Source organism: Numenius arquata, chromosome 15 (assembly GCF_964106895.1).
Source record: "Numenius arquata chromosome 15, bNumArq3.hap1.1, whole genome shotgun sequence".
In the NCBI taxonomy this organism is placed as follows: domain Eukaryota; kingdom Metazoa; phylum Chordata; class Aves; order Charadriiformes; family Scolopacidae; genus Numenius; species Numenius arquata.
Window position 1 is genome coordinate 3,707,121 of NC_133590.1, and position 974,224 is coordinate 4,681,344.

Consider the following 974,224-nt stretch of genomic DNA (forward strand, 5'->3'; position numbering starts at 1 on the left):
CATCTGTGTTATAAATACGTATGTATAGATAGAGCTTACACAGAGAGGCATGAAATTATATTAACCTTTAAGGTTGGTATCCAAAAAGTGAAGCTTATTTACTGAGCTTATTCTGCATTTCAGTCACAGCTTTCTGCTTGATGGCTGAGGCTGGTAATCTCAGCCTACCCACTGAATGTGATAATAAAGATCTGTTTAAGTAACTTGCGGCTAAAAAGGCTTTATTAATATCTATGTGGTGCGTCTGCCTTAAAAACTTAATGCTTCAGTACAATTGGGCAGTAGTTTTTCCATGGAAAGGGTTCTTAAGCCTTGGAATGGGCTGCCCAGGGAAGTGGTTGAGGCACCATCCCTGGAGGGATTTAAAAGACGGGCTGCCATAGTGCTTAGAGACATGGGTTAGTGATGGTTTTTATCAGAGTTAGGTTGATGGTTGGACTAGATGATCTTAAAGGTCCCTTCCCGCCAACCTAGGCAATTCTATGATTCTAGTAAAAAGCATTAGGGGTGTGCGTATTTAGGTGGACCGTTGCAACACTTCAGTGTAGTCAAACAGAAAGGTGACTTTCTGTTTTGTCACTGACTTAACTGTATAATAGCCATCTGAATTCTTTCTGAGTTTGGGCATAGTTACCTCTTAAGTCTCTTCGGTGTTTTTGAGGAACAAGCGTAAGAACTAAAAGTTTAATCTGTTTTTGTCGTTTGTCCCATAGAAGTGCAAGCATGGCATCCATGGAAGAAAATTTTCCTCGAGGGGGCATCCAGAAAAAACCCACAGAGGGAAAAACATCCAACCCGAAAGTAGAGCGGGACAATTTGTTTGATGTATGTTGGTTGTGTGTTCTTGATTAACTCTTCTCAGAGCTTTTCCGCTGTCAGCATTTGACCTGCAATCCTTCCTGTCCTTTGCTTCTACAGCAGGGACTTCCAGAAAGAGAAAACTGCTCATATCCACCGTTCTCTTGATCTCTCAAAGATCCCTGATGTCTGGTGCACTATCGGTCAGGCTTTAGCTTTTCAATTTTCCACAAGCTTCTTGTAGTGAGGCCTCTGTTAGTGGATATGGACTAAGTTTGGCCTTTCTTTTCTGCTGGTAGAGTGTGGTGCAGATCACTTCAACCACTCCTTTCCGTTCCCTAGATTCACACTTTTATAAATGATCAGCCTCAACCCAAAGGAGTTATTTTGGAAGACTTGCATGTAGATGTATAGCAGTTAGCAAGGTCGTTCTCTTTTTTTTTTTTTTTTCCAAACCTAGTATTTTCTTCTAATTTTATTTCGGTCAGCAGAGTTCTACCTTAGTGCAAAGTTCATCTCTTTATTTTTTTCCCCTCTCTGCTTATGATCTGCTTTAGGTTCACCATGAAGAACAATCCCAGAAAAGAAAAAGGAGCCGAAGTGATCAAGGAAAGCAGAAAAAGTTCAAGGCAGACAGAACAGCCGCTGCTAAAGACAGCATTGTGAATATTGAACCACTCTCAATCGAGGTTTGTGGATAAATGTTTGATTTTGTGTGCATCTCTCTTCTGGGCTATGCAAAAATGGCATGTTCTTCTTCACTAAACCTCTATAGCAGTGATTTGGGACAAAAGTGTGTTTACTGCCCTGTTATCACTGACTTGCTGAGATATCTACCATATGCTGTTCTGCTTTCCCAGGCGGTCTGTGAGGGGATGCTGTTCCTTGGTTGTATAAAAGAGGTCAGTGACTACGAGCTAGTCGTCAGCTTGCCCAACGGACTGTCAGGATTTGTGCCGGTCACGCAGATCAGTGATGCCTACAGCACATTGCTGAGCAAGCAGGTGGCCCAAGGAGAACTCCTGGAGGTGAGACCTTGGACTGAGGCTATGATTTGTGCCTGGGAGCTAAAGAGTGTTAATAATACTTCAGAACCAACCCCCGAGGTCTTGCTTAGGAGCCTGGTTTCTGGTATCATAGAATGGTTAGAGTTGGAAAGGACCTTAAAGATCACAGAGTTCCAACCCCCCCACCATGGGCAGGGACACCTCCCACCAGACCATGTTGCTCAAAGCCCCATCCAGCCTGGCCTTAAACACTTCCAGGGATGGGGCATCCACAACTTCCCTGGGCAACCTGTTCCAGCGTCTCACCACCCCCACAGGAAAGAATTTATTTCTAGTATCTAATCTAGATCTCCCCTCTTTCAATTTAAAACCATTACCTCTCATCCTATGGCTCCACTCCCTGAACAAGAGTCCCTCCTCATCTCTCCCGTAGCCCCTTCAGGTACTGGAAGGCTGTTATAAGGTCTCCCCAGAGCCTTCTCTTCTCCAGGCTGAACACCCCCAACTCTCAGCCTGTCTTCATAGGAGAGGTGCTTCAGCCTTCCGATCATCTTCTGATCAGATAGATCATCTATCTCACAGCTGACTTGAATTTGATTGCCTCCAGTGCCTCAGCCTTGGATAAATAATCCTTGAACTTCCTAGACAGCCTGTTGAGCATGAAGAGATTTGTGCTGCCTGTTTGCTGCTGAAGCTAAGTACTTGATCCCTGGCTGTAGGCAACAATGGAATGAAGTTAGGGCAGTGGTTGGAAGATGATATAAAGTCCCATTTCATCGTATGTTGCCTCATGCAATGTGCTTCTGTGTAGTGCTGATGTAGACTGACCTTGGTTTGGAGCTGTCTCTTCTAAGCAAGCTGCGATTTCTTCATAATGGTGATTGCTAGAAAGAACAAGGATGGAATAATCTGTTATCCTGTCTCTCTCGTGTCAGCACTCCATAAATTTTTCCAGTGTGGTGTGGAATGTGGTACCTGCTGGGTGTGGTAGTGATTTTTCCCTGCTAAAGACGGAGGCACGGTTAGGGTCATTGCTGGCTCTGTAGACGCGTTTTCTCAGCTGCAGCCTCCTGACTCTATCCCACACAGTATTCCTTTTTGAAGCAAAGCCTCCTGGACTTGCTAACCTCGTGTAGTGTCATCCCTGCCTCTGCATTGAAATCCTGGTGTTTGTGACATTTCCTGTCTTTTATTGTAGTGTTGACAGAGAAACAGAACTTTGCTGTGGGATTTTGATTTCAAAAGCTACTGCAGTAACAGACTCTGGCCTTCTTATTTATGATTGTAAAATTTGTGTGTTTCTCTCTTGATCGTCTTGCTGGGCAGGACTTGAATTCGCTCTCGGACATGTATTCTCCAGGGACACTGGTCAGGTGCGTTGTGACCAGTGTTGAGAAAAGTGCTGACGGACGTCGGAGTATCAAGTTATCGATCGACCCCAAGAAGGTCAATAAGGGTCTGAATGCTTCAGCCCTTGCATCTGGCATGGTATGTGTTCTGGGTCTGTTATAGCCTCTCTAGGCTTTGGAGGTGCCTCTTGCACAGTTTGTGGAGGAACATTTAACTTTGTCCTTGCTTGGCATCAGAGCAGAACCTGGAGCTGCTCCCACCATGGATGAGACCTGGGAGGAGAGGGCAGTATTGGGTCTTGTTTCCAGGTTGTTACTCATGAAGTCCATTCACCTGATTCTGTCTCAATATGGACGCGTTATTTAATGACTTATTTTTGAGTAGATTTCTTTATTATTTATGCAGAGAATAATATTTAACCTGCTTTGCAGAGTTGCTTAGTTGTTTAGGTTTTGTGTTTCCAGCTGTATGGTTGTAGGCGTGTGCCTGCAATTAGAGCACCTGCTATTTTTGAGCATCCCAATTTTTCTTCCCTACTGGTTTGTGAACTCCATATGTGTATAGTTGCATAAGGGTAGAGTTGAGACCGCACTGCCAGAAAAGTTCTGTAATAAGAAAGAATGTAGTGTTCTTTCTGCTGCTCTAGAAAACTCAGCTCTCTGTTCTTGTGAAACAATTGAGTATTTGGGTGGGGAATCTCTTACCCAATGTGCATTCTTTGAAGACCCAGCTGTCACCACGTTACTGAATCACAGTGCTTCCCTCCCAACAGCTGCTCTCTGGCTTTGTGTCTAGTGTGGAAGACCATGGCTACCTCATTGATATTGGAGTTAGGGGGACTCATGCTTTCCTGCCTCGTCAGAAAGCCCAAAATTACATCAAAGCAGTCAAGAGAGGTAAGTAGTAGTGCAGGAGAAGCTGCTGGGGTTAAAACGGAGGTGGAGAATGACAGGAATTAAAGCTTGTTATATTTGTGGTGTTAGAGGACCTCAATGAGATTGGGTCAAGGTGGAGTCTTTGCGAGTTGCTGAAAACAGCAGTTTTCTGGCTGGTCTGCAACAAGCTTTTGGGTTTCAGCCTGTTTTCTGCAGGCTGTGTTACTGTTCCAAGCCCATCCATCCCTTCTAGCAGTAGACTTCACTTAGATTGAGAGGAGTTCTAACTTCTTAAAATAGAGGGAACTCTGAAAAAGCTTTGGAAAGAGTGGAATGGAATCCCTGAGTGTTCCTGGTGGAGGTTTTATGCTGTGACTTATCTCGGTAGGGTCTGACTTGAAAATAGGCCAGAACCTGCACTGTGTCATTGTGGAAGTAAAGAACGAGGGAAGAGTGGTCCGTTTGTCCATTGATCGATCAGAGGTTGCTGCATCCCTTGCAACAGAGCGACAGAACTGGACCCTCTCTAATTTATTACCAGGGCTGGTGGTGAAAGCTCGAGTGCAGAAGGTAAGCTCTGGGTTAGGGTTTTGGGGGTTGGTTGGGGTTTTTTTTCACCTTGCCGGAGGTCAGGAGACAGGTGAAGTAGAGAGAGAAGTTTATGCCCTGAAAAATTTTGTGCTTGGGCTCAATTATTTTAAAATAGCAGACTATTATCTGCTGGACACTTCCTCCACTTCATTCACCTAAGGTCTGATCTCTGTCCTGGTTGTGATGCCATTGAATATAAAGGCTTCAGCTTGGAGTTGGTGATGAAGCTTGAAGCAGAACAAGATCCTTTTTGTGTTTCTCTGGACTTTGCCTAGGAAAAGTATTCCACAGGTTGGCAGTAGTCTTCAGACTAAACACAGCATCATTGAAAACCTAAAGGATGGCTTTTGCAAAAAAACGTAGAAAGCGGAATTATTAGCAGTTCTCCTGTAGAATTGGTAGCAGTTTTCCTGTTTCTTGTGATGTGCTTGTTGATTATCACTGACTGCCTTTTTGTGAAATGTTTGAAAAACGGGCAACGTAGGGCAACGTTGGTTCCAGGGCAACGGAGCTGGTGAGGGGTCTGGAGAATAAGTCTGATGAGGAGAGGCTGAGGGAGCTGGGGCTGTTCAGCCTGAAGAGAAGGAGGCTGAGGGGAGACCTTCTCACTTTCCTTCCAACCCAGTTAATTCTATGATTCTATGAATTGCTCTCGCTTTCTGAGCTGCATGCAAATATTTTTTTTTGGCATTTTTTCCTTCCACATTCTAGGTAGCCCCACTTGGGATCAAAGTGAGCTTTCTGTCTTCCTTCACTGGCGTTGTGGATTTCATGCACATGGACCCAGAAAAATCCATGAACTATTCTCCGGATCAAGTGGTAAGGAGGGTGAAGGATGGCTCCAGTTGGTATGTTGCTTGCAACATCTTTTATCTTCCCTGCCATTTTAGTGGAATAATCTCTGAAATCTTTCTGATGATAGCTGTCCTTCTCATCTTTTATTTGAATTACTATCGTGGCTGCTTTAGAGCTGTAAAGAGCAAAGCCATTCCTGGAGTAATGGAAGGCATATTTGGGAAGCACAACAGACTTGCAAGTGAAAGAAAATTTCTTGTGTGGTCATGTACCAGAATAGCCCATAAACAACACACGAAAGCAAAAATCGCTCCTCTGTGAAGCTGTTAGAACTAAAGTGATGCCTTAGTGGCAATACTGGGAAGTGCTTGTACATGGACAAAGAGTTCGGGTACCAAGCATAATGTCTAAAAATGTGAGCAATGTGCCTTTCTCCTCTTTTGTTTACAAACTTGTGTTTAACAAACATATTATCTTCTCCCAGATGAAAGCTTGCATCCTCTCCATCCACCCCACCTCCAAGGTGGTGCGACTTACTCTGCGGCAGGCCTTCCTCCACCCCGGGGGATCCCCAAACCAGCTCTCCAATGATCGCATGGGGGCAGTGGTGGAAGAGTCAACAGTGAAAGTTTTCTACAAGCAGTTTGGTGCCATCTTTGAGCTTGATGATGGCACTCTTGGGTTTGCACGGGTAAGTACCCAGGGCAAGTGAGGGAAGTCCTCTATAGCTATCTTTGCCTCCTGGGGAAGGAGGCTAGGAGGAGGTTTTATTTTCCGCCTTTATGTTCTTTGTGAGACAAATAGAACAAAATTAGGACAACATGAAAGGTGTTTGCCAAGTTGTACCTCCCCTTGTTTGGGTTGAAATGTGGGAGGGTTTTTGGGAAGAAACGGTGAAACCTGCTGCATAGAGTGAGTACGTTAGGAACGATTTGGTCAGGTGCTGCCACTTAAAAACTTATAAACTGAAGGTCTATATCAGTTATAAGCTGAAGGTCTATATCAGTGCTTCCATTTTCCAAACTAAATTGTAATTTATTTTTTCTAGTTGAAACATCTTTCAAAAAACAGAAAATCTTTTAAACCTGGGGCGTTTAAGACAGGATGCAAACACAAATGTCGGATCATTGACTACAGCCTGATGGATGAGATGTGTATTGTATCTCTGAAGTAGTAAGTTTCATAGACTTCCAGAAAATTGTTTGAAGGATTAGAAGGGTTTTGTCGAGAGTGGAAAATAGCACATTGGTTTGCTGGACTGGAACTTGCCATTTGGGGTTTTTGGCTTGTATCTCTTGTCTTATGTCAGGTTGTGTGGGCATCTCGCGTGTCCTCCCCATACTACAGGGAGTTGGGACACCATCAATATAGTTGGTGGGCTGAGGCACAAGGAGGCCAAATTAATTCTGCTGAGATCATGTCAGAGGGCTATGGCTGAAGAGGACATTGAACCTTGATCTTTCAAGTCCCAGCCCATTTTGCTTCTCCCTCTTTGTATTTCCATCTACGTGGCTTTAAGCACTGCGGATCATGGGTTCCCCTTTCATGGAGCCATATGGTGGCCATAGCTGTGTGGCTGTCACCTGAAATGGAGCGTGCTGAAACTCCCTGAACATTATGTCCAGAGTTGTTTTGGGAGGTGGGTCAGTTGGAGTAAAACACAGACTCTGGAGTTGTAGAACACTTGGTGTGTGGGTGACATAATGTTTATTTGGGACAAGGCAAAGATCCTGGATTTCCTACAGGTTGACTGATTGGTCCTCTCTTGCTGTGTCTCTTTCCTAGTCAGGTTATTGAAGCGCGGTTTCTGCGATACCAAGATATCCACACAGGGGATGTGGTGCAGGTGAGCTTCTGAAGGACTGACACAGTACTGTGTAGCCATTACACTTTGCGCATTTGCTCAATCACTGTTCTTTTTCTCTGCCTAATACGTATATTCAACTTCTCATCCAGACTAGTGAGATGAAAGTGAGGGGGGAAAAAGCTTCTTGCAGGACTTGGTTAGTGGAAAGTGATACTTTTCTCACTTTGTTTAGGTTTTCTTTCATGATGTTGCCAAGGCAATAAAATTTTAGCCGCAGTTAGTCATTTATTTGTGGCCATGAATATATTTTTACAAAGACTAGAGTGAAGGAAACTAAAACTTTCCTTGCACTCAAAGTAGAAGTTTGTGTATGGACCATCACAACCAGCTGATGGGCAGAAAGCTACTCGGTTATGAATCTTCCTATGTTGGAGTCATGACTGTATTGGGTATGTCTCTGGGAACAATTCCAGTTTGTTAGAGTCAATTGAGGTTTTGCAGAAGCAGCCTATGCTTAAGAAAATGAGGCTGTAAAACAGCCGTATGTAATGTATAAAAGTTAATGGGTCAGATTGGTTTGCTGGAGTGTGGGTTGGACTGAGATTTTATTTTTTGGTGAGATTTTTTTATTAGATTTGGGGATTATAGGTGGTGCAACATCTTGTCTGTTTCCTACCTGCACATGGTCTGCTCTTCATGCTGAATTTACTGATCTTTGTCTGTGTTTTGGGTTCTAGGGCAAAGTATTTGCATTGAAACCCATTGGGATGCAGGTGAAAGTGACTGATGGGATTAAAGGGCTTGTACCATCCTTGCATCTCGCTGATGTGATCCTGAAGCAGCCTGAGAAGAAGTACAACATAGGAGATGAAATCAAGTGTCGGGTAAGAGCTGCCAGGCAGGGTCTACAGCTGCTTTGCACTCTTTTGGTTTGAGTTTTGCAGCTGGATTGATCAGACAATGGCGGACATGCTTTTTGAACCTTCTCGTACTCCATTTTTGTAGGTACTAGAGTGCAATCCTGAAGGAAAGAAGCTGATCCTTACTCTAAAGAAAAGTCTTGTCCAATCAAAGCTTCCAATCCTCTCCAATTATGAAGATGCAAAACCAGGGCTAATCACACATGGCTTTGTGGTGTGTGCGAGGGAGTTTGGCTGCATTGTGAAGTTCTACAATGATGTCAAAGGTCTGGTACCCAAGAATGAGCTGAGCTCAGAACCCATATCTTGTCCAGATAAAGTCTTCAATGAAGGCCAGGTAATTAATGGCAAGGTACCTATGCCTTGCTTTGTGTTTGAATGCAAAAGAGAAATCTGCGGTTGAGTTGGCTCCAAGGTGGGTTTTCCTCTGGAGGAATCAGCTGCACACAGAGATCTTCACGTCCTTTTACTTTAATACTTGTGCTGCATTTAAACAGATGAGGCTGTGAAAGGGGCAGCTCTTCTTTGAGAATTTCACAGAGCTGTCTTTGTTTCTAGGCTCTCTCTGCTCTGGTGTGCAGGAGACACCATGGTATGTGATACAGGGACTACACTTGGTTGAGTTACTGAGACTGTAGAAGTTTGGGGTTCTAGGCTGCAGTTTCTTAAAGGAAGTTAAAACTCTTGCCTACAGAATCAGAAGGATGAGGTTTCCTGCTTCTGAATTATTCTGCTTTTCCTGTTTGTTTCAAATCCTGCTTATCTTAAACCAGGCACTCTGGGAACTGTGCTGTTCACTAAGTTCTGGTCTTTGTAGTGGGTAGGCCGATACAGATCTCAGCTTTCTTTGTTATTTTTTCTGATGCTTTTGTTTGTCTCTAATCCTGCTGTTTGTTGACTGGATAGGGAGAAGGGTCATTTTCTAGTCAAGATTTCTGGCTGCAAATCGTTAGGTCTGAATTTTATTCTCAATTCTACTACAGACCTGCCTCACACAGGTCATTTAATGATTATGTAGTTCCATTTTCCATATGTATAATCCGAAGGACGTTTGTCCCTGGTTGAACCTCCTTGGTTGAACCTGCTAAGTTATAGTCACTGGCGTGCTATCCTTAGGTGTGGGACAAAAGTGTACTGTGTATGCATTTCCCTGTCTTATTTTGTAGGTGGTAGCACACCAAGGAGGAGGGTCAACTGAATTAAACTTTTCTTTTTGTTTTTGTTTTCTGCAGGTGGTCAAAGTAATGGTCTTAAAATGTGAGCCCCAGCAGGAAAGACTCTTGTTGTCCTTCAGGTTATTGAGCAAGCCTGCCCAGGAGGATAAAAAGGAAGGGACTCCAAAGAAGAAACAGGAAGTGAAATATCAAATAGGAGAGGTATTGAATTCAATGACTGCTCCCTTTTTTGCCATTTCCTACTTATTTTCCAAACAATTTGGTATCACTTTGAACAATGTTGCTTGAAGAAAAGCTGTTGGTGATCAGGAACTAGCATTAAATGTGCATTTCTTATTTTGCGGTTGGCCTCCTGGGTCAAAACCAGGATCTCAGGATAAAGGAGTCCCAGGACAGTCGTTCTGGAGGTACCAATTAGTGCTCCTGCTCCTAGGTGGAGTCCTCTTTCTTCTGGGTGCTGCTGATGTTTCCACTCCAAAAGTAGCTGCTTTTGCTCCCTGGAAAATGACAACTTCAGAGAAATGTTTTGAAATGCTTCCCTGGTGTCTTTGGAATGAACACAGTTTCCAACACCCTGCAGATACTGCTAATGCAGGAACAGGACAGTTCTAATCTTGTTTAAATTATTCCCTTCACCCTTCAAATAGAAAGCCACAATCAAGAGAATGCTCTTGATTTTTCTGGGAGCTGAGTTACTGTTATTTTACTGTCAATGTTGGCATGGTTTTTAGGCTCAGCCCTGTTGGTGGGAGATTTTCTCATATATAGCTGGGAGGCCATGTCAGAGTCCCTGCAGCGCAGCGTTTGGTACCCTGTGCCTCAAAAGGGATGGCTTCAAAGACACTTGGAATTTTGTATCACTGTGTTTGTTCTCTTTTCAGATGGTTGATGTGAAAGTCTTAAAGAAGAAAGATAACGGGCTAGAGGTTTCTGTCTTAGAAGATGAAGGCAATGTGATGGCCTGGATTCCCACAGTGCACCTCTCTGACTTTGTTGTGAACTGCAAGCTTCTGTGGCATTGTCTTCAAGAGGGCGATGTCCTGCCAAGAGTTATGTGCCTAAGTGACAAGGGAGAGCGTATCGTATCCTTTGCCACCTTAACCAGTCAAAAAAAGTGGGGGGAAGGAGGTATCTGTCAGGAATCCAGAGTATCTGCAACAAAAAGAAGATACGCTAGTTAGTGTGTTGAAGGAGTGCCTGTCAAGCTAGTGGTGCTTCAGAGAGTCATTATAACTTGCTTGTGTTAAAAGTGAGGCTCAACTGCTGCTAGAATCCCATCAGAACCAGGACTTGGTTGTGAATTGACTGATCTTTCCAAACAGCTTCTAGGCTGTTAATCTTATCACAACCTCAGCAAAAATTTTGCTGTTTTTATACCAAAAATCAGAACTGAAATATTAGGAAGTTGGCATTTCTGCTAGAGTGAAGCATGTATCTTTAATGTTGAGCAGCTTAAGAGACATCAGTTGCTAAATTTTAGCGTGGAGTGATCAAGACAGAAATTGGGATTGCAGGATTTTGAGTTCCTGTGTTGTCTAACCTGCAAAAAGTGCTCTAGCCCAATGGTTAGCAGCACCAAGAGATTTGCTTGGCATCAGGCTCCTTTCGTTCATCTTTCCCCATTTTTCCTAAATGGTTGTTCAGACCTTGAGCAGAAAGTCTGCAGTGATTTCTGCTGTACAGGAGGAGCAAGTTGTGCGAAGTTTCTCTGAAATCCAGCCTGGGATGCTATTGACTGGTTACGTGAGGAACGTGATGCCTTTTGGAGTGTTTGTGGAGTTCCCTTTTGGTGTGACAGGACTGGCTCCCAAAGTGGTAAGCAATGCGTTCACTTCATGAAACAGCATGTGTGGAATCAGGTGTGCTTGCAACATGGCTTTTAGCAAAAAAGCATGGCTTTTAGCATGGCTTTTAGATTTGGAGTCCTCAACGCAGGAAGGTCATGGACCTGTTGGAATGGGTTCAGTGGAGGGCCGCGAAAATGATCAGAGGGCGGGAGCACCGCTGCTATGAAGACGGGCTGAGAGAGTTGGGATTGTTCAGCCTGGAGAAGAGAAGGCTCTGGGGAGACCTTGTAACAGCCTTCCAGTACCTGAAGGGGCTACAGGAGAGATGAGGAGGGACTCTTGATCAGGGAGTGGAGCCATAGGATGAGGGGTAATGGTTTTAAATTGGAAGAGGGGAGATTTAGATCAGATATTAGGAAAAAGTTCTTTACTGTGAGGATGGTGGAACACTGGCCCAGGTTGCCCAGAGAAGCTGTGGATGCCCCATCCCTGGAAGGGTTCAAGGCCAGGCTGGATGGGGCTTTGAGCAACGTGGTCTGGTGGGAGGTGTCCCTGCCCAGGGCAGGGGGTTGGAACTCGATGATCTTTAGGGTCCCTTCCAACTCTGACCATTCTATGATTCTATGAAAAGAACAGTAACAAGGAGGGAACAGTAGGGCTGTGGATGCTGCGTTTGCACAGCTTCCTCCTGTATGGTAAAAGCTGCTTTCAGGTTTGTGTTTTAAATCATTTCCAAAATGAAGGACTATTCAAGTGAACTTAAGCTTCTGCAAAGATTTCCTGTGACATCATGTAATTAATTTTAATTGATGGCGTTTTTTTAGTCTTTGTTAATTTCTCTTATGCATTTTCATGAAGTCTTAACTCAAACCCTTCTTCTGAACAGTGCTGCAGGTGGCTGAGAGTTAGCATCTGTGCTCAGTAACCCTTGCCTTTTTGTTTCCTTCGCACAGAGCATGAGTGACAAGTTTGTGACGGACACCAAGGACCACTTTGTGGTGGGACAGACCGTGATTGCAAAGGTGATGAGCATTGATGAGGAGAAGCAGCGTGTGCTCCTCAATCTGAAGGTGTCAGAGTGCAGCTCAGGCGATTCTGCTGCAGAGAGCTTTGCCCTGCTGAATCAATATTTCAAGGAGATGAAAGAAATCAGGAACTTGTTGAAAAGAAGAGGTAAAAGGTTGCACATGTTCTGCTAAAGGGTATCATATCACAAAAAAGAGGGGGCTCCAGAGCCCGTGGGGAAAACCATTTCAAAAAGGGAACGTCGTTTTCTTTTAAGTGAAAGAAAAGTTGGTTCAAGCAAAAACTTGGCTTCCGAGAGGAGCTTGTTAGAAGAAGGTTGTGTGTGCAGTGTCTGCCATTGACAAGAAGGCTTTTTGGAATTACAGCTGGAGCAAGCCGAAGCAGGTGCTCTTTTCATTGAAGTCTGCTAGGCCTCTTACACTGATTTCAGGTTGAAGCTTAGGGATTTAAAAATAAGGGTATAAATAGACAAACTGTGAGGTCCGTATACCAAAAGAGGAAGGGAGATTTCATGGTGCAAAAGGATGGGTTCCTTGAAGGGCCTATGAAGGTGAAAATAAGAAAAGCCAGGGTGAGATAGGATGTTCTGTGCACTAAAGCTTTTCTCCAGCCTTGGAGACACTTTTTTTGGTGTGAATATTTGTAATTGCTTTATGAACCAATCTAAAACTTAATTGACTGAGACATGTGGCAGTAGTTTCACCATTTAATTGTGTGTCACATGAGGCATTGTCTCTTTCTGTTTATTCTGAATCTGGCAATGATTAATTTTTAGTACTCTATGCTCTTGTGTTTTAAAAGCTGTAGTCTGCAGACCTGATTTCTCTGGTCAGTAAAAAGATATTAAATTCCAAAGAGCTTACAGACATAAGGGGTATTGGGCCAAGCTGTCAAAGCTATCTAATGTGCCAACAGAGGGGTAAGCGTATGGCTTTCCTGTTATGTGGTGGGTTTTTTTTTAAGTGGAAGAATGACTTGTGGAAGTCCAGAAAGAGTTTATTTCTGTGTGCCTGAGTCAATTGCCACAAAGCACCTGTGAAGTCAAACAGGTTGCCCAATGCCCAAAGCTGAATTTCCCCAAATGTCTGAAAAGAGAACGGTGATCAGCAATATGTGAGGCTCTCATTTGGTGTAAACTCATATATTTGAAATAGGCACTTAACACCTGCCCCTGCTAATTACTTTGTTTAGAAAAACAGCACTGGTGGGTGATTGGCACATAAGAATCAGAATGCACATCATGTCAATTTTGTTTACTCAAAAGTGATGGGAAGGACAGAAGACAACTGGAAGTGGCCTGAGTCAGTGCATCAGTGTCACTTGCCCAGCCTTTCTCATGTCAGTTAGCTGTCTGATGATAAAGCCGTGATCCTTTTTCCCTTGGTGCTTTCTGAAGAATAGTACATCTTTTTAAAGGGAATGATGCTTTTGGAGGGTTAAAATAATAAAGGAGAATGTCTTGATTCAAGAAGAATTTTCTTACTGGCCCGTTATATGCTGCAGGCAGCAGACACTCTTACTCTGTTTAAGTAAATAGGACTAGCTTTGTCCATCCAAATAAAGAGCAATCATTGGCAAGAGTAACAATATATTATTTGTATGCATACTGTATTTGCTGGTAACTCATAACCGATGAGAAATTACTATTTTTTACCTTCATGTAGCAGTGCTTTTTAACTATGACAGTGAAGGGCACCAGCATTGTTTTTTACTGGCAGTCAACAACTGCTCCTACTAGTCTTATGGTACAGAAATCCACATTTGTGCCTGCTGTGATCATCAAGTTGTTATTTATTGTTGATATTTGTGCATGGGATGCCTGATTATCACAGAAGGATGTTTTCAAGCGCCGTGAGCCTTAGCCAGGATCTGCTTAACTAGAGAGCACAAGGATAATTATGCTGGCTCTCAAGTGCTTGTGATAATCCCAACCTAGTACTCACTTGAGCGTGAGTTTGTACAAATAGATTTACCTACTTATATTACAGGTTTGCTGAGCGAGTCCTCTAGCAAAGGTTTTCTCACATACTCTTTTTCTAGTGTTAGGAATACTGGATATATTGCAGTTTGTTTTTATCAAATTCTAACTTTGCCTTTTTTAGGTTCTTTTTATATCCAGTAGCGTCTAATGTTTTGCTTCCTATAATTGTGTTTTTAGTATTGATCTACTTTGCTTTTACCTTTTTCTATATGCAATGCTGTGTGCCGGTGTTTCTGTAAGATTGGAAGGTGTTCTCTACAGAGTTATCAGATCCTTAATGTCACAAAAGTCTTTCTACTTTGATTAAATCTTAGAATTTACTTTGTATTCCTACAGATTCAGGAGCCTAAACTTTGCTTTCCATTACGAAGGTGGATATAAATGCTTGTTTGTGCGCTCTTGAGGAAATGTGACAGCTCTCTTTGTTTTGCAAAGAAACGACATAGGTAAAACTGGCTTCCCACTTTCTCTTCCCTTTATTTAGGGGGGTCCAGCACAGCCCAAGGCCTTTGGGAGTTGGTTCCTGGGAAGGAGCTGCAGCTGGTGGTGCAGGATGTGAAGGAGGATGGCTCAGCGCTGTTCAGTGGCAGCTGCGTCACAGGCTTGACTGTAACAGCCACTCGCTACCACTTGGGAGGTGAGAGTCTTGGCTTTGCTTGCTTTGGTTTTCACTTTTCACACTGACGAGGAAAGAACATGGGAGGAGTCTGATCAAAGTAGGGATGGGCTTGAATAGCAGTTTGGTTTCCTAATGTGTTGCCAGCCCATTTGCACGATTCGGGACATACCTGTTGCCTCTGTTACCCCATCTGTAAACTGGACTTAATCCTGCCTCATATCTTGGGCATCTTGTAAGGTCTAGTTTGTGCTCCAAGATCCTTATGTGAAGCATACTGTATATAAAAAAAGTGTTAATACAAGCTCTAGCTTTCTCATGTGGGTTTTTTTTTCTTCTTACTTTAGAAATATGTTCCTTGGAGTATGCTCTATCTGAAATTGCTGATAATTTTTCTTTTAAATCACTGTGACTTCAAAACAGGACTGCTTTTTTGGTACCTTGCAATTCAAAAATTAAAGCAGAAAAGTGCCATATTAAGCAGAACCAAACAAGTACATTCAGAGATAATGAATAAACCAATGAAACCTATATAAACTGCTAACTTCAGCAGGAGTAATATCTCAGCACTTCTGCATTCAGAAGAGTTTCTTTGTTTGCTCAGCAACAGATAGATTGATGATGGTTTTGTGAAATGTTAGCATACCTTTTTCAACACCTGTATTACCTTGAATTTCTGTTTAGTCAGCCTTGTCTGTGTTATTTAAGAGTAGCATCTTCAAGAAATCAATTTAGTTCTTCCATCAGACTCTCTTCCCAAATAAGAAAGCCCACGTTTTTTTTCTTCCTTGCCATTAATGTTGGAGGAATCTGTTCTTTTCTTAAAGAGACTTAATATACGTTTGGTACTATATTGACTTTGTTACAGTAAGTTACGATTAGTAATTATACAGTCTTTTTGTCACTATGGTTTTCAGGAATTAAACTGAACCACAGGCAGCCCTTCCTATCTGTCATGTGCCACTAGCTCAGTTGCTCAAAATTCTTCACTGTCATGACTGTCATCAGGAGATAATGTCCTTTTCTCATTTGTAGACAAAAATATTGTTCCTGGTGAGAAAATCAAGGCATTGGTTCTTCATGTGGATGCCCTCACATCCAAGGTGTATGTTTCTCTTCGGGAAGAACTGTTAAAACAAAGACCTAAGCAGGTATGTGTTCAGTTTTTGGATTTTTCTGTTTCTGGCTCTCCAGGCAATTAATGAATTTTGAGGGGGGGCTGTTTCCTTCTTTAGAACTGTGGGAGGTAGAGTGGATGGAATCAACATCTCAGCAGGAGAAGTCACTATCTCTATTTCTGTCTGTCTAGCGGTTCACAGAGAACTCCCAGCACTCTGCCATCGTGCAGCTCGTAGCAGAAGAGTTTGCCATCGTGTCTTTGTTGGAAACAGGCCAGCTGGCAGCTGTCCCCATAGCCTCTCACTTCAATGACACCTTCCGCTTTGACTCAGAAAAACTGAAGGTGGGACAAACAATCTCTGCAACCTTAAAAGTGGTGAAGGTGAATGACAACGGAGTCTTATTAGCAGTACAAGGCCCAGCAAAGAAGAATGTTTTTGTAAGGGTCCGGAAAGAATCTGAGACACCATTAGAAGAGATGCTTGCTGCTGTGACACACTCGCTTTCCCTGGGGGACATTGTTACTGGTACTGTTAAATCCGTCAAACCAACCCATGTCACAGTTGCTATTGATGACAAGCTGACGGGTTCAATCCATGCATCCCGGATTCTGGATGAAGTGCCCATAGGCTCTTTTCCAACATATACTCTGAAAGCTGGACAGAAGGTGACTGCCCGAGTCATTGGAGGCAGAGAGGTGAATACTCACAGGTGGGAAAACACGCTGATAATATTACTTCTTGGGGAATGCAAGGGGTGAAACAGTTACTCAGTTCAGATGAGCAAAGCTGCTCCCTCGTGTCATCACATACTGTTGCATCTATCCTTGCTGGGTTAGTTGAGGCCTGAGGAAGCCTGCTATTATATTCTACCTGAGATAGAGGTTTCAGTGAATTAGCTCTGTACCTGTGTCACTGTATTTATCTTGAGAATAGATTGCAAGAAAAAAAAAAAGATGTCTAAACTCTTAAAGTCCAGAAGAACTCAAGTAGGATTAGGCTCTAGGGGCTAAATTTGCCAGAGTATTTCAGGCACCTGAATTGCCACTGAAATAGTTCTAGGAAGAACTGGAACTTGAAAGCTCTTGCAGTTTTAGAGGGCTTACCCCTGGCTTTTTTGCCAATGCAGAGGGATTACAGGTGACTGGGGCCTGGAGAGATCATGAGAAACTTTAGTCCTTTTCCTGTTCTTTAGGTACCTGCCCATCACCCATCCACACTTCACACGGTCCATTCCAGAGCTCAGCATTCGACCAAGGTAAGTATTAGTCTCTGCGCTTTCTGCAGATACTTCACAGACCTTCTAACCTTGTAGGTTCCCTCCCTTGTTCCTCCCATTTGTGCAGGAGCTGACCATAAGCAAGGAGCTCCACCTGTATGCAGCATGGCAAGGTCTCTTATTTCCTCTGTCACACTAACTTGGGTCTAGGACCTGTGTTAAACCTCACAGTGCTCTCCTGGCACATGGGTTTCCTTTGAATGTCCTTCTGGCTTCAGGCTCTGCTAGTCTGGATTATGGTATGTCCGTGTCAGAAGGATTCCCTCTTAAGCCTAGGGAAGAATTAGGCTGCAGAAGGATGCAGTCTGGGAGGGGATGGTGGTGAATGTCACAAAAGCATTGTCACACTAGTACTGTCTCACCATGATCTTTTGGATTTCTAACTCCTATATTAACCATTAGGACCAAAGCTGGCTTACTGATGTCCTCTTTCTTTGTTTGCAAACAGCGAAATAGAAGGGGAAGTCACAGCAATGATAAACCCTAAAGAAGACAGTGCCCTCAAGAAACTTGGACTCTACGATGTTGGACAGACAGTCACCTGTTTTGTGAAAAAGGTGAGATTGGAGTTTTCCTAAGACTGGGGGAGGCAGCAAGTCAGTGTGACCTCAGGGGCCTTAGTTCAGACCTAAGCACTGACATTGCGGTGGTCTTCATTAACTGTGAGAGTGGCCCATGCAAAGTGCAGTGTCTTAGGGGGAGGGTAGAAAGACGTCACGTTTTCTGTACTTGATGGAGTCAATCTGACTCGTCCTCTTTGACGTGCCTGTTTGTTGCCAGCAGATGCTTCCCGCCCTGCACTCTAGCACCATGGCCTTTGAGAAATTGTGTGTGCCACCAGCACAGTGTATGCTCACTGCTGACGCCCTGTGTGCACTTGCCTGTGAACCACAGCAGTGTAATGCTTGTGAGACTAGGAGCCAAATCACCGTTTTTGCTTAGTTCAAGAGCCAAGACTGGAGTAGTTCTTCTAGCCTTAAGAATTAGTGAATCTACCAGGGAAGGGGTTTTTTTTTCCCAAGTTCTCATGCTGTCTTCTCTGGTTATTTGGTGTCTTCTCAGTATAACGTCCTCAAAAATTGGCTGGAGGTGGAAGTCACCCCTGACATTCGAGGAAGAATTCCTCATCTGCTGCTGTCTCTGAACACCAAGGTAAGAGGCCATTACAGATAAGCTACACGAATTTTTTTTTCGTGCAGATGGCTGTTAGTAATGACTGCAGATACTTCTGACATCCACGTGAACTCCTTATCCAGTGCTCTGCCCTTTAGGCATTGCTGACCCTCACTGGCAAGCAAGTACTCTGCCTGTACATTCTGCTCAGGATGGCAGAGCCATTGAAGCAATGCTGAGCTATCAGTCAAGTGTACACATCAAAGATGTGTATAGAAAGCATAACGCTTCATAGGAGAAGCACCAGTCAGAGTTGTGCCAAGCTTCTTTTCTGGTGACAAGTGGAAATCTGTCTTTTCTTTCAGGTCTTAAAACATCCGGAAAAGAGCTTCAAAAATGGCCAAGCAATATCAGCTACAGTGACTGGAACAGATGTCACCGAAACAAACCTCTGCTTGTCACTCACAGGTATAGTGAAGTCTTAACAGCAGGACACCACTGCATGTGGTGCTTTACGCAGGGGTGGGCCTGCACTGACCCCTCAGGTGGTGGTGTTACACTCCAGAGCCACGCTGTGCCTCCCTGTAGGACAGAACTAACCCCTGGGACCCTGACCCAGATGTAGCAGTGTGGAAGGCAAGAGAGGTCAGACCTTTAGACTAAAGAATCACTTTCCTCCTGTCCCAGACTGAAGCCCTTCTCTGAGCCCTTGTGAACGTATTCCCTTCTGATCTCAGACGTGAGATGATATATCTGTCATCATTTGTCAGTTATTCTGGATCCTGGAACTGTGCATGTAGGGGACCTTGTCTTGGGCTACCAGGGCAAACGTTGCTGTGAATCGAGAGAGCGCATAGGCTGCACCTTGCCAAAAGTTGGTGGGTTTGATATGTGACTAGGCAACTAAAATCAGCTTCACTGACTCATTACAGCTGGTGCTTTGGTTGCATGCTTTTGGGATTATTATGAAGCCCTCTTCCTCCTTCACTTTTTCCAGGAATTCAGTTGCTGGAGCAGGGCACCATCGCCATAGGCATGGTAACAAAGGTGACTCCACACATGGGTTTGACCATTGCGCTGCCAGGTGGGAAGACTGGCAGAGTCAACATCTTTCACCTGAATGATACTTATACAGAGAATCCTCTAGGTGACTTCAAAGTTGGCAAGATTGTCAGGTCAGTAATTGTCTGTCTTGTTCCCTCAAGCTGCAAGGCTTAGAAGTATCTCTCTCCGGTGCCAGGCTTTTTACTGCCATAAGATGATGCCAGACCTGTAAGGTTCAGTCTGTAGCTAAGAAGTAACGCTGACTTATGACCTTATACGTGTTTGGGTGAAAGTCTTGAATTTTCCATGTATGAAAAAGCACCTTTTCAGCTGCCGCCTTGGACTGTGTTTTGAGAGTGGCTACTCTCTTAGCAAAGGTGCTGATGGGACTGAGGGAAGCCAGTTATCCCAGCTCTGCTGTGGTTCTGTGGGCTGTTTAGCAAGTCAGTTGTCTTTACATTTGCAATGCACAAGTAATTGCATTTCCCTGCTTCACAGACTCGTTGGGAATGCTGGAGAATGCAAGAGGCCAAGTGATTCAGCTGTTAACGATCTTTTTGGCAAAGCGGTCTTTTGTACTAGCAATAGATACTGGGTAAAGCAAGTAGATATGTTTCAAAAAGCCCTTTAGCTGGTTTCATGAACTGTTGTGTCATGCTGGTTTGTGTTAGACAGCGAGTGCTCCAAGGGACAGAGTGGTTTCTTTCCTCTAGAGCTTCATTCTCTTAGCGAAGATATCTATTTTCTACCTCTGGCTTCTTTTAACATGTAAAAAAGCTTTCTGTTTTCTCCCCTTGCTCACCATGCAGGTGCTACATCCTCTCCAATAAGAAGAGCAGAATCCAGTTATCTCTCCGGCAATCCCGGTATGTGTCTTCCCTCCCTTCCCTTCAGATTTGTTGATTTCCTACTAGTGAGAAAAGGATAGTGAAATACAGTAACTGTTGGTTTGGGTGGATCAATGTGAAGTGTTCAAAGGACAAGGATTAGTTTTTCTTTTTTTAAGGTGTGAGACTTGTTCCTACTTCAGGAAAATCAGAAAGATTTTCCTGTGTATTGGCAAACGTGGAGGTGTCTGACAATGTAGAGCTGACCAAGTGGGTTCAGGTTTAATTTCTGTTTATCATAGTTTCTAGACGTGACGATTTTTTTGTTTGCTTATTTGGGAAGAAAGGGAAAGTTCCACCATGGAGTTTGCAATACAAACTTGGTGCTTTTCAACATTCAGCTGCATTTTAAACATTTTGATTAAATAGCAGACTTAGTCTTAAACGTCTCTTAAAACCAAGCCTCATGCTTTGTCTTCTCTGTGGAGCAAAAATGCTTAAACCATGTGGAATGAAGTATCTTAGAAAGAAGTGGAAAAACCCCAAGCCAATTCTGTGCAAAATTTCAGACACTGTTTTATTCTCCTCATTTTCTTAGTGTCAGAGGAAGCCGGGCTGATCTGCTTTGTTTGTCTTTGTTTTCAGCAGCATGTTTATTCTCTAATGCTTGTCAGAGGTGTAGATAATCCATTAGTACATTTGCATAAACTGAAGGGTGGCTCTGATCTGGTATCTTTTCCAGAAAGTGCTAGCTGTTGTTAACACTGATTTCTTTTTTTGATCTCCGGAGCAGAGTGTGGATTATTCAGACGAGTGTTTTAACTTCTAACCTCTTTTCTTCTAGGCTAAACCCAAAGAGCAACAGCAAAGTAGAGGATGTTGAAATAACAAGTATTAAGGATCTTAAAAAAGGCCAGCTAGTGAGAGGCTATGTCAAATCAATCACTTCATCAGGTGTATTCTTTGGGTGAGTAGAATAAGAAAATTACACTGGGAAAAGAGGGGTCTTGGAGAGCTTCTTTTGAATGTGTGATTCTGGAATCTTATTTGGGGGGTGGTCTCTGGTGTAATGTGATGTTGCAAAGTGAATTTCCTCCTGGGAATTGAGATACCATTGGTGCTTTCTTGAGCCTGTGAAATTAAAGTAGGTGGAGTTTGGGTGGCGCTCTAAAGAACTGGTGGTGCCACAGATATACTCACTGCACTTTTTTTTTAGTTTTTCTTTTCTCCTGCTGTGGAATACTTACATCTTTTGTTTTCCTTCTCTTCTCAGCTTGTCTGCTTCTCTTCTGGGCCGAATCTTGTTCCAGAATGTTTCCCCTTACTTTGTACAGAACCACTCTTTATATGAAAAGTACCTGCCAGAAGGAAAGCTGCTCACTGCCAAAGTGCTTGGGTAGGTTCCAACCTTCTTTAAAAGGGACCATGAATTAGAAAGGAGAGAATGGAAAGAGGGAGGATAAAAGCTGAGAATAGTCGAAAGACGTTCCTATCCTTGCAGTCCTTGTAAATGCTCAGATTTTTTTTTTCTTTTCTCTCTTCTTCTCTCCTGCTGCTCCTGGCAATGCATTGCAGTGTAACAGGAAAACACATTGAGCTCTCCCTCCTACCTGACGACACCGGAATGCCAAGTGTCTTACCTGAATCCCTAGGCCTACCACGATATGATGCAGAGGAAGAGAAAAGAGAGGCAGATGACAGGGAAAAGAGAGAAGAGCTTAAGATGAAGACAAAACGGAGAAGAGGAAACTCTGAAAGTGAGCAGGTATGGATGTGATTACACAGGACATGCTAAAGGACTTGGTTGGCCCAAATACTGAAGGTGACTAGGAATATCCACTGGCATCAGGCTGAGGAACTATACAGAGTAGGAAAAAAAAGATTAAATTGCATTTGAGATTAGCAAAGATCAGAAACTATTCCATTTGGGTAGAAGTTAGCTGAATTAGCAGCCCAATTTTGTTGCCTGTGTGGCCTGTCCTGTTGGTCTTGGCATGATGTGTAGGTGAGTGTGGGTTTATTCTCTGTTGTCTCTGTTATGTGAGAGGACAGCGGGGGATGCTGTGCCAGGGCACCACCCTCTCTCTGCTGTCAGACTCTTTGTGATATTAAGACTCATCCTAGTTGTTGCCCTCCGCCATCCACTCATTTCCCCTTGTTGCAGGAGGTGAAGCCAAAAAAAAAGAAAATCTGCCCAGCAGATGAAAATGACAGTGGAATTGAGGTATATTACCGGGAAGAGGAGGAGGAGGATGACCAGGAGGAAGAGGCAGCTAAAAAGAAGTCTAAGGTGAGAAGTTTGGAGAACCTGAGCCTGAAATGATTTTCCAGCCCTGTTGAGATGTGTCAATTTTTACTTGGATGACAATATCATTGCTGCAGATAGGGGTGACACAGGCTGGTGTTTGTGTCACCTGGAAATAGCTTGAGATGGATTGAGTTTAAATTACAACAAAGGTGACCAGAGTTTAATGTTTTAGCTGGTGGGCTGTTTGCAAGTGTGAGAAGTCAGTAATACTGGCCAGAAAGAAGCCAGAAGTAAACAACAGTTGTCTGATCTCAGTGTAAAAACTTCAAATCAAAACCCAGGGCATTCCCTGTCTTCCTCCAAACAGATAAAGAAACCTGGTGAAGCTCCCAGGCTGCAGGTTTCCATGGGTTTCACCTGGGATGAGGACATGAATGCAATGGATATGCCTGTGCTGAATCAGAAGGAAGAGAGCTCAGAGAGCGAGGAGGAGGAGGATCCGCAGTCTAAGGTACAGTGTCCTAGTGTTGCCAGCATGGGAGACACCACGTGGTGGCTGTAATGTGATGTCTCAGTACATGTCTCAGTATGTCTGCTCCATAGCAAAGACTTTTAACCCAAGGGAACATCTCTGACAGCTAATACACAACTTCCTTAACTGCTCTGAGCGCTGGGCTTAGCAGCAGATATCTGAAGCAGAGGAGAAAAGGCCGTGTTTTAGCATGGCTGCATGAAAATAGGGCATTTCATGGTGATGTGAAAAAAAAATAATTATTTAGGGCCAAACAAACATTTTCATGAAATTAAAATTTTTGTATTTGATGTCAGCTCTGTTTTTCAATTTTCCAAGTGTTGAAAATTTACAGGAAAACCCGGAGGTGAAAAACCTTTTCAAATTATACTCCTATTAGTTAGAAAAACACTAAAAAATTCTTTTAGGCTGTAAATTTTTAGAAGAGTTTTCCAGTGTGAGCAATTCAGCAAAATCAGAAACAAGCTCAGGAATTGCTTTCACGTTGGCTCTTTGGGATTTCCCCTGTCTATCAAAAGTCACCTCTGTAAAGGCCATGCATGGCCGGTGCTGCTTTGTCCAAGGTAAAGCTGCCTTGTGCAGAGAACTATGGCACTGTCAGTTCCCAATTTAGACCTGAGTCACCCCAGCAATCCAGCCACATACCCCAGTCTTGCACAATTTCTCCCCTTGTATCCTGGATTTTTACAGAGCGGAGAGGGGCGGTGAGCACTGGCCCGGAGGGTAAAGACAGAAGAATGAGAGGGGAGGGGTGAAGTGTGAATCCTGCACTTGGGGTAAAAACCAGCAAAGTATTTGGTCCCTCAATGTATTTCATGAAAAGAAATGAGATTTTGTGTGCTGCTGCTATTCTTGGAGGTGTGAAGGCTGAGGTCTCTGTACCGTTTTCCTCCTGCCTTAAACAACTGGCCATATCTCTTTCTGTGAAAACTGCCCAGCCTTGGACATACTGAGGTCTGGCTGTGTTTTAGGTGGGCCTGCCTATTCCCACGTGAAGTCCCTGCTTTTCCCTAGTCCTCCTTTTTTGCTCTTTCAGCAGAAGAAACAAACAAAGAAGGAGAAGGAACTAGAGAAGCAGAAAAAGGAGAAGGAGCTCTGCAAATTAGAGGCAGCTCTCATGGACCCCGGTCGACAGCCCCAGTCAGCAGATGACTTTGACCGCCTGGTGCTGAGCAGTCCCAACAGCTCCATCCTCTGGCTACAGTACATGGCTTTCCACCTCCAGGCTACTGAGATTGAGAAGGCCAGAGCTGTGGCAGAGAGAGCGCTTAAAACAATCTGCTTCAGGTAATAATAGGGCTCTGCCTGCCTTTGCCCCAAAGAATAAATCATGGTGGGGTAGTTGTGGTGGGAGAAGAGCATCATCAGTGTGTGTGCGGAGTGGCAGAGTCTATTCCAGTGACCTCAAAAGGATTAAATGGTAGCAATTGTCAGCTGGGCCTTTGAAGGTCTGGCCTGAGTCACCACAGCTGGCCTGCAGCTCATGAGCGCAGTAACTCCCCGGGGTATCACTGAGTGTACGGACATCTGAGCAGTTGGAAGGGTTTGGAAGAGCACAGTGCTGCCAGTGGTGGTGTCCTTAAATCAAAACATCAAACAAACTGTAAAACTCGTGTTGCTTTTTCCATAGTGCTGCACCTTCATGTATTAAATAATTTCTACAGCATGATTAAGTAGATTATGCTTTCTTGAATCATCCTTGTGGTTTTTTAATTACAAACAACAGTGATCAAAAGTTGTAGTGTTAATAAAACTGCTGTGCTCTATTCCACAAGTGGTGTATCAGTGAGCAGTGTGCCGCTTTCCTTTGTCCTGGAGGCAGGCTACAAGTCAGTGAGTCTTTGAGTGGTTTGCAAAAAAGCTGGTGGAGACTGGTAAAAGGCTAAATATTCTTGTTCACATCTGCTTTAAGGGAAGAACAGGAGAAGCTGAATGTCTGGGTAGCTCTGCTGAACTTGGAGAACATGTATGGTACTGAGGAGACACTGATGAAGGTCTTTGAGAGAGCTGTTCAATACAATGAGCCTCTGAAAGTCTTCCAGCATCTGTGTGACATCTATGCCAATTCTGAGAAGTACAAGGTAAGATAGTGCAAGCAGTTCCCAGGCACGTATCCCGTTCAGTTGTGCCCATCAACTACCAATGCTGGCTGTATAAGCTTCCAGCTGTCAGATGTTAGGCCTGTCCTGTTCCTAACTGGGATTAATAGTTATGAGTGACAGTGGACAAGGAACTATTGATACTTGTTTTTCTGTCATAACTGTTTGGAGACACCTTGGCCAAGAGTGAGAGTTTTAAAGCTACAAGGCTTTATTATGAATCTGTGTGATCTAACCCAACTCTGCCCTTCCAGCAAGCAGAAGAATTGTACCACACGATGCTGAAGCGTTTCCGTCAGGAGAAATCTGTGTGGCTGAAATACGCCTCTTTCCTCCTGAAGCAAGGCCAGACTGAGGCTACACACAGGCTTTTGGAGCGGGCTCTCAAGGCTTTGCCTACCAAAGAACGTAAGTGCTGTCTTCCCCATCCTTAATGCAGACCATGCGTTGACAGGTCTCCGGCAGATGGACTGCTCTCTGATACCTCTGCCTGTGACAATGTTTGTAACAAGTGAAAAGTACGACCAGTTGTGCTGAACGTGCTGCCCTTGACTCTCAGGGGAGAGGAAATTTCAACCTGGATATCAATGCTAAATCCTCCTGTAGTAGAATTTGCTGTGATGGGCAAAAGCAAAGCATCCAAAGTAAAGATGACTTTGAATCTTACAGCCCTCTGGAAAAGTTCGGTTGGTTTAGTCCCAGGTTTGTGGGGCTACCCATGGATGCTGCAAGATGCATTTTGAATGTAAGAATAAACTTGTGTCTCCTGCAGAGCCCTGAAATGGGAAGTGAACTGTGACCCTTCTCTCTCCCACTCTGATCCCGCCTTGGTCCAGAACCACTTTACAACAGAGCTTTTTGTCTGTGGGTAAAGATGGTGCTGTCTCTGTGCCTGCCTGTAGTTGTCACGTGTGTTTGTTCACAGGGAAGAGATTGCTGTGATACCCTAACATCTCATTACTTGTTCCAGATGTGGATGTCATTTCAAGGTTTGCACAGCTAGAGTTCCGTTTTGGGGACCCAGAACATGCCAAGGCCCTCTTCGAGAGCACCCTCAGCAGCTATCCCAAGCGGACAGACATCTGGTCCATCTACATGGACATCATGATCAAACAGGGCAGCCAGAAGGAAGTGCGGTGAGTTGTGCTACAGCGGGCTGGGAAGGTGCAGAGTACAGTGCTTGGAGCAACACCTGAAAAGAGCAGAGGTACCCTGCAGTATGAGGTTGTATAGGGCTTCCCAGAGCAGAGCAAAAGAGAAAGGCACTTCCACACACCCCAGTTTTCTATTGTTGCCAGGATGGAGGAGACTCCAAGGAGATCCATAGGGCAGAGGGGGAGACTGGTTTGTAAGCAGTAGCCTGCATGACAGAAAGTAGGGGACTTGTACTGAAGTTTATCTGTCCCACTGGAGGGATTGCCTTGTTGTATCTGAAGGGTGAGATCAAGCCCTTGCATATCTGAAGGAAGTTCCTCCCTTTCTGTGTTTCTTCTTTTTCTTTTCTGAGAGTTGACAAAAGGAAGTCCAGCTTCCCGCAGTATGGATCCAGACACATCCACTTAATGAACGCAGGGTCAAATACAGTGGCTGGATCTTGGCTTAAGTTGACCAGCAGCCCTAGAGTTCTGGAGGCAAATAGGAGGCTTCCACTTTGAGGTTTTGGCCAGTTGTCAGGAATCTCTTTCTTCAAGCACCAGCACTTCACAGCAGGTTGAATGCCTCCCTTGAGTTTCTGCTCTTTCTTCAAAGGCAGGATACAGGGCTTGTATTGAGTGCTGTCACCAGCACAGCGATCTGAATCGCTTTGGTTTCTTGCAGGGACATCTTCGAGAGGGTCATACACCTGAGCTTGGCACCAAAGAAGATGAAATTCTTCTTTAAACGCTACCTGGATTATGAGAAGAAATTTGGTACATCAGAAAGTGTCCTGGCTGTTAAAAGAGCAGCACTTGAGTATGTGGAGACCAAGAGTTCCTTTGCTGACACCTAAGTACGGCGCAAGTAGAAGCAGAGAGACTCAACTCTCCTCAGTTCCCACACTGCATGAGGTGTGGAGTTCTGCCCTGAGTGGCTATGGACAGTGAGTTGCTGGAGAGTATTGGTCTATGACCAAAGCAAACTGGAAAGAACAAACAATGAAAGGAAAAAGATTTTATAAATATTTGCAGCTTTGTTCCAGGGGTTACAAATAATCCTAGTCTGTCGATGACTTTGAAGACGTTTTTAAATATAGACTGTTTTATAATTAATACAAACATCAGCCATACCTGTTCTACTTTCCTGGGGAAATGGTGCAGTTACAACCTGCTATTTTTAAGTACAGTGATGTCATCTAAATTGCTTTCTTTGTCTGTCAAGATGGCAGAGAAGATTCTTGCCTTTCAGCTGAATTAACACTTTGAAGATTTCTCTCAAGTGCCTTTGTGCTCCTAGAAATTGGCAGAGCAACACAGAATTGTGGCATAGTTGAGGTAGGAAGGGACCTCTGGAGATCATCTGGTTCAAATCCCTGCTCAAAGCAGCTGTCAGCTAGACTAGGTTACTTGGGACCATGGTTTTTATTTCTCCAAGGATGGAAACTCTACAGCCTCTCTGGGCAACCTGTTCCAGTGTTTGACCATGTTCACAGTAAAACAAGTGTTTTCTTACATTTAAATGGGATTTCTTGTATTTCAATCTGTACCCATTTCCTCTTATCCTGTCACTGAGCACCACTAAGAAGAGTCTGGTTCCACTTTTTTTACATCCTTGTGTCAGGTATTTATACACGTGGATAAGATCCACCTTGAGCTTTCTCCTCAGGTCGAGCAGATGCAGTTTTCTCAGCCTGTCCTTGTATGGTGGATACTCCAGTTCCATAAGCATCCAGTAAGCCTGTATCTATCCTGTATTGGGGAGCCCAGTACTTGATACATCACCCCAGATGTCTCACCGCTGCAGAGCAGAGGGGAAGGGTGACCTCCCTCGACCTGCTGGTTACACTTTTCCTCTAATGCAGCCCAGAGTGCTCTTGTCCTCTTTAGCTGAAAGGGTATATACCTTTAAAGCTAACAGCATCCAGTTGTGATGGATCCCCTGATGGCAACCCTCTGTCATAACAAGTTGCCAGGGATTGATAACAGAAAAAACAGTGAGTTTCAGTAGTTGTTGTCTCTTAAGAGCAATCAGGGGAGTCAAAGAAAAAACTTCTTTTTTCTGTGCTGAAAAAAAGTCATCCCAATCTAACCTTCTGCTTGGAGAAAGCCAGGTATCTTGGGTACCTTTGTAGGCTCTGTCACTGGTGTCGGTGCCTTATGACCCGTATACTTGTAACTCCCCAGCAAGATGTGGATGTGGTCATTCATGTGTTTTACAGATGAAGAACTGAAGGCAAGGGGAAAAGCAGAGCATGCAAGCAGGTGTGATCATTCAATGTAGACACTAGCGAGCGGCTGCCCAGCTTTGAAATGCCGAACTTGAAGAGTCTTACTCATTGTAGGTACTCTGAACTCACAAACAGGGCTGTGCAGGACCCAGATCTTCTGCCTCCATGAATGCCCCACGTTGGCAAGGCTGAATGATTCAGCATTTAATTCATTCCCAAGTCCCTTGGGGTCCGGAAACAAGTCATTTCACTTCTTGCCCCCAGGGAGAGCAGGGTCCTGTACTCAGACTTTTCTTAATGCTCCTCTAGAGGAAGAGGCTGCTTGGAACATCTTTGCTGTTTTTCTTTGAGAACAAGCTGCAAAGATGGTGGCTTTTTCTTTTGGATTAATTAGTTACATAATAGAATACGTAAATAAGCATTGCAATAGAAACCAAGATCCCTTTGAGGTATTGTTTCTTCTTGACTACTGGGGCTATTATAACCTCTACAGTAGTCAGCAGGGAAAATGAAAGACCTGTGTGTAATTCTCCATACTGGAGGAGCCTGGTTTGAACCCATCTTGCTGCTGGGAAGTGTGCCCTAATGCAACCTATAGGCTGCTCTGCAATGAGGTTGTTTTCGGCTTCTGGAGAAAAAGCAGAGAGAGCGTGATCTGGCAGCTTGCATGATCCGGCACGCCTGGAAGACAAGTAGCTCCATTTCCCTCCTGGCGTTTCGGTGAGAAGCCCAGCCTGGTTGCTTGTGCTGGTGTGTAAGGCCACGTTGGTTCAAGTCCCTCACCTCAGCATGGTCACTGGGGGAAGAAGAGCGACAGGGTCAGCAGGGATATTCATGAGGGTGCTGATGGGGCCAGAAGGGCCGGAAGCCCAGGGATGTCTCAGCGAGGAGGAAAAAAAAAAATCCCTACAATTGCAAACAAGTATTTCTGAGCGTGGCGGCTCACTCCACTCCTGTCAGCTGGTCACTCAAACATGCCTCTCCAACGAGAAGGAGGAAAACCGGACGATCTGGACAAGCCCCTGCCCCATCCCAGCACATGGAAATTGGCTGGAGTTAATGGAGAAGGGAGGTAAACAGAACAAAAGCTGGTTTGTGCTCATGGCTTATTCTTGGGATAAACAAATCCATTCCCAAGCATTACGTGTCTTGCCCCTTTCCTTCAAAGGAGGGAAGGGAAGGAGAAGGAACTGGAGTGGAGGCGGTTCAAAGGAACAACTAGGACTATCAAGGAGGAAGGCAAGGGAAGTAAAGGAAGTAAGAGGAACGCTGCTTTGCCCTGCTGAGCTGCGTGTGGGGGCGGTGTGCGTGTCTGCATGTTCACACTCGAGGGCCCCTGAGAAGAAATGCAAATGGACTCTCTTTCATCTCAAGTTAATGCAATTTCATTTCACTTGCATCTGATCATTCCTGCAGATTAGTTGACGGTGAGGCTGGGAGCCAAGCCTTCCCACAAATGCAAGGCAAATTCTGTAGAAAAGCTGAAGAGGGATCCTGGGATGCCTCGCAACTTGAGCTGTGTTCCAGCCTCTTCGTGTGCGGGAACACCCTCCAGCTCTTTCTTGCAAGAAGGGGACATACTTGTAAAAAGGTTTCTAAATACATTTTCTATCCTTTGCTACAATTGTGTATCCTGATGTACAAGACTTGTGCTACTCGCTGCAAAAATAACTAAAAAGCAGCGTTACTGCCTTGTAATATGTGGTAATACTTTAAAAGTTCAACTTCTGGGGTTATCTAGATAGGAGAGGATCTGAATGTTTAAAAGAAAGGAAAAAAAGTTCCCAGTCCTTGAGTTCGAAGAGAAGGTTAAATGATGGCTTTTGTGCCCCCCTGAAAAAAACAAACTCAGGAGGCAATGAAAAATAACTCTCATGTAATAATTTATTTCAAAACTCCTTGTGCATAAGCCTCTCTGAGTTTTGTGAGTTTGAGTCATTTTTTGAACAATTTAAGGCTTTTTGGTAAACAGCACGGTGTAAGAGGCAGTTGTACCTATAAAGAAACAGTACAAGTGGGAAAACCAAACGTCATTGTCCTGTCAACTCTTGAAACAGTGTTGGGGGCTTTCTCCTGGCTGACCCCTGGGAGAAAAGGGTCTGAGAAGAGCAGCCCCGAAGCCCCAGTCAGCACAGTGTCACGGTGAGGGCAGTGATTTTACACCTTTCTGGCTTTGCTTTCTCAGAGTATGGCTGAGTCCATAAAGGAGACCTTCTGCTGCAGGGACCATTTAAGGCAGTGGAAAGAGTTTAAGAAAATTCGGTGGTAGAAGGGTAGAGAGGGGCTGCTCCCCCCATCCCTTTCCTACTGTCCCTTGTCACTCTAGGGCTGCAGTCCCAGTGCAGCAGATGGGGGTATGGAATGTGGTCTTTTGGCTGGCAACTTTCTGGTCCCTTTCCCATCCTTTGGAAAGATGCTCCATTAACGCAGCTAACTGACTACGATTATATAGTATATACGCTCTCTCTGTGTATGTGTGTATATACATATATGTAAAACTAGTTCTGGTTGAGGTCTTGCCGCAACTCGCAACCCAAACAAGCAGGACTCTGATCCGACGGTTGGGTGAGAGATGCAATGAACTGCAGAGGGTGGCGTGGCTGGCTGCGGGTACTGCTCCCTCTCAGCCGCCACCGAGCCACCTCGCCCAAAAGCTATTCTGCTGATGGTGCCGTCTTCTGGGTTTATAAACTCATGGTTGCGACCGTTTGGGCTCATTAGAGGTCATCAGGCACTTCAGTAAGAACAAAGGGAGTTTGGGGTCCTACCCAAATTCCAACTTGGTGATTGGAGCGTCTTTCTGAATACCGGGAATATTGGTGATTCCTCCTGCCTTAGTCTCTCAGTTACTCGCTGTGTTGCAGTATTACTGACCCATTCCTTCCCAGGTGCTATTGCATCCCCCTTGCCACAGGAATTTACCCACTGCTTCCCTCTTTTCCCTGCCCTGTAAAATCCGTAAAGCGCTCTGGGACCTGCCTGCTTAACAGGCACCGCACAACTCCGTAAGGAGATACCAATGTCAATAAAACAAGCAGGTGTGGGGGATGGCTGGGGCTAACCCTGCTGTGTGGGAGACGAGTGGGACCGCAGGAATCACGGTTAGAAATGCGCCCACCAGTTGCTCCCCAAGGCTTCTGCTGGTGCATTAGATGGCAGGGTGCACTGGCAGCCTGGAGGTAAGGTGTGCATCTGCTCTTTGCTCCCCTTGTGTCTCTGGGAGCAGTGAGGAGACGGTTGTCTCCATGGGAGGGGTTCCCCAGCTCAGTGTATTGCTTATCAGTCTCTACCTTGCGGCTGTTGATCCCTATTTACCCGCTGAGAAGAAGCAATCCTGCTGGGACGAATATTCCCAGTGAATCCCTCAGCCGTGCACGGATACTGGTAGGCTTGCCAGGCAGTCTGGGGAGCCGCTGCCGGCACCCGTCTGTCCTAGGAAGCCAAAAAGAGCATTTCGTGGCCTTCTGGGCTTGGCCCGTTGCCTTCCACCCCTTTGGCCCATTTGTGGAGCCGGCTGTAGAGGGGGAAGCCCTTGTTCTCCCGGTAGATGTAGACGCCTGTGATGGCGTTCCACTGGGGGCTCGGCTGGACGCCATCCACTGGGAACTCCTGCACCAGCTCCTTCTCCTCCTTGTCCAGTGCCACGAAGCCGAAGAATTGCTTCACGTTCTTGGCTGCCAGGATCCGGGAGTGGACCTCGGCCGTGCGTCGGAAGAGCTTGGCCTCGTTGGAGCGGTACTGGGCCCAGTAAGCCTCCTGCCGGTAGCTCAGCGGCGAGCAGCAGTGCTTCAGGCACTTGGTGAGGAAAACTAGGATGGCGACGATGCCGATGAGCAGCCAGCCGAAGAGCTGGGAGAGAAGAGAGAGGCTGCGTTAGGACACGGCAAGGTGGCTCTTACCCGCTCCGTGTGGCTTTCTCCCCGGTGTGCCTACCTGGGACTCATATCTCAGCCTCCGCGTCACCTCGTCCCTGAACTTGGTGAGGTTGGCCGGCACGTCTTTACAGGGGAACCTGGCCAGGACGTCGGCCCCGTAGTCGGCTGGGAACTTGTCCAGGGAGGACGGCTTGACGAACTCGCTGAGGGCGCAGATGTAAGCCTCCCCGCGCAGCAGCGAGATGACCGACCAGGTGACGGGTGCCACGGCCGCCCGGCCCATGATGGAGCCGAAGAGGAGGAAGGTGGCAGCGGCAGAGAAGTTCTTGGTGCCACGCTTGTGGCACTCGGCCACCAGGTTCCAGGTGTGGTTGTTCCAGATGACGCCGATGAGAAAGAGGGCTAGGGCTGGGACTCCGATGGCAGCCAGCCCATAGATGTAGTTGCGGGCAGGGGAGCAGGGGCAGTTGAAGGCAACGACGGAGAAGAGCTCCTCGCTCCCCACTGTGCCCAGGGCCACCAAACCATTGAAGATCATCACATCTTTGCTCTTGAAGAACAAGGAGAGGAAGCGGAAGTTCTCGGCGATGAGGGCGGCCATCTCGTCCCAGGGGCGAGAGGAGGCGTGTACTGCAGTGAGAGGCCGTGCTGGCCCACCTCCCAGCACCGGGGGACACGCTGATGGAGGTTGAAATGGCCTTGGGCAAGCTGATGTGCAAAGGGCTGCTCCGGGAGCACAGCACAGTCACTGCTGCCCCTTCCTCCTGCCTGGTGTCCCAGGCTCTGGGGTATCCAGGGATACTTCAAAAGGGGCCAAAGAGGGATTCAGGCTAAGCAGCGAGGGAAATCTCAGTCGTTGGAGTTTCTCACTAACTCCTCCAAAAGCGTTTCTGCAGGGAAGATTGCCAACAGGACAGCTGTTTCTGCCCCTGTGATTTGCACGTCCCTTGCCTTCCCTTCTCTTTGGTTTTAGTCACCTCCCGCAGAGACGATTACTCTCGGCGTCGCTGCCGGACACTCTGATCTCCCAAACCTGCAACGAGGGAGGATGCTGCGTTACTGGGGAAACTGGACCGGAGCGCTGGTGCTGGGATGCGTCCCCAGCCCTGCTGCTGCCTCAGGCTAGCTCAGGACACGCGGCACGTGCGTACTGGTGCTGCCCTCCTTTGCGAGGGCTGTGGGTTTCACCTCCCTCTTTAGACCTGGTGAGTTAATAGTTAGTAATAGGCAAGAGTACGTCAGGGAGGCAGCAAGAGATGGCCCAGCAGGTTTGGGGGCAGGGAGATGGAGATGACCAGGCAGGAGCAGCCTCTGCTGACAGGGGCGAGGGGATGCTCAGGGCCTCTTGCTACCCGTAAGAGAAGTTACTTCCTGGGAAATCAAAGCTTATCTTGATGACCCGGGATATACAATCACCAAATGCCAGTAGAGCTGGGTCAGCAATTATGTAGGAGTTTTTGCTAGGATTAGGTGTGGCAGGATGAGCTCTTTCTCTCCCACAGCAGGCTGACATAACCATACTTGCTCTCCTGGCCCACAGTCCTGGCTCAGCCTCTCACCAGCCCTTGACCAGCACACCTCGGTGCCAGGGGTGATTTTACACTGACCTTTGCCTCTGTGGCTTCCTCCAGCACCTTCTCCCAGTACAACACTGGGTATACTGGGATGCCCACCCAACCAACAGGGCTGTTGGACTGCAGGCACTCAGGGGCAAGCATGTGCCCTGATTTTTTTTGAAGGACAGGGAAATAATTGGGGAGCGTATCCATGCTCTCTGCAGTGATACCCATTCCCTTATGCCACTTGCAAGCTGCATTTAAATAATTTCTTAGTTGGCTTTCCATCTGTGCTGCGTCCCCGCAGGGTTTCATCTCAGGAAGCCCCAAGCACCTTGCTAGCTCCAGGCACCCTCACCCATGTGATGAAACCCTCTGGCCTCAGGGGAACTGCTGTCACTGGGGTTTGCTGGAGACAGGAAGGACCTGTGCACCAAACTAACCGTCTCCGGCAGCTTACAGCGTTGGCACGCATCCGGAGCTCCCAGGGAGCCCTGACCCACAGCAGGCCTGCCCCAAAATTTGCCTCGATGCTGACATCCTCCCACCTGGGAGGAAGGTTTCCCCAGGTCAGCCCCAGCTGCCGGGAAAAGGCTACATTCATGGAGAGGAGATAAAGGCACCTTAATCCTTATGGTCTCTTGTACAAGGCTTACTCATGCACTGTGCTTTAAATCGCTCCTGTGCTTTGGTTCATCTGCTGTCCCACCAAATCTTGTTTTATCCCCTTCTTCTGTGGGGCAGCAGAGTGGCAAGGGGACAGAAAGTTGGCCTCGGTTCCCTGCTCTGTCTTACCCTGGGCAATCCCTTTAAAGTCACGCTGTGATATTGCTGAGTTCAAACACAAGCAGCCCTTAATGTCTTCCTGCATCTTCCCAGTTTTCCATATGCAAAACTCCCTCGGCAAAGGGGGCAGACCAGCCAAAAACTGCAGCCGCGTGACGGGGAGCCGGGCCCCCAGCTCCGGCTGCCGCGCTTTGTGCAGCCCCACGTTCGCAGCCGGATGCTGAACCTGCCAACTTCTTCTAGCGCATGGGGCTCAGACCCCCGTTATTCGAGTTACCAGCAAACAGCCCGGATAAACAAGGCCCTGCGACCTCCTTGGCAGCGCCTGACTGGCAAAGCAAAAATAAAGAGGAGTATGGCATTTTGGGGGGGGTTATCCTGCCTCTGCTTGCGGGTTATGGTGTCTTGTCTGGGAGAGGGAGGGGTGGGTAGAAGGGGAGGAGAAGAGTTGTTGGCAGCAGCTCATTTGTTAGCAGCCTCTGTCAAAGTCTTCCCGCGAAACAGGCAGGAAAGCAAGGAAAAAAAAAAAAAAATGAAGTCACTTACTTCAAAAGCTGTTGAAACCAGTTCTGGAGCCTTCTCAGCTCCTCATGTGGTTTTGCTCAGGCTCCGGCTGATGGGGGGAGTTCCTGGGGCTCTGCAGAAGAGGGGGTGCCGCTGAGGCCGGGCTGATGGGCAAAGCGAAAGCTGATGAAAACAGCGTTAAGAGTTTGGCAGCTTCCTTTTTCAGTCTGCGGCGTGCCCTCGGCTGTTGGCTTTTGGGAGGAGGGAGGAGGGTGTTCTCGGGCCTTGTGCTTGGGTGGGGCGAAGAGCAGGCGCTTGGCTTCTGCTGGGTGCAAGGCTGAGGTTGTGCCTTTAAAAAAAAAAAAAAAAGAAAGAAAGAGGAAAGGCTGAGAATGAGTCACTGGAAAAAGCACATCGTCCTTTTTCAGCCCCGCGATGCAGCTGTGCGAAGTCTGGCCGGGATGGCTCAGGGTTTGCCTGGAGGGTGGGAGCGATGGAGCGCCTTGCTGGGGTACACAGGGGAAATGCTGGAGCCCCCCAGCCCAGGGGGATGGATGCAGCTGCCATGGTCCCCAGGGGATGCAGCTCAACTGAGGGTGGTACCCGAGCTGCGCAGGAGCCCAGAGCCACCCTAGGTGGATAGAGGCAGAGTAGGAGAAGCCCTTGGTCCCATGTGAAGGGGCAGAAACTGCTGCTTTTGTGCAGAGGACCTGGCTGAGCCAGCAGGGAAGATGCCACCCTGGCTGGGTTTTTGGGAGAAGCAGGAACTTGCTGTCAGGAGCTCTGCGGGATAGCCAGGTTTCGCTTCCCACCACCCGGGACCGAGCAGTGGGACTGCTGTGGGGGCTGAGTGGGGCTGGGGAACCCATGCGTGTGGGGCTGGCCACAGCCCGAGATCTGGCGAGCGCGGTGCATTCCTGCCCGGCTTGGCTTTTCCGCTCGCTGCTTCCTCTGCGGAGCGATGCCTGCGAGGCAGCCGAGCACTCCTCGCTTTCTCCTTCCGTGGCTCCCTCCTCTCCGCCGTCTGTCCCTCGGCTCCAGCTCCCACCCAGCCTGTTGCAGAGGCTGGAGGCCCCCGTCCTCCTTCCCCAGCCTCCTCGTCATCATGTCCCCAGGCTTAAACTCAGCCCTTCCCACAGGATGTCTTCAGCACAGGCAAATCTTCAGCAACACCCACCTTCCCCTCTGCCCAGAGCAAAGCTAAGCTCAGCCAAACGTCTGCAGTTCAGCCGGGTGTTTTGGACTGAGTCCTCCTTCTTACACCCAGATATAGGGTCCCTGGGCAGGTTTTTGCCGCTCCCAGGTGTTTGGATGCGGTGCACCCCTTGGCGCTCCCACACCTCTGTCCCCTCCTGCCAGCTTGGCTGGGGACTTTGGGGTTCTCTCCCAGCTCAGAGTGCTGCTGCTAACCGGGCTTAGCACTGGCACCCCAACCCCACTGAAATCCCAGGGGTCATGTCAGGTCCCCTGGCGAGGGATCTCCTCCGAAAGGCAATGAAAGGTATCACAGAATCACAGAATGATATGGGGTTGGAAGGGACCTCTGGAGATCATCCAGTCCAACCCCCTGCCAAAGCAGTTCCACACAGAGCAGGTTGCACAGGAACGTGTCCAGGTGGGTTTGGAATGTCTCCAGAGAAGGAGACTCCACCAGCTCTCTGGGCAGCCTCTTCCAGGGCTCTGCCACCCTCACAGGAAAGAAGTTCCTCCTCATGTTTAGATGGGGATGTACAAACTTATGTACAAGTTTGTGCCCTTTCTCTCTTGTCCTGTCCCTGGGCACCACTGAAAAAAGACTGGCCCCATCCTCCTGACACCCACCCTTTCAGTATCTATAGGCATTGATCAGATCCACCCTTGGTCTTCTCTCCTCCAGACTAAAAAGACCCAAGTCCCTCAGCCTTTCCTCATAAGAGAGATGCTCCAGGCCCCTCATCATCTCTGTAGTCCTCTGCTGTACCCTCTCCAGCAGTTCCCTGTCCTTTTTGAAATGGGGAGCCCAGAACTGGATCCAGTGCTCCAGATGGGGCCTCCCCAGGGCAGAGCAGAGGGGGAGGATGACCTCTCTCGACCTGCTGGCCACACTCTTCCTGATGCCCCCCAAGATGCCATTGGCCTTCTTGGCCACAAGGGCACATTGCTGGCTCATGGTCATTCTGTATATCCGCAAAATCCAGGAACGGGAGGACCCCCTGCTCTGCAGGGACTCTGCGACTGCTGAAATTGCTGCATGGGGGCAGAACTCTGATCCCAAAAATCTAAATTTAAAGTGTAAAAGCTTCTCTTTGCAAATGCACGCTGGTTTTTCGGTATCTTAATGGCTGTGTCGCAGAGCTCGCCAGCCCTGCATGCTGCTGCCTTTGTGGGGACTCCAAACGTGCCTTTCTCGGTGAGCCATTAACAGCACTGACCTGCAAATAATAGGAGTGGAAACCGCCTTTATCTTTCAGTCTCCTTTGCTTTGTAAATCAGGTTTTGTGCCTATTAATTTCTGGGCAGGTGCCTTAATTAAAATTTGGGGTGTGAAGATGAATGATAAATCTGTGTCATGCTCCTTTCTCCTGGGAGACAGCCAGATTCAGCCTGCCCTTGACTACAGGCTTGCTAAGGTGCTCTCACAGCAGCTCGGAGAATTTCCTCGTCATTTTGGTCCTTTGTTCTCATCTCCCCACAGCCTCTGTGGAGTTACACACTGATAATTAAGGTTTATGCAAACGACAGTCACCTCAGTTACCAGCCGGCTGTAATAAGTTGGTTTGAACAAGAACGCGGCAGCAGGAATTTCAAGGGGATGAGCATTTCCAAAGGGATGTGACGGGGGTAAGGATCATCTCTCAAAAGGGGTTTTCCTTCTGTGTGTTGGTAATAAAATCAGGGCCACCGGGGAACGCTCTTCCGGGCTGCGATTTCCATAGTCACCTGGGGAGCCTGCATCCCGTCATCCTCAGTTTCTATGGAAATGGGCAGCCACCTGGTATCGCGCAGGGTCACCTCCTGGCTTCTCCTCCGAGGGCCAGGGCCAGCTCACTGCTGGCCACCACGCAGTGGCTAAAACACCCCGACTCGTGTGGCCTCAACACCCTGGGCTCGGCCCGGAGGCTCCTCCAGTCCTTTTCACTGCATTCAAATAAAGAAACGCCGACAGCTTTTGTAAATAGCTTTTATAAATCCCTGTGCCTGAGCACAGAGCTTGAACAGGAAGCCTGAATTATTTATTTGGCTCCTTAAAAAAAACACCCCGGCAGGTTTTTAATATCAGTCTTTGTGTCGGGGAGGAATCCAGGTAAAATTGCTAAAACAAGCTGTCCTGCAGCAAATTCGTGGCAGGGGGTTGGCTTGTCCCCTGTGTGCTGCTGAGCGATAGCTGCTCTCCCTGTCGAGGCATTTCCTTCAAGGAGCATCTCTGTGGGCTCCTCATTGAACTGCGCCTGTGACACCAACCATGGCGTTCCCGTCACTTGTAATGCAATAGGGCTTCTCCCTTCTAGTGAAGGGAATTCTAGTGAATTCCCTAGTGAGAATTTGGGTCACGTTTATTTTAAAGCTGTTCTTGGCCTGGAAGCTGCGTTTGTCTGTGGGGATGTAGTGTGTGGAGGGGCAGTGGGGAGACTTTTGGGGTTTCACAGCTTGGTGTGAGGAAGGGGCTTGTTTCCCCCATCAGGGCATTTTTAATACTGCCGAGAGAGGTGATTCTGCCACTTTGCTCTGGTGAGACCTCCCCTGGAGCACTGTGTGTAGGTCTGGAGCCCTCAATAGAGAAAGGACATGGACCTGATGGAGCGGGTCCAGAGGAGGGCCATTAAAATGATCAGGGGGTTGGAGCACCTCTGCTACGAGGACAGGCTGAGGGAGCTGGGGTTGTTCAGCCTGGAGAAGAGGAGGCTCCAGGGAGACCTCATAGCAGCCTTCCAGTACCTGAGGGGGGCTACAGGAAGGCTGGGGAGGGTCTGTTTACAAAGGCCTGCAGTGACAGGACGAGGGGCAATGGTTTTAAGTTGGAGAAGGGGAGATTTAGATGGGATATTAGGAAAAAGTTCTTTACTCTGAGGGTGGTGGAACACTGGAACAGGTTGCCCAGGGAGGTGGTTGAGGCCCCTTCCCTTGAGATATTCAAGGTGAAGCTCGACGAGGCCCTGGGCAACCTGGTCTAGTTGGGGGTGTCCCTGCTGACTGCGGGGAGGTTGGACTAGATGACCTTTGGAGGTCCCTTCCGGCCTGGACCAATCTATGAATCTATGAAACCCCCCCGTGCTGCTGGGTGCTGAGCACGTGGTAAAAGGAAGGAAGTTTTGCAGATCTGGTGGTGTCTACCTTGGCAACCGCCACAGCACTAACCTGGTGCTTGGTGGTATGGGACGCATGGCACGTCTGTCCAGCTGCCACATTGTGCCCTTCAACATCCCCAGGGCTCGTCCATCCTGCTCGGTACAAAGCTCGTTGCCTGAATTACCAATGCTGTAGGACTGGATGTGGGAGCAGGTGGGACTGTGCCAGCACCACCGAGCCCTTTGGATACCCGTCCCCCTGCAGCCCCCGCAGTGCTGGCCCTCGCCTCTGCCCGGCTCGGACGCCCACCTGCCTGCCCTCCCTGCTGCCCCTCTCCCAAAAGCGCGGCTCTGCCTCTGCGTCCCCTCACACCCGGCTGTAGTAGGCAGCCACCTCCCTTCGGGGTGCAGGGGGATGCACGGGGGGCTGCTTTTCCCCTGCCCAGCCATTGCTGCTGGGGAGGGCAGGTGAGTGGAGGTGCAGTGGGGGCTTGCATCTGTGCCAGCTCTTCAGAGCTGCGTTCATGGTGCCCTGGTCGGTGATGCCCAGGAGTTTCTCGGCGGCTTCCTCCGCGTCCGCAGGGGCTTTCCTGGGCGGGTGGCAGCGAGCGGCCGCCAGGTCCGTGCTCATGCCCTCAAAGAACTGCTGGATGCAGACCTTGGCAAAGCTCTTGGCGTGCTCCGCACACGTCTCATCGAACAGCTTGCGCTCGATGTCGATGTAGTGGGACCAGTACCTGCTCTTCAGGAAGGCGGCTTGGGTGAAGCAGGGCCGGAGGGATCTGACCAAGAAAGCCAGCGTGGTCATCAGCAGCACAAAGCACCAGCCCAGAGCCTGCAGGGACGAGGGGGGAACCGGACCCGTCACAGGCGGGCAGAGCACACACCCGGCACTTCCCACCAGCCGGCAGGAGCCCCCCGGGCTGCGAACGAGCCTGGCTCCGCTTTGGGCTGTTTGACATTTTGCTGCATTTAGATTGCAAAGCTGGATGAGAAGACCCTACGTACTACGTCGGTGCCTCTGTGCTGAAATTCTGTTCGATGCCCCCGCACAGGCAGCACTTCTCTCCACTTCTCGCCGCGTACGGCATCAGCAGGCAGTGACCATAAATAACACCAGGCTGAATCCCGCACCCAGCCCTCGGTCCTGCCTCCGATACGGCCGTGCCTCACCCGGGTTTAGGGCAGCCTGTGTCCTCTGACCCACAGCCAACCTCATTCCACATACTCCCCGGGTTTATGCAGCTGTGTAACCCTTTTCCCAAGCTGTTGGGCTTAGTAACATCTACCGTGGGTGAGCAGTGGTGACAGGCTCCCCTGTTAATGGGGTCTGACAGGAAGGGTGAGACGAGGGCAGAGCCGGGACCGGTCTGTCTTGTTCACCGTTGGTCTCGGCTCAGGCTGCCACCAGGCTGTGCAGGCAGAGCTCGCGAGGGTGAACCCCGCTGGAAATGCAACCCCCTAAAAGAGCACCTGGGAGGCGGGTATCTAGGTGACACTTCTTGTTGTGCAGCTTCCAGTGCTTCCCAGCAGCTGGGAACTGGGGTCTACGCCGGAAAGTCTGCTTTGTGTCTTTGAAGAAGTCCCGGTGCCTCCATTTCTCTTAAACTGGGGATAGTACTTCCCATCTGCCCTAAGGAGGTCAGGGAGAGGAGCTGCTTTTAAACAGGAGTACATGAGTGACCAGAGTGGGTCAGACCATCCCGCCTCCAACGTGGCCAGAAGCAGAGGGCTTGAGAGGAAATAAGCACAGGACAAGGAGTTAGTGGCACTTCTTCATTTGTGGTTCCCTGGGATGGTTAATAAACACCTGCTGGCTGTTTCCATGCAAGTGGCAGGGGTAAGTGGCACAGGTGATTATCAGCCCGTTGCTTGCACACATTATAATAAGCAGCAAGAGCAACCACGGGAAACCAGTGGGTTAGGGGAGGGGGAGACAGCCCACCAGCCAGGCAGTAACATCCGCGTCAGCCCCTTCTGAACTTGTTCTAAATGAATCTCTGCAACACAGCTTGGCCGTGTATTGCTGCCCTGCAGCCCCAGGCTGCCCAAGGGAGCAGCAAGGAGGGGAACCAAATTATCAGGACGACCTACAGCTTTGGTCTCTGCACCACGCTGGAGGTGTAACTCTCTGGAGCTGAGTCCGAACACCTTGTACCCCTGCAAAATCACCAGGGGTGATTGATTTCAATCACCTGCGGCTTGATTTCAACAAGGAGATTCCCTTGAGGGAAGAGCTAAGGCTGGCAGTGCCTTACCCCAAGCCACCAGCAAGGCCATGATGCCTCTTACCTGCGAGATGCAGCGCAGGTACCTGATGGCCACTTCATTGGCGATGAACTCTTGTCCGTCGTAGATCTCTTTGCAGGGGATGCGGGCGAGGACCCGCTTCATCTCCCCTTGTGAGAGGCTGGTGTGGCTGGCGTTGCCCAGGGTCTCCACAGGCACAGAGGTGCAGAAGGCACAGGTGATGCACTTGCCGTCCAGCAGAGTCACCGAGACCCAGACCACCGGGGCGATCATGGCCCTCTGTGCCATGGAGCAGAACATGTAGCGCAGGACAGCCGGGTCCTTCCCTCGCTGGCCCTGGGGTCGCCTCCACTCCTCCGCCAGCATGGAGATGTTGTTGTTCAGCACGAAGCCCAGCAGGAACAAGATGAAGGGGGGCACCAGGAGGATGCCCAGCCCGTAGGCCAGGTTGTAGTGTGGCAGGCAGGGGCAGTTGAAATCAAAAGCCGAGTACATCTGGGCACTGGTGAGGGCCATTATCCCGCAGATGCCGTTCATGAAGGACTCCTGGTTGGACTGCAGGAACTGGAAGATCATCCGAAACTTGTCCATTTTCCCTTGATGTGATTCCTCCCTGCACCAGGGTCCAAGCTGTGGCCTCAGTTTACTTCATTCTTTCACCCCCTCTCTTCAAGGATGGCCATCAGCAACTCTCTGTGCAGTTCACCGATTCTTTTACACATTCTTACAGCCCCAATATTTAAAGCAGAAAATTAAACCCCTTTTTTTTTTTTTTTTTCTGCTGATTTTGCTGCTTGCAAAAGTTCAGATCTTGTTTCCTCCTGCTCTTCTTTGGGTCTGAGGGACCTGGGTTGTTTCTGGTTTGCTAAACCTGGCTTCGTTCTTCTCCAGGTCCCCATTTCTGCAGTCTCCTGGTCACCGTTCCCCTTGGCTGGAGGGTGCGGGTGTTACCATGGCTGTGCCCTCCCCAGAGCAATCTGTGCCCTGGGCAGAAAGGGGAGTTGACTGGTCGGCCTCTGTGAACTTATTTGCAAATGCAGGAGGTGGGTGCTCCTCCCAGGACCTAATGGGATGCCCCACCTCTGCCGTGTTGGCAGCCACGGAAAAGCGGGATGCCAGAGCTTTCCCCCTCCCTCTGTGTCTGTATCACCCCAGCAGCGTCTAGTGCAAGTGCCTCACAGGTCTGCCAGCCCCCTGACCTGTACCTGCCCCTGCTTCACTGGGAAACACCTTTTCTCTGTTTTATTCTGCAGAGGGAAGGGAGGAGAAAAGGAAAGGCAGAGGAAGGAGGGATAAAGCTCTTGGTGCTCTGGGATCTTGTACTACTGTACTACAGACTTGGACTACTGCCAAGGTCTGTTATGGGCTCCCCTCCATCCTGAAAACGTCCTCCTTTCAGCCAGACTTAAAAGATGACAGTCGTAGCTCCGTGGTTTTCATAGCCCTCTGCCCTCGGGGCTTGCTAAAATACCCTTCAAACCCTGGCTCACATGGCCTGGTGACATCCAGAGGCACCAAGTGCTTTTCCTGGCTTTAGGGCTGGAGAAAAACAGGCAGAGAAAGGAGAGAGTGCTGCAGGGACAGGAGCACAGAGGATGTACCCTGCTCTGCAGATGGGTCCTGCTGAGGGCATCCAAGCCCTGGGTGCCTCTGCTTTCTCAGGAAGCACTCCCTGCCCAGCAGAGCTCTGAGATACGGGTTTTCCCCTGAAATTTCTTCTTTTTCACCCACTTTTAATGAGCATTTCTGAAGGGCTTCAGTGCACTTTGCTCTGAACGGCAGCTGTTCCTGAGTGACAGAGGCTGAATTATTTTCTTGCAGCTGCCTTTTGTGGGTATAATCCCAGCCCCTTGATAAATTTGGGATGTGCAGGAACTGGGAAGCATGTGTAAATCCTGCCAGTGATCTCCCTGGCCCAAAGGCAGCCACTATCCCCTGAGGGACCGTGTTTCCCAGAGGTACCAGACTGCCTGCAGGCATGGGCTGTGCAGAACCCTTCCTGCCCGTCAGGCCAGCAGATACCAGCATCCCCGGGGGCTGAGGGTTCAATGGAGCTGCCACTCCTCTGAAGATCACTCAAATCCTGCCAGCAAGGGCAGAGCAAGGACTATCCGAGCCAGCAACGTGCATCCATTTAGCAGGAGAGGCAGGGGCTGGGATTTGGCCAAATGCCTTGACCTGAGGCGAAGGTGTCTAAGGGGACATTTCCCAGGCATGGTGCAGGGAGGACTGAGCTAGCTGGGTGCTGGGCTGGCTGGTCCGTGCAGCATGGGATTGCTGACAATTTAACCATGCCACTTTACCTGGGCTTGGTAATTCAGTAACAATACCAAATGATCTGGGATCAAGCGGGCCTGAATACTTGCTTTGCCCTTCCCACTCTTTGTGCACCAGGAGCAGCCCAGGCAGAGCCAGCTCTGGCCTCTGGTGGATGTGTCCTGGACATTGATGCTGGGGTGCTCAGCTCACTGTCAGCTCTGCAGACCTGGAGTCTTTCTGGTACAGAGATCCTGTGCATGTTTGCCAGCACAAAGCCGACAAGACAGACTCCTTCCCAGTTTGCCAGAACTGGGACAAACACGACTGAGATGTGATAGCTGTGGTTGGGCCGGGCTTAGCTCCTGCAGCACACACCAAAACAAAGTGGATTGTGTTGTTGGTGCTTTCCTGCATCTACATTCCCAGTTCACAAAGCAGCTTTGACGCACCAGGATGCTCCCTCAAGCGAGCCAAAAGATGGGGGAATACTGGGACAAGTGGCCGTAAAACAGCTTGTTGCAGTATTGACTGCCTGCAAGGCATTCAGTCCCTCTGGTCCAGGCACTGCTTGGGCTGTTGATGTGGGTGTCAAGATCTATCTGACTGGGCACCAGCGTGGCTGCAGTGGTGGCTGTGAGACACGTCACCAAGGCAAGCTGTACATAGGTGGGTACCATGCAAGAGATACTTTTCCCCAAAGTTTTGCAGTGCATCAGTACAGAGGTAGGAAGCCAAACTGGGTGTTTTGACCGTTAGTCAGTGCTGTGGTTTCTGACGTCTCCCCCCACACCAGCCCTGGGGCTTAGTTGGTAGTGTCAAGTTCACCCTGAGATGCCACCACAGAGGTGAGCATAAAAGCACGTGGATAATACCTGGGCAGGCTTAGCTCTGCCTGTTGTGGAGAGGTTAATTGTATGATCTCATCAAACGGGAAGAGATTTGGCTGCATGAATATAGATGAGGCTTATTGTATTGCTAGCTAAGAGCTCAGGCTGGCTTCCCTGGTCACCTGGCAAGTGGCTTTTTGAAGGGCAGTTGACATCAAAGCTTGCATGAATCAACCTTGTAAAAAGCAGGGAGCTTTTTGATCTCTGGAAAACCTCTGCCTTTCATTAAACGGGAATGAGGGGTCGGAGCTTGCTTGGTGTACAGCACCAGCAGTGCTCACTGAGGCCGACAATAAGTCAGTGGGATTCAAAACAGAGCCCCTAGAAGCCAATGCCTGGGTCTTTCTTTCTGTGTTGCCTTGTTAGGGAGGGCCTTGTTTTGGTGAGACTGTCAGCAGAAAGCTCACACCAACTGGTTTGCAAGAGAAGGCTGAGCGAGTGATTCCTCCCACAATCCTGCCTGCTCATGCTTTGGAACCCAGCTCCTGGGAGAGATGGTACATGGCCAAGTCCCTCCCAGTGTGTGGTCCTGCACCTGGATAACAAGACAGACACCAAGCCAGGGAGTTGGTTAGGCTTTGTGTGTGCTAGTCAATGTAGGATATAGAGAGGAGGGGCAAGAAAATGGTCACAATTCCCACCAGGAGAGTTTGGAAAGAGACTGGCGAAGTTGTCTTTGCTGTCAGCCCTGCTGTTTCATGGGTTCTTGGCAGGTGATGACCCCTAAGCACGTCAGACATGGCTGTAGGTCAGACATCAGACCAGCCCTGAGAAGCAAAGTGCTGCTGAAGATTGTGAACGACCCTCTCTGCTCACACTCTCACAGCAGTGTGCACACTCCTAGCAGAGCTGGTGGGCAGGGACCTCCGGAGATTGCCTGGTCCACCCTTCCTGCCCAAAGCACACTCACAGACTCATCTAATCGGGTTGTGAATATTGGTGCCACAATCTCTCTGAGCAGCCTGTTCCATCACCCTCACAGTAAATGTCTTTTCTTCTGATTTAATGGAATTTCATGCATTTTGGGTTTAGCCTGTTGCCTCTTGTCACATCATGGGGTGCCAGGTACCATTTACCACTATGGAGAAGAGTTCTTTAGCTTCAAAGGGAAACACAGCACAATACTCAGGGAGGCTGGGAAGGATGAACATCCATGTCCCCATCCAACTGGAGCTACTCCATGACTACGGACCCTCCCAGTAGCATGTGAGCCTTTGCAGACTTGCAAAAGATTATGGCAGCGCCCTTAAATCCTCTGGTTTTTCCCTCCTGACACAGATAACAAAGCTCTTCCTCTTTCCCTTATTTGCATTTCGTGTTTGGTGGCCACTCTAGGATGACTTAAAACCTGAGAGCATGGAAAGCAGCATGCAAAGGGGAGCAGCAGACCTCTGCTCTGAGCTGGTTAGGAAAATAACCAATTTGACTAGCGTGGAGTGGTGAGTCCGAACTGAGTCTCAGCCCGAGATTTGTGATGTCGTGTCTGATAAAAGTAAACCAGAGATGAAAACCCAAGTGCAATGCTGGTTTCAAAGGAGAGCTCAGAACCTCCCTGGACCTAAATAGCTCCTGATTATTCCCAACCGTCACGGGCCACAGCTGGCTTTGTGCCCTCTCTGCGCACGTCCAAGGGAGCTCAGGGATGCAGCCACATCTAATTTTGTTATGCAAATAAGCTTTGCAGCCCATCCCTCTGCACCCTGCAGCTCCCATCCCGGCTGGCAGAAGGGTGCAGCTGCCCACAGGTGGCCCATGGAGTTATTTGGCCTCCGTGTCTTTTTCCAAGCATCTCCTCCCTCCCTGACCCTGTACACCCAAACATCCTGGGGAGGAGGTGACCCACCTCCCAGCAGCTCAACAAGTTAATTTGGGGGATTAATATGTGTTTTCAATTCAACCTCTCATTTTTGATTTAGTCACAAGGTGGTGGCAGGTTTCTTTGCCCTTTTCCCACCCTCTTTTTTCCCCTGGAGGCCCTGCTTGACCCATCTATCCATGCAAGGCCAAGGAGAGATTTCTTCTTCATACACCACCCCTTACTCCCCCCAGGCCCTCCAGCTTGCACCTTTCACTCTCAGGGACAAAGCGGGCATCAGCGTGAGCCTTAGCCTGGAGGAATAGATGTGTCTGTCCTGGCTTAGTTTGCAGTAAAGAGTTTATTGCATCCAAGAAGCAATGCTGGACAGAAATATCAGTCAAACTGGCACCATGGTTGGTATCATCTACACAACAAGGGCTCGAAAAAGGCAGGTAAGAAAGGAATTAGCATTAGAGACTCAGATGACGTTACATTCAAACAGTTTTGAAACTAAGGATGGAAATGTCCTACTAGGTGTTGCAAGGCCGGTCCTCTGGATAGATTGGTTTGTACTAAAGCTTTCTCATCTCCTTTTCCTTCTGCAAATTCAACCAAATCCAGGGACACTTATCCAGAAATACCTTCTGTTAAATTTCTGAATTTCAGCGTGTTGCCACTTTTTGTTTTGAAAATGCATGGAGGTATTGTCGGGTTGTTAGAGGGAGTCTGAAGAGTTTGGCATCTGGGCTGGGGGCAGCCAGAGCTCTCAGCAGTGGGAAGATGTAGGAGCTGGGGTTGCCTTTTTGAGTAAACATGTCAGTGTGGTACTAAAAGAGTTGCAATTAAACCATTTCAGCGTCAGTGCCCTTTGGTGGAGGAATGTCATTAACAGTGATGGAGTCTGGGACTTTGGGATCTTCAGGGTGAGTTTGTTTTGGAGGTTTTGCTAGGCATGCCCTGGAGCGGAGTCTTTGGAGTTGGGGTTTTGGAGGAAGACGTGAGCACCACTGTCACCTACCCACCGGTCCTTGCTTTGTGCGGAGATTCAGCAGTGACCCTTCAATGTCTGCAGGACAAAGCCCATGTTACACATCGGTGTGCTGGGGGAATTTGGACTGGGTACCCAGGCTGTCTGCCCAGGGCAGAGGGGATCTCCCTCGCCCCAGGGAATGCCTCTGGGTCACCTGGCTGACATCCAGAGGAGGTTTCTCATAGTACCACATTTTCAAAAGCTTATTCACCTGGTCCTGATCTGTGATGCCCCAGAGAAGATCGTCCTCTCCTTCAGCCCCCTCTCCCTCCCTAGGCAAGCTGAAGCTGTGCAGTTTGATCTCCTGCCGCATGCTTTCAAAGAAGTGGAGGATGCACTTGTGAGCAAAGAGCCGGCTGTGCTCACAGCAGGTTTCCTCAAAAATCTTTTGCTCGATGTCAATGTAGTTGCTCCAGTGACGTGCCTGCAGGAGGGTGGCCTGGTTGAAGCAAGGTCTGAGCCAGCGGGCGAGGAAAGCTGCTACGATAAGGATCAACAAAATGCTCCAGCCGAGTGCCTGGGTGATAAGAAATAAGCAGTGGAATAGGAGCAAGACAGGCACAAGGACAGGCACGAGCTGTTTGCCTGTATCGCCAAGACAGGGAATTTGTGTGGTTGGAGGGGAGGTGTGGTGTATCTGGACTCCTGTCCTTGACCTGTCCCTGAAGTCCAGCAGCCCTAAACTGCACTCAGAGGGTCCGTGTAATCTCCTCCCAGTGAATATAGGACATTTATCTGTGCATCAATAATTCAGTAGGATAACTGTTTGCCCAGTTAGCCTGGAGTAGCCAGGCATTTACTTTGAGCATGGGAGAGGCCCAGGAGAAGGGAACTTCAGTGCTCTTCTTCGGTGCTCACTGATCTCCAGTGAGATCTTCATCTGCCACCTACACTGGCTCCAGGGCCCCAGGCTCCCAGCAGCAGGGTGAGACAGCCCGAAATACATGCAGCTCCCTTAGGTAAGGAGGGGCTTGTTTTCAGTGCCCTCCCATCGCTCTTCATCCCTGTACCAAGATCAGGGGCTGGCCAGGCCTCTGCTCCACATCATGTCCCCTTCTCTTCTCGTTCCTGAGCGAGCTGCTTTCATCTTTCCCAGCTTGCACTGTTGTTAGAACAGTGTGTCCTGCCTGTGACGTTAGAAGATAGAAAGCTCTTCTGACACTGGATAGGGCCCTAGGAGACACCTATATTCCTTGCAACCTGCTTTTTATTAGCTGAGTTTAGAAGTTGCAGGTTCTTCTAGAAACAAAGTTCTGTTAATTAAACCATCCTTTATTTCCTTCCTTTTCCCTACCTGAGGGACTTTGGAGATTATCACTGAGATTGGCAACATCTTGGGGCATAAAGAAGCAAAGAACAGTCTTGCTCCCCGCCTGACCGTAGTGAAGCTATGACAAATCAAGGAAGAGCAGGACCAGATGACGTGTGCCCGGGCACCTCGCTGGCATGGTGGGCTCTGCGGGCAGTGACCTACCTGGGACCAGCAGCGCAGATACCTGGACACTGCCTTGCGGGACGTGTTGTTCCTCATGAGCTCGTCGTCCTTGCAGGGCACCTTGGCCAGCAGCTGCTGCACCTGCACTGGGCTGGTGTTGGCAAAGCCCACAAACTTCTCAGGATCCACGGAGCCGCTGAAAGCGCAGATCAGGCATTTGCCATCCAGGAGGGTGACTATGATCCAGACGACAGGGGCAACCATGGCTCGCTGCATGATGGAGGAACACATGTACCTGGGGCAGGAGAGAGAGAAGTGAGTGGGTAAACGCTGGGAGCTCTCCCCTCAGCCAGAGCCTTGATGGATGCAGGCTGCCCCATGCCAAGCAGCCCTCCCAGAGCCAGGGAGCTGACTACTACCAGGACTGTCCCCAGCATTGCTCCATCTCCTCCCTCCAAGAGGGCCAATGGAATCCTGGGCTGCACAGGGAAGAGTGTGGCCAGTAGGTCGAGGGAGGTCATTCTCCCCCTCTACTCTGCACTGGTGAGGCCACAACTGGAATACTGCATCCAGTTCTGGGCTCCCCAGTTTAAGAGAGACAGGGAACTACTGGAGAGAGTCCAGCGTGGGACAACAAAGATGATGGAGGGATTGGAGCATCTCCCTGATGAGGAAAGGCTGAGAGAGCTGGGACTCTTTAGCCTGGAGAAGAGAAGGCTGAGGGGAGACCTTATTAATGCTTCCAAGTATCTAAAGGGTGGGTTGAAGGAGGAAGGAGCCAGACTCTTTTCAGTGGTTCCCAGTGACAGGACGAGCGGCAACGGGCACAAGCTGGAACACAGGAAGTTCCATTCAAATAGGAGGAAAAACTTCTTTCTGGTGAGGGTGCCAGAGCCCTGGAACAGGCTGCCCAGGGAGGGTGTGGGGTCCCCTTCTCTGGGGATTTTCAAGACCCACCTGGATGCAGCCCTGAGTGATGTGCTCTGGGCAACCCTGCTTTAGCAGGGGAGTTGGACTAGAGAATCTCTAGAGGTCCCTTCCAACTCTGACAATTCCGTGATCTAATGCCTCTTCTGCTCTGGGATCTCTCTGTTGGTGCTGCCTTCCAGTGAAATCTGTGCCAGCGCACGGCAGTGCTCTGCCCGCTGCCTGCATTCAGTGCAGGACACGGTCCTCTCACTATGTGCTTGCCTCAACTGTATACTGATGTCTCCCACGCACAAATCCTCATCAGCTCTCCGTTGTCTTCTTCGTTCACTCCTTGTTTTCCCATCAGCTCAATTTCTGCCTGGCAAATCACTTTTCTCTGCAGCCTTTCTTGCCCCACTCCGTGCCAACCTGTGCACCGGGCAAAACTTTGTGTGTAACAGGTTGAATGTAATTCTCCTCTCCCTTCTGCCAATGTAAAGTCAGTAAAAACTCAACTGAAGGGAGGGAGGGAAACCACAAGGCTATCTGTAAGGAATGACTGTGGTGGAAATGTCACTCTTTCTGCACATTTAAGTGGAAATGCCTCATCTTTTTGTGTGCGTAAGCCCCGGGAGAAGCCCTGTGTGTGCACGACAGGGCAGGGAGCAACTATTTCCCAGGGTTGCAGCGTAAATCCAGCCGTTAGTGTCAAGGTGTTCCTGCCCTCTTTTTCTGCGACGGGATGAGGCTCTGCCTTTGTTTCTGCTGTTGTAAATGCATTTACCATGGCCCTGCCCCACCAGGCTCACGGGGAAAGGTCTCGGGAGCTGAGCATAGAAGAAAATTAATTGCCAGGAGGATTAAAGCTATGGAAGCAAGTCAGCTAAGCGGGAGGTGAAAGGAGGGATGCCACTTCTGGTTCAAACCCTACCTGATGACAGCCAGGTCCTTCTTTCTGTTTCCCTGAGGTCGCCTCCACTCCTCCAGCATCACCAGGGACTGTCTGTTGAGGATGAGGCCGCAGAGGAAGAGGGCGGTGGGGGGTACGAACATGATCCCCAAGCCATATGCCATGTTGTACCGGGGCAGACAGGGGCAGCTGAAGTCAAAGGAGGTGTACATCTTTATGCTAGCCAGGGCTAACAGCCCGCAGATCCCATTCATTACAGACTCCGAGTTGGACTGGAAGTACTGGAAGATCATCCGGAAACGGTCCATCGTGTTCTTTTGGACAGGGGTGCTCCTCCTGGGAAATCCCTGGTCTGCCTGGCACAGCCTGTCTCCCTTCACCCCCGCTTCTGCTGCCGTGGGCTGGGGGATGCAGGTCAGCCCGCAGTTGGTCGGGGCAGGAGGATGGGGATGGAAGAGAGCTGCTGTGGCAGGGGGAAACCCTGTGCTGGGGCTTCCACACTGGCACACAGCTTTCACAGGTCTGTCTCTCACCCAGTGCTTATCTTCCTGGGCAGTTGGCAGCTTTTCTAGGTGAGCAGATGGATGCAGTCTCCAGCAACTGTTTTTTCCCCCCTGTTTTTCATTTTCAGGGCAGTCTCACGTGCCACCCAGTGACAGCCTCCAGTAGTGCTGGGTCCCTCCCTCACAGAGATGCTAACTCTCAACGGAGAGCTGTCTGCGGGTGCCTGTGAGCTGCTCTCTCCACTGATTGAGGGCTGTTGAGGGATTCATCAGCCAGGAGAAACCAGAAAATTAAAATGAGCTCATCTGCGTTCCTGCTGCCACTCCGTTTCTTTTTGGTGAAGCAGGTCCCCAGCCCTGAGCATGGCAGGGGGGAGGCAGGGAGCACACGCCTGGCTCTGAGGACACCACATCGCTGCCAGCTCAGATTTCCATATGAAAATGGGATGCAGGGACCAACCCTTCAGTCAGGATAGCTTTCAAAGCCTGGAATGCCACTTTGGGGCAAAGGCTGCTCTCAGCTACTGTGACATGTTCTGTGACATTTCAGGAACAGCATGGTGAGTAGGACTCGGGAGGTGATGGTCCCCCTGGACTGGGCACTGGTGAGGCCCCACCTCGAGGGCTGGGTCCAGTTTTGGGCCCCTCACCACAAAAAAGACATTGAGGGGCTGGAGCGGGTCCAGAGAAGGGCAACGGAGCTGGTGAGGGGTCTGGAGAATAAGTCTGATGAGGAGAGGCTGAGGGAGCTGGGGGGGTTCAGCCTGGAGAAAAGGAGGCTGAGGGGAGACCTTCTCGCTCTCTACAACTCCCTGAAAGGAGGCTGTAGCCAGGGGGGGTCAGTCTCTGCTCCCAAGTCACAGGCGATGGGACAAGAGGAAATGGCCTCAAGCTGCACCAGGGGAGGTTCAGATGGGATATTAGGAACAATGTTTACACGGAAAGGGTTCTTAAGCCTTGGAATGGGCTGCCCAGGGAAGTGGTTGAGGCACCATCCCTGGAGGGATTGAAAAGACGGGTTGCCATGGTGCTTAGAGACATGGTTTAGTGATGGTTTTTATCAGAGTTAGGTTGATGGTTGGACTAGATGATCTGAAAGGTCCCTTCCAACCCAGACAATTCTGTGATTCTATGATTTTTACCATACCTACATCCACGTCCAACGCCCTTACATTGAGGCTTCTTCTTGCTCTCCATCAGAGGGTATGGTGCAATCAAAACAAGCTGGCTTATTAGTCCCATGGGACTGGACTATCACCTTCTGCCCATTTTAAATATCCCAGAGGCAATTTGCCTTTTCCTCTCAAAAGTTTATTTTGTAGATAAATACAGCTCATTGCCACACAAGGAAGCTCCGTTTTTTATGATGTATGCACCACCATTTCCCTCTCCCCAGCTTTCATCTGAAAACATTTTCAGATTTCTTCTCAGCTCAGGTTTCTGCATGTGTTCAGGAAAGGGTGGGGGGAAAGAATTTACCTATTTTGTTAAAAAAGAGAGCAACCACCTGCACCGAAGTACACGCGCTGCCAGCACTGAGGTTTCTGCCCACACTGGCTCCTGTTGCAGGGCTGGTTGCCTTGATGGGATTGCAGTGAACGGGAGCAGCAGGCAGGGGTACCTATAGCTGCTCACGGGCACACACAGTGGGTGTGTGACACACGCTGACTCACGGGACCCCAGTGTCATCTCCTCCAATCTAAACAGCAACTCGCACAATTACTTCAACGAAATACTGTTGCACCAACCATTATGTTTTCGTTCTCCTTCACCTGCAAACTCAGGTTCAGAAAGTGTTGTCTACTTCCTGTAGAACAATTACTTTAGAGAAATCATTTTGACTTTCCAGCTTTTCTGGGCAAAAACATAGCAAAGGCTGAATAGTTTCTCACAACTCAGGAAAATAAGATATAAAAAGAGAAGGAAGTATTGTCTGGACAGCACAAGCTACAAGGGAATTTTACTTCTCCCCAGTGCCATTGCCTGGCCTGGATGTTAGAGGGCTGTAAAGGATGCCTCAGGGTAATTACTGTGCTCTGTTGTGATCTGGGATCTCACCCGTAACTCAGAGTTGGGACAAAGAGCTGTCGAATCGTAGAAGAAAGGGAATATTCCTTAATTTGTAGCAAAAGACATTGGGAGCTTCCTGGGGAAAGAGAGAAAGGACCCCTGAGGTAAGTAAATTGCTAGACGTGGGCAAATGTTCAAAATGATTCTCAAAACTAAACACATTTTATTACTCAGTTCTTAGGGTGAAACAAAGGAAACAAGGACTAAAATCATCTATGTCCTCTCCTCCAGCAAGGGGACCTGCCTCAGGTCCCCGGTGGCGTTGTCCCCCTTCCGAGCCTGCTGCGAGGCTGCCTGCAGCTCCCTGGGGCTGTTGGACACAGGTACCATCCTCAGAGGAACTCCATCCTCCTTTCTCAGTGCAGATTTTGGATGTTCACATTGGACAACCTTTTGCTTTTGACTCAGCACTGCAGAACCCAGGGAGAGAGAGTGGGACACCCTTCCCTGCTCCTTTATGGGAGTAAAATACCAGCCGTAGGCTTTTTGCCTCGGATGATGGAGAAGGTGGTGGGTATACAGGTGCAGGAAACCCTCACCCTATAGGCGAGAGCCCCTTTTGGTGTGGCATAGCCATCAGTCCCTCTCGCTTTGGGGAAAAGGATGATTTCATCACCAAAATGTGAGTCAGTCATTTAAGATGGGACAAATGCACCGTATGGGTACAGTCAGTTTTGTGCCTGAACCTGCAATACTGGAGCAGCACTGACGCTGTGCATGCAGCACGCGTGCCTTCAGGGGGTGTGCGTATCCAGAGCAAGCCCCTATACATATATTTATTTGAGCAGTGGAAAGCCAGCAGTGAAGGTCCTCGTTCTGTGCCACCAGCTCCATGCTCACCATTGGGTCGGTGCCTGAAGGTTGGAGGCAGAAGCGCTGCAGCTGAGCCAGTAACCCCGCTTGCTCCCTGGCCTCCCCAAACCCCAGCAATGAGAGAGCTGCTGGGGGTATGAGTGCCTTTGTCACACTTTGATGTCCCTTTTCAGTGCTGGGACTGTACCCTCTTTCCCTCAAGGAAGCTGGTGTCCAGGATCAGACATTTCACCTGTCCCACAGCTTGCTCTGCTGGAAATAGGCCATTGCCACGAGCACTTGTCCCGGCAGCAGGACCACAGGGCTCCGGTGGGAGCGTTCCTGGCCCGTGGCATGGGAGATGATGGGTTACCTCATTAGGAGCCATTTGCTGTTGTTTATAACTTTGACAAATCATTTAATTACCCAGACTGAATTTTTTCTGACCTGAACGTCTGCCTCAGGCAAGATATTTTTAGAAAAGTGTTACGTGGGTTGGTCAGCTGCTCCTGACATGATGTAAAGGCACAAAAAAAAAAGACTTACTGTCCCCTGTTAAAAACAGGGGGCTGTGCAATTGATCTGCAAAGACACAGCAGCTCTGACATCTGCCCCAACAGCGGTGACTGTCCCACTCTGAGCGGGTGCTGCAGTTGGGGTCCCCTCCACCAGCATCGCAGGAGCCTGAGTTATCACCTCACTCCTTTTTGTGCCCCTGCTGCCATCTGTGGAGTTACCCTGCAACCAACCGGGAACGCAGAACCGGCCCAACACATTCCCAGGCTGCAGGAGATGGCTACGAAATTAATTTAGCTCTGAATGCCTCTTCCTTCCTAATTTCTTGGCTCATTAATTGCCACACGGGGATGCCACCTCCATACAGCGTCTGGTTAAAAACGAGCACTGTATGGCCACAAGGATCAGGTACCGAGCAACGTGTGTTCCTCGCTTCAGTTTCCCTCTATGGGGGTAAGCGTGAATCCACATGGACCCCCCCACTGGGTGCTGGGAGGATGAGTAAGTCACTGGTGAAACTGCGTCCCTGTGGTGTGAGAGCAGCTACATTCTCCCAGGTCACCGCGGAAGGACTGCGGTCCGGTCTCTCTTTTTGGCGCCTCTCGGATGGTGAATGGGAAAACCCCTTCCACCTGGCTGTGTTTATTCAGAGGAGGAGGGTTAATGCTTTTGCAAGGCTTAAAGGAAACATGTCATCTTGTCTTTAAGTGAAGGCCATTGACACCATAAATCACCTTTACCAGCAACAGTGCCTGCAGACCAGTATCTTGTTCCTCTGTAGTGGAGGTGGGCCTGTTGCTAACCCTTGGGCACACAGGTAGATGCCCCTGAGAGCCTGCCTATCCTGCAAATGAGCTTTATTTTCTTCTACCTTTTTTCAGACAGTTTGGGGACCGGTCTCCCACTGGTATCTGAGGGCAGCGGGGCAGCATCATTGCTTTCTTTCTCTGCAAAGCTGGCAGAGGATTTTACCCCTCCCTGCCTGGAAATCTTTCAGCATCTTCAATTTGTCACAGCAGAAGTCACCTTCCATTTCAACTGCCCGTGAAGAAGGACATAGGCAGTATTTCCTCCCTCCAAACACTGCGCAAACTTCTGATGGTCACTGGCAGCAGAGGCAAATCAAAGCACTGTTGGCTTTGTGGGGCTGGGAACACCTGAATCTGAGTATTTTTGCACAGCTGAGTACTCTGCCCAGGCTAAGCAAATAATGAGTAATGACCATTAAATGATTAATGAGGTGCTAGCAAAAGTAATGCCGGCATTGTGAAATGTAGTTTGTCTTCACTAATAACGTTCTCTGGAGATTAGATACTCCTGTGTTCTGCCTTGTAACTTCATTAACGCCCCAACACGCAGCTGACTGCCAGTGATGAAATATATGACTTAGTTATGCGGTCTTCTTAAAGGCTCAATAGATATTGCTCTCCTGGCCATTAGCACCTAGCCTTTTGGCTTACGTAGAAGCCCTGTTTCCTTATCTCTGCATTATCCCAACCTTGACCTAATTCACACCATTTCTGACAGAGGGAGCTTTTTTTTGCGAGGCCATTTATCTGCTTGGCTTGGAGCTGATGCTGCAGTGAGATCATTTGTGATGGAGTCTCTTCTCATCCCAAGAGTGAATTAAGGAATAAGGGGGAGATTTAGGGAATCAGGCTGATCTCTTAATATCTCGGCTCAGTGATTTTCAGACTTTTTCTGATTTGCTAATGCTCCGACAGAGGTGCAGGCCTCAGATAGCAGATTGAAGGCTGCTGACATTTAACTAGCTTTTCTTGTTATTTTTTCTCAGACTCTTAAAATTAAGCTCCAGCCCTGGGGAGTCCACAGTTTACAGGCTGAAAACCACTGATAACAAACTTTTCTTGAGAGATCGGTTTGTCTTCAGTTTGCAGAGATGTCATAGAAAATAGGAGTTTAAAAGGAAATGGAGGTTGAGTGATGAAATGTATCTCAACGCTGTGACCCTGGACCTCTGCGTCTGTTGGGATTTGGGGCTGATACTGTTCTTGTCCAATGTGACTACTCCAGGAACCAGAGCAAGTCCTTCGGTAGCTGCATTCGTGGCTTTTAAGCCAAAATTTCTATCTGTTCTGTGGTGTTAGTTCAGCAAAGACACTCAGGTAAGTGACAGCTAAAACCTGATTCTGCCACCTACTTTTTGCCACCATCCAGAGCTGCGGTGCAGGTGCATGAGAGCTCAACTTGCAGGTGTCAGCTGCCAGTGCTCAAATCCCATGCACAGGTTGGTTTACTGTCACTCTTCTCCTGGGTCTTATATTGAAATCATGGTAAGCTAACAAAATCTTGTTTGATATAACAACAGGGAACATGGCTTTATAAAATATGCTCCTGTTTATGTTTCCACACCTCATTACAGGTTCACGGAGTTGTCAGAGTTGGAAGGGACCTCTAGAGATCCTCTAGTCCAACTCCCCTGCTAAAGCAGGGTTGCCCAGAGCACATCACTCAGGGCTGCATCCAGGTGGGTCTTGAAAATCTCCAGAGAAGGGGACTCCACACCCTCCCTGGGCAGCCTGTTCCAGGGCTCTGGCACCCTCACCAGAAAGAAGTTTTTCCTCCTATTTGAATGGAACTTCCCATGTTCCAGCTTGTGCCCGTTGCCCCTCGTCCTGTCACTGGGAACCACTGAAAAGAGTCTGGCTCCATCCTCCTTCAACCCACCCTTTAGGTACTTGGAAACATAGGTAAGGTCTCCCCTCAGCCTTCTCTTCTCCAGGCTAAAGAGCCCCAGCTCTTTGAGCCTTTCATCGTAAGGGAGATGCTCCAATCCCTCCATCATTTTAGTTGCCCTACATTGGACTCTCTCCAGTAGTTCCCACTGTTGATGGTCAAGAATGCATCATATACGAAGTTGACTTTCTTACAAGCTATTCAGGCAGTAACCCATTTGGGGTACTAGGTAAGGACTTTTGAATTTTCAAGATGTAATCCACAGCACAGATTTCTTAAAACACTCCTGTGACTACAGATATGTTGTTATAATATGAATCTGTCTGCACTGACTGTGATTGTGGTTGAATTTAGTACTTCTGGGATGCTCAATGATGTATGGGTTCCCTAGAGGCAAACTAATTAATGGCACAGATCTTTTGTAAGGAGTAATCCTGTATTTCTCTAACTTACATGTCAGGAAGGGAAGAAGTTTGTAAAGACAGAGAGAGAAATCTATTAGGAAATGTCACGATTTTTTTCCCCAATAATGTTTTTTTTTTTTCACTCAAGGCCTTAAGCAAAACCAACTGTGTTTCCAAGTCAGGCATAGAGTTATGAAGAAGCATCCCAGTCTCACTGCTCTGGTGCAGTAGAGCAGGGGCTTTAAAATAGGGAACTAGAGCTGGGTGGAGGGAAGGGAACAGAGCAAAGCCTCTAAATGGTGTGGAAACACCTTTTCTTGGCGCAACAGAAAGCGATGCACTGGTCTTAAATAGCGCATTTAGAAAGAGCAAGCTTGCGTCTTTGTGCTTGAGTTGCAGAGGGACCTGCCACCACGGAGCGGTGCTGCGGCTCCTGCCTGCCCACAGCCGCTTCTCCCCGCACTGCCGCACGCTGGAAGAGCTGTCTGTCTCTCTGTCCGATCACCCTCAGAGGCAAGAGGGAGATTTTTCAGGAGTGCTGAGCATCCCTGGAAGCGGTGCGGGGCAGATCAGCCCTGCTGTGGTGCTGCTCAGTGGTACGGTTGCCAGAACTTCCGCAGCATCGGTGTAATGCCGGAGGCTGAAGCACGAGCACGGTTGTCGTTCAGGACGCTTGAGCTCGTCTCATGTACGTATCTATCCCAACTATAAATCTTTATTAAGTTTTAAGAGACATCAGGTATTTTCTGACTTAAGAGTGTGGTGGAGCAATGTTAACTCTTTCTTATGCGCTGCATAAAGCTAGCAGTTGGGCTGGTAACTGAGCGTGAAGCAATCCCACTGGCAGGGCTGGGTGGGTTAAGGGCTGTGATCTCCACTCCTCTGTGCTGTAAGCCATGAATCAGGAAGAGGAGTTTCCCAAGAAAAGTGAGGTATGCATCAAGACTTCATAACCAAAAGCTACAGACATTTTCTTGCTACAAGAAAACCCCGTCTCTCTCCACATGGGTTAAAACCCATCTCGTCTCCACGTTCCTTGGCGCTGCAAGGCGGGAGATTTACTCTTCCAGTGCCTTGTGTGGTTATTTACTCTCATATACGGTGATGTTTAAAAAGCTCTGCCTCTGTAAGAGGAGGATGTGCATGCAGCAAGACATGACATCATCTTTGCAAAGGTGTAACCCCTCGCATACAGCAGTATTTAATCCAGTCGGGGTTTAGGTTTGTCTCAGGTTTCCTTCAGGCACCACTGCTGACTCCAAACTTGCCTCAGAGTGACTCACAGACTGAAAACTCAGCTCATTATGGCATTAGTCTGCAGAGAAGAAAAAAAAAAAAAGGACTTCTTATCAGAAGCCTTTAGTCACATCCTTTGACAGCCCCCTTTTTTGCCAACCACCCTGGCCCCCGGCGGTGCAGTCAGAGGGGTGAAGCCTCGGCTGCTCCTCATCCAAGCCGACACGGCCCCGCACGGGCGGCAGCTGCAGCCGCTGTCACCCAGGATGGAGCCCGTGTGGGAAGGGCTGAGTGGCTCTGACATCTCCCTACCCATAGCTGCTGCTGCTTTTCTAAAAGCCTTTTCTTCCAGATAAAAATCTATCTTGTCTTACGGACTCCTCTGGTTCAGAGTAGCTCAGCTGGAGAACAGCTCTCTTTTTTTAGGCGGCTCATTCAGGAGTAGTGACGACAGGATTGTTTAGAAACTGTGAAGAAGACATCTTAATCATGCAGGCAAATATCAAAATATTCTCTCCTAGCTCTTCTCCTTATCTGCTGCAAAGAAGGAGACTTTCCAAGTATCTGGGGATCAGGTAACAGCTTAAATATTATGAAAGTTGTGACAGCTTGTTACCCAGCATATGTGTATACACACACCTTGCTGTCTGGTCATCAGTTCCTCTGCAGAGTAATGAGTGACTTCTGATCCCAAGTAAAATCATGTTCTGATATAAAAATGCCATCTCATTCACCTACTGATGCTAAGACCACCTAAGCTAAAGCACGTATCCCTGAAGCATTTAAAACTGGTGCTTCACGGTAGCTGCAATTCATCTTGCAACAAAATTAGAGTCTTGTTCTACAAGGTTGTCTTGTCATGAAGCTCTTGTCTTTATCTGTGGATCTCACAGATAGTTAGTCTTCTTCTCTGTGTATATTTATGGTATTTATATAGTGCTGGGTGTCTCCAGAATGCTGTGAACGCAAATGGGATCATCTGATTGTGGCAATTCTGTCTTTCTCCCAGGAAAATACCAGCCTGCTTTAAATTTCCCTGGGGAGGTCGCTTCCTCCCCCCAGCAGCAGATAATCTCTGTGATGTCAAGTGACTTGTGAATGATCCCTGTGGCAGATCTTGTCTATGCTTGACCATGATAAATGGGAAACCAACAAATCCTAGAAATCTCCAGATGTTCAGACTCAAAGGTATAGTTTTCCTTCCCCTGCCCACTCTCATTTCTTTTCTCTCCCATGTTCTGACTTTGGAGCTTGTCTCTGAGCTTAAAAGCTTCAGAGCTTGAGCTCTAACACCTTATCAGAGGGAAGATGGGAGGGAGGGGTGGCTGCAGGTTTCTGTGGGTGGGTTTACTGCTGCATTGCTGGTCTCTGGCATGTTCCTGCTCCCTGTCCCCAGGTACATAATCATGAGGAGCAATTCATACGTGTTTTTAGAAGAGGCAATCACAAGAAAGCAATAAAATTCATCCAAAGCAGCAGGTAATGTCAGAGAAACTGTATGGTAAAACCAACCCACCATCCCAGCCTCTCAACAGGCTCCTGGAGGCTGTTAAGGACAAAAACATGCCATCAGGACCAGGCAGATGGTTCTTCACAGAACAAACTCTGCCTGCTCCGTCCTTGTCCTCAGCGCAGAGCAAAAAATACCTTTGGAAGACAAGATTATGGACTGCAATTTATCACTTTACTGAATACTAACAATCATGGATTCGGAAATGGTCTTTTAAAGCACATTGCAATTTTTTGTATTCTCTGTCCCAGGCTAAATCCTTGTGGTCCCACAGGCAGTAATTACCTGCTGTGCCTCGTGTCCTGCAGAGGATAATCATCTTCTCACTCTGCCTTTGGTAACATCCTGTCTCTGTCTAACCACTCCTGCCTCTCCGAAGCAAATAGCTAGAATCACATCGTGTGGGATGATAGGATCCTGTGGCGTCGTAATAGCCACCCCTCTACTCCTTCAGGTTTTACCTGCAGTAACAGCATTTTGGGTCTGGGCCTTCTCCAGGAGCTCTGAATGCCCCTGAACTGTTCTGTGTTAAACCTCCTGGGGAACTCAGTGTCTTGACTTTGGTACCACATGCAGGATTATATGTGCCGTTGTAAATTAATCCCTGTCCCTTCACCAAGACCTTTCACAGGCAGACCTCCCTTGTCCGTCCCCTACTTCTCTATAATGGGAACATGTCCCCTTGAGCTGTTTCTTGTCTTTAAACCTCATTAAATTTTTCCTTTTCTTTAGCTGATGGCAGTCCATCTCTGCAAAACACCGTGCTGTAGTGACTCTGAGGGGCACTGCAGAAAATATTTGAGGTCCACATCAGAAACAACAACGGAGTGACAAGATAGGTGAGTGAGGAGGGTCAGAAGATCTGATCCCTCCCCTGCTTGGTCACAGCCAGGGTCCCACAGCAGTTAAAGGCTGAGCAGGTTTCTTGCAGCTAGTTTTCCAGCCATGAGGCAGAACCTTCGGCTCAGGCTGCTCGGTGCCTCTGCACCGTTTCTGGTACTCACCTCCACTTTCCCAGCCCTCTTCGTTTCGTCTGGCCTCCCCGCATGCCTCGCCAAGAACCACCCTTGTTCGTTAGGAGTAAATCACCTCTGTGTGATTGAAGCTGATTTTGGGGGGGGAACCAAGCCAGCAAACAGTGGCCACAAAACCACCACAAACCAGCTTCGCTGCCGCTGGTTACAAGCAGTGCCCAGAGCTGACTTCACTTGGATGTTTGCTGGCTTCCAGCCACAGCTTTCTGACCTGAGCAGCGGAGCAGAACGATTAAGCCATATAAGTGCAAGGTAGGGATTGTATTTTGGGTTATATCAGATTATCAGATTTTCAATCTCTGCGTCTGGCATAATCGTTGTTTTATTGCCTGTGTCCTCTCTTAGCCAGAAGCACTCTCTGGAAGCAGACGGAAGCATTGCAAATCCAGCTCTTGCTATTGAATTCTTGCCCAAAATGAGGTTAGATTCCACCCTAAAGGGTTTTGACTACTGCAAAGCTGGAAAAGCTGAAAATAAGAGCTGTAAGAATTATATAAAAGCAAAAACCCTGCCTTGGCAATTGGCCTTAAATACTAGTGAGGCCGTAACTAGGGCCTTGACCTGTTCAATTTGTGGAAAAGAAGGTTGAGTGATGGAACCACAACTCATAAGTATCTACTTTGCCTGCTGGATCAAACAGAAAAAAACATCTAATGAGCTCCACTGACATGGAACTTGCAACTCAGCAAATTCAGACTGTAAAGGAGTTGCAAGTTTTTAACAGACAGTCATTTAAACATTGCAAAAATTAGCTTAATAGCGTAGTAGCTTCTCCTTTACTTCCAATTTTAAAATGCAAGGGGAATGTGTTTTCTAAATGTCTCAGGGACACTGAAAATCTTGTCATTAATTCATAGGCAGAGAAGCAAAACTTCCTTTTGAATCCAGCAGGCATAACTCATGCAGAAGCTTTTAGAAGAGATAATAATGTCAGGAATATGTTCCTCAGAAAATGAGAGCTGAAAATGTATATCTGTTCGTGAAGTGAGTAGTGATGGGTGATGCTCAGTTACTAGGCTCTAATGCCGCCTGCAGGATTTTAGTGACAGCATGAACAATACGAGTGGTGCAGATCGAATTGGAGTATTTATTCAGATGGGAAGGGAGTGTTTAGTCCTTATGTTCACATTTATCAGAACCCAGTGACGGTATCTGATTTCATATTGTGATCCGTTGTGCAGACTGGAAATTTTGAGAGAAGAACAGATCTGTCAGCAAGATTATTCAAATAAACCCTGTCAGGAACTTGTGCTCTCTCCTGTTCCTCCCTGGTTTAGTTGTGCATTGCAAGATTATAGATTTGAAATGCATGCTAACTGTTCCTGGCTGTCAAGCCAAAATTAAGGCTCATACTTGCCTGTGGGGCTAGTCCTCACTGCTGGGACAGGACTGTACCCTTGGAAAAAGAAATAGGGATACCTGTTTTGCTGAATTCAGCAGTCTCCGATATTCTCCTGATGAGAAGCACTTCCCATCATGGATGCACTACAAATAGTCTGTGAGAATCAATGGGGCTTTATGACACTAAACTTGACATTTTGAGTTTCTGGCTGGCTCCCACCATTTGAGTCACAGAGCAAAGAACAGAAACCGAGACTTCAGATGCTACCAGCAGGCTGCACACCCAGTGCCACCAGCAACACTGGAGACTGGGAAGAGAAGGTTACTGCTGCTGTTCCAGGGTCACCTTTTTGAGATTCTGCCAACTTCAGTGCAGTCTGCTTGGGTCTCCTCATGCGGGCCAGGAAGGAATTGATGAGTCAGGCTGTCTGGGGACCTCTGAAGGTGGTGTTCAGCTTCAGGAACTATACAGGGGTTGGCCAACTTGGATGGGAGCTTGTCAGAAAGACAAGTACTGGATGCTTCCTATTTGTACAACCAGTCTAAGGTTGAGTCTGATGTTGGAGGCCCAACTTGGTTGGCTGGCTGTTTGGTACTGCTTTAATCATTCTGCATGGTGATGCTGTCTGGGGACTCTGCAGACTGTAAAAGACTGGGAAATCAAAAACTAGACTTTTCTTATTGCTTTAAGTTTATTTGGAGTTTGTGAACCTTGGAGGCTGCGAAGCTGCACTGCTGTCCTGGAACCAGATGGGGAAAGGTGAGGGGTCTGGATAGGAATAGGATTAAGTTGATCCATCACCATGCTAGAGTGGGGCCAGGGGCTGTCAGCAGCCCTTCCAGTGAGGAATGCATTGAGGAGGAAAAGGAGCTGGACCAAACAGGTATTAAAACATCACCAGTCCTTATGTGCAATGTGGTTGGGTAACACTACTGTAAAATAACTCCACCTATAGGTGAAACAACATGTAGGGTCAAGACATGCTTAATGCCTTAACAGTTGATGACTGACCAAAGCTGTTGGGTGCCTTCCCTTTGGTAATCTAAACTGCCGGTTTAGGTATTGATGTTGTCAAACACTAAGACTAATGGTCCTTAACAAAATTCCTCTTTCTTTAAGTGACCACATCTAATAAAAGTTTGTGTTTTCCCCAATATTCCTTGAGGATGCTGACTTCTCAGCATGATGTAAAGCTGGCTTGTGATGACCCAATTAGAAATCTGGGCACCTCCACTGTTAATTTGGGCAGTAAATTTAATTAAAAGCAAATATTTGGATGCAGAAATAGGATATGAGGTTGGCACTTGTACCTGTCATCAAAATCTTGATTTGTCCCTGCTCTGACAGAAACCCATTTAGATCTGCAAAGAATGTGGGATCTTCTTTAGAAGGCAAATATCCCTCAGACTCTATGGTTTGCCTCCCACCCCAGTAGAAACATCCACCATCTTGACAGAGATGTGAAACTGAGACTGAAGGGACGGTCCATTGTCCAAGAAAATGTTTCAAGGGAGAAATTGCCCAAAAGTAAAGTGAATGGGAGCAAAAAAACCCTGCAACACTGGTCAATCTATGGAGCTGGTAAATTCACTGTAATGTGCTAGGTAGGAACCTCCGTCTCGGATTGCTGGAAGTAGGGGTTCAGGCTGGCTGACAGACAGTGAAACTCCGAAGGGAAGATCAAAGGCTTGACTATTAGCTGTGCTAAATTCCTGTTAGATTTCTCTTGTAGATCAAAGAGATCCCTTTAAATAGGGAGGAGCTGATTCCCCTGGAAATATCCTCTGCTCACTGCTGGCCTTTCATGTAAGCCCCAGCTTAGTGGTGAGATCTGGGCCTCTGGGATACGGCACAAATGTGCCCCCTGAAGCTTTCTGCTGTGGAAGGAAGCAGCCTTGGGGTTGCTCTAACACATACTTGGGGCCCAGCAGGTCCCACCAGGTTCCCTGGTGTGGGGAGCACAATAGGTTTGAATTAAAAGGGTCTCTTCACCTAAGTATTGCAAGAGTGTAACTGATACTTGTATGCCAGAGCTCAATAAACGTGACCAGTACGTGTGGCAGAAATTCTTATTTTCTAACCACCCTATTTTCATAGATTCATAGATTCATAGATTGGTCCAGGCCGGAAGGGACCTCCAAAGGTTATCTAGTCCGACCTCCCCGCAGTCAGCAGGGACACCCCCAACTAGACCAGGTTGCCCAGGGCCTCGTCGAGCTTCACCTTGAATATCTCAAGGGAAGGGGCCTCAACCACCTCCCTGGGCAACCTGTTCTGTGATGGGCAAATCATTTGCCTCCCTGGGCAAATCATTCTGTGATTCTGTGATCGTTCCTGCAGTGGCAGGAATCATGGGGTGGAATTTTGTGTCCTCTGTTGCACCAGTACGAGATGCTGTTGGGCTGTTGGATGCCATGGTCACCGGTGGTCTCTGCACAGCCATGCTGACTGCTGGGGAAGGCTTGCAGGGCATTGCAGCAGAGGAGTCTGTTAATTTTTAAGGCAGACAAATGAAGCTTTGCTTGCTTTTATGGAAAATGTCTTCTAAACAGGAAGGGCGGCATGGAAGAGCTGACCTCCATGAAGGTGCTTGATGGAAAAATCACCAAGTGTTTGATACAGGGCGAGAGATCTCAATCCAACAGCTGCAGAGCATGAAAGGGAGGAATGTAGGAGGACTGGAGGAATAAGAAACTGTGAGAAAAGTCCATGTAGTCTCTCTCTGCTTTCTCCTTCTTTGGAAAGTTTTCCCTTTCTGGCAAATGTGAAAGAAAATTTTGACTTTGAACAACTGATGGGGATGAGAGCCAAGCAGGGCTAGGAGAGGCTTTGCCAGAGCCTGTGGGGCAAGAAAGAGTGTGAATTGCATAGTGTGGGTTGCAGGGTTAGAAACAGGCCAGAGGTTCAGGGTATATGAGTGGGCTGGGTAGAGTGTGTACGTGAGCATGGGCTAATTTCTACGGAAAAGGAGAAGGAGGTCAATGACAGGCTGATGGATGCTGGCAGTCAGGGTTAACTACAGACAGGAGTCAACCCTGTTGTCCTGCAGGATGGAGCTGGGAAAAGCAAGTCTAGTAGCTTGATGCCGTTAGGAAGAGGAAGCTGCTGGGCTTCACAAACATCAATCCAGGAGAATTATTTTTCCAGCAGCCTCCAGGATGGATGTCTGTGTATATATGAGGCACCAAAATGTCATGTAAGTGCTACTGTGGTGCTGCCTTAAAGGTTGGGCAGCAGCTTCTGCTCTCATGCAGATCCTGTGCTGATGGATGGGAGAACTGCTAATGTAAAGGTCAGAAAATAAACAGAATTAATCTGAAACATCAAGCTGGCTGTATAAAACGTATTTTCCCAGACTGCACGCTGTAGAGCCAGTGTATCATGAAAGATGGACACTTCTTTCATATCCCACTCATAGGAAACAAGGACCTACATTTTCTATAAAAGAGGTGACCTAGGATTTAGCTTTCCCAGGGAAGGAACACCAAATTGGATGATCAGCTGTCATGATGACTTCTGTTCATTGCTGTCTGAGACTAAGCATTTTATAAATGTTGATGAGGCTTTACATCTACAGATGTGTTCCCCCTCTTCACTTCAACCTAATATTTCTAGAAGTCTCTTCACAGACTGTGCTGGCTGCTGCTGCGAAATCTGTTGTCCTGTTAGATACAAAAACCCACAGGCAAGAAGTTGTTCACCTATGACTGACAGCAGGCTTTTGTCACCCCATCCTATTTTAATTCATAATGCTGAATTGGCTTCTGTCCCCCCTGAGTCTCACATCTGGCTCCACATCGGTTTCGGAGGTAACAGCAATGGGGACAAACGTTCCCGATGTAGCGGCTGCAGGGCATTTTGTTTTGTGGTGATGCATGCCACATCAAGAATGCTATTGGCCACCTGTCATTCAGGCAATTAAAAATAAATTAGATAAGCCCAACAATCAGGTGCAGTGAATATCTCTCAAATGATCTTTTCTCCCTGCAGCATGCAGAGCTGTACATTTCATGGATAGGTGTGGCTTTTTCCTCCACAACTGTTGAAGTTCTGATGCCAGGCATTTAATTACAGCAAATCAAGCAACAGCTGATTTCTTTTGCAAATCCTTCTGCAATGTATAAGGCAAAGAAGTAGATTAATGACTGTGTGAAATCAGCAGGGCCCAGTGGATCAAACCTTGCTCTGGAAGGGATGTATGGCACATCCCCATCCTCAGCCTCTTTGCTGCTTTAAGTGCCATGGATGCCAAATCAGCTTGTTGCCTCAGTTTCTCCATCTGGAGATGGAGGAAAACAGGGAGAAGGAGGAAAGCATTCACTCCTTTAGATTATTGTTGAGATTAATGTTTCCAATGGGTGTAAAAGGTAGTCAAGCTGTTGTATGTCCAATTTCTTAGCAACCCCACTCACATGCCTGCCAGTGAGTGGTCCAGGCTGCTGGACCCCATGAATTTCAAAGTCAAAAGGACCTTGGCAGTGTTCACTCATGGCTCTCTGTTTTATTCTGGGACACCCATTCCCTGGGTCACCCCTCCTACTCTGAGCAGCCTCTCAGGGTGTAAATTCTGACGTGTTTGCCCAAGTCTCTGGCAACAACGGCTCAGGCTTCATGTGTACTCCTGTTCTTGTGATTCTTTATAATTATACCTTGTTTGTGGTTGCCTGGTTTCTTGTGTAACCCCTTGAGGGATGATGTGCCTAGAAGGCACAAATGCAGGCTTTGCAAAGGGAATTTTTAACCACGTTTGCTTCATTGCTGCTTCACTGCTTCAGAGTTAGAGATCTTTGTAGAATACCCACACTCCTTAGATGCAAATGCGCTCATCTGTTCTTGCCCCCTTCACAGTCTGAGAGCATCCTCGTGTACCAAATCTAGCAGTCTCTCTGGCCATTCCTCTCCAGCGAGCTCTTTTTGCACGTAGATGCTACCCTCCAGCCGTCTCACAAATCCTCCTCCACATCCCATGTCTCTCCTCTTTCACATATGCCTGAGCTGAACAGCTGGAGCCCATCCTTGCACCCAGCTTTTGGGTAGAGAATTCATGGGTGCTGTTGTGACTTAAGGAAGCTTAACTTAACATTGTTCCATGAGCAGATGTGACCGTGCAGTGCCTTTCTCCTTGCGTTTGTTTGTAATGATAATTGTGATTTTAGCAACTTTCCTGAGCCGATGCTCGTTTTTGATGAAGTTCATGGGCTGACGACGTTGTCTCCATGGGCTTCTAAGCACAAATTGCGAATTGGTGGTCAGCTGCCCACGCGCAAATATAGAAGGTGGAGAGGAATTATAATTCAGTGCAAACCCATCCTGCTCTATCACAGCATGCTCTCTCCACCAGACCCCCACTACCTGACAGGATCGATACCAAGAAATTGCATGTCCCTAATTAGCCAATTCAATTGATATCGCTAATACTAAGAAACAAGGAACGTTCCTGGCTTACTGGAATGAAAGCCCTGCAGTTTTGGCAAGCTGTTTCGACGCTCCCTGTTGCTACAGCACAGGAAAAAGGCAAAAACCCAGAATCAGTGTGATCCTGTTTTGTCTATCAAGGGCCCCTGTGATCACAGAGCATATTTCTCACCCTGCTCAACATTTTCTGCGGGAAGAGCTGACATAAGTTGGCAAGGACAGCAAGCAGCCCCTCCTTCTCTCTCCTTTTCCAACCAGTGTCAGGAGCAAATTCAAAGACTCTTTGATAAAGTGAACCAAGATATGATCACTACGAAGCCCTGGTGCTGTTTTGCATTCCTCCCCACGGTGTTAACTGCAGGCTGCGGTGTCAGGCAAAGCGAAGCCCATCCCTCATAGAAGCTGAACATATTGCTAAGGCAGATCTATACGCCTTCCTCCTCTCCCTGATGTAACTATACTTTACCTTGGTTCTCCAAGGTGAAAAGGGAGCTGGTTGAGCATGGAATCTATCAGCCATGGGGGGTACGGTTTAATATTCACACTACGGTACCAAGATTAAATTAGTGCCTGGTGTCTAAAACTCAAAGTGGATTTGGTGGATGAAGAAAGCACTTGGTCCATCTGGGAGCGGGTCTACCTTGCGGTGAGCTATCACGCAAGGCATGGTTAGCAGCATGCATGATGCACGTGTGAGTGCCTGTAATTTAATGGATGACTGCACAGAAATGTTCCCTGTGCTATTATATGGATGTCCCCTATGCCTCCACTCCAGAACTCTTCCCTTTTCCAAGATCTCTTTTATCCAATGGAAAGATGCCTCTTTCCATTATGATCTGCATTATGCCAATACATCTTTCTGCCACATAAAACATGACGCTTCCCAGAAAAGTGACAGTCCTTACTCAGGACCTCTTACAATTCAAGGACAGGCACAGAGAGAGATTAGAGAAAAGGAACTGAGATAGAATAGATTTTTTTTGTTGCTGTTGGTTGAGGACAATTAGGTTCAGCAGGATGGAGGCTATTGTGTGATGAGGAGCTGGAGTTGCCATCTAAGGGCACTCCAGTCCTGTGTTTCTTCATGAGCTTACTGTAATGAGCTGGCTTGAAATACGATGTTCACAAAGGATATAAATAAAGATGTGACTCAGTCTCTGTCTCTGTCCCACCTCTGCTCATGAGCTTCCTGCCTGTGGAGGCAGCTGGTGGACGTCTCATGGGGCCAGAGCAGGACCTGATATACTAGGAGCACTGAACATGGAGAGACCTGTGTTTGAGCAGCAGTTCAAGCCCCGCACTGCCATGGCAGCACTCTGACTGGCATGGCCATCCCTCTCTGCTTCTGAGAGAAGGAGAAAGGATGCAAAAACATGGTGCATGTCTCACCCGTATGTCAATCTAAGGCTGGGCAGGACCATAGTGATTCATCAGCCTGGTCTCCTTCGTTACACGCACCAAAAGAAATCCCCATCCTGATTTCGGCATCAGATTTTGATGGCGATTTTTAATGTTTCTTATCAAGTCTTATTATTTGCCCTCAGAAGGCTTCCCCTTCTCCTCTGAAAGTTATATACTTGAGTGGTTTCAGAGAACAGTGGGTCTTCTGGCTCTCTGGGTGGGGAAATTGTGGTAGTAACTGTTTTCAAGGTGAAAATGTTCATGTGTGGGATTTTCATTTTCTAGGAGGAGGGAGGAAGGAGAGTGGAGGTGGATGGATAGATGGACAAAATCACCTTTTGAAGGAAGCTGAAAATTAGGTTTTTGTTCAACAGAAGGAAGGAAAAAGACATTTTACAGCCCTAGCATAGCTGAACTGAAGCTGCCCTCAATCTTCAGCATTCGCTGAAGCTCCAGATGAAGCTTGCGAACGTGGGTGTCTCCAGAACCTACAGTCCTCTTTAAAGAAAGAGGTAATGTAAATATGCAGTAGACCAGCATCAGCTGTTGATTTATTTTAATGTGGTACCAACAGGACTCCTCCGGGTCCTGGGTTGAGCTCATGACAGCAGAAATCCCTGTGTGGCCAAGGTGCTGCTGAGGTGAGCACAACGGGAACCTCCCCATCCCGGCTGCTTTTGTGGAGCAACTCGGTGGCCTGGGTGGCTCCAGAGCAGGCAAGGTGGAGAGAAGCCCCATGTCTGGCAGTGGACAGGCATGGTATTAACACAGGACCTTCTCTCTCATGGCAAGAGAGAGCCATGTGGCCATGGCTTGTGCAGTTATGAGTGAGTTTGTGTCTGCAGCATGGATGGGTGTCAAAACAACCCCATGCAGCGCTACAAGCTTGGGCAGAGTGGCTGGAGCTGCCCGGCAGAAAAGGACCTGGGGGTGTTGGTCGACTGTCGGCTGAACACGAGCCAGCAGTGTGCCCAGGTGGCCAAGAAGGCCAACAGCATCCTGGCCTGTGTCAGGAACAGCGTGGTGAGTAGGACTCGGGAGGTGATGGTCCCCCTGTACTGGGCACTGGTGAGGCCCCACCTCGAGGGCTGGGTCCAGTTTTGGGCCCCTCACCACAAAAAAGACATTGAGGGGCTGGAGCGGGTCCAGAGAAGGGCAACGGAGCTGGTGAGGGCTCTGGAGAATAAGTCTGATGAGGAGAGGCTGAGGGAGCTGGGGGGGTTCAGCCTGGAGAACAGGAGGCTGAGGGGAGACCTTCTCGCTCTCTACAACTCCCTGAAAGGAGGCTGTAGCCGGGGGGGGGTCGGTCTCTGCTCCCAAGTCACAGGCGATGGGACAAGAGGAAATGGCCTCCAGTTGCGCCAGGGGAGGTTCAGATGGGATATTAGGAAGAATTTTTCCATGGAAAGGGTTGTTAAGCCTTGGAATGGGCTGCCCAGGGAAGGGGTTGAGGCACCATCCCTGGAGGGATTGAAAAGACGGGTTGCCATAGTGCTTAGAGACATGGTTTAGTGATGGTTTTTATCAGAGTTAGGTTGATGGTTGGACTAGATGATCTGAAAGGTCCCCTCCAACCCAGACAGTTCTATGACTATGATTCTATGATGTTCACGAATACACAGCTTTGCAGAGGCTCATCTCTGCACAGAGGGCTCCAGCCACGCAGGACAGTCCCAGTTCACGTGGGACGTGTTTATTGCAGGAGCATTCCGAAGCCACACGTGCAGGCAGTAGCCCATGCTAACGCTCTCCACCAGTACAAGCTCCTGACCCTTCAGAGGAGACCTGGCAGTGAAGTGTTTCCCTTCACCACATTTCTACATGAGCTTGGCTGGAGCTCCTCACTGGTTTTGACCCATTTGGGAGAGGAAAGCAGTGGGCGCAGGCACCCACCCACCCTTGCTGGGTAAGTTGGGGACCTACTCGCCCCTCTGACTATATGCTGTCTTGTCCATCTGCCCCAGGGGTGGAGAAGGAGCTGCTTGCCCATCTGGTTTGCCTTCCCCCGAGTGACATAGTTGCATCCTTGAGAATCCTAATGGCTTGAGGGCAGTTGCATCCCAGCACAGCGTGTCTGCTGGGGTGGATGTTCATGCATGATGCAGATTCTTTGAGGGGCCTGGATTCTGGGGTCAGCTGCAAATTCCCTCGCTTGGGATGGTGCTGGGCTGGCCCTGGGGAAGGAGGTTGAGGGCCAGCAGGTGTGAGGGAGGTCCAGCCCAGCATCCTCCCGGGGAGGCGGAGGTGCGCTGCTCCACGAGGTGCTTTCCTCATGGGCTGGGGAGGGGAATAACGTCCCTGACCCTGCGGCTGCCCCTCGGGGTGCATCACCCTGGGCATCCTTGCGATGGAAGGGGGATCCTGAGCTGCAGGGTGCCCTGGGGGGAGGACGGCCGGGTTCCCCGCCCGGGGACCCGGGACCCAACGGTGCCACCGCCCTCCCCGCGGACACGCAGTCCCTGTGCCCGGGACCGAGCCGGGGGGAGATCGGGAGGGGGTCCCGCTTGTCCCCACCTGTCGCGCCAGCGGTGGCACATCTGGGCGGTGCGCGGCGGTGCTCCCCCCCCAGCCCCCCCCCAGCCCCCCCCCGGGGCGGAACAACTGTCTCCATGGCGACGGGGCGCGGCGGGGGGGCCGCGCGGTGCCGCCGCCCCGCCCCTCCCCGCCGTACCGAGCGGCGGCGGAGCCGAGTGGAGCCGGCGCGGCCCCGCGGAGGGCGGCGGCACGGCGGGGGGCATGGGGCCCGGCGGGCGGCGGGCGGGAGGAGCGGGGCTGTCGGAGTGAGTGCGGGAGACGCCGGGGAGCGCTGCCCCGCCGCTGCCACCGCCCCCGCCGCCCCCGGGGAGAGACCTTGCGCGGTGCCGCCCGGCCCGGCCCGGCTCGGATGCCGCCATGGGGAGCCGCTTCTCCAGCATCCCCGCGCTGCCCCGCGGCGGCCAGGGCCGCCTGCACCGCGCCCGCCACCATCACCTCAAAGGTACGGCTCGGCCGGCACCCCCATCGGGACGGGCACCCCCGGCAGGACGGGCACCCCCCCCCGCCGGGAGGACGAGCACCCGCGGTACCCCGAGGCACCCATGGCAGCCCGAAGCGGGATGGGTGCTCTGGGCACCCCGAGGTGGGATGGGCATCCAGGGAGGATACAAACCCCAGGGACCCCAAATTGGGATGAGATTCCCAGGCACTCAGCACCCGGAGCATCCCATGCCCGACAGGCATCCCAGGCACCTTGGGACAGGCTGGGCTCTCTGGGTACCTCGGGATGGGATGGGCATCCAAGCAGGACACAAACCCCAGGGACCCCAAATTGGGGGGACATCCCCAGGCACTCATAACACCCTGAGCACCCCACGCCCGACAGGCATCCCAGGCACCTTGGGACAGGCTGGGCTCCCTGGACATCCCGGGGTGGGATGGGCTCCCTGAGCACCCCGGGCACATTAGGACAGTCTGGGCTCCCTGAGCACCCCGAGGTGGGATGGTTCCATGCCTGGCACCCCATGCCCTGCTCCTAGCCCTGCCACTTCTTCCTCGGCAGTGCCCCATGGGTGGCTGATCCGTGCACAGGTCTCCCTGGGCGGTGGCACCCTGGGAAAACAAGGGACAACATGGAGGAGGAGTTGGACTACCAAAGAGTGCCCAAGTGTTTCTCGGTGAATGAAAGCTTTGCTTCGGTATCTTTTCTGGGTGCTCCAGGAATATGTCTGTGTGCATGGGACTATCAGTCCTGTTTGGAAGAGAGCAGAGGGTATTTGGGGCTCCTTGTCCAGCTTACATGGTTATTCTGTTCCTCATGAGGATGAAATCCCTTTTCTGAAATCCTGGGGCACTGTTGGGACCAAATCGGATGGGAATGACTTCTGTAAGACAAGCAGGAGTGACTGCCCATGGTCTCCTCTCTGTCCCTGCCCTTTTTTACCCCTTTTTGCTGTAAGCTGGGAGGGTGGTAGCAGAAAATAACCTGTCATTCTTGAAAGGGATTTCCTTGGGCAGCAGTACACACTGTATGTGTTCAACACTACCTGGGTACCTCTTCACTGAGCACATTTTCACAGCCAAAGGCAAAGAATGGTGGGGGTAGAGGATATCAGGCATCTCTCTATAAGCAGGGAATGAGGGAAGGTGCGGCTCCCACAGCCATTTCAGATGAGCAAAACTTGTTGCAGCTTCCCCAGAATTGCAGTATTGCAGAATTTCCATCCACAAGCGTGGAAAATAGGGATGTTGCTGTTTACCCACATTTTTACTGCCCTTTTGGATACTTCTTTGGCATGGTCTGGGGGAGTGGAAATGGTTAACGATGAGCTGGGCAACTGGTTGCTATAATGAAGGATTTTCTGATGCTTGCATTATTTTTTTGTTACACCTCTCTGCTCCTTTCCTCCGTGCTTGGGTGTTTCGGAACAGTTGCGTGAACAGAGGGTGATTATATCATGGCTTTTTTAACGGCCATGCAAGGAGACGTTACAGATGCTTACTGCTCTGTCATGGACAAAGTCAGTCCAAAACTCAGTCCAGACAATGGCTGTGCTTAAAATTAGACTTGCAAGGAGGCAGATGCTGAACCCTAAATGGTGAACCATCATCCTCTATCAATGCAAAGATGAAGGCACACACGATGCTGTAGTAGTTGGTATGCAATTGTAAACTGACAGGGAGGATTTGTCTCTTAAGAATCATGCTGTCAGCTGGAAATCTTTCTGAAGCAACCTTAAGCAGATAAGAATTTATAAACTGGAGCCAGAAGGGACACTGCCACTTAATCCATTATCAGTGGCTTTTGTGAGATTTTGAAGATGCTCTGTATGAATCACCTGATTCAGGGTTGTGTGTGAGGTGTGTGTTAATGGCACTTTATTTGTTTCTTTCTTCCTTTAATCTCTGTTTTAATTAAATTTCTACTTGTGCTGAGGCAGCAAGCAGAAATGTTCTCAAGACTGTAATGTAGCAGAGCACTGAAATAATTTTGGAGCAAAGAGTTAACAAGGCATTGCCTTTGTTGTAAAAACCAAGCAACTGCCAGGGACAATATGTGCCTTTTCTGTCTTTTTTGAAATGGGTCTGCCTCAGGTCCTACATTTAAATGCGGAATAAACAAGTCTGATTGCATCTGACAGGTTCCTGTAAAATGGTCTGGAGGCATAGCAGAGAAAGTATGAATGTCACACAGTTTTGTTATATATCTGCCATTTAACATTTTGTATAGTGTATTTTAATTGAAGGTCCCCAGTTGTTCTTCCCTCAGCGTCTGGCTCAGTGTTCGTTATACTGAACTTTGATAATTTGGCCACCATCTAGTACTTTACTTTCCTTCTGTGACGACCTCTTCCTAACCTGGTGCCAGGGGTGATTTAGCCTCATTCTTGCTGAAGAAGAATCTATGATTGCATTAAGTTTTCCAAGGTGGTCTGGTGACTCTGGAGGCAGTCCCTGAACCTTACAGGTTCATCTCTGCTATATAAGAAATAAGACTTCTGTAAATAGTAGAGCTGTTGCCCACATGTGCTGAAAATTTTTTATACTTTTCTGTTAGTCCTGCTAAAAATGGTCACCTTTAGTTAAGTAAATCTGAAGACCATATGATACTTTTGGTGGTATTGAGGGCATAACATATCATTGAAGACTAGCATGGCTGGCAGAATACTTGCTTTGCTTTTGATGGTCACGCATAAGAAGGAAAGCACCCAACTTGATTCTCAGACTTCAGCTGCAGTTTTAATTCCAGGCAACTGAAATAGGAAGGTCTTTACTGAAGGTTCCTGCAACAGTAAACCTGAAACCCCTGTTGCTTTCAGAGTGGGACGGTACTTTAAAATCTGATATGTCCAGCCCTTTATAAAAGGACATCACATTGCTGTTCACCACAGCTGTTCACCCACTAGGCACAAGCACTTTGGAATTAACCTATTCCAAAGCAGTATGTCATGCCCAGATTGTTAATCCTGGTTTTGGTGTCACAGTTGTGCCTGGAGGCTTTGGCTGGTTTGGAGACAGCGAAAACTAAAGCCAGTGGAAACTGAAGTCCTCCAGGATCACAGCTGATCAGATGCCACCATCCTGATGTGGCTGTTAAAGTCATGGCCAGTGGTTGGAAGGAGGTTGTCGCTTGGTGATATCATGATGGAGAGGTTGAGGTGAGATTATTTGCAGCATTCCTGTCAGTATTTCCCTTCCCATAACCCAGATGTGGCTGCTTCTCTGGGGTGACGGAACGTGATCCATTGTGTACTTTCCTAATGCTGAGCAAAAGATTATGATTATCTGGTAACAATCTCCCTAACGATGCAGCCAGATGAACTCCAGGAAATTTTTTACTGTCCACCCTCTCTGAAATATGGTTTGTGATAACTATCAAACAAGGTATGTGTGGCTGTTTGGAGTGGAACCGAGTGGGAAAACTCCAGCTATATCTGAACTCCTTTATTCTGAGATGAAAAATATCAATCTTTGCATCAGTGGCTCTGTGTACTGTTTATTTACTAGTGCCAGGGCAGTCTGGCTCAAACTGTTCCAACCAAGGAGACTTCTATTATTTCTCAAGATATACATCCCCAGTTCAACCCATCTCCCCTGCCCCAGGGTTCTTCCAAGATTGTCTACTCAATTTCCTCGCTTAATTCTCCTTTTCAGTCCTGGTGTAACTCGGTGAGTAGCTCAACTCCTTGCCTAGCGTTCCATCTTCCAAATCTCTGCGGCTGTTGCATTCCTTCCTTAGCTACTGCTCAGCCTTGCTGGATGTGTTTAACTCTTCCACTGCGATGTTAGGGCTGTTGTGTAGTTCCCAGATTTGCTGGTCCAGGTCACTTGAAATGCAGTTTTTGCTAACCCTTGGGCCAAAGGTGAGGCATGGGACCTGAATGCCATCTCCCATGCTCCATGGGCAAGAGGCTCTTTATTGTCACTTGTCTCTGTGTCCTCAGCTTCAAGAAGGCTTAGCAATCTCTGTGGACAGCAGATCAATATTACATTGTAAAAGCTAAGAAGTAGTTACCGTCTCCTCTCTGAAATCCTTCCCTCCAGCCTCCTGCTCAGGTTTGCTGCTCTTTCCTGAGCCCCCTCTTGCCTTGGGAGTTAGATTTCCAGGGTAAATGACAGCGAGCAGGATTTCTTCCTGTTTCCTCATAGGTTAATGCACCTATGATATTTATGCAAAAGAATGCATGCGCTGTATTACAGAGACAGCCTGAGCTAGTCAGAGATACTCTTTTCAACAGTGGCTGATTACTCATGGGTTATTCTTTATTATTTGTATTACAGTGGCATCTGGAGGCTCCCGTCGAGATCTGAGTCACGTTGTGCTGGGTGCTTCCATGGTCCCCTGTACCTACTGCTCATTCATACAGATAGCTCTTGCTCACGTGTCTGGGTGATCTCTGTGGGGTGATTTGGGGTTCATATCTCCAGACTATCATGTGAGGCAGGCTGGTACCTTTGCAGGACGGTTCTTCTTAGTCCTTTCTTTTGCTGGGAAACTTGAAGTCGGAGTCAGCAGTGGTTTGCTGAAGGGTGGGACTCTGCCTTTCTGGCTGCAGGCTCCCAGAGACACAGCCTGTTGTGCAGCTCTTTACCAAGGAGGAAGGGGCTTTGCTGCTTTTCCTGGCCCATGGGGGAAACCAGTCATGATTGTACAGTCTTTGCCTGCATTTTTGCAGTCGCTGTTCCAAACTTTATGTCCCACCGACAAATAAGTACGTCGGACTTTTTTCTCCTTTCACGAGTATTTTATGAGCTTGTGAAATACACGCAGGCAATAGTAATCTGGCTGGTGTAGGCATTTCAATAATTGTATGTTGTTGATAGGAAAGTCTATCCTGCTGCCAGCTCCATTTTGTGTGCTCGCCAGATAAAAGTAAGTGGGGAGTAAAAGGACATCGGCAGCTGATGATCACGGGGATTAGAAGTCGGGGTGCAATCAGTTCAGTGGGGATTTGCCAAGAGTGATGCTGTGAGATAACCTCAGCTCCCATTGCTGTCATAATTGGTTCTTCTTTGAAATACTATTTCATTTTCTTCCAGCCTCAGAGAGTCAAAAGTTTCATCATTCAAGGCTTTGAAGGATTCCTCCTGCTTCCTGCCCTTCTGCTTTCATTCTTTCCTGGATTGTGCTGGTTTCCCTCTGACCTGTCAGTGTGTCTGGGTTGTAGGTATAAAGTTTTTCCTGCCTGAGGTTCTCAGGTTTGTATGACCTTCTCCCAAGCACTAGATTTTTTCCCAAGCTACTGAACTTTGATTTATTGCATTTAAACTGCCTCAAATCACCCCGTGCTCCAACCACAGCAATTTATCAATCTTACTTTTCTTTTCCCATCGTCCTTTTCAAAAGGTGCTGAAGTCTCTTGGTGGAGCAGGTAATGCTCCAGCGTGTCAGAAATTTCCCAGGAAATCATGTGGTGCTTTGCCAACAGGTGGTGCTCTGTGTTTCTCAAGGGCAAGAAAGGCTACTTTGAAAAACCAGTAGGAATTAAAATGTCTGTGGGGTGATAGAGCTGAAAATATTAGTCCAAGTCTCAGGAGCAGTTAAAAAGAGCAAATAAAATACTAGGAGCCAAACAGAAGAGAGGCCGTGATTAGATTGTTGTATAAATCTGAATATTGTGTGTAGTTCTGGTCCTTCCCCTTCCACCATCTTAAAAAAGATTCAAGAGAACTGGAAAAACTTCAGAGGAGGGCAACAGGGACAGTCAAAAGTCTGGATTAATTTCATATAAGGAATGATTGAATAAACTAGGACACCTACCTCTGGAAAAAAGGGACCACTGGGGTGGGAAATGACTGGCATGTGGAGAAGGGGCAGAGCTCCACCCTTCGCTGTATCTTCCAGTACAAGAATTAGGAGCACATCAAATGAAGTTTATAGATTCCAGCTCCTTTTGAACAAAAGGAGGTTGTAGTCACCTGCAGTGGCTAGTAGTTCTGTAAAGCTCATTAATAGTGGATGTTATGGGTGCTAAAATGGGTCCAGTTTTATGGCAGATTGGAGGAGGTCATGGCAGAGGAACCCTTTGAAGTTACATACTTTGCTACGTACAAAGACCACACACTGGCCCTGCTCATGTGGCCTTCCCAAGGGTGCCTTTCTAAGGCTACGCGTGTTCAGCAGATAAAGATAACGCTGAAGTGAGAACTTAAAACTTCTCCGCACCAGTGACAGGTGGAGCTGGGTTATTCAGACACTGCAGTGATGGATGGAGCCTGCTCTGATGTTGGCTGGTCTCTAGCTGGATCCATCCTCTTTTGCATGAATGTCCCTGCCTGGGTGTTTACAGAGTGGTTCATTACCGTGGCAGCACTGAAGTCACGCACAGAACATCTAGGCTTTATTTGGGAGACGGTGGGGACTGTGATGAAGTCCCATCACGCCTTTCTTGGATGAGGCTGTGTATCCTGCACCTTGTGGTTTTGATAAATAAAGGTGCTTTTGCATTTGTGGGCTCTTCTGGAGTAAGAGAAAGCAGGTTCTCTTTGCTTACATTGACCTCCCGAGTGACAGGAACATAAGTAGCTCCCACTTCATTTTGTTTCCTAGACTATTGAAATAGCAGTTTTTGTGGGTATCCCTGTATCTGGGAAGGTTTCTGATACAGAGGCTTGGAAGATTTCAGATTTGGCAGCTGTTCTTACCTACTGCTGCTAGGATAATTGCAGGAACCAGCTACTTCTGCATCACTGAGACTGTTGCCCGTGGCAAGTACATAAGTACACGTTGTTTTACTTACGGTGCGTACCTTCATGGTGGCTACTTATTTCAAGCTGAGGATCCACATCTGCTCCCACTTGGTCTGCCTTGAAACCTTAGGACATCTGAGCAATCCGAGTCTGAACTGTCCGGAGGAGTGGGGTCTGCGACGCCTGTGTGTCCATAGTGTCTCTATTCAGAAATGGTTGATCTAAGATTAACCTTAATCACAGCACTGTGCAGGTGCTCAGTGCTGTGCCACAAATTGTCAAATCCCAAAGTATTGGGGACAAGAGCTGAATTTTAACGCAAACTTAGGGTCTGGCAACGGTTAAAATTTCTGTTGTGGCTGGGACGTATACATGAGCCTGAGCTGCCTTTTAAGCTAGCTAACTAGGGTACTGCTAGCTGTATAGCTGGGGAGGAGGGCAGGCACTGGGATACTTACCCATAATAAGGTCTGTGTTGATGTTGATGTAACTATGTGGTTAAAATCGAGGCGAGGTAGGTCTCCATTCATTCTTGGGGATCTCTAGCTGATAAAAGCTTGTTGTATATAAGATTCTAGTCCATATTTATATGGCTGGTTATTTGGCCTTCCAGTTACAGGATTAAAATAGGATTGTGTTTTAAAATTACAGGGCGGAGGATGCCATGGTGGTATTATGTTTATACAATTCTCCATTAGTCCACCTCGGTTCAACGCTTTGCTGAAGCGAAAGGGAAGGATTCTCAGCTCTCAGAGAACTGTCAGGTTAAGCCTCAGGGCTGTTTTATGCAAAACTCTGAAAAGTAAATGTTAGTAGTTCTCAGCCAACCTCAGAGATAAAATACCATGCAGGGTTTGCCTTTTTTGTTTTTTAAAACAGCAACACAATGCAGTAAGTGTAAACATTTTTTGGAAAATCAGTAATAAGATTTTAGACAAAATAAATTCTAAAGTACTGGCATTGCTTGCAGAGTCTCCTTCCTCTCTTTGTTGCTTCATATTCAGTATTTGGGTTTCATGCTGGTAACACTGACACTTCCAGGTGTTCCTGCATGGGTGGGCTTACACATGTGCAGGGGCATATGCAGGCATTCCCTGTTGGCTGTTGAACTCATCATTTTTATGATATGGCCAGAACATACCCTATGTCTAGCATCAGGACTTGAGAAGATTGGTAGCTCCCGGGTTATTTTTCCCATTGCGTTACAGTTCTTTCAGCAAAGCCGTGGCTGGGGAGCTCTGTAACTAGCTGGTGCCAGTGTCAGTAATTAGTCAGTGGGGTAGTGAAGAAGGAGTCTGGCTTCTGCAGAGACAAGGGACCATGAGCAGAGTTGGAAATCTGGGATCCTTTGTACCAGTGGAATTAATTCGGGGCACTTTTGGGGTATTTGTCTTTTACTTGGGGAGCTGAATGGGAGGATGAAAGTCTTTGTGAGCTGCCCCTGTCTGGACATCCCTCTGGCTTTGCCCTACTTGAAGGCTGTAGCTCTAACCCTGACCCGGTCAGAAGAAATGTAATCATGTTATGCTTGATTCATTCTAATTTACATTGACTTCCCATATGTCAACATATGATTTAAAAACCCCACTGATCATCTTTTATCCTCTGTTAGGCATAAGGTCTGCTTGATTTCCCTTTAACTGCTACTTGGATGGAGACATGACTGTGTTTCGTGCTCTGCTGCTCATCAACACCACCTAATGTAAAGATTAGTACTAGAGTCTTAACTTGCTACTGGACAGGCTTTTGCCAGATAAGTCAAGCAGCTATGGGTGCAGAGCTTATATACCATGCAGATTCCAACCCTTCATCAGAAGGTTAGTTCAGATCTCCTCCTTAAGTGATACCTGTTTAATATAGCATTTAATTTTACCCGTATTACTCAGGATTTCTTTGATTTCAGCAACTGGTGCCATTGTGTTTTTAAATATTTATCTATCTTGCAGGATCATTTTTGTCCATGATGAGTGCCAGTTTTTTGTACTTAACAAGTATTTACTAGGTAGGAAGGGGAGAGATGGTTTCCCATAGAAATATTGAGTCACTGTAGAAGACAGGATACAAATAACTGTAAATGTGGCAAACAGAATTTGTGTATTACGTGAGTGAGTGAGTCACTTGAATAGATGCGCTAGAAAGTGGAAAAGAGAAAATGTACCTCACTAATTGATTATGGTGCAGCATTTCAGCAAATACAGAAAGAGGAGAAGTAGCTGAAATAATTTACTTTTTTAATTAAAAAAGACAGTGAACACATTGTAAGGGACATGGGTAATCTCTGATTTTAGTACTCCTTAGTACCCATTCCCATCTCAGTATATTGTTTAGTGCACCTGTTTTAATGGTACAACCCTTCAACAATTATATCCCTTAAAGGGCATAAAATAAAATAAAAGGTGCTAAAAGTTCTCCCTGCTCAAATCCATGAATACCTTTTGTTTTAAAAGCTGAGATGCCAAGTGATAAGTACTGACAGCCGGGGGCTTTGCTCCTCCACTTGAAATCTGCCCTGCATTAGCTGTGGCAGAAAGTTCTCACCATCTGCTGGATGCCTCCATGGAGATCATCTGGTGTTCAGTGCATTTCCTTTGCACAGTTGTTCTCAGACCTTATTGGCATGCACTGGAGGACTTAGCAGGGAGATTAAAAAGCAGCTTGAGGTTTCAACCAGAGAAGTCCTGCAGGTGGGACCCGTAGCAGTGAATGGAGCAAGCTCTGGTTGCTCTTGCTCACGCTCTGTGGGTTTGGTGGCTGCGCAGATATTGTCAGTCCAACACGAAGCCCAGGAGGCTTCGTGCAATGGGTGGGAACAGAGACTGAGGGTAAACTCCCAATTTAGAAATGTTAATGCTACATCCATTATTAATAACCCCACTGTGAAAGAAAAAATGCTTTGCTGCAAATGAAGCTGTGACACAGGGAAGTGGCAGGCAAAATTAAAATTTCATACTTGCTGTGGTCTTACAATAAAGGTTTTGTGATACACACCCAGCAATGCCACTATAAATAGTCTCGTTATCTAATCTCCCAACTCGGAATATGACAGAAGATTACAAGGAGGAAAACAGTTCAGTGTAGCTTATAGCAATTTTCCCACTGCTTCCCTTGCTCCTGCTGGAGCATTATTGCTGTTCTCCTTGTAAGTCATATGGAGACAACATTATTCAGAAGTACAGAATGTCACTTAGAGGAGGAGAGTTCAGATAAAACCCAGAAGATTTATGACATAGTTTAGATAAGGCCTTGTAGGAACTGGGATGAGGGAAGTAATCATACTTCGTAGTCCAGCGGCATTTCTCAGGGTGTGCTGAGAACTTCTTCATGCCAACTCCACTGGGTCAGATATGGAGCGGGGCATGTTTTAATAAGGTGCTCTACATGCTTGATTGCAGAGGGAGCACTTTTGCTAATGAATAACCCAGACACATCATACATGTGGGCTCTGTCCACATGGGTCTAGGACCTGATCCAAAATCAACAGAAAGTTCCTAGACAATTTCACAGAGGCATAGCTAGCACAGAGTAAACCTCATTTTCTTTTTGATCTTATTTCCCATGGGAGAAGGAGGAGTTGGCTGGTGGCAAGGATAATAATATTTCCTCTCCTCCCCTCTCTCTGCCTTGCTGGTGATGCAAATCCTCATTTCTGACCCTTCCTTGGAGCCCTCCCCGGCCTGTTTCACATGGGGCACCTGAAGTCAGTGAGGAGGGATGGCTCCTGGGAAAGCTCCCCTTGAGCATGGGCAGCCAAAAATGACCTTCTGCAGCCTTTGTGTGTGGGCACAAACAACCCTTTCCCACAGAGAGCTGCAGATTGCTTTCTAAACCTTCATGAAGTTTTCTTGTGGTGTCCACAGGAGGAGGCATGAGGGAGTATGGCTGTTGTAGATGGGAAACCCCACAAGATTTCAGCCACCCTCTTTCTGCTAGACTTTGAGTATTTATTCAAACCCCAGTGCTGCTTGCCCACTGCGGGGTGGCTTCCCCACCACATGGCTTGGAGGAGGCTCTTCACTGGCATCGTGTCGGCACATGTCCAGGCAGCTCAGCGGAGCGTGGTGGTGGTGGGCACAGATGTGCTGTCCAGCCATGGACAACTACAGAAATCTTCTTCTGTGCTTCTATTGCACCTTCTCATGGAGGAGCTAAAACAATGACAAACCCTGAGGAATTGAGCCTCAGTGCAGCCATTGCAGGGAGGCAGGAAAGAGAGCTTGTCCCATCCCCTTGTCCTACAGTAGGCTGATGTCTAGGGAGGTAAAATGATTTATTTGTATTTGGCACAACAATTCAGCAGGAGGAAGGCTCAACTGATGTGTTGAACACAGTAGTGCTACGTCCATCAATTTCCATAGGGTTCATGTGATCCAGGCTCGGGATCCAGTTTTGCCTCCTAGGGCAGTGCTGGGACTTGGGCGCTTTCCCCTCTGCCCCCAGCCCATCGACACAGCTGAGTCAAAGTACATCACCAACCCTGCTTGCCTGAACTGAGGCCTAATACTGCAAATTCTTTACCAGCCCAGGTTCTGGTATTTCAGCTTAAATTCCCAGGCATAAGCAATTCCAAAGCGCTGGCAGGTGAAACGCTTTCCGGACATGGGCTTTCTCCTTCTGTAGCCTATTCAGCAGGAAGGAGTGTTACCTTCTCATGATTAGATTCTGCAGACAGATCAAATTTGCTGTTGGAACAGAGGTTTTATATATAGTAAAATGCTCCCAGGTGTGCTTTTTAGTAGCGCTGCTGGGCTAAAGCAAGGATTTATTAATAAGAGGCACCCAAACCATATTATGCACTGAGGCAGAGCTGGAACAGGGTGCTTTCGCTCTGATTCAGGGAGCTGATTGAATTCAGTGACAGATGCCAAGTATTTATGTCCTTGCCTGAGTTTATCTGTTAAATTTGAGAGTGTTAAAAGCAGGAGCTATTTTTGAAACAAACATATTAAATAGTGATGGAGAGTTCCAGCTAGGTATTGGTAGGATGGTATTTGATTATTATGTGTGGTTGTGCAAAGTGTACTGCTCAGACCATCAAAATAGGAAGCCTTGGGGATAATACATTGCTCTAGATTTGCACCAGAACACTTGAGTTCAGAGAGCTGCTGTGACATTGCTTGGTATCATGAAGAATACAATTAAATTGTATTTACCGTATATGTACATATTGTATATGTACATATAATTATTGTGTATGTACAACTGCATATAGTATATTGTTACTCAATTGTATTTGCTGTAAAGTTCCTGACTGTCCATATTTCTACATTAACATGGAGGGGGGGATGTATTTTAATTTTAAGTACATTTTTTAGCATATTGACAAATGTCCAAACTCTAGAGAAGCTGTTATTTCCCTTGGAAACCATTGCAAACATACCTCTTGGTTCCTTTTGTTCACTTTCCCTCCTACCAGTAGTCTTTTGTGCTTCTTTGTTTAATTTATTCTGTAACTTCACCTAAAATAGCCCCTGGCCTTTGTTTTTGTTTCTACCTTGTTTGTAGTTCTTAATGGTTTTAAATTATTTTGATTTTATTATCTTATCACCTGCTTAATGAGTATTTTACCCTATTAGTCATTACTTAGCCTTTTAATCTTTCCTTGGGCCATCCTGAAGCCCTTGAATGGTGACTCTTGGCAGCTGAACCAAGACTCGGGGTGGGGATGAAGAGCTGACCCCTAGACTTCAGGCAAGTTGTCACCATTTCCAGTGCCTCTGAGCCATCCTGCGCCTCAAAAATGAATGCTGCTTACAAACTGCCTTCTGCCGTCCTCCACCAAATACTAAGATGCTGTAATTATTTATGACAGTTAAAATCTCCTGAAGTATTCAAATAAAAGCCAAACATATAGGGACAGCACGTCCTGTGGAGGAAGGTTATAGCGTGAAAGATGGTTTGCTCTGTCTGCAGGACACATCGACGGGCAAGCTAGAAATACGTGCAAGAGATGCAGACCTAGATGTGCTAGATTGAGGGGGGAACTCCGTAGCTGCTGCCATTGGACTATTTTCAGGTGTTTGGATGAGTGAGTGACCCAAATATAGTTTAAGCCTGTGACTATTTCATTTTAATAGCAATGCAAATACTGTAGGTGAAGGCTAAGAGCGCCGCATCTAATTTAGCAGTGTTGCTTTAGCAACATCGTGCGGGATGCAAATAGTCTCCTTGGTAACACTTCCTAAGTGTCATTAGATAAGCGATGGTTATAAACACGGAAGCAGATCAGAATGAGAGACATGCTCTTGTGCTGTGCCTTTTTATAGCCCCAGACATCACGATTAGCAGGATGGCAAAAGGAAAGAGGAAAGCTGTTTTGAGGATGGTAGCGCTTGTTAGCGTTTGATGTATTGTGCTTTGGAAAACCACGCCAGTGGTGATGGGGGTTTGTGACTTGGCTTAAATAAGGTTTTAAATAAAGGGAGGGTGTTGTCCCTGCCCACTGATGGCACTCTCAGAGACATGCAATACGTGTCCTCCTGCCTCTCCAGGGGATGCAGATTGCAGATGTTAACCCTCCTGCTCTCTACCTTAATGGCATACTCGTGTCTCGGTGAGTTTTGAATCTACAGGTTGGGAAGGGGAGACGGAAGGAGACCCCAGAGCTCAGTGTGAGTGTGACCCTCCCATCTTCACCCTGGAGAGGATGTGGAGGTTGAGGTGGTGGTGGAGAAAGGTGGGCTGGGATCAAGTACAGGATCTGCTCCCCTTCTGCCGAGCTTCCCCTGCCCCGGTATCACTGTCAGTGAATTACCTCTCCAGAATCAAATTTGGGTTTCTCTGTTGAATTCTGAAGACCCTTTCCTAGGGATCCGTGACACAGTAGGGATGAAGGCAGTTGTTTCTGCTCTTGGAATTGTCATATAGAAAAGAGTCATGAATTGGGGCAGCTTTTCTAGCTCTCATTATAACTGATTTTTTTCCTAAAGCCTCAGCTGCTGGACTGAAGGGATTACATGAGAATCCTAGCTTTTGTTTAAACCCCCCTCTATTTTATATACCTCTCTGTTACAGAGAAAAGCTGCAAGGTATAAAAGGAGTATGACCTAATGGCTCAAAAATCAGAAAGCATACAAAAGAACCACTAATGCTTTTGTTTTCAACTGATCTTTATTTTAATCCCACTGGTTGATGCCTGAGGATCTCATCCAAGGAATCTGAATGCCTGATAATGTCAACTGGAGCACATGAGAGACAGTGGAAGGAGCCAAGTCCACAAGAACATCAAAATAGGTTTATTCTGGTTTGGGATGAAAGTCTGAAAGAGCAGATGGTTTTATTTTATCATGAGCTTGACCCTGCTTTGGTAGAGGCAGTCAATTGGTTGACTTTTGCATATTTATTTTTTTTAAATCTTCTGGACCAAAGCTAAGGCAGACCCTTTGAGCCAAACACCTCCTGATCTGTGACCTTCAGGTCCACACGCCACAAGTCCAATGGCTGGAGAGTGGCGAGTCCAAGGGTCCTTTTTTCATTTGTGCGGTGTGCAGCACCTGACAATTTAGATACATAGCAAAAGACTGACCGCAATGTTTCCTATTCTAATACAAACGCAAATTCAAATGTCAATAGTCCCTCTTCACATGGAAAACTCAGAATAAAAAAAAACCCAACCAACCAACCATCCCCCACAGCCCTTTTTAGCTCCTAAATCCTCTTGGAATTCATCCATCTTCATATCGCTCATATCTCGTGGCCTCCATTGTAAATGTCAGTGCCAATTAATGAGACCTTGGCCCTCTGTGTAGTTAAGATGAGTAACAATCCAACGTTTGTTTGTGAGATGGGTGCCCTTACATCTCCCCTTCCCAGGGGAAGGCACCGGGGCTATTAGCTTTGCATGTGACAAGCTGCAAGAGGCAAAGTCCAAAACACCACTCTACCTCTGTAGTGTCAAAAGCATGCAGATAAAGCTGTCCTGAGCTGGGCGAGAGAAGTGTTTCCTAAATCTTTTAGAGATTAAAATGGAAAGTCTGGGTTCCCCTTACTGAATTTCCCCCATCCCATCCCATCCCATCCCATCCCATCCCATCCCATCCCATGCCATCTCTGTGCTGGGCTCCTGGGATTTCTCTGGAAGGCACTGGTGGTTTTCTGCTTTGTGAAGGAGACACTGGGGTCACTGGACCCCAGGTTGCTGTTCCAGCCCTAAGGCAAAATGGTGCTGCCATCCCCGTGCAGCATAACAGCCTTCATGCAGTAAGTCTTGGGACTGGTTTGAAGGCAAAGTTTGTCTCTGCCTTCAAGAGGGACTGAGCAGCTGTTCCTCACCACCATGGCCCCTGGCTTAGTAGGGCTTGGGGATTTGGACAAATGACTCTGCTAAATGGGAGCTCAGCCCTAACCCACCCTTCCCTCTGCTGTATGCAGAGTAGAGCGTTTCTCTCCAGGAGAGCCATGTTGCTGTGTTTCTGCCACATGGCATTTGCATAATGAGTTCTTACACATTTGTAGGCGTCATTTTTAAAACTGGCTTGGGATAGGAAAATGATCTTTCTCCCCAACATTCCCGGCATGTTTCTGCTGCAGAGATATGTGGTGAAGCTCATGTTTTTTTGTGAGAATCAAAGGGCTGGAGGGGTAAGTGAGGTTTCTTTGGGATCTACAAGTGAAAATGTATGGCGAGCAAGAACTGAGACCTAAATCACAGTCTTGCAATGAAGGACTGGTGACTCTTGTCTGGGAGCAGGTAGTGCTGTGGCCATGTGTATGGACACTACTGGTGAACATGACAGAAAACCTTAAGTCCCAGGGAACACCCTGGTGCCACCTCTCCTCATCATTGCTTTACACTCGTGTCTCTGTAGCTCTTCACTGAGCTGATTTTGAAAAACCAAACATGAAACTATCCAGGATGATTTAGACCCGATTCTGACTTGATCTAGCTTAAGAGCTGGCTGGTGTTCTGTTCCCATAAGCACCATAAAATGCAAAGCACCATCATCTGTGACATTATCAGACTTTCTCATTGGTCACAGCCCAAGGTGGAGAGACTCAGTTTCCATGACAAGTTGGACCACGCCAGCTCATCCCAACGTGTGCACCCCTTTTTTCACCTGTGGGGATCTCAGGGGGGTACGTTGGCCCTGCCCAGGCCCTGGGGTGGTCGATGCAGCCCCGCTGCAGCCTTGACCTGAGCCAGCTCGGGCTTTTCTGCACTTGCGCCGCAGGCTCATCCCGAACAGCACCTCTGCACGACGGCGGTGGTTCATTGCCTGTTCAGCAGAAAGAGCAATGCTTTTGTATTCCCAGCCCTGCTTCCTGCAGCACCTGGGTTTTCCTTGGAGATCTCCTGTTCACACACGGAGCCAGCCCCGCTGCTCGCTGCTGATGGGAGCGCAGGGCCCTGCGGTGAGGCTGTGAGCCAGAAATCCCCCAAACTCACCTCACGCACCTGAGACCAGAGGGCTCTTGCTGCTGTGCAATTGCAAACTCCCTTTAAATCAGTGTTTCAATACAAGCTAGGCAGCTCTGGCTTTTCTGAGACCTTGTGTTTTGGGGGTTTTTTGTCCATAGTGGGAACCAGGAGTTTCACACCCCACTGTGGCTTCCTAACCCACATGGAAATCCCTTCTTTTCTCTCTGAATCAGTTGGTGCTGTGGTTTCGCAATGCAGCCTCAGCTAGAGGCGGGAGAGCAGCGTGGGATTGCACCACGGCTCTGACGAGGGATGCTCTGTCTCTGCATCCCGACAAGGGATGCTCTGTCCCATTTGGGGCAGTGTCAGATGTTGCTCCCCAGCTCCTGATCTGCCTTGCTCTGGTCCCTTGTGCCCAGGCTCCTCCGTGTCTGCCAGTCAGGCCCCCCTGCCAGCCACCCAGGGCCAGACGCTGCCCCTCGCCCACCTCCCAGCAACTGGGATGGTCCGTAGATGGGGACTGAAGTGTGTCCCCACTGTAGGAGGGCATCCCAGTGCCCAAACCAACACGTGAGACTCCTCTCTCTAACCCTCTGGTTCGCAACCCTCTGCTTGCTGCCTGTTTCTGTGAACACGCTCCTTTTTGCATGTCTTTACAGCGAAATAGAAGAGTTCACAGCCAAAAATCCTTCCCCGGCAGCTGAGGCAGCCGCTCGGGGACTCTCCCTTTGACACAGAAGTCTCTCATTCAGTATTCACCTCTGACAAGAGAGGACTTTTGGCCACTCTCTTCTTGCTCAGATGGGGTTGTTATCTATCGCTCGCTGGGCTTCCTCTGCAGCTGGGAGCCCCTTTCACGCCCGTGCAGTCACCCCCCGTGTCTCGGACTGGCACCCCTCTCTTTTTTTTTTTTTATATTTTTAGTGGGCTTCCTTGTGCAATAACATGAATTATCTTTTTTTTTTTTTTTTGACAAGCATCTTCTTAGCAGAATATTAATGTATATAATTAAGATAGTATTTGGCTGTTGAATCACACTGTTCATCCCAAAATTGGCTTAATTACACAGCTGCTCCTCTAGAATGAGGCTGTGTTTGTTTAAAAGCTTAAGTAGGGAGATAGGGGCAAAATTTCTTCCTCCAAGGAGAAAACCTCCGTTTCAGATTTCTAGCTATGTTGTGAACAGTGCCTTCTTTATTTTAAGAAGGGGAAGAAGTCAAGGGAATGGTTCTGCTGATTTTTGTTTTAATCCTCTATATAGGGAATGAGCCACAATCTCCCCTTGATTCATTTGGGTGGTTTTTTTTTTCTGCATTATTGAAGGTAAAAAGCTGGAGGATCTTGCATTCCTTGGGTGAGTTCACATGCGATTCCTCTGCTTTTCCTCTCTCTCTGATGTCTTGACACTCGGGCGTCCCTAACAGCCAGATGAAATCTGTTGGTTAAGGCACCTGCTTTTCACCAGCTTCCAGTTTGCGAAGCATAAACCTAGCTTTAACAGCAGCCTTAACCTCTCCGTGTTACGACAACATGGAAGAAAAATGCCTCCAGACAAGTCTGTGGGATTACTTCAGCTTTCTGCGAGGCAGCTGAGAAGTTATGTTCAATTTTACTGTCAATTCTTCTGCTTTAAACATTGCTGCTGTAAACTGTCAGCCCCTCCTGTGAGTATGTTCGTGTTTGGAACCATGCAGTAAATCAGATTATAGCTGCCCTTTATTAACTCCGATGCACAAGATTTCAGCAGTAGAGGTTTGATTCAGAGAAAATGAATGAGGATAGTTAAAGTCAAATATAAATAGAGCTCATTAAAAAACAAACAAACCAGCCTCTGTTTCATTATGTGACTCTTAACTGCACCATGAGAATAGAAGTAGCTCTCATTAAAGTCCCCTGGCAGCCTTGTTCTCTTCATCTTCTTCTGCAAACTTGCTCACCAGCTCATAGGAGCTCCTGGGGACACGAAACCAATCTGCACCTTGCAATGGGAGAAAAGGAGAAAGCAAACCGAAGCAGCCTGCGTGCATGTGCACACAATAAAATGAGTGCAGCCCTGCCAGAGCATCCGCATCCCCTCCCAGCTCCTCCTTGCCTCCGTGCAGACACCATTGCTCCCCTGCACCCAAGACCCCTCTCCTGTGCTCTCAGCAGCACCCTGTCCTCGCCTGGCTGGGCTAAGCCAGAGGAGCCCCCCGATTTCTCCTCCTTTGCCTGGCGCCCTGGTCGGGGTTCCTGTGGTGGGTGCTGGTGCTGCTCTGGGGGCAGCTCCATGTCTCCCGCTCCTGCCCACTGCTGTGGGTGGGTGGTACCTGGGGACGGGCTGCACAGTGGGGTCAGGATCTCTCCTCAGCTTGGGGGGGGCAGAAGATCCTCTCTATGCTCCCCCCCCTCTCCCCCCCCTCCAGCAAAGCCCAGCGTTGCCTGTAAAATGAGAATAAAATGAGAATTATTCCCGAGCGCAGTCTGTGGGGAGCCTCTGCCCTTTCATCACCACAGCCGCAGGAAGAGCTCCGGCTCCCATTTACACACTCGCCGTCCCCGTGTAGGTGGGTTTATTCATTTCTGGTGGGTTTTTAAGTACATATGTTTTGGGGGAAGGGAGAAAGTAAAAAAGCAGTGATGAAGTCAGAGCATGGAAAAAATCCAGCTACGGTAACAAAATATAGTGTATAGCAGTCTGTGCTGAAGAAGTAAAGGTTACAGAATGGTACCCAAAGCTTCCAATTCACTAATTTACAAGCAACCATGAACTTTAATGAGGCTTCAGCTATTGCCTTAATGAACAGGACATGTTTAGCTTCATGACATCCTGGCTGTGAAGGTATAGTGAATGGGAAAAGAGTCCCGGAAAGGATATTGGACAATGTTTGAAAGGAAGACTTGTAGTTCTGGAAAAGGAAGCTACTTTTAAAGCAGAGTTAAAACATATTTTCTTTTAAAAAGGGTCTATTAAAGAAAAGACCGCGTGAAGTCTCATTACTGCTAGCGCAATAGCACCAGTGGAAGATTATTATTCTGCTTAGGGGAATAAAACTGCAATATCTCTTGAGCAAATCTATTCCCATGAGAACAAGAGAGCTCAAAAGCAAATAGCAGCTTTATGCTATTTACGACTGCACTCCTGGAACACATGTGGAGCCTGCAAGGGGCTCGGCTGTATCAGTTGCACTTTTCTCATGGTTTCCCCCTGTTACAAGCACCAGTTCAATTCCACTGTTGCCACCAGTTCAATCCCAGCATTAGTTACACTGGGAACACGAGGTCATGGAGTCCTTGGTATTTTAAAGCAAGGTATCATCTACCCCTGCTCCCTGCAAGCTTAACTGGCGTGATGCCTGAGTGCCTGCCATGAGGGCTCCCACCGTTCCAGCCTTACGTGGAAAACCATTCCAAAGTTTTAATTAATTTTAATTTATGATCGCAGAGCAATTTGCTGTGTGCAGATGGAAATCAGCAGAGAAGTGTTAGTTCATCGTGCTTTAGTATTTTTTTATGTATACATATGTCTTACAAAAAGAGTTGCAGCTTACTCAGAACCTGGACTGGACTGTGCCCGACTGTTTAATTACTGTTTACACAGAAGTAATTTGCAAAGTGTTAATTTCCGAAATCAATGCACTCCAGTCCAATAAATATTTAATGCTTCCATCTGCCATTTTTAGGTTACTTACCAACCCTGCTAGATGAAGCCTATGAAACAGTTGTCTGATGTTGACATAAAGAAGGGTTTTGAGATCCAGCTTGCATGGAAGCCTAGAAAAAAAGCAGGCTTCCTAAACCCGGTTATATTCTCTTTTCTAGATTAAATATGGATAGGGAGAACGTTGCATATGGAAACAGGTTTATAGCAGGCAGGCCCGTGTAAAATTACATCTGAATTTTATGAGGGGAAATACATTGAGTCTTTCCTAGTGAGACTATGTCTGCAGATCCTAGGTCTGAATTTGGGGAAGAATCTAGCTGGAGTGGGCAGCATCTTTTCCAGTGGGAAAAGCCTAATAAAGCAAAGGGCACGCTGGCCATTTGGAAGAGCAAAGAGGAGGTGGAGAAGCCCCCTGCCCTCGCAGGCAGCCGTGGGCTGGGGCGGGATGTCGACCTTGCTTTCTGCAAAACTGGGGGCAGCGAAACTTGCCTCCCCGTGGCTGCGTGGCAGACTATTTAATTACTGATATTCGTGGAGGATTTGGAGCTCTCTGGATGGGAATGCCCTGTGCCAATGCAAATGTCACTGCTCGCAGTACAACATGGGGGCCTTGATGATTAGTTCTCTTTTACTGTTTTTCTAGTATAATTATGTTTAATTCATGTGTTGTTTCATCAAAGTGTCTGTCACTCAGGGCTTGGCCTCATCTTCTTAAATAGCTGGATATAAAATTACAATGTGTTCCTCCAGTGAGACCATATTTCCAGAACATCATGACAGCTTTATTATGACACAGGGCTTTCTGTTTAGCTGAACGAATACACTGAATTATCCTTTTAAAAAATCAAAATCTCTTGTGGTTGGATCATTAGACTTGTGCCATATTCCATACAGGGTTACCCTAAATCAACATAATAAGGATCTTGTGCGGTGGCCTCTAAGCTTTCTTGCTGGGTCAGGGTGGGCTGGGGAGGCAAACCGCAAAGCACCAAGCAAAGCAGGGCTGATTTTCCAGCAGAAGATGTTCTCTCTTTGAGTCCTTCCCCAGCCCCAGAAAGTGGCAGCTTCCAGGGATTATTCAGTAAGCAGTGAACTAGTGGGAACGACCCTTGTGTCCCCGTGGTACCTAAAGCTCCTGTAGGAACCTGGAGGAGTTCCTATACCAGATACCAACTGCCAGCTGCTGCCAGTACCACCACGCATTAAATACCAGACCCCAAGCTGCTGCTGAGAGATGGGTGGAAGCCTGTGCCTGTAAATACAGATCTGTAGTTTAGATAATGTTTTTAGCAGTGCATTCAAATTATTGCCCAAAGCTATTCCCCACTATACTCTTGCATGTAAAAAGACCAACCTGTCTAAGCCTAATGGGACCCTGATGAAATTGTTTCCTCTAGCTTTATGCTGTGCAGCTGGATGTAATAACTCCAGCTAATGCACCAGGGACACGCAACAGCAAAGTTCTTCTCAATGCGCTTCATGAAGTAGCTGCTGTAGTGGATGGAGGGCTTTTGGGATGGGTAGAGGTGTCAATCAATCTATAATGAGGCTGCTGGATTAAAAAAAAATTGTTGGATTGTGGAACAAGCTTTTGAATTACTACTGTGATGGGCTGCCCTTGTGTAACCAGGTACTACAGTCTGCTTTTGGCTTTCATGTGGGTGGTGATGTGCCGGAAAGGGAGAAAAAAAGAGAACCACGGCAAATTGTGTTGGAGGCATAATTTGAAGTATTGCTTTGGTACAAGTCCCTATTTTTACTTTTTTTTTTTTTTTTTTTTTTTAAGAATAGCTTTTAAACTTTGTGGGGCAGGTGCTGAATGGCTGCTCTATGGCTTGATTAACCAGCATCTAATCTCAGGAAAACCCCAGGGGCTGGAAACAAATATTAAATTAACCACTCCTTTTGGCTTATGGCTGTGCCTCTACTGCCAGTAAAGTGGTGTCCTGGGCAGTTTTCTTGCTCCTTTTATCTGATTTCCTCAGGGAGCCAGGACCACTGCAGTCAGGTGAAGTGCACGGGGGGGAAGGAACCATCTCACTGTTTCTCACTCTTGATTTGGACATGCGTGTGGTGGTGGGGACAGTCCTAAAGAGCGTGAGGCACTTTCTGTCCCCATCGTCTCCTTTGCAGCAATCTCTGCAGGAGAACAGAATCTGAACACTGCAGAAATCTGCTTGTTAATGTGAGACAGCATGGTCTACTAGTCACAGCAGGGCTTAGTGGAGATAAATCCCTCTACTTGATGTTCCCAGCTCTCCCACGCAGATACCAAGGCGTTTCACCTCTCTGCGCCTCTCAGTGCCTGTGCATAGGGATAAAGGAAGGAGAGACGTGGAGTTGCATTATTGTTGTTATGGTCTAATTCTAAGCAGAACTGAGAGGCAGGAAAGAGCTGGCAGTTTTCAGTTCCAGCTGTCGTCATTTAGACCCAAATTAGTGACTCAGTGTGAGTTCAAAGGAGGTTTGAGCTGATCAGTGCTGGGTCTGTTGCCGGCCCACATTTCCTCCCCTGCCACTGGTGGCCGTGTGAGAGAATCCATCTCTTTTGGCCAAAAAGCAATTCCTCTTCTCCCCACCTCTTATTTCGGTTAGTTTTCAGCTGGGTCAGGTCCCCATGGGGGCTTGCTGTGCCATGCGATGTGTCCTGAGGCATGGGATGGGGCGGGATGGTCTGGCCAGGGAGAGAAGCCAAATCATCCCTGTGGAAGGATCATCTCATGTGGCTTTACTGAAAATTAAACTTCATTGAAGGGGTTGTACAGAAGACTGAGGGCATGTTTAAACTCAGGGTGTGGGTTGTCATTTGACCAGCTTGTTGGCTTGAGTTGATAAGCTTTTGCGCAATTTAGGGGAGATTCCTCTCCTGCGGACGTCTTTTCTAGCCTCAGTGACAGCCCTGTGCCAGCAGGACCTTCCTGGAGATGACTCTACGTGCACTGACTTGCAAGGCTGCACCTTGCAACCTCCTGAAGGCCAGTTTCCCACCGCTGTGATTTTCACATTTTTCTGAACCAAGAGTCCAACTGTGTGTCACAAGTTCAGCAGATGAAGCTGATGAGGCAGCCTTGTCGTACTGCCAGCGTGTATCTCCATGTAGCTCCACCACAGGAACCAACCTCCTGTCTTGCACAGAGGCCAGGCAAGACTGCAGGGTTTGTGGAAGAGAGGGCCTCTTGCGAGATACAGTCCTTTGCCTTTTCATCATCTCACCACAGAGGCCTGATTGTGCTGCCTCTGGAAGCTTCAGTTGAGGAACTTGCTTCCAAAGATGATATTAGTATTCTGCAAAGAAAATGGGAGTGCTTTCTTCATTGAGTCAGCTCAAAGGACTAGTGTGTGTCAGCTATTGTAGGAAATAAAACGGCTGCTGGGAAAAAATAAAACCTTTTTAAAAAACTTATGTTCTGCCTTGAATTATTTAGGCTCAAAAAAAAAAAAAAAAAGTTGCTTTAAAAGGATGGGGGCTGGTTCGGGAGAGCAGTGCCATGAGAGCCAGCAGCCCCCCAAGCCTGCAGGGTGAGACCCCCGGGTACAACTTGACTTCTGTAGTCTCCTGCAGGGCAGCCAGCACAGAAAGAGCCTTGTAAAAGAGATAAGCAAAAACAAGCTGGGGAATAACAACACTTCCATAATACTGCGTTTCCTGGGCATTAGAGTAATTCTATGATACAGGAATTTAATAGTACAAATCTGGCTGATAACTGTTTTGGTAAATAATAATGAAAGGGCTGTGACAGTTCAGCTCTAGCTTGACTAATGTAGCGATAGTATCTATATTGAAAAGAAAAATGCAATAGCACAGAATGTTCCTTTCTGCCATTTGTCAAGTGTGTGGCTGTCATTGGGTGACATTCAGGCCCATGCAAGAGACCAGCGCACACTTTGGGTCTTTTTTAAGCCTTCTTAAAATACCCTGTTTCTGTGTCCTGAACCTTTGTGCTTGATGCATTTCACCCTTTGTAGGGACAACTGCAGCCTCCTTCCCACGTTCAATGTGGGGACCGTGTCTCTCTAGCCGGCAGGAAAGAGCGAGATAGCAACCCTGGCAACCTGTTTCTTTTTACTACATTAATAGCATTTGCTAGTGTTAAGAGCCCTCTGCAGCCCTGGGCAGCAGTACGGGTTGTGTGTTTTTCTTATTTAATGACCAAGAGGAACCAGGGATAGGTGCTAAGCTTGGCTAAACATCAAGTGCTGAATGGAAGGGCTTGCATCTGACCAGGTAAAAAACAGCAGGTTCGTTGCTCTGCCTCCTTGTACTTCCTCAGGCATATGGCCTTATGGTGTTAAAAGCTTGGAATTATCTTGCTTTGGGTGGAGTTAATTATAATTAATTGGAATGGGCTGCTGAGTCATCTTATCCCATTTGGATATTAAAGCCACCTCGCGCCCTTCTTCCCTTCCCATCCAGTCTGGAAGCAGAGGGGTGGGTGTTAGAGCTGAGACCTGGCTCCTCTCTGCAGTACCTGCTGGGACATGCTGCCTTCCACGAACATGTTTGGTGTTTGCCTCTTCTGGCTGCAGCCAAGGTACCCTACGTCTTTCTTTCCCAAACAGACACTGATATTCTTGTGCAACCAGCTCAGGAGATGTCTGCTTTGAGCGCCAAGATGTTGGGAGCTCTGCTTTTAACTGCAAGTGTGTAGTTCCTGATCTGTAGCCCAGGTTTTAGCCATGTTTTCATTTAACTAATGCTTCTTAGGACAAAAAATAGAAGATAGAAGCTAACTCTACTTTTGTTTACTGGTGTGGGAACAGGCTCTGGCTTTCAAAGTGCTAAGAACCAGGGATGTTGGAGCTCATTTTATGGTAAGCCAGAAGCCCCATCTAGAATTATGGTCTATGTGTCCTGGTGCGGCAAGGAATATGCAGGCTCTGCCTTAGAGAATGTGCAATCTTCTTAAAATGGTCTCCTATAGACCTGTATGACCTGCCTGTCAAGCTTTCGTTAGCTCTGTGTCAAAAGAACAGTGCCCAGAAGTTCAACTCCATTCTTCCTTCTTCTTGGTTGCTGTTTTTAAAGCAAAACTAAAATAATTAAAATGGCCACTTAAGTAAGGTAATGTTATTTCCAGCTTTCTAAGAAAGTGTTGGAAAGGGAAAGCGCAGACCTTTACTAGATTTGGCAGCTTCCTTGGAAACTCTATCCCTGTGTGAGAGTGCATTAAAAATAATGCTCTCTGGCAGCTCTTTTGGAGTCTGGAAGCTAAAAGGTAGTAACCAACTCTGTATCACGGATTTCTTACATCTTCATTAAATCAGAGATCATTAATATTTCAGGCTTATTGCTAAAACTCATGGAGAGGAAAGCAGCTGGTCACACTTAATTTTAATGACAGTTCAGTATTACGTTGTTTTTCCTCTTTCCCCAAGCCCTGTGATGAAGTTTGTGCTTTCATATGATAACGCAGGATGAACCTCACTGAGTCTCTCTGATGGCCAGTTCCTGGGTGTAAGTTTGCTTGTAGCTTCTCTGCTGGTGCCTACTGCTATCTTGTGTCTTCAGCTGGGACTTGGCATCCAAGTTTGTAAAAGCAGGGACAAGTCTCAGCCTCCCGAGTTTTCAGCTCTTGACTTTTTCTGGAGTGCCAATTGGCTGAGTGCTGGGAACCAACTGTACCTGCTCTGCTAATAAATCACACTGCCTCAGGTGACAAAAATCAGTTTCTAAATCTAGGATACCAAAGAAACTGGTAGCTGTTATTCAGTGGGGAAATAGAGAAATAGAACCTTCCCCCCACCCCTGCCATGCCCCAAGTTGTTGCTTATCAGAGATGTGTGCTGCTGGAAACATCTTTATTTTTGTGTATGTCTCTTTCTCTTACTGTGTAAAGACTTATCCATTCAACACTTAGTGCAGTGTAAGAGTATTAGTAAACATAACCTTGTTGATATTTGGCGTTCTGATGCTTGACTGGGGGGGGTGTTGGAATAGTAGAACCTCATGTGTAACCCATGCTTGGGAAATACCAGTGGTTGATGTTAGCCCTGAGGGTGTTGGGTTTTCACTTAGCAGTGAAATGAGACCCTTGAATGAGACCTGTATAATCGTGCTGGAGCTTTGTGTCTGGGGTTGTGGCTCCTGATTGCCTTCCCTGTGATGTGTGACCTGAAGAACTGCTTTGCTAAGAACACTGAAAAGTGGCGATTTTACAGCTGTCTTTAGCTACGAGGTATCCCCGATTCCCCTAAGAATTGGTTTCTTTACCTTTCTGCTGCAGGCAGGGTCATTTATCTTTTTTTTTTTTTTTTTTAACTCTTTGTTATCTTAACTAGCAACGATAAATGTTCAACAGAAGCATCCCTTCAGGCCATGCTGTACCTCAAAAAAAAAAAAAAGATAGCTTTCTCACTTTGCACAACTGTTTTACCTTAAGGAGAGCTGGATGTGTGACACTAAAAAGGAGGATGAAGGCACAAAGGCTGGCTTGACGAGGCTGTGGATGCATCGGTTTAGTGACATGCACCCTGCTTTCTCATTTTTATCATCCCACAACCGTATCAGCTCTCTGGCACATGGCTCAGGTCCTCAGCACATCCACATCCTTTATTTCCAGCACAATGATTTGATGCTCTTTTGCAGTTGACTGCATTTAGTCTCACGCATCAATTCTGGGCACTTGGTCACTTGAAAGACTAACAAGAAATTCAGACGAAAATAAGTATACGGTTATTAATTGGGCTGAAAAGGTTGATTTTAGGAGCAAAGATTAAAAGAGCTGAATATGAGTAGCTTTGCCAAGTAAAGACTAAATAAGTAGATGCGGTTTTACTATACTTGATGGGTACAAACATTAGGAAGACTCATTAAAGTGCTCCCTGGATACAGCAAGGATGAAACGAGAAGATTTGCTGTGATTAGCACGTAAAGTTTGAGTTACACAGTGCTATAGAAGGCCTTGAAACATCAGACTTATTCAGCTCTTGGGTAATAAATTCAATCTAGGAACAGTCCCTCTCTAGTAGAGGAAAATTAATAGGTTTGGGCATGTAGGAGTTATTCTGATCCTGATCAGATTCTGATCTGATCCCTGCTACAGTAAGTCTTCTCCACCCTGAGTGCTCAGTGATGGTGTCAGCCAGGGGACCAACGCTAGCCTTGCAGGGGTTTGGGTTTTCCTGGATAATGGGGTGAAAAGCTCTGAGCTCTGTGTCAGAAAAGCACTGTATAATTATCCAAGGAGGCTGATGTGTCCTGCCCTACCTTTAGACACAACAGCTAGACCGCTGGGAAGACCGGGTCTTCGGGTATCGATCCTCTTGGGATCATCACAAGGGTTCAAAGTCGCTCTCCTTTTCCCTGAGCTCTTGCCCAGCCACCTTGCTTTGCTTTCAGTGCTTTCAGCTTGAAACTCTTTCTCTGCCCTTTGTGCCAACGGGGCAATGGAACTGCTTTGTGCGGCAGAGGACACCTGACCTCCTGAGGGATGGCACCATCATCTTTTCCCTCTCTCTTCCCACGCAGCAGTACGTGTACGAGGGTCTCAGTGCCCTCTTTTCCTCCCCTTTGTCACCCAACAGCCTCTGTGAATCCATGACTCGGAGCAGAGCCTCTCGTAATTAAAAACAAACCAACCCCCCAAAACCAAATGCAAAACAAATCCGCAAAATAATCTTTCTTTCCCACCATTTTCCTAATTTTATTTCTAGGGCTCTGGCTTTGCTTGAAGGTGGGCAGTTGGGAAGCCTAGGGCCACCCTGCATGGAGCAGAGCTGACGCGTTGCTTTTGCTTCAGCAGCCTCTAGTGGGGAGAGTAACACAGTTAAAGCAGGGGCAGGACGCCTCCTGTACAGCAACTCTGCTGACTTTGTAGACAGCCAGGGGAGTGAATTAGTGTCTGGAATCTGAGATGAACTGTTTTAATCTGTTTTGTAAGAAAAGGCTGGTGAGTAGAAGAAAAGGCTATTTTATTTCTTTTCCAAGAGGCCAATGTGGGGGATATATATATATTTTTTTTTTTTTAAATTTCAAATGTGGGGGAAATTAAACTATCTGGAGGTGAATGAGTCACTTTACTGAGTCACCAATAGTGGGAAGAGGGGATTTAATATTTGTGAATCAGAAGCAAAAAGTACAGTCTGTTCCTTGCTTGTGCGAGAGAAAATAATGGCCAATTTCAAAAAGCTATTTTCTCTCCAGAAGAAGAATAAGAATCCGGTTTTAAGACTCTTCAGCATCTCGGAATGAATGGCTGCCACCCCTCCTGGCACTGGGGTCCTGCTGGTCCCTGGGCTGACTGCACCCAAACGTGCTTCTTGCCTTGTGGGTTTTTCCAAACCTTGGGACTTCTGTCCCACACTGCTGGTGGCTTTCTTGGTGTGATCTTGGTCATGCCTTCCCACCAGCTGTCACTCACTCTCTCCTCTATTCTCCTCTACAATATAAGGCCATTGCCAGTAACTTAAAATTTATGAAGAGCCAGACTTTGTGCCTCCAGCAGCCCATTTTCTTCCCCACAGAAGGAAGGTGTGTAGGTGCAGGCGAGTGCTGCAGGAGGAGGGGGCAGCAAGCAAACTGCAAGGCAGGAAATCATGCCCCCTCGGCTTTGCTAATAACTCTTTCAGATTGTTCAGTTTGGGGGAGAGAAGGCTCCGGGGAGACTTATAGAAGCCTCCCAGTATCTAAAGGGAGCCTACAGGAGAGCTGGAGAGGGACTCTGTCAGGGAGTGGAGCGATAGGACGAGGAGTGATGGTTTTAAATTGAAAGAGGAGAGATTTAGATTAGATAGAAATTCTTTCCTGTGAGGGTGGTGGGACACTGGAACAGGTTGCCCAGAGAAGCTGTGGATGCCCCATCCCTGGAGGGGTTCAAGGCCAGGTTGGATGGGGCTTTGAGCAACCTGGTCTGGTGGGAGGTGTCCCTGCCCAGGGCAGGGGGTTTGGAACTGGATGATCTTTAAGGTCCCTTCCAACTCTAACCATTCTATGATTCTATGAAATGCCTGCTTGGTGCTGTGTAAGAGTGTAACCACCCAAAAATCTCATCAGAGGGAGGGTGTACAGCCCTGGTGATAAAAGCACCAGGGCTACTGCCTGCACCCGCAGGCTGGGAGGGTTCGGTCCTGGGCGCTTTCTGCCCAAAGTGAGCAGGACTTTGCACCCAGTGTATGCTCTGTGTCTCCTCTCTCCAAGGCTCGTGGGGGTCTGGCTCAGGCTAAGCAGAGGAGGAGGATGTGTGGGGCTTCCCCCCCGTGTCCGCCAGCTGTCACTGTTGCTGCACCCAGCCGGGGTGGCCGGTGCCTTTTGTCTGGCTGAGATTTACTGCGGAGCCTTCCCACACCGACATCCCCCCAGCCTGGACCCGCGCCCCCAGGGACAGACACCGCGAAATGCCCGAGATGGTGTGTGCTGCCCCAAAAAGACTGAGGATGTTTGGCTCATCCGCGGTGTAAGTGAGAGTATTTAGGCTCATCTTAACAACCTGTTCCTGAAGCCGTAACTTTATTGCCTGTTAAAAGGCTCTGTAAGAGCTCCAGAGATAATTTTAGTCCATGCACATTCCCCCCCCCCCCCCCCCCCCTTTTTGGGTGTAACCGTTTTAGAGATTTTTTAATTTTTTTTTTTAGAGGGGTTGCTACAGAACTACAACTCGCTCAAACTGCTTCTCTGATGAAACAATGGTTTGTAAAACTCGGGGGCAGGGGAGAGGAGAGGAGTAATAGTAAATTAGGAGTAGTGGTCACAGCAGGATCTGGCAGGCTTCGGCAGCCTGCATACACACACATGGATATCCACGTACCTGTCCCTGTGTGCACAGGCGCTCAACGTCTTCCACCTTCTGTTCTGTGTGAATTTCCCTGGTTTAGGTGAAGTCAAAAGAACTCCTTGTGCTTGTAAAGTGGAGGAGATGGAGTTTTGCCTCCCCAGTGGGAAACAGCTGAGAGATGGAGGCGTTCCTGTGTGCATTTGCTGAGGAGGAGTCAAAAATGGCTCGCAGAAGAAGTTAGCATGTCTTCAAGGTATTGCACTTTTCCCATCTGAGCTGACAAACACAAAATTCAGTTGGTACTCATCAACCTAAGACAAGTCATCTGAAATTAGCCTGACATTCACCCTATGGTTTAAGAGACCGTATACTTGTAATCAAGTTTTGCTTGAGTTCAGGTATCCCACAACTTGATACTTGAGAGGACTGAGGCAGCATAGTGTTACTTAAATTAACTATTGATGTACTTCATGGAGATGATGCAGCAGCAAACCCCCCACTACGCTGTGTTTTACGTGTAACCTTGTTTTGGATTTGAAGTTCTGACACTTACCAGACCAGATACAGATGTGAACTGGAAGTCATGCCATCCCTCAGCAGTGCTGCTCTAGACATGCAGCAAAGAGCAGCATCTTTAAAATCTAATTCTGGTAAAAGCCAAGTACCAATCTACACAAATTTCTCCATTTAGATTGGATCCTGCCTCATACAAACATAATTCGGAGGAGAAAGTGAGCTCCTGGCAGAGACAGATGGATAATCCCAGCCCCTGCCTTGTGCTCCTGCACTTGCTGTTGTCTCCTTTCAAACCTGTGCTTTCTTGTTGGCTGTCTCTCTTGAAGCTAAGCGTTAAGAACAGCAAATTGATGTTTTTTCAGTAGTTCTCTCAATTCCTGACCGGATTAGCAGTGCTGACTCCAAAGGGGAAGAATTTGTGGGAAGATGTGGCCACGCACAGCCAGAGCTGTGTGGGGAGTCCCCTGGGAAGAGCTTGGTTGAGTTTTAAATGCGTTGTTTCTTTTGCATCCATGCAGTTGGACCTCTTCTGTGCTCGGTGGCCGTGTGGCTAGCGGGGGGGGGGGGGGAGAGGGGGAAGGCATCTTTCCCATCTGCATTTCTGCTTTAATTTGGCAGCGCAGGGGCCTGGTTTGCAGCCAGGTGAGTTGCTGTGCTCGTGGCCGTGCCTGCCCCGTCCTCGTCGCTGTGTGTCTGCACCATGGGCTCGGGAACGCAGGGGAGGCGAGTTGGGATCAAAAAGGCCATTGGTTTCACAGCCAGAAGTGAAGCCTCCTGGTGTGCGCTTTGAAAACATGGTTGGACTTGGGGATGTGGAAGGAAAGGAGGCTGATAAGGAGTTTTGTCCTTTCCGAGCTCTCCTGCCTGCAGCCGGGTGCTGCTGCTCAGCGCTCCTCCAGGCTGTTTTTTAATTGCTTTCTACTGATGTGGTGGCTTTTGTCTGGCTCTCCAGGGAGCCAGCAGTAACACAGGCTAGTGGTGTGCTTCCTGCACAGCAGTAACTGCGGAGTCGGTCCTTAGCTGGGATATATCATTACTTTTCTGGCTAAAGCAGTCCTCACCCTGCTGCAGCCCCGGCGTTTCCCAGGTGGGGTGGGGAGCTGGCAGCCCACTGAGCTTGGTTTTGGGGAGAGCAAGGCTTCTCAGTAGCTTAATTATGGGGCAATGATGTATTCATGGGATCGATGGGACTTATTCTTGATTTATGCAAGAGGAGCTGGGCATGGGTTTCCTCTAAGTGTTGGTGAATGATGTGGTTTGTGCCCCTGTTGACTCCTAGGACCTTCCCTTGTTTCTCTTCTGTCTCTCCCCCTCTTTGTTTAACCACAAGCACTGCATTTAAATGCTGTTGCTGGATAAATGTCACACCCTGGGCAGTATCTGGCTTTGTTTTCTGTATTTCCTTGCCATGTTGAGGCTTATCTTGTTTATCAGGTTTGAATGAACAGCCTGTGGCTGTGCAGAGATGGGAAAAGCAAAAGAAGGGTTAACCAGGTGATACCCAGCTGGGATGGGAGCATATGTCCATGTGTCAGGCAGAGGCGAATTCAGTTTGCCTAGGCTGAACCTGAGTAAATAAGCTCCGCTGAGAGGTGGTAATATTGGGCTGAGCTCAGCACCGCACAAAGTGGTCGTACAGCTTCCACGTGGCTTAGAGGACAGACAGAGTAAGGCTGCATCGGTTTGAGGAGTGCAGCTTAAAAACACCTAATTCAAACCTTGCTGCAATAAATAGGAGTCCTGATAGTTAGAAAGACAACAGAAACAGTTTAAACAACAAGGGGGAAATTAAGTATGTGCTGTTATTTACAGTCATGACAGCAGTTAAAAGATACAGAGTATGTGGTGTAAGTTTGCTGCAAAGCAGTGAAACTTCCCCTGATCTGGCATTTAATAGATAAGCTTGAAAAAAATATCTGACTTCCATGCTGGCAAAGATAATGGGGAAACACAATAGAAAAACTGTTGTGGGGCCACACGTTAAGCCTGGTCCACATCGAGAGAAACTGGAGGGAGATGGTGTGGCTGTACCAAAGCGTGACTCGAGGCTCACACATGTTTGCTCTTCGCTGAATCTGTCCCAAAGATTCTTAAGAAAAAGGAGATAACCTGGTGCTGGGTTCACTGTGGTGTGGTTTCCAAAAGAGGCCGCTGGCTGCAGGACTCTCCTTCATCTGCGCTCTGGAAACAAACAACCGATTTTTCATTTTTAGTGGTTAATTCTGAAAATATGAAGGTCTGTTTAGTCTTGTCTCCCTAACATAAACCAGCCAGAACAAGGCAGCTTGAAGGGGAGTTTGCAACAAGTTCCCTTATTTGGAATAACAGTCCCCGTTGTGATGTGGCGGCCGTGGGACTCTCCCACCCCAGTGGGGCTCGGGGGGTCGGACTCCTCTTGCGATGCGTGGCCGGGCTGTGCCGGGGGAGCTGCGGCGACGAGGGACACGTTTGAGGAAGCACAACAGGACAGATCCTGTCCTGCCCTCCGCCTGTTGGTTGCACCCAGTGTGTAGGAGGAGGAGGTTGTGATGTGAATGGGGCCCAGAAAGATGAATTGCAAAAGAGAATAAAATTTGTGTGGAGCCAAACTTTCTCGTATAACTTCCATAGCTGTGCTTTTCTGCTTTCCTTCTGTAGGGCATGAGGCCATTCTACAAGCTCTTCCAGGGGGAGCTGCTGTCCCTTGCTGGTCGGGTGCTTGTGGGCAAGTGCCACTTTCAATGAGGTATCCTCATGCCATGGCCATGAACTAAGGGATGAATGGCTGGGTGGCTGTGGACCTGCCCAGCACCTCCCTATTGCTGCCCTCCTTCCTCTTCCTCTCCACAATGTCCTCGCTCCCTGCCCTGCTCACGGTGATTTTGATCCTGCAGGAAGGAGCGCAGAACGGCCCTTTTGCACATTATATTGTCCTTAATGTGCTCTCTCCTTCTCTACCAGCACCAGATTTTCAGTAACTTGCTAATGGTGCAAACTTGTAAGCCTTTCAAATTTACCACTTTCTGTGGTCTGAAATGACATCCCTCCATCCTTGGCAAAAGGGGGAATGGGCTCCCTGAGCTCCTGCTGAAGGTGTGCTGGGAATTAGGGCTCCTCTCAAACTGTGGCATGTTCTGTGTGTTTGAGGTCTGGCTACTATTTGACAAAAGCAGAAAAAGAAATAAACATGTGCATTTCATTTCTAGATAGGGTTTTTAAGTTATTGTCTCTTATGCTGAACTACTTCTTCACACTCTTCCCTAATGCTATCTTCCTCCCTTCACTGGTGGTGTAAGAGCCTTCTTTTGCTCAGCTGCTGATGGTGAGAGTGTTTTTCTTTCTTCCATGTCTTCCACCGTTAAAATACCTTTATTTGTTCTCTTTGTTGAAATTGCATTGCACGCTAATATTGTATGGCAGATGCTGAGCACTTAGAATATGAAGATACTTGGATATGCATTCATGACTGAAAGAGCCTTTTTTTTAATTATTATTTGTTCAGTAAAGCACTAATGATGAGTTCAGATCCCAGACACATTCTGCATCCTCCCAAGAGTTTTTGCAATATCAATAAACTTGGTTTTAATTGAAGCTGCCTTTATTAAATTTGTTCATAAATTTGGAAGGTAAATTTGCTTCTATAGGTAGACATTTATCATTTCATAGTCTTCTAACCAAATTTCCATAAATGGAGTTTTAAACTGTCTAAATTATTTCCATGCCATCTGAAATGTTTCACAGACCGTTTTCATGTCCTAATGATGACTCTAAGACAATGGAAATCTGCATTGCCATGAAGAAATGTTTCCTTTTCATAGAGCTTTTTTTTTTTTTTTTAAGCCATCACTATAATAACTTACATTCCTGCTCAAGGTGCTTTATAAATTCTGGACCGAGTTCAGCAATCCCTACTTAACAAAGTATTTAAGCGCGTATTTGAATTATACCTGCTGCAGGCGAACAAGCCCAAGTTCACGTGTCAGGAACAGGAGAAGACCCAGAAGAACTTGTTCCCTGGCTCTTGAACTAACTAGGGGACTAACAAGGAGAGTCGTTACTGTGAGCGCTGCAGCTGCCTGCCCAGGGTTTCAGCCGCATTGCCACTCCAAGATTTCTTCTTGAATGAATCAAGATGGGATGGGAGCAGCCAGAGCTCATCTGAGACACTCTGTCTGTTCGGCACTTGTTAAGTCAGCGAGTTTTGTCAGAATTGCTGCAATTAGCTCAGGTTCTGTGCTTGGAGTCTGGAGCACTGTGGGAGCCCTCCTGGCTCTGGGAGAGGGGGCAGCGGGGTGTTTCTAGGAGCTCCCCAGCCCGGTTCAGACTGCATGGTCCCACACCATTTTGGAGCAGCCAAGCTCTTTGCTTTTGCCTGCTTACTCAGATGGGTGGGATGAGCTTTTGTAAATTTGCTCCTTTTTTAATTGTTCCATTACTAACACTTGCTGTTATTGACAGAACCACAAGAGTTTATTCCCCCTTTCCACCCACCTTTCCCTTTAAAACTCCCACTTCCAGAGCGAGCAATAATTACAGATGCCTTCAGATGGCTTTGCTGTCTCTGTAAACACAGAGCCTGACATCTGGCGTATTTTGAAGTTACTTTATTGAATCTTGATTGTTCCTGTAAATAGGCTATGTGTGTGTCATACCTCGATGGCAGTAAATAGATATATCTCTTCCTGCACAGACTGAATGGGAGGTTTCTTCCAGGCAACTCTGTGGTGGCCACAGGCTGGTGGACTGATGCTCCCAGGACCGAATTTGTGAAACAAGGACTGTTTCCTTCCAGGAAGGGCATAGGCATGCTCATGACTACACTGGTGTTAAGATGCTGGTAGAAATGGATTGTAAGATGGATAAAGAATAGAGCTGGAAGAGACAATATGTTGTTAGACTTCAGGATTGAGTCAGTTTTGGGGGAAGCCTTGTTTCGATAGACTTGGATGTGGATGGGCATGAAGCTTAAAGTATCTCTTCCAGATTTAAAAGCGTTTCTTTTTTTTTTTTTTTAATAATTCTGTGAACAGAAGTTCCTTGCTAGTGTAGTATGAAACGCTGTAGTTTCCAGTATGAGCCAACTGTTAAAGTACGTTTTATTTTTATAAATTGGGAGTATTCTGCAGAGCTCCCCATGTTGCTGATAGTTGAAAAAAACAAAACCTTCTAGGCATGATGGAGCAGAAGTCCTATATGTATAGCATGAAATTCTAAGACAGCCAATGGCATAGGAACCAGGAAGAGTGAACCTGGGTTTTAACACAAAAGTGAAGTCAACTTCTTACTCCACCTTGTAATCTGGCTAATTGGTGTTGTTGGGTTTAAGATGGCATTTCCTGCCTCCCTGTAGCTAAATGTGGCCCTAAAAACCATTAACAGAGGTTGTTCCCACCGCATTCTGCTGAGGTGGAAGTGGTGTTCCTAACTTGCAGGCTGGGGAAGAGGCAGAGGGAGGTGAAATGGTTTCTCAGGGGTCATAGAGGAAGGTTGGTAGGGTCAGGAATTGATCTTGGGTATCCTAAGATCTCTTCTGACTTTCCAGCTGTGTGGGGGAAGCAAATTTTCTGCACTTACTCCAGGAACTGGCAGAGGAAAAAATGTATTTTTTTTTTTTTAAGGTACATTTGGTATAAACACAATTCCTTTTCAATACTTGGTGTTCGTGCATGTCTTGTGACAAAGAAATACTGAAATTTGTTATGAAGGGCTATAACTCTTGCACGTTGGAGGGGGAGGAATGAAATATTTCGCTTAATCTCTATAGCATATTCCATATTTTCCTTGCTTTGGTTACATTTTTGTGAGGCAAACTATGAATTCCCTCGCCTATTATTAATTTATTGTTACTGGAACATAATAGCGCAGAATGCAGTTCGTCCAGGAAAAAGCTTCAGCAGGGAGTGAGTCATTGATGGTAATAAACTTCCGTCCCTCTCAATAGACCATAGGACCGTTTAGAAAAATGTTTTTGCTATGATTCCTGAATTGCTTGTGCTTTGTACAGCAGCTGGTAGAGATAAAACTGAACTGAGCTGGGCAGACTCCCTGTCTCTTCCCCTCTATTACTATAGCATGTTTCTGAATCATACACAAAAAATGTTTTTGGTATGTAAAAGTGACTTCAGAAAAGCAACTCCAACTAGAAAACAGCCAGCGCTGCGGTGAGGATACGCTCTCGGGGCATGATACCGAGTGTGATGTCTACCATGTATATAGCTCTCGGGGACGCATGGACGTGCAGAATGAGCTCTCCTGCGTTACCCTTCCACGAGACGTGTTATCTCCTAGGAGCCCTGGGGCCTTCGGGAGGCGAATCTGAACTGAATCAGACAGTATTTCGCAGCTGCTCGCGTTAGGATGCAGCTTTGCACGTTACTGTCTGTAACCTCCATCTTGTGGATGTGCAAGATCTTAGCTGCAAGAGGCTGGTCTGGTGTTCTAGCGTGTCCAGAGGAGAGCCACCAAGTTGGTGAGGGGTCTAGAGAACAAGTCAGATGAGGAGAGGCTGAGGGAACTGGGCATGTTTAGTTTGGAGAAGAGGAGGCTGAGGGGAGACCTCATTGCCCTCTACAACTACCTGAGAGGAGGTTGCAGAGAGGTGGGTGTTGGCCTCTTCTCCCAAGGGAATAATGACAGGAGCAGAGGAAATGGTCTGAAGTTGTGGCAGGGAAGGTTTAGATTAGATATTAGGAAGAATTAGTTTACTGAGAGAGTGGTCAGGCACTGGAACAGCCTGCCCAGGGAGGTGGTGGAGTCGCCATCCCTGGAGGTATTTAAGGCACGTGTAGACATGGCACTTCAGGGCATGCTCTAGTGCCTGAGATTGTTGGGTTGTGTCTGTTTGTGGGTGGGTGTGATGTGTGGGTTTTTTTTTTGTGGTTGGACTCGATGATCTCAAAGGTCCCTTCCAGCCACGAAGATTCTGTGATTCTACGGAGCTGTGTTGCATGTTCCTTTCTCTGCCAGATCCAGGTACCCGGGAACGAGTGCTCCTTCAGGTCCAGGAGAGCAAAATGTGTTTGACAATGATGTTTTGCTGTCCCTATGGAGAGGCAATATGGTTAGTGACTGGATAGGTAATAAACACCTTTTGAGCATGTTAGGTCTATGAAGTATGGCATTGCTGGGATGTGAACAGCATAAGCATTCCCCAGTCAGAGAGAACAGTTTGTGGCATGGGTCTTCAATATGTGGTGGGAAGGGTTAAATGCTTTTAATATCATTTCCAGTGTTCTTCCATCAGAGTCCTTTCAAGACTCCTGGTCCTTCAAAGTACTGCTGCATCCACAGGAAAGGGTGCATTGTGGTGTTGCTTTCCAGAGTATTTGGGGAGCTGTGTCGTTATCAAGAACTGAACATACAACCTTTGAGGAGCAGATTCTGTACAGCTCGTTAGATGGTGTATTATGTATCTGTGCAGCAAGCTGGCCCCATCATGTTGATGGGCCGAGTCACGTAAACATCAAGACCCAAGGTTTTGCAGCCCAACCCTGAGTGAATGGGAAGGAGCCGGCATAGCTGTCGCGTGAACCGTAGAGCTGTGGCTGGACGGCCACTTGTAAAGTAGCCCGGTGCAAGCAGGGAGCTAGATTGCATAAACAGTACTAAATGAACCCAGCTTTGCCTGAATAATGCTTTTGTTTCTAGTTTATTGTATGATGGTTTTAGCTGACAGATTTTATGATTCTAGCAAGCGCGTTTGCTGTTATCCTTCAGGGCATGTTTTCATTGCAAAGCCTGCAATCGGGTAACTTTTCTTGAGTGCAGTGGTGTTATTTGTAACACTGCCTATTGGAGTGTTAATACAAGCTTTTTTCTTCTTTTTTTTTTTTTTCAGTAGAGTAACAAGCCATATTTTTTTTTCCAGAAGACAATAAGCTATTATGAACTATTTCATCATTTTTATCAGTGTTTAACAAATTCCTGGATCTTCCTTCGTTAGAAGCCTCAGTAGACTTCATGTATTTGCAGCAATATGTCACTTTTTATTCCTCCCAAGTGTAGCACTGCTTCTGGAGCGATGCACAGCGGCAGCATCGCAGTTAGGGGTATGCAGCATCACCCAGGTGAATGGCACACAGAGTCAGGCTGTGCGGGTTCCCAGGCTGTCATCAGCTCTTCTACAAGAAAGATGAAGGACCTACCCTGCTCAAGGATCTTTGGGTTTATGTCTCTTCTGCCAAAAGAAAGAATATTTTTTTGAAACACTGTGATGCTATCATGAGACTGGAGCCTTAATGGCCTCAATGGCTCAAAAAGAACCACTTCCTTCCCACCTTCAACAAACAAAGGCTTTTCAGTATTATATATAAAGCTCCTAGTCTACTGTTAGGACTTTGAATATCCTGCAAACACCCGTGTACTTGGCTTCCTGTTATTTACTAGAAGACACAGTCTGTACGTTGGCATCCCCTGCAGGTCAGGGTTGCAGGCAGACTTTCTGCCTCTCAGTGCAGAAGCTACCCTCCTAAATATTTGGTGCTGCCCACTTGCTAGGGTTTCGGGCTCCCTCATGCCTGCTGTCCTCCCCATCCTTGTTCTTGCTGTTACGTTATGCTGGAGAGAAAATTGCACATACCTTATGAGAAGGTACTTACATTCACAAAATGGATGTTTGTGCATCACTGCTTGTCCTCTCAAGTGCTTCCTGAATTGTATAAATGCTCGATACATCTCCACGAGTCTGTGCTTGGATGTATCACTACCTTTGACATACTCATAGACATGCAAATCCCACCGGCAGCGCGGAGCTGGGCATCCTGGCACTTTCTTTATGTTCACTTCAACAGCTGAAGACTTGGAGGTGATGAGTTTTGTGCTGTGCTGCTGTAAGGGATCTTGTCAGCTCGTTGGAGCCTATGGGGCTGACCAGGAGGTTGCGGAGGTCAGAGCAGAGCGGGAGCAGGTTGGGCACGAAACTCCTGGCATCAGCTCAGTGCAGTGCTGCCCAACGCAGGGCAGTGATGTTTCTTGGCGCTGTTGCTCTCTTGGGAGCTGCTCTGCACCTTCCCATCACACTGCCTGCCTTTCCTCTTTTGCTGTGGCCTGGAACATCATTTACATGGTGCTGCCCTGTCTAAGCCAAGCAGCATCCTCCCGGGCTGTCTCCCTTTCCTGAAACCTCAGTGGGTGCCTGACTGATACCTCCCTAAAATGCCACCGACTTCTGTGGAGTAATCTTGGTTTAGTTTTGTATAAACAAGATTGAAATTGGAGCACAGCACACAGGTTTTGAGATCCAAAGTGAAATGCATTGCTCACTCTGTCCAGAAATGTTAAATGTTGTAGGTACCTAAGTTGGACAGCCAAGGGGGTGACTGAAGACCCCACTGTCAGGGGCTCTGAGCTCTTGGTCCTCTGCTGAAAGGGAATGGGAGCTGCACGATTGCAGCACGTTTAAGTCAGGAACATGTGTTTTAGATGCATAAATACTGTATTTTTGACCAGTCCCCAGAAGGTGTTTATTCCCTGGCTAGGACTGGCTTAATTTGTTTTGTCATTAATTGTTTAATATCTCTGCTGGGGCAGGCCAGCACAGTATAAACAGAAGAATAATCAGAGTCACTACAATTGTATTTAAACTGGTTGGAGTTCATCAAGCAGAAGAAAAATTATTATGTGCAGTCCTGTTTTACATTGACCTAATGAGCTCATTGAGTGGCAGGAGGGGAGCACCCAGTGAGATGCGGTGTGGACGGCGTGCTCTCAGCCCTGGTGCTAATACACGGTTGTGCAGTTGGTAAGGTATTCTTCAATGCTCCCGTTTAACCATGAGACAACCAGGCTGAAGGCTTTGGGAAGAAAAGGGCAGAAGATAAAAGAGCACAGAACATTTTTTAATTTTTTTTTTTTGACATCTGGATAACTGTTGCATTGATGTGCAGAAAGCATTATGCTATGGGTATGGGGCATCCAGTGTGTAAGTGTGAATTGCAAGTGCGGGGCAAGTCGCTGGGTACCTGCCGTGTCTGCAGGAAGAGTCTGGAAGCAGGGGTTATCACAGGCTCCTGACCAGCTGCAACAGGTTTGCAGAAAGCCCAGGAAATCCAGTGCCAGTTCTGGATAGGCTAATGAACATTTATAGCCTTGAAATCTGTGTGGGGAATCTCTAAGGAAAATAAACATGGAGCGTGGCAGGGAAGAATGGATGCTGGCTGTATGCCGTCCCCAGGTCTTGCTGGCTGCTCTGTTCAGCTGCCCTTGTAACCCATCAGTCATCCCAGTTCCTGTGGGATATTCTCCTTCCCTGGTCCCTGCTGAACACACTTGCAGGTTCTCGTGACCTCTTCTTGGTCACCCAAGTTCAGCACACAGCACTGCTCCCATCTAAGAGTAAAACTCAGCAGTGCCAAATCAGCTATTGCATTTCTGGAGAGATACAGAAGTCCTCTAGAAATATGGTTTGTGCCAGCACTGTGGGTATACTGGGGAGCTTTTGCTAAAGTTGTGTTGCTCATGCTGTGTTGAAACCATAGAGTCATAGAATTGTCTGGGTTGGAAGGGACCTTTCAGATCATCTAGTCCAACCATCAACCTAACTCTGATAAAAACCATCACTAAACCATGTCTCTAAGCACTATGGCAACCCGTCTTTTCAATCCCTCCAGGGATGGTGCCTCAACTACTTCCCTGGGCAGCCCATTCCAAGGCTTAAGAACCCTTTCCACGGAAAAATTGTTCCTAATCTCCAATCTGAACCTGCCCTGGTGCAACTTGAGGCCATTTCCTCTTGTCCCATCGCCTGTTCCTTGGGAGCAGAGACCGACCCCCCCCTGGCTACAGCCTCCTTTCAGGGAGTTGTAGAGAGCGAGAAGGTCTCCCCTCAGCCTCCTTTTCTCCAGGCTGAACCCCCCCAGCTCCCTCAGCCTCTCCTCATCAGACTTACTCTCCATGCTCTGGTTGGGCTCCTCCATTCCATACCCACAGTGTGGGAAGATCCATTCCTGGTTTCATACAAATCAGTGGAAATTTTGTCACTGAAATCAGCCAGGACAGGGCTCAGCTGTAAAGTTCCTTCTTTGCACAGGGAAGAAGGGATTTGCTAGGTAGACGTCCCTAATTTTTGTCATCAGATCAAAATGTTTTATTTCTGCATTCCACTAAATATAAGGAAAATGGGTGCTGTCATTATTAATTCTAGCTACTTTTAGGTAGTGTGGGTGTGTGCTCCCTGGCTTTGTTTTTTGTCTGCGTAGCTATTGGACATGTGGGCCATAAGGTCCACTGGACATCTTTTCCAACCAAATATTAGTGGGGAAGAAACCTTCGCTTAAATTTCATGTATTGCTAATTTAAGCCCAATGTGTTTGCGTCCCTACAGAAATGGGATGCCTTTCTGGTACAGGAACTACTTCTGTTGATTCTTATCTAATACAGATATTTTGCAGCACTTTTCTCTCTTCAGTGACTAGTATGGCTTTGCTATAAGCTTTTTTCCTCTCTTGTTTCCTACTTCTATGATTATCTGATGGCTGCAGCAGCCAGTGGTCTGACTATCTGCAGTTGGTTCCCATTCTGGTACATATTTTTATCCTTTTGAGCTAGCACACAGTAATTGCTGTCATTTTCACTGAAAATTAAGCGTACAAGTAGCCATCATCACTTGTTCTCATTTGCTGCCTATTCTTCAGAATAATGGCAGATGCTGAGATACAGTCAGTGCTTAACACTGAACTCTGTCGTGACCGCGTGGAGAATGGTGATGGTCTGTGAAAGGAGTTTGTTTTCCCAACAGCTTCCTAGTGCATGTGTTGCTGGAGTTTACCCAGGTGACCTCAAGTTGTGTTGTGGGTTCAGGTGGATGGCAGGTGTTCATTTAAAAGGCAGAGAAGTGATCTGTTAATGTTTTGCCCCAGAGTTCTTCTCTTTCCATCAAGGGTGGTCTTACAGGATGGGTGAATAGTGGAAAGTTTGTATAGATACTGGGGAGAAGAGCTTCTTTTGGGTATCTCAGTTTATCTGCATTCAAGGTAAAGGTGTGTTAAGCAGATTTGTGAATAGTGGGTGTTGCTCAGTTACCATGGCATCTTTGCCTGGCCCTGAGTTCCTTACATTGAACCCTAAAGAGGAACTAAGGCAAAGGGTTTCCCTCCTGTGACAGGCACCTCTCTCCAATTTTGTCTTTTAATGTCGTGTAATACACTTTAAAATCATCGCTTGCTTGTAAATATTTTACTGTTTGAATACACTTTAAAAGGCTGTTAATATTTAAATCTGCACCCTGAAATGTTTTCTGCATGGCAATTAGAGTGCAGCCAGGGAACAACGCTTCAAGCTTAATGGCTTGTGAATTCAAATTGCAGCAATGCTGTTTTCTAACAAGTGTTTCTGTAATTTTCAAGAGCAAAGACCAGTGAAAAACTGTTTGAAAATATCTGTCTTTAATCCTGGCACTGCGGAATCTGAAATATGATGCGTGACGCAGCAGGACTTTATCTTGGGTGGGAGATGGCTAGCTGGATGATATAGATTGAGCCTGCCTCAGTTGACTTCAGAAATAATTCTACTTACTAAATAAATATTCTTACAGATCTTCCACTCATAAGGATGGACTGGAAATTGCTGTATTGAGCGTATAGCATTTCAGGTGTAATCATCATATATCATATAGTCATAGAGACTGTCATCCCAGTCCTCTGCAATCATTCAGTTTTTCGTGCTGGTCTCACTCACTCCTATACCAAATTTACTTTTCTTTACTGCTTGCTAATATTCTTCAAATGGGCAGGTTTCCGTTCTCCAAGGAATTTATTTATTAGGAGGTATTTTTTTCAGGATGTACCAAGTTTGTATCCTTGGGGTCTGTTCTGCTTCTGCTGTCTCCTGCCAGCCCTCCCAGTGCCTCTTATTTATTAATTCTTCCTAGTGATTACCGTTACTAATTAATGTCTTCTCCCATTTCACTTAATGCCCTGTGGTCCTCTTAGGGGATGTGACTGGACATGCATCTGTCCATCAAGTGATCCTATGGATCCCTTTGCTGACTTCCAAACACAGAGGTGTCTGTTCTGTAGAATGGAATTACTGGAAAACATCATGAATATGCTTGTGGCTGCTGGTTTCTTCCTGCCAGCTCAGCCACTTGCATCTATTAATCGACCTGACTGATGGAACGTGCACTGTTCTCTATCAGCTTTTAAAACAATTCCTGACTATTAAATTACTTAAGAATTCTATCATATTCCTTTAAACCACTTTTTCATATAACTTTGGTTGATTCTAGTTGATTTAATTTATTTTATGAAACAAATCTCTTTTTTTCTGAGCAGACTTTTTTCTTTAATTGTCACTTTTCTGACATCTGCTAAAATATCTCCCTCATCAGTCATATTTTTCCATTAATTCTCTTTCCCAGCTAATTTCGCCTGTAATTGCTTTCCTTTCTGTGAGTTGGGTCTTTTTATCGTATGCATTATTCTGTAATTACTGTTTTGAACTTATTATATTTCACATGCCAAATGCAATCAAGTTGAGGAACTGGAGCACCTGGCTGCTACTATTTTTATTCTTTAACTCCTCTTTCTGTGCGAAGATGAGATCCGATGTGGCATTTCTGCCCTTACTGGAGATTTTAGAAGGTGGACGTTCAAATGACAGCTAAGCTTCAATTAAACACTTGGGGCTTATGAGGTGTGGATGGGAGCTCATCACTGATGGCATTGCTGGGTCAGGTTCCTCGTTCCTGAAGCAGCTGCCAGTTGGGCACCTGTCCCCAGTGGGACCCTACCAGTTGTCCTTATTAGAACCTCTGCTGCAAGAGTCTTTGCTCTGTCTTCTCCCCGAATGACTTCCCAAGCTGACAGGATCCAAGATCTTCATTGTGGATTTGAGGAGCCAAGCACTTGGCTTGTGCTTTCCTCACCGCTGCACCGGGAGCGTGGGGGGGAAAGCAGCGCTGCATCTGACAGCATCAGGGTAGCTCTGAAATAGCTGCTAAGAAGAAATAGCCAGGAAGCTCCTCTATGTTTTGCCTCTTCTTCTGGAGAGTCTCAAAATATTGGAATTATTTGGTGAAGTAGCCTACTTGTCACGATCTCTCTGTATTGATTATCCTTTGTGTGATAATTAAGATGCCACTTAGGGCAGGCTCTTGGTGCGGCGATGCTTTTGAAATGAATGTTGCTAACAAACCTTCCCTCGGGGATAGATTCACCTCCGTGATGAGGGAAGCTATAGCATTTTACTGCACGTTTCAGCAGGCTGAGAGCTTGGATGTCAACAATTAGCGTGGCTCACTTGCTGGGGGATAATTGGTTAAGTAATAGGTTATGTGCCCATGTCTTCAATCCTTTAACTGGATCAATGACTTAACCCAGCACAGCAATTCCTAATTCCTTTATGAAACTTTGCTCAGATCCTCCATCCAGTCCAAGAGGCTGCTGCTTTTTCATTAGTGGTTATCTAGGAAAGCGGCTAAGAGCAGCCTTTAGAATTGGTGTCAAGAGTGACGTTAAAGGAATATTTGTTCTTACATGGGGTGCAATAAATCATTTTAAAAGCAAGGAATTGGCCTGAGAAAAATCTCTCAATTGATCAAGTGCCTGCAGCAGCCCTCTGCCTGTGATAGTGATCTCGCCCTGAAGAGCTCAACTCTAAAACCATGATACGAGGTGTGACTGCTGGAGATCTTGCTGAGATGATTTTTTTGGGGGGGAAACTGATTATTTTTCTAAGTGACCTTAAAAACTGATAATTAACAATTGCATCAATAGCTATATTTGGAAAGAAGATTATCTGAAAAATGCATGCCTGTGAGGGGGGTGTTTTTTTTTTTTTTTAGTGGCTTAATGTCTGAGGCAGATGTAAGTTCATGCTGTTGTTTGAAGGGAGACATTTCATTTGAGTGAAATCTGCAGAAGGGTAAGTATGGTATCTGTTATACCAGCAGATCGGACCTGGAAGCGCTTTACTTGCCAGAAACTCAAAACAATGTTGATGGTGATAAAATTTGTGAGGTAATTTGGAATTGGCAGCTGGGACTCAGTAGAGACAACAGCACAACACTGTTCTTAGAATTTTTGGGTGCAGATAACTATTAGTACAACAGGGGTCTGGGAAGCAAATTCAGCAAGAAGGGGTGTAATCCTGCTGCATAGGATGAATTCATATTTTTTTATTTTTTTTTTTCCTTGAGAGAATTGGCAGAAGCCCCAGAGCTGGGCTGGGGCAGTCGTTCCCCTCAGAGATGGGGGGCTGAACTGGGATAACATGTCCAGTTTTGGCCAGCTCACTTTGAGAAGGGTGTGGAAACACTTAGAGCCCAGAGGAGATGAAGAAGAACAGTGAGGTAGTGGGAGCTGTTTCCAATGAGAAGATTATAGAAAGAAGTGGATTAATTTCCTTTGAGGAGGTGAAGGGAGGCGAAACCTTCCTTGGAGAAGGCTGTGAGAAAGTGCAGAGCAATCCCCTGTCCTTCAGCAGCAGGGAAGGGGCAACCACCTTTGGTGGAATGGTGGGTTTTGGCAGTGTTAGGTTGATGGTTGGACTCGATCTTGAAAAGGTCCCTTCCAACCTAATGATTCTATGAATATTTTAGCCGTATATTTTGGAAAAAAACTTCTAGAGGTTAGGATAGGTTAGCACCAGAAATGGTTACTGCAGGAGAAACCTGTTTTGAGGGAGGTTTTAGTTACAAGTCAGGCAACAGCCACCAGGTCCAGCTCCTCACCGTGCCTGTGCCCTGTATGTGGCTGCAGCTCGCTCTGTCCCTGCTTCCTCCCATCTGTCACCGCATGCGCTGTACATCCAGGCTGGTCCCACTGACAATGGCAGCCAGCGTCCTGGCAGAGAAAGTCCATCGCTAATCCATGCAACAGGTATACTGCAGTGGCACCACTGGGATGAGCAAGAGTACGGTGGTTTAATCCTGACCCGGTGGGACCACCTTGGGGGTGAAAGGGTGCTCAATCCTGTGGAAGAGTATTGTATTATAGGATTAGGATTGATTTGCTTAGGGGTTAAATGGGCAATCCTGGATTTCTTTTATGAAGCCATAACTGAAATCTAAATTGCAACTCCAGTTATAAAATCTAAAAAGTGAAAAAGCCTTTATCTCTAAAATCCATAAAAGCAATTTATAGACACCTTGTTGATCTTATCCCTTGCCAATGGAAAGGGGGAAAAATTAAGGTGGTTGGCCTTGCATGTACCTTAGTGTTCAAGAAACTAAGAAAGCTAGGCAGGTTTTAGGTCTTGCCTTAGTGAATTTGTATGCCTTTCCTCTTCCTTTTAGATGTACCAGTTTGGTACCATTTTACACCTCTATATGCCTGACACAATTAAGATTTTTCTTTCTCTGATATAAGAACCTTATTTGGGGTATCACTTGAGAGCTGATCTTTAAGGTTTAACTCATTTAAACCGCTACACTATTGGTCAAATTTCTGCGAATTTTGAACACACCACAGTCCTCTTAAATCCTCTCTGAAGCCTCAGGAGTTTGACTGCTCAGCGATATCCAGCCTGCTGTGAATACCCAGCCTCTGAAAACCCGGCCTGTTTGTTCATTTGCTCTGAGTGGTGCTGTTTAAAGTGTTATGTGATGGATGCAGTTAATTGCTGAGCACTCTGAATACACCTGATCTGGTGCTCACCCTCCACCTGTTTCCAGCTCCCTCTTCTTCTCGAGCATCTGTGTTATGTTGCAGGATCCTGTAACAAGAGAAGAAGCTGGGACCGAGCAGAAATGAATTTTGCGAGAGCAGATAAGAGCGGCTTGTGCTGAAGCAGCAGATGTGACTGTTGTTTTCTGCAAGTAGATGATTCCCTAATCCTCTTAAGGACAGGCTGGGTAAAATCCCCTTTGTAACATTAGGCGCAGCTCTGGGCCAGGTGGCCTCAGCTTCTGTCACCGGCTTCGTGAGCTGCTTTGCTACGAGAAACTCTGTGCTGCTGTTGAACAGCCAAGGTAAAAGCAGCCGAGCTGCCAGGTGTGCGGGAACAGCCGGCACCGTGGTACAGCGAGACCTTTTGCTGAGTACATCTTAAGGGATCCTGTGTGTTCTTAGGTCCTTGGAGTCTGGGGGTGTCACAGAAATGCTGAGTGCCCTTCCTGGCAGTAACACATGTAAGAGGGCAGTAAAAGAGAGGGCAAAAATAAAAAAGGTTGGTAGTGTGAGGTGAGGGACGAAGGAGAAGGTATGGGAAAAGCTTAATGGTGTGAAGCTGACCTGTCACAAGGAATGTTTTGCGGCTCCCTCTGCCTTTCTTCAGGGAAAACCGTTCCTTTCACTGATGTGCCTGGCCTGTGAAGTTGCAGAAGAAGGTTTTTCCTCATGGTTGGCTTTTGAATAGTGTGGTGAAGGAGAGTGGTCAGGAGGTGGGACGGTGCTCTGACACCTGCCATCACTTCACAGCCCTGTCCCAGACTTTCTTTGACCTTGGACAAAATATTTTGCCCTGGAAGATGGAAGGTGCCCCAACTCTGTAAACAGTCTGAAACAAGAACTTGGAAACTGGGACTCTTCCCCTGCTTCCCTCAGTTGATATTCCTTTTACAAGCCAGTAGTGACCCTTTAGAAAGTGTTATTGTCCATCATTTCATACTAAAGAAAACATATCGTCATCAGAAGTCAAAACCCAAGTTCCATCCCATTGCTTTCCTTCTTCATTGCCCTTTAGTACCCTCTTTCCTCCTCCATCTCCTTGCACCATACTTAACCACCAAAATCTGCATCATGAACATTCCTCCCACGCCCATTGTATTAACTGCTATGGGGACTGATGAAGGCCATGTATGAGTGCCATATGCCACCTTCATATTTGTAGCATAACAGTGAAATTACTGTAAAGACAAATGGCTTTGAGATTATTGTTTTCCTTTCAGTTTGGTAGACACCACTATTTTTGTCCTTGTTTTAACTAGCCAAAGAATTTTGGTAAGCCATAATTCATCTTTGGAATGACACAAAATGCACTATGGGAGCACATAGAGGCTGCTAAGTTCTCTGGATTTTGGTGAAGATAATTTTGGAGGGTGCAATCCTGAGGTTTTTACTTGGGCAAATCTCCCGCTGACTCATCCAAGGCTACCATGTTAAAGTCATCAAGAGGAGATTATGAAAGGGTCTGAGACTGTATGCGATATGTTTCTGTAATACATTTTTTGTGTGTCCAAGGTAACTGGTATTAGCTTTATTTCCATGTTTTCTGGTTTATTTTTAGTTCCTTCACCACTCTTGCTCATCTGTTGTAAAAAGACCCTTCCTGGTGTGAGAGAGGAGGCAAAAATTTCTGGCCTTGTTTCCTTTGTAAAAGATGGTGATGGCAGGGTCTAGGGTTGCTGATAGTAACAACTTTAAGGGGGAGAAGCTAACATTTTAGTGCAATTAAACACAGCAGCTTTTCTGTGGTGGCATGCACCAGCCTCACTTAGTCCTTGTGACTTAAGAGTCAATTGATAAAGCAGCTGGCACATTGGAAGCATTTTTAGGCTGGGAGGTGTTGAAAGTCTTGCTGTTGGTCAACTACTGACCCTCTTCTACGGCTTACATAGGAATTACGTGTAAAACATAATATGTGTCAGTTCACAAAACAACTTCCAGATACAGATTGCGATTTGTTTGCTCTTTTGGGAGTTTAAAGAAATGCATGCATTTCAAAAGAGCTTCCTTCCAGAGTTTCCTAACAGCCTGCTGGAAGTCCAGTGTGTGTCATGGAAGTCCAGCTCCACAGTTCAATCATTCAAGCAGGAACAAACTTCCCTTGGAAGGTATTTTCCTCTGTTCAGTATCTTTCATCAATAAAACTGGTATTTACAAAAGGAGATCACAGGAAAGAAAGGAGTCTGGGGTCTCAGCCTTCAGATGTTGAAAAAAGCAGTTGACTTGAAGTTTGGTCACCCCCAGACCTGTTCCTGACTCAGCCCCTGCCTTTGAGGAACTTCAGTCTTTCTGGGCCTGGGTGCAATTCATGAATAAATAAAAAGATGATTAAGAAAAAAAATTTGGCAGCATTTGCATCAAATTAGCTTTTAACAACCTATATGGCATGGGACTGCTGCAGTATTGTGAACTTTTTTGGCTTCAGTGGAGCTACTCTGCGTTTCCACTGGTGTAAAGAAGATCTGAATCTGGCCTCTTGGCTGCTCCACTTCAGCAATTGATTCTAAATCAGCCTTGCTATCCAAACATGTAGAATTAGAGGTTCATTACTAATTTTGTAGCTGCAATTCCTGACTATTTTTCTTCCTAGTTTAGTCAAAATCTTTTTGACATTTAGCAGATTGACATTCTCTTAGCATCTCCACAACAATCTGTCCAGTTTGTTTAAGAAGGCAACATTTTTGGAAGAAACTACAGCATCTCTGCTGGAAACTCAAGTACCTGGCAAGAGATGCTTGAGATACTTGTTGAGCTGGCCAAGTTCTGCTGCTAGGCTTAGTGATTGCAATGGGCAGTTGTGTGACCTCATGTGTCTTCAACTGTCCAGGTTTCACCTTTTGTTTTCTGCTGGATGGTTTAGGAAAGAGCAATGTGGAGTGACAATCCTCAGCGAGAGCCATGTTGCCCTGGATGGTTTGTTCTCTGCAGTGCTGACTGATCCCTTTGGTGAGAGGAGATTGATGCCCTCATGACACATGGTCATATTTCTAGTGTGTTTGCACATTTTCTCATTCTCGTGGTGGGGATAATGACTGCTTCCCGGTCGGATGTTGTCATCAACACTCAGTGAATATTTGACTCACCTCAGGGAAGGTACAAACTGCTGGATGATGGTTCGTGTTCCTAGAGCCCTGGAGAAGACTGGACCAGGAGAGAAAGGTTTCCACATTAAAGTTGTCACCTTACGACTTTATTTTAAGGGTCTACCTGGTTAAGAAGTAAACCTGTCCTAGTTTAAAGACACCTGTGTCCTCTGAAACCAAATAACTACTGAAAGGGAGTCATCACTGAAAATAACCATGATGGTGAAACAATTTGCCCCCTACCTCGGGGTTCCCAACTCCATCTAGGGACTCTGTTTCTCCAGCCATCCAGGTTGCTCTCTCCACTGCTGTCTAGCAGTGCTCTCAGAGCCTCCTTGCGCTTTTCCTTGTGAAACCTTGGATAGTTTTGCACTGCACTAGATCTTTATTTCCATGAGTTAGTGCTGAGGTAGTCTGTCAAAGAGCCTTAACAACTGTGAAAATACTTTGAAGTGTATAAAAATACTTTGAAAAGGCATTCTCTATTGTTTTTTGCTGTAGGCAATACTCTGCCAGGTCTTTACACCTCATGCATTTCACATTGCAAAGTGATCATGCTGACCTCTGCTGATGCCTGTGCAGATCAAGATGGAGATGAATACATGATGTGTGCTTGAGAGAAGCGTGGTGGTTTTTGTTCATTTGTTTGTTCTTTATCGCAATAGTTTGGTGGCTGCAGGTATTCTTCCATCTTGTGGGGAAAATGGGTTATCTTGCAGGACCAGCTGTGCTTCATAAGCAGGAGAAGTGGTTTGCATGTCTGTTTTTTTTAATGTAATTTACTGCACGGCAACCCTCACTCTGTGCATGATGACAGGTACTGAATTCCAGGTTAGCCATACTGAAGGATGCACTTTTTGTTATAGTCCTTTTTGGCCATAGTGAAACATAGTGGTGACTTTGGGTGTTACTAACTGATTCAACAAGGGTTACTCAAAGTTCAGCCTTTTAGCAGATACTTAGCTTATCTGTACTTATCCCTATTGGAAAATCACTGTTTATTCTCATTTTGAGCTCCATGATTTGGATAGGTTTTTGCACATTGCTCATTATAAATTATACTTAGTGTGTTTCCATTTGGCCTGGATTTCTCTCTGTTTAAAAGCGTATTCCAGGATTTGTTCACTATCTCTGTTTCATATTCAAGTGGCCCTTTTATAACCTTGGTGAGAATTTACATGTAATTTAAAGCCTTGTGTCCAGTTTCAGTTTACAGCCCCCTTTCATTTATGGCACGAGCACAGACTTTGTTCTGCTGTAGATACAGCAGTTAAATCAGTGCTGTTGAAAAGTGCTGAAGACTGGGTTGCAGGCACAACCTACTGGCAAACTGATCACTGTCTTCATTTCAGAATGACAGCGGGGAAAATACGAGGGCTGTGCTGAGCCAGAGCACCAGTGATAGCACAGTAGCAATCAATGCCTCTCAACAAAGTATTTACTGATGGATGCCCACTTGTCAAAACTTTGGGGTAAAAAAAAGGCTGGAATAGATAAAGAAGTCTTTGGCTCTTTGGCTTTGACTAAAATATAAGTTCTCCTTTGTTCTTGGTTGAAGAGGGCGTATGACTTGCTCAGGCATTGCTTACTCTGCCTGCTGCTTTGCTGTCTAAGAGGCCATCTATTAAGTAGTACGTTGGCAGAAACTTACGCTCTTTTATATAGCGCTTGTCATTTGAAGATCTCCAAATCTGTCCAAAGTGGAGGAAATTTATCATCTCTTTTGTAAATTTAGAAACTAGAAACTAGACACTCAAGGTCAGAAAACCGTTGCCAGCGCTGGAAATAGAACCCAGCTCTTTTTGAGTCGTGGTTTCTGATCTTGCTGAAAACTAGATTGCAAGCGGGGAAAGGAAGATGGTTCTTAAAACCACAATTATTAATTTACTTCTGAACTGATCTTCTGTTGCAGTTAAGTTGCTAGGCTGCCGTGGTCTCTTATTTACCCATGCAAGATAACAATATAAAGCTGTTTGCACAGCGTAACCCAAAACACTGCTTTACACATTGCAGTGTCAGTAAACCATTGCATAGGGTAGGAGTGGTCCTGCACGCTCTGGGGGGGTCGGGTCGCATGGGCCAGCATTGTCCTGGGATGCAGCTTCAGCTGTAGAGCTGGATCCAAAGGAATGGGGATTGTCTCCCCGTAACTACGGACAGAGCCTGGCAAAACGATGTCTTCATCCTGCTTTGATCCAAGATGCTGCTGAAATGTAAATAGTATAATAATATATTTTTAGATGCAAAGGCAGTGAACTTGTAAGGGGCAAATGGAAAATCCTCGTGTGTTGCAGCAGCCAGAGAACCTGCTATGTTTTCTTGCCTCCTCAAGTCATTCACACATACTGTTTCACTCACTGTTAGGAAGTAGGGAGGCACTTGCAAATCTAATTTGGTACCAAATGCAAGAGAAAAATAGTTCTTTGTGCAGAAGAGCTGCAGAGACTGTCTTCTGTATGCAACTGGCTTGGAGAACTTCACTGCTGCTTTTAAAAATATCAGATGCTGGCTTGCTGTGTGAGGCAGCATCTCCCTGGGAAAGACACTCTCCTAAATTCCACCAGTCCACTATTGGAGAAAAGGGAATTAATTTTTCATCCTTGTCTCTGGTGGAGTCATCTCCTCCCTCTGAATCATAAGTCAACTCTGCTAGAGGTGGCTGGAACCTCGACACAATGAAAACGTTTCAGTTTTATCTATGTTCTTAAATTGGTCCCCATCACTGTGCTCAAACATCTGCTCCCTGGGGAAGACCATTTGCTTCAGTATTTTGTTTTGAAAGTTGTACTGATGGTAGCCACACAGCAACATCAGATTCGGGATCTTGAATGCACTCTCCAGTCTCTGCATATCTTCAGGCTATCTACTAGTAAAAAATAAAGTATTTCCAGTGAATTCACTTAGATGCAAAGCCATTTAAATTCTTAGCTTTTTTAGCCATTGTTGTTACTAGAGGCTTGTATAATGGCACAAAGAAGTAGTGTTCACTGCCTCCCCCTCCACATTCAGCCCAGCATGTAGTCTGGTGGGCTTGGGGACAGCAACTTAATGGGATCTCTTTGTTAAAATGGCCAAGTTGCCTCTGAAATAGAGCGCACCTTGATCTGATTGGAGGTGGTGGGTTTTGTTTTTATGGAATAATACAAAAAAATGCTCCTGTGTCACGTTGACATAATAGGCAACTCTAAAAATCCTTGGCTTGAAGATACATCAGGGGACTGTGCATCCAGCTGCTCTAAGAGCAGCTACGAGTCTGAGAAAGAACCTACCTCTTGCTTTTTCTCTGTGGCAGTGCTGGGAATAGAATTTTTTTTCTTTTTTTCTAATTCTGAAATGGGAACTAACTGAATGCTGAAGACCATTTGTGCAAGCTCCTGCTGAAATGAGGTGATAAAAATTCCTGAAAGGTCTGTTAGTCTGAAGCAAAGTGAAGGTGTCTGCTGTGCTTTGCAGCAAGGTGTCCCAGCAGACTTGTGTTAAAGATAGTTTGCAGAAGGACTGGCCATCCTATTGTATTGGCTTTTCTGTTTTAAGGCAGTCTCTTTCAGGTTCCATTGGGTTTCTTTTCTTTTCCTTTCTTTTAAGAAAGTCTCTTTCAGGTTCCGTTGGTTTTTTTAAAGTTTCTCTCCCCTCACAAACACACACCCCCTCCACCCCCTCCCAGCTTTTCTTTCAGTTTTGCCTGCTCAGGAAAGGTATCGATACAGGGCACAGTAAGAGTAATTATCCATTAATACCCATTTCAGTCCGAAATCCAATGGGCAGTTTAGATTCCTTACCTAGAGGTTAAACGCTTCTTGATTTCCCTTTGATTGTCCTCATTATGAACAGGCCTGGTGATTGTCAGGGTTGTTCCAGCAGCACAACCGGAAATGACCAGATTTCATATTCCTATCTTAAAGCTGAAAACCAAAGCAAGCCATTCTGTATCATCCAGACTGTTGAAAGTCTTTGGGACGATCAAGAACCGATGCTGTTCATGGTCCTGCCTTTACTGAGTGTTTTACAACTCATCAGTAGGATCTTGTTGAAGTTTGTTGCTCATGACCTGCTCAGGGTCTCAGCTCACCTGATAGATGTTCAGGTACCCTGAAGGCTTTGAAGGACTGATATAACATAGGAAAAACCATATTCTGGTTGGGCTGGATTAGGTAGTCTCTTGCATATTTATATCTAGTTTTTCTTCTGCAGCCCTTCTTGTCTCAAGGTAGTTGCTGTAAGCAATAGTGATCAAATTTAGGAGGAAGCTAAACCAAAGCTGTATGTTTGGTGCTGTAACTGTAGATTTTTCTTAATCACTTCCAACTGCGGAAGCATATATATATATTTGTAAGGTACTGAAGCACCTTGGTCTCTAAGCTGTAAAATTTAGCACCTGTGGGATTTAACAAAACACACGTCTGTTTTTCTCTCTGGCACATGTTTGTCTCAGTTGTATGAAAGTGTGAGACATAGCTCATGGTTCAGAGGACAGTCTAGGTCTATTCTAGTTGTAGAAAAAGGGCGGGTGTTTTTCACTGGTGCTGTGTCTCTCTGTTCTGCCCCTCTAACTTCTCACTGCTCTTTTCCCAAAGAAGCTCCAGAGGCTCTGGGACTAGCTGTGATGGAGGTACCAACTGCAGAGGCATAGGGAATAACATCCTTGAGATCAGCTACTAAACTCACCTTAAAAGCAAACTAAAAATGCTCCTTGTGTGTGTTTGTGGTTTTGAGTTGTTGGTTTGGGTTGTCTTTGTTTGTCGTTGTTTTTTTTGGTTTGTTTTTTTTTTTTTTTTTCTGCAATGAACTTTTAAATGTTTCAGCTAGATGCACTGCTTGGTAGGATTCGTCACCCACAGGATTCGATGCACAAGGAGAGGCTGGTCTCCTGGACACACCAGGGTATTGCCCTACAGCCTTCCCTCGACCCCAAGTCTTCCCATGCTATTTCTGGAGTCACTTAGTTTTCCCCATAGAACCACTGCTGGCAGCATGACCACCTCTTACAGGCAACAGAAAGAAGGAAAAGCTGTGCTCTGCTTATGTGTTTTCATCACCTCTGGTTTATGAATAATATCACTAAACTCCCTACCCTGTTTGCAGGGAGAAAGAACCCAAGCCCGGGCTGTGCGTCTGGAAGCAGGCTCAGTGCGGTGTGTTGCTGTTTTACGGTGTCATCCAGGGGCTGCTCAAAACAAGAATCACTCATGTGGTTTGATGCTAGTGTATATTTAGGAAACCTGAACCAGCCTGTGTGAGAGAGATTCAAGCGAGATAGAATATCGCTGGGCTGGGCAGTGGCTGAGGGTAGGAGACATCATCGTAGCTGGATTTTTCTGGATCCTCTGCTTCGGCAACTGGATATTTCCTGCCGTCTCTGCTTGCACATGCTCCCCTCCGCTTGGCAGGCTGCATGGCAGGAGCTTGCTGTCTCTGGCTCCTTCCAAAGGTCTGAGGTGTCAGTTTGCAACAATGCTAACAGTGGAAGGAAGGGTGTTAATCGTGCTGATACCTACTCAATCCTTATGTTTACCTACCAGAGTGTTGCACACTTTGACTCTATAGCTGCATGTACAGCAGTTATTTACATCTCTGTATTCTTCCCATAAAGATCCTACCCTTTCATCCTGTATTGTGGAAGCTCCCTGCATCTCTGGCTTAATGCAAGCATTACAGGGACTTCTGAACAACATTTCCCTTCTCCTTGCTCAGGGCTCTCCATATCCCTCTGCCATTTCTCACAAGTCCCTGGTTTGTGCGGCCCCTTTTCTCTCTCTGTCTGAGAAGTCATGTAACTTGTGATTATCCTGTAAACTTTTTGGGGATGGGGGACAAGTGAGATGAAGAGTTGTCTTGGCCACCACTACCTGTTCATTTCATCTGCACGTGATCACAGAAGCAGCAGCTGTAGCATCTGCAAGTTGGATGCAAACATATCTGTTGCCCTTTCTTTTTCTTTCTTTCCCTTTCTGATTTTTTTTTTCTTTTCCCTAATGATCCCCCCGCAAATCAATAGCTTTCTGCCTCTTGGTGCCTGGAAGATTTCCTTGCATTTTGCAAGGGACCCAGTGGGGTGTTGCAAAACTGTTGTGCTCAAAGAGAGCAAACTGATCTGAGTAGAATAACTTGCTCTTCTTCCCATTTTGAGTCAGGAAAACTTTTATCTATGTGTTTTCCTTCCAAGCATCTCTGACAGGAACGGGCCCTTGGGAGATGCTCTGGTGCCGTTTACAGTGATCTCCCTCTATTCATGGGCAGGTGAATGAAGGATCTGTTTTGCCATTACTAATTTATCGAGCTGTGGCAGAGTGCTGCCTACAAGCACAGGGCACACTGTGGCGTTGAGCGATGCAACTCACACCCACCCTGGATAAGACAATTCAGAGGTGCGTTTAGTTTCCTTGTCTCTTTTTAAGTTATTTTTTTATATGACTTAGCAAACAGTGCTGTGCTCCACAAATGAGAAAAGGGACTCGGAGAGGAAATGTGTAAGAAGCAGCAAGTGCTGTGTGGCAGCAGTTGCTGCCCCACTGCCACCCATCCTTATGTTTGGAGGAGAAAGCCCTTCTCTCCATGGCTTTTCCTTGGCTCCCATTTGGATAGAACAGCGGTAGGGATGGCCTTGTGTACCTCCATCCCACCCTCAGAACCACAGAGGGGTGAGCAAAGTCTGGTTTGGGATGGGAGGAAGGTGGGCGCGTGAAGGTTCTCTGCTCCACGTGGAGAGAGGAGTGATGAATGACTGGTGAGATCCTAGTCTCCTTCCACAGCCTTGGTCTGACACTGGCCGCCATCAGAGCAGGCTCTGGCCCATAAGAGACGTTTTGTTCTTAAGCCTCAAAGAAGGAAATTGCATTTGTCTTGTTTTTCTGACATCTGATGGTGTAAACACAGTGAAATGAGTGAGCTGCAGTTTAAGGGGATGCTGTGGACATGTTATCCCCTGTGGACTGGGCACGGAGCAAACCCTGTAACTCTTACCTAGGGTTACATCTGTGTTTTTTTTCATTGCTGTTGACAGTCAGTCATCCTCCAGAGTCCCTCTGGATGCTGAAGATAGCATATGCTGACTAAAGTTGCTGCGTGGGTGACCTCTGGGAAAAGAGGTTTTCCTTTTGATCCAGTTCCATTTTCACATCACAGACAGGAAAAAGCACCCTTGAAATTGCCGCTTTGCTGACAGCATGAGCAGAGACACCCAGGATGGCAGGGGCTGCACAGAAAGTTACCCATAGAAGGTGGCCTGGGAACTGCAGGAAGGATCCCCGTGGGCTGCAACGGCACCTCCGACCGGGTGCGCTGTGTGCAGCGAACGGTTCGTGTTTTCTCGTTTCCTGTTCCTTAATTGCCTTTGGCAAATCTGGGATGTTTATGTGTGCGTCTGTTATCTAAAGTTTGTCTGTGCCTGGTTAAACAGTTAATTGCTTCTGACCTGTTAATAATGAGTTTTCATTCACTGCTCACCTCCCTGGTGTGTGACAGATCTCTCTGTTGATAGTGTCTCTGCTTACTGGTTGGGTGATTGTAGCTGTCTGCTTCGGGACGGGAAATATACTTTCCCCAGACGTTCCTATTAACACAGTTTTGCTTGCCTGCACGTTTATCAGTGACAAATACTACTTACATCCATGTATGGTGGGTTTATATTTGCCATTAGTGGTCCTAGTTGCCGGCTGGGGTTAAACCATGACAAGAGCATTGCAAATGCTTAAGGTCTGGTTGAGGGAGAACTCTGATATCATGGTCATGTTGTTAGGCTCGGGCAATGAGGAGAGGCATTCATGCTGTTTGATTTTTGCATCTTTTAAATTTAAAGTAGGTTTAAAACAATAGATCTTTTTTAATGTAATGCTATAAATACTATTTGAATATGAAGAAATAGCAAAAGAACTTGCTCCAGCAGGGAATCTTCCTGTACACAAACAGTAATCAGAAAAGATGCTGAACTTAAACCACATGAGATTTGCAATGATTGCCATTTCTCTGGGGCTGGTAATGAGGAACTTGTCAAGTGTCACAGCTGCTTCATCACCAGCGACGGTCCATTAAAATGTTGTTTGCTGCTTGGCTTGTGTCCCTTGTGGGAAGAGGGGCAGAGGAGCACGCAGCTCTTGAGCACCATGGTCCTGGTTCTCTGCATCTGGTGCTGGTTGCCTCTCCCACCTCATCTGGGGTCTGACCCACTGCTGGTTGGGGATGAGAGTCTTGAAGTCCTCAAAGGATTCAGGATCTGACCTATCTGTGACATCCCTGGCTTTCGCTGGCCGTGTTTAGATGTTAGCATTCAACCAGCGTTACTCTTCCTCCTCCACACCTTGCCTGGTGTCGGAGTTCTCCGTTTCCTTGCTGCCTCTTCATATTACTCTTTGCTTATTTAAAAAGGGGGAAGAAAGCCAGGTGGTGTCAGGCTCCACTGTGTGTGCTGCCAAATCACCCTCTTATAGCCCTACTCTGTAATTTTTCGTATGTGACTAAGGGGGAATCATTCCACTTACTGCTCCAAATTGTTTTCAGAATTTTCTAACACGGTTTTGCGAGAATGTAGAGAATAACTGAAGAACTCTCACATTTTCTTCTTTTGAAGACAAAATCTACACATTTTATTCTTTCGACTCAAAAAAACATGAACACCTGACTTATTAGGTAAAAAACAGATGGCAGAGACTTGAGGGATAGTGCGCACACACAAAACATCTGCTATGCAGATAGTATTTAGAAAATTATGATATCGGAGCCTGTTGAGTTCCAAGGGATGTAAATTGTGGAAATGTCATTTAAAACCATTCCCAGAATGGGACCTAACCCCATATTTGACTGCCCTGAAATGCTAGACCTGGATCTTCCTTGATGATGTTCTGCTACTCACCCAAAGGTTAATTGTTTGGGGTTAGTGGGAGATGCTCCAGCTAAAGAACCTGCAGCTTTGAAGACTTTGGCCAACCTGTATGCTAGGGACACCTGCAAGGACAGTGTGTGAGTGGCAGTATGGGTCTGTCAAACAGGAATTTTAATCTTTCAGTTGTGGATAAATTAGCAGTGCAATTATGGAATTAGGTTTTCATAGCCTGTTCAATCTTGGTGACTCTCTAGGGACTCTGCTGTAAGGGAGCTGTGATGGTGTAACTGCCATGTGGGTAAAGACCCTCTGGTGGCGTTCTACTGGCAGACGTGAACGAGAGACTTTTCCAGGGAAAGGTGATACATCTTTCCTACTATCCTGATCTGTCAATATTTGTCTTTACTATGGGAATCTTGGAAAATATTTTCTTTGTTTTAAAATTTGTCTTCCTCCTCCTGACTGGGGGATCGATTGTCCCTGTTATCGGCAGAGATGGGTCACAGCTGCCTCTCTCCTGCAGATGCCCAGGAAAGGAGCTGCAGGGCAGACCCCATGCTCCTGGCTGAGACTGGAGCTTCATTTATCGATGTTCATTACTGATGGTAATATACTGAATTTGTGCTGGGCACAGGATGATTCCTTCACATCTCAGCAGTGTGGCCCTTGCCTGTGACTTGGGAGCAGAGACCGACCCCCCCCCTGGCTACACCCTCCTTTCAGGGAGTTGTAGAGAGCGAGAAGGTCTCCCCTCAGCCTCCTTTTCTCCAGGCTGAACCCCCCCAGCTCCCTCAGCCTCTCCTCATCAGACTTATTCTCCAGAGCCCTCACCAGCTCCGTTGCCCTTCTCTGGAAGCCCTTCTCTGGCTGCCTTCTCCAGCCCCTCAATGCCTTTTTTGTGGTGAGGGGCCCAAAACTGGACACAGTAATTTTCCTCAGTAGGAATCTGTGCGCTTAAAATACATTGAGCAAAATCTTTGCTTTTTAAAGTGGTGGGAGTGGGACATGGAGGGCCATGTTTCCAAGCATCTGCCAAGGTGTCATGGGTTTAATATTTGCAAGTCTGACTGGGAAGAAGATTGGTGCCCCTCCTGCTGCGCGCTTTATAAAATGTGATCTCCTTGTTTACTGTCTTGATGGGAGCCGAGAGCTTTCTGAAATGTCATCCCTCCCACCCCCTTTATTTCTTCTTTTCTTTCTTGTTCCTCTTCTTGCTTTTGGGCTGTAGATTGCTCTCCGGTTCCTCACATCGTTCTGCTTTCTCCCAGTGTGGGTCTGCTGCCTCCATAGCTAATCCGCTGAATATCCCTGGGTTTTGATGTGATAGTCCAAGTCCTGTTTCTCTGTTCTGCCTTGTTATCTTCATTACATGTTCTGTGCCCAGAGAGATATTAATTTCTGAATACCATGCTTTGCGTAGTGACTGCTCAGCGGCCATCTCATTATGATCTTAAAGATACAAGGCCAGATGCTTTCATTTATACTGGATAAGGAGTTTGCCTCTGAGGCTTATATGATCAGTTCCCAAACATTAATAATTTACAGAAATATTTTGCCTTTTACATTCCAAGAACTTACATTTGAGGGCTACTTCAATAATAAATTATTTACAACAAATTTTATCCAAATTCTTTTGTGTTCTTGAGCATGCATCTTAATCTCTATGTTGTATTTTTCTTTTTTCCTCTCACATGTTCTTTTGTTTGGTGTCTCTATAGATTTAGCATGACTATCCAAATGGAAAATCTCTTTCTAAATATGACTCAGCACAAGCAGCCTTTACAAGCTTCAAAACTCTCCCCATCAGGACACCCTCATACTGTGAAAATGAAAGTTTAAAACCATCCACTGCGTATGGTATATTATTTATCCATCTCATAGGCTATTAACTACAGCAATTTGTATGAGTCTAGCATAGCAAATGTCAGATGTTGTTTCCATTTCTGCTTTTTTTTTTTTTTGCTTCACTGGCAAAATTCTTATTGATTTCAGTGGTGGCAGATTAAGCCCTGCATATGTTTTATTTTCATGAGCCAGCAAAAATGTCTTTCCTCTTTATTGTGCCCATCTCCTTTAAATATTTCCGTGCGTCTTTACACAACTCTCCCACTCAAATTTCAACATCTTCCCAAGTCTCCTTCCTCAGCTCAAGTTATCTAAATCCTGATGAATATTGGCTCAGACTGTGATCTTACCCAGATAAGTGTCCATCCCAGCTGTGTGACAGATTTTGTTCGCTAGAAGGTGAAATAAGATATTGAATAAAGATGCTTTTCTGTGTCGTCTGAGTTCTGAGGTCAGGCTGTCAGGTGTTTCACAGACTTGCAAAGCAGCAGATAGCTAAGTGGCATCAGCAATATACAGTAGGTTGTGGGGAAAGAAGTACAAGCTACTGATCTTTACATTTGCCTGAACAATATCTAAAATGACCAGCATGGAAACTCTGGTCTCTGAGCATCCAGGCACAGATGGCTCCTCACCCTTCTCAAAAAGATCAGCTGATTCATGGGAGAGTTGCCAGGGTCACTATGGTATGGGTTGCCCACCTCTCATGCATATTCTCTTAAATAAACAGGTAGTACTGGGGTTTGTCTTGCAGCAAAAAACTTACATCTGGGAAGATCACAAACTCCTAAGACGTGGATCTTGAATAAGCTGTTAAAGAACTATCATCTGAAGTAACATCATGTCCATATAATGTACAGACCTGTCCTGCTAACACTAAACATGCAGAGATATTAATCTTTTCATGCCTATGTTTAATGTTCCTATCTTAATCTAGATGGATGGAAAAAGATTTATACCTCTAAGCTACTCTATATTAATGAAAAACATTCTTCTGTCCTGTCCTCCAAACACACTCTGCAGCTGCAGGGGAAATGGTCTCTGAAGTGGGAGTGAGACCATGGTCAGACCGTGAATGAGGTCTTGGAAACGTCGGTGGACTGAGTACAGGGTGTGTGAATTAGAAGTACTGTATGTGAATTTGAAGTGTGTCACCATGCAATTTGATGAAGGTCTGGTGGAATTTGGGGAGCAGTGAGCGTCAACTGCTTGTGTTTTCTCCTTGGAGGTGAAGGCTGAGTGAGAGTCAGGTGGGGATTCCCCCGGGAAGAGCAGGGGTCTCCGTATGGGCAAGGAGATGCTGCTGCCACCAAAGCCCTTCCAGAGAGAAACATGAAAACTTGCTTTCAAGAAATGAGTCTAGCTGGATGCTTGGTGTAAGCCTGGTTAAAGACTGTGCCTGCGTTATGAAGTCTCTGCTGCTACTGTGTTGAGAAAGCCATTGAAGAAGGGCGTTTTGTCTGCGTGGCTACAAAAGGCTAAAGTGACAAAAGTCATCATAGTTGACACGTAGCTGCACAGGTAAAAATGCTTTTGTGCAGATAAAACATCTCCAGGACATCAGAACAGCTGAGTTAAGATGACCTGATAGGGAGGGAGAGATTATCTGTTTGGGCTGATGTTATAAATGATGTCATTGCTGATTTTCACCAGCCTGGGATATGGCTCACAGGTCACCCTAAGAAAGCAAATAGCTGCACAGAATAGCTTAGTTTTTGAGTCATGCTGTGAAACACACACTTTGGTCCTAATAAACAATGTTTATACCTCATTGAAACTCAACTTCTTTGGTTCTAATTCTGTATAGGAATCGCAAACATTATTTTTAGATCTTCATGCTGAACAGAGTTCAGATGTATTTTATCTGCTTAGTGACGAGTTGTGCTGGGGTCAGATTCTGCCTATTATTAGGAATACATGAATTTAGTAAAATCTCTTGTTTATATCTAAGTTAACCATTTTGTGTTTCTCAGATATGTATGATTTAACCCATAATCTTCTGGTATGAAAGATGTTTTCCTGTGTTCCCACCAAACCCAAATAATAGTTTGGGAGACCGAGAGCACAAAGGCTGGGAAGAAGCAGGCATCTAAGTAAAACGTATGTTGAATGGGGAAAAAAAAATCAGTCGTCCTGGGTTCTGGGCCTGTGATTATTTCCACATGCCTGGACTGTATCGCTATGCTGTGTGCCATTAATGTCATCAGATGCTTTATGCCAGAGCGGATTTTTTGCATATGCTGATGAGATTGCAGGATTGGGACCTTGATGGGTAAATGCTGCCAGTGCTGTGTCAGCACCATGGGTGTGCGTGCTGCATGGGGAGGTCTGCGCCCTCCCAAACCCCCTTCTTGTGCTGCACGGGGAGGTCTGTGCCCTCCCAAAAACCCCCTTCTTGTGCTGCACGGGGAGGTCTGCGCCCTCCCAAACCCCCTTCTTGTGCTGCACGGGGAGGTCTGCGCCCTCCCAAAAACCCCCTTCTTGTGCTGCACGGGGAGGTCTGCACCCCTCCAAACCCCCTTCTTGTGCTTTGTCTGTGGACATATGCCCAGCCATCCCTGAAGTGCCAATAACCCCCTGGCTGGTTAACCAGCCTCCAGGCAGCAGAGTTTGTCCTCAGCTCTTTTTTTTTTTTTTTTTTCTCAGAAAAGCAAACAAGAAAACTGGCTAATCAGACCCCACCTTGTAAAAATGGGTATTTTTAACTGATGCTTGGTGCTGGAAGGAGGCATGGTTAAAAACAAGCTTAATGTTCTTGTTCAAAGGTGCCTGTGTGTCGGGAAGAAGTGCCAGCCTTTCCTCCTCGTTTTTGTTGGGCTGGTTTGTGAGAACGTGAGATCTTGGGAGCCATCCTCATTCCCGTTGGTTCCTGGTGAAAGAAAAAGAGATTTGATCGCTCCCCCCAGATAAAAATACAGAGGAGTCTTCTAGGCCAGAAAACAACTTTTTTATTTTTCTTTCTTTTTTTTTTTTTTATTATTATTTATTTTTATTTGAGCCTGCCAGATTGGTCTGCTCTCTGCTCTCCAAGTGTGTGGGCGGCACAGAAGAGGATGCTGAGACAAAGAATGGGGGAGGGAGGAAGGAGAAGTGAAAAAGACCTTTGGATTGGAGGCATGGTGTATGGGAGGAAGAGAACGCGATGGCAGAGGCAGTGTTGTTTTGGTTTGCGAAAGTTTGCAGCAGATCAGAAGAAGCTGTGGTAGGTCAGAGACACTCAGTCTAGATGCTGTAACGATGAATATATTAGCACGGTTTAGATCCTAGGCATACAGACATTTTTCTGCGTTTGGTAATATTATGGAAGCTCACGTCCTACTGCTCTCTGATCCCTCCTCCTGGAAAGGGGGGTGTTGGATGGAGGGGTAGCTGGAGGGGAAGATGACCATTCCTCTACTCAGTACAGTGTTTGCATTTTATGTTCATCTGCTTTGTAGGTCCAAAACAAGTGGCATTTTGGGAGGTCCAGCTGTGATTTTTGTACTGATTAAGTCCTGTTTTCCTGAGCTGAAGAACCAAAAATCATTTCTTGTTCCAATAATAGCTGCCCCCCGTCTACTGCATCTGGCTCATGATCTTACATGATACTTTTGTGAGACTGGGTTACATGCAGAATGTCGTCTAATTTGAGTTATAGAAGAAAGAAATTAAAAGATGTAACAAGGGAGGAAGGGTAAATTTCAGGTAAAACTTGAAAAGCCACAAAGAGTCTAGGATGGGGGGGTACAGGACTGCAGTATCTGGTGAGGCGGAGCAGGAGACCAGAGAAGGGTGAGCAACAGATGAACAGAGGGAGTGGGGAAGGGCAGTGCATGTAAGTCATTACATGATTTGTTTTGTATTTACATCTGCAAGATTCATCTCGCCTGGACTGGAAAATTCACCCTAGCCATGTGTTTTGCCCTTGGAATATTTGACCTCCAGCTCCTTTGGTTCCTTGAGCTCTAACGTAACAGAGCGTGCGAAAGCAGGGCTGTAAGGACAAGTTTTGTAAATAAATCCCATTTCCTATAGGATGACCCCGTAGCAGGAGGCAGGGAAGTTTCGGTGTGAGAAAGGGTGCACAGGGGATCCAGTCCTGGGGGAGGATCAGGGTCTTTCCTCTGCGACCCCAGGAGCTTTTCTAAGTCCAGGCTGAAACTTGGGGTGGGCACATGCAGTTGGGGATGTTGTCTCGGGGATGTGTGGCGTGGTCCTGCCTGCCCATCTTGCCCAGAAGCCCAGAAGGTTTCCTATGGACCCCGCTGCCCTTCACCGCCTTCTCTGAAGGACTTTCAACAGGGTAATAAAAAGCTGTTTCTCTGCTGGGCTAATATTTACATCACAAACATACGGTGCCTTTGCTTGGTTACAAACATCGGTGTGTGGAAGTGAGAGGCTTTTCTCAGAAAGGGTGGGACAGGAAACACAGAGGTTATTCCCTCCTGTCGCTGTATTTGCTGAGAAATATCTTTAGAAATTACACCTCTGTGCCAAGGGAACATTATTAAGATTACAAAGTCAAGCTCTCAGAAGCTCGCGCAAGCTGGCGTCAAGTTGTCTATCTAACCTTCACTTGTACCCTGGTGCCTTATTTACTTCTCTGGTTTCACAGAGCTCCTGCCTGTGGTCTTTCCAGAGGGCATTGACTGGAGATTGTTAGAAGGAATTAACTTGTTGCTCATAAGATCCTCATGTAACTTTTTGCAAAAACTTAAAACGTGCTGTTCTAGCTCAGGCAGAGAGGCATCACCTCTTGGTACAGGAGTATTGTGAAAACAAATGTGATGTTTGCTCAACAGTCACATGTTAAAGGGAAAATGCCATAAAAATGGTGATGATTACAGAATCACAGAATGATATGGGGTTGGAAGGGACCTGTGGAGGTCATTTAGTCCAACCCCCTGCCAAAGCAGGTCCACCCAGAGCAGGTTGCACAGGAACGTGTCCAGGCGGGGTTTGAATGTCTCCAGAGAAGGAGACTCCACCACCTCTCTGGGCAGCCTCTTCCAGGGCTCACAGGAAAGAAGTTCCTCCTCATGTTTAGATGGAACTTCTCATGTTCAAGTTTGTGCCCGTTCCCTCTTGTCCTGTCCCTGGGCACCACTGAAAAAAGACTGGCCCCATCCCCCTGACACCCACCCTTTAAGTATTTATAGGCGTTGATTAGAGTTCAGCTGGTAATTTCATTTTCCAGTGCAGAGTTTGGATGTTGCCGATGATAAAGTGTGAATGAGCTACATATAATATATAAAAAGTATACATGTGATACCAGTATTCCCTGTAGCTCTGTGTAGAAAAATGCTATGCTTTTGTTGCTAAAGGCTGTCATAGTGTCTTATCGCATGGGATGATACTGTTCGAAGTTTCCAAACATTTAATAGCCACAGAACTGGGCTTGAAATAACAGATTTCTTGGTCCTGCCATGCTGTAGTTGTGCTATGCCTCGAGTCAGAGTGAAAATGAAGATATTAGCATAAGGCTAAAGAAAAATCTTTGCTTGAAGATAGAAACTTTCACTTTCTGGTTCTTACACTTGTTCTGAAAGCAAAAGTCAGCTTTATCAGGTGAGTGTTATGAATCAGCACTTCTTGGTGTGTTTTTTTTTTTTTTAATTACAATCTTTCTTCTAGTGAGACGCTTTTATTTTCATTTTCCATTACAGTTGGATAGGCCTAAGATTATTTTGAAATGTGCTGTGCACAGTGAGAGGCTAAGCTATTAATGTTAATTTAGCGTATAAATGAAGGTGAGGACTGGAGGTATCTGAAGGTGCAGTTGGTGTCACCCACCGATGGAATGGGCTGATACTTTCCCTCAGGAATGGGCATTTGGTAGATTCCAGGGGATATTGCCCCAAAGTAGGCACAGGTTTCCTGTATAATCTAAAAGCTACTTTTCAGAAACACCAGTTAGCCCCATGAAATACTTTATTGCACGGCACATCTTATGTTGAAATCTGTCATTTCCAGTCTATGCTACCTCATACTGTCCCCACAGGGTTTTCTCAATATATTATCCCAAAAGTATTCAAGGAGGAGGGGGCACTTGTGGCTTTGGGGGCATTAATTTCTTTGCTGACACCTTATGCACTGAGTCACTGTCTTTGAAGATAAACCCAGCATCCAGTGGGGGCTTACCAGAGTGTTCTCTTGCTGATGGAAAAATGTTGTGCAACTTGGCCTGAGCTCAGCTGGGTTCCTTGCCTTGGAAATCCTTCTGGTTGCTCAGCCTCCTGCCCCTCTCCAGCACTGCTCTTCCCCTCTTCCACTCCTGCAGATGGTCGCTCAGGCAGGTTATGATAAAACGCCGAGCGCTGGCAGGGTCAGAGTTAAGCCTGGGATGTCCGTGGCAGCTTTGGCTTTGTGTGAACAGTCCCCGAGCGGTGACATGGGCTCTCCTGTCGCTGCCGTGTCATCCCTACCGAATCAATCCGCATCCTGGACATCCATTACAACACCTCGCTGATGTCTTCATTTCCCTACCGAGAGGCAGCCTTTGCTGCTGCTGCGCCGCCGCCGCTCCTGTCACCGAAGCAAATGCAACTGATGTCTCACTTACGCCGAGTGCGAATGCGAGGTGGATGTTCAGCCTAAAGATTTTCCCTGTCCTTGAATTCCCCATCCTGCTGCGCCTGCAGAGAATTCTACCAGGATAACTGAGTGCCTGGGTTAGCGGCTGTGGTGCCGTAGTTTGTTGGTAGGAGTGGTGAGACTGATTTTTAAGAATTTCAGCCGGAATTTTGAATTTCCTTTGACTTGCACATTGAGATTTGGCTTTCATCCAGAGCTGCAGCTTTATAATAATGCTTAATAATGACATAACTCATTATATTCTCAAATGGCTGCGTAAGCATCAACTAATCAGCATGCCTTTTGATAGGGCAGTATCTCTATCTTTGCATTACAGATAAAGAATTGAAAGCAGAAACCTGTCTTTCGTCTAAGCCCCCTCCATTAATGGCAATAAATTAAGGTTAAAAGGAGGCATAGAATACAAGATTTCCTAGCTCTGGTCCCTGTTTCTTGTGCACTAGCACATGCTGGTGAGATGTTTTCTCTTTCCTGTCGAGAGCATTGGTTTTCCTCTGGAGTTATGGTGGCAGAGGTTTCCTGCAGGAAATCTGTTTTCTGTACAGGTGAAGTTTCCCCCCCGACAGCAGAGGCTCGTGCTGAAAAAAACAGACTTGAGAATGTGTTCCCCTAAATTCTCCCATCTTCCTAGGTGATCTCCAGCTCTTTGCTGAGAGCTGCTGTACTGAGTGAAAAAGGACAATTTCCAGTCAATCTGTTTGTTACCATAAAGTCAAGTGCAAGTGGTTATTGAGAAATTGATGGCACCTTTTAATGATTTTTACATTTAAAGAGAAGATTACCTGGCCCTGGCAAACGTCAGGTTGATTTTCATAGTTCCCTTCTTTCACCTATGCTGATATTCAAGGAAACTTTTTGGACCATTTCTTAGTGGGATGTCTCTACCTGCAGCACTGTTAAAGTGGCTGAAACCCCCTACAAGAGAGGTTTTATTGGTTGTTTTGTCTTGCTTATGAAGAGTAAACTCCAGTTCTCCATAGAGCCATGAGGCTGCATGAGGCTTGCTTGAACTGGAATGTCATGTTCCTGTCCTGGCCTATGCATATGTATAATTTTATCCTCGATCCTCGTGAGACGGATTTTTCATCCCCTCCTTCTTTCCTATCTCTTTGAACCTTTTTTTCTGTGTCTCCTCCTGCACAAGGCAGGTCTCTGCAGAGCTGACTTTCCCCACCCTGGTTCCCTGCAGGTGTCTCTGCTGCTTCCCATCAGTCGGGGTGGAATGGGCTGTTGGGCCATGTTGGGATGTCTTTTCCCAGACCATGGTGGGTCTACAGCAGCCTGCTTGCTGACTGCTAGCCTTCCAACCGGGACACCAGGGAAGCAATGAAGACGCTCATGACCCCTCGATTTCATACCCAACCCCGCTGCCCAGGGCTGAGGGTTTTATCCTGGAAGAGGTGGGAGAAGTGCCCTCTTGTCTGCTCAAGGCTGCTTGGAGAGATCCAAGGTTTTAGTCTAATATACAGCCTGATGAGTGAATCTATCTACTGAAGTCCTCTGCAGCCTCAGCATCCTATTCTTGTAGTTAATAAGTATATTTAGCAAGTTCAGCCATTGCCTCAAAATGCTCCTGCAGCAGATTCCTCCTGGCTTGGACAGCAGCGCTGCCGCTTGGCCGGAGCTTGCTGGACACTGTTCATGAATGGGAATGGATTTAGGGACTGGGTTTCTGTTGGGTCCAGCCTTAATACCTTTGTCAGTGATTTAGAAGGGAGCACAAATGGCGATTACTGATTTTTATCCTTGATGCCAAAATGGGAGGCCTTGCCCGTATTGGCAAAGGCAAAGAAATACCCCGAGGGGACCTAGAGGGTATCGGCATAGGGAACTGTAAAATAGGAACGGGGTTGCAGATAGGTTTTCTCTATGTCTAGAGAAAAATCAGGAACATAGAATCATGGAATTGTCCAGGTTGGAAGGGACCTTTAAGATCATCTAGTCCAACCATCTACCTAACTCTGATAAAAAACCCCATCCCTAAACCATGTCACTAAGAGGAATTTGGAAAAGGACAAGGTCTGAAATGGACTTGGAGGTGATAAGAACAAATGAGGACTAAGTTCCAGTGTGACACGGATGTGAAGGGAAGATTTGCCATCTGGCAAATAATCCTGGAAGAATTATCATGGAACAGGGCGGACTGGTTGTTTGACTACCATGGATGTCTCTGTGGGGCTGCATCCCCCAGGAGCTGCTCCACAGCAGTGGGGGAAATTCAGGAGAGGGGGTGCTGGATTTTTTCCAAAAAAAAAATTATAAAAATGCAATTTTAAAATCAATTGAAATTGTTTATTATTTTCTGCCAAATGGGATGACTCACTCTGGCAGTCTGCCCTCTCCGCCCTAACCCTCAGACAAACAAACAAAGCCAATAAGTTGCAAAAAATAAAATAATCTGAAAAGATAACAATTCAAAATTTTCCTTTTGGTATATTCAAAACAAAGAGCTTAATGTGGTTTTTTTTTTTTTAAAGTCATCATTTCAGAGCTGGATTCAATGACCATAACTTGAAAAAATGAGGTAAAAATAACTCTAAAAATAAAATGCTTCATTTTGAGTTAAAGAAACATTTTGTTCAGCGAGACGCACAAAGCATTCTGTTTTGGGCCAACATGAAATGATATTTTTTTTTTTCCTAGCAATCTCTTGGTTGAGGCAGTGAACCAAGAAGTCAATTATTCACAGAGCTGTAGCAAGATTAAGGTAAGGATGGAAAGCAGAGCTGAAATGAGAAACTGAGGGAGAAAATTCGGGGCTGAATGTCCAATTCAATCTTCGTTCCTCCGAGTGAAATGTGGTGTGAGCACCCAGACCCTTTGCCGTCAGCCTGAGCGGGTGGGCTGCCCGCCAGGAGATGAAACCGGCGATGTCCTTGTGGCATCTTTAGGTCCCCAGTGCCCTGGGAGCAGAGCGGGATGCTGTGATGGGTTGGTGTGACCCAAGAGACGTCCTGCACCCATCAGAGGCAATGCTGCCGTGGTCCTGGGGACGCATCCTCACCCCGCACCGCTGCTGCTGTAAATGCAGCATCGTCTGGGAGGGGAGGGAAAAAAAAAAAAAAAAAAAAAAGTAAAAAAAAAAAAAAAAGTAAGAATCTTCTGCCAAGAAGCTGCTGTAAGCTCTGCAGTGTGTGACTTTGGGCAGGGAGGAGCGGAGTGCTGCCTGTGTGCTGCTCAGCTAGGGAAGAGCTGCTGCTCGGCTCTGGGTCCGGGTACGAGTCTCCTCCGCTGGGCGGGCGGGAGCCGGTGGTGGTGCCTGGCTGCTGCTGGGGGGCTCGGGAGAGGCTCCTCTCACAGGTTGGAAATGCCGGGCACAGCTTTCCTCAGGCACGCAGCGATAGTGCAAACACCCTGACTGATTTTGATTTGGGCTTTTTTTTTTTTTTTTTGGCACTTTTTTTGTTGTGTGGTTTTTTTTCCCTTTTTTTCCCCAGAAGTGCTGAGACCTCAGCACTCCGACCATCCTTAAGCAATAATCCTTACAACACAGGCAAGAGAAAAAAAAAATCTTATTTCCCGGTTTTCCGGTGGCAGAGTCGAGGCAGTGGGATGGCAGGATTTGCCCAGCACCATGGTAAGAGTTGGGAGGCAGAGCTGCACTTGAGGCTGCTTAAGTTTGACTCCCGCTCTTCTGCAGCGTGAAGAGCGACTGCGGCGTAGCCTAAAGATGCATGAACTAGTTTTAAAAGAGCCAGCTGGGATACGCCGCGGCCGGCTGTGGCAGCTCGGCGCCTGCTGTGTTAATTTACCCTCAGAACAGCGGACAGGAGAGATGCAGGGAGATGTGCATGTGGGCCAGGGGCATGCGGTGCTGGAGATGGAGAGGAGGGAATGAGCAAGCTCCTGCGGGAACCGCGGGGTGCAGAGAGCAACGGCGAGACCAAGCCTGGCTGCGGTACCCTGCGCACCTCCCTGCACCACCCTCGGCATCCCCCTTGCTTTTAATAACGCTGGCCGTTATCCATCCGCAGAGGTAATGAGCTGGAGAGCAGGAAGCATTGTTTCTGGGCTGAGCATGCAAGCCTCACACGAAAGAGTTTATGGGGAGTAATGTTTTTTATTACTACAGTCAGTGGCGAACCATTCTGCATTTCAAGCACTTCTTCTTTGCTATTAAATAATTAATAATTAACCAGCAGAGGCCGTTTGAAGACTCTGGTGCAGTGATGTCTGGTAATAATTTTTTTTTAAGTCTTTTTTTTTTTTTTTTTTTTTTTTTTCCCCCCCTTCTAGTCTAATTTATTCTAGGGCTCTGCGCGAGGAGACCAAACCACCGGGTAGCAAAAGTTTCAAATGGCCAAAGTCGTGCCATTTTATAAATGAGTTCTTGAATTTATTTATTTTTTTTTTATTATTTTTTTTTTTTTTTCGGTGGAGTTGGCAGTGCCTCGGGCTTTGTTCTGCGTGTCGCCGGGTACCGCCGGGTGTTCACCCCCCGGCCAGCGCACACACACACACACACACACCCCCCTCCCACACACACACCCCCCAAACCTCCGACAGCACCCGGCCACGGTAGCATCCTGCGTGGATGCCTTTACCCGCACTGTGGGACTGGCGTGTGTGCGTGCGTGGCGGGGGGGGATACGGGGCGGGACACACACACACACACACACACACACACACGACACGCTGCATGGATGAAACGCCGGCAGCTATTTCAGGAAGCCGCGAAGTCTCCTCCTTCTTATGTAAATAAACATGACAGCTCCGAGCGCCGGTGCCGCGGCGGGAGTGGGTGGAGGCTGCCGGTGCGGGGCAGCCGGTTCCCGCGTGGGCCGGGGGCTGCTGGCGCGGAGCGGGGCCGGCCGTGACCCCGCCGGGCTGCGGGGACATGGGGGGGCAGGTAACGAGGAGCCTGATCTACGGTAAGGACCGACCCGCCGCTGGGGAGGGCGGGAGGGGGGGGGGCCTGGGAAAGGTGAGGCGGGGGATGCGGGATGCGCCCGGCTGGTCCTCCCGGAGCATCCCGCTCCATCCCGGGGGCTGGGGGTCCGCTCGTCTCTCTGTATGGCCAGGGAGGAGGGAGAAAAATCAGCCGTGCCGGGCGTGCGGAGAGGTGTCGGGGGGAAAAGAAAGTCACTTTGTGTGTGTGTGCTGCCTGGCAGCTCCCGCCGGGGAGAAATGACGGAGCGATGGTAGAGGTTACTGCAAGGCAGCTTGGTAGGCTCTCGAAACAGTCACCCTTATTTTTCCGTTTCGCCAGCAGTTTCTTCTTACCGTAAATTCTGGTTTATTTCGTTTTAAATTGATACGGTTTGGAATGAAGGTTGGTTTGAATTGACTGATTTCAGGCGAAGCTAAAGCCGTTAAGTGCAGCCTGCTCTCTGCCTTTGCTGGGTAACGTAAAGCAGGGGAGAAGGGGGAGCTGGAAAGGGACTGGAATATCCCACACAGGCCAACGTTAGACCAGAATTTGAATCTATAGACATTGTGTGATACTAGCCACGTTCCGGGCTGCACAAATCTCACGCCATAAATACTTTGGTGAGAATATTGCGCTCTTTCATATTCAACTTGCCCGTTGCTCTGAAATGTTCCGTTTAACTTTGGACGTAGTAAACGTGCTGCATGTTCAGCGCGGTATGAATGCATTTTCAGGGACGCTTCCTTGTAGCAATAGTAGATAGGGGTATGAAAGATGCAGTTAGAGCATCGCGTGGGATTGGAGTATCTCCTATCCTTGTCTTTGGATAGAGATGCACGAGGTGTTCACTTAGGCTGTGAATATTCACATTACAGTCCTGATTCTTCTCCTATTTTCCACCAAGTCCAAACCCTGTAGTTTAAGGAACAAATGGGCATAGTTAGGAAGTAGATGACTTTCTCCCTAAAGGTATTTAGCGAGCATGTCTCAGTAGAGATTTTTATTTGTTCATCGTTTCTGCTCAGAAGTTTCATCTGTGGTCTGACCTTATTTCTTCTCTAATCTCATGATATACGTGCAATATGCAGAATAATAGTACCGTGGAGTCAACACACACACAAAAAAAGAGCTCTGGCTGTTGTCTTGTGATTGTAAGTGCCTTTTCCCCTTTGAAGCATTATTTGAATGAATTTTGAAAAAAAAAAAAAAAAAAAAAAAGGGACAACTGGCTGGGAAAGAATAATAGCTATATAGGTTTCCTGTGTGTGCCAGGGACTTGGCATTCCTGCTGGGGCTTTCTCCTGCCTGCAGCCGGCAGCGCACTGCACAGTAACCACGCAACTTCTGCCTTTCAGCGATTCTAGTCCAGCGAGCACGGTTCTCTTTAGTTTTTATTTTGTTGGGAGAGGGAAAACTAATGAGGAGATGTGGATAATTAACTCAAATTTCCCTCTTCATACAGAGGGGCTATAGGCTGTGTCATATTCCAAGGTGATGCACTACTGTGTTTAGCACAGAGATGCTTAAAAAGAAAAAAAAAAAAAGGGCGTGCATTATGTTTTAAAAATTTAAATAATAAAAAGTCATGCAACAAAGCACATTTAACAAAAATAGACTGCATTTGCAATTGTGGTTTGTCTGTGGCTACTGTTCCTCCAGTTCCATCTTTCTGTTGAATATTTCTATTTCAGATGTGTCTCAAAATAGCTGTGTAAAGAGAAATGAAACCTTACCCGTTTCTCTGAAGGATAATTGGGAATGAATGTAATGATACTGAAAGTAGTTGTATTGACAGCCCTGGGGGCTGACATCCTTTGTTTTTAGAAAGCACAGGTAAAGCATAAATTCATGTCCTCCAGACATTTCTAGTGACCTCTCCCTGTTGCAAGGATGGGCTGGGATTTTCACAAGCACCTAAGTAATTTAACCTTGCTGAAAATTAGCTCAGATGGGGCGATACTGCACGGGCTGGCTCCTTGTGGCTCCGCTGAGCTGGTCCTGGGGAGGGAGCTGATTTCCCCGAGATGCGTGGCCTGAGCCATGCGCCCGGGTCCCTGCCTCCTCCGGGGCCCACACTGACCTTGGCAGGGTCAGAAAAGTAAATTGAGATAAAAGCTCCCGAAGCGGATCAAGAGGGAGGCACCCTTTCAAAAAAGCATAAAATCAGGGTGGTGATGTTTAAAAACTGGGGGTGTCCTGACGTAAGGACAGAGGTTAATAGTAGGCAACTGCACTCATACAGACTGTCATGACGGGCAACACCTGGCATCATTTTACCCTCTTTCACCCACAAATCTGCTTTCAAGCAGCAAAGTCAAGTCATGCAACATTCTTGCTGGGCAGAGCAGTCTCAGCATCTTTTGTCATGGGGAAAGCCATGGGTGGGTAAATCATGATGGTGGTTGGTGGCTGTGATGCCTGATGTCCCTGGAGCTACACTGCTGCTCGGGTCTGTTGTGTGAAGCCCTGCAAGCCAGTCCTGTGTTGATCCTGTTTGAGCCATCTGGTGAGGAACATGCGTGTTTGCATGGGCAGGCATCTCCTTGAGTGAAACCGCTGCTTTCCCACTGTTACGGTGGCAGAGCAGGAGAGCCACGCTAATCTGTCCTAATGATGGAGCTGGTGGGTGCTGAATGGGCCCTGAGTCACCTGAAGGAAAGTTTCCCACCTGATGGGACTGGGAGGAGCAACAAGCTTTGAACCAAGGGCACTGAAGCATCAGTTGCCTGAGCTTCCCGGGAGAGACCCACCTCCGGCTTCAGTCCTCGCTAGCAAACAAACCCCAACAGGCTTGTGCCATTAAAGGCAGCACCTTTATTTTTGAAAAGAGACATCTGGTGGCTTGATCTGTTGGTACCTGGGAGCTGGTCACTCTTCTTCTTTGTGGAATGACATGCATTGCCCAGACATCCTCGTGCAGTCTCCACCTATGTCCCTGTGCTTGGCACCACGACAGCCTCTGCTCCTCTTCCCCATTCCCTTCCCTTTCCCACCACACTCCACAGAAGTCCTGTGCTGCTTTCCAGAGCTCTCTATGCAAAGAGAAGAAAATTTGAGATAGAAAGTTCAAAGGTAACGCAACCTTGATGGACAGGATGTTTACTTGCTATTTAAAAAGCAATATCCATACATGTGGTGTTTACTTTGACAATATTTTAAACAGGGTGTGTTAATATTACTTGTGGTTTATTTAATTAATATATTTAAAACAGGAAATATTAATATAATTGCTTGTGGTTCATCTGAAGCTGGTTTCTTTGGGAACGACTGTATACTATGGTATTCCTATAACATTGGCAGAGTTTACTAAACATTTATTTTAAACTACTTGCTAGCTAATCATGCTTCAAACACATCTCTAATAGATGCATATGTCATAATATGTATGTTCTTATGCATTTGATTCAACTGTCACCTGCTGCATTAATTTTTAATTCCTCCTTACGGCTATGAGTGAGATGCTATTTGCGGAAGACCCTATTCTTAATTTTAGGGGGCCAAATCCCAGAGTTTCTGTGTGAGAAAGAAAACCCTGGGCATTTTTTGTTTCTCTGTCACTCAGAACCAAAGTAACATAAAGTGATGGTTTAGCGAAGGAGGCTGCTGTGCTGTGCTGGGAGAGGGATTCAGCGTATGCAGACGTGCAGAGGTTAGTGATTAACACGTGCACATCTCTTCAGAGGGCTTTTGACTAGCTAGAGTGTGCACAGTGGATTAATTCACGTACAGGGGATATGTGTGTCTGTGTCTACCTGCACATTTGCTCTGTAACCTTCCCTCCTACACGTCATAATTACTAACAACTTCCTCGTTGCAGGGCTTTGTTTTATTTTTGTTTTAATTACTCGCATGTCACAGCCTTTCCTCAGTGTTTTGCGGTGGAATAGTTTTTACAAGGAGAAGGGAAAAAGGTGTCTTGTGCCGCATTTTCCAAACTGGGATTGTATCGCATGGGTGTAACTGCACAGTCCCTAGTGAGAGTGCATGGGCTTTTTAGCCTGGGAAGCGGTACTGATTGACAGACGGAATTTTCAGTTTGAATAGCTGAGATTTTAAGCTGCTTGTAGAAGATGCTCTGGGCGTTGTGGGTACAATATAAATAATGGCTCGTGTGTCGTTGTGTGGTGTATACAGAAGCACACGTAAGTATTATGTATGGCCAGATTTTCCCCTTACCACATGTATATAAGGCCTGGTGGGCAATGCAGCCACAGTTGTGTGGTTGTGCCACTGAAAGGGAGAAGGGAGCAGGAGTTATGATGTAGCAGGACTCTATCCATGCTGCATGGCAATAGGCTTTTGGGTGGCTGGCTGGGTTCACTTCCCATTTCATTTGGGATCTTATTTTTCCATAGTCTTCCCTGGACCTGGATGGTCATTTATTCCTGTGCAAAAGAGGTGTGAAGCTCTGGCGTTATCCTTCCTCCACATTTTGGGAGAACAATGTGTGGGTCTTGCTCACACTGGGATATTCGGGTGCGGTGTGGAAGCCCCCAGCCCTAGCGAGAGCTGCTGCTGTAGGGCTTTGGGGAACAGCAGAGGGTGGGGGTCATTTCCCTGGTGTAAAATAGCTACTGTATGCAACTTGGTTTACTCTTACTTTGCACAATAGGGCTCTATTTTTAGCTTTCTCTTAATTCCTTTCAGCGTGGTGAAGCCCCATGCTTTGTTTCCCACTCTGTACATTCATTGCCTATACTGCAATAACCTTTCCAAATACCACATTTCACCCTTGCAGTTAATATCACTAACAGAATTGTACTCCAGGGCACACTGCTGTACACACCTTCAAATTTCATAATTTCCCTCTTCTTACACCTAATTAAAACTGCAAATATCCCAGAAGAAATAAGAAACATTAACAGTGGGGGAAAAAAAAAAAGAAGACCTGACATCACCAATCGTTAGTGAGATTTCTTTGCAAATTAGTATTACTGTGTATTCTTATAATCTCTAAGTTATTGTCTATATTTTGGGGTAACTTGTTGTTTGATGGGGCTACCCAGGGAAGTATTTGAGGCACCATCCCTGGAGGGATTTAAAAGACGGGTTGACATAGCGCTTAGAGATATGGTTTAGTGATGGTTTTTATCAGAGTTAGGTTGATGGTTGGACTAGATGATCTTAAAGGTCCGTTCCAATTCTATGATTCTGTGATGGAATCAGCCTCACTGGGGGTTAACATCTCCCATATTCTGCAGACAGTTGCTTGCTGAGAACGAATATGGGACTGGGGAGAAAAGGCGCTTTCTAAACTCACTCTGCTTTCAGCACGATTGGTATATAGCCCTAAGAGCAAGCGAGTGTGTATGAGAAATTAATCCTGCTCAGGGTTGGATTAACTGGTGCAGAAGACCCTGGGCAGGGTGCCAAAGCAGTGTTGGCATTTGCGAAAAGTGGGGCTCCCAGAGATTATTTCAGTTCATGCCCCTGACCTGCGGGTCACCTGCCAATGTCCCAAGGTGGCTGACAGTAAAGCGTATTGACTGCTGACAGCGCTTCTGAAACTGGAGTGTGTAGTACCTCTACGCATAGAGATCTCATGGGTAACCACGTTTATATTTGAAACCTGTTCTATTTATTGTGGAAGACAAATGGGGTTTTCATTATTTGTGGCAGTATTTGTAGGGGTCTGGCTACAAGTGGTGAGAGCGAAGAGCATCCCCCTTCCCATTTTGTCCTTTGCTTTCATGGCATTTTCCTCTCAGCTTTTCTGTATCGACTTGATGCTCTTGTTCTGGTGGGACCAAGGGACTGAATGTCTTTTGTCAGGTTTTGTTGTCTTACTTGTCTCTTCTTTCACTGATCCTTTCCCTCCTTGACGTGGAAGCGTTCTTACCTCTGATCCTTCTTCACCTCTTCCTTACTTAATTCCTGTTTTCTTAAGAATTATGGGTGATAAGTTTAGCTATCATTCATTACCATTAGCTATCATCTAGAGGTAGCAGGTGTCTCTTCAGGAAGGTTTTTAGGATCCCCTGACATGTCCTAGGGAATCATTTGCATGCTTAATCAAAACAAGTACTCCCATAGCCAGAAGACTCATATTGTTAATAGTATAAAATAGATTTGCAAAACAAATACAACTACCATTGCTGACATCTAGCAGGAATCAAGAAGAGGCAGTCTCTAGCCATATAATCTCTAAATTGATGGGCCTGCTTTCTTATCATTAAAGAATTTTGCATTAATGATATCCATACGTGCAGAGGGTTGCACTGAGATCACTCTGAAAAAGATTAGTCCTAAAGGGAAGGGAGTTTCCTGGAAAGTGAAAGCAAAGCAAAGACTTGATGCCGATCGATTGCGCTCGGGAATGGGCAGGGATTACTGGCAGCACAGCAGGGCACGGAGCTGGAGGTCAGGAGAGACGTTCTCTCCCAGGGGCTGGTCGGGGAGCGTGGCTGCCTGCCACAGTCCTTGCAGTACGAGTGCCCACGGTCAGAGGGTAGGCTGCAGCCCTGCTGTGGCTGTGCTTCACTCTAGGGCTGATCCCTATTAGTGTTGTCCGTTCGTGGTTTGTTTTTTTTTTTTCCCGTCTATCCCCCCTTTTAAATCACAGTGTTTTGCTTTGAAAATGTATTTATCTGAGTGAAGCTGGTCCGAAATGAGTCAGAGCTGCCTTCTCTGTAGCTCTTCTCGAGTTAGTCTCACCCGTATTTCTGTTCCTTGACTCTGTCCTTGATTGTCTCTTGAAGCGACACCGTCATTCGTGGGCATTAAAAATAACGTTCACGATAACTGCAGTTGATGGGCCTTTGGTTTGTCCGAGGTTTTACCGTGGGTCTGACAGCACAGGGCAAGGGGTTGGCTCAGAGCGCGCCACGGTAATTGATCGAACGCAGGAACATATTTTTCCCGTTGGTGGAAACACTGATAGCACTTTTTAAAGAACAAGGGAAAGTAGTAAAAAGGAGATAAAATAAAAGCCACATACATTAACAAACACGATACAGAATGTAAGCGGAGTGCTCCTGCTTGCCTTCCCCTCTACAGCCAGGATCAGCAGGAATCTGAAGTTCTCACCCTCTCCCTCAAGTTAAAATTGCTTTTTAAAGAGAAACCTTTGCAATAAAACAAGGCCCCTTGCTATGGAAATCGGCTCCTTTCTGTGGTTCAATTTACATCCTTTTCTGCTTATACTAGTAAATGCACCCTAGTACAGAGGGGGAAGCAACAGGGGTCAAGTAACGCTGAGTACCCATGGTCTGAATTTGCCCCATCCCATTGTACAGGGCAGTTCTGCGCAGGGGCTGTGTGAGGCTGGTCCACGCGAGGTGACCTACCCAGACATGCTGGTTTTGCCCCCAGGGCTCAAGAAGTTGCCCCCAGCAGACTTTTTCAGTGAATTCTGGAGAACAGAAAAGGACCCAACACTTGATCCAAGCAGGATGGATGGATGTGCAGTGACCTGTCTATAAAATTTGCCTGGATAGCAGAGGCTGTTCCCATCTTTGACTGCTTTTGGGGAGAAATTCTTATGGATCTGTTGCGGATGGAAATATTTGACACAGTTATGATTTAGCAATGATTCAAAATTTAATGATGATTTGAGGTAGATCAAGAGGTTGAATTTTAGCACCACTTAATCATTAACTGATTTGAAGGTTTACAAAGTGATTTAAAAAAATAACTGAACAGCGACTTAATTGCAGATTTGAAGATGGCAAGATTCACACTAACTTACTATAAAGTATCCCAAATCAGTACATATACATATGAGCAAAAGCACAAATCTCAGATTAATACATAAAGCATATAAGCACGTGCACACACACACACACAGGTCTCCGATTGTTGGGATCGGGAATTTCTTACTAGCGGGCAACTCTAGCGAGCTGAAAGGTCGCCTTTAAGTCCTACACGTGCGCAGATGGATGGAAGAACATCCACATCCATAAAGCTAATGTGTAACTCACGAACATATAGGTGGAGAGGTGGATGGAGACTAGCCTATAGTCAAAACTTCACTTCCCTAGATTTTGGGAAAATACAATGCACTGGCGTTCCTCAGTGGGTGGTAATTGAGGCTCAAGAAAGATTCTCTTACCCTGGCATCGAGATGTCAGCCTGAGAGGTATCTCAGCTCAGGGGAGATACTGTCCACAGGCCGCTGCGATCCAGAAGAGCTCAAAGGGTCTTTACTAGAATCGGTACTTATGGGATCTGAGATAATTGGCTTTTGTCAGGTACTTTTGCACTCCATCCCAGCTCGGAAAATGGAATATTCTGGTACTTCCCATCAGTTACGCAAGGCAAGACTTGCTAGGACTTGGGGGGCTGGTACCCCTTCCTCTGTGGCCACAATCCGTTGATTGATCCATTGATCAAGTGATTGATTATAGTTAATATTTTCAAATGGCAGGAGCCATGGGAACCAGGTACACTAAGGGGTTTTTCTAGTCCGTTGCTCTACACCTTTTCTTTCTGTCATGTTGGACCACCATCTAATTTTCTGGTCCATTGTATTATTATGTGACCCAGGTGGGGAGGAAATTGCGCCGGGGCAGGGGATTGCACCACCACAGGATGGAAGCACACAGAGCCCTGAAGAGAAAGTGCCCAGAACCGACTTTCAGTCTGGCTCTGAAAATGCCAGGTTAAGTCTCACTGCAGGTAAAGCCTTTGGTTTGCTTGCTGGGATCTCAGGAAACTTTCTCTGGCTGCCACTGCCATGTCTTCTCTGTGATGGACCTTGCTGTGCAGCTACATGGCGCCGCGTGGATACAGCACTGGAAGTTGCCCCATCCCTGGAGGTGTCTAAGACCAGGCTGGATGGGGCTTTGAGCAACCTGCTGTAGTGGAGGTGTCCCTGCCCAGGGCAGGGGGGCTGGGACTCAATGATCTTTAAGGTCCCTTCCAACTCTGACCATTCTATGATTCTAAGTTTTTGGTGAGTAGACTTGTCAGTGAAAGCAGGACCTGCTGTGAGGTACCAGGGCAGGACTGAAAATGGGTTTTTCAAGGAAATGTGAGGCTTGTGGCCTGGCATACGCAGAGCCTCAGCCTCAAAAGCAGTGCCCGTTGAACCGGGAGGTGCTTTGAAGGAAGCATGTGCCCGTGTTGGAGTTGCCCCTTGGCAGGTCTGGAGGTTGTGGTTTTTTTGACTCTCACTCCTGCAAGAGCCTATTCTTCTTCTGTTCCCCGTGGTGCTTCCTAGCAACCGAGCCCTTTGCTTGCTCTACGAAGTTCAAGTGATCCTCAGGCTACGGCAAGTCCCAGGCGTGTGTTACCAGCCAGGGGGAAGCTGCGTAGCCTCGAGGAGGGTGGATGGCTTTGAGCCTGGGAGAGCTCTCCCACCTGGGGAAAGGAGGTTTCCACCTGCAGAGCGAGGATGGGGATGGTGCGGTGCAGAGCCCTGGTGCAATGCTACCCCCAGCTCACAAGCACAGTGCGGGAATCCAGCCGTAAACCACACCGTGGCACGCAAAGAAGCCGTTTTAATTAAAAACGCCACACGGAAAAGAAAATGTGATCGGTATAAAAAGAAATGCTTATGTTTCTAGGAGCGGAGACCTCCCAAATAATTAACATCACTTGACAAACTGCTGTTTAAAATGCAAGTGGTTTAAGTGCTGCAGCTCAACAGGCATTCGTCACAGCTCTGGCGTAAATGCGATACGCGCTCTGGGTTGGTTGCTGCTTTAAAGTAAAGAAGATTTCCTGTAAACATCTTTTGCTTAAGGAAAATGCCTCCATGATTTTACTTGTTTGAAGAAGCTAAATGTTAGAAAACTGGCCAAATGGCAACTTGGTGGCAAGGGCATTGGGGAGATATGGCTTTGGAATGAAATAAATTCTGGATTTTCATTTCTGTTGCAGAGATCAGGCTTTCGGTCAGAAGACAGACAGAGAGAAATATTTCATTTGCTTTGGCTTTTGGGAGGAGGAGAGAGAGAGGAAAGGGCTTTCGGGGGGAGATTTTTGGAAGCTACAACTTCAGCTCTGATGTTTGTCTCATTCACTGACTCAACTAAAAATACTTTAAATAAAACCTTACTTCTCTTTAGAGCTGTTGGGACACTGACTGGAGACATAAGAATTGTTAAGAATTTGTATTTTTCAAAGGTTAAAAAATAGCAGCTTACAAAGGGACCGAGATAAAAAAAAACAAAAGTTAAAAGAAAAAAAAAGTCTTTCTGGAAGATAGAAGTATGTGTGTGCCTGTAATGTGCTGAAGCTTCCCAGATCAAAACGACTTCTGTCCTTTCACACTGAATAGAATCAGATTATTAAATATATAAAATAGATCCTTAAGAATCTAATTCCTTTTACAAAGACATTATTGATGCTGTGAATTTCATGCAACTAAGAAAAGGAAAATTGCTCAATTTATTTTCTGGTTATCCCAAGCTAGTTCAATGCCTCCCTCTGATTTTTCATCTCCAAAGGGAGAGAGAACATCACTTGCGCTGCCTTCTTTCTTGTTTTCTGATTCTGAGTGAAGCTTTGTATTTAGAGGGAATGCAGGTTTGGGAGTCCTGATGGGTGCTGGTCCATCTCACATGGGGCTGGAGCTGTAGCATGGTAGGAGTCACTGTCCTGCTAGTCTTAATCCCTCTGTCCATCAGTGGCTTTGCAAAATTGGCTAAAGAGATCTTGATCAAGCAGCATGTCTGTGACAAGGTTCCTGGACAAGCTGTCTCCTTTCTCTCCACCCCAAGACTCTATTGCTTGAGCAAGGGTAGGTGTCTCTGTATCTCATTGCTTGGATTTTGGATGATTACTGACTGTAAAATGCTGTTGCTCTCCTTCGTCTATGCTATTCTGTGCATGGATTCTAGTAGTCAGGCTTAGGGATGCAGTAGAAGATCTTGTACCATGTTAGAAATTAATTCCTGAAATGGAGATGCAACGATTACAGCTCCCTGTATCCTTTCTAGGCAGATGTGCAATGGCATTTATCATATAAAGGATAAAACATTCAGGCTATCTGTTCCCGTGGTAGAAAGGGTAAAATGATGAGAAATATCCTTCAAATGTTCTACAAATAGATTTGAAAGAGTGCTAAAGTCATTCAGCATGTCTGCAAGAGATGATTGCAGTTCTTAAAATGCTCTTCACCACATCTCCTGTAACCTCAGCTGTTTTGCTGGAAGATGTTTCTATCCCGTTATCTGTAAAGTGACTGCCTGAACTCTCTACCTACTCGTGAGTTATCCCACATTTTCAGCTTCCTTTCTGCTCCCCTCATACAGCAAAGCTGCTCACTGGGGACTCCAGGTGACACCTCATGACAACCTGGTTGCGGTTTCGGACTGACCAGTGTAAAGGCCATTGCTTGAAGGAGACTGAGAAATTCTTTAGCATATGATAAATGGAATCTTTGGAGATTCATTGGCTATATGCATGTGAAAATACACATTTTCCGTCTTCTCTTAATCCTGTGCTTTGGGAAATCTGTGCTTGAAACCTCGTGGGCAGACTTTATCCATTTCGTCTTCAGTGTGTGGCAGAAGCAGTAGTTTTATGACACATACGTGCCTGGTACTGCTGGCTCAGTTGATGCAGGAGGAGGTGTGTAGTATTGTGTGGGCAGCTGTAATAAAGTGTAAATACGAGCAAGTTACCTTAAATAACTTCAGTACTGCAGAGAATTGATTTTGCAGTGCACTCCCTGGGAAAAAATGAAGATTTATAGCCGTTTTGGATTTGTGCAATTTCAGCTTGATGACAAATATTTTGGGTTTTTACTCTGTGTACTGTATTTAAAGCAGTTGGTTCCGATTATGCATTGAGATCTGCTTTTGGGTGCAGAAAACTAATCAGGGAAATACTTCATGGCCCAGAGGTCTGGATTTGCAGACTCCAGTTCAACAGCTGCATCTCTCTGTGTGCTGGCAGGAAGGAGCATCTGTCAGGGGTACAGTGTGGTCCTTATTAAATTATAATTTAGAGCTGTGGCTTAGAGAAACAGGTGCAGTTATATACTAAAAAATAATTCCAGTGGTCTTTGTTGCCAGAAGAAATGCCCCTTAGCTGGACAAAGACTTAAGGATTTTCCACAATTTTTCAAGCTACAGAGAGCAAGGAAAATGGATGAATGAATTGCCCTCCACACTTAATTGCTCCTTGCTCTTCTGAAATAGTGTAGGTGTCTTTCCACCAAGAGAATAAAGCCTCCTGAGCCCTTTAGGCTTGTTTCCTATTTGTACATGACCTTCAAGGCAGTCACGCCATGAATGTGGCTATATGGGGAACAACACTCTGAATCGCGTGACATTGCATTTCTTCCTCTTTCTACTCTTTATCAATACCCCAATATGGAAAAAAAAGTGCTATTTTGCATGAGTTTTAAAACAGCCTGTTGTTCCTATTCCAAGCTGGCTTGCTTTTCTAGCACATCTCTCTTCCTTCAGCTATTCAGAAATGCAGTTGGCTTTGTCTTCGTGATGTTCCTCCTGAGTCACCTGCTACACGTTACCCAACTCCAGTAGATGGTAACTGGTCATCCAAGCCAGGAAAGGTCCTGGGAGTAAGTCTGCAGCAACATAAAAATGCTGAAGACCGAATCATTGGGAAGTTTTCTTTTGCATAGCTTGCAAACGTTGATGTTAGCACGATTTCCAAGCTAGGGGTAGTGCAGCTTCCTTGGCACCCTCTCACAAGAAATATTGGAGTAGCCTCCTCTAAAAGATGACTTGAGAGGTCGACTCTGTTACCCAAGTCATAAGAAAATAACCCTGAAAGTTCATGGGAGTTCTGTGAGGGCTTATAATGAAAGGGATTGGAGCTTCTAGTTTGAAGCGTATTTTTGCCTAAGGAAATCAGGGAGAACTGGAGCTCTTTCGTGTGCTGTTATGGTGCCAGAAGAGGTGTGGAGTCACCTCCCACTGTCCTCTAGTGCAAAGAATTTTATCAGCTGTGCATACTGAACAGCACGTGTCCTGACTGATTCATTCAAATCAACTGAAACTCAGATAAAACATACCATTACTTACAAAGTTCTCTTCCTCTTACTCCCATTTTTTTTGCTGTTTTGCAGACTGTAAACAGTTTGGTGCAAGGCTGATATCTGCTTTCTATCTTTTTGAGATTCAGCATGAGGGGGTGGCTAGCAGATAGGATCGCTTTTAAAGAAATAAAGCATCTCTACATGCTTTTGTCCTCGGGCGATAAGGATTCAACACCCTTGGTAATTTGCTGGCTGACCTGTCACAGCAGATGCTAAGGAAAACAAGTTCCTGTATGGACTACTCCAGCAGCTATTTATAGCAAAACGTTAAGTAATAACTTCATGGGTCTGGCATGGGAATTGCTAGGAAGGATGATGGAATAGTATTCATGCTTTTTCTTTGGAATAAACGCCAGGGATGCTGTTTATCTTTGTTAAAACAAACTGTAACTTTATGCCCTGACTGGCTGTAGAAGTTTCATGTTTTAATTCAACGGTCCAGGTTCAGACGCTGATCTGCAAAAGAAAGAGGGTTAAATACTGGTAGAGGATGTTTAAGCTGGTGGGAGCGACGTGCTGCAGAGCCAGACAAGAGCGGGGAAGTCAGTAATTTAGATTCCACTTGTGAGTGTGGTACAGAAAGTGCAGATTAATGAAGGAATGTGCTTTAATGAAGGATTAATGGCCAAAATCTTGCATAAAGGAATTATTTGCCTGGAAAAAAATAATTTTTAATCACGTAGTGGCTAACGTTTCTAGTGCTACTGGAGACCACTCTGGTCTGGGCCAAAGTTCTTGGTTATGGTTTCTATTTGTGCAGCAAGAAGTTGCTGGAGAGCAGGGCTGGTGTCCTGCGCTGGGTTGGCAGCTCTACTCCCGCGCCCTCGTGCCAGCCCTGCCAGGTAGGCTGGAGGCTTAACAGCTCGATGGTGGGAGCCAGGCATAGAGCTCCCGTGCTTTAATGCCAGCAATACACCTGAAAAAAACACCATTTTGATTACAAACTCTGCAATGTCGCTTAGTACCCATTGCAAGTTACTTTGCAGGGATACATTACAGACCAACTGGTGGGTGCTACTAAAATAAATCCAGCTGTTTAGCACTGTGAGATTGGAGAGCTTTGGTTCATCACTAGGACCTGTTATGTTTTAGGAGAGGGGTGTGTGGTTTTTGTTGTTTTGGTTTTTTTTCAAATGAGAACATGTGAAGTTTTGGGCCCCTCACCACAAAAAAGACATTGAGGGGCTGGAGCGGGTCCAGAGAAGGGCAACGGAGCTGGTGAGGGCTCTGGAGAATAAGTCTGATGAGGAGAGGCTGAGGGAGCTGGGGGGGTTCAGCCTGGAGAAAAGGAGGCTGAGGGGAGACCTTCTCGCTCTCTACAACTCCCTGAAAGGAGGGTGTAGCCAGGGGGGGGTCGGTCTCTGCTCCCAAGTCACAGGCGATGGGACAAGAGGAAATGGCCTCAAGTTGCACCAGGGGAGGTTCAGATTGGAGGTTAGGAACAATTTTTCCACGGAAGGGGTTCTTAAGCCTTGGAATGGGCTGCCCAGGGAAGTGGTTGAGGCACCATCCCTGGAGGTGTTTAAAAGACGGGTTGCCATAGTGCTTAGAGACATGGTTTAGTGATGGTTTTTATCAGAGTGAGGTTGATGGTTGGACTCGATGATCTTAAAGGTCCCTTCCAACCTAGACAATTCTATAGTTCTGTTTGTCTTGAGGAGAACAAACCAGGAGAGGTCAAGAGACTGAAAAAAAAACAGGCAGGAGTAAACCTAAGCGAGAGAGAAATATGCTGGATAAGGTGAGGCCAGTGAAGGAAGTGGAAGACTTGAAAGACGGAGGTGGCTGAGAAACTTAAGTATTTGTGACAAGGGAGGTGGAGGGGAAGGAGGAAGAGGAAGATATTTTGGAGAGGAAGGGATGGCCTTCCTGATTTTGGAAGGAGGGAAGGTCGTGTGTTCTGTGAGTTTTCCTCAAGGAGAAATGGGCAGGGGGAGAGACGGGAGAGAGGAAAGGAGGATTTGGATAGAGAAATGGTGGTGGAGCCAGGAAGTACATGGCTCCTATAATCCTGAAGCATTTAAGAGGATGTTAAATGTGGCCAAATAGCAAAGGCAGTAGTAAATCTTCACCTGCCTGATAAGTTGCTAGCTCTAATAACCCCATGCTGTAAAGATTTATTTGCTGCCAAATATAGTCAGGAAAAAAGCCACTGGAATCAATATCTTTTGGGTCTAGTCAGTGTGTAGCAAGACTAGAATTTCAGCTGCATTTTTCCTTTGTGAGCAAAGAAATTTCATATTCCGTCTCACACCAGCATAAACCCTGCAGCCAGGAGACCTCCGCAGATATATGTTCAAAGGGCTTCCCTCTAGGATTGCTTTTGGACTTTATATTGAATGAAAATCTTTGGTATTTGGGTAGCTGGTGTGGATGGAAGTAGTTTGGAGTCTGTACTGACTGACACCAGCAGTGCAATTTTTTCATGCTGAAAATGGGAATTTTCAGTTGATCAGAAAGAAATTAAAACAGACAAAAAAAGACATAGAGAAGGTGTACGGGGTGACAGTGTGTCTACAGCCATCAATCTGCAGAAAGGAAAAAGCAATGATCTGAAAATTAAAGACATCAACACCAGGAGGTTTTTGCAGAAGATCCAGAGGCCTGCTCACACAGCTCAGCAACGTTGTCCTTAGACAGCACTAAGTGCTCGTGTGCTCCTGAGGGAGGGTTTGGACCTTTGGGCAAAGCACTGCTTGGGCTCCAGAAAAACAATCACAGCATCTCAGAATTGCTCCTTAAGCTTTAAATACAGATGGGATAAGGAGCTGCTTCTGGCAGGCATGCTGTCAAGAGACCCTGCAAAGAACAAGGGCAGGGAACTTCAGGAGGAAGAGTGTGAAACAAATATGACGTGAGCACTGTGTTTTTCAACAAGACTACACACAAAATGACCCAACTTTACAGTACCTTGAAGCGGCTCTAAATGGTTTATATTAGGAAAAAAGGCACACTCCAAGTGTAGATGTCTTGTATGAGAGAAGAAAAACTGCTTCCTGAGGTTCTTTAGAAATGGCATTACATCTTAAAACTTCATGGTATGTGGTACTGAACGATAAACATAATCTACACTGTCCAGCTGAGTAAGAGGAGAAGTAGAACAGGCTCTGGGATATATATACTGACCCATCCAGATGCTAAATTAAAGTGAGGGCATACACCCGTGACATTCACAATAACTTCGAGCAGCGAAATGCAGAAGAGGCAAAGAAGCGCCTAGAGATTTCACAACTGTGGTCCAAAGTTGTCAGCAATGTCTCTGAACTGGAAGGAGTATTATGCCTTACTAACACGCTCTGCTGTAAGGCAGGAGCACATCAGGGCCGTGCTGGGCATATCTGTGCTGTGCACAGAGATAGGTATTTGGGAAGGCACGAGGGATGTGCGGATGCTGAATCCCCAGCGTGGCTGAGCCCACAAGCTCTTGAAGAAAGAGCTCTTTGCTGTTGGCTGTGATCTAATCTCACCCAACACGTTGGTCTCTAAACCTTTTGTGGCTTTGAGGAACTGATGGTATTTGAGAATTAAATTGCTATAATCTCAGGGATATTTCAGTTAGTGCAACTCTAGAGTTTGCTGTGAGATGAATGGTGCTGTCCCTGTCTTGGAAGTGTTTTCCAGGCTCTTTCTAGAGGTGTACCTCCAGCAGTCTTTATTTTCTGCCCCAAAGCTACGAATACAAACCTAGCACCCATACCACCTTCCTGCAAATTTTGTTTCTGCAGAGATATTCTTGTTTTCTGTCCTACACTGGGGAGCCAGTGATATTCCAAGGTCTTATTCTTCACTTGCCTTATTCCAGGAACACTCGGCAGAGCCAAAATTTTTGGAGAAAGCAAGGTAGGATGGTGTCTCCGGTCTGGGACTTTTGTCTTTCTCAGTGAGAAATGGTCTCTGATTAGGGAGCTGTGCTAAACAAGAAACTTAGGATATGGGAGGTCAGAAACAACAGGAGATTTTTGGCCACTGTGTTCTGCATCCCTAATGTATAGTCTGATACGCTGGAATGAATGACAGAGCAGTGGGAGAGCGTCCTCCAGGTGATGATCCAGACGAGATGCTCTTCATTACCCTCTTAAGACCCTATTTCTTTCCACCAGTGATAAAGGGAGTATAAAGTTCAGCATCCCAATTTACCTCATTATATTTTAAATATGCAGTATGGGTAGCCTGCGGTGGGCCCAGTTCGGCATCTTGAGTCCAGAGGCACATCTTTTATTTTACTCGGGTATAAATTAAAGCTAGCTAAGGGCTTGAGTTTCAGGACAATGAACTTCTTGAACTTGCATTTTCTTTGCAGGTAGGTTACACTATTTTCTACCATCTCTTGGATTTTATTTCTACAGATCCATTTGCTTGTCTCTACTACTTTTACATTTGCTTTTTTCCTGCTACCCATTGCTTCCTCTTCCTCCTCATCCTGATAAATATCTAAAGTTTAACCTTGACAGGTTACTTCTGCTTCTGGTGGACTCTCAATATTCAGACTTCCAAGCTATTACACCGTACATGGAAAATGTGCCCAGGATAGACTTTCCATTAAACTGTATTTAAATTGGAAGAGAATGCTGGCACATCTACAAGTATTCCAGAATTAGATCCCAAAATACTGAGGCTAGTTAATCTTTTTGGAAGAACAAAAACTCTTACTGATTTATATTTAGCAGAGGGAATGCATTTTAAAAACACAGTCTATATGAGGCCCCTTGAAGAAAACATCTTTTACATTGATTTGTAGTGCATGGAAATACTATGTGGCCATAAAACATTTGCAGCCAGGCTCTGCTTTTATGTAGCTACTTTTTTGCAGCATGAACTGTCATGAACCCTCTGAGAGTGGCTGCTCTGCTGACCGTGGGCTGTGCAGTGAGACACGGCTACCTCTGGGGCAGCAGTTCAGCTGTTCATTGCAGCTGTGCCCGGCGTCACAGGAGGGGAAGGGAAAAAGCTGCTGTTATCATAGAATCATAGAATTGTCTGGGTTGGAAGGGACCTTTCAGATCATCTAGTCCAACCATCAACCTAACTCTGATAAAAACCATCACTAAACCATGTCTCTAAGCGCTATGTCAACCCGTCTTTTCAATCCATCCAGGGATGGTGCCTCAACCACTTCCCTGGGCAGCCCATTCCAAGGCTTAAGAACCCTTTCCGTGTAAACATTGTTCCTAATCTCCAATCTGAACCTCCCCTGGGGCAACTGGAGGCCATTTCCTCTTGTCCCATCGCCTGTGACTTGGGAGCAGAGACCGACCCCCCCTGGCTACACCCTCCTTTCAGGGAGTTGTAGAGAGCGAGAAGGTCTCCCCTCAGCCTCCTTTTCTCCAGGCTGAACCCCCCCAGCTCCCTCAGCCTCTCCTCATCAGACTTATTCTCCGGAGCCCTCACCAGCTCCGTTGCCCTTCTCTGGACCCGCTCCAGCCCCTCAATGTCTTTTTTGTGGTGAGGGGCCCAAAACTGGACCCAGCCCTCGAGGTGGGGCCTCACCAGTGCATAGTACAGGGGGATGATCACCTCCCAAGTCCCACCACTATCAATCACCATGGTGGAAACACTGGAATTGTGAGGATGAGGCTTTGGTTCAAAACAGATGCAAGGTTTTCTCTTGTAGTGTACCTTGGGACCTGTGTAGCCCAAGCACCTCCCTCTGGCAGGGGTAAGGGGATGTGCTATTTGGGGAGAGCACAAGCAGAACCACTGTTTGGTTTCCTGGCAAACCCGCAGCAGGACAGGGGTGAGAGCAGAAGCTGAACTTGCCCTCTCTGTGCCCTCTTACAAGGTTAGAGAGAGGCGGAGGTGCTGTTGGCCCTAATCTCAGCAATACCACCACCACTCTTAGTTAGCTGTCTACTATCTATATTCAGGCTTGATTTATGTTATTATAAATTAGGAGGAACTCTGTAATGTTAATACAGGTGTAAGATGTTCTGTGCATAATTTTGATTTATACTATATGAGAGTTCACTGTACTGTCCCAGGTAGACAGTTCCCGGAAAAGGAGCCAGGGCAAGTAACTGGTTTATTGACACAGTAGGTCAGAGACACAAAGATAACTTGTTTTATAAAGTATATACAATCTTATGGCCAACAGCGTACCTCCTTATCTTTGAGAAGATAAGGATTATCAAGAGGAAGTAGCATGGAGAGTTCTGGGGTTTTCCTTCCCTCTGTCCCACTATCTGCAGCACGGACAGATCAGCCGTCACCCTGGGCAAGTTGGTCCTCCTCCTCCTGAAGCATCAAATATTAGCGAAGGAGAAGATTCTCAAACTCTGCATCTGCAAGAGAAGGATAAACAGAATTTTTAAAACATCCCTAAATCTTAGGCTGAACTGGACTTAATCTTGCTTTCTTTTGTTAGAAGACATAAATACTTTTTTACATCTCTCCTTAGACTGCTGACAGACCTGACCTGATCACAGCAGAACAAAAATGTTCTAGATCAAGAAAGAGATCTTGGATGCTTCCAGAGCACCGTTTTTTACTTTGATCTTCTCATTTCCTACTCACAACATTTAATTTATGACGCCGTAGTAAAAATAATAAAGAATTACCAAGATGCAAAGACACTAAGGTCAGAAGTGCTTTGCTGCTCTTGAAAATAAATAATTATATGGCCCACGCAAGTCGCTCCTGCTGTGGATCAGAGGAGCTGCTAGAAGATAGTGTGGGGAGAAGCAGCTGCTGCTGATGGAGGGATCTTGGTCTGCTTTCCGTGGACCTGGCTGGACTCTGGGAAATGTGGCTCCTGAGGCAATTCATCCTGCCACTGCTCAGCATCTTTCCGGGGGGCTGCTCACCCCCTCTCTCCTGACACGGCAGACGGGAGCATATGGCTGCTTATTTATGCTCTTGCTGTTCTTATGTGCTTAACGGAATTATGCGGGAGCTTGGGGGGATTTGCATGGGGAGAGGATGAGGAGGGAGCCTGCAAACGGTGGGCTGCACCCGTGGGAGCTGGAGCGGTGCTGGAGGTGTCACAGCCGACCTCGGTGGCGTGCCACCTTGGTGACTGAATTGCTGCAAATGACCGTGAGAGATGCTGAGTAAACAGTGCCTAATCAGGGACCAGGAGTTGGTTAATGATTACACGGCATTCATTACTGAAGATACAAAGTTTAAAAATTAGTTTATAAATAGAAAGGGTTTCTTCTAGATAGCCTTATCTGCCTATAGAACTACTTCTGTATCCACACACCTCTCTTCTGATGTCATCTTTTTCTCCATAAAAAAAGGGCATAATCAGTCACCTTCGTGGTGCTTGGTATTTTTAAGTGCTTGCAGTGCCATCAGCTGGATTGCTCCTCCTGGAGATGGTGTGCCTGAGGGTTTGCCTCCCCAGCTCAGTCCTGCCCTGCTGTCTTCTCTTCCTGCCTCTCCTGCATTTCGAGGGTCTTCCTTCCCATGTCTGGCAGAAGGTCCTCTCGGATGTGCCCAGGAGCATCTTCTCATCCCTCTCTGGCTAATTTCAACCACAAAAATTAGTTCAGCCATATCCTTCCTACAGACAATTAACAGATTCACCTCTCCTTTATAGTACTTAAGTCTTCTTTGGCCAACCTAAATTTTTGCTCAGGGTTTTGTTTTTGGTTTATTTTTTTTTTTTTAATAAAATGTTACAGACAGCTCAGGCTTAATATAACTGAAGCAGACCTCTGATTCTCCTGTCACTCCTCAGCTCTTTTACCTTCTTTTTTTTCAACCTTTATAAAATTTGCCACCCTCCTGACTCTTACTAATACTCGTACCCTCAGCATCGTCTTCGAGGAAGCCTTTGTAAAGCCTCACATCCCAGCGGTAACCAGGAACTTGTAAGTCAGTTGGTTCAGCTGACATTGCTCAAAAAGCCCCACGGCCTGCCAGGTAGTGGCCTGGCCCTGCTGCAGAGGTCATTGTCTCCACATGAGGAGTGACTGCAGAACAGGACACATCTCTGCCCCTCAGCTACTGCACTGCACGTGATGGAGGGCAAATGCACATCCCAGTGGAGCAAAGAGGCAGAGGAAATGACAGTCCCTGTTTCGGCCCATCCTCCTAAATCGGCTCAAACACATCAGTCTCCTGAGCCTTGCAGATTCTGCCTGCATCTATCTCATCTTCCAGACACAGCCTTTCCCCTTTCCTCTCCTTTCTGCAAGCCTCAGTCTTCTCTTTTCTACCATTGATGGAGTCTTGCCACACTTGTATTTTATTCCAAATTTGTCCTGTTGTACTGGTTTTCCTGCCCTCTATCCTTACAGTCACTTGTTGCATCTCTGTCACTAGTTTTATTTTTCTCTATGAAATTAAAAATGAGCTGCTTCACCTTGATTGCTCCTCACAAACTCAACCACTCCCTATCACCCATCAGTCAGGTTTGAAAGGTGGATCCATTGTGGATCATCCTGCAATCAACTCCGGCTCCCATTGACCACTTCTTAAACTGGGGGGGCTTCTCATAGGTGTCTGTAAAACCACCCTTGATGTCTTTCAGATCTGTTACTTTAAATACAGCTTTTCTTTTTGGTCTTTAAAAAAAAAAAAAAAAAAAAGCACAACTCCAAGCCCCACCCTGACTGGTATTATCTCTTTTCATGTGCATGTGGTCCATCTGCACCTGCCTCTTGTCTCATAGTTTGCAATTTAAGTGGAAAATCTTACGCTACGTGCGAACCTACTCTCTTGATACATCTCATCACTGCTAAAATAGCACAGATAAAAATAAGTTATGTCCTGGCTTTGACTTGCTTTGGAGTCTTGGATGGGAGTGCTAGATCTGACCTGCTGGCTCAGATCCACCTCGTAGATATGTCCCTCATTCACTAAAGTTTAACCCAAGATGCTCCATAATTTCAGGTCTTCTGGATTTAATGCTTCAGAACTAACCCTTTGCATTATAGTCTTTCTTTGTGGAAGAGCAGAGCTTTGCTTGCTGGTCGTCTTGTAATGCCAAGATGAGCAGTTCACCGTGGTGGCAGCAGTCTGATAAGGTCACTATCATCGTAACAGGCACAGGGAGAGTTGGATATAGACTGGAGATACGTGATTACTTATTCCTTCAAGAACAGTAAACATGTTTTTAAAGGCAGTGAAGAAACCCTTGTTTTTAATTTGCATTAATTTACAGCTCCCGCTCTTCTGTGCACATGCCCTGGGTCAGGCTGCATGTGAGAAAACAAAGTTTGCAACCTCTTTTCAGTTTCCACTGGTGTTAAGCTAATATTTATTTTTAGTAAACTGTATCTTGAAGTGTGCTTTTAAGAATGCATTTGCAAAGCCTACCATAACAAAATCCTTGTGATTTTCTTCTTTTGAACTTTATTAGCAAATGTGAAGAATCAGTGTAACTAGTTATGCTGTATTTTACTGTCATAATTCCCCAAAGTATGGGAACACCTCAAAAAGCAGTAAGGCTTATGAGCATTCACCTCATAGTTGGTTGTTCTGGTTTTTTTTCTCTCTGAGCTGCTAGTAACCCTCCAGCTTTGGAAAGGCTGTGCAGGCACTCTTTCAGGGCTAGGACTTTGCTGCTGCAGCATGCGTGCGTCCCTGGGGCAGGGCTTCCCTTGTGTCCCCACACCCCCACACGGTTTCCTTTTCTTCCTTCTCAGAATCCTTCATTTTAAATGCATATACAGTAAGGCCACCTGTCAGATAAAGTACTCTCTGCCAGCCTCTTTTGATGATGGCATCATTTTGAAACCCTTTTCTCCTTTCACAGTGTGGTGTCTTGCCCTGTCCTCTCTTTTCACTGTCACTAACCTGCAGGACAGGTACCTCCATCACCAATCCCAGACCTCTCCAGGTGGACAGGGATATGTTGTTCCCACTTGCTGCTGCGTGCTGGTCCCTGGGCTCTGTTTTGAAGTCTTTTCTCTTTCTTTCAATTCTGAATGCCACTTATTTCACATGGACTAAGAAGTTTATTTTAAATACCTTGCAGTTAGTTTTCAGTCTGAAATGAGTTTTGACAGTGTTCTGATAGGTGCCTGTTGAGATTTTTTCAACTGGAAAAAATGTATTTAAAAAAAATTAAATCCAGTCATTTCTTGCAGCATTTAAGAAATCCCAAGCCTTTAAGATTATGCCTAATGTTTGCAGAGCATGAACGCTTCTGGTGAAAAACCCTAACAGGCTTTGGGATGCATCTTGCTAAGCTGAGAACATCCAGTGCTGCCTTTTATATAGCATGTGGATGCTGCTCAGGCCTTGAGATCCAGGAGACCAGGGACATCTAATGCACATGGAGGGAGAAGTGTGCCACCTTTGGGGCGATAATTCTGCTTTCTCAAACAGGGCTCCGAAAAGGATGAGTGGTTCAAACTGCTTCACATTGTGGTTCTCGATAACATCTCCTTCACTTTGGCTTACCACAGGTTTCAGAAGATCCAGCCCATGTGCTTGTGGCTCAGGGGAGCAAGGGGTGTATTACCACTTTTGCTGCTCTCTTGGCGAGGCTCATGGTATTAGGGGCAGGCTGTGTTCAGGGTTCAAACCCCGTACTGAATGAAATGGCTCAAACAGCATCTGTAATTGGGCATGTGCTGAAAACTGAAGCCTATACAATCTTTAAAACTCTAAGAGTGAGTTCTTTGTGACCCCCCAACCTGAAGGCTGGAAAGCTGTACGGGAGTCCATGGTGTTTCTTTAGTTTTGTAGCCCCTTGACACACAGGCTGTTTTCAGGCAGGCATGATTTTGCTCTTGTGACTTTTGTCACAAGGTACCGGTTTGCGTAGTCCTGGCTTGTTTTCACAAGCTCTGCTTGTCAGGGGGAAGTTGTGTTATGCTGTGGAGTGGGGAAACCTGCAGTGCCCTTGAACACACTCTCAGATTTCAGCCTTCTTTCAAATACTTATTTGTTTGCAATTTTTATTTCAAGCAATTACTTCACTTCGCCTTTGTTAGTGGCTGATAAGTGGTTAAAGTGGGAGAGCAGCCTGGGACAGACTCTCAGTTAATGGAGCCTTGCATGGTTGCTGTGAAATCAGGAGGACTTTTGCTTATTTTGCCAACTGAAACTCTGGGTTTGTGACTTTCACTCAATTCTTTTACATAAAGAAAAATAAATAAATTGAAACCTACTGCAAGGGCCCCAGCTGTATTGTACCAGCATTGCTGGTAGCAAAGGCTGAGGATGTCAAAATGTGTAGTAGTTTAAACAACGGAATGGGAAAAGGCTGGAGTCCAAGTCAAGCCTAGTGTGAACAAAAACTTTAAGCAGATGATTTATTTTATTTTTAGCTGGCCAACTAAGGACAGTGATGTATCTCACTAGCTTGTGTTCCTAAAGTGGCCCTTTTCTTGTCTACGTCCAGTCTTAGGTGCCTGTGTTGCCACCTGAAGTTGCCTGGTGTCTCCTCCTTTTGGAGTGGGCATGCTGCCCTGAAGAAGTGAGCAAAGACTTTGTGCTTGTCCCATTGCTTTGTAAATTCTCCAAACCTTTGTAAGGGGCAACCCTCCATTATTAAATAGATATGTTTTTAAAAAAATTAAGACCTTTTCTGGTCCTTACCTGAGCACGTTCATCATGCAGGAGTCATTGCTGTGTAAGAGCATTTGGGAGCAAGAAGGAGGTCTCGTCCCCATTTGCATTACCCACCTGTGGAAGCTGATCCTGGGGTAATTTCCTCCATTCCTGGAGATCATGGTTGCCCTGTGTTTCAGCTGTGTGCATGGGGGGCACTTGTCCTGCAGGCGTTGGGCTGGCCTGGGTTTGACCCGTTCTCACGTAGCTCTACTGAACTGTCAACAGCAAATAAGCATTCCTGTAACATCCTTCCCGTGGGATCAGGCAGGACTCTACGGCTCTGGAATGCTGCTCCAGCAGGTGCTCTGAACCTATGCAGTAGTATTACCAGAGCCTGTTTTGAAAGCTCTGGGCAGTTTTGGTGACTGCATTTTAAAAGGGTGCACCTCTATGGAGAGGTGCGGCAGGGATTGTAATCACAGCCAAGTTAGCCAGTAAAATTAGAGCACTGAGATATTAAATCAAACTAATTAAAATGTGTGTGCCTTTGTGCTGCACAAGTTTGTTTTGGTGAGTGAGCGCTAGCAAAACATTTGAGCTACAAAATTCAGATCTGGATGCAAAGATGGCATAAATTAAATTGAATGTATATTCACTGGTGGCAGCTGCTTTTTTCACACATCTGCACCCCTAGAAACTATCAAAGAGGTGTTGAAAAAAACGAGACTGGAAATGACTAGAAAAAGAGTTTTTCATATTTTTCTATGGATCCTTTGACTTTATATTATCTCTAGTGATTGATTGTATCCCTCAATATTTGTCTTGTTTCAGAAATGACTGTGACTTCATATATATATTTTAGAGAAGCTGGAACACTTAAGAATGAAAGTTTTTATACTAGATACTTACTTTTAGTCATTCTACCTGTAAAAAAGGCATATAGCGGAAACAGAGAGACAGTTAAGAGATGAGCAATGGGGAGACCCGACAGCCTGAAAAATTTCTGCCAAAAGAGAGGCTGGGATGTCAACGGTCTTGCCCCTACAGACCAGCATGACCCACCTGGGGAGGTGAAGTGGAGCGAGGTTAAGTCAGGCACTTTTGCTGGCTCTGGCTCATAACCGTTTGTGATGGTGAACAGCATCCTGTTTGCAGTGATAAACGAAATACTTCTTTGCAAAATATCATTAAGCCTGAGGAACTCATCAGCAAGGTATCACTAAAGCCAAGGGCTTAACAGGATTCCAGAGGGGTCGTAATAGACAAAGTATCTGGTTTGGAAAAAGCTAGTCATACTGGAAGGGATGCAGCCTCCTGTTCTTCGGAGCATAAGACGGCCTCTAATTAAGCAGGTCTTAGGAGGTAACCTCAGAAGGTTCTCTCCATGGGGCTGCTGCAGCTTGTGTTGTCTTCTGACCACCCAGCCTGGGCTATGGGGAGAGGGAGGGTGCACTTTGCCGGGTCAGTAGCATGCCCAGAGGGAAAAGGACAGGTTCATGTGAGCCACTGCATCCTGATCTTCCTGTGTCAAGCTGCCCCATCCATACAGTCTGTTCCTCCTGAAGGTTTCCCTCTCTGACCTGCCTGCTCCAGTGAACCTCTGCTTTTTCTTGATACCCTGCACCTTACTTCTCCTCCTCCATGTGCGAGGAACAGGAGAAGGAAGAGGACTTGTATCCACATAATTTTTAGCATCAAATAACTCCCAGTTGGTTCATCTCTCCCTTAAAGCATTAACGTAAGTTTTTAAAGTTCTGTTTGTCTGGCCTCCCTGCCCTGTTCTGAAGGGATAGCACTATTTTTGAAAATGTAAGGGCAAAAAAACCAGCAAGGAGCTGAGAGGAGAAGGTCGGAGTGACTGATGCTGAAGTTGAATTAAAATGTTCTCATCAGAAACCAAGATTTTAAGTTCTGTTGGTAGTTACTCAAGCTCACCCTTATGATGTGCCTTTACAGCTTCATGTAGCTACAAGCTAAAACTACCCCCCAAAGGCTGGGAGGAATAGGGTCCAGACTTTTTATTGCAAAGCCAAGAGTTACATTAGAAGTGTAAGCGTTATTTTATAGCAGCTATATAAAGGCATAACTGTCAGCAACTAATTTGCGTGAGGAATGTATATAATTAGTTTCTATAGTTTGCGTGTTTGAGGAATAGAGTTTTTAACCATACTGTTTAGTCATGCGTCTTCGCAGCGCAAACTGGCACATTGTTAAGGTCATATTTGCTTTTGTTGCGTCCCCGAGTCTATCACGGAATTACCCTTTATTCTGCTGATACTGTTTCCGAATCTACAAGTGTCTCCTCCCAAACATATGTGCATAACGCGGTGTATATATGCACACAAGGAAAAGGAAGCAGATGACTTGCGTTCAGTATAATGATTGTTTTGTGCTCGAACTGCTGCAGGCTCCCCGCTGAAAAGAAACTCAGGCATCCATTCAATTCATGAACAAAGCTGCTGTCGTGACTGTCTTGATCGTGCGTTGACTCTTTGTGTAGGACCTTGGTTAGAGAAAGATGTAATCTCCTCCCTGCTTCAGAGCCTCTCTCCCTCTTCGCTTCCCTCGCCCTAATCATAGCGTGCTCATCAGTGCCTTCCTGACAAGTGGGATCTCAGCTGAGGTGCCCATCAGTGCAGAAGAGAGGAGGATGGATGGTGGTTGGTGGAGGAATCCAGGTGGGTTATCGCTGAGCATAAATTAGCAATGTACGTGTCTGAGCTGGCGCTTAGCAAGGGTGGGTAGGGCATGTGGAGGCAAGGGTCGATGGAGTTGCTGTTGCAAAGGAGGAGTGAGAGAAATGGTCAAGTTGTGTGGGACTTCTCTGGAAGTGGAAGATTATCCCTAAATGTGACAGCTTTGGTACAGCAACTTCACTTATGCTTTGCTCCAGTTTTAGAACCAATTTTTGCCTTCTCTTCTGATATGTGGCCTCAAAATGGCCTGTGATTTCAGTGCTGAGCTGCATTCTCCGTGTCGTGCTCTGTACTATTAGACTGTCCAGACGGGAGCTTTCTGTATCCTTGTGGCTTCTTATTGTTCAAGATGCTCTGGAAACCCATAGTGATTTACAGAGTGGAGATTTGACTAACTTTTATTTTGATCTATAATTCCCCTCTGAAATATTTCTGCTTTTTTTTTTTTTTATTTTTTTCATTGAAAGTTTTTTACTTACTACTCACAGCAGATTTAAAACCCTTTTTTCCCCATTCTGCTTTCAGATTCCATAGGTGGGTCATTTTCAGCTTCCTCCCACCGATGCCACCACAAGCAGAAGCACTGTCTCCCCATCCCACAGTGTGGAGCTCTGTCCATCAGCCCTCTGCTTTTCCATCCCCACACGAAGGGATCCCAAATCATCATGGACACGACACAGAAGGCAGTGAAGCGCCAGGCTAGCTTCTGCAACGCCATTACCTTCAGCAACAGGCCCATCATTATTTATGAACAAGTCAGGCTTAAGGTGAGTAAATGATCCCTTCCCTTATTGCCATAGGAGCTGCTGTGAATGAATGTTGGGGCATTGAAGGTCTTTAGCCCTTCCTTGAAAAGCACAGTAGTCAGATCTTGGCCTTAAAGATCTGCAGTATTTGTTGGTACTTCTGCTTTTGTCATCGTAGTTCTTGGAGCCATTGGTACAGGCTGCTGTGGAAGCGAGGAAGAAAAGGGAAATCCACTCTTCAAAAGAGCTTAGATGGATGTTAGACAAGGAACAACGGATTAAATTGAGATTGCTTGAAAAATAGCAAGAAAAAAAAGGTCGTATTGGTCAGCCTGAAAAGCAGCAGCCTCAATGTCTCTCTAGCCATTGTGTCCTTTAGGCTTTGCATGCAGGCTGAGAGGAGGGTGAGGAGTTGGTTAATGTGTTCAGTTCCACACCAAGCCCTTTTCTTCCTGCAAACAAGTCAGCAATGAGGGCTGGTCTCATGGAGGTGGGAGTCAGCCTCTCCGCAGCCAACAGGTAAGAGGTGAAAACACAAGCAAAAAGGACCTGGAAGAGAAGGTGCTGGCTCCTGTGCTTGGCAGGGGAGGTAAAAGGGTTTTGCTGAAAGGATGAAAGGAGCAGTCAGCGTGGTCACAGTTGCCATCTAAGAAAAGGATCTTTCTGAAGGTCTGCTGACTGCTTTGTTGCATCAGTCACCTGATAGCATTAAGGTCAGAGGAGAGAACATTGCAGGCATCACGTTTTTCTCGCCGGCAGAGGCTGATTTCACTTCCTTTATATCTGTGGTAGCCAAGAAGATGGAGTTGGTACCCCTCGTGCTGCAGCTGGCGTGGGAGGTTCAGCCTCCATGTGCACCAGGAGCTGCTTCCTAATGAAGAAATCCATCAGTCCCCTTAGGAATTGAAGCACTTTCTAGGCTCTCAGCACCCTGAGGGAGCTTGGGGCCCCTTGCATTTCATCCACGGATATTTTCCCAATCTTTATGCCCTCTAGTTTGTGGGACTACATTTTTCTGTTCTTGGGTGATTCTGTGCATTTCATTGGCACAAAGTAGGTCATCATCTTTGGCAGATCTTAGTTCATGGCTCACATGAAAGATCCGCCTGCAAAACCTTCATTTATGCACGAGGATTTTTCCAGGAGGTTAATCTGCATATAGCTGATGAGTCTGAATGATCCTGCTGTTGCCCACTGCTAGAGGTCCCGGAGTGCTGGGACCTACAGCAGTGTATCAGCCTTCCCTGCCTCCTCCCTCACAGCCAGCAAAGGAGCAAGAAAAGAGGAATATGCCTCCTTTTTAAAATATAGAGAGATTTCAGTGATTTCAGGCTCAGGCCTGTAGGGAGAAAAATCCCTCCTACAGATTTGTTATGTTTCCTGTGGAGCTCTTACTGCTTCCATTAAGAATAGAAACCCAGCAGGACTCCCTCACGTTGCCTAACGGGATTTTTTTCCGCGTTGGCCAGCAGTTTGGACGAACAACTGCAAAAAATTATTTGGGAGGAGATGAAAGCAGCATTTCATTTTTGAAAATGCCATCAAAGATTTGAGTGGGTTTAGTGGTTTAGGCAAAGGGTTCTGGGTTATTCCTTCCTCATTCTGAAACAATGTAGCTATCTCAGGAAATTCACACTTGTTTATCACTGTATATTTTAGGATTTTGGCTTGCATAACATATGTGAAGAATATGCATGCAAATGTTTCATTTCTGCACAAGGGATTTATGAGCAGAGCTCCTGCTGAGTCCAATGGGAAGGTCTCATGGGAATAATCCACAGGCTTCAGTACTCTAGGGATAGATGGAAATGTGAAAACATCTTTGCTTTTCTGATAAGTCCATCCTGCAATTGCCTTGTTTTTGTGTGTGCCTGTGGAAAATGGTGTCTTAAACCGTACCCGCTAAAGGCTAGCCATGAACCCGGGCATTCAGGTCCTGTAAAGTCTAAACTCCCTTTGAAAAACTAGAATAAAGAAGTCATGAGATACCATTCTATTTCTTAGGTGTTGTATCTTGGGTTTTACTCTGAGATTTCTTTGCAGCTTTGGGAATGCTATCGGGCAGCCAGAACTGTGGGGGGTTTGGGAGATTTTTCTCTTTACCTCTGAGATATGTGTCCCAGTAAAGTTTCTTCTGTGTAACTTAGGACACTGATGGGGAGCAGGGTGAGGTCGTCAAAGGTGACACAAGAGCAGGAGCCTGAATCTGTGGAAGCAGCCATGGCTTAGCAGTTTGGATGCAGATTGTGTCTTTTCCTCCCCTTCTGATACCCAGTGGACCTCCCAAGATTTTCTGCTAGGAGTGGCTGCTGAAGAGAGAATTTGGTCCATCATTAACCATTGCCTTTTTTAGCAGAACTGTGTAGCCTTTGTCCAGCTGTGTCTAATTCTTGGCAGGCTTCATACTAGATTTTAATTTGGATATTAGTTTGCCTGTGGTCAGACTGTATTGAGAACTGTTTATAGGTGCTGATTAATACATGGAACATGTGCAGCCTCGATTACCACATGAATATTTACTTCATGCGGCCTGTGATTGCTGTGAAGTATTGGCAAGGGACTGTGAAAGAGTAAATTGTGTGAATAACAATGAGGCCATATTTATCTCAGACCCAAAAGCTTTTAGGGCTTGCAGTAACCTTGCTGCAATAAATAATCCAGGCTGCTTCTTGGAGTGTGCATATATTCCCCATTTTGGCACACACATGCCCCATCCACCCCATGCTTCCACTGGGGACATGCATGATCCCATCCCGGCCAGGCATATAGAATAGCAAATCTGCTTCAGTCCTTCCTGAAAGTGTCCATCCCAAAAGTCGGAGCTTCCCATGATTCCTGGGACTGAGGTCAGTGCTCAAGTGTTTCATGTAAACAGTTTAGGTGCTTGGCTGGACTGAGTAGGGATAAAGAGCAGCACTTGCTTAACTGAGGACCTGTCTGTGGATAAGCTTTTTTTTCTGAAGCTCTGAGTTATTTTCTCTGATACTTCAATTACAAAACAGAAATCTCTAGGCTTTGAACGCAGTCTTTGTTGTGAGATTGTTGTGCCCCCAAGGGCACACGTTCCAGATTTGCCTTGGAGAGGAACATGTGAAAGAAAAATGCAATGTTTACAAATGTAATTAGAAGAGAATTCGCAAGTCCAAAGAAAATGTCTTGGGGAATCCCTTGGTGAAATCCTGTGCTGTCGGGTTCCTAACTGGGACATGAGGAGCTGCTGCCAGGCTTTTGAGAACAAAGTCCTGCAGTCCTGGACAGTTTGGTCATTGGCACTGCTGCTCCTCCAAGCCATTAGCACTTTGACAGAGGGAGAAATTACAGTAAGGGGGCAAGTTTTGTATGACCTCTAATCCATGGTACCTATTCGTGTTTCTGCCCTTGTCCTGCAGGTAAGAGTTTTCAGCTTGAGGCTGCCAAGGCTTTAATGGAAGAGGGCTATCTCAAATGTGGTCATGGCTGTTGCAGGTTCAGTGCATGAACAGAAACACCAATTAGGTGTCAATTGGCATGCAGGAACTGCCCTGGCCCCACATCAAGACTGGATCTAGCATCCTTAGGTCTTTCATTTCATAGTCTGGGTGCTAACAGGCTGAAGCTCTTTGGGAGGAACAATTCCCAGCAGGTTCATACTCAAACAACAGAATGAGAGAAAAAAATTATCCAAGGGCATCATCTCCATCTGGGGATGGAGCCTGGAAGACTCCCTGGAAGACACCTTTTAACTGGATGGTGTTTCAAATGTGCTGCACATGCTTAAGACCTGCTGCCTGCTCCCCTCAGATGCCCTTCAGTCCAGGGCTCAGTTCATGTGAGAAAAAGCTGATGACTGTGGAGGCATCTGTGATCCTTTGTCCTGCTGTCTCTCAGGTGCAGAAGGGTGGATACGACACATGCACCATCCCAAAAACTATGGCAGATGTTTCTGACCCCAGACACACTGAGTAAGGTGGGGTGTAGATGTGCACAACATATCTTGAAGAACACCACTCACAGCTGAAATAAATAGGTTTTCCACAATCATAAGACAACTTCTATCATTGCCTCCTAATTGTGTATTTAATATAGTTAAATTATTTAAATTGTGCTTTCCCACACATGAGTTCTGTGCTGCCAGGCTGTGATTTCATCCAATCTGACAAGCTAAGCAGGGGTATGACTGTCTTTTACTTGGTTGGGAAACCCAGAAAACCCTATGGTGGTGACTGTGATTCTGGAGCCAGTGCTTTTCCCTCAGGTCATGAGAGACCCCATCATCTGAGCAGCATGGGGGAAGAGCTCTGATGCTGCAGGTGCTGAGATAAAAGCTCTTATGGCCATTTTTGGGCACATTTTGCTGAGGGTGATTCTTAGGCCAAAGGGAATTACCCTAGAAATAGAAGTGAGTCATCATGCAGCTGTAATTACATTTCACCTCTCCGCATAGATTTAATTATTTTTTTTTATTTTTTTTTTAAAATATGTGCCTTGTATCCTAAGTGTACAGCATTGCTGCTTGCAGCTGAAGGAGCTACAGCAGTTTTTGGTGGGTAAAATGTTTCCTACGTCTAGTGGGCTTATCTGCGCGGTGGCCATTGGTGGTTGATGGCACAGAGCCTGTGGTGTGTAAGTAGGTGTTCCAGTGCCAAACGCTGTGATTGCTGCTGTTGTCTTTGCAGATCACTAAAAAGCAGTGTTGCTGGAGTGGGGCTCTTCGGCTTGGATTTACTTCCAAGGATCCATCGAGGATTAACCCTGACACTCTGCCGAAGTACGCATGCCCCGACTTGGTTTCCCAAAGCGGTTTTTGGGCCAAGGCTTTGCCAGAAGAGTTCGCGAATGAGGGAAACATCATAGCCTTCTGGGTGGACAAGAAAGGACGGGTTTTCTATCGGGTGAACGACTCCGCCGCGATGCTCTTCTTCAGTGGGGTGAGGACGGCAGAGCCCCTCTGGGCTTTGATCGACGTCTACGGACTTACCCGCGGGGTGCAGCTCTTAGGTGAGTACCTGGGTCCCAGCGCAGGGATGACGCTGAGCTGTCCCTGGCCAAAGGCCAGCCTGAGGCTGCCTGTCCCTCTCGCTCTGCTGGGACGGGCGCAGGGAAACGGCCCTTGTTCCTCCCCAGATCATCTCGCAACCTCAGCCTGCATCAGTAGGAGCTTGAAAGTTAACACGTAAATATAACTAACACAAGTGGAAGGTGGGGAACAACCACTACGGTATAGCGCTAGGAGCCACCTGTAAATAAGCGGATTTCTGTTCAAGAGGTGTTGCTCTATCAGAGCATAGTCTGGAGTGTGGCATATACCTTGTAAAACTTGCCTTTTTACATCTGCTGCTTTTCCCATGCCGAAGTGGGGAAATGCATTTTACATGTTATGGGTAAATCCTTCCTGGATGGCACTAGTATGACTTTCTGGGTGGTTTAGTGGGCAGATTTGAAACATGGGTAACTTCAAAATTACTTGGGAGAAGCTGTGGCTGGTTTTGCCAGGATGTTGCTTTCACAGAGGAGTTTGATTCATCCTCTGGAGCCTGAAGGTTGCATATAGAGTTGGAGAATGAGGAGTGCTGAGTGCTTGTGTCTTCTTCCATCCTCAGCTGAAGTGGAGATAGTTTGGCATTCGTGAAGACTCAATCTAGCCCCAGATATACAGGCTGTCAAGGTTTGGGGTATTTGAGTTTATACATCTTAGAAAAACTGAAAGTTTTTCTTTCAGTCCTCTCCAGGGACTCAGCTTAAGGGGCAGCTTGGTTGCTTGGGGACCACAGGTGTCATCATGCAGCCTTAGGGTTGGCCTCCACGTTGTTGCTGGGAGGCAAATTCACAGCACATCTCCATGTAACAGTAGTTTCATGGGTCTTGTTTTCACCATGGAAAAGGTTAGATGATACCTGCTGACTGACCTTCATGAGCTGAAGTTCCTTCTGAAGATGAGATGGTATTGCTAGGCTGAGAGAGATCCTGGCTTTTCCCTATTGTGCATCCTGGTAATCATGGAATCACGGAATTGTTGGAGTTGGAAGGGACCTTCTAGAGATTATCTAGTCCAATTCCCCTGCCAAAGCAGGATTGCTTAGAGCATATTACTCAGGGCTGCATCCAGGTGGCTCTTGAAAATCCCCAGAGAAGGGGACTCCACACCCTCCCTGGGCAGCCTGTTCCAGGGCTCTGGCACCCTCACCCGAAAGAAGTTTTTCCTCCTATTTGAATGGAACTTCCCATGTTCCAGCTTGTGCCCGTTGCCCCTCGTCCTGTCACTGGGAACCACTGAAAAGAGTCTGGCTCCATCCTCCTTCAACCCACCCTTTAGATACTTGGAAGCATTAATAAGGTCTCCCCTCAGCCTTCTCTTCTCCAGGCTAAAGAGTCCCAGCTCTCTCAGCCTTTCCTCGTAAGGGAGATGCTCCAATCCCTCCATCATCTTTGTTGCCCTACGCTGGACTCTTTCCAGTAGTTCCCCGTCTCTCTTGAACTGGGGAGCCCAGAACTGGACGCAGTATTCCAGTTGTGGCCTCACCAGTGCAGAGTAGAGGGGCAGAATGACCTCCTCGACCTACTGGCCACACTCTTCCCTATGCAGCCCAGGATGACAACTTCATGATATATATAAAAATCTTTAATGAAGCCTCTTTCTGACAGTTCTGTCTCCTTTCTGCACTGCTTGCTGTATTAAAAAATATGGTGGCAGGACTGCTCATAGCAACCTACACGGCAGGGTAGAGGGATGTGGGTTCAGGACTTGAAGAAATGGGACTGACCTCTTCTTCTGCAAAAACTAACAGCCCAAGATTGCACAAGGCAGAGGAATTAAAGAATTTGTCGGCAGCTTTTTGCTTTCTTTTAGGAGCAGAAAGATTTATCTTTTGTGGTGAATCAGCTTGAATTGGAGCCACTAGGCAACTGTTCGTAGGCCAAGGTGTTGATATTTGAATCAGGATCTAGAATTTGGGCAAATGTCATGCCAAGCCTTCAGTTAGGAAGAGCTTACGAATGACTCCAAGTCTTCCGGCTGTTCTTTGGCACCTCAGGACTCCTCCGCCTGATTAATGAGGGCCCATAACTCTGGATTATGTCTTTCCTTTCAAAACACCCGAGAAATCATTTCCTATCCATCATCCGCCCCTGCTTTGTCCTAGCATCTTCCACATTCCCTTTCCCAAGGAAAATGTGACTCTTGCCAGCCACTGACTTGCCTCTAGCCTAACAGGCTCCCGACTCTCGGGTGGGTATAAAGTCCCTGAATGAAGCAGGCAGCTTCTGAGTTTACACAGTTGGCGTGGAGCTCAGATATGTATTTATAGCTCATTCCAGCAGCCTTCAGCAGGCTTTAAGCCTAGCAACTGTGCCGAAATGTCTTTGACTTGAGTCCTCTCTATCTCCATTCATTATTACGCTTAAAAGTCAGAGCAGGGAAGTCATCGGCTGTGTTGCCTCTGGATCCTATAGACATACCCACTGCAATGCTCTGCATGCCTGTTTGAGTGTAGCAGACCACACATATAGCACAGGACAACTTGCCAAAACCTCCCGGGACTTGACAAATGAATTTCATAGCTTAGCTACAAACATATGGTCGAATTGAGCCTGGTATGGCATGCAGGGCATCTGATGGAGGCTGGGGATGCTGGAGCGGTATGTTGAACAGAAGAGCCTAGCATTTCAGATTCCACTTCAGTAATTTATTCCCTCTCCATCCCCAAACGTGTTCCTTGTTCTTGAGCCCCACTGTTTTCCCGAAGGCTGTAGGGCTGCAGGGTCATACTGCACCTCTGCACTGCCTCCACTTGCTTTCATGTGTATTTCACCCAAGAATCTGACCAAAAGCTTTACCATTTCTGGGGACTGTCTTTCTGTTTATTGCAGAATTATTCCATCCCCACTCCCAACAATGTAACTTTAGTTCCAAAATCAGACTTGTCCAAAGGCAAGATGCGCAGCAGTAAGTCTTGTGTCACTGCAGGATCCCAACTCTGCAGGGGAGTGCATAATGTGCATTTATGTCCCCAAAAGTCACAACTTCCAAAACTTCACATTTTTGTTTTGCTTGTCTGCACTACAGTAGCAGTTACAGCCAAAATAAGGGACCCAGTAAAGCAGGACAATGACCAAATATTGTGACACTGTTTCTCTCTCACAAATCTAAAAAAGAGAGACTTGAACAAAAGGGGGCCCAGAGCCTGGGAGAGTTAAATGATTTGCCAGAGGTTATACAGCAGTGTCACCCCATTCAGGGGTGCCAGCAGCCTTGTTGCCCAGCTCAGTCCAGCCTCCCTCTCTGTCAGCGTTGCAGGCTGGCATCACTAAATTGCACCTGGTTTGTACATTATTTTTCATTTTCTTCTGCTTATGGCTTTACCCGTAGCATCAACCTTACTGGTAATTACCCACATGTCACTACTGCTGTCAATGCACAGGTTTATGTGGCTGTCACAGATGTTCCTGGGTCTGTATATTCAGAAACAGCTTTAAGCTTCTTAAGCAGCTTCTTTGCCTGCTTGATTTTGTTCTGAGACAGGTAAAAAGGGCTTGCATGGTCCTCTGCATCTCAGCTGAGGGGAGGTCAGGAACTGGCTTACATGCTCGGTCGCAGGTGAGAGGCTACTCCTCGCTCTCCTTGCCTCTACCCACGTTATAGAGATAGAAAGGCTTAAATTCACCCAGGAATCTGGTCTCCTCTGACCACAGGGTCTCAGCTGGTTTCCTGCCACGATGTAAAGGCCCACAGAGGGGAGGCTGTTGCGATTGAATGCACGCATGTTGTGTGTTTTTGGCCATGAGTTTCAGCGTCGATGCAGGGTTATGTGACCTGTAAACATGCCCTTATACAGTGACTCTCCTGCCAACATGCTCAACTTGCAGGCAGGATGGTTTACAGCTCTGCTTCCCTTTTAGGGCAGCTAGTTTTGCACAAGTGCACTTTTACATTCCAGGGTAATTTAAAGTAATATTTACTAGAAATGTGGCTTAGCCTTATGTTATCACTTCAACATACACACATGCTCATTCACACTTCAAAAAGAGTCCGAGAAAAATGGAATATAAGCAATCTGCTGCCTTGCTGCTATAATAAAGCATCAAAAAAGAAAAGGAAAGGACCAGCTGTTGAAATCCTGGGGTCTTCAGAGCCCTGGAGGAAGGATGGCAGCTCATGGGAACCAAATGGTGGTGTCTCACAGTAGCCTGCTTCTTTCAAGCGCTTGGCTGGTGAGCCTGGTGTAGACTAAGAAATGCTCATGTACACTTTCCGTGGGCTCACTGCAGAACAGCAAGGGTGGCAGCTTCCCTCAGTGATATGTACCTTAAAGCATAAGGTGCGTTTTCAGCATTTTCCTACACCTTTTGGTGAGGAATTCCGGGTTTACCTGTTGTACGGTGTCTTTTTGAAAATTGACCCATTTTTTTGGCAGTGACGTTGTAGTACAGGATTGTAGAATGGTTAAGATTGGAAAGGACCCATGAACATCATCTAGTACTACCTTCTAGTGTCTTTTCTTTCAAAGCATGACACATGTGCTCTTAAAGTATGGAAAAAATGGGACTGCAAAGAAATTGTGATTTCAGCATACCCCTCTACTCACCTTGTATTTCCAGTGGGGTAACGTGAGGACCAGTCTGTTCATTTTCTTTAATCCCATCCTTTACTTGCATGGTCAGCAACCAAATCCCCTTACTGTTTATTACTCTGTTCACGCTCTTCTCCAATCCATCTATATTTTCATTCTTGCAGTGTTTCAAAGTGGTCTTGGTCTTTTACCAGCACAGAACTTGGAAAACTAAGGATAATTTTATTTAGATTGGCACACTGAGAGGCACCTGTTGAAAGCAAAGCTTCACCACATCTTGTAAATATAAAATATGTTAAAAACTAGTAAGACCTTGCAAACTGGGAAAATTTTAAATGCCTGTGTATTAAATGTGCATGTAGTAGATTTAGCTGAATTAGAAACAGTATAAAATATACTTAAGTCATAAAGATATAGATCCTAGTAGAATTAACTGGCAGTGCTGCACATTATAGTAGATATTTGGGAAATCTTTTCTTTCTCCAGATCCCCTTCCTAGCTTCCTATTGCTTCCTGTTTGCAGAGTATCAAAAGTCAAAATGTGAACTGATCAGGAATGGAAATGTATCCATCTTGGGACTCAGGCTAGTCTATATTTTACAAGGAAGTTGCACATTTTGTGGGGAAAGAAGGAAACGTGTTTTTCTTTCTTCACCCTTGTCAGTTCTTAGGTAAATTAAATCTCTAGCTCCAGGGCACCTTTAGAAGAAACATTAAATAAGCCTCAAATGAGGTGGATTTATGGACAAATTTCAGGTGTGAATGATATAAGACCGAGGATAAACCTAATTTATCACATGCATCTGCAGTTTTGCCGTGTGGTTATTACTATTTTATTTTCCAAGTGTAAAACTTATTTTCCATTGCCCACAGGAATCCATTTCTGTTGCTATTCGGACACATGCAAGTAAGCAGACTGATGTGCCGAGAACGCTTTGCACTAAACGAAATTGGATAATCAAATATGACTGCAGTGTATTTTTATAGTGTATTGTTGAAAGTGGAAGCTATAAACTATTTACCCTCTCTGTGGAAGCCTGTGCCTATCTGATGGAAAAGAGTAATATGTGTTTAAACAGAGTCCTACTTAATGAAGGCAAGATATACACGACCTGCAAACAGTCAGTTGTCATTATTTTTCCGCATCTCCTAAGGGGGGAGAGAATTTAAATTGCTCATAAAGTTTTATTGTCTGTAGCTGTTGTCTCTATGGCAGCTGCAGGAAGCTCTCTAACATGGCTAAAAATGTGAAAACAGTACAATAAATAACTCTCCCCTTGCCATTTTAATTAATCCCTGCTTTGCCTTAGCACCTCTGGAGAGATGTATTTTTCCAGATGCGATAGGTAGCCGAAAGTTAGCCCACAGCCCAAAGGCAGCTCCCTGGGCTTGAAGGTCTCTCTGTCCTGCAGGTCTCGGTTATGACGATAAGGCTGCTGGTGATCGCACTTTCAAGCAAGCCAGAGCTCATCTTGGCTGCGTGAACGTAGCGAGTGGCATTTTTTTTTTTTTTTTTTTCTTCTCTTTCCGTTTGGTTGTAAACAGCGAAGAATTTGTGCCCGTGAGCCCCGGGCTGACCCACCGGGGAAGGCAGCATCTCCTGGCTCTGCCCTGCCCTCCCGCTGGCAGCCCCGGGGGCTTCGGGCTCTGCCGTTGAATGGCAAATACCCAGTAAGGCGCAACAGCCAGATGATGCTGAGTAAAATATGGTCTCCGAGGGGATCGGCATTTCAGGCTTCGCTGGGTCTTGATGAGGTGTTGAAGTAACGCGGTTGCACAGAGGCTGTGTGCGTTACATGTATTTTATCAGCGCTGCTCGTCGGTGTGCCTTTCCCCTGAACCACCTTTGCCTTAGCAGGACTGCTCGTGGAGCTGAGGCATCGCTACAGGCAATCAGAAAGGACAAAATCTGGCACGTAATGTGCTATTGGGCACATTATATCCACACAATATCCACGTTGGCGTCAGGAGAGCCTGCAAGTGTACCTGGGTAGGAATAAATTTAAGAGGGATTAGTCTGGCTGTTATTGCCCGGACTGAGAAGAATGAAGATTGTAGCGAGACTGAATTACCAGTGGAAAAATGAATTCCGTGCTTTGTAAAGTTCCTTTAGTTCTGGTAAGATGATATATTGTTCCTAACACAGCAAGAAGGGCTGTATAATAATATTTTCCATGTTACCCATTAAAGCACAACAAAATATGAAAACTCTGGCAGTTGTAAGTGGTGTTTACATTATGGATACGTGTATGCTGTAGTGCAGATGCTGACCCTGCAAAGATAGCCCCCGTGTTAAAAAAAAACAAAAACAAATGCCTTCACATTAAATATCTGTTCTGATGAGTGATGTGGCAGTTGCTTTAAGGAGGTAAATATTTCTGGTTTACATTAAGAAGTTTATCATGCCTTTGCTAAGTGTTGTTATTTTTTTAGCAGAAGTGTGGAAGCTGTAGTCTGGAAACAGTGATTCCATTGAAAAGGGCTTTGACCTGGTTTTACTTCTACTAAAGGTATAAGTTACTGGAGTAATTGAATATATACTGAATTCATTACACAGTTATAGTTAGTTACAGAAGTTTCTAGTATAGACAGGGCCTTAGAGAACAGTAACACCACTAATGGAGCAGTGTATTTTTTTGAGAAACATTTCAAAGAATTCCTTATGTTAGCGAAGATGGTGGCATTTTGATTTAAACTATTAGGATAAGTAAGGTATCTATGTAGATTTTTAAAAAAAAATTATTCTCTTAACTGATACTTAATGCTGCATGTACTTGTATTGTCCTTAGTTTGTCTAATGTGGTTCCCATTATAATTCTGTAAATAATAAGTGTCTTTCTTTAAAAGAAAGGTGGAGAGAATGTGTTGGTACAGGGAATTAACCTTTGCATTTCTTGATTATTTCTTAATACTTGCCTCCAAAATATTCAGTAAAATAATTTAAACTGTACAAGCCATGGTCTGTAATGCTGAAAGCTAATTCCTCTTCATTCATAAAGCTATAGCTTGACAAAAAGAGTGCATTTCCTCCAGTGTAAGACAGTTGGAGCTGGAGGTAAGTTTTGGAAGTAAACCGAGTAGATCATCTGGTAAAAGTATAACAATTTATTGTGCTAATCTTGCAACTCCCGCTGTTCCAGCTGTGGAGGCCCTTTCCCCTAAGCCTGTATGACAGATGACGGCTAAACATTGCTTATATGATAAAACTAAACACTAGTTCTGTACGGTACGTCTCTGCTGGCATGAGATAGCACTTTGTCATTTCAACGTCTAATTGGTATCGCAGCTGCTGAATATGCAATTTACCGTACAGAGGATATGATTTTGTTATCCCTGTAGGTGCCTGGGTTATTAAAAAATTTGACACCTTTAATAAAATTAAATTGGCTTTTCCATCCGTATCAGCAACGGAGCTAAAAATGAGATTGCTTTGTACTCCGAAGTCTTCATTTGTTTCTCCAAGCAGTGTAAGCAGAACTGTTGTTGTTGGACTCAGTCTGGAAATCCTTACCTATAGCCTTTCATCTTTAGTCATGCTGAGCTACTACTTCTGTTCTCCAAGATATACTACCTGTGTGGAATCAACTACTGGTTTTGATACAGAGGTTCCATCAGCTCTGCTCATGGTGCAGCTGATCCTGCAAGGTCCTGTGCTCAGTGAGATCATAGAATCATAGAATGGTCAGAGTTTGAAGGGACCTTAAAGATCATCCAGTCCCAACCCCCTGCCCTGGACAGGGACACCTCCCACCAGACCAGGTTGCTCAAAGCCCCATCCAGCCTGGCCTTGAACACCTCCAGGGATGGGGCAGCCACAGCTTCTCTGGGATGCTGGGCTTCTCTCTCCTGCTCAGACATTTAGGGAAATCTGGATCTCGCATTCGTCTGTCACACTCTCTCAATCATATTTTCATAATATGTTCTTCTGACAGTATTACATGTTTCCCCTATGTTGTGGCATTTGGTGAGAATATCATCCCTTGTACTGACATGCACGATGTAAGTGCTTCTACCTGTTGTCATGGGAATTATAGTAGGGTACTGTTGGCAGACTCTGCAAAATTTATTAAAAACATTTCCATATATACATATAGAGGCTAGAATAGTGTGTCCAGTCACTTACAAGTTTTGGTTCTCATTCCTTAGCATCATTGTGATGTTAAAGGCCTTTACAGAAATATTTTAAAAGAAATTTCCACCCCATTTGCTTCTATTAGATTTTGAAATTAAACTTATTTGGGATTGATAAATTTTTAGTCTGTAGCTAGGGATAAAAGATTGATAATTCAGATTGCTGACCAGTGAATCAAACCTTTTGCCACTGGCTATGGTTAGTGTGTTTAAGAAGATGAAAATCTCTAGTGATGCATCTGGCTACCATTGTGACCCTTCACAGACAATTAATTCTCTTCAGGAAAAAAAATAATGTTTAATTGCTCTATCTTCTTTTAAGAGGATAAAGACCACTCCGGGGAAAAAGCCTTTAGAATCCAATAATCCTATTCCCGTGCTGGTACCATGCCAATAAATAAATACGTACTGCACCACTTGCGTGGAAAGATCTGAAGCCTTCAAAATCTTTAATGCAGAGTGTTCCCTCTTTCTCTGCGTGCCTGAGTCTGGAGGACCCCAGCCCCTCGGAGCTGTGTAAGTGTTTACTTGAACCAGGAGACCGATGACAATTTAATCAACATGTTTCCATAGACATTTATATTTCCTTCTCATTCTGCAGTGGTGTTTCCCTGGTTGATTTTCTTTGCCCTCTTTGGTACCTGTAGGCAGCAGCCATCACCCTCCTGAGCTTTTCACTGCGTAGCAGACTGCTGTTATCTCAGCATGGCTTGTGTGAAAGCATCTTTTTGACAAAAACACCAGTCCTGTTTGTTTCTGCTCCTGTTTCTAAGGCCTGGTTGGTTCTAGCTGGATCTGATTCAATGACTGTACACTGTGGAGTGTCCTCATGTCTCAGATGAGCCTTGACGTTGTCTGCATTTGTCAAAACACTTTTTATTGCTTCGTTCCTAACATGGTAGAGTCTGCAGATCTTGACGGTAAAGCTGCTCGGCCAGGTGGAAGGAAATTGGCCTCATGCTGAAGGTCAGTGCTAGAAACAGTTGGAAGGAAAACTGAACTGATGGAGAATTTCACTGCGGAGCTGCAGGGACTGGCAGTTTCAACTCAGCCTAATTGGCTCACTCGAGAGAAATACATAAATAATTTGGTCTTAGGCCATAATCACTATTATGACTATTTGTATGATAATTTCTAGCGCTTCAGTTTCAGATGCGAGACCTAAAAGACCTCCCTTAAAAAACAGATAAGCTCCAAAGAGTCTAAGTAACAATCTAATCGTGAGGCAGAGGGTGCTTTGCATTAGCAGGCTAATGGATGAAAGCTGATGGAGGAGAAATTTAAATGGGAATTGAAAGACCATCTTTTAAAGGTGTGTAGCTCCCAACTGGACAGTTTGCCCAGAAAAGAAGATGCTATAGGCTGCAGGGCCTGAATTCAACAGGATGGTTAACTACTTATGCGCCTCTTGCACATATGTAGTTGTATCTGGTGCACCAGAAATCACGTATATGCTTGAGTAAATCTGTTAATTCACATTCCTAAAGATAGCCATGTGCTTAAGTGCTTTGCTGGATCTTTTTCTTTACCATCTGCTTGTTACTGGGTTCTGTGGAGGGCTTGCTAGGTCAAAACCAGTGGTCTGTGGTTAATCAGTAATCAATGGTTATTCAGGGATCAGGCTCTGTGCTTAATGGTTTTTCTGAGAAGTAAAGACTCTTTCAGGAGGAGAAGGAGGAGGAGAGAGATGAGCGTGAGCAGGGGAGGCTGGAACACACTGCTGAAGCTGAAGGGCGGGTAGAGAGGTTTCCTCCCAGCAATGCGTGTTTTTCTTGGAAAACACAGCTAGTTTCTGTGCAGGAAGGTTTAAGAAGGGGTCCAGAAGCATGAGGGGAGCAGGAAGATGAAAGCACGGAAACAGGGTGAGCTGCTGTCTGAAAGTGATGGAAGAAGGACAGGTTTGGCAAAGAGAGATCAGGTTATATTGGTGGGGAAGGCAAGAACAACCCAGTGACCAAGATACCATCCCTTTCTTGCCTGGTTTCTTCACTCATACAAGGGTCAATTTACACTTGTAAATCACTGGCTCATTTTGACTTTGTGTTGATAATTCATAACCCAAAGGCTTTGGTTTTCTTTTCTTTCCCCCTTTATCTGAACAGCACAGGCTGTTGGGTGTGTTTGAACTGTTTTGCATGGGTCACTGTGGATGCCTGGCATGTTCCTTGAAGAGGAGAGCTCTTTTATCAGGTCCAGTGCATACTACTGACACTCTCTTTATCAAAGGGATCATGAAGATACAGGAGAAAAACCACGCACAGGGAAATATCTGAGTCAGATGTGGTTTTTACATCCTAAATTAGATTAGTGGCTTTGTGTTGTGCTCTTGAAAACACCTATTCCTCTTTGTGCAACGACTCTTTTCATCATATAGTTAATTTATTGTACAAGTCTTCCGCTAACAACAAACATTGACAGGTCTATCAAAGGGGTGTTTTGGATGAAGGTGAGCAGGCTGTGTGAGGAGAGAGTAGACACTCTCTTGTTTGTCAGTGCTTTGCAGTGGGGATTTCACACTCCTCGGTCTGTGCCTGTGGAATTTGCTGCCAGATGAACTCCTGTCTATCGAGTTGCACTTGAGACACTAATCTTCCACTTAGTAGCATCTCTAGCTTGCTTGGTTGAGGGGAAAAAAACCTCTCTAAAACATATACTGAGTGCAGTATTTTCCTGCCGAGGGTTTAGTTACAATGACAACCTAGAAAATGAATGCAAATTACTTGCAAACATGAGTTTTAAAAGGACTAGTTATGCTAACCTGAAATATTTCTATGTGCAAGCATTTAGAATTGAAATAGCATGACTTTGGTTTAGCTGGAATCGGAGTGAGCTCGGCTGATATTTGATTTACCTTAAAAGTTTTGCTGGCAACAACGAAAGAGAGAAAGGACATCTTAGCCCCTCTCTGAGCTGGGCGCAGGGGTAAATGGCAGCCACTGCACAAGCCCAGGCAGCCGTCTCTTCCTGGCTTCAGACCCGAGTTTCACTGTCACTCCTGGAGATGTGTCACTGTTGGTTATCCTGGCATAAACACTGTCTGGGGCATATTTGCAGCCAGCCGTCCCAGATGCTCACAACTGCTGCCCCCTCCTCAGGATGCTCCTATTGTCAGATATTTGACCAAGCTATTATTTTATGGTATATTTAGTTCTTCTTTATCTTTCCTTACTGTCTGTCTCTCCAGCCCAATAATCATGTTTTCTTCTTTACGAAAGCCTCCATATCCTGCTGTCATTCTAAAAATGCTTCTGTGATGTTAAATCTTTTCCAGTTATATGATGAGAATTAATTCATTCTGACACAGCCATGAAAATCTGATTCAATTCCTTTTTTTGGTATCTCAGTCACAGTCCTTGATCACAAATCAGCATGAGTCAGAATTTCCCAGGTTATTATTTCCTCAGAAAGGCTGATTGCAACCCTGTCTCCATATTTAATATCCTTTTCCTGACTGCAGTGAAGCTGAGCAGTCGAGGCTGCAGTGATTTTGTTTGGAGATCTGTCTGTTGTTCTGTCATTCGATGCCATAAGTGGAAAAGAAGGTGACACCAAAGTATACCACAGACCAGTTTCAGTGTTGCAGTTTCCCATCATCGGGTAGTTGAGTCCATGCTGGCTCTACAGCATGAAGATGACTACAGAAACTTGCAGGTTTCTCTGGAGACTAAGAAATCTTGGGTCACGGGTGGAGAGAGAGCACAGTGGCCTTATCAGCTTGTGCCAGGACATGAGAATTTAGTTATGATGGGTTTTCATGTTGTGCTGAGATCTTTGGCCAAAATGGACTGTCCTGAAGTGTTTCAGATAGAGAGGTTTTGAATCCTTTTGAGTTCGACTGGTTAAATGAGTAGCTTATCAGGAGTTACTAGAGGTAGACCAGAATGAAAAATAAGTGGGAAATACTCTCTTTGGGGCCCTTACCATTCATTTATTCTCTACAATACGTGTTTGTCTCTCAGATTTTGTGTCGGGGGCGGGGGGGGCAGGATCATATTGGCTGCCCATTGAAAGAGTGGAGTGCCGTCAGTCTGTTTTCTGCCTTGGGCTGTGCTGTGGCCAGGAGGGGTTTGGAGGCACGAGGAGGCTTCCCTTTCCTTACAGAGAGCCTCTGGCTCTGGAAGCAAACACAGAAGGAAATCCTGCTTCCACTCGCCATTGTACCTCTCCTTTTTCTGAAGGATGTGCTGTCGGCTGAGCAGCAGCTGGAAGGGCTGCGGGAAGGAGCTGGCGTTGCTTCTTGCAGGTCACAAGAGGCAGGCGAGGTCCTTGAACCTGCCCCAGGGGGTTTGTCACTGCACAAATTCAATGCCCAGCTTGAGGACTAGGGAACTGTTTCCATGTTTTCTATTGATTGCTGCAGTTTCCTTTTGTGGTTCTCTTGGGTTCGTCAAATAGGACAGTAGTAGCTTTAATACCCACTTGGGTTTTTTGCTTGCTTGTTTGCTTGCTACCAAGCTCTAGGAATGTGTATTTTTTTCCACATTAAAAGAGAAAAAAAATGCCCAGAGAGAGATTGGTCCATTATTTTAATGAGAGAAGAATATTTATTAGGATTTAATTGTGCAGGAAAAGCAACCAAGCACTGCCTGTAGGGGAAAGCCTTTACACACTGGTATGAGTACATCAGATCAATAACTAATGGTTAACAGGAAGGGGCAAAAAGCCATCCTTGGTTTTAGTGGTCAAGGGCTGAGCTCCCGATCCCAGCTCAGATTTCTCATCTTCCTGGGGCAAATCACACAAGTGTCTGCTTTCTGCAGGTGGAGATATTGTTTTTCTTCCTGACAGGGGACTGTGGGTTTCAACTCCCCTGAGTTATTGGACTCTCATGTGTTAAAGTGGGCAAGCCAAGCTACTGGTCCAACAGAAGTGCCCTATCTTTGACTTCTGTGCCTGAAGAGTGTGTTTCTGGCAGAGACATGAGCTACTGTTTCATGATTCAGTTTTATATTGAGTTGCATATGCCGGAGGCTCTGCTGTGATGCTCCTACCCTGCTAGACACAACTGTTATTAAAGCTTAGGTGAGTGAACTCAATTTCCCCTAAAATTTCCAAACAATTGTAGATATTATTGGAGAGGATAATTAGGTTAAGATGCTGGTACGCTGAGCAGAATGGGTGGCCTTTGTCAGGCTCATCCATTATTAATCAGCCATGTAATTTCCCTTAAGTGACAAGGCGTGATTGCCTTTTTTTAGGCCCAATTGCATCTTCGTGCTACGAGCAGAGACTGGACCCTCTCACCTGCATTATTGTGAATTACCCATTTGGGAAATGAGGATGCTGTGGGTTTGAGATACTGCCTGGGAGCTCGCTCATGACACAGAGAGACAATCAGACGCTGAACACACAAGAAATTAATTATTCCTCCCCTTTCTCCTTTCCTCATAAGAGATGGGTTTGTTTTTGCTGGAGCTTTGCCTGCGTAAAGGCTGCAGTACGGAGCCAGTGTGTGCTGTCACACTTAGCCTTCGGCATGTCAGAAGGCAGCTTATGGTGGATGCAAAAAGCCTTCTCTGATGGCAGTATCTGCTGGACGTGCCTCGGAGTGGAGGGGCTCTGGGGGAGCCGAGTGCGGGGGTACCAGCCCTACGTTACAACGTTGGAAAACAAACTCCTCAAAGATGAAGCAAAAGTCCTACTCTGATTTAATGCAACCCAAGAGTTGCGCTTCCAGTGACTTATAATGAAGAACGAATGAGTATGCTCTTCGTTAAAAACAGAGTGATAGCATAATAAACATAACCTTATTGAACTCAGGGAAGCATAAATCGCTTGTAATTCAAAAGCATTATAAAAAATAATTATGATTCATCGCTGAACTCTGTCTTACGGTCTGTGAAAACTTCTTATGTTTTGCTTTCAAAAAGGCATTTCTCTTAATCGAAGATGTTGTGATTAGAGGGAGTGGTAATGATCCAGAAGATAGCTGAGTGATGTTGCCTTTTTGAGGATCTCTACAGCTGCCATTTTCATAGCGTATAGAGATGCTTGGTGTTGGCGGAGAAGGTCCCATCGATCAGAGCTCCAGCAACTGGAAATGTTGTATTTTGCAGTATGCCCCCATTCCCCCAAACCTACCGTGATGTTGAATTCCATCCACTTAAAACAGAGCCTATGTTTAACAATAATTTAAATCATTATCCTGCTTGTCAGCTTGGAGTTAAGGGGCTATGCAACTGCGATTCTCTGTTTAGAAACTGCCTGGAATAATAACTTTCAGATGTCTCAAATATGCACCACTTATCTATAACATCTAAATACAAATGTCTCCCTGCTGAGCAAGCCCGACACTGTTTACCTATCGTGTCCAAACCATTCCAGAGGGTTTGCTTGGCGGGGAGCGGAAGGCCCTATATCCGCAGCTCCGACAGCGCTGTCAGTGTAATATTTTTCAACTCCTCCTCACCTTTAGGTGACGGCAGAGAAAGAAACAGCCTAAGCCTGAGGGTGACAAGTGAAGAATGTCCCGGCACATGCATCTGCCTCCCCCCACCCCACGCCAAGGGTAAAAGTGCACTGTGAGCCAGCCGCCGCGCTCCTGCGGAGGGGACGATGCTGGCGCCGCTGGGTCCCTGCCAGCCTGCTGTGAGATGATCCAAACGCCGAATCCCGCCTGCCCTGGGCACGCTGGGGCTGGGCAGTGTCGAGGCGCTGTCGCCGGCTTGGGGGCCTCGGGCTCTTTCTCTGCCTGCGGACCTCAGTGGGACCTGTCAAGTCTCATTGAACGTCAGGCTGTGGAGTTGGCTTGCGCCTTATGCTCCCCCCAGCTACGGCGTGCCGAAGATGTGTGCCGCGCAGCCAGGACGGCTCCGCTGCCGCCCGGGGAGCTGCCGTGCTGGATGGCGGGCGCTCAGCGCATCCCTTGAGGAGCTGCAGGGGCGACGGGCTGTGGTGTGGGACTGCCCTTGCAGCTCATCCGTGAGTAATCAGAGCAGGGAGGGCTGAAAAACTCCTCCTCTCCTTGCTACAGCTGACCTGTGGCTTTTCACAGGGGAGCCGCTGTGAGTTTTGGGCCCTCTCCCAAAAGTGTGGAGTGTCTCGTGCCATCCACACCTGGAAAGAGAAGAGCTTCATCCCCAAAACTGCCACTGGGTACCAAAGGCCCTCTGCATGATGCTCTACCACCCAATGGGCTATGCTACATAGCCTCCAAATTTCCTAATGCATCCTGGGGAGCCCCATGCAGTGCTTGGGCTTTGCTTCCCCCTGGGCACAGAGAACACCTTTAGCTGGCGTCCACCGTCCTGATGCAGCCAGCGAAGGTTAAATCAGGAGAAGCATTTACAGCATCTTTGCGTCATCTTTGGTCCCTAGGTGAAGTGTGAGTCATTTGGTGAGCTGAAAGATACCAGATCTTTGCAAACATTATTGGCAATTCTTTAGGGGGTGGCTTGGCCACGTACAGGCTCTTATCCCTTTGCTCTCCGTTAACCCTTGGATTACCTGTTGTCCAGCTCTGCTGCTCTCACGTTGCACAACAGCATGAAATATATGCATTCTGGGCATTGAAAATGTCTTTATAGAAGACATTTTATTAGTCTTTATAGAAAGCACAGAAGTTGGACTGCTAGCACGGGTCAGACTTGATGCCAAATTGTTTTACGTGGCTATGATTATGGAAGCAAGGCTTCTCTCTTGTCCAGTTTGGGCAGCAGTTAGCATGCGTGTCTCCTCCACAGCCACCCAGGGTTGCCACAAAGGAGTGCTGCTGATCTGCCACCTCTGCGGCCAGGTTGAGCCGACTATAGGGTTTTTCAGGATATCTACAATTAGTGAAGTGTGCGTAGCATTGGCTGAGCTCTGAATGTGGTTTCTTCCTCCCTTTTCTTTTTTTAGTGTAGGCTTCCTTGTCGTGATGTGGCTTGGAGAGGAGTCCTTTATAGCTTGCTCTCAGCCTGCTCAGGAAACCAGATCAGTGAGGTGTCTGATGGCTTGCTTAGTGCAGAATGGCTACCTCCATGCACATGGATACACAGTCCAGATTACTTGCTGGAAATGCCCAAATTGTGTTTCTGTTCTTCATGAAATATTCATCTGCTCGGATGTAGGAAGCCAGGATTTTCTGGCGCTGGCGTTTCTGGACAGAAGCCTTCACAGGCACGTGGCCCCGGCACCCGCTCAGCTTGCTGGGGCTGCCTGGCCGGGAGAGGCTCTGCCTGGGGATCCGCACGGCTCTGCCACGCTCGGGAAATGAGCTGCTCTGGGGCCACCTCCCCTCCACTCATCCTCCCACTTTGTATGGGTTGGGGGCTCCATCTTTATGGGCCTGTCCCCGCCTGCCCCGGTATCAGAGCGGTTGTGGGTGGGAGCGGGAGCACCATGCAGGACCCACAGGCTCTCCGTCCTCACGCCAGCTCCTCCTGCACGCTGCCTGTGTGTAACAGCATCTCTTACACCAGTTACTTTTTCAGCACCTTGTCACCACCTCAGCAGCTCTTCACTGCCATCATCCATGCCAGAGGGCCTGGAGAAAGCACAGCAGAAAAATTCCATACATTTAACCTGTTTATCCATCGCTCTGCTGTGTATCTGCGCTGCTTGCGTGTGACAACTAAAAGTTACCTACATCACTTACACAGAATATCGTATTCACCAGGCTTTCTCTGATAATACAGCTTGGCCCTGTATGCAGGAAAATAATTCACAGGTACCGGCGCTGCCTGCATGCCGTTTGTTGCTCTAAATTTGTACTGGGTGTTTGCTGCCTGGATGGAGAGAAGGCTGCGATCCAGGATGCTGGCATCTTGGATGTCTTCAGCAAGAGTTCACCAGTGACGTGTTTCTTCCCAAGTGGCATCCCGAGGTGACATGACAGAATGACAGACAGATGGTGTTAGGTTGCAGAAGAAGCACTTCTGGCCAAAAAGGTATAAGCAGCTAGTGTGAACCCGGGTGATCAGGTCCAGCCAGTCTCCACAAGGAGCCGGGGCTCGTTTCATTTATTGGGAGTGGGAATTGTTGGCTATAATAAATGAAAGGTTCAAAGCTGAGTTGAATCTCAGCTCCTCCAAAACCCCCAGTGCTCTCCGATCTGGTGTTTTGATTACCTGAGCCCATTTTAAATGCTTGCTCAAGCGTCAAGCTCTCGCATTTCCATTTAGCTGTTCAAGGAAAACAATTTTAATAGCTACGCAGTTATTTATAAGGATTAGGCCCTGCTGGACTAGTTTGGATATAGTGCAAGATAAGTGCGGCATGGTCCGAGCTTAACTTGGAACATCCAGAGGCACCAAAAATATTTGCTTCAGTAACTCCAGCGCGTTCCTTAGCCCCCGCTTTTCGTGCCGCTGGCCATGTCCAGTACCAGGAAAGGAGAGGCTGGGGGAGAGCCTGCTCTCCTGTTATTCCTGGCCCTGATGGGAGCCGGGAGAAGCAGAAATATCAGCAGAAAGTGTGTACTTTTGGAGCTCCTGCCCCTGAGTCGACGTGGATGCAGAGGAGAAAAGCATCCGTGTACTTGGGTGCTTACCCAGCTGCCCCCGCGACAGCAGCTCCTCTGCCCATCGCTCACTCTGTGCATCCCCCCTGCCCCGGCACTGCAGCGTGGAGCACAGCCGCCCCCCAGAAACACCGCTGGCATCCCAATGGAGCGGGGAGTGTAAATTTGTGACCGTAAATGTTTCTTGGAGTGGCCTGTGCTGAACTGAAAGTCTCCGGCCAGCCAGCGCTGAGCCAGGTTTCACGCTGGTGCTGAGGGCAGTGGTGGCTTCAAGACTTGGGGATACACATAGGTTTCCTCTCCTTCCCGTGTATCTTCACGCAGACACCAAGAAATTTTGCTTACGTAATTGCCAGCGTTTAGTGGAAAATTGCTACAAAGTAGTCTTAAAAAAGAATAAAAAAATACTAGGAGTTGAATAGATTCCGGTTGTTTTCATGCTATCGCCGCTGGCTGGCTTTTCCCTATTCAGACTTCACTGGAAAATGTTGGAGGATTCCTGCGAGAGGCTCGGGCACCCAAAGTGATTTGGACGTTTAGTTGTTGCGGTGGTGGGGACCTGTCAAGGGTGATGCAAGCTGCCTTCCGAGTAATCGCTGAGGTCTGGAAGTGGGAGCTAGAAATCCCATCAGAATCTGGTTTCTTTAAGTACTTTGACCCTTTGGATTGGCTGTGGAGGCTCCTGGGACAGGAAAATTTATGTCAGACATTTTGCAGTGTCATCTTTTTTTTTTTCTTTTTTCTTTTCTTTTTTTTTTCCAGTTTTAGGAAATGTTGAGGCTGGATGGAGTTCAGCAGGGTGAAAGGAATGGTTCTCTTGGGTTTAATAACTGCTGCTGCTTGTTTCTGAGGCGCGTCGGTTGCTTTCCAAGGGGAGGTAGGGTAGTATCGGCTTTCTGTCTGGTAGTACAGTGGCCATTTTATTTGCAGAATGGTCTGAATAAAGACAAATCACTGAATCTTGTAGAAATCTTGATGGCGAGACAAAGTCCTCTCACTAACTGAAAATAATAATGGCTTTTTGAAGCTCTCTATGTAAATATTTACAGCTCTGCATATATATATATATGTATGTATAAAAGCAAACAAAAACCTCCCGAAACAAACACTACACAAAGACCAGAAATCTTTCGGACTTTCAAAATTCTCATGAAAAACAAGGGGAAAGTAGTACATTAAACTGTTCACACATTTTTCCCGTTGTCTAGACAGTGCTGTACTGAAATACCAACGCGTCTAGCTGAAAAGAGAATTCACTTAGGACCGCAGATCCCTTGCAGATGGGAGGAATTGTTGGAAAGCTATGGAGAATGATGAAAGCAAGCTGTCCCACCTGGGTGTTGCATCTCGGAAGAGGTGCTGTGGCTGAAAGTGGCTGTCGGCTGTCCCTACCACTCGGTGCCATCCTTGGCACGGCATCTGTGGGAGGAAGGAGGAGGTCAGCTGGGACCTTCAGTACATCCAGAGAATACAAATGATGCGGGAGGATGGGCCTCATTTCTGCTCCTCTGAAAAACAGAGAACTAGCCACACTGAAAGTAAAGGAAAACTGCAAAGGAAGGAGTTTAGCTCTTAAAGGTTACGTATTCTCAGTACTTTAAGGATCTGAAAAAAGGGGAAGAGTGAATTTGTTGTTGTTGCTGTTGTCATGGGACTCTTCTTCTGGCCCTGTGCTTCCCCACGTTGCACAACAAGCACAAGATGCAACTTCTGTGTAGGGGGAAGTGTGGCAATTCCCTTGGGCACTTAAATACCTCTTGATTCCTCCAGTTGGACATGCAGTGCATGCATGCTCTTGTTGTTCTTTGGTTCTCTTGGTGTTCTTTGTTGTTTCTTTGGTGAGGCCCCATCTGGAGTACTGTGTCCAGGTCTGGGCTCCCTGGTTCAACAAGGACACGGAACTGCTGGAGCGGGTACAGCAGAGGGCTACAAAGGTGATGAGGGGCCTGGAGCATCTCTCTTATGAGGAAAGGCTGAGGGACTTGGGTCTTTTTAGGCTGGAGGAGAGAAGACCAAGGGCGGATCTGATCAATGCCTATAAATACTGAAAGGGTGGGTGTCAGGAGGATGGGGCCAGTCTTTTTTCAGTGGTGCCCAGTGACAGGACAAGAGGGAACGGGCACAAACTTGTACATAAGAAGTTCCTTCTAAACCTGAGGAGGAACTTCTTTCCTTTGAGGGTGGCAGAGCTCTGGAAGAGGCTGCCCAGAGAGGTGGTGGAGTCTCCTTCTCTGGAGACATTCAAACCCCACCTGGACACGTTCCTGTGCAACCTGCTCTGGGTGGCCTTGCTTTGTCAGGGGGGTTGGACTAGATGATCTCCAAAGGTCCCTTCCAACCCCCTATCATTCTGTGATTCTTTCCATCCTCCACCTCCGTGTCCCCAGGCATCAGAGGTCAGAAGGGGGGTCACCCAGCACTTCCAGGTAAGCCTGTGCAGAGCTGGAGCCATGTGGACATATTCAGACTTTCCCACCTGATTGGCTCTTACAGCAGGAGCAAGTGCAAAGACAAACATCACACAGAGCATGTCTTTTCCTTGCCCTGCTCCCCTTTGGGCATGGGATGAAATCTTTTCAGCTTAACATATGCAACGCAGGGAGTGAAAATCAGAGCAGGACATGATGTTTTTGAATTTTGGGCATCCCACAGGTTTGTAGGTCATAGCTACTCTGTTTATTTTTAACGTGGGGAGAAGATTCAGCACCACAACTCTGCCTACCAGCACTGAGTCCATCAGCTATTGCAAAATGATCTACCAGGAGAACATTCGAGCGTGAGCAGGGTAGACCCTCGTGTTGGGAAGTACATTTGCAGCCTTGCAGTATAGGATCGTAGATGTCCTCAATGAAGAAGCACTTAGAAGCTATGCCAAGTGTCTCCTCGCTGTCTGTCAGCATCATGTTAATCGAGCAGCAACGTGTTTAAGCCAGTGCTTTGTGTGTCTCTTTGGGGAGCCAGGAGATACCTCTTTGTGTGGCTGCTAGATGCAGAGACTCAGGTCTTAGCATTTGAGTCACCTCATAAAGTCTCTGATGATTTTACTTAGATACTGGAGTGGGAAGACAAATTTGGCCATTGCAGAAACTTCAAAGCAGAGAGCTGGCTGGGGAGGGAGAGCTGATCCCAGGATTTCCTCCAAAAGTGGGGAGTAAGAGTCCCCTGCAGCCCTGGGAAGTCTGGCAGGTATGTTGAAAGCACTTCATGCTCAGCCACAAGGTGGCTGCTGAAACAGCACTGAAAGCAACTGTCACTGGTTACTACACAGCCTACAATAGATTTATTTAAAGTTTTATAGGCCCTGTTTCCCACTTAAAACTGCATGGATTTCCAGAAGTCCAGCTGCTGGCCATCTGCTCCCCAGAGGAACGCTTAAAAGGGCCCTTTCTCCCTTTTAACACCTAAAATGTTTCAACATTTAACAAGGCAAGCATAGGATCTGTCACTGGGGGCTCGGGGACCTCTCTCCCTGCAGACCTCCCTGGGGGTTATTCAGAGCATCGCCAGCTGCTTGCAGGAGGAGGACTCAAGCCGCAGATCATGGAGATGAAATGACCTCCCGAAGGCTCTGCGGGGAGGACAAGGGACAGGAATAGAAACTGGGGAGCCTGATTTTCCGTCTGTTGTTCTCAAGCACAATTAAAGTACAGCCTGTTCACAGGGTGCAGTTGGTGACCACAGATGTGGTGGGAGAGCAGTGGGAGGGAAGCTTTGGGCAGGGCTGGGAGCAGGAGGAGTGAGACAGGAGAGTGGGATGAGATGGAGGCAGATGGTTGTGGGTGTGGAGAGGAGGGAACCTTAAGGGCGAAAGCAGAGATGGAAATGCCACCAAAAGGGTCATTACAGAAAATACTAATTTTGCTCAGTTTGGAGAATCCATAAATTATTTTAGCACATGTTCACGGGAACAACCCGCCCAGTGTTTCTAATCTGAAATCCTGTTTTCTAACACGTTTTTGGCTGTTAACATTTTCCCAATCTATTGTGTACATAGATTCTATTTTAACATTTTGTCAACCAGCTTCCCGGGGAAAGCCCGACTCCTCCACCACTCCACCAGGGTCCCATTGTCCGGGGTCTTATTTTTCCTTCCTGTTTCACATGAACTTGCAGAGCTTTGACAATTGCATTTATATTCTTGAAATGTGAATGCCTTCCAAAGCTGGAAAGAGTCTCTCGGTTTTTGAGATTGACCTTTGGTTTCCAGTGACAGCCAGGATGGATTTCTGCAATTTTTCATGTTGCCCAGAGCCTGACATTGACTAATAGGACTGGATATTCAGCGGCAATGGCAGGAAACCCTCGGTGATGAGATTTATTCATGCTGTCCATGCGTAGTTTCAAAACTGTAGGGCTAAGTTCCTGTTTGGGGTGAGTGGAGCAGTGTTACAACAGGAGTGAACTTAGACCATTGCTCCTGAAGGCACAGAGCAGCTCTTTCATTCAACCTCCTCCCAGATCTGTCCCATCAACAGCAGGCAGTCTGTGCTGCTTCAAGTATTGCAATAACGACATGCAAAATCACAGGGTTTTCTGTTGAAAAGCAGCAGTGATCCCATTGCATTTGCCTTCTGTTTATCTTTCTTAAGAAAAAAAACGGATTCTGCCTAGTTATACTGAAATAGTCCCTTGCTGGCTGGAAATTACTAGCTATACAAAAAAAAAAGAAACGTAGCAGGACGTAGCTCGCTGTGTTTGAGAAAGGTTTCTGCAGAGCTCCTACACCGACTCAATGGGGGGACACAACTCACCGGGGGAGGCAGGGGGTATCTGGAGAAGGTATTTTGCATTCTGGTTATGTTTTTATGGCCAACTGGGGTTGCTACCAGCATCCTGGTGACACGCTCTCTTCTCTCCTGGATGCCTGGGAGGACATCAGACCATCACGGCGGCGCTGCAGGGACAGTTTCTCCAGGGCACCCGGGGGGGTTGGCTGTGCCACCACAAAGGTGGGGTGCCAAGCACCCACTCCGTGCACAGAGGGGGGCTCTGCAAGGAAGGGGGAGTTTTTGGTGCAGCTTCATCTTCCCCCGTGGAGCAGATGAGAGCTGCAGGAAGAGGAGAAGGAGCTTTTTTTGCTCTGCAGTTAGTCAGAGATCTCCGAAGCCATTTCCAATTGTAGATAAACGGGATAAATAAACCTTCCCACAGAGGCTGTCTGCAGAGCACTGGTGATATACTGGGACACTGGGGCTGCTATTTTAAACTTCTTCATTCAGGTCTCTGGCTGTCCGTGAATATCACCTCACACAATTAAAACAAAACTGATTTTAATGGTTGCTTTGTTCCTCCCTGTCTTCCATGTCTGGGGCAGGGAGAGTGGGTGAAATTTTTTTTTCCTGTTTTCTAGTTAACCTTTTCTTTTAACCAACACTGGTCGAACTTAGAGGAGGGTTTGGGTTTTATTTTTATATAAGTGAAGCAGTATGTGAAAACAGTCCTCGTTTACCTTAGGTTTTGTAAAATGCTATTTCTGTTTTTTACAAAACACAAATTTTGGACCAAGTTTGATCTGTCAATATTTTTTTTCAGTCCAGGATTTCTTTGAACCAGCCACTCATCCTCCTTTGTCCTCAAAGGTACCATGCTGGATTTCACAGAAGTTGAAAATCACGTCTCCTTCAGTTGAAATACTCTCAGCATCCATTAGGAGCCCAACAGGGCTCATCCATTGACAACAGCCGATGGGACATGTGGGATACTTGTTTGGCCTTCTCCCTGCTCTGTGTCACCTGGCAGGCAGTGGCTGGGCTGTGGATGCTGAGCCAGGAGGGAGGGTGTCCTGACTGCACTGGTGAGGCCACACCTGGAGTATTGTGTCCAGTTTTGGGCACCTCAATACAAGAGAGATATGGAGGTGCTGGAGCGGGTACAGAGGAGGGCAACGAAGCTGGTGAAGGACCTGGAGAATAAATCGTACGAAGAACGATTGAGGGAGCTGGGACTGGTTAGTTTGAGGAAGAGGAGACTGAGGGGTGACCTCATCACTCTCTATAACTACTTGAAAGGACATTGTAGAGAGGTTGGTGCTGGTCTCTTCTCACAAGCAAATAGCGATAGAGCAAGAGGGAATGGATTCAAGCAGCAACAGGGTAGGTTTAGACTGGACATTAGGAAGAAATTCTTCACAGTGAGAGTGATCAGACACCGGAACAGGCTGCCCAGGGAGGTGGTTGAGTCACCATCCTTGGATGAGTTGTTTAGATGTGGTGTTGGGGGATATGGCATAGGGAAGAACTTTGTAGAGTGGGGTAGATGGTTGGACTTGATGTTCCCAAGGGTCTTTTCCAACCTAAATGATTCTATAATTCTATGATTCTATGACTGCCCCTCTGAAGTAAAACCCTGGAGGCAGTGCTAGAGCAGCATGGCCATTTGAACCTCTTTGCAATGATGACCTTCTCCTTTCTCCATGGGCTCTGGCACTGGGCATCCTCCTGGCCTGGAGGGCATCCCCACCCTGGGAGCCAGCTGGGAGGCTCAGCCGTCCCTCCCAGGAAGGTCCCCACTATAGGATCATGAAGCATTTACTTGGATTTTTTAAGTGCCCCTTAGATCAGAATTAGACCCCCGGTTCAGCAAAAACAAGAACCGAGCAGGCACTTCTCCAGCATTCAAAGCAATGTGAGAATTTTAAACTGATTTCAAAATAAAGACTTTCAGCTGACAATTCATTTGGGCATAAATATACACTCACCAAAGATCCTCAGAGAATTTTGGCTGCTGAATCCTTGACCTCCAAAGGACCCCTAAATATAGTATTGTACGCAGTGTGCCTCTTTTTGTGGGTGAGATATTAAGAGCTTATTTATTTATTAGAAAGTGGTTTACAATGTAAGTAAATTAGTGAGTTCCAAGGCCCTTTCCCAGCTGCCAGATGCTGGGAGAATGTTTATGGCCACTGTAAATAATTTCATAGCTTAATACAAATACATTTTTAGAAATCAAGGGCTGATGACTGCATGTTTATGGCACAGTTGAAGATTTAGCAATTCCTCCAGAATATGAGAAAGAAAACAAACAGTATTTCAGATACGTTAAAAATTCATAGGAAAGAAAAACCCCAAGGTGTTCTTCATTCACGGTGCTGTGGGCTCAAGTCTGCGTTGCTTTGGCTGAGCTCTCCCAAGTCTCATCAAGTCAGTGAGATCGGAAAATGCTCGGCATCCTTCAGGAACCAGCCCATGCATTCTGAAGGCTAGGGAGGCTGGGACTTTAATGGCACAGACACTTTCCCCTGCACTGAATACGCATTTGGAGATCACTTTGCTGCTGCTGAATGACCTTTGCTAAGATCAGCTTTAAATGACAGAAATCAGATCCTTCACAGCAGGGCAGGAAGGTGGGGCAGCACCCCCATAGATTTGCTCTATGTTGTGGCTGAAAGGTGACAAGGACTGAGCAGCACCTGTGGGTACCGGCAGAAGGGTGGCTCTGGAGGGAAACCTGCTTCCCAGACAGAAATAGGATGTAGAATGAAAACGGGGCTGGAAGGAATTTCCTTTTCAAGGCATGTGCACAGCGAGGAATTAGAAATCGGTGAAGTGACGTCAGACCGTATGTGGGATGCTTGGTACGATTTTTGTGAAAAGTCTCGGTGCCTCGGGGAGGGACAGGCAGAAATGAAGTATTACAGATGCTTCATTTGAGCTTTAGGTCTATTTTCAGCCTCTGTGTGGCTGGCAGCGGAGAGCCTGCAAATATCAGCAGAAGCTGTGGGCCGCTTCTGCTGTGGTGTGTTGTGGTGGCTGCACGTTCCCGTGCTGTGCTCTCCATAGCAACATATTCTCTATGTAAAACCACAGAACCAGCTGAATAGTTACGAGCGTTTTTGCTCCACGTGCGCGGGGAAAAGCTGATGCTGATGCTGAGCTGTTGTGAGGCAGAAATGGTCCTTGCTGTAAACTGCAGCCCAAGCTGAGCTCTCGGGCTAGAGTTGACATGCAGTTTGATGATGGGATGTGCTGAGGTGCATGTACTCACAGGCACCTGGTTCTTTTATGGGGAAAAGTGGCTCTTTTTATATTACCGAAGAAGTCCACCAAGAAGCACTTTGGTTTGGGGGCAGGAGACTCCCCTGGGTCTACAGCAGACCAGAGTTAGATGGCTTGACACAAGCAGCTTTGCCCAGGCTAGTGATGCCAGTGCTAACTACAATTAATTTAGGGCAGAATAACTTTTTTTTTTTTGCAGTTTTGAGATAGCAGTGAATCCAAATGCGACCCTGCCCCAGATCTGGCAGGCTGAGATTTGGGTACTCTCATTGCAGGGGTGTCAGTTTTGCAGCGAGTGTTGCCTGCCACCATCCTGATGCTCTTTCTCGGTGGTGCTGGGTTGCTCAGCCTTGAATTTAGCTGCAGGGGCTGCAAGCTCCAGCGAAGCGGAGGCGGCTGTGCAGCGCAGACAGGCAGGCAGTGCACAGCCACAGCCCTGAGAAGAACAGGGATGGAAAAGCAAGGAGCCTGCAGGACTCAGTGGCTAATTCTGGCCATGCCTGGCTTGCTTGAGTCTGTCCCTTGAATCCTTCCCCTCCTGCTAATTTCTGGGAGCGGCAATATGTGTGCTGGTGATGGCTTTGAGATGGTCTGGCAGGTACCACAGTGGCAGAGCATCCTCCGAGTGAGCGCCTAGCCGCTGTCAAAGGAGCCGGCTCCCGTGGCTCTGCCTCCAGCCGTCCGTGGAGCGGGCACGCGCGGCAGGATGGCAAAGGCACAGAGACAGTGACAGCGTTCAACACATCTGTGCTGAATGACTGGGAGTGCTGGGGAGTGAGACTGCTGACCTGGAAAACAAGCTGAGATTAAGAAATGTCAAATTTCTGGGGAGGAGAAGGTTTCCTGGAGGGCTGAGAGGTGGAGAAAGTAGACTCTGGAGGTTACTTGGGATGGCTGATTTCAAATGGACCATAAACCCTGTTCCCACTGGTGGCTCTGGGAAGGGCCACCCTGACACCCTGTTGCAGCTGTGACTCACCTCCCAAAACTGGGTGGTGGGGCATGGGCAGCATTCGGCATTCAGCAGGAGGACACGGGTGTAGAGGTGACCGTGTCCTGGGGACAGAGCTGGAGGATGATGCCTTCTAATCAGCAACCTTTGGGGAGCTTCTCGCAGGGTTAATGTAGGAGTGGGCAGGCTGAAGTGGGCACATGAACCATACTGTCTTGCACCCATGGGTGCTGCAGCCGGCAGGGCCCCAGGCTGTGTAGCAATGAACTGGCACCCTCGGCTCTGCGGCAGCATCACCTACAGTTAAAACACCTGCTAACCCCATAGATGTTTTGATTGTAGTCGATGTAATTCTGAGCCTAGAAGCCATCCTCTAATGTGTTTCCTTATTAAATTCTGTTTGTTTCATGTTGCCCATAAATACGAATTTTCAAAACGCTGCAAACCTCGCTTGGGCGGGAATTTGTGTCACCGCTCCTGCAGAATTGTGTCACGCTGGCAATCTCTGTTCATTTCTCTGCAGGCAGGACAGTTTTTCTGCTCTGGGCAGCTCTCCCAGCTGCAAGATAGCCACCGCGGCAGAGCCAATGGGGCAGAGCCAGCAGCGTGGGTGAGATGAACCTCACCTCTCCCCGGTGGGATGCAGGGGCCGGGGATGTGCCGCGCTGGCTGCCTGCAAGACGGCAGACGAAGACAGTTTCTATTCTCAGCACTGTCCATCTGGCCAAATTGGTGTAAGGTTGGTGTAGTGTGGAGATTGGAGTTGGTGGTGTTGGGGATCTGATCAAGGCCTATAAATACTGAAAGGGTGAGTGTCAGGAGGATGGGGACAGTCTTTTTTCAGTGGGGCCCAGGGACAGGACAAGAGGAAAAGGGCACAAACTTGTACGTAAGAAGTTCCATCTAAACATGAGGAGGAACTTCTTTCCTTTGAGGGTGGCAGAGCCCTGGAAGAGGCTGCCCAGAGAGGTGGTGGAGTCTCCTTCTCTGGAGACATTCAAACCCCACCTGGACACATTTCTGTGCAACCTGCTCTGGGTGGACCTGCTTTGGCAGGGGTTTGGACTAGATGATCTCCAGAGGTCCCTTCCAACCCCATATCGTTCTGTGATTCTGTAGGGTGTAGGGAATGGCTGTAGTAACCTGGATTCTACATAACTCCGGTTTTCTCTTTGCTGTTAAGTCCGGTTGGACTAAGGACAAGTTCATGCCTACTCCAGGAGTTGTTATGAGCCCTGTGATTTCTCCATGGTAATTCAGGGACTAAATGTTGTCCCTACATCCCCTTAGATGCCAGGCCGTTGGAAATGTCAGCTCTGCCGCCAGCATCCCCCTTTCCTCGCCAGGCAGGGACGATGTCTGTGCACCACTGCGACCTAGTGGAGGGAACGAGGCTTGGCCAGGGGGGATTTCACGGGGCTGGCGGCACCGACAGCTTCCCAAAAGGACTGTTTAGCTCCAGTGCTGAGGGTTCAGCGTTGCCTGGAGGGGCTGCGGAGCCCGTCCCAGCCGAGGCTGTGCCATCACCGGGTGGCTGCGGCACAACAGACCAGCAGGACTTGCAAAAATGCGCGGGGATGCAGACCCCTCGCAGTGTTTAGTAGGAAGAATAAAAGAACTGACAGGGTGTATACGCAGCATCTCCCCATCTCCCCCTGACTCTCTCTTCCCAGTGTTTATCGTACCCTCTCGCTGTGTTATGTCTAAGTTGGGCCGTAAGCTTCCCTGGGATGGGACTTGCCGTTTCTAACTGCCAGGCGCCAGGCACACCTAAGCCGCCTTATAAATAATATTTCTGTGCAGAGGGGAACTTGACCCTGGGACGTAAAGGGGTGGCCATGGCAACAGCTGTCCGGGTGCTTTGTGTCTCCTATGGACATGGAGCAAACGGGGCTGGTAACGGCGCTGGAGCAGAGCGTGTACAGCATTGCGGGGCCCTTTCTGCACGTATCCGCTGGCTTCCTCCTGAGCATAAGTCATCTACGCTCCTCTTCGGGATTTTTTTTTTTTTTCCCCTTGCTTACTTTGATATGAAAAAGAGTTACAGAACAGAAATACAGCCAGTAGTAACCCTTTCTTCTCTGTTTTAGGTGTTAGGATAATATTAGATTTGAGCACATCTGCTTTTTCTTCTCTTCTTTCAGAAACACATGTTTCTTAGCTAAGTGCTTCCCAGTACCATCCTGTGGCAGGCGAAAATGAATGCGAATGTGAATTATCCAAGCTTTTTCTCTGATGACTGGACTACAGATGATCTCCAGAGGTCCCTTCTAACCCCATATCATTCTGTGATTCTGTGATTCCGTGATTCTGTGTTTGGAAACAAAGAATATTTTCCCGATTGTAAATGAAAAAATAAAAGTCAAAGCTGTTATAGTACCAGGAGCAGTTGGGACCATGCTGAGCAGAGTGGAGAGGGACTGTTTTTCTCTGATAACGAGGTCCTAGACAGACCTGGGATCGATCCCAGATTCCTCAGATGGAGTAAGACATCACTGGTGCTGGTGATGACATTTCAGTTGATGTAAGCCCAGCAATTTTTATTATTATGTAGCAAGGGTTTGATAGCTCCCTACAGAAGTTCAGAGTACGTGCGGAAAGATTCACAATAACATTGTCACCAAATATTGCTTTAAACTTTGATGCTGAAGGAGGCAGAAGCTGAAGAGAAATGCGTCTATTAATGGGATGAGAAATCCTTGAGTTTGGGTGAGTCACACCTATATTAGTTACCATCTCTCTAGTCCATACAGATCTCTGCAAGAGATTTACCAGCCTGTCATGTCGCTGTATTGGCTCTTTTTGTTGCTGATTATTCCCAGTTCAGTCTAAATTCCAAAACTAAGTTTGTTCATGACATTCTGGAGCTAAACTTTATTGTTTACAAACCATCAGAAAGTAGGGGCTTGATTAGCTGTTTCCCAAACCAGAGAAGTATAGCATCATGGGCTAACAGGAATAGAGGGGGAAAATAAAGGCATGGCAGTCTAACAGATTGAAACTGGACCAGTGGATGAATGAATGCTACTACCCCTCCTAGCCAAACTGGTGCAAAACCAGTACATTATGAGCAGGTAAAGAAGAGGTCTAGAGCACGTGTCAGTCAGAGAGAGTGACCTTCGGCATAAGCTGAAATGCTAAATCCAAGTGAAAATGCATGGACAGCACAACAGGGCATCACATGGCAAAAGGTTTGTGCTGTTACTGGTCCCTGAGACCTTTCGAGGAGGGGCTGGGAGGTGGTGAGAAAAGCACCTAAAAATGCAATGAGCTGTTTGGCTCTCTTTCTGCCGGGTAATTTTTCCTTTTCTTCTTTGACCTCTCATCTGTGGCAGATGTCTGCCGCTTCTCAGCACAGGAGCTGGGTCTCAGTTTTAGGATCCAGTTTCCCCGAAAGATCGTCCTCCATCTCATTCCTAGGATCCCAGCGGGACTGAGCTTGTTTGTGCTTAGAGTGTCAGGTGGGGAAGGCAGAAAGAGGAGGAGGAAGAGGAAGAAGAGCAGCGCTGTGGGAAGATGGGATGGGGGGAGAGCAGGAACCTTTGGGAACCAAAGCCTCGAGTCCCTTTCCTTGGGGAGCTGAGGAAGATTTGGCTACTGGGGCTGCAGCTGGACCTTATTTTCCATGTGAATCCCGTGGCTTCAGCAAGGTTACGCTGCCCTGACTGGCAGCCAGACTATGGCCCTCTGGCTGATTCTTGTTTATACTTCCAATTTGCAGCTTCAGAAAAGCCTCCTGTCTTTCTGTCTAAACCTTTTGAGGCCGCATTCTGTGATCTGTGCATTTAAATTAGCTTTACTGATAGCCAAGGTGTTCAAGCTTTCCCTTGGGGTAAGCGAGAGTGGAATTTGTCTTTTTGCTTGTTAAGGAGTTAGCTGAAGCTCCGGTAACAAGATTCAGCTCTTTAGTTCAGGGCATCAAAATAATTCATAAAGAAATCACAAGTATAACGAGCATTTGCTGTGACAGAATATATGAAGAATTTATCGAAGAGATGAACTTTTCAACTACGTACCTTGGCAGAAGTGGGAATTGACTCTCTTTGATTCTCCCCTAATTTTGTCCCACCGTGACAGCTAGAGTGACTGATTTAGGGTTACTGTTTCACGTAATCTTTTTTGCTATTCACTCTACTGGCAGGATGCAATGGGACAGCGATGGAGAGTGGACTTTGGCAATAAGAACGTGGGTTTTTTTTTAATGTGGAATGTAGTTTTTAAACCTTACCCCGTGTCCCGTTGCGTTCAGTGGGATATAAATACTTGTTTAGATGAAGTGGATGTTTAAGCGCTGTCATGAAATGGAACAGACCTAAACACGTGCTGAACTTTTCTGAATTGGTGCAGACTATAATAATTGTGCTGTTTTAAAACAAGCTTATCAAACAAAGCCTTGATTTACTGTTTCCGTGCATAACTGCGAGCGTTCACCTTGCAGACCGCACCAGCGGGAATAGTAGTGGGGTGGATGGGGTGTAATGGCTGCACCGTTGCTTCGTACATGTGGAAAATAAGTCAGAAAAATTTTGATAGCTTCTTCATGCTGGATTCCTGGGGGGAACTTCTCCAAGAAAGAGAGATTAGGAATTAAAACAAAGAAACTCTAAAAAAAATTCAGTGAAATTCAGTGAAAATATTCTGGATAAATAACATTATGTGCATACTTTCAGAATCATAGAATCATAGAATGGTTAGAGCTGGAAGGGACCTTAAAGATCATCTAGTTCCATCCCCCCTGCCCTGGGCAGGGACACCTCCCACCAGACCAGGTTGCTCAAAGCCCCATCCACTTCAAGGGATGGGGCATCCACAGCTTCTCTGGGCAACCTGTTCCAGTGTCTCACCACCCTCACAGAATTTCTTTCTTGTATCTAATCTAAATCTCTCCTCTTTCAATTTAAAACCATTACCCCTTGTCCTATTGCTACACTCCCTGATAAAGAGTCCCTCCCCATCTCTCCTGTAGCCCCTTCAGGTACTGGAAGGCTGTTATAAGGTCTCCCTGGAGCCTTCTCTTCTCCAGGCTGAACAACCCCTCTCAGCCTGTCTTCATAGCAGAGGGCATGAATGAAGAGCCCTGTGCAGTGCTAGAATCAAGCCCAGAAGTTATGGACACAGTAACGGTCTTGTGGAGCTCTTACAACTTAACATCAGTAACATGTACTTCACTTGCAATGAAAGATAAAAGCATGCATTAGCGGAGGGTTTATGAAGAGCATCAATTAATACAAGAGGATTTCTTTCCAAGAGGCACTGAATGTTAACTCTCTCCCTTCCTCCCCTAGTTTCTAATGCTATAAAATACCACATACCCTGCAGTGCATAGGAACTCCCGACAGCAAGTTCCACACAACACAGGTCTGTTAGATCCCAATCAGCTTAATGAGTCCATTTTCCACAAAAGTGGGTAAGATGCTGGAGCTTGGGGAGACCCTGGCAGGGACAAGGTGGTTGTTGGTGTGTTGAATTATCCTTGACTGTAAAACTGTCAGTGAAGGCAGGAGCCTTTCTCTGGGAAATGTGGGGAGAAGCTGGAGAAGGAGTCATCAACTCCATGCCTGCATGAAGACACAGGGGTAAATGAAAGCCAGTGAACAAGGATAAATGGAGGATCCATAAATACCATGGGAGGGGGGATGATGGATGGGAAGGAGGAAGAAAGTACTTGTTTTGAAGGAATTTGCTGTCAGATGATTCAGGGGATGAAGGGATGTGTCGGATGTAGCTTGGGAATTGGCTGTGAGTGTGTGAGTGCTGAGATGCTATGGAAACATTTGCACGGTAATGTAAGGAGGATTGGAAATAGAGTTTTTGGAAGCCCATAGCAATCTACAACACACTACGTGAAGGTAAAATTGTGGGGTTAGCACTGCGTGCGATGGTGAACTGCTGCCTCACCTGAATAGGTGAGGTAAGAGGGTTGCAATTTCTAGGAGGGAAGGAGGGTAAAAGCAATGATGTGCCAGGAGTAAGCAGTGGAGTCACTGGGTGTGAGAAGAGGGCTCTGTAAAGTTATTGGACAACTAGGGATTGCAATTATTGCTTTAATTTCCCATGAAGAAATAAAATTTAAAAAAAAAACAAAACCCAAAAACTTTTCTACAGAGGAATTTACATCTTAAAGATCAGGAAGCATCAGATACAGTGACAATTGACAGTCTCCAGGCAGAATTAGGTCTTGCACAGGTAATTAAAACATGTAATGAAAGACTTTTCAACTGTAGGAAGAATAAGAGAAAGAAAAGATGGGGCACTCTACAGAGAGAGGCAGGACTGGGATTAAAATAATGTAGGTGTGGTCCTAAAAGTAACGATCATTTTGCTGTGGTTTTCAATGTGGGGTAATAATAGCTAATCATGGAGTCTGACAGGCTTGGGGCATTGGAGGTGGAAATCATTGCACTGAGAGTGGAGTAAAATTCAGAGACTTCATGTGCGTGAGCAGGAGATAGATGAAGGAGTGAATAACAGGGATTAGGTGGTCTCCACAAAACCCAGAGAACTTGATTTCTGCTCACACCATTTTTCTCCCCAGAGCAGTGGCAGTCGTTAAGCACATCTTCAACCTGAAGGACATTTGTCAGTCCTCAGGACCACTGGCTGGGGAGAATGAATTTACCTCAAATGAAAAGCCTGCCTGAACGAAACCCAAAGTGTGTTGTTTGTAACACAGATGTTGCCAGCACCCTGCAGACTCTCTCTCAGCTTCAGCTTTTGTGGAAAAGAAAACAAATCCACAACTGTAACACACATATGGAACTTTGTTCTTCATAATCTACTGTCAGGCTCTTTCAAAACATTCATATTTGCTAAGGAAAACAGTAATTTATTTTAATTTTATGAGCCTAGTTATGTTCTTTGTGCCATTTCATATGTTGAAATCCATTTCACATGCTTACAGATGTTACCCAGAATTGTATGAATGTTTGTTATGAACCAGACTGGTTCAGAGCATAACTTTATTATACAGCACATGTCCCAGGACTACAATTTATCAGTCAGTACTCAACCTTTATACCTTCAGCTATAGTCTTATTCATGTATGAAATTGTGTGCTTTTAGATTTTATTGAAGAATATGTAGATGATCAATTCAATTACTAAGCTGGCCTGGAAACCACAATTGTCTGAAAAACAGCTGCAATTCCCTAAAGCTCGGGGGTTTGTACTTTTTCTTTCTGAATATTTCAACTTGGAGGCTGGCAGTGCATGAGCTGACATTCTTTTAGAATCTGGGGTTTTTTTGTTTGTTTCTGATTTGTTTTGCCATGATATTTTGTCTGTACCATTGGTACAGTATTGGCAATCCATGACAAGAAATCCATGATAATCCCAGTAAGCCAAGGGAGGGTATTTATATCCTTAGTAAAGTATCTGAGCAGATCCCAAGGGTTTCCTGAGGTTCACCAGGAAGGTCACCAGCTGCTCTGTGCCTAATGGCACAAAGGCACCGTTCCCTCAAAGCAGGACTCAGTTATAAAGGGCCACGTGAGGCCACCAGATTTGCACGATAAATTTATCAAACCCCTAGCAGTTGATAACAACTAAAAGGCTAAGTTTTGCAATTCCATCCCATTTTTTTATCACCTCTCCAAAACTGCATCATGCAAACCAAATAGCTTTAGTGCTCAGTCTCTCCCAAAATGCCTGGAAAGAAATGCTGATTTTTATCCAAGCAACTGCAAACACAAAGCAAAGACAAGTCCAGTGAGACGCTCATTAAGCGCTGTTGATTTCCACTCATTTCTGTTAAAGTGGCAAATGTTTGTAGCCTTGCAGTTGGTTCCACAGAGTCGATGATTCTTTTGTAACCCAGCTTTTAAATCTGGTGACAATTTTTAGTGTAAACATGACTGATTTCTCCCACAGACGAACTCCAGCTTTGGGCTTTTTGTAACCCTTGGCTTGGACTTTGACTTTTGTCCCTTGGTTATAGCAGAAATTCTCTCAAATGCTTTCAGCAGTGGAAAAACACCTGAGTATCTTGTCGGAGAGCTAGTTTGGACTGTGTTGGTCACAGGCAAACAAATGCACTCAGCTGATTTAAGTATCTCCTATTCTTGCAATGAAAATGGCTGTTAGGAAATACCAGTTAGCTTGCCTTCCAGACTGCAATGAGCAGGAAGCCAGAATTTGCATGTAGCCATTCGCTCCCACTTTATCCATGGGAATGCACACAAAACCTGTGTTTGCCCTCCATTGACCGCGTGGTGATACCAAGCCGGTGGTTTCCATACTGACCAGTGGGGTCCCATAATGGATGAGGGGTCCCATAATGGGTGAGAAGTCCCAAGTAGGCTGAGTTTTGTGAGGTGAGAGGAGCAATCTGCACGTGGAAGCAGAGGAGCAGCAGGTAGAGAATAAGGCATTGAATGCAGAGTTTGGAAATGAGAGGGTGCACTGTGGGAAACGGGGTGGTTTTGTCATGCACTGGGCTAAACCCCAAGAGGTTTCATTTCAGAGCTGTGCTAGAGGAGCCACCTATCCTCTTGGACAGCTTACTCCATCCCATGGTTCCCAGTCTATGAAATGAGAACATTAATTCTTCCTGCCTCCCACTCACCACTTCCATATCCATTCTGTTTACGTGGTGAGGACTGTCTTCTGCTGCAGAGCCGGCAGCTGAGTCCTGATCTCAGATGCTGTTTGCCCCAGAGCAGATTTTACTGTCTCTTAAAGAGCAGCCCGGGCATCTTACATAGACAGCAGGTACACGTGAAATTGTCTGTAGGCTGTAGTTTTGCATATATTCTTGTAAGTGTGTGCAGGAAGAGAGGAGCCAGAGCAGTGAGAGCAGAAGGAAGCAGCTTTATTTGAAATGGGATATTTATACTGTCAATGAAATAGAGACATGCACATATGTAGGTATTGTATAAGTAGGTATTTACTTAACTGATGTCCTTGATTTGATGTGGGTGTTTTCAAGGAGAAGGAATGGTTGATCTGAGGCAATAACTCAGGCAGTTTGATTTCTCGGTTGTTCATAAAGGGAAATGTACTTTGTAGAAGTGAATTCCTAAGTATATGGCAAAGGAGGTTTTTAGTCTGAATCATTCCTTTGAGGGATTTTAAACATTTGCCTCCCACATGCTACAATAATGCTCTGAAAGTGGCTTCGTTGTATGATCTGAGAAGCTGCATTCTGGCGCCTGATGGTTTATAAGAAATAAACACGATGGAGTGGTCTTGGATCATATAAATTCAGGATTTAACAGTAACAAGCAGGGAGGGGGAAACCTGTGTGTAGCACCAGAGCAGAAGCATCCACCCGGGAGCGTGGGTCTCTGTAGCGTTACGCAGAGCACGGCAGAGCCCAGCCTCCTCTCCAGACCTCACATGGAGAGTACAAGTTTGCAGAAAAACAAATAGTTCTACGAGTGTCTGCTCAGACACATGGCCAGCAGGCAAGAGCACGTTGGACATGCTCGGTGAGTAGAGCTTTGCTTCTTAATGACTGTGAGCATGGCCTTGGCTTTCTTCACTCCTCAGTTTTTCTCCTGTGTTTATTTTAAGTAAGGGCAATTTTCACTCTCCTGTTTGCTTAGCTCCTCCTGGTACAATAAAGCAGTTAAGATACACATGGCAGAGACCGAGAGAGCTTAGAGCAGAGCATCCCCCAGTGGTGAGGACATCTTTAATACCATGAGTACAACAGAGTGCATGAAGAGCTGCTTCCAGTCACCCGTTGGTTTGGGTGGATTTTGAACCCAGGGCCACACAGAGGTCCTTCTCTTCCCAGACCCAGTCACAGCTACTCTTCTTCTTTCCGGTGGAGGTGGTGTTGTGAACTGGGTGCCATACGCACATTGGGCAAGATGGTAACCAAAGGGCTTTGGGAATGGGAGTTGCTCCTTGCCACCAGTCACAGTGATCTTCATCATAATTTTAGGAGGGATAAATGAGAATATAATTATTTCCATTTTACCAAATTTTCGGTCCTCAGTCACAGAATCACAGAATGATAGGAGGTTGGAAGGGACCTCTGGAGATCATCTAGTCCAACCCCCCTGCCAAAGCAGGTCCACCCAGAGCAGGTTGCACAGGAATGTGTCCAGGCGGGTTCTGAATGCCTCCAGAGATGGAGACTCCACCACCTCTCTGGGCAGCCTCTTCCAGGGCTCTGCCACCCTCAAAGGAAAGAAGTTCCTCCTCAGGTTTAGATGGAACTTCTTATGTACAAGTTTGTGCCCTTTTCCTCTTGTCCTGTCCCTGGGCACCACTGAAAAAAGACTGGCCCCATCCTCTTGACACCCACCCTTTTAAGTATTTATAGGTGTTGATCAGATCCGCCCTTGGTCTTCTCTCCTCCAGACTAAAAAGACCCAAGTCCCTCAGCCTTTCCTCATCAGAGAGATGCTCCAGGCCCCTCATCATCTCTGTAGCCCTCTGCTGTACCCTCTCCAGCAGTTCCCTGTCCTTCTGGAACTGGGGAGCCCAGAACTGGACCCAGTGCTCCAGATGGGGCCTCACCAGGGCAGAGCAGAGGGGGAGAATGACCTCTCTCGACCTGCTGGTCACACTCAACCTGATGCACCCCAGGATGCCATTGGCCTTCTTGGCCACAAGGGCACATATTTAAGTCACCTTAAAGTACTTAATAAGTTGAGCTAGAAACACCGTGTAGAAATTGTTCCGGCTACTTCTGTGCTGAAGCGTGGCGGCTCCCCAGCAGCACACGTCAGCTCGCTAGGACCGAGTCAGCGAGGGAGCAACGCTTGCCACAGCACGACACGGGCAGGGTTCTCAAGGCAGGCAGCTGAGCTGGGATTAATACCTGCACTCCCACAATGAGGAGTACGAGGCTGTGAGTGGCAGAAGGTTTCCAGAAGCACAGGTTTATTTCTTGTCTTATGACTGGTTGCTTTTCCCCATTGCCTTTGAGTGCGATGTTATTTTACGGCGTGGTGCATCTGCCTCATATTTCAAACACGTCTCCCTGCAACGTCAAAGTCTTGCCAAATGGGCTGTTAGCTGCGTAAGCTTGCTGTCGACCATGGAGGAGATAGTGCAAGATTCCGGGTGTTGGAAGGCCAGCTGTCCTCCCTGCATAACCCCTTGTGACAGGTACTGCTAATGGTAGGAAAAGGAGCCTTCATCTGCATTCCTGAGTAGGAATGGAGCCCCTCCAGCCTGGTGGGAATAATACAGTATATATCCTTTTGCAGTCGTACATTTACATAGAATATTCTCGTAGGGGACACTGACTTCAAGATGGTTTTTGGTAGCTTAGCACCTCTGAGGTTCCTTGGTCATGGGAATTATACAATAAGCACCAGCACTGACTAAAAATACTATTACTCAGAGAAGTAAGGGATTAAGAGAAGAAAAATGCACTTGTGAAGTAAAGCAAAGAACAGAAGGGAGGAAAGAACATGGGGCTGTGCATGGGAAGGGAAGGAGTGCGCCAGCAAGGTTCTGACCTTGCTAATGTTTTACTCTTTGCTTAGTAGCTGAGGACCAAAATGTTCTCCAGATACAAGGAATCACTAGGTTGTTCCTTGTTTTCTCAGCATTTCTCGCTCCTGGGAGGGAAAAGCATTAGAAATGGGATAGGTTCTTAGGTTATCAGTCCGAGTCCCAAAATTGTAAGTTATTTTTTGTAGTAATAAGTCTCAAGTTTGGTTTATTTATACTAGGTCGTCCGTTCTTCCATAGCTTATTCTGGAGAGAGGTTGCAGCCCTCGTACTCGTACCTGTACATGAAATACAGTTCATGTGAGGCCATAGGATTGCACCAGTGTGAGAAAACTCATCAAGAGGAAGAGATCTGTGTCCCTAGAGCTTGCAGTTAAATACTGGACTCTGCAATGTGTGTGCACGTGTGCTCTGTTTGCACTGAGCTTGCTCTGCTTTCCCAGATCCTGTACAGGTGTGTGAACACTGCCTGCTCATGACCTTGGAAAGTCAAGCCTTCAGGCAGTAACAGACAGTACCGAAAAAGAAAAAAGAGGAAAGAAATAATGATTTGACAGTCTGACAGCAACACATCCCCTTCGGGTTTGTGTGGGGCTGAGACGATCTGTGCGTGCTGGTGGTTAGAAATGCATTTGTGTTTGGATGTGCATGTGGCTGTATTAAATGTGCATGTGTGTGATATCAATAATAAGTAAGTATTATAGATATTATGCATGTTTAAGGAAATAGATGATTTAAAGAAGACAACATTTGGCAGCGGTTCAAAAAAAGAAGGTGGTAGTGAAATACTTCTGATTTGGACGCAGCTCTTAACAGCTGTATGTGGCTGCTCACCAGCTCCTTCTAAGTGCTATTGTAAAGTGTTACTGCAGTTTCATTGAGCCTGCACGAAGCGGGAGGCTCTTCCATGCCCTCCGAGCAAGAAAAGAGAAAGCCTTGAAGCCTCTGGTTTGAGGATGATACTTCAAGTTAATTTTCTGTGTAAGGCATCAGCTGCTGAGAATCTGAATTTTGCAGATAAACCCCACTAAAGAGGAGGAGAAAACAGAATATGGCTGAACTTCTCAAGTGTCCCTCAGTTCTGCTTTGCTACTCCTGCTCACTTTTCTTCTTAAAGCCAGAAAAAGATACATAGGGATTTGTGAAGTTAGGCATCCTGTGGAAAAATTCAGTGTCTCCGATTCTCCCACTGAGGAGCAGAAAATTTGTATTAGAAATCCTTTCCGCTTTGGCTACGTCTGTATTGCTACCAGGAACTTTAAGTCTCTAAATCCAGCATTGGCACCGTAACTGCACTGATGCAGAGCTCAGAAAAACCTCTCTGGAAATCTACCTGGGCAGCCAGCCTGCATCAAGCTGCCGTGGTCTCGGCCAGCTTGATGGTGGTACCCCAACCAGCTGGGTTAAAGTTTGCTCTGATGACTCCGTGAGAGCTGTGGTCTTCACTCACAAGTCCATCTATTCTCACCCAAGGAGGTCTCTCACCAGTTGACTTTTCCCAAAGAAACACTGCCAACTGCCTTATACAGGAAATTTTCTAAGCATGAATATTTAATAAGAAGGGATGATTTCTAAATTCTTCAGGCTGGAGCTGGGCGATCTCCTTGGTAATGGACCGTTGGACCCGTTTTGTATTTTACAGTCTTGTCACATAAAGTCATTCCATCCTTTTGATGTGTGCTCCAGGTTTGTCTCTGCAAATATAAATGTGCCTGGAGACTCCTACACAGAGAGTCTCTCCTTTGTAGGCATTAAAGGTCAGTTGTAAATGTTCTGCAGGAGCATGGCTGCGTTAAGGGCCACTCCAGCATGAACAGCTTGGTCTGTGTTTAAAAAGTGACAACTGGAGCTTTAGGAGAAGAAAATAACTTGTTCCTGGGTATCTTCTGGTGAAAGAAACTGTTCAAAGTCACCTCATTCATTTCACATTTCACTAGAATTGTTCTTTCATAGTCCTTGGCCATTATCAGTCATTCTGGATAAATGACATCCCACATCTCTTCCAACTTATGTACCACCCCAAAAGATGAATCCCACATTTATTTTACTTTATATTCAATGGGATTTTTTTTCTTCTTCTTTGGCTGAGTCTGTCATGATTAATAAAAACATAGAGCCCTGGAGCAGGCCAGCATCTCCTAGAGACTCGTCTCTCTCAATTTTCACAAACCCACTTCAGATACCAGTAAACTGCAACCCTTTTTTCTGTGGGGGTTTGCAAACATTAATGAACTAAGTCTCACAGCCAATCCCATATGCTTGAGACATCTTATCCCTTATGCGGCGAGGCATCTGAGCTACTGATGGATTTAAGTAAAACAGTTGGATGTGTAACCCTGGTTTGCTGTCGCTGCCATGTGTCTCGTCTGCAGAAGAGCTCCATCTCTCTTAACCTCTTTTCAGATGGAAAAAGATATTTTGTCCAGCAGCCAAAGGGAAATGCAAGCATCCTGGTGGAAAACAAGCTGTTTCAAAACCCTGGCTGCAAGCTACCCACACATCACAGTTGTCAGCCAGGCTGCACATGCATAGTTACAGGGAATAAAATAGAGAGGACCTTCTGTTCCTATTCAGAAAGGTCTCTACCCATTCACCTACACCAAAGGATCATCATCAGCTGCCAGTATTAATTTGTTCTCCTATGTGGGTTTCCAGCCAAAGGAGGGTAAAATAAGTCTAATTCTATCCAGCAGGAGCACTTGCAATGCAAATGCTAGCCCATATATTACAAAGCATTAATGCGACCCACTTCTAAATCACTTGGGGTGATTTCCGATTTTATTTATTCCTCCTTTTCTTTAATTAACTTCTGGGAAGAGAAGCTAAAATATAAGTATGGGGAAAATCAAATATGAGAAACAAAGCCCATTTTTATTTTGAGACTGTGCTGCCCTTGTAATAGCAGTTTATTTAAAGAGGAGCCTGGAATGATCCAGTTTAAGCAAAGCAAAAAGCTCTACTGAAGCCAAACTGTGTGTGGGTGTGCTCTTGTCAGGGCTCCCAGAAGAGGAGGGCAGGAAAGGCTGTTAGTCAGACCTCAGATATTGCAGGAGATGTTGGTTATTCAGTAGCTGGCATTTTTCCTTGGCATACCAGTACAGAGCCACTACTCTGGTGTACTGGGCCAGGGGGCATCCCATTGGGAAAATCCTCAGATAACCTGAGCTGCTACTCTTTTGTTGTCATAAAAGAAAATCCCAAGGACGAGGTGCCCACTGCAAGGGCCTGGCAGGTGGGTTAGGAACGAGCCTCTGCTCCTCTGCCTCATCTTAGAATCATAGAATCATAGAATTGTCTGGGTTGGAAGGGACCTTTAAGGTGATCTAGTCCAACCATCAACCTAACTCTGATAAAAACCATCACTAAACCATATCTCTAAGCACTATGTCAACCCGTCTTTTAAACACCTCCAGGAATGGTGCCTCAACCCCTTCCCTGGGCAGCCCATTCCAAGGCTTAAGAACCCTTTCTGTGTCAAAATTGTTCCTAATCTCCAATCTGAACCTCCCCTGGTGCAACTTGAGGCCATTTCCTCTTGTCCCATCGCCTGTGAGTTGGGAGCAGAGACCGACCCCCCCGGCTACACCCTCCTTTCAGGGAGTTGTAGAGAGCGAGAAGGTCTCCCCTCAGCCTTCTTTTCTCCAGGCTGAACCCCCCCAGCTCCCTCAGCCTCTCCTCATCAGACTTATTCTCCAGAGCCCTCACCAGCTCCGTTGCCCTTCTCTGGACCCGCTCCAGCCCCTCAATGTCTTTTTTGTGGTGAGGGGCCCAAAACTGGACCCAGCCCTCGAGGTGGGGCCTCACCAGTGCCCAGTACAGGGGCATCTTGTCATTCCACCTTGTTCTGTGTTTGCGGCAGGTCCCAGGCTGGGGTCTGGTGGCCTTGCTTTGTGCCACCTGTGGAGGATTGTGTTGTATGGGGTGGTCCCACCTCCCACCATTTGGACCCGGGCTTGAAGCCACAACAGTCTCCAGCCATAGCTGCAGCAGAGGAACAGTCAGTATGGGTCATAGCATATTACAGCATTTGCAGAGAGTTACCCACATGCTCGATTGTCTCTCGATGCTGTAGGTTTCTCAGGGTTCAGAAAGTCAGGCATAAGTATAAATCTTTGCATTCTCAGCTTACTTTTATAATCTGTTTAAATAATGGGTTTTTTTTTTTTCCTCAGTATATTGCTCTTTAACATTTCTATGGCAACAGCATACCTAAGGATATGTTAAATAAAAGTAATTTAGGTATTAAAGGCAGGTGATTATGTTCCTTAGAAAAAGAATCAAATGAATTGATGATTAGCTCTTGAAACAGCAGGTGAGACTAACAAAGAGGATAAGGTGCAATTCTGTTTCCACTGGTGGACTTGAATGTCTAAGCATCATCTTTCTTTGTTATATATCCACGGATTTGATTTTTAATTATTTGGCTTGGAGATAATAAATGATTGTATGTTATTTATAGAAAACTGCGTATTCCCAAGTTCTGCACTGTGAAATCCATATTTGTACTGGTTTGCAGTGAGCACCAGAACACTAATGATTAATTATATACAGGAATATTAATTGAATTTCATATGATGATAAATAAATTAAAGCTGAACATAGCATTTTTTTAAATTAAAAAAAAAATGTCTAGTTAGATATTTATTTCCTAGATCTATGAGAATTACTGTAGACGATAAAGAGGGCATGAAAACTTGGAGCCTGTGTAGATATTGATTGGTACGTTCAGGGTATATTTCAGATATTTACCCTCTGCTTTCCCTCTCCAAGGAGAGCTCTCCCTGGTCAATTCTTTCCATCGATTTCTAGTCTGCCTGCTCAGAAGCTGAAAGTGTTGATGCTGGTGGGGAAAGTACAAGAACAGCAATCGATTGCAAATACATTTTATGATACTCTGCTTCCATATTTTAAAGGGGAAAATTTATTAATGGCAGCAGGTCTCCGATTTTCCCTTTTAAATATATCTATCAAACCGAGAGCCATTTGCAAACTCCTGGACGTTTTCATTTTCTCTGAAGTGACCCCTTTTTGTTTTCTCTCTCCCCGCAGACAGTGAAATCATTCCTCCCGACTGCCTGCGGCCCCGCTCCTTCACCGCCATCCGCCGGCCCTCCCTGCGGCGGGAGACGGAGGACACGCGCCTCTCGGTCAGCCTGTGCGACCTCAACCTGCAGGAGGAGACCTTCCACGTGACGGCCACCACGTGCCCCATCCCGCAGAACTCCCTCAACTCCCAGCACTCCCACCTCCTCCCCTCCCAGCTGGAGAGCGACCTCCGCTTCCACCACCTCCGGGGACCCCACGTCAAAATCCTCGATGACCAAACCGTGGCCCGTCTGGAGCACGCCCGGGAGGAGAGGACTTTGGTTTTCACCAGCAGACCCCTTCGGATCAACGAAACCATTTTCGTCAAAATCAACAAGTCCAACGCCGTGCGCACGGGGACGTTGTCCTACGGGGTGACGTCCTGTGACCCCAGCACCTTGCGCCCCAGCGACCTCCCCTATAACCCTGAGTCCTTGGTTGACCGAAAGGAGTTCTGGGCCATCTGCCGAGTCGTGGTGCCCCTCCAGAGCGGAGACATCCTGGGATTTATGGTGAATTCGGATGGTGAGCTGCACTTGAGTCACAACGGTGCCGGCACTGGCATGCAGGTCTGCGTGGACTGTTCCCAGCCCCTCTGGATGTTCTTCGTTTTACACGGCGCGGTCACGCAAATTCGATTGTTGGGTATGTCAGACTCCCTTTTTCCAAACCTCATGTGCCACACAGCAAGGGGGACATACATCTCAGGGGAGGGGTGGAGGGAATGAATGACTCCCTCCTTGCTCTAGGATCAGGTGCAAATTTTATTTTTATAAAAGGAGGAAAAAAAACCCCAACAGTCACATGTGTAGCACATGGATATGAGTTACAAGACTTGCCTCTTTGCACTTCTCTAGCATCCTTCATGGTCTCAAAGTTCTTTTCAGATAATGAATTAAGCCTTAGAGACCTCCATTAAGGTACAGATGAGTCACCACTGACCTAGGAGAAGCAAGGAAAGGGGAGGAGAGGTGCTTTGGGCTGAGCTAATGTAGGGTATGGCCAGCAGGAAAAATGAGATCCGATTCCCTTTTCTGTGTGTTAGATATCATCTGGCATGACCGCTTGCCAAAAAGAGTGGTCCCCTTGCTTTCCCCGGGCTGGTACGTGAGAGGCAGGCTAGCAAGCAGAGAGGAGGCCCTGTGCCTCATGATCCCAGCGGTGCATAGAGCGTGGCACTGAGCAGCTCAGCAGGAGAGGGGGCTCCTTGTCCTCCAGCCCCATTTAAGGCTTGAGCGTAGCTCATACAGGTTGATGGACCTCTGAAGAGCTGGCCTCTTTCCCTTGATATTTTCTTAACGGAAGTACTTCATTTAAATGCTGAAAGTCACAGTTTGAAGCCGTGGAGGGAAAAGCCTTGAAATAGCACTTGCTCAGGATCAAATTTACTTTTTTGTGTCTGTGTATATTGGACACAAGCATAGGTTGTTTTTGGCCTTGAATTTGGACCATATCATGGTTCTGCTGGTGTCAGTGTCAGAAAGTAAATTATGGATTCTGAGAAGATGATGTAATTCCTGGTACTCCTCTAACTGGAGATGATTTAAAAATGCTCCTTTCCTGTTTATACAGTTATATTCATATAACTTCAAATATACTTATATTACTTTTTGCTTCAAATTAAAATGCCCCTCTTGCCAAACAGGAAAAAAACAACAGCACCTAAACCCCAAAGCCAACCAACACCTCCTTTTTTAGGATTTGTAGACAGTCTTTGAAGATAAATTGTTGTGAACATACAGATCTGTCTGCTGGGTCCAGTTTACCTTAATCACAGTATGAAGTGCCCTATATAATTTGCTTAAAGTTGACCATAGGCCTGTGCTGTGAGTGTTTTTTGGCTGTTAAAGGCTCACAGATGACAAATGTAATACTGTAGTTTATTTCCAGGAGCTCAGGACTCAATCCTTGATAATTTAGCCTGATTACATTTGTTGTGGGTACTGTACATAATCCATGGCTAGCTCTGCTCTCCACCAACATGTCATTGTGCTAATGGCAGGTGAAGTCAAACAGATCCCAGTAAAGTAGGAGATTAAATGCCCCTGTATACGTTAGAAGGAAAACATCCTCAGGTCATTGAGCTGCTGGTCAAACTAAGTCATCAACCAGTGCTTCCTTTCATATGAGATCACTAATTCTGGCAGTTTTGCACAGAGTGAATACCCTGCTTGCAATGTGTCCTGAAACAGGGCAGGGAGGATGTGCCCTCATACAGACTTCAGCAGAGCATGGGCTTGAACACAGCCCTCCCGCGTCCTGGGCAAACCTCCTGCTATGCAGACCCTGTGCCCACAAGTTCAGACCAAACCAGTATGCTCCCACTCCCTGTTTTAGAGAAATCAGCATTTGGATCTATGAAATGAAATCTGCTGAGCTGGAAAACTCCTCACTACCTGTATTTGTGACCACATAACAGACTTTTCTGGCCTCCGTCACTGGAGGAGAAGCTGAAAATGGGCTATTGTTCTTAAGTGAGATGTCAGTGAAAAGAACCTGCGGGGTGTACGGCTTTATCCACACAGCTTTATCCACGTCGGTTTGGGCAGCAAGCTGCTACCTCCCAGTTAAAAGCTATGAAACTGGAGCTTGCCTATAGTCTTTGACAGCTATTAAAATACAAATAGAGCTTTTCAGACCTATGTTTCCAGTATAACAGTGCTGGGAGCAGTACAGTCCCAGTATGAGTACAGTGGAGCTGCCCAGGGAAGGGCACTGATGCTGTCCCAACACTGCACGTCTCTGCAACTGCAGTAATTATGTGGCTCAGCAATATCCCGACAGAAGGCAAAGAAAATAATGAACTCCCATCTCTAGCTTTTGCAATGTGATTAGGGAGGCGATGTGCACTGTTTGCATTGCAGTGGAACAGATTATGGTGCTTGCCGTAATATCTGTCATTATAATATTAGAAAATGGAAGAAGAATATAAAGTGTTCATCTTTCTAATGACAAGCTCCGTCTTCAGAATGCAAACAAGAGTAATTTTGTGTGATCTATCCTTTGTAGTCTGAGTTTTACATCACGGGAGAAGACATGTTTATAGTCATCTTTTTCTACTTTTAATGGAAAAAGTGAAGTTCCATATCCTTGAAAGAAATGACACACAAATACTGCAAGAGGCATAATTGTACCAAACCTATCTTAAATAGCAGATGTCATTCTATTTCTGGGGGCATACCATTATTAGATTAATCAAAGCAATGTCACACAACGTTAAAAGAACATCAGTACTACAGCCAACTATAAAATGAAATTAAAGTTGCTGGGTTTGCTTCTTCTCCAGCTTTTCTGTTTTATTTGGAGGATGGAGAAGGTGGAGAGCAGCAATGCCACTCTTGCACCTAGGGGAGGTTTATTTTTGACTCAGATAGCAAGATGGCTCAGGGTATTGAACACTGCGTACTACATTTCACGCCTTGAGATTACTTAGCTGGTCCTGACCCAGAGCAGGACCAAGCTTAGGTCTGCCCTGACTTGTGGCTTTACCATAGAAGCCGACATTTGCTGACCACAGTCATTCCACAGTAAGTATTGATATTTAAAATATACAAGTATTTATTTTCTAATCTAGGTACCAGGGGAGACCATCTCTACCCAGGCTGATGGTCTTACGGAACTCTGTAGGAGAGGAGGGGAGTGTGGGGTTGGTTTGATAGTAAAGAGTTCTGACTTCTGTTTCCATCTAATCAATCCGGCATCATATACTCGCAATATATTTGCTGTAGGAGAAATAAAATAGCAGAAAATAAAGACAAGGTTGGAAGCATTATTTGTCTTTATGTCACCCCAGCAAATGAAAAATAAATGAAACCCAAGCACCTCCATAGCCTGTAGAGGCCACAGTCATCTGCAGTGGGAGGTGGAAGGATGTCAATTAGTTGCAAAGAAAAGGTTAAAAGGCAGCTTGACCACATGAAGGGAAGATAAATGAAAGAGGAGGGCACTTTAATATAGCAGATAATAGCATAAAAAAAAGTCAAGCTGCTGGAAAATGGAGGGACCCAAATTTAAATTAAACATAAGTGAGGGTAATTAACAACAGGAACCAGCTATTGAGGGAGGCAATAGATCTTTTTGTCAGGATTGGAAGCCTTTCTAAATATTTTACATGTAAAGTGCTGGCCTTAATTCAGAAATTCTGTGGGTTATGCACATAGGACAACCAAACAGAAACCCAGATCATTAGGCATGTAGAAATGAAACAGTCTTTGCGTATCCTTTAGGAATTCCATTAGTTCAGGCTTGGGTTGGTTTTTTTTAAGGCATCGTTCCTGTACAGTCGACAAAACCAGCCTATTAAATTTGATTTACTGCTTTCAGCTTTTGCTGGTAAGCATTTCAGCTCACACACAGTTTTATTGACAGCTCTGAAAGGCTGAAATGAGCCAGTCTGGATACATTGGTCTGGTTTTGGTCTGGTTTTGGTGGTGTAATTCATTTATGAAGTTAAATTGATCGACCCCATAAGGTTTTAAAATGTATGACTCATGTCTGGAGGAGCTATCACAGCAATAAGTTTATATATTTAGTATTTGAGGATCCAAATGGTTGCGGATATTCTTTCATTTTCTTTTGTCTCACAGTGAATCACCAGCATGTAAAACATCTTCCTTCGTCTCCTTTATTTTGTTGTTTTGGTGTGGTTTCCCTTGTGAATTTCATCCTTTCCAGTAATTTTGAAATTTTCTTTTGAGCAATGAAATAACATGTTCCATCAACGGTCATACTAATGAAGCCGAGTTGCCAACTTATCTGTGTCCTTTCTATCCATGCACTCGAATTACTCCAGCCCCACCAGCACAGCTGCGCGATATTGCAGCTCTCTGGATGTCTCCTCATGCTGGCCAAGAGCCAGCATCAGGCCTGAAAAAAACAACCCAGGAGCCAGCATTCGGTGTGGATAAATCCGTATTCACATCCATGCTGGATAAATGCAGAGTGTGTGTGTGGGCTAAGCTCTCCTGCCTCCTTTACCGTGAGCATTGAGTTGGGGGCTCCTACTCAGCTGCCCATTGCAAGTTATTTAGAAATCAATTGCTGCTGAGGTTTCCATCCTTCTTTCAGACGTTCGTGAAATTGGGCAATGGGCTCAAAACTGTGCAGGCAAGGAAGGAAGAGCTGGCCAGTTGCTCCCTGACTGTACCAGGACTCCAGCATCCCATGGCAGAGCACCTATCTCTTCCAAAAAAGTTCTCCACTCTGGGTGCAGTTACATACTTTGCTCATACCATTAACTGCTGTGAGCATGCAAAATATTAAATTACCCATGGTGCAGACAGCAGGTACAGTTTATAGAAAAGTCTCTCACACAGGCAGGGAGAATCCAGGATTTTGGTTCTTCAGCTCTATATTTCTAAGCTTCTCTTGTTTGAGAGAAGCTGGCTAGTTCTTTGCGGCAGTAAATCACAAACCCTTACCTCTGATCTCAGATGTGGCCAGTAGGTTACTCATTTGGGAACCTGATCCTTCTCTACCCTGGTTCTTTCCAGTGACATGGAAATTCCTGAAATGAGTACAGCACAAGGGAAACCTGATAAATGCATAACATTGTTGCATAGAAATGCATATAATGAATTGCTTCCTTTAACAAGTGTTCAATTAGAAGTGCCCCAGAGTTTTATCATCCATGTTTTGTGTTGGTTTTTTTGGGTTTTTTTGGTTTTCTTTGGGGTTTGTTTTTGTTTTTGTTTTTTTTTTATTTTGGAAGCATGTTGCACTGTTGTGGAAAATGGACTCATTAAGCTGATTGGGATCTAACAGACCTGTGTTGTGTGGAACTTACTGTCGGGAGTTCCTATGCACTGCAGGGTATGTGGTATTTTATAGCATTAGAAACTAGGGGAGGAAGGGAGAGAGTTAACATTCAGTGCCTCTTGGAAAGAAATCCTCTTGTATTAATTGATGCCTCTTCATAAACCCTCCGCTAATGCATGCTTTTATCTTTCATTGCAAGTGAAGTACATGTTACTGATGTTAAGTTGTAAGAGCTCCACAAGACCGTTACTGTGTCCATAACTTCTGGGCTTGATTCTAGCACTGCACAGGGCTCTTCATTCATGCCCTCTGTTATGAAGACAGGCTGAGAGGGGTTGTTCAGCCTGGAGAAGAGAAGGCTCCAGGGAGACCTTATAACGGCCTTCCAGTACCTGAAGGGGCTACAGGAGAGATGGGGAGGGACTCTTGATCAGGGAGTGTAGCAATAGGACAAGGGGTAATGGTTTTAAATTGAAAGAGGTGAGATTTAGATTAGATACTAGAAAGAAATTCTTTCCTGTGAGGGTGGTGAGACTCTGACCCAAATTGCCCAGAGAAGCTGTGGCTGCCCCATCCCTGGAAGGGTTCAAGACCAGGCTGGATGGGGCTTTGAGCAACCTGCTCTAGTGGAGGTGTCCCTGCCCAAGGCAGGGGGGATGAAACTCGATGATCTTTAAGGCCCCTTCCAACCTAAACCATTCTATGAATGTATGATTCTGTGTTTTACATTCATGGTTTTAAAGGAGAATTAGCACAAAGGGAAGCTGTTGTGTTAGAGAGGACAGATTGCTTAAGAACTTGTGCCTTGGAAAACTGCACAGTCACGGAGAATTGGATGCAGTCAAATGCTTGTCCCTTGTGGTCAGGGTCAGCAATGTCAGAGTTAATACTTGCTTGTGGCACCTTTGTACCATCCAGCTAAAGATCTCATCACAGATGACACATAATTAACCCACACTTGCCATGGGTAAGTCAGTGAGCATTAGCCTGTGTACTGAGGTATCGGCCAGCACCTGGGAAAAGGCTGGGCAAAGCAAGAGGACACCCTCTAAGTGAAAACCACAGAGCTTGCAAATGGCTTGTCCTCTGCACACTGTCCTCCACAAGGGCAGAAATTATTATCATCACTAGGATAATAAGCTATCTCTGGCTGCAGTGAGATGTTCATAGCAAGTGATATATAGATCTCCCTTATCTTGTAATGCCTTTGCCTGCCTACAGTGAATATAGAGGATATGGGATCATATACCAGCCTCTTTGAATAGCAGCTTGTCTGTCAGGACAGATAAAATCTGCCTGTTCTTTGAACTAGCACTGGCATGAGTGAGTTATACTGGCTACTGTGAGAGTGACATAGCAGACTAAACTCTTTCTTTTCCTTCTTGGTCAGATGCCTTTTCATCCCACAGAAGCTCAGAGCAGGGCTGGCCAAGAAAAGTGAGAGTATTTGTTTCCTGTATGCATCTGCCACCCTATTCATACATGTCCCTCCTGGAGAAGCGCAGAGCCTGGGGGTGCTGGGACAGGCAGCAGTATTCTTTTGCTCACAGAACCACTTTTGCTGTGGTCTCCTAGATACTCGGAGCCAAATGGCCTTTTTGAGGTGGAGCTGAAAAAAGTACTGTTATGAACAGAACCATTTTTCATCAGGGTAATTAATATCTGTGATCTTTTAAAGGGCTTTGTGGATTGTTTTTCTTAAACAAGACAAAAGCTCCAACTCTCATTTTTTGTGCCGTTCAGCTATTTAATCCAGGCTTCTTTTTTTACCTGTTATTGATCTAAGCATCTGTCTGGGTGCTTTGTTGGTCTGGTATTTCTGAGGTTGAGAGATGGAGCCCCGTTAGAGGCTCTTTAACTTCAGTTCAGCTGGATGTTCATTGCATGGTGTCCATGCCATGAGGATTTTGCAGGATGAAGTGCTGAGTAGCCACTGAACTTCACCTTTCAGGTCAGGAAAGATGCCTTCTAAGTTTGCTGTGTGCTCTTTGCTTTCAGACGGCACATTGGGCTTGGGCTGTGAGAGTTGCTGGATCAAAAACTTCTGTGGTGTCTGGAGCGTTCGTATTTCTCCTGCTTAATTGGAGTGTGCATATGACTGCAGGATGGTAGTAGATGTGCTGGTGCCCTGCTGCCCTTCTGGACACAGCAGATGATAGCAATGCTCCAGTGAAGCCATAAAGCACCCTCCTGTTCTGATCCACATGAAAGTCTGAACTGTTGTTCTCCATGTAGTTTGGATCTAACTTTTTACTTCCCTGCACAGTGGTTGTCTGACACCGATCTGTAAACACAGGCCTTATGGTTTTGCCTGCACAATCTGCCAGGCTGCTTTTTGACCTATTTCCGGACATTTCTGTAGCATAATGCAAAATCCCTTATGTTTTCATGGGCTTGCAAAGAACAAAATGTAATATTGTTCTGTTCGGAGCAGTTTTAAAATCCCCCAGGAAGTACTTGAATGCAAGAAACCCCATGGATCATCAACTGTTGTTGGTCACCTGAGAGGCAGAGATGAGTTGCAACATAGAGGCTGGGCTCTGAGAGCATGGTTGGCCAAAAAACATCAAGCCCAAGGGGAAGGAAGCACTGGTTTCTGGTCAATGCAGTATTGTTCCCATCACCGTGGGAACATAACAAATGGCTGTGTAAATACATGTATTTTATAGCATTCAGAAATGATGGATATGCTTACATCCTTCCCTGCCATTATTGTTGATCTTTAACTACCATGTGCCCAGGCAGCTACAGGTGCTTTGTTCCTTTGTTTTAACATGACGGATTCAAAAGTCCCTGTTGGGCAAGACCTGAGTGGCCCTGAGGGACCAAATAGCTCTCTTGCAGACTTGGCTGGAGGCAAGAAAATCTGATCACGTGCAGAAATGTATAGGGCTGCTCTTTGGAGCAGAGAACATGCTGTGGGTAGGGCTGCCATTGAGGCTGTCTTGTGGAAACTGTGATATTTGCAGCTCTCTCTACAGCTGGTGGAACATTTGCATTAGCGAAAAGCGTTTACTGAAATAAAACACAGAAGGATTTAGCTCTTGCAAAGCTTTCTTGATAAAACACACCTTTGAGTGGATGTGCCACTGATAGAATACCAAGGTTTCCAGTGTCAGTGAGAAGGGAGAGGTATTGGTCTGATGTCTGCCTGGGGAACATCTAAAGAAAGAAACTTCATCTTTCTTCATGGGAGAAGACAGAGGAAAGTACCCAGAAGATCTCAGTACACTGTGTCTTGCCACCAGCTTGCAAGGTCAAGAGAATACACGTTCAGTGTAGCTTCAATATGGGCTTTTGCTCTTGTAATATGCAAAATAGCTGTGTAATTCCAGCAGTCTGCATTCTCTAATAGTTAAAAGTACCTCTCTACCTTTTTCTGGAATGGGAGGATGAACAGAGGAAAAGTTCTACACAAGCTACATCCATGAGCAGAAAAAAAAAAGACATATGTAGGAGATTTTCCAGTAAAATAATAGTGAGGACCAAAATTGACATCCAGGTTCTTGCACACGGTTATTTATCAAGGGTGTTCACATACTAGTGGTCACTAAAAAACCAAAGATCTGGAATAGATAAGATTAAGCAAAGATACAACTCATTACATGGTTAAGTTGCTCTAGTATTCAGGCCTGGTAACATCATGGCTCACTTGCACTGCAGGGGTCCACGTGTTATGGGATGGACTTCTACAGGCAAATGTTCACATGAGCTCAGTACACACAATTGTGCCAGATTTTTGAAAGAACCTTGATCCTATTTAGATAACAAAATCAATGGCCCTGATTCATTCAGAGTGTTAAATGTGAGAATGGAGCAGTTTGTGAGATAGGGGAATTATTTTAGCTGGCAGGCTTAAAAATCTGGCTCCTAACAAAGGGAAATCAAGTTGATGGTTTTGCAAGGCATCTAAATGACTATGACTGTCAGGTGCCCAGTGCTCACTGGACTAAAACGTATGAGAAGTGCACAGCTCTCTTGAGCACCCTTAAATATCGCAGTTGAAGTCTGCAGCCAGATTTCAGCAGCTGTTCTAATCTTTTCCACTGTGTGCTGGAAGCTCTGGGACCTTTGGATGGATGGAACAACATTGAAAATCTGTGATTACTGTTGGTAATTACCTGATCTTCATTAGCTGTCCTATTTCTGCAGCAAAGGCATTATAAAAAGAGAAGGGGCTGTCAGTGTGCTCCACGTGATACTCAGCGTGTAGGCAAGTCAATGTGTTGCAGAAGACTTTATGTCCCTTAGAAACTATGGCAGGAGGCTCCCGTGTTTTGTCTTTTAGGTAGAATATTTAGTTAAGATCCTGGCATAGTCCTGAAGATGGGTGTGGGTAAGGAAAGCCCATTAAAAAGGTGAAGATGATCAAACTATGTGAGCTGTGAGTTGGACAGTAGTGGTCATTTACTGACAGCATCCTGTACGACAGGAAAAATAAATTTTACATTGGATGGGTTCAAACCAGGGAAAAAATTATAGTTGTGGAGTGCAGACTGAATGGTTACGCATTATTTTTATAATGCTTGTGAAATAATCCTTAAGAGCCTAGACAGGTGATGCAAATAGCAGGAGGTGAGTGAACTGCCTAAGAAAGTGTTTGGTATTGCCAGACAGCATTCTGGGGGCAGCAGTCATCATATTCATTCCTATTTGCAGCCAGCAAACATTGGGTATTGCTCATTAGTTTCTTTTCTAACTTGAAAGCAGTCTCCAGACTATGCAATACCACATGTCCACTTCAAAGCAGCAGACATTTTCAGCCTGCGGAGCATGGTGTCTGCAAGACTTCCACAAGCACAGTCCCACTGCTCTGACAGAATCGTTGTGCTCACAGGCATTCTGGGTTAAAATCTGAAAAAGTGCAATGGGACTATATAATGTTGAGTTTAATTATGGGGGGGGAAGGGCTAAAAGAAGGAGACAGAAATTTAGTAAAATTAGTTGAGTCTTGCTTTTGTCTCCTTATGAACATGAAGACTCTTCCCCACACTGAGACAGTATGAGGAATGCCCTGGTAAAATCCCAAGAAGTTAATGGGTACCATTGGAATGGGCTGCCCAGGGAAGTGGTTGAGGCACCATCCCTGGAGGGATTTAAAAGACGGGTAGACATAGTGCTTAGGTCGGAAGGGACCCCTGGGAATTAGCTAATCCAACCTCCCGCTCACAGCACAGCTAACTTCCAAGTTAGCAGTAGACCATGTCCAGTCGTGTTTTGAGTATTTCCAGGGACAGCGATAGCACAGTGCTGCCAGGCTCCTGCTCCAGTCCTTAACCAGCCTCATATGACCCTGGATTGGCGCAACCTTTTCATAATGGGACGGCATTGTTGATTTATGATCATCTGGTGACCTCCAGCAATCCCCAGGCTTTTTTCTTTAAGACAGCTGTATTTCTAATTGAATGGACTAATTCCCTGTCCTGCGGTTGGATAGCCGATTATCTCTGCTTAAGTGCTGCATTTTGCATTTGATCGTATTGAATGCCATCCCATTTATTTCTGACCCTATTTCCAGTTTGGCAAGACCATTTTGAATTGCAAACCTTTAGCAGCCTTTCCTGGCGTGACGTTGTCTGTACATTCCATGGGAATGCTCTTGTCTACTGAAAATATAATACTCTCTTTCCGTTTGTGGGTGGACATACAGATTCATTTATTTGCACCTCTCCCAGAGTGATGACAGAAGTGCAGAGAAAGAGTCAATCTGCATTGGATTTTTTGCTAATAATTGGACTTTGCGAAGATAAAACAGCAAATGGAATTGATTCAAAATCCATTTAAAGGTGATTCCAGCGTGTTCAGCATGTTTGAGATCAAGCATGAGACAAGTTATCAGCAGAGATAATTTATCTGGGAGCTTTAGAGCGGAAGAATGTTTCTAAATCAATATTTAAATTAATTTATTTAGAATTATTTAATTTTTTTTAAATCATGGTTTGAAAGCTAGCTCTTGGTGGGAGCTCTGTGCGCACAATGAGCATGTTTGGCCTTGAGCACATGTATCTGGTTTGAGTTAAGCCAAGCTGGCCACACTCATTCCGCCCTCTACATGATCTCATTCCGTGCTCCTTGTCATGGTATCTGCACACCATCCAGCAATGTATTAACAGCCTGAGTAACGTGTCTTACGTTGATTATTCTGTCACCAAGGGAGAAGTGTGTCTTGTCTGGTAGGGAACTCAGATTGTTTTAAACAAAGCTCTATACTTATGCTGGAGAGAAGTCAAGAGCTGCGCCTTGCGTTAGGAAAAAGAGCTGGGAAGGTGTGTGCTGGCCCCTGGGTCTTGGGTAAGGCCATTTTGGGACTCAGACCAGCTACAACCAGAAAAGATCCTGCACTGACGAGCTCTCCTTGCACTGTGGAGAGGCCAGCATGCTGCATCAGTTCATACTCACACAGTTCACACTCGGGGCACCTCCAAATTCTCCTATTAGTCCAGGAAGAAAAACGCTCCTAAATAGTCTTTATTTCGCATTTAATGACATGACCAGGTTGGTGTTAGAAATGCAATGTGCTGGGTGTCAGTCGAATGGAAGAGATGTCTCCGGGCTGCAGGGAGGAGAGAGAAGGCTTGAAAAACTTGTTCAGCTGCTCAGTGTTCATATTTGTTCTGTGTGCAGTGAACAAGCTGAAATCTGTGCCCCTGCTGGGCCTGTTTACAGTATGTGTTACCCACAGGGCAAGTTTTCTGCTACGGTCGGTCATCTGTCAGATTAGAGGGGAAGGGCCATTGCTAGTGGCTGTCATTAGAGGCTGCATCATTCTCTTTGCGCATTTACTGAGCTCAACTCCAGCCTCAGCTCCCGTCTGCGTGATAAAGGAGGTGCCTCTCTACAGCGTCTCAAGCACAAGAGCCCCAAAGACCTTTACAGAGGCTAGTTCAACTTCAGATTGTGCCTGGGAGCAAAGCGCTCCTCATTTGAAGAGGAGTAAAACTGAGGGACTGAAGGTTGAAGCTAATCGCTGCTTCTCCCATATGCAGCCCTCAGAACAGATTTTGACCCAACCATGACCCCCCCACCCCCAGTCCCTGTGCGACGCTTAAACTGCTCAGTCTTGTCCTGCTAAAAAGAGCAGGCGAATCTGGCACTGGCTGCTGCTGTGCTTTTGCATTTTTTTTTTGCACAACCCACAGTTGGAACTTGGAGTCCCTGCTTCCCAGGTTTGGTCCTCCTTGGCTTGGTAGCCTCCCTGCAAATAGGAACTGAAGGACCTTTCTGGCGCGTGGGGTTTTCCTGGCCTCCTACTGCTGCTTTTTCTCTGGAGAGTAGCCTCCGACTCATCAAGGACACTGCGGATCCAAGCCCTCTGTGTCTCTCAGCTCCTTATATGGTAACACGAAGAAGTCTTAGCATTTTAGTTGTGATTTGGAGTTACCCTGGTTGTCCTCTCAGCTGGGGAACTAGAAACTTTAACTTTAAAACCATAGGCAAACTATTTTTTACCACCAAGACACCATACCTTAGTTCATGCTGCTGTCTCACCACTGTCTTACTGAGGACCAGGCTGCATCGTTAAGAATTAAATTCCCCTACAAAACCTTTGCAGCAGTTAGAGTTTTAAGCATTCCCATTTTTTTCCGTTATGGAAGGGGTTTTAAGATACTTGTTGTTATAACAGCAGAAGAAAGAGGCTGAGTCGAAGGGAGGGTGCCAAGAAGGCTGTGGGGCAGAGCTGGCTTTTCTGACAGACCACACTAACACAGGGGTGATGGTGGGCAGTGAGGGCAGGAGGCAGTGGAGCTGGGGACACCTAGAAGGGACTCGAAGGGGTTCTGCACTCTTGAGCCATCACGTTCAGACATGCAGGGAGTGGAGAAAACATTCCTGAATGGTGGGAGAGGTATCTTTGTTCATCGCAGAGCCAAATGCACCTTGGTGACTTACATCTGACAGAGGCCACCCTACAAAAGAGGCAGAGCAGTGAGCAGAGATACGTTTTCCTGATTGCCAAACCCTCATGCTTGTCTCTAGGAAGTCCTTGGGTGACTTTGCATGAATTTGTCGGAGCCTGGAATGATGCAGTTTTGTGCCGGGTTAGCGTAGAGTGCTTTGACAAGGTGATACGTTCTTGTGCTGGAGTCCAGCCCACCCTACTGCAGGCTGTGTCCTCTACTGGCAACAAGCCCATCACTGGATATAGTGCCGAGGGGGCATGTGAGCATAAAACCATAAGGAAAGTAACTGCACTTAATGACTTGAGACACATTTAAGGGCAGAAACAAAGCGTTATGATGACTAAAGGAGCTCCAGCAAATTTCAGGGGCTGTGGGAGCTCAATGTCTCTTCAGGACCAGCTGCTAGCATTTAAAAAGGCGTATGAGGGTTTCTTTTCCTTTATGTCTTCCCTAGATTTCGTGCTGATGAGACACAAATCCTGACAAGTGCTGAGAGCTGCACTCCCTGCCGCATATCCCCAGTGCCTCGTCAGCCCCAATTTTTAAAAAGTAACTGTGGGTTTCTTTTCTTGTGGTGCAGGTTCCACCATATTAGCCGAGCGGCTGGGGCTGTCCACACCAAGCTCGCCCACGTCGACACCCAATTCCCCCACCGTCCTCTGTAGCGGTGTCTCCGACCCCATATTGTCTACATGTGGCTCTGGCCCCCTCTGCAGCTCTATCAGTGGTAAGTGTGGTGGGATCCCCCAGAAAGGACCCCCCCTTCTGCCTCCCTCTGTTCACTGCTGCGCTGCCTCCCTTCACCATCTCAGGCTTGTCTCCCAGAAGGACTCTAAAACCACAATGATCAACAGAGTCTCCCGTCAGCTCCCTCGGGGAGGGAGGGAGAGCCTCTGCAAAGGCTATTTTCAGTCTGTTTTATGTGGAAGCTGCTTAGATGCCTAGACAGCAATATTTCTCTAACCCTTTTCATCATGAAAGGTCCCGAGGGACGCAGCAGAGTTTCTGTTACGTGCGCGGCCCTGTGACGCACAGCTCCTTCTGGAGAGCTGCGTGGCAGTGACGAGTTGCACACTAGCTGAGACTGGAGCTACGGGTATGCCTTCAGCAGCCCCCCTTTCCCTCTCCACACACCTTCAGTATTGATATTCCTAATATGCCAATGAATTCCAGTGAGATTTAGATACATGCAGTAGAAAATGATAGGCTGTTCTGCAGCATTTTTAAACCCCCAGGCACCTGCATGATCCTAAGGCACTGATGGTGGGATATATAACTTAACAAATCCTTGTCATTGTTGTCCAAACCAAGTGTGTTTTTTGCTGAAGGTACCCATCAGTCTCAAATCTAATAACTGGTGATAACAAATATTCAGATTTTTAATGGGTTTTGGGGGAAAGAAATAGAAATGTTATCATTATCACAGAATCATAGAATTGTCCATATTGGAAGGGACCTTTAAGATCATCGAGTCCAACCATCAACCTAACCATGGTAAAAACCATCACTAAACCATGTCTCTAAGCACTATGTCAACCCATCTTTTAAATTCCTCCAGGGATGGTGTCTCAACCACTTCCCTGGGCAGCCTATTCCAATGCTTATGTACATGTAGACATGTATCTTGCTACCTCATCTGGCTTCATTGGTGAGGCCTCATTACAAGTGTTCCACAAGCATAATTACTGCAGTCCCCCCTCATAGCTCTCAAAGCAATGACCTACTATGAGCTAGATGCTGTCCATGTGGGTACAACCCTATCCCTGTCCTGAAGAATCCACACAGGGTGATTTGTAGCCAGGCATTGTGGTCCCACACCCTTGGATTGGCCCTAGAGATGAAGCACTGCTTGTCTTGGGAGCTGCTGCTACCCTGTGCCACCCAGCCTCTCCCTGTTCAAAGCAGATGTCTTGATCCACCCCCTCCTGATTTTTCCTCCTTTGTTAATGTTTAGACAGCGGTTTGAAAATGTGAAACTGCTCTTTATCCCTGCTGCGTGGGAACAGCTGTCTCTTGGTTTGCTCTACATGGGCAGCAGATCCCAGCAGATGCTGCCTTTCTGTCGCCCTGAGCCTGTGAACCAGGGCTCAGCGAGTGGGACAGTAGGTCACAGGAAGGAGCCCTGATCTTGGAGCATCCATTTCTGCTAGGGCATGGCTCCTCCCTCAGGGCAGAAATTACCCTGGGATGTCAAGAAGCCTTTTATAAGCAGCACGAGTGACCCTGTTCTTTGTGTTTCAGGCACAGCTCCCAACTCTCCCATCAGCTTGCCTGAGTCACCCATCTCTCCGTCCGTCTCAGGGCCCTGGGGAGATGAATGCACCATCTGCTACGAGAACATGGTAGACACGGTCATTTACTCCTGTGGACACATGTGTCTCTGCTATTCATGTGGGCTGAAGCTCAAGAAGATGGCCAACGCTTGCTGCCCCATTTGCAGACGGGCCATCAAAGATATCATCAAAACATACCGCAGCACTTAGAGCAGCAACAGATGCGGTGGTGGGGACCGGGTAGGTGGGGAGGAGGCTGTGAAACACCACAGGTCTTGGTCTCTATTCATCACCCAGGAGATTCAAAAACCATCACCCACCACCACCCTGATCCCCTCTTCCATGGACAACAGATGAGACGAGCTTAGACGCTGCTCTTCTATCCTCCAAGCAAGCCCTGGGGCTGAACTCCAGTGTGTCAGGGAAGTTGCGATGGACTACTCTCCCCAGTGGATTTTAAACTTTATCTCAAAAAAAACCCAGCTGGTGCAATCATCCCTTTTCTACACCATGCGCAGTGGAGGGGAGTCTCCAATGTTTAGCAGGGGCAGTAAAAGGTTCAGTGCTACACATCTCCTTCAAGAGACACCGCAGGTGCAGAGGACAGCTTAGCAGAAGAGGAGAAACAAGCAACACGTTTCCACGTACAACCGGCCTGACTGTAGGAAGCCCCTTAGAAAGGACGGAGCGAGGCAAGCTTTGACCCAGTAAACAAGGTGCAGTGAGCGCATTCACAGCGGAAAGGTTTCAGCCAGTGCAGAAAACGACCCAGGATTCGTGAAACAAAACCCCACCCCATGGCTGCAGGCAGAAGAGCAGCCCCATGGCAGCCCCTCAAGGACTGTCCCCAGCTCCTCCCTCGCTGTTCCTTGGCGGAGGCATTGATGGCAGGTCTGGCAGCCAGCACCGGCACTGGCCTCGCTCCCTCCCAGCAGCGTCCAGCCACCTCCTGCCACCATGCTGTTGCACGACGAGCGGCTCTCCAACTCCACCACCACCCGTTTGCTGTGGCTTGTCCCCAGCGGCCTCCACACAGCAGGAGGGATTCGGCAGCATCTCTGCCCCCACGGGCCTGCGGTAGAGGGAGATGTGTCTCCCTCGCCTTTCCTCCCCCTACCATCCAGACAGCACTTGTGAAGGAGAAAATAAAAGAAAAAAAAAAAAAAAAAAAAAAAAAAAGAAACAAAACCCCCAACCCCACTGGGGAAGAATGTATAAACCCACACGTCTGCGGGTTTCATGGTAACTTTATCACTGTGCTTTACGACAAAACCAGCCAGGTGGTACTCAGCCCTTCACAGCCGGCCCGCTGGCAGGACATGGCTGTCCTTATGTGTTAGGAAGAGAGGAAAGAAAAAAAAAATAGCTTGAGGGGTTCGATTTGCCTTGGTTTATTTAAACAACTCCCCTCCTGCCCTGGTTGGGAACCCCACTGTCCCCGTGGTGGGTGCCTACGATGGCAGCCCCCATGGTTGCTGTGACAACCACTTCTCTGCCATGGCTGCCGGCCTGGCCCAGGGCTGCCGATCCTCAGGCCCAGGCAGGGTGGCTCCGCAGCAGCCAGAGCTGCCTGTGTCTCCACCAGCCCCATCCTGGTGCCTTCCAGGGCCACGCGGCAGGAGGAGATAGCGTCTGGGCCCTGAGGGGTGATCAGGGCCGGGGCGCAGCAGCAGGGCCGTTCGCCATGTTGCTCATCAGGCCAGGCCAGGGAAAGCCATGGAGTTGCCCCCTTCCTGCCGAGCCTTTTCCTGCACCCCAGCATCTGGCCGCTGATGGGACATGTGGGAACAGCACAGCATAGGGACAAAGGCATTTAATAGACACAGCCGCTTGCTGCAGGGGGCATCATGCCTGCCCAAGGCAGCAGGCGGATGAAGGAGCACTCGCAGAGGATGCTCCCAAGAGCACCTGGAAAACATGTTCTTGCCCTGTCCTCTTGAAATGAAAAAAAAAAAAAAAAAAAGAGGCTACTAGCTGGAGAATGCATTGTAGAGCCTTTCTCTGAAGGCGCCGCCATCACTGCAGCCTACCATGGGGGTCTGCAGCCACCCCCAGCCCGTCCCGGCGGGCAGCAACTAACTTGAACGCTGATATTCTGGTTACAGGGATTTACGTTGTTTCTTTGCATACCTCTTACTTACACCCCTAACCCAGCCCTGCCCTCCAGGCCGGCTGACGAAAGCCCCTGGGGGCCATGGCTCCAGATGCCCTCGCTGAGGGGTGGGAGGAGGCCGGGTTGGTAGAAGCTGGGGGGGTGACAGCAGCCATGCCAGCAGCCAGCCAGCCTCCAGCCTGCCTGAGGACAGAGCCCTGACCGGCAGACAAAGGGAGCCCCTTTCAGTAGTGACACAAACTCCCGTGCAAAGATTTTGGAAAGGCGGCACCTAAGGGGTAGGGAGGTGCCGGTGGAACAGTGGATGTGGGGAAACGTGCAATAAGCAGCCTCCCGAGCCTTCACTACGCCAGTGGGACTGGTTCCCCTCCACGCAGGGCAAGCCAAGGGGTACATTTTATTTTTCAAGAAACTCCATCCATGGGTACCAGTGCAGTGGTGTGAATTCCCTTTTCACCTTTCAAATTCAGAGTGTTTTAATATATAACTGTGTTTGTTTTACTATGGACCAAACTCTAGGAGTTAGCAGAAGCTGAAAGCATCCCCCAACATCTGAGCTCAAAATATCGGGGTTAAGTCCTGCTCCCAGCAAACCTGGCCTCCGGTTGTGAGCAGGGAGGAGAGCCAGGCTCTCTCCAGGGAGACAAAAAACAGCAAAAGCAGTAACAACAATCCTAACCTTTTGTTTTGTTTGACTGGTGTAGGTTCCCACGTACCTCCGTGTTCTTGTGTCATTTGCATTTCATTGCTTTACTTTTAAGATGTTTTGTGTTCTGTTTAAAGAGAAGAATAACTCATTGTGAAAAATTGGATAACTGTGATTGTGAATAAAGTTGATTAGGTATCCTGCAGAAGCATGGGCAACTGAGTATTTACCATTTCCCCCAGTGTATCAAAAGACAATGTGCAGTGCAGAGGTGAGAGGTAAGAGCAACAGTGGTGCAAGAGCCTCTTCCTTGGGGGCAGCTGGCTGGAGAGCCCAGGCTTTCCTCCAGCACATGTGGATGAGGGGGACCCCATGCACACCAGCACAAGACAGAGAAAAATGTGCTGTGAGGAAACCTAGAACCATGCTGCTCAGCCTGGCAGGGCCAGGTAAGGGGCTGAAGATTAGGTAGATCAGTGGCAATATACCCCAGCTTTGTAGTGACACAACAGTCCAGCACCCAACAGGATGATCCCAGCCATGAACTGAGCAACATGTTGAGAAGGCCCAGTGACAAGCCGTGGTCTGGCCGAGGGAGATGCTGCGGCAAGTTGTAGGTACTCCCTCAGCATGTAGCAAGGGACACAGACTCCAAGGGGATTTGGATTCTCCAGAGTGATTTCAGCTCCTCCAAAATCCAGTAGCTTCTCTGCTGCAGGGCTCTGCTCAGGAGCACACCTACAACACAGCCATGTGAGATTTCCCCTCCATCCTTTCATTCAGCTCTTCAGCAGATGAGACAGTGGCTGGATCACTCTCCTGTCACAGGACATATTTGAGTTGGCATCATCACCCTCGGTGTGGGTGATCTATCTTCCAAGGGACAGGCATGTTCCAGGAGAGGTGTCCTCAGCCCCTCCAGCTGAAGCTATTCCACTCTAACAGCTCCCCAGTGGCCTAAAACTTTCCAGGCTGGGCAAAGCAAAACCACTTCTGCAACCCAGCTTTCTTCACCCCACCCCTCACCCGGAGGAGCTCTTGGCTGTTGGGACAAAAGAAGTCTGCACAGCCCTGTGCTGCACTCCAAAAGCTGTGCCCAGCTCCTACTTTCCCAGGGACAGGAGGACCTCTAGTAGGTCTGGAAAGTCCCCTCTGGCCACAGCCCAGCCATGGGAAGCCTCCTCATCCCCTCAGGAGCAAGAAGAGCTGCACAACACAGACCTGCCAGACAGCCCCTGTGAGATGTGCCGAGCCCAAGCACTGCCACATATTAGGACACGTGAAGTGCTAACACTCTGGGACAAACTCAGACCCTGGCATCAGCAAGAGGGATGACACCCCACCCCATGCTTCCCCTCTGAGAGCCCCAGCCTGTTCTTTCCCTCCTGCAGCTGCCATGTGCAGTGGCCCCTGTGAGCTCTGCACCCCATCTGCTGAGCATCGCTGAAGTCACCCTTGCCCCGACCCACCAAATCCAAACCAGATCTGTGATTTCACCGTCACTCCCAAGCTATTCTCCACCAAGACCAAGCATAGCACAGGGCAGACCTTCCCCAGCCAGAGGGCATCCCACCACCGCAGCCCTCCCGCTGCTGCCCCAGGCTGGGCCATCCCCCGGGGCTTCCCGGCCGGTGGCCAGCAGACTGCGCGGGGGGACCGGGACGAGTTGGAGGGAGGGAGGAAGGGAGGATGCTCCGAAAGTGGTCCAGGAACCGCAGAGCTGGTCCAGCATCGCCACCTGGTGCTCCGTGCCCGGCACGGCACACAGCCTCTAACACCGCTTTTTTTTTTTCTTTCTTTTTAATTTCTTTTTTTTTTTTTTTTTTTCTTTTCTTTTCCCCTTTCTTTCTTCCTCCCCCCGCACCTCTCCCTCCGCCAGCTCTTTCTCCTAAGGTTGATTTTACTCCTTTTCACAAATGCTACAAATACACAGAAGCAGGACCAGAGACATTTAGGCTGAGTGCAGCACACCTTTGGTGGTGGCTCTCCGAGAAAACTGAGGAATGAAGGGAGCAATTAACGGTGGGTTACAACACACATGGGGATACATATGGCGATTGCACCAGTCCAGAAAAACCCTTTCAACCCTAAGCTGGCTGGGTCATTCTACACACAGGGGAAGAGGGGACACAGTTCCCTTGTCACTAAGTTTGTGCCTTGAAATGCTGAGGACTACGTGCTGCCTCAGATCTAATTCCTGGCATCCTTCAGAGGGTTGGGGTGCCCAAGCAGGACAACTCCTGCATCCCCTGCTGAAGTGCCAGAAGGGAGGAAGATCTCACAGGCGCTGATGATGACGAACATCATCACGGTGCCTCCAATGAAAGCTGGCTCATCTCAGGGCCCAGGTGAGACTCATTTCTCTGTAGGATGTTCATGAAATGCCACATCACAGAGCCAGAGGTAGCCCCGTGCTAAAAGGAAGGATGCATTCCTGCGAGGTCATTCTCTGCTGCCGGAACACAAAATTGGGGACTGCCAGCACCCCTCTGCAGTCCCGCTTTCCAAGGGGGAAGCCAGGCACTACCCATGACCCCTTCTAGCTACAGATTTGCAAACTGCTAACAAACAATGAGAAAGCAGGCAACACTCCATAGAAGGCTCCTACAGCCAAGTTGGGGACTGAAGTGCTAGAAAACCACCTCATTTCCTCTTTACTATTACATCCCCTATTACGACCCCTCCCCCAGTAGACCCCCTAATCCACTGCTCTCTGCACGTCCCAAGAGATGTCCCACATAAGGAATGAGGATCCATCAGGAGAAACTCTTCTAATTTTACCTATCTGCTGCGTCACAGAATGATACAGGGTTGGAAGGGACCTCTGGAGATCACCTAGTCCAACCCCCTGCCAAACCAGGGCCACCCAGAGCAGGTTGCACAGGAACGTGTCCAGGCTGGTTTTGAATGTCTCCAGAGAAGGAGACTCCACCACCTCTCTGGGCAGCCTCTTCCAGGGCTCTGCCACCCTCAAAGGAAAGAAGTTCCTCATGCTTAGATGGAACTTCTCACGTCCAAGTTTGTGCCCATTCCCTCTTGTCCTGTCCCTGAGCACCACTGAAAAAAGACTGGCCCCATCCTCCTGACACCCTCCCTTTCAGTATTTATAGGCATTGATCAGATCCCCCCCTAGTCTTCTCTCCTCCAGACTAAAAAGACCCAAGTCCCTCAGCCTTTCCTCATCAGAGAGATGCTCCAGGCTCCTCATCATCTCTGTAGCCCTCTGCTGTACCCTTTCCAGCAGTTCCCTGTCCTTCTTGAACTGGGGAGCCCAGAACTGGACCCAGTGCTCCAGATGGGGCCTCACCAGGGCAAAAAACCTCACAGTTTGCTTTTCACACAGCAAAAACTTCAACTTGTTGAAATATTTGGGACCTCCCACTTTCAAAGCTGGATCAGAGGAGTCACTGGGGCCCAGCAGCCTTGCAAGATCAGACTTTAATACCCCACGTTCAAGCACAGCCTGCTCTGCCGCCTGCCCACAGGGGCGCTAAGGGCTCCTCCCAACTGGCAGAGCAACCCCTTTATCACAGAACCAAAGGGCCAGTCGCTCATGCAAAAGCATGCTTTTCTTCTTATTTTGGATCTGATGCCACATCCCTCTCCAAAAAATATTCTGTCACAGTATTTTAAACCTTAAGACCTTACTCACCACAGACAAAAAGTCTTCATGTTTGAGGGCAGAGGTGTGCAGTCCATAAAACTTTGTGGAATAGAAAAGACACAAAAATACAGCACATAACAGCAACTCAGGGCAAGGGGATGAGAGAAGCACCTTTGTCCATTTAAACTTAAGCTGAAACTTGCAACTGCATATACACGAGTTGTAAGTTATTCTGGGAAAACTAAATTCAGTGTTCAGACAAATACAAGTGGAATTAGAATTAAAAAAAAAAAAACAAAACAACAAAATAAACCAACTGGATCACAATTAAAAAGATCAAAAATTTATTTTTCCTTAGGGCATAAGAGGCAATGTAAACAAAATACAAACAAACAAAAAAAAAAATCACAAGTCAATTCTTACAGTCTGCAAGCATTTGAAGACAGAGTACCCTTTTCCCACCTCCCCCCAGAACACTGCAAGCCTGCTCAAATGTTAACAACCAACAATTCTGGACACTGAAAGTCCACTAAGTTTTGCCACGTCCCAAGCCGGGACTAAATTTCTCATGAAGGACACTGCATCTGTTTTATCAAACACTTTAAAAAAAAAAAAATCCAACAAAATATAAATATTACAGACAAAGATTTAGATTTAGCACCACCTTTGGTCCGAGCAATCAATGAATTGGGAGATGACAGGTCCAGTCTGTTTATAGCAAGTCCTTTCTGCCTGAGTCTTTGAAAACATTAGAGGTTCACATTGCAAGAACTTGTAATAGCTCTGAGAAAACAGCCCTCAAAGCCCGGCAGTCCCTCACAGCCTCCCCTGGTCCTGCAGGCACAGAGAGGAGAGCATCACTGCCAGCAAACATCACTCAAAGCGCTTGGCAGAGCCGAGCTCAGCCCCGCGGGACAGGGCTCACGCTGTGCCAAGGGCCTGGTCCTGCTTTGGCCTGGCAGAGCTCTGATTTTGGGCACGGCTGAAGAAGAGGAAGGGCAGTGACAGCACAGATCCCGAATTTCCCTTGCCACTAGCACTTGCCACCCTCCAAAGCCCAGCAGCCTGCACACCTGCCTGCTGTCAGACACCCGGAAAGAGCTGAAGCTGCCTAAACACGAGTTATTTCAGCGTATCTGGAACATGCAAATTGGGAGCTCTGATTGAGTGTAATTTACTCCAGACCCTTTTTAGGGTGGTCTTTTTCCAATACACACATGCACGGCTATAAGTTTTTGCAGTTCTTGCAATTTTTTTGTCTGTACCCAGTTGCTGTGCCACAGCCCTGGTGAGGGCCAGGATACGGTCACAAGGATCTGTGACAATCCTAGGGAAAAAAAATTAAGTTCATAAAGCACCTGGCAATATTTTACATTTATTGCAACTTCCTCCTCTACAATCATCCAGAACCCAATTTGTCTCTTCTTTTTCTCCAGGAGTTTTTGAGCAGCCTTAATTGACCATTATTAAATGCCGTTCAATTCCAAGATAATACCAGCTCTAATAAATGCCTGAAGAGAAATGCTGAGATCTACTTTTGGGCACAGCAATCTGAAGGTTTTGCTCTGCGTCTTCACATGCACAGTTGCCCGACACGAATTTGTGTTCCTCGCTCCCCGTTGAGTGACCCATGGAGAGTTTTCACCTTTACAGGCAGAGGCACGATTAAAATCCCTCAAACAAACATTTGCTTTGACTTCCCTGTTTCAGAACGTACCGCTTTAGGGAAAAACCCCAAACCTCAAATCGCTTTACGTTGTTTTGCAGTTCTCTGAGCAAGCCCTTGGGCATGGTCCGTGGCCGTTCAGCAGTCACAGAGAAGAGGGCAGCCCACCACGTATGGCCTCTGTCACCCACGCCTGTGACATGAGCAGACACAGGCTGATCTGGTGATATTCAAACTCCCATTTACGGCACTTGGCCTACGACGTAACCACGAGGACCGCTCTAAAACCAGTTCTGGACTGGGCACCGAAGTCAAGTAAAGTCTGCGAGTCTGGAGTAGGGGGAAGATAATGCTTTGTCCAACTGTTTGCCCCCCCCCGGATCCCGCCCCCGCTGACAAATCCAGAGCAATGAAAACATTGTGCTACGGTAATTTCATTAATTTTCACTGGGACAGAGACACACTTCTATTGTCCCAGTCACAGACCCAGGCCCACAGTACCGTATGTATCAGCTACATCACCACAGGTCCTCAGGTGATCTGTGCTAAAGCTTGAGGGACATTTCTACAGGGTCACTTGGCAGAAAGGAGAGCTATGTTTTCCCTACTGATAAATGCGTCTTTTGGGTTGGCCCATCGACAAGTTACTCATCTTTGTTAACTAGTACTTGAATCCGCATCAAATCTACCACGTTTACATGCCAACTCGGTGGCTGGTCACAGAAAGGTCTTCTGTTTTGTGCCAGTTCAGACAGATTGGGGCTTCCGACCCCCCATTAACAATAACTCTTGCCATCAATGGCAAAAAGTACTGTTAAGTGCAAGAGATGTAGTTTTTCTGGGTTTCAGTTTTACTGGGATGACTGAGAAAAGGAAAAATGTCCTTTCAAGCACACGATTTCCGTGTCTAGGAAAGCATCTCAGCCACCCAAGCACATCTACACCCTCGCGGGAGCTGTTCACTGTACAAACAGTTTTATCCAACCGGTCACCATCTTGGGTTCATTAAACAAAAAACTGGACAACACGTGATACTGCAGTTACTATTTCTGTCTCTAGCTCACATTTGCTATAGGTGTGTTAAGGATTGGTGCCGTGAGCGTCAAAATACCCGTCAGCTCTGAAAGAATCGTTATTTGGCCAAAAGCTCTAACATCTGAACGATCAACAATATTCAGCCTGCTACCTTCAGCGGAGCTGGATCAGAGGCCACAAGAAAATACCATCCAATGTTGTTACCACATAAAAGGGTTTCCCCAGACTCATTTTCTTCCTCTCTTGGCTTAACTTGCATCCCAAAACAAACTGAATGGACTCCTGCCCATAAACCCTCTTAAAAAGAAAAAAAAAACAAAACAAAACCCAAACTCTCAGTTATTCCTTCTCATATAAACTGCAACAGAAACCACACCCAATTGCTAGACCTTTTACCGAGCAGAATGGTTCCCATGTTAAAAAGAAAACAAACAAACAAAAGACCAAAAAAAAAAAAAGTCACCAACTTGACCACACACACTAAGCCCAGCCACACATTTCTCTATCTCTGGTCACCGACATACTCTCCCAAGCTCCCACCAGGTACATTCCCACCACCTCACCACTAGAAAATGGAGTGCTACACCAACACAGAAATGACAACAGCATCTAATATTCAAGGTCACATCAAGAACATCAACCACCCGGGAAACCCACTGCAAAGCCTCACTTAGACCATGCCTAGATTGATTTTACTTTCCACCACCCCCCTCCAAATACAAATTTGGAACAGCAAAACCCATAGGGGTTTCCAGTCCAGCCAGGTGCAACTGCTCTGCTAATGGAGGGGAGCTAACTGCTCAAACAGGTTTCAGCCTTCATTCAACAACAGGTTTAGGCTCCCAATCACCGACTAGCCCAAATTGTCTCTCTAAACGGTGGGTAATTAACAGCTCCGGAAACAGCTACAGATGTACATGTCCAACCGAGCTGCTTTCAGTACTCACCTTGGGTTATCTGCATCTGAATTTTAGCCTAAGCACCAACCCATCCATCTGCTGGCAAGACTTCTCCTGACATGAAATTTGATATTGAGTCTTAACCGGGGAGGCTCATCTGCTTGATTGTCCCCAAACATCGCAGAGGAATGAGCACTGCTGTCTGCAATTAAATCCTCAATAAAGGAAAGGCACTGATTTAACACGGAGTGAGCCAGGCAGCAGAAATGCACCTACTCTGTGCACTATTGACCCCCCCAGTACTCAGGTTGGACCCTCAGCACAAAAGAATCATTGTAATGCTACACGCACTTCGCTTTTTGCAATACTCCAGGTTTGAACTCACCATGAGTAATGAGCGAGTTTTTTCAGCAAGCCTATTCAGCATGCTGCAGAAAAATTCCACCTAGAGACTGGAAACAATTATAACTTCTCCCCACCCCCTGAAAGTCCAAGACAGGAAATAGTTAAGTCAGCTATTTCATTTTTTAAAAGGTTTATTTTTAATTCTTTTTTTATTTGTTCAGTTTACTAATTTTTTACAGGCTAAGTTCCAGTGACTGCACTATTCTCACCTGTCCTGCTTCTAGGGGATGGAAACAAACTGAACTGGATGTTCCGGGGGACCCAGAGTCAGAACAGAGTTTGACGTGTCCCCCCCCCAGTCCAAACCCCAAGGGTGATGATGGGATTTTGTTTATTTATTACTTGGTGACCCAGAAGCAGTTCAAGAACAAGCTTTCAAGCCACAAAACTGTTTGCACAGAGAAGGCTGCCGTGTTGCTTGAATTTCAGACATCAAATACAGAGTCACTAATACAGCTTTGAAGGGGAATATCTGGAGAAGCCCGAAATATTTATTTTAATATTAACTGCTATATTTTTAAACTTCTCCTACAGTGCCAAGTAATTCTTCCTCCCCTCTGTTTTTTCTCCTCCACCAAGCAGAGACCAAGACAGACAGGTACCATTGTAACCAAATAACCCCCAGCATCGGGGAAAGATCACTAAACCCAATGTTTTCCCAGAAGTGCCACTAGCACAGGGTTGTCTCACAGAGGGCCAACGCAGACAGGCCCGGAACAGCCACCCTTGCCCGCTCCGTCAGCTGAACCTCAGTGTATGCAGACCCCCAGACACACAAACCACCTCAACTACAACAAACGTGGAACCCACGTTTGTCTGTCTTTGGTGGATCATTGGCTTCAGGACAACAGATTGTCATCGTTATCACGGAGTGAAAAACTCAACTTTTCTCAATAATGAAAAATCCTAACACAGAGCAGTGATGTATTAAAACCATCTATACAGAGAAAGCACCTGCAGTGTCAGACCCAGTAATTTATGGCCTTATTTGAAACACCTTTTTCCTCATATTTTATCTAACCCTCCCCTGCCAATATAGTTACCTCTCATTTATTTCCAAATTATCAACATAATTCCCATTATTTTGATTCAGTAACAAACAGGAGTCTCAACTCAGGACAGTAGTGGCTTATGCTGACAAGAACAGGTCTGTAAAACGCCAGTGTGAAGCTTTAAACCAAATTTATTTATTTAAAAAAAACAAACACAAAACAAAAAAAATTGCACTCTCCAACTAGAATCAATGCTACCTCGATGCAAGAAAAAAAAATGAAGAACATTGTTGATGGGACCAGCCCAGCCCTGACATTATAAAATGGGAGAAACTAAAACTTGTTCTGCCTACGCCAGTCAGGTCCGCACGCAGTACGGTACGGCTTTCGCTCCAGGAACCGCTGCGGAGCCCTAGCACCCAAGGGCACCCAAGAGAAAAGATCCTCCCTTGGCAATGCATGCATACCCCACAGAACTGACACCCCAAAGTAGAGTTACGGGTGACTTTTTACAGACACCCGTGCTTTGCTCCGAGTCGGCTCTAAGACGGAGGAGGAAAAGGAGCAACAGCACCCTACGTCTCAACCCAAAGTCAACTGACTGCGGGGGCTTCTGGATCCAGCCCTACATACAGTACTTTATTTGAAAATTACCGACACACACAACAGACATGACTACTGAGCAGCACAGAGGGAGAGGAAGAGAAATACAAGCACTGGGCAGAGCTAGCAGAGGCCATCAAACAGTTCAAGTGTGCAGACACATTCCCCATGCACCGCCACATTGGTGGTCCCTGCTTCTACCAAGCAACTAAAAGCAAATGAAAATAAAATAACTTACACAAACATTTGCTCTCAGACCACCGTATCGGTACTGTTGGCAGCCACTGAACATTGCATTTGTACACAGCACTTCGCTACGTGGCTAAATCGCAGCTGAAATCGCCAGAGAAGTAGCCGCCGGTGATGGGAAGCCACCAGCAAGTAGCAGCAAAGCTCCAGTTGGTTTTTAAAAAGCTGCGAGACCTGCAGGGAAGTAGATCATGGCATGGCAGCACCGAGGCTCAGCGGTCCTGGGCACCCTTGGGAGCTGTAGGAACTGAGGGCACGGTGCTCACTTTAAGCCGAGAGCGGTCCATGAAGCACCCACAAGGTGCTTTGCTCCGCTGCGGGTCTTCCGTCAGTGTAACTCTACTGATGCTCGTGGATTTCTTGCTAGTTTAGACAAGAGCATGTGAAAGAATTAAGTTGGCTTCTCAAAAACAGATTCATTTCTAAAATATGAGAGGTTTTTCCAAAATCATGTAATTGATCCTATTTCAGTACAGCTGCAGAATTCAGCTTTTCCTGTTTGAATGCAAAGGTCTCTGGTAATATTAAGGCTTTTTGACAAACTTAAGAACAGCAGGACAAAAATTAAGCAGAAAACTGAGGTATAACCCCTCTCCAGGGACATGAACTAGAGCCACAGGAGATGTACTTCCCGGAGCTCAGACAATCAAATGCTCTGGCTTTCACATTTCTTGCATCTTACAAAAAAAGTCCAGTTTTTCAAAGGTAGAAGATTTTGCTGCTACCTGGAAAGTCACATTATTTTGGACAGACAGAAGTTCTCCTTCCATTCAAATGGAATTTAAGAAAAAACTTCTTTTGAAGGGCAAAGTTTCTGCCCAATTTTGTTTTCGGCCTGAGAGATCAGCCTCTGGAAGCCAAGAAATACAAAATCAATACCCAAATCAGCTGTGAAATTCTGCAGGTGAGAACTAACCCAGACAAAGCGGGGACTTTTTTCCTTAGGTTAACGGTAAGTAAAGGAACAAAAAAAATAATGAGGACCTGTAAAAATATTCCCGTAGCTCTTGCAATAAATAGAAGTTAACAATACAGTATCAAAACTTGGGGCTGCATCAGCAGAATTAGTTTCCCTTCCAAAGCTGTCATGGATTCTGAAGCGTAACAGAGGACGTAACCGGCAGAGACGTACCAGAAGCCAGCATCATGCATGGATGACATACAGAGTGTTTCAAGCATAGCTCAGAAGTCCTGTATTGATAAGGATGTTAATGCAATTCTATACATAATCCTGGCAACGTGCTGCATAATCCTTATGCTTTCAGTAAGAGGCGATGCTTTTTTAGTGAAAAGCAGCCATTCCCACCCCAAACCACCCCAGCTATCAGTCCCTACCTACCCAAGGGTCCCGTTTTCATTCAGTCACCCCTTCCCCTGCGTTTCCCCTTCCCCTAAGAGTGCACGAATAGAGAATTGCAAACATTTCACACTGCACGTTCCACTCCAAGTCCTGGATGAGGGGCCTGTTTATTCTATGAATATTGCACTTATCCACTCATTGGATTTGTTTTTTCTCAAGAATGCAGAGTATTTGGGAAAAATAGAAAAAATTAGTAGGATACAACACAGGAAAATATGAGTTATTAACAAGCTAGCTATGAAGATCTAAAATTAAATAGTACTAGTTCTATTCTGTTAATACTAGTAATATGAAAATAATGAATGCTTTATCAAATTCCCTTGTTTTTCATACAAGATAAAAGCAGTAACTTTCTTTTTAACTGAGGAAAGCAATGAATATATATTACAAAAAAATACGATTCATTAAGATCTGAAAGTGATGAAAACAATTATATAATGCCTTCGTCAAACTTTATAGCGTCATAACGGAAGGGGTCTTTGGGGTGTGTATCCACAAGGGCCAAATCCATTTTTTTTTTTAAGCTGTACCCGTGCAGATGTGAAATTCCATTTTTAAAGATTCTAACTGTGAGTACATTTCAATCCTTCATTATTGCGTATTTGTTATTATTGTACACTTCAATTAAAACAAACACTTCCTGTCGACACACCAGTGAAGTATCCGGACACGCGCCCGTCCTATCTTTTATCTTGAAAAGTTTGGCTTGCCAAGGACCGGTGTGTGTGACTACACCCACCCATTGCAAGGCGTGAGAGCTCAAACAATTAACAGGAATTGCCTCCCACAGGGAAGGGCTGCTAACAAAAACGTTATTACTCTTGCTGTTACGAGAAAGTGTTTTGAGAGGGGAGACAAGGGAAACCAGCAATTAAACTTTTCAGGCATTATATAAACCTCAATAACGAACTCAGAAGTGCTCATTATTATTAAAGTTGCAGTATACAGCAAGACACAATTTTCACATTCTTTAATTTCGTTCTCTGGCATCGGAGTTTGGATTTTCTGCTGGTCCAAATTCAAGACTTTTTTGGAAAGCACGGATAGCGGGTGAGAGCAACACGGTGACAGCAGCCGCCTCTTCCCCCGGAGGAGGGCCCCCTTCAGCTGCAAATGGCTTTGCCCAAGCCCTGCAGAGCTCTTCCTCTTACCGATCTGGTTCAAGAACGAACCAGAAAAAGAGAAATTTAAACAGTACTATTGATTTCTGCATTGAGTGTTCACTGAGGTGTATGTTATATTTAAATATTGCTCTTGATCCAGTGTCAGTTTTGACAAATTTAGTAAATAAAGCTGAAGGCGACATTAACATTTTAGATAAGAGCTAAAACACTTCTAGCACTACATTGTCCACTGAGGCACCCTGCCAGGTTCTCCTGCTCTGCAGGCAGCTTTTCTGATTTAGCTTAAGGCCTTTCACTCCGTTTCACAGCTAACAGTGGAAAGGGCTTGCTATTTCGGGTATCAGTGGAGCGGACCAAAACTAGCCACTTGCCAATGGAAAAAACAATTCTCTTCCCAGTATCTCTGTTGAAAGAATCAAAAAAAGAGATTAGTGAGAGTTCCTGTGACAATGGGGAAGGGGAAAAAACCTGCATTGGGGGGGTATTTGCTTTAAAAGTGCCCTTTTAAACACAAGAACCAGTACAGCCACAAAATAGGGGGAAGCCCAAGCCGAAGCCTTCCCATGGGGCGGGAAGCCCGGCGGGCCAGGCGATGGCCCACATTCATTTCTAGCATCAAGTAGGTCCTTTGCACCCCATCCTTTTTGCTGGTGCAGGTGGGGGCGGAGGGAAATCACAAGCGTGGCTTTACAGCCCATCTACAGGCTCCAGCCTCTCCTCAGCAGGGACATGAAGCCTCTGACATGGCACAGGAGCAACTGAGCCACGGGCACAGGGCTGTTGCTGGAGAAAACCCCAGCAGTACTGCAGGTACTGTCATTCTGTATTGCCACCTGCACTGCCCGGAGCCTGGCAAACTGCCTCCCTGCAAAAGCCAGAGCTGGAGAAGCGAGCCAGCGAGGTGGGAAGGGAGCTGTGGGACAGACTGATGCCTGTTACAGAGATGACCCGTGTTTCCCAGGCAGATCGTAAAGCCCTCGCACTAACCTGAGCCTTGCAGCAAGCCCGCATCCACCAGGGACCAGCCTCACGCAAGGCATGTGGCAGCCAGGAACCACAACCATCTGCCAAAAATGGCTTTGCCACCCCAAATTCTGCAAGGACTCCTGCAGTTCAGAGGTGCTCTGGGCTCTGCTTTGCTGAATGCAAATGCAAATATTTATAGTAGTCCGGGCTCTCCCATCTGCGTGCTGCTTTCTTCTCCCTGGGTAGGGGCTCACATCACGCCGCACCGTACTCGGAGAATTCAGTGGCTCAATGCAGAAGATCTGGGAGCTGTGCTTTTAACATCCCCCCAAAGAGATGACCTAGTGGGAATGTCTTTAAACAAAACTTTAGAATATTTTAAATAATAAGTTAATTCTTAATAAATATGTGCTTCAAGAAAACGATAATTATATACTGCACCTTTAAATAATGCACTTAGTTCTCTGCATTGGCTTCCATTTTGGTTTCTTGTATTGTTAAAGTGCATTAATTCAAAATAATGAACCACTTCCGCATCATTATTGTTAAAATAAATCATAACAACATTAATACGAGTCACTAAGTCACTACTATTAGTACTGCAATCTAGCAGATAACTCTATGTATTGCTCTATTTAATACTGTCCAGCAGAAGAATATAATACTTCTATTATAATCTCACAACAGCTCCAGCAGTCTTTTATGGCTGCTACCATATTAGTACAACTGAAAATGGGGAGAAGTATGAGAGACAGGGTCACAATGCCTCAGATACACATCCAGTTACGGTGTAGCTAACTGGATATATATACACATATATTATATGGTAAGACATCAGGTACAAAGAGGACCCTGCACACTGTGATACGAGCTGTTGTGCAGATACAACTCCTTCTCCTGCCACCACAATTTAAAGGGATTCCAACCAAACACCCTCCCTCCCCACTCGCATGCAAAGAGCTGCTCAAACCACAGCACTGCTCGGAGCCAGTTGTGGCACCTGGATGTTGTTTCAGCTACCAAAAGGACATCAGGTTAGCCGTAGGCAACTCTCTCAATGCTACCATGGAAATCAGTAAAACCCCCAAACAACAAAAAAGAAAAAAAAAAAAAAAAAAAGAAAAAGAAAAAAGACAAGAACAATGTATAAATTGTGTAGATTTTTTTTTGGCAGGCAAACATCCCCAGTAACACACGATATTGTTGTGCTATTTTACTCAGCCCCTTGATCCCTTCTACTTTAAAGTCTTTACAACCTTTACCTTCCAAGACAAATTGGTATGAAACTGGTGGGGAAAAGAAAAGAGCATGTATCATTTTGTGTAAACCAGCAGTGAAAGGGTCTGCCCCCTCCCCCTAAAACCAATTTACAATGCTGCCTATTCTTTAGAGGAGCTAGATATTGATCTTGAGTGATTAATAAGACCATTAGAATTAAAAAGAAAAGCGCATGACTTCCTCAAGTACAGCAGGGATGTAGCCAATGCTGTTTACAGTACAAAAGTTGGCTACCTCAAGAACAACTCCATATTCCTAGCCTTTTCCAATGGATGCCTCCTCTTCCACTTCCCACCACAGGACTCCCACTGTGTGTCACGTTTCAAAGCATGAGTTAAGAAAGGCAAACAGAAATGGAACTAGAAGAGGCAGCTTCCCGGTTAGATGCATTGTAACCTAATTGCTTCAATATTAAATCTCTGAGCCTCAGAAGCCCAGGCAAACCTTCCAGTACAACTGTACTTTTTGGATTCAAGTGGGAACAGAAACACATATTTGGCTCCTACTTCAGTTTTAAGTCTTCTCTGGTAAAACAAGACACAAAAAAAAGGTAAACCCAGAATGCACAGAAAAGACAAAAACAAAACACAGAAAAACAATTCCCCAAAAATATACAAATTAAGGATGTGCAGACTGAGTTTGATGGCTTTTTTCCCCCCCCTCATTGTAAACACTGATGTTGCAGAAGGTTCCGGCTATTTCTAGCTAATTCCTTGGTGGGCCCTGCCAGCAGTCAGCACACTTGGATTTGGACCAGATGGCAAAACCAGAAGTAACACATTCGACAGCTTTGTCTTCAGTGTCTGAAGGGACTTTGCACATTTTGATATTATGATAAGTTTTGAGAAACCCAACTCTGGGAAGAGAATCAACCAGGATCACCTGGCAAGAGTCAGACACAGAACCAAACACAGAGCCTACAAAGTAATCGATGTGCTTAAGCGTGGGGTTTGTAGGTTTGTTTTTACAAGCACCAGTAGGCATTGCTGCCCGAGAACACCTGAAATCCCAACTCAAAGAACAAGACAGAATGAAAGGAAACAAAAAAGCCCCCAACCAACACCACCTGATTGCCCTTTCTGGTGAGTTAGCAGTCACAAGAACACACAGCTGAAGTCAGAGACCAAATCTCTCCATGAGGAAAAGGCTCCGACTCTGGACCAACCAACTGTTGAGAACAGTAAAAAAAAAAAAAGCTAACATCTCCAAAGGATTAGAGTCTCTCTGTGTTTCAGAAACTCCCATTCGCTTCTCACTGTAAGTTGTGGAAGCACATCCAAAACTCTTGGGTATTCCACATACGGACAAGAATGAGGAGAAAGGGAGCCAAGGTTGTAAAACAGAGTTTGGCACAAAACTCCCCAAGTAGATGCATGTGTATTTCTCTCACAAAAGGCACACATTTGGTTTCCTATCAATAATGGGAAAGATGGGATGTCATACCCTGTTACACATACAAGATTATTAACAACTTCACAAAAAGGCATTTGACTATGCTGTATCTTCCTCATAGTTGCTTACGACATGTTAACCCCACAAACCTCTCCAGAACATGGCAGATTTGTCCTCAGCATAGACTCCTTTTGTCCCTTTGTACAAACTGGAGCACAGGGAAACATCTTTTTGTGTAGCAATTGTTTTTTCCACATGTACACAGCAGGAACAGTATAAATTAGGGAGGTTAAAGATATTGCAATATTAGTTCTTTTTCTCCAAGTAATTTGAGGGCACCCAACCTTTGAATGGCTTCACACCATTCATGATCTGGCAGTACCACCAGCCATTTGGGTTCCTTTCGAGGACCTCCATGCAGACACCTTCCTGAAACCCTGCAGTCTCCTCATCCCCTTCATAGTCTGCAATGGAAACATAGATGTCCTTGAGATTGTTGTGGATGAACTGGGATTTCTCAATGGGTTTTGGCCTGACTGTGGATACAGGAATCCCATTCCTCTGGGTGGGGAGGTTGGAGGTGGTCTCCGAGCCCTCTGTACCTGACCGGTCAGGCTGCTTTCCCTTCACGTCACCAGGCTGTGACCGTGCGTTGCTGAAGGAGGAATTCCGACGGACGGTCCTAAGATGATCTGTAGTTGTTAAAGACTCATTTCTGCGCAAGGAGCACGACAAGTTGTTATCCTTTGGCGGTGGAGACACAAACACCGACTGCGGCCTGACAGCAAGTTGCCTCACACCATTCCTCATTTTGACTGGCCCTGATGTTTTTGAAAAACCACCAGGAGGTTTGCTTGGGATGGGTGGTGTTGCACGTTTGCTCTGGTTGATGGTGTTCAAAGCCTGAACCCTCTTCTCTATCTTCTCTAAACTGTTTGACTTGTTTTCGTTTTTCCTGTTCCTGGCAAATGAGGCATCAGTTTCTGCTGATGTGGTTTCTCGCTGGTTATCAGGGAGAGCCAAATAATGGGAAGGAGCCCAGCCTTCCATGTCTCCATATTTCAGGTACCACCACCCACTGGCTTGCTTTTCCAGCACTTCCACTTCTACTCCTGCTGGGAAGCAAATTTCAGAATCCTGTACCTTTTGGTATGAGTCAGTGGTCACATAGAAACATCTGGAGTCATTTTCTTGCTCCGTTTTGGCTGGATGACTAGAGCAGAAAATGCCACGGGAAGGAGCTGTAATAAGATCAGCTGAGCTCCTCCTCACAGGATCGTCTTGGTTGTCAGAAGCTGCGTGTGGGGGGCTCTCGGACTCTTCACTTCTTGAACCTTTAAGTCCACCTCTGAGTTGCCCAGTTGGCCTCAGCTGACGCCTTAAAGTGCTAATATCCATCTTTTCTTGGCTCTGAGAATCTGCCTTGTTCAAGAAGGGTTTGGGCCTAACAATTGGCTTTGCTCTAATGGAAGGACTCTGCCCAGGCTCTTTCTTCATGCCTGTTCTTGGCATGCTACGTAAGCCAACATCTGAAGCTGACCTTGGTTTGGTCTCCTCGCTCCTGGAATAGTGACATTTTCCAAGATCGGGCTGGATGTTTTTGTCCATCTTGAGCTTCATGAGTGATGACTTAGGAGAGTTGGAACATGGAGAATTCCTTTGGATCAAGGAGAGAGAGGAGCTCTTCTGAGAATCTGAGTCTCCACTAGATTCCTTATTGGACAAAGTTTCTTCCACGTAACGTCTGAATCCCTCATTCTCATAGATGGTCTCTTCTTCATGAGCCACATCTTCTGAAGACTCTCCTACCTTGAACTTTGCTTTCTGAAGCGATGACACAGGAGAGGGCTTGAGGGGCTGAAACAGTCGTTTTTCAGGAGTGCCCTCTTCACGATGACTTTCACCCACTTCACACTCTGAGTCAAAGCCAAAGGCAGGCACATCATACTCAGGTTCTTCGTATTTGAGCTTGTGGGGAGAGTCTTGGTTATCTCCTGAAGAAACTGTTCCGGGAGTTGTTCCTTCTTCAGAGTCTTTTGGTTTACTGGGAGGTGCTGGGGGAGGAACTTTCGGGCGGGTTAAAGTACTGGTTCTTCTGTTTAAATTTGGCTTCTTTCTCTTATCAATGTAAGATGCTGGAGCCCATCCTTCCTTCTCTCCAATCTGCACATACCACCAGCCACCAGAATTCTTTTCTATAACCTAGGAGATGACAAGGAACATGTTACTTAGACAAAAATCTCAACTAATTGCTTTTCACCCCTTTCAATCCAATCCCCTGCAATAGCCAAATACCACAATTTTTCCAGCTGCACTGTTAAGGCTTACCTCTGCTTTTTGTCCTCCACGAAAGCTTATGCCATCAGAGATACAGGACTGGAACTCTGCGATGGTGTAGTATTCTACTTCCACAGAGGGTGGCTCTGGTGGTTTAGGCAACTGAAAACCCTATAGCAAAGAAGTAGTTTTCTTCAATTAAACCAAAAGAACAGTGGGCTGAACGGCAGCATGAAAAAACATTCGCTTTTATTCACTAAAGCTCTTCCTTCTTCCTGTGCTACTTCCTAATGATAACTTCCCAGTCCTCAAGAGTGGAAGCTGATGTATTGAGATGGGCCACAAGAGAGAAGCCTTTCAAAATACACACTGTTTGTGCCGCCTTCACCAGCTATTAAAACTGTGATAATCTTTAACTGAACAGTAAAACATTTTACTGATAGGCCATAAAGTGTGAGCTGCCATTCCAGTCACAGTAACAACAGCCCATTTACTCTCAGATTTTGTTCAGAAAGACTCAGTTCTGGATGGCTTGCCACAACTGCAGAAAATTGCATTGCAGCAAGCCCCTAATAGATCCTGCCTATCATCAAATATACTACCTTAAAATCTAATCCTAATGAATTATTGCTCTTAATCTGCTGCTGGATTTTTAAACAATCTGAAATATTCAGTGATCTGAGATAACGAGCATCTGTTATAGCAAGAAGCAAGGATAATATCATAGACCCCTATGAAGAGCTTTGCTCAGCTAGAGTGAGAAAGAAAGGACTTTACTATAGGATCAGAAGATGCCAGTTCCTCCCCATACCAGATTCAGAATCTCTGTTCAATCCCAACACAACCTGCATTTAAATTGTATAGAGGCTCCACGAGAAGCAGGACACTGCTATTTACAGCCATTCTGGCAGCATACCAGACTCCTCTAAAAGCTAAGTGCCTTTACATTAAGCTGTCACATTTCAGAGTTTGTTACAATTATTTTTTAAGGTGATAAATGGGAAAAGAGTCCTTTCAAGGGTTTCAGTATTGAAAGCTTCTTTTAAGATTAGCACATTGCTCATCCGCAGAACGACTAGATAACGGTAAAGCTTCCCAGCTTCTGCACTTCATGGCTTATGGTTCTAACGCAAGACCTGCAGTACATCAGCATCTCCTGAACACAGGTCAGACCTGTCACAGACTGACACAGAACAGCTAAAGACACAAAATGATCCTAAGCCATTAACGGGAGAAAGGCAAATTGCATACTGTGTTTTATTCACACGCTGCTCCATCTCCAAGACTTCCTCAATGCAACTAACGATCCACGTTTCATCACGCACAGCATGTGGCATTTCATAGAGAATGCATCGCTGCACCTTAGGAACCATGTCTAACAATGTTATAATTGGATGTTTCTACACTGTAAATGCTGAAATACAGCAGAAGTGCAGCATAATAAAATGTCTTCAGATAATAGGATGGTTTGGATTAAATGAAGGTAATTGGAAACAGCAGACTTGTTCAGGGTTTCACATATATTATCATTGTTATTTTTAGCATGGGATTAAGTGTAATAGTCTTGCCAAAACAAATTCTAATTGAAAATTCTATTGAAAATAATGCAAAGAGAAATAGGAAGAAAATGCCAATGTGCTATTCATCTCGTTTGTTAAGAGGCATCTCAGATGACACAGAGGAATTACAAGTCACACGCTGCTCATGAAGGGTACAGCAAAGATCAAACATTAGGTATTGCCTAGTTCTAAATAAGTTATTAGCATGAGTTTTGTGCAAATAGATCACTGAGTAGTTCCCATCTGAAGATGACAGTCTCAAATTGGTACCAACTTCCAGAATTCTAGCTTTGAGGATCAACAATCGTAGGAGGTCTCATTCCTGTAGTATGTATCCTTCCATAAGATTCCAAGTCACATTAAATGTACACAAGAGTGAAGCTTAGCCACCTCAAAGATGGCAGCAATGGAAGGAGGGGAGATGTTCTCAGTTGTTAAAGACAAGAGAAGGTCAAAAGATCCAGTCTGGACTAAAGATACCCAGAGGAACTTTAAACCTCCTCAGTCAGCCAAATGGGCTTAGGATGTTCTCCCTTCAGTTCAATATCTGCTTAGTTGGGTCAGTATTTTGAAAAACATGAAACCCCAATTAACATTAGGATGTCGAGAGGCCTCCTCAACACTTAAACAATAAAATGAAGAGGCATGCAAATAAAGGATCTCTCAGATACCCCCCACACCTTGTACAGCTGTAGGAAGCCTTATAAAGCACCCGCACACCCACCCCACTGCTAACATATACCATAAAACAATACAAACCAGACTGGATTCTCTTCGTGGGGGTGGCCTTGTTCTTAGATTTGGAGAACCTGTGAAGGAAAGGGAGAGGGAAGAGGTAACTTTGTACGTACTGCTAAACACATTCTTCAGCAGCTCTCTGCTGTTACACAGTTTGAGAATATTAGAAGTCAGTATTTGCAATATTTAAGGCATCTCCATGAAACAAGATAGGAAACTATGAGGGTATATTAGAAATACCAAGGTAGCTTAGCTATTCATCTCAGCCAAGCCAGCAAATTTGAGAGGAAATCACTGCCAGAAAGTAGTGGATTGTATTTTCTGTTGGAACTGACCAGCTACATTGGAGGTTGGCCAGCACAGAATTGGCCTAATACCTACTTTTCCCCCCCAGCAGTAAAAATAATCCACTAAATTAATAACACTCACACTGTCCTCTATCATAGTATCTTGCCATTCCTTGCACAGACCAGAGTTAGCATCTGCATTTTGTAGATGAAGCAGTAAAAACACCATAGCAACTTGCCCCCAAGAAAAGAGCAGAACACATGCAAGAGAAGACATAGGTGGTCTCCTTGATTTTAACACACCATCACATCATCTGCATTACTGGGGGTGGGGAGCACATTTTAGAGTGTACAAAAGGGAAAAAAAATACCTTATTTGGGAAGAAAAAAAAAAAAGAAAAGCATACTGGCTAAGATAAAGAAGAACCAGTCAGCCCTCGTATAAAGGGAAGTTAGATTTTATAACTACTAATGAAGGACCACGTTTTGGAGTCCCTGCAGATCTACAGACAATGAAAAGAGCTGTTCATGTGGACTCAGTTGTAAGTCCAGAATACATGGGACCTTAGCTGATAGGCAACGTCAGCCCTGAAAGGTAAAAAAACCAAGAATTCATTGCAAGCTAGTGGAAATCCAGACTACTTTACTGCCTTACTTATTTGAGCTCTTTGTGGTGCTATCCGTGCTATGGCTGGGGATCCCTGGGCCAGTTTGGAAGCCTGCTTGTCCGGGGCCATCATGGCATTGCCATTAGAGTCATTGCACAGGATGGGCAGACTGATTTCCTTCTTGGTGATATGGGTTTCTGCAGTCTCATTTTCTGCTTGAGTTTCCTTGTCAGTCGACGATTTCTTGTTCAGCAGGTTACTGATCTCCATGATGTTTCCTATGATTTCCACTGGCCCAGTTAAGTTCTTTTTTCTAGAAGGAAGATCATCTTTAGCCTTCTTCAGATATGAAGCTGGGGCCCAGCCCTCTTTGCCTAGATACCTGCAGATACAAAGGGAAGCATTATCACATCAAACATAGCATTCTCACGCATTTCAGGTAGAATAGCTACGGCAAAAGTGATGGATGATAACATAAAACAAAATTTGCAAAACCAAAACATAAATAAATAAATAAAACAAAACATGAACCAAAAATTTTGCCATTTGTAAAGGGCTTCACCAGTTTGTTTTATGCCACACGACAGTACTATACAAACTCAGTATTTTCCCACACAGCAAAGAGGCAAACCAGCAAGTAAAATATTTTAATGGTTTTAATACTTCCTAGTGGCAGCTCAAAATGGAAAAGGGCTAAAATAAGGGTGTACAGAGCTCCTGCGTCTGCAGTTTATAAGGCCCTTGTGCAAACCTCCCCTCTTGCAATTACAATAACGAACACCACCCCTCCTCCAACTCCCAGTCCTATACAATCAGCTTATGTACCCATACAATTATGGAGAATATGGGACTCAAACCACTGCAGCTTCCTCTAGCATGACAAGGTTGAGAAACAATTTGACTAGGGAAAAATGGCTTTGATGAAGACTCATTTTCCTGAACAACCTCGGGGCTATTTGAAGAAATAAACTGGGAAATCTGAACAGACACCTGAATCCAGTATGTGTTCCCAGAGCACCAGCCTGAGCTGCTCATGCTATACTTCAGACTTAAGTCATTCTTCCACAACTGGGCTTTTGGGAAGATGGTTTTTCTAACTCCTGCCATTCCTAACACCTCAGCAGGGACTTCAGATTACAATCAGACTCCAGGGAGGACCACGTGGATGAACTCTGCTTTCCCTAATGAAACCCTAACTTGCTATAGAGTGAGTCACTGAAACCCTTTTCTTTTTAATCTCTCAAGATACCCAAAGCAGGCACTTGAACTCTAAGTGGGAAAGCAGACACTATTAAAATCCTGGTGCTCAGGAAATACAAAGGTTAAAAGAGTAGGACTCTAAGGCTCGTTAATGAAAATGGAGACTCATTAGACAGCAGAGGAAGGAGCCTGGGGAGGAGGGGGAAATATCAGCAAATCGTTCCCCAGCAGATGAGTAGCTTTGTTATGCCAACACTTGGATTCTGAGATTTGCAGTGAGATTTCTGCACCAGGGTACACCCTGGGCTCATTCACAACATCCAGATACAAGAGTGGCATTGGGACTTTATGGGGAGAAGAGGAAAACGCGGTGTAGGCTTGCTTCCCTTAGCTTCTTCATTACTCTTCCCGTACAAGAGGAAATACAGTTGCTGTACTTCTAGCAGTGACCACAAGGACCTTTCTGTCCAAAATCTTGCCTTTTCCTCCCCTCCCATCTAGGTCAGGCAGGACATAAGAGATGCTGCTTCTCCATATATACCTGCCTTCTGTCACACACAAAGACAAAGATATAGGATCTCCCCTGCTCAGAGTTTAGTGACATGTTTGTCCCAGGATTCTGGTATCAAAAGGAAAGCATCCCAAAGCTCTGAGATTTGTTTACTGCATGGAAACTAAAAAGTAGCAAAACAGTACTGGCTTGATTTGGTTTCCAACAGACTCACAGCATCCAGCTATTGATCCTATGTTGAGATACAATCTGGATTTACGCATACCTGTCCCCTTTGAGGCTTTTCTGATAAGCCTCAAACCAAGTCAGAAAACAAAGAAAGGCCTCAATGTGTGCCAGACGGCCTGTTGTGGCAAGGCACCTCTCTGCCATTTTGAAGTTCTGAAGACTTTTGGCTTCATCCCCTTTTGTGGCAGATGGCCCTTTTGCAGAGCTACTGACCAGTGCTTTCTACTGCCTGTATGTCAGGGAAGTTTTTTTAAAGGATGTTTATAACTTTACATGATCTGGAGATGTAAAGGTTTTCATCTGTGAGAAAGCCACACTGGCCAATGCACTGAGCATTCCAGTTCCAAAGATTACTTTCAACAGTGCTTGATTGTGCAAAATCAGCAAAGAAAAAACAGTTTACATCCATCTTAGTTTGTGGGAGACTTAACATGTTTAAGATCAGAAAGGCAGCCACAGGCAGGTTCTGTACTGGCTTGTTAGTTCTCCTGCCAACTGTACGTATTTGTATCAGCCCATATAACCCCGCTGCTTCAGACACCTCTGATCTCACATAGTTTCTCCCAATGAATAGTAGCAGCAATAGCTGGACAGTCAATAACTCTGGGCAACACACCCTCAGTAGAGAGGCTGCTGCTGGTTATTTCTTCCTGTGAGTTACTAAATTCAACCTGAAGTTAATGCTAAGCAGTAGCTGCCAGCAGCTGCCAGTTTATTTGTGCAACTTCACAAATAAAAGCTACTTATGTAAGTCAAACAGGCTTACATTTTTCACCTTAGTCCTTGAACTTGGCAATCTCAAAGCCCTTTGCAAACATCACCTTAGAAGACTACTTGAGCTCCCCATTTTATAGATGAAAGAACTAGGGCAACTGCTAATCAGCTCCAGAGAAGTCCTGAACTGGTAATGATCTCCATTTCACATCTGAGAGTTAAATCACAAGTATTTTTCCTTCATTTATATTGACCACCCACGGGAAACATTTCAAACCCCATCATAGATTCCTCCTCATTTCAGTGCCACTATCATCACCCAACTGCACTTCATTCACATGGGCTGAGGCTCAGAACAAACCACAAAATGAAGACCCAGGCAAATAACAAATGCTTTACTTAGCATATTGCTACTTACTCAGCCTGCAATTCACTTGGGCACCATGAGATTACTTCCAAGTGACAGTAGTTGATCTAAACAATGGATGCTAATGGATGCTGGCCGTGATGATACCAGGAAGCACACAGATCCACTGAATTCAGTAGAACAGTAAGAGGGATCCCAGGTCAGAGCCTTTCTTTCACTTCTCTAGAGTCCCAATGATTATTTTTTAACAAGTCATAATGCACATAGGGCAGAAGACACCAATATTGCCTATAGTTTCTACAGCATTGAACTGGGAGGGTTGCAGAATTAGGTGCAGTGATTTGGTTCCTCAGTGATCCCAAAACCCTCCCTGTTTATATTACATGAAGGAAAAAATGGATTCAAACCATAGGAATGTTAAAAAAAAAAGTCAGAAGTGCCTCTGTGAGTCTGAGAGTCACATCTGCTTTCCAGCTCCAGAGCACTGGAATTACTCCAGAGGGAAGCAAACTAGGGGGAAAAAAAAAAAAAAAAGAAAAAAGGAAAAAAAAAAGAAAAAGAAAATGGACAGGAAATGAGGATCAGCACATGGCCAGGAATTTGGGGAAATTACATATTTAAGGTGGAACAAGCTAATGTCTTTAAGGTGGATTCCATTTGCAAGCTGCTGGATTTGTTTTTATTTCGACATATTGATGTGTGTGTTCAGTCTCTGTTACCCAAGCCCAGCAGACAACAAGGCAGCAGGATTCAACTAGTCTCTTACTACTTCCTCTCCCCTCAAACTCACTGCAGGAGGAGTGGCTTCTTTTAAGGCACTTAATAGTCAGAAAAGCGTATTTCTGCAGAAGAGGAATCCTTTTCTGAGTGGTACCTAACAGCATTCAGAGCAGTTTAAAAACAAAAAAACAGCACAAGAAGTTGAAGATAGCTACCCAGGCTGCAAAGGACCTGCTTGAAGGGATGGATCACTGCACTGAAATTTCCAAAAGTGTTGCCTATGGAGAAAAAACCCATCCTGTTTCTAAAAGCAGTTTAATCCTTCAGCAAGACTGCAGCACAGCACTGGAGAGCAGCAGAGAGGAGGATGGCTGACACCCAACACATATGGGGAGCACCTAACCCACCTTTCAACAAGAGGAGGGGTTGCTCAACTCAAAATGCCTCTTGCAGAAATGCCCAGGGCATGTTGCATTCCCCAGCTACCATGGGGTGGCTGGGGCATCCACTGTCCTTCCAAGCAGATCACCACGAAGGAGCCACTTAAGCCACTGCAGCGAGTGTCACTGCCCACCAGAATGCACTTCTGCTATAAAGGAAAATGTGTGTTTTGGGTTGGCCCAAAGGAGTGTGCGAAGAAAAGGCAACAAAAAAAAAAAAAGAAAAAAGAAATCCTGCTTATTATGGAAACATTAATATGGCAAAGGAGAACCTACAGCAGTAAAAAGGCTGCATTTCAGAAGGGTAACACCAAAATAAACTGAAGATGTCTTGCAATGTTTCTTCCCTCATAAAACCTATGTGCTCTCAATTCCTCTATCTGCAACTTTGGATTCCACTTCTCTGAATGATTAAAGGAGAAAAAAATGTGACCTGACCAAACCCAGGCATTTTTACGTTCCTCCTATCTAGAGTGCCTTTCTGGCTCCACTGGTATCTTTATTAGCCTGTTCTCTCTATGGGAGCATTAGTTAGAAGGGAAAAAAAAATTAAAAAAAATCAGTTTAAGTAAGGAATGTCAAGAAAAACAATAACATTGCTTCAGTCAGCATCTCCATACTCCTCATTCATAGCTGATAAATCAAGCAGAATCCAAACAAAAGCAAGTTATAGCTTGGGGAGGGAAAGGGGAAAAATAATCACTATAATTACAGGCTGAATGGAAAATGATGACTAGATAAGATGTTTTGTACTGCCCGAGAGATAAATCTCTGTTTTTAAGCTACCTGTTTAAAAAGAATGGGGATGTCAGAGCACTGCTGGATTCACAGAGATACAAAATACGGGGTAGAATCATGAAAGAGCAATAAAACCCAAGTGTATGAACCTAGATGGAGAAATTAAGTACTCATCCCGACACTTTGTATCACTGAGACATCTAGCCCACATTTTCCTTACAAGTATTTAAAAGTGGATTTTTAAGCCACAAGTTTCCTCTATGACTGCTGTTTCAAATACATAACAAGGTTTGATACACAATAACTTCCCCTGCCCTTAGAATCTAGTCCCTCTACATCAGTAACATCTAATGTGGACAGGCATTAATCAGGCAAATTAGTAGAAAACATTGATAGGCTTGAAAAAGGCTATAGCCAGCAAACTGATCTCTTATATCCCTGAAAATTGCACGACCTGTCCCAAACAGCTCAAGAGATCACAATCAGCCTTTCAGCATTGCTATAAATAGATTTAAATGTGTTGCAGAATAACTCTTACACTGGAAAGACATTAAAATTACACACAACAGAAAGCCTTGTTAGGTCTCACAGATCTTAAATCAGATATGGTCTTTTAACTTGAAGGAAGAAAAAAATAAATCTACCAGTTCAGAAATTTCCCCCATGGAATGGTCCACAGCTTTTGCAGATGCTGTAGTGTTACTTTAATCGCCATTGTAACGTATTAGCCTTCTCTTTACATTTCTTCAAGAGGCATTATGAACAATTTGGGCTTCTTTGCCCAGATACAGAATTATTTAAACACTAATGTTAAGCGAATGACCAGAAAAGCTCATTGTCACAGGTTCTGCAGCAATCTGGCTGCACAGCTTCTTTACCTTATGTACCACCATCCTTCCAGGTTCTTTTGGATGACCTCCACGGTGACCCCTTTTTCGAACCCGATCTCATCCTTCCCCTGGCTGGCGTACGGCTGGATAGTGACATATTTCTCTTCTAGTGAAGGGAGAAAAGGCAACATCAGTTAGGGTCAGAATTAGTCCAGCTGTTTTTCTGTTCTGCTTCCTTTTAAACTGTTATGCAGTGATTACGTGGAGCCATTACAAAAGGCGGAGCCCTGCTCAGGGGCCCACTGATTATTTATGCTGACGACATGATAGATAATCAGCCCCTTGCCACTACCCTGCTGCTGATAATCACAAAGTGTTTCCATGCCAATAATGACACAAAGTCCCCAGAGACATTTCCCCCCTTCTTCCCGCCCCCCTCCAAAGTTCCTCGAGCGGGTAAGGGAGAGGATTTGAAGCTGGACTTAACTCCCATACTGTAACTTGACAGAATCAACCCGGCTGCCAAATCAGCCAAGCGTCACCACGGGAGCTCCAGCCAGTTGGCTCTTTCGAACACGCACATGGCTGCACGAAGCATTGTGTTACTGAAACCCCAGCCCTGCATCCTGAGAGGGACCGATCCTCCCCAGCTCAGAGGGGCTGGCCCATCACGCTGCTCTCCTTGCACCTCTCAGACACTGTGGGTCTACAGCAATGAGCTTGAAACAGCATTGAAAGAGTGAGAGAAGAATATAAGGGTTTTGCATTTCACAGGAGACCATACGGCATCTTGCATTCATGGGGTCTGAAGTGTTTTGCAAACATGCTTTTTGGCTAGACCTCACTCCAGAGAAATACACTGGTGGCAGTGGTACAGGAGGGCCAGAACTAAGGTACATACTTCAAAAGCACAGGCTACATTTCCAGTACGGTGTTTGAGCCAAAAACTTAGCTGCTGGAGATGAGTAGGGATGCTATCCCCTTCCCAGCTGGGCAGGGGTGAACAGACTTATTGAGAGCAAGCCAATGAGCAGAGCAGAACAGACACTTTCACAGCATCTTCCTCCACCCACGAGGAGTCATTTACTGCAGCACCTCCACACTCAAGGTCAACCTTTTCCTCTGTCAGCTTAAAAAAAAAAAAAAAAAAATATCACAACTGGCACTGAAAATGTGAACTGCCAGCTTTGCTCTGCTGCTGCAGCTGCGGAAAGTGTTACCAAACCTCTTTTCTGAACCCAAGCTACAGCGCATGTAACTGCATGAGTCTCTGTGGCTGGATCAAAGGCAGGGCAGGCAAGCAATAAAGTGCATCCCAACCGGCCTTCCCATCCCTTTCTACTGGCAGTCACAACAAGGCACGGCCAGGAACAAAATACAGGGTTGTCAGTGCACAGGAACAGGCAGGAAATTAAGTGAATCCAGAGCTCCTGATCACTGCAAAACAAAGGAGCTGCGGAAAGGTTGCAGCAGCTTAAGGCAAACGCTCTTTTGGAGGGAGCGAAGCAGACCCAACCATCTGTTCGGTTTTGTGGCTCAACTGCATTTTGTGGCTGAGTGAAGCATGGAAACTTTAAAAAAAAAAAAACAAACACCTTACTGAGACAAAGTAAGAAATAGTACCTCAGAAAGGGGGGGAAAAAAAAAAAAAAAAAGTATCAGCAGAGCATCTGATGGCAGAAAACTCAGTAGAGCTACATCTCTGAAGTCAACTTTCCTCAACAGGTCGCATTTGGATCCTTCTAATTCTGATGGGGTAAAACCCTGTCAAAACCTTTGCCTCCAAGAGGAAAATACTCTCTCCTGCTCTCCCCTAGGAAGGCTGCTTTAGCTGTTTTATCAGTGTTAAGGAATTCCAGCTGGTTTGCAATTAGCACCATCAGGATACAACACCTTCCCCACAGAAATACTCTGCTGCAAGATGGAGCCTGACAGATGAAACCCAGCTAACAAAACCCAGCTTTCAAGTGACAGGACAGTTTTCCTAGCTGGGTTTCTGCTCTATGTGGTGAAGGCAGACTCATTTTTCCTCTATTTCAAGTAAGTGCTGCTGAAGGAGTTATGTGCCCAGTTTCCACTGCATGCAAAGCCCCAAGCACTAAACTAAACTGCAGAAGATCCTGGGGCAGCTAGAGCTCGTCCCTCAAAGGAGAGGGCCAAGTGAAAGCCCAGGTGTGCAGAGCTGCAGCTCTGTACAGACACACATTGCTTCAGACACCCCCAGGGATGTTTTTAGGACAGCAATAAAGAGCTAAGCCACATATTTGCTGAGCATTGGAAGAAGGCCCCGCTTTGTCACTCCCCCATATCAAAGCTGCTTTATAACCCAGGCTATCTGCGTTCACACTTGCCACTACAGCTACAACAGAAGTTTCTGTTTATCCTGCTTTTCCTCCGCATACACAGCAGTCCCTGCTGCAGCTAAAGCCAGCTCTTCAGCTCCTCTTGCTGGGCAGAGTGGTCTCACTCTTCAGGGGTGCCACCTCCCTCCTTTTGCAGAGGACAGGCTAGGAGGCCATAAGTCAGGTGCTCACCCCTGGATTTCAATACAGATTTCCAGACTCCTGCTCCAGCAGGACTTCTCCTGTGTGAGGAATTGAGGCAGTGGTCATCCATCAACCCCAACAGCATTTCTGAGTCTGATCCTTCAAGGGCAATCAAAGTCTGGGGTGAGGGTCCTTTGCAAACTAGGATGCAATCACCTTCCAAACATTAGATCCCTTCCTCCCTGACACAAACCCTCTCTTCTCCATCCCAAATACAGATGAGTGGCTTCCCAGGGAAAAGGACAACAATCCATACAATGACTATGATAGCCAGCAACTTCTGCAAACACAACTTCTGGACCTGCAGCTATGCATGTGGGCATGCATCACCTGTTCATCACTGCCTTCCTCTCAGCCACCAACTCCAGGATTGCCCTCCCAGTTAGTTTCAAGGTAAGGCAGGAGAGCAGAGAGATTCTCCAACTCCTCTCATTCTGGCTGAAACAGGACAAGAAAAAACTGATCATGCTGCTGAAGTGGGACCCTGAAAAAGCAGCTGTCAGCTGCATGGAAAAGCCACATCCTCAGCTGAGAGAGCTTCAGCCTCTTTCCTGAGCTTGTCACCATTGTTCAGGTTTACTGAGGAGAGAGACTGCTCTTGAGCAGCACCCTGTCCCCAGTATATTGAGATACTGCTTTGTGTGTTGCTGCTCTCCCCTTGCTGCCCTGCACACACCACACTCTGAATGGCCAGAGATGCCCTCTAGACACTGAAACACTTAGTTGCCAAGGAGGATGGAGCCCTGTCCAAGTACTGTGACACTGGGATGCACAGGTGACACTGGTGGGCTTTCCTGAGCTGGCACTGGCTTAGCCTGTCCACAAGCACCTCTGTTGCTTAGATCTTCTTGTGGCTTTCAAGGCAAGATTACTGCTCTTTGAAAGGAGAGCCTTCAGGTGATTCTTCCCTACACAGCAGGGGGAGAAAAAGAGCCTGAACGGAAGTAGGAAGGAAAGAGGGGGAAAGGAAGTTCTTCCACAAAGCAAGACAACCAAAATAGTGTTAAAAATTCACTTAGAAAAGAGGGTCCTACTATATTTTTGTTTAGCAGTTCTATTTTTAAGCCTACAGATCAAAAACAGGAAGCCACCATTACAATTTCCCCTTGCAAAGTGCTTTCACAGCAAAAATTACAGCCATTCCCAAGATTACACACGCTTGGTTTCTTTCAGTGGTGCAGGGGATACCACAAACATACATGAGGTTTGTCAGTCAAACAGTATTCTGGAGATACAGGCCCCCTTGCAGCCGAAGTGTAATTCTGTCTTGCTTCTCAGAGACTGTCTCCAGCCAGTGGATGTTTTGTATAAAGCAAGATTTGCTGAAGGGAGCAGCGGAGCTTTCAGTGGATGTGTCACTTAAGAGGACTGATGCAGCGTTCAATGTATCAAATTACTATTCAAAAGTCTTTAGGAGAAGATATTTGACACTTCACCAATGATACATAAAGTTACTGGGAAGACTCAGCGCAGATGAGTGGTTTCATGAGAGAATCAGCCGAGCATCGGCCAGTAGAAAGATACTGCTCTGAGTTACACTGACAAATCTGAGCTATCATGCGGGTTTCAATTCAGACACTACAACAGGCAACGGTATAAAACACAAGTCAATGAACCATCCCAGACCTATCAAAGTTGTATGCCCAAATCTACAGAGAATACAAAAGCGTTTAATTTTGATTCATTAAGTTTTGACTTAACAATTACCAGCAAAAAAAAAAAAAAAAAAGCAAACAAAAGTATAATTTGTATTCCCCAGCTGCAGCTTCCATTACATCAACTTCACCATTGAGGTCAAGTGAGCAGAATAAACTTCACTACATGCTGCAAAGCACATACATCAGCTAAAAGGGTACACTTTGGAAATAGTGGGATTGATGTATTTTAAGGGGGACAGCAGGATGAGAGTCCTTCTCTCCTTCAAGATCTGCTCAAAATGGCATAGAGGCACCTCTGTTCTTAATGTGTGACACCCAGAGGCCTCTTAATAGCTCAATCAGCCAACTTCACTAATATTTTAGTTCTGATTTGCAGGTCAAAGATACCTTCGCCAGCTGAACTGAAAGAGGTACCTGTAGCAGAAACTCAGCTGCACTAGTAAATCTGAACAAAGCCTGCATGAAGAAGCAAAGCCTGTTTGGCAAAGAGCTGCAAGTCTGTCACATCATGCATTATCCAACTGCAACCCACTTTGCTTGGAAGGGAAGGATTAGTACATATTGTTCTTCCCCCTTCCCTGGACACAGACACTATTTCAAACATGCACAAGAAGAACTTCTGCACTGTTTGGACTACCCCACATACACCACCCACTTGTAGCTGTGCTCTGCCCAGCCCTCCCAGACACCCTGGCAGCCTAGTTCTCAGTCCACCAGTTATTCCAAAACCTCACTTCCCTATCAATCCTTCTCCTACTTCCTTTTCTCCTGCCCAAAGAAAGGACGGCTTCTCTAACTACGGATCTACCTAAAGTCTCCTGCAGAAAGACAGAGAGGCTTGGGGTCAAAATATAGAGAGATCCTGGTGGATCACTGGGAAAACAGTGTGGACAGCAGAAGACAGTTCCTGTGTCCTCATAATAGCCCCCAATACTACAGAGAGGGCTTTTTTGAGCCCCCAGCAGGCACAGCAGAGGTTGCTGCAGTCCAGCTGAGAGGTGTGCATATATACAGGACAAAGCATTTGAGCTGTACAATTGCCCTGCATTGCAACCATGTGGTTTGTACAGATGTACGCAACCACGCTATTTTCAGCAGACCTGGTACAAGGAAGCCAGTGTTATTTGAGAGTTATGGGTCACTTCTTCACAAGCCACAGACATCTAATGCCCTTCCATGGCTGTTAGAGGGAAAAAAAATGCCCAACCATCAACACAACCATTTTGCATCCCCTCCAGCAACGTAAGAGTGCTCTGCCAAACTGAGCCTTTCCTATACACAAGTAGCAATAGCTTTAAAACTAAAAAGCTGCTTTAAAAGCAAAGTTTATGAATGCATGCCTAGTGCTGAGACCATGCTCTTCTCCTCCCTTCGTCCTGCCTCGCACCTGCCACCTCTCCTTGCACAGTTCCTGACTCTGCTGTTGAGATGGACTTGAAGCCAACCTGACCAAGGAAAAATGAGTATGACCCTGAGCCTGGTTTGGTTCATCAGAGACCTGCATGAGCATAAAGGAGAAGGGAAGATGCTGGGGAAAGCGAGACTGATTCTTTTAGTGGTGGCACCACAAACTCCGTGTAAAACTTTTCTCTGTGTTAAGCCAGTTTCAATGCAGCTTCACTTAGTTTTGAGGAAAGATGCCTACTACTGAAACTGCTGGAAGCAGAGTCAAGACAACTCATATGAAACTTGATCTAAAACCAGGCTAGGATATTTTAAGACTGCCCACACACCTCTTACCTATTTCAAGATGCAACTTAATAAAGTGCAACTTTTTTGCCTAAGTAGGATTTACAATGCCGTTCTTAAACCATCACTTGATTTACAGCAAAGCAAGATGACCTGCAGGCACCTTGGCAATGTTCATTTAGTAAAAGGTCACCTTTGCAGCCATAGTGTCATGGGGACTGAAATATCCATCTCACCCAGCATGTTCAATGGCTATGATAAAACATACTGGTTGCAGAAAGTAGGGATGCTACATTTAGCTTGTTAAAATTTAGGAGGACTTAATGACAATGATATTTATTTTTGGACAATGACAGACCATGACAACAGTTCTTGGTGTTTTTTCCTTTTCAGTAGAATTATAAGCTTGTAATTAAAGACCCAGCAGATATGTCCATCCCATCACACTCCCTTTAATCAATATATACCCAAATAGGTTTTCTTTTGTTTCACCTACTGTATTTCTGTCTACTAGAAAAACGGGAACCTCAAAGAATGTTTAGGCATTGGGCGTTTCTGTATCCCATGACCCACTAAGACACCTCTTCCACAGAAAAAACCTCATAACAGCTCAGATGAAGCTCCATCCTTTCCTGAAGAACCTGTATTTAATTGTCTGACAGAGCAAGACACTGAATGCGAAAGCCCGTGAGGCTCCTCCAATCCCATCTGTCAAATCAGAATTTCAGTTTTTACACGTGCGCTCATGCACACACATACTACACATTAAAGTTATGAGGTGTCTTGAGAAGGCAACTCGGTCCCTCCTCTGGCTGTCTGGATTTATACTTACTGTCAGGTCAAGGAAAGCAGACCTATGGTTTTACTGCCCGAGTTGTAACGTAGAGCTTCAGTAGCACTTTCCAAATCTTCCTTATTCAATCTTCCCGATTCCTTTGGCACTGGTTATTTCAGATTCCTCAGTCTATCACCAAGGTAACAGCTCCTTTCCCCAAAATCTTCAAAATCCTCTATCAGTGCTGCTCCTCACCACTAGAGCCCTGATCTGGCCCTTCAGCCTCTTTTGCACAGCCACTACAGCCACCTCCTGCCTCGTTTGCTCCCTTCTCAGCCTCAGCACACTGCCCAAGGCTCTTGGCACAGCGGCACACTGGTCCTTCAGCCAGACTCCTACCAACTGTACACCCAATTCAGTTGTCCAGTCTTGAATTTTCAAGCCTGTGTGCTGTGCCTTGCTTTAATACCCTAATACTCACTCTCACATGTTCTGCTCCCTTTAGATTTCCCACTCCTCCAAATCCTTTCATCTTTTCCTACTCAGCCCCATGCCTTTCTTATGATGCCTCATCAACCTGATCAGGCTGCCCTCTCTGTGGTATCAAATAACCTGAAACCCTCAAATCCTTCCTCAAATAGGCCTTACCTACTCTGACTTCCTGCCTTGCCAAACAAGCTTAGTTATAGTCTTTCTCTGAAAGCTTTTAAAAATACCAAATAAATATCACCTTCCACTGTGAAAAACCTTTTGGTCGTAATAAGATGCATGCCGAATTGCCACTTGCCCAGGCTCCTTTGATGCGCGGATCTTGTTCTCTTTGTTTAGGCTGTAAACTATTTAGGACAGGAACCTTGCCTTTAAGCAGCTAAAATACCATGCACGTTTCCAGCCCTGCATAATCAGCTTCATCTCTCCCAGGCAAAGGGCCAGCGCTCATACATTTCTGCTTCCAAGTTCTAAGCGCCCCGTTTCGCATACCTCTCCTTCACCTATATTTTATAAGTTTGCTCTTTTCTGCCTCCATAAATAAGCGTGGAAGTTATCTGCAGCACTTCAGGAGCCAACCAAGTAAAAGAAGTAAATTCCTTTGCTCAGCTGGTGTTTGTACATGCCCCCAACTTTCTGTGACCCCATCCTTGCTCGAAATGTCAGTACGGGTGGGGATAGGGGGGAATTGGGCTAGAAATTAGCCAATTAACGATTTCTCAGCAAAAATGCAAGAGCCCCAACCCTACATCTTCCAAACCACATAAGAATTTTCTTTCAAAATACTTTCCCCTCAGTCAGCAGTCTGCGCTTGCCCTCCCCCACTCCTCCGCTCCACCCCCCCTTTGTCAGACCTGCTTCTGGAAAAAGTCTCGCTGTTCCAGAAAGCGATGCATTAATTCAACATGGACTTTGTTTTACTTGTCTAAATATTCAGCAGAGAAAATAACTGTCCACAGTTATCAAATGTGTTCATCTACAGACAGGAGCTCTTCAGGCTTTGTCCCTCTCCCCCCAGCCCTGGTGTTTTTTTTTTTTTTTTTTTTTCTCATGCCAACAGATAGGAAAGAACAATAATGACATTTCTTCTAAACAGTTCTGTATTGCACATGCTCTTTCTTCAACCAGCAAGGGGCTATAAACATTTACTACTTTCCTTGGAGCACAGAAGAGGGAAAAAAAAAAAAAAGAAAAAAGAAAAAAGAACAAACTTAAGTCTGAAGCTGCTCTGTGCTGGTTTGATTCAGCACAGCAAAGCAGCCTTGTGCTGTGAGTGACAAACATTTCACCAGCGTCAAGGACAAGCAGGGGAAAAGAGTGAAAACAAAGGGAGAAGTCCTGTGGGTAACGAAGGGGCTGCAGAAGGGGACGAAGCGGCTCTGGTGGGGTGCTGGGAAGGGTAAGAATGCATGAGCACACCAGTCGGGCTGATCAAGGGCTCTTTCCACAGCTAGAAAACTGGCTGCAGAACAACCCACCCGGGCTAGGAGATGGGGTTCAAGCATCAAGACCAACTCAAGATGAGGTTCAAGTATAGGGACCACTGGGTTACACGGCTGCCTTCACTCTACAGCTCATCCATCTCTTCCCATCAAGCTCCCTCTCTCCATAAGTTACGCAAGCAATAGGAAGACGTCTAGTTCCCAGTTCTAACTTTAACTCTTCCATTGAATAGTTGTGTGGTTTTTTTTTTTTCCTGCTAGCAGCTACTCTTAAATAATAGGCTCATTTGGCAGAAATTCAGCCCATATGTCACTATACTATTGATATGAATAACTTTCAAGTACTTTCCTGCATGGTGACAGCTCCAGTTGAAAGCGTTGGGCACAAAACCAGAGCAACAATAACTTATGACAAATATCTGGCATATAAAACAGGCATGTAAACCCCAGTTTTCCCAATCAAACTGTAAGAGCACAAATGACTTCTCATGAAATTAGCCTGTAAACAATCCTAAGTCCTCTTCCGGGGAAGTTCCCAATAAACGCCATGTGTAGAATTAGCATTTTACCCGGTACAAGAGAACATGAGCTCTGCAGCTTGCAGGTCTAACAAGTGTCAGGGCTGGGGAAAACTACAAAGACTCAGGCTTGTCCTCACAATCCATATTTGTATTACTAGAGTTTTGTAAAGCACAGACAAAAAGTTTAGAAAATGTACCACATTTAAAAACATTTAACATTCTGAAAAAAACAAGCTCTGCAGCTACACAAGAAACATAAACCAATGTAATCTCTTAGATCTGGGCACACCACGGACCATTTTGAAGAGAAAAGTTCAGCAACAAACATCATCTGTTTCTCTTTTTAAAAACAGACTACAGCTGTTCTCTTTGCAGATTTTTTTTTTTTAGCTTTAAAAAATGAAGCCCTGCCATGATATTCAATAATTTCTCTTTTGTGTTTCTTATTCACAGACCTGGTAACGTTGCTCCCAAGTATCTGAAATTCAGGGATGCTTAGCCTCTTCAAATGGCTTTAGAAAGGATAAAAATAAATAAGCCATACGTTACCCCTGATAATTCTCCCCCATAAGGCAGTCTGTAACAGGGAAGCAAACACCCTTCCCTTCTGCACTTGGGCTTTTCCAGTATTTTTAATATCCAAGTCACTTAGAAAATCCTGGCCTTCTAAAACAATGCCTACTTCCTTCAGTTCTGGCTTTTAAGTAGTTCTATCATAGACATAGTTAGTAAAAATGCTTATTAGTGGTACCTAAGCACAAATATAAAGGGAAGCATCCTTTACAGCTTGCTTTTTAACTCCAGTAAGCTCTCGAAGCTAACCCTTCCAACAGCAGGGGCTATCTGAAGCAGAATATCACTGGGTGGGAAGAATTTCAGCCAAAATGTTTAATTGAATTTATTTCCAAGAAAGAGGCCAAGGTGGGGGGAAGGGAAATTGTTTCGCCTGCGTTGAACAATTCTGGCAACCTCCTGTTTGAGCAGCTCTAATTCTTCTGTGCTTTGGAGCAGGGACTTGAAGGTTGGCGGGGGGTGTTTGTGCACACTTCATGCATTCTGTCATTTCTGTGCAAACCCACCCAAATTTGGCCTTGTTAGAAGCCTTTTGGGCTGGGATGGGAGGGAAAGAAGGGAGAAAAAAAAAAATCTGTCCTGACCTCACATAAACTGTGATCTGCTAGAGAGCAGTGGGCTGGACACCCAGAGAGACTCATACTTTCAACAACTGCAGTTTGGAAGGAGTAGATGTCTCTACAGGCTGCAGCTATGCCAGATGATGAAGCCACTGTCCCCAACTTGCCCCCCAAGTACTCAGGTCACTTTCTTTACTTGCAATCAGCCTGCTCCTGTAAAAGCTCCCTAGCCTACTATGTCAGATGACATTAAAAAACTTATTTTTAGCCAGCCTGGCTAGCAGTTGCTGAAATGCACTGGAGAGAGCTTATAGAAGCAGCTCAGCCACAAAGGGTGCCCCAAACCTTGAGATGCTGCAGTTTGTGCCAAGTTCAAGTGCCTAGATTTAGTCTGAGATAAAGCACATATTCTCCAGCACATTCAAATTAGGTGCATTGCTCAGGCCTAATAGGAAAGAAACTTACGTAGCAAGAAAAAGGCAGGGATAGAAGGGAGACGAGGGGAGCCTGTGGTAGGGAAAACTGCCAGGGAAGACACTGTGACACTGGTCAGAGGGCAGGTCTGGAGAAGATGCACAGATGGTGGGCCTAAGAGTGCACGAGAAAAAACCTGGGAGTGCACCTTAGATCCTTAAGCCTTACCAGTCGACTGCGCTAAGGGACTGATCCTGCAGTCCTAATATTTTATGGAGCTTTGTTTGCCATATTGTATGAATATGAAAGGATATATTTGTTTAAACTAGTAAACAAATTGTTTAGAAAACTGATTCCCAGAAATTCTCCCAGTTACATTGTCAGGAAGTATCTGGCAGAGTTTGGCAATGCAAAATAACTAGCTCACAAACTCCTAGGGTACAGAAATAAACACAAGTTCTTTTTCACAAGCCAGCATGTGTGCTTGTGAGGTTCTTTTTGGTGCCTTCAGGGTGTATTTGGTGGCTGACAAGCAAGACCTTGTCTTCTGAGGGTAGTTCCAGTTGCTGGAGAGTCAAGCTACAGTAGGAAGAACACCCCTCATTATTTTGGTTTCCTCAAAAATACTTTGAGGCAAAGGTAAAAGGTCACTGAAAAGTTGTATGTGCTTGACACACACATGAGTCTGCCCATAGAACCACCACCAAATCCAGGATAAGATAGATCTGTTACTTTAGAAGTCCATTGTCTCCTTAGTAAAAGGCACCTTTTCCTCAACTCCAAAGCTTCTCCTGTGCTTACATTTGGTTCCATCCCCTTAGTAACGTTTGGAAGTTAAGAGAGGTGCCAATGGTGCTTCCACCCAGCTCCTTCCTTTTTAAAGTGCAACGAATACCATGTCTGGGCAATCTTGCAAGAAGGGCAGAAGGGGATAGAAAGGGATACCTTTGCTCTGAGAAAGATGCATGCACTAGAGAAATGTTTGGTTTGGAAGATTCCTCAGATTTTACTCAAATGTAGCTTCAGAACACAAGGTGTTCCCCCCACCTTGCCATGCTGTCAGACCAGAATGAAAAAAAAAAATAAAGCCGCTTCTGGTGGTATTTTTAAACACCTAGGACTGACACCAAAAGCTCCTAAAAGTCCTGAAGAAGTCTGTCTTTAGTACCAAGCACTGCTTGCAAGGAAGAGAAGGGACTGAAACTGGAAGGATTCTCATCTTTCCACATCAAGCACTTTTCCAGTGCGCACGTCTCTGACCATGGCTTTTTGGCATCCCCCTGATTTTAATAGCCCTGAAAGTATCACTTGTCCTTATTGAGGTGGGAAAGACTGAGTACGAATATGCCCAAAGTTAAAACACAACAGATGTGAGCTTCCCCAAGGAAGCAGCACGAGGAGTCAGACTGCAGAGTTACCCTTGGTTATTAACCTCCAGCTCTTGGGGTGCCTAACCCTGCCTCCAAGACACCCTCAAGCTGTCATGTACAAAATCCACAGCTGAACTCTGGAACTTCAGCCTCTCTCTACCACAGTGCCAGAGATGCAGACCTCAGTGCACAACAGCCAAAGCTGCAGCATGGCTAGTGGTGCACCTTTAGGGGCTGGTGCCATAGGAAGCTATTAATTCACCTCGACTCTGCTGCCTGTTGACTATCCCGCCTAGTGTCCATCGCCGGTCCAGGCGTCTCAGGTGAGCCTTGCGTCGCTTAGAAACTAGTTTGGAACATGAATGGAAACAAAACAAAAAAAAAAAAAAGAAAAAAGAAAAAATGATGGGAGGGTGAGGAATAAAAACAAAACAAAACATGGCATTTACAAGCACTGGTCTTGTTAGCAGGAATGGGCTAGGTGGGATGCAGACATTTTGTGTTAGTTTATATAGTACAGTGGAACAAGTTAGCTTCTTGAGCCCGAGCAACATGAACCACCTAGAACTGTCACAAGTTGCCACCATTGATATTGGCTTTCCTTAAAAAAAAAACACAAAAAAACAACCACCAAACAAAAACATACATGCACTCCAAAACAAGCTGAAGACAACTTGTCCAAGGAGGCTGCAGTGGCAGGACAGATCAACATCATTGCTTCTGCATCTCCTAGTTAGGCTGCATTATCTTTGGAGAATTCAGTCTAGTGCATCTGATGTCAAACCCAACAGGGCACTAACCCTCTCTAAGCAAAATTATCACACTATAAACAAAATCTAGGAGAAAAAAAAATAAAAGGCAGCTTCTCTTATGTGAGTTCACTTGTAACAGCAACACTGAGGAACAGAACCCAGAAAGTGTCTGTCACCTCCTTGCTTGCAATGTGTGACTCACAATCACTGCCACAGCTAATTCCCAGGATCCAAAGCTATAGTTTACTGATTACAAATATAAAGAAAAACCTAACCTTGCAATTATCGAACAGGCTCAAGAAGCTAACAGGCCAGAACTGAGAATTAGTTACACACTGAAACAATAATTTATGCTTAAAATATAAACAAAGACAAGACACCTATGGAAATTGTGAGAACAGCTGTGCACAGAGGACACCACTTGTTTTCTAGATAGCGTATGTAGAACTGTACTCAGTTCCTCCTTCTGCTTGTGAACGTATGAACAACACAGGAACCACTGACCAGCACAGGCACACAAACAATCCCCTTTTTCCATCCAAGGGTTTTCACGCTAGCTTGGCAACTACTGGAAGGGTGCTTGGTGCTGCCACAAAGCAATGCAAAATATTATACTTCAGCTATCGCTAGGGTGCAAACACAACCATTTTGCTAGCGAAGCTGTTCATAAACTCTGATATCACATCATTAATAATCACTCAATTCTGCTTATGTGCACTCATTTGGGGAAATATACCCTTACACTCATGAGAGCAGACACCATTGTCTTCTAGACCAATGTTCTGTAGGCAAGCAAGCACCACAAGAAAATTATTTGATTGGGCAACGATTAGCTGAACAAGTAAAAAATTAATAGCTTCCCAAAAAAGTTGCTTTTGCCTTTTTGCCCTTCATATCTGCCAGGGGCTTAGACTAGACTGCTGCACCCAGCTCACTCTCCTCAATTTTTCCTTTGCTGTAAGGCCTAAACCTTCCCTGGTCATCCCAGAGGGAGGTGTGGCGTGTGGTGTTGAACAGACACGAAGTCTAGTTTGTGGTACTCTGTACTTCCCCTTTGAGCCCATGTGGGTCAAAGAACCACCGCAAATTTTCAGAGGAGCTGGATTTCAAATTTATAGATCACTGCATTTTTGGCTAATAGAAGTCAGTGATCCTCCTAGAAGCCCATGGTGGTACAGAAGATGAGCTGTCTTCGCTCCTTACTGGCAGTGTTTTTCTCACCAGTTGGTTTAGCCTGCTGGCTTTCTCCAAATCAACAGGACACGAGACTAACAGTTATACTACACCAGAGGCAACACAGGACACCTCTAGACATACAGATTAAGCAGAGAAAGAAGCTAAAGCTAAATTCACAGTAAAGTTGCCTGCATTAGGAGGTTTGTACAGAAGAAGGGAGAAAGTGATAGATGTTGAACTTAAAGGCTTGCAGGAAGGAGGGGTGTGGAAGGGGTAGAAATCTGCTTCGGCTGTCACCACAGAGTGGTCACACGCAGCCCCTTGCTGGCACTGGGATTTTGGAGGATTCAGCCATCCAGGAGCACCCTTTGAACACAGTGGGTCACAGATCCACCACACTGTGTCCTCCTCACAGCATATGACTATCCCCAGTGATAACCCTTTTATATCGCAATGATGCTTTAGTACAAGCGAGGCTTTTTTCTCCTCAACAATACTGAATTTTGCCATTCAATCCCAGACTTGGGACTTGGTTGGTCATGCCACAATTATTCACCAGAAAGGACATTTATCAACAAGTGTCTAAATCTTTCCAGAGACCATTTTAAGATGTTTACTTTAACAGCTCCTGTGGCTGCGAATGTTTCTGTAGATTGCTTTCTGAATGTTTTCCAAGCCTTGTAAGATGGTGTTGATCTAAACACAGGCCCAGGTAGCAGTCGACTGTCTACCCTCACCCTGACAAAAGATGTTGTGCAGGCTCCAACACAGGGAGGAAACCCTTTTGTCTTTCTCAGGGAACAGACTATTTAAACAGAGACACATGGAAACATTACTGCTATGTACAGGCAGCATCATTAGTAAGTGGCGTTCAGCACCTCCTTATCTTGACACAGCAGAGCAGGCCTCTGGGTCAGCCTGGCTTACGGACTTGTTCCAGGCCCACTGCAAGTGGAGAGGGCCAAGAGGTCGATACAGAAAGCTCCCTACATCGGTGTTTCTACCCTTTCAAAGTAGGCAGAGCACAGATTGCACAGTTGCAGTAAGTCAACATCTCCAGGAGTCACTCAAACTTGTATGAGCTCTGAAGCCCGGGGCTAGGGCACTTAATCCCCTTAAAGTGCCTTCCTCCTCAGTTATATTGGAGCCCCTTTCTCCTGCCTATTGAGACAGAGTTGGCAAGTTTTCTGTGTAAATATATTCACTTTTATATACTTTTCTTTAAGAGAGTGAATCTGAGTCGTTCTTTCTTCTCTTATGGAGTAACTATGAGGAGAATAGCACAAGTAAAGAACAACTGAAGGCGGAAAAACAAAGACAAAAGAAGTCTCAGCTTATGTGGTTAATAGCATAAAACAAAGTTAGCAAAAAGTAAGGGAAAGCTGGAGCACATCAAAGCAGCTGCAGAGGTAATGCAATTAGATTTGTCACTGAGATGGAACTGAACAGAAAGGGAAGAACAGTCTCAGGTTTCAGTGTATCTGGAACTGGAAGTGAGGCAGGGAGCACGACTGCTGACCATAGCTGAGGAGAGCAGCGTAATGGATTAAAGGGGACCGAGAGGAAAAAGATAAGGAACATTTGATAGATTTTCCATTACCCAGGAAAGGCTGCTGTGTGGCAACAGCCCTGCGCAGAGTGCACTCCAGAGGGCAACATGAAAGGCAGAGGACAGTTTGAAATCAAAGCAGTTTAAGCAATAAGGCTGTCAAGCATGCACCATATTTAAGAGTCAGGAAAAGGGAGGAAGCTATAGACCAACAGACAAGGCATTCTTCAAATCTTTCAGAAAAGAGCAGCAAGTTTTTGTTCTTTGCTAACAGGAAAACTTTACTAACTGCTTTTGCGTCTGCTAAGATGTTGCATCATACCAGACTGGTTCCTGGTCTACCAGTCTACAGCCAGTCTGTCTCTAAACCCTAAGTGACCCAGGATATGGGTAGCTCTGAGCAGGGAAAAATGAATTACAGAGCCAAAGATTTCAATAAGCCACAGATGTCACCCTTGGGGCCCAGCACAAAGTTATATTTTGCCTGTGTGCTATCTTAATGGGCAGATGGTCACTCCAACACATCTAAGCCTCCTGCCTGTGCTAAGGAAAGGTCAGCTGAGTTTCCACATACGTTTTACATAAGTGTCATGTCAAAAGTACCTCGAAATTTACCAAGAGATACATTAGAATGGGGTAATTCATAATAAAAGTGTCCTCTGTACACAGTTGCTACATGAGAAGTCCATTAAGATGTGGTTAGTCTTTCATAATGCAACAGAGGAACATGTGAGGTTGTACTATTCCATTTCTGGAACCTGAATTAAGCATCTTTAGCCAAAAACCAGCACAGCTAAATACATATACATGACAAATGGCATCTCAGTTTTAACAGAATGAGACCACACCAAATGAAATTACCTTTCCACACAATCATAGACCACAGCAAACAGCAGTGAAACTAGTTTCAAGGATTAATTAAAAAAAATTGTAATGAGAAGCAAATTGTAATAAGAAGCAACTATTAAAGTTAAATCTCACTCCTTTTAATGGCCTGTAGCTCTAACAAGCATATTCTTCCAATTAAGAGCTCTCACTTGTACAATTTCTGCAAACAAGCCATGCAAGTTCTCTCCTTCCACAGACATGAGAGTTCAAGACCTCTACCAGAACATACTGCTTGGACTTGCGCATAAGTTGCTTGTATGCTTTTAAAGGGTATTAAAATGAGCATCATTTCAGCTTTTAAACCTTTGGTCACACTGAACAGCCCAAGCTGGTCACAAAGGGATTACAAGCATGGTACTTCAATTTCTTCAATGATTCAAGATGGGAGAAGAGGTTACTGCACTGGATTAACAGCCACAAGCGACAGCAAGAGTTTCCAGAGTTCTCCTATGGGGTGAAAAAAGCATAAAGCAAGTGAACACCAGTTTCCCCTTGATAACAAAAAGCTGTCCATACCTTCCCCAAGTTTGGATGTGTTGATGTCAGAGTCATCTCTGGTTCCATTTTGGGATTCCAGGTATGTAGCAGGGACCCAGCCCTGCTCCTCTGCTGTGCTTACAAACCACCAACCTACAAAAAGAAGTAAAAGGAGTTGCTCGGTCAACTTAACGGGAACAAGAATAGCAGAATGCTACTGAAAGGCAGCACAGAGTCAGCAGCTTTGATGCAGGTTTGACTTATTCTGCAGCCTCCTAGAGGGAGAAGGGGTTGAGTCCTATCATACCATTTCTATCAGATACTTTCATAGAGGTAACAAGTGTGCAGACTGGCCTCATATAAAAAAAAAGGTTGCAATGGAGCAAACATCAGTTTATTTTAAGAAACCTGAAGTCTATCCATGACAACTCTGATCCAAGCTCTCAGTTTCTCAAAGCAAGTCTCGTAACAGGTACATCTACAGGATCAAAACACTTTGTATCTGTATTTATGTGTGTTTGTGAACATATGGAAAATAACACAAATGTTGGACAAATCCTAATATGAGGTACCACAGAAGTCAAAAGATGGAAATAGGAAAAAATTTTAGTAGAAGAGCACGGGTTTCAGAACAGGATACAAACTAATAAGCACTTCTAGAACACTTGTCATCACAGAGAGCGTTTAACAAACATGACCTGAATTCAATGACCTGGGAAGCTGGAAAGTACTGCACAGCACAGAAAAAGAGACAAAAGCTAACCGAAATGTGACTTTAGGCCATATGCACCAGTTATTTGGATTCCCACCTGAACATCCCCGTTTCTATCACTACCTACAAAAGTGTTAAGTATTCACCAGCTACAGGGATATAATCTTTCGGTCTCATCCATGGATGGACAAATAAAATTGCAGGTGACCCATCTTTAGGTTAGATGCATCCCAACCATAACTATCCTTGCCTCTTTTCTTGCTGGGTGACATTAATTTATTGAATCCTCCACTGGTTTTGATGTAGACACACTCAGCCAAGAGCTTGCTGCTCTCAAATATGAGCACAACTAGATTCTGCTCCATTCAGGTAAGGTCAGGGTTAAGACACAGGACAATAGAAAGCCAAGCAGGTAAACATTTCTATTGTTTTCTACAATCTCCCAGTCTCCCCCCAAAAATGCAAGTTGCTCTGTCAGGACAACGCAAACTATTGTTCAACACCAGTCTTTCAGCCTCCCCAAAGGGAGTTGAGAAAATCGCTATTTCTGTACATGCACCTCAAAACCAGTTTACAGACTTTAATGGCTGTCATAAACCCAACAAATTTCACTCCTAAGTCTGCCTGCAATGAGCAAAGGCAGGGATGAGACAACTCAGTCTGTAAATAGACGGGGCACAAAAACTATTGAATTTATGGTGGAGCAAAGCCCCAGGTTGTGTGACAGCCATGCAGTCCCCCAACAGCTGGCAGGCCGCAGCCCTGGGCCCGGCTTCACTAGGCCCTGCCACCATGCAACTTTCTTTAAAGAAAAAATGACACAAACCAGCTGAAACAATGCTCAAGTGTTCATGCTAAGTCACCCAAGTCCATTTCAAAACCTCTCACGGAAGATTTTACCAGAGGACAGTAGTTACAACCCCTCGTTTTTCTCCCTGGGGCCTGTGGCTGGGAGACAATGTAAGCCAAGCAACAAACCCCTTTCTCGCCACCGCACAGCTGCTAGGTAGCTCTATTTATTTACTCTCAAAACTCAGACAAGGCTTTCCATTTTCTGGCCCAGCAGAGGTTTGGAAACTTTGCTTCACGAGGCTCATGGTTGGAAAGTTTAAATTTAGTTATTCCCCCTCAGCAGGAGGTGGATTCTCCTGCCACAAAGCCCACAGCAGCGAACACGCAGGATCTGCCAGACCGTTTCAAAAACACATCTTCATGCTTGTTCCTTCTTTTACTAGTAACGTATCGACATGGGTAGCAAACACAGTTTAACATACACTTATAATTAGGCACAAAATGTCAGAAGCTGGCTTTCAGCTGATACCAATTAGACTGGAATAGTTTATGTAAACTCTTCCTCAGAAAGAAATTAAACACAATTGCACAAAAAGGACTTGCCTACACTTAAAAAACGTGTGTTTGGGCCAAATTCAAACCATGGTAAAACCATCTTTGGAGGGCTGGATCGCACAGCTCTGATGCCGACCCAGTGCTAGCCCATTTCACAATGCAGCTCCTCTGGTTTGGCTCACTGAGCTGCATCCTGGCCTTGGAGCCCAGTTTAAGGTCTTGTGTTTAGGGTCACAGGGTAGCTGAGCCTCCATCCATCCATTCATCTAAACAGGGTTCCCTGCTAAAAGGCAACCTGGGCATGCCTACAAGTGCCTCCCCCATATCCCCATCACTGCCATTCTCAGCTCCTGAAAGGCCTCACAACTCCTCACAAAACCTCACGACTCCACTGATCTTAGGAACAGGCTCCCACATACCAGTTGGGGCACAAGTCACATTTGAGGTAGGTTACAGTCAAGTAACTCAACCATTCTAATGTACAGACAGAGCATGTAGCCGTCTAAGTGAGGTTTTAAACTGCTTTGATTCTTCAAGCCATCACTAAGATTAAAGCTCCTAATGTTCATGAGCTCTGTGGCAATTATTATTTCTTTCTAAATATTTCCTTTATAAACTATGTGCAAAGGTAAAGCATAAACAAGAAACCTCCGCAACTACTGAGAAGTCAGCAGCATCTGTCCAGGTTCAGAGAAAACAAGCCCCTGCTCTGAAATTCTCTCCTCCCATTTCAAGCTCGCTTTTCAGAAGGACAAAAGAAAGGCTTTAATGAAGCTCATTGGAATAGCATGTCCACAGAAAAAAGTATGTTTTACTTAATCAGCCTGAACAACTGAGAAGCCTGAGAAACTTCCAGCAGCAGCCCCCTGCAACAAAGAAGTCAAAAACGGATGCTCATGAGCAAGACATGCAAGGTCTTTGAGTGGCCCACCAGCCATTGCAGAGGCAGCTCACTCCTTATGAGGCGAAAACCTGAATTATGATGGCACATCTAAGCCATAACACTACTGAAAGGAAATTACAGCATAGTGCAAGAATTGACAAACTCCTAGCAGAAAATGGCTGACGCACAGACAAGTTCCACAGCACAGTCCACCCATGACAGCCACAAACTGCAGAACTCTGCCCAGCTGATTATGAAGTATCTGCTCTGCACCATCCCCTCATGAGAAGCATTAGGGCAGCTGCCATTTGGTCCCACCACTCTTTTCGCCCATCCCCAGGTTCATGGTGGTTCATGGTTTGCAGACCAATTAGCCAGATTTGCCTTTGTTTGCAGAAAGTCAGGGCTATAATGGTGCAAACTATGCCTTATCCCCTCCCTTACCATCTTTTCCAACCCAGAGCATCACAGAAACATTGTTAGAAAACTTGCTTTTGAAACACAGAACAAAATATTGCATTTATTTTGAGTTCTCCCTCTATGCTGGAGTTGAGCTCAACTTCACAATTCATTATTAAAACCATTCTGCAGCAACATCTGCAGGGAATTATGTAAAGTTATCTCTGTGCACTGCCAAGCCAGTCTGAGGTTCACTCTTGCACTCACACCATCTGTAAAAATTAGGCAGTGCTTTACAGCTTGAGTTAACCCTTACAGATGCTTCTATCTTTCAGGCATCAAAACTCAACTCTAAAGCTGATGTGGCATGGATGTCAAGAGTGAGACTCATCAGCCCTCACCCTGATGAGGATTCAAAGGGAGTTTGAGCCTCACAGAAGGCACACAGGGAGTTGCGGCCACTATGCCCAGACCAAGCTCAGTTCAAGCTTTGCTGCGTTCCTTCAAATCCTGCCTTAATAATAAACCAAGAATATTAATTTTTAAGGTAGGAGCGCAATTTTCTCACACATATGTTGACCTTTTGGTTGGTGTTTGTCAGGATCCCTATCTGCAATAGCCAAGATGTCTCTACGCTCACAGAATCCATCTAGGCTCTGGTAACTCGGGCATTTTTGGCATGGAGCTACAACACTCCCCAAGAGAGGAAAGGTTCCACTTGCCACACATACATACACACAGCAAGATGATGATTGCAAAACAGATTGGTCACAGTGGAGAGTGAATAAATGACAAAAATACAATTAAAGCAAGAACATGATTTTTAGAATCAAAGTATTCCCAGTTCTCTCCCCAGAAGGCAAAAGAATTAAAGCAAGTGTTATCCACAACCCATACCACGGGAAGCTGCTAGAACATAAAGGGCTATCTTTTATGCAAGTTTTGTGTACATTTACATGCATCCTCACTCATCCATGCTCCAATATTGCCCCTTTCTCCACATCAAAAGGAAGACTAGGCAAACTTCAACAGGAATAGCTAATCATAAGATGCTACAAACCACTTTTTTTTTAAAAAAAAAAGTAATAATAAATTCAGGATCATGCTGAACATTGGTTTCTGATCCTCCTCCTAATTACTAATTTCTCTGTAGACTTTGATTGTCAATTTATGAGCTTCACTAAAGTAAACAAGAAGGATAACAACACTGTAAAAGGGAATGGGAATCTCTCCTGCATGAGTGGAGTACACATTCTTCTAAACAAATACTTAAATAACACGCCACCTCTCAAGAGTCTTGGAAAAATCCGACTTAAGTAATAGTCTGGTACATTTGACATGCGCTCTTTGAGCTTCAGAGAGCTGCTCCCTTTTAAGGCCTTCTGCCTTGTAAATCTCTTGAGTTTTTTTTCAATCCAACTACTTAAGTTGTCCTACAAAGCAGTACTACATGCAATCAGGTCACTTCCAGACCCGGCACACAGGCCTTTTCATGCCAACAGCTGATTGCTTTCCTTCAGAGATGTGATCTGCTTCATTAAAAAACACTAAGAGCAATGCTGCGCAGATGAAGGTGCTTGCTTTTCCCATCTCTCTAGAGCTCTTCCCACACAGTACATGTATATTTGATACATGCAGGGAAGTCAGTTGTAATTGCCTCAGACAGACCTCCAAAGAACATGCAGAAGCAGAAATATAAAGGCACCAGAAGTAGCATTTTGCAAGAGGGATTTTCTGCAGTAAGCATATTCTCACACCCACTTCCTAAAAATTCACTGCAGTGTCCATAAGCTGTTAGACGCTATCACTGTACATGCTGGCTCTGCTCTCAGTAAAAGGCTCCTTCAGTCCCACACACTTGGCAAAGGCGCCGAGTTAAAGCATTGCATTTGTATGAAGGCCACTGTCTGATTTCTGAGCATTTTGTCCTTACAATTCACAGAAGAGCCATCTTTGTTTTAAAAATGGAGATATATGCAAGATGTCTTCCTAGCATGAAGCTGAGTATAGTTTGGGGTGCAGAAGTCTGTGCGTGAGTCACTGCACAGCAGACTAAGGCTGTCGTCTCAGGATGAATTATTAAGGTTGGTGAAATATTAAAGGCAGCTTTCATCTTTAAAACACATAATGCTTCCCAGCCTCTGTGTACTGCAGACTTCACTGCAGCTACCACTCAACCACAAAGCAATGTTTGTCTCATTTTAAAGATGGAAGTGGGGCTCAAACAAAGACATGCCCAAAGAAGAGAGATGTGCTTGTAGCAGACATCCTACTCAAACACAGTTAAGATCCACAGCACAGGTTCACAGCCCTTTGTGTGCCATACCCAAAGCAAACTGGGCCACACATAAGGATTCCAGCTGAACCACGTGTCATGATCCTTCCAACTAGTTCATGTCCTAGAGCTACACACCAGGAGCATAGAATCATAGAGTTGTCTAGGTTGGAAGGGACCTTTAAGATCATCCAGTCCAACCATCAACCGTTCGCATGGGCAACCCCACATCTCATGGGAGCCTTATTTTGCAGTGTTGCAACCCCAAATGTCTGCCTGCTCTCAGTCAAGAGTGACGGTTGTTATCTTGCTTGCAACTACTGTGGTTGCACTCTAGGTATCAAGTACTGCTTTAGGAATTCATAAATAAAACTCACCACCCCAAGTTACTGCTTAACTCCAAGAGGTTTATTAAATTTGCTAATGAAATACCCCAAGAGCCCACAGCACTGTGATGGGGCAGAGTTGTTAGCTTTCTCACGTGAGATAAAAGAGGAAAAAAGGAAAAAAGAGGACCTGTCACTCCTTTCCTGGTAGGCTAGCATGGGAAATCGGAGCTTCTACATGGGTTATAAAACAGGTTTTCCACCATAGCATTAAAAGCTGATTTATTTTTTTTTTTTAAAGAAACATGAGCTTTTCTACCCAAAGAAAAGAATTAAGATTTGAAATGTAATAAGCAAACACTTTGCTCCTGGTACGAAATATGCCACAACATGTGACAGGACATACATTAGAAACCACACACATGACTACTATTCAACAGCAGTCACACAGCCACAGGCTACGTTCTGCCCAGCAAGCTACCCTCAATATTTAAACCAAAGTGAGAGTTTTATTATTTAGTGAAGAGAGAAGGCATCGAAGGAGGAAGAAAGAGAGGCTGCACGTTCCTATGTCTTGCTCCAGCATTCAACTAAAATTTACAGGAGTCCCCACAAAAACATAATAGGAGCATGACCTTAAGAGCATCACATTGGAACCCTGACAACCCAAAGCACACATGGAGTGCCCCTGGAAACTCTTTTCTTTCCCTCCTTAGGGAAACTCTGAAAGCTGAGTTGTGTTCTCAGAGTACAGGCTGCAGCAGTTTTTGCTTAATTTGGTGATGGAAACACTTGAGAAGGCGGCTTCCTGATGTGAGGGAGAAGATGGGGAGCAGGAGATGGGGACTTCTGGAATGCTGGACTCTGTTGATATCATTTTTGGCTATTAACAGAACAGTGCTTTGCCTTATGGAGCTAAAAGTTGGGACAAAAAGCCAAGAGCTGAGACCAGTTTGCTGTCCTCCACCAATATTTGATAGTAATTGTAAGCGCTTAGGACTCAGCAGCAGCACAGGGAATTGCATTCCTTGCACTGCTTTAGGTGTTACCGAGTTCCTGGAAAATAGAAGTGAATCCCAGAGTTTGGGTGCTATAGAGGGAGAGAACAGAGTTCTTTCCGGCAATGACTGGCTATTAAGGTAACTGGTTGTTTAAAGTCTATACAGTTATGGATTTGCTATCCTAATCCTCCTGTGGCTGCAGAGCTGGCTGGCACAGAGGGCCCACTACATGTGAATAAATATGCTAGTTATTGCTGCCACACAGTTTTTTTCTGGACCAAAAGCAGCTGACTAGGTGTGTACATAAGTGCTCAATACAGAGTCCCAAAGTGCGTCTCAGATTCTGGCTTAAACATCTAGCTTGCTTGGATTGGTTTCACATCATATTATATGCATAAACACACACGTAAATTCACACCCTGACCTCTGCATTCAAATACATATTACTCTAGTCTTCTGCTGGGATTGGAACCATGTTTTCTCGTACTTCTGGAAAAAGTAGAAGTGTTCAGAACATGGGAAAAGTTCATGGGAAAAGAGAAAACTGGATAATATACAACTCAGCTCTAATACTTTATGAGTTACATCATTAGTAGAGACGATGGATATTCAGAGTATTAGACAGCTAGGAAATACCACATTACTGTATTTGTTCAAATCTTATAAGCTAGGGAGGTGACAAGCCTTCCAGAGGTGCATGTTTGGCAAAATACTTATATATTTATCTCTTATTACAGTTGTGACTTCTTGTTTCTATGTGTGTGGAGTTAAGTAAAGCACACAGTTTATCTTTGGGTTCTGATAATACAAACTGATAGTTACAAGCTCCAAGTGCTGTATCTGCAGCTATTTGCTATGGCCCGATTGTTACCCAGGGGCTTCCCCTCCCTGTTTCAAAAAAGGCCCTCAGATTTGTGTATTGACACAGCTGGAATGGAGGGATCTGCCAAACACGTTCTCAAGAATTGGCACGTACATCTACAAAGCCATCATATAATCCAGTACAAATTACACAAGTTGTGTCCTTAAGGCAAGGGAGTAAATGCACTACCTATTACATTAACAGCTATGGAAAAGTCTTGGACATTGCCTGTAAATCCCAAATCAAGTCCCATCACGCTCCAGGTCACCAGCTTTCCCTAAACTGCCAAGTACCCCGGGCTCCCTAAGACAGAAGCAGATGAAAGCACCACTTGCTAAGCCTGCCCATGGCCAGCTCCAAAACACACACAGCCAAGATGCCCAAGGTGTTGGCCAGCATCCCCAGACGGCTGACATTAGGGGATCCACAAAGCAATGCAGTCAGCCAGATCTACAGGCCAGTCAGCACCCAAGAAGTTACAAAAAAAAAAAAAGGTTTGCCAAGGCTCAAACATCCTAATGCCTTCTAAAAATAAATTTGAAATAATCTTTCCCTTCCTGCTTTACTTGATTTCAAGAACACCTAACTGTGAAACTGCCCGCGCAATGTGAGCTGCATTCCACATAACCCAACGCGTTTGGGACTCACAGTCTTTACTCAGTATAGGAACAAAAACTAAGCGAGGGAGTGCTTTCCTCAGAGGAAATATCTCATCAATCACAACAAGGAACAAAGCTATGTTTAGGTGGGCATTTAATATTGTGCAAGCAGCCTGGCTGCAGCTGCTAGCCCATGAATGCTGTGTATTTACAGCAATTGGAGTAAAACAAGGTCCACCCATAGCCCAGTGGCTTTCAAGAGGTTACGTACTTGCACTAGGACAGTGGCCAATGTGGTTCTGCCATCCAACCCACAGTACCAACGCAGTTACAGAAAATACCTGTTTACTGATCACAGATTTTCCTTTTTTTCATCTGATCTGCTTGGAAACAGGATTTCCTGTCTGACCTCAAGTTCTGGTCACACTACATATTAATTTTCAGCTTTTCCTGCAATCTTTTTTCCTCTTGGAAAGTGATAGATTTAGACGCACCCTTCAAAAATGAAGTCTTTGTGATTTTAGTAACCACAAGGCAATGTAAGATTGCTAGAGGGCACACAGATTTAACAGCCAGTATAAAGAGTTGTGCATTAAGTCTCTATGGGCAACAAGCGGCACTGGACAGTATCTTCCTTCCTTCTTCCCTTCCCCCAAAGTTTTCTTTACTTCAGTAGGTCTCAGAAGTTGACCAGGGAGGATACCAACTCCTGCTTATGTCTTTTGATACAGCTCCCCTGGTCACGGGGCACTTTCCTTCCTCCATGTTCAATTACAGCCCAGAGTCTTTCCTCTTCTACTTCCAAAAGGATTTCTGTCCTGCATCTCCTTTAGTGTTTCTACTGATAGGAAGATGTAGATCAAAGTTAAGCAATAAATCCATCTCCCATCCTCCTTAAACCCTATCCCCCCACCTCCTCTCCAGCAGCTCATCATTTAGAGGTTGAAATCTACAGATCCGAGATTTTAATGAACCTGCCAAAATGATACTGTAGGCACCGTGTTTAAATAAATGAATAATTTACAAGAGCTCCCAACCTCAAGTGGGTTTGCTGGGGCATGGATAGAGGACTCCAGCACACAGCGCAAAATACATAGAAATCAGCTGGGCAAACCCAGCCCGTGGCAGCGGGCAAGTAACCCGCCACCTTCAGAAAGGCCATGCCAGCACAGCCGGCTCCTGCAGCAGATTTTCCAGAGCCACAAACAACTGATTACAGTAAAGGCATGCACACAGATGGCTTTCCATCCTACAGGGCATGGGGAGCTCAGCCCCAGGAGCCAACGGACACTCTCCATTAGTCATTACCAGTTGTGGGGTTGTGTGTTTTCTGTGGTCAGCCAACAGGGTGCAACAGTCAAGCTCACAAGTAATTTCCTTTACATTCACAGGACTTAATCTTAAAGCAAACACATTTTGTGTCCAAGCTTTCTTTAGGAAAACATGAATAAGCTTTCAGATGGGCCTCATAGTAATCTTGTCCAAAGATTACAAATTACTTCCTAGTGGTTTAAAAAAGTTACAGACCCCCAGCTCCAGCTGATAGGAAACAGCCTTCACAGGCAGCAGAGAATAGCCAATATTTACTTCCTGCAGATTGACAAAAGTTGCTTTTGTTTTAATTTCTTATTCTGAAGTCTATGCAGAACGTGGTCAGTTGCTTACGGGGAAATCCTCAAAACCGCACAGAATCAGGAAAAAGACCAAAGTATCAAACAGCACTCCAGGTGTCGGTGTAAAATTTGTACAGGAATCCCATATTTCAGTCAAAAATACATCTGCCACCTCTGAGGCAGACTGCAGTTACGTCAGGACAGAACAGAGCAACACTGGGCGAGAGCTTGAAGCAAGGAACAAAGGCTATACTATATCCAGCAGAAATCAGGGGATAAAGCAACCAAACAATGGTATTAGTTCAGTCTGAAGCACAGCTGAGTCACCCGATTAAAAACACTGCCTTTTACAAACAGCTTTTATGGGATCTTTCTGAACCACAACACTCCTGCTAAAGGAAACGGAGACACCTTAGTTTGCTGCTGCCCAGCACAACGCGGAGAGCAGCACAGCGCGTGGATAACCATCTCACAAATTGCCATTTCCATATCCTGGCTGTTCCTTGAAGCTCTGCCGTCGAAATATAACTTCTGCCCAGCTCTACTTATTAGCTAGATCTGGCAAGATTGCAGCCCAGATGGTACGTTATCGCAAATACTGATGTAAGCCAAACCGAACGCTCTGCTCTCCCTCTGACACCACTTCACTGCTTTCCTCCTGAGCTCCATTCAAGCTGTGTTTCTGCAGTGACCCCGGGAGCTGAGCCTCAAAGAGCTGCCTGCACAAGGCTGCAGGAAATGACAGCTTCGGAAATGAGCACCAGAGTGATGAATAGCAGGCTACAAGAGCAGCCGGTGCGTTAGCGGGCTGCCAATTAATGAACTACATTGTATTGAACAAGGACATACATGGGCAAGTAGGATCACTGACACTCCCCAGAAGAGATTACAAACCCAATTCAGTGTTTTCTGAAGGGTTTTTCCAGGGTTCTCTAAAATTTAGGGACTTAGGCTTGTTACTGTATTTTATGCTGCAGGAAACTGAACCAGACCCATTTTGAGCAGATTATGGAAAACTGCAAGAAAAAAAAAAAAAGGAAATAAATTTGCCTTTTACCTTTATCCATCATGAAGACCCAGACAGTGAGAACAGCCAGTGCCGGTGGAAACAGAAGGGGACACTCACCTTTAGAAAGGGGGAAAACTGAGCTCATCCATATAGACATCAAAAATGCAAATAGGAATTGCTGGGGTATCTGGTTCCATCAGCTCTAACAAAAAGGTGCATCAGCAGCATAAGAAGAGAAGGTGAACGTAGGACAGCTAATAAGGCAAAAACCTCTGGTAAGATGTCTATTCTCCCCCCTCAGCAAAAACACGCACCTCTTATGTTGCAGAAAATACTCAGCACGCAGCCAGGTACCTGAGCATTTGTTTCTGGTCATTCTGGCTTAGCCCCTGGATAAGAAGGCTGCACACTTTCCTCAAGAGTCTTTGCAGGGTCTTCGCTCCATGGTAGTAAGCATGTCATTTCCCTGGGGCTTGCTTGGTTGTCTCACCTGGGACACTGTGATACTTTGCCTTTGGTGCTCCTTACAGACTGGAAGGGCAGCCCAGACCATGAGCAGAGAACTCAGAGCTCTGCCTGGAGAGGCTAGAAACACCCCACTGAGCAGTCTTGCACTATGGGAACATCAGCAGCAACACTCCTATTAACACCTTCTTCATAGAGAAAGGCTGGCTCGCTGGGGGCCTCAGTTGCCGGCCTGCCTCCAGGCGGCACCATTAAGTGTGCAGTAAGTCCAAATCCCAATATTTAAACGTTTTCATTTTCTGACTCTCCAAGCTTAATCAAACAAAGCCAGAACAGGCACTAGGTACAGATTTGCTGGCAATAATCAGTGAGGCTGATCTTCTGACACTAAATAAAGGTTAGCAAGGCAAATTAATGATGTGAGATGCAGAAGAGCTGTCAATCTCCACGCATTTCAGAGAGCTGAGACAAGACAAATATATCATTGTGAGGCTTATTCCTTTCCATTAGGAATAAATCAACCATGAAACAAGGGCAAGAGTAATGCTGTCCTTGGGCAAAAAGCTGAGATTTGCAGACCCTCCATTACAAGCACACATGCATTATACAATACAGCACCATTTAAAATAAATAAGCAGCACAGTAAGGGATTACCTAAACCTGTTAGACAGATGATATAGAGGCGCAGTGTTTATCTTTTCAACAGTAAGTCCACTTAAGCTTACCCTATGAGTGCATGCAAGATTAAACCCTTCCCTCTCCCCAGCACAAGGCCACCAGAAGAGGACACGCTGGACTGCCTTTAACTACCTCTGGCCCGACTCTGCTGTAAGCACTATACTTTCCATGGATCTCCTCCTTTCTCTGCACGGGCAACTGCCAGTCCCCAGTCACTCTGATGCTAACGTCACAGAAAACCTTGAGTTCAGGCATTTTGCAACCTTGTACTTTTCAGGATCTCACTCTTGGCAGATTGAAGACCTTTATTTATTTTTTTTTCCTTTTTGTTTTTTTTTTCCCGTCCTTCCCCCAAAATGCATTGATTTCCCTCCTTATTTTGGGGAAGGTCAGTGATGGAGGACAGAGGTTGCATGTTCACTGGAAGCCAAGAAAGAGGATGGTCCCACTGCTGGGGAGCTGGCCTAGCTTTGGGGAGTTCTCTGTAAGAGAACTGAGAACCAGGCCAATTTTGGGTTTTTTTTGTGGGAGGAGTTTTTCACTCCCCAATTTCCAAGTCTCAGTTACTTCCCTTCCCCTCCCCCACCACCCAAATTTGAACAGTGTTCCCTTTGTCCGTCCCTTATGTAGGGTTCCATTCTCTGGAGACAAGGCCTAAATGTCTAGCACAACAGGACCCTGATCTCAGCTGGGCCTTAGGCGCTGCCATAAAAAACAAACAGGTCACCGAAGCATAGCTCTCGCTATGTAAAACAGCCTGGATAGTAAATAAGTCTTTGGATAGGTCCGTTAAGCTGACATACTAATTACAACGTTGGAACGCTCTGGTTGAACAAAAGCTTATATGGCCTGAAAATTTATTCCAAAACATCCCATTTAGAGACTATGTGCACACATTTGGAAGGGTAAGTTGGAGTTCACTGATACACCAACTTGAAATATATGCAACAGCGCACTTCCAGCAAGATCAAAGGGATTACTAGCACATTTTAGGATGATTAACGAATTGAAGCTTCCTCAGCACGCTTCCCTCCCAAGGGCTACGGGGAAGGATTACAGAGTGGGAAGAACCCAACCTGGGTAGAAAGAAAAGTACATGCTCCTGTAGCTGCTAAATCCCTACTGGAGCAGAGGATTTCCCATTGCATTTCAGATATATCTACTCCCCTGCCCCTTATTTACATGAGCTCTTCAACACACACCAAGTTCTCGGACTCCAGCTCAGCAAAACATCATGCAGTGCAGCCTGCAGAAGGCAACCAAACCCACACATTTTTGGGAATGACAAACATCACTTCCAAATCCCCTTTTAACTTACGCAGAGATCCTCAACACTAAGCGTGAGCCCCCTCCAAAGCACACTACTCCCTTGATGAATCTCTTCGTCAATCTTCTGGCTAGTAACTGACTGCTCCTGAAGGTTCAAAACTGCCTCCTGATGTTCCTCAATCCCATGACACGATATAGCACAGGTCTTTTGTGCTTGCAAGCCAAAAAAAGCACGATCTCCACAAATATAACTGACTTATTTGACACCAGTTGCTGGTATGTCAGTGGGGTTCCCTGGTACCAACACAAAGCAAGAGTTTTGATGTGCTTATTTTGGGAACGGCCACACACTATACTTGCAGTAGTTCATGTTAATTATTAGTTAGTATTAATTACACAGTATTAACCTGTTAATTTCATTTCTAAAATAAAAGTTTTTCCAATATGCTCTGCTAATGAACAAGTTCATCCAGATATCAAGCAGTAAAAGGAACTGGTTTAATAAAATTTGAAAAAGTCAATTTTAGCACCATGTAAAAAGCTAAGGGCTTAATTCTCTGTCCTATAAAAGGTTACATTTGTTGGTCATCTGCCAGCATGTACTATCTCAACTCTAAGCTATGCCCCTGTGTGCTAGTCCACACCTGAAGCTGAAAGAAAATGAAGATTCAAAGGAGATTCAACATCTGCTCTGCACTCTTGCATCTCACAGGCCATTAATGCCACATCACCTAGCTCACCAGTGCTGACCTAATAACCTTTACCAGACTACGCTCTCTGAGGAACATGGCTTTTTTCCATAGCTGAAGTTAGATTATGGAGGCTGTTCCAGAAACGCAGGCACCAGCCACCAATATCTGAGGAATTACCATACAGACATCTAATATGCTTCCCAAGATGCTTGGTGAAGATTTAGGTGACAGAAAGGTGGAAGTTTTCAACCCTGCAACATTTGTCTAGTTAGATTTTACTTTTGTTTTTCCAATTTTTCCCTGCCACTTAAGCTTCTGCAGTTACCTTGGCAATACCTTCCAGGAGTCCCAGAAAAACTCAAGGATGATCCAGATATTTCTGTCAGCCTATCACATTGGCAAGTGAGGTCAGAGGGACCAAGCCAAAGCCTTGAGCATCACCACCACTGCAATTTCAGAATTTGACTTCATGACCTGTTTTCTAGTTTGAGCAAAACACAAATCTATATTCTCCTAAAGCCCAAAAAATCTAACGCTATGAGAGGATGTGATATACTTCTACTTGGATGCAACACATGAGGTGTGACAGACGGAGAGGGTCTCAAGAGCACCTTCCCACTGCAAGAAGCAATTAGTCAATTTTGCTCACATTTTTAAGTCCTGATCTCCAAGGAGAAAATAATACTCATTACAGTAACCTTAGAGCTCAGTAGGACATTGGACACCTTTGCTGATGTGACTTACAGATGTCAGCATGGCTATGACTTACTTCCAGGACCTGTTTCTCCCCCTGCTCCTTCTCCCAGGAGATGGAGAAACCACACGCCCTTTTCTTCCTGGATTCTGGCAAAACCATTAACCAGTTGACTTCGCTTTCGTACCACTTTTGCCTCTCCATCAGCAGTGCAGTACTTCCCCAGCACCACAAAGGAATGGAGTTCCTCATCTTTCATGCCATTTCCACCTCTATTTTCACAATTGTAAGAAGATTCACACTGCAGCTTACTTATTTATAAAAATAGGAAATTTTTTTCATCTGGATTATCTGAGTAAGCTATAGTCTCCTGTTCAGTAGAGGTATTTTGCAGGAAAACAGTGAAACGCCCCCAGACTACATGTTCTAGTCAAGTATAGGCTCAAGCACTTTGCTCAGCTGAGGAGCAGAGCCAAGGAGTGAGCAACTTCTCTAAGAGATAAAAGCCCCATCTGCAAGGAGCCACTTGTTCCTTCGCTGAGGGCCATGCCTGTGCCATGGTGCCATTAGGCCTTTAACTCATCACAGCCTTGTGCTGTCACTTCCAGCCTCACTTGCTTTTTCCTTCCGACTATATCTCAGGCCTTTGGATGAGCCTACGCTTATTTATTTGCAGCTCAGTTTTCAAATCCTGAGCTAGAGCACACCAAGCAGAGCGGCTTCTTCAGATGAGGTCCTAGAAATTAGCCACAAGGGTTTCACCACAGTGAAGTAAGAACACTGCATTTCCATCCTCTCCAGACTAAATGAGGGTGTGCAAGGGGCAGGAGTATTGCACAGCAAGTAGAAAAAAAGTGGGATAAAGCCTTCATGGCTGGGGAAGAAGTTACAAAACCCATTTCCAGCCCAAATACATAAAGGAATTTACAGTATAGCTTACCTGCCTACCCCAAATGTTGGGCTAAGGTCAGGGACTGGTTTCGGGTTGAAGTTCAGGGGATTTCTCATCTGCTGCTTAAAGCCACCATTCCTTCAATGAAATGTTGGTAATCCTTTCCCAGTTACAGTGTTAGCAAGCAGCAACAGAAGTCAAGAATAAAGTAAATCAACAGCCATGCCTTCAAGCACTACTAGCATACCTTGAGGTGTGCGTCTCATAGCTGCACAGTTAAGTGCTGCACTGGGTCTTAAAACTAATTTTGGTCTTCAGCTTCCAAGCAGCATTGCTAGGGCAGACTACCTCAGTGATTTCTATCATTTTCAGACCAGAAATAAATATGCAGAAGAGCAAGCAAAGTGTGACCCCCCAGATGATTGCTTCTGTCTGTAGCTATACAATTAAAAAAAAAAAAAAAAAAAAAAGAGATCAATAGAAAGTCCTGCTTTGCAAGTGAGATGCCCATCTTCAGTCAGAGCCAGAAGTCTCAGGAGCCCGACATTTCATTCAGATATAGCAACAGACTTCTTACGACAGAGATGAGGTATTGATAAAAAAAAAAAAAAAACCACACCAAAAAGAAAAGCAGCTGATGCACCCCCTGCCCGCTCAAGCAAGCTGTAAGTTTGAAGAAAAAGAACAAAATGAACTTTGGTTTGACTCCTCTGTGCTCGGAATTACTCTGCGACAACTATTCCCTGCTGCCAACACACACTCCGGCTCTGAGAGGAGGGATAACGGCGTCCAAGCCAAACACACGCGTGGCTGGAGAGACTCACGGCAGATTAGACAGCTCTTCTTTGTACTGATACATGAAATACATCTGGGGCACCCCGGCTGTATTAAGGGCACATTCCTTGGCTGAGCCAATGCTTGTTGAGCACCACCGCAGGCACCAGCGACGCTTGTCTCTGGAGCACTGATACAGCACTTCCAAGCTGGCAGATGGAGATCCCTGCGAACGAGACTTGTGAAACACCCCTGAAGGGCTGATATTCTCACTCAGATTAGCTAAATCCCAACGTGGAAAACATGCCAAAAGCATCCTTACTCTGAATCACAATGGAATGCTCAATAAGAGGATGGATTTACAGAAAGCCAGTTGCAAGTGAAGGCAGCCCTTGGTCATCAGTATCAGAAGTGTCTTGAGGAGTCTGCTCAGACCTACAGATACAACTGTATGTCCAAGTCAAGCTCCTACCCCAAAATCCAATAGTTTAATCACATTGTGCATCTGGAATCAAGCTGTTGCCACTCCAGACACAGTACCTTTCTAGAAAGTCTGTATCCTCCAGAAATACAGGGCTCCAAATAGCCCAATTTCTCAAGGGTTTGGTTTTTTTTTTTGTGGTTTTAAATTTATTTTAATTTTTTTTAAAGGGAACAGAAATATTACAAACTGCTATTACTGTGATAGTATCATCTAATAGGAAAATTTAAAAAATAGAATTATCTATTATCTTATTATCTATTTCACTAAATATCAGCATTCTTTTAGCCACTTCATAACTGGCCCATCAAGAAAGTATGAGAAAATAATAAATCACAGTGAATCATAGTTAAGTGCCAAAACTAACCCAAGTGTACCAGGCTGTCTTTTGGGTTTATACACCATGGCTTTTTTGTGGATTTAGCAATAAAGCTTTCAATTGTACAACACGAATGTCCAGTTTAACATTAGTAAGTACTAGTAACATCACTGCTCATGTAAATCAGAGATCATTGGATGGGGCATTGGGGGATTTAGGTGGAGAACAGACATCTCTAGCAGCAGTGAGCTTGTGCTCATGCAGCACAACCTGGGCTAAAAAAAACTCCAGCACCTTCCAGTCCTTCTTGCACTAGTCTCGCTACAACGTTCAAACTTTGCAGTGGTTTCAAGTTTCCAAATCAGAAGCTTTGCTGGATTTCCAATTTCTAGATATCCCCATGCCAGTGGAAAAAAGAAAAAAAAAAAGATTCTGAAGAATTTTAATTTTTCCAGACTGCATACCAGGCTTAATTCCTTATTCCCTGTTACTATTGTCTATGAGTTCACTTGACAATTTTCAGCTCTTCAGATTTACAGCCATTCCTAGTGAAGTATTTCATCCACAAATAAACGCAACCATCCTTCTTCTGAAGGCAAGGGGAAAATATATAGAAAGCACACAGATGTTTGGCAAGTACATCAAAGCTAGGCTAGTCAGTACAAAAACCCTCCCCAGAAACCCTGACGTTCTCAGTGCTTTAACAATACAATCAAATTTTAAATATGAACAGAGGGGGATTCCAAATGGGTACATAACATCTACAATAATAAATTAATTGGAAGTGCAGAGAAACCTGAACTACAGAAAGCTGTATGCTATATTAAATATCTTCATGTGCCACTTCATCCTGTGAGGCCAGTCACACCGAGTCTGAGTAAATCTTTGTTTTTCACATTAATATGAAATTAGACGAGGCTGGGCAGTGAAATCAGTTCCTGGCCAGTAGGTATCAACTTACTGTCTTTGGCAAAACCGTGCTCGTGTTCTCTGCGTAGTTGGAGAATATGGTCTTTGGCTCTTCAAACCCTGCAATTCGCTGCTGACCCGTGTATGTTCACTTCAATGCTCTTGGATCTTTGGAGAGCAGAGAGCACTTTCCCCTCTGACAATATTTCATAACTTCAGCACGTAATACCTTTTCCAAAGGAGGACAGATGTGCAGGAGTAGTTTCAGTCTTCCAAGAAGTTTTCCATTAGGATCTTGATTTTTCTCTGGCTGTGTAGTCCAAGAGCATAACCACAGCCCCTGCAAGGCTGTAGACGGGAGGTTGCTGCTCCAGCAAAGCTCGCTGTGAGCGGGCCATCCAGCTGAGGTACTGCCCGTTCGCTCCCAGAGTTCAGGGATGCTGCTGCGAGGAGCCCTGCCAGCACACAGCTACTCACCCTCTTCTGGGGAGCTTGGACAAGGTCATCAGTGGAAGAATAGCTTGAGCCCAGCTTGTCTTACAAGGGACATTCCAGCCAGAAGCCATTATGTCAACCATTCAGGTTTTTGAAGGGCAGGGAGTTGTCATAGGGGATGGTGGTAGAGGGAGAGAATGGCTCTACTTTGTTTTCAGAATACAGTATATCCTAGTTACAGGAAAGAAGCCAGCAATAATGCCTATCCCACTCACAGTTCAGGTGGTTTGATTCTTTATATTTTTTTTTTTTTTTAAATTTTTGCAGGCTTTGAAGAGGAGAGGGAGGAAAAGGAAGGTCCTGAGCTCCAAGAATTTCACTCTCAGCACGCCAAAGCCATCAGTAGAAGTGCCCAGATTTTCCACGATGGCTTGGATACGTGCCACAGTAAGAGCAGCCACTTCATAGTAAGTGTGTGGAGAGACACATTTCAGATCACTCAGCTTCAGGGAGAAGGGGCTACTTCCCTTTGCTACAGGGAGACCCGATCTGTACGTGAGCTGCTCCTGCCCGAACAGCCATCAGGCCATTCAGTCAGAGCCTGGGGGACTAAAGACACAAGCAAGTCTGTTTTCATATTCTACAGGAAGGCATCATATCCATGATGATGTTCAAGCTGGATTACTATGGGCTAAAGTAGTAGAAACCCTGCAAAAAGGAAAAGGGAGGAGGAGTTGATGGGAAAGAGGATGGTTGTATCCCTAAAACTCCATGGGAAAGTCTTCAGTGAGGATTTAGAGACTGGGTGCAGAAGGACAGCCACAAGTTAACCTTTTGATATCTGCACATGTGCCTTAGGAAACATTATTTGTTTCTGCACATTCCTATCAGGACACACACTAGTTTTTGCTTACTCTCCATTTTTTTGCCAGGAAACCCTGATGCTGCTGTCACATGATTAAGAAGTCGCTCACTGAAACCCAACACTCCAGTGTCTCTGGCTGTAGCCACTGTACAAAGAGCATTTGGGATCCTGGGGCATCTGACAGCTTTCCCCTCCTCCAAGACTGACATTAACCAAAAGCCTCCTATCCAAAACAAAAACGCTAGACAGAACACAACCCACATTCCTCCTATTTTGGGAAAGTCTGGATTGGAAACCTAATTTCTCATCTTGAACCCATGTGTAGCTGTTTAAGTGTAGTTCAGGAGCCATATGACATTTACAGCTTATTCCTGTGAACGCTATAGAACACTAATAAAAGAGTGAGAATCATCAGCAAAATGTACTACAAAGTGCAACGCAGAATAAACTGGAGCAAACAGTATTCATACCACGGCTGCCCACCAAGGACCTTCCGCTGCACAGAAGAGATGTGCTGTTGGGAAAAGGCAATTTAGTGACAAGTTGCGAGCGTCAAAACTCCAATTCTATGAAGGGAGGCCGGGCACTCGGCTCCTGTTTCACCTCAAGCCTGCTCCTTATTTCCACGAGAAACTGCACTTTGATTTTCCAGAGCCTCTGCCACCTATTCACAAACCAGTCTGGAGCAGAAGTGGCAAGTTTGCGCTGCTGCCAGTTCTTCAGCCCCTACTCGGTCACACCATGAAGCCCTCTGCCTCTCAGTTCTCTCCTACCAGCCTTCAGATGGTAACTTCTGAACACTTTTGGGCAAAATTCCACCTACAAGATACTACTGGCTTTGAAACAGAAGAGGACAGACGAACATCCAAATACAAATTGAAAGCACTTGCTGAAAAGACTCCACTAGTGTCTCAACAGTTCCTGACTAGTCAACACCTTACATTTTTATTTTTAAAATGTACTTCTACCATGGTTCTTGGACCCCTTAAATCAACATCATCAAATTCCACTACAGATTTAGACTTCACAACGTGACTTTAGCTCTCCAAGCACAGAGTAAGAGTCTTGTGAGAAGGTTTCGCTTTTGCCAGCATCCACTTCCAAGTTCTCCAGCCCCGGATAGCGGAGAAACAAAACAGGATAGCTGCGTAACGGCGGTCAGCCTCCTACGCACTCGGAAGCTTCCTGGCTACTGCTGCGTTATGAATGTCATGAGCTGTCAGTGAACGGAGCTGGGTCCAAGCGCGTTCCCACTGGTTCTACAGTGCATGGCCTGGGGCACCACATGCCATGCCAACAGCAATATCCTGTCACGAGCATGCGACAGGAGGCACGGCTCTGTTGTTTCAGAGAAGATTATGAAGCTGTACACATCCAGAAAAAAAAACAAAAAAACAACCACCCAAACTGATATGGCCTATATTGAAACATGGTCTCATTCATTAGTGTGACGAGTAAGACTTGGGAGGTGATGGTCCCCCTTTACTGGGCACTGGTGAGGCCCCACCTCGAGGGCTGGGTCCAGTTTTGGGCCCCTCACCACAAAAAAGACATTGAGGGGCTGGAGTGGGTCCAGAGAAGGGCAACGGAGCTGGTGAGGGCTCTGGAGAATAAGTCTGATGAGGAGAGGCTGAGGGAGCTGGGGGGGTTCAGCCTGGAGAAAAGGAGGCTGAGGGGAGACCTTCTCGCTCTCTACAACCCCCTGAAAGGAGGCTGTAGCCAGGGGGGGGTCGGTCTCTGCTCCCAAGTCACAGGCGATGGGACAAGAGGAAATGGCCTCCAGTTGCACCAGGGGAGGTTCAGATTGGAGATGAGGAACAATGTTTACACGGAAATGGTTATTCAGCCTTGGAATGGGCTGCCCAGGGAAGTGGTTGAGGCACCATCCCTGGAGGGATTGAAAAGACGGGTTGCCATAGTGCTTAGAGACATGGTTTAGTGATGGTTTTTATCAGAGTTAGGTTGATGGTTGGACTTGATCTTAAAGGTCCCTTCCAACCCAGACAATTCTATGATTCTGTGGAAAGGTGCACACAAATATCAAGCCCAGTTGGGCACTCATTTATAAGAACTATGATGATAAAGAGCTATTTGCTGACTTGAGCAAAGCTGTTATTCACACCCATTTACTGGCAAAATTGTACAAGTCCAGTCAATCACTGCCTCAGTGCTGGCATCCCTGAATGTAAAGCAGCAAAAGAGCAGAGAAAAATGGATGGAAAACATGACCAGTTACGCAACTCATTTTTCTCCTCCACACTAGAAGTTAGCACAAACACTAGAGAGCACAGGAGGCAAAAATTAAGTAACAGAGAAAGGGTGCATGACAGAGGGATACGTTTCAGCAGCCGACATCAAGAAAGAAGTCAATTTTAACATTCCTTTGCCTTTCAGGCCACAGGACACCTCCCATAACTAATGTACCTGGAGCGTTTTCAAGGATGCTGGCCACATACTGCTCACATAAACTTCATGGGATTAACAGTGCAGCCTGTGCGATGAATCACTCCTATTATCTTTCCTTTCTTATCCCGCATTTAAACCTCAGAAGGAAGAAAAAAGTGGCTTGTCATAACAGATTCTCTCTCCTGACTCTCCAAAAACACGCAAAGGACTTGTTATAAATTGGATATTGCTGAGGCTATAGATACGTACTCCTGTGGAATGTACCACCAAAATAAAAGCACCCAAGTTACTTCACGTTGTTAGCTGTACTGTCTTCTGCCATTCTTTCTGTGGTTATTTGTTATATCACCAGTGGAAGTGGTTTATCTAAAGTAGGAGTTGGCCACAGGTAAGCATTTAGTGAAACTTTGTTATCTCCAGGAACTAGCCTTTACCAACCCATTTTCTCCCAGAAAGAGTTATTTTTCAGCTTCAGAAGTCAAAGATAAGCAGTTCTGACCTCTGTTGTGGCTCCAGTTGAACAGGGGTGACTACAGTTGTTAAATTTGCTTTTTATTTTTTTTTTTTTTTTTCAAAGTGATGGCTGCTTTTACCAATCTAGGTCAGGCTCAAGTACAGCAATCAAGGCTCTCTCCTGCCAACTGACTTGCAAGAAAAACACTAAGTACCAATGGATGGTCTGACTCCAGAGCTCTACCTTATAAGTGCAATTCTGGTCCATCTACCAAGACCTGATAAAGGCACGAGTCTGAGACAGCTACAGAAAAATGCCTCGGCATCACATTGTCAAAGTTAAGGCAAAGCTTCAGTCCCACAGAAACACAGGATTCCGATTTCCTTAAAACTGAGGAACATGCTGTGTTACATTTCCTTAGATCAGAATATGCTCCTGACAGGTGAAATTAGCAGAGGATTTAGCTATCACAAAAGATCAAAAAGCTTTAATCACATGGGATTCTCCACAGAAGATACAGAAGGTCAGTGGAAAGGAACAAGAAACACAGCAGCATAAGTGATACCCAGGAAGGAAGGTAGGTATCTAATGTGCACCTTCACTCAGTTATCCTCATTTCAGTCCTCCCTTCCTGCACACGCTTAAGTTTCTACCAAATTTACCTGGGGCCTGTCAGATGGTGCATTCCGGAGTCTGCTTAGCCAAGAGGCAAAGAAGAAATAGAGGAAGGATTATGATTTGGGGATAGGGAGAAGAATTACTAGTTTAGGCAAGTTTCAGCTGAAGCAGATGGTGTTCCTAAAATACCAAGGACCTGGCATTGTCATTTTACAGAAGCTAGAGTAGCTCACCTGGCAGCCTGCAGCCTTCACTGAGGTGTGGATGAGTTTGGCTCAGAGTTTTCATTCTTGTTGCTGCATTGGCCCCAAGAACATACTTGCCAAGGGGAAGCACATGCCCAGGCACTCAGCCTGTGCCGCGTCGGCACATAATGGATGGAAAGAGGCCCTTGTGCAATTCAAGCACACCATGCAAGGAGGCCTCAGCACCGCTATCTGTCACAGCCTTGCAAAGGGTGGCTACATCTCATCTGTAATGGAAGCTTCCCTGAAACCACCAGCTTTTCCCCTCAAATGCCACTACACAACAATTCCTGGTAGCCTGAGCCAAATTTAAACCAGTGTCATCAAGCATCTTGCAAGCCATCCCGAGAACCGTTCAGCCTCCGAGTTCCCTCATGCACATTCTGCGGACAGTGTCCTCATTGGGGGATGCTGGTTTCTGTTTAAGATTGTTTGCAAGGGAAACTCTGGGGTGGCACAGGGAAAGAAAGACCTTTTCATGTGGCTGGCTCTCAAACCTGGATACTTCTGCAAAAGAGATACTTAACTTCCCAGCTCTCAGCTGAGTGGAAGGGTACACACGCCAACCCCGAGAGGCTCATTTCTTATTTTAAAACCAACATACTAACAGCCCAGGAAGCGTATAGTCAGCTCCAAAAATACACCAAAGACATCTGGAATGACCAAGTGTGTAATTTAATTTCTAGTTGGTACAGGAATCAGTTCTTGCTGTGTTCAGGGGGAGCAGAAAAGGCATTTTCTATAGGGCTCAGTTATCCCATTTGTCTGTTGATGGAAATAGCATCTCATTTCTGGTCATTCTACTTTTATTCAAGAACATTTTGGTCACAGAAGGTCTACTTGAAGCAAAGGAATAATATGCAAGCTCACCCTGAGCATATAGCCATCCCGTAATTTTGGTTCTTCATACTCTGCAGACAGTTTCCCTCTCAGTAATGATAAGGAATTTAAATCAGTATTAAGAACAAAACCTCAAAGAAACTGTCTCAGATTCCTCATCCCATTTTCAGCCAAACAAGCAAACTTCACCTTCTCTCTCGTGAGTCAGTGTGTGCAGTGTTCCCACTGCTGCACCCAGAAATACAGATTCTTCAAAGTTGTTTCCAGGGCATTGAATAAGTTGGCCTCGAGTTTAATCCTAGGGTTTCAAATGGTCAGTGATGGATCTTTCCAGGTTCACATTACCCATCCTGAATCTCCAGCTATACTCAGTTAAGATGAATGGGTGAAGTCTCTCCAAGCAGCTCAGGTTCTCCTCACACAGGGAGGCCTCCAATAACATGCAAATGCTATAAAAGACCACTGAGAGATTAAAATGCTATTTATCAACTTACTGCTGTTCAAAGCCAATGATTCCGGTTTAATATTAGATGCTGTTCTTCCAATCCTAGGGTAACCACTGCATGGAGATTTATCCTGCACCCCCCCAATGACCTCCATCACGTTGGGGTAGGGGCTGTGTTCAGGGCTTCCTTAGCTTCATCTCAGTTTCAGCACACCGACATTTGTTATTCCAATTGCCAGGTTTTGCATGCAGTCACCGAAGAGCTGTCGTCCTTTAAGAAGGATACATTTCACCTGCACATATGGTCACCGTGTAAAAGTCAGCCTCAAGACCTGGACATCAAACCATGAAGGTGTGATCTTACACTCGTCAAACAGCGCAGGCATGGGCCTGCCAGCGATAGCCTAGCTAGTCAAGCCGCTGCTCATCATGAGAGAGCAACAACTTATTTTCTCTTTTATCCAAGTATCGAACCAGCCTGGGATTCTTAAGCAAACACATGGCAGCTGTATCGCTGGAGCAGCCAAGTGAAGCTGGGTCTGCAGCACGAGTGCACCCACCATCGCCCTGCCCCTCCGACCACTGCATTAAAGCCCATCCCGCCAGCACACTTACCAGAAAGGGTGTGCACGTGATGGGAGAGAGGAAAAGATCAGCAGGAGGTGGTTCTGCGAACATAATTTAAACAATTTTTCAAAGCAACTGGCTAGGGCTCTCCAGCACGTGTCCGCATTGTGGGGAGAAATAGGAGATACGGCCTCAAGCGAGGTCTGGGAAATACTTGGCATTATCACCAAGTTGAAGTTTGACTACATTGCCAATACAACTGCAGTCCAGTTTCATTTGAAATAAAAGTGATGTCCCATTGCATGTGAAACTTTCAGATGAAGTCACTCAGTATCAAGATACAAAAAACCAAACCAGCCAATAAAAATAGTAAAGAGAAGCCAGCCAGTAAAACAGAGATCCAAGAGAGCCCATCTCATCCCCTGCGTCTTCCAGAACTGCTTCAGTTCACCCAGCTACGAGCCAACATCTTTCTACCACAAAAATAATTAAAATCCCCATCAAGAATGCTGGAAAGTCGGATGCCCCAGCCCGAGGAGGGGACGGGAAGAGCCAACGTACACCCCTCTGTCAGGCCACCCCCTAAATCCGACTGTCTTATCAAACTCCTAAGCAGGGCAATTACTTCTATAGGTTTTGCTCAATCTGAAGATGGACAAGAAATGAGTTTGTGGGGAAACTGAACTCTTCTTAACATGAAAACCAAAAGTAAGGAGTTATGTTGCTGGTCGTAACTAAAACGCGTCTGCTAATGATTACAGCTTCCATTTTGCTGCCAAAGTATTATTAGAACTGCTTATTTGCTGTGCAGCTTGGGAAAAAAAAAAATCTCTTCCATCCTTTATTAATCTTGTCCTCATCTGACACAACAAAAATGCACCATCAGTCTTTTTCTTACTTCGAAAAATAGGCCTGAAAGTTACCACAAGAGCCAAAGCCTTTGTGTATAATTGCTTTCTTGATTAACTAGAACAAAGAGCAGAAGACATCAGTCACTATGCATTAAGTTTAGCATTTTCTGGACTTATTTAAAGCCATTTCAGTGACCTGCTTTCTTAAAAGGAGCTTTGTAATAACAAAAACCTACATAAACAATGCTTTTTAATTTTTTAATTTTATTTTTTTCTAAAGGCAGTCCCATCCCAAGGAATGTAGCCCACAAGGAACCTATAGAATCATAGAAAAGTCTAGGTTAGAAGGGACCTTTAAGATCATCTAGTCTAACCAGGACTCACTGGAAGGCCTCAGTAATATTCTTGTATCTTCTTGGCTTCAGGTAGTTTCTTGCAGCAGTGCTGAGCTGGTGACCTATTTGGCTGATATAGGAAACCCAATCATTAGAAAGTTTATGTATTCTAATATGAAAAGCAGATTTTCCTTGGAAACATTTTCTTGGGGCAGGTTTCAGGGTCCCGAAACTGGCCATAACTGCATAAACAGAGGAGGTAATGAGTAAAGGCTCCAACCAGGGATGCTATGTAAAATTTTTCCTTTTCAGCCTGCCATCCTGGGCTCCAAACAGGGTATGCAGTGGAAACAAAGAATTTAACTATCTGCCTGAACGTAAAGGCTTAGCAGAGCAGGATTAGATGAGAAGGGAAAGAGGAGGGAACTTGCAGGCAGCTGGAAATTTCAGAATTGAAGTTTTCAGAGATCCAGGAGAGAGTCTGCTATTCAGAAGTACCTGGCTGCGTTGTACAGCAAACTTAGAGGTAGTATTGCTTGCCGTCTTGACTTCTCCATGCTTACTGATGCGCTCTGTTCCTCCAAGACTAAATTGCCTTTATAGACAACTAAGTCTTCAAGTCTGTGGTTTCAGTGGTCACATCCCACCCTCTCCCCAGCAGCCAGACCAGCAGGGCAGTCTCAGAAGTCCTGGCACAGATTTCATGCCTACAGCTACCAAATATGAAGTCCAGACAGGCTTGTTCCCTCCCCTGCTCCTAGAGGGGGGTCTTAAGGGTCTCAGCCCCTTGGATATGGGGAAATCAAGCCAGCTGCAGGGAAGAAACAATCTTTGCAAGGACTGACATTGATTTTAATTTTTTTTCCCCCTCTTTGGACAGTACTTCTTGTAGTACACTCTAGACATGCTGACCGGGCAACCTTGTGGGACCTCTCTCAACCCCGGTCTGTGTGAAGGCTTTGCCCCTGCAAGTGGGCTTGCGTTGCTGGGTCTTGCAAGGTAGGGGGATTCCTCTCTCTGGGCTCCTATTCCCATTTCTTGAGAGATTAGGAGAACTGTAGAACTAAAGAGGTAGTATTTTGTTCCACCTCAAGCCAGACAGACGGAAGTGTAAAAGGAACCTGTTTACTTCAGTGGGATGCTTAGAAGACAGTAGATGGGAGAAACCCAGCCCTGGATATACATATTTAATATATCTGGGGACTTCTATTCACAGCAATAAACCTTCCCCCTAGCTTAGAGAAATCTGAGGATGGGGGAGAGTTGTCTCGCAGACATATGACATCAGCTAAAGAAAAGGTAAATGAATGCAAAAGTCAAAGTGGTTGGACTTCAAATGTCTCCATAAAAAGGAAAAAACCAAACCCGCATAACTGAACTAGCCCTGTCAGAACACCAGTTGCCCAAGATCAAGAAAAACAATGGGAATGGGACTAAAAAAAAAAAATGAATATAAACCACACACTAAAGCCCAAAGCATTTGAGAAAACATGCTCTAGAGGAATGACTTCAAATTGGAAGTTTGGTTTTGTTGTGTCTCTATCTGGAGAGATGTTTCTTTAAAACAATTTAAAAGTAAACACTACACAAAAGGGATCAGATAGGTATTATTAAAGAGGTGAATGCTTTAGAGGAATATGACCCCATGACATCTCATGTCCCTAGTACTTGTTAATCATTCTTTTCCCTCTATAGGAGGACTGAAAGGAGGCAGCATTACTTGGAAAATAGTTTTTAACTTCTTACTACACTGAGAACTTCCATGATGAACCTGAGGGAGCAGCACTAATAGTTAACTGTAGCAAGGCTTTATGAATGCACTGAAGATCACTTTAGTATGACATTCAGCTGCTCCCAACTCACACGAGTCCCAAGTAATACAAGCCACCAATCAACTCCTCCATCCCAACAACCAAAACATCCCTACTAGCAGAGCTCCAGAACAGTCTGGAGGTGTCCCAGGAAAGCTTCAGCAGAATTAGGCACTGCAAAGGGCATAGTGTAACAAGACAGCCGTATTTCAAGTGTTCATAATGAGCTTGTCACCAAGATCTTGGAGCAAGTACGCACTGCAATTCAAAGCTGGGCAAAGGAAAACTATGCAAGGACATCTATCAAATGCAGAGTGCTCCCAGAAGAGATGGAAATAGAGAGCACAATTAAAGGGGCAGTCTCTCTTTGTCACAGGGCTGGAACAAGTATTCCCAGAAGAAGAGCAGGAGCCCACTCAAGCCCTTTACAGCCACAAACCTGCAGGTATTTCAGAGGTGGCAATGAACAACCTCACTTTCCACAGCAGAGGACTGCTACAAACAGAGTATTATCAACCCTGCTTTGGTTCCAGCATAGAGAATTACCTTCCAAGCTCTTACATATAGAAACAAATGTTATCTACCATGTAAGTTACCAAGCAGGGGAAAGGAAAGTCATTTAGACACCACAAGACAGCAGCGTGACTATCACAGCACATTCATAATTCAAGCATTTTGTTTTATGCAGCAACCTCCCAAGCTCAGCTGAGACCGTGGTTTGGTGATGCTCAATCAATAGGCAGGTCTGAAAATGTCAATCCCAAATAGCTTATTGTCCAAGCCTAGGTGCAGGGCAGCCTTGAACTGCAGCTCAGAGGGAACTGCTTCAGAAACAGTGTGGCGTGCTTCCTTTCTGTGCACAGTAAACCTAAGTTAAAGTCTTGAAACTTAAATGAGGATTTCAGCCATATCAACATCCTTCACCTGCTGAAAGTCAAATAGTCAGAAAATGAAGGCAGCCACCATCTCCTTGCCCTTGCGGAGGCACACGTGTAAAATCCAATCAGTTTAGGGGGAAAAAAAAAAAAAAAAAGGCAAGAAAAAAAGGGTTAGAAAATACTTACAAAACAGAATCACCGGAGAGGTCAGAGTAGGCTGTCAGGGGCTGCTTCCAGCTTAGCACAGCTGCTAAAGTCATTAGACAGTGTCACCCCACCCTTGGGCCCCCAGGGGCAAGAGCAAAGGAAGGAGGGCTCCTCCTCATCTCCTGCTGATCCGGCTGTTTCTGGTGTGAGTGTAAATTCTCTCCATCCATTCAACATTTTGCAAACAGGCCACTGGAAGAGGGAGTGCCTGTTTGCAGTATTTGCAGGGCTGGTCAGGCACTGTATTCCCAGAAAGGAGCTGATCTCTAGTGAGAACTTGGCTAGAGTGAGTCATCGCATCCAGTTTTACCTCTCTGCTTTAAGTTTGTCTCCGGCTTCCCCTGGAGCCAGCACAGAGCCTGGATCAGTCTAAATGTTCCTGTCCATCCTACCAATACTTCATTGACCCCTTTTCCATTGACTACTTTAAAACAAGGCTCTCTCCACAGACACCAGCTTCCAGACAGCTAAAACTTAAGTAAATTCCACCCTTTGCAACCAGATGCATCAACAGGATGCTTTGCTTACACCACTGCGAAGCAAAAGAACAACCAACCTTGATCACTAGCTCCAAAAATCCTGAAGAAAGAGTCAAAGGCACTGCTGCAGTGAGACTGGCAAGTGCCACTGAGCATCCTTACCCTCACCACAGACGGCTCCGAAACCCTGCCTGCACAGAGAAACCCTTCTCCAGCCCCTGAGCTGCAAGCGTCTGAAGGAGAAAAGCATCTCTGCTTTGCCAGCATTGTCCCTGTTTGGAGGGAAAACTTCCCTGTTTTTTAGGACATTGAACAACTTTCCAGTAACTCCTAGCCAAAAATTCCTGATCACCCACCCTGCCTCCTCAGATGGCCCGTGTTTGTCTGCCTTAGTACACACACTGGGCAGAAAACTGCAGCAGGACAGGAACTGATTCATAAGTGGATCAAGTATCCTCTGCTGCAGGGCTGGTGACAGGCGCAGAAAGGCAGGACACACGGCAAGGCAGCCAGGAGTTCAGAACAGGGCACTGGAGTCTACTCCAACCTAAGTACAGCCCTTCCTCCCCCTCCCAAAGGAGTCTGGGGATGATCCTTCCCTGAACTCAGCTCTGCTGATGAGAGTTATGAACACCGGTGCATACAGCTATCCCAGGTATTTAGTGGTGGCCACTTACCCAAACCTGTCCTCTGGGATGAAGCCACAGGTGCTAGAGGAACAATGTTCGGCCTACATAAGTGTTTGTTTCTCCTTCTCATATTCTAGGAACAGTTCAAGGACTGATGTAGAGAAGGGGCTGCTGTATGAGGGAGTATTTACCTTTTATATCATGACCATAGTCTCTTACAAGGTTTAAGAATCAAATACACAGCCATGCTGGGAAGAAATGGAAATGCAAAGCAGCAAAGTAGATCTCTCAGAGCAAACAGATGAAGGTACAGCCAGAAAACAAGTCCTGAATCACATCCGATGTGCCATCTCTTCAAATGCTTTGTAAGGAAAAAAAAAAAATCTTTCCAGGGAAAGCCAGCATGCACAATTGCACCTGAAATAAAGCATGATGTTGGCAATTTGGCACACCGTGTCTGGCAACGCATCCGGCCAACCAGTGGACACAGCTATTGATATTTCATAAGCAAACACAGTAACTGCATTTGCAATTTTGTGTAGATCTACATCCACATTTGAAGCCTAGGAAACCGCTAGCATGTCGCTTGTCTGTTAGAATAAACAGAAGTGCACTGGTTTTGGCCAGCTTTTGCAGGATGCTAATTCTAATGCTCAGAGCCATTTGCTAGCAGCGCACTCGGTGCCATGCTCCCCCTGTGTACAAAGTGGGGATCATGAAGACAACATCCCAAAGAAAGGGGCCAAGTGGCCGAAAGCAGATATAAAACAGGAACAGATGTCTTTACAGAGACCCACCACGCTAAGGAAAAGGGACTGAAATAAATCAATGCTACTTGCAAAAGCAAGCATGGCAGAGGGGATATGGGGATCAAAGATGATCCATAAAGTGCTAGAAACATGGGGGTTTTTATTTGGTCCACTTTGATGGTGCCCCTTTAGCCAAGACACAGTAATTCATCAAGAAACTAAACTTGGTCTGATTTGGTACTAAGTAAGACCAGTTACTTAACCCCAGAAAGCAACATCTTCAAATAAAGGGTGCTGTGTTTCTCATAAAGAGGCACAAAGCAAACTCAAAAAGCTGTCAATCAAAGAGGACGGAGCCTGAAACAGAGCAGCCAGTGTATCCCCAGGAGTCAGAGTCACAAGAGAGCTGTGGCCTCTTTATGTCCCTTTCCCACTGCAGCCACCAAGCAGCACAAGTGAAACCAAACGGTGATGCAGAGCACATTGCCGGGCACACACTGATCTCCCAACCCTGCGTGGACAACCAGCAAGCCTCAAGACCCCTAAGCCAGGGCACTGAGACAAGCAGAGACCTTCTTCATGGATATTTTGGTGCCGTGTCCCACATCCCAGGCAAGGGGAGAAGAGCAGCCTCCCTTCTCGGAGCTCCCTTTGAGTCCCAGTGAAGTTATGCTAACCATGATAGCTTTGTTTTACGTATTGTGCGTAATATAATATTGGAAATTGGTCTGCAGTTATGTAATTGCGAAGGAAATGGCTAGGGTCCCGCTCAGCCCTGCTGAAAACACCATCCCACGATGCCTCCACCGCAGACACGGCTCCTGGAGGCTGCCAGGGAAGAGCCCCCGTCCTGCTTGCAAGCAGAGGAGCAGCAGGAGAGGCAGGGGTGCTCGAGAGTACGGTTATACTTCACTGGCTGTCAGGTTTTCCATTGCAAACACTGCTGCCACAGTTTATAGCTTGACCGTTTCAAGCCACATCCACGCAAAACTTGGCAGAGAGGGAGCTGCTCCAGCCCAGTCCCTCCCCTTTCTACCTTAAAGAAATCTCTGCAGATTCCTGCGTTAAAGTCACAACATTCCCTTTCCACAGCAGAAATGCATTTTAAAGTCATTCCACAAGGCTTTTTCAGTTAAGATTTAAAAGAATTTTATGTACTTGACAGACAAGACTTGACTATTCACGTTGCTATTCTGAAACAGCTCAGAAATGTTTAGACAGTATTGGACAGTGCAGGTTGGTTACACAGTGCCTTTAAACAAATTACAGTCACCTCCAACGAGGAACACCAGCCCTGTAACTACAGCCTGCTCCCAGACACCATCTGGCAAGACTGTAAACCTCCGTTTTTCTCCTGACACATTTGTGACCATTGCTACACGCAGATTTTCCTCCTCAGCTAAGGAAAAAAAGAAAGAGATAAACATCCACCAGATAAGTCAGGCACACTGTGGGTCTTCTGCTCACATAACCAGAATTCAGAAGGTCTGAAGGACAATTTTTATTGAGCCAAGATAGGTATTTGCTGCAAAAAAACCCAAGTGCCACGTCTGAGAGCAGGTACATTGCTAAATAATTTGCTCTGAAGTAGAGAAAAACTACAGATTTCTTCCAGCGTAGCAAAGTTTGCTTTCGTGGCAGTTGCAGCAACAGTCAGGTTACAGTGACCCATGGGCTTCACAACTGAGATGAAGGGTTTCAGAAATTATTTAGCACATATGCTACACTGCCCTTGCTTTTAAGTCATAATACCAAACAGAAGTTTCGACTTCAAGTGGCGTCCAAGTCTTAACTTCCATTGGCCCAATAATGAAGACAACCTTATCCAACTCTTTTAGCAAAAGAGAAGACTAAGTACGAGACAAGGCCCTACCAAATGGGCTTGCACCTATCTGCCTGCAAGGCGCCTTAAATATCATTTCTTATATGGGAAAAGTAACACCGAATAATACAATACAGTAAATGCAACACACTTACTTAAAATGAAGTTAATTCAGCTTGATTGTAACTACATAGAGCTTCAATGAATCAAATATCAGATTCCTCCCCCCTCCCCTTCTATATCTGCCCTATACACTGGCCTTTGAAAGCAGAGCTTACTTTCAGGGGGTACTCAATTTGGAGGCAAACATCACAGGAGACAGTAACTCTAGCTCAGGCCATAGAAGGGTTCAGAAGAAAACAGCTATCGGGACATTAAACAGGCACCATTGTTTGGAAACTGGTTTTGACCTTCCTTGTATAAAAAGCATAGGGCTGTTTGACTAGCCAAAGGAAGGTGTTTCTTCCCTACAAAGCCATGCAAGAAAGAAGTCAAGGTTTTTCCCACTCCAGCATAAAAAAAAAAAAAGAGAACCATTTAAGTGTCTCTAGGCTTAGCAAGCAACCCTCTTCAGGAAAGGTTTCAAAATCAAGTAGTCATCTATACCTTTTCGTATCTAGCTTCCCCAAAGTACAGCTAAAAAACCAAAACCAGATATATGATATGCTATACACATCTATACACACAAGGAAGTTTGAGATATTGGCCCAGAGGCACATCCAATGCACACTGCCCAGTCTGATGGGACTTCTCAGCCACACAGCTAACAACCTATCTAGCCATACTTCCTTCTTTTCACTGAAGAAACAGTCCCTGCTGCAGGTGACATCCATAACACCTTACATCACCTTTGCTTGCTTGGATCAGGAGAACAAGCTTTATTTATACAATCACAGATATAGTTTCACAACACTTATCAAGCCAACATAAACATATAATCAGATGAATTAGTACACATGCATAGTTCAATAATCTTAGTTTCTTGAAAAGTGTATCTCCATGTTCTTAGAAGTCATAACCACATCTCCTAGGCTTGCTTGCCTCCACCAAACAGACACCCAAATTCAAACAATAACTCGTGAGTTTTAAAAGTTGACACTTGAGAAACTTTTGCTAGTCTCATTATGTGCTATTCATAGGTTCAGCTGCAGCTGAAGAGAGAAGAAGTCATAGTATTAAAGTCATTCCTGTGGTACCTTAGCCTAGGAGAGAGTGAGTGTATGCTTGCAGTCCAGCTCTTGGAACAACTAAACATGATTTCCCAGCCAAAACAATTTAGACAAGCACCCAAAGCAAATGCTGCTCTCTCCATCACCAATCAGTGATTTTTAAAAAAAAAAATAAATATTTTTATATCTTTATTTTATATACATATCTATAAAGAGCAAGATCATAGGATGGTGTTCAGAGCTTCAGATCTCCTTCCTTATATACATGGACATTAAGAAGTCTGGCTGCTAAGCATCAGAATATGGTCTTAAAAACTGTAATCCAAGTTCAAGGATGCTTCCTTAGAAGAGTCATATTTCTGGACCCACTAATTAAATTCAAACCCTGACGCTCTCCATTTATATCTTCACATACCATGCGATTCAATACAATACGATGTGAACTGTGCAAGGCAGAGAGGCCACATTAAAAGAAAATACAAAGGAACTGTAATTTGGAATTCAGACACTTCTTGCATTATTTAACAGCCCAATTCCCTGGGCTCCATAAGCCATTATCCAAGACAAGGATATCATGGGTATGAATATAAGTTGCCACAATAACCAGGCTTGTTCTGACAGCAGGAACACCCACTATTGACAATGAGGAGCCCTCAGGCTTGGAAGGGTAGATGGTTGTCCACTAGCCTAGACACAGTTTAAGAAGTTAAGACATTTTCCCCCCCTTCAATCATACCAATTGCTTTAAAGTGGGTCAGATGAGCATTTTATCCTCTACTAGTTTTGCAAGTCATACAGTCAGTAACCAGGAGACAAGCATTTCTGTTCATACTAGCCAGTGCATTTCCACACACTATCCTTTTGGACACCACATTCAATCACTGGCCAGCAACTGACTGCATCGCTTGCAGCCAAACAAACATTAGGCTTTCAGGCAGCAAACAAAAGTTAAAAGAAAAATAAATAAATACAATGCACAGTCATCATTGTGAATAACCTGACTCAGAACTCTGGGAGATGGATGCGAGTCCCAGATCAGGGCGCCCTGGTTCCCCCAGGCTCTGGCATGCCCAGCGTGCTCCAGAGCCAGCCAGCCGTGAAAGCCCTGCATGTGGAGCTACCACGACATCAGCCTTCACTCGTATGGCTCCAAATGCCAGCAGCTCCTCTGGATGAGGATACACAAGTCACGAGTGGGCTGGAAACCAGTCCCGGACAACAGCTTTGGATTAATACACAAGGAGCGCTGGAGAGGAGGAGGGGGAGCTGCTGAAGACATGCAGTTATTCAAACCAGCTGCTAACCCGCTCCAACCACTCACATGTACACAGTCTCCTGTGTTCAGGCTGACTCAAAGCTACCAGGCATCTAAGAGTTAAAGTACACAAAAGATATCTAGACAAACACTTGCCAAAAATATAATTTTCCAAGTGGAAGCTGGCTATTCCAGGGATGGCAGAAGGGATTTCGTCTTGCTTTTACATTACAGGCTCTGCCTCCTTGCCTCAAAATTCCCCAATTAACACTTCTGCAAGTTTTGAAACTGTGCATGGCCACGTATTTATCTACGCACATTCTCCCCCTCCCTACCGAGCTCTGGGCCACAGGCTAAGCTGTCAAGCCAAGTTTCATCCCAAGCAATTTTTAAACACTCATCCTATAAATCCTCCAAAAGGGGAGTTCGTAATGGAAACGCTGACAGAGACTTGAAGAGACAGCAGGGCAACTATATCAGTCTACTATACATCAGCTTCATTAGCTGCAGATCCTTCTCTCCTTCACCTTCATTTTCCATTAGCGTACTTTGGCTAATTAATGCACAAAACCCATGAAACATTCTTACAGTAGAAGGCAACATTTGGCCCGCAGCCCAAATCAACATTAAGAAACTTCAACATCCTCAGCCAGACATAGTAACTGTACCAGATGGAGCTAACGTACAGCTACAAGTAGTGATGAGGAAACTGAAAGAAGAGGAACACATGCAAAAAAACCCAGGACCATTGGAAGAGGGGAAAAGCAGCAAACGTGTCTTACCACTTTCGTTTTTCTCTATGACATCCACGACCTCTCCAGCCTGGAGGCTGATCTCAGAGTTCTCTTGCTTCTCATAGTTGGACACCACCACATATTGCTCCAGGATCATGGGTTCAGAGCTAGCATCAGCACCTGGGGAAGGGAAAAAGCAAGCCGTAAGCCAGCTTCCAGCCATGGCTCCTCGAGAGCGACCTCCGTCCATCCGATTCACAACAGGCCAACTTGTCACCAGAGCCAAGAGAATCAGCAAACAACCTTAGCTCGCAGCATATCCCCAAATGGCTGGCCATATAGAAACAGCCTCCTCTGGCCCACAACCCAGCAGCACAGAGGGACATTGGAGAGAAGAAGAAGAAAAAAGGGGAGGGGAAAAAAAAAAATACAAAAAGGAGCTGAAAACAGTGAATTAGTTGCAAAGTTTCATGATGGATTCTGAAAATAAACCTCTTCCCAACATGGTTTCCACAATCCTTGCTCCCATTCAGAGAGAAAAATCCTGGGCAGAAGTAGCATAAATCCACAGCTGAGCCATCCCCCCAGTAAACCCAAAGAAAAAACAGCTCTCCCCTTGGCGGCTCAGCTCCTTCTCCACTCTAAAGGCTCGAGCTGAAAGTCAAGAGGGGGCTGTAGATGCCAATCATATTCGTCTGCACTGCAGCCCTTAAATAGAAACACATGAGCGGGATTGAAAGAGAGGGAGGTGGAGTGGAGGGAGAGAGGGGAGGGCGGGGAAGAGTGTTTACTTGAAACAGAAGAAAGAAAAAAAAAAGTTATAGCGCCAGATCCCTGCTCAAACCCGGCCACCCCTGCCTGCCCCCCGCCAGCTCCGCAGTTCCGCATTCCCCGCGGCAGAGCAGCCCCCAGCGGGACCGGGGCGCCGCAGCCCCGGGCTGCCCCAGCAGGCACAGAGCTCCAGCTTCCCCCTCTCCATCACCCTTCGGCACCTCTTGGAGCCAACCTCTCCAGTTCCGTTTCTCTTCATACCCAGGGCTTTCGGCTGTCACAGCCATTTATGAATGAGCGTAGGCTCTCACACAGAGAGGGGCGAAAAAAGGCACAAAATAACCGTTCTCTTCGCTTCCCCCACACGCCTGGAGTTGTTTCTTGGGGTGGTTTTTTTTTTTTTTAAATTTCTGACTTTTCCACCCCCAAATTAAAATCATGCCTTTTGAGGTGGAGCTGCGAGGCAGGCATGATGCCATGCCAGACGCAGAGAGGGACCTCCTCGCCCTGCCACTTGCTGTAGGAGACATCTCTACTCTCTGGTTAACATAAACAGTGAGGCCAGGGCCCCCGTACCCCTAAACCCAGGCATAGGCTGACTGTGCTCTGCCTGGAAACCACCTCGAAGAGTTCTGAAAACCTTTGGGACACCGGCGTCTCTTAATTTGCCCTCCCTTACACATGCTTCAAAGTGTCAAACCAGAGCAAAAAAGCACCTACAATTTCTGTCCAAGAGGCACCAGACACATGCCTTAACGCAAAACTATTTCACAGGTTTCCCAAATTACAGCAAGATGTATTAGGGCAGAGTGGTTTGGGCCAACAGCATCATTTTATACAGTAAGAGGCAGTTCCTGTCTCTCTAGATTAAGACGCAGATGGAAAGGGGAGACGGCAGCAGATGTACGACCTGCCGCAAGTCCCGTCTCACATGACGGGGGCAGAGCCAGGAGCAGGCTCCAGGTCTCCTGAATCTCTTGATGACAAATTGGCTAGAAGAGACGGGAAGGAAGCAGCATGGTCTGAAACTGTCCACCAGACAAGTCAGGGGACTGACAGCCAAGCACAGGATGCTCAGCACTGTATTTTCAAAAGCGGCGTGTACATATGCATTTGGGCTGAAGATGCAAAGTGATTCTACAGACAAATAATTAGCATCCCTGCCAAGAGAGAGGTAAAGAGTGCATCAGCCATTAAAACAGCATCCTGTGAAATGAAAATCCTAGAACAAAAAGCAATTAATTCAACTGTTTCCTGAAAGGAAACACTATCACAATGCCTCCCTTTGGACCAGATTTAAGAAATCCAGAAAATTAGAAGACTTCCTTGCTCCCTAAGTGTGCCTCTGACTCTCCTCAGGTTACATGGGTTAATTTTCTTTAAAGAGGAGTCATCTCCTCTAGAAGTTTGTGTTTAAGACATTTAGCTTTTTTATGGATAGTTGAACCACAGCCAGTAGCAGGAATAGGGGGAGAAGACCATGAACTGACAACATTGAAATTTATAATAAAAGTTTTCACCATAGCTGTTCATTCCAAGTAAGCATCGTGTTTCTGGTCATGATGAATTGACTTGTGTGTTCTGGTTTAAACCAGTGCTAATTGGGCTATCTATAGCATGACGAGGTGCTTTCCCCTCTTTCACGCTGCTTCCCACAGGCTCTGCTCCAGTCCAGAATCGGGCAGCATTATCATCTGCCTTCAACCTACTTATGCAAGTAACACCTACAATTCCCCCTTTCTTTTAGCCTTAAGATAAATAGCGGTTCTCTAACCAGAAACAAAACCTGCCACAGCCTTACATTTACGCATGTGCATCAGCAAAGGATTCACTGTGTGGAAAGGCAATAGGAGGGACCGAACAGTGGCAAAGGCAGCAGGGGACACGCAGGAAGCTACTTGCTCGATAGACACCCCAAACGTCTTCTTTCCTCTAATCTCCTAGATTTCATGGGAGTGAGGAGAAAAAAAAAAAAAAAAAAGCCCAAAACACAGCATTGGCTTGGTGTCAGGAGCAGTGTTTGTGTGTTGCACATGACCCTGACGGGAGCAAGGAGAGGACCAGGTTGGCAAACACCCTGCCGTCAGCCACTGAGGCCACGCCAGGGACCATGTGCCAGTGGAGGAACCTTGCCAGGAAACCCAGAGAAGCAGCACTTCAAATCCACCTCCGCAACTCTGGCGTCAAAAAAAAGTGGGTTTACAACAGTCCAGCAAGATAGATGATATCTACAGTCACATATCTGCAACCCGGGAAGTCTTTACAATGCCATTTACTCCATCCTGCCTTGGATAAAGTACTCTCTGTGGGAGGATTTCTTTGTCGCTACAGTGGCTGGTACAACATACACAATTAAAAGGTTGTTTTAACAGAAGCTTGTATAAGCGTTACAGAGCTCCCATTAAGACAAAAAAAAAAAAAAGGGGTGAAAAATTCCTTGGTCTAGGAAGTAACCAAGGTCAAACTTGCTCATTTTCAGCTACAGCAGCTCATGTCCAGAGGATATCCCCCTTTGGAGGGGAGGGGTCCCTGTGGCTCCTGGAGTGACGCTTGCCCAGAATTAAGCACTGCACTGTGAGGAAGACTTCAGTAAGAGTGAAGGAGGAAAGAAAGGAGGAAAAAAGACAGAGAAACAGCTCCTCCCAATAACCAAAAGCCTTAAACGTTTTCTGGATAGCCTGGTTTAGGTTGTTACTATATTCCCTCCAGGCACAGTTAGTAGGGTAAAAAAAACAACAAAAAACCAACAACCAACAACCACCCCAAATTTAACCCTCTTCAGCCTTCCATCCTTCACAAGCATCTTTAGATGATTTATTCCTCAATGACACTCAGGATGTCCACAACATTGCTGGTACGTTATGTGAGACCGCAGGTTCCTCCTCCCCCCCCCCCCCCCCAACCAAAAGGGGACTCAAAAGACCAAGCCAAGCATCGCCACAGAGAGCACAGCACCAATCGCACCCACCGCCGTGGGCGCTTCCGTACCCCTGGCAATTAGTTCAGGTCTAATTTGTAACACGGGACACAGCATCTCCTTGCAGAGTAACAGCCTGCCCAGTGTGGAGCACACCAGAGAAGAGGGCTGCAGAAGTTCCCCGGCAAGCTCACATGCACACTGCAGTGCCCCCCTGGCGGGACAGCCCCACTTTTTTAAAAAGACTTTTCAGCCCAGGCAGGAGAAACGGAGAGCAGAGGAGAGGATAAGGCTGATGTGCCAGCTAAAGTTCCGCCCCCCCCCCCCCAAAAAAAAAAAGCACAGAATTAGTTTTTTTTGGTTTAGCTTCAACTTGCAAGCCCCCCCCCCCCCCCCAAGAGCAGAGCACACGACAGATCGCTGGCTGAAATAAGAGTTTGCTTGCCTCTCCGTTTATTTTTGCCTCGAGTCCGTTTCCTGGTTAAAGTCTTGAGGATACCCCTCCTCCTCTCCATAGGGCTCCACTTTACAATCCTCCCGCTCCTCACCTCAGCGATTCCCTTCCTGGGGCTGGGCAGAAATGTCATCGGAGCTTGTGCGTGCCCCTCACAGCTGGCACTATTAAGTGACACAGTTGCACCCTGTCCCCCTCGCCAGGCAGGGAGGAGGGAGCATCATTCCTCCCGCTGTACTCAAGAGACCGGTAACTACTGTGAAAGCCTCCTAAATAAGAGCGCAGAGCACCCGTTCCAAGCAACGTCGTCTTCCTCCTCCTCCTCCTCCTATGTTGCAACAGCTAAGACCTACGATGGTTTTGCAACAGCCAAAAATTAAAACCACCAACTGGACTCCAAAAATAAAATCATCTGGATATGGAAATCTGAGACTCCTGATCTTTGCCAGAGTACTGTGTTGTTATCAGGCTATAAACATGTCTGCTCTTTTAATCCATACAGCACACAGGCTTTTATATTACCCTTTTATGATTATCAATCAAGTGTTTACAGATTCAGACTAAATGAATTAGTACTGGGCCAGTCAGTGGAAGTTTCGCAGAAGCGGCCAAAACCACAGCAACGGTCAGCGAACGCCATGGGGATGATTCACAGCCGAAGCCACCAACTGGCAGGTAATCCGGCTCTTCCCACCCGGGGAACAACGGCTGAGGACAGGCGTAGGGTCTGCACGCAGGGGTGTCCGGCAAAAAGCACCCCCCGCAAGCCCCACAGCTTTCCACGCCATAAAGTCAGAGCTTCACAGTTTTCTGCGCGTAGGGAGGAGTAACTGCGGTAGCTTGGATCTAGAGCTGTGGTTTCTCGTTAAAGCCAATTCGTCAAGGGTAAGCCTTTATGTATCTCTGGAAAACTCCTTTTGGGGAAGGAGGAAAAAAAAAAAAAGAAAAGGAAAAAATACCCAGAATAGCAGCAAGCCTACTCAAAATCCTCCAATCTGTCTATTCGCTCACAACAGCCATATGCCCAGCTCTAAACAAAGGGATTTTCTTCCCCTAAAAACTTTACCTCTTTTATTTCTTATCAGAAGGACCAAGTCACTATGATAAATAAACATGTTAAAACTGCATGTTTTCTTTAAGCCTTCCACCAGAGACCTATCCCCAAGTATTTTAAGATAGAGAGCTTAGGTCTGCCTAAAAATTGGGTTAAGTGTCTAATGCACACGAGACGGAAAGCAGACTTCACCACGTAAATCACATGAGATTACACAAGAGCTCACGATCTCACAGGGGTCTCCAGAAAGCAGTTCCGAAAATAACTAGTTCCTAGAGTAAGCAGCGGGATGAGGCTGAGGAAGCCTCCTACAAGTCTCCTTGAGGACAATATGGATTTATATCAAACCCATGTTTCTAAGCCTAAGATCTCTCTACTATTCAGTGGGGGATGTTTGTGGGTTTCTTTGATTATTTTTTTTCCCCTCTTTTTCCCCTCCTGTAATGTGCCCTAAACAAACAAGCCTTTGACTTATCTCCTGGATACTCCTGCACTCCAGCCTGGCTTCAGCTCCCTTCCCACTTACCAAAATTCAGGCTATATTTGCACATCAATTGTTCTTGGAATTAAAAGGCCATGCAAGACTTGTGACAACAGGAAAGGAGATTGATCTCCGTCCCTCCCACTAGACAGGAATTCCCCCAGTCCTGGCAGTGTTTGACTTGAGATCAACAGTTCAGTTCCAGGCTCCCCAGTTCCAGAAGGACAGGGAACTGCTGGAGAGGGTACAGCAGAGGGCTACAAAGATGAGGGGCCTGGAGCATCTCTCTGATGAGGAAAGGCTGAGGGACTTGGGTCCTTTTAGTCTGGAGAAGACTGAGGGGGGATCTGATCAATGCCTATAAATACTTAAAGGGTGGGTGTCAGGGGGATGGGGCCAGTCTTTTTTCAGTGGTGCCCAGGGACAGGACAAGAGGGAATGGGCACAAACTTGGACATGAGAAGTTCCATCTAAGCATGAGGAGGAACTTCTTTCCTGTGAGGGTGGCAGAGCCCTGGAAGAGGCTGCCCAGAGAGGTGGTGGAGTCTCCTTCTCTGGAGACATTCCAAACCCACCTGGACACGTTCCTGTGCAACCTGCTCTGTGTGGAACTGCTTTGGCAGGGGGTTGGACTGGATGACCTCCAGAGGTCCCTTCCAACCCCATATCATTCTGTAATTCTGTAACAGCAGTATAAGTTGCTATACCGATAACTTGGTATAGCAGTCCTGAGCCCCAAATCTTTAGGGACAGAGACAGAAGTTCACCACCACCCGCAGTAGCTAAAGGAATTCTTTACTATGAGGGTGATGAGACACTGGAACAGGTTGCCCAGAGAAGTTATGGATGCCCCATCCCTTGAAGTGTTCAAGGCCAGGCTGGATGAGGCTTTGAGCAACCTGGTCTAGTGGGAGGTGTCCTTGCCCATGGCAGGGGGGTTGGAACTCAGTGATCTTTAAGGGCCCTTCCAACCCAACCCATTCTATGATTCTACAAATTCAGCAGAAGTCCAGACCACTCTCCAGGTCTTAGCAATTAAACAGTACTGGCAAAAGTCTCTTTGCCTCATTATAGATGAAAAATAAGTATTTTGATAAGGTTATTGATGCACTATCATTTCTGTAGTTCTTTCCTGACCTCAGCCAGGTAGCTCTTCTACGCAGAACAAAGCAATTCTGCCGCCTTTTCAGAAAATAGTTTCAAAAGCAGATGACACCCTGCTATTAGGCAGAGATAGGATTTAAAACAGAAAGGGAAGGGATATGACCATTAAAGTAACTGAGAAGACCCAAAGCCCGAGAAGTTTGGCCTAAAACCTTGTCCAAATGCCAAAGAATGCCCAAGACTAAGACAAGGTCAGCGCCATCCACCCAGTGATGGCCAGGTCAGCACGCAAACCCTCTCATCCCAGGTTAGCAGCCATGATTAACGTACAAGAAGTTTCTCTGTAAGTGAGCATCCATGCCTACACCTTCCTCAACTCCACAGCACTCGTGCTCTGCAAGCCTTTCAGTACGTGGGGCAATAGCTTCCTTGCCGAGTAGCTAAGAACTCTGGTTTTTCATGTTATATTTCTGGCTATACATGCAGAAATCTTCTATTCTGCAGAAGTCTCCATGAGCTGTATTAACTCCCTCCTGCCCCTCTGGGTTGCTGCTACAAACAGCTACAGGGAGCCCAAGCCAACAGCAGGCATTGCCACCAGGAAGGGAGTATGACCAGCGATCACAGCGGCAGAAAGTTAACCCGATGCCTGGATCCACTCCCCAGCGTAAGGCGCACGTAGTATTTTCTAGCGCTTCTAAAAGCCAACATCTGGATACGCCTTCAAGAGTTTGGGACAAGTGGCATCTTTAAGGTAGACTGTGGCTTCCAGCACTGGAGTACGTGTCTGATGCACAGCTAAAACCAGCAGCAAAACACAGCCCCCACGGGGAGCGCGTTGGGAAGGAGCTTGGCCCATGGTAAATGGCAGGCACTCTCTCAAGTGAGTGCTCCAGTTCAGTTCTTCCTTCTTACAGTCCTCAGCAGCATTTCCAACAAAATCCTGACAAACGGACAAATTCAGTGCTGACCTTTGCCAAGTGGAGCTTGTTAGTCTCAGGATTTTTATTTTTTATTTTTGATCTGCTAGGTTTTAAGACAGAGCCAAGAAAAATTAGAGGCAGGAGGGTGAAAGGAAAAAAAATAAAGTTGAGTCCTCTTTCTACTCCTTGGAAAGTTGGCTCTCTGAACAGCGATTCCAACCAACTAGGTTACAGGTAGCAACAGTTAAGAATGCTTAAGTATTCTGCCCACAAATCTGTTAAACTGCTTGGAGATTTTCACACAGCTGCTAGACAGGGTCTTCCACCAGGCTGAAGTCACCTACACAGTCTGGCATTTGCCCGAGTCCTGCTCAGGGGTGCAACGCATTCACATTACTCCACACGGCACAAAGCAGACTAGCCAAGGAGTTTAGCGCTAGTTGGGGCATCCCACCACAGCACCTCTCGGGATGTGGCTGTATGGCACCCAAATTTTTCCAACGTAGGAAATTAAACCACTTGCAGTCCTTGGTTAGAGTCCCCACTTCGTGGAACAGTTTCACGCCCTCAGCTAGAGCTCAGGCAGCACGAAATCGGCTTCTGTTCTAGTCTCCAACCTCCAGCCTGGGAGATCGTATTCAAATTCAAGTCTGCTCCATCACCCTGCCACATTAGGATGCAGCCTATGGCAGTCTGGACTGAGAAGTAGGTGTTGGAAACTTGGGATTCATTCGGATGGGAAGTAAACTGAAAGGCCACATGAACTGGAACAGCCTGGGGAGCTAAGAACCTGTCAGACGCACCAGAAGACTTCCGAGCAGGATTATGTTTCAACATTCACCTTCTTGAGCACCATGCAATGCAATCAATCACTTATATTTGCACAGATATTTCTGAAGCCAAACCAGCAACATGCATTTAGCTAAAAGCAGTCAACAGAAGGGAAGAAATTTGTTTCTATTAAAGTTTCCACTTCCTTGCCCTTCAAGGAGGATGAAAACCTTGGCATTCAATGTCATTTTACATTTAGCAACATGAAAATTCCCAACAGATATAGAATCAGAGAAACTCAACCTCACCCCCCAGCCAGATAATCTAAGGGCTTCTTGTCATTCTTCCCAAGAGACACCACCTCTTCTGTCTCCTCCTCAACACATTTCTCTCCTGTTCAGTCTCATTCTGTTTTTCTGCCTGAACTCCCTGGTGACCTATCAACCACCAGGCTCCTGTGACCAAATACTTCAGATATTTCTGCACTTTTATATCCAACTACCACCCTGAAATTAGACCTACTCTGCAGGCAGAACCACCCCAGAGATATATTCAGCTTCTGTCAAGGATAGCATTTCTGAAGTCACAGCAGTTTTGCTTACTAAAAACCTCAGACAAGCAAGCACTCATCCATTGAGAATGGTGGGATTTTGTTCACATACTTTGAATGGGGCATGAACTTGAGTATTTATGAAGTCAGGTATGGAAAGCAGCGGGAGTGTTTTCATCTTTCCTTGCCTTGAGACCTATGTGTAGCCTTAACTGCCTAGGTGATGACCAGGCCAGCATCCTGTACAGACATAGGGCCTATGGCTCGTGATCACTTATCTTAAGTCTGAAGGAAGATAAGACCTCTTCCGTGGTATTCCACATCAGGTGACAAATGTTTGCAGAAGAAATCCAGTGGTTACCCTGGGGAAGTCCTGATTCCTTATACTATAAAGCTTAGGTTTTGCCTTGTATTGGACTACTTCTCCCCAGACACTGACACCTCACCTAGAAGTTGTTTTCCTCCTTCCTGAATCCTTGTGACAAGGAGTAAAATTTTCATGGGAGTATCAGACATCTTCCTCAGAGTCCCATGTTTTTCACATAAAACCCTTTCTACTTACCGTGGAAAAGCAAAAGAGCGTTTCAGAAGAACAAGGAGCACATAGTTATGTTTCTCTCCTTTATCTCAAGCCATAAGATTACTCACTTTCGCTCCTCGTCTTCTCCATTCCACACGGGATAGTGATAGAGGAGCTGTGTAGGTTCTTAGCTGCGGCCGGGGTCAACCCACCACAAGATGGGAAGCTGCTTTGGATTGTGACTTTGAGTTGGGCAAGAAAGATACAACACAGCAAACTACTATCCACTGCTAGCAGCAACAGCAAGGTGAGGCAGCAAGCAGAAAAGCAAAGCTCTTCCTTATCAGAAGTCATGCATCATGAAAAACTAACACAGACATAGATGACAGATCCTGGATATCCACTGTCAGAGACTCACATTTGAGACAACTCCAAAACCACACACAGTTTGAATTACTGACTTTAATAGCATGCAGAACACCAAGGCACAAGAATTTACCTGGAGTGACACTCTTTTTTGGAGTCTCAGACAAACTGGACATCCAAACTTGAAATCCAAGAAGAGGGCAGCCATGAAAAGAGAAAGTAATTAGAGAAACAAGAAAACAGTCATATCAGACAGATTGAAAGTTAGTCGAGAGAGTTAGAAAGAAACATTAAGTTTTCCTTAGGAGTGGTGTTGGCATGATGGGGACTCAGTTAAAAGTCAAGTCATAAAAAATTAACTGGGTAGTTCTTATGTTTTAGGGGACTTTCGGAACTTCTGAAACTGATCTGTAGTGATCCGATCTTGCTTGAGATCTCAGAATAAAACATGTTCTGAGCTCATTCCCAATAGGACAGGGAAAGCATACCAAGAGACAGTTTGACTCATTAAGCCTCAGACCTGCAAAAGTATTTAGCTTTGCAGCTGTTAATGATCCCCAAAAGACCAACAGGCAACTCATGGAGATTGAGCTTAGCAAACACATGCAAGTTTCTCCAAGCATTTGCGTTTTGTTACCCTAGAATAGCGTTAAGGAAAATAACAACAGACAAATAATACTCCACGGAAAAGACTACAAAGCTCAAAAAAAGGTACATTCAAAGTTTAACTAGAAATACCATTTTTTTTTTTAGCCAATGAATGAGGCAGAAACCTGATTAAGGAGAAAGGCAATAGAGTTGCTACCAACAAGGTCAAAAGATTTCCCTCCCCCTCCATGAAATGAGGTGTAAATACTTGGCTTGGGATTCTGGGAATACTCTTCAAATGCTAAGTGGTGGGGTATTTTTGTTTGAATACACTGAAAGCATGTTTTAAGAGTTAGTAGGTTTGCCCCCATTTCAAAATAAGAACCAGCAAACACTCCCCTTCTGTTGGATGAGGGAGATAAGGACAGTTGTTACTCCCACCTTGTCTGGGAGAAAGGACGAGGAGAGGTGTTTGTATGATAGGCTAAGAATTTCCTACATTCTGACAAACAAGTCCAGAATGCAATTTTAAGAACTCATTTGCAATGGGGAGCCCAGTTCTGGACCCATCAGTTCAACAGCGGAGAAGATCACGCTTCAATCGCTTGGAGTGAGGGGCAAGCTATACTGGTGGCCTTGTCTATTTGAGTTGATATTCTGCAGGGCAAAAGACAATAACAAGAGAAGCAAAAATCAGTAATAGATTCCTACATCGTAGGAGAAATTGCTAGCTTGATACAAAACGTAAGAAACAGCTTTCAAACTTCCCACTGTAAGCCAGAAGTCCAAGAAACACACTCCTGCATTTCCTCAGCGCTAAGGCAATGGTGAGGTTTTGAAATCTTTTCTTTAAACCAGGCTCACAATTTTCATTGTATCATCAGAACAAAACCAGAATTCAGATTGATTTGGTGTTTTGCTTACTTTTCAGTCAGTTCTCAATAGCGGCAGTCTGGAGGAAAACCTGAAGCCTTCCAACCATCTAAACTCCCAAACCCATGCACTGCACTGTCACAATACAGTAAAAAAAAAATACACTGTGGGAAGTTCCAATAATTTACTTTAGATTGCCATTTAAGAAAATAAGAAAAAGGCTCTGCATTGGTTGAGTACAACAGGAAATCATCTGGCAGAGTAACTTGTGCTCTAGCTTATGGAGAGAATATACAGCATGTTTCTATTACAGGCTCAGGGCACGCATGGGAAGGGTGTGAAGGAGTTGTTGTCAGCAACTTGTCTATTAGCTTTTGACTAGACTTCCACTGCCTTCAGGAACAGGATTGTGAACTTCAGTCAACTGTCAGATCTTTTTCCAGACAGAAGAACCTGAATATGGCAGCGATAAATAAAGCAGAAGATTTATTGCAGGAACAACTAGGAAGATTTCAAACAGTGTGCCCCAATCCAAATCCAGCAAAAAGCTGAAACAGGCAACAATTAAAGATAGAGGGAATAAGCTGTGCTTAACACAAGCTTTCTTGTGGTAAATCTTAAATCCCCTTTCTTCTTGGGCAGACAGATCCAGGGTAGATCTTAGATCTAGATCTTAGAGCTACCCTGGATCTGTCTGCCCAAGAAGAAAGGGGATTTAAACCTAGATCTGCAGTAGCTGTATCTACAAACGCCCCATGAGAGATCTCAAGGAACCAAACTCACCATAAAAAAAAACCAATTCCGTTAGCTACTATCAATTTTTTTAAAGTTTTTTTTAAACAAAGTGTTTTTTTTTTTTTTCTCCTTGTCAAAACCATTGGTCTACGCCAGACTAAAAGGGCAATCGAAGTATTAACTGGTAAACAATCCCATAGGTCCCCAACGTGGGCTCCCTGGCCCAAGCGCTTCTCAGCTGCCCCAGCCTGACAGCAGTTAGATGTGGATGAGGTTGCTTCTGAAGCAGAAGACAGCCAGCATATTTCAGCTGCTCCTGCACATCTGCTTAGCATTAAACTTCCTTCTTGGGGATTTTTTTATTTTTTATTTTTTTTTTTTTTATTCCAAGACGTTTAAGCTCTAATTGCTACCAGCTTTTAAGAGTTCCCCCTACAAATAATAAAAATATCAGACATTAGTGATGGATTCCACTTCACAGAGAGCTCAAACGAAATGCCGCGGAGGGAGCCAGGGTACGGGGAGGAGGTCAAAGGCCCCAGAAGCACGCTGTGCCCGAGCCAACAAAACGCAAGCTCTGCACGGCCCCGGGTTTCCCCTTTAGGACAGAGTTTTACTGGAATTCTGCATGGGGCTTGGAGCCGGTTTCCAACGGGATTGGTAACGGTAAACGAACAAACCCTCGCTTCCTGCCTCTCCTCTCCCCCGTCGCCACACGGCCGAGCGCCGGCTGGTCTCAGATGGCTCGGAGGTGGGGGGGAAATCTCAGTATTTGGAAGGGAAGTTAAAGTTGCTTGCTCAAAGCGAGCCACTCCTAAAGCAACGGCATCCCGATTCTGCTCCTAACATCAACCCCCACAGCCCTTGCTGCCGGCTTCAGCTGGAGCCAGAACAAACCCCTCCGATCGGAATTATTTTTAAAAGCTCAAGAGAAACACGGGTCCATAAATTACAACTGAGCCGCAGGGGCGAGGCGGTTGTGCAAAAGCAGAGAGGAGGCTCCCCGCCGGAGCCGCACTGCACAGAAATAGCAGCAGAGCAGGCGTGTCGCTGGAAGCGGCTGCTGAACCCCATCCCATCCCACCACGGAGGTGGGCGACCCCCAGATGGGTCAGCTGGGCTCCTCAGGTGGAGAGGGAAAGGAAGGAGATAGGGAGCACCAAAGGATTTAAAGACATAATTAAGCTGGTTGCTGCGGTGAACTAAACACATGAAATGGATGATATTATTTAGATTTTGCCAGAATTTTTTCTGCTGTCAGAGAGACTGGTTTGTTTGCTGCTCCTCCCACCACTGGCAAGAGAACAGGCGCCAGACTGCTGAGGACCAACGCTTTACACTTGTGATACAGCCCCACTCATCTCATTTTTAGCAGCAGACTATTTGTCTTGTGCACAGTTAGAACAGCGCAAGCTTCGAGGAAAACTTACAAAAGCTGGAGTCAGTCTAGAGTCAAACCCACGAGTTCAATGCTACCGACATCCAGGAGATGCCACATTCATGGTTCACATCAGTACTGCACATCCAGCTGGGTCCTGGTCCAGCAGGTGCAGAGAAACTCCTCTTCCACAGGCATTTTAGCAGTAGCTACTGGTGCAGGTTTCTTTTTAAGCAGTATTACTGGCAAAATGTTCAATGGTGAGTCCGGCATCCAGTATTTAATACTGCTGGAAAGGCCAGCAGGAACACCTTCCTAAAGATTCACAGGACTGCATATTGCTATCAGGGCTACCAGGGACAAACTTTAAAAACAAACTTTTTTTAAAACTAGTGTCTGTATAGCTGTCTAGCCTGTTAAGCTACACATTGCCCAACAATATTCCTGCAGTAATTCCAGGGAATTGGATCATACTGGTCATGAGTCTCAGTGTGGTTGTAGTTCTGGCCATGCAGCCCTTGCCCCAAATGATTTCTGGCATAGCTGAGAAGTTAGCATGGGCCAGAGACAAGTCCTAACAAGTGATATGGATGTGGCTACCTTGCTTTGGAGGGTAAAGAGAGTTTAATTATACAGACATGACCTGTTCTATGGAACGCAACTTTCATAGGAGATAACAGTCCTAGGTCCGTTCTCATGAAGCCTTATCTTAAACATCACCTGGGAACACAGAAATCTTCCTGCAGTTGTTAAGGTGCACCTTAAAATACTGAGAAAAGGATTATAAGAACAAGTTGCCATGCTGAAAAGACGCTAAGATCTAAAAGGCTGCCCCTTTCCAACAGTGATCAATTCTGTAGGTCATTAGTCCTCTCCATGATGAGGTACTACTGGCTCAGTTATTCAAGGACCACAGTAGTGAGTGCAGCTGAGCATTTTGCCGATTTATTTTCCAGATATACACCCTTCCTGTCTTAATTGGAAGGGTGAAAACAGACTAAGCAGTACAATCTTAGAGTAAACTGAAACTATACTGGCTTCCTGGGAAGTCAACAATCAGTGCTCCACTCCACTTAAGAGAACTTCACTGGTGGTCCAGTAACTGGCAGTGTTTCCTCAGACTGGAACTGGGGTAAATAAATGCTTCTTCTACTCATCACTGTTCAAATAAAAGGCATTAAGAGAAGAATGGGGGTGTTCTCATCCCAACAGAGGTATCTGATAAGTCAGCAAAAAGTGGGCTGACCAGGCTGTTCCCTAGAAGTGTCCTTTCTTAGAAGTGGCCTACAGCCTTTCTCATGGTAACATTTGTCACATACAGCAGAACAGAAAACAGAAGTTAAGCCTTTAGTTCAATCTACAGTTTGGAGGTCAAGTCTGCCAAGGAGTTGGTATACAAGTGAAGTGCCATGTTGTTGTCCTGGGTGCTCAGGTGGGATGCCTTACTGCCCAGAGCAGGTAAGGAACCCTGGAGAGCCAGATTTAGTCTACTTGATCCCTCTTCTGGCTCCTCCAGAGCTTCTTGCTGGGATTTTGCCTCCACTTCTCCCCTCATTGCTTCCTTTCTGCCCTCTTCAGACAAGCTGAGGAACAATCTCCTCCTCCTGACAAGGTGAGGCTGGCCGTCCATACAACCAAGAGCAGGAAGCTCAATGAAGAACCCTAAAACTGGGGGGTTTGTTTCTGCTCCCATCTGCAGGCAGAACATCATGCTCAGTGTTCCCCCATACCTTTGTGAGCCATCTCCAAACCCTTCATCTCCCAGACCTATTGACCATCCCTCGTCAGCCCGTCTCCAGGTTTTTCTCCTCTACCCCTTCCCCTTCAGCTGGGGCTTGAGCCTTTGGTTCAATGGGAAAGCAGTAAGATGCAGCAGTACGAGACTAGGGGAGGCAGAGAGAAATACTGGTGTTGCTAACCTCCCCCAGGAACGGCAGCAGCTACTTTTAACAGAGAATTACCCTCATACAGAATCTACATGTAGCTCTACAATATGGCTGTACAACAGCTTGGAAAGAAGAAAAAAAGTAGATGAGCCGTGATCTGCATTGGAACCATTTTCACACATGCCTGGCTCCCACAATTAACTCATTCAATTAGGCAGAGAACAACAGATAGCCAGAGAAATGGGAGGATGGCACCGAAAGGTTCCAAGTGTTTTGATCTTTTTCAAGCACCGCTGCTCAAGGCTCCCTGTTGAAGGGCACCATTGATGTTTCTCCCTCCAGGCTCCAGAGGGACCTAAACAAAAACAACATTTGTGCCCAGTGCCTGACCCGGGGTGGGCCTGGCCAGACATTACACTTCCTAGGTACCACAATGACAGATTTATTTGCTACTGTGATTGCTGGGGAGCCACCCCTGTCCCTCACCAGAGCAACTTAAATAAGCTTTCCTTGCTCTTATGCCTGTGGGATGCTAGTGCATTATGTTTAAAGTGTTTTAAGATGGTCCTTACAGGAATACAGAGATATATTCAATTTTTTTCCCCCCTACTGGGAGCCTGCATTTTAAAGTTAGCATCCCTGCAGAGATATCTCCTCTTCTATATACTTGAAGCAGAACACCTCCACTCCCCAGGCCATCTGTTCCGGAGGTAGTATCTTAAAGAGCTACATCTTGGAAAAAAAAAAAAAAAAAAAAAAAGAGTTGACTAGTAGATTATCAAACATGCAAATCCAGCTGAAGGGCATGAGTATGAGGATCGGCAGCAGGCATTAAATAAGGCCATTAATTTTAGTCCTATTCACCAAGTTCAGCCCCACCACGAACGGCCTGTGTGACGCTTGTGCTCGGCAAGAGGTGCTGCGTTTGTGCAGAGGGTGGGGGCAGATGTGCTGAGCCACAGCGAGGAGCCCAGCGAGCACCTTCCTCGCCCAGAAGTGGCTGCTCCAGGAGCTGCCGGGGCTCCTCGCCTCCCCGGCACCAGGCTGCAGACCAATCTCACACCACTTCCACTTGCCACGTAAGCAGGGCTGCCTGGCGTACGCTAGACCCACACACACACTGCTTGGAAAATGCTCACATCTGGCTTTCACGTGACTTGAGCGTGCCTCAGAAATTCATCATCTGGATAACTCCCTCCTGCAGGGGAGAAACCCACAACCAGAGAGCTCTCTCCCGAGTTGGAATGGAGCAGCGGGGCGAGAGGATGGTGTGCTCAAACTGCACGGCCACACGCTCACCAGCTGCATTCCCACGGCCTCCCGCAGTCCTTCGTCCTTTCTAAGGGCACAAACCTAAAGAAAACTTCGTTGCAATATTCTACTCTGTTTACTGCTGCAAAACCCCATCCCAACCCCATCTGCAGACCCAAAAGTATCCAGGATTGTTTAGTTTTTTTTTTTTTTTTTGTTCTGGCAGCCATAGCTCATATTAACTCTTTCCACATGGCAAGCAAGGGCTGCTTCCCACATGATCGCAGTGGTACAGCCCCTGCACATGCAGTTTTGTAGCAGTTCCCAGTTTTGTTGGGAAGCGCCTGGAATATCTGAACACTAATCCACACCTACAGCTGCGCAAACTGAGAGCATCACCCCTCCGAGGGGAAAAAAACCTGCCTCCAACACTGCTGGGGAAGAGGGCAGAGAAGTCTCAGCCGTTGCACTTGGAAAGTCGCAGGTACTTACGCACACTAGTATGGCTCAAAAATAAAAAAAAAAGCACAAGAGTCAAGTCCCAACTGCGAAGAAGTCACACTGCCAAGCACACAAAATGTACTGCAGCATCAGCATGTCCAGGCAGCCCGTTTTAAGTGGCAGCAGCAGACTGAGCCAGCCAACTGATGCGTATGTTATAACTCCTGCTGAACACCTTCTAAGTAATGCTTCCAGCCACCTCTGGTTAGATGAGCCACTCCATCCAGAGCAGACTGGTGAGGATTTTGCCTGTCACCCAGCCCGGACGGAGGCTAGCCAGAGCGTGACAGGTATAAAAGCACCCACAAAGCTGCAGGCACATAGAGAGTGCTATTTTAGAGGTGAGTGCTCTCAATTGCCTAAGGACACGCGCTTTGCCATCCAAGTTTCCTTCTCCCAAGAGAGATTCAAGTTTCAGGTGCTTACCAGCCTGAGACTAAGTTATCTAAAACCCGCAGGTAAAAGGTCTGCTCCTCTCAGCCAGCCAGACCTGTCTGTGCTGCATATGGGCTCCTGCAAAGCCTGAGGATCATCACCCTCCACTCCAGCTCCCAAGTGCATTTCTCACCTGCCTTATCTAAAAAAATAATCAAAATCATGCCAAAATCAAAATCCAATACCGCAGTTGTCACTGTGCAAGAGAGGAAAAACCCACGCAGGCAGTGTTAATACCATCTGCCACCGACAGACCGGGGAGGAAGGCAGAACAGGAGCAGATGGAGAATAGAGAGCTCCTTAAAAAACACGAGAAATGCCATTGCACACCCCCTGAGGTACCGAGTGCTTTCTCGGCGCTCAGCAGAAGGCTCTTCGAGGCATTCGCAAGGGTGCACGCTGTTGTGCCGTGGCTGTGCTGGAGACACACCTCATACTTGCAGTCCTTCCCTGCCCACCCAGCCTCCCTGCCCTCTCCCCGACACGGGGCTCTGCGCAGCATCCATGCTGAACTGGGAACGGCAGAGAGCACAAACACATTCCTTTCCCTAATCCTGTACCCTGTCCCCACAATTCAGTTTAAAAGCCAAGGAGCAAAACAAAGACCCACACGACACACAAACAGCTCTTGCTCTCTTATCCCGTCATCCTCCCACCCCAGCACATGGGCCACCCAGAAGACAGCGATCCTATACATCCAACGGGCCACATGTCCCATCAGCGGAAAACCGAAGCAGTACAGAATAAAGTCTCCTATCTGCACTTCTCTTCAGTAGCCTCAGGCAGACGTCCAAAGCATTTCAGTTTAAACAGTGACTTTAAAAATATGGTGTACGAGGAGAAGTGTGAGACCAGTTTCCTACTGCCAGAATACCACAGGCTGGATTTGGAGCGGTGGATTGGTGTGGACAGATTCACGTCTTGACTGAACATGCAGAATTGGGTCACACACACACACACACACAGATGCTGCAAGGAGATGAAGTCTGCCTGACTTCACTGAAGCTCTTTCTCAAATCCTACTTTGTGCCAGTGCACCTGAGCACAGAGCAATAGCCCACCTTTGGAAGAGACACGGAGCGGATATTCCTTCCATTATATGAAGAACTTGTTAAAAACAAAAAGAAACCAGGAAAGAAAGTGAGCTGCTTTGGGAATTACGACATCAAGCAAAGCCAAAAACTGAAAAGAAGTTAGAGTTTCACTAGTTGAAGAAGAATAACTCTCCATCACAAGGGGAGGAAGCTTTGTCATCAAGGACTGGATTGAGGATGCACATTAAGATCATTAACTACTAACTCCTTCCAGAACCAGGCCCAAAGTTGTACATCCCCAGTAATTACATGCTAAGGTTTGTTTGGTCCTTGGTTGCTATGTATCTGCCCTCTCTATCCTTCTTTTATTACTAAATCCTTTATCCTCCTGTTTAAAGAAGAAAAAAAAGCTACGTGAGAACCAAAATGTTCTGCCAGAATCTGCTGTTTTTAAATTCCATGCAGTAATTAGTACATAGAGCCAAGAAGGTTAGCCGTATGATGGGAGAACAGATCCTGATTTCCGATCAAGAGCAATCTTGTCAGTACATGTTTGTGAAGTTACAAAATAGCGGCTGGCAAGTTACCTAGTCCAACCATCCTCATCAACAGGCCAAACAGCACCAAGGAGCCAGTCTGCCATCACCATTTCTGCACTAATTGCAGAAGCCAACGCAAGGAACACAGCACCCACGTGTGATTCATCAGGGCACAAACAAGAGCACGTGCCTCAGTCTGCAGTGATCATGTCGTACCACAGATTTCTTACAAGGATTAAGACACCAAGCCACATGGTTTAAGATGTTCCTGGGACCTTGCCATGGGCTTGGACAAACTTAGGTCCCCATTCACCATCTTAAAAAAAAAAATAAAAAAAAATTAACCTTCCAAGCTGAAGTCTCCTTTCAGATGGAAGATAGGGAGACAGACTTCAGAGACAAACACCACAAGAGCAGAATGACTCAAAGTAATACCAGAGCTCAAACACACATTCTAGCTTTGCTGCTATCACCTGGACTCGGATTCATGAAGCAATAATCAACTGTCTGTGCCACTACTCACGGACTCGACGACAGCAGATGTCTTGGGGCTACCCACGTCACCACCCTCAAGGAAGATGCATTGCCTCATGCTGGGATTCATATTAGTTAATTGGATTTTTCAATGTCCTTAGTTATACACTCTTAGATTTGGCCCCTTTGAGGACCCATTTAAAAGGCTCAGGTTTCCTCTGGCTGAGAGGGGAAAATTGAGACAGATTTAACAGTCAACTGAGTAAGTTAAGGCATGCCCACAGCATGCCAGCAGTTCTGTCCACAGCTCTCCTAATATTAAAAAGGCACCCACTGCTCCAGATGGCATCCCATCAATACTGCAACAACCTCAAGGCATAGGAAAAGCAGCACCATGCCTCTCCTGGAGAGGTCCTTCCTCCTCCCTTTACCGCAGCCATCTCACAACCATCATAAAATATCTGTCAGGGCTGGAGGCTGTACGTTCCCTCCTCTCCATGTACCCACGGTATCTAAGTGCCTGCCGCACAGCTATGGAGCTGGCAGAGGGCCTCCACGCTCAGTGGCACCAAAAAAGCTTTGTCCCTAAAGTCACCCCCTCAGTCCTGCAGCAGGTAGAGACAGCTCCAGCCACGCAGCCTTGCTGGTCCAGCTAATGGCTCACATATTTGTGACCCCGCTGAATGATTAAGCACAGAAAGGCTAGCACACACCATTCATTTTCTCCGTATCGCCTCAAAGGAGGCAGTTCAAACTGAAGTTAAGAAAATAAAGCTCATTTATAAAAATAAAAAAAAGCAAGACATGCCATGGAGCTGTAAGTGCAGGCTGGGCACGTGCAGTGTGACAGGACCAGAAAGGTAAAGGTCTGAAGTGATGAGCATAGCTCAACTTACAGCCAGACAAAAAAAGCCACAAGTTAAGCCATTTCCCTTCATAATGACAAAGGAAGCAGAAAAAACTATCCCTGGTAACTCAAAGAAATAGCAATTAAGGCATCTCCCTGAAGCTGCCAGAGCATGCATCTTCAGCATGTGAAAGCGAGGGTTTCCTTAGTAAAGAAGAATTAGGCTAAAGAAGCAACTCTTGCTGTCAGCTCCACCCATAAGCCCAAGGCACCAATCCCACAAAGTGATCAGCCTTGAGGGCCCTTGGTGTCACTACAATGATCTGCTTGTTTTTCACTTGGAGGCTCCACCTCTATCACTGTTGCAGCTCTCTCAACTCTACTAAATTTCCCCATTGAGGGAAAAGAGAGCATTACATATGTTTCTATAAAAAGTTTGAGAAGTAGCTTCCAACGGACTCTGAAGTTTTTATTCACTTGCCAGCAGATACATCCTTCCTAGTTTTAGATTACAGGAGGGAAAGGAAGCAGAAGTCGTTGTCTGGGTGCTGCCATATTCTGCTGGTCCAAAAACTGGATGTGGGAACCAAGTTGAAGGATAGTTCTCTCTGCTGAAGCCAAACCTCATCAGCATCCTCACTGAGGCAACTCTGGCTTGGACCAAACTGTTAAGTTACTATTTTAAGTGCTCAATTACTGGGGCTATTTAAATAGACTTCAGCTGGCGGACTCAGCCAGAGCACAGCCAGCTTGATGCAGGCAGGATCTGACCAACTAGAGAAAGGAGATGCTGCTGGAATACTGATGGAGCCATACACTTTTTATTTTTTTAAATTTTATTCCCCCTCACATGGAGGAGCATCCTACTGCATAGCAACAAGGTGCCAGAGAAAGGCCAGAGCAGCATCTTGAAACCAGCTGAGCCCCCAGCAGCAAGCAGGGCAGTCAGAGCAGTGGGAATGAGCAACCAGTGGGGATTTTTGTTATGATTTCAGAAGCGGGTGGCCAGCGATGCTCCTGCTAGCATCCACTAAGCACAAGGGCTTGACGGCCTACAAGGCAGGTAGCAGAGATCCATGTGTTAGCTTTGAAAGCAAAGGTGAAGCAGCATCTCTTCTGCTGGGTCCAGCCCTGCTGTTAGCATGGAGAACCATCTCAAATTGAGGAGCACTGAGACTCAGTGTGGAAAAGTTGTGGAGCCCACACCAAGCCCCTGTTGTTACCAAACACCAAGTCCCAGATGCTTCCTTCAGCTTCATGACTGGGGATCTGACAACAACTTTGACATAAAACCAGCCAAGAAAGATTCTCAGCAAGGGAAGAGGGCAAGATCATCTTACTCCAGGAGTCTGAAACTTGCTCTAGCCAGCAAGGGTGGTGAGGGGGGAGGGACATCTTTGGGGAGAAATGTACTCCAACCACTTTTACAAGCCACATCAGGATTAGCAGATGTCTCAAGGGTTAATTAGTTCACCATGCACAGATGGTAGCTGGTAGGGTTTGCAGAGTGGATTAACCTAATTTGTGGTTTGTAATGTACCATGCAAATATCCATTACTAGACTTGCAGCAATTCTGCCCTTATTTTGATTTGAGGAGAGAAAAACCACACAATGGATGCTTGCATAGAAGTAATACCCATTTTGAGTGACAAATGAGTTGCTGTTCACTTGGTTAATGCGATCAACAAATTGGATTCTGAAAAGTAATTTGTTCCCTTTTTGCTACAGAGGGTCTTTGGAGAGACGTAGACAAGACCATTTGCTGGAAGCACACGGGATATGCCCACCGTAACCGCTCCTTACAGTTGTACTGAGGTCTCTTCGGCACTGACAGATGGTCAGAGCACCACAATTCAATTGACTAGAAATATGAAGGCAGCTTTCCAAAGCAGCTCTGCAGCACGTCAAGCAAAGCCCCACAAATCCAAGGTAACAGCACATGTGGCAGCTCAGGCCACATCAAATGCCCATGCCTACGCAGAGCTTCAGTGAAGCTCCGGGTCTCCAAGCTGGCTGCAGGTTAAAGCATTTATAAATTAGATCATATCCAAGTAAGGGCTGCGTGCTTATATAGCGCTTTGCACAAGAGGAAGCCTGGCTCAGGACTGGCATGCTGAGATGCCCCAGATCGGTGCGAGACTCCCTTCTGTTTAGCTAAGGACATGCCACACTATTGCATTTGGTTCAGAAGGTCTCAAATGTTTACAACCGGTATCAGCCACAGCGATAAATGTTTCCATAACTCCCATTAAACTCTGAACTTATCCAATTTCTCCCTGCTCTAAGGGGTGAGCACAGGAGTAGCTAGACAAGCACTCCGGCAAGGCGGAGGTCAGGCTAGAGGTGATGTTGGCTGTCAGAGGCATTCCCCACATGTTTCCGCGATCCGCCACGCTTGTGTCATGCCTGCACATGCCTGAGCTGCAGCAGCTGTGGGATTCCTGCCGGACACTGCAGGACAGCCGCGATCACACCCAAAAGCCTCCTCCCAGCACATCTCTGGTCAAGACAGAAGATGAGTCCACAGCTCTGATTTGTTGGAAGGTGCTTGCTTTTAAAAAGCACCCATTTGTCTCGTGTTTAAAGAGAGAATAGTGCCTGCACCTATGGAGGAAACTGCATTTCAAAGCTATTTGTTGTCTTTAAAGACCCTCACAGCACACCCTGGAAATCTTTGCTTATTCACCACATCACTCGTTCAAGTGTCATAAAGCCAGTCTTTGTCAGAGGCTGTAACTATCAACTCCCTTGGCATATTCCTTCATTCATTATGCACATACTCCCACGACATCCAGCTCCCAGCAGAATGAAGCATGCCCCCACTGCTCTAAAATCAGGCAAGAAGATGGCCAAAAATACAGTCCTTTTATGCAGCTCACTTTGGTCAGAGAGATGCTTCACATTCCTCTTAGTACAGGGTAAGTGGAGGGAAAGCATCCCAAACCCCCACTGTTTCCAAGCAGCCAAGCACCAAGAGGCAGAGAAGAGGACACAGTTCCAAAAGGAGAGATGGCAGCATGTGGAGGTGGGACAGCCAAGGGAGGGAGCCCGACATGAGCATCCATCCCTGCCAGGGATGAGCACGTCGCTTGGGATGCTCAGGGCAGGAGGCCAACAAAGAGCCCAGCAGAGCAGCATCCACAACTGGCATCTCTGCTGCACTGACTCAACTTAATCTTGCTTCCTTCAATGTCACGGCAGACCAGGTCCAACTTCCCCCTAGAGCCGCAGGAATGGAGGGGGAGCCGCTCCTCACACTCCCAAAGCAATTCCTCACATTTCTTGCAAGAATATTGCAACTCCTGTGCCTGTCAACGGGCGCACTGGGCCCAAAGCTTCCCTAGTTTGCTAAAGCTGTTCTAGGTCAGTGCTAAATCAGCTCTTGCCCCAGAGACTTCACCAATGTTTTTCAAGAGTCTTTACATGGCATGAAAGAGCCCTGAGCGCTCGAGAACGCGGCAATGTGAGCCTGGAGCTCCCGCGCTCAGCTCTGCCTTCTACCGAGTCCCTTGTACCTTTATGCTCTGCCCACCTTGAGATATTTCTGCCGCCAACCTAATTCAACAGCCACTGCGCGCAAACGCTTTACTTCGTATTAGGAGGTCCTAGAAGTGCAACTGCATCTCTCTAAAAGGACCCTTTTTTTTTTATTGTAATTCAGATAGAAGCTCTGTAGAAGATGAGGAAGATGAAGAGCGCCTCAGTTTACCCTGTCAGGCCAGCACTGTGTACCATCCGCGCCTCGTCACTACCACCACCCACCTCGGGGAAACTCAGGGCAAGGCTACCACAAGAATTGGCCTGCAAAGGCAACAGCCTCTTAATGCACAGGATGGCAGAGTCAAGCAACAGCTCCGTTTTAGTGCATCATTTAGCTTATTACAGGACTGCAGCATAAAAGCTCTCATAATTAACCAACAAATCAATCCAGGCAGTGACGTTCATTGGAGTCCAGTATATTACATTCATCTTCCCTTCTTTCCCAGAGACTAAGCCATTGCAGTGCTTCTTTATCATCTTAAAAAGAAAGAAGAAGAAAATCCTCCTCTCCCCTGCACTCAGGCCAGAGTTTTCCAGGAGTTGCTATTGCTTTGAAAGGCATCTCTTTGGATGTCCTGAATACAATTTGGAGCACCCAAGACTCCAAACAAAGTCAATGAGAGTTGCAGGTGCTCAATGCTGCTTGGGGAAAAAAAAAAAAAAAAAAAAAGAAAAAAAGAAAGCCCTGACACATCCAGCTCAGAGCAGCCAAACCCAGAGGCCCATAATTACACGTCCCTATTGAAAACACATCTGTAAAAATCACTAAGAGCTACGAGGGGAGGGGAAAAATTGGATTTATATAGTTTCAAATCAGGGATTTATAGGACATTCAAATCCAAGATTTTAAAAACAAAACACTGAGCTAGTGCCTCTGAGGCAGCCCAAACCCAGGCACAAGCACTGAGACCATTTCACATCAGAAGCCTCACCAGAGGCTTTTGGAAAGACAAAAAAAAAAAAAAAAAAAAAGAAAAAATATTCCGACCAGAACAGAAAAGCATTCCCTTCCCCTCCGGAGAAGAACCCCAATTCTCAGGCTGCATTTTGACTGTCTGCTCAGGTAAAGATTGACTTAAGAAAAAAAGATAATGAAAAAAAATGAAAGAGAGAAAAATTTAATAGAGTTATCCTCTCAGAGAGGAGAAGGAGCTGAATAAACACAGTCAGAGGAGAACAGTCGTTTTAACTGCAATACTATATAAGGTGGGTTTCTTCTCTCCAGTGCACAGGAAAGAAACTGATGCTCGTCTCTTGCAGGCTTCAGCAATAGAAAGTTAAACTGCTACACAATTTCATGCAACACAAGATAAAGGGAAGGTTTAAAAAGTGGGGGGTGGGGGGAAGTCCTCTCTGTAATCATGCAGTACATAGGAAGCCTGGTATCTTACCTGATTTTCTCTTTGAAGATCCATAGTCCCTGAAAAAAAGACAACAACAAATAGACATGGTTAGAGCTGGAGACGGTGGTGAGAGAACGGGTGCTTCCCAAATTTCCACCCATACGCTCAGGGGCTCATCCTGCCTGCTCCCTCCTTTAAAGAGGAGGTCAGGACCCCACGGCATTGACGGGCAGGGGCCGGGACGGGTCCTGAGCAGCACCAGCTCATCAGCGGCAGCAGCTGGGGCTTCTGCAGCACCAGGGGCTGGGGGAGCATGTGATCAACCAGACAGAGCAAACCATCCACAACCAGCAAGGCAGGGGAGAAGGCTGTCATTTTTTCCCCTTTAAATTGAGCTATTAAATGCAGGGCTACTGAATTAACCCCTGACGTTCCCCTGGAGAGGAAAGGGAATATTAACTGTTTGCTGCCGGGGTGGGGCTGCCACAGGCTTGTCTGGCATCGCTCGCAGTCCTCTCCTGTCAGAGGCGAATTAATTTGTGAATAACCTCCAGATCCCTCCTAGTTATCTCTGACAGGCACTTGTCTCCCGCAAGGAAAAAAAAAAAACCAACCAACAAACCCCAAACTTTCTTCTTTATTTCAGGATAGGGAACGCACCCTTACTTTTCTGTAGTGATTTAAAGGGTGGTGGTGGCAGAACAGCTGAAAGCTCAGACAGCTGCTGCAGAAGTGGGAAGAAATTGCAGAAGGGAGCTGCAGAACTGCTTCAGGATAAGCAGAACCGAGGACAGAAATACTTCGCTATGGCTGTGGTTCCTCCCGGTGCTCTCCAGAGCCTCTCAGACCCAGCTCGGAAATGGTCTGCGCAGGCAGGAGCCTGGGCAATGACGGATCGGGCAGAGCCAGCATCGCTGTGTGGGCACAGCGCCCGTGGCAGGGTCACACGCGGCCCCCGGCAGTGTTGATTTTGGGAAAATCACCCCCTGAACCCCTGCCAAAGGCAGGCTGTTTGCAGGAATCCCACCAGAGGAGCAGGCAGCAGCCTCTACGTTTTTGGGGGTCAGACTGTCAGGAATGGGGGGTTTGTCCCTTGCAGCGTGCTGTGTACTCCAGAGGAAATCAGAGAAGGTTCTTCTGCCCCTCTACTCTGCTCTCCTGAGATCCCACCTGGAGTACTGCATCCAGCTCTGGAGTCCTCAACACAGGAAGGACATGGACCTGTTGGAACGGGTCCAGTGGAGGGCCATGAAGATGATCGGAGGGGTGGAGCACCTCTCCTATGAGGACAGGCTGAGAGAGCTGGGATTGTTCAGCCTGGAGAAGAGAAGGCTCCGGGGAGACCTTGTAACGGCCTTCCAGTACCTGAAGGGGCTACAGGAGAGCTGGAGGGGGACTCTTTGTCAGGGAGTGTAGTGATAGGATGAGGGGTAATGGTTTTAAATTTAAAGAGAGGAGATTTAGATTAGATACTAGAAAGAAATTCTTTGCTGTGAGGGTGGTGAGACCCTGGCCCAGGTTGCCCAGAGAAGCTGTGGATGCCCCATCCCTAGAGGGGTTCAAGACCAGGCTGGATGGGGCTTTGAGCAACCTGGTCTGGTGGGAGGTGTCCCTGCCCAGGGCAGGGGGGTTGGAACTCAATGATCTTTAAGGTCCCTTCCAACTCTAACCATTCTATGATTCTAAGGATTGTCCCAAAATGGGTATTTAAATTTCAAGAGAGTTTGGGGGAATCACCTAAAGAAACGACGTGTCTTTAGAGCAGAGGTATGTTTACCAATAAATTCCGTTTCTCCCAGCACTTTGCATTCACCCCATGCCTTACATGTGTAGGATTTGCTTCCAACGAGTAATAACTACTTGGGAGTTTTTTGCACCCTCCTTGAATTTTCCAGTGTCATTTGTATTTCAATTAAATGGTTGTTTTGTCAGCCATGTCTGCAGTTGTATTTGATGTGAGGATGTTACTGCTCATGAATAGGCTGCTTCTTCTACAGAAGTGATATCATATGCAAATATAATGCCTACTATATGATGCCCAAAACAGAGACCCCCTCAGAATGAGCCACGGAAGGCACGATCCCCGAAATGTAGTCCTCTGCCCCAGCTCCGCTCCCACGCCAGCCTGGAGCTTTGTGGTTGCTGTCAATACAGTGCTCTTGGCGTGTGAAAGTCTGTGTTTGGTCCTGCCCTGAACTGCCTCCCTTCTGCCAGCACTAAATGGCAAAGAGATGAAACCCTGCTGAGATCCACACGTGTAATTTGCTCTAACCTAGTATCTCCGTTGTGCACATGCTTGATGAGCACTTCAATCCCTTTCACCCTTTGCTTTCTGCAGCAAACCTCCTGGACCTTCTCAGTCCTACAGCTGGGTTCAGCTGGGATTTCGCTCTGCAGCACGTTGTATCTCCACCTCTCCCTGTGTCACACAAAAAGGTTGCACCCAGCTCTTGCAAATGCTGGTACCCACAGGCACCCTGAGAGGACAGTGTAGCTGAGCACAATCCCTAGGAGATAAACACGACCATCCTTCCAGTCTTTGCCAGAAGGCCCTCAGCACACATTTCCAGGGCAATCTCCTGCCAGCCACCCATGCTGGGGGCACCCCACGAGCATGCTAAGAGAGGGTGAACAGGGCATGCACAGCAGGGTTAAGGCAAGTAGCATTAGAGAGAGGCGAAAGAGCTTTCAGCCTGGTTGAAGTTACAAAAGAAAACCTCTTTTTTTGCCACGTAAAAAAAATCACCCAATTTACATGATTAGAAATGGGCTACTGATGGATTGATAAGGTTAAGAAGCAACCAAAACGGGATGCAGACGTTGCTGAACGCCTTTGCCCACCAGATCGGGCCAAAGTTGGTACCCAAGTTTGGAAGGTACAGCAGAAGATGATTTGGCTGTGCTCTCGCTGTGCAATGGCAGCAAATGCCACAGAAGGCTCAGAATTCAAACCTCCTTCGTGGATGCTCTCCCACATCTTTCAGCCCAATCTCTAGCTGGTTTTAGGGCTTATGTCGAGTGCCTGCAGTAAGCTTTTAAATGAGGCTTGTTCTTTTAATTCTAAAGCATGACTCATTCATGCAATTTAAAGAAGGTAGAGATTAAAGTAAAAGCAAACTTTTGAAACTGTTGTTTTTTTTTTTCCTTTCTGCACACAGATCATGGGATGACAATAGGTATTACTTCATTAAGAACTTTTTCACTTTTTTTTTTTTTCCCCGTCCTCTTCAGGTCCTCATCCGGCTGGCACTTCTTCCACAGCTAAAAAACATCATTTATGGAAGTGTACTTGCCCTTGAGTTTCCTCACATGAGCCCTGCAGTGGGCAGGCGTGTTCCACATCACACCACTAACGCAAGCACAGAGCGCTGTACTCAGCGTGATGTGGGAGGCCACATTTCTGGTCAACAGCAAACGTGGTGCCACCAGAGGCAGTAACTGTTCATATGGGCCAGGAGTTCTGGTCCAGTGAACCCCATCATTGCTCCTCTCCTGGTTTGTGCATGGTGAAACCAAACCTTTAGACTAGTTTGAGGAGGGGGGAAAGCCCCTTAATGTCACTGCAAAGTGCACAGCTGAGTGATTTAGTGTCAGCTACAAGAGGATGAAGCAGCAAGTAGCTCTTGGTGATGTCCCTTTGAGATCAGGCAGGGTAACTAGCACCATCAGAGTGTACTCAAACTCTTGAAAATCCCACTCTGCTTCACTCTCCTCTCAGTACACCAGGCTTCTAACTGCATTATGCCACTGCCTCCGACCAGGCTGCTGTGGGGAACACCAGCACGAAGGGAAGCCAAGACAGCTTTCCAACTTGCTGCCCCATGCTTGGCCAGCACACACTGCTCCTCCTCCTCCACGTCTTCTCCTGCCTTCCCATCTCACACTGTTCCCATGCCGCACCCAGGATGTCCTTCCCAGTCCTGGCTACCACAGCATTTTATTCTTCTTAAATGTCCTTCTCAAAATTCAAATGAAGAGCAAAATGAAGGTGGGAACCTCACTTGATGAAATGCTTTGCAAAAATAAATGGCTGCTGCCCCAGATTTAGAAAGAAAAACAGATGATGGCAGAAGAGTGTATTATACACATTGCACTGAAGTGGAGCTGTAGCTAAAGAAGGCAACTGAACCTACAACTTCTGGTCTTAGTTTCCTATCTTAAGCACAAGATTGTCCTTCCAGAAGAAATTAAATGATCATTACAAAACATTTATTTGAATCACCACCACTCCTCAACTCATGAGGCTCACTCAAAATGCCATCAATCAATCTATTGGGCAAGTATCAATCTTTTTGTTTATTCTTTCTGTAACTTTTAAAGCCAAGTCTTATCAGGTTCTGATTTTGGAGTACCTGAAGTCCATGTTACCCATCTGTCATGAGTCGCTTTTTAGTACATCCACATTTCATTCATAAATCAGGAAAAAGCAGTATCAAATAAAATGGAGCTTGAAATAAAAACCTCATCTCTGCAGTGAAACTCTGAAAGCCAAAACTGGTTTCTCCCGGCAAGGATGGGGAAAAAAATCACCGTGAAATAGAAAGCAAACAAGGAATAGCAAATAATCTCTCTGGCTGGGTAAAGTGCTCTTTGTATACACACTCTTTTCTGCTAATTAAGAAAGCCTGTGCTGCTGCTTTGCAACAGGAGCTCTGCCTGACTCCATATTTATTTTTTATGTCCTATTATTCTGCAAGTCATTCATTGATGTCCTTCCCTTCTCCCAAGTGATGATCTATAAGGTGAATACTTCTTAGCCTCACTATTTTCAGAGGAACATTGGTGTGAGGCTGAAGTATTTATTGGATTATGTCTCCAAGATAATAAAGGAAATTTTTTAATGGTTTCTCTTAACTTGAACAACTTCCAAGTAGAAACCCTGATCTTCTGTTGCAATACAGACTGCACCTGGCACACTGCTAGCCCTTAATTCAGATAAGAAACCTGGCCTTGCAGAAGAAAAACCCTTCCCAGGAAAGGTACAATGTCACAGCTGCAGCTATACAAGGAACCTCACTTTCTTTTCAGCTCTTGCTCTTTTTATCTTTTTATCTTTATACACACACACATATTTCCATTCTTCTTCCATTTCTGTAGGAGAACAGACACCACCATCCTCATTTTCCTTCCAGCCGTAGCTACAAGAATAGCAGTGAAACCAGTGGGTAGAGCTAAAAATAGCTCTGGCAGGTCCCTTCTTCATTAGCCAGGATGACTCCATACTGCACAATCGCCTTGCACAAAAATAGTGTATTTTGAGCCTTTTTCATATTAGAATATAGCAATTTTGTCTAAAGTCTTCCTGTGGGGCACCACCTTTAGCTGACACTGAACCTCATTACTGGCCAGGAAAGTATTTCCTGCTGCTAACGATATTAAAACATCGCTGGTGCCAAGCACGTCGCACAAGCTGGACCCACTCTTCTTTAATGACAAAGGAGAGGGAGGCTGGATCTACTTTCTCATCAGCATTACGCCAGGATAACATTACTCATTTGACTTCTAGCAATGAATGTGAAAGGAAGACCACGAGCATTGCTACAGAGCTGAGTGCCCTGTTATCACTTTAAGCTACCCACAGTCAGCCTGGAAATTTGTAAAAGATAAAAATAATCTTACGTCATTGAATTTATATGTCACTTGCAATCTAATTTAATTACCAAGGTTATATTAACAATGTTACGGAAAAGTTCTATGGCACAGCCTTTCTTCAGGGACTGACCTTGCTGCTGTGCTCAGTGAGAGCTAATAAACATTGATGCGTGCGTGCGTGTGGTTTCACCTATCTAAATACAAGCAGATATGCAGAAACAAGCAGTGGCACAACTGGGAAGTTGTTTAACAAATGAGGACTATCCTGACATTTGTTCAATAAAGCGTAAGAAAGGTTCCAAGTGGAGGAGAAGACAGGAGGTGACGAGGTGCATCTGCGATGGACTGTGCCCATCTCTTTAGCCGTATTTCTAATTCAGGTTGATTTTTATCTGGCCCAGGGGGTTTCTCCTGCATCCCCCCCCGAGATCCAGCGAGTCAGCAGAAGCCTTCTGCAGGAAGCAGGAGAGTTTGCAGAGCAACACTGCATCAACGGAGGGGCTGCAAGGCTGCAACTCGGCTCCTGCACAGCTCTCCCTCGGAGGGGACGTATTCAGTTGCGGGACCTCATCCCTGCGGTACCCGGGATGCAAAGGCTCTTTTAAAATCTTCTCCCCTTTGCCACAGGACAGCAGGCCCAACAAGCTCACTCTGTGGGATTCCTCCTTTCTCAGTTATGTCACCTTTTAGCCCAGGACCTCTGCCTATCAGTAAAGCACTGCCAGGCTTCAGCTCATTTAGCAGAGATTTCAGACAACTGTGACTTTGAACCCTGAGAGGAAACAGTGCCTGCAAAGCATGAGGAGCTGTCAGACCCACGGAGGAGCCCGGCCGGGGGAGCTGCACAGCAGACATTTCATCAGACGGGACAGAAGCTAAAGGGAGAGTAAATCAGCTTTCTGCCTGTTTCTCAGTGTTTGCTGTCCAAAGGAGATGAGGCAGTGACAAACCCTGAGTAATGGAGGTTAATCTACATCCTCTAGAGTATTTTAATACATAAATTAAGATTGTTCCATATTTGTTGGCTTTTGCTAATTCATGTTTAAATACATTGCAGGCACTTATGTTCCCATGCTCCTTAATTCCTAAATGTCTCCAGTGGTGTGGGCCGTCTGCGGTGGAGATGTATGACATTTCAAACAAACAACTTAGATTATCATTTAATCGCCAATGATTTTCCAGGCAGATTAAAAGCACAGAAATGTTTTAACAAGAAAGTCCACTCTCTCCTTCCCAACACTCATACGGTTTGCAGTCAGGAATGAAGACAGCTTTTTCACAAACCGTTTTTCTTAGCACCACTATCAGATTCCACGACGGTGTTTTCATAGTAAACCAAGACAAAAATACTTTGCTACTGCTCTTTACATGTGCAGAATCCTGAGCCTTGAGAATATACTTGCATCTTGAAACTCTGCGAACTGATTTTCCTCAACAGCCAGCCTGACATTTTCTATGTGACACAAGGCACAAAATCAAGCCTGACAGAGGACTGTCACCAGGTGCCTGCCTGTCACCAAGGCCTGTGGCTGGAGGAGCACCCAAACACGTTAACACTACGCAAGCACACAGGAGCTAGATGGAGAGCGCAGGGTTAAAATTTGCATTCGTGCTTCTCAAAGTGCAAAAGTTTAACCATGTGCATGAAGGTATGTCCATTCCCACTGAGCTCTGAGGCTCATATGACACGTAATTTAAGCAAAATTAACTCTGTGCGTTATGGATCAGAAACACAAACTCAAACACATGGATGCATACAGCTATACATTTTCCCCCTCCAGCACTCCATCCTCTGAAATCATAAAGCACAGCTGATCTCTTCCCCGAGCCAAATAAACAGATGAAGGCCTTTTTCCTTCTTATCCTTTTTTTTTTTTTTTAGAAAATATTCTGTTCATTTCCTGATATAAATCGTTGCATTGTGGAGCCCTCTTGAACATGAATCTGTCCTTTCTGAGCAGAGGTCGAGCTTTCCAGCCCTGTCAGAAAGGGCCCCATTGTGGCGGTCCCAAGACTCCAGAATTCCTTGCCGCGAGCAAAAGGGACTTGAGGGGCAAGAAGAAAGGCTGGCGACCTGACTTCAAACCCTTGCGGGCTGGAAGCGGTCTCCACTTGCTGCTAGGAAGGGTAAGCCACTGTTGTGCAAACAGCTCCCTAAGAGAAAGGAGACAACACAAAAGAGAGAATTTTGCCTTCCCGCTGCCTTTCTGTTGTCTTCACAGCGTGGCTGTAATGCTGGCATAGAGCAAACAGCAGGGATTTGTATACAATATACTTGTATGCAGTATACTTGGTGAGGCTGCAGTGATTTTCTCTGCATCATATAACGATGGTGGCCCAGTTTGGCTCACCAGGACCCAGCTAGAGGTCCTGATTTAGTGCTGACTTCTGACAGCTCCCTTGAACCCAACAAAATAAAAGCCAACCCAAGTTCTCCCTGAGAAACTCCGAGCACAACACTGGAAACTCATCTGTAAGCGCAGAAGAGATCTTCCCTATACCAGGAACTTTGGCTTGCACAGAAAAGCCTTGGTTGGAAGGAGATGGACACTGCCTCCTCTCCAGCAATGCTCCCTGCACCTGTATCCATGGATTTGTATCATGAAGGGGAGGTGCAGGAGAAGGAAAACCAGTGTCCTCTGCTCTGCCCTGAGAGGATCCTGGAGATTAGCCACTCACAGCACAAGTTGAGCTCTGCCACCAGGTCCAAGGTGCAGGCAATGCAGACAGCTCCGAGATAAACAACATCCCCATGGATCATCTCAGCCTCATGCAGACCCACAGTGTTTGGGGGCAGCTGTCACCATCTCTTTTTTTTTTCTTTTTGCACAGAAAGGGTATAGAAGGACAAGAGATGGGTTCAAGGCATCCTGTCCCTTCCCTAAATGACTGGGGAACATCACAGATTTCTGTCCCAGGATTCCTCAGCGGTGAAGTTGATCTCTTGGCTCCAGAGCACAACTTCAGTATTTGGCTCAGGCTGAAGAAAAGCAGAATTAGGCTCTTGAATTTTTCACACTTTTTTTTTTTTTTTTATGATTACATTATCCTCCTCAAGGAAGACAGGGCTTTGGAATCGCACATTCAGCATTTCGCCAGGCTGTGAGACACGGGGCAGGGCGATCTGACAGCAAAGCCCAGCCTCTCCGGCCCCAGGGAGAGATGGCTCGGCACAACCTGGAAGCTGCAGGACACTGGGGCAATGAGCTAACGCCATGTGATCCTCTACTGCAAGGCTTCAGCGGCCTTGAAAAAGACAACACAAATGTTTATAGCAAGCTTTTTCCTGGAAAGAAGTATAAAAACAAGATCTTGCCTAAGAGTCACATCCTCATCTGGTTTTGTTTTACCCTGTTTATTCTTTCAGACGGCAAATTTCTCCGCAGGACAGAAAAATGTATTTACCTTAGCAAGAACTCTGGGTGGAGGTGCTCTCCACCTCCCCTAAACTGACCTTGCTTGTCCCTTGCGGGGAGGCCAAATTTATCTCTGTCTTACAATGACCAAGCATGTGTCACTTTATTATAGCCTTTATAGCATAAATGCTGAGTGATAAAAACAAGGTAATAAAAATTAATCATTCTCATGTGCAGCTTTTCCAGTTGTGCTCTTCACTTTGGGATTTTATTACACACGTCTACGCGCAGATACAATATGTGTTTAAAAGATGCGTCTAATCATAGTTACAAATTAAGTACTGAATATCAGAATCGTAAATTCAAATGTACCTTATAAACTAGCTGGGCTAATGAGCTTGCATATATGTCATATGAATCTGATTAAGAGCTTAAGAAGGCAGCACAGGGTTTGAATCTTTAGTTCATTTTTTTTGCGCCCTCCCTGACTTGAGGACGGGCCCCTCAAACTCTAGTTTCCATTGGAGATTTGGGTCCAACCTCTGATTGCCAACCACACGGTCCATCTGGGTTTCTAAATTGCAGCCCGAATGGTGGTGATAAGAAAAGGCAGAGTGCCCTTTACTGTCCCCCTCCTTCTGCTGTTTCGGACTAACTTTGCTTGGAGCTACATGTATGGTGCATGGCCACTGACTCTTCCATCCCTCCGTGGCACTGCTCCCCTATGGATAACTGCCCCAAAAGGAGACATCACTCACTGCCCGCCAAGTTGTGCCTGCTCACAGGAGGCAGGATACCACCACCTCTGCCGGAGCGTGCCTGGAGACCAGGAATGCCACCCCCAAAACCCTCATCCCAGAGAGTCCCTGGAAAAGGAGAGCAAGAAGGAAGAGGAGAAAACTTGCAAGTTACAAGTTCCAGATTTCTAAGCCTCAGCCCCAGGTCCAGACATGGCTTGTCCAGAAGGGCTTTTGCCACTGAATTACTGCACCAGGAAGAACAGTTGGAGCACAACAGTTTAAATCAAACTAAAAGAAGAGCTTCTGCATGCAACGCAGCTGAACCATGGTACTCACTGGTGTTAGACATTGTAATCACCAAAGCTAGGCACGGGTTCAAAAAGCAATGAGATAAATTCATGAAGCAAGGATAAATGGTGGCTATTGTACTTCATGCTCTGGATGCTTTGACCCAAAAAGTCCCATAACTGCTGAATGCCAGAAGCAGAGAGGATACACAAGGGAAGCTCACTCTGTATTTGCTTTGTTTTTTCGTCTTGGCTATAAGCCACTGTTGGAGACAGGAGGCCAGATGGGGCCCTGGTCTCACCTAATTGTGGCCTTATAATATATTCTCCTGTAAAAGATCAGACTGGATTAGGATAAATTACATCCAAATCATGCTGCATTACTCAGCACATTAAATTGTCCTTAATCACAGACTTTGATGGTCTAGATTCCTGCTTAAATTTACCTCCTGTGCATATTTCTGTGCCTATTCTGTTGAAACCACTGCTGAATTTCAGCTATACATAACCAGGCTCTAATGAAAAGCCAATTCGGCTCTTTGATCAAGCTTTAATAAGACTCATCATGGGAACGTACTCTGCTGTGGCAAAATGGTTTCCTCATCCTGAGTCTTTCAGAAATGTTTTCTGAGCCTTTAAAAGCAATTTAACCCTGATTTATGTCAGCTAAGCGATTTCTGTTGCACATGTGAGTTACAAGAAAAGGGCTCTCGTCTCAGTGTGCTACACTGTTCAGGAAATAAGTTATAAATGCTGCAGTGCTTTCAGTGTCTCTGACTTCAATGCAGCGGAAACTAGCAATTTGAGTAAATACTTCATCATTCCCAATTCTCCCACATGCTGCATCCAGTACATGACAAGAGACAACCAATAGGGTTTTTTTTTTTGGTACAGGGTGCTGAGCTTCCCCTGTCTAAGCTGTTTACCTAAGCTGTTTCCAGAAGATATTGAAGGAAAGAAACATGCAATTCTTTAATAGAGAGCATATGAAACATGTTGATGACTATCTAATAAAATCGAGCATGCATTCAATAAGAGTGAGTCACCCATCACAAGTTTCGAGATGAGGGATGCAGAAATGGTGACTAAGCAAGCTCACGCAGTAAGCCAGGGGTTCAAATGCAACCCAAAAAGTTTTGATGGCCTGACCTGACCCGCCAGTGGCATTCACCCAGCCCTGGGCATAGTTTAGAGCAGGTCTCTTCACACAAGGGGACAGATACCAGTAGAAGGACAGGAACCATTGCAAAGTGCCCATGACCAGGAGGTGTATTCCCAGTGGGGACAAGCGCTACAGCCGCTGCTGCTGCTTTGCTTATGGTGCTGCTGAGCAAAGAAACACAGCACATTGACTCTTCTTCCACGTTTCCATTTGCCAGAGAGAATAATGACAGTAACTTCTAAGGTAATAAAGAACTATTTTCTGTGAAGTTTCTTCTATTGTCCAGCTTGAATCTTCCATCCCAGTTTGTGGCCATTGCTCCTGTTTGCATTGTTTGCCACTAACAAGAGTTTGACTCCAACATCCTTTAAATTGTCCTTCAAGAAGCTGTAGGTTGCTATTAGATCACCCCTTTACTGCTTCTTCGCATGACAAGTAACAAAAAAACCAACAAAGACCCAACTATTTTTTTTCTCCCATTTCTCCTCACTCCTCATCTTGGGGCACAGGGACCTGAGAAAGGAGCAGTGACCCAAATGACGGTCGTCTGGGCTGCCTTCCTCCTGCTTTCCCCTCCTGCTTGTGGGAAAGCCCTTGGCACAAGCCTCTTGTCAGCCACGTCCCACCTGTAATCATGGTTCCCCATGATGAATTAGGGGCTGGTGTCACCGAGTCCTGGGAAGCCCCATGGGTACGGGACCCTGGAGGGAGCCCACTGGGACGGAGAAAAGCAGAAGAGCCTCCTGCACGCCTTCCTCCTTTTGACTGCCCAAGCTGTGAGGATACCCTACGGAATACTCTCCTTTGCCACATACCAGCCTCAAAACCACCCCATGGTGAGCGCTGGGTCTCGGCGTCGCTCCCCGGGATTCCCTGAAGCCTGTCCCAGTGCGTGGTGCAAGCGCTGGCACCAGCCCACACGCTGGAGGCTCGCACAGGGAATTCCCAGGCTGCCACTGGCATTTTTGGCATTTTAAAGGCTCTAAATTAGCAAAGTAAGAAATGAGTTACAGGCATTTCCAGACATGGTCCAGGCCCTGCTAGACCTCCAAGCTTCCAGTATAAAGGAGAGCATGCCAGATGCTTGGTATTATACAATTTTGCGTTCCTTTCTGGTGCTGTTCTTACGGTGTCTAGCACTTCTGCGTACTCATCTGGCTTTTTAGCAACATGCTACTTGGACCTCTCTGTCTTGCTGCTCCTGCTACATGTCCAAGGGCAGCAGGACCTGAAAGATTAAGACAGCAGCGTGCACAGACAGCAGATGGCTACTGCATCTGTACGTACTTTGCACTGCTAAATACCCTACTGCCCTACCTAGTTTTACATCCCCTTCTAGTGGTAGATCTCTCTCCTGTCTTTTTTAAATCATCTGCTGTACATATGGCCCTAAGAACGGTAAATATTTTTTCCAGGAGAGGCAAAAACTTACGATGCATGTGGCAAGACAAGATGAAGCCCACAGTATGAACTCCGACTTCCTCATCTGGCGACTGTAGTCTTTCCTTTCCTCGTTACAATTCCTTCAGTTAGAACAGCGAGATTAAAACACGGCAGCTTCCCAAATCTGCCTCAGCAGCATGTCCTCAGTTAACTGTCTTGCAACATCAAATGTCTTTGCAGCGTACTAAAAAGTAATGCACTTCTCTATAAGACACCCATTTTATATACCTTGGAATTGTTTTCTGCCTGTTTCTACAAAGCGGCACATGGAAAGATCTTTTAAGCCATCAGGTTCTTAAATTTACTAGTCGGAGACATAAATCACGGCATGTAAAACGTACTGCAAGTTCATGAACTCTAGGAAACTTTTCTAATCACTGTCCTTTGAACTGAGCTTTTTCAAGAAACTGTAAAACTCCAAAACATATCTGGTAAACGCATCTAGTAAATTTTGCTGGATTGGCAACTCCTAAAAGCAGACTTGTCTTCCCTGATTACGTACCAGCATCAGGCAGTCTTAAAACATCCTCTCTGATTCTAAAACTACAGCATAAAAGAAAAAGAAGTCTTGGGCTTGTCTTGCCCAATATAACTGTTAGGATTCATTAAATGATTTCAAGTTATCATTGACAGGCACCAATTAAGCCAGAAAATCGAGACAACTTCCCAAGGATAAAACCTTTCAAACACTGGGTTTACTTTTCAAGGTAATGACCATTACCCCTTTCAAATATCCAACTCTGATAACGGGTCCCACTCCTTCCCGAGAGGTTAGAGAGCTAAATCAAGTGGCATTTGCAAAGAAGCATCACGAACCTTTCCTGGGTACTCCACCCTCGGAAGTATCAGACCCGCTGAAAAAGGACATATGGAGTGAATGGTGATGCTATTTTTCATACTGTAGGTACGAAATTATAAATGAAAAAAATCCTAAAACTTCAAGATTCTGTAACGGATTGCTTCAATCTTAGTACTCAGTTCATTGCCCCATCCCTGGAAGTGTTTAAGGCCAGGCTGGATGGGGCTTTGAGCAATCTGCTCTAGTGGAGGTGTCCCTGCCCAGGGCAGGGGGGTTGGAACTAGATGATCTTTAAGGTCCCTTCCAACTCTAACCATTCTATGATTCTATGATTCTATGAAATAGCATTGCTATTTCAGATTCCTGAGACTAGAAATGGACAGATATATCCTGAGTTTCACAGAGCCATCAAAACTTCCAGTAAACTTTACTTGGTTGGTATTAGGTCACATGTTTATACTGAACTTAAAACTAACTTTGCAGAGACAGAAGATATTTTCACTAGTACATGTATGGATCCATACTAACACTTCCTTGAGCCTACCTCAATTAAAAGGGCAAATCAAAATATCATGTTGTCCTCCAATATGTGCCTATATACTTGACCAAAACCACCCCAAATCATGTGAACTGACGTATTAAGGTCACCAACATTAAATATGAAGTACCTCTGGAAAATGTAAGAAAATATCATCTTTTTATATGCGTTCAAAATGTATGAAAAACGTAAAAGGCATCAAGGTATGTTGAGCACAGAAACACCATCACCCACCGCGAAACACTGCAATGTCTGAATAGACCAAAAATTTTGCAGTCTAGTTCAGATACAAATTTGGATGTTGTTCAGACCTGCTCATGCAGAAAACAGTAAATTTCTCCCTGTTCCTTTTATGTAACTCCTGCCCAATTCTCAATCCAGACATTAACTTTTAATTCACCTCATACATCTCCAAAGGGTGAGGGGGTGTGGTATTTCTAATGTCTTTTCCCATGTTTTAGGTTCATAAAAGCGAAGAGGCATAATGAATGAATTTAATTATTTCCATCCATTCCGCTGGTTATAGAAGAAGACCTTTTAATTCAGCTAAAAGAGGAATTACTTGTTCCTTCAAAAAGACCACTGATTCAGGGGGTATTTCTGGCCTGCAACATGAAGGATCTCTATGTTTTCGAAGCTAAATGGCCACTGGCAGCTTATTACTATTGTAACTGTTCACGTTATCTGATATATAGATATCAGATGTGGGCGAAGGGAAAATGTCATCGATTGTTAGGAATTACACCCCCTCCTTTTAGGCTGTTGATCTCACTCGCTCAGTAATTCACAAGCTCGGAATATCAACAAGGTTCTGCAAATGTCATGCCCTGCAGTCAGCTTTTGTGCGCTGTTTCCTCCCTTTGTTACCTGAAATTCCAGAAGCTGGAGTATAAGAAACCACACTCTCAGCAGGAGCATCGCCTTTCCTACCAGGGGCGTGACGTGCTGTGCTGGGCGGTGAGTGCCTGCACATAGAGCTGCATCTGTCACAGGATGACAAGAACATCCCGGAGGTCCTGGGGAGGCTTGTGCATCCTGAAGTCCACGCTGCGGTGTCCAGTCAAGCAGACACACTGGATATTGTACTATGCCACAATCATGCTCCGTAAAACCAGCTGTAAACGTGACATGCAAAGATCAGCATCGCTCTTAGCTCCCAGTACCGAATCTGAATTCAGTGCTATTTTGAATAATCTCGCTTCGCTGTAAAATACCACGAGATCCAAACCTACTATCTGGGCACACCACCCACGAGATGCAGCAGTAGGGATTATGAATCAGAGCACAAAACGGAGTGTCCTGCTGCCAATAACCTACTTATTAACGATTTCTTCCCCAGTCGTCCTGTGGGACTGAAGCTAATTCCTGGAATGGGGCCCTTCTGCTTTGCCTCCGCTGAGTCTCCGGCACCAGCTACCCCGCTGTCCTTGCCTCGCTGCTTCTGGCCTCTCCGTGGCTGATTGCCTGCCTCCCCCCTCCTTATAACACACACCTCGCTGTAATGCAAAATTGCTCTGATCACTGTACGAACATCCTGGGCCCTGCACAAAACCCAACTCTGACCTACCTAGCAACAGTGTGTGCGACAGCCCAAACCCAGCTCTCCGTCTTACCCGGCTAGAATAAAAAAACCTTCAAGCTCTGCTGTGCATCCCATCCATTAGCGGTGCCTGGGGAGCCGTGCAGAGACCTACCTCATGATTAGATAAAAGCTTTTCCTTCTAAATCACTGTCCAGAAGAAACCAGGGGTCTGGAAGAGTGAACTCCAAATACATTAGAGGCCAGGCACGTCCCCTACGCTGGTTATTTATGTGTCTTTGTTTTATGCTGAAGAATGTAAGGTTACGTGGTAGGGAGTAAGCTGCTTCATTTGTTTGCTGTGATAACTATACAAGACCCTTTTCTCCATAAAGACACAGAAAAGGGAAAGTGCCCTGGTCTTACCCAAGAAGAAACATTTTTTAAACAATGTTGTGAAAATCTTAGAGCCCTGTGTACCAAAACAAATCTGGGATGGTGAAGGAGAAGGAAGATCAATGACTTTTGGCCATCTCTTTGCCCCTACTCCCTCCAAGTCTGAAGGCCACCTCATGCCCAACAGGCCCCAGAACTGCTCTAACCAGCGGAGAAACAATCCAAAATGCAAACATTATACCCTGTCCCTGATCCCTCCTTTACCTCCCTTGAGGGTCTTCAAAGGGCAGGCGAGGAAGCCAGGAAAGCAGCCGACCTCCCGGAGCCCAGGCAGGAGGACTCGCACAGAGATGGGTCCCACCATGAGCATGCCCTGGGGGGGACTCACTGACAGCTCCAAAGAAAGTCTGTCTCCCAAAGAGGACTTGAAAAATCACAGAATCACAAATTGAAATGGGGTTGGAAGGGACCTCTGGAGATCTTCTAGTCCAACCCCCTGCCAAAGCAGGTCCACCCAGAGCAGGTTGCACAGGAACGTGTCTAGGCAGGTTTTGAATGTCTCCAGAGAAGGAGACTCCACCACCTCTCTGGGCAGCCTGTGACAAGAGAGCTGCAAATGTGTCTCCAGGTGCAGTTTTGCTCAATGCTTGAAGTCAGGAACATCGCAGGAGGAAAACTGCAGTTCAGGCTGGGAACAGACCCTACTTGAAAGACCTCAGAGCATCCAGTCACTAATGCAACCGTTGCCATGTCATCTTCACAGCTGAGCACCCGGAAACTTGGGTGGATGTCCCCTCAGAAGCAGGGACAAGATGCCACAGCATTTCACAAGAAGAAAGCTGAGCAAAAAGCTCCCAGCCCAAAGTCGCAAAGGAAGAGTGGAGGCTGGGCTTTAATATCTCAGTCCCTCAAAGACTCAGGCTCAGTTGGGCCGACCTTCATCTTAGTTTAAAAATATACTGCTCCTCTTAAAATTGTGTCACAGTTCTTAGAAGCAAGAAAATCAGGTTGTGGGTGGGAGTAACTGCAAAGTATATATATATATATTTATACACATATACTTTTAAGCAACAGTCTTTTAAATTCCACTACAAAAAGCAGACTTTTTAGCGCTTCAGGACTCGAACACAGAGTTATTATCAGAGGCTGGAAGCAGAACTGTTTTAAGAGGTAAGGGTCACTTTCTATTCATTTTTTTAGGAAATATACAATGTTTTTGCAGCTCTGTTTTTTAAAAAAATAATTATTTTATGCTCAGTCACAGCTTTTCACTGGTAATGTCATGCCCAATTTAGAAGATATGAGCACTGAATGATTTGGCACGGGGATATACTCAAACAAAGGAAAAGAAACTGCTTACAATTTATGATACACTTTGATAGCTGTGATTTAAAAATGCCAGGGTTTCATTCCAGGAAATGTTACAATAACAAGCACAAGACTAACGACCCGATGCCTTGTCAGAGATGTTCACAGGTCAGATAAAACCTCCACGTTATATCTGCAGGATCCAGCATTTCAAAGGCAGCCCTGTTTGAGCTTCTCCTGGGCTTTGATCCCCGCAAGCCGTACGTCAGCACTATCCTCCCAAAAGCTGGCCTCACGCTGAGGGTTTTTCTGCCGACACACTTTCAAACCTCCGAAATATGTCCGAGCCGTCCTACCTCCCATCCGCGGCCATCGGAACCACCCCAGCGGTTTCCTACATTATGAGGAAGCAGCGAGAGGAGAGAAGAAAACGTTCAGCCCACATCAGGCTTTGCCAAACAGCTGGCGAAGAATAACCTTAGAAAAACTGATATTTAAGCAACTGCGGAGGAGATTTGTCGATTTAAGAGGAGCAGGGTGAGATCATCCATTGCCTTCTGCTGTCTTTTGCCTGAAGGCAGCCAATGGACAGCTGGATGGCCCCCGATCCTGCACTTAAGCACAGTCGCAGAAATACTTGCGTTTCATCATCACATTGCATTTTTCTCTTCTTCTCACAGGCCCTTCCCTCAGCTCGCTCCAGGCTTTCCAAGCCTGTATCCCATCCCTTCACACCTGCTGCGGTCTGTTCACATTTAATGTTGAGCAGAGCGTGTGAGCAGTAACGAATACATTTCTCAGCATATTTACTATCTCCTTCGCTCAATAAAGGCTGCCATTTTTTCAGGGATCCCCATTTACTTAAAATTATTAGCTACATAATGTGGGAAAGTCATGCTGGAGTGTCCATAGGCAGGATGCTCTGAGGATGTGATGGCAGGAGCTCAGAGCTGTGGTAGTGAGCTGTACTACCACATCGCGGCATAGATTTGGGCTGGAAACGCTGCTCAGGACACACAGGCAGGATTTCAGCAGCACCTGCACTTTTCAGTCATTCCATTTGCTATGGAAAAGGCTTAATTTCCCGGAGAATCCTGCAGCATTCGGACTCCCTCATGCTGCCAGCCCGTGCTACCCTGGAAAAGGCTGTGCAAGGATCACGCAGGCAGCCCTGTGTGATGTGAAGGGAATTGCTGCAGTTATTTCAAACAACCTGACAGAGAAATAAGGTTCTGCTGGGACTCTTCCATCTGTCCTTGCACAGGCATGGTTGAAATTCCTCTTCGGGTGCTGAAGAGCAGCAGCAGCACTTGTTCCAGCCCTTGGGGTGAATTGCAACCATATGTTGGGCATAGGCAAAGTGAGTTTCACCCTTTACATCTGACACTTCTCCCTCCAAAAGAGAGAGGGACACATGTAGAGGGTGCATTCGCATGTAAATATTACACTGTGATAACGCTGGGTACCAGCAGGCATGGTCTTCCCAAGCCCACATGCTTGCAAGAACAACCTTTGATATTCAAAGATAAGCTCCCTGCCCTTCTGATTTTGCAGATCTAATTCGAGGCCAGATGCATCTTTATTTTATAAAGCATTTTACAGATCAGTTTGCCGATCCAGGCGAATTTTCTGATCTGCTTTAGCTATGAAATGATTTAACAGAATTTGCCATAAAATTCGTGACTGGGAGAAGGCTGCAGATCAATGAGATTAAATAGAGGTATCACAAGAAGTTAAGCCATTGAGTTTACTGAGCACCTTTTATTGCAACACACGGTACGTCCTTCCCTGCTGAGACCCGCATCTGCACCCTCTCCCTGGACCCACTGCGCAGCCAGGTCATGTCTGTCAAGAGATAAATGCCCAGAGACATGGCGATGCTCGTCTTCCCTTCCTTCTGCAAGATGCTAAAGAGCAGCTGATGCCTTGACAAAAGCAGGCTGCTTAGGGCTGACTTTACACCCAATCTTCACCAAACGGGGCTTCCCCTTCTTCTGTATTACTAACAACATTCGCCTGAAGATTTAGTGCTTCATTTCATTACGGCCCATCTGTTCCTCGTGGCTCATTTCCCGTTGTCTGGTCAATACTCCAGCACGACTTGCAAGTGATTGTAAAAGGAAGGACAGGGAGTCAGGTGAACGCCGTGCAACCCTCAAAATAGGGCAGTAATCCTATTTTCCTAGAAACGTCCCTCGGAGCAAGGCGCAGGAGGAGAGGCAGGCAGAAAGCGGAGAGCCGAGGCGCGAGGCAGTCTCGGAAGTCCCCGAGGAGCAGGGGCTGAGCATGACATGCTCGACATGCTGCCGCCTGACGAGGATGGGGCACGGTCGCTATTTCTGCCCAAGCGCTACAGCTGTGTCTGCCGCCACGTTTTCAGCTGTTTGACAACTGGTGACAAACAGGCATCCCCCCTCCTGGCAGTAGATTAAATTTTCCCTGCTGTGATACACGGGCTTTTTAACTATGCGTGGCTGACTCCCGCTATGACCGGCTTGTTTTGACCGACAGGTGGAAAATGCACTTTATCCCTGTCCCCTGTCCCCCAGCCCCCGAGTCCCTGTCGTGTGTCGAGGGCACTGACCTTCACTCTCTGCCCACTGAGTCCCACCAGGAATAATCTGGTGCCAGTTTCTGCTCGATTTAAGGCTCTTGTCTTTGACATGCTGCTCCACACCTCCTTGTCTCTCCGTGTGCTAATCCCTTTGGATCAGCAGACCCGGAGCAGGACAGGGGTCGGTGTTAACTCCAGCGAGCGCTCTTAGCCTGCCTATCCTTGGTTTTCAGACCAGATATCGCTTTTCAGGCAGGTTATGGCTCACAACAAAGTCCTGGCAGCACCCAGCTGTCACGGGACAGGGGCTCAGACACATCATCGTCTCCTGCATCCTTTTCCCTCTCCAACTGGAGTCAGCCACAACGTGGATGGGCCCAAGCCAGCCCTATGGGGACACCAAGCTTGAGTTCAAGCCCAGACGCCGAGGCTCTGCTTTATCTCTGCCTCAGAATGGAGCACAGCAAAAAGCAACCCTTGGGACACTGCAGTGACCCATTAAAATTAATGGGGTTAAATCATCCCGGTGCAAGCCACCAACTTCAAAAGAATTACACAAGGGATGAATCTGGAGCCATTATTTTTCTTCTTTGTGCCTTTCAGAAAGATGATCTACTTTCCAGACTGCTACGCTCAGCTTACACTCCAGTCAGCCAGGCTTTCTCACTAACCTAACTACCCTTCCCTTACTCCGTGCTCTCGTCTACTGCCCAAGCGGTTCCAAAAACTGCTCACCTGCTCTGGTTTTCCCCAGGCAAAAGAGCCCTCGTATACTTCCAACTGGGCCTAATTAATTTCCTCCGTCAAGGGCAAATAAAAAAAATACCAAAAAAACCCAGCCCAAAACCCAACCAAAAAACAACCCCAAAAGCAAAGTTTCATTAGAGAAACCAGGAGGGTCAGGTACCCACATGGCACATTTCTTCTGTACCCTAGGTTGCAGCAGCAGGTAAAGGAGCAAGTACAAGTGCAACACTTGTTCATACACCACCCCCCGCTTAAAACTACAGTGCCCAAAACCCAACCATGACCGTTGTGTGTCACATATACTTTTCCATAATTGGAAGCACTTGTCTGAGCTAAGGAAGTGCAGGAGACCAGCGAGACAGGCAGAGAAATCTCACATGTAAAAGATATAAGCTCCCAGCTATGCTGTGATCTGGAAGCCAGTCTTGCTCCTGAGGTGGCTCATTCGGTAACAGCGCCGGTGGAGATGGCCTTCAACTCTGTCAGCAAAGAGCTCAGCAACCTTAAAATGCATAAATCAAAACTGTTAAAGTTGGCAGATGATTTGATAGGAAGAAATTGCCTTTTAGGGACTGCTTTTTGTCTGCCAAATTCACCCAGACGCAGGTCCACATATGGATTTCTAACCTACCCAGGTTTCAGTGGTGATTACAGCAGCGACTGTGGTATGAACCACGCTAGACATATTATTTTGGGAGAGCTGATGCATTAGAGGTAGACAATGAAAAGCTCAGAGTGTATTTGGTGCGTGAGTTATCCCACCTCCATAGTTCCCAGGTATTCAGCTTTGGGGGTTTTGGCACGGAAAAAGTAGACTTGAAATTCAGCTCCTGAACTCGTTTCAAACTTTTGCTGAAAGTCTGGAGGTGTTTGGATCTGGGATTTTGACTAGTAGCTCCCAAAAGAGGCTGCTAATTTCTCTGGGTGAGGCGGCAGAGGACGGGAGGAACTCGTGTTATTTCACTTTGCTCCAAACGCAACGCGACCATCTGTGCAGCCCCTAAACCACGGGGCCTTGAAGGAACTACAAAATAGTCTGACTGTAAAGTCAGTCACTGAGAAACAGTCACTGCCGGGCTGACACAGCCTGCTGGTACTCCTCAAACCCCGGGAAGAAATGCTGCCTGACAGCTGCTTTCTGTCTCCTGTGCTTTGGCCCCATCATGTCCCCGCTAGCGTCTTTTACAGCCCTGGTCAGACATATACCAACGATGTATCAGGATGAGTAACGGACTAAAAACAAAAATACAGAGCGATCAGGAGCTCCACAAAGCTGCTTGTAAATCTACTAAAAGTGGCATGTTTCCATAATAAACAATCCGTTATCGTGTTGCTCTGTTCCCACTTAGCGGTCTGCTGAGAGAAGGAAAGAAAGAGGCCGGTTTGCAGGGCGCTGCATTTAACGGGAGAGAAGCAGGGAGTGTGCAATGGTCCACACTCCCTCTGCCGGCTGCATCCGCTGTGCCCAGACTTTGAATACAGCATCCCTCCAGGCGCTCTCGGAGGCGATGCTTCTCGCCCTGATGGAGGCCAAGTACGATTAATTCCTACTTGCACTGTGGCACTCTCTAGCTGGGACCAGAAGTCCCTGCTGTCACCTCCGTGAGATGCAATCCACCACCGTACACAAAGCACACACGAGGCACGTTGGGTTCAGTGGGTGGGGAGCACTCTCGGTACCAAAAGGTTTGCAATTCCGTTACAGGCAACACTCATTTCCCTTGCCCTGACAACCTCTTCTGCCAGTATCCCTGGACATGCAGGGCTCCGTAACTGCAACAACCACCTGCCTTCCAAACAGTCTGTTGGTGGAATGTGTTCGGCTCAATATGCTTGATCACGGCATGGCAAAACTGGCAATACCTGAAAATACGAAAGTATATAGATACATGCAGCTGGCAGGACCGGGGACGGAGCATGCATGTATGTCCATGTATTTCATGTTCATAAAATATGTATTTCCAAACACAGACTTGATGACCTTACGCTGTCACCAGTAGGACTTTGGAAAGTCTGAATCAGAAAGCAAAGAATCACTGCGTTACCCATCAGCCACAGGCATCCTCTACCTGGAGTTGGCCTGGGAGTTAAAGTACAGGCTAAGCCATGCACAGGGAGACAATGCAGCTCCCTTAAAGCAAATCTGCAGCAGAGAGAGGATCTGAATTCAGGAATTCTTAACCCTTTCCTCTCACTCATCCCACGAGTCACTGTCCAAAGAGGCTCCCACCACCCTGGCTACGCGAAGCCCCTGCCCACCCAGCAGCGACAGCAGGCACAGGGCACCTCAAACCTCCATTAAACAGCCTGCTTCTTGCTAATTAATCTTGAAGGCTAATGAGCTTCAAAAGCCTAATTCCAGACTTATTTTTCCAACCTCACTTTTGATATAACAGGGGCAAAACAGCTCACATAATAGTTTTTAAAGTATCAGGCAATTTAATTTCTCGCTTCTCTGCCGATCTCTGAGCAGACATAACCCTTTTGATGTCCTGCCCCATGTTTTAAAAGGATGTGGCAATCATGACAGTTTAGAAATGTGCACACAATTATGAATGCTACTACAATTAACAGTGAAAGGCTCATACTTGGATCACAAACCCAACTCTCTTCCAACTCAAACCCTTCTCATAAGCTTCCAAATAATTAGGTCAGATAGCAGTACGAAATTTCAGATAAAGAAAACGAATGCTTTTATGGAAAGACAGACTAACAGAATTCTTCGGAAAGCCCTGACTAGGCGCTGTCAGAGAGATTAAAGATGGGGGCAGCTCCCTAGCTCATAGATGGCAGGGTCGAATTCCATGTAGGGTAACTCGAGGCGCAGTTACCCTGAGGATGGGAAGGATTTGGATCAGCGGTGAACTCTGAGTGGGTTTTACCCCTGTGCTGAGCGCAGCTTCGGGATTAGAGCCTGCACCCCCTGCAAGGCACGCGTGCGCACACACACACGCAGAGCAAATGATGAAAAATGCATGATCAAGTTTATTGCAAAACTCCCACCGAGGATCAAAGCTGCCGCCCCCAGCAACACTCGCTGGCCCCAGCCAGCTTCACATGCTGCTTTTTTGAATTTTCTAACATGGGAAAATACATCAAAAGCCTTGAAAGGGGAAAAAGCGCATCTCCAGGGAACAGCACCTTAAGCAGGCAGGCAGTATTGTGAAGGAAGGGGTTTTTGTCAGCACTCTGCAAATACCACGGGCACAAAACCAGCCAGTTTCCCAGAAGAGAAAGAAAACTCCACTTGGCCAAATCCAGAAACAATTAGCCCAGGCACATCCCATTTGAAGCTGGCACTGCAACATGGGGAGTCCCTGCCACAGCCGGGAATGCTCGGCGCTTCTGAGAACAAACCAGTTAGCACAAATATAATGGATTAAAGGAACTGGACTGAGACTGGTGCCTCTTCTCAGAAGCTTTGAGGAAATTTCTCTTCCCAGGCCTGGGGGACCACTGGCAGCTGGCTCAAATCAGAGCCCGGCCAGCCCATAGCGCTGCAGGCTGGGTCAGCATCTCCATCACTAAGGGCTGTTCCCAGCTACTCCTCCCTCCCCAGCTCACTGACCCACCTGTGTAGGGTAAGGATGCACCTTGCCCAGGACCTGCAGCCCCAGCTCCTCTCCTGCGAGGAGGCACCCTGTGGCCAAGGCAGCCGCTGCCCGAGGGGGCTCAGCCGGGAACTGCTCTGGGCGCTGCTGACCTGTGGGAGGCTGTGAGAAGGGCAGAGACCCCGAGTCTCCCAACAGCACCTGGACGTGGCTCTAAAACCTCAAGAGCTATTGCTCGGGTTTTTCAGTTCATAATTGCAAGTGTGTTTTCCCCTTAAGACCATTTTACCAACAGTTCATAACTCTGTGGCTTGCAAATTGCCCAGCTCTGGGTCAGACGGTTGCTTGCAATTGTAAAACATCAGAAGTTGCTTGACTAAATCAGGTTAAAGAGGTCCCAGGCCCCTCTCCCCTTCCCCCAGGAGCAGTCATTCTTTCCTTTACTTGATCGTTTAAATCTTTATTCTGCACCACTCCTGCCCTTGAACCGAGTCCTCCATTTCACCCGCAAATGAAGAGCAATTTTTCCTTCAGAGCAGGATTTGGAGGGCTTTGATTGGAAATTTGTCCTTGTTCCACAATTTTTCAAAGGCTTTGCGGTTCCAACCTGCTCCCAGCTCTGGGTTAAAAGGAGCAACGTGGACAGCTGTTCATCCTACTGCAAGGCAGGAGCAGGGCCCGGCAGGGAATAACTCAGCCTGGCTACGAGGTGATGAGCTGCTGGCTGCCAGATTCCCGTAAGGACTGTGCGGCCTGCAGAGACCACTGGGCTGGGGATGGACAGAGGGATGGGAAACATACAGGACAAGCAGGAGCAGTCCCTGCCACCTAGGGAAGAGCTGTGCCCGCGAAGCCGTGGAGGGAAAGACCTTCTCTAAGCTTTGCCAAGGAGCATCAGTGTGATTAAGCAGCAGCCCAAGGGAGCCCCAGCAGATGTGGGGTGGGGTTTAATCCTTCCTGGGTCAAGCAAGCAAGCCAAAACCTGGATTAATATACAGTGTGTCAGGCTGCACATGCAATGTACTGGCAACGCTATTTGGACGACTGCAAACACCCAGATTAGGTGCTGACAACACCCCTAACAGGATCACGCATGAAATCTGGCCATAAGAAGGGCTGTCACTCTGACTTTCACAGCCAAAAATGTGAGCAAGCCAGTGACACCTTCCACACTGAAACCCTGCCGAGTGCCCCGGCACAGCCAACGCTGGGGATGGGAAAGGTTTCCCTTTCCAAGTTGGCTCTCTAGCTTAGTGGAGTGGGATCAAGGAGAGCCTGGTGATCAGCACAGCTTCCCAGGCCTGGGGAGACGATTCAGTCCAGTACCGAGCATTAAAGAGACAAGTAGATAATCTTCAATCTCTTCCATATGCTCACAAATGTCTGATCCAGGTGTGGTTCTGGAGTCGTTAGTATTAACGTCCAAGACTGCAAGTCTGCTTCTTTCCCATTCCCTCGTCAAGTCTTAGATGCAAGGTTATTAAATACAAAAAAATGACTATCACAAGACCAACGGAAAAAGATAGGGCTGTAACACCTAATAAGAAGCCAGGTGGAAAAGCTATTTCATATCTGTTCATAGCAACATGTCACAGCTTTCCCACTGCCGTCTAGAGGAATTCCTGCTCTCTGAGATGCAAGAGCCAAAAGAAAGCTTCGTCAGACGAGCATGGCAAGGGGGTGAGGCAGGGGACATCCTCTGGAGAGAGCAGAACGGACACACCACCCTGTCCAACATCCACACAAACCAAAGGCATTTTTTTTCCGGCTCGGCTTCTACCTTTTGCTGCACAGTAAAGGCATGTAAAGCAGCATCTCCCCACGATGTGGCAGTAGATGCCTGCAGAGCCCATAACACAGAGCCTTCCCACGCCCGACCTCTTGTGGAGCTATTTATACGGGCTGCAACAAGCTGTGCCACAGATACGGCTTTGCAAGAGGGTAGGAGAGTTCTGCAAAAAACACCAAGTGCAAACCTTAAAAGTATTAAGTTTGCATGTCTCCTGGGTGAGGTTTTGTGGCCAGGCTGATCTGCAGGTTGCCGGTGAAGTACAAGCACTGCCATTCATTTTTAAATAGAAAGTCAGCAATAGGGATGGTGAGCTACAGCTGCGGTAGGACTGCACACATCTACACGTATATACACATGCACGCGGCAGCAAAACATTATTCCCTGCATCAAGTAGCCTTTGACATGTAATGGACTTTCAGTTAAGTTCTGCGTGAAAACCATCCAGAAATCTGTGCCCTCTGGGGCAATGCTGAATACGAAGCATTTTGCGGACAGGGGTGGACGTGCCTGTTAAGGTCCCTGGCTGCCCTCCAGCATGATGAAGCTTGCCGAGAAGACCCCCTCCTGGCTTTCTGGGAAGGGAAGGAACACTGGGCAGGTGAAGCCCTGACCACCTCGCTGGGAGCTGGGTTTGCTGTGCCAGCCATTGCTAGTGAGGAACGGGATGTCAGAGTGACGTGGCCTCTCCCAGGGGAAGTTCTTTGTAAAACAGACGCCAGCGATGGGAGGGAGACACTAGACACCAACTCAATTTCACAGCAGTCTCAATGTGGTCTGCAAGAATGAAGGACAGGACACACTGAAAGACCTTGCGCAAGGCTGGGAAGGAAGCTGTTCCCTCCCTACTGGTGAGTCCTCCTGCTGGCATAAAGGGTCCAATTCATCCCCTGGTACCTGGTCTCCAAGAACACAGCCTTCACCCTCTTGATCTTTGTGCTGCTCTCCTCAAGAGTCCTCCCTGCAGCAGCACTCATGAGATCAGCCCTCTCCTGTCCGCTCCTGGAGGACACTTAGCCCTGACAAGCAGCGCCCGTGGGTGGCCCAGCACTGGATCTGCTGGGAGACCAAATGAGTTGTGTCACCACTGACAAGAGTAACTGTTGGAAGGAGGGGACAATAAAAAAAAGGCAACAGAAGAGACAGGGTGTTCATCAAGGGAGGACGTAACAGCAGTAGTCGAGTCACATTAGATATCATGGCATTTGCCTTTGAGTGGTATTAGTTCAGTAAATGTTACAGACCTTGGATTCAAGAGCCACCTTCAGCTAGCAAGGTTCAGAGGAGAGGACCTGTGGACAATCCACTGCTCCTCAGGCTTGGGGAGCAGTGATGTGCAATCAACATCACCACCACCTTGCCCAGGTGCTGCCACTCTCACACTGAGGTTGTGACTACATGTGCCACCTGCGACACCATGCTCTGCTTGTAGAGCTAAGGAGGCTTTTGGGGGTCCATCCCTAGACTAGCAACATGGGACCACATGGTGCAGGGACTGCTCTGCCTTCAGTGCAAACTTCCAGCCCAGCACAATTCACTTCCCAGCTCCCATGTAACTTTCCCCTCAGGCAAAAGAGGACAAAGGGACATGTGTTTACTCTCCCATCTCCTTTCAGCTCACACTGGAGATGTGAATGAGGACTGAAGTGTGGGGAGAAAAAATCTGGATAGGGTCAGCCCTCCGCATTGGCCTCTGGTTTTTGGAGGAGAGCAGCGTCCTTCCCAAGAAGCTGCCATGAGCCTAAATCTGGATTGAGCCCAGGAAGGAGACAAAGCTGCTCTCCATAGCACACACAGCCCGACGAGCTCCCGGGCGGGCATGGCTCAGCTTTCCCAACACAATACCTGCAGCGGCGGGAGCCGCTCCTCGGGCAGCCCGGTGCTAACTTGCCTCTCCCTCTCATGTGGCTTGGATGGCATTTCCCTCAGCGCTGCCAAGCCACGGGCCCTTGTCTTTCTGGGGTGCGCAGGTATCTGCAGGCAAAGCTGGCAGGGCGGCACGCTGGAGTCAGCGAGGCTCCTGAGCTGCAGGGCGAGCAGGGCAGGAGGCTCGGGGAAGCGGGACGGGCTCCCCTCCGGCTGCCCCCATCAGGGCTGTTCGCTTGTGATAAGACCTGGCCCCCGCGCTCGGCTCCACCGCAGGAAGTTTGTTCTTGTCGCCCCATTTCCCACCTCCCACCCCTCTCCCGGCAGGTTGGGGAGGTCACAGCCCTGGAGCGCGCAGAGGAAGGAGGCAGGCCACCCCTGCCACCCTCCTCCTCGCCGGGCCCCGATGCTTGCAGTGGGATCCACCAGCAAAGCGCTTACGGAGAGGAAAGCCTAGGAGCAGCTCCCGCGGTTTGGTTCGCCTTGTGAGCACAGCCCCGCAGCAGGCTGTTCGCAGACAAACCAACCATCCCCACTATAGATCCCTTGTTTGTTCCCTTTCCCCACCCTTCTGGCAGAGGGTCTGTCCCCTGCGCTGCACGGGGCCGCACAAACAGCTGATTCAACATCCAGCACGAGAGGGGAAGAGGCGGGAGCCCCGGAGCTGCCCGCGCTTGACACAGAAGGACTCTCTGCTGGCAAAACCAGCTTCTCTCTACTTTGAGACCTCCTTTCCAAGTGCGTCTCCTGGCCAAGTGGATCCTCAGCATCCCCTGATGCTCCCTCTTGTCCTCTCCACGCTGCAGAGTAGCAAATTAACATTTCTGTTCCTTCTCACGTGGGCAGCTGGGGGAGAAACCCCAGCGAGAAGAAAGGAAGAGGCAGAAATGAACCTCTTCAAACGATAATAAAAGAATCCATGGCTTTAAGCAGCCCAAGAGCAACTGGAAACGGCTTAAGGGAACACATTGCATGCTTGCATTCAGACCATGCCCTCACTCCGGCCTTCGGGCAGGACTGATGGGGACCCAATGGCTGAAGGAGCAGCATGTCCCTCCCGGCTTCAGGTTTCAGCATCACACACTGAGGCCGTTTGACGGAGGGGCTGGGAAAGGGAAGCCGGTGGGTTATTCCAGCAAAAAGCCCTCTCTGTGCCACTTCTCCTCCACCTACACCCCTGCTCTCAGACACGCTCGAGACATGAGTACAGTGCCTACTCAGCAGAGCGGATGATCGGCACGGACGGATATTGCAGGCGAAAGGAAGCTGCCGACAAACCGTGTGACAATAATGGCACTTTCCACACATTCGGCACTTCCCCTGCCAGAACCCCTGAGCCCTAAGGGAGCCAAATAGTCAGGTGGGCTCCCAGTAAAGTCCATTATCTTCAGGAAATTTGGATGACTTTAGCCTAGTCTCTTAATTTTACAGATAGGCAAGTCTCAGATATTTAAAATAGTGAATTTGTTCAAGGTGACCCCCAGTTCTGCCTGCTGTCACACGCCCTGGGCTCTATCCAGGCCTTACATCCTGAAGCGAAGAAACCCTGGGTAGCATTTCCCATTAGCAACACACTTTTAAATGCCTTCCTATAGCAGATGGTCAAGTGTCTGCAACACGGCAGGACTCTGGGATTTGCTCTCCATCTTCAAAACTACTGACTTTCCAAACCTGGGAACAATCAATCCAATAAATGGGTCTCCCTAAAACCTGTTTTGAAACATCAGCTCTGGTGACAAAATCTGCTGCTGTGTCCTGAGCCCACCTCAGATAGCGTTCACCTCGGTCTCTCTGCTCACGGCCACCGTTATTTTTTCCCTTCCAGAAAAAGCAGGGTCACCTGCAGGTTCTGGGGAGCAGCTGGAGGGAGTGGAAGTAGCATCATAGCTTTTCATGGGAACAGCCTGCTGAGGAGTCACTGGGCCGAGCGAGGGGAGGGAGAAGGTTTCTAGACTGCCGAGTCAGCACTTTGCAACGCCTCTGTTTCTGTGAGTTCTGCACGGGCAGGTTCAAACCCTTCCCGCAGGTCAAAGCAGCAGCACCACCACCAGAAGCGCAGCGAGGAAATGCAGGCTGCACACCCCAGCGTGGTGCAAAGCTGACTAATAAACTGCCCCACCTCATACCTCCAAAAAAACCTAAGGACTGATGCATCCCCAGGGTAACCCAGCTGACATCAACAGCGTTACCGCACATGGTGCCTGCCCTCTAACGTTATACAACCCCTAAGAGGTTGCTCGCTGTGCCAAACGCCACACGGCTGCCCTTGCAGGAAGAACCAAGAGTTTGTTGCAGGATCTCCCCCGAGTGCTGGACTTCGCCGGCACCCTGCGGGGAGGTGGTTCGCAGCCCCTACCTCACTGCAGCCCGAGGAAAGTCCTCGCAGCACGGCACAGAGAGAATTTCAGGTGCATGCTGAGTTTCGCAGGCCAAATATAGGTCAGGCACCAATACAGGTTAGGGATGGATCTTCTGAAAAGCACTACTGAGGAGAAGGATCTGGGAGTCCTGGTGGATAGCAAACGTTCCATGAGCCAGCAACGTGCCCTTGTGGCCCAGAGGGCCAATGGAATCCTGGGCTGCACAGGGAAGAGTGTGGCCAGTAGGTCGAGGGAGGTCATTCTCCCCCTCTACTCTGCACTGGTGAGGCCACAACTGGAATACTGTGTCCAGTTCTGGGCTCCCCAGTTCAAGAGAGACAGGGAACTACTGGAGAGAGTCCAATGTAGGGCAACAAAGATGATGGAGGGATTGAAGCATCTCCCTGATGAGGAAAGGCTCAAAGAGCTGGGGCTCTCTAGCCTGAAGAAGAGAAGGCTGAGGGGAGACCTTATCTATGTCTATAAGTACCTAAAGGGTGGGTTGAAGGATGATGGAGCTGGACTCTTTTCAGTGGTTTATAGTGATAGGACGAGGGGCAATGGACACAAGCTGGAACATGGGAAGTTCCATTCAAATAGGAGGAAGAACTTCTTTCTGGTGAGGGTGCCAGAGCCCTGGAACAGGCTGCCCAGGGAGGTCATGGAGTCCCCTTCTCTGGGGATTTTCAAGACCCGCCTGGATGCAGCCCTGAGTTGATATGCTCTGGGCAACCCTGCTTCAGCAGGGGAGTTGGACTAGAGGATCTCTAGAGGTCCCTTCCAACTCTGACAATTCTGTGATTCTGTGATTTGCATGCCAGAATTATTGTTTTCCTGTTATTTCCTATTATTCATTCCCCAATTCAACTAGCCAGGGCAAAGTGAAGCTCTTGGTATCATGCAAGCTGCAGCCCATCACAACCAGAGTGTTAGTGCTACCCATTGTTTACATTTACCCTTCCTATGTCTCTGTTTGACACAAGAGATGTTAATAGCCTCAAGGTCAAAGAGAGGAGAGCGCAGCAGAAGCGACTTCTCCCATAAATGACCTTGCACCAAATGTATTCATGTTTTAGAGGTCATAGGAAAAACCTCTATCCGGAGAAAAAAGGTTCTGTCAAGCCCAACAGATGCCCTCTTTCCTTCCCCTGTTTCTTTTAGGTGTGGAAACACTGCGATATCGTTCTGTGTCCCCGCGCTCCTGAGGATCAGGGTCTAAAACATTAACACTTCCACCTCCAAGGGAGTCGCAGTATGTGCTGTCCCTCCTTCTCCCCACACGCAGCATCCAGCATCAGGTACTTAGCAAAAATATTCTCTAAATGTAGTCATAGTAGTTACCTGAGGTTTTGCTCCTATCTCGGCATGGCCAGCAGTAACCCACATATTAATCCTCAGCCTGAAGCAATAGCGAAGGAAGAGAAAATCATCCATTTTTTACAGCCAGGAGCACTCTAGCTCTGGCTGCAAATGCACATTTTCTCCACTTTTATTTTTTTGCTGGTGCAACATTTGAGCCGACACGGAGAGGATATCTGACTTTTGGTCTCGATAAAAAACAAACTAAGAAATAAAAAGCAATCGGAACAGATCTTGCAGAGTCAAATTCAGCTCTCCAGAGGCAAAGGACTGCCTCGGATTCCCAGTGCTTCTGGTCCTCCCCCCATTCCTCCCAGTCCCATCTCCATCTGCCTCCTCCACCCATCTCCCGTGCCTCTGTGAAGCCTCCACTATTTCAGCATGTCCCCCAGCACAAAGCAATTATTGATGATATATGTTACCTCAGCCCTAATGGCCAACCCAAATGGGGGCCTGTATGTCTGCTGCAGAAACACAAACCTGCTTGATTCCGCCCCAAAACTTGCAATCTGAATAGCCAGACAGGGCGGAGGTGAGGGAGCAGAAAGCCCAAGCTGAAGAAAGCTAGTGTTGGCAGCAAGCTCAGCTGCAAGCCCATGCTTGTCTGGGGGCAGTGTGGTTAGTGGTGAAAGTGCCGTGACGGTGCTAGGAGAGCTTGGAGCAGAAGGCCAACTGGCCAAGTGAAGGAAAGCCCACAGCTGAACTGCAGGACATTCTCTGAAGCTCCCAAGATCTTTGTTTAGCTGCTTTTATAGCTGCTAGGGCTTGCTAAAGCCTGGCTGGTTTTTCTCTGCAGTTTCTTTCCTCAATCCACTTGGGACAGAAGAGAGCAAGGATGCAAAGCAGCAGACCGTGGCACTCTCCCAGCAGCATGCACACTCCCTGCATCCTGCCGGGGCTACAACACCAGAGGGAGAGGTAGACTGGGCTGGGTACCACTTTCACACCACCGTCCTTCAAACACAAGTCCTGTATGTGCCTGTTTCTGCCCCTGCTCCCACCAGCCGGAGTCTGGCTGGCTCAGTCTGGCTGGCTCACGTTTGATCTCCAGGATCAAAGAGGAGCTGTAGGCTCGGAGGGGCAGGGAGCATCCTCTTTGCCATCTGTCTGAAGGAGCAACGCAGCCTTGGCTCTTGGACAGAGTCTGTAGGTGTCTCCCCACTTACAGCGACTTTTGTCCTGCTCTGCACCCACCGATTCCTTACTGGCTTCTCCCGACTCCCACCGGCATCAGAGCAGACCTTGCCACAGCAGCACAGAGGAAATACAGCAAAATCCAGTCCTTTATATTAGAGTTGCAGAAAGGGGAGATTTGTTGCAAGAATCCTGGACTGGATCCAAGAAATTGCATCTCTTTGCTTCTTACTTCCACCCCTGTGACCTCAGATCAAGTGGCATTTACAAACCAACAGAACCGGGCTGAAGCCACCAACCCTGGAAAGCACAACCAAGAAACTCATCTCCAAACACCGGGAACGGCCGCCCCAGCTCTAATGATCCCCTCGGAGGCTCTTCTGCATCTCAGCTAAGCACAGTAATACTGCGTTACATTTATTCAGACCATATGTAATACGCAGAAGAGCCCATAAAAGCTTAAACAGCACAATAAACATTTGGAAAAGCAGAGTGACCAGATTTACAGGGTTTGGATACCTGCCAGCATGACCCACCAGAATCAGATCCTTAAGTTTTCTGTGTAAGCCCCAGAAATACACACAACACACACAGAAATGTGCTGTTATCCTTGGAAAAAAGATAAACAGCTCCTAAAGCCCAACCCCAGCGCTGGAATATGATGGCCTTCCACTGTGTCTGATTGGACTTAGTTTGAATGAAGGTCATAAAGAAGGTCTTGGCAAGGAGAAATAAATGTAGTATGACAAAATTTCACCCCAGAGCACAGAGTAAAACTGAGAAAGAGGGAAAGATGAAAAGATTTAGTCACTTAACTTCCATTAAAGGGGAGATGAGCCCTGATGCAGAGAGCGGGCTGTGCTTTGCCAAATTCCAAGATACTTTTGTGCTAATTTTCCTCCACAGGGATGATGTGATATCTCCTGGGCCACCTACCAGGCTGAAGGAGGGGGAATGATGGGTCAATAGAAGGGAAGAGGTGTGAAATGATGACGGATCCCAGGGGGTGCAAAACATTTTGTCCCAAGAATCTGCAAAGCCCTAGATTTTTCACTTGTACGAAGCACTTTGGGATAGTGGGAGAGCGAGGCACCGGTGGGATCTAAATGTTCCTCTGCTTCCCAAGGTGAAGAACAGTTAAAAGAGTTCCAGTTTCCTGGTTTCTTGGGAATATTGTGCCTTTTTTTTTTCCTCCTCTACATTTAATAACATTTATGGCTACACACAGTATTTTGCATACCTACAGCCCCTTCCAGTTCACAAAGATAGTGAATAAGCAGGATTTAGTAGAGCTGTGAGCATCTAGTACTCAAGACAGAAGCCAGGAGTCCTGGCTCTGTGTTTTGGGCTCTAAACCACATCCAGGGCAGGACCCCATCTCCAAACTTAAAGCAAAAGGAAAGAGATAAAAGAACAGCACAAGATACTGCTTTTGAGAAACCTGCCTCATTTGTTATGATAAAGGAGAGCATTACGGATTAGCTGGCAATACATGGAAGGAGTTGCCCACCTCCCACGCATAATTTCCCAGAAAATGTTTTTACAAGTTTAAGACGAGCTGCTACATAAAGTTATACAAAAGAAAGACTAAAGCGTGACGAGAGATTTACTTACATGAGGCTCGGGACGTGAAGATGCCCTTGCTGTTAAAGACGGGGCTCAGAAGCACTGCTCTGCTTTGCTTATTAAACCACAGAAAAAGGCTGTTTGTGTTTATCTGCTGCTTCGGGAGGTGGGTTGTGCACTGAGAACAAAAGCTACATGCAAAGGCGCATTCTCTCACCCACTGGCACGGGCACGCTCAGGGACAGCTTTGCACAGGACAAGGTCTATCTTCAGCACCAGTGGCCACAGAGGAGGACAGAGCATGGGGGCCTCCGGTCAGATTGCTGCAGGGTATGAATCGCTGGAAAAGACCACACATTCGGTGATCGCAAAATCTAGTGAGGAGGCACGGAGAAGTAAAGGGTCCTGCGGGAGGAAAAGATGCGTTGATGCAAGGGCCGGGATGGCGTGAGTAACAGAGCACGCACCAATGGAAAGTCTTAGTAGCTCCTGAGGGGGAGGTCAGGCAGTTAAAGGTCTATCCGAGGCAGATGTGTCCATGTTAGCTCACAAGCCAACAGACACAAGAGCTAGGGATGGGAAACACAGCACGGGACAGGCAGGGAGAGAACAAAGCCAGCGGGAAGGGCAATGCGCTTTTGACACATCCCTCTTCCACCCGCTTGGAAAGGTGACTTGGATGAGGAAAGCTCTGCTCAACCTCCAAACTACACTGCTGCCTGACTGCTCGAATGGCCCTGGCCAAACCTCCCTGCACAGACAGCCCCGTGGGGCTGGGGGCATCTCCAACACAAGCTACCATCAGCAGAAACTACAGTAAGGGACAAGGGGGACAAGTGGCGGAGGAGGCAGTCAAAGAGGAGAGCAGAGGACATCAAGAGACGCCCAGCGCTGACTCTGGACAAGGACTTGCAGATGGAATAATCTGGCCAAGTGTCACAGGGAGCCAAGCCTGCAGCCCCAAAGGGACTGATGTGCCGGGAGCTGAAACAGAGTGTAGGCTCCTGAGCAACCTACTCTTCTACAGCAGACTGTGCGCCCCGTACTTACAGAGATTTGGTTGAGGAAGAAGAGGGTGACCCATGAAACCATCGGCCCTCCTCCCTTCCTCCATGCTTGCACTGATCCTTTCCAGAACTGCCATGGGACAGAGCCTGTGCACAAAAGCTTCATCCGCATCACAGCTACAGCCAGCCCTGCTCTCCCAGCATGTGATGAAGAGTGGACTGGTCTTTGTGTCTCTTCTGCACAGGTACCTGCTCTTCATCTCAGGAGAGTGAGTTTAGATGAGTTAATTCACCACAGGTTGGGGTAGGAAGACAACAGGGCGAGGTTGATCTTGGGCTACAGACCTGCCTCTACATGCTTATGAGCAAGGGATGAGCGAGTGTTTCTTTGGAGGAATGGGGGGCCAGTGGCTGAAGTAGAGACTTTAAAGACATCCTGAATCCTCGTCCCACTGTAACCTAGGGAAAACTACTTCAATGTTCCTTTACCCCATTTTCCTCAAATATATTTTTTCCCCAAAATTGATACAGAAATTGACCCACTCCTGCAGATCCGGGGAGTTGCGTATCATCAAGTCAACCAGTTGGTGCGCCAGCAGTGTTCGCAAAGGCAAATAACAGAAAGTATGCTGAGAGTCTCAACATGAAGCTAAAATTCAGACCTTCTGGCTCCTGTTCCAGCCTTTGTGACCTTTCAAAACCATTTTCATACTTTTGCTTCCCTAGTCCTAAAATAAAACCTGTATTTCACAGTCAGGCCAAGAGGTGGGTTCATGTTTGGGCTCTACTCAAGGTCTATGGTGAGGTAGCTCTATAGAAGGGCAATGCTGTACTATTGGCATTACTACTACTCTATGATTCACACGATGCTTTCTTTTCAGTATTATTCTTAGGAAAAAACCCTGGGAAGATTTTGGTTTCACTAAAAAAAGAAAAAAGATAGATTATAGGCAGCTAGGGACAAAAATAATCCTATTCCCATATGGTTTGTGCTATTTAAAGGGACATAATACCTATTTTTGAAAAGACCAGTTTCAGAATACAAACAACTGACATCTGTCAGCACAAAGAAATTTGGGAAAATGGGCATAATATCATTTTCCAAAAGCTTTAGGTGTGCCTGAGATGACCCAGACTATGGGAGCAGGGGGTGCAAGCATGCCCTGTGCAACAGAGCCCAGCCATCTTTCCAGCAGAACACGAGCAGGGAGTAGTTTTTTTAACCAATTTTTAGAGGAGGATCTTGGTTTCAAGCCAGAGGTTGAAGGGCGAACACAGCAGCACAGCGCAGGGAGAGTATTTTGTCCCACGGTCCCACATTTCTGTTCACTCTCCTGGCTGTGGTGAGGTGGGAAAAAACGCGATGCCACGTATTCAGCATGAATTGCAAATCCATACAATGGGCAGAGTTCTCCTCTGCTGAAGTATCTGGTGGTTGGACAGAAGCCACTGAGCTAACATCTGTGTCTTGCAATGAACAACAGTTGGAGGCACCAAGGAACTAGCAGACGGTGGGAATATGCCCCAGACAGCACTGGATAAAGCAGGAAAGTCTTATTCCTCCTGCATTCCCACTGCATCCTCCATGGCCATTTGCTAGGGAAAGCCATGTGCCAAGATCCAGAGGTGCAAGGATGGGCGGAGGTGAGTGCTGGAGCTGAAGGATGTGAGTAGACAGAGCAGGGAATGCAGGAGGAGCAGAGAGATGCAGCTGGGATTTCACAACACAGAAACCAGGGCAGGATCACTTTTGGTTTTGGCCCATCCTGACCGTCATGCAAGGGCTGTGAAGCATTAACCTTGTCCTGGACTACAACCTGGAGGTAATTTAGACATGTTTGCAACATGGAAAATCCAAACCCACAGATTCTAGAGCTAGTTTGGGTGCATTTACATCTATGTGTTTCACTCTGGGACCATCTCAAACTCCAGCAAAAACACTAGGTGAAGAACCAGCCAAGAGAAGGACCACATTCAGTTTGTGCCGGTGCTCCCCATACAGTTACTGTCACTGGGAAATCAGTGAGAGATATCTCAGACACAGCATCTTCAGAGGAAGATTCTCAGCACATCATCCACTGCTGTCTCATTTATTTTGAAGACTTAAAACCAAAAGATTTGGGGCAACTGCAGATAGGACAAGGCTGGACACAGAAGAGCAAACGTGCTTTGTTTGTCTATAATACTAATAGGCGCATTATGTAATTTCCTTGGCTTACTGATGCAGCAACTCTGGTTACAAGACGGGATGGGATTTCCTTGAGGTCATTCCCCCAAACTGTGTGAGTTGTTATTTTCCTGGCTCACCCACAAACAGAGCAGTTTGCTCTTCTGAAACAGTAATGTCCGCCCGTTGAAAGGTTTTGCCAATCAAAACATTGTGGCCTTACCCCATTTTAATAATCTAAGGCATCAATCTCCCCCTTAGTATTTGTTTGATGTGTTCTGCACCCTGCTGAAATATCCCTTCCAGACCTCCCTGAGCTCAGGCTCTGATTGAAGAGAGATGCCATGCGTCAGGCCTGCAGCTTTCTCTCTGAAACATTTAGCAGGGGATGGTGGTAAAATGTATTTATTTTCATGTATTGAGGAAAGACCATATATTCCAGCCTCTTTTTTTTTCCATCACTCAGAGATGGGCCCGAGGCCAAAACGGTGCTGCTAAGCTTGTTTTCTATTTAAAAACTTCATTTTTATTAATAACCCTTTACAGCCTACACACCAGCACTGCGGGAGTTGCATTTCCGTGTTATGTCATCGTGAACCGTTATGTATTTAATTCCTGTACCCACAAACCCATATGGACATCATTAAACATGCACCGTACAGTATTAAAACTGTGTTCCATAAAGTGTGATTTAGGAAAAAAAAAAAAAAAAAGACCTATGAAGTGCGGATTTTTTTTTTTCTAAGGTCATGGGAAAATGAAGAAGTAGGGGAGAGAGAAAAGGTTCAGCGGTGCTGCGGGTTAGCTCATAGCTCTCCATGCCTGTAGACCGAAAACCCAGCCTGACTTATCCACCATGGAAGATTAATTACCCGATAACTTCAGGCCAGAGATGATGAATTTCTGTTTGGCAGGCCATGGAGACAACTTTTACAAAAATTACAGGTTATGAACCACCACAAGACCTTGATGATTTTATTTCTGCCAAATTAGGTTTCTATCCCTTCTCCTAAAAGAAGTTGCCTTTAGCGGGGCAAAAGAGCAGGTTGCCCCATATTGCTGAGAGTTAGTTATCAGGGTCACTAATAAAAGTGAGGGTAGATCCTTGCTCTGGGTGTGATGCATGTGTGGAATTGGGTTTGCTCCCACTGTCTGTTACAGCCACAGACTGGCTTGTCCTGGCTGTAATCTTTGGTAGCAGAAAATCCAGCAACAAAGCAGCTTCTACAAGACAGCAAGAGCACACTTATCCTCAGCCCCAAGATCTCGCCCATGTCCAGGACACTCCTATCATCCCTCTCTTATCTCTTATGTGAGATTGGGGATGAAAAAACACAGTAAAGAGAAAAAGTGATAGAAGAAATGCATCAGACAGCAAATTAACCCAATGTACCAGTGGGAAAAGTAGAAATGAGTGTAGAAATGCTGGGGGAAACAGGGCAGAAAACATTAAGAGGGAAGCAAACAATATCCAGGGGATGTAAGGAGAATGGAAAAACCCAGGGACAGTTAAAAATGGCACAAGAAAAGATATGTCAATATGAAGCAGAGAAGCTGATGCAGTCAGGCATGGTATAAGAAAGCAAAAAGAAAGCACAAGGTGAGAACAAAGCACAATTTTAAAATTTCCAGTAAAATAAAAGATTTATGTATGTATCTAAAATAAGAGATATTGCCAATATTGTCAATATGATTGAGAGATGCCAATATTGCCAACTGCCTACAACTCACACTAGACAGTTTACGATGACCTAGTCCTTTACACTGGAGAGAAATCTGCCAAATCCTGTTTGAGGATGAATTCCCCCTGATCACAGAGCAAGTACTAGTCGCAGCAAACAAACCACAGTGAAAATGGTACCCGACAGGATTTTACAGCAAATACAGCTGTAAAATACAGCAATACAGAAAGGTCTTCTGCACCACCTTGCGCTTACTGCTTTGTCTCTGAGCAGCTGCATTCCCTTATGGAGACTGTGCTTGTGCTCCCTCGATTTTACAGCTACACAGTTAAAAGGTCCCCTCAAAGATACAGATAAAGATATACAGCCAATTGGTTTCAAGTCCCTTTTTTTGTTTTATGAAATATAAGTAAAAATAAATGCATAAAAAGAGCACTTAGGGCACACACACACAAATTATCTGTCATATTAAACCTCTAAATGTTCAGGCCAGTTGAACCTCTCTGCTGGTTTTGCTGTGTGACATCTGTGTTTAGGAGTCTCTGAGAATAGATGTCACCTACCCTCATCCCTTGAAAGCCGGTGACTTAATTCAAGGTAAATTTGTTGCATTGGCCCCAAAGCCTGTGTGTGTGTTCTCCATCCATATCCATCTCCAGGCAAGAGAGAAGTGTTAACAAGATTTGCAGAGGGGGTTACTGATGAATGAACCTCCCTTATATCCCAGCCCTCTCCAGAATTTTTCATTCCCATCAAACATACACACACATGAATACACACACAAATAACTTTGGGTGCGTGTGTGCTCCTGTTGAATCCCATCCAGTTATTCACTGTGTAGAAAACTACCCACATGCATAAATGTTTGGAGGAGGAGAACCACTCTCGGGATGAGGCTGACAGCAAGTTTAATGTTATCTAGCTGCATTACTCCGGAGGTGAAATGTTTTTGACACGTGTCTCTGTAGGGCTGTGTCCTACTTCATTCAAAATTCAGAATTTGCTTTGATGTTTCGAAAATAAGGTCTTAAAAGAAGACACAGACGTGATTAGCAAAACTTCTTCAGGAAACCTGCAAAGGACTGTTAGAGCCCCAAGCTCCTAAATGCTCTATTTTGGGTCAGTGCTCTCTTAAACTCATAATCACATCTTCTACTTATACAGCTCCCTGGCATGTGATTGTATCTGAACTGAACATATCTGAAATGGAGATAAGATTGAAGATTTTCTGCGCACATAGTAGAATAGACAAAAACATGGCAGAAAGCAACATTTGTTTGTTTAAGCCAAAAATTTTCGGCTCACTGATATTAATTCAATCTTCTCTCACTGACATCATTCACCCTGCCAGGGATCAGGACTTATTGGGCAGTAAACCAGCTGTAAACCAGGGCTCAGTAGTTTATATGCCTGTCAACAAAAAAATTAAATATAAAACACTTGTCATAAATCCACACGGCCAAAATTTTCTGATTTATGAGGATGCTGAATGATTGAGGCAAGAGTGTATTTTTAAAAAAGCCTTAAGAGAAAGGAGACAAAAAAGGAAGAAAAAAAAGGTAGTAATTACATAATGGAGACCAGCCTTCCATAAGAAGAGGAGGAAAGGGACTCCTCTTATGATGCCTATTTCATCTCTTGCCTAAAAATCCACAAGCACCTAACTTTCAAAGCATTGCGTTTTTCACAGGCTGGAAGCACCACAAAGCATCCTTCATCAGCCTGGCCTTTTGGCAGGTCTCCTTCTCCAAATGCAAATGCTACATCTGGAAAAGGCAGGAATCCTCTCTCCTGCCTGAAAGCCTCCTTTTATCTCCGTCCTCTGCAGAACTCCCACTTCTTGCAACCACTCGCTCCAACATACTACTTTATTGAAGGGATTCAGGGCTTTCTCCTCATCTGCGGAACGTCTGCCTCGTCTTAAAGTCCCCGCTCACCTTGGGAGCCCGCTCGCTAGCTGGTGCGGGGCACCCTGCCACCCCCTCAGCCAAGCATCTGTAAAACAACCCCCTCCCGAACGCACAGATGAGCATGAAAACGATAACAATGAAGATTAACAGAAGCTTATTTGTCAGGCCTGGCAAGAAGAGCATCTCATTAGCTGGTATGGCCTGTGCAAGTCAGCCACCGGGGGTTCCTCCTCCCCCCAGGGGATGACACTGATGCATCATGAACATTAATAACATTGTTAGTGCGTGTCCAACAGAGCCCTGCTTTGTGCATTGAGACGGCCCAGCAAACAATGAGATACTTTTCTACTGACCTCTTGCTGGAAGAGTTTAAAGCTGTTTGCAGGGATGTGAACGACTCTTGCAGCTTTCCCCAGTGGCCCCTGGCCCTTAGCTTCACTACAAAGGTAAATGTGGAGGCGAAGGAACTAATACAGACCCAGCAAGATGCCTCAGCACCCAGGTTACTGGCTACAGGGACTGTGGAGGTTATGTGCAAGCTGAAGAACATTATTATTGGGATCACAGGAAGGAAAGCGCTGATTTTTGTTACCTACATGCTTCCCCAAATTTGGGAGCTGTATTGCTAAAATGTCCCATCCCATAGAAAGAAACGCAGAACACTGGCAACACGTACTGGTACCCCTATAAAGTAAAAGCTACCCCAGTTAACCAGCCTACACACCTTGCCTGCGGTTGCCCATATTGTCAGGGGGCTGATGACAGCCTTGCATCCCACCTTCCCATCCGGGGTAGAAATTCACTGCACCATCCCTGGTGTCACAGTGCTGTGGCTGGGCTTTTTCACAATGGAACCCTCCCTGCTCCTCTTTCATTTAGGAAATATTCATTTCACCCTAAATGAGTGTTGCACCCGGGCTTGGTCTTTAATGTGTTCATGAGAGCCCTTTCTTTGCTTGCCAGATGCTGGCGGGGGACAAAGGGATCAGCCACTGACTGATGCTCTCCCAGGGCTGCCCGCTGGAAGAGCAAGGCATTAAGTCAGCAGGACCAGACCCAGCCCAGCAGTGAATGGCACATCAAGTCCCAGCCACGCAGCTTCCAGAGACCTCAACGCCATTCACTGCAGAAGAGGTTGCCTGAAAAGCCATCTGCTGGATGTCTCTGTGCACGTCTTTTCACCCTACACCCATCCTGCTGCTCAGTGGGGCTGATGAAAACTGTCCAAATTCTGGGGTTTGGGACCACATTTCAACAGGAACCGAGAAATTCATTTTTGGTAAAAACGTTTTCATGAAAAGAAAGCTCCTCCTTACCCAGATTTAGAAGATAATCAACACCTTTAGAAAATACTGCATTCTGATGGAAATAAGAAGATTAATTTAATTTTAACATCCTCAAGAACTCTACAGCTCCCCTAGCAAGAGAGGCCAATGTTGGTGAGGATCTAACCATTAGAAAAAGGACTGGGATCAGCAACCTATCCAACAGGGAGCACCAAAGACGGCAACATTGCTGCTTCACTAGTGAACCAGGACAGCTTCAAGTCTCTGATGAACACTGTCTCTGGTGTGAGTCAGTCATACTTCATTCCCAGCACGCTTGGATGGGAAAGGGAAAGGTTTATCTCTTAGATATGGTGCCCCTGCCGTCCTAACCCCACAGTTGTTGCAATGGGTCTCTTCCCAAAAAGCAAAATAGACATTTTTTGGCCCCAAACATTCAACATTTTCTTCTTCTTTTATATTTTCAAGCCCTAGGTATCTCAGGTTACTAGTGATTTTTTGCGGTGGTTCCCAAACGAGCCTGAACTGCTCTGATTTTTCAAACCCACAAGACCGTAATTGAAAGCAAATGTAATCAGACATATACAATGTTCTGAGGTTCACCACAGTGCACTGCAGTCAGCATTACTGGAGTGGCTATTAAAACTCCTTGGAGCTGGGAAGCAAATACAGCTTGCAAGAATCCAGCAAATAACCAGCATTTATTAGATTAGACTAAAGTATTGCAAAGCCACAGTCAATCCTCTATTCAGAATAGATCTGAGGTCTGTTTAAACGAACATCTTTCCTGAGCTTAGGCCAATTGTTTTAAGAGCTGTGAATGGAAACAAGGAAAGAATTCTACTTTTAACACAACAAATTCTGCAATCCTTACATCAGCGTAAACCTCAAATTGCTCGCTACTGTCAGCCGGGCTGTTCCAATCAAACTCTGGCATAACTGGAAAAAGAAAGTGACCCAAAGACAAAGGGCATCTTTGAACCCAGACACACAGCTCTAGCTAGAGATAAGCAGTAGCAAATCCCTTCCATAAACCTCCCAAACAAAATGCAAGCATTAAAAAGGGCAGGGGGAGGGTCTTAATTGAATTCCCACTGGCGCTTGAGTCTGCACTTAAAAGCAGGTTTAGGGTTATCTGCGAAATTTCAATTAAATCAAAAGCTTTGATAACATGATAAGTCACTCCAGACTTTGGAGTCAAAACATGTTGTTATTTGATCCTCTGCTTGTGTTTCTGGGAACAGCACGGATGAAAGACGGTCAGCTGCAGACCAGTCAAGAAGATGGAAAGGGTGGAAATGGATCTCCCCATAAATCATCGTGTCTCCTACAGCCAGAGCCACTTGAGGTCTGGTATTTTTTACACACCCGAACTCCTAAAGAAGGCACCTTGTTACCTTAAGAGGCAGAAGAACAGAGCAAAAGACATCATCTCGGACACGTGCAGCACTCCAGGAGACACTTCCCTACCACCACAAACGTTTTTTTATTCCAGGCTTGCTACAAGCAAGATTTTAAACAGCAACAGCACTGGGAGCTGAATGCAATACTCTGTGGACACAAACCACCAAGCCCTGTGTGTGTAATGAAATGGGTTTCCAGCACAAACCCTTTGGTGGGATGGGGCGAACAGGTGAAGCCAGGTGCACCAAACAGTAGTTGTTTAATGTGCTGTTATGATACAGCCAAGCCAGAAAGGAAGCCCAGCTCTCCTCCTAACTCAAAGCAGGAGGCGCTGGCTCTCCAGAGAGACCTGACTTGCTTTACCTGTTGTTCAGCGCTCTTTGATTGCTAACGCTGCCTCCTCGCTCTTCAGTGGCAACTGCTGGATGCTAAGGGCAGTACCAGAGACTCTGGGTTCAAAGTCCTGTTTACCGAGGAACATCACCTCTACTTCCCGGTGCTTAGAGAGAAATGCTCCACCTTAAATAAATGTGAGACGTCAACTCCACCGGGCTTGTAGTCAACAGCATTAGAACACATTTTAAGCAATGCCTTCCCTTGTAACATATAGTACAGCCTGATAAAACCCCATCAAATGTAATGGGGTGTCCTACATCACCCCCAACCAGTTCAGAATAGCATATTGGGTTGCACTAGGCACATGTACATGAGAAAAATGCTCCTTTTATAACCAGCAAGGCTACTGGTCCTCAACAGCATTAAAAATAAAGGGACTCGCCAGATAAGCAGCGTCAAAATTACACAGCGATCAACAATAGGAAGCGCAAGGCACTGAAAAGTCCCATCTGACCCCAGGCGCCACCGGGGGCTAATTTATCACCCTGGCAGCAAACACCCCATTGAGCATGTCTGTCCCTAGTGCCCTCCTCTTCAGAGTGGAAAAAGATCTTCATTAAACAATAGTGCGACCACATTAAATATAGACATGGCAATGACAAGCTGGATTCTTCTCCACGATATAATTATATTTGTAACATAAGCTGCCTATTCTTGTTTTTCAGAGACGTGACACGCAGAGGACAAGACAGGCTATATTCAATTCTGTCTTGTTAGTGAAAAGAGAACTCCACCCCATCTCCTCCTGCCTGGCAGGTCATGAGTCAACAGTGACAGATACCTCAGTGCGTGCAATTAACCTGCTAGCAGGGGCTCACCAGAACAAGACATCCAGATAAGAAGAGGAAGTCCCCATCCCTCTTCCTCTCCTCGGTGCCAGGCTTATCCACAAAGCACAGCAGGACCAGACGCTTCTCTTCTGCGTGGACCTAAAGATCTCTTCAGCATTTATCAGCCTGAGCGTTTCAGTCCTATGGGCTGCCCCTAATCTGGGGCATCCACCAAGCATCACCAGTCTTTAATCAGGGACTTTCAGAAGAACCCGTGGCACTGAACCAAACATTTCTAGAAGTGAGGGTTCAAGGGTAACGGTCGCCCCAAATCAGTCACATCAAGCTTGATAATCTCGCAATCGTTATTTTGGTTCTGTTCCAATCCTTCCTCATTTGCCTGGGTTTCTCCCATTGCCAGATGAATAAATTTATTCTTTTGGCTCCTTAACTGGTTTTGCATATAGAAGCACCAGCAGAACAGGCTTTCCTGACAGGTTTTGGAAGTAATGTTTCTTCCAACGTTGACTGATTATTTTAAAAACAAATTATTTTTGTAACTGGTCATTTCTAGAATCATACTATGGAAGGAACAGGGTTTCTGTACCAGAATCAAATCCTCTCAGCAAACCTCTGAAACCATATATCTGCAATCACTGCAGGTACAGCCATGTGAGAGGCCTTTCCAACATCACAAAATAAATCAATGAGACAAAAAGGAGCAGATTTCCCAATCCTCTGCATTAACCACAGAACTACTCTTCTCCGGAAGGAAAGAATTTCATGGGTTAAGTTAAACATTAAGCAAACTATTACTTTCTAATCTACAAAATAGGCACTGGCAAATTATCAGCAGTGATTGTTCCTTTAGGATATGAACAAAAATTACAGGAAAAAGGCCCTAGAGCCAACAGGCCTAGCATTTAGTTCTTCTAAAGGCAACATCTCTGCATTTCAACTCTTCTATTTGTGCTCATTGAATTTGTGCTCATAAGCTGTAAATTTTAATTAGCCCTGACACTACTGTGATGTTTGGTCCCAGCAAGGCAGCGTCCAGTGCCACCGCTGAAGCAGCAGCGTGCCAGCAAGGCTGTGATCTTGGTCACATTCTGATGAATTCTGGATCAGACTGGTTATTCTTAACCCATCCTGCGCCCGTGACAGCACACTGTTTTTAAACCCTGCCACATGCTCATAACCAGTCCAGGCAAAAGCTATTTCTGTACACTTGGCTGCCAGTGCTGTCAGCGCATTAAACTATCTTTGTTCCTCTCAGCCCCGTGTCCTTTCACAGTCAGACCTCCAAAGCACAAGCAAGCCCAGATGTGATATTCAAGGCAAGGAGTAAAAGCTCTTTCTGTATGATAACAGCAGCAATTTATGCTGTTCCAACTGCCAGTCTTCTGCATCTTTTTTTTTTTTTTGTGGTTGCTGAACCTATTTCATTTCATGTGCTTTCTGTTTTCCCCCAGGTTTATTGTTTGATATTTATCTACATATAATACAAACATTTTTCATTTTCTGGATAAGTAGCAAAAAGATTCAAATCTCCTCTCAGGAAGGCTGCCTTACTTGCTGTTATCACTAACGCTGCAGCCAGTAGCAGATTTCAATATCCCCCATTTGATATTCCAGCCCAAATCGTTTATATGTTGCAAACAATAGGGAAAGTCTCACGTGAAACTAAAGAGGAGGACGAGTAATCCATCTGTTACTTCATTTTTTCCCATTCCTAGAGTCTCCTCCATCCCTGTATTGGCTTAGTTTATTTAAGATAACAGTCTCCAAGCGAGACCTTCCCAAAGATCATGATAGTACACACTGATGAAAGGCAGTGTACACTGTCAGGGTAGCCAGAGCCACATCTGACAGCGGCTGGGTCCCAGAGGCTGAGCTCCCGCTCCCCAGGTCAGAGGGGGCACAACTGGGAATCGGCCACACTTCACTCCTCAATTTCTGGGGCACAAGGCTGCCTGACCTCTCGGCCACAGATCTATCACAGTCCCACACTACAGGCAGGATACTAGAAAGCACTTCTGCAATTCAGAAGCCAAGAAACCATTTTCACAACAAATTTAGGTGCTGAGGCCAAATGTTTTTACATAAATACAGTCCTAGACCAGGCACCCTTGAAAAACTAAACACAGGTGCTCTACTTAACTCAGATGCTCAAAGAGCTTTGGTACCTAATTCCCACTGACACCAATGACAGCTGGATGACTAATTAGGAGCTGCCAAGCAAGGCTTTTGGCAAACTCCGTCCTAACAGGTTATTGCATCCTTAGCTGCCTAAATGTCAGTGAAGGTGATTAAATCATTCTTTGAAAATATTAACTTTTTCTTCCTTTCAGAACAGTGGGTCTTAACTGCCTTATCCTGCCACCATCTTCCCCCGGAGCTTTTCCTGCTGTGTTTTACAATTTACTTCCCAGCTGATAAATCACATAAAAATAAAACTTCTTTTTCTGATTTTGCATTTCTTAAGGAAGTTAATTTCCATTCTGCATCTGTCAAGTGGAATGAATTTCCCTAATAAAATGCATGCATTGAGCAGTCACAATACCATTGCCAATTGTCGTAAAATGGTGCTGACCACATTCCTAAATGATGTGAAAATTATCTGTATTGTAAGGCCTGTAATAAAGATCAACCACAAAAAAAGAACGACAGCTTTTCTCATAGCACATCTGCTCAGAGACTCAACTGTCAAATGGGTTGGGATGAAATATGAGAGAAATTATTTGTGGAATATCAAACAAATCAGAATAAATATAGATATTTTACATATGAAAAATTTTCTTCCTCTACCAATAGGTATTGTTATTACAGGGCAGATTATAGTACGTTTGGGAAATAGAAATAGTCGTATGTAAACACAGTCACGCTTATGGATAGAAAAAAGCATATCAGGGAACTGTGCTTTAGAATCATAGAATCATAGAATCATAGAATCATAGAATGGCTAGAGTTGGAAAGGACCTTAAAGATCATCTAGTTCCAACCCCCCTGCCATGGGCAGGGACACCTCTCACTAGAGCAGGTTGCTTAAAGCCCCATCCAGCCTGGCCTTGAACACTTCCAGGGATGGGGCATCCACAACTTCCCTGGGCAACCTGTTCCAGTGCCTCACCACCCTCACTGTAAAGAATTTCTTCCTTATATCTAATCTAAATCTCTTCTCTTCCAATTTAAAACCATTGCCCCTTGTCCTGTCACCACTCTTCCTGACAAAGAGTCCCTCTTCAGCTCTTCTGTAGGCTCCCTTCAGGTATTGATAGGCTGTTATAAGGTCTCCCCGGAGCCTTCTCTTCTCCAGGCTGAACAACCCCAGCTCTCTCAGTCTGTCTTCATAGGAGAGGTGCTCCATCCCTCTGATCATCCTCGTGGCCCTCCGCTGGACCCGTTCCAACAGGTCCATGTCCTTTCTGTGTTGAGGACTCCAAAGCTGGACACAGTACTCCAGGAGGGGTCTCACGAGCGCAGAGTAGAGGGGCAGAATCACCTCGCGAGACCTGCTGGCCACACTTCTCCTGATGCAGCCCAGGACACGGTTGGCTCTCTGGGCTGCCAGTGCACACTGCCTGCTCATGTTGAGCTTCTCATCCATAAGCACTCCCAAGTCCTTCTCCTCGGGGCTGCTCTCCAGCCATTCTCCACCCAACCTGTATTTGTGCCTGGGGTTGCCACGTCCCAGGTGCAGGACCCTGCACTTGGCTTGGTTGAACTTCATGCAATTTGCACGAGCCCACCTCTCCAGCCTGTCTAGGTCCCTCTGGATGGCATCCCTTCCCTCCAGCGTGTCAACTGCGCCACCGAGCTTGGTGTCATCAGCAAACTTGCTGAGGGTGCACTCTATCCCACTGTCCATGTCACCGACAAAGATGTTAAACAGTACTGGTCCCAGTACCGACCCCTGCGGAACACCACTCGTTACTGGCCGCCACCTGGACATTGAGCCATTGATTGTAACCCTTTGGATGCGGCCATCCAGCCAGTTCCCTATCCACCGAGTGGTCCATCCATCGAATCCATGAGTTTCCAATTTTGAGACCAGGATGTCGTGCGGGACAGTGTCAAATGCTTTGCATAAGTCCAGGTAAATGACGTCAGTCGCTCTGCCCTTGTCTACCAAGTCTGTGGCAGTATTGTAAAAGGCCACCAAATTTGTCAGGCACGATTTGCCCTTGGTGAAGCCATGTTGGCTGTTTCCAATCACTTCTTTATTCTCCATGTGCCTTAGCAAGGATTTCAGGAGGATCTGCTCCATGATCTTGCCAGGCACAGAGGTGAGACTGACCGGCCTGTAGTTTCCCGGGTCTTCTTTGTTTCCTTTTTTGAATATTGGAGTTATGTTCCAATAGCACTGGTACTCATAACACACACACTTTAGCACTGGTAGACTCATAAACTAACGCATGCCTTCTTAACACGGTCACTGCACTACCCTGGCAACTTCTTTCCAGATTCCTTATCAGAAAATTGTAATATGTGAAGAATAAAGGGAGAATCCAGCTTCCATTTTACAGTGACTGCCTGGTATGTGAGTATCCGAGTGTTATACCAGTATTTACGTGATAGAGATATGATCAATAAATCTCATGGCTACAGACAACAATAAAGCATTTCTGTTCTTCAGTAAAGGCCTCTTCAGCATTAAGTCCACTTTCTGCATCAAATATCATAATATAACGTCATATATGTAATAAGTTCCCAAGTGTTCCTGGATTTGCATATTGTTTGAAAGTCACGTTATGATTCCTGCAGGAAAAATATTCTCAGACGCTGAACACTGATTTAAATTCAGCTGTTAATATTATTAGTGGTGGTTTAAACAGAAGTCTCGTTTGAGCCTACATGCATTTCTGCAGGGGGAGTATTGGAGAACTGAATCCTTGGTGCTTGGTCTGCTTTTTAGACTGGATCCAGACCCAGAAAGGAAAAGCAAACTCTCACATGAGTGGTCTGGCTGGGATATTTTGAACCTAACTGCAAAAAAGCCCTAAAAGCAGTGGACCATATGCAATGTCTAATTGATTAATCCTACTCTTTGGGTATTTCTGTTATTTCTAGTAAAAAAGAATCATTAAAAAAATGGTTTCTGAGATTTTGTTTGTTGACTATGAGCCCTGGCCTGACCTCAGCCTTGAATTTAAATCCCCAGTAGAAGTCTGAAATTAATCCACCTCTGGCTTAGTTATCAGTAATTATAATTACTAACAGAAGTATCCAGTAAATGAATAGCTTTCAGTGACATGGTGTTTTAACTTAAAATAATGGAAAAATAAAAATGCACTTCCTTCTTACCTTATAGTATCTTTTCCCATTGCAGTGCAGGATCTAGTCCTTACATAGGCACGGTAAAAGACACAAGCCCAGCCATTTGCCTATATACAAATGTGTTTGCTCAAACACTAAAATTCCACATACTACAAACATAAGGAGTTGGAAACTGCTCCTGTTGTACCAGAGTTTAGGGTTTGAAGCCTGCTTTCTCTGCAGCTGATCGGTGGAGTGGAGTGAGGGCAGCAGAAGAGGCTGTGCTGGGAACCCCGGCACTGGAGCTCCAAACCCTGCCTTGCACATCAGTGCTCCCAACGCGTGCCGGTTCCCTTGCAAAGATGTGCTTTCACCATGTGAAATGGTCCAAGAGAGCCCCCAGACTATTCCATGGAGGGCTTTAGTGTCCTCCTATGGTGTCTCCCAAGCAGCATGAAGGAAACCTGCTGTTGGGAGCTATCTGACCTGGAGCTAGCCCCACCGGCAGGAGCAGACTCGGAGGAGACCGTCAGCCAGTTCAAAACGCTGTGATTTCTTGTGACATCTCTCCAGCTATCTGCCTGTAAGCTGCTGTACATGGAAGAGGTTTAATGGGGCTGAATGGAATACCTTCTGCCTATTGTCACAGGACTCAAAAGCCTGGACCATCACCAAAACAGGAAACAAAAAAACTAAGCTGCGAATCCAACCGAACAAATTGGCTGGATTATAAGAGTGTTGGGAAAGCCCAGGTTTTATTATAGCTGGATTGTGTGCTGCTCAGCACTGTGGGCAATCGGAGCACAGCAGCAGTAGGAAATGACCCTGTAGGGAGCAGCCTGCAAGCCAAACTCGGCATAACCCGGAGAGGACAGTATGCAGAAGCAGGGAGGAGGCAAGGGTAGGGCAGATGAAGAGTTATAAGGAAGAAGCCGGGAACACATTTGTAAAAGTGCCTAAGAGACTACGGGGGAATGTTGGTTTCTTTTAGGACAATAGGAACAGAAGAGAAGGGTATAGCTGCGCAGCTGAATTACCGCAGTAATACATAAATTACTGCATGTGCATCATTGCGAGTTACGGCTCAGCAATTAAGGGCATGGATACCTCTCTGCACATTCCAGCTGTGAGATAAACCATGCTTTTTTGTGACTCTTGCCTCGAAGTTTAAGCTTCCGTGTTTTTCTGGCTGGGAGCACGTGCTCAGTCACTGCTCTGCTGACACGCAATAACTCAATGGCGTCTCTGGCTTCAGCAACCCAAAATGCCCATGGGATTAAGGCTACACTCCTGAAAATCATTTAATTAAACTCTAGGTCAGGCTTTGTCTTATGAAGCTGAGCTGCTGCAGAAAAACAGAGCAGGGGTCACAAAATGAAAGACCATCCCATTGTGCACAGAAGGAAGACATGAAGGTGGCACAAGACACATCCCTTGGCGGCCGAGTCCCTCACTTGGCAATATTTGCTCTGCTTTAACCCAGACCGTTGAATGCCATGTCCACGCTGATATATCAATATACAAACCACCTCTGCACTGAGAGCTCAAAGAAGCAGCTGAAGAAGATAAAATAATTAGGGTAGTCTAGATGTTGCCCTAGGCTACACCCTTACCACCCCCAGTGAGACGAACGATGGATCATGAGGTCCGGGAAAGACTGAATTCATAGGGCACCACTGGCTCACTGTTTCGGGGGGGAGCTTGGCAGAGTAGCAAAACAAGGAAATAAATCGGGGTTTTCTCTGGCTGATCGTGCTCCTTCCTGCAGTGACTGCTGAGGTTGAGAATCGCCCTGGAGGTGTCCTTCCACCAGACCCTACACAGTGGGCCAGTGAGCCCCACATCTCCTCCCTTCCCCCTCAGTTCACAGAAGAAAAACACTAAGATGTTTCCGTTGGCTTTAACATCATCTTTTTGTAGAGACTAATCTTCAGTTTCAACAATACATCTTTTGTGAAGCACTCCCAGCAGAAACCTTAGACACCTTCCCTAAGATCTGTTTGCTTACAGAAGACGAGGTAGGATTTGTTTAAACCCAGCTAGATTAATGTCTTGCAGACATTAGTGAAGTGAGATTTAATCAGGTTATTGCTCTACATTTTCCAGGGAAATAAATCACACTTATTACTAGGTTGGAATAAGATGCAAGGCTTGGGCTGAGAAAATTTAGTCTTTTTTGTTTTTCCAGGGGAGAGGGAATGGATAACTTGAAAATTGCTGCAAGGCTGTTGAACAGGGAGCTCAGCAAAACTCAGCAACTTGTAGGAGGGAGAAGAGAAAGGAAGCCATAATGATTAATGCCATCCCAGGAGTGGGCCTTGGTCCCCATTCTCTGTCTTGTAGAGGTCCAATCCTGACTCTATTTTACACAGGCCTGATGCTGTAGGGTCTGTACCAGCACAGAAAGCAGACAGGAGCGTTAAACAGCTTTTCAAGTAGACTTCCAAGGTCCATTTGAGATCCTCCAGGTAAACCCTCTCATAACCCTGGGGACCTCACTCCTCTGCTGGGTGTCTGTTTCTGCGCGGCACATGGGGATGTCTCCTTTCATCAGAGGGGTGCTGTGGGTTCAAGCCACCTTTGCAAACCTTCTTACAGATCCTAAGTGGAAACTGTGATGGTCAACAGGTCTCAGAGTATAGGCAGATCCTGCTGCAATGGTTTCTAAGTTTGCAATATGTGTTTAACAATGAACACGCCACTGTATTTATTCACCCCAGACCGTATTCTAAAACAAGTCTGGCTAGGAAAAAAAGAAAAAAAAAAACAAAAAAACCCACGCTAGCTCTTTTTCCAGACCTTTGATTTAAAACCTGCTCTTTTTCTCGTTCAAAAATCAAAAAGACTACTCTCAGCTGCACTAGCAGTGTTTTCTTTAGTACATATGCTAATACATCCCCTTGTATAAAGCCATGCATGTGCAAGAGACAAAGTTTGAGAAATCAAACTGCACAGGTCCTCTCCTTTACAGACTGCTGAAGCCGATACAAATCTTTCTGCTAACTACAGGTTAGCATGCGCCAAAGTGCCCAAAAGCTTCACCCGACGGGCTGTGCAATCACTGGAGAAAGCAAATTACAGTAACACAGCCTGCAATCAAGTTTCAAATCGTGCAACAAAGCAGCACAGAACATAATGGGACTAAGTCAAAATGTTATTGCAGCGCACAATAAAATATATCCTGTTTGGTATGAAGGAGAAAAGGAAACATCAGGTGAGGCAGCACAGTTACTTGTAAATACCCTCCTGCCAACGCTCTCCCTGGACAAATTAGTCCTCTGAACCCTGACTGCATCAGCATGAATCAGCCCGTCCGCTCCAAGGTAAAGGCTACGATTCTGTTTCGTGTTCAATGGGAACTCTTTCCCAGCCTTTTCTTGGCTTCCTGCTCAGAAAGAATAGACTCTCCAGAGACAATTTTGGATCTGGACCACAGTCTTGCTCCCTTCAGATAACTAAGTATCTCTGGGCAGGAGTACATTTAAAGAAGCAGCTGGTAATTATGAGCCAAGTGCTTACTGGCAGGATTTCCCCCTGCTGCTGAGCCAATGCTTTTGGGAACTAAATGACTCTTTGGTGATAATTATCAGGTAAAACCCACAAGCCAGGGGAGGTTCCCTCATTAGAACCATCAGCAAGGAACAATGCAAAGGTGGGTGGAGGATGGTGGAAAATTGTGTCTGAGGGTTGCTTGACTCCCTTGTCCTCCCCACACCAGAGGTGGTTATACATAATTGCCGGGCATTTTCTAGGTAGTGCTTGAAAGCTACAAAATCTGTTCCCACACCTACAGCAGTAATAAAACCAAATTATCTTTTCCTTCCAGCTAATCAAAAAGAACTGAGCAGCACTTACTCTTTTGGAGGGTTAAGGTCTTCCGGGCGAGCCTCGAAGAACCTGAAGACTTCATCGCACTGTGAAATGTGAGGAGGAAGCCGAACCAGTGCCTGCGAAAGAAAACAGGGAGGGAGAAGCACTTAGAAAAGTCAACTTTAAAACATGGCCTCAAACACCTAGACTACCAAGCAAGAGGAGGCAAAACAGTCCTGGCAGGGGGAAAGAAACACAAAAGGAAAGCATCACACCCAGCTACTTACCTGAAAAGAAACGAAAGAGCATGTCTTGACTACAAATGTCAAGTAGGATCCAATGAATTTAGACAAACAATGGTACCTAGAGTCAGTCAATGTAATTTTTTTGCCATGTGTACATGAGCAGAATTTGGTCCACAAGTGCAGAGCCGTAACACTGAGTAGATAAGTGTTCTGTGGCAGGGACAGTGTCCATGATGTGTTTGCACAGCACCTCAAACAATGTGGTTAGGGCTTATGGGCTCTATGTCAATGCGCACAAATTCGAGCAGTGAAAACCTACAGACTCAACACCTGCTAATACAACAGATTAATGTGCTTCATTAGGCTTTCCATTAAGCACTATCAACAGAAAAAGCAGAGCTTGCTAAAAAGAAAACCCCAAAACCAAACAACAATTTGCTCCTAAATTGACAGGAAAAGAAATTTGATTAACTGCCTGGGGGAAAAAAAAAAAAAAAAAAGGCAGAGAGGCTATTTCTGCATGAAGAAGGCTTCACTGCAGTGCATCTTGGCTAACAACGTCCATACACTCCACAAGGCACAGGTACACAGTGCTTGTCACGACTAGCAATAGTTAAGTATGATTTGGGAAGCAACCACATGATGTTGAAGTGTACTGGGAAGCTAGACTTCAAGCCAATGAGACAAGCATGGAAGGCAGAAACGTGCTATGAATTCGCTGTTCATATTCTAGAGCTTGATGATGCCCAAAGAGGCCAAAGAGCCGTCCCCAGCCCACAGGGATGGGACAGCAGCTCTAAGTGACATGATTCTGAGATTGCCTCCAGAAATGACCAGCAGGAGAGAAAAAGAGGCTGGAGTTCACCTCCTCCTGTGCTAAGTTACTTTGAAAATAGGCCACAGGATAAATATAGACCAAGCTTCTTAGAGGTGCTGTAAACCTGTTTGACAAAATGAGATTGTCTGGTTCTTCTGCTAGTTGAAAGCAGGACAAACAATCTTGAAAGATGGATGAAAAACTGCACCAGAACTAAATGAAGGTGCATTAGGGTGAACTGGTTATAATAACCCATGAGACATCTGATTGATCTTGGTCAGACACACCAGAAGGCCCAGCCAAAGCATGAAGGCAGGACAGGGCAGTTGGTTATCCTCACGGCTGTTTTTAACCGAGCTTTAGAAGTGGCCAGATTTCTTTCCATGACCACTCCTGCTTGTGGAGGTGAAGAAAAACAGCTGAAAAATGAAAAAAATCCTCATCTGAAACTGCAGGTCTCCAGTACTACAAGATGGGGTCTTGTTTGAGGTGGCCTGAAATTCAAAGCTGAGTGCTTCCAGACCTACGGCTCTCCTTTCCCTGGTGGAGGGATGTTACAAAAACACAAGGAAAATCCGTTTGATATCAGCAGGCCTGTGAAGAACAAGGCACTGGCCTTTGGTCATGTGCAACTACTCTATAGAGCAGAAAAAGATACCTTGCAATAAGGAAGCAGCATCAAACAGCGAAGCCTGGCAATAGCCTGGCAGGTCCAAGTGCGGGGGTGTGTGTAGAGAGCACTGCTGGCTGCTGCACTAACGCAGGATGGTACTTAACAAGTGCAAAACTCAAGTGCTTTATTTTGCATGGAGGATGCCCTGGTCCCCACCACTATCCACTCAGCCTTCCCATCCTGTCTGAGAGAGTAACAAAGGTGTGAGCTCTCTGCCTTTATTCCTAGTGTGCATAAACACATGCATCCAGCTGGCAAAACCAAGACTAACACTGGGAAGTCAGGAACTGCCAGGGAAGAGAAACAATTATGGCATGTTGAAGGAGAAAGATAAATGTCCCGCCAGCACAGGCTAACAAGGACACAGACAACATTAAATCATGTTTTATTCAGCTGCATCTGAAAGGAGACAAACTTATGCAGAGGAGCAATGCTGCCTAACCAACAGTGGATGGGGCTGAGATTTAGCGATGGCTCTATGACTAACACCCTTCTCAGTTTGGGCAGGTTACTTAACCTCTTTCCATCTAATTCAGCAGGGGTATATCTTCAGTTACCCATTTACAATGCTGGGCAACAACACTCAGCTAATCTGCAGAGAGGTTATGAGACTCAGATATTTAATATCTACAGTGTGTTTTGAAATCTCAAAGGGCTTGCTCTTATGCAGTCAATGGGGCAAGAGCAAGAACTGCAAATGATACGTATCATTACTAGAGAAACACAAATATCCAAGTTATATTTATCACAGGGGGTCCTGGACATCAGACACCTTCTCAAAGAGTCACCACTTCCCTACAGGTCGCAGGTGTTCACCCTTCCCCAAAACCAGGCTACAGATGTCAACACTGATCTGGAGCACAGAGCAGGTTTTTAGTGATGGAGGAGCACAAATCCTACCAACCTGCTGTGGAGATTCATGTTCCTAAATGTGTAGAAGCTTTAGGAAATCTGGCTGCTCTGAGTCAGTGGTCCCCTGCCTGGAAATTTCCAGGAGCACTGTGGTCCTGTTGGGCCGGAGGGGGGTAATTTAAGAGCAACCTCCGTGACTTCAGGCTTTCGCAGGCAGTGGATAAAAATCAGCCGAAGTCATTTCCACACCCAGTCATCCACCTTCCCACCCTACAGACATGGCAGCCCAGGGGCAGGGCAGGCTCTCCTGCTTCTGAATCACCTCCCAGAGTACTGCAACTTTCAGCCCAGTGCATGGAGGTGGAATGAAATCCACCCAGCAGGAACTTGCCATTGCCTGTTTTTCGGGGAGCTCAGGTCTAAGTCTGCAGCCAGTCAATTTTTACTTGTTTTTGTTAAGGATCAAAACCTTAAGAAGGGGTAAGAAATGCTAAGAAAGGGTAAGAAAGCGCAAACAAGGGTGTAAAACCAGGCAGAGTTGATTTTGGACAGGGGCAGGGAGCCACAACACTTTTTTGAGAAACAAACATCTCTTCAGCAAACACACAACGTCCACCCAGGAGCAAGCCAAGTTCAACGTGATTCCAGCAAGCGAACAAAAAGTGCATTGAGGAGATGAGGGATGCCGCTGTCACTCTGCAAGGGCAAAATGCAAGTTTCTGGCATTTCCAGCAAGATAGTTTCAGGGCACAGCTGCAGCAACCTGAAGGAAGACTGCAGGGTCAAGGAAACAAGGGTAAAGAAAAAGAGGAAAACAGATGGTGAAAGGATGGAAAGGACAGGGAAGTGACACTCTTCCTGGGATGTGAAACCACAGGTAAATGCACACAGCTACAAACAGCAGCATGCACAAACAGCAAAGAATTTGCACAGGAGAGGTGAGAGATAAAAAGCGCCAGCGAGCAGAATTCAGCCTTGCACAACCGCCTAGTATTATCAGTAATAGCATGTTTCCTTGCTCGGCATGCAAAGGCGGACGTGCACTGCTCAGACCTCACACGCTCCTCAGGAGATATGCTTTTAAGTGTTATTTCAGCCTGTAACGACGTCTGTCTCTCTGTATTATAGGTTTCAGACAGTCTTGCAGAGCGGATGATTCGAAAGGCTATTAGAAAAGCTGTAACGTCAGGCAGGGCTTGAGCAAGGAGCCCTCGGCACTGGGGATGGCCGGCTACCGACACAGCATCAGCCTATCCACGGGCAGGCTGCTGCACACACGGCATTCGAGGCAAACAGAGCACCAGGCACAGGCAGGGCTTCATCGCTTAAGGTTACGTGAACTGCAGACGGCTCCGTGGGACGATATTACAGCTCAAAGGCTTCACAAAATACATGTGCACGCGGGTATAAAACCATGCAGGCACTTGCGAGGATGCACTGAGTGCTGTGTGTTGTATTTACAGAGATACATTCATAAAAAACAGACGCACAGACATGTATATGTAGAGATGCACAGCATGTGCGTAGGTGTGTGTGTATGATACTCACCCCACTGAAGTTTATATGTCTAAAATGGGAGACTGGTCACGCTTGTCTATCAATTTGTATAATCGCTAGAGAAAGAGGCTGCTCTGTCTGCCCCACCATAGACGTCGAGCCCTGGGTGGGGTGAATCATTGACTGTCTCCCCGCAAGCCATTGAGGGAGTTCAGGTATATCTATCTCTCTTGGCTCCCTAATGTTCAGTGGGGTTAATCCCAGCTCTGTACACAAACACACAGAGACAGCTGACAGTACCGCATGGTTATGACTCCCCGGCTTTTCATATTAAGTATCCTCTTCTCAATTGCTCATCATTTTAATGAAGGTTAATCATTAGTGTCAGACAGTTGGGAACGGCAATGAGTCCAGTAAGGGGGAAGGTGCAATTAAAATAGTTCCAGTTCTCAGAACAGAAAAATAAATTGTTTTACCTATGTGAAAACACTTCCCATTTCTGTTTTGCTGAAAGCCTCAGTAACTTGAACTCAAAGTACTGAAGTGTGGAGGTTTGATGGCAAACACTGGATGTCAGAGACATGGATGGAGAGTACATGGTGGACACTCAGACTGGAGAAGAATTGGGGAGATGCAGGAATAAATGAAGAGCTGAGGGAAGGAGGGAAAGAGGGTGCAGAGTTTTGGAAATAACTGGGACATAGTTCTGGGCCTCTGGCATGGAAGGACCATAAGGCAATGGAAAGTGAGGGTCTACTCCCAGTGCTGAGGGGCAGGGCAAATCATTAACTCTCATTACTGCAGCTGGTCAAAACACATCAGGATTCTGAAATGTAGATTAAAAAATAACAAAGATTGAAAGCTTTTCACTTAAATTCTTCCATTCTTGACCAGGACTAACTATTACTCCATTTTCAATCAGCACTAGCTTACAATGTACAATGGATAGAGACAGAAACGTTTGTGTATTTGTCTTGACAGGTTGAAGAATTAAACCTTGAAAGAGAGGCAGGACTGAGAGACCAAGAGGGAGGTAATTATGTTTTTGAAGTGTTGTGGCTCACACTGTGAACATTAATAAAAGAATGACCAATATTTCCTGGCACTGATGCTCATCTATTTTTTATTTAGGTGGCATGTAATTGGGTACTCAAGCCTCACTATAGAAAAGCCTGTAAGCTTCTACTTAAATCCACCTCCAGTTGGGACAGCATGTGACAAATTCAGGTGTTTATGACAGTGGGACTTCACATCTTTAGAACCTCCCTGCACAAAGATGCTTCCCTCAGTTATGATCAACAGGCTCGAAGTTGCAAGTCTGCAAATGCTGGCCCGAGTCTTCCCAGAGGGCTGTGCAAGGAGAGAGCAGTGGTTTTGTGAACCACCGACCTGCGAGGTCCTTCTTGAACACAGGACGGTACATACTGGACAAGCACACACCAGAGGTGTGTTTGAGAAATCAAAACCTTAATAAATTAAATGCCCCTGGCAAGGCGCGGCGAGGCTATGAAGTTGCTCTTTCTTTCAGATTGGCAAAAACTCCTAAACAAATTAAGAAATCCAGGCCCAACGAGCCCAGAAGACCTTAGATCACACTAAACTAATTCCAAGCTTACAGTTAAGAGGGAAATTATCCAGAGATACCAATTCCAGTGGGCAGCACACATCTACTGGCAAAACGCAGTTTGTTTGGTAACTACCTCAGGTTACCAGTAAGGACATCCAGACCCTGCACTTTCGTGTTTACAGATGAGAAAAGTCCTCGAAATCTTCCCCTGTGTGTCCCACTCCTCTGTTTTTCACTGCAACTTCGAAGTTTCTTGTGGTCTGAGCAAAAACACTGACCTAATTACCTCTGTGATGGCATTTTTCTGAGCTGGTACAATGCAAGGAAGAATCACCCAGGTGTGAGGTGTCGGGAGGCCCATGCTCTAGGGTGCAGAGGGCTCATGTCCCTGATACAGAACATTCTACGGACCTCCCCTTACTGCCAAGTCTCCCCACAAACCCCCAGGGCCTCTGCCTGTCACTGCTCCTGTGCCTGGTGCAGGAACCACAACACATCCAAACAGCAGAAGTCAAGACCTGCTTCTCAGCCCTGCAAATCTCCACGCTCTGTCAGAGACAGGCTGCAAAAACAAAACAACAAATGGTCGGACATTTGTACTGCTCATTTGCGAGGGCCCATCTGTGCTTTGTCTTTCCAGGGCAGGTGACATGCATGGAGAACCCTCATCTGGCAAAAAAATTACCACCAACTTTGCATCCCCTCCTCTGCTTCCTCTCGGATTCCAGTGGATAAAGGTCTATTGTCTCATTTATTCATTTTATTATCCCACATTAGATTTTCTCCATCAGCTTCACCCACACCATTCCAGCAGAATTCTCTAAATTTTTCAAAATTAGGCATGTTTTCTGGCTACCTATTTTAGGACTAGCATGGGTCATAAGCTTTGCACTAATCTTTTATAGAAGTAGGACTGAACTTGTCAAAATGATGCTCATGCTCTACAGTTCTATACAATTCTCTAAAGAGCCAAAACATCCACCGGACAGGGGAAGAAACGCAGAAAACACCTTCCAAAGGGGTGGGCATGATCCCACTCCCAAGTCACGCACATGTGCCAGTAGCTGCTTCAGAGTAGGAAAGAGCAGCGAGTAATATTATTTTATTAGAAAGAAAAAAAACCACATTTTCCCTTCTTACACTCTGCATTTCACTTTAGCTTTCTAGAAGTTAGCGTCGGAGCTAAGCAAGTCACTCAGGTTCCCTCTGCCATCGCAGGTGAATGTAGAAACTAGACCCTGTGTCTAGTTTAGGCTGGTGAAGTTCACTATGTGAAGTGGTGAAGGCCACTATGGTTCAGACCCACTACCTGATTTTCTGTTCCCAACTCACAGCTTTCTGTTATTCCTGGTTAACTTCATATTAGGATGGAAAGATTACAGTGAGGTTCTGAAGGCCATGTTCCCAGCAACCTTGTAAGTGGCGACCTTCAGTGAAGGTAGCAAGAAAGCATTTCTTAATTTTACGCCTCTGCTAAGCCCCAGAGATGAAATCCTGTCCCTGCTGAAGGTCAGTAACAGAACTACCACTGACTTCACTGTACCAAGAGCCTCTCCTTCCACAAGCTGTATCCCTAAATTCTTTGTGCCTTTGAAGTTCAGTGCCCGATTTTCATCTTTATTTTCAGTCTTGTGGACTTTCATATCCTGGGACAGGTTTGGAACAGCAATAACATAGGACAATCACTCTTTGAATAAATGCAAACTGGATGAACCATAAACATTCAAAAGTAAAACTTACTCTCATAAAATATGCAGACTTAGAAAGGTCGGGAGAGGAATGAGTTGCAACTCCCAGGTCCCTCTGTTTATTTACACAGATTGCCAACTGCGTGCCAGTTTGCCAACGTCCTGTGGCAGGAAATGGCATGACCATCTACCATCTCCATCTACTCTCTGTAATTAGAAGAAAGCTGTAGCAGAAGGTGAAGAAATCAGCCCATAACTGGATCTGATGACAGGCAGGACATCATAGCTACTTCTATACTGTTTCTGAAGAGTGGGCACAAGCTTGTCTGCCACCCACACTGGACAGAAATTAATGTCTGGGTGTGGGTTTGGAGTCAAATGCAGAGGATGGAAAAAAAAGGCTGGCATTGTTTTGCTTCCCAGCACTGCCGAAGCACTCACCTCCCTGTAGCCCAGACTGTTCAGGCACAACCACGGTCATACACCTTCCAACAAGATACATCCCAGGGGGATGGATGAGTTAGCCTGGGCCTTCTTTCACAGAGACCTGACACCCCATGCAGAAAGACACTATGGAGGACGAAGCACTCATGCAGACATGAGATGGAACACCTGCTCAAGCTTTTCAGTGACTACAAGCCTCACTCTCCAATGCCATCCAGATTTAAACATCTTCTACTGTGAAGTACTGAGGCAAACTAAATACAAATTACAGTAAACTGCAAATGAAATAAAAAGACACCACATCAGGCACAAGAAACTTATGGCCCAGAGGTTACTAGAAGCTGGGATAATATTCTGGAGAAGGCACTCTAGGTTTATTATACTCATTGCTGGGCATCACTGTGGCTGCTGCTGGAGATGGGAAACGCTGGGCTGGGGGAAACTGGGTTAACCCAACACAGCTGGGTCTATGCTCATAAAAGCAGAACCTATTAACAAATCATAGAATTGTCTAGGTTGGAAGGGACCTTCAAGATCATCTAGTCCAACCATCAACCTAACTCTGATAAAAAACATCACTAAACCATGTCTCTAAGCACTATGGCAACCTGTCTTTTAAATCCCTCCAGGGATGGTGCCTCAACCACTTCCCTGGGCAGCCCATTCCAAGGCTTAAGAACCCTTCCCATGGAAACATTTTTCCCAATCTCCAATCTGAACCTCCCCTGGTGCAACTGGAGGCCGTTTCCACTTGTCCCATCGCCTGTGACTTGGGAGCAGAGACCGACCCCCCCTGGCTACAGCCTCCTTTCAGGGAGTTGTAGAGAGCGAGAAGGTCTCCCCTCAGCCTCCTTTTCTCCAGGCTGAACCCCCCCAGCTCCCTCAGCCTCTCCTCATCAGACTTATTCTCCAGAGCCCTCACCAGCTCTGTTGCCCTTCTCTGGACCCGCTCCAGCCCCTCAATGTCTTTTTTGTGGTGAGGGGCCCAAAACTGGTCCCAGCCCTTGAGGTGGGACCTCACCAGTGACCAGTACAGAGGGACCATCACCTCCCGAGTCCTACTCACCACGCTGCTCCTCACACAGGCCAGGATGCTTTTGGCCTTCTAAATAAATAGATTAAAGATACAGCTTGGCTCTGGGGAAGCATCCAGCCATGCCTCTGAGCTGGGCAGCAGCAGCAGCAGACCTGCCCCGTACCATCTGAACCAGAGCCAACTGAGGCAGACTTCTCCAGGAGAGAAGAAAGGAAGCAACGAGGAGGAGGGCGGCAATCACAGCGCCGCTGCCTCAACCAACGTGCCAGCGTCTGACGCCACAACACACCCCTCGGCCGTGACCGGCGGGCCCAGCCGGGCCAGGTCGGGTCTGTCTGGGGCGCAGACAAAGGGGTCCCAGAGAAGCAGCTGCCCCCGCCCCCGGCGTAAGTCACCCCTTTCTCCACCGCGCATCTGCCGGGTGAACCCTGACATCAGCCCTCTCCGCTCGCGTCGCCGGCAGTTCCTGTCTGAAGGAGGGCGGCTGGGGACCCAGCGAGACCCTACATATTTTAAAGAGAGCCGCTCATCCCGCCGGCAGGAAGACAGTGCGTTAATTGTCGCACAAGAAAGAACTGATCTCATGAGATAAGACTTTAATCACAGCTTCCTCGCCCGGGGGGGCGCAGATGGCAGGGGTTTCACTGACCCCCGCCTCCAGCACGCCTCGGGGCACTTCGGCGATCTGCTCCCAATTTTGGATGAGCAAACGTCTGACTGGAGAAGTTCTTGGGAATGTATTATTTTTTTTTTCCCCTCCACCTGCTTCTCCAGCTTTCTAAAAACGGAAAAAAAACCCCACGGGAAATAAGAGAGGAAGTCTGGGGCTTAAATTATGCGCTGGCTGACACGCTCGATACTTCTACAAAAACTGGGTCTCCGCCTTGCTCAGAAACAACTTTTAATCTACTGTCAGAGGATTAATTATCATCAAATCATAAACTCTAAGCTAGAAAGGAAAGATTAGGTGACTTGACCTTCTTCTCAACACAGCCACGCTTGTCTGTCCTGCCATAAATTTCCAGGCTTTCACTCGTCAGGAGAAGCACTCCTGGAAGCCGCCGGTCCACCCCCAGTGCTGTGCCAGCCGGCCCTGGCCCTCGTGTGGCACTGGGGGACAGACGGGAAGAAAACGCCATCTTAGTTGTGCTTCAACTCCTGCATTCACGGAGGCTGAAGTTGAAATAAAACCCACATTTCAGGCAGATGAGGCTTACGGCCTTTACTGTGTAAATGAGGCACCAAGCTGGTGCATAAAGTTTGTGGGGGAAAATGCTGTGAGGACCCTTGGGAGCAACCAGTGGCCTGTTTTCACCTGCCCTTGTGGTGTTTGGGAAGGACCATCCTTCACTATGATGGACTCAACAGAGATGAAGCTCTTAGTGGTATCCAGGAGGGAAGGGCCAGCATTGGCGGTGGCCAGGAGCCCCTCGCAGCAAGGCTGCCAGACGCCTTCCCCGCAGCTCTTACCCTGCAATACTCGTCGATGGGCTTCAGCCTCTTCACAGCTACGTCTCGGACATGGCTCCTCCGGAACAAGATCTTACCTGAGGAGGGAAGAGATGAGAGGGGAGGGTTAGAGGCATCACCTGCCACATGGGATAGCGCAACAACACCCAGCAGAAAGGTTGGCAGACAGGGTTTCATCCCTGGCTCCAACCACGGCTGTTGGCAGTGCCGGGGGCTGAGCCAACCCCGTTATGGCCCCAGTGGAGGAGTTCCAGCACTGGAGAGGAGGAACTTCTTTCCTGTGAGGGTAGCAGAGCCCTGGAAGAGGCTGCCCAGGGGAGTGGTCGAGTCTCCGTCTCTGGAGACATTCAAATCCCACCTGGACACGTTCCTGTGCAACCTGCTCTGGGTGGACCTGCTTTGGCAGGGGAGTTGGACTAGATGATCTCCAGAAGTCCCTTCCAACCCCATATCATTCTGTGAGAGTTTGCACAGCAGCAGCTTTGTATGACTGCAGCCCCCCATCGCTACAGGACAGATGGGACGGTATATGGAGGAGGTGTGAGCAGCAGATCCGCTCCTGCCCTCGGAGCAAACTGCACAGGAACACACTGTGGGGCAGGTGATGGAGGGATGTGGGACAAGAGCTATTAAGGGAGCATGGCACCTCTCGCAGCTGGGTGCTGCTGGTCTTATGTCTGCAGAGGAGATGCAGCACAGGGCCAACAGCTATCACAGGGACAGCAGCTCCGTGAAACCTCAGCGACCGTCACTGCCGAAAGGGGACTGCAGTGACTCACGGGGCAGAGGGAGTTTTTCTGATTTCATCCTGTAGATGAAATCAGAACGCAAAAAGTTTTGGTTCCCTTTTAGCGATGGCATTATCCCGGAATGAACCGACACTACGCTATGACTCCCTTCTACTTCAGGTCCACTTTGGCACATCCGCGCTGGCAGCGTACGGAGCATCGCTGGGGTGGGATGCGGGCTCCATCAACCCCCTGTGCCTGCCCACTCAACCGCCTCCCACTGCAGATGCTCCTACCCTTGCAGGCAGGCAAACCACACAGCCAGCTCACGAGCAAATACAAAGCTGTTGGTGACAGAGCCCTTATAAATCTACAGAGGGAAACCAAATAATAGAAGAAAAATAAACAAACTCTCTTTTTTTTGAAAGTAAAAAAAAATAATAACCTCAGTGTCCTTGCTGGATGACATTTCTGCAAGCCAGTTAAGATTAAACAAATGGCTGGGTTTTGTGTGAAACTGATTGTAGCAAAGTTTATCAAAATAATCTAGGGGCTGAGTTTCCCCACACACAAGGATGTGATGGTATTTTTTTGGCTTGAAGGGATTATATCTTCATATCCTTTTTTGGTGGTTTTCTTCCCTTTTTCTTTTGTGCTGTATTTCTTTTAACGTAATGCGACAAGAATAAATTATATGTTCTCCTTGTGGTGGAAGAAAATACTATCTGCCAGCATTATTTAGTCCATGAAATATCTATGTAAAAAACCCACTGACATATATACCACCCCCTGCTCCAAACTTCTTCTGCCAACAGGCAAATGAGATACTCATCCATAGATCATGGGATAAGAAAATGGACTAAGAAATGAAATCAGATCCAAAATCTGAATATGTGGCTTTGATTTTGTCATGATTACACAAGCTGAGAGGTTAATGAAATGGCAGCCTTTAACAGACCAGTAGCAGAGGCTCTAAGCTCTCCCAGACTCTGCCCCTTTTGGTTGCCTTTTCCTCCACAGCTGCTAATCTGGAAGGTGTTAAAGCCTTTTGTTTCAGACAGGAGAAAGTGGTTTATCTCCATCCCCAATTCTGGCAGCAAAACAGTTTGTCCTGTGAGGTAAAGCCATTTCCTAGTGCCATAAATTTATCTCTCTGGGTTCCCTGCGGTTATCTCATTACAAAGCTGGTGCTCAGCCATCCCTTTAGGACGTGATGCCACGTGGTCAGAGAGCTCAGGGGAAATCTTCAATAGGTGTCTAAGACGTTCATCTGAGCTTAAGCCATTTAGTGGAAAGCTGCTGAAGAAGGAAAATGTCACCGACCTGCTTTGGACACGCCAAAACATTGCTGCTTTCCTGCTTCTCTGCCTGGTAAATGGGGAGAACTACCTGCACTTCCAAAACATTTCTTATTATTTCTAGGACCCTCCAGGATCACGCTGTACTTGTACCGCACAACTGCTTTTTGGGGTGGTAGGGCTGTGGGGGTAGCTGTAGAGAAAAGACTAGTTCCTTTCTCAGTGCTCCAGAAATGCTGGTGTGTGAGATTCTGGTATTTCTTTGTAACTTTTATAAATATACTGCACAGAGAAAGCGACATTTTGGAAACATTCTCACTTTCTGGCTTTCCTGTTTTCAGTTCAAGCCACGAGTCGAAAGTCAAACCGGTGACCATATGAAAACATAAAGGAACTAAAGACTTAAACACATTAAAGATCTCCTGTAAATGCAATTCAGCTTTCCTAAAAAGACAGGGAGGCCCAGTCTTCAAAGTAATATAATAAATGAAAGACTCAAACATAAGAAACAAGATAAATATAATAAAGAACGTTATATTAAACACAGAGTACAAAAAAGACCCCAGGATATGATGAATCTTAATTCAGTCCTTAAAAGGAGATGGAAAATATCAGGATGGCTGTGGTGTTAGGATGAAGCAAAGCCCAGAAGGTGCTTCCATTTTTATCCCTTCAGAAAAAGGAAGATATTTCCCGCTGCTATTGGAAGCTGGAAAAGGCTCAGTGAGGGCTGTGGGGAAGATTCACAACTGAGACCTGGAGAAGTTGCAGTTTAGAGCAGTAGTTTAGAGCACCATGGAGTAGTCAACAAGGAAAAAAGCGAGAACTGAAACAAGGACACTCTGCCATCACATCCAGTTCTGGTGGGCAGCAAGGAGGGACCTCCTCACAAATCCTGGGGTCCTCGGGCAGAGAAGCCTCATTGCCAGGGGCACTGAAGCACCTCTAAGGAGGGACAACTTCCCAAATGCCCAGCTTCTCCCCTTCTCTGGGAAGACAGACTGCCAACAGAAGCTCATCCGAATCTGTCCTGATCAACCAGAAGGAATGACTGTAGATCCAGTATGAGTTACTAGTGTTTCCTCCAGCTCCCCCATTTCTCCCTGTCTTCCTCTGAAACCAGGGTAGGTCCCACAGGACTGGAAAAGGAAGGTGACACGAGTGCTGTACACTCCTTTACACTCTACAAGTGGGTGCACTGGCCACAGACCCCTTTAATGGAAGGCTGTGACTAGCGAGGTAGTGAGGACCATCCCGTTATCACCAGAAAGAAATAAAGAGCAGGTAAAGAGCCAAGCCGCGGGGGCACATAAGAGCCAGCGGGGAGCCCTCAGGGTGGCAGTGGAAAGGAGCATTTCGCAGCACTAACGTGAAGCGGGGAAGTTCTGGGGTGGCCAGTAAATGCAGAACAGCCCAGGCAATTTCCTTACGAGGGTGGAGTAGTGGTTTACGTGCCGCTTGGCTTTTCCTCTGGGTAGCTTCCACATCTCTAAGGAAGGGATCTACTTCTATGCGAGTACACACAGCGCTGCTTCCTCTCTCCTGAATTTTACTGCAGCTCTTCTAAGCCTACTCAGGCACCACAGCCCTGTTTTACAGAAGAGTGAGCGTCTTTTTAACCATGCTGCAGCCCGGCTAGGAAGTGGAGAAGTCTGTCTCAGTCTCAGATGGGAAGCTGTAAGCTACGCAGGACAGCACTGCCTCGTGCAAGTATTAAATTCACCGATGTGCCAGGCTCAAACTGGGCTAAGGGAGGTCTGGCACATGTTAGGAAGGACTCTGAGGACTGCAGCACTGGGAAAGAGAGATGTGGAGAAGACCCAGGGCTCCAGCCCTGCTGCTAATGCAGGATAACAATATTTATTTTTACCCTTTTTTCTTTAAAGAAAATATTATTCCTAGGAAATTAATGTGGATAAGAGGCAAAGTATCAGGTTTAGCATTGTGGGGGACATCTTAAGTCATCCCTTCATCTCTCTGTCTATATGTATAGATGTAGCCTTTAATTCCGCGACCACACACCCCTTCTCCCACAAGACCCCAGTTTCCTCCTGTATACACAGCGGGTGCTCAAAGTAGGAAGAATAAAGCTATGCAGGAGACCGTCTATCTGGCAACTGCTGATTCTGCAAGCCTAAAGGTATTCTCTGAATACAATTTTATTTCTGCATAACCTCACACTTGGAGTAATAAAGGCTTAAAAGCATCCCAACACTCTGCCCCCCCCCCCCAAGTCTCTGTTGAACATACCAGAAAGGTCCATAGCCTAATGCTTTGTAATGGGGAAGGATGAGGTCCATGCAGAGAAGCAGCCCAGCTCCTGGTGGGCTTGGTGACACTGTGGAGCATGGACTGGAGGCAGCACAGCACCAGGCATCACTAGGCCGAGAAGCAGTACAAGTCCCTAAGGGCATGCCTAGCAGAAGAGTCCAGTCTTTCATCTTCAAGGGAGGGGGACATATGCTATACAGCCCCTAGAGTCACAGCAGATGAATCTAGAGAAGAGAATTTAGCCCTCACACAGTTACAGCTTCTCCTTTTGGGCTACGCAGCTTCCTCCAGTGTAACTAAACCCATTTTGTTGCTCAAGTATTTTTATGAAGGCTTCTACTCCTTACACATGGCTGTTATTATTCTTTTTATGCACTGCAGAAGCACAGATGCGCAATTAGATATGACACAAATTCCCCTTAACCCATTTAAGCTGTGACATCCAACCCAGGATACTGCACGAAGCTCTCTGGCACCTGTCACACAATGTAATTCCCAAATGGAGCATTTAAAGACGCATTGCCACCTTGCAATGTATAATAGATAACTCACCAGCACAGCACTACAGGACAGAAGAAGAAATTTATGTTTCTCATGGAAGTACGTGTGATCGTCAACCAGATGGCAACCTGACAGCAGCCAAAAAAGAGGCATGTTCCTTATAAAATAATGTCTTACATTTACATGGGCATTCCAGTTTCCATGGATTGTTTCATTCATGATTTCCTGGAGTCAGAAAGCCAGTGCCAGGGTCCTAACATTGATGGTATTTGCTTCTGACAAAGAAAGGGGAGGGAAATGATTCATGCTGTTTCCACCGGTGGGAGGGGGAAGGACTTTTTTTTTTAATAAGCAGAAACTTGTGACAGAGTCAGAACTGTTGGCTGAAGTTGGCTGCCAAAGAGTCTCAGCTGATAAAGGCCTTTGCTAATCAGCAGGAATTACTATGGAAGGTGACAAGAGGTGATGGAGACAGATGGGGCAGCCAGGAAGGACAATACAAGCAATAACAATATATGGGGGATGGTGGGGAGGGTCTCTCTGCACTTGGATCCTGTTTTTAATGTGCATAAGCTGCAGTGTTAAAGAAAATCACCGATAAACTATAAGGCATGGGAAACAACATAGCTTGACTATAAAAGAATATCACCAGGAAGAGAAATCTTCCTCCATTAGAAGCGATAAGCAGAATATGCCCTTATGTGAATAATTACAAGGGGAAACAAAGACAGGCAAGAGGTGAGGCTGGACTCCTCACCAGCAAAAAGCTCCTGCCTCTGAACCTGGCTGCTTTCCACTGTCTGTAGGGGTGGCTACTATCCTCCAGGGACAACAGCATCACCTCTAAAGCAGCTTCGCTAGTACAGAGTTTGGGAATTCAAGCACCACGCACAGCTGGAAGAAGGAGAAAAGCCATGAGCACCGATGCTGAAATTCAGGAGTGACAAATGGGGGCCACGGGGTGCAAATCTCAAGCTAACAGCTCTGTTACTGTTTGTACAGTGTTTTGCATAAAGCAAGAGCTACTTCATGTGGCTCTGTGTCTTGCTGCTATCACCCAAACAACCCGCTGCTCCCGTAATCTCCTCTTCAGCTGACCCGTAGGCAAATCTCCCAGATCTCCAAACCAAGGCAGGAATCATGGTGCAGGCAAATTATGCAGTCTTTGGTTACGAAAGGGCCGGCAAAAGTGCTACAAAATTACCCTTTCAATTTTCTTACTGTGGGGTGACTCTCTGTGCATTGGTCTGTACCCACCAGCAAACCCAAAGAGATCCATCACCTTGCTTAAACCAACTTTACCACGGGAGAACAGCAAAGTAAAGCACCTACCCCCACATGAGAGGATCTCAGCGTGAGCACACACACACACACACACACACACCCCCCCTTAAAACTGAACTTCCCAGTCTGTGAGCGGTTGCAAAATGTTGGGAGCCTTGATTCAATGAGTAAAGTCTTCAATTTCTACAGCGAAATCGGTGCCTCCTCGAACTTTGCAGCTCAGCTTCCGCAAGGTGGAAAGCGAACTCATTTGTAATGACTGGTTGCCAGTGCTACATTAGCCAGCAAACAGCCCACTGCTTTTAATTGCAGAAAACAGCCAGTTTGTCCGAGGGGGAATGGTATTTATACCTGTAGCCAGCAACGCCAGCAACTGGCACACCCTCACCCGGGGGAACTGCCCTGATGATAATTCCGAGTCCCACAGAGACGAGGAGCCAAAAGAGGGTCACGTTTTCAAAACATCCGAGAAACACTGCCTTAGGAAACAGCACGGCTTCCTCACACAGAGGACGCAGGAGTGTCCCCCTCTTTGCATACAGTCTTTGCTACGCTGGGAGCAAAAGGCACAGAAAAACAGGAAAGTCGATGCAGATCCAAAGCATCACACTTGCCTATGCATACTTCTCCCCTAAGATAAGAATCTGCACACTTACACACCCACTGCACCCTGTGGGTTTTTTTTAATATCCTTCAAAAAGATCCATTTCCAAAATTTCAGGACCAAATCATAGAATCATCCAGGTTGGAAGAGACCCGTGGGATCATCGAGTCCAACCATCTACCCTACACTAGAACTACAAAGTTCTCCCCTATATCATATCCCCCAACACCACATCTAAACGGCTCTTAAACACATCCAGGGATGGTGACTCAACCACCTCCCTGGGCAGCCTATTCCAATGCCCGACCACTCTTTCTGTGAAAAATTCTTTCCTAATGTTCAGTCTAAACCTACCCTGTTGGAGCTTGAAGCCGTTCCCTCTCGTTCTGTCATTAGTTACCTGTGCGAAGAGACCAGCACCAACCTCTCTACAGTGTCCTTTCAAGTAGTTGTAGAAAGTGATGAGGTCTCCCCTCAGCCTCCTCTTCCTCATACTAAACAGTCCCAGCTCCTTCAACCGCTCTTCATATGCTCTTCATAAATCATCTAACATGAGGAAATGTTCGGGGCTTAAATAACAATCAAACTATCTAGACCCTATACCAAACACCAAACCCTACCTCTCATTGCAGAAATGCTTGGTTTTCCTCCTGTATCAGCTGACACCAGTGTCCTGTTTTCACCTAGCTAGTTAGTGGCTCCTAACCTGTGATCTCCAAATCACTACTGGTCAACAGACAGTCTGCAGGGCTACGTTCAAGGGTAACTTTCACTTCCCGGCCAGTGTGGGAATGATGTGGATCACTGTACGTTGGTCCAACGAGTTTGGGAATCAGCAGCCCCTGTTTGTATCACGTATCTGCTGGGGAACATGCCTGTATCATCCGAGCTACTCCAGCTCCTGGCCCTACAGCAGGAAAAGGCAAGAGCCTTTCCAGTGCCTTTGTGCCACCTTAATCATGAAAAATGCTCTTCCTGAAGGGCAAGACCATGCCTCTATAGCTACATTGACAAAACTCTTCCTCTGCTCTTTCCAAAAACACATCAAGTACCTCCTTGCCCACTGGGGTCTGCTGAAGTCCATAGGAGTCTTTCTACTGACACTCGGTGGTACAGACCCTCAGGAGCGACCATATGGTTCCACCTCAATCTTTTAAAGCAGGAGCCTTAATGAATTGAGCCTATTAAAACATTCGTAAAGTCTCATAAGCTCTTATGAGACCTCTTGTCATTAATGCACGACGCGCTGGTGCGACACCAAGCCCGAGACGCTACCTCACACACGCTGGGCCAGCGCCAGCCTCGCCGACAGGGAACCTTTGAGCTGCATCCGCTGGGGTCAAAGACCCTACGGCAAGGTCACTGGATGGAGATGGATTTGCACCACACCCTTGCCAAACTACACTGGAAAAGCTCAGTAAGGTCCTAGCCACATCCTTTGGCGGGACTGGCAATAACACGGCTTGGGAGACTCCACCCTTGAGCTGGTTGAGAACCGGAGCTGTGAATAAAATAATATTTGCGCTCACACCACGTAGATCAAAGTTATTATTACTAGGAGGTAGGTCATGCCGTAAGGCGGTGCTAAGGCTTACAGGAACATTGCAGGTAGAAATTGAGGGGTAGGGATGCAAAGGTGGCTTTACAAGGTCACAAGATGAGCACACACTAATGACAGCAATAAAGCCAGTCCCTGGATCCCTCGGCTGATCGCACGCGGAATGAAAACACGTCTACCTTGGCACCTGGGGCCAGAAAATCTTTCTGTTCAAACATTTATTCTAATCAAAACCAAATCCTCGATTTCTGCCACAAATGAGGCAAAATTCTCTCCTGTGGACGGCCTTGATTAAATCAGCTGCCAGGTACACATGTCCCACGTTACAGGAGGTGAAAATCAGCAGTCAGATTGGCAGGGACAGTGCTCCTCACAGCAGCTGTGGTATTTGGAAGGCACCAATTAACACAGAAATTAAACAAACAAACAACGTGGCAGCGAACATAACTAGGTGTCTGTGCTTGTCAGAGGCTGGAACTCACCAGCCAGGGTTTCAGAGAGCAGTATTCACAAACCAAATCCCCTGTGCTTTGCAAAACAGAGTACTGTTCTCTCTTTCCAAAGGGAAGTGCTCTCCCGGAGTCCTCTAAGCAAAGCCCGTGACTAGTTTTAAGCTGAATTTTCCGTAGGCGACGAGAGGCACAGAAGCCATTGAACAACAACCAGACCTAAGCTGGCCAGCCCCCGAGTCGGGAAGCTCATCTGCAGACCAAGAGACCATCTCAAACCACAGGCATCATCCTCTGGTTCCAGACACGTCTTTTTAGTTTATCTTACCTTCCTGTGTCATGAAGAAAATCTCTGGTAGGGATTTCCTCCCTGCCTGCTCTGATCCCTGATAAAGCTAATGTTGATTTCAAAGGCTCACGAGTGTGCTTTTTAAGGCAGGGATGGCTGATTTCTGTGTGCTGCAGGAGAAGCGAGATGGGCACTTTTATTATCAGCACGTGTTGGGGGTCTGACCGGTGCAATCATGTTTGCACCCGCCTGCGCTGACTCCAAAGCCAGACCCGCACCCCTTCCCCTGCCTCCTCTGAGCCTGCAGTGCAACAAGCCAGCTGGGACCTGCGATGTGGCCACAACGCCAACGAAGCAGCCTTTGGGTCAGGTCTGTGGCCAGGCCACCCAGCAGCACCTCCTCTTTAACTCTTGACCATGAAGCCACCCTTATCGCCCCTTCCCAGCTGATGGATGCACAGCTAACCCATGCCTTTGGTAGGCAGTGGACATGGTGGTCCATGTGGGTGCACGTAGCCTGCACCAACACGAGCCAGTGCCCAGTCACTCGGCCTCCCAGGGACAGCAATGCTCACTCAGATCGCTCCACCTCGGCCACATGACTAAGAGCACTCACAACCAGCAGCTACCATGGCTCAGCTGATGCAGAGGAATCAGGAAATGATTTTATAATTACTTATCAGATAACCAGCCTCCTTCACACCCCGCTCCTCCATGTGTGAGCACTTCAGGCATTTCCAGCTCAGGCCACCTAATCCAAACTACGCTCACGTGCGACTTGGCACCAGCAGTGCCTGCTGATGCCAGAAGACAGCTGAGGACAATCTCCCTGAAAAACTCCTCTCAGTTCCTCCATGTGCAAGTAAACACAGCATTAAGGGTGCGAGAGCACCCGGGAGGACAGAGCTTCTGCCCTGGAGCTCAGGGTGGAGGGTGCCAAGCATCCCCAGCTTTCCAGGGCCACCTTCTCCTGGGTTCAGCAAAGTGCCTATGTCCTATCAAAGGAGGAAACAGCACTGTCAGACGTCAACAGCTTCGCCTGCTGCAGAATAAAAGCCTCTTTCAGGGATTAATGTTCTAAGCAATTACTTGCCCCTTGAAAGGAAAAGTGCCTTCAGCCAAGGTGACAGCAGGACCCTAGGACTACGCACACTTTCGTTTCCCTTTCACAGTTAATACGGCCTTTTCATTTCCCAGGGAGAAGAAAAAAAGGTGGACTGGAAACTAATGTTTTGTGGTGTTTTTTTTTTAATAAGGATCGCTGGGCCAGCAGCATAAAAACATGAAAATAACCCCAACTTTATTGCTAAATTAAAGAAAAAACAGTAACGTGAATAGGCACAGAAATCTGAATTAGGAATGTGAGCTGATAATTACCCTTTCGGGCCCTGATTAATTGCATTTGAAGCCACGGAGACACTGAGCAGCCAAACGGGACTGACTGCTAACAAAATCCACACCACCGAACAAACTGGTCTTTCTCTCCCTGTGCCACCACACAGGAATGGCAGTTCCCCAAATGCTGTTTGCCTTTGTGTCCTGGTGTGCAGTGCTACTCAGGGCTGGCCAGAGGTATAAAGTCCCACTATTGGGTACCTCAGATAACCCCTCTGAGGTGGTCCAGCCTGCAGACTTGTGGTCTCCAAGCAGAAGATCAAGTATGAACAGATGCCATCTCCTCCACTCCTACATGGACGATCACCATCTATGCGTTTAGCTGATACCATCCAAGAATTCAAGCTTCCCTGGTAGTTATAACACACTAAAAAGGGACAGAAGATTTCATTCACTTTGTTGCAGCGATGTAAATGTGTTGCATTTGGTTGGGCCAAAAATCTCTGTAGTCCAGCTCCCTGTCTACAAGAGTGGCCAGTAAAAGATAGGCAAGAAATTCAAGAACAGGACATGCGTAACGGGATCCTTCTCCTGATATACACCTCCCATTCCTGTCCATCACTGGTTAGATTTTTTCTGAATTAGAAAATAGTTCTTAACAACCAGTGTTGGCTCCGTCCTACAGAAATTGTTCTAGTACATTTTCGAACCCACATATATTGTGGTCCCTATAGAGTCCTCTAGAAAATCATTTCATAATTTAATCACACAGCATGTGATTGCATACGTCCTTTTGTTCACTTTAGGTTTGCTTTCCAAATTTCACTGCACTTGGTTTTTGCATTCTGAGAAATAAAAATAATCATGTCCTCCTCACTTTCTCAAATTCTTTTTGATTTCACAAACTTCTAATCTATCCCATCCACCACCTCTGTTCCAGACTGAAGACTTTTAGTCTATTTACTCCCCTCACACAGAAGCCAATTCACCTCTGTAATCACCTCTGTCATCCTTCTCAGCACCTTAGTTTATTATATACCCTTTCTGAGAGGCAACGACCAGACCTGCACACGGTATTCACGACGTGGGGAAATGGTGGATTTCCGCAGCTGAAGCTCTGGGTTTTGTTTCCCATTCTTTGCCTAATTCTTTCTAGCACCACCTTTGGCTTTCTGACTGCTGCTGACTCTTGAGCTGTACTTTTTGTGGAAGCATCCTCAGAACTACCGAAATCTCCTTCCTCAATTGCAATCATTGCAATGATCTTTTTTTTTCCCCCCATAGCGCTGCTTTGCACGTACCAATGCTGAACCGCCTTTTTATCATCAATATCATTAGCTCCTCCTCCAACGTTTTGCAGTCAGCTCCAAACTTGAATATCCTAAGTAATTTCATGATCAGCTAAGTTACTTATTTCACTAACACCCTCTATTGCAGATCCTGGGTTGAACAGCACAGATCTTAGATCCTTCAAGACTCCTTGCTGGTTAAACCATGTTTCTTTTTGGATATGAAGTTTTTAAGTCTTCATCCTCAGAGGATGCATCGCTTTAAGCTGTGGGCTCATTTGCACCTATTGGCTTTCAATCCCCTATTTTAAAAACTTTCCTGTAACATTTTAAATTTCAAATGTCAGAAGACAAGGATTATTGTTAACGTCCACAAATGCCAAAGCATCCATCCTTAAATGAAGGCTCCAATCTGGCAGAAAATAAGCTTACAGCCTATGTCAGTCATACATCAACTAACAAGAAAGGCTGTTAATATAATTATCTTCTTATTGCTATTTTGGGAGGCACAGTAGGTTTTGATGGAGCTTGTAGTAATAGGATCTCTTATGCCATAATGTATGAGCACGTCTGTCTTGAACAATTTTCCACATGGGAAATTAATCACATTCTGCCTAATGGGAGGAAAAATATCCTTTTGCAGTTTGAATTGGATTTGCCATGGTCAATTGGACGTGGGATTCTTCTTTATCCCTACTCATTATCTGAGGTGTAGTGTTGCCGTCCAAAATTCACTGTGTTAGATTCCAAAGATGGAGATATTTCACTGACGGGTGATACTTTTATGCAATGCTCACAACAAAATAAGGCAAATATACCAGCATGGCACAGCCACAAAATTGGATTGTGGCACGTGTCAGTTATTGTAGATATTATTGCAGAAACCACCTCCCAGTAAATTTCAATTGCAGCTTCTGTATAGTCCAAGCATACTTTGGTGTTACTTCTGGGAAAAATAAATACTCAGGCCAGATTTAGGTGCAGGAAACACGTTTCTCCCCATCGGTGGACCTACACAGATCACCTGGAGCCAGGCCAGGATGAAACAGCTGATCTGACTTTCCTCAGGACTGTACTCAGTGACGCAGTTCAAGCCACCATTTCACAGACCCACGTTCTGATTTGAAGGTGTGAAACAAGTTCCTGGGTCGCACAACCACCTAAAATATTCATGGTCCTCCCTCTGATGTGTACCTGTGTCTCGGTCATACAACAGGAGTGAATTTAGCTAAGGCATACTTGAAATCACAACACCAGCAGCTCCACTCGGTACAGGAGTGCAGCACCTCTCAACAGAGCCACTGCCCATCCAAAGAGGCACCACTGGGCATGAGGTCCCTGGAGACATGACTGGATGCTAAAGATCACTAAACGCTGGGGCCATGCTGCAGTTCTGAATGACAATGACAGGACAAGGTACCAATGACAGCGCAAGGACTCACTGGTCTCATTCAGGTGCACAATGCAGGTGTTTACTCCTGCAAGAGACTACAAGGAATCGAAGGTTCCCCATGTGCCAGGCTAATGACTCATCTGGAGCCAAGCTGTTCCTGATATCTCCATGGGCACTCAAGAATGAACTGTCCAGAAACTGGGGCTGGCCTTCCCTAAGGTTTTTACTGAGAGAATTTGCCAAATTTCAGTTCAGGTTCAGATTTTAATCCCTTCCTTTCTCCTCATCAAACACCCAGGGTGCAGAGTACACGTCCTGGTGCCAATTCATCTCCACTGTGTATCTCAGAGATGCACTTCTGCTTGGAAAATCCCAATTTTGCTCTTAGTTCCAATGGAAAAGGAGCAAGAAAGAGGGATTCGGAAAGGGTGAAGGAAAATAAACCAGAAAACTAACACTTCAGCTGGCACCACAGATAAAGAAGGTGTTTCCAGGTAGCAGGAAAGGAAAGCAAAAAGATCGGCATCTCTGGGATCCCTTGACTTTGCCATTAAGAAGCAGAACATAAAGTTACTCAATGTTTCTTTAAGGCGGAAAGACTAAAGGAAAACAGGATGGCTTAAAGTAAAAAGGAGTAATCGTATGACTGGAAACTATGAGTGCCCCAAGCCAAGCACCCAAAGGAACTGAGTAATGTTCATAAGTCAGTGACTTTATTGGTACTTGGGACTTTCAACTGCTGAGCAAGAATTAGACCGAAAAGATATTCTGGGGCATGCTACTCTATTTATGTTTGGACGGAATTCAGCCTCACCTCACGTAATCTATTTCTGTGCTGATTTGAGTAAAATGAGCCCTCACATTTTCCCTGGGCAGGGTAAGAGTGGGTCCCTTCTTGGGTGGAAATGTCACTTCCCAACCAGCTGTGTGAGGGCAGGGGAGGTGGTTGGAGAGGAGCAGTCCTTCTGCAAGGAGCCGGAAGACAATTTCCAAAATATTTATTTGCAGAGCAGAAATCCACTGTTCCAGACACTGTACAAGCACAAGACAGTCCTCGAGATTAATTTGTTCGCAATCAAAACGCTCAGTTCCACTGTGGCTTTTGTGTAAGTTAATACACAGCAGAGAGGTGCCGAGCACCTGAATTAACACTGGGCACCTCTGCAAAACAAAATCCAGGTCATTCCTCAAAACTACCCGACTGCGAGAAATAGTCAGCATTAAAGGCTGCCTGTTCAGCAGCCTGGCAATGCTGCTCTTGCCACAGCAACGTTGGGTAAGATTCAACCACTGGTGAGGCCCCATAAGGTGTATGAAGGGATGGGCACGGGGAGAGACAGGAAGGGGGACCAGTGGAGCCCAGCAGAGACATTCCTCTGGCACCCAACAGCCCACACCACGTAGCAGAGCCTTCCACTCCACTCACTCGCAAGATGCACAGGAGAGTATCACCTGCTGTGCTACGTAAAAATAACTTGTTGCGAATGGATTTGAAAGATCAGTCCTTTTCCTTACAGACAGAGAAGAGAAGGAGGAGGAAATAAGAAGTATTTCTTGTAACTGCTACAATGATTGCTCTGTGACACGAGATCTTCTGAATGCAATATTCATACACAAACACTTCAAAGAGCACATTCAACTGAGGGACTGGTGGTGTGGTGACAAGAATTATACTGGTGACACTTACAAATCAGAGGGGGGTTGTCCAGAAATCATGGGGTTTGGATTAAAAACCTGGAGTAGTTTAGGAAAACATCAGATCGTGAGAAGTTTCTACTGCTGGCTATACTAAAACTCTTCTTTTTGAGGCCAAGATCTTACAACCACAAACTACTGACCCTTCATGTCCAATTGCTACATATTCTGAATTAATCTTCATCACAATCTTTTCACAATATGGCTCTGAATAACCAAATCACAGAAATACAGCACTAGAAGGGAGCTCAAGAGACCAGCAAATCCATTACCATGATTCCCAGCACAATCAACTCTACCGATGGGACTACTGAAGAAGTCTGTTTAACCTGTAGTTAGAGACCGCCAAAGATGGAGACTCCTCACCTCCTCACACAGTCCAAATCCAAAATCACCTCCCCAACGCACTACAAGTAAGGAGGATGCACATTCAGCATATTTAGGACACAAAGAAAAGTTTAGGCCTGATTCACCACCATGTTTCCCCCTTTCACTTGGTCTATATCTAAGCCCATGGTTCCGGTAATTCTACCTTAGCACACACCCAAAGAATCAAGTAATGACCAGCTCCAATGACTTTGCTCTCTAAGGTGAACCTGCCATGATGAGGAAGGGACACAGGGAGGAGAAGACTAACAGGGAGCAAAGGACTATGCGCAATGAGCCTGATCACTTGTTAAAGACCTTATCCAGAGTGTGGAGGAATTAAAAGGACTTTTTCCATTCACTCACTGACGCTGTGTCAAGCCTGAGCTTACACGCACATCCGGAGCATTTCATAAGTAGGCACTTTCCAGCCTTCTTCTTTTCCCTTCTCTGAAAGAAGAGCCACCTGAATCCCAAGCAGATCCTTAAATCACTCTGAGTCAATACACAAATCTTGTTTCAGGTACCTTCTTTTTCATGTTCTTTACCCAGAAAAAGTACCAGAGGAGTCTTTTTCACAGGTGTTTCTTTTGTAGTTCAACAGGTGGGTTGCTTTTTTTTTATCATTTTTCTTTGGATGACACTGGTTTCCACATTGCTTATTTTAACTCACATTTTATTAATTTTTGTTCATGTGCCAAGAGGGCAAGACAGGTGCATTTCAGATATTGCCTTGGAGTTTAATGAAATAACTATTACTTGAAAAAGAGGGCACTGAAATGACCTTTTGGAAAATATTCACAAAACAAAGAATCTAACTTATTTCTGATATTTTTGAAGGCATACAGAACATTTCGGTTTTAATGACAAGCAGATCAATCCCCTGCAGTCAAGTCTTCAGACAGCTCGGCTGCCTGGGAGTGATTCAGGAGGGTCACTTCTGAGTCAGCTCAACAAGTCAGGTCGCTTTAGATCATCTTATAACCCCCAGGAAACCTGCCTTAGCAACACCACAGAAGAAACCCAGAGCCCCCGAGGAACCCCAGGCATCGCAAATAGTGAAAAGAAAAATTCTTTCTTGGCCCTTTCTAGGCACTGCAACAGGGAAACGCTGCAGAAAGGGAAGTGCACATTTCCAAATGAAAAAGCCATTGATGAAAGCGGAGTCTGGCCCTGGGACTAGCACAGATCCGAACCAAACTGAGAGACGTCGGAGCCGATGTCTCATTGCTGTGAGTGAGAACCCAGCCCGGCTACGCCACAAGATTAGAAACATATGCAGCATCAGTGAGCCTCTGGGGAACAGCAAACCGTTTCAGGCTATAGATGAGAGAAGAAAAGAGAGGAGCATCAGGACGACAGTGCCTTCATCGTGTGCTGGCATTGAGATAGACCCAAAGGACTTCAGAAAGGGACACAAACACCCGTGGTGGCTACTCTGAAGCACCCCAAGGACCTATGTGTGGCTCATGGGGCTGAGGAAGCCAAGAGAAGCTGCATCCTTGTTCTGGAAACAAGCAACGTGCAAGAAGGGCAGAAGCAAGAGACAGCAGTTAATGCAACTGAGGAAGATTATCCCCTCTCCCCAAGGACCCGCGGGTAAATACAGGTTTTCCTGAGAACATACTGATGCTCTTGACTCTCAGGGTAATAGCTTTCCTTCCATTGTACTAAAATAGCCAACTGATTTGAAACATAAGTCAAATTTCCAAACACACACACAAACACGCACCAGGAACACACTGACACTTCAGAAAACAGGAGCTGGGGTCAGATGACACTTGGGCTCTTCTGAAAATTTCCTGCTGGAGCCTTTCACGCTGTAAAACTATCCTGAAATAATTCGCACACTCCAGGCGGAAAAGCCAGCTGCTTCCCTAGGTCAGCCTGAGACCTGCTCTTGAGATCCTTCACTTGCTCACCCAAAATAAGCACCTTCTTGGGAAGGAGGCTTTCGCTGCCTTCCTCAAGATCCAGAAAAACCCCAGTTTGTGACCCCCATATGCCAATGGGAGGTTCCTACCCCCTGCCTCTGTTTGCATGAGGCTGTGTTTTATGAGCCCAAAAGCACTGCTCTTGAAGGAGGACAAAATGGGAGTGAAAGACTGTAAATCGCCTGGAAAGAGCAGCACTTTGCTCTCCCTGATGCTCTCAGCCCTGCTCCCACGCTCCCTCAATGTGGTACCAACATCAAGAGAAACTGTGCCTTGGGCAGCCTAATCTAAACCAGACTCTTGTGAGAGGCAGCCGGGCACTGCCAGGAGGAAGGACCAGGCTCCCACCACCTCCCCTCCTTCACGCCGCGCTGCAAACAGCAAAAACCTCAGCCATTTGATGCCGAAATTCAGATTCTCTCCTTGCGCCCCCCACCTTCCCGTTCTCTGAGGAGGCAGCGGTGAACCATCCTCTCCGAGTTACGCTGTTGCACACGGCAGCAGCCAAGAAACAGTTTTTTCCTTTGCAAAGAAATCACTCCACCAGAATGTAGTAATTTTACTCCCCAGTAATTAAAACGCTTAAGCTCCAACTCACACTTCCAAGCATTTGCTCAGAAGGGAGGAAAACTAACAAAAACATTCATGGCCATCACCAGAACCACCCCTGTGAAAGGCCTAATTCCCTATATTGCTTTAATTAAAAGCGGATGAATAGCAGTCTCCCAGCCTAGAAACCTTGAAGAGAAATAAAGTCAATCTATAGGCTTATGAAAATAAAACAGGAGGAGGGAAACAAACACAAAAATCCTGCCAGTTTTAGGGCTTACCAGTGGATTATAACATCTGGCCTCTCTTTTCAAGGGGAGGTGAACCAGGGAATGGACGGGATGGGGAGGACACAACCACCTCTCGGAGCGAGCATCGTGCGTGGGGAGCTGGCGGTGGGAGAAGAGGAGCAGAAAGCCGCAGAGAGAGACAACACCCTTGCTCGCACGTTTTTGCCTTCACGGCTGCCTGGAGGAACGCTCCTATCTGCTGACACGGCAGAACAAAGGATCTGGTTTAATTGAGAAAAAAAAAAAAAAAAAAAAAGGGGGCCCGGGGGAGAAAACGGAGAAAATCCTAACAGATGATGAGTATAGCTGACCTCCAGTGAAACAGAGAACAACTTGGTGAGGAATAATCTAATCCATAAGAGCAAAGTATTTATCGTTTATTACAGCCAGAGACCACCCTGCTCCAGAGGACGTCTGCAAACAGATGTGAGCACGGAGGCTTTAAGCACGGCAATGAAGGCACCAGCCGGGCAAAGGTAATTACAGAAAGATTTTAGTTCTGCAGTATTTGAGTGCTACACAATGTTTTATGGATTTATTCTTTTAACGCCACAGGGAGATATGACAATACTAGTTTGTCTCTCTTTTCCCCCCAATAAAAGAAATGCAGAGAGTCTGGGGGTAGATTTGGCCCATCTATATCCCACCGGAGTCCCCACATCTTCTGTTTCCTATTTGTAAAGCACCTCTGACAGTGGGGAAAACTAGGGAGGAGTTTTGGGCAGAATTAACGACTAAACATGGGTTTAACTGATGATTCCTAAGATCTCACCCTATCGTTGGGGGACAGAGAGAAACTGAAACCAAACCCCCTCCAGCCCTCCTCACCTGCTCCCACGTGCCCAGGGAAAGCCCACACGTGGTGGTGGGTGGGTGCAGGACATCATCTCTGGGGCTTCACAGGAGCAGTATCGACACATGCCCAGAATGAACCAAACTCCATTGTTTTTCTACTCGGGCCAGAGAAAATTAAAACCTTGTGAAAGTCGCTTTGTCTTAGAAAGAAAGCAAATTTACTTTGCTCAGCTTTATTACATCTTAGCCTTCTTATCAGTTTGATTTAATTCTTAAGTTGTTTTAAACCCTAGTGTCATATAATCTGGCAGCTACGGTGATGGGCTTTATACAGAAAAACACCGGGAAAGGGCTTTCAAAAGCACTCAGACCCACTGTGACTGCTCCTGCTGAAGTCAACAGTAAATCCAACGATACCACCGGGAGCAGAGGTCAAGGCTGAGTAGACTCGACGCTACAGAAACTTATGGGTGGGATTTTCAATCTCTTCAAAAATGATTACTAATAACAAAGTATATTAAAAATAAAGAGCTAAGTTGTGACCCTGAAAATATTTACATATGTGCCTAGCTCACAGCTTGTAAGTAATTATGGGGGGCTTGATTTCTCTCACTTTCTCTAATGTAAGCCAGGAATAAGGGTCCAGATGCACGTGGAAAACCTTGGCTCATGGAGCGGGTCAGCTACAGTGATTTTGGTGGAATCACTCATGCTCGGCAGAGCTTACGAGCACAGGCACGCACACAGCAAGACTCCTTAGAAACACCAGGATCTTGCTAAACCCACAGCCCCACTCACGTGTAAATACACCAAATGTGAAACGGGACTTTTCTGGCTGTGATTGTGCTGGATATTTGCAGAAGCCACATTAAAATCCACTCACTTCTGATCGACCATAGTAAAACTTGGATCAGAAAATGAGGGCTAGTTAAGAAAAACTGGAGAGAGAGTGTGTGTGTGTGTGTGTTTTATTATTTGTGTGACATGTCTGACGGTGTGACATGAATTAACCTAACTTCAAAGGATGAAACATCATCATTACAAAGCATTGCGTCGAGTATAACCATTTCCAGGCTATTATGCAAACCCAACTGAAATAATATTATGGATACAGGATTATTCTAGTTCCCTATTAATCCCAAGAGGAAGAGGGATGTGACTTATTTTCTCATCCTGACAAATCACCTCAAGACGCTGCTGAATCAGACACACTTGCAGCTTAAGAGGAAATAAGTAAAAATGTTCAGCTTTTATTACCAAGTTTGAAGATTCATTAACGAGAATGTAAAACTAAACCTCATTTAAATCCCCTCCTTGTTCATGGTATAAATCCTTAGCTTGTGTAGTTACCCTGGAATGGAGAAAGAAAAGAGCTGGAGAAGGTCAACACCCCAGCTATTTGTTTCCAGGCAGTTTTACTCCCAGGTTCCTGCACAATACAGCAGTCTTCACTGCAAACAGTTCAGGGGAAATGCTTTACTTGCATAAAGGCTGCAACTGTTCCCGCTGCACTGAAGCCATAAAACTACTGCAATTGAACCAAAGCTTGATAACAGCTTAATGGCATAAAGCAATATTTGGACTAAATTGAACCTGATCATATCACTCTAAAGTTCTTTTCCAAGTTAAAAGGCTTTTATTTATAGTCTTTACTTATACCCAAGAGACTTTGACATACTTTAACTAACCTGCCTTCCTTGTCTTCTTAACCTTGGTCCGTTTCCAAGAAAAAAGATGTCATCTGAGCACAGATGGGGTTTGATTTCCAGAGCAGCAGAATTAACCCACAACACAAATCCCTTGTGTTTATTCACCGAGTGATGGTGCGTGTCCTGGGGAGTGAACTTTCCTTGATGAAAGGGGTGGAGGGGAACAGGCTGGAGGTACCTCCGTTACCACAGCAGCCACTAGCATGAAACAAATCTCTGAATCCCACCTATTCCAACTCTTCTGGTTTCATAGACTCCACCAGGAGAGCAGAATATACCGAGACCCACCAGTGGATCAATGTCACTGCTATTCACTGAATCTCCTTACATACAGGTCACCTCGTGTTGACACAACTGTCGCAGAGTGCCATGCTACAGAAACATGGCTTAGATGGTGCAATCCTGGCTGCAAACACAGACTAATTGGACCTCAGGCAAAAGTATGCCTCAGCCTTCCCTCCACCCACTGAGTACACACGGGAGGGACTTCGGAGCTGCCCCAGCAGTCAGATACCATGTCAAATGTACACAGCGTCTGCATGGAGCTGCACCAGCCACCCTGGCCGAGGAGGACTAATGAAAGGACAACTGAGCAGCATTTATAGACCAGAGAGCGTCGATTCACCCTTGCTTTGACAGGGCTAGAAAAAATAACATTTTTGTCTAGGTGAAGGAAAGAAATTGAAAACCGGGATTATATCAGGCTGAACAATGTCACGATTGAAAAGAAAAATCTTTTCCCCGTCTCTTGAGGGTCTTTTTTTGACCTGTATCTGAGTCTTTTTCAATCAGGTCTAGCAAGTGACTCCTCATGTGACGTGGTGGTGGCATCACACGAGATGCTGCAGCCCCCAGATCCTGGTCACCTCATCTGCCTGCAGCAGCACTACCCTGAAAGCTTTGTGCCTGTTGGAACGGGTCCAGAGGAGGGCCATGAAAATGATCAGAGGGCTGGAGCACCTCTCCTATTAAGACAGGCTGAGAGAGTTGGGGTTGTTCTGCTTGGAGAAGAGAAGGCTCCAGGAAGACCTTATAATGGCCTTCCAGTACCTGAAGGGGCTACAGGAGAGATGAAGAGGGACTCTTTGTCAGGGAGAGCAGCGACAGGACAAGGGTTAATGGTTTTAAATTTAAAGAGGGGAGATTTAGTTTAAATACTAGAAAGAAATTCTTTCCTGTGAGGGCATGAGGCACTGGAACAGGTTGCCCAGAGAAGCTGTGGATGCCCCATCCCTGGAGGGGTTCAAGACCAGTCTGGATGGGGCTTTGAGCAACCTGGTCTGGTGGGAGGTGTCCCTGCCTAGGGCAGGGGGGTTGGAACTAGGTGATCTTTAAGGTCCCTTCCAACTCTGACCATTCTATGATTCATTTCCCTAAACCTCTTCCCAAGGAGCAGGGATATACCTCACTAGCAGGGGCACCTCACTAGCTTGGCTTTGTTAGAGCAAGACCTCTTCAGTGGGAAGAGAGGCCCAGGCAGGTAGTTCAACCAAGCTTTTCGTGGTCCAGCAGCACATCCTGGGCTGTGGGATGCTGCAGGGCAGAGCAGGGTCAAGCAGGGCAGTATCGCACTCCAGCACAACAGCTTTTGCTTGGCACACAGCATGCTCCTTCCAGCTGTGGGCAGCCCACTGGTGGCTCTCCCGTCCCATGTCACCACGTACCAGAGCCAGCAGCAAGCAACCCCTTCTTCTCCCAGCCCCTGGGAGAAGGGGGTGGCCGGGACATTGTGCAAAAGTAAATATTTATGTAGCTGGGGCCTTCCTTCCCCTGCCCTGTATATTCTCCCCCTTCTTATAATGTCACAGATCAGCTGTTTTCACAATTGTGCAGGAAATGAGTTCCCCGCTGGCTGGCAGCTTAACACCCGCGTGTGCTGAGTCTACTGTGGCTACACCACTCATCTCCGCTGCTGGCTCCTGCATCCACCTGGGACCTTCAGAGGATGGGTTTGGCCAGAGTGGAGACGGGACAGTCAGGGACACGGGCACGGAGCTGCATGACTATGGTAGTCCTTCTCATAGCTCCAGCTCAGAGGAACCCCTATCCCCTGGTCCATGGGTCAGATCAGGATCCCGGGAGACCCAACACTCTGTTTATGCCACTTCAGAGCAAACATCCAAACCAGACTCACAGAGCTTCCTGCCTGCACGCAGCAGCGACCGCGCTCAGGAAATTCAGGCATATTTCAAGCTTGCGACTTTTTCTTTGTTCTTCGGACAAAGCCTCGCTCGCTGGAGATGTTGCTAAAGGGATTATTATCTATAGGAGACTTCTCTTCCCAAGAGGAAATCTGCTAAACACACAATTCTGCATTTGCTCTGTTTTGTAGGAGCCAGGATTAAGACAGGAATATTTTCCCTTCTGCTCTCCGCGTCTAATGATTTAAATAGATCAGTGGTGACGACACTGCCTACTGGGAATAGGCACAAATGCCTTTACCCTGTTCTCCAATCTGAATGTTTTACTGCTTGCCTGAGAGGGTACCAAGCTACCCTGTGTTTGGTGGGAAGAGCTGGAAGAATTTGGTGGGAATCACATCTAACAGTGCACCCAGTGAAAAAGTGAAGTCTGCCCCAACCAGCCCCAACACCCCCAATAAAACCCCAGCAAGGGCCAAACCAGATTGCAAACGTCCTGCTTATTCCGGGTCAGCCCCGTGCCGTTCAGAGCCCTGAATATGAGAAGGAACCTGCAAGTCTGAACTTGCTGATACTCAGGATGTAGAAGCAGAAGGAATGTAATTTTCTGCTCTTCATTTAGAGGTGGCAAAACCCTGATACAAAATGACATGGTGAAAGTGCTTAACTTCAGACCCAAGGAAATTTGAGAGCAAACATTAATTACCTCCATCCTGAGTACAAGCCTGGGGCCTGTATTAGCACCTCTCTGAATGGGAGAAGCTCGAGGGCATTGAATTTCCCACTTCTAGGACTTACTTTCTTTTCCTCCTCTACCTACCATTGGTTTCCTCTTTTTAATTCCCATGTTGTTTCCCTCTCTCCACCTCAGCTTTCCCATTAAACAGGACTAAAACTCTAAAAAAAAAAAAATCACAGGGGGGCAGACACTGCCCTGGGTTATTTCATTATAGTGGAAATCAATTCAGTTTGGCAAATCCCTGCCCACAGTATCCCCTCACTCTGCTCCCGAGTATAAAGATCCCCTTATGAGGAAGGACAAACGTGTTCACGAGAGCCTGAAAATAGCTGCATTGTGGAGTAGGAAGGTCTGCAAACACACCACACTTAAGAACATCAGCACCCGAAGAGCTTAATAGATAGAGAAAATAAGGTAGGAGAAATCACGCAATCAAGCAGCAAATTCCCAGGTTCATTGTTTCTAACCCACAGGAAAAAAATAATCACATCCTATTTTAAGCATGTGAGTATATAAATAAATCGGCTGGCCCAGCCAAAAGGCAAAGTGAGCTGAAAACAGATTCAAACAGAGGTCTAGACTATTACTTAGCTGTGAGTCTCAGCTGGGCTCTGCTCTCCCCTAATGCTAAAGCAGCTTAAATCTGAATACAACAGAAGACAAGATCAGGCAGAGAAGCAACATCCAGGGGGAATACCTAGAGCCTGTGGAGCTGCAAAGCCATCCGAGTTCCTGGCATGCCTGACTCCTGTGTTAAAAAGCACTTTCATTATATGGGCCATTTGTTGATGGATTGTGGGAAAAAGTAGATTTCAACCTAGAGATGAAGACAAGCAAACCCTTATATAAAGCCACCCTCTCCCCAGCCTGTGGGTTGAATGCAGAATGCTCTCAGACTTGCTACATACCACCCACTTCAGATTACAGACTTGCAGAGTTATTTTTAAAAAGTAATTATAGTAGTAGAGGGCACACTCATCTGCAACGGCTGCCTGAGGAAACGATGAGCCCAATGCAACTCAAACTGCTTTTCAAGTCTATAATCATGTTTATTTATTGCCTTTAAAAACAAGAATCAAAATCCAACTAATTTCTGAGTAAAAACGCCTGTGTATTTCCCCAAGGAGTCCAAGCAGCTCTACTGCACTGAAAACCTGCCCCGGCCATTTCAGTCTAGCATCCAGCACTGAAAAAAAATAAAAAATAAATAAACCCTATTAGCTCTGGCTTCCAGCAAACCCAAATCAAACACCCTTTCCATTCTTTGCTTTCCCTTGAAACTGTGGCTTGATCATTACAAAACTCTCATCAGGAGACTCAAATGGTCTAATGAGAGGCACATCATGTTCTGCATATGCTGATTTCTGCCCAGAGGTGGTTTCTGCTTGAGAAAAATACCAGCTCTTAACCTGTGGGGGAGGAGCAGGTACAAGCCCCAGAAAAATATTTGGTAGGTTTTTCCTATTTCAGCCCCTCATTTCAGCTTCCAGCCAGTGGATGTTGGATTTGTACGCTGAGATAGGACTCAGAAGAGACTGAAAGAGAGGGAAAAGGACCAGGTACGTGGGCAGATGCCATCATCGTTATTCCTTCCCCCCTTTTCTTTTTTTGTAATGAAACCAGGCCTTTGGCTCATGCTCTATTAATGCCCAAAGACCTCCAGAAGGCCTGACGATGCCTGTGAAACAGGCTCAGCATGCGAAGCCAAAAGCCCCCCTGCGCCCCGTTAACGTGGGGCTCATCACGGCCCCTTCCTCGGGGGCAGCTCTGAAAGCCGGCACTCACTGGCGGCTGCCTTTTCCGCGGCTTCTTCAGTAGGAAGCAGCCTGAGGGCATCCCATGACCTCACACTGGACGACTTCATCTTTCAACCAGAAAAGACTTAAACCCTAAAAATAAATATCTCCATGGAGCCTGAAGAAAATAATACGCCTGCCTGCCCCCCTCAAAATCATCAATCCTCCTGCCGCCCGGCTGAGGAACAGCCGCTTCCTCCCGGCAGCCCTTGCTTTCCCTTCAAGCCCGGAGCCGACAGGAAATCCATTCTCCTCTTGTGAGAGACAGGAGATGGATTTTCCGCAATACCTCTCCTAGCAAGGCAGAAAATAGACAGAAACAATAGAAACTGCTTTCTCAAACAATAGGAGCTCCTGAAGAGCGGCTCACCAGAAGCTCGGCATCACCCAAGTCCTAAATAAGCTGGAGTGGAAACAAGCCAAGGACCTGTTAGCTGTCTTGCGAACACACTCCCCTGGCTCAAATATAAATTAATTTTAAACCTGGAGTCACTCTCCCCTTTCAAACAACAGGCAGGAAAACTGAAAATATGTATATTAAAAGGGAATTATATTGTGTTATGGAGCGGTCCCCAAAAAGCTCTCCATAGCTGCTCAAGCCACCAGCATCCCATGCCACAGTGCCATGGGGCACCTCCTCACCCCCAGCAGCTCCTCTGTGGTGGGGACAAAGGACTGAGATGCTGATTTACTGCAGGTGGGGGGCAGGGCATGGGGGGCAGAGCCCCTCTTTCTCCATCTGAGAAAGTTTTCTCCCTCATCTTGAGGAAAGCACAGCAGAACATCTGGGTTATTTGTGTTACACAGGTAAGGCTCAGCAAACCAGACATCTGAAACTCTTCTCTCTATGTGTATGTGTGCCTATTGTCTCCGCAAGGCTACCCCTGCATATTAAAGGAACACCATTTAGGATAACTTCAGTCATATTTTAATCTAAAAAGTAGGATATGACTGTGTAAAGAGAATTTTATCTGATCTCCCCTTTATTTTTTTTTTAACCTTTAAGCTACTTTTTGAGTGGTTCCCAACTGCTGCAACACTGTTCATTTCCGTGTAGATCAGGAATTCAAAATTACTCCAAAGAAAAGTTAAAATCACTTACAAACACCTTGTTGCCCTGGCTGAGAGCACTGCAGGAAAGGATAATCAAAAATGGAAAACAAGCCTGAAATCAAATATATTTTTGCCCATAAAATCCAGCTAAGAATTAGGACAGGGAATGAATTTCCTTTTAAATGCACAGCTAGCAACCACCTCTCCAAATGAGATAACAGCCTATGGTAAGAATATCTCTGAGATTTCTAAGGGTCCTCCTCATCCAGCACGTTCCTTATAGTCCCCGTGCCCTCTGTCTCCCAAGGGGGGCAGAATAAATGTCGAAAACGTTGCTGAAATGCAGCACCTTTGACAAAATTGCACATGGCCAGAGCCTAATTTTGCTGATCCTGGTCTCCATTTACAGGGGTGGAACATGAACCGCTGGATCCGAAGGCCACCGCGGTGCTGGTTGTTAGGATGAGCCCATCATCCCTGCTTCAGCACAAGAACAACCACCCAAAATCTCTGAACAAAGAAACGCTTGAGAAGAGAGAGTTCTTGTGATCAAGTTCTGCAGTTCCTTTGCTTTAGCTGCTAAGATGGACATTCAACAAACTGCATCAAGAAAAACTGCACTGATACTTTATGCTTTTAACAGTGAAATGGCAATTCTATTTTCAGCTCAAGTGGACCCTTATAGCTGGATATTCTATTCAAGAGCTTCTCAATCTTTTTTCCTCCTACATCTCAGTGTATGTATTCACACTTTGCACAGCTTTGCATGACCCTACAGTCAACTCTTTGCAGCAACTCATCCTCATATCCAGAAGTGTTCCAAGATATTTTCTGTATGTTTTCCAGAGACACAAAAGTAACACCCACGACCCTAACAAAAATACTGTTTTCTGCTCTGGTCATAGGACTAAATAACTCATAAATTGAGATCTTCTGATTCTCCTGGTTCTGATTCTCGGCTGGTTCTCCTCCAGCTCGGAGCAAAACAAAAGGCGCAAAGCTGGAATATACACAGCCGAGAAGAAAAAGAGCTGCTCTCATCACCACGGACGAAATCCCGCTGTCACAAACCTGCTCGAGCCTTTCTCCTCAGCTTCCTCTTCCCCAAAGACAGCACTGGAAAGGGCAGAGGGGAAAAAAAAAAACAAAAAACACCCAACACACCAAACCGAAACCGAAAAGCAGACATATCCACCTGGGATGCAGTTCATCGGCAGGAGATCTCCTTCCCCGCTGCAGCCCGCGAGCAGCAGACACGGCGGAGGCGAGGAAGGTCCCCGGCCGGCGCTGGCGAGAGGTTATTCCCCGTTCTCCTGCATTGTGCAAAATGGGGAGGCTCCCGCCAGCGCTCCCCGCCTGCCGGCACCCCTCGCCAGCCCCAGGTATCTGGGCGGTGCTGGGATGGCCTCCCGCGCCCTCCTGACTCACTCATGGGACTGGGCTCGGCTGGGGCTCGCACCCCCGGCTCCCGCTTCGCTGGGGGAACAGCCCCCAGCAAACCCCGGGCCAGGGGAGGAGGAGAGGCTGGGGCTTCTCTGGGGAACCGGGAGCCTTGCCCAGAGGTTAATTAGGCAGGCGAAGCCCTCCCAGCTCGGAGCAGCTCATCCCGCTCCCCACCTCGCTGGCACGAGCCACGCGCCGCAGCTTGTGGCCAAGATGGGGCCAAACCTGCACTACCTGCAGGGATCTTCCTGTATTTGCTGCCTGTCCTTAAAGTGCCTCAGCTGGCACACTGCATGTTCCCACTGCTCCTCAAGGCCAAGGAAGGAGAAAGCCCCAGAGACCCCTTTGAGATGGTGCGTGGTGCCCGGGAGTTTATCTTCTCAGGGGGGAAAGCAGGTCATCAGGGCATGGCAGGGCCAGACAACAGCTGGTGACATCTCATCCACCACGCCACCATCCCTCCCCGGTGCCCCAGGACAGAGCCACCAAGCTCCCCTGGCAGCATGCACCCTGAAAAGGCTGGTTACCTCTTTCCTCAGTCAAATCAAGGGAGGAAGAAAATCCCAAGTGGGAAAGAAAGGAAGAAAGAAAGTGTCTCTCTGGCAGAGGCTCCCAAGCGCTGGAGGCAGGGACCGGAGCCAGGACAGGGTGCTGCTTCTGCAGTTGCCTGACCAAGCTGGTAGGGCAGCCTGCACCGACCCCCTTGGTCCCCTGGGGTAGCGCCCAGCTTCCCAAGGGCAAGGAAAACCAGGCACATAAAGTAGGATGTCTCCCTCTCCAGGCAGCATGGAAGCTGAAGAGCAGACACTCCACAAAGATCTTCCCCTTCCAGCACGGCCTAGGCAAAAATCCCCAATTTTTTCAGCAGGGCTCAAAACTGGCTTGAAGTCCAGGCAGGGACCAAGCTGGAACCTGGGCAGAAAATGCAAGGGGCTGCCATTCAGCAGTGCGCAGCCCTCCGTGCCACGGAAAGCCCAAGCCTCTCTCCACTCCACTCCAAGCCTCCCTCTGCAGGGATCTGCAGCCCAGTAGCCAGCGTGATGGGATGATTTCGTGCCGCGTTTTCCCCAAGGCCCTGCTTTGGAAGACACAGAGGAGCAAAAAGAGCTGACATCCCTCCAACTCCAGCTTTGTCTCCAGATGGCTCTTCCACTTAGTGCCAAGAGAAACGAAAAACAATGCAAGCCCTGGAGTCTTGGGTCAACCACTGCAAAACTGTTAATCCCAGGGTTGCATCGCCCCATCTCTGTCATTTGTATTTGCCACTGCGTTCTCCAGAACACAGCACAACAGAGCATTCTTCTCCTTCCAGCTAAAGTTCCTTTATTAATTACCTCAAGGTCCCTGAAATAAGGGAGCCCAGATCCATAACCTCTTCTCTCTGCTGATGCAGATATAAAAGAAGCAAAGCTCTGAGTTCACACTCCAAAGATTGCTCTTTAGATAGGGAGTGGTGGAAGTGCTGGAGAAATCAGTGCACTGCAAACGGGCTCAACCAACAGTCCCACTGCTACAGCCAAACAGCCTTTTTCGTCTGTGTTTTCTTACAGTGACAACCATATTTCATCTAGAAAGGGGTGTTGCAGCAAATTTTATTCGCACTCTTCCACAATCTCCCTCCATCTTCTCAAAGAAAAATTTCATACCACCAACTGAAAAAACACTCTCTGGCCACCGCACAAACAGGTTTTCTTACGTGGTTTTCTTTTGCCTCACCTCCTCAACGCAGACTTTTCCAAGGGAGTAGCAAGGGAAATCATGGAGACAAAAGGAAAAACTCAAGGGAAAAAGATAAAACAGGGAAAGGAGAGGAAAAACATAAATTTTGCCCTCTTGATATGGTAAAAAAAGCCAAACCTCACAGAAAAATTGAAGGCAGAGGGGTGACTCTCAAAAAGTAAACCAGAACTACCAAGTAATCCACAGGAGATCTTTTACAGGACTACCTGACACCGTGTATTACTTCCTTGCTCCTCTTCATGGCACTAAAAACTGCAGAGTCCTTGCTCATGTAAGAGGGAAGTGTGGGAAAGATATATACGAAGAAAGAAATTGGTAAAATAAGATAAAGTTGTCCAGAAGAAAGAAAAACTGCACTTTCCTGCTGTTGAACCCAGTATGGTCTCTCCTTGAGAGCAAGGCTCTGAACTCTTGTTACACTTTCCTTGGTTTTTACAGGTAAAAGGCTTCCAGCACAGTCAAAGACTGAAGCTTGATTGCCCCAGCAGGGAGGCACCTTGCCCAGTAATCTGCAACCATATAACCACCCCAAACCAGCAGCGGTGAGCACAAAGGGGGCTATCACCTGGTGCGTAAAGCAAAAATCACAGCCGACATGTAAGAGGTCAGCAAAGCAGCAGCCACCTGCACCCTGGTGGGGATGAACCCTGCTGCCAAACACTTTCTAGCACCCAGGGAATCTGCAATCTGTGCAGACAGTGGGAGGGAGAGAGATGTACAGCCGGGAGCTGAACAGGGCAGTGGGACACCTTTTGCTTTCCTCATAAATCAGGATCGTGCATCACCGTCTCTGCTTTGTGCAGGGTGAGCTGAGATACAGCCTGACTGTGCCCAAACAACAGCATCTGGGCTGTCCAGTCTCCTGCTCCAGACGCATACCCAACCGATGCTCCTGATCCTACTGGGGTGACAGCAGAGCAGACGCTAGCCCTTTCCTTGTGGGAAGGAGATGGGGGAGCTTGCTTTCACCCAGTGAGACCCTATGCATGCCCCGTCTGCCATCCAGATGATCACAGATTGACCAGGAGGGTGCCACAGAGGCCATTCATCTCTTGGTTTAGACATCTTCCCTTCTCCCTCTCCAGGCCAGAAATGCTTCCAGAGTTCTGGATCCCCCAAACCCTGCTGTGACTAAACAGCTAAACAGTCAGGGCATAGGAAGGGAGAGATTACACTCCTCCTTTTGGACCCACAATATGCCACCCACCAGGCCTGGGTGGCTCTTTGGCCCAACTTGCTGTGGCCACCCCCCAGTTCTTCCCATCCAGCCCTTCGCTGCAGCAAGAGATTTGGGTACCACCACCCCCTACTTCTGCCTATGGAGCAGGGGCTGCAGGGGCTGCTGCTGCGACTCCACCACGCTACGGCCGACCAGTCCCATACACATCGTCTGCCATGGCAAAGTCACCTGCGAAGGTGGCTCCTCCATTCCCAGGCTCAGATCATGCCTTTATTTCAGGCTTTGGTAATAAGCAGGAGTCACAGGCTGGCACGCTTTGACTTTCTAAACCAGACCTGATGGGGGGAAGTTGCACAGACCTGCCAGCGGCACGGGCAAACCCCGGGCACTCAGAAACCCAGCCCGCAGAGTCACTCCAGCTTGGCTGAATCAGGCCCATAATAAGCAAGCAAGATCATAACATCTTCATAAAAGTAGGATTTAAGTACAAACATCTGCCCTGCTGTTTTCTAATTAAGACAGTTTATAGCTAGGTATTCGTTTCAGTAATCCACGGCTCCGGCTGCAGAAATGCCATGCGTATTCTAATTACGGCAGCTAGTTTATTTAACAGAGTTTGACATTGTTTGACATTTAGCTGAGTCACCTTGTTCCCGGGTAAAGCAACAAGGGCTTTTCAGCAGTTCAACAAGAAAGAGGAAGAGATTCGATATCAAAAGTAGAATGTCTATCACAGAAATTTTAAATTAAATACAGCTGAGATCTATTCTATTCTGGCAGCTTCTCTCTTTGGGACACTAAGTCAACCCAAATGTTTTCCAGATATAACTCTTCCTTCCCCTTAAGAACATGCAGCAGTACCATCTCCCTCATGTTCTTGCAGTGTGGGAAGGGTAGGGAGTGTTGTAATGGGCATATGGGATATATCTCATCCTCCGCAAATATCACCCACCCATATATTGGGACACCCATCCCTAAGAACTGCACACAGGCTGAGCATCAGTCATCTGCATTCAGCCAACGTTTTTCTGGGACAAAGTAAAAGAAACAGGCCATTGAGGGTCAATACAGGAGGAACAACTGTTACCTGCAGACAGAGATCCTCACCCAAAGCCATCTGCACTCCTGTACAGGGCTGTTCAAGGACCTCCAAATGCCTTCCAGCAAGAAACGCAGGGCAGCGGTATCCTTCCTCATCATACAGAGGTTTCATGAAGTGACTTGTCTATAAGTTTGTTGGTGGCACAGCTGGAGAGAAAGCCCACGCTGGGACTCCTCTCTTCATCCTGGGTTGGAAATGGGGGGCGACACCACCTCCCCCTGGCTGCAGAGGCTCCGGATGCAGCACAGAGCAAACCCCGAGATCCTGGGGCTGTCGTGCTGCCCTGCTGCAGTTCCGATGCTTGCGTCACGTATTTGCCCTGCTGGTTTCCAAGCCCCAGCTTCCCTGCTAGCCCTGGAGCTGTGCTCTTCACACATCTGGAGCAGCTGCTCTGCCTGTAAACAGTGTCGGGGACCGCAGCACGCTCCTGGAGAGGACAAAGCCCTCCCATCCCAGCCTCTCCTTACAGACCTTTGGGGAAGAGCTAGGAACACCTTTTTACAGTTAAAGACAGAACGGACCTTTTAACAGGCTGAAAACACTCCATTTATTCTGGCAGGCAGTGCAGCGAGCCAAGCTTTAAACCAAGAGCCAGAATCGTGCAGTCAGACAATGGGAAGCTGGCCTCAGCGCGCATTTCCAAGAGCACGCTGTGGTCTGGCTCATGTCCCCCGTGCCATCCCTGCAGTCGCTGCGGGAAGAAGCTGTGTGGAAGTGTGCGCCGTCACCCTGAGGAGAGGATATTCATCATGTTCAGGCCCTCTCTGAGAGCTGTCAGAGGGACAGTGGCTCAGGCCAAAGAGATATTTACTTATCTTTTTGGCCAGCGTTGCAGAAATACCCGTTTGCTTTAACCTTCTTTCAGTTTCCTTTATAACCCAGTGGCAACTCTAATTATTCATTCCTTATTGGAGAGTAAGAGTGTCTGCAGAGCCACGGCATGCAGAACAACGGTGTCTCTGGTCTCCAGTAGCCTCCCAGCTGGCGGCCCAAGCTCAGGCTGTCTGGTTGCACCCCACAAGCACAGCCCCCCCAGAAGCCATTGAATCCCTTTGTGTGGCAGGGCACCAGCCAACCTGAACCTGAGCAGCTGATGCAAGATCCCCCGGGAGCCCTAAACGCCATGCCAGTTATTTTAGGAGCGGGGGGGGGAGGTCTGGCATCACAAGGCTGCATGTACGAGCTCCCAGGGAAGAGACATTTGTAAGAGTGGTCACACAAAGTACTAGAGACGGTAGTTTGGGAACTGCAGTCCCCAACTGCTCTCACCCATCTTAGGGCTCTCCGCCCGGCATTACCTGGTAGAAAAGGGATGATTCTTTGCTTGGGGTCTTTCTGGCCTCCTTCAATCGGGAACTTGTCCAGAAGCTGCATCTGCAAAGGAAACAGAACAAACACCTTAGGGGGAGAACGTGGACTGGCCGCACGGGGACCAGGGGATCTCTTGGTCTGTGTGTGGTTCAAAAGAGGATTAGCAAAGCAAAGCAACCGCGGGAATTTCTCTGCCCCGTTGCAGGGGAGGCTGTACATAAAAAGGTACGATTACAGTTCACTCCAAGAAAGGGAGGGCAAGTTTCTGGCAGCGCAGAGGAGCTGGGACAGGGCCCAGGCAGACATCTGAGCCTGGCCTTGCCGCCGTTCTAAAATTAGGCTCTCATTCTTCCTTACAAAACACACGCCTTGTCTCTAATCCGCAGCCTGCCCGCATTGCTGGAGACACAGCTTTTACCTGTCCCTGCAACAGACCACCCGCCTGGCTAAAAACGCTGCCCAAGCAAGCGGATTAAAGAGTATTTAATAAAACAGCCGCTCTGCCTTCTTTGCTGGCACGGCACTGCCGCTGCCCTGCTGCAGGAAGAGCGCTCCGGCTTTCCCAGGGAGAGAGAGTGGGGTCTGGGGCAATATCCTCCACTGCAGCCCCTATGTGGAGGGCAGCAGCAAAGGCCAACAGGGAAGGAGGCCTCAGGACACAGAGGATCCTGGAGGATGACACCACCATAGAATTATAGAACGGTTAGAGTTGGAAGGGACCTTAAAGGTCATGGAGTTCCAACCCCCCTGCCCTAGGCAGGGACACCTCCCACCAGACCAGGTTGCTCAAAGCCCCATCCAGCCTGGTCTTGAACCCCTCCAGGGATGGGGCAGCCACAGCTCCTCTGGGCAACCTGTTCCAGGGTCTCACCACCCTCACAGCAAAGAATTCCTTTCTAGTATCTAATCTAAATCTCCCCTCTTTCAATTTAAAACCATTACCCCTCATCCTATCACTACACTCCCTGACAAAGAGTCCCTCCCCATCTCTCCTGTAGCCCCTTCAGATATTGGAAGACTGTTATAAGGTCTCCCCGGAGCCTTCTCTTCTCCAGGCTGAACAACCCCAACTCTCTCAGCCTGTCTTCATAGGAGAGGTGCTCCAGCCCTCTGATCATTTTCATGGCCCTCCGCTGGACCCATTCCAACAGGTCCATGTCCTTCCTGTGTTGAGGACTCCAAAGCTGGACACAGCTGGACACCATGAATGGCCAGAAGGCACAGCTCACAGTGGATGTGCTCTCAGCCCATGGCAAGCTCTCTTTAGCACATGGTTACGGACCACCTGAGCCAGAGTTTCACCCACATCAGCTAAGTTCTTGTCCCACCAGCTCCTAAACCCTTCCCACCACAACCCCCTGTTTCTAACACAGCCCTAAGGGCTGACCAGGGCTCAGGATTCGTGGCCAAGAAGGCCAATGGCATCTTGGGGTGCATCAGGAAGAGTGTGACCAGCAGGTTGAGGGAGGCTATCCTGCCCCTCTGCTCTGCCCTGGTGAGGTCCCATCTGGAGCACTGTGTCCAGTTCTGGGCTCCCCAGTTCAAGGACAGGGAACTGCTGGAGAGGGGACAGCAGAGGACCACAAAGATGATGAGGGGACTAGAACATCTCTCTTATGAGGAAAGGCTGAGGGACTTGGGTCTTTTTAGTCTGGAGAAGAGAAGACTGAGGGGGGATCTGATCAATGCCTATAAATACTTCAAGGGTGGGTGTCAGGAGGATGGGGCCAGTGGGGCCCAGGGACAGGACAAGAGGGAACAGGCACAAACTTGGACATAAGAAATTCCATCTAAACATGAGGAGGAACTTCTTTCCTTTGAGGGTGGCAGAGCCCTGGAAGAGGCTGCCCAGAGAGGTGGTGGAGTGTCCGTCTCTGGAGACATTCAAAACCCACCTGGACACATTCCTGTGCGACCTGCTCTGGATGGATCTGCTTTGGCAGAGGGTTGGACTAGATGATCTCCAGAGGTGCCTTCTAACCCTATATCATTCTGAGATTCTGTGATTCTGTTGTACCGCAGAGCTGCAACCAGCCTTCAACCTGAGGAGCTCAAAGAGGTACTAATGGCTACGGCCAGCTTGCACGGTGGAGCAGACTGCTGACAACCAGTAACTTTCTATGGAAGCAAGTTTAAGAAAGCAGTACGTGGATGTGATGTTCCTAAATGAGCCCTACAATTGTCTTTGGGTGATGAACCTGGATGGACCAGTGCCACTAAGGCTGAACACCAACCAAAAGACCATGCACAACTACAGCCAGAAAAGAAAGAAGCACCTGCTCCAGTGGCACCTTCATGGACCTGCCCAAGAGGGACCGTCCCCAGCCCTGAAAACTGCCAGAGCCTCTCATCCCTCCCATTTCCCCTCTGCACCCTTCTGCTGTCATTCAGCCCACAGTGCTACCAAGATAAATACCCAAATCTTCATATTCTATTTTCTCCCACGTTTCAGATCCACAGTGCAATGCTAAATGTCCCTGTTGATTCCACACAGGCTCCCTTGGGCTGGGGGAACACCAAAGCTCCTGCTAGCCCAGTGATTTGTTTCCAACAGACCAGGAGAGATGTCTTTCAACCCACAGTTCACAGGTCCTGTGGCCTCTGAGCAAGGTAAGGAAGGAAAGCGAGTGGTCCTGTTACTTGACCTTGCAGGACCCCCCTTCTCCTCACCTGAGCTCTTTCTACAGCTCAATACAAATACCTAAAGTGGCAGCAAAAGCTGCAGTGGTGGTGGGGGCTCATCAATCAGCATTTAATCTCAGCAACGCTACGTGTCCGACAGTGAGGGTGTGTGAGTTAACAGCAGTTTTGCTACCTCAACAGATTTCCTTTAAAAAATATTTTTTTGCTAACATGGGGGAAAAACAGCCAGATTGTTATTTTTTTTCCTTTTTTACTGTTTTTGTTTCAAGCACAGAGAATCTTTCTCCTCTTCCACCGCACGCAACATCTCCAGCATTTTCACCATACGGTACAGCAAACCAAAGATCAAGAGGAAACTCGGGAGTAGAATGAACATCTGTGCAGGAGAAAAAGTTAAAAGATTCCACGTTTCCCCATCAGGGAGTCAGCTTGGTAAATAAATAGACCATAGCTTTGCGGATTGTTAGCTAACTCACTTTTCTGCCTAGGGAGACATGGCTTTTATTGAAAATGGGAAATTTTGTTTTCTTGTAGGTAGAGCTCCGGGTGTCTGAGGTCAGGCATGGGCAGGCAGGAGTTTTGTTTGAAGAAAAAAAAAAAAAAAAAAAAGAAAGAGGGGGAGGGAATCCCCACTGTCTGTCTTGAAGTTTCCCTGTTGCTACACTTTTAGCCAGGAAGGCGATTCTCACTTTACTACACGGTGACTGATTCAAGCTGGAACCAATACAGTCAAATTCCCATGGTTATTCTTGGAGTTAGATTAGCTTGGCTAATACAAGCCCTTTTAACCACATCAAGAGAGTCACAACGTGTGTAACGTAGCGCTATTTATCTAAAGGGTGGATATCAGCAAAATAGATACAATAAACTGCAGCTGGAAGAGTTTTGCTAAACTTTCCTAGGCTTCACTTTCCACTCCAGCTCCTGCCTCTGCTGGGAGGGTCTGGATAGCAGGGAGCTGGGATGGCAGAGGCACTCAGGAAGCCGCCGATGCAATTAATGGGGACACATCTTGTCCCAAGGCAAAGCCCCTGGGAAGCATGGAAGAGTTCTCACCTTCTTTGATATACGAGACAATATCCCAATGGGCAACACGCACACGTCTGTGCATGGAGTGAAGTTGCTGCTCCTCTAAAAGCCCATACAAGGTTGGGCACCCATGATGGAGTGTGACAGTCCCTTTCCAAGCCCCTGACCCCAGATGACACTTGGCTTGTGGATCGGCCCCTGGACCAATGAGTTGGGCCTGGCATTTGTGCTGCCCCAGCAAGAGATGGGCTGGTGCTGGGAGCTGCACAGGAGGTTCAGGAAGAAACTACTGGTTGAATCTCAGGCATGACTTGGGAAACCCAACAGACCTGAGGAGGATTTGAGCAAGGACATAACTGCAGCCCAGAAACTGCTCCTGCCTCTATGCCAGGCTGCTCTCATTAACGCCTAAAAAAGCACTCCCAGCATGACAATGTCCATACAGATGAGTACTAGCAGCAGAGAGAACCTGCAACACAGGCTGGAAGGTAACAACTGTCCTTCGGCTCTGCGGCGCAGGAAACCCTTCAGGGTGTTAAAGCCAAACAAAGCAGCAGAAAACACAGTGCCTTCCTCAGCCCTTCCCTGAACCCAGTTCTGCCATTCAAAGCCAGTGCAAGATAGATCTAAAATCCTAGAAAAGCAGGATTCTGTATCCTCCCATCCACAGGGAAGGATGAGAAGCAGAAGATGAGAAGAGATGGATGCAGGGGAAAATACCAGCAATAGGCCTGAATGAAACATCCCAAATCTCCCAGAGTGATGGGGTATCCTGAGCTAATACCTAACAGCCTCAGCCAGCCCTGCTCTGGTAAGAGGAGACACTAACCATGGAGATACAAGGAGCAGTTGGGAATGGAGAGATCTAAGGGCTGAGCCACAGAAACTGGTAATCACAGCACTTACCCCACGTGGATGATTAACAGCCAAAGACTAATAAACAGATTTTCAGTTCACTTAATTAGATGTCTGCAGAGCATCTGAAAGTCAAAAACTCCTTAGCCTGTGACAAATGTTTTTCGATGAAAGGAAATATTTATTGTTATTATTGCAAATATGCATATGATTGATGAAAAAAAATCCTTCACTTAATGCCCCAGGCTATTCTGCTCAGACACGGGCAGTCACCACAAGTTGTTACTCACATCTTTGATATATGACATTTCACTTCGGGACAAGATTTGCTGAATGAGAAAGTCCTCCCATCACCTAGAGTAAAACCATCCCAGCATGAAGGGAGAGAAGGGAAGTCTGGATGTGAAGTCCCAAAGGATGGAGTTAGGGCTGTAGCTGGCTTTGGGCAGGGAAGAAAACACCAGTGGGCAATGTATTTTGGCAAACCTGAGGGAGCTCTGCTCAGTTCAACTGGTTACAAGTGTTAGTATGTGAATCCCACCATGGGGGAGCTTCCAGTTGTATGACTGGTGTGATGAGCAGAAAGAAATCCATTACCATGTCACTGCATCACAGGGTGGGGGATCCGTTGGGAAACAGGGAGGGAATACGGAAACCGGGAAGTGAGCTTCCCAGCCATTTGGGCAGCATGTCTGGAGTCAGGCTGAACAAACACATCCCACTCCTGCTTCTGGCACAACAGATGCACGTCCACAAATAACTCACCACCAGAGTCACCTCCCCAGGCTACGTCTCTCCAAACCGCTCTGGGTTTTTAAACAGCTTTCCTACCCAAGTCCTGCACGGAGTCCTGCCTTCTGCTGAGCAGCTTCCTTCTTGCTTCTGCACTAAACTCATTTAGAAGATCCGCTATAAACCTGTGGTCCAGATTATGACTTTCTTACACTGGTCAGCAAATGATCATGCAATTAATCCCTTTAAAAAACAAGGGAATTACTTATGTGAGTGGCTGCTCATTAAAATGAGAGCAGGCTCAGAGCACTGACCCACTCCACCCCTTACTACTTGGACATAACCATGAAATCCCTTGGACTTGCAAAAATGGCATAGGAAGATTTCAGTGGTATCAGCTCTCAAAATACCCGGCCTTTTTGTTGAAGTCGCATCTCCTGGAGGTGAGGAACTGTTTGAGAATTAGCATTCAGTGTAAAAAGCAAACAACCAAAACCAACTCTAGCTTTTATGGTGCAAGGCATGAACTTGCAAACATGACCCAAATTAATCCTTCAGGGTCCAGAAACTGAAAGGCAAATAAAACAGAGTCTCCATGCTTTTGATACAAATGTGGGGACCTCTGGAAGCTGCCTCACACATGTAAATGGCAAATAAGAGGTGCAGCCAGTGTCCTCACTTACAGCAAAGCTGTTACTTCCTTCTCATCTCTTCTGCTTCAGGCCATCTTTACCCAAGAACGAGAATAGGCCACAAAGAAAGAGATGCTCCTGCACACAAGGACCATTTGGGCTCAACAACTGCCAGCTGATGGCATTTGCAGCCACTTCCCATCAGTTCTGCTGTGAAAATAAGATTCAGCCCCTTTCTGCCTTGCAATAATACCAACTGATTAAAAATCTTCACAAAGGAAAACAAGCACCCCTTGAGATGCTACAAGCAGCACCTCTGAGGACAAGCAGCTAAGCATCTTCCTGGTAATTATTTACTTACTACATTTTATTTATTTTGGTTAGAGTTTCATGAAACAACATTCCTATATCTAAGGACTTAACAGCACCTCAGACAAGAGATGCTTTTGCAAGAGAGGGGTCTTCACTCTGCTGTAAGCCAACCAATGCAGGGGATGTGAACATATGAACTGCTCAATGGCCTGATCCCGTGGCATTTGCCAGTGGGAATTTTGCTCCTAATTTTGTCTCAAGGTTTTGGAAGTTTGTGACTGAATCTAGCTCCCTGAAATTAATCCACTTTGACATATACCTGACCTCCACCTATGCCTTGCACCACAGACTCTAGCTGGAGGTTCCTGCTGGGCCATTAATTCCTCCCCTTCCTTCGTTGCAGCAGTTTTAACTCTCCCCCAGTCAGAAGAGTGAAGTTCTCTACACCTCTTAAAATGAGCAAATTAGGACACCCACATAATCTCTTATCAGCAGGCGTATCTTGCTGGTTCCTTTTCAAGTGGATGTAGGTTTTCCATGTGCACAGATAAAAATCAAAGCCCTGCAGGAGGTCAGCACTGCAATCATGGGAGATTTATTTTAACACACAAAGACCCTGAGGATGACTTTCATCCAAACCCCGTACTTTGGCAAGCGAAACAACATCCACCACTGCAAACGGACACAGGACTCCGACCTTTTGCAGAGAGGATGGGGCCTCGCTCCCTTTCTGCAGTATCTAATTTACTTTTGTCCCAGAGAAATAGCAGATGAAAATCAAAGCACGACCAAGAAACTGAGAGCAGGAGATTTTTGTCAAGGTGCCCCCAGAAGCCCCCCGCAAGTTTGCCACCTTACTCTCAGTCACTCAAATGGTCCCAAAGCTAAAACTCTTCCTACGCTGAATGGCAAGGGACATACTAGCTTCCCGTTTTCCAAGTGCTCATTAGGAAATGCATTTTTCATTAAAAAAAGAGGCAAGCTGACAATAATTTCAATTTAGCCACTGCGGGACTTGAAAGTTTAAGTACATGAGGACAGTTAGGCACCAGGCACGCGGTGATCCCAGCTCTTGGTGATCCCTTCTCACAAGGCTGGGTTGAGGTCAGCGTCCTAAGGAGGAAAGATGGGCTACAGCCAACTGAGAGATGGGGCAGAGGAGAGGAGGCATCTGTACGTGTATGGGATTATACGCACACTTTTAAGAGAAGGCTGCCAAAGAAACTGGAAGAAAAGCCAAGATGCTACCAGGGACCTGAAACTGGTGACAATGGAACTCAAACCCTCAACAGGAGGGGTTCAGCACATCTGCAAATCAGAAAAGGTTGTAAGTCCCTGATGTAGATAACGAAAGCTTAGATGAGAAGGGGAGGTAGACACCAGAATAGAAGAAGGGTTATTAATTAAAACCCTGAGGAGCGGCAGCAATTTCCTTTCATTTTGAAGTTGAAAACCAGCTGTGCTGCTCGCTGACATGACTGATGATTACAGCACCATCAGCGATATTCTGAGTTTTAAATGGTGTGATCTGCAAGAAAGGGAAGGGTCAGAATCAGGTTGAATTCTGTCGTCTGCAGAGTTTTCCCGTGGATAAACCTCTCTGGCCCTGTCTCTGCTTTTGCACCTGCAAAAAGTGAGACAGATCTCAGGAAGGTGGCATAAGATTTAATCAAGAGCCATCAAACGCTCTGAGCATTATATGCTGCAGGGACTGAATTCAGAGGAACTGTACTCATCTAAAATCAGCAAGACACAAGCAAATGGAAGAACTATTTTTGGTGGTTTTCAGATATGCTTATCCTCCCATTTGTGGGCTTGTCCATCTGTAGCATATTGCAAACCCTGGTTAACCAGAGCGTCCAAGGGGGTCTCTCACTTAAGGAAGATGGTTAGCCACCATTCCCAGCAAATGGATCTCATGTTATTAGGTAACATATCAGCATTTAAATGGCAGCAGGTGAGAACAAGCAAGAGAGTAGAGAACACGAGAGCCCATCCCTACAGATTCTCCTGTTATATGCCTGCTCAGAGGGGATCGCTTCCTCAATGGTTTGATTTCACGACGGATATTCTGCTAAGGTTAACCAGCAGAGTGTCCATGACATAAGTGGAAGGACCTGATTTACTCCACCCCAGGACTGTACCTGCTGAAATCAATGACAGATGCTCACGCATGGTGGGGAACAAAGCCGCTGCCCTAAGGGCAGATGCCTCTGCAGGATACAGCTGTTGCAGGATTTCCCCTGGATGTGGGTCGCATGGAGCTTCTTTTTATTTCTCTGCTTCACCCTCTCACAGGAACAACAGATCAGTTTGCTCTCACAGACGCCAGACAACAGGAGGTCTGCCTAACTCACACCCCTTCAAAATTAGCGAAAACAGAGCTGTTCCTGAACGTAATATCAGTTAGGAAAAGACTGCAAAGGACTCGGAGATCTTTGGGTGAGGGCATGAAACAGACTGAGCACAGCACAGCCCATCTGTTAGCTGCTCACATGTATAACTGACATCCTATGCAGCAGAAGGAGGTGAAACTCCATCTCTTCCTAAAGCAGTAACCAGTTCCACAGTGCAGCAGGAATAATTACATCAGGCAGCGACACTGACTCTCTCCTGGTGTTATACGATGCCACAGCATGCAAGAGAAGCCCATTAATTCAATCCCTGAGAAGCAGCAGCAACTGTCTTTCCTTCTATTTTGAAAGAGAAAAAAAAAATTAAAGCAAAACCCATCCGGATAACAGGCTGACATGCCTGACAATCACAGCATTATAGGATATGTTCTGAATTAAACGTAGTGCAATCCATGAGAAAGTCAAACAAAAGCAGGAAAACGCATATAAAATAAAGAGAACAGACATTTACAGCATGGTGTAATCCCCAAAGGGAAAATGCCTCTCTCAGGTCTGAAAATTTCCACCAGGAATCTTGGAAATCTTACAAACCTCTCAGTTTCCAACTAAAACAGCCAGGGGAGGAGAAGGGGGGAGCAGAGACTGGGGGTCTTTCCCCAACATGATCCATCAAAAGAGGGAATGCTGGTTCCCAGCCGAGACATTTGCTATTTTTCATACAGAAATGCAGCTTTCTCTAAAGGCTCCACAAAACGAGCCCAGCGTTTGTGGCTAACACAGACTGGTAAAACATTTGGAAGTGCTGGTTTGGGATAACAGAGGCACTTGGTGCATCTCTGAAGAGCTTCTCAGAAAGCCCACACTGTCCTTTCACAGAGCAGCTATTGATGTCTCCTGCCAGAAGCATTTTCTTTCCCCAGTACTAAATTAGACTGGCCTCATCCAATTTAACCACACTGGAAATTGCTTGGACAAAGGCTACTTCATACTTTTCCATCCCTCCACAGTGATTATACATCCCTTGTTACTCCAATATCTACAGTGGATTTGTCCCGACAGCATCCCTGGGAAGTACGGCCATACTGTAATACCTGTTTTAGAGAGGCGTTGAGAGATGAATGCTGCAGTTCTGTGGCACAGCAGGGTCGTGCAGAGATGTCAGAGCCATGCCCCATCAGGTCAATTAGCCAAGCTTCTGAGGAAGGCTCATCATGTTGGGAGGGGGTGCAAGCATTTTGCCTTTTTTCCAGAGCCAAGCAAGGTGCTCAGGCTGTTCAACCTGGGCACGTCCTACAAGGCTCACTGAAGGTCACAGTGAAAATCCTGGCTGGGGAGAAGAGCTGACCTCAACTGTAGAGCATCCTTCCTCACCTCCTGCGATTTTCCACCGTTACAAAAATCACAGGCCTTGAAGTGTCCCTTCAGACTGCACATAAGCAGCAAGAGCCCAACATGCTCCGGTGACAGACACTGCAGCAATGGTGACAACTACCCTTGGACGTTAAGGGGAGCAGGACCAAGCTCTCCCATAACACTGGCCTCCAGACAGCAGCAGAACTACATATGACAGCACTGTCAGAGCAAAGGTCCCATTTTTAAATACCATGGCAACTCTAAGAGCTTCACTGAACGGCAGCAAAGAACCAAGGTCACTTCTATTCATCGCCGCTTCCTACATCACCTGGGAAGTTTAGAAACTATTTACCTTCCACCCTTCTTTGAATTTCAATCCTTTCAAGCCAACCACTGAAATACAGCGTAGCCCTACTAAGATTTTTGGGTTTATTGGTGCATCAACCTTACTGAGCCACTCAGAAGGGCTCACAATACAAAACCTGTGATTTTCTAATCCTGCCCAAAAGAGACTGTGCAGGCAGGAGCAGCTCTGCCCAGCGAAAAGGCTGGATGGGTCGGTGGGAGGCTGCAGGGCTTCAAACCCTCCGGTCCTTGGGAAACCCCTGGCAGCAGTGGCAAACACTGCATTGCAGCTGCAAAGCGCTGGAGGGCACATCCTAAAAGTAGCACGGAGCCATTAGCAGAGTGCTGCTATTAATTACATGCTTGCTGTTATCAAACATTAACTGCTGCTATCTGTTATCAAACATTGCTGTTACCAAATATTAAGGTCAACACAATCTGCAGCCTGGTTTGGTTTTGCCCTGGTCTGTTTTGTCAAGCGCTGTCAGATTATCCAGGGAACAAAATTCCCGACCTGCTCCACAACATCACGGATTTAGGATGGCATCTTGCAGGTGGGGCTGGTTCTTCATTTAAGGGTCCCCTCATGCACCAGCCTGACTCTTTCTGGGTCCAGCCGGTCCCCCAAAGCAACAGGGGTGTCAAGGGCTGGAGACATCTGCTATGTAATGACCTCTTCTACCCTTCCCTTCAACCTTCTCATGAAGATGGAACTGCTGATTTCACCTGTGTTTTAGGCAAGGACTACCCACCCAGCCAGATCCCACCTCCGCAAACTGATTTTGTTTGAACCAGTGCAAAGCAGGAACGCTCTGAAACCTCATTTACACATCAGTCGTTGATCTTGCACCCGCAGAATCCATCCTTACAGATATTTCTGCTGTTCACACAGCGGTGACCACCGTTTTAACTAAACCTACTTAAACACAGCCTTAGTTAAATTGGTGGAGTTTCGTGAGCCTGCAAGACTACTCCCCTGCTTACACGACTGTGAGAGAGACCAGACTTGAGCTCCAAACGCATGAAACTTAATCCCTCTGTTTTCATAATCTACATCTTCTCCACAGCCTGTTAGCTCTGCTTGATATATTGTCCCCTGGAAACCACGAGTAACTTCAATATTGAAAACAGAAACAATAGCTCCGAACACAATGGCACATTTTACTTCAGAAACTCCATCTGAAATGGTATCTACTCATCTCCGTAGGACACTGCCTGTAGCTCTGGGGAGACAGGGGAGAGTGACCGCCCAGCTCAGTACAATGAAGAAACCGTGCCAAGCAAAACACAACCACAGGTTTTAACTCCACGCTGGGAGGAGACTCCTTTGTCTTCTTTTCTCCCTCTCTCCCCACCTCCAAACCCCGAGATGTTTTGCCTGCGTATCTGGTTCCAAACACATGCGACTCCTTGTCTTTGGGGGGATTTAGAAAAGGAGCACAGACAACAAATCCCACCGCCCCAGCGGGCAAATGGAGCTGCACGTGTAACAGATACCTTGCCCTGGGCCTCGAGGGAGGTGAGCCAGCAGCCTGCGGGACAGGCAGTTTCCAACCATCCATCCATCCATCCATAGTCAGCTGCCAGCCTTTACACCCCCAGCCCCAGCGTGGGCCCTTCGGCTCGGGCACTGCCTGGCCCCAGGTACCGGCATCTCCCCAGGATGCTCATCTGGCACGTAGGGACAGTGAAGGCGTCCAGTGTGTAGGAAGGACAGGCTCCAAGCCCAAGCTACCCACCCGGGCTTGCAATTGAGGGAGGGAAGGAAGGATTTAGGGGCTGGAACACAAGAACAAACCCTAGGCTTGCAACAGCCTGTCCTTCTTACCAGCGCCTATGGCTACAGCTTCTCACGGACGGGTTTCTCTCTGCAGATTTACTTCTGGGCAGGGGAGACAAAGTCTATGGGTATCAGAAAAGCCATAGAAGGCAAAAGATGGCATAGAAGCCAAAGAAGGTCAAAGAGACCTTCTGTCACACACAACTACATGACACAGACACCTTGGCTGGACACTCAAACCCACACCAGCTCCTTCCAATCCCTGCCTTGACACACAGCATGGACACTGTTCCCTCTTTGAAAAAAAATACGGGGCTTTGGGTAACATCTGAGTCCCACAAGCCCACGCCCAGAAGAGGGATCCCAGGGAACTCATGCAGTCATCCCAAAGGACTTCGCAGATGGACCACGCCATGCCACAACACTGCACTGGAAGGAGGGACAACACAACCCGCAGGACAAATCCGACCCAGCCCGCTGAGAAGGGAGGCTGGAAATAAAACCTTATTTTTGTAAGTACAAGCCTGCCTGAGCGGCTTTGTTAATTAAATTAAGAACGAAAGCAAACCCTGGGAAAGTAGATGGTTTGGACGGCGGCCATGGCGGCTGCGTGTGCTGCTCGGAGCAGGGTGGGCACAGCGAGTGTTTACGGGGCCTCCACGTTACGCTCTGTGTGCTTGTGTGTTATTCCAGGATTTTCATTCAGATAATCATCATCCATCCCTGGACACGCTGCTTACAGACCAGATGGTATTCTGTGCATTATACCAACTAATCACATGTCATGTTTGGCAGGGTATTAAAAGCATCGATGGAGGTCTTTGACAACAGTGGGGGTTTTTGGGGTCTTTTTTTAATCTCAGTAGCTTTTAAGTGGCACAGGCACATTGTCAAGAAATACTGTCAGGGCTGTGACTTTTCCAAACTTGCAGATGATAAAACTGCTACAAGTTGTGAGCGACAAACTGCACACAGAGGCCGATGCCTGCATCCGGGAGGAGAGGGACTCCTTCCAGCTCCATCCTCCCATCGGGATGTTTCCAGTCTGTATCCCTGCCTGGTGGCTTTTGCAAGCCCCAAGGGTAGGACTGTGGCCAGCAGGACCAGGCAGAGCAGGTACTCGGTACTTGAAAGCCAGAGCTGTTGTAGCCATGCAGGAGATGCTTCTCCCATCCCCATCAGGACAGCAGCTTCCTGAGCTTTAAGCCAAGGGTGGTGGCAGAGCCACGGGGGCTGCACACCACCCCCCCTTGCTTTGAAGGCAGCTAGAGCTACACGTCCACCTTGCCAGGGAGCATCCATGCCTGCTCTCCTCGGGCAGATGCTCCTCCGGTGATCCAAGGGGAGGTGCATCACCGGGGACTGTTTGTACATTACTGGGCACGTACTCTGTCGCGAAATGAAAACACAAGTTTTCTCCAGCCTGTCTGGCCACACACGCAATCCACTCCGGCCAGGTGAAGGACACACTAATTATATGATGCAGGTGTGCTTGGGTGATGCAAGGGAAGGGTCCTGGGGAGAGCAAGGTGCAGGGAATAGGCAGCCACAATTCATCCCATCCAGCAGCTTCTTCCCAAACATTTCTGAGGGGAAGGTTGCTTTGGTGGCCAGGCTGATGTCCAACCAGGACAAGACCAGTGAGGATGCAGATTTCTATGCCTTTCTATGTTGTGTGACCAGCTTTAGAAACTGGATGGGGCAGACAGTCAGGCCAGACAAGCATCCCAGTCATCTTGCACTGACCCTGCTGGGCACTACGCAGGCATCCAGGGCTATTTCTCATCCTCCCCGTGGGTTTGCACTCGCCTGTTCTGTCCTCTTCCCCATCACACAAATCCACAATAAAGAAACATCAGAAGGATGCCCAGACTGTGGAAACACCCCCACGGATGTTTTGTAAAGTCCAAGTCTAAGCAACAAGCTGCAGGTACCACACAGCTCTCTCCTGCCCTAGCCTTGGGCAGGGAATTAACATTTCACAGACCCCTCAGAAGTTACTCGATGATGCTTTTTCACAGAAAGCATCCAGGAACACAGTAACTTGCATCAATGAGATTCTGGCCATGTCCAGGCCCTGTAATTCCAGCAGCCACACTGTCTGATGGCACTGGGGTATCTAGACTTGGCTGCTGGTTTTGCGAGCCCGTGTGACCCTTGTGTGCTCCACAGGGTTATTTATTGATCACCCTTTAGTGCCTCAGCATTATGGCAGTAAGGGATCAGGATACAGCTTCTCTGAGGAACTGCCTCTTCAGCCATCTGCAGAACCTAGCCCTAAAACTTCAATTTTTTTTTTTTTTTTTTAAGAAAAAAAAAAAGGATCCCAAAACCGAAGCGGAGTGGGGAGGAGGTGGGAGGAGAAATGACACACCAACTGCTTTCTACCAGGACACAAGCAACTTCAAAAATTAGATTCCATGTATGTGCCCTACCAAGGGTGAGACACACTATTTTTGAGCACAGAATGGCCTGTTTTCCATCAGAAAGCGAGACACCAGCCTCATCCATTCCTCCCTTCATTATCAAACAGGGATAGAAAAGGGCATGGGAGGCAGGAACCACATACCTGTGGCCAGCACACATGCAAGCACAGGGAGCTGCTCTTTGCCAGAAACCCAGATGCAAAGCTATCTTGCTTAATTAGGGCTTCCTTTGGGGGGAAACCTTGGCTCAAGTAACTGAACAAATAAATTACACTACCAGACACACACGCATACACACAAATAACCCATTTTGCTCAGCCAGGTGCAGAGGATTGTTTCTAGCCCTTCATCTGGGGCTGGTGCACGTCTCTCCGTGAGGTCAGATGCAGGAGAACGTCACGCCGGCCAGGAATGGGGGAAAACCTGAGAGCAGCTTAAGAAAAACAGAAACAAAACTCAGAAGAAATTTTCCCTTGCTCTAACAGGTGCAGAGATGTGATTATACGTGCTTCAGCACACGGGCTTTCAACACGGCCCAAGCGTCACACTGCAGATCTAACATGGTTAAGGAAGCTTTGAAATCTCACCCCTCCTTTGAACCTTGCAGATTAGTATCAACGTGGAGAAGGATTTGAAGCTGGAGGAAGATGCTCATATTTCGAAAGCAAGCACCAGCAGGTGAAGGGGCAAGCAAAGGGGCTGTTCTCCATTACAGGCAGCAAGAGCTGGGACTGAACGGCATTAAACAGCGCAAATACAACAGAGGCTTGAAAACGAAAACAAATTTCCCTTCTTAGCCATATTGAGGCATGCAACAAGGCAAACCACCAGGCAGCTTTTCTCTGCCTTTCTGTTAAAACCCAGCAGAAGAATACGATTCAAACATCAATGCTTCCAATGACAGACAGGCTGGCACTGTAATAGTATCTCATCTACTTAAAAGCATCTCTCAAATGTCAAAGAAGAAGGTGGAAAGCAACTCCAAACTTTATATCCTGAGTCTGAATGTGTCCCTTGAGGTATTGCTTCCAGATTTGATCCACGCAGAAAGAAGCTATTTCTAACATCAAATAGGAATACAGAGAAAGGAGGGAAAACTAAGATGAAGAAGAGATACTGCCAGGGGATTATGGGGTTGATTCTCAGCATAATGCTGCCTTGCAGCAGTCCACCGGGCCCAGGAGATGTACCCATAAGTGGACAAAAAAAAATAATGAAACTACTCAAAATAGCAAGAAGAAGAGATGATTTCTGAAAAATCAATGATATCTAGGTTGCAGAAGGACCACTTTTCCATGCTGTGGCACTTCATGCAAAGGTGACTCTTTTTTTCCACGATGTCACTGTATTTTCAGGTACAACCAAACTCCCTTCCCAGGGAAACCTCTCTTGGAACTGGGAAGTCTCCAGGAGCTATTACTGTGCCACTGAAAGCAGTGAGCACACAAGGACTGTGTAGGCAACGAATAGCTACAAACTGGCTTATATTCTTTACTGAGAGGGTGGTCAAACACTGGAACAGGCTTCCCAGAGAGGTGGTCGACGACCCAAGCCTGCCAGTGTTTAAGAGGCATTGGGACAATGCCCTTAATAACTTTTGGTCACTCCTGAAGTGGTCAGGCAGTTGGACTAGATGATCACTGTATGTTCCTTCCAAGTGAAATAGTCTATTCTATTCTAATACTGAAGGCCTGTAGGATGGACATACAGCAAGGATTTCTGTATTTCTGGTGTTCAAGACGATGACAATCTCACAAGACGAGAATTTTCTGTGAACTTTTCATGTCACTGGACCAGAATTGAATACTCACGACCGAATTTAAAACTCTGCATGAGAATGAAAATGATCAGTCTGAGTCTTCATCACAACCCCAGTCACCGCTACATCTCAGCACTTGATGGCCATGAATGAATTTATCCTCTCAAAACCCATGGGAGATGAAAGCTCTTACAGAATGGGGAAACCAAACCCCAAAACTCTAAAACCCAACTTTTCTGCTTTAGTCAGGGCAGGGCAGAAAAAAAATAACACAGTGTTCTTCCTTGCAGCCCTTGTGGTGCTTTAATCATCCTAAGAAAATAAGACAGAAGGCTTAAATGTGTATTTAGACGATGAATTATGGTTTGCACCATAAGTATGAGAGATCGCTGTTAAACTTGCCATCCACATGGAGAAAAACAGCCCCAAGTGCTGGTGAGCTGGAGCACAGGGAAGCCGTGGCCGTAACCTTCCCTGCACAAAGCTCTGGCTGCTCATCTCCCAAGGGCAGGGGTACAACCGGTGCCCAGCACGAGTGGCTCCATCCTGAAGCCTCATCCCAGTTGTCCCCATCTCCCTTCCCTGCATTGGTAAAACGCTGCTAGAAACGTAATGCAATCTCAGCAGAGAGCCCCCAAGCTTAACTAATCAAGGTGAACAAAGGGATTATTTCTTTCAACAAATTCATCAGGGCTTTTGGCTTCTCATGCATTTTCCAGCCCCCAGCACCAGAGAGACCTACCTCTGCTCAGAGCTGGTACGTGCTACTGAAATACAAATAAATTAACAGGTCACCACGAGGGAAGGGAAGAGTTTTCCATTCTGAAGACCGGCTTACATGAGAGCCTGACGTATCTGAAATCAATTTTTAAAAATATATTTAAAGTTCTCTCTTTTATAGAGAGACTTTGTTATGATGTGGAAAATTCACAGCTCCTAACATCAAGCCATGGGTGGAGGGAGTCTGGAGTATGAATTAAAAATAATGTGGTTGTTTGCAGAAATTAGTGGCACCAATTTAAATCCACACCCCCCTCCCTCCTCAAATAATCACCCTGTGAACGGAGGTGGTTTATGGAGCCCTCTGGAAAATGTTCCTCATGGCCTCCGTTACGAACCCAAAATAAAATACATCACATCGCAGCAAATACTCCACCAGGGTGCTGCTCTCTCTTCCCCCCAACCCACGCCTCCCATTTGTTGCTAATTAAATGAACCAGCAGGTGCTTAGACCACAAGCGCAGCAGGGCTGCAGTGAGCGCAGTGATTACACCCCCCTGGAATGTCTTCTTGGAGAGCTGCATCTTTCCAGGGACCGGACTCGAAGAGGAAAGATGAGATGAGGCAAGGGCTGGGTCGGTCTTTGGCTGCGAGCTCCATGATCAGAGGGCGCTTTCGAAGGACGAGTCACCGGAAAAGTCAGGTTTCTGGGGAAGATGCTGGTTCCTCTCTGTTCTGCCAAGACGCCTTCCCGGCATCCTTGCTGCAGGGTGCGTGCGACACAGTGCGCTCAGCCTCTGGGCTGGAGACATCTCCTTTAGCACCCAGTTGAGACCCATCATCTCAATGCAGAGCAGCCTCCCCCACACCAAGGCATGTGTGGGCAACTCAAATCTTCAGGCAATGATTAGCAATGCAGTTCCCGAGGCAGGAGCCATCCCAGCCTAACCCTGGGTGAGGCCAGGGAATGGATCCACAATGAATCAGAGCGTCAGAGCTGGCCGGGAAGGTTATCAGCCATGTCTGAACACATGACACATCAGTCCACGCTAATGAGACGTTCCTAGTTGCCACCCAGAGCAAATGGGTGCAAGACTGGAGAACAATTTTGTAACAGCAGCTCACTCTTTGGGAAGTGTCCACACACCATGACTCCCGGTGCACCCAGTTACCTGCTTGCCTCCACGCTGCAATCCCACCCACGGGTACTCCGGGGACACAGCATGGACCAAACCCACCCCATTTGCTTCAGATGAAAGAAAATAACCCTTGCTGCCACCAACTCCATCACCAAGCCTCACTTCTTGACACCAGAAATCAAGCAAATCAAAAGGCAAGTGCTACTTCATTACCGATAGGGGAGACAGGCAATGCTATAGGAAATGGGTAAGCGTGGAGCAAGGGGCACTTACGGGCAGAGCCGAGCACCCCATCAAACAAGCTCTCCCCTGCTCTGAGGCCTCCTTGTTTTGCCCCAGCGAAGTCTTTCCCCTGCTCGCCATGCACCCCGTTGACAGCCACAGCTCCCTCCCATCCCAGCCTGACAGTCTCACTACAGTGACTTCCCATCGAGACAAGATGGGACGACTTTAATCACCCAAAGGGCACCAGTGAGTACTAACCCAAGGGGACCCTAAACCAGTTACCAACTGGAATAACGTAGTACAAGCCCGGAAATAAACTCCTCATCCCTTTTACAAATTCCCCTCCTGGCAGCAAAAGCCCATGAGACCAGGACATAATCCCAAGAAAGAAAAGCACTATTTATATTTCTGCTGAGCAGTTCACTTCTCTTTGGTCACTCTGCTGATGTTTCACTTCTTCACCAAACGCTATTAGAAATGGCTGGGGGCTCAGGGGGGAAGGAGAGGGAACGTGGTCATTAAGGTCTGGTTTAGCTACTGTAATACAACTAACATTTGGCTCTGTTAAAAAGACTCCCAGCCGAAGACTTCAAAGCATTTTACAAACATTAATGAATAAACTTTCTCCAGGAGGGCTGATTATAGCCACCATTTTATGGGTGGATATTTCCAGATAACCTTCCTGCCACACCAGCAGTTCCCCTCTCCTTGGTCCACACCGCAGACTCCCAGCTCCTAATTACACAAAAAACATCCCCACACTAAGGCAATGAAATATATTTTGACCTAAGAGTGGAACAAGATTTGACATGAGGTTTCTTAACAGCAACAAGCAGGAACCTACAGCCCTGTTGCTCCTGCAACCCACAGCACAGCCCTGCTCAGCTGTATAATCCAGAGCTGTCCCACACCCAGAAGGAACCTGAAACTTTGCAGGGCTTCTCTCCACTTCGGAAACTCTTTACACAAAGGGAGAAGTTTGCAAATAGTCAGGGACCACCTTCATGGAGGATACCACCCTTTACTGCTCCATCTGCCTCCTTCCCAGATCCCAACGGCAAACAAATCTCTGCCACCTCCTGAAACATCAAATGCTAAATCCTACCCTTGTGTGGAAGCAAGACGTGTCAGAGACTGGCACCCTCTAACCCTCAGCACAGTAACACAACGCGCATTGCAGGTGGCTATAGAGGTTTTTGCGAAGCTGCACTAACAGCCACCAACGCACCAAAACCAACAAGACGACCCGGACCTCTTACAAGGACGCAGGTGTTCGCCATGTACCATCCCACGACGTATTTTCCTCACCAGGAAGACACACACACCAGTTTTGCCAAGGCACCAGCAGCAGCACATCGCTGCAGTGACCAGGACAAGCCCAGACTTGGATTTCAGAGCTCCCCAGACCACAGAGAGGCCAAAACGTCCCAACTCACTGGGCTGTCAAAAGGCAGATATTAGCCAGATAAAACAAAAAGCCTGTGAAATAATTTCTGCTCCAGGTGGATAAGACACACTCCCTGTAAGACAAAACTTCAATCATTAAACTCACCTTAGTCCTTCGAAAGAATTTTTTCCCTGTTAACATTTTACTTAGTCCTTTTCTGCTTTGCTTTCTAACTTCTTCCCGTTTGCCATTTTCCCCTCTGCCTCTCACACAGCGTTTTGGTGGCTTGTCCTTCACCTCTCTCAAAACACCTGGCTGGAGATAGCAGCTCAGCAAGTCCCACTGGTTTTCTTAACACACCCTTAAAAAAAACCAAATGCATCAAGACCCAGGCGCACGGCTCCGATGCTAACTCAAGTTTGCAAAAACACAGCTAAATTGATTAGGATCTGCCCTTGACTGCACCTGGTGAATCAGAGCCACCTCTGCATTGACACCAATGCCTCATGAACAGCTTCAGTACAGAGCCCTGCCTGCACTGCAGATTTACAGAAATTATCTTAAACACAGAGATGCTTTTCTGAGTCTCTCCTTAGTCCTTTCCGAGCTCGTTCTCAGCTTCTGTCAATCAGGAATTTGTCAGCAACTTGCCCTGCTCCAAAGCGTGAACCTTCCCACTGGACTCCAACCGCCCACTCCGCTCTGCTGGCTGTGGAGCCCCACAGGGTCCCAGCTGCACTCAAAGGAGTCCCACAGAATCACAGAATCATCACGGTTGGAAAGGACCTCTGAGATCACCGAGTCCAACCACACACACACAAAACACCCCTACAATCTCGGCCACTAGAGCATGCCCTGAAGTGCCACATCCACACGCTTCTTCAATACCTTCCAGGGATGGCAACTCCACCACCTCCCTGGGCAGGCTGTTCCAGTGCCTGACCACTCTTTCAGTAAAATAATTCTTCCTAATATCTAATCTAAACCTCCCCTATCGCAACTTCAGACTTTTTCCCCTGGTCCTGTCATTATTCCCTTGGGAGAAGAGGCCAACACCCACCTCTCTGCAACCTCCTCTCAGGGAGTTGTAGAGGGCAATGAGGTCCCCCCTCAGCCTCCTCTTCTCCAAACTAAACATGCCCAGTTCCCTCAGCCTCTCCTCATCTGACTTGTTCTCCAGACCCCTCACCAGCTTGGTGGCTCTCCTCTGGACACGCTCCAGCACCAGCACTTAAGCTCCAGTCCCATCCACAAGGACTCACTGGTACCATCAGGGCCAGCGGCAGGTCACACCAGCCCTGCTGCAGCTCCAGACCCAAACAGTGTGGCCCTGCTGCTACGTACCTGTGGCTCCTATCCAGAACAAAGCTCCCAGGCTTTGGATGTGGGAACGCTGTGGGTCAGAAACACGCTGGCAGCATGTGCCCAGGACACCCTCCTCTCACACGTGTACCGAGGGACCATCAACCCTGCCATGCTTCTCCTGGGCATGGGTGGGGAAGAGCAAATGCTAACCCAACAGTTAAACAGGGCAGCTTCAGAAAACTACAGTTATGGGCACCTCTACAGATGAAGGGTTCAATGAAGGGTGTGGAATCAGTGGGTTACCAGCCGGGGCAGTGCCAAAGGATCTGATGTGCTCCAAGAGTCCAAGTCCTTCCTTTCCTGCACAGATACTACAGACCAGATCTCTCCTTTTAAATGAAAAGCAAAAGGCAGAGAGCAAAGCCCTCCAGCTTGGCCGGGTGTAGTCCAACCAGGGCACCCAGGAAAGGGGCGCACAGAGCCGTGCCTCCCCCGGAGCATCAGCAGGCTTGCTTTCTACAAGACTTCACATTCATCTGCTCAGAAGCGTGGCTCCTCTGCGGGTTCTTCTGCCCTGACCGCTCCACTGGAGACTCACCGATGCTTCCCCTTGAAGAAGGGAAAGGGGAAATTGCAACAGACAGTTCTGCAGTGGGAATACTTGTGTTTGCCCAAGACACAAAACCACTCTGGCTGCAGAAAAGGAGAAGCGTGCCACCACTCCAGACAAGCAGGGAGGGAATAAGGTAGAAAACAAACTCCCATCTTCATGGTCCCTGTGCTGCTTAGAATTGTAGAATCATGTAGGTTGGAAGGGACCTTCAAGATCATCCAGTCCAACCATCAACCTAACTCCGATTAAAAAAAACCATCACTAAACCATGTCTCTAAGCACTATGGCAACCCGTCTTTTGAACACCTCCAGGGATGGTGCCTCAACCCCTTCCCTGGGCAGCCCATTCCAAGGCTTAAGAACCCTTTCCGTGTAAACATTGTTCCTAATCTCCAATCTGAACCTGCCCTGGCGCAACTGGAGGCCATTTCCTCTTGTCCCATCGCCTGTTCCTTGGGAGCAGAGACCGACCCCCCCTGGCTACACCCTCCTTTCAGGGAGTTGTAGAGAGCGAGAAGGTCTCCCCTCAGCCTCCTTTTCTCCAGGCTGAACCCCCCCAGCTCCCTCAGCCTCTCCTCATCAGACTTATTCTCCAGACCCCTCACCAGCTCCGTTGCCCTTCTCTGGACCTGCTCCAGCCCCTCAGTGTCTTTTTTGAGGTAAGGGGCCCAAAACTGGACCCAGCCCTCGAGGTGGGGCCTCACCAGTGCCCAGTACAGAGGGACCATCACCTCCTGAATCATGCTCCCTGAGCTGCTTCTGCAGTAAAGGTTGGTTATTCGGGTGCTACAGGGGAGAAGCAAACAGCACCCAACACTCATAAATCAGGCTGGGGTGCGTCTGATGAGGAGCCTTCCCTACGGCAGGCAGGGATACGCACAGCCCACGGCGGGAGAGACGCCCGTCGATGCTTTTGTTTGTCCTGTAAGCAAACCAAGGACCAAGAGCTACAGCTCCTTCCAGACACAGCCTTCCCACATCTGAGCCTGTAAGCGCAGAAAGCCGGGAGGGGCGAGGTGACAGGGAAAAGAACCCTGACAGAGCCCTGCATAACCTTTCCATTATGGCCGGGCAATTTTCTATTTGCACTTAAATGCAATAATGTAAATAAACTCCCCGTAACCCTTGCAGGGCTATTTAGGAGGTTTGCGAAAACAACCAGCTCCTCTCATCGCGAGCCAAGGGATGCGAACACAACAGGCACTTCTCATCTCGGTCTCCGCACACTTAATGAAAGTGAAGGATTGTACTCCCCGCACAAAAGCGGAATTGTGTTTCAGGGCTGGGGGTGTGAACTCAGCGCGATTTTCCGGCAGTATAAATAATTGAAAGCTGAGTACGATTAGGGGAGAGCGCCGGAGCGGTGGAGGGGGTGGAATTGTCATGCCTGAACTTTTTGGGGCTGGAGTGCTCCGGGGAAGAAAGGCCATGGAAAAACCCCACCGAGGAATTTAATTTTCACACAGAGATTCCGAGGAAAAAAAAAAAAAAAAAGAAAAAAAAAAAAAGGCTGATCTTGATCTGTGGTAAAAGAGGAAATAGGCTAATAAAGCGGCACTTGGAGAATTCTCAGCCTGTGTGAGAGCAGCCCCGGAGCCGTAGCTTTGGCTGAGGCCGGTTCCACGGCCCAACTGCTCTCCTGTGCTTTATTGTTCCAGCAAACAAAACCTGGAACAAGGTTTAAAAACAAGCGGGCTCCTCCCAAAGCTGAGCTTTAAATCCTTCTGTGGAGACCTACTGGGCTATGGTGAGACCTTCCAACACCAGAATAACAGAGATGGGGTAACACGGGAGGCACACGTTGAGCCTCGACACGTGCTCCGCCGAAGCAAGACTTTCAGCCCAGTTTTACCACAATTCTGCATAATCCCTCGTATGACATAACGCCCAGGGACAAAACCAAGAGGCATGGGCACAATACCAACATTTTCCATCTTGGCTGATACTTTTTGGCAATTGCAGGCATGTTTTTCTATACACGTGCCTTCCATTAGCACCACAACCTTGCAGGCACTCGTGCATCCTGATGCATTTGATTTTCAACATGAAAAGCAACCAACAGCTACATAACAGGTCCGAATCCTCCTCAGCTGACCCAAGTCAACTCAGTTCATTTGGGAGAACTTGCTGCTTTTCCTATCTGTGGCTGTATCCAGGAGAGCCCTTCCCACATCGCAGGGTCCCCACTGTTCTCACAGCCTCTGGGTCAGCGGTAGGTGTGGGATGGAGGTCTGATAACAACTTACGCAAACCAAACCTCTAGAAAGCAAGGGAATAAGTCCCATCAAATAACCCTTTTTGACTAATTTCCACTGCTTTCTGTGCTTGCGAGAGGCCCATAAGTGGAGTCTGATATTCTTGGGGTATTCCTTGAAGGATCTTTGCAGGTAACAAGCTTGTGTAGTTCAGAGTGGATGCAGAGTATCTGACAGTCGGATATAAACCTTTCTGTTCCCAGCAGAGTGGCTTTAATCCTTTATAAATCAGATTCCCATTCCAGACAATGTGAATTCATCCACTGGGAAATCTGCTACCCACTACAGTTCGGCAGTGCTCCCTTGAGATTCTTGGGTTGGACAAACCTGCTCAAGTTAAGCTCTTTCTAGATACTTCATAAAAAATGCACGTGTGTAAAAAGCGGGTAAAGCAATTTGTTCATAGGTTCCAATTAACATCCACAGAGACTTTTCCAGTCTTTATCCTGTTCTAAAATTACTATTCCATGAATATGTGAGCACCTGGTAATGTGGCATTGCCTCACAGCCATCAGATCCAAACCGGAGAGAGAAGCTGAACCAGAAACTGGCATCACAGCTGAACCTTCCCAAATCTTACACAGCTTTAGGTCAAGAGCCCTCAGTTCAGGCTTTTCTCTCAAAGTCCACACATGCTCTAAAAAACCCACCCCACTGGGCTCTTAACAAGCAGTGAGAGTTCATCACTGCTGAGCTCTGCCACTCATTTAATTTCTAAGATTTCCCTGACTGTACCTGTAACTCTGGAGTCAGGGCAAGCTCTGGTCCAGCTGCCCGGGCTCAGAGCTCTTGCGGAGGGCTCCTAACCAGGACACTTCCCATAGCTGCTGAGAGGTCAGGTCTCCCAGGGGAAGTCTGCTTTATGAGCTCGCTCTCTGCACCTGAAATCGGAGCCACTTAGTAACTCCACACTCCCCTCCGAACCCCCCAAGGCTTCCTGCCATGAAGCGGAGCTGGCACTCGTCACCGTCCCAGCACAGTCATACACCTCAGAGACGGATTTCACACTCTCCCCTGGCTGATGAGATTAACAGGGCACTCAATGTGAGATCCAGGCCTGGTGAATTCACGCAGAGCAAAACCCAAACCTTAGCACCATCAGAGGCAGTGATTTTCAAAGCACTGCCCACCTCAGATCCTGCACCATCCAGGCTGCACGGCACTTTGGGGAAGCAACAGACCAAAAACCCACAGTCCCCTTGGCCCCAGGGGCACACAGGCTCTTCTCTTGCCAAATAAAATTTATCTGACAGCCAAAAGCACGCAGCTGAGCAATTCTGATTTATTCCAGCAGGGATCAAGGATATGTCTGTGTGCATCCACACACACATGCTCACTAGAGTGATGAGGGAAGATGCTTTCTCAGAAGGTTGAGGAACAGCAGTAGGAGACCATGTATAATTTAAAGGATGCAGTAACCAAGTCAAGAACCTCTTTCTAATGCTCCCAATCTTTCTAAAAGAAGAAAAACCTGATTCATTTGTCTAACTACACATAGAGCCTGTAGCTTAATTAAACTTTGTTTTACTTCTAGGATCAGGAGCCTGCCTAGAGAAGAGCTACAAATTGAATGCTAACAAAGATCTGCCAGTGTTCAAGTTCTGCTCAGAGGCTGCAAAAGACAGGAAATCACAGTGACAGTGAATTCCCTTCAGCAATCAGAGCAGATCACCGATTGCGGAGCCCCTCTGGAGCGGCTCAGATTGTCCCAGCACAGCATATGAGGGATCACAAGGATAGAGGGGAAAAACTCATCTTTGGAGCAGCTTGCCACTCAATGTCATGCTCCTGTAAGACCTCAGAGCGTTTAATCCGAGTCAGATAAGGCAAAAGCTTCTTAAAGGTGGGATGAAATGTTTCAATACTACTGATTCCACACACAGGACATGAACACCAGGGAAATAAGGACTTGTCGACATCCAGGAGAGTATCAGCATTGTATGAAGCAATGCCCATGTGGTGCAATGACCCCAACCAGCATCCATCACGGTCACCAATGCCATGCTGGGGTCCAGTACCCTGGTCTTGTGCAGCAAGGGAATGGAGAAGGACACAACCCTCAGAGATGCAGCTTCCAGAGATTCTCATCCCACAGTGAGGTCAGGACAACCACCAAACCAGAGCCCCAAAATCTCACTGCCACCTTGCCCAGAACGTGTAAGACTCTTGAGGGTGTTCCTGTTATTGCAATACCTTTTGCACACAGTGAGAGGTTACGATATCACCGTTGGGAGACTCACCTCTGACCTACGGCAGCCCCTAGAGAAAATAAAACTTTAATTCTTTGATAGCGAAGTCCGTTCCCTGTCGTTACAGAAGGGCATCTCTGACCTCACACCACCAAGACAGGGTAGCATGGCTATCATCTCTGGTCTTGCCTTGCTGCCATCACACCCTGAAGAGCTGGCTGAACCATCACATCACTCTCTAAGCTCACCCATGTCCTGGCCAGACCTGCACACGGGGCAGGCAGGGGAATATATTAAATTGGTGCTAAGCAGCAAATACCACCCCGTAGCCACCAAGTAGAAGATTCCCACGCTGCAGCATATGGGCAATATTCAAGTGTCAGCTTTATGCCTCAACAGCACCCAAGTGCAAAAGTATGAAGGGGAGGGTTCCCATAACCTCGGTCACTTTCTCAACTGCAGGTTATTTGCAGTTCATTGAACATGGCCTCTATTGTAGCTTGGCAGGCACTTTGCCATTTCCCCGTCATAGCCCTCATCTTTGTCTGACGTGTAAAACCTCTTTAGAAACAAATACTGGAAGCTGAACAGATTGTTTTGCCAAGCAAACATTTAAATAATGATGGAAATAAGAATTATAAACAATTCCATTTATTCATTGAAGACAAAGATACTGCCCCAAGCCAGATGGTATCCTAAGGCACTGACTGAGTGCTAGAAGGAAAAATGGTATTTAAATAGCCTTTAAATCAGCTGAGATAACCATTCCCAATATTCATTTTTTTCCAGGGGCATCTCAATTCCTGGCCTGGTACTGGCAAGTTTGCTGCTGGGCTATTTTTCTGAGGGCATGGGGGGTTCTGCTCCTAAGAGCCAAGTCTCACAAGCGTGGCCGCAGCAGGAGCCCCAGCACAGCTGCCAAAATGTGGCAGGCACAGTGACCGCTCGCAGCCACCAGCCCAGGGCTCCTCCTGCAAATCTGGTTTTCTGCATCCCCTGCAAACCTTGCCACCGCCATCCTCTCCACACAAAGCCCAGGATAGCACCAGCAGACAACTGCCTGTGTTCACTCGGAAGAAAGGACATGCCATTTCTCCCCAAGGAGCCGGCGCTGACCTTTGGGAACAGACATGTTGACAGAGCCATGTTCAGATTTCCTCTGAATTTTCCCAGGCTTGTTTCAGTTTCAATCCTGCTCTTAAGGAAGCTGTTTTCAAACCAAACCCTACATTCTCAACTGTTGGAGTAACTGCATCCTCACAGCCCCGTGACTGTCAGGGATGGCCCTGAAGCCAAGCCCGGCATCTGAACCTTGTGGGTCAGGTATGGAGGGGCCCATATCCAGGCCCCTGGTCTGGATGAGGATTTCACAGCAGCTCTCAATCTCTGCAGCAGGGCCAGGATGCTGAGGTGCAGAATCCCACATTGAGGGAACGGGAGCAGGAGAAACATGATCCTTGCAACGCAGGCCATTCTGGCCAAGGCTAGCACAGCCCAGAGCAGAGGGAGCCACAAGCTTTGAGTGCAGAGCCCAGATCCCTTGCTGTCAACAGAGCCCAGCAGGAACAATGTCAGTAGGTAAAGCCTTCCCTTTCTCTCCCTTTGCCTTATGTTTCACCGCGCACTTGCTCCACACCTTGATGCAACAACCCTCGACCATGCTGTTCCTCCCCACCTCCTCCCCTGCCCCGTTCAACCCCACCTTCTCCTCCAGCTTTCCTGCCCGTTTCCATACGCACCCTCAGACGCACACACGTCGCCCAACAGAAGCACTCCCCGAGCTTGTCAGAGGCTGGGAATCTTTTTAACGCAAACCTCCCACGCGGAGAGGGGCAAGCTGCATCACGCACGGAGCCACAGCAACACCCTCCTTCTCTTCCCACAGTGCCAGGAGCTACATGTGGGGTGGCACCTATGGAAGAGAGCACCCACTCACTGCAGAGAGACCCCACTTGCTGTGGATGGCTGAGAAGACCAGGCGGTGACTCTCCTCACCCTGCTAAACAGGCCTGGCGGGGTGAAGGTTAGGAGTTTGCATTTGCAAACGCGGGAGCACGCTTGCCCCGTTGCTTTCTTACCTATACTCTTCACCACCGATAAATTTAGTGCATGCTTGATCTTGTCCATTCACCGCTCCTGCAGAGCTAAAAGCACGAACGTTACAACATGACATAGCATAGGTCCTACAAAAACAGTCATTTCTGAGTTAGACTGCACCAGGCCACCCGATTCAGGGACTGCGAGTCCCCATCTTGGCGATTAACCCAAATTAACTAATGGAGTGAACATACGCAATTCCATCAGAGTCCCATCAGGCACCCATCCCGCAAGCACCCCGCGCCAATTCCCCCTTTGCTGTGCCCCAGAAAGCCTGCACCCCAAAGCCACCGGGTTTCAAATCACAGTGGCGCGGTGAGAGGCAGGGTGCTCAGCCGCGTGGCGCAGCTCCAGCCACCTCACTGCAAGTGAGAGCGGACAACACAGTATTTGACACAGCTCGGGGCGACAGAGAAAGGGATGTTTGTACAGAAGAGCACGTAACGGAAGAACGATCAATAGCAGCAGAGTTCAGATGAACTCCAGACAGAGTAAGAAAAGCAGAGATACAAACTGCAATTACGACTAGTACCATTTTTGTTTAATGTCCTCTTCAACGCTCAGTTACTCCATTACAGCACTATAAACAATCAGGATGACCCTAGCAATAACAAATGAAGCTCTTGATGTTTTATCGTCAGCCTGGAAACAACTTACATCTCTTTCCGCTCCCTAATAAAATTCTTGATATTCTTTATTTTTTTAATGTTCTAATTGGCTGCTACTGAGTTCCTCTTTCTGCGCCACTTTGAAGAAAGCCTGCTTAGATCAGCAGACCGCATCAGGCAGATAATTTTCTGCTGATACACAAAGCAAACACTTGAACAGACTCTTGTTTATTTGCCTTTTCAAAATTGTGACATTTCAGATGTCTCCTTGCAGCCAAAATGTCTGTGTGGGTCATTGTGCGGAGAGACGGGGATCTGCCTACCTAACATTCCTGCCGTAGCTCCGGCGGGGATGTCGTTTGCATCTCACACAGCCAGAAACACAATGTGGGATTATGGCATGCCACTAAAGCCAGCCGCTGTGTTTTGCCTTGGAGAAAGCTGCATTTTGCTATTGTGAGAAAGGATCTTCCACACACGGAGACGCAGCTGCCCTCACGGGAGCAACGGAGAGGCCGGTATCTGAACATAGGGTTTGGTCCCTCTGCTGATGCTCTGATTCTGTCCATACTCTGACTCCAGGCACGGAGTAAGACAGGCATGAAATCAGAGCAGAGCATTTGGAGTCGCTGGATAAAGTGCAGAAGATGAGCCGCTGGTGACACAAGCTAAGACACCAGGCACTGAAGCACGGTCACATTTTCCCCGTTGGCTTTGCTGGGGAGAGAGCTTCTCAGCAGCAAGGGGCAGCACCCAACTGCGATCATCGCATCTCTAAAGAGCCCAAGGTGGTACTGAGCGAAGGGCAGGGTGAGGTGAGGAGTGGACGAAAAGCCACCCCTCATGCAAACACTGTTGTTGCTTCCCAGCCCAGCATGGCGACTGGGAGGGTGAGCTGGCTGCATCCCCACACTTCTCCACCTTATGCTTTGGGTAATTATTTATGTGCACACTCAACTGCAAATCCCCATCCTGCTAAAAGCCTCCAAAAGCACTTCCCAACAAGAAAAACATGAGCCTTACATCTGTAGATGTCTTTTACTGCAGAGTGGAAATGCCAGGAGTTATCATACAATCATAGAATTGTCTGGGTTGGAAGGGACCTTTCAGATCATCTAGTCCAACCATCAACCTAACCATGATAAAAAAAACATCACTAACCCATGTCTCTAAGCACTATGGCAACCCATCTTTTGAACACCTCCAGGGATGGTGCCTCAACCACTTCCCTGGGCAGCCCATTCCAAGGCTTAAGAACCCTTCCCGTGGAAAAATTGTTCCTTATCTCCAATATGAACCTCCCCTGGTGCAGCTTGAGGCCATTTCCTCTTGTCCCATCGCCTGTTCCTTAGGAGCAGAGACCGACACCCCCTGGCTACAGCCTCCTTTCAGGGGGTTGGAGAGAGCGAGAAGGTCTCCCCTCAGCCTCCTTTTCTCCAGGCTGAACACCCCCAACTCCCTCAGCCTCTCCTCATCAGACTTATTCTCCAGAGCCCTCACCAGCTCCGTTGCCCTTCTCTGGACCCGCTCCAGCCCCTCAATGTCTTTTTTGTGGTGAGGGGCCCAAAACTGGACCCAGCCCTCAAGGTGGGGCCTCACCAGTGCCCAGTACAGGGGGACCATCACCTCCCTGTTCCTGATCCAGGCCAGGATGCTGCTGGCCTTCTTTGCCACCTGGGCACACTGCTGGTTCATGTTCTTTCTGCTATCCCAATAAAACAGTGACCTTTCCCAGCATCTCTGGGGACAACAGGAGGATAGCTGACCTCAACTACCTCCTCAGGAGAGAATTCTGCTACCACCACCTGCAATTCAGCGATGGTGGGAGACCTCGGACGGCGTCCAGGGAACGTGCCCGAATAAGCCACCAGCTCCCATGAGGGTCAGCACTAGCTAGAGGTGATGTTCACATCACCATCTCTCCTAGTTATGGTCACCTCGTGCTCCCCAGTTCTGCATCGCAGGCAAGGGCCAAGCACCCGGTGCAGAGCGCACGAGAAAGCAGCACTTAAAATATTACATTAGGAGGTGGCTTTGACCCCACGTGGTGCTCAGGTGCAAATGCCTGCCCAGGGTGAAACACAAAAGATAATTGGACTTGACAAGCAATTTATCATAATGCTTCCATCTCTGCCGAGTTAATTCAATACTTTCAATCCTATCTACTGAAACGTTGGCACCCACATGCATTCTGCTGCCATCATTTGACCCACGCTCAGCAGATGTGACTTCGTTGCACAATTAAATGATGCAGCAATGCCTTGATTTCATTTTAAGCCTGTATTTATAGATCTCTAGCCCTCACTGGAGCAGCACAGGGCTGTCACTTGGCTTGTTGCACTGGGTTCTGTTTGCTGTACTTCTCACACCCTCATGGGGCAAACTCCGGCTTTCAAATCCCACGGTGCCTTTTTACTCATCCCGAAAAACAGCCTGACTCCCAACTCAAGCACATGCGCTGCTGAAACAGCATCACCAAACACTTCTGGGGTTTGAATCCTTGGGACACAGCAGCCTCTTACCGCCGGCAGAGCTGAAGAGGATTTGCTAGGAAGCGCTTCAAAAAGCCCAGTACCGGGTAATGCGAGGGCTCTCAAAACCACTGAGCCGCTTCCCACAGAGACAGCCGTTCAGGGAAGGGTGGGCTCTTTTTTAGAGAAACATGAAATTGCAGTAGTGAAATTAATTATCTGTATTCCTCCCTCCTCGCCCCTGGGCAGCCCCCGAGGTTCCCCCATGGGTCCTATCCGGTGTCACTGTCAACACCAGGCACTGCAGCCCTGATTAAGTCATTACAAGTCAGCCCTTGTTCCTCCACCTCCAGCCAAGAGCAAACGAGACATGTGCAGGCTTAGGAAGCCCTGAAGTACGGCTCTGTCGTGGACACAGTGGGATGACAGGAGCTGGCAGAGACCTGCAGACTCCAGCTGTTTTGGAGTGTGGACGTGAGTGGTGCCTGTGAATCAGCTGAGCATTACTCACTGAGCATTTGCTTCATTTTCTGCTGGAAGGGCCACGTTGGGCTAAGCAGGGATGTTACCAAAGTCTATTGATTATGCTAGGGCCACATCACCATGGCCAGAATTAAATCACAAAACACAGGGCCAACCAGTACTACATCTGAAGTTCAAGCTTCCACCAAAAATCTGGAAATCACAGGTCATCTCCTTACCTGGTGCAAAGTGAGGGGGACCTAAGGAGACTACCTTGATCCTCAACAAGCAGATGGCACCCCCAACACCTACCATGTGGTCCACAACCAAGAGCCAGGTTCCACCCCTCAAGGATTTGGGGAATGTGGGCTGGTACCTCCATGTTGCTCTCCAACTTTCATCAAGAAAGCCTCTACTCTGGGCTTTCCGTTGGAAACATCGTTCCTCCATTCAGGAAACCTTAACGCGACTGGGAACCATCATCTGCAAGGCAAGATCCAGAGCAGCCTAAAGCCCCACTACAGGCCAGTCATGGTTCAGACAGCAAACAGAGGGAATCCTCCACTGCTAAGCTCTCCAACAGCTGCTTTACAATACCAGGAGGATTTTCCTATAAATGCTCAAGTTTCCCCGTTGCAGTTGCCTGAAGCTAGAGACACTAGAAGCAGGTCGGTCCACCATGAACCAAGACATTACCCACGCATTAAGTCTGAGCAATTGCAAGCAGATGGAAAAGCTTCTACACAAAGCTTTCTGTGCCTGCTTATCCACGTGCTGTTGTAATCCAGCATTTGCCATTGAGCCAGAATCACTGCACACGAAGCCACAAGTCTCCCAAAACACAAAGGTTTCCCAAAGTGCCCTAACATTTAATTTGCTTTTCCAACTCCCTTTGCAGACTTCGTTAGAGTTGCAATTCAAGACCCAAAGTCCTTTTCACTTGCCTCACCTCAGAGATGCCCAGGCAGCATCAAGAGCCCAGAAAAAAATAATAGCAAAAAAAAAAAAAATTACCTCTGGGGGTCTAAAAGCACCTTATGACAAGCCTCAGCACAGAGAACCTTACAGCTGGGAAACTGAGGCACAGATCGCCATAGTGCCGTGCTTACAGCGATGTGACGAGACCGTGAAAACCCCAAGTGAAGACCTCAGTTTCAGGAACTGTGTGCTTCCTGCTGCAAGAGCAAAAGAGGCTGTATCAGAGAGCTGTCACTGCTCACACAGTGGTGGCCCTGACAGAGATTCCTGGGAGGGAAAAGGGTTAAGGAAGGGAATTTTGTTACTTTCTTGTCGTATTTTCTCGTGGGGGGAGAAGCGTTGTGCAAGCAGGAGTTTTCCACTGGCGCTAGGCCCCCTTGCACTTATCAATGGGACCTTTCAGGACTCACTCCCTGATTGAGACATCATTTCCTGTCCAACACACTAACCCCATTGATAACTCCACGCTTGATGGGAACTTTTCAAACCTACCAGGAAAGGCCAGGAGACCCAGAAGAACATATACATGAAAACAGAACTGGGGCGAAAAGAGAAAGAAGAGAGAGAAAGAAACAGTTCTGGCCACGATCCGCACAGTGACAACAAACGTTTGTGACTATGGAGCTGTGCATCTCTAGCAGGTACATCAGACACAGAGAAGCCTCTGACATACTCTTCACAGCAGTGGGACTAGCGGGCCTGGTGCTTCAGGCCAGTAAGAAGTGGAGAGGGGCACAAAAGGAAGCTTAAGAATATGCATCTCTTGTCTTCCAGGAGGCCATAACCCATACAGCTTGCAAAACAGGCTAGAGATTTCAGATGTCCAAGTACCAGGAGTGACACATAAAGGGGGAGCAAAGATGAAACTAGAACTCCTGAAGGTATCTCAGATCACGTGCCCAAGGGAGGAACCTTTTTTTTTTTCCTAATTTACCATGGCAAACCTGCTCAATGTTATTTCCCAGGACACAGCCAAGTCAGCTGTGTACATCCTTAACACTGGCTGTGAGGACCCACTTGATAACCTAACCACTGCCCAGCTCCAACCACAAGCTCCAGCCCAAAACAGACATTTCCCCCAAAGTTTAGGAGTCTGTCAAACCACAGCTTTTGTTTTCACCTACCTCCAAACAGAGATTTCATAACCCCAGGCAATTAGACTTTTGCTGCCTACAGAGGGATACTGATACAAAGGATGGATCTGGATTATTGCTAAATAGGACACCAGCCAGAAAGCTCTCCCTACCCATGCAGATGCCATGGAGCAGCACCAGAAATTAAGTAGCTGATGCCACGCTGAAACTTTGTAATTTGGACTTTTCCAGTTTCGTGGCCTTCAGACTTCAGCCAGCAGCTATTCAGCAAGAAAGCTTTCGAAGAAACCTAAATACACAGGCATGGAATACAGCAAAGGAGCTGTACAAAACAGCAGGAGCCAGGACACCAGCTGGCTGGGTAGATGATTAGGAGGAGGCTCTGGAAGGTTTCCACTGCCATCTCCATTACTGAACTGCTGTGGGAGTGTGCAAAAGCGCTGTTGTTTTCAGCAATTTGGGTAAAGTAGTTTCTGGGGACCCAAAAAGTAGCTCCCTTTCTGTTCGAAGTGCATCTCAAGTATTTAAAATTAGATTCCCTCTTCAATAGGAACCATTCATGAAAATGTCAGCTTTAAATGTCTTTACAGTGCAAGTTACTCACTGTGAGCATACCACCCACTTATCTTATACCCTACAAGGACAGAGTCTGAAAAGTTTCAAGATCGTGACATGTAACAGACCAAACAAGCACAAAGCCTTATTTAAAGGCACTATTAACCCAGCTGGAAACATGACTAGAAGTATGAGTAGAAATAATATTTTATGTTAGACAAGAAAGACTTACCTGCAGGTCAAAGAATTTGCTGTATCTCCGGTAGATGATCTGGGAAGTCAGGTCAGACCATGTTACATTGATGATGTAGACCTGTTCAGAGAAAAGAAAATACAAGTTAGGTGGGCTCTGAAGCACAGCGTACCTCCAAAGGCTGAACAGTCAGTACCTGTAAGTGCTGCACCTCACTGGCCGCTCCTGCTCACAGTGAGGAATATAACCCTGGGTGCAGGACTAGCCTAAATGCCCCATCCCTGGAAGTGCTCAAGGCCAGGCTGGATGGGGCTTTGAGCAACCTGGTCTGGTGGGAGGTGTCCCTGCCCAGGGCAGGGGGGTTGGAACTCGATGATCTTTAAGGTCTCTTCCAACTCTAACCACTCTATGGTTCTATGAAATTAAAGCCATTGCCCTGTAGCAGCCTTCAGTAGGGATCTCAGGAAAGCGCCCGGTGTTCTCCCACCCATCTTCATCACCAGCTCCCACTAATTTTGCTCTCCCTGGGATGAAATCTTTAACTGGAGCAACAGCACATTTTCTGGACCCTGGTAGCACACCCTGCCCTCTATCTCTCTCTGTATGGAGGGCCCCAGGGCACGTTGCAGGCACAGTCAGGAGAGCTCTTCTGCTCCTAAAGTAACAGCCCATCACGGGCTGCTGATCTCCAACCCCATGCTCCAGGTTTTCCACGTATATGGAGATGTGACCATGGTTCTTTCCAGGCAAGACATGGCTCTCGTTCAACAAGGAAATTCAAAGGGAACCCAGCTCCAGGGGGCTCGTGGGATTACGGCTGCGCAACACAACCACTTATGCACACCCGTACACGCACAGCAACAGCTCAACCCTGCAGTACTCAGCCCTTGCTGAGTCACATCGTACCACTCAGCACCTCTGGCGCCTATATCATCTTTGAATCAGTCTGATAAAGCAAGTCAGTGACGGTGACACTATTTTCGTACAGCGGTGGAAACAGCAACACAAGCCCAGAACAAGCCCAGGACCTCCCTTATCCAGCCCAGAGCAATCATCTTACAGACACACTGTTTTGCTGCAAGACGTGGTAAAAAATGATTCACACATGCATGCATACACATGCATATATACATATATAGACATGCACAAAACACACAAGTGTTTCCATTTGGCCTTAGTACCTTCAAAACATTTTTAGAAAAGGAAAAAACAAGCCAGATTCTGCTCTCATACACCAGCCTTCAGGCCAAATGTTGGTTCTGCTGTCTTGATGACAGATATGCAACAAGACTTCAGCAAACACAGGATGGAGCTATCGAGGGTGACCACCGAGGGTGACTATGCAACACCAATGTAATGGAAACCACAGCTAGGCCAGCTCCTGGGTCTTTAAAGCAATTTCCAGGTTTCACATATGGAGTGAGATAAGGATCTGGCAGAGGAAACAGGAAAGCATCCCTCCTCCCTCAGCCCCAGTGCTGCAGCAGGAACTCTCCCTTTTGCCATGGATGCAGAAGTGAAGCTCTCTGTCTCCAGCAATGGGGGATGGATAAGCATCACCCTCTTCTCCATCTCCCCCAGGACACTAACCCATCTTCCAAGGCACTGATGCAGGGTAACTGCTTCTGTGCTTTTAACAATAAAAGGTATTGCATGGAAACACCTAGAGGAAGTTGAAGAACAGTATTAACAATGCTTTTCCAAGGACCGCTGAGGGATTTTTCCCTCCTTCTTTCCTGGTAGGAGACAGGTGTCATCTGATGTTCTGGAAACCATGGAGGTCCTGCAGCCTCACTTTCCTCTCTGCTTGTTATGACCACATTCAGTCCCCGAGGCAGCTTGCTCCCCTTCTGCTGCAGCCCAGTTTCATGGTATTTGAGATTGGACACGCTGAGCACAGGCTGCTAAGGAGATCTGGGGCCTGAGGGTAAGGACTAAAAGCCTTAATTTATGATTAAACCTATCTGCTGCTCACACCAGAGCAGAGACCATTGAGGCTGGCAAAGGACAGACTGCAAGTACCCGGGTCAGCAAACCCAGGTTATTCCTCTGCCGCGTCTCATTTTTCTCCTGGAAAAAACCAAGCCACACAACCTCCCTCACGCGGTACCCATAGACACAAGGGTGACACCAGCACTGCCCTGCTTCACGAAGGGGAGATAAGACTCCGTAACATGAAGATTTCAGGCCCCCTTTAAAGATCTTACCCTCGCAGACAAGCCCGAGGAGTCAGAGCCTGGGAAGGAAGCTGCTGTTGCCAATTTTCAGGCCAGCCACACTACACTGAAGAATATTTTTCCATGTGTTTGTTGTGAAGGAGGAGGAGAAAAAAAAAAAAAAGAAAAAAAAAAGTTTGTAGCTTCACTCTGAGCTAATTCACAACACAAATATTTCTACTCATTCTCTATCCAACAGCTACTTTCAGATGGAAAACCCATTTGATTAAAAACAGATCGTGACAGATGGGAGCTGACTGGGATCCAAAAGCAACTTCAGATACTGTAATTCTGGCCCTGGGTTCTCACAAAGAGGACAAGACAGAGATAGAAGAAACATATTGTGTGTGCAAATAAAGATTACATTTTTTCTTTAATTATGCATCTTTTCTCCAGAAGCTAGAAAAAAGACAGATATGCCGCAGACATTCAGGCTTTCTGAATTTCACGGCACTTCAGGCTTCTCCATGCTCTTCTTCAGATCCCACAAAACCTGCGTGTCCCCAAAATTTTTAACAGCCTGCAAAATCTGCTTGATCAAGACCTAGTCCGGACAGGAGTTAACCCTGCTTTAAGAGTCCAGCCTTGTTCAGTGGCACAACACCCCCATCCCACGAGAGCGGGCAGAGCTGGGTGCCAAGGGATATCCTGGGCAAGGGGTTGGAAGCGTCTGGTGCAGGAGAAGGACCCCACTGCCCGGTGCAGATACGGTCCCAGGTCTGAAATCCAGGCTCTGCAGGAATGAAACTGCTACCGCCTTCAGTCGAGCCAGGAATTTGCCGCACATTTAAAGTAGCAATTTTTGAGCTTTAGGTCTCTTCAAGCTCAGCAAGCGATGAACTGGGCAGCACGCAGACACACTGACTTCTATTTCACGGGAAGATCAGAGCAGGAGCAAGAAAAGCCTTTAATCACAACCCTGAGTTCTGTGAAGTGAGAATTGAAAGGGCTCAAAATCTGCACGGTGGGACACAGGTGTAAAATCTGAAATTACTATTGATTTTCTTCGCTTGTTTGCGTAAATCAAATTGCTTCTTGAAAGCCACCATTTAAAATAATGGGGAATCATTGTTTGCTTGAACTCAGGAAAGATCTGTAAAATGCCAGATTTTAAAAGCAAAGTCTAGAGGTTTCAAAAGCCTTAGATATCACATTTCTCTCCCTCAGAGATCAGAGTTGGGTGATTATTCGCTTCTGCTGCCTTAGCCGGACCCATAACCTTTTCACGAGCAGCAAACATTACATCAGCTTACCTCCACATTTTCTCGCTCAGATCTTACAACGGGTCGCTGTGAAAGCGATCAACGATATCCCCGGGGAGAATGAGAAACGCAGTCCTGGGGGAGCCTGAGGTCACGCGGACACAACGGGAGAAGGAGGCAGCAGGAAATATCAGATAAATAGAGAGAGCCGTCCCACGCTCCAGCGCCCGGCAGGCCCTGCATCGCCCTCGCCACCTGGTTGCGGAGCCAAGGGAGGGCTTTCGGTGGCATCCGATGGCTCCCCAGAACTGAGCCACACAAGCCACCACCCCAGCACCCGGCTGGTCCTCCCTACAGGAGAGTCCCAGGCCTCCGGCACGCTGCTTCTTGATAAAAGAAGATAATGCCACAGCATCTCACATGTCTTGGAGCAAGCTCTTCCATGCAAGTACAGTGTTTCCCTACAGTCCCCACATGCACAGAACTAAACTTTAATCATGATTGCAAATTATGAACGACTACCATAATTAATTACTTCAGGTAAAAAGACCTGCTTTATGTATCTGCCATCTTTATGAGCTTAAAGGAGTCAAAATGCAGCTGCAAATGCTTCACCTTAAAAATCCTCAACAAAAAAGAGTTCTCGGCAAGAAATAATAATTGAAGTACAAATTACAAGCAACGTACTGCACAATCTGGATGCTTCAGCCACTAAGAATGTTCAATTCCTAATTTCACAAATCCAGTCTTTTTTAAGTCTACTATGTATTTTAAAATAAACCCTTCTTCAGAGAAACAAGAAGCGGGCCTGAACAAACTGCAGAATATTAATCAGGAGCTGAGCTTGATAAGCAGCTCTTAATATTCACGCTGCATGAAAGAAGGTGCAGGATGTCAGGGGAATTTTATCAGCTGCTAATTATTGTTTAATTCTACCTCTGGGGAACTTTCATTTCACCCATCACAGAGCACAAAATTGATTGCAAACCGAAGTTACTGCTCTCCCTTTACTGCCTACACCAAGCAATGAGGAGAGATGACTCCCTACTACAAAAAGCATTCACCCAAATGTCATTGGGCACGTCTCTACCATTGAACGTCTCGCTTTCAATGGAAAACACCCAGTTCCAGCTGGCACAAAACCCAGAGGTAAAGAATTCAGGTTATTCTCATGTGACTGATTTTTCAATTGGCTTTTAAGAGGCTAATGTTTTGTTTTCTACAGCCAGATGAGCTGGAGTAGAAGATAAATGCCTGAAAGGAGCAGTCTGATGAGACCAAGATAAGAACATCCACAAACACACAAGCTGTTGGCAAAGACAAGATTGCAGAGCAGAGACTAGAAATACGCCTGCCATAAGAGAGGGTGCTGCTAACCTTTAATAAGCAATTACAGTAAATACCAGCTATTAAGAAAGTTTTATGAATGCAAAAAACCAACGCTATGGTGCAATTTGTATGCAGATACCATCACGACAGCTCCTTTTATCCTGGAGAATGTCAGCTTCTTCAAAGTCTCGTATTGAAATGTTGGATGTTTGTCCTCCAGTGAATCATAATTGAGTTGGAAGAGACACTCCTCTTCTCCCGTATTCAGATGCTATCGCTGCCTGTGAGCTGGAAACTTTTCACCAGCACAGCTCAGCACGTGAACCTGGTCCTCTCCTGCGCAGTGTCAGCCCGACCCCCGCAACTCACGGAGCTGGTGGGGTTTACATCAAAACAGCCCAGACTGCAGCCGTCCCCCACAAAGTCAACATCCACCTGCGCCCTAAATTACCGGAGTATGGGCATGGCACCAACTTACCGTTTGCATAACCATTGTAATGTCAAAGATGTTCTGACGAGCGCAAATCAGTGCTGGCCCAGACCCAGATTTGGGGAGATGACAGCCCAGAGACAGCACTTTCAGAGCCCACAAGGCCGAAGCAGCGTGGTTGATATCAAGAACCGTCTTCCACCCCACAAGACACTTGCACCAGTAGCCAGGGTTTCCCCAGGGTCCGGACCCACAGTATCCTCAATTCCTGCCCCACACAAGAGCCAGCGTGGCAGCAGGGAGAGTAAAATGCCCCAGGAAAAAGCATGGAGAATGGAAGCCCTCCTCCTGCAGACATCACCTGTGCCTTCCCTTGCCTTGGGTCGCATTTGACTCTGGATGTGGCGAGTGCAGCGTGGGCTCCTTGCCCAGCTCACCGGCATCCAAAAGGCCCTGAAAAGCTCCGTGAGACCTGGGAAATTCCCACAGAGGTGAAGTCAGACCCTCAGCCCATGGCGAGTCCACCACCGGTGCCACGAAATGATGTCAACCTTTCAGCGCGACTGTCTCCAAGGGACCACAACTCAGCCAGGGCAGGGCCGAGGAAGAGCTATTTTCAAACTCCAGTCCGGAGCTGTTCTCGCCCCAAGAATTTCAAGACGGAGCTGAGAAACAGAGATGAGGCTCAGAAGAAACGTGAAACCCAGGCAGCCCCAAAGGGCAGAGCCTCTCGCGGGGTGGCTGCCCATGCCGTGGCAGGGTGCCCGGGAGCAGCGCCGAGCACGGGGGCTGACACAGGTGCGGGGCGTCTGCCTTTTTCACGAAGCAGATGTGGTTTCACGGACATCCCTCTACCCGGCTCGCGTTTCCATTACCAATGGGGGAAACGTAACTGAGAAAAAGCCAAAACGACCCACGGGTCTCCTGGACAAAATGTTGCACGTACCCGAGTTTTGGAAGCGAAGCCCGAGTTACAGCGCGCTGGGAGGGAACAGAGCGGACAGCCCCAGCTTCCGCCAGTTCTCATCTCTGAGCAGCCACCACACGGGCAATTTAAGCAGGACACAGCAATTCCAGCTCGCATCACAATTTCCAAGCTAATTTACAGTTTAATTACACATACAAAGAGAGGGAGGAAAAAAAAAAAGGGGGGGGGGGGGGGCGGGAAGATAGGAGAGTTTTCCCTCTTTCACTGTTTTCTTTTGTTGATCTTGTTTCAGCTCGGAACAGCAACGCAAGAGGATTAGTGCCGGATTAATGCTGCTTCGCTTTTCAGCCATATCACATCAAATCTGTCCTGTGCACAAGAAAAATAAACACATTTCTAGCTCTGCATCCAGCCATGCTCCAAGACTCAAAGCTGGGTCCTTTCTAGTGTAGAAAACCCCACCACTGCTTCATCCTATATAGGCGCAGACCTTCCTCCTGGTGGAAAATTAACCGGGATGAAATCCATTTCTCTTTGCCAAATCCTGGTACTTAAACACAAATGAGAACAGCAAACAACTGCCTCGAGCCAGCCAGCAGACGTCCCTGGGAACACAGGAAGAGGAGCTCATTTGAGTATGGAGGCACCTGGCTAGATGTTTTTGCTGGTTTCCTAGCTCCAGGGGTACGGACCAGACAAGGAACCGGGCTGTGTCTGAATGACGAATCCAGCTCGTGGTGTTTACACAGGCAGAGTAAGACAATACTTCACCTCCCATATTTTTCTCCCCACATTGATGAGGTTTCAAAGATCGTGGTTCAAATTTCTCTTTAAGTCTCATCTTCATCCCTCAAGTATTTTTTGGCATTTGCCAACTCGGGTTTTTAAGCACTGGCTTCAGGCCTCCACAGCACCTTCCTGCTAAGAAGACGTTCACAAGTCCCACACAATCACAGCAATAGGCGAAAAGGGGAAAAACCTCCCCACTGCATTTCTTTGCATGGCCGTGAGAGGCATAAAATGTAAAAAGTGGTGTTTGCACCCATGATCTGTGACAACACCTTGACCGGAGAGCTGCAGAACTGGAAGAGCTGGGGGCCCTGCAGCTCGGTTACAAACCGCCTCTGAGCCTCTTGCTGAGCTTGTTTGACTACTTCATTTAACTTCACTCTTAGGGATGTGCGAGCAGAATACGACGTGTCTAATTCTTGCAGACATGCAATATCTGTGCTGCATTAGCAGGGCTTTGTTTGTTTTTTAACTGATACCCTGGGTCACGTCACGTCAAAGACCTGTCACGGCTCCTATCTTCTCTCTACCATATCCAGTAACTGGAGCTTATGGAAAGAGAAGAAGAAACAGGACTAGTAAAGATTGGTCTCTCCCCTGCTACCACCTCCCAGCTCCAGGAAGCAGAAGAGCAGCTTCTCTGCGTATTGGGTTCGCGTGGCAAGGTTTTGGTAGTGGGGGGAGCTCCAGGGGTGGCTTCTGGGAGAAGGTGCTAGAAGCTACCTTATGTCTGATAAGAGCCAATGACAGCCGGCTCTAAGACGGACCCGCTGCTGGCCAAGGCTGAGCCCATCAGTGATGGTGACAGCGCCTCTGGGACAACATATTTAAGAAGGGGAAACAAAACCTACACAACAGTAACTTAAGAGAGGAGTAAGAATACGCAAGAGAAGCAGCCCTGCAGACATCAAGGGCAGTGAAGAAGGAGGGGAGGAGGTGCTCCAGGCACCTGAGCAGAGATGCCCCTGCAGTCCGTGGTGAAGACCACAGTGAGGCAGGCTGTTCCCCTGCAGCCCATGGAGGTCCACAGTGGAGTAGATATCCACCTGCAGCCTGTGGAGGACCCCATGCCAGAGCAGTGGATGCCTGAAGGAGGCTGTGACCCTGTGAAGATCCCATGCTGGAGCAGGCTCCTGGTGGTTCCTCCGGACCTGTGGAGAGAGGAGCCCACGCTGCGGGTTTGCTGGCAGAACTTGTGACCTCGCAGGAGACTCACGCTGGAGCAGTCTGTTCCTGAAGGACTGCACCCCATGGAAGAGACCCACGCTGGAGCAGAATGTGAAGAACTGGAGGGACCCCACACAGGGGGAAGAGTGTGAGAAGTCCTCCCGTGAGGAGGAAGGAGTGGCAAGAGACAACGTGTGATGAACTGACCACCACAACCCCTATTACTGCCCCCCTGCACCACCTGGGGGCAAGAGGTAGAGAATTCAGGACTGAAGTTAAACCTGGGAAGAAGGGAAGGGTGTGGGCAAGGAGTTTTAAGATGCGGGTTTATTTTTTATTATTCTGCTCTGATTTGAGTGGTAATAAGTTAAACTGATTTCTTCAAGTTGAGTCTGTTTTGCCCACGATGGTAATTAGTGAATGATCTCTCCCTGTCCCTATCTCGACCCACAAGCCTTTTGTTATATTTTCTCTCCCCTGTCCATCTGAGGAGGGGAGTGACAGAGTGGCTTTGGTGGGCATCTGGTGTCCACCCAGGGACAACCCACCACACTCCGCAAGGAAAGAGCGGACAAGGGAAGTGGACAATACCCACCTATTGGACTTACATACATGCATGAGGGAGACTGAGCATCTGTGGCACAATGTGGACGTGTGTTCTGTTTCCAATCTGTTTCTATCCACCTGCATTTACTTTCCACGTGTGATAGAACTATTTGTGAAACAGAGTAACCACAGGACTGAGCTTCTGCCATTTAAGAGTTGACAGTCGATTAGAAAACACAACATCTAAGCCACCAGAGCATTAGAATAGCAGAGTGACAAACGTAAAATGGAAATAAGAACATACAGGCTCTCTGTGAAACCTGGCTCCCTCATGGCCTTCTCAAATGCTCCACCTGGTTCTGAAAGAGGCTGTTGATGGCACACAAATGAAAATAATCCAGCTGCACTTGAAGGTAAAAAGTTTTCAGCTTATTGCCTCTTAAATCTAGATCCCACTTGAATTATAAACTATTTTAACTCAGTGTTTGTGTCCTTCTCCCCAGCAGGCAGCTGGTGTTTCATGAAGACCCCAAAGTATGAGAATGTCCTGGTAAAAAAATAGAAGCTCCCTTCAAAAAAGGAAAAGGAACTGGGGAAAGTGACAATCAACAGGAAAAATAGACCCTCTCATATTTGAATTTCAAGTCCTTCAAGTAAGTTTCACTGAAAGATTTTGAATACAAAAATTGCATCAATTTCACTAAATTGGTTTTAGAAACTTATTTGTAGTTGAAATTGTTCTGAAAAGAAACATACCAACCTTGAAGCGTCTGGCTCAACGTAGAAGTCCTCAGTGCCAGTGCTGGATGAGGAAATAAGGTGGAGGTCCCTCTAGCCAGACACTTATCTCTTACAGCCATCGTGTTGGCTGCACAGTAAAGGATGGATGCAAAAGGGACATAGCACTTTTAAAAATTATTTTCAAAAATAAAGATAATTTCATTCCCCTGCCTTTATTCTCTCTGCAGAAACAGATTTTAAAAATTGAACCAAAACTGGCTTTATCCTGCTTCCACTGAAATTAATTTTAATAAGCGTTGAGGCCAGCTATGAGTTCCTTTAAAATCCCTCCTTAGTTTATAACGCATCCTTCTAGCTTCAGCTATAGGAGACCACTCTGCTGTCCGATCAGTGCTGGTACCATCCAGATGAGGGCAATGTCTGTGATTTAAGTCCTGGTCCAAATGGGTACCACCCGCATCTGTTTTTGACAGCCATTACAGAGTCATCAGACCCACGGAAGCCAATGGGAAGAGTTTCATTCCCTTAATGGTGCTGAATCAAACCTCACATGAAAGAGGCATTGCTAAAATATCAGAAGGATGCTTTCAGAATAGAGAGACTGAAGAGCGAAGCAGCTGAACTGATTCTGGCACAAGAAAAATGGACTTGGGGGATATTCCAAATAGGATGAGTAGAGCTCTGCTCATATTTAAGGCAACAGGATTTTTGTCATCAAGTGCCCTGGGGCCAGGAACACAGGAATAGCTTGGTCAAATGAGAAGTAACAAGAACCTGCTTGCTGCTGTGTTAAATGCATCAAGATTGATGCGACACAGAGAGAAAACATGATCTGGAAATTACTGTTTTCCAGTTAACACGAAATCTCACACATCTTTGCACAGAGTTACTCATGCCTGTGGGACATGTCTCCAAGTACCTTTTTTTCTGCTCCAAGAACGAGTGCCCATCTACACTGCACCGGCAGGGTTGTACTGATGTGCCTTCCCAGCTATGGAGCACACACAGCCTGTGGCCACGCAAAGACAGAGTGCACCACGACATTGCTGACCCTGGTTCATAGAATCATAGAATGGTTAGAGTTGGAAGGGACCTTAAAGATCATGGAGTTCCAACCCCCCTGCCCTGGGCAGGGACACCTCCACTAGAGCAGGTTGCTCAAAGCCCCATCCAGCCTGGCCTTGAACACTTCCAGGGATGGGGCATCCACAGCTTCTCTGGGCAACCTGTTCCAGTGTCTCACCATCCTCACAGGAAAGAGTACAGGCACAGAGAAGATTATTGCACACTGTAGGTGCGTAGCTTCACTCACACAAACGACAAAAACTCCCTGCACAGTCAGCTTCACAGCTGCAAAGAGGCATTGCTAAAACCAACCTCCTTTTCGGTTTCTCATCTTCAGGATTCCTGCTCGGCACCAACGCTTGCATGGAGTTTATATTAGCATGCAAATCTTCCGGCTTTGATTTGTAACCTTACATATGACCCCCAGATGCAATGTTGGAAAAGCAAAGCAAGGGCCTGGGAAAGGGAGCAAAACTCCTCCAGGCCCTTTCAGAACAATGACAAAGCTCTGGGACATTCTTAGTCCAAATAATGGAAATTCTCCCGGGATTTTGCCATAGAATAGTGGGATAATTTTTTCTTCTTATTTTGAGTAGAGGGAAACATAGTTCATGTAAACTAAGAGACCCTCGGATTCACAAAGACAGATCTGAGTGCTTTGAGTGCTTTACAGTACTTTGAGTGGGATCTACAAAACCAGACAAAAAATAACTCTGAAACACTCTTCTAATTTCCATACAGTTTGTGCAACTACATTTTTTGTGCACGACTGAAGGATAAAAATTGAGGTGAAATTAACTGGATCAACCAGCAAAGTATCACAAAACTGCCAGCGTAACACGCTGACAGATGACTATTTGCATTTTAATGGCAAAATACTAGTCAAGTGAAAAATAAACCTATTCTCAAAATGAAAACACCAATCAACAGACAGGCAAAGCACGTAGAGCTTTCATTATACTGCACGATCACATATACGTTAAGACTGAATGGACATGTTCTCTACAAGACAATCCCGACAACGTGAAACCAACTCTTGGAAAGAAGGGAACGCATTTCCCCAAGCCCAGAAAGATGCAATGCTGAAGTCACTGGAAATAATGTCTTTCATTGCAGTGACCTTTGATTTCAAGCTCAGGAGAAATCCAAGTTTCTTGCGGGGAGAAGAGTGAAAGAAGAAAATGACTGTGTGTCCTAATCTTGCAATAAATAACTGACTCTCTCTGCAAAATGCCAAAGAGGAGGCAAACGTGGAAAGCCCTTCTTATTTCCCTCAGTGTTTCTGGCCAAGGCAGGAAAACTGATGCAAGAGTCCCGCGCAGGACAGATCCCTCCTGTCAGGGCACAGCACTGAATTAAACCAAAATTACCTTCTTCCTGTGGAACTTCAGGGTTTTCAGGAAGATACTCTGCCAAATCCTTGCACCCTCAATCACTGCCTCTTTGCTAAGTTGAACTATTGTCTCTGCTCTTTCCTTCCCTCCTACTCTTCTCACAATCCTCCTCCTTTACCCTCCTTTTCCCACGCTTGGCTTCCTGCCTTCCCACTTGCAGGAACACCCTCTCCCGCCCCAGATGCACAGGGCTATCACGGCGTAAACCCACCCCTCTCCAACTCTGCAATTTGCAGCCTGGGCCACACACGGAGACACACACAGCCATCCTCACCGCTTTCCAGATCACCTTGATTCGGCACACCTGGCTGCGGGTCCTGCGGATGGGCGAGCTTTGCTCTGCCTCACTGGGATACAGGGATACGAAGGATATGCTTTTTCAGCCCAGAGCAATACCGTGCTCTGGGCATTTCTGCTCAAAACATCACTCTCCCTTTAAAACCTGCAAATGTAAGGACCCTACGGTAGGAAAAAATATATTTAACTGCTGGGCACGTGGATAGCTGCTGGACAGGACAGTCACACTGTCTAACTTTGTGTCCCCAGCTGAGGAGCTGGGAGAGGAGTCTCCAGGCTGTACCACAAGCTATGCTCTTGACCTCCACTGCCCACCAAACCAGCCCACTTCTCCCCAGACTGTACAGAGGGGCAAAGGAGATGGGCCCCTAAAAGGATGTAAAATTTAGGGATGCAGCTGTCCTCAGTACTTGTAACTACCCTGGCCAAAGGACACGATCAGAAACCAGCCCCCAAGCCTGGCTCACGTGCTGGCACAAGCCATCACCTTAGCTCCCTGCCAGAAGCCCGGACCCTTTCAGTGCTGGGGAGAAGAACATCCCCAGGGATTTTCAATCACCCTGGGCTGGGCTTTGTCACTCGCACAGCTTCCCCCCCAGCAAATTCCACATCTCCTCTGGAGACACACACTGCTGTTTGGTAATGCACTTTCTGTCAGAGCTGTCAGGGGTGGCAGTGATGGCAACCACACTAATTCCTTCCCGTTTACCTATCGCAACCCAGCCACAAGCCACACATACCCTGAGAGTTACTCATTTTTGGAAGGAGAGCGTGCGGCTGCAAGTCAGCATGTGTCACCTTAGAAATAAGCCTTTTAGGGCAATGCTTATATTATATGCTTTATCGAAACCAGTAATAAAATATGAATCAGCAAAATGACTGTATGCGTTTGCATTTCTGTCAAATTCCAGGTTTACAGTTACTTGGAACAATAAACAAACCTCTTCCTTTCAATCCCCAAGCCTGAGTATTCTCCCACTTTTGGCCACTTAAAGGGAATTACTAAAGTTCCATGGAGAGAAACTCTATTAAAACTGCTTAAGTGGCCACCCAAAGTCAAGCAGAATTAGTCTGTAACAGCAGGCTTTCAAGAACTTATACAGCTGCACATAGAGCATCTGGAGACAGCAGGAATTTGCTAGGCAGGATTTGGGGGAAAAAGTCCTAGTTTTATGCATCCCAAAGTCAGGATTTCAAACTGGTCAAAGCTATTCATTTCAGATCCCTCTCTAAGTACATGGTTAGGGCAGACACCCATCTCTGGAGGTGTCCCTTCCTCTGCCTGCAGGAGGATCCTACGCTAGACAGGCATCTAATGTCTACAAGGCTGAAATTAAGGTGACAGTAAGGAAAGGCCTCCATGGTGCTGAGATACCAAAACTGATGGTGACATGTGTCTCCTGCATGATGCAGCCCATGGTGGTCCACAAAGCAGCTACGCTGGGCCAGCCCCGTGTCTTTGCAGGGCACATGAGCACCGGCACAGCATCTTTTGGATGCAGCTGCTTTGCTTGATGGGACTTCTGGATGCCATACGTCTCTGTCACAGCCACTGGGTCCAACTGATAGCGATGTAACACTTCCAAGTGCCAGAGCCTTTTAAAAAAAAAAATGAGGATTTGACTCCAATCCTCATTCAGAGAATTCAAAGTTTTTAACCTGGGTCCCCAGAGCAATTTGAAATTCCAATTTACGAAGTGCTACCAGAGGAAGGAGCTGGAGGCACCACTATAATTTACCATGAAGCAGACATGCAAAGATAATAATCCTGACAGCCGGCCAGGCCCAACTGCCAGCGCACCAAGGGCATGGGCACAGAGTGGATCAAAGCGAGCTCCTGGTTTTAAGTGACCTTGGAACAAGCAGTAACTTGTGCTCATGGAGCCTGGGAAGAGGACAGGCATTTTTTAAGAGACGCTTCCTCTTCGACTTGGCTCAGCTGCCAGCTTCGGAGCAGCGCTCTCGATGTGCAGCTGCTTTACCACCATCACCCCCAGGCACAGGCGCGTGATGAGGCTGATGGGTTGGACAGTCAGTTTGGCCGAAGGGCAGAGAAACGTTCTGCCACCCCACAGGTGTCCTGAGAGACAGACAAGCAAGCAACAGCTTTTGTCCCACCCAAGGGCAGCAAATGGGCTACTCCATCCCTGAAGCGAGCTGCAGGACGAATGCATCTCCTGCCAAGCACCTCGTTAATAATGAGCTGGTTTGAAAATCCTTTCCCCACGCATTGGCTCTTACAAAGCAGATTTGAAGAAGATGACTGAGAGAAAAGATGGAGGTGCTCTACAGCTTCTTGACCCACTTCAGGCTTCAGCCCTTGCTTGCTGCTCCCAGGCACCAACCCATACTGCCCCAAACGTTTCCAGCAGGCAACAGGAGCAGCGCAGACAACTTCCAAAGTACCTAACACTTTTTTTTTTGCTAGGACCAGGGATCTGCTTACAGGTAAGGCTACACCAAAGTCTAGGGAGATGCAAGGCCTGCCTGCCCCGAACCACCACAGCTTTGGTTGCCAAAGGGAAAGACAAAATAAAAAGCAGCGGAGGGAGAGCCAAGCCCTGCGGCCATCTCCATGCAGCCACCACCTGGAATACTGTGTCCAGCTTTGGAGTCCTCAACACAGGAAGGACGTGGACCTGTTGGAACGGGTCCAGCAGAGGACCATGAAGATGATCAGAGGGCTGGAGCACCTCCCCTATGAAGACAGGCTGAGAGAGCTGGGGTTGTTCAGCCTGGAGAAGAGAAGGCTCCAGGGAAACCTCATAGCAGCCTTCCAATATCTGAAGGGAGCCTACAGGAGAGCCAGAGAGGGACTCTTTGTCAGGAAGTGTAGCAACAGGACAAGGGGTAACGGTTTTAAATTGGAAGAGGGGAGATTTAGATTAGATATTAGGAAGATATTCTTTCCTGTGAGGGTGGTGAGACACTGGAACAGGTTGCCCAGGGAAGTTGTGGATGCCCCATCCCTGGAAGTGTTTAAGGCCAGGCTGGATGGGGCTTTGAGCAACCTGCTCTAGTGGAGGTGTCCCTGCCCATGGCAGGGGGGTTGGAACTAGATGATCTTTAAGGTCCCTTCCAACTCTAACCATTCTATGATTCTATGATCTCCACTCCAAGGCTGAGCTGGCCAGGGGGCGAGCTGAGCTGGAACCATCCACGCAACGTGCGCAGGGCGTGAAGCAGTCGGCTGAACGCCATGAAACGCACGAGGTGTGAATTACAGCACCATAACTCACAGCCTGAAGTGTCTCATTGCAAAATGGCACAGGGCAGAGCTAGGATTTCTTTTCAGTGCTGTAACTCCCCTGCCTCTTCTCTCCCCCACAACCGCCCTTTGAGTAGAGATATGTCCAAAGAGGATCAAAACTCACCCTCCTTGGCCCTGGGAAATGTGAGCAAAACTAGAAGGGCTGAGCCCACTCTGTGCCTTTTCTTAAGGCTTCAATAACATTAAATTCATACTCTTCAAATATAAACCACTCGTTGCCTTGGAACAACATGAAGACAGATGTAAAATCACCCGATTCACAGGCAGGTGCTATCAGCGGGCTCTAGTGAGGGCCACAGCATCCTGTCGTCTCCTGGCCTGTATCAGGAACAGCGTGGCCAGCAGGAGTAGGGCAGTGATGGTGCCTCTGTACTGGGCCCTGCTGAGGCCTCACCTCGAGGGCTGTGTTCAGTTCTGGGTCCCTCACTACAGGAAGGACATTGAGCTGCTGGAGCGTGTCCAGAGGAGAGCCACCAAGCTGGTGAGGGGTCTGGAGAACAAGTCATGCAAGGAGAGGCTGAGGGAACTGGGCATGTTTAGTTTGGAGAAGAGGAGGCTGAGGGGGGACCTCATTGCCCTCTACAACTCCCTGAAAGCAGGTTGCAGAGAGGTGGGTGTTGGCCTCTTCTCCCAAGGGAATAATGACAGGACCAGGGGAAATGGTCTGAAGTTGCAGCAGGGGAGGATTAGATTAGATATTAGGAAGAATGACTTTACTGAGAGGGTGGTCAGGCACTGGAACAGCCTGCCCAGGGAGGCGGTGGAGTCGCCACCCCTGGAAGTGTTTAAGAAACGTGTAGACATGGCACTTCAGGGCATGCTCTAGTGGCCGAGGTTGTGTCTGTTTGTGGGTGGGTGTAGTGGGTGGGGTTTTCTGGGGGGTCTTGGAGGGTTTTTTTGTTTGGTTGGTTGGTTTTTGTTTGTTTTTTGTTTTTTGGGTTTTTTTTGTAGTTGGACTCGATCTCAAAGGTCACTTCCAACCATGAAGATTCTGCGATTCTGTGATGGGCGCTCCCCTTTCCCCCCGGCTCTGCGTGGGAGCAGATGGGCTGCCGCACAAATGGAGGCGAGGTGCAAAGGGAGGTTTCCGGGCTCAAGCCCCACAATCTCCATGGGCCCAACTCTGTTAGCAGCCTGGTGATCTGAGCTGCTCTCCACCAGGAGGTCCCCGGGTAAAAAAAAATAAACCCTTGCCCACACCCCAGCAGATGCAAACTGTTAAATGAGAGGGGCTGCCCTCAGCAATGCCACTGGGCCACCTGCTCCAGGATTTGCCCTGGTCTTCCTCTAGTAGAAGGAATAGACATCCTGGACATTCTCTGGGCAGAGTGATGGGATAATGCATCGTTCTGGAGGCCAGTGGGACAGCTTCCAAGGTTAAAAAAAAAAAAAAAACAATAAAAAATCTGGGGCAGGGATCTGCTCCCAGGTCAACCAAATCCCACTGGAAGCAGCAAGCAGGGAGGAAGTCTCCCACAAGACACACCAAACCCTGTCTGACACAACCACCGTGGCAGCTCTCATTTGAGCGAAGAGACAAAAATCAGACAAAATGAAGGCTGAAGCTCTTCCAGATGAGAAAGCCACAGCCTCGGCTGCCAGAGACACACCATTAGGCTCCCACAGTCTCTCCTCCCTGTTAACCATCCAAATTGCTCTTGAGGTTAAGCAAAAGAGGCCAGTTGGAGAACTGACCGGTAGTTTTAGTGGAGGATAACCACCAGCCCCGAGACATAGCTGACCACAGGGCAAAACCACTCCTCCCATCAGCATTCTCCAGGAGCGTCTCAGCAAGGCCAGGACCGCCCTGGATGGGGTAGGCAAGAGCAAAACCTGGGCCTGCATGCCTAGGACCCATGTTGTCTGTGCTCCAGAGAAGATTTTTGCTTCCCCGAGCTGCCTGTGAGGCTTCTCCACCAGCAACACAAAGACAGCCAAAAAGTTCCTCATGGCTTGTAAACACAGAGCCAAGTCTCACCCAATGGTGAGATGCTGGCCTGATGTTTCCACTTCTTCATGGTCACGAAAAAGATCTCCCCAGAAACCATCCCTTTTCTAAACACTGAGATGATGAGTGTCCTGTGGATGAATGTCATCTCCTCAGGAGAAGAAATCTTCCTAGAAAGTCTAGGGCAGAGACTGAATGGTCTGTGGAGATCACAACAGTGATCCCTTGGAGGCTCAGCCTGCCAAGGCACTGAAGGACACACTACACTTCAAGAAAGGGCCTAAATTCCAGAGATTTCAATGGGATTTAAGCCTGTGTTTAACTCTGTTGCTGACTTGCAGCCTGTGACCATCAAGGTCTTCCTCTTTGTCACTTTGTCCAAAGAAGTGACAAATTACAGCCCCTGGACTTGTACAACTGTTGATTTGTGGGCACTGTTGAAAATCCTAATATTTGGTGACTATCATCCTTCCACCATAATTTTGGCCTTTCCCAAAAACAGGCCTATGCAGTTGGTCTACAAACCTGACTATGACAATGCTCTTCCAGCCTTGCAGAGATGAGCAGGAACTCTCCAACCCGACATCTCCCCAGCTCCACCACATGTGAATCGCTCTGATACCCTCATTTCACACATCAGCTACGTCCTGACAACTTTCAGCTAGAGATGACTGAATCCTCTCCAGATCGGCTCACTTCTTGCCACAGCTGCAGCAGTCTACACGCATTTCCAACCCTCGTCAAACCACCCCGCTGTGGTTGCCACATTGCCAGTCGTGCAGCCCGGGGAGGGCTCTGAAGCACCCCTTCACGGTGGCAAGAAAGCCAGGTCATGATTGCAGTCACTCAGCACCCAGGACTCCTTTGAGAGGCTGCCACGTGGGTTTGGTCTGTCAACTGCACTGCCTCTTAACTTGCAACCAAAGGGAGCCACAGCCAGTGAGCATGTCACCAGCTCTCCAAGCCAGCAAACCACTACCACAGCAAGAAATCATGCATCCAAAAATACAGAAGAAAGAAAAATGTCACACCTCTTCTAGATGACTAGCACCATTTCTGTCCCATGGATTTAAGGGGCAGGACAGGCAAAAGATGATGAAGGTTTTTCCAGGAGTTCAAAGAAATCCCATCTATGGGAGAGGGGTACCAATTCCCATAGAATCATAGAATGGTTAGAGTTGGAAGGGACCTTAAAGATCATCTAGTTCCAATCCCCCTGCCCTGGGCAGGGACCTGGCCACTCAGTGGTCCACTTGGAAACACCTGCCAGGCCGACTGGAGACCAAACTGCCTTCTCGCTGACATGGGAACCCTCCTTAGCTCAAAAACTGACTCCAAAACGACACTGAACTGCAAATCTCCTTGGCAGGGTAAATTATCAAAGCGTGATTTAAAAGTGAGCTCTGAAGCGAGGGAGCTCAGCCAACTGCTGCATCTGGCCACAATATTGAGAGTCAATCCCCCAGTTAATAACCTTAGACTCCACTGAGGTGTGACATTAAAAAACAATCCAAATAATATCCCAGCCATGTCACTTTATTCTTTTTCCCCTTGAAAGGACATCTGGCATGCAACGCTTGGGTTTTCCCTCATCCCAGGGAAAGCAGCAAAAACGGTTTTCCAAGGGTCTCCATTCCCTAACCAGGGAGTGGAAGGGATGCAGTTAGTTCATGCACGGCTCCTAACATTTTTTTTCCAACCAGCTGGACTCCTATCCCCTTCTCTTCTCCCCTTCTACCATGGAGAAACACAGTCGCTATAATCAGGCTGTAGCTGGGGAGAGCAGGAAATGTCATTCCTGTTGCTGCTGCTCCAAGATCAGCAGCCAACAGTGGCAGACTGCAACGTACCTACCATCCCCTCTAGAGAAACAAAGGCATCTCTCCCACCTCACATAGAAAAAAACTCTCCGGGAACACGTATCTCAGTCTGGACATCTGGACACACCAGCTATGGAAACGGTCTCTAGATCTGCTTCCAAACCCAGCTCAAGCAGGTCTTCCTCTGTGTCCACACTCTTGCATGTACCTTCATGACTCCTTTAGAAAAGCAATTTCAAGACCACTCCAGTAAAGCACCATTCCCTGTTTTCAGCTTGACACAAGGTGAAATTCTCTTTCAACTTTGTGTTCTTGTGATTTTTCCAGCTGCCAAGAAACACTCTTTTCCACAGAAGGAACTGTGGAAATGGACTTGGATATATCACAGCCCCAGCAACCTTACCAAACTCCTCACCACAAATGCAGATACGACTCAGACCAACCCAAACCACATCAGACTTTAACTCCTGCCCTCAAGCGTGCACAGGGCCAAGGGCCATTGATGCCAGTGGGATGGATGTGAGAATGGAGGCTGTGAGAGAGGCGATGGTCCCTCTGTACTGGGCACTGGTGGGGCCCCACCTCGAGGGCTGGGTCCAGTTTTGGGCCCCTCACCACAAAAAAGACATTGAGGGGCTGGAGCGGGTCCAGAGAAGGGCAACGGAGCTGGTGAGGGCTCTGGACAATAAGTCTGATGAGGAGAGGCTGAGGGAGCTGGGGGGGTTCAGCCTGGAGAAAAGGAGGCTGAGGGGAGACCTTCTCGCTCTCTCCAACTCCCTGAAAGGAGGCTGTAGCAAGGGGGGGTCGGTCTCTGCTCCCAAGTCACAGGCGATGGGACAAGAGGAAATGGCCTCCAGTTGCGCCAGGGCAGGTTCAGATTGGAGATTAGGAACAACGTTTCCACGGAAAGGGTTCTTAAGCCTTGGAATGGGCTGCCCAGGGAAGTGGTTGAGGCACCATCCCTGGAGGGATTTAAAAGACAGGTTGCCATAGTGCTTAGAGACATGGTTTAGTGATGGTTTTTATCAGAGGTAGGTTGATGGTTGGCCTAGATGATCTTAAAGGTCCCTTCCAACCCAGACAATTCTATGATTCTATCAGGGGCCCAATCTGAACTGTAACTGTGAAACATCAGAGTTCGTTCCTAAACATGAGAACATGGCCTTAAAAAGAACCATAGCATTTCCAGAGGAAAACTGAATCAAAGCTACACCACTGAAATGGAGTCACTGCTCCAAACAAGTTTGGAAGCTCCACTGCAAGAACCAATACAACCACGTCGCTGGCTCAAAGCCAAGGAGAAGGCATCTGGAGGTGAGGGAGGTGGAAGAGCCTTTTCCAAGAAGGGAAGAAAAACTCTTCGGGAAAAGCTTGTGCTTAGGTCTTAATGACCCATGCAACAAGGAGGTGAAATGCAGAGGGAATTCACAAGCAAACATCCCTCGGGAATGCCAGCATCGGCACACACAGCTGAGACAGGTAAACTTTACAGTGCCAGGCACAAGACAGAGGAAAATGTGTTCTGGAGGCAAGATTTTTTTCCAAGAAAAAAGAGCAACATGGCTATAAAATAGTGTATTTTCATACCAAGTTTATTTCGAGCCTTGGGCTGCAGGCTGCACTCTCCTACTGACTGCCAAGCTGGCTACTGTGCTCCTCTTCACTCTGCAATGCTTATTTGATTGGCAAGATACTATTTCAGAGCTATAAAACCCTCCTGGAACATGCTCCCAATAAACTGAATTCCTTTTCTAACTAATCATTTTATTTGCCTGATTATTAGCAGCACTTGGAACAAATTAGACACCACAGGCAGAATCCAAAAGCACTCGGTCCCTGCCCAGCAGCTGTTTATAGGCTGCCCTATGATGGACCAGGACTGAGGTCTCCAGCCCAGCTCCTTGTGCTGAGGCTGGGCAGAAGAACAACCAGAAGGCTACCAGGAGCGTGCTGGGGAGCTGCCTGCCGTAGGGCACGATGTCTTCCCAAGGTTAACAACATGTGACTCAACCTGTATGTCCTACCTTGGCCTAGAGAAGAAGTTCTCTTTGGGTGTTTGCCTTTAGGGAGTAGTAAAGTTCTGCCTACCCCTTCAATACAGTAAGGGATGCTCCTATGGGCTGCAGCGTCCCTCTGCAATGAAGAAGCTGCCCTTTGGCAGGAACGAGGCAGAGCAGTAGCTATAATTTCCCTATACAAAGCAAGCAGAAAGTACATTCCCTGTGTTTCTCAGCAGCAACTGGAGGCATAATCCGGATGCAGCATCCGGGAGACTGAACTGCTCTCCAGCCCATATGGAAGCAGCACCGTAAGGGCAGGTCAAGTTAAACCCAGATAAAACCCATTCCAGGGGGACCTTAGAGCAGAGATTAAAATTCAGGAGTTGGAGGCCAGTTATTCATAGAAATGAAGGGTGAACAGGTTTGTGAAGCAGGTATCAAGGGCACATTTATCCTTAAATTAACAACCTTTCAGACAACACTGAAATAAAACTACATTGGACCAATATTAAGAGGGCAGCACAGCAGTGCACCCCGCTCAACCAAAGCTGCCCCTCCAAGCAGCAAAATGAACTTGCTGGAGCCTCTTTGTAGCATACTCAAATTCCCTGGGATATAAAAAGCCTGTTGACTCGCCTGGCACAGGGGGACAGCAGCTCAGTCACGCACGGGGATTTTCTCTTCAAACACTTCTCGTCCCCCTCTGCATGCAGGCACACAGACACACACACACGGTCTCCCAGCCCAGCTGGGATGGGATACCCCAGCATCGAATGCTTCAGAAAGTTCAAACACTAGTCACGTTTGATGGGGAGAGCAGCAAAGGCTCCAGTATCATGGGGGAAGGAGGGCTTCCTAGGTCCCAAATCCACCTCCTACTCCCTTCTCCTCTCCCATGGAACCTGAGGCAGTATTTCCACTGAAGTCTTGATTTTCCATATGGCCTGGGCAAAGGCAACCCTGGGACAAACCTGCTCTGCACAATGTGCAGAGGGCAACAGAGATTGTCCCCAGAACAGGGAACATGAGCTTGAAAACAATCTTATGGGGGAAAAAAAAAAAAAAAAAAAAAGGACAATATCCTGAAGCATAAAACCACTCTAAGCACATTCGTTTCGCAGTTGCTTGAATAGAAAGCCAAGCCCTGGAGCTCTGCCAGCCAGTCAGTATTTTTACGATCATATCAAAGCACATGATAAAACCAAAAAGCTTAAGGGTCAAACTCAGTGCCGGGATTAGTAACCAGGCTGAAGTGAACAGCGTGATACCACGTCTGAACAGGATCCTCTGATCACAGGCGCTCAAAACACGTTTGTTTTTCAGACAGACAGCAGTCATGCCCGAAACCCATGTGCCGGATTCCTCCTTCAGCCCCTTCAGGTGGGGAGGGCTTTGTGCAAAATCTCTAAACCCTCTCCACCAACAAGCACCAACACAGTCTGCAGCTGTCTCCAGTCATGTCCATCACCCAGAGGAGCACACTGTCCAAGCCCTTCTCTCGACGCTATTTCATTTCCCTGCTGCAGACACTGCCCCTGCCAGGGCTGCTCCCCACAGCAGCGCAGTATTTCGGAGTATCCCTGCATTAGGCACTATCCAACATTTGCAGGTTAGAGCCTGCGAGCACCAGGAGAGAAGGGTTCCTTTCTGGGCAGATTTCACGTTCTTACCAAAAGGTCTAAAGACAGATAGTTTGATTTTATTTAGTGTAAGGAATCAGTGAACTTCTGCCGAGGGATTTAGCAGAACCAGCAGCATCAGAGACTACGAGAGATGAAAGGGTCCCTTCATGCTACTTCAGAAACTTTTTGTAGAGAAAGGACACCCATTGAAGAGCAGGAGATCCCAACCCCAGCATCACCCATGGACACTGCCTCGATGACCACTGGCAGCAGGGACACCCTGAGCCACTTGGGAGTCCTGCTCGGACCGTGGCTGGTTTCCCAAAAGCCAGCACGGTCACCACAGGGTTACGAGATGGTTATACAGCTGGGATGCTACTTGCCCCATTGCTGCAGCCCAGAGCACAAAGGGTTTGCAGTAGCTCCAGGCTGAAACGCCTGGAGTTAGAAACCATCAGAGACACTTTCTCAGCCTGCGGGTATCAGCACTCTGTGCCTCTGTCACCTTCGTCCTGACAAAGCTGGAGGCAGCAATGATGGGCACGTGAGCCAGGGAGAGGGATGGGGGCACTGGTGGGTGGTGGCACGTCCCCTGCTGCCCAGCAGGAGCTGAACAGCTCTGGCAGAACACAGTGTCACCTCCTGCCATTGGCAGCCCCCTTCTGCGTGGCCGCAGAGCCAGGGCATCCAATGCTGACCTTACTTTAAGCTAAATTTCTCTTTTATCCAAGACGACAGGAGGCTTCCCTATCGAATAGTCTCCAAGAGTGAATTTTAATGGAAGAGATCAGAGAGAAGCTTAAAGCTCGGGTTGTTTGTTTTAAACACTGGATGTTCCCTTGGCTTGGTTATTTTGGCCTTTGGTTAAGCTCCCTTTTATGTTACACATCGAGATAATTTCTTCTTTTCTATGGCAAGGCTGATCAAAACTGGGAGTGATTTCCTTCCAAAATACTTTTTTTAAAACTAAATAAAATGACTTATCTGTTACATTCAGTATTTTTCAACAGTACTTTCAGTTTCTGCACAAGATGCAGCATTTTATTCCAGAGAGCATAGATTCAACTAAAAACTTTTTTCTACCTGTCTTTCAGCAGGAAAACCACCATTTTTTAAGGTATTCCTGTTGAGTGAACATAAACTGCAATGCCAATTCTTCACTTTGTGTTATTTCACTGAAACAAAAGTTAAAAATGCACATTTTTTAGCCACAACGGTTTTAACTGCAGACAGGAGCTCTCCCACAGCAGGAATTAAGGACGATTTGGGGACTACATTATGCACAGTGCGGGTTTTTGATAAGTAGATGTTACAGCGACCAATTTGCATGTAACAACAAAATTACAATGTGAAAAAAAAAATAAAAAAGGACTGAGGGAGGGAATAACTGGGAATAAAAAAAGAAAAGCCTGCACCCCCTTCTTCAAGCCTTCCACCACCCATCACTCGTGTCCCTAAGCTCTGATCTGACTTCAACACAAGGTGCCAAAAAGCCCTCATCCTGCAAAGTGCTGAGCACGCTCTGCTCCCACGCACCTCTCTCCATCACCGAGGCTCAGCGGATTTGGGGCTGCAGCTCAGTCCCAAGAACACAGTGAGATGGCACCAAACATGACTTCTAGACTCTGCCACAGGCAAGCTGTCATTTTGACTAAAGGAGCAAAATTTCTAGCTCCCCCAAGCAGCCTCAACTCCCACTTGCATTTTTCTTTTGATCCATCTGCCCCCTTAATCAGATTTTTAAACAGCTCACGGTGTCATCTTCTCTCCTTCCTGACATCATCTGACCCACGGGGCTTGGCTGGGGCTAGACTCAGAGCACACCATACAGTGTGATGCCACCTCTGAGGCAGTGTGTCTCTGAGAGAGATGATGGGGTTAGACCGTGCCTTTGCACAAAAGCGGAAAGTAATTTTGGGGAAGAAAACACAAAGAGGAACATTTCCAGGAATAAATTAACAACAGCATATGCAACTGTTTCTCTATTTCCAGCTACAGCTCATCTGATGGATTAAAAAAAAAAAAAAAAAGTTGTTTTTATGGAGTGATTTTGACTTTGTCCCTTATCTGAAACTTCAGCTGATATCAGCAGGAAGAGCACAGGTCTGACCATGCTGCAAAAAGGAGAGGTAGCCTTACCCCAGGGTATACTTTGCATCTAGTAAATCCCAAGGCTGCTGTAACACGTGGCTCCAGAAACCCGGAGTCGCTGCCGTTACATACTCCCAGCCAAGGGCGGTTGGGCAGGGATCAAATCTAAACCTGCAAGTACTGTCTCCTTGTGACCGCACACATCACTTGTACGACTCCATGAAGGCACCTTCGGTTCACTAAGCTGAAAGCATCTGACAAAGATGGAAAGACACCATCATGTGTCCCAAAACTGAAGTAGGAAAGAGATGAGGAAAAGGCAGTACCTTGCATCAAGCTAATAAACACCAGTAGCCACCCGTGGCCTTCATGAAGGTAATTTTGCAACTCTGATTTTAAAGAGAAGGGAAAAAAAAAAAAAAAAAGAAAAAAATCAGACCATGAGTGATTTGCCAACAGTCACACGGCAGTTTGCGGCAAGGATGAGGACAGAAGCCATGCCTCCTGACACTCGTGTCGCTACAAGAGATGTTTCACCATAGCTTTTTCCCCTCAGAAACAGCTCTCATTGAAGCCCCAGTTCAAATATCCCTCACTTCAAGGGGCTGAAATTTCAGAGGAGATGAGCCCTTCCATGCAAACTCATCCTCGGGTTGTTCTTCTTGCTGCCTGGAGGAGACAATGCTTTCTCTATCTTAAAGAGGGACATTAACAAACCCAAGAGATTGGTTTTGAGCCGGTTTCATGGCAAACCAAACACCCGAGAAGGAAAAGCCAACATATTTTGGGTTGCTTGTCCAACTGCAGGCTTTGAGCACAGAAGTTTGCTTCTGTGGACAGCTTGTGAATGCCAGAGATAGGAGGACCATAACACCTTAATGACATGGCATGGGGACAGGCAGCCCCAGCTCGGAGATGGTCAGGCCCAAGCTGGCCTTGAAGCAGCAGGGCAGATACTCCAGGGCAAACCACAACATCCAGGTGAGAAATTAAATAAATACATTGAGCTCTGTGCTGTCCCAGCTACACAAACCCAGGGCTCCAGGAGCTCAGACACACCTACACAAAGTGCTGTCACAGCCAAGACCCGCTGTCTTTGCCGAGAACAAAGATTAAGGCAGTCAGATTTTCTCAGAAGTTGCCGATGATTTTTAATGCTCAGCATTCCTGAAGTCAGATAAGTGAGAGAGCAAAACATTGCTTCAAGTCACCCCAGAAGTATGCCAAGGCAGGGACCCCCAAATTGGAGAGCTGTACTGAATTACTGCCCAGGCAGGGCTTGTGTTTCCTTTCCTATCTCGTCCTTTGGACCGCAGCTCTCTCGTGTGAGGGAGGAACAACTAAGAAGATGCCAATTTAGAAAGAAGTAGGTCCGAAACAGACACTTTTGCACTCCATCTGTGCTGAGCAACACTAGGGATTGGGCTGGAGCCTCCCACTGCTGTCTCCCCTCCAAACCAGGGAGTTTGTGAGGATGCCTGAGGAAGACGTGCAACCATATGTTTGGCACTAAGGAAACCTTCCCTCAGACCATCTGATGTACACACCTCGGCCAGGTCAGATGGACTGAGGACACCCATCAACTTGTCGCCTCCTCCCATCCAAAACAGAGGAGAAAATAGTATTGACCCTTTAACTAATGAGCCACGTTAGCGCAGTGCCGAAGCTGACTGTTGCCTCTTGCTAAGTCTTATTATGACTGTAAAATTAAACAGTTCATGTTAAAAGTGGTAAAAGAACCCCTCCCGCTTCAGAAGACAGCTCTCGGGGGAAAAAAAGAAAGTTTGCGATTTCAGCAGGGCAATGCATGAGATTGTCTCTTAATTACCAAAGGAAAGGCAGCTGGTTCAGCTCCTGCTATCTTAATATTCCCTCTCTTTGATGTCTTGATCACATCTTTTGAACAACACGCTTGAAGCTTAACACTGCAGAGAACACTTATTTTCATAATGAAAAGGAAATATTTTGCTCCATGCATAATATTTAGTTATCCCGATAGGCTGCATTGATAGGGCTTCATATATCGTGTTTACAAGCTAACGCTGAGTTTAAGAGAGGCCCGCAGGGCAGTGCAAGGCTTCTATCGAAATGATAAATATGTAATGGGTGTACGTGTCTAGCATCCTTTAAAGTGATATCAAATGGTTTCTAATAAGAAAGACACAAGCACCAAAAACTTTCTTGTCCTAAGGCATAAAAAGGAAGTTCACTTCTTTCCCATCTTAGCTTTAAAAGTTAAAATTTCTAGGCCATATGAAAATGATGTTATGCTTTTGCACAGCGTGACAACATACCTACTGTTGTGCAACATACAAAACCAAAAAAAAAAAACCTCTCTGCACTTCCCACAGGCGCCAGAGACAGCCAAAAATCTGGAGCAAGGACACAGTTTTGAAAGCTGCCAATAACAGTCTGGGGTTCTGCAAAAGCTGCCGGGATCCGCAGAGAATGTGTCTGTATGTTCCTTTGCACTGTGCTACAGCAACACAAAAGCAGGGGGACGACCCAGCTACACGCACACAGCCCCGAATTCCTGGAGAGACACGGGACGGCAGCACTCTACAGCTGCCCACAGCTCGGAGCTCGTTCAAGACGGGCCGCGACTCCGTTGATGCCAAGAGTGTAACTAGTGATCCAAAGTCAATGAGGGTACCCCTACAGGGCTGAATCCCTATTCAGGCACTGGAACAGCCTTCCCAGGGAGGTGGCGGAGTCACCATCCCTGGAGGTGTTTAAGAAACGTGTAGACGTGGCACTTCAGGGCATGCTCTAGTGCCCGAGATTGCGGGGGTCTTCTGTGTGTGTACGGTTGGACTCAGGATCTCCGAGGTCCTTTCCAACCATGAAGATTCTGTGATTCTGTGAACCACAGCAAGCGGTACTCAATCATGGGGAACTTGCTAAAAGGATGTTGAGAGACAGGAAAAATGTCTCCAAAATGTTTGACCCAAGCAGAAAGTTTAGGGCCGTGGCAAACAGCCTCCGCTCTAACTCTCCATGTACAAGCTGAGTCTTGCTATTACAGGTTGCATTCAATCTGTCTAAACAAAACCTAGCTGCGGAGGAGTGCCTTCAGGATGCTGACTTTATTTTAACCATAACACCCATTTCCTCAGTCTTTTCACTTTAAACCAGATGTTTTTAGATTTGCGTGTGTGACATTTACACTTAACAATGCAGACTCTGGTCAGATTTGCTGAAAACAGGGAACAAACCCACGATTAAACTACTTCCTATATGCCAAGGCGCTTTGAACATCGTGTGTGTCACGGAGACCGGCGAGTCGGAGGTGCAGCCGCTGCCTGGCTGAGGTCAGACATGCTTCGAGCTGCAGCTGAGCAGACGTAGGAGACAGCTGGCCACCCCTCACCATCGCCTGTCGCTGCCCCTTCCCTCCAGCGGTTCCCACCACCTCACATCTGCCAGAAGGACCAGGTGTGCCGTCCCTTGAAAGTCCAGATGAGAAGGAAAAAAAAAAAAAAAGCCCGGCTAGGAAGTGGGCTCTAGTTAATCCCTGTTGTTTTGGGAGAAGGGAGGGTGCCAGGGATCGGATCTGCGGGAGGATGTGACCTCTGGCCAGGAGTAGCTGGAAGTGATGACACTTTACCCCAGCACAGGATAGCATCCCTGAGCACGGCCACAGGCTTCCACCGACAGACAGAAAAGCTTCTCTTCCAAAAAAGGAAATAATTTGGGACTTTTTTTTGCTCCCTGAATTGGCTAACCACAGTCTCAGAGAAGTGCCAAGACAAAGCGGGTGCAAGGAAGAGGACCAGGGCTGCTTTCAGTGGCTGCCCCTGGCTCAGCAGCACTGTCACCCTACACAGGGGGAGCCTGACCGGCTCTGGAACCCAGACCCACCTGGTCCTCCTCCGGCAGGAGCTGCAAGGGGATATTACAAAACAGGACATGGGGATATTACAAAAGGAATATAGAGCACGCTCCTGGATATGCGGCAACAACCTGCAGTCACTCATACTGGCAGCACGTGTGAAAGGACAGGGACATGCACCTTCCCAAGCGCCCCTGCTCTCAAGAGATGCAAGTTTGAGACTGAAGCAAAACAACAAAATCGAAGGGTTAAAGCGCATCAGCAGCGCAGCAGCTGGAGACAGGACCTCGGGAGCAATCCTCCCCAGCCCAGGTCAGAGACATGTCTGGCACAAGTCTGTGAGGAGGGGTTCAAAGGAAACAGCCCTCAACGCCCACAGAACTCCAGAGGAGGTCCTTCACAGCCATTGCTTTGGTGCTGCAATGCAAGGGGCCCTTGCTGGGCGCATTACTGCCCTTCAGAGGGGCAGGGCTGGCATGGCTTTGTGGCTCAGACCAAGATCCTCTCTCTTGCACTCTGTGTACCAGCCCACCTGAGCTCTGTTGGCAACCAGCAAGCTTTGGACATGCCTAGAGATGGCTAAGACTGTAGTTGTCTCTAGCCCCCCTAGTAGAATTTTGGACCCCTTTCTACCCACATTCAATACCTTCTTACATACCTTGTATTTGACCCACTGCAGAGCAGCTTCCAAAACTTGCTCACTTTCATCTTCAAAAAAAAAAAAAAAAAAAACACTTTTCTATCCCACTGAAGGATGCTGCAGAGACAGACCCAGACTGGGGGCAGCCCATAAACCTGCCCAGGTTCCTGCCCCGGTGACACCAGCCTCCCATACTCTACTTGCCCCTTCTCCAGTGAGCTCCAAAGAGCTGGAATAAGGCTGGGACCAGCATTAACACATGCCAGCCGAACTGGTGGGAGGCAGTGGGAGGCACTGCCTGGGTGTGAGCAACACTCATCCTGCCCTTATAGGAATGATGGGAAGGAATCACGGAATTGTCAGAGTTGGAAGGGACCTCTAGAGATCCTCTAGTCCAACTCCCCTGCTAAAGCAGGGTTGCCCAGAGCATATCAACTCAGGGCTGCATCCAGGCGGGTCTTGAAAATCCCCAGAGAAGGGGACTCCACACCCTCCCTGGGCAGCCTGTTCCAGGGCTCTGGCACCCTCACCAGAAAGAAGTTTTTCCTCCTATTTGAATGGAACTTCCCATGTTCCAGCTTGTGCCCGTTGCCCCTCGTCCTCTCACTGGGAACCACTGAAAAGAGTCTGGCTCCATCCTCCTTCAACCCACCCTTTAGATACTTGGAAGCATTAATAAGGTCTCCCCTCAGCCTTCTCCCAGCTCTCAGTCCCAGCTCTCTCAGCCTTTCCTCATCAGGGAGATGCTCCAATCCCTTAATCATCTTTGTTGCCCTACGCTGGACTCTTTCCAGTAGTTCCCTGTCTCTCTTGAACTGGGGAGCCCAGAACTGGACACAGTATTCCAGTTGTGGCCTCACCAGGGCAGAGTAGAGGGGGAGAATGACCTCCCTCGACCAACTGGCCACACTCTTCCCTACGCAGCCCAGGATTCCATTGGCCCTCTTGGCCACAAGGGCACATTGCTGGCTCATGGATAATTTGCTATCTACTAGGGAAAGACTACTACCCTCCGTAGTCTTCCTCGCAGGGAGAAGAGGAGACATACACACACCCCTGGCCAGTTTTATCCTCTAATCTAACACTGCACGGAGCAGAACTCTATCCAGCCAGCCTCCAAAAATAAAAATAGACTGAATTTTGTTGCTGGGACAGCCCCCCACACTCACAGAGGCAGCCAGGGCCTTTTCTCTGCCTCAGTGCTGTCCCCTGACAGCTGAGCTGCCGAGGAGTGGGGATGTGCCGAAGGAGCCATCACAGCTGCAGGGCCAGCTGAGAGCCCGGCAGAAACCGAGCCCCTGCATTCTGCAAAATTTTGTGGAACAGTTGCTCCACTGACTTTAGTTCCTCGCCCCCTGCACATACACCTCTTTCCCCAGCACCTGGCATCCCATGTCATTTTTACCAGCATCAGTTTGTGCTACCTGGGGAATGCTAAGCGGCCAGCTGAATTCTGATTTTAAAATTGTTGTTTATTAGAAACTTATATTTCCAGTGAGCTAAACATAAATTTCACTAGAGAAGATGAGTTTTAGGGCATCCTTTGGAATATTACTGTATCTCTAAATAAGACTGAAAGAGACACTTGGTGTGTGGGAAATGTAGCCAATTTTCAGCAACAGTAATGATAATAGTATTTTTATCCTGTTCCTCCTCCTTTCAGCATGAAGGAGAGCTCTTACGCACAGTCTAAGAGGACAGCAACAAACACAGGATAACGGTACCACAGATCATTGAAATACAAACACACTCAAATCAAATTAGGACTTATAATCTGAGAGAGGGAGTTATCTCAAATTGTGGTAACAGACTCCACTGTTGGCAAATCCATAGCCTGAATCATCATCAGCATGTTTCTCTAACAGAGATCAATTAAACCAGGGCAGAAATTAAAAGATCTTCAAGGAAACCCAGTGAAGCAGCGGGACTCCCAAAAGAGACCTTTGATTCACCCGATGAATCATTTGAAGTTGAACAAACACCAAACCACACTGAAGAGACGCAACCAAAAGCTCCCAATCCCTGAAGCCATTTCAGACAGCTCACCACACCACGCAAAGATTGATCGGACACGTTACCGAAGTGCTACGATTCTCCTCATTACATGCATTAGCTAATTGATGGCAACTTTGCCTAAACCTTGACCATCGCAAGACAATTTGACTCAGTTTAGCTGCAAAAAAAAGAAAGTTCACTCTACCACGTATTTGAGCAGACTCTGAGTTTGCAGGCAGAGCGAGCACCCCGCTACCCATGCACTGGTACTTATTAAGTTGCAGTAAATTGCCCGTGCGATTTAAACTGAGATCAAAGGGAGACCAAATCCCACCCCTGTACTCTTGGCAACGGCACCTCTTCGCAAGATCAGTGTCGAGCGTGTGAAGTCAAAAATCACTATTACAGCTCACTGCCCAAGCATGAGGAACCTCAATTCCTCTACCCAGCAAACCCCCACGGACACAAGCAGGAATCCAGCTGCAGCAGAGTTAATTGGCAAGAGTCAATTGGGTTTTTTCCTCAGCTGCACACTCCCGAAGCAAGAGAGCTAAGCAATTATTGAAAAATCACCTGGGAGAAAAAGACTGCAGAGGGAACGGTTTTGCAATAAATGTTCTTAAATATTATACAAAGGGAGTTAAAATTAAGTATTACAGTAATAACAAGCCTACTAAGTATTTTATAGGCAGAGTTACACTGCTGAATGTTAGCCTCTCTTTTTCTAAAATAAGTGACAGCTATTGGCAATCTCCCCAACTCAACTCCTCCTGCTAATCCCCATCTGCCAAGGAGGCAACATGGCCTCAGGAAATGGGCCCAGTATCTCGGGCACGTTATCATTAATGTCCCGCTTTCCATTTTGTTTCCGTGCCTTCGTGGGCACAACATCCCTGGGGTGGCTGGAGAGGGAGCCAGGCATCAGCTGTTTGGCCCCAGTGCTTGTAATCACATCTGGTACCACACGGCTCATTTTACACTGAAAGGTCCCCCAACTGTGCCGCTGCCCGGGAGATGTCTCCTCTTGTCTCCTGCCTGGTCAGTTGGGAACACTGACTCCGGTCCCTCAGGCTAGCAGATAAAATGAGGTGCTTCTTAAGTGCTCAGCAATAACCTAAGAGAGCACTAAGGATAATCCTTGTCCTTGCCCCAGAAGATATTCTGGCAGTTAGAGCAGGGAATGGACACCTGGGGTCATCTGATGCTGGTCAAGATTAGCAGAAGGGATATGGAGGTGGGCAGCTCAAGAGCTCCCAGGAACAGTCCGGTTTCCAGCACACAGGCACTCAGCACCTCCTGAGAAAACAGTCTACAACAGGCCTCTCAAAATCCCAAACAAATCCCAAATCCATTCTCTCAGAGCCACTCCTTGTTAATTCCACCACTGACCTGCTCAGCAACGACAGGCAAGCCATGCCAGGTCTTCCATCTTGCAGGCAAAAAAACCCACCCTAAGACAGATCTGTATCATTTTCCTTGCCAGGCTGCAGAGAGGTTTCACCAGCTGTGTATGAGGTTTTCACAAGTCTCAGATAAGCAGTTTGCTGGAAGCACAGATCATAGAATTGTCTGGATTGGAAGGGACCTTCAAGATCATCTAGTCCAACCATCAACCTCACTCTGATAAAAACCATCACTAAACCATGTCTCTAAGCACTATGGCAACCTCAACCACTTCCCTGGGCAGCCCATTCCAAGGCTTAACAACCCTTTCCGTGGAAAAATTGTTCCTAATCTCCAATCTGAACCTCCCCTGGTGCAACTGGAGGCCATTTCCTCTTGTCCCATTGCCTGTGACTTGGGAGCAGAGACCGACCCCCCCGGCTACACCCTCCTTTCAGGGAGTTGTAGAGAGCGAGAAGGTCTCCCCTCAGCCTCCTTTTCTCCAGGCTGAACCCCCCCAGCTCCCTCAGCCTCTCCTCATCAGACTTATTCTCCAGACCCCTCACCAGCTGGATCACCGCACTCTCACTGGAAGCCAGCCCTGGTTCCTCCCCACTACACATTTTTTAGCCTCTCTACACGGAAGCTTTTCAAAGGAGCTGCCACTGAACAATGATCACTATCCCAGCACAAACATCTCGCTCCATCAAGAAAGACAGCCTGCAATCTTCTGGTTTTGCCTTTAGCAAACTACATTAAAGACTTTGAAAGGTTTTCCTTATGATTCCACACACTGCTACCTGTTCCCAACACGCGCTCCAAGGTGCTTCTGTAGTTTCACTGACACTTGTGGAGAAGTGCAAATGAAAGGCACAGCAAAGGCACCAAATATAATTTAACAAGTGGTCTCTGCACATTTTTCATCCACTGAACAGTGAATTTAAGTCTAGGAAAAGCAAACCTACTGCCAATTGTTCTTTTACCAGCACTTCTGAAACAGGCCACAAGTCTCAGTGTGAAAACTACTGCCTTAAAATATAAGGCACTGCGCTCCCCTCTTTGATCTCCCAAAGAAATCGGCCTCTAGGAGTTAAACATCCCAAGGGCAAATGAGTCTCGGACTGCTTTGATGAAATAACCTGCAGCCATCCCAAAGCCTTCTTAGCTCGCCAATAATAAATCAGTCCTACAAGATGTGGAGAGACTGGCACCGAGTAGAAACGTGAAGACATTGAAAAAACCCCATGTCAGGTCCTGGGAATGTTCCTCGGCAAAGAATGCTGGAGACACACCAGCCAGGAAGATATCTGGCCAAACAGTCAGGGTCAAGGACAGCTTTGGATGAGGAACTCGGTACTTTGGAGCAGAGTCAGCACCCAGCTTTGTAAAGGGGACAACTTCAAGCGATGCTGATTTTAATGGCAGCAGATCTATAACCACATAACTTAGACTCATGGGGATTGACATCCCAGGGGTTGCTACGGCCTCTCCCTTACCCCAACAGCAAATGCCAAAAACATTAAAAAAAGAGCAGATATGGAAGCTTAAAAGAGAGAATGTTTGTCTGAAACATCCCAGCATCAGTTTCGGATCATCAGCATCGCAAACCGACCTACAAAGGAGCTTGCTGATAATCACCCCGGCTATCTCCACTGATACACATGTGATGTGGCACGTCATTTCTGTGCCTGCCAACATGACAAGCTCCGAATGTGACCCTGGCTCTCTTCCCCAAGCGCTGAGAAACTCTGTTATGTTTGGCTCCCCTCCTGTCCTCCCTTCGCAAAACCAGCACGCTTCTACAACGTCAATCTGGAATTATTTACTGCTGTTGAAGCTCAGATAGAACAGCAGGCCACCTCTCCTTTCACCCAGGCGGGACTCGCTCCCTGAGTGTTCCTCCCAGGAGCAGAGGTTGCCCAAACGAGAAGACTTCCACCCAAGTGCTCTACCAACCCCGCCAAGCAGCTCTTTGGGCAAGTTGCTGCCCGCTAAAATGATGCCCTGCATCTCTCCCGCTCCGTTCCCAAGACCTGCTGAAAACTACTTTATCCGCGCTTTCAGAACATTAAATAGGCACCATCTGCTTAAGATTACCCTCATTAAAGCTAACATAATCAGCCACATTTTCTCTTTTCTGCTTTTGCAAATGGAGTGTCACTTGCAAGGCTCTGGGACTAGCTCTGAAACTCCCTGAAGGGAAGAAAATGAAACCGTGAAAGAACCACAAGCTGCTCTCCAACAAGCATCTTCCTTCACGCTGACGCAGCGCACTGGACAGACCCAGGAACCCATCTACTCCAAATTGCACCTGGCTACATCTGGCAAATCACCCCACTGAGGTCAACCTTATTCCCAAGTGGCTGCATCTGGCCCCTGCCAACATGGGCAAGGCTGTTCTTGGCAGTGCAAACTAACCCACCACACGCTTCAAGTTGCCCCGACTGAACTGCTGTCACCGCCTGGGCTAAACAGTTCACTTGTATTCAGTCTGCAAAGACTGTGAGAAGCGTGAGGCAGGGAAACCTGTTTGCTACACACCTTTGAGGGTGGCCTTTTCTACAGGAGGAGGCTACAGCAGCTCAGCAGAACGAAGGCTAAGAAGAGACACAACCATTTTCTACGAAATACTGGAGAGAAGTGGGACAGGAGGTCAAACCAAACTGAGGATGATGAGACCTGTTTATGCAAAAGGACAATACTGGCATGAGAACAAATGGGGTGGCTGAGAGTAAAAATGTCTACACTGGAAATTATTAACCATCAGAAGAAGTCTGAGGCTTCCAATCAATCCAACCCAACCACCTTGAAGGTTCATATATGGGAAAGCAACATGGTTGCACATCATTAATGACCTAGGTCTCTCTCCAAGGTCTACGTTCTGCAATCCCACGACCCATACACAATACTTTCAGCCATAAAAGAAAACTTCTTCCATCTGTCCAAATTACCCACTAATCTTGTGAGGGCTCTGAGAAAGCACTTCTGCCAGGAGATATATTGCTGGACACACACTGCTTTCCTTGTCTGATCTGCCTACCTTGCAAGGAGGTGATGACACAGAGTGTTGGGCGATCCTTGGATGAAAGGCATTAGATAAGTTCAAAGCGTGAATATTTATTAATAGTAATACCAGACACAATACCTCTACAAAAATAAATTGCCACTTGACCCAAGGCTGGGAAGTAGAAAGCGATCTGCCAAGGCCCAGATGTTTGACACTAGCCCATAAACACGTGATGGGATCCAAAAAAAAAGCATATGGAGCAGAAGAGGGAGCTGGAAGTGATGATGGGAGGCTCGCTTCCTCACTGTTCCTCCTAACTTCATCTGGTCAAGACTCAACAACTCTCACAATATTAGCAATATGCAGCAAGCCTCAGAAGCCTGAGCTGGTGCCACACACTAAGGTGGCATCTAGGAAAGCATGAGAAGAGCCAGGCTGGGCCAAACTGAAGTTTTATCTAAGCTCAGTACCCTGATTTTAATTAAGCTAGATGGCAACTGCTTAAATATCAACAGAGAGAACACAGCATGCTTAGTCTCTAGCAACCGGTAGATTACAGACTTTCTGACCCAACCACAGATCTTAATTGCTGTGTTTAACAGCGGTCAGCCTTGCCCCCAGAAATTTGTCAGTTTATTTTTTTGATCCATTTGTACTTTCAGCTTTCATATCACCTTCCAGCAAGGTATTGCACAGCTTAATTAAAAAACATTTAATTTTATTCCACCTCGTACCCAAGAATGTCATAATTCCTGCACCATTGCCAAGAGGCTGAACCTGTTCCTCTCCCTCATCTCTCCGCGCCTGTATCGGAAGAGTTCAGGATCTGCATTCAAATGAGCACTTCTCTCTCCTCTTTCTTCTGCTTCTAGACTACTTCAGCTGATTTGGGATATCATTTCAGACAGGTCTTGGTATGGGAAGGATTGGCCTCTTACCAGCCCCAGAAAGACCGACCAGAGCTAGGGATGGGAGACTTGGGTGTTTCAAGCAGATTTGCTCCCAACCACTGAAGGTAACTTCAGAAATCTTTACTTTCATATCCTTTGCAGAGACAGCTGGAAACAAGTCCAGAAGTACAACAAGGAACAACAGTTACAAGAACGATATAAATGACTATTTCATGTGTGGCGAGTGTTGTTTCTGAAAGCTAAACAAAGTTAATTTATAATGTTAGCAATTTGACAACCAGTCTTTTTAATAGGAACTCAGCTATTGTGTTTTGAAACAAACAGGAGCCAGCATGGGCAGGGTATTGCCCCTGGCTATGACTTGGCTATTATTTTATCAATTTGGAGCAAGGCTGGGCTGCAAATCCCTTCGCCTCATTTTGCACGTGGGAACTCATGAATCCAAGCGTTTGCCTTGGCTGAAGTCACCAGAAGATGAAGCTTTACAAACCGAGGCACCTTTGCTAAACAGGTACAGGAGCCTCATCTAAGACAAACAGGTTGGGAAGCGTTAGCTGCAATCGCTAAACCCTACACACGTTTCCCATAAAGCATCCGTAGGCTTTTGACGGACACAGAGAGCAGAACACTGGCAACAGTGGGAAGAAAGAGCCTGGGAACTCAGATAAAGCCCCAAAATGAATGGACGTTCGCTGACGACAGCGCTGTGAAGTTGGCTTTGGTGCCTGGCTCCTGGTAAAACAATGACATAATGCTGTGTTTACTAGCAGGGAAATCTGAGGGTTGGAAATGGGGCTGTAAAAAAAACCACTAACACGGTTTTTTGACAAGCCAACAGATTAACATCTATTGTCACTGGGGCAAGGCCAAACTCGGCTGGAAGAGGTCCAGGAGTTTGATGTCACCGAGAGGCTCGCAAGGACGTCAGCTAAAGAGCGTTCCCATGTCATTTCAGCAGTCACTGCTGTGTTACTGCCTAAAACAAGCTATTAGCCACCACCATCTTCTGTTTAACCCTTTCTGTCACAACATGCAGCAAAGACAACATGTTGGCCTTTCAGCAATAGGGGTTTGACTCAGATCTGCTACAGCTCACGTTAACCAGATGCAGAAGGTGGATGAAGGACCAGGCAGGACAGGGTGCTGGCAAATAAAACACCTATTCAATCAGGTTTGGACTCTCAGTCCTGTGTTAGTGCTAACTACAGTCTCTACCTTTCTACAAAGAGAAACAGCGGGCATCATTTCCTCATTTGACTCCTTGGGACGTTTTCAAGTCCCCTGTGATCCAACTCATGTGGCCAGTTGCACCCCCAACTTGGTCCAAGTTAAGGTCTTTATCAAAACCCAGCCAACACCTCTCACATGCAGCAAGAGAATGGCCAAAAGGTTTCAGGTCCTCACCAACAAGATCCCAACACAAGGACACCTGGACTCCCATCAATGCCAGTGCCTCATAGAGAACAACCTCACTCTACTCACCAGATACGTTAGAGCCCTAATGGCTTCGCATCACTATATGATAATGTGGTGGGCAGAGCCCCACAAAACCCTCAGCACACAGGGAAAGCTTTGTGTCACCTCTCCTCAGGAGCACAGGCTGCAGTTACAGACCCTCAAAACCTAGTGGAAGGCCCTGGTGCTTGTCCACAAGACGCTTTTCAGTCCAGCCCTACTGGAGTTCTGGGTGACCTTCCAAATATAGAATTAAGACAATGGGAAATAACCCCATGCTGTGAGCAAGATTAGAGCTTTTCAGAAGAACAGGAAAAAAATGAAAGAGTAAAAGACTATTCTTAAGGTCTGGCTTCAGCTCCAATGGGACCTAAAGATACTTTGCAAACCTCTGCTCTCTACTCCATGCCCTCTTCTTGCTCAAGCGCAGAGCAACACAGAAGTTAGAACAGAAGCAAAACACATGCCTGCACACACAGACAAAGCCTCACATCAAAACCCCAATTCCTATCAAACACATGCATATTCCCCCAACACAAGAAGAGAAGAATTACGTAGAACAGTAATCCCAGCATCCATCCTGGCCAACAGCAGGGCAGAGAGATACACAGCGTTACTCATAGCTGAAAGAACCAGTATAAAACCCAACACTGCCACAGCCGAGCAATTTGGCCAACACCTTCAGCAGCGAGGCCAAGGGTTTGAGCGGCAATGCCTTGATCCCATCTCCAAGCTGTACATCCTCAGATCCTGCTCCCTTGGGCCAGAGACCCAGTTCTTTCAAAAAAGGAGACTCCCTCCCAGAGGGAGGTGCCTCACACACCAGTACACGCTGTCACTCTCCAGTGCCACTAGCAAATTGCCATTGCTACACAAAAAGCCACAGGTCCTTATGCCAAGAGGACAGAGGGGAGTTTAAAGACAAACTGATGGACTCTCCTGTCCAGATCACGACTACTGCAATCTCCAAGGGTTCCTACCCATGATAAATTCACTTACAGTATTTTTAGTTTAAACAAAACTATTTGTATTTATCTTTACAAATCAGGGATGTCTGTAAGAAAGGATGAAATGCAAGCTACAGCTGCCCAGCTCAGAAACAGGTGGAAAGCTGCTTCCCCAAAACAGTCCAGAGTTTTGACACAGACTGTTACAATCACAAAGACAGCAGCAAAAGATTAAACAGAAAATCTCTTCTTGAGCAATAACAGCCGGAAGAATCTTCCATAAGCCTCAAGTGAGAGTATTTCGGAGGCTGGCTACTGCGCTGGATTCCCTTTGAGTAAAACATCCTGTGCTGTCTTTATAAAACACCTTCTGCTGAAGCATTAGAGGAAAACTTCTCTGGATTAAGGAAAGAACTTGTTATGGATGTCCCAGGCTTGGAAAATGCAGAAGATAGAGGATAGCTACCCCTTGGTGTGTGGAAACCAGCATAGATGTTCCTCTAGAATCAGTCACTTTTTATTCTTCTCTGCTTCAGCCAACAGCTCTTTTGTTACTAACAGAAAATAAGCAGCCCTTTTGTTAATAAAAAGATATTACCACCAATGTTGGTTCAGGGATTCTGACAGTTTCACCTGATATATAAAACACACTCATACAGCTTCCCCCCTACTCCTGGCTTTCCTCTGTCCCGTCCCAGAAGCCAGCTCCAGAGCCTGTTTTAATCCCTCTCAGGAAGATGCCGAACTTCAGTCTTTCTTCCTGTGACATGTTTGGGAGATGGGAGGAGGGAGATGCACTTAATCTGCTCCCGGTGGCTTTCTTCCAGGAAAATACTTCACATATCCTTGTTTGTTTGTTTTGAAATTCTAAGTGATTTTAATGCCGGTGAAAGTTGCTGGAGTGACAGCCCTGGGAAACTGCAAACCTCCCACTTACACACCAGCAGGGGCTGTGCCAGCTGCCCTGCTTCTGCTGAAGGCCGGGAGCTCAGCCGCCTCTTGTAGCATCTATCCCATGAATAACATCCCTCAGATCAAGCTACTTGAGATGAGGCAGGTGTCAGAAATTGCCAAATTTTCAGGCAAAGGAAATATGCTGAGCTCAGAGACAGTGCAGCAAAGCGCTTGCAGGGCAGGAGAATGGAAAAATATTTAATACTGATTTTCAGAGTATTTTGCTTGGGGGTCACATGGGTCTACGGTGGGCTTGCACCTGCTGGAGAGGGGAAAATCAGGAATAACCTTCTACCCACAAAAAATACACGTGTGGATTAATTTATAAATAATAACAGAACATTCTGAGCCAGAGCAGGAAAATCTCCGGGCATGTTGAGGGAGCAATTAGAAATCTCATCTTCATAGAGCTAGGAAAACGGTAATTCAGATGCTCTCTGTTGCATCAAAGCCCTGAGGGTGCAAGAATGCCTGGCAGGAAGATTTCGCCTCTGCCAGTGAGCTTCCCTGACAGGGAATACAGAGACAGCAGAGAGACATCAGACAGCAGCAGCTAGTAGCCTACGGCCAAGGGCTTTGCTACCATATAGACCATACTCTGCTTCACCTCGAATGCTTCCACAGACCCTGCACCTCCAAGACAGGAAGGAATGCCCTAAAGGAACAGGCTTGCAGCCAGCAAGCGTGGCTGACATCCTGAATGTACATTTCCTCAGAGGGGAATGAAGCTTTAATATCATCCCATTCATTACCACGTCTGCTGAACACAGGGAAGCAGCGGTCTGACTCCCATTTCTGGATAACACCACGACCTTGCCATTCTGCAGCCACCGCTCCCGGGGTGGACCTGCTGGTAGAGGAACACGACTCAAACACAGGGGTTTCAAAGCCCATGCTAGCAGTCAGCCCTTAGGTAACACACGCATCTTTGCACTTTATAAAAGGTGAGCAAATGCTGTTGGCTTTGCAGCAGAGCACACTGAGGTCCAGAGAGGTTAAACAAACAATCCAAGGCCACACCATCAGTAAAGAGGACATGCGAGCTCCTCTACAACATTGCACGATGTCTTGTGTGTATCACACTGGACATCAGTTCAAACCTTTCTGGATGATTTACGAACTTTCTCCATTAAAGATTGCATTTATGGGCCTGTTCTGAACAGCGGAGAGTCACGCTTCCAGTATTTCAGGGGCAGCTATGGAAGACTTTGTAAGGGAGACAGAACGGCAGTGTGGAGCTCCTGTTTAAGCACAGCTATGGTTAGTAGAGGTTTGGCATGTTTCTCCCTGCGAACATAGATAGGGGTGTTTTCCTTGCAAACAAGTTTGCATCAAGCCTATAAAATCACGCCGCTGACTGCCGAGAGCGTAGGAGCCTAGCGCATCACCCTGTTTAGCTAGCGTGGTTTATAGGAAAAATAAAACGTACCCCATCGGTCAGAGAAACAGTGCCAGCAAGATACCAAAACATAATTATTGCTAGCGAGGTTTCAAACACATTATGTATGGGACCACACACGTACTTACGGACACTTAAAGTCTATGAATATTTTATTCCGAGTCAACCATCACAAGCTAAAGAAGTTGCGTTGTGAAGCCACGGCACACCCAGATCCTGCACTAGAGTAGTCAGTGACTGTTAAGACCAATTAAGACCACGCTGCATCATACTGGTGCAACATGATAAATTGTGACGAAGACACAGATTTGGAGACGTGTATTCTGCCCACAGAAGTAGAACACCCCCAGTCTAAGGACTTGGTTAGTTACCCAGGCATTGAGCTCCTCTTCCAAAAACCTTTGGAAGCTTCTTTTAGCTTTGCCAAAATCAATAGCTCAATAAAATCAAGAGGAGAACCTTTATGACTGTCACAAAGGTCACCCCAAGCATGACAGCACCAGCTAACACCACCACGTTCAAGCACTTGCAGGTACTACAACAAATAGAGTATCTCTCTGCTTTACCTTCACCCCAGGGCAATTTGAAGTGTTACTACATTATCCTCCTTCACGCCCGCTCTCTGCAATGATGCCTAAATGACCACCAGACAGTAGCTTGGGTCACCATCCATCACGTTGAGACCATCACCTGCTCAGCTAGTTGATGTTGTCTCACTGCCCCCACCTGCCTGTATCTGTGTGTCATGGCTTGTCTTAACAGCCCAGCGCAGAGACCATCTTTCAGGTCTGTCTACACACGTTTTAGTGCAAAAGCATCCTTGCTTTGTAATAAAGGCTCTTCTGACTATACCATATTATTGACACTTAGTGAGTGTGAGTCTGAAAGACTGACTAGATTATTATTATTATTATATATTCACTTAGAAGGTGGTGCAAAGAACAAGCGAACAGGCTAAAGTGGGAAGGTTCTAACTAGGTTGCAAGATTTTCCACTTGAAAATCTTTTCTGGTGAAGAAATCCACCTGGTTTCCTTTTGCTTTCCCCCCGCGGTCCCAAATGTGATGTTATCCCTGCCTAGAAAAGGATTACAAAGAGATCCTGTGGAATAATTTTTTGCTTTTGTATCAAAGGGAGAGGCACTATATTAAAAAGACCTAGTAATTACAAACTTCTCAGTAAAATTTTCAATAGAGCCTCTCTCTGAAGGTGTGAGCCAAGGCCCAGGGAAGCTACTGGGAGGGTTTTTTATTTTTCCATTGACTTGACAGTATTTGGTTTTGACGCCACCTGATTCAGCAGCAGACACCACCAATTTCAACAGTGTGCTACTGTGCAGCTCTCTGCCTTCTTCATGTAATATTTACACAGCACGCTCCAGGCGAGAAGGTGTCAGCTCTAGCTGCAAGAAAGCATTCAGCATCACAATGCCAAGCCACGTACGCTGCCGTCAGCCCTCTCTAATGGTTCTGCTCTTCTCCACGGTTACTGGGGACCAATTCCCTTTGCGTGAGCCGGCACAGATTAAGAGGATATGGCATGAAAAAGGAAGATAAAAAAAAAAAAGAAAACCATCTCGCATTAGAAGGTCCAGCTGTTTCCTCCCAAATGACTAAATTAGAGAGCTTGTACGTCACCTCCTGCCTCAGGTAGGGTCATATTGAAACCACCTTCCTGTTTAATCCATATAAAATGGGAAATGGGTTTTGAGGAAGACAATGACAGAATACAAGAGTAGTATTTTTTCAGGCTGTGTACTTTTATCAGATAAATTGCAAGACTGCTTTGGAAGACAAAGAAAAGAATAGAAAACGCTGCCACACGCTTCACGGGTGGCCTCAGGCCAACCACTTAACCTCTCTTTGCCTCACCTTCCTAATGAGGGTACCGGCATATACCCTGCCTCGCAGGGACGGGAGGAGGGCAATACCTCTCAGCTGCCCCTCTCTAAGGGCTACGTGCCTGGGTGGGATGAACAGACGGGCTGCTTGGGGATGCAGGAAGTCTGGGCTCCATTTCCTATTCCACCACTCGCTTCCGATGGATATCTGTTCATCTCCCTCTCCAGTCACCCAGTTCGGGAAAAGGGCATGATTTGGTCTCTCCATTCCTCCCCCTTTTAGGTCAAAGCAGTGAGATCGGCATAATTTTGACTACAACTCACCAAGCTGTGTCACACAGGTGGGCCCCAGCACTCACCCACCCCTCTCAGGAAGCCAGTGGTCACCTGCAGCTCCCAGCAGCTGAAAGCACTTGTGCTGTCTCTGGGGTCAACATCTCCCCAGTAACCGAGTCACAGTTAGAGTCAATAGTGACATCTTCGTCCCTTCTAAAATGGAACTTGGAGGCTCTCGGAGCTGTTGCCCCCAGCTCGTGGGCTTGCTAAAAGCTTTTCTCTGAGCTTCCTTTTGGCTGCCCTCCCAGCTCAGGAGAGCCAGAGCAGGCAGCCGGCCGGGATTTAAAGCCTCCTGCCTTATTTCATTCTGCCCCGACCACAACAAACCAGGACAACGACCTTGTCTCTCTATTGGCTTTTAATCTATTCCTAAAGCTGGGGGCAGCTATTTACTTTCCAGATTGTTGAATTGAGATATTGCTGTCTCTTGGCTGAACGTCACCAACTCACAGCTCTGCTGGAAGAAGGGACTGTGAGCGCTCCTGGATCTGCCAGGCTACCCCACTGCCCGCTGAAGAAGCCTTGAGTTACCGAGGTAATAACTGCCAGGCAGCGCATGATGAAAAGCAGGTTGATGCCTAAAAAGCCTGAGCTACTTTGTAAGCCTTCCTCGAACAAGCTCAAAGGGCTGTGCTCTCTTGGGCACTTCCTAAAGTAAGGTACCATGGAAGAGAGCTGCAAGATGGTGCAAGAATCACGTGCACCATCTCAGGATGCTGAAAAGGGGAAGAAAACTAATCTCTTGAGGCAGCGAGTAGGAAAAATCTGTACGTTACGTTGGCCTCATAAAACAATGGTGCCCAAAAAGTGAAAAACCCAACAGGACATGGAAACTAAAACCTCTGCTGTTAGGAAAAAATCTCACTTCAACAAGCAACACTGCCATAAAGAACTGGTTGTAATGATAAAGGAGAGAGAAGCCCTTCGAGCACGAACGGGTGCAGGCAGCTCTCGACTAGCAAGGTTTCGTCTCTTCCCCTCCTGCTATCCCTGCTCATCTGGCTGTTTGGGAGCAGGGGCAAAGAGTTGAACCAACCTGCAGAGAACTGTTTATCCACAGCTCCCAAATACTTCAGAAATATTGACTTCTTCCCGACGTGTTTCATCAGACATTAAAAAAGAATTAAAATGTTGTAGTCTGCAGAATCATAAGATTTGCATCTAGAACAGGCAGAGCAGTGAAAATTATTCTTACAAAACTATGTCTACCCCAGCAGGGTGGTGGTCTCCACACAGAAGAAGGGAGAGGGAACGTTTTACCCCAACCTGCTTTCTCCTGAGCTCTCCTCTGCTACGTGCACAGGGCATCACAGCCACCTTTGACACAACTCTTGCCAATGCACGGAAGTTCGGTTCTGAGGAACGATGAAGTCACAGAGCAGCCTGCTAATTTTCTGGCTCTTTCCCAGCACTCCAGGCAAAGATAATAGTAATAATAATAATAATAGTAATTCAGACCGGTGAGTCAAGCTGGATCATGGCCCCTGGAAGGAAAGCCACACAGGGTGTCTTGATGGGGGGAAGGAGAAAATAGGTATTCCATCTACTCATCTAACACTGCCTTCTGGTTCACATCAGGTCCTTCACTACCCACAGGCTACCAACCACATGAGCTCCAGGTGTGTCACATCCTGTTCACTCTGGAAGCGATCTGGCTCACACTCTCCAGCTCTGCTAATTAAAAGGGTCAAAAAAAGCCAGGCCCAAGCTTTCTTGCCCATGAGCTGCTGGTAATCCTAGCACAAGTGGTATATGGAGCTCCTCAACTCAAACCTGCGGGCAGGGCCACACTGGACAGACCACTTGATGACCCAAGTGTCCAGCTTCTTCTCCCATGGTAGCAATGAGGGACCAACACAGGAACAAAGATCCTTGCCACTAAACCCATGGTATGTCCAGATCCTCCTCGTCATTGCTGGCCTTTGCATGACCAGCAGCTTGCAACAAAGAGAAATAAAGCCATGAAGATGGCTGGTAGCATCTGGGTCACTCTTGAGCCTAAGCGGTAAGCAGGAGCAGCTAAAAGACAAGCAAGAGAGCTTGACCCTAGCAGTACAAGATTTTTTTTCAAAGCATGCTGACATTTTACAACAGGTCACTTGTGACAAGCGTACTCACGTTCTCCTGGGAGCAGTACTGAAACCCAACACAGCAGGACTCAATCCCTTACAGTTCAGCAAGGCCAGTGCCCCGAGGTTAGCAACCATATCCGTGCAGCAGAGAGATCCCTACAAGAGCAATCTCAAGACATTCAAAGATGGCATTAGGAAACAATTACCCTGGGGAGGAACCAGGAGAGTATGCAGATATCTCAGATGACTAAAATCAGCAATGCACCTCACTCTAAACGGAAAGAGACAGGGCAGCCACTTGTAAAGCAAGAGCGTTTTACCTTCCCTCCACGCTGTACAAAGCTGAAAAACAGACCAAGCCCAACTGCAGCAGGAGTAGAATCATGTTGGAAGAGGAAATCTGTACTGATGTATCCATCCCTGCCCTTGGGATAACACAGGCACACTTAGAGACCTCAGAAATGACCTCCAGCATCTAAACGTCTAGTGAGATAATGCACATCAGTAACTACTCAGTCCTCTGCAGAGGAGCGAGTGGTCAAGGAGGGGGTGGGGGATCCAATTTATTTGGCTTCTAATGAATGTTTGCCATCACCCAGGTCCTTCAAAGCTGCAAACAGGTGAAGGCGCTAACCCTGAGAGCAGGATCTAGCACATCTGGTAGGGCAGTGGCTCCCCGCAGGGCTTGTAAAGGAGTCAGACATTTGGGTAAAGGGTAAGCGATCTGCCTAAAGAGAACCTGGAAGGAGAGAGAGGGGAGGGGAGAATGTCTCATTTAAGCTCTTCGATGGATGGTTAAAGGAGGCAAGTGTCAACAGTGGGTCTTTTTAAATAGCGAATGCATTTCTTGTTTGGGATCATTTCATGTTTAATGCAGACAATCACAATTTCATACTGAAAGCCAGAGAAGCTTCATAAACAGATCAAACTTAAACAACTGAGAGAAGAGACTTTCAAGACTGTTTAAAACTTGGCAGGGGCCAGAAAAGGGATTTGGATTTTGTTACCAGCTTTTTCTCTTCAGAATGATTAACGGACACCTTCAAGCGTTAACTGCAACATCCTAATCCACCCAGCTTCACCACAGCACCACTCAGACGATGTATGACCCCTGTTGCACCAAGGGTCTTTCCAACAAACCCAGACTTGACCTTCCTGACATTGTTCTTGTTAAAAGAAAAGGGAAGGGGGAAAGCAAAGAGATTTAACATTTTCGAAGCATTATCAAGTGCAAAACAATTTTTAAAAGACCATCAGTATGGAGAAAGAATAGGAAATTCATTTGGAAAGTCAAAAGCTGTTAAGAGCAGCAGTAGTTTATTTAAGGGATATACCATACAATAGGCATGTGGTTATTGATCCAACCTTCTGTTTACCCTTTCATATGCTGCCATCCAGGGCTCCCAGAGCCAACTGGGCATTTTTGTGCTACCCAGTGGCTGACAGCAATGCAGAGGGAGGCATCGCAGACTCCTTCCCCAGCAGTGATTTCCTAGGAGCGAGGAGAGCTGGCTGGGTTCCTACCAAATAGAAGTGGACCTAAGAGTCTAATCTCTCCGCATGTGCATAGCCCTTACAAACCTTCCAGTGAGATAGTAATCTCTTTAGAAGTTTCACATACAAGGATCACAGCAGAGGACACGCAAAGCCACCTTCTTTCTCTTAAATTTCTTGAGTCAAGGCCACAAGAGGTATGCTCGTATCATGAAAGAGATCTCCTCCAGGGAATGATTCCCGGTATCTAGGCCTAGCAGTGCAAGGGCTTATGTGCTACTCACATTTAACCCTCTGCGTGTGCCCACAATGCCTAAGATTTGCCTTCACCTCTCCAGGCTCCACCATGGCCCTGAAAGATCACAACAGGAAAGGGGGTCAGGTTAAAATGCCTGCAATACTGATGTCACCATCCACCAGAGAAACGCATCGTTAATCTGATGCCAAAGTACGTGTTGCGTGGCCTTACGGCACGGCATGGAAGTGTTCACGGATGGTGGAGGTAGAAGGGTTTTTTGATATTACAGAGCCACATAAGGCAGAGAGCACCAAACTTTGCACTCTCCAAAACTATCCCCAGGCCATGGAGAGAACTAAATCCCAAGTCACATTTATATCCATTTCAGAATAAAATAGTTGTTTCATGTTAAAAAAAAAAAAAAAGAGCACAGAACAAAACTAACAGTGATCAACGGATCAGACCCAGGGAATTAAATTCTTTGACAGTGCAGGTTCACCCTCAGTGAGTTACTCCAGCCAAAGCCAGATGAAAGGCTGCAGCACATGCATCTGCAGCAAACTGCCATCTAGGAAATGAAGAAGAGTCCAAGGCTTTTGGACCGGTGGGCTAATTCACTCATCCAAAAGAAAGATTTGCAAGGACATGCTTAATTACTATTTTTAACGGAATTACTCCAGTGCTTGTGAACCAAGACCCTATCGTGCTGCATATTGTACTACCAGAGACTAAGTGGGACAGAAGGCAGACACTACACTGGTCACCCAACAAACCATTTCTTTTGTGATTTTTTTGGTCAAGAACTGGACACACAAGGACAAGGAACCGCCGTGCAGAAAACAATATACGAAAAGGTGTAAGGAAAGAAGGGTGAAGGGGAAGAAATAGATTTGCCACTAGAAGCTTCTCAGAACAGTGTAGGTTACTGCTATTAAATTGCAAGGACAACGATCATCAAGGAAATAACAGGTGTATTTCTGCAGGAACACATGGGAAATATTTTCTTTCAAAATTGTAAATACAGCCTTTAAATCCTTGGTTTATGGTTATTTTCCAACAAACACGAAATTAACAACATCGATTTCTCTTGGCAATCAGGAAGGTATTGTTACCACTTCTTTTGTACGTCTTTGTGCTTGGCAGACGTACTTCTCTGATGCTGAATTGCTGCCACCTTTCAGGTGAGATAACAGCCTGCAGTGGTGCCAGCCACAATTCACAGCAGCAGCTTGCAAAAAGCTCAAGAAGCCTTTCCCGCCTGAAAACGGTGAATGAGCAATAGACTGAACGCCCATGTCCAGCTGGCAACCCGAGAGGACACGAGACCTAAAACTTCCACTACGAACTGGGCACAAGATACTTAATTCCAGGGTAGAGGAGAGCTTCAGCTTTACATCTACAAATCAGAGTCTCTCAGCAACATAGTGCCCTCTAGTCTTGAGCTGGGTTATGGTTTAAGCCGTAGAGGAAAAAGCTCAGTGATATGAAATACTAATAGAAAGCTTTATGTCCGATCTTTGGCCTTATCTTTCAGGCAACCCATTCAAACGCTGACCAGCTCTGAAGAAACCTGGCAGAGATGCAACACCAGGAAACACAGTACGCTCCGAGCGATTTCACACCAGAAGCAACACCCCCTCGGGCTTTTCCTTACCAAAGCTGGATGATTTACCTTCTTCGTACACAAAATCGAACCTCCTGTGTATTAACACACAGGTTGTATTTTGAGGGAAGAGTTAAAGGATTTGGCACAACTAAAACCCAGGAACAGCCAGAGAGAAAAAATAAGGTGCCTCCTCTCATTATGAGGATGGGGAAAAGCTATTCCACCGTGTGCTGCGAACTCCTGCAGGCAGAGACACTTCCACATGACACCCTGCAATAGTGGAGTCCGGGAAGGTTGTTAAAAACCCTCCTCTGATGCTGCGCTGTTGGCAGTAAGGTGTGAAAGGAGGAAGGCGAAAGAGAGATGAAAGAGATCCCAAACGCTGAGTCTGCCTTGATAACCGTGCAAACTGCCTGTCCCCTCACCAACCAGCTTAACCTAACCTATGCGAGAAAACGAGTAAAGACGCATTGGAGCACCTCCGGATGACCGACCCCATGGCAGGAGAGGCTTCCTCCGCTCCCCACCGGCCACTCTGTGTTGCCGTGGCCAGGACGGGGACAAGCCGGGGAGCCGAGGGACCTGTCCCATCCTGTGCTGGATCTTGTAAGGCAAGAAGATCCACCTTCAGGAGGGCAGGAAACTTCAAAGTTATATCATTGGAAAAAAAATAATAATAAAAAAGGAAAGCCAAGGATGAAGAATGGTGAGGGAAAGGAGCTGCGTTTCCACAGCAAGCTACCTCTGGGCACGCCGTGCGGGACCCCGCTGTCCCCGGCCGCCCGCGGGCACCTCACCTGCGTCCCCGCAGGGGCAACCGGAGCCGGAGAGCCGGTAGCCGGGGCTGCCCGGGGCCGGGAGCCGTGCCCAAGGTCAGGCTGGGGATGGCTCCCCGCGGCAGCGCCTGGCTCCGGGCACCGCACCGTGACCGACCGCGTCCCGTCCCGTCCCGTCCCGTCCCGTCCCGCCGCCCGCACACGTGCGCCGCCCCTCCCGCAGGACCCGGGGAAGGGTGGTGGGGGGGGGTCTCGGCCGGGCCCCGCCGCCACTCACGTAGTGTTTGGAGGGGTTCCTCCGCTTCTCCACGTCCACCACGTTGACGTCCAGCACGCTGTAGGACAGCATCTTCGCCCACCCCGCGGCGGGGCTCCGCCGCTCCCTCCCGGCGCTGGCAGCACCCTCCGCCGCGCTGCCCGCCGCGGCGATGCCGGCCGGCGCGGCGGGAGGGAAGGAGGGAGGATGCCCCGGTGCCGGCTCCGCCCCGTGCCGCGGCGGCGGCTCCCCCCTCCCGGCGGCGGCGGCCACCCGTCTCCGCGCCCTGCCCGCTGCCTCAGGCTGCGCGGCCAGTGCGGCGGCGGCGGCGGCGGGAGGAGCAGGGCCCGGCCGCCCCGCCCCCGGGCGGCCCCGGGGAGCGCCGGCGGGACGGGACGGGACGGGACGGGAGGGGAGGGGAACGGGAGCCGCCCCCGTGTGGCGGGGGGCGCGGCCCGCCCAGAGATGGCGGCCGCCCGGGGCCTCCCTGCGGGTGTCCCGTCACAGCCCGCAGCCCCCAAGCCCGGCCGGGCCCCCGCTCTCCGCCTCGGCCCGGGGCTGAGGAGAGACCCCGGGGCTGAGGAGAGACTCCGGGCCGGCCTGAAGGACATCCCCCCACCCGGGGACAGGGACCGCCCGGGGCAGAGGAAGGGCTCGATGCCTCCAGGGTGCTCCATCCCTGCAGAAAGTGGCCGAAATACCGAAAGTGGCCAAAATACCCTCCCCGAGCGAGCGGCCAAGGTCAAGGCCGGAGACCCTCGAGTGAGCTGGAGCCCCAGGCTCCATCTGGGAGCTCAAGGGCGGCCGCCACCTGGGGAGGTCCATGCTGCCCTGGCCCATGGGGCCACAGAAGGATCAAAGCTGGAGGAAGGTCACACAGGCTCTCTGTCACGTGGGCTTTTAGAGAGATAAACCCATTTGGGCTCTTTGAATATACATGGATAGATAAATGAGCGTTGGCTTTCCCGGTCACGCTTCCAGAAGAGCTTGCCCTACAAATTTCAGGTTGTTTTGCTTGCAGTAACGCGTCACTACTTTGCGTATGATTATTTGGCAGTTAGGTACCTCAGAAATGGGAACTTAACGTGTGATCTTCTAGCCCTCAGCTCGTTTCATGACATCCATTAGCTCTTCACCAAATTAACTCAAGTCGCTAAGGTCTCCCATTCCTCTGAAGCCTCTCCACCAGCAGCCCATGCAGATTTTCCAGTAAGCTTCTAAAGTGCTGCCGGCAGCTCCAGACCTGCCAGCCTGGGAGTGCAGATGGGACCCAGTTCCTGGCAAAAAAAAAAAAACCTCGTATTTACAGTGAGAACGGTCAATCTGGATGTGATTTCATTATACATGCTATAGGCACCGTTTCTGAAGCCCAACTTTTACAAGGGTTGCTAGCCCTGCAACAAGGATCATGAGAGAGACACCAGAGGCACAAAGCCATGGACAGTTGAACCTGAAGGATGACTTTTGGAAGTGGTTGGTTTCAAACCGTAGCGGGTTTCCACCAGCAGCTTAAAAAAGAGAAGGAAAAGCAGGAGCAGCAGCATCAGCTCACAGCTGCCGTCTGCTGCCAGGGAAAGATGCTCTGGGCCGGCCTTCTCCTCCCTCCTCAGCGACCACACACAACTTACCAGAACTAGTGAACTGATATAAAATGCTAAAATCCCAGCGTTCCACCTAGGATGTCTGCAGGCATGCGTGAGACCAACTTTTGGTAACGGGGAGGGTGACAGAGGGAAAAAGCCGATGTGCCCACTTCTGTTGTCACTTTTCAGGCTTGTCTTTTCCCCTTCAGTCCACCCTCTTCCCTCCTCTTCTTTGATGGACTTCCCACCTCCAGTCCCCGTGCATGACACAAGGCAGCAGAACAATTATTTACATTAGAAACCTTCACTGTTTAGACTGGCCAAGAAGTCCCCGGTGTGCAGATCAAACAAAGAAAATTCTTCCTTGAAAATGTAAATATTCAAATAACCCATTGATAAAAATATGCCTGGTGTGGCCAGTCTCTTAGGTCTTGGGTGCCTCTTTCCTGTGAGCCACTATCAATACGTATCACACGTTCTGTCTGCTTCTCCTGTCACACTGTCCAAAGGAACAAAAACCATAAAAGGTCCCCCCAGTTGTTAAAAACACTCAGGCTTTGTTTTAAATCAGCTTTCAAAACATGTCATTGTGAGGGAAAGAGTCAAAATACATCATTCTCCAAATACTCTGCCCCATCCTTCCTGATATTCTTACTGACCGGCATCTTTTCTCTGCTATTATTCTCCTCTGCTCTTGTAAGGAAGGAACTGCAATTTTCAGTCCAACCTCAGACCGAAATTAGGGGTTTGTGCTCCATTGGTGTCTACCCCATATGTTCATCAGCGTCTGGTCCACCCTTCACCTTTCCTCGATTCAAGACAACTTGAATCACAAGTGTGTTGGGTCACACCAACCCCATGCAGCGCTACAGGCTGGGGGCAGAGTGGCTGGAGCTGCCTGATGGAAAAGGACCTGGGGGTGTTGGTCAACTGTCAGCTGTACACGAGCCAGCAGTGTGCCCAGGTGGCCAAGAAGGCCAACAGCATCCTGGGCTGGATCAGGAACAGTGTGGTGAGTAGGACTCAGGAGGTGATGATCCCCCTTTACTGGGCACTGGTGAGGCCCCACCTCGAGGGCTGGGTCCAGTTTTGGGCCCCTCACCACAAAAAAGACATTGAGGGGCTGGAGCGGGTCCAGAGAAGGGCAACGGAGCTGGTGAGGGGTCAGGAGAATAAGTCTGATGAGGAGAGGCTGAGGGAGCTGGGGGGGTTCAGCCTGGAGAAAAGAAGGCTGAGGGGAGACCTTCTCGCTCTCTACAACTCCCTGAAAGGAGGCTGTAGCCAGGGGGGGTCGGTCTCTGCTCCCAAGTCACAGGTGATGGGACAAGAGGAAATGGCCTCCAGTTGCCCCAGGGGAGGTTCAGATGGGATATCAGGAACAATGTTTACACGGAAAGGGTTCTTAAGCCTTGGAATGGGCTGCCCAGGGAAGGGGTTGAGGCACCATCCCTGGATGGATTTAAAAGACGGGTTGCCATAGTGCTTAGAGACATGGTTTAGTGATGGTTTTTATCAGAGTTAGGCTGATGGTTGGACTAGATGGTCTTGAAGGTCCCTTCCAACCCAGACAATTCTATGATTCTATGATTCTCCACCTCTCCAGCCAACCTTCTCTAGCTGCAAAACCTGCCCAGCCCTTGTACAGCTCTGCCTCCCCTCCTCCTCCGCCACCGGCTGCTGGTTTTGTGCTCACCGCCACCTCCTGCTCTCCTTGTTTGTTTGCTGCATCCCTCCATCTACATCGGAAAAATGTATGTTGCTAGGGGCATAGATTGTTCTTTTAAAATATGTACAACACCCAGTCTAGTGGGAGTCCGATACCAGCCTATTGCAAGACTGGCAGAAAAATAACTGAAACCCTTTATTATGCTGCAGGCTTGGGAAAATCTGCTCCTCTCTTAGGCAGCAGCTGGGAAAATGAAGCTGGCGGTGCTTCCCAGCTTCATGCTGGAGAGCCAGGCTCCGGCTGCCGGGACTGAAGGAGAGAAAGCCAGAGTAACACAGAGAAGGGGACGGCAGGCTCCTTGGATGACCGACCGACCCCACGTGCCGAAGAGCCTGCACCTGACACGAACACACAGGCCGAGACGCTGCCAATTTGTGGGAAAATAACTAACTCTAGGGATTTTAACCTTAAATCTCCTAGCATTTACGGTTTTTTTCTGAAAGTCTCCATTACTGAAGTCCTATCATTACATGGGAATATCGCTGCTATTATTAAATATTTTAACACATATTAATATCAACAGCTGGTTTAATAATTCAGCTTTATTGACTCATGCTTCCAATAAAATTCACCTGAGGAACACCCTGGGAAATTCAGACTTCTGAAGGCTGAGATAAAATCAGCTATTTTAAAAGCTTTTTGGCTTGCTCATTTGCTAGATGGGTATTTGGGAAAAGAATGTTTTTTCTTTTTTTTTTTGACCAAATAGGTAATCACATTAGCCTCACAGATCTAATGGAGCTACAGCCCGGCAACCGAGGGTCTGCTCCAATTACAGCCAAAGCCGATGCGTGACAGAATGTGTGTGTGACCCTCTCAGAGCTGGAGCATGACTTGAGTTTTCATATTTCAAGAGGAGGACTTTGTCATGCTGGCAAGTTTTTTGTAAATAAGCATTTAGTTGTAAATTGAAAACACTTGGATCGTGAAATCAGGGAGAAAATAAAACAAGGGACCGGCTTCTCTGTGCTCCATTAGGGCCATTTCTAATGCCTCTTATTAATTCATGGCGTATCAATGTAGATAAGTAACCCCCCCTGAATATTAACCATATTATCATCCAACAGCCCTGTCTGTTGTGGCTGGAGCTGTTGTTAAAGATGATTTTTCTTTCTTGTTTTTGCTTTTCTGTTTGCGAGGGCTGGGCAGCCGGGTTGAACTCAGCCTTTTCCTGTGCCCCTGGCTGGGAGAGGCTCTAGCGGTGCTCAGCACCGCAGGGGGAAGCAAAGTGCCCCCTGAGCTCAGCCCCTTGGGGGAAGGGGAAGGTTTCAGTGCTGTGCATGACAGATTAGCCACACAACTCATTACTGGCAACTGGAGTTGCATGCATAATCTGCTAGACATGGTACTAGAGATGTGGCCCTTAGGGTTTTTTTGGCTCTGATGTGCAACAGCACAACACAGAGCCTTTGTTACACTCCCATCTCAGCTTCTGTACTTACAAAACCTCAGCTTCTTAAAAAGGGCTGCTTTCCATGCAGTCCTTCCACTTCAGGGTTTCAACGTACACCTCTTTTCATAGGAGCACCAAGAATAGCAGAGCCTGTCTGGCATTCAAATCTCAAATTCTGAAACACAAAGCAAGATGCAATCTTTCTTTCCTATTTTTTAACAGCCAATTGCATTTTATCTTCTTCAGGAATTACTGCTCTTCAAAGAAAATTCAGTCTGGAGATAAATAGGCCCAGCTAACGCGGCAGAAAGGAGCTGAAGGAACCTGCTGCAGTCCTGGCGGAGCAGCCCCCCGAGCACAGGAGCGAGCCCCTTCCCCTCCAGCCTCCTCACCAGCGAGTGCTGCTTTATCAGCCCCTGCCTGCGACCCAGTATAATGGAAAAACCAAAATAATCATTCCCCCTGCTCGCAGTGTACACGCTTTCCCAACGGCATAACAGCTTTTACTTACATTATGAAAGAGCTGCTTCACCCTTGTGACTTAAATTATAGATTATCTTTTTCTTGAAGCAGCTATCTTACAATTTAACCCCCTCATGACTAACGTTATTTTTCAGTCCTCTCTTACCGGAGCTGCAGATGAAGGATTTCCAACCGCAGTGCATGCACTGCATGCTCTGTTTAGGGTAATAGCAGCAAATTGCAGCCTGCTTTTCATCCACTTACACTTTGTACTTTTCTATTGTTACAAAGGCTTTGTAGATATCTGTTGACATAGTTAAAAAAATAAAATAAAATAAAGCAACTCCAAACCACACTTTTCTTTATATATTATATAAAAGCCGGGCTTACATTCAGGCTGAAGTTTATCAAGCTGATCACAGGTTCGGATTGGGACTCCCCAGGTTTCTTCCCGGTTGCTATCCCTGACTTCAGTCGCTCTTGCTGTTCTCAAAATAGCACATTTTGAGACCGGCTTCTGCCTCATCCTCTGCAAAAAACTTGGCAATCCATTATTGAAAATGCAGGCTTGTTACAAGTAAAGTCAATCTAGGAAGAAGTAGTCTTTCTTTGCATTTTCCTTCCATGCTACCTCTAAGCATATACATGGACACCAAGTCCTCCGTATTAACAGATTTAAAATTTCCACCAAGTCCTTTTTAAACTTGAATTTCCTTGTTCACTTTTTTTGCTCATTCAACCCCTTCTGAAACCAAACAGTAATTTTATTTGGCTGCACATCCCCTAGAGAAGGAGAAGAGTTTAACTGCCAATATCCAAACCAGAAAACATTTGACTGATGGGCTGTGAATTGTAAAAATGTATCAATAAAATCTTATGAAAAGTTAGTCATGGAACTGCAGTTAGACCATAGATGAAAAAAACACAAGTTGGACACTGTAAGGAGAAATCTGTAGCAAGCAACCCCTACCACTCAGTAGCAGACTGCATTGATTTCTTTTTTTTAAGTTATCTTCATGCAAAAGACACGTAGACATGTCATTGTAGACAGCAAAATGACAATGAGCAAGCAGTGTGCTCTTGTGGCCAGGAAGGCCAACGGAATCCTGGGCTGCATAGGGAAGAGTGTGACCAGTAGGTCGAGGGAAGTCATTCTCCCCCTCTACTCTGCACTGGTGAGGCCACAACTGGAATACTGCATCCAGTTCTGGGCTCCCCAATTCAAGAGGGATAGGGAACTACTGGAAAGAGTCCAGCGAAGGGCAACAAAGATGATTAAGGGATTGGAGCATCTCCCTTATGAAGAAAGGCTAAGAGAGCTGGGACTCTTTAGTCTGGAGAAGAGAAGGCTGAGGGGAGACCTTATTAATGCCTATAAGTATCTAAAGGGTGGGTTGAAGGAGGAGGGAGCCAGACTCTTTTCAGTGGTTCCCAGTGACAGGACAAGGGGCAACGGGCACAAGCTGGAACATAGGAGGTTCCACTTGAATATGAGAAAGAATTTCTTCACGGTGAGGGTGACAGAGCCCTGGAACAGGCTGCCCAGGGAGGTTGTGGAGTCCCCTTCTTTGGAGATTTTCAAGACCCGCCTGGATGCAGTCCTGAGTAGCATTCTCTAAGCAATCTTGCTTCAGCAGGGGAGTTGGACTAGATGATCTATATGGTCCCTTCCAACTCTAAAAAAAATTCAGTGAAAATTCAGTGAAATTCAGTGAAAAGCAGTGGTTTTCCCAGCAGAGAGACTTCTTTAGGAGGAGCACTTCTGGATTTCCTCAGCAGGAACATCATCCCATAGGGTAGACACAAATAGTATATTTTTCCCCCCAGTCATTCCCAGGTTAGACTTTGTAGGGCAGTAGTGGAGATGCTTGGAAAACCAAATGCCCTGTAGGGTGTTTATTGCTTGGAAAAAGGAGTGAGATCATCCCAAACCTAGTAATTTCTCATGGAAAGTGGAGCTATGGTTTCTTTAGCAGGTCCCGGTGCAGGTGTGCTTTTCAGCTTGGAGCACTGGATACACCATCCACATAATTCCAGGCATTTATTTGGATCCAGGCATGTGTTAAGCTACGGCTGTGCAGCACCAGGGGCACAACCCTAAAGAAGACTCCCATGAGTGGAGTGGTTCTCGGCCACTGGTCTAGTGCCCGAGGCACACAGAAACCCTCTATGAGGCCAGGGCAGCTTCTCCTTCCCGTTTCCATCAGTGAGTAAGTGACAATTACATTGCCCCAAACTTTTTGATCCTCAAAGACATTTTGTTGACCGACTCTTTAGCATCTAACTTTGAGCATCCAAGGGACTGGTCTTTTAGAAAGGATGAAATACCCTGCAGAACAGAGGAACTGTTAAAGGACAGTATAAGGAAGGCAGAGGAAGAGCATATAAATATTACTGTGCTCTATATAAACGTGTCCAGCTGTTTATGATAAATGTTCTCTTACTCCATTTTTTCCTGCCCTCATTTCCTCCCCTGCTTTCTAATTGCAGAGAATAAAATCATACAAGTCCTTGCTTTCATTACATGCAACACCTGCTGCCTGTTCTGCAACAGATGTCTAAAGCATCATTAGGCAATTACTTCTTAGCCTTTTTCAATGGGACTAATTTCAAACATCTTTGTGCTAAATCCCCCTCCCTCCGCTTCCTCTCTATTTCTCATCCTTTCCTACATTCAGAGTTCCAACAAAAACTCCTCTCTGTATCAGTTTGCTCCTGTTATGTTTGTCCTGGATCTCTGTACTCGCAGAAGGACAAAGAGAGAGACTATAACTACTTTGAACCAGGAATTAAGTTCAAGAGACCTTATTGGGGAAAAGAAGACAAGGTGAGGGAATAAAACAATGAGAGAGTATTAGTCAGCAGCGGAGGCAGTAGCTTTAGGACACCAGCTGGCTTGTTACAGCTCTGGAGGATTTTGTGGACATTACAGAAAGTAGAGTTTTACGTGCACGCAAGGGCAATTCCTACGCTCTCACTATGAGTGACTTAATTTTGGCAATAGGAGAAAAGCCCAACGCCGAGCACCCTTTTTGTCTCCCCACCGCCTTGTGTACCTGGCCAAGAAAAGCACATGAGAATCAGGTAGGCCTGAAGTTCTTGTGTAACTGTTGTTGAGGAAGACATTCGAGGGAACCGATTCCTCCCTCCTGCTTCCAAATGCCACCATAATATTTGGATGAGGTCTCCACTCCTGCGAGGATTCATGAACTTCTCAGACCAGTAATGGACTTGGCACATGCTTAATTTAATCACAAGGGCTGTTAGGCAGTGGCACGTATTTGCAATCTATCTTACCTTGTTCACAGCAGAGGTGGGACAACCTTCTCCTCTCTGCTTTACTTTTAACTTGGAGAAATTATAAAGAAGAACAATGAAGTAGATGTTTCAGCCTAAATCCCCTGTAGAAGCAGTGGCTTAGCTGCAGCCACTCCTCCAGTTTTCAAGCAAGACGAGCAGATGTTTTGGCCTTCACACGCTTGTAGATTCACAGCTTGTTCGTCCCAGGCTAAGGTGGCAGAGAGCTCCAGTTCTAGCTGGTTGGGAAGGAGCGTTCATTCTTCCCATCAATAACAAAAAGCAAGCTAAAACAAGAGCTGTAGGACATGTTGTGCCAGGTTAATTGGCACCGCACTGTTGAGTGGTTCAACACTTGCTGAAAATCATTCCTTTAGGTTATTTCTTTCACTAGCAAATTCCTGGTTATATTATGTTCAGGCAATCTTGTTAATCTGGGCTGGTTTCAACTTGTAAGTGACTGTGACTAGATTAGTATAGTCTCCACTGCACATTTAAAAGATATTAGTGGGAACAGGCTGGTGGCATCCCTAACAATCAGTTACTCAACTTCGTACCCTGATGTAGATGCTGAAACTTTACCAGATTTTAACAGCTTGATCAGCAGTTTCCCATCTTGAATGTCTGCCTTGGGGTGATCTCTACCAGCAAACTTCAGGAAAAACAGTCCAGTCATTTCTTAAGGGAGCACTGCAGAACGAGTACTTCTTGTGGCAGCTGAAGTTACAAAACTGGGTTCCTTGGGACTGTCTCGTGTGTGGTTTCCCTGGTGTTCTACGACCGAGTTTCTTCCTTCCCCTTAGTGGAGATACTGACTTGGGCTTCCTTCTTCTATCAGTGCATCCGTTTTCTAAAAATGTGCAAGACCATAACAGCTCAGAGTCCTTCACCCCTCTTAACTGGCCAACAGACTACAAAGACACTTGGGATGGTGGGACAGAAGAGGTTGACAGATACCCGGATACACAGTGTAATCACATCAGAGTATAATCACACCTTGTCAGAAAAAAAAACAGGCTAAAAGGAGACACACTGACTAGTAGACACACAAACTAAAAGTTCACATCAACTTTAGGGATCATGTCTGCAATGAAATCTGTGCAAGGACAGGAAAGCGGCAGGGAGAGGCAGAAGGCTTCTCTTGCCCCTTGTGCTTGCTCTGGTTCGGGCAAGACACAAGCATTTTATTTTTTAATTACATTTATTTTGCACTTGGATACCTGCAAGAAAACCACAAGTGGAAACTTTGAGGGTGCTACTGCATCTTTGGGAGGGTGGGGTGGAAAGAGTGTTGTTTTTCCCAAAATTGCAGCTCTTTCCTGCTGCAAACTACACGGTGAAGAAAACTCAAGACTGAAGTGGATGGTGTCTGCCTCTTCTGGTGCCTAAACAAGGAGCGAAGCACAGCCTGCTGGAATGGGAACGGGCTGTGAACACCACCAGGTCAGCCGGGAAGGGAGATTATACCGAAACTTTCAATTGCCAGATGCTGACAAGGATATTTGAATTAGGAGAGAAAAAGGGAACAAAGTAGAGAGGAAGGAGGGTTGACTGGGATCCATGGTGCAGAGATGAACCATAAGGCTGTGAATGACACAAAGGGCCTGAGAAATGACTGTTAGAGAAGAGAGTGGAGAGCAGAAATAGATGAAAGGAATTAGGGGAAAGCCTCTGTGCCTGACAGGGCATATTGCTGGGAATGAAACTCAAGATCCCGGACTCAGCATTTTCCTGCTGCCAACAAACATCCACAAAAATGCTTCTGTAATGCTGGGGCTCCTGGGCGATGGTAACCAATTATTATAACTATTCTTTTATCTCTGCGGCTGAACTTTTGTTTGCTCACTGGCCTGTGGGGTCGGGACAGGAGGGCTGGAGACTCTGCTGAAAGACAGCAATGCAGAACATAGCGCCGCACTGACAGGAAGTTTCAAAATTCAGGTTGCCCATGGGATCTGAACTTGCTCCCTTCCCATTTAGAGGTAAGTATAAAGATACAAATCTTCATTAGGCACATCTTTTCCCCACAGGATCAGCTTACTCCCAAAATAAACCAAAATGCATCTCTTTGACAAGCAGATTTTCAGTACTTTGTCTCATAATTCTCCACGTGGCTTCATGCCTCACTGGCTGCTCACTGATGAATTCTCATTCTGAATAATGAATTAGCAACTCCTTCTATTTAGGGTGTTCATCACTGGAATACACAAGTATGGACATATCCCCAGGTAACAGCTTTCAGTCACGCAGCCAATCTAAATTTTTCATTTATTACTTTGAAAAAAAAAAGCAGCTTCATTTTCCAGGTCGCTTGTGTAAAATAGATACCATCATGAGTACAAATTTACAATCCAAAGATTTGAGAACAAGAACACTCAGAACTCATTTATCTGGATTTCTGTTTTTAAGAAGTCGTTTAAGAAGTCATAAGAGGAAACAGGATTCCAGGAAAAAATATTTGGTACAAATAAAAACAGGGAGACCATCATTGTCTCATAGGACCTGGAGAACAAAAATACAAGACAGGCAAAGCAATATGAATGGAAGGAGAGCCCGAGAAAGATGAAGCTCTTAGCAAAAGCAGGGCTTGGACTAGAACTAAATCCCACTCCAGCATCTAATCCATTCATCCACTCCCGTAGAGATCTTCCCTAACAGCTCCCACCAACAGATCTCTAGAGCTTTTAATGGCTAACGGTAAGAAAAATTGAGGCTTATGCCCTACACAGGGAGCTGTATAATCTCCAGTTTACAAAAGAGGGAAACTAAGGCATGAAGCAACCTCATCTCTTCTCTCACCTAAGTGGATGGCAGGGTCTGAAAGTAGAGTTGTTCCTTCATTTCCTCACCAGAAAAACAATCACCTTACATTTTGCTAAATTAGAATATTAAGTTTCCTTGGTAATTTTTGTTCTCACCCACTGCATTTCTATGGAAACATACCTTCCTAAGGTAACAAAAAAAAATGCTGACTGCTTTTAAAAACTCCATTTTACTTACCTGCCTTTTACTCCAATAACTGTTTCTATGGAAACTGGAACTGGCCATGAAGCAGTCCTACAACATGAATTCTCACTTGTCAGTTTTACATTAAAGTGCCACCTTCAAAGTTCTTTAATAAACCAGTAATAATTGTGTTGCCTAATGAGTTTTCAAATTAAACAAAACAAGAAAGCGCACTTTCACTGAATGTTCCCCACAATATTTTGTAGGTGTGGTCTAGGTCTAAGAATTTTAAGAGTGTGCATGATATGACTCTCTTGGTTAAGGATATGATCTTTAAACAGAGGGACAGTTTATTAGCAGTAAAAGCCCTAGTGTGTGTAGTCAGACTTACATAAAGGTGACTTATACCAATACGGGTATGTCTAGACTGCTGTCACAGAAGCACACTGTAGAGATACTGAGGAAATGGGTAAATCAGCCTACAGTGAGCTCTGTGCTCCCACAGCTACTGGGGCGCTTCTGTGCAGGCATATGCTTATGGTATTCCCTGTAGGTACGAGAGAGGGAATGCACTCAACCAGAGTAAGTGTTAGTCTGTGTCGGGTGGCTACCATGGAAAAAATAAAGCATGCAAGCTTAAGGCACAACTATTCTGTACAGTTCTTCAGAATAGGAATCGGTGTAACTTAAATCTAGGCTCCTCCATTCATTTTACTTTAACCTTCCACTCTTGTAAAAACTGCAGCCTCCCTTAGGTTCATTCATATTTCCCTGAGTTAACTCAAGTGAGAAAAATCCCTTTTCCCTGTTCTTGGGGAGCAACTCCAAGAGAATGCACCCTCAGTGACAACAGTTCAGCATCACCAGCAAGGACCAGGTTAAAAACTTCCCAGGACAGTGTTTTTCCTTATCCATCTTTCCCCAGATGAATTCTTCCGGTCTCATCTCTGATGCTTTGCAGTTCATCAGTGCTTTTAAATTGCAACAGGGTCAGAACAAAGAGGGAACACACTTCCCGTCTGCATCAACCTCCAATGCATAAAAAATAGGTGGCACAGGGTTTTGAGCAGACTTCACACACAGAAATCTATCTAAACCATAGGAAGTGCAACATCAAAGTTGGAGGCAACAGAACACATTAGATGCTGTGTGTATGACTATCCAAGCTGCAAAGGACAAAGATGTAATCCTATTTTGGTATGAATTTATTTTAAAGAGACCCTAAAGAGCAATACGATCTCCAGACTATCTTTTCCTCCAAGATTCAGCCGTGCAGAGCTCCTTCCAAAACTCATCCAGCCCACACACTTGTCTGACACCCTCAGGAGAACCAGAGTCTTTCTCTCCTCTAACCTAAGAGAGGAGATCAGCTTTCCCACCGCGCTAGCAGTGTTCTTTTAACCCTTTCCCAGCAAAATCCGATTCTGAGGATACAGGACTTTTCAAGAAAATGGCCAAGTCGGTCTCTTAAATTAAAAGTTATGCTGTTCCATACAGTCCAAGATACCACATACTTTCCTTTACAATACCCTCAAATTCAAGCCAAGTAGGTCACTTGTCCATAATCAAGCAGTAATATATGGTTAACTCCTGATACGAGTCCGAGTTTAGGAGCTGATATTCCAAACTACTTCTCCCATAGACAGCCTTTGTTTTTAAGCATTACTTCAAACTTATCAGTAATCAGAACAGGAATCTGAGAAGCAAATCTGTGGCGAACCAGACCATGTTATAGGCATAAAGTTGCCATTTCCCTCAGTACCGCTTCACTCGGAATCCAGACTTCTTTCCCTGCTTTCTAGAGACATTGTGGGGCGCGCAGATGAAGACTTCTCCAATTCTTTCTTAATCCTCTTTTTTATTTCCTTCTGCACAGGTACATCCTTTCAGCACATGTTCAGGCCCATATTAAGATCTGACTAGAAGGTACCCAACTCAAAACAGAGCAGCAATGCCAGGAGTCGGGCAGCCTGCAGGGAAACCAACTATCGAGTCCTACAGCAAGTAGGGAATTTACAGCAAAAGAACGATTCATACACAGTTTTCCACTAGGAACAAATGCACCATCTCTCTAAGGCCAGAGTTTTCCACAGGCCTCTGAATGCAAATGCCAAATATTTTGTCATGCTTTTCTCTTAGCCTGTATCTCACTGCAGCCAGGGCTTGGAATGAGGCATATAATATAACAACAAACCAGAGACCTGGCACACATGGGGCTACTCACTGGCTTTCCTCACGCATATGGTTTATTTTTCCCTGCTATGTCAATCCTTATAGGGCTTTACCACTACATCTGCCTCCTGGGAGTCTGCTGTTTCAACTGCTACAAAGAAGGTGCAGAGGAAAGAGGAAGGATACATTCAGTTCTTTCTGCTCTTTTCAAGTTAAATGTCTCACCTCCACACCATTAATTAAAGAGATTAATTAAACAGACAAGCCCCTGCAGCAGCAAGACCTCTCTAAGGATAAATACTGAACAGCTCCGGGCTTTGAACTGTGGCACATAAGAGTTCTGATTATTCCAGATCAAACGTCTTGCACGGTTACCTTCTTTAGGCCAGTGTTATTTCATCAATGTATCATTTTCCTTTGCAAGCACAGATATGGATAGTATTTTTCCCCAAAGGTGACAAGGAATAGAAGACACAAAAAGCAACAGGGAGCACGGAGATTACAATGAGTCTTGCCGGCTTTTGTATTTTCTTTTCCAATGCATCTAATTTATGGTTTACCATTTGTGATGTAGAAAGCAATTTAAAAATCAACAGCAAAATGGTGATTGATTTTGAGAATTCTGGTCTGAATAGAATCCATAACAGAACACGGCAGCGCACACGGTAGCCAGGGGAAGCCAGACATGCTTGACAAGCAGCAGGCAAGGCTGCAGGATGGGGAAGGGATGCAGGACCCCATTCCTGAATATTACTTTTCAGAGAAAGGTGAGGACCACCTTAGTAGCGAGAAAGCTGTGCACATTCAGCAATACATACGTACAGACATGGGTACACCAACAGTGCCAGGAAGGACAGGCAAATCTTTTGTTTGCTTGTATGTCCTTTCTCTACCTGTTATAAAGTATATATAAAAAGAAAGATCCACAGCTATTACTATGTGGAAACACCACAAGATCAGCCTTTAAGCCAGAAAAACAAGTCCTGATGTGACCACTGCTGTAAGCAGCACTCTTTAGCAGTGACTTTTCTTTAGGGCTCACTGGATGTAAATGTGAGGATGGTCATGTCACATCTTACTGCAGGGAAAAAGCCCAGCTTCTTTTCCAGCTCCCCGCTGTATTAGGATGTCCAGAATCAGTTTGAAACAATTTTCATGAGGAATAGCAAGGAAGTCAGCAAGTATATTAAAACAAGTATTTGGACAACTTCTCTGTAGCTGGACAAGAACAGCATTTGGAGAATCAGAACGCTCTTTTTTTCCCAATCTAGATCATACCAGGTAATAGCAGCTTTTCAGGGTCACTCAGCCTCTCCTTCTTCCCTTCTTTACCCTGAATGGACCAGAAAGATCTTATCTTTTTAAAATGCCACATAATATCCTTCCATAGTGCTGACAACATCACTGTTACTCTCCAGCAGTTCCAAGACACGGTGCATCACCACTTCAGCCAGAGAGGGGTTGTAGCTCTGCCGAACACAGCTCAAGACATGAAGGAAATGGCAACCTTTTTCAGCATCTGCAGGAAAAAAAAGAAAAAAAAAAAAAGGAAAATACAGCCAGACATGGAGGTAAGACTTGAGTCTAACTGCCTCTTTTTAACAACTGTAATCCAGATTAGTCATGAAGAAACCACAGCTGTCAGAAAGAAAGAATGCCTTAGGAACTGAAGCAGAGATGCATGTATTCAGAGGGAAGAGATCCAGTCTTTGCCTACAGCTCTCCAATCACCAACTGTTCCCACTGACTTTTCTGGGAAGTTTCAGGGCTGTAACACTAGTAGTGAGGGTAAAAGATAATCAGTCTTGCAAACTCCAATATACAGAGCTCATTCAGTACAACCTGAGGATGAGGTTAATAACTTAAGGGTACCTTCACTGTCCACCTATGAAAGCCATCCAGTTTCTGCAACTGCAGAAAAAAAAAAAAAAAAGAAAATCCTTTTGCTCATACCTAACTTCAAAAACGTCTAGAACAGAAAGAAGATCCATGGCCAGGACCTGTAACTGCTTGCCCAATGCTGGCATCTTGTGGAAAAACTGCTACAGTGCAACTTTCAGAGACTTGAAGCCCAGCAGTGCAATCCCATTCCCGGCACTTCAGACTGATTACACAATTACGGGAGTAGAAAGTCACAGAACTTCAGTATGAAATTTTATCTCCTCTTAAGAGGAATGAACCCTGAAGATGTACAAGAGAATAGAAATGTAAAAATAATGCCCCTTCCTAGAGGACAAGCCAGAGCCAAAGGCCCTTAATGGCTACAGTATTGCATGCAGCTCCTGTGTGCCTGGCGGAGCCATCATTTGACACTCAGCTGTCCCGCTCCACATTTCCCCCAACACACCCTGCAAACCCACTAATCACCAGTGCTGCAGGCTCCCAGGGTTCCCGAATACTGCACTCCACAACAGACTTCTTTCTCTCCTCTATGGCTAACAATGGAAAACTAGCATAAATGAGACACATCAGCACAGGACTTCCCTCCTCCTCAGCATTCAGCTCACATGACGGAAGGTAAGTTTGATAAGGGTACTGAAAAATTTCCATGGGCCAGGGAGATCCCTGTATTTTTTTTGTTGCTGCCTTGGTTTTATTTTTGCTAATCTCTGCTCTAGAATCTGCCCAGGCCTGGAACTGCCTTAGAATCTGCTGAGAAAAGTCACCAGTAGATAGGAGGCAACGCTGAGTATTGGTAAATAATCAGTTCAGCCTGTGGGGCTGTGATTCAGGCGAAGATATTTTTTTAAGAAGCCAGTGATCCAGTGTGATAAAAGACCTTTGTGGCTGGTAGCCAAAAATGCATCCACCACCCTCGGACAGGTAAGTGCAGAGAACAGAACAATGCCTCTACCTGGTCGTAGTGACTGTTGTTGCAAACAGAGTGGGTAGCTGCATTTTGCATTAGTCATAGGTTTGTCATAAGAAGGTCAAAGCGCCCATCCCTGATCTACAGTAACTTAGCTTAAGTCTCAGTGAATTAGATTAGTGACTCAAGTGTTACCCACCGGTACAATACATACTTTCCTCCTAGATGCTAGTAGAAAATGGCATTTTCGGGTAGCTGCAGGTGCGTACAATAGTTAAGTTATCCACAAACACTCCTAGTCTATGACCCAACTTTGAGGGAATACACTCCTTGCAGTGGAGTGATGCTGTTCCTCTTTCATTGACATATGGGTTCTAGCTTTTGTCTGCCAGCTGGGGTAAGCCGGGCTGTGATTCACTGTCTTGCCTGACCACCAATGTCAGAGTTATAGAAAAACTGCCATTTGCCTACTGTGGACATCTCACCTAGGGTCCATTTTCACATATTCAATTTAACTTCAAGAGGATCTGCTTTTTCTCCTCTTTACTACTAGCCTCATCTAAGCCTAAAACCAGAGTAAATGTGTCAAAAACTGGACTAAGTCTACTATTTCACAGTTCAGTCCAGAGTCAAAACGCACTGTCATCCTTTTCCGGCTGTCTTAAGCCTCTGGAGAGACCCACAGTGGTCGGCGCATGAAGACACTTAAGATCAGGCTGTTTAGAAATACAGTTGGAGCCAAGGACTAGATTGTCATGTAGGCGTATTAAAGATCAGGGTTTGTGGAGCTCTGACTAGGCACGCTGAAGATTTTTTTATTTGTACAATAGTTCCAGGCAGCCGGGCTGGGCCTGAGAACGTGTCACAACTAAAGCAATGGGGTGAGGCATTGCCTTTCAAACTGGCAGAGAAGTAACTCATTGGAGAGAAGAGTTCGGTTTATCATAAAACAGTCTCTCTGTCAGGAAGATTAACATTACTGTTGAAGGAAAATGGGTAGGAATTTCTTGCAACAAACAAAGCAAAAGCCCTTGAGGTATTACCAATGTTCTTATTTTCTCATTAAAAGCCTGCTCACTAGTCAAGGCCAAGCGGGTGGCTGAGACTGCCATCCCACCAGCAGAGGGGGTCCGACAGTTACATTGAGCTCCACGCTCTTGCATCATTCAGTGACAATAAAATATCTGCGGAACCCTCTTAGTTTTGATTGAAGTTTCTTGGCTTTCCTTCTCAAAATCTTCTATTACCAGTGACCAGGATATTTAAACTGTCCTTCTGAAAACTAGCAGAGAAACAGACACTGACCTGGAAATTGTCCTCTTTACAACAGGAAACTAAGGAGGTGGAAAGCTTCAAGGAGAGCAAGAGGCTTTGTAAAGCAGTTGCTATTTTTAACCTGCTCAGTATGGAAAACATAGCTTTGAGGACTCAGGACTCTTCGAAGTTTTTTCTGTGAGTGACCTATGAGTTTGTCAGCTGTTGACTCCTCCTGACTCTGAGAAAAAAAAAATCTTCCAACCCCTCAGGGAGCACTGAGAGTACTTAACCAGCGTGATAATGCACAAGAGGGGAGTTAAACATCGGGCAGTCACTCAGTGCCCTGTGCCAACTGTATGTATGTTCTGGCCCTTATAGTGGCACAAAAAAAAAACCGCAACCAATGGGTTCCCAGGAGAACTAGCTGATGTATAAAATAGGCAGAGGAATGATTTGTCTTTTACAGAGATGTTTGCATTTTTTAATTGGATAAAAGACAACAAAACAATGCAATGTGGTAACTTGTACTGAAACAACCTCAGGCAGATGAGCCCACCTTCACCTACGTGCCCAGTAACATCTACTCCCTCCATCCCCTAAAGTTACAGAACTTTTACCTTCACCTACAAACCTTGTCTACAATTGTAACACTGCTTAAGGTAGCCAGTTGAAAACTCAAAAATAATACCACTTCACTTAGCCTTTTTTCACTGCAGGATAACTACCATATACCAGGTCCTACAAGCACTATTGTAGTTATGACAGTCTAAGGATATGAGAAATTTAAGATTATATGCCTTATGTTCTAGTCAGTCACTTATTTTCCACTAAAGTGCATTCTACCCCACAAATAGGTGCACACCAGCAGCAAGTGATCCCTGCTGACACATTCTGCCCAATGCATTGAAAGAAACTCTGTCGCAATGTACCTGTGTAATTAGCAGACATTCAAGTGAAGCACAAGCTGTTACTATGGCAATAAGACACAATAGGTTTGAGGGACAACGATAACTCAGAAGCCACACAAGGTACATTATCTGAAAGGAAGTGGATTTTGTTAGACTGAAATCCCTACCTGCAAAGAACAACCACCTGAGCTCTACCCGAGCTTAAAATCTATAGAGAATATCCTACTGACTTAAGGAAGTTTTCTTGTTGACTTAATGGAGGTGGGGATTTCACCTTTCTGTACGGTCAGTTTTGTGTCAACTCCCTGGTAGAAACTGAACTAGCAAGATTTGCTAGTTATCCAGAGTGCAAAACAACAGCTGATAGGTGCTGACCTAACTTCATTACATTTGGTTCCTCCCAAAATCTAAGTATTTTCCAAAGATATAGATCTAAGATAATGGCTGCTTATTTCAAATTTGAGAAGTTTGCTTCCTGCTGGGCACACCTGCTCTTTCTCTCTCCATGCTCACAGGAAGCTGCTCTTGCACTCCCGCCTTTAGCTATACTGATTAGCTACAGGAGCAACTCCGCTCTGAGTTCACAGGTAAGGACAAGAAGCATATCTAATGCAGCAGCAGGAGGAGATTTTGCCATCAATATATCAGCACCATCTCATCGGAGCCCTGATCACACTGCTACTTACGCCTGGGTTTTCGACAGTCTTCTTTAATCGCATCAAGGGTCACTTTAAGCAGCTCTTTATCATGGTCGGTCACCTGGAGAAAATAGAAGAAATTGGCAATTTATAGCAGTCTATTTCACAGTAGATGGCATGATTGTTGAAAAGCAGTCCAAGGCCACAATGTATTCTAAACTAATGCTGTCATAACTACAGGCTGCATTATATACTGCCTCTGAGATTAATAATGAATATTAAGTTTTCAACCCACTTCAATAAAGAGAACTGTCCCAGGTCCCAGCCTTCATTGTGCTGAGCTGTGTCAGCACGTAGTTTAGCAACACAGTGACCACAGACTGCACCTGGAACAGCAGCAGTGCTTAAGACTGGTGCTGAGTGACAAAAAGAACAAGTCAGTGGGTGATACAGAGGTAAAAGCACCAGTGAAGTAAACTGCAGATAAGACTTTTGAGTAAACAGACAGCACTGGGATGTTTAGCTTCTCTTTCTGAAACACTTCTGCTATTTCTACTGACCATGAAAGTCATACCCCTGAACTTGTTTGCAACTACAGCTCAGTTCCTTACATGGTATAAATCCTTGGAGCTACTAGGTTTCTGGAAAACCATCCCTTTTTCTTGTAGCATCCTTATTGCTTCCTTAAAAACACTGTGAATCCTTTTGGAACTGGAGTCATTTTTTGACTTAACCTGGATGGGAAAAAAGGGAATAAAGCAGATGGTGAGAAATCTCAGCTCAACCAAAGTTACCAGCAGAAGCTCCATATGCTTTCAAGATCAAGAGGACTTCAGGTGATTTCATTACGTATTTTTCTTCATTTAGTAATTCACAAGTCGTATCTGTTATGTATGAACTAACCAATACACCTAACCTTTAAAAAAACAACAACAAAACAAACACCAGAAGCTTGTGCTATTCTTGAGGAACCACAATCTCTTAACTGCCTGCTTTGTATTTAGCAGCTATTTGATTAGGTATGGAGAACTCTCTTTTGAAATAGGCTTGTGATACTCACAGAGCTATTGGCTGTTTAGCTAATCAAGCTTTGCTTATATTCAGAGTTTTCCTGGTAATAAGAGTAGGAATACAGAGAGATCAGTGCTTTGAGGGGTGATATTCAGAAAAAAATCCAAGTGCTGGAGACTGGATTCCCATCTCCTGATTTGAAACTGAGGCAATGTCCAAGAAAAAGGAAGAAACTGTCAAGAACAGTATTTGTTTCTTGTCCTCTCAGTTTCCAAGTTTTTGCACACATTCTGGTCATGGTCTCAAGAGCTTCTCCACAGCCTAATGAAATTAAAAGATAAAAAGCATGCAAAAAATTAAGACAGATATACAAGATAAGGGAACAAAGGATTCAGTTTTGAGGGCAGGTGGGAAAAAAATCTCTTGTGAAAGGAGAACAACATCCATAGCTGAGGAGGTTGTTTAGAACAAAGGGTTCTGGGGGACTCATCTAGCAGAGTAGGAAGGAAGAGGAGAAAAAAAAAAAAAAATCAGGGAAAAGCAGGGTTTATTTGGAAGTACAGCAGAGCTAAGGCAGTGGAATGACAGTTATGGAAGTGGAAGAAAATAAAGAATCAGTTGTGGAGCAGAGAAAGTATGGGTAGGTAAGAGCAAGACCGTGACTTACTCTTCTCCATCTCTATCTGTTCTACTACGTCCTTCAACCTCCCATTTATCTACACAGACTGCTTCAAATCCCCAATTGCTGTTTCCTTATCAGTTGGGAGCACACTGTGCTCGCTGTGGCTTTCTTTGAGAACAGAGCTAAACTGATTCCCACAAACCAACATGGGATAACTAGAACCACACCAGAGCAACCAAAGCAAGATTTGCCAAGCCATTTCTTCAGCTATCACTGGAAACACTCTCATCCTGTCCTGAACAGAAGTATCAGACTTCGCATGTCCTACCTCACCCACCAGACACACAGAAGCCTTAGGAGTGAACCAGGCAACCATCAGGTACCAGAAGGAGTTCACATGAATATGTGAAACAGACACCACATTAGCAATGGAAGAATATCTTTTCACATAACATTCATTTGATCCATTTGCAAGTCTCAAGTGAAACTCCGTCTGTTTCAAAGCCTGGAAGCTGATGTGCCTAATTGGGAATAGTTCAGAGTTCCTTTAGGGACATTAGCGTTAGCATACAGCACAAGTTTCTCCATCCCTTTTCTCTGGTTAATCCTCAATATTTCAACAGACCATAATCACATCTCTCTCTCTCTCTGTCCAACAGCTAACTATCTTCTTCCTCTCAAATTGACAGTCAAAAATAATTGCCTAATAGTTCATGATAATTAATATAGAACAATGGTTGTTATTCTCAGTTCAGTTTTCTCCTTCTGTTCCAGACTGAAGGACTTCAGTGCCCGGATGTTTTTCTGTCCCCCAGTCCACCACAGCTATAACAGCTTGGATAACAACAGACACTGCTTCTAACTACAAACTTGACTGTACATCTGGACACCATTCCAGTCACAGCGTTAGTACTATCATATTTCTCTTCATAGTGCCTCTTCTGATGAACTGAAGAAACAGGCATAAAACGTACCAGGAAGGGTTAAGTGAAGGATGAATATTTTCTCATGGAAAAGCACATTTTCATAGCCATATGTAAAATGAAGAGACTTTGCCTCTCACTCAAAGGCAGTAATAAATCCTCAAGAATCTAAGAAACTGCTAGCAAAGCAACCACCTCAAGACTCTGATCAATTTTTAATGTGAAAGCAAACATTTGGGGAGAAAAAAAGATAAAAATAACTCCAAAGAAGCACGATAATTATTCAGTTTGGCTTAACACTGAGATCCCGTCAGAAAAGGGAGATAATTAAAAACAGACTCTGTGTGAACTGACACACAGCTCAGCCTGGATGGATACTGAAACAGAATCACTAAGAATGCAAGGGATTTGACAGATCGAAGGCAGAGAGGCAGGCTTGGGAGCAAGAAAATAAGTAAGCAGCTGCTACATATCAGCACCCTCTCATACGTGCTGCAGAGTCCAAGGGAAAGGGCTCCATGGCAGAAAGACTATTCCTGAAGAACAAATGAGGGCTCCTGCCCCCTTCAAGGGCTTTAATATTATCCTGAAATGACATTAAAAGTTTGGTGTTTTTTTCCTAGTGTGCTCTAGAACATGTTTCCTCCTCCCCAGGCTTCCGAGTAAAGCAGAAATTGAGGAGTTTCTTTGTGAACTTAATATAAAATTATTTAATCTGTTCTTTTGGTCCACCCAAAATATCTCCAGCATCTCATCCTGCAAATTCATAACCCAATAGTACTTCTTCCCAGTACCTTATCACTTTCTTTTATGCCAAACCAGGCCCCCATTTCATCTGGACATGGATCTCCCCTCAGAGCCAATGCGTGCCTAAGCTTGTGATTTAGTCTGCTGAGCAGAAATCTACAGGAGACTGAAACATGGCACTGTACACAGAGAGAAGGAATCTAGGACTATGAAATCCTACGGGATTTCACATCCCTGCTTTTATTTCAGGAGAAGATTGAAAGATGCTTGCATTTCAGCAGTTATAGAGATGTATTGTTGCTGTTAACATAGATCCTTCCAAGTCATAGATCCTTATTAGTCATCACTTTACTGTTACAAAGCTTTTCATCTGAGAAATGCAGATATTAAGTAGTTTACCTGCTGATCCAAAGCACCAGCAAGATTTGAATCTGGATTTTGAATTTAGCCCTCACAATGTTCACACCTTTTTTGCAAAGTGCCCCCCTTTGGCATGCTTTAGTTTCAGGGTGCACAATTTCAGGTTCCCTGAAGTGCTGACAGCAGGGGTTCCCCCCCTTCTCCCCAATCAGGTCCTTTTCAAATAAATTAAGCTGTACATCCAAACACAGGAGCATCCAAAAATCATTCAGCACTACTGCAAAATATGTTGTCCCTGTCTCCACCCTCCAAGAGAGAAGCAGCTGTTAAATAACAATTTTACCATCACTACCCTCCCTCCAAAAAACCACCCAAGGACTCTGTGGTAAAGACAACAGAAGACTCTATGTGTCCAGAATTAAGTTGGTATTTTAATATATATTATATATTCCCATCTGATGGGTCTCACACAGCTTAGTGGGCTGGTGCTGTGCAACCAGTTATTCTCAGATCTTTAAAACAAGACAAACTCTCTGTACAATCAATAATAGGCCAAAGAATGGAGTGGTACAGGAATTAGTCAGTCTGTTCAAAACACTGAAAGTATGTAACCTTTGGCTCATTATGAATCACAACACACCCTGATGGTGTTAAAGTTTCCTGGTATAACCACACACGTGATTCTACTCATGGAATTGCCCTTTGCAGTTTCTCATGCAATGTTTAATCCTTGGCTTAGACAGGTGACAATTTTAGTAATAGTGATTCTGGACGTGTCAGTCCTGAAGTCCTATAATAAGCTTTGCAATATACATATTTAAAGTAGCAGTGAAGCTTCCTCAAGAGGCCGGAAGACAAGCATGTAGCATCAAGAAGATATAATGCACTCTGTTATACCTATAGTACAATGTACAGGGTATATACAGTAAGTACGAACAACACTGTAAAACTCCCTGCTTTAACTACTTGTCATTGCTGACCTTGAGATAATATTCAAATCAAGAGACGTACAAACAGCAGAGTCTGGAAAGCACAACCCAAGTTATCTGTCCAGGCAAGCGACACACACAAACTGGAATGGTAATACTAAAATAGCACACACTAGTGCTTATGCATGGAAGAAGTGCATAAAAATGGTTACTCAAGACTGGCTGGTTGCAAGTCCTATTTAATCCAGTCGAGAAACTGGATGGATCAAGTTCATGTGTAGTTTTCTTTAAAAAAAGGAACCAAAGGCTTGTCCATTTGCCAAACATAATTGCCTAAGTCCAGCAAGTACACTCTTTAGGTTATCTAAGCACAAGATTACTTTCTCTGTTTTTTTTTTTTTTCGCTTGTTGTCTTCCTTGTGGCACCCACCCCTCCATTCTCAAAAGTAATTTGTTTTAAGGAAAAAGAAACAGCTTAGGGATAGAGAGGGCAGTGGTTATGTGAAATAAAGCTCCATATGTCCACATGACAGATTTGTTAATTTTTAATTATTTTTTAACACACCAAGCCTTCCAATTCTCTTACCCATCCTCTGTAGACTATAAAATTAAATGTTCCCTAGTATAAGTCTGAGCAGAGGATGTAATTTGAGTTCTGCCACGTACAACTGCTGGAGGGAAAATTATTCTGGAGAGCCAGAAGACTGCACTGCTGGGGAGCCATTGGGACTGGAACTAGTTATTGTAGGACACGTATGGGATGTGGACAGGGGTCAGGTACAGTAATGCAGAAGAGAGAGATGCTGCCTACCTCAAGCTATCCCAGCTACCTCCTTCCATCTTCACCCCCTGCTCCGCTCCACTGCCAGTGACTCCATAGCAGCTCACCACCTCCCTGGAGAAAATATTTCATGGGGAGATACCCTCGCACTATGATGAACACTGTGCAAGTACTTTAAAAGTTGGGAAAGAGATGCGATGCACCTAGGATCACAGGGAAAGGAAGAGAGAGGTAAGAAAAGAGTTTAACAGCAACTGTACTCTAGAACACTGAACTCAGGGTGAAAAAAAAAAGTTATACATCCAAATAACTCATCCTCTCACATCCAGGAAAAGTGCAAGAAGTGAACAAATGTGTATATTGTGGTGTGGCCTAATTAGTTTGGTTCACTCATCTTCCCACTCAGCTCCTGCTTCATCAAATAGGCATGAAATAACATCGTTCCACATTGGAGCACCCTTTATCCTTTTGGTTTGAGGGCGATGCAAACCAGAAGACTACAGAGGGGAAAATAAAGGAAGAGGGACAGAAATCAGATCTATTACACTTATCTTCAGGGATCAAACTGGGTACTTGACCATTTGCCAAATATGAGAAGTGACACCTTCAAGAGACAGAGCAGAGGAGCAATGAAATGCACTTCCAGAGCATTACTAGGTGCTCCTCTTAAGGCATCCAGGTCACTTGACAATTGCAGGTTCGTTCTTATGCAAAGATATATAAGCCTCCTTGCAAGGAATTAATACCAAAGGGCAATAGGGAGAACTGCAATTTCTAAATAAGCATCTGTGTGCCCAGATTCCTGGGACATATACTCACAGCCTTGCATCAGGGTCAGGAGCAACTATTACTTACTCCGATAGCTCCGCATGACTGCTAACACCGCTGATGCTACATTGCTTTTGTTGGTTTGGGTTTTTTGGTTGGGGGTTGGTTTTTGTGCCTTTCTATGTTTGTTCTGCACCAGTTCCTACTTCAAATGGCTTTGCAAGTTATTCATCTTGATCTTTCTATAAATGTTGAAACTTCAAAGATGGAAGTTTCCAGTGTTAGTCTCAATGACCTCTACTTCCTGTAATGCAAAGCGTTTGGGAACTTTGAATACTGTTCCAGCTAGTTTAGAAAAAATATCCTGCTGTCCCATGTTAGATATTCTAGTCTCAAACTTTTCTGTCAAAAATGAGTGTAGCTCTTGTTACTGTTTATATCCATGCTTGCTTTAAAGAAAATGACAAAAATGCCATTTATAAAAATAAAAGAATTAGCTATCAAGAAGGAGCTATCAGAAGCAGTTCAACAAGAGGCTAACAAGACTAGAGCTACTTTGCATTATTATTTGACCTCATCTACAAGGGACTGGGTTTTGTGTGGTTTTTTGGTGGTTTTTTTTTTTTTAAGAATTAAACAAACATCAGATGTTAACACAACAATAGCACTTAACTTTACAGTGCATATCAGAATCAGGCAGTGAAAGTGACTGCCATAGATTTATTTCTCTACAGAAAACCCAAAAGTAAACAAGTGAGTCACACAACAGTCTAAGTTTCAGTTGCCATTAGTAACATGGCAAAAGCCATAACACTGTTACTTTTGCAGAAATTTACCACTTCACACCAGTTGAGAATCTGGTCTGTAACTCATCCAAGTAACACAGAGTAATATAAGGCCATTTTATAAAGTGTTTTTTTGTTCTATTTCCCATTCTGCAGTCGACCAAGAGCATTCTATCTCACTGTAAAGTTTCTTAGCGCTTTGGTCGCATGCAACTGCATGTAAAGTGATTTCAATTAAATCCCACCTTCTGATCCTTTCAATTATGGCCTTTCACAAGTAGGGATTTACAACAAGAGAAACATGTAGCAGGGAGCACTGTTCATCCACTCATCATAATCTCCTTTTGAAAGCTACATCTCTATTAATATATTGAGCTTCAAATGAGAAACAATACAAAGACTTTGACCTACCTTCTCCCGATCAAATTCAGGATCTCAGACATTTGTCCCAAACAGCTCAAGCACCTTAAAGGGATATCCTTTTCTGATACTGCCATTATTTACAGATCTAGGTAAGTCAGTACCTCTTACAGACGGTAAGGTTACTCACCCCCAATACACGATTACCCTTAACAACAGAATTTTCTCATATTTCTTTCTTCAGTCCAGTTTTATATGTCTCAAGTGACAAGGTTTCCTGAAGCTCTGTAAATAATTCATGCATAAAGCAAAAGCACATGGCGGTTTCTGAATCCTCTGAAGGCACCAGTCTCTTAACTGGTTGTTTATGCTTAAAAAAAAGAGTACATAGTGTTATTTCTCCCCATTAAAAACTTGAAGCAGTTACATTCACTCACCTCCTGAGAGCTGGGGCTGGGTAGGTGCACGCCAGCCAGCGACACTAGAGTATCAATTGCTTCCAGCTCCTGTTGGTAAAAGGTCTGAATTTTGTTTTCTAATAGAAAGCTTTTCACTCCCTCATGCAGCATATTGATTGAGAAATTCTGACCCTCCCGGGCACTGCAAGGAACATGGAATACATCAAAAGGCAAGAAATATACCACTAACTTTTTTAGAACAATTACTGAAAGTTAGCCTGCCAGACTGGTCTTCAAAGGTCAAAAGGTACTTTACTGTCCTTAAAGAATCTGAATTTAAACCCTAATTAAAACAGACTATTTTTATATGCAATAAACATCCAACTGTTCCTCTTCAATTGTTTGCTATAACAGTGCTGTGATTTTAAGATCTGCAATCTCTGAAACCACACTACATGCACCAGACCCGCCAATAAGCATCCAGCTACCTTTAAACTGAATACAGGAAGGGGTGTTTGACTCAGTTTATTGAAGTTATGTATTTGTGATTTGATTTGACGATGACATGGGCAGCAGAAGTGGAGAGCATTTCGATGGAACAGCTCCTTATCCTTACACATAAAACAAAATCAGGCAAGGATGCTCCTTCATCTAATCTGCTGATCTCATCCCCAAATCTTGCTCCAAACCCCAACTTTCTTTACTAGATGAAAAGGTCTGTACACAGTATTTTACTACCCTCCTAATATTCACTTTGGTTCAGCATTATATTTCTTTTCTCATATTATGGACAGGTATCTGGTTTGTATGGATCATCAACTATTTGGGAGAGCAGCAGGCTGCTACTGTGTGCTTGTGCAGAGTCTGACTCACAGTCAAGCCCTGCTCTACCTTTCTCCGGTTATTACAATAACAAATAAACAATAATAAAATCCCACACTTTGCCCTAAGACCAGTCTGGATACTGCATTTACCTCTGTCCCTCCTCGGGGCCTTGGAAAGGTTTATCATAAACTTCTCTATAGAGACAGGGGAGCTCCAGCATTCTTGAAATCTGAACATCACACACGGGATCATCCACTTTATCTGGAGCGGCAAAAAGAACACACATACTTGGCCGAAACTACCACACCAATCTTTTAAATGAGCATACCTGAGGCAGCACAACAGAGCTTTACACGCCAGTATTAAAGTGGCAAATATTGTTTGCTGTTGTTTTTATAAAACCAAAACCACAAAGGCCACTCCTGCTTTTACAGTTTACAAGGAGGTAAATGACCTGTTGTGGTGCATTGCAGATTATGCTTTTATCTGACAACTTATTTAACCAGAATTTATGATCTATTTCACCTTTCAGCAGTCTTTACCAATTAGAGGAAGTTAATGCATAGTAAGGAGCTTTATTTGGGCCAAAGTGAAAGCAATTTAGAGGCTATTTGAATAGCGTGGCTCTCCTTTAATGAAACAATGGTATTATTAACAGCCCTTGAATGGCTAATATACTCATAAATCTCCTGTTTGGAAAGGAGGGTTGAATTCCCTCTCAGATTTTAGCTAGAGCTGAAAAATCTACAGACTTCTTGTCTGAGCTACACAGGGCTTTTAAAAGGCAGGCTTCCCCCCACCGAAGGAATCATTTCAGTATTGTCTCTGAGAGATTTCGCTGGGGAAAACCAACTCTTACACAATAGCACAGACACAGAGGAGAGAAATAGTTCTGTAACTGGAAGCTCCCCAGCTGTAAACAGCAGACTGCAGAACCCTGCTGCCAAAGAGCTGTCAGACACAGGGCTAGCACCTGCACATCTGTGCCAGAGTGACTGAAGAGGAGGAGGAACAGTTCTCAGTCATTCTGCAGAGCCAGAGAGTTCAGGAGAACCTGGGTTTCAGTGGTACAATGTGCCCATAGGCTGCTGTCTGCCCACGGAATGGATTATACAGGCTGAGAAAAACACCAACTGTTTCTCCAAAGCAGCTAACGCTCTTGATGCAGAGTGGCATAAAAAGGTCACCAACTCCATTCCCATGGGCTTTGGTTGTTCTACTTCAACACAAAGAAAATTGAAGAGCAAGTCACTCTCACAGATACCCAGTCGCGGTATCTTGTATGCAGGCTAGTTGTCTTTTATAGATTTTCCAGGAATGCCTCATTTTTGCAGGCAATCTAACCCCACACATTAAGTAGTGTGTTTTCTAACCTCACACAGCTAAAATTGAAATAAAGGCATACAGGCTAAAATCTCTTTAGAAAAATGAGATGCCAAAAAATAAAGTGGAAATTAATGAATTACATACAGCTTAGATCTTCGCACAAATTCAGACAACTAAGTTACACACGTCACAGATCCATAACACTCACAAAAACATGAAGCCTGAATTTCTCTCTGTTGCCTGTAGGTTCGGATGTGACCTCTGACCCTGACAACATCCCCGATCTCCAGCTTGGTTTTCTGGCTCACCATTGCTTGGAGTTTCTTCATCTGCTCAAGCACAGAAAGGCTGCTGGGTGTGCTTGGACGACCTGTAAGAAGTCAGGGAGAGGAGATCAGGCATTAAGGCCAAGAGGACTTCCTTTTGCATTCATCCAAACACCTAAGTATCACAGGAGTCATATTGCTGGAAAACGGGTAAGGTCCCAGGAACCACGTGCCCTGGGTAGCAAAACTTTTAGGTGACAAAGTTAGTTTACAGTATTATATTTAAATAGTTCACCCGGGGAAAAGTATAAAAGAGAGAAGATACTGATTTACCATTGAAAATGTCATAGATGGGTTGCAAATATTTGAAATGGGTTCTGGCATTTTTTTATTTTGTCATGCTAAGATGGATGAGAAGGGAAAAGAAAGATCAGCTGAACTTTTTACATAAAAGAAGAATGAGTCATCTGAGGTGGGGCCAAATTATTTATGTGATGCAATTTGATGTCTACGCTGAAGCGAATGCAAGTTGACAGAACCTCACATTTACGTAACACACCTTTGCAGCAGAGTAAATTCTTCATAACTTAAGCCTGATTAATGATCCAAGTATCCCTGATCACAATTACAAAAGGCTGGAAGAAGGTTTCCTGTGCCCCTTAGGAGCTGTTTTCTTTAGTAGGTACAAATGAATTAATCACAGAACCATAGAATAGTAGGGGTTGGAAGGGAGATCATCTAGTCCAACCCCCCCTGCCTAAGTAGGTGAATTAATTTCCGTTAATAACAGTGTCCATTCAAGCACTACTGATGTACAAGTAAAATAAGAACATAAGGCTGAAACAAGCATTCTGGGTCCTCATTTTGTTTCAAGCAGTATTTCACGCAATTCCTTTGATGAATTTAAGTTCCTGATTTGATTGTGGGTCCCCATTATTTTTTCGGAAAACTGTGCCACACCATCACATTTCTAAGAGTGAGAGTTGTCTTCTAGATTCCAGTTCAGAACATTGTTAAATGTAAGTAGTATGAATCATCTGTCTGTATAAGTGGGCTTGTTCCATAGACATCAGATTTTTTAATTTTTACATCAAGCTTTCCTTTCCCCATTATCTAACCCTGACACTGGCAGATGACACTAGTAACATTTATTTCTGTAGGATTTGACAAGCTTCATATCAGGGTTGTCAATCTACTACATGAATTTTCAAAAAGGTCCAAAGTAGAAAGTATTCCATAGTTTGATCTATGAGAAACAGTGGGAGAAAATAAAAAAGGAAGCCAGACACTAGTAAGCTCTTCCGTTATTGAATGCAATAACAGATTCATTTCAAATGCACAATTTCTGTACATTTAGAACTTGCCCAAATTGTAAAGGACTGCTGGCATCCCCCCACTCTGTTTTAAGCTACCTTCAGGTTCATTGACACTATATGCATGAGCAGGAGACCATGAATGCAAACAAAGAAGAGGAGGTGAATCCTGAAACCACTGTATCACAAGGGTGGTGAGTGTAGAACAGGTTGCTGGTCAATGGATTGACTTTGGAAACAGAAGCTGTGACATGTGGCACATTTCCAGCCTAGTTCCTCACTAGATGAAGCCACAGAAAGAACCACAAGAAGAGGATTCTCTGAGCAATGTCACAGCACAGAACTGAAATACCATATTACTCAGATAAGGAAAAGGCATAACAGGTCATAATGTAGTGGTTTTATCAGCAACACCATTGGACACAACACAAAAAGTAATATGAAACTCCCAAAATGGCCCATGCTGTAGGACATGATGGCTTAAAGTAAAAACAATTTTAAAAAAGTTGAATTTGCTCTTCTGCAAGTTTGATCATTTGCTAGATTACATAAGACAGACATGAGTAAAAGTGTATAGTCAAAAGAAGAATTATTTATTGATAAATTACCTGATAAAGATGTTTCTGCTACCATTGGATTTTTCCAGCAGACACAATTTATAACTCCAGTACTATCATCCACTGTAAAAAAAAGTTGCAAGAATGATAGAGTAAGAAAGCAAGTAGTGATGTTCCAAGAAGCGAAGATATGTAGATACGTAGGGAGATGACTGCAGAGGATAACTTGTTCCAACCAGTCTGAAAGGGAAAGTGTGTGCTCAACCCCTACTAATACCTCTGAATTAATCTTCACAGTCATTTCAGTCATGGAAGTAAACCAGAAACAGATACCATGCTTATATGCATAGTCAGCAAAATGACAGGTATATTCTTGAAAAAAGATCAAGCACTAATTTAAATTATGAGGCTTCAGTACACGCTTGATACTAAAGGGTTTTAATCTCATTGCCAAGGTCAGCAGAAGAGTCAGTGTTGAAAGCTAAAGACAGACATATTAAAATAGGAAACCAGGCACAAAACACAGAAGCATTACTGTAACAGGGAGAAAATAGCACTTCAGCACTGGGGGATACAGCCACGTGAAGAGACTAGGAGTGCTGCTACTTCCAGCTGCATTGATTTCCATGCTAATATTGCACACAAAGTCTGCTGGCCTTTCCCGTACAAAAGGATGTTTGAGAGAGCAGAAAGACAGCTCCTCTAGCCAGGAAGGGCAGAGGACAGCACATGCTTGTGGTTCTGCTCTAGGCCAGGAATTCCCAATTTAAAGTATAAGTACCAGTGGCATGAAAGCCACTTCCGCTGCCAAAAAAGCTTAACACCTTCTCCTGAGCACAGGACCTGTCTAGCTTTTCCTGTTTTGTTAGAACCTAATCAAAATGAGTTTTGCAATTTCTACCCCAGGCACTGCATTGTCAAGGACAGCAGAAAACGACAAAACCCAACGAAAACTAAAAAACTATCAGAACAATCTATTGTTCTACAGAACAAGAGACTGTATATAGATGGCACCTCCAACAAACACTCTCTAAACAAAAAGGCCTGTCAAAATGATGATGATGCCTGTCAAAGCACAGCAAGGATCACATTTCCAGTCCAGCTAACGCTTCAAGTACCTTGTTCCTTGAGTGCAGCCATCTCCAAGACCGAACTTCCCGACTTCACAAACTGGAATCTGCAATTTTCTTTTGCTCCTTAAACCAGATCCACGATTACAAAGGTAACAGCAATGTTTACCAGGAAAGTACTGATTGGTACCTGCAGTCACTTCCTCTGGGAACCATAGCATCAAAGCAAAACGCCTTTGCATTGTCTCACATGTTTTGAAACAATCTCCCTATTTGGGGGGTCCATTCTCAAATCATTGTCTTGCCTTCCTGTTTCCCAATAGCTTTAGCTGCACATTCCTAACAACAAACAGACAGCATTTATAAGATGCAGGCAATTCCAAATTCCATCACAGAAGCGTGCTCATCTCATTGCTATCCCCCTTTCGAGCTGCTGTGTTTGCAGCTATTTCAGCAGCTTTAATTTTGTCCCAGAGCACAGATCTAGCTGCTAGGATTTTCTCTCCTTGGTACAGACAAAACCCAACTATTTTAGTAGGGGTCAGAGCCCCCATAAGTCCTGCCAAGCCATTCATGCAAGCCAGCAATGGCAGTAAGAGAAAGGGTAGATGACATTTCACTATTACATTACTGCAGCTTCTAGATATTCCAGCTTGCAACTGGCTGTTGCACCAGCTGCACCAGATACACTTCCTAAGAAGGGCTCAGAAACAAAACAAACAAGACTGTAGGATTAGGAGGCCAGACTCCTCCTCACCAATGTAACAGCTGAAAATGGAGTCCTGGAGAGATTGACCTGTTCTTGACCACGTCAGGAATCTGGTAGCAGAGCAAGGCTCACAGCTCACAAATAAAAGCTTTGAGCAAAAAGACAAATAACTCCTGAAGCACAGATGAAGAAGAACTCTTGCAATTGTATTCTAATTAGACAAGAGAATGTTAATCTATTTTAAATGCACTCAAGGGGTCTACAAGCTTTGGAAAACTTCCTGTGCTCTCTGTGCCGCCCTTCCTCATCTTCTTGGGTTTAAACTTTTGTTTGTTTGGGTTTTTTGTGGGTTTGTTTTTTTTCATTTTTTCTGCTTTGTTTTGTTTATTTGAGTTTGTTTTGTTTGTGGTTTTTTTTTTTTTTTTTTTTGACTCTTACATTAACCATTTGATGGGTAGCACTGTCAAAGCTAGCTGGCTAAATGAGGTAATTATGGTAATTTTTATTTTTTAATCACAAAAAGGGCTTGGTTCTTGTAGGCCTGTGTGAGATCCTGGTGAGACTTTTCTCATTTGTTTTTAAGGCAAGTGCCTTTCAGCCTTTCAAAACAGTTCTGGAGCATAAGGAAAACCATGCGATGTTTGGTTTTGTTAAAAAGGAATGAAAAAAAAAGTTTAGAACAGTGTATTAGCTAAAAGATGAGCTTGTTCAAAGCTACACTTTAATTAGATATCCTTCCCCAAATTGATCATAATAATAGCAATAAACAATGAAATCAAAATGGCAAAATCGGGCTTTATGCAGCATGTAATTTTATATTTTCTCTTTTACAGTCATTATTTTGTCACCAGTTCTGGCTGAATGGTTTTCAGCACAGAGAGGACCTAAGGTTCTCTTAAAATGAGCGGTGTGTATTCTGAAGTAGGAAGATAGGAAATGGGGGGGGGGGAAGATAGTGGCAGTGACACAAAGACATTTCAGTTCTCTATCAGAGAAAAAATACAAAGGGGGAATTGCTTTGTAAGTCACTTTTAAGCAGACGGAAAGTGGGCAGCGTGCGGCGCTCCAACTGATGCAATGCCGGCTCTGTGACTCACCAACCAGAGTCTGCAAGAAGCTACAAGCAGGAAACTGTTCTAAGAAGTTACAGTTTGAGGCTGGCAGACTGGAGCTGCCTGAAAGGGAGGGCAGGCTGGGGAGAGGCACCCTGGCAGGTAGCCTGAAAGCTCAACCCAGGAACTGCTGGAACAAAGAGTGGAGCTGGATGGGAAAGGACAGCAGGAAGCCAGGCTCACCGAATGCTGTACTTAAAGGTCGGCTGATCTAACACTAAGGCCTTAATTCCACCTCTCTGCAGTTTCTTTTTATTTCTATTCCTCCATTTTCTGCCCCAATCAAACATTTCCAACAAGTTTAGATCTGAACTAATGCAGAGAGCAGCGTGGGAAACTCTTGCTTATAGAATTGTTTTTGCCTTGGTCATTTTGCATCTGTCTTCCTCTATTCTCATGAAGTGATAATTGAATTTGCATATTAGTGTGATAAAAGAATAATAGCTGACGTTCAATTTACGTTTCAATGTTTCATTACATCAAGTACATCTCCACCTCTTAACTTAGGTGCTCGTTTAGCCTGTGCTACTTCAAGTGCCAGAGAAACTTGTGCTTCAAAATATTTACTGTCAACTCGTTACTTAGCATAATGGTAGGGTAATAACAAACACCCAGAAATTAGATTTTAAAAAAAAAAAAAATCTAGAAAATATCCACTCTAAGAAACTTGCAGGGACATTTCTATATAGCACAGAGTCACCTCTCAGCAGCCGCACCCAGTGCAGGGTATGCTGTGTGCCCCAGCAGTTAATGCTACTCCGCAGCAGGATGATGCAACTGCAGGTGTTGTGGAAGCTGGGACCTGGTCAAGTTGTCAACTGTATCTTCACAGTACTCCTGTGAGTCAGGGAATTGCTGCTGGCTCAATTTTGTGAGGGAACTGGGTAAGAAGAGGCGCTCTGTGATTTACCTCCACCCAGGGGAAACCAGTGGCAGAGGAAGGCACTCAACATGAGTCCTTCAAGTGCTTCAACAGCATCTCTGCATTTGGCTCCCCTTTCCTACTGTGAGATGACCTCCCTCACCTTTTGCAGCTTGCCACATCACCACTACTCCACTTTGCTTTTTCTCCAGATGAAAAAGACAGCTGAACAAAATGACAATCAGATGTTTCCACGTTAATAAAATAGTCTGAATATTGGGAAAAGCAATAGAGAGGAGACAACTCCCAGCTGGTGTTGGCAAGGACTGGTATGATGATGCCTGAGTTAGATTTGCTAAGGCTCTTACGCATCTAAATATAAACAAGCTCCTGACTGCTATTAAAAGCTGGCTCCAAGATACGACAAAACATACAAAAAGTCAGAAGGGATTTCACAGGTTCAAAAAAGGAAGAAGCGACTTCCCATTTGCAGGCACTGTTAAATCTGTTTATATCTGACCAAAGGAACCATGTATATGAGAGGAAGATGGCGGAAGCGGCAAAGCAATAACCCAAATTCAGATTTGCTAGATGACCCCAAAAGGAATCAGTTAGTCTGTTTTAACTATTTGTTTCTCTGCTTTCAAAGCGGAGATAAACAGTCGCTGCCCTAAGCTTGTTAAGCAATCTGAGCTGCAGATGCACGTTATATTAGGACAAGAGCACAGTTGTTTAAAGAACAGACAATGATCAAATAAGGCAACATTTAAGTTCTAACGGTAACAAGATTAGAAGGCTGATAAGTGCAAGCAGAAAGAAAGAAACTTTTCTTACCTCCATAATTATAGAAGGCATCTCGCTCTTTCATTTGAACCACTATCCCGACAACATCCACCTGTCTTACTGGATGTCCGTTATAAAAGAATACACCTAGACACAGAACATTTGTGGTAAGTGTAACTGTTTCTTTCAACATCCTACCCTACGTAGTCACATTTGTCAGTAAAAAACATACTTTCTTACATATTTAATATATCTTAAATTATACAATGCCTAGCCATGTGAAAAATCCCCTGGATCACTGAGGACTGGGAACACTAGAAGGAAAAAATATCAGCTCTACTTAGGATACCAAAAGCTTGCTTTTGTAGAGTGTCAGAACTTTATTAACCTCTCGTTGTCTTGCACATTTGGATCTGAAAAGCAGTTTGCTTGCTGCAGGCATTAGGGTTTTTTTAGGTTTTGTTGTTTCATTTTGGTTTGGTTTTGGTATTTTTTTTTGGTTGTGGGGTGGTTGTTTTTTTTGTTTTTGTTTTTTGGGTTTTTTTTTTTAACATCTTCGTCAGGCTTCAGAATAATAGAACACAATGGAAGCAGTTTGAGCTTCTCACAATGCAGCTGTTCCTGATTAAGGCAGAGCCTCCAAAAGGAAAACTAACATAATTCTGTCTTTGATTTCTAAAAGAACAGGAACCATGGGGGGTGGGGGGACAGAAACAATCCTCTTAGATTGCAGAGTACACTACGCAGTCAACCTGGGCCGCATCCTGAACTTCACCTTCTGAAATAACACATTCTAAAAATGTCCCTTCCAAGCTATTTTTGTGTATCTATAACGAAGACTTGAAGAAGAGTAACACGTAAAAACACGTCCAGGAAAATGGTGAGGAATCAGAGCCCAGTGGACTTTGACAGCACTGAGGTTGCCACATGCTCTAATACCTTTCAAGAGAGTGACAAATGTTGTTAAGAAACACTGATGTAAACATTATGCACTGAGGCTTCACAGTCCCACTAGCAGGAGGATAATAGGGCAACCAGCTCCAGATATATCCTGGGCTGGCTAATTTTCAGTCAATGTGTTTTCTTCAGTTTTTGGATATCGCTGCTTTACTGAAATATGCCATCTGGGACGTTCAATAACTGTCTTCTAAAAACTAGATAACTCAAGGGACTCAGCAGGGAACATTTGGCTCCATACACTATGGCAAGTCTTATTCTTACAAAGGGAGAAAGAAACACTGTAGCAAGGGAGTGAGAAAAATGTTCTGTATATTAAAAAAAATAAATCAAACCCAAAATCCAAAAATAACTTGTCCTACATAGCTGGCAGCCTTAAATGAGCCTGGAATTAACTTTCTTCATGTAAGAAAGACAAAAACCCCAAAGTTTCAGAAGAAATCACAGGTGATCAGCCAAGCAGCAGAAGTTTTGCTCATAAAAATCCACTGCAATGTTCTGAGGATGCATCTATTGCTGCCAGCTTCAAGCTGGCCACACTAATCGGGCAGTCACTGGTCAGTCGAGAACATTTAGCAGGTCTGTCCACTTTTCTCCCATTCCATTTACCATGACACCAATAAACACTGCTACAGAAACCCTCAATGGAGATGCTCCCAGCGTATATAATTATTCACTAAACCTTACAAGTTTCTATAAAACAAGGTCTGGGTCAGTTTCGGGGTAAGTCTGTTGAGCAGAGACTCCAAGCTCTTGACTGTGCAAATAAGCCACATGTTATTATGTTCATTTCCCAGTTAGTAAGCTGAGTTTGGGCCAACGACAGAGACCAGATGAAACTGGTTCTCTCCATCCCCATAAGCTCACATCGAACTCCACCCTTACTCTCCCAGAAACTACCTGAATTAATTTGAAAGATGAAATTATATTTACACTATTAAAAGCTGTTGAAGTTGATGACTTCCCAGTGTAAATTGTTTCTCTTGTCAGCTTATTTGTTCAAATTATGTTCATATCGGTAGCAATAAAAATATACTAAACACTTGAAGCTACGTGCAAGCACATTCAGTCAAGCATCTAGTAACCCAGTAAATAACACATACATTTATATGTTATTACCACAACAGGAAGCCACAGCAGCAGTATTGGGGGGCTATAGGTACAGAGCTCTCTAGGGCAAGTTCAGATGATGTCTTTACCAGCATTTCTGAGCACTGAGATATTTGCCACTGCCTTAATTATTATTACCTCCTTTTATGCTATTTGTAGCTTCCCTTGCTTGATGATAAGTTGTCACAATGCAGTGGTGCACGATAGCTCTGAGAAAACCTCGTTTCCATGATGTGATTATGTGTTACAACCAAATTTGACACCCACTCTCATTTAGAGGCCTCTAAGACAACACAATTGCTGTTTTTATCTGGGAGGTTTTCCAGCCTTCTTGTCACCATTTATAGCAGGAGAGTAATTGGCCAGGTTTACTGCTTTCCTCTGTGTTGTTTTAAGGGATTAGTCATTGTGGCATCAAATCCTAATGTTTAAAAATGGAAAGAAAAAACTTATTAGGTCATTCAGTCCATTTCCTCAGGTCCAATGCAAGACTGTTCCGTACAGTAAATTCCTGGCAATCTGCACAGTCAGGATATAAACAATCCCAGTGGAGGGCATCCCACCTTTTTCCTGGGAAGGCTGCTCCACAGTCTAGCAGATGTCATTCTAAGGATGTTTTTCCTGACATTCATTCTGTGTTTCTCTCCACTCCTCCTAGTTACAACTCTTTGTTTTGAACTCATTCATTCTTAATTACCATTACTTAATGACTGATTTATAGCCAATCATATACTTAGCTTCAGCTGGTCTTTAACAAACCCATTAAAGGCAGGAAACATTGACAACAAACACCTACCTTCTTCCGTCCCCAAAAGATATTTTTTTTAGTGTTTCTGCTGTGCTATCGTTTTTTGCCAATAAATAAGATACAATGAAAGATGCCTGGCTTGGTATATACACAGCACCAGGAGAACGAAAAAAATTCAGGATGTTTGTTCCATGACATTTTGTTTTATTCTGTAAAGTTTCGTTTAGAAAATGATACAGGATTGCAAGTAAGCTTAGTTGTGCAAAATGCCAGATGAACAGGAAGCGGAGAAAGCTCGCATGCACCAATTTTAAAGGCTGATATCTTGACCTGACAGATACCACTTCCTTAGGATCATCTTAGGAAAAAAAAAAAAAGTAATAACAAAACTGAAAGAGCTCCTGAAGCAGAAGACAACTCACTTAAATAAACGAACAAGAAGGGAAGTGAGAAGGGAAATTCAGGTAATCTAGAGGTGAAAAAAAAGAGAGCAGGATTGTACTTTCTAGGACTGTTCCTGCTCTTGTGAAATGTTCGTTGATGTTTATTAGTTCAATTCTTCTGAATGTATTTTTGTGCGTGTATGTACTAACGTCCAAGTCCAAATTACAATCCTGTTCTGTTGACATTGAATTGTTTTGTATTTTGTTTGAAAACAATTAAAATGTGTCTAATTAAAGCAGGAACATTTTTTACCAGATGCATTTGCTACACCAAAGACTGCACTCTTTAAAAAGGCCTCGAAGTATTACTCACTCTAGTACAAACATCAACAACAGACTGTAGCCTAATTGTTGCAATGGATTTAAGACAAGTCTCCCATCATGTTAAACAACAAAGATGCATATATACTGAGCTTCACAGTTTGCAAAGTTCTTATGTACATAAAAATTATTGCAAGAAGAGCAAAAAGAACACTAGTCCTTCATTTCTGCAAGAATAGCGCTGCTGTTACCCTTGCTGTTAAAGAAAAAAAAATAAGAATAACAAAATCTACAAGGCAGAGCATATTCAAAGAGCCGAACAGATGTACCTTGTCTCTGCGGAGAAGAAAAAAAAACAAACAAAACACCAAAACCAAACCAAAACACACAACTCTGCAGTTTACCACTTTTCCTTATTAATTCTAAGTTCCTTGTGTTCCTCCCTGATAATCTTGCACCTTGTAAAGCTTCAGTTTGGAGTAATGAACCCTTCTACAGCAGAAAACATACTGCAGTCTATTTAAAGTCTTTGCAGTGAAAACAGAAATTCAAGGTCAGACCCATGTTGCTTTAGACAATGTACACATGTGGGTGATGTTAGTGGAAATCAGCAGGAAAGAGACTGCAAAGCATACAATTCCCAACAATGGTTGGGAAATAAAAGGTGTGGTGCAAGATTCAGCACAGATGCCAGAATTTACAATGAGGTTGTTCAAATGCATGAAGAATGTCATATACCTATCATATCTAGAAATGAAGCAAGACAAAACCTCAAAACCTGTGTCTGTTTTATAATATATTATTATAATATCCGTAGCAAAAAGCAAAATACATAGACAAAGCAATGTCATCAACTGTCAAAACTTTGCAACAAAGAGGAGAGGCATAAAATCCGTTTCAAATGTTGCAGAGACAGTGGGAAGATATAATACATATACAGCATTTTTAGAATTAACTATCAGAATATAACAAGCACCACCACACAGAGGAAACACAACATTACCTTAATATAAAAGAGGTTCTGTATCTATATATATGAGAGGAAGAAAAGCCATTAGAACAAACATATTTTGTTTTTCACAGACTTCTCATACAACCTGTTGTTCTTAGAACTGTTAAACATACTAACATCACTTAGCTTAGGGACATGGAAAATTACTGGTGCTCATAAAGCGTTCTACGTCCCCTTGATAAAGAGCATAGAGGACAACATAAATCAATTACAATTCTGTGCGCATCATAATCAGCACATAAGTACATACCTGGCACTTGTTTAGATTCTCTCATTTCTTTTATATCTTTAACATAGAGTCTTGCAAATGCAGAAAATACAGGATCCGTCCCCCAGTATAGAGAAGGCATCTCTTCTTCATACTTCTTGGACTCAGACTGCATTCAAAACCTATGAACACAGAAGAACTTGTAATTATTTTCCACACAGGAAAAGAGCTGTTCACATAGGTTCCAACTGAATGAAAATATAACTTGTGATTTTACACACAATAACACAGCAGAGCTGATGAAGAGACATGGGAACTTATCTAATACAACGTTATCTTTGTGTCACTGCAGGAAAGATTCAAAGAATCACTACTGATGATTTACCTGAAGTACTGAGAGTCTGCAGCAACAGCATTTCACCCAGCTCCTTCAAATTAAATAGAATTTCAGGGATTTCTCCTCTATCAATCCATAATCAGAGAATCAAATACTACACTTCTTTAAAAGAGCAAGATTGTGGGATACTAGCTGGTTATTCTCAGTTCACCTGATTATTTCCCCCCCTGCCATCATTCTCTCTTCCTTCCATATTTTCCTCATTGTTCATCCTGTGCTTTATTGCAGTGGTGGAAGAGGCTTATTTTATATAAAACAAAAGTAGCCAGCTCTTCTTTATTTCTGGGCATACAGTCCTCAATAACCGTGTAATTGTTACTTTCCCCTTTTACCTCTTCAGATTACCCTGTTTAAGGCCTCCTATCTTCTGCCATTATCAGAGCCACTTCTCTGCTTATGACAGAGTTGATGTCAAAAAAAACCAGCACTCAACTCAGGAAGGATCCTTGTAGAGATCTGGAAGCTGAATATACTTTTTACTGGCTTCTCCTGTATGGATAGCTAAATTGTTCCTGTAAAGCTTTGCAGGTCACCCTCGAATGGGTGTCAGCCATTTACAGCTGTAGGGCACAGGTGGCAAGTGGACTGATTTTGAATAGTGTGTAACAGGGCTGAGGTTTGGCAGCTACAGTCCCCTGAGAGGGAGCAGCTCCCTGTTACGGATTGCCAGTGATCTCTGTAGTCTGCAGGAGATACTTCTAGCTACTGATGTAGGGGCAACACACCATGAATATCACGATAGCATCTTGCTTCTTTGAGAAACAACAGAGCTTGGATTCTGCACGATTTCTGTTTTCACACTTAAACTTTAATTTGGGGCAGAAAAGCAGAGTGTAGCACAACATGCCAGAGTGTTGCTGACATCTGTTCTACACTATGAAAAGAACTGCAGATGACAATCATATTAATTTCCCTTTTTTTTAATTATTTTTTACTTTTTCTAAAAAAGGTTAGTGTTACTTTGACTTTCCTTAGACAAGTCATTTGTTTCGTGAAACGTTGAAAGCATTTGATTTAACCAGTTCCACCAGTCACTTCACCTTTGAGTAACAAACTAAATAGTTTTGTTCGCACCTGGATTTACGTCTCTTTCCTACAGGCAGCTTTTCCCAACCTGTTCCTTTTGCACATGCAATGTCTACTCAAAAATGGTTCTCACCATCCTTTCCTCACTCAAGCCTCCCCACGAAGCACGCTTTTCTGCTGCTGAATTGCAGGCACTGCTCAGTAGAAATTTATAAACTAAGCTGTTAACTGCATGATCTTAATAACGCAAAAGCTGCTATTCCTCCATATGGCAGTTCTCCGGTTGCTGCTACAGTCTATGTCAAATTTAGACCATAAACTTTCCCAAGCAAAGACATGGTTTGAACCTGTATTTTACTTAGCATGTTCATTTTCAAAACAAAATTAGTCTTCCCCATCCCTCTCTTTTTCCTTGCAGTCTCTAGAACAAAATTGCCTGCATTGTCCCTATGCTACTGTGCTTTTATAGCTTCTATAAAAAAAAAGGGGGTGAGGGGAAAGAGGCAAACAAAAGAAAAAAGAAATCTAGCCCAACAAAAGGTCATGGCGAATGAGAAGAGCTCACACAACAATCAATAAACACACTCACTACAGTCAATCAAGGTTAACACATAATGAGTTGGAATAAAGAGAAGCACTACTGGTCCGTGTCATCCTGCCTCCCACCCGCAAACAGGAACATTTAAGATACAATTTTTTACTTAATGGTGCTACAGTCCCTCAAATGTTCACTTTTAGTGGCACTTCTCCCCTGACAAGAAATATGGATACAATCATAGTCTTGTTCGCTATGATCATCTTTTATACAAAGTAATATTCCTTCCTGCACCATGCCCCCCAACTCACTCTGCACAGTTACAGTGTCTGTCACAGACTTTGTAGAAGAAGGGTCTCTTCTCCCAAGTCACAGGCGATGGGACAAGAGGAAATGGCCTCAAGTTGCCCCAGGGGAGGTTCAGATTGGATATTAGGAAAAGTGTTTACAAGGTTCTTAAGCCTTGGAATGGGCTGCCCAGGGAAGTGGTTGAGGCACCATCCCTGGAGGTATTTAAAAGACGGGTTGCCATAGTGCTTAGAGACATGGTTTAGTGATGGTTTTTATCAGAGTTACGTTGATGGTTGGACTAGATGATCTGAAAGGTTCCTTCCAACCTAGACAATTCTATGATGCTATGACAATTCTATGATAGCACAGCTCCCATTTTTTCTCCTAGACAGATGGCAGACTGAGCTAACAAGCCAAAAAGAGAGACTCGGGTAACAAGGCTACCTAACTTCTTGTATTTTGCGTGAACCGCCACTCACTGGAGTAAAAAGCAGAAGTCATCCCTACACGTGTGTACATCTGAGAGGAAATCAATAAAGCAGCACCACTGGAGATTAAAAATACCTGTATTTTGGTATTTCAGTAAACAGTTGCCAAGTCTAAAATATCCAAATGTTAACAGATGACTAGCCAGAAATCCAAACAACACTTATAGCTTAACTGAAGCATCTCCAAATCTTTTACTGTTTCCCTGTCCTGAAGGGAGAAGGATTTCTGCAGGAAAAGCTCTCTCTCTCAGAAACTACTAAGAGTTAAATCTCAAATTCTGGAGCTTCCTTCTAGCTCCCAGGCCTTGTTACAGCTCTTCACTGGAGAAATTCACACCCATCACACATATTTTCAATGTACAGAACCACTCTGCTTGGTTCAAATCTGCTACAGACACACCAAGTTTAATCTTACAGATCTGGCAAAGATTCCTTGCTAAATAGTAAATCACGCCCCCAGCACTATGAAGGCATCAAAAGGTTTCTTGAAGCGCACGGGACAAATCTGCTGAAGTCACGAGTTACAGACGCTCCATCCACACCAGGCTGGGACACCGAAACCACACTCCAGCCACTCACAGGCTTTCAGCAATATCTGACTGGCACATGAAGAGCATCCTGCAGCGTGGTCTCCCCTTGCCTCTTCATGGTCCCAACAGCCCTCCCCGCCCCTGCCACCACCCAAAACCAAGCCCATTCTCTTCCTTCCCTCCCAAATGGCCTCTTGGCAGCTATATTTGAATAGTGATCTATTAAAAGCCAAAAGCTTATGGCCTGCTGGGAGGAAAAGATATTTACTGCCTCCTGTATTGCTTGCCTCCGCACGCTCCTATTACAAGGCCATGGTTGTGGTGTTAACGGCAGTTGTCTTTTTGCTCCTATAGCAAAGGAAGATGTTAAGTCAGAGAAGCAACCCTTTCCAAAGTATCCATTTTTCAGTTAATTTCCAAGATATATATAGTATTAGAAAACATAATTCTTACAAGGCAGATAAAATTCTTCCGATAAATATCTCTTCTGTTATATAATAGTATTAGTATCTTCCCAGAACTTTTTCTTCAGTTGGCACAGGAAGCGTCTCCATCCCGGGCAGAATATCCCAGGGGTTAATTAATTAGTGAGTCATCCTGGCGAAAGTGGAACTTTCCATTCTGCTAGAAGCGTTTTCAGCTCTTAACTGGTACCATTGGTGATACGCTATCAGCAAGGAAGATAACAGCTACCCCGTACAATGAAGATCCAAGAGGCAAAGAGCAGGCATTGTGGAGATGCACAGCCTTATAATCAATGAGAACACAGAGAGATAACAATAGACAATTCTGAACAGATACTATATGTACAAATGTTTAAGGATTAAACTGTTTTTTTTGCTGAAAGATGGTGATACGGCTTAGCAATACAAACAACACGAAGTCCTAGCAAAAGGTCATCCCTTTCTGCATTTTGTTTTAAACGCAGTGTAATGACTTTACGGTTGCTGTAGTGCAAGGAATTCAATCCTGCTACTGGAGAAAAAAGGCAAGAGAAGCATCTGGTCCACAAGTTTAGTAGATACAAGATATCCACATTCTGTTTTTACCTCTCTAAAAAATAACTCCAAAGAAAGGCTATAAAGGCATAATCCAAAACAAAAATAGAATTAAGTTCTGCTATTTGGACCACTTCTTGGGAGAACAATTCTGTTTCAAAGGCAAAAATCTAAAGTTTACACAGTAGTTATCTAAATACAAATAAACAAAAAGCCTAATTTGAGATTATTCTAAACACTAACCTATTAAAATAAGGCTGTCTCTTTCACCTACTATCAATGTTAGCTTTCCTGACTGCAGTGAGAATTAAACCATGTCCATAATCCTCAGAGTTATCTTGTGAGCTCAGCAAGGTATTATCCTAAAAGGGAAACAAGGGAAACCAAGGAAAACTGGCAGCCTTCCCAACAACGCCACCACCCAAAACCAAGCCCATTTTTTTTATTCCCTCCCAAGCAACACTACCTGGTAGCCTTGTTAGAATAGCTCCCCATTTAAGACCTGAGTCATTGAACAGGATCAGCCCTGGCCCATAAATTTCTGTTGTCCTGTTGTACCTTTTTCAAAAATGGTAAATGATTAAGAACTGTTCGTCTTCCAATCCCAGTGAAATGGAAACCCCAAAGAAGAGTACCTGTTTTAATGTTCCTTCTTGTCTTTTCTCCAGATTTGATTAACAACAACAGCTTTTGGAGGAAATTGCCCTAGTTTGAGATGAATCGTTTGGAGCCATAGAAAGGGTATCTTGCCAGCAGTTGTCTGCAATTACTCTGCAACTCCTGGCAGACCACCACAAAGATTCTTTTCACAAGTTAGCTGTGAATCAGAAGCAGAGCATATTTACCCACCAATACAGGCAGTTTAAACATCCTACCAGACATTCACTCTTCTCCAAAGACTGCCACTACTACACTAGCACTGATGAAGCCCAGGAAGCAGCTCCTAAGCTGTAAGAGTTGCCAAGCCGGTGCATTAAAACAACTTAAAGTCACCATTGGATTACTTGAATAAATCAGGCTACAAACTGTGGCTGTTAAAGAATTGCTTCATGGGTCAGCCGTCCCTGCCGCAGAAAAAGCAACTTGTGGAAAGAGGAGCAGAGTCAACAGCTGGGTTTTGTAACAACCTCTGTCGTCTGAATTGAATTCATCTGTGTTTGAGTCAACACCCTACGTGACAAATGAATATTATTCAATTCTTCATGATCAGCAGAGGCAATTCTAGCATGATACAGTTACAAACACCATATTTCAAGAAATGTTTTTAATTACTCAAGGCCACATACAACATTTAAAATTAAAAACAAATGCAACATCTTATTATGCAAGTCGATCTTAGTGAGCTGGAAAGTAAAGCCTTTAGTTACAGAAAATATGGAGTAAAGATTTTAAAATTAAAATCACCCATAGATGTTTTAAAAATACATAATTAAAAGAAAGTTTTCAACACCACTAACAAGTCAAAACCCATCACCGAGACCAAAATACATCACTGAAAGACAAAAAAGACCTCTGAAAAATATATGTATTGGTATAAACTTTACAGCTGTTAGAAAACTATCGAACACTAAGATAAGGTCAGTTTGGATCCACTTCCTACCTGATGTTTCTATGAAAAGTCCAAGTAGGATAAGCACTTTCAGTCTTTCTGAATAAACTACCTTCTGCTGCAACAAATGTCGGTAAGGGCACCGCATATCCTGTAGCTCTTATATACAAGGCAAATACAATTCCAACTTTTAAAAAATGGTTTTGAAACAAAATTAAGTAAGCTAGAACTTCTGAGCTTCCACAAGTTTAGCAGTTCCTGAAATGTTACTTGTACAAATGTTCACATCTATCTGTCTAACCTCCTCAGATAACACATTTACCAAAAAGAAAGAATTACAGAATTTTTCATAAAGACACTGCATGAAGTTTTAAGCATCATATGTCTTTTGACTACATTAGATTATATTACAATACACTTCCCTGACAAGACAAAAGACCCATCACCATAAACTTTAGCCAGTATGGATCCTATCAACAACATAGAAAGGTATTGCCCACAATGCCTACAATAATCAGGATATAGATAGGAGAAAAAAAAGCCTTGTTTTATCAATAAATTGACAGTGCTGTTGTGTAATAGTCTTCCAGTGGAGTTAATGTCTCCATGTCGTAACCTGTAATGTGTTTCCCTTTCTCTGTTTTTTTTCCTTTCCACAGCACTGCCTAGAAATCCTTCTGGACAGGCGCATGTGGCTCCAGGAGACCAGACAGACTGGCTCCTCCAACATCAACAGTCTCAGAAGGAAGGGGGACAAAGCTTGCAGTTCTAGATTGCCTTCTTTGGCATTGTAACGTGTTTTAAATGCAAGTTAAACCTTGTAACAAGGGTTTGGCACTCAATTTCCCAAAAGCACAATTCTGGAAAAATAACAAGGAAGTGTGAAATAAAATAAACATTAGAAGTAGCTCCTTCTGATCCTTGTCCTGTGCATTACTCACAAGATATTTTCCTATGTATCAAGAAACCAGCAAACCACTCAACAGACCAGTAAACTAGCTCTATGTGTTTATTTGCCAAGGATAGCTGTAAGCTTACCATAAATAAGGTAGTAGTAATCACTACTGATAGTCAGAAAGTCTTCACTTGCTATTAGTATTGTGAAGCTATTGGATAATCATGGTGAAGCACCTTCTTCAACTAATTCTCTAACCTGTCTGGAGCAAGGGCAGGAGGAAATCTATGAAGATAATTAATTCTCTCTGAAAGCTCTTAATCACCCACAGCGCTGGCAGAATGAGCCGAGCTGCTGGAAAGACATTCTTTCACTGGGAGAGAAGGTTCTCAGTTATTAGTGTGAAACAAAAACAAACAAAACTAAAAATAAATTACAACTTGTAAATAATAAGTCCGCTGTTTGGAAAAACAGCAGCATGGAAGCTTTGATAGTAAGAGGATTCCAAACAGGCTCTTGGCAAAGGAAATTTTTTTTCACAGATACATGTAATTTACTGATCCAACATAAAGGAATATTAACTCACTCAAGTTAACTAACAGCAAAGGGAATAAAACCTAGTTCACGTGGTCTAAGGCAACACAGTAAGCTTTCTTACTTTGGCACAGCAGGGTAAAATAGGTTCAGTGACACTTCTTGAATGAACATTTTCAAATTTCAGAAATGTGAGTAGAAGTGGCAAACACTAGTTAATGGCTTTCTGAAGCTATTGGGCCTGTGAACTTCATGACAAGATTGGCTCAATTTACTCAAGTTTTACTTTCTATTTCCCTCCCTCCTCTTTAAATTAGTTTATGCCTCTGGTGTAAATTAAAACAGCCTCTGGAATAAGATCAGAATTTACATTCATAGCGTAACAGAGCACCTCGTTATAACCACAGGCTTCAAAATAATCAACCTACCAGTTGGTGTAGTTGTGATCAACTTTTCAAAAAATTTCCAGCACATACCAAAGCATGAGATTCTGACAGACCTGCTTCATGTTCTGAAATCAACTGAAGTTTTTCTTTGCTATACAAGTGACCCTTTTACCTGTATGGGAACACTGGGAGGCTGTGCTTGAAAAACGGTGTCCAAATAGCACTGTTGTTGGTATATATAAAGTAATTCAAATCAAAAAAATTATGAAGTTGCAGATTCAGCTGGGACCATCATATATTTTGTGAGCACATCCAGGGACTGAGATTACTATTTGGAGCTCTTTTGGAAAAAGACTGAGACCTAACTGTTACTCTTCTCAGAAAGATAATACAGTTAGCTTGGCACTGACCTCTGTTTCTAGACTGAATGCATTTGTTCGTTCGGTCGTTTTTTTATGTTATCCCACAAAATTATTCTTTTTTCCTCCAAATAAAGACTCATAATATTTCCTGTCTGAAGGCACTTCTTGTAGAAAAATGTTTAGACATTCCAAAAGACAAACCTGTGTAAAATGAAAGGCAGCAGGAAAGAAAAAAAAAAAAAAGGGCATTGAGACTATATACATTATTACAGTATTCTCTCTTTTACTGGGGCAAGTTTGAACTATCATCCCACATATGAACAAAGCTTTTGTTATGCTTTTCTAGTTCTCCTCACAGAGGTCCCTTCAGCCAACATCTAGGAAAAGTATCAAAAGGGTGGAGTTTTGTATCAAAAATGGTACAATTCCCAGACTGCTGTTCTCTGAGTTTCTTTTATAACTGTGCCTCCTTTCTGCGGACTAGAACTTTTACACCTGAAATCAAGCACAGGATCTCAGTCATACCCGGGCTGCTCTGACCTACAAAGCCCAAAAGTTTTAGAAATGCCAAAGGTGTGTAGATATTTCTTGATTCCTTAAGACAAACTGTTCTGCACAATCTCTTACACTGCATTCTATGAACTTTGAATCATTTGAAGAGTAATTTCTTCTCAGCTAAGGAAAGCTGGCTCATCATCCCTTATCTTCAGCTACTCAACTCTATTAGCACCCGTTAAAAATCCAGAGACTTTGTTCTCTATTACCTTCTGGGTTAGCAATTTTTGTAATTCTCTGAGGATGTTCTGAAATAATGAGTATCTTACAGATGCTTCCTCTGAGGTCTGTCCAGATGACAGCTGATATAGGACCAATACAGAACAAACCAAAACTGCTCTGCAATTCCTGTCCTGCAACATGTGTACGTTCTTAATAGCTTTCCTCCCTACAGAGCAAAGGCAGCTAGACTTCTTTGCTAGTGATGATTTTTGCCCACCTTTAAAAACTTTTTCCAAATCCAATAGGGAGGCACCAAATGGACATAACACTATTAAGATTCTTGAAAGAAAATACCTCCCCGATGACTGTGGCTGCAACTTCTTACATACCCCAAATGAATCACTGTCACAGCTAATGTGATAAAGTCACTACTATTTCCGACTTCTTGGTATGTGAAAAAGCCAGACAACCTTTTACAAACAGATTTAAGTGTCTCCCCAATTGCATTTGAATTTGAATAGATGCCACTCCCTACCTCATGCTTCTGAAAGTAAGTCACTCCTGTATACTGCATCCAGAACAACCTATTATAGCTCAGCCAGAAGCCACAGGAATTATTTTTCCTATAGGTAATTTTATTTTCTGCTACAGAAAATTCAGTCCACTTAATATAATGGCCTTTTTGGCTTAATCCATAAATATTGCGTGGTGTACTAGAAAACAATTTTGTGGATTAGATATTAAAGGTCCCTTCTGTCAAAAAAATAAAGATTCCAGGCACTTGAGACAAAAAAGTGCATCACATCACAATATTCTCTTTTCTCATAAGCAGGTCCTATTGCCCAAAGTTTGCATATACTATTGTTGAACACACAATAGCTGCTGTTTGCCTTAACAATTGACACATTATTCCAGCTCCACACACTGCTGCTGTACCAAGAAGAGATCCTACATAAAACCAAATTCTACTTTACAACACATAGTAAACTATTTTTTTTGCCCCAAAAATGAGAATTACACAATAGCTTATGAAAATCCAGGTAAAAAGAGAAGAACATTGCACATATATTAAAACATGGTTTTAATACAAAGATAACATTTTTCAATTAAAAACTATCCTGTTTTCTCGGTAAAATCAGTTTATATTTTAAAGTCTAGCTTTGCATTAAAAAACAGTATCTCACATTCTAAATGTTATTTCCCCTTTTTGCTAATAGACATGTCTCCAGTATTATCCCACTGCAGTGTCTCTCTTTAGGATACTACTAAAGAATCGGCAGTTTTCAGTGCTATCTTTATGTCAGATTGTCCTTTTTTGTGTGTGTGAAACATTCCCTACTTTTCAGTACGGTATATTTTTTCATACTAGTTGTAGAAGGCACAAGAAACTTCCTACTTATGCTTACCACATAACCAGGACTGGGTTTGAGGGCTGGCTGGCCAGCCATAATAAAAAACAGATTTAAAAATAACTCATTTTCATATTACAGAACAAGTTATTCAGTCCCAAGATTCCAGAGCTGATCAGGATCACAAAAGAACACAATGTCCATTCTGGAAAAAAAAAGATTCCTGGGAAGCAGAGGAAGAAATTCAGGATTTGCAGAAAGAAAAGCAGCAATACATATAGGTTTTTTTGTTCAGACATTTCTTGTGCCAGTATTGACTGAAAGCTATACTGAGATGCAAAGCTATCTTTATCCCTTAATAAATTTCTAATCCTAGCTGCTATGTGAACTAATGCAAATTTGAAAGCCACAAACAAAAAGAGCAAATCAGCTCGTGACTCCTATGTAAGAGGAAAAGGTCTAATTACCATCTGGAGGAAAGACAAACATCGTGAAGCATTTGTTATATATGCTTTCATGTGACTTAACTAAAGCTTCTAATATTCATCAGATGGAGGGGACTCTGCAAGTTTTAAATACTTTGCCTTGTGTTCATGTACAGTTTTGATCAAATAGATTTTTGTCTTAAATGAAATTAATCTCAAATTATTAAAATGGTTAAAAAGAATACAGCATTATAACTAAAAGTAGCAGCATTTTAATTGTATATTGTTTTAAGAGAAATCAATACTCTAGATAGACTTATTCATGTGTGGTTCTGTGAAAGATTGATATAGTCATCAAGACAGGGAGGGAAAGAATTTTTATTAGATTAACTATTGTATTAAAAAACCACAGCTATCCACCAAGGCAGCTCAGTATTTTACTATTACCTGAAAATTCCTATAAAAGGAGTTTTTTGGTTAAATACAAACCAAAAGTGTTTAGGCTTCTTGAAAAACTGTCATGAAAGAGAGCCTGAAGTTTTTCATTGGGTGAGTCAGTTAAATCCAAGGATTGCTTCTCACTCAAGTAAGTATAAAAGCACAACTTACCCCTCCAATTATATATGACTATGTTTCTGAATATCTGTCTTGAAGGTAGTTTTCTTGCAGACCAACTAGAAGCAATAAGAAAAACATATTTATTTTTTGCAATAACTTCAATGAAGCTAACAAGTTAAAGCTTGAACACCTTTGACCACGTATGTTTCCAAGAAATATTCCCGTACTATTTGTTGAAATATCCGATCCTTATTCAAGATTTCTACATTTATATTATTGCTTGTTCTTCTGACATTTCATTTCAAATGGGGTCTATTCAATAAAACATCATTGGTTTACTTGGAAACATTCAGGTAATTTGGCAACTTTTCTATTTGCTCTGTCGTCATCAGAGATGTTGCCTGATACCAAGAGAACTGCACTCCATGAGTTCTGCTGGCAGTGGTATCTCCATAGGCAGGAAGAAGAACTCCCATCACATGTTTCCAGGACAACTCACCTCACACAGTTAAATACTGTGCCATAAAGAAAAGTATCTAAAAATGGGAAAGGGTGAATTGCCCTCTGAAGATACCTTTCCTCACTGACTACTGAAAAAGCTAAGCCAATTTTCTGAAGCCAGAATTAGATCAATCCTATTCCTAAACATTTTAACACTCAATTTTCTTACTGCAAACATCAAGTAATACCCTTATACGTTGAAGCTTCCGAACACCACATGTTTCTATGGCAATTCTTAGATTAACTGATCCTACAGTAATGCATTAAAAAAAAAATAAAAATAGTCATGTAATGTATAGTTTCCAGGTTATTGATAGAAGCCTGAGCATTGGATCAGGCTAATGAGATATGAGCAAGCTCCTGAGCATCTAAGCTCTGGTATTATAATTTGTTCCTGTTTGTATTATATATAAACGAACTATTCCTTTTCCTTTTATCAGGAAGACTCATAAAATATCAAATACAAAACTCAGTTTCTTTTTTGTTCCTTTATGAAGACAGCTTTAAATTTCAAATGCAGAACAGAAATACAAGTTTCTAAGCTACAGATCTATCAACTGTACATTTACCAGAAGGGCTTTAAGAGTGCTATATGTAATACAGTCTTCCTTCTCAAAGCTTCCAATAAATGGGTGCCTTGGAGGAAAACATACAGCATTTTAGGCCATCCTCTTACATCATAAAGAAATAAAAAGATTTTTTTTTAGCCCTCTCTTGTATTTCCTTCTTCACCACGTCATAAACATGCGTTATTAACTAATGATACTACTAGCTCCTCTGTACTTAGCACCATTAATTAGAGCATTAGGAGTCAGGTGCAGCACAGCAAGTGTAGAGGGGTCAGAGAAAAAGGACAAGTTAAAAACTTGGCATGTACAAAAGAAATGTCATAGAGGGGAGAAAAGGAATATCTCTAAGGTCAATATACAAGATGGGAAGAGACTGAAAACATCATGGTATTTAAAATCCACTGAATTCCTACGAGTGGCAACACATTCAGAAGAGTAGGAAAGGAAAAATGACTGATGATGAACAGGAAAAGGGAAAAAAAGGTCATGTATGGGAGAGTCACCAAATATTTCTCATAGAGCCCAAAAGACTGAGGAAACTTAGTAAAGCTATAGTAGTACAAAAGACTGAGGAAACTTAGTAAAGTTATGGTAGTACAAGGCAAAGTGTCAGAACTTAATTCCATAAAATCCCAAACTTCATAGAAAAAGGAGTCGGAGAGAAGTAAGACAGCTTTTGGAAGTAACTACAGATACAGAAGCTGGACATGCGAGGTCTTGGCAAAAACCAAGAATGCAAAAAGGAGGAGGTTAAAAAGGAGGGTAGTGGGTTAACGAGAAGGATCTAGAAGTTACAGCAGTGCTTAGAACTGAAGTGAGTCCAATATGGCAGAAAACTTCAGAAACAGCACAGAGTAGAAATGATAGTCTATTGAAAAACATCACCATGTAATTGGAAAATATCAATGAAAACACCACATACATCAAGTAAAGAAAACAGAAGGGACAGTATTGAGTGTCAAAGGTGACAGACAGATTAAGATGGATGAAACTAGAATTATGCCTCAGATTTAAGCACGAACAAGCCACCTGCGACCTTACAGGAGGTCAGTGAACTCAAACATCAGAAAGAAGATTGGAGGAGATCAGGGAAAGCGTGGGTGGACACAAAGTCAAGACAATATAAAAATATACCATTAAATATTTTGATAAAACTAAAGACAGGATGTAGGACTGCAGTGGAAGGGCAATATATGCTGAGAAGAACACATTTCAAATTTCTGAAGCAAGGGTTTATTTTCAATGAAGAGAAACTGAAGCAGAGCAGTTTAAATGAAACAGAAGAAGAACTTAACAAGGGAGTTAGGAACAGCAGCAAGTGCAAGTGATGAAGTCAGTGGGGAAGGATGTTGATATTAAACAGCAGTAAGTATAAAGGAGCTTTCTAAATCTCAAAGAGAAGAAAAAGATTGCAGTAAAAAGTTACAGCTATTTTTTAAGCCAGTATATTTGATGCACAACCAAGATAGTTCTATAACATATTTACTCTGACGCTTTAAGGAAGCGTTGTATTTTCAAAAAGCACTGTATTAAATCTCTGAAGGAGAAATTTTAATATATTTATAATTCACTTTTACCTTTTTATCCTTACCATCTGGAAACACTTACAGTTGCTAAAAACTCCTGTTACCAGGAAAAAAAAAAAGCCTCACACAAAAAAAACAGGCTTCATACAGCCTCCTCCATACCAGGAAGTAAGTGCAAATTGGGAAGGATTTGCTACTAGCACTTAACCTTCACCTTACAGAGTTTATTTTTAGGATTGAGTGACAAGCTGTAACTCTGAAGTGAAAGAATAAGGGAAAAATTGAGACTGAGCCGCAGTTTTCCTTTTCAGATATAATGTTTTTATCTTGAATTACTTGTTAAGGAGTAAACAAAAAAAATAGAAGTTAAAAGCAAGACTTTAATCACTAGATTAACTGCTCCTTTCTTGTGCCAGCCTTTCATCTTATATTTTCAACATTACATGAATGAAAAGCTCTCTGGAACAGGAAGACTATCTTTATAAAAGTCTAAAGCAACACATCTTTAGTACCTACTAACATTTAGTCATTGGTAGGATGACACTACTGTCCCTGTTCAGCTCTGAGTGAACCTATTATATCACACACATGTTCAAAGCAAACGGGTATATTATATATATGATATATATGAACTAGTTACAGTCAAAAGTTCATTTATCAATAGAGCTGAGAAAGAGCCAGGCCTTGGTATCCCAGTCCCATAACTGCTAGCCCTAGTAAGGGAGCCAACTCAACGTTTGTCCACATATAGGTCAAGAAACATTATTTTAGTTTTGTATTTATTTCCAGTTGTTATTATTACAAACTCTAACACACACACACATACACCCCCCTGCCCTCTGCTGCCCTGTGACATTGACCCTGAGGCTAAAGAAAAGCTAATCCTGCCTACATAAAAAGATTTCATGCTATGGCTTTGGATCTCTGTTTCCCCCCCAGTCCTCTATCAATTAGTCAGCCCAAAGAAACAGATGGAATCAGTCCCAAAGCACTTTTTATCCAAGAGAAAGCAAGTTAGAAATCAGAATACTCAATTTAAAATATACATGAAAATTATTACTGAAGCCATAACTGTATTTTAACATACAAATCAAAACTATCACCCTGCCTGGAGGGGTACATAAAAAAAAAAAGTATTCTAGTGAGGGAAAAAGAAACTGAATTTTAAAAATTGTTTTAAGATTCCGGAAGCTAAATTGCTGCTGTTAACACTTGAGAAACCTTATCAATCACTTTCTTTGTTATTGTATTTAATCCAAGCTATCTGCATGAAACTTGCAGATTAAGTCAATAGGTGCAGCCTGCCAGACAGACCATAGAGGCGAAAGGAAAACAGTTTATTTGGATTTCAGTTGTTTCTTGGTATTACCCTTATACACATAAACAGCCTTGGCTTTAACACCCTTCTCAAAAGTTTTACATTTTGTGGCCAAGCTGTCAGTGTAAAGGAACCACAAAGCCCAAAATACCTTTTGAAGAACAAAATCTGATTAGTACAACAAATCAGGACTGCTATTAGGTTAGGAAGAGCATTTGAAAGGCTATTCACATGGTAGTACTACCCTTGAAACTTATTTTACACAGATTAAAGAAATTAACTCATGACACAACATTGTTTTTTGATGCATAAACTCTTTGTGGCAGGGGCCATCTCCTTGTTCTGTGGCAGGACAGTGTCTAGCACAGAATGTTCCTGTACACTATAAATACAATTAGCACCACTAATTACTCAACATACAACACCAACATATTCTTAAAAGGCTTCCAAGCCAGGATGCTTCAGCCGAAAAACCATCATTAACACACGATGCAGAGTTCAGTTCCAGGCTACTTCTATGCCCTTACTTCCTTCTGAACCACTGCTCTAACCTTTGTTACTACAAACACCAGTATTATTAGAAAACTCCTTTATTGAAATCCCTTTCTTGAGTCAGCCCAGCGCTTTCAATTCCTTAAAGTCATGCTTCTTTGAAGGAGACTGTCAAGGTTGCCATATGATCCCCATAACCAGTGCATCTCCATGCCGCATTATTATTACTCTGTTTACATGTGGACTACCCTCCTTAGATAGCAAACTACTGCCATGCTAATAAAATGGTCTGAGGATTAATACACACCAGGGGCTCGATGTTTAGAAACTTATAATTCAGTTTAAACTAATAGTAACTGCAGTCACTCAGGTTGAAATGAGGAGGCAGCGTTACATGGTTTTCACTGGGTGTTTGTCTTATTGTCAAATCTCTAGGTCTCACATCGTTGCCTTAACTGCAAGATCGACTTCCTGCCTCCTGTCACAGACTAGAACTTTGTCTCCAAGATGCCTGCTAACTGCTTCTTATTCAGGCAACAGGCACACCTCTTGCTTTCATGTGAAGAAATACCACACATTTGGTTGCATATAAACAATGCAATTATTAAAATACAATCTCACTTCAGGCTGACAAAGGAATCACTTGTGGGAATAGAAGGTTGCGAGATAAGAAATTCAAGGCTGCCCCACTGATTGCATCTCACAAGATACCAAACACGTGCAGCACATTAAGGTCACATCCTGCTACGAGGGAATCCTGTGACAAACTAGTAGCAGGTCTAGGAACAGCACTGGCCCACAAAGAAAATCTTCCAACATCGCCTTTTTCTACCAACACCTTCCTCAAAGAACCATCCCCAAGGTCAAACCCTCCAGAAGGCACCACCTGCCATCACAACACTCCTGGCAGAGAAAGAGGGCCTCACACCCCCTTCAGTTCCCAGTCAGACCAATGTAGGAAGAGGAGGGAGGTTACCTGACTGAAAAGAGGAACTCAAGGTGCCCAGCCAGCCCTGACAGGAAGCCGTCCCCCTACCTAGGAAACATCACCCTCTGCCACAGGGCTGGGGGGACCTTCCCTACACGGGACAGTTGAGGAGACATAAGAGAGGAGCAGGGTGTCCTTCAGGATAAGGAACTCAGCAGAGGTTAAAGGATCCCTTTCCACACAGCTCCACCCATAACAGCTACCAAAGGACGAAAGCGAAAGGCCGCTTCCCTCCCAACTGTGAGTACGCGCCCTACCTATCCCCAGAGAAAAACGGGACGAAAAGATGAGAACTCGCCCGCCCCAGAAGCTGCCTCCCAGGCCCTAAGGGAAGGGAGGCTGAGCGGGAGGGAGAGAGGGAGGTGCCCGCCTCCATCTTGGGGACAGACACCAACTTACCCGCCGGAAGCTTCGGCGCGCTCTTATTGGCTGCCGCCGCCGCGTCACGTGGGAAGGGGAAAGCCCCGCCTCCTTCCCCCCACCTTTCCCGGCGACGAACCGTTGGTGGGGAAAGGGGAGGGGGGGTTTGTCGGTATGGTGCTGTGCGCATGCGCCGGAGCCGGCAGTGGCGCGCGTGCGCTGGTGCGGCGGCGGCCGGGGCGCGAGGCGGTTCCGGGAGCGCGGGAAGCGGGGCGGGGTCACGGGACGCGCGCACGCGCTGGCGGCGGGCGGTGGCGGCGGCGGCGGCGGAGGAGGGGCCGCCCCGCCCCGCAGGAAACGGTGCCGCCCGGGCCCCGCTCGGCGAGAGGGCGGGAGAGAAGACCGGCAGGGGAGCGTCCTCTTCCTCCGCTCCGCCACCCCGGGACGCCGCGAGGGCACCGTCAGGCAGCGGAGCAGCCCCCTCCCCTTCTTACATCCGCCCCGTCCTCTGAGGCGGGCGGCGGAGTGACCGGCGGGAGCCGTGATCCCTTCGCCCACCCCTCTTCTCCTCAGGCTCCGTCCTCCGCCCCGCCCGCCGCCGCCCGTCCCGAGGAGGGAGCCCGGCACTTGTTGCTGAGGTGATGGTCACCGGCCCGGCCGAGTAGGCAGGGACCGCCGAGCCCCGCCGCGGGAGAGCACCGCTGCGGCTGTCGTCGAGGGCCCGGCCCCTCCGGGGGAGGTTCCGGGGGAAATCTCGGGGTGTTGTTTCCCTTCGAGCGCCCGGCGGTGACGGCTCCGCGGGCGGCGTGAGGAGTTCTCCTCGGCCCTCGTGGGGATCGCGCCCGGCGGGACCGTCCGCCCCGGATGGTGACGGCGGGCTGAGGGGGGCACCGCCAGACGCCGCCTGCCCCCGCCCGCTCGCCCGGAGGCCGGGCTCCTTCGGCAGGAGGAAAAAATGTCCTTCTTCAACTTTCGGAAGATCTTCAAGCTGGGTGGCGAGAAGAAGAAGAAACAATACGAGCACGTCAAGAGGGATTTGAACCCTGAGGAGTTCTGGGAAATTATCGGGGAGCTGGGAGATGGGGCGTTCGGAAAAGTCTTCAAGGTAAGGGCAAGCGGGCGACCCAAAGCCTTTCTAGCTAAAAAAAAAAAAATAAAATAACTCGTAGTATTGCTTCTGAGCTCGGTGCTCTCTAAAGCGCTGTCACCTTGGGATACCTGTTGTAAGCACCGAGTTTCCGGAGGACTTGGCCGGGCGGGGAAGCGCTGCCCCCGCCTGGTCCCCTGCCAGCAGGAACCTGTCCCCAGTCCCCGCGGTGGGCCGGCCGGGGAGCGGAGCCTGTGATCCAGGCGCCTCTTGGCCACGGAGGCTCATGAAACTAAAGATAGAAAAGACCTATTAGGTCATTGTCCCGCCTTCTGCTCCACCCTGCCCCTCGCTGAATCGCTCGCTTCTCCTGTATTTTGGTTTTTCGAACTCGTGGACAGGATGGCTTCTGGTCTTACAAAAACTGCATTTTCTTAGGTGCGGTTATCGTACTTTAGTTTTTTTAAGTTTCTGTATGGAAGGGAGCCCATGAACAGTAAAAGTGACTGCTTGTGCCTCGTGTGTAGTTTATAGGGCCAAGCTCACATCGCCTTTAATGGGCATTCTCCTATCTTGTTCCATGTGGAACTGAATTAAACAGTTGTGTTATCTTGGCTGTCTTTACATCCCAGAATTCCTGTGTTGGGTCTCCTAACTCCTCTCAGTTTGATCTTAAAATCGTTTAAGTATATTGGTACAAGGAGTGTTTTTAAGGATGCTTAACTAGAATTAATCAAGCAGAGTACAATGACATAACGCTGCTAGTGTTTGACAGGACTGTAGCTTTCAGGCAAATATTTTGCTCTTTTTCCTCTTCCTAAAAGGGCATTAATGCTCTACATTTCGTTTAGGTGTAGTGTGGAAAAAACATGGAGGATAAGCATGAACAAATTGGGGAACTGACACGAACTGAGACTCTGGAGCAGGTTCTTGAGACTAGAAAATTAGTACGAGAAAGAATAGCATTTACAGTATTTCTGAAAGCTATTTTGGTCAAGAAACATTTATATTTAGAGTACTGCATTTGAGAGTTTATGAATGTGGCTACTCATGAAACCTGTTCTATTTTTGGTAGAAACTATTTTAGATTGTATTGTACTGTGATGTTTTCTGCTTGTAAATTTGAGCAAAAGTGCTCAAATTAGTTAGTTAATTGTGCTCAGTTAGTTAAGTGCTCAGTTAGTTCAGAATGCTAGGTGGGGATTTTTCCACTAGCAATTCGTCAGTGTTCTATGTTTAAGAGTTTATTTTGACGTTGGTTTAATACATTGTCTGGATAGTGGTTCTCATGTATGTCAGTGTGGAAGATGAGAGATTTTTTTTCTTTTTGCTAAAATGACTGGGAAATGTGTGTGCAGTTGCTGTATCATGAAGCTTGGTGACTATAAAAACATAATATTGTCTCTAACAGCAGTTGCAAGTTTTTCTTTAAACTTCATAGTAGAGTTTTGATTCCCTTTTTGTGAATATAATGCTCTGTCCCATAGACATGACTGGGGAAGCCTCAAAGGCACAATACTAAATGTGTTCTTCTCCTCCCCAATGTGCATTTCCCCTCCCCTTCTCAAACTTCTTCTCACTTCTTATTTATCCTGTAGGCACGTCTGTATTAGCAGCAGTCTGTAGAGGAAGGTGTCTGAGCAAAACAGCTGGTAAATTCTGCATTTCAGTGTACTTTGTGTACAAGAAGAGAGATTCTTCCACTTGGATATGATTTTTCACTTTGAGATTTATTTCTGAATGTGAAGTGACAAGATGTTAACTGTTGAAATGGAATTAAATACTATTTTAAAAATTATAGTAGTCAAAATTACACATGCAATTACACCGGTAAACTTGGTGAATGTAGCACATGTGAAAATGAACAGGTACTAGTATTCCTGGGAAAAAATCCCAATTTGAAAATGTCTCCTACTGCATGTATTCGGCAGCGTTCGTTCTGTTTCCATCTAGTTTGAGAACAAAGATTGCACACAGATACTGACTGTACTCATCTTCCTGTATCTGAGCATGCTTGGCAAGAAACTCTTTCGACAGCCAGGGTGTGTTAGATTGTTCTTTCTTGGATGTTCACCTCAGATGAGAAACTGTAAGAGTAGCCATTCAGTGCCGTCTCAAATTGTGGAATCAAAACTCTAAGCTAGATCAGAACTGTCAACTTTTGAAGACGTTGTCTTTAAGTGATGTAAGTGTTTGGGAGTGTGTGTGTAATTTTTTGTGGGGTTTTTTGTGTGTGGGGGGAAGGGGTTATGTTCTGTTGTGTGGTTGGTTTTTTGTTTTGTTTTGTTGTTTTCACAAAAAAACCCCAACCCTGTCAGTTACATTTGCCAAAACTACGTTTGCTTTTGTTTAAGATCCTGGGAGTCAGTGTGTGACAGGGTTTTGGCAGATATATGATAAAATAGAATTGCCAGATAAATGAGGCTTTGTATACTTTGCACTTCTAATAAAACATTGGTTAGAGTGGTTACATGCAATGATTCCCTATAGAGAAGTATTTGGTTTAATTGTGTAACTTTCATCTTCTGGACAAAGTATCAAATATTTTAATAAAATCTCAAAATCAACTCTTAAATGATACCACCAGTATTATGAAGCCCAGCTGATTAAATTATTTACATAAAAAAAATGTTATGTCGAGTGATAACTAGTTTTGTATGTCATTCAAAGTTGTAATTTGTTCTCCTTCTTCCCGATCAAGTACAAGGGTCTTGCTTATTTTTTTTTTTAATAACTGAGCTAGCCAAATTACCAGAAGAGCTTATTTCCTTTGAGGCTGTTTGTTCCAGTTTTCTAAAGCTTTCTTAGCTCTGACAATTCATACGTTTGTATTCCCTAACTTCTAAGTAGTGTTTAGAAATACTCTAAGTGTTTCTGCTGCTGTTGCAAGTCTCTCTTGTGATCAGAGGAGCCATGGAACTGCTGCTGATGGCAAAGGTTTATGGTTGTATAGGACTTTTCATTCCAGTCCTTTTCAGCCTCTTCAAAGAGGCCACTTTTGGGCTGTTCTCTTTTCTTCTTGCTCTTGGCTAATGAACAATGGTGTAGTTTTCCATCCTTTTTCAGCTTACAGACCCTTGTAGTACTTCAGTATTAGGTGATGGCCCTTATAAAGAGAATTTCAAGATTGCTGATGATAGACTTTTTCCAATCTTTTTTAATTGCCTTTCATGGTTATTAAGAATGAGTGGGCTGCTGGGGTTCTGAAAGCCCCTGAAGAAGCATAATGTTAGCATTGGGGCCTGATTTCGGCTTTGAAATTTGGCAGTTAGATCTCAAACTACTCTATTTAAGAGAAGGAGATTGAGGGATTGAAACTGCTCTTGAATTGATAGGGTTAAGTCCCCTGAAAAACCTTAGGCTTCCCAGTGTTCAAGTTAATTGCAATCAATTTGCTTTAGAAATAAGTTACATTATTATATCATGTTACTTCGTGTGTTATATTGCCCTATTGTATCAAATGTCAGTTCAGTGCACATAGTAAACCTTGCTTTAAGGTAAATCAGTATAAGTAACCGTTAAACTGTAGTCATTTTAAGTAACTGTGTGAAGACTTTTATCAGCTTTAAGCTGCTTTCTAAATTCCCAGTAGTTAACGTTCAGATGGTGTGAAAGCAGCCCTTTAAAATGCCTAATGTGTTCCCTGGCTCTTTCTTGCTCAAGTTCCTGATTGAGAATCTTTGTGCATACAGATGCACGTAACTAATTAAAATGCAGATATCTTCCAAAGTTAACCTATTGAATGAAATAAAGTGATGCAATTGTATTTCAGTAAAATTTGCCAGCCTTTTTAGGTAGGAAGAACATTGTACACTAATATAAGAACACATATTGCAGAAAGGCCTTTTCCTAGTGTTAAGATGGTGTCATCTCTGAGCTCTTCATTAGAGGATACTCCTCCAAGAAATTCATGGCCTTTTGGCCATCATTATGATAATTAAGGGTACCATCTTTACAAATACACTAATTTATGTCTTCTGTGGGAACAGATTCTATAGCAGTAGAATATATGTGGCAGTATACCATATAAGATATAGAGTATCTATGTATGTTATATGTATATAGAGAAAATACATAGTGTATATATATTTTTTCATAGAAACTGGCAAATTATTGGAGAAACCTCTGTATTCATCTGGTTGTGAATTGCATTCATGCTTAGTTTGAATTGGAATATTCTGCCCATTTATAATATCTCATTTATTACCCTGAATCTAAGATGATGGAAGCATTGTGCATGCAAGATTCTCTTAGGAATTTGAAATTATCAAATATTTGTATTTAATCAAAAGTTACAAAGAGAAGTTTTCCAACTCTCAGCAATTAACTGATGCTTGATTAAAAAGCCTATTCTGCTTTCTCTTTAGGTTCAGAGAAGAAATGTTGTGGGAACTGATAGCCGTAATCGTGGTGAACAGCATTACCCAAATGCATTATCTTCTGAAAATTACAGCTACATTAATAATTCATATATACTTATATTTGCAATAGCGGCCAATACAAACTCATCTCTGGGAATATAGTGGACTTTTGATAGTAGCATTTCTTCAAGTCCAATAAACGAATTATGTTGCTTCATTTAATCTAAGCTTTTGTTTTTGTATTTGAAGCTATCTTGCCTACGGTGTATCTATTTGACCTACAGGAGAGCTTGTTTTTGCCTTAATGTCTTCTACAGCAGGTAGAAACAAATAGGATTTTTAAATAGTGATTTAATAAGACTGGACCAGTTGTATAATTTAATGATAGTGTGGCCTTAACTCCTTTTAATGCTAAAATATGAACTGGCAATTGGTCGCTGCTTAGAAGTACTTTTTGCCTACCACTAACATTATAACTTATTTTCTAATCCTGGAAAATACTTCAGTTAGTCTGACCTGAAAACAAAATCAGGGCAGAGCAAGGAGAACTTACATTTCCTAGTTTCTGTGGCCTTACAGTACATTGTTCTAAATAATTCCTACAGTTGGATATTGCAACTAGAAGTTATCATGTATCATACTGCTTGCTAGAGTGGTTATCTTTGACATCTGTAACTTAACACTCATAGGAGTAGATTTTGACCACTTAATATCTAAGCTGAAGCACTGACAGGCTGGGTTTTGTCTGCTCTTTATCTTTGGACTTACCTGGTGTCATTAGCTCCACTAATTCTTCAGAGAATTTGTCAGAGCTAAAAGATACAGTTGCCTGTAGAAGGATATTGAAGGAGTTCAACTGAAATCCTCTTGTTCATACTACTTGGAAGATAAATGCACTGGAAGTTTGAAAACTTCCAGTCCAATACTGAAGTTTCATGTTTGACTGCTGTAAGCCTAGACCTGGAAAGAAAAAGCAGGTGAAAATGTCCTAAATTGAATTTTAATCCATAAGAATGAATCAGTGCAGAACTTTTGGAAATTTTGATTAAACCTGTTTGCCATACTAAATATATTTTGTTCTAATCTATTTTCATTCGTAATTGACTATATCGGTTGACCTCTGATTAAACTAGAGCAGTAAAATAGTGCAGTTGTCCTCAGGAGATCTGAATTAATAATATTCACTTAAATGCCATGTTGCTTTGTTTAGCCGTAGAGGCATTAGTAGATAGAACAGAGAAGAGCGTTGATTTTCTCCCAAGAGACTAATGTATAAGGTGGCAACGCTCAATTTCAAATATTTAGTCTAAGTAAAATAGAACTAAAACTTTACCTAAAGCTTGCTAAGAACAGTAATTTCTGTAAGAGTAGCCTGATTATCTTAGGGCTGCTGTGTATGGTCTAGATGAAAAAAGATGCCTGACTGGTCATGAAAGACAAACAGTTTTAGTCTTGCTGATCAGCTTGGTGAGTTTCTCTATAACATTATCTTTATTTTCACACTGTTGGAGTTTTACCCTGTTGAGGATACCAGATAAGGAAAAGGCAGTATCACCGTTTTAAACCCTGGGAAATGTGTCAAGGAGAAAGCTTTACAGAGCTCTTCACACTTATTGTCACCCTGGCTAAGGTTTCTGAGGAAACTGGTAGTGCAAGAATGTCATCTGTAGATTGTAAACTGAGATAATTTTCTTGTTTTAAATGGCTATTTGCAGAGGGTAATATCTTCTTTCCATTTCGTCTGCAGCAAGGAGATACTCTGAAGTAGTAAGAAGTACAGCACATGTTTCATGTCTCACTTTTTGGACATCTTTAAGTCACTTGGCTTAAAATCAGCATCACAATACTTAACTTATGAGTAATGTGTTGTCTGTCTCTTGCATTCAGAATTTAAAGTGCTGATGAGTTTGTGGAGGATAAATACAGAATGCTCATGATCACTCCTTGGTAAGGCAGGCATCTTTTCCAAGGTGCGAGCACAGTTGTGTAAACTGTTTAAAATCCTAAGTAAATAGGAAATCATTATTTGATTTTATTTATCTATGTTTATAAAAGTTCCTAGGTTTTTTTCATGTCATCTGATATCTCATATTTCTTAGCTATTTGTGTGAGTGCTTGGACTGTTGATTTCTTGTCTGGAAAGTAAAACTTTGGATTTCAGGCATAAGGTAAACGTGACTTTAATGTTGCTTCATTAAACAATGAAGCTTCTTTAAGCTGTTTTAACTTGGTGAAATAATTCTTCATATCTAAGTGAGATGCAGTCTATTTAATTAAATAAATCTGATATAAGAGCTGAAAAAAAAAGTTGGTATTGTTCTGTGTTTGTTTATTATTTTTTTAAGAGGTTTTGTAGACAGATTGGTTAAACCTTTAGAGCTTAATCTTTGGCAGGGAAGCAGTCCTCCAGTAATACAATCCTCCAAGCAGTAATACCTGCCATTGTTGCAGAGTTTCTTCACAAGTTTCTTTTGGTGGTGACTCAAATTCTGGTTTTGACTTCCCCGTAAACAATACTGAAGAAATAATTTGTTGGGTTTGTATTTGCAAATGCCCCGGTACCCGGTTTGGGATATTTTTAAAAATATTTTAATTTACAGTTATGAATGGGCCTTACATATTTCGTGGGCCATGACCCATGTTTTGAGAATCTTGTACGATCATAAACATCATTCTCCTTCAATGACAGTTGTGTTTGTGTAAAAGAGGCAGCATGTAATTAAGCTCTCTGGATTGAGATCTTAAATACATTCCTTGAGACCCTGCTTCCTGAAATGTCATTTATGAATACTTTTTTGGTCTTTGCTTCTTTGTGTTCCCCCAATAATCTTTAATTATATTCAGATTATACGTGGAACTGATGAATTCATATTGTCTCGCTTCTTTTGCCTATTGTCTTACTTTACAGTCGCTGCCAAATTGCTCAAAGACAGTGCTTATGCTATCTTTTCATTTGATACTGTTTGGATTCTTCCAGTTTTCAATGTTTAGTGATGGAAAACCCATGAAATTTGCAGTTAGAAAACAAAGCAGACTGGATTAATAGCACAGATTAAAAATAAAGAAAAACATTTTATAATTTTTCTCCAAACCCATCTAAACTACATATTGTAACTCCCTCTAATTCATTTTTAATGGCTTTATAACATGATTACAGTATGCAATGCTTGAAAGAAATTTTAACTGTCAATTATATCTCAAATATGTCATGTGGAAACACATTTTTCTTCAATTCAGAAATGGAAAAGAATCTTTTTAGAGAGAAAGAAGACTTAGTACTTGCAGAATATGTTTGAAGGATGTCAGGCAATAAAAATTGGCTAAGTAATATTCAATGAAAGCTAGTAGGCTACCTCAAACCGCTCTGCAATGGTACCCATACTTCAACAAAAAATTAAGGCTTTAATGTAAATGTTATTTTTTCCATTGGCATTTCAAATTTTCTGTTGAATGTGCTCTACATTCATGATGTAGAGCATTCATGATACAAACCAACTGAAGTACGTGCAACAGAAAATTTACCTAAAGCAAAAGATTCATAATAAAATAATAATGGGAGATTCTTCATATATTTAATGCACCTACTTGAACTATGATATTTGATTTTTAGGAGGACATACTGTTTCTTAAAGCAGTTCTAAATGTATGTAAAAGCAAGTTACGATATTAAAGTTGTAGATTTTTCTTGTTCATTTTTACTCTTCTGGATTAAGAGTGGTTTGCAGCATTCTGTGGGGATTGCACGTGTTTGTACAGAGAGGTTAATGTAAAACAGCTAAGCATGAATGATGATTTGGAAGCTAAGAGGAAGACACAACCTTTTTCTCCTTTACATAGCCATGTTTATATTTTTGAGCCATTTTCTTTTAAGTTAATTACCTATAACCTAGAGTGAGAAATTGTTCAAGTGTAGATTCGTGCTTGAATCAAGTTCCACCCAAAATCTGGCTTTCTGAAGGTTCTGATTACCTGAAGCATGCTATTCTATGATTGATTTTTAATTTTTACTGATTTTTTCCTATGGAGAAGAATATGAGGAAGTGAAAAAGTAAGATCGTACTACAATAGCCAAATCAATTTACTGATTAGCATTTAAAATTCACTAAATCTCTCCTTACTACTCCTTGACTAAGTGACTTTTACCTTAAAGTGTCAGTCTTTAATGTGTTGATTGTTGTTTCAGCAACTCTGAAACTGAAGGAGGCCATGACAAATCAAGGGACTTTATTATTTTCAGAAAGAATTTTTCTAAAGTTGCATTAATGCAGTAATTCAAAATGAGTGGGTGAGCAGAGAGTAGAAGGGCAACTGTACAGTCTGCTGACGTTTTTGGGGGAACCGTTACCCTGGAACACCTTGTGCCTACATCAAAATTGTTTTACTTAGTATGAAAGCAACTGTGAATCCCCAGGCTACAGCAGAATCTTTTGAATCCACCTGGCTTGATAATAAAGTGGAGAAGACTGTCCCTTTACTTTCTTCTTATTTCAATGAACGGCATTTTAGCTCTGTCTGAGACTTTCTTGTTTAAGGAGAACTTTAAGGAGCTGGATTTTGTCTCTAGAAATGTTTAGTCATAACCATGATTCAGAAAACAGTGTTCTGAGGGAAGTTATTGTAACTTTGTTAATGTTACAGTAATAACTTGGCAAGCCTTTCTGCCCAGGAATTTATTCTTTCCTTATCTTGTAGGTAATGGTCCTCCTGATACAGATTTAAGCTGTAAAACCAAAGCTTTTTGCTAGCACATGTCTAGATTTCACATGATAGAAGATGACTTTTCACTTGTGTATTTAACCAGTACCTTACCAGGAGAAGAGTTAATACTTTGTAATCAGAAGGCGGTAAAACCTTAATGGAGAAATGTCAATTGAGTGCTTCAGCAAGAATGAGCATGTTGCGGTAAACCCTCATCTCCTTCACAGCCTTTGTCTCAATCGGGCTTTTTTCAATTCCTATGGTGCCTTTTTTTATTTTGTAAAGTTCAGTCATGTTCCTGCTCCACCTTCAGCTTTTCCTGTTTGAAGAGGCCCAACATTTTTAGTCTGCTTTTTGTCAGACAACTGCTTGACCCTTTAATGATTTTAATTGTCCCTCTCTCATTCTCTTACTTGCTCAACTTCTGCGGATCCCACAAATCTTTCTGTTCACCATTCAAGCAAACTGTTCTGGTTTTCAGTGCTGGATAGCCATGGGTCAGGACCGTAGGTCTGTGCAACTGCATTACATTGTGAAAACTCTGATCATCACTGGGAAATATGGTTAGAAGAGTTTGAACAGGATTTATCCTCAAAACAAACTTGAAACATGCCAGTAACGTGGAGAAATGGGTACTCTTAGGGTTAAGCCAAGCTTATTTTCACTTTGCACCCTTTCCAGCTACTTTTTACTGCTAGTGAAGGTGCAATAACCGAGTTTATGAGTAACCTGAAAGAAGGAAGCACTGTCTGCTATTTTTCATCTCTCTGGGGTGGGAAGTCTAAAAGCTTAAGGATCACCATATAAACAAGGACACTGTCACGTGTTTCCTATTGATCGCCAGGGATAGTCGTGGTACCTGAAAATGCCTCCTCTGCTTTTGGCTGTAGCAATAATTTTAAGCTGTCTCTTAGTAGCAAACTTAGATGTTCTGGTCAGCTTAGTAACTGTAGAAGTTGTATGCTAGTTTAGTGTGTTACAATTAAATAAAAACAAACAAAAACCCACACACCTCCTCTAGCATTTAAAAGCGGAATATAAAAATGAGCTAGTGTACAGACTTAACTCCTATTTGCGATGTCTGTTTCCATGTTTATTGATGCTGTTGTAAGTTCTTAGTCATTAGGCCATGGGACCTCACCTTTGAGCCAGTGCAATATGAAGAAGATCCTTTTGAATCTCCAGACAGCACTGAACCAGTATGGAACTGTGATACTAAGTCAAACAGTCAATAACACACCTTCTCAAAGCGGTGCCTGTTAATGGTGTTAATAAGTACAGAAGTGACTTTTGAATAATGAGTGGCTGGGTCTTTACCATGACTGTTTTCCACAACACTTTCCAATGATGCAAGTCGATGCAGCCAGAGTTCTGGCAGTGTATTCCCATCCCCACCTCCTTCCCTGTGACAGGTCTGGTGCTTGCCAACCCTACGATGATCTGGTTCAAGGAACTAAACCACCCAAAAGCTGATTGTACTTGTAATCTTCTTGGCTCCCCAGACCAGCTCACGGGAGGGCCAGACAAGTGACAGTGCTGATGTAAGGGAAAAATGACAGGACAGTGTCAGCTTCGGCTTAAATAGCTATAAAAAGGAAGCATTAGGTGGCATATCAATACTCTGAAGTTGCTAAGGTATGTCGGATGAATGCTTTTTGTCAGGACGAGAGAAAAAATAGACGTACTTCTGTTGTGTAAATCATCTGCTGTAAGCAGCAGTACTGATAAAAAGGCAATTTTGCTAAATGCTGCTGTTGTTATTATTATCAGCCACTAGTTCTGTCCCTTTGCATCACTGATATCCACGCTAGACGAATTTTGTTATGTAGACATATCTTTAACTGGAAATTTACTGAAAGTCTGTGTTCCCAGTTTTGTTTCAGGTGGTGATTCTTTCCCCTACTTTAGGGATGCTACATAACTGCTAGAGAAGAATGAAAATTTCATAAAGCGCCTTCTTTGGCACTAAATGTGCCTGTTTGAGGAAAGTACACAAACTGAATTGAATTTCAGAGTGAACAGAGTTTTGAAGCAAGAAATGTCTTAGATAGTTTTCCAAAAGGAATGTAATTCTGCATTCTCTCTCACTGTACAAATACACAACAAAAGATAGCCCTCTGCTTCAAAAAGCCTTCAGCCTAATAAAAGCATAAAAAAATAAACATGAGATAGAAGGAGGAGTAGGAGAAAGGGGGAAGTCTTGTCAAAGAGAAAACTACTTCATCTCTAACAACTGTGCTGGTGTATCCTCATTGCTGCCATGGTGTTCTTGGGGACATGGGCAAAATAAAGCTTTCATAATTCCATTTAAAGTAACATTACCACCCTATTAAGAGATAAGAACGGTACTTCCTCTTGAACATCTTGTGTGTTTAACTTTATCATGATGCTCAGCAGTCCTGTTGGAGGAGGAACGTTGTTCCTACATTGCATGAAAATCTTCTACCGATAGAAGCTCACCAGTTCAGGAGTTTTAAAAGTCTGAGTAAAACCACCGCTTTCCCTTTGCGTATTTTGTGCATCCAGCTCTGCAAAGACAGCTGAAGTATTTTGTCTTGGCTTGCTTATCCGGATTTGTTTTAAAACATTTTATCAGGTAATGAAATTATTCCTATGGCTATTTGTATTTATCACTAGCATATTAGATAGATTCTGAATGAATTACACTAATCAGTATAATTGCAAGCAGCAAGTGTAAAAAATGTATCAAAACTTGAAAAAGATTATCATCATCATCAGCATGCCTCAATTAAAATTTCTTTTGAAATCGGCTGATAAATAATAGGATTGGCATTCAGATAGTTTCTCATAGTAGTCAGTTTTCTTAAATGTTTAGTTGTTTAAATTTGCCAATTATAAACAAACAAAAAAAAACCTAAACAAAACCAAACCCAACAAACCAAGCAGTTAATCTGAAAGACAACATCAGAAGCAACATGTTCCGCTGCTGTACTGAATATGAATGAAGTTTACTTACAGAATGCAAGGCGCTATTTTTGTGGCACTTGAATAGCCTTCAAGGAATACCAAATGTTTATTCAGATGTCTCCTTCTCATCTCTTGAGATGTCATACTTGTGGCACAAAGATGGCAAGGTCATTATAAACTGTATGTGAGGCGACCTTTCTAACTTGCATGGCAGAAGATTTCACTTTGTTTTCCTGAGATGGTGTGTAGCTTTCGGGTCATTGCTTAAGACTCACAAGAAAACTACTGGCAAGTCACAGGCTGTATAAGCATTAAATAGCCTATATCATCATCGTGAATTTTGTAATTAATAAAGTTCATCGTAGAACTGACTTGGAAATAACTTGTTTACATTAGAGCTGAAAGACTCTGACTTAACTATATTGATTTCTTTGTTGTTGTTGCTGTCTTTGCAGTTGGTTTCTCTTAAATTGTTTTAAAGATGTGTACATAAGGGAACAATAACTTCCCTCCAGAATTCTAAATTTCCTGTTCTTTTTAAAATATGTTCATAGCAGAAAGAGCATATGAATTGGTTTCTATAACAATTTTACTTAAAAAACAGGGGTGTTGTACAACTTTTTTATGAAAGCTGTCAAAAGCTGCTCTACTTCCTTTTTTCTTACTTCAGAAATAGAGGAAGTTTCATCTCCACAGACAAGAGCGTGCATGGAGCAACACAATATATGCTTTCATAGTTTTGCAAGAGCAGTTGCCAGTTTTAATGTGGTTTTGATGTAGTCACATTTCATTTCCCAGTGTTACAACTGTGTCTTTTTGTAAAATACTGAATCTTAAACTGTTTATATAGCTTATATTTTCCCTTAAAATATATGAAGCATACTTTATTTATTGTTCATTTTAGCAAGACAAAGAATTAAATGGGGTGATAATGCTTCATTCCTGTGTATTTAATGTTTCCCCTCTGGCTATTTAGCTGTGTTCATCACAAGTCTTGGATATGGTTCACATTGCAGTATCAAATTATACAGAACCTTTTCCCAAACTGCCCATATTTTTGAGCTACTAAGATGTGTACACTTTAAATGGCAGTTCAGTTACATCTGTTATATCCCATCATTTTCTACAACAAATACGTAAAATAAATTGTCTTAGTACAGGTCCTTAAATGCCTTCTTTCTGCTATATGAAATGTAGAGCTTTTAATAATATTGTTTACTTTTTTGACAGCAAGTTTTTTTAACTTAATGAGTGTGCTGCATTTAGTTTCTGTGCCTAGGTAGTTTCCCTAGTAACGTGTCAGAAGGCCTTTGTTGAAGGGTTCTTAAAGTCCAAAGAAATTGTCATTTTTTCTTTATTATTTTGTTGACTTGTTCACTTCCAGTTTGGAGGGACAGAATTTTCTATGCCCAAATCAGATGCACTTTTTTGTTGTTGTAGTTTTGTTATACATGAATAGCCAATAGCTGTAGCCATCTTGCATCTGATCTGGCTAAAGGCTCTGGGCAGAGGAGATCCCAATTTTGTTTTGTAACCTAACTCCAAGGAACAGGGTAAGGAGGAACTGTGGGTTGGCCTAGCCACTTTTTTTCTTTTTTCTTTTTTTTTTCTAAGTAAAAAAAAAAAATTAAAAAAAATCTGTTCTAGGTTGCTCCGTGTACATCTGTGAATGCACACTATGTAGCCTGTAAAGTGCTAGTAAACAAAATGACTTAGTGCTACATGAAGCCAAAAGGCTGTGGGGTGTATCTGTTTGCAGAAAGCCACGGAGTGAGTTAGCTTTTACAACTCCAAATGTCTCCCTGGGAAAAGATGTTAGCAGGAGTAATGCATGCTGGCTCTCTGAGCTTCCAGTTGTTGGAAAAAGTCTTGAGTAAACTACAGCATTATTACAGATGTTAAATGAGTAGAAGAAAAATGATAACATAGCATCCTCCCAGGGAAAGGAATCACAAGTTACTTAAGCTCTGTATTCAAACAAATAATAAAATTATCAAGAGCAAATAAATTCTCGACTCTCAACCTGGCAGGATGATAATTTTCTGTAAAAACAGTCTGGAGAGAGCTTGAGGTTGTCTTAAAAGTAATTCTAGTGAGCAGCGAGAATTAGCAATTGCTGTTCGATTAATGAGATCAAGAAATAAAAATTATTTGTTGGAAGCATTATTAATTTATGTCATCTGGAATAAAAGTGTGTTTATTGCTGGAATAAAGAATTTTTAGCTGTAGTGACTAAAATAAACTTGTAAATTAAGAAGCAGTAAGCATTATGGATTTTTTTTTCTAATGACACAAGACAGAATAATTGAGACTGTAGGATATCTGTAACCCAGGATGAAGGTACAACTTCTCAGGAAAGATCGTAGCCCCATGTAAGTCAGTTTGGGGCTGACGTTGTCTGGTGCTGGCTAAAATGGAGAAAAAACCTCTGCTGGCAACTGTTCGTGTCCTCTGCAGATGAAAGATACTGGCAAAGCAGCTTAGCACTGCAGGGATAAATCTTAATTTGTCACACCTCCCCCTTCTCAAGTATAGGAGTTAATTGTAATGCAGAATTGTGTATTTTAATGCTGCTTTTGCAAGCAGTATGTACCCTTATTATAACTGAATTTAGGAATAAAATACCAGTCCCTTGCACTTAACATCTCTGACATGACTGAATGCTTTAGTTACAAATGTTTTCTCAATATTGTCAGCTGGTATTCCCTTTTGCTTTTATATGAGTTATCATGCAACAAGAGAAGGAAAAATAAGAATGTGTTATTATAAAACAGCATAGCACATTTTGGAGATTTTCTTGCCAATGTTTAGCAATTTTTACTTTTTCTTATTCTGTTTTTCAAATGAATTTGCTTAAATAAGAAGAATGATGCTGAAATCTGATATAATCTCCTCTGTTGAGTTTTCTCTAAAGGATTATTTCAGTTATTTTGAATATATTTGCCAGTTCACCTGTGGTCTTTTTCAAATATGCATATAAATATTCCTTCTGATTTCAGTGGCACACTGCATAAATCAGGATGAGAACTGTGCTCAGCTAGTATGCAAAATACCACAGAATTAATGAAAATACATAAAGGGAATCATGAGGTTAAGCATGAAAATTATATTCCATACCGCTCCCGAAAATAACTCGTGGAATCCTCAGAAACCAACTATGGAGGAAGCAGAAGAACCACAATAAGTATGAAGTACAAGGATAATGTTAAAAGAGTAAAGTTGTCATGGAAACCGCTCCAAAACTGGTATAGGCACAAAGGCAGCACCAGACCACAGCATCAGAGAGAGGTACTTCAGTAGCCTGGGCTGAGCCCTTGGCTCCACTTGGTTAGTGATACTATTTGCTTGTAGGAAATAGAGACGCTTTTATCTGCACTTGTATTTCAGTATTTTTTTTCCCTGGCATTCAGTATTTCTTAAGTAGAAGAAACTGTGCAGTGTTAGCAAGGATATGTTGTGCAGGCAGGGAAAAATTTTGGCGGATCAGTTGTAGTTTAAGGATGTATCATCATCTTTGGTAGATACTATCCTTTTGTTATATTCTGAATAACTTTTTTCTAACAGTCATTTCAACAAGTTTTAGCAGGTATAACTGAACTTAGCTGGTCTTTCATTCGTTGGACCAACCACACGTATAATTAAACAAAAAGATTGAAGTAGGGTTTTTTTGATTACTACTACTACTACAGTTTCAAACATTGTGCAGTGAAAACTCGTGCAAAATAATGTAGCTTCTTTGAAATGACTGGTTCATCTTAATTTCCAGAAATCTGTGGAAGTTGCCATCTACTTCATTGGCCTAACTTAGGCCTAACTGCGTAATATTTTTAATTTTGCAGAGGTAGCTATTTGCTCTTGAATTCAAACTGGTATTTTTGATTACATTTCTCAACATTCGATGTTAGAATTCATGCTTCCTTTTATCTCATTAATTAAAATAGATTCTTTTTCTAAAATTCCCTAACAAAGAACAGCTTTCCATGTTTTGAAAAGAAACTGGAACATTTTATACCGGTCAATCGTGCAGTTTTAGTTCTGAAATGCACAGGACAATGTTAAATATGGTCTAGTAAATTTATATTAAGCAAAGTCCAGTGTAGCCTTTCCAGTAGGCCACACGACTTCCTACAGATTTATTTGATCAGGCTGTTAAAATCTGAAATTATAGCAGTTTTTTTTTCTTTGGTTCATATGTTTAAGAAAGCCCACTGCTTTCTGATAGCTCAGAGAAGCAGCTCTTGCCTTTGTGTTGTACAAGGGCAGTTTTTCAGTTACTCAGACACCAGAAAGCAGATACGGAGCCAGATCTGACAATCCCAAGTTTACCCAGAAGTGTAGCTTTTTACATGCAAAAACACCTCTCGCTGAATAGGGATGTGCGTATTTTTCACTCTTTTGGCAACCTTGATGTTCTATGATGATGACTATAGGATTTTGTGAGAAGAATGAGTCAGAAAAGAAAAAGCTTCTTAATTGATTTGTTTTGCTGCCTGTGAAACACACCGTGTGGTTGTATAACACCTCCAAAGAGATCAGGCGTTGGGAAGAAGAGCGATGAACAATTTTCTATCTCGTGTCTCAGCCTTGTTTCCAGTTGGCTGAACAGTAGCTGAAGGACGTACTTCACTTTTTTTTGTAAATAGTGTTTAATTTTTAGTTAGCAAGAGGGGAGCTGTGCGGTTGGGAAGGAAACGTTCGCTGGTGATAGGAAACCGAAACAGCTCCTCGCAACCAAGGCTGAAACTTCATATTGGTTCACCTAAAGATGAAAGACTATGAGTTATCTCTGAGCTGTAATCCTATTACTCTGGAGCGGTGGCTCTGCTCTCCCTGCTGTCCGTGGCTGGGAATATGCAACTTCTTGGCTGAATGCCCAGACAGTAAACCTGCCTTTTAATATTCTGCTCGTGGTCTCTTCACAAAGCTTCTGGCTCTGGAACTTATATTTGGATATATGATACTGTATAAAAATCCAGGACTGATAGGGAGGAGTCACTAATTTCACATGCTCACAGTCTCGTGTGGAATGGTTATTCTCTTTTCTTGTACTGGTGGGTTTTCAAACGTTAACAATATTTTTGTGCATTAGATGTCATCACTGTTTGTGAGGGATTTAGGTTCAGAAAGTAATTTGAAGTTCTAGTTGACAAGATCGTGTTTAGTCTATGCAAATCTGCAATCCGTCCATCTTTCTAAAAAGTACTTTTTCTTAGAATTAGGAGAATAAGAGTATTTCTGTATGATTTCTGCTAATGAGACTGTGCCATCCATTGCAAGAACTGTGCTGTAACATACAGTTTGCTATTCCCTTGTGCATACTGCCTCTCTGTAAGCTAATGTTTGCCGCAGTAACCTTAAATATGTAACGCAAATAGAAGTGTTGGTGGAAGGATTGCAGTATTTATGTATTGTTGCATATATTAGTTAATAATGTCTATGTCATATTGCATTAGTCAGATCTTGGAGGAATGAGTTATTCCAATTCAGTTTTCAACCACTGTGTATGAATCTTTTGAAAAGATTGAATTTTGTTAATGCAAAGAAAAAAATTCTCTCCTCCTTTTTCTTCCTTGTCTCCGCATAAGGCAGGATTGAACCATAACCATTGAAGATGCCAGTTTGGATTTCTTAGCGTAGGACTGAAGCTTAGATCACCTGTCATGGAAGCAGGATCAAATGTATTTAAGCAGAGCATTTGGAATAACTTGAATTGGTAATTGAGAGCTAAAATATGGGAAGAAACTGCTTGGCTGCTGATACAAGAAGTATTTTGAAAGGACGGAACCTCCGAGTAATATGAATGATTATTTGACTTTAAATGTTCATGTACCCAAATGCAAAACAAGTATATGCAAATCAATACTGTATCTACACAAACAGTTTTGCTCCTGCTCTGACCTTTGGAGAATGTTATGTGGCAGAAGAAAGACTTCAGCCAAAGTCTAGAAAAAACAAACATGCCCACACAAAGCTGTAAATACTTCTTGTTCCTCTTAATCCAGAGGGTTTTTTTTTTTCCCGTACAATACAGCGCTACATAAATCTTATCCTGAACAGTAAAAGCCTTTCCTACACAGTTCAAAAGAACGTGTTTCGTATGTGCTTCTTACAGCAAGTCATATAGATGGGAATTTTTTATAGAGTGCATTGTGGGGTGGAGATGAATATCTTATTAAAACAAAGCTTTTAAAATATATAAAGATTTTATTTATTTTTGAGTGTAATTTGATATATACTTAAAATGTTTTATCAGTCCTCAGAAATATCCAGTGGAAATATGCTAATTTTAGAGCTGTTTTCTTTTAGAACTGGAAAGAAAGTCTGGATCTAGACCTACAAAATTTTACTATCTCAAGTCAGAACAAAGGCGAACATTTGTTTTGTTTATAATTGTTAAGATGCTCATAAAGATAATCAGACTGTCTCTATAATCACTTCTGGTTTTAATGAGCTGTTTCAGTAGAGCTACCACAAGGAGGAAATAAAAGAAACTTATTCAAAGCAGATTTCTAGTTACTTCAAGCAAAAGAATCTGGGAAAAATCAAAATACAAAGTACTCTGTCAATAGAAAAAGCAATATATGCTATAAATACAGCAAACTCCCTGCTATGTAATCATGCATGCTAATTTACCAATGCCCCTCTCTCTCTAAGGTGAAACTGAATCTGAAAACAGTAACATCTGTTATTGTTACTTGATGTAGAAGTTTAAAATAGTTTTAATTAAACAACATATTATTACCATTATATTTTACAAAAAGTTTGTGTAAAAATTAATTTCAGATTTTTTTTCATGATTTTTTTAAAGTATCCTCCTTTTAAGGTGCAGTGGAGAGCCTATGTCTGTGTGCGTTTCGAGAAAGTAATTTGACAGTTCATATTTGAATTCTTTAAAAAGGTGCTTTAACACCCGTTTTTCTGCACATGTAAAGCTGCCAAGTCTAATTCTGTTGCAGAGTCAGACGTGTTTCACCTTTCATGTTTAATTTACAGTGCAGCTCTAGAATAGGAAGGTTAGTCTTTCATTCTTGCTATAAAACATGAAACCAAAACAAATTATGTTTGTGTTAAGCAGACATTTCTCTTTTTATTATTAGAATGTGTGTTGGAAGACTTCTCAGTAGTTTGTTTTCAAAGAATGTTGTACAGATGCCCTTATCTTTGTTGCTAAAATGGGAGGGCAAATATTGAGGTTGGGAAGATTGGTTGGTTTTTGTTTTGGGAAGAACATTGAGATAAAAACAAATGTTACAGAAAACCTTTACCCTCAGCATAAGATGAATCAGCTAGTGCTATGATTATAAGAGTGCTTTGCTCTTACTACTGTATTACTGAATTTTATCATAAACCTTTATCTTTAACTCTTTTATTCCTTTTTGCCACATTGAAAGAATTATTTATGGCTCTGCGTGCAATAATATTTAGACCTTGGAAATCATTCTTAAGAATTCTTACTTGCTGTCTCATATCAGCTTTTGCCTGATATTAGTATAATGAGATTAGGTGACAAAATCAGGTTTTGGGATTTTTGCTGGGTCCTGGGTTCATCTCAGCTGGGTTTGGGGCCAAGATGCCCCGTGCAGCAGCAGCAGCAGCAGCAGCAGAGAGACAGGACGGACCACCTGGTGATGCTTCACGTCAGGAGTCAGAATTGCCCCTGCGGGTCCTTGTCTTTTGCTGCTCTGGAGAGAGATGATGTCCACGCTTCTCATTTAATTTCATTTGAAAGTCAGAAGCTAGGTGGAGAAGATCTAGGCCTTTTCTTCATGGTCTTTTCAAGTAATCGGTGAAATAGACTTCAGTCCTACAACTTCACTTACTCAGAGGCAAAAGACAACGACTGGAAATACCTTGACAAATTAGTGGCTTTATGATGGCTTGAGAAAATATACTTTCTTGCTTAAAGTTTACTAAATTCCAAGTTATACTATTCCTTCAATCATAATTTGCAATAGAATTATTATAAAGTGTGTATAATTTTGTGAACATTATGTGTATATTTCACTGAATTTTTTTTTAGAGTTGGAAGGGACCATAAAGATCATCTAGTCCAACTCCCCTGCCGAAGCAGGATTGCCCAGAGCATGTTACTCAGGACTGCATCCAGGCGGGTCTTGAAAATCTCCAAAGAAGGGGACTCCACCACCTCCCTGGGCAGCCTGTTCCAGGGCTCTGGCACCTTCACAGTGAAGAAGTTTTTTCTCATATTCGAGTGGAACCATCTATGTTCCAACTTGTGCCCTTTGCATATGTACACACACGTACATAGGCTATGTATTTACTATTTGCTTTATCCCCCACATATTAAGAAAAGTAATAATCTCACCTTGCCTAGTTTGGCTGGATTAGTTTCTCAACAATATTCTGTGAATAAGTATTAACATCAACTGGTTTCTTTTTTTTTTTTTGCTATTTAAATAACACTCACCCTAATTGTTTGTAATTTCTCATGTTTGAAAAAAGCCAAAGAATATTTAAATGCATAGCAGAAATGCTCTTTTTGGGTTTGTTTGGTGGTTTGGGGGTTTTTTTTGGTTTTTTTTTGCTGGGTACCCAAGGTCTTGTTATCCGTTTGCTTTTCAAGTCAAAATCTTACTTGTTCTCCAGTTGACCTTATCACTCCAACAGCTGTAGCTCCCCAGCCTTAAGGTGTGGAGTAATAGAGACTGGCAGCGTTTTCAGCGTGCCCAACGTCAGTGAGCAGCCATCTATGGAATTCCTCCTAGACTTCTGAAGCAAAGAGAGTAAAATGCCCAGACAACTTAATGAGGGCTTGGCAGCTTTTTGCCGTGGGAGCTTCAGTACAGCCCCTGGCTGGAGAAGAGCAGAACCTCCTGAGGACTGGGAGAGGATCTGGTTTTCTGGGTGGCTTTGCAAACAGAGGTGCTGCCACGAGGTGGGGAGTGTCAGAAGGGCAAGAACGTGGAGTTAGAAAGGCGGGGGTGGAGGCTACTTAATACTTCTTGCCAAGTGTTAGTAGATAGGGTTTGGAGGAGCAGCACAGAAATTCATCTTAGAAGCATAAAACAGTAATCAATAGCTGTTGGCTGCATGATGGTTTAAAGAACGTGACGAGAATAAAGTATTTTTATATTCCTCTCTTTCATTGTTTCTTGACCTCGAGAAAAGTTATTAAACCCTTTTCCTGCTAAAATTTATCTAGTCTTTAATTGCAGGTATTCTCTTTTTGTAGAGAAGCAAACTAAAGGCAGGAAGATAGTACAGAAATGTCAAAACAGGAGTTTTGCGGGGGGCGGTTGTTGAGTTTTTCTTTGCTGGTGACAGTTGTGTGGTGGTGAAATTCATACAGATATCTATATGTTTGCTGTGATTTCTCTTTTACAGGCTCAGAACAAAGAAACGAAAGTACTGGCTGCTGCAAAAGTGATTGATACGAAGTCAGAAGAAGAACTTGAAGATTACATGGTTGAGATTGATATTTTAGCATCTTGTGATCACCCTAATATTGTTAAGCTCCTAGATGCTTTCTACTATGAAAACAATCTTTGGGTAGGTATTTTTTTGTTCTTTAAAAGCTTTTACTTGTTTCAAAAGATTATTGAAATTACTTTTTTTTTTTTCTTGGCTTTGTGAAAAGATCATTTATCAATCACATTTCTTCTGGGTTGTCACTAACGTGATAACTATTCAGTTTCAAAACTAATTTGTAAATTGTGATTATGACTTATAGGAAATTGTCGCTGTTAAATTGAGCTACACTGAGTCATTTGGTCAGGAGTTTGAATCTGAAATTTGGAAATTAGAGGTTCATTTTGGTGTATGGAGAGAGTTCTTAGTGCTTATTTGTAACAGCAGGACTCGGATTTTAATTACATAGAAGAATTTAGAGTGAGATTCAGAATCTGCAGCTGAAAAATAAGTAATATGCTGAAAAGGTCAGCCTGTGACATATGTATTTTAGATAGGAGTGAATTCATTAGTAATTCCAGGAAAGAGAGTTTACCAGGACTTGAATGATAATTAATGTACTTAAAATCTAGATATTTGTACATAGAAGCATAGCAGAAATAACTATGACTGTATGTCACTCTTCTGCTATATCCTTTGCACGGAATAGCTGTAGCTATGAAAGTACAATTTTTTCTTTTAGGCAATACAATGCAAAATTTATAAGCACTTTTGGAGTTGTGCAAAGAATACATGTTTTTTAGAGCAGAGTTTATAATTTTAAAGGATACCTGAAACAAGTAAAAGAAAATTTCCTTGGAGTCTTACAAATAAACTTTATCCTTTAAGCATGAAAACAATGGAAATGTAATACCATGTTTCCTGATGTAGATTTATTTTCTGAAGCTTTCGACAAACTTTGTGTGATCTGAACACAGAGTAAAATGATACCCTATAAAACAGCGGAATAGTGAAAAACTTTCCATACGTAAAGGTCAGCACAAAACCAAATATACACGAAGGCAGAATAATGAAACCGGGTGGATAAGCTTCAATGGCAGAATAGAGATGGGAGTAGAGAGTTTGAAAATGAAATTGTAGTTGTACAGCTACAGTGAAATGCAGGGGCATGAAAGTGGCAAAGGGAAGGCTATAATGATGTGGTAAGTAACCAGAATTTAGTGGTGGGAAAAAAGAAAAGAATGGTAGTTGGACATAAAATATGTTTTTGCTTTCCAGTTTTAGAAACACAATTTCTCTACCAAAGAGATCTTTGTCAGATTGTTAGATCAAACAGCAAATGTTAGAGAAAGAAATTCTTTATTTACAATTTCCTACACTTAACTTACTTGGCGGTAGGTGTGCAGAAGCATGTAAATGGAATAATGGTTTAAAGGATTTACGAAGAGTTGCATTATATAATACATTTGTTAGTACTATTGTTGGGAGGATTAATTATAACAGTAGTTTGAAGTAATAGGTAACAGAAGTGCTGTATATATAAGTGTTATGGTGTAAGATATAATTTGAGGTTTCCTCTTTTATGGGCAATTATACTCTGACTTTAAAAGTACTCTAAAGGAAAAAGTTAAGATATTATTTCCCCAAATATTGACTGTTAGATTTCTGGCAAGAAATACTCATTAGATGTCAGGCTGAAATTTTAATACTTAAAGTTCAAAATAAAGAACAACACTACTTAAGGAAGGGTTGGAAGACCTTTCCTCTTTCTTCCCCTCCTCATTCCCTTTGTCCACCCTCTTTCTCCTTTGTGTATGTTCTTTCTGTCCTACATGTCAGCATAGTTTGTGCCCCAAAATAGTTGCAGTTTATTTTTGTTTCAAATTGAAACTGAGAACAGGAGATGGAATTTTTCTAGTATCACTCAGTTCTGGATGCATTGTAGGCATCAAAGAAAATGGAGGAAGGTGAATGTAAACATCTGGATTTACTAATTTTCTGTAACTTTTAAGAGTACTTTTCCATATTTTCATTTTGTCTGAAACAGTAGAGGCGATAACATCAACTACTGGAAAATCATGTAGCTCTTATACTTGGATTTTTCAGTCAGAAAGTTTATAGTAGAGAAGTACAGTTTAATAATTGAGAAATGAGTTTGCAGGGATTAAGTAAATCACATTACAATGAGTCAGATTCAAGCGAACTGTTTTATTATGTTTTATAAGTTTCATTATGCAATTTTATCTTTGGATTAAAACTATTGTCTGAGGATCTCCAAGCGTTTTTCAAATAATTTACTTGAGCAGCACAGCCCTGCTTTTATCTGAGTAACAGTACCAGTATTTTGCAGAGGTTGGCGAAATATTTCATCAAGGCCAAATAGTCTGAAACTCAGGTCTCCCAGTAACGACCCTTAATCAATCCTTCAGTTCAGCAGAACTATTTAATTTGTAATTTGTGTATTTATTTTTTTTTATATGCAGATCCTGATCGAATTTTGTGCAGGTGGAGCAGTAGATGCAGTAATGTTGGGTAAATAAGTTGTTTCAAATAATAAACTTAATAACTTCTTTAAATTTATATATATATATATTTTTTAAGACTTGTTTCACATGTATACTGTTTTGAAGTGCAAATATTTATGTAAGTGCTTTGTAATATGTGTTGAATGTTGTGGTTTTAATTTAGCATTTACATCTATATCTATTAACATTATAGCTTAAGTTAGATTAATTTTCTCTCATTTTTAAAATGTTTGTTTACTTTCCAAAGCACATTTTTGTCTTGATCCTTTACATGAACAGGATGAGTTATTCTCCTATGCTTGTGGAGCTCTCTGTTGTCATAACATAATGTATATGAGCCATTTTCAGGATCACATTCTTCCCCTTCCATCTTCCAGATTACGTTGTGATTCACATTTTTTATACTGCATCAAGCTTAAAGTTAGATTTTTCTGTGCTTATTCCTTAAGTTTGGTGAATGCTGGTACCATGAAGTAAAGGATCTAGTCTTTAACGTGTCGGTGTACCATACAAAAGAACCAGTCCCTAAACTGCATAGCTTTTTCGCAGTTCAGGTGGGTAGGTGTGCAGAGTTCCTAACGAGGAGGATTTTGGGTAGAAGGGATGAAAATTCTAATGAAAGGAGCAAATAATTTAAGACGAAAAGGTTTTCTGACATATGGTGTTCAGAGTTCAGAATCTGTCAGATGAAGCAATTTTCACATATACTTCTATACTGATTGCTATCAACACGTAACAACATAAAATGCAAAAATGTCGTGTTTATTTCTGTCTCCTTCCCTTGTAGAGCTTGAAAGGCCATTAACAGAGCCGCAGATCAAAGTGGTGTGCAGACAGACACTGGAAGCCTTGAACTACTTGCATGAAAATAAGATCATCCACAGAGATCTAAAAGCTGGCAATATTCTTTTCACATTAGATGGAGACATAAAACTAGGTAAGCGTGTTGCATATAAAAGTCTTTCCCAGAATTCTGCATGGTCTTATAATAATTGTATTTTCCTTCGGCTGTAGTTTGGTGGAGTTCGGTATTTATCTATTTAGGTACCAATCTAACGAGAGTTTTTTCAGATGCGTGTGGTTTGCTACTATGAAGAAAATGTCTTTCGCTACTGTAAAAGAAAGCACAGATCGTAGCAGGAGTCTCCTGGTCAGAGAGAGAATAATTTGTGTCTGTAAATTCTATTTGCCTCACGTGGTCTGACTCCTCCTCATACGGACTGGAACTATTTTAAGCTTTTGCCAAGTGTAGCTGATGTACAGAACTGTGCAGGCTGTCAGGCCACAGGGAGATTTCTTTCACACGTGCATTTAGTGATGTATTCAGGTTTGCTAATTAAGATTTCTTTTAAAAGATTTACTTTAGTTTTGAAAAGTGCACAGCATCCCTTGAGAGAGCATTTTGCTCCTTTTAAACTATTTATATTTTGCTTCTGGTACACAAAGAAATGGGTAATTCCTTGGTTTTGTTTGCCATGTATGAATGGCAAATAAATTTCCTTCATTGCATTTTATTTTTATGAGAATTTGAGTTTTATTATTTCGGTATCTGTAGGTCCCTCAAGATTTTGGATTTTGCATTTGAACAAGTAGCGCTCTTAATCTGTATTGTTTTTTTTTTTTTTCCATGGAGCAAAATTAGGCTTCTCAAGTGTTGAGCCCATGAAGTAATTTTGTACAGATTAAAGACGGCAACATATGGCTATTTTGTCCCTTTGCTTTAATATCTAGATCTTCATTAAGAAAGTTGTATCTATAATAAGCATATAACACTTATTTAAATGTCATCTTTTTCTGTTTCTAAGTGAGAAACGTAGTGCTTTATAGACAAGCAATATTAATTGCAAAGACAAAGTTGATTTTTGGTTGGAAGTTACATCAAAGGTGCACGTGTGAGCTTTCAGATATTTAATATAAAGTGAAAAGTCATGTGGAAAGAAACCATAAGATAAAGGGAAAATCTAGCTTTATGAGAATTTGAATCCTGAACTTAAAAATTGAATGAGTTGTTGAATTAATGAGAGAGCTAATATGCCGTGTCTCAGGAATACAGCCTTCATGGGCTAAAGAAATTATTCTCTAATTAAAATAATTTAACTCGCTTATTCCTGCAGTAAACGCATGCAGCGGTCTTGTCCCGCACAACTCCACAGTAGCGTTACCTTTTTTAGCAGTGGAGAATAACGTTTATTCAGCGTCTTTTATTAGAAATGCTATAGGACCTTGGCGCTCAGTTATCAAAAAACAAATATTTTTATCTCACTTTGAAGTTTTAGCACCACAGAAAGTTTGCTTTGGAATGCACAAAATTTTAAAAAGACAGTTTTAAAATACAATATGTTTTCCACCAGCCTGTTAATAGTGTTTTACTGTTTGCTTTAAGCGGATTTTGGAGTATCGGCGAAGAACACAAGAACAATACAAAGAAGAGATTCCTTTATTGGTACACCATATTGGTAAGTGCACTGTTTTGCTGACTTCTTAGTACGAACTAGTATCTTAATCTTAAAATTGTTTTTAACGTTACAAGCTTGATGCAATATAATGTAAATATATTAATTATAAATATATTAACCTTTTTTTTTCAGAGCAGATAAGAGTTCATTTTCTGATCTGTTACTTCATTATTCTTTTTGCAGGATGGCTCCAGAAGTAGTGATGTGCGAGACTTCTAAAGACAGGCCTTATGATTACAAGGCTGATATTTGGTCTCTTGGCATTACTTTAATAGAAATGGCTCAAATAGAGCCACCTCATCATGAATTAAATCCAATGCGAGTGCTTCTGAAAATAGCGAAATCGGATCCGCCTACATTAGCACAGCCTTCAAAATGGTTAGTATTTTATTTACAACTTTCCCAACCCAGTTTGTAGATTTTGAGTCTGAGACGTGCCAAGTCAGATACGTGCTAAACTTACCTTCGTGTTGAACTTCATGGGACTAGCTTTGTGCATAAAGTCAGGTACATACTCTATATATGTTTGTACATGTATACGTATGTATCTATATCTCTCCTTATACTGTAGGGACTATGACTTTTTTTCTTGTAGTTCTGTTTAGAAGCTTTTATACTGAAATATTTTGCAGATTTTGCATTAAAATGTATGCAAAATAGCTTTTTACAAATGCAGTAATAGTTCTGAAGACCATCTGAAAAAGAAAATCGGGTAAAAGGAGACTGAAGTATTATTATACTAAGAAAATACTTTAAAAAGCCATTATTTCTTTGATCATTTTAATATCTTTATGTGATTCAGTTGGTGATGTAGCAGATATTGTGGATTACAAATTCCGAGCCAAAATTAAACTCTTCTAGAAATGGAAGAACACTTTAAAGATGGGATTTGTGCCACATTGGTCTTTGCGTTCCTGTATTATCTTTGTGTTTTTCTAAATCAATAGCAGAACCTGGATTTGCAGCGTAGATGCATGTGAAAGCAAAAGGCTATTTCACTGTACACTAGACTGATGCCAAGACAAAAGAAAAACCACTCCTTGTTCGCTTTTTGTGCAGGTCATCGGATTTTAAAGATTTCCTGAAGAAATGTTTGGAAAAGAATGTAGATGCAAGGTGGAGCGCAACTCAACTTCTACAGGTAGGAGGAGTTAATTGTTCAGAACTATTGTTTAAAGGCAAGCTTATTTTGTATTTTTTAAAAGCAGAGCAGTATTATAGGAACTATTTCAATAATTTCAGATGAAGTGTTTGTACACAATCTGTTTTTAACATTGTTGCATTGATCCTTATTTGGTAAAATCTGATGAAACAATACCAAGATCAGATCAAAGTCTTTGTTTATATCTTTTGATGTACTGTTACTAATTACTTTGCTTAAGTATTTAAAATATACTTTGATACCTATAATGGATGAAGGAGATATTTACATAAGCAGTCAATTGCTGACAGGTGTTTTAAAAGCTTTAGTGCTCAGCCTCCCTCTGTAATGCTGTCACTGCAGAATAGCTAAAGGAGAGGAGATGTGACAAGGTACATTTGATTCTGTTTAACGTCAGCACGCATTTACTTTATCCGGAATACATCCGGCATACGTTGAATAGGTTTAAGCAGCAGGGCCAAGCAGAGAAAGAAGATTCAGCCAGTAGAACGGGTAGCTGTTTCTTCTTAAAGAAAACGGTAGAATTCTGTGTCGTTGTTAGGAAAAATTGTTCAAAAAGACAAAGCGGACTTTTTCTAGAAAGAGTATTTCTAGATAAAGCTTATCAGAAAATAGCTGAACTGTGGAGCTGAAAAGAAATGAAGCCCGCTTCCAGGAAAAATAACCTTTTAAAAAATCTTTCTACTTTTATTCTTTGGACTGTGAAACAGGTCAGTATAAATGAATTATTTGTATTTTCAGCAAGTTTGTTAGATTACTTACACAGTATATTTGGATAATAAGTTTAGGTTTTAAAACTTCTTCAGAAAAAAATACATGAAGACAGTTATGATTAATGTTAACTGTGAATCTCCAAGTTTAAGGGAACCAAAGTAACATTTCTCTGAAATTGTATTTCTTTGAAGTTACGATTTTCCCACTGTGTACAGTGAAGTCAGCATTTACTATTGTGCTTTTTTTTTCCCCACAAGCATCCATTTGTTACTGTTACTTCCAATAAACCAATAAGAGAATTGATTGCAGAAGCTAAGGCTGAAGTCACAGAAGAAGTTGAAGATGGTAAAGATGAGGATGAAGAAGAAGAAACAGAAAATTCTCTGGTCAGTTTAAAACTTACTTTTTTTTAAATATGCAGCTACTTTCAATCATGTTTCCTATAGAGAACTTGGTTTCTGATGTACTTCTCAACTTTTGCATCAAGGCTTCTAGGAAATAACAGCGTAAACATTCTGTAACCTCATTACAAAATTAAGTAGTCAGCATTTTCAAAATTAGCATATTCTTAAACTCCTTAAGAACTAATAATAAATAGTATTATCTTTTTTTTACATGTATATGTAGTGTAGAATTTTAAAAATCAAATACAATTTTTATATAAATGGTTTTAAGTCAAAATGACTAGATGAATGAGTAAATGTATGTTTGTATTCCATAAGATGCTTAAAACATTAAGGAAGGTGTGTGACCATTATACTATAAATCATGTATGTGATTTTACAGTGTGGCTGTCAAAGAAAAACACAAAAGCTAAAACCCCTATATTTTATCAAGAGAGGGTTGCGTTTATGAGTGTAATTCTAAAGATGTTTCAGAATCCTACAAGGCAAATTCAGTTCCTTAAAGGGCAAAGCCATGAAATGCAATGATGTGGCGGTGGGTTGCAGAGTATACGGGTAATGTGCTCTCTGACTTAGTAACTGTCTCAAGCACGATAAACATGGACAGTGACCACCGCCACCAGTAGCCACCGTTGCCAGCAATGGTCACAGAGCCAAATGCATGTGCACAAGAAGCACATATCCATTCCCCCCCTGTCCCTGTCCACCCCAGCAGATCCCCAAGAGTGCATTCCCACCAACTTCCTCCAGGACTTACTGTACATCTCCTGAGGCATCACCCGCCCACCCCCTCAGCTGATTTAGCTCCTAAGCCATCATTCCCTGGCAGGACTGGGGTGAAGGCCACCCTGCAGCTCCATTAAGTGTCTCCACACAAGCAGCGGGGTGGGAAACCGTGAGGTAGATGCATTTATGTTATTTACTTGTGGTAGTTTTAAAAACTGCTTGGAGATCAACACTAAGCTTCTAGAACAATTCCGTGAAGAAATCCTTTAAATCCACTTTTGACTTAAAAGGATTTGTGCTCTGTATTCTTGGGAAAACCTTAAGGGAAGAAACGCGCTATTGAACCCGTGCGTGGTACCATGGCAAACCTTGTATGTTCCCAATGGCAAACCAGAAGCCTGATCTGCAAATTACAGGCTTCTAACAGTAAATATAGACAGAGAGATATTGCAATCGCTTTGAAGAGTGAAAGGGCAATTATGGTTAAAATTATACTGTATTAGTATATTCTTTTGTATGGCTGTATGTAATCTGATAACATTCATTCGTATTCCGGCAGCAGCAGTTTCTACAGCTGTGTAACTGCGTCTGTTATAGTTCCATATCACCACTTACTTGGAGCTGCTGGAGGTTTTCACCATTTTAATGGAGTTTCACAAGGATTAAAAAACAGGCCAAAATATTTTCAGGCATTTTTAACAAAAAAACACAAGGAAAGAGGTTCTTTTTGATGAAGCAGGTGAAGGTCTTAATATTGCATTTTTATCAGTGCTGGACCAATGAAAGCTTCACAGCTTCTTCCTGGCCACACTGGCACGAAGACGTGTGTCCGTGTGTCCTTCAAATCCAGCTGTAGGTGGGACTGCTGGGGAGCTGAACTAATTAAAAAAAAAAAAAAAAGCAATGTGATTGGAAAAAGGCTCTTGAAGATTCTGAGGCAGAGGGCTGATCATGATCCCTTTCCTGCAATCACAGTATATTTTATTAAATTAGGATGGAAAAAGATTTCTGTGAAACTGTTCTGTTCAGAGCTCGGCTGCAGTTCATGCGCTCGTTCTGTGGCGTGTAATGCCTAGTAAAGTACTCTGAGATTATAAAAATCATATCACTCTCCCTATAAATATAAAAATCATATCTTTTCAGGTATTCTTCAATAGAACTGTGCTTTAATGAAGTTAGAAAATGGTTAAATATTTTTTTTTGGTCTTTGAATTTTTTAGCAGTTACCTGCAGACAAGCGTGCATCCTCTGACCTTAGTATTGCCAGCTCTGAAGAGGATAAACTGTCGCAGAATGCCTCTGTCCTGGAATCTCTTTCTGAGAAAACAGAAAGTCATGCGATTGAGGACAAAGCCAGCGCTATATTTCCAGATGACAAAGCAACTGGAGATGAATCTCAGGACATCAAATTTAGGAAAACAGCCGAAAACGTGTGTGATACTACTACTGTTGGTGATACGAAAGTGCAGAATGGCTCTGTGCCAACTGGGGAGGATGAGCAAGGCAAAATATTGTCAGCTGAAAAGACGGGAGAAAGCCTGGAAAAAGCACAAGAAGATTTGGAACCCCAGAAAGGAGGGAAAGAACTTGACGCTGTAACAAAATCAGAAATAAAAGATGAACCCAACCTAAAAATAGAGAAAGAAAATGACACGGGAAATGAGCAGACAGAAGATAATAAACTGAAAATAGTACCTACAACTGAAAATAGTGTAGAAACTGAAGAAGCCATTTCTAAGGAAACTGGTGAAAAAGAAGAGAAGGAAAGCAGAACAGATCTCTCAGAAGAAAAGGTCCCTGCAGAAAGTACTACAGAGCAGAAGAGAGAAAAAGGTGAAGGTCAGCAAGAGGCGATAATGGACACCACTACAGAAACTCTGCCCGGTGCCGCAGATAAAGCGGCTGATGAAGAAAAGGAACTAATAAAGCACGGAGTTGACAACATTAAGGAGGTAGGTGGTATTGCTGAAACACAGATCAGTGATGGGGATAAAACACCTGAGACGGAGGATAAGCCAGTGGAAAGTCAAGCTAAGCAGGTCCATGAGATAATCAGCTCTAAAGAAACTCTATCGGAAAGCCAAGATAAAGCAATCAAAGTAGACAAGAAACTGGCAGAAAGTGAAAATGAGGATATTTGCAATATAAGCAGCACGGAGGAAACGGAGATCAAAGACTCTGGAAAAGACAACGCAGACCAGAAGGCAATGCAGAGCAAGCCTGAGGATATTTCTGAAAAAGCAGTGGATAAACTGACTGATACGGACCAAAATTCAGAAGAGCACAGACCTGAGAATATCCAGGAAAACAATATTCAGATAGACAAAGAACAGTCAGCAGTTACTTCTGAAGAAATAATGAAGAATAAGCTTCAGGATGCTGCCAGTGAACAAGCTGATGACTCTGAAGTCCCTCCAGTCCCCAGTATTAGTATTAGCACTGAAGAAAATGAGGGGAAAGTCAAAGCAGATAATCAAGACAGCACGGAGACTTTACAGCAGCTGGAATCAGAGAATTTGAAGGAAAATGATGCAGATTCGGGCACCGGTTCTACAGCTGATAATAGCAGCATTGATTTGAACTTGTCGATTTCTAGTTTCCTTAGTAAAAACAAAGAGACAGGATCAATATCTTTACAGGTAAGTGTAAGCAGTCATATATTTTTATATAAAATCCTATGTGAGCGTGACCTTAAAATTATCTCCAAGTTTGACTTTTGCAACAAAGAAAATTATTGAGTGAGAAACTGGTCTGACCTGCGGAATCTAACACTTTTAGAAACTTTTAGAAACCAAAGTTGCCTGCTCTAGCAATGTCTGGATTTTGTGCTGTTGTGCAGCAAAGCCAGAAGCTACAGAGATGCTAATCAGTTTCTTACTTTGTTGCGTAATTGTATTTTAAAAACGTAGACTAGCATATAAGGGGAAGTCTAACAACATTACAGGTGAAGATTTGTGAACGGTTGTAGTTCAGAGCTGATATGCAAGAAAACTAATTCAACACCTTACTCTGCACAGGATCCCTGTTTAACGGGACAGATCTCTTGTAACATCTCATCTTGTACTGAATTCCTGTCACTTCCATCTTCTGTCTCTGCTTAGGTTTAGAAGCTGTAAGGCAGACAGGCTCTCGGGATTGTGTGTTCCATGGTTGTACTGTATCCATGCGGTTGTGCCGGTCTGAATGAGCTTAATCACAGGAAGCACATTCCAGATTATGAACTTTATTTATATCTTTATACTAATACGATTATAGCCATATTGGGATAGTAACTGTGCAACAATGGGCTTGAAGGGGAAAAAAAACCCAAACAAACCCCAAAAAATCCCCAAACAAAAATCCTAACTCGGCGGAGCTGTGCTAAGCATCACTTCAAGGAGCTGGCATTGCCCTAACGCAACGGAGACGCAGTTTCACTGGGGTCTCCCTTCTCTTGTAATGAAGCAACGGCAGCTCTGAGAATGGAGATTTCTCCTTTTCTGTTGGCAAAATCACCACATGATTTTTGACTAATACATACGAATAAAAGAAATAAACTTGCTCGCTTAATTTATTTCTGAATAAGTAAATTGCAATTCTGTTTCAGTACCTTTTTTCAGAATTCAGTATCTTTTTTTAGTGACTGAGAAAATTATGGTCAAAAGCAAACAGTAATTGCAAGTGCCTTCAGCTCTTGAAAATAAAACTGCATCAGTTCTGTTCAGGGTTTATCTAGATTATTTTTTTTTCTTCTAGCAATCTAGGTGATCAATAATTACAGTTTTCCTTTGCTGACTAGAGAAAGTTTCAGTATTTAGAATTTTTCAAGTTCTCACTTGCTTATCGGGTGCCTCACTAATCAAAAAGAAGAACTGATTATTGTATGGTAGGCTTCCACCGTAATATTTGAAGTAATTTAATAGTAAGAAAAAAGGGAAAAAAGGATATAACTTAGAGTAAGTACAGAATAACTTACCAGTGCTTTATTCAGGAAACTAGAAGGCAGAAGAAAACCTTAAAGAAAACTCGGAAGTTTGTTGTTGATGGAGTAGAAGTGAGTGTAACCACATCAAAAATAGTTACTGAAAATGACTCAAAAAGTGAAGAAATGCGATTTTTACGGTAAGTGTTTTTAAAAGTAAAATTTAAAATTTAATGTTTTTCTCTTTGAATAAAAGAAGGGGGCTAATGATATTTCTGTAATATTTGGGGATTAATTTTAGTTATTTTGGTTTTTAGTGAGACAATCAATCCAAAACTAGTTTTACTGGGCATAAGTTGTAGGTGCTTTTTTCATCTGTTGTAATTTTCCACTCCTCTTGTTTTCCCATCAATATTAATTCTTCTTTTTGATTATTAGACGTCAAGAGCTACGAGAGCTACGGCTTCTTCAGAAGGAGGAGCAGAGAGCCCAGCAGCAGCTCAGTAATAAGCTTTTGCAACAGCGAGAACAAATGTACAGACGTTTTGAACAGGAAATGACAGTGAGTTTCTGCATTTTGGTGCTCTTAAAATATGACATCTGGATGGAGTAGGTAGAATACTACTAGCAGCCATCAGGTGTTTCCTTCTACGATGGCTCTAGCTTAGTTTTAATTTTTATTAATAAATGGCAACATTTTCAATTGTGGGGTGCCCAGCTTGTATGCTAGGACTTGCCTGCCAGAGCGGTTCATCGTGGCCATCCTCTGCTGTGGTGCAGCGCTTCCCTGGACAGGATTTAGTTTTCTAAACGCCAAATTATTTTTACAGAGTAAAAAGCGACAGTATGATCAAGAAATAGAAAATCTAGAAAAGCAGCAGAAACAGACAATAGAGCGCTTGGAACAGGAACACACAAATCGTTTACGAGACGAAGCAAAACGCATCAAAGCAGAACAGGAGAAGGAATTGTCCAAATTCCAGAACATGCTGAAGAACAAAAAAAAGGAGGTAAGAGACAATGATGATAATACAGAAAATAAGGAGTATGGACGCAGCAAATGGTTGAGATTAGGTCTCCCAGAAGGCACGTCAACCTCATGTCCTCTACTGAGTTGTGGAAGGGTTACTAGCAGTCAGTATTACGTCTTTTGTTTTACTGCCTAAAGTGAAATACAAAGAGCTAACAGGAAGATTTAGGTACTCATTTAATCTAGAAAACGTCACCAAATTAGAAGACTTTATTTTTCACAGGATCTTTAATAATATTACTTTTAATAATATTTAATAATATTATTTTAAATATTTTTTCTCAAATATTAAATGAAGAAAAAGTATTTTCTCAAAGAGTGTGGAAAAATATTTGAGAATTCAACTTTAAACGAATCCAGCTAAAGCTACTTAGTAAATACCAAATTAGAATTTTGAAGGAAAAGAATATGGTCTTGATTACTACCGAGAACTACTTAAATTCCAGAGATGGGGTTTTTTTTGTTAATTTGTTAGATTTTTATTGAATGTGTGCTGTTGTTGTTTAGAGTTCCTTTCTTTAGAGCAGTTATATGGGTTTAGTTTTTTAAATCAAAAAGGAAAGCCAGGAGAGAAAAGTCTGGATAACTTAAAATCTTTTACAATTAATTTCATACCTGGTCGTACAGTTAAGGCAAAATGAATGACGTTTGACGCTGACACCTTATGCTATTAATTTGCTTGCATTACAGTAAGAGAAGGTGATGTGTTTCCATAAGGATTTTGCATCTTAAAAGCTGTTTTATTTCATTTTCAGCTCAATTACGTAGTGCTTGTCTGTATATAAATGGCTCTAGCGTTTGCTTTAATAGTTTCCAGACTGACAGAGATTGCTTTAGAAATCTGTACTGTCCGTGCTTTTGCATAGAATGATCCTGTAGTACAAAAGTGCATAAAAAAATCTAAGTTGTATTCAGTTTGAACCATAAGCTCGTATGTAAATAACATTTTTTTTTCTTCTTTTGCGATACCTCTTGCATTGTTGAGTCTCTCTCTATTTACTGGTGATTGGGTCCTACATGGGAAAGCGGGAAGACTTTAACGTATTGCTCTCAGCTAAAAGCAGTTCTTTCACGGAAACAGGAATAGCATGTGGTGATTTGGACTCTGTTTTCTGATGATGCTTCCACTATTAAACAAACAGGCGTTTGTTCTGGAGCGCGTAGTTTTGTATTTAAAGCTTAAGAAGGCCATTTACAGTTCGAAGGAAAGCGCAGCTGGTGCTCTGAAACTGCCCGTGCTATACTGGAGTGGGCAATGTTACATCTTTATCATTCTTAAAAAGAAATAAAACACATGAGCAAATTAAGAGATTAATAGTTTAGTTCAGTTGATTTAGCCAGGTTATATTTAGAGTCTTTCTTCTAATCTAGTCTAATTCACCTTGGACTGAAACACGTTCCGTTCCAGCATACGTGTCACAAAAAGTTTCTTGAAAACATACTTAGTTATGGGTGGTTTTTGCTTTTAAATTCTTCAGAACCAAACACTTACAACCAATTAATATTTTATTTGCTGTTACGATTATTTTAAAGACCTACCCTGTATAGATGTCATTTATGGTTGAAGACACTAATAATGGCATCTTATAAATTCACGTTTGAGACAGTGTCAGAAATAGCTGTCAGTGGAAGTTATTTTAAACTTCCAACCGTTTTTCACAGCTTCACCACGAGGTAAACATACTCTGTGGTCCTTTTGCCGTGGCGCTTCAAGAAAATACCTCTCTCGCCGGTGGTGGTTTCCTTGACTCTCTTGACTGTTGTAGCTGCTGCGGGGAAGTGGGAGCGAGAGGCTGCCGTTGGGGAGAGCGCTGGGCAGCGTTTGCACGCACAAAGAGGCTGGCATGTACCTCCTTTCTGTGTTCTGGCACACCTAAAGCATGTATTGTTCCCTCTCTTTTCAATTAAGCTCTTTTCACTAAACTAACATCCCTGCTCCTGAAGTAACGCGCTTCCCAGTACCTCTAGTGCTTGACCTGCATGTCCTGTGTTCTCAGTAACGCTTGCTGTGGAGAAAAAAGTGTTCTTTTCGCCACCTTCTGCATGCTTATATACACTGTAGGTTTTATGTGAAGTGGAGAAAGCACCAAAAGAGCTGAGAAAAGAGCTCATGAAACGCAAGAAAGAGGAGCTTGCACAAAGCCAGCATGCTCAGGTAACAGCGGCAGCTTCAAGCTACTAAAATACAAGAGGCAGCGGTATTCACACAGCTTGATGATTTCACTTCTTGTTGTTGTTGTTGAGTGAACATGTACCTTAACTCACACTAACCCTACCTACTGCTCTCTCTCTTCAAGTACTCCCGTATCATATCCTCTAGACTATACTGTGTAGAAATGTAGGAGCAGCTATTTCCAGGTTTGTGCTGTTAAGCATAATATGTTGTATCCTGTACCGAAAAAGAACGGTATTTTTCTACGGCAAGTTTATTTAAAGCGCTTTTATGAGCGGTAAGTACCCCTCAGGGCCATCAAATGATAAAGGTTACAGTCAGAAGTCAGTTTTGAACAATATAAGTGCAGGGGAGGAAAAATCAATATTGTGTGTAAGCGTGAGGCATCTTGTTCGCAGAAGCAGGTAAAGTGAAGTTATTTAAATGTCAAAGTGTAGGTGTGTGGAAACTTCACAAGACGTCATCTGTGATGTCACGGCTTCAGAACTGCTGCTGGTGTGTGACCCAGCTAGAAAGGGGGATAGTGTTTTCGAAAAATATTGGCTTTGTGATGGCCACAGCTTGTACAGACTGTACAAGAGAGTCTGTGCAGACTGTACAGAGCTTGCACCGCAACAGAGCAGGTTGGGATTGAGAAACTGAGAGATTAAACGTTTATCTGAGCGACCTAGTAGAAAATAATAGCAACTTTATTCGATTACATGTTTAATTCAAGAGGGGATTTCCCAGGATAGAATGTGATTGGATTGCAGCGCTCTCCCCACACCAAGGATATGTGTCTCTGAACTTTTTAAGGAAACAATTAAAAAAAACTACATTTTCATAGTGACTTAGTTTGTTCCCTTTGCTGGTTTCAATTCGTTGAAGTAAGAGAGGTGAAAGAGACAATTTGAAAGGTGAAATACCCTTACTTGGAGTGATAGAGAAGTACCAGACGAGGTGCAAATGTTTAGTTTTAGAATATCTAGAACTTCTCTCAGTGACTACTTTTATGTGATGAGCCTTGACGTTTGAAGTGTATATTAATAACGTACAGCAGATTTCATTTCTTCTTTTTTTTTTTTTTTTTTAAGAACAGAAATATATTTCATTATATTCTGACATAGGAAGTACATTGTGTCCCACAGGGCGTTGCTCAGGTTATGATTCAGTCTTTTCAGTTGTCTTCATGTACGCTTTTCAACGCACAAATGCAGGATGTAAGTCTTAAAATGCAAAACAAAAAAAAAGTTTTATTTCCCTAATTTTCCAGATGTGTGTTTTCTCTTCTCCTTCTGCTCATACGTGCTGATCAATGCCACCGCTGTCTCCAAACTAGTTAGCACAAATTTATGTAATTACGACCTATTCATGGTAAAAAGATGAAAATTCCAGTAGTTGTTAACTCTGGACAAGACACTGAAGTTTCACACAAACACAATACAACACTGTTCTCGGCTGTTTCTTATTTGTTCAGCACGTGTGAGAAACTGTGTGTGACTGCTGTGCTGTGTGTGCAGTGAAACCACGTATTTTAAAGATACTTGAGTTGATGTTAAGATCCTTTATTGGGCAAAACCAAGTGGTAATTTTAAAAAGGTGGATTGCCTGGCACTGTCTGCCTTTTCCAGCATCCAACGTGTTCTTTAGTAAAGTTTGTGATCTTTTTAGGTGATACTTGAGTAGATGTGGGAAGTGGAAAGGCCAGAGTGTTTTCGGAGATTGCCTGGTTTATTTATAGTGCGAACAAATCTAAAACATCTTAAGATTTCCCATGGAGGGAGAGCAACAACGATATTTAAATGTTTGAGTAAAGCTCAGGCATAATTGCTTTTTGACCAGGACTGCACCAGAACAGCTCTCACCCCCTCCCTCCAAATCAAAAAATTCCTAGCAAATTAAACACAGTGTTAATTATATGCCTGCACCCTCAGAAGAATAAACTTTTTGGTTTTTTATCTTTTTCATATAGAAAGGGAAACAGAACACTATTCTTCATCAGTCTGTGTATTTGATAAGGTATATTGGACTTAATTGCCCGCTGTAGCCTTCCAGTTCCTTTTGTACCCTCAGGTCTGCCACTGTCAGAACGTTCCACCAGCTTACTCCACCTCTGGTCTCTGTTACCTGTCCGAGCGTGACTCTGCTGCCCGCTGGGAAAGATGAATATTAATAACTTTCTGTGAAGAGGAAATCCAAGACTCTCCTGGTCATAATAAAAATGACCAGCATTTAAAAGCATTAAAACCTATGCTCTTAATGAACATTTAGTTCTGTATGTTGCTGACAACTCTTTTAGTGAGTAGCGTAGGTTCAGTAATAAAATAAACAGATGTAGCTGAGGAGACCCTTCCATTGATCTCCTGTAGCCCAGTGCTGTTTTCCTGCCCCATCCCATCTCCCTCCCAGCAGACCCTGGTTCACACTGCTCTGTTGCCTGTAACAGCAAGTGCTTCAGCTGCCCTCCTCGGCTCTCAGAAGACGCTGCCGTCATCCCTTCTTTTGACCTTTATATCGTGGTAGAAACGTCTGCATTAATTTCTTCTTCTTAAAGCGCGTGTGTGCATGCTCGTGTGCTTGTAGATGCTTGTTTGTTTTGTTTTGGGGTGGTTCTTTTTTGATAGTTGCAAAGAAGAAAGGCAACAGTATGGTCGCGGGGCACGGGAGGGGGATTCTTACCACTGCCGGCTTCTCCTGGGGTGATGCTGGTACACCCTGGGTAACGGGAAGATGCAGGTGATACGGGGATGGCATCAGGCAGATGGCAAACGGCTGTGTGAGGAGCCAGCTCAGCTCCAGTGTGACAAGCTCACACGTCCTGCGGAAAGCAGTTCCTGCCAAAGCCCTTGAGTGTCTTCACAGCAGTCTTGTGGAATTCCCAACTTCAGTATCTTTGCAACCACGACAAGATAAACCACTCGAGATTGAGACAGAAATCTGAAATCCAACTGTGTAAATAAATAGGATTGAACTAATCATCCAAAGCAAAATAATCATACTTGTATTTTCTCACATCCATGAATAATTAACCCTTGATATGATGAGATCAGCTTTATATTGAGTATTTGTCTTTGCTGGCTTTGAACCTGCAGCTTGTTTTGAGGAGAGACAAGAGATGGAATGAATTGCAGATCGCTGGCTAGTTTGTTGCCTTTGGTCTTATTCTGGAAGGTATTATTTAAACATTAAGTCTACTCGATACAAGAGACGCATAATTTTATAGCCAAGGCATGTTAGCTCAAATTTTCATAGATGTATTTATTTTCATATATAGCTAATGCTGAGAGAACTGGGAGTTTCATTAAAGTGTAATGTGGTTAGAAGAACACAATTTAATTTACTTCTATTGGTTTTTCCAGGAGCAGGAATTTGTGCAGAAGCAGCAACAAGAACTGGATGCATCTCTGAAGAAAATTATTCAGCAGCAGAAGACGGAACTGGCCACTATCGAACGAGATTGCCTCAACAACAAACAGCAGCTCATGAGAGGTACCCAGCGTCAGATTCTCTTTAAAAACAGACATTTGCAGTGTATTTTAATAAAACCCTAACAGTCCGTCTTAACTTTTTGGAATCAAAGACCTTTGTGACTAATCTAGAACTGTAATAAAAGCATTTGCCATGGAATAGCGTTGTTCTTAAAGTGTGCTTCTAGGCCCCTTCTGAGCGCGCACTAGCAGGTATGGAAGGTGGTGTATTGTACTCTCTGAACCACCTTCCTCTTTTTCCAGCTCGAGAAGCTGCAATCTGGGAGCTGGAAGAGCGACACCTACAAGAGAAACACCAGCTCCTCAAACAGCAACTCAAAGATCAGTATTTCATGCAGAGGCACCAGCTGCTTAAGAGGCATGAAAAAGTAAGTGTTGACTTTGACGCTTTCCTTTGTGTATTAGAATATCCGATTTTTCTATGAATAATATAGAATGCAGTAAACAGAGCAGTTCGATTTTTGAAAATGTAAACCAAATAGAGAGCTGATGTGGGATCTCCTTGGTGGTTGCTGTGGTTTAACCCCAGCTGGCAGCCAAGCACCTCGCAGCCGCTCGTTTGCTCCCCCCATAGCTTCTTGTGCACCCCCAGCCCCCACTGGTGGGGTGGGGTGAGGAGCAGAAAAGGCCTTGAGAGCGCTCAGCATCGACCAAACCCATTAATGTGCTATCACCAGTATTCCCATCCCAAACCATAGCCCCACACCAGCTGCTAGAGGGAAAGTTGACTCCATCCCAGCCAAAACCACGGCAGTGACTGGATCAGGAGCAGCCCCCGTGGAGGGTTGGTTGGTTGGTTGGTACCCTTTGGTTTATCCCCGTAACGGCTGTTGCTTTCACCAGCTTTTGCAGCAAACTGACGCTTTACAACTGCAGTGATGAAAGTTCAGTTCCACAAAAGCTTCTCTCTTTGAATAACACAGACTCTTTAGAATGCAATTCAGGATTCACTGGTTAAATGTGTGTGTGTTCATATTCACTAGAGAATTCCTTCTGGGTTGGGCATGATCCAGAGCTCTCCGGAACAAGTGGAAGACCCCCCACCTCCCCACTGATATCACTAGGGCTGGGTCCAGACTGAAACAGCGTGTTTATTGATGAAACGAGATGCAAATATGTTGACATAGTAGTTGCTCTGTAACATTTCCATATGGTTAACATTCTAGGAAACGGAACAAATGCAGAGATATAATCAACGCCTTATCGAGGAGTTAAAGAACAAGCAAACTCAGGAAAGAGCGAGACTTCCTAAAATCCAACGAAGTGAAGCGAAGACCCGAATGGCTATGTTTAAGAAAAGTTTACGAATCAATTCGTTAGCCTCTCCAGACCAAGATCGTGAAAAAATTAAGCAGGTAATTAATATAAACAGTTTTAATGCGTATATGCATCACCTAGTGCTTAGTGCGAGGTAACGCGAGGATGGGATAGAGTGCACTCCCAGCGAGTTCGCAGGTGGATCAACCCTGGGTTGATGCACTGGATGAGGCCAGAGGAAATCATCCTTCCCCTCTGCACTGCTGGGACTCCTCTGGAGCGCTGGGTCCAGTCCTGGGCTCCCCGGTACCCGACAGACATGGATTTACTGGAGCGAGTCCCGTGAAGGGCCTTCAAGATGCCTGAGGGACTGATGGGTCCTGTTACAGGAGGAGTGCAGCCTGCTGCAGGTGGCCCTGCTTTGAGCGGGGAGCTGATCTTCACAGATCCCTTCCAGTTTCGCCAGTTTTGTGATTCTGTGAAATATTTTTAAGAATACTGGATTTTTGAGAGCTTTTGAACTAAAACTGCAGGTGTTGACTCATTCTTTAGAAGGGAATGTCACGAGGAGGTGTAGGGGTTTGCTTTCTACTGATGTACGAGAGTCCCAAGTCACCAGTCAAGGTGTCATATGGAGAGCACTGGAAGGATGAAAAATCTGGAAAATACAGTCTCCTGTAGTTGTTTCACGCCAACCTGAACCAACGCTTGTAGCAACGCGACTGTGTCACTTGGTTTCAGAGGGAGATGGTTTCAGGACTCTCAAAGTGAAATGTGCTGCATTTTAAGGAAAAATTAGAGTGGAGACAGAGAACTGGGATGACAAACTGTGAGGGCATTCCCTACGCAAGAATTTTAAAAAGGAAAGAAAAAAGAAAACAGTTATTGTTTAAATCTTTTAAAACCATTCCTTTCAGTTATTCTGTATGTATTCATTCTGTCACATCCAGGTTTTTTTACTCGTAAACTGTTGCATCTAGAGGCACAACTTAAACCATCTTTTTATTTTTAATTTTAGTTTGCTATTCAAGAAGAGAAGAGGCAGAAGAATGAGAGACTGGCTCAGCATCAGAAACATGAGAACCAAATGCGGGACCTTCAGTTACAGTGTGAAGCAAACATCAGAGAGCTGCACCAGTTACAGGTTAGAAAGAGATGACGTTAAATGGACGTTGGGTGGGAAGACTCAGGTTAATAACAGATAGAGGCAAAGCAGAAACATCTTTTCCTTCATTTTTACCGATTGGAGAAGGGTGGTTTTTTCAGCTGTGTTTTCAAAGGGCCGCAGCACGCTGCTTAACCACATCACGTGCTTACATCAATTAACGAGAAATCGTTTTAAATGCAAGAGGAGCAAGACCCAGAAGCAGATGATGGCTTCCAGAATATCTATCAAGTTCCCGGTGCTATTTTCTGTAGGCAACTTTTCCTTTTAACCTGATTTTGCTGGAACGTCATTGATCAGAGCAGAGGTGGGGGCAGCACCAGGCACTACCCGCAAGATGCTTGTAGCAATATATGGAATTAGGTGGTTTTTGCAAAGCGCAGGCTGCTGTTTGGAGGAGCCTCTGGCAGGTACTTGGAAGGAATTCTCTCCTTGCGATAAGGAACTCTGTTTTGTCTCTTTTGCTGTGCATTTTGTATTCCAGAGCTCAGAGCTCCTTTTCCATGAAATCAGCTTTTCCCTGTGTCAGGGACACAAGGCAGTTGTAAAGCGTTACATGTTCACCTGCTGATAACTTTGGCTTAGAGAAACCTTCCAACGAGCAGTGGAGCTGGTTCCACTCTATTCCCTCTCTTACATCCTGCGAGAACAGTCCCTGCCTGTGCCGCTAATGCGCCTCCGTAAATCCCCAAGCACCGTGGGAGACTTGGGAGAGTTTCCGCTCAAGTAAAATTGAGCAGATTAGGGCTACTCCGAGCTGCTCCGAGAAAGAACTGGCCCCTGCCCGCGCTCGGGTCTCGCCAAGTGCCTGTCAGTTCTGTCCCTGTGGTTTTGTACTCTGCGTCCGACCCGGTTGGGACTGGAACCCTAGAAAAAGAACGTGGGGTTTAGAAACTGCCGCTGCCAGCTGCTCTTAAAAATCAAAGATTTGATGTAGCCAAATATTTTATTATTTTTTTTCCTTATTGTGCTTCAAAAGCTCTCTGAAAGTTGGGCATGTGCACCTCACGGCGAGGAACGTGAAGCTGAGGTGTGGGTTGATTGTCCTTTGCTTTTTTACACGGCGATTCTGAGGCTGCTTCTGCAAACACATTTCTCTCCTTTCTGAGCCCCGGCTGTTACTCTCGGCTCCTTGGCACCAAGAGTTGAAATAGTTCCAAAGAACCACCTCCTTTTTAATGGGATTGATTTTAATAAATGATACAAACTGTCTTTACAAAGCAAAGCGGAAACGCTCTCTGACTTTGAAAAGCATCATTAGGGAGTGAAACCCGGTTTTGTGGAACGCTGTCGGCTCCTGCCTCAATGGTCCTCAACGGTGTGTTTGGAGTTAGGAGTATTTCTTCTCTCAATTGGTCCTGATGGAAAGAGCAGCTTTTGATAATGCAGCCTCCTAACTTCCTTTTATCTTGTAATTATTCACGTCACTATTTACACGGAATAAGCTAATTAAAAAGAATTAGGACAACATATGTCACTGTACAAACGTTGAGTTGCCTAATCTGAATTGGTTTTACATAAGGATTATCTTTATCTTGTTTTAAGAATGAAAAATGCCATCTACTGGTTGAGCATGAGACTCAGAAGCTAAAAGAGCTCGATGAGGAGCACAGCCAAGAACTGAAGGAATGGAGAGAGAAATTGAGACCAAGAAAAAAGGTAAATCGGAGCAGTTGATGAATCGGGAAATAATCTCGAGTCGGATCTAGCAAAGACCGACCGACGGTACAAAAAGCATCGCTTTGGTAGAACCAAGCTACGGTACAAGCCCGCTATAGTTCAGTGAGTAATAAAAGGAGATAAAAAAAGCTGAGCAAAGGGGGTGTGCAACAAGAAGGGCTTGTGTGTTACCAGGCTCTTGCTGCGTTCCCTCCCACGGGGCTTGTGTGCTTATTTGCATTTAAAACTCCTCAGCTGGAGGTAAATCTGGTTTTGGGAATCTATTCCTGAAGCCGGTGGGTTACTGCAAAACCCGAGCGCTGCACAACAAGAGGGTGGCAGAGGGTGGTTTCGGTTTTTACGGTTTATTTTAAAATGGAAAGCAGTAGATTTTCACGCACTCCCGAGAAAATATCCTTCAGGCGGATGATGTCCCTGGCTCGCTGTGCCCTGGGTGTCTCGCAGTTTCAGAATTGCTGGGTGATTTCTATTTGTTTTGTGTGGTGGTGTGAGAAGTTACGCTGTTGTGTCGGCCGATGTGCCAGCAGTATAATGGGTTTCTTGTACTTCGCCCTGTAATCCCGGGACAATCTGCTTTGGGTTTTAGACGCTGGAAGAAGAATTTGCCAGAAAACTGCAGGAACAGGAAGTTTTCTTTAAAATGACTGGCGAGTCCGAATGCCTTAACCCTTCCACACAAAGCCGGATTTCCAAATTCTATCCAATCCCTAGCCTTCACTCCACCGGCTCCTAACTCTGGGAACTGCTGTAGGTTTCTTCATCTTTGGAATTCTCCATCCTCATCCTCTAACCCGACTTAATCTGCGGCGAACATCCAGGGAGCCAGCGCCTCTTGTTTTCAGTGGAGACAATCAGCGTCACCATCGGTTTCTTGACTTCTCCAACGGAAGAAAAGAGAAAAGGTGTTGGTGGATAAGGGTAACGTTCTGTCCTTCCCACGTTTCAAGAATAAGTGGGGTTTTTATCTCAGTCTCAAAAAGTATGTTATCTCTGGTTTTGACTTTAAGCCTAAAATATTAATTTACACTCTTTCCGATCACAAACCCATGGTTTCTCATGCGGACGTTTGAACGGTTGTAATATTGGTTCTGCTACTGTGTTTTTAAGTGTCTGATTTCTCCACGAGAGAATTCCACAACTGAAACTGCCGTGAGAGGTTTAAAATCTTACAGTGTTGAGCAGTGTCTTCATAGCAAGGACTGGAACTAATTACTCAGAACATGCTAATAATCGGAAAAACAAACCCTTACGTTTAAACACGATTGGTAAAACAGGAGCCTTTGCAACTTCTTCAAAAAGAAACCTCTGGCATAAATTAAACTGAGCTGATCTCCGTGACACGTTTTGTCCATTAGTTCCATAACGAAATGGGGTGCTAGTTTAATTAATTAATACAGTGCCTGAAACACGTAGATCTGCTAATCCTGGCAACAGGATCGTGTTTTGTCATTTTAAAAAACCCGACACTCCTTAGCGTTGTTGTTACTGTACAAACCGGAAGATTTCTTGCTGCTACTGCCGTTTTTGTTGTAAATCCTCACCCTAAAATATTTTGCACTAAAATATGTAAAGGTGAAAGAAATGCTAACTTTAAAATGCACAGTTTGTTATTTTCCTTAGCTATTACAGGTGGGTAGTTCTACAAATGGAAAAAAACTGTAGAATGTATTTTTTAGCAAGCGGTTAAAGGTGCACAATGCACGTGCTCTCTCGGACTGGACCTGCCGCGGGCAGAGCCGGTTTCCTCTTCTTACCAAAGCCCCTTCCTTTAAACTCCGGCAGAAAAGCGGAGGTGGATGCTCATATTTATAAATAACCATGGCTAAAGTCCCGTTTGATTACAGTTCTTAGATTTGATTTTTTTTTTTTTTTTATTTCACTCATTTTATTTTATAGAAAGATTTAAGTTAAATATATAGACAAACTACTTTACGACGCTGGGTTGTTTTGTTTTTTTTTTTTGCTTTTGTGGCGCCGCGTACTAACATAGGCAGGTTTTATTTTTCAAAGCTGGTAGATGTACAATAAGTTATTTCCCCGCCTGATCTGCAGCGGGAAACAAATCCGCAGTGTTTCTCGTAGCTGGTAGGGAAATACAGCCCGGAGTAGGTCACTTCTAGCCCGCTCCTTTTTGGCGATCGGGATTGGAGTCATACGGAGGCCGTGTCCTGAGCTGCGCTTTGTTCTGCTGGAGCTCGGCTTGTAAAATAGTCTTTGGTTTCTGTGGTGGGAGGCCTGACTCCGTAGTCTCCGGGTATCACCTGGCAATGGCGGGTTTCGCCGACTTGCACTGGGTGCGCGCCGGGCGAACACCACGGGATGTTTGTTTCACGGGAGCGGTGTTTGACGCACGGGAACGAGCTCAGAAATTAACATAGGACTCGAATCGGATGTGGTTGAAATCTTGGATGCTGAAATCCTTGGACGCTGAACCGATACCTTCTCAATGAAGACACTTAATTTACAGCACAGTAAAAAAAAAAAGTAAATTGGAAAATGCATGTTTTAATTTAAATTTTGTAACTTTTTGATAGCATAATTACTTTAATAGCTAGCCTTAATTTCTGGCATTTTATTATAGAAATGTGTATTGTGTACTGTTATAAATTCACAGACCATATCTCTAGAATGTTCTCTGTTGCTAAACGCAAAGTTCTTTCAGTTGTTTTTTTTCAGTAGGGTGAAAAATGTCTTTGAAGGCCTTTTACTTTTTAAACTCCACCGTCATAAACTCACTGTTACTAAAATAACATTAAACAATCTTCATCTCTGTCTTTAACAGAATTTGTGTGCAGTTTGGTATGAAGCAGGCTCCGTGCTTTCCCCGGGGAGCAGACAGGGCAGGCAGGTTTCCGCTCCGGGATTATCTCTATCTTCATCCACGTTAAGTCCTCGGAGGGAAATGTTAATCTTCCCCGTGGGTTTTTCGGCAGTTTCAGTGATAAGTTGCGAATAGACACCGGCATCCCGTTTACCTCCGTCCAGATCTTTTATTTGAAGATCCTTTTCACGTGAGCCCCTGCAATCTCATCTCGTTATAGGTTGGACAAATAAGTAACTGAGTTCTGTGCTGGGGGGAGAGATCGAAGGCAGCGACTGAAGCTTTAGGGGGTGCTTGGGGAGGTCTCCGGGCATGGAGCGCTTGTTAAGGCGGTTGCAGCCTCCTGAACTCCGCTGAGAATCACTACCAAGCAGGAAAAGATGTTTTTCTGAGGGATAAGAGGAACTAGCAGGGGTGCTTCCACATTTAGACTGATAAAATTGGGTTTAAGTATCGCGGAACATGGAAGAGGTGTACAATATTCTATCAACGTCACAGAATTCAATTCAAATGAATTTAGTCTCACGTAGGCCTGGAAGAGATCTCCTGAGATACAAAATCCGATCTCTCTACAATCACACGTCACCTCCCTTTAATAAATGTTAGAAGCTCCATCTCCGAGGCAGTCGGGTGTATTTACCTCACCCAAAACAATGGACTTTCTTGCTGAGTCTCTGGCAGATCTCATTTTCCCCACGTGCCCTTCAAAAGGCAACCGCAAATCAGTATTTGCTCACCTTTGTGTGTTACTACATCAGAAATACTGTCCCCAGGAAAATGAACAAAGGCCGTAACGTGCATGAACCGCAGCCCGATCTATTGGGTGTCCTCTTGTATTTACAACTGATTCTCACAGAAAAAACCCTGCTGCAGGGCTACGGCCTCTGACGGATTCAGACCTCACGACTTGTTCTTCCTGAGCTCTGAAAGCAGCTTTCGGCACCTGCTCAGCTTTCCTGGGACTGGGCCTCGTAAGTACAGGAGCCGGCGGCTCTTCTTGTACCCCCCCAGTGACTACAGCTCGGCTGTTTGCAGGGTCTTGTGGTCCCCTGCAGTGAGGCTGCCGGTAGCCCGGGGAGATCTCTGCTAACCCAGCCTCAGCCGGACTCGCTGCCCCTCTTCGTATGAGATTCTGCATCCTGAATGAACCGTGCATCTCCCCTGCGTGGGGCTGGTGAGGAGGGGTTACAGCCGCAGGCAAAGGGCCGTCCCAGCCCCCGGCCGCCTCAAGCCCAGGGGAACCTGGCTCTTTACTTTGGTGAAGGGGAAATATTCCAGCAGTTGTTCCTCTCATTCCCATGTAACAAATTTGTTCTTGTTCCAAGCTCTCTGCTGAGTACGAGAAGCACATACAGCATGAAAAGATACGATATTGAGGTTGTTATTCTTACGATTGATTAGATAGATCCTGATTTATTAACACTTTCTAAAGGAAAACCTTTAATTGAATTCAGATTCCGAGGTGGCAGCACCGCGCTGCCCCGGCCACTGCCCTTCACTCAAAGGGATTTTTCACATCACCTTTAAAATACTGATATTCATTTGGAGCTGCATCCTTTTTTTTCAGGCGATGTTTTAAAAGAATATCCCTTTAAAATTACATTCATGGGTATTCAGTATCCAACCCATCATCTGGTTAAGAAAATTATACTTCTGTCCCAGAGGACTTTCTGAATTGTTTTTCTTAATGAATAGGAAATTTCGCGCCTTAACAGAGCCAGAGCCAGGCAGAGCAGGAGGGTCGTTACTTCCGTCACACCACGCTGTCGTTTCTGACGGCAGTAACACAGCGGAGGCTTAAGTTGATTCTCCACCTGAAACAGGGTCCGTCTTGCAAGTATCTCAAGGATGCTTTGTAATAGGAGAGATTGGAATAAGGGTTTTTTAAATTCAGGCACTTAAATCCAGCGTTGTGTGGCCTGACTTTCAGAGCTGCTGGGCAGCTGCAGCTCCCTGGGCCTCAGAAACTCGCATCTTTGCTGAAAACCGGGGAAACAAAGTTAAATGTGCAAGTAAGGTCAGCGCTGGTTGCTCCCAGGGAACTGCTGCTCTGGGGCTCGTGTGCCGTGGGGAGGGGAAGCGAGTTCTCGAGGACAGGGACTGTGGTGGCAGGGGGCAGTGCTGAGGATGGTCACTGCATAGAGAACTTTCTGCTTTTATGACCATTTTTAATGACCATTTACGAGCTGGTCATTTTACTTCAGAATCTGTAATTCTGGATCTCGGAGACTTCCTTGCATTGTTGTGTCCACGCACATTTCCCGTTCCCTGATGACTTCTGCCATCTTCACGGCAGATGCAAAACAAGGTCGGAGAGGATTACCCTTCCTGGTTCAGGGGCCAGCCGAGGCCAGGATGCCCTGTCCTTTCTTGGTTTTACAAAAGATGAGAACGGATAAAGGCAAGGAGAAGGCAGAAGAAACTTTATAGTGTTTCTCTATATCACTTGCCGAGCTTTGGGTTGTTCTCCATCCCCTTTCTCTCACCCCAACCCTTGTACTTCATTTCTGTAGCTACTTCCGTGCTTCCTCGGGCACTCGGTGCCAGAGGACGACAACCTCCTCTCTAAGAACATGCTCAAAACCAGTCGGTGAACAAGGGCTCGTGAGCTTCCGCTGCGCTGAAAGCGGAAGGGAGTTGCTGAGCCCAAAGACGCTCTGATTTTCCAAAAATCTCTCCCCCGGCTACCAACTTGGATGGGAAAGCCTCTTTCTTACCCGTGAGCCACCCGAAAATGGTGGAAAGAGCAGAAAATAGAAAGGGCTATTGAGTGAACTCTGTGACGCTGAACTGTCACGGCCCTGTTTTCTGTCAGGGCTCCTCTCCGGCAAAGCACACCCGGCTGAGGCACCGCCGTCCTCGCCCTGTCCCAGCAGTTTGTTGACTGTTCTGTGTTAACTGCAAACCAAGTTATTTTTTGCCTTACGGAAAGCAACCAAAAAATGGACGGATGGATAATTGGCAAAGGGTCTGTGTATGTACAGCTCATGGAAGTGAACTTGCAGTAGCAGCCATAAAACAGTTTGGGGTTTTTTTGGTCTTGTTTTTAATATTTGTTTGATTTCATGGCTTTCTGTAGAATATTGTAATAATTCTGCTGTAAATACAATAAAAATCACAGTTTGCTGAGATGGCCTCTGTTTTGTTCATGGAAAACTCCCGTGAAATACAAGTGATCTGTGAGTGAACGGGACAATTTAGAATTTTTAAAATAACTGAGTGTAAGAAGTTCTTACCATTGTGCAGCGTGTGGCTCCCCGGGTAGGACAGCCCAGGGTGGGGGGGCAGATTTAGCACCAACCAAACAGGACTCTGTTTCCAGTGACCGCCCGACGCTGTCCATGGGGATTCAACTGGGGGTTGTAGGAGCTCCAGTTTCTGCTCCCCCCGGTCCATGGGTCCCCCCCGGTGACAACCACCCTTCCCACTCCGGTACAGGGGAAGGAACAGGGTGCTGCTGTTTGGAAGCGGAGCCTCCTTAGCAACGGGCCGAGTGCGGCTGGATTACAAAGGCAGTGAGGGGTTGTAGGGGCTGCAGAGGCTCTGACCGCTCTCAGCTGCATGATCCTGCCCTGTGATAACCGCACGAGCACCGTACGGTGGTCCCCGGTACTCCAGGGGTGGCTTCAGGCACGGGAACAGAGCTGCTGTGCTTAAACATGACAAGACACATGTTTTGTTGTTGTTTCTAAGGGAGAATTAAAAGGGAAGGTCTCACCTCAGCAGAGGCAGGCGAGGGTATGAATCACCCAGGAGAACACAGGTTTATTGGCAAACACTGTGCGGTGCTGTGCTCGGAAAGCTGACCTGGGGCACGCAGGCCTTTGCTGTAACCTCTCCTAAGCAACACCAAAACTCGCCATTGCTAACGCTGGAAATAAAAATAGACAAGGGGTGTTTAAACCTAAAACCAAGCAATTCAAGCAAACTTTTTTTTTTTTTTTTTTTGCTACTAAAAACAAGGCACCAACCTGCTTTGGCCGGTATCTGAAACGAAAGTAGCACTTCAGAGTGTGGGTGTGTGGGGGGTGTGTGTGTGTCTGTGTGTGTGCATGGCCCCATAAAGCTTCTGTGGTGTCACCCACGCGGTGTCCAGGCACTGTGCCACATGCCAGCCTCTGCCAGGCAGTACCTACAGCTTCCCCATCACCCTGCCACCAGGCTCCCCCCAATCCCAACACTAAAATACTCAAACCCCATGAGTATCACCTCCCTGCTTGGAAGCTGGTGGCTGTGGCACCCTAGGACGATGTGCAGAGGCTCTTGCTAATGGGATGGAAACCGCCAACACCTGAGCAGCAGCTGGGTGTCTGCCTGGGTCACAGACCAGTGATGAGGAACAAACCGGCCACCATCAGCCACCAAACCCACAAGGTGCATCTGCCCACGCTCATGGTGCAGCTGGCACCGACCACCCGAGGTACCACCGCTCAGGGAAGCTTGGGGTGAAAAACACACTTTAATTGGGCTGTTTACATTAACAATTATTTTTCCCCGATGTTTAAAAACCAGAAACAAAAATACAAAAATATTTTTAAAAAGATCGACAAATTTAAGTTTAAAAGTGCTTCAGTTTGGTCCCTGTGCACGTCACATTTCGCTGAGCGGTTACAAACAGGCATCGCAAAGCATGTGCCCACCCAGGCTCCCTGCAAAGTCCCTCCCCGACGAAGTCTGAGCCCCAGCAGCACCAGTTTGTCCAAGCAACTGGGCTCAGGCTTAACACACACAGAGCACTGGAGCATCCCAAAACTGCCAAGCTGGGAGGGTATCGCTTCCCAAAGCAAGTCATGGGCCGGGGTGATGGTGGGTCTGAAAGCTCTGTGCAGTGGAGAACGTGGGGCAGGCATCAGCAGCTGGGTGGGGGAGGCAGAGCCCAGCTATTCGTCCCTGTGTCCCCTGCAGCAGCCGGGCACTGGCAGGGCTAGGCTCAGTGTCACATGCTGGTCACTCTTTGGGGGTATCTTAGCACAGCCTGCCCCTTCCCAGAGACCCCCCCCGAGCCCCAGCCCTGCTCAGAACCACCAGCACCTGCTTCACCAGGTTCCTGCTGGCAGCGGGCAGGGAGAGCGTGCAGCAGAGAAAGCCCTGTGAGAAGAGGGAGCTCAGTCCCAGGGGTTCTTACAGGGCCTTCTGTCCTGCGGGCTGAATCCGAGCCCTGGAAAACAATGCGTTTGGTTGGAGAGGGACTGGTGTCTTTTTTTGCTGGCTAGTTGTTAAAAAAAAAAACCCCACAGTTTTTTTCCATAGCTGGGAATAAGACAAGAAGCCTGGACGGGGTGAGACAGGAAGCCCTTGTCAACCCAAAGAGACAGAAGCCTGGGGACTCGGGGGAGCGAAGCCAAGTATCAGCAACAGGAGCAAATACCCACGCCAGGGCCATGCTGGACACGTAAAAGAGCCATTCAAATCTCAGCAGCGACACTGAACTATCAAGTCTAAACGGTTAGCTCATCAGCAAGGATGTTTTAGCATTAAGACAGTGAAGATTCAGGTTAATTCTCCCTGGGCTGCTGGGAATGCTGCCCAGTGCAGAACTGAGACGGCTCTTTCCTTAAACCCCAACACTTCTTCTTTTTCTTCTGCCCACATACACTTGTTCACCTGGGGACAAGAGTGTCAAAAGCAGGGTTATTGGAAAAGTTCATGTGGGGGGAAAAATACCCCAGAAGAACCAAAACAAACAAAACATGGGGCTGTGTGGGTTTTCCAGCAGTTCCGAGATGGGCTGGTGCCTGGGGAAGCCTCCGCTCCCCAACAGGCAAACCCTGCTCTCCTGGGGATGGCAGATGTTCTCACCTTTCTCTCCTTTCTCTCCTTTTGGTCCCCTGTGCCCCTGGCGTCCTGGCGGGCCCATCGGTCCAGGGTCACCTGAGGGAAGGAGAAGGCCAAGTTTGCCTTTGAGCACAACTGGCCCACGAACAGGGACCGGCCAGAGTAAGGAAGACCAACTTAAGATGCTGCTTGGGCTAAGATCCTGAAGGTGCCACCTCCACTGTGCAGAGGCTCCCCCTTGAGCAGCCCAGTGCTGTCTGTCTCTGTGGGCACAGTGCTGCCTCCTGGGCGTTACAGGGCTTGAGAAGGAAAGAAAGTCTTACCTTTGGGTCCAGGATAACCCCTCTCTCCCTTTTCACCGGGTGGCCCCTGGATGGCACCATATGCTGGAGAGGAAAAAGAAGGAGAGGATGAATGAGTGGGACAAACCACTTGCAAAGGGCCCTGTGTCAACTTAGAGAAGCAGCGAGTCACACTGGGAGGACATTTCTCTACCTTAGATGGGATTAGATGACTGACAGCAGGTTTTTCAAAAATGGTTTTGGTCCCAGCCAAGTCCCAGGGACAGGCTGTGATCTCATGTCACCAGCACTGCTCTGCCACCCTCTCTGGGTGGCCTGGCTGTCACCAGGTCTGGAGCTGGCCCACGCTCAGGGAGGGGAATTTGAGAGCAGACTGAGTAGCTGCCTCATGTTACTCTACATGTGCCAGCCCAGCCATGTTAAAATGGGCCACAGGGGTTGCAAGCACAGTGGCCTTCAGGGTTTGGGATCAGTTTCCTATAAGTAGTGGGAAAACCTGATGTCCTTCCTTATGATGAGACCGCATCTCCCCAGCAAGGAAGGGAGGGGATGGAAAGACTGTCTGCCTCCAGCTTTTGAATGCTGACTGTATTTTTGCAGAATGCAAAGGTGAAAAGATCACTAGAGCCATGAAAAATTGGAGAGATCTCATATGCATGAGCCAGAAACACTAAGTCAATATGTCACTTACTTCTGAAGAAGTCCATGAGGTCTGCGGTGACATTGCCATAGGCTGCAAAGACTCTGCTGATGCCAGGGGGACCAGGAGGGCCTGGGGGACCTGCAGGCCCCTGGGCATTATAAGACATCAGGTCCTGGAGAATACCTTGGCCTGAGGAATTAAAGGTGTCATTTGAAAGGAGCTCTAGGAAAACTGTGCCTGGGTGCTGAGGCAGGAAGGCGTAAGGGAGAGCTGTGGGCAGCAGGAGGGATGAGGGAAGTGAACAGCATGACACCAGGCACATGGGTCAGGAGCTGCGGGCTGGGACAGGGAGGGTCAGGACAAGCAGACATTCCACTCACTCTGTAGGCTCTCTGACACGCGGCGTGCCAGCTCGTTGTAATCCAGGGAACCACTGAAGGAGCTGCTGTAGGATCTACTTGAACCTGCCGATCTCCTGTGTGACTCCTCCTCTGTCAGCAACCCATCGAAAGACCCATCACTGCCCATGGCGGCATCATAGGAGCCATCACTGCCCATTGAGGCGCTGTAGGACGACATGCTGCTCACGGAGCTGCCGTATGAGCTGCCTGTGCCCAGTGATCCCCCATGGGATCCCTCAGCACCAAGGGATCCTCCATGGATCCGCTCGGAATTCCGTAACCCTTGGTACGATGAAGACATAGACCCAGCCACCAAGCCACTATCTCCTTTGGGTCCTGGTGGTCCCCGCGGCCCAGGGGGCCCAGGTGGCCCTGAGATATAGCTTCGAACTTCATCACCTGCAAAATACAAGAGGGGAGATTTCAGGGACACTGGGGTCTGTGGGCAGAGGTCCTGTACTACCACCTGCATGAAAACTCGAGTGTGAAATTCTGTCCCACCAATGATCAGTCACCCTCAACCAGTGCCATTTCTCAGGCAACGGGCACATATGTCAACCTTGTTCTCTACAAATGGTATGACACCCTCCTCCTTCCCAGCTCTCCCACAATTTCGGGTGTCCAACCTTGGAAACACGCCCAATGATTTTGCAGAAGCATGCGCTCCTCTCAGGCCAGTTTCAGCACCTCTGCCAACACAGCTGTTCTGTGGCCAGTCTCCCACAAGTCAGGGGGTCCCCATGTTTTTGAAAGGCTGCCCTGGGTGACTTGTCAGCATGAGGCCTCAGCCCAAGCTGCCTCACAGCAGGCTCGGTGCTGCCCTCCAACCCCCACGGCATCCATTGCTCTGTAGCCAGGTGGCTGTCAAACAAAATCCTTTTCCCATAGCAAAACTCTGCAGGTGACCTTACTCAGGACTCGCTGTTCAGTACAGGCCAATTGTAACTGCCCAGCACCTGTCCCTTTTGGCCCACAACATGGACTTTTGCCTTGCATGGACTGAGAGGAGACAAGTCTACAGGGTGCAGAGTAGTCCTGCATGGACCTAGCTGTAGAGCTAAGGTGTTGCTGCAGCCTCAATTCAGAGAAGGCTTCTACAGAACTGCCTCCACTGTGGCAGAGCCAGCAGCCTACACAAGGCAAAGCATGGCTCAGGGCGTGTGCAGGAAGAACGTGGCATCCTCTTACTCTTCAAATACTGGATCAGCTCGCTCCTGAACTCATCACTGTGGGTGATGTCAGCATAGGACAGGAGGCCAGTTCCTGAGAAGCCTGGTGGTCCTGGAGGGCCGGGAGGGCCAGGGGGACCCTGGACTCCAGAGAACGAGGAGTATCCTACACCTTGAGAGAGAGGAAGAATTACTTTCTGACAGTAAGAGGACACGGGAATCACACATGTCTGGGGATCTTGAAACTTTAAAGGCTCCAACCCCAACTTCCATCCATTTCCAGCTGATGTTGATGCGATTTTTTTTTTTTTTAAAGTAACTTTGTCTCAGTGGGCAGTTACAGCCCCTGGAAAGCTAAATCTCAGCATCAGTCCCCCCAGACTCTCCCTGCCAGCTGTGAGAAACACAAGTGCTTTACTTTGTAGGTAAGCAGAGACATCTTCCAGAGAGGTGCCAGGTGATCCCGGGATCCCTGGAGGTCCTGGGGGTCCTGCAGGACCAGGGGGCCCGACGAGACCACTGAATTCAGAATCTATAAGATACAAGGGAAGAAAAGGACTCACCCAAACCACCACAACCCTGATGAACCTTCCCTGACAATATATGTAAAGCCAACCACAGCCAAGTATAAGGTGCTTTTTTTCTCCCCAGCACCTTCTGGTACAGCCTTCCTGGTACTTCCCTGTATGTAAACATCACATTGGGAAGTGAGGAGATCCCAAAGAGGGTAGAAGGCCCTATTTTTAAATATACTTCTAAAAAGTGGCAGAAGTGGAGAAGACAAAGGGCTCCTCCATCCCCATCCCCAAGACAGCACCTTGCTGCTGCTGCTGCTCTCCACAGGAGCAGGGTGATCTGCCCACAGCCCCTCGTGGTCTGTGCAGGTCCTGGCAGAGCCCAGGAGGCCTGCAGCGCTGCTAACTAAGGCAGAGGGACCATCAGAGGCTCATAGAGTTATTTGTGGTGATGGGCAAAAGGGGAAATTCTGTGACTGAGCCTGTAAAAAAAGATCCTGGTGGTGTGCAGGGACATGTGGCAGGGGAGTAAAGAAGTTGGCTTACTTCGCAGGTAGGCTGTCAGGTCACTGTAAGATATACCAGGTGTCCCTGGAGGCCCAGGTGGTCCAGGGAGCCCAATACTCATCCCAGAACCTAGAAAATCAAACAGACCCAAGAATAGTACATTATCAAAACAGGCTGCTACAGCATGACAGACAGGCTGCAAGGCTTGTTCACAGGCAATGCAGGAGGGACTCCTGCAGGGGGAAGTGTTCCCAGCAGCACATTGTACCGAGAAGCAGGGCTCAAGCCTTGTTCTGGACTGGAGTTAAAACTTGCCCAGTTAAACCCAACACAAAGGCACCTGCAGACAGGCAGGAATCAGGCCTCTGCTCTTGGCAAAAGTTCTGCACATCTCATGAACCCCTGACATGGGGGTGAGGGGGCACACCAGGACATGCATCTCAGCTGTGACGCACAGAATGATACGAATTAGGAAGGGACCTCTGGAGATCATCTAGTCCAACCCCCTGCCAAAGCAGGGCCACCCAGAGCAGGTTGCACAGGAACATGTCCAGGCGGGTTTGGAGTGTCTCCAGAGAAGGAAACTCCACCACCTCTCTGGGCAGCCTCTTCCAGGGCCACCCTCACAGGAAAGAAGTTCCTCCTCAGGTTTAGATGGAACTTCTTATGTACATTTTGTACAGTTTGTGCCCATTTCCTCTTGTCCTGTCACTGGGCACCACTGAAAAAAAGACTGGCCCCATCCTCCTGACACCCACCCTTTCAGTATTTATAGGTGTTGATCAGATCCCCCCTCAGTCTTCTCCAGACTAAAAAGACCCAAGTCCCTCAGCCTTTCCTCATAAGAGAGATGTTCTAGGCCCCTCATCATCTTTGTAGCCCTCTGCTGTACCCTCTCCAGCAGTTCCCTGGCCTTCTTGAACTGGGGAGCCCAGAACTGGACACAGTGCTCCAGATGGGGCCTCATCAGGGCAGAGGAGAGGGGGAGGATGACCTCCCTCGACCTGCTGGTCACACTCTTCCTGATGCACCCCAGGATGCCATTGGCCTTCTTGGCCACAAGGGCACATTGCTGGCTCAAACGGTGCAGCCACCAGATCTCTCTGTGCCGCTCTCTCTGTGTGTGCCTGTCTGCAAGCAGCTCTGGTGCAAAACTTTGCACCTCTGTGATTCTCTTTAATGAAATGTCCTTGCTGATAAAGTGCAGCTGTCCTGCTGGAGCTCTCGGGGTGCTGCTGTCAAACAGCAGTTTCCTGCTTCTAGAGCCAAGGAGGAAATCCTGACCATCTTTGGAGCAGCCCGTTAGTGAGATCTGGTCTCACTGGGGAAGTTCAGAGGGAGCAAGCACAGACCAGGCTGTGCTTTTAAGCAGATAGTTGCAGCTACCAGGATTGGGCATTTTAGCACTGCTGTTAGGGATGCTCCAGAGTCCTCGCTGTCCAACTGTCCACTGTCCTTGCATGCCATATCACCCCTTTACAGATGGAAAAATGAAGCAGAGCGGTGGAATTTGTTTCAACTAACTTTAAACTTCTAAGAGTTTGTTGTCTGGGCTGCCTCGACACAAAGTGGGCATAGATCAACTCTTCCACAGAAAGATGTATCCTGGCCCCAGAGCAGGGTTATAAATGCACTTGAAGGTGTTGGTGGGACTTCTAAGTTGGCTTAGATGAAATGGTATTGTTAAGCTCAGTTTTAAGCAAAGCAAGAACTCATTACTAGAGTCTGTGGATAGTATCTTAGCTACAGGGCATCTTTGTTCTCTACCACGTCTCTCACAATCCCTGCGAGGAGGTCTCTGTACACAGGGATTCACACAGTTGACACTGGAAGAGTTTTCACTGACAGCATGAGCTCAGCTCCCAAAGGAATAGAGGGAAATGCACACTAATAAAGGCCATTACTTGTCAAGTAGCTGATAAACCGTCTGGTCAGCTCGTCATAATCCAGTGACAGAGACATGCCATCTCCCCCTGGTCCAGGAGGTCCCGGTGGGCCCTGAGGTCCAATTAGATACCGACGAATTTCTTCTCCTGGAAATGAAAAATGCATCTTTTAAGACCCTCCAGCTGCTGCAAAGACCCCAGGTGGGAGGAGTTCCCAGTCTATGACCTGAGCATCCCCACCACCAGTAGGGAGACCATCAAAACCTGTGGATGCAAAGCTCCTTTCCCCCCACCCCCCCTCCTTTTCTAAGTGTGAACTGCCCTGTGTATGATGTCAGAAACATTTGTGACAGGGCTGGGAACCCCCTACAACCCAGGGTTTGAGAAGGATGAGAATTTAGATTGCTAAAGGGACCTCCTTGCGCTCTGTTTCTTCAGGATACCCTGGACAACATCTTGGGCAAGGGAAAAGACCATGCTGAGCTCTGTGGCATTTCAGCAGCCCCTTGTCTGTTTGGAACATGGAATCTGATTGATTGGCTCACACAGGAGGACCGCAGTTTTGGCCAGCATCAGCAATACCTTCAAGCACAGCAAAATGACATCCCGGTGATTTATCTATCAGCCCACAGTAGCAGCGTGTGTCAAAGAATACAGAGCTGGGTCTTCTCGCTTTAAGAACAAAGGCTTTGGAGCGGGCAAGAAGGAATGAGGAACCCTAAGAGAGTGGAGGAGCTGGAAAGTACAAGTCCAAGGTTTAGTGGGAGATTGGCGGAAATTGTGGGGAATTCCTGAAAAGGAGGGACGTGGGCAGATGCCACCTAGAAAGCCAAGGAGGGAAGAGGAGGCAAGAGAGGCAAGAGAACAGTAACAGAGTTACAACAGTGGGTATGAAAAGCACACAGGTAAGAAAGCATAGCTCCTGGAAAGCATGGAAACTCTCCAGTAAAAGACACATAAATTTGTCTCCAAAGGACTTGGAAGGAGACATTGCAGGTCCCTCAGCAGCACCTATGGCAGGCAGCTGCTGGTAACTCTGGTTGGAGACAGAAGGGAAGGGCAGGTCACCAGGCTGCTGGGATGCTTTACTCCGAACCCCCCTTGAAGACCACTTACTCTGCAGCATGTCCAGAAGTTCTTGGTACAAAATGGATGTAGTTGATACTGAACTGGCAAATGACTGATAGCGATCTGAAGAGCCTGTGGGAATGAAAAGGTATTATGTCAGGCAGGGTTAAGAGGAGACAGAAGGTGAAGAGGGGTCAGGCAAGGACAAAAGAAAGCTGAATTAATCTGGTTTAACTGGTGGAATGGCCTTCTCATGCCACCAGCCATGAATCAGATGCTGTTTCATACACCCTGGTTGTCTTCACAACAGTGTGGTCTGTGCTTTTCTGACCAAGATTCCAGGCTGCTTCCAAAAGCTCTGGGAATTTAATCTACTTCAGGAGGGCCCCAAGCATACAAGACAGCCCCAGAATACCTCAGACCAGGTACAGCCACCTCTGTTTGGATCTTGGGATGTTACAGGGTCTAACAGCTATGTTCAATATGAGACTTTTTAAATAGCAGCAACCATTAGTTAATCTAACCATGGTTAATCTAACCATCAAAATGGGACAAAGCTCAGAGGCCACCTCAGCTGTGTGTGTCCTGGGCCAAGACAGCAGAAGACAAATAACTGGGATGAGGTGCTGCTCTTGAAAGACTGTTGTTTCTCCTCTGATCCTCATGTCCCAGGTGTTGCACAAGCTCAGCCAAGAGCAATACTCAGTACAGAGCTTACCAACATGGTGCTTACTTGTCATATAGCTCATAACACGGGTAGCCAGCTCCGCATAATCCAAGCTCGTCCCATCCGCAGTGGTGATGACTCCAGGTGGGCCTGGAGGGCCTGGTGGGCCTTGGGCACCAGTCAAATAATGCCTTACATTGTCACCTAGGTAGGAAGCACAAGATATGCCCACATCACTAGAGGGAAGACACGAGCCATATGCATAATTACCGGACTCTCTTCCCCTGGCAAAAAGCAGGCCGATTGAAGGACAGTTCTGCAGAGGCCACAGCGGGCAACAGCACTTCATAGTATTCAACAAAAATAAGGCCAGAGCGGTAGGGCTGCTGCTTCTAAAGGGAGTGACAAGGGACCCAGGGAACAAAAGAGAGATAGGCATGCATCTGCTGACCCATGGCAAAATCTCATTATACTCACTCTTCAGGTAGTCAGTGACATATTGCTGAATCTCTTGAGATGAACTTCCACCTGGGCCAGGAGGACCAGGTGGCCCAGGAGGTCCTGGGGGTCCCTGAATTTGTCTTGATCCACCTACAGAAGGCATTGTAAGGAGAAGGAATGTTTTTGGCATGGTTGCATTAGACCAAGCGATGCTATAGTGTGCTTGAATTGAGCCCTTCCCACAGGTCTGGGAAGAGCTTTGGGAATGGAGTATAGAGGGCCTACCCCTTCATCCTTAAACACTGTCTGAGCACGGGCAACCAGGCAGTGTAATGTCTTGAGTTAATCTGGCATCTTATAGTTCAGCCTACGCAGCTCTGCAGGGCGCAGTCCAGAGATCTCCCTGGCTTCGTACTGACAGACCTGGTCAGTTTGTGCACCAGAGTGCACCATATAGATGGAGATCCATAAAGCACTCAAGTTCATTAGGCTAACCTCACTGCCCTGCTGCTCCCAGCCCCAGCCAGACTGGGCAGCACCAGCTCAAGAACCTCCTCACTGGTCTCCACTGCAAAATACAGGTGGGCCCTGTGTGACTCCTGTCACCATGGTGTTGAGTGACACCTCATGCTCTTTAAGGTGTCTGTCTTCCTAGCACCCTGAGGTAGTATTCCTAGGACACGATGTGGAGATGCAGAGGACTTGGTCACATGGAGGGACACTTAAGTTAATCCATATGTATTTTTTGTGAAACTGCATTAATATCTTGCATACAGAGATGCTCTTGTTCAGAATGAAAGCAGCTTAATTCACATGAATCCACCAGAGGGTAAGTAAAACTGAACAAAGGGCACTTTTGTTCTGATCAGAAGTGTTTCCACGAGAAGGTTCAATGCAGCTTCCCTAATCCCTTGTGGAACATGGTTAGCCAACCTGGAATCCCTTTCTTTCATGTCCCATGAGGACAAACTCTGGCTCAAAGGATTCCCAGTAAGCTGGAAACAGAAAACTTGCAATTCTTAAATTGTCTGATTTAAGGTAGGCTGTGGAAAAAGAGGTTTTGAACACAGAAATCCACCAGGTTAGGTTGGCATGTACACTTGTAAAACCCAAAGGAGCTTTTTCAAAGTCTGCACCAGGATGTCAGCACTTCTTGATAATATCAGAGCAATGATGGTATGGCCTCTTACCTCGAGATGCTCCTGGGATACCAGGGGCGCCTGGGACACCTGCATCACCTGGAAACCAGAGTGAGGGAGACAGACAATTATAATGGGTATCACTGCATGTTGTATACTTGGTCGTGTAAAACAGTTGAGCTACATGTTGTCAGAGAAGCAACTACCCGGCCCTTGTAATGACTATTTGAATTAGCAACTCGTTGGGGAGAAGCAGAAGGAAGAGGCCACAGCAGCTTTCCTGAGCCTTCTGTGATCTTCCCAGGTGCCTTGCGCTCAGAGAAATTCTATTGCCATGGTCCTGCTCTGCCTGAAAAGGCAGGGGGTGGGCACAGCTGTAATTGCCAAAGGACCAGGTTGCTCCATCCTTTAGTCTCCACCACTCCTGGCTGTGCGAGGCCACCACCAAAGAAAGAAAGAAGATTTTTAACTTCACCTTTGGGTCCAGGTGGGCCTGGCAGGCCTGGAACTCCTGGAGGTCCCTGCATGGTAACTCCCTCACCTGCCAATTGCAGAAGGAGAATCAGAGATTCACAGGAATAAAGCGTGTGGACAAAATCCTGGCTCCATTAAAATTAAGATAGACTCAATAGAGCAGGATTTTGGCCCCTGGTTTTAGCCTAGGGACAATGAATTTAGAGGAAGAGAGGGGGCACAGACGTGGTAGGAGAATGCTGGCAGGCCAGGCTCACCCGGTTCTCCTGCAGGGAACACAGAAAGAGAGGATCAGTCATATACACAGGCACACTGCCCTGCACCCCACTGATATCTCCTGGAAGCCTCCTTACCCGTGAATCCTCGTGGACCTCGTTCTCCTGTGAACAGAGGAGCAGAGGAACAGTGTTAGCATTTGTTTTGTTCTGATCTGCAACATCCCAGCCCGCACCACAGAATATTATCAATCTGCAGGGCAGAAATGGGTAAAGGGAGTAGATCCCATCTTTGCCTGCCAGCTGAGAGCTAAGCTACACTTCACAGGGCCACCTCCTTGCGTTGACTTAGCCAAGTCCACACTGCATTTTGCAAAAAGATTGTTCCCTGCTAATGGCAAATCTGTGGCTCTGAATGCTCCTGAATCTAATGGGCTTGCAAAGTCAGATCTGAATACAGCGATTGCTTTGACACCAGTACTGGAGGCTAATAAGTTACTCTGACAAAGACTGACTTGTTTTATGGCAGCAGGTAGGAGCCCTATTTAGTGACCACTGTGCTAGCTTTCTTACAGCCACAGAAAGGTGGAACACTTTCTGTTTCCAAGCCCTTCCTTCCTTCTTTTCAGTCTGAGGTGCTGAGATCCATCTAGTATCTTGGTGAGGCAGCAGGATATACCCACCTTGGTCTCCCTTCGGGCCTGGTGGGCCTGGTGGACCTGGTGGGCCTTGTAAGAATGTTTCTGTAATTAAAACAAAAAGGGTTCTTCATGACATCCAACTGAACATGACACAGGTTTCCTCCAGCTCCAACTGGTTCTAGCCAAGGATGTGCTCTCTGGAACCCCAACAGCCAGGACATTCCCTGGGCAGAGGCGAGGGAATGAGTGGGAAGAACCTACCTGAGGTGGAGGTGGAAGATGCTGGTCTCCCTGGTGGGCCTGGAGGTCCTGGCAATCCTTCTCCTAGGCAAAAGGGACACAAAAAGCTTCAGGAAGGATGAGCCTTAGCAATATAAACAAATGCATTTCAGAGCTCCTACATCTCCAGCCATGGCCATCGCTCAAATATTTCCAAGTGTAGGCTAGTAATATTGTTTTCTCCACACACATCTATCCCTGTTAGTTATTTTTCATGCTCGTTTGCCACCACAGCAGATACAGGACAGAGAAACACCTTTCTTTGTGGTCCAGAGTGTCTATCCCAGCTGGCCTTCACTACACTGAGAAGGAAGGTTCATTTCATCACACACCTGACCTGTGTCCCTTGGCTACTGAGCAGAGAGCAAGGAATGGGGTTATGCTCCTGTCTCATGTCCTCTTGCACCTCCCCTCTTCTGGCTGTGAAAGGGAAATCTGCACTACAGGAAGTGGAGCAGGGATATGTTCCTCATGGTAAGAAGTGCTCCATCTGTCCCCAGCTGGAAGTTAAGGCTGGACGAGTAAGAAGTAAAGATGGGGTTGATTGCAGCTACTTCCTCTGGGGACTTGAGAACATTGAGTGTCTTCCCCAAAAGTTTGGCTCTTATGATTTACTACTCTGGCTAGCAAACCTCTGCCAAAGCAGATTTCCTCTCTTGAGCAGTGTCTTGCTCCTGTGAAACTATATTGCAGTGAAATTGTGTTGGTAGGGACCCACTGTGTAAAATTCTGCTTCCAGTAAAATCGGCCCTACTAAGTTCCACCAGATCCAAGATTGCATCTGGGATACCACAAGGCACAGGAGAGAGGCACTGGAAAAAACTCCCACTTTCCAGGTGTTTCAGAGAAACAAGCTCTTACCTGGGGGACCACGAGGCCCAGGGGGTCCCTGAACAGATTCACCTGATGACAAAAGAAACAGGGGTATTACAGAATATTTACTCACCAAATCACATGGCCCAGAAACGCACCATGTGTGTTAACATCCCCCTGCTTACGTACTGACCTCTGCTGTATTACGTACCTGGTGGTCCAGGGGGACCTGGTGGTCCTGCTCGCCCTTGTAAATCTGCCATCACTGTGCAAATGAAAAACACACAAAAAAGGGAAAATTGTTGCTATGGAGCTACTGCTGCTATGGAAACACTGTCATTACGTTGCTGTTAGAAGTTCTTACAGTCAAAGGTGGACTAAGGCAGGACCTGGATGACCTAATCCAAAATTGAGGCAGAGAGGGGAGAGAAGCATTCGGTTGCCAGCATGCAGGTTAGGACATGAAGCAAAATACAGCGCTGAACAGGCTGGCAGTGTATTAGAAACAGGGAGGAGACCTCTCTGGAGAGTAACGGTTGCTGAGGGAAAGAGCAAAGGACTCAAAGGCTACAGGAGGGAAAGAACTTTCAAGGAGAGGAAAGATTCTTTCAAAGAGGAGCAAGTTTGGGGAGGAGAATAGTAAGCAGCCATTATTTAACAAGTAGCTGCACTGAGTTATTTGCTTGGAGATGCATTTTCACCTCCAAGCCATTGCACAAACTCAAAGTTCAGTGATGCTGAGATCCAAGATTCCTGATTGGGGGACAGTACTGAAGCATGGTCTGAATCTACATGACCCCATTCAGATGGTGATCAGGCAAGGACCATTTATGACTTTTATGCCCTCCTCTACCTTGCCTTTCCTGAACAGTTGCAGAGGTCCCAGACCCTAGGAATACTGACTGTAAATGCACCACACATTTGGTATTGCACAGAGCAAGCAGACATTTTTCTCAGGATGCTATTAAACCATTCTGCTCTGCTTCACTTATTTTCATCTTAAAATAGCATTTTCTTCTCTCTGAGTTTGTCCTCTAATTTGCAGAGAGATTCTGATTTCAGTTGCTCAGATTAATATGCCTTTTCAAACTGATTCTCCTCTTACAGGTGGCTCCATGTTCATATTACATAGGGAACTTCCCTGTGTGAGCACAGTGGCTAAAAGGCCAGGCTGAAACCTCACAGCTCTGTGACCATCTCTGCTGTTAAGGAATGTTCACCAGTCACCATTCCTTAGTTTTCCTCTCTCTGACATGGGCCTGATGCCATCTACCTCCTTTTGAAAGCCCTTTAGGATGCACAGGTGAGAAGGAGAGCAGAAGAAGTAGCTGGTATTGCTGTCCCACCACCAAACATACACACACACACACACACTTGCCCTATGTCATGTTGAGGGGAAAGAGGTAAAGTCATCTCCTGTTAGCTGTGAGCAGACCTTGAGGCATCTGGCACCTCTCCAATCAAAGGAGTGGAAAGGCAGCCCCACTTACTTTGAGATGCTAATGATGAGACTTCTGTTTTGATAGTTTCTATCACAGTTTCACCTGCGGATCCCTTCTCGCCCCGTGGACCTTTTTCAGGAAAAAAAAAAAAAGAAGAAAGTGAATTATTTAACTGAGATGATACGTTTTGTACCCACTCCTCACCTCCTCGAGAACAGGTTCAGACTTTGCTGAACTGGGAGCATGAATTCAGTCCCTGGCTCTGAGGGGCACTGTATTCAAATGTGGAAATTATGGCACAATTTGCCCTAACAGAAGAAAGATTCTTAAGAAAGGTTCTTAGGAGTCAGTTCTGTTCAGGCCCTTCCAAACAGATGTCTGTCCAATTGACAGTGGTTTCACACTGACATTATTCTCAATTTGGCTCGAGTTTGCTCTCCCACCTTTCAAAATGGCAGGAGGCATCCAGCTGGGCTATGTTCCCTACCACAGAAAGGCAACTGCACTTGAGAGGTGCCTTAGAAATACCAACCTCCAGAAAAAATAACATGAAAAAGAGACATTTGCAGCATCCACATCACACTGGCTTTTATCACCCCCTTCTTCCCCCGGGAAAGAAAAAAAGAATAGAAATTCTTTACAAGATTAATTACACCAAATAATGCAGCAAAATGAACTGAAAGGAAAAAATCTGCAAACAAAAGGGAGAGAGATTGTGCCAAGGGCTGGGAGAATTAGAAACAAAGGAAAACTAATGAATTCAGTTATCTTCAGCAGCAGAATCAAAGCTGATGGAGAATAGTACCTTGCTGTCCAGGGAGACCAGCTGGTCCAACAGGACCTGGTTTCAAAGGAAAAAAAACAGATTGCATTAGATTTTCCTGGTTGTATTTTACAGTAGCAGGAAAGAATCAATAGTTCTTTTATAAGAACTGAAATTATAAAATAATGTATTTGCCTGCACAAGTAAATGGAATTGCTATGGGGTATGAATTCATCAATGTCCCATATATTACTTGAAGCTCTGGAAAAGAGGCTTATTTTCCACCATGTGGCAATTTAGGTGCTTGGTGCCTTTTAGCCCGGGGAAACAACCAGAATGTCACCGACCACAACAGAAATGCATTCCGGGCTGCAAATCAAGGCTGGCTCTACCAAACCAGCTCCAGAATTAGCTCCAGCTGTACAGCTGGGAGTGGCCCAGAACTGCCATGAGAACCAGGGCTCAGGAACCCTGCTGCCTGACACCATTGTGCTGGAGGGCAGTGTCTGACCTGGTACAGAGAAGTCTGAGGACCAAGGTCATGCACAGCCAGTGTCTGTGTGTGTTTGCATGAAAGATTTGTAGATGCTCATGTGGGATTTCTGCTGTCTTGAGTTCAAAGCTAAGACTGAAAAACAAGCACTTCCTGATTTCAGTAACAGTGCCAGGAGAAGGATTAGACACAAGCCTGCTTTCCTGAGAGGCAAAAGAGCTTGATTCTACTTGCTGGATTTGACCTATCACTACTTTTTACTCATCAGATCAAACAACACTGTTTTCAGTTTCTTCATCTTCTCAGCCCTCCCTTCTGTCCTGGCCCCCTGTGATCATATCCCATTTCTCCCTTGAGGCTGCTGCCTCCCTAACTCCACCTGAGATCTTGGTCTTTCTGCAGGGAAGGGTGAGGACCATGTATCTAGACTGCCTGAGCAATCTTGCCTCCCAGACAGGGCAGCCTGGCAGAGACAATAAACATCACACATTAAATTAAGAACTGGATGCACAGCAACACAAGCTGCCTGCAAAAACCACAGCAGAGGAGCAGCTTCCTCACCTGGAACACCTGGGGGTCCAGTGGGGCCAGGTGGGCCTGGGGGACCTGGTGGGCCTGGCAGAGCGATAGTTGACGAACCCTCTGAAACACAAACGCATACACTTGCACACATACACATATATACACCCATCCAGCAAACGTGTAACAAATCTATCCTTAAAGAATCACACTTCTATAGCATATGTGTTCTCCCAACACAGGGAGCACCAGTACAGGTCTGGCACACAGCTGAGATGAATTTAGGAGGCATAGCAAAAAGCAGAGAAAATCCTCCAAGAGCAGAAGTGTTTGAATTCTCACAGCACCACATACCAGCACTTATGACTTTTCCGGGAGCTCCAGGTTCTCCTAGGAAAAGAAAGAGACAAAAGATGAACTTCTCTTTGGGGAAAGATTTGTCACTAGCTCAATTACATTGTCTTATTAAGCATTTGATTTCTGTTCTCTTTGCCCTTGATCTCGTCTGAGAAGTCCTAGCACTAGAAGGTCATGGGGGAAGCAACAGAGCTCAGCTAATCCAGAAGATATCCTCCAGCTTTCCAAGAACAACACCTGCCTGAATAGGTGACAGGCCTTGATCTATCCGAGGCAGGCACACAGCTTCCGTTGTGGTCACCAGGCATCACACTCATATGCTCAGGGCAGAAATCAGATTTGCTAAGATTTTCTCAGTGGAGAACTGTCACATTGAGTGCCTCAGCAGATGCCCAGCACTTCCTGTGCACTCAAGGAGGCTTTGCCTACCGTCTGTTTCTCAAACCTTCCCTTTCTATAGCCACTAGATGCCACTGTTGATTCAGGGACTGGTCAGCAGAGCAGATAATTCTCCCAAAAACTAAGTGCTTAGAGGAAAAAATGAGTATTAGGGAAGAAACAAAACTCACCTTTATCCCCTGGTCGGCCTGGGTTGCCTGGAAGTCCTGATATGAGGTAGATGAACAATTTAAAATGGTTAGTGCAAATATTGTTTCTTCTATTTTTTCCAGGTACCCCAGCTGAGTTTCACTTGTGGGTTTATAGAAGTAACTCCCTACTCAAGACCCTGGCTTACAGCTTTTATAAGCACATCGCTGACAGCAAGTGGAGGAATTGACAGCAGACTGTAGACTGAGATGGTAATGTCCCTGGGCATAGTTAAGGGCTTCCCTTCTCCCACTGCTCCCTGGATGATGGCACTGCTCCCTAGATTTGCCTGTAGCTTCTTCCAGGTACTGTCCTGAGGCTCCTGGATAAATTCCCTTGTGACGTGCCCCCAGACCACCTCTTCTTGCAGATGTCACATCCTCTGTTTTCACCTCTGTTGCCTCAACCTCTCCCCTCCGTTTCTGCTGCTGATTAGAAGGACTTTTCAGGGATGCACAGGGAACTGAAACACGTTATTTGTTGCAAACTATGTTTTGGGGAGAGGCAAATTTTCAAACACTCCAAGGCCCTGCATTCCTCAAAAATTACACTCCAACCACAAAACCTGTCTCAAAAGCCAAGGGAGATGCAGAAACCTTGAGATATCACTTTGGAAGCCACAAGCGCCATAGAGGAAAAATGACAGGGGGTTTTTGAACCTGTATCAAAGCATATCATTGATAAATTGGAACACAGTGGAAAAACCTACCTGGCGGTCCTTGGGGTCCTGTGAGACCTGGAAGAAAAAGACAAAATTTCTAAGATACCTAAGCAAATTTCAGATGGGGAAAGGATAGACAGGGAGAAAAAGACTACATCTATGTCAAATTATAGCATGCAGCCCACAAGTGGTGTAAATTGGCCTAGGAACTAGTATGTAAACTGAATGTTGGCTAATAGCAGCTGATGTTCTTGTTTACAGTATGTGCAATCCTGAGATCACAAAGGGTCTAGATTCCATGTGTGTTTTCCTTTCATCACAATCTTATACTACAGAGATCCTCTGCAAGCCTTAACTTCAAATTAAGAGCGGAAATGGGTGACAAAGACATGTGTATTCCCAACTGAGCAAAAAGTATTTTTGTTCTCTGTATGCTCTTACCTGGCTGTCCTGCATCTCCAGTGGGTCCTGGTGGGCCTCGGGCTCCTGGCATTCCCATAAGACCTGGTTCACCTAGGGATATAATCACCATTAACAAGCCAGAAGTCACCAATTTACAATCTACCAATCCAGTCAAGCTTGGCCAGTGGCGGTCCTGCAGCACTTTCTACCTATTGTATCCTCATAGTCAACTGGCCATTTTCAGCATCAGTGTCTGGGAGATGAACATCAATGACAGAAAAGAACTCTGTCACAAGTTTACAGGTACCTGCATCGTATGTCTTAGTTCCATGCTTACATGGTTGGCTCTACAGCTCTTCTGAGACAGCAAGATCCTAGAACATGGATCTGCTGCCATCTTCTCCCACCCCTTTTACAAATCAACCTGCTGCCAAAGCAGAAAGTACCTGCATATCTTCCTCAAAGGAATCCCTTACCTTTTTCACCTGGCTGTCCATCACGGCCAGCTTGTCCTGTCCAAAGAAAAGAGATTGTTAGGGACCACTGAAATAGTACCACAGTTGTCCTGTCCTACTAAGTGGAGCACAGCCCTAAAGACAAGAAAATGGCTTTTTGTCATATTGCATCTGAAAGAAATCTTGGCTGCAATTACTGAAGATCCAGAAAAATTCACTTGAAACTTAACTGTATGACATCTTTTCTGAGCATACAGACTAATCTTAGCTATCTAGAGAAAAGACCTAGTATCACAACCAGTATCACTCCACTCCCATATTGTTTCCTTGTCTGTGCTCATAGAAACACTCTCTGGGTGGAAATGACATTACCCCACAAACAAACACAGCTGTTTTCTGTTACCCACCTGCAGGTCCTTTAGGCCCTGGCTCTCCTGGAGGACCAGGCATTCCTCTTGAGCCTTGTTCACCTGTAGTGAAATGGCATGAAAATGAATCAAACAAATCTTGGTGAAGATATAATTTATGACTGTCAGCAATATTTTGTGCTTTGCAATTGAAAAACAGCATTGACAGAATGTTCAGGCCTCCTGATTCGTGACTGTCTCTGGCGATTACAAAAGCCCAAGTGAATACAGGGCATGTGAGGGAGAATTTCCCTAAAGCTAAATACAGAGAGATTGCTACCAAGATTACTGGAATTAAGAATGGGATCTATTTGTTTAAAACTTGGGTGCAAAAATAAAATTCCTATAACCAATAACACCATTATAGTTTTCCAGAAAGCTAACGGGAATTGGCTGGGCTATACTATTATTTGAAAACTCAAATAATGCCCGTGTATATTAGATAGGCTGTTACTCCAGGAAAACAATCCACTGACCTGTCATTCCACGAGAACCCTTCTCACCCTGATCACCTGTGGTACAGAAAAGGGAAGGATTCTGTGAGATTGTTTCATTGTAAAACGTTTCCATCAAAGAAAATAAAGTCTGCTTTCTGACAAGAGCCCAGAAGAAACACCCAAAGAAGACAGGGTTAACACCCATGGACAGTATCCATATTTAAAGGAATCTAAAGAAAATATCCACAAAGATATTTAATCGATCAACATACCTTTGGGTCCAGGGGCTCCACTGGGTCCTTTCTCCCCTGAAAGATACATGGATGATTGAAGAATAGTAATAACAAGTCAGAAGGGAAAGGAACCTCATGTATCAAGAAAAATCGTAGGGGAAATACAGGTGCCCTGATATCAGACAAACTCAAACTGGAAATTCTTTTCCTTCGATACATTCCATCCATCCAACCACGTTTCCTCACTGAGATTACTCTATTACCTCTGTGTCTCTTGTATTTCTCAATATTTGCTTGCAATCACTAAATCTAGTTCCTCCTCCCCTTTCCTCAGTCTTACACTGTTCATTGCCCCTGGCATCAGAATGCTCCACGCTCAGACCAGGTGTGGTACTCAGAGCAGTGCTAGAAAAGAACATCAGCTAGTGCTGCTGTAATTGCTGAGGGGAAGAGAAGCTTACCCTTAGCACCCGGGAGACCTGCTTCTCCTCTAAATCCTTGTAGGCCGGGAGGACCTGCAGACAAATGAAATGGGGTGTTTAATCCATCCCACTCACCATTATGCATCACTGAAGAAGAAAAACTATGAGAAGTTGTCACTCTGGTTTTGTTTCTTTAGATGCCATAGCAAAGGAATGCAGCACTCACCAGGAGGACCTTGTGGGCCTGGAGAACCCATCAGACCTGTGAATAAGCAACATGGATTTTCTTTCAGTAATACGACAATTAGAAAATGAACAAACCTCTTTTGGTTTGTCCAACAGCATCTACAACCCAATAGGTATTTAGCAGAATGGAATTCCCCCAGCCACTAGAAGACTTTGCATCGCTGGCATCCTCAAAATTAGGACAACAAATCTACACAACTTAGTTCCTTTGTGATATAGAGGAAGTGGTTTTCCCTAAAGTAAGGTACAGAGACTCAAGCCTTCCATCATCATCCCAGCTGAGACACTGGGATCTGTACTTTAGGTGGGACATGTTTTTTATAGCACCATTTTTATCCCAGTTACATGGATTGTAGAGCTGTAACTCTGTTAGAAGCCTGTTAGTGAGATGGAGTTTACTGTATTATTTCTGAAAGCAGAGAAAAAACAGCTGGAAACTTCAAACATCTTAAAGATTGGTGTTTTGGGAAATATCCCTGCCAATCCCCACTCTCACTAAAAATCTCCAAGAATTTATTGCTCTAAAGGTTATGTGTATCTACCAAAGTAAATTTTATCTAAAATGAGGACCATTAGTTCACTTTTCTGATTACTGCAGTGCAACACAAGCGAAACAGAAAGGCTGGAGTACTCATCTACTCCTAACCAGTTTGCTAGGTTCACACTGGTTAGGAGTAGATAAGTCCATCTTATTTACCTTTGAGGCCAGCAGCACCTGGAGGACCAGGTGGCCCTGGAGGACCTGGCTCACCAACAGCACCTGCAGAACAAGAACACGAATAGATACTATGGAATACAATTGTGATCCCATTTTTCTATTGTCCCATCTCACGTTATTCTTTCTCTGGCAAGTGTCATGAACAATCTGCTGGTCAGTTCAAAGCATCCAAATAAGCATGCACTGTCCCAGAAAACATCCCATCTCACTGGGCTTTAGGATGAGCAAGAGAAATCCCCCAGCTTTGGTGACTTGGATAACAGCGAAGAAGATGACCTTGATACTAAGTGCTTTTGGATCTGCCAAACTCAAACCTGACTGTGAGACCTGGCAAAATAAAAACAATCCTTGTTACCTATTGCAATTTTGGCAAAAAAAAAATCCCTTAGGCCAGATTTGTCTGTACTGGGAAATGTCTAAAATGAAATCTGGATATAAGTAATCAAATCAAATTCTATCACGGATGTGTTTTATATATTGGGACCAATCTATAGCTTTTGTACATCTCTGCTTTATCCAAGAATGGGACACCTAGTTCCTACCTCGGTCTCCTTTTTCTCCAAATCCAGGGGGTCCAGGCTCCCCTCGAGGCCCTGGTAGCCCTTCTCGACCTCTTTGTCCCATGGGACCTTCCATGCCAGGATCACCTATAAGAAACAAATGCCTTGTAAAAAAGGGGGTCTATGGGAGGTCTTGGGCAAGAGGATCCATGGCCACATCCATGGGGAAAGGCACTGATCACACCAACCTGGTGTCTGTATTCCCATGACATATGTCAATCAGTTGTGAGACTCACAGCATTGATAGAGATGCTTACCCATACTGCCTTTCTGTCCTTTCGGTCCTTCTGGTCCTTGGTGCCCAATTGGACCAGGAATGCCTGGAAAGAAAAACACAACAAATGTTCAGAGTCCTTGCCTGTGTACAATGAAAGAATAACATGCAAATTAGGGGAACCTGAAGCCTGGAAGGATTCATCAGCTGGGGTAAAGAATGTGTTACTTGGAACATGGATACTTGAACAGTGATCTCTTTAGAAGAACACAATACATAGAAGAGCACAAGGAAGTTGGGCCTGGTACTCATGCAGCTGTGGGACTCTTTCAAAGGTAGACTGGGATCTTCACACCCCCAAATTAGGCATGTTCAACTAAGGCTGAGGCCTTTCTTGTAACCAAGTCTGTGAACTGTGTCTGTAGCTACAGGCAGGTATTACTCAAATGACTTACTCTATACTAAATATCAACTCTTTAGAAAACCACCTCGAGCTAGGTTTGCAGTGCAAAATCTGCTCTTGCCTACAGTAATGTCACTAAATGCCCTCTCTCAAAGGAGAATTGTACTGCTGCCCACCTGGGACACCAGGAAGTCCTCGCTCTCCTGTAGGGAGAAAGAAATAGAGAGTCAGTGAGGAATAGGTCTTCCCTATTGGCTGACCCTCACCCCCCATTAAAAGTAGTTTATGTTCCTGGCACGTTTACAAGTTCTGTCATCTCCAGCAATGCCACACTGGTCCCCCTGTACTTATGCTATGGATTGAATCATTCACACCACACAAAATCCTGTGAACCACTCTGTGATTAAACCAGGTAGAGATGATTGGCTTCAGGAACGACTTTCATCCAGACGAAAGAAGTTTCTTGATTCAAAGTGAGATCTGTTTTCTCTTCTACTGTGAACTCTAAAATTGCCTTTGCCCGGAAGAAGCATCACAGCAATCTCTGAACTACAGAATGCATCAGCTTCTCTAACTTCTGGAGTAACAAAAATCCATTTGCTGCCCAGGCCCTATGACAGGCTGCGAATCTACCTGAGGAAGCAGGGAACTGTGGACTCACCTCTGGGACCTTGCATTCCCATATCACCTGGGAAAAGAATTTTAAAAAATGGTATCAGGAGAGATCTTGGAGGTATTTCCAATAATCATTCATTCTTTGTTTTTCTAGTTGGTTTCCCACCTTCAACGACACACAAAGGAGTTTTGGGTAAAGAGGGACACTTCACACTTGAATAGTGCAGTATCAGACCCATCCCACTAGTGGCAAACAGGATCTGGCCTTTCACACTGGCACAATGCAAGATTGCGCCTTGTGTATTAGTTCTGGAAGGGATCAGACCCTCTACAGTTTAAGTGGCGAACTAGCTTTACACTCCTTTTGTTCAAGTATAAAACAGCTTCATCTTTCTCAGTGCCAATTGCTCCTTGTGGCAACATCCACCCCAAACTTGTGCGTTGCCAGAGCCAAACAACAGGACAGAGGAAGAGAAGGACTGCATGGCTGTACCTTTCTCACCAGGTTCTCCTCTCTCCCCTCGGAAGTAGCCTGTAATGGGAAGTGAAGGGGTTGTTAGAGTGCATTACACAACAGAATAGCTACTCACTTCAAGAATCACTCTAACTATTTTGAGGCTGCAGGCAACACAGACCATCAAGCACAGTATGGCTTTGTAAGTAGAGTTTCCTCAGCAAATTTGCTTTTGCAAATCCTTGAAACTTCTGAAGCTGGAAGAATGTTGGCTCCTCTGTTCTTAACTTACTTCCATCATCTGCTAAACAGAAGTAAATCATCTTTCCCTTGCTACAAAAAGTAGTATGAGAAACAAAATGTGGGTTCATTTTTCTGTGTAGTTCTTTCAAAATGGAAAACTCACTTGCTACAGCAAACATGATACATCCTGGCACAGGATGGCATGTCCACAACCTCCTTTCTTCTCCCTTTTCTTCTGGCTTTAAGGGATGTACCACCAGTGCTAGTGGCAGCACTCTGAGCTCCAGCACAGCCTGTCTGTGAGGGCACTACTTTTCACAGACTTCATTGCAGTCTAAAAGTCCTGGTCTTTAGGCCCTTGGGCAATCAAATCCTCCCACTCCCCTTTAAATAACTTGGTCTCATGCAGCATCACAGACATTGGCTTCACTCACCTCGTTCTATTTCCTTGTTCAGTCTGCTCTTCACCATCAACCACACCGATTCTTCATTTTCATAAGGGAAGGCTGAGGAGGGTTGAATACCATGAAGAAAGTCTACTCTTGAAACATCCTTTTCTAATTTTGAATTCCCTTGGTTAATTGTCAAGAGGCCGCCATTGATTTTTTCCAGGTTTTCCACACGAGATTTCAGCTTTCTGACTTCTTCCGCTGGAAGGTTAAAGGAAAATGTTAGGGAACATGCTGCCACAGACACACGCCTGAAATACCTACTTCTAACAGCAGGGACAAGGCAACAAAACTATGGCCACTTTGTTTTGCCAGATTATTCTTTTTATCTCTTTTTCTAGCAGGGATATTTGGAGTTTAAATTACAACTTTGGAATCCGTTAGTCTATGAGAAGTAAGACCTCAGATCTCAGGAGTTTTCCTATTCTACTCACCCCAAGACTATATAACCCCTCATCAAAGGTTTATATTCCTTATCTGTTCTTTCTGTCCATTTGTAATACCTCAGTGGCAGTCACCACCAAGCTGAATGTGCACCTCCTCAGTTCTCTGGCTTGATATCTCTGGTACTTGGCCTCTTTGCCAGCTTTGACCCTCTGCTTGTCTTTCTATCCCATTCAACATTTTCTTCCTCAGTTTTTTCTTACCCAGAGCAATGAGTCCAAAAAGCAATCCAAGGAGAAGCAACCAGGCCAGAAGCAAACCCAGGAGCCATTTCCACCAGCTGCAGCAGGAACCACAGGGACACCAGGATGGTGCTGATCCGATTGCACCCCCTGCTTCACCATTTCGTATTTCTGGAAGAGGGAAGGGGCAGTCTCCTGGTCAATCAATAGCTCCTTAACTTCAGAGTCAAGAATCTCTTAGAATAAGGACACCAAGGTCTCACTCATTATACAAAGGGCTATGGAGAAAAATCTTTACACCCAACTCTGCACATGGGAGGTGTTAATTCTAGTCCCTGTGGAAGCTGGGAACAGCATTCGTGATGGGAATTCCAACAGGGGACAACACTTGGTGTGTTTTAAAATAACAGCTGAAAAAATGTGATCCCCTTGGGGTCAATTTTTTTGTACACTTTTGAGCCATAAATGACATCAATAGCCACAATGGTCTGTCTGAGCCCTCTCCTCCCATGAATCTGTCCCGGTAGCTGTACTGTTAGCTATCCCGTTTTATTCAATTGCACCACTTACCTGCATAAGTTGCTTTGTCCCTTGTTGGCACAGATTTCAATGCTCCTGTTTTAACAGTAGTAAAAGAGGGTTTAACAGTCTTTCTATACACAATTAAACTTAAGAGCATGGGCTTGAAAGGGGAAGGTAGTAATGGAGGCAGAAGGAGAAAGTTCTATTGCATTTCTACAGGGACAAACTCTTACCATTTGCATCTGATTTTAGGCCGGTATCTGTAGCATAAGAGGAGGAAAATCCCTGCTTCTCCTTTTTCAATGTGTCTTCTGCAAAGGATCCTGAACAGGAACCAAATATAATTAAAAACATTACCCCAGAACTTCAACCAGGCCTATCTTCTTTCATTGGCAAAAGGCATATTTTTTATTGGGAAGACACAATCGCTTTGCCTGTTTAAACCAGATCTAGGTTTTTCCTTTCAAAGCTCCTGAGCTTTGCAAAATATTTCAAGGCACACTCTGGAGCCTCAAATGCAAAAGCTTGACCTAGATTGCAGCTGGCACGGTTAAAGGCTAACTGCCTGCCAGAGCTTCTTGTTTGGCTTGCAGGGGTATGAGTCCAGTGTAGCGTCCTGAACTCTGACCTCCCCCTGTGATCAGTCTCCATTTCTTTGTCCTCAGCATATCCATATGTCCCAAAGAAGAGAAGTTACCTCCATTAAGCCCAGTGGTGGAAGCACTAAAGACTTTGCCACTGTCCTTTGTCATGATCAAGAGCTCCATCTCCTTCTTTGCTGGCGCATTGTCTTTCTCCAGCAGCAGGAACTTGCAGTCTTTGCGCAGAATGTCATCTCCCTGGGAGGTCAAAACGGTTCCCCCTGGAATATTGGTAAAGGATGGGAAAGAGGAGGAGATAAGCGTGGGCCACCGAGTCATAATTACAAGCCACAATACTTGTTCATTATAATAGGTAGTCCCATTGTGATTGGTGTTGCCAGTACTATAAACATCCTGTAAGAGACCCACTGGTCACTGAGGCTAAGAGGAGAGCTGTGGATGTCATTAGATACCTTTAGAGATATGTATTTCACTAGCAGGGGAGCAACTGCTACCAGAAAAGGAGAGCATCTGGAATTCAATCACATATAGAAATTATTTGCTCAATGTTGCGGTTACCCCAGCTGGCAGCTAGGACCACGCAGCCGCTCATGCAGTTCTCTCCCTTCCCCCTAGGAGGGTAGAAGAAGAGCGAGAGAAGGAAGGGAAAGGAAAGGAAAAAAACCCACGTGGGCTGAGATAAAGACAGTTAAATAGAACAAAAGGAAAATAGTAATAACAATAATAATAGTAGTAGTAGTAAAAGAATATGGCAGGCAGAAGTCACTGTCACCACCTGGCAAATTAGTGAATTGGCACTGTCACGAGCAGTGATGGTGAGTACCCACCCCCCCGGCTAGCCCCCTTTATAGACTGAGCATGACGTCTGTGGTATGGAATATTCCATTGGCCATTCCATCATTCTGTCTATGCTCCTTATCAGCTTCTATGGGAAGCTGAAAAAAGTCCTTGAAAAATACAAACATCACCTGACAACAAATAAACCTACAAGCATTATTGACATTCCTTTCATACCAAATCTGAAACACAGCAACCACTAGAAAGAAAGGGCCAGCAATGTGCCCTTGTTGCCAAGAGGGCCAATGGGATCCTAGGCTGCATAGGGAAGAGTGTGACCAGTAGGCTGAGGGAGGTCATTCTCCCCCTCTACTCTGCAGTGGTGAGGCCACAACTGGAATACTGTGTCCAGTTCTGGGCTCCCCAGTTCAAGAGAGACAGGGAACTACTGGAAAGAGTCCAGCGTAGGGCAACAAAGATGATTAAGGGATTGGAGCATCTCCCTTATGGCTGAGAGAGCTGGGACTGAGAGCTGGGAGAAGGCTGAGGGGAGACCTTATTAATGCTTACAAGTATCTAAAGGGCGGTTTGAGGGAGGATGGAGCCGGACTCTTTTCAGTAGTTCCCAGTGACAGGATGAGGGGCAACGGGCACAAGTTGGAACGTGGGAAGTTCCACTCAAATATGAGTAAGAACTTCTTTCCGGTGAGGGTGCCAGAGCCTTGGAACAGGCTGCCCAGGGAGGGTGTGGAGTCCCCTTCTCTGGAGATCTTCAAGACCCTCCTGGATGCAGCCCTGAGTGATGTGCTATAGACCATCCTGCTTTGGCAGGGGAGTTGGACTAGATGATCTCTAGAAGATCCCTTCCAACTCTGACAATTCCGTGATTCCGTGCTTCCATGAAAATTAACTCTATCCCAGCTGAAACCAGGACAGAACTCTTTGCTTCTCAAACACACTTACTATAGATGCACAGAAACTCAGTCTGAGAGAGGTATTCAAGCGCCATCAGAGCCAACACAGCTCAACCTGGGATGCACCTTTAGCAGACCTACTCTGTCAAGCACAAAGCACTCCATATCCTTTGGAGCTGGGTATGGTTATGAGGCATTGGTGAGGTTTGGCACAGGCCAAACAAGGCTCAAAAACATCAGTGTGGTCACCCTTCTGCCATTAGGCGGTATCAAGTATGCCTGGAATGGTTTACGAACCTGAATTGGCACACAAATTGACACAACATTGAAAATCAAGATAAACAGAATGATATTATTCCATTATTCTAGCACAAACCTGGAGTAAAACTGTATTAGAAATGTTATCACAACTTCTGTGGTATTTACATCTATTTTTAAGTCTCATCTTTTGGAGTCCTTGGATTACAAATGAAGCGTGGTTTCTCTTACACAAAAAATAAATGACTAATTTATAGTTCTCAGAGTTGCAGAGAAAAGCTGAAACATTTTTGGATGAAAGGCCAGTAGAAAGACGTCAACTTCTCTCATGAAAAAAAAATAAACCTGATCATGTATAAAACAATTCCTTGTTTTTTGAGTGGTTGAGGCTGGCACTACTGCAAAACGATGTTTAAGAGCAACCTTGCAAATGTTTTGGTTTCAAATGAAGCACAATTTCACATGTGATCTTCTATCCAGCTACCTGCCTGCTGAGCAGAAAAAGCTGCAATTACATCATCCGAGTTACCACGAAGTTGGAGAGATCTGAATAAGACTGGTTCATTTGCTCATTCTTGTCTTCTGGCTCATTTGCTTTCTTTTCAGAAAGGTACTGGTGGGAGACTCAGCTACTGACATCATGCTCCTGAGGAGCCAGGTGTTAGTGTCACTCGGCTGGCTGAATCCCTAATTCATTTTTATCATTATATGCTTGTATGAGGCCATGCCTAAACAACTGCGAATGTCACACTCACCTGCTGAAGCAGACACACTAGTACTTGCCACAGTGTTGTTCTGAGAAGTGTTCTTCATCCCATATGCTGCAATGAAAAAATTCGAGAATGAAAGAGACGAAGGATAACAAGGTACCTGCACACACTGACCTTGGGCTGCACACCATTTAAAAAACATTTTCTCACTCAGGACAACTCAAACATGCAAGGGCTTTCCCAGCAAGCAAATCTCTAGTGCTTACATAGGTACTGGGAACTGTTCCTGCACATGCAAAGCAGAGGAAATGTTCCTTGATATCCCCTCATACCACACTGCTTCACCAAGATGGTAATGAAGGAGCCTCTGTCAATAGGAACTTTCTAGTCACTATAGAAAAGGCGGCAGAAGGCAGCACACATTGGTGACCCTCACACTTTCTCTAGGCTTAAATTGTTGCTGACCTGTGGAGGCTGCAGTAGCATTCTGGGTCAGGGATGAAGAGCTTGGAGACAAGTTGTTTTGAACTCCAAACACTGCGAAGAAAAACATTTCAGTGGGGGTTACAGGAATCCTGCAGTGCAGATGGTATTCTAGCTAAAAACAAAACTAAACCAATGACCATAATGACGACCACTCACAAGAAATTTCTCCCGCTATCTGGAGGCATCACAGGCTTAGGCATTTCTGTTCAAAGATCTTTCTTACAAAATGTTTTTTTCCTTTGATCATTTTGCTCTGTAAGTTACTGTTGGCCCAGGACAATAATGGTGACCATTTTAAAACATTATCTCAAGTCAGATTGCGAGGCCACTCTCATGGCTGCATGGACATTCCTGGAGGTGAGTCACTTGGGAAAAAGGTAAATTCAGAAAACTGGCTTGGTCTGACTTAGGGAAATTTAACGAGATAACTGCACACAGTGTGTGTCAAAGTGCTGTCCAGAGACAAGGAAACAGCTTTGCGGGTAGCACCTTTGGTGCCAGAATCAGTGTGGCAATAATAATGCAGTGAGCAGACTGCTCTTGTACACCGTGCTCTGTCTGCAGGCTCAGTCAGAGACCCTGCATGATGGCACTATGCTGTGTAGACATAGTGTGACTGAGAAAGGAAGAGAAGTGGTTTAGTGGCATTGAAGAGAGTTTGCTAAAAGTCATGAGCCAGGTGAAGAAAAGGGAAATTACAGGGAAAACTGACAGAGGAGCAGTGGGTCTTCTAGGATTAGGACATGTGAGTTTATTTTTTAAGGTATTACCCTTCCCTTCTAGGGAAGAAACAGGCTGGCCTAACAGGTGTCTTTCAAAAGACAAATTATCATAGAATCACAGAATTGTCTAGGTTTGAAGGGACCTTTAAGATCACCTGTAGTTTTCCCTGCCTCCCAGACATAAAAGGCAGGAGCTAACACCAGCTATACGGGGCCGACTCAGAATAAATCCACTGTAACCAAAGGATAACTGAGGTGTGTGGACAAGCTGCTGACACCGAGATGAGGTGAGGACCAGAAGAGAGAAAGAGAGTGATATATGTATTTTTTTATTGTCCACATCTGCCAGGAGTGTGGTGTTGTGAAAGTGTGAAGGGAAGAAGAGAAAAGTCTGACCTGTAGAGGAAGTGCTCAGGCCTGCGTTCAGAGTATGATTACTGGGAGCCAGGTTATTTGGAACACCAAAAACTGCAAAAAGAGGAAGGGAAATGTTATTACTTCTCTGGAATCAAAAATCAAGCCCCCGAAGGTCAGTGGCACAGTCACAGAAATTAAGAGTCAAAGTCACTTAGAAATGCAGTTAGTGAAAATGCACAATAATTGCACAGAGGAAAAATCTCGAAAATTTTGACACCAAACAACTCTTTTACTGAACTGACAAAGGGGAGAAATCCTACATCAGACAAGTTGCAATCACGACCCAGTGTGAGAAAGCAAAACTTTTAGTAGTATGCTATCATAAAGCTTCCTGTGACTTTTCTGTGCTGCTGGGAAATGCAGCATCCTTGACATTTAGAAGTGGCCTTAAAAGGTATAAGCACCTTCAACACTTATTATATCTTTTGTGTATGAGGACTGAAGGGTTAGAAGGGTTAGGCCCAGTTGTTCTTACATGGTATAATGGTAATAATTCAATGTTAATGAATGGTAATAATTCAATGTTAATGAGAGTCTAAAACTAGTTTTGCTAGGGAATTTTGATAATAAATAATAGAATCCCACAAAGGATTTTCAAATACAGTCAGTGTGTAGAAGCAGAGAGTACTAAGTTACAGAAAACCAGAGAAAATTCAAGCATATCCCCTGCCACCTTGACTCTTCCATCATTTTATTTCTTCTCGCTGTGCAAAAAAAAAAAGCACTGCTCTTGACCCAGATTCAGTATGGAATTACATCCTTCAAGACTGGATGGTCCAGGGAGCATACCTGATCCTGCAGAGTGAGACATAGCATTGATCAAGGAAGAGCTGTTATGGTATCCACCAAGGGAAGACCCAGCAGGCAGAGTGGAGGACCACATGTATGAAGGGAGGGCGGTATTCAGGATAGTTGTATCGTATGTCCCCGACACTATAAGAAAAGCAAACAAACAGAAGTGGGTTTCAAGGAGAGCAGGCTTGTGGCTTAGCATGCATTGCGGGTTTGCGTGGAGCCAACACAATGGCTCCAGGTTAACATGGTATAACTGATCCCAAATGCCAGCTGATTACAGTCCCCCTGAATTTTAACCAATGGAATAAAGATTGACTTGATAGCATGATCATTCACAAAACACCTCAAAAAGATTTCATTGCTTGTAGATGCTATGATACCAGTATAAAACACTTTGGACATTCTGTTAATAAACCATCCTGGGCCATGGGACATATGACTTCTGCTTCCCACATGCGGCTCTGACTGGTTCACTAGTGGATCAGAGTACAAATCCCAGTTTCAGACAGGATTTGAGCTATATGCAAGAAAAAAGGTATTGCTTGTTCCTAGATACTGGTGGAGGACAGTGGAGTGAATGTGAATACCACTGCCTCAAGCACTGTGGTAAGGCTTATAAATATGAAAGGCTGGTTATAGTTTTTAAGTACTACTTCTATAATTATCAAGTTTTAGCTATCTCTGAACTATTGGTGTGGCCAATAAATCAAACACTGACCCAAATGTTGTCTTCAGAGCTATCTCCATCTTGGAGATAAGAGATCAAATTAATCTAAGACATGTTTGCTTAGAGCTCTTGTCTCTGCCAGAAGCACCTCTGAATTAAAGCTTGGGGCAGCAGGGACTGGCTTATTTTTATGGAAATTAGACAAGTCACTAGAAATCTATCCAAGATGGCTCTTGTTAGGGCAACATCTGGACAACCCTCCAGCATTCTGACCCTTTTTCTGTATTGCCACCACTGTCTGGGACAGAGACCATGTATTATTACTTGGATGTTCTTAGCAACTGGGTATTCTTATGGCAAATCACATTTGGAATGGCTCCAGCATTGCTAACCGTCCTCTGCCAAGTACCTGACTGAGAGCTCTCAGTAACCATCTTCGTCTCCACCACAGCCTTTTTCGGTATCGGGAGCGTACTTGACGGTGATCGAGTAGGGCTGCAGCTGGCTGATCGACTTCCTTTCAGCAAACGTTTCACATCATCCAACTCTGTCCCTGGCAGGAAAAGCAAGTGTCCAGACTCACCCAAAAGCTATTGTTTCATTGATCTGTAATCCTGTCCTGGCTAAACCATCCAGTGGAATTTACCTGTGGCCATCTATGAAGTTGTACTTACTGGGAGTGCCTTCTGGGGGTGCCACTTAATAACAAAGCTTCAGGGCCTCATTTCTGGGACTAAGTACAACTACATCCTTGCAAGACCACCACCTAACCCACAGCACGCTTCCTTGTTCAGAAAGGGGAGACAAATGAACGTTCTTAACAGGAAAAAACAAGTGACTTGCTGCTATCTGTCACCATGAAGATTGTGTCCTAGAGATACTGCAGACATACCCAGAGCAGCAACACCCTCTGTCTTATACCTGATCCCCCCTGGAATAAAAGCACTTACATCTGCCGGAGGGAGACGCACTCTGCAGTCGGACTCGTATTTCACTCTCTGGGAAGAGAAAAAGCAGATCATGAATATGGAGTGAGATGCATTTGTGCCCTGGGCTGGGAATGAATCCTTAGGCTGAAGTGAATTCCTTCTTTCTTGTTGTCTGTGTTCCATCTTGCTGCTTGATTTGAGCAGCGCTCATGGCCCATGTGAACTGGTTGTAAATTGGTTTGGGTGACTTCTTGTTTTGGGGTCACATTTTTCTACTTTTAATTCCGGAGAGCTATATTTTACTCATAGAGGGCCTCTGTTGAAGTCAATAGGATTGTTACTGCCAGGCATACAGAAGGCCTAATTATGCAGTCCTCAATCACATTGATATTCCCACTCATAACAATTATTATTAATATTATTGTCCTTCTGGACAAAACCCTAGAAAGTCAAAAGAAGCTTACTAAATACACAAATTCCCTACCACTTCTTGGGTAAAATTCACACTGTCATCTCTACAATGGGCTGTAAGATTTAGTCTCTTACAACCTGCTGACTTCTTTTTTGTCTCACTGAACGTAAACAGGCCAGTTTTAAGCCAACATTCTCACCAGGTACTCGATTTTATTACTGTCTTCTACTGTCCAGCAAAAGAGATTATAGAGTTAACGGGATTTGGTCGGGGTAAGCCTTTAAGCTTGCTACCCACAGGCAAACTGGCCAGGACCAGCCAGGACATGTGATACGTGCTGCTCAAGCTGAAATCTGACAGTGCACACACTATGAAAGAAACATTAGCTTTGGCGTTCATGTGGAGAAGCTGATGGATTGGAATTATTTTCTGAAGTAATATGAGAAGCTGGAGCTGATTCTCTGGTGTCTGTTTTATTATGTATGGCCTATTTCTGCTGGGAGCTCAGGTATGCAGTGTGCTAGAGGAGACTGTGAAGATCTGAGGTAGAATAATTGGTAACTGTGACACTCCAGGAGGAGTGTGCAAGAGCATACTTTGATTCATATCCACTGCTAAAATTAACTTGGATAAAGTGACACTATATCTTCAAGCAACAGGGAACAGATATTACACTCTTACAGAGCAATATAATCCTGCTTTCCCCAACACTGTTAATAAATTATTAGAAGGGCTGAATGATCTAAACAATGCAGAGCTTTACAGTGATCTGGCTAAACAGACCACAGCAAGTCCATAATTTCCTCACCATCTCCTTGCTACCAGCATGAGATCATTTCAGGGTATGGCCTTATGGTTTGTAAGACAGATCGCAGTAGGAGGAATGTGAATACAATTACTGTAAATATGTCAGAGGCGGGTCACAGACCATGGATGGACTGAGTTTATGGTAGTGAACAGATAAGATGGAAGGCTATGTCTTATGCCCCCAGAATGTCCAGATTCCCAAGTAGATCCTCCTTTCTGACACAGTCCAAACCACCATCACCTTCACTGGGGTCAACTTTTACAGAGCTTGTTTAAGCAATTGCTTGTAGATAAATGGTTCACATCTGCAGTGGTATAAATCCACGTACCTCATCTGACTGCTCTACACTTAAACTGGTTGATTCCAGCAAAGGAATAGGTCCATTTAACATACTCTCAATCATACTGAAGAAAACAAAGGAGGCTTCTAAAAGAACAGTATCACTCACCTCGACTTTGGCTTCTCCCTCTCGTGGAGGCAGATGCTGTGAACAGCAATGAGAGAAAAGCAATATTATTAGGTTTTACTGCTTGTGTCATCTCTGAAAATGAACACACATGGATCTTGCTCAAGAGTGCTCAGATTCAGACAGTAACCTTCTTTACTTGGGGCACAGCTGGGGGAATTGAACCCTCAGAGTTTTTACCAGGCCCCCTCTAGACCATAAGGTATCTTAAAGAATACGTAGCACCTTTAGCATTTCTGGACCAGCTGCTGTTTCTTTTTGTACACATGCATGTTGTTCATAGATGGTGATCTTCCATTTCAACAGGCCAAAAGGAAGCTAATAGGTCTCCCTACCCCACTGACCAAGGCTGGACACTGTGAAATCCTGCCTCGTCTCTGAGCCAGAAAGACGGCCTGATCATACTGTTTTACTTTCTGCACTGAGTAAAATCCGTGGCTCAGAGTTGGGGCAGGGCAAGCTCATACCTACTGACAGTGTTCAGTTTAAAGGTATCACTTGATAGCCAGATAATCTTTCCATATAAATATATTGAAGCCTAGAAAAGAGCTACTGGAAAAGTATATCCAGCAATGGCTCAAGATCCTGAGGGTCTGGGCTTTCTTGCTTGGAGCTGTTCTCCCAGCTATGGTGGGGAGAGGGAAAGTGGGAGGAAATGTTACGAAGCATCCCATGTCCATGTTCTCCTGTCCATGTCCTATGTCATATGGGGAGCATCACAAAAGCAGTTGAATGTAGCAGATATATGGTATGTACCCTCTGTTTGCATATGTATCAGCTAGAGACCCTGCTGTCAGCTGTTAATGTAAATCCCAAATGACTCCTCCAAACTCATGGAGCTGCACTGGCTGCCCAGTACAGAGGCAACCTAGGTAGAGCAACACACAGCAATGTGCAAAAAACACTGTAGTCACCAACTCACGACCTCCCCATAATGCTCAGAGGAACGGCTTTAAAAAGAACATACCAAACTCTTTTCTGGGGAACTCAGGAGAAGAGTTGGCACTGGAGCTCCCTGAAAAGAACAGAAAGGTATTTTGCACAAGATCATTAAAAGCTTTCAAAACATGTCTTCCTGGTAACTGTCTAATCCCAGTGGGTAACAAACATTTCCATTAAAATAAAGCAATTCAGGATTACATAAAAGAGCTGCTAATGTCTTTCAACAAAAATACATCACAACTCCATTCAAGAATGAGCATTACTATAAATACGTATTAAAATGTGTCCCTGATGTCTTATTTCCTAGCAAAACCACAACGGGATTCTTGTGCTATTTGGGACAATCCTGCATTAATGTGACCTCAGAGTGCACACTACACATTGCCTCCTTTCTATCGCATGTGCTGTGGTACCTTCGTATGTTGCATGGCGGTTGACATAGGTTTTTCTTTCAAATGTTGAGCCAGGTGATTTGGTGAGAGTAGAGCTGGGAGACTGGGTTTGTCTGTAGCCGGAGGATGATGATGAATTCAATCTACCACTCCCACCTATAGGTAAAATAAAATGCTGTGAGCAAATTGGAGATATGCTCTGGATGTACACCCTGAGTGCCCTGGGTGCTTTACGCTACTGTCTTCCGAGCTGGACAAATTTGCATTGATACCTCACAACCAGAAATGGGCAAGCATGACATTTGGGTCTAACTTTGACTGTACTCAACATCCAGCGCAGAGAGGAGTATTGGCTACCTTTGTGGTTTCAAAACAAATCTTTTCAATGATATATATGACAGCAGATTTTGGTCTAGGGTGATAAGCCATCCCCCCTGAGCTGGACTATATCTGGCTCTGGGTGGTGCTGGGTTTTATTTTGGATACAGGTCCACCTGTAAACTCGAGTGTTATATGAAAGAGGCCACATAAACTGGGAAATTGTTAAGCCAAACTCAAAGTGCTGAAGGAAGGATGCAGTTCATGAGATAAGGGAAAGCAGAGATGAGTCCATTTCCCTTCCAAAGCAGGTATCCACACTCTCCCTTAGTCATGCCTTAGTCAGTCTGTTTCCTGGAGAAGTGACTGAGGTGTGTGTCAGGCCCAAGGCAGCCCAGAGGCTATTAGTGGCTGTTATATTTAGACAGAGGAAAGAATTTCCCTTCCTAATTCACATCAGTGCTGTGGAAAAAGAACTGATCAGCCGTAACTAATGTGTTCATACTCCTAAATGAAATCTCATGCTGGAGTATGAGGGATCCCTGCGATACAGTGCAACATATCCACGCTGATCAGCTGGATCAGACTGAGTATTGTTTACCCACCACTCCAAAAAGAGCTTGCTCTTCTGATCTCAACTGAGTGTTCTCTCGCTGACGTTCCCCTCTACAAGGATCTGTTTTGTTCCGTAACTTTTTGCACTTAATTCAGCAGAAGGAACTACTGTGACAAGTAGGCCTCTCTTGGAGGCATTCTGCAAGCAGAGTGGGAAAGCAAAGACTAGGAAATGCTCTGTAAAACCCCAAGAACTCATTATCTCTGAAGTTCAGATTCTTTCCTCTTCCTCCACACGCTGAAAAGAAATAACAAGGAAGATGGCAACCCTGCAGAGTCGTCTGCAGGGCTGGGTTCAGTTCTCAGACTGGTGCCAGTCTAGACAATTAAACTTACATCTTCACTGGAGTTACTTCACATCTGCCCTGAGGGAAAGTGATTCCACGCTCTGGCCTTTAATTGGCATGGCACTGTCTGTCAGATCTATTGGGCATGGCTAATTCTCCTGTTGAGTTTCCAAACTGCACTTCACTCCCTTTGGTTTGTGAGCTCTTTTGGAGCATGGAGAATGTTTTCTGCAGGGATACTTAAACAGTCTGTCTGAATTAATTTTCTTTTCCCAAAATCAAGTTTTCCCTAAGGAAAATGGGAATTTTGCCATTTACTCACCCATCCTCACACCCAACTTTAGGGAAGGAATACCTTTGCTTTGAGTATTTGCCACTTCTACTTATATAAACCCTGTTTTCCTTACCTCTGGCTCATCTTACTTCCCTGCCCTGAATCTCTGCTCAGACCATTCATGCTGCCTTTGCTCTCTGTTTCCACACTGTGCAATGTCCTCATTCCTTACTTGAAGTCACGTAGCTGCTGCCATGGGTGTAAGACCTCTTTTCCACTCCGCTCCCTCCAGTGTGGGATGATGTTTTGAGCCCACTGCTGCTGCCTCCTTCTGGAAGAGACAAGGACAAAGTAAGACATTCTCTCAGGGTAAAAGATGAGAAGAGCAAGGACACTGCAAGACCGTCCTCACACTTGATTACAAGTACAGCTTCATGTCTGGTGAGATATCAGAACTGCGTAGAAGTGTCTTGGCAGAGCAGATAAGCATTCACACTGCAGACCCAGGAGGTTTGTATTCAAGTTTTGCTCCAGACATGGACTGAAGGATACTCCTGGTAACCCTCATCATAAATGAGATGATAGGGCAATTCCTTTTCAACCCAGCTGCAGCAAGCTAATCAAGAATATGGTGGTATAAAGAGCACGGAGGATTCTTCCCTACTTGATATTCCCTATAGAGGTAGAAATCACCCGTGACGCCTATTACCCAAAAAGATTCACTCACTGTTGTCAACTGGGTAAAATGACAGGGGAATACACTGCAGCCTCAGCAGTAGAGGCTGCAGACCCGTCACTTTTGACCCTTGTCCCCAAGAGATAGTCACCACTGGAGACCCTATATCTGGGCTTAAGGCCTTGGAGAGTCTGGTCTACCAGTCTTAGTGGACACTGTGACTTTGTTTCTGACAAAACCCAGCCAGCTCCCCACATACTGCTCCTTCTCTCCACTAACAAGTATTTTGGGAGAGGCATTTCTGAAAATAGCTTCCCTCTGGGTGCAAGTCTTTCTGCACCGAGACCTGCTGCACCCAGAGATTTATGGAAATAATTCAGTCAAATAGCACGGAGGGGCACAGAATGCTGACTGACAATTACTTACTGGGTGGTAAGGATGTCAATCTTGTGGTTACAGTCTCTGTAATAACTGAGGAAAGAAAAGGGTGCAGAAGTAATGGCATGTTAATATAGCCAAACAAGGTAAGTGTTCTACTTAATTTTCATGAAAAAGCATGACTTATTCAAAGATCGACTCACTTAAAGTAAAGTCCCTTACGATCACACTGCCCGGGGGCTACAGTCTCATCAGCACACAGTACTGTGTGTTTGTTTGCAGGCATTTCTAACTCTACAGTAACTAAGAATATCACTGCCATGAAAAACATTTTTCCAAGATCCCTGTAAAACATGGAAGTATTATTATTTCTGGGCACTTCTGAACCACAGCCATTGCTGTAACAGCAAAGCCCATGGTCAGACCCCTCACTAGTTTTCTACTAGCTAATTCCCATAATGCCAGCAGGAAACTTATCCTCTGTTTTACACACAGCCAAAGCAGATATCTAAAGAACATTTTCTAGGCCATGCAGGGCATTGATATAGGAGTTAGGAGGAGAATCCAAATGTTTGCACTTCTGCCTAGAAATGTTACCACAGGGCAATCATCTGTGGTTAAACAATCAGGTCATGCCACGTATCTCTGAATGTCTGATCTTGGCCCATTCTATTCCCATATTCTGACTTTAAGAGAGAGACCAGGGACAGGTGGGGAATTCAGTTCTGGACTTCTGGTCAGCATTCAATCCCTTACAAAACTGGGCATCTGCTTCTGGGATTGGTGGCGTGTCACCTAAACTAATGACATAAAAATAAAAAAATGTCCTTCTTACGTCTTTCAGTAACTTCTGATCCATCTTGTCGCGTTTTCTTTGTTAGAGAATCCATACCATTGCCACCTGCAGGGAAAGCAGAGAGACTGCACTCAGCTCTGCGAATAGCAGGAGACGACAACAGCTCCCCATAAGCCCCACCAGATTTCTCCCTTCAGCTGGGGTCTAGACTGCCTGGAAGACATCTATGCCAGGGAGTTTACACTGCCTTTCCAGAGTCACGTGAGTGTTATTAATAGAGCCAGCACCACTTGCCTACAAAATTGGATGCTGCACAATGCAGCAGAGCTGAAACACGGGAGAGGTTGTAAAGTCAACAACAGGTGAGATAGGGGTAAATGAAGCAAATCCACTCAGTGCTGGAGAAGTTTATACCTGGATTTATATCCAGATGCTGTGGCACTACACTATGGTCTTCAGCTGTGCCCCTATAAAGGCTTGATCAAAACCACAGGATCCAAACGCCACTCCCACACATCTGCTCTGGGCAGGACTCAACAGCACAGGATTAGAAATGCAGGCAGTTACAGGAATAAGCTACCTACACCATGCCACTGCTGCCAGAAAAACCTAAGCAGAGACACTGTAGCACTGTTGACAGTAATACTGGGCATTCTCAGGGTACAGTGATGCTAAAGCCACAGCACTGACCTTAGTGAAGCAGAGAAACACTTGGAGGTACCTTTAAACTGGCTATTTTCACCAGCAAGGAACTTAAGGTAGGAAGTGCTTTATCTTGCTTTACAGGCTGACCAGAGACAGTTTGGGAACCCTGTCTATAGCTTTGGAATCTGATCTAATTTAATGCCAGCTCAGGTCAGTCTACACAGTATTGGAATCACTGCTGTGAATGCTGTGTATGCTCTTCTTCCTGACTTGGATCCCTCTCTAGTCAAAATTACAGTCTCTTGCAGAGGTATGACTGTCTGCCAAGGCAGGAATACCACAAACAAATGTTGTGACTGTGAAAAAGAAACATCAGCTGGATGAGAAAACACTTCTGTCAGAAGGAAATATAGAGTTGCTCACTCCTGGTCTCCCTAAGATAACATTTCATCTTATGCAGCCGCAAGCAATGTGAAGGAAGAGATTTTAATTTACACACAAGGTGATACTTGGCCAAAACTCTCCACTGCATTTGAAGACTCCTCCTTAAAACTGAAGGCCCAGCTGTACCAAAACCTACACGTTTAACAGGCTGAGTCTAAAAAAATAAAAGCTTTGGGTAAAATTCCTTCCAAGTTTTAGAGCATTCAAGTTTTAGAGGCAGAATCCAAGATGGTGCTCTCCAGTTCAGCTACCTTTTGAGTTTGATCCTCCTGATTCCACTTACCCTTCTGCAAAGTGTCTATCAAGTAGCCCCCTTGATGTTACACTTGTACTGTCCATGTATAAATAATGACAGAAGGCAGGATGTAGCAGAGAATCTGCAGGAATATCTGAAGTTCAGATTCAGTTCTGTCTTTGAGCAGCTCACTCAGCTATTCCCAGAGCTGGACAGGAACAATTTGAGTGTAGAAGGACACTATTAGTCAAGCCACTTCAGCCTCCTATCACAGGCTCAGCTGAACTTTGCAGAGAACACCCACAGTGCCCACAGCCCTCACTCTCTGCCCCTCAGACCCTGAGCTCGTCCAAGCAGCCATGTAAACAGGGCTCCTGAGGCCACATGCAAGTCCTTACACAACCTCGGCGGCAGGATATTACCCAACCCTTACAGTGCTTGCTAACTCTGGGGATGTTCAAGGGATTATCCAGGGCGTTGATTCCAAGGCATATGCAAGACCGGAGCTACATGCATTAGGAGAGCTCCTCCTCCAGCAGGATGCAGTGCCCCGCAATCTAAGGGTTCCTGGTCATTTACTCCAAGGAAAGGCAATGCCTCGCTGCTACTCTTCCTTATTGCATCAACAGTGGAAGCATCTTTCAAGCTCCTTCCCTAAAAACAGATACTGGAAGCTGTTGTCTAGATGTCAGCACTGTTGGCATTGCCAGTGTTTTTGGCAGGGAACACAGCTTTGTATTTGGAAATGGCTTTCCTATGGCTTTGTAGCCCTGGAACTCCACTTCCTTTCTGCTGCTGGGGAGTGGTGCTGGTAATGGATGCTGGAAGAGGCCAGCACCACTATGGAGTGAATCCATCTTCTGCATCTTTGCCTTCCCTTGAGAAAGGGGAACATCTTGCTCTGATACCAATTTGAGAAAAAATAACAAGAGGTCAAACCACATCTCTGGAGCCACACATGCCACAGCCCAGCCCCAGCACATGGTGCATTTCGATCTCTGTTACATGTGTGTTTGGCCCACAAATGGAAAAGCCAGCCCAGGCTCCAGCGGGCTGACTGAGCAGGATTTCCATCTCCTGCCAGGACTGACTCATTTCACCAGCTCCTATCAGGATTCACAAAGACATAGCTGTGGGCTATGTCTGTGGCAAAGCAATAGCGCTGTCGAATCAGAGAAGCCACCTGCAATCATCTCTGAGCAACAAGCAGGGACTTGTGAAGTGGGATTACTCTCAAACAGTGCAGGCAGCGTAAGACAGGGCAACCCTACGGCTTTAACATAAGCTCAGGGGTCGTAGCATGCCTTTGGCACCCACAAAACCAGGGAACTTGCAGACCTTAATGGCACCAGGAACCAGGAGAGGTCTAGCACTGCCGTTCTTGTGCACGCTGTTTCCTCTCTGTACACCATTGAGAAGCAGGATAGTAATAGCTGCCCAGTTTTACAAAGTATGCTTAGATCCGTGCTTTTCACATAAGCCTGACACTGCAGGGTGCCTCCCGCACCCCCTGTTCCACCTGACTGCAGCGCAGCACCCTGGCAAGGGCGCTAAGCCAGTCCCAGATCGGACATTCAACCCCCTTTTATTTTAGAAGTTAGGTATTGTGTGCAGTGGTAATAAAGTTTATTACAGACACTTTTCAAAGAGGAGGGGAATAGCCACAAAGATATATTTTAATGGAAAAATGAAAGCGGGCATGTTTCAGATTCTTTTATTCCTCCACAATGTCCTTCCAATTTTCATGTCAGAGTGCTGTTGCGCTCTCACAGCACATCCTTTCAGCTCTTTCCTCCCTCCATTAACAAGGCTCCTGCTGTGAGACACTCCATTAGCAGAAAGAAGCATCAGAAGGTGCTGAGATTAATAGTATTTAATGTCAGTGGAACCATTTGATCACAAATAATCTGAGACTTGGTAGATGCCTCCAAACCATGACATTGACTATGTTAAAAGCAAATGCCATGGCTCCCATCATAATAAGTGTCTCTTAGGGTGCTCTGTCCTCTTAATGAACCCTTTCAGGTACCACTGTCCTGGGACTAATAGAACTGGTTAAAAAATGGCCTCTTACCTCTCTTTTACCCCACAGTCTCGAAACCTGACCTTCTCATTCTGCTTTAAAAGCTGTTCCTTTCCAGTTATTCTACCAAAACCGACAGAGTCAGAATCAAATCAATGAAACCACACTTCCAAATCTGCTCATTTTGTAGACTCATTGAAATGATGGTAATGTCAGGGAAGCGGGTTGGATGCCCAACCAAAGCTTGGACATGCTGTAGGAATTCTGCTCTGCTCACAACCTGTCTTGGCTTCTTTGACAACAATATATGCTTATTTCCCAGGGCACAGACATGAGCACAGCCCAGACTTCACTCCACACTGCCAGGTGCCTTACTTTCAAAAATGTGCCCTCACTGTGCCTACTTAATTGTGCTACCCAAAGAGAAACATGCCAAAGCAAGGCCATTCTGACCCGCACAAGCTTCTTGCCTCTGGCACAGAAAGGGAAACAAACAATCTGGGTTTATACAAAAAAAGTCTGCAGAACAGGAAAGCGCTGCTGTTGCCTTTTCACAGATGAAGAAACTAGTCACAGAAAGCCAAGTAACTTCCCCAAAGTCACTCTACAAGTCAGTCCAAAGACAGGAAAAGAAGACAGGTCTTTTACCCTATGTCGCTATGTTCAAATTGCTAGACCTAATGCAGAAAGGATTCCAACTGATTCTCAAATCAAACTTTTCTGATTTATTGTGACAAAGCTTCAAAAACACCTTACAGTGCCTCCTAATTTTCTATGACAAAAATGTGGCCCAAAGTCTATAATCAATGAGTCATTGCTGATAAATAAACCCACCTGTCCGATACAAAGGAAAGCTTGTCCATGGCAACACAAACTTTCACTCAGAAGGAGTTCCCGGTATTCTCAAGACTAGAGATCAATTCCTTAATATTACACCCTGCACCCACCACCTGATGCTTCAATTTACAATCATTATTCCTCCAGCACATTTCAGATCTACTCAGTTTTAAAAACAGCCAACAGATGATCCACATTTCACCACACTGGTACTCACTCTTACAGAACAGAGAACATTCAGCTAAACTTTATCTATTTGCACGGTAGTTTCACAAAATGCATTAAAAATGCCAGAGCTTGGCTTCGCATTTCTTATCTCACAGCAAGTATACTCCTTGCACTCCATACTCATTTTTAAAGAGATACATTCTCTGACAAATACAAAACCAAAAAGACCCAGCTCTTACACAATCTTATTTTTACATTGTATTCCCCACAGAAAAATGTAACACCTCCTCTATTTTGCCTGAGAATACAGCCTTGTTCTGCAAGGAATCTGGAAGAGAGAAAATAAAGGATACTTTTTTTTCTTCTCTCCTTTTTTTTTAGTAATGTAACTTACCTGGAATGCTTTGATTACTGAATTGAAAATCTGTTTTTTTGTCCTCAACCGTTTCCTTTCTACCAAAATTTGCCACCTAGACTTTATATCATGTCCTTCCAAAGGTGTGTGGAATCTGAGTGATCATCCAAAAATGTTCACCTCTTCTTTATTTAACCTGTTTTATTCTCGTCCTTCTTCTCCTTTTCTATTCCCGTGCTCTTAAACAAGTCCCAACAAAGGCGTGTCGCGGTTTCCTGCCTCACCCTACCCTCCCAATTATCTGACACTCACTGGAAAAAAAGATCTGCCTCCAGGAATCAAACTTTATTGAAAGAAAAAATTCTCCTACCTGTTTGCTCACGTATATTAACTATTTAGATGCCAGACAGACAAAGGTGTGAAGGCTTGCTTATATCAGGGAAAATGAACTGTTAACGGCAGTTCTTCCGATACATGATCTGAGACCTGTTTTGGTATTTTCTTACAGAAAGTTACACAGCACCTGCTGATGTCCTTGCAAAGCTGTCTGCCAGCTAGGAAGATTTTGCTGCTTGCAGTACAAGGAGCTAAACTCCAGGTAGTACAAACTGGCCCAAAACCCCTGAAGTCAGTGGTCAGAACTGTCTTGCTAACCCCAGAGATATTTACGCTCTATTCAGAAGGCAGCACTATTAATAAATAAAAATACACCAAACTGAGTAAGAAACAAAATTTCTTCCATGTATACCACCTACAGACTTCCCACTGAATAGGAACTGGAGCAGAAGAGTAGCCATGGTGAGTCAAAGCAAAACTCCATCTAGCTCCTGACCCTGTCTTCCACCACGGCCCATTTAACAGCCCTGGGAAGACAAGCGCAGGCAGGTATCTTCCTGGTGTGCACTGGACACTTCCTAAGTCAAAAGCAGCAGCATTGCAGTCATTCCTTGATGGATATTTTCCATTAATTTGTCCAATTAGTTTCTGAATATGTAAATTTTAGTATGTACAGTGTCCTACAGTAAAGATTTTTACTGCTTAACTATACCTTCTGTAAATATTTTTCCTCCTACTGATCATGACAGTGTCATTTGGTGCCCTCTGCTTATTTATAAGAATCAGAATTCACCTTGGCTTCTCTCACCCTACACAGATTTTGGCAGATTGATACCACTGAATGGGAAAGAACTTGATGCTTCATGTGTGTTTTTGCACAGACCTTAGAAGGGATTGTAGCTGCATACTGTCAAGATCACACTCTGTTCTTTTAAGTCCCATACTGGAAATTTCCCAAGGTGTGTATGGAGAGGGCTGCTATACAGAACCGCACTGCCACTCCAAAGGCTACACCCCCTGTTTCTTGATCAAGAATTCTTAAGAAATGATCGGTGCACCTCCTAAATACCAGAACTTGAATTAATATTTATGTTTAGCCAGACAAATATTTATGAAGCATAATTTCCTCCCTGTATGGAGGAAGCATCCATGACTCTGCCTTCTGAACGCTAATCAGAGGACATTTAGTTGTCTAAACAAGCTGCCCGTGTTAATTAAGTCATTAAGAGGTTAGAGCTCAGTCTGGGACATGGCCAAAACGCACTTGGCTTAAGCATTGACCAAAAGGATAAAAGTGGCTTTAGCTTTTTGAACTTCATGCTCTGTGGACTTGACACATTACCGCCTCTCTCATTATCAACTGCACTTTATACCTGCACTTCGGTGATCTCATTTCATGTCTGCTTCCAGCACAATCCACAACTGTACGCTTCAGACACAGCCTGGCTGCTCACAGACAGAAATTGTTGAAGAGAAGACAGCACTGAATGCACTGGGCTATTCTAGCTCTGTAAAACCCAGCAGTATGAGGGAGACTCACTGGAATGGCACACAGACTTCACTGGAGCAAGAGATGGGACCTCACATTTTAAGATAATGTCCCTAGGACTGGAGGAATTTTCTCCCTCCTTTATGTCCCTCTACCAGTTTTTTTTATATATGTATAAACCAAAGGTAACCAACATAATTTTGATAGAATAATAAAATTACAGTATTTTAATCCCTGCAATGTTGTCAGGAACAAAGATACTGGTTTAATGTTTCTTGAGAACAAAGTGTTTATGGAGAAGATTCTGTGATTCTGTAAGTCATTTTGCCAATTTCTTACCGGAAAGAAAAGAAGGGGGGGCGGGGGGGAGGGGAGGGTATGACATAGAGCTGACTTAAAAGGAAACTCAAAATAAATCCCATCTTGAGAACCGCTGACTGCACTTAGAAGAGGAAATTTAGGTGAAGATGAAGTTGAGGATGCTGCCTGATGAAACACACTGATCAGCTGAACTGCAGCAGACCTGGCTTCAGGTCATCAGCTGCCACTTCTGCAGGAACAGTGGTGGTGTGTGGACTGGTGGTTAGACCATGGGAGGCAGCTTGGACTCCTCTTGGAGGTGACAATCATCATCTTCCCATTCCCCCATCTGTCCTGCTCAATTTAGCTTGTAGAAGGTGAAGTCTGTAGTAACGGACTCACACTGGTGCTGGGTGTATCTAGGAATGTTCTGCCAGATGCACTTTGCTGTTTCCCCCGTTCCCAGCACAAGAAGAAGCTGCACAGATTTTGAGCTTTAAATGAATGCCTCAGTCTGGCAGCTACAGAGATCAAATCGTGAACACAGCACTGTTTTCTCTGGTGAAGGATGCTCCAGCTGATGCTGGCGCTGAAAAAGTTGAGAAGATGAGGTGGAACTCTACACCGCACATTCACTGCACCTGGGAGGGAGCTGCGCTACAGCACATCTGAGTCGCTTCTCACTCTGCAAGGGGAGCCCAAAGATAAAGAGTCTCAAAGCTGAACCAGCTGGTTTTGTCATGGCCATCCTCTAGCAGCTTAAGGTGTGTTCAAAGTTTAGAAACAGCCAAGTGATGATAACTTGTTATCTTCAACTTCAAAGGGAGCTGTGGAGCACAGGATAAAGTGTACATTGGCCTGATAATTCTGTCTCAATTGACACATAAATTACATGGCTAGTGAACCAGCCAAGAAGCTGATTGGAATAGTGCAGGCCCACACAAGGATGGTTTGCACAGGGAAGAAGAAACCACACCTATTTCTGGGTAGCAACTGCAGTTACCCCTGTGCCTTGGTTTTACACAATGGAGCTGGGCAGCTACTGAACCCACCAGAGCCTCCTGAGTCACTCTCTTGACTCAATGCCCTGAGTCCACGCTTTGCACATCCCTTGAGAAATCACTGTGAGTAACCTCGGGCATGAATAAAAGCCTTGTGGGGAACTGATCATTGCTTCTGTGGGGCTGGGAGGTGAGTAATGTCAGGATGCAAAAACCCATTGCCAACTCAATCTCCCAAGAGACTTCAGTGTCAAGAGAGTATACTTATTAATATAAAAGCTGTACAGCTAAGGACTGCCTTTGTTCTCTCTGGCTTTATATAGCATTCCACACAACAGGAGGCTTGCTACAGCTTCTAAGGTTCATCACAGTGCAAGTAATAAATAGCAATTTAATTATAATAAATCCATATAAGCATATGGAGCATTATAAACCACCGACCCTTAACAGTGCAGGATGAATTGAATTGTACTGGTCCAGAGATGACCAGCCTGGGCTGTTCTGGTGGAGGACAGAGACTGGAATGAGGTGGCTGAGCTTGCTGCTCTTACTATTACCATGTAGACAGGAGGAGTGGGACTCTTCAGCAGCTGCAGACAGCTGTGTACCTCTGCTCAGAGAGAAGCCTGTACAGACACTACAGCCCAGACACTGTCTTGGTGCTCTGCAATACAACTGCCTAATAGTTACAAGCAAGCAGCCTAGTCCAAGGGCTGAGGGTGGACATGTGCATTGTCTTTGTGTCTAGGACTGCTCCTGATAATGTAAGCTTTGGTGACAAACAGATCCAAACAAAACACACCTGTGACTTCCTAGATCCCCCCTGTCCTCCGTGCAGCTTTTTATGTGCATTGATGCTTGGGCACATTTTACATCTTTGCACAGGAGGAGTCGGCTGGCAGAGCCAGGAGTTATCACCCACATCAGACTCACCTGTAATGGCATCAAGGCTGGGAGCTTAACAGACCTGTTTGCAAAGGTGACCTGCTGTCATCTCTCCCTCTCCTTCTCCCTCTCTCCCTCTCTCTCTCCCCCCACCTCCTCCCTCACCCATGGCAATTAGGGAGCTACCCCAGCTGTCCAACAAACCATGGCATCTGCCAGGGAACACAGCTGTGAAGCAGATGGTCCTGATCATTGCCGCTCTGAGGGGTATCGTTGTGAATTAAAACTAAGTAGCTTTCATCCATAAGACTCCTCTCCTTCCCGTGATGAATAATCCCTTTCACTGTGTCCTCTAGGTAAGAGTTGCCTGCAACACACGCCGCGTACAGCAGCAGAGCTATGAGCTGGACTGAGTCTCTTGTTTGATGCCGTCAGTTAGTCACAATCAGCCCACAGCCCAACCTGCCTGGTCAAAGACAAAGGAAACCAGTCCTTGAGCACTTTACAGGATCAAATAATTTCTTATCCCCCAGCTTTTAGAAAACTGCTGTTTGCAAGCCCACCTGTGAACCCTTAAAGCAGTTGCAGCACCAGCACCTTTTAGACAAAAAATATGCACCAGAAAATGCATTATTTGCTAACCACACACATCAAATGTTTCAGTCAGCCAGGCAGCAAAGGGACACAACCAATGCCAGATGACCTGGCTGTGGTGCTGCCAATATAAATAATGGAGAAAAGTCAAAGCAAACTGTTTACCAAGAACTGGCAGCCTCCAAAAAAAGATCCTTTCTGGCAGCCCCAAAGAAAATAAGATTTGATTTGTGAATTGCTCACCAGTCATACCCATGGTCAAAATTCCAAGTGATTAGTATTTCAAACAAACAATTCAACCAGTTCCACCTGCTGCCAGTCCAAAGGCTGCAAGTTTAAGCACCACCACAAAAAGCAACACAGGGAGAACTGCAGTGCAACAGTACATAAGGGAAAAAAGCTGGCGACAGCACTTCTGTTAGAGCTCTGCCTCAGAAAATGTTGAGTATTGGCAAATAAACCTGACTTCTGTCTGCCACCTTGACAGAAAATTCAAAACACACATTGGCAAAAAAATCATGATGGAAAACTTCTGCCAGGCTCAACTGCAGCTTGCAGCAACTCACCCTCTACACAGAGAGAGGGATTCTCATTAGCAGGATGGGAAATGCACGGGAGGGCGACTGAAGGGTCTCCCAGAGCAGTTTTGCTCTCCCCTTCTCCAGTCCTATACATTCCTTTTCCCCACCAAGTTTCAAAGGGTCATTTTTGGATCAAGGATTATTTCACAGCCCACAGATGATTTTCAGGAGACTCTAGGAACAGAAATGCCACTGATGCTCTGTCACTCAGGTGAGTTTGTACGTAGTGCAAGAACATCTCTTGAAAGTACCTGGGCACAGAGAATGAAATTAAACGCTGTGAAAATGATATACTCAAGATTGTGCATAAAGCCCATAGCTCACACCCGGTCCAAGGAACCTGGCCAGGCACTGGGGACCACTGCAGGGGCAGTAAGTGAAGAAACCACCAGAAGTGGTGACACGGGGACATCTGAACTGCAAGTGAGTCTATACTGTTTGTGGTACATCTTCTGTATCCCACCCCCAAGCTCTCTAGCCGTATCTATATTGTCCAGATCTAACTTTGCTTTCAAGAATATATTTCCTCATTATCTACAGTGTTCACACACAGACTTGTGCTAAGAGAGAGCATTAGCCTGGGCTCCAGAGCAGATGAGGGCAGGCCCAGAGCATCAGCAGTGGCCAACACTCATGCAGTCCAGACAGATTTTGCAGTGTATCTTCCCCAGAATTTGGCTTGTCCTAAATGCTGTGCTGACACAATGAATTCAAACTACCAGTTTTCCAAACCCAGACAAACACATGTATGTGGAGTGAAAATCAAAGACTTAATGGATGTGGCAGGTATATACTCACTCTTGAGATGGTGCTTGCAGTGTATGTGGCCCCTCTATGGCCCTGCCAGGTGCAAAGGAAAAAGGGAGCTTCCCTAGAGACTCACGTCAATAAAATGCGCAGCTTCTCCCATCAGCGTCCCAGACATCCCCTGACTCTGGGCAGGGGATCCCCAGCACCAGAAGCAAGCACAATGAGCATATCTTTTAACAAATTTATCAATGATACAGCTTTGCAGGTCATCAATAGAAGATGCTTCAATCATCACGGATTATGTTTAGCATAGAAGTAAATGATCACCCGGGGAAAAAAAGAATTGAAGTATAAAGAGATTGTAAATGTGTATTCAATATGTTAATTTTTCTCTTTTGTAATCTGATAATATGGGCCCCATTGTGGATGATGTACGTTCCACCCACCATTTTCAACCACAGGTTTTCAGTGTAAATTGGAGCAGCAGATTGCCAAATGATTTTAGTCTACAATGGAGGGATTTTCCTCTTCCTTTGAAAATCTTTAGAAGTCTGCAAGTTGAAATAGGCTAGAAACTATTGTATCAGATCACAGAAAACGTGTTAAAACCACAGAACATGCAGCACAACAAGAATACTGTGTATGGTTTGATCCCTTCTGCACGGATCTTTCATAGAATCATAGAATGGTCAGAGTTGGAAGGGACCTTAAAGACCATCGAGTTCCAACCCCCCTGCCCTGGGCAGGGACACCTCCACTACAGCAGGTTGCTCAAAGCCCCATCCAGCCTGGCCTTAAACACTTCCAGGGATGGGGCATCCACAGCTTCTCTGGGCAATCTGTTCCAGTGTCTCATCACCCTCACAGCGCTTTCCTAGCATATGGAAAGTACCTGAAGATTTTGGATTCAAGGTAGAAAGTAAACGATGATTCAGACTCAGTCTGTTTTATTTAGATCTTTACTGTGCCCCACCTAAATGGCATGTCAGTCTGCCACTTTAGAAAACATAAAAGTATTAAAAAAAATAAATAGCCAAATCAAGTTTTTGAGCTTTTCAGTTTTTCTGTTTGCACACAAGTCGAATTGTGTTCAATTTGACAGGCTTGTTGCAGTCCCTGGATGGTTTGTCTGCATTTGTTGGTGCGTCTGTGCACACGTGTATGTTGATCATGAAACAATCAATTTCAATTAGAAAACAAAAGGACACTGAATGCAATGGGCCAAGCCTGGTTTTGTACTCCAGCAACATTATTGCAGATTTCGTGCAGCTTATGAGAGATGGGTTTTTCCTCGAGTATATGGCAGTTTGGAGAAGAGGAAAAGACAGATCCAGAACCAAGATAATCTCTCCATTGTTTACTTGAGAGGAAATAAATGATGGAGCAAAATCACGAGCTGGCTGAAAGTTCTCCATCAGTTTTGGTTTTCATGCCACTTTTATAGAAAATTCACAAGAAAAATTATTTTTGTTTCCAACAGAGTTTGAAAATTACAATTTTCTTTTTGTTCCTTAAAATTTTCTTTTTGTTTCTTTCCTTTTTTTTTTTCCAGGGCAGGAAGAGGAATCACTGGGAATACAGGTTTTACCCAAGTAAATGTTTTAAAAAAATGTTTGCTTAAACATTTTTGTGAATCCTCTTTGCTTGCTTTTTCAAGCTGTACTCCGGGTCTAGGCAGAACTTGAAGAAAGTCACAGCTAAATGAGGCTGCTACAATCTAAACCGAGAAATGATAAGCACAAGACAGCTGACTTTCCAGATCTGAATGGTGGGTAACACTTGGACATTGCTCCCACATAGCATTTTTCTGGGATCACTCTTTATAGTAAAGGGGGAGTGAAAGCCCATATTTTCACTCCTTTAACAGGCAAATAAAAACATTTTAAAACCACACATTTCATGTACAATCATGAGGCTTGATTTTTCACTCAGTTCTGCCAGGTTTACATAGCTAAGATTCAAGAGTAGTAACTCATCTCTCTGAGTTTCTACCTTCATATTTGAAACTCTCGGAGATCAAATGATGTAGCAGATACCCTCTGGCACTACATTAATACTGATGGGTAAGAGCCTCCCCTTAGTTTGAAATCCATGTCAAAATGAAATCAAGGCATTTCTATTTTTTGTGGAGAAGCAAGAGAAGGCCAGCCCAGTGGTGAATATATTCAGTTGGGAGTACGCAAGCACCTGCATAGTGATTTCAACCTGTGATTTTCACATTGTTCTCTCTAACCCTGTGATCAGTCTGTTCTGGGCTGAAGGGGCTTTCAGAAAATGTTTCCTTTAAAATAATAATATTTCTGGGGCAACTGTCAAGTTTAGGTAGCAGTGTTTCTGAGGGGGAAAAAAGTCATTTTGTACAAACATGTTAGAACAGCTGTGCTCTGTGTATCCTGGGAAGTTCTGACTATCCCCCAGGCCCATGCATGATGAAGACAGAGGCCATTCAGCAAATTTCCTGAGTCACACTTCAAATGGAAGACTACGGAGTTCTACAAGATTTCTGTTGCAGAGATGGGCCCTGTCAACATGCTCCTTCTCCTTCTTCACTAGGAAGGTACTTCCTGTGATTAGGCTCTCAAGCATTTCAGGGTGGTGCTCATTTATCCCTGGTAAAGTAAACAATAGAATGAGAAGTCCCTGCTGGGACTATTAAGGCGTTCCCTCTGAGGAAACATGCTCTCTTGTGAGCCCTGTTTATTGCCACTGATCATTAGGGATTTATCATGGATTGGTATTTCTCACAGTAAAGATCGGTTTTATTATCAGGGATGGGCATTTCAGCTTACATTAGCTTTTTGTTCCCCTCACAACCATAAATCAATTTCCAGACATATGCTTATTGAGTATTGCAAAAGAGTTTTAAATCAAGAGACTGGTTTGCATTAGTGTAAAACTGGATTGTGCTTGCTTCTGTTGCATTCGTTTAGATCTGACTAACACCGTGCACTATAACGGAGCAATCTGGATCTTATTTTGGCATCTTGTGGCAAGAAGGCATGCGAAACTTTTATTTCTAGTTCTACTTCTATTTATTTGCTGAACTGATCCTCAGAAAGGCTTGAATCCTTCTTCCTGGCTGCTGTCTTGCTGCACCTGCTTTTCCCGGGGCACACAGCCTCACCTGCCATGTGCAGGCTTGCAAAGCCCCAATTTAAATGGCACTCCTTTATTAGAAGATACATTCCAGAGGCATAAAATCTTATTATCCAATACACATGGCTAGAAGACTGTTGATCTCCTGCAAGACTGAGAGGACAAGATGGGACATGAGACTCTTCGTAAAATCAGTGCCCAGAATGCACCTCATATGGCAGCTGGAAGCTTCGCACACGTTCTTGGTACTGAGGTTGGAGACTGTCTTGGAGACCCTTCTTTCTCACACTGTAAAAATTACTGAAGTAAAGAATGAGTTCATCTCATGCAGAGCTAATAACACTTCTTCAGAGTTGCCTCTTCTTCGGAAACATTCTCCTATGATCCTGAAATTATGCCTCCATCACTTTTTTCTCTCTTCCCTCTTCAAGAACTGACACATATCCTCTTCAAGACATAGATACTAACTGTCCTCTCTCACAAATTTTCCTCATTTTCTCTTTTTAGTAAGGAGCTATGGAAATTTATTAGTTCCTAAATTTTGTGGTCATAGGGGAGGTGTTATTTCAGCTCACATGACTTGGCAGCAGAGTTGTGTGAGCTGTCATATTAAAGCTTTTCAAATTCAGTAGCTTTCCCTGGTCTATTCACTTCAACTGTGTCTTGAGCTACTCTTTATTTACAAAATGGAACCGCTTATTTAACTTACAGTGCATTGTTTCTACTACTTGATTTACTACCTGAAGCTTTAATTTACAAGTGCTAAGATTTTTAGCTTTCCTGACTTTTTTTTCCAAAAAAAAAAAAAGATCACTGTCCTTATTGAGTTCTGCTGGAAGGACATTCACTCCCTTGTGGCAAGTAAATGCACCATCAGATCTATACTAAGGGGGTAAATTGTGCATAATACCTCTTTTGATAAGCATTTATTCATGATAGAAGTAATATTCATTTATCCACAAATGTCATCTGTTACACAGAGAGACTCTGGGTACAGTATCAATTTACATATATGTTTTGTAGGCTACAATGTACATCTTTTCTAACTCCCCCCACCCCCCTCCCCAAAATCTCTTCAGCTCAGAATTGGATTACTGCAAATAAGAAGTATGAAGTTTATAGCACCAATAAAAAGTTGGGCCCAGAATAAAATATTGGTACAACAGCTCTAAAGTTTGGTGGGTTTTTTTAAATGCTGTTTTCGGTAAGCAAAGATGCTATAAAGGCCAAAGCTGCTGTGTTCTGTACTGCACACAGGGCCTATGGCAAGGATGCAGGGAGAATATGTGAGTGGGCAAGAAAAATACTTCATTTTTATTGCACCTTGAATGAAAAGAGAACTCTAACTGTAGTTCTTTAAAGTGTTACAACCCGGAAGCTCATATCCCAATTGCAATACTGCATCCATAGAAGCTTTGATCTACAGATCTGAAAGAAGGGCAAATGCTTTTATCCTCAATGGAGGGACAGGACGCTCACAGCGGACAACATCAAATCAGGCTGCGATGGCTTGTCACAGGGTCTAAATCACTTGTGTACAGTACAGTACCCTTCCCCTCCTCATTACGTGTCTTTAATCCATATGCTGAAAATCTTGAGCCACTTCAAATTAATCAACCAATTTATGAGGAAATGGAATAAGGTGGATGGACTGAATGATTATGTCAGACTTTCAGTCCTTGAACAAAGATAATGATAGATGCAACTGTATAGAACAACCAAAGTCAACATGTTTTAAACTACCTGCCATGAGTAATAAGAGCTACAAATGCCACAGCAGGGCATGATAAGCAACCCTTGACTCCACAAGAACACATCAAGACCAGGCATTAAAGGAGTCACACTGCTCGGCAGTCAGAAGCCGAGTCAGAGCCTGCTAAGATCTCTTTCAACAGGGAAGTTTTAAGCGTCTTTGTCTAGAACGTACTTTTATCCTGACTTTCAAGGTGAACTGGTTGTTTAGAAAAAGACACCTTTCCAGCAGCTTCGCAGAAAGCATAGTGGTCTGTCTTTCTTCAACCTGGTCATTGAAAAGGTTTGGAGAGAGTAAAGTGTCTACAGTGTGTTATCCTGGAAGTAACACAGACCTTTGCTCTGTTCAGGAGGAAATTGGGACTGAAATTGGGATCCAACTTTGTTTCACACTTTGACTTTTTTTTAAGATCTTGGCCAAAAGGTACAAGGTCTATCTTTCTCACATTCTGTTGTTATACATGGGTTTTCATAAATATTCATTATTTATCTCTTTCACAGTGCCTTTCATCTGTATCTTGTTGTGTTGAAATCAACTATAGCATTTGTGGACTTACTTCTATTTTGATACGCCAGCACTTCAGTAATTTTGATCAAGTTTCACATCTACATCTGACACCCTGGCACACGCTTCCTGACCATACAAATGTTCCCACAGAGACAGAACAACAGAACAGACCCACAAGGAACAGTCACAACATAGACTCAACATTCCTCCTCAGAAATTACTTGGAGAAAAACAGATACAAAGGTTCAAATAAGGCAGTCCCCACATACCCTTTTTTGCCTTGACTCTGAGTTAATTATGAACAGACATGCGTTCATAAAAGCTGGAAACTGTGGCTGCTGTTACAGAGTAGTTAAGAGACACGTCATTTATCAATAAGTAGAATGAGAGTAAATATTTACACAATATTATAGAAGTCAAGTCATAGCTGGCAGCTCATTAACAGGTGTTTTTCAATCTTTTTTATGATCCCTCACTGTTCTTTAACCTACAGCATCTTTTAGTTTGCAGCTTTCTTCTCATGTGGGTTAAAAGCAATATTCAGCACCACTCATAGTTATTTTCTTCATGCTCCCATTCCCTCACACCTCTCCAAATTTCTTGCTTTTCATTAGAGATTATGCTTCTGCAAGCAAATCTCTAGCCAGACACACCTTTGGCATACAAAACCACAAGTGATATGCTAATTCCAATCAGAAACTGTTTGTTGAAGGATAAACAAAAAGAAGATTTGTGATCCAGAAGAGAAGAGAAGGGAACAGCTCAGTGCGGGTCTGTGGCCCTTTGCTATTATTTATTTCTGCTTCAAAAGAACACTGAAGTACAATGCTGCCTGTGGAGTATCTACCCATGTTTATTGGTGTAGTAGTAGTAAAAATAGTAAAAATAATAATTTCTGTAGAAATCATGCAGCTCTTTCATGCATGACAGTCTTACAGTTCATGCACACTCAGAACCCAGGTGACCCAAGTTGCTGCATCTACCGCAATTCATCTAATTTAATTGATCTGCAACTCATTGTTACAATCAAAATGACACTGTTAAGGTGACAGCTGTAGGGCCAGCTCTCCAATATGCCAGGGCTGATTGGGAAGTTTTTATTTTCAGCAGGACTCATACTTCTATGGGGCTAGGCAGGAATGCTGCTTCATTTTAACTGCTGACTTCTTCCACACATTTCTCCTGATGGGTACAAGGAAAAGATGATCCTAAACTGGCTGCGGCCACACTGCCTTGCACAACGGGTTTTCTCCTGGAATAGCTCACCATTTTTCCAAAAGCTGAGTATTACAATTTGAGTTGCAATGAGTAAAGCAACAAATATATAAATAAGGAATATTCAGTTAAAGATAATGAGCAGTAGCTGGCTTTACTGGAAAAGCTTGTACATAATCTGGCTCCTAGACTCAGAGTTACTCTTTCACTCCTTGCCCTCCTCAGTAATGGCCATCAGTGATTCTATCAGTCCTCCACATAATGTTGCCTGCAAGAGAATCTCATTTTAGAAACCAACTTTTCTCCAGTGCCAAAAAGGTATTTAAAATCAAAAGTAAAAGGAGAAATAGTGGTATGATGGCAAGTACATTGCACTCCAGCTGCTCAGCTGGTAGGGCAGAACCCTGGGGAAAAAGGAAGCTTTTATTTTCAGTGCATTGCTTGTATCAGGGCTTAAACACTGATTTCGGACTAGCAGATTATATTTTAAATACTTCTAAGTAAGACATTTGTAAGTGAACACTCAAAATGTGGATCCAAGCTATTTAAGTAGGCTCTGCTTCTAGTTTCTGGCAATTTTTCTGACTTGGCTCTGAACCTTTTGACTGCGCCCATCTCTATTTCCATGTCTCTGCTTGAAAAATCCTGTTTCTTATCCAAAGCACAGAAGTATTGCCTTTCCCAAAAAGCCAGGTCTGTTGTGTGTCACTTCTTCTCAGCAAGATGACTGGCTGAAAACTTTGTTGTTATTCAAACTTTTCATTTCAGAGCGATTCAGATTCTCGTTAAGTTGCTTCCATGAGAAGTTCAGCTTGCGAGACCTGTGATAATGCACAGCCTTCTCTTATCAAAATCCAGACACCCTGTGCTCATCCTCACTCCTTATATTATGTATTTATTTCAGATGTTCCCGCTGGGATGGATCTTTCTGGGTATATTTATTGTTATCACAGGTTTGCCAGATGCATTATAGTGGCTGCCTTCCTTACCCAGTGCCTCCAAAGGAACTGCTCTTCTACCTTAATGTCTTCTACTTTATAACATCCACGATCAAAGTTGTCAGCTAAAGACTTTGTAACCACAACAACTAAAGATGGTTTTAGTTTCCAGCATAAATTAAAGTGTTCAGAACAAAATATTTAACACCCCCTCACTACATATTAGAAATCCATACTAAGAAAACCGTTCTGTTAGCTATGATGGCATGATAAAAGTATTGGGTAAAACACCGATAGGTGATGATCTGAAGCGAAGAACCCTCACTAGTAACTGTGTGTATTTTTGGAGTTTGTTGAATTTGGAGTACGTTGAATTCACTGAATCCAGTTTCTTTTGTGAAGATGAGGTATCGACAGGAAGCCCAGTAAGAACACTGACCCACTGCTCCCCCTTCTGACAGAATAACATTTGCCTAAGCCTACAAGGACGAACTCTGTGAGTCTTTATACACTTATTTTCATGTATATGTGTAATTTTAAGCACATAAAATTATACAAATGTTGAAAATAAGGCTGAAAATGCCTTCAATTAGGTATTTTGTCCATCCCTCTCTCCCAAGACTCAGCTCCACCTTAACTGTTCTTGATAAGATTTTTCTTTGAAAGACTTTTAAAAATTTCCATGAGGTTTCAGAGCCTCCCAAGGGCATCTGGTCCATATCTCACCACACTTGCTGTTAGAAAATGTCTTGAAGTTCCAAAACATGCACCTCCTGCTTCAGCTGAGGATCACTTCCTGCCTTCCATTCTCACTGTAACTTATCTCCTTTCTGGCCACCACCTTTTTACGTATTTGAACGCTGCTGACATATATGCCATTGTGGTTTTCAACAGCAGACTAAGCTTGTCCTGTTCCTGCAGCTTTCCTCAGACCTCTGATCACTGAGAACGACTGCTAGCTTTCATGGGGACTACCCACATGCTACATGCATGTTTAAGTCCCCTGCTGAACTGGGGACTTCATTCCTAGCACTGCCCAGGGCTGTCAAACACATGCTGGTCTAGTTTAATTGCACTGACACTTTAGTTAATCACTGTTTTGATAATAACAATCTGGCAGTTTTGCAAATGTCTTTAAACTTGTAACTGCAGGTAAAAACTACCATATTTTGCTGGTGAAGGACAATCAGTAACACACTGTTGTGAACCTCTACCCGGCCAGCAGGCAGTGTTTTGCTTACAGTTTCATAAGGTATTTCCTTAACAGTGCAGGCATGAACGGTGCATATTGGAAACTGACGTTCTTAATATGCCTACAAGCAAATTCTTTTGCCAATAAACAGTCATGTCCAATACCCAATGCTTACTGAGACATTGATACACACATATATTCCCATCCTCATCAATAAAGAGGTTCGATCACCCCCATTTGAGTACACAAAAGGTGGCAGACAGGACAGCACCTGTGGTAGCTAATGCATGCCAAGGGTATGCAATCAGGCAAAACATAAAGAAATCAACAAGCCAATACATGCACATAAAATATTATAATGAAAACTTAGGAAGACAGAGACCAAGTGGGAAGAAGATGGAATGGAAAGAGACTAAGCAATTGCCTGAATCAAAAGCCATCAGCTCACAGGAGGGAGGGCAGTGAACTATGGTTGGGCTGATGTTAAAGGGGCCAATAGAATTACATGCTCCTACTTCTGTTTCGTTTACTTTACTGTAGCTATTTGCAGTGTCAGTGGAATCCTTCAGCTTTTCCTAAAACAAATGTACACTGTCTGCACAACTGAACAATAACAAACTAGTGAAAAAAAGACCAGCATCTAGAAGCAATACAAGTGTACAATAAAAAATTGGGATGTACAGCTCCCAACATGTAAACAACCTAGGAACAGAGAAGAGAAGGCTCCAGGGAGACCGTATAATGGCCTTCCAGTACCTGAAGGGGGCTACAGGAGAGATGGGGAGGGACTCTTTATCAGGGAGTGGAGTGATAAGACAACAGGTAACAGTTTTAAATTGAAAGAGGGGAGATTTAGATTAGATACAAGAAAGAAATTCTTTCCTGTGAGGGTGGTGAGACACTGGAACAGGTTGCCCAGAGAAGCTGTGGATGCCCCATCCCTGGAGGGGTTCAAGGCCAGGCTGGATGGGGCTTTGAGCAACCTGGTCTGGTGGGAGGTGTCCCTGCCCAGGGCAGGGGGTTGGAACTCGATGATCTTTAAGGTCCCTTCCAACTCTAACCATTCTATGATTCTATGAATACACAAGCATATGATCAAATACAAAAGAATTGTTTGTTATGTACCTGTGTGCATGTGAAATATTCCCAGAATGTGGATTTTATATCAACAACTAATTTCATTTAATTAATCTGAACCTGAGGAGGAACTTCTTTCCTGTGAGGGTGGCAGAGCATTGGAACAGGCTGCCCAGAGAGGTGGTGGAGTCTCCTTCTCTGGAGACATTCCAAACCAGCCTGGACACGTTCATGTGCAACCTGCTCTGGGTGGACCTGCATTGGCAGGGGGGTTGGACTAGATGATCTCCAGAGGTCCCTTCCAAGCCCATATCATTCTGTGATTCTGTGAGTAGATGACGATACTCTTGACTGCTCTTTGTACTCATGTATCACATATGATTCAAGTAGGGTGCACCCATACATGCACTGTTGATCTTAGAAAAATGAATCCCACATAGGACTTCCTATCCAGACAGCAATGTGGACAGTTTTAAGGTTAGTCATGCCCATTTTCACAGACTCAAGAAAAGGCAGGGTACGTGCTAGCTAAAATTCCAGGACGATCTATCTCCCGATCTAACTCCTGGGAAATCTTTCAAGAGAAAACTTGTCAATGCATACCCATCTGTTGAGTTACCAATGAGCATTTAACAATGATGAAATAGCTTGTTCTGGCATATGTTACCCATAAAATGCTCGTAATTAACTCAAGGAAAAAATGCACTATAATTTAAAACATCAAAAACAGAGTAACTCTTCTTTCAGCTGTGAAAGTACTGGGAGATTTCCAGCTGCAGGAGTGGTACCTGAAATGGTATGGCATGGCTGTTGATGACAAAGAGAGCTTGTTCAGTGACTACCGATAAGTGTGATGGAGGTCACTGATGCCAGGACACAACCTCAAAGCTACGTGGGCTACCAATGGGAAAACATCCCCAGGTAAAAAGGGGTAGCACTTGCTAACTTGGTTCATCAAAGAATTTTCTTTCTTCACTTAGCAGCAGTTCAGCATTCCTAGACTCCATTTAAGATAAATGTTCTTCACCCAAAATAAAGTTTCCTTAATGTGTAGAGAGGGAGAATGGTTCCCTTCTCACACATTAAACACAGTGTGAAATGCTTATGGTAATGCAGTCAGCTGCAATTCCAGTATCTCAGCACCACATGAAATCATACCATTAGCTCAGTCCATATGCCACACTTCTGCTAACTTCCATCACGATAGCGTAGTTCTGCTTCCCTTCAGTTCAGCAGGAACTTTCTCAATGACTTCAAATGTCACAAGGGCTAAGCTGCCCTTCTGCAATAAGGCAACACGACAATAGTAAAAATAATGGAAGAATAATCACTTCAACACACTGAGGTTGTAAGAAAATATTACCAACTCATCAGTGAAGCTCTTTCTGTATGCCTAGGTAGAAAAAGGGACTCAAAATACAGTTATTCCAGATATGAATGTGAATGGAAAATTTGCACTGAACTTACTTTGGAAATAATTGCAAAAAAAGCAATACAGCTCACAACACTGAAATACCCATTTTGAAATAAGCCATAATTGCCATAAACAGCATATTTTACTCAAGAAACTAGAAGAAGTCACAAAGCTTCACTGCACATTTTATTTGCTACAGGAAATGGCACAGAAGACATTCTTGTTACCTTCCCTATAGCTGAGTATTTTGAGAGGAGGGGTGACAAGCAAGTGTTTGTTGAGTTCCCACTGCCTGTGAGCCCTTTACATCTTTTGACTTTTAAAGAATTTGCTTCAGCCTTCTTATTAAAAAGTGAAGAGTTTCATACCTGTTCACAAATCTTGGTGAATTGCCTGCCTCACAATCCCGAGGCAGCTGTCCTTAGACACTCAATTTTGTTTTCATGAATAACACACAGACATATCCCCCAAATGACAACAATTATGCGCACTTAAAACATTATGTAAGTTACTAACTGTATGACCAGGAAAAAAGGAGAGAGCTTTAAGCCAGGTCTCACATGAGCATATTAACCTGTGAGCGTGATTTGCAACGTAAGCGTGGTCAGTGCCTGACAACTTTGCCACACTGAAATCTCAGCCCTCTTGGATGGGACTTTATTGTCAGCAGTATCCAGAGATGGAAAAGTCTCATGAATACCACATTTGTATTTCATCCTTAGGAAAAGACCTCTAAACTTTTACTTTATAAGGCTTTCTCTAGCCTCAGTTAAATGACCCGATTTGTTTCTTAATAACGGGGAGGAAGTGTATTTTTAAATCCTGCTTGCTGATACTGCAGATCAGTAGGGGAGGAGGTGTGCTCGACAGAATGGTTATTTGTTCTAAAATAAAATGATAACCGGTGATGCTGGTGAAGTGATGATGGACACTACTCTCTCATGTCTACAATCAGAGAAAAAGTGAAACCCCCAGGAGTCCAAGAAGAAGGTAAGGTGTGCACCTCCATCTGTGTGCACCTGCTCACTGGATGACTTGTTCCGTACCCCAGCTTAATCCACTGGGTCCACCCAAGGCCTACAGACCATGGGTCACTGCCCTCCAACTAGCTCGTCTGCACAAGCAAATAAACCATGTCCACTTTTTCAGCTTCACCAATTTTAGCAGCATGGATAAATGCGAGCAACCTGAGTTACGTGTGCACAGCATGAAATGAATTTTTGTATTACACGTTGCAAAATGAAAGGACTCTTCAAGCTCCACTACCGTCCAAGTACCTTTAACACAAAAATACGCTCACACCATCACAGATGACAAAAGCTGTACCAGGGACTAGTTTGGGCAAGGGCTTAGATTTAAGAGGCTTGAATTTTCTTAAAATAATGATCAATCAGTTCTCCAGCAAAAACCAGAACACTGAAGGTCTGTTTGTTGTTTCCTTTGTCTGCTACAGTCCCGTAAAGACTTCAAACTGCAATTTTTGGCATGACTATGTCAGAGAAAATCCCACAAGCAGAGACAAAAATACAAGAGTGTCTTGTGCTGTTCCCCTTTATTAGCGCCGTGCCTCACCCAGTTGGTGATTCGCACACGCAGCAGCGAGAACTGGGAAGCCCATCTCAGCTGGCTCTTACATTACCTTTTGTAATGGCAAATTGCAGTGCCTCTCAGCTACAATAAATTATGTCAGTTTTTCTTTTCAAGACAGGTAACTTGAAAATAATTGAAGTAAAAAATGAGGGAGAGTCTAACCAAGCCCCAGATGTAAAGTAGAAAAGGTAACAAAATCTTACTTTTGCTTTAGTTTCATGCTGATGTCATTCTAGCGACTTCACTATAATTACTGGACATTTGCACCATTATGAGTGCAGAATCTATCTCCCAAGGACAGATTTTGTTGTAGCAAACCGGTTTTACTCCAGGAATATGGTCTATAAAGCCCTTCACTTGATATATTTACATGGCTATAAGCAAGTCAGAACATTTTTCTCAGGAGTGAATTGCAGCCAGGAAAAACACAGCCCTAGGCCCATGCTGAAGTGGGTAGGATTTTAAAAATTTCTGCAGCAGTTAGTGGTTAGGCACATAAACCCCCTCCACCCTCCTGCCTCAGGCAAGAGAGAATATGCAGACAGCACAGAGCGTGTTTCATGCGTCAGAAAACATCATTTGGCTTTACACAAGATCAACAGATTCCTGAAAAATGAGAGAAGGGGGTAAAGCTTATGTGCCTTAAGACAGTATGTTGACTAACATTTCAGCTGCTCATTGGCAGGGCTTAGGGAGAAAAGGCCTGGCCATTGTGCCCAGCAAGCTGTCAAATGGGAAGCTTTGTGATGCTTCTGGCGGTCTGGAAGAGAAGAACCCATAAAGGTCAAACTGGAGCCTCTAAACCCAAAATCAGTATCCTTTACTATTACTCTCCACTTTGGCTTTGCTACTACAGATGATGCCCACAGGGGAATACAACACGTTCTTGTCCTGTCAGTGCTGATGTGTGAGCCCTAGTGCTCTTCTGGTAAAATAAGATTGATGAAAGAGGCGATACATAGAGAAGATCTGTCAATCGTGCAGGCAAACTGGCATAAACCAGGAAAAAAAAATCCACCAATCACTAAATTGTCATCATAGAAACACCAAATAAAATAAAACCAGGAATCACATTTTCTTTCTGGTTCTTCAGGGAAACAAGTTTCTCTGAAGGGAAGTAATATGTTCGGCAAAGAGAACTCAATAATTTTGTTACCCAGTGCACAACTTCCTATGCATTTTTTCTTTTATTTTGCTTACCCCAAACTATTCTGACACAAAAGGAATAAAAAAAAATTAAAATCAAACAATAGCATTACAGTGCTTAATAAAGACTATTGCAATAAACTGCCAGCTGTGTGCATGTACTGCTGAGCTTAACTGAATAGTATGAGAAATGCTCTATAGTGTGCCATAAACATGCCAGTATTAATAACACATGGATATTCTTCTTTCCTCGAGGGAGACAGTTGCACAACTTTTCAGAGGAAGGTTTTAGTCTGACTCCTGTTTGCCATCATTAAGTTGTGGGTAAAGTAATATTCATCACTATTGGGTTTCTGCAATAAAAGCACTGGGCAGTCACTGGATAGTGACTGATGACACTCTAGTTCCCAGCTCCATCAGAACTCACCTGCCAGATCTTGGACAAGTCGTGTTTTTGCAGTATTGCATGTAAACACCAAGTAAACCAATAGGTAGAAGTGGTAAACAGAGCTAAACACTTAATACCAACCTGAAAAGATCTCTTCCTAGAGTAATGACCCATCAGTGAATATCGATGACAATACTTCCTTTACTCTATGTGTAGTACATTAAACTCATAAACCCAATGTATGGAGCTGTCTGTCTATATTCACAGTCTCAAGCAGACTGTAATCCTCACGTGGGGTGGGGCATGTGGGTGTTGCTCTAACAAAGCAGCAATGATAATGTACTGGATGACTTTTTCATGTGTTATGTTCCTGTAAAATCTTACTGGAATCTCAGCTGGCAAATGATCTAAAAATCTCAAACTTGCCGTTGTTCTTGTGCAATTCAACTGTTAACATGTCTGTACAACAGGGCATGAGTAATTTAAAGTTGGGACCATCCTTGAGACAGAAGGAAATATGTTGTGAACTTGGAGACGTGCCACCTCAAAGCTCCACTGTATTTGAGATCCAACCCATTTGGTAAATTTGCAGCAGAAGTTCTGTTAGCACTCTTACTGTTGCACTCAGGAGTCCATTTTTAACAGGCTAAAAAAATATAATACTTATGACTTTACATTAGTTGCAAGTATTTAAAACAACAATAACAAAAACTAAAAAAAACCAACCCAAAACCAAAAAAGGGGTAGGTTTAGAAAATGGCTGCAAACTGCCTCAACCGTTGAGGTATTGAGTTTTTTTGCTAGGTGGTTATGACTGATCATACAATTTAGTCACATAATCTAACTTCCCACATTTGCTACTGAGAATATTCTTTCTAAATCGATTTCACCCACAGATAGTCAACTCTTATAAAAGGAGTAATCCAAAGGCCCCACATTCTCAGATTTCCCAAAGTGACTTGTTATAGACGGACGTTGAATGCTTAGATACTTCTTACTGTAAGAGAAAAAAGGTTGTTATCATCCCTGTGAAATTCTATTTGAAGTGAGTGAATCTATGTATACTTATGGTCAAAAACACAGCAACTGCCAACTTATTATCACACCTACACTCAGTGCTCACTCACCTCAGTGCGAGTGTCTTGTCTCAATAAAGATGGGAGCTACACATGGCAAAGAGAAAACTGAGCGGCCTCTTCTGTCTTCGTAAGGAGGAACCAGGAGGGAAATTAATGCATTTCTGCTACACAGATTAAGGACATAATCTAGCAAGAGCGTGTGGGTGTGTATTCCATGTGCAACACTCAGCACAGCCGTGTGAGGCTGTTGGGCTGCGGGCAGGGTTGGAGGAACCACTGGGACATCATCCCTGTGGGCTAGGGACTGTCACCATTTTGGCTTCCACAGCTCATTTTCTCAGTCACGAGTTATATTGGAAAAACATTTTGTACTAATCGGTTTTGAGAAATGTCAATCCACATGGGGAAACCAGGTCTGCAGCACCGAAGGGAAGTTTGCTGATAAAGATACAAAAATCAAGCTTGTTTCAGCAGTGCTTTTGGGTATCAGGGCACCCTCTAATCCTGCTCTGACCTGCACGACTGCAACTACAGCTGGGGCTGCCCCTTGTCACAGTCGCCATCTACCTGCTTGATTTTCCAGTCACGTTTCTTTGTTTTCACTTTTTTCTCCTTCCCTCACAACCAAGACAGCGTTGTTCAGGTGGCACTTCTCCCGGTGCATTCCTTGGGTACAGTTTTTCCCCTTCTCTGAGGAACCAGTGCCTGAGGTAGAGGTGATGGCCGGCCTGAGGTGGACAGTCATGGCTCCCCCTTGGCTGTGGTGAAAGCCCAGGCCTGGGCCTGCCCTTCCACTCAAGGTGGTGAGCGCTCGCTGTTGAGGCTGGAGCCACCCTCCCTGGCGAGATGGCAACTAGCCTTAGTCAAAACCCCAGCCACAGGGTGGCAGGCTTAAGCTGGCCCTGCATGCCAGCTGCAAAAGACGCGTGTACACGCTCCCAGCGTCGCCCCGCACTGAGGGCTCCACAAGCCCTGCTCTGCCCCCCACCTTTGAGGCAGCGGCGCCCAACGCCGCCCGCCCGCCCGCAGCAACAACCTTCCCGCGCCCGCCCGCACCACAACCCACACACTGCCTTGCGCTGCGCGCAGGCGCAAAGTAGCCTGGGCCGGCTGGTCACGGTGCGGCGCAGGCGCAGTGCGGCGGCCCGCCCCTTCCTCCCGGCAGCGGGAGATTGAACCGCTGAGGCGCCGACGTTTCGGGGTGGTGGAGGAGCTCTCTCCGCTCGGCTCGCTTTTCTTGGCGCCTGAGGGGAGCGGTTCCCCACGGCTTAGTGGTGTTGGGATAGAGGGGGGAGGGGAGAACGTCTCTCAGGGCTGTCTCCTTTCTTGACACCCCCCCCCCCCCCCTCCCCGTCCGGGTCCTGGCCCAGCTGGGGCCTAGGGGCGGGCTAGGCCGCGTTGGGGCTGGGGGCCCCGTGCTCCGTGAGGAGCCTCCCCTCGTTCCGCGGCGTGTGGGCAGCCTCTGGCTTGGGCTGGGGTTGTGCTGCGGGATTCTGCTCTGCTCCCTGTGCCTCCTGGCCCTCCGGGGTGCCTCACCTCAGAAGGAGCTCCCCGGGTCTGCAGCCCTGCTTGTGGGCTGCCCGACCTTCTTTCTGCTTCCCTGTAGGGTGGAGAAGTAGCCAGGGAAAAATTGTTACTGTTAATAGAGCCTTCGGTTGGTGAGAGGAGAGAATGTAAAAGGAGTGAGTGCTGTTACATTATGCAGCTATAAGCAGGAAAATTGAGGTAGGGACTTACCCGAAGTGCAAAATCAAGTAAGTACTGAAGTGCAAATTGTATCTTCCCCTTCTAGCCCAAGTTTTCCTTATGTGCTGGGCAGAATGATTTTTCTGTGTGATAAATAGCATCACTGCTTGAAAATGTAAAGAATTCTTAGGCTGAGATCTTTGGGAAGGATTTAAGGGTGCAGGAGATCTATGTGAATGTGCTGCCAAACCGAGGGTTAAAGTAACAGCATTAGTAAACCATTGGAAGAAGTGTTCATTATAGTCATTGTCACTTGAAGACAAATAATCTGCATTAGAATGTAAAGGCAGAAAGCCCCAGGATTTATTTTGAGAGAGTTGAACAAGTCTGTTGAAGGCAGCTCTTGAATTTATTTTGCTGCTGGGTAAGATTTATGACATATTTATGACATACTATATATGTAGGCGTGGTGTAGCTTGTTCTAGGCTCTTGCTTACATTAAGAAATAAGAGTGATAATTTGCATTATATTTAATGGGTGTTGTGGATTTCCTGCTTAATTGATAGATTGCTAAAATACCCCATTAACTAGACTTTCTTTACAGAAGTCCGGGTTTTTTTTTAATAGAATAACATATGTTGAATTTTGAACAAGGGAGGAGGGAATGTTGATTTGTAAGATAAACGAGGACCTGTGTCCTTTGGACTAGAGCCAGGAAGACCAGGGTTTGCTGGGCTCGTTAAGGTTTTGGCATATTGAAGCTTTGGTGTGTCTCATCTCTGAAGAGGGAGCCCCTTATGCCAATCTTGGGTTGTCTAGTGACTTCTTTGACAGGGTTTTCTTTTTAAGAGGCTTCTGTTTTGAAACTCCTAATTGCAATTTGCAGGTAAACAGAGGTGTAGCTGATGATTTTCCAGCTGCAGTTTGGTCATCAGCAGGTGGCTCACAAGTGCTAAACTAAGTTAAACCTTGCCAAAACAATTTGAAGTTGGTACCTGCTGAGAGGTATGACTTATCATTTTAATTAAAGCACTTTTCTGAGCGAACTGGGGATGCTTACTTTTAATCTAAAATTCTACTTGTGTGAGTAACTTTTTTAAGCAGCACCCCCAGAAAGATCAAGTGTGATAGTGGATTATTTTCACAGACCTGTGTACCCAATTATTTTGTGTTATAGAAAAGATTAATTGTTTATACATGTGGACAGTAAAAATCTTCTGGCTCCCAACAATCCTTTTATCACTGCTTGGGATGCAGTTAAATGAAAGGATTCGTTCTTCATAACCTGCCTTAGTAGGGATTATTCCTTCACATTAGACAAGCAGTAAGGGTCATTCACATTAAGAAAATAGCATTTGTTTGGAGTGAACTTTTTTTGTTGAGTTGTTTCGATGTTGTAGGATCTGACCTTGGATTTATAGGTGTAGTATAATGGGTTTGAGTGCTTCATAAGTTGTCTTGCTCCTTTTTAATACTTGAAAGAGGATATCAGATAGGACAAAAATTATAACAGAGAATATCTGTAAGGCTTTTCATAATATTTTTCATCTTTTTAAGAAAAAACTCCATAGACCTTTATGAGTGAGGGAAAAATAATATACAAAATTTATGGCAAGATGCTTTACACCAGTCAGTGTCATTCATCCTCTTGAAGAAAAGCCACTTGCAAAGCGAGATGCTACTTAGCACATGAAACAGTCGTGTAACTTATGCAGATGTCTTTTTGAACTTAACAATTAGAAAATAAGCCTTAGTATTTCTTATTAAAGCTTTTTACTCATTTCTGCAGCCACGTGGCTCGTTATAACCAGGTGAAAATAGCACCATACAGAATTCATTCTGTCTTTTAGCAGAAACCGCTACCCATCTCAAGATGGAAGAACCAGTGCTTGATAAAATGCCATCTTTGTGCCATACTCCAAAGGATTCTGGGAGAGCAGCTCCACAGGGAACTAGTTCAGGGAAACAGGTATGAAAACTTTTGTTCCTACGGAGTCACATTATTGGAAAAACATAAAGGCTTGTGAAATCATCAAGTGGTTGGAAGATACTGTTTGCTGGAAGACTAAAGGTAGGTAGCTTATGCCCATAGCTACAAGGTTGTCCAGGTAAGGAATGCACTCAGTATGCTTTCCTCTGAATATGCAGATTTTTGCTGTGAATACAAAGTGATGGAGTAGTATACCCCAAATGCCATATTAATAAATTTCAATACTATTTAGGGTTTGTGGTGTGTTTTGTTGGTGTTGGGTTTGTGGGTGTTGGGTTGTTTCGGTTTTTTTTAATTTGTCATCTTCAATTTCCTCAAATCCTAGTTTTCTGGGTTGCTGTGGATGCAGAATAACTTTCTGTGACTTTTGCTTGTGCTGTGTCGTGGTTTTGGTCGGATTGACCAATCGGAATGACAGATGGCCCCTCCTTCCCCCCTTTAAAAAAAGAGAGGAGAGGAAGAGAGAAAGAGATCTATGAGTTTAGAAAAAAAAACCGAAATTGGAAATATGAATAAATAATAAGAAAAATTTTAAAAAGGGAAAAAAAAGTATACAGTATATACAAAACCGTATCAAGCTCCCAGGATGACAATCACGTCACCAGCAGGCACAGGGGAAAAAAAGTCCCAGACTGGACCGGGCTACGGAGAGAAGTTAGGTTTGTGAAAGCTATAGAGAGAATTAAGAAGTCTGGCTTCACAATGATCTTTGCATATATGACATATTCTATGTAAATAATAACCAGGGTAAACAGTTCTTTGAAATTTGATCAAGAATCAGATTGTTCTCTCAAAAATCATTGGTTTTGTTCTGTGTTTTTTGTTTTTTTTTTGTAGCCAATGAGTGCAGCTCTGAGGGAGCGATTAAGGAAAACAAGACGTTCATTTAATGCTAATTTTACAGTGGCAAAGCGGCTCAAAATAGACAGTGAAGAAAAAGACTGTGCTGATGCTGACAGAGCGTGCCTGCCAAAGACAAGTACAGATTGTTCCAGACTACAAGATGGTTCTGAAAACCTGGAAAGAAACAGCACTGGACATACATGTTTCAAAAGTCCCTTACAGGAGAGTGGTCTCTGTGGATCAGGAGAGAATTCCGATGTGCTACAGGCTGAGCTTAGTCAGCAACAGTCCCTGGAAGAAAAATTAAGGCTGATGAAACAAGTGCAAGAGAAGGAAGAACTACTTCGAAGGCTCAAACTGGTTAAGATGTATCGATCCAAGGTGAGGTGAACCTCTGAAAAAGCATGTTGAAGTTATTCTCTGAAGTGGAATTCATAGTGTAATCCTCACTCACTAATTTAAGCAACAACACCGACTCATTTTGTGTGTGTGTGTGGTGTTGGTGTATTGTCTCAGTTTAAGACATTTCATAAAAATAGATCAGGGTATCAAAAACTCCCACGCTTCAGCAAATGACAAATCTTTTTTGTTTGTTTGTTTTGTCCCAATTTCAGAACAACCTGACTGAACTGCAGGCTTTGATAGTGAAATGGAGAAGTAGTACCCAGCTGATGCTGTATGAACTACAGTCAGCCTTTTCTGCTGATGGCAAGAAAGTAAGTCTCACTCAGCTGATAGATACTTTTGGATTAGAAGATGGGTTATTGCACTACAGCAGAACAGAAGAAGACTTTGTAGATGCATAATATACAGGTGCAAAACTTCCAGTTACACACACATAAGCAGAAAAGACTGAATGAACTCTGATGACGGAAGAAGCGTTGATCAGACAGTGGACTGGATGCTTTGAAGTGAGGAGGTTTTCTCGGGAGATACTTGTGAAGCTGTATACAGTAGGTCACTGTAAAAGGCACTACTTAATGGAAAAGATGGAAGTCATGCTGTTTTGGAAGACCTGGCTTGACCATTTGATCAGTGAATAGTTATTCAATACAAATAAAATGAAATCAAGTCCTACTTTAACAGGTAGAAGGCACTCCATTCTTTAATTGGCCTTTGCATGCTTACTTGTCTTGAAATAATGAGCTCAAATTAACTGTCATTTCTGTTGATGTTCAGATGAGGAAGAGTTCAGTTCTTTGTTCATAGATACATCCCCATTTTACAAATGTCTTCCATTTTACAAATGTTGACAGCATTTTGTGAGTTAAGTAAAGATAACTGATTTTCATGTTGTTAATATTCTGAAGCTGCAATGAGACGTTTAATTATTACTGAGGGAAATGTGCCATAATGCACTCATCTTCAGATACTGGTCCAGAAGTTGTCTTTAGGGAAAGCTTTCTCTTAAGCGTTCTGCCACAGCCTGAGATAATAGAAGGCAAGAAAACGGCAACCACCATCTGTCTAATCTACTACTTGATGCGAGAGCCAAGGTGTTTTCTCTTTTCAAATAAAGAAGAAAAACAAGGCCTTGTGTAATGGTATTGCTTCAAATACAACATCCTAAAGCAGAATAAAACTTTAGCATTTCACTTATCTTCCAATAAATGTTGTCTCTTTAAAATTATTTTTTTAATCTTAACTTGAAATTGTTTATTTTCTCTTGACAGCCTATGCATATAGTGTGGTGAATTCTGTCTGCTTTTTTTTCTCCTTGAAATGACTTTTTATCAAGTGTTACAACACACAAAGCTCTGTCATTCAGCCAGTTCTCAATCCACCTCCCTGTCCACTCATCTAACCCACACTTCCGAAGCTTGTCTATGGGGGTGTTTTGGGAGACAGTGTCAAAAGCCTTCCTGAAGTCCACACATCCACTGCTCTCCCCTTATCTACCAGCCAGTCATGCCATCATGGAGGCTGTCAGATTGGTCAAGCATGATTTCCCCTTGGTGAATCATAACCTTCTTTTCCTCCACATGCTTTTCTGCTGCAGCTACTGGTGGCAATGATGCTATCAGAAGCAGCAGCAGCTGGATCTGGTATCACACATGGTCATTCTAAAGCATACCTCCATCTTCCCAGCAACATACATCCGTGCTATCACAGGTATAAATATATTTTAAAAAGCAAAATGAAGTGAAAGCCATAGATGTGGATTTTGGCTGATGCAAATTCATGGGTTTCTTGCAGTACTTCACCTTCACAATGCTCTACAGTTGCATATTGCATGCTAAGGATGTACAAATACACCTGTTCTTCTATCAGTCTACAATTTCTTGTACCCTTTGTTTTCTCTAATAAGGTATATAGTTTATATAATCAAATCAGCAGAAATACAGCTCATGGACTGAAATACAACGGGGATAAGGCTAGGTCTAAAATGTACAAACCAGACAAACGTGCATCTTTCAAACTGAAGTTATTTTTAAGGAAATTACAGAAGAAATTGTTTGTGGAAAGAAAGGTTCAGGGAGAAAAGGTAGATATCCAAGCTCCTTTTTCTTAGAGAAAACCATGGGATCATACATTTACCTGGACCTTGATTTTTAAAGAACAGGGAATGTTCCTGATCTCAGTCTTTCAGCTTCTGCCTGAAGAATTTCAAACTGTTCTCCCTGTTCCTTTACAAGACCCCGTAGGTGTTTCTGCTTCAAAATCTCTCGGTAACGCTGCTTTGCAATCTTTTCAGAAACGTGCCGTGTGTCTGCATAAAACAAGATAAAAGGGTTAGCCTGTACTTGTAGGGGATGCATAGTCTATATTTATACTGGACCTGTCCTGGGGTTATTCCAAGTTCTGTATAAAATAGGCAAGCATTTTAAAAAAGGGTCACAGTTGGGCTAAAGAGATTTTTGTAGTATTGAATAAAGCAAAAAAAATTTCAAAAAGGCCCTGGGCGTGCTTCCCTTAGTTTCTAGCAAGTACCTACTATTTTGAAAATCTGTAACTGTATCACTAGTGGAAAGATCTCTACAGTTTTCCTAAAAGTGAACACCCTTCTGAGCTTCACGTTTCTTCCCCTGTTCCCTTTGAATGGGTGGAAAGAAGTGGGTTGAACAGTTCTGAAAAAGAATGAACTCAGGCTGCCTAGTGAAGGTATTCATGACTACAATATTTTGACTTAAATAGTTTCAGCAATTTAGTCAATTAACTTTGGTTAACAAGAGCCTCAATCTCTAGGTATGCTCTTAAGTAAATGATGTTAAATTGTTGTGGTAGAAAGGGCACTGCTAATTGTGCACAGAGTAATGAATAGGCACTCCTTGCCTTCGCTGGTGCTGATGGAGAACAGGCCCATCTGGCCTTGGAGATATTTTCTGAATGTTCTTTTCTTGTGACTTAGAGCGTTACTGGGACTCACCGGCTGCCTCAAAGATGTGTCTCCTTTCTGAAACAGAGACAAGCATTTCTTTCAGCTCCAGGCTGAGCTCGTAATTTTCTTGCTCTTTTAAATTGATGCACTTCTCCAACTCTTTAATTTTTTTCTGACGGTTCTTCACATTCTTCTTGTGCAGCTGTCCATTTCCAAATGAATAAAGCAAATATATGAGATTATACAAAAGCTGTTCAGACAAATTTACGATGGAAACCTATTATCTTAAGCACTGCACTGTAGCTCAATAAACTTTCATGTATTTTGCTTTGACTAGTAGCACATTCTAGCTTTACTTCGTATAGCGTCTTTCACACACAGCGTATTCCAGTATGCTTTATGGAGTTCTAACGGAAGTAGCAGACAGGGAACAGAGGTATGGGCCAGGGAGAGACAGATATTAAAGATAAAGCTTGAAAGGCAAAGGGAGGAAAGGAAGCCAACAGAATCAGTGAGTTGAGGACACTTCGCTGGGGACACACTAGGAGCTGCTGAAGAAAGGGTTATTGTGCTGAAGCTGTCGGGTGGGCTGTAAAGGGACAAGGTAAATACTAAAGCCTGAAAAGGAAGCTGATGCCAGCTGGAGCAACCTGGCAAAAATCAAGTGGAATCACTTAAAAACAAAGCTAATCATAATTTGAATGTTGAAAAAGATGAGGGAGCCAGCAAATCAGGTTGTTTCTCTGTTATTTTGAATATAGGGAGGCAGTGATATTATGAAAAGGCTCCTAGAGAGAAACATTAAGCAGCAAAGACTGGAAGAATGCTTCATTAGAAATGGAAGAGTGACTTTTACAGGCAGTGCTGGGTAAGAAGTGATGAGCAGATCTGCACCAGATGTTCAGAAGCATTTAATTCCAGTAACGGAGCAAGTGGATTTCTCTCCGTAGGGTTGATCTGTGCAACAATGACTGTATGATGACTGGCTCCAAAGACTTCGGAGAACTGCTGCTGCAGACATCTCAGCACAGGATGAAGAAACTATGGAAAGCCAGATGACTAAATACATGGAGATATATATATTAACCCATATGTGCTGTTATGGCTCTGCTCCTTGCATTAGCTGAAGAGTTAGGATGCCTACACCAGTTGCAGTTATTCCTTACAAACACCTCTTGCCAACAAAGGAGAGGACTTGTATTTAAACTAAGGACGTGTCTCTCAAATGTAGTGGTTCACTTAGGATTTACCTCATCCATGATGCCAAGAGTCTGCTCCATCACTGAAATGCGGTGGGTGATGCGGCTGTCATAGTTCAGCACGGTTAGGAACTGAAGAATTAAAAACAGGAAGAAACCATCGTATTAAGCCTGTTTATTCTCAACAATTCCACACTTCTGTAAAGACAATCGTACTATATGAAACTCAAAAAACTAGAATTCTGCACAGTGGAAAGGCTTACTAGTTATCATAAATGGACATTTTAAGGACTTTCTTGGATGCTGTGTGAGTACTAGACCATACAGCTGTTAAAAAGAATGTTATCTATTATGTGTTAATGGAAACAAAGACAAAGAAAATTGGCCCAGAGAAGAAAGTGACTATTTCCTGTAAAGTGGCTTCCTAGTAATTCTTACTTCTTTTATTGTTCTTATATCTGGATAGTAATTCAGGTTTCAGAGAATTTATTAAAGATTTTTTCTTGGGCACACTGCTACTAAAATATCTCTTTATCAAAAGACAAATGATAAAACAGGCTGTATGACCCATGATGGGCAGCAGACAGGTTTCTGAAGATGTAGATTCATCCTTCCAGAGTACTGTCCAACAAAAGTGACATGTAAAATTTTGTGGACTGCTCTAGTTTAGTTAGAAGAGGAGAAACAGGGATGACCCAGCAGGCTCTTTGCCTACAGCACCAAACTGTTTCATTCATAGCCCTCACTCCAGGTGTTCTCAGGTCCTTGTCTGCACACATTTATCTATAACTACTTGAAAGGACATTGTAGAGAGGTTGGTGCTGGTCTCTTCTCACAAGCAAATAGCGATAGAACAAGAGGGAATGGATTCAAGTTGCAACAGGGTAGGTTTAGACTAGACATTAGGAAGAAGTTCTTCACAGCAAGAGTGATCAGACACTGAAACAGACTGCCCAGGGAGGTGGTTGAGTCACCATCCCCGGATGTGTTTAAGAGTCGTTTAGATGTGGTGTTGGGGAATATGGTGTAGGGAAAAACTTTGTAGAGTAGGGAAGATGGTTGGACTCGATGATCCCAAGGGTCTTTTCCAACCTGAATGATTCTATGATTCTATCTAAGACATCTTTCTCTCTGTTCCTATTGTTGGGGTCTCTGTTGCTTTGTCTTTCCTATTAACCCCACATTTCAAGACCCTTAGAGCATTCAAATTCCAACTAAACCAGTATATGCCTTTGCTGTGGGCAAGTCTAGCTCTCTCTGAATAGTTTTGCTCATCAGTTTAAATGAAGTTTGAGCTAACTGCAACACTGGTGATAAATTTGCTACAAGAAGTTTTCAATGTGTTGTCACATCACCTTTTTGGAAAAGTGTTTTGTTGGTGTTATGGAAGTCCCTTAGCTGTGATTCAGAAGAGAACAAGCAGTTTGGAGAGCAGCAAAACAAATGAAGCCTGAGCAAAACAAGTGGTTTGGATTTTATTTTAGTCTTTTGATTGAATTACAATATCATAGAATCATAGAATTGTCTGGGTTGGAAGGGACCTTTCAGATCATCTAGTCCAACCATCAACCTCACTCTGATAAAAACCATCACTAAACCATGTCTCTAAGCACTATGGCAACCCGTCTTTTAAATACCTCCAGGGATGGTGCCTCAACCACTTCCCTGGGCAGCCCATTCCAAGGCTTAAGAACCCTTTCCCTGTAAAAATTTTTCCTCATCTCCAATCTGAACCTCCCCTGGCGCAACTTGAAGCCATTTCCTCTTGTCCTAATCTGCTCTCCAATTCTCCGATATCCTTACGTGCTCTCCAACCTTCTTCATTTTCCCTGTGCCTTATAGCTCTCCCCATTGCAATATCTCCAGCCTACCCATCCTCACACACCCCTTACTCCAAACCTTTATGCCCCTTCATCTCATTGCCACAAAACCATCGGCTATCCCTGCAGTTCTCTACATCCCATACTGCGATGCCCTCGGGCTTCCCCTACAACCTCTCTTCTCCCGCTGCTATCCTTGGCGCTCTCCCACAACCTTTACCTATGTTTTCTGGCCTGCCATCTGGGCTTGTTCACAGCTATGTGGGTGCTGACTTGCTGGCCAGCTGCTGGCTCTTGCCTGCCAGGCGTGGCAAACTATTCCCTCTCCTTCTGCTGCTGGGCCGACAAATGGCAGCGAGCGGGGCTCAGTGAGGCTCCTGTAGGAACGCTCCATCTTTGTACACTGAGCAAAAGTTAGGTATTTCTGCGAGATACCAGATGGGGGCACCTCAGACCTTTCACTTAAAAGGAAGTTATGGTGCTTTTCTTTAAAAGATCTGTTCCTTGTGGCTGCAAAATCCTGATTCCTTATTCTCTGTGCCAATTTTGAAACACTGAGAATTAGGGCTAATTTTGCCTTTGTTTACACCTGAACATCCCAAACAACTACATCAATGAGCAATCTCGAAAGCAAAACTTCCCTTTGAAAGCTGAATTGTTGACCTATTAGGCATCAGGTTTTTCCATAGTAGTAAAAGACTTAAGAGGTATAAATGATCTTACAGGTATGGGCAGCAAAATCTCCTGCGGTCAAAATATAAATTAGAGAGAGTAACTTACTAGCTGGCGATCTTTTGAAATAGGGAGTGTTACAATATCCTGAGCCTTCTGTTTCAGATCTTCTATCTGCATTCTCATTTTCTTGTGTTCCCATTCCAGCTGAAGTATCCCTTTAGAGAAGTCTTTACATTCCACCATGCTAGCAATTTTTTTTTCTCCTTGAGCCTGAAAAAAATAGATTAATCTTCATTAACACACTTTACGGATTACGGAATAATTCTTTCCAACAAGATGGGCAAGCTTCCAAAGTTATAATTTTAGTAAGGAAAACAAGCTATACTGTGGTCTGCTTCCAGACTTTACTCCAGATGGTCACCTTCTGTGGAATTTTGTTCCCTTTTATGCTCTGTGCCACAGCCTTGGATCATAGAAGGAGATGAAGAAAATGACAACTAACCTCCCTCTCCATCTTTATTTCTATTATATAAACGCAAAAGCATTTTAACTCTATAGAATACAGATTTGCTCTGTAGAAGGTATTCTGCAGTTGTTACTGAAGGCTTTGTGCAGTAGCAGTAACAAGCCTTTTTTGTACAGCCAGAATGCCTAAGAAAAGACCCTTTAATGAGAGTATGAAGAGCTGTTTTAAGTAGGATCACCTTATATAAATTATATATAATTTTATATATAGGATCACGTTGTATAATTTCACCTTATATAAAAAAGTGTATTAATTTTTTAAATCCTAATGCTTCTTAACGATAAGTTTGCCTTGAGGGAATTTTCTGACTGGTGCCCAGGATATTAGCATTTTCTATTTACAGCATGTGTGTAAGTGATGGCGTGTCTAAAAACTGTTGCCATTTCATTCATCTGAGGTGTATTGATCAAACATGGAGAAAGCAGCTTGTATTGCAATCTTTACATCATGATAGGAGACATTATAGAATTCTTAATAGCTTCTAGATTACAATGGAGTGTGCAGTGATGAATTGAAACTAGACGTCAAACTGGAAAAAAAGCAGAGCCCCTGAAGGACATTTGTTTAAAACGCTTAAATTTCCTTCAGATAATGTAAATTACCATGATAGAGGAATTCAGTTCTTCAATAATAGCCTTATTAATGAGAATGGCATCAGCATAGTCTGGGATCTCAGTACTTTCCAGTTCCACCTGTCCTTGTTTTAGCAAAAACTGGACAGTCAAATTCATCTGAAGTTTGATTTTCTCCTCCTGCAGCCTAAAATGGCAGAAAACAAAAACAATGTTTAGTGATGGTCTGTGACCATCTGCACAGGTCAAGGGTATTCATCCTACCTGACCCTCAAGGCAGAATGGTGGGCACTGGTCTGAGATCAAAGGCTGCAGCTCCAGCTGGGGGGTCTGCACCACCTGCCCCAGCAGCGGCCGATGCCTCCAGCCAGACGGAGCTGCTGAAGGGAGAGGCTGCTGCACAGACCTCAGACTGCTGGGAGTGCCTGAACCCTTCTCCTGGGGCAGGGATAGGTGGCCACACCTGCCTGCAAATGTGTGCCCAGGTGGGCACACACATAGGTGGAGGAACTCCTGAAGGAGGTGGCTGAGCTGCAGGAGGCGGTGAGGAGGCTGCACAGCATCAGGGAAGCCGAGAAGGAGTTAGAAAGCTGTTTTTAAGCACAGTCTGCAGTGAACCCACCGCCCACAATCAAACAACCAAAAACTCCCCCACTGGCACACACAGAAGGGAGAGGGGGCAATAATGATGAGTGGAAGCTTGCGATGGCAAGGACCAGCAGGAGGAAAAGACTTCCCCTGAAGCCTGAGGTGCCCTCGCAGAACCGCTTCACCGCTCTGCAGACTGAAGAGGAAAGACCAGTCTCATGAGAGAAGCTGGAGCTGGGTAAGGCAGCTCCACCTGCTCCCCGTACAACAACCAGTGCAACTAAGAGAAGGTGATGGGTGACAGTAGTAAGCAACTCTCTTCTGAAAAGTACAGAGGCAGCCACTTGCCAACCCAACACACTCTCTACAGAGGTGTCTGCTTACCAGGGGCTCGGATCAGGGATGTCACCGAGACACCACAAAGCAAGGGTTAATGGTTTTAAATGGAAAGAGGGGAGATTTAGATTAGATATTAGAAAGAAGTTCTTTCCCATGAGGGTGGTGAGATGCTGGAACAGGTTGCCCAGAGAAGCTGTGCATGCTCCATCCCTGGAGGTGTTCAAGGCCAGGCTGGATGGGGCTTTGAGCAACCTGCTCTAGTGGGAGGTGTCCCTGCCCAGGGCAGGGGGGTTGGAACTCAATGGTCTTTAAGGTCCCTTCCAACCCGAACCATTGTATGATTTCAACAGGATTATATAAATCCTCCCATCATTCTCAAAATGTTTTTATTTATTACTTGTGTTATGTTAACGTAGGGGTTAGTCTTTGACAGCCCATCTTCTATTTGCGCCCAAAGCGACTACAGAATTTGCAACTTATTTCCATACAGGAAGTTTCCAACCACTGGATTCAGTTTAACATACGCTAGCAGATATTCTGAGAGAAAGAGTCCTTACTGAACAGAAATCTTAACAACAACTGAAAAAGAAATGGAGAAGACTCCCAGCCAGCACCTCTTTTCTTATAATAATTCATCCTGGGATTTGTTCCTGAATGACAACAAATGTGAAAATTACATCACATACATGAAAAAATGAGGTATTTCAGGTCCAAACAGCTCATTGAAAACAGGTATCATGTGACTGATCATCATATTGCAATTAGGAGCGATCACCATACCTTAGGTATGGAATTTAACTGAGCACATATATGGCCTTGAAGGCTCTGGGGGATTCACTGTATGATGTAGCTCTTGGGGCAGTCAGTTTGTGCTGAAGACCACGCTGCCATCCTTACTGATATTGTTACTTAAAATGGTAGATTAAGACTAGCTTGGCCAGCTCACATGTGCTGCAGTAACACCTCATGTCAGAAATACCACAGGTCTCTTAGAGGAATCCTAGAGAAAAGAGTGTTGGATAATACAGCTGTTTAATTCTGTATGTCAGTTTTGGTTCTGAGTTGGTGGAGTATTAAAAGGTAGCTGAACACAGGAAAAGAAACAAAATTACCAAGCGAGTTCTTGGAAAATGGCTTCTATTTCTGACTTAACCTTCTCATTGTCATCTGTTCTTCTCTGGAGAAAGGCCTCCATCTCTTCCAGTGTCAGCAACTTCCGTTTCACCTAAGCAAGCAATATCGTGACATTCTAAACATTTCCAACTTTGTCAGTATGTCAGGGCAAGCCTCTTAAAGAACAGAGAAGACAAGTTCTTAAGAAGCCATATTTATGTATAAATATGCAGCCTGATATTTTTAGAATCCCAGTAGAGCACATGAGACAGAGAGGTTATAGTCCTTACGCTCTGCTCAGAAAGTCATTTATTCATTTATGCATAGTTTATTCACGTGAAGGGAAATGATATTTCCTTCTCTCTTGGTCACAGGTCACGTATCTCTGTCTCTGGATAATTCAGATTTACACCTTCATGCTTTTAAACAGAACAAATATCTTGCTAGAACTTTCCAGTGACACCCTTTGTTAAGAATTGTTCTTGGGGTTCTAGAAAAATACGGGAGTGCATTGGTGGAAATATAGAATGCTAATGGGAGAGAACATCTCCAACAGACTATGGAAATCAAATACCTTAACAGTGTTTTGGTATGGATAGAGAAAAGGAAAATTATTATTTATTTTTTTTAAATGAAACTATATCAAGTTCACTATCATTCTGACCAAATCTGTCCACATTAATATGCTTTTTCCTCTGAAGAACATCTGGTTTCCCTTGGTGACATTTCTGTTATTCTAAATTAAATGTGGGCAGAAGCAACTTTCAAACTCAAATGCAGGTTATGTATTCTGCACTGTCATTTCACCACTAGCTTGGACCCTACACTTAAACTCCACAGAAGTGCAAGACCTGAAAATATCAAGAAGTATAGTGGCAAAATAAAGGATTTTACATACCAGCTCCTCACTCTCCACTTTATTTCGTCTGGCTAGACAAAAATGTTCCCATATAGACGGGTCTAAGCCATTAGGCATGTGCTCAGGACTATCCAGTTGATCCATGGCTTTCATTAAAAGGGTAAGTGCACCTTTGTAATCTTCAGCTGAGCCGGACCAACCCCTGTAGTAGGGGTTATCTGTGTCAAGAAGTGTTTCTGTCACCAGGGTCCTAGTGCACATACACAGTACATACAGTATTTACTTGGTTTTTTCTCTTGCATAAAAGAAGCTCACAAACAACTATGAATATTTCATAGTCTCAATCTCTTGCAAAGAGAAAATAGGTAAGACCGCATCTAACAAAACATAAGAATATATGTTTTTGAGAACTGATGATTATTTAAATTGCATTTAAAACAGATTGTGTGGGGTGAATAAGGAAATACAAGTATGCAAAATAGCGAACTTAGTATGATAGGAAATCAACCATTGTTAACTATCCAATAAAAAGCAGGCAGTCTACCGATTATCAAAATAATTTAGGCTACTGGAATAAATAGCACTGTCATTCTTGACACAAAAGAAATACTAGCATTTAAACAGATGGAATCAGGGGGACCTTACTTTGGTCGATGTTTGTAAAGTTGGAAAAGTTCATCAAAGAGATCGGCAGGTAGGTCAGCAAACTCCTTTGTAAAACCATGTTCCAGATTCTGGGAGGAGAACAGAAAGCTTTCATGTTACCACAATGCTACTTCTAAAAAGCATCAACCTGCCCATATCTTAGAAATACAGAACACGGTGCTCTTCCAAGTGCTCCCAAGCTTCATAGGAATCTAGACTAGCTCAGCAAGCTGACCAGAACTCATCCCATGCTTACAATGAAGTATGTTCTTCTCATTAAGAAGACACAGCATTGATGTTTTAATTTCTGGATCTCCTCGTGTTTGTCGAGAGTCTCACCTTCTCTTCAGCTACCGCATTTTCATAGATGTCTACGTAAGCTTCAATTTTATTTTTTGTAGTCAGGATTGTTCTTGCAATCTTGACCTAGAGCAAAACCAAAAAATTTCAGGAATGAAACTCAGCCAACAGAAGCATATTCACATACACTGATGAAGCTGACTCTTTATTTCTAGAGAAAACCTTATGAGCTATTTTTACTAACAATATAATGCCTTCTTCAGGGAGTTACTTGTAGATACTGCTAAAAGGTGAGAAGGTGCAAAATTAAACTCCAGTGCTAAAGAAATTAAGAAATCTGTGTGAGAAATATCTTATACAGCTGCTTACAAGTCTTCTGTTTAAACTTTGAATGTCAAGACCTATGTTGATACTTGTTTTCACTTGCATAGAGGTTTCTTTTTCCTTTGATGTCATCATAGGTAAGACCAGTCAAAAATTCTCAAATGCTGGTCAAGACCAGTCCAAAATTCTCAAATGCTGCTCAGTGGAGGGATCTTCATTTTAGAATGCAGCTTCCCTGTTGTCACGACACAGTTCTGCTACCTCAGCATACTAGGCTCATCTGCTTTATCGAGGCTGTTAAATGTTTATACTCTGCTGGGGAGACCATTTTGTTGTATTTGGCAGTTTGCATGGATCAACAGATATACCAATGGAAACAGAAAATTAAAAAAAAAAGAAAAAGAAAAGATGTATTTTGAAAAATATAAGCCGGTATACACTTGGCCTCAGATGATTTCAGAACTAGTTCAGCCTATTCAGTGGTAGGGGCCAGATGCCTACTTTGGAACCTCTCTCTGTAGCTCACATACAAACGGCTGCCTGCAGCTCCAAACACAGAGGTCTGCACATGTCAAGTAGGAGATCTGACATGGGGAGCCGTTAATACATTCTCTGTGGACTTGGGAACAGCTCCACAAAGACAAAGTGGGATAATATTGTCCCAGGAGTCAGAACCAACCTGCAGGCTACCACCACTTAGGTCACCCAAGTCACACAGGTACTGGCAGAACACAGGAATCAGAACTGTCACTCAAAATCATTACTGTGAGCAGCAAGCGCTTGCATTGAAATTCAGATCTACTACTTGTGCTCTCCAGTTTTTTTGTCTATGCTTTGAACTGGCAAAGACAAGTCGGTGTGGCCCAGGCCTACATTAGACACCTCAGTGAAAAACGTGACGGCATTACACATTCTTTTGTGCATCTTTCTGTCATAAAAGCATCATAATTGGTGCTTCCAGTGTGATACTGGATACTAAAAAATATTATATATAGCAAACAAATAGCAGGAAGCTCTTCTGAATGTATGGAGTTTTACCAAAGAACTCCAGCTGAACTAAGATGAGTATCTATTCAAAACCAAATGTATTTATAATGCATGTCACTGTACAACTTGAAAAAAAAAAATCAGTGGCCTTGTAAATTGTCAGAAAATCATTTATGTCAAAATTTTGATTTGGAAAGAGCAGTTTTCACAAAAAACTATATTGTAAATATTACACATTTCCCAAGAACAGCATTCCAAATGATAACTTACTTTTTCTTTCTCCTTTTTCACAAGGAAATTATGAAGTCCAGCTTCTCTAGCACCCAACTCTTCATCCAACATTAAAGCGTAAACGAGATTGACTATTTTAAGTTCTTCCTGTGAAAAGATTGTACTAAAAATATTACTATTCCTCCTGCACAGAGGCAGAAATGGAAAATTAATGTTCTCTGTGATACCTGATAGATGACCATCTCTGATTTCACTTTCCTTTCAGAGAGTTTGCACACAGCGTCATCAAAATTTTTTGTTGTTTCCTGGATAGAAGCTTCAAGTTTCTCCAATTCATTTTCCAGTGCCTAGGGAAAGGAAGGACAGCAGCAGCGATATTATATCTGGAGGAACAAAGAAGCTCTGATATAATATATCAGATGCTGGAGAATGCACAATATAGAAATGTATCCTTCAGCCAAAAGGTCCCAGAAATTACTTGTTTGGAAGGAGAGTGCTGCCAGGCTACCAAGTTATGTTGTCCAAATACCACTTGGAAGGATAAAAATCATGGTATTATTGTGTATGGCATCAGCAACTCTGGGAATGGAGCCTGAAAAAAACATTTTAGGACTACATTTGTGAAGAAAAGCTAACTTTTTGCCAGATATTGCAAGTTTTGACATGTATTAATTCGTATAATTAGAGATTGCCTTACTTTATTGTCTAAGCTAGGACTTATTTAATATGCCCCAGGATCTTTGTTCTTCATTTATTCTATTTACTAGTATTCATTTTTAGAAGCAGCTCCTGAGAAAGATCAGGAGCTTTGGTCTTGAGCACTGTGAGCAAAACCACTCCTTTTCTCATTTTAATTTACCCTTCTATAATTTTCTTTTTCTTCATTCAGCTCCTCGACTTTTTTCTCATATTCTCTAAATATTTTCTTCTCTTCATCATTCCAAACATGCTCCGGCTTAGATATAAATGAAGGTGGAGGAATTTCCTGGAAATATCAAAGACAAATATGTGTCAAAAGCAATATTAATTCTCCATCAGCACACAAACAAACTATAGCTCGCATCAAATTTAATGAAAGGTATCTATTAGTGGTCAGTGAGGGACAAGCATTAAGTGTAAGTAACACATATATATTCTGTTTCTTTGGTCTGTTGCTTGCACCAGCATTTTTGATGTATATATACTGTGCTATTCTCTCTCACTTGCTTACAGGAATTCACTACGGGATCTTGTGAAATACAAGTATTTTGAACTCAAATATGCTACTGTCAGTACAAGATATATAACATTTTTTGTTTCAGAACCCCAAATCTAACTCCACGCTAATGTATAATTCTAAGTGGAGCCCTAATTTTCCAAAACAGAGCAGTTCCAGGGACAGTGCTTGGGTCTGCCCTATCCTTCTTCTGTGACACTTCTCGCTTTCTTTCCTTCCTCTACTCCTGTACTCCCTATTGTCGCTGAGTTACATGGAACACAGTATTTTTCTGTAAGATCACAGTCATGGATAATAGACCCTTACCCCAGCAATACAGTTGCTATAATGGTAATACAAGATTGTTTTCCTGCAGTATTCCACTGTGATAGAGACTGGTGTTGATGGGCAAATCACATGCAGGCACTAGAGTTTTGTGGTCTCTTTTAAGTCCAGTGTAGAGTCTCTTACGGAATCTATCTAGGCATAATGCAATTCCGTAATTCTCCAATCTTTTTCTATCACTCAGGTTGGAAATATTTGCTAGTTAATTTTTACATTTACTTAAAAGCCCACAAGATACCTAAATGATTTGGAAGAGAGACAGCTCACCATTTTCAAGATGTCTTCCTTTTTGACTTCTTGCACTCCACCCATCATGTCATCAAGAGCACGCAGTCTTTCATTGTCCTGGGAACGACCACAAAAAATACTTTAGGGTACAAAATGTGTGGTAACTGGAAGTTTTGGGAGTGATAATAGGGTAGCTCACCTCTAGGTCACCCATACGATTATACTGTGTGTCACTAGTAGATTTATGCTCTTTGATGATGTGCGTGAAATATGCTAAAAGTCTCAAGTGTTTTTCCTGGTGGACAGATGTTCATATACCAAATAATGTACTAAAACTGCCATTCTGGCAGTTTTGGAAAGAATACATAGGCATAGGCTACTCCTGGCCAGTTGGCAGACTAGAATGAAGGAATTCGTAGTGACACTGTATTATTGTGCATCTCTCTTGGGGCCAGAACCATCTTAGGCCTTTCACAGACGCATTTTAAAGCAAGAGGAAAGAATTATGATCTTCTAGTCTCATCCTTGAAGAGAAGAGGCCACTTAGTCAACAAACACGTATCAAGCACAAAGCTCTTGATTGAGCAGTAGCATGCACTTAGAAATGTATCTAGTGCTCAGTCTAGAGGACCTAGTCACTAAGCACGTTTTTAAAAATTGTAAGCCTAACATTAAATCTTTTTTTCCCCCAGCTGGTCTATGTAGATCTGATTATAAATGATAATAAGAGGGAAAAGGCACACATCATCATTAAATACCATTTTAAATGTATTCTTCTGTACTACATTACCGGAATATTCTAGTGCAGCATTAAATAAATAAGCCTAACCAGAGGCAAAGGCCTATTCAGTAAAAAGGATACAACTTTAAGTACCATAGCAGCAAGGCGCCTTTCCATTTCAAGCTTAGCCAGCATTTCTGCCTTCTCTCTCTCTTGCTGAGTCAAGTATTTTTCAACTTTAATCTGAAGGAGGAAAATGAGGTTTGTATCAGGGTTCTTTTCTCCAAACATGATCACGCATGGACTATTTGGAAAGATGGTGCAATGCTAATCCTTACTGCTTTTTGTATCTCTGCTCCATGATAATATTCCTCAAATTGTTCTTTTGAACAGCTCCAAAAGCTTTTCTAAAAAGCTGAAATATGAGCTACCATAACTTTTTTGATGTTAGTTGTGTTTTGCGCCTACCTTTTCTGACAGTGGAATAAAAAGGACTGCTGGGAGAGAAGAGGGAAGTGAGGAAAGACTGACCAAAAAAACCAGATGAGACCAGTGGAATATATTGTATAAGAAAAATGTCGTTTCTTTATAAATTACCAACTGAATTTATAAGTACAGTACTAGGTATGTTTTAGTACCTAGATACTTAGTTTGAAACTAGCTTGTTTCAAAATGGTGCTCAGAGAAAACTGAGAAACCTTAATCTATGGAAGTAAATCCTGCAAGCCTGGTTTGAATCTTATAGTCAGGAACAGGGGGAATTTCTATCTAAATTACGGGCAATTAAAAATTTATAACAGCAATAAATTAAGATTGTATACATTTTATTCATTTCACATTGACTTACGTTTTCTCCCTGAAAAGGGAAGGGAAGCAAAAGAGTAAAGAAGATGATTTCATGTACACAGACGCATCTGGTGTAAGGCTTTTTTCAGTACTGACAAATGTCTGGATATAAGAAGAATTAGAGAATTGTATTTTCACTCATGAAAGAGAAAGATTTATTTTTCAGACACCTCTGAATCCTGAACAGTGAGCGCTCGCTCCGGTATCTCATCATCAGTAAGAGCTGGCTCCCACACTCCCACTTGGAGGTCAAGCTGTGCCAAGATTTCTCGGACCCTCAGGTTTCTTTCTTTCACTCTTGCTATCTCCTGCTCCTTTTGTCGTGCAACTATGTCAAATTCCTTATTAAAAGCAGTTTTCACTTTGTAAATAATGTCCTGAAATACCAAAATAGGAGACAACAATACTTCACAAATCACATCCACCCATGATTACATCCCACTCCTCAAGCCATCACAATCATCAACATGTGTACTTGCATGTGTGACAGGGAGATAAACCGGTAAAGTCCTTTTGTGAAAATCATAAGGGCAGAGTTCAAGCATTGTTAGAAGATTCTGAAAGAAAGATACTGCTGCCAAAACTAGATAAAAAATTAGGCTGCCTTCTATTTGCTGGCAGCTTCTTTCTTTAGCTGAAAGAAGAAGGGGCTTCAAAGAAAAAAACACGTGACTTGTAAATCTAGAGATTGTAAATCGCAGGTTCAGGGAGGCAGAGTTAATGACATACTTTCCTGATTTTTAAGTGATGCAACCTGCAGTTTTGATATGCTTTCATGTGATTTTCTGTCCGACATATATAAGTAAAGTATGCCCATTAAATAAACAAACATTGGAAACTAATTTTTTTAACACACCTGAGATTTTAAAATTATTTTTAAACACATATATTCTTAGTGGATTAATTCTTCCTTTAGCCTAAATAATTGATCTCAGCAAAGAAAAGAAGAATATTAAGGAAGAAAACCACGTGTCTCTCCTACTGTGTCAATTTACTAAAATGAAACATGAAAAGAATGTCAGTTCTGCCATTAAACTTCACATTTTGAGACGCTTAGCTGTTTGCAATTTGTAATACAATCAATATCTGTGTCCATGATTATTTTACTGATTTCTACTGTAATAATAAGTTAGGATGTAATAAGTCAGGATGGCAGATAAGGTGCAATGCTGCTGGGAGAAAAAAGGCTGTGCTCAATGTCTAGTTGGCCATCTAGCTCTCAGCAGGCTTGCTGTGTTGGCCAAGAACACTGAAGATATATCTACACTTAGATATCAAATATGCATCTTTAAAGCCAGACAGAAAGATCTAATTACATCCAAGCTTACACCTAAAAGTGCTCCTTGTGTTTCTTCCTTATCTACTTTAAACACTAGTGTATCTACTAGATTTTATGTGTTACAATGCATAATCATTGAGTTCTGCTACCATTTACAGCCTTAAAGAGCTCTGTGGAGGCAATGCTTTATAGTAGTTTAACCACTTCTACCCTTGTAGATCATCTCCGTAAGAAGCCTACTCTGTAGCATGTTTCATGTTTAATACTTAATAAACTGGCCAGGGTAAGAGAAGTAAGAGAGTCTGATAGTAATGAATAATAAATAACAGAAACGTTGAAGACTCCAAATGAAGGGATGGCAAGACTAGAGAGAAAGGAAATGGGGGTAGGAACCAGCTGATCTTTCATTCAGCAGAAAATAATCTGGAAAGAGGTCATGTTTTCACAGGCATGCTGAGATGTGCAAGCCAGCTTTGGTTATAACAACTCCTAAACAGAAGCACCAGTGGAAAAATACAGATACCCTTAAATTGGGTAACCAATTTCATTAAAATGTTTTTCTTCCAGACCTGAGCTGGCAAATCCACACGCTGCTCTATTGCACCACGTGCATTTATCAGCTTTCATCTCAGAAACCTGTGCAACTCTCCATTGTATAGTGTCAGGATGCCCAAAACCTGACAGTGGCTGTGGCTGCTGGGAGAACCAACAGATACGACGGCATCACTGCAGTAATACAAATTTAAGAAGCCATCACCTTCAATAATACTATCTGATTGACTTTCTGCTCCCTGGTGTGCAAGTCCCATTGGCGGTATAGGGTAGATGTGTCTCCACCATACTGAGAGCTCAGACTTCCAACCAGGCAGTAAGAAGATGCACTACTATCAGCCGCTACTTCTTCTGCCTTCTGTGATTCTTCTTTAGATGATACAGTCTCAGACTCAATCTCAAGATTATTCTTCTGAACCTGAATTTCACAAACATGATAACTGTTAATTTTGCAGACGATCCAGTGGCACGTGCATGGAAAAATTCTAGAGGTTATATTCTGCAATTAAGCTCAGCAATCAAAATAATACAAGTTGAAATGATCGTATCTGGAATGTTGGATCCATTTGTAGGTTCCCCAGTATAAGGCAGACATGGGCATACTGGAGGCAAGTCCAGTGACAGGCCACTAATACAATTAAGAGTCTGAAGCATCTAACATGGGAGGACAAGCTGAGAGAGCCGGAATTGTTTAGCCTCAAGAAGGAGGAGGCCTGGGGAGATCTCAACAATGCATACAAAACCCGATTGTGGGGACTAAGAACAACAGAGCTGGACTCTTCTCAGCAGTGCTCGGTGACAGATTGAGAGGAAATGAGTATACATCAAAACACAAGACATCCAACTTAAACATAATAAAAGACTTTTCCTGTGAAGGTTGTCAATCACAGGAAGAGGTAGCTCATAGAGGTCATGGAATCTTCCACCCTCGGAGATATTCCAAATCTGACTGAACACAACCCTGAGTAAATTGCTCTAGGAGGGCTGGACTAGATGACTTTCAAAGGGCTCTTCTCAGCTTTTCTGTGATTCTTTAATACTTACACATTTCTTCTGAGTAAAACCACATTTCCTCTTTATTTCATAGAATAATAGAATAGTTTGGGTTGGAAGGGACCTTAAATAGCATCTTGTTCCAACCCCTCTGCCACGGGCAGGGACACCACCCACTAGACCAGGTATTTCTCTCTTCAAATTTGTTTTGGACAATTTCTATGGCAAGAAAATGGACTTTATAAATGTAAAGAAGCGTTAAGATGCCAAATCAGAACATTCTGATCTGAAATGCCTTTATGCAGTACTTCAAAGAGACTGTACCTTAAGATCAGCTGTCTCAATCTTCTTTAACCGGAGAACTTTCTCCAAATTTTCCAGCTCTTCTTTACTATATTTCTTCAGTGGATAATTCTTCACTTCACAAGCCGTATGGAAGCACTGTTCAAATTAAAAAACAATACCAAAACCCCAAAGTAAAAAGTTCTTCAGAATGCATCTATCAATTCATTTGTTCAACACCTGAATACTAAAAAGTTATAAAGACTTCTTAAAATCAGGAATAAAATTGAGGATCAACTAATATAGACAATGTAGTAAAAATACAGGAGTAAGACAAAAACCACTTGCCTTTTTGGTATTGAAAATGGTTGGTTTAAAATTTGCCCTTTTTTTATTTTTTAAATAATCTACGATGTGGCCTCTTTATCCATGGAGTTCAATCAGAACTGTATTTTTTTGTAAAATGACTTGGTCTTTCACCACCCTTGAGATAATCCAGTATCACCAGTTCACCAGTTTGACTAATCTCCCTCTGTTTAAAATAGGCAAAATCAGGGTTAAATTTTGCCTTTATGATTTGTGCCGCAGAAGTCATACTGACTGCACACAGAAAAATAGTATTTACCTCTCCTTTTAGTAACACTGCATACAGATATTCTCTGAAATCAAGGAATCATAGAATTGCTTATTTGCTTATCAGCGCTTTTACCCACCTTAGAAGGTAAAATCAGCCAGGCTCAGACAAAATGATCAGAATGAAAGATTTCAGGAGCCCTGGGAAGAAGTAATTTTTTTCCCATACCATAAGCAAGCCAGAAATGTGTTACGCTTATATTTATTTTGTTTCTGTACCTTAAGGAATCAATAAACTACTGCAGAAAATTAGTTAGAAAGCAGAGGTTACCTTAATTGCACGTCCTTTTACACACATAGCATCCCAGCATTCACGTTTGATGACATCCTGCAAATAACGGTTGGCTAAATTCTCCATCTCAATCTCCTTCCTCACCTTTCAAGATACAGAAAAGAAAATAAAAAGATGTGGTGCGAAATAACCTAGGCAATTTGTATTGAGTTATTGAAAGAAACCTAACAGATGAAATGAATTACTGATATTTTATCATCCTAGACTATCGGAGCTATCGTCTCCAAAAACTATGTTGCATACTACTGAAGGGCACCATTTTACCTGTGAAGAAGATCATTACAGAACTTCAGCAACATGCCCAAGGCCACAGTGTCAAATTCATAGTTTCTGGCATAGATCATACTCCAGTTGGCAATGTCTGCATCAGCAGCTTCATCTTCTTCAAAAAGTGACTTAATACTTTTATTAAAGTATTATATTATATTTTTATTAAATTAATTTTATTAAATTTTTATTTCTTAATTAATTTTTATTAAATCAATTGTATATTATTAAAAGAACTAAAATACTTTTAAGTTTTCCTGCTTCCCAACAACTTGGAGATCGTCCTTTGTTCTTCAGTCACTCTTTCTCCTTTTCACTGCCAGTTTTAAAATGTTCTCCCCTCATTCTGTCATACCCTGGCCACTTCTTGTTCAGCCTCTGCTTGCGCTCTTTCCTGTTCTTCTGTGTCCAGGTTGAACTCCTGCTGCTCCAGTTTCTCAACATCTGGCACCTGCTCATTTTCATGCATCATTTTCTGAATCTGTTTGTTTAAAAATAAGTATAAGGAATAAAAAGTAATTTGAATGTGAATAGAGGAAATACTATTTTTAACACTATAGAACTTGATACCAGAGAAAATGATTTTAATTGCCCCCGCTTTAAACCACTTCATGGTAATTGGTAGAACGTGCTGCCCGTAGCTAGTGACAGAGAGTACTATGTGAATATATTTCATCTTTCACTTACAGATGATTTCGATGTTATATGTGAAGTTGTGCATACTTTCTAAGAACCTGTAGTACACAATTCTTTATTCTTTGGTTCTGAGAACTTTATTAAGCTGTTACCACTTTATTAAGTTGTTATCTATCTCACACAGTTCCACAAAGGGAAGAGCAAAATCCCGTACCTGAGTAGGAACAGCCCCATGCACCAGGACACAATTGGTGCTGAGCAACTGGAAAACAACTTTGCAGGAAAGTAGCTGGGGGTCCTGGTGGGCACCAAGTTGAACCTGAGCTAGCAACATGCCCTTGTCACAAAAAAAGGCTAACAGTATCCTGGGCTGTATTGAGAGTTGTGCTAATAGGTTGAGGAAGGCGAGAGACATGGATGTACTGGAGAGAGTCCAATGAAGGTGATTATGGGGCTGGATCATCTCTCATACGAGGAAAGGCTTAGAGAACTGGAGCTCTTCAGCCTAAAAAAGAAATGGCCTGGGAGCGGAAATCTCATCAATGTCTATAAATACCTGAAGGGAGGGTGCTGAGAGGGCAGAGTTAGGCTCTTTTCAGTGGTGCCCCATGACAGGACCAGAGGCAACGGGCACAAACTGAAACACAAGAGGTGCCACTGAAACATCAGGAAACACTTTTTTACTGTGAGGCTGACTGAGGACTGGAACAGGTTGCCCAGAGAGGTCATGGAGTCCCCGTCCTTGGAGATAATAAAAAACTGTCTGGACATGGTCCTGGGTAGACTACTGTAGATGACCCTCTGCTTTATCCTCTTGCTGGTAGCAGGTTTTATGGAAGGAAACAGAAGGAAGAGGAGACGATAGTAGTTTCTATAAGGAAAGGTTGTTAGACATGCAGAAACCAGCCTGCTGAGGGGATAGATTGCTCAAGGTATAAGAGCAAAGGAAACTGAGAACCAGACAGTAGTTCCTGGCAGGTTCAGCGTATAGTCCCTGAAGAAGCACATCTCTTTATTACCTGTCCGCTCGGAGTTTATGACAATAATGTAACTGAGCGCTAGAGCTGACAGCCATAAAGGAAGTGCACTTGTAAACAAAACTGGTAAGCTGAGCCATTACCCTCGTAAGAAACTCACAGTTTTACGCAGCTTTTTAATTCCCATTTGCAGCTCTTCCTTCTGGTTAGCAAATTTCTGAGTCTCTTCTCTAATGACCTGGCATACAAGAGATATGTTGTTGAAAAACAAAAACAGACAAGAAGAGAAAAAAAGATTGAAATAATCTAAAGGAACATTACCTGTACAGAAAACAAAATTCCAAAGGGATTAATAACTAAAACAGACATATTCCTAATTCAACAGGATGATTCTTAGAATTGCTCAAGAGAAAGAAGACTGTACAACCAGGTCACACTATAAACTGATTGTACAGCAATAGAGCTTAAAAGAAAGAAAATATTAAAGAAAGAGGTAATTACAAGTGCAATAATGACAGACACATTTAACTGCATAAAGCCTCCTGCCAGAATTTGTCAAGTGTTTCATATTCCTTAGACTTTTCATTGTCACTAAGCGTTTCCAGTGGGATATTTAAAGACACAAGTAAACTAACATCTGTTACTCATTCTGGAAGCTGTAAAATTTTCTTTGCCCCTACAACCTTGCCAATTCATCTTTTAGGGAAAATTTTGCGATTAATCCACACCTCTGGAATTTGCTTTCTAAAATAAGTTTGCAGCTTTAAGGAGGCTGATGGCTATTGATTGAAAGGAAGGGGTGTATCATTCTGACACTGGATGGCCTCCATCCTCTAGAAGTCAGACACGCGTCCCTTAGGACATTAACAAGCAGCTTAAAACAAACTAGGACCACACTGCTGCCCTTCGACTTTTGCTTCTCATCACCTGTCCCTAGCTGATACCAATAGTCATGTGATACTCATGTGTATGCACAGTCACATGGATTTACCAAAAAATTCCAGTAGAGACATCAAAGCATGAGTGGCAGCACCAAAGTAGAAACAGGAATATATGTCTGGGAGAGAGATGGAGAAGATGACACTGAAAGTGGCGATATGTCTTAGACTGACTTCAGCCACTTGTGAAACTGCATCGTGATTTGGAAAGTCACTCCTGAGATCACTCAGAAAGCAATGATATTTTGCTCTGTCCTATCATCAAACCTCAAAAGCTGAACAAAATGTACAGCTCTGGCTTATATCAGAAAGAACCTCCTGCCATCCATAAATTCATATTTCTGGGAAAAAAAAAATAAAAATCTATACTAACATTATCATAGCAGTTTCCAGGCTCACAAAGTGCTAAATCCCCTTTCTGTAGACAGTTAGATCTTTGATATACTTTAACTTTTAGAAGAAAATTCTTTATAAGTTTCTAAAGGAAGCCAATTTCTCTGGCAATCTTTTTTAGTTTACTCCTTGTGTGGAAGTGGTCTTTTGGTATTCAGAGGTCCTGTTGTGCTAGGCACCTTCTCCCATGTACTTATAGCCTTGGCCTGGGATTTCTAAAAGTCTAGATTGCAATGCCTTAAAGAGAGGTCCAAATGTCAGAAAAGCTTTAGAAACTAGATTCCTTTACAGTATAAAACTTGGCACCACAAATCACTACTGACTCTTGAAAACTCTGGCTTTGATTAATACTTGTTCTATGAAAGTACCTTCTGTATCTTCTGACCCATCCACGTCACGTCATCGGTACTGGCTGAATACAAACTGGTGATGTTTCCACCTTCTTCTGACACCTCTACACTGGAAGTTTTAAGTGGTGCCTCCTGAAATTAAGGATATAAACATCCATCTCAGGTACTTAGAGAGAATGAAAGAGACAGAAAAGAAAGAAAAAATGGACTCACATTAGAAGCAACACCACCACCACCAAGTTCCAGAGTGTTATAACATTTTTGTTCCCTAAGCAGTCCCCAAATCTGATCCTGCAAACCCTTGCTATTATGCCAAGACTTTTGACTCAGAGGGGCTGACGGTACCAATCTCTGTAATCATTGCTTTGCTTGATTTCAACCGAAAAACATCTGACTGGTTATAAACTACGTATAGCAGTAACAGCACACTGGGAATGACACGTAACTTCACATGAGGAGAAATGGCCTTTCACAGTTTCCTCTGGCTGAAGAAACCGAGTGACACTGAAGACATGAATGTCATCCTCCCATAACTATTTCACAAAATAATAATTAAGCATATTCAGCCCATCCTCAGGTGTATTCTACTTTTACAAAAGGATCAGAGTTTGTTTTGATGACAGCTTTTATCATGTGTAAATATTAGGATAATGATCAAACTTTTTTCCCCAATAAAAATTAAGAAAACACCTTAAATTTCACTTCTGGAACTGATTCTGATGTAGATTCTGGGTCAAACTGCCATTCTGCCATAGATTTTAAAACAACATTTTCATTCAAAGTAGACTTGTTCAGTACAGCAAGAAGAGATTGCCAGTGAAAAGCAGCTTCCTTAGCTTCAATTTTCGTTATCTTCCTAGCAAACAGAAAGGGAACAGATGTATTTTTTTGTGTATTATGGAAAAGGATGAAGTATTAAATATTCTTTATAACACAATTATTAAGTTGTTCAAAAATGCCTATTCAATATTTTTACATATGATTCAATATTGTTTGTGTTCTAGAATTGCATAATTAAGTGAAGTTTCCACAGACTTAGAAATTCTGAAAGATGGATTACCCAGAGTAGAAATATTGCTCTTGTGGAGTCACCTTTAATCTCTCCATCTACCTGAACCTTGTTATATCTAAACCATGACAGAAAAGCTGTAGTAAGTGCCTCTTACTCCTAATGTTCTAAGAGCTCTCTGTAGCCACAGTTGAATTCCCATTAAAGCTGTGATGTCTCCTAATCACTGAGTTAAAATAGTATCTCATGAGATTACATCCTTTACGCCCCCAGAGAGCTCCTTCCAGATGGTTTGAGAGTGACAAGAAGCCCACTAGGGGTATACTTATCAGAAGATACTCCTATATCTTATATTGCAACCGTACCCAGAGTACGAGACTCTTCATGAGCTAGGGAGACCGCTTCTAAAGATGAGAGGAATGATTTTATTACTATCCAATTCTTCTCCTTACTTTGACACTAACAAAAAGGAAGTCTTGAATTGCAAGTAGATGCAAAAATGAGTCTGTCAGGATACAGGATTTTGCACCATCAATATTGGTCTGCCACTTTATACATACTTCCATTTCAGACACACCAGGGCACCATCATTTTCACCAGTAACAAGGATGAATTTGCCATCCAGCGAAAATATCATGGATCTGATTCCTCCTCCTTGATACGAGTGACAATGCTTTCGAGCAAGTATATCCTAGAAAAGTCATAGAAGCAGTATCAGCAAATATGTTTTCCTAATGGAATATGCCTGTAAATTATGCTTTAGTTTTAGATAAAAGTAAATAAAAAAAATCTCAAAGTACATAAAAGACTAGGATATATGAGTCTAAAATTTTTGACTACAGATGGGGCAAGTTTGTAGCATATTGATTTTGCAGGAGATAAAGAAGAGTAGTAAAATTATCTACACTAAGATTTACTAGAGAAGAAAGTAAGCAGTTTATACGATCATATACACATTCATTATAAAAACAATTCTACTGTATGAGAGTCTATGCCAGTTCATGCTCAACATAAATTTTTCTGGAACACCTTATATTCAAGTAAAGAAAAGCTTACAGTGAAAGAAAGTAGCTTTCACACCTCTTTCTCATGTAAATCAAACAAAGCCTTTGCCTGGCTGCCTACCTACCATAGTAAGAGACTGATAGATGACCAAAACACCGTCCTTTGCTGCTGATGCCAGCCAGCGTCTGTTGGGTGATAAACAGAAGAAACCTGATCCAAACTGATTGCTGGGAATCCTCTTTTCTGATAGAAATACCGATGGACCTGCCAACATATTCTGCCAAACAAACAAAATGTTAGCAGCAGTTCAGATGATGGAAAGATTTATACCATTTTGAGAAGACTAGTGAGAGCTTTGTGGGTTATCACATGTGCTGCAATTTAAAATGTTGTTGGATTACTGAGCTCAGGAAGCAGTACTGTTGCTATGCTGCCGATTTGCTTCTCATCTCTTCAAAAGCGTCTTTATTCAGTATGTTTGGGCCTATATATATACTATTCAGTATGTTTCTTGGCTCAGAAAGTACTGGGTTTGTCAAAGAGGACTGCTCACCTTTGGAATTCACCTTCTTGCTTGACCTGACTCTTAAACTGAGTGAGGCCTATGAGCTGCAGAGAGCTCCAGTTGAGCAGCAGGCAATGACAGTGGCTTCCTGAAGCCCACACGACTTAATTCTGAGGCAGGGCTGGGCTGGGTTTGCAGTTGCCTCTTAGAATAGTGGGCTCACACTGACTCAGTTCCTTCAATAGCTGGATATTCAGGTTACTCAGCAGACTGCACAAAAGTAGAGCTCCCATACAGAAGCTACAGGTGAACTGCCTGAAAGCTGTATGAATTTTAAGAACCAATATTTGGCTTTCTCTGTAACAGAACAAGGAGATGGCTTTTGCCAGGTTTCTGAGCAGATGGTAGGATACCAAAAATTTATATTTATGGATGGAATAGGTATTTTTAGTGCAGAGAAGATTTCTTTAAGATAATATCCTAATATATTCACTTTATCTACAGCTTTTATTCACTGGTATTTAACCACCACCCAAAATAAAGCAGCTTCAGAGAATTACCTCTTCAGGGAGATGGTATTTACAGATGAAAGGTGCACAGTTACAGTAGCCATAGACAATGTTATCCTTCAATCTGACTGCTGAGCTCAAAGGGTAATCCAGATCATATTGCTCCTTTTTAATGGCACTAGCATTAAGCATTCCTTGTTCATTAACATACTTATCGTTATCTAAAAAATTGAAAAAAAGAAACAGGGAGGAAGAGGCAGCACTACCACTAATGCAGGTACTTCACCTATCAAGTAATTATGAAAACCAAACTCAGGAAGGAGTAAGCATGATGTGAGTTTTCAAGGAGACTGGAAATTAAGATACCTTGGTTTAACACTAACTCTGTGGGTTGTGCTGCTGTAGCACACTGCAGTGAAGCAGAGAGATAGCTCTACTACCTCTAAAGAATTACTAGAAACAGTTTAACCCCAGTGATGTGACGATTTGTATACACTAATTTACCCCCTGATGCAATAACTGTACATCTTCATCAACTCTGCAAATCAAGCCCCATTTCATCTGTTTAAAAACAGGCACAAAAAGAAGCCCAACATTAGTGGAGATTTAAAGAAAATACTAACATCATTGAAAACTACTTCGTAAAAAGTTTGTAAATTGTAAGGGCATTTAAAAATTAAATGTAAATAACTAGAAAATCTGACACTAGGCTTACTAACAGTTTCACAGAAGTTTTCTCCACAAAAGGCTTTGTTAGTAATTCAATTGCATATAAAGTGAGTAAAATGCCATAAAAATAGAATGATGTTAACGATGAGCATAGGCTGCCTTTTGCTGTAATGTGATAGATAGAAGACATCACCAAAACCTCAAACTGTATTGATTTGACAATTCTTAGGTGGAAGAGACATCGGACTGGAAGTTCATGGTGCCACTGCCAACCAAGCCTGTCCTGCGCTGGCTGCACGGCGAGGACACCAAGGCACCATTAGCCTTCGCTGTGCCTTAGTTAACGCATTTAAGCCCTTTCATGACCACTGAATTAGTTTCCCGGCTGATTCCAGAAAGAGCCCCAAATCAATGCATTACTAGAATATCAGGTTTAGATATTCCTAGAATACCAGATACAATTTAAAGTTCTGTGATCACTCATGACACTGAGGTCCATTTTTTCTTGCTTATAGAACTTCTAAAATGCTATCAGACTACAGCTCTGTCCTGAATGACACAAAGTACTGACTTGTTTCACAGTTGAGCATGGCATATATAACACAAATCCTGAACAGTATTTGAGAATTTAGCATGGATTACCCAATTTAGTGAAAGACTTACAGGTTCCCTTCATTCTACTTCCAGATTATGAATAGAGATTCTAACTGTAATGTCCAATATGTACATTTCACACTGCAGATACACAGGGCCAGATTTCCAGGAGGTGAATGGAGGTACACCATTCTTAAGTCTCCTTAATTCTCCCCTTTTACTCATAGTGCTGTTTTTTTTTCATGTACTGTTTCTCTGCAACATTCCTTATTGGGATAGAAGCTAATATTTTTTTTTAAATACAACAGACTTCTTCCTTGGTGCTTTTATATAGAAAAGCTATAACAAAGACAGGGAATCATTATTTTTTGAGATATATCAACCTTTAACTTTTTCCTAATGAGCTATTATATACCTATAATCATTCTTTGAAGAGGCTGGTGGGATTAATTCCACTTTGAACACCTGATACACTAGTCTGCATACGGGTGATGCCAAGCCCAAGGCCTCTTTGTGGCTGGCTTTGCGCAATGCTCACACAGCAATAATAACAATAACAACCAGCAGTAGCAGTAGTTAAGTGGTGGCTTTGTGATTCTAGAAATGAATTACTTTTTCTTTCCTTAGCTGTCCCTCAAAATACTGGTCTTTCTGCTGAAATGATTCAGCAGACTATAAGTCTGCCGCCTGCTGTGTGAGAAATGGTGTCCTCAGAGAATGAGGACAGATGAGATGAGGAAAGAGATTACGATTGTTAGTATTTTTTGTTAAGGGATGGCAATAATATGTTCTTGCCTTAGAAAAATATCACGTATATATGTCAATTCTTACCTGTTGTGAGTACTGAAGGTAGACAAAAAGTTGCCAGCCTTGCTTGCTGGACCTCAGCTACGTTAAGAAGTGCTACCACTTCAACTGAGTCGTTCCTCAAGTCAGAAACTACAGAAAGATCCAGCACTTCATCTGCCAATGCTGAAGCAGGTAGGGAACAGCAATGTAAATTGTTACTAAATCATTGTAACGTTGTTTTTACTAAATCATGTGAAACAAAATGAGATCCACGGTTTCGAACTTGCATTAAAACAGCAGACAAGCCACAACCTGGTTTCAGAAAGCGCTGCACGCACACAACTTCAGGTTGAGGCATCAGGTGGTGAGAATACTAAGCACCAGAGTGTTATTATTACATTAAACATTCAAATCTGAGTTTACATCCCGCTGGAATTGTAGCAATTTTGAGGCTGGCTGCTGCTAACCACCAGATAAAGCACAGAAAAGCCCTGCTCTAAGAAGCCAGCCAGACAACGAGAACATGATCAGGCAAATTCTGAAAATTAAGGAGATGTAATTCTATATTTGTCAAACCAATTAAAATGATAAAATAATGCCCTTTCTACTTAAAATTATGATGAAGATCCACATGCACGGATGCGATCTCTAAGTATAATGTTACTGGAATTGAGAGACTGCATAAACAAATTTACAAATTTCAGAAGAACTTTTTTTCAAGTTAGAATTCTATTTTTTATTCTTCAGTATCAACCAGCAAAGCTGACAATTCCAACAGCACCCATGTTAAAGACGGGGCAGACATTTGTAATAGGAGATTGCACCCAGCTATCATGACCTACAGTTTTTTAGTCTAAGTTCACATATGACGAGCCATAAAGGTCTTAAGTTCTTTGCCAGCACTATTAACTGTTGTGCTGAAGTTGTGATCAGTTGGTCAATTAATCCATTCTCTTCCCTGTGACTTATACGTGCCCTGGAAGAAAGGTCATATTACATTTGCTAACTAAAATTACAGAAGAAAAACAAAAAAAAGATTGGCCAGAACAAATATGGTTGGGAAATAGGTGGGAAGAATATGTTTCGTTCTCCGAAAAAATAAGTAGAATGAAGGAGAATGGCTTAATTTGATCAGCAAGTATACTTAAAAGACAGCAAATCGTGAAAATACAATGTAGTTAATGTTGTTACATATATTACCTACATATCCAAGAACTTGGAATAATTTTGAAGGCCGGGCATCTAGAATAAAAATATGTCCTTCTGTAGCTCTAGTGATGAGGAACTGGCCACTCTGATCATAACTAAGTAAAATATAAATGCAAGTAGAAAACAGTTCAATACAGTCAATAAAGAGGTTCAAATAATTCCAGCCCCATAACTCTGCTGACTTCATTGGGGCAGAAACGCAACTGAAATTTCATCTTCTAGGTTTACCGGGTCAGGGCCTGATATAAAGCCCAGTGCTATGAGTGCAATCGCCAATTGAGTGTTTGGTCAATCTAAAGCCAGTGATCCTGCATAGCAGTCTATGTTAACAAGTTCATTAAATCTTTCTTTGAAGTTCACTTTTCAAAAAAATAAAACTCCTATACAGTTTTTCATATTATTTTGAATAGGCATGTCTTTGTTTGCATTGGCTTGACTTTGAATAAGTTGCTTTCTGTATCTATTTTTAATGTTTTATCTTGGGTAACTGTAAAAAAAGATCACATCTGAGTCTCCAAATAACAGGCAGACTTATGTTAAAGTTCAACAGTTCGAAATCCATTCTTTTTTTTAAGAAGTAAAACGTTCTCAGGTTTTTCAATAATTGAAAAAACCCCAAACAACAAAAAAAGTCTTTAAGATCACTAGAGAGAATTACAGGAGGCCTGCTAATTTCTGGAACTCTAAGCAAATGAATAATTATCAATGGTAATAAAAATCCACCATAATAGAAGGGATGACCAAAGGGCTTAAACTTAAATTCACAAAACTTCAAATTTATATTCAGTGAGAAATAACCCTCTAAATTCAGATACATGGAATTGTGCATAGTTACTGCATATGGTGATCTGTCAGAAAGGATGTTATAAATGAGCATCTTCAGTGCTCAGTTAAACCTTCTTAAAATACTAGTTTATTATATTTCTCATATAAATCCTGCTACTACTCCTCTTGCAAGCAATTCAGAATATGTTGGGGAAAACACCTTGACACTGTTAAAATATATTACTTTGTTATTTTTTTAATAAATCCTTCAATTTTTTTGTTCAACCAACAGCATTACTCAAGCAACAAATTGAAAATATTCCTGCCCTTGTTACTACATACTTACTGCAAAGACAGCACTGGAAATTTGGAAAGAAAAATTCTGTGAACAACCCGTGGAGCTTCAACTTTGGTAACATCAAGGAAATAGATTTGACCCATTTTGGTCCCTACAGCAACACTGTTGGAGGAGGGACAGCAGGCCATAGCAGTTGCCTAATTGAGAAGTAAAAGATACTTAACAGTTCCTTATCATTTGATATATTATGCTATATGTTAGTATGCAATTTCTTTTACTACTTAAAAGTCTCTAAAATGTGAAGAAGAAACCCTAAGTGGTTTATTTAAAAAACTTTTTTGTTGTTGTTTTTAACAAAGGAAGGATTTTAGAGACATCATAGGCATTTTTACCTATGCTCTGTATCTACATATTAAAAGCTAATTCTGCGCTCCTCAGACAAAAAACTTTATATCCATTATCCAGATTTTAAGTGAAAAAAGTTCCACTCAAATAACACAAGTACACTGCTGTGTGTATAGCTGTTATAGAAAGTGATTTTTTTTCTTACTATGTCAGATTTCAGGGTCTGAATACATCCTAAATCAAGACAAAGCATCAACAGTGTGAAATACTTTTATCAACTCAATTCCTAAAACCTGTTTTTCAGGTCAGTCAAGGTATTTAGTTTTTATACACTTGAAAATGTTCCTTTTAGTTCTGACACTCAGTAAAAATTAAAATTTAATAAAGTAATATCATAAAATTTAGATTGTTATTTACAAATACATGCTTACAGACACATCACTAGGACATTAGGTTGAAATGTTTCCGTCACTTTATGGCCAAGTTAAATACATGATTAGTTCAAGGAAACGTTCTGAAATATAATCTTTATAAAAACTCTTTCATGGGTTGTTCAAAGACACTACTGAGCTTTCCCCAGCACAGATTGATCCAAATCTGTGGAATATTATGCTATGAATTGAAAAATACTAAAGAAAATTTTAAGTATCAGTCACTATATAAGCTCCTGGTTACACGTACCTCAATATTAAGGTTCAGCTTGCTGAGACAAGTTCCATCTTCCAGGAACCAAACTTGTACTTCACCTGAACTTGTTACAGACTGTTGGACAGAGGAAAAACATAGTCAAAAGAGGGTGGAATAACCAAATAGTCTGGAAATGACTAGTGATCTTCTATAGAACATAAACTCAACTAATGTCCAAGCACAGCAGATCAACTAGTTTTCCTTGGGATTATCTTGCTTTTCCTTTAAGTCCAGTTGCCGCAAGGTACACCTGTCTAAGGAAAACATTTAGTAACTTCCGTGAATCGCTGCAACTACGGGAATGGTCTTTAAGCAGAATGAGACAATTTAGGGCAAAACATGTAAGCTTGATCAATATTAGCACTCCCACCATTCAGCCAGCAATAAATAAACCTGTTTATAATTTTCTTTGTGTATGAAAGGGCTTAAGGAGAGGTCTTGTTTTCTGTCATGAAAAATGATGCATATCATAATGGTGCTCCAGTTCTTCCTATATCTGGGCTATTTTATAATTCCACAGTAAAGTATGGCTAGAGATCAATCAAGCCTCATTCAGAGTCAGGTAAAATCTATCATTCCTGTGCTAACAACAAACAAACAGATTCAGCAAACCTAATCGATTAAGACCCCAGGGTTCCTAGGCTGGCTACTTGAAGAATTCATGGCCTGGAGATCAATCAGACTCGTTGGCTAAAATATATGTCTTGCAGGAGTCAAAGACATAGGAGGAAAGCAAGGAATTGCTCAGAATGAACAGATCCATGAGTCAGGACTTCTTTGTCCCTGGACCCAGGACAGAAGCATCTCTCAGGCTGTTCCAATTTGTGCCGAAGGCTGAAAAGATAGTAGGAATTTCTTGTTCCAACATCTATTCTCTGAACTGAATCCACCTTTTGCTCAGCTATGTTCTTGAACAATAGCGAGTCACACAAATCAACAGCAGAACCCGTATGACATTTTAGCAGTCTGTGAATTACCCACCTTGCATTCTAGGGCAAGATCCTTTTATAGGCCATACCTGAATTATTGCCATTTAACAATAAGTTACACAACTGTAACAAATATCAGAACAGTTCCAATCTCTGCAAGGCTTTTGATTTTGTGCCTTAGCAACGTACTGATTACCTGAAAAGAGCCACAATTACATATGAGAAAGAATACCATTTCTTACCACACAGTACTTGTCCCCCGGAGTAAGAAAATCAGCCGCCAGAAAACAAGTGCTGCATGCATCCAAGAGTTTGACAGCTTCTCCACAGTGCACAGGTTTGTAAGTATAGACTGTCCCCTGGCAAATAAAGAGAAATAATCTATCATTGGGCTACGAAACACTTCATTAAAAGCTTTCAAAGACTCCAACAAAAAATATACATCTTTCTGAGCTTCACCCTTTAAAGTTTTATATTTGACTCTAAACTGTGGTAAAAAGTGCTCAGTAGAATTCAGCTGAATTTACTGGATTATATGAATTTGCACTAGCTGAAGATCAGGTTAGTTCATTTTAGAGTGATCCAGGTAGTCCCATTTTTAAGAATTTTTGTTTCTCAAAATTGCTTAAACAATTTAAAACCACCCTATTTCATGTTACTGCAGGAATCAATATTCTAAAACAACACAAAACATAAATCATAAATCTTAAGCTTTAAGAGTTGGTTTTATCTAAAGATCTCAAAACCTCTTAGAAACAATTAATAACTAATATTAAGAAAGATTTTAGAACATCTCTAGCCATGTTAAAAAAGGAGAATGAAATCAGAGAGTGGGATCAAAGTTACCATTGCACTGCTGTCCTGAACACAGAACCTCCCAACTCACACACATGCAACAAAAACATTTCAAGAGCCTTAAAAATGCCAATTTGAATGATTAAAAGTCTGGAAAAACAGGTGGAATTAGAGGATTTGGGACCCTTGTGTAAGATTTCTGCACATCAAGCTGGTCAAAGCAGGATCTTGGACTGGGTTGCCAGACAAATTCAGGTACATGCACAGAATAACTCTATTGTATGGTCTGATGTAACCAAGCGACACTTTCCTTCCTGTGCATCCTTACACATCACGCCTAAAGCTCACGCTCAGTAGGTTCCACATGACCTGGACACACTGGAGACGTTGAACATTTACTCCCCTGTAAACACACAAGTATTTCTTCTGGGAAATCTCAGCACTAGGTACTTTATAATCCACTATCTGTGGGAGACAATTGCTCTTCATTAAAAGTCTTTCCAATTTTTCATTCAAAAGCACAAGATGAACTAAATTCACCTCTGATATAATTAGTTGACTTGTGTGATTACATTACAGCCATTTTATACTAATAGTATCAGCATACACATATAGAATCACAGGAACATCCCATTACACAATGCTATTGTCTCAAATGCTATACCTTGTCAGTGACAAGCAGAAGCATGGTATAATCAGGAGAGAATACGAGGCTGGATATGGGTTGTAAGATATCGGCACAGATTTTCATCTCATACTGCAGACCTTGGATGTGATAAAAGAATAACATGCCCTCCTGTGCAGAAAAGTACAAATCCACATCAGGTCTAGGTGATTTATCCTTGCAAACTGAACTGCAAGAACTTCTGAAAATCTCAAAAGCAAGAGTGTTTAACCATACCACATCACTAACGGCCTCATTTGCCTTCAGTATGTTTAAATCCAGAGGACTCTTAAACCTGGATAATAAATCTATTGAAAAATGAAGGTGTTCTTTAATACAAGTCTTACTAACAATCTTACTAACAAGTCCTACTTTTGTTTGATAACAGGAGACTCTCATCAGTTAATACTTAAGAATTTGTATTGGTTTTTTTGAGACAGTGTAAGAATTTGCCCCATTCTTAAGCATTGTCAGTTTGGGTTATTGACTCAGGTTTTGCACAAAACAATTTGGTAGTTCTCTTGGCCATTTTCTCTCCTTTCCTGTTTTTTGTCCATCCTTCTTTTCTGTTCCTCTAAAATACTCGTTGCCTTTTGTTAAAAATATGATTGTTCTCTTTTGTTGCTTCTCTGACTACAAAAAAGGAATCTCTTCCCACCCTGCCCCCTTCCATTTTCTTGTCTCAAGTCTTAACAAAGAAAAAATATACAATGCCAGGGAGGACTTTTATAGTTCTGCAGCCCTCCATTTTTCCTAACTCCTGGTTTTGCAGTGAAGTCTGCACATATACTCCATTTGAATGTTCTCTGATTTTCACACAATAAGAGTAAGTCAAAGTCATAAAGGATGCCTTACGCGTCCAGCTGCATACAGTCCCTCGTTACAAAATGCCATAGAAAAAAACACTCGGTTTCCCAGTTCCTTTGGTTTGCCACCTGAGAGCACAAAAATGACATAAATTATTTACTTTAATTTATTGCAAAAATGTGTCTCAACTTCAAATCTGAGATGATTTACTATTTGTGAGTAAAAAGGCTCCATGGGCTGTATATTCTTTGGACTTCTTGCTGTGATAATGAACAAGGAGGTTGGTACACATAATGTGAAGTGACAGGACTACTGTTGTCCGATGAACTAGAAATTATTTTGAGAAATCATTAAATTTTGTAAAGGCTGCTAAATAGCCACATTAAAGTTTGTCAATAGCAGAATCATAGAATCATTTAGGTTGGAAGGGACCCTAGAAGTCCTCTGTTCTAACCTCCTGCTCAACACAGAGCCAACTTCAAACTTAGAAACAACTTCAATGTTAGATCACGTTGTGCAGAGTCATATCCAGCTGAGGTCTGAATATCCCCAAGAATGGAAATTCCATAGCTTTTCAGGGCAAATTCTCCCACTGCCTATGTTCACTGTGAAACTATTTTTTTTCCCTAATAAATAACCAGAATTTCTGTGGATGCAAACTGTGTCCTTTGCCTGTCTGGTTCCGTCGTCTCTGTAACCTTTAATTATGTCACTGAAGCAATAGTAAAATCCTCCATTTCCTTTTCTCCAGGCTGAACATATTTCTCTTAGCCCATCTTTGTGTGGCATGTACTAAGACTCTGCAATAATCTTTGTGGCCCCGTGGTGAACTCTGTCGATTATGTGAATATCCTTTTTGTACTGTGGAGACCAAACCAAAGTGTTTGAAACAAAATCCTAAACAAACCCCTAAACCCTAACACAAATAAATTATAAGTGATTGCAGTTCTAAAAAAAGTTATTAAAACTAAGCATTAGGGAACCCACTCTAGCATCACTTATTCTAATTCAAATTTGAATGAACAGAAATTATTTCACTGCCACAGTTTCTCCTGAGGCTATTCATTTGGCTGTCTGTTAGCCCAAAAGCTGTTAATTATTTCTCATGTAAACATATAAAAAGATTGCCATCAACGTGTCTTACAGAGGCCAGTGTGAGTTGAGTTTTTCTACCAGTGGTTTCCACCTGTACTCGCACATTATTACTCCCAGATATCACTGGTGTTCATAAAAATCTATTAACTTGATTTGAACATGGAAATACCTTTCTTTTTCTGTACTTCTCTATGAACATATGACACCACATCTGACATTTTACGCATGTGTTCTGCAGAAAAGAAAACAATTTATAATGTTAACCTTGTTTGTATGTCAATATTGCAATAATAGCCAGTTGTATTCCAACCTACTGAAGAAAAGGCTAGGTTCACTATACTGAATCAAAAATGCACATTCTTCCCCAATAACCATTTCTGTCATTTATGCAACTGAGCAGGCACAATCTTTCTGTGATTCAGCTTACAGCTGTAAAAGGGAGATAGCAATACTTGGCACGGAGAGTGGTACAGATGCAGATTTATCAATGTTCTAGCGCTAAGTTTTGGTATCGTTATTTCTAACCATGATTTTTTTTTTTTTTTAATGTGATGTAATTAAGAAGGAAACTTCAGTCAGTCTGACAAAAAAGCCCAAGTAAAATGTGGCTGCTTATGATCCTGTTTGCAACACCGTAACAGGAATTTAGCATGTGCTTGAAGTTGGACGTGCACATAAGCATTCTACTAAATAGATACAGATTGCAGTATGTTTTAAATTAAGCATATGTTTCAGTACAATACGAATACAGAAAATTTTGTTACACAGTTTTAGGACAAGACTCAAAGAAGAATACACAGACCAAAGAAAAACTCAAGTGGGAAATATTCTTGTTGCCTTCTCCTGAACTGGCAAAAACATTTCTGGTCATACCTCAGCTTTTTATTTGTTGATGATTTCCAACTCTTGATTTCGTAAACTTAAAACTCTGATAATTTCAAAAGCAGACAAATAATGCTGGTTTGTTGTTTGTTTTTTTTTTTAAGAGCAGCCTTACATTTCTATGTTAACTATCAAAACTGAACAGAGATACAGTACTTTGGAAAAGTCAAGGACACTTGCTGTAGCTTAAAAAATAATGTATTACATGGCAAAAGAAGAAAACAAGATTATCACCAGCCTGTCTGTTAACACTGGCTCAGTGTTTAGTAGAGAAACAGTTCTATGCCGGTCTACAACAGGATATCTATCACCCAGTTCTAGTGCTAGGGAGAAGCATATTCCAGTACTCCTCTTAGACCTGAGTGAACCAGTGAACTTCATGTGCACAGCAGAACCGACACCTTCCAGCCCTGCAAAGGACAATAGCGCACAGGTTGCCATTGCTAGAACATTTTATGCTGGCTGTGTCCCACTGTCCTCCAGCTCAGGAGCCCTCCAAATGGGCACGGAAGGGCAGTATGTGGCAGGTAGCAGGTGAAAGACCTCAGGATTCCCAGAAAAAAAGAATGCTTGGAATGGGATGCCGTTGCCAGAAAACTTTAGCCAGTCACTAGCCTCCCAAAGATGCCCCTGAAAAAAGCCAGGTGGGAATACACATAGGGCAGAAAAATCACCTCCTCAAGCTACAACCAGTCTGAGGGTCATGTACTGAGTCCCCCCATTCCAGAATAAATTAAAAGCAGATTTCTTTGTTTGAAGCCAAAGACATCTTCTGTTCACTCTCTGTGCTTCATACCTTCTGCAGTAAAGCCTGAGAGTCTTTACAGACTTGATTTCATTAGAAAACAGTTTATGTAAGAGCCAACCTTAAGGAATTCTCTTAAGCAACATTACATTAAATTCAGTTTTGTTGTTTGAAGACTTAACATTCATATTCAAAGATCTGTTTTAACATTGTCTAACATACCAAATGAGGACAATTCAATATTCCATGCAAAATAAAATGAATTATTGGTACTTAACTAATAGGGAAAGGACTGTGTATAGCCAGTCTATTAATAGTTTTATGTTAATCTAGTAGGGCTGGTTAATAAGATCCGGGCTCCCGGAACTATTGTTCATTTTATCAGTTTTGATGTGTTTAAATTTCTCTTTGTTTTACCAGCAAAAAAAGAAAGCCAATTATTAGGTGCTCAAGAAACCCACAGAAAAGTTCAAAAGACATTCTCAAATGTTTATCATATTAATAAAATATAGCTTTACCATTTCTGTAAGGTACACAGTCGGAGAACAGAAGAAAGCAAAAAAAGGTTTCACCTATTCACTCTCCTCCCTACTTGAACAAAACACACAATGCAGCTATTTCTTACCAGGTAGAGGTTTTTGTTGAAGAGTAGAAACACTGCATGTCTCAGCATCAATTGCCAAAACATATCCTTCTTCACAGCCCACGTAAACTCCTGAGGTTGCAGTCCAGCAGTGGGCAGTAGGATGCACTGAGGGCCTAATATAATTTCTAGGCTTCAGCACAAAAATAAACAAGTTCAATCAACAATTGACAAATATCTGTACAAGCAGTTACATACATTTTAGGGCAAAAAGAAATCATTACCTCATAGAGTCTCACCACTGGCATAACATCAGCTTTATTTTATTCAGTCATCCCTTCACTGAAGCTAGTAACTTGAGAAACAAGAACATTTTCAAAATAGTCTATGACTGGAGACAGTGGTGGAGAACTCACCTCTCTCCCGAGAAGCCTGATAAAATTATGAACTGCATTTTTAAAATTATATATTTTAAAATTTGAATTTATGTGGATTTATTCTCCAGCACTTGCATCTGCTACAGTTTTGTCCTCTAGCTTGGAATTCCCTCCAATATCTTCCCTACCCTCACAAAGATACTGACCTACCATAACCAGGTCATCTCCCAATTTTTTAATGATAAAATTATGATAAAATTCAACACATTGAGCCTCTAGATGATTAATTTTTTTTGTAACATCAGAATAGCACTGCAAGCCCAAACTGAAATGGTTACCCACTATGACTTCACCCTGACAAACTCATTTCAAACTGCTTTTCGGAATAGTCTTCCACTTTATAGACATAACTTGTACATGTGGTTCTGCGTACTCGGCAGTGCTAGAACACATTTTGTTTGAATAGCTTATCTTATCATATATTCCAAATTGCTCTGTAAAACAGCTCTGTCAACCTTTGGGTCATCTGCAAATTAGTTCTAGAAATATCCCTGCCACAGACTTCCCATATGTCTTGAATTTCATTTTGCTAAAATAAATCTCATAAATCTGTCATCCACAAAACAGGAAGAACAGAACTTCTCCAGCAAACATTATTAAAGACAGTGACCTGTTCAGATACAACAGCAAAAGGGGTCATATAAATACCATGACAGAAAGAACTAGGTGGAAGAGAATTCAGGGAGGGGGAGAGGTGAACAAAACACAAGAAATCCTTGTGAGAACCTTTAAAAGAGAAGACTTGGAGAATCACGCATGTGAGCAGAAGTGGTGAGGAACAAGAGACAATATGATGGATGAAAACCAAGAAGAGTCTATTATTCTATAAAATACCTGCTCTCTCACTAAAGGTTCTATAAAAAGAGGAAATAAGGATGGATTTGTGATGAAAACATAGGACAGAGATTCATCAGGACCTAGATTTCATTAGTAAAATATGCCAAGGGCTTGCTATATGATTCTGGGTAAGTAACCTGCTCTCTATGCTTACAAAGCATTTTGAATTTCTCAGGGAAAATGCTACAGAAATAAAGTATATTAACATTTACTTTATAAATCAAATAGGACTAACAGTAATAAATCTATAACATAGGGCTTTCCGTCACCCAGAGAAACATTTAATATAGGCATTTTCACTGATTTTATGAGGCTTGAACATCACAAATCTTTGGGAAGGTTATAACTGAACTACTGTGAATCAGAAGACTTCTGTGTAAAGGCAACTTCTGTAATGCTCCTTTGCACCTGCTGTCATGACTATTCTTACACATAAACTAGGTAAAATACACTCTTCCTAGGATGACATCATGTAAATCCCAAACCAGGTTGCTTCTTGAACTGTGCATTGGTACGGTGTGGCATAATAATAATAATAATGATGATGATGGGTTTTTTTGAGCTTCTCTCCCTTTTGAGGACTACCTCTTCAGAGAAAATAATCCATGATGGATCCTTATCATGAAAAGTTTTATAAAAAGACAATGGAATAAAGTTGGTCCTGGGGACAAAGTGGAGTCAGGTGGGCTTGTCACGGTAAAGCATATTCAGAAAACTCAGGTCCCAACTGTAAGAAATACTGAAACAAAACTAGATCAATATATTGCAAGAAAGAAAAGGATTGAAAGCTGTAGGACATCTCAATTCCTTTCACTCTGCTGCCCCGTTGTGGATACACTTTGGTACACACCCAGCCTCAGTATCTTGTTCCGGAGTAACACATTTCAAAGGAGCAAACAAGTGCACTGATAACGGGCCTGCTTTTCTTACTTGCCTCTCACACATTCCTTAGGAGTGGGCTACAGACTACAGGTTGAAGACAACTCCTTTAAGTAAGAGTCTAAATAAATGGTTCTCCACTTTTGATGTTTTTCACATTGATGTAAGCATCCATCTCAACTGACTTGGATTTAGTGATAAAGAAAAAAAAAAATCCCTCTGTTGAATTCTGCGGAGATAGGGAGACCTTCATCAGGCCATGATAATATTCCCACTGCATTCAATGGAATGTACCTCATTAACTATCACAGGAGAAGCAGGTTGCCTCTTACTAACTAAAAAAGCACTGATGACAGTAAAGAGGAAAATAACTCCAATAGCTCCATTTAAAAATGTCGAGGCACAGATTTTAGGCCAGAGTCAGATAACTGCTTATGGACATTTGCAATGGAACACAAATCATCAGTGATAGTAACCTGTCAATTTATAAAGACAGTGAAAAATGGTAGTTATAGCACCTCTGTTTTGGATAGCCTGGTCCTTTACAGCAACTGTAGTCTGAAGACATCTTGATATCTGAGGAACTCGGCAACTTCAGTCATTTCAATCTCTCTCAAAGTTGCTGCAATAGACACTTTTCAACATGAGGATCTTGATAAAACAATATTTCAAAGAAGTATCTTCTCCATGAAGTATATTCTGATCAACTTGTGTAGGAATTGCCTTGGCACAACTCTGTGTTCCATGTCAGAGTGCTGGAAGGGGATGCTTAACCTGACAAGACATACGTGTGTGATTCCCCCCAGGTGTGGGCAGTAACAGGATCTAGTAGTAGCTCAGTTTTTCTGCGAGGCTACTGAGAGCGTGTATGTGCACAGGCATGCGTGGAGGGGAGAATTAGCACTATAAGGCACAATAAATGCAAGTCTTGCTAAAATTACTCAGCTATCACAGTTTGGAGCAAGGTAAAAACATGCCAGAAATTGATTCAGTGCCTCCTGGTACTAAACTGTGAGTGTAGTACCTCAGAATTTAGTACACAGGAAACAACGTACCTCCCCACCAACAAAAGGAACAGCAGCAGCTTGTATTTCTGCAAAAGCTTTCTTTTCTAAATAACCTGGTGTTCGTTACCTTGTCAATATTCACAACTAAAATACACCCATCTAGGGAATTTGGACAGTAATTAACTATCAAAATATTTACCATGTAATTTGAAAGAAAAGAAAATCTTCATCAAAGCCTGTCAGAACAATCTACTCTTACTCCAGCAGTATTTCTATGTATAAGGAGAACAATCACCTTGAAGGTGCTAAAAAGTAATCTGTTTTTTTCTGAAGGCAGTTGGGAATGCAAAGACCCTATAGTGGTATCTAGTATGGTTGAAAGCACAAACTTTTCCATGTGGAAAAGTTCACGACATGGTTCTGCAAGTTCAAGCATAAAAACCTACTATTCCTGAATTGAACAGCATCCATACAAGGACAGACAAATTCTATAAACCTCACAGACCTAATATGGGAGTTGTTCTTTTCCTCAATACCTCTCGTAATTCACTTTACAGGTTAAAGAACAAAGTATTTTTTGCAGTTTATCATCTGCACATAATGTAAGAGGCAGCATGGCAGAAGAAAAAGGCAATACCCCTCATGAGCATACATTATCTTCATTTCACATGTTCTAAGTCATTTGAAATATAAGCAGTTCATGTGTCATCAGCATCAGTGCAGGATGTTTGTTTGCAGTTATTGATTCTCCTGGAAACAAAGGGCCTCAGCAGTTAGACAGTTAAAAACCTCTGAGAACCTGAATGCATGAAGCCATGAAAAGAGGATGAGGTCAGGAAAGCATCATTCCCTATTTTTAGTTTTTATTCTGCTTTATAAGAAAAGTTTATGGCAGAAATCTGTGGTATACTCATTTGATAATACAGAACTCACATTTGTCCCTTGAAAAGAGGTAGTATAATGCCAGTATCATCTTATGCATGGTAGTTTTGGTGTCTCGCATATACCACAAGCCCCCAGATAGAAATTGATGGTCCTAATCTTAGAAGAGAATCCCAGATTTGCAAGTTAAATGTTTTCACACCGGCAGCTGCTTCTAATTGGTAGTCAGGCAAAAGTAAATTTCAAACAAAATGAGGACGCTTTTGAAGCCTCTCAAAAGAAACATCTCATGGGAGGCTAACAAGTCAGTGATCAAATACAAGTGAGACAAATGGGCAGATCCAACACTGACAGTGGTATGGGAAGGTATTTCAGAAGCAGGGGTTGCTGTCTGGAATAAAGCCTTCAATGTTTCTGTAGCTTGAAACGTTTTCAGAGTCAAAAAGAACACAAATCTCAGAGGGAAGTAAGGATATCTGAAGGTTAGCACGGGAATAGGTTTTCAAGCTTTGAGCAGGTCATAATAGCTTGGGAATGGTTAAATGCTGACATGCTTCTACTGCTTCTGGGATACAGATTCATACCTCCACTGCACAGATCTATTACCATGCTAGGACCTGTGTGAGAAATCTCTACGTTGTACTGCACTGCACAGTAGCAGCATGTCTTGTAAGCTTCCTGTCAAAATGGATTTCAAAAACATTGTTGAGACAATAAATCTATTTACTGGGTTGTACCTGTTTAACAGACATTAAAAGTATTAATTTGTTAACAACCATTTACATAAAAAGCATAGTGACTTGGAATAATAAAAAGGGAAAAAATCAGTAACTACCAGGAATGTTTCTGCTTCATCTCCTACCAGTCCAGCAACGGCAGAAACTGGCAAATCAGGACCATAGTACGAATCTTCACCATAGGAAACTGGGAAAAACAAATCCTTATGAGGACTCACAGACCCTTGTCCATCATGGAGTTTCACAGGGCTATGAAAAAGCAAGAGACACTGTCTGAGGAGAAGAAATATTACAACTAGTAAATGGTGATACAAAACTGAGAAGCATGTTTTCAAAACTGTGAGACACCAACTCGGTTAATGGGCTTTACTTCTGCAAGAGTAATGGAGGCCTGTGGTAGACAATCATTCTACATGGCACATACCATTTCACTGAAAAGCAACAGCAATTTGACTCCAAAAGATGAACGTTGTTAACTGGCAGAAATGGATTGCCACACTCTAACTCGGTGTCTTTCCTTGTTGCCTTGTATAAACAACTATTCTATAGTTACTGTTTCCTTATTAACCAGGATTAATAACGTCGCACACTTAACTTGCATATGCTGTGAGGATTTATGCTTCATATTTATGTGGAGAAAGTTTACCGATGATGCAAAAATTAGGAGTAGTATTTGCCTGTGACACTCTGGTAATCAATGTACGAGTGGCTGCTGCAATGCAGGAGTTGAGGGTTCCATAGTTTATAAACTATGTTGATTTATGACTTGGAAAAAAAATATGTAAAATAAACCATTCTTAGTGGAGGTTTAACCTCTATTGAATGGAACAAAAAGTGAGGAAAAAGGAGTATTTTCATATGTGTACTCTCTAATGACAAAAGCAAACCCCCCTTCAGTATTCTTTTCATACCACAAATTAAGGCCTTGTCTATACTTTCAGTAGTGCAACTGTGTTAGTGGCAATATGTTGGTTATATTGATAGTTAATGAGTTCAAACATGCTTGGGAATTGTAGAGTAGCTGCCACTGAAACAGCGTAGGTGTTATATTTCAAGGACTCCAACTTGAATGACACATGCTACTTTTATACCAGCCTCAAAAAGCATTTTAGCATAAATAAATTCTAGGTTTGCTGTGCTCAGTGAATTGCATTGACTGAGCCATCCCCTATGGACCTGTAAATTGGCCACACAAGCTGGAAATCACAAAGAAAACTGCTTTTGGTACAATTTGTGATTACAACAACACATTGTTTAACTCTGCTTACTGGGAAACAATTTGATCCAAATTTGGCGGTTTCATAGCTACAAAAGCAATGGTCACCACAGCCACTTGCAGGAAAGCAGTCCAGGCACTACCTTAATTCAGTCACGCAGCTTTTGATAGAGGCTGCCAAAGCAGCTGATTCATATTAACTTCATTATGTGCACAATCTGGACATGTGAGTGGTAAGAAATTAAATCATAAATTCAGTTCACATGATTGACTAGACAGGTTCACACCGGTTGTGATTTACCAACTCCTGATTGCAATTGCTAGGTGAACTAAATTGGATTAAAAATCGGATTAAAAAGATGTAGGTTTTTAGTCCTAGTTATTAAAATATACTTCCAGATTTCCTAGATTTTAACCCGAAGGGAGTTTCACTTACTTTTGCTTAAGGTGATGCTCATCATTATTCCTTTCAATATGCCAGAATGTAATGGAGCTCTCGTTAACAGAACACAATTGTTGCCAATTCATAGGGTTAAAACTTAAAGAGGTCACTGTTACCTCTGGCTGAGACTCACTGCACAGGATGATATTTTCTTGCCAGTTCCTTCATTAAGGAGAGCAAAAGAAAATCAAATCCACTAAATGAGTCAAAAACATTTGAGTCAAAAGCATTCAAGCCAAAGATATGGATGTGATTATGACTGACATTCAAGATCAAGTTTGGAAAACAAATACTTTGCCGCTGACAAAAAAATTTCTGCTGTCAAACAAGTTAGGTCTTCTTGAGAATAAAAAGGAGGTGGTTAATTAGCCACACATAAAATTAGTACTGCTACAAAAAAGACTGAGTAGTGAAATAATTTTGAAAACTGACATTTTAGAAACATTATCATGCACTTCCTTTTGTGAAAAGACCAACAGAATCAAGAGAGGAGGATTTGTTTTTATCCGTTCCATCAGTGAATACTTGAATGGGCCCAAACAATTAACTCTTCAGCACCCCAGGCCTCAGCCTCGCTTTTCCAATCCATAAAATAATGATTATAATGCTTGCAGTTGGAACGTGTTATGACTAGGAAATAAAACATAGTCAACCCGTGATTATCTATGGATGAATTACTTAGGTAACAGTAATTGTGCTGTGAATGCAGACATACAAGCCATGACTGCATTAATGAACTCGAGCACAAAAGAGGGCAGAATTTGTGTGGGGCTGTTGTGTATAGCTGACACAAGCCTGGGAATCTGCTTTCCACTGACTTTTCTTTTGTTCTGTGTAGCCTATTTATGTTCTCACCACCTAATTTTCATATTTCTCTATTCCAGATTAATTCTTGACTGCATTTGCATTTTTAGGTGCTATCCAAGAACTGCTTAACATAATTTGAAGAAAATGATTAAAACTGTTTCTTAATTTCTTGGACAGTGTATCTGGCTGTTAATCTAAATAACATTTATAGCTTTAGTGTTTGTCATTACTGCTGAGGGGAAAAAAACCTAAAATGCATACACTGCTGTAAATGGATTAAGTATAATCCTGTTGTTCTGGCCTGTAATAAATTCCCCCACAGAAACAGATGAGGACACAAGACAATGGTTAATATTGACAGCATATGCAAAAAATGAGAAGTATTCACACATATGCAGTAACTCTCATTAAAATTACAGAAAGCTACAAGCTGCAATTCTGACTTTAAAAGATATCAGTGTAGCCCTCTCTCTCAAGATGTCACCATGTTCTCCTCTCATACCTAACAGATAGTGCCAACACTCTTTTATAGTAGATAATTTATTAAGATCCGAAACTATATGGTACGTGTATCTGAGAAAGAATCTGGCATTAAGTCTCTCATTTGAACAGAAAAGAATAAAGATCTAGGGATAAAATACCTGAGGTGAAAGGCAGCTTTTAGTTATCCATAAGCTTTCTGCATTTTGAGACTGACTTAAGTTTCAAAAAATCTCTTATCCCTCTGATTCCAAACTATCTGCTTATAATACAGGAACTGTGCAATCATCATACTACAATCACACGTGAAGAAGGCTAAACATTAAGATTTCCTTCATCTGTACACACATATTTCTCCAATGAATGCACAATATAATCCAATTGCAGAAGTGAAGGTCCTGATCTCACAGTAAATTCAGATGCCTCTGCTCAAGTTATTATAAATTACAGGTTTAGTATTGTAAAGTAACTCTATTTTGTTACTAAATTCTTTCTGACTGAAATCTAGGATGGTTCTTTTATGACAATTAGCTGGTGATAGTCATATTCATGCTGATTCAAATAGGTTTAAATTGTCTGGCCTTGGAAATGGCCACTACGTTAAAGCATTGAAACATTTCTAGATATTTCCATTTTTAAGAATAATCTAGATAAGTCTTTCAAGATGGTGGATTTGTGTTTTAACTGCACACAATGAACACATTAGACCGTGTGCATTATTTCTGTTGTATGAGACACACGTAAGCTTTTCAGGCCAGTATCGGTTTCTACTGTGATATACACACAAACATCCTTCCCCAACTACTGTGTACCATCTGAGTTCACAGCAAACAGAAGCACCTGTAATAGTATCTACTATCGTTACTAAAATTCTGAAGTTACAGGAGTTTCTGCCTCTTCACTAATCATTGTACAAGAAAAGGTCATCATTAAATTGGGAGTATACAGAATATTCAGGACATGTCCTTGCTTGCCTTCCTCCTACTCCACCCTCCCATTTGCTTCGAAGAAGCGCTCAGACTCCATAGTCAATGGGCGTTTGCTGGCAATGGAGGCATAGGCAGGATTATATTTTTACATAACAACTTAAAAATTTAAATAATCTAACTTTCTGTATCCGTACCACATTATATAATATTTATTTTCATGAAAATGAGCAGAAAATGATGATCTAACCCAGGACCCATGGCAGTGTAATCACTGAGCACAACTATAAGACAGAACTAATATCAAGCACAAGTAATTAAGGGCACCACTGAATGGTCCTTGGGGGCGGGGGGGGAAGTAGAAAATCAACTTCAGAACACTTTTCCTCTTTCAGCAGGCAACCTCCTTTCATAAACAGCATGGTACTCAACTTCCAAGGGTGAACAGATAATTAACTGATGCTGAAGACTTTAGAAGTACTCCAAAACACAAGATTTTGAAGAAAGTAGAAGGCAGCTGTGGCAAAGTAACAGTCATTCTGACTAATGGCTACTAATGCTACAAAATAAACAGCGAGTTTGGCACAGAAAGTTTGCAGACAAATTGGCTTCAGTTGCAGACAATGATCAATCAGGAAAAAAAAAAAAAAAGGAGATGAAGGCAACCTGTGTGTCTTGCACATTTGTTAACTTAATGTATGCTAAAATAGCACAGGTACGAAAATAGAAATTGAATGTAAATACTATTAGAGAATTATTTTTTTGCTCTTACCATATTGAAAGAACAAATTCTGGGATTGAAGAGTAACTGGCCAGATATGGGCCTGTGAAACTAAACGCAAGTAAGGTGTAGTCCAGCTGAGCATTACCTGAAATGTCAAAATAAAGAGCATGGTCTTTAGTTGTCCCAGACTTTACTGCACACTATCACAGATTCTCTTCACAGTTCCTTTACACCCACTTTAACTCTTCAAAGGAATTCTTTAGGCCCCCAATTCCTTTACTTCACTCCAGATTACCGTTTTGATTTGATCATTAAAATCTTCCCCATGTATCACCACTTGGAATTTTTGTCAATTCTTTTCAATAATACCATGAATTTGTAAAGTACCCTGAAATCCTTCACAGTCATAATTTCATTCATATGCATGATATAAACAAGTAGTATGATCCTTATTTAAACAGCAAGGAAACTGAAACATGGACAGGGTAAGCAACTTAACTAAGCAGAGAAACATTTTGAGGCAGGCAAAGATATACATTAGATCCCAAACTCCAAAGTTTAACTGCAAGAACCCTCATTCCTCTCACATCTCAGATTTCTCAGTGTGGCTTTCAGCAGTCTGCTTGGGAGCCTACTGCAGTATGATTTTTTTTTTTTTTTGCTTATTCTGATTATATTCTCCTAAATTGAATTCCATTTCGTTCCATTTGGTTTTCCCTTTAAAACAGCTCCATTTTGTACTGTCATATTCCTCGCTAGCTTGAGCCTGACTACAAGTAGTGCAGTGGAAAATCCCTTCCACTGCTTTCCATGCGTCTTGTCATGAGAGAATTTTCTGTCACACTGTTTTTCAAGTCTTATCAAAAAAGTCCTTCAGAAACTGGACGATTTAAGTATTTTTTCAATGAAATGGTGATGGGGAGGGTTACCACATCCCTACCTTTTAATTCTGTCAGTTTACTCAGTTCTGGAAAAGTGTAGATATATATGATGGGATTCAGCTTCCGGTCCGAAAAGGCCAGCACTTGACTGTTCCCATTCGCTGCAAAGGCTCCCACTTGGCCAGTCTGGCAGTGCAGCGCTGACGTCTTCTTTGTTTCAATGTCCAGGAAGAGGATGTAATTGCCGCAGGGGTAGCAGACGGTTTGATTGTTGATAAAACCAAAGTTCTTGTCTGAGAATCCCTGAACCCAACTTGAGAAAGAGCAACTGAATGTTAAAACATTAATTAAAGCCACATTTCTCAAAATACTGTGATAGAGGGAATGTTGTAGCCTAAGTTACACTGAACTGATACTTGGCATTTCTTAGACTCATCCTCATGCCAGTGTTGCAAAACCACAGTAGCTTCAAGATCTAGTATTACCTATGAATCCCTATTTCTGTGTTTCCAAAAACATATGGTCAATCTTATCCGGATGAAGCACAAAGGACTGTCAGAAGAACATGGAGAAGTGCTTATATTTCTTTCAGTTTTCACTAAAAATACAGTCAGCCAGTTCACAGGCTCTGGTTTTCTACTCGTATAACATAGCAATAGAGCATACCTTTATTCTGAAAGAATTACACAGGTACAATCCATACATGGGACCCAATTGTGTTTGCTTAACCTTTTTGCATTTTCATAGTTCATCTCATCCCCATAAAATAAAAAATACAAAGGCATGGCTTGTGTTTATGTGAACCTAACCAGGAGGACTGGTCTGCTTTAAAGATACCAGTGCTTGAAGATGGTAAAACTTTGGAATGTAAACAGGATGTGTTACACAAGGGCTGAAATAAATTACTGAAGAGGAGTCAGCTTAGGAACTTACAACGTGTCAACAAATTCGTAACTGCCTGCAGGTGTTTTTACCTTCCAGAAATTGTGTGGATAAACATCAGGATCCTCTTATCAAAGGGATCTGCATTTATCACTAAGTGAAGATGTCTGACTGAGCCCCAGCTTAGCCTGCTAGTACCATGGCAGAATATTTTCAGCAGTTTAACAGGTATTCTCCACGTATGACAGTGCTGTTAGCAACTTCTCTTCTAATTTCTATTCAAAAACTTTCCATCTCTTCTCTTCTCCCAAATAAGAGCATTTGAATCTGCAATTGCAAGCAGCATTTTTATGCTCCTTTCATGAACAGAAGTCAGTCATAAGATCAGCTCAGCTGCTGATCCTTTATACTCTTACTAGAAGATGGTACTACAGCCTCAGCACTCTCATAGTTAGGAACATTTTCAAATGACTAGTCTTAAGACATTTATGTCCAGCAATAACTTCTTGTTATCTTTTCTGAGTAGTTTCTGCCCTTGGCCTCTTTGGCTACACACCAGAGGAGTAAGTGTAGCCAAAGGGGAGTGGGAGCACACTGACCACGTGCTCATGCAGATGAACCAAATACCATGGCAACAAAGAGGAGGCATTTCAGCTGATGAATATTTTTTTGAACCTTTTACACAAGAACTAGATGTATGACGTGCCACGGCACATAATCAGACCTGTATGAATAGGACAAGCTCTATGCTCTTCTCCAACACTAGATCTGAATCAGCGGAAATGAAATATTTTTAATTTCTGTTCGCAGAGGTAAAAATGAAGTCTAGAAAATATGTATGCAGGGATAAATTAATTGGGATGACAGCACAATTTATCATCCTTATACAACCAGCAAAGACTTAAGGGAACAAGGACTCAGGCTGTTACCTGATGTCAGCTACGACTGGTGCAGTACACGGTGAGTCAGGTAATTAGCTGCGGCTCACCCACATGTTTTCACTGCTGTGTCTCCCTCCAGTTCTGTTAAACATTCTGTCAGAAGTATTTCAGACATAAACTTAGCCAGCTGGCTAAATGTAGATGGGGTGAAGTAATTAGAGTTGCTTGGAAATTTCCTTACAGAGCATTTTGCCACTGAAAAATGCTAGTTCATACGAAACAGATTACATGAAGCTATGAGTTTTGTCAAACTTTTGTGTTTTCTGAAGGCACAGACCACAGCATTCCAGTTTGCCTCTGCAAAATATTTTTTGTCACTTTCTTATGAAACCAATATTAATTTATAAGAAAGGCAAACTTGAAACTTTTCTACTTTATGGAAATGGGCTTTGCTTCACATTTAGTAAGGCTTAAGTTATTTTTTTATTTTGCATAATATTTTTATTTCTTAACGGTGTTTTCACAAAGCAGAAAAGCTGGGTCACAGCTCTTCCAAATAACACCAGTTTGCACAAGGGACCTCTTCAGAATAGTAATGACATCCTTCACAGATAGTATCTTTTAAACTTTGTGAGTATCAGAATGGCTAAGGCTGAAGCCTGTTTCTCCTATTAATAGAAGAAAAAATTTTCTTACCACTAAAAGTGCTGCACTTATAATTATGGCTGTATGTCCCATAAACATTGATGAAACAGCTGAAATACTTACAATGGACAAGGAAGTTTAACATCTGTCCCATTACATAGGAAAAATGTCTAAACATCCTACATTGCTGTGAAAGTCTCCACCAAGGTGGGGCAGGAACAGCTTAATTCATCTAGAGCTCCTATTTGTTCAGAACCAAAAAAGCAAGTTATTGGTTTGCAAAGAGCTCTGGAAGAGAAGTGTCTTTCTATATATAGAGTGCATAATGTTTGTGGGAAAAGGAAATCTGAAAGTCTCTGACATGCAGCTTAAGACACCAAGAGAGAAAGGCAGGAGTGAGGACTTAGAATACCAGGAAAAGGAAGAGCCATGGCAGAAGATGATGGCAGCAGGGTTTAGCTATAGAACAGCCAGGGAAATTATAGAGGTTGAAGTAGTTTGGGTAAAACAGAAGAGATGTGGCCATGAACAGAACTGAACTGTATGGGTTCATGAGGCCAGGTACTGAGAAGAAAAAGCATGCTCCAAGAGCTCATCAGGATTGCGTGCTGCCAGACCCACTACATGGGAAAATACTACAAGTCATACCACATTTGCTATCAACTCAGCCAGCTCCAGCTTAAAACTAGCTACAGTTGCTTACTCCTCATTTCAGAGCCTTCCTGTGTTAAGGGCAGAGAACCTAAGTTCCATCCAAATCCACCAAAAGCTCAGTCACTGCTACATGCTGCAGCGCAAGAGCTTCTTTCCCTCTCCACCACCCCCAACTACCTGCTGCCCTACCACAGACCCACAGCACAGCAGCCTCCTTTCCTTTCCTCCCTGCTAGATCTGACGGCTGCACAGAGCTGACCCCGGACGAGAGGAGCTGGGCCCCGGGGGCATAGGACATGACACAGGGGGCGCCCCGCCGGGTCCGAGGGGCTCAGGGGCGTGTGTGGAGGCCCGAAGGGCCCGGCCGGCCCCCACCTCACTTCCAGCGCGGCCTCCTCAGCCGAGGAGGAGCGGCGGCCCCAGGGGCCCTCGGCGCGAAGCTCCTCACCGGCCGCCTCCATCTGCCCCGCACCGCCACCAGCCCGTTGACACCCGTCGCTTAGGAGCAAGAACAGCTTCTGCTATTAGCTGGCATCAGCCCTCCCGCCAGGCTTAAAGCAGACAGCCGATTGGCCCGTGAGCCAACCAACCACGGGCAGGTATTTCAAGGGCCAGCAGGCTCGGGGCAGGGAGTATGGCGGGCACCTCTCCTGGGCGGGAGGGAAGCTCAAAGTGATAAGGAGCGTAGTGTATTCAGCCCCAGCCGTCGAGCTGCGGGTAAGGGGGTAATGCTGCCTGTAAGGCACTGATATCTACGGCCTTGAACGTGGGTAATCGCTGCCGCTGTGTCTAGAAAGCGGGCAGGTTTATTAGGGGTAGAAGTGAGTCAGGCCTGAGGGAGCCACCGTGGGCTCCTCCCTTGGGCCACCCCGCGGGCCCTTCCTTCGCCCCTCGCTTAGCGAGACAGCTGTATCTGGTCTCCCATCGCTCTTCTTGTTTTCCCTCGAACAAAGGGCTGCACCTGGGACAGTATTTTTTCAGGCTGTGTAAGACAGTGCCTGTGAAGTTTCAAAGAGAGCTGAGGAGAAGTTGGCCACAGTAAAAAAGAGAAAGTACAATTATGATCTCTCTAAATATACGTATGGCTTTTAGCGTGTTAACACAGCAAGAATTTCCAAGTATTTTAGAAGCAGAATTAACATAACATCTCCCTTTCCCTTTTCTAGAGGGATAAATGCTGCTTATAGTGATGTCCTTGCTTGCGTTGGTTTGTTACCTGTCTGTATGGCAGCAGCGTGCAGTTTGGCGATAGTACTCCGCACCCACAGCACCATGGAGCAACGATGGTGTGTGAGGCGATGCAGAAACAACCACAAAACCATGGATTAAAGGTAAAAAACAAATTTAATCTTAATACCTCACGGATCAGGGAATCTCCGAAGCAGCACCCGGGCAGAGGCAGGCAAGCAGGGGACGCAGACACCGTGGAGCAAGAGAGAGCCCTTATTAGCAAGAGAGCCCTTGTTAGCGAGAGAGCGAGAGCTCACACTTGCTGTTTGGGCCTGTATTTCAAGGATTCAGGCAGAGTTTTCTGCTGTGCTTTGATCTTCTTCAACAGCAGGGCAGGAATCTTGGGCACATTTGATAAGGTGCCCCTGAGTCCATCCCAGGCCTACATTATCTAAGTGCAGATGTTCTACTGGTTGAGCACACAAAACTAAGCAACAATTATGTGATAGATGTGTTTTCCAGCACCCCATGTGCGAGTCACTTGAGCGTGTTGACAGTCCGCCTTGCTGATCTGCCATTTCTTTCCCACAGATGAAGGGTGGCACTCCTGTCCAGAGGCAGCAGAACAAGCCTGCGCCTCACCTCTCGTCCCCCCAGGTGCTCTGTGTGCCACATGAAACCAAGACAGGATGAGGAAATGGGTTTATTTTTCCACGGTGCCTTTGAAGGGGTACTGTAGCGTGCAGAGTTTGTGACGCTGCTTTGAGCTCCTAGGTGCCTGTCTCTGGGCTGTGAGTTAGCAGGCTGCCTGTGTTCTTCTTAATTGCTAAAACATTTCAAATTAATTTTCTCTTTTTTTCATGACCCAAAGTGCTGCAGAATCTTTCAGAGCAGCTCTGACGAAAAAGACCTGGGAGTCCTGGTGGACAACAGGATGCCCATGAGCCAGCAATGTGCCCTTGTGGCCAAGAAGGCCAATGGCATCCTGGGGTGCGTCAAGGAGAGTGTGACCAGCAGGTTGAGGGAGGTCATCCTCCCCCTGTGCTCTGCCCTGGTGAGGCCCCATCTGGAGCACTGGGTCCAGTTCTGGGCTCCCCAGTTCAAGAAGAACAGGGAACTACTGGAGAGGGTACAGCAGAGGGCTACAGAGATGATGAGGGGCCTGGAGTATCTCTCTTATGAGGAAAGGCTGAGGGACTTGGGTCTTTTTAGTCTGGAGAAGACTGAGGGGGGATCTGATCAATGCCTATAAATACTTAAAGGGTGGGTGTCAGGAGGATGGGCCCAGTCTTTTTTCAGTGGTGCCCAGTGACAGGACAAGAGGAAATGAGCACAAACTTGAACATAAGAAGCTCCATCTCAACATGAGGAGGAACTTTTTTCCTGTGAGGGTGGCAGAGCCCTGGAAGAGGCTGCCCAGAGAGGTGGTGGAGTCTCCTTCTCTGGAGATATTCAGTCCCCACCTGGACACATTCCTGTGCGACCTTCTTTGGCAGGGGGTTGGACTAGATCTCCAGAGGTCCCTTCCAACCCCACGTGATTCTGTGCATGAGGAATATGTCCTCTAGCACAGTTTTTGTTAACGGTAGGAGAAAATATTTTGTTGGCAAAGGAGATCTTATGTCACTTCTGTTTGCCTAGGGCAGGCTTGTGCAATGCATTACCACTCCCTTTCACTGCTGAGCTGCTTATTAATTGCATAATCAAGCAGTGATGACTTAACAAAAATTCATGTTGTTGTTCTGGTCAAATGGATAGTAGTGTTAGATTCATGGTCACTTTATTACCGGCCAACTCAGCATTTGCCTGCAGGAGAGACCACCAGAGAAAATGTTGGTCTTTGTGCCATGGTTACTGAGGCCCAACTCCAGTGACAAAACTGAACCAAAAGTCACCAACAGGCAAACCCCCACTGTGCAAGCATGGATTCACCGATGAGAATGGGGAAGCTCCAGTTCCTCTATTAGCCTTGGGGGTTTGGCAGGGACATGTCCATCGCTGGGAGGGCCAGGACTGTCCCTTTAACTAATGCTGCCCCAGCCCTCTGGTGCTGACAAATGTGCCATCTCCTGATAAGGCACAGCTCTGACCTGAGGGTTGGGTGGAAGCATGTGGAGCTCTAGGAAGGGAATCATTTTAATTCTGGGACCATAGATCAACTTGGACACTGTGTGAAACACAGTAAGAGGAAAGCTCCTCTATTTCCACTACTGTACCCCAGGAAAAGCTGGTGCGAGGAAAGCCCTGGTGCCCTCACCTCAACTAACGAGGGAGCAAAAGGGACGGAGAAGACTTTAGTCCGTGCTTTGGTTCTCTCTTTTGCTCTGTGCACATGCTGATGCTCCTGTGCATCATGTTATCTGTTTTCTCCTCTTGGGTTTTCATGGTGAAGCAGAATAGAAATAGAATAGAATAGAAACCCTCCTTGTTAATCCTGAAGGTGGGACTGGATGGGGTTTTGAAGGGCGGTAGGTGATGCACTGCTGGTGGAGCAGGAGAAGGCCTGGCCCGGGTGGCCCTGTCCAGGAGGAGCCGGGGGAGGCCTGGTGCTTCACCAGCTGCTGGAGGCTCCACTAGGAAAAAAAAAAGCAAGCACATGGGGTGGAGTTTTGCCCTAGGTTTTCCATTTAAATGGAAGTGCAGCTGGGGCGGGTTATACTGCGGTTATAAAGAAGCGAGCATTAAGAGCAGCTCAGCGCTGCCTCTCCCAGCATCCCGGGTCGCCTCAAGGAGGGAGCAGCGGGGTGCACGACGCTCCTTCCACCCGCACCCCAGCTTTCCGCGCTCCGGGGGTGCCAGCCACCCGAGGGAGGCGGGCCGGCACACAGGCCCTGACCCCCGGCTGGTTGCCCGCGCACCCGGGCAGCGGCTGGAGCCCCGCTGAGGGGCCGGCGGTTCCCGCCCTCCTCAGGGCCTCTCCCGGCGGGCGGGGCCGGCGGTGGGGCACGGCCAGGCCCGGCACAGCCGAGCACAACACAGCGCGATGGCGGGCGATCACTCTCGCAGCCTGGGCAAGGGTAAGAGGTAGCCTCGGCGTGCCGGGGCCTCCCTCTGTGGAGGGGGCGCGGGGCTGTGCGTGAGGCGAGTAACGGCGGTAACGTTGGGGCCGGTTCTCTTCTCTCTCCTCAGGCAGCGCGGCCCCGGGGCCGGTGTCCGAGGGGGTGATCCGGCTCTACAGCATGAGGTTCTGCCCCTTCGCCCAGAGGACGCGCCTCGTCCTCCGCGCCAAGGGCATCAGGTGAGGCCTTCCCGGCGGGCCGGTGTGGTGGCTCCCCGCCGGCCGCCCGGCCCCTGCTGCAGCCTTCAGGGCTGGCAGGGGCCGGTTCGAGTTTCCCTTCTGACCTAGGCATCGTAAACGGCTCTCAGTTAAACATTCCTGAAAGGACTGAACGGAAAGGGATCCCTGTGGGTGATTTTGCTATAAAGCTGGAATTTCTTAGGGCTTTTTTTGGGGAAGCGGTATCTTGCTGACATTGGAAATAAGGAGGCTGTGTATGAACTCAATTATGTGAAGGCCCAAAGTAAATCCATAGGGAAAAACCCCAAGCTGATTTTTTTTTTTTTTTTTTTTTTGTGTTTCACCTGCCATCCTGAATGTTTGCAGCAATAGCATTTGAGCTGGGGCTGGGTAAATGTGAGTAGAGCCTTAATGTATGTTGTTTGTTTTTGATGTAAGCTGCAGCGAAAATTCTGGGATATATGAATATTAAGTGTTTCTGTTATATTACCGCTTGGCAAAACACAATAGTGGGTGAGTGACCTTTTTTTAAAAAAAAGCAGAAATGTACTGTGTTCCTAAACGGTCCTCTCATTCCTGTGCTGTAGTAAGTTAATGGAATTCAGTACTTGTGTTTGCTTCTGTTTCAAGACAGCCCAGTTGTTTCAGTGTTTTTAAATCTGCACTAATGCTTCCCTCACTTTACAGCTTCAAAGTAACAGGGTTTTTCACCTGCTGATTCCCACCAAGTCCCAGCCTGCCCACTGCCAGGCCACTGGGATGGGAGTCCGTATCAGCATAGCGTATGCTTGCCACTCAGTTCTTTTGATAGCAAGATAAGAGCTGGGTTGGTTTGGTTTGTTATTTTGTTGGGTCTTTTTTTCCAAAGAGTAGGTGCATTAAAACTTCCAGGTCAGTTTAATTTTGTTTTTTAGTGTCTTTGGTCTGATTAGTAACAAGGGAGGTCATCCTCCCCCTCTACTCTGCCCTGGGGAGGCCCCATCTGGAGAACTGTGTCCAGTTCTGGGCTCCCCAGTTCAAGAAGAACAGGGAACTGCTGGAGAGGGTACAGCAGAGGACCACAAAGACAATGAGGGGCCTGGAGCATCTCTCTTATGAGGAAAAGCTGAGGGACTTGGGTGTGTTTAGTCTGGAGAAGACTGAGGGGGGATCTGATCAACACCTATAAATACTGAAAGGGTGGGTGTCAAGAGGATGGGGCCAGTCTTTTTTCAGTGGGGCCCAGGGACAGGACAAGAGGGAACGGGCACAAACTTGGACGTAAGAAGTTCCACCTAAACATGAGGAGGAACTTCTTTCCTTTGAGAGTGGCAGAGCCCTGGAAGAGGCTGCCCAGAGAGGTGGTGGAGTCTCCTTCTCTGGAGACATTCAAACCCCATCCGGACATGTTCCTGTGCAACCTGCTCCGGGTGGCCCTGCTTTGTCAGGGGGGTTGGACTAGATGATCTCCAAAGGTCCCTTCCGACCCCATATCATTCTGTGATTTTTTGAGCTGGGAGGTTTGTTTTAGTATAATGTTTTTGGAGGGGTTTTATTGCTACCTAGACACAGTAGGTGCCTTCTGGTAACCTTTCAGTTGTTTTGAAGGTTCAGCTATGTTTAGCAGACTTTGGGCTTACTAGGAATTTTCTGGGGGTCACACATACAGCACAGCGTATAACATGCTTTGTTAATATAACAGACGTATTTCCCCTGTGTCTTTTTTATCAAAATCTATTTTACCTTTGCCCTGCATGGCTGGTTCTATGTGAGGCCATAGGCAGGGAAGGATAAGTATGTAGGATGCTCTCCTGATTGCTCTTTGGTGTAAGGTCAGATTAAAGTTCAACTGTATTTCTTAATTGGAATGTGGCTTATTTGCAATCAAGTGCTGCTTTCTTAGAATGTCCCTGAACCTGCATGTGATAGGTGTGCTGCATTCTGAGCTTGACCTTTGCTTTTAGGGCTGCCTCTGTGTGCTCGCAGACTGTTCGTGTGTCTTTTATTAGTTTAACAAACAACTTGGTGTAAGTCAGTGCTGACTTTCTCCAGCAAAGGGAAGTGCTCCCTGGCAGTATTTCTATGTGCTAAATGCTTCTGCAAAGGACTTCAGGGAAGGCTCAGGAGAGCAGAGGAATGAGGATTCAGCCTCTCGTGTGCTGTAGCTGTTGTTGGTGCAATGACTGCATTTCACTGTGGTATGGAGTGGACTGTAGCAGAACTGAGCCTGTTTGGGTCTTGTTTCTTTTGCTCTTTTAGCCATGAAGTAATCAACATCAATCTGAAGAACAAACCTGACTGGTTCTTTGAGAAGAACCCCTTTGGGCTGGTTCCTGTTCTGGAGACCAGCAAGGGCCAGCTGATCTATGAGTCCCCAATTACTTGCGAATATTTGGATGAAGCATTTCCAGGGAAGAAGCTGATGCCTTCGGACCCATATGAGCGAGCCTTTCAGAAGATGCTCTTGGAACACTTCTCAAAGGTACTGCACGATCAGGGTGGGATTGTTTCTTACTTTACTATAGTGCCAAAAGCTGCAGCTCTGTTGCCAATGATGCTTTTGTCCTTTAAGAAAGAGGTCTTGTGTCTGGGAGAAGTATTTAAATAACTGAAGGGGGTTTTTGGGGTCTCTTGCTGTGAGCACACGCAAACCACAGCGTGTCTGAATTGCTCCCAGCGTTTATGTGATGGGATGGATGTCACAGCCTAGCTAGTGGCAGTGTATATGACTGAGGCAGGATTTTGGGCATCGTACAACAGAGGAAAGGTTAGTAGACCAAACTAGCTGAATGCTTGAGACCCAGGCAGTGACAACTGCTGTATTTTGATCTGAGTCTTTCTGTAGTAAGTACTGTGTGAATGCAGAACGTGAAGAGTGCCTGACCGAGAGAGCCTACAACGTGGACAAGAGATGGCAGGTGGCTGTAGACATGGGACATGTATAAGTCTGGTTTTGGCTCTCTGTAGGGATTGGAGGTGGGCACTGTGGCTGACTGGAAGTAACCTGTCTGTACCCTAAACATAGATAATACAAGTGTGCACTTTGAAGGCTCTAGGAAGTGAAAGAAGTCAACCTGGATATGAGGCAGCAGAAGAGAGGAAGCAATGGAAGATGCAAAGAGGGGGGATACATTTATAGAATCATATAATAGTTTGGGTTGGAAGGCACCTCCAAAGATCATCTAGTCCAAGCCCCCCTGCAATGAGCAGGGTTGTCTTCAACTAGATCGGGTTGCTCAGAGCCCTGTGCAGCCTGACCTTGAATGTTCCCAGAGATGGGCCATCTACCACCTTTCTAGGCAGCCTGTGCCAGTGTTTCACCACCCTCATTGTAAAAAAAAAAAAATCTTCCTTATATCTAGCCTAAATCTACCCTCTTTCAGTTTAAAACCATTACCCCTTGTTCTGTCACAACAGGCCCTGCTAAAAAGTTTGTCTCCATTTTTCTTACAAGCCCCCTCTAAGTACTGGAAGGCCATTATAAGTTCTCCCCAGAGCCTTCTCTTCTCCAGGCTGAACAACCCCAACTCTCTCAGCCTGTCCCCGACCCCACAGGCCTGCTTTCAGTTTATAACAAACCTTTCTGAATAGGCATGATGGGAAGAGGGCTGCAGGAAAGCATGTTACAAGAAATGAAATGTGTGCTGAACATTGGTTGTATGAAAGACATGATCTTAGAAAAATGTTTGTCTATGAGCTTTTAGGAATATAATGTAGTTAGGTGCTGTATGGTGATTTTGCTAGCAATTGCCAAATTAGAAAATGCACAGGTTTGTAGAAGCCTTCATATCCTGGGCTGCATGTCTCTGCATGTCTCTCTTTCTTAAAGTACTTTAAATTATGATAATTAAAGTGCATTTGGATTTTAGGAATGTGTAACTGGGCAAAGAGCACCACTCTGCACCTTGCTACTTTTTTAGATACTTTTCTGGTAGTGTGTAAAAATGGGAACTATGCCCTTCTTTTCATTATTCCCCTTTTATTACAGGACTAAAATTCATTAGTATTTGCATTCATTCTTCCTTGAAGCCTTTGCTTAGCTTTTATAAAGTAATGAATTTTATTTAACTCTTTAAATCTTAAAGATTTAGTTTGCATCTAGTATCTTAACATCTTCAGTTCTGAGTGAGTTGTATTATTGTTAATAGGAGCATTAAAACTTTATCCTTTCCTTTGTACAGATAACACCCATAGTTTTCAAGTATTTTGTGGCAGTCAAAGATGGACAGGACGCCACGGCACTGAAAGCGGAGATTGCTGAAAAGTTTGGCAAACTTGAAGAGGTAAGAATATTTCATGATAATGACCACATTGCCAGTCATTGTATGATCACTTTTTTTTCTTTTGTGCTTTGGCCTTTGGAACTAGATCTCCTCTCGTTTAGTTGGTAGTAACAGTAATGAACAATCTTTCAATTTACTCGCCCCAGCCTAGGATGCACAACAGCATCATTAGAATAAATTCAAAGTAGCTAAAAAAACTTCATCTGTATGATGAAGTCTGTGGACTTATGGAGTTTTTTGAATTCTAGCTGATTGCTGTTATCTTAGAAATCTTTTTCATGCTTTAAATGTAAAGAGACCTTGCAGCATGTTCTAAGAGCAAGGGCAGAGGAGTCTGAGCTGCTGAAAAGCATTTGTGCTGTAGCTCAGCTGAAATCAGTGCAGATACTCTGGTGTTGAAGTAAAATCTTTTTTGTTCAAAGGGGGTGGGAACAGAATTTTTTCAAGGGCGGGAAAACAAGAAAAGCTTCTATAGGCATGTTGGTGACAAAAGGAAGACTAGCGAAAATGTGGTCCCTCTCTGGAAGGAAACAGGAGACCTGGTCACCCAGAGCATGGACAAGGCTGAGGTACTCAATGACTTTTTTGCTTCAGTCTTCACGGGCAAGGGCTCTAGCTACACCACCCAAGTCACAGAAGGCAAAGGCAGGGACTAGGAGAATGAGGAACCACCCACTGTAGAAGATGGTCAGGTTCGAGACCCATCTAAGGAACCTGAAGGTGCACAAGTCCACAGGGCCCAGTGAGATGCATCCGTGGGTCCTGAGGGAACTGGTGAATGAAGGTGCCAAGCCACTATCCATCACATTTGAGAAGCCTGGCGAAGTTTCTGCTGACTGGAAAAGGGGAAACATAACCCCCATTTTTAAAAAGGGAAAAAAAGGAAGACCCAGGGTACTACAGGCCAGTCAGTCTCACTTCTATGCCTGGCAAGATCACGGCACAGATCCTCCTGGAAACTATGCTAAGGCACGTGGAAAATAAGGAGGTGATCAGTGACAGCCAAGATGGCTTCACTAAGGGCAAATCATGTCTGATGAATTTGGTGGCCTTCTACAATGGGGTTACAGCTTTGGTGGATAGGTGAGGAGCAGCTGACATCATCTATCTGGACTTGTACAAAGCATTTGACACTGGACAACAAGGACAACATCCTTGTCTCTAAATTGGAGACACATGGATTTGATGGGTGGACGACTTAGTGGATAAGGAACTGGCTGGATGGTCGTACTCAAAGAGCTGCAGTCAAAGGCTCGGTGTCCACGGTGAAACCAGCGATGAGTGGTGATCCTCAGAGGTCAGTACTGGGACCAGTGCTGTTTAACATCTTTGTTGGAGACATGGACGGTGGGATAGAGTGGACCCTCAGCAAATTTGCCAACAACACCAAGCTGTGTGGTGCGGTCGACATGCTGGAAGAAAGGGATGCCATCGAGAGGGACCTGGGCAGGCTTGAGAGGTGGTCCTGTGCAAACCGCATGAAGTTCAACCAGGCCAAGTGCAAGGTCCTGCACATGGGCTTGGACAATCCCATGTACAAATACAGGCTGGGTAGCGAATAGACTGAGAGCAGCCCCAAGGAGAAGGACTTGGGGGTGTTGGTTGATGAGAAGCTCAACATGAGCCAGCAATGTGTGCTCACAAGCCCAGAAAGCCAACCACATCTTGGGCTGCATCAAAAGAAGTGTGGCCAGCAGGTCCAGGGAGGTGATTTTGATGCTCTATTCTGCTCTGATGAGACCCCACCTGCAGTACTGCCTCCAGCTCTGGAGCCCCCAACATAAGAAGGACATGGACCTGTTGGAGCAGGTCCAGAGGAGGGCCATAAAGATGATCAGAGGGCTGGAGAACCTCTCCTATGAAGACAGGCTGAGAGAGTTGGGGTTCTTCAGCCTGGAGAAAAGAAGGCTCCAGGGAGACCTCATTGCAGCCTTCAGTACTGAAAGGGGGCCTACAGGAAAAACAGGGAGGGACTTTTTATCAAGGAGTGAAGTGATAGGATGATGGGTGACAGTTTTAAACTGAAAGAGGGTAGATTTAGATTAGGTATTAGGAAGAAATTCTTTACTGTGAGGGTGATAAGACACTGGAACAGGTTGCCCAGAGAAGCTGTGGATGCCCCATCCCTGGAAGTGTTCAAGACCAGGCTGGATGGGGCTTTGAGCAACCAGGTCTAGTGGGAGGTGTCCCTGCCCATGGCAGGGGGGTTGGAACTAGAAGATCTTTAAGGTCCCTTCCAACTCTAACCATTCTATGATTCTAACATAATCTGTCCCTTGTGGAAATCCAGCCCTGGGCCGTGTTCTGCTACAGTGGTATAATGCAACTTCAGCAGAGCTCCAGGAAGCATCAGCTGGATTTGCTGTATTGGCAACTTCACAATCCTGATTTAGTGTCAGTAGTGGTTCTTGGCAACTCTGAATGGCTCTCAGACTTGCCTTTACCATGAACCCATTCCTTCTGTGTTTTTAGCAGCCACAACTAATGCTTCTCTGGCTCAATCGAGAAGCATTCCTCTGTAGTGTTTCTCTTCTGGTGCAAAGCTACCAATAGCTTTCTAGTACATTCCTTATTCTCCTGACAGTCCTGTGCATTCTGCTTCCCCATCCACTTTGTCTTGCCAAATGGTTTTCGGAGTAGTCTTGTCTGTCTGATCAGGCTGATGCTGGAGTAGTGCAGCTGACAAATGAGTTCTTGGGGGAAGCCACATGTGTTTCGCTTCCCTGAAATGCAAATCTATTGAACATTAAGGAAGTATTAACCATCCTCCTGCTTTATTAATGCTGTGAAATACTTGCTCCTCCTTTAGTGTCTCTATTTTTACTATGCCCTGAAGGATTTTGCAGGAGCAGCTGAAGGTCAGCTGAGGATGGGAGGAACAGAGATATTCAGGAGATATTCAGAGATACTGCAGGAGATATTCAAGAAGGAAAGCTTTTGGAAGCACTGCTGGGTTTGGTGTGCTGCTACCCGGCAGAGGGAGCTGTGTTCACGTCTCTGGCTGCGACTCTCCAACTGCCAGGTTATGTTCTGCCAGACACCTGGTAATTCAGCCAGCTTGATGCTTCCTGAAGGACTGCTTTAAAATTTCTACTAGATCATGGGGATTAGGAGACAGGGATTAAATGCCATAGGAGTGTTGTCCAAATATGTTGGGTGTCCAAATTTGAAGACAAAGATTTGTAAGGTCTCTCGAGTTCCATATTTCAAATGCCAAAGCATGTTAAAGCATGTTAAACTTGGATGACTGTGGCACTTGAAATGTATCAGAAACATAAATGTAACAGGAGAACTTGCTGTGTTCTTTGTGGCCCTGCTTTCTGTGCTGAGCTGGGGGGATCTCTTTCTGGTGTATGTGGATGTTACACTTGCTTCCTGTTCCCTTTGCACCTGGAATCAAATCCAGTCCTAGGTGTAATCTTAGAAATGCTTTCCTGACACCACTTGGCCTCAAGTGCCATGGGAAAAGAGTCAATGCTAAAATGGTGTTTTAGTTTACCTGGATGTTAAATTTAGCTGGATTTATTGCACAGGAAATGCATGCGCATTGCTAGGTTTGATTAGCCTGTGCCATTAGTGCTTTTTGACAAGTAAGAAATCACAAACTGACAGGTTCTGAGAGTTAAATTCCTTTTTGTTTGTGTACAAGCTGCAGCTCGCTAGCGATTCATGTTTTGTGGCAGTTTTTGAACCACTGGAGAAGAGCTGGACTGACAGTGTATGAAAGAGTTAAACTTGATACTACAGCTACTTTATTGACTAGCTCTGACTCCCCAGATATTCAATGTACAGCAGAAACATGCTGTATCTGCATTATTTGCTGCCTGATCCCTTCAGTACGCCTACATTCCACTACAAGGTGGGAACGTTTTGTTACTGTAGTGTCCTACTGCAATAATTTGCTTCTGAGGGCAATTGTCATCTCTCGCCCCTCACAGATTCTGTCCAAACGCAACACTGTGTTTTACGGTGGGGACTCAGTCTCCATGTTCGACTACATGATCTGGCCGTGGTTTGAACGTCTGGAACCATTCCAGCTGAAGGAGTGAGTATCTGGCCTGGCTTCTAGTGCCTACTGAAGCGCCTCAGCATAAATATTCTTTGCATACACTCTGCAGCAATGAGCCGCTCCTGGGTGCTGCTGAAGAAAGCTTGTGTTGTGTTACAATTTGGGGGAAGGATCTTCTCAAAAGAGAGAGGAGTTGTTCAGGGATATTCTGTAAACAGGCTTGCTCTCACCAACTCTGCCTTACTACTAAATAATTTTGACAGATCTGGAAGAAGTGGTCAAAATACAGGACTTTCTCTCCATCCCTGACATCATAGATGAAACTGTTTTTTATTTGAAGGGGATGGAGGTGTGGAGGCCTATGCAAGAGAGAGGAGAGGAGAGAAGAGGCTCATGCATTGTGGAACACTCAGCCATTGCACACAGCATTTGTTTCAAGAATCACCATTGACAGAGCATTCCAGAGGGAGGCAGTGGTGCACAAGCATCTGCCCTCTACTCAGAGCAGAAAAATGAGAGCTGTGTTTTTTGCAGTGGGGATAACGTAAGCAAAAACACGTTGATCTCTTGCACAATGAGTGCTTATATGTGTTTTTGCTCTGCTTTGCAGAGTGCGCAAGCTCTGTAGGAATTCTTCCACTTTCCAAATGCTAGTCTGTCTTCTATGACCTGATATGTATTTCCATCATCTGCTCCGAGCTGAACACTGTATTGGGAGGGAGAAAGCAAAACAAGAAGTAAAACAGAACTGCTCAAGCTGGTTTTCTTCCTTGATTCCCTCCAAGTTTTCCATTTGCATTACTCGGTCTCTTTCCTTTTCTTGTAGCGCTTTGAGTCACACCCCAAAGCTCCAGCGCTGGATGGAAGCCATGAAGGAGGACCCTGCTGTCAAGGCTACAATGACTGACCCACAGACATTCAAAGATTACCTCCAGCTCTACTTGAAGAACAGCCCCGAGGCATGTGATTATGGGCTCTGAGGTGCCAGTAGGCACATGCTTGCTGAAGTGTCAGTGCTTGTTTTCAGTGTGAGCTGTGGGGATCTAGTGTAATTTGGCATGGGCTCTTCTGTAGTTGCATTTCATAATGGGGAATAAATCTGTGCTGAAAAGGCTGAGAAACCTTCTTTGAACTCCACTCCTTACTGTCCGGAGGAGGATGTGCTGGCTTCAGGCAGGAGATGGAAAGGCGTTGCTGGGCATGTGTATCGAGTGAAGGAAAATGTTGGCTTTACTCAGAGGTGATGTTCTATTGTCTGTGGCCTCTTTGCAGGCTTTGCTGTTGGGCAGTTCCTGAACTGTCCCTCTTTACTTAAAAATTGTAATAATGGTGTCTTGAAAATAAATAAAAAGGAAACAATGTTGTCTTTAGACACAGTTTTTTCTTTCTCTTTCCAGGCAGGTGTGAGTCACTGGAGACTGGTTGTGCAGAGAGGAGTGAGGCACTGTAAAAGATAAAAAAAATAGCATGGTCTCTGAAGTTAAGATGCAGTAATCTAGTACAAACTGTCCTCCTCTTTAGACACCACTGAATTTGACACCCTACCCACTTGTCCCTGCTGAAGTCCTGTTTGCAGGGACCATCTAGTAATGGCTTCCAGTTTGAGCTAGATTTGCTAATGAAGTGTGTGGTTATAATCCTTCTCTGCCCTTCTGAAGTAGAGTGGTGTTTGTTTTAGATCCTAACCTCAATTATCATAAAGGCTGGAGTAGGGAGAAAAGCTGACAGAAACCATATCCTGAGCAGAAGGACGTTTGTTTTCTCTTCTGCTCCAGAACTCAAAGCATTGCTATGTATGTCAAGGTGTGGATGAAATAAGAGAGCTGAGGTAGAAGTTCAGTCAGCATTATTGTGTGAGCCGATGCAGGCAGGACACAGGAACAACCACAAAACCATGGATTAAGGGCAAAGAACAAATTTAATCTCAATACCTCATGGATCGGGGAACCTCTGAAGCAGCACCCGGGCAGAGGCAGGCAAGCAGGGGACGCAGACACCATGGAGCAAGAGAGAGTCCTTATTAGCAAGAGAGTCCTTGTTAGCAAGGGAGTGTGAGAGTAAGAGAGAGCTCTCACTTGCTGTTCGGGCCTGTATTTCAAGGCTTCTGGCAGGCAGAGTTTTCTGCTGTGCTTTGATCTCTTCAACAGCAGGGCAGGAATCTCAGGCGTGTATGATAAGGTGCCCCTGAGTCCATTCCAGGCCTGTGTTATCTAAGTGCAGACGTTCTACTTGTTGAGCACACAGAACTAAGCAACAATTAGTGTGATAGATGTCTTTTCCAGCACCCCATGCGCGGGTCACTTGAGCGTATTTACAGTCCTCCTTGCTAATCTTCCGTTACTTTCCCACAATTATATACTGGTGGTGTCTTGCTCCTTGTGAAGGAATTAATATGTTCTGATCCTGCCATTTGCCTGCTGGAATAGAGCTTTGCAGTTGAAAGTGTTTTAAAACTATCCTGTATGCTAATAGAGCAGAGTGGGGACAAGATTATTTGAATCAAAAGTGGGTTTTTTCCCCACATAGGGGACTAAAAGAACTATGGTCCATTCTGCTGTTGCTCAGCTGTGTCTTTCTCTCCCTGACAGACCACTAAGAACCCAAACTGGCCATAGTTCCAGGAAATAGGCACGCGGAAAGAAATAAGGCAGAGCAGGGCTGTGGTTCCTGTGGTGCTGAGGCAGTTGTCATCAGGTACACAAGACCGTTCCTATCAGTCTCCCATGGCAATGAGGTAAGGCAGCATGGCGGAAGGTGGTGGTTCATGGTTTTCCTGGTAGTTGAGGCACTGAATCCTTGGAGCTTTTCTGGAGGAAAACCGGACTAATCTTTTTTCACCTTTGACGGGTTCTACCCCAGCACACTAACTCTGAGGGAGTGTGTGCTTGTGTACCGTCAGGTAGGAAAGCAGAGATGAAAGACAGGTTTGATGAGGAAAAAGAATTAGCAGGAACTTGGTCTGTCAGCTTGTGGCTATTGGAGGGGATTGTTTATGCTCTTACTAGCTTTAATTCAAACTATGCAGGTTTTTCCTCTCTTGTTTATCTTTGTGGCTTTTAAACAAATCTGGCACTATTTAGAGAATTACTAATTACTCTGCTGTTTCTTCCAGAACACTGATGTTCTTTAAAAAAATTTCCCAGTCCAGATCTGATGCTCTGCATGTTTTGTAGATTGTCATTGGAGAACCCGGAGGAAGCACAAAGCTGTGAGGTGTGTTCTCAGAACATGGATAGAGGCTGTTTCATTAGATGAAAGCAGAGTTTGAGCTTGATGAAGCCACTGTCCCTGAAATGGTGTTGGTAGGATCTCGGTGGCAAACTTCCAAGGATTAACAACTGCAGAACGTTTTGGTTTTATTAGCTGTTGTGTAGGGCTTGTTAAAGCTGTTAGTAGGCTGTAAGTTGGCTTCTATAAACACGCTAGGAGTATGTTGCAGTTTGCTCCAGTGTATTATTGGATGTTAGTGGGAGATGTGACATTAGGGAGATCCAATAATGGGTTAAGAGCAGAGACTGGCACCCAAAAACTGAACTGTTTAGGACCAGACCATGGTAACCCAGAGACTGTGTTGTCTGAACCGAAAGATGTGCTCTCCCCATCTTTATTTAGTGGCTGTAGAGTCTACCATTACAAATATGCTACTTCAGCAAAAAAAAGTAAAATGAAATATTCTACCTTATAATTTAGTATTAAATATCAGTGTTCTAAATCCCCAGGCAGACAGCTGGGGTCCTGAACTCATTACAGCGCACCAAGAAATGCAGGCCTCAGGCAAAGTGTTCTTGATGTGGTAATGAATACGCAAAGGCTCTGGCCTACTCTTCAAAGGAAAGGAAAAGTTACGCTGAATGGACTGGCTCTCTCCTTTCAGGGTGGATGGGTGTAATGGATATATCTTATTAGTTTAAAGAGGCTGAGAAAAGAAAACGCGTATCCTCAGTGTTGATCAACAGAGGAAAAAGGTGGAAGTTAATAATGAAAGGATCAAGCAGATGAACAGCTCTGCCCTTTGGTCAGAGCTCTCTTAAAACCTTCTATGGATCCCATTGTACAGCAAGTACTGTACTTACCTTCTGCTCCATGTTTTGCCTTTGAAAGTTGTTGTTGTTGCTATTGATTTCAAAAACAATGGTGAATATATATATTTTTTTTGCGTTCCCCGTTGTTGTGCCACCAAATATAACCGGTCTCAGCACAGGTTAGAGGATAAAAAATAAAGTTTGTTGTCAGACAAAGAAGGACGGAGGCTGTCTTGTAAAAGTAGCGAGTTTAGGAGAATACTTCAGATTAGCAAGGTGTATTGGGTCTCGTTCTGTCCTGCATTTGTAGCATGTCCCTGTATCTCTTCTGATGTCCTTAAGACGGTTGTTGGTACCATCATGCAAGATGTTATCCAGCCTCTTGTTCTTCTTTATCATTTTGGCATCCCTTATTATTGACACTAAGAGCGAGGTAGAAGGCAGCCAGGAAGGAGGGAGGGATGGGGATCCGAAGCTGTCAGATCTGGGAAGCTTTGCTGAGTTCTGGATTAGCTGGGTGGAAACTTAGGTGAATGGGACTGTGACTTTGTGGGGAAATCGTTGAGAAGAGTGTGTCCGTGGAGGTGTTAGAAGTATCTGTGGTTTGTGTGCTGGAAGTGGTAGTAACTGGAGATACTGGTTTGAAAAGTCTCACGTCACATACTAAGGACACCTGAAACACTTGTGTGAAGTCCAGACAGGTGCCTTTGGCCTTGTTGCTTTTTCTAATCGATTAAAAAGGAAGAGAAAAGGAAATCTCAGCTCCTTGCCGAGTTTTGCTTAATGTCAGCTGCTTCCGTGTTTCATTTGACAGCTGTCTGTGTGCTCATCAGAGGTACCTGGCTGTGCATGAGTGCATGTGCTGGGCACATGGTGTTGGCACAGCGTTACATCTCCCAGGCCTGCTCTTCCAGTTTTACACTGTCATCGCGCCTGTAACGTTCCCCTGCATGACCAAGGTCTGAGAACTGGCTGTTTTCTTACCCTGTCTCCTTTCTCTGCTAGTAGCCTGATTATTTCGCCATTCTGTTCCTTGGACATTGGTTTCACTTGGGAATGGCTGATGAAAATGCAGTCTCTTTACAGTCATGAGATCAGATGCAATTTTATTAAACCATCCCCAGTTTCTGTAAGATGGAAGCAGTCTTTTCTACTGCTGGTCCAAAGCCAACAGGGATGGAAGTTGCCGATCCACCCGAGTAAATTAGTAATGCTAATGTTGTTAGGATTTTTTCCCTCCTAAAACACTTTGATGTGTTAAAATGGGAATTTTAAAACTTGTCAGTGAGATGCTGCTGTGTGTGGGGTGGAGTGTGACAGGGACAGTGTGCAGGGACGCAGTATCTGAGGCCACAAGGAAGGTAGAATTACGGGAGCGATGTACTGGGTGCTGTTCCCAATTATCTCCTGATGCACACGAGGCAGTCGGTGAGAATTACAGCACGTGCTCCAGGTTTACATCTTGGAATCACCGCTCTTGGCAAAGCTGATGGAAAAAGGGATCTCTCCAGGGAAAATGGAGCTAAGAAAAGGGGCACTGAACAGCCACAAGCTGAGCAGGGAGCAGGCGGTGTTTCCTGTGAGCTGCGAACCATTCGCATGAGTCACCTGTGTGGCTGCAGGGCAAAGGCGTAGGAGGGTTGGGGGAAAAGGAGAAAAGAGCTGTCACCTTCACACCACCTGAATAATCAGTGAGGACCAACAGTTTGACATTTTGGCTAAATACTGTCCTTCCTGCAGCTCTGCATACATTCCCGTTTCCCCAAAGGATGCTTTTGTGCCTTTCCTCCTGTCACTCAAACCACCCTCAGAAGGAAGCTCTCAACAGGAATGCACTTTGGGCCAATCCCCAACTCAGAGTGTGACTGTTCTTTTTTTTTTTTTTCCTCTACATTCCTCACGCAGCTCTTTTCTGTGCCTGTTTAGGCTTGGAAGCAGAGTCTGTCTCCTCTGACTTGTAATAGCTGAGGCAGGGTGATTAATCAGCTGTTTCTCCTTGGGGGAAGACAGCTCTGATATAACCCATGCCTTCAAACCCACAGGCTTGGTGCCTCTCGGTTCATGTGCTTTAATTAGCCTGGCTGTGTTGTGCTGGTGCATCTCTGCTCTGGATCAAACTCTTCACCTCCAGAGCTGTGCAAGGTGTGGCTCTGGCAGGAGACAGTCAGTGGTGGGGACATTGGTAGGAACCTGCATGTGGACAAGCCTTGCTCTTAGAATCATAGAATTGTCTGGGTTGGAAGGGACCTTTAAGATCATCAGCCTAACTCTGATAAAAACCATCACTAAACCATGTCTCTAAGCACTATGGCAACCCGTCTTTTAAATCCCTCCAGGGATGGTGCCTCAACCACTTCCCTGGGCAGCCCATTCCAAGGCTTAAGAACCCTTTCCGTGGAAACGTTGTTCCTTATCTCCAATCTGAACCTCCCCTGGTGCAACTTGAGGCCATTTCCTCTTGTCCCATCGCCTGTGACTTGGGAGCAGAGACCGACCCCCCCTGGCTACACCCTCCTTTCAGGGAGTTGTAGAGAGCGAGAAGGTCTCCCCTCAGCCTCCTTTTCTCCAGGCTGAACCCCCCCAGCTCCCTCAGCCTCTCCTCATCAGACTTATTCTCCAGACCCCTCACCAGCTCCGTTGCCCTTCTCTGGACCCTCTCCAGCACCTCTATGTCTCTTTTTGTGGTAAAGGGCCCAAGGGGCTCTTCTGTAGCTTTGCATACGGGATCTTCATCATACTGACAGGGTGTAATAACTGTGAAGGTGGAGTGAGCCGGCAGGAATATCGTGCTGACAGCATGGAACACCTCTATCCTGTGGGACCACCCCCGTGACAGGGACCAGGCAGAGCTGCTACCCATCGCTTCTGCATCCAGGGCTGCCCTGCCCTGCCTGGTGCAAGCTGGCAAGGGATGAGACCTCGAATACGTTAGCAAGATAAGTACTATCTCCCTGTGGATTTGGGCAATCCCTCTGTGCTGTGCGATTCCCAGCAGAGAGCAAGGCTGAAGGTTAGGAGCCGAACAATGAATTCCTGCCTCGCTGCTCCCGGGGAGGTGAAATGAGGGATGAGTCAGGCTGTGGACAGTGTGGTTTGCTCTGCCCGCCGGGCCTGCATCCTCAGTGTTAGATTGTCTGCAGTAAAGAGCCTAATTGGATTTCCAATGGCATTAAGAATGTTGTGGCACTTTGGGAAAGCAGGACAATACAGACAGAAATTTAATCTTGGCTCCTTGCACATGATTAAGTCTTTGCTGAGTTGAGACTGTTAATGGCTGTGGGTCTGTTGGTGGATTCGAAGACTGTTTCACATCTAAAATCGACTCCTTTTCCTGCAGAGTGCCTAAGACACTTTTAAGGACTTCATTGGGGTTTTAATCTTTGTTCTTGTGCAGCACAATTTTTAAAGCAGTGCCACAGTCAGACATTTTACAAGCACTCAAATGCCTGAATAGTGAGGGCTGTATTTCAGTGTTTCACCTCAGCACCTCCTGCATTTCCGCCCCAGAGCAGATCCATAAAGCTAAAGATGCCCACCTTCAAGACAGAAATTGCTGATTTTTATTTTTTTCTCTAACACTTTGGTTAAGCTCTGGTTTTAGCCAGACAGACTCGTAACTAGTTAAAAAACTCAGTGCCTTTATTCAAAGGCAGCACCTCTGCAAGCAGTGACGGAAAAGCTTTGCTCTATAGAGTCCCTTAAGCCTCTGCAGCCAGAGATTTTGCTTCTGGCAGCCCAGGAGTCCAAGGTGATGCCCCGAAATGTAAGGTAACTAGAAAGTGAAGTTTCTTTTGAAGAACACTTTAACATTAATTGATCCACAGCACAGGCTGGTTCAGATTTCTGTTTCAGGACTAGGCTTGTCCCATAGATGTGACTGACGGTAATATCTGTCTGTCTGCCTCCTCCCTCTCATTCAAGGCTGTGCTGCAAAGCTTTGCTGATCAGTTTGGGAGCAGCAGAAGTAACTCAACCCTGTTTCCTCACAGTTTATTTCTTCACGTCTAGGAAGGCATGGGTACCAACTGCCTTCTACTGCACTGGGGACATGTAAAAGGTCTGCTGGGCACTTTCAGCATTATGAGAGTCTCTGTCCTCCGCCCACCTGCCTCCTTCCCTAAAATTTACTGGAGCTGAGTATTTCTGAGCTCTCTACAGATCTGTCAAATTTGGTTAAAGTTGTTTGATGGATTCAAAAGTTACTTGGCAGGAGATGAAGGGATATAGACCCTCTTCTCTTCCCCCTCGCCCCGTGCATGTACACACTGACTGCGTAGGAAACTGGCTAAAAATAACTGAGTTTATGTTGCCATAATGAATCCATCATTTTAGAAAAAGGCAAGACTGCCTGGAATTTTACTTGGGAGGGGTACAACAGCTCAGATGTTTGGTTGGAGTCACTGAACCAATACCTTGAAAAATCTTCTTTCCAAACAAACACAATCCAGATAAAGGCAGGAGACATACCTGATACCGTGCCAGTGGCTCTTGGGGTCAGACCCGAGTTGGCTTTTAGACCTGCGAGCAAAGAACCGTTGAGCAGAGAGGATGAAACCTGCTCAGGAAACAGCCAAATCCGGAGCAGTGTCCCATTCTGAGACCAGTGCTCCCAGTCTGACTGCGAGTAATACCTGACCAAATTACTCTCAGCTTTTCTGTAGGTCACCATGTCCTCTGAGGCTGCTCTTGCCTTTTTTTATAGCACGGACATTTCTGCCTACTTGAAATAAAGGAGATACTGTCCTTGCTTGTGGATATTCCATAAGTGGTAAAAAGTCATTAGATAAATTATTAGCTGCGAATTATTCTCCTGGCTTTACTGTCCTGCCTGCCTCTCTGGATGACTTAGCGCTTGAAAAGTGCTAATTTGTATCAGCACAAACATCACCCTGATTTGCATAGTCGCAAAACAACGTTGTGCAGAGTCGGGAGACAGAAGCGCATTCCTGTGTGGAATAAACAATTTCTCTCAGGTCTGCAGAACTTTAGTATCAGCCACACATCAGAATTACGGATCTGATCGCCATGAAGGGTGTGAGATACGGGGCTGTTTTACATCAAATCCATAAGAACTGCCCAGTAAAACAGTTACATATCCAGGCAGTGCATAAAAGGAGATCTTTTTCTTGTGCTTGTGGAAAAGGCTGCTTATTGCATTTGCAAGCGTTATCTGTCCAGTGAAGCCTGTCACTGCCGCGGGACCAGGGATGCAGGCCGGACCTGCATTTACCAGCTTTTCATGAGCTGAGTTTTCCCAAAAGTGAGGTAACACTGATTTCAGTCTTAAATGTCGTGGGGAAACTTGTGTAGAGGGAGGAGGACGAAGCTGTAGCAAGTACAGCAGCTCATCGGTGGAGAGGGGTGCTGCAGGCATCTCTGCTGCTACATTCATCTGATGTGACCCAGCTTGGGCTCGTTGGCAGGGCAGTCTACCTGAGGGAGCTCCTAGTAGGTACAAGCAGCTGAAACAACCCCCGTCTGAAGGAACTGGTGTTCTACCCCTCACTCTACTGGAAACTCAGGAGATTTCTGGTTCAGCCAATAAGGGCAACATATCCCAGCAATATTTAGGGCTTGCCAGGAAAGAGCGTTTTTTGAGAAGAGATATCCAGAATACTTATTTTGAATTCCTGTGGATTCATATCCTCAGGAAGTCTGACATCCCTGGCATTATTCTGGAAGAGCTATTGCACTTTATGTTCACGTTGCATCTTATTCTGGAGCAATTTCCACAGCAGTCAGAAATCACAGGGATTCTTGCTGTTGGACTGGAATCGCACCGGCCATATCCCCGCTCCGTCCTTCTCTCCCAAATATTTTTTGGGGAACTAGAAACAAAACAGACTTCACACTTTTTTAGATTTTGTAAAAGACTTCCTTTATTATAAATAAAGCTGCATGAGAAGTTCTGTACAAATTCAACAGTGTCCTGCTCTAAAAGCAGCGGTTTGAGTACAGCATTGTCAATCGAGGAAGATCGTAGTTCGGAGAGTTCCGGTGTTATTGCCCATCTCAGCTGCATCACCAAGACTGGTATCTTCATACAACAGTTTTGCTTCTGAGCTAACGTATTACACACACCCCCCCCGATCCTAAACAAAAGACAAGTAATAAATAAAGCTATTTACTATGTAGGATCCTGTGAGAACTAAGCCCTCGCTGAGCAGCAGCCGAGATGTTACAGGTGGGTAAAGTCTCGTTTCTTCACCACGGAGAAAAAGACGCAAAGGCTTTGCATTGAAAACGCCTGGTGACCAAGCACCAAACCCTGCTGCTTCAATCCTGGATAAAGCTTTGTATCTCTTTGCTGAAATACATCTTTATACTCACGTAAGACCCGTGTACAGAGCAACTTGGAGAGCGAGAGAAGCCCTATTCTGTGGTTGAACTCCCAACAGCTCCCCTTAGAAGACATTCAGCCCCCGAGCAACAATAATAACCTTAGACCAAGATCTTTTTCTAAAGGCAAACGCCTCCTGAGGCTACGTTGTAGATCAGTGGCTGCTATCAAGCCACCGCTAATTCCATTGCTTTGACAGAGCCTATAATAAAATATTTAAACCTCAAGCTGAGGGCGGAGGGAGTGGTTGGGAACCAGCAGGAGGCGAGAGTTCATCTGTTCCACTCACCTGGTGAGCACCTAGCAAGAAAAGCACTGAGAGACAAGAAAGAGGTCCGGGACAGGGAGTTCACCCTTCCCTAGGATCTCTCACGGAGATACGGGCGTTACCAAAGAGATGTCGTGCGTTTGTTACTCACGTTTTTTACGCTGTTTGGTTTTAAAAGAACGTTATTCACTTTAAACCACAAAACTCCACTTCCACCCCCACCCTTTTAAAGCTGCTTCCTACGAATGCCCAGCCAGACTTCAGCCAAGGCACAACTAAACGTGGGCAGCACTAAAAAGCCGTGGGACGTTTTTCTGGCTGACAGCTGATAAACCCGAACCCTCTTCTAAACCTATTTTATGGAATGCGAGTGTGACCTTTTACTGATGGGGCTAGTACTTGGCGGGCAAAGATTTAATCCAGGGGAGCCGAGGCAGTCCAAGGGATGATGTGCTTCACATCGTGGCCTCCTTGTACTGCCGCAGAGGTCTGACCCAGAGAAACGCTGTGTACCCACATCTCCTCTGGTGGGACACGGATAAACCTCTGGCATATAGACTGCCTTACAGAGATCTCTGCCCTGCGGCTTCCTGGAGCACAGCTTAGCGTCACAGCGCTCTTTTTCCCCCCCAGACAGGTACGAGTGGGTTCCCCCCCCAGCCTCCACGCACAGACCAGACCTCTTAAAAGGTGCTCAGGGCAAAACGAGCATATGACACGTAGGAAAACTAAGCCAAGCAATTTGCTTTCAGGGGAATCAAATCCCTAAATTCCTTGGTTTGGCTCCAGCTCGGGTTCAACTAACCCCCATGGGAACGCTTCAGGGTCAGCTTGGGCTTAAGAGAGAACAGGCACGCAAATACAGAACACGAAGAACAAAAGATTCAATCCACTTATCAGTTTAGGTTCCCTTTGAGTCTGCGCAGCGGTGCTCGGAGCTGTGTAAAGACGGGTTTGGGCACGTCTACAAGCCCGTAGGACTGGCGTTACAAAGCTTTGTTCTCACATTTTAACAGGGGAGTTACCTTATTCTATTCAACTGCCTTTTCTTCTCATCCTCCCCTTGCTCAACCTTGTAGAAAAGTTATTTTTCAACCCCGAACGTCATTTCCTGAGAGACCTGGGTCACAAATTTGTTTCTGTTCTTTGGACAGTCTAAATTTAGACCCCTGACAGGAAACGGCAGAAAATTTTTTTATTTCTCTCTGGCTGGGCTGGGAGGGAACACATTTAGAAGCAGCTCCGACCACAACTGCTTCAGCCTGACCTGGCCGCCGGCAGCCCGTGCAGAGCTGGATCTGCTACAGGCACCGGGCGGTTTAACCTGGGCAGCTGCAAATGGGTTTACAAATAACCCACACGGCTTCCAACGCAGCCTCCAGGCTCCCGTATTCACCCACCCTCCCTGTGCCTCTGCTCGTCACCACCTGCTTGTCCCGTCCCCTGAGGTTGCTCCCTGCCCTCCTTCCTACTGGGGAAGGCTCGCTTGGTTGTACTAATGGAAGCCAGGGGCTTACAGAAGAAGTCGTTAGCGGTAGCAATTAGTCCTGGCTGGTTGCTCTGCCAGCCCTGGCAGCCTCCCAGGTGCTCATCGCCAAGGGTGCTGAAGCAAGCACTGATGATCCGAGAGTCTTTTCTACTAGCGTTACCCACCGGCCTCTTCTCTCCCATTTGGTTTCCTACCCTTTATTTTCTGCTCAGGAATATTACTTCACCACCCCACAGCTGTGACGAGAAAAGCCGAGGGCAGCAGTAATTTGAGTAAAGACTTCCCTGTCCCCACCTGGGCTTTCTTATAAACCGGGTGTGGAAACGGGACTCACAGCTCTCTCTGCCTTTGTGGATGAAATGTCCCCCACTGGTGGAGGGACAGACAAGAGCAGACATCGAGGAGGTGGTGAAATGGTTTCTAGCAGGAAAAAGTAGGAGAAGACAAGTCTATGGAGAGTTTGCTTATCAACGGGGTGGGTAACGAGCCTCGTGCTGTATGCTGTCCCCAGGAGCGATACAACATTAAATCTTCTGATGCATGTGATAGGGTTGATAAAAAAAGGGATCTATGGAGTCACGGTAATGTCATCCCTGGTCTCACCACCCTGAACAACCACCCTCTTGTAAAGAGGATTCAGAGGAGCCCTGGGGTAACACATTGCAGGAAATCCTGGTCTAAGGCCCCTTAGCGCTGGGGGCCAAGCCTCCGGGACCAGCACGGAGCAGGTCGGCGCTGAGGCCGGGGCTTGGATCCCGCACAAAGCACGCGAAGGAGGGTGAGGAGCTACTGAGCCCTCTCCTCCAGCAAAGGCAGCTGGCTGGGGCCGGGCAGCCCGCTGGCATGGCACTGACACGCTGCTTCCCAAGGGAGTTCAGGCACCTCCGTTCCTGCGCTGGGGTTTTGACACGTACCTGGAATTCTCCCCTGGCCTGAAACCCTGCGGAAGCTGTTATTTCCCAGCTCAGCAAATCACGGTCCACTACCAGCAGCTCCTCAGAGCTTCATCAGAGCAGCAATCTTTAAAGGACTGAGGAGACCATACGTGGACCTCTGCTACATGTGCACCTCTTTCATCCCCTCCTCCTCACTCAGAGCTATCCTGCTGGCCTTGGCCTCATTAAAACCACGCTGGGAGAGTCACACGCTCATTTGGAGGTCGATTGTTCCCTCCTGCTACCAGACTGCTGAGGCTGCCTTCATTACAGCACGATTTTGGAGAAGTGCTTCTTTTATGAAAGCAAAACCTGTAGCAGTCCTTTCTCTCGGGGTTGCTCTCAGCCTCGCTGCCCCGAGGTAAGGAAAATAATAAACCACAACGCCAGGACCCAATAATGCTGGTTTTCTTCTTTCTCTTAGGTAAAAAAAGTTCCTATCCATTTATCCATGGAAAATGGCCAGGAATAATGACCAAAAACTTGCTAGCCGTGTCACCATGAAGAAATGGAAGACTCAAATGAAGTGGTCTGAAGACACACACCCTGCTGCCTGCTCTGCTCCATCCTCCCCAGGGAGAAGGAGGGTGCAGGGGTGTTTCAGGACAGGACAAGCCATTTAAACTGCTGCTGCAAGCCCTATCAAGAAGGATTTTTTTTTTTTTGGGTAACTCCAGTTACCTTTTGATTAAAGAGCTGTGGTTGATTTAAGGATCTCCATCCAGTCCAGGCCTTGTGCACGATCCTCCTCCCCACATCAGCACCCAGTCTGACGTTGCACTTTCCACGGGTGGGTCGCGGAGCTCCTGCTGTCCGCAAGCAGCCGGGCCCCCGCCATCCCAAGCTCCTGCCTCGGATTCCTCCGCCCTTACCTCCCCCTTCCAAAGGAAATGAAGTATTTGGCCACCACCACCGTTTGCATTGCAGGCATCTGAATAAATTAGTCCTATGTTTTGCTCACCACCACTGTGACGTGGCTGAGGCACAATAGAAAAATACCTTCTTAGCTGCAGAAAACACAGAGAGCACACCAGTGGAGCAGAAACTTACTTTTATAACACGTCTTCCAATTTCTCCCTGTCCTCCCCTCCCCTCACCCCCTCTCCCTTACTGCAGAAACCGGGGCCCAGGATGGGTTCAGCCGCAGACGAGAAGCTGCGCTGACGAAGTCCGTTGTCTCGAGGAGGCTTCAGAAACTGCCCTCCGGACTTGTGCTTAAAGGAACAAGTGTTTTCCTGCTGGCTTTGGTTAAAAGGATTCCTTATGGATCCCGTTGGTCTGCACAAGTGGAATGTGCACCGTGTACTCATTTATCAGCGCGGTCATGTTCCTGAGCATCTCGTGGAACGTATCCACCGTCTTCCTGTAGACGTCTCTCTGTAACACAAAGGGACGGAAAAGGTTGAGAGGCTCAGCTCTCTGGAATATGATGGGGAAGCCCAGCTCTGCTGGTACCTTCCCATTGCCAATGAAGAAGTGGTAGAGCTTCTTCTCATGCAGACATTTCTCCAGGAACTTCAGCATGTCCTGTAGACGGGCCTCCAACTTCTCTGGGGCCCAGTCCTGACTAGGACGTGCCTGCAGGAGATGCAGCATCACTGTCTTCAGGTGGTAGTTGGTGAGCCCGCTTGGACCTGTGAGGCTGCACTGCTTCCCGTGGACGAAGGAGAGGATCTGAAGGCAGCTGACATGGCAGGCATTGGCAGGCAGTGTTTTGGAGACCAGCTGGATGAACCTCCTCTCGTACACTGCGAAGGTGAGAAACCAGTGAGTGCTGGAGGGGAGGTCTGCTGCCAGGCTGCTCCGAGGGAAGTGAGAGATGAAGTAAACATCGGAGTTCTCGTACTGCACCACAGGGGTGAGGTTGAAGGCAATCGATTTCCCTGACCTAAATTTTATCTTCAGGGCTCCCGGGGAGTCCAGGAGGCTGAAGGAGAGGTCGAATTCATACTTGTGGGAGATTCTGTTCCAGGCCTTAGTGACCGCAATCTGGAACCACTTCATGACTTGGTCGGCATCCAGATATTGAGTATTTTTGAAGCACAGGAGGTCTTCCATCTCACTGCTGGGCCTGGTATTATTGGCTTGGCTATGGAGGAGGCACAGCATATCCTCCCCTAGTTTAGTCTTGTCACAGATGCAACCTGTCACAGCCTCATCTGCCCTGCATACCTTGATAGTGCCATAACCTTGTTCATCTGGGGGGAAAGAGTCACCAGAGCACCAGGTCTGGGACCGAAAACAGTATGGCTCTGGAGGGGCAAAAGGCACTATCAGGTCACAGACAAAAGGTTTACGCACTCTCCAGTTCTCATACATGCTCCCCACGCCCATGCAGTCCTCCACTTCCATGTCAGCATCGCGATTACAAACACTCCTCAAGGCTTCCAGCAGGTCATCTGCAAAGCCTTCCACCATCTCCCGCATCCTGGCCATGTCTCCGGTGGTACCGAGGATGCGCTTCTCGTAGAAGCTGGCCAAGACGGCCTTGTCAGGGAAGGCCACACCTTTAAATGCTTTCCCCAGGACAGCCATGTCATCCTCTTCTCCGCCTGTGTCCTGCCAAATCCCTTCCTGGAAATCTTGCCTCCAGAGCTCGATCAGCAGGAAGATGACCATGGAAAGGGCGGTCCACATATCCCATCGGACCTTCTCCTCTTTGCTTTCCTCCACTACCTTTGCAGCCTTTTCCAGAGCCTTCTGTGTGGCTTCCCACTCCGCAATTTCCTGCTCCAAGCGCAACTGTTCCAGCCGAAGGGTCTCCTCCCGCTCCTTCATCTTCTGGATGATTTCTTGCGGGTCCTCGGGGACAGTGCCATTCTCCTTCGGGAAGATGAGCGGGTGGTTGACAATAGCCGTAAGCACCAGTAGGGACACTCGGAAGACACCCACAGACATGGCAGCTCCCTGGAAGACAAAGAAAGGCAGAATAACCCAAAATTCAGAGTATATTCCCACAAGAAGAAAAATGAAAGCAAGTACCCACTTGAATAAAAGCTTTGGTGTCCTTTCCAGCCCTGAAGAGAGTCTAGAAGCCCCAAAGCACATGCCTGCAAGTTATCAATCAAGCTTCCCAAAGAGACTTTATCAGCAGATGGCGAGGATGAAAGGATCCTCTTACCAAATGAACTTTGAAGAAAAGAACTTTGAAGGCACTTGCTACCATCAACCCACTGTGCTGCTGTCGGGGCACTGTGGAAAGGCAGACCTGGCAATGGCACATGCGGGGCTGTCCTGGCCACCTTCCATGTGAGGCATGTCTGGGGTCACAGAATCACAGAATGATTGGGGGTTGGAAGGGACCTCTGGAGATCATCTAGTCCAACCCCCTGCCAAAGCAGGGCCACCCAGAGCAGGTTGCACAGGAACGTGTCCAGGCGGGTTTGGAATGTCTCCAGAGAAGGAGACTCCACCACCTCTCTGGGCAGCCTCTTCCAGGGCTCTGCCACCCTCAAAGGAAAGAAGTTCCTCCTCATGTTTAGATGGAACTTCTTATGTCCAAGTTTGTGCCCATTTCCTCTTGTCCTGTCCCTGGGCACCACTGAAAAAAGACTGGCCTCATCCTCCTGACACCCACCCTTTCAGTATTTATAGGCGTTGATCAGATCTGCCCTTGGTCTTCTCTTCTCCAGCCTAAAAAGACCCAAGTCCCTCAGCCTTTCCTCATAAGAGAGATGCTCCAGGCCCCCAGTCATCTTTGTGGTCCTCTGCTGTACCCTCTCCAGCAGTCTTGGGTCCCACACAGCCGGCTTGGTTCAGAGCAATCTTCACCGCCAGTGCTGGTTGTGTGCACCTAGGGTTGCTTGGAGCTGCTTTGTGGGATTACTGGCTCTGCTGCTCAGACCTCACACTTAAAGCTTTCCACGCCATGGGCTCGTGATGAAAGAATTTAATTCCCAGCTTTCCAGGACACAGTCCCATTGCTGGGGCGTCCACCTGGCCCCGACGAGGCCTCCCAGAGGTCTGGGCCAGAGGGTGCTCGAGGCTAAAGCCTGGGCTGTTTCCTCCCAGGTGGCATTTCTGATTCTGGAGGGCTGGCAGCTCTGTCAGGATCCCAAGCGCCTGCTCAGGGCAGGACAACCTGAGGTTGTCACCAACCACTGAGATGCAGCAAGCCCACCCATCCCTCCTTCTAGCAACGTCACCCCTCAGTCCTAGCACAGGGAGATCAGAAGGACAAGATGCACAAGCAGGGGCATCTTTTCTTCCAGCTGGGACATTTTAACACAGCCCTTTTAACGCCTCAAAAGTGCATTTGAGAGAGAAGGGTCTCTGTTACAGAAATAAAGTCTATCCATAAAATACCTAATCAATTAGACCAGAAACAGTAACTTCATTCCTAACAAACCCATGGATCCTGCTGTGGGAATGAGGCTGTTTCACAGAGAGCCAAGAGACGGTGAGGCACCATGTGTGCACCGGGAGCTGAGGGCTGTCATTTTCTCCCCCTGCAATAGCTCCTTCCCAGCCTGAACCCAGCACGTTTTGGTGCCCCAGCAATCCCGCTGCCCCAGCCTCTGGGCAAGGAGGAGAACAACTCCGGCAACCTCATTTATGCCTCTACAGGGCACGCAATAAAGATAGAGCCACCCCAGTGAGCCTTGTTATCATCCCTGCACAACAAACTGCTGGCTCTCGATTGCAGGAGCCGACGTTCCCTCGATGTGAGCACTTACTGTACATGGGAACTGTACCCTTCGGCATGCAATTACCTTTGCTTGCAAGAGGGCTGGGACTGGAATAACAAGGGAAAGGAACAGGATTGAGATGCATTGTCCAAGCAGCAAGAAAATTCACACGGTGCTCAGGATAGGGCTGAGTGCCCCTCCCTGTGTACCATTTACTGACTACCCTTTTTTTAGATCCCATGTACATGCAGAGATGAATACCCCGATGCAGACATTGCTCTGGAGATGGCTTGCGGGCCTTTCTTGTCCTTTTTAGATTTACATTAACTCTTTAACTCATCGGGCAATGAATTAAAGCTGAATTAATGCCCAAAGCTGGGCGTTCCAGTTATTCTGTGAGCTCCATGCCTGGCCACATTTTAAAAATAAACTGGGGTCGCCCTGCTTTGCAAAGGGCTTTATCAGTTTGCCAGGGCAGGGCAGGAAGTGCTGGCAAGTTCCTTTCCTTAGTGCTATGCTCCTGCAGACCACGTGTGCTTTCCAGGCTTAAGAATAACGTGGCCAAGGGCCAGGTGCCTCCTTTCGCAGTCTTGACCAGGACGACACTGCTGTTCTGCCCTGCTGGACCACCGTCCCTGCAGGTGAAATGTTTCACCGCTACCAGATTACTTCTTAGATGCGTAAGGCTGAAAGTAGTCAGCTTCCTTAGAATCTTCTTGTACCGTTCAAGACTCTCTCGTGCCCAGCATGTGGGGGCACAGCACTTCCAGAGGTCACCTAACCCCAGGAGGGGTTAGGCCAGACATCCCCAAGTCCATCACTGGCCAGCTCAGCTGAATTCATTCTGGGTGACACTGACAGCTTTAGGCTACCCGAGCTGATTTTGCAGGAGTAGGTTTGGAGCATGCACACGACCTCTTTCCTCAGCAAACTCTACAGGCATCAACCTCTGGAAGACAGTCAGGATGAAAACTGGAAGCGACAACATCTTCAGGTCACATGAACCTGCAAGAGGCATGTCTGTTTTCAGCCCGAGCTGAGGAAGTTTTCCTGGTCAAAACTGCCCTTTTGCTACTGTAGTTATTCACACCAGAAAATGAAGCTAAACATTAACCCCAGTTAAGGCTTAAGGTCAACGATGCTCAGTGACCAAGGTCAGTGGAGCCTGGCCTTGACAGCAGCAAGGGCGGTAGGGGCAGAGCGTTCCCACATCTCAACAGACACAGCTCTCCCTGATAACATGGAAAAGACTAAATAATACAGGTGAAACCAGTAGCACTGCCTGCCAGGGCAGTCCAGCCTTCCCCATAACAAAGGCTGCTCTTTTCCCTTGCTTAATTGCCCAAGCAATTTAAGTCTGATAAAAGTATTTATGCCTGCTCTTGCTGAGACAGCTTTTGTGTGGGGAAGAGGGAGAGAGTCCAAATCTTTCCAAGCTGGAGACTAAGAAACATCATTGTTTCATCTATGCATCCAATTGAGCAACATTTCAAGCATGAGGAAAAATAAAAAAAAGTATTCATGAGCTTTTAAACAGCAAGTTCCCAAAGTGATCTTCAACCTTTTCCAAATTTCTAGCCCTGCCAGACTTTTTCCCATTCAAAACACACACAATGTCTGGTAACAGGCTTACACCTACCTGCCTTCTGCAGACCTTCTTGCAGCAGCCTCAGGGCTCCAAAGACCCCCTTGAGGGAGGGCACTGTTGTCCTCACCACAGCGAGAGCACAGACCCCACCTCTTATGCTCCCATGGGCACAAAGCGGGGACAGGAGCAGCGAGGCCGAGGAAAGCCACTCGGGGAAGGGAGTAGGTCCAAGAGCAAGCCGGTACATGGAGCCTCCCTGTCTCCATGCAAAGGTCCATCCCTGCTCACCACTCAGCATGTGATGCTGATTCTTCAAACCCACCTCTGGCACCAGAATTAGTTTCCTTCTGGGCTTTTCTGTGGCACCCACTGCTTCAGCGACTGGGTGCATCACTGATTTTAAGGTTAACAACCACCCCAAACAACCCTGGGAAGTGAGGGGGCAGGCATCATCCTGCTCTCCAGCAGGGGAGCAAAGGCTCAGAGAGATAAAAGCAGCTGATGGCTCTGCTGCCCAATTACAAATAACCATCAGCCACAGCCTGCAGCGCTTGGTATGTTCAAAGGCTTCACCAAGAGCACCTGCAGCCCTCCACCCTCGGGTCCCAGGCACATTAGGCTTCATCCTTTCAAGCCTGAAGCAGCTTCCCTGGCTGGAGGATCCCAATCAGCCCCACAGCAGGTCCTGGATGACACAGGGAACCCCAAGAGGGGAAGGGGAAAGATGACACTGCTGTCATGCAGTTGAGGTTGGTGCCGTGAAGCCACACGCAGAAGGAGGCCAGCTCTCACACTAGCTGATCTGAAAGCCCTTCACTGCACGATTGAGCTATGTTTGGTTCATCTGCTTGGCCAGAGCATGGTTACAGGGAGCATGTTGCAAGGAAAGCAAACCTGGGGGCATCACAGAGCTCATCTGGTGTTTGTGTGGCCGACCTGGGACAGCCACTGCTCTGCGGCAGCGTGTGCTCTCCCCCTTCCCACCAGCTGCCCTGCCACAGGGGATTTCCCGGCATGACCAGCATAGAGACGATGATGCGCAGAGCCATAATAACGACCCATCTCTTCCAGCTAAAATGTGCTCAACTTCTGATGTCCCCAAGCCACCCTCACACCCTTTTCCACTGCAGCTTCAGATCCTTTTGCCTCCTGCTCTGTCTGGCAAAGGAAAAAAAAAGAGATTTAAATGGCAGCTTGAGACTTGCTTCTGTAAGCTGCTCATGTGCTCTGAGCCCAGGTAACCCTCCATCGTCTCTGAAGACATGGGAGAATATTTCCCCTTCATTAACAATCCCTTTCTTTCCTCAAAAGCTCCTCATACAGCTGTATTTTTTCCACCTTTTTATTCCCTTAAATTTTGAATCATGGGAAGCAAAACATGCTCTGGCTGGTGTTCAGCAATAAACCAGACAGGAGTGAGCTGAAGCTTTGATTCTTAAATTAGAAAAACCCAAGCAAGCCCCTGAACGCGGTTCAGCAATGCACTGGAATACGCCAAGACGTCGTGTACGACACACTCGATTGCTTCCTGCGATTTGGCTGACACAAAAGGCAGTGAATAAATGGCTGCCACGTTGTGTTTCGCTTTGGTAGGCTGCGAGAAAAAAGGCGATTCAAAGAGATGATAGTTACTACAGCTGGATGGGAGCTTTCTTCATTGAAAGCTGCCAAGTTTTTGAAACCAGAAGTTTCACGGGAGCAAATATGATTTCTGAGATTCTTTTTTGGGAATGTCCTTGAGGTCTGGAAAGGACTCTGCTTCTTGTTTTGACTGGAGAGATTAACAGCCCAGAACAGCCGCTAACCTGCACTTGGGACTCTCTTGCTGGAAAGATGTGAAGGCCAAGACCAGGGGTTTCAGGTCCAGCCCAGTCCAGGCCCCCCTCATGGCCGGGTTTCTGGGAGCCCCATGATTCCTCCCCTTGCTGTAACAGAAATCAAATTGCCTTTTGGTCTTTGAGAGTACCATCTGAAAATGCTTCTGCTGCATTGATGAAGACCTAGTCAAGACGAAAAAGCTGCTGAAAGCCCTCTGTGATGCCCTATGTCCTTCCCAATCTGCAAACACCATTGCTACCTGCAGAGACCCAGACCACAAGAAACTCGCTCATGAGTTTCAACAAAAAAAAGGCAAACAGGTTGCGGTCGGATAGGAGAGGAGCAGCCCCAGCCCAGCCCCGCTCCCAGGAAAACCAGCGGCCTCGGCAGGGCAGAGCTTTTCTGGGCTGGCTCCCTTACCGTGCGCGACCACGAGTCCTCGCCGGGTAACTGTCACCCAGGACTGCGCAGCGGCCACCCCCTCAGCCCCAGCCAGCCTCCAGAACCTTTCGTCATATGCTAATGCTTAATTTGCATAAAGAGGGAGAAGTGCTTGGGGGGAGGAGACTGGCCCTCAGTATAAACCCAGGGGAGTTTATATAAATCCAGGATCTGGGCCCCGATTTCATTGGCTGGGCCTGGGACTGGTGATATCTTTCTCTTCCTCTCCGTCTCCCTCTCTTTCTTCTTCCTTTTCTCTGCTCTCTCTCTAACTACCTAATTTTTCCAAACGGAGGCTTAATGACGTGATGCAAGGCTCATATTCATACGTTTACTTCTACTTAGACTCATAGAATCATAGACTTTTCTAGGTTGGAAGGGACCTTTAAGATCATCGAGTCCAACCATCAACCTAACTCTGATAAAAACCATCACTAAACCATGTCTCTAAGCACTATGGCAACCCGGCTTTTAAATCCCTCCAGGGATGGTGCCTCAACCACTTCCCTGGGCAGCCCATTCCAAGGCTTAAGAACCCTTTCCGTGGAAACGTTGTTCCTTATCTCCAATCTGAACCTCCCCTGGTGCAACTTGAGGCCATTTCCTCTTGTCGCATCGCCTGTGACTTGGGAGAAGGGACCGACCCCCCCTGGCTACAGCCTCCTTTCAGGGAGTTGCTGAAGTTGTACTTCAGCAAGGTTAGCTTGGTTAGTAAACATTAATTGTTGTTTGGACTCCTCTGGTGGTGTTTCACCTTAATTCTGACATCAGAAATCCACAAACCTGAGTCGCCCCAACCTTGGGATGTGACACTACCTCCATGGATATTCAGAGATGCCTGGCTGCAGGAGGGAGAAATTAAGTTTCCTCTTACTTGGAAATACAAGCTCTGAATTGTAAGAAACACATTGAAAGAGTAACGGGAACTGTAGAGACACATGTCAGTATTATTGTTCCTGACACAAACTTGGAAAGATGCACTTTAATTAGTAAACCCCACACCACTGACGCTGCTGTTTTTTCCACCATCTCCCCATCAACGTTTACGGAGCGATCAAAGGGCCTTTGCTGGCTCAGGACGGACACTGAGGGCAGTTTTCCTTCCAGCTGCTACACGTAAAGCCTCAGGAATAGACACGTGCTGGATGGATGTTCACAGAGAAAGACAAAGGTACCACTAGAGAGGGCAATACCCCGGTGAAGACATCAGAGTAGTCTCTGCTGTTAGTTGCTGGCAATTTGTACTCTTTTGTACTGAGAAGAACATGAAAGTCTTCAGGTTTTAATTTTATATGCACACATTTAAAAACAGAGCACACACCTGCACCGTTATAGTGTGATCACTTCCATGGGGTGACAGAAACTTCTGTTGAAGGCTCTCCTCCAAACAGTAATCTAAGATTTGATCTCCTTCCCGACCCCTGTGGTTGTTGCCCTTGTCACTTGGCTGCTTTCAGGTCAACGCTCTGCTCTCCAGGTTTGACCTGGGCTTCCCCAGGAGTTGAGGAATTCGTTTTGGCAGGACTTCACTCAAACCTGCCTTGTTCTTAAGACCATTTTTACTGAAGAAGTGTGTTCTGGGTGGGCAGGGGAGGAGTCACTTTTTGGTGATGAATTTCAGAGCAGAAGTGAGGGAGATTTCCTCACAGGTCAGCACCACGTTTGTGTGGGACCCATGGTTTCTCCAGCACCCCGGTGCAATGGAGGCTGCCAGCTTAGCCAGCTCCTAGGAGACACCATGCCGAAGCACTGCATCTCAAAACAAGAGTTTCCATCTTCACCTGAGTCAGGTGTGGCTGTGGCATCAGGTGGGGCTGGTGAGGCACTGGACCCTGAGGGGGGGGCTGGAGAACCCATGAAGGGAAACACACCCCAGGGTGACTAAGGGTTTATTGCACCATTCTACCCTTCCCACCCCACTGCATGTGGGAGCACATGTGAACCTGCCTAGCTTTCCCCTGGCACAGGCAGTGAGAGCCCAAAGGCTCAGATGAGGATCCTCAGCTGGTTTCCACTCTCCAGGATGAAGACGCCACTGCTGCAGTGAGAACATGTCCCCCAGACCCATACAGAGCCACAAAGACCCCCCCACTTCCCGCTCCACCACCAGCTGAGACAGCACCCAGCGCAGCCCACCCAGAGATCACGCAGCAGGGCGCAGCCAGGGGAGGCTCCTGCTCTCCCATCTCTTGAGCACAGTGTCAGCTGCAGCACACACAGCCCAGCCAGGAAATTTAGGAGCCACAGAAACGCAATACAGAGCCTGAGCAGCACCAGCTCGTGCTGTTCTTTCACCCCCTGTGAATTAAGCTTGTGTGCAGGACGTTGGTGTGACGACCTACAGACTGGGACAGAACAGTGCCAGCCACAGCAGCTGTAACTCATGCTCTGGCTCGCCTTTGCGAGCATTAAATTAGTGCTACAGACAAAGTACTAAATTCCAGTTGCCAGGACGGTTGCTCCAGTTGTTTCAGCACGGACTGGTGGGAATGGGTTCTGTCTTTGGCTCTCTACAAAAAGCCACCAGTGCAAGGGACTAAATGCTCCAATGCACGAGGTGCAGAGGCCTAAGATGTTGAGACTGGTACCACAACCGTGTCTAGAAGCAGCACAAGCCAGCTGCCCCTGCTCAGGACTAAAACAGACAGGTACGGCAGAGCAACTGCCTTCCAAAACATGCCTGGAAGCCCCACCCCAGATTAGCTGCTTGGCCACAGGACAGCAGCTGGACAAGGCCACTTGCTTGATAACTATTGTTTTGCCGTTTGACTGAGAACACGTTAGCCTTTCGTAACATCCGTGGACATCCTGTCCCGGGCCTGCTGCAGTGCCAACGGGGTCAGTCGCGCAGCCCGAGTCGGACATCCTGCCCAACAGGTCTGCTGTGGACTTTCGGAAGAAATATTTTCCTCCCTGGGGTCACCAGATCAGGTATTTCCAAGGAAATGCTGATGCTCATCCTGTGTACAGGACTAGGTAGCCCGCCCTTCCCATGGACAGGCGGATTCGGGGTGGAGAAGCACGTGAGCAGCGCTGACATTGCTCTGGAGGCAGATGCTACTGCGCAGCCCCAGGTCCAAGTGAGGAGCGATTTTGCCAGCATCTCTCCAAGCAGAATCACAGAATCACAGAATGGTTAGAGTTAGAAGGGACCTTAGAGATCATCCAGTTCCAACCCCAATGCCATGGGCAGGGACACCTCCCACCAGACCAGGTTGCTCAAAGCCCCATCCAGCCTGGTCTTGAACCCCTCCAGGGATGGGGCATCCACAACTTCCCTGGGCAACCTGTTCCAGTGTCTCACCACCCTCACAGGAAAGAATATCTTCCTAATATCTAATCTAAATCTCCCCTCTTCCAATTTAAAACCATTACCCCTTGTCCTATCGCTACACTTCCTGACAAAGAGTCCCTAAATGCTCTTTAGGGACACAGAAGAGTGCTTGACTTGCCCTGTGAAGGGCAGGGGGTCTCTCTCATGTCTTCTAGTCATTCACTACCTTTGCCATCAGGAAGCTTTTTCTGATGCCTCATTAACGCTCCCTTGCAGCAGTTTGAACCCCTAACTTTCCAGTGACCACTGTGAGTAAAAGTGGGACAGATTGTTTCTTGTCTTCTTGCAGAATCACTCGAGTTGTTCAGAGGTCCTCCCCTTCTGCCTCAGCTTTCTCTGCACACAGATGCATTTGTAAGATGGTGCCATAAAATTCCACACCCTCCCTTTCCTCAAAGCCTAGACAGTACAAAGTTTTCTTTCTGGCTTAAAAGGAATTATTCTTCTTCTAGGGCTCTTTTCCAAAACCCAAAGAGATGTGGCACCTGTTAGATTTTCAGTTTTGTCAGCAAGTGGGGGACTTATCTGGATATTTCCATGTCACTATTTCTCAGTGCATGCAGGTATCATGCCACCAACCAGAACATGATTCTGGCCCCTTCTTCTCACCCCAGAAGCTGGCAGACACCGTCAAAGAAAGCTGTGATAACTACTAAATAAACGCACAACCACGTCATGCTCCTCCAAGCGCTCACTGCTTACTCACTGTAAGGCTGGACCCAAGAGGGGGTGCCCATGGAGACCAGGAGACAAAGCTAACAGCGTGAGAAGTGTGTTACTCAGCATCCTGCCCGTTGCCTGAATGTGTTTTTTTGCTTTCGGACTGTGCAAGCCAGCTCAGCTCTTGTCAGCAAGCAGCATGTGGGCAGTCTGTGCAGTGCTTTGAGTTGCCCCTGCTACGGCCGAGAAGGGGTTTTACAAACCAGAACGTCGTGCTGGCTGCGAGGGAGGCAGGAGGGGAAAGGTAGGAAGTGTTCATGTGGCTCCCACCCACGTACCGAGCTGTTGTGGTAGGAACCCGGCCAGGAACAGCTTGGCTTTTTAAGCCAAATAAATTTTGTCTGTTAATTGTAAGGAAAACAATTGGAGTAGACTTAGCTTTTTTAAGGGTTTTTTCTCTTTGTTTTTTTCTTTTTTTTTTTTTTAGGAGGAGAAAAGACACACACCAAGAAATAAAAAAAGAAGGTTGGCTTACCAACCTCACCAGCTCCCTCAACGTGGGAGCCCAACGTGATGGGAGCCTAGGCAATAGCTGGTTGTTCCCTTGAACAATCTTTCATCAGCACAGATGGACACAAATCCCCTGCTGCTTTACCAAAAGCCTGATAGTGTCAACCACAATGTATGGAGCAATGTCACCGCACAGATGCTCTCTGGCCACCACCTGGTGCTCACACTGGGACGCACTCTGGCTGTCACCCTCTCAGCCACATGACCTCCCTTTGCACGTGCAGGCAGCCACGGCTCATTGATCCAACCTGGTGGTCACCTCAGGGAGAGATGGTGAGAATACAAAAAAAGGTTCAATTGCCAAGATGTTTGTTTAAATCTGCCTTCTTTTCCCCCCACTTAATTCTCACAGGGTGGAGAAAAATCACACCAACATTGTTAAATCAGGCAGTGGTTACTCTGACTCTCCTCATCCTAAGGTAAGCATATGCCCTACATCGCTACGTACCCAACTTAACTGTATATCGTACAGAATCACAGAATGATATGGGGTCGGAAGGGACCTCTGGAGATCATCTAGTCCAAACCCCCTGCCAAAGCAGGGCCACCCAGAGCAGGTTGCACAGGAACGTGTCCAGGCGGGTTTGGAATGTCTCCAGAGAAGGAGACTCCACCACCTCTCTGGGCAGCCTCTTCCAGGGCTCTGCCACCCTCAAAGGAAAGAAGTTCCTCCTCATGTTTAGATGGAACTTCTTATGTCCAAGTTTGTGCCCATTTCCTCTTGTCCTGTCCCTGGGCACCACTGAAAAAAGACTGGCCCCATCCTCCTGACACCCACCCTTGAAGTATTTATAGGCGTTGATCAGATCTGCCCTTGGTCTTCTCTTCTCCAGCCTAAAAAGACCCAAGTCCCTCAGCCTTTCCTCATAAGAGAGATGCTCCAGGCCCCTCATCATCTTTGTGGTCCTCTGCTGTACCCTCTCCAGCAGTTCCCTGTCCATCCATCCATGCTTTGGTATAAAAAGCGTTGATGTAAACATTATTACAAAGTTGATTTGGCAGCAGGGATACACCGCTCCAGCACATCTAAGAGGAGCACATGTGGATATTGGCACAGCTCAGGCATGACTTGCAGAATGATCATGTTTTACACGTGAAACTACGAAGTCCCGTTTCAGTCATGAGAACTTATATATTACAGACAGTACAAAGCACAGTAGTTGCCAGACACTTCCACACTGAGATGCTGAACAAAAACACAGCAAAAAGAAATTGTCGCTGCAGGCTGGGAATTTGGTTGATCTGAGATCTTCTGCTCCATCACAGTCCTGAGGCAGTGACCAAGACACACTATGTCAGGAGACCTGCTGGCCCAAGTATCTGCTTAAACAGGACTCAAAAACACTGGATGGGATTGGAGTTTTGTGTGATATTGGACTATTGTTTTGCTAACTAGTTACAGCTGTTTATATTCAAACAGTTGGGGAGGAACAGTATTTAAAAGCTGCCTATTGTAGCCACAGAAAGGAAAAGCAATGCTTTATTCTATTGCCTGAAATCCCAGCTTTTTTATAAAACACAATATAGTTCCTTAAATAAAGTAAAAACAAAAAAAAAAAAAAAAAACAAAAAACCCACACCCCAAACAGACTGTGAAAGCCCCTGCAGGGACGGGCAGAGGGTGTGGAAGAAGAAAGAGCACTTTTACTGCAGAGCCCCATTTCCTTGCCTCTCCCTAGGGTGACACCCTGACCTAAGCAGAGGCACTCCGCATCGTACACCAGCGTCTGCAGGAAGAATCAGGCCCTCTTACTTCATTACCTGGTGGCTCCAGAAACGACTAGGAGAAACAACACAAACGCTTTTGGAAGCAGTAAGCCCAGTCTTGGCTCACTAATCGTAAACCTAAAAACTGCCAAGAGACACGCACGCACACAAATATGTTGGCTGCAGAGCACTGCTGGCTAACCCTGCCTTTAAAAATGAGTTTGAATAAATAAAAATCAGAAGAAAAAAAGCAAAGCCAAACAAGAAAACAAAGTGCCCCACTTCCGTACAATATTTCCATGAAGCTCATCATTTCAGTACCCGTGGCCACCAACTCAGAGCCATTTTCACCCAAGGGAGTGACTCAGAGACCAGTCTATTGCCACATGCACCCATATTTAACAATTTTCCTGTGCTCTTTGCTCAGTCCCCTCTGCTTCACAACAAAAACAAATATCTTTAAGCTCTTCCTTTCCCTAAAGAGTTTGCAAACTGAATGCTGGGAAGAAAAACTCTGGGAAGACTCAATGGGGTAAGAGTGATGTAACATGTGCTGCTGCAGCAAAAATACCAAACACACATGTTAAGGCTGTGAAGCCACGTGGTTTTCATTTAGGATGTGTGGGGTGAACACAGAACGCTCGCTTCCTTTATAACATAAGCACAATAAAGGAAGCCTTTGTTTGAAAGCCAAGGGACAGCCTCTCCGCACACTTAAAGTTACAACGTAATGGGAACTGTGAGTCAGAGCTGTGGGGCCCCCGCTCATAGGCACAAAAATCCCCTCTGCTGCAGCAGGCAAGGAGCTGAGCTTGGCTAGGAGCACACACAGCTTCCAGCCCCGCATGGGAGACTGAAAGTGTCCAGGACCAGCAGCAAATACAAGGCTGAGCTGCGAGCACGTGTTGTGGATGACTTAGGACGCAAACACGTCCCTTTCAGTCGACATTTCTTCCTGTAACTCCTTCAGAGCTTGAGATCATAACCCTGCGCTCGTTCCAAGAGCATGAAGCAGCTATGGCTCAACAAGGAGGAGGGATGGACGTCAGCCAACCACCTTCAGACCGTCTTTTGACTTTGGCTGCAGAAGAAAGTGGCCATGATACTTAGACTTGTAGCCAGCTTGCTAGGTAGGACTGCAGTACAGCTCTATGTCCTTAAGTCATCTAGTGTGCCAGATAATTTATATCACTGTGTGTTACAGTAGGGGAGGGTCAGCTGATGGATTCCAACCACCCAAAATATAGACATCCGTCTCATCCTTGCCCCTACTAGCCTGGGAGAAAAAGATAAGGGTCTTCAACTATCATGAACGGGTTGCAATCTGCAGTGCAGAAGTGGCTGGGCTGCAGAAAATCAAGTGTTTCTTGTCTCATTTTCAACAATCCCAAGGTATTTGGTTGCTAAATCTCCAGAGGCTTTTAGAAATCAAACTCTCATCTGAAACCAGTGGCAGTCAGGTACCTGAACATCCAGGAGGAAATAGCTTGGGATCTAACCTTCTAGGGTTGTGTGTGCAGATACACACACAAGCACAAGACCCTCTGGGAAGTACTATGCTGTGAACATCAAATGTCACAGTTTAAGCTTGAGAATGTCTCCTTAGCTCCACCTTTGGTATGTATTAATATTCTACAAGAGCTTAAATAATAGGGGGAAAAAAGATGTCTGAAAAAGCAATACAGTCTCCCCACTCTGCCTACACACATGGCCTACACTGATCCTGGATGCTTTCTGGCAAGTCTTTGTCTACTTTGTTCTGAAAAGCTTCCAGCAAATCTCCATCTCTGCCTCTCGAGGCAGTTTAGACTACTGCTTAACTACCTCTACCTGTAGGAAAGTCTCCTTATCACTGCATGTGCTTTCTCCAAAGTAAGCTGTAAGCCCTGCTGGGATTCTGGCACATACAGGCAGTATCTTCTCTTAGGGAGCTACTTCTCTCCCTATGGGCAGCGTGGGAACTGTTTGTTCCCACTCCTCATCGGGTGCTCCCTGAACATCACCAAATGCTCTGCAATTTGGAAGAACTGAAAGCAAGGCACTCTGAAACTGATTTTCACTGTTTTCATTTGAGTTTGGCCACAAACTCTGTCTTTTCAATTGACAGCGCCCACCATCCCTTGAGGCGACCCAGAAAAAGATGCGGTTGGTTGCACAGGTGGTTCAGCTGACACCTTAGAGCTAATGTCACTTTTCTGCTCAGGCACATGAACCTCCTCTACGTGTTCTTCCCCCTGGTTTTGAAAGCGAAGGAACAGTACGTTTTCCTTTTCCAGGCAACTGAAATAACCATATGAATCAGAGACTGTGCCTAACAGGGCTTAAATTCTGCAACAGTTGGCCCCGATGGTTCTCATCCTTGCCAACACCATGCTTGGTTTTTCCAAGCCACATGCATGGCAGTGGGGTGTATCAGACGTTCTCCCTGTAAATGCTGAAAAAGCATCTCTGCCTCAAGACAAATATCGCTGATATAAATAATGTGCTGGATCAGCCAGAAAAACCTGCCTCTGGAAGAGGGATAGTAATGAAAGACGGTGGGGGGAAAGGAAAAAGAGAAAGAGCTTCATTTACACACAGGAGGATGGCAACGGGCCAGTTCTCACAGCTTTGATCAGGGCTGGCTGGAGGAACATGCCAGGGAACGCTGTGAGCTCCGCTTCGCTAGAGCAGAGCAGCCATTTGAACCAACTGGGATGGGAAGAAGGGGACAGACACCACCCAACACAGACACAGATCCAGAATAAATAAGAAAAAGGAAAAAAATCACGTGGAGTACGCGAAGTAACAGGTACTCAGAGCTGTAGCAGGACATTGTGGCAGCCAGGACTGCTGCTCTGGCGGCTCCCTCTGCCACGGGCTCCAGTTCTTCCCTCCCCACCACTGCTACCCGCAGAGCCTCCTGTCCCACACTCGCAGAGCGGCACTGCCAGACGTCTGGGTTTCACCCGGCAGTTCTGCTTTCAGCGGGTTTTTCAGGGGGTTTTGTACAGACATTAAAACTCTACACATTGCTGGCTTATAAAAGCCACCATTTCCCTTCAATCCAGCTGCCTCTGCTGTCACCCCTGATCATCAGGAGGTTGTCCAGGCACTTCCAGGCCTTGGCTCTCCCTCCCGGCCTTGGCCTCCCCCCCTGAAAGAGGGGGAATCCAGTGCTTTCCCGATCTGGGTAAGGTACCTCCGGCAAGTTCTCCTGCATAGCGGTAGCTGCTGTCAGCAAAGCTCGGACCTCTTGGTTCCCCCTTCTGCCATCACCCTAGACCCCAACTGTACCAAGCAGTCAGATAAAAGCGATTTTATACTGAATGCCAAAAGAGAGAGGCTTTTAACATTTATCTTCTAAACTGAAGTCATTTCCGAATTAAACCTTCACAATGTTGCTACTTTTGCTTCGCAAGTGCTGTCTGACCCTCGCTGCTGGGAACATTTACTAAAATATGAGCCACGCCACTTTCCTCCTGGCACTTCTGCTGTAAGGCTCAAGATCTCCTAGTGAGAGCCCATCAAAAAGCTTTTTCGAATCACATCAAATCTGGAAGGAAGAATGACCCCCGGAGCACTTACCTGCTACGTGACTTTGCAGGTGCTCATTAAACTTCACATTACTACTATCACCACGATGCATAGAAGACTATATTCAGTCACCCACCGCTGAAGCACAGCCAGGAAGTCTGCAAAACACAAATAAAATGAATGAGGAAGTTCGGGCAGAAGATAGGTACATAATGCAGTTATCTAAATTAGGGATTGATTAAAAGAGAGATTAACTCACCCCCTTACCTAATAAAATGATCATAAAAGCTCAAGAGACTAGAAATAATCAGCTTTGAAGTGATCAGGGAGGAGTTAAAATGCTGTTTCTCCTGTGGGAAAGCGTGCAAATCACACGGCAGGTCCGTCAGTGTTGCAGACATACCGGCAAGTGAGGACTTCCCTCCTCTGACTCCATCCTCACCCACCAGCCCTCTCCTTTTAAAATGGATTAGGGTCAAATTAGCATCTGTGTAAGCGCAAGGGCTGGGACAGTTTTGTCTGGGATTGGTTTGTCTCAGAAAAGGCATCTAGCTGCTGTAAGCAGCTTGCGAGGTAGAAATACTTGCTTGGGGAGCTGGGTTTAGTGAGTTAATGTGAGAAACAGAAAACGCAGGAGAAGAGGCAGGAAATAAGTCTAAGAGCATACAGGAAGATGTGAAACACAGAACCACAAAAGAAAAACTACCATATTTTAGGAGAGAGAAGTTAAGAAATTTTAGACGAAACAGGAAACAAAGCAAAGTCCTCCAACCAGAGGGAGCAGAGGATGGGCCTGACAAGCTGGTTGCAGGCAGACAAGGGAGACGTTATCCAGCTGCGCACAAGTGGGCTGGGGAACAGGAATCCACCGCCCTCCTTACCAGCCGTGATCACCACTTCAAACCCTCCAACTGTCTTGATCTAAAGCCTGATGAAATCAGGGGTAGCGTGGGCTGAGCTGGGCTTCGGAGCTGGGTCCTTTAAGGGCTCGGGATTAGGTTGATGCGTCCTTGCTCTCCTGAACCCCTTCACTTTGGCAGCCACTGGGGAGGGGATGGCTCAGCCCTCCCTCCTCTCACGTACCTGCTCTGACCAGACTGCGTGTACAGTTTCACTTCTCCGTTTCTGTCTTCAACTGTGAAGGACAAATTGGGCAAAGTGGTTCTGCTCTGACCTCCCGGCGCCTCGCAGCCTGCAGGGCTGCTTGAGCTTCTGATCCATCAGCACCACGGCACTACCAGCAGCAGCACAGACTGCCAAGCACAGGAGCAATCCCAAAAGGGCTGGATCAACGCTGTAATATCCCCCTGGATGTTTGTTAGCCTTCAGGGCTTGCAATGCCTGGTCTTATGGTGGCTCAGGGCCAGTTAGCAGTGCAGCAGGCGCTCCTGCTTGGAGGAAAGCAGCTATGAAGTGCTGTGCAGAAACTGCTGCTATGGGACTTACACTCTCTCACTTGTTAAAATAATTTTTAGATCTCAAAAGAGAGCGTTTAAGTCAGGGTCTCCCTCTACTATATGTGTATAGACGTTGGAGAGACCTTGACTGAACCTTAGGGGATGGTCTATGGTCACTACAAGCAGGTCCCTCTCAGCAGAGGGTGCATCAGCGCTGCATCCTCACACAAACCTCCTCTCGCCCCCTCAGAAGCAGTCCAAGCAACACACCGTAGTGTTTGTTGTGGGTCAGGCCTAGAAAAGAACCTCCTCTCCATGCCAGAAATCAAACCTGCCCCTGCTCCAGTGAAGCTCAGCAGCTAGTCTGGCCTTCAGGTCATGGCAGTAAAACCCCTTTGTTTTGCTGAACCACTGGTCAAGGTTGACTCAGCCAAGTTCGCATGGCCCACGTGTGCGTGGAAATCAAAACAAGCTAAAAAGAGCCCTACTGCAGCTGCACCCCTGGGCTGGCTCTCTGTCCCTCCAGCTGCATGAAGCTTGGCTACCTGCCTCCCTTCCTATTGCCCATGCTGAGGGGTGAATGGGCAGAAGGTTTTGCTTACACAGGTGAGCCCACATCCCTGCAAAACCTGGAATTCCCAGTTGGGCACACGACGATGCCACCCAGCGCACACCCTGGCCATGCTCCCTCCCCTCCTCCAGCCCAAAAACCAGAGTCTCTACCTCTCTCCACCGCCCAGCAATTACATGTGCTGATGGAAAGTATGCCGCCTGGCAGCGACCACGCTTTTTCCCAATGTAAATGGATTATAATAACGCTTGGGAGAGAAAGAGCTGGCCCACCCAATTTTAAAGGGGATCTGAGGGAACAAGCCAGGAGCTTTTTTTTCCAGCTCCCTTCTCCATTGCACCATTGTTATGGATTGCAATTGCAATTCTGCAGAGCAGAGCGTGCAGGACAGGACAGGACAGCACAGCAGGGAGACTCGTGCAGAATGTTCATGGGGTTCATAGAGTTTATCAGTGCTTCTCAGAACAACTGCTTCTTAATGTTCACCTTGTTGACAGAGGCCGAATTTAGGTTCAATTTTGCCGGGACAGTTGTTTTAGAGGGGATGCAGATGTGGCAGAAGAAAGCAATACAACTAGAAAAATAAGCCACCCCTTTTGCTGTGTACCCATTGCACTCAGGAAATGGATTTAAGCTATCAACAAATAAAATAAAAAAAAAAAGTACGCCACAATACAATCCACTAAGTGCATTTCCTGATATCGCACTATCTGCATTAATTTATTTGCAGGCAAGCTCCAAGATACTGAAACAACAGTCAACAGGTAGACAGTCACAAAAGCCAGCCTAAAATTGTCCTTATGAAAACCACACAGTTTTTGCTTTAAAAAACAAACTCGTAAATCACTTAGATCAGCTCGTGGAACACCAGTGTTAGGTTTCTGCTGGTCAGATTCCTTTCCCCTGTTACTCATTGCCACGTAAGGCGGATCACAAGCACTGGCATCCCTCTGAGACCATTGCACACAGGAGCCCTTATTGCCATGGAGAGAACCAACAGAAAACAAAAGGGGAGCGGGACACGCTGCTTTGGTGTCCGTAGCCGCCATACGGCCCAAAACAATCACTCAGGAAAAGCAAAGTCCCCCAGTGCCTGGCCAGGCCATTTAGTCTGACTTGTAGGGCGGGGAAGAAAAAAAAAAGGTTGTTCTTAATACACTGTAATGCTCCAAGCAACAGAAAGAGGAAGACAGTTAGGTGGGGAGGGGCCACTGCCTGAGCTCTAGATAAACAGGTACAACGCCTTTGGCGTGCACGGGACGCTTATCCCTTGCAGATGCCACCGGTGCAAACAGAGATCACAGTGTTCTGTACACTCAAGCCATGCAAAAAACCAAGTGTCATCTACCAGCTGGGAGCCAAACAGCCCTCAGGGCTGGTCCCAGTACTGACATTGGCTCTCTGACCTTTGGCTAATCAATTCACCTCTCTCCACATCTGTGGCAATCACACTTAGTATGTGCATTCCTCACGTGGGAGCAGCGTGAAGCATCTATTGTGCTGAAAATAAGGTTGAAAAGAAGGCTTTAAGTTCCCATTCCTAATTTCTGTGCTCTGCTTTTCCTCAAGGACTGAAGGAACCACTTTCACTTACATTACGGAAAAAATGGGTCCAGTGGGCTGTAAAAGCAAATGTATATGAAGGTACACAGAATCACTTTAGTCAGAGCTGCAGAAGGGCATCATCATCATCGCCAAACTCAAAACCCTCGCAAAACAAACCACGCTAGGCTACAGCTGCTCTCCTGTCCAACTGGCAGCTCAGGTCCTTGCCCAGCAGCTCACGCCAAACACTCATGCCTGAAGGAGATGCGCTGGGTATGGTTTAGGCCTATTGCACTCATTAAAAACATATTAATAGTAACATTTGCTTAGAGACACTGCTGGGGCTCATCTTGCCTGACCACATAACAGACAGCCATAGCAACATGTTCTGTTCTCCTGAAGGATTTTAATATGGCATTTCCCCAGAGAACTGCTTCAGTGGGAGATTGCTCCAAGTTGAGGATGCAAAGGCCACTAAAGCTCTGGTTCTGAGTATCAGTTTTACAGCCCATGAACGCCTGTATCCCAGTTCTGACTTGCTCTGATTTGAGCTACAAATACCTACTGGCCATCTTCAAAAAGATGCACACATGAATGGCAGCTCTACTGAAAACATCACCCCTTCTCTCTGTACTCATTACAGAATCACAGAATGACATGGGGTCAGAAGGGACCTCTGGAGATCATCTAGTCCAACCCCCCTGACAAAGCAAGGCCACCCAGAGCAGGTTGCACAGGAACATGTCCAGGCGGGTTTTGAATGTCTCCAGAGAAGGAAACTCCACCACCTCTCTGGGCAGCCTCTTCCAGGGCTCTGCCACCCTCACAGGAAAGAAGTCCCTCCTCATGCTTAGATGGAGCTTCTTATGTCCAAGTTTGTGCCCATTTCCTCTTGTCCTGTCACTGGGCACCACTGAAAAAAGCCTGGCCCCATCCTCCTGACACCCACCCTTGAAGTATTTATAGGCGTTGATCAGATCCGCCCTTGGTCTTCTCTTCTCCAGATTAAAAAGACCCAAGTCCCTCAGCCTTTCCTCATAAGAGAGATGCTCCAGGCCCCTCATCAGAGAGATACACTGTACCTCAGAAGAAAGGCAAAAAAGTATTGTAAGAATATGAGCCCAAACCATGTAATACTGAGCACGCAGCAAAGCTCAGTGATGCGTTTCGGACTGTACATGCCTGTGGCCACCACTAGCCTAAGGACCCCGTGGGCTGTCAGCACCAGCAAAATGAGGTGGCCACGGCGTCTCTATTTGGCATGACTCGATCCCGCAGAGTCCCCATGTGCTCCGCTGCAGCCAGTCCTCCCGGAGCTCACGGGGTCCCTGCAAGCAGGCTGCCTTCTCTCCCCTGCCGCTGGCTCCTGCCTGGGCTGCCGGGAGAGGAAAGCCGAAAGATGTGTAGAAACTTTGGCGGGCACAGCGACCTGCCTCAGGAGCCTGATCTGGCCCGATGCCCCAACGGCCACCGAGACCAGCCACTTCGGCACGGAGAAAGCACAAAGCGCGAAAGTTACTCCGTGAAGAGAGACCGGGAGAAGTCACTCCAAGGCGACCTGTTGCCGGCAGACGCCGGCACCCGCCGCTCCCGCGGCTCTGCTCTCCAAACCAAAGCCCTTCCCACGGCGGCAGCGCCGGGAAGCGGGAGAAATCCCCCCGCCCCCACCCCGTGTGCTCAGGCTCCCCGCAACCCCGGACGAGACTTACCGCTGCGGGGGCTCCGCCGGGGCCGCCGCTGCCGGCGGGAGGTCCGAGGCCGGCGGGTGTCGGGGCGGCGGCGGCCGTTCCCCGGCGGTTCCTCTCGGCGAGGTGCAGGCGAGTCCGCCCGGAACGGGTTTCCTTTGCTCTTTGGGTTTGTTTTTTTTTTTTTTTTCTTCTTTGTTTTGTTGTTTCTCTCCTCCTTCAAACCACCCCCGCCAGCCCTAGGAGCCGAGCCATCCTCCGGCAGGCTGCAGTTCCCCGTCTGAGCTCCGTCCCGGCTCCCCCATTAGCTTCCCAGATGGTTCTGTGCTGAGGGCACGGGGGCCGGAGAGGAAATGCGCTCATTTTGCTTCTCGGATGTATTCTGACCTCCTGGTGGTCGTGCCTGGGAGTCAGGAAAGCAGCTGAATCACGTAACTTCTCTTCTGGTTCTTATCAAAGCAAAGGAGCAGATCCCAGGGACACGGAACCATTTTCCAGCTCAGAGCTGGCACAAGTGGGAACTTGTGGATCTGCCCGGCATCCTTTGGAGGCACAGAAGTGGCACTAGTTTCCTTGTGGGGCTGAGGGAGCTAAGGTAAAGCAGGGTTAACTTAACCAACGATAAAGGCCACTGTAAGGGATTTAAAAAGTGTTTTCCAACACTGCCCTCATTTTACAGTTAAAGGGCATCTTCTCACAGATCTGGCAGAGAAGTAAGTTTGCTCAAGGACTGTCATTTCCGCAAAGAAGCTTAAGGGTAACAGCGTAGTAACATCTATCCCATTTTGGGGAACTATAGACCCCTCTATTGCACCCTTCCTCTTTCCACAGCATTGCAACAACTGTCTTATATTACCACTGGGAGTGCATGTTGCATGTTCTCCACCACTTTGATTTTTTTTTTAAGCTCAGGTGTTTGACATGTGCTGCAGTAGGAGACAATCTGCGTGTTGTGTTGCACTAAGACTTCGCAATATCAAGAGGGCACCAGGCAAATGTGGTGGCACAGGCTGGCATGGAAGCTGTCTAGCTTGTGAGGGATAACCGGGACTGCTAAGTCAGCCTGTTCTTTGAATTTCCTGAAATGTTCATTGAATTAAGTAATAGTTTTAATCTTATTCCAAGGATTTGTGCTCCCAAATGTGTGTATATGGGTATAATTTCCTTAGTGTCTGAATCAAAATCAAGTTTATTCAGGTTTATTTGCAACCTGGGTGCTGTTAGTACATTCCTTTCTCATTATGCCATAATCTATGAAAATCATCTCTAGCAAGAGCAGTGCTGGAGTCTCCTCACTTCTGTGCTGCAGGACTCGGCCTGTCTTGGTGCATTATTTACTTCCCCTGGGAACTTCACAGCAGCAGCAGGAGAGAGAGAAAACAGCGCCTTCTCCAAGATCCCAGGTATTCATCATCTCAGCCAAAGGAAAATGTCTATTAAATATCACCTGCATAAAGCCTGGCAAGGTAGTAATTGCTGATTCTGACCATATATATATACATATATGTGTATATATATATATCTCCATATATATATATACACACACATTGGACAATACAAATCACTAGAGGTTACAGCGACTATAATTTACATTCATATGCAAATTTTCCCTGGGACACAGGGAAAAAGCCTGAACATTTTTCAAAGGAAGGCTCACATCCCAGCAGATTATATTACATATCCACCATCCCATTCAGGATCTACTTTCTGTGCCACCTAAGGTGGTATAAAATTATGATAACAATATGAGACATGTAAATGGAAAAGTCAAAGCAAGACACATTCATTTGATTTGTATTAGGTTTTTTTATGCAGTTCAGCAATTTGAAAGAGGAGGGAAAGCTAGAAGCACATATCCTGACAACTTCAGCAGGGTTCATTGTTTGAGTATCGCTGCACTGCAGAAGGCTTAAGATCATTATCTTGCTAAAGGTAGTAATTTATTTGATAATGAGCCAAGCTCCGCTAACCTTACTCAGATGATGGGCAGGACCTGAAGCTGTGAGCCGTGGAGTAACAATACCACAGTTCCCTGGATGCTGGGACATAACCAGTGGCTCTGTGGCATGGCTGCTATTGCAGCAGAAATCAGATATAATAATAGTATTTCTAAAATGGACTCTAAGATCCCATCAGCAGGAGCAGGACCAGAGCAAGATATGGGCTGAGAGTTAAATTCTAGGTATCTTAGCTGCTTTCAGACACATTAGAAGATCAAGGTATTGTTTTATTCTTTCCACTAGTATTTCTAATCCATTGCAAAACTAGAAATATTTCCTTAAACTATTACAAGCAGTAAATAAAAAAAAAAATCATCTTGCAACCTCGTCAAAGAGAGAACAGGGATATGCTAGAGAGGCCATGGGTAGGCAGCAGGGAAACAGGTTTTGGTACAGCTTCCCACTGTCACCTTCACAAGGAACCCAGGAGACGGCTGCCAGCCTGGAGCACACAGAGGGATCACGCTAACACAGAGAAAGCAGAAATTATAATCTTGCTGGAGTCAGGACTTGCTGGGGCCCTACTTTTTATACTGCAAGTGGCTGTGTAAGCCTAAAGGAGGCTGCAGCAGGTCGGTATGTTAATAGGCACAGCTCAGTGTGACCCAGCAGAGCAGGAGCTCGAATAGACCAAGGGGAGAAGGGAGTGGGGGACTGCCTTCCGCCCATGAATATTTCACCCCTCCTAGCTACTATGCAAGGAAATGTGAGGGGAGACAGGGTCGCCTCCTCACAGCTCAACATATGGTGTCCTCATCTACCCCCTTACACCTGGCCTTCTAAACACCTTAAATCTCTGTGATTTCTATAGCCTTCCCTGGGTATTTTTTTTAATAGCCTCTTCCTCTCAGAGGACTCAAGTAGTGAAAGACGCCAGACAAATTTTCAGCTAGGGAAAGATTTGGTGGTTAAGAATTAAAAGGCTGAAGAATAAAATATGAGGGAAAAGGGAATCAGAGATTAGGGCACAGATTCTGCTGCTGGAACTGAAAGGCTGTTGGAAAGCACAGGGGGAAGTTGTTTCTGCTAACGAACACATGATGGCTCTAGACATATTTGAAATGAATTTTTAAATACACCCAAATGTTCCTGATTGGGAAGACAGCCCTGGATCAGAACTGGTAAGCAGGTAATGGAAATCATCCATTGAAGAAACCGGAGTGCTGTGCAGGGCCAAGTGTGTTTATGTTACCTTGTGGGCTTTCCTTCATAGCCTCTCTAGGGATTCATGATACCTGGATGTCACTTCTACCAGACTGTTCCTCCAAATTCAGAAGAGTTCTCCCCATGTCGCTCCCCAAAGCTGTAGGTCAAATTGGTAGCATAAAGCATAATACTGGTGGTGGTAGGAGCCCGCAGTGGGCAGCGATGGTGGTGGGGATCTGCAGACCATTGATTTCCTCCCACGGTCTTGGAGAATCCCTGTGTTTGGCTCTGAGAGGGGTAGAAGAGAGGAATTTTCTAACAAGAATGGCAGGCCATTCTAATCCTAGTTGCAGAACTGGGAGGAAAAGTTGGGATGGAAGACTGTTTTGAAGTTTCAAACCATGCTGGGGAATTGCAAGTTCAGCTTAGTTCCAGGATTATTGGCTTAATTTTTAGTTGCTTTCCATAATTGTCATCTATTTTATTTTTTATGTAGAGCATATAATTGTACATTATACACAGACAGCTTGTGAGCTTTAGCCTCTGTCTGAGGTGGTGTTTCTATTAATCAAAACATTTCCATGATTTAACTTCTTATGAAAATGGTAATTTTCCTTCCTCTTGAGTTCATTGGCTCAACTCTAGTGCCAAATATGATCAAAGGTTACGCTATTTGAGATCTGCTGCATGATCTGTACGAACAAAGTAGAAAGCCTCAATCCAATTTAAACTGAACAACTGTTCACATTATAAAACTATCATTTAGTTTGAAAATAACAGGAGGAGAGGACAGTAAAAAAAGAATATAGTAAAAATATCAGTTAGATAATTAAGCAATCGAGGACCGCGTAGCGTTTCCTTGTCACCAGAGAAAAAGAAGTATTTTTAGTACACTCTTGTTCCTTTTAATACTGCAAAACTGATGTAACTCTGAGAAGGCAAACTGGCTTCCAGGGGATGTCCCAGGATGTCAGCCCACTGACAGTGTCTGTGGTCTCACTGGTGTCTGGGGCCATGAGGCTGCGAGGGATTTCCGTATCACTAGGGAAATTACAAGACCAAGTTAGATACGTAATATTTATATAGCATATTTGTCATATATATATAAAATTATATTTTAATATTAGTAAATTGTTAGACAAAATTTGCTTTCCTTAATGATAACCTCCCATTGATTATATTATCTGAGTAAATTAAGCAAAATTGTATGTGAATACAGGACCTCATCCATGAACACACGTTCACCCAACCATTATGTCTCCATGTATTAATGAATATTTGCAACACGTTTTTAAACCAGAAAAGCTTGCCAAAGCTGAAAATAGGGATTGGGGGGCGTGGGGTGGGTGCGTGGGCATTTTATCAAACCACTGTGGTGGTGGAGTGCCACCTAGTGATGTTCTTCCTCACAACACTGTGGTGTGAAAGGAAACCCATTTCAACACCCTCCCCTCTCGGGCTTTCCCTTATCAATTCTTATCGTTACCTTCCAGTGTCCACAAGGTTCATTTTACACTTCCCAGAAGAGATGTCCTGCCATGGTCCCTGCCCCAAATCGTTTACATTCTCCTGGGTGACGTTATGATGAGATTTTACTCTATTTATTTATATCTCTGCAGTAGCCCATAAATCCTTACACTCAGGAAGTGACGGCTTATCATTTTGATGCCACTACAGTTTAAAACACGCATTAAATTAACTGCCTGAGAGTTGGGACCTCAAATAAATCAGCGAGCAAATATTTCTTCTCTAGTAACCCTTTCTGCACACACACAAACACACGCCACTGATGGGAACCTCTCTGTTGAAACAGGTGATTCTGCTTATTTACCATAGAGTACGTGTGTCTCTCGAACAAAGTCAGATATTCAAGGAAATAAATAACAATCTTTTCAACGAAGTGTAATTTTCTGGGTCTGGCTTGTCTCTGCTGTTAGTGGAGATTTATTTATTTTTATTTAAGGTGATTTATTTATTTTTCTCTTCTTCTGTAAAAAACTCTGTGGGGGGTTTTACTTTTACTAGCAGAAAGGTTTTCCCAGAGCTGGGAACAGAGGCTCAGCTTAAAAGGGAGTGTAAAGAAGTGATCCCACTTCCAGAGCTCCATCTTTTCTAGGGTTCGCTCTATGGCATGAGCACGTCATTTATAGCCGTGACAGTCACAACACTATTCCAGGATGGCAGATGTGGTTATTTCCACTTTACTGGTGAATATAAAGCACCAGTAAATTTTATGTGGCTGGTGCCAAGCTACAGGAAATTCTTGCTAAGGTCAGAAATCCAGGTGTCCTCTTGAGTGTCAGTCCAGCTCCTCTGAACTTGAACATAAGAAGTGCCATCTAAACATGAGGAGGAACTTCTTTCCTTTGAGAGTGGCAGAGCCCTGGAAGAGGCTGCCCAGAGAGGTGGTGGAGTCTCCTTCTCTGGAGACATTCAAAACCCACTGGACACGTTCCTGTGCAACCTGCTGTAGGTGGACCTGCTTTGTCAGGAGGGTTGGACTAGATGATCTCCAGAGGTCCCTTCCAATCATTCTGTGATTCTGCCATGAACCTGTGGAGGCGTTCTGTAGGTTTGTTGCAAAATTAATTCAAAGTAAGTATTTAAGTCTTGTCACAGATTTGTGTTCTGTTTGCACTTAAACTATGCTCTATGAGTTGTGGCGTTTTAAGGCATGGTGGCTGCTTAGCAAACATGAGCTTTAGCCTGAGTTACCACAGACTCCTAACACAGTCACCCTGCTCTGTCTGCACTGCAGTTACAGGGGCAGCTACCACGACAGTGAACTCATCAAATTTGAATGAATTTACCTCAAATAGCACTTGTCATGAAGACCGGCCTATACAGTCACCCTTAGAGGGCCTCCCAGGGCATAAATCACCAGGAGTTTGAAAACCAGAAGCTCATGGGAATGCCTCGATAAATGGCTATCATTTTTGGACATATTTATGCTGAGCCAACATGAACCTAAAGCACAAAGGTAACTACCTCCCTGCATAAGCTTCCACTCCTGCTTTGTTGTTAAAGCCATAAGAAAGAGTAAAATTTATATCAAGGTTATATATTTAAGATGTAAATTTGAAGGGATTTTTGTTATACCGTATATTTTTATTTTTTTTAATTCTGAACACATCCCCTTCCTCCAGCAGTATTTTTCTATCAGAATTAAAATCATGTCTTTTGCTATTTCTTTACGCGTGCTGCTGTTTCGTTTGAAAGGTCTAAAAGTTTGGTCATCCTGAGAATCTGAATCAGGGAACTTAACACGATCATCTTTCTGGTAATACTGTTATGTAAGAAACATCTACAGAAGAAAACGAGGAAAATGAAGAGTGCAAAACTTAGAAAAGGAACTTTGCCTTTTTTATTAGAAGTGTGCTCTGAAATAAGTGAAACTATGTTTCAGCATGTAGGATATTTTGTAAATTAAGTCATACATATACAGAATACATTATGTGTGTTACTTCGCAGTTCCAATGGTAAATCGGACCATTTGAAAGCATCCATAAATTGTCTGTTTTGCCATGTAATCGGTAAAATGAAGCACTACATTTCAGGCTGAATTCAACCAGGAAGAGAAAAAGTTTTCCATTGTCCTGATTAGTTTCAAGTGGTACTTTAAGGTCATAACCAACATCCATTCTGCTAGGGAGTACACATGGTACGATACACTCCCTGCCCTAAAAAGCCATCAGATGAAACAATTTGTGACCCCATAGAGATAAAAATGATTATTTGAAGGGTTGGCTGGGAGTGGAGCAAATAGCAGCAGGTGGTACTTGAGCACTATCAAGCATTGGGACAGGGAAGCGGTGGAGTCGCCATCCCTGGAGGTATTTAAAGGACACGTAGACATGGTGCTGAGGCACACGGTTTAGTGGTAGCTTGGCAGTGTTAGGTTAACGGTTGGACTTGATGATCTTAAAGGTGCCTTCCAACCAAAACGATTCTCTGATTCCACGTTACAGCTCTCCCGGTGCAGAGCCCCTGCCCCGCGTTCCCTTGTTCCACGCCATGGTTTGTACAGTATCATTCACACACACAGACAAGATAGCGCAACTCAGGTGCAATGAAAGGACAGAAGCCAGGCTCCAAACGTCATTTGTGCCCCAAAACCGCACAAATCCCCTTTTACCACCTTCCAGAGGACCAGCCCTGTCCCTCCGCGCCTGGAAGGGATGGGACCTCTGACCCTTCCTGCGGAGCTGCTGCCCTTTGCCAACCCCGCGGCTGTGCCCAGGGCCCAGCGCCTGGCCTTTCCCGTCAGAAGGGGAAATATTCCACCGTGTTGTTGGTTAAAATCCCTGATGGCTGAATTTCAACAGCTTTGGAAGAAAACCCCGAGGCCGAAGGGACGCGGGGGGTGGTGGTGGTGGTGGTGGTGGAGGGTGGTTGTGACCAGGGTCTTGTGCAGGGCCACGACTGCAAGAAGCTTCTGGGCCGTGGGCCCATAAAGGAGGGGTGGCCCTCGGGACAAACCCCGTCCCGCAGCGGCTATGGCGGCCACAACGGCCCGAACGGCCCCGCCTCGCTCCTCTCCGCCCGCCGCCGTTGCTACGATACGGCGCGGCGGCCTCCGCACCGCCGCGGCCTGGGGCCGCCACAGCACCGCCACCGAGCCGGGCCCTCCCGCCCCCAGCCCGCCCCCAGCCCGCCCCCAGCCCGCCCCCAGCCCGCCCCCAGCCCGCCCCCAGCCCGCCCCCAGCCCGCCCCCAGCCCGCCCCCAGCCCGCCCCCAGCCCGCCCCCAGCCCGCCCCCAGCCCGCCCCCAGCCCGCCCCCAGCCCGCCCCCAGCCCGCCCCCAGCCCGCCCCCAGCCCGCCCCCAGCCCGCCCCCAGCCCGCCCCCAGCCCGCCCCCAGCCCGCCCCCAGCCCGCCCCCAGCCCGCCCCCAGCCCGCCCCCAGCCCGCCCCCAGCCCGCCCCCAGCCCGCCGGCACCATGGCTGAGGTGAGCCCCCCCCCCTCACCCTCCATTCCCCGCCTGCCTTTGGGGCAGGACGAACGCTGGACCTCAGAATAAGCCCAATGACACCATCTAGATATCATTTCTATCTATATATAGATATATATAACTCGACCGTATGCATCAAGTTAACTTTTGTGAGCAGAGCTCGATTAGATCCTCTGTTGAAAGTGGGAGCAATCAGGCTACTTGTACATAGGCAGTAATAACAAATTTAAGAAACAGCTGCTACTTTTAAGGTCATGGGTGTGATTCCCCACCCCCACCCCCCATATGCTGTTACTGCTCTTCTTCTAACTCTAATTATGATCACAAACCTAAATGAGATCAAAACTGAAGGTTTGAAACAAGAACCCCAAATTTGTTGCCACGAGCACCAGAGCAGGTTTGAAGGGGTTATAGACCAAACTTGGACCATGTGGCACCAACCACCCCGTCCAGCCTACAGGACCCTGGATTTAATATCCAAGTGGCCTTTGCTGTGTTCCTGTTGGAATTTCTAACACAAAAACCCCACCTCAGATCAGAGCCTTGGCATGGAAGGGGGATTTGGAGCCAGTGCCTCTGCCTCGCTGCGTCCCACGGCCTGAACTCTCTTTCAAGTCGTAAGGGTGTGTTTTTACCATTTTCATTTCAGGTTTTCCACGTAGCGTGAACTTACATTCTTCTCCCCCCCAAAAAAAAAACCCAACAGTGAAACAAGTGAGATGTGTCATTTTACTCTCAGAATTTTTTTTAGAATTTTGAAAATTACTGCCTTTAAACTGTTTGTGTTCACACAGTGAGTAGAGGCCTGACCATTTTTGAAATAGCAATCCATTGTTTTGGGGGGGGGGGGAGACAGATACGAGGACAAATTTTTAAGGCTTTGGGAGCTGTGCATCTCCTTACCTCTCCTCTGTGAGGGGCAGAGATGCACGTCCATGCATCCATGGCCATACGCCCATGGCTGGCTGTTTTCCTATCCAACTGAGTCCACCTCTGAGATGCGATTAGAAGGACTTCAGATTGCAGCGTAGGGACATTCCAGTCGGTTTGGAGCAAGCTTGAGTAATGCAGCAGTGTATCTGTGACAGCATGAAGCATCCTGGGGGCTGATTTATCTTGCTGCTTAGCAGGTCAAGCTAACTCCCAAGAAGTGGCCATACTTCCTCCCCTTGGTATGATTGTGTTCTGTTGAAAGGTATAATGGAGGCTTATTGTAAGCTGTTTTACAAAATATTCGTGGAATTTGGTGTTCTGCAACCAAGCTGGCAAAATTTGGCATCAGAAAGTGTCCCTTGTGAAAAGTTTAAAAGTAGCATTTCCTGCAGAAGAAGAATTGGCTTGCTTTGGCATAACTGGAGCTTTCAGACACGCTTATCTGTAAGTGATCTGCTGGCACTATCTGCATAGAAAGCATAAACTAATCAGACTTTAGAGCCTAGAGATCTGGGAAGAACTGAGGCTAAAATACTGGCTTCCTGAATAGTTGATGTATTATTTAAACACTATCACAATGACGGTATTTTATAGACCTATCTTTAAAGCAGTTGTGGTACTCAATTATAGGAACTCTGACTGTTAAAGCACAAGTTATTTCAGTAAAATCGGGGAAAATCTGTTTGAAAAATAGCCTGCAATGTGCATATCATATGCTAGCAAGAGAACTGTTATTTCAGAAAATTTTGTCATGATTTCTTAGTAGCTGTTACACACTCAGTATATTGCTTTTTTATAGTCTGGGGTCATAAGTGAGACATTGAATTCTTCCTGTTTGTTGATTATGTATCTCATTTCATTCAGGAAAAGTTTGGCAAACCATATCTAGAAGAAAGTGCATTTGAAGCACTGGAAAAAGACTTCCAAGAAGTCATCAATCTACTTAAGGGAGATAAAACTCTGGAAAAATTCCGAATAGAATATGAGAAACTCCATGCTGTTATGAAGAAGTCTCATGAAAATGAAAAGCGTCTCATGGAGAAATGCAGGCAGCTGAATGCTGAGCTTGTGGTGAATTCATCTAAAATAGCTGCGCTCACGAAGATCTCTAAAGATGATCGGGGAACCATATCATCAATGAAGGCGGTAAAGTTTTGAATAGAATTAAATATGATCGGAAATTGTTAATGAAATCATGGTACTAAGGAAAGTATCTACAAGAACACTTTATTTTATGTAGGGAACTAGCTGGAGGACTGAGTATAGAGCTGGCATCTCCAGTTCTTTAACTTCTGCTTTGCTACCAATCACTTTGTTTCCTCAGCCTGGTGTGTTTACATGGTCCAGTCAAATTCTGTGTTTGTTTGCTTTAAACCAACTCCATCAGCTTCCAAGTACTTACTAATGGTTTTTGTTTAAGCTTTCCCTCTGTAAAATAGTATATTTTCAACTTAATGTGCAGCTTTTGATTCATTAATATTTTTGAAGGGCTGCTTGGATGTTAACTTTTGCCAGAACATAAAGAAATCTACTTACTTGCTGAAATATTTATTGTAGACCAGGGAAGTGTCATAAACTCATATAAATAAATGTTTCACGGTGTTTTTGAAAAGGAATCCTATATAGCATTTCAATGCGATTTTACCAATTTACTCTGATGTGTTCTTTGTTATTATTGATTTGAACTCTGTCAAATGAAAGTGCTTGACTCACTAAAAGCAGTCAATGTTTTTAGCCTTACAGATAGGTTTGACTACCAGAAATGTAAAGCTGCCAAACGATCAGAGGACTGTGTTTTGAACTTTTTTTTCCTTCTGATAATTTAAAAAACTTAGGCTGTGGTACCTGGATAGGCTTTAATTTAGCATTTAGTTGAGAAACCTCCATGCCTTACAATAAAGTGTTTTGTTCTAGTAAAATAAATTCAGTGTAAGAATCCAGAGTGATCTATGAGCACTACAGAAACAGAAGTTCTTTGAAATTAAGTTTCTTGTCCTTAGAATTATGAAGAAAATACACTGAGAGTAAATATAAATAGCAGTGTTGTCATCCTGTGGCTGCAGCTTACAAGCCCACGGTACTGCTCAAAGCATCCTCAAGGAGGAGGAAAACCGTGTAGAAAATCTTGTTGATTTTCACTGCTGCTAATCAAAACCTGGTGGGTGGGTGTCAGGAACTGCAATGATCCTTATAATTTTCTTTCCGCTATTACATGGCAATACTCTGAGCGTGAACAGCAGCAGAGACAATCCATCAAGATATTCCCAAGATGAGGAGACGTGGTGTTATGGTTTGAGAGAACCCATAACGATCTATTGTCATTAGACAATTATTCTATCACCCGATGACCCCTCCCCACCTGGAAAGGGGAATCGGGGAACACAAAGAAACACAAGGGTTGAAATATAAATAGATTTAATAGACTAAGACTAAATAATTAACAATAATACTAAAGAACCAGTATTAATCCCAATACTGATATAAGATATACAGGAATTATACTCAGCCAGTTATATCAGCAGGAAGCTGTGTGCTCCCAGCAGGGACAGCAAATGTCGGACACTGCCAGCGCAATGGCTTCAGGAGGAAGGGAAGGCCTCAGGGCTCCGGCACCAGGGCAAGGAGTTGGCTGGACCCACCGTCATCAGGAAGAGAGCCCCCTACGCAGCAAACGTTTCTAATTTATATTGGATGTGACGTTCATGGTATGAAATACTCCTGTTGGCCAGCCTGGGTCAAATGCCCAGGCCTTGCTCCTCCTTGTCCCTGCACCTGGCAAGGTTCGAAAACACTAACCTTGAATCCCACAGAGCCTGGCTGGCTATAAAGTAAATATTTCCACAAATTCAGACACTAGAGTCTTCTAAAAGTGCAATTTTCCCCAGCATTAGAAGAAAAGTTAGTCCTGTGTCTCTCAACCCAGGACACATTGTCTTAGTAATGTCATAAAACTGAGGAGCGGAAGAGTAGGAAAAATAAGTCTTTCTTATTTCAGCAGCTAATTTGAAGCTCAGGCAAGGTACGGCTTAACAATACCACCTACTATTGAACCTGCTAAGAGATTTTGGAGTGAAAAAGCTGCTTGACAATATGATCCTATTAGAAATGACGTGCAATGCACAACATGGGACATTTCAATTCTAGTGATGTACCGTGAGACAGATAAACAGCACTGATACTTTTCCAGTTTGGCTATGAGACTTAGTCTTTCCCTTAAATGTTCAGAAATTATTTGGATATTGTTTAAAATGTTCATGTCACGTTTTGGGGTGTTTTTTTGGTATAGAATCATAGAATCATAGAATTGTCTGGGTTGGAAGGGACCTTTGAGATCATCTAGTCCAACCATCAGCCTAACACTGATAAAAACCGTCACTAAACCATGTCTCTAAGGACTATGTCAACCCGTCTTTTAAATACCTCCAGGGATGGTGCCTCAACCACTTCCCTGGGCAGCCCATTCCAAGGCTTAAGAACCCTTTCCGTGGAAAAATCTTTCCTCATCTCCAATCTGAACCTCCCCTGGTGCAACTTGAGGCCGTTTCCTCTTGTTGCATCGCCTGTGACTTGGGAGAAGGGACTGACCCCCCCTGGCTACAGCCTCCTTTCAGGGAGTTGTAGAGAGCGAGAAGGTCTCCCCTCAGCCTCCTTTTCTCCAGGCTGAACCCCCCCAGCTCCCTCAGCCTCTCCTCATCAGACTTATTCTCCAGACCCCTCACCAGCTCCGTTGCCCTTCTCTGGACCCGCTCCAGCCTCTCAATGTTTTTTTTGTGGTGAGGGGCCCAAAACTGGACACAGCCCTCGAGGTGGGGCCTCACCAGTGCATAGTACAGGGGAATGATACTTTTCATAGTCCATGTTATTCTGCTTTCTGAAGGTAAGTTCCATTACGGCTGCAGTACTTCACTACAGTTTTACTAACATTCAAAAAATGTGTTTTGCAAGTGCCCAAGGCAAGTGTTGAGGAAAATTCAAGTGCTAAAGTAGCAAAGATAATATTCTTCAGTGCTAAATTAAAGAAACAATCTGTTCCACTGTTTAATTATTTACAAAAGATAGGAGAATCCTGGTGGGGCTGTTCTTGTAAATGTGGTATAGTTGCTTCAAATTAAGTCCCTAAATCTTGGTGACTTAATGGGTCATCAGGGTAAGAGGTGTACAGCCTTCCTCTTCTAGGTCATTTTTTCATATACAAATAAAAGTTGCAGAAGCAATTTTTTTCTCTACGTGGAGCCTTTTTGTAATCAGTAGGATTTGTTTAGGGGCAGGGGTTAACTACACAGACCAGAGGCTGGTAGGACCCAAGTCAATAATAATCAATAGCTGTTAACTCTCTGGTGGTTGTTCAGTGATCTGTTTTGTAGTTTTAATAAACTGGACCTAATTGTCTGATGTTTACAGTCATATCAAAGGAGCAAAGTGCCAAGCTGAACACGAACGGAATACAATTATCTCTTTCATTGATAGGGGTACAAATCCACAAGGCTGCACTGGATGAACCCTAAAAGGGAAATTTATAGGAGCTTGTACTTCCAAGCCCTGTTTAGAATTACCGAGTTTCCAATTTCCAGGGGTATCAATCCAATATTCTAAGAAAGCATTTCAGTAATTCCCAGTTTTTGAGCAGTGAAACTGTTGTGATCTTTTTGGGTATTTAATGACAATAAAGTAAGGCAGTCACACTTCATGAATTCTGCTTCACCATTTCCAGAGTTCCAGTCCTTCTCCAAAAAATTTTGAATGATTCTAACTGCAAACATCCAGTGTACTTCCATCTTTAATTATAGAACAGACTGCAATGCATGTTACCTACCTAACCATGTACTGCAATCCCCCAGTGGTGCTGACATAATCTGCATTATTTCTTACTTAGATTTTTCTTATTAGTAGGGCCGTCATCTGTGCCCGCTAACCTTATTGATGAAAAGTGGTTTTATCAATACAAATTCAATAAAATCGTTTTTACTCATTGGAAGCAAGATAAAGTTCAAAATGCACAGCTTAGGGTGACCTGAAATCACTGCTTATCTGAATGGCCTCATTGACTTCAGGGGATCACTCACCAAACAAAATACTCACTGAAGCCAGTGAGACCTCTCAGGGGGCATATTGATTTTTTTCACCGGTTCTGTCCCCCAAAACTCCAATCGTAATGATTTAATTCACCAATTTTAATCACAGTCTAATCAGCCAGCAGGAAGCTTTGATTTAAGTAATCAGCTTTAATCTTATTTTCCATTTGCATTTTCTAGAGAACGGTTGGTTGCCTCTTACTGCTTGACAAATCTGAAACATGTTTATTTACAGCTGTATTTTATGCCAGTCATACAATATGTCTTCATGCCATTTTTTCAGCCTAGTATGCATTTATTTAAATTTCATAATTGAACATTTTTATCTAAGATAATAATGAATGAAAAATTTATTATTTATTAGATGATACTTAATACTTTATGTGTGATCATTGCTGCATTTGAATAGAAATTAGAACTCAAAATGTATAAAACGTGAAAGTTGACTTTAATATTTAAAACTGTTCAAATATGCTTGATACAGAAGTGAAAAGCACATTTTTCAAACTAAATTTTGAACTAAGTAATTTATTAAGTAATGAAAATACTGTTTGTAGGTTCTGAATTTAATTGACTATAATCTCCTTCGGAATTTCTGAAGAAGTAAAGCCCACTGTTTAACTCTTTATTAATAGGCTGGGAAACAAAAAAGAAGAGCAAACATTCATGATCTTTAAGCTCCAGATGGTTTCTCAAATATGGATATGCTGAACAAGTTGAATAAATAAAATGAAAATGTATTCCCTCTCCAGTTTGAAGAGGCTACAGATGTTATATTTTGTGTTAGCTTTTCAGCAAATTCTGGTAGCCTGTTACTTCTGCTAGTTCAATAGCTTGAATTTTTAATTTAGGCAGTAAAATTGACTTGATTTAAAAGAGTTCAATAAATATATTAACAGCACACCATAATATAGGTGTCATCATTTTGAGTTTAATGTTAAAAAGGTTTTTTTAGAACCAGATATGTTAATTTCAATAAAGAACTGCTGTAAACAATTAGATATAAATTAAATTATTTTATATTCTTCATTGTGGAGGTGTTTTATACCTTTTTTTCCCTGCCCCATATCCATATGATGCAAGTAGGAGTTGAAAGGGATGTTATGGCCTGATGTAATGACGCTTCCATCTGGCTCTGCCTGGGGACACCCTAAAGCTAATGCAGAGCTGCACAGCCACAACTGGAGTCTAAACCTGTACAAGTCCATCAAGTCCAGAACTCCACCAGGAGCCAGCCGAGAAATGAGCATGAGAGAGAGGACATCATGCTGTGATCTGCAGTGCAGGGACCTCAAGTGTCAAAAGTAGCATCTTCATTATTTATAGTCTTCGGGAACTTTTCTTTCAGTCCAGTCGCTTTCTGAATCTACACATTTTTTTAGCACAGGATTCCAGAAGTGGTAGGAGCTTGGTTTGAACCTTGCAAGGAATAAGCCTGCTGTGTGATTCTTAAGGATCTGATTCAAGGGAAAGAGATGCAGAGGAAGTTAAAAATCAAGGGAACCCTCCTCCTCTATCCTGTTTGTGGATATCAAACCCGGAGCCTGTGAGAGGCACACGAGTCTCTCATTCAAGTAACTCCATGTGCTGAAATTTGGCATGAGAATTCTGGTTTGTCTAAATATGTAGTCAAAATCAAAATACATTACGTCCTCACAGATGAAAATGAGTAAAGAGGGAGAAAAGCCCAGACTAACATCTTTTTTTCTCATCCAAATCAGTGATTTGGATGTTCATTGTCATAAGAGCTAATAAGATTTTTACAGATATAAGTGAGCTATTTAAGTAAATGGTACCTTTGTGGGCACTGAATTTTCAGTAAATTTTTTAGATATTAGTGGGACTCACAGGACCAAAACCTCGCAGAGGGAGATTTGATAATGTTCAGATCTATGTGTTAAAGAAAATATATTAGAGCTTTTGTGGTGTAAATTGACATAGCCTGAATGGCTCAAAATTTGCTATGCCTTCATCCAAAAGAAAAGACAACTGGTGAAGAAAACTGTTGTGAATCTAAGCATGAAAAGGCATGAAAATGTATTTTCTTAACTAACCAAATGCAAGGCAATGAATTTTTAATTTGTTGTTCATTTTCAACCCAATTTAATGTATGTAATTGCTTTCCATTTTGTTCCTAGGAGATTGAAAAGGCCTGGAAAATGGTGGATACAGCCTCTGAAAAGGAACAGAAAGCGAACGAAATGATTGATTCACTGCAAGAGGAAATTTCTCGCCTTACTAACTTAGTGGAGCAAGAATCTGGAGTATCCCTGGGACAGGAGTACAAGTAAGTTTTCCCCAGAGAGGGGGAAAGCCTGATCTGATTTTCCATTATTCTACACCTTGTTTATCCATTTAGACACTAAAAAGGCACTGGAAAACAGAGAGAGAGAGGTCTTTCCTGCCTTTTACTTTTCTCATGAGTGCACATTTATTGGTCTATGTGTTTATGCAGTGAGCAAATACAGAATCAGGCTCTGAGCGAGTTCATTCAGCATTGGATTAAGCAGAGAGATCAAATAAAAATCAATATTATGCACTTGCTCAGTATCTGTCATATTGTTTTATCTGACTAGCATTTCAACGTACTCTGTCTTTGAGAATAGTATCCTGTCAACATTTTTACATATGATAGCAGCAGGGTCAAGTAGATAAGTCAAGGAAGCAGGAAACTTGATTTCTTTCTGTTCCCAGCTTTGTTATAAAGCATTATCACTGTCTGTATTCTTGTTTGTATTTTATATTTATAAATTTTCAAGGCCACGGGGGGTTTTTACTGAACATTTATGCAGCCACTAGCATAGAGGGACCTAATCTCAGGTGGAGCCTCTGGCTACTACAGTGTGCAAATAATAATAACCCTCAGGAGCTGCTCAAAAGCCCTCCAAAAGCTGGTGGTTTTAGTATCAGGCTGTGCTTGTGCTGTAAGATTAAGTGTAAACTCAAAGATGAGTTATTTCAGTACAGTATATTGACCCTATGACCTATCCAGGTTGCTGCTGGGCCAACCCAGCTGGTTCTGGCTTGCAATTTTCACACTGTGTAAGGTATTTATTTATATCATGCGTTCAGGATATGTATGGGGCACGTTCAGCTCCCCATGCACTGTGTATCCAGGCTGCATAAACAAGGCTTGTGTCTGTGAGCAAGGCCTTTAGTGTCCTCAAACGTTTCCCCTCCAAGGAATGTGCCAGTATGTAAGCCAGCTAGATGCATGAGAAACCCACTACTTCACCTTTTGGCCCTGAAATGCCCTGGACCTGCGTAATAAGTTTCCTTTGATGTAAATACTTGGTCATTAAGCCTTCCCTCAGTAATAACTCTGCCTAAAATCAGCTCTCTGTGGCTGCTTTAACTTTGCCAAGACCTCACTCCTGCAGTTTCCAGTTGCTGCCCACACTGCTGAGACCTGCCTACTCACAGTTTCTTCTTAAAGTTCCTTCTGTATTGGCCTCCAGTTCCACGCTTAAATACTCTGTCCAGCGACAAGACCATGGGACTAGACAAGTCCTTTGCAGGTTTTCAGCCCTATAGGGCTGAAAACACTAGAGTCTTTTAGAACTATCAGGCTGTTTTTAAGGTTGAGCTTGAACCCACACTGCTTGGACTTTCTTTCAGATTGTAAATGTATCCAAAGAGGAAGTTCTGTTTTATTCTTAAATTAGCTGACTGTTAAGACATAACCCAGTTAGGTGCCCAGTCAGGTAAGCTGCAGAGAGAATGGTTACAACAATGGAACAGTTTTGGTCCCCGAGTAATTTTGCAATGGGCGGAGAAGAAGGAATTTTGTTCCCTGTGCGCGTTTTTGGGACACTGAAGGTTTCTTCAGACTCCTGAGGAAGTGATATAGCAAGAAAGAGTGATTTATTGGACAAGGTTAGCTTTTAAAGCTGCCTATGTTGACGGTGACTATGAACACAGTAGATAGAACATATAATTCAATTGATCAGCAGAGTCTTAATCCAGGAGGAGTTTAAAATGAAACAAATTACTTTTAAACTCCTGTTTCTCACAAAAAGATCTTGCTCTGGCATAGGAGGAAGAACAGAAAGGGCCTATGACACTGCTTGACTATTATTTTCTTGCTTCCAGTATCCGGGATTTGCTGAAACTTAAAGAAGAGATAACAAAGGAGCGAGACCAACTCTTGTCAGAGGTCGTGACGTTACGTCAAAGTCTAACTCAAGCCACAGAGCAGCAGCAGGATGCAGAGAGGGCAAAAAACGAGGCAGATCAATCCGTTATGCAGGTCTGTACAGATCACCAGGAGGTGATTTTAGACTTTGTCCTGAACCATTCTCCGCTCTTGCAATTGATCTCCATTGACTAGTCTGCTACTGCCTGTTATTTCACATCTCAGTCATTTTCAGGAGTGCATAGAAAGGAGTCTGTTGTGAATGATTTTTATATTTTTTTCTATTTCTAGGCCAGGTCCTTTGCAAAGTGTATTGTCATGTACCTGCTGCTTCCATAGCTTCCTGATACCCTGAATGAGGCCAAGGTTCCTTTGCCTGAATCACAGTTATCTTTCATACTGGCAATACATTTTTGGGTTTTTTTTTTTCTGCATTGTAAATCCTTACTCCTCCAAAGATCCACTTAGAACATAGACCTGCAATGGAGATCCTAAGTCCTTTGCTGTTGGCAGTGGTTGTCATATGATGCCAATACCATCATTTGTAAGAACGTATCAAATTCTGATTTAAAAGCTAATTAGGCTATTTTCTCCCCTGCTGCTTATGGGAATTTTTTCCAGAACCTCGCTTTTCCAATGGTTAGAGACCTTCTACATTCTTCTTCACACTGATTCCTGCCTACCATTTTTCAGCTTAAATAATTTTTCACCTCACCAGTGTCTGTAGAGAGCAGTCATATTCCATCTCAGCTTTACTTTTTTTGTCTACTCTTTAAGTTAGGTTCCCCATTTTTCTGGCTGAGTAGACAGTTCTTCTTTACTGATCAATATGTATAACTTCCTTTAAATGTGTATAGCAGCTAGAGATACATAAGACTGAAGATCAATAGGATACCCACTGAATGAATGGGGAGAAAGTAGAAAAGGATGGAACATGGGATACAGAACTCTCTGATACACTAAAATATAAAAACACAATACTGAGGAATAAATAATTTAAAGCAGAATATACATAGAGGTTGGAGCAAGACAGCAGGAGAAAGGAAAAGCAGAAAAGAACACCTAAACAAAGAACAGAGAAGAGATGGAAGCAGCATTTAGCTTACAGTTTTTTTATTAATCACAAATGGGAAAGTAATAATGAGCCTAGGTTTCATGCATAGAACTAATTTCTGTTGCTAAAGCAGATGGTTGGGAATGTATTACAAGAGAATATAAATCTTTGCTTTTCTGACAGCATTGTGGGCATGGGAGAAAAGAGAGAGGATTGAAACTCCTGTCAAAACTCATTGAATCTTGCCAGCCTTAATCTTCTGATACTCACTTCATCAGCCCTTAAATTTACAGGATTGTTACAGCATTTGTAACCACCTCCCATTCTCCCAGTATGAAATTATTCTCCACTTCAGACTGCTTAAATGACAATGTCTTTTTGAAGATTCTGTTGAAGACCCTGCCAGTTCTGGCAACTTTTCATCTGGGGGCTCAGAGGGAGAGGAAACTTTAAGCGAAGAACATCTTTCAATTGCTTGTCCCTGGCTGAACTGAATGTTTCCATGTGGATCAACCCCCTGTGTCTCCTCTCTGCTCAATCTGCTCCATCGTATTTTTGGGGAGGGAGAGAGCAGAAGTCACAAGAGAGTCTATTAAATATGAGAGAAAGCTCCGCTTTCAAAGTTCTTGCAGAGGAACTTTGAGAGCAGAAAGAATAAGAGCAGTTGTGAAAATGAACACTGGTCTGACATCTCTTTCTTTCCTTTACTGTCAGTGTAGCAAGTGTTTCTGCTGGGGAGATAGAGAAATAAAAAAAAAAATCCTTGCAGTACAACGTGAAGCTCAAATTAGTTTTAACATTGCATTTAAAAAGTACCACTTTACAAGTAACTTACAAGTGAAAATACACTTGTGCCGCTGCATCTCTGGAGGAATTCTTTTATGTCTGAACTGTATCAGACCCTTCTCTGTGGGTGAACTGACTGGTGCTTAACAAATTCTCATCATCAATAGATAGGTTCCCTCATGCAGGACTTTTTGTTCAACCAATAGAGAACATATTTACCTCTGAGAAGATCTGGCATATTCCTTGTAGTAGCGGGTACAGTAGTATAGAAGCTGTTTTTTTCAAAATCAAGCATAGTAGAAGGAGAGGTGAGAGGCCTTGTTTTCCTGAATAAAAGGCAGCAGAACTTAAACTTTTTTTTTCTTTATTATTATAGCTTCAGCAAGAAATCCAGCTGCATCAGAACGAGGCATCGCGAGAGTCTCGAAAGAGGGACAAAATGGAGAAGGAGCTGAAAAATCTTCAAGCTGAAATGGATAACAAGCAAGCTGAGATCAAAAATTTACAGCAACTGATACAGAAGAACAAAGAGGAACAACTGAAAATGGAACAGCAGCTAAAAGAGCAGAAGGTAGAGTACATGGCCCACTGTTTTCATCAGGTCTAAGATTAGGATCTGGTGTCAAAATAAGAAAAAAATAGATTTTCCTGAAGGGAGAGGGAGGGAGATTATTTTTAGTCAATAAATTTTATTAAATATTTATTTTTATATAAATTTTACTTTACTAATAAGTAAAGACGTAAAGCTCGCTGACAGATTTCAGATAGAATTCCTCACAGAAATCAGTAGCGGATAGCAGTGATATTGTTGGAGATCATTGTGAAAAGATCACAGCAAATGAGACAAAGGCTGTGAAGAGCATGGATGAACTAATGATAGTAATGGGAGACTGCCAGGTTGGACTTTTGACGAGTCTTGCCAGTTTTGCCACTGATTGACTATAGTGGCATTGGTAAAGTTATTTTACATCTGACCCCTTCTTTCTTCTCTGTCACAATAATTTTTATCTACCCCACAAGCTTGTGGAAGAATTTCTGTGGAAGGGCAGAGAATTGTCTTTGTAAAGCTTTTTTGATTGATTTTCCCCATTCTGCTTCTAAAAACTTTATCTGGAAATGTCCTAACATAGTGTTCTGCAAGTGTTTGAATTTTCAGGTTTTCAGTCCATTTCTCTTGACTTTGAGAAACTCTCAGAGAAGCAATTTCAGGAAATGGCAGGGGAGTTCTCATCACTGTAAAACAGACCTACCTCAAGGGAAACTTCTTTGGGACTTGTGTGTGTCTTGTAAATTTATGACTTTTATGGCTTTTTCTTCCCTTCAGGCCCCTGAATTTTTGAACATAGAGGTCTGTGGCAATTTTTGTCAACACAGAGTCTTAGTAAAATACATCACATAACGAGATATAGAGAAGACTTGATTATTTCTCTGAACATCACTGATTTGATGCCACTTTTGAGGGCAGCTCCATGATCTGCCAGGACAATCACATCGTTTTTAAATCTACAATTCCTGGTTCTGCTCCATTCTTCCTCCTCCTTTCTATAGGGGCTTTCAACCTTTCTAAGTGCAGTTTTTTAGGGGCATTCAGTCATCCAAACTATCCTGGAAAAAAAGTGCAGTGCCTAGGCTAATTAACTAGACTACTTGTCATAATTTCAGCTGCGACAGAGTTAATTTCCTTTCTTGTGGCTGCTGTGTTTTGGATTTGGTTCAGAGGAAGGTTGATAATACATATTTAGTTGTTGCTAACTGTTGTTTACCTTAGTCAAGGACTTTTTCATCTTCCCACAGAAACTGAGAGGGAGCATAGACAGGACAAGCTGGCCAAAGGAATATTCCATGCCATAGATGTCATGCTTGCTATATAAATGGGGGGTTGGCTGGGACACAGGGATCCGCGATCACTACTCGGGATGTGCTGGGCAACCAATCATTGGATGGTGACAGTGACTTGTGTTGTATTACTTTGTTTTCTATATTTTTTTACCATTATTATTGTCATCATCATCATCATCCCCCTCATCATCCTCTTCTGTTACTGTTCTATTAAACTGTCTTTATCTCAACCTACGAGGTTTTTTTCTTTCCCCTCCTTTTCTCCCTCTTCTCCCTACCCTGCTGGGGGAGTGGTGGGGAGTGAGCAAGCAGCTGCATGGTCCTCATTGCTGGACACTACTGCACTGTCTTTGTTGCCTGTGCTGGCTTGGAGGTGTCTTTTGCAAAAAGTCTGTCCAAAACACAGGCTATCCTAGTGTGCAAGAGTCAGGGGAGAGATCTGCAAGACAAGGTGACTCAGCTGTTGCGATATCATCGGATTATTGTTTCTCAACTGAATTGTAGTTGGCTGTGATGCCTGCTCTTATTCCACTGAAATTTCTAATAAAATATCCTTGCTTGCATGGCAGTGAAGATGGTTTGATACAGCTGCTAGATAGGCTTCATCCAGCCCATGTCCACGTCTCAACAAAGAATTGCCTGCAACACCGTGTTATCCTGACATGTGCAACGCAAGAAACAGTATTCCTTATTTTTACACTGTCTTTGCTTCTGCATGCATTCAGAAGAGGGAGATTCCTCTTCTCTTCCTACAATCAGTTTATCACACATTAATGCTTGAACTGAAAAATATGATTGTTCTTTCCTCACTTATGGAGTAGTATCTGTTAGGGGAAGTCCCATCAAGCGGAAGACTGGCAGCTCCAGTACTGAAGTGTATGTTCTCCATAGAAACCATGAAAATGCTATTCTAGGCTTTTGACTGAAGACAAATTAGAGAGGAAAATGGTCGTGTCCTGGTCTCAGCAAACCATGCACCCAGGGAAATGTTATCAGCATATTAATGCAGGATTTGCTTGCTAAGAAACAGAGCTCCCTGCCCTCTGCTGATTGAAGTAATTTGAATCTCATACTAATTTTCAGTAATTATATGTAGCAAGTTGTTGTGTTGTGTGATGCTTGCCAAACGCCTAACAAGAAGTAAAATATTTATCTACCACCTGCAAGAGAGACCTGCTAAGCTCCCAGAAAAAAAAAAAATGACACTGGCTGTGTTAGTCATTAGAAATTATCATTTCCCCTAGTCAATATGAACATTTATCATATTTCAGGTTAGTAATTTCATCAGCAACGAAGAGCAGTTTTTAAGCAGACAACAATCTGTAGCAGCTTTTATCTCCTGGGGAGCTGGAAGGTTCTGTCTTCATGTATATGTAGATATTGTAATGAGATTAAAAAGAACTAATAGGATGGTTCTTGAATCTAACAGATCTTGAATGAAAAAGCTGGTAAGGAACTTGAACAATTTCAGATGAGAAATAATAAGCTCGTGCAAGAGAGCGAGCAGCACAGTGTGATGTTTGAAGAGGTGATGCAGGACATCCAGCAGAAGACAGCAGAATTGAAAGTAAGTACCAGAGGGTGTGTGCGTCCTATCAGCCGTATCACTCTGATGGCAGTCTTGCCACTTGGGCCAGGGATGACCTCGGTTCTTGTACCGATAGTTCCCTATAGGTAGTTTTGGGGAAATATGAGAAGCTTTTAGGAATAGATCTGGCTGTCGCTGGATGCCATTCTTTCTGTGGCAGTACCATGGTGCAGTCTCCAACTCTGTCACCTGACAGTGTAGCACCTGTCCTGCTGGAGGACCTGTTTCATAAAATGCATAAATCAAAACACTCATTGTGTTCATAAGGGATGTATACTACTTTTGACAAATATTAGGTCTTTCTTTGATCGTGAGATCTTCGGATAAGAGCAACAACTTTCTTACTTAGAGTGATTAACATAACCTGAATGTTGCCAAAACCCATTGAAAAATGTTAATAAATTATAACGACAGTGTCTTGGATAGCTTCCACTGAAAGGAGTTGCTTCCAACACTAAAATTTTCCCCCTGCAGTATTGGTTGGGGAAGATAAATATAAGTAACCAAGATGGTGTTTACTTTCTGATCTAAATGGTTTTCTTGCCTGACTTTACATTGTTTGACAGTTGTTTTGTACCACTCAGAAGCAAGTGAGTTTCAGTTGGGGAAGGATTAAATGATTCATGCATATGCTTTTTAGGGTACTTTGAGAGCGTTTGTGATAAAAGGTAAAGTGTTCCATGTTATTACTTTGTCTACCATAGCTTGCATTTTGTATCATCATTGGGGTTAAAACACTAAACCTTAGAAAATTCAGGTAGAAAATCATTATCTTATCAAGGATTAGTCAAATATAACGATCACCTAAATAAAAAGGTTGTGTGCCAATAGAGAGCTTGCTTTTTTTTTTTTTTTCTCTTTTCAAATGGGAGCTGTTAGAATGATAAAAACTAACCACTGACAGATTAAAAACTCAGTTCATGACTAATATAACACAAAAGATTCTGATGTGGATTCTGATTTGGCTGCATGGTAGGAGATCGTCTCCTGCTGCATTTTGCTAGGCAGACTGGAGGATATTTTTCTTACCTATTTGAGAAATGAAGTACTGTCTTTTCCAGGTTATCGGGTTTTATCGTTACTTCTAGCAATACCATCATTGTTTAAAACTTTACAATGTGTTCGAATGTGACTTACATTTGGGTGTCAAAAAGAGGATTTTGATTCTCTGATCTTATTCCAACTTGAAGAAAAGTTGATGGAACTTGTAGAGGCATGCACACAGGCTTCTGGGAACAAAAAAATAGAAGATACTGCCCAGTTAGTAATTAAGCTAATTGCTAAAGTTTCTAAGAGCCCCAGTCTGGATCTGAGGTGCCTTTTTTGTAGGCACTGTGCTTGCAGTTTCACCCTGCAATGTGCTGAGGGCCTCCACTATGGTGTTGGGCAACCCGAACTGTGAAAGTATTCTTAAATCTCTTGAAGGTTATTGTCAGTAACAATTGAGGAGATTCACGTCCTCCCAGAAGATACTCACGTAGCAGGATTCACCATCTTACAGAACCAGTATCTGAGGCCATAAACAGAACACAGTAGTCTGTGATGGCTGTAAAACCATCTGTAAAACCAGTGGCACTAAATTATACCAGAAAGTTATATTTACTTCTTAAAAGGAAAGAGACAAATTTGCGTTGTGATTATTGGTTGTGTTTCCTGGTAACCAGTTCCTTAATTTTTATGCAGTGTTTTGATTGATTATTTTCTCCTGTGATTATATAGCAAACGAGATGAACTCTACATTTTGCTTTTTCTTTAAAGCCATAGGTAATAAAAGGCATGGGGATAACAGATACCTGCTATTAGGGACATGCAAGCAGGAAACACTACAGATATCTTTCTCATCGCAGTCACTGTCCCTAATACTTCAAAGGAAATTACAGCTGCCCGTGTTTAATCTGCAGGACTAATTGGGTAGTGCTGTGTGGGGTTTGCAGCTGGGGATTCTTTATTGATCATCTTCAGCCCTAAAGCATAAGATTTGATTATCATTTTCCCTATCCTCGTTGGCTTTGTTTAAATTATTTTTAATGTTGTTCAATTAGCTAATTATCTTCTCTCAGGAGACCCACAGCACTTATATCTTTGCTTCCTGAGTTTCATGGAATAAGTATATATCAAGTACAGAGCCATTTTCTTTCTGTGAATACTTTCTCTCCCCTTTCCTTGTTGCTGCTCTGTAGGCCAGAGATGACGAATTGACTCAGATGCGCCTTGACAATTCAAAGCTGATCAAAGTAAGAGATGTTCTCCAGAATAAGCTGCGTGTTGCAGAGGAGCAAAAAGTTGATGCAGGACATGAGAGAAACACCTTAAAAAATCAAATATCTGGACTAGAGAAAGGTAAGTGCCTAGCTAATGGATGGATCTGTCTTCTGATTCATAATTTATGAGTTATGGATACTTGGGATCATTTTCCTTTAGTGTCTAGTACGAGACTGTATAAACAGTTGGAACCTACAGCAGCATTTTTAAAATCTTATAGGGTTACAGGATTTTCACAATATAGCACGTGTGGGGTGAAAATACAACAGACAATACTGAAATTTGTGGTGGGCCAATTTGTGCCATATCGTTTAGAGAGTCATCCCCAATTCACCTTCATTGCTCCTGCACTGACCTGTGAGAGAGAAGCAATCTCAGAGTTTGTCTAGTTCAAGTTGATATCTACTGGCATAAATGTCTTTCCTTTCTCTTGCCTGTTTCTAGCTTGTGTCCTGAAGAGACTGCATGATTGAGATATGAATCCTTCCACATAACTGTATTTATGGAAAGTCATGTCTGCTTTTTATACATCCCTGGGACGGGTGGAAGAGCTTTCCCACAAGCCTTTTGCTAGTGCTGCTTAAGGTCGTGCTCTGTACTAGAAAGGAGTGAGGAACTTCAGAAATCCAAATCTTTACTGGAGTGCTTGAGAATTGCAAAAAGACATGTTATGTGTAGCCAAGTCTGACACATGGACATGTCCATACATACATGTGTCAAATGTATGGACACGTGTATGTTCACCTACTCCAATGTACTGCATTTACTGAGTTCCAGTTAGTGTAGCAGGTTTTAATTAATATTAAAGTATAGGGAGAACACATACCTCCAATTTTTAATATCTTTTTAATAGCATATGTCCAGTGTTAACCTTGGTCCATAGCAAATAGTTTTAACTCCACTGAAGCCAGGAGAATCTCACTGCTTTAAAGGAGAACTGGATTTCACGTAGAAGGATTAGAATAATTCTGAAAGTCTCTGTTTTTGAAAGTGCCTCAATTTTTGGATGCTTGCATTGAAGCTTCATAAAAGGCTCTGATTTTCAGTGTGCTCAATGATTTCTGAAAATGCAACTTCTTTGTGGTATCTTGGTTTGAATACCCAAATGTAATAAGTCCTCGTACCATTAATTAATGTGCTTGAGTTCTTTTAAGTTCTTCCATGTACCCAAATAAGTATTAATGGCATTAGCTGATACCTGAGGTTGCAAAACCTGGTCACAGCTAATTGAACTGTTCATGTAATGTTAAGGCTTTTTGAAAAGTCCACTACGTTGTTTCTGCATTTTTAACAGCTGTACAATTTGAAAGCAGGATTTATTCTCTTTCCTCCTTTTCTCTAGAGTTGGAGGCTGCCAAAAAGCAGGTGGAGATTGACAAGAAAGCTATAGATGAGCTTGTGAGGGAAAGGGATATGCTAAGCAAGGTGAGCTTGCATTGGTAACACTGGTAAACAAATCTCACAGCTTGAGAATGGAATGTCTGTAGTTTAAACACAGAAACAAAGAAATGTTGTGCAATAAATAACATTAGGTAAAGCATTTGGATTTACTTAAGCAGATGCTCGCACTGCTTCTTGTCTGTGCATTGAAATAGCATTAGTACCCATATAACATATAAACCTTCAGGGAGTTAAAAAATGCTACATGTGGTCACCTGTATTGCAAACCTGTTACTTGATATCCAACAGTTCATTACATTTGTATTTTTACACTGTAGCATGTGAAGTTTGATACTAATCTAGGCAAGTTTTTGCTAGTAAAATAACAAACTAAAGTGTGGATGCACTATGTAGCAGCATGGCAGGCTGTGTTCATACTAATCCTTGCTTTTAGGTCCATTTCTCATACTGATTGTTTTCTGTCAGCCCAAGGTTCTTGTACTGCAGGATAGCATCTCGTGTTTATGGGCATTCCTGAAGTGTAATCTAGTAAATTCAATACCAAAAGATGATTTCTGAAGTGCTTTACTTGGTATAGATTCACTGTCCTGTGTCTTGACTCTAGCAGAGGCTCAGATTTAGCAGGTAACAAATACCTGTTCTGTTTAGGAAAAGAAACTTCAAAATGGGACCAGAAGGCTGATTTTGTAAAGATGATATCTTGGTGTTTTCTGTTTAATCCTTATACATAATCTTAAACCAAGCTTGGTTAATTTCCGGTTTGAACTTGCTATTTAGGACATGAGAAGGAAGGGTATTTAGCTTTACTATTTATTTTACTGGCTATTGGTATGTTTTACAATCTAAATGCCTTAAAGTTAGTAAGGTTTTTCCAGTCATTAATTTTCCAGTCATCTATTTGTAAACAATCCTATCCATATTTTTTTTTTTTTTTTGGTAATATAGACACTAGTGTTTTAACTTCAAATCATAAAAAACACTATTTAGCAGCTCCTTTAGAAGGTTTGTTTTTTTTTTTTTTTAAATCACATTTGAGGCTCAAGAATTTCAATTGAACAAATTATATTGGGAAGTCAGTGGCATGTTTTTGTCATAGTGGTGGCAGCGTTGCCTTTTCAGCTCGAGTCATTATTTTGTGTTCCCTGTAGAACTTGGTCAAGGCTACCAGTGCCACTGAGAAGCAGATAAATTTAGTGAAGCTCCATGAACAATCAAAAAAGAGATTGGAAGAAGAAATCCAAAATTATAAGAATGAAGCTCAGAAACAAAGGAAGATTATTTACCAATTGGAGAAGGAGAGAGATAGTTTCATCAATGAAACCAGTGAGCTCAAACAGAAGGTAGGAGCAGCTTTTGTGCAAGTGGTTCTTTCCTGTCTTTCTCTCAAAACTGTAAAGATGGATGATATATTCATTTCCCAATGTGCCAGTGGGAGGGAACTTAGCTCAGTGGTCTTCACGCAGTTTACAAAGACTTCTCCTTGTCAGTGCATGCTGCCCACTACTGTTTCAGGGGAACCTCATCAATGGGTATGTATTCTGTGAGAGACTTGGAGTACAGCCATGTATTTCTCCTATTCGGAGACCATTTGGGAAACGAAACTAGGGCTGGGGTTCAAACCAAGGCCTCTGACTTCTTGTACCCGAGTCCCGCAGTTGAAACTCTCATATGCAGTTGGAAATTACTCTTTGATTGTTCTGCCTTATCTGCAAAGGACCTTATCTTGCATACTACTGGTGTCCTCAAACTGAGGCCAGTAAGAGCTGACAGTGCTCAATATATTTGTAAGAGACTTAGCATTTTGAAGGATTACACCCAGTACGTGCAAACATCTGAACGTGTTCAAGCTAGTCTGCAAAACAAAAGTTTGCCAGGAACAGCTGCAGAGAAGCACTGCATAAAATTTGTGTTTCCTGCTGCCCATTAATATGTACAACTCTACTCCTGAGGGTATACTCAGGAACATGGCTGTAACATGTTCCATTAATTGTTGAAGATCACATTGAAGGGCCCTCCAAGAAGCTCATTGATTTACCGGGATTAGTTTTCAAGCTGTTTCAACTCACAAGTTATTTGCTGTCTTTTCACTTTAAAATTATCCTTTCCATCTTCATGTGACCAGGGGCTTTTAAATCATTTTTTGAATGGTATATGCTCCCTTGTCTGGAATACCTTTTGTCATTTCCTTGGAATAATATTCCATGAAAGTGAGATTTGTCTTTGTTGCAAAGTCATATTTTGCATCTTTCCCTCATAGTGCGTTTCTAACAGTATAGATATGAGTTAAGAAGATTGTAAACTAGGGCTGGGGAGTAATTCATAACACTCGGAACTACAAGGCTCTTGCTTTCAGTTCTGATTAGGGTTGCTCACAATATTTTGAGGGTGAAAATGATAAATATTTGCTTCAGGTTTTTTTTTTCTTTTTTTCCCTGACACTTTGGGTGCAAATTTTCTGTCATGTCTTATAAGGCAGAGCCTCAGTAAATGGGTTATGACACTTGAGCTGTTTGTCTAATGATCGCCTGTGTTGTGATTGCAAGTTTCCAAAGGACTTGGACGCTTCTGTGGCTCATTAGAGGGGCAATTCCTGACTCAGCTTGCAGGTGAAGAGCCGCAGGAGCAGTTCTGAGCATAGGAGTATGTGAGACAATAGTCTTGTCCCTGTAGAGGTTCCCTATGTGAAATTACTCATTGTTTGGAAGGATAGGACAGGGCAAAACACAGGGTAGAAGGATTATAGGATCAGGATTACTATATCCACTAGGTAATATTTAGGTTCACTGTTTGACCTATTCAGGCTTGAGAAACTGTGGCAAAACTACTGAAGCCATTTCACAACTGGTGGGGAATGAGCTGCTGATGGGCAGTAATCATACGGCCAGTCAGTGCTCTTCTGTCACCTTTTGCCATCAAGCTGGCTCTGAAGGAGCTCGCTGCACACCTCCTGAATTGTGTAGGAGCTGGGAAAGAGCCAAAGCCATCTAAGTCCAAAGACTTCTTGGAACTCCTGCAAGGCAGACAGAGTCATGCTGGCTCTGTAAAGGTGTCTGGTTATTTACAGTAGGACAGAATCTATAGAGCTGCAGAATTCCTCTTTCAAAATCATCATTTACTACTGAGTAACTGATGAACGGAGTTCACAACCGTAAAAGATTTTAGTGGTGAGAATTCACGCTAGACTTGCTCTTCTAATTATTGGCCTGGCTGACTGCTCACTTGTACTGTTTTTAAGCCAGTGTCACTTGTTGAATAGTCCCGCTTTTAGATTAGCCAGCACAAACGAGAAGAAAAATGTGGTTCTTTGCTCTTTGTTGTGTAGCCTGTAATTACTGAGCTACAAATGGTTGTAAAATATTTCTTTTTTAAATTGAAATTCTTAGATTATGAAATCTTAGTTTCCCTGTGAAAGGGTTAGGCTGCTGAAAAGGAAGCAGTGAAGTATACCCTTCAGTCTCACCTGAACTGTTCCCTGACTGTGTCTTATGAGAGGTCACCAAACCGGTTTCTAATACTTTGCTTTTTCAAAAAAAGCCATTTACGATGTTAAGTCTACAGCTTAACACTATATCCAGGAAGATTAGGAAATATACTTCTTTTTTTAAGTTCACATCATCTTTTGGAAAACGTAGTGCTCAACAGCAGACCATGGCAGCACTTCTCGGAGTGGTTAAATAAAGGTAAGAAAATAAGGACGGCATCGTTACAGAGATCTGGAGTAGGTTGGCTGAACTAAACAGGTAACCAACAGTAGATGATAGTTAAGTGTACAGATAAAAAACCCTGTGAGAGTACAGAAGAAAACTATGAATACCAAATACTTTCTGCTTGGCTTTGACCCCTCATTGCCAAATCTGAGAGGTGGAGTGTGCTATCAACTAAGTCAGAATTGAGGATGCTCAGCCTCCTGCAGGGCTCAGTTGGGAAACATTGCATGTATCTTTTCTGTATTTATAAGGGAGAATTATTTGTGTTTAATCATTCCTGAAACAGCAGAGTCAGCATCCAGCCTGTGAGCACAACTCAGAAAACTTAGTCCACAGACTTATTGCACTTATTTTTATCAAAACCAAGTAAAACCTTACAAATGCATGACCTACTTTCAAATCTTTCTCCCGCCGATGATCACCATAGTGCAGACAGAAGACATGCCTTATTGATTTCTTCTCCCTGCTATTACTATTGGCAGGTTGTTTTAACAGCAAAAGGAAAAGGCAAGAGTAGGTTATAAACTGGGACTGTGTTTTTGTATTGCACTATAAGCAGTTGCTGGGATCCTCTGCAGTCAGTTACAAATGTGCTGGAATTGTATTCCTGCTGCTGTAATAAAAGTTTCTGTATTTAGCTATCCCCTGTCTTTAAAGTTGGTTGGAGGTACCTGGTAGAATGATCAATTAATTAAGCTCCCGCCCCGTAGTTAGACCTGACAGTTTTTTACTGCTAAGCAAGGGACAGCATTGCCAATCATAAACTTTGCAGTTATTGACTATTTGATGTAAACATATATTTATTTTTTTTATTTATTCTTCTGCTTTGACATATGAACATAAATCTTAGCTCAAACAAACCTTCAAAAACAGTCAGGAGAACTGGGTATGAAATGCAGTTGTAAATGGACTTCTCTCCTGGATTTTGTCTATGTGGTTCCTCCAGCTTTTTCTTTAATGCTTGATCTTTTTCCCAGCTTTAAGGGTGGCGTTGTTTTCTTCCCCGGGCAATGAACCTGAAAAATTATATTCTTGATGTCTGTACTCCTTAGTTTTCTTTTTTATTTCTTTTAGTCTTCTTTCTTTGTAATGCTGGATTCTGTTTGAATACTGCTTGTTTGTGCTCCTTGGTTTTCAACTTTGTACAGCAGAAGCAAGACTCTTACATTTTAAAAAATAATTAGGAAGCCCATCATAATGATTAGCAACTATTTGTATTTTTGCTCCTGTAACGTAGTAATTCTTATGTATTGTTACAGTGGTAACTGTTTAATAAAGGTATTTATAAAACACCTTTTGTATTTTTGTTTATTGATACTGCATGTGATCATCTTCTTTCTATAGTCTACAATACTCCATTCTCTTTAGGTAATCTTCACATCATTATTTCTAATCCTTCATAGAAGCAACTAATAGCGATTACCTGCTTATTTAGATCAAGTGTAAGTTACATTAACTAATTTTCTTATTGTTGTAATTACATATCAACAGTTTGTCATCATGCGTTCGTTTAAAAAAAAGTTGGGTTAGAATATAGGAGCACATGCAGGGCTTCTTGGAGAAACATTTGGTTTTATTCATCTTATCATACAGCTGACATCCAAAACAACATACAAAGTCTAGCTTTGCTGTATAAACAACCTAAGGCTATTCTTGATGAAAGCTGTTTATATTAATTTTATTGAATCTGCTCAGTGGCAATATTTTCACTAGCTTGTTTTGAAATTAAATATGTGCACATCTGTAAGTTTTAGTCTTGGAAAAAAACCTAGGTATGAGATTAAAATAAAACGTCCCACATAAGCAACCCAGAAAGGTTACACTTGTACTTGGACTGAAGCGATTTTTAGCTGTAGCTAAAACTTCTTATCACAGGGACTTGAACTTGTCATCTTAGAAGAAAATCACAAACTCTGCCCCATCCTTAGAATTTTGTGATGATAGTCTAGTTGTGTTCACTTCCTTCTTTCTGCTCCAGGTCCTCCAGCACCTGAAAGATATTGAAATACGGGAAATACAGATTTGTGACTATGAGAAGAAAATAGAAGAGTCTGCAATCAAATTAAAACAGCAACAAAACCGCTGTGAAGCTGTGAGAACAGAGAGGAATCTGTACAGTAAAAATCTGATTGAAGCTAAGGTAGAAAGATAGGTTTTTCCTCATGTTTCTCTCTGCTCGTTAGGTTTTTTTCCTGATCTAATTTTAATTTGTTAAAAGGAAAGCTCCCTGCATAAATGGCACAAGTAGTTTCTTCAGTACTGTGTGTTTTGGGGAAATGAATGTTATAGGTCCCTGACATTTTATCTGGACAGTTTGTATTTGGACTGGAAACAGTATTCCACAGTCATGTGGCAATATTCCTGCTTCAAACCATGCATAAAATCACAGCGCACTGGAGCTACAGAATCTTAAAACCCTGTCGGAGAAGAAACTTTTTCCTTTCCATCCCGGCCCCACTCTGTTTTATCCCTTTAGGTGTTGTCTGCGTGTATGGGAAATATGATATAAGGGGAATAAGATTGTTTCCTCTGCTTTCTAAATTGTGATTTCCAGTAATGTGCATACGCACTCAGGGCTAAGGAAGCACTTTCCCAACTGAAGTGGAATTTTCTGACAGAACTTTACGCTTCCACCTTGCTTGTTCCTTTCAGGGAGTGTGATTTTCCTCACATAATGATTCTCTCCATTCATATCTTTTCCTTGGGGATCTGACTAACAATACTAGAGGGAGAGAACAGATCACTAAAGGATACATTCTGTTATTCTGATGTAAAGATCTAAAATACTACACAAATCCTATTGCAATTGCAGAGATTGGGACCTTGGATAGCTGTGATTTGCAGCCTTGGGTTATTTCAGAATAAGGATTTATAACATAAACATAGATAGTAGATTACAAATTCATACTCTGATTTGAATAGGTAGGTGTTTTGCTTGAGAAGCAGATGGGAATGAACTGTCCAAGTTCCTATCCAGCTATGGGCTGAGTTTAATTAGGAATGAACCATTTTGCCATTCATGTGGGATGCTTTGCTTGACCTTCGTCTGCCTCTTATCAGTGGACGTTGTGTTTGGATTCTCTCAGGAGAAATAAGGGTGAAAAATTTCAACGCTGATGGGGTTTTTTAATTTTTTTTTTTTTAATATACAGCATAAATTTGCTTACTTATAAAGAACTGGCATCTCTGTGCTGAGTTACAAAATGAAGCAATGAACTCTTCAGCCTTTTCAGGTTTTGAATGTTATATGGTGGTAATAACAATGCTGTTCATGATTCCAGTTGTTAGGGGCTGGTGTTTAGACTTTAATAGCTTATTTGGCTCACCATAAAACTTCTTTAGCAAGACCTTTGTGAGAAGATAGCTGGCCCAAAAGATCCTTTGGTCAAGGCAATATTATGTCCAGCAGTGGAAAAAAAAAAATAGCCATTCATAGTTCAGTAAGAGGTCAGCCAGCCATGAAAGAAAAGCAAAATAAACAGAGGGTTGTGTTAAAAAATTATGGTAAATTCTTTTTCCTTTTGGGAAGTAAAACAAATCTGCATAAGTTTGTTTAGATAAAGCTAGATGTAAGTATTTTTGGATTGCTTAAGGTGTAAAGATCCCTTGTTGCCCACCTTTCTAGTGGTCTCCAGAGTACCATAATGTTCAGCTCAGTAAAATCTCTTGGAACAGACATGCTAGTAGGCTGTTAATGAGATTAATATCTGATGATTTCATCCTTGGGGTTTCTTTTGGTGTTAGGAGCTCGTTTGTTTAAGAAAGTTGATTTGGAAACCTGTTTACAAAAATCATGTGTTCTTACTGTTCTTCATTAAATACAGAATTAGGAATGTATTTGGGTGTATGTCCGGGCACCATATATTAAATGTCACTCATCTTTTACAGTTTTGAAGCAATTTATAGGCTATTTAGCAAAGACAGCTATTAATATGACTTTTGCATTCACAGGAGGGACTGAATATGCAAACAGGTTGGCCTAATAGCATATCGCTACATTTATTTCTGGTTCATTTGATTTGCCAAATAAGTGTGGAATCCACATTTTCTCTGTACTGTTTGTGAAGACTGCCACAACTCAAGGTCTTGCTTAACTACATTAAGCATTTCATGCAAGAAAACATCACTCGTTTGTCCAGTGAATCCACACCTATGGTGAACAGTGCTGAAAGAGCTCTAAGCTACCCTGGTTTTGTACTGAAACATAATCATAGAATCATAGAATGGTTAGAGTTGGAAGGGACCTTAAAGATCATCTAGTTCCAACCCCCCTGCCCTGGGCAGGGACACCTCCCACCAGACCAGGTTGCTCAAAGCCCCATCCAGCCTGGCCTTGAACACCTCCAGGGATGGGGCATCCACATGAATGTATTCAGATGAAAGGTTACAATGTCTTCTCTGTGAGGTGGTAGCCTCAGGAGGAGTAGGAGCAGAGGAGTAATAGCTTCTAAAGCTACTTTCATTAGATCCAGAAGAGCATTTATCTCTATAGCGTTAAATTTATTAGCTTCCATTTCATGTCACAACATGTGCCGTCACTGCAATGAGTTGAAACAGTTTCTTAATTTTGTACGGGCAGGCACCTCTGTGCTGTGAGTAGATGACCTAATGTCTCTGCAGTGCTACCAGGCTTTTTGCTCTGTGTTTTAAGCTTAAAATATATGCTAAATATTCTCATACCGGGGACTCTTCAGTCTCTGAGCACTCTCTCTCCCCCCTTGCACCCACGTGCAGGCAAAATGTAGGTAAGCATTTCCTATACTCCCTCACAAGCATGTAGGTGTCTTATGGGTAAGTTCATTTGCACAAAAACAGCTTCTCTCCAAACATTTATGCCCAAGTGCATACATCCTTACTGAAAAACACATTACTAGAAGCATGAAAACAGATGAATGGGATCAGAATCTTATTCATTTGGATTGAGTACTAGTTCTTGCTATGTGTCTAGCACTTTAAATTAAATGGCTTATTATACTCATAACTGATGGTCATTATTTGTCAATGTATCTTTTAAAGGCTTTTTTAGTGAAATGTCATGCTGGCATAAGCAAACAATTGTCATTTAATGAAACTGTTTTGTTTTATTGGTTTAAAAAGTAATGTCTTGTGATACGTACAACAGATCTCTCAAGTACTGTGGCTACACTTTCCAGCATCAAAATACCCTGAACTCCTAATCACAAGCTTGCTCTTTTTTGATCCTCTCTGTGATCGCACTTCCTGTCCTATTAGGATGAGATAGCTGAAATGAAGAAGAAACTGAAAACTTTGACACATCAGGTGGATCAGCTGAAAGAGGAGATTGCAGACAAAGAAGCAGCCCTTGTGAAAGCACATCTAGAACAACAGCAAACAGAGAAGGAGAAGGAATCATTAAAAGTAAGAGCCTTTACACACACACCTTCTTACAAAGGATGGTTTCCATGATTTCACAGACTGCATTATGTTCCCAGTCTATGGTAGTTGTTTTGCTGTATTTTAATAAACTATTCTGTAATTGAAGCACAAGATCTCAGTACCCTTTAGAGCTATTAGTTACACAAATCTTCCGTGTATCTGACAAATTCAATCTGCCTATTTTTATAATCGGAAAGGTCCTGGATTGTCTGTTGGAAGCTTTAAATCTCTTGATGACTGAACATTTTTACTAAAATGTTCCAGGTTGTGGAAATTTGGAGTTTGGGGATAGCCTGCTTCTAGAAAACTTTTTAATAAGGACCCTTCAAGTTTTTCTTTTTTAAAAACTTTTTTTCTCTGGTGTTTTTAAGTGCAAACCCCATTATTTTATATTTCACAATCTTGTATTTCCTGTGTGACTAGCAAGCATTAGTCTTCTGGGAGTTAGGCAGTGCCTTTTAGTAGGTCCCTCTGCACAGAAAGCTATTTTAATATTGTGGTATAATGCAGCAAGAACCTGTTTTAAATCAAAGGAAAACTGAGCTTGAAGCTCTGGTTCTTCTTCTCAGCACTGGCTGCAGCCCATCCTTAGATAAGCTATTAGATTTGTGGTGATATCTCAACCCAATTTACTGCACTCTCAAAAGATTTAAGGAGTTAGTGTCCACATCAGCTTATTTTTTCTCTCTACTAAGCACTAAAAAAAAAAAATAAAGCCAGGAGACAAACAACACCCCCAAAAACCACAAGTCCCTTGCCACTTTCCACACTGTTTTTCTTTTGTCAGTTTATTGTTATGCTGCAATGACTCCTTGTGTTTTCAGCCCCTCTCAGTCCATTAGTTATGACAAGATGTCAATAGAGCTTTGTAAAAAAAGGTGATGATTTTGTGTTCTCGTACCTGATCTGTCTCACAATTGTCCTATCGGTGATGGAGAAGTCAAATAGGATCATGTTTCCTGTGTGCAGCTTTCTGCCTTAACTAGTCCCCAATTCTGTCTCATCACCTCAGAACTGTCTGCCATCCATTTAACAAACATACGACTGCTACGTGGTTTACCCACTCAATTATTCACTAGCAGGTATGTCCTTACACTGACATCACATTACTGAGTAGCTTCAGGGCATTGTGGTCTTCTACCTGAGTGTTTCTGCTGAATACTAAAGCAGAAGAGAATTCAAAGAAGGAGATGATTGACATGGGCACAAAAGAACCCAATTATTTGTGTAGCAAGCCGGCTTCAATTTGTCCTGTTTGTGCTGATGTGAAGGAAGCAAGCAAGCTTCTTCCTGGGAAATCAGTTTAAAGAACATGCTAAATCATGGAGAACTGGGATTCATAGGAATGAGGGAATACAGACATTGGATTTATGCTTGTCTCGGCTAGCATAAGGGTCTTAAAAATGTGTAATCATGGTAAATGAAACAGAGAACACCTGATCCAAGCTGTATTAAAGCCAGTACAATGCCATCTTTTGGTTTCAGATGGGCTTCATACGGGCTTGCAAATCAGACTGGTTTGACAAGGCATCCGAATGTTGAAAAATATGTATCTGAAAGATGTAAGAACTATGGCCCTCCAGCTCTGAGCTGCTGTCAAATGCTTTTGTATATTTTTGTAGATGTTCATGCATGTCTTATTTTTTCTTTTTTTTTAGCATTTCTTAGAAATCTGCATGTAAAACCTCTGACTTGTTGTTATTTCAGTATTCTGTGTCCAGCCCCAGTTATACCTTTTATAAAATTTGTATTTTCCTCCCATCTCTAGAAAAAATAAAAAACCCTCTTCATGTATGCTAATATTTCAGAATCTAAACAAGAATTTGGTTTTAATTTGGTTTGAAACATTGGCGTAGGTCCCATATAAATTCTTCTCCCTCGCTCATTGTTCTTCAGTTCTTACAAACTCTCTGAACCAACTTCAAATGAGCTGTGCTGATTTACAGCAGTTTCAGACCTGACCATTTCCCTGCATGCACAGTGACTGTGTTTATTCATTTCCTTTTCTCTCACCTAATGTACACAGACCCTCATAGTGTAGTTTTTAGCATATTTAATCTCGCTGAAAGTCCTGTTAGCTTGTGGGGCCTTTGTGTGCCTTAAAGTATTTATGTTCTTTACTATACAAGGCAGTTCAGATTTATTTTAACTTAGTGCATTCCAGTGAGGAGATTTGTTTATATGAATGTTTCCTGCCAACTTCTAATGCCATTTCTTGTTTACAACTCATATTTTTCCTGACATAAGGAGAACATAGAATTTTGATATATTAAAAAAATATTATCCAGCAATGCCAAACGCATGAGCAGTTTTACATTTGTAGACAGCTTTTGCACAGTGTTGATTGCATTTCAATATGAAGTGGCTTGCATTTTTATTTGGCTGATGGATTCTGATGAACATCTAACACTCAGTAAGAGAGATATGAGTGTTGCACATATGGGAAAATGAGAATTTTATTAAAGAAAATAAGAATGGAACGAGCTATTTTATTATGACGATGGAACTGTTTCTGTCTTAAATCAATGTTTTTGCAGGTGCAGCCTTCATCACAGCCTCATTCTTCCAGCATTGGATGATGCTCTTTCCCAAAAGGCAGCTTGAACATCATCCTTTGTAGGGGTCAGAGTTGTGGTAAAGTCTTTGAGTCAAGGCTTGAAAGTTTTCCTATCTGTGAAAATGGACTGTAGTCAGCTAGTTCCATCTTGGCTCTAACTAATTGCCTAGCAATGATAGAAATTTCTAACAGTCCAAGAAAACCTGACTAGTTTTTATCTATATACATCCTTTGAATTATAGAGTTCATGACAGTAGGATAGAATTATAGCATTATTGGGCACATTCCAGTGTTCGTTTACGTTAGTGGTGTGCGATCACCGTAACAGTGCATTCCTTCTCCTGCGCTTAGGGATAGCCCAGTCTTCCTCATCTGCACATCCACTAAAGTGCTAAAGCTCTTTAATTTTGCTGTTCCCTGCCTGGTTACCATCATCTCCACCAATTCTGTTATTCCAGTCTGAAGCCTGTCCTGAGTTGATGCTGATTTGTATTATGTAGCATAGATTGTTGCCCTTTCCGGCAAGGTGAACTATCCTTTCTTACATCCCTGACTGACTTTGAACTTTGAATAACAACTCCATTGAAAAGCTTTCCAAATATGACCTATTTAATTAAAAAAAAATAATAAATTAAATGAGATGTCCCTGTATAACGACTTGAACCATTGTCAGAGATAAAAATTTGTTTGAATTTCTATAGCGTATAACAAAACGATTTTAAAATATGGTTTACAACATTTCTTTACAGGTCTTCGTGCTTGCTTGTCTTAGTGATTTGTTCTCAAAGACCAACAAAGTATATACCTCTCAGGAAACTAAAAGAATGTGTGAGAGTTAATGAAAATCCTGACTCTTAATCCCAGATTTATGTAATGGGAAGTTGTTACTAAGCGCAGTTTACCTATATTCTTTGACTCCATCAGGCTGAACTGCTTAAGATGAAAAAACAGGCTCTGGAAACCAAGCAATTTATAGAAAATCAGGAGGCAGAAGAGAGAAAACTCCTAAAAATCATTGCTGAAGCTGATGCTGAGAGGCTGAAGCAGAAGAAGGAATTTGACCGGGTAGGAATCTCTAATTTGGCTTTTCAAATGCTGCATTCTGTTCCCTCATTTGTCCAGTGTATTTTTACAATCAAGGTCCTCAGCTATTATAAATGTGGTACTGCTAAAGCTTTATAGTGCCATTGAAACAAAAAAGTTAAGAGGCTGAAGTGAACAGAATATGTAGTTTATACTATTCAGGTGTCTGAACAGGGGAAACTATTAGGCCCTTGTCATATTTCTTTCACTAATAACAGTGAAACCTTTTAATGCACATGATTTTGACTGATGCAAATATAGTTATGATACTTTGGGAATGTGCTAAGGAACCGTAACTGAGATTACTGCTTTGCCCTGTGTCCTTAGGTTATCAACGAGAGAGATGTCCTAGGGTCCCAGCTTGTTCGGCGCAATGATGAAGTGGCTCTGCTCTATGAAAAGATAAAAATTCAGCAGTCTGTCTTAAACAAGGGTGAAAACCAATACCGACAGAGAATGGAAGACATCCGACTTCTCAAGCTGGAGATCAAAAAACTTCGGCGTGAGAAGGGAATACTTGGCAAGAGTGTGGCTAATGTGGAGGAGCTCAGGTAGAGAAACTGATTGAATACATTTCCATAGTGACTGTATCCATGTTTCTGTGTTTGAGAGAGAAAAGACGTTTTATGCACCGTAAAGATTTGTATCAACAAACATCATACCTTGGAGAAGGGGATTGTTTGGTTTGACCTCAAACACAGAGTGGATTTAATTCACAGAACAGTTTATCAGCAATTAAGAAAATGAAAAAAAGGAGGAGGAAAGGAGGAAAAAAAACATCTTTGGCAAAATTGAAACATTTTCCATATTTCCCCTTGTACAGTGAGTTACTGCCTATGGAATAAACTTGACAGACAGCAGGAGAAAAGGTGTTCATAGTTCAGTGAGCTACTTAGTGGTACCTAAGGCCCAAATTAGTGGAACTACTTTTTGAAGCAGTCCACGGAGGATGGGGAACGCTTGACATATTGATAACAAGCCCCTGCACATTTTCAGAGCTCTCCTTCCAGATTTATATGCAGACTTGCTCTCTGAGAAGGATTTAGTTAAATTTTCACTGAAGGTTGTGTTTCTTTAAAACAGTTTAATAGCCCCAGCCTGATTTATTTCTTCTTCTCTGGCTTAATGCTTCCTTTTTTTTTTTTTTTTTTTTTTTTTTTTTTTTAACCCTCCCATATTTGAGGTGTATTCTCTGCTGATGGGAAACTGTTGTCATTTTCTATAGAATCAGTCTTGGTTTGTGAGGAGAGGCAGCTGTGTTTTTAGCAGATAACCATCATACCAATTCTATGTAGCTACCACAGTACCACAGTTCCGGGTGAGATCTTTACCTTAACCGTATCAGTATAATTCCATGGCTTTCACTGGAGCAAATTAACTTCGGTCCATGATCAGTCCCATTGACTTCAGGGGAATTGTGCCAGTTTGTTTTGGTGTAACAGAAAAGAGAACTGGGCACAAAACATTAGCAATTGCAGTTTTCATCGACAGGCTGCAGACAGGAATAGGATTTGAGCTCGCTGCCCAATTGCATTCGGCTGGAAGTCTGTTACTCTATTGAAACTCAGTGACGGTATTGAAGGATAGTGCGACATGTGCCATGATGGGTGGATCAATTCTTGCTAACTGAGCAGCAATCACATACTTTAATGAAGTCCAAAACCATCATGAAAACTGCCTGTCGAAAGACTCCATTTATCACTTGTGCTGCTAATTAGCTTTCTTGATTTGCCAATTGGAGATGAGAGCTTTTTTCCTCTTCCATAACCTTGTCCAACCTCACAGTTAAAAAAAAGGCCTTTTTCTCTCTAGTGAGCTAAATGCAACTCTGAGCTTAGCAGGAAAAGATTCAGTGGGGGAGTAGGCACACGGTGATCCTCCACCCTCTTTCCCCTTGGAGAGCTTACAGGATCTACCCACCCAAGTGATAAGGGTTGGACAATTGCAATCCTGCCCCTTGAGCCCCCCATCTCCACCATAGGAGCGTAGTTGTCAAAGCATTTGGGGAGCGCTCAATTAATTTTAAATTCAACAACAAATCACCCCTGAAATTCTTTGAGGAGAGGTAGTAAGAGTAAAGGAAATCAAACTTAAGTTCTCTAAAGAACAGTATCCATCATACTTACGTCCTAGAGTGTGTTTTATTTACTAGATTGTGTGAGCCATGTAGATTTAAAACCTTATTTCAAACACAAGCTGTCAGATTCAATACAGGGGTGACTGGGTATGACTCCATAACTGATTTATAGGTTACTCTAGACGAACTAACTGTCCTTCTGGCCGTTATTGTACATGGGAAGATGTGGGCAGTAAGATCAGTAGGCTGTGGAGTAGATGCTCCAGGAACTGATGAAAAGTCCCTTTTTTGAGCCACTCTTACTAAAGTGAATAAAAAGGTCTGTGTTACCACTATGGATGTGGAACTATAAGATATCAGTGTCTTCTATTAATCACAAAAGTCACTTTGCCAGTGCTGTAGTGCATGAGAGAATGGTTTGTTAATGTTTATTAATGCTTTGGTCACATGATGTGGTTTTGGTGTGTGGTGTTTTTTTTTTTTTCTTTTTGTTTTATGCTGGTCTTAAGACAGGAGGTTCATCACATGCGGAAGGAACTATTAAGGGAACAGACTCGGTGCAAAGTTTTGGAAGAAGAACTGGAGAATCCCTTGAATGTTCACAGATGGAGAAAATTAGAGGTGATGTCTCAGCATTTCAAGTTCCCAAAGCCCATATTACCAAATCAGTGACACAGCACAAAGCCTATTTAGTTTACTGTTATGCAAATTATGTGGAGAGGCAGGCAGACTGAAATTTCCATAGTACCAGTGGAGTGGTTAACTGCTGAATGGTTTCCTTGCACAATGCAATCAGTATTATTTTTGTGTCACTTTCTCAATGAAAAAATGCAGAGGGATTTGTAAAGAGCCAGTCAAATGCTAAAGGGAATAAGGAATGCATAAGGCTAGTTTAGATGGAGGTGATTCCTTAACGTGGATGATGAGAAAGAGAATGGCTCAGGAAAGATAAAATCCAACCCTCACCAGATAGAGATGTATATGGGCAGAAAGCCAGAATTAGAAAGGGTTGTGGAACAGGTAGACTGGGGAATGGACAAACACAGACAAAAGGTAAATTGTATCTGTGAGAAAAGGAAGAAGCCTCTGCATAAACAATGGTAGACTCCCAAAGATCACCATTCCAGGTAATGTGAGTTACATAAAGAGCAAATCTAAATTTTCACACTATTTGAACCTACAAAATCAGGGGGAAACATAAAAAAAAAAAAAATCTGTCAAGTACAGACCAAATATATGAACATCAATTGGCATCACTGGATATTTTTGAAGTAAGTCAGAGCCAGCTGAGATTTCTCTGTTGCAGGGATCTCTGATCTAATGCCAGCCTAGGTTGCTTGGCTGCTCTAATAATGAGTGGTAACATGCTACTCCCTACAGAAGCAGAGCTGAATATTTTGGCTGTGCTTACTAGCAGGATAGCTAATTTCTGATCTTTCCGTGCTGAGCTTAAAGCTGAATGGTGCGTTTAGCTTTTCTCCTGGAAGGGAGATAAAATGCAGGATGCTGAACTAGGTTAAGGACATCTTGGTACAATCTCCAGCAACACCTTGTAACAAAGGAAATCAGGCCAGTCAAAACATCCAGTGTTGGGAAAATGAATGTACGAATAGACCGATAGTGGGAAATGACATTCTAGGTCACTGGTTTGTATTTGGAACACAGAAAGGCCAGCAGATGGCTAGATCCATATGAAATAATCCTGATGGGGTTTTGGTTCAATTCCTAATGAACAAACATCCTCATATCACTACACTTGTCACAAATTGGCACCATGTTTGGGCAGTGCTATAAAAACAAAAAAGCAGGACTGAGTGGGTCACGGGGACTGAACTACTTTTTAGCCTGGTTTCTCAGGAAATTCTGTTGTGTTGTGAGCACTGCTTGCGTATCTGTCTTAGTGTCCCGGTTAGACTTGAATTGATTAGTCAATTTAGATAAAATCAGATAAAGGATTAAGAGCCATGAGATACCGAGTTCCTTATAAGCTCAAGCAAGTATGCACAGGCAGGACTTTACTGGAGTCTTTACTGCAGCGTGAGTTTAATCCTTATGAGCCACCAGAGACACCACATGAAAGAGGAGAAACCATGTGGGAGAGAGGTGGTGTGAATCCTTGAGTCTGGAAAAGCTTCAGTCAGAGTTTGCTCCTCATTAAAGGATCCAACAGGAAGATACAAAGTGGTAGGAAAGTAAACTTTGCTGGCTGCTCCTCACAGAATTATTTGTTTGCTCCTTAGAGCTTTCTCCAGATGCAATCTGTGAGAAAAGAAGGAAAAGGGAAGAAGGAGAGACACCTACTAGCTCCTAGTCTTAACTTCTCAACCTGTTTCAGGAGGCTATATTGCAGTTACTTTCTTTTGTTCAAGACTAAAGTCTTCTGGGAAGTACTTGCACTGCTCTTCATATGTCAGTGGGCAGTTTCAGTTTCTGCTAAAAATGATATACAAACCTCCTTTTCCTTCCTTGTCACATGGTTCTACCAATCTTTGCTGGTTTGGGGGTTAAGTTCTGAAGGATTCCCATTTATACTAGGTGTTTTGAGGAGGATTAATGATGGTAATGGTGTTAATTGTGGACATGTTCTAACTCATCTTCAAGAGGCAGAGATTCCGGTTTCAGGACTGCTTGTATAAATGCCATTTAAAAAATGACCAAATTCACCCACCCCCCTGCCCAGCCCTGCAACCCCAATTTTGTCACTTTTGGACAGGTAGATATTATGGTTTTCTTTTGCAAGCAAGAAGCACTAACTTGTTGTAATGTATAATTTTTGAGACTGCTTTACTCTTGTCTAGGCCAGTGACCCAAGTACCTATGAGCTGATTCAGAAAATACAGAGGCTACAGAAGCAGCTGATCACCAAGACAGGTGAAGTGATAGAGAAAGAATTGCTTCTTCAGGTACTGCGGCATCATTATATTGTTGTATCTTATTAACGTATTTGACTTTCCCTGCATTCTCTGTCTGCTCAGATGTGCTTCCTGAATGTTATTTGGATGCATGACTTTGAATTTCTTTTGCATGCCCCTTAGGTAGCTTTAGATGGCAGCACTGACTCACTGAAAGAGAACAAATAGCATCTGATTAGTTTATTTTTATATCCTGGTTACTGGTACCTGGACAACCCTGGAAAATAAAATTAAAGGTTTGTTTTAGTTTACTCATGTCATAGATTAGTCTTCAAGTCAGTGTAAGACTTTTGGAAAGGTTTTTTGTCCGTTAAAAAATGCCTTCTATGACCAGGACGTGAAGGAAAGTCCTTGTTTGATTCCATTTGTGCTTAGCTTGGCTTTTGGCAGAAGGAATCCTACAGAGTTTGTGTGATTTAGATATGTTGCTCTCTGGGCCATGTTTGACTTCAAGGTCTTTGTGCTGAACTTTCCCAAAATGTAATTTTTGTGATAGCTTATCTTTTGTTAACTGTATCAGATGTCCCTTAACCCCAGAGATACCAACAAGATTCATGTTGTAGAATTAAGGAGAGACCGTATTCCTGTAGTACAAACATTACTATCAAATGTAACAAAAAATTACTGTCTTTGGGCTTCAATCACAGGTGCAAAACTGGGAAATTCATCATCTTCTCTCTGGTGACTGTAGGGATAGCTACAGTTTGCCGGCTCTACTGATTTTAACATCTTGGTCTTAAATACCCTTACTTAAATAATAGTCTTGATATCTATGTTGGATATCACTCAGTGGAGAGTAGAATGTGACCTGAAGCTCCTTCTGTCTTGAGAAGCAGCTCAGCAGATATTATCAAGGCAGGGTTTGTGTCTCTCTTTCTTTATTGTTTTGTAGGAAAAAATAGATCCGCAATTTCAGTTGAAGGTAATGTATGGCCATTTATGCCTTTGCTAGGAAAAATGTAATCTTTGTTGCATAGCACTGAAAAGCTATCAGTGAAATAGTTTGGTAGCTTAAACAAAAATGTAGCAAAAATACCTGCAAATTTGTTGTGCTTTACCCGTGCACAAACCCGGTTCTGTTAGATTTTGACATAGTCTCTGTTGCATATCTTGCCTTATCCTTAGTGGGCTCCCATTTAGCTTTTATCCTTATTTAGAAGTGAAGAACTGAGATATAGAGATACTGTCACCTATCTAAGAAAACCTTTGAAATAATAGGTATTTGAGCCTACGTTACTATACTAGCCATTGGCACAATTTTTTGTCTATGCGGCAGTTCTTCTGTTGCAACTTTACTGGTTTGGTTTTTTTTTTTTAAAGAAACTTGTCTATAAGAAATTTAGTTATTATATCTAGACTTGTTAATGAGATCCTTTGCATCCCTACTTCAAGCACCAGTTTCCTGTGCAACAATGCTGAAATGAAGGTCTCCCTCAGTGAGATTGACGGTAAAGAAAAGGCCAAAAATACCACACTCCACATTCTGTTCAGGGCTTCACCACCAATATTTCTGAGCTCCTCTCTGGTATTGCCACAGTATTTTTGAATCCTCCACAATGACTGAAATAGGGCTTTTACATAGGAGCTCTATTAGGGGTAGGTCCCCTATGTAGGACCATAGGTCCCCTATGTAGATCTACTATGTAGGTCCTATATAGGAGGAGAGGTAACCAGAGATGGAGAACATCCCCCAGCTCATTTCCTCAAAGGTCAGTGTGTCCTACTGGTTATTGGCGTAGGGCTTGCAAGCTAAGTGTACTAGCTGAGAGCTTCTGCTGCTGCATCTGGATAATCTTGTATGAATCACTTTATTGTTCTTTGGACTGGTTTTCCTATATACATGTAACATGGTATGATCGTAACATCTGTTTTGTGAAGTACTCTGATACTCAGTAAAGCAAAATGCTCGCTAATAACCTATGAAACTGATGCTATCATGTTCCAAACTCCTGTGGTGAAGGAGCAAGTCTGAGGAGCACCTCCAGCAGAAGGAAATGAATGGAAAGCAGTAATGTTTACTTTCCAGAGGGAGCTGAGCTGTATTCACCAGGAGGGTTGCTTCACCAGGCCCCCTTCTGGGTAGTGTGTCCTAATTAAACAGAGAGTACAGGCTTGATCCTTACTGAAATTTACCATTATAAGAAACAACAGCAATTTACTTCCTATTTCTGGATTTTTTTATTTTTTGTTCCCTCGATATAATTTGTCTTGCTTAGTGGTTCGCTGTCTGGTCAATATAACAGCCAGTGTATAAGGCACTGCTTTCCCACAGGGTCTAATTATTCCTATTTATTTATTTAATATTTTTTTTTTTGTAAATTCCCTTATGCTTAAAGGCATTCAACACCTCTTTTCTTTTTTTTTTTTTTTTTAATCAGTCTCTCCCAGAAGTCAGCTCAGCTTAGTTCAGTCCAGTCAGTCTCTGCTCATTTGCAGGATCGGGGGAATTGCTGATGACTTGTCCTGTGCCTGGTTGGCGTAACGTCCCCTGTATTCAGCAGCAGAGACTGCAGGAGCTGAGGGATCCAAACTTACTAGTTTTCCCCATTTTGTGTTTGCTTGCGTAAGTCACCCCTCCTCACTCCCAGCCATCCTCATCCACATCTTGGCCTGTGACAAGGGCATACCCATTGTGTGTATCTATCTCCTTTAAAAGGATCTTAATCTCTTGTTTGCCATACAGAACCATTTTTACGTGTGCATGGCCATCGTGCTGGCAGATGAGATATTTGTTGAAGGTGAAGCTTGTGAGCATCTGTGTCTATGATTTCTGCATTTGCATATTATGTCACTTCCCTCACATCAGTGTAGTAATGCAATGGAGTGCAAAAAACCTCTGTAGATTGAATATTGAATGTGAAAAACACCTTTGGAATTTAGAAATAACCCATGTCTGATAATGGATGATCCCAATGTCAGCAACCTGCAGTTTGATTTGTAGGGTATTCCCCTTGCTGCATCCTCAGGCAGCACCGTAATGTTTGTATAAGGAAAACATAATTCCATTTGTATTGTATGCAATGTAGTCCGGTCTTCCGATTTGTTACTTTTTTTTTTTTCAAATGATCTTTTAAATAAAAGCTGGTTTATGCAGGGAACAATGTTTCAGGATGAGTGGGATATATAAATGGAAATTTTTGCCAAGTAAGGATCATAGATTCATGTAGAAAAGCACCTGCTTACTTTACCCGCTCCTGATGTGTATTTGATCAGATCCTTTTTATTAGTGTTTTTCACTGTTTCTCGCCTGTTAGTCCTTTAAAAATGATGCAGCTGTAAAAGCATGCTACAATCCATTCTATGTGATTCAAAGAACGATTCACTACATTGCCGTCAGAAAGTTTTGATTGCTGACAGTAGAGGAAGAACCCAGCTTGACTCTCAAATCCCATACAAAAATATCTTTCTTAGCCTGTCAGCAGGGCACTTTTTTTTGGTATTGTACATTTACTGAGAAGCATTGAATATGCAAGATAATGAATGTTGGGTTTTTTAGAATGACTTTTCAGAGTTAAACACATTAATAAAGACGTAGGAAGATGTCCCATGTTACAGAAATGATTAAACTCTTCTCTTGTTTCTGATTTATCCGTGCCCTGTAGCCATGGTATCCTGGGTTATAACCGATCAGCCACATAACCACATACACCACATAAGCGGGGACACCCTGAGACTCTGAAGAGTAGCTGCAAAGCAGGTGGTCATACTTTCTCCTTAACTCAGGCATTCTCACAGTTGTGAGCTGCTCTGCTGAGGAAAAATGCTGTCTTAAAAATCAGATCCAAACCCAAGGTCTTGAATACTTACAGTCAATAAAAATTCAATGGCATTTCTGCCAAACGTAGGAAATGTTACTTCAGGGTTAGCCAGCTTCTGTGTTTCAGTCATTACCTTCCTTCTGAATTTGTGCAGTTGAAAGATTGAGCATTTTTTGGTTCTTTTCTAAGCCATTGAGTAATACTGCAGGGCTTTGTGGAGAGATATGTTGTGTGCTAACCAAGGGTTTTCAAAGATGGGTGAAGGTCTTTGTGAACACATGTGGTATGAGCAAAATGTGTTGTATAGCCATAAGGTATAATTATTAATAACAGGAGTGCTCTGCTGAACAAATCCCGACTGCAAAAAACCACACTTACTCACTTTGTACGTGGGGCAAATTCCTCACGTGACTGATGTTCTACTGCTCTAGTGCACACTGAACAGTGAGGGGTAACTTGCAGTGTCACGTATTACCTTGTTAGGATTATGATTAGTGTGGTTTTAGGAGCTTATCCCATTAAAACTGAATTATGGACTGCTTTATTTGTTTGAAATTTAGTTCTTTCTCTTCAGAGTGAACTCCTTTAATTTGATTTTATGTCTGACTGAGCGGAATTTTATTCAGCTGCACGTCTTGGAATGGATAACAGTGGGAAGATTCACATTATATGTCAGTTACCTCCATTGTCAGTCATCTCAGAAGATTGTTGATAGATGTAAAAGAGAGATGTTCAACCCGAATTATTTGTGGAGGGAGGCAAAGGCAAATGTGCCTTATTTAAGCCTTGCATGTAGTAGTGAAAGTATTGCTTTTCTGTACATAATACTGATTAAAAATATATAAGTGGTTAACAATCAAAGACCAGGATTGGGCAGTCAGAATGTGGTGCTTCCAGGCTGTTAGCACCTAGAGCTCATAGTTTCAAAAAGTGCAAGGGCAAAAGGCAGGATTAGCTCATATATCTGACTCAGAGATTACAGCCAGATAACACCCACATGTCCTTGTATTGAGCCAAGTTCTGAGCTAAGTTTCAATCCCCCCAAAGAACTGATGGTCCCGCTGACAGAGAGTAGGAGGAGCAGAGGGGATGCTGCTGTCTCCAGTATAAATCAGCAGAGTTTAATTTCGGGTATTGTAAGATACAGGGAGGAGAAAGTGAAAGGGACCTTCTTTGTGACCTTGGGCAGGTGACTTAGCTTTTGCATGCCTCACATCCAGTAAAATGGGAATAAAATAATTTCCACTTTTACAGTGGTGTGTGAATGAATATATTAGAGATGTGACTCAATTCAGTAGTAACAATAGCTACCTAAACACTCGAAATAGGCAGATGTTTTATTTCATTTGTGCTAACTTGGTAGTAGAGCTGTTCTATCCAGTTTGAGGTTCTTGTTGCTATAGTGTCTGAACATATACATAACCATCTTTATTTCTCAGAGCTGGTACTAAAGTTTCATAAAGAAATCTTCTTTAGCAGAGTGCGTTACCATGTGGGTTTATGCAGGCTGGCAGCTACTGAAATCAAAGTTTTCTCTCAGCTAATAGAGGAGCTCTGGCGTTTGTTTCCGTGTATTTATTATACAAAACTTTTCTGCCCATTTATTGTCTAAAATACAGGTGTTTTTTTCAGTGTCGTATCATTTTTTTCAGCCCTGTTCATGACAGCCTAGCCCTCTTAAAAATAATTTCTTTCCCTAGCTTGGCAGTTTCATGAAGCATGCTTCCACTAGGTTCTTCATTGCTCTCACAGTGCTCATGTAGCTTCCATTATGGAGCACATAATGCAGAAAAGTGTGCTCAAATGCCAGGTAAGAGGTTTTCTCATTGGACAGCCTGCTAAGGAGAACAGGAGAATACACACCTTTTACTTGCCTTTATTCTGGTATTTTCAAGGTCCAGTTCAGTTTTCTTTTAGGTATTATCTGTACATCTTCAAAATGGCTGAGATTTACTTAACCCTCTCAAATTTATATATATAAAAATGTATTTTCAGTGCTGAGTATAGATTCTATTTGGATTTGCAAGTATAACCTACTTACATGTTACATGTAGTGTAGGTAGTCCAAGATGGGGATTTTTTTGGCAGAATTGTCTATTTTCATAAAAATAACTGCAATTCACTTCAGGAAACTAATGACTGTAGAATCCCTAAGAGTCTCTTTTGACCTGCCCATTATTGTTTCTCTGTCATCTTGCCTTTAGAGAGATTTTAGCAGAGGTAGTTTGGGAGAGTGCTTTGTGAGCTCTGAAACTTACAGGTGAACTGCAAAATCCACTGCCAAAATACAGTCCTTTCTTTATTGCTCCTTTTTCATTTATACATAAAGTTAGTCTTTTGAAGGGATTTTTCCATTCGAAAATGAAAAGGGAAATGTTCTTTTTGGCTTTTTATACTTTACTAGGACTTGCCTCTTTTCTATCTCTATTTCCTGGAGGATTTGACTTCCTCTGGAACCACTGGATTAATGCTCTATCGTGTGGCTGAAGCTAGCGGCTCTCTCAGCCCTCAATTAAAGGGGTGAGTATATTGAGCTTTAGGCCTTTTCTGTGCTTAAAAGTACCATTTCTATTGGCAAAAAGTCACTTTTCTGATTTAGCTTATACCAGCTCTTGAATGGCAGAAGACTTTCTTGCAGTATAATTGTATCTAATTGCCTAGCCAGTAGCTGGCATAGCCGTGTCAGCACAAAGAAATTGCACCAATAACTGATAAAGCTAAGCTGGCAAAACTTCTAACCATTTATCAAATAGTCCCTGACATGGAAAAAAAAAAAAAAAAAAACTGAAAAATGCTTTTCTGTCCTTATTAAAACCTATGCAATGGTATGTATCTTAAAGAAGAGTAGAGAGAGAAAACAGTACCTGGTAGAGTTTGGGGTTTGAGTTTATGACTGCAGTTCTAAGTTGGTGGCCAGAATTTAAAGGGATTTATATTGGAATACAGAAATTAGAAATAGTAAGGACTATTAGGAAAAGTAAGGACTCAGGTCCAACATTTACTTTTTGGCTTTCAGCTGGGTGTGAATCATTTAAAAAAAAAAAAGTTTACTTCCCCAGTGCCATGCAGAATTAGGCACTGGTGTGTCAAAGGCATGCTGTAAGAATTGCCTTGATTTAGAATTGGACTCTGAAGAGAATCTCTGTTCTTTTTTCAAATGAAAAAATAATGTATTCTCATGAACTCTGGCTGTAACCCAGTTCTAACTAGTGATGAACAAAAAATACCTAATTATCAGCACAATATTTTGATGCACAACTGTCTACTGAGTTAGTGCCATCAAATTAATTTCAGTCCAGTGCCTCGAATCTGATTTGAACTGGAGTCTCCAATGCAGCATGAAGTGACAGGTTCTTTCCTTCTTGTGCCCTCTTTTTATTTTCCTTTTCTTGTGCTTGAAATGCTCATTGCTGAGCTAGGGCTTTGATTGGGGATTTTCACTTTGACTGTAAGTAGAAATTTTCGAGTTTCAGTATTGGTGTTAAATTGAAGGATTAGTGTCTGTTAGTGATTCTATGCCTGGCCTGATGATTCCTCCATACGAATAGAATTCCTTTAGTGCCCTTTGTTCTGCCACTGATACTATTTTTTCCAAGTAATTTAATTATTTATTTTTAAAAAAAAACAATTGCGTATCCAGTAGGGTTCTGTATAAAACACTTACACTGACCAAACTGTAGGATCATTGTGTTAATTCTTGGTGCATCTTACCTGGGCTTATATGCCATCCTGTGATGATGTAATAACTAATCATATCACATAAACAGGAAAGATGAGAGTCACCTGTGTGAAGGTCTGTTGAGGTCTACACATCTACCTGAAAGTTTTGTGTAAGCCTTAAGAATTCAAAGGGATTTGAGGGATGTTCAGTTCTTGCCCTCGCTCTCCTCAGAAAGGAGTTGATTTCTATTTCTGCACATTTTGAATACGCTTCTTGGTGCATTAGTTTATTTTAGCCCTTCTAATCTCAGTCCATCTAGAATTAGAAGATGTTCTATGCTATAGAAATTTACAGCACGATAAACTGCTCTTAAAAACGCACTGACATTTACATTCTTTCCCTCCTCCCACATATGTTGCAATTCAAATGGAAGAGAATAAAGTCTTCCCAGGAAAATAGCCTTTAGAGGATTTTTTTGTTTAGGATATGTTTGTTTAAACAGGATTTTGAAAAACCAGGTAGGAAAGGTGCTGATCACTTTAATGTCATCAGGTGAAGATAATCAGCTGTTCTTTAGAGTAAGAAAATAATTTTCCACTAAAAATAGTGCAAATATTTCTGGCACTGGAAAATGAGAAGCAAAGCAGATTAGTTAGTGATCAAACGAACCATTTTTGGTGGTGAATTTTCTTAGTAGAAACGTTTAATTTTTACTAAATCCTTGTGGAACTATGTTGCCCTCAAAAAGAAAACAAATTTCCCATGATAAATGGTTTTGGACAGGTGCAAGGTGCAAATTCATTTGAGAAATTAGAAGAAAACAGATCAAAATAACTTCTGGGCATCTGCACCATTTTAAAAGTGATCTAGTGGTGTTTTAGTCAGAAATATTCAGGTGCCATTACAAAGATGAAGTTGCAAGTGGAGTAAAAATCTCTTAGGGTTTATAGGTGGCAAATGTACATAGAGTCACAGAATGATGAATGCATAACCTGTTTTTAAATTTTTTTAGAATAATTGGTATATATACTTGAGTTGGAGTTGGAAGGAGAACTCTAGTGGGTCATCAGATGCCATCCCTCCACACCAGGCAAGACTAGTTTAATTATATCCTTGATAGCTGAGTGTCAAGTATAGATTTGTTTCCTGCATTCTAATACATGTACTCCCAGTCCATGAATTTTAGCATGCAGGAGAGAGATTGTTGGCTTGAAGTGTGTTGTGGTTTATGGTTGTGACTTTTCTCCCACGCTTCTAACCTGCTGCTGTCATCCAGCCCTGGGGTTTCTGAAAAGCAAGGAGCAGATAGAATCATAGAATCGTCCAGGTTGGAAGAGACCCGTGGGATCATAGAGTCCAACCATCTACCTTACACTACAAAGTTCTCCCCTATACCATATCCCCCAACACCACATCTAAACAGCTCTTAAACACATCCAGGGATGGTGACTCAACCACCTCCCTGGGCAGCCTATTCCAATGCCCGACCACTCTTTCTGTGAAAAATTCTTTCCTAATGTTCAGTCTAAACCTACCCTGTTGGAGCTTGAAGCCATTCCCTCTCGTTCTGTCATTAGTTACCTGTGCAAAGAGACCAGCACCAACCTCTCTACAGTGTCCTTTCAAGTAGTTGTAGAGAGTGATGAGGTCTCCCCTCAGCCTCCTCTTCCTCATACTAAACAGTCCCAGCTCCTTCAACCGCTCTTCATATGATTTGTTTTCCAGGCCCTTCACCAGCTTCGTTGCCCTCCTCTGCACCCGCTCCAGCACCTCGATATCTCTCTTGTATTGAGGTGCCCAAAACTGGACACAATACTCGAGGTGTGGCCTCACCAGTGCTGAGTACAGGGGCACAATCACCTCCCTACTTCTGCTGGTCACGCTATTTCTAATACAAGCCAGGATGCCGTTGGCTTGTATTGATGTAGTGGCTCGCTCAGCGTGGTGGGCCTGCAAGCTTTGGAGACTGAATTTCATTTCTGTGTATTTTCTAGAAGTTTTAGTGAATTTTGGCAGTTCGTGTAGCAACTCTTTGTGTCCAGACCCTTTTGTAGGATGAGAAGAGAATCACTGCCCTGGTTGGAAGCACTACTTCAGCATAAGTACATTAAAGATTTAAGAGCATTCAGATACTGAAAGGAGGAGGCCATATATGTAGCCAAGGCACGTCACTGTTGTCTGTAATATCTCCATCACAAAAGCAGAAACGGTGATCACCAAAGTATTTTATACAAATATCTTGCATCTGATTTGAACACAAAAATCCTGAGTGTGGATACCTTGTGTCATTAAACTTAAAATATTTTGCATAATGACCCATTCCTAAAGTTCTTAAACAAAATTGCCACTAGCTTCAATGATAGTTAGCTAGAATAAAGCTTACGTAAAAAATTTGGGAATTTTTTCAGTAAATAACAAATAACTGAAAACAAACTTGTTTACTCCTCATTCCTGTATTCAGCATGTATCTGGGAAGGAAATAAATCTGCTGTGCACCCCAGGGTAACGTATATTAATCAACCAGTTATCTTGTTAAAGGAAAGTAAATGATTCGCTGTGCTGAGTGACTACATTGCAATGCAGGAACTTTGCGGTGCTGTTAGCAATCCAATACTGTCAGCCATCCAAAGGCTGCTAGAGAAGTTAAAATACTGGAGGAGTGCAACAGCAGTGTAGCAATACATTCACAAGCTTATATTATATAGTGTGGCCCAGAGCCAGCTGCAAATCTTTATTATTCAGGTGTACCCTTTGGCAGGCGTTCTTCCATTGAGGCAAGGGTATTCTGCTCCTCCCTCAGCAAGCAAGATATGGGCAATATACAGGAGCCCACTCGATGATGGATTATTATTTTCTGTGGTAGTTGCAACAACAACAACAAAACCCAATAAAAAAAAGGCATTCCACAGGGACAGATTAGATTTTATCTGTTTCAGATCACTTATTTTCATTCTTATAAGCGTGTGAATGGTGCTGTGGTTGAGGAAACACGTGCAGAATGCCGCGGCAGCAGTAAGGTTGTTTGGGGGCTGTTAGGGGCAGGCAGGCAGAGTCACTCTGTTGTTGGTTTGTTGTTTGTTTTTTTTTAAAAAGGTAGCTTAAAATTGGACAGATGAGGATGCAAACAGGTGTAGAAAGAACCCTGTTCCTCCATTCTTCACTCTGAGACAGCCAGACATGAGCTGCTGAGTGCACAGGAGCCATGAACCCGGCGTAGGGAGACTCTCTGCCAAGTAGGGTGCGTCAGTCAGCCAGCTGCTCCACATCCTCTAGGCTCAGAGCTCAAGTCTTCTCATGCCTGTCTTAGCAGATAGAGCTGTAACCTTAAACAGGGGATGGCACACCTGGGTGCAGCAATTGCCTTTACATGAGCATTAGGATTTGCTGTCTTTCCCCTTCCTTTAGTCTTGTTTCTGTTTCTTGAATTTTAAGAACCAGGCAGGGGGAGCTGAAAGAGAACTTGAAGGATAGCAGAGGGTCAGCTCTAATTACAGTGAGTCTGAAGGAAGCCATATATTAAAACATTCATGATTTCAGAATTGCCATATGTGTTTCTTAGATGTACTGTTATTTTTTAATAGGTTCCAAAGTGTAAAAGGAGACCACTCTTTCTTCCCTGAGGTACTTGACATACGCAGGGAAACTCCACTATCCTGTCAGAAAGATGAATGTAGGCTTTACTGCCTTGTTAGACAGGTATTTGTAGGTTTAAGTGGTGGCTTAAGAGACTGACTTTGAGACGGCTATCAGAGGTAGCAATTCCAGAACACCAGAGGACTAGAAGCTAAGTGCTCTCATCTTTCAGGGAAATCTAAGGATCTCAGTCAAACAGCAGGTGATTACAGAGATGTAGGCACCTAACTTGCAGATAAGTATTTCTAGAAGCAGCTCTGCAGTTTCTCTGCAGAGAATCTTCGAGGTGACCCTTCGAGGTCATCTGTCAGATCAGTCAGAAGTGAGAGCAGAAGCTGGGTCTGCTGGGAATCCCCATCCCAAGCCTCCACCTGCAGGAACAGCTAATCGTTAAGAGCAGAGCTGTGATAATTCTCCTTTGATTTATCTGATCTTTTAAAAATCTAAATGGCTATTGAATAGATAAAATACATGCTGTTATACTGACATTAAAATACAGAGGTATTACAGAGGAAGTAAAATACAGAGTCAAATAGTCTATGTTTGAAGAAGATACATTTTTTGTCTTGAAACCCTATATGTAGTAATTATTAGCTAGTAAAAGGTTTCCCACTGTTTGCCTTGTAGAGTGATTCACTTAGAATTTTTAGATTCCTTGTTGATAAGATTTGTATCAACCTCTGAATCTCCTCCAGGACACTTTAAGACAAGCTGCTACTAGAATGTGAAACAAAGGTTTGTTTAGAGCTCTCTTCAGCCCAACTGTCAAGCTGCAGGCACTGTGGAAATAGCTGGAACATTTAAATCAATCCATGTCGTGTCAGGGGTAATTCTCACCGTCAAGGAACAGCTCACTTTTCTTTTGTGTGTATATATGTGCATGTGTGTTCCTGTTCACACACACAGAAGAACAGGGGATAATTAATTGATCATCTTCTGCAATGTAGAGTGTAAACACTGTGATTAAATGAGCTACTCTGATTAATGATTTTATAAATGCTTGTGTAATGTCAATAGTAAAAATGGAATTTCAGCTGTTATTTCAGCAAGAGGCATCCATGCCTTTCTCTTCTGAGAGTTTGTTACCCTTGTGTCTCAGAGTTCAGAAGCTGAGAGGAGGATTTGTAACCTATATGTTTGTCCATTGCAAAAAAACCCGACCCTCTTTTCCCACACACTTCCTAAGATACCATAGTACCGGTACCTAGCAATAATAATAAAAACAATAATGTTGCGATTGCACTGTAGCTGGAAATGTTTGTACTTTGTTATTCCTGGAAGATGATAATAATACAGCGTTCTGCTCTTACTGTTACAAAAAAGAGTCAAGGGTGAAGACCTTGGAAGATGCTCCAAGGTGTTTTTTTTCCTCTATCATTAAGCTGTTTTGAAAATGCCAGTCAATTTGGTGCAGTCTGCTCTGTGCCAAAGGAAACAGATTTGCTCTTGAGAAGCACTATTATCAACTGGAGGGCTAAGTCATAAGACATGTTTAATTTAACTCCATCTGAAGTGGTGCAAATTTGACCAAAGAGAGGGAAATGATCTCAGCCTTTCCATCAAATTGGTGGCAGCATCTTAACAAGAAAACCCCAAATGTCTCATGCAGTCTTAGTGTTCCCACATTGTGAAAGGACTTCAATGTCCTGTTTCAAACCTGAATTAACTTACCCAACAAAAAAACTCTCATTGGACAGTTAAAGGAGAGTCTGGATGATGATGAAAATAGAAGCTGTTGTAGGGAACTGCATGCTTGCCAAGGTGTTTGCTGATGGATGTGGAATAGACAAGAAAGAGCAGGAGCTTTTGAAAAATGTTTATTGAGAAAGTTTATCCTGCACATTTCTCACAGTGCTGGAGGCAACTTTCTTCTGTTGTTATAAAATTCGTGAAGGTTACTGTATGCTAATTTTTCCTACACCTCATAAAACTTTTAATCATAGATGTCCTGACTCAACAGCTACTCTATTAGGTATACACGTACACACAAATAAGTGTGCAGCTTATACAGGTAAGACAACTATGACTAGATGTGTGTGTCTATGTATGTATTTAATTTAGATTTCAGTGTCCTGTTTAACACTCCTGAAAAGGGAGCACAACCCCTTAAGGATGCAGCGCTGCTGCGTGGCATCGTAAACAAAATGGCTCTGGAGTTCAGCAGAGCGCTGACATTTCGGTTATAATGCCAAGAAACAAGAACCCCCCCGTGGCACGTTGACTGACTTGTTTTCCTCACCAGAGCCATGATGAACAGTAGTGTGCTTACAGAGATACTGTGTTGCTTTCTTCACCTTACTAATTAAAATGAGGTTTTTTTTAGCTAGGTTAAACATGTTGGGGTTTGCCACTACACACTACACTGTGTGCACCACACTACATTACACACTTTTGCTCTACATCTTTATCTTGTTGGGCTTTTTCTTTAGCTCAGTTGCTGGAGATGGGAGCTAACATAAACTTGGTCTGAGTCAAAGGGTTTGGGATTTTTTGTGTCTAGGTTTTTTTTTAATAATTTGTGTGATAGAAAGCTTTCAGCACACAGTAGGATTTTTGCAGCTCTGGTGGAGAAGGCTTTTGGTGACCTGCTCTGCTAGGTAAATGTGTTGAATTATCTACTTGGAAAGACAAGCTGATAAAAACGAGGAAGCTGGGACTTCGTGGCCTATTTCTGCTGTGAGTGCATCTTCATTAAATGTACGGTGATCCATCGTCTCTGGCTCAGAATGATACCCTGGGATAACTAACAAGATGGGTCATTTCAGGAGTTTCCTAGTGTTGTGGTGAGGGAGAAGATGATATAAAATGGACTGTCATCTTTGGAGCTAATACCAGGTTCATTGGTCTCTCCCAGCATTGCTGACTGCCTCCCACTCCTTGTCAAAGCAGTGAAATGCCTTGGTGTCATTTTGGGAACGTATGAGTTTGTCTGATGGGGCTGATGGTCCATCTGGCAGGGAACAACGAGCAAATTGGGCTGAGCTGGTCAGCAGCAATAGCTTCTTTTGAAGTAGGAGTGTGCTGGCAAAAGTGATTCTTCTTGCTGTAGGCCGAGCCAGCTCGTGACCACCAAGTCCTGTAGAATCAATTGAAATTTGCCAAACATCTGCCAGTTCTCTGTAGAAGAAAATTATTTTTTCGGAATTCATTATAGAGCAGGCAGGCCAGAAGAACTCCACATTCTGGCTGAGACAGCAGCTAGTTAAATTTAGGGGGAAGCAACAATATTCCTCCCTCCCCAACTCCGAATTAATTTTCGGGAGACTTAAGGATGCAGAAACAAATTGTCATGGCTGAGCCTAAAGGCAGACCTGTGGGCTCCTTGGCTCTCCCCTGGAAAACAAATCTAAAACAGGAAGGGCTGTTCTAAAAATAATGTGGAGTTTTATTTACACAATTTTTACAGCAGGTATTCACAGAGGCACTGAAATTCTCTCTGGAATGCCTGAAAGTTGACTGTAACCCTCAATCTGAGTCTCCCAGTGTGCCCTGCATACACAAAATGAATGTGCCCTCCTCTCTCCACCATAACCTTGGCTTAGTTTATGCCATAAACCAACGAAGTTGGTTGACGTTATGGGCTCAGTCCTACAGTCGGACACCTGCTGAATTCCATGGGAATTTTGCTATGGCAATGATCACATAAAAAGTTTTTGATACAGGTCTAAACCTGATCTGAACACATGTACGTTGCTCCTCCTGGTGAAGGCTTAACAGCATGGAGTTACAGAGAGATCTCATGGATCTTCCTTCACCTCCTCAAGAAGAAGAGTAGTGCCTCGCAGTATGTGTGTGACTAAGTTCTTTCCATCTGAAGAACGCGTAACTCTGGCAAGATGTATGTTTGGGATTACAGGCTGGCAGGAGGATGGAGGGGAGCGCGAGGGGAGGCAGTTTGGGACAAGCCGAAGAAACCCATTTTACACATGCTATAATGGATTGATTTATTCCTGCCCAATGGGTGTAGGATTTCAGGTAGCTTTTTCTCCAGCATCATCTGTGCAGCCACCAACAGAAAGAAATGGAGTTTACTGACTTCTTCTTTGGACAAAATAGTGTTAACTGACTCCCAGTAGGCACCAAACAGACCAGCTTACCCTCTTGTTTTTGAATCACTGCGACACTGCTGGTCAGCATTGCTGACGGGATCTTCTTGCTAGTGTCAGGATACTTTCTCTTCATCCAGCCCCATTGGGTTCTCAGACGTTTTAAGGAATGCACATGCATTTTACTTGTTTCCAAAACAAAAAAGCAACACAGATCCGTCATGTGGGGGTATTAATTTATGCACTACGACTGAAAGCTACTTTGAATACAACTCACACATGAGACAGCCCCCCAGATCTTTCTACGTGTTCTGTGCTGTCTGTATCTGATAGCTGGCTATTTGTAAGATATCTGCAAGTAATACTTAGTGCACATCTTGTCTGCCCTTTGAATATAACTAGAGCATTGCAGAAGCCAAAATTTTCATTATTTAGTGCCGATATTTTTTTCCTGAGCATTCCTTATTTCTTATGTATAGAGACAAAAGTGCCTGCAATACCTTTTTGGTGGTAGTATCACATGTACCGTGTGACTGACTGAGATTTACTCTGGTGGTTGCTGTTTTGAAATTAATTGAAATTAATTGAAATTATTTGATTTATTTTTTTTTTTTCTTTTTCTGCTTCCTGCGGGAAAATGTCAGAAATTACAGAAATGCCAACCTGTGAATATAAACTTCTGCTGATGAGGAAAGACGTATCCAGGATTTTCTTTTAATGTTTTGCTGACATATGGTGCTTCTAACCCAGTGACAAATTAATTGACTAGATGTAAAAGAGATGGACAGCACTTAGCAAGGAAGGACAGGATATGCATTATAAGACAGCTGGTTCTGCCTCTGTTGGATTATGGAGACAATCTGCATCGGACAGCTAACGAGTCTCTGTTGCATAAGATAGATTCTCCTTCTAATAGAATTGCACGCTTTGTCTCTAAATGGGGTTATTATACACACCATTGCACAATGTTTGAAGAGCTTGGTTGGCCCTTGTAGAGGGTTAGGAGAGAAATAAATTGGAAAACAATTGCACATAAGACCTTCAATCCATCAACTGCTCCATATTTATCCAAATTACCGTTACACTCTTCCAAAATACAAATCTGTGATACATTCAGGGGTGGAATGTTAATATTGACCAGCCAGATTTTGACAAGGCAGATTTTTCTTTTGCGGTTGTTTTTAGCTTGCAGTAAAATCTTGCTTCCTCAGGAAGAAAAGGTAGTAGTGGAAACCACTTGTAGTGACATAACAACTCTACTGAGAATGAATTCTCAATCTAATTTTTGCCACTATGCAAACTCCAGTCTGAGTCCCAGGAGGTTTTGAGTTTTCCAGAGAAACTGCGAACAGCTTCATTTATAAGGAGTTCTTCCTCGGTAATATTTAGAATTTTAGGGCAATGCTTGCAGAAGTAATTTATGATTTGAAGTGCTTCCATTTTTGGGTACCAACTTGTGACCATTATAGTGTATGGTTTTCGGAAAATGCTGAGGGCTCCTTGTGCTCTTGAAGACTGGACACCTAGAATTTTACATCTTCAAAATAACAAGCCATTTTGAAAATCCTGGCTGAACCACTGAGCCAGGCCAAACGTAGCATTTCCAGGTGACGTGATGGCACCGTTTCCCACATCTATGGATTAATTCTGTGGTAAGAATTGTAGACAGAGCTTATAAAAAGACAGCAAAAAGGGTTTTTGTCAAAGCCAATGTAAATAATCACCTATCCTACCTCCTACTTGGCATTTCTTTCTTCTTCAGTTAATTCTTTTGTCTGCTACTCCAACTTCTAGTCAAATAACCCTCCTTTTTAATTCCAGCTCTCCAGGTACCAGACAGGGATGGGATCTTGGTAAATAATATTAAATTACAATAATCTTAGTCTTGACAGGGTAGAAGCTAAAAATATTGTAATGTGCAAAGCTATGAAGGTGTCTTTGTTCAGGGCTTTATTCCTCAGCCTAAAAACAAGCACATCCTCCAAACACAGCTGAAAGCAGCATTTCAGTACAGGAAGCTGTAAGTGGGTCCATGGTGCGGTTTCTGTTTGGGCATGGCTATATCCAATTCCCACAATTGTACTGTTCCAACATGAAGAACGAGAAGACACATAACAAAGAAAAATTACTTCATGGTAATTGTTCTAATTCTAGACTTTCTTTGCCTTTCCCAGGGCCCCTGCAGTTAAACTGAAAGATTTTATCTTTATATCTATATATCTGTATATATGTGTGTGTGCGTACATGTGCTTTGCGGGATTTTCTTTGGAAGAAGTTGTTATTCTTTTGTACAGTCCTTCCCTGACATTTCTATAGCCTGCTCCCATCCTGTTGGGCAAAGCTATGATCCTTAATGTAAGGAAACGTGGCTCATAAGAAGAAAGATTACAATAAGCACAGTTACTAGTAATTAATTTCCCACCCCTGGATACTCTTCCAGTGACTTTTATATTCTCTGTGGTAGAGCTTGCTCACTGATGACAGTGTTTAAGAGTATTTCGTTTGTGGTTCGAAGTAGCTGGATGTTTCTTTTAATGAGCTTTCCCACTGCTATCACAACAACTTTAAATACCTTATGGCTAGTGAGGAAAGACTGGCACACAGGCAGATTTGTTTCTGCAAATATCTTCCTGGCTGAGTTGCGTTTTTCAGTGAGGTTGATTTCATCACAGGTTGTGCTGCTGCTATAGTAGTTTTGTAAGAGCTCTTCCTCTTGTCTTTTTATTAGGAAAAGGAGAAACTGTATGTGGAATTGAAGCACATCTTGGCCCGGCAGCCTGGGCCTGAAGCCGCGGAACAGTTGCAGCTCTACCGGCACACTCTCCGAGAGAAGACTAAGCAGCTGAAAGTAAGAGATGCCCTCTGTCTCTGGCCGAGGGGCTGCCAGGCTTGCAGAACAACTTCACTGGTGATGCTGGGGAGCAAGGCTTCAGGAAGACTTTTGATGAACAGTGTCCATGCCTTAGTATATTAGATCAGGAAAATAAAGTTAATACTGCACCTCCATAAGAGAGAACCAATAGCAGTAGAAGAACTTTTTTGCACATTATGCTGGTCTGTTTCATTAAAATAGAGGGAAAGTCCTATTAGAATATGAGTGTGCAGCGCAACGCTGTAAATGCTCCTTGTGCATGGGCATTCTCAGACACTATCAGTTTTCCATTAAGCTTATTCTCCTTCCCTTTTCTTGAACTGTTAAGAGCTTTAATAAGCAAATCGAAGCCATTTTGTTTTCTTTTTAACAAACTAGTAGGAATATATCGAGAATCCAAGCTTAAATTCTTGTTATTTCTCTTGCAATGTGTACAGGTATATTAGGCTTGCAACTTTTATAGGGATGACAGGAGTAACCAGTCCGATCCCCTTGTCACTAGAAGGGAGGATTTTCTGGTTCTGAATGAATCTTGTGGGAAACTTTGAAAGCATGATATTAAAAAGTGATTCTTTGATAGAATAAGCTGATCTTCCCTTGTTCTTGCCTGCATAAAAGATCAGTCTCCCCAGGAGTTCATCTACTTCTACAGCTCCTCTGTCTGTTGAAGTCATCATCTCCTGTTCACTGCATCATAATCACGTCTATACTAACCATGAGGAAAAAAATGCAGAAGCAGATGGGCCCTTAGGAAACAAAGAGGCTGTTATGCAAATCTTAGCTTTCCACAGAGAAGAAAAATAACGTAGGAAATGTAAAATAGAAGCCAAAGTTTAGCTAAACTGAATGTGATTTGAAGTTTTCCATACGGTTCCCATTTGTCCTTAATGCAGTCAATTGCTACTGTGTATTTCAGGCACAGTATGCTGTGGTGTACTGGGTGCGTGCCATTTTGCAGTGCCAGGTCAAGCTATTCTCCTTCTTAAAGAAGGAAAAAACACTATGCATGCTTCTACTTTTTTTAAAGTTTATTGATTCACATGAAAGCAGCATTGTGTTCATATTTACACTGCCTGGTACTACTTTGCTTGTGTGGATTTAATTACTTCACATAACAAAGTGGATTCCTGTGAATAAACCCCATTATTATTAAATAAATCCCTGCTTTATTATTTTTTAAGACCTTCATTTTGGATTTCCACCCAGATCTGTGTCCCAGAACATTAAGAGCTAATGTATGCGTTAATACCATTCCCATAATGCTTGGGGCATATTTTACATATTTTATTGTGGTTAAATGGCATAGCCTTAATTTTGTAAATTGTCCTTAGGTGAGCAGAGGTGATCAAAAGAAACATCTTGATAGAAAATGAGATGTGGTGGAAAACAGTGATTTCTTATATCATCAAATGTGAAATGAAAAAGTGCTTGTAAGAGTACTAACTTATGTTAGTGAACTACATCTCTGGTTTCTGCTTTTTGCCTTTTGTTTGTTAGGTTTTGTCCTCAGAATTGAATATGTATGAATCACAGAGCCAAGAATATAAATATGAAATTGAAAGACTTGCCAACGAGCTTCTGAATGTGAAAAAGAAATATCTGGCCCAGAAACGCAAGGAACAACAGGCCAAGTATGGGAAAATAACTGTTTTGTCTACACAACTTTCTGCATAAACCAGATTTTTTTTAGACCCTCCTTTACCCTTTTGATCAGAATGTGGCCAAAATTGACTGAGAAGATACAATATTGTTGCCGGATTTTCCTGAATGTTATCCTTGATATTACTTCAGTCCGGTCTAGTTTTACCATGATCTATGGCTAGGACAAGAACATCCAGCAGAGATGTTGCTGACATGTTCTGCAGTTCAGTTAAATTATTCATACCGATGGGATGGTGCCCAGAGGACACAGATTAGTGTCTGGTGTCTCATGTCAAATGAGAGATCCTCAAGCATTATGAGGACCTCAATGCATTTTGCAAGTTATACTTATAATGAAACAGCATCTGATATGGGGGACGACCTTTCTTCAAGTGGCAACTACATAATCATGGTGTAAGAACAACGTCGTTGTTGTTTCCAAAATGTGGTGGTTGTGACTGACTGTCCCCTTCTAGCAGCAGATATCATTGCTGATGGTCGCAGAGAAGAGCGTTGCCCATCCACTTCTTGTTCCCTTCCTACATCCAGATGGAGAAACGTGAGCAATGCTCAGTTTGGCTTTGTCAGACGTCTTACCCTGTTGATGGTATAGCCTAAGGACTTTCCTGTAGGTAGCTGTTGTCTCTTCTTCACCAATAGCAGTTTGATGCGCCTCCCTGCTGCTGTCAGTACACAACTGAGCATTCAGCTGCTCCTCTTGATTAAAAGAAAATGACTAGGCTCTTAGTTGCCCAATTTCTGGCCCATTAAAATGAGCTAGTTTGCAGAGGCTGAGAGATGTCACTATTCTGATAATGAATCTCCAAGCTGGGGCACCAAAACTATTAGCCACTTCTGAAAATGGAGTTATTGGACTTTCCTTTTAAATAGAAGTTTCTTAGATTTCTGTAGTCAGATGACATGTTCCGTTACGAAGTTTTTCTGTGTATGCTTTTTGTCTTTCCGCCCCTTTCCATCCTCAGCCTGTCCCTTCCTCACACACTAAAGCCAACAATTCTGTGTTGCTGAATATAATTCAAAGCTGCCTGTATCTATTTCTTCCTTAATCATATTTCAGCCAGCAAAGAGTTTTGATGACTAAATTAGCAAAATAGGCAGTGATAAACAGTGACTTTTGTCCATCTGCAAATTGCATAATGTTACCTTAATGTTTGGAATTAGCAACAATTGTGCAGTGCTAATGGCCTTCCTGGAGCTTTAGGATCAATATATGAGGCTTCCATAGTGCCTGATAATCCATTTCCAGCAGCTAAGTATCCTCTTCACAATAGTTTTAATGTTTCCATTTTGGACCTTGGCATCATGTTTCTTTCTGTTCATCAGATGAGAAGAAATTCACCCATGTTCTGGTGTTAGATTGTACCTAGAATTAATTCCTGTCATAACTACAGAAAAAACCCAACTTGTTAGGAGGATAACTACTATAAAGAACACAAAAATATGGTGCAAGGTGATAATGACTGAACTTGGGTGTGTTAATCATACACAGTGAATGGAATTTCATGGTTGCAATTCAAATAGTGCCAGACTCATTATGCTATTGATAGGTTCAGGATAGATACCTGCCGTTACTGCAGCTTGTCATGTTCTTATAGAATCATAGAATAGTTTGCGTTGGAAGGGACCTTAAAGATCACTGAGTTCCAACCCCCCCACCATGGGCAGGGACACCTCCCACTTAGACCAGGTTGCTCAAAGCCCCATCCAGCCTGGTCTTGAACACTTCCAGGGATGGGGCATAATTATGGGCAGGGGGCATAATGATGGGGCATAATGGGCAGGTATGACTGTAGCCTGATGAGTGTGGTGTCTTTGTGACATCTGTGTTTTGGAAGAACATTCAGATGCTGTTAGTGGTGCTTCTTCAGGATGATGGTATCTCCTTGCTCCCACCTCAGGCTCAGAAGCTGTCAGCCCTGACTTGCACTTGTCTTTGTGGCTAGGTGCTGGGTTTTGCTCATCTCTGTCCCTCATTGGTTTGTTCCCCAGTCAAGCCTGTTGGACTGGGGATATGCACACCCCAAGGCATAACTGGGCATATCAGTCCTGGATAACTGCAGCTTTTGTAATCTCTAGACTGCATTTGTTTTGCTCAGCAGCAGTGCAAAGGCAGCAGCAGCCTTTCTTCTCCAAACTGCCAATTGTGCGTGACAGGTCTTGCTTTCTGCAATAGATAGAGCCTGTTGTGCAGCCAGATCCTTCCCCAAGGAGCCCTTCAGCCCTTACATACAGCCATTCCACACTTGGACTGGCTGGACAGGCACTGCCTGGGTTGTCGATACCAGCCCAAGAGCCACAGCCGTTTGATTCATACAATCTCAGGTTGCTCTAAATCCCAGCTGACACAAAACCACTGACTTGATCTGTATCATGCTGGCTAATGTTAACATCATGTCTGAAATAAATGTGGCTGGTTTTGCTAATAAAAAGAGGATCCTTCTGGGACAATAGCATTAATAGCATTATTGACTACCCTGGTATGAAAGAGAATTAGTACTCCGAGATAACCTCACACAAAGGTATCATCTAAAGCGTCTATTGATTTGCACAAGACAGTTCTGGCTTGTGATTTAAAGTCTTGATACTGAACTAATGCAGCTTTGCATGGGATGCTGTAGGAATATAATGAGTGACAACAGGAATTTACCTTTGTTTTGTGTTCAAGCTGAAAATCCAATGTTTAAGATTTTGGTTGTGAATTTGAAATCCTCTTTTTCTGCTCTCTGATTCTGAATGTTCTTTCCCAGATGTCTTAGGCTTTCTTTTTCTTGCTCTTCCCATTCTCTCCTTCTGCTTCTTGCATCCTTTCTGCTTCACTACTTTTCCTAGTTGCTTCTAGCACCAGGGTTCCAGTTTGATCTTGGTAAGGACTGATGAGAAAATATGAAGCTTAAATCCACACCAGAGACCTGATCCTGCAGTCCTGTATATGTAAATAACTGCACTAAGGGATGTCAGTAGTAACTGGGAGCTTTTGCACGTGGCTGCTTGCACATTAATTCTGCATAATGTATTACAGCGTTCGGCTGCATAGATTTTTCCATACTGATGAGCACATCTGCTGGATGTCTCTATGGGAGCATGAAGAAAGAATGAGCATGGACTCTGGATCATTTTCTCTCCCCAAAGTTAGAAGCCCAATAGTGAGATTGGATGAGCCTTCTAAATATAGCGTGTTAGTTTTCAGTGCTGTCAGCTGGCACATCTATTAATGCCACATTGATACAATTAAAAACAGTTATAAATGATTTTCATGGTTAAGTTCATCTATGCCATCTTTTGCCTATTCTTCCACCTCCATATGGGTTAAATTTGGAAAAGGAAGCGTAACTATTCATCCTACAGGGTTTCTCTGAACTTTCTCCTCTCCCAATGCAGTTATTTAGAGACAAAGAGAAAAGTATTAACTCCAGGAAGTGTCTTCTTTTCCCTTACTGGGGACGGAGAGAGGGTACTAATGTGACAAGGCTAGGTTTTGCAAAAGCGTGGTTGAACTCACATTTGTGTCTCAATGACTGTAAAATAAAAGTAATAGCACTGATCTTCTTTGTAAAGCCTTGAGACCTCTGCTGTTACGATAAACTGGCACTTCATGAAGCTCCACTTGGTTACTTTTAAATATCTCAGGACCTTTCTTTGAAACCTCCAGGCGTATCACAGTGAATTTGAAATACTGCCCTTTGTATTTTTTTTGCTGTGCTTACCTCCCCAACGTCGAAAGAGTGCAACCAGCTAACCCTGGTTCCCACCTCTTAAGGCCATCGAATTCAAGCCCTCCTGGATCCTCAGATGGAGCAACTTCCTGGGGCTACGAGTGCACCCCCAGCACACTGTTAGTTTTCTGCAAATGTCACAGGCAAGGGTAATTATCACTAGAACTTTGTTAAGACGTGAAGACGGGTAACACTATTTGTTCATTAAATTTCAACAAAGAAAAAATATCTCCCCATTGCGCCTTTGATGAATGTAGCTGTTTGTTTGAAAACAGGCATATACTTGCTAGAATGGGATGGTGATTAGAAGTCTGCAGTCACGGAGCTTATGTACAAACTTGCTCTAATGAGGTGCCCTGACCATTTTGGGGAGTAGCACGAAGAGAGCTCATTTATTTCTGATTTTTAATAATTCCAAAAACCATCTGTAAGCTTGTAATTAGATGCAAACAGACACCTAGTCTTGGTGGTTTAGCCTAACAGGCTTTAATCAACAATTTTTTTAATGATCTCTTGATATGTGATAGCATCAAAGAAACTTTGGAGGACACAGATATCCTTAGTTTGTAAACATCCTAGGCTGCAGATTGAAATATGTATTTTCCTTTTCTTTGTTTCTATTTAAAGGGAGAAGGAGCGATTCTTGACTGACATGGAGCCTGAGTTTCCACGCCACAGGTCAGATGTTCCTCGCTTCATCGGAGGGGGCTTTGCTCCCAGCAGACCCCTCCCCAAAGTTATAGGTTAGGAATGGACTCATCTCATCACATTTACCTCCCCAGTTTCTTGCTAAAGTCTAATTGTGCTGAGTTTTTTGAGAAACTGTAATTTGAAAAGAAATTTAGAATTAACTTTCCCTCTGAAATCACTGTATTGCCTTCAGGAAAAGGCGTTTTATAGTAGAATTAATGTCGTTTTAGTTTACAAACTGTGGACCAAATCTGCCCATATGATGCCAGCAGAAACCTGCACTGGTGTAACTGAATAGCAGAGACCATGCAAGTATTTCTTCTTCAGTACTGTGTCTCTATTTAGCTCTATAACACCACAAAATGCCTTAATATGTAGTTATTTCCCCTTTATCTACCTCTGTTGTAAGCACTCGCTCCATTTATCTTCTGACTCAAAGCACCTGAAAGAAATGAGAAAACAGAAAAGAAGAAAAATTAATAGGCTGCTGTTTCAAGCCCTACTGAGCAAATGCAAAATTAACAAGTCTTTCCTTAGATGTACACATGTAGCAGTTCTTTGTGCAGGTAGTCTATAATAGGGCTTATGCAGTGTTTGCTACCATTGTTAGTAAGATCAAGGAAGTTTGTGGCCACAATGTACGTTATTAAGAATATGATTCTGTTTACTCTGGGAGACACAAAGTGACATAATTATGTCTGTTCAACTGGGGAGACTGTACACACTGACTGGGACATGCTGTTCTCCCACATAAATCCTTGCGAGCGATTCAAACTTGGACTCAAAACATGGCAAACTTTACTCTTTAATTTTTAGACACTTGGGCATTTTTGTAACTTTCAGAAATTGTTTTTGTAATACAGCAGGAGCCCTCCAACCTTTTCAGCCAAAAGAGATTTAATTACCATTCATTAACAAGTGAAATAACAAAGTCACGGCATGAGGTGCTGAAGTATAGAAAACTTTCAAGCTGTAAAATAAAATGTTTTGAAACTGATTTGTACATGGAAGCTTTTTCCCAGCCTGGGGGATAAAAATACTTGTCCAAAGAGATATGCTGATAAATATTTCACATGCACAAAAAAACCCTTTGCAAAGATTTTGTTCTTTCCTTTGGTGGAATACATAATTAAATATTAAAGCTACTGTGGGAAACTTTTAATGGAAGTGTTTAATTCAAAGGAATCAAGTTAAATACGACAGGGATCTACTTTGCTTTTACATTGGGGACTAGAACACTTAGTCATCAGATCCATTGTATTTTTCTTTTGTTCCCAAAATAGCTGGTATTGCTTATTCACTGTCAAGTGCATTACGCTAAAGTTATCATTTTAGGGCAGTCATGCTGTTTGAATCGTGTCTTTTGTGTACCTGATATGTCCTTATCGTTAGAATAATTGAGAATAACTGACATGGACACTTCAGTTTGATGGGATCCCAAGTAGGTTTTACTGAGGCCTTTAAAAGCTGGTATTTGTTAAGGTCCTGAGTATCCAGCCTGGAGCTGGACTCCGCTGTGCTTACTGATACTGGGAAGTAATTTCTGCTGAAATAAGTCATCAATGTCACATTTATTAATTCACATGAATGAGCGAGGCACAGTCAGACTCCCAGAATACCATCTCGCACTAGAGAAGCAACTTACTTATTCCACTCTGAATGGTGTGGTGTACTCCTTAACTTATCCAGGGGTAACCCAAGAGTGTGTGCATCTTTCCCTCTGTTTGGTATCAGGCTTTAGGAGACAAGGTGTTACTGCGGTCAGAGCAAAGGAAGGGGAGCCAAACAGATGGAATCTGTTCCCTAATTGCCATCTTTAGATGTGCTTACTAGTAGCTTGCATTTCACAGATTGGACTATTTGCAGAGCAGGAAGCTCCATCCCTATATGATTGTTGAGCCGTTTTCCAGTCTCTAAAATGGGAGGGGTAGTATTTGTCTAATGACTTGCAAAGCTGAATTCACTTACGTCTAAAAAGCAATTAGTCTTCTAGATTAAAAAAAACGTAGAGAAGTGCAAAAAAATTGTGATTTTCTCATACAACGTGTTCTTCCACTCTGAAGGGCTGGGAAGTGACTGCAGTGAGTTCCACCTGCAACGTACAGGAGCTTTAACTGTTTTCATCCACGGTTTCAGACATCCAGATGTGAATGTGTTGGCTACTATCTCCAGTTTTATTGCATTATTTACTTACTACGGGGGAAACTAAATTCACAAGTTAATTTGGAAGAGAAGTGAAAAAAAAAAAAGGACAAGAAAATATAGCCATCAAATTATTGCCAGTAACTTTCAGCATAATCAGAAATAGAATAACTGCAGCCAGCTTAATTTATAGTGCGAGAGAGTCAAAACCATTTCTGAGTTCATATAATAGAATGGATTAAAGCACACCAAATCCCTTCCCCCCTGGTCTATAAAAGTCAGAGAGCTTGAAAAATCGCTCTGGATGTCTGTGAACCCAGCTGATGCTGAGGTGCTTTTAGCGTTCAAGGATTTGGCTTGCACAGCAGGGAAAGGCAGGGCGTTAATGAGGGTATCATTTGTTCGGTTGCCTCTGCATTGTGAGCAGCAGCTCTGAAGTGCTTCTCCAAGTTTTGTTGCAGAATAACGTTAATTGAATTCCAGTCTGTGCAAGATGTAAGCCTAGAAGTAGCGAGCATATCTTTAACTGCTTGTTCCTGTAAAGATACGTGAAAAGATGAGGTGAAGGGCTATGATCCACGGCACTTAAGTTAGAAGAAATCTTTCTTCGCTGTAATTGGTTCGGATTGCAGCCACAGTAGCTTGCACAGTAAATCTATCCCGGAGTCTTTTTTACTGAGCAGAGTATGTAATATTGTTCATTTTCAGATCTTTTTCAATATGTAGATGATATTATAAGTAACCCCCCATCTAAACCAAGCTGTGATCTTGTCTGGCAGGTCTGTACGTGGTGCATTGTACAAGCAGGGCACAAACAAGATCCTGCACACTGAACTGCCAAGTCCAAAGGCAGGAGCCTGACCCTCCTGGGGTGGCCTGTCGGCTACCGAGGCACATGGCAGGAGAATCCCACCCTTAATTTACACTCGCTTTGTGAGCACTTACTACGCACCCAGTAACCTAATGTATCCTGCTGCTGTGAATCCGGGAACCCTTGGAGTCCCAGCAGAGAAAACCAACCAGGCCACAGCTGGGGTTTGTTGTGTGGAGAGTGACAAACCCCAGGGTGGGCTGGGGAATCATAGAATTGTCTGGGTTGGAAGGGACCTTTCAGATCATCTAGTCCAACCATCAGCCTAACTCTGATAAAAACCATCACTAAACCATGTCCCCCAGCACTATGTCAACCCGTCTTTTAAACATCTCCAGGGATGGTGCCTCAACCCCTTCCCTGGGCAGCCCATTCCAAGGCTTAAGAACCCTTTCTGTGTCAAAATTGTTCCTAATCTCCAATCTGAACCTCCCCTGGCGCAACTGGAGGCCATTTCCTCTTGTCCCATCACCTGTGACTTGGGAGCAGAGACCGACCCCCCCTGGCTACAGCCTCCTTTCAGGGAGTTGTAGAGAGCGAGAAGGTCTCCCCTCAGCCTCCTTTTCTCCAGGCTGAACCCCCCCAGCTCCCTCAGCCTCTCCTCATCAGACTTATTCTCCAATAACTCTGGGGAGGCAGAGGGAAGGGTGAGAGCTCAGCAACCACAGAGCAGAGATCTTGCAGTGAGTGGAGCAGCAGGTGTTGGGCCTTGGGGCACTAATGGGCCTTAATCACCCTGACCAGCTCCACCTGGGCCCAGGGGCTCCGTGTCACAAGCTCATCCCTGAAGGAGAGCATTGTGTGGTGTTCTCTCCTTGCTGCACCCTGGCAGCAGGACTGAAGAACAGCTTTAGTGCTGTCTTCTAAGTACTTTAAAAGAGCAAGCAGGCACAGGGTGAAGAGGAATGGACTGTACAGGAAAACAGACTCTGGGTGTTGAAAGCTGAGGTGAACAAGAGGAATGTTTTCCTTCATGGGTCAGGCAGAGGAAGAGCCAACATGGAGGAGCTCAGCTGTGCATCCCGGAGCACTGTCTGCAGGTGGGTTCCCAGCAACTCTGTGAGCCCACAGTGCTGCTGTTTCATGTCCTCGTGCTACGGTGAAACTGTTGTGCCTTGAGTTGCAAGAAAGAGCAGAGAGAAATAGGTCCTTGATTTCATTCCCTGTCCCTCACGTGAAGTTACCAGAGGGTAAAGTTAGCAGGAGAGTCAAAAGGAGAAGTCGGACAGCAGAACCGGTGCCTGCCGTCTCTGAAGTGTTAATGACTCTTCCTGAAAGCTGGCCCATCCCAGCTATCTCTACCCAAATTAGTCTCTAAATCTTGTACGTTTGTATTTAGGCACTTTAGCAATTGAGTATTATTTTCCTAGCAGGTGGTTTAGCTGTTGTGCCATCTCCTCGAGCAGAGTGTATTTTTAGTGTGTTTCTAAAAGTAGGAGCTTGATTTTGATGCTCTTTCTGTTCCCTACTTGGGTGCTTTTTAAGCAGCCCCACACAGATCAGCTACTTGAGCTGTTCAACATGCAGAAAGATGTCAGAGGAACTGGTATCGTCAGTGCCTTTGTGCATCCAGTAGCTCTTGCTCTACTTGCTGCTGGGGCTTCTAGTTTCTCTACTGCCCTGGCTTGTGTGGTGCTCGCCTCTCCTGCAGTGTCCCCTCTGAGAGAGCAACGATGAACCCGAATCTATAAGTCATGGGCAAATTGTGGAACTGTTTCTTAATCAGGGTGTATCTGTGGATTTTCTCTTCGGGATCCTTGTCTTACAGCCCAAGTGCTTTCAAGGAGAATCCATGATTTTCAGGGAGGTACTCCATTCTCCATGGACAATGAAAGGCTGGCCAGGCTGACCTTGTCATGGCTGGTCAGAGCTTTCTCCTAACAGTGAATTTTACAGTTGCATGTCCTATGCTGGCTTTAAGGCAAGTTTTTGTCCCTTTCTGTGAATCCCAGACCAGCCATTCTATTTATTTTTACTATTCTTTGTTATTTTGCAGATATTGCCAGTATTTTCTTATTTTCTCTCTCTCTTTTTTTTTTTTTCTGGTGAGCTCTCCGGCTTGCCTAACATCCAGACAGAAAAAAAGGGTGCAAAAGTTGTTTTGAAGGATGTTATTTTTGCAGGCTGGGTCTTGGCAGATCTGAGTTCCCCTCCAAGACTCCAGGAGCCTCCCTTGCTTGGTGGGCACTTTAATCTGCCCAGGTGTGAAGTGGATATGACAACTATGCTTTCAGCCAGCTTTGACTATTTAAACTTCACAGTTCTTCACAGCAAGAACCATTTCTCAGGGCTCTTTCTTGGCAGAAGACTAAGCAGTAATTTAAAGCCATTTTAATCTGAAATGAGAATCTCTACATGAGGTTTGAATGCACTTCAAGTGAAGTATGTATTTGCAACTACTGTTGATCCCTCTTAATTCTCCGAGTGTCCCTGCAGAAACAAGGTATGTTTGTGTAGTGGCAAAACACACTGATAGCTCAGCCTCATTGAGAGCTGTAGGCTGATAACAGCAAAAATAAGCAAGGGAGTGGTGTATTTACTCTCAGCACTGGAATGCAGGTGAGTAACCATTTTCCCCTACAAAAGATGTAAAGAAATTCCTCAACAACTGTACCTGTCTCCCCTCCCCAGGACCACCCTGAAATTTTATCTTGAGTACGAGATATTCCTCCAGTATATCTGAAGGAAAAAATGCATGTTTTGTTTAAAAAAAAACCAAAAAACCCAAAAGCAAAAATAATTCAAGTGCTGTGCCCATCTTCTGTGGGAAAGCACAATTTTCTAGGACTGCTTTTTTTTTGATCACACCTGGTCATGCCAGAAGCTACCTGATGGCAGCTGAGCTGCAGGAATTGACCACAGGTACATTTTTAGCTGGCCCCAACTGCAGAGTAAAGTAGCACTTGCTTAAACACTCTGTGTCACTTCAAATGAAAAGGTGCCTGAAGCAGCAGCTTAAATAAGCCTGTTTTACTTCGCAGTCAGGGCAGGCTGAGAGCAAACACACGCTCACTTACTGTGTCTCTCCCAAAGGGTGGCAACTTGTAAATTTGTGAACAACCTCAGAATTGCTCGGTTTTCTTCTGCAGAACCTGTGCCTCTCTGCAGCCCCTTTCGATGAAGGGTGTGCAGAGGTACGTGGTGTGGCTGAACGACAGGCGAGCTCTGGGGGACGGCTGGGTAATAAATGTTCTCCCTCCAAGTCCCTGTTTGAGCTCCCTCATCCCCTGCAGTTTCTGCGTTATCGTTCAGGTGTATTCCCTCTTGGCAGGTTAGGAAAAGTCATCACTGGAGTTTTATTTTAACTGAGTGTACACAAGTCTTCCAGAAATTACCAAGTCCCTTGCTGATTCAGATGCTATAGAGGAAGAAGACAGGCAGACCTGAGATGTCTTAGACCAGCATTCTTTAACACCCTTTATGTGCCAAGTCCTGATGCTTGCACCAGTCCTGAATTTGGGGCAGCTTCAATAGTCAGCTTTTCTTGCCACAGGTACCTTAAAAATTCCTTAAAGCAATCTCTGTTGTGGTTTGGTATTGGAGTGGATGCTGTTGTCCTTTTTGCAGAAGCAAGGGTTCCAATTGGTATGCGGCACAGCAGCCCCGTTAGAGCTGCGCGTATTAACTGGAAGAAGTGAGCAATTAAATGAACTTTGGTTACACAAGTCAACAGATCTCTGCTTGAGTACATTAGCTGAGGGTTTAGTGTACTTCCATTTGCATCTAATCAGGTGCAATTGCTTCTTTGCTTTTAATATGTGTGCTTACTAGATCCAAGTCTGATTTTATTTTATTTTTATTTTTATTTTTTCCTCTTTTACCATTGATATCAAATCTTGGTGGCATACAAACCATTCCCAGCCCAATTGCTGTCCCATGGTACAGCAATGTCCCATGTATCCCATACAAGATAAACAGCCTCATGCTCTGGATTGATACGCTGGGGGTTGTCCTCAAAAATGAGCTGCTGCTGGTTTACAAGAGTGTGGAGGCACTGGTGGTGTTTCTGGTGTGTTTAGCTGTTGGTAGACCCCGTGGTGGATCTTGCGGTAGTGTGGTGCGGAAGATGGATGTCCAAGAGACTATTTCTTTGGTCCTGGGCCAATGTTTGAAGACACACTCCCCTCTGCCTCCACAGCTCCTGCCCAGCTCTCGTGGTGTGGGGAGGTATCAGAAACTGGCAGAGTCTGTGCTGCTCTGCGGTGATGAGGATGTGACTTATAACCCTGGGAGATCTTACATTTCTGGTGGCAATCCTAATTTCTGCCTGTCTCATATGGGGCAGATGACTGTCCCCATAACGCAGTAGCTGGGCACCCTGTGCCCAGCTGTGGTAGGGTGTGTGAGGGCTGGACGGAGCAGGGGATGAGCATTGTCCTCCTTCCCCAGATGTGCAGCCTCTCCCTGTGGCTCTGGCCAGCAGCAGAGCTGGTGGGATGCTCGTGCCTGGGGCTGTGTTCTCTTCTCCTGCACGGGAGGAGATACCTGTGGTTTGCAGAGCTGTCAGTCATGCACCCTTCGCAAGCACTAAAATTCAAATTGGGCGATATCAAGGGGAATTACACACTAGCATTGCTTGTCTGATCAAGAGCTTCACCTTATGCTCTTGAGCGATGTGTCTTGTAATTTACTTCAGGCTGAGGAATAACTGATTTTTTTAATTATCTTTTCTCCTCTCTGCTTTAGTGCAAGCCGGCAGCAAACTACCTTCTGCCACCCGGCGTGTCCCTCCTGCCCGTTTCCTTTGCTGGCAGCGTGCAGATTTCTGCTGGTCTTTGATCAAGCTTTGCAGCTGGGACCTTGCTTTCTTCACTCTCTTTTATTCCATGTGCTGACAGTTCCGGTTTGCCCATCGCCATCCCCTGTCCCGGCCCTGTACCTGCTTTGTCCTCGGTTGCCTCCAGCCCCTAAGCTGCATCCAAACAGCCCAGGGTCTGCCTGGGGGAAAAGTGGTGACACTTGCAGCTGTGCCACAGGGCCTGCCCTCTGCTTTCATCCAGGCATCTGCACCACCTGGGCTAAAGCTGAAGTTGAGGGAAGAAGAGAAGCAGGAGGTGGTGGCCATGTGCCGCCTCTGGTACTCCGCAGGCGAGACAGGTCAGGGAGGCTTATTTTGCTGGAGTTGAGGGTGGGAACCTGAGACTTCTAGTGCCAAATCTTGAGCTGAAATTCACCTGAGCACAACACAGAGAAATGTTGGGTTCTGTGCTACATCCCTGCCTCCTGGCATCAGAAAAAAACAGCTTTCTCCTGCTCTCGTGACACTGTAATCTGCCCGATTCCCTCTTGGTCACCTCCACCCACAGCCCGGTGCGTGCATGGACAAATCCACCCAGGTGAGCTGGGCAGGGCTACTGGCCCACTTTGCAGAGTGCCCCTCTTTCCCCAGTTCCCTCAGCAAACTGGGAGAGGCTGGGTTTGTTGAGTAGCCCATAAGGTTTGATTCAACATGCCATGACGTGGAGCTTTGGGAAGGGCTTCTCCCAGGGCTGGCCTCGGGAGGCTGTCTTTGGCAGCTGCCTTATGGGAGAGCAACCATTGGAAATCCTAGGAGAAAAATCAACCCTTCCATAGGTTTTATTGGACTCTTGGAAAACCAACAAGACTGGGTTTGCTGAACAGTGTTTCCACTAGGAAATGTAGCCATTGAAAGCACAGCCTGAATGGTGATATGCTGTGGGCAAAATGTATCTCAGGGAGCAGGCGAGTCTTAGGAGCAGAGATCCTGGGCGTGGATGAGAGGCTGGAGTGTTGTCCCCAATTTGAGTGTGTGGTACCTTCATCCCTCTCCTCTCCAAGCACCTGCAAGGCAGAGAAAAGCAAAGGTGTGTTACCATGCAAGGCTCCCAGACCATGGCTCCCATCTTGCCCTGGGCTCACGCTGAGGCTGAGGGAGAAGGGAATTGGGAATAAAGGTGTTGGGTTAATTGCCTGCTCGGAGAATGGCTCATGCCTAAGATAACAACGTGCCATCACCACCAAGTTGTTCACCTGGCCATTGAGCTCTGCTGAGCTTTATCAGCCCATCAGGGTGCCCAGGGAAACCTGCCCACCCCACTGTCCCCTGGTTCAGTGGTGCTGTGGTAGATGGTGGATTTCACAGGGCACATCTGGCTCCAGACTCGGTGAGGTCTGGAACAGTATTTCACCCTTCCGTAGCACATTCCAGATGAAGACTACAAGGTACGGGGCCAACACTAATCACATCATAACAACCCTGCTCAGAAGAGATACCCATATCGTGCCTCAGGCAGCTGGAAGCACTAGGTGATTTCTTCCCTGTCAAGTCCGTGGCAGAGTCCCTAGGAGATGTGCAGGGTCTTTCTGTCAGAATCCAAGCATCTCCCAGTTTTTAACCATTGCCTGGCAGAGCAGTGATGGGGAGAGGCCTCTCAGCCCTGGTGCACAGATGGGACAGTGGAGCAGAGTTGGGGAGGGCAGCTGGGAGATGCTTCACAGCCAGGACCTGAGCCAGGTCCACCATACCAAGCCTCCTGGCCCCGGGGCGTTCTTCTGCTTTGATTTGTTTGTGAAAAGAACCCAGTTCCAACTCCAAGCCTCAGGCAATCCCTTGCAGGTTTAGAATATTACAAGCATAGCTGCAAATCTTCCAAGAAGTTTTTCAAGTCACTGCTTTCCCTGTGGAGTCAGCACAGCCAAAGCCATGTCTAGGTGAGACGCTTCATCCCTTTTCTGAATTTTTTCATCTAATACCCTTGTCAAAGACTTGCGGGCAGCTGCAGCTCAAATCACCCTGCACTTTGCTTGTGATTGCTTTGCCTGATATCGTGGTGAGTATTCGTATCAAGTCGGTGCATGATAGATGGTTAGATTTATGCTGTGTGTTGTGATCTGGGGGTATAAATGTATTTAAGTGACTTACTCAGCTTAAACACCAGCACTGTCTGCTGCTCCCTCGTCAGCGTTACATGCAGAGAGAGATAAAATAGCAGTGGTAATTGTGGTGATGGAGTGTCACTGGCAAGTAATATGAGTGCAAAGACCATTTCTAGAGACAGATGGAGTATAACTTCTCTGTAATTTCTCTTGAATTATTTTTAGAGTGGGATAGACTGAAAACCCCTTGAGGAGAAGGGCAGGATGGAAAGTGTGAAGGTCTGGGAACTTGAGCAAATGTTAGGACTTCCTAAGAGTTTGACGCTTATTAAACAAACAAAGGCAGGGAGAGAAGAAATCTAAAACTGAAAGATGCAGTGATCCCAGAACCATGAGCTGTTTTCCAGGGAAACTCCTCCCAGAACTGGAGCAGAGTTTAGCAAGAGCTGTAGCGATAAATGCAGCCAGCTGGATCACAGGGTTGTAACCACAGCTCAGGGCTGGGGTGGCGCATAAATCACTGTGGTGCATTTACAGCCATCTCCCTCCTTTAAACTTAACTTACTGTGTGGCTCAGGTGCCAAAGCCCCTTTACCTCCAGCTTCCCGGGATTCCCTGTTCTGCTTGCAGAGTTCAGAGGTGGCAGAATCTGCCAGTCCTCCAAAAGGGCTTCACCCCGGTGGTCACCTTGCCTCCAGGCTGGTGTGTCTGCCAGAGGGTTTTGACAGCCTTGTACTGTGCAGGAGCAACAGTGGAGAATAAACAACCCCCCCGATCCAAACAGTGTCAATTGGGGAAATTAAAATACTGAATGAGAAGGACAGGTGAGGTCAGTCTTTCTGGCACAGAGAGTGACCATGAGGGAGCAAACTTGTTTCCTCTGTGATACGTGGTGGCTTTTGACAACAGGATGGCATTTTGGCTTGCTTGGTGAGCAGGGGATAGAGAGAGACTAATGACGAGCAGGAAGAATTTGGGATGCACAGCCAGGGACTCCTGGGAGACCCACAGGGAACACTTGCATAATCTTAACATCTTCCTTTGGCCCAAATCCCTAAAGTCTCCTTCCTGGGAACTTCACAAACTCTTCCTCTGAGCGCTGCTGTAACAACATCCTCCTCTCCCCTCCCTGTATTTTCTTGTAATAGCTCTTATGGGGCTGTTATTAAAGGTTTGGTGCAATCTGCCAGTCCCTGAGGAATTGGTTAAGAGTGTTTCCTGTAGAAAACTGGGTTCCTCTTTTATAATGCAACATGTGAATATAATGTATCCTGAACAGGAAAATTAATCAGCAAACTTTGTTGGGGGAGAAGGGGAAGGAGGAAAGAGGTGTGCAGCAGGTCTAGTGCAAAGAGTGGAGCATCTTTCTTTTGTGCTGGGGCTGCAAAGCCTTATCCCGTTTGTGAGGGACTGGCCAAATGTACAGCCAAGAGGTAGCGTCACTCACAATGACCTTATAGTCTCGGGGATTTAAAATGATGCTCAGGAGAGCAAGGACTAAAGAGAATGAACAAAGGGTCATGGGCAGTGACCGAGCCACCAGGACAGACTTTCCCAGGCCACAAGCAAGTCTGAAGTGTCCAGATGAGCTGCAAGGACTCTGCTTTTTGAGTTGGATGACAAGAGGAACATTGCCCTTCTCTCTGAGAATGCCAGGTTTTGCTGAGGGCTCTGACTTGCAGGATTGCAGTGGGAATTAGATACCTCCATCCCGTATGGCCCTTTGTCAGTGTGTCCTGGCTCCCTTTTTGTGCCAGAAGGCCTCTGGTCCAGCAGATGAGCTATGCGGGTGGTTGGACTTTGAGTTCTGGAGCATCCGTCTGGATCTGTTCTGTCATCTTGGGGCAGTGGTACAAGGGGATTCACTGCTTTGGCAACTGAGGACTTCAAGGCACCCAGGGCCACCACGTGCTCTCAGATGAGAAATGACTGTGCTGTTACCACTGGTAGGACTCCTCCTCTCTGGCTACTTGGGCAGGGACGCAGCTCACGCTTTCTCTGAATGTCACTTTTCCTAATTTAACCAAAAATGGTGTTAAGAACACAAGGAAAACGGCACAGCTGTGCCAGTGTGCTGCTCTTCAGCTCTGCTGCGTGTTCAGGATGGGAAAGCTGCTCTGACTTACAGAGCTGAAGGTGTATTTTTCTCCCTTCTTCCTAATTTGATTTTATTTTGTTACATTTTTGCAATTATCCCCTCTGGGGCTGTAATTTTTGTTTAATATCTAATGTATTTTTAAAAGCAAAGTCATTACTGTTTTGGAACTATGGGTAGGTTTTATTTTTATTATTTTTTTTTAATACAGCAGCCATAAGCAATTTTAAAGCACTGCTTTACTATTTGAAACGATCTTCCCTTATGATTTGATGTTGATACTGCAGCCTGATTTATTTTGTAGAACTGCAGCAAATGGCATAAATGCTTAAAAGATAATTGTGTTGGTGATGGACGTATGGGTAGCGTACGCACAGCACATATTTAAAAGCCAGGGTGGCAAGGCTGGTGGTGTTCAGCTGCTGAGATTTCCCAGTGTACGTGAGGTATAGTGGTAACCGCATCAGCCTGGAACCTTTGTGGTCTTCCAGCCTTGATTTGGGTGCTTGACCCGGAGTCAGCCTGGCACCAGGTTTAGAGCAGATGCACGAAGTATTTGGATCCTGTCTTGGTAATGGGTTGTGTAGGTGGCTAGAAGGGTTTAGCCCAGGCCCCGATGGGGAGGATTTAGGGGAAGAGATGGGAAGGGCAGAGGTGGAGGAGCAGCATTTGGGGTCTGTGGCAGGAGCAGGACTGCAGGAGCAACCATAAAACATGTACAGAGGGGTCCTGCGCTTGGTCCCTTGTGTTCCCCTCTGCTGTCCTCCTTCCCCTCTGCCATCACTGTGACACCTCCTGTGCAGCAAGGCTGTCCCAGGGATGCTGTATGGGGGCCGTGAGGGGTCCCCACCTGTTCCCAGGCTGTGTGTAATACAGCGCGTGGCCTCTTTGTGCCAGGCTCTCTGAGAGGTGCCTGTACCAAACGTGATGTATTTCAGCACTGGGAGCTCAGCGTGTTCCTTCTCTAATACATAACTGGAATTTGACTTGGGGAGGGCAGTCTTTACCTAGGCATTAAAAACAATGAGGACAACCGAACAGGTAGTAGGAAGGCTTGCTGAAGCCCAGCTAAAGTGTTCAGAAACCAAATCCTGACGTCCAAGAGGAAGCAGCAGGTCTGGCTAGACAACAGCGGTTTTGCTCAGGACCTGTTTGATCTAATTCATCCCCATGTGCATGCGCGTGGTGTTTGCTGCCTGATAACCAGCTCCACAGACTCCTCCAAGGATTCTGTGCCCCCTTCCAGCTGTGGGACCTGCTCAGGCAACAGCTTAAGGCTCTCTCATTTGGTCCGTACTGAAGTTCTTTCTTGTGAGGTTTCTGGCAGCCTTTCTTAAGTTGAGATTTTTATTATTATTTTTTTTCCTCCTGGTGGATGAAATGCAGATGAGGTGATGGATGTGCTGGTGATGTGTTTGTTTGAAGTTTGCATCAAACATCTTTGCTCCGGAAGCCTCAGGTGCAGGCATCTCTCTGGCTCAGCTCTCACCTCCCAAGCTCACCAGCTTGGAGCGGGGCAAACTGCAGCGAGGTAAATGAGAAAGGTTTGGGTGACTGCACCGAGCTCAGCATCTCCCAGTCTCAGCTGCCTGCTGCTCCGGCATCCCCAGAGAGCCCGGGTGCAGTGAAAGGGGCTGACGGCTTCCAAGAGCTACATTCCTGCAGCTTTGCTGGCCCTCTCCTAACCCAGATTTGTCTCCCTGTGCTGGACATCCAGCTGCCACACTGAATATCCTCCCAGATTTGTCTGCTACAGCCCTGTCTCCTCCAGTTTCTGTGGTGTGATGAATTTAGCAGAGAGTAAACCCCCTCAGCCCTAAGCATCCCCCGAATGGAAAATCTGTGCAAGGAATTGGATGTATCTCCTGCTGCTGACACAACCCTGGGGAAAATCTGCTTTATAGCCAGAGGGCACCTTTAAAAACTATTTCTGTATATATTCAGGACTTTTCCATTGGAAATAGAGAATTTACATAGGGCAGTAACAAACATGTTCCTGTCTTTGTAGAGGATTTTTTAATTTTTTTTTAATGCTCCAGACTCTGACACTATGATAAGGGGCAGGAGTATTGAAGCAGAAGGACAAATTCCTGGCTGCCTCCCTGGGAGGTGCTTCAGGTTCAGTACAAACTGTGTAAGTAATGGGACATCTCACAGAGCTGCTTCATTTTCCTGACTCCCAATGGGGTGAGACAGCGAATACCTCACCAACTGTGGAGGCTGTGGCAGTCTAACACGACGTATCTAGGGATGATTAATCCAGAGGAATAGCCTGCCTGTTTAGCCAGCTCAGGTTCCAGCTGTATTGGTTTGTCTGGGGTGCACAAAATGTAGTGCAAGGGGACTGCAGGCTGGGCAGGAGGCTCTGCTGACTTGTGCTGGTGTAAACGCCAGAGCAGAAGGATGCTGGCCAAAGAGCAGGGAGCGGGGGTGTTGCAATGCAAGGGGTGGGCAATGTGCCCAATATTCTGTCTGAGTCAGACCAAGGCCAAGGCCAGGAGCTGGGACAAATGGTGGGGAGAAGCCTTTGTACAGGCCAGGGGGAGCTTTTCTCTATCCTTTATCAAACCGTGCGAAGGTGCGTCAGCACATCACTGACCAGCTCTTCCAAATGCCTGATTTAGCTCACGGGACTTATTTATCAGACTGAAGTAAAGTCTCTAGATCTCCCTTCTGTCTGTTTTTTTTTTGTCTTTTTTTTTTTTTTTTTTTTCCTCTTTCTCCTGCCTTGGTGCAGCTGGACTGTTCTTTCTCATGTCATGCCCTGTGCATCTCCCTGAAAGCAGCATTCAGACAGAGGTGACGGACAGCACTTTCTAAGCAAGGCATCCTGGGCCCAGGCAGGTCATAAGATTTATCCTGAAGCTGCTGTCTGAATGCTGGGTGCCTGGGTCACTGGAGCCCTGGCACGATACCTCTTTGCCCGATATGGCAGAAAGGCTGCCACGCAGGAGATGCTCAGCTCCTCTCTGTGGCCTCTACAGAGGTGGCCTGTCCAGGAGAGCAGCTCATGGAGGGTTGCTGAAGCATCCCAAAACGTGGGGCTGCAGCAGGAGTGAGAGGCGGACAGGCACAACCCGTGTTGTCCCCAGATGCTCCAGTTATTTTTCCCTCCGGTGACACCATGCACAAGCAGAGCGGACTGATGCCGCAGCAGATCTGCCTGTCTCCAGGCTCAAGGCAGGTGCTGATCCCACTGCTCCAGCAGGATTGGAGCCCGCGGTGCTGCTTTTGATGTTAAAGATGTGACAGGACTCATCATGGGGAGCCTGGGTGCTGCGAGCGTGGCAGGCGAGGAACGGCTGAGGAAGGCCGCGTGCTGGGAAAGAAAATAGCTGTTCTCTGTGCAGCAGCTGCTTTTCCCTTCACCGTCTGGCTCAGGAGCTGCTCCCCATTGCCATGTAGCGCAGTGGATGTGCTCTGAGATCCCTTGCACTGAGGTCAGCCCTAAGTGTGTGGAGAGTTGAGCCCTTCTGGATCTCTCTGGGGTGAGAGCAAACTCCAAGGGGCCTCTTCTAACTTTATTCTCTTTCGTGCCTTGTAGGGGAGCTGTTGGCTGATTAAGACTGAGCTGCTGAAGCAGATGATTTCATAACTTCTGCAGGACCTGGCTCTTTACTTTCATTTCCTCCACCTGAAATGTCTGTCTGGGGAGAGGCTATTCAGCTGTTTTAGCCACTGTTTTGATCTGTTCTGCCAATGCTGCTGCTGCTAACTGTTGTTTCTGTGATAAAAGTGCAGAGAGAAAGCAGAACCACTGCTCTGCTTCTCTCTGCAACCGACTGAAGGAAGCAAAATGCCTCCATCTAATTGCTAGAGATTAGTTTAGTCTGGGTACTTGTGGCTTCTAAGTTATTCTAAGAACTTCTAAGTTCTAAGTACTTCTGCATGGTCCCCCAAATGTCTGGTGCACTCACAGAGACCTGGGAACCTTTAAGTGAAACAGGAGCCAGAGGAAATGGAGCGTGAATCAGAGCAACCTGCAAATGTGGGCAACGTCTGGAGAGGAGGCTCTGCCGCCTGTGCTGGGGTATGAAGGACAGGGCTGCTTTCTTCAAGCAGCCCGACTGTGTTGCTTTGTTACTGGCTTAGCTGGAAGAGCCCGCAGAAAGCATTTGAGTGCAGACAGGGGCTGATTGTGCTGTTTTTCTCCCCAGCCCACCTAATCTTCTCCATTGATGTTTCTGCAGCCTTCTCCTTCTCTTTTAAAATTAAGGCTATTGTTTTTCCCTGTTGAGGAGCTGCCACTGAAGAATGCAATCTTGGAGGCATATAAACTTTTCTCCAGCACTTCCTAACTTAAAAATACAGACAGTCTTTATGAATGAAAAAGAAGCTTCATAGAAACATTGAATGCTATTACAGCTGGGAGTTTTCTAACTAAATGCTCTTTAGCAGAATATGCCAACTTGTTAAAACTGAAACTCTTCAAATATATATGCTTATTTTAACAAAACTTGCAGTGGCAAAGTGCTCTCGGTTCTGTGACAAAATTTCTGGCTAGAAAGAGAGGAGGAGGAGCTGGGGCAGCTAATAATGCCCTGGTGCTGGGGTGTTTGCTTTGGATGGGGGATGCTCCAGCCAGACCAACCATTGTAACTCTGGGTGCCTTGAAGAACTGGCTTGGTGGTGGGAGAGGCATCTCCCCTTTGGCTGTCCTTGAGCCTTAGTCCTGTCTCATGACTTGTCTTGTCTGCACAGCATCTGTCCTAAGGTAATGCTGAACCAGGATACGTCAGTCCCTGGAGTCCCCGTCGGTCTTGTGGGGGGAGCAATCAGTGGGTCATGTGCAGCTGCATTGCAATGTGCCAGTTTCTATACAACAAAGATGCTTTTTAAGGCCAAACTAGATTTCCTCGTGGAGGAGGGATGAAAAGGAGGCAGGGGGCAGCTGCAGAGAGAATGCCACTGGAAAGGATATTCTTTGATTTGAGGTCAAAAGCAGATTTCTGTGTGTTTTGGCTATAAGCCCTTTAAGTGCAGCTCTAGGCAGTCTGGAGCTCTGTGACAAGCACTAATTTTGAGAGATTGTTCTTTGCTGGTGGACAATTACACACCAATCACAGTAGGAATCTGAGTGTGGCTAATCTAAACAGCCTGGCATTTTGTTATTCAGGAAGTAATGTTTTTTGATTTGTTAATGTTATAGAGCATTTACCCTGTACAATAAAAGTTCAAATGTTGTCCCCAGGTTTCATTATTTCTCAGGTTTACTTAGTAAAAGCAGGAATGAAATACATGGGCACCAATGTTGTTTACAATTAGCAGAAAATTGCTGTTTTACTGTAGCTAACCACTCCTGCGCATGCCACCCATCGCACCTGGAAACAGACAGGGTCCTCTGTGAGGCCTGTTCCTGGTGGGTCTCAAATGGGTGAATCCCTGTGCTGAGCCCTGCTGAGTCCTGCAGACCAGCGGGACCTGCTGATGACAGGCAGCCCAAGGGACCTGCATCTCAAACAAGCTCTTTGTGAACACGATGTCCTTGGGACTGTGCATTTGTCATCGTCAGATGGAAGCTGTAGGGTAGGCGGCAGAAAGAGAAATTAATATGTACTGAGGCATATTTTTTTCCTGGTAATGTGCTGTAGGAATGAGAGGTTCTGGGCAAAGGTCTAACTGAGCCGTTTGGTGTCTGTCTGTCACAGCTGAGAGCCGTTTTGACATTCGGAGTTTGCTCTGCATGTGGACAGTGCCGCTTCTCTTGCTGAGCAGCCAGTGCCATCCACCATGAGTGCAAGACCTCAACCAACTTGCAGTGTCACTGCTTGGTGTTGTGAGTTCAGCTACAAAGAGATCGTGGGTATTTTGGAGGTGTTTGACTGGGTAGTTGCCTGGAAATCAGCCTGTCTTCTCTCCCTCTCTCCAAGGAATTAGCGCTTGGATCAAATGTCTTAGAATTTTGTTTGGGTTGCTCCTGGCTCTGCTGAAGGCAGTGCTGACACTCGGAGGTGTCCCCTGCAGAACTGGCCCTGCATCCTCTGGTGGCAAGTGCAGGAGAAATGTTGGTGGTGCCTAAGGATGGACGATGTTATGCTATACAACATGATGCCTTGTTCCTGCTGTTGCTGCATCCCAGCACTGGATGGACTGGGATCCTGCATCACCACACATGATTAAGCGGGCTAGTCAGTAAATCCTTGGGTAGTGTAAAACAGACTTCAAGAGACTTGCACTTCCTTGCACCAAAGAATCCAGCCACAAGCATCCAAATTCATCTGGGAGCAGCTTGTTAGTAGCACCTAGATACTACAGTAATTGGTGAGCTATAAATACCGAAGGCAGACATAATATTAAACAGGCTGTGTCATCAATTAGCTAATGACAGAAGCATAGAAACGTTGGATAAAAATAACCTGTAATAGCACAATTCTTTCTTCTTACTCTCCTACTCCCCCTCACCCAGAAATGAGCAGCTCTGGGACACCTCATTTTTTACTATTAATAATTTAGGAGCTGTAACGTTCTGTGATGAGCAGTGTCTGATCTGTAAAACATTCACTTTTTCAGATTGCTTTACGCTTCAAATCATTTGCAAGAAGCAAAGCTGGTAAAAACAAGAGGATTTGATACACGGGATTCTTTCAAGTAATGAGGTGGAGCATGTGGTGCAGCTTCTAAGCGGAGTTTGTTTAGTTCAGTGACATTATTGTGATGGCAATAGCGGCCCATCGTGCCTCAGTGTGACAACATTGACAACAAAGAGTGCACGCAGAATCACAGAATGATATGGGGTTGGAAGGGACCTCTGGAGATCATTTAGTCCAGCCCCCTGCCAAAGCAGGGCCACCCAGAGCAGGTTGCACAGGAACGTGTCCAGGCGGGGTTTGAATGTCTCCAGAGAAGGAGACTCCACCACCTCTCTGGGCAGCCTCTTCCAGGGCTCTGCCACCCTCACAGGAAAGAAGTTCTTCTTCATGTTTAGATGGAGCTTCTTACATCCAAGTTTGTGCCCGTTTCCTCTTGTCCTGTCCCTGGGCCCCACTGAAAAAAGACTGGCCCCATCCTCTTGACACCCACCCTTCAAGTATTTATAGGTGTTGATCAGATCCCCCCTCAGTCTTCTCTTCTCCAGACTAAAAAAACCCAAGTCCCTCAGCCTTTCCTCATAAGAGAGATACTCCAGGCCCCTCATCATCTTTGTAGCCCTCTGCTGTACCCTCTCCAGCAGTTCCCTGTCCTTCTTGAGCTGGGGAGCCCAGAACTGGACCCAGTGCTCCTTACGGGGCCTCACCAGGGCAGAGGGGCAGGATAACCTCCCTTGATGGGCACAAGCTGTGGAGGGGGCTCCCAGAAAAGCGACTTAGCATTAGGTTAATTCCTGGGCTTGGATTTGCAGCTATGGATGAGACCCCACAAATGCAGCTCGGATCAATAAAAGCCTGGGCTAACCCTGCCGGAGACAAGGCAGTGTCAGAGTCCGGCTTGTGCTTTCACTGCATGCCACCCAGCAGAGCCCCCATCCACCGCTCGGTGCTACGAGTGGGCAAATGCTGTTAAGGGTGGAGAAATCTGGTGCCCTGCAGAGCACTGATGGTAGCCCCCGTGTTTCTCCTTCCTCATGCCCCTGGGAAGAGGACAAGTCTGCGGTCCCCATGTCAGCCTTGAGCAGCCCCATGGCAGTTTCTTGGCCCATAGAAATGCAGAGGGTTTGAGAGGACAGACCTGCCCATCTCTAAGAAGCAAAGCTCCTTTTCCTCTGGATGTGGCTGTTGTAGCTGAGCAGAGGCTTTGCGAGGCGCAGATAACCACAGTCGTAACTGCATGGCTCTGGTGAGGGCAGAGAGCACATTTCCTTCATCAGTCATGTTCAAAACTGATTGCCAAGTTTAAAAGAGATTGGTGGAGGTGGATACAAGGAAAAGGGGGGGTGCAGGCAGCCTGACCCACAGACAGTGTGAGCACGCAAACCCTGTTCCTGGAGCTTATCAGCCTGAGAAAACCCCTTGGCAGGTTTCCAGAAACAATAGAAACGCAGAGAGCTCTCCTGGGTGCGTGTCCCAGCCATTAACACCCTTATCAAGCACCCAGCCATTAACACCCTTATCAAGCTGCTTCTTTTTGGCAAGGAAACGTTCTGGATGTGAGAGGCTGACCTGAGAGCTGGAGGCTGGGAACCTTTTTCCCTTCTAAGTTTCTCTCTGTGATTTAATAGTAGCTCAGGATCCTTTATATAAAACAGCAAGACAAACGAGCCCTGACTTTCTGTTGGTTTCTAAGTGGGCGCAGAGCTGACTGGCAGGTTGCTGGGTTGCTCCCTGTCTTGGAAAGCCTCGGTGCTGCTGCGTGTCCACCACCCAGCTTGTCCCTGAACTTCAAGTGACAGCCCTGGGCAAAGAGTGCAGGTGGCTCTTGGGAGCATGGAGAGATGCTTTTAATGATGCTTTAACTCAGATGGTGCATATCACTGTAACAAAAGCAGCTCCTGCTACTCTCTGCTCTGTCCCAGTTATTTCTGTTTTGTTTCCTTGACAGTGCTTGCAGCAACAGTTTGAGATTTGGGCCATGTGGATTAAGCTGTGAAGCAGACTGTGTAACACTGGGGATGGGAGTTCACAGAGGCAAACTTTCTGCTATCTATCCAGCTCCTTTTGTAGTCGGAGAGCAGCCATGTCCTCTGCAGGGTGATTCAGAGAGGCTAAATTAAGCTCTTTCTCTGAATCAGCCTCCTGGGCAACTCACTCTGCAGTTCCCATCTCTACAACAACCTCGAGCACTACAGCTGGGACAGAGCTCAAAGCCCAGAGCTGGCCAGAGGCGGCTGCGAGAAACAGGGGTCTTGGGGTGCTCCAGGTCTGCAGGGCTGGGGCTGGACCAGCCCAAGGGAGGCACCTGCCCCCCAAGGGTGAAGATCCCTCCCATTGTCCATGTCGCCTGCTGGTGGTTTGGGGAATCTGGTATTCCCCAGAAAATGGGTGTTTTGGGGAACCTCCTGATATTCCTCCTTTGTATCTGGGAGTAGCTGTGAGTCAGGAAACCCTTGCGTGGTCTGTGCTCCCCTGAGCTCAGCAGCTCGAGAGCCAAAGGATGGCAAGAGGGAGGAATGCTGAACCTGGTCCTGAGCAGAGAAGGGAAACTGTCGTGATGCAGCTCTCATCTCCACCAAAACTTCCTGCTGTTTTTTAACACAGTCAAAACAAGTTTGTTTATATTTAAATAACAAAACTGCATTGCAAATGTTGAAATTCAAACATTTTGACTTCTCCAATTTTTCCAGGCTCATTTCTTGCCTCTTTCTTCACCTCGCTTTCTGTCTTCCAGGTTGTGAAGATTAGGTTAGGATTTGATGGGGATATACTGAAATACCTCAGCTTTTGAAAATGGAAACAAAATGGATTTATTTTTTGTTGTTTGCTTGTTGCTTTGGGAACTTCTGTTTGTCTTTAAAAAAAAAAAGCAAACTTCCAAATATTCCACACTAAATGAGTAAATGCTCTGTTTTTTCTTTCCCCCAGCTTTAACACATACCTCTGTGCAAGAAGCAGTGTCCTTGTCTAGTTGTGGGGAGCTGGTGCTCACTGGTGGGCAGGCTGGAAAAGCCTTTAAAGAAAGGCTCTTGCTAACTTGTGCTGTTGGGCATACCCAGGCTCATAGCGGATCAAAGCAAGACAGTGAGAACAGTGATGGTGAAGCGGGAGAAAAGAGCTGTGATGGGCATAGACAATGAGGATGATGAGGGGATGGAGCTGGCCGGGAGGGGAGCGAGGACTCTCTGGGATGCACCTCTCAGCAAGGGTGGGAGCTGCAGCTCCTTCCCAGGTGAGAGGTGGTGACTTCTCTCTCTGCTCCTCCATCCCACTGCTGGCTTTTGTGAAGCTCTAGAAATTGCAAATGGAGGTGATTTAGCATGTCACTGCTGAACGCAGGAGGCTTTGTGGTAATTAGCTTACTGCTAATTAGGAATATCTTTGGGTATTCCTTTGGAAGAAAATACCTATCCGTTTATAACAAGCCAGTGCTCGCAAAGCAGTTACCTGAAATATGTTTTTCCCTTTCTATATAAAGAATTAACTTGTTTTAATTTTTAAATCCAGATATGTCAAAGATGCCTGTCAAGAACGATTGGTCTTTGTAGTTTAAATGTTGTGAATGTATCCTGTGAAATGTCTGCAATAAGTCTTAGGTTCACTAGTTAAAAAAAAAAAAAAAAAAAAAAAAAAAAAAAAGAAACCACAAAAGCAAGCATGACTAACTCCTTAGACTATAATAGTGATATTTTTCTAAAACAGTGACAGACTTCTGAAATCTGAAGGCCTCTGTGCACATGCACTTCCATGTGAATAATATAATACTTGTGGATTGTTTCCTTGTTCTTTTTTACTGTTGACTTCTCTGACTGGCTGCATGCACGAGTGATGGAGGTGACTCTGGTCTCTTCCTTGCTTGGTTACGAGGAACAGGTTTAGCAGAGGAGCTGCTCAGGTGGGATACCTGTGACCTTTGGGTGCCCAACTTGTTGCTTGCTATGGATGTTGGGGCTGTTAAGCTATGGATGTTTTATACAGAGCCAAAAGGTGGAAATAGAGCTGGCGCCAAAACTATTTTATGTGCAGTGAGTGGAAATGACTGTAGTGAACCCTTACGGCGAAGCAGAAAGCAATGATTAAAGTGAGGGACCAAGACAGATTTTAAGCAACAGAGATTTATGGTAGAGCTGAAAACTGATCTGAGATGCAGTGTGCACAGTGTCTGAGCCTTATTTATTCTCAGTGATATTACAAGTGCCCCGATTGCAGAGACCTCTGCCCTGCAAGTCAGCGTGGTGTGAGGGCAGCTCTTGTGCTGCAGCCACTGCCAGTCCGTACTACCTCCTTTTTTCTGGGCATCCCCAACCCATCTGCTTGTGGCAGCAGGTTACTGTTTCTCATTTTGTTCCTGGGCTGCAGATCGGGTCGGAGGAAGGACCGAGTCTTAGGTACAACCCTCACCCTCCGCAAGCTGTGTGGAGCAAGAGAGAGGATGGGGTTTGCTGGGGTCAGAGAGGTGTCTCGTGCTCCAGGCTCTGCCCTGGAAACGCTGTTCCCTTGGACTCAAAGGGAGGAAGCTAAATGCCATCTTGTTTTCCAAACCTTTCTAACAGTAATGATGGTGAGTTTGGCTGAATAAATTAAAAGACTTTAGATCTTAAAGGAGGGGTGTGAAATGTTACTTGTGTTTATTTTAAAAAATACATACCACTTTTTATAATATTTTCATGGCTCATTAGAGTCTCTTTTATTTTAATTTCCTTCTTAGAAACTGTGTGATGTGCTACTCATTGCTCAAACTTGAAATGGGTTTTTTATCATTGGCACTATCTGTTTAAAATGTGTTTGACAGATAAATTCCTCTTATTTCCCCTTTTCTACCCACCCCAGGGCTTAAATAGCTCATAAACAACAACAACATCAACAAAAATTGTTTTGTTATTCAAATGAGACTTCTTTTTCCCACTGCAAATTCCTTCCTCCCCCCAAACTGTGTTTTCTAACAATAACAACTGCCTAAAGCTCTCTGATTTTTCTTCATAAGCAATCGTTCTGGCCCAAAACAAACAAAATAGGGAGCCCATTAAGCCAGAACCTGTTTTGCATACACCTGCAATAATTGTTTAGATATGCACATCAAAATGAATAATCTGTTGCACAACATAATTGGTTAATTTTGATTATGCAGGAGCATCATCTTGCTGCATTGATAAAGGAAGCTCTTGCTTGTAGGCTGGACGGTCACTGATTAGAGATGGGCAGGGTACTTCCCAAGTACAGGACAGGTACCTGTGCGGAGGAGGGGCTTTGCCATCTGTCCACAGATACTTTTGGTACTTTCCTACTTACTAACCACCTGCCTGTTGCTAGAGGCTTCTTGGCATACTCAATCAGGAGCTGGCACTCGCAGAATAACTGATGTTTTGCCTCTGGAAGTGCACATAACAAAACATCTAGAAATCTTCAAGTGCGTCGAGATAATTAACTAAGCCTCATTGCATCCCAGTGAGATATTATCAACCTCATTTGACAGACTGTTGAATGAGTCATGGAGAGTTCAAGTTATTTGACCAATGTTGACTTGCTCTTGCAGCAGATTTGGGTTCAGAGATGCAGTGTGATGTTGAGACAGCTGCCATCCCGCAACATCTTTCTGTGCTTCTGGAGCAGAAAAAAACTGAAACAGTGATGTGAACCTTTCACAGATGGGCTCTTCTGGTGGCCAGGTGGTGCTGTGACAGCTGAGGAACCCAGTAGGAGAGGAGAGATCCTCCCAGGCAGATGGGCTGGTCTGCTTGCCTGGCCTCTGCAACGGTGTGGTTTGAGGGGTAGGGGGTAGCACAGAGACGGTGTTTCCAAAGGGAAGACCCTGCTGATGCCATGCCGTCCACCCTGCTCTGGCCCCTGGTTGTCATCAGAAGCTCTGGGGTATGGCGCCAGGTGGTATAAGAGGTATCCTCAGGTGGTACTTGCTGGTGTTGGAGGTGGGGAATGCAAGTTGCTGATGTGGGTCTGCATGGGGATGTTGGCTGTGGGGAGCCTTGGCGCCACAGTCGTGGGTAGTGGAGAGTGAATGGGTTTCATCGCAGCCAGTAGTCTGAGGAGGGGTCTGAGTTGCTATTTTCCTAACAGCTTGAAGAGTTCAAAGTGCCCTCTGGATAGGGAAATGCTTTCCTTTGCATCTACTATTCTGGGTGGCAGATGGTACCCACCCTGTTTTCTGTCCTTCGGAGGGATGTGACTGCCCCAACCCTCCTGATGGAAGGGCTCACTTGAGCTCTTACTAGTCTGCTGCGTGGAAAGTACAGCAGGCTGAGCAAATGCAGCCGTGAAATGGGCTTGAAACTCCTCAGGCTGATTTTCCATCAATTGGACTAAGGAAGACTGCAGAGACCTCTCATCTGGCAGCACTGCATTGCTGGGAGAGCTGTCAGGCAGCAACATGGCCATGGGATGAGAACCTTTTTAGTCAGCAGGTCTGCCTGTATCTTTCCCCTCTGTATCTCCTATAACCACTGCAATTGATTTTTTGGCAGCTGGAAACTCTTGTGAACTCAGATTTGTAACAAGCCAAAGGAGAGCGTGGCATCAGGTGAGTGCTATTGATTGATCAAACTATCCTTGGGGTTGCTGTATGAACAGCCGTCATTCAGGTCTGGCCATAAAAACAACCCTATTACCAAGGGGTGGGATGGGGGGAGCCCAACCCCAAACAAAGTTGAGACGGTTGATAAAAAGGCAGCGATACTAATACAGAGGGTAAAATCAGTGGTTATAGTCCACTGGTGTTTGGCAAGTGAACAGAGTTTCCTATCACAGACTCGTCTCCTGGGATGGAGCTGTGTGATGGTGTTAGTTGCTGGCTGGTCCAAGGGTGTCGTGCTGAGGCCCAGCACCGGGTGAGACTTTGGCCGCTGTGGGGCAGAGGAGCAGGTGACCCCTTTGTACCTGTGAGGGTGCTCTGGAGGCTCAGGTTGAACAGATTCTGAGCAGAGAGGGCTGAAGTGCGTGGTTTGCTTTTCCATGCATTTAAACCTTTTCGCTTTCCTTGTTTGGCTTTTTGCAGAAGTGGGCTTTCCCTTGCTCTGTGAACAAATCTTCAGCTGGACACAAACCCAGGGACTTTCAGGTGGCCGTTGCCAAGGCCTTTCAGAACTGTGGGATGTGGGGACAGGCAAACACACCCAACCAAGGCCCTGATTTCACCAGTAGACTGATTTTTTTCCTTGTATCTTCATGTCCCCAGCCCCAGTGGGTGTTACGAGCTGGGACACATGGAAAGCCTTTTCCATGGACCAACGGGGCATGTTTTGGTCAAGAAGAATGTAAAGCTGAAAGGACGGAGAAAGGGAAGTCTTGCCCTGACTTGCTGTGCATGTTGTCTCAGCTGTGAGGGACATAAGGCCATCTTTTTAGCCTGGGCTAATCTGTGAGAAGAAAGTCATGCTCTGCATCTCTTTAATGTGCTATTTTTGCCCTGGTTGGCAGTGGCACAGAGGAGAGGCCTGGTTAATGGGAGAGGAGGGCTTTTTGATGGCAACCCAGGAGGCAACTGCTGACTCATGTAATCTTTTATGTTTTGGTTATTAAAGCCACGTGCGGCAGTGGGGTGGATTGTGAGGAGAGTGAACATCTGGGAAGAGAGTTTCTGTCAGATGTTGCACCAGCTGCTCTTGAATGCACACTGTGGAATTTGGGAAACAAGAACTGGGAGAGAGAACTGAAATTCCCCGGTATGCTTACTGACCCCACAGCACAAGTACCTCTACACAGTACTTTGAGATTTTTCTATTAACTATTAGCACAGCCCTGGACCTTGTTATAACTCTCTTTGAGCTATTCTGTGTAAAGTAGCTTGATCTATGGATAGAAAGCACTATTTGAGATTAAGTATTAGCATGATGTGGGGTGTTTTTTTTTTTAATGTCCTCTAATCTTCTAGTCCCGAAGTAGAAGATTTGAAGTGTGACATGAGGAGTGGTACTGCAGGAGTTGCTCTTGACACATCTGGATTTGCAGAAAAGAGCATATTGGAGAGCTGAGCCCTGAGGGGTTCTCCAAGGGAGACTTTTAGGCTATCTGAGGTTTTCCTATCACTCCCTTGTTGGACTCCCTTGTTCACTGCATGATTGATGCAGTGAAGGTGAGTCTTTTCTTGCAGTTTTGATCATTGTGCTTCCCTGTGAGGTTTGGGGCAAGATGGAGAAGGGTAAGACTCCAAAGCCCTGCAGTAAAGGAGAGTGACAGGAGATGGGCTCTGTGCTGGGAAAGCAAAGCTGGATCTGAGGCATAAAGGGATCACGGATGTGTGATCCTTGGGCATTCCTCCTGGGAGCTAGATGGGTTTTGCAGTCTGTCAGAGAGAAATGGTTGTTTTCTCCCTGCCTTAGCTGATCCTACCACTGACACTCTTGCAGGAGTTGTCCTTATGTTTTCTTGGAGGGGCTGGCTGGTCTCTCTAATTGGCAAGGGGGAAATGGCACAGCCCATGACTGCTGAAAGAAAAGGTCTCAGCTCAGGCAGTGGAGTTGTGTGGCCTGGGAAATGGAGCTCTTCGGCTTTATCCCTGCTGGTTGACATCGTTTCCACTGCTTCTTTTCTCCTTAGTGCCCCAAATCCACAAAGCACGCCAGCCTGTCCGTTGTCCCATAGCCTCTAACGACTGGCACATATGCTCAAAGGAGTACACGTAGCCTGGTGTGACTTGAGGGTGTTGAGCCACGGGTGCACTGAAGGGCTTTGATGGAGCTGTGAGTCCCAAAAGCCAAATTCTGGTCTGCTGTTTGGCGGCTCCCTAGATTGACTGTTGCACTGAAGGAGGGGGTGGTGAGAGGAGAAACAAGCCCAATGTTTATTCCAGAATTGTACAGAATAGGGCTGGAGGGGACCTTGGTGGTCATCTAACTTCTCCTGTGCAGGATCAGTTTGACCTAAAGCACGAGCTATATCAGAACTGAAACCAAGTCACGTTTGCATATAAAGAAGCTTGCCAAGAGCCAGAATTTCATTGTCTGAAAGTAGGCAGAGACCCAGATCTACTTTGCTGAAAAAGGCAAACTGTATTTAAAAAGATGTTCTTGGAAATTTAGGCAATTTTCTCTATGCTGTGCAATGTCTCAGTTAGTGTAACTTCAAAAATCAATTACTTTCTTTTACACTAAACAATGATTAAGCTGTTCAAACAACTTGGCAAACAAACAGCTGCAACATCCAGAGAATGAGAACTTCTGGAAAGGACCATAGTGATTGCTTAGACGCTTGCCTTGGATTAAATTAGCAATACAGATTTATTTTTTTCTCACCTCCATTCCTCCAGCTCTGAGAAGGGTTCTGCAGGAGGCTCTGAACTTGTATTTTATATTCTTGTGCCTATCTCTGGATCCATCTTCTAATAAATATTTGAAAGTTTGCCTTAAACCGCTCCAAATGGTTTCTGGATTCCCAGATGAAAAGTAAAATTGCCTAAAAGAGGAGTCAGAAGATGAAACAAACTCTACAGTAGCAAAGCAGACCTGAAGATTACATATTTCAGTAATTGATAACAGCGCCACCTTTTCAGACCCTTCATAAAAGAAAGAATCTGTGTATCAAAGCCACAGATTATCTGGGCAGACTCTGTAGCCATAGAAATCAAAGGCAAACTGTCAGTTCTCCCTCTGTTTTCCACTCCTTTTCAGGTGGTGAACTTGTCTTCAAAAGGAAAAAAAATTTCTATGGGAACCTAGAAGGAAATCCTGGAAATGAGGGAGAGGCTACTAGCCTTGATTTGCAACAGAAAAAGTGAGAGGAGAAAGCAAAATATTTAACCTATGCAAGGCTGAGTAGTCTGTAGACTTCAGGGTGATGGTTTGCCCGGACATCGGGAAAGTAACCTTAATTCTTCACCATTTGGCTTTCTGGTTTGGAATCACAGAATCACAGAATGATATGGGGTTGGAAGGGACCTCTGGAGATCATTTAGTCCAGCCCCCTGCCAGAGCAGGTCCACCCAGAGCAGGTTGCACAGGAACGTGTCCAGGCGGGTTTTGAATGTCTCCAGAGAAGGAGACTCCACCACCTCTCTGGGCAGCCTCTTCCAGGGCTCTGCCACCCGCATAGGAAAGAAGTTCTTCTTCATGTTTAGATGGAGCTTCTTACGTCCAAGTTTGTGCCCGTTTCCTCTTGTCCTGTCCCTGGGCACCACTGAAAAAAGACTGGCCCCATCCTCTTGACACCCACCCTTTAAGTATTTATAGGTGTTGATCAGATCCCCCCTCAGTCTTCTCCAGACTGAAAAGACCCAACTAAAAAGACCCTCATCATCTGCTGCCAAGGGGCTCGGGCAAAGCCTGGGCTGTGCGGGGGATTTATTTGGAGTAACCAAGACAGGATGTGTAAGTTGGCATTTGTGTCACAGGATCTGTCATTTTTAACATGCAATATGGTCTCACCCACGGGCTTAATTCTTGCTAATAGGCAGTCTGCTTTAATCAGGGCGTTTTGAAAGCCCTGTTGCCACATACAATCTTCCTATGGAAGTGTTTGCGAGTGGTTTTCTGTTATTTTTATGATCTTGCCGCTCTCTAACTGCGTGGGATGTCCTGGCTGTGTGCGGTGGGTCGTGTAACGCTTGGCATCCAGAAGGGCCAGTATCCCTGTGGGAATATCCCTGCTTGGGACAGCAGATAGCTATGCTTTGCACGTGATGACCCACCTGGTCCCCGTGCGTTTGTGGTTTCAAGAAACCTTTGTGCCTTCTCTGCCCTGGGGTGGGCTGGGGGGCTGTCTGCCCTTCTGTGCAATTCAGAGCAACCTTGAGAGCAGAGCACGGCCGTGGCAGGGAACTGGGGCGCTGTAGGAGACACAGACCCTGTACCGCAGCTCAGTAGAGTTGTGCCTGGTTCCTGTGAAAGGCAAACGTGGTCTGGTTGTGTATCCTGCAATGCTGTATAGCCCATGAAAGCTTATTCTTTTTGTCAGTTCTTTTTCTTTTTCCCCCCTCTGGGTTTTGACTTTCTGCTGCTACTTAACTTTGTAAAATAATAAATGGCGAAAAATATGTTCTTAGAAATTCATGCCTGAGGCTGGGGCTTTTTCTAAGTAGTTTTGACTCTTCAGAGGGAAGCTACTACTAAGCAAAAATTACCATAATTAACTATAGTAAACTGCCTGCCATTTGATGTCTGTGACTTAAAAGCTTCTGTTGGGATCCAGACAGTTTTTGAAAACAAGGCCTCAATGGCCTAATTAAAAAAGAAAGGAGAAAGAGAGGGGAGCGGAAAAGACTGGTGATAAATCTAAACAAATCAGGGAGGTGGCAAGAGGAAGGGTAAATGCAGCCTCACTTCTTGATCCAAAAATGTAGCCTGGGAAGTCTGGATTTCTTCTTGCCCCAACATGCTTTTCCTCTGAAGCGAATGGTCCCTGTTGCTCTGGATTTCATATTGGACTTCAGTTGAAGGGAACTTTGGATCAGGGTCCTGTGTTTCTCTGAGCGTGCAAAACAGACTCTTTAAGATTTCCAGCCTTGGGAAAACACATCAGATTTTTGAGTAAGTTCACCCCGAGGCAGCAGCAGCCTCGCAATGAATGCAGGCAACACAAATATTTGTATACCAATTAACTGCACAGTGCAGTGCTAATAACACAAATATGCTTTTAGTGAGATAGTGCTTATAGCAGTTTAAATTGGGGCTGTAAATACATTGATTTCCTGGGAAGTAGGGGGATTTACACCAGCAGAAGTGCTCTCTTCTCAGCCTGTTAGCTGTTACACTGCTACTGCCCTGGTGGGGGGAAGCAGGTTCCAAAGGGGCAGTGCTGAGTACACAGGCACATCTGCAGCACGGCAGAGGTCAGGCAGATTGCACCAGGGAAGGGTCTTCCCTAGTTCTTCTGCATGCTTAAACTGCTTAGCTGCCCAGTGAAATGTGAGGAGATGAGGCTGTGCTGCCTCATCTTATGCTGCAAGAAGCCTGGAAAAGCAGTCCATGTGGACCGCAGTCTCTAGAAGTGAGCGTGGTGGATTCCTCTTGCTTTCTAGACGTTTTCCAAGGGCTCTGACTGATGAAATCAATTTGTGTTCTGGTATTGGAGGGGGTTTTCTGTCCTAATGCAAATAGAGAAGCTTGTGGAGTGCTTCCTGAGCTTGGCTCACAGCCCCACAGAGCAACACTAACTGCATCCTGGTGTATGCCGGTGCCTGGCAGGAAGCATCCCTTGAGGCCCTGAATTGCAGTGTCACTACAGCAGCATTTTGCACTGCCCCCAAGGATGTGGCCAGCTTTCCAGCAATGGGGCCACTGGAAAAGCTTTGCTGCTGTTTTATTTGGTGCTGAGGAGCTTTGGTGGTGCTGTACACCTGGAGCATGGTGCATGCATGGCTGCTTTGCTGGCAAAGTGCATCGCCGTGGGAGTTACCACCAAAAGCAAGGGTGTTCTGCGGCTGGGGACCTCATGGTACCTACTCATACTGCTGTGTGTGGAGGGAGCACATCTACAGACTCCAGCCTCAGGGGCTCAGCCTGTATCTAGCCCTACGGGTACGTCACCTGAGCTGGTGGCACTGACTTTGCAAGGATGAACAGAGCTCCTGGCTGCTGTTGAGAGGGAAGCACTACCCAAAGGGGCAGCCAAGGTCATGGCTGTCCTTCTCAGCTGCTGCACCTTGTTCCTGATCATGCAGCACGTGCAGAGTTGTGCTGTGACTGTGTCCTGTCACACTTGTTAGTTGGAGGCTGACACACGTGGCCTGTGTATGCCAGGCTGAGCTCTACCTTGAGCTCCTCTTGCAGCCTCTTTCAGTGCTGCTGCAAGCAAAGATGCCAGAAGGCACGTGTGGCCTTTACAACCTCACAACTTCTGTCTGAAGCAAAATAAGGAGCGAAGAGAACTGCTTGAGGGAGTTCGCACTTCTAAAAGAATAATCAGGCTTTGCCCTCAAGGAGGAATTTTGCTGGATTGCAACTGCCTGTCCACTCTGATGATGGATATTTCCCTAAGCCTTTTAATGAAAGTAATTGTGCTCACCTTTCTCAAAACTGTGATGTGATGCCGGGTTTCCTGCCTGTCCCTTTTGGCATTTTGTGTGGTGGGAGAAGCAATTTCTTTTCCTTCTGATGTTTACTTGTCTCCAGTTGTGGCTTTCTGATGTACAAGTGAGCTTTTGAGTTTGGCTCCATGAATCCTGCTGTTCTCCCTAAGTCCATGAATGAGGTTGTAACCATGGCAATTCTCTTCTGTTGCTGCTCAGACAAACCATCAGTGTGGTAGATTCTCGGTCTGACATCCTTAAAGGGAAAAGCAGAGCTTTCTTTGCTCTGAGATCTCAAAGCAGAAGAGAAGGAAGGAGTCAAGAAAGGCTTCTGGGCACTGTTTGGCTGAGGCTGCAGAGTGTCTAGGCTAGACATGAAGAAAGCCCTGGTGGCTCAGAGCAGAGATCTGTGAGGATGCTGTGCTGTCACCAGCAGTGACCAGCAGTAAACACCTGTGCAAGAAGAGGGCAAGCAAAGAGTGATCTGCTCTCCTCACCTCTGTGCTGTGCTTGTGGGGATCTCAGAGGCTTCCAGAACCAGATGTGGTGTCTCTGTGTGCAGAAACCCTACAATATGGGCTAAGTCCCGTTCCAGCTACAGCCAGTTTGCAAAAGCTTTGACAAATGCTTCAAGCTTCCATTTATCTATACGCTAAAATCCTGGGCCAGAAAGAAATATGGTTTCTTTAAGGTTGTGTAAGTCCAGTGTGTTTCCACTCACTAAAACAGGATCACCTTGGCAGTCCTTTCCCATGCTGCTGCTGTTGCAGATGTCATAGCTGCATCCTTGCCAAATTTCCTCAGGGCAAACTCCAAGCACAAATGAGAAAAAGCTACTTTTTCGGCCAGTAGAGCCAAGCTATCCAGCAACTGGAATAAACCAGACCAGTGAAAATATAATTTCTTATATCTTCTGGGCTATAGGAGAGAAATCACCTATTTGTCTGATATGAGGAAGTCTCAAATGAGATGCTCCATGTTTAATGGAGGGTGCAGTGTGGTACTGCAGCTGAGCTGATCCAATGACTTCCTGATCCTGGATGCTTTTGTTTGTATATCTGTGGTGGTACAGCTATTGTCAGCTTTGATTTTGGTTTTTGCTAGTCGGCTCCCGCTGAGGTGATTCAACTCACTAAGTTGGCAAAAAAAATAAACTTGGCCAAAAGTTTTTCCCCAGGAGAGAATAAAGGGAGCACTTTCTGTCAGACTAGTGAAGTGAACTGGCTCTGTTCTGAAGGGTCTGACACAAGGACAAGGGAAGGAGTGGGACCATGCAGCTGATAATCAGGTTGGGGAAAAGGAGGAGGAAGGCTGGGAAGACAAGGACTGACTTTTCTAGTAGCAGAAAACTTTTAAATAATCTCGTGTGCGGCTGAAACATGTCATTAGCTGTGACACCTGGCATTATCAGAGATTAATCCTGTCCACAGATTTCCAGCCACAGTGATTGGGTGAGACAGGCTGTGTTAAAAGCAGCGCAAAAGCACAGCGTGAGGGCAACACGTCTGCTTTCTGGGAAATGGGTGTGCTTGGAGTTATGAATGATTTTGTCTGAAATTTATCTCAGAAAGCTTCCACAAGATTGTTTACATGATTGTGTCTTCTTTAACCTAATTATTCAGCAGAAGCCCCACGTGGAGCTGCAGCGTATGCCAGCAGAAGCAGAGGCACTGCTGGTAGACCTATTTTACCTCCCCAAATAGCATTAGACAAGGCAAAGAAAGCAGCTGTCTATGCTACAGTTGTTACAAGCTGTTATTCCCGCCTCCTACCTACCCTTTGAGATGATAATGTTGTCTGCAAAAAGCTGCAGTATATATACAGTATTTATGTGCTGTAAATTGTAGTGCTTATTGTGAAGTGCATTGTGGTGATGGAACTTCCTTTTCTGGTTCCCTGTCTGTCTGGGAGATGTATTGCATAGCTTAGTGGAAAGGCCCAGCAGCAGCTTACACCTGCAGCAGAAGTTTCTCCCAGGAAGCCAAACACAGCTTTAGCTTCAGTTACAAGTGACTGTAGCTGGAGAAAGTACTTTGGGGTGGTGGTGGTGGGAACCACCAGAGTCTTGTGATTGCCCTGGATCCTGGAGACCACTCATCTCTTTATTGGGAGGGGTCAACCCTCTGGACATGCCTCCAGCATTGCATGGAAAACAATGTGGTCTCCTTGTTGCGTTCGAGCTTCCTTGTGGTCCTGACAAAGTATCTGGTCAAGAAGGCCCTTCCATGAGTGGTGAAGTTAGTGCTTCCCATTCTGGGAATCCCATCTGATTCCCATCCCTTGCTCACCGCAGAATGAAGCGATAAGGAGGCCTTGCAGTGTGATGTTACTGCCTGAAGAAGGATGGAGGGAGGGATATATATGCTGGTAAAAGAGTGGGCCAGGGAGCTCTGCAGGCAGAAGAGGTCTAGTGAAATTGTAGGTAATCCTGGGATGATTTGGGCATTTTTCCCTAATGACCTCCTTGCTGTTGGAGGGAATTGGATATGGGAGTGAGCATAGCTCTTGCTTTCTCCTACCGTCTTCTGGGAGCTGAATACATTTCTGTGGCTTTTAGTCTTGCAGTCTAGCAGTCTCAGGCTGCCCAGCATGTGATGGGCAGCATCATGGGCCCTGTGGGATGTCTGTGTGTGATCTTGCAGACCAGATGTTCTGTCGGCCTGTCTGTGAGACCCAAACAAGGCACACCGAGATGGAAAAGTGGTCACCCCAGGCTCCATACATGGGCAATGGTGGGAAAGAGCCATATTTTAGGCACCTTGGTTGGGCATCTGGACCTGCAGAGCCATCATATGACTGCTCAGTATAGCAGAGTGTCGGATGTTCTGCGAATGCAGTGTTTACCCTGTGCCTTAGTGTTACGTCCTGCCCACGCCTTGCCTTGGAACGGGACCTGTCTTGTACTTTGTGCCAGGAAATGCCCAATTACAGCACTAACACAACGTAAACTGCAGGTTATTAATATCAGCTGGCTGCAATTTCACCGAATTTGAAACTTCAGGAGCCAGGTGCCGGGCTGCCTTTTCAACATCAGTCTGCCAAAGCACCTGTTTCTCTTCCCTTCCTGAGCACCTCATGCCAAAGACCATGCTGTCTGCAGTCCCTCCGGCAGCTCCTTAAGCTGCAGACTGTGTGTGGATCTGTCCTGACACCTCCTCTTTCTCCTTTTCTGGCTTTATGCAACTCCCTACCCTTGTCTCCTCTCACACGGCTACTCCTCTCAGCAGCTGAAATAGGAGTGAGTGGTTTGTGAACTCTGGCTGAACTGACAGGATCTCTTCATAACACTCCACATTTCTGCAATTAGTTGTTTGGTTTTTTTTTTAATTTAATTTTATTTATTTTTAACAGGCTCTGCTCCCAGATTTATTGAGCTGAATGCAATTGCTTAGCTTCATTATTCTGTTGCAATAGGTCTGCTGGCAAGTTTATTAAGCAATAAGGGATGAAAGGCAGCAAGTTTCTAGGTGGTTATAGTGTGTGTTGTGTAGTGTTGATAAGGCACAAGGTCGAAGGCTCACAGCTTTAATCACCAGAGAAAAATACCCTGAAGAGACAGGATCTTACTGGTATAATGACATGGAAGTGAGTCATAAAAAAGGAACTGCTATAAAAACTGCCCATTCCTCTTTGCCTGGAGAAACTGATGCTTAGGAGAGATCATTTGTAGAATTGCTCTAATACCACATCTATGGCTATCTTCCCTCGAGGATTATGGACCATGGTGTGAACTTGAAATGGAAATCCCCTGAAGCAGGTCCTTTCTTTATCTGCTAGTCAGAGTGCGCTCTGGTTCTGTTGGTGAAATACATGCTGAGGGGCTTTCTACCCCTGCAGAAAACCTGGAGCTTTCTGTGTCTGCAGGGGACTTTTCAGGTCTTGTGAAGTCTGGCAAGCTGCTGCTGGTGGCCCTGCCACTGTCTTTGTGGCTTTACCCTTATGGTGCTGCTGCTTCTCATCCGCCGGGATCCCATGGGTGTCCTACATGGTTGTAAAGAAACAGCATCTTCCTTAGGCCGAAGGAACATAGCCGAAGCCACATAATTTTGTGCACATGGCCTCTGTTTTCCCTAACAAGCAGGTCATGTACTGCTGTCTCTCATTCTTTCTTATACTTATCTACTGGTAAAAAATCCAACTTTAAAATCTTTACTCATGTGTTTGCTTGGTCACTGGTCATCACTGATGACATTTAGCAAGTCATGTCATTGCTACTAGACTTCTAGCCTTCCACGTGCCCTGTAAACCTGGGCTAATAGTACATCCCGACAAAATACAGTAATTTCAGTGTGAATTAACAAATTCTGGAGGATTAGAGACATATCATTTAGGAAATGCTAAGTAATAATATTGTCTCCCTGTGGAGACTATTAGAAATTGAAAGATGACATCCGAGGGAAAGATACCGTTACAACAATGCAGAGAAACCAGATGGGCAAGCGATCCACACAGCTTATGTCAAGAAAACAGGAAGCATCTGTCTGTGGGGAATGGAAGAAATAATTAATGTATCTATGTACAGCCTGGGAGATTGATAGCTGTAATTTAGCAGTGGCTGTTCAGCACTTCTCTCAGCAATGACGAAGTGGCCTGCAGAGCTACCTGTTTCTTAATCAATCTCTTGATTGCGATATGGAAGGGGCTGGAGTTACTCTCTGAAGAGAGAGATCTTATAAAGTGAAGCAACAGTGACACGTAGCCATATGGGACACCATATGTGAGGACAACATCTGCAGAGGGCTTAGTCTTTTCTTTCTCTCCCCCCCCCCCCCCGCCCTTCTTATCTTATTTAATTGCAAAGGGTTATTGGATTAATATGCATATCAGCTCAACAACCACAGCTGAAGAGCCCAATACTGTGAATTAGGCTCCTGTGGCAGGGAAACCTGTAGCAGCGGGGTCCTGTGACAACGTCAGAGAAGTTTTGGGCCCCTTACCACAAAAAAAGCCATTGAGGGGCTGGAACGGATCCAGAGAAGGGCAATGGAGCTGGTGAGGGGTCTGGAGAATAAGTCTGATGAGGAGAGGCTGAGGGAGCTGGGGGGGTTCAGCCTGGAGAAAAGGAGGCTGAGGGGAGACCTTCTCGCTCTCTACAACTCCCTGAAAGGAGGGTGTAGCCAGGGGGGGTCGGTCTCTGCTCCCAAGTCACAGGCGATGGGACAAGAGAAAATGGCCTCCAGTTGCCCCAGGGGAGGTTCAGATTGGAGATTAGGAAAAATGTTTCCACGAAAATGGTTATTCAGCCTTGGAATGGGCTGCCCAGGGAAGTGGTTGAGGCACCATCCCTGGAGGTATTTAAAAGACGGGTTGACATAGTGTTGGGGGACATGGTTTAGTGATGGTTTTTTTTTTTATCAGTGTTAGGTTGATGGTTGGACTCGATGATCTTAAAGGTCCCTTCCAACCTGGACAATTTTATGATTCTAAGTAGCAGATTGCTGATTTAACGTCGCAATGTGCAAAGCCTGACCCTGCTGTAGGGGATGGAGGCTGGAGGGGAGCTGTGCAATGCCTGGTCTCCGGGATTAACGCTGAATGCTGTTGTGGGTCACCACTTCAGATCAATGTAAATTGTTGGCATTACAGTGTGCTGTGAAGTCAAAGTGCTTGCCCTTGTTTTGTGGTTCTCTGTCAACTGTGTTGTAGCAGCAATGCTCTGGTGGCTTGAACACTATAAGCCTATTGTAGGTGGAGCGATGTGACCAGGGTTAATGTGCTCAAAAGCTTGTCTGTTTCCCCCCCGCTCCATCCCAGATGATTTACTGTGACAGATTACCTGTCTGCCAGCCTTGACCCATCTGTACAACACCTTGCAGTGCACCAAGCTGCCTGCACTGTGCTGCTCGCTCAGAAAGCAGAGCTCCCAGAAATTTCCTCCTCCTGGGCTGTGGAAGGAAGCAGAACATGGCAGAGCTGGGTATCAGGAATAAGGAGTTGTAGGTCTGGTCCTGACCTTGGTTGCCTGTGGCAGAGACCTCAGGGCCAGGGGATTTCCAGCGACGTTAATGAAGAGAGGCAGAGCAGGAAGATGAGAGAGGGGTGTCCAGGAGGGGATCACCCAGTGTCATGGAGCCCAGTCCCTCGACCTCAGCTGGGGATGGATTTTCCACAGATGGTGTAAATCCTAGGTAGTCCTGGAGACTGACTGGTTAAGACACAACCCAAGAGCCTTGCTGAACAGTAGCTATAGTGGAAGCAAGGAATGGAGCTCAGGGCTCCATAATCCCGTACCTGTGCTACAGACCTTGGAGCCAGCTTTGCATCTGGAGGAAGGACCTACATGGTGGGCTGAGGTGACTAGAGGGGCTGGGCCCATCAATCTATGAACAATGCTTCCTGATGCAGCAAGTGGGTTAATGTCTGACAGGCCTCATCAGCCTACAGCCTTTTTTTTTTTTTTTTTTTTTTTTTTCACCTGACATGGCCCTCAGATTTGAAATCCAGTGTGGGAGAGAGATTTATTTTAAGGACAGAAAAATGTGCTTTACTGTTTTATAAGTCTGATTCTGCTTATAGCCCTTTCTTGTTCTGTTCAACTCACTGAAACAGATTTTCTTCTGGAGTAAATAATGTAACTGTTCCCTCCAGTGGAACTGCAACGATTCACACCAGCTTGGGTTTGGTTCCATTAACCTTAACCCCGCAATGGAATTAACTAACATAGTTGCCTTCTCATACCCACGTTTCACACCTTTGAGACTGCTGCGATGATACTGTATAATCTGAGATAAATTCAACCCTGGTAAAACTTGTTAAAGATCCCCCTGCTTCTGTCAAGGATGGAGATGCTCCTTTGATTCTTGTGTTTTGTCAAGTGTGATTTTCATATGACTCAAACTAGCCAAGTGCATAAGGTTTTTAGTAGCACTGTGGGTACCTGACATCTCTCTGCTTTAGGAGCCCTGATGTCACTGGTAGTTGGTGCTTTAGCACCCTTACTCCAGTGAGAATCCCTAGGGAGGGCCGTGGTGATGGCTCTCTGACTGAGCTATACTGGAGACAATTAAGTGGAAGGTGGTTTGGAAACAGCCTTAGCACCTGCATCTTTTCCTTTGGTGTAACACTGCTGCTGTGGTTAAACTGCAGGGACTTCTGGACAGGGGTTGTACAGAAGTGGGGCCGTTCACCCTGCACTGATCATAGTAAGATACCTGGAGCTAACAGAAGGTAAAGGGAAAAAACAATGTTTCCTCATTTCAGCTTGAACAGCAGCTGAAGTGCATTGATTACTTCTCTTTAATGTCTTGAGTCACTAGACAGGAAGGGATATGAAAGAAAGAGTGAGTGAATTGACATTATTGCAATAGCTACTTTATTGGCCCTTCATCAGATTCCTGCATCCTCCTCAGGGTCTGGTTGTTCATCACACAGACCTTTAACCAAAAGCTCTCTCTTGCCACATCCTTAGCATTATGGCTTTGTTGTACAGTGAGGATGTACAACAAATCCTTCTATGGCTGCTGCAGCAGCTCTGGCCAAGGACCCATGCCATGGCTCTCTCACCCCCAGAACAGATTGGAGTGATCCAGGGAGAGGCAGTGAGCCCCAGTAAATTGAGCCTGTGATGCACAACAGAGCTCTCTTCCCTGAACATCCTCCCTTCACTGAGGAAGGCAAAATGGTTTGGTGATGGATTCCATGGAATAGGACACCTGAGAGCAATAGCTATTCAAGTATAGAGATGTACTTTATAGAGAGATTATGCTTGTGTTTAAGCTTGCTTGGACGTCGAGATGACAGCTGTGTAGAGATCGTGTGGACAAATGAAGTGAGAGCTAATGCTCAGCAAGAGGGATGCAAGCTTCCCAGGGGACATGGATTTGCAGTACAACACAAAATCAGATTTCAGAGATCAGCCATGCTGAAAAGATATCGATTGAAGACAAAATGCAAGTACTTACCTGCTCGTTTTCTGCAGTGCTTTATTGCTCACTTTTGTTTAGTTTTGCACTAAATAAAGGGATCTTTGTCTTCCCTCTCAGGCAGGGCTACCCTTTGCAGGCCCGCAGAGCTCATCACTCTTTCCTCATGTAGCAAAGCCTGAAATACAAAGGAGAAGGCACAGCTTCCCTTTCTGAGTACACCAACAAATAAAAATGTTCATTATTTGGCTGTATCTGCTGTGGACAGCTGTGGTCCCCTTCATCTGTTGAGGATTTTGGCCTCATTTCCCATTATGGGGTGAGAGAAGAAATAAGGACAAGGAAATGATGTGACCAAGTGCTACCACTCTTGTGGTGTAGGGGATATAATCTGGTCCCTCACTCACAATTCCGATGATGGGCAAGTACTGTAAAGCAAGCTGTGTGGGTGCAAGCTGTGTGGGTGCAAGCTGTTTTACACCATGGAGGCCCTTAATGTTTAAGTTGATTTAAATGAAAAGACAAAGGTTGGGAATTCTCCAGAGGGCCACAGGATGATCTGCTGAGGAGCCTTTCCTGTGCCATGAGTGACCACAGGCATGTGGAGACTGAGTGTGTCCGTTAGCCGTGGACCACCCAGCTGGTAAAGGCTAGACTGCTGGAGATCCAGAAACCAGGGGAGGTGGACTGACAGATGGACTGGGAATTTGGGCTCTCAGGTTTTTAGCCCCTCATTAATATACAGGTGGGTGATAATCAGAAAGATTTTGAGGTCTTCCCTGTTCATAGCAATTTATCTGGAAATAGAGAAAATGAACCATCTGGTTGTGTTGAGCAGATAAATCTTGCTGCATGCCATGCATTCAGGAGCAAAAGTAACTGTGGTTTAAAGGCTTTCTGTGAACTGTGTGGTCCCAGGTTAACTCCTTGTGATGAAGGTCTCCTTTCCAAACATTCCTGAGGTCGAATGGACATGAAAATTGGGGTTGTCCCCATTCGTCAGGGTGGATGGACAGCATGGACTAAGGTTGTCCCTGTTGTGAGGACGGGGATTGATTCCTCATGTTTTCAGCAGGCACCTTTCACTGCCAATGAATGTCCTTTGTAAAACAGTGGGGCAATGCAGACTGGTTGCCACTTCCTACAGGCTGTGAAACCGAACTGTTTTCTGTAAAGAAAAGCAAAGATTGGGTGCAGGTGTTCAGGTGACTGCAACATGCTCCCTGCCTCTTCCAAGGCTGAAGCTGTTACGAAGGAAATTGTGTGTCTGTGTATGTGTGCATTTATGTCTCTCCATGTCCGTTTCCCCGGATTTGTCCTTTCTCTGTGTTCAGAGCTGGTTGACTAACTTTAAAACAAAAAAGTGTATAAATGATTTGCCAATCAAAAATTACAGATTATTTTTCTAGAGAATGTTATTTGTCTCTTTTTGGAGCTAGCCAAATTGCTGGAAAACGGATTTCCCATTAAATTAGTGACCTATCAACAGTCTAAATGCTGGAGGGACACTGCCCATGAGTGCCAGCAGACAAGCTGTTTTTCACTGCTGATGAAAGGAGGGTAAGAGCAGAGTAAAAGAACGGGTGAGAGGGTGTATGATGATGTGCTTAATAAGTGATTATCTCACTATTATGTTTCCTGATCTTTTTAATTATTTCTTTCTTTATAGCACCTCAAGATTGTATGCTAAATATATATATATAAATGAATATTTGTAAAAACAATATTAAGGTGTCGGAATCTACCTAGAGGAACTGTGGAGAAGTTGCACCTATAACAAAATCCAGCATGCTAGGCAGACCTCTGCCTGCTAGAAGTATGTGGCCTGCATAGCCACAGTATCACATAAATATGGCTGTTCCTAGTAATGTAATAGCTTGTACTGTAGAGGGGATCTGTAAATCCCCAAATGCCTTGGACGGTGAGATCTCCTGGCAGCATTCCTATCTGGGAGTTGGTGAGACCGGTATCGGCAGCATCCTGCCGCTGGTGGTAATGCTGAGGAGTGGCTCTAGGTCTCTTTCCCCTCTCCCCTGGGCTACTTTGCTCTCCTTCCCCAGGGAATAAAAAAGTGTTCATGAGGATTGTATCACAGGGCACAGTCTTGCTTTCTACAGGGAGGGCAGTCTCTGTGGCTGGCTGATGTGAGAGAAAACGGTCCAGGGTTGCTTTGCAGGAAGAGCTATAAGGTGTCCTGGGTAACCTAGAAGACTGGTGATCCTTTTTGTGCTCGTCTGAGAAGTGTAAGATCCTGCTTACGTTTCTGCATTTGTTGGTCCCCTTTAAATCCCACTGGAGCTCACAGGAAAAGAGGGTTATGGCTCTCTTTCCCTTGAAGCTGAAGGAAGGCTCCTGCTGACCCCAGTAATTGTGCATCAGATACTTCTTTGTTCTGGCCCTGCAATCAGGGCTTCCATCTGCTTTTCCATAAATAGAAAGCACCAACCACCTCAGAAAACCCTGTTTCTGAGGTAGCTGGTCAGAAACTCTTGATGGCTGGGGTCACGCAGGACTCATTAAAGAAAGTAAATAAGGGATGTGGGCAGGCCTGGCAGCAAGAACTTTCTCGTGGTGCCAGCAGGCCCTCTGCCAGGTAAAGCCGAACTCCCAGCGAGAGCTTCTCAGAGCGCCTTTGGGATGTGTACAGAAGTGTTCTGTGGTGAGATGAAATATTTAAAACCGCTTTGGGTTGAAGCGAGGTGGGGGAGCAGCAGCCTCTTTAATCTGTGTGCAGTTTTAAGACTGTGTGAATCATTGATGAGGAGGGCAGAGTGTTTCTAAAGCTCTGGCAGGTCATTAAACCTGGTGACGGACTCATTAAGCAGGGAGCTGCATGGAAAGCCCTGGACAAAAGTACTGGAGTATTTCACATGCATTGCCCTGTGGAGCGCCAGCACTTTTTACCTGTGACTTTCAGGATATTGTTGCAGTATTTATTAATAAAGGAAAATGTCTTAGGCCGGTGGATCCTGTTGCATAAGAGGAAATATGTGAAAGAAGCTCTTTGATCTGTCAGGCAAAAGCATAAGAAGATACAATAGTAGGAATTCAGGACTCGGGGTTTTTCTAACCATCTGATTGTGTTGCACGTGGGGGCTGAGTAAATCACCTCTGCCAACTCTTCTAACTGGGGTGGGGAAAGGGGGGAGTGTTGCAGAGTTAGTGTTCCCGTGGCTTCAGTGGAAGAAAAGTAGAAAATACCACTTTGCCAAGCAGTGCCCTTAAACCCATGTGTGTTCACAGCTTCTGCTGGCCTCGGTGTTCACACCATAGTGCTGCTTGACCTCTACTGTACCTGCTTCTGTGCCTTAGGCTTTTTATGACCCACCTGCAAAGATCATACATGCTGTTCAACGGGTTGGATAATTTTCCAGCCATCGCAGTGACGAATGTGGTGTCGGATGATCTGTTCAACTGGTTTTAATTTTGCTTGCTTCTGAGAGAATTTTGCTTTTCAGTAAAACTGTTTATGGAATTTTGCTTTTCACTAAAACTGTGCTTACGTGCTGGCCATAGACCTAAGTAAACCTGGCCCTATTGCTTACAGTCCCTGTGCTTCATCTCTAATTGTTAATTACACAGACTTAGATACTTTGATGGTATAAACTGGCATTACCCTCTTGGCTTCAGATAGGTTTACAGGATTTGAACAATATCCCCTGATTGTCTTACATTTACATAGCTGTGTACCAAAGCACTGTGCAAATGTCACGCAGAGGAGATGATATCTGTCTCCTTCAGGGGGCTGGACATTGTCCCTCAGCTGGCAAGCAAGCAGCAAATGCCCTTTTCTACAGAAAGGCCGCAGATGTCTGCCCTTGCTTCCCTGGCCCTCAGGAGAGGGTGGAAATAGCTGCAAAAGAAAAGATCCTTCGAATTTGCAACGTGGAGGAGGAGCAGCAATGGGGAGGATGCTTCTGAGCTGAGAGCTCTGAGTTCCTCTTCCCTCTGTCTCTTGGTTGGGCTGAGAGCGAAAGGAGTTGGAGACGGCTTGGAGGAAGGTGTCCTGCATGGCAGAGGTGTGGGGATGTCTCGCTCTGATACTGGGCTCACGGCTCAGGTAAGCCCATGCCTTGCTTGAAGCCATAGGTGGTAGTGAGATGGTAAAAAAGCTCCATCCCCCTTGCTGGGTGTGGTGGCTGCGCCTTGATGTTTATGCATTCTACTTAAACTTTTGTTGGGACAGCTTGCTTCTAAAATGCAATTGCTTCTGGCAGAGTAGAGAGCTGATTACTGTTTCCTGTTGCTAAGGAATCCAGAAGAGAAAGCAAAGAAGAATTAAATAGGAAATTCGCCTTCTGCTGTGTACAAAGGTATCCAAGGTGCTCTAGTTTTGTCCTCAGGTAAACAGTAATTGGGTTGTTCCTTTGACTTGCTTTGGTCTGTTGCTTGAAACAAGTAAGCTCTCCCTTGAATGATCCATTTCCAGAAAGCTGTAAGCAGTGAGCTCAGTGGGGGTGGGAAGGGGGGTGTGTGCGAGCACTTGGGAATGCACAATTCGGAAAAGGGAGTGCAGTGGGAAAGAACAAATGAATTCTGACACTGTAAGTGAAGATTAAACAGTGAAGAGAGCGCGGCTTCAGCTGGCAGTCATTGCATTAACAGCCTGGATATTTCAATAATCAGTTTAAAGTTGAGTTTATCAGCCATGCAAAAAGCTCAGCTCTTTGAGGTGTGTAGTTGTAGCTCAAAGCCATCGAAAGTCAAGAGAGATTATGATGGTGTGGTATAAAAATGCAGATCTCTTCCATCCATTGGAGGAAAAGACAGAACTGGCATAGTCAGGAGCAAATTTCTGTTGCTCATGATCACAAATTCCTGTTCAACTAGAGGAGAACGAGGCAGCTGTAGAAAGCTCAGTCACTCCCTGAGGCTGAACCACCTTTGGACTTTCCTAGTAGCCTGTGGCTCTCCGGTCACATAAAATGTGCCTCTGTCTTCTTTTCCCCTCCAGCTGAGCAAAGTGCCCTGCAGTGGACAGACACAGCAGCATGAGTCCACTCTCCTGCTCGTCCTTGCCCAGATGTGCTCTGACTGGTGCACGCCAGTCCCTCTGAAGTCAGTGGGGCTGTGGGAATGACCTGTGTGTCTGTGCTTTCCTGACCAGACCTTCATCAGGTATAAATCTGTGCAAGCTTCCACCTTCAGTGAGGCTGGAGTAGTTTGTAGTGTGTTTTGTAGTAATTTGTAGTGTGTTTTGCAGTGTTTCTACTTGGGCAAGCCAGCAGGCAATTGCCTTGAGAAGAACTGGCTACCTTAGGAAGCTCTGCCTGGGGGTATCCAGTGGCTGTGCTGTGCCGTCTGTGTCTCTCCTCTGCCTGTAATTGCAGGCAGCAACTCCATTAGATGCCGTGCTAGAGGTTGCTCTTTATATTCCACTTAAGCAAAAACATCACTTAAGACCTGTTTATTTCACTTTGGGACTCTGTGGTGTGTGATCCCTCTCTTCAGTTCCTTTCTGATTTCCAGGCTTCAGATTGGAAGGGACTCTGTCTCCATCGATTCCCCTCCAGTGTGCAGCCAGTCTTTGGCTGCGCTTTTTGGCATCTAGCAAAGGGCAGCCCAGCCCCAGACTGCCATCAGCTGTCCCAGGAGCGATTACTGTGGCTGCTCTCCGTTTCAGCGCGTGGGGAGCTTGAGACTTGACTCAGAGACAGGAGCAGTGCTTTGACATCCAAACCTCTGCTGTGGCTGGGTGTAGTAATGGTGCCAATATGGAATATGTTTGTCTAGAAGTGTTTTTTGTGTGCTCATGCTTGCCTTTTTCCTCTGTACCAGAGGTTACCCTGAACCCTCTGCTAGGAAGGTAAAGGTGCATTCAAAGCACAGCTCTTGCTGATAGAGGAGTGAACAGCCAGCCGATCTCCCATCCCATTGCTTCACCAGAGAAGAAAAATATTTGTGTTATATTTTCCCCTCTGGAAGGAATTCGGTGCAGCTGATCTCATTCCACAGTCTGTCGTGTCTTTTTGTCCTATTTGTTTCATCAGATCAGTGTGCCAGTCTGAGCCTCTCAAATGCAGCAGACAGAGAAAAGTGGGAAGGAAGTTCAGGGGAAAAAACATCCCAAAAGAAGATACCTATTTTCCCCAAGTCTAAAGGACTGGAAGAAGGTGCATTTGGTATGGATGAAAATGCTGAATATAGTTTACATGGCTAGAGGATAAGGAAAAGACGCTTGCTCACATGCAGAATGCGTGCTGGGGAATGGCCTACAAAGCAGGCCACAAAAGGATGCTGAGAGCTGTAACACAAAATTAAGAAAAGGGGAAAATGTAGGCTGGAAAGAATTTAAATTGTCCTGGTGAGAAATCTTTAACAAACTGTGGGTAATTTCCTCAAGGGAAGTGATAGACTCTCCATTGCTGAGGTTGTTTAAAAAGTAAACTGGATGGAACAGTAAGAAATATGCTCTAAGGACTAATCTTCTGTCAACTTGATGGATTAATGACCTAATTGGTCCTTTGGTTTCCTTCCATCTCTCATGCCTACTGTTCTGTAAGCAGCAGCTTCTAGTCATTAAGAATAAGACTAGGTGAAAGGAGTAGTGTTACTGAAAATACCAATTTACTTTTAGAGATTTGGTTCTTTTCATAGAATCATAGAATGGTTAGAGTTGGAAGGGACCTTAAAGATCATCTAGTTCCAACCCCCCTGCCATGCACAGGGACACCTCCACTAGACCAGGTTGCTCAAAGCCCCATCCAGCGTGATGTTCCAGGGATGGGGCATCCACAACTTCTCAGGGCAACCTGTTCCAGTGCTTCACCACCCTCACAGGAAAGAATTCCTTTCTAATACCTAATCTAAATCTCCCCTCTTCCAGTTTGAAGCTGTTACCCCTCGTCCTATCACTACATGCCCTTGTAAAAAGTCCATCCCTAGCTTTCTTGTAGGCCCTCTTCAGATACTGGGAGGCCACTGTAAGGTCTCCCCAGAACCTTCTCTTTTCCAGACTGAATGCCCCATCTACAAACAGGGCAGCACACCATCAGGGAAAGAGGAGGGGCATGATGGCTGACTTGTATTTTTGGTGCCTGTAAAATACTTTGTGTGCATTGAAGGAATCTTCAGGATGGTGAAGATACTCAAAAAACCAGAACATGTCCTGCAGTGAGAGAAAATCAAGGTGGTTGGAGGTAAACACAGCCAGACGCAAATACAGCTGGGTCTCGCACCTACCTCATTTCATCCCAGTAATGACAAAGGGCATCCTTTTTTCTTCCCATTCTCCTTGACTGTTTTCCCTTCTGTTCACTTCTTTCTGGACAGTTTAGGGTATGTGGATCATTGCTACATCTACTGTGCTGCTACACTCGGGATTTCAAGTGCTGAGAAAACTGTCTCGTTGTAGTTTCCTTGTCATCCCTTTCCCTTTGTACATCTGCTGGTAAAGCAGCCTGGCAATAAATGAAACTGCATTTGAAGAAGGAAATAAAACATGCATGACTCATCCCAATTCAGATTTGCAGACTGGTTACCCTCCTGCAATCAAATATTCGACTTTTGAAAACAATTTTAATCGCTGTAGGTTTGGGGTTTTGGTATGGGTTTTTTTTTTTTTTTTTTCTGGTTAAAATGGTGGGGGTTCCAGGGCATTCAATGAAAACTTCCTCGACTGATAGAGGTGATCTCTGCATTTCATGATTTCTTTTCAGAATTTTCAGACCTGTTTCCCTGTGAACTGCTAAGCGTCGTCAGTCCCTCTAGCCGAGGGTGGGGTTACGTAGGGCTAAGCCTCGGTTGGAATCGGTCCCAGTATTTTTTGTGTGCCTGAACTCAGCTCAGCTCCAGTCTTTTTCTTATCTCATTTTCAATGGCTTCTCTTCTCAAACAGTTTACGGGTGTCTGTTCCCTTGGAGCTTCTTAGCAGATTGCCTTTATTGCTTTTAACTTGGCCAGCACAACCTTGACAAATGCCACTTGAAACTCCAGCTCCTGTGACTCCCCTTATGTTTTAACTTTCATTATTTCAGTGCTTACATGTTCTATTCAGTATTACCCAGCTGTAAAATTACCAGAAGGAAACAGCAGTGGAGTGGGACCACTGATCTTCTGTCTATAGTTCAGGCTAAACTTAAGTTCATTGACATGTAGAGCACAGATTTTGTGCTGAAAGGAGATCTCTGCAGACTCATCCCCAGCTTGTTCAGCACAACACAGGTTTTATGTATGAGAAGGAATGTGATTGCACACGTGAAGACTAGTGCAGGTTTTGGAGTCCTTTGAGGGAAGGGGTTTTTAGCCAGTGAAGACCAGTGATGAAGGGAGATGAAAATGGTAAACAAGTGATCTGCTGATATTAAATGCTGAAAGATTAGAAAAATAATAATCTCTGAAAAAAAAAAAAATAATAAAAGGACCAGAGTAACTTGGAGAGGTACATAGTCCTGGCTGTGGGCAGCAATCCCAGTTTTTGTTATCTCCAAGTAACTGTGAGGGAAATTGAGGAAAAGAGGTCCTCATGAGGAATTAAAAAAGCTACTTTAATAAATCTGGAAAGGTTCTCAACACCCTGTTATTCAGTGCCTATATGCAGCCCTTTCTCCAGCTGCTAAAACTGAAGAAAAAAAGTAGGAAGGCTCTCAACAGATATTCATTGGCAATTAGAAGGGAAATATCCACTGTGCTGTGTCTGTTTCCCTTGACCACTTCCACTTAATGAATGCCCTTAGAATAGCAGCTCTGCTATTGAGCCAAAGCAAATTCTGCAGCATGTCGGTTAGTTACGTGTGCCCTGCGGACAGAGAACAAAAGTGCTAATGCATGATTTATGTATCAAAGCAGCACAGTAACATTAACTAGCTAAGCTACGCGAACGCGCCTGTTGAATAGAGACTGCATCTCCATAGGTGAAAGTGCTTCTCGCCCTGACCCATCTGCTTTACTGAGGTTGTTCTGGCTGTTTCCCACCACCACCACCCTTGGAGGTGAAAGCATCCTCTGTGCTGTTGCTGTCATGCTTGAGCACAGGGAGGAAAACTCTCTGTGCTCAGCTGCTGTACAACAACTGGGATGCAACATTATTAACCATGGGTGTCACTGAGCTGAATGTACCTGCTGAACGAGGGGATGCAGGGAGGTGACAGAAAGGGTCTCTCTAGGCAGGTTTGTTGCAGTCAATTCCTCAGTGATGTGAATATATCAATTTTGGGGTTAGTATTTTCTTTTAGAACCTCATAGCAGGTTTGCGATTCTCCCTTCTGGATTCTGCTAAGGTCTGACTGAGCAGGAATGGAGAAAGGGGACATGTAAAGAGACTACATCAGAGCTGTAAGCCGAAGAGGGGTGGGACAGTTGGACTCAGAAGTCAGATCATTTTCCTTCTCCTGGCTTTTGTATTTTGGTGCTCTCAGCAGCAGCCACCAAAGACTGATCATTGTACACTGGAGCTGGACTCTGTTCCGAGCTTGTCTGCTGCTCCTGGGTCTGTGTGCAGGTGCTGCCTCTTGGAAATACTTCTGGGGCATGGCCAGCTATAGGCTGTGTATTCAAGCTGTGTAGGTTTGTGGTGCAGGGGCAACAGTACCTGAGGTGCAAGTAAATGGTATGAGCACCATATGGATAACAGCTATTTATTAATAATGCCTCTTCTCTGGCTGTCATTTGGCACACAGGACAGCTGGACTGCCCTATAAAGAAATTCAAATGGCATCTAGGAATGGAGACATTCACTTGCTCTGTGAACTTTTTGTAGAAGACACATTACCTGCAAGGATGCGCCATTTTCCACAGATCCTTACCTCTTACAGTTTTATTTCTATTATTGATTCATAGCGTGAGGCTTAGAAAAGTCATGTGTAACCCAGCAGGCAGTTGTCACCTTTGTTTTGCTGGCAAGGTGTGGCAACAGGATAAAAGTCAGGAATGATCTTCTCTATTGATTTAACATAACCTCTGTTTAGCAGAGAGTACAGTTAAATGCAGATATACAGCTCTTCTTGGCTGTGTGGTCCTACTACCCCTGAATATAGGTGATGGTGAATAGCAATATCAATCCTAGCATCAGAATACTTCCTCTTTTGAACCTGTGCCATTGTGCCATGTTTTAAAGTTCGCTCAGTTGGAAATTCCAGCTCTGGGAGTTAGTCCACCTGTAAATGTAGTGATTGCAGGAGAAGGGAATAAATGCAAAACATCTTCCACTTTTGTGGTATGAGGATGTTCTCTGCTGTGCTTACTCACCAGCCAGGGTTAAGTGATAGACTTGTTCCCAGCTGAGCTGAAATGGGACAGCCTTGTGGGGACCTTTTTTATTAGGCAGATCTTGATATCAGTCAGTGTTGGGAAGCTATGTTTTGAAGCTCCTCATTTATATTTCCTAATGCCCTTTCGATAGCTGTCCCTGAAAAAGGGCTGTGGTGTGTTTGGAACTAGCAAGGTGCTTTTCATGATCTTAAGTGTGCCTATTAAAACAACAAAAAAAAAAGGCCATATTGAAAATCAATTTTCTCCTTGCAGGTCTTGAGCAATTTTGTAAGATATAATAAGATGAGCAATCTGGTTCTGGCAGTGAAAAGAACAGATGCCAAGATATAATTTCCCTTACCAGCAAATGTTGCAGAATTTGTGTTGCAGAAAGAAGAATCTGTGTTATTAATAGAGGACAGTTAAAACTTGGAAGTCCTGAGATCACACACTTCATCTGGTCTGTGCCATATGGAGGACAGTAGGCAGGGACTCATCCTGGTCAGTCAAGAAAGAGATGACAGTGTCTTGGAGCAGAAGAGGTTATCTGTACCTTGAGGGAGCAGCAGAAGCTGTTGGGTAACATGTCCTGTAACACCAAGGGTTCATGTTTCTGACTGTAGGAACTCTTGCTTGTGGTCTTTTGGGTTGTTTTTTGGTTTGGTTTGGTTTTTTTGTAGGGCCAGCCTCCAAGAAAGATGGCAGATCAAAACTGGCATTGCCCATTTGCAAAAGAGTTTGTAGCTGTGGGGCCATGACCCACATAGAAGTTTGCATACTTCTCAGCTGAACAGATTAAAGGAATTGGGGAAAAAAAAAAAAGGACATTATTTCTTAAGAGTGCTTAAATTTGCCTATGTGAATATATTCCTTCTCTTAGCTCTAGAAATATCCTAGATCTGTCACCACCACCTCCTTGTCAAGGTCAGACCAGCTTCTGGAACAATACAACACCCTTACCCACTTATTCTGTGGATACAGATGTGCATCACTTTTAAAGCAGGTGCTGGCTGGTGCAGGGTCACAGGGGTAAATTCACACCTGAATTTACTGCACTGTTATATCCCTGGGCAAGCAAGCCCTAACTCATCTAAACAGTCTTCACCTGTTCCATATTCTGGCCAGCTCAGCTATCTCATCTCCTTATTAGAATTAATTGTGTTAAGTATTGGGTCACAACTAACCTTTTTTTCTGGCGACTGTGGCAGAGGTAATATTGCATTCTCAGCATCATCAGATTTGTTCTTCTCCATTAACTGATGGGTTTATGCTTTTCTTTGCTCTCTTCTTACTTTTAATGTATTTATAGAGCCTTCTTTCTTGCCTTTATGTCCTTGTTAGTTGTAATTCATCTTATGCCTTACCCTTTCTGATTTATCTCTGCGTGCTTATGCTGTTCCTTTATACTCTTTCTTAGTTGTCTGTCCTTGTTCTTGCTTTCTATACAGTTGCTTTTTGATTGTTTGGTCTTTAAAGTGCTCCCAATGTAACCATATTGGTTTCAAGCTATGTTCACTATCTTTCCTCTGTGCTGGGATAGACTGCTATTGTGCTTTTGATACAGCCCCTTTCAGCACTACCAGATCTCCTGCGTTCCTCTCTACCTTAGATTATCTTCCCAAGAGGCCATACCTCACAGTTCTGAATGTGTTGGAAGTCTGCTTTTTTTTTCTTCTTCTTTTTTTGAAGTCCCTTGTCCTCATTATCCTGGTCTCCTTTCCCTTCCTGTGCTGTCTCATGATCACTTCTACCTCCATTGCCTTCAGCCTTTCAGTCCTTAAAAGTTTCTCCTTATTGGAATAAAATCTAAAATGCCCACCTAGTTCCTATACTTTCCTGCACCTTTTAAAACAAAGACTCGTCACTGTCACAAAGATCTTAGACTCTTTGTGTCCTGCTGTACTGTTTTGAGTAACCAAAATCCTTCAGGAAAGGTGGTATTTCTACTATTTGACTGGAAAAGTCATCCACTTGCTTCTCTTTGGATCACCCCCTCCACCCCATTTTCTCTAGAGCAAGAGATCTGGAAGAGGAACTGATGTTTTTCCTTTTGCTGAGCTTCAAGTAAGCACTGCTGCCATGATGTGCAGCACCCCTTTTTTCTATGTTGTTATTCCCTTGAATATGTGCATATATAGCTTTCTCTATAGTCTTTCTGTGTGGCCTTATTTCTGATAAATTCATTTTAAGTATGGAAGGGCCCCAAAGTTACAGACACAGTAAGTGAAAACAGAAATAGGATCCTTTAAAATCGATTCCAGAAATTGCTTTTTCCTTCACAGTGAGCTTTGAGCTGCTGTGAAACATCTCTACTCATTATTGGGAACCAATACAAAAGCTGGTAGACTAATTCTGGCCTATTACAGCTTTTCTTTGAATGCTGTCTTCCACTCTCCTTAACATGCTGTATCAAAGGATGTATTTACTATACAATTTGAAGCCTCTGATAGTGCTTGTTTCTCCAGAGCAGAGGTACGTGGTCAGATAACTCTGGGAATGAAGAGACTTCATCAATTCTCGCTTTTCTCTTCCCCTCACACTGTCTACAGTCGGGTCTCTCCTGGCTTTCTGTGAAAATAGTAGTTTTCCCAAAGAAGGTCTTTTTACAAGCGTGGCTGGTCTCAAGTGAAGACTGGTGCCGCTGGTTTAGCAGCAGGAACAGATAAAGGTGGATGTTAAGAGAAAAAAGGTGGATGCACTGTTAAATGAAGGAAACAATACAAATGCAGAACAATAATAACTTTTATTGGACCTACAACCTCCTGCACTACTTCACGTATTCAGAAGTGCTATCCACTAGCATATGACCTATTAGCTAGGTATTTCCATGTATAAGACCCAAGAGTGTTCATGTAACATCTAGAGTTCTTACCACCAGAGCAGAAACATCTGCTGTTCCCTTTGGTAGAAACAATAAGTGATTATTCTGGAACAGTGACAAAGAATGGCACGATGCACACCTTACTAAAGAAAGCAAATATATTAAAATAGGAGACATGAGACGCTTAAAAGCCTCCTGTTACCTTGTGCTTAGGGCTGAATGCTGGTCTTGTACTTGATTTTTTTTTTAGTGAGTCAAATAATTTTCAAAACGATTCTAGTGATTGGAAAGGATTCACAACACAGTTCAGAGTCAGGTCTGGAAGGTTTGCATTCTGAGTTTCCTTTTCTTCTGGTTCTCCTCCAGAGTTACTTCAGCTTGTAAGTCATTTGCCAGAAAGTGAAGGGGAAAATGTTTTTCCAGTCTCTGCTCCAAAGAGAAGAATTTACAGATCTGCCTTGTTTGTAAAAAATTGTATTTCTAGGTATTTAAACACTTTGAATATTTCAGAATACTAACTGCAATGTAAAGCCATAAACGCACATTGCCCCAGTGCTGTTTGTTACAGTGCCTTTAAAACAGAAGAACATTTAATTCAGTGTTTTTTTCATTTTGGACAATTTCAAAAAGAATTCTTTTTCATAGGTGGTGTGCTATGGCTTCTTACAATCTAATAGTGAGTCATAAAGCACCCAGAGCGGGTTGGTTATATAAGTGCTTTGGCTTTTGTTTCATTTGTTGAAAATAAAAAAAAAAAATAAAAAAAAAAATCATAGATGCACAACAAAGCTTGAAATTAGGAATTCGAACAGAACAGTTCATAAGTCAGAAAGTCAGAGAATTCAGATTAACTAGAAAATTGGGGTGCATTATCTATTTTTTGATCCCATTACTTTCAAAAGCCACATTTATTTATTTGTTTGTTCTTAAGCTACAATTATTAATTCCTTTATATTAGATGCTGCTTCAGCGTTGCTGACTTCTGCTGACTTAGGATGGTTTCCAAACGCTTTGGTTTGGACACCAGTGTCTCTAAAGTCCCCACTTGTGAAAGGCAAATGAAAATCTTTCTCTTTCTAGTGCTTGGAGGCCGGAAACTTTGAAGGTTCTTTAGTAATACGTAGCTGGGACAGAGCTTGTCTACAGAAGTAAGCTCAGGGGAGGTACAGGGTATCAACTAATGGCATAAATTAGCCTCCTAAGCTCATGTGAATGCCCTCATTCAGAAATAAAGTGCCCTTAGATTAGAGGAATGAGTGGCAGGGCTTGAAAAACTTTCAGAACAATGAATGATGTCCATTTGGGAGCTTAAAGAACCTAAATTTATGTGTGCTGCCTCTGTGCCACTTGCTGATTCACCTCGTCTTTTCTGAGCATTCCCCTGATGAATTGGGCGACAGTTAAGTCTCATACTCAATTATCTGAGCATAATCCTAAGGTTCCTTTGCAAACATTGATGGCAACAAATTCAAAACCTGTTCTTCACAACTGTTAACCATTATCAATATTTCTGGTCTCTGGCAGCATTACTGCCTGAAGTCTCGTTCCCCCCAGCTGTGCCATTCAACCAGCTGTGCCAAGTTAAGAGGAATTCTTTGCATCTCCTCTTAACCATATGTCTCTGCCACATTGGTGTATTTTGAGCCCTGTCTTGCAGAGACATCCCGGTGGTGGTGCATACCTAGGCTGAGAACTGCAGCAGTAGGTTCCATAGATGTTGAACCGAAGTGCAAGGCAGTGTGGTGAGTAGGACTTGAGAGATCGTCCCCCTGTACTGGGCACTGGTGAGGCCCCACCTCCAGTACTGTTTTGGGCCCCTCACCGCAAAAAAGACATTGAGGGGCTGGAGTGGGTCCAGAGACGGGCAACGGAGCTGGTGAGGGCTCTGGAGAATAAGTCTGATGAGGAGAGACTGAGGGAGCTGGGGGGGTTCAGCCTGGAGAAAAGGAGGCTGAGGGGAGACCTTCTCGCTCTCTACAACTCTCTGAAAGGAGGGTGTAGCCAGGGGGGGTCGGTCTCTGCTCCCAAGTCACAAGCGATGGGACAAGAGGAAATGGCCTCCAGTTGCCCCAGGGGAGGTTCAGATTGGAGATTAGGAACAATTTTTACACAGAAAGGGTTCTTAAGCCTTGGAATGGGCTGCCCAGGGAAGGGGTTGAGGCACCATCCCTGGAGATATTTAAAAGATGGGTTGACATAGTGCTTAGAGACATGGTTTAGTGATGGTTTTTATCAGTGTTAGGTTGATGGTTGGACTCGATGATCTGAAAGGTCCCTTCCAACCTGGACAATTCTATGATTCTATTGGCCTGTTCCCAGGGAAAAATTAACAGTGAATTAATCTTCATATTGTCTTTTGCACAGCTGATAGTTTTTAATCTAGCCATGAAAACAAAAGCTGCTTTCACACGCTCTGAACAAACTGAGGGCAGCATTCCGCTCTGGAGGAAATAATTTGTAGCATTAATAGAGAATTATTGGGGAGGCCTGTATCATGGCATGAAGTATAGACCTGCCTTCTGTGTGCAACAAGATAACAACCAGCATCCAGGGACCTCTAACCTCCAGAGTTGACAGCGTGAGGATGAAAACAGAAAAGCCTTCCTGTAAGAGCAGAGGGATCAGAGGAGGCCTGTGTAATTACTAGCCATTAAATAAAGTGTGCTCCTATGTCTTCAAATGCCAAGGCACGTGTATAATTAGCTGATAAACTGCAAATGAATAATTACCCAGCAGCAAAAGCCAGAGGGGTGGAGGGATGCTGTTTACCTTCTCTCCCTTCTTGCAGGGAAGAGTGCTATGTAAGTTGCTTATTTTAGTGAGAAGTTGGTTATTTGATGTTAAATGTCACAATGACTATCTGAACTGGGTGACAGCATTTCACAGCCGGCCCCAGGATTTGCTGGTTTATGGACTGCTGGTGAGATTTATGTAGCTTGGAGGTGGTGGTTGTAACTTGGGTTCTTTCACGTGGCCTGTGTTTGCACACAGCCAGTCTGAGGGACCTGAAACAGGAGGTGCTGATGAGCTGCCGGGTGGTCGCTCTGCCCTGGAGATGTTTGCAGGACTGGAGATCAGGTCTGGATGTGCAGGATGGAGGTTGGATTTTCAGCTGCCTCGTGCTGGTGCAGTGTTGATGATATCAGGATTGTCCCAACACGCTGATTTACACCCCCTGTGAGGTGGCTGTGAGGTGTGGGTCCTCATTGGGGTTACTGTGCTCAGTTACGACACATCAGCTGAGCTGCGGTAACCGTCCCTGCCTGCAGTGTCAAAAGAAAAATAGTGTAATTCATTGTAATCTCTTTTCGTTGCAGTCTAAACTGTGCTAGGTAATCTCACCCCTTCTGTGACGTAAGAGTGTTTTCATGGATGTTTACTGTACCTCAGATATGTCATCAATTAGACTCAATCTCTAAAAATATTGACATATCTAGAGAGAAACTATTTCTAGATTTGGCAAAAGCGGGAATGAAACAAATAGCATCAGGCACAAGGACCTGAAATCAGATTTGCTTCCAACTAACTCCCCAGTTCCGGAATTTTCAAATAAAATAATATAGATACAAAGGCATTGATTGTCCTGAGAGCTTCCAAACCTCAATAGGTTTAGTAATGTCTGTGCCTAATAATGTGAAGCATAGTTATTGCTTTGCGTGCAGGGAGTGGGCTGTTGAATAGAATTATGTGTTTGGTTGCAGTGTGTTACTCAGCCTTTAGATGTCTGCTGCTGCTGAAAACAATTTGGAAAGGGCACTACGTGGTTAACAAGAAAAAGAAAGTTAGAGCGCTAAGTTTTGATGAAGCCTCTTTCTGTTACCTTTAATGGGTGGCTTTAAATGTTTTCTGAGAGAATCTCTAATTCCATATACCATGGCAGCTAACAAGGGTGGGTAGTGACGCTTATAGTTTCCAAATCAGTTCACCCATTTCTTCTTAAAGTAGTTTTTTTTTTTAATTTTGAAGCTTGCAATTAAGTCTTAATATAACACTTCAAGTAAAGTATGTATGTATTTCTAAAGTTTGAACACAGAGAAAATGATTCATGATCAGAGAATAGCAAAGATTTTTTTTTTTAAATTTTAGATTAATTTGTGCTCTAGAAGAAATAGCATTGACATGCTGGAAGTGATTCTAGAATTTGCCTCTTTAATAACTATGTACATAAAAATGATTTCATATGCAAAGACTTTCCCTATCAAATAATCCCACAGCATTTTGCACATGGATGTCCTAACTAGAGCCAGTGAAATATCAAATGTTAAAATGCAACCTGAGAAGTATTAAGTTTCAGAAAACTGCATGTTTTGAAAAAAATTGAAGGATTGCTCCAGCAATTTTTTTTAAATGAAGTGGGTTTTATTCTCCTGTCTCTCTGGTTTACATAAAACTATTCCCACTAAAGATAGATTTATTTTTTTCTACAAAAATTTTTTGAGAATCTGTTGTGTTTGAATTTTATTCCCCCCTTCCTCCCCCCAAAATACACACAACATAAGCTAATGTAAATCTGATAGTCTTGAATACGGCAGCAGCTGAACAGTGAGTGACTCTGTCACACAGATTTAATTCTGGGAACCAAGTCTATGAAATAAGTCAAAATTGGAGGAAACTTAGGAGAGCTGTGATTTGGAGGGTTAAAACCTGTTTGGGAGAGGAAGGGTTATGCCCTGTTTCTTTCAATCTGTGCACTGCTGTCTTGGTTATCAGGATTAATGATCTTGACTTTTAGCTATCAATCAAAGGGCAATGTTTCCAGTACAATTCATTTCTCCTACTGAATAGTTGGTTTAGAAGCCATTAAATTACCTTCAGAATCTCCAGTGTTGCTAGAAGCAGCTATGATTGAAGTTGGTAGATAGTTTCTTGTTGGAGTTGATTAGATAGTTTCCTCACCCTGCTACATTTTTAGAAAATTCAAAAGCTTTCTTCTTTGAGAGCTTTCAGATATATTGGTGACAGGGTTACCAGTGTAACCTGGTGGAAGGAGGTATGTGTTACGGGTGGCTGAGAAAGCTCCCCTCTGCAAACTATTGCAGAGTGTGTGACCAGAACCTGCGAGGCTTTAGGTCAAAGGTGTCAGCTGGCACAAGGATTTCAGACTCAGTGTTGTGAGGACATAGTTCCCATGTCTCTGCTTCTCTTGCCTCTGTATGAAGACTGAGGCAATCCTTATTCTCATTCTACAGGCCAGTAGTTGAGGTATTTACCTGCAATAAAGATGACAAAGGTCCAGGTCTGAAACACACACAGAAGAGACCTCAGCACAGATTTAATGCAATTTAGGAAATGATTTAGGAAATCCTGCTTTAGCGGGGGAGTTGGACTAGATGATCTCTAGAGGTCCTGTCCAACTCTGACAATTCTGTGATTCCCCACACGTTCCCCACTGGTAGGTTATGAGGTGTGTAGGGTTACGTGTGCATCCATGTCTAGATACCGACCAGAAGTCCTAGTCTTGTCAAGATAAGTTTCTTCTGAAAAGAAGAGAAGTTTGATTTGACAATTTCTTATGAAATAGAGGTTTTCAATCAAAAATTCCTGCCTTACTCTAGTTTTAACCCTGCTTAGCCTGTGAGATCTGATTTGATCAAAGTACATATCGACGTGGCTGCAAGCACAATATACTCTGTGGCAAACCCTAAAGTGTACAATAGAAAGGGAAATGAAATTCATTTTCTTCTCAGTAGGTTTCCTGGAACACTTTAGTATGTAAAATACAACATTGTTCAGAGTAATTTCTCATCCTCAGGGTGCCAGCTCCTAAATTCTAGAGGCCTTCAGAGACACCGCAAAGCAGTGTTTGATAAGAGACACCTCCTTAAAATTTTAGCTTGGGCTCCTCCTACTTCTCATTTCCATTATGAAGTAAAATAAAAGGAAAGGGGGGAGACCCAAGTGCTGAATTCGCTGGGACCAGAGAGCAGGTAATAGGAGAAAGCTCTATTGTGAAGGTTTTTGCAACTTCTAGAACTGTGCCCAATTAGTATGGAGAATACTTGATCTTACTCAAAAGTAGCTAAATTAATTTTCCCTCTTTGTTAGCATGGAGTATGGAAGAAGCCATTTGGCTCCCAGAGAGGAAGAAATAAAACTGCAGTACACTGAATAATTTTACAAATTTTACTTCATACGAAGTTTCCTATATCGGTTGAACCTCTGAGTCTTTATGAACCGCTGGAACTATTCTATGAGAGAAAAAGAGGGTGGAGTAGGGACTTCTCTGAGGTCATGAACTGAGTGCACTACATTCTGACGCTTAGCTGTGAAGAAAGCCATTATTTCCAGATGCCAGTCTTCACTGGAAGTGGTTGAGGCACCATCCCTGGAGGGATTTAAAAGACGGGTTGACATAGTGCTTAGAGACATGGTTTAGTGATGGGTTTTTATGAGAGGTATGTTGATGGTTGGACTAGATGATCTTAAAGGTCCCTTCCAACCCAGATAATTCTATGATTCTATAAAATGTTGGAAATCTTACAGGATGGACAGTTCTTTAGAGGGCTCTGATCTAACTTTTCATTCTGAAAGTTTTGGAAGAAGATCTGTTTTTAAACAATTTGAAGCATGCAGTTTTTAACACACTTAAGAAAAAATTAAGATCTTTTTGGATGTGTTTAGATCACAGTGGTCATTTCTGAGGGTATAGAAATAGATTAGACAAGGTCTTTTGCTGGCTGTATCTTCTGTAATTCTTTGATTACCTCTCACTTCATACTGTATCCTGGGATGTGAAAATATGGGAATATTTGGATCTTCTCTTCCGTGATGTTTTGCTCACTTGGGGTATGTCAAGGTTAGTACTAAGAGCATGCTGCTGGAACATGTTACGTTGAGATGTTAATCAGCCGACCTCTACAGAAGACATGATACGTGTTACTCCCATTACACTGTTGAAGTTATGCCTAAGTTTTAATTTGACTGATTTATTATGTCCTAATTTTAGAGCTGTCTAGAGAGACATTAAATGCTAATTTTTAATTACACAAGCAGAGATGAAAGTTCTTAAGTATTTAAAGAATAGCTGGATTAACTCATCATACTTCTCACAGCAGCTTGATCTTTTCTGTCAGCTAGTAGTGTCTTCCTAGTAGCTTTGTCTACACTGGAAAATTATTGTGTTGGTTTGCTTCCTGACTCTTTTTTTCTTGAAGAGCTTTACACAGTTCTGAAATACATAGAGAGAGGGAAGGCTTCATGCTTAGAGAAGTATAAGAAAATCATGCAGTTTGATTTGCCCTTGCCTTAAGGACTTACAGGCCAGCATTCTCAGCCCAAGGCTCCTAAGATCATAAAGTGTGTGAGATTTTCTGATGTTACTCATAGTCCCAAAAAATTAGGAAGTTAAAAGTGAAGTCGGGACTGTATTATTCTCTGAAGTCTTAGGAATGAAAAGCTTAACAGGCCTTTCAGGATTTCATTCTGAGATCACTCTGAGGATTTCACTCTGATTTGACACCAAATCATTGCATAAATTAAGTGTCAGAACAACTGGGTGCGTGACGGATACTGTGAACTCATCAGGTCAACACGATTGTTTCTTCTTTGGTGTCATGCAGAAGTGAGAGTTAGTACAAATGGTTTTGCCACTGTTTTATTTGTGATGGCAGACTAGCCATGCAAGCTTTCTGTCTGCAGTCTGCATGTGGAGAATAGAAATCTCCCTTTGTGTCTCAGCTCTTTGGCTAGAAAACAGAGGTTTGGGTTTAGATTTTGACTCTTATTCATGAATGTTCCATGCTGCTTCCTATGTAATTCTCTTGAAGCGAAGAGGTTTCATCTGTTGGTAGATTACGTCCCTCCTTCAAAAAGGTGGACAGAAAATTACCAGAAAACAAGCTCTGTCAGTTCTGGTCTCTTCAGGATCAAATTTGATTCAGGACAACAATGGACTGTTGCCTTCACCTTCAGAGAGTCATACTCTAGCTGAACTGTAGCAAGCAATAGGATTGCCTGGGCCACAAAGAGAAGGTTGTGGAAGTTTTGCGGTTACCTGTGCGTATTGAGTAAAGTGTTGTCTCTGTACTTTAAAGGAAGCGCTTCAGAGTTTGACTTAGGGGAAGGTGTAAATAATTACAAGTGGATGATGCGCCTCCTGAACAGATTCAAGAATGCTTGGCAGCCACAGGCACTCTGAATGGGAGTGCAAACAGCTTGTAGACAAGTGTCAGGGCACTAATGAGTATTATGTGTGCAATGATGCCAACAGGAACCCAGAAGTCAATGAGGGCAGTCTATTCTTTTGTAGGTAATGCTCTACAGGTTTTCGTAGATCAAGCAATACTTAAATCAGCAGTGAGAGCAGGACTGGGCTTTAAACATCCAGCCTACTGTAGACCCCAAATTATGAAGAGTGAGAGGAAAAGAAGGTTTCATCTTGGTCTTATCTCACTCTAGCTTTGTGCCACAGCTAGGTCTCCTGGTTTGCATAGTGTATCTGGCTGATTTGGTCATACACCACTTCATAGGCTTCAGGTCTCTTAATCTCATTTTCTGACTGGAAGAAAATTCCATATTATTATTTTGTTCCTCCTTCCCTTATCTGTCTAGCTGCAGGGACAGTCAGGCAAGCCTTAGTTGAGCTCAAGTTGCTATAATTTGCCTTAAGACTGCTTTCCCTTTTCAATCCCAGCCTCAAGATCTCAGAGCTGGCAGTAAGCAGAAGATCACAGGTGAGGACAGAAGTCCTTGGAAGACTGAAATGGCTTTTTGTCAGTCCACACCAGGCTGAGTTTAAAAATTTGGTTGCATGAGGAAAGCAGGCTGAGACCTCCAAGGTATTCTATTAATCTAAGCCAGTGCTGTGTTTAGGGAATATGAATCTCTGGATCTCTTCACTGCCTGACTTCCAGAGAGGCACAAACAGGACTGAAAAGCACTGCACCGAGAGCTACTCGACAGAGGCCCAGACCTCCAGCTGCCAAAGGAGATTGTTCATCTTTGCATTGCAGCAGAGTGAGATTTGCATTACAAGAAAAGCTCTGGGAAAGAGCAAGTCTCAGTAGCTTCAAAAGCAGTGCTTCCATGGAGTTCCTTATGGTGTTTTCAAAGCAAGTTGTCTTAGGCTATTTCATGGGTGCTCATCAGCCCAGAGAAAGGTTTCTGGAGAAAGATTTCTGCCTAAATTTCTGCCTTTGTTAGTCCTTTGGCTGCAAAAGTCTTTTAAGAATCTCCTTGGAAGGCTTTTCTGGAGACAAAGGAGGCTTTAAAATATCCAAGAAAACATAGAAGTTTGTAAGTGAAAAAATTACTGAAGACTTCAGATAGCTTGTGTGATTGGACCCTATAAATACACTTAATAACAAGGCCCTCTTATGGCAATAATCCATCACGTATTTCATGAATTTCTGAGGCTGTCTTTGGAGCTTGGTGGGAACCCATCTGGTGGTTGAATCCCTTCCGAGAGACTGCAGTGACTTGTTTTGTGTTCATAGGCTTTTGACCGCTACTAATGGTCAGACAGCAGGGAGTTAAGAGCAGAATGGTGAGGAGGGTGCAGAGGAAAGGTCTTTCACCCTGTGCTCCTGAGGTTGTCTTAATTAAAGCATAAAGGGCAAGCAGTGTTTTTATTCCTCTTATGCACATTGAAAACAACTACTTGTATGTGTGAAAAACATTTCATTCCCTTCATGGCTGCCTCTGTGTATTGATTCACTCAATTAGTGGTGCATGACATGTTTCTCTTTTTAACAAAACGGTATGGGATTTTTGACATTTAGAGGGTTGGACAACGCACGTGAAACACAGATGCTGTTTTAGGCAGACTTTGGCATACAGATCCCTAGGTCTTTTTTCACCAAATACTTACAGCTTCTACAAAGCACCCTACCCTTCCTGCCATTGCAAAGTATTTATGGAGACAGAACCATACTTTGTTTCCTTTAATCGATGAAACCCTTATAATGCCACTGGAGCTGCAAGGAAAATAATGAATTATATAGAGAAAAGAAAAAAAAACCCCAACTTTAGTTGCTTTTGTTTTTCCTGAAGTGTTCACATCAAACACCAGACATCAAATGAAGTGAAACAAAGCCCCTAATGTCTTGTTTTCTCAAAAAAACATAATCATATCTCCCTCTCTAATAGGCAGTTTATTTTTGGTCACCTTCAAAGCCGTGTTTTCTTTGCTCCTGGTAATGGGAGGATGTGCCCCTGAAATCTGTCTGTATGGAACAAGGCTGGAGTTTGAACGTTTTAAGAAGGATAATCAAACGTTTGTGCTGCTGTGTTTTTCCCACCCTGCCAACTGCAAGCCAGAGACACTGCTTGATCAGAGCGGGAGGGTTGAGGTCTGGCCCCCTTGCTGACTTACTGATTGCACTGCCGTGTTGACTCTATCATATGAACACTTTGTGCCTCTGTTCCCTCTTGTAACGTTGTGCTGCGATTTGACAGTTTTCCAACCAGCTTTCCAGGCTCCTCGCTTTCATTTTCATTGCCCAGAGCTGGATGTTTTATAGAGTTAACGTGGTTTCAAACTGGAATGGGCAAAACATTTAAAGAATCTGTAACAAGTGTTGGTCATTCACTTTTCCTCGTTTCCTATGTTTCTTTGCTGTACAAGTTGCTCACTTGGAAACTCATGTTAGTGGAAGAATGGAGCCTGGACGTTTCTGCTCTGAAATGGCAGGCTCTCTATCAGACTAAAGCAGAATCTAATACAGCTCTTAGCAATATCACAGCCCTCATATTGCTGGCTGTAGGAAACCATGTTGACACTTGTCAGCTTGGCATACCTCAGTGGGGCTGGCCCCATGTAGCTAAAAGTCTATGTGACTTGTTAAGCAAGTTTTACCTCTAGGTTAAAGCACCAAATTCTAGTAGAATTTAAGTCTCTTTTCATGGGCATCTTTGAAAATCTCAGCCTCAGTGACCTGCTGGGTAGCTTCCGTTTATTGTACATTGTTTTACCTGCCCTTCTGCTCTAATTTTTTAAAATAAACTAGGCTGATGCTCATCAGAAATGAAACATCCAGTTTCTTGGCAGAGACGTTATGATCAGTGATTTAAACATTTTACTTGAAAGACAGAGGAAAAAAAAAAACATTTTTAAATTTAGTAAGCCTTTGTTAAACACAGCACAAAAATACAGGTGTTGGGGGAACTTAGCTAGTCCAATTCGAGTCCTGTAGGTCTCATGAGATGTTTATTTCAGGTAGGTCCATACCTGGATTGCTAGTTCCTGTCTTGCTCGGTGTTTCGTCAGTGTTTGAGGTCTTAAAGATTGTTTAGTTTAGGTGAAGAAAATGCTGGTGGGACCCAGCACTTTCCTGATGTAATTGCAGTCATCCACGGAGGCTGTACGCAGGCCTTGCTTTCAGTTAGCGGTCTGCCCCAAAGCCCCCCCTTTCTTTTGGCATAGATACCCCCTTGCAGAATATACATACCCATGCACGGATATACAGGCAGTCTAGTTTCCGAGTTATGAATTCCCTGTCTTTCACTAAACGAAAGGATGTGTCATGGTTCCCTCATTCTACCCAAAGGGAAGAATGCTGCCAAACCAGTCTCCCGGAAAGCTATGTGAGTGCCTATAGATCAAAACAAGATAGCAGTGGGACAGAGGATCTTAAATATAGCCATATATGGACTTTGGCGTGTAGAAAATGAATTTATTTCTAAGGCTTTGTTTAGGCAGCATATAAAAAATATGTTTCCCACTCAGAATACACTTTGTCTAATCCATTTTTACTATGCTCCTTTTTTTTTTTTTTTTTCCACAATGCACTGAGCAATACATGGTCCCCAGCAGAACACAGGGCAGAGTTCTATTGTCACATGAGCTGTGAAGGAGCCCTGAGATTAAATTAGACAGAGCTGTTGCTGGCTGCTGATTGATTTCTGATAGCTTGCTCGGGAAAGGAATAAGTTTATTGAGATGTATCAAGCTCTTCATCCCCACTTTCCCTCTCTGTTCTTTGAAAGGGTGGTCCCTTTATGACTACTGAAAGGCAGCTCTGTGGAATGAGGGTGTTCAGTGTGTGAGGTAGATGCTTGGCTGGGCTTCCCTTGGCCTGCACATCCCACCTGTTGAGGGGGTTCCCTTGTGAATTTGAGTGCCAGTAGCTATTGGCTTAAAGCAGACGGGCTGAAATCCTATTCCTGCCGCTGCTGGATGTGTATAGCAGCACTCTGGTCTGTGTGCGGGATTAAAGTGGCCTCAGGCATCTTACAAGGACCGTATCCTGAATTGCTGTAACTTCTTGAGAGTCAGTGTGTCTCTCTGATTTGTGACATGAGGATCCAGCCTGCTCTGTCATTGGAGGACACTTCTAGCCTGGTGAATGTTCAGAACATGACAAATTCATACAGAAGCCCATGAACTGCTTCAGCAGAGCAAGTCATGTTCTAGAAACCAAACTGTCCCCTCTTCAGCTGGCAGACCTGATATAACACAATGACCCTGGTGCTCTTGGGAAGCTTCACTCAATCTTCCGCTAAAGGCGACTGTTCATTCACTCTGCAGCATAATTGCCCTATTTCAAGGCTAGGGTTACCTTCCCTTGGGACAGGTTTCACCTTTGCTCAGTTGAGCATGTGTAGGAGTGATCCACATGGAAAGCAATTTAAAGCAGCAAATTCCCTGCTGCTTTCGGAAGCTGTTAAATCAGGTAGTTCTGGAGTGAAGAGAGGGTTCAGTGCAAGAAATTCTCCCATTCTGAATAGGCTTTCTATTGTAAGCCGACACGGTTGTTTTCCTCCAATGCTAAATTCTTCCAGTATAAATTTTTCAACAAGGATTTTCTTTTTCCTTAACAGCACTGATAAAAACCCATGAACAAGATGGGAATTTTGATGAATGTGCTGTGTATTTGTAGTGTGGTATTTCCTCTAGCTCAATAGATCTATGATTAAAAAAAAAAAAAAGTGTAGATACAGAGGACTAGTATTTTTACCACTTGTTTGACACTGATTGATGGGAAGGCTACATCTGGCTGTATGTTCTGTCTGGAATGACAGAAATAGGTCATGAGACTGAGTGAAGTTAATAAATGATAAATGATACTGGTCAAATTTCTGCATGTCTCGTCCCCAGCAAAAGAGTTTTAATTCAGGCAATAAACAGCCCCCTGTGATTTGCTTTTGGCTGCAGCGGTCTGTGCTGATGCTTGACCTACAGAATAAGGCATCTTTAGCAGGGGAGTTGGACTAGGTGATCTCTAGAGGTCCCTTCCAACTCTGACAATTCTGTGATTCCATGAACTGTTAATCAGGTGTTAACTTGGGGAACTAGTTCAACATTTTCATAGAATCATAGAATTGTCTAGGTTGGAAGGGACCTTTCAGATCATCTAGTCCACCCATCAACCTAATTCTGATAAAAAAACCCATCACTAAACCATGTCTCTAAGCACTATGTCAACCCGTCTTTTAAATCCCTCCAGGGATGGTGCCTCAACCCCTTCCCTGGGCAGCCCATTCCAAGGCTTAAGAACCCTTTCTGTGTAAAAATTGTTCCTAATCTCCAATCTGAACCTCCTCTGACACAACTTGAGGCCATTTACCTCCTATATCTTTATGTTGGCAGGATAAACAACTTGGTTTGTGTTCTCCGATTGCTCCAGATTTCCTACAGCATGCTTCTGCCTCAGCCAATTTTTGCTAGGCTTTTACCCATGTGACTTTTTTTTTTAATTAAGTTTTGTGTTTAATGGGAATTCTTTTATTAGCAGCACTGCAAATCGGGCTGCTTTACTCAGGTTAGGGACAGCATTTATTACAAATGAAATAAATAAAAAACCCCATCCAAGCAGAAGAAAAGCAACGTGTTCACACTTGAATAGCGGGGATGGTTGGCTAACTAGTTTTGCTTGGCACGTGAAGTCCTTCTGCCTGCCACCAGCCTGTGCTCTGCCTAGAAATAACAATCTCACTCCCATGTCACACCTGATTTGGCTCTGTGGCTCTATTTGGTAAGATGCTGCTGGAATATCTGACACTACTCTTGAGCCCGGGACATAATACTTCTGTGTGAAATGGCTTTCATTCCCAGCTCTTGCTGGGACAGGTCTTTGCTGCCAGGCTACGAGCTTGTGTTCTGCAACTCGCCCCTAAGATCTGTCAATAAACATAGAACTTTCTGGTTACTGTTCTTCATATAATTATCTTCAGAACTGTTTTTCTTGAGTGCATCTCGTAAATGGCATGCCATAAAAGATTAGGAGGATAAGTTTTAATCACTCCCTGACTTAAAAGGTGATATTCCCAGTGGTGAACAATCCTGACTCTATTAAATTGGCCCTATTTTACTTCCCACTGTGTACCCAGTGGATAATAAGCACCACTACCTGATGGCCAAAGCTGAAACTTTTATGCTCGTACTCTGGAGACCTGCTACTCTTCAGTTTCCCATTAAGAATGACATGGTTATTGTGTGCCAAGTGCACAAAGCTTCTCATGCTTTCTGAGTAGAGGCTTTTATGAGGTATCTCAGCAGCTGCGTGTGTCCAGCCAGAAAAGGCAGGAGCTACTGTCACAGTGAGGTTTGCTGAAGTTGGACACAACATATGGAAGGCAATAGTGGTTCAGACAAAGAGCAGAAACTTGTCATGGGAGGAAAAGCTACCAAACATCCTGCAGCCCAGCAAGCAATGAGATGAGTCTATAGACTATACCTGTGTAGGAGCTCCTTGATAATACCATGGACTGGTAGAATGCCCATAGAGTGAATGTAGCTCAGTGCAATAATGCACTTGTACAAAGAATAAAAAAAAAACATCTCCTCAGCTGTAGACGTTGTAACGTGGATGGATCTGCTAGGCAGGCTAGCTGCAGCAATATGGCATTGAAGAAATCAATGCAACCTTGACAAGCACGTGGCCTGGTCAGCCACTATTGATTCACTAATGACATGCTGTTGCATAATCCTCCCGTATTTGGAGCTGATGGTTTCTAGACATGATTGATTTCTGTGTTTGCAAGGAAGAACATAACAAAGAAAGAAAGAATATAAATTATTCTGTGAAAGTTGGTTCTTGAAAGTAAGAATGTTCTGGACACCAGAGGGGAATTCTGTAGCAAACTGGCGGATTTGTGTATCCTTTTCTCATACTGTAAATCTTAACGCTGTCTTAGGAACATGTGGCTCAATAGTCATCAAATCCAGTCATGGCAAACACGTTATAGCTATGTGCTCTTCAAGGATGATGGAAGACCCACTCTTCCTTCCCATCACATCTCCACAAAGACTCCAGTTCATTGTCACACACTTTTGGTACTGAATACCCAATTTTTTTGAATGGCAAAGTACCACAGAATCCAGGAGACTACAAGGGCTTTGCTAAAACTCTGTGTCCCTGCACAAGCCAGGAATTGAAAGTGTTCAAAGGACTTCAGGATGAGGACAACCTCTAATTTAGTGGGGATTCTTTCTGGCAAGGGGCTGAGGAAAGAGTGGAAAATGCAAGCGCTGAAGACTATAAATCTCAGAGGCTTCCTTTCTGTTTACTTCAGCAGATTCTAGGAAGTTTCTACCTGGATTATTTAAAACATTGTGCAGGACTTTGCCTGGCTTAGCAGTTCTTCTCCTGCTTTGTTGCCTTAAAGTTTGAGGAAGATGCAGCTTGATCCATTTTCCAGGGTATAGTTTTCACTCTCAAACTACCTGTCAATTTCTTAGATTTGGATTGTGTTTTTGAGGAAACTCCTAATTCAGACTTGTGTGGCCATTCATCAGGCAAAGGACATGGATGCAAAATCTATATAAAAAATGGCTTAATGTCTGCCAGCCAGCTCCTTCCTTTCAGGCACCTCATTAAGACTGGTTTTCGTACAGATATGGTCTGCGCCTCTGAATTGCTCAGATTTGTGTGAGGGCATGATGGGAATGCTGTGAATTTGGAAAGCAGCTAGTAAGGGAATATAAAATGGAAATATGTTCATAATTGTGTGTTTCATGTGTAATCAGAATCTCAAAAGTGATCACATGCATTCAGTGCGGAATTTGTATTTGTAACAGCTAAAAGAACCATTGCTTTCTCAGTTCAAGCCCCGGCCAGGGCATTCTTTAACTATATGAAACTCTTCAAAGCAAATATGAATGGAAACATTACATCTTGGCTTAAAAAATTCATTTAAAATGGGTTTCTATTTGTAAAATATTTAAGCATTTGCCTCCAGTCGTAGGAATACAAGCAAAATTGTGCTACTGCATGAAAATCTTATGAACTAGAACAGAAATGGAGGTCTAGATGCAACTGCAGGTTGGTAGATGACTCATGTACATAACTGTAAATTATTCTTTGGAAGAATTGCTTTCTCACAAATGCTATTTTATGACAATTCCATAACGGTCACATAGGAAAGAAAAACATATATCTATATACACATCTATAACATTATCATATGAAATATTCTACAGTAGATTTTTGAACCTGCCCAAACCAGACCAGGGCTCTGCTTCTACTGAATCTCTCTTTGCCTTTCCATCCTCCTGGTTTGTCTCTTCACCCTTCCATCCAGCCCTGCCCCTTTAAACAGGACTCTCTGCTTTTGCGATGTGTAAAATGTATGGTTTCTGTGCTGCCAGCAAATGAAGATATTTTGTATTCAGGAAATTAGTCTCTGAGTACTGCCTGCCTGAACCCCTTTGCAAAACTTTCTTTGTGACCTGACCGGTATTTTTCCAGCTTCTTCCTTGCTTAATACCTTCACGTGAACACAAGGGAGATCCTGAGGGACATCTCTGCAGCTGCCACTACCTCCCTTGGCCTCACACGGTTTAGCAGTGGCACAGGGTGCGTTAGGAGGGTCCTGTGGCTGTCGCCTTGATGCTAGGTGCACAGTTGTGGTCCTTAGGGAACACAGGGTAGGAACCCTTTCCACCAAGGTGTATGCATGAGTTTGCAGCTGAGAGTTGAAGCTGCCGTGGAGCTCTGCAGGGCAAGGAGCAGTGCAGAGCTGGGTGTATTAGCATATTTATGTTGTTCTACAGCCCAAAGAAGCAAAACTGTGATGTGCTAAAGCTACTTATCTGTTGCTTATGACTACTGCGCTACTTCTGTGTAATCAGCCAGAAAACTATCTTAGGAAGCCCTATTTTGCTTCTCTTGATGTCAAGAAGAAAAATCCCATTTACAGAAATGATACAGAAACAGGAAGGAGCAGATGCTAGAGAAAAATCATTTGAAAAGTATCCTGAAGAGGGGGGGATGTTGAAGAAGGGTCTATAGAATAAAGTTACCAGGTTTGATTAGGTACGTGACACAAAAAGCAGAAAATTAAGAAGCCTTTTAAGAAGGGTGCCTATAGGGCTGTAAACACTGAAGATGAATTCCTGAGGACTGGGGATGACGTTACATAGAGGTTTGAAATGCAATGAATCTGGTTCCCCCAGCAAGTGCTGCTGGGAATCTGGGAATGTTTATCCATATAGAGGTGCCACAGGGCTTAATGTCTTCTTCTCCCAACACGTGCAGGGATCCTGTGTGTGAAGTGGCCGGAGAGCTCCACTAAACATTGTGACAGGACATTTTGACCTTCATCTGCTTCAGCTTTGGACAGAAGGCTTTGGGATGGAGGCAGCACCGTGCAGAGCTGCTGGGGGTGAGTATGCAGTTGTCTGCTGTTTGTCTCCTGGCAGGGAAGTCACTCTGGAGTGTCTCACTTATCTCAGTGTTGTAGGACAGCAACAGGGCTCCTGGAAGAACAGCTTTTGTCATGTACACAGGTCAGCAGCCAGGCTGTGTGACGAATGCTACGCTCATCCTCACAGATGTGTATAGTGCTGACACTGTTGTTTCTAGCTGGTAGGAGAGCATAGGAAGGGGCCCTGGTGAACAGTACCAGACCTGTAACCCTCAGCTTGGGTCTCTTAAATAAACCTCCTGTGTTCTAGATTCAGTCCCACAATCCATGCTCCCATTAAAGGGAGTGTTATGAGGACTGCATCAAAATGGGGTGGTTAGCAAGGATGCATTGCAGTCTCATTACCTGCAGCTAATGCGATTGTCCTTAGCATTTTCTGGGCTTCTGTCCATTCTTTACTTTTGGTTTGAAAGCTTATAGTTGCAGTTGACCAGGAGGCAGCATCTGGGTGCCTGTAACTGTGCAGCTGCATCAGGGGCAATGAAACTCTCACTGCTGTCAATAAAGGCCTGCTGTCAAGCTTCTAGGCTTGAGTTGGATCCTGTGGTTTGGCTGGGATGGTGGAAGGCTAGGAATCCACTGTGTCCTTCTCCTGTTGTGCAATCTCTCATGCAATCTGCAGGCTTGCATGGGCAAGTTCTCCAGACTGTGACTCCGGCTTTAAAGAAGGTGACTGCGGAACGGTTGCTCCTCTGATGCCTACTACAATGCTCTGTCTTCAGTGGTGCCAAATGCATCAATGTGTGCAGAATTGGGCAACTGCTTCTAGCCAGATCCAGCAGCTTACACAGCAAGCTGGGTTCACAATTGCACTGTAGCTTGCTGCAAGCTTGAGAGAAGCATTAACAGCTGTGGATCTCTTTTTACTGCATGAGCGTCGTGCCCTTGTCTTGTCTGTCTGCTCCTGGGAGCAAGGGGGGCAGTCCAGCTGTATTTCTTTCACTGTCTGTATTGACTTATAGTTAACATTTCTCAAGGCTTTTAAAATACAAGTAAAATGTAACTCCTGGGTCTTCTGGGAATACACGTCTGATTTTTCAGGTTTTATCTTTGTCATTGATCCCTTTCCAGTACTTCAGCCAAAGGTGAGGAAGTGATGTGTGAATGATGGAGCAGCTCTTTTTTGTAACTAGGCTGTATGAAAGGGTCAGCTGTTAAGCTGGGATTCTTACAGAAGCCCCAGAAATAGGTTCTCTCTGCTTTTGTGCAGCCAAGACAATTACTCCAGGGAGAACGTTCTTCAATGCACTGAATTTGCCTTTTTTGCTCTTATACTTTTTTCTATTCCCCCCTTACGCCCCCCCAGAGTGTGAACTGGACAAAGACTACATAAGGGATGTATCCTGTGAGGTCAAACCCATTGCAGCTATTTAGTGTGGCCTTCACAGTAAGAATTGCTCAACTCAAGTTGCAAGAAAGTGACGATAAATGATTCCTGTACAGGGTTTACCTTGAAAGCATTTGAAATTGATTCTGAGCTGACTTGAAATAGAGCACAGAAGAGGAGAATAACTGACGTTTAGTTTCATCTGATAAGGGTCTTCAGGTCATCAAGACATAGTAAATGGGCCCATAATTAAGTGGTGAACAGAACAGAACAGAGAAAGCCTCTTGTCCTTAGTTGTCAGTGATGCTCTATCATTGCTTGTAGTTACCCTGTTTCTTTTTAGATAGTCGTAACTTGGGCTGATAAAAGGTCCAGTAACTTGGTAGAGCCAGTTGGTGGGAGGAAATACATCTTTCATGGTGCATGCTAAAGAGGAAATGAAAGCTTTTCCAGAAGTTTTCAGGAAATATTATTTCCAGGACATCATTATGCTGTCTGGAACTATCTTCCTTCTTACATACTTCCTAATTCAGAGAAAGGAGGTACAAATAAATGTGCAAGAAGGTTACCATTCAGTGCTAAGTTCCAGGTTTGTTTCTTTGGTTAACCAGGTACTACGCTGTCTGGATGATACTCAAGGAAAAATCATGCACATCATGAATAAGTAGGGTACTTGGGATAAACTGCTGTCACCTGTTTGGAAGGTCTTTATTCCCACTTACCCATCAAAGTCCAACTTAGACTGAACAGTCTGATTCGTCAATGCTCCATGGCTCTTTAGGTAGTAGCAATTATCCTGGCTGCTGTATGATCATCTGTCTTGTAAAACATTCTCTCATATGGGTATGAGGACACAGAAACACAGAAACTTGTTTGGAAATTATAGGCCATCTGTGAAACTGAATCTGGTTGATTGTCTTGAACAGTGAAGCTGGCTGGTGGGATTTCTGCCTCACAAAAGAGACACTTAGGATAATTTACTTGTCCAGTTTCCAGGAGAGCCCCATGAGCAGCCTTATTAGCATACCTCAGAAGAAGGTGAACCTCCTCAAGAACTGGAAGAGGAAGAATTGGTGGGGAAAAGAGGGAAACATTTTAAGCTGGCATCAATGCCAAAGATGTGATGCTACATCCCAGTATCTCCACAGAGTCTGCGGAGAGAAATAGATGCCTCAAGAGATGTAGAGCACCTTTATTCAGTGCCTACAGTAGACATCAGCAGAATGTCAACCCAAATGAGTCTCTGACTCATTCCTGGTTTTTCAGTCTTTGTGCCTGGTTCTCTAGGTGCCCCTTTATTTTTCAGCCCTGCTTGAAGATGTAATTTGATTGCAAGGGCCACCTCCAATCCCTTCATTCTCCTTTATGTGTGTGGAGTTCTTCCACCCCAATTTGTTCCTCCCACCCCACCCCTTTGTATAGAACGGGCGAGCAGCCTCCAACACAATGTGCCCAAAAAAGGATTGTGCAGTTGTAAGGTGCTTGTCACCATCACACCTCGTTCACAGCAGGGAGATGACTCAGCTGCCGCCCCACATGGCTGGGATGTGTCACTGAGTGAATGATGACATTTTCAAATGCAGTAAAATTTGGAAATGGAGTAGAGGGGAGAGGAGGAGTTGGGCTAGGAAAGGACACCAGGGAACATCAGTGTTTCCAATTATTTGAAGCTTTTAGTTAAAGAAAGATGCAATCTAGAGAACTGTAACACTGTCACCTGATCTATTCTATTCTTTTATTTTATGGTGAAGGGAAGGCTGGTCCAGTAGTTCGAGGTTTTGCATATGACTTGAGTAATTGAAGTTCAGCTCCTTGTTCTGCAGTAAATTCCTCGGATCTCTCTTACCCCAGCTTTAAAATAAGGCTGAAAATAGTGCTCCCCTCATGAGACCATGGGGAGGTTTCTCTATATACGTTGTTGTCATAGAGTAGATCTGATTGATGGACCCCCTGATACTCAGTGTTTGTGAAGCATTTGGAGCTCTTTTGATGGGTAAAACCATGAAAGTGCAAAATTTTATTTTAGCTATTCTGGAGGACAAAATACATTCATTACTTGTGGTGGCATAGTTTGGACTAAAAATAAATCTGTTGTGTTTAGATGGTACATGGACAAATGAGTCTTAAGGCTTGCATGGGAACTAATGCATTGAGGCAGCTTCTTTTGAAAGGACAGGCTATTTGAGTGTTTCAGATGCTAGATATGGTGAAATAGATGTTGTTGAAACCCAAGCAGTTAGTCTGGGTTTTTGTGTAGAGAACATTTTATAAGTATGGGAGGTTTTCACTCCTGTGGATAAACCTCATATTTATTCTTCACAGCAATAGGCAGCTTTGTGCACAGCTAAAGGAGGAACAACTGGGGTATAAACTGGGGTTCAATCCATCACAGACTTCCTTTGCTACTGTGGGGAAGTCACTTAGACACAGTGAGCCTTGGTTTATCTGTAAACTGGGAAAAATATTCTTATCCTGCCTCACAGTGGTCCTAGGTCCTAATGCTCATTTATCAGATTTTTTTAAAGACCGTTTATGTGCCATCCTGCTGCCTGGGAGACTAGAGAGCCTCATTTGGATGTAGCCTAAAACAAAGTTCCCTGATGTTTCAGTGACGTTATGGGACCATTTGTTGGTGTTAGACGTGAAGTCCTGGCCAGAGTCCAAGTTTAGTGTAGTCCCAGCCTGTCTACCCGAAGCTCTCCTTTGCATGTTCAGTGGGATATGCTCCTCTCTGTTACGCATGTCTATTGTGTGCTGTTAAAACAGCTGACACGTTTCACTCTAGTGGAGCTGCATGCTATAATTGGTAAATATTTTTTTTTTTTTTTACAGTAATGCAACGCGTGGCATTTAAGTGTTTTGAGATTCCTTTTGGGAGAAGGAGACTTATATAAAAGGATGAAAGAGCATTCTGTTTCGATGGGAAGTGCCTAAATATGTTCTTTCTTTGGTAGAGCTGTAATCCCATATTCAGTGCTTAATGAACAGATGACAATGATAAACGTTTGAAGAATATCGTTATTGAACAAATGTTTCAAGCCAGCAGGTGGAAACATGGATTCAGTTAGTGTTTAGGAGTCGAGAAACATGAAAGCAAAGGCGTGGAATTAATCTTCTGTGTCAAGAAGTCAGGTCTGTGCTGTCAAAGGCATTAACTGTTTCACTAACTGATTAAACTCACTTAAAAACAAGCTAGGGATCACTGCTACCAAAGAGTTGTTCCATAGTCCAACACTTGTCATTAAAAATCTTTCTTTATTCCCCAGCTTAAATATCAGTGCATGTTAATTCTTTCCTTAGTGTTAATCACCTAAGAGTTGTACAGAGAACAATCATATCCCTTTTCCCTTTTGTTTTTCTGAACTAGGTTCCCCTTGTGGGATAGCTTTGTCTCTTCCTGATCACACTGTTTGTTAGCCCCCTTTCATACCACTTCCCATCTTACAACTTCGTGACTACAGGTGACAGGAACAGTCTGCTTTATCCCAGGGGAGAGTTCTTGTAATGGTCTAACAGCTTTCTCACTTTCTGGAAAGAAGACACCTCGTGTGTTACGATGATGTTTTTTTCCCACTTCTCCATTTTGGTGGTGTCATCTGCTGAGCAACTAATGTAACATGTTCTGACTTTTCTTTTGGTTATCTTCTGTCTTAAAGCCACAATTCTTATTAGTGTTTACCCTGACTGCGATCCTTCAGTGTATTTGTTATAATTCCCCCATTCCTGCCTTTGTCCAATTTCTCTTACTTTTTAAGTGTAATTTCATAAGTGGAAACACAGAGCAGGACTGGTCGTTATGGGAAACTACTAGCAAATTCCCTCCATCTTCGTATTTCCCTGTTCAATACTTCATAGTGCCATTTCCCCTGTCAGCAGATGTTGCAATTCCTGACCTAACCCTCTTTTTTTTTTTCCATCTTGAATAAAAGCTTCCAGTTTGGAATTTGCTAATTTAGCACCATAGCAGCTGCTTTACCTGGAGTCAAGGTAGATGAGATTTACTCCAGTTCCTTTGCAGCGGAATAGATTACCTTATCAAAACCACAGTTATTGTAATATTCTAGATCTATCTTTGGGAAAGCCTGCCTTCAATTTATCTCGGAAAAGATTGTAAAATCCTGCATATGGGTGAGGCCAAAAGAATTGGCCTGTAGCTATCTAGATAGAATTTTTTAAATCTCCTTCTAGCAGTTAGATAATCAAGAAACCAACTCAAAGCCCTTGAAGCCAGGTCTGTGGATTCATACGTGGATTGCCTGATTTCTCTGAGTGGCACAAGCAGAACAGGTAGAGTTTTACTTCTTTTTCCATGGAACTGGTAATTTCATCTCCTGTGTGTGTTTCCATTGTTTTGACTCTATTTTCATTATTATCATCTTTAAGAAAAACTGAGGTAGACTACTTATTCTATTTTGAGGTCACTGTAAATCTTTAACTTGTGTTTGTAGTGGACCCATTTCTTCCTTTCTTGCCTTCCTTTCAAACGTGGAAAAACCCTTTCTGTGAAGTCCTCGGTTTCCTTCTCTTTTGCCAAATCTAATCCAGTTTGATTTTGGATAATTCTTATTCTGTGTTTCTGGGGCTGCCCTTTGCTTCTTGTGTCCTTCCTCAAGTACCCGTTCATCCAGCTGCATCCAGAACTCTTCCCTATGAGCCCTTCTCTCCTCTCTGGTGATACATGATCCAGGTAAAGCTTTCACCTTCAGTTTAAAAAGTAGTTACCAAATCTGATATGGAGTTAAGTTCCTCAGTTCTCTGGCCCTGGTAACTTTACTCATTCTCTCCATTTCTCCAAGTAAGATGAAGAAATATGGTTGTTTGGAAGACATTGACCCAGCAGAATTTTATGTGAGCCTGGAATGTTTTGCACCTAAATAAAATACCCTACGTCTGGAAAAAGGATAAAACTTCATAGTTATGTGAGATCCAGTGACAGGAGAGACCATTATACAAAATGCTGAATTCAGTACAATCAGAGAAGCCTTCTGTGTGCTAAAAGAGGTAGAGATGGAGATAAGTATCTGAGGAGAGACATGAGCTGTCCAAGAGGATGAGCATAGAGCAAAACGTACTGAGTTTCCCTGCAGGCGTCCAAGCAGCAGTGCAGCAGAATTGCCTTAAAACCTGGATTTCTGGTAAGCTTCCACTGCCAGCCTGGTTATTTTGGGAAGTTTTTCTGTTGTGTTTTTCTTTGGGTGAAATAAGAGAGTCCTCATTTCCCATCAAATGCAAAGATTTGGAAAGCAGATGACCTCTGCACGTAGCCACTCTGGTTGCTGGAAATTACCCAGGAGATCTGGCCATATTTTTGCATGTTATCTCCAAGCACGAGGTATCTTAGTCATGAATCTTACTTCATGCAGACATAAAAATCCATCTCAGGACTCAAGCAGTTAAATTAAATATAATCTTCCCACTGTTGTCTGCCAGCACCTCACTGTGTATCACTTGTTCCTAAAGACAAGGCCTTTACTGCAAGGAAGCCAGTTACAAGGCAATGAGTCATTTCTCAGAGAGCAAAAAAAGTTATCTTGACAAGTGCTGAGGAAGAGTGTCATTGCAGTGTAATAATATGTAGCCCCTACTACGCTTTGTGGATTCCAAAAACTTTTTACGATGTGCATGTGTGCTGTCAAATTGCCTCAACACCAAACTTCTCGAGCTTCAAGCTACAGACAGCACAGTAATAAAGACATTTCTGGGGGAGGAACTGGGGTGCTTTTGAGTTAATTTAAGATAAGTCCATGTCCACACAGCATCCTGACTGTCAGCCTTCAGTGGCTGCTAGTCAAAATGCTCTGATGGAAAACTTTTTGCTGAATAGTTATTTTATTCAAAAATTTGTTTGTGAAATTTTCATTTGCTTCTAAAAAACAAAGAAAAATTATGTTTTTCATAAAAGCTTTTAGGTAAGGTTTCATTATCTTCCAAAAAATATGTTTTTTTTTAAACCTTCTGAGAGGGGTGGGAGGAGTGAGCAACTTTCATGCTTTCCCTATTCTTTGTGTAAATAGGAACAGACTGCAAGAGGTGGGGAAAGAAATGGAAGCGATCAGAAAAACTTGTTGCAAAATTATTACCATTTTTAAACATGCATAGCTTAGTTTTGAATCTTCTTTGTGGGAGAAACAACCTGCCAGTGGTTACAAATTTGAAGTGAAAATATACATTTTATTCAAAATTTTGAAAATACATTTTACACAAACCAGGTCTATTTTTTACTGAAATTTCACATAGAGAGGAGAAAATGTGCCAATCTCCCTTCCCCAAGGAGCACACTGTGAGTTACCACGAAGCCTGAAGTGCTGGGAGCCCTGAGCAGCAGGCAGGGGAGCCTGCTCTGGGAGATGGAAAATCATGGTAGAGCCTGAAATCTGAGCAGTCTCTGAGATGGGGTGAGCAAAATGGTCCTTGTAGAGTCTCCTGCCTTCTGTCGCTGTGGCTGGCAGGCTGTGGTTTTGTGGCAGCTGTGACAGGGACATTCCTGCGGCACAGGGAGGTGCAGAGCTGGAGGGTGTCTCTGGCTGCAGCGGACGGGCTGGCACAGAGGCATTTACCCTTGGCTTGATTCACAACCAGTTTTAAACTGTAGGACAAGCAATTATCAATATATGTAACAGTGACATTAATTGAAATTATTATTACTTACATAAAATAATTATTCATTTTCCCCTTTCAGAGTTCCCAGTAGGCTACAATGCTGGTCTTTGAACTCAGGAAAGGAGGGGAAATGACATAAGTCCTGGCCTTAGCATCTCTGCTTTCTTCATAGATCCACCAATTCTCCAGCCTTTGTTGATGTCTGATGGAAACTCATGTCAGTGTATGCTTATAGCAGTCAACTGCTGACATCTGGGAAGGGAAGGCAGCTGGAGGCTTGGACTTGGCATTTTTGTATCAGAGCTATAGGCTGTAATTCTGCTTTTGCACACGTGAGTCGGCTTATTTGGTTCCTGTTATATTCCCTTTACCTCCTTACTAGGGAGGTACAACGTCCTCCTAAGATACACAGTTTCTGAAAATGCTGTTATAGAAACAGTTGCTATGGTGGAAAACCACTTTGCCCAGCATCCTCATCCTGCTGCTGCCAGAACCTGCCTCCCCTGCTACCACAGGCACCGGGGGCTGCAGATGCAGACCTGACATGGAGGCGCAAAGCTCCTCACATCCCCTGCCTCTACAGTGTATGCTCCTTCCTTTGCCTGACTGCTCTGATTGCGCACCAGGGCTCACAATCAGAGGGGTCAGCCTGGGAAGCATGATCCTCCCACCACAAACCTTCCTGATGGTATAGGAGTTGGCTCAGAAACCAGTTTACAAGAGCTTAGTATTAAAGAGTCAGGTTTGGGGTTTGGGTGACTGGAAATTCATATCTCTTTCTGGTCTGATGAAAGAGTTTAACTCTTGTTCTGTGTGGCCTGGTGTCAGACACGTGGGCTAGTGGAAAGCAGGGTAAGAGGAAGACTGTGATGTTCAACGCTCATTCCCACTCTGACGTGCTGGTTCACGTGCCATGCTAATATGAAGCTCTTTAAGCATGGATGCATGGGACGAGGCCCTCAAGTACCCTGCGCTACATCTGATACCTGCTGTGCGTGCACTATAAAGCAGCCTTTGCTGTCCCGCTCTGTTAACACAGTCCTGGTTTGGTGGCTGCAAATTACTCATTTCTCTTTCTACCTTTTGTACTGTGTGCTTAGCATGATAACAGTTTTTGGCAGTGACAATCTCTGTACCACATCCGGTATGACAGTGTCCCAGATGTGGCTGCAATCTTTAAGTGCTGTTGCAGTACCTCTGTGTTATGGTTTGAGAGAACCCCTAACAATCTATTGTCGTTGGACAATTATTCTATCACCCGATGACCCCTCCCCATTCCCCAGAAAGGGGAATCGGGGAACACAAAGAAACACAAGGGTTGAAATATAAATAGATTTAATAGACTAAGACTAAATAATTAACAATAATACTAAAGAACCAGTATTAATCCCAATACTGATATAAGATATACAGGAATTATACTCAGCCAGTTATATCAGCAGGAAGCTGTGCACTCCCAGCAGGGACAGCAAATGTCGGACACTGCCAGCGCAATGGCTTCAGGAGGAAGGGAAGGCCTCAGGGCTCCGGCACTGGGGCAAGGAATTGTCTGGACCCACCGTCATCAGGGAGAGAGAGCTACGCAGCAAACATTTCTAATTTATATTGGATGTGACGTTCATGGTATGAAATACTCCTGTTGGCCAGCCTGGGTCAAATGCCCAGGCCTTGCTCCTCCTTGTCCCTGCACCTGGCAAGGTTCGAAAACACTAACCTTGAATCCCACAGAGCCTGGCTGGCTATAAAGTAAATATTTTCACAAATTCAGACACTGGAGTCTTCTAAAAGTGCAATTTTCCCCAGCATTAGAGGAAAAGTTAGTCCCGTGTCTCTCAACCCAGGACACTCTGCTAATGAGTTCTTGCCAGAGCTACAAAACCATGTCCTGCGGATGTGGGTGTGTTTGCATTTCAAGGGAGTTCTCCCTCTTCTCTCTAAATTTGGTTTCCCCTTTCCCAAAGTCGATGCTGACATCAGGTACATGTATCTCGTCACATAGACAATGGCTCCTTCTCTAAGCTGAACTATTCCTGTCTCGAAAGAAAGGAGAATTTTGTGACTTACCCTGGGGCATTGCGGTGTAGCTGGCAGCAATAAAAAAAGCTACAGCAGTGAATGAAGGAAGGTCTTTTCTAGACGATTGGGAGTTCAGGATGCACTCACAATTGAGCTTTTGTTTGCTGTTGTTCTTTTTAAATAACTAAACATTCAGGGAGTGTGTTGAGGGAAGCCCCTTTGATATGTTGGGTGCTCATCTATCCGGGAGGATGTGGTCTGAGCGGGGTGGACAGTTTCCTTCCCTGCGCAGAACAGAGCAAGGATTGTCCGAGTATGAGAAAGGCAAAGCAGTGATCCTTCAGACCACGGCCTTGTTCCTCTGGGCTTTTATGTTTGGAATCAGGAGTTTCTTTAGCTCTGCAGTTTGCACTGTGCTGTAAGGCAAAATGGATGAAAAACAGAGTCTAGGGAAAAGATGGAGGTTTTCTTGGGATTGCACTGTTGTTGTCCCCTTGATATCTTTGCTTTTCTTTTTTTCCCCTGAGATTTTCTATTTCTGTGAAAGCAGATAGGGAGGTCTGGCACTTTGCTTTCAAAACCTGGGAGAGACTGGGCTTTGAAGGAATATGTACCATCAGCCTTAATGTATGTAATAAGACAAAGATGAATTTTTCAGCTTTTGACATCAAGTATTGCTTGATTCTTACCTCTGTGACACTCCATTCTTCCAATTAAAAGTGATGCACAACTTACTTTGGAGCTTTGGTGGGGGAGGGATTTTATTTCCTTATAGAATCATAGAATCATCCAGGTTGGAAGAGACCCTTGGGATCATCGAGTCCAACCACCTACCCTACACTACAAAGTTCCTCCCCTATATCATATCCCCCAACACCACATCTAAATGGCTCTTAAACACATCCAGGGATGGTGACTCAACCACCTCCCTGGGCAGCCTATTCCAATGCCCGACCACTCTTTCTGTGAAAAATTCTTTCCTAATGTTCAGTCTAAACCTACCCTGTTGGAGCTTGAAGCCATTCCATCTTGTTCTGTCATTAATTACCTGTGCAAAGAGACCAGCACCAACCTCTCTACAGTGTCCTTTCAAGTAGTCGTAGAGAGTGATGAGGTCTCCCCTCAGCCTTCTCTTCCTCATACTAAACAGTCCCAGCTCCTTCAACCGCTCTTCATATGATTTGTTTTCCAGGCCCTTCACCAGCTTCGTTGCCCTCCTCTGCACCCGCTCCAGCACCTCGATATCTCTCTTGTATTGAGGTGCCCAAAACTGGACACAATACTCGAGGTGTGGCCCCACCAGTGCTGAGTACAGGGGCACAATCACCTCCCTACTTCTGCTGGTCACGCTATTTCTAATACAAGCCAGGATGCCGTTGGCTTTCTTGGCCACCTGGGCACACTGCCGGCTCATATTCAGCCGCTTGTCAATTAGAACCCCCAGGTCTCTTTCTTCCAGGCAGCTTTCCAGCCACACTTCCCCAAGCCTGTAGCAATGCATGGGGTTGTTGTGGCCCAAGTGCAGAACCTGGCACTTGCCCTTGTTGAAACTCATACCATTGATGTTGGCCCATCCATCCAACCTATCTAGGTCTCTCTGTAGAGCTTAAATGATACTGGCCCTTGTTTAGGGGCAAAGTAGTGAGTAGAAATCCTGGTGGCTTGGTCTAATTTGGCATACTCCAGTGATGTCAATGACAGGAGACATGGAAGCAGATAGCACCCTCAAATTATCTTCTCTCTGTGCCCATATTCATCAGTCCAGTGAGCAGTCTCTCTCCCTCACACCTAAGGGTTGCATTGAGCTGCTGCGGTGGTGAGGTGCCCACCTCTCTGCACAAGCTGTCCACCTGTGCAGGATCTCTCTTTGGGTCGTGCTGGCCGGTGTGTGCTCCTGGCTGGTAGCTCTGCCTCAGGCCCTTCCTGTACTCAGTTCAAATGAAGACAAGAAAGGACAGTGGAGCTATTCCAGCACCTTCCTTTTGTCTCAGGGCCATCCTGACTCTGCAGGGATTTTTAAAGCTGTACTGTTATTCTTTTTCTCCTGAAAGCCTCTGTGCATGTTTTTCCTGTTTGCAGGGTTTTGGATTTGCTAAACCAGTTCCCTTGCTGGTGGGCACACCTTTTTCTCTTTGGAACGCAAGCTGCAGGATAAATATTCTATTTGTTTCACCAACTTTGTTAACCACACTGCAGACAGATGAGCTGAAAAGCTGGTGCTGGGTAAGGGGTAAATGTGATGAATGGCATTCCCACCCCCCCGCCCCACATTCAGGCAAACATCCAGGTTTGTTTTCATTTGCAGGGAAGGAGGAGAGCATGCACGCAATTTGAGTGCTGCTTTCTCTTGATTATTCACCTAGTTAAGCCCTTATTTTTCCTTGTTTGCCTTTCCTGTAATTATGTATGTTCTTCTTACCTCCACACACATTAGATGTGCCTTGATAGATTCAGGTCCTGGTGTAAATTTTGAGTAACTGCCTTGATTTTAGTGGAGCTGTTTTTCTGGGAACAATTCTCTTGCAGCTCATGGGGTTAAAGTGATGTAAGCCAGAAATGAATCAGGGAACAGTGTTCTAGTGGCTCCTGGCCTCTCAGGAACAGATGCTGGCCCCGTTGTCTTTCCTGTACTATGGGCTTAAAGTTGCTCTCTTTTACTCCCCCCATACTGCAGGGATCGGAGTCTGACTCTCTCTGCTGCCCCTTGTCTAGGGCTGTTCCAATGCCACCGGAGGGTAAAAGGAGGAAAGACAGGCACACTCTGGAAAAACATTGCCGTTCTCTCCAGTGTTGAACTTGGGAGTCTTTTACCCATGTTTCTAATGTGGCTTTTAATTTGTTCACAGCCAAAGGTGAGTCACATTAAAGGTGAGCCCATGCCCTGTGGATTACACACACGCAAGTTCAGAAGTTGACGGATCTTTCTGGGAGCTTCCAGCAACAGAAAACACAGAGCAACTAGAGGCTTATGAATAATTTATTGTGGGGCTGGGTAATGCTATTATCATGGTGTGGGACAAGGGTATTTGATGTTGTGCTGGTCACTAATTTGTGTGTGAAGCCTCAAGCATTGATCTGTGTGGATTAAATGCATGCTGAAGATGTTTTCTGTACCGCACCACTTGGAATTCTCTCTCATGATGCAAAGCGTTCAAAGCAAATCATTTTCCATTCCCCATTTGCCAGTGAACGCGTGCCATTTAGTTTGTAATTGGAACACAGCGTGCTGCGTGTGTCTTTGCTAGTTTGTGAAAAGTGGTCCATTTTCTAAATTGCACGAGTATTTGTCACCTTTGTTTTAAAACGGGAGCCATAAATTTTATGGGGCATGTGAATAGATATATTATTTTCCTCACACAGGTGAATCATTTGCGTTCTGATCTGACATGGGCTTTATGACCCTGCTCAGGTTATATTCTGTACTAAATTTTGTCTGTTGTTCTATATTTAGATTTGAGCTTTGGATTTTTTTTAAGAAGACAAAAATAAGAAGTAGGCATATCAAAGGGGCTTTGCTTCTACGTGCTATTCATAAGCTAGAAGAGTCAATGAGCTATGCCAATTTGGCATGTTGAAGATGCTTGACAGTCCATTTCTTATTAAATATGGTACATTTAAAAACTTTGATTTTACACAACTGTGGATCCATCTGATTAATGTGTTTTCTAGGGAGTTTTTAAATACTTGAATTGGCTGAGAAAAGTCCACTAACACTTAATGGGCCATGACAGTGGCCTCAGCGTAGCTGTCATGTGGAATGGCATCTGATGGGAGACACAAGAAAGGGTTATGTTCCTAGTGTTAGGGGGGATAAAATGCAAATGAATTAATAGAAAAGATTTCCTTCACACTTCTGGAAATACAATATTTTTTTCAGGTCAGCAAACATTATGAAACCTTGTCATCTGTGCCTCTGAAGAAACATGTGCCTTTCAGAAAGTGAGAACGAAACTCCTCTTATTTTTTCCTTTTCTGATCATACTTTTTTCCCTTGGATATGCGGGTTGGTTTTTTTGTTGTTGTTGTTTGGTGGAGGGGCTGAGGAAGGGAAATGGGGGCAGTGTGCAAACAACGTGGCTTAACATGACAGGAGTTAATCAGAGTTCATGTGCCAAGCCAGCCTTAGTCAAAAAGCACTGCTGCTCTTTCTGGGAGAATAAACATCTTTGTGCTCTTCAGCTGTCTTTGTATTTTGGCGGGGGCAGAAAGAGGGTTCAAAGAAACGCTCTAGATTCCTGTCTGCCTATGATTTGTAATATACATGGCATCTCTAGTGCAAAGAGGACTGCAAAGTGCAGCGCAGAGAAAAATACTGTTACAGAGTTGAAGTGGGGTTATCGGAAGCACCTAATTTTGCTCTTGGTGCTGTTGGTGAAAATTGTTACTCTTGCTCAAAGAAATTGAATTTAGGCCAGTGCCAAGAGCTGTTGAAAACCCAGTCGTGGGCTAAGATCCCTTTTCCTGAGGTTAACTCAAATGGAGAGTTGCCATTTTGTGATGCAGGATTGAAACCAATGAGGAAATAGGAAAGAAGAGGAAATCTGGAAATGGTCAGAGTAGTTAATGGGTAGGGAGGTTGGGAGAGTGCTTGTGGAGGGAAGCAGCTCTCTTTTCAGTCCATTGCACCGAGTGGTGCTAAACTGGGGGTTGGGCTGGTTTGCAGAACCGAGGTGTATGTTGGCTGGAATAAGTACAAGGACTACAGGCAGATTGACCCTGAGCTTAATTCACTTTTGTTCTCATGGATTGAGTAGATGGGCGGTGAGATCTTATTCTCTAATGGATTTGTTGGTCTATTTAAAGCATACCTCTGTGCTTACTCCTCTGGGATTCACTAGTCTTATCTCAATATTGTTATTTATGAGTAAGGAACAAACTTGACTGGAGATAGGGATACAATATGCACTCTAACATGACAGCCTTTAGATCAGGATTGTATTATGTGGAAGATAGGTTTACATTACATCTAAATAAAATATTGTCAACGTCTTGCTCTGCCCACACCAGCACATTTTCTAAGATTCAGAGACAATTTGTATCCTGTTCCTATCTTCTCTTGTCACCAATAGCCAGATTTTCACAGAAGATAGTCATGCAGCAGGTCTCATTTTCACGTAGACCAGTCTCCTGTGCATTGTTTAGGGTGTCTTAGTATGACTATAATTTATGTCCATATTAAGGAGGCTTTACAGTGGATTTAAGAAAATTTAGCGTATGGAAGAACCAGATAAACAGATGATTTGGCTTCAATTTTTCCAAATAAACAATATGCAGAGGATTTTCTGAGCCAGGTGAGCAAGGAGAGGTGAAACCCATTGTGGCAATGCATCTCTTGACACTCAAAGTGCGAGTCAAGAATTTCTCCCCAGTCTAACTAGGTTGGAAACAAACTGTTGTACCTAATTTTTTCTCCATGATACAAACCAGGTCGTTCATTTCCTCGCTTATCAATTAAAGAGTTGCTTCACAGCATGCAGGTCTCATTAGATCTGGAAACTCAATGCCTTGATCTATCCTAAATGATTTAAGATTAATATGAAGTAGGCTAGCTTTCTTTTAAGTACTTCACAATTTGATTTAGCCTAGATATTATTTCCCCATGGAGAGGCAGTTGTTTACTTTGGAAATATGATGGAATATTGAGAATCGATCAATCATTGCCTTGACTCTTACACATAGACATCACCAAGATGCAGGGATAATGTTCAGGTAGAGTCGCTTAGAGAAGTGGTTTGATTAAACCTTGGCAACTACTGAAGGGTGAATCCATACCTGCAGTTACTATGAGTGCATTGTGAAGGAGGCATCCTAACTTCTGTCTCTTGCATTGTAGCATTCAGATACATTAAATTGTATGAAGTGATGCCACCTTTGTTAACATAAAAACCGTATCTCCTGGACTCGATTCCATGTGATGCCAATATTAATTAAAAGCCCATCCTTTGACTCCTGGAGAATTTCTTTGAAGCGTTGAAGCTTAGAAGAGGCACTGGTTCCAAGTTTCTTTCATTCTCATTTGCTTATATTGACAAGCAGTATAAATCTATGAGGGCAAAGAGTAAATTTGTTCTCCCTTTAATGGGACCACTCATGCAAGGGCTTTGGGATTAGATCTTAAATTGGCACCTTTTAAGTCTCTGGTACAGTTACAGACTCAGTGAGCCATGTAGAGCTCTCACCTAGAACTAGCTGGAAATTACTTTTCTCCTTTGTCCAAATATGTTTTTTAACAAATATTTAGCCTGCCTGCTAAAAACAGTGCAAAACACTGAACAACAAATGTAGTTTAGCTGAAAATATTCAGCTTTATTTCCTTTTCTAGAGAAACAAAACACAAACAGACAAAATAGAGCTAGGAAAAAGTAGATGACATCTGGGGATAAAAATCTATTGCTGTGTTTAAAAGAGAATCTTGGGGAGGGGAAGGAAGAGGAAAGGAGCACCAGATAAACAGTTTTATGGTTCTAACAACCAATATGTTTAAAGATATACCTCCTCTTTGCATCTCCTCCAATGCAAAATGGCAAGACAGACTAACTGGTAAAAGTGTTGTCTCTCCTTTTCACCGTTCTCAGGTTTCCTTGCATCATCTCTTCCCCTTAAGAAGGAAAGCAGTCCAAGCCCCATAGCAGATACATCCCTACTGTTGTAGCTGTGAGATGACTGCTCTTATGATGCAACTGTTGTGGTGACAATCCAAATCTGGGGTGGGGGAGCGGGGAGGCAGCAAATGCAGTGAGTGTTCTACAAGGAAGTGGACTGCTTCAGCCTCCCTGGGTTTGTCAGGAGTTTGCGCATTTAGGATTCAAGGTAACTTGCATGTCTGAATATATTGTCTCTGGAAGAGTACTTCACTTCCTTCCTGTGAACGAGGGCAGGCGAGAGGCTGGAGGTGGGTTTGCGTGGCAGGGAAGTGTGGTAGAGAAAGTGTATACTGCCACAGCCATGCATGCAGTGTTCATGAGTGGTCATGAAACGGCTTGATTTTCACATTGTACCCAGGGTGTTTGAGTTTTGAACGTCTCAAGGCTTGGGTCGGAGCTTGTATTTAAATAGCGGTGCTCAAATATTTAAAAAATATCCTCAGCAACTTCCAGTACGAGACCCTTTTGTTACTGAGAATATTGTAACAATCCAGGCTTTAGTATTGCGTCTGTTGGGAGATATTGGCAAGAAATTGCTGATCTTACTTTCTCTGAGCACACCTTGTAATTGGTTGCTATGCAAAACAGTATTAATGCTAGTCCTGCAGGCACCGATGTCCTTCAGCCTCAGCAAGAATAGATCAATGCACCACGCAAGACGAGGAGGGTTGTAGAATATGTGGAAAGCCAGTTTGCAGGCCTGAGAATGAATAAGACTTCTCTTCTGAGGCAGCAGAGTTGGGAAAGGGAGCATGTAAATAAGGAGAAACTCCCCTTTGAGATGAAGTGCAGTCCCTGTCAGAAATAAGTTAAGTTTTAGACCTCTGTTCGGAGCAGTGAGTGATACGAATTAAAAGTGCAGAAAACCTGACCATGTCAGAAGGCAGAGCAGCATCAAGGATTCTGGACTTTTTAGTTCACTTTGCCATTGATACTGCCTTAGTTGCCCAGCTGAGCCTGTTCTAACTTTATATCCTTTAAAGCATTAAAAAAATCAGTGTATGACCTGCATTCCCCTTCAAGAGCAATACAGTTTGCAAAACCCTCTGGGATCCGCTGGAAGAATGGGATAAGAATGTCACACACGTTCTGTTGGCTCCTCTCGTGGCACGGTACATTCAGAGCAGTTGGGGTTGGTAACTCACGCTTTCATTCTGGAGGTATTGGGTAATGAACGAGGCAGAGGAGCAGACCCTGAGAAATCTGTGCACTCCGATACCCCGCTGAGTATGCTCAGACGGTAATGTAGAATGTCTGTTCTCTCCAGGGGTGTAAAGTACACCATCTATTGTCCTAACATACTAAAGGACAAAATGCAGAAAAACAGGCCTCTTAGAAAAATTGTGCCTGTAGATACAAGGAGAATGGAGAAATGAAAAATTAAATGAAGCCAGGCTTTTTTTTCCTCAAATGAAGACAGATCTCACATTGCAAATGATGAGAAGCCTGCAAGATAATGCACCAGCCGGGGGCTTCTGTATGGGTTTAACTGGAAAGAGGACAACTAGCAGCAGCATCCCAGCACCAGTTTGCAAGAAGGTTGCTAACAATCACATCCCTGCGTCAATTGTTAGCAGTAGAAATTAGGAAAAGAAGGAAGAAGTTAAAAGTCAGCAATCTTCCTTACATCTAATGATGTCCTCTTGGACACGCGCTTTCTGCTGAGATCTTCTGATACATCCAGATCCATTCTTGCTGCTGCGGCTGTTACAGACTGCTATTGCTCTGGTGCTCAAAGACAATGCCTAGAGTTGGGTTTCATAGTGTGAGGACTGTAAAGAAATGCAGTAAATAATCACATCCTCCAAAACCTCTTCTTCAGAAGTTACAACAAAACTAACTTTCTCTCCAAAATTTACCTGACACCGCTGATGTTAAAGAAAGAAGGCAAAGCTAGAATAATAGGCTACACTGTCAGTGCCTACTCCATTCTTTACAGAAATACCTGCTGAAATAAAATTTTGTGCTCTTTTTGCCATAGTCCAGCAAAAGAGCAAACACTTAAGCTGAGTGTCTGCTCACGGTTGTTTGACTTCAAGGTGATTTGATCAAAAACATTACTTATTTGTATCTCACGTGGGAACAGGTGATGATAACTGGTGAGGTCAATGTCTGTAGGTTCTTCCTTTAGTGAACTCATTTTGGGTGCCTGTAAGAATTTATTTTGGATTCCCAAGTCCTTCTTCATTTTTAATGAGGAAAGTAAACTTAGGTTAAAGTACCAGGTTCAAATATTTGTATTTTCGTGTGCTCGCAGTCCAGAAAGCCAATTATATCCTGGCCTGCATAAAAAGAAACACTGCCAGCAGGTCAAGGGAGGTGAATCTCCTTTGAGGACAGGCTGAGAGAGTTGGGATTGTTCAGCCTGGAGAAGAGAAGGCTCTGAGGAGACATTATAGCAGCCTTCCAGTACCTGAAGGGGGCTACAAAAGAGATGGGGAGGGACTCTTTATCAGGGAGTGGAGCGATAGGACCGAGGGGTAATGGTTTTAAACTGAAGGAGGGGAGATTTAGATTAGATACTAGAAAGAAATTCTTTCCTGTGAGGGTGTTGAGACCCTGGAACAGGTTGCCCAGAGAAGCTGTGGATGCCCCTTCCCTGGAAGTGTTCAAGGCCAGGCTGGATGGGGCTTTGAGCAATCTGGTCTAGTGGGAGGTGGACCTGCCCATGGCAGGGGGGTTGGAACTAGAAGATCTTTAAGGTCCCTTCCAACTCTGACCATTCTATGATTCTCCCCCTCTACTCTGCTCTCTGAGACCCCACCTGGAGTACTCTGCGGGGCCCAGTACAAAGAAGAGATGGACCTGTTAGAGCAGGTCTAGAGGAGGGTCATGAAAATGATCAGAGGGCTGGAGCACTTCTCCTGTGAGGGGAGGCTGAGAGACTTGGGGTTGTTCAACCTGAAGAAGAGAAGGCTTTGGGAAGGCCTTATTGCAGCCTTTTAATATATAAGGTGGGGTTTATAAGAAAGAGGGACTTTTTACCAGGGCTTGTAGTGACAGGACAAAGGGTGATGGTTTTAAACTGATACGGGGTAGGTTTATATTGAACGTAGGGAAGACATTTTTTACGATGAGGGTGGTGAAACACTGAAACAAGTTGCCCAGAGAGGTGGTAGGTGCTCCATCCCTGGAAACATTCACAGTCAGGTTGGATGGAGCTTTGAGCAACCTGATCTAGTGAAAGATGTCCCTGCCCATGGGAGGGGGACTGGACTAGACGGTCTTCAAAGGTCACTTCCAACCCAAACCATTCTATGATTCTATGAAATGTACTTATGAAGGGCAAAGGGAAAAAGCCAAAATAAGGGGAATAAACCCCGTGTAGAACAGAATGTAATGGGTCAGTGGGCATTACCTTCAAGAGCTTTGCCAAGGTGTCTGCACAAATAAAAAAAGCCTCTGAATAAAAGGAAGTCCTGCTCCCTCTTCCCCATGAGATGGCTTTTGCTGCACTCATGGACATCCAGCTTAGGCAGAACAGGAGGAGGCTAAAGAAGAGAAACTCCTAGAGCTTTCTTTGTGAGGTCTGGCATGGATAAGTAGACAGAGGACCAGCAATACAAAAGGCAGCTGAACGTTCAGCCAGGAGTACTAAGAGCAGTGTTACATTACAGGTGTGTGTGCAGCCTCGTTTGCGACTGCCAAATCTGTTGAGGAAAAATTTCATCCCTCCGGTCTCAGCTCAGCCAACACTGCTACAAGATTTCCCATTTCTGATGTGGAGCGGGGCACATATCAGCTGCTCTGCTACCTGGAAAGGGAGACTGCTGTTCTAGCTGGTGTGGAAATCTAAGTCCAAGACCTAAAGGAAGCACTAACTGGGAATTAAGAGATGTTAAATCACTTTGGTTGCTACAGGCAGAAATGTAACCTCAGTGTGAATGGGGGTGTGTGAGCTCCCTCCTGTGTCTATTTGTGTGATAAAGGTGGACCTCAATGAGAGACCTAGACAGAAAAGACTCTTTAGTTGCCGGTCTAAAGTAATTCTGTATCTACTGTGCTGGTAAGGCAGTGATGATGGCAGTATAGGGGAAACTCTAGTGAGAGGAATAAGAAGTATTCTGTTCAATCTCGGCTGGGGAAAGTTAATTGCAACATAAGAAATGCTATTATGGTATTAATGAGAAATCCACATGTGGAAAGCACAGTGTCAGGCTGAACCTGCTGTTTGTAAAATTTACACAGCAATTCACTAATTCTAATCTGTTTGATTTAATAAAACACTTCAGTTTAAAAATTGTTTAAAGAAAAATTTAAGCATTTAAAGAAAAGACAGTATCTGTTAAGGTACTTGTGATTTTTTTATTTTTTTTTCTGTGTCTCCTCCCTCTGATTTTCACTGAGACCACAAATCTCAGTATTTCAGAATTTCAGACCAGTGGTGTTCAAATTTAATATTTTAGCCCCATTTTGCCCCTTTTTTCTTCAGTATATGATAGAATACTGCAATGAGTAACTTCCAGCTGATTTCTTGTTCTGTTTCTGTGTTACTGCCATTGTTTCTTTAGCCACTGTCAAACTTCCAGGGGTAAAGAAGTATTTAAAAGGGGTGATGTGAGGAAAGGGAAAACACACACACACTCCACAATGGAAAAAGAACAAAACCCCCTGAAATCTTTGTTTCTCTGGGTTAAACTGCAAAAGGTAGAAAGGAGGGAAGAGGGGAAGAATCTTTCTTTTCCTCAAAATAAGAAAACTGAACTGGCGATGATGTGTGGCCAAATGAAGGGTTTGTGTGCCTTTAAACTCCTTTTTTTTTTTTCTCAAGGTACTTTGAGTGATTTATGAGAAGCTACCATTCTTTTCCAACAAACCTTGTTTCCAGTCTGAACTGTTTGTAACTTTGAAATGGTCTTAAAAAAGAGTCAGCAAAAAGCTGTGAATGGAGAGCATGCTCTGTCTTGGGATTAAATGGTGTCGGGGTGCCCCCAACCTCTTCTTTCACCCAGATCTGGTTCAGTGGTGTCCTGTTGCCAACCAGAAGGCAAGTGAGTGGCGTCAGTCACAAAGTGTGGTCATCAGACTAGTAACGGGGCTGAGATAAATCCCTCAGGTATCAAGCTTATGTTTCTCAGTTCCTCACTTGGGACACCCCTCTAAAAAGGAGAAATAGTTTAAGCACAGCTATTGCGAGGAGCAGGAGCGTGAATGCTTTCTGTGGAACATACGATTGTGTAAAGGGGTAGGAGGCATGAGATGGCCAAAACCCTGTTCAGAACTTCGCCTTGGAAGTGGTGAGGCAATTTCAGCTCCATTTTACAGATGGAAAATTGGGAAAGAGGTTTTAAATGATTCCCTCCCGGCTCTGAAGGGAAAAATCAGTGCTGATTTGACCACTAGAACTATCACCTCTGTCTCTGTTTGGACTACAGTCAACCCCTTACAGATTAATAATCATAATAGTGCCTTTCTGCTTTTATCAGACCATGTGATCTGATCTAACCTGTGAACGTGAAGATGAAAGGTTAATCCCCCAGGCCATCTGCTCTCCTTTACCTTTTCTGTCTGAATGCATTTTCCTTGTCTTGCTTGCCCACTTTTGGCATATGTCTCCTGCTGTCTTGTAGCACTAATACCGGTTTACAGTCCTCTGTGCAGAGGGCTGCAGCCTCTTCCAACAGCAGCTGCCTATTTAGAGATGCTTACGATTTTCCTTTAGTATTTCCTCTCCTCTCCTGGCAACTCCTCTCAGTGTGATTTATGAATAGCAAGCATAGCTGGGGGTGATGCAAAGTATCAGCACCTCTGAATTCCAGTGATAGGAGCCGGGGTAATTAATAATAACAAACCAGGAGTGTTTGCTTCGCATGGACATCACGTAGCACAGAAGCGCTATTCTGTATACTTTGGGAATGGGGGAAGTCAGTCCTAGCCCTACCCTGTGCTGTTAAATCTGCATGTCATTTTCCTTAGATAATTAAGTAATTCCAGCCTTTCAAAGAGTGAGACTCCCTCCTTTTTCCCTGTTAGCTTGCAGATGTAGTACATGTACCTTGCGGCAAATCAATGCTAACTATATTACCATGCATTATTGCAGTAATGGAGTAGAGTAAGCCCAAGGAAAATGTTCAGCCCTTGCCGATTGCATTATGAGCATGAGGATCTTTTATGTAGCAGACTTATTAATTGCATTTTCATTTGTGTCCCTGAATTTTAACCCTTTTGAGATTGCTTTTGAGCTCCGGATTACCACTAAAATTTCGAAGTGATGGACAGATTCAGAAAAGAGAGAATGGCAAGAGTGGTCTCTGTGGTACCACACTGGAACCTGGACATCTGTAACAAATAAGGCAGCTGTTAAATCACTTAGTAGAACACAGAATAAATATACTCTGTGTTTGGAGTGAAAAATGCTGTGGTCAGGTGCCCTTTTAAGGGAAGGGGAGTGAAAGGTTTTGGCCTGCTGCTTGCTTTTGCATTGCACAAAATGCCTGTGCAGGTTGTTCCTCCTCCCTCTCCAGACGAACTCCCTGCTTTGCCCCAGCAGCATTTCTGTGTTGTGAAGATCAGCCTCCTTAGCTGTTCTCTTTCGCACTCTGTCTGAAGGCAGTGAAGTTCTGTGTTGTCTGCAAGTCATAATCTAGGCTTCAGAGTGGGGATTGTCTCCTTGCTGCCTTTGCAGGCCTTTTCCTGCAGCCTGATAGGAACTCTAGGCATTGCTGTAGTTTAAATGATTATTAACTTAGTAATTGGCATTTGCATCATGGAAGTGCACACAGCAGTGATGCCTGGCCTTTGCCAGCCCACCACTGAGCATGCATTACACTGTGTGTGGGTTACATTTTGTTCTCTTCGTGAGGCCAGTATTATTTATTCTAATACCCTGTGGTTGCGTGAAGCTTCAGTAGGTCCCCTGTGAGTTGAAGCTATCAGACAAGACAGTCTAGCAAAGGCTATAATATCTGCCACTTAGTTTTGTCCTACTTCTTGTCTTAGAATTCTGTGTTGGGAGCCTAAATTTGCCTGAGACTCCCCCTTTCAGAATGTTTCAGACTCTTTTTACATGAGATTTGATTCAACCTGGCTCCATTTAGGAGTAAGTTGTTGCTGAATCAGTGCACAGGAGATTTGCCAGGACTGGCTTGGTAAGAAAAGCCTGCCTACAGCCAGCTGCGTGCTGCTGTAGTTCTGTGTTATTTTTCTTTATATTAATACTTCCTTTTTGTTTTGTTCTTCCCCACTAAATATACACCCTTCCGTTCATGTTGACTAGCATAAAGTCTTTCCTCAGTGCTGAAGTTCAATTTCTCTCTCGTTTGGGGTTGTTCTTAAAAGAAGGGAAGGAAATAGCCAAAGGTGAGAATCTTAAAAGGTGGTGTTTGTTGTGGGAGAGAAAATGGCATCCAGCTGTGGCAGGTTGAACATCCTCCTGTGAAGTCCCACCATCAAAGCTGGGTTCCCTGCCAGACTTCTTTCTCTCTGGCTTGCTAAGAAAATTCTGCCTTAGCGCGCACACACACTCTAATTGTTTTGGATTTAGCTTGAGTAGAGAAGAAATGAAAACATCTCCTTCTCATTCTAGGTCTATCTCAAGCTTGGGGGAGAGGGGAGCGGAAGAGGGAAAGATTTGTCTGGAAGAGGATACAAAGTGGAAAAAGTACCTGGGGTGAGAGCAAATTCTTAACTGTAGAGAACAGTTTCTGTGTCACTGACCACAGCAGCTTCATTCTTCCAGTATGCGCTCTGTGGGGTGGGAAAAGGCATTTTGTGACATTTTTCTTTCTTGTATCTGATTTCTACAGGAGAGTTTTCTAAAACGTCTCCTGTGCAGTATCTAGTTGGTTGGAGGCTATCAAGGAAGTTTTCCATCCTTGTGGATTTGTGGGTTCTTGCTGTTTCTTTTACCAGTAGCCTATGGGGACCTGGATGTGGCTGATGTTTGGTGTCCCTCCTTATTTGAAGATACTATGTCCTGTGAATTTCTTCCCTGGGGGCTTCTCCCCTAGGCTAGGGGTAGAAGTAATTCTGCTGGGATTGCTGAGGACAACATTATCTGCTTGCCCTGGGAGCTAGCGCCATGCTGCATGGGAATGCTTGGAGAAGGCATGGTCATCTCCGGCCAGTGACACGTTCCTAAGCTATCCCCTTCATTGTGGTTTGTGTTGTATGATTTCTGGCCTTGTGGGGACTTTGGTTTACAGCCCATAGTGCAGCACTGAAGTGCTGATGATTCCTTAATGGTCTTTAGGGATGTCACTGTTGCAATCTTTGGATCTAACAGTGATCTCTGCAATATGACAGTCCTAGAACTCCTCTAGAAAGGAAATCTGTGTCAAACAAAAAACAGTGTGTCTCAGATGGTAGCATCCCTGGGAAAATACAAATGATGTTGCACATCCCACACAACTTTAGTTACACCTGATAATATCTGGTGTATCTTCAATGATTGGTCTGTAAATAGGACCCCAACCAACAGATGCTTGGGAGTTATTGGAATTTAGTCTTTTTGAACTGAAGTGGGAGCAGCTAACTTTGAGCATACAGGCCATGTGAAGCTTTGGAAATTCAGAGCCTAAGGAGATGTTCAGGTCAGAAGATGGTATAGGCTCTTGAGGAGTCCCATCAGGATACAGGATGAATATGGGATAATTTCCATTTCTTTCTCTTGCCTAGAGCCACTAGCTGTTGATATCTTTTTAGTGGGATTGTTGAGAAGATGGAGAGACAGGCTCTGGCAGTAGAACTTCCACCACAATGCAGGGTGAGGAGGGACAGCTTGAGTCTTGACAGCTTGAGCTTGAGAGCTCAATTTGTTTTTCTTTGGCTGATTTCATGACTTCCAAAAATCTCTCCCTTTTAACTGAGTCTCATCCTATTATTTTTCACTGTGATTTGCACTTTGTACTGTGCTTTGGTTTAAATGCAGTTGAGTTTGTTTTAGAGAAAGGTAAATGAATTACGTGACCTCTCAAGGTGACTGTTTTTGAGGGCTGTATAAATGCTAGTCACTTCTGAAATGGTCTCACCTTAGTGACTAGTGAAGCCTGGTGTTTTTAAACCCTAATTCAAAGCCTGCGCTTAAATACAGAGAATGCTTAGGTCATGGAGACAAGTTCTGCTCTTGACAGTAGTCATCAACTACTTTTTTACTGCGCCTTAAGATATTCCCGCTGAGCTCCTCTGTTATTGTAAATGTGTTTCAGTCAAAATAAGGAATAGCTGAAATGCCTTAACTGGCTGGTGACTCTTAATGTGGGTCACCTGAACAGCAGGGCTAAACTGGACGGTAACTGATTGCTTCCAGCAGACACAGTGGCTAAAGATGGATACCTCTTCTCGTGGCACAACAGGCAGGGTGCTTAAAGGGTGTTTACCCATCAGCAAGAGGTGGCAAGATTTAGCATCGTGCTTTCCTTCTATCAAAAGTTTGTTTGTGCTAAACCTTTCCCCATTCAAAGAGCCTCCTGCCCCTGAAATCACAGTATCTGTAGCTACCCTTGTCCTGTTGTAGGTGTCTTGAAGAGAACTAAACCTTTTCAGATCCCACTATGCTCTAGGGAAGGAGTGGAACCGGCAGAGAGTAAGTTTCGTGTTCACAAAGGCTCTCTTTGCACAGCAAAAGCAGTATTTATGCTCTGCTTTTGAGCAGCAAAAGCCACTCCTAAACAATCGTAGACATGAAGCTTCATTAACAAGCAGAAATGAAAAGCTGATGAAAGATGCACAAGACTTCTAACAGTAAGGAGGATTCCTTTTCTCTGTGGAACCTGAGAGACTGAGGCATAACTTGGGACAGGGATGGAGATGAGGGTCATTTACTCTTTCTGAATCAACAACTATGTGAATATTAGTCCCATCATCTGTTTTTAATCAGATTTTCTCCAAATGGTGTATCTTACTACTCATAGCATGTTTTTGATTTTATAACATCTTAAGCCATGATTATGCCTCTCTTCATTATATGTGGCACAGCAGGACCTGGCTCTTTAGATGAGCTCTTTGAATTCAGAAGGCAAAGTGGGGCTGCAGGCTCGAATGTCCTGACCCAGAGCTTTCAAAGTGATGCTAAGGAGCATACTTTCAAAAACTCGACAAATGCTTCTGAAAATCTAGGATCTTACTGTGGTCTTGGATGAATTGAAATCTGGGAGACGGGGGATCCTGTATTTCTGACTGAGGTCTCCAATACAGAAATATTGGAGTAAACAGTGAATTGAACACAGTGAACTTGTGTGCTGCACAATTTATCTTTGTATATGCTGCAAATCCATGCACTCATTCCATTCTGATAAGCTCTTTGGCATTTCTGATAATGCTGATTATCAGCAGAAGGAGATTTTCTTATCTTGGCTTTAGGACCAACACCAGAACCCAACATTAACTAGGAGCATGATCTAAACTCTGCAGAATGTCCCCAGAGGATTTAAAACACCTCTGCCTTCTCTGTGCGTCGCCAAGTCCTTCACCTGTGCTGCGGAGGTTGTGCAGCTTTTGGGCAGCCTTAGCAGTGGGTGAAGATAGTGGAGCTGTCTGAGCATTCCTGGGTGAGAGAGGCTCTTCTGTCTCCCACAGACATGGTGTTTGGATAGAAAAAGTCAAAAGGAGGGATGGGGGCAGACCAGTCACCAAACCTGGCATTGCATCTGCTCACGCTGGTGAAGTTCTGAGCCTGAGGGCGAGTTCCGTAGAAGTGGTTCTTCGCTCTGCTAACCTCAACCAGCTGCAGTTCCAGTGTGGCCTGGGGCACCCTCTCCTGACCTGGGGCATTGTGTGGCTGGTGCTGATCAAGAGGATAGCGATGCTGTGGTGCGGTGAGGGGATCCACTGCTTCGTGAGAGCCCTGCTCCAAGATCAGCTGTGATCAAATTGTCCCACCACTGTCCCATGAGCCAGGATGTGTTAAACACCTCCCTTGGCATGTTGGTATGTGGTACCCGTGTTGCGTGTTTGTGTGCTGGGCTGCTGGACTCCCACTTCGTTGGGTAGTGCAGGAGTTAGATTCCCTCTTGCAGCATCTGCACAGTGGTTTGTTTTTTTTTGCAGCCCCTGTTGCTTCGCAGAGTGTCTGGCAAAGCAAAAGGCTCCCTGCCACAGGCCTGCTGTGCTTCAGAGGCAGAGACCGTCTGCTGCACACCCTGACTGGCTGCGCTAGGAGAAAATCTGTCCCACGACGGGGATGGTGCTGTACCACCAGAAATGGTGGGGGCCCTGCCTGCGGGCGATATTTAGTCTGAGAATGTAGGGCCGCTTCAGCTTTTAATGATTTTTATTTAGGTAGATTCAGGCCATTCCTTGGTAAACAAGACAGCATTATCACAGAGCTGCTTTGTTTTCCAGTGACTGGTCTCACACATAATAAATAGGTTAAAGTTAACTGAAGCAAGCATTGATTTTTTTCTCTTAGTGCATGTGGGATTTCCTCCCTTAGGAGGGCTTGAGTAGTGCAGGAGACCTTCAGGGGAGGGTGTACGTGTGTGAAGAGAGTGATGTGTAGCTGGGACATTAATTTTTTTCCCCCCTTTAAATTTTCCACTTACAATCTCTTCCTCAACTCCCCCCTCCCCTTTCTTTCACGTTCAGAAGGTAAGGTTCCAGCTCCCACTCAGAAATTTCCTGAGGTGATAGTGGGGAGACAGACTCTAGGGAGAGTGGCCAGGGTGGCCTGTTTGTGGCAGCTGGGCAGGAGGAGAGGGGCCTGGAGCAATGGTGAGCAAAACAAAAGGGAAGAGGGTACTGGGGAGCAAGTCTACAACCAGCAGTGGTGGTAGTGATGGTGCGGTCATTGATACGTGTGATAGGAGTTAACTCTTTGGTTTCATAATATTTTTTGTTTTCCAAATGAAAGTCACAGAATAGGAAAAAAAAAAAAAAAGAACCCCCCCAAATGATCAATTCTGCTTTAGAAGGCTTTGGCGTGAAATGACTCCCAGGCTCTATTTGTTTCTTCCTTTAGATAGCGCCATCAGACTGCTCCCATCCAAATCATCCCCTCCAAACAAACTTAACTACCCCAGTTGTCTTTCCTTAATTGAACCGAGCTCCCCCCTGGTTATAGGGATGTTCTGCTACTTTGTATTTGTGCCACAATTTGCCTTCCAGAACACTTACTTGCTTACTTAGAAATCTACTGCATTGCCTGGCGTTAGGGCATATGGTTGCCTTACATCAATTAAAAATCAACATGGTCCAACAGAATATAACACCAACCCCTGCTTCTTTGAATGGATGTTTGCAGCTGGGTAGGGATTAAAGCAGATTGTAATGGATTAGACCAGGGATTAAAACAGCCTGTAATGGATACCGTGTTGAACTATTCCATTCCTATTCTTGGATATAGGCTGTGCAAATCTCGGGTTGTCAAACGACATCCTCACTGTCACCATGTCGTGCAAGCGGCCAGGTTTTGAAGCAAACCTGATATTCCTGCAACAGGGGTGGTACAAACTGGAAAAGCCCCTTTTCTGTGTGCTGGTGATGGGCACGCAGTTCGCGAATCGTGCAGGAGATGGGGGTGTTGCTCGCGTTACCTTTGTCTTCTAGAGAAGGAAAGGGATTAGAGAGCAGTGCTGCTCCTCGCCTTGGCACCGAGGCCTCTGCTAAGGGTGGGGAGACCAGGAGCAGGGGGATTTTAATATAGTCCCACATCATCGGTGGGACTTCAGCT

The 974,224-nt window shown here is 44.9% G+C and overlaps 14 protein-coding genes across 16 annotated transcripts; 6 read left to right on the forward strand and 8 right to left on the reverse strand.

The window, feature by feature from the left end:
• Positions 1-723: 723 nt before the first annotated feature.
• PDCD11 (programmed cell death 11) lies at positions 724-28,857 on the forward strand. The gene is made up of 35 exons (XM_074158854.1): positions 724-825; positions 1,356-1,487; positions 1,659-1,826; positions 3,132-3,293; positions 3,928-4,051; positions 4,419-4,600; positions 5,333-5,440; positions 5,901-6,107; positions 6,465-6,589; positions 7,202-7,262; positions 7,961-8,107; positions 8,229-8,480; positions 9,376-9,519; positions 10,200-10,400; positions 10,963-11,133; positions 12,059-12,278; positions 14,597-14,749; positions 15,764-15,879; positions 16,038-16,558; positions 17,042-17,104; positions 17,574-17,682; positions 18,188-18,277; positions 18,604-18,706; positions 19,236-19,413; positions 20,092-20,148; positions 20,954-21,076; positions 21,383-21,505; positions 21,685-21,874; positions 22,274-22,399; positions 22,725-22,868; positions 23,926-24,176; positions 24,802-24,970; positions 25,243-25,396; positions 25,959-26,124; positions 26,807-28,857. The coding sequence occupies exons 1-35, from the start codon at positions 724-726 to the stop codon at positions 26,976-26,978; spliced, it is 5,514 nt and encodes a 1,837-aa protein (XP_074014955.1). The 3' UTR covers positions 26,979-28,857.
• A 2,927-nt stretch (positions 28,858-31,784) lies between these two features.
• CALHM2 (calcium homeostasis modulator family member 2) lies at positions 31,785-32,828 on the reverse strand. Its single transcript, XM_074159091.1, has 2 exons — positions 32,286-32,828; positions 31,785-32,201 (listed from the first exon to the last, which is right to left on the reverse strand). Exons 1-2 carry the CDS (start codon positions 32,826-32,828, stop codon positions 31,785-31,787), a joined length of 960 nt encoding a protein of 319 aa, XP_074015192.1.
• A 6,877-nt stretch (positions 32,829-39,705) lies between these two features.
• CALHM1 (calcium homeostasis modulator 1) lies at positions 39,706-42,179 on the reverse strand. Its single transcript, XM_074159119.1, has 2 exons — positions 41,631-42,179; positions 39,706-40,173 (listed from the first exon to the last, which is right to left on the reverse strand). Exons 1-2 carry the CDS (start codon positions 42,177-42,179, stop codon positions 39,706-39,708), a joined length of 1,017 nt encoding a protein of 338 aa, XP_074015220.1.
• Positions 42,180-47,617: 5,438 nt separating this feature from the next.
• CALHM3 (calcium homeostasis modulator 3) lies at positions 47,618-51,124 on the reverse strand. The gene is made up of 3 exons (XM_074159204.1): positions 50,838-51,124; positions 49,037-49,292; positions 47,618-48,079 (listed from the first exon to the last, which is right to left on the reverse strand). The coding sequence occupies exons 1-3, from the start codon at positions 51,122-51,124 to the stop codon at positions 47,618-47,620; spliced, it is 1,005 nt and encodes a 334-aa protein (XP_074015305.1).
• A 21,504-nt stretch (positions 51,125-72,628) lies between these two features.
• On the forward strand, positions 72,629-236,941 carry NEURL1 (neuralized E3 ubiquitin protein ligase 1). The gene is made up of 6 exons (XM_074159063.1): positions 72,629-72,713; positions 172,017-172,258; positions 176,893-177,214; positions 220,765-221,445; positions 235,039-235,185; positions 236,700-236,941. The coding sequence occupies exons 1-6, from the start codon at positions 72,629-72,631 to the stop codon at positions 236,939-236,941; spliced, it is 1,719 nt and encodes a 572-aa protein (XP_074015164.1).
• Positions 236,942-253,568: 16,627 nt separating this feature from the next.
• SH3PXD2A (SH3 and PX domains 2A) lies at positions 253,569-525,974 on the reverse strand. Of its 2 annotated transcripts, XM_074159061.1 has the most exons (15): positions 525,903-525,974; positions 475,924-476,004; positions 441,361-441,436; positions 408,532-408,608; positions 398,288-398,379; positions 344,537-344,565; positions 329,197-329,244; positions 319,201-319,332; positions 283,199-283,312; positions 278,580-278,663; positions 266,329-266,446; positions 260,580-260,914; positions 259,659-259,708; positions 257,392-257,511; positions 253,569-257,265 (listed from the first exon to the last, which is right to left on the reverse strand). In XM_074159061.1, the coding sequence occupies exons 1-15, from the start codon at positions 525,972-525,974 to the stop codon at positions 255,370-255,372; spliced, it is 3,324 nt and encodes a 1,107-aa protein (XP_074015162.1). In that variant the 3' UTR covers positions 253,569-255,369. The 2 variants fall into 2 exon arrangements, with proteins under 2 accessions (XP_074015162.1, XP_074015163.1); XM_074159062.1 differs by lacking the exon at positions 278,580-278,663.
• A 13,988-nt stretch (positions 525,975-539,962) lies between these two features.
• Positions 539,963-566,500, reverse strand: STN1 (STN1 subunit of CST complex). The gene is made up of 9 exons (XM_074158884.1): positions 566,361-566,500; positions 561,631-561,726; positions 557,095-557,166; positions 555,116-555,277; positions 553,731-553,842; positions 552,796-552,958; positions 545,684-545,806; positions 545,121-545,193; positions 539,963-540,979 (listed from the first exon to the last, which is right to left on the reverse strand). The coding sequence occupies exons 1-9, from the start codon at positions 566,491-566,493 to the stop codon at positions 540,822-540,824; spliced, it is 1,092 nt and encodes a 363-aa protein (XP_074014985.1). The 5' UTR covers positions 566,494-566,500; the 3' UTR covers positions 539,963-540,821.
• Positions 566,501-583,418: 16,918 nt separating this feature from the next.
• On the forward strand, positions 583,419-634,164 carry SLK (STE20 like kinase). Its single transcript, XM_074158883.1, has 19 exons — positions 583,419-584,217; positions 605,532-605,696; positions 608,039-608,087; positions 608,868-609,017; positions 610,464-610,536; positions 610,720-610,914; positions 611,596-611,677; positions 612,670-612,798; positions 614,763-616,181; positions 617,513-617,643; positions 617,882-618,005; positions 618,274-618,453; positions 620,536-620,628; positions 623,985-624,114; positions 624,357-624,481; positions 625,280-625,468; positions 626,389-626,514; positions 628,081-628,194; positions 628,802-634,164. The coding sequence occupies exons 1-19, from the start codon at positions 584,068-584,070 to the stop codon at positions 628,946-628,948; spliced, it is 3,771 nt and encodes a 1,256-aa protein (XP_074014984.1). The 5' UTR covers positions 583,419-584,067; the 3' UTR covers positions 628,949-634,164.
• A 2,426-nt stretch (positions 634,165-636,590) lies between these two features.
• COL17A1 (collagen type XVII alpha 1 chain) lies at positions 636,591-673,935 on the reverse strand. Its single transcript, XM_074159015.1, has 56 exons — positions 673,881-673,935; positions 673,094-673,138; positions 672,224-672,322; positions 670,519-670,653; positions 670,131-670,178; positions 669,146-669,181; positions 667,499-667,546; positions 666,958-667,101; positions 665,876-666,019; positions 665,066-665,137; positions 663,927-663,998; positions 663,507-663,572; positions 660,898-661,062; positions 660,434-660,523; positions 660,249-660,293; positions 659,700-659,849; positions 659,038-659,253; positions 658,400-658,438; positions 657,953-657,979; positions 657,468-657,494; positions 656,932-656,994; positions 656,657-656,761; positions 656,094-656,156; positions 655,377-655,412; positions 655,190-655,243; positions 654,768-654,803; positions 654,535-654,570; positions 654,059-654,121; positions 653,673-653,708; positions 653,236-653,307; positions 652,843-652,869; positions 652,115-652,150; positions 651,543-651,578; positions 651,231-651,311; positions 650,219-650,254; positions 649,462-649,542; positions 648,183-648,236; positions 648,020-648,061; positions 647,141-647,197; positions 646,922-646,981; positions 646,377-646,403; positions 646,249-646,289; positions 646,025-646,085; positions 645,601-645,648; positions 644,447-644,560; positions 644,036-644,173; positions 643,351-643,434; positions 642,253-642,381; positions 640,388-640,477; positions 639,745-639,858; positions 639,346-639,498; positions 638,137-638,556; positions 637,805-637,945; positions 637,135-637,197; positions 636,836-636,907; positions 636,591-636,640 (listed from the first exon to the last, which is right to left on the reverse strand). The coding sequence occupies exons 1-56, from the start codon at positions 673,933-673,935 to the stop codon at positions 636,591-636,593; spliced, it is 4,542 nt and encodes a 1,513-aa protein (XP_074015116.1).
• A 29,503-nt stretch (positions 673,936-703,438) lies between these two features.
• SFR1 (SWI5 dependent homologous recombination repair protein 1) lies at positions 703,439-705,204 on the forward strand. Its single transcript, XM_074159116.1, has 3 exons — positions 703,439-703,534; positions 704,393-704,779; positions 705,013-705,204. Exons 1-3 carry the CDS (start codon positions 703,439-703,441, stop codon positions 705,202-705,204), a joined length of 675 nt encoding a protein of 224 aa, XP_074015217.1.
• A 1,746-nt stretch (positions 705,205-706,950) lies between these two features.
• CFAP43 (cilia and flagella associated protein 43) lies at positions 706,951-757,484 on the reverse strand. The gene is given in 39 exon segments (XM_074158975.1): positions 706,951-707,108; positions 707,766-707,919; positions 708,968-709,048; positions 711,517-711,681; positions 712,540-712,696; positions 714,549-714,661; positions 715,448-715,658; positions 716,054-716,142; positions 716,393-716,479; positions 717,935-718,042; positions 718,123-718,242; positions 718,755-718,880; positions 719,703-719,780; positions 720,538-720,627; positions 721,401-721,607; positions 723,267-723,412; positions 724,363-724,495; positions 725,241-725,345; positions 725,884-726,009; positions 727,302-727,379; positions 728,841-728,954; positions 729,513-729,678; positions 730,392-730,522; positions 730,961-731,113; positions 731,902-732,071; positions 733,945-734,085; positions 735,103-735,206; positions 736,223-736,371; positions 737,201-737,281; positions 738,378-738,494; positions 739,595-739,726; positions 740,450-740,529; positions 741,666-741,728; positions 743,749-743,899; positions 748,584-748,734; positions 750,138-750,305; positions 753,129-753,225; positions 754,021-754,274; positions 757,399-757,484. Coding segments are annotated over 39 exon segments (5,040 nt in total).
• Positions 757,485-761,123: 3,639 nt separating this feature from the next.
• LOC141472106 (glutathione S-transferase omega-1-like) lies at positions 761,124-771,073 on the forward strand. 2 transcript variants are annotated; one of them, XM_074158917.1, is made up of 6 exons: positions 761,124-761,210; positions 761,323-761,431; positions 763,670-763,892; positions 765,592-765,693; positions 769,632-769,738; positions 770,529-771,073. In XM_074158917.1, exons 1-6 carry the CDS (start codon positions 761,177-761,179, stop codon positions 770,680-770,682), a joined length of 729 nt encoding a protein of 242 aa, XP_074015018.1. In that variant the 5' UTR covers positions 761,124-761,176; the 3' UTR covers positions 770,683-771,073. The 2 variants fall into 2 exon arrangements, with proteins under 2 accessions (XP_074015018.1, XP_074015019.1); XM_074158918.1 differs by lacking the exon at positions 765,592-765,693 and having other exon boundaries at positions 761,177-761,210; positions 770,529-771,039.
• A 12,931-nt stretch (positions 771,074-784,004) lies between these two features.
• ITPRIP (inositol 1,4,5-trisphosphate receptor interacting protein) lies at positions 784,005-785,654 on the reverse strand. Its single transcript, XM_074158919.1, has one exon. The coding sequence runs from the start codon at positions 785,652-785,654 to the stop codon at positions 784,005-784,007; it is 1,650 nt and encodes a 549-aa protein (XP_074015020.1).
• A 20,276-nt stretch (positions 785,655-805,930) lies between these two features.
• On the forward strand, positions 805,931-875,207 carry CFAP58 (cilia and flagella associated protein 58). Its single transcript, XM_074159205.1, has 19 exons — positions 805,931-806,342; positions 813,688-813,980; positions 816,109-816,390; positions 822,455-822,603; positions 824,409-824,565; positions 826,668-826,862; positions 829,560-829,697; positions 831,899-832,058; positions 833,323-833,405; positions 834,530-834,721; positions 839,067-839,228; positions 842,321-842,467; positions 845,967-846,107; positions 846,453-846,676; positions 848,712-848,823; positions 851,001-851,105; positions 868,941-869,060; positions 870,582-870,715; positions 875,087-875,207. The coding sequence occupies exons 1-19, from the start codon at positions 805,931-805,933 to the stop codon at positions 875,205-875,207; spliced, it is 3,327 nt and encodes a 1,108-aa protein (XP_074015306.1).
• The last annotated feature ends 99,017 nt before the right edge of the window (positions 875,208-974,224 follow it).

What these genes read in the sequence shown, in the direction of transcription:
- PDCD11 (XM_074158854.1), top strand. Translation starts at nt 724, where the DNA reads ATGGCATCCATGGAAGAAAATTTTCCTCGAGGGGGCATCCAGAAAAAA. An exon ending in AAGTCTTCAATGAAGGCCAG is followed by an intron (nt 8,481 to 9,375) that starts GTAATTAATGGC and finishes TGTTTTCTGCAG; the next exon opens with GTGGTCAAAGTAATGGTCTT. An exon ending in GAAACTCTGAAAGTGAGCAG is followed by an intron (nt 21,875 to 22,273) that starts GTATGGATGTGA and finishes CCCTTGTTGCAG; the next exon opens with GAGGTGAAGCCAAAAAAAAA.
- CALHM2 (XM_074159091.1), bottom strand. Translation starts at nt 32,828, where the DNA reads ATGGCCGCCCTCATCGCCGAGAACTTCCGCTTCCTCTCCTTGTTCTTC. An exon ending in GGCTGAGATATGAGTCCCAG is followed by an intron (nt 32,202 to 32,285) that starts GTAGGCACACCG and finishes CTTCTCTCCCAG; the next exon opens with CTCTTCGGCTGGCTGCTCAT.
- CALHM1 (XM_074159119.1), bottom strand. Translation starts at nt 42,179, where the DNA reads ATGGACAAGTTTCGGATGATCTTCCAGTTCCTGCAGTCCAACCAGGAG. An exon ending in ACCTGCGCTGCATCTCGCAG is followed by an intron (nt 40,174 to 41,630) that starts GTAAGAGGCATC and finishes TCGTCCCTGCAG; the next exon opens with GCTCTGGGCTGGTGCTTTGT.
- CALHM3 (XM_074159204.1), bottom strand. Translation starts at nt 51,124, where the DNA reads ATGGACCGTTTCCGGATGATCTTCCAGTACTTCCAGTCCAACTCGGAG. An exon ending in AAGGACCTGGCTGTCATCAG is followed by an intron (nt 49,293 to 50,837) that starts GTAGGGTTTGAA and finishes CTCCTGCCCCAG; the next exon opens with GTACATGTGTTCCTCCATCA. An exon ending in ATCTGCGCTGCTGGTCCCAG is followed by an intron (nt 48,080 to 49,036) that starts GTAGGTCACTGC and finishes CTTATCACCCAG; the next exon opens with GCACTCGGCTGGAGCATTTT.
- NEURL1 (XM_074159063.1), top strand. Translation starts at nt 72,629, where the DNA reads ATGGGGAGCCGCTTCTCCAGCATCCCCGCGCTGCCCCGCGGCGGCCAG. An exon ending in CCGCGGGGTGCAGCTCTTAG is followed by an intron (nt 177,215 to 220,764) that starts GTGAGTACCTGG and finishes CTCTCCCCGCAG; the next exon opens with ACAGTGAAATCATTCCTCCC. An exon ending in CACGCAAATTCGATTGTTGG is followed by an intron (nt 221,446 to 235,038) that starts GTATGTCAGACT and finishes CTTGTGGTGCAG; the next exon opens with GTTCCACCATATTAGCCGAG.
- SH3PXD2A (XM_074159061.1), bottom strand. Translation starts at nt 525,974, where the DNA reads ATGCTGTCCTACAGCGTGCTGGACGTCAACGTGGTGGACGTGGAGAAG. An exon ending in AAAAAAGAGTGTCACTCCAG is followed by an intron (nt 319,333 to 329,196) that starts GTAAATTCTTGT and finishes TCCCTTCCCCAG; the next exon opens with GTGCTGATGCTAGCTCTGAA. An exon ending in CACGAAGAGAATCCAGTCTG is followed by an intron (nt 257,512 to 259,658) that starts GTTTGTATTGTT and finishes TCTTTGCTATAG; the next exon opens with GGTTTTCAGTTGCCTAAACC.
- STN1 (XM_074158884.1), bottom strand. Translation starts at nt 566,493, where the DNA reads ATGCAGTCTGAGTCCAAGAAGTATGAAGAAGAGATGCCTTCTCTATAC. An exon ending in AGCAGAAACATCTTTATCAG is followed by an intron (nt 555,278 to 557,094) that starts GTAATTTATCAA and finishes GACTTCTTACAG; the next exon opens with GTCGTCCAAGCACACCCAGC. An exon ending in GGCCCCGAGGAGGGACAGAG is followed by an intron (nt 552,959 to 553,730) that starts GTAAATGCAGTA and finishes TGTTCCTTGCAG; the next exon opens with TGCCCGGGAGGGTCAGAATT.
- SLK (XM_074158883.1), top strand. Translation starts at nt 584,068, where the DNA reads ATGTCCTTCTTCAACTTTCGGAAGATCTTCAAGCTGGGTGGCGAGAAG. An exon ending in AGTAGATGCAGTAATGTTGG is followed by an intron (nt 608,088 to 608,867) that starts GTAAATAAGTTG and finishes CTTCCCTTGTAG; the next exon opens with AGCTTGAAAGGCCATTAACA. An exon ending in TTTATTGGTACACCATATTG is followed by an intron (nt 610,537 to 610,719) that starts GTAAGTGCACTG and finishes TTCTTTTTGCAG; the next exon opens with GATGGCTCCAGAAGTAGTGA.
- COL17A1 (XM_074159015.1), bottom strand. Translation starts at nt 673,935, where the DNA reads ATGGATTCTCTAACAAAGAAAACGCGACAAGATGGATCAGAAGTTACT. An exon ending in TTTTGGACTCATTGCTCTGG is followed by an intron (nt 659,254 to 659,699) that starts GTAAGAAAAAAC and finishes TTAACCTTCCAG; the next exon opens with CGGAAGAAGTCAGAAAGCTG. An exon ending in GGGAATGCAAGGTCCCAGAG is followed by an intron (nt 657,495 to 657,952) that starts GTGAGTCCACAG and finishes TTCTCCCTACAG; the next exon opens with GAGAGCGAGGACTTCCTGGT.
- SFR1 (XM_074159116.1), top strand. Translation starts at nt 703,439, where the DNA reads ATGGAAGAACCAGTGCTTGATAAAATGCCATCTTTGTGCCATACTCCA. An exon ending in GAACTAGTTCAGGGAAACAG is followed by an intron (nt 703,535 to 704,392) that starts GTATGAAAACTT and finishes TTTTTTTTGTAG; the next exon opens with CCAATGAGTGCAGCTCTGAG. An exon ending in TTAAGATGTATCGATCCAAG is followed by an intron (nt 704,780 to 705,012) that starts GTGAGGTGAACC and finishes TCCCAATTTCAG; the next exon opens with AACAACCTGACTGAACTGCA.
- LOC141472106 (XM_074158917.1), top strand. Translation starts at nt 761,177, where the DNA reads ATGGCGGGCGATCACTCTCGCAGCCTGGGCAAGG. An exon ending in CTCTCGCAGCCTGGGCAAGG is followed by an intron (nt 761,211 to 761,322) that starts GTAAGAGGTAGC and finishes CTCTCTCCTCAG; the next exon opens with GCAGCGCGGCCCCGGGGCCG. An exon ending in GAACCATTCCAGCTGAAGGA is followed by an intron (nt 769,739 to 770,528) that starts GTGAGTATCTGG and finishes CTTTTCTTGTAG; the next exon opens with CGCTTTGAGTCACACCCCAA.
- ITPRIP (XM_074158919.1), bottom strand. Translation starts at nt 785,654, where the DNA reads ATGTCTGTGGGTGTCTTCCGAGTGTCCCTACTGGTGCTTACGGCTATT.
- CFAP58 (XM_074159205.1), top strand. Translation starts at nt 805,931, where the DNA reads ATGTGTAGAAACTTTGGCGGGCACAGCGACCTGCCTCAGGAGCCTGAT. An exon ending in CAGATCAATCCGTTATGCAG is followed by an intron (nt 824,566 to 826,667) that starts GTCTGTACAGAT and finishes TTATTATTATAG; the next exon opens with CTTCAGCAAGAAATCCAGCT. An exon ending in AGAAAGAATTGCTTCTTCAG is followed by an intron (nt 851,106 to 868,940) that starts GTACTGCGGCAT and finishes TCTTTTTATTAG; the next exon opens with GAAAAGGAGAAACTGTATGT.